The 1,153,433-nt window shown below is 36.1% G+C and overlaps 1 protein-coding gene, 3 long non-coding RNA genes and 1 pseudogene across 6 annotated transcripts; 2 read left to right on the top strand and 3 right to left on the bottom strand.

Annotated features, from left to right (window-relative positions):
• The first annotated feature begins 25,415 nt into the window (after nt 1-25,415).
• Nucleotides 25,416-37,778, top strand: LOC139040417 (tigger transposable element-derived protein 1-like; annotated as a pseudogene).
• An 83,174-nt stretch (nt 37,779-120,952) lies between these two features.
• Nucleotides 120,953-244,263, bottom strand: LOC123277691 (uncharacterized). Its single transcript, XR_011494745.1, has 3 exons — nt 243,928-244,263; nt 128,353-128,471; nt 120,953-121,002 (listed from the first exon to the last, which is right to left on the bottom strand). It is a non-coding gene; the product is annotated as an uncharacterized lncRNA (long non-coding RNA).
• A 57,233-nt stretch (nt 244,264-301,496) lies between these two features.
• NEGR1 (neuronal growth regulator 1) lies at nt 301,497-1,125,522 on the top strand. Of its 2 annotated transcripts, XM_014867325.3 has the most exons (7): nt 301,497-302,062; nt 648,053-648,285; nt 783,128-783,253; nt 852,178-852,309; nt 939,068-939,188; nt 956,044-956,195; nt 1,121,927-1,125,522. In XM_014867325.3, the coding sequence occupies exons 1-7, from the start codon at nt 301,887-301,889 to the stop codon at nt 1,122,049-1,122,051; spliced, it is 1,065 nt and encodes a 354-aa protein (XP_014722811.1). In that variant the 5' UTR covers nt 301,497-301,886; the 3' UTR covers nt 1,122,052-1,125,522. The 2 variants fall into 2 exon arrangements, with proteins under 2 accessions (XP_014722811.1, XP_070342692.1); XM_070486591.1 differs by lacking the exon at nt 852,178-852,309 and having other exon boundaries at nt 301,503-302,062; nt 1,121,927-1,124,887.
• LOC123277612 (uncharacterized) lies at nt 370,062-401,735 on the bottom strand. The gene is made up of 4 exons (XR_011494813.1): nt 401,607-401,735; nt 380,965-381,129; nt 379,849-379,961; nt 370,062-370,301 (listed from the first exon to the last, which is right to left on the bottom strand). It is a non-coding gene; the product is annotated as an uncharacterized lncRNA (long non-coding RNA).
• LOC139040358 (uncharacterized) lies at nt 759,939-774,309 on the bottom strand. 2 transcript variants are annotated; one of them, XR_011494744.1, is made up of 4 exons: nt 774,135-774,307; nt 773,483-773,684; nt 762,426-762,572; nt 759,939-760,352 (listed from the first exon to the last, which is right to left on the bottom strand). It is a non-coding gene; the product is annotated as an uncharacterized lncRNA (long non-coding RNA). The 2 variants fall into 2 exon arrangements; XR_011494743.1 differs by lacking the exon at nt 773,483-773,684 and having other exon boundaries at nt 774,135-774,309.
• Nucleotides 1,125,523-1,153,433: the final 27,911 nt, after the last annotated feature.

Raw genomic sequence — 1,153,433 nt, 5'->3', positions numbered from 1 at the left:
AAACAGATACCATGTTTGCCTTGCTCTATTTCCAAAACTGAGTTGAGCAAGTTTAAAACAACAACGAATAGAAAAATGCAGAGAAGAGCTGACCTGGTGATGTTGCGATTAAGTTTGTGCACTCCACTTTGGCAGTCCAGGGTTCGTGGGTTCAGATCCTAGGCGCAGACCTACACACCACTCATCAAGCCATGCTGTGGCAGTGTTCCATGTACAAGATGGAGGAAGATTGGCACAGATGTTAGCTCAGGGACGATCATCCTCAAGCAAAAGATTGGCAATGGATGTTAGCTCAAGGCCAATCTTCCTCTCAAAAAAAAAAGCACAAATAAATGCCCACAGTGAGTAAAGGACTTGTATTCTAATTTTCATCCCAAGCTTATCTACTCATCTTAGAGATCTCAAATAGAATCGATTGGGGAGAAAAATAGGGCAATAAAATAAAAGCAGGCCTTATGTCCAAATACATCACATAGATCCAGGAAACATTCATTCATTTTATTCAAAAAATTTGTTGAATACTAAATACAGATCAGACCCTGTGCCTGCATGGAGTTCAAATTTCATTGAGAGACACAGACCCATAAGAAGACAATTATAGACTTCTTCTCCTGGCCATGATGGAGTAACAAACTAGAAATATATTCTTGCTTAGAGTTAAAAAGCTAGACAAAATTTATAAAATAGTTGTTAACCGTTGAACAATAGGCAGCTCAGCAGAGTGACACTTTGAGAAGGGAAACAGAGAAGGTAAGCACTAAAATTGCCCCACTTACAGTCTGGGGAGAGTATTAGGCAACAGAGCATGGAGGCAGAATCCAAACAGGACCCAGTGATGTCCCTAAGTCGGGGAGACAGAGTGTATACAAAGGGATCCCTCAAGTCTTCAGCAGAGCACTGGTCAGCACATGTGTGTAAGGAAACTACCTAAAGCTGGGGAAAGAAACACAATCAACAATCGTTAGTGGTCACAGAGGGGTTGGGACTAGTTTGTGTTCTCACCAACCAGAGTGAAAAGACCTCATAACTCTTGCAGAATAGAACAGACTCTTCAGAAATTTCCCCTTGGTAGTCAGGACAACAAACACAAACTATGAAAGAGAAAAAAACGGATATATCAGACTTCGTCAAAATTTAATATGTTTTCTCTCTCGATGTTGTTAGGAAAACGAATAGGCAAGCCACAGACTGGGAGAAAATGTTTGCAAAAAAAAATCCTACAAAGAACCTATATCTAGAATATATAAGGAATTCTTACAATATAATAATAAAAAGACAAATAAGCTCCCTCCCCAATAGGCAAACAATTCACACACTTCCCCAAAGAAGATATTTAGATAGCAAATTAGCATGTGTAAAGATGCTCAACATCATGCATCACTAGGAAAGTGCAAATCAAACCACGATCAGATACCACTACATACCTATTAGAATGGCTAAAATTAAAAAGGCCGCTCATCCAAGTGTTTGCAAAAACACAGAGATTGGAACTCTCATACTCTGTTAATGAGAATGTAAAATGGTACAACTATTTTGGAAAACAGATTGGAATTAGCTTCAAAAATTAAACATATACCCATATAACGATCCAGCCATTCCACAATCTGGCAAGGAAAATGAAAGCATGTCCACACAAAAGCTTATACACAAATTTTAATTACAGATTTATTTGCAAACCAACTCCTATCAACAGGTAACTGGATAAACAACTTGTGATATATCCATCCAATATGAATTCTACTTGGCAATTAAAAGGATCTAACATTGCTACATGTAGCCATATGAATGAAACTCAAAATAATTGTGACGATTGAAGTTAGCCAGACTAAAAACGGACCCATATTCTATGATTCCACTTACATAAATGTTAAAAAATACAAACTAACTTATTATGACAGAAAGCAGATCAGTGGTAGTTTGGGGATGATGTGGGAGAGGTAGAGAGAAGGATGGATTATACTGGGACATGAGTAAACTTTAGGGGGTGAGACATGTTCATTATCTTGATTGTGGTGATGGTTTCATAGGTGTTGACATATGGCAAAACTCACAAAATTTTACACATTAAATATGTACTGTTTTTTGTACATCAATTATGCTCTAATAAACCTCTGTATAAAGGGGATGCTCGTAAAGCACAGAGGTAGAGATATTAAATATATGCTCCTGAGGGCCCCTAACTATAGCAGGGTGATATCTGGACATTTGTATGGAGTAGGGGAGCTCTAATGTAAGCCTTTAATGATAAGCAGGTAGACAATCATAGCTAGGTAAAGTCATAGAAGCAGTGTGTAGGGCAAATGAGCTGAGCACAGCTCACTGATGGGATATACTGCAAGTTGTATGTAGGGAACTATAATTAGTTCAGTGTTGCTATAGCATCAGGGAAAAAGTGAGAAATTAGACTAAAAAGGTAATCCAGGTCCAGTTCTTGAGTGTATGTCATTCAAGTTGTTGATATTTTAGAAAGTAACAGTCCATTGTAGGTCTTTTAGGAAGAGAAAGACTGATCTGTTTTAGAAAGCTCGTAGTGATAACTGTATCGAGCAGTGATACATGGAGCAGACTAGAAGAATTAGGATGCCTTCAAGGAAGTAAAGGAATATAATGACTGCCTGACCTGAAACAGCAAGAGCAGGAAAATGACCTCAGTTATTAGATATTGGAGTGGGTGAGTTTGGTGGATGAAGAAAGGAAGGATGAGGGAAAGAGAGAGCTATCTGAATACGTAAATCCCTGGATGCCATTGCCTTCTTTCATATTTTACAACCCCTTCTCTCTTTGAAATTCCCTAAATTATTTTCTTTTAATTAAAAACAATCTGCACATGTGGAGATTATTTTACTGGCCAGCATTCTTTTTCATTTACTTCTTTATAAATTCTAACAAAACACTGTTTAGTCATAATCAGTTTTAATTTTGTATTATTAACCTCTTCTACTTAAGTAGTAAGTTCTTTGAGGTCAGTGTCGGTGGACTTTCTCAGCTCTCAATCTCCCTTGCCCAAACTAAATTTTCAATAAATATTTATTGATTCTTCAGCAACCACATAAGGAAGCCAGCATTCCCAATCTTCAGTGTTCAGTTATTTTTTTCTTTTCTTCTTTATGAACAGCCTTATTTCTTTGACTTCTCCTTGGTTTTATAAAGTCATTTTTATACTAAGCTTTAGTCACCTTTTTTCTTTTTATGATGAGATATTCTTGTCTGTTCACCTTAATGAAATTAGCAGGCTTAATACTAATTAAGCCTGCTAATTTAGTACTCCAACAATCAGAGAATATATGACTGAATTTACAGCAAGGTCTATGATTGAACTATTTCTGCTTACAGTTGGGTAGGCAAGTGATTGATTTGATTTACCTTGGGTAGCAGATAATTTTAAGATGTGCAAAGAAAGTTCAAAAACCATGAAGAAGTAAGCATGACAAAGAAATGTGAATTCAAAATTATACATAAAATTAAATATGCGGTTCAGAGACACATTTTTGAAGAGGTTGAATATGGGTAGGGGTTGATTTCATATGCTGACTTTTTAGTATGGGTTGGGTTTAAGGTGTGGAGAATAGGGAAGCAGAATTTGCCATCCCAAAGTCCCAAACCACTACCTCCAATAGCCTCTTTTGTCTTTAGCTGAAGGTGATATTTAAGGTGGTGGCTTTAGCCATTTTGGCAAGTTACTCAGTTTTCCTGGGTTTCTCCCATGTATACATGTTATTAAAATTTGATTTTCTCCTATTATTCTGTCTCTTGTCAATTTAATTCTTAAATCAGCCATAAGAACATACGAGGGTAGAGGAAAGTTTCCTCCTCCTCTATAAGAACTTTTAATGTAACCAATAAAATGTAACTCATCTTATTTTCATATATTAAGTATTTGAACACTGAAGGCAAAATTATTAAATTTAGTAAAATAAACAGGCATATATTGCTAGTCAACTGAGATTTTTGAAGCATTAGTCCCTTTTGAATTAATCATCACAAGCAATAGATATTGATTTGTAAATGGACCCTTTCTTCTGAAAGCAATATCTATATCTGTTTTATTAAAAATGATACTTTTTATACATCAAAATTTAATTTATCACTCTCTCTCTATATAACTATCTCTATCTGTCTATCTATCATATTGTAAAATTGGCAAATCACTCAGGTCATGAAAACAAAAAGCCTTTGCCTAAGGTTACCTAGAAATTTCAGGCAAGAGTGTTGGTGGGCCTTCACTCTCCCAGTTAGTTGCTGTTATGTCCACATTTTGTGTGCAGACTCTGTTTTAACCTGGGAAAGAGTCCGTGCACATCTGTATCTTTGGCCTCACTTGGTAGTTCCTCCCTGTGCTCTGGCTCCTATAACCTTTTATTTGCTATGTCTGGATTAATAGCTCTGTTCCAATAACAAACTAGAATGTTCGCCAGGCAACTTCAATATCCTAAGGAAAACATGGTCCAAGCAATCTATTTTCTGACACTCATTCACACTTGCCCATCCACAGTGATGGAAAAACTGACACAGTATAGATCTGTAAGTGACAGATTCCCAGCCAAGTCTGTTTCCCCAGCCCCAACATCACACAGCAACTCAGACCAAGGAATTTGCTGATGGCTTCCTCTACATATAGACACAGGCCCGATTTTAAACACATTTTGTGAAAATCAAAATGACACAAATGTCCGAAGAATCCATACATGAATAGAAAGTCATTGCAAAATAGCAAGAAATAAAGGGCAATACTCCCAAATCACACACCGTGATGTGTCGGCTTGTCTGAGCTAAATGAGATGATTTCTATTATCTATAGTCTATTGTCGCCCCATGTACTGAAAGACATCCACAAAATCAAAAAGATGCCAAAAAACAGACATCAAATGAAATTCAAAACAGGAGATAATCAGTGTGAATTGATAAGAATCAAGCTAGGCAATTCTGTAACACACACATGATGGAAGATTGTAAGACTGATAGAGTCAGATGACAATAACCGATTAAAGTAAACAAGTTAATATTTTCAGAATAATTTGTTTAGCGATGTTACACAAATCTCCGAACTATAAAAGACAAAGCATCTTCGTAATCTAATTACTTCAAAAATTCTATTAACATAACAATTCAATCCAATTGTTTGTCTGCTATAATGTTTGAGAGCTTCAGTTGCCATGGTGGCAAAATCATTAGAAAAAGTAGCTGTTCACTTTTATAAAATGCTTTTTGGGGTATCATGCAGAAATGAAATATTTTGATTGGATAAAAATGGTTGCTATAATATCTTAGTATGAAAAATAAATACTCTATAAACAATCCCAAGAAAAAAACTTTTGAGTAATTAATTGTTTGATATTTACAGTGGAATAAAACACATTAAAAACCCTATAATAAGAACATAAAATACAAAATACTAAACAAAGGGAAACTGCAGTGTCATTTATTATCATTTCTGGTATTTGACCTTAATCCTGAAGTTAGTATTCTAAATGTGCAGTGTCTTACATATGGCATATATTCAATAAGTCTCCATTGAGTGAATGGAAGAAGAAATGCCCATTTAAATCCTAACAGATCTTGAATTTATATTTACTTTGTTCTTCTCATTGCCATTGACTTTCAGAATGCATTTGTGCTATTAATCATATTTCCATATAATCTAATAGAAGTTGGACATAAATTCTTATTTCTTTTAATAATTAAACATTAAAATATGAAGTAGATAATTTTTTAAATGAAAAATCTGTAAGGAATTTAATCAACATATCACAGATTCAAAGTTTTTTGTTTGAGGTCATTGGAGTACAATCTTGAGATAAATCTATTTTATTAACCAAAGGAAAAATATTGATTATAACTCCAAGAAAAGCTATAAGGATAAGACTTACGTAATGTTGAGATTAAGTTAGTTGCCCAGAAATCACATGGTAAGAAAAAGGATACTTTTAAAGCAACTTGCTAGACCAGAAATTTTAATAAATTGAAAGATGAATTGTCTTAACTTCAAAAGAGGATGATAAGCAAAATTTCTCTCACAAATTCTCTGTCTAAAAGAGATAACTAACATTTCCAGAGAGCAGACTATTTGCTAAACAATATTCTAGGTGTTTTATATGTGTTAACTCTTAATTCTTACAACAAACCTAGGCATTTGCTCAATTTTATAGGGAAGGAAAGAAAAACTCTCTATTGATCCCCAGGCAATCTCACTGCAGATTCTGTGCAACTACTCCAGGTTATTCAAGTTTATCGGGGGCAAGGGCGGGGGTGGGGGAGACATCAGGTGTAAGCTCTTATATTTTTGGCAGTTTTTTCTCATACATTTCAAACTTTCCAATGAGCAAAAACTATAAGGTATTTTTTTGGCAATGCAATTCCTGTATAATACTTCTATATTTCAATATTCCTATGATGTATAATTCGAGGCATTTTAAAAAGCATTATTAAGTGGTATTACTATAATGCAGTTTCAGGCACAGTGATATTTTTCATTGCATCTCCGGGAGACAGCATGTGCTCATTAGAAGGGAAATATTCTGACATCAATACCTTTAGGCAGTTTTGGAGAGAAATGCATTTGAATATGAGTCCCATAATATAGACAATCACAGCTGCATTTCAAGTTCAGAAAGAGGAAACAGCTCTACTCCTAAATAAAGATAGATATTTGTCAGAAGGTTTAAAAACCCATTACATGCTGTAATTTTCAGAAAACCAGGAAAATAATCTGAGATAATCCAAATAAACACTCCTGTCTGTCACATAACCTTTAATTATAATATGGCAACTGTAATTTCACCTAATTAGAAAAGGTGAGTCCAATTTTGAATTGCAAATTATCCCTTTTATGAAAGCACAAAGTAAAGCATCCTCAGACTGACAGACTCAGTCAGTATGGAGTGAGGTGCCCTATGATACGACACTTGTGATTAGTCAGTGAGCCATTCCAAAAGCGACCATTCATCGGTTTTAAAGCCAGTAGATACAGCTCACCAATTAAGTCTCCCACTCTAACATTCTCCAATCTCCCTGAACTTCTGTTTTCTCATTTGTAACTGGTGATAAAAATACCCACATTTCTATGAAATAACAGAGATTAAGTGAAAAATCATAGGAAAATAATCTGGCAGGCACTTAATGCATTTTAACTGTATTTAATTGCAATTAATTTACTGTTGTATGCTTTGGGAGATACATAATTCTACCAAGGGTGATGAAAATCTTTATTAAAAATAAAAGCTTAGATTATTTTCTAGTTTTCTAGATCTACAGAGATTGAACTCCTATTGATTGATTAGGTAATTTCACTCAATAAAAAGAAAAAAGAATAGAAGTGTTAAATTTCTAAGATCTTTAAAATGACTAGCTATATTAAATTAATTTTATCTGGACAAATATTGTGTTAAAATATGGGTGTAAATAAAACTGCCAGTGTTCTCTTCAGAGTAGCAAGTAAAGGACATTTTAGAGGAAAAATTCACTATAAATTACATACATGATTCTATATACTGAAGGAATAGTCTAGCCTTCAGGTTTAAGCCATTCCAAAAATCTATCAAAAACAAATTTCCTAAAATTAAAATTATTTATTAAAAATAGGTGTACTAATAAAACTCTCAGAATCTTTTAACAAAAAAAGAAAAACAGGTCAAGATATTTTCAAAACAATCAAAAAATGTATATAGAAGTATTTTGTCTGCAGTCTACAAACATAAGACAAAAGAATGTAGAGCTTTCTTATCTTTATTACTCTAGAAAGGACTTTAAAACATTACCATTGCAAAATTCCTTAGATTTTGATATGCCTAAATAACATAGAGAAGTGGATCTTACTAATAGTTGTCATCTTATAATATACTATTTTTATGATTCCATTATTTAGTGAGAGTGAGATATAAAACAAAACACTCTAGACAGCAAACAGAGATTTTCAGTTCCAAAGTTTCCGACCAGCGGTCCCAAGAGAACAGAGGGCATACCTAGAGAAAAGGACTTAGTAATGGTGAGAGGAGTCTTTCATCAAAGCTCAGCTCAATGTGTTATTTTTCTAATGTAATTTCAAGAGAATTATGTCAAGTTCTCACCACTGTTGTGAAAGTCATTTTGCAGAAAATTCACAAGCAACAAGGACTGTGCAAAAGGTGTTGTGGGCATTTAAATATCCTAGGAGTGTTACAACTTTTGAATTTTCCATTTTGCATGGATTTGAGCAGTGGCTGGCATCTAAACAAATGAAAAAGAACATAATATATAGTTTATTCATTCTGCGGTGAAGACAGATTTTAAAGGCTGAAGCTTGAGGAACTACCCCCAGACCCATTGAACGTAACAGATACATGTAGAATACGCACAGGGACCCAAAGAATCAAAATGATGTCAGAAGGAGCTGTTTGGGACAGGAATAGGACAGTCTCATAAGTTCTAGCTAAGAATTTTAGCAACGTCCTTTAGGGAAAGATGTGTAATATACTCGAGAATATGTTTCAATAACTGCCTATACGCTCACATCGCTTCTCTTCATCCTAAATTTTCACCAATGAAACCTGAAAACACTAAATAAAGTCAGTCATTCTTAGGACTTTATCAACTATAGCATGAGAGTTTATTTAAGATCCACTAGAGTATGGTCAAATGGAAAATTTTACAATGGGTCAAAACAAGGAAAACCTAATCTTCCACCATCAACGCCAGGTCAAGAATAGGTGGAAACATTAAACTCCAGCTAACCTACAAATTTGTTTTGTCCCATTAAAAACAACAAGAAATTGATCTGACACTTCTAATTATTAGGAAATTAACCAACTGTTTTGGTATCATGGTATAGATGATAAAGGTAAAGGTTACAGAAACAATTACCCTTAAGTATTGATAAATTTGGAGCTAACGACCTTCGAGGATTTCAGGCTTGCTGATAATGATAAGTAGCATTGTTATTGCCATACTATTTTACAGGATTGGCAAGTAGGAATCATATCTTGGTACACATTTACAATCTCAATAATTCGATTTCAGTTCTTATTTAGCCACTATCTCATTTTAATCATCTCTGTTGAAATTACTTTCATAGGGACTAAAATGGTTCGACAGCTATTTTGAAGAGCATTCGCAGTTAAGAGAAAGACATCGATAGAACTAACATTCTTTTGAGGACCACAAATATATTTTTCCCTAAGGAAGTCTTTCTATATAATACACTCTTCATTCATTTTCTCAGTACAGTACACAGTTTATCCTACATAAAATAAAGAATGTATTCAAGGAAGCGAAGAACAGGTGCATTTTTCTACCTTAAGGCTAACTTATGGTTTTTAATTATTTTGCAACCCTTGAACAGATCCTTGATTGGAATTATGTGACTGGATGTTTTTGACATTCCAATTGACAGGAAAAATAAATTTGAGTTTTGTTTTTTCCCTGCATGCATCCATATTAAACATAAGAAAAAGAAACATAAAATTATATGAAAAGCAGAAACACACTCCCAAAGATTTTCCATATTGCTGAGGTTTGCCTTGTTGTAGGAGTTCTACAGGCAGAGCAGAAGCCATACGGGTGTTACTGAAGAACTTGCCTTTATAAAAGGTTTTCAACAAGTATATACCTTTCTCATAGCCGTAAGAACATGACCAGTATTCAAACAGGAGGCGATGAAATCAAAGGATTATGAGACGTAAAATGTAAATGTTTATGATTTCTTCTCTGCTGAGGTGATGAATCAGGACAGTAAAATATTCGGCCCTAAGTTTTTGCTCAGGTTTTGCAGCCAAGCTAAGGCAGTGTCCAATCCAATTTTATACCTACGTAGAATTCCTTTCAAATAGCAGTGGTGATCCCGCAAAGTTAATCTGTAATGTTCAGCCAGTTTATCTCTTGTTGAGACAGAAGAAGTCGCACATACTTTTGAGGACATAGGCTTCAATGCAACTTTTGAAAACAGCCCCTCAATGAAAATGAAATTATCCAGTAACACCTGAAATGATGTAACAAGGCTTATCCAAATGTACTCAGAAGATTCAGAGAAAAACAAGAAGAGATTATGGTCTCTAGAAAGGAAAAATATATATATGTCTCTAGCTACAAATTCGCCATACCAAACGATCCCACACTTGGACTGTCATGCAAAATATCATACAGTAATTGAGCAGGAAATAAAATGTTATAAAGCTACTTTTATATTGCCTAATATCCCAAATTGCTAACAGAGGCAATGAATGCCAAAGCTTTTGCAATAACCCCACAAATATAAGCAAATTCATAGGCATCACCAGGAAATTAGAGACAATCAGACTATATCTGAATTGTGGTTCTTTCTTCTCATCATGTCTTATTCCTCAAATCAAATCTCATGAATAATTCGGGAGTCTGATTTAATACAACCCTGATTTCTAATGTTTAGGACATTAAAGTATGTCTGCTGTCTAGCCTGTGCTTTACACAGACTAATAAAACAAGGGTGCTTAACCATTTTTACTCATGTTTCTTGTGGTTTTTTTTTTAGATTGTATTAGGTGTTCTATTAGAAGCAAAAGTTTGAAAAATGTCAAACCATTTGCTTCCCTGCACTGAAATGTAAAGATCAGATGTACTTGAATTAAATAAAATTGTTTTATTTTGCTTAGACTTCATTTTGCAACAAATTCAACAATAAAGAAATTAAAAGTAATATGAGAATTTGAATAAAGTGGAAATAAACATATATTTATTTGATTTGTCAGGGTGTAGGCGGAAACCAGAAACCATCTCCATTGCTATAACAAATATTATTTAACAGAAATAATTGTTAACTAGGGACTGAACCACTGAAAAGGTAAACTGGGAACAATACAGAGGGGTCAGGAGGTAGCAACAGAGGGAAGGAGCACCAGCCCTAGGACTGGGAGAACAAAGGAAGAGTTCAAAATTATTAAAACTTAGAGATTTAGAAGAGAGATTCCCTGGAGTTAAAATTCAGACCTTTGACAAAGAGCCTGGGACTGGTGTCTCTGAGATCAGAGAGGTGCCCTGTGGGTCCGGCATGCAGATGTCCGAGGAGCATGCCTCAAGTACTTGCCACTAATGTCCCTAAGAGGCTTCAAGCCTGATTGGATAAGTACTTGGTGGGGCAAGGGGGAGTGGTAGAGTAAGCTGAACTCAACTGCCCCTGTGAGGAAGTGTTGGTGGTGTTACTGACAGGAATACAAAGCAAGTAGGAAGCACATAATTAGAGCAAAACCTTCTTCCCATGCTCTGTATTCTCTCTCTAGTGCCCTCTATTGGCAGAATCTAACAGGAAGACAGGCAAAGCAGAAACAAGATTTGCCCTTCTCAGATCCAGAATTACAAAGAAGATTTTAGGAAGATAACTTTGAAGCTGAGAGAGCAGGGGATATGGAAGCCAGTATGCTAACATTCAACAGCTTCGATGAAATGGGAAAATTCTTTGAAACACACAACTACAAAATCTCACTCAAAAGAACATATAATCCGAACAGCCCTTTATGCACTGAAGAAATTAAATTTATAAAGTATAACTTTCCCACAAAGAAAACTCGAGAGCAAAAGAACTTCTCTGGTGAATTCTAACAAATATTGAGAGAATAAATAATACCACTTCCACACAATCTCTTCCAGAATATTAAACAAAAGGAAATTCTTCCCAACACATTCTATGAGGCCAGCATCACCCTTGTACCAAACAAGAAGAGGACTTTAAAAGAAAACTTCAGGCCAACATCGGTCACAAACATAGACTCACATATTCCTAACAAAATGTTAGCAAATGAAATTCAACAGGATATAAAAAGTATAATAAATGGTGACCAAGTAGGGTTTAGCCCAGCAATGAAAGTTGGTTTAACGTTCAAAAATAAATCAATTTAATTCACCATATTTCCCAACTAAAACAGAATGACCATAGGATCATCTCAATAGACAAAGCATAAGCATTTGATAAAATCCAACATTCATTCCTGTTAAGAACTCTACAAATCAGGAAGAGAAGGAAACATCCTTAGCCTGATGAAGGGCATCTACGAAAAATCACGTGGCTAACGTCATATTTAATTGTGAGAGACTGAAAGCTTTCACTCTAAGATTAGGAACAAAATAAGAATGCTCACTCTCACCAATTAGTTTTAACATTGTGCTGGAGAGTCCGGTCAGTGCCATACATAAAGAAAGACTAAATAAAAGTCACCAAGTTTGAAAAGAAGAGATAAAACATCCTTTTTCATAGATAACATGTTTTTCCATAAAGAAAATTTGATAGGGTATACAAAAATAAAAACTATAGGAACTAATGTGTGAATTTATCAAGGTTGCAGGATACAAGATCAATATGCAAAAGAGAATTGCATTTCTATGTGCTAACAATTAAAAATTGGCAATTAAAATTTAACAAAAGAGTACAGTCATGTGCCACATAATGACATTTCGGTCAATGACGGACTGCATATACAATGGTGGTCCCATAAGATTCGTACCTTATAGCCTAGGTGTGTAGTAGGCTATACCATCTAGGTTTGCGTAATTATACTCTATGATGTTCACACAAGGACAAAATCTTCTAAGGACGCATCCCTCAGGACTTAGCCCTGTCGTTAAGCAACATGTGACTGTATAAGTTACAGTGGCATCAAATAATATGAAATACTTGGGGATAAATCTGACAAAAGAATTGCAAAACCTATACACTAAAAATTACAAAACATTACTGAGAGAAATAAATGACCTAAGTAAATGGAGACATACAGCTTGTTCATTTGCCTGGAGACTCAATATGATTCTACCATATGAGCTATACATAAAAATATATGATTCATCAATCCTCTCCAAATTGATCTATAGTTTTAATGTCACTCCAATCAAGATTTCCACAAGTTGAAATTGGCAAGCTGATTCTAAAATTAATAAGGTAATGCAGCAAATAGCCAAAACAACTTTAAAAAGAACAAAGTTGATTGACTAACAAAACTTGATTTCAAGACGTTTTAAGGCTAAAATTTCCAACAGCATGTAACTAGCATCAAAATCAACAAATAGATAAAGGGAACAAAATAGAGAGTCTAGAAATAGACCATCTCATAAACTGACATCTGAATTTTGACAAAGATGTAAATGCAATTCATTGAAGAAATAGTAATCTTTTCATCCAATGATGCTAGAACAATGAATATTCATATGCTAAACAAGTAAACAAACAAACTTTGACTCATCCCTTGCACCATGAAGAAAAAATAATTCAAAACGAGTCATAGTTATAAGTATGAAACCTGAAACTATAAAACTTCCATGAGAAAACAGGAAAGGGGCTGGCCGGCTCCATGGCCAAGTGGTTAAGTTTGCAGGCTCTGCTTTGGCGGCCCAGGGTTTCACTGGTTCGGATCCTGGGCACAGACCTAGCACCGCTCATCAAGCCGTGCTGAGGTGGCGTCCCACATTGCTGGAAGGACCTGCAACTAGAATATACAGCTATGTTCTGGGGGGCTTTGGGGAGAAGAAAAAGAAAAAAAAAAAGATTGGAAACAGATGTTAGCTCAGGGCCAATCTTAAAAAAAAAAAGAAGAAAACATTATCTGCTTATCTCTGGATCTGAGTCACATGAGGTGCCTACTGAAACTCCAGGTTTCTTAGCTCCACCTAGAATGTCCACCTCTTGTTGCAGGCTGTCTGTGTTGTTCTGTTTGGTAGTACCAGACGACACCTATGTCTGCAAGATAGTTAATGATGCTCAAAAAATATGTTTATTGACTGAATAAATTGTCTCCCATTTACATCTCACAATTTTCTTTTTAAATATGCAATTTTGGAATGAGAATCCAATTTGATCAAGAATTGTATTGCCAGATATTCTTATATAATTTACCATTGAAAGCTAGAGTTTATAGTAGAGATATATCGGATCTAGGAAGTAAGAATTGAGTCTAAGGGTCTTAGAAGCTGTTAGCCCTTTTTAGCTGGAAAGTAAGCATCCATCTGAAGACACTATTAGAATATTTTAAATCTTATGACAACAGAGACTAAGTTAGAAAAGTTTGAATAGGACATTTGTTTTATGATTTGGATTATTTTTAGAATTATTTTTTCTGTGCATTTTTGACCCTGTTTTCACCTAATGAATACCTAAAAAATTTGGAAGTGGTAGCTGCTCAGAGAGAATGCCAAGAACAGAGTGAATCCCAATGAATTACTTAGTCTAGTCAATCCTCTTTATTTGAAGTTCTGAGTATTTTCTAATTAAGGAGAGCAGGGTTATCTGCATGAGAAATTTTTAAAATGTATATTATAAGAGTAACCAGGTCCCCACAGATTCCAAGTCCCCACACCATAACCACAGAGATAGAATTTTAGGTAAAGTTGCTCAATATCTTTTGAATTATAAGCGCTCTTACCACCAAATGTTTCCAGGTTTAGAAAATATTACACTGTACAGTTGACCTTCTTGTCCTCATTCTCTTCTCCCCCAGAAATTTTCCACACTACCACTATTTCTAAAAACACAATATAACTTTACCACAGTTTGCCCAATCTTACAAACTTTACCATGTTTTAAAGGTACAATTGATATACTGACAAACTGTACATAATTATACAATTTGATAAATTTTGACATATGCATTCCCATAAAATCATCAGCGCAATTACCATAATGAACATAACCATTACTCTCAAGTGTCCTCTCACGGTCTTTTGTAACCCCATCTCATCCCTCCCCAACTTACTTTTGCAGGAAACCATTGATTTGCTTTCTATCAATATAAATTAGTTTGCATTTATATATATATATATATATATATTAGTTGAATTATATAAATTCAGTATAAATTAGTTGCATTTTACATAAATGGCATGATAGAATGTATACTCTTTTCAGTCTGACTTCTTTCGGTCGTCACAATTAATTGAGGTCTATCCATGCTATTGCGTGCATCAATGGTTCATTTCTTTTACTGCTGAGTAGATTTTGTTGTATGGGTATGAAGCAATTTCTTTATTCATTTACCTGTTGATGATTTTGTTTTCCAAATTCTGGCGAACACAAAGAAAGCCACTATGAACATTGTGTACAAGTCTTTGAACACATGATTTCTTTCATGTTGAATACCTAGGAGTAGAATGACTGGGTTATATGGTAGATTTACCTTTAACCGTTTAGGAAACTGTCAGACTACACTTGTACTATTATATAAACGGTACATTATATAAACAATTGTACCATTTATATTCTCACTAGGAAAGTATGAGAGGTCCAGTTCCTCCAGATATTCACCCGTACGTGGTGGTAGGGACTGAATGTTCATGTTCTCCCCAAAATTCATATGTTAAAACCCTCGCTCCCCACAATATTACGGTCTTAGGAGGTTGGGTCATTGGGAGGTAATCAGGTTATGAGAGTAGGGCCCTCATGAATGAGATTAGCACTCTAATAAAGGAGACCTCAAGGAGAAGTCAGCAGTCCACAACCTGAAAGAGGGCTCTCACGAGAGCCTGACCAGGCTGGCACCCTGATCTCAGAATTCCAGTCTCCACAATTGTGAGAAATAAATTTCTATTGTTTCTACACCAACCAGTCTACGGCACTTTGTTACAGCAGCCCAAACTGACTAAGACACTAGGTATAGTCTGTCTTCGGTCTGCTCCATTCTAATAAGTGTATAGTGGAGTCTGTGAATTTAATTTGCATTTCCTTAATAATTAATATCTTGAGCATCTTTTTATGTGCTTATTATATATATATATTTATTTGTCTTAAATTTGAAATGTCATGTATATTCACACAAACTTTATTTTATTCCTTACGTGAAAAGAAGATTGAACCAGATTATCTAAAGTCTATGTTTCTTCTTACATAAAGGCAATAATGCATATAAAAAAGAAGACCCTAGTACGAATACAAGTGATGTGTTCCTTCCCCCACCCTTTTTTCTCCCCAAGCTGATCACATACATGCTAGGACATACACCTCTTCAATCACTCTGTAACCAGTCTGTCACTTTGAAAGCTCAACGTCGCTCCCCTGCTTTGCAGCGCTATTCACACCCTGCCTAAGTCAATCATAGGGAATCATGCGGTCCACAGCGCAGTATCTCTTACATCTGTCAAAAGAACAAGAAAAAACAGGACTGCACATCTTAGGAAAGACTCGAGTTAAGGTCAAAATCATTCAAAATCACTTGCACTGTCTTTTTATTAAACTCCTTTTTGAACACACAAAGCCAAGTGGGTCCAAGAGGGAGAAAAGCTTCCTGTTCACTCCCAAACCGTGTCATACTCAGGAGTGGACAAAAATACTTTCCCTTTTTCATAGTTTATCGGAAAAGACTTGCAGATAAGAGGTTCAACACCTCTGAATGAAAAGCTCTTTTTTTAAAACAGTCCTTAATACTATGTATATCTGTGACGTGAAACAATTACTGACAAATGCAGACATCTGTGCTGTCACTTATCTGGAAAACATCATTTAAAAGATTAGTTGCACTTCTCTGCAGAGAATTGAAATGAACATTATATAAAGTGGCTGGAGATACACAAACGAAATTTTACAAATAAAAATTTTTAAATTTGGTGAAACAGTCATTGGTGTTTTTTAATAAAACATTATTTAAATGGTTAATATCTATTTTTTTCAAAATCATTGTGAATAGATAGAGCTTAGCCAAAGCAAGCAGGTCCATGGGCTGTGTCCTTCAATTCCATTCATAAGTAATTTTCCTTTCGAGTTTCTTGTCTCATTTTGGTTTGGTATAGACTTTCTATTTATAAGTCCCAGAGGAAGCGTCTTCCCTTTAAGTTCTATCATCTGTATTTGCAAGTTCTTTGTAAAATCTACAATTTGTAAAGTTTCCTATAACAGACGTGACAGTACGATTGTTGTAATACATTTATTACTTTAACTAGGTCATTTATTGCCAGGACAAAACAATTTGAATACAGCTAAGTTAGCAAAATAATAAATTTCATTTAAAAACATTGAATTTCTTAATTCTACAAGCTCTTAGTTTCTAAACTTTTGTGGGAACAATGCGCTGCCCCAAATATCTCATTAATGTTCCAGTTCTTTTCCAAAAGAAAAATCTGTGTATCACGTACATTGAATGTTAAGACTGTTTCAGGCTGTTCACATAATGCTGGGTCCATGGAAACCTGGTTACCTAGCTCCAGAATGCAACATCCAGGTGGGTAAGTTATGTCTCATAAAACGGCATCCAGATGTGGTGATGGTGAAGTGTGTATATGGGGGGAGATGGGACTAAAATCTAGCCTGCACTCAGCTCACCGACTCTTATGAGGATGAAAACGTTTGGAGTAAAATATCTAATTTCTAATTCACACACAGTCACAGTATTTGCTACGAGAAGTCATAACTACCTCCATAATAATTTTGTTAGTAAAGTTGTTTTTATTTACTCATTAGTTTAAAATTATATCTTAATCCAACAAGATTTCAAGTTATATAAACAGCCAAGATAGTCAAAGCAGTCACGACTTTCTGCAGGGTCAGTTTCTTGTTGATTTCAGCTCTGTATTACAGCGGAGTGCCCAGTAGATGGGAGGTAATAGTAACTTCCACTGAGTTAAAGTAATTAGTTGTGCGTGTGTGTGTGTGTAATGCAATTAATACAATCCAAACCAAAGCTATATATGCTTTGTGAAACTGAAGTCTCTTCTTTGTAATATTTAAGTTATTCCTTGTTTATCTAACAATTTGATTGTATATTTTTTTATTCCAGATCTAGAGTTCTCCGAATCTTGATAAAGCTATGAAAATAAGAATTTTCAGCCTATGCATTCGGCATATTTGCCATAAATTTCAAACACCTTGAAATTATCCTTTTGGATTCCTCTCCTTGTTTTCAAATTATTGTAATTAGGATTTGCAATATTACAGTATACAGATTAAGTTTATTCATTCCTACACAAACATATTTTACCCAGTTCCATTTGACTAGGTCCATGAGATACTGGGTAATGGAAATGGAATATAAAAATAATTACCATTGGGGAAGTTTTGCTTTCATACCACACAATATAATTTTCCATAAATGTAACTCCTTTGCTACTGATATCAAAAGAAAACTTCAGTATGACACAAATATTCATGAAGAAACTTTTTCTCTTTGTATAAAAATGCTATGTGCCTTATTTCTGGACTTCAAAAAAACTCAGTGAGTCAACTTGTGTCCAGATATTAAGTTAAATGTCAAACATATATACCAGAAATGAAACGGAAAACAGACTGAAAAGTAAAGAACAGAGAGCGGAGTATAATTAAAAGGAAATGATGACCACATGGGACATTATTAGAATTGGCACCTACTGTAATAAAATTAATATATTGCCTATTTCTATAAAGACATTGTACTACAAAACTTTAGGGGAGATAATATAGAAAAGAGTAGCATTTCTTTGTTTTTTCTCCTCTTTACACTGCCGTCATCCTCCCCAGTGCAAGTGCCATTTAAAGTTATATCCTGTCTCCTATTGATGAATTTCTTCTAACAGTTATGTCTTCATTTTGCTACCTAACCTCTTTCACTATTCACTCTAGGTTCAGTCATCTCACCTTAAGCATTCTCTGAGAAAATACTCCTTCTCCACTCTATTCCAACATGTGCTTTGAGAGGAGCTCTACTCCTGGCTTCAAAAATAAAGCATATGACTTGCATCCATTCTGGCCACGTTTATTGGTTTAGGATGGGGACAAGACACAGTTTGGGCCACTAACACGCTATGGACACTTATTATAAAAAAATATATATATTTTTTCACTTTAAATATTTAACTTAAAATGAAACAAACATTTATTCACCAATAAGCCTATATTTGACAAAGGCACTGCCAAATTATCTTTCCTGCATCCTATTCCTCAAATGCACCAACTATTTTGAGTTGTTTATTTCTTCATAGTGAAGAGAGAAGCAAAGGATATTGTAAACTGAGGTGAAAACACGATTCTTCTGTAGTGGATTTATTGCAGAAATATCCTCAATTTGTTCTTACCTCTCTGTATCCTCACTGACTTTGGGCTTGGCCATGTGAATCCCTTTGGCCAATGGGATGGTAACAAATGTGACAAAAGCATACTTAAAAGTGTTCGTAGGGGCCAGCCTGGTGGCACAGCAGTTAAGTGCACACGTTCCGCTTCGGCGGCCCGGGTTTCGCAGGTTCAGATCCCGGGTGTGGATACAGCACTGCTTGACACACCATGCTGTGGTGGGCGTTCCACCTATGGAGTAGAGGAGGATGGGCATGGATGTTGGCTCAAGGCCGGTCTTCCTCACCAAAAAGAGGAGGATTGGCAGCAGTTAGCTCAGGGCTAATCTTCCTCCAAAAAAACAAAAAAATTGTTTGCACGTTGGGGCTTGCTCTCTCACTGCTCTTGGTAATTTGCCCCTGTGACAGTTAATCTGGACCAGCATACTGTGACGACTTACTACAAATTTATTGTTTTAAGACAATACAAATTTGTTCTCTCATAAATTTCAGAGGCCAAGAGTCCAAAATCAGTTGCACTGGGCTGAAATCAAGGTGTCAGCAGGGCTGCACTCCTCCTGAGGGTCCAGAGGAGAATCCGTTCCTTGATTCTTCCAGGTTTTGGTGACCGTATCACTCCAGCTTCTGCCCCTGTGGTCACATTGCCTGTTCCACTTCTGTATCAAATCTCCCTCGGCCTCTCTCTTAGAGAGAATTTATCATTCCATGTAGTGCCCACCCAGGTAATTCAGGATAGTCTACCATCTCAAGATCCTTTATTTATCAACACACACAAAGCATTTGTCACATAAGATAACATGCACGGGCTCCAGGGACTAAGATGTGGATAACTTTCCAGGTTCAGTTTTTAGTTTACCACAGCATTCTTCTCTTAATCTTGACCTCAAGGGAAAGGCTTTCATGTATTTACCATTTTGTATGATATTTGCCATATATGCATTTTTTAAATACCCATTTTTATAATTAGGAAGTTTCTTTCTATTCTCAGTTTTCAAAAAGTTTTTATCTGAATGGGTTTTGAATTGTATCAAATAATTTCCCCCCACTATTTAGACAATCACATGATCTTTTTTCTTTTAATGTATTTTTTTGTTGAATAGAATTGATTGATTTTGAAATGTTAAATCACCCTAGCATTCCTGGAATAAACACCAGTGAGTCACGATATATTTTCTTTTATATATTTCTAGATTTGATGTGCTAGTATATTACATGGGAATTGGTTTTTATTTATGTGAGAAATTGGCTTCCAATTTTCCTTTCTAATATTGTCTAAATTTTTGGTGTCAACGTTTCGCTGTTCATATTAAAAGGACTGGGAAGTGTTTCTGCTTTGTGTCTCTTTTTTGGAAGAATTTGTGTGAGGTTGGTATGACTTTTTCCTTTAAATACTTGTACGATTTCATACATAAAATTGATTAGAGAATCTTCTCTGTGAAAATTACTTGCGATAAACTTAATGCCAATAATCCACAAAGAATTTTCAAATATTCAAATTTTCTATTACTTTTTATATTTGGTGAATCCAACTTTTCAAAAAATGTGTTTTTTATCTAAAATGTCAAGTATATTAGCATATATTTGTTATAACATGTTCTAATCATCTTCTTAATTCCATATATTTTTAATTTATGCTTTTTCTATTTTTTTCTTATCAGATAAACAGATTCAGTTATATTGATTTTAAAGCATGTTTTCTATTTTCTTGATTTTCGTCTGTATATTTATCACTTGATTACTTCTCTTTTCTTCGTAATTGGTTTGCACTTTTTTCTATCACATTGAGCTAGAAGCCTAGGTCCATTGGGCACATACATCTGTTTTCTTCTTTTTTAATGCAAACACTTAAAGCTAAACATTGCCCTCAAAGCATTGGCCTACCTGCATCCACAAGTCTGATGTGGCATTACCTTATCATACAGTCACAATATTTTCTAAGGTATGTTGTGAATTATTTGTTACCCAGTTGTCGTTTTTATGTTATTAATTTTAAGCTTATCTTATTTGGAAAATTAATCCATTTATATTTACTGTAATAACATAGTTTATGCTTATCTTTTTATTATTTGGTTTTTTATTTCAACAATCTGTTCTATATTTTTATTCTTTTATTTCTTACATTCTTTTGTATTTTCCAAGATTTTGCTTTATTATTTTCCTTCTTCTAACAAGTTATTTATATATTCTATCACTTTTAATGGCTACAGTAGAGATGAAAACTTGAATACTTAATGTATTGCAGCTTAGTAAAAATAGTTTTTATCAGTTTTCAGATAATATCAGACTTTTAGAAGATTTTGAATCCAATTTCCTCTGCTTTTTGCTTAATTCTTGACCTGATTCTTAAAATCTTCACTCTACATGTTTAAACTCTACAAGGAAATATTATTATCACTTAGTATAGTCAATACTCATTTAAAAATTACCTGCATCTCTTCCATGCCTTTAGGCCTCATCTTTATTTAAATTCTACATTTCCTTTTGGGATCACTATCTTCCTGTATGTTAGTATTTCTTCAATTCTGGTGTTTTAACAACAATTTCTGGTTACGCTTTTCTGAACATATCTTCATTTAATCTACTTTTCATTAGATCCGTTTTTTCTATGTATAGAATTCTATTTTGGCAGTTTCCCTTCTCCATCAGCACCTTAAGGATACCATTCCATTATTTAGTACCTTTCATAATTTCTGCTGAAATGTTAGCCATTGTTACTATTGTTGTAATGTGAACATAATATATCTTTTTTTCTGTGGCTGCTTTTAAGATGATGTTTTTATCTTTGGGGTTCAGCAGCTATGAAGTATAAAAGTATATTGCTATGAAGTATAAAAATTTACTATGATTTATATTATACATAACCTGCTTTTGTTTCACTGAACTTTAAGAGAGACTTGATATCTTTCACCCACTTTGGTATTTTTTCCAACAATTTTCAAATACCAGTTCAGCTCCATTCTCTCTCTTCTTTGCTTCTAGCACTCCAATTACACATATTTAGAACTTTTCAGTGTGTCTTCCATATGTCCCTTTTCCTCTTTTCTGACATTTTTCTTCATTTTTTCCTTTCTTGGTTTTAGTTTAAAATATGCAATAACTATATAGAACATAACTACCTTGAATAATGAGAATCAATTGTGTGTGCCTCTCTAATCAAAAATTGTGTATCTCTAGTCCGAACCTCCCACCTTTAATACAATTCTGTATTTCCTACTCTATTTAATGCATTTTTATCTGAATGATGCATTATCCCTTCAAAGAAACAAAAAAGTATTTCTTACTTATTTTCTTTCAATGACTTCTGAGCAAGAATCCTGGAATTTATTTTGAAATATTCTATTTTTTTGCCCCTGTTAGGTCTTCCACAAAGTGCAGTTAATTATTTATTCACAATAATTTACTCTTCAGTATGATTTCCTTTATATTGCTTCATCATTGAACGCTAGCTTTATATTATGAACCCCTTAGGATACTCTGCTCAAGTCCATGTGTTTTGTTGCTAGGGAAATCTTGTCTGAAACATTCTGTACTGACATCCTCAAACCTAGTAGGAACAATATTGATATGGAGAGGTATGAAGGCCAGGCCAAGCCAAATGTGATGCTGCTATAAAGCTCCCAGAGATCATTTAGTCACAGTGAAAATTTTAATCTACCAGTGAATAAAGAGAGTCAGTGAGACAGGATGCTATACCACCTCTGTAGATTAAGGCAATGGTTTAAATCTGAGTTGCCATCTCTGTATTTTGAAGCCAGAAAATTTGTGAGTTAGTCAAGATGAAGATAGAACAGCTTAACCTAAGGCTGTGTCATATCATTTCATGGGGTATAGATATATGGCTGCAGATAAACTTTAATCAATAGAGTCAGAGAACAGGACACTAGTTTTTGTAACACAGTTTTTCTACCCCTCCAATACATTCTACACTCTATTACTTAAATCAACTTCTAGGCATCAATTCCCTCTCAAAAAAACTCATAAGGTTTCTTTCCTTTCATTTTCCATAGTGATCTAAAATTTGAATTGACATTTTTTAAGGCTTACATTGCAATCTTATCCAATATTTTTAATCAGTAAGCTCAGGCTCCTTTTGTCTTCCCTTCCCATAAACTATAGTCAGAGTCCTTTCAAATCCTCTCTCAATATCTACACAAAAGAAACTATGAAGATTCTGGGGAGAAGACAATTACACCAAGAACAATAAGAAAATTGAAGAAATGTCTGGTGATGAAAAAGACAATGGGACTAGAATGACAAAAACCATCAGTGGCCATCCAAACTTCACGTCAGTGAAAAAGGGAATCTCACCCACCTGGACGAGAATAATTCTGTAGCTGTCCCCTGAAGTATGACCTTAGTGTCAGAGATCCACGCTCTATGCCTAACGAAAAACTCCCTCGCACAGATGGCAGAAGGTGCTTTTTGAAATTGCAGTATACTTGTTCCATCCTTCTACTGCCACTTAATAACTGTAGATCCCTAAAAAGACCAGGAAGGGATAAGCAATGCATACACTATACTCTCCAGACGTAAAGTGATATAAGTGGGTAAAGAAAAGAGCTCAAATAGTGCAAAGAATTGTAATTATGACTGCACTTCACCTGGTGAGTGTTAAGTAACCAGGAGAGCTAGGAAACAGAGCTATGAATAATGATGGAGGACACAGATTACTGCACAATTACTACAGATCTAAAAATATATCACGTATACACAGACAAGTTGTCCATCATTAAAAAGACACTGTTCTTTTCAGACTTGTGAAGAATCAGCCACTAAACTACTAAATTATGCTTCTTGAAAGCATTTACTCAAATTCATATCACAGCCCACTAAGAAATTAAACAAAATTAATCTCTGAGCAATTCAATTGTCTAATACTAAGTAGTCTATTCATTAATTCAACTATGAGGTATTTATTGTGAAAAAGTTTATTAAATATTAAGTCAATAATACAGACAAGATTACTCATTTTCTGGATAGTAGAATCTTGGAGAGAGACAATTCCGAAGCAAATAAATTTTTCTTTGGTGAGGAAGATTGACACTGAGCTAATTTCTGTGCCAAACTTCCTCTATTTTATGTGGGATGCCACCACATTGTGGCTTGATGAGTGTTGTGTAGGTCTATGCTGGGGATCAGAACCAGTGAATCCTGGGCTGCTGAACTCAACATGAACTCAACCATTATGTCACCAGGTCAGCCCACAAAGAAACTTACAAACAGATACATTATACAAATTTTAATGTATTAAACACTAAAAGCAGTTAAATCTAGAGTTAAAGTACAATAGGTAAATAGATAAAAGTGTAATGATATATAAATATATAACAGATAAAACTATCAATAATTTGTACACAAAAGTTTCTATTTTTAATAAATGTTGAGAAATGGGAGTGATATTTGAATGTTGGTTATTGGGCTACTCTCCTCCACTTAGAAAGAGACCACTGTGGGGTGAGTGTCAAGATGGCAGTGTAGATGGACTCTGAACTCACCTCTTCCCAAAGGCAACAAATTTACAACTACTCCTGGAACAATTACTCCTGAGAGAGAACTGAAAACTGGATAAAAAGAACCCCCACAACAAGGGACAGTCCTGACTGAGGTGGAAGAGGCAGAAAGTTCTTTCTGGAGAGAAAAAAGCCATCTTCATGAGCCACGGTGCTTCATTGCTGGCCAGGAGCAAGGTTAAGGTATGCAGCCTTCCCTGGAGGAGTAGGGCATCTGAGTGGTGGAGTGTTACCACCATAAGCATCTTTCAGACTCAGCATGACCAAGACAAGTGTCATAATATCTAGCTTTGCTGACTACTAAAACCAACAATGGGGAGCAACCCTAGAAAAGTTATCAGACATAAAGGGGGAAAAAAGATGACTCTTAAAGGGCCCACACACAAGTTCGGCCATTTCAGAAAGCAACCTAAAGTCACTAGAAATAAAGGTGCACAGTCCTTTGGTGAAAAGAAACTCACACGATAGGCTCTAGTTGCATCTTGGTGAGAGGTGAGACCTCTCTAGGGACTGAGACATTTGTAGTAGCCATTATTGTGACCTAGTACAGATGTGCTGACACAGATGATGGCAGATGACATTAGAGTTCTTCCCCTGGCCCATTAGCCCAGGGTCTGCCCCACCCACTAGAGCACTGAAATAATCCAGTTCAGCCAGTGCAGGCAGCCTGCCCTAGGGACTGGCCCCACCCAACAGCAAGCCCTCAGGCAACTTGTGGGCCTGCATAGGTGGGGTGCCTGGATCTCCTGAAGCCAGGTGAATGGGTCTGCCTCTATGGGGCAGGTGGTCTGTAAGGAATGGGTGGAGTGTGTGGGGCCTCTGCAGTAGAGCAACTGGGTCCACTTAAGGGGGTGAAGATGCATGCACTGGGCAGGATTGTATTGACAGTGTGTGTGTCCCTGTGGACGGTGGGGCTTGTCAGCTTCAGAAGACTTGTGCTTCTCAAACAGACACATGGGGGACCGGCCCCACCTTCCAAAGTCTGAAACAACTAAGTGCTCCTGTGCCTGGGGCCAGCCCCTCTCATCTGCAATCCTCAGAGAGCTGAAAACAGCCTTGCAGTCCAGAGGACTACAGCAACTGTAAGCTCCTGAGCCTAGCAAGAAGCCACTCTGGGGCTTATGTAAGAGAAAAACTGCAAAAGGAATGTCCTATTAGAACTTGGAGCCAACTGTGCTGGGGCTCTCCATGCCTGATAAAGTGACTGAAGGGTCCAGAGCAGCCACACACAGCTGAGTTTTACAAACAGCCAGCCAGGGGAACTGCCTCACCTCTGTGGGAACCTGCAGCAAGAGCAACCCTGCCACAACAGAAGGACACATGTAGCCCAAAGAGGAGTCACTCCTAGAACATTTGGAACTGGTGATGACAGGGAAACACACTGCTGGGCCTCATAAGGCATCTCATACATAAGGCCACCTCTCCAAGATCAGGAGATGTATCTTACCTACCTAATACATACATATAAGTACAGAGAAAGAGGCAAAATGAGGAGACAAAGGAATATGTTCCAAGTAAGGAAACAGGACAAAACACAGATAAAGAACTAAGTGAAACAGAAATAAACAGTCTACCTGACAAAGAGTTCAAACAAAAACTCATAAGGATGCTTACTGATATTGGGAGAAGAATGGATGAACGCAGTGAGAACTTTAACAAAGAATAGGAAAATATATTTAAAAAGTGAAGAATACAATACTGGAAGTGAAAAATTCAATAGCAGAGTAAATGATATAGAAGAACAGATCAGCGAGCTGGACAAAAGACTAGAGGATATCACCCAAGCTGAACAGATAAAGAAAAAAGAATTTAGAATTAAAATATTGATGATAGTATAAGGGACCTCTGGGGCAACATCAAGTGCACTAACATCCATATTACAAGTGTCTCAGAAGGACAAAAGAGAGATAAAGGGCCAGAGAACCAATTTCAAGAAATAATAGCTGAAAACTTTCCTAACTGGAGGAAGGAAACAAACATTCAGGTACAGAAAGCACAGAGAGCACCCAACAAGATAAACCCAAAGAGGCCCACACCAAGGGACATTATGATTAAAATGTCAAGTATTAAGGAGAGAATCCTAAAAGCCATAAGATAAAGACAACAAGTTGCATACAAAGAAACCCCATAAGGCTATCAGCTGACTTCTCAGCCAAAACCATACAGGCAGAAGGGAGTGGCATGATATATTTAAAGTGCTGAAAGGAAAAAACCTACAGCCAAGAATGCTCTACTCAGGAAGGTTATCATTCAGAATGGAAGGAGAGAAAAAGAGTTTGCCAGGCAAGTAAATTTAAAGGAGTTTATCACAAGGAAACAGTCTTACAAGAATGCTAAAAGAACTTATTTAAGTGGGAAAGAGAAGACCACAAATAGGAATAAGAAAATTATCCAAAGAATAAAAGCAATAAAACCATTGGTAATGGCAAAAATACAGTAAAAGTAGCAGATCAACCACCTATGAAGATAATATGAAAGTCAAAAGACAAAAGAACCAATATTACCTATTTCCACAAAAAGAGGGGAATGGATACACACACACACACACACACACACAAAGAGATTAGATATGATATTAAAAACATAAAATGTAGGAAGAGGGGAGTAAAAGAGTAGAGCTTTCAGCAAGAGGTCAAACTAAAGAGACCATCAACATAGATTGCTATACTAATCTTAATATAGATTGCTATATACGTAGGATATTATATATGAACTTCATGGTAACCATAAACCAGAAACCTATATTAAATAAACAAAAAATTAAGAGAAAGGAACCCAAACATAATACTAAAGAAAGCCATCAAACCACAAGGGAAGAGAGCAAGAGAAGAAGAAAAGAAGAGAGAAGAACTACTAAAACACCCAGAAAAAAAGTAACAAAATGATAATTAGTACATACTTACCAATAGCTACTTTAAATGTCAGTAAACTAAATGCTCCACTTTTATCCAATTGGATAAAAGAAACAAGGCCCATATATACGCTGCATAAGAGACACACTTCAGACCTAAAGACACTCACAAACTGAAAGTGAAGGGATGGAAAAGATACTCTATGCAAATGGCAATGAAAAGAAAGCTGATGTAGCAATACTTATATCAGACAAAATAGACTTTAAAACAAAAACTGTAACAAGAGACAAAGAAGGGCACTATATAATGATAAAGGGAACAATCCAACAAGAGGATATAATAGTTGTAAATATGTATGCACCCAACATAGGCACGCCTAAATATATACACTAATTATTAACAGACATAAAAGGAGAAATAGGACAATTATAGTAGGAGACTTTAACGCTCCACTTACACAAATGGATACATCATCCACATAGAAGATCAATAAGGAAACATTCGCCTTAAACAACACATTAGACCAGATAGATTTAGTAGATATATACAGAACATTCCATCCAAAAACTACAGAATACACATTATTTTCAAATGCATACAGAATGTTCTCCAGGATTGACACATATTAGCCACAAAACAAGTGACAATAAATTGAAGAAGACTGAAATAATGCCAACTATCTTTTATAACAACAATGGTATGAGACTAGAAATCAACCAGGAATCAACAAGAAAAATCAGAAAAGCCACAAATATGTGGAGATTAAACAAAATGCTACTGAACAATGATTGGGTCAATGAAGAAATCAAAGGAGAAATTTAAAAAAAACACCTAGAGACAAATGAAAATGAAAATATGACATGCCAAAATCGATGGGATACAGCAAAAGCAGTTCTGATAGGGAAATTTATAGCAATACAGGCCTACCTCAACAAACAAGAAAAATCTCAAGTAAACAATATAACATGGCACCTAAAGGAAGTGGAAAAAGAAGAACAAACAAAGCCCCAAATCAGCAGAAGGAAGGAAATAATAACAATCAGAGCAGAAATAAATGAAATAGAAACTAAAATAACAATAGGAAAAAAAATCATTGAAACCAAGAGCTGGTTCTTTGAAAAGATACACAAAATTGACAAACCTTTAGCTAGACTCACCAAGAAAAAAAGACAGGAGGCTCAAATAAATAAAATCAGAAATGAAAGAGGAGAAATTACAATGGACACCTCAGAAATACAAACGATTTTAAGAGAATCCTACAAAAAGCTATATGCCAACAAATTGGATAATCTAGAAGAAATGGATAAATTCTTAGAATTATACAACCTTCTAAAACTGAATCAAGAAGAAATAGAGAATTTGAATAGACCAATCACCAGTAAGGAGATTGAAACAGTAATCAAAGACCTGCCAACAAATAAAAAGTCCAGGACCAGATGGCTTCCCTGGTGAATTCTATCCAACATCCAAAGAACACTTAATACCTATCCTTCACAAATTCTTGCAAAAAATTGAAGAGGAGGGAAAGCTTCCTAACTCTTTCTAACATTACCCTGACACCAAAACCAGACAAGGACAACACAAAAAAAGAAAACTACAGGCCAATATCACTGATAAACATCGATACAAAAATCCTCAACAAAATACTAGCAAATCGAGTGCAACAATGCGTTAAAAAGATCACTGGACCGGCCCTGTGGCCGAGTGGTTAAGTTCTCACGTGCTCTGCTTCGGCAGCCCAGGGTTTCGCTGGTTGGAATCCTGGGCATGGACATGGCACCGCTCATCAAGCCATGCTGAGGCAGTGTCCCACATGCCACAACTAGAAGGACGCACAACTGAAAAAAATGCACAACTATGTACCAGGGGACATTGGGGAGAAAAAGGAAAAAAATAAAATCTAAAAAAACCCCAAAAGATCACACACCATGACCAAGTGGGATTTATTCCAGGGATGCAGGGATGGTTCAACATCCACAAATCAATCAACATGACACACTACATTAACAAAATGTAGCATAAAAATCACATAATCATCTCAACAGATGCAGAGAAAGCAATTGACAAGATACAGCATCCATTTATGACAAAAATTCTGAGTAAAATGCATACAGAAGGAAAGTACCTCAATGTAATAAAGGTTATATATGACAAACCCACAGCTAATATCATTCCCAATGGAGAAAAAGTGAAAGCTATCTCGCTAAGAACAGGAACCAGATAAGGATGCCCACTTTCATCAGTCTTATTTAACACAGTATTGGAAGTCCTAACCAGAGCAATAAGATAAGGGAAAGAAATGACAGGGATCCAAATGGGAAAGGAAGAAGTGAAACTTTCACTATTTGCATATGACATGATTTTATATATAGAAAACCCTAAATAATCCACCAAAAAACTTTTACAAATAATAAGTGAATATGGTAAAGTTACAGGATACAAAAATCAACATACAAAACTCAGTTGTGTTTCTATACACTAACAACAAAGTAGCAGAAAGAGAAATTAAGAATACAATTCCATTTATAAATGCAACAAAAAGAATAAAATATCCAGGAGTAAACTTAACCGAAGAGGTGCACTAAAAACTATAAAATGTTGAAAGACATTGAAGAAGACACAGAGAAATGGAAAGATTTTCCCTGCTCTTGGATTGGAAGAATTAGCATAGTTAAAATGCCTACACTTCCTAAAGCAATCTAAAAATTCAGTGAAATCCTTATCAAAGTTCCAACAACATTTTTCACAGAAATAGAACAAAGAATCCTAAAATTTATATGGAATAATGACCCTAAATAGCCAAAGGAATCCTGAGAAAAAAGATCAAAGCTGGAGGTATTACACTCCTTGATTTCAAAATGGACTACAAACCTATGGTAAACAAAACAGCATGGTACTGGCACAAAAACAGACACACAGATCAATGGAACAGAATCAAGAGCACAGAAGTAAACCCATACATCTACGGACAGATAATTTTCAACAAGGGAACCAAGAATACACAATGGAGAAAGGAAAGTCTCTTCGATAAACAGTGTTGGGAAAACTGGACAGCCAAATGCAAAAGAATGAAAGTAGACCATTATCTTACACCACACACAAAAATTAACTCAAAGTGGATTAAAGACTTGAATGTAAGACCTGAAACTATGAAATTTCTGGAAGAAAACATAGGCAATGCGCTCTTTGACATCGGTCTTAGCAGCGTATTTTCAAGTACCATGTCTAATGAAACAATAAAAAATAAATAAACCAATGGAAGTATGTTAACCTAAAAAACTTCTGCACAGCAAAGGAATCCATCAACAAAATGAAAAGACAGTCTAACAATTGGGAGAAGATATTTGCAAACCACATATCTGATAAGAAATTAATATCCAAAATACATAAAGAACTCATACATCTCAGCAACAAAAAAGCTAACAACCCAATTCACAAATGGGCAAAATATCTGAACCAACATTTCTCCAAAGAAAATATACAGATGGCCAACAGACACATGAGAAGATGTTCAACCTCACTATCAGGGAAATGCAAATCAAAACTACAGTGAGATATCACCTCACTCCAGTCAGAATGGCTATAATTAATGAGACAGGAAACAAATGTTGGAGAAGATGTGGATAGAAGGGAACCCTCATACACTGCTGGTGGGAGTACAGACTGGTGCAGCCACTATGGAAAACAGTATTCCTCAAAAAATTAAAAAAAGAATTGCCATATCATCCAGCTATTTTACTGTTGCATGTTTATCCACAGAACATGAAAACATGAATGCGTAAAGATACATGCACCCCTATGTTCATCACAGCACTATTCATAATAGCCAAGACTTGTAAACAACCTACGTTCCTAGCAAGGGACAAATGGATACAGAAGATGTTGTATATATACACGATGGAATACTACTCAGCTGTAAGAAACGATGACACCGGCCATTTGTGACAGCATAGATGGACCTTGAGGGTATTAAGTTAAGCAAAACAAATCAGACCGTGAAAGTCATATGATCTCACTCATAAGTAGAAGATAGAAACAACAATCACATAGAGGCAGTGATTGGATTGGTGGTTACCAGAGGGGAAGGAGGAGAGGGGAGGGAGAATGCGGTGTTGAGGCTCACGTGTGTGGTGATGGATGGTAATTAATGTTTGGGTGGTGAATGTGATGTAATCTACACAGAAATCAAATATAATGATGCACACCTGAAATTTATATAATGTTATAAACCAAAGTTACTTCAATAAAAAATGTTTTAAAAAGAGACCACCTAAGGTTATTTTGTTAAACATTTTTATTCACATGGCAACTACGTCTATATATTTTGTCTGCTATATTCTACAACTGTGGATGAATTGTCCAGGCACATATCTAAAGTCTGCCCCTCTGCTTGCTCTCTGGATACAACTCTGTATCACCTATTCCAGCAATTGTCACTCCTCCCTACTCTATATCTGCCCTTTTTCTCTCTTCTCTCTTTGATGTATGGTTAGTTTTACTCTCCACACTGGATTATTCCAAACCACAAAAAAACTTTGTTGCAGTAGGTCATATTACAAATAAATAAGCATTTCCTTGATTTTTTTTCTAAATTATCTCTGTCTAGAATGAGAACAGATCAATAGTTGTCTGGGGTTAAGCATGGTGGGAGGTTATGATTAAAAGTGCATAGCATGAGGGAGGTTTTTGGGGTGATGAAACTATTCTGTATGCTGACAATGATGGACGTTATACAGGTCTATACCTGTATTAAAATTCATATTATGAACACCAAAAAGTACTTTACTGTTTATGTAAAAGATAAAATAAAATGAATAGTTTAATCAGTGATGGCACTATATCAACAGTGAATTCTAATGCACTAGATAACAGAGAATACAAATTACAAAGAAAATCTCATAAATTGTAAAAGGAATTTTTGAAAACTCAAACGTGTTATAAGGATTCAATGTAAGTCTATCATTGGCAGTTAGAGAAATTGGGATGTTCAAATCATTTACATCTAAAGTGATTATTTAATATGACTGAGTCAAATCTACGTTGTTTTTATTTGTTTTCTATCTGTCCTATTGGTTACTTGTGGTTTTTTTTTTTTGTTCTTCTGCCTATTTTTGGATTAGTTGATTTTTTAATGTGTATGTTGTAGCTCCTTTGTTGGTTTATTAGCTACTACTCTGTTTTTGCTCTTGTTCCATTGAAATTGCTTTAGAATTTATACTACAAATTTTTACTTATCAATGTCTACTTTAAATGATATTAAACTACTTCACACATTATATAAAACCTTTACAACAGTATACTTCAATTTCTCCTCTTCTATACTTTAAGCTGTTTTTTTCATACATTTTACTTCTACCCATGTTATAACCTTCTCAACACATTGCTATTATTTTTACTTTCACCAATCAATTATCTTCTAAAGTGAATTAAGTAGTAAGAAAAACAGTCTTATATTTACAAGTGGTGTTACCATTTCTAGGGCTCGTATTTCCTCCGTGTAGATTCAGATTTCCATTTTGTACTATTGTGCTTCTGCTTAAAGGACTTCCTTTAACATTTCTTGTACTGCAGGACTTCTGACGATGAATTCTGGCTATTGTATGTCTGAAACATTCTTTATTTCCTCTTCATTTTTGAAAGACACTTTTGCCTGGTTTAGTATTCTAGGTTGACAGATTTTTTTTCTTTCACTACTTTAAAGATGTTATTCTATTGTCTTCTCACTTGCATTGTTTCCAGTGAGAAAGGTGCTGTCATCCTCTGGTTCTGTACACATAATGTGTCTTTTCTCTGGCTTCTTTTAACATTTTCTCTATATAACTGGCTTTAAGCAATGTTATTATGATGTGTCTTTTTGTAGTTTTTTTTCCTATTTCTAGTGCTTAGAGTTTTTTGATTAACTTCCTGGATGTATAGGGTTACAGATTCCATTCAAGATGAAATGCCTTCAACCGTAATTTCTTCAAATATTTTTAGTTTTCCCTTTTTCTCCTCCCCTTCAGGAACTACAACTACATATTTATTTGACCTCTTGAAATTGCTCCACAGTTCATTTATTGTTAATTTTCTGCAATCTTTTTTGTCTTTGTGTTGAATTTTGAGCAGTTTCTACTGCTATGTCTTCATGTACACTAATCTTTTCTTCTGCATGGTTGAATCTGCTGATAAAGCCTTCCACTGTGATTTTCATCTCAGGCATTAAAGTTTCCATCTCTAAAATTCCCATTTGGTCATGTTCTGTATATTCCCTGTCTCCACCTAATATATGTAACTTTTCCTCTAGGCTTTTGACCACAAGGAATACAGTCGTAATAACTTAATGTTCTTGTATACAAATTTTATCTGGGTCAACTCTGGGTCAGTTTTGATTGATTTTTCTCCTCATTAAGTGTTTTCTTCATACTGAGTAATCTAATAATTTTATTAGATGCCAAGCCTTGTGAATTTTCTCTTTGTCCTGGGTATTTTTGTGCTCTATATTCTTCAGCTTTGCTTTGGGATGTGATTGTTTCTTGGAAACAGTTTGTTCCTTTTGGGCCTTGCTTTTTAAATTTTTTGGTGGGACCATAAAGCGTAGGGCTAATTTGTTGCCAGCTTCTGAGGCACTCTAAACCAATGCCCCATGAATTGTGAGGTCTTCCAATCAGTGACTGGTGGGACCAGGACTATTTCCATCCCAACAATAGAACAGCACTGTGGAAACTATTTCCTCTAACCTTTTCAAGTGATTCTTTCCCCAGGCTTGGATAGTCTTCTCAAGTGTGCCAACTGGTTGGGACTGAAATGAACAGTCAAGAGCAATCCTCAGCAGATCACCAGAATTCTCTGTTTTGTGTAGCTCTCTCATCTATGGTTTTCTGGCCTTCAAATTCTATTGTCCTCAGCTTCTCCAGAATCCTGAATTATTTCCTCAACTCAAGGAGAGCACTGGGCTCTGTCTGGGTTCCCTCTGTGTGCACTGCCACCTGGAATCCTTCTTCAGGCATTAAGTTGAGTCAATCTTAGGGCCTTGTCTGTTTCTGTCTCTCAGGGATTACTGTACTTCATCGTCTGATGACCAACATCTTGAGTGTCATTATTTCATACATTTTGTCTGGTTTTCAGTTGTTTAAGGTGTAAGGGTAAAAACCAGTCTCTTTTACTGAATCCTAACTAGAAGCAAACTATACGTATATTTTCAAGTGATAAAGCTATATATATATTTGGATCATGCATGTACAAACTATATATCAATTTTTTAAAAGATGTATATGTGTGTCCATATGTTTCTGTGCATGTTAATTCTAATGTTAACAGTGCTTATTTATCTTTGGATAGTGGATGATATTTCTTTCTTTGGTTCCTCTAGTGTTCAGAATTTTCTATAATAGACGTACTATTTTTGTGATTAGAAAACAACATATATATTACATTTTACTCAAAACTAGAGTTGTAAAATTGTTTATACTCATTTTTAGTTTCTGTTGTCTATATACGGATATTGAGACAGAAAAATGTAGAGTTACAAAAGCATTTTAGGGGGAGGTTTTCTTGGTGTGTCTTACAATGAAATAGTTGCAAGCTCATTAGAAATATGGCTAAACAGGTAGGTTTGAGTTGAGTAGATTGATTAATTAACTACCTGCTTATCATCATTTGTTCTTTTGATTCACTAGTGAAAAATGATGTTTAAATGTCCATGTCTATATTAAAATGTGATTGGTGCAGTTATCAAACTAAAAGCAATCAAAATCAACAACAGCAAGAAGGATAGTCTGTCTTCTCATTTACTGATAATTAATGTAAATGATGCATATAATCTCCCAATTATTTTATTATTGTTTTAATTTTTATTATTAATTTCAGTTTCTAAATATTTGGACATTAAGTTTATATTTCCATTATATGAAATGGTCAGCATGATCTGCTTTCAAAATCATTACCAAGCAATTCAGTCTGCTTGAATGTGTGACCATCTATTTTCATTACTAAAATCTTCATAGGAAAGATATTAATCCTTTCTCTAATATTTTATCGACAGAGGCTCAGGAATACAATTTTGGTTACTATCAACAAAACCTGATGATATCAATGCATTATAGAATGATTTTGCTACATGTAATTTTTCTTTCCTTCACTCATATATTCATATTTAAAAATGTTATTTCTTAAAGTTAGTCTGCATTCAAATTATTTAAGGAACCAAAGATGGGGAGATAAATAAGGCCATTATTTCATAGCCTAGTAAGAGGAGAGAAAAATACTAGATAACTGAAAATCAATATGTTTCATGCAATTATTTCTTTTTAAACTACAAGCATACCTCATTTTGTTGCATTTCACAGATATTCTGTTTTTTACAAATTGAAGACTTGTGGTAACCTTGTATTGGGCAAGTCTATTGGCACCATTTTTCCGACAGCATTTGCTCAGTTCATGTCTTCATGTCACATTTTGGTAATTCTCGCAACATTTTGAATTTTTCATTACTTATATTTGTTATGGGGATCTGTGATCAGTGATCTTTGATGATACCACTGTAATTGTTTTGGGGCACCACAAACCACACCCATGTAAGATGGCAAATGTAAATATTGTGTGTGTTCTGACTGCTCCACTGATTGGAAGTTTCCCATCTCTGTCCCTCTCCTCAGGCCTCCGTATTCCCTGAGACACAACAATACTTTGGTTAGGCCAGTTAATAATCCTACAATCTCCTCTAAGTACTCAACTGAAAGGAAGAGTCACAGGTTTCTCACTTTAAATCAAAAGCTAGAAATGACTAAGCTTAGTGAGGAAGCCATGTCAAAAGCTGAGATAGGTTTAAAGCTAGGTCTCTTGCACCAAACAGTTAGCCAAGTTGTGAATGCAAAGGAAAAGTTCTTGAAGGAAATGAAAAGTGGTGCTCTAATGAACACATGAATGGTAAGAAAGTGAAACAGTCTTATGGCTGATATGGAGAAAGCTTTAGTGGTCTGGAGAGAAGATCAAGCCAGCCACAACGTTCCCTTAAGCCAAAGCCTAATCTAGAGGAAGACCCTAACTCGCTTCAATTCTGTGAAGGCTGAGAGAGGAAGGAAACTGTAGAAGAAAAGTTTGAAGCTAGCAGAGTTTGGTTCATGAGGTTTAAGGAAATAAGTTGTCACCATAAAATGAAAGCACAAGGTGAAGCAGCAAGTGCCCATGTAGAAGCTGCAGTAAGTTATCTAGAAGATCTACTAAGATCATTAAGGAGGGTGACTACACTCAACAACGGATTTTCAGTGTCGATCAAACAGCCTTATATTGGAAAACAATACCATCTAGGGCTATCAGAGCTGGAGAGGAGACGTCAGTGCTTGGCTTCAAAGCTTCAAAGGACAAGGTGACTCTCTTGTTAGGTGCTAAGGCAATCAGTGACTTTAAGTGGAAGCCAAGGCTCATTTACCAATCTAAACATCTTAAAGCACTTAAGAATTATGCTAAATCTACTCTTCCTGTGCTCTATAAATGGAACAACAAAGCCTGGATGACAGCACATCTGTTTACAACATGTTTTACTGAATATTTTAAGCCCACTGTTGAGAACTACTGCTTAGAAAAAAAGACTCCTTTCAAAATATTACAGCTTATTGACAATGCACCTGGTCACCCAAGAGATCTGATGAAGATACACAATGAAATTAATACTGTTTTCATGCCTGCTAAAACAACATCCATTCTGCAGCCCATGGATCATGAAGTAATTTTGACTTTCAAGTCTTATGATTTAAGAAATACATTTCATAAGGTTATAGCTGCCATAGATAGTGATTCCTCTGGTGGATTTGGGCAAAGTAAATTGAAAACCTTCTGGGAAGAATTCACCATTCTAGATCTATTAAGACCATTTATGATTCATGGGAAGAGGTCAAAATATCAACATTAATGTGAGTTTGGAAGAAGTTGATTCCATCCCTCATGAATGACTTTGAGGCCTTCAAGACTTCAGAGGAGGAAGTAACTTCAGATGTGGTGGAAATAGCAAGGGAACTAGAATTAGAAGTGGAATCAAAGATGTGATTGAACTGCTGTAATCTCATAAAACTTTAATGGACGAGGAGTTGAGTCTTACAGAGGAGCAAAGAAAGCGATTTCTTGAGATGAAATCTACTCCTAGTGAAGATGCTGTGAAGACTGTTGAAATGACAACAAAGGATTTAGAATATTACATAAACTTGGTTGATAAAGCAATGGCCAGGTTTGAGAGGATTGACTCCAATTTTGAGAGAAGTTCTACTGTGGGTAAAATGCTATCAAACAGCATTGCAAGCTACAGAGAAATCGTTCATGAAAGGAAAGTCAATCAATGTGGCCAACTTCATCATTCTCTTATTTTAAGCAATAGCCACAGCCATCCCAACCTTCAGGAACCACCACCCTGATCAGTCAGCAGCCATCAACATTGAGGCAAGACCCTCCAACAGCAAAAAGATTACAACTTACTAAAGGCTCAGATGACGGTTAGCCTTTTTTCACTATGAAGTATTTTTAAATTTTGGTATGCACACTGTTTTTTTAGATATAAAGCTATTGCACACTTAATAGACTACAGTGTAGTGTAAACATAATTTTTTTTTTTTTTTTGAGGAAGATTAGCCCTGAGCTAACATCTGCTGCCAGTCTTCCTCTTTTTGCTGAGGAAGACTGGTCCTGAGCTAACATCCATGCCCATCTTCCTCTACTTTATATGTGGGATGCCTGCCACAGCATGGCTTGCCCACCGGTGCCATGTCCACACCCAGGATCCGAACCGGCAAACCCTGGGCCACTGAAGTGGAACGTGCTGACTTAACTGCTGCGCCACCAGGCCAGCCCCCTAAACATAATTTTTACATGCACTAGGAAACCAAACAATTTGTGTGACTTGCATTACTGCAATATTCTCTTTATTGTGGTGGTCTGGAACTGAACCACAGTATCTCTAAGGTATGCCCGTAGTATGGCAGAGTACGTGTGATTTTCATTAATAATCAATCTGCATTTGCACACAGTGGGCTGGGTGTTGGGCAGTTCTAAAGGACAATTGCTTTGTGTCTGTGATCTACCTGATAAAGTAGGATTTTTCAGTTTGACCTTACAAAAGTTGCAAACTCAGCAACAGGTTTTCCTTCTGAGACTGCTATTTGAGATGTAGTCTCACATAAAAAGTAAGTAGAAAATTGAGACAATTCTCTAGATAATTAAGATTGTTATTTACGGTTGCATTACCCAGAAAATTGTCTTATATCTATTTTATTTTCTATATGCAGGTATCTTGTCACTAGCATAAAAGTTATGTGTGTGTTTTAAACAATTCTGCTACTATGTAGATATGAACTTTGGGAAGCCTGTCAAATGATTCTTAAATTAAGTGGGAGAGTTTAATCCTATATTCCATTTTAAATCCTTGTAACGTCATTACCAATGACATACTTGATGTTGACATGTTCAGATCTTCAAATCTTCGATTTAAAAAAAATAGCCTATTATTTTCTGTCAGAATACCATATTTTGAAAGAAAAGAGTAAATTACCAGAAAAAATAATAATAATGTTTATATACTGAAACCCTTAAATGTCTACCATTATGCTAATTCTGATTCTCCATTTCAAAGTTATAGTTACTAGGGCATGGAAAGCTTATGCAGGCGAAATATTCCAAACCACACAAATAAACAAAAAGCACTGTATTATCACATTAAAGATTAGAAATGAGAGTAGTTCTTATAAAGAATAATTCTCACCTTGAATCATGCATGAAACAAAAATCAATGAAATAACGTGAGACAAGCAGGCAAGTCTTCTTTTAATGGATTGTGTCTTAATAAATACCACATTCATTAAAAACCTTCATCCAAATATATTATCTACATCTTCACCATACCACTTTACTCTGATTAGAAAATTTCACTTTACTAAAGCATGAAAAATGGATGTGAGAGGAATAGAATACTAAAATATTACTTACTGTCTATAAACGAATACATTTTTTACTCTGCATTAGAACATCTAAAAATTAGGGAATATTTTTATAGCTTTGAATTTTCTTTAGAAATGTCTCCAAATTTGGATTTTGCTTTATGCTCAGTAAGTATAACAAATATATAACATATTAATGTATTATATAATATTAATAATATAAATAATAATAGAATATTATGCATATATAAATCTCTCCCTTATAAGAGTTTTTCCCCTTTTAGGAACAAAATAATAAACCCCATTATCTTATATATATATAATTCTTTAATTTGTATGTATATATATGAGACATATGTATAGTTTCAGTATTTAGTTCATTACTTGGTTCATACTTTAGTTCCTAGGAGGAAAAAATAATCTCTGATTAAAGCAAAATAAGAGAAAATCCAATCCCTAGATTGCTGGCTTCCATTCCAAGAGGTTTTTTTTGCAAGAATTTTTTTAAAAGAAATAATGTGCAGAAATGCACTTACAAATTTCTGAAATATTTGTGTAATCTGCTCTACTTTCTTATCACCAATGAAGAGATTATCTTGAAAAGTGGAAAAGAAAGTAAAATAAATTTAAAAATACTCTAAACAGGTCATAATGTTACTAAATTTCTAGCTTGTTATGGGTTTTTATTAATTTGTTAGGTGATTTTGTAGTAAAAAATTTCTGAAAAACAAGAAAACACATGATAGCGGGGAAAACATTTACAAAGAACCACAATGTCTAAGATTGGTACTCGTTTGACATAAAGTCAGATGGTGGTAAGTCTTCTTATTTACAGATTACTCTAGAAAGAATCAAAATTCAAATGTCTGCAGGAAGCAGACAGCACGTGTAAAGAGTTAAACCAGGCAGTAGAAGAATATAAGAAACATACGGCGTTAGTGGCAAATTAGAGAATTCGAACTCCATCTGAGGACATTTAAAGTTGGGAAAATAAATAAATGAAACGCTCCCTGAAGCTACCGAGGCCCAGCGGACATGGCCGAGACACATGCGGCCCCAGCAGCCGTCTCTGCCTCCAAAGCTGCAGGTGGCTAAGAGAAACTTGGCAAAAGGTAGAGCAGGGCTGAGATAGTTAAGTCAGAATCAAAGACGTGTGTTGTAACCCACCGAGTCTGAAAAATAGTGCAAAACAGAACTTCTTGATGGAAATAATTTACAAATAAAAAAGCAAAACTTGCTCGTTATTATACTCATTAACTAGGAAACGGTAAATTATTTGAGCATATTTAACAGATTACTTCATTAATAATTACAATTCCTTTCAAACATTTATAGTATGAATAAATAAAATTTTCCCTAAGCACGGTAATCTTTACTCCAGATTCTCCTTGAACTATCACAAATTGCCAAATAAAGAAATTGTCCTTTGTACTGGACTTACTTACACCCTCATACTTACTTTGTGGTTGGGATTATGAACACACGTTGCCACCAAAAAATTAAAAGACTAATTTTATAAATCAAAGATTATAATTAAGGTTAATGATTGGATCTTTTTATAGGTATTTGTGGTCTTCCTTTAGACTACACATCATCAAGTTATTCTGTTTATGATTAAATTCAGCTAGTAATTATTTAAAAGCTCACACACATATAAGATGCTAAATACAGCAACACAGTACATGTATAAATCATGCTCCCAATTTAGTCCAAAATTTTATTGGGTAGTTACTACAATTTCAAAACAGTAAAAATACAAATATGCAGGGGCTGGCCTGGTGGTGTAGTGGTTACATTTGCTCTCTTTGCTTCAGCAGCTCGGGGTTTGCAGTTTCGGATCCCGGATGCGGACCTGGCACTGTTAGTCAAGCCACACTGTGGCCGCAGCCCACATAAAATATAGGAAGACTGTCACAGATGTAAGCTCAGCAACAATCTTCCTCAAGCAAAAAGAGGAAGATTGGCAACAGATGTTAGCTCAGGGCCAATTTTCCTCACACAAAAAAATCAAACACAAATAAATAAGTATTTAAATTGAGAGGTGCACTAAGGAAGTTTAGATGATATATTCTTTTTTTTTCCAGTAATAAATTCAACATATAACACTGCACTAAGTATCGAGAATAATTAAATTAGCAAATAGGCCAAGGCTATGCCCTCAAAGAGCTTCCTTCTTGTAGGGGGAAAACGTAGCAAGAAATCAAGTAATATGTTAGGTGATAATGAATGTTTTGAAGAAAATGAAACTGGGTAACAGTGATGGCAAAAGAGCGTTGCTGCTTTTAGAGCAGTCTCTCTGCTCAGGTGATATTTATGCAGAACAGAATGGAATGAGGAAGATAAAGATGGGATTATCTAACACAGATCATTTCAGCCAGAGAGAAAAGTAAGTACATGGATGCCTTGCCTGATTTTGAGGTACAGCAAGGAGGCCAACGCAGCTGTAGTGGAATGAATGACAGGGAGAGTATCAGGAAATGTGTTCCGAGAGGCAGCCCAGAGTCCACCTATATATTTGAAAAGGCATACTGACAACTGTATAAAGAAACTATAGAATGACAGTGGCAGCAGAGAGATGAACTACGAGACTATAATCAAAGAGAAAAGAGAAAATGGCTTGAATTAAGCTACTATGGTGGGATGTATGAGAAGTGGGAGCATATGGAATATATTAAATAGTGCTGAGAAAATTTGCTGACGGACTGGATGTGGGCTGTGATAAAAAGACAGGAGTCAGATAAGACTCCAAGACTAAGACTTCGTGATGATTAATTTTGTGTGTTAACTCTACTGGGCCAAGGGGCCCAGACATTTGGTCAGACATTATTCTGAGTGTGTCTGTGAGGGTGTTTCTGGATGACATTAATATTCGAATCAGTAGAAATGAGTAAAGCAGACTACCCTCCCTAATGTGGGTGGGCCCACCCAATCAACTGAAGACCTGAATACAACAAAAAGGCTGAGTAGAGACACCTCCTGCCTGACTGGGTGATCTGGGGTCTGTTGCCTGCCCTCAGACTGGAAATGAGCCCTTCTTGGGGTTCAGGTCTGCCAGATTTTGGACTGCAACTCAGACCATTGGCATTTGGGCCTTCTCGACCTCCATAATCATGTAAGCCAATTTCTTATTTTATATGTATAATATATATACATATATATGTTATATGTATATATATGATATATAAAATATATAATATGTAAATATACTATATATGATACATTAATAATACATTAATAATTAATACATAATATATTTGGTTCTGTCTCTCTGAGGAATTCTAATACAGGCCTGAACAAAGAGTATAATAGAATTGACATACAATGAGATAGAAAGATTGGGGATAGAAAAATAGAAAAACCATGTTTGAGGGCTGCAGGGAATTCAAGAGTTTGAGCTAGGATATGTTAGGTTTGAGATGCCTATTAGACATCAAGTTACGAGATCAAGTGGGCAGGAGGATTTACAAGTTGGAGTGCAGTGAAGTGGTTGAGGCAAGAGAGGAAAATAAATTAGCCATTGACCTGGAGATGTTATTTAAAATCATGGGACTGGATGAGAGTTCATATTGTTAGACAAAAGATTTAAATGCTGAGCCCCGAGGCACTAGATTGTTTGGAGGACTGAGTGATGAGGTGGATGCAGCAAAGGAGGCTGAGAAGAAGCAGAGAGGCTGCCTGAAAGACAAGAGACTTAGGTGTTTAGAAGGCCAAAGGAAGGAAAGAGAGGGAAGACAGAGGGAGCAATAGATTGTGTTAAATCCAACTGGCGAGACTAGAAAGAGGATGACTTGGAATTATTCATTAGCTTCAGCAATGTACGAGTCATTGGAAATCTTGACAAAGCAGTTTTACTGGAGTAGTTGGGTTAGAAAACAAAGTCTCATTGAAGTGGATTCAACAAAGAATGGGTGAATAGGAACAAAAAAATAATCATAGGAACTCTGAAAAAACTTTTCTGTAAGAGGGTCAAATGCTAGTGGAAGATAGATGATCTAGAGAGAACTTGAACATTTGTAAGGTAGTAGTTGTCATGATATGCTTGTAAATGGTTGGGAATAATCAAGTGAGAGGAAAAATTGCTAAGGAGTAAAATGGGCAGAAAATCTAAGTGAAAAGATATGGATTCAGTGCAAACAGGAGTGTTAACATCTGACCCATCGAACCTGGGGAATGGAGAGTATAAAGTTACAGGTGCAAGTATGTTGGTAGATTTGGTGGTGTGAGCATGTGTAAATTCTCCTTTGCTAGCTTCTAGTTGCCTTTTCTTTTTTTTTTTTAAAGATTGGCACCTGAGCTAAATCTGTTGCCAATCTTTTTTTTTCTTTTCCTCTTCACAAAGCTCCCCAGTACATAGTTGCAAATTCTAGTTGCAGGTCATTCTCGTTGTGCTATGTGGGACATCACCTCAGCATGGCTTCATCATGAGCAGTGCCATGTCTGTGCCCAGGATCCGAACCAGTGAAACCCTGGGTCACCTAAGCAGAGCACGAGAACTTTGCCTCTCAGCCATGGGACCAGCCCTCTCTATTTTCTTAATGCAATAAAAAGAAAGGCCTTTATCAGAATGTGAGGGAAAAAAAGGGGAATTATTAGAGTCATAAGGAGCTGGGATAAGAGTTAAATAGTTGCCTCAGAGGTTGAAGGATAGATTTGGGAGCAAACGGTAGTAGGATTACTGGGCAACGCTAGAAACTATTTAAGGTTTGTAGTCATCAATTTGAAGTTATCTCAAGAAGCATGACTGTTTCTTTTCATGCACAATTCTGAGGCTCTGACAAGGCAGGTGGAGTTTGTGTAAAGCTGGCTGTAAACAGGATTTGGACTGTCAATCTAGAGCATTGGTAGGAGATAGAAAAGAGCAGGAGAGGTAAAGAAGAACTCTAATAATGGACAGTAATATTAAAACCTGATAAGGAAGGAGCAGAGTGCATAATAAATGAGGCTTATGGAGGAGAAAAAGCAGTTTGATCAAAAATTGAAGACTGGAAAGCTATGTGAATTTTAGAACAAAATGTAATACTTTTAGTACAACATTTTTTAAACAACTTTATTAAGATAAAATTCATATAACATCAAATTAATCACTTAAAAGGATAAAAAACAGTGTTTTTAATATATTCAGAGTTGTGTGACTATCACCACTATCTAATTTTAAAACATTTTTTATCATCCCAAAAGAAATCAAATAGACATTAGCAGTTACTCCATTTACCTTCTCCCCAGTCTAATTTCTCTCTTTGTGGAGTTTCTCAGTATATACATTTTATATAAATAGAATAATAAAATATAGGGTCTTTTTGTATCTGGTCTATTTCAATTAACATAATTTTTCCAAGGTTCATCCATGTTGTAGTATCTATTAGTATTTCATTCCTTTTGATGGCTAAATAATATTCCATTGTATGGATATGCCAGAGTTTATTTCTAAATTCATCAGTTGATGGACCTTTGGGTTGTTTCCAGTTTTCTGCTTCTTTGCTTATGGCTATTAGGAATATCGCTGTTATTAATATTCATGAGCAAGTTTTATGTGTATATATGTTTTAAATTCTCTTGTATAAATGACTAGAAGTGAAATTGCTGAGTCATATGATAACTTCATTTTCAATATTTTGAAGAAATGCCAAACTGTTTGCTAAAGGGGCTGCAACATTTTGGATTTCTTACCGGCAATGTATGAGAATTCCAACTTTTCCACCTTCTTGCCATTTGTTACTTCTTTCTAGTAGGTGAGAAGTGGTATCTAATTGTGCTTTTGATTTGCATTTTCCTAATGATTAACATGTTCAGCATCTTTTCATGTGCTTATTGGCCTTTTGTCTATCACCATTGGAAAATGTCTATTCAAATGTGTTCCTATTTTATATTGGGTTATTTGTCCTTTTATTGTTGAGTTGTGTGAGTTTGTTATATATTCTAGTTCAACTCTCTTATCAGATATATGATTTGCAAATATCTTCTCCCATTCTGTGGATTATCTTTTCACTTTTTTTGGAATCCTTTGGAGCACAAAAACTTTTGCTCTTTTTAAAAATTTCGATAAAAACAAATTTATTTTTTCCCTTGTGCTTTTTGTGTCATATTTGAGTTACCTCTAAGAATTTTATAGCTTTGACTCTAATAGCTAATTTACATCTATGATAAATTTTGTATATGAAGTGATGTTGGGGTTCAACTGCATTCATTTGCATTTAAACCACTGTCAAAAAGACTGTTTTTCCCCCACTGAATTCTATCAGCACCTGTGTCAAAAATCAATTGAATATAATTGTAGTGGTTATTGCTGGACTCGCAACTCTACTCCATTAATCTGTGTGTCTATCCTCCTGTCAGTACCACTCTCTTGATTACTGTAGCTTATAGTGAGTTTTGGAGTGTGAATCTCCCAACCTTTTTTGTTCTTTTTCAAGATTGTTTTGGCTGTTCTGGGCTCCTTTAATTTCCATATGAATTTCAGGACCATCTTGTTAATTTTTGAAAAAAACCAAGCTGGAATTTTTGATAAAGGATTGCATTAAATCTGTATATCAATTTAGGGAGTATTTCCATCTTAACAATATTAATTCATCTAATCCATGTAGATGGCATATCTTTCCATTTATTTAAGTCTTCCTCAGTGTCTTTCAATGCTTTCTAGTTTCTATATACAAATATTACACTTGTTAATTTGTTACAATTATTTCTGAGTATCTAATTCTTTTTATTCTGTTTTAAATGAAGTTATTTTCCTGATTTCACTTTTGAATTATTTCTGTTATATAAAAATACAATTGACTTTTGAATATTTCTTGTATCCTGCAACCTTGATAAACTCATTTATAATTTCTAATAGTTTATAGGTGCATGAATGTGTGTGTGTGTTTCTTAGGACTTTCTATACACAAGATCATGTCATCTGTGAATTGAGCTAGTTTTATATTTTCCTCTGCAGTTTGAATGCTTTTTATTTCATTTTCTTGCCTAACAGACATGAATAGAACCTCCAATAAACTATTGAAATAGAAGTGGTGAAAGGACACATCCTTGTCTTATTTCTGATTCTAGGGAGAAATCATTCAGTCTTTCCCACTAAATGTGATGTTAGCTGTAGGATTTTTTTTAAAGAGCTTTTTGTTTGGTTTAGTTTTGTTTTGTTTTTGAGGAAGATTTGCCTTGAGCTAACATCTGCTGCCAATCTTTCTCTTTTTGCTGAGGAAGACTGGCCCTGAGCTAAGATGCATGCCCATCTTTCTCTACTTTATATGTGGGACACCCACCACAGTACGGATTGCCAAGGGGTGCCATATCCTCACCCGGGATCCAAACGGGCCAACACGGGGCCACCGAAGCAAAATGTGCAATCTTAAATGATGCACCACTGGGCCGGCCTCAGCTGCAGGATTTTTTGTATCTGACCTCTATTAGGTTGAAAATGTACCCTTCTGTTCCTAATTTATTGAGTGTTTTTGTAATAAAAGGGTCTTGGAGTTGATCAAATGATTTTTTTTGCATCTATTGAGATTATCATGTGACTTTTGTTCTTTATTAATATGGCATATTACACAGATTGATTTTCATATGTTAAATTTGCTTTGTTAGGATGAATCCCACTTGGTCATGCTATATAATTATTTATAGATGTTGCTGGAATAGATTTTATAGCAACTTATTGAGGATTTTTCATCTATATTCATAAAGCATATTGGTCTGCATATTTCTTTTCTTGAGATGTCTTTGTCTACTTTTGGTATCAATAGATGGAAATGAATGGATAGAAATTTATAGAATGAATTAGGAAGTATTAGCTCCTCTTCAGGTTTTTGAAAAAATTTGAGAAGGACTGGTGTTAATTCCTTAAATTTTTGATAAAATTTACCCTTGAAACCATCTGGCACTGATTTTGGGGGGTTTTGCATGAGTGTGTGTTGTTGAGGTTTGTTGTTTTTTGTGGGTTTTTGTAATTAATTCAATATCTTTACTGAACTTTTTTTTGGCTACAGGTTTACTCAGATTTTCTATTTCTTTTTGAGTAAGTTTGAGTAGTTTGCGTCTTTTTAGGAATTTGTCATTTCCTCTAGGTTATACAATTTTTTGGTGCAATCATCCATATTATTCCCATTTTCCTTTGTGCAGTAGTGATGGCCCCTGTTTCACGACTAATTTTAGTAGGTTGAGTCTTCTCCCCTCTTTTTATGGTCAGTCTAGCTAAAGATTTGTCAATTTGTTGATCTTCTAAAAAAACTAACGTTGGTTTTGCTGACTGTATTGTTTTTCTTTTTTCTATTTCATTTATTTTCACTGAACTCTTTATTATTTACCTTATGTCTGCTTCTGTTTTGTTTGCTCTCTTCTGTTACTTTATTAAGGTGAGAGGTTAAATTATTGAATTGAGATCTTCCCTCCTTTTGAAGATAAGTATTTGCAAACTTAAATTTACATTTCTTAACGTTTAAAATTGAAGATTTAAAATAAGTGTTAGTGTTGTTTTTGTTTCCATTCATTTCAATGTATTTCCTACTCTCCCTTGTGACTTTGTCTTTTACCCATGGATCCATTGCTTATTGAGGCATGTGTTGTGATATTTCCACATATTTGTGAATATCTCAATTATCTTCATGTTATGGATTTTTAATTTCCTTCCATTGTGAACAGAGAATATTCTTCATATTATTTCAATTCTGAATTTATTACAGTTTGTCTTGTGGCCTAACACATGTATATTTTGGACAATATTCCTCGTGTACTTGAGAAGAATGTATATTGTGCTCTTTTTGGGTTTAGCGTTCTGTAAATATTTGTTCGTGTAGTTGAATTATCACGTTGTTCAGGTTTTCTATCTCTTTGTTGATCTTATGCCTTGCTATTCTAGCCACTATTGAACAGGGGTATTGAAATCTCCAACTATTATTGTTGATTTGTCTATTTATCCCCTCTATTGTCTGTTTTTTCTTCATGCGTTTTGGGCCTCTTTTGTTAGGTGCATATACATTTGTTATAATTATAAAAAATGCCCTTCATTATCTCTAGTAACATTTTTGTCCTAAATTCTGTTTTGTCTAAGACAGCTACCCAAACTTACTTTTAGTTACTGTGTGCATGGAATATCTTTGTCCATTCTCCTACTTTCAACCTATTTGTGTCTTTCAGTCTAGAGTGGTCTCTATTAGACAGCCAAGTTTGATCATTATTTTTAATTCATTCTTCCAGTCTTTCCCTTTTGACTGGAAGGTTTAGTCTATTTACATTTAATTACTGATAAGATGGTATTTACCTCCAATATTTTTCCTTTTATATGTCTGATATCCGTCTGTTCCTTTATTTCTCTGGTGAAGCCTCTTTAGTGTTAAATAGATATTTTATAGCTGCTATTTCAGTTTTTGTTATTTCTTTTATCTTAGTTTTTGAGGTGTTTTCTTAGTATTTTCTCCAGGGATTACAATGACCATATTAACTTAAAACAATCTACTTCCAATTTATAACATATTAATCTACTTCCAATTTATAACATAAAAGTTTGCTTCAATAAATTTTCATTCACTCCTCTTTTGTGCTATTATTGTCTGCAAATTATATCTTTATACATCATAAATTAATGTATAAAACACAATTTTATAATCATTATTTTATGCAGTTGACTTAAATAAGATAGGATAAGAATAGTTACACACAAGAACACATTTATACTGTCTTTTACATATACCTATATAGTTACCTTTACCAGTACTCTTCGTTTTGCTGTGTGTATTTAAATTATCATCTAGTGCCCTGAAGGACTCCTTTTAGTATATATTTAGTGTAGGTCTGCTAGTGATGAATTCTGTCAGTTTTGTTAATATCAGAAAGTCTTAATTTCTATTTTGTCTCTGATGGATAGTTTTGCTGGATACAGAATTCTTGCCTCACAGTCTTTATGTTTCAGCACTTTGAATGTGTTATTCCACTGCCTTCTGATGTCCATTGTTTCTGATGGAAAAAAGTGGTATTACTCTTATCAAAGATAGCTTATAGGTGATGTTACTTTTCCTTTACTGCTTTTCAGTTTTTCTTTTCTTTGGCTTGGATAGTTTGATATGAGCTGTCTAGGTGTGGATCCCTTTGCATTTATACTCTATAGACTTCATTGAGCTTCTCAGATGTGCAGGTTAATGTTTTTCATCAAATTTGAGAAGTTTTCGTCCATTAGTTCATCAAATAGTCATTCAGCCCCATTTTTTTTTCTTGTCTTTTGCATCTCCTATTTTGTACAAGGTAATAAGCTTGAGGATTTCCTACAGGCTTCTAAGACTTTGTTCATTTTTATGCAGTCCTTTTTCTGTTTGTCAGACTTGATAATATTCTTTGATTTCCCTTCAATATAAAACTTTGTTTGTCCTGTACAAATTCCACATATGCTCAGAAACAGCTTTCCCAATTAAAGATTACAAAAATATTTACCCATATATTCTAATGAAGTTTTTAAGTTATATTTTTACTTTAAATTAAGTGTTTGATCCATTTGGAATTTATTGGCATATGGAATAATGAAAGGATAAACTTATATCTTGTTTCCAAATAAATAATAATGTTTCTATTATTGATCCGTCATTGAATAATCTAACCTCTTTCCCCTATTTGATGCACAAAAGAAATTTGAATGCAATAGTCAAGGATTTGATATCTACATATGATATATAACAACACATTGCCGAATCCATTAACTTGGGACTTAAAGCCTGAATTGGGTGTGATAAAATATAATCAATATGCATAATAATATTATTATTAAACACAATATTACTTGATTATTAACAATACCACATGCTTAATATACCTTATATCTAACCCTAGAAATATTCCTCAAATTAGTTACTATAATTCTAATTTTCATTTGGTAAAACTGGTATTACAGAAACTGCTAGCTTTTGGTGAAAACCACCCTCCTTTTCCTAGGTACACAGACCATATTTCCCAGCTTCCCAGGTGTAGTCATGCAACTGCATGCTATTCTATGGAAAGTGAGTGGAATTATTGCGTGTCATTTTCAGGTTTGGCCCAGAAAATTTTCCATAAGAATCCCTCCATGCTCTTTACCCTCCCAACTTACTGAAATGGTGTTGATGATGATGACGCTGAAACCACACGTTTAAGTTGGTTAAGATGCTGTTAAACTGAGTCTCTGAATAACTTTTAGTAGGGAAGTGCCCCCTACCAGCATGCCTTGGAATTGTCCTGGATTAGTGAGTGAGAAATATACTTCTATCTTATTAAGCCATTACATTTGGAGACTGTTTTGAGACTGTAAAGTGGAATGCTGCTGTAAAGAATGTAGTCTTATAGTAGTGATTGGGGAGCAGACAGCAAGGGGAAAGAAACTACAGGCTAGAAATCTGAAGAGCTACTTGATGCAATGGCAAAATATTTGTAAAACTGCCACCTGAAAAGACATGAAAGTCAGTAAATGTACATACAGCTCTAGGAAAAATGGTTGCAAAAAGACGACTATTCATAAGTACGGATACCCTTGACTTTGGCATGGTACTGCAAGATAGAGATGAGCTCAGGGAAACAATTATTCATTGGTAAGGCAAAGATTAAGTCCCTCAAAAGTTTGGAGAAAACTACTGATTCCGGCCCCTAAAGAATATAAGAGGCTGAAAAAGGCTTTGAACAACAAAGTCCCATTAAGACTTCTTAGGACCCATTTAGATCTGTGGCAAATATAAGATAAAGGGTTTATTTCCCACTTAAGGGTTCATTTCCCACTTAAGACTATTTTATTTTAGATGATCTCATGTTGGTTACCACTAAGTAGAGAGCATGAGAAAGGGATAAGGTCAAGAAACAATAAAAATAAAGAAGCCTTAAAAACTATGTCTAGGAGAAAACTTGCGTGTATTTTCCAGTACCTGGAACTGACTACTAGGAAATAGATCAGTAGCATATCATGATTTTAAGGGAAATTATATTGTCAAGGAAATAAGAAAGCAGCCCAAAGAACTGTCTTTAATTTTTTCAGCTGTAAATAAACCTTGAGCTTCCCAGGTTGCACCAGCAGGAAGAAGGGAATAAAAGCAAATTAGATTCTCAACACTCACTACAAAAGTGGTCATGGAGACTAATAAGCAAGAAATAACTCCCCAGAGGGTAAAGTTGAAGCCGCAGAGAACACTGAGGATTTTCCTTGAGAGAACAGTCAGTTTCCAATTAAAGAATTTCCTTTATTGCTAGGGTAGGATTCTTCATAATGCTCCTTACAAAACAGTATCATTCTTTTCTTCATCTTTGCAATTTCAGGGCTTTCCCATTTCTCATTTTTCCACCTTAATTAGTTTTGTATGAATATTTTTCTCAATCTACTGTTGTATGTTGAGTTTGAAAGTGCAGATGACTTGTCTTTTGAGTTTATGGATCATGAGACCAGAAACAACCACACCCTGACTGAACAAGAAGACTATGCCTCAAATAGAAATGCTGTCCATTGAGCCGGATGTTGTTCTCTTTTTCCCTCGAGGTGTGTTGCAGTCATTTGAATGATATATAGCCAATGGACTGTAAGCAGAAGTGATGTGTGTCACTTACAGACTTAGGTCGTACAAACTTCCTTATCTGCTTGCTTTCCTTGCTGGCTGACTGGGTTTAGTGATGTCCAGAGCAAACCTGAAGTCAAGTGTTGAGGACAGAAGAGTCACAAAGGATCCCTGATTGACTGCGTGCAGCAGCCCACCTCCACTGTACCCTTATCCCTGCATCCATGGCATGGCCCAGGGCTGTTCACGTTTGTGACAATCACATTTCAACGTCATTGAATTGAGTCATTATGTTGTATATTTATTTGTAATAGTAAGATAGATTACTTAATCTCTTAGGCTTCAACTAATATAAACAACTCCAGATAAAAAACGATTTATCTCCAAAGGTCATTGTATTTAACTAAATCATATTCTGACAAAAGAAATGAAAAAGAAAAATAAGCCTTGCATATTTTACTACATTATAAATTTAGCATAAATATCTGCTACATCAAGAAGGGTTATAGGACTTTATATCAATGTCTAGACCTTTTTAGTTGTTCTGTGGATTGTATTTGGAAGACAATCTGGCTAATTGGGCTTTTGTAATTTTTTATTTTCCTTAAAATGAACATTTACTTTTCTAAATCTCTAAACTCTTTTATTATCATTTAAGTAATTTTGTTTTTTATTATGAGGTAATTCCTTCAGAATAAGGGAATATTTAGGTGTGGTTTTTGTTTTTGTTTTGTTTAGATTCTAATTTTCCTATCTGAGAAATAACCACTATATTAGATGTCTCTAAATGGCAGATTTTGGCATGGCATCATCTTGGCTACAATTGTTTCTCCCTGTAACATCCACGCTGAGCCAGTCCACTGGTCTGTTCAACAATGTTTATGACTCTAAAAGATTTCCTACGGCTAATAGCATGGGCCTTGATTACCATCATGAATGTTTCTCTTTTCATGGCCTTGGGATATGAAGGATCAATAGTTTAAATTTTTAAACCATAGGAGAAAGTTCTGAAAGGCATATCCAAGTTGACTTATTAAACTTCCCTTCCACTCATCTAGCATCCTCTGTTCATAAAGTTTTTCAGGAGAGAGGATACATTTTCAAATCAAAGAAATCCTAGATTTAAATAGTTTCTTTCATATTTTTATTCTATTTCCCTGTCACAAGTAGAGATGCAAGCTGCCCTCATAAAACTGTTCTGCATATAGGTGAATAAACTATTTATGTGGTTATCTTTAAGAAATTTCATCATGTGAAAAAAATATAAGCAGTGAGCGAAAACCATAGGGAAGCAAAAACATTAACCCTTCTGTAGCATACATATTTACTTTCTTAGTGGTCTATTCTTCTTTATTCCTTTCCTTTCCAATCTTTTTCTGGTGCAATTGTGCAGAGTAAGACTGACAAATATTGGCTGAGAATATTGCCAGGTAGATAAATATCCTAATATCTACCTATTAGGAGGCACAGAATCACAGAGAGAAAATGGCTTTTTAATGGCACAATGCAATATAAACCCAACACATTGGAAGTTAAAACTGATGGCCTCTCACTTCCTTGGATAATATCATTGTTCAGGAATTTCTCCTCAAAAGAACTAAAGTCACCACCATAAACAATGTTTTTAATGAAATCAAGCAAGCCAGATATATACATTTTAACCATTCATTGAATTTATATTACACTCATCACATAAAACATTAAGATATTTAGCATAGTGAATTCTATCAAGTTTCAGCAAAGGCTTCTTTTGTATGCATTAGAAGTATGATCTCTGATGACATTCAAAGCATTTTCTGACAAAATAAATTTCAGTTATGTGACTATGGCACAAATAAACTAACTTTTTTGCATTTGATTCATATGGTTGAGTTCTTCCTAGATGCCACAATTCTAACAGGATATTTACAAAACGCTTTAATACTGATTAGACTGAATTTGCTAAAGGTCAGCTTCCCCCTACCCACTTATCTAACAAGATAATTAATGGAACTGGATTATTTTAAACCTAGATAATGAATTGTACCATGAATGTGCTGTAAATCTTATTTTCTTTTATAAATTCAAGTTGCTATTAATTTTGAACACTTTTAAAAAGCAAGAGTTTAGGCTAGAAAATTTTATTTATAAGGATAAGTTGTTCCTTGAAAATTATCTAACTTTAAAAGGTAAAGAAGAATGAAGCTAATTGGTGTTACACACCCCTCTTCCCTAAATCCATCAAGAAACACCAAAAATTCCCTAGATTATTATGAAGTTATTGACTCTGTTAGGAAATGAATGAATGTCTGTGCTTTTATGTGATACTTAATTTAAATGGAAGACCACATTTCTGATTTAATCAAATCAGTACTTCCTTCTGATTGCAACCATTCTGGTAGGAAACTAAATTAAAGTAGAAACTAAACTTTTGAAATTAATGTTTCCCGGCCATTAAGTGTATGAGAGCATTGGGAAGGATGAAAGGTATGATGGGGTAAAGAGGCACAGAAGAAAGAAAAAGAAGAGTAAGGGAAGCATTAGAGGAAGGGTCAAGATTAATAGATATTGTGCATATTCCTAGATACTGTACTTAGTGCTTTTACATAAGCAATCTCATTCATCTTAACCACTGGAGGCAGGCAGGGGTTATTAATCCTGCTTTATAAATGACAGTACTCAGGCTAACTATAATAGAGTAGAAACCCTCTGATAGAACAAGATCATAAACGTATTACTGTCGATAGAAGTCAGTTAAAGCAGATGATTATGAAAATAGTATAAATAGCATATACATGTATTAAACACTTCATTTTAACTGAAAACATATTAGGGTACATTTATCATTGGATAAAGACTTTTTTTGAGCATTGGGTCTACTGATTTTAATTTCCTCAAGTTCCGTCTCACAAAGACAATTAGAACACAGTGTCATGATTTTTAGTTTGCTATGCTAAAGTGAGAAACTGTCAAGCATTCAAAATTCAGAATCCTAACTTTTCATTACTTGTCTCAAATCTTTTCACTTTTCTTGTTCATGTCTAATTCAAATCAATTTTTTTTCTTTTGTGAGGAAAATTCTCCATGAGCTAACATCTGTTGCCAATCCTCCTCTTATTTTTTTTTCTTGAGGAAGATTAGCCTTGAGCTAACATCTGTGCCAGTCTTCCTCTACTCTGTATGTGGGATGCCTCTGCAGCATGGCTGATGAATGGTGTAAGTCCACATCTGGGATCCAAACCCGCAAACCCTGGGCCGCTAAAGCAGAGAGCACAGAACTTTAACTGCTCAGCCACAGGGCCACCCCTCAAAATCAATTTTTAGAGACACCTTTTTAGATGCCTTCCAAAGCATTAATTACTTTCATAAAAACAGTACTTTTTTTCTTAGAAATAATAATGTTCATACTAAGTTTAAGTAAATTATCCAATTATACGACATAAGGATATTTGGGAAGGAAGCAAAAGTTTTCATATAGCTGAAGTTGTGACAAGCAGGATGGGTGTTTTAGAGAGAAGTCAAATACTCTCAAGTATTCAGCATGCAAGAGGCATAGTAACTGAAGGAGGATGGTGGAAGTTGGTTATGAGAGCTTCTACTGTAATAATAGCCAACCCTGGGGGTCTAGTGGTAAAGATTCTCTGCTCTCACCATTGTGGCCTGAGTTCATTTCCTGGTTCAGGGAACCACATTGTTTGTCTGTTGGTTGTCCTACTGTGGCGTCTGTGTGTTGCCATGATGCCGCAAGCTATGCCACCACCAGTATTTCAAATAGCAGCAAGGTCATCCATGGCAGACAGGTTTCAGCAGAGCTTACAGACTAGGAAGAAAGACCTAGTCACCCACTTCTGAAAAACTGGCCATGAAAATCCTATGAATAGCAGCAGGGCATTGTCTGATAAAGCCTAGAAGGTGAGGGGAGGGCGCAAAAAGACCCAACAGGGTTCAGCTCTGCTCTACACAGGGTCATTAGATCTGATGGCACTAACAACAAATTGTAACAACTATAGTTATTTATTATTTACTTACCTAATGAGCATTAAGTCCTTAATATATGTTATCTCTTTGATTGTCACAACTCTATAGAATAAGTTTTATTACACACACTTGAAAGATGTAGAGACAGAAGCCAAAATATCCTCTCCAGATTGTTATCAACTGGCACAGAGTGGTTAGGTAATTTCTCAAAGACACAAAGACAGAAAATTGGCAACTAGGATTGAATCTCATAACAGTTTGATTCCAAAAGCTCTTCACTATAAGGAAGGAAGGAAAATAGGGTGACTTCCAACACACAGGGCATCCTCAGTGTGATGACCACGAAACCTACCTCTGGAATTCCTAGTGTGGGGAGCCTAAGTGATTGCTGGTACAATTGGCAGTGCTCTGAAATCCATTTCCTTATTTAAACCAAGGTCACGACTTTCAAGGGCTGCTCCCAATCAATCACTGAACAAGATACTAAGGAACCTAAGGCAGGCCCAGTGCTGGGAGCTAGAGGACTCATCTAATGGGAGACTTCAACTCTGCAATTCCCTTTCTCATGTTTGTCCAAACATTCTTAGAACTGTACTGCAGTCTATGACCCTACTTCCTGTCTGCCTCCCCATTCTCCTTCACACAGGTCAAACATCATGATATTCCCAGGCTCCGCCAGCGCCCTCCCTCTTTTGCTCCAGCATATCCCCTAATATATCTTTTGCATGAATAACTCCTTTTTAGTTTCTGTTTCTTGGAGAATCCAGATTAATACATGGGATAACTCTTTATCTGAAAAGTAGAAGGCTGCTGTCAGGACATCCCAATGTACCTGCCTATGTAGAAAAAAGTGTTTTATTGCTCAGCATGGACTCTCTTAAGAAGAACACCTCTAAGACACTGACACAAGTTAATCTGTGTAAAGGCTGCATGCAATGAATGCTTGCTTCCCCTTAGATTCTCAGTAAATCTTGAATTACGTAGATCCAATTCCTCTACTCTATTTATTGTACCCTGTTTTTCTGTATCCTACTCTTAAAAGTTGAATTACATTTGCTCGGACTACTTTATAAGATGGATGTGAGAGCTAGATAAAATGATAGATGGGATGCTGTTTGAAAGTGTTTACAAACAATCATATAAATATTAGTTCACCTGAATTTCTTAATTACATATAGACGCGTTCAACACCTCAGTTCTTCACTAAAGAGTAAATAAATATACCTACCAGTAGTAAAAATATCATTGGATAAATATGGATGCTTTTTAAGTGCAATATAAGTGAAGAAGAGAATGGCAATAAAAGTCCCATTTATACAGTTCAGAATTATGTAAATTGTTCTCCAAATCGCAAAATATATCTAGTCTTAAAAATGCATATTGGGAGAATATTGAGGAAGGACAGCATGGGGTGGAAGAGCAGGGGTTTTGAAGTCAAATATTTTAGTTAAAAGGCCTGATTTATCTATTTAGCCATGTGATTTTTTTGCGCCTCAATTTCCTCATATAAAAATTTAGCATAACATTTACTTTATAGATTTGTTATGATGCTTGCATAACATAACCTATCTAAATTGCTAAAAATGATGCTTCCCTTTTTGTAGGAAGTTACTAATATTATTTCTAATCCCTTGCTAGGATTAGGGAATAAGAGAAAGGAACCAGATCTCAATTATACATGGAATAATAAGGATAATGACAGTTGGCATTTAATACACATCTTCTGCATGCTAGCTAGGAGATGCAGTATAAATGCTATTTCATTTAATTGAAAAACAAAGATTCTATGTGATTAGTACTAGTAGCTCTTTTTTTTTTTTTTTTTTTTTTTTTTTTGGTGAGGAAGATTTGCCCCAAGCTAATATCTACTGCCAATCTTCCTCTTTTGGCTTAGGAAGATTGTCCCTGAGCTAATATCTGTGCCAACCTTCTTATATTTTGTATGTGGGATGCTGCCATAGCAAGGATTGATGAGTGGTCTGTAGGTCTGTGCCCAGCATCCGAACCTCAGAACCCTGGGCCACCAAAGTAGAGCAGCATGCAAACTTAACCACTACACCATGGGCCAGCCCCATTAGCTCAATTTTACAGATGAAAAATCTGAGTGTCATAAAACGGAGGTCCAGGGTCAAATAACAAATAAGCAGGGAAAGGGGATAAAATTGAAACCTGTTGTGTCTGACTTTAAAGCTCCTACTTAGAACTTTAGCAATGTATTTTCTACAGAAGACTGAGGTGGGCTTAAGGAAAGATACAGATGGTGTCCTAATTGTGCTATTTCTAGAACTGGAAAAAGAGAGTAAAAATGGAACTTGCTGTCCCTACAGGGGCCTCATAAACTGCCTTCTAATGACCACAAAAAAGCGGGGAGCTTGTGTTGCCCAGGGCAGCAGAATCATCTAAAGGCCTTCCCTCCTGACCCTCAACCACAGCCATCTTCTGGTCAGCCTTCAGAGAAAATGAAGGATAATTTTAGTTCTTGCCTATACCCAAGGCCTTCAAAGTATTTTCTCTCTTTTGTTCACAGTGAAAATAAAAAAAAAAAAAATTCAAAACTTCCCTCCACCTTTAGAGCTGAAAGGATAGCAGGGAGGCAACACATTACGCAATGTTGATTCACATGCAGGTGTGATCAGTTACCTAACACGTGCAAATGGTTGATTTAAGATGCTTTCCTGGTTGAAGAGTGAGAGGCTCTGAGATAACGAGGTAGGTCATCTTAAAGTGAGAAGAGAGATTGTAACTCAGAAGGAAAAGGGGCAAAGAAATCCAATTTGCAGAAGTCAAAGCCAAGCTCATCCTCTTCTAGTTTTAGTCTTGTTTACCTGAAACTGTGTCCACACAGGGCGATCAGAGAGATTGGTAAGATAATTTTCACTGAACCATAAGATTTTCACCAACACAGCTACAGCCATTCATAACAGCTACATTTATATATTCCTCAAACAACACAGGCATATGTGAGGCTCTGCCCACTGCTGGTGGTGTTGCTTACAGTAAATTACAGTAAATCAGAGCAAAAATGTATTCACTTGGATTTTTATCATTTATTTTTAAATGAGGTGATAAATACGGCAACTGACACACATGTTTTCATATTTATTTATGGTGAAGGTGCTTTCTAACTTACTATTTCATGTTTATAACAATTTTTATGTAAGAATTATTCTTCTCATAACAGAGCAAAGAAAATTAAAGATCAGAGAGTTGAAGGAAAACTGGGGACCAGACTAAGGCCAGATTTTTATTTTTTTTGGACAATAAAGTCCATGAACTTGCCACCAAACTAAGCTAGATTTAGGATTTAGGATTTCATTTATTTTTCTATGCACAAATACTACAAAGAAGCAAGGAATTTGAAGTTGCTTTTTTGTTGTTACATGTTTCTGCTCTGTTAGAAATCCAAAGCAGTGGTTTTCATAGTACAGGTTAAAATTCCTCAGTAGGTCATGAAATCTAGGCAGTAGTTCAAGACCTTTGCTTTGGTCCACATTAATAAAATGTAAATTATGTAATAACAGTAAGACCTTTGATCCTCACGTGCTGTATTACAAACTATACTAAAACTTAGCTATTGAAAAAGTAATCATTAGTGTTTTACTTGTTCTGTGAGCCCAGAATTCAGACCGAAAAGCCTGGAGAAGGATTGTTCCTGCTCCAGGTAATCTGGGGTCCTAGCTGGGATACTTCAAATGACTGATGGTTGGAAGAGCTCGGAGCTGCCCAGGTGTCTGTCTTTCCACCCACTTCTACCATATTCCATGGGTTAAAGCAGTTCCAGAGGCAGCCAAAATTCAAGAAGAGAGATATAGACCTCACCTCTCCATGAATGGAATTCCAGAAAGAATGTCTAAAAATTTGTTGGCATTTTTAGTTGCCAAAAATATTAAGTATTATTTAGTACAACTTTGGTTTCTGTTGCATATATGTAAGTATATACTTGGTTAAGTTATATGTTTCTATTGGTGAATAAAGCTTAAAAAATTTTTGAAAGCTACTAGAATTCCATTTTTATATCAACTGTATTCAGCACTACTCCTTAATTTTACTTTATTTCAAAACTACTCGTTACTACTGTATTTAACTTATATTCATCTTCTGAAACAAGCAAACAAAAGTATTATACAGACCAAACTGTATATAGCATCCATTTAGACATATTTAAATTTGCTAGATAAGAAATAATTCAGTAATTGTCATTCTGAGAGCATTCATTTCATAACATTTCCAAATTCTCTTCAAATGTTATCTAATAGTCATAAGTTAGAGAGGAATAAATATTGCAGGTTGTATTTTTCTCTTACAAATGTGGGAAGTAAAAGGTAAATGAATAGAGTAGAAAAACATAAAGTGATATGTATGAACTAAATTCATGCTATTTGTGAAACAATTATTCTAATAAGTTATTTACTTTCAGATCTCTTTTATATAGATGTTAATTGCATCCATTTTGCAGAGAAACATAAGACTTGAGAAGTGAAATATCTAACCCAAATCACGGAAATGATTGGTAAAATTGAAATTCAGCACAAACTATTTATTATGTCAATGACCTGTTCATAAATATTATGCTATGCGATTTCCTAAAGGTTTTATGAATTTCAGACAAGCAAATTATTTCTCCATACTACCTTTTTATAAGATCATATAGATAAAGCAAAAAAAAATACTATAGATGTTACTAAAAATTTAATTCTATTTATTACATTCTTAAATGTTAGTAAGCATTTGTATATTGTTTACAGTGCTTCCACAGCACTAAAAGAAAAACTCCTAAAGCTAAAGGGACATTAAGAGGGTTCGTTTAATCATCTTTCTTCAGATTAAAAAGAATCTTACCAATTTTGTTTTAAATATTTACAGAAAGAGAAATGCCCTGAATCTTGGTAATCTATTTTAATATCAGGTGATTGTATTAGAAATGTATGTTTTGTATTTAATTTCATTTATTTGATTTCTGTAGTTTCTATTTTAACTCTAAACTTAACAGGAGGAAAATATGAGTCAATCAATCTCTAAGTGGTACTTTTTCATATAAGATTAATCAATTACTATTAGTGGGAAATAATTTTAACCAAAAGGTGTTAGGGACAAATTAAGGGGTTTTTAGTGTTTAGAGTGAAAGGGAAAAATTAATAAATAAACATATACACAACAAACAGATGCATAAAAAAATATTTTTGTAAAGTAGCTAATATCTATATTCTTCACAGTATTTTATATAAACTGTAAACATACAGAACCAGAAATCATGACAGTAACCTCGTGCAGCGTATAGGTGGGAAGCGAACAAATTTAATAAGTACTTTAGTTAAATTATTGACAAAGATTTGAAATATATTATTTGACCCCACCTGTTAAAATGGGCTCATCATTGCATTAGTTTTCTACTGCTGTGTAGAAATTACCACAAATTTAGTGCCTTAAAACAACACTCACATACTGTCTCACAGTTTGCATGTGTCAGGAGTCCAATGAGCTGAGTCCTCTGATGGGACTGACCAGACTGAAATCAAGGTGTGGGCCAGGGCCAGGGCCAGGGTTCTCACCCCAGGCTCTGGGTCTTCCTCTAAGCTAACTAGTTGTTAGCACAGTTCCTTACCTTGCAGCTGCATTCTTGCAAGCTGTTGGTCAATGATTACTCTCAACTCTTACAGCGTCCCCACATTCCCTTGCCACTTGGCTCCCACAGGCAGTGCGCAGCGTGGCTATTGTTCTCATCCAGGTTAGCTAGAGGGAGTCTGTCTCCTTAGCCCTCTCCAGTCTGCTAAGATGAAGCCATATATTTGTAATATAATCATGGGTGTAGTCATCCCATCATATTCACAGGTTCTACTCATGCTCAAGGATAGCAGATTAAACAAAGTGAGTGGAAAGGGAGTGGGAATCTTGGGGGCCACCTCAGAATTCTGCCTACCATACCTCTGTATTATTACTTAGTATATAAATTGAAAAGAAACATTTCCTAATTATTGTGCTATGACTTAACATTTACTCATCTGTTTATAACGTGAATATGCTATATGATAGGCACTATAGGTGTAAAGCTAAGCAAAATCCCATTCATGTCCTCCCACAGCATGCCGTCTAGTGCTGAAGAAGGACAACCAAATCAACGATGAACTCCACAAACCATGTGCTGACGAAAAGTAAAGGGGCGTGGAGATCACAAAGGAAGGCTGAATAATTTGGACAGCAGGCTGAGGAAATCACTGTAAATTGATACTTGGATTAAGTCTTAAAGAATAGGTAGGCACTTGCTGAATGAGTAAGTGAATTAGAAGAACTCCAGGAAGAGGAAAAATTATGTACAGAGAAAACTAAGAAATACTATATAAAATCTTCAAGAAGTACGAATAGTTTGATATATCTTGAACTTAGAGTGCCTATAATGTGAATGTAGCCTTAGCTACACCCCCCAATACCAGTAGACTCTGTATTGATTTAATCAGAACTAGGATGAACTATATTGAGTTAATTAGAGCTGGGTTGCTGACATCAGAGTGAGTTGTGTTGCAAGAAATATTGTTGGCAAAAATCAGTATCTTAGGACATGCAGTAAAAAACTTCAATGTTTCCTACAACAAATACCCTTTAAAAAATTTCTCTAAAGCTTTTTTATAAGGCATAAGATATTTTTTACTCCAACATTGACTATAATAATTTCTGTATCATATGGTAATCTATTGTAGAGAACTTCCAAGCATTATTACAACATATAAAAGAACGCAAATAAAGAGTGGTGTAAATTTGATGCTATAGACACCTAATGTTAATCATAATGACGTCTACATTCACAGTAAAGTGCAATATCCAAAAGGAGGCAAATAAATAAATAAAATGTTAGCACCTTTTCCTGGGTTCAGATTAGGAAATTGCCAATATCTCCAAAAGGATAAATAACTTTGAATGTCTTACATTGTCATAATGAGCTTCCTTTGTCACTTTTGTTTTCTAACTAATCTTCATCTATTTTTGTTTCAGTGTTTTTTGCCCCTCTAAAATGACCCAGTTTAAATTTAGGTAATGTGATATTCAAAAGTAGAAAAGCCTAGGATCAGTGTCTATGATATGAGAAAGATGAATTATAAGGAGTATCTCTTCTGTATTCCATAGTTAAGGGAATGCGGGAGATATATGGTTGAAAGCAGGAATGCTGGAGGCAGGCTGCTTGGGTTTAGATTTTTTGTTTCTTATTAGCTATGTGACTTGGCATACATATATAATCTCTCTGTTTATGAGATAATAACTCACAAAGTGGTATAAGTGTTAAATTAGTTAATCGGTGTGAAGCACTTAGAAGGTGCCTGGCTCAACAAGTTGTAGCTATTTGTTATCAATGGGACATGGTTTGTACGAAGACAGGCAGACAGGAAACAAAGGGGCTGGGAGCTGATCTATTGGGTGGTACTCCCCTGTCAGCTTCTCAAAGTTTCCCTGAGTCAGGCTTAGTTCAGAACACCACTGTTTGCCATAGTGCTCTATGAAGCAGTTTGTGGCCAATAGCGAACTATTCTAAGATATTCCAGGTCTGGTGTACTGCGGCACTGAGGTGGCATGGCCACAGAGGGAACATGTCTGGAACTGGTAACCTAATAAATATTGGGAAAGTGTGCAGATTTTTTAAAATAACGTTTGTGAAAATAGCTCCAGTATAGTCGTTTACCTCTAATAAGGACTTTTTCATAGGGGGAAAGCTGATGGGGGGCGGTGGTTGGTAATAGGTTGTGTGTGGTATCATAACCAACAAGCCAACTGCGTTAGATTTAGCAGTGGATAAAAGAAAAATGGATGGCGATCATGACATCTCCCTCACATTAGGTTAAATCCATAATCCATAGCTTATAATCCCCTTTGGCCAGAAACAATGACAAACCTCTTCATCAGAGCTTTTCACCTGCTTGGGGTCTGTGCTCTAAGCTGGCTAAGCATGCACAATTGCTTCACGCACATGGAGTTGCCCTGCACGACATTTTTCAGCCCATCCCTCCAATTGAACTGGATAATAGTTTTCACAGGAGAAGAGTACAGAAGAAGTGCTCTTTCTGGCAGTGAGATGTGGCCTTGACCTCACATGTTGCCCTGCCTCCAGAAAGCTGCCCTTTGTTTTACAAGCTTACGTTAGGGGCCTATCCAATGCTTTCTGAGTGACAGACAAAAATTTCACAAGACTCTGACACCTTTTCCGGCCTCTGCATAAGTCTCCCAAAGCAATTAAAATTTTGAAATAGTAGCTTTTTTTAAAAAAAAGCAAATAGTTTAAAAAACCAATGAAGAGGATTAGAGTGAGCCATATCCTCTTTTTTCATATTTACATCCAGAATTTTAATGGCACTTGACTCTGAAATCATTCCAGTAAAGCGGAAAATTAATATTTTAATATGTCTACCACTCTAGCAAGTAGAAATAAGTAGAATAAGTAGTAGAGAAGAAAATGTTTTAGTATTAACTATATTTATGAATATTTATCACCCCTACCCATCAGATATGTGTTGTTCAGCGTGCCCATTCACTTATGTATACAGTAAACCACTGCAGAACACACACTGGCAATTGTTTTACATTTTATAGGAAAGAGGGTGACAATTTCCTTTTAATATTCTTTTGATTAGATTTTGTCATAAATTCTTACTGAGTGAATCCAAAAAAGTGAAGCCTAGCTAATAAAAAAACATTATCCAATAGGTTTTTATGGAATGACACCATTTTTATCAGTTCTTCTTCATCTAGATGGAAGATGGCAGAGAAACAAGAGGAAATAAAACAGCATAAATGGCTTTGCTGTCTGTGATACTGTCTGGAAATGTGTTTTGCTTCAGGGTCAAGAGTCGTAAAAATTTGACCCATATGGTTCTGTTTTGTTCATTATGTGTATTCATTTATTTTTGGAAGAAGCAGGCTGACCAAGTGATTCCTTAAAGCAAAAAACAATTACAAAGCAAAACCAAACAAATCATTACCGTTAAATGAACCTTCACAGTATACAAAAGGGATTAGAAATTTTTTTATCTATGTGTACAGTTGGTTACGACATCAACAGAAGAGCTGCCCACACATGGGACAAGCGCACATTCACAGGATCAATGGCTAGTCTTGCTAATGAAGACCTCGACCAGTTTTTGACAGGCAACATTTGCTTATCTTTTCTTCCTTGGCAACAACTTTACTCCAAAGAGAGTTGCCATAATTAAAATACAAAAGTGATCATGCCTTGTCTCCAGAAGGACAACTGAATAATTAATTAACTAACAAAAACAGATTGGGTTAAGCGGGTTAAAGGAATATGGTTTTATTCTCCACCAGGTAAGCCCACCTCTGGTGAAATATGGAATATATACAATAATTTATATATTGTACCTAGAGCTATTTCTACTATGAAGCAAACATTAAACATTAGCCTATTATGTCAGTTACATCATTACTACTATTTTTATCTAGTTTCACAGATTACGTCACTCCAGAGCTAAATGCCTTTCAAAAATCTATTCAAAGTAGCTCCCGCAAATAAGTGTATACATTTATATACATACACACGTGCATATATACACATATTCACACATATATACCTACATATGCACATGCACACATATATGTAGTTAAAGCAAAAATAGCTGTAAAATTCATCTTTAAAAATAAAAATTATGAAAATCTCTATATTTGAGGATAATGATAGCACTTGAATTTTTTATTAAAAAAGGAAGAATGCTTCATTCACTATTAATGCAGGAAAATTAGGCGAAGAGACTGCTTTACATAGGAAACTAATTTGTCAACATACTCAAACATGAAGAGAACTTTTTACCAAAATTTTCTTTATAAAAAGCAGAGTTGCCTTTCTATGCCTTTAAAATATTCTCGGGGCCGGCCCTGTGATGTAGTGGTTAAGTTTGCTTACTCCACCTCCACAGCCTGGAGTTCACAGGTTTGGATCCCGGGCATGGACCTACACACTGCTTATCAAGCCATGCTGTGGCGGTGTCCCACATACAAAATAGAGGAGGATTGGCACAGACATTAGGTCAGCAACAACCTTCCTCAAATACAAAGAGGAGGATTGGCAACAGATGTTAGCTCAGGGCCAATCTTTCTCACCAAAAAAATAATAATAATTCTCTATTTAAAAGACACTCTCTCATTTACTGTATTCTGAACAACAATATTTTGTTTGGGAAAGGCACAACAGCCAGAAATGACCTCAATTAATGCTAGTTTTGAATCTCATAGAAGTAATCCAATAAAAAAAGAGAAAAAATACTTAGATATTTAATTGCTATTTATAAAGAAATTAATTCAGTCGCAAGTGTGAGATGTCTTTAAAAAGGAAGCCATGTAGAAATCAGCTTAGAAATGGATAGCATAAGCAGTGAGTGACAGTGAAAGATCACAATTGGACATTCTCAACACAAAAAAAAAAATGAAAGAAAGGAAACTGTCCTCATGCTCGGGAAGTGATATCCTGTAACCTGGGATGAAATCCCCGTTGGTTCAAAAAGTATTACATCTCAAATAACTTAGACAGAAATAAAGATGAAGATGGAAGTTTGATGAGAATTTCTGCTTTTAGAAGTAACAGAGACGTGAGGCAGAAGGTGCAAGTGATGGTTTGAAATGACTACTTGTGTTTTGGGAGACTGACAAAAGTAAAGTTCTAAATTAATTTAATATTTTATACATGTAATTTTAAGTGTTTATATAGTTAATTATAAGTATATATTTAAATTGCTAAATTTATGTATTTAGTATATATATGTTTACATATTCTTGCTAGATAAAATTTATGTCTTGGTTAGTCACGATTAGAAAATCAGATTATCTTATATATGAGCACATAAAACACTTTAAAGCATATGTAATTAAACTTGACATGAATGAAACTATTTAATAGGAATAGCCTGAAATCCTCCTGATATTTTTATCATAGGCAAATGTTTGGTTTCCAAAAGGATGGGGCCTCCTTGGTGCTTTCACTATTTGGATTGATAAACTTGTCATGGTTTGGAAAATGGAAGTGGAACATAAATCTCATTCAATTCTACATCTCCTACAAAAATACTGAATGTATAACACTCTTCAAAAACAAAGGAGTAATTCAGGGGAAGGAAATGGACGGAGAAATGGCCCAAATGTGAATCCATTTTGTTTGCTCCATTACCATCCATACTAAACTGTATAAATGATATTCTTCTCTAATCTCCAGGGCATACATATGGATGGCAGATTATAAGTATAACACATAAAAGCATTTTCTGACCATAGTGGTTCCATTTACTTATGAAATACTACTAAGGTTTACTACAAGATCGGAAGGTTTTCAGATTTCATCATTCTTCTCTTTGGTAGCCAGTAAACTAGAACCTCAAAGAGGACTATTAGAACATAACCACATTCTGCCTGATAGGCTGCTGGAGAATGACACATAGTGAAGATTGTGGATTCTGAAGGTAGAGAGACCCGAAATCGAATTTTCTCTCTGTCAATTGTCAACATAACACTGGGCGAGTTACTTAACTCCTTTTATAAAATAATCTAGTGACACCAACCACACATAGTTGTGGTGGGAACTTCAGTTAATCAACAGGTATTTATTAAACACCTAATATGTGTCAGCCACTGTGCTAGGTGAGGGGGAAATAGCTTTGAGGGGAAAAAGGAGAAGAGGGGAGATGAGAGAAGAAAAGAAAACAGCTGCAGTACCTACCCACAAAGAGCCTGTAGTCTATTAGGAGGGACAAAATTTAAACACTTGGTAACATTAAATGTGTCAATATGAAAAACACATTAATGTGTCAATATGAAAAACACTTTTATTAGAGAATTATTAGAGCATGTCCCTACATTTTTAAGGGCATTCTTTAGAGAATAGTCTTAAATTGGGTGCACCAAAAGGAGAGCCTAAGGCAAGGATTTCAGTGCATGTAGTTTATTAGGGGCGTGATCCCAGAAGGTACATATGAGGAAGTGAAAAGTGAGGCAGCGAAGCAAGAAAAGCCAGTGGAAGGTGTGTATTGATGAGCAAGTCACTGCCATGAGTGCCAGCAGCTCACTCCCACTGAGGACCTCTGAGAAACCATGTGAAATCTGAAACAGCATCACTATACAAGATAGTCGGACAATGGGAGATCAAAAGAACTTTGTCCACTGACTACCACTCCCTATTGGATGACAGTTGTTCTTGGGGACATATACTCTTGTCTACTTCCAAGTTACACCCGGCTTGTGGCTAGACAACGTCCTTAACATTCTCTGGTAGAAGAGAGTTGAAGGTGGCTGGGATGGGAATTTTTCACAGTGCAGGAAACTGTCTATCACAGCCTTGGGGAATTCATGTGTGGGCAAAGAGCTGTAGGGTGAAATTCCAACAGTCTCTGCCTCAAGGTATTGTTGAGATATTTTATCCATCAAAATTGCATATTTCATACTTTTGCTCCAACAGCTCTAGTCATCAAACATACATCATTTTTTTTCACAGTTCCCTTTGATTCTACACCTAACTAAAACAAAATTCCTAAGTGCCTTAGGTGCAACTTCCAGCTCAGTTGACCACAGAGTGGAGTTTAGAGACAGTATGAGCTGTTTAACTTCTATTTCTGCCAGCTCTTGTTCAAGCCTAAACCAGCTCACCAACTCTACAAGAACAACACGCTCAACCAGCTTCCTTTCTTTCAGCTGCCACTGTCCAGTGGCTTCCAGGGAGTTCTGCTATTACCCACTCCCACCCTCTTGCAAAATGACTACATAGAGCAATAGCTTGACAGTCTTGCCCTTATTGTCTCTAAGGACAAGAAAGGAAGTGCTGGATCCTGGGCATGAACATGGCACCGCTCGTCAGGCCACGTTGAGGCGGCATCCCACATTCCACAACTAGAAGGACCTGCAAATAACATATACAACTATGTACTGGGGGGGTTTGGGAAATAAAGCAGGGAAAAAAAAAAAAGATTGGCAACAGTTGTTAGCCCAGGTGCCAATCCTTAAAAAAAAAGAAAGGAAGTGCTTTGTATTTTTAAGGTACTACTAATCACTCAGTGAAACACAGAAAGGATAGCAAAAGTACTCACCTAAGAGCAAACATTTACAGAGACTTTCAGTTTGACATGTGAAAAAAGCAGGGGATTTAGAGTCAGATATATCAGGTTTTAAATTCTTGCTTCTCTTTTCCTTGACTACCTCATTTTAGGATACTGACTTGCCCCTTGGAGACTTGGTAAAACCTCAGTAAAATATCATTGGTGAAATTGGATGTTATTCATTATCTCACAGTGATATAGTAAGGAACTGTGAAATAACATGTGAAATGCCTACTGCAATGGCAAGTACACAGGGCACATTCAGTATGGAGCCTATTATCATGTTGATAGCAATCATTTTCAAATGAGTCGTTATATTTACATGCTGCAAACCGTAAAGACGATATTGGCAAATCTTACTGAAAATTACATATCAGGTAGATGATGAAACTACTATAATGTCCCTCAGAGACAAACACAATGACTTTCCAATTTCTTTCCTGCTGTACACTACACTTCTTTGGTTTATGGTGTGTTAACACCATAGGGTTGGGAGAAGGTAAATACTTTTAAGTACTACATAATTGGAAATTTAAATCAAAAAGAGAGACCATATCTAAATTTCAACAGTGGTGGGCATGCTAAAGGTATGTCAACAAATGTGTATCTTAAAATTGCCTACAGGAAATACAGTTTACTGCACAACTACTGTTACTTACTAAGGCTTTGTACTAATATGCTATTTTATATCACTACTTTGAACTTTTAAATATGTAAGTATTTTATATCAGCACTTTGAATCTTTAAAGAATATTTCTGAAAGTATATATGAATGTGACTAACAACAGGGAAAAAAAAAAAACAAGAAATGACATCTCTTTAAATCCCTTCACAAGGGAAACAAGTCCATTTAATTGTTGGAGCCAACGTCTCCCTCTCCTTCAGAATATTAGAACTCCCTGGCTCCTCTTCAAATAGATGCCCACTTATCCTCCCTTTGAGATAAACCAGCAGTAACTTGTGTTCTTTTGTTATTCACCATAAATTATAACGATGCTGGATAGTAATATTTCCCTTTTAGATAAGCAAGGTTTCCAAAGACATTAATTTTATTTACTTCTCGTCTATATCCACACCCAAAGGAGAAACTTGAAAACAGCACTTTATCTCTTTAAAATCAGTCAAATTCTTCACATCGATTCATGGAAAATGAATAATGGAAAGCATTGCCTCGTTCTTTGTTTTCAAGGTATCAGATTTACTTATAAGAACTTAGTTAAGATGGTATGCTTCCGAATATGTTTTGGAGGTTTTTTAATTGCCACCATTTTATGAAGGTCATCATTCACTAGTACAATCGTCCCAGAAGGTTGGTACGTTACTTATAATGGGCACTTTTCTTGTACAGAATCTTGTAGATTACACAACATACCTGTATGACTAGGAAGAAGAAAATGACTGATGATTAATGAAAACATTACCTACAGGCTGACAGCACCAGAAAGTAAGGATTTATATTAAATTGAAGTGAAAAATGCCTTACCACTAGGAAAGGATAGCCAATAGCTGACCTCAAATAGCAAAAAGAAAAAACCCTCTAAATTATTTGGAAATAAAAGTATGGATTCATGCTATTCTTTTATTTATATATTAAGAAACTTTTATCTAAAAATAGTTTTTATATGTTGGGGGTTTTTAATGATGAATAAGAAAAGAATCCCACCTCCATGACCTTGTTCTACAGGATAAATCTCCTTCAAATCTATTTATCTTGTATATGCCTGCTAGTAATGCTATTTAGGACATAACTGTCCTATGTGCTACATTTTATCATTAATGAAAAATTTCCATTATAAAATGATCTGATTATTTTTAATGCATATTTTGCAGTATGTTCCTACCTTTTAGTTCTTAGTATCAAGGATATAGTGGTGAATGAAGTGACAAAAATCTCTACCGTCATGGAATGCAAGCACTAGTGGAAGAGACTAATTATAAACTACATATAATTAATATCTAATATTTGATTTATTCTTTATAATTTAAAATGTTAAGTAAGCAGCATAAAACTTGTATACAATATATATGATATGCTGCCAGGTATATAAGGTGATAACGCTTTGAACAAGAAATGTGGCACGATGAGGGGATTCAAAAGTGACTACATTGGGAATGTGGGGGACTATTTTACATAGAGTTGTCGGTCAGAGAAGGCCTTTCTAAGGAGGTAACATTTAACAGAGACCAGAACAAAATGAAATAACGAGCCATGAAAATCTTTAGGACAAGTGTTCCAGACCAAATGACCAGCTGGGTCAAAGGATGTAGATTAGGCATATACTCAGCATATTGAAGAAGCAATAAGGAGACAGTTAAAGAACAGTAAGTCAGTAGGGTACATAGGGGTCAGATAATGTGGAGCCTTGTATCTTATGAAAAATATTTAGGATTTTATTCTTTAAATGTAATGAGAAACTACTAGAGAGTTTTGGGCAGAGAAATAATATGATATCGTTTATGTTTGAGAAGGTTCATTGTCTCTTGCAGCAGGGAAAGAGTACATGTAGGGAGAAAGTTGAGGAGCCTGTTGCTATACTTCAAGCCATGTGAAGGGGCTTAGCCTTTTCTGAGTTTTGTTTCATTTCTAGGTAAAGGAAGCTCTTGGAGTGCAAGACTTATGGCATGTGTTTATTTTCCTAATGCCTAGAAGGAGACATGCCATAAAGTAGGCACTCAAAAGTTGCCTCATGTGTGAACAAAATAGTGATGACTTGACTAGAGTTTTAGTCTGAGAAATGAAGAAACCTAGAGACTAAAATTCTCTTGAAATATCTGTATTTTATTGTAAATTTTACAATATAACAATACTTTAACAATACAATAAGGGAACTTTAAATGTAAGGTGTATGGAAGGTTAAATTTTTCTCAGTAAATCATACCATACAGATCATGGAAGTTCTAACCAGCGAATATCTTTCCTCTGATACACTTTAATATGTCACTTAATATTAAGAGTAATGACCAAAATTGGAAATATTATTGATGTAGAATGATTAAAATGTACCATATTTTAATTAGTCCCTTTTCATAAAGGCCTTATTGTGACATGGTATATTACAAGAAGCCCCAGAGAAAGAAGAGTTCTGATACTGTCTCCAGTTGGGTGACCTTTAACAAAACTTTGAGTTTTCTTACTTATATATTGGGACCAGCATTTTGTTTCTGCTAACTCAGAAGGTTATGAGAAACCAATATGGCAGGAAATCTGAATGCAATTTGATAACTTCAATGTACTACAAATTTATAAACTATTATTATGCCAACAAATGGTTAACACGGCACATATGATGCTCACTTTATTTTCCTTGAGCCTCCTGTGACTGCATTATTGCCCCACATACTGGACCATCAAGTCTATCTGGACTTTCATATATTTTGTTTTCAGTCCTGCTCTCTTTATTCTTATAGCCAGTGACTCCTAAACTGGACCAACATCAGCATCACCTGAAGAGCTCATTAAAACTTTGATTGCTGGGTCCCACCCCCAGAGTTTCTGAATCAGCAGCTCTAGATAAGATCAGAGAATTTTCATTTCTAAGAAATTCACAGATAATGCTGTGCTACTGTTCCGGGGACCACACTTTGAGAACTACTGCTTATGGCGGCAATGACCATTTAAAAGAGTTAAGGAAAAATCCTCATTTGTTTACCTTGAACTGAACTATCTCTCAATCAATCTGTACACAGAATGTCTTTGGAACTATATACAACTAAGAAAATAAACACTTCAAGTGGAAAAAGAAAATCAAAATAATCACAAACAAATTTGAACATTTTGATGATTGGCATACTCCTATATGGGAACTTTCCTGAATGAGCTAAAAGACATGAATCTAAACTCCAAGTGGCAGAGGCAAATCCATCTCTTACGAGAGTTGAAAGTTGAAATTACATATCTATTACTCATTGTATTAAAATCACTGAGGTGTAAAATTATAGGTGCAGTGTCAAGCACTGTGTATTATTTCTTTATTCAGAAAAGTCTAAATCTTTTGAGTGTAACTATATTTTTGATAATAACTTTCTTTACTGTGTTAGTTATGACCATAGAATAAATTAATCAATAATTTTTTTAAGCAGCTGAAGAATATGTTGGAAATACAATAGATATGCTACCAGAATGCTTTTGGAGAAGATTTGCAGTCACCATAAAGAAAAAAGAACCTAGTTAGAGACATATAGACCATTCTTCATGGTCCATTTTCTCAGCTTTAGACAATCAAAGTCACTTAACGGAATAGAAGCTAAACTTCAAGAACCAGGTTCTATTTCCAAAACTTCTATTTCAATGGTATATACCTTCATCTCCCCTTTCATGATGTATTATATTGCTATAAGTGAGTATTAATGACAGCCTTCTCCTTAGTGTGGAAGGGTGATTCTGTCCTTCCCTGGCTTCACATAAGTTTTTGCATATTTGTATGAACAGGAAACAGAACTATTCTTGATGCCTACCCCTGAGCTAGACCAGTCTATGAAAATAAAGGAAAATATATACTGAGGGATGAGAAAGAGGATGAATGAAGGGCCGGTGATATTTCATTTTCTCTAGCACATAAATATGTTCACAAAGATTTGTCTCTACTAAATATGGGTGCTGCATTCCAAAGAAAGCTTGAATTACCCCCCAATAGATAATAATATCTCCTAAATTCATTTAATTTTTGATCATGACACAATTAATTTGGGAACATAGCAAGACGCAGGCCTGAACAAGTGAATATGGAAAATACAAAGTAGAAGAGAAAGATCGAGAAAACTCCATTTTGTTTCAAGAAATGGAAATTCTGTTTCCAAAGAGAGGAAAATTGAGTTAAATACTGATGTGAAAAGTTCTACTCCTTCTATGTTTATTTGTCTGTGTGGGAGTGGGTGTTTAGCTGTTACCTTGAATCTGAGTCAGAAGATATATTAATACCTGATACAAGTTTGGATAGAATGCTGTTACTGCTTTTAACACATGCATCTCTTCTCCGTTTTGGGGCATTAATGTACCTGGATACTAGGATTTCAGAGTGCACACAAAATCGTTGGAGTTTCAGAACCCTCACAATGGTTCTTTAGCTAACTTGCTAGAAAGAATGCTGAGGAAGAAAGCATCCTTTGTTAGGAAGAAACTCTTAATGTTATTCTCTTCTGGAAATTGCAGCTTGCATACGCTAGTCTCTTTCCTTTAGTGGTGATTCGCTTCAGTGGAGGTGCCATATTTACTTGGGCTTCCTCTGAGAGTCCTTCCCCTCAGCGGCCAGCGTCAGTGTTTCCACTCTGCCTATGTCAATTTCACTGGTTCAGTTTCAGTTTGTGGTCACAGGTGAGATATACAACACTCAGGTGCCAGAAGATGAGGAAGGTTCTAGCGAAGCTTGAACAATGACAATTTAGTAGAGGCCAAAATGACTAAGCTCAGTGCTACTTATTCAGAATTAATTTTCCTCAGGTGACAAACCAAATCTCAGTAGAGACTTTATAGTATTAGTATCTGCTTCCAAATGCCTCACAGACTTGTACTTTTGAATCCATTTATAAAGATGTGCAATAAAAACAAGTTTTATAGTTTAAAACTAAGGTAATGTTCCCGTAATAAATCCCTCACTTTCCACCCCCTACTGTTTAAAGGTACAACCACTCAAGCATAGCACATTCATTAAAGCAGCTTAAAGCGCTTTGAGAATGTATATGCAAAGAAAGATTTGGGAAGGAAAATATGCCAACAGTTCAGCTCTCCTATCCAGTAATAAATAGGTCCAATTGCTTTATAAATTTCTATGGAAAGTATCAATATAATGTATAATTTCAAATGCCTATCCTGGTATCTAAAAATCTATACACATTTCCATTAGAAAACAGAAAGTTTTATGGCCCAGGGCCCCCTTGGGAAATCCTGAGCTTGCAGACCAAGACTCTTGGCCTCTAGCCATGTGTCTATCCCTTTTCTCTCAGAGAAGAATTGGCTTCATAAATTGTCAGTAGTGTTCCTGCTTCGTTGGAATCACAAGACTGCTTTATTCCAAAAAGATAATTTTCACAAGTGACAGCAATGAAGAACATGAAACCAGAGATTGTACTAGAAAACTCTCAAATCTTTCTTTCTGTCTTGAAATATTATGCATACTCACATTCCATAATAATTCTATTAGAGAATAAGTGGTGACTTTCTCACAACCCAAAATGAACAACAACAAAAAAATGTGATTTGATGCCATTCCTGTTTCAGTTGCTCAATTTTAAACAAAAATAGCCAGAACACCTTACTTCTGCAAAGAATTGACCAAGCTGTGCCCATGGATCTTAATAACAGAAAACCTTCTCCTTATTTGCCCATCAAAAAGCAGGAGTGAGGTGGGGTGAGAGGGGTTGTTCAGTGTATGCGTGTGCCTGTGTGTGTTTGTTGGGTGATGAAGGTCTTCTCCTATTCAAACTTATGAAATAAATGAAAGATCTTTATGGTGGTGGAAGCCGAGAAAACAAGGAGGATTATATTTAATTATTGCTTTGTAGAATTTCAAGATATTTAACAGTATCTTTAACATTTAAAATAATTAAAGGTCTTTAAGAATAATACTTCTCATTTGAGTTTTGATTCTTTCACTCATTCCTTTACAAAAAAAATAATTAATTTAGAATGTAGAAAGGATAGGTGTCCATTATAGTTATCTTATGCAGTGTGACAATTACTGAAGTAGAGTGGCTTAAAATATGAACCATCATTTATTTTGCTCAAGACTGGGGAATGATTGGCTCAGCAATTCTTGCTTGGGTTCTCTCATGGGGTCATCTTGAAACTTCTTTCCTTGTATGTTGGGCACCTAGGCTAGGAATATTCCAGTAGGAACTGGAACAAGTGGGCCTCCTCTGGCATCTCTCTCTCTCCTTATGTGGTCTTTCCATTGGACAGCCTCACAGTAACTGAACTTCTTCCATAGTGACTGAAGCAACACTCAGAACCAGTGTTCAAAGAGCTACCAGGAAAAACTGCATGGCCTTGGAAACCATAGTCTCAAAAACAATGCGGTGTCATTTCCACCACATTCTGTTCATCTGGGCTGTCCCAAAGGCAGGCTCATTTTCAAGGGGAGACGACACTGACTCCTTCTTTTGATGGGGGAAGTGTATTAGAATTTACAGACACCTGAAAAACCAATGTATCAAAGACAAAAAAAAGAGCAATTTAAAAAATCTTGAGACAAATGAAAATGGAAACACAACATACCAAAACTTATGGGATGCAGCAAAATTTGTTCTAAGAGGGAAGACGATAGTGACAAATTCATACATTAAGAAAAAAGAAAGATCTCAAATAAATAACCTAAGTTTACACCACAAGGCACTAGAAAAAGAAGAAAAAATAAAGCCCAAAGTTAGCATACGGAAGGAAATAATAAAGACTGGAGCAAAAATAAATAAAATAGAGAATAGGAAAACAATAGAAAAGAGTACAAAATCAAGAGTTGGTTCTTTGAAAAGATAAACAAAATAGACAAACCTTTAGGGAGACTAACCAATAAAAAAGAGGAAGGACCCTAATAAATACAATTATAAATGATAGAGGAGCATTAAACTGATACCACAGAAATACAAAGAATCATAAGAGACTACTATGAACAATTATATGCCAACAAATTGGACAACCTAGGCAAAATGAATAAATTCCTAGAAACATACAACCTACCAAGACTGATTTGGAAAGAAATGGGAAATCTGCATAGATCAATAATGAGTAAGGAGACTGAATCAGTAATCAAAAACCTCCCAACAAAAAAAGAGTCAGGACTAGAGAGTTTCATGGGTGAATTCTACCAAACATTTAAAGAAGAAGGAATGCCAACTCTTCTTAAACACTTCCAAAAAAGTGAAGAGGAGGGAACACTCCCAAATTCATTTTATGAGGCCAACATTACCCTGATACTAAAGCCAGATAAGGACACTACAAGCAAAGACAACTGCAGGCCAATATCCCTGATGAATATAGAGGTAAAAATTCTCCACAAAATACTAGCAAACTGAATTCAACAGCACGTTAAAGGGATCATACACCATGATTAAGTGGGATTCATTTCTGGGCTGTAAAAGGATGGTTCAACATACACAAATCAATAAATGTGATACATCACATTAATAGAATGAAATACATAAATCACACAATCATCTCAATAGATGCAGAAAAATCATTTGACAAAATTTAACATCCATTCATGATAAGAACTCTCAACATAATAAAGTCCATGTATGACAAGCCCACAGCTGACATAAAACTCAATGGTGAAAGGTTGAAAGCTTTCCCTCAAAGATCAGGTATAAGACAAAGGTGTCCAGTCTTTACACTCCCATTCAACATAGCACTGGAAGTCAGGCAAGGAAAAGAAAAACAGCCATTCAAATTGGAAAACAAAAAGTAAAATTGTGTCTACTGCTGATGACATGATCTTCCATATAAAAAATTCTGAAGACTCCACTAAACAACTTTTGGAACTAATAAACAAATTCAGTAGCAGGATACAAAGTCAACATACAAAAATCACTTGTGTTTCCATACATTAACAATAGGTATCTGAAAAAGAAATAGAAGAGAAAAATCCCATTTATAATAGCACCAAAAGTAATAAAATAGGAATAAATTTAATCAAGGAAGTGAAAGACCTGTGCAATGAAAACTTTAAGACATTGATAGAAGAAATTGAAGAAGATATAAAAAATGGAAAGATATCCTGTGGAATCTATGGATTGGAAGAATGAATATTGTTAAAATATCCATACTACTCAAATCAATCTATAGATTCAATGCAACCTCTATCAAGATTCCAAAGGCATTTTTTACAGAAATAGAAAAACAATCCTAAAATTTCTATGGAACCACAAAGGACTCTGAATAGCCAAAGCAATCCTGAGAAAGAAGAACAAAGTTGGAGGCATTACATTCCCTGATTTCAAACAATATTACAGAGCTATAGTAATCAAAACAGTATGTAACTGGCATAAGAACAGATACACAGGCCAATGGAAAAGAATCAAGAGCCGGGAAATAAACCCTTGCATATACAGTCAACTAATATTTGACATGGGAGCCAAGAATACTCATTGGATAAAAGATAATATCATCAATAAATGCTGCTGGAGAAACTGGATATTCACATAGGAAAGAATGAAGCCAGATCCCTATCTTAAACCACTCATAAAAATGAACTCAAAACGGATTAAGGACTTTACTGTAAGACCTGAAACCATAAAACTCTTAGAAGAAAACATAAGAGAAAAGCCCCTTTTCTTTGCCTTGGCCATGATTTTATGTATATGACACCCAAAGCACAGGCAACGAAAGCAAAAACAAATAAGTGGGACTACATCAAACTAAAAATCTGTGCAGCAAAAGATACGATCAAGAAAATAAAAAGGCAACTTATAGAATGGGACAAAATATTTACAAACCACATATATCTGATAAGCGGTTAATATCCAAAATATAAAAGGAACACATGCAACTCAAAAGCCAAAAAGGAAATAATCCATGTAAAAAATGGGCAAAGGACCTGAATAGACATTTTTCCAAAGAACATATTCAAATGGCCAACTGATACAAGCAAAGGTGCTCAACATCACTAATCATCAGGCAAATGCAAATCAAAATCACTATGAGATATCACCTCCCACGTGATGTAATGGCTGTTATCAAAAAGACAAGAGACATGTGTTGGTAAGGACATGGAAAAAAGAGTACCCTTGTTCACTATTGGTAGGAATGTAAATTGGTACAGCCATTACAGAAAACAGTACGGAGATTCCTCAAAAAATTAAAAATCGAGCTACCACATAATCCAGCAATCCCGTTTCTGGATACAAAGCTGAAGGAAATGAAATCAGTATCTCAAAGAGGTAGCTCCGTGTTCATTACAACATTATTTACAACAGCCAAGACTTGAGAACAACTTAGATGTCTATGGATAGATTAATGGATAAAAAAATCATGGTATATGTACATACAATGGAATAGCAGTCCGGCTTAAGAAAGAAGGATATCCTGCCACTCACAACAAATGAATGGACCTTGAGGGCATTATGCTAAGTGAAATAAGTCAGACAGAGAAAGATAAATAAACTCATAGAAACAGAACAGATAGATAGTTTCCAGGGGTGAGGGGTGGGGAGTGGAGAAAATGAGTGAAGGTGGTCAAAGGGTACAAACTTCCAGTTATAAGAAGAATAATTCTGGAGATGAAATGTACAGCATGGTGACTATAGTTAACAATACTATATTATATATCTGAAAGTTGCAAAGAGTAGATTTTAAGTTTTCACCACACACACACAAAATTGTAACTATGTGAGGTGATAGATGTATTAACTAAGCTTCTTGTGGTAATCATTTTACAACATATACACATGTCAAATCATTACGTTGTACACCTTAACCTTGCACGAGGTTATATGTCAATTATATCTCAATAAGCCTGGAAGAAAAAAAAGAATTTGTAGACATGTTTTAGAAACACCACAGTAGTTCCCTTTAATTTGGGGGCCAAATTACCCAGAATATCTTTTGAGATATAAGTGTAACCTAATAGCCTAAATACAGTCTGTCACAATTTTCAGGCACCTTAGCTTTCAAAATACATTTTTTAAAAATAATATTAAAATCTCAAAGAAACAACTCACATGTCTACCTTTTCATTGCCATTAATTATGATACTCTAAGTTACTTTCCACTAGACTTATCTCTATAGCCATATGGAACAGCTAGTTAAGATAATATCCCCAAAAGAGCTTAATGTAAAGAACTAGGTGATTCAGAGTTCAATTTCTTTTTTATTACAACTATAGCTAACACATATTTGCTAGAGTCTTTTCCAAGCATTTTAAATTAAGTGACTGTAATGTCCCAACAACCTGTGACGTAGTTATTCTTATTATGCTCATGTTACAAAAAAGGAAACTGAGGCCCCGAGGGTATAAACAACTGTCCCAAGGCAAGATTATGAACTGTTGACTATAACTGAGAAGGCTACATAACATAATGAGGGCGGTAGCAATCTATGCAGACTGAAATATCAAAGAGGATTCATTTAGGAGGTAGCTTTTAAACTAAGTCTTAAAGCCTGATTAAGAGAGGTGACAGGGAGTATGTTTGCAAAGAGAGTCTAACCAGAAAAGCTATCATGTGTAAATATATGGAAATGGAAGAAAAAAGGCAAAGCATATTTGTGAAATTAATTAGACAATATTTCTTGGTATTTTTGATGCTGCTACTTAAGGTTGGTGAGTACTTAAAATAGTTGCTGAAATATTGGCAAAGGGATCAGCTGATAGTATTGTTTAAGCATGGAATTAGTATGACTAAAAAATATTTTACTTAAATTTATTTTCCAGCCAAATGCAATATTTCAAAATGTACCAGAAAACTAATTTTGTCTTCAGTATTGTGAAGACAGTACTCTTTTTAAATGTTTACTATAATTTGGAAGGAAAAAGTAGTAGTTATACAGTGGTGTGAGCTTAGCAGTATAGTTTTACAGGTGCAGAAAAAGGGATAACTCTTCTCTGAAATCAAGATATTTTGCCTTATAAAAGTGACTTTGAGTCTGGCCCAGCATATAACAAGCTTGAAAGTTGCCACTCTATCCTAACAAGCAATAAGCTGAACAAACTGAAATATCAACAACTCTTCTTACATCCATCAGAAAAGTAAGGTCACAGAGCAATCTGCTGACCTCAAAACTGGAGAAATCAACAGACAAACACAGAGAATCATAACTTACCAGAACAGAAACCTAGGAGCAGAAATCTCTGTGGGAGCCAGTGCTGGGTGGGGAATCCTGAGCTGTAATTGATGAGATGCTGAAGGCTCAGTGTGGACAAGCCTGAGAGAAGAAACTCCATGGGGACACAGTCATTTGGGAGGCCCCCATTCTTCTGAGAGTTTTACCTCCTGAAGCTCTAATAAGCTATGAAAGTGAATATCAGAGAAAACTCCGCCTGTGCTTTCAGCAGGGGAAGGGGAAAAGGAACCGTTTTGAAATAGGCCAGAGCATTCTGTTCTCCTTAACAAGGTCTGCCCTCAGGTGAAACTCTTTAACCAGAGCCTAACCTGCTGGGGTTTTATCAGAGTCCAGTTCACCTGGAGGAAGGAAACTACCTACCCCTAGCCAAACTTGCCTACTGTGTGGGAAAAGGGGGATATCCAACTCTAGCCCACTCTAGCCATCCTGCCTCAACCACTTAAGGGGGCTAGGGGGACTGAGAAGCATGTGTGAAGTTCTTAGTCAAGAAACACAGGCTTACTAAAAGACAGACCTAATCATAGGACTATAGAACACTTTCCCTCCCCACAGGCCTTACCACCACGTTGCCAATGACCCATTTACAGCAGTTCCTTTTACCCAGTACATCATGTTCACCATCAACAAAAAAATACATGACATACTGAAAGGCAAAAAACACAGTTTGAAGACACACGGCAAGCACCATAACCAGACACAGATATGGCAGGGATGTTAGAAGTAGCAGAACAACAATTTACAACTATGACTTATATGCTAAGGGCTTTAGCAGATAAAGCAGACAGCATGCAATAATAGATGGGCAATGTAAGGAGAGAGATGAAAATTCTGAGGAAAACAAAAAATAACTGCTAGAGATCAAAAACAGTGCAACAGAAATGAAGAATGTATTCAATGGGCCTATTGCTAACTGGTCATGGCTGAAGAAAGAATTCCAGAGTTTGACGATATCTGAAAACCAAACAACAAAAAGACTGACAAAACCAAAACAGAATATCCAATAACCATCAGACAACTATAAAAGGTGAAACATGTGCTTAATGGGAATACCAGAAGGATAAAGAGAAAGGAACAGAAGACATATTTGAAAAAATAATGGCTAAGAGTTTCTACAAATTAATGTGAGACACCAATCCACAGACCCAGGAAGCTCAGAGAACATCAAACAGAATAAATGTCAAAGAAAAGTTATGCATAGTCATATCATTTTCAAACTACAGAAAATCAAACATAAAAATAAAATTCCTGAAAGAAGCCAGAGGGGGAAAAGCAACTTTACTTGTAAAGGAGTAAAGATAATAATTACATCCAAATTCTCCTCAGAAACCATGCAAGAAGAATAGAGTAAAATATTTAAAGCCTTAAGAGAAAAAAACACACCAACCTAGAATTCTGTATCTGCAAAATTATCCTTCAAAAGTGAGGCTGTGCCCAGTGGGGCAGTGGTTAAGTTTGCATGCTCTGCTTTTGCAGCCCGGGGTTCACTGATTCGGATCCTGGACATGGACCTACCCACCACTTATCAAGCCATGCTGTGGCAGGCTTTCTACATATAAAGTAGAGGAAGATGAGCACAGATGTTAGCTCAGGCCCAATCTTCCTCAGCAAAATGAGGAAGATTGGCAGAGGATGTTAGCTCAGGGATGATCTTCCTCAAAAGAAAAAAAGTTACCATTCAAAAGTGAAAGAGTGATAAAACTTTCCCAAACAAACAAAAATTGAAGGAATTTGTTGCCAGTAGAAACTCAGATCTACATAAAGAAAGGAAGATCATCAGAGAAGGAATAAGTAAAGGTAAAATAAAAACTTATTTTTCTTAATTGATCTAAGAGGAAACAGCATGTTCAAAATAATAGCAAATTTTATTTAATTTTAAATATATAGCACAGTTACATATATATGACTATATTTGATTACATATAACTGAAATGAATGACAGCAATGACGCAAGGGATGGGAGGGAGGAATTAGGATTACTGTGCTACCTGTGTAGTGGTATTGTGTTACTTGAAAGTGGACCTGGATTAGTTATAAGTGTATATTACAAACTCCAGGGTAACCACTAAAAACAGTAAAAAAAGAAAAGTGTAACTGACAAGCTAAGAAAGGAGAAAAATGGAATTATATAAAATGCTCAATTAAGACCATGAAAGGCAGAAAAAGAGTGGAAGATGAAAACAGAGACAAAGAAAAGGGCAACAAATAGAAAACAGTAAGAAGTATGGTAGATATTAATCCAATATATTAATAATAGATTCAAACGCCAATGTCTAAATGCACTGTTTAAAAGACAGAGATGGATCAAAAAACAGGACCCAAGTATATGTTGCCTAAAAAGAACCAACTTTAAATATAAAGATACATATAAATTAAAAGTAAATGGGTGGAGAAAGATATACCACATAACATTTATTAAAAGAAAGTGGGAATTGCTATGATAATTTCAGAAAGAGCAGACTTCACAGCAATAAAAGTTATCAGGGATAAAAAGAAGGGTATTAGATAATGTAAAAAAGATAAGTCTCCAAGAAGACAGAACAATCCTCAATGTGTAGGTGCCTAACAACAGACTGTCAACGTATGTGAGGCAAAAACTGATGGAACTACAAGGAGAAGTAGATGAATCCACTATTATAGTTGGAGATCTAAACACCCCTTTATCAGAAATTGACTAATCTAGCAGACATAAAATCAGTAAGGACATAGGATATGTCCTTAACAGCATATAATGGACATCTATAGATTACTTCAATGACAACAGCAAAATGCATATTCTTCTCAAGTTTACATGGATCATTCATCAAGATAGACCACATTCTGAACTATAAAACACACCTGCCCTCACACCACAATGGAATTAAACTAGAAGTCAATAATAGAGATATAGCTGAAAAATTCCAAAATACTTTGAAATTAAAAAACACACTTGTAAATTACATATGAGTTGAAAAAGAAGCTTCAAGAAAAATTTTAAAATATTTGAAGTAAATGAAAATAAAACTACAACTTATCAAAATTTGTGAGATGCAGCAAAAACAGTGCTTATAGGCAATCTATAGCATTGAATGCATATGTTAGAAAAGAATAAAGATCTAAAATTAATTGTCTAAGCTTCTACCTTAGGAAACTAGAAAAAGAAGAGAAAATTAAATTCAAAGTAATCAGACGAAATGAAACAAGAATTAGGAAGAAATTAATGAAATTGAACATAGAAAATTAACAGAAAAAAATCAATGAAACCAAAAGCAGAGTCTTAGAAAAGAGCACTAAAATTGATAAGCCTCTAGCCAAGCTAAGTTAAAAAGAGAAAGGATAAAAATCACTAATATCAGAAAAGGCATAGAGAAACGGAAACTGTAGTTTCCATTCACTGTACAAGGATAATAAAGGAATGCAATGAGCACTGCTATGCCCACAGATTTGATAACCTTGATGAAATGGACCAATTGCCTGGAAGACACAATCTGCAAAAACTCACACAAGAAGTAGACAATTTTAATAGGTCTATATCTATTAAAGAAACATTTAACAATTAATAATCTTCCAAAATAGAAATCTCCAGGCCCAGATGAGTTCACTGGTGCATTCCACCAAACATTTAAGGATGAAATTATAACAATTATCATGAATCTTATTCAGAAAATAGAAGTAGAGGGAATACTTCCTAATTCATTCTATGAAGCCAGCATTACCCTAATACCCAAACCACACAATGACATTAAAAGAAAACTATAGACCAATATCTCTCATGAACAAAGATGTAAAAATCCTCAACAAAACATTAGAAGCAAAATCTAACAATGGATAAAATGAATTATACACCACAACCAAGAGGAACTTATTCCAGGTCAAAGCTGGTTCAACATTTGAAAATCAATTAATGTAACCCATCACATCAACAGACTAAAGAAAAAACATATCAATAGTTCCAGAAAAAGCATTTGACAAAATCTAACACTCATTTATGATAAAAACTCTCAGTAAATTAAGAATAGAGGGGAACATCCTCAACTTGATAAAGAATATCTACAAAAAACCTATAGTTAACATCATACTTAATGGTGAGAAAGCCAAAACTTTCCGTTAAGATCAGGAACAAGGCAAGAATGTCCTTTTTCACTACTTCTTTTCAACATTATACTGGCAGTCTTAGCTAATGCAATAAGACAAAAAGAGACACACAGATTAGGAAGGAAGAAACAAAACAGTCTTTGTTCACAGAACACATGATCATCTATAAAGAAAAATCCAAAAGAAGTAACAAAAAAAATTCCTGGAACAAATAAGTGATTACAGCAAGGTCGCAAGATAAAAGGTTAATGCACAAAAGTTAATCAGTTTCCTATGTCAGCAATAAACAAATGGAATTTGTAATTAAAAACATTATACCATCCAAAAAATGAAATACTTAGTTTAAATATAACAAAATATGTTCAATATCTATATGAAGAAAATTATAAAACTCTGATTAACAAAATCAAAGGAGAACTAAATAAATGGATAGATATTCTATGTCCCTGGATAAGAAGAGTCAAATGGTCAAGATGACACTTCTTTCCAACTTGATATACAGATTCAATGCAATTCCACTGAAAATCCCAGCAAGTTATTTTGTGGATATCAACAAACTGATTCTAAAGTTTATATGGAGAGGCAAAACACCCAGAAATACCCAATACAATATTGAAGAAGAACTAAGCTGGAGGCCTGACATTTCCTAACTTTAAGACTGACTATAAAGCCACACTAATGAATACAACATGGTGTTGGCTGATCAATGGAACAGAATAGAGAGCCCAGAAATTGACCCACATGGATAAAGTCAAGTGATCTTTGACAAAGGAGTAAAGGCAATACACTGAGAAAAGAGAGTCTCTTCAACAAATGGTTCTGTAACAACTAGACATCACATGCAAAAATATGAATATAGACATAGATCATACACCCTTCAGAAAAGTTGACACAAAGTGAACCACAGACCTAAATGTAAAACGTAAAACTGCAAAACTCTCGATGATAACATAGGAGGAAACCTCAGTGACCTTGGGTTTGGGAGTGACTTTTTAGATACAAGGCCAAAAAGTATAATCTATGAAAGAAAGAATTGACAAGCTGAGCTTTATTAAAATAAAAAATGTGTGCCTTTTGAAAGACGTTGTCAAGAGAATGACAAGAGAAGCCTGAGATTTGGATTAAATATTTTCAAAAGACATTTCTGAAAAAGGACTGTTATCCAAAATATACAAAGCACTCTTAAACTCAACAATAAAAAAGAAGCAATCTAATTTAAAAATGGGTGAAAGACCTGAACAGATACGTCACAAAAGGAGATTTACAAATGCAAGCAAGCACACGAAAGGATGCTCCATAGAAGATGTCACCAGGGAAATTCCAAATGTAACAGCAGCGAGATAGCGCTCCACACCTAGAGAATGGTCAAAATCCCAAATACAACACCAAATGCTGCTGAGGGTGTGGAGCAACAGGAGCATTCATTGCTGGTGGGAATGCAAAATGGTACAGCCACTTGGGAAGACATTTTGGCACTTTCTTACAAAATTTGACATACACTTACCGCAAACTTCAGCAATAACATTTTTTGGTATTTACCAAAGGTGTTGAAAACTTATATTCAGACAAAAACTATGATTTTTATAACAGCTTTATTCATATTTGCCAAAACTTGGAAGTACCAAGAGTTCCTTCAGTATGTCAATGGATAAATTAATTATGGTACATCCAGACAGTGAAATATTATTTAGCACTAAAAAACCCAAAGCTATCAAGCCAGGAACAGACATGGAGGAAACTTAAATGCATATCAGTAAATGAAGCCAATCCAAAAAGGCTGCATACTGTATGATTCCACACAGTATAATTCTATATGACATTCCAGAAAGGGTAACTATGGAGGTAGTGAAAAGATCAGTGGTCGCCACAGGTTGGAGAGAGGGAGGAATGACTACGCAGATGATAGAGGATTTTTAGGGCAGTGAACTACTCCATGTGATACCATGATGGTGAATACGGTGTACATGTCATTATATGTTTGTCCAAACCCTTAGAATGTACAACACCAAGAGTGAACTGTAATGTAAACTATGAACTTTGATAATGACGTGTCAATGTAGGTTCATCAATTGTAACAAACGCACCACTCTGGTGGGGGAATGGTGATAACTGAGAAGGCTTTGCACGTGTGGGGGGAAGAGGCTTATGCAAAATCTCTGCACCCTATAGTTCATTTTGCCGTGAACCTAAAACTGCTCTAATAAATAGTCTATTAAAATTAAAAGAATGATAGTTTTAAAATGATTTTGTAATTATAATGCAGATTAAAAATTAATTCATAGATCTTTTAAGGTATACTATAAAAGTTTTTGCCTTAATCTTCTTGCATAATCTACCATTGATTATTTAAATATTATTGAAATTTACTTTTAAATATACCAAAAATGGACATGATCTTTTAAAAAACACTGATCAATTGATCAAAAAGAAGGTATTATGAGCAAAATAAGACTACTTATAATTGTGTTGGAATTTAAATCATGATGCTAATGAAGTTTATATAAATATATCCAGACACATGAAACATTGTTCCTATAAGAAAATAAACAGTTATTAAAAAGTTCAAAAATTGAGTCACTGAAACTTTACAACTGCTAGATAAATTGAAAACTGAAAGATAATGGGAAATTTTAATAAAATATATTTCTATGAAATAAATATTGAAGTGAGATATTGTAACTTTGAGGAAGAGGTGACTAAACAAAGGAAATATGAAGTTATATATAATAGAAATATTACTATCTAATAAAATATAATAAAATATAAATATTTATATTTATATATATGTATATAAACTTGAATGTCAAATCCCGTATTTAGAGCCCTGCAGGAGCAGACACATACAGTTAATGTAACTCCTTTTAAAAGTGTGGACTACAGAAAAGATTTATGTTATCCTGCAATTGTGCAGTCTTCCATGAAATATACATCTATTTTTCTTTTTTGGTCTTAAATATAATGTGGGTCACTTTGGGTCCAATTTGATACCTCTACTCCTTCTAAAACAAATAACCCTTTCCTTAAAACTAAATCCAAAATCCTTTAAGAACCATAATACACATCTTTATAGTAGATTTCTTGTACATACGATGACTACTTCCCACTGCAAATGCCTACTAAAGCTTCCTATAATTTCTCTTTAGACATCATTCTCAATAAAACGGGCTGTCAAAGATTCTGCAAAAATCCTCATTTTTCGTTTTCCTTGCAGTCACTCACTACAATGTTCCTCTCTTGTATTCACCTGACCTCCCAGCATCACTTGTTCAAGCCCCCTTTCCTTGCACTTATGCCAAAACCCAGCTTCTGGAAAATGACTGGCCCTGCCAAACACAGCCCTCTGAAATTACAGTCCTTATCTCTTTGTCACAGCTCCTCTTGCAAGGAGAAGCCCATGCCTGGAATTCTGCTCCATACATTTCTCCTTCTTTTACAGTTTGAGAAAGCCCAGGATCACTGTCCTGAGTTCTAATATTATAACATTATAAAAAGTGTTAATTACAGTAAGTGACTGAATGTGTCCATGGAATCATCAGATGAACATTCAGTATTCTTTTCTCTGAAGTTAAATGTTTACCTATAGAAAATAATCATTTGTTTAGAGTATAGTATGCTGATTAACTTATGCTATCTGAATGAATTTTACTCTATAAATGTACATTTTTCAAAAAATTAGAATTATAACATTATACACTAAAGCAATGATGCTCATAGTTTTAAACTCATGCCCTTTTATGAAAACATAAAATCCACAATCTCTCTAATATTTTGATTATAAAAATATGGTACTTTTGTTTTTTTAATCAAATCATATCCTAATATTTGCATACCTCCTCCTCATTGGCTTCTCCTATATTCTAACAAATCCTCCAGGTTGGGTATGGCCTCCAGAAAAGAACCTAAAATTCTATGCTCAGGTTAATGCTATACTGCATTTTATCATGCGCAAAGCACTTTTGCATATAGTATTGCACTTGTTCTGGAGCAATAAATTGTGTCTAAGGAATTAAATGGCACTTGCGTAAGGTGACAAAAGGCAAAGAGTGACATCAGGATTCTGATTCCTAAAGTTGTGAACTTTCTACCATAATGCTGTTTTCTTTTAAGATGTTTGCAAAAGTATTCTGGGTCTTTCAGAGCATTATGCAAAACATCATTTGTAATAAGGTGTCAGCACATACATTTGGTTGCTTCTGTATCTTTTCAGTTTGATTTAGGGGAATGCAGGATTTCCAAGAATTTTAGTGAAAGTTGTCCACACCCCTGTATCATGCACTAATTTACTTGTTAATATGTTAAATAAGCATAGTATTGTTGAGTGTTTTTGTAGATTTTCTTGTCTAAGAAGACAACATAATTTATAAGCTATTTTTATTTTTAATTTTTTTAAATCCCCATATTCTTGAATTTGTCGGGTGCTTTATTAGTCTACAAAACTATTTAATTTAACCTAAAAATTTACCTTTTCAAACAATAATGCAATATACAATGACATCAGCACTTAGATTTGAACACACATCACAGTTAGCTGTTAAAACCCAGCACCACTAATTCATCTACCACTGAAGAGTTCACAGAATTGAGCCACTGACTGGATAGTCCCACTTTTGGTAATCACTACTTTTTCACTATCCAACTTTTCCATAGGACCCCTCATCCAATTTCCCAATCTGTTCTAACCAATCAAAAGTTCTAAAATAGGTTCTTTTCAATGTAATATAGTGGTAACAGAAAGCTGGAGCATTAAAGTAAATCTCCTCAAAATTTATGATTCCAGATGTTGATATTGACATTGTTTTTCTTTGAGCTTATACTTTTTCAGAAGAAAATATATATTTTGAAGGAAACAAGATCTGAGAGCAGTACTTCGTTTTCACAGCTCTCGCAACATTAACAAGAAGGGTACTGATAGTTGCTGCAGGCCATTTTAACTACTGTCAACTCTTTGCCACTAATGTATCTTGATTTTGTCATTTGGCATGTAAGAATAACAGCTCCGTTAAGTACCCCTAATTTTTAATCAAGACGTATATATACTTTTATTTCAAAAAAATGTTAGGAATGATTTTAGTTCATTTTTCATCATTATACCTATTTTGCTGAATTTCTCAAGGTTCACAACTTTCATGCCCTGATCTAAAATTTCTTACAGGATATAATTTTGAAGTTATCATATGAACATGCCATAATCTATTTGCCAAACAAGGAAGAATATGATCAGTTTTGCTATTTCAAAATGTTCTCAATATTTTATCAACACCTTTTAATATATATTTATTTAAAAGAGTCAGAGAAGGTCACTTGAGCTATTCTGGTAAATAATTCTCTTACACAAAGGTACACACTGGTTAAAGACATTAAGAAACACAACACTGAATAGATTCTTCAACCTCTCTAATAGCTGTTAATTAAGGGTTATATATGTGTGTTGCCCAAATGCAGAAATCTGCTGATAAAATCTGCAGAGGAATTTGTATTTCTGAAGCGTATACATGGCCTCTTCTCACCCTGGTGGCTTACATCAGTCAATGTGCCAATCCTCCTGTTTCCTAGAGGCTGCCCCACAGCAAAGGAAGAAATTACACAGATTGGGTTTCCCCCAGAGACACACAGAAGCCAATAATCCTGCTAACATTTGCACCTGTATCAAAGGCCAATCCAGCACTCTAGCCAGGTGGCTACTCACATTTTCCCGCTCTCCTTTCACAGTGAGGGAAATGCATGCAGGCTTCCACTGGCAGGAATTCAGGTAGCCATTGTGAGAGATGTGGTATACAAATGGAGAAAAACAGGCAGGAAAAATTTCATCATAATGGCAAGATATTCCAGTAAAATCAAAGTACTCTAGAAAACTGCAAGACAAAAGCAGCCATGGAGGGTAATAGGAGGTGAGAGAAACATTTCCTGTTGCCTAAATCACCAAAACTGGTCTTACAGAGACACAAAGTATCCCCCACTTTCTATTAAAAACTGCAAACAGGTAGGGGCAAGCAATTCTTTTATAGTTTACTAAAAGCGGGCGTGACCAGCCGTGCTATCACCAGGAAGCTCCTCAACACCCCCATTGTTAGTCTGGGAATGGTCAGGAAGAGTGCGTGTGAGGGGCATACTCCTTGGGGTTGCCATGCTCACCCAGCTCTAAGCCAAGGGAGGAGGTATCTAAAATACTAGCTTGGAGAGATTAAGGGTCCCTAACCGACACAATGGCTGACATTTCATTCCTTTATTGAACATGCCCCAAATATGCTGATCTTCACTGAGTAGGTGAAAAAAAATGGCTGTGGAGCCAACCTCGAGGAAACAAGAGAATTAACACATTACTAATGTAGACCACAAGGGCAAAGGATCCACCCCATCCACTGTTAGCCAAGACCGTCATTGCAGTCTTGCAGGAGAGTAATCTGAGTTTCCTAATGTTTTTTGGATTAGTCAGAGCTCTCCAGAGAAACAGAATTAATACTGTATGTATATCTCTATCTATCTATCTATCTATCTGTAGGTAGACAGATAGATAGATAAAGAGATACATATTGAGAGATATATAAAGAAAGAGATTCTAAGGAATTGGCTCACGTGATTTTGGAGGCTGGTATGTCCAAAGTCTGCAGGATAGGCAGCCTGGCTGGGACCCAGGGAAGAGCTGATGCTGCAGTTGAAGTCCAAAGGCCATCTGCTACAGAATCCCTTCTTCCACGGGGAGGTCAGTCTTTTTTATTCTTTTCAGGCTTTTAACTGATTGAATGAGGCCTACCCAATTAGGGAGGCAACCTGCTTTACTCAAAGGCCTTCCATTTAAATGTAAATCTCATCCAAAAACACTCTCACAGGAACATCCAGAATAATGTTTGACCACATCTCTGGGTACTATGGCCCAGTCAAGTTGACACATAAAATTAACCATCAAATATCTTACCATGGTAATGAATTGTAGAGCTCACTCTTCTTCCTTTGGATACCAGTCAGAGGAAGCATTGGCATTGACTTTGAATACTCCGTACGAATGTCTGAATTTCCTTTCAGTAGAGGGAAACGAGGTGTAGTTATATTTGAGCCACTTTGTTGTCGTCTGCTTGAGAAGTTGTCACACTAGGTAAAATACCACAGCAGCAGGCACACTGGGGTACTTCCCAGGATGCCTGAGCCAGATCTCCCAAATCAGGGGAGTGTGCAGTGGAGGGGACCCACAACACCTCCAGATGAACTGATGTATGTGCCCCAGATCAATGGCACTCTAACCACACAGATAATATCTGCTGTGACCAGAAAAGCTGTCACAATCAACCCAGAAAGAAATCTCCAACAGAATCCATTAATAAAGAAGCACGTGGAACTTTCCTTCTCCATCAATGAGCCCCGACACCCTGCAGTACACAGAAGGTAGAGGAGACGGGGAGGACAGCTGTCTGGACAGAGAACCGATAATTTCTGATGGCAGAGGAGGGAAAAAGTGTTGAATTGAAGATGAAGCTGAAGACTAAGACCACACAGATTTGTCACTGAAAGTGACAGGAAGTTCTGAAACCCACCCAATATTTGTTTTTAGAGATAAAATGTTTTGCAGAATATGGTTGAAACAATGACTAGAGTAAAAAAAATTAAACATCGTGTTCATAACATTAATTTAGACCACTTAATAAAAGAATCCACTTACAAGTGCAGAGGCGGGGCTATGCTCTCTATTTATGGTAGCTAAGGGTCCCCACTCTGCTCCAGTAGGCATTCCCATTGCCACTATTTTGGTAGCAGCAATCTGCTTTTCAGAGAATTTCTCCGTAACTCCATATGGTCCCTCTGAGACTATCAATCATGGAGTCCCCTCATCTCAGCGACAGGCCTCAACATTTGACCTAGGTTGGATTAATCGTAGTCCTAAGTCATTCATGCCTTACCTAGTTGGAAGTGAACATTCCCCTGGAAGTAATACAAGTCATGCACTCTCACCTAGTGTCCACACAGATCTTGCGAGCAATCAGGCTCATGATGTTGCTCAACTAACTGTAAATGGCACTCTAAAATAACCAAGACATCAAGTGGGGCTCCCTTTCCTCCTTTCAGATGATAGCCTCTTTTATCTCTATTCACACTGCCAGAAATATAACAAATCTAGAACAACCCAACAATCTACCTTGTGACTGCAGACAAGCATCTAAGAAAAATGTATACACATCAATTGTCGCCAGTGTTTACCAACATCCTCGATCTCAACTAAGCTCTAAAACCACATAGACATTTTTAAGTATTTCTATAATAATTTTGCTTTCCCATAGTTCCCAATTGCTATTTCACATCTCCCAGGTCCCAACTCTCAGCTTTTGTCTTTGCCTCTTGCTTTAGAGAAATTAGAAGCCAAAAGATAGGGACTCTTTAATCTTGCCAAAACCAAATACACCAATTTAATTGCATCTGTCACTACCTTCTCTTTTTTCCATTCCCATTATAATGAAGAAATTCTCTCTCTTAATAAAAGCTGTCTCTCCATCAGCACTGAAACACATGAGTTCTTACCACTCTTCTTACAAAATTAAACAAACCCATAACAATAGCAAAAAGAAAAAAACCCAACCTCTAAAGCCACAACCTTCCTCAATTATGGCCTCATCTCTCTACTCCATTTATTCTGAAGACAGACTTCTAAATAGAATTCTCTGAACACACTATGTCATTTTGTCTAATCTCTTAGCAGCCATTTAATCAAGTTTCTTGTTTCAAATAGTTTTTCTTAAAAAATAAAAGTTTAATGCCAAAATTGAAGGCCATTTGTATACTTTTCCCCATCTCATTCTTACTCCACACTTCTCAGAGGCATGCATCATCCTGACATCTTTGTGTATCACTTCCCGTCCATGTGTTTTATGCTCGTACTACACACCCACCATACACACACAAACACATGGTTTTTCACATTGTTGAAATTTTCACCGATAGTATATTATTAAACATACTCTGTACAAGTTGATTGAACTCTCACAATTCTTTTTTTTTTTTTGAGATTTCTCCATGTTGAGGAGTCCTGGGACTCAATTTCCACTCGCTTTACACTGACTCCCTATATTCTCAGCCAGTATCTTGGCATTTAAATGCTCTATCTATTTCTGATAATTTGCAAATTTACATTTCTGTTTCTGACACTCTCCTGAACACCACATTGATACATACAATTGCCTACTTGGCATCTCCCTTTGAACATGCAATAAGCTTTTCAAACTTAAATTCAATTCGGAATTTTTATGGACCTTTCAAATTTACTCTCCCTTCAGTGTTTCCTATCTTTATAAATGGTGACGCCATTCGTCCATTATTCAGGTCAAACACCATAGAATCATGGTGATGGCTTTCCTTAAATTCTTTATTTTTTACTAACTACATTCTCATTTTCAGGAGTAGGTGTCTCCAAAGGAGTTTCCCTGGTCTCAAGACAAAGCCTTCTGTCTTCCAGTATTGTCCAGCTCCAAGTCTTTTAGTCAACAAAGTCATCTTTTCAAAACATGTCTGATCACGTCACCTCTCTTCGTCCTGCAGCAACATCTGGCCCCTGCTCCCCCAGCTTATCTTGTGCCGTTCTCCATGCTCTAGGCACACAATGGACTCTTTTCTAGTCATTTTCTAGACGCAGGGATGTCACACAGATTTCCAGAGTGATGTAACTGCAGTTCCTTGCACTCCCTCCCAACTTCCTATGATTGTCCACCTTCATATCTCAGCTTAAATACTACTTCCACAAAAATTTTGTCTTTTTTCTTTATCCTCAGTCAGGATCCATGTTATACTTTCTCAAAGCACCCTGTACTTTTTCCTTGTAGAACTTTTAATATTTTGGCAGTTCCACAATATATAGGCTGTTCTATATGATAGCCGCAAGTACATAAATTTTGATTAATCATAGTTCTTTGTTTGTAACATATCTGAAAATTTGGCCCACACATGACTCCATCTTGGGCATGCATGTGTCTGTTCACAATACAAAAACCACCCATGAATCCAGTACCCAGCTCTAGAGTAAATCCTTATTTTCTTTTTAGAATGAATCTTTTTATGTTACCTTAAATCTATTCATGAATTTCTACTCCAATTTCCCCTTAAATTGCCCTCTAGAGACAGCTATTATCCTAAATCATGTTTATCATTCTTATTTTTTTAATTTCTACATTTAGTTTTAGTTTTAATTTAAATCAATCTTTCTTTTATTATTCAATGTTATATTGTTAAAATGTATCCATACTATAGTTTATAGCAATAGCTCATTAATTCGAAATTCTGAATAATATTTCCTTGTGTGAAATATCATAATTCATTTGTGCATTTTCCTTTAGATAAGTATTTGGGTTGTTTCCAGGGTTTTGTTCTTGCCAACAAGACACCAGGAAGATACTTACACATGTTTCCTAGTCTGCATGCCTGTTTGGTAGAATTTTGGCTTCTGTGGCCTTCACCCATTAGTGATATTCCCATGAATATACTGTGCTACATGGCAAAAGGGCTTTGCAGATCTAATTAAGGTTACAGATCAGCAGAACTGAAGTTAGAAAGAATATCCTGTATCATGCAGGCGGCCTAATATAATCATATGCACCCTTCAAAGCAGAGATCTTTTTCTGGTCGAAAGCACGAAAGGAAGTCAGAGATTTGAAGCACAAGAAGGATTCATCGTGGTGTTATTGATTTGAAGATGAAGTGAAGAGAAAATTTGGATTTAGTCACACAACTCCAAGTAACTGAATTATGTCAACAACCTGAATGCACTTGGAAATGGAACCTTCATCAGATTCCATACAAATGGAATCTTCCAGATAGAAGCTCAGTATAGCCAATAATTTGATTTTGGTCTTGTGAGCTCCTGAGAAGAGGACCCATTTGAGTCAAGTTGGGCCTGGGTCTCTGATCCACAAAACTATAAAATAATAAATGGTTGTTTTAAGCCACCAAATTTGTGGTAAGGATGCCAGCCCTGATATCAGTTCCCCAACATTAAACCCAGCATATATGGGATTAATACCAAAGCACTCTTTCCCTGCTCCCTACCTGACTCCCTGGCTCCAGAATCCACTATCCAACAGGGAGACAGATGGCCAAGGATCACCACATGGATTCCTTATCACCTCCTCCTCCTCTCTGTAAACAGCCTCCCAAGGCTGAACTCAGGCTGGTGGGAAAGCTCTGACCAGCAATGCCACTGACGTCCCCCACCTCTCTATGAGCAGCCACATTCTTCACAAATCTTTAAAACCCCTCTCCTCCCTTCTTTCAGAGAGATGAGATGAAACAAGTCAAATTTGAGGGCTCATTTTCATCTCCCGGCTGATGTCATCTGAAATAAAAACCCTTTCCTTGCCATAAGCCTGGCATTCCAGTTTTTATCTGGCCCCTCTTGTGTGACAGGTAAGGAACCTATGTTGGTGGGTGGTAACAGTAATATGTTAAAGAAGCAACAGAAAACTAATACATTGTGTTTAAATGTTTTTCCTAGAGCGTAATTGCTCCATGGGTTGCAGAGGGTACAGCTATGATGTTCACAAGTGAATTTCTAGTGTCTAACATAGTACCTGCTTCATTTTGAATATTTAATACATACTAGTGGATTAAGTGAATAAACAGAAAACTAAAATCTATAAATGTTTAAAAACTTCAGAGGAGAATAGAAAACAGGAGAACAATTCAGATAAGTATAAAATAATGTCAAATTCAATTGCAGTATAATAATGTAAGAAACTGATGGCTAATATTTGTGAAAATGTAATGTATGGAACAACAATTGTAAGTTAAGTGTTATCTGCAGGGAGCAGCCCTGTGGTCAAGTGGTTAAGTTCACAGGTTCCACTTGGATGGTCCAGGGTTCATCAGTTCAGATCCTGGGTGCAGACCTGCATACCAGTCATTAAGCCATGCTGTGGCAGCATCCCACACGGAAGAACTAGAATGATGTACAACTAGGATGCACAACTACGTACTGGGGCTTTGGGAGGGAAAAAGCAAAAAAAGAGAAAAATTGGCAAGAGATGTTAGCTCAGGGCCAATCTTCCAGAAAAATAAAACAAAAGAGGGATATTGACAACAGATGTTAGCTCAGGGCCAGTCTTGAAGGGAAAAAAAAGAATTATCTGCAGTGACAAATTTATGAAAAATTATATTTAAAAATTTTATTGCAAAGACAGGTTTGTTAGAATTCAAAGAACATTTTCGCAAGACAATGATATTACAAGGGCCCAGTAAGTTTCCAACATCCCCTAAAATCACAAGTTTAGTATATAACTAACTCATTAATCATTTCCATGAATGATGCAATGGAAAGAATTATCAAGCTATTTTAGTAGTGGAAATCATATGTCAGCAAACAGCAAAAGTATGTTTGGAGAGTGAAGCCAGGACACAGAAGATAAGGGATGCTATTTGATACAATTGGAAATTCTGGCATTTTTTAAAGAGAACAATAGTTTGGTCAACAATGTTGTAGAGTTAGATGGAGCAACCGAGGGACTAGAAGCAAGGGCACCATTAAGTCTTTTGCATTTAATTCAACCACAAGTGAAACAAGAGTAAATTTAAGTTGTGACAGCTGGAATAGCGATATTTCAAAGCTCATCTGCCTAAAGTTGATGATGAATTGGGTATAAACATTGAAAGAGGGAGATGCTAAGTTTTTTATGAATAGTCATTAAAGGGGGAGGGTGGGTTGAAGACTTAGAAAATTCTTTATCCTAAACTTGTAATTTTCTAAAAGGATCAAGTCATTCCCTATTCTGTCCCACGCAAAGTAAACTCGACAGCTTGATTTTGTGCAAGAATAATTTCACTGATTGTCTAAACATATCTTTAAATTTTCTCCATTATCTCCTCATTTTATAGTCTGCAGAATTTCCACTTGAGCTACATCATTCTAGATCAGCTTCAGAATTTGTTTTATTTAGTGTAGTTTTCTATGCTACTACACAATTATTCTGACAAATTGATCCAAAGCCATTCTTTTTGCCTTCATTTGTTTGGGCAGTGCAAATTCCAATTTGATGGTGGCCATGTAGTGTATGTTAACAAGACCATGCTTTTTGCTGTATGAACAATGGGTACAGCTTCTAAATCCAGAATTTCCTCCAGGGGACTTAATTTCGGTCTAGCTAATACTGCATTATTGGCTAAACTATAATTAAGCTAAGACATACCTACTTAATTGTTTTGTTTCAGCATGCTTTGTAGCACTAAAAAAATTGCTTTATTTCTTTTTTCTTTCTCTTCTTGATATATTCTATTTTTTATAAAGAATCTTTTTAATCAGCTTTTATCTACCATTAATACAATGCAATATCACTAGATGATAGCATTTCATATTTACATGTGAGAAGCTAAAGTCCATATTTTGCCATATGTGTATCACAATTAAAAAAATAAATTTCTCTATTCTTGAATTTATTTTTTATTATGTAGCCATTTTTTTCTTAAATAATTTTGGCATTTTAAGACACTATGGTACTTTCACAAACCAAGATTTCAAATATATATAAAATACTAACAGCCAGAAATTATGCATGATTTTAAAATGTTACTTGAATTTGAGGTGGACGGAAGGGTTATTTGTCCCCAAAACAAATTCTTACACTTACTTTAAAAATAATTAGTATTGTGTGTTATGGTTCACTAATTATTTGCAAAATTTCTCAAACATGAAATTTTAAGACAAAACTCTGCATGATTAGAAAATAACCTGAAGGTAGTATATAACTTATGTATGGTAAACAACTCAGTGACATTTTACTCTAATGCTGGGCTATAACCTCCTGAGGGCAGAGACCTCTGTTGTCTGCTTTATACAATATACAAACATTCCTATGTCTATATTATACACCACTGTATCCATAAAACCTAATACTGAGCCTGTACTTTACACATATATGTTGAATGAATATATGCTTGAATGCATTAGTGAATCCAAATAACACAAAATAGTCACTACTTAAGGCCATTTAATATGAAAATTGCTTAATCCCTTAATATGAAAATTAAGATATGGTGAGAAATTATTACAATGTAAGTAGATTTTCATAATCTTTAGAATGGGGTGTACACAAGCAAGAATTGCTCTCTGAGGCCATAACTGCATCTCTTCTGCTGGAGGATAGTTGGGTAGGCCATCCCAATTAAAGCACATATTCAAACAATTTAATGATATTAGAATTGAAATGGGGGGCTGGTCCTGTGGCCGAGTGGTTAAGTTGGCGTGCTCTGCTTCAGCACCCTGGTTTCGCCGGTTTGGATCCTGGGGCACAGACATGGCACCGCTCATCAGGCCATGCTGAGGCGGCATCCCACATGGCAGAGTCAGAAGGACCCACAACTAGAATATACAACTACGTACTGGGGGGCTTCGAGAAGAAGAAGAAGAAAAGAAAAAAAGAAGAAGATTGGTAACAGATGTTAGCTCATGTGCCAATCAAAAAAAAAAAAAGAATTGAAAGGCTGCAAAACAATGAGTTTAAAACATGACTATATCTGCCTTTTTTATTTTTTAATTTTTTTTTTTTTTGCCTGCAAGGGTACAATAAAACCCGGAAGAAGTTATTTTGAAAGAGAGTAGATTAAACCAAAGGTAGACTATATTGATGATCCTAGCAAGTGGGACTATTAAAAAATAGTTACTGCCATAGATAAATGTTTGAATTGTTAGAATTCAAAAGGATTTGCAATAGCATCCTCAAAAGAAGAGGAGCAGGGAAATTGCTCTTAGATGTTATATGACTTCAATGAGTCTTTAAAAATGATATTCATCTGAAAAAAAAATGAACCTTGAGCCTTACTGGACACAACATGCTGGGAAATCAATTAGAAATGGATTCTAGAATTAAGATAAAAGGTAATGCAATAAAACTTCTAGAAATTATTGCAGGACAAAATCCTCATAACTGAGATTTTCACAAATTTCTTAAACAGGACACACAAAAATCACTGATCATAAAGCAAAAGATTGACAGATTAAATTCTACGAGACTTGAAAACTTCTGTTTACTAAAAGATACTTTTAAGAGATTCAAAAGGCAATTCTCAAAAGAGGAGAAAATACTTGTCATATACATACATCCAGAGAAGAACTGGTACTCAATAAATCCTACAAATTAGTGAGAAAACAACAATCTTCTTTAAAGAAATGAATGAAAAAACTTAAGCAGGCTTTTCACAAAAGAGGGTACCCAAATGGCCTACACGCATATGGAAAACGTGCACAGTGTTATAAATTATCAGGAAAACACAAATTAGAACCACAATTAGATACTGCTACTTATCCACCAGAATGGTTACGACTTTAAAAAACTCACAATATCAATTTTGGGCACTTAAATGGATCAACAGTGTTTTCACACAGTTCTGGTAATGTTGTAAATTAGTACAACAAGTTTGTAAAACTGTGGGCAGTGTCTTCTGTAACTCAATGTTTGCATACCCTATGACCAAGCAATTCATGTGAAGCATAGGCATGTACAAGAATCTTCGTTAAGTGCAATTCACACTTCTAAAAACTGGAAATAACCAGCATCAATAGTAGAACAGGAAATATATGTGCTATAGAATATATTCATGTAATGAACGACTATACAGCCATGAAATAGAAAAGACTACACTTTCAAGCAATAATATACATAAATCTCATAGATTAATGCTGAGCAAAAGAACCCCAAACACAAGATAGCACAGACTACATGATTTCATGTGTAGAAAGCACAAAATCAGTTGAAACGAATCTATGGTGATGGAAGTCAGAATAGTGGTTACCTTTGGGAGTGTGTAATGACTGAGGAACAGGCACAGGAGAAGATTCTGGGGTGCTGGTAATGTTCTATACTGTGATCTTGGCACTGGTTACTCTGATGTGTTCACTTTATAAAAAATTACTAGCCCATTGGGGCCGGCCCGATGGTGCAGTGCTTAAGTTCGTGCAGTTTGCTTTGGACCCCTAGTGTAGACCTACACACCTCTTATCAAGCCATGCTGTGGTAGGCATCCACATATAAAATAGAGGAGGATGAGCACGGATGTTAGCTCAGGGCTAATCTTCCTCAAAAATAAATAAATAAATAAAAAATTACCTTCCTGCGAACTTAAATTTATGATTTCATTATATATATTTTGCACTTCGACAAAAAGTTTGCCAAAATTATTTAATAAATAATATAATACAAAAATATCATGTGCAAGTATCTATCATCACTTTTCTTAACTAGATCAAACCACTGTGTAAATGGTTGATGCAACATTCAGTTCAATAATTAGTGTCCGAGTAGCTGGTTATATTAACCAAGATTGATGCTGTGTTTTGGAGTAGTCTGTTAACGGTTCATAAATCAGACAATTTATAGAACTTCACCTTCTTAATTTTCCATTCTGGGCTATAATATTACAAGATTTATAATCCAAATTAGTCAATTCTCTTTCAATTTTGCATGAAGAAAGCAATTTTAATGGAGATCCAAATAGTCTTGATTCAATATTTGTTTTGTGAGTTGATTTATTTTAATATAAAGAAAAATTCTATTAAATACCAATCCACTGTTTTACACTTACTTATGTAAGTATGTATTTTAAACTTGCATGTCTCTTCGTACCTGGTGATAATGATAATGATAATTACAATGATAAATATAATAAAATACATTTATAGAGTATTTATTATGGACCACATAGTATGCTAAATACCTTGTCCAATTATCTCATTTAACAATCACAACGCTCTATAACGCAAGTTATTATTTTGTCCCATTTATAGAAAAGGAAACCGAGTCTTAAAGAAGATGAGAACCTTGCCCAGGATGATACATCTGCCAGGTGCTGTGCTTGGCTTCAAATCCAAGCTGTCACTGCAGAAGCTCAGGCACGTAACCATTTAGCTCAGTGCTAAGGAACTAGTCCTTAGAGGTGTCAGCCTTACTGAATTCCAGAGACGGTAACAGTTAAAGATCAATGGTAGTATCTTGATGCTGTCTTTACATAGCTTTCTCCTTGTTTACTTAAGTGGTCTCAATTTGTTTCTTATGCATTTAAGTGCTCAATTATGTTAATGGTGTTCCCCGGAGCTTTGCTCTCTCTCTCTGCTTTTTGTTTGTGATCCCAGAGGCTTCCCTTATTGAAATAAGGGCTAACCTTTTCTCCCTGATGAATTTATCATACTAAGGTTTTGGGGGCTGTATTCTCTGATATTGCTTTTTATTGTAGCAGACCAGCAGATACAGGTACCTCCCCATTTTTGAAAAATGTAACAGTTCTTTTAGAGAACGCTTATTAATTGATGCACCTGGTTGTGGAGAGATATTGCTAGTGTTGTTGACATATACTGATGGTTTTCACTTTGCTTCTACAGATGTTGCTAGAATGCTCAACCTAGTTATGTCTTCTGAGCCACATATATCATCAGTATTTAGCAAACTGTCGTACCATTTAAGAAGCATTTAGTTTCTAAGGTCTCAGAACGAGAAGATTTATGCATTGTTTGCTTCCTATAGTTTAGGCTGATAATGTTTGAATTACAAACAGATTTAAAATGTGGAAGGGATTACACACTGAAGCAGTGGTGTCAGCCTTGGGTGTTTTGCTTGCTTGTTGACATATCAGAGATGTGCCATCACCTCAGCAATGACACCACCCTCTCGCTACCTTCACAGGAGTGCAGTACTGAGACTGGAGACAGAGATGCTAACTATGGAAACAGGAAAGAAGCCTTTCTTCACTCAGCAACTAAACAGTGGACATCAAATGCCACCAGTTGCAAAAATTAAAATGATTACAGGTTTGAATACATTTCAAACATTTTATCCCACTCCCCACTCCCACTGCCATCCTACATCAATTGCCAAAACTGTTGGTGCATTTATTTTAAACTGGGGAAAATTAGATTCTTGTTGTTAAAACTATCCTTCAAGTATCCTTACTTAGGTTTCTCATCTTTCCTCTGCCTCCAAAGCTAGAATACAACATCCTCAAAAGTAGAAACTATGTATTTTTCTCTCTCTTCACAATTTCTAATTTAGTCTAGTTTCATCATGTGGTGGGTGATATTAACAATAACGCACCTTAATTAATATGGCGGGCACGTAATATGCACTTGTGTGAGACCCTGTATAGAGAATACAGCTGCCACTTGATGTATATCTATGGCTTCCCCTTCTTTCATGCCTTCAAGTGCATTCATTTCTCATTTGCCTGAATATTACAGTGTCATGCACTTCAAGCAGTGACCCAGCTGAGGAATCCATGCTGGGGAGTGAGGTCGCCCAGCAGGTAAGTGACTCACCGTTTCACAGAATATAGGGTGAACTAGCACCAGAAGGCAGCAAAGCCAGCAAGTTGCAATGAGGTTGTCTCTCGGCAGGTGGCAGGGCCATAGCTTCTGGTTGAGGTTTTGAATAGTAAAGGTGGGTGAGAGTTGGGGAGGAGGAGCATGAAGAGGAAAAGAATATTATCTCAATCATAAAAAGACAAATGAACATTAGGGCAGATCAGACAATGACATAGCCATAGGGATCATGACTGGCAGAGAAATGTCCTAAGAGGGGTAGAGGAGTTCAGCAGTAGAGAAAAGGCAGAAGCTCAGTTATCAGGACAGGAAAGCAGTTGAGAATCAATTCAAAATGAAGATACTCTTATGTTATTCTGTAACTGCTGGCATGGCTCCTCAAATATCTCTCAAATAAGTTTCAGGACAGGCAGTGCGATGGGGCAGGGCTGAGCCTAAATGCTGAGAACAACTGAGTCCAGCAGTAGAGAAATTGATTCAGAAACTGGGACAATGTCAGCGCAGAAAGAAGAGAAAAGGAACTAATTTAAATTTTTTCCCAAGGATATTTCATTTTCCAAAGTTATATAAGTTGCAGGAAGAAAAATCTTAGACTTACAGAAAGGTAAAATTTAGAAATTGTCCATGGATTCATTTTATCTTTGATAGCAGTCTCATTATTTGATGAAAAGTTGCTGTATTGTTTCTTGTACATGGACATATTCATCTGGGGCTGATTTTAATGTCAGGTTGAATTCAAGTCAGTGCTTTATGACCAATATCTTTAATATTCCTCATCATTTTCACCTTCCACCCTGAAATCCTGATGATGCATCTTATTCATATATCCATTATCATGCAGCAATTTGCTAGATTAAAGAGTGATGGCAATCCAAAGTTAAATAATGTGGTATTTTAAGGTTTTTCATAATTCCTGGGGGCTAGATACTATACGTTCTAAGGATTTTGCTGTGAAGCTATTTATGGGACAGTCCCTACAATATTTGGCTTTTAACACTTTCACCTTTTTGACTGTAAATTTAAACACACTTTTTTTTGGTGAAGAAGATTGGCCCTGAGCTAATATCTGCTACCAATCCTCCCATTTTTTTTTATTGAGGAAGATTGTCACTGCGCTAACACCCATGCCACTCTTCCTCTATTTTGTATGTGGGACGCCTCAACAGCTTGGCTTGGTGAGCAGTGTATAGGTCCATACCCAGGATTCAAACCTGTGAACCCTGGGCCACCGAAGCAGAGTGTGCAAACTTAACTGCTATGCCACTGGGCTGGCCCCTAAACACACTTTCTTAATCTAACAAATACTAGAATATGAGATGCTAATTTCATAAAATGCTTCATGCTTCATGTCTGGGAGACTGGTACAATTGATTAATTACTTTGATTAATTTATAACATTTAATTATATCAATAGCCATAATCTAACTCTTGCTTTATTATTTCTATTAATTAAATAATCATCAACCATCATTTTACAGGTGTAATATTTCATATTTCTGTTACAAGTTTAATTAAGTGACAGGTCTGCACCCCCCAACTTCACTAAATAAGACAGACAAGAATGAGGTTTTATGTAGCAGTGTCAAAACCATAGGCGTTGATGAGCAAGACTCTTAAGCTCATTGTTTCATTCAATTAATTTCTAAATTACACGAAACTGTTTGAAAAATAATAAGAATTTAATAAATGATTTTATCCTAATTAACAAAAAATATGTTCTGAAGTACTCTTAGTGAATATATTTCTTTCTTTCTTTTTTTTTTTTTTTTTGAGGAGGATTAGTCCTGAGCTAACTACCACCAATCCTCCTCTTTTTGCTGACGAAGACTGGCCCTGAGCTAACATCCATGCCCATCTTCCTCTACTTTATACGCAGGATGCCTACCACAGCATGGCTTTTGTCAATTGGTGCCATGTCCACACCCCGGATCTGAACCGGTGAACCCCAGGCTGCCGAGAAGTGGAATGTGCAAACTTAACCACTGCGCCACCAGGCCAGACCCTGAATACACTTCTATTGTTGTCTACATCAGCAGTCTATGGAGTTCATTAGCAGAAATGTAATACATGCCACAAATGTGAACATTGTAAATCTTATGTAAGTTTTACATCAAATTAATAAATCCTGTAATTCTAAGACAGGGCATGAACCAAATTTAAATAATTGTGTGATTTTGAATATATATTAAATGTGTATCTATCAAAGCAGTGCCCTTTTTTGAAGAGATTGCAAGCAATTGGAACTTCCCCAAGAGTATTTTCGTCACCCCTGATACACACTGGAGTCAGGTCAGAACGTGTGTTTAAAGTAACAGGAGCAAAGTTGAATTGCCCCGGCCTGGTTGCTTAGCAGTAGTGTAGTCAAGCAAGGGTAAAAGTATGTGCACACGTTCCCAGGCTGAAACCTCTTTAAATTTGTCTCTATTGTAAGAGGCTCTGACTATAAGACTTGAGAAGAAGCCAGTTGCATCTTTCTCAAGTCACTTACTTTTGCCTTTTTGTAAAACCGTATTCAAGTGATCTTCTCGTGCCTTATAGACATGATCATAGACACTTTACCAACTGCATTCTAGTTACCAAGTACGGACGGGTCACTTTTACAGTGGATGTGAATTGCTTATTAAGACCTACGCTGACTGCTAACTCCAGTTTTGTGAGGTAATTCTCCTGATAGCAATTGGAAATAAACTACTCCATTCCCTAACCATAGGTAATGAAGACATCGCACAATTCTGACAGATTGAAATCACTTATTATCTGATTGTTCTGAACGTAATTCAAGGATATAGATTTACAATAGCATGGGTTGCAGTAACCATAGTTTCAATGAAGTAGGAGTGCAACTGGTTTGTATTTTATATGGTGCATATATACATTTTTGACTTGCCATTTATAAACAAATTCTGCAAACAAAATGCCCCTAAACCCTAAACCAGTTCTACTTTTTTAAAAAGCTACAAATTTACAAAATACACTTTGGTTTCCACAAGCCGTATGTGTGAGTATGAAGGAGAGAGATTAGTCTTTAGGAACGCTACTAGAAGGTGCATTATTCAACATTACTTCAAAATCACAATAGTCTGTCTAAAGTAGACGTCAGACTCAACTCGACGGCGAGAGTAACTCCTGTCCTTCCGGGCTTCTCGAGCTTAGGAGTTTTCAGAAACATGCTGAAAGAGAATCTGGAAAAGGGGAGCAATCAGTGCTTGAGCCAGTGGCTCTCCAACTTTAGTGAGCATAAGAATGCCCTGAAGGGTTTCAAGCAGACATTTCTTCATCCCAACCACCAAGAGTTTCTTTTCCAGTAGGTCTGGGATGGAGCCCAATAATTTGCATCTCTAATAAATTCCCAAGTGATATTACGCTGCTCTGCCTGCCCACACTTGGAAAACCACTGACTGAAGCAAATCAAGCTTCACTCTATTCCAGAGCTTAGAGTATAAAAGAAAAAAATCAGATTTTAAGAAATCCATAATTCATAATCCACAAAGAAATGAAAGGTATTTATAGGATACTTTTAGTGCTAGACAACCCTGAATAAGGGTAATACTGACCTAATTACTCTTTTTCTTTAATACTGGCGATTTTCCCCGAATGATCAGCTTATTTTCAAATGGCGATGGTCATTAATATATACTGCTACAAATTCAGTAGGAATTGCCCATATAAAACTCATCCCTTTTTTGAACTGATATTTTTAAAAGGCAAATTTCTCATACATTGTTTACATAGATGAAAATGATCCTTTTAACAGAAAAAATCAATTTTAACGTTCTTAAATGGGGTAATTTTAAGCAAAGAAAAAATTATGTAACTTTAACCACGACCATATGGGCTAATCCTTCTCCAAATGTCTATTTGGAATCAGCAGGATTTTTAACTGCATGGCTGTAATTATTTCCTTGATTTGACAGAGGTTCCCACAGCTATCTACCTTGGTCCCCAGTTGACTTCTCAACAATCACAGTAAGCTATTGAACACCTGTCTGGGTTGGGGGGAGCATACTAAATTATAGGAAATAACATGCATTATACATTTTCCTACAATCTAAAACCTCAGTGTTGTGTAGCGTGTTTTAAGTTTCTTCCCTTTTTCATCTTTCTCCTTCCCTCCTCACCTCTCTTAGTATCCTACCTCCTCCTTTCTCAAAAAGGAAGATGAACAGACGCTGTCATCCTCAGCCTCCACCAGACAGTTGCACTAGACACTTCTTCAATTCTCTGCCTTTCCCGTTTACTCACTTTCTTTCATTATCCTGGCCTCATCTTTGCCTTTCCCAGTGACCAACAGCTGGCTCTGACAGCTGTAGTGGTTTATCGTACTTTCTTGATTGGGGCAGTCAATCAATGGATGCAATTAAAATTCTACCTTGATATTTATCTCTATACATCCACCTTTTATGTATTTCCCAAAGGGCAGCTGAATCACAAGGTGTTGGGAGTCTGTGAAAATATATCTATATTATGCATAAATATATCTTTTCAGGATACACGTGTGTATGTGCTCATGCATTTGTGTGCAGGTAGCTGACGCTTCATTATTTGCATTGCTGGTTAAGTTGCTGATTTTTTCTTTATACTTAATTTCTTCCAAAGAATTAAGATCATTTTATTAAAATGTTTTGTATGATAAATGAATCAGATATCAGTTATTTGCATTTGTTCTGATTTTATTCTTTATGCTAGAGGATTAGCTTCTTGATTCGAAGAACAATAACAGATGAACTTTTGCCTCAACTCTTCCAATTCAGTGTCCGCTTTTACTAGGTTGGATATTTGTTCTATTTTCTTTCTTTTTTCCTTCCAGGCAGAAAGAAACTTTTGGCCTCACTGGGAAGTGTGTTAAGAATGCAAAATTCCAGGCTTCACCTCAGATTTAGTAAATGAGTATCTGCATTTTAACAAATCTCTCTGGTAACTCCTATATGCCTTGAATATGAGAAGCACTGACCTGTTATATCATCTATCAGAGCCACCAACAGGCAATCTACAGGCCAAGCATGGCTCACAGACATGTCTTGTTCACTTTACACTGTATTTTAAAATGTTTTAGTTATTTGGAAGCCCTGGTGGTCTAGTGGTTAAGATTCGGCACTCTCACCACAGCGCCTGTCCCTTTCCTGGTCAGGAAACCGCCACCTGTCAGCTGTCATAATGTGGTAGCTGCATGTTGCTGTGATGCTGAAAGCTATGCCACGAGTATTTCAATGCTATCAGTGTCACCCATGGTGGACAGGTTTCAGAAGCGCTTCCAAACCACGACAGACTAGGAAGCAGGACCTGGCCGCCCACTTCCAAAACAATGACAATGAAAACCCTGTGAACGGCAGTGAAGCACTGCCTGATAGAGCACCAGGAAGGTGCGGATGACACCAAAAGACTGGACAGGCTCTGCTCTGCTGTCCACAGGGGCACTAGGAGTCAGATCTTCTTAAAAACATGAAGATATTAATCTTCACTCACAACCAGATATATTTAAAAATGAGACATCATTTTATATTTTAAATCAAAATATTTATAAGATTTAATTTTTAAGAAAGATTTAATTCCTGTTCGAATTATTTTGTACAAAGCATTTAACTGCTTTTTCTTCTTGTATGATGAAGAAATTAAGAATATTTTCTAGCATAAACAGTCTTGTAATAAGCACTCATACATAAATAGCATAAGGAAAATTCATACAAGTTTTCTGCATGAAAATTTAATAATATATACCAAAAACTATAAAACATAATAAATTTTTATTTTAATAACTTTCTGCATCCACACTGGCCTCCCCCCAAAAAAGTCTACAAAAGTTACTGCCCATGGAAGTTCACCACAATATTACTTATGATAATATGGTTGAGAAAATATGGAATGTCCATATTTTGGAATATATCAACTCTATTTGAAATATATATTCCTATATTCGGAATGTCTACTATGGGAATAAAGTAATTTACAGAGATGACATAGATGTATATTTATGGACATGGACTTAGGACCATAGTATCTTGTATTGTGGGAAAAAATATTCAAAGCAATATGTACATTATAATTCCATTTTCCTAAAAAGCCATACATGCTAAAAAAATGCATTTGGAAGAACACACACAGAAGCATCAATAATGATTATTTTGAGTGTAGTGTTATCATATGCATTTTTTTCTGTATTCATCTATTTGGTGTGAAATTTATCAACAAGAGATTTTTTTTCAATGAATAGGAACAAGGGAATCTACTTTTATTTCGGGGGGAAAAGAGAATTAACCTCTCTAGTCATTTCTATGACACATTCATCAGCATCTTCTTTTTTCTATGATGCAAACAAAAATCTTATGTTTTCATCTGCAATTCATCCAAAATAATCAGCATCTCTTAAAACAGCAGGGTTGGAGTTTGTGTGCAGAGAAGTGGTCATGTTACCATGTCATCTACCTTTGTAAGAGACTAGTTGATTTAGGGGATTGAGTTCTTATTGTAAGAAATATGGAGATTAATATGAATTAATCATTCTCAATAGATTGTGAAAAATAGGTAAGAAAAAAATTCACCCAGTGTTGATTTCCTATAAGGCTTATGATCTCTACATCTGCCTGAGATTATTTTCATCTTTCATAGAAAATTAATTTTTAAAAATAATTCTTAATGCAGTAACAGTCAATAAACTGTCAAATTTTTGTCTGGAATTATATAAAATGTTATATTATGTGAACATTTCACAATTAATGGCCTTTCAGCGGTCTTATTACAGATAGCTCTAAAACTAAGCTATCATAATAAAATAAGTATCATTGCCAAATCTTTTAAAAATAGTTATAGTATTATTTAGAAGACATCTTCCTTATACTAGAGCACTTTCAAAATAATGAGCTGCATCGTTACTAGCTAATGATTAGTTTTTGCAGGACATACTTTTCTTCCTACATTCACTTTTTTTCCTTTTTTTGTTTTGGAGGAAGATCAGCCCTGAACTTACATCTGCTGCCCATCCTCCTCCACCTTATATGTGGGACGCCTATCACAGCATGGCTTGCCAAGTGGTGCCATGTCCACACCCGGGATCTGAACCAGCAAACCCCGGGGCACCGAAGCGGAAGGTGCACACTTAACCACTGTGCCACTGGGGGGGGGGCGGGGGGGGCCCTGGGGCCCCCCTGGACTCACTTTTCATTGAGGAGATTTCCACACAGCTCTCTAAGTGATGAGATGACTAAGGGTTAAGCTGTACACATCTGCTCTCTCCATCTACATCCATTTACTCACTTTACTAAGAAAGGAAGAATGGCTGATCCAAGCTTACTAGCCATTGGACCACATTTCTAATGGCAAAACCAGGTTTCCCTAGTGTTCTATTGTCTTTGCTACTCCCTGTGTCACTGTTTGCCCATGATTCATTAAGATGAACCAAATACCTGGCTTCCAATAATTGTTCTTAAGCTGATGGTCTCCAAGGGAACATGTGAGTGTACAGATCTCAAAGTTTAGGTTGGGGAAGTAGAAGACCTGACACCAGTCCAGCTTCAATCCATGAGCTCTGCTTTTAGAATGTCACTAGTGATGTCCTCCATTCTCTCTGCAGCCATTATTTATTACTCTCCACACCTCTCTCATTCCTTACCTGGCCACCAATAAACAAAATCTGTTTCCTCTATCTCCATCATCACTACCACGGTTATTCACATCCTTCACTGCTCTGTTCAGAAGATAGCAAAGAGACCTTCTCTGACTGCTCTCTAGAAGAGTCACGTTCCTGTCCCATCGTTCTCCATTCTCCTTGATACGCTTTATTACTTTTTCACAGAACTTATTGTACTTGATTCTTAAAAAGTGTTATATCCACCACAATTGAATTACTTGTTAAATGAAAAATGAATGGAATGAAATAATGAAGGGACACCAGAATGCTGACTAGTCATTAATATTGCAGATAGTTTGGTCCATGTCTGCTCTCTGTCTTATATACCTGACCTATTCATAAACCTCTGGGAAAATTTTGAAGTCTAGACTCAAAGGACCATACAGAAAAATTAACCACACAACAGGTAGGATAACAAGAAATAGACTGCAGGCCTGGGTTAGGTGTTGGCTCTCTAATAGAAAGATTCCTTCTATAAAGAACTATCCTACCTGAGGGAAGTGAGATTGAGATGACTAGAACAAATAATAGATGCTTTTGGATTGAGAAGTCATAGGCTTCATATCTCTTCATAACCCAAAGTAGGATGCCAAGATACACGTCTTTTCGGAAAGCAAAGTAGAGAAGAAAAGAAAAAATTAAACCTTTATCGAGCAAATTGTGTTTTGTGGTGGAGAAGACAAGAGGCCAACACAAATACCAAATAATATTTTGTAAAAGCACAGCTGGGTCAGCTGGAAAGGAGAATGGAAATGACAAAGAGTAATGGAAGAAAAGAGGCCCAACTCTGAATTTCCACGGAAGCAGGAGTGTCTCAAATTCTGTTTTCCCAAGAATATGAAACCTCTGTGTAAAAATGAAAATCTTGATTGTAAATTTTTCCCCAAATGGGCATAAGTTAAAAGGAGTTTTCCGTAGACACAGCACAAGCTGAAGAACATCCAGGTGGGTTAAAACTTTCCCTTTCACACATTCTTTTTCTCTTTCTTGACTATATAACTCTAGCTCTCTGTTCCTGGAATATAAAATCTTTCTTTTCCTTGCTTGAAACTATAATTCATTTGGGGAATATAATTGAATTTGGGATAATAGATGCAGAAGTTGAAATTTTTTACTGTGTTTTCTAAATGTTTGAATGGAGAACTTACTCTGATGTTCTTATTTGTATCCTTCTTCTAAAAATTAGGAAACGTGAGTAATTTAGCATTGAAGCAGTTCAAATTCGGACATTGCTGAGGAAGCTCCTTTCATTCCATTGGCAAAAACAAGGGTTAACCTTTTGTCTTGGGAAGAAAAATTCACACTTGTACTAGTAGGAGGACAAACATTAAGCTACTTTTATGCTTATTCATTCAGTAATTCGTTCTCTCAAAGAAGTATGTTGGAGACTAACAGAAGAAGAACGAAACAGACTCTCAAAGGATAGATCAAGATTTGTACCTGAGACTTGTGACTATAGGACAGGACCAGAACTTCACTGTGGGGGAAATGTGTCTTTACCAGTCTTCCAAAGAAGGAATTATCAATGGACAAGAGCTAGACAAAAAGTGTAATAAAGTCTGAATTTGACACGTCCAAATATGCTAACATCTACCCAAATTGCTGTAGGCCTAGAAGGAACAGCAGCTAAGAGGAATGTACTAGTCTTCTATGGCTGCTGTAACACATTACCATAAATGTAATTGTCTTCCTTTTCTATAGTTTAGAAGTCCAAAGTGAGTCTCACTGGGCTAAAATCAAAGTGTTAGAAAGGCTACATTTCTTTTTGTAGGCTCTGGGGAAAATCCGTTTTCTTGCCTTTCCAGCTTCTAGAGTCTGCCTGCATTCCTTGGTTCATGCTCCCCTTCTGCCATCTTTAAAGCCAAGAATGGTTTATCCAGCCTTTATCACATTCATTCTGACACCTTCCACAGTCACATTTCTCTCTGACTCCTGATCATGATTGCATTGGCCTCACCTGGCTAATACAGGATTAACTCCCAAAAGTCAGCTCATTAGCAATCTTAATTCCATCTAGAATCTTAATTCTGCTTTGTCACACATAACATAATCACAGGTTCCGGGGATTAGGATGTAGACATCTGTGGGGAGGGGGCAATCATTATTCTGCCAGCCAGAGGAAGTTTGTCCACATTGTGGGGATTTCTATGCTAACAGGTAAGACCAAGTAGGATTGTCCCTTCCTCTTTGGGGAGACACATAAAATGTTATTAGGACAGGTGTGAGCTAGGTCACCCTTGTGATCCAGGCAGGCTTGAAAAGGAGAAAGCTTTTAAGATTATATAATCATTATTGAGTTTTGCTGTGATAAACTAATATGTAAATGTCCTTTTGATATGCTGGGTTGACCAAGCAATAAAGACTTATATAGGCTTCTAGGTTTTTTAGCCTGATAGATTCTCAATCTTGATGTCAGTATTCCATAATGTAATTTAATAAAAGAGCCCAAACAGGTAAGTAAATAATGACACTATAGGACAAATTATTTCTAAAAAGGCAAAGATGCTAAAAAGTTCTGGAGTATTTAGATGGCAAGATTATATTTAAATGGTGGGATCAACATTATTAAAGAGGGTTTTAGAGGGGTACTTCTAAGTAATTTGGTTGTAAGTGTCATTTTTGATTAGTTCCATCAGTTAAAGATTAAGAGTCCGCTACAGTGGAAAGCACAGACTTTGAAGTCTTGAGGAAACCTTGAGGATTGCAACCTCAGTTACTCTAGTTTTGCCTGATTTCTAGCAAGCCTTAACCCCCCCAAGCCTAAATTCACCTCACCTAAAATCAGAGAGTAATATTTAATCCTCAGAATTATTTTTGAGATTAGATAAGAGACAGAGTATTTAAAGAATCTAGCATGCTTCTTGCCACGAAATAGCTTCCCACTGAGGAGCAACTATTTTAAGCTGCAGTGAAAAAACCCGTTGCACTGGGTTTTAGCTGTACACTTTGAAACCATGTATGTCTTCCACAGACACTCTTATTATCTTCTCTTTGAATTTCCACGTTTTGGATTACATAGGCCTGTCATCCTCACTGAAAATATTTTTCAAATCTGAATATGGTTGTAGACATAAACTCTCACAAAATACCTGATCCCTTTGAGAAGTCTATTGATTTAAGGCTGCATTGTGTTTATATGTTTTTGTTGATTTAAGATTTATTGTGTTTATATGCTCAATAGCATATGCTCAATGAATAGTAAGTATTCATAGTAAAAGCAAAAGTATTACCATATATGTGATTTTGATATATTTAACTAGCACAATAATATTAAATATATTAGATGACTATGTGTCTATAAAATGATTTTAAAATGTAAAAATAAAAGTATTTAAATGAGGAGAAAATGAAGATAAACTGTAACAGAACTAGAATTGGCATGATGGGCATATGCCAAGTTTCCACAGGGTAGCTGTCTTCGAAGCCTCAGTGCTTCTTGTAGGGCCTGGAACATTCTAGATGCTTAAAAAAAAAATAAACGTGTAAAATTGAAGTCAGTGTTTCCATCATGTTCGTTAGCTCTTCTTATTTTGCACTGGCAATAATTGGTGTGTAATAAGCATTTGTGAGAATTGTGACTAAACTGAGTCAAATTTGATACTTTCATTTAACTTCTGGCCGTTATACTCTTGGTCACAGTTTACTTGATTCTGATTCATTTTTACTCTTTTACCACTGTTTTTTAGTATATGAGTTTCATTAATATATCTGAAATTCTACGTGGAATTAGATTAATCCTCAAAACAAATAAACTTTCGGGTGGGTATTCATTAAGGTAAAGCTTAATTTCCATATTATCTCTGTTAAATAGGAGCACTGCAAAATGGATACTATTTTATATTTTAATGCATCTTTTGTGTTCCGATAAGAGGACACAGTTTCTGTAGGCATGAGTATTCTGTTTGTCTCTGATACAAAGGAACCAGGAAATGCATTTTAATGGCTTGGCTGGCCCCATTAACAGCAGGCTGTGGTATCACCTCTTTGACTCCCATAGTCCTTTTTGGCACACTCATGGGTAAAGTGTGTGTAGATTTCTCTCAGCTCCTCAGGATCCAAACAGACTACATGAGCAAATAATCAATTTCTGTAGCGTAGTGCAATTTAGTAAATTACGGACATTTTCTAATTTTCTTATTTCAAGTCATGCTTTTTGTCGTTGGTTGCTTCTGAATAGAGGTCTTCACAATAACTTCCTCTCTCTCATCCACTTTGTTACCCTCCCATTTATCCTCCTTTGCATATTCAAACTATGTAGTGTCTGATTCATGAAGCAGAGAAAACAGGCAGCCTGTTTGAGTTGTGGCTTTGAAGTCAGGTCCAGTGAGAAAGGGGGCAAGCCATTGTAGAAGGAGATCTGAGTCAGGGGAAACTGGTTCAGACAAGAAATCTATCTGCAAAGCGGTCGTTAAGCAGGTGTCTAAAAATGTCTTCTCATTAAGAGATAGTTTGTTCTTGTTTGCAGTGTGTAAGCTAAAACATATGTAAACATGTATTATCAAGGTGAATCACGTTTCAAAGCAACCACTCTTTGAATCAATATTAATTCATTTAGTCATTCAATCATCCATTCAATAAATATTTATTTAGTGCCTATTATATGCTAGTCACCATTCTAGTACCTGGGGATACTACAGGAACTCACACAAAATAAATGTACCTGTATCAATGAAGCTATTATTCCAGTGGAAGCAGAAAATAAACAAATATAATGTCAGTAATGATGAAAGATATGAAGAAACATAACACGGGATAAGAGGAGAGAATTTGTGGCTAATATTTTAGATAAAGTGGTTGGGGAACTTCATTGCCTTTCATACATAACCGAGAAGACGGGTCTAAATCTAGTATTCTCTACTTCCCAATGAATACTGATATGACTTTTGTTCATAATGCTTAAGGATTTTTTGAAACTTGCTAATGTCACTCCCCTTATTATCTATTAGCTTACTGGCGACTGTCAGCTTTCCCCATCAGGTTGTGTGGACAATCTGGTATATTCTATTTTCCCAGTGGTTCATAGGCTTTACATTTCAGCAGTTGGCTAACAGTGGAGAAGACGACAGGGACAGTGTTCCTGGGAGGAAAGAGCTGGAAAGGTGAAAAACCTCAGGACAGATTTAACAAGGATTTTAAAGCAAGGAAAAAGACCTGGTCTTCTGGAGCACCTTAATCTCCTATGTCTTGCCACGTACTCCTTGCCTCTGCTTTTCAGAAACCCTGTAAAATATGAAGACTCCCAATCAGTGAAACAGACCTGTGGTCCTCTTTGTTTTCAGTGTCCTGGAGATGTGGGATTAAGGGGAAAGAGCATTTTTGTCAAGTGCATCAGGTCAGGATGTGGTCCCATAATTCCAGACTGGAACTTGGAACCCATATGCCAATAGAGATGTTATTAAGTGAGCTACTTAGAGCTTGGGGTAAAAACATTTGTCCACTCTTCTATTTATTTTTATAATTTTATGTTTATTTCTATATAATCCTATGTACTCTGAATTTTATATCATATCTGAATTATCTGATATATCTTATATCTGAATGTTAAATCTTACATTTTCTGAATCTTACATAATTCTTATATATTCTTATATATTCCTATATATATGTATTCTCTTTGGATCCTCAAGAGTTAAAAAAAAAAAAGCAGTGAAGACTAACTTGGGAAACAACTTTAAACCACTATACACAATATTATTTATATGGTGAGAAGGAGTACCAGATTGCAAACAAATGACTTAAAAATGCCCCCGGAGAATCCAACCTATTTGTTAAGTTGGAAACTGCTTTAGAGTGAAGCTTCCGAGTGGAATTCTACTCCGCTCCATAAAGAATGTTGGGAGGCATAATTACCCACAAAGCTCACACAAATACAATATCATCCCTTCAGAAGGAAGAAATGAGAAAATGACTGAACGATTTCCCCCAAACGAGTTAAAACGACAGTCTATCATACAGCTGCTCCCTTACTTTTTTCCCCTTCTAAAATTTGTTTAAAACTGTAATATCAGGGATAAAATATCTCATAAAAAATTTAATATCATGAGTTATTTTGTAGAAAGGAAATTAATTCACATATATTACCAAATGAAAGTCCCAAATGGTAAAGCTCTTTCTGGAAAAGGTTATTTGTAATGACCAAATTCGTCACTGTTTGGAATCTTGTAAAGGTCACAATAGAAGGTTTTCACTTGTTTTAAATAAAATTCTATATTTTAAAAATAAATATGCTTTTCTTCCATTTCATAGAAATATCAACGCTGTTTGCACTATAATTTACTTTTTGAGCTTCTGACATTTACCCAGCTGACTGTCTTTGGAGAACAATCTCTTGACTGAGAAGCACTCTAGGTAAGAAAACTGTCAATTACAAATTACTGTTTGATGCATTGCAAAGTGCAGGAACTCTTCAAATGTAAAGAATGACCTTGTTAAATGCTTTTGCGTCAACTACCTCTAACTTAGATTTTAAGCAGAGCCTTTGTATAAATGCTGAGTAATTTGACTAACAAAGATATCATCAGAAAGAGGAATGTTTCAATTAAAAAATAATTCTGTTATAAATCTAATAGTAGAGTATTTCTAAGTTCATAAAATGCTGAATCAGCAAATATTTTGAAAGTCTCAGTATTATAGGCTTATCTTATTACCTTGAGGGAAATATACTTTATTCATAAAATGAGTAATTGAAATCATGAATTAGAACAGTATGATTATTTACATATATAATTTGAATGAATAGTGGAATTGATATTTTTAATGATATAACAGCACTAAATATGTAATTTATTAAGGTTCAAGTTTTATATGTATTTTGGAAATATTTTAATACATATACTACATCAAGACAAATTCTCCAAAAGTAAAGTCAATATTTTCTAAGAGTAATTCAAAGTGATAGTGAAAATGAAAAAAACAAAAGCCAGGGGACATAAATTCATTGCCAATGATAAATGGTTTTTCTCTTGTAATTGGAACATTTTAAATTAAATATTTACAAATGTGTGGTTTAATATACAAGTCTAATTTATACGTTTAGTATCATGTACATTTACCAAATTTTTGTTGTAGCATAAACTTGTACGCCAGTGTTCCTTCTTCAAAATATTATATATTTGATACTTGAGCTCATAATGTTTGCTAAAAAGGATTTCCCTTTCCGTGAAAGTCAACATAAGCTCTGGAATGAATGGTATGTAAATACTTTTATATTCACACCCCAATCCTCTCCAAAGAAAAGAAACAATTAAATTACTCTAACTGTGGCTAAAAGTGAATTCAAAGGTCTGTTTGGATTTAATCAAATGAGAATTTCTGTCTTAAAACGTGTATCTTTTAATACTTCTATGTTCTATCTTAGGATAAAAAAATATCGTTCAATATCTTTTCATTTTTATAGAGCTGAGATAAATAAAATTTTTTCTCGAGTCCATGTCCAAGAGAGTAAATACATCATGAGTCTTTTGGGCATAATAAATGCTAATGTTGCAGAGATGTTGATGAAAAGATATATATATATATATTTGTTAAGATATAGGGAGATATGAAAAGTATACATATAAACACATACACAAATGTGTGTTTGGGAATCCCAGAGTGCCCAAATGATTGTTCCTTTTGCCCTTTTACATTCAGGAGATGCATTATGATCAGTTTTTTTACAGTCAAATAAAGTTCCATCCTAACTCCATCATATTTCACAAAAAATGCATGCGTTATTTTCAAACATATTTCAAATATGACTTTACAAATCATGACTGGTTTGCATAATGAATGAAGACACTTGTTTATACCTTCATTAAAACGTATTCCTTCAAAAATATTATGTTAGGTGATACACTGGATCATAATTTCAAATAGGCCAACATTTCTGTCCTCTATGAGGTTGTAATCTCGTTGAGGCAAACAAGTAAACGGGCAATTTAAATGCCATGTAAGAAGTGATACACAGAAGGTAAAGTTCAGAGGGCATATCAGAGAGGCAGTTGAGGGGTTTAAAGGAGGCTTCCAAGAATGTATGACTTCTAAACTGGATCATCAGGGATGGCAGGAATGGGCTAAGCAGTTGGTGGGTGGTACTGAAGTAGGTAGAAATGGTATCGACGAGTGACATTAATAGATTTGCAATGAAAAGGCAGGTCAAATACAAAGAGGTATGTCATTTGCACATTTCAATTCCCTCATTTCCAAAGAATTCCTTATTAATAGCTAACCACCAGGTCTAAAGTTTTCATCTAAACAGGTTGACGGACTTCAGACAACAATTCCATGTCTGTACTGCAATGATTTCTGTAGACTCCCGCATTGGCTTGTTGGTTTCTTTTTGAGCAAGTTTTTGAAACTTTTAACAGATCATTTTATGTTTGGTTTCCTAATTCCAGTGAAAGAATCCTCAACTACCATAAAATACTATAATAAACAATTCAGACTGTGACTTAACACAAATTCTAAAAATCAAGATGTTGCTTTTTAATAATTATTATATTGTGGTGCCGTTGCCAGATGCAAGTCGAAAATCAGACTTTCTCTTTCTCTGGGCCTCATTCTATATACTGCCTATGGTTTCAGGGCACATGATTATCTAAGTCAGATACCTGCAACATGTTGTGATGTTATGATCAAAACTATGTCTTCTTTCATCTGTTTGTTCTTCCTTGTTATTTTCCTGAACTTTGGCTAGCATAGAGGGCATCCTTATTAGAATGTTCATCAAACAGAGGTTTCAGCACTGCCTGTGTTAATAAAATCATCAAGCATGCCTTTATAAGCAGGACAGGAAGACTGCTCATCTATCACCAGTCTTTCATTAAGTGGCACATAGCCACAAGCTCTAGGAACAATGCCAGATTTTTTTTTAAATAAAATTTCAGTATCATGGAGTTCCCCTTGTTTCAAGATCTATCCAATTTGTGGAGTTACTTGCCTGTGTATCCTCACAGCATCCCTTGCCACACAGCATATGGATACTTTGATTAGAATTCTTTTGTATCTTTGAATGGATAAGATAACTCAGAAAAATATTCCACTCAGTAACCTGTCCTTGTCACCCAAGAATGGGCAAAGAGAAAGAAAGTCCCCAGAGTTCCAGTTAAAACACTTTCTACAAGCTACTTTACAGGAGTTAATCTTGATATATATTTCTGTTATATTTTGATGCTTAAGCAAACAATCACATGTATTTTTATAAAATTTACAGACTAAAGGAGGTTACCACTGACCAGTTTCACCAAAATCTTCATCTTGAGGTTTATGCTCATTCAAACATCTATGTACCACCTAAAGGTAGAGTTAACTGAGTTGCACAATAAGAACAATACTACTTTGAAATAGATATAGCAAATTGTGTGTGTCCATCCTCTTAACAGTAATGTTAATCACATCTATAAACTTTTAGAGAATGCTTTTGGGCTGAAATGAATCAAATGCTTCCCTCTGCAGTCACTGACAGGAAATGAACCATATTGAACCCACAAGAGATGCCCACATTGCTTTCCCCATCAAGTTTGTGCTGAGTGACAAGATCACCACTCCCTGATACTGCATGTTGCGCATCGTTTTGGGTGTACTGTCGTAGTAGCACCCCTGTTGTTCTGGAGACAAATCCTCAACCTGGGGTATCCTGATAGAAAGCTGGTGTTTGAGTGGTAATCTTTCCATTGACAGAGCAGCTGCCAGCACACCCCGGGATAAAAGCTTTGTTGTTGAAACTATTAAGAGATGTCATAAATATCTACCACTGGTAGGCTTGGAATATTGCCAGAAGCAAGTGAATCATTTGCCTCTGGAGTCAGTCATTACCCTGGGCAGCATAAAGTTATTTTTGTCCCCATCCAAAACCAACCTCAGCCTCCATGACCAACCCTAAAATTCTCTATGAAGGTTCCAAGTTAGAAATCAGACTAATGCTTCTGTCTTAGTCTTTAACATTTACACTGCCAGATTAGGAAGGAGATCTCAACAAGGTAGGTGGGTAGGACGCAATCCTTGAAACCAAAGATCCCAATAAACAAAATACTGCATATGCCATGTATCACAGGAATTAGTATAAGACAAAGGAGGAGAGGAGCTGAATTTCCATTTTGATCCATGAAGTTAACGTAAGGTGTATAACATAGTCACCAATCTAGAGTGTATGCTTTTGATCACATAGCGCATATTATAATAAATTGTAATAATTTGTCAGTCTTGTCACCATTTTGTGATTATAGTTTTTAACTTTCTTTTTAGACAGTTTTCAAAGTTGAGATTTCCTTATTACTTCAGTTAGCAACTAAGTGTTGAGTGTCTACTGTTTGTCTGTCTATGGATGATCCACTTCTCAGGGATGGGGGCCATGTGGCTTTAATCTCTGTGTGCGGAGCTCCAAGCTAAGGGACTGGCACAGCACACCAAATAGGTAAGTATTTGGCAAATGAATGCAGGATGGCAGGGGCCAGCAGATATTAGATTAAAGAAGATTTAATTTTCAAAGTATATACAGCTTTGCTCAAGGAAGACAAGTAAATCAATACTTACAGTTATGAAGTCTGTGACTGAGGTTTACTGCCAGTACTCTGGGGTTCTAAAAGAAAGTGGGACATCAGGAATCAGCATCTTCGAGAAGGTGATGTATGAACTGAGTAATATTCAGTTTAATTTGGAAAATGTTTTCAAAAATAAGCAGGAATAAGGTGAAGAAACGAAGAGGCATTTCCATGGAGTACAAACAGAATGTGCGAATGACCAGAGAAAATAAACAACATACAGTGTTTGGGAAAGGGTATCCAGCTGCATGTGTCTGGAAGGAGAGGTTGCATGTGTGTGTTTCTGTAAATGGCTTTCACTTAGGCTGGGATAATAGACAGGTTCTATCGAGATCATGAAGGGCCAGCGTTTTTAATTGAAGATATTGGACTTAATTCTGAATGCTAAGAGAGAAATCAAAGAACTTGAACAAAGAACAAGACACAATCTGATTAGCATTTAGAAAGACCACTCTGGCTGCAGAGAGGAATAGAGCTCTGAGATAATCAGACTGGAGGCAATAGGACCAGTCAGGAGATTTGGCTTTACTGTATAATTATGTAAACAGCTTTCTGCTCACCATTCATTTTTAACTGTTTAATATAATATCACTGTTTGTATAAAATATTTATCACAAAATCAACCTGGCAAATTTTTAGGATTTTCTGGAACCCCATCCTGTGATAATAAGTTCCTTTTTTAGTGGGAATTGACACTCATTTTTGTTTAATTAAAAGGCAATGTTATATTTTTAAATTTTAATTAGAAATGATGATTAATATGGAGTGTACAATTTGGATATTAAGTAGCCTGGGCTAGGTAAAATTTGTAACCTTCACCAGAGCCCTGCCATACTTCTGAATTCTCTTCCAAAGTAAGTGTAAACAATTTTTCTTTCAAATTTCTCCCATCACTGACTTTAATTAGTGATTAGTGGTTATTGCTTGTGGTTTCTGCATCTCCTCTATTAATGAAAGGTCACAAACTAATGATTACTTTAAAATGTGCTAAAATGAATCATCCTTAAAAAATAACTTTTTTGTTACTGCTTTATGCATGCTGCTCTCAAAAACAAGATGTGGGGTAAGCTGGGAAAATGAATAATGTTATATTGAGCCTTTATAACTATTTCTTTACTGGGGAGTGTGAAAAATATATTCATCAAAACCATACTCTAAAAGTATGACAATACTAGTTTTTCTATTCCAAGAACTCAAGGTTTAATATAATGTAAAAATGTAAATGATTAGTCAATTTAGGTCAGTCTAAAAGAGACAACAAAGTGACATTTCAATTTAAAGAGAACCTGCTATAGCCCATCTTAATCAGATGTTCTAATAAACGAGTTGAAGGACAATATTGCATATTTCTTTATCCAAAAATAACCAATTGCCATGACTATTGTTCAAATGCCACATAAAACAATAGGAAAATGACCATGAGCAGAGTTGAATTGAATATAAATATTTTGTTCTAAGTTACAGATTCTACTCTATTTCTGTTTTCTTTCAAAAGTCATTCAATCATTCAAATATATCTATCTATATATATATATATATATATATATATTACTTAACACAATTCAATAACTACTTGTAGAACTCTTACTAAGGCCGAGGTTTATGGTTTGATGAGTGACATAGACTTAAAGAGGTTCATTGATGTAGCCACCCCTGACGTAGGAAGGGTTAATAATCCCTGGAAAAAGCTTGCCAACAAACTGTGACCCGGAGGTGAGAAGGTCGGTTAGCCAATGACGGGTAAGACCCCCTGGGGGGGGCAACCTAAGCCAGGCGGCGGCCGCCCGGGGGGCACAGATGGAGAAACGATATCGATATCGGGAGCAAGAGGGACCATTGCCTAAGAGACCTTGCCTGCTCTGAGATAAAAATATAGGAGCACAGCAACAACATGATAATATCAAAACAGAGGCCAAGGGAGGGCTTCTTGAGAAATCACTAAGAATTCTTGGCATTCGCTAATTACTTCATCCAGAACACCTGTGTATGTTTAACAGATGTAAGCTATGTATATATTGAAACGCTGGTTATAATAAACTCAGAGTGGCCATCAGCCCTCTCCGCATCTATCCTGATGTGTACATTGGATTGCAACACCGACAATTGAGTTTTCAGTCATTCATTCACCAAACAATTATTGAACTACTATTTTTATTAGGCTCTCTTCTAGGTATTGGGGATTTATTTCCAAGAAAAGAAAGACCTTGCAACGGCCCTTGGGAAGGAAGAGAGATAGTAATCAAATAATCTTACTAACAAAGATACATTGACAACTCCACTAAGTGGTATGGAGATATACGCCATGCACATGTGAGGGCGTATTCTAGTCAGCAAGGTCAGAGCGATCCTCCTTGACGAAGATGCACTTTAGCTGACATCTGAAGGATGAGTTGGACTTAAGTTAAAGGTGGAAGGGGAATGCATCTAAGAGAAAGAAAATAGCATGTGTAAATTGCTTGTAGTAGAAGTAATCATGATCACTACAAATCAAAAAGAGGCCTAGGTGATTGAGTGAAGAGACCTTAGGGTGTGAAGATCCCAATATGAAATTACTGAAGAATTTTAAGCAGGAGTAGGAGAATTTGGAGGAGAGGACTTTGAAAGACAATATCAAATTCTTATTTTGAAAATAATCTCTCTAACTACCTTGTGGGAAATAGATTGGATAAGACTCAGAGAAGTGGGTCTAGCTCAGGGAGAAATCTGAGGTAGAAAGGAACATTAGTGGTGATTAAATCTCTGTGTGTAGTTGAGATTACCCAGGAAGAGAATATGGAGTGGGGGAGGAGAAGGTTTTGGATTGAGTCTTGAGGAACTCTAAATTTATTGGCTAGGTAGAGGAGGGTGAGACTACAAAAGGGATAAGGAAGCAATAGCCAGAGTGTTAGGAGAAAATCGTGTCATAGAAATGAAGAGAAGTAAAGTGTTTTAAGACAGCTGTTAATTGCATTAAATGCTACAATGATATTAAGATAAATACTTAAAAAATATCCATTATCTTTATCAACATAAAGTCATTAGTAACATTGGTGGAAATTATTTCGTGGAATCATGATGAGTGAAGCTAAAGTTAGCATGAGTTGAACAGTAAATAGAAGCAAAGGAAATTGAACTATTTGGCTATAAAAGAGAGAAGAGAGATGAGCCTGTAACTAGAGAGGAATAAAAGAGACAATAAAGTTTGAGTTTGGATTTTTGTTTGTTTGTTTAACTAATTAAAGAAATTTGACTATGTTTAGGATCTCTGGGACAATGAGAAGAGGTTGGATATATAAAAGAAAGAGAGGATAGGCTTGCCAGAGAAGGATAAAGCGCCTATGAGTACAAGAGTAGATGGGATCCACAGACAGGTTGGGGGATTTTCTTCAGACAGGAGCACAGAGAACAACTCTACTTGTAGAATGATGTGTATGGCTATGCAGAAACAATCAGAGAGAGGTCCTCTGGTGGTTTCTTTCTTTCTTTTTTGTTTCACAGAGTAGAAGATGAGACACCAGGAAGATGTATTGTTGATTCATCCAAAGTTGGGCTTAGAATAAAGACAGAAGCTCTAGGGTGTATGAATAGTATTAAGAATGTCATGAAGTCAAAGCTAACGAAAACAAAGGAGAGTTGAAAAGATTGAGACCAAGTAGAGGGGTCAGCAAAAGGAAGGAAATGATTAGACTGCAGAATAGTTGTAGTGAGAATACTCGAATAAGGGCTCTGAATAGAAAAAGGTAATGAGGAGCTTACAGTTTGTAAACAGAAAATTACCCTAAGAGCTAAGGCAATACTTCCAGAGTTCAAAGAAGGGGAAAAAAGTCTAAAAAAGAAGTTATGGAGTTGAAGGATTGGACGTGTGGTGCTTTAAGAGGGGACAACATTGCTTGAGATTAGGGTTTGGGTGGTTCGTTGGGGGTGAGGAAAATTCCAGTGAAGGGAAGCCCAGGAATGAAGAAACAGTGACAGATTTTCATACAGGTTGATGATCAGCTGAGTTTAGCTAAAGCAGAGGACATATGGAGGGAGAGGTAAAATAAAGTTGCAAAGGTAGGGTGGGGTGCAGATTTATTTGGTAGGACTTTCAAGAAAGCTAGGAAGTAAATGTAAATATTTTATTTAAAAAGCATCCATAGTAAAAAGCAAAGGCAGCAGCATTTTCCAAAGAATATGTTAACAACAAGTAGACCAAAAATAGAATGTATTTAGCCAGATATTTTCTGGATTAAAAAAGGCCATCTGTGGGTGTGCCAATGAAAGAATGATCAAGTGCCACAATAAAAATATCAATACAGCTACACTTTGCGTCATTAAACACTGATTGCCATTGACAAGTGAAGCAAAATATTGGCCTTTTCCAAATGGCATGTTGTATAAATTTCTGAAGCAAAAATCCAAAATTTGATCCTTAACGCAAAATCAGATATATAAGAGGCATCTGCTAGATTTCATAATTGTCGTCACAAGGCACAGAACGAGGTTCTGCTTTGAAATAGAAAACTGACTTTTTCAAAGTAAACTTAACCATGGCCACTGTCAAAGTCCTGGATTAGTTATTCCATTTCTCCTTTTCACAACCAGGAGATGTTGGAAATATGAAATGATGAAGAAACTGAATGTAGTTCCAAAATCTTCCAGATTTTGTCCTTAATCTGTATGTGTGCAAGGAGCGAGAAAGGGATGCAAGTTGTAAGTCAAAGCAGGAAACATTGCTACTTTCATTTTCTCTGGGAAAAGAAATTGAAACCAAGATTAAAATGGGTCCTTGATAATCCTGAATTGACCATTTCTTCCAGGTTACAGAAGATTTGCAGAGAAAATGCAAGCTATATTTTTTTTCTTCTACATATCCAGAAGGTGCCGTTTTATCTCAAATTTGGGAAGACATTGACAATCATTCCTCTGCTCACATGATATGATAATGGAAGGTGAATCTATCTATGTTCCATTTTCTTTGATCTGGAATAGTTTCCTTTTAAATAGGCATTTAAACATGACCATGCTGTAATATCTTTACAAAGAAATACATTTCCTTTTTATGATCAATGCATTATTTATAGAGATACCTCTATATACACTAAAGTATCGAAATTTAACCTTTGTAAAATTTTTAGAATCCATGCTCGAATTTATTTTTGCATTGTCTTTGAATAAAATATCTGCTTAGTAAGTTAAAATATGGAAGAAACTATTTGAAATTTAAAACCTACTTAAGAAACTTCTTTCTAGCAGTTGAGAATTATCATTTACTTATAAAAAGAAAAAGTGATCAGTTCTAATGATCCTTATGCATGCAATGAAGTAGGTTTGAAGTACCTTAAATTCATAACACTGTATTAGCCATTGGCTTATGTTACAGTATGTACGGAGAATATACCAACTCTTTAAAATCCGTTTTTAAAATTGAATTTCAATCTCTTAAAAATGTTCTAGAGTGTATATATTTTGTAAATTCAATTTGGCTTTACTTCCAAATTAAACTATTTGGTTTAGTTTCACAGTATCATACAGTAAGAAAAAAACTTTTATTCACCAAAATTGACTTCAAAATTCTGCTATTCTTTTGAAATTGCTTGTAAGATGACAGCTTTGAAATTATCATTCCAGATGAAGTAATATTCAGTGACAATCTTAACTTAATAATTGTACAAACAAAGCCAGTTAAATAAATGCTTGAGATCATTTTATTCCTTTGAACAACACACAAATTTAATATATTGAAAATCAAAGTTGGAGCTTGATGAAGGAAGCCATTTAGATGTAAACAAGAGCTTGATTCCGATGCCTCGGGATCAGCGCAGTCTATCACGCAAAGCCAAGGCAACTCTGAACACCGCATACTGTCAGTTGCCTTGAGGCACTAAAATAGTATAGAAACTTGACAAAGAACCCTGCTGGCCAGAGTGGCTAGCAGAGAAAAAGAAAGCCATTTTATCCTACAGCACTACCAAACTTCTCAAATATGTCCTCATGTTGATGAGTTATCTCTGACAAGTATGAGGAGAAAAACTGTAAAAACTTATTAACAATTTCACAAATATATAACTATTCAGAAAATGATTAATAATCTGAGCTCAGTTACCCACTGGGGATGTTTACATCTGAATAGGCCAATCAAAGAATTATGCTCACATCTTCAGCAGATGGAAGTTCCTGTCAGAACAAAGCAATTACTACACTACACTTTTTAAAAGCCTGCTTTGGGCTACAAAAATAGCATTAGTTGATGGAGAAAGAGGCATTAAAAAACAAACATACTGAGATTTCTTTGAAAATTTACTTAATTTAAAACAAAATGTTGAAAGAAATTATCTACTTTGCATTTTAGATAGTCTGAAAAAATTTAGTCATTTAAAATGTCATGAACATAAGAAATTCTTGCTTTAAAATATTTGCCAATTATTTTCCACTTTTTGTTTCTTTTCTTGGCTTCTAGAATTGCATTGCTTTGTAAAACCTAGTTCTACATTAAATGCCACAGAAGACCCCTTCCGATCAGAAAAGGGAGTTGAAGTGGAAAAAAGACTTGATTCAGAAAATTGTGGAAGAGACATGTCTGTACATAACACTGAGAAATTGAGATCATAAGGACACAAAGAAATTAATTATATCATTCAATTATTCCTCGCACAGTCTTCATATTATCTTATATACATGAATATGTATTTTTTATTAAAACATCTTAGAAGAAAAATGTATATACACACACAGACCCATACATCTATTCTATTGTAGAAAGTGGGAGAAGAATAATGTTCTTGATTAAAATATAAATTTATTCTATACTATTATTAAGATCTTTTGCTTTTCAACACAGAGCCCTACTTGACCACCCAAAGAACTTGTACGAGAAAGAAAGTTTCAGAGTTCTTCATTGTCGTAGAGAGAGAGAGAGACAGAGACAGAGACAGAGAGACAGAGGAGTGTATTTGTGAGCACTGAGAGAGAAAAATTGTCTATTTGCTTGTTTTACCATGTAATGTTCACTTCTGTGGAATGCTGCTGAGAGGTTAATAAGATGAAGATGATGAAAAATCCTTTAAAACTGAAACATGGAGGCTGTTGATAATTTTGAGGCAAATATATTAGGCGGTGTGGTGAGTGGAAGCTCAAGCGAAGCGATTTATTTAGAGGAAGATGGGGGAGGGGTTAATGAAGGAGTTTTCTTTTGAATTGGGAGATATCAGCATATGTTTTAAGGTTGAATCGGAACAATAGAGATGAAGATATTCATGACATTAGATATGGAGGTTATAATTGAAGAATGGAAGATTCTGTGAAGGAAAGCATAGGAGGACGAGGTCAAAGCTACAAATGAAGGAGATGGGACACAACATCCATTGTAATAGAAGAGAAGGAAAAAATACTGTAGGGTTATTGGTGGAAAGTTGAGGAAGATATTTTACCTTTGATGGGTTCTATTTTCTGAATAACATATAAAGTGAAGGCACCGGCTTAGAATGAAGGAAGGTTGAAGGTGTTTGGGGAAGAAGAGTCAGTGTTTCTTCCTTGGCTTCATAGCGACCTACCAAAGAGAAAAATGTACAATGGCTGACAATACCACGTCACAGTCCCCTCCTGCTTCTCCAACCTTAGCTTACATCAGTCTTTCCTAGGGCCACAAAGCTCCAGCCACACTAATTTTCCTTCTTTTCTTTCTGTCTTTGGAGAGGACATACTTTTCTCCAATTCAGGGCTTTGGAAAACTGATCTTTCTCCCATGAAATAATTCTTCTACCAGCCTCCACAATTCAGGCCTTAGCAAAAATGTTTCCCCATCAGTGAGGCTTTATAGGGGTTTTACACAGTCCTCCCCCTAAGGGCTTTCTAATCAGAGCCTATTTTATTATCTTCACAATGTTATGCCTGACAGACAGTAGGTGCTCAATACATATTTGTTCAGTGAATGAACAGCCATAGTACTATCTTCTATTTCCTGAATGCTGCTTTTTTTTTAAACATATAAAAGAACATATGTGATGTATATGTAGGTTAGAACACACAACAATAAAATGTCCCCTGTGAACCTGCCCCCTTGGGCCCTGCTTCCAAATGAACATTGCCAGAGACCAATCTGGGGACATTTTTGAAAATGTAGATCTTTGAGTTCCATCCCTGACCATGTAGATCAGAATTTCCAGAGCTGTGCCCAGGGAGGTTTTGTGGGTTTTTTTCTGAGCTTATATATATTTTTCTTGAGGCTATGATACTTCAGAACCTTGTGAAATTTCAGTTGTACATTATTGTTTGTCAGTCATGTTGTAGATGCACCACTTCACCCTTGGGGCCAACCCCCTTCCCCCTGGTGACCACTAATCTGTTCTCTTTGTCCATGTGTTTGTTTGTTTTCCACATATGAGTGGAGTCACACAGAGATTGTCTTTCTCTTTCTGGAGTATTTCACTTAACATAATACCCTCAAGTTCCATCCATGTTGTTGTGAATGGGACGATTTTATCCTTTTTTATGGCAGAGTAGTTTCCGTTGTGTGTATATACCATATCTTCTTTAGCCAGTCATCAGTCAATGGTCACTAGGTTGCTTCCACGTCTTGCCTACTGTGGATAATGCTGCAATGAACATAGGGGTTCATGGGTCTCTTTGAATTGGTGATTTCAATTCTTTGGATAGCTACCCAGTAGTGGGATGGCTGGATCATATGGCATTTCTATTTTTAATTTTTTGACAAATCTCCATACTGTTTTCCATGGTGGCTTCACTCGTTTGCATTCCCACCAGCAGGGTATGAGGGTTCCTTTTTCTCCACAACCTCTCCCACATTTGTTACTTTTTGTTTTGGTTTTTTAGCCATTCTAATGGATATAAGGTGGTATCTTAGTGTAGTTTTGATTTGTATTTCCCTGATGATCAGTGATGATGAACATCTTTTCATGTGCATATTGGCTGTCCGTATATCTTCTTTGGAGAAATGTCTGTTCACATCCCCTGCCCATTTTTTGATTGGGTTGTTTGACTTTTTGTTGTTGAGCTGTGTGAGTTCTTTATATATTATGGAGATTAACCCTTTGTCGGATGTATGATTTGCAAATATTTTTTCCCTGCTGGTGGGTTATGTTTTTGTTTCAATCTTGTTTTCCCTTGCCTTGCAGAAGCTCTTTAGTCTGATGAAGTCCCATTTGTTTATTCTTTCTATTGTTTCCCTTGTCTGAGAAGACATGGTATACCAAAAGATCCTTTGAAGACTGATGTCAAAGAGTGTACTGCCTATATTTTCTTCCAGAAGCCTTATGGTTTCAGGTCTTACCTGTAAGTCTTTGATCCATTTTGAGTTTATTTTTGTGAATGGCATAAAAGAATGGCATATTTTCATTCTTTTACATGTGGTGGTCCAGTTTTACCAACACCATTTGTTGAAGACACTTTCTTTTCTCCATTTTATATTCTCAGCTCCTTTGTCAAAGATTAGCTGTCCATAGATGTGTGGTTTTACTTCTGGTCTTTCAGTTCTGTTCCATTGATCAGTGTGCCTCTTTTTGTACCAGTACCCTGCTGTTTTGGTTACTATATCTTTGTAGTATGTTTTGAAGTCAGGGATTGTGATGCCTCCAGCTTTGTTCTTTTTTCTTAGAATTGCTTTAGCAATTCGAGGTCTTTTATTACCCCATATGAATTGTAGAATTATTTGTTGTATTTCTGTGAAGAATGTCATTGGGCTTCTGATTGGGATTGCATTGAATCTGTGGGTTGCTTTAGGTAGTATGGACATTTTAACTATGGTTATCCTTCCAATCCATGTGCATGGAATGTCTTTCCATCTCTTTATATCATCATCAGTTTCCTTCAGGAAAGTCTTGTAGTTTTCATTGTATAGGTCTTTCACTTCCTTGGTTAAATTTATTCTAAGATATTATATTCTTTTTGTTGTGATTGTGAATGGGATTGTGTTCTTGAGTTCTCTTTGTTATTTCATTATTAGAGTATAGAAATGCTACTGATTTATGTAAGTTAATTTTTTACCCTGCAACTTTGCTGTAATTGTTGATTACTTCTAGCAGCTTTCTGATGGATTTTTTAGGGTTTTCTATGTATAAGGTCATGTCATCTGCAAACAGCAAGAATTTCATTTCTTTATTGCCTATTTGGATTCCTTTTATTTCTTTTTCTTCCCTAATTTCTTTGGCCAAAACGTTCAGTACTTTGTTGAATAAGAGTGGTGAGAGTGGGCATCCTTGTCTTGTTCCTGTTCTCAGAGGGATGGCTTTCAGTTCCTTTCAGTTTTTCCCCATTTAGTATGATGTTGGCTGTGGGTTTGTCATATATGGCCTTCATTATGTTGAGGTATTTGCCTTCTATACACATTTTGTTGAGAGTTTTTATCATAAATGCATGTTGGATCTTGTCAAATGCTTTCTCTCCATCTATTGAGATGATCATGTGGTTTTTGTTCCTTATTTTGTTAATGTAGTGTATCAAACTGATTGACTTGCAGATGTTGAACCATTTCTGTGTCCCTGGTATCAATCCCACTTGATCATGATGTATGATCTTTTTAATGTATTGCTGTATTTGCTTTGCCAATATTTTGTTGAGGATTTTCATTTATGTTCATCAGTGATATTGGCCTGTTATTTTCCTTCTTCATGTGGTCCTTGTCTGGTTTGGGATCAGGGTGATGTTTGCCTTGTAGAATGAGTTAGGAAGTGCTCCATCTTCGTAAATTTTCTGGAATAGTTTGAGAAGGATAGGTATTAAATCTTTGAATCTTTGGTAGAATTCTCCAGAGAAGCTGTCTGGTCCTGGACTTCTATTTTTAGGGAGATTTTTGATTACTGTTTTAGTCTCTTTACTTGTGATCAGTCTATTCAGAGTCTCTATTTCTTCCTGATTCAGTTTTGAGATGTTGTAAGAGTCTACAAATTTATTCATTTCTTCTAGGTTGTCCAATTTGTTGGTATATAGTTTTTCATAGTATTCTCTTATAATCTTTTGTATTTCTGTGGTGTCTGTTGTGATTTCTCCTCTTTTGTTTCTGATTTTATTTATTTGAGTCTTCTCTCTTTTTTTCTTAGTGAGCCTGGCTAAGAGCATGTCAATTTTGTTTATTTTCTCAAAGAAGCAGCTCTTTGTTTCATTGATCCTTTCTACTGTCTCTTTTGTTTCTATTTCATTTATTTCTGCTCTAATTTTTATTATTTCCCTCTTTCTACTGACTTTGGGCTTTGTTTGTTCTTCTTTTTCTAATTTGGTTAGGTGTAGTTGAGATTGCTTATTTCAGATTTTTCTTGCTTATTGTGGTGTGCCTGTATTGCAATGAATTTCCCTCTTAGAACCATTTTTGCTGCATCCCAAATGAGTTTGTATGGTGTGTTTTCATTTTCATTTGTCTCCAGATAATATCTGATTTCTCCTTTGATTTCTTCAATGATCCATTGGTTATTCAGTAGCATGTTGTTTAATTTCCACATCTTTGCACCTTTGGCAGCTTTATTCTTGTAATTGATTTCTAGTTTCATAGTATTATGGTCAGAAAAGATGCTTGATTTTATTTCAATCCTCTTAAATTTGTTGAAGCTTGCTTTGTTTCCCAAAATATAGTCTATACTTGAGAATGTTCCATGCACACTTGAGAAGAATGTGTAACCTGCTGGTTTTGGATGGAGTCTTCTATATATATATCTACTAAGTCCATCTGGTCTAGTTTTTGATTTAAATCTACAGTTTCCTTGTTGACTTTCTGTCTGGATGATCTATCCATTGGTGTTAGTGGAGTGTTGAGGTCCTTCTATTATTATCATAGTGTTGTTGATATCTCCTTTTAGTTTGTTAATAGTTGCTTTAGGTTGGGTACATATATATTTATAAGTGTTATGTCTTCTTGGTGGAGTGTCCCTTTTATTATTATAAACTGCCCCTCTTTGCCTTTCTTTACCTGTTTTGCCTTGAAGTCTACTTTGTTTGATATAAGTATGGTGACAGCTCCTTTCCTATGTACACTATTAGCTTAAAGTATCATCTTCCATCCCTTCACTCTGAGTCTGTGTTTTTCTTTGGGACTGAGATGTGTTTCCTGGAGGCAGCATATTGTTGGGTCTTGTTCTTTAATCCATCTTGCCACTCTGTGTCTTTTAATTGGAGAATACAATCAATTTACATTTAGAGTGATTATTGAAAGGTGGGGGACTTTTCTATGTTGGTTTTCTTCTTATTTGTAATTTGTGTCTCTGTTCTAATTATTTGTTTAGTTGTTACTGTGTAGTTTGTATAAAACATCTCATAGATTAGATAGTCCATTTTCTAATAGCCTCTTATTTCCTTAGACTAAGCTGGTTCCATCCCTTTACTTTTCCCCTTCTAGGTAATTGTCACATCTTTTTCTCTTCTTGTGTTGTGGTTAAAATTGCAAGATTATATTTATTCTTGGTGTTTCCCTTCCCTTCATCTTGAATGCTATACTTAAGCATTTGCTAACCTGTGCTCATGGAGAGCTGAAATTTTCTGACTTTGTCTTTGTACTTATCTCCTTTGCTTAGGGTTTTGTAACCCCTTTCCTTTTTTTTTTTTTTTTTCAGTCATGAGGGCCTTCCTGAGTGTTTCTTGTAGAGGGAGTCTTGTGGCAATGAACTCCCTTAACTTTTGTTTATCTGGGAAAATTTTTATTTCTCCATCATATTTGAAGGATATTTTCACTGGGTAGAGTATTCTTAGCTGCAAGTTTTTGTCTTTCAGAGTTTTGAATATATCATTCCACTCTCTCCTAGCCTATAAGGTGTCTGCTGAGAAATATGCTGACAGCCTGATAGGGGTTCCTTTGTAGGTTATTTTCTTCTGCCTTGCTGCCCTTAATATTTTTTTGTCATTGACTTTTGCAAGCTTCACTACTATATGCCTTGGAGCTGGTCCTTTTATATTGATAACGTTTGGAGATCTATTAGCTTCTGTCACATGGATTTCTAGCTCTCTCCCAAGGTTTGGGAAGTTCTCAGCTATTATTTCTTTCAACAAGCCTTCTGCTCCATTCTCCTTCTCTTCTCCCTCTTGGGTACCTATACCCCTAATGTTGCATTTCCTATTGAGTTGGATATTTCTTGGAGAATTTCTTCATTTCTTTTTAGTCTTAATTTTCTCTCTTCCTCTATCTGAAGCATTTCTATATTCCTATCCCCCAGACTGCAAATTTTGTCCTCTATATTAACAGCCCTACTGTTCAGGGAGTCCAGATTTTTCTTAATCTTCTCCATTGTGTTTTTCATCTCCAACATTTCTGATTGGTTCTTCTTTATAGTATCAAGCTCTTCTGTGATCTAACTCCTGAACTTGTTGAGTTGTCTATCTGTATTCTCTTTTAACTCACTGAGTATTTTAATGATAGCTATTTTGAATTCTTTGTCATTTAGGTTATAGATTTCTGTGTCTTCGGGATTGTTTTCTGGGTGCTTGTCATTTTCCTTCTGTTCTGGAGATTTAATATATTTTTTCATACTGCTTGATGGCCTAGATTTGTGCCTTCACATAGAGATAGAGTTTGGTTACTGCTTCCACTTGTGGCCACTGCAGGGGAGGTTGCAGCAGCTGTGTAATCTGTGCTGACTAGGATCCCTGTCGGCTCCTCCTGACTGAGCCTGGGCACCTCTCTAGGATTGCAGAGGCCCTGTGGTGTCTCCCATTAACTGTGGGAACAATCATGAAGGCTTTGGGTTGCTGATGCCTGCTCCCACAGTCCCACCTAGACATGCTCCCTCCTTAGGGACTGCAGCAATGTTATGGCCTTTCATGGCAGCAAGGAGCTGGTTTGCCCAGACTTGTAGCTCTGCCACCATCTGCTCCCACTGGGTCTCACTTGCCCACTGTGGGCCACAGCAGAGCTATGGGCATCTAATGCAGCCAGTGGTTAGCTCGTCCAGCCATGCCACTTCTGCTCTTTGGTGGCTCATCCTTTGTGCTTGGTGAGCAGGGCCGAGCAAAGACTCTCCCTGTGGCCACTGTGGGACTGTTGATTTTTCCACTAGCCCAAGGAGCAGACACACTGAGACTCCAAATTTTCACCACCAACTTACACGGCTCTGCTGGATCTCACTTGCCCCCTTGGAGCTGCAGCAGAGCTGTTTGGGTTTAATGCAGCCACTGGGTAGCTCACCCGGCCATGCCACCCCTGCCCCAAGGTCACCCAGCCTTTGTGCTTGGTGGGCGGGGCCTCTCCACTCTGGCCAACCAGAGACTCTCCCTGTAGCCACTGTGGGACTGTGGATTTTCCTACGTCTACAGGGCAATCACAGGGGCCTTATGGATGTAGTCACCTGTTTCCACAGTCATGCTGATGCACACACCCACCCTTGGGACTGTGGTGGTGCTAACAGCATGTCAGCCGGGAGTCGATTGCAGGTACTAGGCTGTCTGGGGGCTGGAAAGTTTTCACTTATCTCCACCTCCTCCCCAGGGGTAGTCCATCCACCTTCTGAAGCATAGCAGTACAGGTCTCTCAGGCATCCTGAGGTGCTGTGCGAGTATCATCCATTGACCAATGAATGCCCATTTAATTGTAGTTTGAAGGGGGAGAGACAAGGAAAATTTCTCACTCTGCCATGTTGCTGATGTCTGAATGCTTATTTCTTTACTCAGTTTTTGTCTGCCTTTCTTTTTAGACTCCAATGGAATACAAGCCACATAAGAGCAAGATCTGCTTCAATTTTTCACTCATAACTCTAGCACCTAGAACAGCTCCTGGTGCATAGATGGTTAGTGATGCATATCTGTTGAATAAATGAGCAAAACATGGGAGAACGCTAGTCCATTTCACAATTTTGCTAAATTTAAACTGATACCGGTCAGCTTAAAATAATCATGTGATTTTCTCCAAGATGATGTTTTTCTAGTGCATGACTCACCCAGGACAGGGAAATTGACAAGTGAGAGAGACAGAGAGAGGGAAGCCTGTGAGTTCATGGTATTTGCAATGGACTGATTATAATGGCTGGAATTTAGGAGGTCAAGAGAGAAAGGGCTGGTAGAAAGTGAGAGGCAGATGTGATTAATGTATTGGCAAGGTCAGTATAAACAAAGAATTGTGTTGTTAATGATAATTAAATAGGTGAGCTAAAGGAATAGAAAAATGTGCTTGATTGGAGAGGAAAATATTTGAAATAGAGAGCTCAGAAGTGGCACAGTTTCTGCTAATGATAAGGTCTGAGCATAGCTTGCATCACAGGAAGTGAACGTCTGAAATGAAGTGAAAGAAATGCTCATTGGAGGTAAAGAAGAAAGGAATCAAGGGTACAAGAACTTGGGTATTTCACTTATCTAAATATTGAAGTCATGAGAATGGAGACAGGAGTAAAGGTGCAGAGAGACTATAACTTACCAGTTAAGTTCTTCAGTTAATGAAAAGAATGAATAAGAGGTCTGGATAAGAGGGCAAAGAGGAGGGGTGGTAGGTACCTGAGGTGAATGGCATGAGCTTCAAAAGAATAAGAATTTTGCTGCCATTATTATTTTGATTTTTATGTCTGTGTACTTCTTAAAGGGGGTGAAATGCTTTGGAAGTTGCAATTGTGAGCAAAAAGGACAAATTACTTGTCTCATTGACTTGAAATATAGGAGATAGAAATTAGAAGAGAAAAGTAAAACAAAAGAAAGCCTCCACAGAAGGGACAGCAACAGAAATAGCAAGGAGCCAGATGAAGAGAATATTCATAGAACATTGAAGAAGAGATGGTTACGGTTGCAGTGGTACAAAACTCCATGAGTATTCTGGTTTGAATGAGGACTATCACCACACATTCTTGGGTGGAGATAAACTAATTTGCTTTATTTATGAAAGTATTAAAGATAAAACAGAAACTCAGTGCCCTTCAGTATTCGTAGTGCCCTCAAATCGAGGAATTCCAAGTCATCAACATGGAATCATTGGCATTGCTGAGTTAAAGTTCTTGCTTTGTTCTTGTTTGCTGCTTATCTAAACCCCCTCAAAGCAGAGAATATTAATGTCAGGCACACAGCTGGGCCTCAGTAAGCATTTGTTCAATGATTAAATAGCACTTACCATTATCTGCTATTTTTTAATTACTTATTCCTTTACTTTTGAATATCACTGGAGAGGGAAAAATGCACATTTCCCATCCAGTCCCAAAATATTGTTTTTCAGCTATTTTCATACGCCAATAACTTCTTATCATGTAACAGTTGCTGTTTCTGCTTTGTGATATCTATGCCTAATTTTGCAAAAATTGCTATCCATCATCAATTCTAGGAGCCCCATGGCATCTTGTGACATTTGGAGATCAATTGCTACTAGAATCAATTATAAAAAGCTTTGTTTTAATGGACGTAGAAATGATATTGGTGTTTTCTATTTTTAGAATTAACTCAGAATATCCAGATCATTCTTTTTAGTTACAATGCATAGAAAAGTCTAGATCTAGTTTTACAAAACTGTCTAAATGACTATCTTTTCAAAGAACATTTTTTTAAGGTTTTGAAAATCTGCAAATTGAGAACTATGAACTTTTCTTTTGTTGAGCACAAATGGGAAAAATTCTACTCAGTTCCTTTATAAAGCTCTCTCATAGAAAAGTCTTCTTTGTCATTGAAATAAGCTCTAAAAATGACAGTCTACATCATTATTTGACACTTTTCAGTATGTCTTTGAGAAAACCGGCCTGGTGGAGTTTTGGGTTCATAGAATAATTCCCTGAATTATATTTGTTGCACAAGGGTAAATTACAACCAAAGTATAATCATTCATAGGCCTTGTTATGATAGAAAATCCTAGTCTCTGTTAAGAATTAAATGCTATTTTTTTATATTTAGAGTATTCGCATTTACTAAATGCAAACCTTTTGTTGTTATGACTTAGAAGCAATACGGTATAGTGAAAAACAGAATTGGTGAGGTCTGAATATTGGGTACATCAGTTCATTCTTTTTATCAAATATTTTTTAACTTCCAGGCACTACCCAAAATGTGTAGTGACACAATGTAGAAAAATGGAGACGTGGTTCCTGCCACAAGGGATTTACAGTTTATTAAAGGATATAAGCAAATAGCAAAAAAAGCAGAAAGCAATTGTGATGTGATAAATTATATGGGTACATGTTAGGGTTGCCAGGCATAACACAAGCTTCCCAGGTAAATTTTAATTTTAGATAAGCAGTGAATAATGTTTTAGGATAAGTATGTCCCAAATATCACATGGGAGATATATACTAAGCAGGCTAAATCAGGCAGTCTTAGCACATGTGGAAAATGGATCCAAGCTAAACTTCGTGTATACGGAAGACTTCAGCAAGGATATGCCGTCTAGGTGCAGAAGGAGTTGGTCAAGTGATGAATGAGAATTGTAGGTAGAGGGAACAGCATGTGCAAAGACCACTAGGTAAAGAGTAGAGTGCATTTGGAGGACTATAGTAAGTTCAGTAGGAGTGCAGGGCACCAGGCAAGACTTGGCAAGTTAAGCTGGGGCTCTGTCATGCAGGGACAAATAACTATGGTAAGGACATTTTAATGTATCCATATTTAACTTGTTTTTCTGATTTGTTTTCTTGAAATGTTACCTGATTTACCGTACATAGTGTAAGTTTAATTTGGGGGGATCAGAGAAACTTTTGGAGTCAATATGTACAGTATAGGTGAGATATGATGATTGTATAAACAGGAGCAGAGGCCGTAACGTAAGAGTAGAGGAAGCAGTAAAGAGAGAGTGGATCAAATTCAGGATCCATTTAAGAGTTATCCGTAGGGTTTTATAATTTATCGTTTGAGGGGAATAAGGTAGAGGGAAAAGTTAGGGATAACACCTAGATTTCTAATTTATCATATAGGAATATTAAGGTTGAATTCTCTAAGCCAGAGAGTATAGTATGAAAAATATGCTGGGGACAGTGACATTGTGATGTTTGTAGGGTGTGAGGAGCATCTGCAACAATAAAGAGGAGATTTCTGGTAGGCGGTTGATTATATGTCAGTGAAGCCCAGCTGAGAGATCTGGGCTTCAGCAACAGACTGGGATATTTTTAGTTTGTAGAGAAATGATCCTCCAAGTGTGGTTCCAGATGACGCGCATCACAATCACCATGGGTTCATGTTAAAATTACTGGGCCTCAACCAGAGCTACCAAACCTAACTTTAACACAAGCATACAGATGATTCCTTCACACAGCGACATTTGAAAATCTCCAATAGAGATGATGGATGAAGAGGAGTACCTGGATAATACTACTCAAAGACAGAATCTTATAAGAAGAGCACGTAGTTCAGGATGATCTGGAACACTACCAAAAGACATGGGGTCCCTAGGGACACTCAGAAGGAGCTACCAGAGAATCACAAAAACATGAAGATGGTGACATGGGACTCAAAGTCATAGCATTCCAGATATACATGTTCCAAATTAACCCTTATAAAATACACAGTACTGAAAGTTTGCTTTTTCCTTAGGTTGTATGCTACATGCTTCAGAGACTGTGGTTTAACCTCTAAATCCCCAGCACCTCGCACATAAGACGCATTCAAAATTTTTTTGTTTAATGAATGCATGAAAATGTCCAAGCCTTGGTAATGACAAACTGTGCTACTTGCTATAAATAATATTATTCCAGATGGAATCTCTTCTGAGGGAGGAGATACATTATAAAAATAACTGCAAAATTTTCTATTAAATACCTGAGGTAAATCCTGTTTTCTAACTTTAAATTTTGTTCATATGTAAATATTGTCCTAGAAAAGATGTTATTTTCTATATACATATCTGGACTGACATTCTCACAGCATTTGAACTGGCAAAAATTGTCATGAATTTTCAGTAAAATGGAACTATCTCTTTAGCTATTATTCAATACAATAAGAAATCATTTAATAAGATGCTAATATGACTCTTTTACAGTGATTTATCTCCACTCTTTGATTTCCTCCATGTTATAAATCTCCACATTGGAGATAAGTATAGCAGCTTTTCAGCTACTCTACATACAGTAGATGAGGTGGCATACATAACCCAAGGCTCTATATTTTAAAACACTCTTAACAGGCTTCAGTTTTTAAAGAATAAAAAGAAAAAAAGAATTGGAAGAAAAGGCATAAAATGGCTCTATATATTCTATCTCTGTCAGTATATTAATGTGCCTAGCTTTGCAGCATCCTCTATTTCAATTTTGATTTAGTCACTCAGTGCTCTTTAATTCACCACTTCCATTTTAAAATTCCCATGCCCCTTTCCAATGCCTGCTGAAAATTTAATTTGTATTTATCTCCATTATTTAGCACATAAAATTGTAGCAAAAAAAGGTGAAGTAAATACAAGAAGGTTATAAAATTATTGCAATAAATATTCTAGAGATCACAAGAAAAGACCTCCTGTGCTGGGAAGGAATATTCATGTAAATGAAACTTCCCTATATATTAGTATTTCAGTCAAAAGAAATGACTTCTTTTCTCCCTCAGGTGGAAAGTGTGAATCTGCATTTAAATGGAAAGATGAATCCTAATTCAGATTTCAGCTACTGGAATCAACAAAAAGAAATCAGGTGTTGAAAAACTGTCTTTAAACTTATATTGAATTATACATATGTGAAGCTGTAGATCTAATCAAATGCATCAGATTAATTCTCTCAATGAAATTTCTAGCCCATCTCTAATTTAGTCACCAAATACCTGGTCCCAAGAATAAAGTAGTTTAAAATTTTCATTTAGTGGTTCATTCTAATTTCTTTTTTAAATATTTATTTTGGATTCCAGGATACAAAGAAAAACAACGTATCTTTAAAACAGCCTTATATGTGGATCTGGATTTTGTGTATTATTTTTTCATAACACTGTTCACTGAAAACTCATCTTCTGGACACCTGTAAAATAATAATGAAAAGCTACTTGTGAAGGGATTTGTATAATAAAGTGCCATTTCTGTTTATACTATCGATATGCCTACCTCAGACTCAAACCAGCAGTCAGTGAATTTATAAATTACCCCCAACTCATAAAACTTTCATGAGTAGGAGAACTCCATGAGAGCTACGACATGGTCTCTTTTATTTACTGATGAGGATTTTAGGCTGGTTACTTTTAAAACTGCAGATGAGAATCAGGCTCCGTGGACTGGAATTTGCTTGCTCTTCGAGAGATAGTTGCATTTGTGAAGGAAGGGGGGATGACGTTGTAGGGACCTGAAATTGGCCACCCCAGGATATGTCTCTTTGGCATCGGGTTTGTTTGGGGCTGATTGCTTTAGATAAACTGAGACAGGAAAGGAGGCTCTGGGGAATGGAACTTGCCCTTGTTGGGACATATTTACATTTGTAAGGTAAATCTCTGTCTGTAAAAGGTGCCTCCCTCTCTGTACCAGAAAGAAGAGAGATGACCTTGTCTCTAGAAACTCTTAATGGAGAAGGCAAGAACTTAAGTTGGTTGCTGTCTGGCAATCTCATGTAACTGATTTAGGGTGGTGGCTTCTGACCTTTACTTAATCCGATTTGATTCTTATCTAAAAGTCATGGGATCACCCAATAACCAGACCCCACCTGCACTGATACCATATTAACTTTTTTTCATGTTCTTTCCTTTGTCTTGTAAAGAGATGACTCACATACTCATGCCTTATAAAATTAGCCCTAACCCTCAACTCAGGGCAGCAGCAGCGGCTCTGCCTGCCCATGGGCCCTGTCCCCGTGCCAGTGGGAGCAGCAGAAGTGGCAGCAGCAGAGGCTCTGCCTGCCCATGGGCCCTGTCCCCATGCTATTCTATTCTCTAAATAAAAGAGCACTGCCGCCAGATCTTAAGAGTCTAAGAAATCTTTCTTTTGACTCCTCGGCTCACCGACTCTGCACCATTTACCACCTCATTTCTTGACCCAATAGGAGAATTCAGCATTTTAGAAGCATTCTATAAAAGTGAGTTTTGGATAAATGAATTCACTAAGTAATAGCTAGCTCAAAATTTTCCCAGAATTCAAAATGTTGAAATTAACATTGACTCTAGTAACTCACAATGTATTAGAAATCAAAAATAGAAGAGACCTTGGGAAAAATAGTTGGTTGACTAAGTGTCTGCCTCTCACATAAGAATCAGAAGTGTCTTTATAACAGGGGCTACATTTTGTTAAACTCCATATTCTCTGCTTCTAGTGCAAAATGTTGAGCACATATATAATGCTCTGTCCTTCCTGATTGAATCACAGTGGGCATTACTGACTGCCTCTTCTGAGCTCCCACTTTTACAACAATACTACATAATTATGCTTTTACAATCTTCCTGTATGCCGTTCCCTCTACCTGGAATGCCCGCCTCTCTGCTCTTCACTTGGTTGTCTAATCATCCCATGACACTTCTATGTCCTTTGGCAGAGACAGTAGTCAAATGCTGTTCTTTTTCATAGTGTAGACTTGTTGCTAGAATGGGGTTACCCACCCAGCACCTCATTTCGCAGCCCCATCTGGATCTATGTGAGGCACTGTGACTTGTCCACAATGGAATAGGAGTGGAGTGATATGTCACTTCTTGGACAAAGTGGTTAAAAGTGAAGTATTCTCTCCCCTCACACTCACTCTTTTCTCCCTGTCTGTGGGCTGAATTCAGAGGCTCTGAGTTCTTAGCAAAATGCAGGGCCACAAGAAGAAAAGGTGATCATTTGGATGTGAGCCACCCACCAATCAGAAAATATCATTTAGATTTTATGTGTTCAAGAAATGCATTGATTGTGTAAAGTCATTATATGTTTTGTTGTTGTTGCTACAGCAGATAATGTTGCCTTAACTAATGCATGTGCCATTTTAGGGAAGTCTTTCCAGTCCCTCTATCAAAGGAGATTTAAATATATGAATCAAGCAGCCTCCTGACCAGAGTGTTAATCTACAAAGGCTCTGTGCATCACTGGAATGATATGGACTGGAAGGAAACCTCCTCTCAGGAAGAGGACTTACATGAGGGGGAGGGAACTTTTCTTAAGCTGCTTTGGGTAGGGTGGTGGGTGGGAGTCTTTAGCTAGCATCTTAAAGTGGCCTGTAAAAATGGCGAGTCTGATTAATTGTCTGTTTTTCTGTTTTGATGGGAATGCAAATTTGGAGTCAGAACTGAATTGCCCTGGGAAATGCAGAGAACAAATGCGGTGCCAAGCAGTCCCTCCCAAACTGCTCCTGTGTGGCACTCAGTTTCAAAGCAGATTATATATTGAATAAATATTTTATTATCATCTCTTTGAAGGTATGCCAAATTTTTGGCTTAGCAAATTATTCATTTGTCTAAGTTTAGTCTTAGTTCTGATGTACTGTTTGTTATATCCGTCATAATACCATTACATATGCACACAAGTGCCTTTTCTAATGTTGACGAAAATAATCCATAACCAATCTATAAATGAAAATTTGGGGGAGTTTATTCTGAGCTGAAATGTGAGGACCATGGCCCGGGGCCTTTCTTCCCAAAAGAAAGGGCACCAAAGAAGTGAGGTATACAGAATGGTTATATACCCCCAAACAGGATATTTCACATATGATTGAAATGTCCCTCCCACAATAGTCACAAGATTGCCCTGTCAGCACAGCCCTTGATGGACACAGCAGGTAGTGGGTCTGCTATCTTGGAGGGTGTATCAGGAGGCAAGTCTATCGTCTGGAGCTGGGGGTCACAGGTGAGCGCAGCAATCAGTTCCTAGCCTAAGGAAAGATGCTTAATCCTTAAGGAAATGCTAATGTTGGGAGGGGGAGGGAAGTTGCACCTTTATCTCAAGGGCCTTTGTTCTTGCCATAGGGAATATCTAAAGCAGATATACAATGCATGCTCAACGGCCATGGTCAGGCCCTTTTGGAAAGACAAGGTCAGGCCGAATTAGGTTTACACCAAATGGCTTCCTCATATACTCCAATATATCCTATTACTTGCCATTTTTATTTGTCACTAACTATGTAAGAAACTAATTTAGAAGCAACATACAGGTATACCTCAAAGATACTGTGGGTTTGGTTCCAGACCAACCACAATAAAGTGAGTATCACAATAAATTGAGTCACACGAATTTTTTGGTTTCCCAGTGCATATAAAAGTTATGTTTACACAACACTATAATATATTAAGTGTGCAATAGCATTATGTCTAAAAAAATGTACATACTTTAATTTAAAAATACTTTATGCTGAAAAATGCTAACCATCATCTGAGCCTTCACAGAGTTGTAATCTTTTTGCTGCTGGAGAGTCTTGCCTTGATGTTGATGGCCGCTGATTACTCAGGTTGGCGATCACTAAGGGCTAGGGTGGCTGTGGCAATTTCTTAAAATAAGACAATGATGAAGTTGGCCATCTCGATTGACGATTAACTGTTCTTTTCATAAACAATTTCTCTGTAGCTTGCAGTGCTGTTTGATAGCATTTGACCCACAGTAGAAATTCTCTCAAAATCAGAGTCAATCCTCTCAAACCCTGCACTGCTTTATCAACTAAGTTTATGTCATATTCTAAATCCTTTGTTGTAGTTTCAACAATCTTCACAGCATCTTCACCAGGAGTAGATTTCATCTCAAGAAGCCACTTTCTTTGCTCATCCATAAGAAGCAACTCCTCATCCATTACTGTCTTATCATGAGATGGCAGCAGTTCAGTCACATCTGCAGGCTGCACTTCCAATTGTAGTTCTCTTGCTATTTCTACTGCATCTGCAGTTATTTCCTCCACTGGTCTTGAAGGCCTCAAGGTCATCTGTGAGGGTGGGAATCAACTCCTCCAAACTCCTGCTAATGTAGACATTTTGAAGTCTTCCCATGAATCATGAATATTCTTAACGGCATCTAGAAAGGTGAACCTTTTCCAGAAGGTTTTTCAATTTACTTTGCCCAGATCCATCAGAGAAATCACTATCTATGGCAGCTACAGCTTTATGAAACGTGTTTCTTAAATAATAGTGTTTGAAAGTCAAATTTACACCTTGACCCACAGGCTGCAGAATGGATGATGTGTTCGCAGGCATGAAAACAAGAGTAATTTCATTGTACATCTCCATCAGAGCCCTTGGGTGACCTGGTGCATTGTCAGTGAGCAGGGATATTTTGAAAGGAATCTTTTTCCTGAGCTGCAGTTCTCAACAGTGGGCTTAAAATATTTAGTAAACCATGTTGTAAACAGACGTGCTGTCATCCAGGCTTTGTTTTCCATGTATAGAGCACAGGCAGAGTAGATTTAACATAATTCTTAAGGGCCCTAGGATTTTTGGAATGGTAAATGAGCACTGGCTTCAACTTAAAGTCACTAGCTGCATGCATTAGCCTCTACCAAGAGAGTCAGCCCGACCTTTGAAGCTTTGAAGCCAGGGATTGACTTCTCCTCTCCAGCTATGAAAGTCTTAGATGGCATCTTCTTTCAGTAGAAGGCTGTTTCTTTTACACTGAAAATTTGTTGTGGTTTGTAGCCCCCTTCATTGGTGATCTTAGCCAGATCTTCTGGGTAACTTGCTGCAGCTGCTACATCAGCACTTGCTGCTTCCCCCTGTACTTTTATGTTATGGAGACGGCTTCTTCCCTTAAATCTCACGAACCAACCTCTGCTAGCTTCCAACTTTTCTTCTGTAGCTTCCTCATCTCTCTTGGCCTTCACAGAATTGAAGAGAGTTAGGGGCTTGCTCTGGATTAGGCTCGGCTTAAGGGAATGTTGTGGCTGGTTTGATCTTCTATGCAGACCACTAAACCTTTTTCCATATCAGCAATAAAGCTGTTTTGCTTTCTTCTCACTTGTGTGTTCATTGGAGTAGCACCTTTCATTTCCCTCAGGAACTTTTCCTTAGCTTATCTTGGCCTTTAACATGCCTTCCTCACTAAGTTTAATAATTTCTAGTTTTTCATTTAAAATGAGAGACGTGTGACTCTTCCTTTCACTTGAACACTTAGAGGTCATTGCAGATTATTAACTGGCCTAATTTCAATATCGCCGTGTCCCAGGGGATAGAGAGGCCCAAGAAGGAGAGGGCCAGGAAGAGCCTGGAGCAGTCAGAACACACATAACAATTACCCGTTAAGTTTGCCATCTTATGTGGGCACAGTTTGTGACATCCCAAAGCAGTTACAATAGTAGCATCCAGATCACTGACCACAGATCACCATAACAAATATGACAATGATGAAAAAGTTTGACATACTGTAAGCGTTATCAAAATATGACCCAGAGACATGCAGTGAGCAAATGCTGTAGGAAAAATGGCGCTGATAGACTTGCTCAATGCAGGGTTGCCACAAACATTCAATCTGTAAAAAATGCAGTATCTGTAAAGTACAATAAAGTGAAACACGGTAAAACAAGGTATGCCTGTATAGCACATATTGTGGAACACAATGCATTCTGAAATATGTGTTCATTGATTAACAAAACAGTGGGATCACTTCTTCTGCTATCATAAAGGTATATACACTCCCGTGATACAAATTGGAATCAGAGTTAATAGGCAGAGTGTTATTTACCTAAAGCAGTAGACTGCAGTGGGAAGCAAAATCACATAGGGCTTAGGCATGTGGTCTTTCGAACAATAGACAGACCTTTTTCTTTGCCCTGTTTCCAGCCCTTGTTACATATGACCTTGAAGAAATTGCATACTTCCTCAGTTTCTTCACTTTAAAATGAGAATAATGGTACTTGCCTCATTGTGTTTAATGAGATTCAAATGAGATAATTTAAGTGTTTGGCATACTGAATCCTACTTTATAAACTATAAGTACATGTTAGCCATAATGAGCATTATTTCCTGAAGACAATTTATGTACTTCCACCTAACTCTAAGTTCAATAAATATTTAAAACCCATAGTCTTTTCCCCTAAAGAGTAACTATGTACATTCACATGAAAATAATATAAACTTATAAAATGGGTTTGTCTTGACCCTCACAACATGTAAACTCAATTTCATAGACTTTCACGATGTCTTCAAGTTTCTCTCCTGGAGAAAATGAGAAATGAAGATAACACATCTGTTATAGTGACCTGTGCTAAAGTAGAGGGGCTACAAACTTGATTGTTAGCTCCACTTTTGCCATCAGGCTGCTAACCATATTTAGGCAAGTTATTTCACCTTTCTGAACCAGTTCACTCCTCTAAAAACAGCAATCAGAGAAATAACTCCCCTCAAAATTTGGCTTAAAGGAAAAACTAATATAAATGATTTTAAAGTGTTTTTCGAATATAAAATGTCACATAACGTTCAGCTATCAAGGACAGACTTACGTTTTATGGGTGCACATTTCCAATTCTAATCACTGTCTGCTAGAGTGATTATCAGGAAAAGTAAGTTGATTGATTAATTGATTGATTGATTGATCACTTCATTACATTAATCCAGAAGTGGGAAAAATATGATCTTGTATCTCACCTGAAAGACATCTGCATCAAATCTTCCTCCACTTTACACTGTAAAAGTGTGCTTATGTTAAAGTGCCTCATTTACAGGAAAAAATAGCTCCCTGCCAAAAAAGAGCAATGTAACATAATTACTCTTGGCTTAGAAGCCTACTATTAGTTTATTCAATGACTTTCCCAAATGGTGCGGGGAGAATTTGACATGAAACATTTTTGTTAGAAAAAGCATCTTTCAGCTGATGTATAACATAGACAGAAGAAAAATAGGAACAATGGAAATAAGCCTACATTTAACAGTGACAAACTACTTGCCACATAAATCCTTTAGGTTTCAAGTCCCTGGTTCTATTTTTGGGTTGTAAGTGAGTGGTACACAATATCACAATACTTCCTGAGATCAAATCAGTGAATTTCTTCCACTAGATCACATAGACAGGTACCTAGCTTCTCAGATCTACCCAAATAGGGCAGGAAAATGGTACCCCATTCAGGGAGCAGCAGGTGGGACATGGAAGGATCAGGACCTGGAAATAACCCAACATCTAGAGTCCTGCATTTTCAGGGTGAAATAAGAGCAAGATATCTGAAGAATATGGTGACAGTTCTCAAAGAAGCAAAAGCCATGAATGTGTCAACATGAGGTTCCTACAGAATCCTGGTAAGCAAGAATCTATTAACATAGAAGTTTATGGTTCAAGTCTGTGCAAGTTCAACAGCCCTTTATGGAGGCAGTATAAACTAGTTAAAATTTTAGATTTGGGGGTCACATAGCCATTGGTTTAAATCCTGTTTTATCACTTGCCAATAATGACTTTGGGCAACTGAGTTCGCCTCACCAAGTCTCATTTTCTTTATCTGTAAAAGAAGATAATAATAGCATCCAATTCTTGAGTTATGAAAATTAAATGATAAGATAATGAAATTTTCTCATGAGGATGGTACATGTCAATGCTCAATGCATCACTTTTATTGATATAATTGTTGGTGGCAGGGCAAACAGGCACAGGCACAGCCTGGAAGTTGTCCATGTGGGTAAATTAACGATGAAGTTTAATGGGACATCAAAGGGGTCCGGCAATAGGGCCTTAAGGCCTGGCAAGTGCAAAAGAGAACCATTTCCCTTATCCAAGCAGGGACTCCAGTTTGATGGAATGCCGCGGAAGGCCAGTTATTAGAGATGCCGCCATGTTTACGGGATGAACAATTGCAAAACTGATTTATGAACATAAGGTTCCAGTGATTTAAGGGGTGCCAAATCTTTGTTTCCTTTTCTTCATTTTATGGATGAAGAAATAATATGGTACGGAAATGTAACTGTCTTGTCCAAAATTATACAGTAAGAATTGGCTCCAGGATTTCAAACTAGTCTGAGGAACATATTCATAACTACTGTGCTATACTGCTCATTATGATTAAAGGTGAAACTAAGGGATCCCAGTATGGAAATGCAAGGATAACAAACATAAGGCGAATAGCATAAGTCTAGCATGGGAACAAATGTGGCTGCCCAGTATCTCTGCTTGGAGTGGAGCATACCCTGAAGAGTTTTAGTCATCTGGAAACACAAAAAAATATGGTGATGTATATTAAACAAGAAAATAGTAACAAAAACAAACTCCATATTATTACTACATCTGCAGCAGCTGTTGTTATTGCTAATAATAATAAATAACAATAACGAGACTGGTACATTAATAAAAGTATATTGCCAAAATAGTATGGGGACATGTTAGTCCTAATTACCTCCATTGTCCATTCTGGTAGCCACATTTAAAAGAGAAAACTTACAAATTGGATGATGACCAAAAGTTGGTTACCATAGTAGTTAAAAGCATGTCACAAATATTACTCAGAGAAGACTTAACGTGAGCATAATTTTTGCAGGATTGACATAATGAAGCCCAAGATTTTAACCTATACTGCTTTACTTCAGGGGAAATCTAAGACTAACAAGTAAAAGCTAAGGAAACAAAACATTGGAATTAACCTAAATGAGAATGTTCTTTTAACAAAGGCTTCAGAAAATTAGAAATAATAATTTAAAAACCTGCTAGTAGCGTGTATACTTTGATTCCAGTTACGTAAGTTGGCGGTATAAGGCCACCTGGCACGCCGACAGAGTCTTTAGGGGTTAGGGAGGGTGATATAGAGGAGATTCAAGCAGGTCTCACTTTATGACCTCTTCCTAATTTTGAATTACCACTCTTTAATTTAACTGACCAACCTTATTTATCTACCTTAATCTTTAATACTACAGAAGCACAAAATAGCTCAATTTTTGTGTCATCAAATTGAAATGGAATTGATTAGAAAATATATATAACAAATCAGTAATATAGTGTGAATTCTTTTGCTTGCACTGAGAGAAATATTTGAAAGCTTCTACAAGCAGCTTCACCACAGCTCAGAGATGCACAACGCCCTCACTCAGACCGCTGTCTTCAGTTTGCTTTCAGGAAATCCTGTCCTCTGGATTATTTTTTACCTCACTATCTGCTCCAATTTTTATCATTTGCTGGAATCATTTCCTGAATTCTATATTTTGGGACACCCCAAAACTCAGTCCCATTTTTATATCTATTTACACTTATCCCCAACTACCTCTTCTGTCTCCATCTGTCCACCGATGGCTCCCAGCATATCTCCAGCTCCTCCCTCTCCCTTCAGCCTATTTGACAGGGACATATAAATGTCGCAGATTCATTTCAAACACAGCACTTCCAAAACCGATCTCTACATTTTTCCCCAAACACCTCCATCCTCTCCCAGTTTCCCCCATTCTGAAATGGCTCCACTATTCACTCAGTTTATTTGTCCCCAAACTCAGGGATCATCCTTTATTCTTCTCTATAATCACTACCTTGAATCCATTGGCCAGTTGGATTGACTTTAGCTTCAAGTCATACCCTGACAACAAGCACATTCAACAACTCTGTCATCATCCTGGTCAAGTCACTGTCCTCTCTCACATTGGTTACTGTGGCAGACTTCCAACTCTTGCTTTCATTCATAACCCCTGTTGCCGATTTTACACACAGCAACCAGAATAATCTATTAAAAAATAATAGATTATTATTAAATAATTTGGTGTTACATGAACTTTGGTGAATATATGAACTCATACTAGGTACTACACAAGGAAATTTGGTGTTACATGAGCTCATACTGAGTACTACATAAAGGGCTTATGTTGATGAAAAATCAGGGTAGATAAAGCATTGACTTCACCTAATAAATAATAGATTATTATTAAAAAATAAGTCAGATTATGTCAGTCTCCGGCTCAAAAACTCCCGTGACTTCTCATAGTCTCTCAGGACTGAGGAGGAAATGCAAACCCTTTATCACACTCTACAAGACCTCATGTAATCTATTACTGCTTATCTCCCTGATCTCTCTCAGGACACTCTCCATCCACTCTGGCCTTTATCCTGTTCTCTCTGCTTGCAACACTTTTTATTCTCTTAGGTCTTCGAAAGGCCCACTCCTTTCCTTCACTCAGATTCTTTGCTCAAAGTCACCACTTCAGAGAAGCCATCCTGTTGATTCTTTAAAATAACACCACTACCAAACCCCACTCCGTGGCCCTATATCACCTTACCCTTCTTTATTTGCCTCATAGCACTTATTATTCCCCAAAATATATTTAGTTGTAAATGGCTTGTTTTCTATCTCTTCCACTGGAACACTAGAATAGAAATTCCATTAGAACAGCGAGGATTCTCTTTTTGTTGGTTTTAAACACTATTCTATGTCTAAGGTTAGAACAGTGTTTGACATATGATAAGAACAAATAAAGGAATTAAAAAGTAATAAGAAATTTGGTGTTACACGAACTCATACTGGGTACTACATAAGGAGCTTATGTTAATGAAAAATCAGGGTAGAGAAAGCATTGACTTCACCTATAATACAGTCCCATAGCATACATGGAAGAATTGCATTGGTGTGAGATTTTGAAAATATACCCTTCTGACAATCAGAGAAGATGAAGACTACCACTCTTTCTGACAAGCAGGTAATGATATTTCCAGCAGAATATGAACAAGACTCAGAACATCTCACAAGCCCAAATCTACGGGGTCATTCCCTACCCCTCTCTAGAGGCACCCAGGGCTCCTCTGAGATGCTTTCTCTCTTGCTGCAGCTGAGTTTGTTTGAGTACAGATGTGTTCCTGGTAGTCTCTGGCTGTTGGGCTTGAATAGAAGTGGAAATTCCACCAAAATTCAGCTAAGACACTTGTCACTGCAGACTAGGGCATCCCACCCAATAACAGTATGTACATCTGACACTTGCTTAGTGTCAGAATTCTGTTCAGATTATATTTTTTACCTTGTAAAACTTCACTTTTAACATTTCTCTATCTGCTTGTACAGTTTCTTGAGGTTTGTTTGTGTATAAAAAGAAGTCAATAGAGGGGCTGGCCCCGTGGCTGAGTGGTTAAGTTCGCGTGCTCCGCTGCAGGTGGCCCAGTGTTTCGTTGGTTCGAGTCCTGGGCGCGGACATGGCGCTGCTCGTCAGGCCACGCTGAGGCAGCATCCCACATGCCGCAACTAGAAGCACCCACAACGAACAATATACAACTATGTACTGGGGGGCTTTGGGGAGAAAAAGGAAAAAAATAAAATCTTTAAAAAAAAAAAAAAAGAAGAAGTCAATAGTGAGAGAAGAGACATATGGCTGAGAAGTTTCACCCTAGAGCCAGCCCTAGTTTTAGTACATCTCATTACATTAGTGTGTTTAGACAAACTTAGCCCTGTGTCATCTTTTCAAAACCTTATAAGAACTTTCCTCAATCTTGTCTTTATGTCCATTAGAACTACTATGAGTTTGTTTTGCTGATTCATGCATACCTCTCACTAAATAGGATAACTTCACTTTGGTGAAATACAATTTCAAATTACAGTGAACCCTTTTTGAAACTTTTAAAAATGAATAGAAATGCTCATTTCAGAGAAGCCTTAGAACAAAAAGAAATAAAGTCTTGACTATTCAGTTGCCCACATTCCTGAAATAATATGAGGAGACTATCAGATATGATCTGAACTGCAATATTGGTTCCCAAATACTCCTAGAAAGGGACACGAAAAGAGCCAAATTCACTTCTACTTTTCTTATTTGTGTCCTACTTTTCCTTTATCTCCTCTTTCTCCAACCACAAATTTAACTCAACCCCATGCATTGCTTAATCTTTCTTCCTCTCTTTCTCCTGAAACATCCATTAAAAATTTAAGCTGCCCATCAAGAAGATTCCTGGTATATGAACTTCAAACCCTAGTCATGTGCATCTCTCTGTGACATTCTTTAGGACTTCTCACATCCCAGGACAGAAGGGAAAAAAAGTTTTCTCGAAGTATTCAGTCTTGTCCTAGGCACATACACATGAGGACTCCCTGAACTCTATCAATTAGTACATCTTTTGGTGGGGCCAGGAGATGCAAAACTTGTTTGGAAAAGCTAATCACAGTATCCTGAGAAGGACCTGAAGTTAATGAAATCAGCTCCTGAAATGGAATATCTGAGGGTACATAAGTTAGGAAAATCTGTTTCAGGAACTGTTTCTCAGGGCTTGTTAAAGTAAATTGGACCTCAATTCAATCTTACAAACAGCAAAGTAGTAACTCCATAGGAGAATTCAGATATAAAGTAATTAGTGCCTTTAGATAACATTCAGCGTTAGACCTGGACACTGACACTTTCACTACCTCTCCCTCATTTTTACAGATAGCCTAAAACAAGAAATTACCGTTCTGATATCTAAAGAAAAGATTGGATGGCAGATCACTCCATTATACAAATGTCAGCCTTTGGCAGAGTACATTGAAGAGTATTTAGATAGGAAAAAAAAAAGCCTTCAATCTAAAATTTTTATGGATTTAAAAATAAGTAGATGAATAGAGAACTGCAACGCACTTAAGAAACAATAAATATCCCCTGTTTTACAAGATCTATGCTGGTTTCGTAAACAAAAGGACCATTGGATAATGAATTTTCCCATCTTAATAAAAAACAGAAACTAACTAGAGGTCCTGAGGGTTAGGAAGGGGCTCCAAGGGAGACTGTAGCACCCAATTTCCAATGATTTTGTTAAACCATCCAAAAAACCCATCCCTTACAATAGAAGGACAGAAGCAAAACTTTCTAAAGGGCGTGGGCGTTATTCTGTCAACTATAAATCCTAGCACTATTTTTACACCTCTCTTAGGAATCTTTAGATTACTGAAGTGGTAGATTTTTGAAATACACTTCAGACTCTCCACCTCACCCAACATGCGACAACTCTCAGCCTCTTGGTAAGCCAACACTCACTCCTGCTTTGTGAGAACACAAATTTATTATTGAGAGATTCTTTTTAAATGTTACTACTAAATCAAGTGTTTGTCAGATGGACTGTTTCCTGAAATTTCTTGCATGTTTGCTGACACCTCTTGCATGCATCAAACACTAATAGTCCAATTGGATGTTTGTTTCTCAGTTCTGTGTATTTAAGAAAATCCCAACTTCAGAAATTACTGATATCCCCTGGGCCAAGAATTTACTGACGTCTTGAAAATTTTAGGAGCTGATCCCATTTAAGTAGTAAATGATTTATCACAGGCCTTTACCCAATCTTTCTCAATATCCTTTGCAGGTCAAAACAAGGGAAGGACTGGTTCTATTGTGGAATATTTGTCAAAAAGGGACCATTTTATTCCTTGTTTTAGCACCTGTAATATTCCTGTGTGGCTTGTAGAAAAAAAAAAAACTAATATACATGGATATAGACATGTGCAGAGATCCTTAGTGTTATAAATAAAATGTGACCCACTATTTCTTACTGGTCCCAAATCCAAATATCATTTTGTTCTCAGTACTACCTACAACCATCTACTTTAGTATTGTGTGCTTGTGCTATTTTCTTCTCCCATCCCTCTAGATCTCAACAGTCAACATTTATTTGCTTTGTCATGGGAAAATCAACAATGTGCCAGTTCTATTGTACATCAATGATTTATTCCTCTACTTCTCTCAATCAAGTCCTAAAGGTTATAGAATTTCCTTGTGCCTTCTCTCTTTTACAATATATAGATGGTCTTTTGTGAAGCCAAAAAGACAAAGTTCTAAAATTGTTTCCACTAATTTATTAAAAACATTAATCCAGAAGAGATACAAAGCCTACAAAGAGAAATTGCAATTCTACCAACAAAAGTTCATTATTGAGAACATAATATATCCCAAGAAAGTAAATCTCTAACCTCTAAGAGATTGAACCTATCTAGAATTTTTCTAGATCAACTTCAAAATCAATTCTGAGAATTTTTAGGTATTGTGTGAGGGTATTATGAAGGTATTATGTGTCAAATTTTTCTAAGATTTAATCCTATTTATGTAACTGTTCTCTAGTTCTTGAATTTTCTCTAGGGGGAAAAAGAAACATGAAAAAGCTTTTGATAAGGTCAAGTTAAATTAGGTCAATGGTCAACAACCCCCAACTTTAGGACTGTCTAATTAACACATATCCTTTCCCTTTTTGACCATTCATATTCTGGTCAGACACTAGATGTATTTTGATGGTATAGCAAATGAGGCATATTCTCCTATTCTAAGAGCAACAGTAGCAGCTACAAAACTTGCAGAATCTATGGCAGATTTAGTTCTAGGGTCTCCATCACATTTGTTGGCTCCTGTGCAGACTACTATCAACAGAAAACACTAAGAAATTCTCAGTTAGTTGGCTTACCTCTTACAGAATATTGTTGTCTTTTGTTGTAGTATATCACTATCCGGTGTTATAATCCTGAACTCAGAAATTCTCCTCCTCCTGCCTCAAGACAGAGAACCTCATTGCTTATCTATCATTAGGCAATGAGCAAAATCTTATTCAAAGCTTTTGAAAATTTTTTAGAAAAACCTAATTTAATTTTGTTCGTTGAGGCTACATACTAAAAACAAGTTCTATTGTCAAGCATGCTATACTGACTCATTGCCATTATGTAAAGAGTCTCTCACAGAACTTAATTCCGCTCAAATGGCTGAGGTGATCACTCTCACTCAGGTCTGCCAACCATTTGTTAAAACATTTATAAGCACATTACTTCCCTACCTTCACATTGACCCCAGGAAAAGTCTAAGATTTGAAAGTGGATCATTTTAAAATAGGAACCCAGTATGTCCACACTCATTTCACCCACTTAACACTTTTTATTCAGTCAACAAATATTCTTGAGCATCTACTCTGTTGCAAGCTTCAGAATTTCTATGAAAGTTCAACTTAGATTTATTTTTTTTCCAGATTTATTGAGATATAGTTGACATATAACATTACATAATTTTAAGGTATAAAACATAATAGTTTGCTTTGCATATATATTGTGAAATGATTACCACAATCAGTTTAGTTAACAAACATCACCACACACAGTTACAATTATTTCCCCCTCATTATGAAAACTTTTGATTTACTCTCTTGGCAACTTTCAAATATACAATAGAGTATTGTTAACAATATTCATCATGCTGTACATTACATTCTCACAACTTATTTATCTTATAACTGGAAATTCGTATCTTTATCCTACATTCATCCAATTTCCCCATCACTCACTGGTGCTTCTGGCCACCACCAATATGATCTCTGTTTCTATTTTTTTTTATTACATATATAACTGAGATCATACAGTATTTGTCTTTCTCTGTCTATTTCACATAGAGTAATGTCTTCAAGGTCCATCCATGTTGTTGTAAATGGCAAGATTTTTCCTTTTTTTTTCAATGGGTGAATAGTATTCCATTGTGTGTATATATCCTTCTTTGGGAAAGTGATTTTGTCTCCTTCAGACATATACTCAGAAATGGAATTGCTGTGAAAACTTAGGTTTAAAGGACTATCTTGAAGATTCGTTTGCTTGACAAAGATACTAGTTTTACTTAGGAGGTATGTTTATTTGGGGTGGCGCCTAGTGTCTAATGGCAGTCGTGGTGGAGATTATGCAGGTACTAAATCTCATCCCGATTCCACTCATCTGCACCAATGCCATGTGCAGTTCTGATCAGGTTTAGAAAGGTGACCCCAACAGAAATGGCCCAGGCCCACGTGGAGTTTACTGAGGTGTCTTCAAGTCCTTGGGTGGGTTGACAACATCTGGGGACAGCAGTATTGCCCTAATCTGAAGCTGATATTGTCACTAAAGTGCTTGTCAGTTTGCAATCCTCAGCCAACCGCTTGGCCTTACTCCATTTCCCATGGTCTGTCAGGAGAGTCTGAGTATCAGCTACCTTTTCTGTAAGGAACTCAGGATAAATTCTAGGCAAAATGTCAACATTTGTCTATGTCTTGCTGTTATTCCTGGAAATATGCTCCAAATGCCAATTGGTTTCCACTGGGCCTTTCCTATGCACAGAACCTACGTACCTTTAAGAATATTCTGTGAGGATAGTTTTACAAATGAATATCTTTCAGTCCTCTGTGGACTTGATACTGATTTTTAAACTGAACTTTTAGCTGAATAGAAATATTCCTCACTGTATCTTAGAAGCCAACAACTAGAGGAAAGTAATTAATTAGGAAGTCATTTTGATTTTAAAAATGTAGTAAGTACATTATTTTACAACTGCATAGTACATTAATTCTAAATAAAAAGCAACAAAAGAGACTTTTATGAATCAAACATTAATTTAGAAATCTCCACGTGTTTAAATATTATTTTACAAATGTCTACCGTTAAATGAATGCCATAATCAAAACACAGCTTTCACTTGAAACCGAGAAGTACAATCTGAAGTCCAAAATATTGACTTATAAAATACATCTTTAAAACCACGTAAGGAAAGGAGCTAAGGGACATAAGGAACTAAGCCGTTGCTGGATGGATGGTACTCCATAAGCATAGCAGGACCTTACATAATTGTCAGCTTTATTTCTATCTTTGGGCAAATAACTCAGTCATTTAGTCAATATCGTTAACAGGATGCCTATTAATTCTACTGCAGCCAATAATAAGAACATTTCTACATTTCAGCTATAGCAAATAATTGTGCCTAAAATTTTTGGGGGGCTGGGCAGAGCATCTCCACCACGATTCTACACATTAGGAATATACTTTCTTGGCATATTCTGAGTGACAAATTGCTAAGTGGTTCAAGTATGACCTCCATTAACCATCCAAAGTGTTACTAAAATTATTATTGTAAGTACGTATGTAGGAACTTTATACTAATAAAGGAAATAGAGGCTTTTCAATTATCCTGGGCTGGAAGATAGCAGAGATTGTCTGCTTTTTCTTTAGTCATCTGAGAAAGTCAGACAAAATGGAAAGAGGATGAAAGACAGGAAAATATTACTTAATTGTGTGGGAAATTGTGGTTTAATAGTTCAATGTATAAAGTTCTATGCAACGTGAGTAAAAGCATTGAAACAAGCATAGTATATAACAGAGGAAAAATGCCTAACTTTCTCTACTTTTGCTGAGAGATTGACTGGATTTTCAAGATTTTTTTCTAGTTCAGAATGTGATTATTTTCATATGAATTTGCCAAATAAAAAATAAAGAGAAATTAGAAACACCTGTTTTCTGCCCTAGAGCCTAGGAGAACTCTAAATGTTTACAACTGAAGATATTTGTTCCCTTTCATTTCACAACTAGGTAGTAGCTGCATCAGCATTTAATTGCATTTTTCTAACAGACAAATTTTTTGCAGGAATAAATAGTTTAAATGCTTTTCATTTATAAGGACATCTTCACCTGCAGATAGATTTATGTCAACATATATTTATATCAATCGTCCCAACTTTGCAAATGCCCCAATTCCACAGATGCCTACAGTGTATTTGTTTACTTAGTTACATACATATCTTTATTCCCTTTTAAAGGTATAAGAATTAATTTATTATCTATTTTTCCAGGATATGTTGTTGCTACGTAAAAAATTCAAAAATGCATGCTGAACCATTATTGCCTTTCATTTCATGGGAGAGATTTCTTTTATCAAAGCAAATGAGCTTCTTTAGATTGAAAATTATAATTTTTCTATTCGTTTCGAGTAAACTGGAAAGGACTTTACACAAACACATACTGCTTGCTCCTAAAGATCACTGTCATATTATAATTCCAAAGATATTTTTCCTCCCTGATGGATTAGTCCAGATGTGTCCCAAACCTGTCACAAATCAGAAAAAGGTTAAAGATCATGTAATTTCTGTGTTGGACCCTCTGTCAAGTCATGTTTACTGTCACCAAAAGGTTAGGCTAGAGAAGAAAAGAATAAGGTTGATGAATAGTGCAGAGTGTGTGTCAGTGAAATGAAAGAGATGGTGTGCACCTGTTTTCAGCAGTGAAAAGACATCCAGATTTTACCCTGTCACTTTTAGTTTTTCAGAAGCACATTGCGTTTAGGTCTGGATCCTGCACATGCCTTAAGGCACTGGGACCTTAGAAACAAATAATTCATTAATATGTTTCCTGCCAGTTCTTTGAAGATGTAGGCCTTTCCCTTTCTTGGTATGTCTGCCTCACTTCACTGGATATTACCATCTCCAAAGCTTTTTCAGCAAAAGCTACAATTATGTTGGGTTCTTTTACAAGACAATGGTAGTAAGTAAAATCAGAAACAGTGAAATTTATTTTTATTATTGTTCATATGTAAATGTGCTCTAATATAAAGGTCTTTAAAATACAAACCAAAATAAAGTCAGCCTTTCATCTTTTCATATCCTGGTTAAGAATTTTTGCAAAATGAAAAGGTAAAAATACCCACAATATTCAAACACATTTTTGTCATACACTCAGAAGGACACAGCGACAGGGTGAATTTTAAACTACAAGGTCTCTGACTGAGCTGAGCTCACTCCCACACCAGAGGAAGAAGAGAAGCAGTATTGTGCTGTCTGTGCTGCAAACAGACAGTGAATCCTACATCGTCTCAAAATAGTTGCAAGCGATTTGGGCCAGAAATAAAGGTTAATTTTTCCAAACCTTTAGAAGTGATATTACCTATGTCTGAGTAACTAACCAGTAGAGTAGTTAGTAGTGTGATGTGGTCGGGTACACAGCCTTCTTCCTTCCACTTTCTAGAGAAATGTGGTTTCCTTCCTAGTATCTGTCCTTAACTGCAATGTGCTATTTTTCTTTACTCTCTTCCAGGGATTTCAAAAATTCTCCTCATGTCAAATATCGTTATATAGCTCATACTCACATTTATTTACTTAAGCTTTGACCTTTCTCTTGAATTCACTAGACTATATGCTTTTCAAAGAGGCATTTTATTCACCAAAGCACAGAACCTGGCCCGGTTCCAGGGGTAATATAGCCTGTGAGTGGGGAGCAGATTCTGAGCCAGCATCATGTTGAGAGTTAAATCCAAGTTGAAAAGAGAAACATGAATAAGATAAAGTCTCCTCTTGGGCCTGGAGGGCGGTTAGAGCAGAGCGGGGGTTTGGGCTGATGGGGGATCCTGTGCAGAACTTCCACCTAGTCCAACAGTCAGGAGGAGGACAGCGGAGCAACAGAGATTTGGAAAGGTCCTGCTGAGGGGAGGGCTGTGGGCATGTCCCACGCCACACAGTCTCAGGACCAGGGAAGGCATAGCCAATTCATTGAGTTTTTGAGAAAAGTGGGTTTAATACTGAATGCCCCTTTTTTTAACCTGCAGGAGAGAAGTGGCACTCTAAAGGAATTGAAGTAACGTGTAAAGTTTAAAAAAACTACCATGAACTACAGCAAGGATTTTTCTTGTTATCAAGGTGACATTGGTTTATAAGCTTATATAAATTTCAGGTGTACATCATTAGCTTTCAACTTTTGTATACACCACATCCTGTTCACTAAGCAAAGTCTAGTTTCCATCCATCACCATATACATGTGACCCTTCATCCCTTTCTCCCTCTCCCAATCCCTTCCCCTCTGGTAATCAACTCCATCCTGTGTAGCAACCTGTTTGTTCGTTGTTGTTGTTGTTATCTTCCATGTATGAGTGAAATCATGCAATATTTGTCTTTCTTTGTCTGATTTATTTCATTTAGCATAATACCCTCAAGTTCCATCCATGTTGTCACAAATGGAACAATTTCATCTATTTTTATGGCTAAGTAGTATTCCATTGCATATATATACCACATCTTCATTACCCATTCATCCTTTGATGGGCACTTGGGTGTTTACAAGCCTTGTCTCTTGTAAATAATGCTACAATTTTCTTTTTTGAGGAAAAGTAGCCTTGAGCTAACATCCGCCACCAATCCTCCTCCTTTTGCTGAGGAAGATTCGCCCTGAGCTAACATCTGTGCCCATCTTCCTCTATTTTATATATGTGGGATGCCTGCCACAGCGTGGCTTCATAAGCAGGTCATATGTCAGTGCCCAGGATCCGAACCAGTGAACCCTGGGCAGACGAAATGGAGCATACAAACCACTATGCCAGCCCCTAATGCTACAATTTCAATACTAGTATATTTAACTCCAATGTCAATTTAACTTCTTATTATACACAAATAATCCTTAAACTGTAGTCGCCAGACAAGCAGCATCAGCATCCCTTAGGGAATTGTAAAAAATACAAATTCTTGGACCTCACCTCTGAGACTTACGGATCAGAAAGTCCAGAGGTACAACCCAGGGCTCTTTTAACAAACCTTCCTGGTGATTCTGATGCATGCTGACATTTGTGAACCGCTGCACTATACCGAGCTGAACCAAATACTCACTGAGAGCCTCAAGGTGCTTAGGATATGGAAATAAATACACAAAGGGCTCTGCTCTCCTGTCAGAAAATGTTATGGGGGTTCAAAGGAAGAAATTATAAAATAATACTTTTAATGATCACTTCACTGAGTGTTTACTACGTCCCACTTGTATTTGGGAAGGAATATTATACTCTCATTTGATAGATGAGGAAACTGAAGGGCAGTGACAAAATATAAGTTGTTTAACTTTACCCAAGTGGTAAGTGACAGGACTCAGAATCCTTCCAAATTCCTTGTTTTACATTAAATGGGCTTAGGGAGAATCTAATGCCAGATCAGGGCACAACTGAAACATCTTTACTGTATGTCAGAGCTTAAGGTGACGCAATAAAGAAGACATCATACATTTTAATGAATTTTTTACCTCTTCTCCTTTCCCTTTCTTTGTGCTAATCTGAATCAGTGTTTGACTTCAGAGCTAAGGATTAAAATCAAATTATACTGCCTCTAGTTCAAAAGAATCTCAAAAAGATTTGTGGACAACCAAGTGGTTGAAAATGGGGTCTTTTTTATAAGGTAAGTCTTCCAAATTTCAGATAAGACTTCTTTCATAATTTTCAGATTATTTCATCCACATAGAAGAAAGTCGCATATTTACAAAAACCAAAGCCTGAACAATGGGGCAGATTCAGGGTCAAATAAAATTGAAAATTAGTATTATGAATCAGGCTGTAATTTTTCAGTTATTACTAATTCTAAAATGCCATTAAAAGAAATCTATGACTTTTTAAAGGATGCATTTATTATTTAAAATATAATACTAGTTTTGAATTACACTATTTATTCCACAGTGTAGATCCAATTGTATACTACTTGTAACTATTTGTAACTCCTTTTCTATTAGTTAATATTTTAAAATATATGTCTATCAGTTTTTCATTGAACCAAAAATATCCATTGTAGGCTATGATATTTACATGCAATCTTATCCTATTAGGATTGGAATTTGTCATATTCACATAAAGATTTTTTTGGAAATGGATAAATCAAATGGGATAAGGAATAATACATATATTTCTACACAGAATTATATAAAATGAACTATTAAAGGATGTACCCATCGCCTGTCTAAGAAACTCATAATAATTGAGATGTATTATGGTTTTGTGAAACAGTGCTGAATCTGGATCATTTCCTGTATTGCATTAGTAAGTCTTATTTTCCTGGCATATCTTCTTCTGACTTATTGATCCTATTTGCTACTGCCTTCTTGTTAGTAAGTCTTTACTTACTAATATGTTATGGAAAGATTGGTTCTCCATTAATATGCTCTTTAATATCCTAGGTATGATTATGTGATATTGCTGCCCTCTATTTCATTAACTTAGGCATTCGACTTTGTTCTTTTTTTCTTTTTGCTCCTTTGACTGGATAATTTCAAATGACCTGTCTTTTGAAATTCAATCAGTTCACTGATTCCTTCTTCTGCTTGATCAAATTGGTGGTGAAGCTCTCTATTGAACTTTTCAGTTCAATTATTGTATTCTTCAGCTCTAGAATTTCTGTTTGGTTATTTTTTATGGCTTCTATCTCTTTGTTAATATTCTCATCTTATTCATTTATTATTTTCCTAATTTTGTTTAGTTGTCTGTGCTCTCTTATAGCTCACTGAGTTTCTTTAAGGCAATTATTTTGAATCCTCTGTTAGGAAATTCATAGATCTCCATTTCTTCACTGTTACTGTCAATTTGCTTTTTTCCTTTGGTAGTGTCGTGTTTCATTGATTCTTCATGTTTCTTGTAGCTTTGTATTGGTGTCTGTGCATTTGAAGAATCAGCCATCTCTTCCAATCTTTACAAACTGGCTTTGACAGGAAAAGACCACCAATCAGCCCAGCTAGAGATTTTGGGAGTCTACCAAACCTGTTATTATGGAATGCATGTTCGACTCCTCTCCCTCCCTTCTGGGGGAGAATTCTCAGGATTGTGCACCTTCTTCAAATCTTGCAGAGCAGCACTTGGTGCTGAGAGCTACCATCCCTTTCCCCCCAGGCAGCGCTGGAATGTTGGGAAGTTAGGTGTAAGCTCCACTTCTCTCTATCTCTCCTAATGGAGAAAACTCAAGATTGGGAGTCTTCTCACTATTACATTGAGTTGAGCCCGTGCTGAGATCCACACCAGCTGCTGAGATCCACAAGCATTCTACTTGAGTGCTTCCTCTATTGGACTGGTGTTAATGATGTTATTTTGATGTCCACAATGATGAGAAAAGTCTTTAAAACAATCCTTAGACAGATATCTGCTTCTGTTCAGCACATGAGACCTCCTTTTTCAAATCATTAAATATCTTCAAACAATAATAGCTCAAAGTCCAATTATTTAATCAACTTAGAGTGAATATCATGTGAACTGCTCAATAAACAATTACTCTTTATTTACTGTTGGTATAACATACCCATTTCATAATATTACAGGAGTTTAGTTATAGAAGGGATTTTAGAGATTTTAGTTGAATTTCCGCCTTTACAGATCAGTGCTTATATATTATCTTTCAAAAGTCTTGTTTCAATGGTACATCATATATTATGAATGTATAAATATTTAGTTGCTGAAATTATGACAGTGTTGGTATATATACTTTTTGGAATCAGCATATTCAAAATGAAACTATTGGGTTTACGTTTAAGATGCAATTTACCAATCCTGGAGAAGGGCTTGTTCTTGAGGATGAGGCTCACAGTGCGCCATCATCATTCCTTAGCAGTTCCTGCGCTTGCAGATATCATGTGTCTCTAGAAAATAACCATTCTCAAAGGAGTAAATGAAGGTGTTTCAGCTATTCAGAGTCATACCAGAATTAGCACTCAAATGACTCAACTGGGGACTTGGAATTCCATAGCAAACAACTGCTGCTTCTCCTTTCTCTTAAGGACTACAGGGTACAGTAAGCTCCGCAAATACTGTGGCTTTTTTCTTTTTAAATGAACATGGGCTTTGGAAACACACAGCCTTGGGATCAAATTCTGGTTCTACTATTTACTGACTGGAGAAACTTCAGCAAGTTACTCGCTTCTATGAGTTTCATTTTCCCCACATGTCAAATAGAAAAAACTGCAAGTTGTTACAACAATTCATTGAGGTAACCAATATATAATACCTACCTATAAACTTCAAAAGTTCTTACAATTCCCCCTATTTCATGTCTTCAGACTTTACACAGTGATGAGCCAAGGCATCTGGAGAGTGACTACCTAACAACTATAGCTCTGGAATCGGAATGTCTGCACCTGAATCTCAGGTTCAGGCCTGCTGGCCTTGTGGTTCTTTGCTCAACGCCGAGGCCTGTGTGAGAGTTAAAGGAGAACAGACAGAAGTCAGGGGCATAGTGCAAAACTGACTCAGAAACACTAATTCAATAGTAGCTATTGTCATCGCTGCATTTCTCATGTCTGGGATGAAAAGAAATGCTCCACTTCTCACGTGGCCGAGGGAAATAGCTGGAGTTGCTCTATTGTTGGGTGTATCATTCACAGTGTTGATTCTCAAAATTGATCTATGATAGTCATTGTTAACAACGACAGCTACACATGTTAGGAGTATTATTTTCACCTGAAACCATTATTTGGCATCTTTCAAACTTTCATTCTCAGAACCCATAGTTTGAAAAGCTAGGTTATTAAGTTACTAGGTATTTGACTGGTCTGAATTCATGAAAAAAAATTTTTTTCAGCACATTATCCATTGCTATGGGTAGCATGCCTTTCTATTCTTCTTTCCTTCTCTCTTTCTTTCCTTCCTGCCCTCCTTTATTCACACATCCAGCCATTCATTCAACTAGCTCTTTCATGTGGGCTCTGGAGTGGGATGCCCAGGGTTTGAATTCTGGCATCAACTTAATTAATTTTTGGACCATTAGTAAGTTACTTAACCTCTCTAAGCCTCAAATCTCCCTCTGCCGACTTCAGATAATTCCAGCATCTACCTCTAAGGATTTTTTAAACAACTAAATGAGATAATGCAAATCCTTTTGCACAGTGCCTAAAATAAAAAGCTCAGAAAATGTTAGCTATTATAATATTATTTTTATTATTAACTAAATGTGTTATTCCTCCTCCTGACCCTCCTTCCCCACCTATCACTACCACCTCCACTACTGCTTGCTGGCGTTCTACTAGATGCTGAGTCTACACTGACGGCAAACAAACAAAACAAAGTCATTGTCCCTGTCCTTATGAAAAGTACATTCTGTGAGTAAACTTGTAATATACAAAGAAACAAATTTTAAATACAGAACTATAATTTTTTAAATTTATTTTTTAATTAAAAAAAATTTTTTTTTGAGGAAGATTAGCCCTGAACCAACATCTGCTGCCAATCCTCCTCTTTTTGCTGAGGAAGACTGGCCCTGAGCTAACATCTGTGCCCATCTTCCTCTACTTTATATGTGGGACGGCTGTCCCGGCATGTCTTGACAAGCAGTACATAAGTCTGCACCCGGGATCCAAATTGGTGAACCCTGGGCCGCCGAAGCAGAATATGTGAACTTAACTACTGCACCACTGGGCCAGCCCCTAGAATTATAATTTTTGATAATTATCTGAAAAAAAAACACTTGTGGGGGATAATTGAGATAACTGGAAGGGCCCAGTGTAGGATGTTTAACAAGGCCCTCTGTACCTTTTGTGGAAGTCACATTTAAGCCAAGACCTGCAAAGAAGTCACAAATATGAGAAATCGAAGAGCCTGGATGTATAAGGCAGTGAAAGCAAATTTAGTAGGTGGAATGAGAGCTGGAGTGTTAGGTCTCAGACAATGCAGGATTCATAAATAGGGAAAAAAGTTAGATTTCATTTGAAGTTTTTATTTGAAACCTTTGTCCTTATTCTTAAAAGGATTGTGTGTCTGTTGTTATATTATAGATTTTGCTCTTTTTTTATAGACTTTAAACCTATTGAAGTGTTTACAGGGCATTCTGCTATACTGAATATGTACAACATATGATAACTTCCATGAAAAAAGAAAGGCAAATACACCAAATATCAAATAAACAGTGTTAAAATCTTCAAATTATGCATCAGTTAAGATTTTAATTTACTAAAGCAATTTCTTTACTTCTGTAGGCTTTGTTCACAGATGGCAGTATTTAAATCATGGAGTTAACATAAAGTGATAAAAGAAAAAGATCTTGGTGGTGTGATGTATCCAGTAAACCAGAACTGTGCAAACTCTCCAATTAAATTTGACAACTCCTTAAAAGATTTAATCCCACAGATGCAATCTGACAATCCCAAAGTGGGAGCAGTGCACGAAATATCACATCCTGCTCATTCACTTAGATGTTCTTTCTTAAGGCTGTACAATCAGAATTGCGTTTAAGGAGTAAACAGTGGAAAATTCAGTTAGCACATAGACAGCAGATGCAAAACTTTGTCTTTGTCACTCAGAGGATGCAAAGGAAAATCTCTGATCTTAAACGCTTCCTGTGGAACCAATTTTATTACTTCTTTCCATTTTCTTGTTCATGTTAAAACGTGACAGCAATGAGATTCAACCCCTTCCAAATGATTTAGCAAATTGTTATATTTCTTTTTCTCTGGAAATAATTTCCTAAAATGGAATGAAAAAAAAAACATAATTGTGTTTTGCTCTTACTGGACAATAATCTCTGTATTTGAAAAGCTCTTTAATTTAGCCCTAGGGTTTAAATTAAACTTTCTAATAGCAGTGGTTTTACATTCTTTTCAGGTAGACACATTGTTCAGGGCTGTGATTAATTGGGCAAGCCTGATTCCTTATATTTAGAGCCCACTTGTAAATGGAAGAGAGAAATGAATTGTGCCAAGAGCCTTCAGTTCTATTTTTATTAATAGAGTAGATTACATAGATCATAAAAACAATCTTCTAATTTGTAAGAGTCAATCTAATATCTTGTTAAACAAGAGTTATTATTATTGAGCTTAAACTATTGAAGTGTGTGAGACCAATGGGCCACTTCCCACATTGAAGGATACTGCCGTGAACACTAGCATGTTAACCACATGCTAATGGGCTCTCGGCAGCTTGATAAGTTATTGATTATCTCAGCTGGCATAATTCGTATCAGGAAAAGACTGTGTAGTTAACTGGAATGTCAGCTCTTCCTTTTTGCACCTTGAAACAGACTCACCTGCTCATCAGTCACTTTATTCAGGGCCATGGTACCAGATACAAGCTTTGTCCACAGGTGGACGGATCCTTTCAGAAAGGAGCAGTGCAGAGCACCATTAAACTCTGGCCCAGAAAACTTCAACTCCTATTGTACCTAGCAATCTAAACACTAACTGATATGCCAGACGGAAGAGCAGTTCAAAGCCACTTGCCATTGTTCTCCTGCTAATGTGAATGGTAAAATTATACCGAATTTTGTATTTTGTTCATTTTTACCAAGACAGAATTGAAATGGAAAAGGATAAAGAGTATATGTGATTATAAAAGGCGATGTTAAAAAAAAAGTATTCATATGGTAACAGTCAGCCATATTATTTTGCAGAGTTTCTATAGAAAAGATTTTCCATTGTGAATAATATTTAAACGTATGCACAAAGTAATTTTAGAGAAGACTTTCCCCACACAAAGTTGTGATCAGTGTGGTTTGTTACGTTCACTGGAAATTGGAAACCTTACCACCTGTGCTTCAGCTGACACCTTTCTCCTCACATTACTGCTTTTTATAATGGGAAGAGAAATGCATGTTGAAAATTGTAAAGTTGCAATAAAATAGCTTTTAAATAAATAAATACATTATTGTGAAGTAAGGTAGGCACTGTCAATCGGCAAGATTTCATGACACATTGCTATGTCTATTCATTTGTGAAAATGTTTGAAATTGCTCAAAAGGGCTTAGTCTCATGTTTTGAGGAACGGTTAAGTTAAGTGTGATAGTTTGCTAAAAGAGAAATAGTAAGAAGAGGAATAGTAAGAGGAAAGAGAATTTATGTTCTCTTGGTGATTAATTCACCTTTTAATAGCTTTTTTCCAGACATATTTAAATTACATAATATTTTGCCAAATAGAGGATCAAATTTCAGTTGCAACCACTATGACAGCTGGATGTATAGTCTCACCTGGCATGACTCACTGATATCAGCCAAGAGGGCACGCTCAAATGCTTTGATCAAAACCGCACTTTTTTTCTTTCTTCTACATAACTATAATAGCAGCCACAAAAACTCTTATGGGATATGTAAGTTGTTGAAGTGGCAACATATCTGAAATAATGAGCCAGTTATAGCAATGTGGGAGATGGCTAAGAGGTTGGGTTTGGCAGTCAGAAATGTCTGGATTAAATACCATCAGTGTGGACTTAGGCTTTATAACCCTCAGTTTGTTCAACAATAAAATGCCAATAATTAAAGTATCTACATGATGCAAGTTGTTTTAAGAATTAAAGGAGATAATGCATGTGAAGTGCTTAAGAAGTCATTTAGCGTGGATTAAAACATAACTATGTTAGTATTACCTGGTCCAACTTCCTTGAGTTAGCGGGACTAAAGTACTTGTGTTTAATATAAGTAAAAACATATAATTAATAACAATATCAGGACTATAAGAGGCTTATAGTCCACTGTCCCCCAAACTAGGTAGTAGTGTTATGTTGACATGCCAACATCTCATCTTTTACTAATAAAGCTATCAATTTTGTTTATGAAGGTTTGCTCCAAAGACTTCAGCATGGAATGTGAATTTTTATTATCATACCTGTCACTCAGCCTAAGACACTAGTGATGAATGTACCATAGCCTTTGGCCAAAATCAAACTAAAAGAAAAGCAGAAACAATTTAACTTTGTTAAATTGCTAGAAATAAATAGCTAGAAAATCATGGAATTAGTGGATTCAGCCGACATTGCTATTGTAACAGCATTTGAACTTTACAACCTATAGTCACCCCTCTACCACAGATTAGCAAATGAAGATTTTGAGTAGGTAAATTAATTATCTGAGGCCCCATAAATACCAATGGGGCCAATATTAAGGCCCAACAGTTTTAGGAGTTTGGGGAGTCAGATGTAGCACTTCTGGCCGTTATGTATTCCTGGGGTGTGTGTTCTCGACATGGCGTTTCTGAACTACTACCTTCAACACTCGCCCTTCACTTTCACAAACTGAGGGATGTCGTGTCAACAGACGGTGTCAAGAGACATTGAGTGCAACTTATGATGTGTTTAGCACAATTTCATTTTGATACAGTTCAGCTTCATTCAGTGTGTATGTCCATATTCTTCTTATTCATTGGCATAGACACATTTATCCAATTTTAAAATTTCAAACCCTTCCTCTAAGATTCTGATCTCACAAATAAAAATCTCTGAGCTTATATACAGTGAACTTTCTTTGTTCACACTTTTCCATCCTCCTGAATGATAGATATAATATTGTTCTATTTTGTATAAATGTAAAAGTTAACCGATATTTATTTGCTACCAACTTTCTCGTAATAGTTAAATCATTAATTTAGCTGGTATTTTGTATTAAGAGGACCAAAAGGAAGAACAGCAGGAGATAAACTGAATTTTTGATTGTTATGAAAGCTTCTTCAGATCAACAGTTTTCTAAAATAGCAGAAAATTCAGAAATGAGAGAGATTTTAATTCAATAAAATTGGCATGCACCAATGGTTAATAATTTGAGGTCTTTAGTCAATAAGAACTAAGTTTAAATATTATCTGTAGAACTTGGGCAAATTTTATTAGCCTGCAGATTTCTAACTCATAATAAAGGGATACAAAAGCGGCTAGTTCATAGTATTCTGACTCTCACTTTCACTTCTTTCTTCTCTCTGGAGTCAAGCAGACCCAGGACTTCATCACTGCTAGTTCCGTATCTTTGGACAAATCACATAATCTTTTCTTGGCTTATTGGTCACAAAAAGTTATCGTTAGAATTAAGTAAATAACGTAAATAACGCCCTTAACGCAGTGGCTGGAAAACTATGGCCCACTGGCCAAGTCCATCCTGCTACCTGCTTGTGTAAATACAGTTTCATTGAAACATGGTGCACTTTTGTGCTACAGCGGCAGGGTTGAGTAGTTTGGACAGTGATCACATGGCCCATAAAGCCTAAAGTATTTACCATCTGACCCTTTAGAGGAAAAGCTTGTCAACTGCTACCCTAATGCATTGCCAAATGTGTCTTTTTCTTCCATTGTCCCTCCTTCCCTTCCACCTCGCCTTCTTTCTTTCCTTGCTCCCTCTTTTTGTCTCTCCCTTCCTTCCTTCTTTCTTTCCTTTCTTTTTTCCTCTCTCTTTCTGGAAACATGCATTGTCCACTATGTTAGCCTAGCTCTAACCTAACCTGTGAAAATACTTCAATAAAGCTCCATTTCTACAATGTAGTTGTGGATCTAGACAACTAAAAGATAATTAAACTACAGTGAGTCAGCACTATGCTAAAATAATTACATATAGCTAGATCTCCTACCCAGTTCCCAGGGATTCAGAGGCAGCTTTCTGGAGGAAAAGATTTGTAAAGTGAAATTTGAAAAATGAGTGGAAGTTATCTAAGCAAGGAGGGAAAGAGAAGAAGAATGTTCCAGCAATGGGAATAATACTTGCAGAAGCATGATCACGGAGAACATAGAACTTTCCAGAACTTCGAATAGTCAGGTGTGTTGAGAACTTTATGCAGAAGAGTGCACAGAGATGAGGTTAGACAGCTGAGCAGGGCCCAGACCATGCAGGGCTTTCAAAGCCATGGTTCCGGGAACTGAATTTATTACACCAAAAGGAATGAGAATTGGGGCAGATGGAGGAGGTCTGTTGCACCAAAGTAAAATAGTCAAATTAGTCACTTAAAAAGATTATCTGGTTGCAGTTTTAGAAAGTGGATTGAGGTAAACATTGGCATGGAGACAAGTTAAATGATTTGGAATACTCTGAAAAAGTAAACACATTTAAGAGTAAGTAACTAGTTAGAATTAATGGAGGATTTAGGTGTGGTTTTCTAGGAATTTCATGGTATTACACAAAGGACAAAAGAATGATCAAACCCTGCATTTCTAAAGAAGCTATATAGAAGAAACAACGCCCGAATAGGAAAAAAAAATACAGTATTATTATTAGTGTTTGCAAAGCACTCTTAAACCTAGGGTATAATATTATTTAGTCTCACATATTTGTTCATATTTATTGAATGCTTAACTAGACTTTAGGCACAATTCTAAGGATTGGGTACACAGCAGTGCATAAAACATTGAGTGCTTTTTCATAGAACCCATATTGTAATAGGAGACATAATGGAAAATAAATGATAATGAATATGGAGTTGCAAGTTGTGGTATGTTCTATGAAGGAAACACAAACAGGTACAAGATAGAACAAATACAATGGGAATTTACCTGTTTCAGAAATGGGAATCAAAGAAGAATTCCTAGAGAAGTAACATTTCAACTGATACCTAAAGATGAGGAGGAGGCAACCACAGAAAGGGTCACCGTTTCTGGCAGAGGAAATGGTATACGTGTGAATGTTCAAAGGAAGGGAGGTGCTTGGCATAATTAGAGAATTGAAAATTATCAGTGTGGCTGGAGAAAGAACTGAATCAGAAATAGCATAGAGGAAGGAGATATGAAGGAGCTCCCAGGGTTGAGATCCTCATTACATTTTGCCTAAGCGTAACAGGCAGCTATTGAAGAATTTTAAGCAGGTGTGTGACATAATATGATTTATAGTTGTTGTTGTTTTTCACAGACGAATCTTGCAGAGATTTCATTACATTTTTTTCCAGGTTCCTAATATTTTACAACAATTATAAATTACCTTTTAAAATATTAATTTTGATTATTAGTTGTGTAAAGAAATACAACTAATTTCTTTCCAAGATTTTGCTAATCTATTCTAGTAATTGTAATTTTACATTAATTAGAATTTTTTATGTTCAAAATACTGTTATCTGCAAAGGCGACGGTTTGGTGTCCTCCTCTCTAATCTCTATGTCATTCTCCTGCCTTATTTTATGGGCTGAGTAATAGAAGGTATTTTTATCTACACGTACTCCATATTTCCACACTAAGTATGACACTGGTTGTAGATTTTCTGTAGTCACATTTTATAAGACTAAGAAATTTTCTTTCTATTTCTATTATCTTGTGATCTATTCCTTGTTCCGAAAGAGGAGTTTTTGAATTATAAATGGATATTAAATTTTAGCAAATACCTTTTTACTGAAGAAGAGTATGTGATTTTTCTCCTTTAATGTGTTAACGTGAAAAATTTCATTGATTAAATTTCTAAGTAAACTACCATTTTATTTCTCTTATAAAAACAACTTGATCATAAAACACTTTTTTTTTAATGCCACTGGGTTGAGTAAACTATTAGGTTTAGTGAGCTAAAATGTTAATATTTTTGTATTCATGTTAACACAACAGGTCAGCCTATAAATTTGTTTATTTTTTTTTTATTTTGCAGCCATTTTTGTGCTATGGTATCAATGTTATGCTATCTTGATAAGATTAATTGATAAATAGTTCTGGAGGAATTTGTGTTGGATGAGAATTAATTCCTGCTTAACTGCTAAGCTGAGGCAGCCTCAGTGAAGCCATCTAGGACTTGAGTTTTCTTTTGGAACTATTTTAAATTACTGATTCAATTTCTTTAATAGTAATTGGATTATTTGTATTTTCAACTTCTTGTTTCAGTTTTGGAACATTTAATTCAATAAAATCTGGGCAATTTCTACTTTATTGGCATAAAGTTATATATAATATTCTCTTATTCGTTTTTATTTTGTATTATCTGTGGAGATATTTCCTTGTAAATTCAAATATTGATTATTTGTTCCTTTTCTCTTTATTATCATTGGTCTCGCCACAAGTTTACCAATTCATTATCTTTCAAAATACAACTCTTGGCTTTTTGAGTCCCTTTACTGCATTTTTTTTCTATTTTATTAATTTCTCTCAACATTATCATGGTATTACTTCCATTGATTTTGGAGGTTTATGTTGCTGGGGCCTTTTTATTGTTATTATTTCATGAACTAAATGCTTAGCTAACTAAATTCTAAGACATTTTCTAATAAATGCATTCAAGGCTGAAAATCCCATTAAATATACTTAAAATTGTATCAAACAGGTCTTTATTATAATTAAGTTCAAAACATTTTCTAATTCCCCTTAGGATTATTTCATTACCCCGTGGGTTATTTGGGACTTCACTTCAAAATGGAAATTTCCAAACATATGGGAATTTTCTAGCTATATTTTTTCAATTTATATGTAAACATTGTAATAATGTCAGAAAATATTCTATATATAATTTAAACCCTTTGAAACTTTTTGAGATTCTATTTATGTTTCCGCATTTTTTTAATGATCTATGTGGACTTAAAAAAATGGATATTCTTTAATTGCTGAGTACGTTATTTCCTATAGATCTTGTGAGTTAAGCTTGTTTATAATAGTATTGAAATTTTCTGATATTTTTGTCTGGTTATAAATTTAAATTTAATAAATAGAGAATTGTGCATTGTGTGTTTAAATTCAATCTTCATAAACTTTGTCTTTTAATTGTAAGCTTTTATATGCTTATTTAATGCAACTTTTGATACATTTAAATTTAATGTGTCTTATTTTATGTGTTATGTTTGTCTCATCTTCTCTCTTTTCTTGACCTTTTTTTTTTTTTGGTTTAATTTATTATCCAAGGTGGATTTTTCCCCTTATATTAGATTATAAATTTAAAAACTCTCTTTTTAGCATCTAGAGATTACTCTAAAAGTTGCATTATGCTTTCCTGGTCCAGTGATTGCTAGCTTTTCAAGCAAAAAATGGGCACAGAGCAACAGTACAATTCTGGATACCTTTGCAGTAGATGAAACCATGTGGCTGAGTTTCCTCCCATGGTAAGATAGTGGAAATTATGTGTATCTTTCCAGGCCAAGGCTACTAAATAGAAGGTGTGATACAATGTCTCTTTCTCGTTGCGCTAGCTAGATGCAGATGATGAAAAATTCTCAGAGGATGGAAAATCCAGAAAACAGGAAAAAAATATTCTGAGCCCCTGAAGCACCTGGTAGAGGAAAACTTCCCGCACCTACTAGAAACTCTTTTGACTTTTACGTTATTGGGAAACAAACTTCCATGTTATTTGAGTCATTATATATTTTGGGTCTATTTGTTACAGCAATTAGTTTTATTCTTACTAATAAAAAATTGAATCTTGAATCGAGTTCTCACCATAACTAAATATAATATTTGTGGCATTGGTGCAGCAATTCAGTGGTAGCCAGTGATGTAACAGATACAGCAGACTGGGGAACTGGGTATCTGTGATTTTTTAGCAAGACGTTAGGAAAGACTGTAGCTTAGAATCATTTCAAAGTCCAATAAAATGCCTCACAGCTTCAGGAAAAAAGTCAGAATATTAGTTTATATTGATTGTTATTTGTTGTGTATAGTAAGATTTTGGAAAAAAGAGGTTAGTTTAGGGAGAAAGACTATTGACCAATTTGCAAGCAGAAATAAAAGGGAATATATAGAGTGCTGATTTTTCCATCTGTTCTCCTATCTCCCCTACTTCTTTCCTTTTCACGTTTACCAGGAGCATGTTGTCATTTCAACTGTTAATGCTTCTCCCTCTCAGTGGCTCATGGAGACTGGATTGGAGAGAGACTAGCGTGGAAGTAGAGAGACCAATTGAAAGAGGATTACAATCACAAAGATTAGACAAGACATCACACAGAATAAGCGGAAACAGAGGAGAAAAGAAATTAGTTGATTGGACATATATTGAGAGAATATTCTACAATGTAAGACCCATAGGTGAATTAAATATGGGGAAAAAGAAAGAGAGCAGGAAATCAGGATTACTGCCAAGATTCTCATGAGCAACTGAATGATTGGTTGTGCCACTTCCTGAGGAAGAAAAGATAAGGAGACGCACAGAATTGAGGAAGAAAAGTAAGAGTCAATTTTAGTTTACAGGTGTCCTAAATTCCCTTAAATCCAAACCCAAATTGTTTCATGCCACCTTCTAGCTGCCTATGTGGTATAGGAACCCAAAACAGGGAATATCATGTTAAGACAAAGGAAGAAGAACCAGAAGGTATCATTCCTGATCATGTACAGGGAGCATGCCCATTAGTGAACAGGAGTTAATCAAGAGCCTGGACTCTGCTCCATCAGAATTCTAACACCTCCTATTTTGGGAGAAGTGAGAAATGATAGAATTATCCTAAGTGGGGGAGCAGAAAGGCAGGGATATCTCCTTTGCTTTGAAATCTAGAGGATTTGGGATAGCTTGGATTTCAGGGATGAGAGAGGAATAAGGAAAGATGAAGAGTCACGTGTGACTCTGGGTCCCGTTTTTGGATTAGATGTGCTAAACTGAAGAGCAGAGGAGAAAAATATTAAGTGAAGTGGCTGGGTAAAGATGAAGAATTTATTTAAAACAGGTCCCACAGGTTATCATGTGAAGATATTAATGGGTTTAATAACCAGAATTTTGATCTAGTCCCTAGATATAACTATTTTAGTTCAGCATATAAATAACAATTGGGATCTAGTATGTTTTATGGAGTGAGCAGAGGGAAAAGAGCCTGCAAAAAACCAAAGTTGCGTAGTTGGAGAAGGGTAACAGGACCATGTGGTATCATGGTGACAGGGAAATGGAGCACTTTAAGGAGAGATAAATAACATTTAAAAATAAACAAGATAAAAAGAAGAAATTAACAATTAAATTCTTTTGATATTCTGTGTATGATAAACACTAGGAAGTGTCCTTGCTTTTAGCGACAATTAGAACCAAAGCGATGTTAGTGAAAAGGAGCTTTAGTGGATGGCTGGCAGTTACAGACAGATTTTAGTGGCCCGGTGATTTTTTGGATTTTAAGAATAATGTAAAGGTGAAAAGATTCGATAAACACTAGCTCTCATTCCTTTTGTTTCTCTCCTAGGCAGTAAAAACCTGGAGCTGATGGGAGAAGAATCTTCCCATTCTCTTTTGCTCCAGACCCTGCCCAAACCCAATAACTCAAGTTCTGCAGATGAAAGCAAAAGATTGAAAGGGAAAGAACACCTGGCTAAGTTTTTCTTAAACCTTGAGTGAGTCAATAAAATAATAATTTAAAAATCTCATAACAGATTGAAATGTATTTAAAGTATTTTCCTCTAATCAGAAAATCTTATTCCTTCCCTTGAAATCATTTTTTAAAAAATGTTTTGATTCACATTGGAAATTGCATGAGTTATATTTATTTATATATCTGTTTATTGCTTTCCCACACAAACACAAAAATAACCCAGCTGTGATTACATATTACTGACTGTTTATAAGTTGCAAATCTGCTCCCTAAAAATTCTTGGCACAACTTCAGGGAGGCACATATACCCTCTGAATTTTTTCTATCAAAGATATTTTGTATCATATATATACAGTCTGTACTAGGATTAGTTGAGAACATAGAATTTGAAGTCAGCACAATAGTTGCATAAGTCTTGAAAGGCCTTATAAAAGATAATAGTTCAAAGCATCTTATGACATTCCATTAACAATATTCTTTGGGATAAATTTTTAAGCCATCATGTTTTCTAATAGGCACTTAACATCTATCTGAGAAATCATACTTCTTTTTTGCTTTATCTATGTATAATTTAAAGATGCAGGTTTTACCTTAGAACTTTTCAGGAAGTAATTTATAAGTTAGAACCAACTCAACTGAGTACTTTTTATCGATTTACTGGCATTTTTTAATGTTTTCATAATTTTATGTTTTCCTGAACTACCTAAGTAGTTTTAACCCAACATATAATGTGTCCTTTTCTCTTTAAATCTGAATACTATTTCAGTAAGTTCGTTTCATGGAAGGTATATAATCCGTTTTTATCTTTTAATCTTACCAACACCCCGGACAGTTCATGGCCTTCCTTGTTGGCAGAGCATTTCTGCTACAGACTGAGAAAAGTGGAGATAGACACTCCTTCTAGAGTAATGAGCCTGGAGTGTAGAGCACATTTTTGACTTATAGAAAAACACTTTGATTTATTTTAGAATAATATAAAATTTGTCTTCCCAACTACTTGACTATAGAACAAATCTGAATGTGGTATTTACATGGTGACCCAAAACCTTTCATGCTTTTGTTCATTCACGTATTTTTTCTTTTGCTAAGCACATTTTATCACCATTCACTGAGAATTTTAGAACCCCCTAGACATATTGATTAATTACTCTTTCTTGGCGTCTATTAATTCTTTGTATGCCAACAGAAGCCCCTGAACTTCTGGTATTTTTACTGAGTGTTTTGTAAATTCCAACAAAAGGTACAGATTATATGACCTCTTTTGTCAGTTTTCATGGCTTTTCTTATGAGATACGGATTTATCTTAACTCATTAATAATCAAATGTCCTTTTAACACTCCATGCTATTCTGACCACCGTGGAAACTAATTACATGGCCAAATCTCATTTGAAACTTCAGTCTGGAGTTTTCACTTACTATCTTCTCCTGCCTTGTCTTCTAACCTTCTGACCCCTCTGTTTCCATCTTCTGTTTTGTTTTCTCAACAATTTCTAACCAGAGGCATTGCTCCAGATTTTTTATCCAGTCCTCCCCTTAATTCTTTTACATTCTCTCTATGGATAATTGGACTCACATCAATGATTTGATTGTCACTGATTTCTTAATTATACCTCAATCTTCCCTCACCTTTTTTACTCCATCTTCTCATTAAAGTACAGGGCATATTTGGCTTAATATCCTACCTGTATACACCTGTGAATCCTTCAGTTTTCCTTGTCTACGTACTTCATAACACTGACGAAAAAAGATTAGAACTACATTGAAGAGCTATGGGGACACGGTGAGCCTCACTTATCTGAAACACAATAACTTTAATAGTCTTTCCTCTTCAAATATCAATTGTTGGCCTTGCTTATTTTACTGAGAAAATATAAGCAGTTTTTAAAAATGATCATCTTTTCACCACCAGATTTACCAAAAACCATCTGTATTCATATGCTCTGCCATCTTTACAAGTTTAGTGCACAAATTATCCAAGTTTCTATTTAAGATCAACCCTTCTGCTTGTGCTTTGGATCCCATCTACTATCACCTACTCAGAAACCTTGTTTCTGCTCTTTATTGTATCATTTGTATCAGCCCACAGACATTCTCACATCTTAAAAGGAAAGAAGCAACTCCCTTGATCCCATGTTACTCTTTATGGCTACCTTCCAACCCTGTCCTCCCCTTTCCAAGACAGGTCCAGAGTTGCCTCTACATTTGATCCTGACTACCCCGCCCCCCACTCCCCCTTCAATCATTCCACTACAGCTTTCATTCCCCTCACTCCACTGAAATCACTTTTATCCAAGATGACAATGAATCCATCTGCTGAACCAATCCTTTGAACAATTCTCTTTCCTCATTTTACTCTAACCCTCAGCAATTTTCAACAACCAATCCTTCCTTCTCAAAATATTTTTTCTCTTTGACAACACACACTCCTGATTTTCCTCCTATTTCACTGAGGATCCCGGTTTAATAAGCGGTGGATCTTACATACGACGCTTGTCTTCGACAGCCGTGAACGAGTAGATCTCTGCCAAATCTTAAACGTTTATGTACAGGCCTTCACTGGGTTCAGTCATGGATACCGTTCAGATGGTCTGGACAACACACTGCTCTCTCAAAGCTGCATCCTTGAAAACAACTCCCACTGTGGGAACGATGGGCAGAACGTACATTCCAAGGACAGGGGATGGGGTGAGGGGCCTCCAAGTGCCTGGATCTTCCAACATACTTTTGCTTACCTTTATTGCCTCATCCTTCTTTTCTTGACCTCTAAATATGAGAGCTTTCCAGGGTTCTGAGTTCCTTCTTTCTATACTTACTTCCTACATGATCTCATCTAATCTCATGGCTTAAATCATCATGTATCTATATAATAATAATAATAATAATGTAAGAGGCACTGTTATAATTAATGTAAACATACTGATTAATTTAATCCTCAGAGAAAAATTAATTTCACTTTGCAAGTGATGAAACTGAGTCCTAAAGAAGTATAGTACCCTGGCCAAATTTACAAAGCTAGTACATAGTAGTTCAGGGATTCAAATTCTGGAAGTTTGGCTCGGAGCACGTAACTTTAGTCATTACACTACACCAAACCTATACTTCTGGCCCCGACCTCACTTGTGAGCTCTAGAGTCTTATTTCCCAGCTTCTCACCCAACATCTACATTTGAAAGCCCCACACACATCTAAAAAGTAAACATACACAAAAGTGATCTTTTGGTTTCCTCCCAAGCTGACTTCGCTTGCGCTCCCCATCTGCATGACAGGACAGAGTCTCCATTTTTCCAAATGCCTCTGCTGTTCTGTTTCCAAGAACATTAGCCTACTGACTGTAATTCTGACCGATTCCCAAATCAGGTTCCTTGTGCTTGCTCTTTCCTCCTCCAGAAATGCTCTTCCCCAAGACCTTACATGACTTGCACTCTCATTTTATTTAGATTTGTACTCAAATGTCAAGTCCTCCAAAATAACACTTCCCATGAGTAAAACAGCCACCGCACTTCTGATTTTCACTTAGTCTTTCTCTACTGACCTATTTTATTTTTCTTCATAACATTCACCACCATCTGTAGTTAAATATTTGTTTCACTTGCTTATCATCTGTCTCTCTGTTAAAGTGAAGCTCCATTAGGCGAGACCTCCTTAAGTCTTTCTCCTGCTTCTGCCAAGGTGTACCATTGTCCTTTTTCTAAACCCACTTTACACTTGGGGCCTGTTTCTTCCATTCTCAGTTTCTTCCCCTCAACATCATATCCTATGTGGAGGCCTTACAGAAGTGATATAATGATAATTTTACAATGAAGCCGTTCATGATTCTCCCAGTTAAAATTTTAACCTTTTATTTTAATACAAATCCTGTTTCTGAACTTCTATCATGGATTTTTAAGATATCCTGCCTAGCGGTACAATATATGTGCCACTATTTTTCTCCCTCATAAAAGTATGTTCAATTTCTATTCCAGTCAGAAAACATTTGTTGACACATAACTCCTTTGTGTGGCAACAATGTCTTACCATTTTTATATCTTCCAAAGGCCTGACATACTAACTTACATGTAGCAGCCACGCAGTAAATCTTTGTGAATTTGATGACTCTTCCTGTTTCTGAAAAAAACATGAATTTTTTTCAACTGAATCACATAACATGGTTACTATAAAATTTCCTTATTTTGCAAAAATCTGTTATTAATATACTGGTAATGCAAATAATAATTCTTATTTGTTCTCTCTCTCTTTTTTCTTTCTTTCTTTTTTTTTTTTGTTTTTTGTTTTTTTTTTTGGTATATTGGGTTCTCCTACAGAGGGAATGCCTGCAATTCTCACTCTACCATCTACTTTCCCTCGTACATTGGCTATGGTAAATTGAAAACTAGATGATACGTCCTCCCCTCTGAGGTCACATTTGTTATGTGACCCACATTGATTAGGTCAGATTCACAATCACTATTAAACACCCAGTGAGGCTCAGGAGCAGCACTTCCTCCGCCGTGAGCAGCTGCTTTCCTAATTTCCTTTCCCTTAGCAGCAACAGGCAGGCTACTGGGAGGCCGCCTATGTCTCTTGGATTTGAACTTCTTATCCTGACACTAGCCTCACAGATTAGTTTGGCATAAATAACAGATGCTTGAGCCTCTTGTGATATAATTTTTGACGAACTATCTGATGTCTTCTCTAAGAGGCAGGACTAGAAATAACATCGGAGGGAGATTTCATTTCATTTGTTAAACTAGTGGAATCCAAGATTTGTATATAATCCAAAAATATGTCAGAAATGTCAGATGTTTATTTGCTCACGGGAACCAATAATTTCTTTTTCTAGATCTATTATATTTTCCAAAATCTCAAAAAGGGAATACTATAATTACTATAGTTTGTTAAATCTACATATTCAACTTCTATTGTGTAACACAATAAAAAACTGCAAATTCAAAATAACAGAATTATCGATTATATATTTTTCATCCAATAATCTTAATTGCATCCCTGTCATTGTTGAGTTTGAGAAGAGAGATGGAAGAAATTGTAAAATATCCCAAGTGGCTTGACTATTGAAAAGTAAAACTCCTTAGGTTTTTTGATTCTCTGAAATCTTTTGTTTCATTAAGAAGAAGTTCCTTATATTCTATAAGTGCAGCCCTGGAATGAACTATTGTTATTGGCAGTTGTGTCACACTGTTGGCTTTTACTAAAAATGTGAGCCAATAAACCCTGTGTGAAGTATACGTCTTATTTTTTAAAATATAAACTTCTGTCTTGTCAGATTTCCGTAAATTATGCTTATGTGATTGATTTGTTTTAACCTAAATTCAAGATTCTACCAGGTTTGTTCTATCATTTTAGGCAACCAAAGAATGTCAAAATTTAATTCTGTCACCTAGCAAAATGGCCAGCTCATTCTGATTTGTGTCATCTAAAAGCATAATACATAATAAGGATAGCATCCACCCAGGACTTTTATAAGACACAGAAGGGGCAGGACACAGGACATGAAGCCTTGAGGAACCACTCTGGACTAATTCCAACATACACTTGCTGAATTACTGCAAGAGAAGCCTCCAGACTGGCTTCCACCCTGTCCTTGATCCTTTGCCACCTATTCTCAACCCTGCATCAGAGTGACACAATTAAAGCAGGAGTTAGATCATGTCACTTCTTGTTCAAAACCTTCTTCTCATTCCTATTAAAAGGGTAATGCTTTATCCTACTTAGTTATCTGATCCAGAAGAAACCATGTTTGCTTGGCACTGCTTGCTGCTCCCACTGAATTCTGTTTGTTTGTTTCTAATTTTCTAGAATTATAATTAATTTTCCATATATTCATTTAGAAAAAAATTGAAAAAATATCTAAAATATATGAAGAAGTAAAATTTACTTCTAATCTAGTAAAATTAAGCTAGTCTATTTCTTCCCATCCTTTTATATAGTATACAATACAAGCATTGCATAATGTATGAGGCTACTGCAATAATGTCACGCGCAGTTGATTAAATAGCACCCTCAACATTCATGTCCACCTAGAAACTCAGAATGTGACCTTATTTAGAAATAGGGTCTTTGCAGCTGTAATTACTTAAAGATCTAGAGATAAAATCATTCTGGATATACAGTGGGCCCTAAATCCAATGACTGGTTTCCTTACAAGGAAAGGATACAGAGAGACCAACAGAGAAGTCCATGTGAATACAGGACAAAGACTGGAGTTATGTTGCCACAAGGCAAGAAATACTTGAGGCCATGAGAAGCTGGAAGAGGCAAGAAAGTATTCTTCCTCAGAGCCTTCAGAGGCAGCATGGCCCTGCTGACGCCTTAATTTCAGACTTCTAGTCTGCAGAACCAGGAGAGGATAAATTTCTGCTGTTTTAAAGCACTAAGTTTGTGGCAATTTGTTGCAGCAGCCCTAAGAAACTAACACGCCATGTAAATACTTCTATATTATGTTCTTTCTCCACTTGGGTTATGTTGTGCTCACTTGTACTACGTTGTGTTATATTCTCTAACTTTCATTTCCAAATACATTACTTTTAAAGGCTACAAAATATAATAAAATATGAAGGTATTAAGCGATTTTACAAACTGAAATTATAGAACTTTTAGAATGTCTTTTTTCTTTCTTCCTTTTTTATGTTTCAGTAACATTACAATAAACACCTTTGTACATGAGTCATTTTTCCACATAAAATTAGGATAATATCCCAGAAGTGAAAATATTGGGTCGATTTGCCCTATTTCTTTTTGTTGATCAATCATTTATTCAACACTAAAGTATAGAATTTTGTCTGAAACTGACAGAACAAAGTAAAAAAAAAAAACCAAAGACCTGTTGGTAAACACTTGATGAATCAAAGAGACATCATGAGACATAAGAACAGAAAAGATGAAATAGTATTCTTTTATCCAAAAAATGATTTTAAAAAATCCCTGTTTCCATAATCTTCATCATCTCTTCTCTGAATTACTGTCAGAGCCTTCACACTGGTCTTCTTGCCATCACTCTTGCTCCCTTACAGTCGAGTCTTGACAAAGTAGCCAGGAAGTTCACACCAGACAGAAGCCAGATAATGTCATTCCTGGACTTGATACCTCCTTTTTACTCAGCATTTCACGCAAAGTTAAAGCTAAAGTCCTTACGTTGTTCCACCAAGCCCTGCATGGTCTAGCTCCTCATTGCTTTTCTGACCACGTCTTTTACTGCTCTCCCTTAATCATGGTGTTTCTTTCAGTGGCCTCCTTAATATTGGTCAGTCAGCCAGCATCTTCCTGTCCTGGGGCCTTTGCACAGGCTCTTCATCTGCCTGGAGTCCTTCTCTCCCACATAACCACATTTCATCACCTCCTTCATGGGTCTACTAGAAGGTCACCTTCACAGTGATGCCTACACTGACAACCCCATCGAAAATACCAAACTCTCCTATCTCAAACTGCAATTACCCTAACCTGGATCCTTTTACTTTTCTGTAGTACTCATCACCTTCATACACCCTATATAATAATTTATTTATAATTTTATTATACCTTCCTATGAAGATAAGAATTTTTATCTGCTTTATTCAGTATTTAATTTATTTGGCTAACTGGTGTAAATAAATATATGAATTCATTCCAGTGATGTTTACAAAATGTCGGAGGCATAGAAGATCACCCCATGTCTCTTATATTTTAAATAATAACACAAAGAACACATAGCGAGGTTTACAATGTGTGAAGCATTACCCAAGTTCCTCACATACATTAACTACAACCACTTATGGCAAAAAGCTGTGAGTGAATATTTTCCCTATTTTGAAGGTGGAGAAACAGGCACAGAGCATAGTTTTATTTTTGTTACTTCATAAAATGTGAATTAATCTTCAATAGCTTATTTTGAATTGAAGCTAATCTTTTTACCAGTAAATATTTAGGAAAATTTTCCTTGTGATGAATTTATAAAAATATGTCAATATTGCTGCTTAGTTGTTTTTTTTTTTTAGTGAAAAATTAGGATATTCAGAAGAGTTAAGGTTAGGTCAGGCCTGGGAACTTGTGGATTATAGACCTTTCCTAGCTGAAAATCATGTTACTATTGGAAGCATGTAGATTGGTGTAGACATTGAGGTTTTTCTAATTTATTTTGTGAATTAATATGAAATAGAACATGAATTATGCTTATCGTTTAATAACAATACCAATGTCTTTTGGCTATTCCTGTACTCCTTATTTAAGTTTCATACCTTTTAAAAAATTTTGTTTTAAAAAAGGATGAATTCTGGAAATATCAAATGCAAAAGAAGCATCAATTTAGATTTAGCTTGGTCAAATATAACTATATAAATTGCCTCCAGCCAAAAAAATCTTAAATGTAAATATGTAAGGTAGAGGAGATGCTCTATGAAAACATTTTACGTGTTCAAACAACTTTGAGGAAAGTCCACTGTCTCTCCCCTCTTGAAGGCCTTCAGTGCATTATTAGTCCTGGAATAAGTGAACCTGTTCAAGTTTGTGTAATGCAGCAACAACCAAAATCTCAAAACTTTGTTTCTTTTTCTCCCACAGAAAATCTAGCCATGCCCTCCCGAGATAACATGCCAAGAAATTCACTTTAGAAAGTGCAGGTTTGTCTACCGAAATCATCAGACTGAATTTAAATTACAGGCAAATACATTTTACATGAAAATCACCGAAAATAACGTATGTCATTCATTCCTTCAGATTCCAGCTCTATCTTAGGTTTATATATAATTCATAGGGAGAGAGTTTGATAACACATGAACATATAAAAGCTCCCACACATGTGTTTTCGGATTTCACCATTGTGTAGCCAGTAGTGACCTCTTCAAAGAGAATGTAAAGAATGTGAACCTCCAAAAGGAGAAATTTCAACTAGAAGCTGGTGCATGATTTGAACCATTTTTAGAAGGTGAATTTTCCACCTATAATCCACATAGGAAGTCCCCAGGCTCCTCAATATTAAGACAACCAATAGTTCAGCAATAATTTTCAGACATCAGAGCATCTGCTCAAATAATTATAAAGATCTTGAAAAAAGCTCTCCCTCTTCAAAACAAAATTAATCAGAATATCATATAACTAATGTGCGACAGTGGACAGCTGTGTAGAAGCTACAAAAGGAAAAGATGCCTGGGCCTCTGGGCATAATTGTATTTTATATGCAAGAAGGTAACACAATGTAGGAGCGACTGCAATGGACTTTCAGTCAGGAAACCTGGGTTTGGATTCTAGCTTTGCCAAAAATTAGCTGAAAAAACAGGGACAATATAACTTCTCAGGGCCTCAATTTTCTATTAAGCAGGAAATGTTTGGCAAATAAATAACAACGTGACCATGATTATGTTTAGGACCAACTTAAAGATAGAAATGGAGAGAAAACTTTTAACTCTAAAGCATCGTACAAATTGAGCTGTTTATTGTACATTTCTTTTGTTAATTTGAGTGGGAAATATTAAAGTTAGTTATAAAAAATGATACATTTACACCAGGAAAATATGCCTTCTTGTCATTAATGTTTGACCATATCAATGACTTGGTTCTGTTGGGTAAAATCACATTATCTCAATCAAGAAAAAATTATGTTGGAGTCCTTTGCTTCTTAAATGAACAATCATTTTAAAAAAGCTGCTCATGACTCCTCTTTGTAAATCGGAGAGAGAGAAAAAGGGAGAGAAAGAGAGAGAGAGGCCAATCAAAACCATTCAAGTATAAAAGACATAAGTTTCTGCTAAGCCTGCCAATACCCAAATGTGGCAGAATAATCAAAATGAGAAATACAGGTAAAATAGCAGTGCAGAAAGTTTTAAATGATGTGAGGATAACTGCCTACTACATATATATGATGTTCAATCAACAGGGGGTTAATTACTCATATTTCTGCAGTAAATATATTATGGCTATAAAACAGGATTTCCTAGTGGGAAAGGAATTTACCTGTAAAAGTAAAGTGGGGTGTAAAAACGCAAGACTGGAAATAGGGAAAGCATCTGATCTAATTAAAACATACATAAAATTGCATATTTTGGTGGTCCTCAAGCATGCTACTTTATTTTGGCTTAATGTTTTCTGTTTATCAAAGTCATTCAAAATAATTTCATGATCTTTGAGTCTTCATTATATAAAGAATGCATTTTGGTTTGTTTCCTGCCTTCAAGGCACTTATAATCTGGATATATGTGAAAAAAACTTCAATAAAAGTAAAGAATTTATTGAATTGGGCTGGTGCAACGTCAAAAAGATTACTTAAGAGTGAAAGAGTATGAGAAGAAAACAGAGCTCTAGGTAATTTTGATTACAGCAATCTTCGATCCCAGATTTTTAAAGAACACGTATGCTTCTCAACATTCTACTTGTTTATAAAAATGTACTCAGGACCAGGTATGAGGTTCAGAAAATATGTTCACCAAAGATATAAAATAAAGGGTCTAACTGTGCTGTTAACTTGTATGACCTTCTGCAAGTCTCTGGACCTTCATTTTCACCATATTTAAAATGACAAATGGGATTCATCTTGGGTTCCAGCTCTGATTCCTCGTTTGAGTGGGCCTGGAGCGCTGTGTTGAGGAATCCGAGACCTTCTCTAGAATACATGCAAAAGTGTGCAGCTATCACAAGTGCTGCCAGAAATAAAGAGGAGCTTCAGCACAGACATCACATATACACCAAATAAAATGTCTAATGTTCACGTGGCATCAACATTCTATGGTTCCATAACGAATACTACAGAACTTCAAAGGCAGTCAGCTATCATTAGTACAGGTATGTCCAAGGAAGGTTTCTTATAGGAAAATGGAAAATAAGCTGAACTTGAGAATGAATAAAGATCAGCAAGGCAGAGGGAGCTAAGAATAACATTCCAAGTGGGTGTTAATGCCAAAATGGTCACAAGGACGTTTAAGGAGTGCTGAAGGGAAGTTTACATTGAAGATTCCTTGTAGATAGTGCATGGTTTCAAATACTAGCCCTACTGGTCCTGTGGCCTTGAATTTGTTCATGCCTCAGTTACTCATCAGGAAGAATGAGAAAATAGTAATACTTATCTCAGAATAAATGGATTAAATAAGAGAAGAGGATTAAATGAGATTACTTGTTTAATGCTCGCTGTTATTACATCAGGTTCAAGTTAAGTTTTATGTAGGAAATCAGTAACAGTTGGGTAGATAAAGCTAGGTTGCAGTCATATTATGAGTGTTTTTAATAACTGGCTAAAGAAGTGATATTTATCTCCTTTTTTTAAGCATTTGTCACATTCTGTATTCCTGAACAGTGGATATTAACAGCCTTACTACAAAAACTACACATTACCAAGATTATTCTAATGGAGAGGTTTCAGATGACTAAACACTTTTTCACTTACATAGATAAAGTTTAATTCAAGAAAAAAATCATGAAAGGAAGATAATTAATCACATTGAACAAATTTAATAAAAAAATCCATGTTCCAAACTAAATCCCCTTTATTCTACTATATCCACCAAGTGGACCTTTATTTGTAAGAGAGTAGACTATGTCCATACACAGCACAGGCACTAGAACCAGCTCCACAGTGGGATCCAATCCTAGCTGAACTATCCTTTTCAGTAGCTCTAAGTTACCCAACTTCTCAAATCTCAATTTCAAATTTCCCTTTCAATGAGGTACCATTCAGATACCTTAGTCATTCTGCCCATATTTTTCTGCCTTCTTCTACCCTATCATCCATTAATTTCTTTAATTTTCTCCAACCTACCAGCCTGGTTCCATCTTTTTCCCTTTACAAAGCAAACTTTATGTACTTTTCGCTCTTTTATTCTTTTATTACATCCTCTGGTCAAATAGGCTAAGATCAATTCAACTGAACACATTTCTTCTCTGAAACCCAGGCTGCAGGGAAAAAAACACACAACTGTACATGTTAGTACCAGTACGACTTTATGCTTTAAACTGCAACTGGGTCTTTGACGTGTCCTGTCTCCTTTATCAGTCCTCTAAATTTCACACTTTCTGTACTCTTCTCAAATTCCTATACCATCATTTCACTTCTACCCTTACTTTTGGCAGTTGAACAAGTCTTTCACTTAACAAATAAAAACAGAAGACATGAGATGGGAAATTATGGAACTTCTATCCATAGAATTTTCCTATTTATGTCTCCCCCTTGTCATTTCCATGTATTTTCTAAGGTCGCTAGCTTTATCTAGCATGCACTTCTTATATCACTGACGCTCTTCCTTCAGAACTGAAGTTAGAGATCATCTCCTTGTGGGTGTACTAAGTTTGAAATAATCATCCCACTTGTGAACTTCCAAAATATCCTGTTCTGATTGGATAACCCTTTCAAAGAACTTGCTAGTTGGGGGTGTGTGTGTGTGTGTGTGTGTGTGTGTTTGCATTTGACCCTCCTCTCCCGACCCCCTCTGGTCTACATTCACCCTGAGGGCAGAAATTGTGGTTTTAGTTATCTTTCTTTCCCTCGGGCTTAGCAGGATATCTACTATTTGCTAGATAGTCAGGAAATATTTGTTGAATGAGTGAATGAACAAGTTTCACTTTGTGAAGATTCTTAATTCTCCCATAACTGAGACAAGCTAAATGCTGTGATCACTATTATTTATAAATAATATTGTGTTCCTTCTCTTCCATTAGAGTGTTCTCTAAATCATTGCTATTTAAAGTGTGGTCTTCATAATCTCATTGACATTACCTGGGAGCTTGTTATAAATGCATAACACCACCCTCCACCCTGTACTTATTGAATGAATCTGCATTTTAATAGGGTGATTCATATGCACATTAAATATTGAAAAACATTGCTCCAAAATATATTTGAAAAGCGAAGTCACTTGGGAAGACCCATCAAACAGGAAACTTATGACAGAGTTGAGTGAAAAGCCAAAGCAGTTGCTGAGAAACCATTATTCAACGACAAACATTATTCTACAATATCAGGTACAAACCATTAATTCACTTAGTCAACAGATATTTCCCAGAATCAACCATGTGCTAGAAACAGTTCTAGGCGCTATGTTAAGAATTATCAATCAGAGAGTGGACTAAAATAGAGTCTGGGAACTCACAGTACAGTAAGCTGTTCCTTTTCTTTTGAAAATCTCTCCAGCTGTTTAGGACTGTGGTAGGGGAGTCATAGTTAAATTAGCTAGATAAAGAGGCTCTTTTTTATTTGAATATTAATAGTTGAAAGTGAAGGGAGGGTAGGCAGAGAGAGAAGAACTCTTTTCATAATAGGAGGGATGAGGGATGGCAGTTAATTTTATGTATCAACTTGATGGACCACAGGCTGCCCTGATATTTGGTTACACATTATTCTCAGTATATGTCTGTGGCTGTTTCTGTATGAGATTAATATTTGTATCAGTTGACTGAGTAAAACAGATTGCCCTCCCCCATGTGGGTGAGCCTAATTCAATCCATTGGAAGTTTGAATAGACACGAAATCTGAGTAAAGGATAATTTTCTTTCTCTCTCCTACTGTCTTTGAGCTGAGACATTGGTCTTCTCCTGTCTTTGGACTCAGATTCAAAGTGGAACTATAGCATCAACTATCCTGGGTTTCCAGCTTGCCAACTATAGATCATGAGACTTCACAGCCTTCATAACTACTGCACAAGCCAATTCCATATATGCATATTATATGTGGAATATATGGACAGCGCTAGCAACGGCTATAGTTATAGGTATATACGTACATACATATCTCTTATTGATTCTGTTTTTCTAGAGAACCCAGACTAATACACCAGATGAGCATGGTTAGTTTGCTTTCACAGAGAATATGGGATGTAGGGTAATCAAAATTTGTCAGTTAAATCTTTTGACAACAATTTGAATGAAATTAAAATGAGGATCATTGCTTTTTAGTTCTTTCTCTCACTTGCCATGTAACACCACAATACAGCAATTCGTGAAGAGCTGGACAAAGAAGACTTTACATTCAAAGAAACAATGTTGACCACATTTATATAGACAGTTTAAACCTGCACTGTCTAATATTGTATCCTTATCTGACCACTAACCTTATGTGACCATTTAGATTTATATTTAAATTGATAAAAATTAATAAAATAAAAAATTCAGTTCCTTAGTCACATTAGCCACATTTTTAGTATTCAATAGTCATATGTGGCTAGTAGCTATCATACTGAACATGGCAGCATAGAACATTTCCATCACTGCAGAAAATTCTGTTTGACAGTACTGATCTAAATCATTAATGAGGGGCTGGCCCCGTGGCCGAGTCATTAAATTTGCGTGCTCCAGTGCGGCAGCCCACGGTTTCTCTGGTTCGGATCCTGGGCGCGGACATGGCACCGCTCATCAGGCCACGTTGAGGTGGCATGTAACATGCCATATGCCACAACTAGAAGGATCGACAACTAAAATATACAACTATGTACTGGGGGAATTTGGGGAAAAAAGCAGAAAGAAAAAATAAATAAATAAATCATTGCTGAGAGTGTGAGCACCAATGGCTTTCTTTGAAAATGTGGTTTGATTTAAAATCTGAAGAACAACGAATAAGTCCCCCCAAATTTGTCTTGGTCTGTCTATTTAGGGAAAGTGAAATATCTACAAATGTTTTTGGCTTGAAATGTGAAACATAGAAGCATGTCATGTAATTTAAATTGAACTGTTTTTTGGTGTCTCAGTTATTCCTCACCAATTGACCACAAACTGATATCATTTTTTTCACAATTTTATCAAAAATGATGGAAGGAATAACTAATAAGAATTGTAAATATGATAACCACTTATATTACTTAAACTGACGTAATACATGCCAGTTATCAAGAATTCTTAATAGTTTTTCAAGAATTCTTTAAACAGGATGAGCCTTTAATAGTGATGGCTCTTGTATTTTAACGAAGGGAAACTGAACGTCAGTTGTGTTTCACCTCCTTTCTCGCTCCAGCAATGCAAATATTAGAAAGCATCCCCTTCAAACTTCAGGGCTTGTAAAGTAAATTACAGAATTAGACAAAGGAGCAACAAAAGACAAGTTGTGTAATTAATGATAGTTTCAGGAAGGAAGTTTCAGAGTCCTTTCTTAACCATAGCATACATTCTACTCTCAATTTTGGAAGACAGGGACAAAAATCCTAATTGGACTCCTTAAACATTCTTCATAAATTGTTTCCTACAGTTATACTTTAACAAATTCTGATGTTTTATCCAGAAATACACACGATGCTAAGCAGGAAAATGTTTTCTAATTCAAGGATGTTTTTTTACTTTTGGATACAATAATGATCAATCATTGAAAGTTTATTTTTAAAAGTGCAAAGTCAGTTAAATGGCACTCCATTTCTTCTTTCCTTTTGAATGAGAAGTGATCTCAGCAGTATCTAATTCCTTATATTTCTGATGTGGAATGAGCTATAATTGTTAGTAACTTCATAGTAGTTTCTATACCCAAATGCTCTTTTTCCATTGTATCTTATCACAATTCCTCTTTGTAAATTTTAGACCACAAGCTTTCTCCCTATCTACTATGCAAAGCACAGCTGTAATTCTTAAAGTCATTCATTATAGATTTATTACCACTAGCCTCCATTTATCTAGAGACTTAAATACCATGCCTTCTTCTGCTGCATTTCTCAAGAACTCATTACATTTCTTTTATTTGTTTGGCACATTGATCTCAGTTCCGGTCCTCACTTCCAGGTTCCGCCCTTTTACTACCCAATCTAGCTAGAACAGAAGAAAGACTGGCAACTTTCATGTAACTGTCAGGTCCTTCTGAGGTCCACTAGCTGCAGTAAAATGACTCTACATTGTATTTAACGAACCATGAAGACAGTGAGGCCAACAAAAAAAGTTTTCATGCCCCTAGAGCAAGAGGTTGGTCTCATCTTCTATTAAAGCGATTTAACAGCCCACAACAACTGCCAGACATGGAGGGGAAAGGTGAAATGACAATGTAACTGAGCTACTCACCTCTCATAATGATGCACCTGTTCAAAATACATAGAGTGTTCTTTTCCTTCTACAGAACTCACAAGGCAAAGGTGAAGCAAATAGTGAAATAAAGACTCAGTTAAACAATGCATGTTCTAATTGGAATAAGAGGAAAAGTAGATTAGAGAGAAACAGGAAAATGATGGGAGGTATTTCAGCAATTGAAATATTGTTCATTAGTGAGAATAAAAAGAAGGACACAGCCTACCTACTGTTACAGCAATTAGGTTCCATGCAATTTGGCAAGAATAATATTAAGCAGTAGATGAATTTTCTGTTTGTTGTGTAAATACAATAAAATTCCTGTATTATTTCTACATAACATTGGAGTTTGACCCCTCTCCCAGGAGTTATATTCTCCTCCCTATGCTTGGATACATTGGCTAACAATTTTAAAAAAAGAAAAAAATAATTAGTAAGAAAGCAGTTAGCATGGCTGTGCTCTATAAACACAAATACACTCTTTTTCCCAGGAAGACATAACATCTCAGATTCGCTTCAATTTTTCATCGTTTTTCTCACTTCGTCTTAAAGCTGAAACAAAGAGTTCATTGAATTTCTTACACAAAAAAATGAAAGAAAGAGTTAATATACATTCAGTTTTATCTATACATATTTTAATAGGTGAACCACTAACCTTACAGTATCTACAGATCTACAAAAATTGCCACATTGGCCAACCTTAGTACTTAAATTGCACTACTTACAGGTTTGATTCTTTGGATTACAGAAGTGAGTTTCCAGTCACTTGTTAAAAAGCTGCTACTTTCAGGAGATGTAACTCATCTAGTTAAGCTATCACCACACAAGTGTATTTTGCAGAAATAAATTGCAGAAAATTGTGGGAGATATGATATAGAAAACAGAGGTAGGCTACCGAAGGGAAAATGGAAGCAGGGCCACCATTGGCTTGCCAGCTGGAAGGTTAGATGGATTTCTGCTCATAATTGAGCCCTTACCTGGGTTCCCTGATGCAGGGCACAATCCACACAACCTAGAACCACAGGTGGTGACCCCAGGGGAAGGGCTTGGTTTAGAGCTTGAGGTGCTTCCAGATGGGCTAAGCCAGAGTAGAAGTGCTGCAAATGGGGCTGCCAGGATACAGGGAATTGATATTAAAAATTGTCTTCCTTCAGTGAGAGGTAAAACAATAAATGGGAGAACTAATTTGGTAAATGAGAAGGTATCAAAGAAGGAGTTTTTGTTTGTTTGTTTTAATCTATGTCACAGTTTTGCCTGGGGCTCATTCTGTGTTCATTTCCTTTGGAGCTCTCCCTAAGCAGATTCATCTAGGAGAGCTTTAAAGCACTCTGGCACCCTTTAAAACGATAGTATGCAGACTATGCCGAACATATGAATACTAACAGTAACTTGTTATTAGGTTGAGTAAATGCATTTTAATCAAACCAATCAAAGTTTTTATTTTTCTCTTTATAAAAACATCTTGAAGCAGCTGCCTTTAGCTTGCCTAAACAAATGAAAAACACGTCTTATTTTGCTTATAAGGAAACATCAACGTTTGTGGCCGCATACATCTCTCCATTTGTATTATAAGCTTTATGGGAATTTTCTTTGGAGGATGAGAATTGACTATCATTTTTTAAAAAAGGAAGAAAAATAAAAGGTATTTTGTAGGGTAAATGGCATATGCCTGACCTTTTAAATATGTATCCAGAGATTTTGTATGGGTTATGCTGTTTATGACAGAAGTCTATCATACCACAAAAGTTAAGCGTGACTGGTGGCTTAATGAAGAGATTTGACCCCAAATTCCTATGTCCTTCTAAAAATGCAGTATACTTAAAATATCCCTTTAGCTCTTGGTTTGAATAATAGAAAATGTTTATTTTATTGGCCTGTAGCTATATAAATACAGTCAACATTATTTGCCCTTTAAAATTCTTAACAAGAAAACCATTCATCTAATTTATACTGAAGCATTGTACAATAGGCTTAGTATATAATCATCTGCTAGTACCACAATAAACAGCTACTACGTATTCATCAGAAGTTATTATTAATCATCAGCTTCTTATAATGGCTATGCTTATGTCTTTCTAACAGCTTCACTCTGTCAATGATGTTATTGTGGACTGAGCTAAGAATTTCATTAAGTGCCTGTTTTTTAGAGGGAAGATTTTGGTGAAGAACATGCAGACATATGCACATAAGCAATATATAATTGCCTTATTATTTCATTGCCATAATTCTATTTTAGAGCTGGCTTTAGATATCTATCTTGAAAATTAACCACATTAGAGAAAGCCTGAGATTTATTCCCTTTTAAAGTGCATCAAAATATCATATAAAATAGAAAAGTCTTATCAGAACACTAATTCTGCTTTAATTTGAGTCACAATCTTTATCCCTTTCAGTTGTATGCCAGCAGCCAAATTGAGGGGAAGGACGTGAATGCCAGCCGATGCATTTCTACCCAGTGAATTAATATAGCCAATGGAGATAAGATTTTAGAAGGAAAAAAAAAAAAGCTTTGTGTATATTAATGGGGTAAATTTGGACAGGAATAAAGAATTTCATTCCATTGATTAAAGTCATACCTTTTGGTAAATATGAAAATGCCATTTCCCAAATCACTTCATATAAGGATCAATTCTGTATTGAACATCCTGATAGGTACTGTGTGAAAGGATAGAAAAAGATATGATCTAGGCTGTTCCTCAAAAACCATGCATCTTTGCCATGGACACAAAACTGATTTTATATATATATCATATATCATAAATGATTAAATGACATACAAGAGAGTTTCTATTATATTTCTAAATTTATAAACAAATCCAATGTCATGAGAGTTTGAAAAAAGAAAAAGTCATTGGGTCTGGAATCATTAGGAATGGTAGGTGTATGGGGTAGATGGGCATCAATTAATTAAAAGCTTTTGGATGGATAGAAAGGAAAACCCTGGACAGAACCAAAGATTCAGGAGTAGGAATCTCTCTGATGTAAAGTACTGTGAGGGACAATAAGGTGACTGGCCAAGTCTGCCAGAAGTTAAGCAGTTGCAGGCTTATCCTAGAAAGTTGTGAAAAGGAGAGACCCCACCCTACCAAAAAGAGAGAGAGAGAGAGGGAGAGAGAATTAAAAGCCAAATTTTCTATTATTTTTTCACAGCCTAACTAAAAAGATAAATTAAAATTTTAAAAATTAGAATGAGAGACACTAGTAAGAAAATATCTACATTCTCTTTTACTTCTAACAATACATTATTTGGATTATTTTCTTACCTTTCTAATGACTTCTTTATCACTGTTTCTGACTGTTTCTCTTCTCTAATAACCAGTACAGTTTTTCAAAACTTGATTCTCATTGATCTTTCTTTTTGCATTCAAATTTTCCTCCTAAAAAAGTCTAATTATTTTCATTCCTTAAACATTCATTTCTATTTTTTTCTATGAATCTCTAACAAATTTTTTATGAATCTCTAATCTGGCATCTTCACTCAAGCTCTAGTTTAAATGTCTATTCAGTGGACATTTTCAAATGGACAGAATGCTTCCATATGGATGGGCTCTCATTGCCTCTAATTCACCAGGTACAAAATGAAAATTACTATATTTCCCCAACACAATTCAACAGCTCAATTTCTTTATTTTTGTCAAGTTTTCTGACATTTTCTTTTTCTTTTCTACTTGCATTTATTGAATGATACTTTCCTGTACATTCCTGTATCATGCTGTATCTCCAATGAATCTATTATACCCATCCTGGTCTAGGCCTGCCCAGCACTAGTCCTATACAACTCACAACATTGTATATAATAATGGAAATATGACACTTTATTAAAACATTCCCAACAAATTTTTTATCAAAAGAGAAAATCTGAACACAAAATAAAAAGGTAAAACTTTTTAAAGATAATTTTCTTATGTCAATGGCTAGCTTGATTACAAATTGCAATGAAGTGAACAATTTTGAAAAAGTCAAAGCCCATACAGACACTGTTACATTCACATAGACTGCCACTTACAGACTTTCTTAAACTTTCAACAAAATTGAGTGAAATTAATTTTTTTAAACTTTGGAAAATGTTTTGATACTCATATTATGGTATCAACATGTTTGACATATAATTCTCAAAGATTGCTGAACAAAGGATCACTCATAGCCAGTATCACAAAATCTTTCAAAATTAAAGGATTATATCTGATCAAAGCCTCAATATTAAATGTGCATACAGAAAATAAATTTTCTAATTTTTACTGCTCTGTTTTGAGGATATTCCTACATACTTACCAATGTGCTATCAAAGAAACTGAGGTGTGATAGTCATCCAAATTTGGCTTAAGTCAACTTCATTCCCTCTTTGCATGTAGCACTAGCAAATGACAATTTGTAAACACTAATTCTTGGATTTTGGTCTTATTTTACATAACAGTTTTCATAGTATGTTCAAAAGTCTCAGTGTTTTCAAATCAAAATTAGGGCCCCTGCTTAGAGAAAATCGTTATGTATTAATAATTTTTATAAAAGCAGGAGAAGTTTTTAAAAAATCAATCTTGTATGTAAAAGAAAAAAAAACAAAACAAAATTTGATAATTTTCTTCTCTCCTGTTGTGTGTTTTTTTTGTCGATAAGGCTATCTAAACGGTACCTTTACAAGAAAGAAGAACTTTGTGAATGTATAAACACTTTGCAGATTAATAATTATCCATGTACTTTGAAAGCGAAAGTGAAAATTTATCCTGAGTTTGCTGTAAATCAAGTACTACAGGAACTCAGTATGGCGCAAGTCATTGAAAGTTCTCAAACTCAAGACAAAAATGTGGCATGTTATCCGTTTTTCTCACAGCATCAAAAGTGTAGTAACAAGATTCCTTTGTTTTTCCCAAGAGAAAAAATTAAAGTGGAAAGTGACCACTGAAATATATTAGTAATATGAAATGTTGGCCCAAGAGCAGAGAAAAGATTTGATAGTAAGGAATTGAACTGAAATCACTACCAAACAGTTCTTCAAAGTTTCATGGTCCCATTCTCGTGGTCATTCAGCTCCCTCATATTTTCCTACATATAGAAAACACATGTTCCTAACCCAAGTCCCTATTATCTATTACATTGGATATATTCTCTCTTAGGAAAATTATCTATACTTAATTCACAAATGAATACCCATTATTTAGCCTTTAAAGCTTAATGTGTTTGGGCAAATGCCTACTGGTACAGTGTAAGACACTCTATGAAATAAATGAGTTCTCATTACTAGACAAACCAACAAAGCAGTGATGACTGAGTTTCAGCCCCAAAGAAATCAGCAACCCTCTTTGCCAGAGGTGCACAGTGAACAAATCATATTATATCTCCAGCAATGGACTGGGAAATCCTTAGCAATGAATAGAAGCTTGGCAGTTTATGCTGCTCATTAGGAAACAATGGCCAATGCCCCTGCTGGAAGAGTAGCCAGTTGAAACAATATGACTTAGTCTATGTGAGAAAAAAGCATCTTCTAAACAAAACAAACCATGCATGTCCTTTTAGCGAGAGGCATAGCTCCCTCATCAATGACACAAGGCTCTAAGCATTACACTCAGACACAGGGAACATTTTTATTATAAAATAATTTAAAATAAAAAATGTAGAAACTCAGGCATTCAAGAAAGTGATTAGAGAATGCAGCAGTTCTGTTGAAGGATTTTTATTTCAACATTTTACAGATTTATAAATAGGTAAGGTATTGTGAAACTACTTAGATCACGTAACAAGAAACCCCAAAAGGGTACTCATTATTTATTCCCAAACAAAAAAGACTAGAATAATACTCTACAGGTGAATAAAGTTAGATTAATTTTCAGATACTTTTTGACATATCCCAGAGCCTCACTCCAATATTGCCCTTGGTGAATATGGTTTTTTCGCACATAATTAACTGCCTTCAAAGTAAGAGATGAATAAAAATGCAAATAAATTCCTTGTTAAAACACATTGATTGAGTCCTCTCTCTGCCCCTCCTAGGTTTACCTTGTACGGACATCACTATCATCAGTATATTACACTACTTTGCATGCTACTTTTTTCATTTTCCAACTGTAGACCTCTTCTTGTACTATGTCCTTATAGATGTTTAACAACCTTAATATATTATCCCCCAAATATACCAATATTTTCTAACAGTCCAGGAAGTTAACCTTAAATTTTTCTCTCTCACCCACGACACGTGAATCTGTCCCTAAGGTTTTTCTGTTTCACTTTCCAGCTCTCTCAGATGTGCCTGGTGCTGTTCATCCCAGTCCCCGTTGCCCCTCATTCAGCACATCATCGTCTCTCACCAAGAGCACTGAAAGAGTGCTTTATCGGCTTTTATTTTGTCTTCAGTTTCAGTCAGCCCTTCCAATCCATTCTTTGTGCAGCTACTAGAGGGACTGCCTATTTCATAATATTTAAAATGCTATAGATTATAGATTACAGTGTTATTATGAAGAACGAAGAAAAAAATATGCTGTCGATTAAACGACAATACAATATATTCTAATTGCCTAGAATAGTTGTTTATACTTACTGAGATATTTTGAATGCATTTAGTTATATATTTTTATCATAGTTCACTTTTGAGTGTGAAAATATATGCAAAAACAATTGGTTATGGAATTCCTAAATCGTCTTCACTTTTACAGTCCAATTCTTCTGAGTCACCTTTCAGCTCGCGGTTTTTGAATTGGTTTTTTTCCATTCAGTATTGTCGCCTGTGCTATCAAGATCACTGGCAGTGTGGCATTCAAATCTTAAAATCTTAATAGAATTTTTTTATATGTTGATTTTGCAATGTGTGAGGAGGTACATAGTTTTTCAAAATTCTTTTAGGGGATAACTAAGCAAATGTCAAAAAAAAAACCACTACTTTAAATATAAGAGTCAACCTGGGAATTAGATTATTTTAGTGAGATAGTTCTTGCCAATCCCATTTCCTGGACTAGATTCCACTCCCATTTGCCCAGGCTATTGTTGGGACTCCAATTACATGTAAACATAAATCCTTGATTTCTGTAAGATAGTTGGGGAAATTAACAGCTTTTCTTCATGCAAAGCATGCCTAGTTCCAAGAACCAGCATACAAACAACTTTTATAACGTAACTCTTGTATAAGTATGAGACTAGTTGTTTTGTGTATCAAAAGCTTAGAAAATGTCTCCATGAATAAGATCACGCTGTCTTGTAAAATTTCACATCTCTATTTTGAGAGGACAAACACCACGTGCCCAATCAATTATTAATGGAAATTATGCTATAAGTCAACATGTCGGTTACTTTAATTAAAATGAAATATTTTAAAGAATTTTTACATTTTCCATATTTTAAAACAAGAATAGTATCATATTCAATCAAATATTAAGCTCAAACCTTATTATGCAAAATAGCCAATTTTCTTAATTTTTCTCTCCTTTGTTAATTTCATTGCCAAATTAAAAAATAGTTAATAGTGACTATTTTAATCTGTATCTTTTCATGTCAAATATATCCTCTATAGTGGAAATAAACAGAGTGAAAGTTGCCTGGTAAATTAATGACTTAGTCATATTTAACTTCCATAGTTAAACAAAAACAGCACTCATATCAATAAAATTGAAACCAGCATATAAAACTATGTTGCCAAGTTTTTAGCAAGTGTTCATTTTTAAAATGTTGACTTTGATATATAATAGCATATGTTTATGCTTTCAAGACAAAGTTCTTCTTAATAGCAGATGCAGTTAAAATTAATAAAATGTTTACAAATATCATCAGTTGGGAATTCTCAAGACTGCATTTTCTCAAAGACTCTGAAATTCATTATTGAATTAAAATATGAAAATTGTTTTTCATTACAAAAGCCTTACTAGTTCTTTTCCTGGTGGAGCCCGGGAAAGAGACTAGAATTATTTAAGCAATATGAGTAGGTGTTTGGCATTTTAATACCTGATGAAGACTTATCTGACATAAATATACAAAATAAGTTAAATGGAAGAGAATCTGGAATCATAAAAATGAATAACGATATATATAATACAATTAGTGCTAGAAATAATGAGGTGCTAGAAACTAGAGTCTAGCAAGAAAAATGATATATTGTATATATAAATGATATGTAATATAATAAATAACATATATAAAATTGGTAATTGAAGATATGAATATAAATTCAAGTGAAGATATTTGAATATACAGTAAAATTACAAGGTTAATGCTTGATTTTGGTTTTGAGTTATAAAAATAGAGAAGTTGGAGGTCTTTTTAGGAAAATGATTATTTCAGTTGTCTATATATTCAACATTTTATTTTTTAATGGTGTAACCTTTATGATTTTAATTCACAAATTTTTGTGCTAAGTGCTAGAAATTCACATCTTAATGATAGCCAAAAAGAAATTTTTAACAGATGAAAATGGTTCTAGAAATATAAATTTGAAGGTGGAGGATCTGAAAATAGGAAGAAAACTAAGCTAGTCAAACGATAAACAAATAAAGATAAGAGGAAAGTTTTGATGAAATCCTGAAATGCAGAAAACAAATGGTAAGAATAGAAATAAAATAAAGACTGTTGCTTTTGACAAAGTATGGGGTCCACAACACAATAGTAGTGTGACCACTCTGAGCCTGAATAAATAAACAAAATGAGGATAATAAAAAAAGTTGTTCTGAGATTCAAACTAGGTATTCCACTAAAGTGTTAAGCATAGTGCCCAGAAAATAAACTCTCAGAAAATATTAGGTTATTTTTACAGAGGTTGATTTCAGTAAAGTAGTTAGGAAAAAGTTAAGTCAGATTTCATCACCTATTAGATTACAGTCATGTATTGCTTAAAGACAGGGGTCTGTTCTGAGAAAAGCATTGTTAGGTGATCTCATCATCATGAAAACATCATAGAGTGTACTTACACAAACCTAGATGGTACAGCCTACTACACACCTAGGCTATGTGGTACTAATCTTATGGGACCAACGTCATATATGTGGTCTGTCATTGATCTAAATGTCATTATGTGGTGCATGACTGTATTTTAAAATTCTTGTTTTTTGGGGGTTTTTTTTGAGCAACATTAGCCTTGAGCTAACTACTGCCAATCCTCCTCTTTTTTGCTGAGGAAGCCTGGCCCTGAGCTAACATCCGTGCCCATCTTCCTCTATTTTATATGTGGGACACCTACCACAGCATGGCGTGCCAAGTGGTGCCATGTCCGCACCCAGGATCTGAACCGGAGAACCCCAGGCCACCGAAGCGGAATGCATGCAATTAACCGAGCTGGCCCTGTATTTTAAAATTCTTGAAATACACAAATAAATATTGTTCTTATTACTAGTGACATTGCGGAAGATTCAGATGTTTTATAGGAAACTTGTACAGGCATAAAAGTCTTTGATAGCGTTTCATAGGACTGGTTTAATATATAGAATAGGATCAATTGGTTTATTATATAGAATTAAATACTTAATGACTCATAATATTAAACCAGACAGCTGCTATGGTTTTATCATCTCAGTAATAATAAAAATTTGGAGAAATAGAAATCAAAATCAGTAAATCAAAAATTCATCTTCAAACATCTCTATAAGACACTATTAGTGTTAAGATCTTGGCTCTGTGGCCAAACTATCTGGCTCTGACACTGGATTTTCCATTCTGACTCTGAGAGTATTAATGGTCAAACTATAAGTAATAAAAATGTTCACACATATTCCTTCCAATTTAGAGATTACATAAAAAACATTAGTTTGCAATTCCTCCTCCACAGCTCCACCCACAATGACTCAATATCCTAGATATGCTCATTATTTTCCCCGTCATTAGGACACAATTCTCTCTAGATCATGGAAATTTTGTTTTCTCTCCCACATCTTCTCTATCAGATTTTATTTTCCAGATACTTAAAAAGAAACCCAGCTGAGTTATATTAATGACTTAAACTCTTATGCTGTATTAAGACTTGCAAGTTGTACTGAAGTTTCTCCATTTCCTATCATTTGAAAAAACACCCATCAATCATTCCCTTTATTGTTTCCACTTAAAAAGGAAAAAGAAAAAAGGAAGTAATCACCCTATATTTAAACTAGCTTAAATTATAAGTTATCTGACAGATGCCAACAGGTTAACATTTAAGGATGGTATGTCAGCCTTCTTCACTGTTGTGTTTTGCCATTTATAACGGATAGACATGACATATCAAAGGAGTATGCTCTTTCTTAACACAAAAGACAAACTTCATCCAGAATACTCAGAAATGGGAATCATGACAAAGGTTATACTTAAACTTGATATTTCACATTGTGTTCCTTTTGGCCATGTATCATATTCTACCTCGCATTATAATTTTCCTATCTATCTCTTGATATTAACTAATTACATAGTTTTAATTCTTTTCCTCTTTGTTTACCCCTGGAACCTACTGCAATATCTTCTGCATAGTCAATGTTTGGTAAATATTTGTTGAATGAAGCGAGAAGTGGTATGCTCATACTCGTGCTGGCTGACAGTTTACAAACTAAGCTGCATGTTCCCTGAAGGCAGGAACTACATAATTTATTTCTGCAGTAGCCCTGGCATCTCATGGACTGTTAGCAACAGAGAGGTATACCATGAATATTTTCTGCAGAATAAATAAGTACTTGTTGGCAATAAAACACAGAGTCTTTTGAAAGTATTCATGGAAGTTAAACTTCAATAGGTAGATTAGATAAAATTTAAAGAGGTTTTTAGATGCCACATAAAAGATTATAAATTTAGAATTATAGATGCTGATTAATATTCCAGTTATGCCACTTAATGGATATATCAGGATAACAATCACTTCACCTCTACGAGCCTTACTTTTCTCCATTAAAATGAGAAAGGGAATAAGACCACCTGTTTAAAGTATAAAATACCAGAAGTTATTTCTAACCAGGCATCATACCTGAGCCTTTAGCAAGTTCATTCTACTTGAGGTCATTGGGCATGTGGTCAGACTAGTGAATACTCTTGGCATGAGTATCTTTACCTATTATCTTTCCCATAAAATTTATCTTCCAATGAGATATGATGTATGAGAGACAAAACAGTAACATAGAAGGGATTGTCTACATCTATGAAGACTGGTGTTTTTAGAAGTGCCTCAGACCATTCTTATAAGTGCAAAGCACCACTCAATCATGACGAAAACGATCGAAAATAATCAACCTTTTCCAGAGATATGCCTGGACTCCGCAAGAATAGTTCAATATTGAAGACTCATTAGTCTCTCCTTTTGGCAGATCAGGGACTCAGATCAGCTTTGTTGAGGGGAAGTCTATATTGTCAAGTGCACACACAGTGTCCACTATGGTATTTTGTTCATGAACTCATTAGGCAAGAGAGATGACTTAGGGAAAAAAAGCAGACTATTATCCGCGAGATGGATCATCTTCTCTATCAGATTATTGATACCTTATACCAAAGTGGACTTTCTTCCTGGTGGGAATTTAGATAGGACAGGTATATCTCCACACTATGTCCATTCTAAAAAGTCTATCTATAATACTATTTTCGAGATCTCCTTGGAGAATATTCTTATCTTGTGTTTTTTCCAAGTCTGTCAGGGACTTGGATAGCAGCCAATTCATTAGCCACTGCTCATAAATCATTGTGGCTGCATATATCAGGCCATCTCTACCTCTACAGGAAGTGAAACAGCAGAAAAACTTCTTTCACTACTGTTTTCAAGGGCTGTCTCTGAGCACAGCTGTAAGCAGTGGCTGTCTACTTCCAGCCAGTACCAGTGTATCTTGGAGATCTAATAGAAAACCACACTCAAACTATTTCTTACTCCATTAGCTGGTCACGGGATACTCCTCATGAGGTCATATCTGTAGGTGAGGGAGAGGCAGTGAAGCAGTAGGAGCAGGTACCATGGGAGTCTGAATCATCTGTTTATATAGTTTATTTGTGCCTTCCCAGACCTATGTGGCCAAGTCTAATATATACCACTTCCATCTTACAATGGAATGCTACTGTGCACATCCAATTTTATGGTTCAGTGGATCGGATTACACAATTCATGATGTGCAATACAAGTTGCATAGTTGTGGTATTCCATGAACAGGTGTCCACTCTACAAACTCTCAGTAACAAGGCAGAGCTACATTTCAAATGGAGAATCGTTATTGGTAGATAAATGCATGGCTTTATTCTAAAACTTTAGAGGTCTATGCTGTTATCCTTTTAGCACAGCTTTCCAGAAGTTCCATACAAGTGATCCATCTGCCACAATACTTCCAATACCATTGGGTATACTAGGTCATAAAGCCCAAGTGGCTGAGCAATTGGAACCATAGTCTATAAGTGAAGGTGAGTCTTTTCTTGCTTGGAGATCAATTCAGTGCTGAGCCTTGTAGGTAAGCCAGTAAGTCAATCACAGCAGAATTCCTAAATGTGGCATATGTTATCTTCAAACTATGAGGCACACCAAGCTTGTGCCTCTTCATTTGTGTCAGGGGTGCAAGGTGCAGCAATGTATTTCACACTTTAAAGTAAATTGTTTTACTTACCCCCAGATAATTAGGTTGAAACGTCACCTATATGGGGCAGGACGCTAAGACACCTAGAGTTCTTGTTACTTCCTGTTTACTAGATAGGTACTATTAGCATAACGTTATCAACATAATGGATGAGCATCACGTTCTGTGAGATATCAGGGAGCTCTACATCTCTCCAGCCTACATTCTGACAGAGAGCAGGGTCTTTGATGCAGCCTAAGGCAAGACTGTTTTCCCTACCACTACATCTGATCATCTATATTGGTAAAGATAAGAAGAAAAAGCATTTTTTTTTCTGGTTCAGGAAGTGGATAATGGACACTAGGGGCCATGTTTATTTGCTCCTATAAAGATATCACATTTGGAACTGGAGCTGTGAGTAGCATCACCATTTGATTGCATTTGAGATCATCTATGGTCATTCCCCATGACATTCTTGGCCAAATATGGAGGGAAAATGGAAATGGAATATGGATCATCACATCTGCATTTTTAATTCTTTCATTTTGGTACTTATTGCTGTAATTTCCATAATGGATACAGTATTGCAATCTTCAAAGGGGGTAAATGTGGCAGGGTTATTTCAGAGATTTATACTAGGCCCTTCCTACCATAAAAGTCCTCTCACAACTTGGGGAACTCATGTGGTTTTCTTCCAGTTTTACCCACCTACGTGTTGGGAATGGAAACATAACCATTGGATTGGTCTGTGGTCCCACTGAGTCCACTGTAAGACTGACTTGAATCAGAATTTCATTGTCTTCTGACTCCATAAGTCCTCAAGGTGACCAGCAGAATACACAGTGTTTTTTCAGTTCTCTAGAGATTAACATCAATTTAGAGTCAATATACTTTGTCTCCTGTAAATTGTGAGCACTGCCCTTTGCCCACTATAAAGTCCCTCTGGAAAAGGCCAGAAAGAAGATTCATAGGATATACTAGTGGCCAAGATAGGCATGAATGTGTTCTGTTGTAAATGAATTTTATATGAAAAGACACATGTATCTTAGATTGAACAGTTATGAGAAGGATTATAATAGACATCAATTTACCTCAAATCTTTTTGACCTCTCTTCCAATATTGAAAGTTTTCCAAGGTGTAAACCTCGTTATTCCAAAGTGAAATCTGTCAAACTACATTGTCTGGCTTCCTCGAAGCCAGGATGCTTTTGAGTGACTTGGGTTTTGGCAATCATATGCCAATGTTCAAGACATTGATTCAGAGTTAAGTTTTATGAGGAAAGAGGCAAACAATGAGCCATCTATTTTTAATAGACTTTACTTTTTAGAGAAGTTTTATGTTCACAGCAAAATTAAGCAGAAAGTAGAGATTTCCAGCCCACATACATGTATCTCTTCCCCCATTATCAATATCTTCTCATCAGAGTGGTGTCTTTGTTAAGAATCAATGAACACATCATCACCCAAAGTCCATAGTTTACATTAGGACTTGGGTTTGCTCTTGGTGTGGTATGGTCTATGGGTTTGGACAAGTGTATAATAACATGTACAGGCCATTATAGTATCATACAGAGTAGGTTTGTTGCTCTAAAAATCCTCTGTACTCTACCTATTCATCCATTCCTCCCCAAACACCTGATCTTTTTATTATTTCCATAGTTTTGCCTTTTCCAGAATGCCGTATAGTTGGAATAGTACAGTATGTAGTCTTTTCAGATTGGCCTCTTTCATTTGGTAATGTGCATTTAAACTTCTTCCATGTCTTTTCACGGCTTGACAGCTCATATCTTTTCAGTGCTGATTAATATTCCATTGTTAGGAACATTCCATTGTCAGGTACCACAGTTTGTTTACCCTTTCATCTATTGAAGGACAACATGGTTGCTTTCAAGTTTTGGCAATTATGAATAAAGCTGCTGTAAATAACCATGAGCAAGTTTTTGTGTAGATGTAAGTATTCTACTTCTTTGGGTACATACCAAGAGGTGTGATAGCTGGATCACATGGTGAGAGTATGTTTAGTTTTGTAGGAAACTGCCGAACTGTCTTTCAAACTAGCTGTACCATTGTGCATTCTCATCAGTCATGAATCGAAATTTCCCATTGCTCGACACCCTCATCAGCACTCGCTGTTGTCAGTGCTCCAGATTTTGACCATTCTAATAGGTATCTCATTGTTGATTTAATTTGCATTTTCTTGATGACCTTTGATGTAGATCATCTTCTCATATGATTATTTACCATCTGTATATCTTCTTTAGTAAGCTGTCTGTTAAAGTTTTTGGCCCATTTATTAATTGGGTTGTTTGCTTTCCTATTGTTGAATTTTAAGAGATATCCATGTATGTTTGATAAAAGTCCTTTATCAGATATGTCTTTTACAAATATTTTCTCCTGGTCTGTGGCTTGTCTTTTCATTCTCTTGATGGTATCTTTCACAGAGGAAAGAATTTTAGTTTTAGTAAAGTCTGGCTAATCAATTATTTATTTCATGGATTGTACCTCTGGTATTGTACCTAAAAAGTCATCAGCCAATCCAGGGTCATCTGGATTTTCTCTTATCCTATCCTCTGGGAGCTTTATAGTTCTGTATTTTACATTTAGGCCTGTGATTTATTTTGAGTTACTTTTTGTGAAGGGTGTAAAGTCTTTGTTAGATCATATTTTTTGCATGGGGATGTCCAGTTATTATAGCACCATTTGTTGAAAATACTGTGTTTACCCCATTGTATTGCCTTTGTTCCTTTGTTCAAGGATTAATAGACTAATTTTTTATGGGTTTATTCTTAGACTCTCTATTATATTTTTCTGTTCTTTCATCAATACAACACTGTCCTAATTACTGTTGCTTTATAGTAAATCTTGAAGTCAGGAGTGCCAGTCCTCCAACTTCGTATTTCTCCTTGAATTTGGCTATTCCAAATCTTTTGCTTTTCCAAATAAACTTTGAAATCAGTTTGTCAATATTCACAAAATAATTTGCTGGAATTCTGATTGAGGTTCTGTTGAATCTACAGATCAATTTGGGAAGCACTGACATCTTGACAATATTGAGTCTTTTTATCCATAAAGATGGAATATCTTTCCATTTATTTAATTTTTCTTTGATTTTTTTAATCAGAGTTTTGTACTTTTCTTCCTATATATCTTAAACATATTTTGTTAGATTTATATCTAAGTATTTCATTTTTGAGGTGTTATTATAAATGATATTCTGATTTAATTTCAAATTCCACTTGTTCATTGCTGGTATAAAGGATAGTGATTGACTACTGTATGTTAACATTATATCCTGCGAACTAACTATAATCACTTATTAATTCCAGGAGACTTTTTAGCTAGTCTTTCAAATATTCTATATAGACAATCTTGTGGTCCACGAAGAAAGACAGTTTTATTTCTTCTTTCCCAAACTGTATACCTCTTATTTATTTTTCTTGCCTTATTGCATTAGCTAGGACTTCCACTTCCCTTTTGAAAAGCAGTGATGAGAGGGGACATCCTTGCCTTCTCCCTGATCTATGTGAGAAGCTTCAGGTTTCTCACCAGTAAGTTGAAGTTAGCTATGGGTTTTTGTAGATATTCATTATCAAGGGAAGGAAAGCCCCTCTATTCTTAGTTCACTGAGAACTTTTGTCATGAATGGGTATGAGTCTTGTCAAATGCTTTTTCTGCATCTACTACTACTATGATCATGTGATTTTTCTTCTTTAGCTTGTTGATGTGATAGATTACGTTAACTGATTTTTTAATGTTGCACCAGCCTTGAACACTTGGGAAAAATTCCGCTTGGTCTTGGTGTACACTTTACTGATCTTTTCAAAGTTGCAGCTTTTGGTTTTGTAATTTTCTCTATTGATTTCCTGTTTCCAATTTCATTTATTTCTTCTCTAACTTTTATATTTGTTTCCTCTGCTCCCTTGGATTTAATTTGCTCTTCTTTTTCTAGTTTCCTAAGTAGAAGCATTGGTGATTGATTTTAGATATTTCTTCTTTTGTTATATTTGCATTCCTTGCCATAAATTTCCCTGCAATCACTGCTTTCAATGAATTCCACAAATTTTGATAAATTGTGTTTTCATTTTCACTTAGTTCGAAGTATTCTAAGTTTCAGTTCAAAACGTATTATTCAGAAGTATGTTATTTACTCTCCAGGTATTTGGGGGATTTTCCAGCTATCTTTTAGTTACTGATATCTAGTTTAATTCCAATGTGACCTGAGAGAAGACACTGTATGATTTCTATTCCTTTAAATTTGTTAAGGTATGTTAGATGACCCTGTATGTGGTCTATCTTGGTGAATGTTCCATGTGAGCTTGAGAAGAGTATGTTTTCTCTTGATTTTGGACAAAGTCTATAGATGTCTATCACATGCATTTGAATGATGGTAATGTTGAGGTCAAGTATGTCCTTACTGATTTCTTGACTGCTAGATGTGCCCATTTTAATAGAGGTGTGTTAAAAGTCTCCAAAAATAATAGTAAATTTATCTATTTCTCCTTGCAATTATATCAGTTTTTGTCTCATGTATTTTGATCCTCTGTTGTTAGGTGCATACACATTAAAGACTGTTATATCTTCTTGGAGAATTGACCCATTATTCATTATGCAATGCCCCTCGTTATCCCTGATAATTTTCCTTGCCATGAAGTCTTCTCTGTCTAAAATTAATACACTACTCCTATTTTTTTTTGATTAGTGTCAGCATCTATACTTTTCTCCATCTATTTACTTTCAATTTGTATGTGTCTTTATATTTAACGTCAGTTTCTCATACACAGCCTATATTTGGGTCTTGCTTCTTGATCCAATCTGACAATCTATGTCTTTAAATTTGTGCGTTTAGGCCATTGACATTCAAAGTGATTATTGATACAATTGGATTAATATCTATCATATTTGTTGCCCATGTTCTTAGTTCTTATTATGTCTTCCACTTTTTTCTGCCTTTTTTGGCTTTAATTGAGAATTGTATATGATTCCATTTGTTCCCTTTCTTAGTATGTGAGTTGTATTTATTTTTTTACTGTTTTTAGTGGTTGCCCAAGTGTTTACAATATACATTTCCTGCTGTAAATATACCTTTACAGCTAACCTAAGTCCACTTTGTTTTAACACTACACTACTTCAGAGGTAGTGTGAATACTTTATAACAACAAAATAACCCTAATTCCTCCCTCACATTCCTTGTATCATTGCTATCATTCCTTTCATTTATACATAAGCATACATAAGCATATATACACATATATACACACATAAGCATACATAACATAATATACTATTGTTATTATTTTGAACAAACCATTATCTGTTAGATCAATTAAGAATAAGAAAAATAAAAGTTTTAATTTACCCTCATTTAATCCTTCTCTGATGTTCTTCCTTTCTTACATAGATCTGCATTTTTGACCTGTGTCATTTTCCTTCTCTCTAAGGAACTTCTTTTATCATTTCTGGCAAGGCAAGTCTACTGGCAACAAATTCTCTCAATTTTGGTTTGTCTGAGAAAATTTTTATTTCTCTTTCATTTTTGAAGGATAATTTTACAGAGTACAGAATTCTAGGTTGGTGGGGTTCTTTCTCTCAAGACTTTAAATATTTCATTCCATTCTCTTCTTGCTTGCATGATATATTAGTTAAGGTTCTCTAGAGAAACAGAATATATTTATATATATTTTATATATATTTACATATATACATAAACTTATTTTAAGGAATGGGTTTACACAATTATTGAGACTGAGAAGTCCTATGATCTGCCAGTTGCAAGCTAGGGACCTAGGAAAGCTGGTGGTATAATCCAGTCTGAGTCCAAATGCCTGAGAACCAGGGGAGCTGATGATTTAGATTCCAGTCTGCGTCTGAAGCCCTGAGAACCAGGAGTGCCAAGGGTAAGAGAAGATTGATGTTCCAGTTTAAGCAGTCAGGCAGGAAGGGCCAATTCTTCCTTCCCAGACCTTTTTTGTCTATTCAGGCTGTCAGGGAATTGGATGATGCCCATCCACCCTGGGGAGAGCAAACTGCTTTACTGAGTCCACCAATTCAAATGCCAATTTTTCATCCAAAAACACCCTCACAGACTTACCCAGAAATGTTTAGCCAAATATCTGGGCACCACATGATGCAATCAAGCAGAGACATAAAATTAACCATTACACATGTTTTCTGAGAAATTAAAAGGAAGTCTTATCTTTTCTCCTTTCGAGGTAAGGTGCTTATTTCCTCTGACTTCATTCAAGAGTTTTTCTTTATCTTTGATTTTCTGCAGATTGAAAATGATATGCCTAGGTACACCTGGCACTTACCCTGTTTGGTGTTCTCTGAACCTCCTGGATCTGTGGTTTGGTGTCAGACATTAATTTGGGGAAATTTCGAGTCGTTATTGCTTCAAATATTTATTCTATTCCTTTCTCTCTTTCTCCCTCTTCTAAAATCACCATTACGTGTATTTATACCTTTTGTTGATGTCCCACAGTTCTTCAATATCCTGTTCTGTTTTTTTTTTTTTTCTTTCCCTCTGTTTCTTTTCAGTATTGGGGGTTTCTATTGAGAGATCCTCAAGCACAGAGATTCCTTCCATAGTCATGCCCATTCTAGCAATAAATCCATCAAAGGCATTCTTCATTTCTGTGACAGTTTTATTTTTTTTAATCTCTAGCCTTTCTTTTTGGTTCTTTCTTTGAATTTCTGTCTCTCTGCTTACACTGTCCATCTGTTCTTGTATGCTATCTACTTTATCTATTAAAGCCCTTAGCATCTTAATCATAGTTGCTTTATATTTCTGGTCTGATAATTCTAAACCCCCTGACACATCTGAGTCTGGTTCTGATGCTTGCTTTGTCTCTTAAAACTGTATTTTTGCCTCTTAGTATGTCTTGTAATATTTTCTTGGCAGCTGGGCATGATGTTCTGGGTAAACAAAACTGCCATAAATAGGCCTTTAGTAATGTGGTGGTGAGGTGTGGAGGAAAGGAAAGCATTCTACAGTCCTATGAGTAGGTCTCAGTCTTTTAGTGAGCCTGTGCCGCTGGACTGTTAACTTCATATGTGCTTCATGGTTACCCAACCCTTAGGTGGGACAGGATGACTAGAGTGGGCTGGAGTTGGTATTTCCCTTTCCCCAGGCAAGTTAGGTTCTGATAAATCCCCAGCAGGTTAGGCTCTTGTTTAATAGTTTCTCCTGTAAGTAGACTTTGTAAAGAAGAACGTAATCTTCCGCATATTTCTAATGGTTCCATTCCTCCTTCCCTCTTCTGGAAGCTCAAGGGGATTTCTCTTCTACATTGCTATGAGAAACTGGTCAAGCTCCTGGAGGCAAAATTTATAAAAGTGTGGAGGCCACTGATGACTGGTCCTCCTAGAGATTTTAATCTCTCAGACTTCTCTAAACTAAGCATCCAGAAATTCATGAATTGCCATTCAAGTTTCCCTATCTCAGCTTTGGTACCCATTGAGGTTTATACTCTTGGGTTTGTGCTCCAGTAAATTGTGATTCTCTGTATTCAACTATTGGTCTCTGCAATTTGGGGGGCTGTGGTTTGCCCTGTGACCTCATTTCTCTGCAGGATCTTTGAAGAATTGTCAATTTTTCCAGTTTGTTTAACTTTTCACTTTTTGTTAGGATGGAGTGGTGACTTCCAGCTTCTTATATGCCAAACCAGAGCCATCTATTTTTCTTGGGCTACTTATGGCAGGGAAAGCATATTCTGAAGTTGGTAGCTGGTGTAGTAGTTCCTAATTTAGCAGTGTCTGTATTGTGGTGGAAGTGGTGTGCTGCTGTCACTAGTAGCTGTCACTAGTTCTGTCCCTAGTAGCTGTGATGGTTCTGTGATAGCCTCCTGAGTTAGAGCTTCCTGATTGTGGTGATGGAAGCAGCTTCTGTGGAGGGCTAGTGCCACAGTATGGCTCAAAGTCATCCCAGGGGCTTGGCCTAGAGTTTATCTCTTCAGTCCTCCCATGATTCAGTAACTTATGTTTTTATCCCTAATGATCTTCTTTCAGCTTAAATTTGAGTGAATTCTGTAGACTGCAAACAACAACGCTAAATATTAAAGTAGCTATTTTTCCATCACTTCATATTCATTTGTCTAAGGGCTGAAAGTGACACAACAATGATTTTTCTGGCCACATGACCTGAAACCGTGTTAGATTGCATTAATATTTTCAAGTCCCATTTGAATTTATAATCAGATCTTTGTCACACTTTAGGAGGACATTAATAAACTGAAGTATATCTATATAATAGATACCAGGTTGAGCTCAAGATATGGTGTTTCAAGAAAAGTTGGGAAACTGGAAAAGTTGGGAAACTTAGTTCTATTTTAGCCTAAATAGAACTGAGATGAATTTCAGCATTTTTTAAAACTACTTGAAGAGCTGATATGGAGAATAAATGTACCTTAAGCTTTGTGCTTTGATTGACAAAGAAGAATCAGTAAGGAATTCAGTAGGCTATGAGTCAGTCCAGGATAGGTACAATTTCTTTCTGATTCCTTACTCTAGCTAATCATAGTAGTCCTTAAATGTAGTACTTCAACATAAAAGAACTGCAAAAATATCCTAAATGAATTAATGAAGGGGTATATTTGGAATTTAACATAAAAATTGGATCTTTCAATAATCTTAGCAGCTGTTGCAACAGACTGCTGTTCCCAGAGAGTTGTTCCTGTCACTGTATATTTTCAAGCAGAAGCTTGATAATCACTTACTGGAGATACAGAGTAGATGCCTAAACTTGGTAAGACGTGCTTTAGATGATGTATAAGCCACTAGAGACTAGACAACTCACTTCCTGACTCCCACTCCAGTACTACTGGGGATCTCTGGGATGACTGCTAGAGAAATCTTGTAGTGAACAAACCCCACGTGCCTCATATCCCTGTCACCTTATTCATAATTCAGACTATGAGTATCTACGGTTACCCATCCTCATCTGTTTCAACCTTTCTACTGATGTCCTCTACTCTCACACAACATCACATTGATTTTCCAAATTTGTCACTAAATTCTCTCCATTTCCTTGACTAAAACAAAACAATAATTTTTCATAAAAGCAACAATGTCATTAACGCATAGCACCACCTGTTCAGTTTCCCAAAGGAGAATTCTGGAAGTTTTTTTATTCTTTCATATCCATCACCCACACATTAATTACCAAGTCTTATCTATTTCTTCCCTTCTAAATATCTCTGGATAACCATTCACAACTCTCTAAAAACATCTCTAGTTCAATGCACCATCATTTGTTACCTGAATTTTAGTAAAGAGCCTTTGAAGTGATCTCTCTTACTAGTCTTACCTTAAAAACAAACAAAAAACCTTTCTAAAGTGTAAATCCGATGATGTCACTCCTCTTCTACAGAAATGACTCAGTAGATATGTAAATCTTCCAATTTGACAATGGTCATATTTTGACTCCATTGTTTATATCTGTTGAAAGTTTTAAATGCAAGTGCTTCTTAAACAACTGTATTGAGGTATAGTTGATATGCAAAAAACCACACATATTTACTATGTACAATTTGATGTTTGACATAGGTATATATCTATAGCCCATCTCAACAATAAATATGTAAACATATCCATCACCTTCAAAATCTTCATGGCTCTTTATAATCCTAACCTCCGGTACATCTCTGCCCTGAGCCTCCTCCCGCCATGGCACTGCAACTACTGATCTCTTTTATGTCATTTTCAATTAGATTGAATTTTCTTAAATTTTACATAAATGGTATCATATACTGTACTCCTACGGTTGTGCTAATTTCACACAAAATAAATATTTGGGATAGACGTATGCATGCTGTTATATATAGCAATAGTTTATTCCTTTTTATTGCTGAGTGATAGTTCATTGTATGCATCTACTAAGGTTTGTTTGTCCATTACCCTGTTCTCAGACATTTGAATATTATCAACTTTGGCTATTACAAATAAAATTGCTGTGAATATTAATGTACAAGCCTTGGTATGGGCATACGTTTTCATTTCTCTTGTGTAAATAGGAGTGAAATGGCTGAATCATATGGTAGGAATACATTTAACTGGTAAGACTCTGCTCACTTTTTTCTAAAGTGGTAGTATCATTCTCATTCTTACCAGCAGTGCATGAGCGTTCCAAGTCCTCCACAGCCTCACCACACTTAACGTGTTCATCCATTTGAAATAAGTTTTGAAATCATGTACCTGTAGTTCTCCCAGTGTGCTATTATTTTTTTTTTTAAAGATTTTATTTTTTCCCTTTTTCTCCCCAAAGCCCCCCGGTACATAGTTGTATATTCTTTGCTGTGGGTCCTTCTAGGTGTGGCACGTGGGACGCCGCCTCGGCGTGGCCCGATGAGCAGCGCCATGTCCGCCCCCAGGACTCGAACCAACGAAACACTGGGCCGCCTGCAGCAGAGCGCGCGAACTTAACCACTCGGCCACGGGGCCAGCCCCTGTGTGTGCTATTATTTTATAAAGCTGTTTTGCCTAATTGAACTTCTTTGCATTTCCATATAAATTTTCGAATTTATTTCAACAATGATTAGATCCAAAACTTTGATTTGGCTTTAAAAAATCTGCAGTACATAGTTCATTCTTCTTCCTTCAGACTCTGTTCTGATTCTGCCCTCCTCACCGGAGATTTCATTCGAGATTCCCTCAATATTATTTTTCACGTATTCAGGACTTGCCTGTGATATGTATTTACTTAGAACGTTCTGCCCTTTCCCTCTTTTTGTTGATGTTTTCTGTTTATTCTGCAGGTCTCAGCTTAAAGTAGTTTCCTCTGGGAAGTCATCCCTTACCGCTATCTACTCGCAAGAACAGTTCAAATGTCCCCAGTATTTATTGCCATAGTACCTTGCATTTCTTTATAAAATGAGGCAGCACATTATTGAGTGCTGCCTGGTTATTTTCTGGTTTCCCTTTCTAGATTTTGGAATCTAAAAGAGCATAGACTTCTCATCTTCATCATTCCACAGTTAGCACCCAACATTCCAACTGGTCTAGAGTAGATCTAAAACAATATTTATTGAGGGGCCTGCCCCTTGGCATAGTCATTAAATTTCTGTGTGCTCTGCTTTGGCAGCCCAGATTCATGGGTTTGGATCATGGGTGCAGACTTACACCACTCATCAGCCATGCTGTGGCAGTGACCCACATATAAAACAGAGGAAGATTGGCACAGATATTAGCTCAGGGCTAATCTTCCTCATCAAAAATAAAATAATATATATATAGAATTTAATTAAAGTTGTTTCTCATTCTCATTTCCAATTACATCATGATTAATACCTCAATAGTTGCACTGTTAGGATGACATTTCATTATCACTCAATTTCTCTCCTGATTAAATTAGGTAAAATAATGTGAAGTTTTGTCCACAGAAAATCTATTTTTCAAAAAAGTCACCTGACTTGTTAAAGGGAAGAAATAGTTCTTGTTGTTTTAATTAGTATGTCTTCTCCAGATAGCAAAGTGATCTACGAGAATGCAAAGTATGGATTTTAATGAAATAGCCATTTCCAAAGGACCCTCCCTTTGGCACATATCTGTTGGGCTAATCAGTGTTCCACAAGACTGCATGTACTAAGACTGTGCCACTGCTTTCTCCCCAGAGGTTTGTAACATCAATGAAGATCAATGACATCGATGTATGATTCACAAAAAAGCTGGTAATTTAAGCTCTAAATCTAGAGAAGAGAAAAGCAACGTGATTAAGAAGGGAAGAAAATTAACTTACCAATGTCTCTGAAGTCCTCAGTGTGTTCCTGCTTGTTTTTGAATTAGCCTCATTTTCACACACCCGTAATTCTCAATTACTGTTATCCATGAAAGAATGAAGATGCAACGGCAATCTTATGAATGGAGGATTTGAGAATCAGAAAGTGCTGTTCGTCTTCATGTATCTAGAATATGTTTAACTGAGCTGAATCACAATATTACCAACATATATTTAACCCAAGTCCTCAGCACCTTGCTTGCTTGTTTAAATGTGTAGGAATGGTTTCTTCCGTCTTTTTCAAATATATTGATGAGCAAAGGCTTAATAAACTAAAAGTACAGTTTTAAGTCTGAGCACCAGCCAACATATAAACATTGTTTTGTGGAGGGAGGTAGGCATTGAACTTGCCTTGTACCCCTGAAACCACTTCTCAAAATCAGCTATGGTTCTCCAACTCACAAAAAAACTCGCTTTTCTGAAATGATCACCAAGAACAGTGACTTCCAAATATTGAGCTTCATGTTTATTATCTGTTTTACTCAAAATGGCTGAGTTCTGACATCTGGAAAATAAAAGCAATATTGCTAGATCCTGGATACTTACAAACTATTTTTATTATGATATTTCTGGCAACACACACTGCATGCATATTCATGGCTTTGGAAATGCTTCCTATTTCTATAGATTCCTGCTTCATTTGCAGGTGTGATTATAGATTCATGAATGCAGCTAATCACTCCTAATATGTACAGCAATCCAGCCACTGCAGTGAAATTTTCCTTGATTTTTTGATGAAGTTATGGCCTTGAAGGAAGCTCACTGAATGGTATAATCCATAATAGCCTTCAGGAAGTGAGAGCAGTATGTAAAAGTTGGTTCTTTTGGAGTTTACTGCTGATTACCCTTGAGAAGGACTCTAGAACCCTCCCTTGTACTCCCATTGGCCTCACCGTGCACACACGCGCGCGCACACACACACACCCCCCCTACATTTTCACATCTCCTACATCTTCCTTCTTAAAAAAAGGAGAGACAGCCCTGTTTCCTCAGTCTAAAATTGCTACCCTCTTTATTTGAGGAAGAATAGAAACTTGTGTCTTCTTGGGTTAACTAAAATTCTGACTCTGTTTCCATAAGGTACAACCAAAGCTATTGCAGGATGTGTGCAAACATGACCACAATTTATGTTTCCGCAATTGTTTCTTTTTTTTCTTTTTTTAAGATTGGCACCTAAGCTAACATCTGTTGCCAATCTTTTTTTTCTTCTTCTTCTTCTCCCCAAAGCCCCCCAGTACATAGTTGTATCTTCTAGTTGTGAGCGCCTATGGTTGTGCTATGTGGGATGCCACCTCAGCACGGCCTGATGGGCGGCACCATGTCTGCACCCACAATCCAAACCTGCAAAACCATGGGCCACTGAAGCAGAGCACGTGAACTTAACTACTTGGCACAGGGTGGTTCTCTTAATGTTAGCAATAAAAAACATAGAAATTTATCTTGCTTTTCCCTGATGATGAACGTATCTCAATAAAGAGGCAGTGCACATATAATTTTCCCCCTTTATCCAAATTACAATCACAATCTTTGAAACTTGTAGAATGAAACTTTGAACTTTTAGAATGAAATGCACCCCAACAAGGTAGAAATCAGTGTTCCGGTGTGAAAGGCAAATGAGAAGATTTTTTGTGGTTGTGTGACTTTCTGACACTACAGTGGACCCAGGAGTTTAGGGATGTTGCTCCTCCTGTTGGGTGCTGGGCAGCACCTGAACAGCACTGCTGCCAAAGGAATCACAGACACCCCAGACTCCGGGCTCATTAAAAGTAGCTCCAGGCAAGAGATGTCAATCTTCATAATTAAACGACTCTAACGATTGCTTCCCCAGGTGAGGTTTCTAGTCCTCTCACCTGCTTTCCTAGGTAGCTCAACCTGGCTTCTGTTCTGGGCTCCTTTTTTGACAAGTCCCTTGATCAAATTACACTTGTCCATGGTTTTCCCCCACATCTATGCCTCCCGGGTTCCAGCATTCACTTAGTTCTTCTCTGTACTACTGGCTGATTTCAGACTTACCACCCATCCTGTATCACGCCAGAAATGATGCCTCCAATACAAAATCCTGGACAGAAAAACAGAAAGGTCATATGCCAAACCTATAGCCTTTTTGTTTCTGTATATTCTCATGGACTGTGACACAATTGTTGATTTTGTCATTTAGGGTACTGATTTTTTCATTTTTTCCTTATGTTCCTGGCACATATGTTTTTCATTATTGTAATTATTTAGAGATCAGAAAAACAGAACCAAAAATGTTTGTTAATTGCCTCAGAGTCACACAGCTAAAAATGATGGAGCCAAGACTTGCCTCCAGAGACTGAATATTAAGTCACTTTATGCTCAATACGTTTTTATTGGATTGAAGTCAACTGAGTTAGTCAGAGGATGTCAATAAGAAAAAAAGGACTGGATGCTACTCAGTAAGGAAGGACAGTAAGCAGGAAGTCAGCATTGTCCAAGTCTGTCAGCCTATAGTCAGGTCCCGGGTACCAGGCTGTAATTGCACAGCAGAACCACTATCCCTGGGTTGGCGTGCTAGGAAAATTGAAGCTGACTTCTAGTCTACAGGAACTTATATGCCAAGCAGATCAATAAAAGACTCAGGTACTAAGGTAAAAAATAAGCCAGACGCTAAATTTCCTAAATAGAGATGAGGTAAAGTCTACTCTAGTAGCAAGAATTGCTTTGTGATGAGTTCCACAGATTTGGAATAGATTTCTTTGAGCCTTTGTGCCTCAGATCAGGATTTGTCATTGAAACTGATAAGAATGAGACTGTGGTTGTGGAGAAAGGAGGGTTGAAAACACTGTTAACAAAATCAGTTTGTACAATGTTATAGAGATTCTCCACAAGGGATAGCAGGTCTGCTAGAACGTGGGCTCCTTTGAGGCAACGGCAGTCTCTAATTCACCTTTGTATCCCTCAGAGCACGTAGCTGAGAACTTTGTTCGAGTAGTTTGGAATGACTCCAAGCCTGAATAGATGCCCAAAAGCCTGTGCTGGTAAGATACTTGGCACATCTCTGAAGTATATCCCAGGCTTTTTTTTCTCTTTTACTTTGCAATATAGTAATTTCAAACTTTGGGAACAGGGAACATCTTATAATGTGGATTACCATGATGCCCAAAGGACAGAGTAGAGTTGAGAGCTCTTATCCCAAGCCATGCTCTCCAAAGGCAGCTTCACATAACAGGTAAGAATATGGACTTGAAAGATAGATCACCTGGGTTCAAATCATGACTTCACAGGGACTGGCCACCAATATGACATTGGGGAAGTTTTTGACCAGTTTCCCAGTTTTCACAGCTGTAAAGAGGGAGCACTAAAAGCATCAGGGGTTTGCTCTGATCAAACGGGGTCTATATTGTGAAGCATTAAGCACCTGGTACATAGGAAGAGCTCTGTAAATGTTATCTTTTACCACAATAGGTACAAAATAAATGTCAGTTTGCTTACTTCCTCCCATCTTTGTATGCAAATATAAGACATAGAAAAATCTCTATAAATAGAGACATAACAACAGAAAGAACAGGGGCTGGCCCCGTGGCCGAGTGGTTTAGTCCACGCGCTCCGCTGCCGGCGGCCCAGTGTTTCATTGGTTCGAATCCTGGGTGCGGACATGGCACTGCTCATCAAACCATGCTGAGGCAGCATCCCACATGCCACAACTAGAAGGAACCACAACGAAGAATATACAACTATGTACCGGGGGGCTTTGGGGAGAAAAAGGAAAAAATAAAATCTTTAAAAAAAAACCAAAAAAAAAAAAAACAGAAAGAACAATATTTTCCCTAAGGAGAAAATATCTTGTTTCTCTTACAAGCATTCATAATTTTCATTGTTTATACAATGGACTGGGGATGAGAGAAGCCCATGAAGAAGCAAAAATCTCCTCTCTTGAGGAAATTGATGAAAACTTACTTTTCTCAGCTATGTGAATAATGAAGCAAACACTGAGTTAAATACCATTGGTTCATTACTGCCAACCTTGCAAGAACCTCCAGAAAAATGGCACTATGGACAATGAAATCTTTCGCAAGATGTTATAGCTTTCAGTGTAGGGGAAAATAACTATTTAATAAGTAGCCATATCTTTCAAAACAGAAGAAAGAAAAGATCATCATAGCAAGTGACACAATTAGTGTAATCTCTTAAGAAAAATTTCTTAAGAGTAATTTCTTAAGAAAAAATTTATATAAACTACTTACAATTCTCATTTCTCACCCCAGTTTTCAAAGGCCAATTGTGCAAATGAAGTAAAATACTGTTAATCTCTAAAATGTTTATGGATAATTTATTTTATAATATTAAAAATTTCTGACTAACTCTGTTGCTTCCTTTTCCCCAAAAATAAATGCCAGGCACTAGAAAAGATCAGCAAAATTTAAAAATCAACAAATAAACACATAAAAACACAAAGAAAGTGAGCCAGGAATCACTAAAAATTCAAAATGTACATTGTAAACTTTATAAAATAAGATACATAAATATATATTAAATTTATATATGAAATTGGAAATATAAATATATGCATGGAATTGAATACGTTTGATTCAATTATTTTAAAAAATGTGGAATCCTTTCTATGTGCCTGCCTCTTGGTGCTAAGCAAAATAATGGCCCCCAAATATGTACACATTCTAACCCCTGGAGCCTGTGGATATGTTACATTACATGACAAAGGGACTTGGCAGATATGACTAGTTTAAGGGTTTTGAAATGAAGAGATTTCCCTGGATAATCTGGGTGACCTCAATGCAATCACAAAGGCCCTTATAAAAGCGGAGCAGGAGAATCAGATCCACAGAAGGCGATATGCCAGTGGAGGCAGAGGTCGGAGAGATGCGACTGCTGAAAGGGCGCCACGAGCCAGGGAATGCGGACAGCCTCTAGAAGATGGAGGAGGAAAGAAATGGATCATGCCCTAGTCTCCAGAAGGAATGCAGCTCTGCTCACCAACTGATTTTAGCCCAGGGAGACGTCTGGGCTCCAGAATTGTAAGTGAATACATTTGTATTTTTAAGCCACCAGGTTTGTGATAATTTGTTACAGAATTAAGAGGAAACTAATATAATCTCCAATGGCATGATTCATATTCATTAGGAACAGATGGTGAGAAGGGACAAGATGTGCACATGTGGAATTCCAAAAAAGCTATACAGGACAGAAAGTGATAATGAAGTACACTAACATTTACTTTTTTATTTTAAAGTGCAGGGAAGAAATAAAATATGTTTATAGTAGTCAACAAGAGGACAAATCAATCCTGCATAGAATTAACAGGAAACTTTAAAGGTTGATAAATATGCAATATAGATAGAAAAACTGAATCCCTGCTGAACTGGGGATCTCTATATAACCTGGTTTTATCATTATAAACTCAGTTCCACAATTTAATAAAAGCTTCAACATATGATGTTAATATTTTCCTAAAGAAGCAATCCTGTTAATTGACTGTCACTTTTATACTGATGGTGTGTAAAGTATTTAGATGCCATTGCCTGTTTGTGTTACTTCTACTCCATATTATAATTAAGCATGTTAAAGCATGTTAAAGACGGTCTTCATTGCTACGCTGTTTCTCCAAATTCTCAATACAAATGACAACTGAAAATTTGCCTTTATTTCAAATATACAAATTTCCAATATCTGTATTAACTTACCAATTTCTCAGGAAGAGTCCCTTCAAGTAAACTAGAATCGTTTGCTGAACACCAAATCTCTTTGAAAAAATCAATTTTTAACTTGTAGTGTAACTGAAACATATACACACACATTTGGCAAAAAATTGATTCACAGATGAGAGCAATGAGATTGCTTGGCAAATCAAACGGGATAAACAATTTGAGTCATTGAATAATTTCTTAACTGGTAGATCTGCTCAGTTCATGGACTATAGACTTGTAGAAAGTGTGGCATCTGAGGCCACTGATAAAACTGAGGGTTTGTCAATGAAGGCACACGTGGCGGATGAAAAAAGAAAAAGAAGTTTGCCTCTGCACCAGAGGAGAATGTAAACAAACCAGAGCTATATATTTAAGGCTGATCAATGCTACTTATAACTTAAGGTTTGGGGTCTGATTTAAAAGCCTTTCAGATTGATACCTATTACATTTTCTACTATTATTAGTGACCACTGGAATAGGGTGGCAGAGAATACGTTTCTACCACTGTCATCATCTCCTTTCCAGAGACCTTAACTAAGAACTTTTTATGCTTTGACTTGTCCTTTTGCTTTCTTATCTATCTATGATGGAATTGTAATTTGAGATACATTTTCAGTCTTCAGGCCACTGTAAAAGAGTCTGAAGCTACGAGAAGGTTGAAAATAACCTACTCATTTCCTCTATCTTGGGATAAGGATAAAAATCACTTGTTTCATACGCCCTGAAGAAACATTTGATAGTATCTAACTATGATACAGACGCGGCTCAAACAGGGGTGCTTCCATGCCCACAGGTTCTGGAAGTAAGCTGAGTTCTTACTCACTGACAGGAAATTCTTTTAAATTCATTACTAAGACTTCAATTTTAAATTTTCAGCCACTACCCATAGCAATAGCGCTATCTATAGTAAATGACTTGGGGTTGTTGAAACCCTCACCCATTCACATATTGCTGCAGAAATAAAACACCCAATAATGCTGTATGACTTTATTGAACATTAAAAACTTCCAAAGTCACGAACCTGAGACACTGAAAATATCATGTGAGTTTCGTAATTTTAAATTTTTTTCATCCAGTTTTGCTGGTTTTGCTAAGAAACTGTGTTTATACTACCTGTTAGAGTTGTTCATGAATTCATTAACACAAGCAATAAATTAGTAAATATCTCTATTTAATAGTTCAGCCATCATTGTGGACCAGAAATCTAGACTGTTAAAATGTCAACCATCTGGAACTTTTAATATGAATTCCAGGCATTCTGGATTTATATGCCCCAAATATTTATACATTTGACATAGTTAATCAGTAACATGATCTGAAGTTTTTAATGATTATTCATATACAAATGTGAGCTTTAAATCTCAAAGTAGTGTAAATATCTAACATCCATTTAAGAAAGCCCAAGGCAAGCAGCTTACATGACCTTTTAAACTGTAGTGGTCTCCGTATTTTAATATCCTAAAGTGTCATGAGGAGCACCATGGATATAAAGTAAGTTATTTGTATGACATTTACCATATTTTTATTTATTTCAATATTCTCATAAAAAATTGGTAGTAAAATATATCCTTTTCCCATAGATTTATAAATTATGTGATTTACACATAAGCACAAGAGACCAAAATAAGAATTCAAGTTCAAGATTCTCTGAATTCATTACATTGTTGAGGTAAACACATTGATGTAGCTCATTAAAAGAAACATAGAGTGGATCATTAAAATCCTTCCAAAATTTATCCATTTATAGACAGATCCATCTGCACTGACAGTCATTCAGCTACATGTTTTTCCATCAACACGTGTAAATGTAGCAAGATTTAAATTGTTTCTCTACAATGAAAACACAATTTTGTCCCAGTTTCCTGATTGTATATTATATTCTTTCTGAAAATTTGTGTTTGGTCCTTCGAGCAGTAATTGGCATTCATCTCTCATATGTTGTTTTATCATATGCCTTTCTCCTGGTGCTGAATTTGGCCACAAAAAATATAAGATTCTTAGCATCCGATATTCATATTTCAGGGACGATAAACTTGGAGGCATGTTAATTTGTATTTAATATGTATGACTTGTAGCTTGACCTAATCAGTTATTTTTCTTACCTCAAGAGTTAGCACAAGAGGCTTTCTGAAATTTCTTTGAAGTAAGTTAAGACAGCATTGTTAATATTGCCATTTAAAGAAGAATATAGTGACATAAAGAGAAAAGGTGCCATCACAAGCTAGAAAGAGAATAGAATAGAATCTTCATTAAATGGGTGCTTTGATTTGCCCACAAGACCATTTTCTCCTTGCACAGATGGCATACCTCAGCAATATGAACCCTCCAGCTTTTGCAAATAGATTATGATCAGTGAACTGAAAAAAATATATTCGTCTGCTTTGAATATAGGAAACTATAAGATCCAATAATAACCTATTATTTAAGAAGCAGAGTCTAATTATCAAAAATACATATTATAAATAATATACTTTTGAAAAAGAAATGAAGTTTTTTCAAGATTTTGAAGTTGGCATATATTGTGTGAAATGAGGAGATAGAGGATATCATTAAGCAGTTAGAGAAAGCAGACACAATATGGTAGAAAAAGCACAAATTATAATGGGAAACTGCTAAATTGATAGTCAGGGATTATCAGCCATCTTGGAAACTGTTATCTAGCAGAACTTGAGTAGAACTTAAGCTACTTTTTAGAAAATATATTAGGTTATCAAAGAGATAGCATCCCTGTCTTCCATAAACTGTATTACAGTTGTATATTGTACTAGGCTACACAGTAGTTCTCCTAATAAACTATAAGCTTCTGAAAGCAAATTCTAAGTATAATTCCTTCAGTTCTTTTCAGCACTCAGACTACTGACACAAGATATGTTCATTGGTTGAATAGATAAATGAATGAATGATGTCAAGTAGGAATATTTTCAGCCACTATTGATTCTCTAAATCATGAAATCTCACAAGACATTACTCTCTATTTCACAACTATCTTGTAAATTTATTTTCAAAATATACATGATGGTGGCTGCATGGCTAAAAACACTAATTCTCTATAACCAGCTATATAACATAATGACTAGAGTGCAGCTCTGGAAACCTGAACTTGAATTCACTATTTGAAAGTTGTAGAAATTAGGTAAGATATTTAGCCTCTCTGACTTTAAGTCTTTGAGTTGATAAAATGGAAATGAATATAATAGAAACAACTTCATAGGACATTATAAGATTTAAATAAGAATTATTAAGTCAAATATTTAGTAGAGTGCCTAGCATGTTTTAGACATATAATTACCATTTGGTAATTATTGTTTTCATTCGATTTCATCTTTTTTAATAACTTTTCAAAACGATTCCAGAAAAATAATTTATAAACTCTGAAACATGTGATGACATTTTAGAAGACAATATCAGAAGACAACAAGGCTAGTCAAGTTAGTCAATGTAGATATATATTGACTGCCTATCATGTAACAAGGACAATGGGGAGATGTCAATAAAAACACAACCAAAACTTCAGAAGTGATTGTTCCAAAATTTCCATAGTTTTACATTTCCTCTCTTGGGAAGTCTTCAAAAATATGAAATAAAAGAAACCAAAACTAAATAATAAATTATCTTTACTGTAATTAGAAAATGGTTCCACCCAGCCTAAAGAACTACTAAATATAATACAGTGTGGAAGAAGCGGTCCAAGGAAAATTCATCAGGTGGCCAGAAAGAAGAATTTAGAAGATTTCACACACGTGATTTGGGAAAACTGTATTCTCAGATTGAATGCTCTTAATTTTAAAATGTTAAAATTCACTACAAATATTTGAGTTCATAGACCAAAAAATACTAATTACAAAAAATTACTAAATATGCAAAATGTTTATAACAATCAATTTAATGTGGCTCCCCAAGAATTTGACAGATTCAGAGACAAAATAAATGACATTATAGAAGATTTGCCCACAACTCATTATCCATTAGATACTGTCTAGGATTAATCCAGTGCTAAAAATCTGAATAATTTACAAAAGTACTAATGGTTTGTGCCCTATTCTTTGACCATAGTGGATGTTTTGTAGAAATTAACAACAAAAAATGGAGAAATACAATCTGACCATAAGTAATCATTTTAAAAAAAATAAATAATTCTTTTAACAAAGAAATGAAAATAAAATTTTTAGTGTGACGATGAGAATGTTTAATATTAAAACTATGAAATGCAAATACAATTTTATAAAAATCAAAATATTATACTTTTACTTACAATTTTTTCAAAGTAAAAATGTAGATATTAAGAAAAATAATCTAGGAACAGGACAACAAATCATAACTACATAAAATTGAATTAAGGCACTAATGTATAAACCCATAAATTGATTAAATAAAAAGGAAAACAAAAATGGCATAGATAAATAGGCCTGAGCACAGGTTCTTTGACAAGGACAATCATATAGATAAAATTTCAATGAAGGTGTTTGGAGAAATATAACAGCATCCAAAACATCCAACATCTAAACAAAAATTGAAGGCATACTAAACCAAGATCTATTAAACAAAAAGCAAAGGGAAAAAAAGATAAAAGGAACAAAACTCCCAACAATTAATTCATTTATTGAAGATGTCAGATATGGACTTAATAATTATGATTGCTATGTCTGAGAACTTAAACAAATGACAAATTAGGTCAAGAGAAGGAGAATTTCAATAGAAAACTGTAACTTATAAAGAATTAAATGTATATTCCAAGTTTAAAATAAAATGATATCTACAATTAAGAATTCATTAGACAGATTTAAGTGCAGTGAAGAATTAGCGAATCTAAAGTGAGAGTGAAGGAAAACACTGAATCTGAAGCAGCTTGAGAAAAACATTATGAGAAAATAAGGTAATAGCATAATAGATATGATGAATACGGTCAATGGGCTGACTATATGTAATCAGAAGGGCAGATATAAAAGAAAGAGAGAATACAGTAAAAGCAATGTCAGAGTATATAAAGGCTGAAAACTTTCTGGAGATAGTCCAGACATCAGCTTACAAAATCAAGAACTTCAACAAACTCCACACAAAGAAAATCATACCAAGGCACGTCTTAGTCATAATGCAAAAACAACCTCAAAAAGAAGAGAGAGAAATCTCAATAGAGCCAGAGAAAATATGACATATTTCCCTCAAAATCAATATGACTGTGGGTAACTTTTCCACACAGACTAGAAAAGCCCGAAATAATGGAACAACATCTTTAAAGGGTTGAATGGAAAATAATGATTTTCAAATAGAATTCCGTATCCAGTAAAAACACTCGTAAATAAAGATGAAATAAATATGAATTCAGACAAAAAAAAAACTTCAAGGAGAATTTCTGTCCAATCAATGGCTTTACAAGATAATCTCAAGTAAATCCCTCCGGCTGCAGGGAACTAATCAAGGACGGAGGTAGGAAACTGCAGAAGGAAGTGAAGAGCATTGAGAAGGTAAACATAAAAAGAATATTGACTGTTTAAAGCACATAACATAGTTATTTCTTCTGGAATTTATAGCATATATAAGCAAAATGTATTTACAAATAGCAAACAGGAGGTAAATGAAATTGAACTTTATACAGTCTTGCATTGTTTGAGAAGCAGTGAGAGTACTAATTCACAGTAGATCGTAATAAGCCAAAGATGCATATTTACCCTGTAGGTTAGAATAACTGATAAAATCCTGTACAATCAAAAAATAAATAATAAAATATCCAAAATACATGATTAATCCAAACAAAGAAAAGAAGTAAATTATATACATACTTACATGAAAAGTAATAATATACATACTCTAGGTAAAACATGGAGGTTGTCAGACTGGATAACAGCACCAAAAACAAGAACTACACACTGTTTATAAGAGATAAACTGTAAATATAGAGACATAGAAAGTTAAATCCAAAATAATGGGGACACGTATATCATAATAGCTCAAACAGAAAAGCTGGTGTGGCTTTTCTGAGTCTTACAAACTAGAATGTAAGACAAAATATTCTGAAAGCTAAGAGGGGTATACAACGCAAAAAAAAGAGTCAATGCAACTGATGCACCACTTCTAAATATTATGCAACCATTCCCAGAGTTGCATTATATATATATATATATATATATATATATATATATATACATATATATACACACACACTTAATTTTGAGAGACTGAATGCTCTTCCCCATAACTGGGAAGAATACAAGCATATCTCACAACTTTTATTCAGTACTGCATTGAGGGTTCAGTGCAATCGGGGAAGAAATTGAAATAAATGGCTTCCAGACTAAAAAGAAAGAAGTAAGTGTCCTATTTATATATGACATGGTCCTGTATGAACCTAATCAAAGAAACCCACGAAGAAACTACTAGAACAAATATACAAGTTCAGCTAAGTCACAGGATACAAGGTACTTACACAACATTAGTTGAATTTCTACATATTACCTGCAAAATATTTAGGGATACATTTTCAAAAGGGAGTCAAAATTTACGCTTTTAAAAACTATTGTACATTACTTGAAAAAATTAAAGAAGATTTAAATTAATAGACATCCCATGTTCATGAATAGAGAGACAATACCTTTAAGATGGTAATACTTCCCAAATAGATCTACAGATTCAACACAAACCCTATCAAAATCCCAGTTGGCTTCTTTGAAGACATTCTTTGAAGAAATTGACAAGTTGATCTTAAAATCCGTATGGAAATTAAAAATATCCAAGAATGTCAAAACTTTCTTGAACAGAAGAATAAAGTTGGAGAACATATAATTTCCAACTTCAAAACTTACTACATAGCTATAATAATGAAGAAAGAAAAGGGTAAAGAAAAGGTATGATTACCGACAAAGGGTAATCATAGAGTTCAATGAAATAGAATTGAGAAATCAAAAATTCATATCAAAAAGATGAATTTACCTTTACTTCACACAATACACAAAAATTAACTCAAAATGGATCATATACTTAAATATAAGAATAAAATAAAATATTCTTAGAAAACATAGAAGTAAATATTCATGACCTTGTGTTTCTTAGATGGTTTCTTAGGCATGACTATAAAAGTAAGAGATAAAGGAAATAATAAATTGGACATAAAAATATAAAATATTCATTCTTCAAAAGAAATCACTGAGAAAGTGAAAACATAATCCCAAGACTGGCAGAAACCATTTGCAAATCATATTTCCAGAATATGTGATTCTTACAGTTCAATAAGATAAATATCCAATTGTAAAATGGACAAATGATTAAATAACATTTTACCAAAGCATATACAAATGTTTGATAAGCACATAAAATATGGTCAGTAGCATGAGTCATGGTGGAAACGGATATAAAAACCACGGTGAGATACTACTTCACGCCCAGCAGAAGGGCAATAATAAAAAAGACAAGCAATAAAAAGTATTGGTAAAAATGTAAAGAAACCAGAGCGCTAATTCATTATTGGTGGGAATAGAAATGGTGCAGTTATTTGGTGAAACGGGTTGGCAATTTCTTATATAGGTAAACATCAATTTATTACACAATCCAGTGTATTTGTTTCCTATTATTGCTGTAATAAATTACCACAAACGTAGTGGCTTACAGCAACATAAATTTATCTTACATTCTGATGGTCAGAAGTTCAAAATGGTCTTTAATATAGTTAAAGTGTCAGCAGTGCAGCATTTCTTCTGGAGGTTCTATGGGAGAATCCATTTTCTTGCCTTTTCCAGCTTTTAGAAGACATCAGCATTCCTTGACTCATGGTACCTTCTTCCATCTTCAAAATCAGTAGTGTAGCATCTTTATTTATTTTTTTTTAATTTTTACTTGTTTCGGATGTACATCATATTTCGAATTCTGTATACATTACATCATGTTCACCACCCGAACACTAATTATAGTGCATCCCCTCACATGTGACCCTAATCACCCCTTTTGCCCTCCCCCGTCCCCCCTTCCCCAATGGTAACCACCAGTCCAATCTCCAAAGCTATGTTTTTTTTTTTTTTGTCGTTTTTATCTTCTACTTATGAGTGAGATCATATGGTATTTGACTTTCTCCCTCTGACTTATTTCACTCAGCATAATACCCTCACGGTCCATCCATGTTGTCACAAATGGCTGGATTTCGTCCTTTCTTATGGCTGAGTAGTACTCCATCGTGTATAAATACCACATCTTCTTTATCCACTCGTCCCTTGATGGGCACCTAGGTTGCTTGCACATCCTGGCTATTGTGTATAATGCCGCAATGAACATAGGGGTGCAAGTGTCTGTATGCCTTTGTGTTTTCAAGTTCTTTGGATAAATACCCAGCAGTGAAATAGCTGGATCATATGGTAGATCTATCCTTAATTTTCTGAGGATACTCCAAACTGCTTTCCATAGTGGCTGCACCAGTTTGCACTGCCACCAGCAGTGAACAAGGGTTCCCTTCTCTCCACACCCTCTCCAACATTTGTTGTTTCCTGTCTTGTTAATTTTTAAATCTCTCTCTCCCTTTTCCTCTGACCTCTGCTTCCATCACCATGTCTCCTTCTCTGACTCTCACCTTCCTGCATCTCTGTTTCAAGTCCCCCTGTGTTTACACTGGACCCACATGGACAATCCAGGATAATCTCCCATGTTAAGGTTGTTAATCACTTCTGCAAAGTACCTTTTGCCTTGAAAGATAACACATTCTCAGTTCCCATGGATTGGACACGGACATTTTTGGGGGCCTATTGCTCTGTCTATTATACCAAGGAATTCTACTCCTAGTCTCCACCCATAGCAAACGAAAGCATCTATCTGTACAAACCTTGTACACGAGTGTTCATAGTAGCATCATTCATTCATAATAGCCATATTGGAAACTATCCAATGTCCGTTAACTGGTGAATGGATAAAAGGAACAAAATACTGATAGGTACTAAAACAGGGATAAACTTCAAAAACATCATGGTAAGTGAAAAACCTGGACTGAATAGACCACATCCTGTATTTGATTTACATAAAATTCCAGAAAAGGCAAAATTAGAGGCAGAAAGTAGATTAGTAGTTGCTGGGAGAAGGGGTGAGAACAAGGAATGATTGCAAATGTTCTGTGTGACTACTTTCCAAGAAAGGCACAAAAACTTTTTCTACAGAAAACATAGAAACAAAAAATGGTTTCTAGGAAAACATTGGTGATTTAATTATTAAAATCCCTATCTGGCTAATGACACTAAAAATAAAATTAAGCAAATTCCAATCACGGTGTTCATTACAACCTGTTTCTCATGCATCTTGTTGTACCTAGGGCCTGGCTATTTAACTAGCTGTGACTAGGCCTCTGGGTGGGATTTGGGTTTTACTATACAGTTGAACTTTGATAAGAACTGAATTCAGCTCCCAGTTGAACGCAGAGTGTGGGAGCGCCTCTGTTACCGGAGACAGTGTGATTCTGGATTGAGCTATGGAGTGGCTGCTTTCTAATCCGTCGGGTCAGGTCATCCTGGAGCAGCAGCACCCACAGAAGTCCAGTGTGGTGGTTTGCTTCTGGGAGTCATGCACACAGCGCAGGCGTCATGATGTTCCTCAGCCCTGACAAAGGTTATGTAAGCCACGGAAATCCCTGTCTCATTTATCCAGTTAATGTTGACTCTTTTCTGCCACAGAGTCTGAGTTATACACTGGGAAAAATAATGTTTAATTTACGTGACAGAGAGCTACTATTTTTAATGTATAAAGAACTTTTATAAATCAATAAGCAAAAGATAAATGCCCCAGTTAAAAAGAAGCAATTTACTTAAGAACATATATTTATAATCATTAAACATAGGAGAAGATGCTCGATCACATTCAAATAAAAAATAATTCAAATTAAAGCAATAATGCATTATCATTTTTCAAGTTTTATATTAGCAACATTAAAAAGAAGGATGCTATCCACTATGGGCAAAGGTGTGGAGAAACAAGCGATATTTTACAAGATGGGTACCTAGGTAAGTAGACACTAACTTATGAAGAATTTTGGTAATATTTTGGAAATTTTCAAATAATATGCGGTTTGATACAGAAATTTCTTTTTAGGAATTAATATAAAGAAATACTTCCCTTTCTGATCCCTGGATCCTTGAACACTACACATCCCTTGGTAGATATTCAATAAATACTTGTTCACACTGTTGTGAAAAGATGTATTTACCAAAGGCTCATTACAACAGTATTGAAAAAAGTAAAATGTTGGAAACAACTAAAATGTAAACCAATAGAGGAGCAATGAAATTATACACAATGTACTGAAATACTACTCAATCATGAAAACAATCAAGTAGGTCTATATGTGTATGAGCTCTTGTTAAGAACTAGTTGGTATAATAAAATCTCATTTATTGTAAACTTTAGAAGTCGTAAAGGAAACTGTTGGTACATTTTGAATTTAAAAATTACATATGGCAATAAACACACACACACTCTCAAAGACACTCATATACCCACCAAATCCTCTCGCTCAAGGAAAAAATAAATAACACATAGGAATAAAATGTAACTAATTGTGGTAAATACATTTGCAGAATATATGACAGCTATAGGATATTATGTCTAAAACAAGTGCTATTTAAAAGCAATAAACTGTGTAGATCCTACCAAGATGACAACATATGCAACATCCCTGGTTCTTCTTCCTCCTAGCTGCCTTTTCTCCTTCTTTCTGGAGTGAGACCATGACCTGGATAGGCACACTAGCAGAAACCTGGAAGGGCAAATAAAGAGGTGCACTATGACCTCAGGGAGACAGGAATCAATGTTGTTCTCCTTTAATCCTGGTGGGATCTGAGGGTCTTGGAGTGGAGAGGAAAGCTTATCTAACTTTGAGGCCGTGGACAAAGCTTCAAATAGGGCCACTGTTATTCCATTCAGGATCTTGCTGCAAATTTGGAAAAAGCCAGTTACACTCTTTCCTTCTCGGGTACATGCCTTAGTCAGAGGAGCATGAGCTTGTTTTTAGCCCCACTTATCCCTTCATTGATCATTCTTATGCAGTGTGACTTCTGTACAACCATAGATGATGTCCCTGGACATGGATTAATTGAAAGAGCTCAGGAGACAACAGAATACTGTCAATCATATTGAGGAGGCCATTCTTGGCTTGTTTCTGTGGAATGCTTGCATACGATTCTCGAACAATCTGTCCCTGATGACTTGTGAATAACTAGAGAGAGATCACTGGTGGTCTGAGTCCAGTATCCATGGTCCGCCACCAGTCCACAAGTACAGAAATTGCTGTGCTGGCCACCAATCACTAACAGCCTGGCTTGCCAGGCGAGGCCACACAAACGCCAAGCAAAGAAAAAATAAACTTAAGACATTAAAGAACTAGAGAAAGAAAGGACAAGATGAACAATTAGAACAAGTAAATAAAACAAATTAAGGATTCAGGTGAGATTGAAAAGCAGCAAGAGATCTCAACATTTTTTAATAAAAAATAAAATATGTTTATGATGTGTTTTTAAAAATATTTTTATAATTTAAATTCAATCAACAAACTAAAAATGGAGGATGATCAATGCTGAGAATTAGTGGATTAGAATGTCAAGTGCAATGCCACAACTTGTGACAAAATAAGGAAAAATGGTAAAACTAATAAAGGGAAAGATGAGAAACATGGAAAATAGCTTCAGGAGATATCCAAATATGGACATTCCAGAATGAGCAAAAGGAATAGAAGTAACAACTAAGCAAATAAGAAAGAATTATTTATCTTTGTGATCAGACAAAAGACTGGATTCTTCATATTGAAAGAGCTCATTGAGACTAAAGCAAGATTAATTTTTTAGAAAGAGACCTAGACACGTTTCTGAAATTTTTGACTAACAAATACAAGTAGAGAAGCTTACAAATTTTGCAACAGAAAGAACAAGCTTCTTATCAGGGAATGATGATCAGATTTTTTATATCTGGTACAGAAAACAGGAAGATGATCAAATAACATCCACAGTCTACTGAGAGAAAATGATATGCCTTTTAAGAATTCTATAGTCAGACAAGATACCATTCCCTCGTGAAAACGAAAGAAAGATAGTACGATGCAAATTTTAGAGAGACTGTCAGAGCATACTTGATACATTCTTTTAACTAAGTAAAAAGAACATAGATCTCAGAAATGGGGAAGATAAAAGTTAACACAAACATCTATACCTGTGTACCTATGCGCATGAAGTTACGTGTGTGTGTGAATGAATGGACAAGTATTTAAAGATAAAGTTTTGACTCTCTCTTTTAACTATCCTATCACATTGGGATGGGCCCAATCATATTGGTGACAGTAAGGAGCAGAGGAAGAATTCAAAGTAGCAGGCTAATAAAGCAAGCCAAATAACAAAATCTACTACTCCCAGTCCCAGAGTCTCCCCTTCACATGGGAGTTCACCAGCAGTTGTTCATTCACGCCGACTTGAACTGTACTATGTGAGATGCTATAGTTCAGCAATAGCCAATAAGTTCTCAATCTCCCAGGCTTAAAAACATTCCTATTATTTACAACACCAAAGCGCTTCCTGGTAATTTCATCTTTTGTCTTCAGACCCCCCGCACTTCTCATCCCTAACATGGAGCTAGTTAGACCACTCATTTACCGTATCTACAGCCTGTTATGGCTTTTTGCCTGCAAGTTTCCTTGACAAACCATCACTGACATGTGGAAGAACCTGCAACCAAGGTCGCTGGGAGCGGGGCCTGCACCTGGACTTCCTGTTCCATCTGGTTGACCCTGTATGTTTTGGACCCAACCACTTTAACAGTCGAAACACTGTAAACCAATGTGGTATCCTCCCCATTAACTGTTTTTCCTAGTGCCACCATATTTCCAATAGATAAAACCTAATGTTTATTTCCTTCTTAAGAAAAATTACTTTTCTTCCTTATTCCTATTTCCTTACTAAATTGTTATGCACCTATTGAGAAATGAGATATACGGAAAACAATACTAGCCTGAAGCCGAAAGTTTTAAAATACTTCAGGAAAGATAGAATTCAGAAGGTTGGAAAGGCAAGCAGAGACAGTGCTACGTGTTCACACCATTTGCTTTGAGCACAAGCAAAGACGATATTTTCCAGTCTTCCTTGCTGTTAGAGTGGGCCATGTGGCTATTCAGGATGATGAACTGTGAGTGGAAGTGAGTCATATAAACACCTTCTTTGAAGCTTCAGCTTTCTCTTCCTCTGCCCTAGGCACTGAGGGGCCCATATGTTGAGATTGTTGAGTCAAAAGATGGAAACATCTTAAATCATTGAATCCCCAGGTAGAGAGTTTCCCTTTGGAGGCGCTAAGGCTCCTACAGACTTCTCATAAGTGAGAAATAAACTTTAATGTGCTAAGCAACTAACATTTGAGGAGGCCGCCCCCTGACATAGCATAGCCTAGTTTATCCTGACTAATACAGGAGGCAAAAACTAGGAGAAGTGGGAAAGTTAATGTTTTCTAAAGCTTTTATCTTGCATTGTCACTTGCTTTGACTAATATAATAAAGAAAAAAGATATATCAAATTATGATTGCTAGGCATGGAAAGATAAGCATCACCATATTGAAAAGAATAGTAGAGCATAATTAGCAAAGCAAAAAAGGGAAATAATACAAGTATAATAAAGCTAGCAAAATAATAAAAAAGCAAGAGAAAACAGCAAAGTAAAATAAATGGCCAACATAAAACAAAATGCAAGTAATAAAAACAATCACATCATTTATAACACTAAATGTAAACATGCTGAATTTCTTGATTAGATATGGATAATCGTTAAAATGGGTAAAAACAAAATCTACACATATGTTGTTTACAAAAAATAAAGTCAAGTCATAAAAAAAAATTGGAAATAAGAGATGAGCAAAGGATTTCTAAACAACTATGTATAACAGAAAAAATTCCTGGCAATATTTCCAGCACAGTGAAGACTATGAACAAAAGCATCCAAAAAGGGGAAAAGACACAACATAAAATAATAAAAAAAGTTTAAGTATTCAAAAAATATAACAGACCTAAACCTTTATTTATTGAACAAGATAGCAACTACCTATATAAAACCAACTTTCTTTTTTAACTTTTTAATAATATTTATTATTTACTTATAATTATCTAAAACTTTTAGACACAAACATTGAATAGAATTTTTTTTATTGTGATAAGAACACTGAACATGAGATCTACCTTCTTAACAAATTTTCAAGTGCAAAATACAGATTTGTTAACTATAGGCGCTATGTAGTACAGCTCATCTCCAGAACTTACTCATCTTACAGAACTGAAACTTTATCCCCATCGACCAGCAGCTCCGCATTTCCCCCTCTCACTAGCCCCTCGCAACCACCATTCTCTTCTCTGTTTCTATGAATTTGACTATTTTAGATACTCTATGCAATTGGAATCATGCAGCATTTATCCTTCTGTGACTGGTTTATTTTATTTAGCACAATGTCTTCCAGATTGACCCATGTTGTCAAATATGACCCAATTTCCTTTGGGTCTGAATACTATTCCATTGATACTTATGCCACATTCATCTCAGCATTATTCACAATATCCAAGATATGGAAACAACCAAAACGTCCATCAAAAGATGAGTGAATAAAGCAAACTTTGTAAAGATAATTTATTTCTGAAAAAATAATTATAATTGGGAGAGTTCAACACATGTCTTTCTGAATTTTGATAAATCTTCTGTATTAAAATAGAACAGCTATAATGGATTTGAATGTTCCAGTCACTATCAACAAGCTTAAATATTTTCACAAATGAAACGCTTATATTCATGGAATAAATCCTTATATCCATAGATATAAGAAAACCTATACACTAGATCCATGGAGATACTGAAGCCTACGAGATTTAGAGCAGTATCCAAAATAAAACATAAGGCTCACATGTTTTCTTATTTTAAATGAAAGACTAATAATAATAATAGAAATAAAAGACTACTACTAAAAATATCTAACATAATTCACTTATTTACTACATGTCAAGTATTGTTCTAAGAACATACAAGTATTATCAACTCTCACCAAAAATCTAAGAGGCAAATATTATTACTATTCCCATTGTACAGAGGAGGAAATTGAGACACAGAGGGTTTAAAGAAACCATTCAGCATCACAAAGTTAGCAAGTTGCAAAACCAGCATTCAAACCTAGGTTATCTGGCTCCAGAGTTCATGCTCACAAATATTATGTTATAGTGAATATTAATCTTGAGAAAGCAGGGAAGGGACTAAAAAGAGGACAAAAGAAATTGGGAGGAGGTAAGTAATAAATTTCAAAAGTGAAATTCATAAATGAGAAAAGAAAACAACAGAAAAGCTTAGCACAACAAAGCTGGGGTTTTGGGCAAGAATAATAAAATAGATAAACCTTTAGAAACCCTAATACACACTTAACTTTTAGATGGGCATATGTTTTGATCAATTAATTCTATTTCTAGGCACTGATGCTAACTGCATAGCTGGACGATTGTGGCACTTGTGTACCTCTCTCAGGATCCTTCATAATTAAAGATATTGGTGACAACCTAAATGTCTATCAGTTGGGGCTGGTTAAAGCACTGATGCCATGGCCACACAATGGAACTCTTGACATAGAACAGTATATTATAACGTAGATATACAATTATTGCCGTGGAAAGGCACCTATATTTTTTTAGAAATTGACAGGTTACAAATATGTAAAATATGATCATTTAATAATTTCTATGTACCTAAAGGAAATATCTGAAAGGATTTAAACGACACAATTCTTTTTTAGCTCTCTTCTTTTTAATTCCTTTCAGGATTTGAATTACTTTTCAGTGTTAATTACTTTTATAATGAGAAAACAACACTTTTCACTTTCAAAAACAGAAAAAAAGATCATGAATTCTGGGCATTTTTAACAAGTGAGCACACAGAGGGGTCACAGATATTTTACAGTTATATACTCATCACCTTTTATATATAATCCAGTCTTTGGAAACATAGAAAGGGCTAAATTTAGATTGAAAATCACTGGATGAGACTTTAGGCATAACTTTTTGCTTCATGGCAAGTTTAGCTCATTATCTCCTTGGAGCAAATGCAAAAGGGAGGCAGACACTGGGTCCTCCACAGAATAACAATTAGCAGCTTCCTAATAATTGAGCTTGGCCTACCAAGCAGAGCTTAGAAAATAATTTAACTTTCGATTCACTCTGAACTTTTTCCACTTCTCTCATATTTCTCATTTTATTTCCATAAGTTTTAACATCTTTTAATATTTCATATTAATAGTAGGCATATTTTGCAAAAATAGAATTCATATTAACACATATTTTAAACCAATTTATGATTTTAAGAAGACACATTTTAACACAATGAGGTTGTCAAGATAATCTGACGAGTTTAAGTATATAGAAACAGTTGGCTGATAGACAAGGATAATTAGAATTTACTTATCTCCCGTGTATGGAAACTGCATTTCTGAAGTCATTGTGAGTAAGAGGCCCAGTTTTTCCTTTCCTGATGCTAAGATAGCCCTGATTCAGAATGGTCTCTACATACTATTTGAAAAAGTATTCTTAAATCGTTTTGTATCTCTCAATTAATCATTAATTTAAACTATTTTGACCTATTCTCAATAAATGTGACAACAGAAAACTTTTCTTGGAGAAAACAGTAAAACTCATGACGTAAAAATTGGACTATCATTTGGATGTTAATCTAGTCGATCTAAATATATTGAAGGCCTAAAAATACCTACCCTTGTTCTGAGTGCTGAGAATACAAAAGGGAATAAAATACAGTACCTTTCCTCAAATAGCCTTATAGACACCTGGGATACAATGATGCGATATTCATTATTATGAAAAGAAATCAATACAATTTTGTAGAAATACATCTCTAATATAAAATTCCAATAAAGAGAAGTTATTTATAAAGTAAATATATTTAAGCGCCGACTATGACTTAAGTACTGGGATAGACATCTGCCAAACAAAGTACATAATGTCCCCGGCATGAAAAGAGACCAGGTAACTCAGGAAAGTGTGGCTTCAGATTCAACAGTTGGCTTCTGTCAGACATGATGTCCTGCCATTTTTAGTGATGATAAGCTCTTCTAGGCACATGCCGCATCAGTGGAGGATTTATATCTTACCGATAATCTAGTTTACTTTGTAAACCAAGAAAATAGTATCTGGATTAATACATCTAAAATAATTTATAAGTGCATTTTAAAAGAATAAGAAGTCCACCTTCTTGGTTTTACAAAAGGGCTTCTTTCGATTCTATATCACCCAGGGATTAGTGGAGAAGTGTATGGAAAAGAAGTATAATGTAGTGGCAGGCAGAATGTCCCCCTCCTGCAAAGATGTCTGGAACCTGCGAATGCATTAGGTTATATGGCAAAGGGGAATTAAGCTGACCTTAAAACAGAGAAATTGTCCTTGATTATTTGAGTGGGCCAATTTGACCAGGCTCCTTAAAAGTGGAAAAGGAAGGCACAAAAGATGTATGAGAAAGAGATGTGGCAATGGGAAGGAAGGAAGAAAGAAACAAAGGAAGGGGTGGAGGGAGGAAGGGAGAGGTTACCACAAACAATAAAAGCTTTTGTTTTAGAATCCCTTCCTTCCTTCCGCCCCTGATTTATTAGGAATTCATTTTCAGTTCAATCACAGCACCTGAAGTATGGCAACTGTAATTATATATTTAGGAAGTTGTCCACTCCACAGACCCATTTGGATGAATGATGGCCACAGCAACAGGAAGGTAAAAGGTGCATATAGAAAGAGATCCTAAATGTAGGAAGAAATGGAAAGAAAATGTGGATTTTAAAGTCATTATACAAAATACAAGTATCTCCTTATTTACCTGAATTAGGCCAGTGGCTGGGATTCAGAAATTTGTTTTAATCAGATTCTTGTCCTAGTATCATTTATGGCAATATACCTTAAGCTGTATAAAAGAAAAGATTTATATGGCAGTTCACTTTCTACTTCTCCTAATTTGCCGGAACTCAGATTGTATTCTGCATTCCAAATTTTATCCTTTATTTCCTTTCTAAGTCCATTTTTAGAGCTATACTCACTCTTTCTCTGACTTTACACCATTTATGGTGCATGTTCATTTGTCACAGTTAACAATCCATGTCATGAATATCAGAAAGATGAGAGTTAGTTGACAAAAATCAGGGTGCTGAATTTGTTGGTTGTACATTTTATAAAACTTGAACTTTCCCATAGAGCAAAGTTTTCTGAACTTTAAGCCCGCTGCTATTTAGACACGTCTAACATATTGCTAAAGCTTTGTGAATTTATTTGCAAAGCATTTCTAAGGTCAATTTTTTAAAAAAGCTATCTCAATCATAAAAGCGCTTTTTGGACTTACATAAAAAATAAAGTTTATAAGGAAAGAAAGCTTTTCAATATAGCACTGCCACTATCACTTTAAAATAACAAATACAAACAAAATATTTTATACAGTGCACTTTATTCAGATATATTACTTGATATCAGGCTTGTATATGTATGTAAACAGTTTTAAATTAAAAAAATGAAATATAGGCAATTATAATTTTGAAATTATTATGTGGAAGTTTTTAAGCAAATCTTTACTTTTACTATAAATTTATTTGATTGTTTCATGTATTGACCAAACATATCTGAATTCACAGTGATTTAATCTATGAAATTATTTAGAATCTGATTATAATAATAAAGTGGCATTTAATTAAAACACTTCTTCTAAGTGGCTTTTGCGGCTTCACATTAACTGGCTCATCTGGATTATCCCATATCGTTTCTGTCCATGCTATCATGCATAGTGGGAGTAGTCTTAGGTTCTGAATTTTAATAAGTTCTGTACAGCTGTTCACTGAACACCAAGTAGCTGATGAGCAAACATTAACTAAAGTGGCTTATGAATCAAATATTAAGCTGCATTTTTGAATTACTTCTTTCTAAATTTTTATCAACTGCAAGCATTAAAGTTAGTCACTTATATTCAAAAGTAGTTCTGGCTAAATATATTTTAAATTAAAAGTTCTTTTGAAGATCTCAAATAATTAATCTTTCCTTCCACGACCTTTCTTCTATTAAATCTCTTTCCATATAAGCCAAAACATTCTAAATACTCAGTGTATTGCTATTCCAATTAGATGGATGTTTCACAGTCTTGCTCTTTTCACAATATCTCTAAGAGTGGAATTAGAAAAACACATATATATATTTTTTATATGAAAACACTATAAATATATAGTGAAATCTATATATATACAGATGAGGAAGATTGGCCCTGAGCTAACTATAGATACATTTTTTGATAGGACTGCTATTGATTCCTCTTTCACTGTGTATACACATATAAGTAATACACTTATAGATACATATATATATGCATGTACGTTCATACATATATAAGTAAATAACAATAAAAACATCTACTCTATTATTTAAATGATGGACAAAATATATCCAAATCTTGCTTCAGATCAGCCATCATTTTGTGTGTAATATTTGTCTTGACCAAAGAAATATCACAACACTTATCTTTTCCTGGAGTTTGTCCCCAAATGTAGAACTCCCACAAGCTAGTCTGGACTCTCTGGAGGGCTCTTTTCTTGTATGCTCCATAGAACCAAAATAATCAGTCTATACTCCAATTCCAGATCTTACCACAGAGAGCAGACAGGGCCAATCCACCACTGAGAAAGGAAAAGAATTGAGAGAGGTGGAAAACAAACAGCATATGCTTTCCCCAATGCCTAGAGCAAAGCAGAATTCCTTGGCCTACCAAAAGCCTTCTCTGAAATAGAGTTAAGAGTAAAAGGAGAGGTAGGAAGAGAATAATGGCCAGCTTACTCCAATGGCAAAGTAAAGCAAGAGAAAGAGGGAGATGATAGTTGGAATTACTCTGGATGGTCAAAACCACGTCTTGAAAGCACTCTGGCAGTGAGAGGTGAGATCATCTAAAAGTGAAGCCACGTCCCAGTATGCTAGACCCGTAAGCAGGAACAGCCACTTACTGTTGCAGACTCTGACTAATACAAAGCAACACTGACTCCTCCTGAGATTTCCAGTACAAGCAAGGAGCTGACCAACAGTTTTTCTTTATCTTAGAGCCTACTGTCTTATGCATCTGATTTTCCCGTCCTGTATTAAACACAGTTTTACCCACTTTTAAAACCAAAGTTGAAACAAAGAAACCACTATGTTTGTTTATAAATTGGTTTCATGAGAAAATACTAATGAATAAGAACCACTATTAATTTTCATTAGTAAAAGTATCTAGTGTTTAAACAATAAATTATAATTTTTAATTAGTTTTGCTGTTTTGCCAAAGTATGAATGTGTATATGTATTTAAAAAGTTAAATATCAGTCTATGTCAGTACATTTCCATTCACAAAATTTGACCCAGAAGTAAAAATAATAGCATATTTCATTCCACAATCATTTTAACATTACAGTATTTTCTTATATGGAATAGCCCTAATTATTAATTTCCTATTGCTACTCAAAATTTAGGTGGTCTCCAAATTTTTCCTATTCTTTAAACAAAAAGGAAACTGACATTCTCGTAGTTAAAATTCTACTGCTTATGATTAACTTCTATTAGAATCAAAAGTGAGACAATTTTAAGATTTTTTAAATATGCACTGTGAATTTCCTTCTAGAAAGGCTAAAACAGTTTACTGTACCATTAGCAATGTGAAGGAGTTTTCATTTCCTTCCACCCGACCATGAAAAACTCTGCTGATACAGAAAACAGGAGGATTTTTCTTCTTTTGTCCATTTGTGACTGAATTTTTTTGTCCATTTGTCACTCAATTCCTAGTAAAATTAAACATGTCTATCTGCTTAGAGACTATCTGTAGTTCTTTTGTGATTTTCCTCTTCAGAGCCTTTATTATTTTTTTCATTAAAATGTGCATTTATAAGAATGGGTTTTTTGGTACCTTATTACATATTCTTAAAATGCCATGAGGAAGTAGATAAAATAAAACAAATATCCTAAATATTACAGTCTGGATTACATTTGTGACTGACTTTATGAACCAGCACATAAGAGTCTTCAGAGATAGAAGCAGAGAATAATTATCGTCAGTTTCCTTGTGGACCAATTCTTTTCTTTACCCTTTATCATGTATTCATTTTATGTTGTAATTATTACCATCAAAACTTTGTTCTTGAAAATAATTCTATAAGGAGTAGAGAAGTAATTCATCTCCTTGATTTCATAGAATCTCTTCTAAACTTTATGTAGCAAAAGTGCCATGCCCCCTTTATCATTGAGGAATCAGATGGCAGCTCAGAAGTATGCTGATTTAAGGGGAAAAAAGAGGTTGCACCTAAATAATATTAATAAATAACAAATGAATAAATAATCACTATCTACATCACTGCCAGACAGAGGGTAAAATAAAGCTTTTGGTTTTCTAACAATTCGTGTCTTCTGTGCTCCATGCCAGGCACTGCTTAGTCACTAATTTAAATGGCTATATAAAATCCAACTAAATTTCCTTTAGAACCATTTTATGCCCTGCTTGTAACCCATAGTTATCACTAATGAGAGACCTTAGAATTATCATTATCAAAACTAATACAATAATCTAACTTAATACCATATTATCTAACTCAATAAATTTTCACGTTCCATCAGTTCAACTCTGCAATCAACAGGATACGAAGAGAATATAGTTATTATCTCCCAGGAAAGTGTTGCTGTCGTGCTGGTGACTCAGTGTCTCATTCTCTCCTAATTCGGGCCCTGAATTTGGTAGTCACACTGTAGAGGCTTAGAATTCTACCTTAACTTGCACTCCTCTAATAATTAGGTCCTAGGCCTAATTTTCAGCTTTTTCCACCCAGAGGAGATGCAAATTTCTAAATGTTTCAAGAAACTAAGATAAATGGATCTTCTATTAACCACATGGTTTCATGATTTTATGAAATACTATCAAATTTTTCTAATATTCTACACATTGAAAGCCACTTTGATGCCACCTCATAAAACATATGAGAAATAATTTCTGCTAGCAGAACCTGTCAATTAGTGCACAGAAGCACTTTGTTATATATTATCTAAGGAGAACATCCAATTACAATATTAAGTATATTATCACATTTTATTCTTTAGGGAGTGGAGTAGGAGTGGTTGAGGATCAAAGTAGGCAATGTATTAGTGAAGAAGCCAAGAGCGACGTTAATCAGACCAAGAACGGGCACTGTACTCACTCATTCCAGGCCATCTCAGGTTCCCGCACTTGCCTTGCTTCTGAAATCTGGCTGGCAAAGCCACAGCAACAATTCCTTGCTGTCCCAAGATGGTCTGCTCAAAGAAACAATAGTTTGTAAAGTTTCTCAGGATACTGCCCACAGGACTGAATGATCAGCTCTCGTGGTTACAGAGCTGCGGGCAGCTCGGAAACACAACTCCTTTTATTTGTTCTTCCTCTTTTCTGGTCTCATTCTTCTTTTCTCATTATTCTTTGTTTCCCGGGAGTGTGTTTGCAAATAAGGCATCTGCTCATAGGCTGTCACCAAACTGAGTCTTCTATGGACTCCAGGCTAGAATAGGTTCCCAGTGACTAGATCCTGAAAAGGAACCCAGGAGTGGGATTCCAGGTTAAAAGGGGTTGAAGGGATCCGGAAACAAAAAACGAGTTGAACAAGTACTTAAAGCCAAAGTTAGATAAGAAAAGAACTATCACACACAGAAGTGTGGATCCTGTTGTGAAAGAGGGTTACAGTCTTTCAAATAGCAAAACCAGCAATAAAATATTTTTTCTTTTATTTATTTTTTCACATGAACTGGCTACTTCACTCTGAGTTTTTATCCAAAGAATACAAAAACAACAAAATCTTTGAAACTTTTGGAAGATATCAAAATGACTATGTGCAAAAAATCGTTTTGCATTTCTTAGCACTGCTCCATCCTGCTTTTATTTCTAGTTTTTCTATCATTAGAATGGCTTTTAGAACAACAGATTTCTGGTCAAGTTTATAATAGTTTGTTGGTTCGCAAATTGGCTCCCAGGCACAGAGGGCAAGGAGAGATGGAGGAACTGAGGCAGACTCTCCAGATTTGTGGTGGCAAGTTTAATAAGCAAGGGAACTTTTTGTCTCGGGGAGCCACAAGATGAGTAGATCTCTGTACTTGACCCCCAAATCTTAAAAGTTTATTTAGACACCTTAACTGGCTTCAGCCAAGTATTCAGTCCGGATGGTTTCAAGGACACCTTACTCCCTCCAGGCTGCATCCTTGAAAATGGCTCCTACTGTGGGAATGGTGCGCAGAACTCACCTTCCGGCACATTCCAAGGACACGGGAAGAGGGAAGAGCCTCTGATTGCCCTGGTCAAGCTCGGTGGTTAACCGGTGGTCACGTCCTCTTGATTACCTCCTCCACCAGAGTTTAATGTTTGCTATAGAAAGTGTGGTCTGTGAGCAGCAGCATTGGCTTCAGCTGGGATCTTGTTAGAAAGGTAGACTCAGGCCCTTTTTCAGACCTGCTGAATCTGCTCTGCATTTCGTTAAGATTCACAGGTGATTCACAGGCGCACTGAAGATTGAAAACATTGCCTTAGATCCAGAAGGTTATCTTTAAGCACAGCACCAAGACAAATTAATCTGCTAAACTGTACTACAGTAAATACAACTTGGTTATTATGTCCAAGGAGCAAAATGCTGCTTGGGTATGGGGGAGGAAGTGGAAAGAAACTAACAAATACTCAGTACTTAAACTAGATCAGGTTCCTCATTCAAGGTGTTCACTAATGTTATCACATTTAGTATTACCACAAAAACCCGACGGAGCAGTATCACAACCCTGATTTCACAGATGAGTGAACTGAGTTTAAGTAACTTATCAGAGATCACACACTTATTAAATCTTAGCCAAATATCACTGTCCCCAAAAATTATGCGCTCTTTTCTATACCTAAAGTTCAGTGCACATGAAAGAGTTATAAATAAGTTATGGGAAAACTGAGAATAATAATTAAATACATGCGGCACAGATTTTAAATTATAAAAGTGATCAGAAGACAATATCATCATTGTGGATTGGTCTGCTAAAAAAAACGTTCATGGAGGGTTGGATTAGAAAGTGGTGAAGATTTGGATGATGAAAAACAAAAGTAAAAATACCTTATTTGTACTGTGCTAAGCATTTTACATTCATTTTCTGATTCTTATGCTAGCCTCATTAAGTGCAAAATATTTTCGAATATAGAGATGAAAAACCAGAGATGAATTTCAGTCTCCTCCCTACTCATGCTTCCCTTCAATTATAACCGATGCTTCTAAGTATTTTCATTCCCTTCAAATAGTCTTCTGGTTCCTTCTGAGATAGGAAAAAGAAAAACACTCGAAGACAAAAAATACAACTTTCAAAAATCATATGTAACTTATCCTCCAAATATAAAATTATAATATCACATGCTTAATAACACAGGAAAAATAAAAATATCTAAAGCCACCTTAGGGGCAGATCAACGTTATTATAAAGTTATGTTGTTTTCCATTATGTAAAAGGGTATCACACTGGTCTGCAGTTGAGAGTCATTTCCTTGCTGTTTAATAATACCAAGCAACTAGTAATCCAATAAAAAACAAACCAGCAAGGCTATTTGATGTTGCACGTAACTCCAAGAGATACTATTTCAATGAGTCTACAACCTGCATCCCCAAGTCAAAAGAATGTCTCACTGTATTTTCCAGTACCTCACAGAGGCCCACTAAAAGTTTACTGAAAGGAATTTAATTGGGAGTAAAGCCCAAAGTCTGTTGGTAAATGTGAATATGTAGACGTTGCATTAATTTATAGATAATTTATCTCTGCAACTCTCCATTTTTGTTCATTCTTATAGCAACAAAGATGAAAATATTGATGTATGACACCTGTGAGAAGCAAAGCAAGGGATGCCAAAAAGAGAAATTAAAGGGGTGGTGATGATAAGATAATAATCGTTCCATTAAACTTTATTATTATATAGCTCATATTCACAGACATAGAATGTAAAGTTCTTATGTTCATACATAATATAGTTCATATATTATCTAGTCCAATTTCTCATTTATACATTCATTTATCCATATGTTCATTTACTAAATAATTTATATATTTATTTATACATGCATTCACTTAAAATCCCTAATGCTTATTTTCTTTGATGAAAATAGGGAAAAATAGTACTTGCCTCATAGGGTTTTCGCAAATATTCAATGCAATAATCAATGTGAGTATACAACATATTGTCTGATAAATAGTATACACTAATATTACTATTACTAAATTAAATCTTTTTATTGAGAGTCTAGTATGAGCAAAGCTCTGTGATGGAAAAAAGAACAATGAATAAAACATATAACCAACTCTCTAGTTACATTTTGGTAGAGAAATTAAGAAATGTACCTATATAATATTTAAAAAGGAATGTGATGATAGGTTCTAGAAGAAAATGTTCCAGGAGAGGGCAGAGGTTTCCAAAGACAGACTCCTTCCTTCTACAGGGTATATGCCAAGTGATTTGAAAATTTCTTTTGGCGGTTTTTTCACCAACTCACTAGAGAGCCCATTCTATTTTTGGAGAAGTTTAAATATTGGAAATTATATTCTATTATTCAATATGGAAAGTGACTTCAGTACTTTTCAAAATATTTTCCATTTTATTCCTAATCTCTATCAGGTGAATTTCAAGTAGACACAAATCAAATGAGAAATGCAAAAGAATTTTCTTTTTTTTTTTTTTTTTACAAAGAAACTAGTGAATGGTAAGTGAATTGCTCTATATGGAATGTCATTGTTTTATTTCTGCTGACTTCTAAGTAAAATAGCCTAGCCATAAGGATAAATAACAGGCTGACCTGACCACATGTTCCCAATATATTATTAAACTGCACTATATTTCCTTTGGGAAGAAATTACTCTGCTATTTCCTTTCCATTTTTTATCTCAATAGATTTCTGAATTTCACTCGAGCCACAGGAGAGAGCTGAAGGAATAAAATTGGACAAAGCTGGGTTGAACTAATGAGAGGTAAGGGAGTAAGAGAGGCTTGAGTTTTGCCATGAACTCTGGTTTTCATGACGGCATTTGGGGAGACAGGGTCTATCAGCGAGAGGGATTAAATGGCCTGGGAAGGGGTGGACATGATTAGATTTTATGTTTGAAGAAGTCTATTGGAAAATATGCTGTCAAAACCTGACATCAGTTTTTCAGTTACAGGCAATAGCGTTTTCCCAAATAAGACTATTTTTTAGAGTATTTATTCACTTTGTATTCTCCAATTTGAGCAAAATAATTGAGCTTCTTCTTGACAATATTTGTTACTAGAAATGAGAGATACGAATGTGATATTTGCCTTAAAATGCTCAGTCTCATATTCTGCTCTTGTGATGTCACATTTTACCTGTCTGCATTGGATGGTGCTCGTTACTGCAGACAGCGAGAGACGTGCGTGTGTCACGCTGCCTCCAGCTAGCAAAGCTGTTTCTGGGCGACATGACGCTTTAAATAGGAGACACAGGCCAATCTGTCAACTAATAAAGTATTCATACCATACTTCTAGCACCAGAAGTTGAAAAGGAAGCCATTACTAGTAACATTCCTATGCATGTATTAAAAAAATGAATAATCAGAAAAAAATAGCCCTTACTGTTATAAAAGCAAGTTTAACAAAGACTTGGGCTAAACACGATTGAGTTGTGAAAACTATTAAATGTTAATTTCTATCTCCATTTCTTGGTCAGTCAATAAATGTTTTAATATACACATAGCAGGTAGTTAATATTATTTATATTATGGGATTATGCTGGTGTTAATAGAAAATTATTTGCAATCCCAGACACTTTTCTTTCCTATATTTCCTTAATCTTGGATTATGCCTCAAAACTTGAACCCCAAAAAAAAGTAAGAAAGGAAAGAAAAAGAACAATTGTTAAAGAAACTTTTTCACAAAGATATCTGACTTAAACTACAGCAAAATGTAACTCCATTTAAAACTTTTAAGAACCAACGATATCAATGATGTTTGAAATATAGACCTTTTTCAAGCAATATTCTGAAGTGTGAATGACATTTGCCTACTAAGCTAGAAATAGATAGATAGATAGATAGATAGATAGATAGACAGATAGATAGATAGAAATAGATATCTATCTCAGTATGCGTAGCTAAGTCACTTATCCTGCTAGACTGTCCTTTCTCTGGATGAGAACCTAAATTAGCAATTACATGCTCTAGTTTAACTTCAGGAAAGAATAGAAAAGCAAGTATTAAGATGCATGTTTGCATGTATTTACACTGTAATGAAACTAGTGATAAGAAGTACTTCTTTAAGTATGAGAGAGAGTCTATGATTTCCAACTACTCTTCATTTTAGGCTAATTGAAGGAGACGTGCTTATTACTATTAAAATAAGGAAATGGCATGAATTTGTATATGGGAGCTTTATCTAAACTCCAGCTATCAAATGACATTGGAAGGGAACAAAGTATCTTAAGTTGGATCTTAATTTCCCAGAAACAGACACTAAGACAAATATTTGAGGCCATCTCAGAAACTAGCAGTAGGGTAGTGGGGAAAGAAGACAAGAAAGATAAGAAAGCCAATATAAAGTATTAATAAGCAAGATACCACTTTCAGCAACTAGAGTTCAATGGGAACATCTTGGAGACTAAATATGACATACCCCACTTGAGGTAGAAATTATCCCACCCTGTGGCCAGGAAGTTGGGGTAGCTATTTGCCAACTCTCATTCATCCCTGGTTGAGAGGGGCTCCTGGGTGTGTTCTGTCTTGTTTATTCCACATACTCCATGAGAGGGGCTGAGCACACGCCTGCTGTCAGAGAAGGCCCTGGAACACTTAAGGTGATTGTCAAGCGGATAGGGGCGGGGCACTGACAGTATCTGCTTCCAAAGGAAGTAAAAATCACACTCTATATTCCTTGAGAGTTAACTAAATGTTAGTCATACAAATGGAGATTCAGAAACAAGAGTAAAGATGAAAGCAGCGTTGAATAGAAGCGAAGTTTTATAATTGTGGATTAGGATAGTTAATATTAAGTTAAAACAAATAAGCACATGTCTCAACCCAAAACACCAGGACTTCGGAAGTCTGAGTTAGAGGGCACCTGCAATGTAGATGAAATGAGGAGAGGCAACCAGAGGCATCCAGCTAGGCTCTCGTGAGCTCTGCTGTGAATCTACGTGTGTTTACGGGGATAATGCATTACACATATACAATGGTGAAAGGAGCAAATGGAGTAATTTTCTTAGCTGAGATTTTACAGATTATAATAGAATAGTGGTAGAGAAACCCCTCATATAAAGGGGGATTATTACAAAGCAACATGGAAAAAAAGGAAACCCAAGAAAGTGTCTCCGGAGGAAAATCCCATCAGTCCCCTTTGCTGCTCAGGATGCAGCAGCAGTTCCGCAGCACCAATATCAGCTTGGTGACCTCGTCTTTCCCTCAACAGAGAACAGCTATTAGCCCTTCTCCAGGGACAAGCAACACAATAACTCACTCCCCCTCCTTTCTACTTGTCTTTCTCTATGGCTACTGCTTCCTTCTATCGTGTCCTACTGAGATTCCCTCTTTCCCTCTCTGCTTCATATTCAAATTCCCAGGAATACGATCTAATCATATCAGTTAGTCCCTCTCTAATTTGACGCAACACTAGTGGGCAGCATTCTCGTTCCCAGCCAGCTTAGGGATGGCTGTCTTTGCTGGGTGCAGATTCCCAGTCCAATATGTTGTATCATGGTAGCCAGGTCAGGTGACGAAAAACCAGGCCACTTGTGGAAAGAACTGTGTTCCTGGTCGCTTTCTTCAGAAGGGAAAGTGAAAGTGCCAGGCAGATAGTCATTCCTGAAATCTACCCGGAAATGGAGGGCAAATGGTTAGGTTTCCACTAAACTTGTCTCAAAGAGTAAATACGGTTCTTGGAATGGGGTACCAGATTTAAGTGTGAAACCATTAGCTAATGTTTATTGTATCGATGAATTTCTTAAGAGAGAAAGACTCTGAGCAGGTATGACACGAGACAGGGTAGCTTTGATAGTGGTATAGCAAATTAGACGAGAGTGTGACACATGAACCAGAGCCAGGCTCCCGCAGGGACATTATTAGTGTGCGTACCTCAGAACCAATGCATGCGTTTTCATAATGGTAACCAATGCCTTTTGGCCTTTCTAGTATGTTCAAAATTTTGCTTAAGACAAGCCCAACAGCCAGTAATATAAATTCTTCTTTATTGATTCAATATTCTGGACATCATTTTCATTCTTTAAAAATTAAAAATAGTAAGGCAATGTTACCCAAAAATACTCCCTCATGCAAATTAATGATAGTGGTTTTTTAAGTAAGCAGTTTCTAAAGTAGTTTCAGATTTAGCTGTGATTTATAGATGAAAAACAAAAGAAGTTTTACTGAGATTATCATTATCAGCAGTGTAACTCAATTAATGTAACTGAAAAATGACCATGTGCCTACTCATCACAATAAATACATTTTAAACACCTTGAATTGGCATAGCCCCTGTGATTAAATTGCATAATAAAGCTTCAAATAGAAGCAATGGCAAAACTTTTTTTTTTAAGATGTGGCTTCAGCTACAAGGTGACTCTAATTTAAGGGAATCTTTAATTATTAATATTTCTGAGAAATGTAAGACTCCCTTCCCTTTTGCCCTCAATAACAACAGCTCCTACAGGCAATATATTTTCTAATACACTTATTACTTTAACTGTTAGCAGTTTGTTTTAAAAAAACTGACAATGCCAAAGCTAGTAATGAAGTTGGCTGGTGAATCATAATGCCGTACATCTTATTGACATAGAGCATTGATGCCTTAATAATTCCCTTTAGATGAGTGCAAAATAGTGAAGAGATTTCACAGAAGATAATTTTTACATATCATGTCTGAAAGCTGAAGGGAAGTTAAATATTTCAAATAAAAAATATATATTGGGCATTCTCCCGCCTGGCCTTGAGCCAGAGGTTGTGGTTAACACAAGGAAGAATAAAGCACAGTTCCTGATTACCAAGAGCTTACAATCTATGAAAAGTTAAGTAATTTTCAATAACAGCTCAAGATAACAAAAGAAAATTTGACATATTGGCCCATGATTAATATAACCTATGTAGGTGATAATTGCGCTAAGTGCTCTGTAAATGATGATTTCACTTTAGGAAAGTTAAACTGAGAAGCACAATGAATATGCTCAAGTTTAGGTTAAATGGAGATACAGACTATGTTTTAAGGTTTGGATTTTAAATAGACATTGAATTAGAGATAATTTTATACTGTTCAGAACACGATTGAAAATATTTACGTCTCAAAGTCCCACTATGCACTGTCTGACTATGATGAAGCAAATAGGTTAATAAGAATTAAGCTCCCAAATCCCAGCAGAGAGTGACCTGTGACCCTCAGACCCAGCTGTGATGGACAAAAGCAGTTTGATGCAGAGACATGCAAAGAGGACTATGACAGGACTGAAGCCTTGAAAAAAAGTAAGGATACTCTTGTGCACAATTTGCATATTTGGATGATGCTCCATGACAACACACCCTTTCTATGATGTTCTCTTGTAAGAACAAACTACTGGAAAAGAGAGTGCTATAGCTATCAAGTCATGGTCCAACAGTAGCCATTAATATGCTGTCTCTATGCAGCTGCATCCATCATGAGGGAGAATGTCTGGATGATGAGTGCCTTTCTTGTGAGGAGGTATATCATTTGCTTCTTTTCATTTTTTCTAAATTATATCTAATAGGCCTCTTTCCTCTTTTCTTTTAAGTACCTTCTATTGAGTGCTCAAATTGGTCTGCCGTGTATGGAAAGGAGAGGAGAGTGGATAGTTAAGTGGTAGAAATGTTTACCCCTTGTGTTCCCCTAATTTCTGTGGTTGTTCTCAATCAGTGTCATTTGGAAATGTGGGGGAAGTTTTAGTTATCACTGGCTTGCAGTGACCAGGGAACACAGATGCTAAATTTCCTACAATACATGTGAACTGTGCAGAATGGAGAATTTTCCCACAGGGTGTGCTATAAAGACCCCATTGAGAAGCACTGTTACTTAGAAGGGGTATGGAATAGGAAGCCATTACCTCAAGTTGAGTAGATATTTTGAGAAGTAGATTTGCTTAATATCTATTATATATGACCCTATGCCAGCGTGTACTTTCTGCCTTGGGAGTCCTAGTAAATATAATGTAATTTTTTAAAAAGTTGTAGTAAAGTCTATTGGAGATTGCTATATCTGCTCACTGCTATCCCAGCCCCACCAAATTACCATCGTAGAAATCATTCAGCAAAAATATTTGCAAAGGTTTTTATTGCATCTAATCAAGAGATAAAACTCCAAGGAAATGGCTATATAAGTATTATTTACAATCATTAAATCATGATCAAGATGCTCATCTATATAATTTCAAAGCATGCAAACTGTATGTGTTTACATGTTTCTTGCTAAGGAGAGAGATTGATAGAGAGACATATAATCATGGAAATTTATCTAATGTGACATGCAAATCACTCTGAACATTTCAAAAAGAGAGAACAAATTTTTGTGACATCAGTGAAATGATCCTATACCTACTCTGTGTACAGAATGTGTGTATGTGCATTTCTTGCCTTATCCAGCTGAGGCAGTTTTAGCGTGAAGTTAAGGTTACAGTTCAGGAACCAGAATGCCTGGGTTTAAATTCCAGCTGTGTCACGTACTAGCGGAATGACCTTGAGCAAATTCTGTAGCCCCTCTGTACCTTTGCCTCCTCACGTGTAAATTAAGATATGAATAGTGCCCCATAAATGTTAGCTATTGCAATATTTAGCACTATACCTAAAAAGTGTATTTCTACTTTTTCATTGTTTTTTAAATTAAAAAAAAGTGACTATGGACATGTTGTTTGAACTAGTTTTTCCATCTTTACTCTTAGTGCGGCTCAAAACAAGAAAGAAAGCCCTATAGAGGAAAACTCATTAAATACATGGCATTATTAACAAAATGGTGCACATCAAAAGGGGTGTTTGATAGCATTTTGTAGCCTCTCATAGCCCACCTCAGAGAATCACTTTTTAATTTTCCCTTAGCCACCATGGAAATCACAAAATCCTTATGACGCTCTGCCTCGGGATTTATTCCCAATGATGTTGCCCTGGCAATGGTGATGTATTGTGTACTTTAGGTGTTAGATCAGTATCTCTTTGTTGACCAGAAAGCCGGGAAACACATAGCAATTAAAAAGATGTACAGTCTAATATATTCTAATTAGAGATGATTACCCACGTCTACCAATGGGTATTCACAAATTGCCTGCTAACCCTTTCAGAAATAGGACTGATTTTGCATTGTAGCCATTGATTTTGAGAGCTGTACAAAATGAAGATTATGTTAGATACAGAAGTGATTTTTGTTTTTGCATTTGCTTTGTTTTATTTTCCTTTTTCCTGAACAATCACTTGGTTATTTCCTTTTAAATTATTTTTAAAAGGAAATTTTTCTTAAACATTTTCTAAAAGGAATTTTCTTTTTAAAATTCTAGCACTCTTTCAGATGAGGATCTGAAACAATTTCGTTTCAGATTTGTTTGTTTCAGATGTTCTCTTCACAATTTTAACTTGATGTGACCAAACGAGGACACTTGTCCGTCCTTTACACCAAGCGTATCCTCTCCCAAATGTCATGAGCCACCATCACATTTATCAAACTAGAAACGGAAGTCATCCTTCTGCATTTCTTCCTTTTCCTCACTCCTCACATTTAGGTCATCAGAAAATTCTGTCTCAAAAGTATATCTCACATCTGTTCACTTCTCCTCAATTTCACACCCATCACCCTCACCGAAGCAACCATCATATTTCATCTAGACAAGTCCTTCACAAATTCTAATGAGTATGCAAACTACCTGGGAACTTGTTAAAATATATATTCTGCTTTAGTAGGTTGATGTAGGACCTGAGATTCATTATTTCTTCTAAGCTCCCAGGTAAACTGATCCTGCTGTTCCATGGTTCACCCATTAAACAGCAAGACCCAGATTACCCACAAGGCCACCCAAATTGTGTTTCAGGGTCAATCTCTTCTTCCTCAGTCTATTTTCCACCATAGTCTGTAGTCTGTTCTCCACTTTCCACAGTAGAGTGACCTTTAGAAAACATATATCAAATTATGTTAATCCCTCAGTAAAAATAATTTGGGACAGAATTTTAAATGATAAATTTACTCTTAACTCACAATAGAATCTCTAAATCTACAAACAATAGATGACAAGTATCCCAACAATCTATAGAGATCACATAGAAATGTCCCTGAAAGATATTAAGAGGTACCCAACTGATCTTTCCAATGTGCCCATTCACCACCTATCTCCAGCCTATATAAGAGAAAGGTGAAGGTTACCAGAAATTCATAGCACTGTAGAACAAAGCCTGGCTTTTCCCTCTTTTCTGCATGGCAAAAGTGGGGAATGCTCAATTCCCTAGTAATATGAGGGGAATCCAAAAAAAAATCACTCATAGAAATTGGAAGTGCCTCTGAGAAGAAAAGGAAGCCTTCACCTTACTATTTCCATTAAGGCACTGGGAGTACAGAACAGGGAGAAAATTCCTGGGGAAAGCCAAGCCTGGCACGTGTCCTCAGAAATTGGTAGCTTTCATGATCACAGAAAATAAGTCTGCTTCTCATTTGGAGAAGTCAGAGGGCAGGATATTCCATCTTTCAATCTGGAATACCACCCTTTGACAGAAAAAGAATGATTTGTTTTCCCATGAGCCTGGGAAGGCAGCTGGACTTGGATCTTTTAAAAACATCTCATCTTTCCTCCCAACTTTCCTATCCACCTTTATCTCCAGCCTAGAACCTAGAGGAGCCAGAAGGAATTTCCTCAAATGAGAAGGATAGAAAGACCAAGGTGAAGCAAGACCACATGCCTTGTTTCTATTATCATATAACAAATTACCACAAACTTAACTGCTTAAAGTGACACCTTTTTATTAGTTTACACTGTTGTTGGTCAAAAGTCTCACATGGACTGGCTTTGTTCTCTTGTTAAGGTATCAAAAGGCTGAGATAAGGATGTCACAGAAGCAAGTTCTCTGGAGGCTCTTGGGGGGAAACCATTCTCATGCTCAGCTCATTCTTGTTGCAAGAATTCATTCCCTTGTGGTTGTAGGACTGAGACCCCTGGTTCCTTGCTGGTTATTGACTGGGGTTTGTTCTTCACTCCTCGAGGCCACTCTGAAGTCATTTTCCTATGCCCCCTTCCCTCTTCAAGCCATCGATGGCACACTGAATGTTGTCCATGCTTTAAACCTCTGATTTTCTCTTATGCAATCAGCCAAAGAAATCTCTCTGCTTTTAAAAGTCTCCTGTGATTAGGTCAGAGCCACGTAAATAATCTCCCTATCTTAAAGTCTACTGAGTTGGGACTTAATTAAACTGCAAAATCATTTTATAGCAGGATCTACATTAATGTTTTTAGTGAACAACGAGGGCTGGAAATCTGGAGGGACTATCTTTGAATTCTGCCTACCACACTCTGCTTTCACTGCAGGACCTCAAATAGCCTCAACAGCCTAAGCTGTCCTGGGAATTAGGTGGAAAGAAGAATCAACTGGGTGTAAGAATGAAGTTTTTATATCTCAGGTTATTAATATCTGAAAATAAGACTGTATTAACTCAAGAGAATCGTGTTATTATCAGTAGGCAAGCAAGGAGCTCCCACAGAGCAGGAAGTGGTAGATGCACATTCAATGGTTTTCCATTGCACCTTGAACAATATGGCTCCTGACACTCAAAGTTATTCTCATTCCAATCTCTGTCTCATTCACTACATTTTTTTTAACTCCATCTTCCACATAGTTCTCAGAAGGGCCAAGCTTTTTCACTGCTCAGACTTCTTCCATGTGGACGGCTCTGCCTAGTTCTTAACCTCAACCTCAAAGCATTCACAAGGCAACTTTTCATATACTTTATTTCAGTTTAAGAACTTTTCAGTGCCACTTTTCCTAATTAGGTGCTGTCTTATTAGACTCTGTTATTTCATTATCTTCATTCCCTTCATAACATGTATTTTGACTTATAATCATTTATTTAGTTATTCATTTACTTAGCTGTTGTCTGTTACTCCCAGGTCTCAAGCTCCGGAAATGGAGGGACCATAGCAGTCTTGACCTCTCTTATGTTCAATGTCTTGTGTGGAACCTAATACATAGTAAAGACCAATAACTGTGTGTTGAATAATTAGCATTATATGGGCATTGGAAAATAGATGTCGATCAAAACAGTGGGAGCAAATGAGACGCCTATAGAGAATATAAAGTCACAAGTCTTGAGCTCTGTGTCAAATGTGGTCGATAGGCTTATTTTGTTTGAACAAAGACTATCTTTTATAACCTCAATGTCATCATTTGAAATTGAATTTTAATGACCTCTCTAGTTTTCCATAAGCCCCATCACTCCATATTATTATTATTTTATTTATTTATATTTTGGGGTAGGAAGATTGGCCCTGAGCTAACAACTGTTGCCAATCTTCCTCTTTTTGCTTGAGGAAGATTTTCACTGAGCTATCATCTGTGCCCATCTTCCTCTATTTTTTGTATGTCGGACACCCTCACAGCATGGCTTGATGAGCAGTGTGTAGGTTTGTGCCCAGGATCTGAACCTGTGAACCCTGGGCCGCTGAAGTGGAGCACACAAACTTAACCACTATGCTACCGGGCCAGCCCCTCCGCATTATTTTTATACTGCCTCTGCATATATTTATTTGTCTTTCCTCACAGCTCAAAACTTTTGAATGTATAATATTACTTGTACAGTGAGAAGAAAAGGAGGCCCAGTCAAGAATTCAGAAGAATTCCTATATTGTAAGCCAGGCAGAGAGTGAAAGGTTTTTAAAAATATCCATGGCTGGGCCTTACCCATGGCTTCCTGAATTCCAACACACATTGTTCCTTAAGAATAATAGAACTAAACGTATAGCACTTTAATATCTTATGACACTTAAGCTGCAATGCCTTTTTCTGTAATGACTTGAGTACACTTCTTATTTCTCCTTCAATGCCACTAAAATCTTTTGATAGCAAGAATTAAGATAAATTTTTTTAATGTGTATGGTTTCTTATACATAGTTAGTGCTGAACAAGTATCTCCTGAATAAAATATAAAAATGAGTGTTTGTACCCGTGAAGGTATAACTATAAAAAATTTCAAGGCTCTGACAGCTTCATTCTAAAGATTCCCAAACCCAGATTTAGAAATATGAGTACAAGACCCTATTTCTATGCTCATTGTGAGAGCATATTGCTTCCTTGATTACTGTTCAAAGATATTTATACTTCTCATAGATTTATGAAGACACTTACATCTTTATGCCATGCACAGATTTCTCTCATCATTATTTTTTATATGCCTACCAGTTGAATTTTTGTCATAAAAATGTTGTCCTAGAAAGTGTCATACAGTAACTATGAGATACTTTTCTCTCTAACACATCAATAAATCAATGTTCAATGTATTGAAGGAGAAGGATTATACTTTTGTTTTGTTTTTTTCTCTTTTCCCATTCTATTTGTAATTAGCCAGTTGAAATGAAAGTTATGATGACTGGAAAGGTATTTGTCTTGGTGACCAAAGCTTAACAATTTAGAGAAAAAATTAAAACTCAGAAGGTGAAACCAATTTGAAAGTACTGAACTCATGGCCCTTCTCCTTTCACATTCCCCTGCAGCGTCAGTATATTTTTATATCACATGGAGGACAAGCTCGGAATTTATTATCTCTTCTTGGTGTTGTTGATTCTGAAGAAAACTGAGTGCAGCACACAGACATAGTTAGCCTCCATTTCTCCAATATTGAAAAGTCATGTACAGGATGCAGTTTGCCCTAATCTCCATTATATCATGCTTATCATAGGATCTCCAGGCCATTTCCTTCTCTTGCAAGGGGAAAGGCAGCTGTGAGAAGCACATGATTTCCCATGCCTCTCACAAAGTTCTCCACTTGGTCCTTTCAGTTTTACTTAAACTTTGCTTCTCCATCAAGATCATTCAGGCTTTGGCTATTTGCCTCTGGACAAATGGCCAACCCTCATCCCTCTATAAATCACCTTCCACTTGCCTTTAGTCTTTCTATTTTTCTAATCAGCCAAATGCAATAAAAAGATTCAATAATTTACACTGCCATTTTTAAAGTGCCCATGAATACATATTCATTTTACAGAGAAATTGTTATAATATTTTAGTGATGTCTGCATATCTCCCATCTTGTCTCTTTCAAGATAATAGATTGCAACATAGTAGGCAATATTGTATTATTCCCTTCATGTAGAAAAATGAGCATTTGCCTTGTCTGCCTTCCTTTATCAGTAGCTCACTCAAGAAAAACTAAATAAAAAGCAATCTTTGAAAAAAACATTTTCAACATTCTCCAACTTTCTATCAGATATTCTTGAAAGGATCTTTAATATAGCTTCTTGCTGTAATTGTTGTTTTTGGTGAGTGACAGAAACTGTGGCATGTAACCTTATGTGGAGTAAATGTTTTATCTCAGAGCTCTAAACTGAACATGGTCAGGCCAATGAAAGTTACCCCATAAATCTGAGTAGCCCAACAAGAAACACGTCAAATTTTATGCATGTGCATGTGACTTTCATTTGCTTGGTTCACTCTGTGTACCAGAAGACAGCTCAAGGACATGACCAAGATTAACTATAAATTTTCCTTCGAGAATCAATTTTATATTTGAACTGGGGGGGAGTCATAAACCTTTTCAGGTAAGTTTCAGTGTAAAATGGTTTTCTTGAAACATGTTGGCTCTTGTAGCTAATAAAATATCTACGTGTTACACATAGAAAATAAATACAAAGAGAACAGTAAGCCTAATTTGAGAGTGACAACAATAAGAGAGGGCATTTGCATTGTGTTCTGCTTTCCGAAACTTCGTTTATTTTGATATTTACATTTTCTGGTTTGGAGTGGAATAGTTCTTTCTAAATTAGGAACTGGCAGCTTAATTATATGTGATTGATATGCTTTCTTTGCAGGAGTCATTGCTGGAATATAAATACCTATCTTTATTCTTATTTGTATTTATCATACTCAATGTAACACAAATGTAGAGTGGAGATATTTTAGTTTTGTTGCGTTCAGGAACGCTCATTGGAAAAATCTTAGCACAGGCAAAATTCTATTCAGCAAGTATTAAATTATCCTGTTCTGCATTGTGAGGTTAGTCCCCATATGGTATACAGTTCCCCTAAAATTGCTATGCAGATGCAGATATGACAAATACTGTTTTAATGAGAAATCGTTTACAACATATTCAGATCCATGTCTCTATTTAATACTCAACATAAGCAACAGAGGAAAACTGCTCTTTTCTCCATCTTGGATGAATCTCACAATACAGTCTGTGAAGACACACAGTGTCTTAAAAAACTGTCCTATTCAAAAGGAGAAAGACAAATGCCTTATTATTTCATTCACATGTGGAACATAAAAAACAAAACAAACAAACAGAACAAAACAAACTCACAGAAGCAGATGACAGATTGGTGGTTACAGAAGGGAAGCAGGAAGGAGGGAGGATGAAGTGGGTAAAGGGGGTCAACTGCATGACAATGGACGGAAACATGGGTGGTGAGCATACTGGAGTATATACAGATGTTGAACCAAAATGCTGAACACCTGAAACCTGTATAATGTTATATGCCAATGATACCTCAATAAAAAAATTAAAAAATAAAGAACTGTACCTTTAATATCTGTGCAGTGTTAAATATTCTTCATAAAATGCCAACATTTGTAGGCTATTATGACTTTCCCTATCAGTAGCAAAGCCTAATGGGGACAATATTGCCTTTGGACTCAGATTGACCTGGTTTGAATCTTGACCTTGTGACTTACTAGACAAGAAAAGTTGTCAATATTATTTAATCTCTGTGAGTTTCAAATTCTTCCTCTGTAGAATGCCAGTAACTGTTCCATTAATACAAACCTTACAGAGTTTATCATGATGCTTAAGTGAAGTAGTGGTGGGTGTAAAGTGTCTAAAAACGTGCCTTGTGCTTTGTACACTCTCAGTCAATAAAGTTCTCATGACAATGTGAAAGTTTACACTGAACTTTTTTTTTTTTTTTTTTGGTGAGGAAGATTGGCTCTGAGCTAAGATCTGTTGCCAATCTTCCTCTTTTTGCTTGAGGAAGATGGTCCCTGACCAACATCCATACCAGTCTTCCTCTACTTTGTATATGGGACACTGACAAAGCATAGCTTGATGAGTGGTGTGTAGGTCCGTGGCCAGGATCCAAACCTGTGAGCCCCAGGCCACCAAAGCGGAGCATGCAAACTTAACTGTTATGCCCCTGGGCCGGCTCCTGAACACTTGATAGGTTCCCTAAGTAGTATCTCTATTTTTTCTCTTAAATCATACCCATTTCCAAAAATGAAAGAAAAAAATCAAGGGGAAATAGTGTTAGAATCCTATATGACTGCAGAGCAAACCAGATGAAAAAGACTTTGGAAAAGAAAACATCAAGGGGTTTCTTTGTAATTCAACCTCAAGAGGGGGTGGCTGGTAAACAGTTTTCTCAGTTAGCATTCTTACTTGCAAGAAATAAAATCCAATCCACTTTAAGCTAAAAAGAGAGAATTGATTGTCCCCTTAACTTACAAGACAAAAGAGTAGAGTAGAGTAGTTAAAGGAATATTCAAGCAATGTCCTTAGGATTTGTCTGTGTATCACTCTGCTCTGTTCTCTATGTTAGGTACCTTCTCAAAAAATCTTCTACTGTGGACAAACACACGTTTGAGAATTCCAGGTTTACACAGATTTTACAACCACAGGAGGAGAGACCTCCTAAAACTTATTTTTAGTTTGATGTTGTCCCACCTGTGTATTTTTTGCATTTGTTGTCTTTCCTTTTGGTGTTAAATCCAAAAATATCATTGCCAAGACTAAGGTCAAGGAGCATACCCTCTATGATTTCTTCCAGAGATTTTACGGTTTTAGGTCTTACTTTCAAGCCTTCCATCCATTTTGAGTGGATTTTTGTGAATGGTATAAGATAGGGGTCCAGTTTCATTCTCTGGCCTGTGGCTCTCCAGTTTTCTCAACATCATTTATTGAAGAGACCATCCTTTCCCAATTATATATTCTTCACTCCTTTGTAATAAATTAATTGTCCATATATGTATGAGTTTATCTCTGGGCTCTCTATTCTGTTCCATTGATCTATGGGTCAGTTTTTATGCCAATACCAAACTGTTTTATTATAGCTTTGTAATACACTTTGAAATCAGGAAATGTGATGCCTCCAGCTATGTTCTCCTTTCTCAAGATTTCTTTGGCTATTTGATGTGTTTTGTGGTTCCATACAAATTTTAGGATTGTTTGTTCTATTTCTGTGAAAAATGCCACTGGAATTTTGATAGGGATTGCACTGAATCTGTAGATAACTTTCAGTAGGGTGGGCATCTTAGCAATATTAATTCTTCTAATCATGAGCACAAAATATCTTTCCATTTATTTATGTCTTAAATTTCTTTCATCAAAGTCTTAAGTTTTCAGTGAAAAACTCTTTTACCTGCGTGGTTAAATTTATTCCTAGGTATTTTATTCCTTTTAATGCAACCGTAAAGGAGATTGTTTCTTAATTTCTCTGATAGTTTGTTTTTAGTGTATAGAAACAACTAATTTTCATACATTGAGTTTATATCCTGAAAATTTACTAAATTTGTTTATTAATACTAACAGCTTTTTGGTGAAGATCTTAGGGTTTTCTATATATAATATCATGTCACCTGCAAAGAAAGACAGTTTTACTTCTCTTCTGCTTTGGATGCCCTTTATTTCTTTTTCTTGCCTAATTGCTCTGGCTGGGACTTCCAGTACTCTGTTGAATAAAAGTGGTGAGAGTGGGTACACTTTATTGTTCTTGATCTTAGAAGAAAAACTTGGCTTTTCACCAGAGTATTAGTTGTGGACTTGTCAGATATAGCCTTCATTATGCTGAGGTACATTCCTTCTATGACCAGTTTCTTGAGAGTTTTTACTGTGAATGGATATTGAATTTTGTGAAATGATTCTTCTGTATCTATTCAGATGATCATATAATTTTTATTCTTCATTTTGTTAAAGTGGTGGATCACATTGATCTATTTGTGGATGTTGAACCATCCTTGAATCCCTGTAATAAATCCCACTTGATCATGGTGTATGATCCTTTAATGTTTTAATTGATCTTTTAAGTTTAACTCAGTTTCCTAATATTTTGTTGAGGATTTTTACATCTATGTTTATCTGGAATATTGGTCTGTGATTTTCTTTTCTTGTAGTGTCCTTGTCTGGTTTTGGTATCAGGGTAATTCTGGCTTCATAAAATGAATTTGGAAGTGTTCCCTCCTCTTCTATTTTTTGAAGAGTTTGAGAAGGATTGGTATTAAATCTTCTTTAAATGTTTGATAGAATTCACCAGTGAAGCCATCTGGTCCTGGATTTTTGTGTGTTGGGAGGTTTTTTATTATTAATTTAATCTTACTAGTAAGCGGTCTGTTCGGATTTTCTATTTCTTCATGATTCAGTCATAGTAGGTTGTATGTTACTAGAAATTTATCCATTTATTCTAGGTTGTCCAATTTATTGGCATGTAATTGCTCATAATAGTCTCCCGTAATCATTTGTATTTCTGTGGTACCAGTTGTAATATCTCCTCTTTCATTTCTGATTTCACTTGAGTCCTCTTTCATTTTTTCTCCATGACTTTAGCCAAATGTTTGGCAACTTTGTATATCTTTTCAAAAAAGCTCTTAGCTTCACTGATTTTGTCTTTTTAGTCTCTATCTCATTTATTTGCACTCTGATCTTTGATATTTCCTTCCTTCTACTAAATTTGGACTTTGTTCTTCTTTTCCCAGTTCCTTGAGATGTCAGGTTAGGTTGTTTGAGATCTTTCTTTTTTCTTAATGGAGGTGTTTATTGCTATGAACTTCCCTCTGAGAACTGCTTTTTCTTCATCCCATAAGTTTTGGCATGTTGTATTCAATTTTCATTTGTCTCGAATTTTTTTTTTTACTTCCTTTTCGAGTTCTTCTTTGACCCAGTAGTTATTTAGTAGAATGTTGTTTAATCTCCACATATTTTTGAATTTTGCAGTTTTCTTCTTGTAACTGATTTCTAGTTTCATACCATCATGATCAGAAAAGATACTTGATACGATTTTAATATTCTTAAATTTATTAAGGCTTGTTTTGTGGCCTAACATATTTTAAATTGGAGAATATTCCATGTATGCTTGAGAAGAATGTGTATTCTGCTGCTGTTGGGTGGAATGTTCTGTAAATGTCAGTTATGTCCAACTGGCCTAACATGTAATTTAAATCCCATATTTCCTTATTGATTTTCTTTCTGGATGATCTATCTATTGTTGAGAGTGGGGTATTGAATTCACTACTATTATTTATCCCTATATATTTCTCCCCTCAGGTCTGTTAAAATTTGCCCTGAAGCTATCTTCAATTGTTTTTCTTCCTGCTGCTCTGATTGGACAAATGTCACTGTCATATCTTTGAGTTTGTTGATCCTTTCTTCTCCTCCATCTAATCTGTTTGAACCCCTCTATTGAATTTTTCTGTTCACTTATTGCATTCTTCAGCTCTGTGATTTCTGTTTGTTACTTTTTTCTAGTTTGTATCTCTTTGTTGAAATTCTTACTTTGTTCATGCATTGTTTTCCTGACTTCAGTAACCATCTTTATTTTGAACTCTCAATCAAGTAAATCACTTATCTCCATTTCATTAAGGCCTTAGTTATTTCTATTTCATGTTGTTGCCTATGTCCCTTTCAGGAAAAAAAAAAAGAATCAGAGCTCGTTTTCTTCCTTACGGATGAAAGAGAATATGGCCTTCTTTTTTCTCTCTGCCTTCTTCTTTCAACTGTTTTATAAAACAGAATATTTTGGTGACTCTTAAATCTCTTGTAGGTGTAAAAATCAATTTAAAAATGGTATTTTTTATGTTTAGGTTAAAATATTAATTTTTTTATTTTTCAGAAATCTCTAGGCTTATATAAGACCAAATTTATTTTTTGCTATTCTCACTCTTTCTATGTTAATCTCATTAAAAATATGTAGGATAAATATACTGTGTTCTAAAGGTGGGGTTTTTTTGCTTGCTTATTCAATCTAAAAGCATTGATATTAACAAAAGATAAATGCTCTTATTTCAGATTCTAGTCTTATTTACTGCATCAGCAAAGTAATCAGTTTAATTTAGGGATGAGAGATGAGCAATAAGATATATTTAGAAATGAATACATTTACTACAAGAGTACCACCCTATTTCTAAAATGCATCATCTCTTTCTTGTTTAGTTTATTACTGGTAGTATTATCAATTTATTACTAATTATTAGTTAATATTATCTTTGATTTTACATAAATAATATACAATATATAGGGTCCTTAATTTTTGTCATCTATGTGCTAAATAAACACTTTAAGTTCTCACAAAACTATTTACCATTTTACAATTGGAAAAACTAATGCAAAGAAATTGAAGTATCTTTTAGGAAGAAGTAGAACTGAGAGTGAGAGCATAAGCCCTAACCATCGTACAGTTCTGAATTCCCAGCATAAATCATACAAATTCTCATGACCATCTTTTCCTGAATATATTTGCATACATATATTTCTTTAGAATTAAGAAATAAAAAATCTAGTTTTTGTTTAGAAAAGCTATAAACTAAACTAATCTATATATATATATATATATATATATACACACACACACATAAACTTTATAAATATGAATCTATGGATGAGTACTAATCACGAGAATAAATTAAGAACATTCTCCCCCCCATAAAAATAGTTTTGCAACTATGACAGGTATACTATTTAAAAGCATGACTTATTGGATTTAAAATGAAAAATGTTTACTTTTTGGTAACTTAGTCTCTAGATTTTAAGGCTCACAGAATCACAGAACCAAGAAAATAAAAGCTTATTGAATTAAAAATTATCTGGCATTTTCTAGGTCTTTATTTTCCAAAAAAAATACATCGTAGCATTCTCTTTAACAATAATATTTGCATCCATAAACAAGCAGTGTAATGGGAATGGATAAATCAGAAATGAACAGATCTAGTCAAACCAGGGTCAGCAAACCTTGCAAGTCATTATCATAAATGCCTGTCAGCAAGCATACATAAAAGTGTAGATGCCGTTGCTTGGTTCTTAACAGAGAGGCATCTTCATCACAGTCTCCCTTTCACTACAGCTGGCACCTCTGACTTCACATTGCAAAGGCAGATATGTGCTGACCACAGCAAAGGCAAAGGCAAGACAGAACCAGCGTGGAATTGCACAGTGCGCAAATATTATTACAGCGTTATTGTTTCCTGAGCCCCCATCTGCCAGGAAAGCTCAGGTGATTACACACAATATATCTTCCTGGACATACTCTTTACCTCTCCTTTCCCTTGTCTACCTCAAATTCTCTTTACTTCACTAAACTGACTCTATGTTTACATACAGAAAATAATCCAGCTGCTGTTTAAAGCAACATACACCACTTTTGCAAAATGAGGCAAAACAATTTCCATACCATTAACACGCACACATGTACACACACACACCCACTGAAAAAAATGGCTAGGGCTGCCAGCAGATTTGGTATCTAGAACAGGTTTTTTTTAATGATTTTTTAATCTGAGTCTATAAATGGGTAGTGCGTTGTCTGAAATTATATGTAAAATATTTGATATGCACCTAAAAGAAGTTAGATGGCTGCTTTCCATAGAAGTCATCTCCCCTTCCATGACAGTATTCCCCTTCCCACAAGAATGGCCCTGCATGCTTTGCTTGTACGTTACCCCAGCCCCATGGCTACAGCTGATTGTCTTATGACTGAATTCTTGATCTAAACTAGACCATTCATATTCTCTCTCCCAGTAATTTGGAATTAGGATTCAGAGACAATGAGCAAGTGGGTAGAGATTTATATGTACCAAAATGTAACACACACACTTCTGTTCTTTACATGGTCATATTTCACAAAGTGAACAGAGAAAGCTATTCCACAATATCACAGAAGCAGAGATAAAAGACAGTAGATTCCTGAGTACTCTCCTTGTTCTAATTGAGCCCCTCTGGTTGAGGTCTGGCTTCATTCCTGTGCTTAAGTTCCGTGGGATATCCCAATATATAATTAACAAATTCATCATATCCTTAAGCCGCCTTAGTTTGTTTTGGTTATACACAATCAGTCATAAAATGTGCATTTTAAAAGGATGGGCATGAGAGGCCATTGTTTGTGGTTCATAAGTCATTTTTAAAACCCTGCAAGGATAATTCTCCAGCTCCAGACTTTTGCATTACTCCTAGTCCACGAGGCAATGCCTGGTAGACAGCCTCCCTAGCTTTGCAGAATACAGTGAGTCTCTGGTGTGCCTCTATAGAGGAAATAAGATAAAGCTTTACTACAAAAATAAATACCTGCTCTTAAAATAGGAGGGGAAAAATAAATTTTCTTAGGTAAAAAACAAATACTTTGGGAATTTGGACCACATGTGCATTTCACCATATGTATTTTGCTGCTTTCTGGGCATCAAACAATCAGTTCCACTTGATTTCTCATCCCTGAGACAGATGTTTCAGAATTAGAGCAAAATCCAGTGAATCCAAGGCGTAGAAGAAGCCAGCATGTCAGAGTAAAGAGAATGTGTTGAGCTACGTGGTTCTAGTTTCAAATCCCAAATCCTCCAGCAAATATATACATGATCTTGGGCAGGTTAATTTATCACCATGAGTTATATTTTTCTCCTCTGAAAAACAGGGTAAATGGGTCAGTATGAGAAATAAATTAAATGAGATAGCATTTGTCATGTAGCTTGAAGGGTGCCTGATGCATAGTAAGTGCACAGAGCACGTTAATTCTCTTTCCTTGCACCCACATTGGATAACCCTTAGATTTAATTCAGGATTTGATGCTAAGCCACAATCAAGTTAATAAGGCCAGGCAGTGGTGACAAAGGTCCCCACAAGTTAATGTTTCCTAATTTCCTGTTCCCATAGGCCCCAGAGGTCTTTCACTGCTGTTAACATCAATGGAGAAGAACCATTTTATTCATTCTAGAATCAATTTTCATGATGTATCTGTGAAGAACATTCCCTATACCAATAAATGCCAGGTATTGATCACTAACCAGGCAGCAATCAGTTAAGCATTATATGACTCATCACATTTAGTATCCACAGCAACACTCTGCGTTAGCTGTTACCATCCTTATTTGAATACTATGAAATCTGAGGCTTGGAGAAATGAAGTAAGTTTCTTCTCCAAGGTCACCAGCCAGAAAGTGTCAGAGTCTGGATTCAAAACCAACTTTGTTTGGTTCCCAAGTCAGTACTGTAACCAGTTTCCTTTATATCCAGCTCATGAAAGTAATGGTGCTTGACTTTTCAGAATTTGACAGGAACCCAGGAGAGTAACAGATAAAAGAAAATTAGGTGATTCTACCAACCAGCATTTCCAAAATCTTTGTAGTTTACATTCTCACTCTTTTTTCTCAGCTTTTATTTCATAATGCCATTTTGTGACATGTTTCCCAATTTCGAAATTGTACCAGCACTCATTTCACTTTGATTTTGCTTATTTTTCTTAGTTTTTTTTTTTTTAAAGCTTATGCTTCTGTTACTGAGCTATTCTTTTGGTTTCATTTCATGTTTTCATGCTTTCTTTCTCTTTCACTCTTTCTTTCTTTAGGAATTCCAACCATTTGAGCAAAGAAAATAGTTACAAGTGGGTTAGCATTACTTTTTACAGCTTTGCAATTTTTACTTTTGTATCATCATAAAAAAGGTAGAGAACAAATTAGAATACTATGTTTAAAAATTGATTCAAACATTTGAATATTGAAAGTTTTCAGAGTTAAATCATCTGTTTAGCAAACATTTATTGAATGTCGACTTTGTTCCAAGTTTTGCTAGATACTGGAAACTCAGTAATAACAAAATAAAGCTCCTGACCTAAGGGCAAAATAGACAATAAACAGACAAATGTATTCTCATGTTAAGGAAAGATCAGTGTCATTTAAAAAAATAAATCATGCTGCTTCTCTACAGTGGACGGGTTCAAGGAATGATGAGGCCAGCCCTCCGTCTGTTTGGTCCTCTTAAATTTAGGCCCTCTTAATCAATCTGGGCTACTCTGTCAAAATGACCACCTGTTTGTTCTGGACCTCTGCTGTCTTTCTCTGTCATCTCAACTATTTGGGGAACCTAATTGAAAGTGAATTCAAGTTCCCTTCCAAAGGCTACTGGCTTATACACATATCAAGAGATATATGTCTGGGCACCATTTTTAGTATTCTGGATCATTTAATAACAACTAAGAAGTTTCCTGAAGGTTATAAGGCAGTTGGAAGGCGGGATTTCCCAGAGCATACAGACTACATTATAGATAAGGAAACCTTCATTTCTGACCATGCACAACAGAAAGAGCTATAAGGAGTTGAGTTTATGTGCAATCACAAGGCAACTCAGAAGATGCATGTGCGGGATCTGTGGCTTGGAACAAACAAAACCAGGCAACCAAAAAGGGGTCAAAGAGCCAAGCTACTTGGAAAAATTATTATTATTTCTAGCTAAAACCACAATTTCATGTCTTGACTTCTAATTTTCACGCCAATTATTCTATATTCTTGTTACTGTTTCTAAAAAAGATGACTCACTAACACAATATTGTACAAGTGATTATATGGTCCACCTATATAGGCACTTTTCCCTCACACATCACAGAAACCAATTCATTAGTTAAATACTTCAGAAAGACATTTTGTCTAAATTGTTGCCAAAAAGCACTTTCTCATAGGGGCTTTGTATGAACACCCTATTTAAAATGCCAGTTATTCATAGTCTTTTCCATTACCCTGCTGTATTTTTCTTCATAATGCTTTAATTATTGGAAAATATATTCCATATCTGGTTATCTGTTTATTTTCTGTCTTGCACGATAAAATGTAAGCTCGGTAATTACAAAGACTTTATCTTATTCACCACTGTACATCCCAGCACCTAGAACACTGGTTAGGACCATTAGCAACTAAATGAATCTTGGTTAAATAATTAAAATATAGCAAAAGGGCTGGTTGAGAATATTGAAGCAATTCTATGAATACTGAGGTGTGATTGATTAAACATTTAATGTTAATATAAATGTAGACCAAATCATAACAAATACAGTACCATACTACATTGTCTTTCTACGGTAACTCTTACAATTTCCTTAGCAGGAACAGTGGAAATTTAAGTGATCTCCGTCTATGTTCTGTTCTTCTTCCTGCTTGTATATTATTCATTGAAATGTCTCTTTTCCAAGGTTTCAATCCAAATTCCCACTACTTTCAATCTTGAATTTTATAACTGTCCAATTTTGGGGGGCATGTGGATATTATGATGGTTTCTTCTTGTTGCACACATCCGTCACACCAAAAATGTGGAAGAAGTGACTCTCCCATGATGTTGGGTATTCTCTTGATACTTTATGCAATATACATATGTGTATACATTTTGGTTTTTGAGAATGAATTTATCCAAAGCTTCTTCCAAGTACATTCTCAATACAAGATAGCTTAGGGATTAAGAGCATGACTTTTGAGGCAGACTGTCACATATCAATTGATAATTAATATCTCTTGGTGCCTCACTTTCCTCTTCAAAATGAGGAAGATGAGAGCTCCCACCTCATACGGTTGTTCTGAGGATAAAATCAGTTAAAGGAAATGAAATATTCATAGTGGGGCTAGACACGTAGTGAAATGTTAGTACTGGAAGACAATTCTCCAGAGATCTCTCATGTCTCTGCTTGTCTTTCAAGCAGAGGGACTGACAGTTTTCTTCCAAACTATCTTTTCAAAGGTGTGTAGAGAGGAATATGGAGATAGTGTCTCCCTCCTGATAAAAGGGAAGATTTATTTACTGTCCACAAACTAAAGATAATGTCTTCCTCTGGGGCAAAGTGTTAGCAGGTTTGCTGGCAGCTCATCATAAAGATTGGGTTTCCCTTAGCTTGGGATTCCTCAGCTGTGATGCAAACACATTATGTGCGCAGGTATAACTTGGCTGCCTTCTTTTTTTGTAGGAATTGAGGCTTGGAGAATAGGTGCATGAAAATAGGTGCAGAAAATACTCTGGCTACTACAATGCTGTGAGCAGGAAACTCTCTTTTGTCTCTGATCCGGAAGTCTCATGTGATCTCCTAGCATTCATGACATCATGGCAATATACCTTGTAGGCAAGCAAGTAAAATGAAGTGACAGACTTTTCACAGTTCTCGACAGTCAGCAACATTATGAATACTGTGGGAATTTTTACTAGGTAGTATATAACTTTCTAACTTGGAGCAAGAAAAGCGTTTCTGAGATAACTGCAACCCAGATAGTTTTCCTCCATTAATCATAAACCCTTTCCTCCATTTTTTGAATCTCTGCACCTTTCCTACACTTACAACAATATATAGCCCTGGTTAGAGAAGCTGGTATTAAAAAACTGCTCTGGAAGCAAACTGCTATATGCTAGTTTCTGTTGTTTCTCTATTTCCTACAAGCTACATAGCAAGTATCATACTCACAGTCAATTTTCTAACTCTGTAAGTGGAAGCATGTTCAATTTATCAAGAATGTGCAGTCATCTGTGAGATGTTTTTCTTTCTTTGCTGGATTCTCTCACTCCACCATAATCTCTGTTGCCTTATTTCCTACTTTACAATCTCTCATGTTCATACCACATGGTTCCTCATTCAAAATACTTTAGCTTCAAGTGCCATAAAGTTTCAGAAAAGTGAAATATAGCCAAGGGCTGCAGGTTTCTATTCACCGTCTGAGCGATGGTGCGTGAACAAAGGCAGCAATATTTAGATTCCAAGATGTCTTATGATGTAACTTTTGTTTTCTCCAATTGATTTTCCTCAGTCCTTAATTTCTAGTGAAAAATCTCAAAACATTCTGCAAAATGGTTTAAATTCAGTCATTTAGTCATTTGCCTATCAGTATTTCATGCTTCATATAGGCATGTATAAGCCTATCTCCTATGGTGCTTCTTGTGCAATAAACCATGGTAGAGACTACCATCTCCTATGGTTTCAGCAGTTTAGTAAGCTGTTTAGTAAACATAATTCAGCATGTTTCAGGTTTCTGAGCTGTTACGAAAATGAGCATTTTAAAATCACTAAGTTTTGAGTTATTTATTAATATATTAATAATACAATTAATATAAAATTATAACAGCTATTACTGCACTTATTTTGTTGGATTTGAATTTCCAAAACTAATTAAGAATACGAATCACTTCATTTATAAAGATAGGGTTGCTCCAATATTACTTAGGGTCAATACGAAAACAAAAGATAAGACTTCAAAAATTTCTTTATTTCCTCACTTAACACCACTACTCCTCACATCTTACACAAGCAGAAACAGCTCACAAACATGCTCCGCAAACACTACCATAATTCACATTGGAATAACTAAAAAGAAAGATGGAAGATGACTTAGGAAGTAGAAAGTATATGATATTTAATTCTGTTTCTTGGACAGAATGTGCAGTACTTTTTTTATTATTACACAGGCCTGAGAAATCTGAGTGGCCTCGTAGGTAGATAATCAACCAAGTAAGTGAATACTTCGGGGAATTGAGGGGTGATTTTCACCCCAAAAGCTGCTCCCCTTGGGACTGAACTGATCACGGTCTTTACCTCTCGTTTGGGTTTATTTTGATACATAATGTAATAGCCAGGAGCCTAGATTCTCCATCCGAGGTTTACAAATCTACAACCAGGGCGAGGATCCTGTTCCCCCATCATCAGATTTAGGGGCCTCTCCACTATTCCCCTTTATTCTCTGGATCCACTGCCTTGACAGAATTTTCGGCTGATTTTCGGTATTGCAGAATGTTTTTTCTTGGAACACGTTTTCAGTAACCTAAACTCAACGTTTTGAGCTAACATTTTCCTCTATAGTGACCTCAGAGAGTTTCCTTAAGTGATTAGAAATACACATACACACACACACAACATACATGAGCATATGGGTATGTATATGTGATGTTGTCATTTATAATAGGAAATGCATGTTTGGTCTTTGTCCCTTTTTCTACACAAACCTCTTAAAACTCTTGGGATTTCCTAAGTGATAAGAGCTATTAAAGTCTTGATATTCACAACATGCCCTTTTCAAGCAGAGCTGAATGTATGTTAATGAGGGGAATCTAAGGATGGAAGCTGGTTGCCAGAAGAACCAATAACAAGATTGGAGAACTGGAATTTCGGTCCTAACCCCCTTGATCTATGAGGAAGGGAAGGGGCTGGAAGTCGAATCAATCACCAATGGCCAATAATTTAATGAACTATCCTATGTAATAAAGCTTCCATAAAAACTAAAAGGACTGGGTTAAAGGAGCTTCTGGGTTGGTGAACACGTAGAGATTTGGGAAAAGTGGCACACTCAGAGAGAACGGAATCTCCACGCCCCTTCCCACATACCTTGTCCTATGTGTTTCGTCTACCTGGCTGTCCCTGAGTTGTATCCTTTTATAATAAACCAGTAATTTAGTAAGTAAAATGTTCCTCTGAGTTCTGTGAGCCATTCTAGCAAATTAATCCAACTCAAGGAGGGGGTCGTGGGAAACTCTGATCTATAGCAGACCAGTCAGAAGCACAGGTGATAACGTGGACTTGAGATTGGCATCAGAAGTGGTGGCGGGAGGACAGTTTTGTGCGACTGAGCCCTCAATCTGTGGGATACTATAATTGATAGTATCCCACATAGATGGTGTCAGAATGGCGTTGAATTGTAGGAGGCCCAGCTGGTGTCGGGATTACTTGACGGTGTGGAAAAAACACACAAGTTGGAGTACAGTAAATGACAAATAACTGTTTCACTTCATGATTTTCACATAAAACAATCCAGCCTCACAAACAATAATTTTGCATAGCTTTTGAATAAGAGGTGGATTCTATGAGAATGCTGTGGGCAGAAAATACGTGGAGATGTATTATCTTTCTCCTTACCTGTCACTTCTCTCTACCAAGCAGAAAAAATAATATTACCAATTATTTATAAAACTAGGCATTTTTTTCACTTAAATTATCCCATTTTTGTATTCATAACAACCTTATGAATCCTATTATGCAAAGTTTACAGATGAGGATGTTGAATATCAGTGAGCTATTATAACCTGACCAAGGATTTTAAGGCAGAAACAGGATTCTACACCATGCCTGTCTGATTTTAGAAAGCATGATATATCAATAGTCAAAAAATAGGAAATATTATTACAGTGTAGTTTCATGAAATGTTTCCCAAAGAGAATTTCAATCTGTATTTGGTCTTCCTAAACTAACAAACAAAAGGAAAAGTGAAGTTATGTCTCAGACGTTTAACATCGATAAGGCAGAGAAGGGCTGGATTTCAAAGGTCCTGGAGATCTTTCATTTAAATGATTTTTAAAACTACGTCAGTATTCCTGGCTGTTTCATATTTCATTTCATCTTTGGATGAGTTCTGGCTCTAGATTCAGACAGCCTGGGCTTCTGCTGTGTCTCCTCACATCCGAGCTGTGCGTCCTGAGACTAGTTGCTTTAAAACCCTCTAATCTCACTTGTTCTATTATTCGTAAAATGGGACAAGAAGTTGTCTTCACTGAGTTGTGCTGGGAATTAAATGAGACGATGCATGTGAATTGCTGGCACAGTGCTTCTCCCAATGTAAACACTCAATAAATGTTACCTATTGATATTTTCTTGCACGTTAAAACCATTATTATCTTATTAATCCATCATTATTATTACTAAAGCAAGTGAAAAATCATTTTAAAGACTGCTTTGAGTGCTGTGGAGCAGACATACACTTTGCCTTAAATAGGGTCCCTGATAAACCCCTCCAGCCAGTCTGGTCCCTTCCGAGGGGGAGGGAGTTAATTTCTGATTCAGACTTCTGGACTGAACTCTTTCTTGTGGTTCTTAGTCTCTTGCCTTATGTTTCTAATGTGAAGAATTGTGTATGATTCCTAGTATCGTAATCTCTCATAAACTGGAAATTATTTCGATATTATCAGCATAGTTTCACAGGTGATCCATATGGTTTAGTAGTATAAGTGACAGAGAAATTTTTTAGATTCTTTTTGTTAGCTTAAGGAAAGCTTTCCATGCAATTTACATACTAATTATTAAACAACTGCAAAATTAAATGTAAAGGAAGGAGGCAAAAGAAAAAGCCTGTATTCACACCACTCAGTGATAAATATTATTAGCATTTGGTTTTATTTCCTTCTAGGCTTATTGCTTTACATTTTGTGCAATTATTATAATAAATATAAAATGTGTGTATGTTACTTTTTTAAAAAAATTACCTAGTATTTACCATTTGCAAAGTCCTTAGCACTTAAATATATAATACCCAAAATGAGTACCCGATCTATTATTTTAACAATTTTTATTATCAGAACATAGAGAAAAGTACATAAAACACATATGCAGATTTTAAACAAAAATTACAAATTCAACATCCATTTAACTACTACCCAGGTGAAGAAGCCGAATATCATCCTCACACCAGAAACTCCACAGCGTACCTCTCTGTCATCAGTCCTTCTTGCTTCTCTCTCCCAGAGATAACCATCATCTTAAGTTTTGTGTCAGCCACTTCCTTGAGTTTTCCTTACATTTTTATTTCCTTATGAATACGCAATAAGGACAGTGCCAAGAATGGAGAATGGTCTGACATTTTCCCTTTCTTGCAGACTAAGAAGTTAGCACGTCATAGTTTCAAGGATGCTGGCAAAAGACATGACTTCTGTGTCAGAGACAAAGTATAGTTTACTAATCACAACAGCAGTAGCCAGAGAATTAGCATGTGCACAAGTTTCCCAAGTCCCCTTTCCCAAAGCGGACTCTCAAGACGGCTAGATGACACCCACACACGCACTGGGGTGCATTACAGAAGAGGAACTCTGAGCTTAAACAACCTACATTGGTCATAATGAGCAGCAAGTGTGCTGAGATTTAGCCCCAGAAGACGGTATGTTTAATGTCTGGCGCAGTAAAGAAACCTGCTTTTCGTTGGGTGTAGGGATGGCGTAGAGATAGTATCGCTAACTTTCAAGTCTGTTTGCTATACAAAACCCTTGAACAGGAAATCTAAACCAAAGGCAGGCAGTGCCTCTGCTCAAAAAATACGAAGAAAAACACGAGAAACCTATAGAGAATCGTCATTCAATATTCAGCACCACTCCTTGAAAAGTCAGTCTTTTCTTTAATTCCTTGTAAGTGTATGCCTGTGCCATATAACAAGCATTCATACATATTTGCTTATCTTTTGGGATCACTTTGTTCTATTTTTTTTATTTATTTACCCCACAGTATTACCACACTATCTTAACTATTATCTGTTTTTTGTAAATAGACAACTTTTTAGAACAATTTTATTTTATTTTTTGAGTTTTTATTATGTAAGGTAATATCATATTTATTTCAGCATTCTTACATTTAATTTTTTAAAGAATTTGTTTATTTTTATTTATTTAATTATTTTTGAGAAAGATTAGCCCTGAGCCAGCATCCACTGCCAATCCTCTTCCTTTTGCTGAGGAAGATTGGCCCTCAGCTAACATCTGTGCCCATCTTCCTCTATTTTATATGTGGGACACTTTTCATAGCATGGCTTGATAAGTGGTCCATAGGTCCCTGCCCCAGATCTGAACCTGCGAACCCCGGGCCACTGAAGCAGAGCGGGCAAGCATAACCATCACTCCACAGGGCTAGACCCCAAGAATCTATTTTATTTAGATCAGTTTTAGGTTTAAAACAAAACTGAGAGGAAAGTAGAGAGATTTTCCTTATACCTCTGTCTCCACACAGACGCATCTTCCCCCATTATCAATGTCATTCACCACAGTGGTACATCTATTATCAAGGATGAACCTACATGGACACATCCTAATCACCCGAAGTCCATAATTTACCCTAAGGTGCACTCTGAGTATCGTATATTCTATGGGTTTGAACAGATGTATAATGACATACAACCAATATTATAATATCATACAGAGTATTTTCACTGCCCTAAAAATCCTCTGTACTCTGCCTATTCATCTTCACTCCCTACAGCTCTGGCAACTGTTGATCTTTTTGTTGTCTCCATAGCTTTCAATGTCAAATAGTTGGAATCACACAGTATGGAGCCTTTTCAGCTTGCTTCTATCACTTAGTAAAATGCATTTAAGGTTCCTCTATGTCTTTTCATGGCTTAATATCTCATTTCCTTTTAGTACTACTATGTCTTTTAAGAAAAAATTTTCTACCTCAAAGCATTACCGCATTGTTAATTACTGTACTTTATCAAATATCTATATATGTTGTGGCTGATCCACCCTTTGGTTATCGTTCTAGAGTTTCTTGGTTGCTACTGAGTTGGAACTTCTGTAATTTTTTCCCTCTAAGTCTTGCACAATTGAGAGAATTATTCATAGGTATATCGTATTTTGATGCTATTGTAAAGAGTAACTTTTAATTTAATTTTTTGGTTGTGCTTAGTTGATGGAGATGAAATTTATATTATATACATAGATACATGTATACACATATGTATTTTTTGCTTCCAGCAACTTTGAATTTCTCTTATTAATTCTTGCTTTTATCCTTAGATCTTTTCAGATTATATATATATATCATTAAAAAATAGTGTTGTAATTCAGTTACAGTACTTTTAATTTTGTTCTTTTTCTTGCCTCACTGCTTTGGCTGGAAGCTTGAGTAAAATGTTAGAAAGAATTTGTAACGGACAATATTCTTATTTTATTCTTGAATTCAGTGGAAATGATGTCAATATCTGACAATTAAGTGAGATGTTTACTATAGAATTTTTGTAATCATCATCAGGTTATGTAAACTATCTTCTATTTGCTTGCTTGACAAGGCTTTTTAAAATCGTTATTGAATTTTGGATTTTATAAACGTCTTTGCTACCTCTATAGAAATGATTATAAATAAGGATATGGCTCTATAGCTTTAATTAGTTAGTATGATGAATTACTTGAGTGACTATCAAATGTCTACAGAATCTTGCATTCCTGATACAAATAAAATGTAGTCATGGGATATCCTTTTCTATGTATTGGGGGTTTAAGTTTCTAATATTTTGAATAGTATTTTGTATCTATATTCATGAGTGTGATTGGGCTTCAGTGTCCTTTAAAAATATCCTTTTGGATTTTGTATCGAAATTATACTGGGCTAATAAGATGAATTGGAGAGTACTCTTTCTTTCCAATTATCTGGGAAATCTTGCACAAAATTAGGGATATATATTCTCTCAATTATTTGTAGGCCCAACCAAAGATGAAATCTAATTCTAGAATTTGTGGGTTTTCTTATTATTGCTTCAATTTTTTCTTTTTATTAGGATAACTCAGGTATTCTATTTCTTTTCATGTTAGTTTGGTAAATTCTTTTTGTATATTTGTTTGTTTCTCTGTGGAATAATTTGGTGGTTAAGTGGACAGTCTCTAATCCAACATTTCTTCATTTAAATCCCAGCTCTGCCATTTATTAGCTATGAGATTGGTCAAGTTTTTTATCGTTCTATGACCCAGGTACTCAGTATCTAAAATGTGTTCTCTTTTACACTGCTGATAGGAATGTCCATTGGTATACATACTTTGGAAAACTCTCCTATAGCTCTTCAACTAAAGTTTTCATTTTGGAGAAAAACAAACACACACACACACTTATACACATATATGTAGAATAACTTGTAGATACATCTAGAAGAATGTAATTGCAGCTTTAATTATAATAGTCTAATATGGGTAGCATTCCAAACGTCCCCACCCCTAGAATGGGTAAAAAAACCAGTGTTGGATATTCATAAAATACAAGACTACATAGCAATGGAAAACATCACACTACTAATACACACAAGAATGGATGCATCTCAATAACAGTGAGAGAGAAGCTAGATACAAAAAAATACCAATCATTGCTTTATTTGGATTACTTCAAAACAAGTCAAATTTATGATGATAGATGGAAGAATAGTGATTATGCTTTCAAGGGTTTATCAACTGGAATAAGGCACAAGGAAACTTTCTGAAATGATGGAAGTGTTCAAATTCTTTACCTGGATGGTGGTTATATGGGTTTTGACATATGTAAAATTTTATTCTCCTGTACACATTAGATTTGTGCACCTGCTGTATGTATAATATACTTCAAAAATTAGAGAACTGATAGCCAGTAATTAGAGAAAGCCTAGATAGATGATCTTTGAAAATGCAATGCTTTAATCAAAGAGATTACAATACCTCTAATTAATTTCTATTTTCTGCTGTCTAATTGTAGCTACTAGCTATTTGTAGCTATTTAAATTTAGTTAAAATTATACAAAAGTACAAATTTAGTTCCTCAGTTGCACATTTTAAGTTCAATAACCACATGTTGCTAATGGACAGCGATTTTGGCAACACAGTTTTTAAAATATTTTTATCATACAGAAAGTCATATATAGACAACATTTGCCCACAGCCTTTGCAATCCTTGATATGCTGGAGAGGACATAATAAATTCATGAATATAAATGTGCATATATGACATAAGGTTGAAATGAATAATAATTTCTTAATTTTCTGTACTCACAAAAAATAAAATCCTGTTACTTTTATAACTATAACATTTTATTCTGTGATCTGGAAGTGTATTTCCAACTTATTCTTCGTGTCACTGATTCACTCTTAGGCTTTATCACTTTTAATCTATAATGTCTTAAATGTAAATTCAAATTTTACTACTTTCTTTTTTTTCTTTTTTATTTCCTTCCAGTCCTTGAGGGCAATTCTCTTCCATCTCCCTTTTCATATAACCCTACTATGTTTTGTTTACTTTCATCTCAACCTATTCTTTCCTTAGAGAATTCTGATTCTATTTCATATCAGTATTGATTTCTTTCATTTCATTGAGGAAAGCCTTCAGTGTTCAAAACTTTTCTTCTGGATCCAGCAGCAGCTTTGCTGTTGTTGTTTGTTTAAATGCATGTTCTTTCATCAAGCTTTCAGGGTAGTTTCACACTGCTATCAAGTCTCCTTAGATTTACAGATGAAGTGTTGATTTGTAAGGACAACTACCAATCCAATTCCACTTTTCTACCTGACGTTCATTCACCTGATGCCACTTTGATGTACCGAGGCATCTCAAAGCTTACTCTTCTGAGCCCACAGAGTACATCAAAACTGCATTTCCCAGAAAGCACTTCTATGATATGATTCCTTCTGTGAATAATCACTTCAGACATCAAAGCTCTAATCTGGGAGGCTATAGTCAGAATATATTGTAAGTAATTCATAAGTTTCTACTCAGTGTTCTCTCATCCTCCCTCCCACCACATCCTCCAGCCCAGAAGTTCCTATTTTAGAATGCATATAGAAATTTGGATTGGTTGGAGGAGGCAGGGATTCTGGGGAGAAAGGGAGTATTTTTCTGATTTCCATAAAAAATGACAATTTCAGATCCTAACATTCTAACTGCACTTCATAAAATTAGGCAAGAATGTTTTAAATATAAAAGAGCAATGATAGGGTATCAATCCTGTAAACATCAGAAAATATAACAAAGCCATAACTATTAAAACCACAGTACACTGGTACAAGGTTAGAAAGGGAAAAACAGACACCTCTGGGTATATAAAAATTAGTACTTGATAAACAGGAATTTATGAATCAGAGAACAAATCAAAAATAAAAAGATTAATTTCTACATTATCTCATATATCAAAAAGCTTGATTAGAATATTAACATCCAAAATCAAACTCTATAAATATAAACTATAACACAAATTACTACTTATACATTGTTGCATAAACCAAAGACAGATAAACAAAGGCATTCTTTTTATATTCAGTGTTCATGGAATGGAAGAGGCATTATTGTTAAGATGAAAATTCTCGCAAAATTAATCTATAGATTCAATGAGATTGCAATCAAAATCCAAGCAAGCTATTTTGTAGATACTGCCAAATTTATTCTCAAGTTTATATGGAAAACAAAGACACAGAATAGTTAACACAGTACTGAAGAAATGGAACAAAGTTGGAGGACTCACTACCCAATTTCATGACTTACTGCAAAGCTACGATTGACAAAACAGGGTGGTACCGGTGGGAAAACACAGAGATCAATGAAAGGGAACAGAGATCCCAGAAATAGACTCATACAAACACAGTCAACTGATCTCTAACAAATAGGCAAAGGCAATTCCATTAAGAAAGAAAGTCTTTTCAACAAAGGGTGCTGGAACAATCAGACATCCATATGTAAAAAAAATAGGGAGGGAGGGAGAGAGAGAGAGAAGGAAAGAAGAAAGAAACAAGACACAAACCTTATATCTGTCACAGAAATAAACTCAAAATGGATCACAGATCTAAACATACAATGGAAAACTATAAAAATTATAGAAGATAACATAGAAAATCCAGGTGACCAAGGGTTTGGTGATGGGTGTTCAGATACAACACCAAAAGCATGATCCTTGAAAGAAAAAATTAAAGTTAGACTTATTAAATTAAAGTTTTCTGCTCTGCAAAATACACAGTTAAAACAATGAAAACAAGCCACAAACTGGGAGAAAATAATTGCAAAAATCATATCTGATAAAAGAGTTGTATACAAATAAAACAAAAATCACTTAACACAACAATAAAAATAGAGCACCCCAGTTGAAAATGGGCAAAACAGTCTGAACTGACACCCCATCAAAGAAGAGAAACTGATGACACATAAGCATACGAAAATATGCTCAATACCATCTGTAATTAGGGAATTGGAAATTTAAACAACAACAAGATGCCACTTCACAACTATTAGAATGGCTAAAATCCAAACAACTTAACAATTCCATATGCTGGCAAGGATCCAGAGCCACAGGAACTCTAATTCATTGCTGGTGGAGATGCAAAATGGTACACCAACTTTAGAAGACAGTTTGGCAGTTTCTTACAAAGGTAAACACAGTCTTACAATACGAACCAGCAATCATGCTCCAAGGCGTTCACCCAAATGAATTGAAACTTTATGTCCACATAAAAACCTGCACACAAATATTTATAACAGCTTTATTCAAAATCACTTAGAAGCCACCAACATGTCCTTCAGTAGGCGAATGGAAAAACAGTCTGTGGTGCATCTATATATTACTCAGCAATGAAAAGAAATGAGCTATTAAGCTATGAGAAGACATGCATGAACCTTCAAAGCACATTGCTACATGAAAGATGTAGTCTGAAAAAGCTACATACTGTATGATTCCAATTACAGAACATTCTGGAATTAGGAGATAATAAACAGATCAGCGCTTGCCAGGGGTTTGGGAGTTGGGTAAATAGGGGAGACACAGGAGAATTTTTAGGGCAGTAAAACTATTCTGTATGATACTGTAAGGTGGATATATGATATTATGCATTGGTCAAAACCTGTAGAACTTTACAGCACAAAAAATGAAAGTTAATGCATGCCAATTTTTTTAAAAACCTTATTTAAGACATTGAGGGATCTCAGGATGGAAAGCAAGATGGTGACAAAGCAATTTGCTATTTCAAATGTATGAAACCACCTCATTGAGGGGGTGGGAGGAAAACGTGCTGACCTAAGTAACTCTGGAAATGAGTGGAATTATAAGACCAAAGTCAAGAGAACTGTGCATAAACCATGTATTTGTGTTAATAAAGTAGTTTCCCATGGAGGAAGGGCTCACAATCTGATACTATTATACATGTATACTGCAATTGAACAATTAAGAAACTGGATGGCAGATACTGGGAGCTAGGCTTCTCACTATTGGGAGTGGGAATTTCCAGATAACTAGGAGGAAAAGTTTCAAATGACCCATACATTAATGAATTAGAGTTGGAAATATCAGTATGAACTCATGTTTAGCTTAATACAGATGCAGACAGTGACATAGAGAAATATTTATATGCATGTGTAATACCCTAGTTAGTATAAACACACACTTACTTGCTTCATCAGCTGACAGGGCCTAGAAACAATGACATCCTGGTAGAAATGAGCATACCCGGTAGCCATACCTTGGTTTCTCATACCATTCTCCAATTACAAAAAAAGAAAAGTTTCCATGGAGAATTCCTGCCTCTAGGACTCATGCAGGAGATATACAAGATGAACCTGGAGGTCTGGAGCATCTAGGAGTGCCAAAATATAAGGAAATCTTCAGAAAATACAAAAACATAAAACCTAGATTGATAGAGATATGTCAAAGAATCCATTGAAAGAGCTCCCAGTGGCCAAAGCTCAAATACTTTCAGCAATAAAATAAAGCAATATTGGATTATAATCCAAAGTATAAAAGAAATATCCATGTGCTCATAATATAAATAAATGATTGAATAAATAAATAAATGAATATGGGAGGTGAATCAAATCTCCCATACAGAAGACTTAGAATTTTATGTAAATATTCTGCCCCCAAGGAAAGGGAGCATAACTCCTCATTCTTTATGTGTGGGGTGTACAAACTAAATAAAAGAAGAGAAAATATAGTGGAGAATCCTGACAAACCCCCCTTTTGCAAGGTGATCAAGGTCAACATCAACAGTGATAAATCATTTTGACAGCATGTACCCTTGACACGATACAATGAAAATGGCACTTTGTCTCTGAAGTCTTTTCTTAAAAATCTATAATCCCAGTCTAACCACAAAATAGACAGACAAATCCCAAGAGAGGCACAGTCTGCAAAATACCCAATTAGTACTGCTTAAAACTGGCCAGTTCCTCAAAAACAAGGAAAATCTGAGAAACTGTCACAGCCAAGAGGAACCTTAGGAGATGTGACAACTATAGGTAATGTGGCATGCTAAATGGGACGCTAGAACAGAAGGAGGACTTTAGGCAAAAACTAATATGACTAAAGTATGAACTTTAACGATAACGCATCATTCATTAATTATTCATTAATTATAACAAATGTATCATACTAACGTAAGGTATTAATATAAGGGAAACTCTTATCTTCTCAATTTTTCTGTAAATCTAAAACTATTCCAACAATAAAGTATATTACAAAACAAGATTTATAGTTTTATATGTAATGCACTAAGAATTCATTAAAAAAAGTGAAACAAAATTTTTAAAAATCTATGTATATGTATATCTAAATATATATGTATCCATGTAAGAATATATTTATATATATGTTATTTCCAAAATATGAATCACAATGAGCTTTATGAATAAATTTCAGCAAAATTAAGTCATCAAAAAATGTTAATTAAAACAAAAGTAAGACTATTCATTGATTATCAAATCAGACAAAAACAGAGAGCTCACAATTCTCCTCTAACAGGAAAATAAACTGAAACAATTTTTTTGGAGAACAGTCTCCAATATATCCAGAGCTCATCATTCAGTCTTGTGCCATTGGACCCAGAGAGTCGGATTCTAGTAATTCAGTTTAAGGATCCATATGAATTTATTTCGGTCTAAAGACTTGGCACTAAATTCGCTCATTGGTTGCTTTAAAATGGCAAAAAATAAAATGACCTAAATGTTCCAATAATGAGAAATGGTTAAAAAACTATAGCTACACAATTGAACATAGCTACACAATGAAATATTATTCCAGAATTAAATATAACATTTAGAAGCATGTTAATGACTTGAAAAGTTGGCTAAATTAAAATGTTTTTAAATATTAAAAAACATATTTATAGTATGATCTCAATTTTATAAATTCAAATAAACATATGTAGTTGACAGCCTCCAAGACAGCTCTTGGAGAGATCCTGCCTCCTAGTTTTCAAGGAGTGCCCTCCCACATTGATCGTACAGCCTTTTGCATATGACAGAATTATAGTGCCTGACTTCCAAGGCGAGGTCATAAAGGCATCCTGTCTTGGTCTCTTATATCGCTTGCTCAGGGAGAAGCTCAGCAAGAAACACATAATGTGTATAGATAAATGATGATGACGATGATGGATAACAGATGAAAATATTTATAATTTCCTTTTATTTCTAAGAAAAATAGATCTATATTCTAAAGTTTCCTTTAACTTCTGAATGAGGCAATGGTGTACGCATGTGTGTTCTGAGATAGAACTCTGCTCCATATAGGAAACAGTAAACTCCCATAAAGAGTCCTACTAGATTCAGTAGGGCAGCCTGGGTCAAAACTGGGACAGCTACCACAGGCACAACTGAACAGGAACTGGAGTGGGAACTTGGTCCATCCAGAGTCATTCTCATGGGCAGTGATTGTTTATGTCCAGTTCTTCTTTGTACATTTGGGGCTCCACTGGAAGTGAAAATATGCCCATCTTACAGGTGGAAAAATCTGAGCCAAGCAACTAACAGTTACAACTGTTTACTGTTATTTTATTTAGATGTGTGTGTGTGTGTGTTTGAGCTCTGTGAAAATCTGGTCTTCATCTTATTTCGCGAGCCTTGTAGAATGTTTAGGCACATTACATGTTGAATATTTAACTGCTGATCTTTGATTTTTTCAACAAATATTTCTTGAGCCTCTACTTATATCATAATATAAGATATTATGATAGACTGGGGATATAACAGTAAGTAAGACAGAGACCTAATGGAGCACGGACTCTTAGTGACTGAATTGTGCCCTGCCCCCTGATGCCTAATGTGCCTGTGTTTGGAGATAGGAGCTTTAAAGAGTTAATTACAGTTAAATGAGATTATAAGAGTGAGGACCTACTGCAATCTGACTGGTGTCATTATAGGAAGAGGAAGAGACAGCAAGGATGCACGTGCACAGAGGCAAAGGCCACCAGAGGACAAAATAAGAAGGTGGCCACCTGCAAGTCAAGCAGAGAGCTAGCCATAGAGAGAAGCCTTGGGAAAAACTAACCTTACCAGCACCTTAATCTTGGATTTCCAGCCTTCAGAATTGTGAGAAAATAGGTTTCTTTTGTTTAAGCCACCCAGTCAGTGGTATCTTGTTTTGATAGCCAACTAATACATAGACCACGATGGAGAGGTTGGTAAGGAGGAGAGAGAGCAGGCTGTGTGAAAGATTTGGTTATTTTTCCCAGCATCATGAGAAATGGTAGAAGACTCTAAGAAGAAAGGTGGCATGACACTTTTTGTATTTTAGAAAAATTACTGTGAAAGATGAGCTCGTAGGTGAGCAAAAAGGAATGGGGGAGACCAGTTAAGTCATTTAGGCATAGAGAATCATCATTTTATGGGAAGCAGAGATGAAGAATTTGGGGTTACTTTTTGCTGATAAATGGTGAACAACAGACAAAACATTATTAAGTATTTATTCTTCTAAAAAAATAGGGCATAATGCAGGCTCAGTACAAATAATTTTGAATAATCTTTAGATTTAGAATATTAATTTTGAGATAGAGTAAGGATTTTAATGATGAAACCTCCAATAATGACATATTTATTATACCTAACTAATGAGAAAAGAATAATAGGTTTCGGAAGGATGTTGAAACAAAAACATCTTCTTGATTAAATTGCTTTATAACTTAACGGTTTATATTACAGCTACAATTAACAAATAGTTTTAAGTAAATGTAAGTTACTTATGTTTTTAATATACAGTTTTTTTTCCAAAGTTAAATATACATAACATACAAATACATGAAATAATAATATATAAAATGAGTTAATAAAAAAAAAACTTACCACAATTGGCCCATAGTAAGTTCTCAGTGAATGTTTGTGGTTGGTTTTATATATATTTTTTATACATCTGTTTTACCTTAAATATTCTTGACTTGGTACCTAGATTTCTTCTTAAACTTGACAGCTGTAATGGTGTTCCAGGTCAGAAGATAATTTGGAGAAATCACTAATGATCTAGAAGAAAAATGTTTTTGAAATAAATACATTTGTGAGGTAGAATCATGATAAATATAAATAGCAATTATTTGAGAAATATAATAAATATTAATCCAGCATCACTTCCATGCTGCTGCCCCCATCTGCGGTGAAAATTGTGTGGAACATTAGAAAATCAGTCATAATGAAATAAAGTTGGTTTCAGTCTCCAAAAGCCATGTAATCCTGCACCAAAAAATAACACACTCATTATATATGAGTAATCCAGATAAATGAGTCATTTGGGAATGCCAAAATTTGATTCTGAACAGTGATATGGCCAACAGAAAAAGCATTTGGAAAAAATGAGCTAATCAGACTATGAGAAATTTTGCTATTGTCTGGACATAATCCTTCTCTCCTTTCTCAGAGGAGTCAGGACTAAATATCATTAAGAGTTCCTGAAAGCATCTGGATTTGCTTTTTGGGTAATGGAAAATTAGATCATCCATAAATGATCATCGATAAATCTTACCTTATAAATTCAATTAAAACTGACAGATAAGTGGAAGTGTAGCCCCAAGATTATAATTACAGAAATAGAGCATAATTTTATTTGTGCTAACACCTCATCATTTACACGCCTTATGCAGAAATTGTGGGGAGTGGGAAAACATCTTTTAAACTGTGGACTTTTCTCAATTACGAAACTATTTGTATGAGTTTCATTAAAATTTTCTTTAACGCCAGTCTCTTAAATACCTTCCATTACTAATAAAATGTATGCATGCACATGCATTCTCATGTGCATGCCAGGAAAGACTACGTGCCAGGATAAAAGGAAAGCATTTACTTCCCTATCAAAATTACATATCTAGAGAAATTCAAATTATTTTAATCTTATAAATCCAATTTTGACTCTTTGTCCATTACTCATAATCTATCAATGTGTACAAATGCCCATCTGATAATCCAAATAAATTTCTCCCTTAAACTTCAAGAAAAAAAATAATTGAGCTTACATGTCACCTATGTTGAATGATGTATTCTTCTTAACAGTAACATTAGAATAATAATAATAAAACAGAAATGAATTGTCTGGAGAGTTCACATCCAGTCATCCCATCCAGAGGAAGTGAGAGATGGAGAGTAAGCATTGAGCCCACAAGAAGGACTGAGATAACCTGTGACCAGTTAGCATTAATCAACACTATTCAATCAGTAAACACACATAGTCCATCAGATTACCCTGGAGATTTGTTTGTTGTCTTTCACCACTTAATGCTAAAACTTGATAGAAAATGAAGTCTCTTGTCCTCTATTTCAGTTTTCACTCCAGTTATAACAATCATTTAAATTAAAAATACCGATTTAAGAGGCCAGCCGGGTGGCACAGCGGTTAAGTGGGCACGTTCCACTTCGGTGGCCCGGTGTTCACCAGTTCAGATCCTGAGTGAGGACATGGCACTACTTGGCAAGCCATGCTATGGTAGGCATCCCACATATAGGGTAGAGGAGGATGGGCACGGATGTTAGCTCAGGGCCAGTCTTAGTCAGCAAAAAGAGGAGGATTACTGGCAGATGTTAGCTCAGGGCTAATCTTCCTCAGAAAAAAAAATTGATTAAAAATTAGCAACAAACATAACAAATTTGACTTTTCCTTCACTTCTAACCATGAGGTCTTTCCACTATACATAGCCATCTTCACATTTACTTATATTGCCACAAAGTTTTTCTGATTTACACAGATAATCAACAATAGTGACAGACACACAAAAGTTTAGAACAGAAACATACTCATTTCGGTGGAATCCTATAAACACAGCCTGGGTGTCTTGAAATATTTACTGGCTCAAAGTTCTCGAATTAAGAAGTTCATTATATGCTAAAGTTTTCTTCCTTAAATGTTTCTGTTTCCCTTGTAGACATCACTTACATTATATTCTACAGTAGCAATGAACAAGTCCAGTTCAAGTAAGATTCTGAGATAGAAGAGATGAAAACCTATGTTGAGCTTACTAGAAAAATAAATTTATAATAAAAAAATTAACGGAGTTGTCCATTGGAAAAGATGGATTAGATGTACTTTTTCCCATTCTCTCCACTAAGTACACTAAAAAGACTGATATTATATATAAAACAAACATAAGATGACTCTGAAAGGTGAGGAAAAGAAAGCAGACTGGCTAGGAACCTGAGGACCTGAGGAACCACGTGGCTGTGTGTTCCCAGGGTTTTTGTTTTGCCTCATGTATTATGCCAGACGTGGTGCTAGAGAAGCTGGCAACTCAGCCTAGCAAGAAAGAAAGCTTTTAGACCTTATTTGCTCTAGTCCTGCCATATTCCACTAAACAAACTGCAGCCCCATCCTACCTTCACCAGGAAAGGCCCATGGAGGAGACTAGACTTCTACGCTCATCAGGCAGCAACAAAACCTCCTAAATCTCCTTCCCTGCTGGGAGTGGGATTAAAAAGGTTGAGATGAGGAGCCAGGATTTTCATCCTCATCAGGCAGTAATGAAACGTCCCTCTCTATCCCTGCTGTGGTGGTACCAGAGGCGGCCTAGTAGAGAGTCAGAAATTTCCTTACCACTCATAAGCTAGGAGGCCAGCCCTCCCACTATGCTGTCAGTGGAGGCCATGTGAGGAGCAGTAACAAGGTATTGCTCCCCTCCCAGCCAGCACAGTATCAGTGGAAGCCTAGTGAGGAAGCTTAATTTCCACACAAGCCCACCAAGAACATGAAGCCCTTCCTCCCTGGATGGGAACCTAGACTTCTACTCTGATCTGGCACTGAAGAGGCGGTACCCTCTTTCCCCAGGGTAAAGGTATCAGAGGAAGACTACTAAAACAGATGATTTAAGTAATTTCCAGAGTCTTATAATACCCAAATATTCAATTTCCAGTCAAATCAGCCTCATAATACCCAAGTATTCAATTTTCAGTCAAAAATCATTCATCATGCCATGAACCAGAAAAGTTTCAACTTGAATGAGAAAAATAAATCATCAGATGTCAACTCTAAGATGACACTGATGTTAGAATTATCTGACAAGGATTTTAAAACAGCTATCATAAAAATATTCCAATGAACAATGAAGAACATGTTGGAAACAAATGAAAAAATAAAAATGTCTCAACAAAGAAACAGAGTCTCAGCAAAGTAAAAGAGTCCCAGCAAATAAAGAGAAGATATAAAGAATAACTAAAATAAAATCTTAGAACAGGAAAATAATCAAAACTAAAAACTCAATGAATGAGCTCAACAGAAGAATAGAGAAGATAAAATAATCAGTAAACTTAAAGATAAAACAGAAATTATCTAGTTCGAACAACAGAGACAAAAGAGACTGGGGGGAAGAAACAGATGCTCAGGGACTTGTGGGACTATAACAAAAGATCTAACATTTATGCCATTGGAGTCTCAGAAATAAAGAATAAAAAGGGTAGGACTGAAGAAATGTTTAGAGATATTATTACTGAACCAACCCCGGTGGCATGGTGGTTAAGTTTGGCAAGCCCTGCTTTGGTGGCCCGGGTTTGGTTCCCAGGTATGGACCTACACCACTGGTCTGCCAAAGGCCATGCTGTGGTGGTGGCTCACACACAAAAAGAGGAAGATTGGCAACAGATGTTAGCTCAAGGCCAATCTTCCTCACCAAAAAACAAAGAGAGAAAGAAAGAATTACTGAAAATGTCCCAATTTTGGCATAAGACATAAACCTACAAATTCAAGAGGCTGAGCAAACCCCAAACAGGTTGAACCTAAAGAAATTAATAGCAAACAAATCACAATAAAACTTTTGAAAAATAAAAATAGAAAAAATATATATGTTTTTTAAAATGGCACATGAGAAATAACACTTTACCTATAGGAGAAATGCAACTTGAATGAAAGCAGATGTCTCATGAGAAACCATGGAGTGCAGAAAAACGTGGCACATTTTTCAAGTGCTAAAGGTAAAGAACTGTCAACCGAGAATTTCATACTCAGCAAAAATATACTTCAGAAATACACAGAAAGTCAAGGCATTCTCAAATGAAGGAAAACTAAAAGGATTTACTGCCATCAGGAAAGAACAAAAAACAAGTGAAAGAGCAAATATATGGGTAAATACAATAAATTTTCCTTCTCATCTTGAATTTTCTAAATTATTTTGATGGTTGAAGCAAAACTTATAGTCTGATGTTTTTCTCAAGGCGGGTAGAAGAAGTAATTAAGGCAATTATACTATAAATGAGGATGTTAATAGATTTAAAAGGAGGTAAGATTTCTACACTTAGCTGGTAATAGTAAGATGTCAACACTAGTAGACTGTGACAATCTGGTATATAAATAGTGCAATACCTAGAAAAACCACTAAAAATTCTATACAAAGAAACACACTGAAAAATACTATAATAAATCAAAATGCAATTCTAAAAAGTGTCAACCCACTGGAAGGCATAAAAAAGAAAATAGAAACAAAAAACAAAAGGAACAAAAGGAAAACAAAATGATAAAACAGCAGAATTTATCCTCATGTATAAATAAGTAAATTACAGTCATGTCGCTTAATGATGGGGATACTTTCTGAAAATGTGTTGTTAGGTGATTTTTTCATTGTGTGAACATCATAGAGTGTACTTACACAAACCTAGATGGTACAGCCTACTACGCACCTAAGCTGTATGGTACTAATCTTATGGGACCACCATTGTATATGCGGTCTGTTGTTTTCTGAATGTTGTTATGTGGCACATGATTGTAAATGGAAATAGTCTAAATACATCAAATAAACAATGTAGACTGATAAAGTGGAATAAAAAAATGACCCAGTTATATACTGTCTATGAGAAACTTACTTCTAGTGTAATAATACAGTAGGTTGAAAGTAAAAGAATAGAGAAAGATATACAATGCAAACATGAATCAAAAACAGATGGAGTTCCATTTACATCAAATAAAGTAGATTTCAAAGAAAAGAAATTTACCAGAGACAGAGAGGCAGAAGGAAAAGAAATTACATGACATAAATTCATGCAAAAAAGCATTCAACAAATTCAATACCTATTTGTGATCCAACCTTTCAGAAAATGAGGAACACAAGAAAACTTCCTCAACTTTATAAAGAATATTTACAAAAAAATCCTACAGAAAATATCATGGTAAATGGTGAAAGAATAAATGTTTTCATCCAAAGATTGGGAACAAGGCAAGGATATCCACACTCATCACTGCTATTCAACATAGTACCGAAGTCCTAGCCATCAAAATAAGGCTAAAAAATAAACAAAAAAAAAGAAAAGAAGAGATATACAGATTGGATAGGAAGAAACAAAACTGAAAATTCTCCCTATTTGTAGATGAAATAATGGTCTATGTAGAAAATCTCAAGAAATAGGAAAAATAAAATTCTTAGAATAAATGAGTTCACTCACAGATTACAAGGTCAAAATACAAAAATCAACTGAATTTCTACATATTCGCGATAAATATGTGGAGACAAATGAAATACGCGATGCCATAGTTGTTCAAAATAAAACCGAAATGCTAAATCTAACAAAACTATACAATGTCATAAGAAATTAAAGAAGTTCTAAGGAAATGGAGAGAAATGCCATGTTCATGTACTGGAAGTCTTAATATAGTAAAGAAGTTAATTCTCCCTAAATTGTTATATTGTTTTAACAAAATTCCTATCAAAATCCTAGAAATATTTATTGTAGATATATACTCAACTATTCCAAAATGTATATAAAAAGGCAAAAGAACCAGAATAGCTAAAACAATTTTGATAAAGAAGAATAAAGTAGGAGGAACCACTCTGCCTCCTTTGAAGACTTACACAACAATAATAATCAAGAGAGGTGGAGGAGTAGACACACAGGTCAACTAAACAGAATACAAAACCCAGAAACAGCACCACACAATTTCTGAGAAAAGTGCAAAAGGAATTCAATGCAGGAAGCATATAGCCCCTTAACAAACAGTGTTGGAATAACTGAATATCCATAAGTAAAATTAAAAAAAATATACAATAACTTTGATCTAAACCTCACACTTTGTATAAAAATTGACCCAAAATGAATCATAGATTTAGATGGGAAACTACAACTTTTAGAACAAACCATAGTAGAACATCTTCAGGATCTAGTGTTTGGTGAGAGTTCTTAGATATGACACCAAAAGCAGGATCCATAAAATAAAAGAAAAATGATAAACTAAACTTCAATAAAATTAAAAACTTTTGCTTGATGAAAAACTTCATTAAGAGGATGAAAAGAAAAGTATAGCCTGGAAAAAATATTTGCAAACTACATATCTGAAAAAGGACTCATATCTAGAATATATTAAAAAGTCTTTCAAACTCAAGAGTAAGAAAACAAACAATTCAATTAGAAAACGGGCAGAAGACATGAACTGACATTCACTGAAGGGTATATATGGGCGGCAAATAAACACATGAAAAGATATCCATCATTAGTCATTAAGAAAATGCAAGTTAAAATCACAATGAATGAAATATGAAAAGAAAATCACAATGAATAAAATACTTGCATGAAATATCACTACAAACTATTCAAAGAGCCAAAATAACCAGCAACTATCCGAAACGCTGTTGAGGATGTGGAGAAACTGGGTCTCACAGACACTGCTGTTGGAATGTAAATTGGTACAGTCATTCTGCAGTAAATTTGGAAGTTTCTATTTAGAAAATTAAACAGACATTTACCACATAACTCCACAATCACATTTCTGGGTAATTATTCCAGAGAAATGAAAGTAAATCTGCACAAAAACCTGGACGTGATTGGGGCTCGTCTGGTGGTTCAGCAGTTAAGTTTGCGCACTCCACTTCGGCGGCCTGGGGTTCGCTGGTTCGGATCCTGGGCACAGACCTACACACGACTCATCAAGCCATACTGTGGCAGGCATCCCACATATGAAATAGAGGAAGATGGGCACAGATGTTAGTTCAGAGCTAATTTTCCTCAGCAAAAAGAGGAGGATTGGCACCAGATATTAGGTCAGGGCTAATCTTCCTCAAAAAAAACCACAAAAACCTGGACATGACTGCCCGTGGCAGCTTTATTTGTAAAGCCTCACAGTGGCAACAACTGAAATGTCCTAACAAAGGTGAATGGTTAAACTGTGGTACATCCATTCCATGGATTATGCATCAATAAAAGGAAGAAACTATTGATACGAGAAGCAACGTGGATCCAACTCAAGGGCATTATGCTGAGTGAATAAAAGATGTCTTTAAAAGGTCATATGCTTTATGATTCCATTTATAGAACATTCTCAAAATAACAAGATAATAACAATGCAGAACAAATTAGTGGTGGTTCAAATCCTAGAGGTGAGCAAGAAAGTGATGTCAATAAGATAATGAGGCCAACTGAAAGATATGGCTGATCTTAGTAAACTTGATGGGCAAGAGGATCCTATTTTTGAAAACACAGTCTTTCTGCACAGTGCTTGAGGACTGCACTCAGTTCACAGGATTTGGTTGGCTATTTGTTCAAAGTATGGATTCTTCCAAACTATGATCTGGCCCAGTTCAAAGTTAGTTTATCTGGTATTATAGTTTTGATACAGTTTCAAACAGTAAAGATTTTAAAGATTTGCAATTAAAACAAATACAAACGTTATCCACAACAACAAAACAAAATAAAGTTTCTCTCCTACATCCTTGATCTAATATGATTTAAGGGGAAAAAAAGCCTTCTCAATTTCATGTATTTGATTCTAAGCACAAAGAGAATTTATAGTTTAACACTAACCTGAAATTTTGTCAGTTTCAAAGTGTTGGGGTGAGAAGAAATGGAGTATGGGACAGGTAAGGGTTGGTATCTTAATCAACCTTCTTACTTTAAGCTGAGACTCATCTCAGGAAGGAAGGACGACCCACCAGCACACCAGTGAACTGAAAGTAAACCAGTGTGATGATTACTTTTGTGCATCAACTTGACTGAGCCACAGGACCCAGATATTTGGTCAAACACCACTATGGATGTTTCTGTGAAGGTATTCTTTAGATAAGATTAACATTTAAATCAGTGGACTTTGAGTAAAGCACAATACCCTCCATAATATGGGTGGTCCCATTTATCAGTTGAAAGACCTTAAGAGAAAACAGACTGAAGTCCCCTGAGGAAGAGGGAATTACACCTCCAGACTGTCTTCAGACACAAGCTGTAACATCAGATCTCCTGGGGCCTCCAGCCTGCCTACCTACCCTGCAGATTTTACACTGGCCAGTTTCACAAAGCCTAAGCCAATTCCTTCAAATAAATCTCTCTCTCTCTGGTCCCCACAAACTTGCAGCCCAGCTTTTTAGAATCTGGGGGAAGTTTCCAGCACTGATGTCCAAGAATGTTCAGACCATCATTGTCTGTAATAGACAAGTAATGTAAAACATAAATGTCTGTCAACAGTATAATGGATAAATATATGTGTACATTTATACAATTTATACAATTCTTATGGAATGTTACCTAGATACAAAAACGGACAACTGCAGAACAGCACAGAGGAAACTTAAAATATGATATTCAGCAACATGATCTAGATACAAAAAAGTATATACCATATAATTACATATTGTCTGATTGATATGGCTTTGAAAGAATACATAGAGAAAAGCAAGTCATTGTTTCAGAGAGATGCAATACTAAGTGGTAAAATGTAAAAAATTAATAAACAATAAAAAATTTCTAAATAAAGGATATGATGACCATGAAATAACTTTATTGGTTGGTTTTACTTTCACCATTTTTATGTTTTTTTCTGCAAAACGCAGTGGTAAAAATATAAGGAAAATGAGGAAATGACCATGAAATAATTACAGTGGCCACTTTTAGGGAAGAAAATTGGAGTTGTGATTAAGAAAGGGCTATGACGGGTACCTGGGGTGCCGGCAATTTTCTACATTTTAATCTAGGTATACTCAAATGGTTGTCAACTTTGAAAGAATGCAAAACTATAAAACTCCTAGAAGGTATTATAGGAGAAAACCTAGATGACCTTGGGCATGATGAGGCCTTTTTAGAAACAACACAAAAGGCATAATCCATGAGAGAAATAACTGACAAGGGGGACTTCATCAAAATTAAAAACTTCTTCTCTGTGAAAGACAATGTCAAGAGAATGAGAAGACAAACCACAGACTTGGAGAAAATATCTGTAAAAGACGCATCTGATAAATGACTGTTACCCAAAATATACAAAGACTTCTTAAAACTCAACAATCAGAAAAACAACCTGATTAAAAAATGAGCCAAAGACCTTAACGGACATCTCATCAAAGAAGATATACAGATGGCAAGCAAGCATAAGAAAAGCTGCTCCATCATATGTCATCAGGAAAACACAAATTAAAGCAACAATGAGATACCACTACACTCCTATTAGAATGGCCAAAACTTGGAAACAACCAAGAAGTCCCCTAGTAAGTGAATACATGAATGCACTGTGGCACATCCAGACAATGGAATATAATTCAGAGCTAAAAAGAAATGAGCTATCAGGCCATAAAAAGACATGGAGAAACCTTAAATGCGTATTACTAAGTGAAAGAAATCAGTCTGAAAAGGTTACATACTGTGTCGGTCCAACTATATGGCATTCTGGAAAAGGCAAAACTATGGAGACAAGAAAAAGATTAGGGGTTGCCAGGGGAGAAACGAATAGGCAGATAGGCAGAGAACAGAGGATTTTTAGGGCATTGACAATGCTCTGTGTGATATTATAATGATGGTTATGTGTCAATACACATTTGTATAAACCCATAAAACATACAACATCAACAGTGAACCCTAAGGTAAACTATGGACTTTTGATGATTACAATGTGTCAGTGTAGGTTCATCCTTGTAAAAAAACAAAACGCCATTCTGGCGAGTGATGTTGATAATGGGGCATGCTATGCATGTGTTGGAGCAGAATGTACAAGGCAGCCTTTATACCTTTCTCTCAATTTTGTTGTAAACCTAAAACTACTCTAAAAAAAATAAAGCCTTTAAAAATATGTATACAAGATAAAGATCTCTGCAATCAGAATCAGAAATTTTTAGGAAATAAAATGAAATAAAATACTAATTTGAGTGTGTAACATTTTACATTCTTGATAGTCCAATAGAAAATATTAAATTTGACATTTGTAAATGTATGCACTTGAGGTTCCTAAAGTCCTTTTGAAAGTAGGTGACGAAAAATCTTAAATGAGTAATGATAGAGGTGTTTATTAGTTTTGCCAGAAACCATCGAATAAATAATGATATGTATTCATTATCTTACAAATGAAAAGAATAAAAATTTCAATACTTTAAACATAATTTCCACCCACATTTATCCTGAGACTTCTCTTTCTGGTTTAAGTACTTAAGGGAAATGTTCAGGGCCATTCTGTGGGGATGGTTTGAACAGCTTTGCAAGTAGCACAGGCATCATTACCCCACCCCCACTGCCCTTCTTACCTCTTTGCTTACCATCAAAGCTGGTATTTATTAGATAAGGTAATAAAATGGTAAATGACTGAATATATGATTTTTACATAGAGTGATTCAACAGGAAAATTACTTTGTTTTTCCTCTCCTTTCTTCAACAGCCACATCCTGAGCACAGCCTCTGCAGCTGTCACTATATAAAGAACACAAAGATTTAAGTTAGTTCTTGCCCAAAAGAAGCACACCATCTACTTACACTTTTTAAAAAAAAAGAAAAACACAAAATTACAATTTCTTTTAAAAATGGGAACTATCCATTCAACTCTGGCTTAAGTAAAAGAGCTCCCACAGAGAAATCACAGAAAGACATTTATGGTCAGCCATTAAATTACTTACATCCTTGCTAACCTGGACCACTCACTCACCTGGCTGGGAAATGGAGATGGAATTATGACAAGGAGGAGCTACTTTTGCAGGTACAGAATTCAAACAAAATATTTTTGTTTTGACTACAAATCTGCTTTATTATTTTATTTGAAAAGCAAAAGATGGTATATATTTTCAGAAATGTAACCTATTATGGAATGGTTCTCAACCTGGGGTGTTCCCCCTCCTTCCATCTACTCAGCATTTAGCAATGTCTGGAGAAATTTTGGTTATCATAACTACTGGCATCTACTGGTGCTACTGGCACCTAGTGAATTTAGGCCTGGGATGGATGACTCAACATTTTCCAAAGCACAGGGCAGCCTCCACAACAAAGAATTACCTGGCCGAAAATGTTGAAAGTGCCTAGGTTGAGAAACCTTTCTATAAAGGAAGATTTTCCTGTCCTCATCAAATTTGCTGAGTTTTGTAGTTCTCACCCTAACCTGCAAACCATCACTATAGGTCAGGTTAAGTTGGCAAGGTGCTCCAAGCTTAAGCCAGCTTAATTCATATAGAGAATCAATTATGGCCGAAGTTAGAGAGCATTTACCCATAAGTTCTATTTGTAAGGGCTCCATGACCAACTTCTTCAGGAATTACAAAGTACTCTCATTAGCTCTTTCCATTATGCCCCGGGAGTGGTCTTGCCTAAAATTTCTCATGCTTAGACAATAATAGCATGAAAGCAGTATTCGTGTTTACTCACTGTCAGAAAAAAATGTGAATTTATATTCTAATTTTTTCCATAATAACAATCTCATTTACACTGCCAAATAAAAAATCAAGCTTATAAAACTAAGGAAGCTTAAGAATCTTCCTTATAACTTTACCCTTCCAACACCCCTTAGGTCACAGGGCATGAAAAACACGTGTGTGAGCCAATCTAGAGAGTGGCATACTCAGTTATCATAATCAGGATCCAACTTTCTCCTTCCAAACTATCTCCATACTGGTTATCCCATTTATTCAACCATTAGAAGTTGAGCTTTGAAAACAAAGGTCCTTGATTCAAAAGGAAGCAGTAATTCATTCCAATGTCAGTTCCTAAAAACTCTGACCAAGGGAGCATGCTGCAACACCCACTCCAACCCTCAACATGTGAAAAAAGTTCAAATAATGCTGCTACCTATTCTGGATACTCAAAAAAAAAAAAAATCCACTAAGGAATTACGTGCAGTCTGAGCTGGGATGCTTTTCTTTCTTTCATTTTGTTGTTTGTTTTTGTTTTCCCTCAGAAGGAGCCAAGACTGCCAGAATTTAAGTCTCTGCTTGGAAGAAATCTAGGACCTCAAAGGCAAATCCCGGAAACCCTATAAAATCCTCTCAGATACATGCCCTTAGAAAGGTTGAGGGGGAAAAAAGTCATAAAAGCTTTTAAAATCATTTTCCTCCCTAGTCAGAAACAGCAAAAGTACCCATAGTTATAGAAGCTGCCCCACTCAGCATTCTCACACTCGCTTTAAATTATAGTGATGTGCATACAAATAATCTCATAGTGTATGCATCGGTTTAGTTATATGCTTCCTTCCCATGGGTTTCGTGAGTTAAGTGCTTTGTGATCAGTGAACGGAAGTTGAGATAAAAACTGGAAATAAGGAAAATAAACTCTTTGCCTTTAAACAGCAATGGTTCCAGTTTCCTTTTACAAGCCTGAAGGGTTGTTGCACATATTAAAACTGCTGCATAGCTCCATCCCCGGTCACAGAAATTCCCCCTACTTCTTCTCCCCTCCTCACTGAAGTTGTCAGATCTCTGGGAAACAGCAGTTACAAAAGAATGCTTTCCATAGCTTGTCCTAGAAAACCCGGATACCCCATCTCTGCATAAAACAGCACTAAACGGAGTTCCAATGCCAGAAGCTGTGCCTTCTCCTTCTCTTCAATGGGATCTAGATCATTTCTAGAGAAAATAATAAATAAGACCGCATAGTTTTGCCCATGTGTACGACATGTCGATTCTTCTAATCCCCCGTTTGCCCTAGATAATTTTAAGCTTTATCCATCCGTGTACCACGCGAGAAAGAAAAAACGCAGTTAACTAGACGACAGTGTTATCTAGGTATCTGGCATCAATATTAGCAAAAGTCTGTCATTTGACAATTATTTCCCTAGCATACCAGACGGTAAAGAAAATGTTTTCATTCATCCGCAAATGACTAACATTTTATTGATGTTTCCAAATGCGGTTGAATACGATCACACTCAATTTCCTAGCCCGGTTTGAGAGTTAAGCTTGAATACTAACAACATCAGTCACTCCTGCTGCAAACGTTTCGGTTAATTGGCGAACCTTGGAGGGTCCGTCCAGCAGGGAGGTGACGCTGGTTAGGGGCTTTTCGATCAGTCAGTCTGGGTGGTCACAGGTGATGGGAACCCTTCCCTTTCGCCATATATCCTCCTGCACGGCGATAAAAATCACTCTGAGCGCCGCTACCGCCAAGCAAAACGACTCCCTGCCTGCCTCGTAAAGAGCTCAGTCTGGGGAGGCAGCCGGATGCTGACCCCTGCAGAGATTATTGCTTCTGTGCGCTTTGCCAAAGGATCCTGCTGGCATTATGGAAAACCAGTTAGGGTTGTGCGAGGTTTTGCTTTATTTCCTCCAAGGGAAGAAGGACTGGGGTCAGGCGAGGAAAATCTTCAAAAGACTGCTTAAGGAGGATAGGGGTGGAGGGCTGGAAGAACGGGGTGGGGGGGGGTGCGTTGTGAGCATATTTTTTTAATTACTTGTTTCTTTCCTTCACTTCCCCGCTCTGCTTCCCAAACTCCTCGCTGAAGGAGATTGATTGGCGTAACTGTTATTGACTCCAGCTTTGGTTCTCGCATTGATCTGCAAATGGCCCGGAAAAGCTAAAGGATCTTGAATCTGGAAATGAGTTCAAGAAGGGAAGAAGCGGAAAAGAGGAGCGGGCGGGCGGCCCCTGGCCCCGCACCCTATTCCGCCGTGGGCCAGGACAGCGGCGCGCAGCTGCGGGGCGGGCGGCTCAGGGGCTGCGGCGTGGGAAGAGGTGGGGGGAGCTGCTTTCACCGCCGAGGAGGAAGCCTGTCCAACCTGGTTTGGAGGCTGTTAAAAAAAAAATAGAACCCCGTGACTCGTTAAACCTGATAACTTTGCCCTGCCTCGATTCGGATGCGCTGATCATTCTGCCTGATAGGCTCAAACGGGTTAAACTGCCTCTTACATAACAGGACTGCCCGGCTCTACACAATTAAAACCCTTGATTGCAGTATCTTTCCGACTCTGCATCCCGGCACGACCCAGCCCGTCCCTCCCAGGGCGCCTGCGTGCCGCGCGCGCACAGCCCCGCGCGCACCACTCGCACGTGCGCGCGCATACTACACACCCTCAAAACACACGTCCGCACACACTCCACTTTGACCATACCTCACACATACACTATTTAGTGTCAACACACACGGGGGCGTGGGGGCTCCAATCCATACTGGCTGACCCAATAGACACGCCAGCTGCTGTACCGCCAGGCCTTGCATGCACCATCACGTCCCCCCCAGAAGCAGTCCCCCGCCACCGTCCCTACCTATTTCCGAAAAGAGGTAAAGAGTGAACTAGTTGGCCGCTTGTCAACTGTAGCGCGGCCGCCCAGGCGAGATTGGAAAAAACTATAAACAACAAAACCTCACAGTCCCCGCGTCATGATGGCGCCGACCACAACTTGGGGGACTTTAAAGTTACGGTGCCTCAAGAGGTAAAAGGCACCGGAGAGGGAAGGCAAAACGCCCCTCTGCTCTCTTTTCCTCACCCCGACACAGAGACTTTTCTAGCAAAGCATCACTCTAGTGCATATGACAGGAAGGGAAGCTTTCTGTCTACGCTGCATCTCTGTTCCCCTCGGTTTGCATAATTGTGATATACCTCCTCCGGTTTTTGTGGGGTTTTTTTCCGTTTTCTTTCCCCCTTCATTCTCCCCCTTCCCCCCCCCCTGCATCCCCAGTCCCCGGGCGGGGTTGCTAAGGAAACGGCCGCTTGGCAACGCGCGCGAGCTCGGGGGCCGCCGGCCGCCACTGCGCCCCGCGCCGCCGCTGCGATTGCAGCCGCCGCCGCCGCCCGCCTCCTCCCGCACTCGCCGGCGCGCTCGCCGCCTCGCTAGATGGTGTGCGAGCCGCCGAGAATTAGACACACTCCGGACTCGGCCAAAAGCAACCGAGAGGAGGTGTAGTGTGGTGCCAGGGGGTGGGAGGGGAGGGAGGGAGGGAAAGCGAAGAGGAGGAGGAGGGGAGGCAAAAAAGAGAGAAACAACACCAACAACTGCAGGGGGAAAAACAGAAAGAAAAGAAACCCACCCACCCACCAAAAAAAAAAAAAAAAAAAAAAAAAAAGAGAGAGAGAGAGAGAGAAAGAAAAAAAAATTCTGTGGCGCGCCGCCTGGTTCCCGGGAAGATTCGCCAGCACCAGGGGGTGGGGGAGTGCGAGCTGAAAGCTGCTGGAGAGTGAGCAGCCCTAGCAGGGATGGACATGATGCTGTTGGTGCAGGGTGCTTGTTGCTCGAACCAGTGGCTGGCGGCGGTGCTCCTCAGCCTGTGCTGCCTGCTACCCTCCTGCCTCCCGGCTGGACAGAGTGTGGACTTCCCCTGGGCGGCCGTGGACAACATGATGGTCAGAAAAGGGGACACGGCGGTGCTTAGGTAGGAAGAACGGCGTGCTTTTCGTACTTGTCTCAGTCTATCTTTCTGTCTCTTTCCACCCTTCTTGACTCTTTTTTTAAACCCAGTAATAATGCTGGTGGTGATCACCATCAAAACATCTCAAGAAATGCAGGTACTGGTTGTGCCCGGAGCCCTGGCCCCTGCACGCTGGGGCAGGTAGCAAGCTGGACTCGTGATGCTAAAGCACTTTGCTGGAACGCCAGGAGCCCGGGAATGAGTGAAGCGTGAGGTTTAGGAGGGGCAGGTGCCACTTTGAAACTCAGTTCACTGGGTCTCTGTTTTACTGTCATGGGATACTCTTGGAGAGTCTGACAAGTTTATCAGGTTTGTTTCTATTTTACGCGAGCCTCAGCCACTTTTTCAAACTGCTGGCTGCCTGCTCCCATTTGTTTTCCCTCTCACTTGGACACATAGCTCAATTTCTCCCTCCTCAGCTTTCTTTCCTCTTACCGCCTTCTCCCTTCTCTCTTTTCTCCCTCCTCTTTATCTTTTCCCATTTCCCCACTTCCTTCTTATGCTCCTTTCCCTCTATTGCCTTTTTTCATCCTTTTTCTGTTTGCTGTCTCTTCTTGTCTCTTTTCTCCTCCTTTTTTATCTCCACCACTCTAATTACTGATCCTCTGATTAAACCCCGTTGCCTCCACTCTCCACCTTTTCCCGTTCTGTTCCTCATTAATGCCCCTGTTCTGCGATGTTGTCTTCCCTTGTTTGACTCACGTTTCCCATCCCTCTCTCCAAATCCTTTCCATCGCTGTCACTCACACATGCCTGTTCCCTCTAACCCCTTCCAGTACCATATTCTCACCCTCACAAATCTCTTCTTAAACACTCCCTCACATACTCTCAATTTCACATGCTCACACACACTGACACTTCCGTGCTCTAACAACCACTTTCGTATTCAGGATCTCTTTGCTGTTTAAAAGGCACATACTCCTTCACTGTTCCACACTGTGTCACTCACATATGTGTACACACCATCTCTCTCTCCGCTTTCTCTATCCCCTCTTCCTTCCCTCCTTCCACTTCAGTTTTACTTCTTTTTTCTCACTCTCCCTTCTTCCCTTCTTTTCCCTAAGCTTGAGCATTGAAATGTTTTGGAGATCCATAGTCTGATTTTTCCCCTAAGCCACACTGCAGAGTGAGCTCTTGGAAACGTTTTCTCTCCTGTGAAAATATAAATTGATGATCAGCAGTGTTTACTTCTAAACAAGGCTAAACGCCCTTATTCCTTCATTTCCCATCGCCCTCCCTTCTCCCCCTAACACCCCACCTGACATACACCTCAAATCTCCTTAAAGATCTTCTTTCTTTCTTTCTCTCCACTGGGTGGTAGTTGCCTTATATGTGTTTGAATTGCACAAAATCAGTATACATGGCATGTGTAAGGTGAAAGAGAGTGGGATATGTTTCTGTTTGAATCATGCAACATATTTTAAATTTAATGATCTGCGATCTGGGTGTGGTACCTGATTTACACCTTCTGAGACAAGCTTATGAGTCCAAGTTGGCATGGAATACTGTTGTAGCTTCTAATATACACTAATAGCATGCTTTTATAATATATATTGTTATCTTTGCCATAAACACAGAACGCCACTGGATGTATACAAAAGTAACAATTTGTTGTAACTTAGTAAAATAGCTTTTCATTGCTGGTAAAAGCAATGAACTCTGGGTCACACAGAGGATATAAACTCATATGTATGTTCTTTACATTAAGTTTGTTTTGGGAGTTTGATCAATGGTGAGGAGGAAACATCTTCAGGAGCTGCAAACACACATCAGGGGAGCGGCAATCTATACGTTTATAGCAGCATATTGCTTATTTGTAATGAGCATTAACATTTGTCTTTTGATGCTGTATCTTGGCATTTTGTTTCCAATGAGCAATCTAATAAATACTGTGGCTAATTTAAAGAGCTGGACCCACATTTTGCTTCTAGGAGAGCTGTGTTTGGTTAACTCATTGCTTGCAATAGTGAAGCTCCTCTCACTAGAGAGGACAGTATCTTTCCAGTGTTGTTGGTTTGGCGCAGTTCTTGTTTACTTGTGTGCACTGTACCTCATCCATTTATATGCTATATCCTGAGTTGTGTAATATTTTAGAGAACTTTTGACTTTTAAACTTCTTAAAAAGAATAGAATCTCTGTCTCTTCCAAATGATGTTTCTAACAAATTGCAGTGGTTTTTTCCTTCTTTTGTTAACAGAATCATTTTGGTCAAATGAAACAGAAATCTGATGTGCATTACTTTTTACCCAAAGTAATTTGCTTATGGTACTTCTAGAATTCTCTAGGGAGTATCCCATTTTTTACCTTTTTCCATTGTCCATAGGTTTTAAACTATTTTAACATATGCATTTTCAAGAAATGCTCTCTGTGTTAAGAAAACAAAAATCAAAAAAAAAAAAACCCATTAAATGGTGACAGTTATTTTTCTTGACTGTTTTTCTGCACCTGGTATTTGCACTGCTCATAGACCAATAGAAACTAAGGACTGACTGAGTGTTAGTCAAGTGACATGTTTTCCATCAAAAGTAATGTCACAGAGTTATATTTTATGTTTTTCCCTTGGATACTTAGAATCATATTTGATGTTATTCTCTAATTCATTAGAAAACAAAACAAAACAAAACCTACTCTCAAACATACACCCCCCCCGTCAGAGTACAGAAACCTAGTGCTCAAGAAGCTGCTTTACTGAATTACGTGATATCATTTATTAAGCTTTACACAGTATACTATGTTTTTAATGTAACCCATCCCTCAAAGTGGCTCTAATAGAAAGCAAATAGTGGCATAACAGTTATCAAATAACTTTAAGTGCTAAAGGCCTGAAAGTGCGAACATGTCAGTCAGTGACCCTGTTGCTGCTGGTTACATTAATGAAACAGAAGTGTAAAGGTCAAATGATACATTTCTATCTCCTAAATGCTAGAATGTCTGTTTTAGAGAAATGAATCAAGAAAAACAAAACTTTCCCTATGTGGTGTTATAATTACAAAAGGGAAATTCGTTCTGTAATCTGCTAACTATATCTATTATTTTGTAAATCATCTTCTCTGTTTAGCTTAGAGGACTTACAGTGAAATTCTATTTAATAATTTTAACATTCTTATCATTTTAACTTTGCCTTTTAAAGTGAGTGAAGCAATATATTAAACATCAAAATGTCCCTCACTTCTAATAATGTTATTCACTGATAAATCTCTGAAGGATTTACTTAAGCTATTTGGACCTTCTGAATAAGTAATTAATGATGCGTCTATATGAAATAGTGATGTTTGGTACCTCCTTTACTTAAACTTTGGATTTACATAAATGCATGGATGTCTAGAGTACATGGTAAGTTGCTATAAACACAAGTTAACTTTTTCATTAGCTTATTAAAGATCGACTTTGATTGGTACAATGTTTAATACGTATTAGTTTCATACATAAAATTTTTATGTTTGATACATAGAATACCTATGTCTAACAAAACTTGCTAATTTGTATATGGAGAAATCAACTTTTTCTCTAGTCTTCAAATTTCATTTTGTAGGACATGGAAGATAGGAGTTAATGTTTCATGAGGTGACACAGCGAAGAACAGGAGATGCTAGAACCACGTGGGTCACGCTTCAGAACCCAGTGTCATGAGGTGACACAGCGAAGAACAGGAGATGCTAGAACCACGTGGGTCACGCTTCAGAACCCAGTGTTTCTAGACCTGGAGAATCAAGCAGAGCATAACTCTGCTCTGGATCCATACATAAGTTTTAGATGACTTTTATTAACGTAGTTTTGAAGTTACTTTAATGTGAATCTGTTGCTTTATTTTCACCTTATTATCAAAACAGTTATGTTAACGTCCAGTATGTTTAGTATTCTTCATAAACAATACAAGGAGCATCCTCATTTATATCCTCCCAAAGCCTGAGCATCTTTTAAAACACGTCATTTTCAAGCTAATTCTTTCAATCTGTTTCTACTTTAACTCTTCTGTGTGAATTTTGTACATTTTAAACTGTCTTCCTGATACGAATTCAAAATATCCTATTCTCTGCTTGTTCTGCTTTAATCAAAGAAAGGAAGAAAGATTCTTTTCTTAAATGTGATATCTTCTTTTACCTTAGAAAAGATGAACACAACTCTGTCGTTTTAATGCAATAAATTTGAATGGAAGTTATATGAAATCTTAATATGATATTGTAATAAAGAGGAGAACTTTTGCTTAAAGTGGAGAACATAGGGTACATTTCCACAGAAGATACTTCCACGGGAAGCCACAAAACTTCTACAAGTAGATTTATAAATGGCTATGACAAGTATTTATTACTTCTCAGCATTTTTGTCCAGTACATTTGCCTTTTGATTAGACTACCTTAATTAGCTTTGGTTGGAAATGCATGCTATTGGAAACAAAAAAGGAAATGATTTATGTATGGGAATGAAGAATTACCAATAGCAGTAGAAATCAATCACACTGTACTTTTGGAATTTCAGTGGAGAGTCTCACATTGTCTGTTGAGTCATTCCTACACACTGATACATCACATATTCCAAATATACTGTTTAATTAAATAAGGCATTTTCAATTTAGAACATTAAGGCATTATTTAAAAACCTATATGCTTATTAAATACTTTTAACATTCCGAGTTTTTTTCCTTCTTGAAAAAAGAAGGGACACTAGATTGTCATACTGAGTCAATTTGGAAAAACGTGTTCCAGAATATGGAATAAAATGCTACACTGTGAGCTGTGATGATTGGCAGAGCTGTTCTATTAGCCTTCATCCTTCTGCTGCAGGATGCTACTGGAGATAGAGAGTGGAGCCGGTCCCGCAGGCTGCATTTCCCATTCAGCCATGGCAGCTGTCATCAGGCTATGGTTGCTCAATGGAAGGTTTGGGGAGAATGGAGGACATGATGAGTAAGAGTGTTTCTCCCTTCCTTCATGGATTTGGGCAATATCCAGAGTGTCTCCATCTCCCACTGGAACCTCTTTCTTCCATCTTCCACGTAACTGGCTCTCGGGCTTCTGTTTACTGCTTCATCCATTTGTTCTTCCATCCTAGGAGCAATAGCGAGCTTCCTGCTGTTCTAACTTCTGGGTTTTCTTACCATCACCTATTCAGCTTCTCAACTTTTCTATACCCTTTGTAATCAATTCCCTGCATTAAATTCCATCTGTCTTAAATATCCAGAATTAAGTTTTGCTGGTAGAACCCTGATTGATACATAGTGAAAAGCAGTAGTTTCAGTAATTTTAATTACATTTGATTGAATGACTACATTGCCCATGGCACTATAAATGTTGCTTAGTATCATTGGAGACAATAGTTGTTAAGATGACTCGCATAAAAGTTCAACCATAATAACATTGGGGCACATTATAAGAAGAAAGATGGACATTTGGGCTTTTTTTTAATACCTGGATTATGGTGAGAATAATAACGCAAATGTATCAATATTTAATTAAGTACACAATTCAACAAATAATTTCAGTAGAAAAATATATAATAAACTATATTGCTGTGGATAGGAAAATTGATGGATGTGTATTGGGAAGATTCAATCAATAATACTGTATCATTTTTTTTTTTGGCTGCACAGAAGAGAAGTAGGGCTAAACTCTGCCTGTGGATATGTGATCAAAATGCTGAGGTCATTCCTACAGAGTTGCCTATTGAAATCAATAGGAATTAAACGCCTTTCTTTTATGAAGCTTAATACCTGAGGAGCTAATCAAAGTTTTCAGTTTCTTGTGAAGTATTTGAAGTATATGACCATAACAGTGCCCATGGTTCAAGAATTTGTCCACTGTAGAAATTAGTCTCTCAAGCCATTTGAATCTTTTGATTAGAAATCAGATCACTTTTCTACCATATCCTGTTCAAAATGGCATACATTAAGACATTGTAGACATCACAGAACTTATGTAGGAGAGCTAAGGGAAGCTTCTTTAGTGGGTATTGCTTCTTTATTACTCTCCTTCTTAGCTGAGTGTTAGATAGTGTGGTGACCTTTCCCCTTCAAAGTACTTTCTGAAAGTCGCTTATGAAGGTATGTGGCTCCAATGTAAACAGCAGGCACCATAATTTAGTCTTACTTTTGGTACATTTCGCCACACTTTTGAAGATGTTAATTTAAAATCATCATTAATGAATTGACTCTCTCTCAAGGATGCTTAAGAGAGGATTTCTGAATGGGGAGGGAAGTTGGACTTATTGATCTCCCATTCCATCCTTTTCAAGGTTTTGCTGATCCATTATAGATTGTCATTGACACTTTCTATGTAAAAGAGACAATAAAATTTATTGCTCCGTTTTTCCCTAGGAGCATCATATTACCTATCTTTGGCTTTTGCAAAGGAAATTTTAAATTGGATCACGTGCTCTTTTATAAGGTATTTTGTGTATTTCAAATTCATCATGGAAACAGGAACTTCCCATACTACTAGAGAGTAAAAGCTAGGATTTTTCTACATGGTCATAACCATTATCAAATTGTATTTTAATTAGTCTACTACATCTCCAAATATGGTATAATTTACAAGATACTGAAGAAATTAATAAGTTTTTTGATGTTTTCTTAAAACACACTTTCTGTTCTTGGCTGTATAAATTTTGATTGGCAAAACATCTGGGTTTGTAAGCTTTGTACCTGTTGTTCATCTCTCCCTAGGGCCTTAACACAGAACCTGGCATATATCAGGCTAAGATGCACTTTTTTTCCTTCATTTTTTTTGGTGAGGAAGATTGGTCCTTAGCTAAAATCTGCTGCCAATCTTTCTCTTTTTGCTTGAGGAAGATTGTTGCTGAGCTAACATCTGTGCCAGTCTTCCTCTATTTTGTATGTGGGACACTGCCACAGTGTGGTTTGATGAGCAGTGTGTAGGTCTACACTCAGGATCCAATCCTGTGAACCCTGGGCCACGAAAGCGGAGCCTGCAAACTTAACCACTGTGCCACTGGGCTGGCCCCCTCACTATTTTTCAAATTAATGAACCTTTGGAAAGACAAGTGAAGGAATAAATGTATTTGTTCTTTAGTTTATTAATTGTTTCACATTTCAGTAATTGTGATATATTTAATACTGTGTTGGATCTGCATACTTATAGTGATTAAGTACTTTTAATTGAATCCTTCTGTCAATAGTCTCTGCCTTAAGTAATTCATGCAGAAGTCCTAGTGGGTTAAGACACATACATTGGAATCATTCAGTGTCTTTAAACTACAGGACACAACCCACTAGTGGTTCTTGAAGAAAATGTACCGGATACAAAAGATATTTTTTAAATAAAATGTACTAAAATAGAGTAGAAGGCAGTATACATAGTATCATTTGGTTCAACTTTTATTTCCTGTGTGTGTTTGTGTGTGCCAAGATGTTAGATGTATTTATTACTATGGGTTTCAGCAGAAAATGTTTGAAATGCAATGGTACAGTTGTAAGATTTTGAGATGTAGTTATAATTTTAGGAAGATCTAGGATTTTAAATTATATAGGAAGGCTTTTGCTCTTTGCAATTATAATCAGCAGATAATAGGAACAGTACGAAATAGCAAAATGTCTATTGTGACCTCCTAACATTTTTTTTGTTTCTACCTCAGTTCATGGAGCCTCCTCTTCCTTTCTCCTAAGGTTTAAATTAAATAAAATCAATAAAGATACAGAGGTAGAGAGAACTGGCTATTTGCTTTGGAAGAATAACTCTCAATTGTGAAAAGTAGCTGCATACCCCAAACCAGAGTAGAACTTTTGTATCATTCCAACCATCTCCCAGAGGTAGGTCAACAGTGCTGTATAAACCACAGGGTATTGATACTAGCTGATAGAATTTTAATGTGGCCATGTGGCTTTGATTTATAATGTTGAGAAGGTTATCTATTAGCATAGTGGTTTCTAAGCCATATCAAGTTCTGAATCTTGACAGAGGACCTTTCATGCTCTTAAGCATCCAGCTGGCATGGGAATTGGTCTTTTAATCACTTTCTCTAGGAAAAGGGGGATATAAGAAAGGAGGAATTTGGCAGTGTTGCCAACTTTAAGTGTTGCTCTTTTGAACAGAAGCCAATGCATTATACTTTCCAGATAGCTGGTAATTTGTTCAATTTAAGAAAGATGTTATAACCCTTTTCAGTCCAGAACTAAATTGTTCTTTACTGAATTTCATTAAGTCATTTGGACACAGGTCCAGTGCCCATGCTCATGCTACAAAATAGGGTTTCTTTAAAGCTGTAGCTACTGTCGTAAACTATTGAAAGGTTTTGGATGATCTAAAGGGCCGTGGGAAAAATGTGTTCTGTTGTCTTCAGAAACACCTTTCCTCTCATGCAACTGAATTAAATTTAGAGATATTAAATGAATTTAAGAGATACTGCAAATCTAAGAGCTGTAATCAGAAGGCAAGAGAGTATTGTTTGTAGATTTCCTCCAATAACATTACATACTGTTGTATGGGGATATTAAGTGAATAAATCAAAGGGATCATGAAGTTTTCCTAATCTTATAGATACAATATTTCTTATAGGAGAACATATGTAAATATATTTGATTTGCAAGTAACCCGTTTTCAAATTAATATCTTGTAATTCATCAGCTGAATAGAAAATGGCATCTCTACTGCTTGACATATTGCTTGGCATGTTATTTGTGCTCAAAACCTGAATGTTGAGTAGAGGAATTGAAGAAGAGAGAAAGGAAGGGAGAGAGGAAAGTATGTTATGCTGTATGAGTGACTTCTGATCAAACTACCTAAGATTTTACATCACTGGGATGACAAAATTAAACCCACAAATTGCACTCGCAATTGTATCGCAGAATTACAGTAAGAAGGAATAAATTTAACTTCAATTCATTCATTCATTTTAATAATCCTGAACCTACATCCTTCCCATGATGAAGTGATGTACATTGTACAAAATGAAGTGCTAAAATCATGTTTTACCCTGACGGACATATTTCTCTTCCAAGTTGCTAGTGCATTTATGTTTATTTTAAAATATAGATAGCAGCTCTGTACCTTGGTCTATGATAGGGTCAGGGGCTAATGTTTTGGAATATATTCACAAAAGGAAATTATATATAAATCTTTGAATAATTGCTTGCTTGTCTTCTTGACCATATATCATTGATCATTTCTTTTGCTCGTACATCATTAATATGAAATAATACATATGAAGAGTTACTTTTGTTCACCCACGGAGTTTATCTTCTATTGTAATTGTTTAGTTGCATTGAAACCCATTGTGCTTTGAAGTGTCCAGGGTGGGAGTGATGAGAGTTTGAGTTCTTGCTTCTCTATTTACTGGCTTTGTGACCTTGAACAAATGTGCTATCCTCCCTTAGTACCTCCCTAACAGAGCTGCATGGATTATGTGAGATAATGCATGTAAAATGCTAACACAGTACCTACCACATAGTAAACACTAAATTTGTATTAGCTAATAATATATGCTGCTTTTCTTCTCCTAATCTCAATCTGAAATTTGTTGGCACTATTTACTTACTAACATAGGTATGTTTTTCTCCGTTTAAATTACTATTCAGTTATTTGTGAACCCACAGTACAGTATTCATTGAACATATATTTTTGTTGTGAGTTTGTTAAAATACCGTTTGTTAAGTAGAGCCCTGGGGTGTCAGATGGTGAGCTGCGGTTCAACAAAAGACCACAAGGGAAGTTGAAATAGAGAAGTTTATTGCTCAGGTCCTGGAGGAAGTACATGGCACACCTCCAGGAGCCACCCAGGGAGGTCAAGGCAGGATGCAGGCAGAGAGAGTGTCAGGACCTGGGGCACATACCTTTATTAGGATCCGTAGGTGGAGTGCTTTGGGGTTCCCTGGCTAAGACCGACTGGTCGATTCAAACCAAAAAGAGTGGGGTTTTGATAAACTCCATGGCCATCTTATCTAAGGAATGCACAAGGGGCATTGTTGTTTTTGTTGAGCCCAATTTGTTGTTGTTGTTGGGCCCAGGAAGCAAGTGAAATGACTGCAAATCTAGAAGATGAAATATATCAAAAGAAGTTTTAGCTATGAGAGTGCAGACCCAGGGCTCTCAATAGCAGTGGAATCACGAATTTTGTGCTCAACAGACTGATGGTGACTTGATTCACATACTAGAAATAAGAGATCACGGTATCTGGGTGGTCACGTGAAACATCGAGGACAGAAGAAGAAATAAAAAGAGACAGAAGAGAAGAAATAAGAGGGATTAGAAAGTACAATGTGATGGCAGTGGAGGAGTTAGAGGGGGAAGATTAACATTTGTGACAGAATTTAGAAGGGAAGAAGTGATAACTGGTGACAACATTGGAATAGTCAATAAGAGGGCTAGAATTAAAAAAAAGTAGCCAACTGTGTGTTCTAGGTGGGGTAGCAAATAGTTGTTCAGGATTTGATATGCGCTTGTGGTTCCTTAGGGCATCTGTATGTCATGCTGCAGGCAGTACAGTTGAGAAGCAGTCTGTAGAGGCAGGAACTTCCCTCTACTTTGCCATTTTATGCATTGACAGTATACTCCGTAGAAGCTCAGAAAATATGAATGCTTGCTGTGATTCTGTATATTTACCAAAGGCACAGCAGAATGATTTAAGTTTATAATCGTGACAGAGCCATCAATATCATGATTCAACTAACACTCACTGAGTACCTACTCTATATGACATACTTTCACAACAATATGCAATCAGGTATTGCTTTCCCAGTTTTACAGCCAAGTATATTGAGGCTTGGAAAGGTAGGATAACCTGCCTCAGGTAGGACAGGTAGTGGCTGAGCCAGAGTTCAAATCTAGGTCCTTTTATCCAAGCCCAGTGACTTTTCTACTATCTTGTGTCTCTCACTAAGGAAAGATCATAACAATTGATAAGCTTATAGCTTATTCAGTTATTAAACATTTATTAAGCACCAGCTGCATTTTAGCTACTGCTAAGTTGACAATGATAAAAAAGTCAAAAAGGTGTGTTATATATTTGAGGAAAAATATGAAATTAGAAAATAGTGAATTCTTAAAACTATAAATATTCCAAAAAGAAAAAACTCTCATCCAAAAATGATTTCATCCCTAATGATTACAAGCTACTGATAACACAAGAGAAAAAAAAAGGGAACAGTGTTTGAACATCATTTATAGTTAGGCGTTATACATCGGCTACCTCATTGAATCCTCATAGCAACCTACAATTTTTCTACTTTCTAAGTGGAGAAACAAACTCATAGAAGATGAATAACTTTCCAAACTTTAATACGGCTAGTAAATGGCATAACTAGGACTTGATCCTGGGCCTGTGTCTCCAAAGCCAATGCTCATTTTTTTAAAGCCACGATATTTCCTGGAGCTTTTGTGTACTGTGGTCCTTAACAGAAAGGAAAAGCAGTGGATGCTTGCTGTAGTACTCCACGTCCTCATCTTAATCATTTGAATGCTACTTCAAGGATAACTCTAAACAGCTGAATTGAATCGATTTACAGCCTTCCTTTGAAAAGGGTGAGGCAGCCTAGAGGGTTGAGCACCATTATTTCCCAAGATAGATGGGAAGATCAAAACAAATTCAGGGACCTAAAAAAGATACTTTTTTTTCCAATTTTGTTAAATATGTCGGTAATATGTTATAGAGTCTTATGTTTAATTCCAATCAAAGAATAAAATGGAACGTGTTGGAGTTAGACCTGTTGCCTTTCTTTGTTAGGTGGTAGAAGGAGTATATATAGTTCATAGCCTAATTGAATGAACATTTGTTTTATCCCATGGTATGCAATTTAAGAATCTTCTTTAATATATTTTACATATGCACTTTCTACAGATTTTATGTGTGCATCCAAGAGGAGAGTAACTTCCCTGATGCCTTGTTCTTTGGCTATCCAAAGCTTTCCCAGTATAAATTCTTATTTTTGTCTCATATCGTTCAAGAACGTTTTCAACCTTCTCTGGCCCAGTTCTAACTGTTCCTTCTCTGAATTCTGAATTGCTGCACCTTTCCTTTTCATAATGTTTACTCTAGAAATTTTACCTTACAGTATGTTGTTACCTATTTTGACTCTGCAAAGGAACGTAACAGCCAGTGTCCTATGTAACATTCACTTCTATTATTGCAAATCCTTCACGGGACTTTGCATGAAGCTTGCACATGGCTATTTGTATAGACTATATTTACTAAATTCTAGGATACTTGAATTGATTTTTCTTTTTTTTTTTTCTTCTTTCAGCAATTTGTTTTGTATTTTGTCTACTCATCGTGTAGTTTTTCCACGGGGCATATGGACTTTCAGACATTTATTCACCATTTTTCAGCATATAGTATTGAGTGCCTGCCATATGCTAGATGCTTTCTATGAGTTTCAGGTACAGTGGTGATAAGGGATAAGGTCTCTTCTGTTGAATTTGCATTCTAGTTCAACCTGCATCCTTAATAGTGTCGTGTAGTGTAAAGAACGTATGTTTGACTTTTAATTCACCCATTATTAGCTCTCTGGTCACAGGCAAGTTATTTGGCTCCTCTGAGACTCAGTTTTCTTGCCTGTAAAATAGAAATACTGATGGCTACTCCTATACTTATTGTGAATCCTAGTAATAAAGCATGTGAGTGTGCCCAAAGCAGTGTTCAGCACGTGGTTGGTGCTCTGTGTCAGTGTCTTTTCTCTCTCCCTTCCTTTAATATAGCTGTAACTTATGGTCAGGACTAGCTAGTGAAAGGAATTGTCACATGTTATATTGTGCTTCCTGTATTCTGTTTGTTCCCTGATAACTTCTGAGGCTCACCTATTTTTAATTTAAGGCAGCTTTCTGATACTTTGAAAAGTAGAGGTAATCTGAACATGTGATGACTGTCTCATTCATCTTGTGTCTACTTCTTGGACTCATTTTTCCTTCATACGAGATGCTTTGCTTTCATACTGTCCTCTCTTTAATACTTTTGTACATGGGTTTTCCCCTAAATTTATTGTCAGTTTTTGACATATTCCGAATGTCCATGAAGAGTATATTTATTACTCACACTTTCTTCTGTTGACATCAAAACCTTCTGATCATTATGTGTTTCTTCTAAAATGCTACACTTTTCTCAGTATATTGCATTATTGTTTTCCTTGGTTGGAATGGTAATGTATGTAAGGAACACTTCATAATTACCACCTGATCCTCTGTTTGACCAGCAAAGCAAACAATATTTGAAATTCTTCTGCAAATAATTCTTCATGGAAATAGCACTTCCATGCTTTTGCCTCTTAATTTTCTGAACTATTCTGCGTCTCCTTCCTCCAACAGAATAGATGACACTTCTCTCTAATCTCAAAAATTGATGAGCTTATTTTCTCACTTCAGGGACTTATTTCATTAATTATTCTTTATTTCAAGTAGGATTTCTTACAGTCGCCCCCTCTTTCGTGGGACTTTCTTCTCCACATCAATTGATTTTCCAAAATGGCTTTTCAGTAAATACCAACTTCTATTCTTTTTCTAGACTTAGCCTCAATGCAAATTTTTTAATAGAACTTTCATTATTTTGCTCAGAATTGAAAAATTGAAAGCAAAATTTAAACACATGGAGATATATATACATCTCCTCAAATTTATATATCCAAATATATACATAGCTGTATGTTTTTGTGAATTTACTTGCTTCATGACTTTGTGAGCCTGAACAATTACCTTGCATTAATGCTGGATTTAACAAAATGTATTTGGTGAACATAAGCAATTCCTTCCTTGTATTTTAGTTATTTATATACATGTTTTATAAAATACCTCTACCCCACTACTGTAAAGGCCTTGTGGAGACAGAATTGTTACCATAATTGCCTCTGTATCCCTTGAGGCCTTGAACAGGCTTGGTGAGTAGAAAAATATTTGGGGACACGAGTAAATGAATCTACAAAAACTAGTTTCTCTCAATAGAGTCCTTTGTATGTTCAGTTTGAGAGTGTATCTACATATGAGACACATGCATTTTTAATTTGTTTATTATAATTTGTAATTATTAACATTTTTACACAAATCCCACTGGAGTACATTTTCAGGTGAATCAGTATCCATATCTCCATTTCTTAGTGTTTATTTTAGTGTTCTATGAACCACTCACCAGACATTTTGTGAGGCAGGAGGACATGGCTGCCCTGCCATACTCCCAGAAAATGTTAATATTAATAACATTGTGAAGATCCGATCACGTGGATGGGAAATGTTCTCACCAAACATCGTCTGAGGAATTAAGCAATGTGGTTGATTTTTTTTAATGTAACAATATGTAAAAATATGATATTGGAGATATTTGATTAAATAAAATTATTTGAATTCTAGACTGAATGGTTCTGTAGTGTTTTTTTCTCCATAATTTTTTGGAGTAGAAGATCATAAAATAGGATATCACAAGTGGGGAGGAAGAATTAAGTTCCAGTCGGATAGGACCAGTCAGATACATTTCAGAGTGGGAGAATTGTGATGAATATTGTGTTATGACAATGATGATAATACCTATGATTTCTGTTGCCTAGTAAGAAAATAATTTTTAAATTCATAAATTTAGGAAGGCAGCTCATTGAAGTTTTTCCAAATATCTTAGAAGTTCCTAACAGGTATCCTTAATATTACACACCTTAGGGTTTTAAGAAACAGAGTCTTTAGTTTGATTTTAATAGTAAAGAACTTTTAGTTTCCAATACCTGCAGTATATATTCCGGACATTCAGCGGGATGTTCAATAAATAGTTTATGGATTGATTGTTTTGCATTTCCTTGTACTACTCTTAACCACTGACTTGTTATTCCTTAGTAAATTTGAAACACACGTTAGGATCAAAATTCATTCTTAATTGTTAAATGAAATCATGGGATTTGCATCTCGGTCATTTTGAAAATACTTAGAGAAAACTCAAAAAAGGAGATTTGATATACTGGAGGATTAAACCAAAATATTTAAGCTGATTGACTTTATTACCACAAAACTAATTAAAAATAAGGCTAACAAAAACTATCTCCTTAAAGAAAGCGTAACTTATTATCTATTTTCAATGATTTTCATTTCTGTTAGTAGATAGGTTGGTGGTCAAATAGCCATCATCAGTCATGCATAATTGTAACAAAAATATTTTCCAAGAGTTTAGAGTTAGTATAGCTTACAGAAAAATTCTGACATAGAAAGTATAAATTGGTACTAATTGTGTAGTTTTACAACTTTTGATTAAGAAGAAAATGTTAAATTATGTACAGTTATTGAACTATTTTATGAATAAATGGCAACTAAATAAATACATAAAATTTACCTGGCACAGTAATTTGCATAATGATTATAAATTTATTAGATTAACATAAATAATCTTAAAGCAGGCATATATAAAATGTCTTGATAATAGCTTTCCATCTGTATAAAAATTAGACCAGTACATTTTTCCAAATTTTTCTTTATGTTCAAGAAGGGAATTTTTTAAGAAGAAATAAAATATCGGCATTTTAAATGATAATTACTTCATTACCCATAAAGTCTATACATTATTAAACATTTTATGCATGTCAGTAGGGGCTATATTTTCTGTCATTAAAAATAATTGATCCATTTAAATATTATTAAAAAAACTAAAATAGGTTGAAAAAATGTAAATATTACTATAAAACTATTTGATCTCCATGTTTATTATTTTACTTTGAATAATAAACAATGAAAACATTACAGAAATAATGCGTTTCAAAGAACAAAAATGATATAATAGTTAAAAATGTATTTTGTAATTTTTAATTTTTTTGTATATTTAAAAGCCTCCAATATGAAGTCTCTAGCTATTTAATAATAGCTTTAAATAATACTATTAAAGTGGAAATCAAGATATCATTGTAAATGTCTTACAAATTTTGAATTAAAATTTAAACTTATTTCCTTCATACTTGTAAAATAATAATTGTATCTTGAAGTGTTTTATTGTTTATATGTTATCTTAGTTAAATATCACAACACCTTAAGAGAGAAGTGTTGAAATTTCAGTTTTACAAATGAATAAACATAAACTTAGATATTTAAAGACTTCTTGGTTATGAATAAGAAGTATATCTTGTAACTATTAAAGCTTGGGAAGGAACTCAGTCTGAGTTCTTGTTCAGCGTACTTTTCTTCATATTACTGATAACATAAACAAAGTGCTCAAGGTTACAGATTTTATTTTATTTTCACAGGGCTCTAGAACATTTGATTTCATTCTGGCCCCCAAATTGGACTATTTGTCAAAGCCTCTGATTTCTAGGGGCCACTGTTTCCTATTGTGTGCTCCATTCCCCATCACACTCTCCCCATTTCCACTGAATAAATGTGTGTTGAGTAAATAATGTAAATATCTAAGAAGGAATGAAATTGCATGAGGAGAAAAATTAAGGAAAGAATAATGAAGTGAAAATTACTTGATCCTTTCCTTATTACACTATTGCCATTCTCTTTTGTCATTGTCATTTGTTTTTTCTCTTTTGCTTGGATGCCTTCTTTCCTTCACTCTCAACCTTAAAAGAAGAAAGTAACAGGAGAGGCTGAATATCTATTAATGCTTAGTTCTTTAGTCAGTTGCACAATGGAGAAACTATGTTACCATCTCACTTAACCTGAGGGATAGGAGGTCAGAGGGAGATAATTCTTTGCAGAAAGAAGTGCCTATATAGCAGCAGTTCAAGGGAGGAAGAACGAAGTTGTAAAGGAAAGTACAACTTTAAATTCTACAGACTCTGTTTTGCTTTGACTAGATAGATACATGACTTTTTAAAAATTTTTCATTAGGGTTTTTTTTTAATAAGCATATATTTAACTTTGACAACAGATTTTCCTTTCCTTTTTGGTTAAAAAAAAAACTGTTTAAACATAAAAAACATGGAGCATTCCTTTTGGAGAAATAAACATCCAATTAGGAGAGTAATTTCCAACAATAAAAGAATAGCCACTTTAATCACTCTTGGTCAACGTTTCCCCAAATGGTGTTATGGGGAAAGTTAATTTATACAATGTTAATACAAAAGAAGCTCTTCTATAGCAGACATATATTTGATCAGTACTCTTTATCTCCTCTAAAAAATTCTAACTGGTGCCCACATTGTGCAATAAACTTCTCTTTAATATGTACATGAACATTTTCTCCTGTCAGTTGAATTCTGAGATTAGCAGAGTCAGTTAAAATTCAAGTGTGATGAAAAGGAATTTTGTTTCTACAAAAACAAGGTTGAATGCTTTGAAAATACTCGATAAAGGCAATCATTAAAAATAATTGCTATGCAGTCGTCCCCCCTTATCCACAGTTCACTTTCCATGGTTTCAGTTACCCGCGGTCAACTGCTGTTTGAAAATATTCAATGGAAAGTCCAGAAACAAACAATTCATGAGTTTTAAATTGCATGCCATTCTGAGTAGCATGATGAAATTTCCCACCGTCCAGCTCCGTCCCGCTAGGGATGTGAATCATCCCTTGTCTGGCGGATCCACGCTGTATACACTACCTGCCCGTTAGTCACTCAGTAGCCATCCTAGTGATCAGACCGTGTCCCTTATCGCAGTGCATGTGTTCAAGGAACGCTTGTTATACTTAATAATGGCCCCAAGGCACAGGAGTGGTGATGCTAGCAATTCAGGTATGCCAAAGAGAAGCCATAAAATGCTTCCTTTAAGTGAAAAGGTGAAGTTCTCAACTTAATAAGGAGAGAAAAAACAATCATATGCCAAGTTTGCTAAGATCTATGGTAACTTTTATTACAGTATATTATTATAATTGTCCTATTTTATTATTGGTTATTGTTGCCAATCTCTTACTGTGCCTAATTTATACATTAAACTTTATCATAGATTGGTATGTATATGAAAAAACAGTATATATAGGGTCCAGTAGTATCCATGGTTTCAAGCATCCACTGGGGGTCTTGGAACATTGCCCCTGAGGATAAAGAAGGACTACTGTATTGTTTGTCTAGATGTAGGTGGAGTAACTGTAAAATATTTTCAGGAAAACAATTAAAATCTGGATGCATTCCATACTCAGAATGCTTCACAGATTTCTTTAAATTCTCATTCCACTTCCAAGAAGCAGACTCGGAATATCTGATAATCTTAAATGGAGTATTATGTGGTAAAAGAAAGGCAGCGAAGAACTTTAGTCAGTAGTCATATTTGCTAACAAAAGAATTGGCTTAGTCTTTTAAGACTGGTATATGAATATACATTTTTTAAGTGAAAAGATAGGGTATGCACATAAATTACTTTTTGATTAACTGACCAATATGATCTTCATCTTATTTTATAAGGCATTCCTGAAGAATATGCTGTGGGGAAAAAGTTTAGAAAGCTAATGTCTTCAAATAAAGTAGCCCTAACTATTTAATCAGCATATACCTTTACTCCACATTCATGGAGAGGAATCAAAATGAAATTTTTAAATTGATAGTTATAAAGGATAGAAGAAACTATATATTTCTCGCTCTTTGAAGAGAGGTGATAATCTTGGTTGACACATTAATATAACTACTGTTCCTTAAGCACTTAGTATATGAGGGCCTTATTTAGGTTCTTGGGATCTATTAGGACAAAAAAACAATCCTCTGTCCTCAAGGAGTTTACAATTTGGCAGGTAAACCAGTCGAGATAGGAAAACAAAACAATTAGAGAATTCTGGAATGTTCCACCTGGATGTCACTTTGAGGCTACAAAAAGAAGTAAATGTTATTTGAGCTTTCACTTCAGAAGAGCTTTCCATTCTCCCAGGACTTAGAGGTCCATGGCCTCATCTCCTAATCGACCTTCACCACCTTGCCTTTCTACACCCCTATTGTTTTCACGTATAGTATTACACTTGATTTTCTAACTTTCTGGGAGGAAGTGAAATAGTATTCTAACGTCTTTCTTGTCATTCAGGTCTCAGCTTAAAAGGCACCTCCTCAAGAGCTGGCTCTGCCACCCAATCCAGGGCAGAGCCCCATTCAACCATAGCTGGCTTGGGATGTGACATTCCCATTTCCCCCCTTGTGTTCTTTCAAATTGCTGTGTTGACTGTCTTTCTCTCACTACGCTGGTGTAGGAGTGGGGACCTTGCATGCTTTCTGCCAAGCTGCATCTGCAGGGCCAAAGTGGCGCCTGACTCACTGTTGGTCCTCAATAAGGTTTTGTTGACACAAAAAGTAAGTTTTAGAAATAAGATTTTTTTTAAATTGCAGGGGTTCTCAACATTTAACAGGACAATGTTAAATATTCATTTTACCAAATTTGTAGTTTTACCAAAAATATTTTATCTTGGGATTTTTTTCTGACAAATTTGTCTTCAAATCAGTATTCTGCAGAACATAGTTTGAGAAACATATATATATATATATATATTAGAAAGTTTGCATGTTAAACTTTATTTTAAAAAGTGATCGAATTGAGAATACTTTTAACGTATCATACTAGGTGCCAAAATCACAATACTTCTCTCCAGTTTGCCTATGAACTTAAATGACAATAAATATAAATATGTGAAATGGTAGTGAAGAAAGCTGTGCGTTTCTATAGCCGTCTATTTAGGCTCATATTAGTTGAGAATACTCCTTGTTTACTTTTGACGTTACTGTAAAACATGATTTTCCTCCCTTGAATAAAAATGTTTAAATGATATTTTCATAACATACTTATTTGTGATCCTTCCAAAATACATCTCACTGTATCAAACAGACAAAAGCCATAATCTTATAGCTATATCAGTTATTCTGTAAGTTGTAACATAACTTACACTCTTTCTGAATCTTTCAGAAAGATTACATTGACATGGTCCAATATTTTATGTTTAAGCTGGTGCTTAAAAGTTATTATTTTTAAATACACAAGAATTGTTTTAATTATATTTTGCTTCTAGACTGTTTTTAGAATTCTTTCACTTATCAGAAAGGAGTGTAGTTATCCAATCTGCATACAAATGTCAGCTTTTAAGATTGCTGGCTCCCTTATTGTATGTTGAAATACTGAATCAAATGTGAAGTTGCATTGAATTCCAACTGGAATTCATGTAAAATATTATTTTCTGGTTTGAGCAACTATTTAGGAAAAGTACATTTCATGCACAGTGCATTTCACTGGGGCATGCTAGTTTGAGGACCTCTCAAAGGCATGGTTTTGTTATCTATAAATTGGGAATGAATCTGTACTTCACAGAGTTGCTGTGCGGGTCAAAAGAGGAAATTTACATAAAGGGCGTAGTGCAGTGCAGGTTACAGAGTAACCGATTGACAGGTTTTTGTTATCGTTACTATTATTATTATTGTTTCAACTTTATGTTATAGCTAATTATTTCAGAAAATCATTTTAAAGTGAAAAAAAGAAATCTATAAACACAAATCTCATATGGTAAAAAATCAGAAGAATTTCTACTGAGAAATGAGGAATGAGAACAATAAAAGAGATGAGCAGTCACCAAAGATAAACTTTGCCTGAATTGCAATTTTGCTGAAGACAGAACTACACCTTAGAAAAATAGTTTTATTTGTACCTCATTATTGTCAAAGAACATTTATTAGACTTGCGTATGTTCATGCTCTTGTAAGGGTCCATTAAATAGACACAATACTTACCCTTTAGAAGGATATAATGAGATATGTTCCCTCTCTGTATAAACTGCCTTTCTTTAATAGGTTTGATACGTTAGAAACCTGCACTGCATTGCTGTGGAATATAATAAAACAGTAGAAAAATTCTCCTCTCATTACAGATGAGATAAAACTCTCCTTCTACTTTGGCTTGATTTGGCATAGTTATAAAACCATTTATTTGGTCTTGTCATAGTTCAGATTACATGATGCAAAACAGGAACACAAAAACACTTTAAAAATCTATGACAATAAAGGGCTTGGAAGTCAGCAGAAAAATATCATATTTTACTTTGAGGTATACTTTTTAAAGAATTTCCATAATTTACTCTTCCTTATGATCCTCAAAAAGGCTCAATGTGGGGAGACTTGTAAAAGAGGTAAAATAACCAAGGTCATGTAGCTATTTAGTAAACAATTTAAAAGATATCCTGGCTCCTAATCTATTGTCCTCATGAAACTAAAACAGCAGTAGGTGAATTTTAGTGCACAAAAATACGTTATTGCTTTTAATTTTAAAATATTAGATTACTTTCCAATTATAAGCTATTTTCTCAGTACTTATTATCCTTTTTTAATATTTTTTCCTAAGGAAGATTAGCCCTGAGCTAACATCTGTTGCCAATCTTCCTCTTTTTTTGCTTGAGGAAGACTGGCCCTGAGCTAACATCTGTGCCAGTCTGCCTCTATTTTATATGTGGGTCGCTGCCACACCATGGCTGATGAATGGTGTAGGTCTGCGCCCAGAATCTGAACCCATGAACCTGGGTTGCCAAAAGGTAGCATCCCAAACTTAACAACTAAGCCACCGGACTGGGCTTTCTTTTTTAATTTTTTAAGGTGGAGTTCCCAAATAACTAAGAGTCTACTTTCTTTATATTTGTATCATGTTTGTTACAAATTTATATCACATATAATCATTTAGTCATAATGCTCTATAGGCTTCAGGGTAATAGCTAATTTTATTTCATAAATGTCTATACTTTATTTATGTATAATTAATCTTCTTTTTTTTAGGGCCATACTTTCTCTTAATAATTTTAATGAAACCAAAGCCCCTGGGAGTAGGGTGTTCGTGAATTTTTAAACACACACACGTGGCCATCGTATAGCTCTGAAAGCCCATTCCAGATTTTGTCTGACTTGGCACTATTGATATTTTGGCTGGGCTAATTCTTTGTTGTGGGTGATGTCCTGTGTGTTGAGGATGTTAAGCAATATCCTTGGGCTCTGTCCGCTTGATACTAGTAGCACCCAATCCCCTGAATTATGATAATAAAAATGCTGTCCACTTATTGTCAAATGTCCCTTGATAGGCAAAATCACCCTTGGTTGAGAACCACTGAATCATAGACCAATGACCCTTGATTCATGGCCCCCAGATTAAGAAAACCTGCATTAATGGAAATTTGGGAGGGGTTGGGAATATCAGGGAATCTGTTTGTGGCCCATTGCCATCCTTAACTCAGGATTCTTCAAGCTTATTATCTCATCTTTACCATAAAACAATGACAAAAAAAGAAACTCACTCTAAATTAGAGAATTTTAAGTGTGGTTTGTCTGCAAAAGGAGTTTGGTGATTATATCTGGGGAAATGATTCTTAAATATTTAACTTTTGGATTTTCGTTCTTCATCAATTTAAGATATCTAGTCTACACAAGCTTTGATTCCAAGGGAAGAATGATCAGGCAACTGCAGTAGCCTCAGATTACAGTTAACATCTCTGGACTGGGAATGTAAAATAGTGCCCAAGCAGGTGTGCACCTCCAAACCAGTGGGTAAGAAAGATACTTCAGTAGAGCAAGAAAGAGATACTTCTTCAGCGGAGTAAGAAAGAAATACTTCGATAGAGTAAGAAAGAGATACTTCAGTAGTGCAAGAAAGAGATACTTCTTCAGCGGAGTAAGAAAGAAATATTTCGATAGAGTAAGAAAGAGATACTTCAGTAGATATTTTGTAGAGGTGGATATTAAGTTGCCTTCCTCTTTTCACCCCTCAATTCATTCCTGTTAGAAAAATTACTACTTAGAAAAAATCTGAGGGGCCAGCCTGGTGGCATAGGCGTTAAGTTTGAGCACTCCACTTAGGAGGCCCGGGGTTCAGCAGTTGGGATCCCGGATGTGGACCAACACACTGCTTATCAAGCCATGCTGTGGCAGGCGTCCCACATATAAAATAGAGGAAGATGGGCATGGATGTTAGCTCAGGGCTAATCTTCCTCAAAAGTAAATAAATAAATAAAAATTTGTGAAAGTTTGAGGATATAAATAAATCTCAAAATTTATGGAGGAGGGACATATGAGGCATAGGCGACGTAGATCAATGTGGTGTTATGTATGCTTGTTTAGATCAACTTTTCTATAAAAACAATAATAGGAATAGCAGTTACCCTTCATTAAGTGCTTACTATTTGTCAGGAACTGTGTGAATCAATTTACACATATATTTATGTTTCAATTCCATACTTAACCCAACCTTGTAAGGTAGGAAACGTTATTGTGAGCTATTCTTGTCTGTTTGGCTAAAGAAAATAGCAGATGAAGGAATTAAACCAAAGATCTCACTTTGGGTTTAAATCAGGGTTCGACTTACTCTAGAACATCTTTGGTTCACTACTCCATTATACGGATTTTATATGCACGTTCCATTTTTGTTTTATTTATCTTTTAATATAGATTCAAATTTTGGAGTTAAGCTGTATTATTTCTCTAATTAGGTAAACAAAATTTGATTAAAAACAGTAAATAAAACTAAAAACATGGTTTACGTACAAAATATATATTCTAGTTTTTACATAATTTTTAGCTCATTAATTTTCTTCTCCTTCTGTGAACTGTAATAATGAAATAAATTTTAGGAAACAAGTTATATTTGGTATATATAAAGTAATGAAGTTACATGGTTAGAGTAATTATAATTCATAATTCAATTTTAATTTCAAATGTGTATTTTCTACCTCCTCATCAATTTAAACTAGATAAACTAGATAAACAAGCAAAAAGCACATTCTTATTCTCTTTTGTTGAGAGTGGGGTAGAGGGAAAGGATCTGGCCAGCTGGTGCAGAGTTAAAATTTACAGTAAATGGCAGTGAAAACAGACTTGTTTGGAATCTCCAGCTGGATGAGCATTGTGTCAACACTTTTGTGATATTTCTTGATGATATCATGTTAGTCTGAAGAGCACTTAGCAGATACTAATTATCATCTGGTGCACACTCTTCAGTTGAAAAGGTGAAAATCTATTCAGTATGTGCAATGCATGTTCAATTGTTAATCTAAAGTGCAAGCTACTAAGACTTAATATTTTGGTGATAGTTTAGGTGTAAACAAAACAGATGTTGTGCATTGTCTTGTAAAATATATGTTTCCCAGTGACTGAATTCCAGTTCCTCTTATTTTTTGTTAATGTGTGGGTCATAGTTTAGCTCTGTTTATTGAAGTTCATGTTATTTTACGATTACCATATAAAACCCAACATACAAACTTCTAGATTGCTCTACAGCATAATTTTAAGCTATTATTTATTTTGGAGAAAAATAATAAATATTCACTACATTTTCATGAAAGTTTAATGTTTTGAAATTAATGTGTATTTTTGATAAAGAACAGGAGACATTCTTAAATGAGCAAATTTGAAGTACCAAACATGAGACAGAGTACATTAACACCCAGAGTAAATTAAGGTGGTATCCTGATTTTTTTATTGTATTCAGGACATCTATTCATTCATTCATTCATTCATTCATTCAATAAGTATCTATTCAGCACCTAATATGTGCCAGTTGTTTATTGTTTCATTTTTCTGCAAACAAAATAATTGCTTTTCATGAATTTGACATGAATTACCATTCATGCTATCTATTATTTTATTCAAATCATTTGTAAGTAAAATAAATTACCTCAACAGTAAATGAAATTCTATTAATAATTTTGTGCATGTTAGATTAGTACACAAGGGGAGCATTTAACTTACCTGTACTTTCTAGTCAAAAATGGATCCAGTCACAGGTTTATTTTTCATAAGCCCTCAACTTCATTTCAGGGCATACTAATTGTGATGACCTGTAAGTAGAATTGCCAGACTGACATAGTGAAAGATTGCCTGAGCATTTGAGAAAATAGAAAACCTAATGTAGATGATGAGACAAAAAACACAAAAATATGTAAATGTGTACATAGAAATATATGCATTTTAACTACATCTATAGATGTAGAGTTGGACATATAAATAGAGTTGGATATATATAAGTCTTCTAAGAGGATATCTGAAGAAATAGGAATGGCAGTAAAGTTTCTGGGAATATTCACTAGAAATAAAATGAAAGAGAGACATTTTTAAAGAAAGAATGAATATAGTTTAATGGGAAGAAAAAGACAAAGCACTTTAAGTAAAATCTATCAGCATTTTACTGGCTATCGAAATATGTTGAACCATGTGTTGAATAAAACGCATTTTCTTGATGTATATGTGAAGTGGGAGCCAAGGTATCATTTTTGAAAACACAAAAGCTTCAAAACTTTAACCTGATGGCTTGAAAGGCAGCAGTGTTCCTCTTCATTCATTCCATCCAAGCTGCAAGCATGCTTTGAGCACTTCCTAAATGCATCCAATTCTACTAGGTGTTGAGGGAAAGTTATAAAGATGTTGTTCATTAGATGAATATTTGATTGTAGCAGTAAGAAACACACCCAAGAGTTACCAGTGTACTACACATGCATTATAAGGGCGGCACGTGATCCTTAAATCCGGAGAAGCGGGAGTGCGCGTGATATAGAAACAAAGGAGTGAAGAGAGATTTGAGTTGGACATTGGGGTATGCATAGAATTTGGGCTGGGAGAGATTATAGGATAGTCTTGGTTCTGTTGGAAAATATCCAGCTCTACCTTGGGAGATTCATTCCTTTGGCCTTGGGAAAATCATTTGTAACCATTTCAGGTTTCAATTTTAATCTGTAAAATGGTGGAGTTTAAAAAATTGTCGTTCAAGGCTTTCATGTTGAATTAATCTTGCATTTCAGCTTCAGCTACTGTCTGTTTGCTGATTACTTTTTCTTCCAACAAGCGTATCTCAAACAAGTCCCGATCTCCTGAAATGTCCATTTTAACACTGTGGATTCAGTACACATTCATTATGCTTGGTATTTCGTCTATTGACAGTATCCTGATATCCAAATAATATTTCCATTGATTCCAATTAAAGACATATATATTGGATTACTTTTTTTCCTGTACCTTATTTCTTTTATCTACTCAATTAGGAATGACTTTGAAATCTGTTACAGATACCTCATTTTGCTTTCTACTGGTAACACAATGTTCTAGTATTTATCTCTTTTGTATGAACGCTTACTTATTCCTGTATGGACACTTCCTATATAACGCTTATTCCTAACTTATTTTTCTGTGTCTTTATGCTCTCTTCTGCAATTTAATGGAAAATACTCATAAGTGGCTATGTCCCAAGATATGGCAGAAAGAATGAAGTAAAGATGAGTGTTGATTTATTATTTAATCCCTCTTCAGGCTTATTGTCACTCTATAAAAGTATTCTAATTCTGTGACTTGATCTGAAATTCATTGTTAGACTTCTCTGCCTAAACTTCTGGGCATCTGGCCTGATGAGATGAAAGGATTTCCTAGAGAGTGCCCAAAGCATGCTAGCGTGAACTTTTCAATTCTTCAAGTATTTTCAAAAGAGATAGAATGAAAATGGAACTATTAGATTCTTTGTTGACAATGAGAAAGAGATGATGGATCAGGCAGTGGAGAATTATAGCCCAATAACTTCAACAAAAATCACTATCCAACAAATTCAGTGTAAATTCTGAATCCACATTATCAGATAATTTGAAAATTTCCACATTTTGGGGCCTATAAGAGCCAATGCACCGAACTCTGTGAAACCTCTCCAGTGTTTATCCTTGTCAAACTATTGCTTCAGGTGAAAAAGGTCCTTTAATTAAGACAACAAACAAGCACAGCAGCAACAACAGAACAACCTGCAAATGTATACCTGACTTAGGTAGACATCACCAAGTCATTGTTCCTTAGCAATTTAATTGCATTCTAAACTTAGAAAATTTCACTTTGCCTTAAATGTGACCATTTATTATCAGAGGTCTGAACTGGGTGGGGTGAGGTTATATCATAGAGTATTAGATCTATAAATCTATATAGTATATAGTATACATCATGTCCTCCTTTCAGGGAGCTATATCTATAGATCCCCAAATGAGCATTCATGCTGATTAATTTGGACTGTCCAAAGAAACACTGTATTAAAACTGCCATCTGTCTCTCTCTCTCTCACGCACACACGCATGTACACACACGTGAATACACAGGCGCACACTCCTCGCCCTCTCTGCAAACATCTTTAAAGTTAAACTAATATATAAACTTTAGAGTCCACTCTGTATAGAAATTGTAAAGTAACAGAACTTAATTATGGAAGAAGAAAAGTCAACAAGTGTGTTGCACACATGGACTAGAACAGCTAAGTGAGACTTGAGTTGATCAAATCCACGTTATGGTGCTAGGGCTTGAGACAGTCATGTTTGAAATGTTCTTTAAATCCCTAAGAAGAACTTGACATAGACCACAGTGATAGTAGGATTCCTGAATAAATTTACCGACTTCCTTAGACAAACCCCTAAGAGGTTAGATTGCACACATTTTTATGTAAAAATTCACAAATAGTCCTCCAGGAAGATTCAAATGAGATGTGATTAATGAGAAAATGTTCTTTTATACTTTGTCACTTATTTGTAGCCAAAATACCGTGATATCCACAAAATAGGAAACAATGTGCTGAATTTTTTCTAAATAAAACTCTCTTCTCTGATCAATCATCTTTTTGAGGAAGTAATTTACTAATTTTGGCTAGACTGTCTCCTAAAATTGTTTTGAAGAAATACTGAAAGAAAAATGTTTCATTATAAAGATGTAATTAAATCATTTAAACAAAATACTGTGTATTTTTGTTTGTCCTTTATTTTTGTGTTGTTTTTGAATATATATATTTTTCTGAAGTAAATATTTTGTGATTATTAATAAATTGCTAATATAATCTTTATGACAAATATAATTCATAGAATAAGATTTACATAATGCATAAAGCTTCTTTTGTTTAAAATGATCCTATGCTTCAAAAATCAATGTAAAACTGATTAAAAAAAGATATAGTGGTTAGCAATACATAATACGCCTCTTTTAAGATATAGTATAACCTAGCAAGATATAATATCATCCTAGGCTGCTCTTTCTTATACACATTCACAAGAGAATTTCTAGTAAATAGGAGTCGATTTTAATGTCCCTTCACTCTTTCCACACATTTTGTATTTTGCCAAAGGATCCTCACATAGGCATAAGAAGTCCTCTGGTGAATTCAGCTGGGGTTCCTTGCAAGAAACGAATTCATGAGCTCATAAATCTTTCAGTCCCTTCAATTTATCTGGAGAGTTGTGGATAGCATGCTGGGTAGCAGTACATGGAGCAGATCATCTTGAAAAATAATGCCATCCCCATAATGGGGAGGTTGCTCTTTCCCAGTGGGGGTGAACTGTTTAGGCTATTAGATGTGGCCCTATCACAAATTGCTGCTGGTGGGGAAAATCACATTCTTCTTGGTTTCCATATTGCTTTGAATGTATTTCCGTGGCTGAGACTTTAATTATGTCAAAAAGAGCACATGTAATCACTATAAAGGTTCTGATAAAAATGGACAAAAGAAAGGAATTTCACAGTTAAATGTATCATTCTCTTATTAAAGCTGTCTAACGTATGAAGATACTACAAGATTCCAAGATTATTAAAGAATATTTTATGCTAGGTATGCTGTGTCTTTAGACACAATGGCAAACAAGAAAGTAGAGAGTCTTCATTGCCTTGTTTTGCATGTTTCTTTTAGATTTTATGATTTATTATATGAAAGTAGGGATTTGTACTTCATTGTCCCTCATTAAACAAAATAGCAGCTTCATTTCCCAACAGTCATTCTTTTCTAACAAGTTGTTATTTCTGTTTTGTGTGAATCTCACAGCATGCATGTATATGTTCAGGCTTAAAAATAATTTTCTTCTTACTAATTAGAGGTAAAAGTAATTAGTTACAATTTAAGGTTAGTATATTATTCAGAGTTCTCCAGAGAATTAGAATCAATAGGGTATATGTGTATATCCTATGTGTGTGTATCTGTATATCTATCTGTCTATCTATCTGTCTCTCTGTCTGTCTATCTATCTATCTATCCTTCTATCCATCTATCTCTCTGTACAGATAGAGAATGAGAGAGAGAGAGGCATTGACAGATTGATTTACCTTAAAGAATTGTCATATGGGACTGTGAGGGTGACAAGTCAGAAATTTGTAGTGCAGGCCAGGAGGCTGGAGACTCAGGCAGGGTTTCTATGTTGCAGTCTTGAGGAAAATTCTTTCTTCTTTGGGAAAGCTCAATCTTTTTCTTAATGCCTTCAACTGATTGAATGAGGCCCACCCACATCATGGAGGGTAATCTGCTTTACTCAAAGTCTACTGATTTAAATGTTAACTGCACCTGAAAAGTGCCTTCATATCAACATCTAGACTGATGTTTGATCGAACAACTGAGTACCATAGCCTAGCCAAATTGACAAATAAAATTAACCAATACAGGTAGTAAAAGGCAAGTTTACGTTATCTGTGATATCAATAGATATCACTCAAATATTGAATGGAAGATTTGGGGGTATTTGTAACAAAAAGCAATCAGATATCAGAGTAAATCTGACTTCTTTCTAGGCAACGTGGAGTATTATTCCTTTTTCTTCACCTATTCTCCTTTGCCTGGAACTACATTTCTTCTCCTTTCACTTTCTCCCTATTTAAACTCAATCCATTTTAAACTTCAGTATGAATGTTAAGTTTAATTTAATATTCCATGCCCACACTCATCTCTCTTTACCTGAAACCCTGTGAGACCTATACTCTCTGCTACCCAGTTTGGGCCTTAATTGTTCTCCAATTGTTTCATGTATCTATCTTGTATTTCATATGATATTAAGAAAAATCCTTTGGGTCAGGAGCTCGCCTTCATATTTCCTGTATAGGGCCCAAAACCACTCGCTCATAGTAGGTTTATAATTAGCTATCAGCAAATATGTGTGAAGTTAGTGAGTCCATGTCATATTTTTACCTAGCTATTAAGGATAGTGGGACCAATCATGAGAATATATATCACATTGAATTTGAACATGTAAAAATAAATCATAGGCTAGCAATCAAGGCTAACTTTCTACAAAATATAGTAACAAAGTATAGAATAAAATAATGTATTTTTCATCCTCTCTACCCTTGTAGAATTGGGTTTACATAATACCAAATAAAATTTCCTTGTATTTTCTCCATTCTAACTGGTAGGGTATAGTTGTTTCCAGATAAAAATGACAACTCTCTTCTAGCCTCGAGAACTGTCAGAAAATAAATTTCACCCAATCTGTGGTGCTTTGTTATGGTGGCCCCAGCACAGTAACATAAGGGTCAACAATATACAGATTATTGTAGTATAGGCTAATGTAAAAAGTTCACTGAAATTTCCAATTTTTAAAACTTTTTATTATACGTATTTTCAAATATACAAAGACGCGAACAATAATATGGTGAATCTCCATATGCTTATTACTCAGCTTCAATAATTATCAGCATTTTGCCAATCTCGTGTGCCTTACTCCACAAAGGGAAAAATCTATGTGATTATCTTGAAGCAAATCCTAGACATCATATTAGGTCACTCCTAAATAGCTTTAGGAAAATACCACTATCACACCAAGGAATGTTAACAATAATTCTGTAATATCTTCCAGTAATAATTGAAAATACTGAGCTATCTTAAAATCACCAAAAAGTATGACAACCACCTATCACGGGATTCCTGATGTGGGAAAAACAAGCAGTATTCAGCCTCAAATGTGAAAAATCTTGCCAAAAATCTTGAGCCTAAGCATTTTCACACCTCTATAATTGCAATTTTATGGAAAACATAGGGGATAAAGAAAAAAATTTCAACAAAACCGTTATGATGCAATCAGCCAAAGCAGGAAATTCCACAGGACAAATGGTCTGTTTCTTTAGTGATGGAATGTCATGGAAAGGGGCGAACAGAGGTAACTTGGATACATTAAAAGAAAATTAATAGACATTATCAAACAATGCAATCTGTAAGCTTGCATGGATCTTGATTCAAACAAAACACATGTATACATGTATTTTAAGGTAATTGAGGAAATTTGAATATGGACTATTATTTGACTTTTAAAAAGTCTAATTTTTTCTTATTATTTTTATTTGTCATTAAGATTTAGTATTACATTCTACAGAAAGTTTTTACATTTTACATATTTCTAAAAATTGGTATATTTGGATATTAATCTTAATTAATCAAGACTGAACACCAACAACATTCTAATCAGAAGTTTCAGTTTTTAGTGTTCCAATATTTTTATTGGAACACAGTATATAAAAGTATGACTTCTTGTCAAAATAATTATCTGTTATATATAGTCAATATAGTATGGCATATTATTCAAAAATGTTAAAAGGTCTCTGTTTAACAATCTATAAAAGTAATATGTTAACAGAAAAATCCATGTGAATATATATTACATAGAAATTGGTTTGTGGCTCTTTTTCCCCTATATGTTTATTTTTATGACAAAAATTTAGCTTAATTCTTCTAAGCAGAAAATTAAGAACAACTTCCTGTGAGATGATTTTCCATGTTTATCTTTTGAATATATAACCAAAAGTAATATTACAACACATTAAGGGAATGATTATATATTTGATAAGTATGTGTGTTTAAAATATAATTCTAGTTCTTCTGCTATCAAAGTCACTATCTACTCTATGAATTTTTCATTACCCTGTGCATTTAAATCCTAAACCAACCACTCATTCATTCATTCAACAGATACTTATATATTATCCATAGAAATTTTAACAATAAATTATCAGGAATATTTTTAGAAAAGTCCATTAAATGTTTTACAAATGCGTAGATACCTTAAAATAACAATTGCTTAAAGTTGCTAAAATTTCTTATTGCTGTAGAAACATCCTCATGTCCTTTCCTTAGGAAGATGAAAATTCCTGAGCTACTTATCAGGAATTTATATTTATTCAGTTTTTTTTTTTAGTATAGCTTCAGGAATTATATAAGCTCTCCAGTTATAGCAAGCTCTTCGATCGTTGTTTACAATACTTGGTTCCATTCAAGAAGCAAATAAGTTGTAGACCAACACTCTATATAGCCTTCAATGTGCATTATTAAGATTACATTAATTATATTGCTTAGTTTTCTTCTCACAAAACATTCTGTGTATTTTTTTACGTATTTGTCACATTTTAAATTGTACATTTGTTTGTGTAAATATTTACTTAATGCCAGTCTCACTCATTAGACTTCAGTAGGGCAAGGACTATGTTGGTTTGGTGAAAATATAGACTCAACACCTAGTTTTGGAAGAATTAACATAGTTAAAATGTCCATACTTCCTAAAGCAATCTATAGATTCAACACAATCCCTATCAAAGTTCTAACAACATTTTTCACAGAAATAGAATGAAGAATCCTAAAATTTATATGGAACAACAAGAGACCCTGAATAGCCAAAGGATTCCTGAGAAAAAAAGAACAAAGCTGGAGGTATTACACTCCCTGATTTCAAAATATAGTACAAAGCCATAGTAACCAAAACAGCATGGTAAAGGCACAAAAACAGACACACAGATCAATGGAATAGAATTGAGACCCCAGAAATAAACCCACACATTTAGGGACAGCTAATATTCGACAAGGGAGCCAAGAGCATAAGATGGAGAAAGGAGAGTCTCTTCAATAAATGATGCTGGGAAAACTGGACAGCCACATGCAAAAGAATGAAAGTAGACCATTGCCTTACACCGTGCACAAAAATCAACTCAAAATGGATTAAAGACTTGAGTGTAAGACCCGAAACCATGAAACTTCTAGAAGAAAACATAGGCAGTGCACTCTTTGACATCAGTCTTAGCAGCATATTTTCAGGTACCATGTCTGACCAGGCAAGGGAAACAAAAGAAAAAAATGAACAAATTGGATTACATTAAACTAAAATCTTCTGCATAGCAAAGGAAACCATCAACAAAATGAAAAGACAACCTAATAATTGGGAGAAGATATTTGCAAACCATAAATCAGATAAGGGGTTAATATCCAAAATATACAACCAACTCATACATCTCAACAAAAAAAAACCCAACAACCCAATTAAAAAATGGGCAAAAGATCTGAACAGACATTTCTCTAAAGAAGTTATCTGGATGGCCAACAGGCATATGAAAGGATGCTCAACATCATTAGCTATCAGGGAAATGCAAATCAAAACTACGATGAGATATCACCTCACTCCGGTCAGAATGGCTATCATTAACAAGACAGGAAACAAGTGTTGGAGAAGATGTGGAGAGACGGGAACCCTTATACACTGCCTGTGGAAGTGAAAACTGGTGCAGCCACTGTGGAAAGCAGTATGGAGTATCCTTAGAAAATTAAGAATAGATCTACCATATGATCCAGCTATCCCACTGCTGGGTATTTACCCAAAGAACTTGAAAACACAAATTCATAAAGATACATTCACTCCTATGTTCATTGCAGCATTATTCACAATAGCCAAGACTTGGAAGCAACCCAGGTACCCATCAAGGGACGCATGGATAAAGAAGACGTGGTATATATACACAATGGAATACTACTCAGCCATAAGAAATGATGAAATCCAGCCATTTGTGACAACATGGATGGACCTTGAGAGTTTTATGCTAAGTGAAATAAGTCAGAGGGAGAAAGTCAAATACTGTATGATCTCACTCATATGTAGAAGATAAAAAGGACAAACAAACACATAGCAATGGAGATTGGATTGGTGGTTACCATAGAGGAAGGGAGGAAGGGGGAGGGCAAAAGGGGGAATTAGGCTCACATGTGAGGGGATGGACTATAATTAGTTGTGGGGTGGTGAACATGATGTAATCTACACAGAATTCAAAATATATTACAATGTATATCTGAAAGCTATATGATGTTATAATCCAATGTTACTGCAATAAAAAAAGAAAACAAAAAAGAAAATTCCTGAGCTACTTGTCAGGAATTTATATTTATTCAGTTTTTGTTTTTTTTAGTACAGATTCAGGAATTATATAAGCTCTCCAGTTATAGCAAGCTCTTGGATCGTTATGTACAATACTTGGTTCCATTCATGAAGCACTGAAGTTGTAGACCAGTACTCTATGAAGCCTTCAATGTTCATTATTAATATTATCATGGGGCTGGCCCTATGGCCGAGTGGTTAAGTTCGCGTGCTCCGCTGCAAGCGGCCCAGTGTTTCGTTGGTTCGAATCCTGGGCGTGGACATGGCACTGCTCGTCAGACCACGCTGAGGCAGCGTCCCACATGCCACAACTAGAAGGACCCACAATGAAGAATATACAACTATGTACTGGGGGGCTTTGGGGAGAAAAAGGAAAAAATAAAATCTTTAAAAAAAAATATTATCATTAATTATATTGCTTAGTTTTCTTCTCACAAGACCTTCTATGTATTTTTTTTACATATTTATCACATTTTAAATTGTGCATTTGTTTGTGTGAATATTTACATAATGCCAGTGTCACTCATTAGACTTCTGTAGGGCAAGGACTATGTTGGTTTGGTTCCAAATATACACTCAACACCAAGCCCGGGTCTAGCACATTGTAAGCTTTCAATTAAATCTATTTCATTAAATTTATGAATGGATTATGCACGTTTTCTAGATTTGGAGAGCACAGACACGAGGAATAAATTAATTTAATGACATTCACAGAACTAGAAAGTGGAAGAGATTGGATTTCTCTATGTTTGGCTTGAAGCTTGTCATCTTTTATACCATATCTTCCTGACTTTTTTCAATCCTTAGCCAAAGATTTTATTAAAAAATAAATACATGGGATAATAAACTTTACCGTTCATCATAGGGCAAATGATTCTGAAGATAGGTCTTATTTTAGAGGAGCTGTAAATGACCTATGCTTGTTAGTTAAATAGAATAGCAAAGAAAAGCATTTACTGCTATTTTTGTATAGACTGTATGCTGTATGCTTTCAGCAAGTGTCTACATTTGCTTAAGATCTCTGTTATCTGCTTCCTAACTGCTCTTCTTGCCGCTGCTCCCCTCCCCTGGCCTTCCAACAATCTTTTGTCAACACAGCAGCAAAATATTGAACAACCCCTTTAAATGGTGAAGTCGGAAAATGTCAAGCCTCTGCTCAAAATCTCCTACTTACTTTCCATCTCATCAGATGTAAAATCCAAAGACTTTAAAATGGCTGACAAGACCCTGTATAATCTGAAGGCCCACATCTCCTGCTGCGCTGCATCTTTTTTTTTTTTTGCCATCCCAGGTGATCGTGCTCCTGCTTCAGGATCTTTGCACATGTTGCTTGAGTCTTGAAAGAAACATTGTTCCCCTAGTCATCCACATGGCTTGCTTTCTTACTTCTTTCTGATTTCTAATCAAGAGTCACCTTACCAATTAGGCTTTTATGACCAGTGCTTATCGCCACAAGACATACTTTGTTTTTCTACATTTACTTGTTTACTTTGGATGTAGGATATAAGCTCATGAAGGGAGGATTTTCTTTGATTTGTTTGCTGCTGTATCCCTGGCAGTTAAAAAAAGCATCTGATACAAGGTGTACAGTAAATGTTTGTTGAACGAATGAATGGATATTTGAGAGAAAGTTTAATAGGTGTGCTCTCTATTCATTCCTCTAGGTACTGCAAACTGTATTCCGCATAGTAAATTAGCACATCAGAACACAGAGCATTTGGGGCATTTAAGCTTAATTACCTATAGACATAGTTACATTCACTAAAACTCAGTTTGATGCATAACTTTTACACCAAATAAGGTGTTATTATTTAAATTAAGGAAATTTAAATTAATAAATATGTTATAATTTATAAATTTAAATTATATATTCACATATAATTTTTATATTCATATAATTTTTATATAATTAAATCATATTTATTTAAAATATAAATATCTATTATAAAATGTAGAATTTATAAGTATACTTATATTATAAATAAATACCTATATAAATTAAATAAGGAAATTTAGAAACATCTAAATTTCCACCCTGGCACAGTTGCTTACTGTTTGAAAATGAGCATGTTACCTAAATTTGCTAACTCTCATTTCTCAAAAATAAAATGATAAAACTATTCTCAATACCCTCTCTTATTCAGTTATTCAACAAATCGTATTTATTAAGATACTACTACATGGCCAGGTACTAAAGTACTATCTTACAGAATTGTTTTGTAGAATGGTATGTAAAGTACTTGGTCCAGAATAGGATCTCAATAATGAAAAATTATTTGCATTTGCAATGAATCAAAGAAAACATAGGCTGTAATGTAACGCTCAAGTCTGGCTGTCTTTTTCATAGCAAGGGTTTAGTGACATCCACTGCGTCTTTCTCACCTGAGGCAGAGGGGATGTTGAGTGGTGATTAAGGGCATGAACTCTGGAGGGGGAATATTCAATTTGGTGCTGCCTCTTGCACCCACTGGCTGAGGAATTTGGGGCAAGTGCTTTATTTTATTTATTTTTTTTAACTCCTCTGTCTTCATTTTATTTGTTTGTAGAGGGAATGGAGAAAACAGCACCTGTGTCATTTCATGCCATGAGGATTGAGTGAATCAATATAGCTAAAGCACTTAGAATAGAGCCCAACTGATACAGGAATTCTTTGCTAGCTGTTATCTGCCCTATATTTTATTGAATTTAATTTCTACTCTTACACAATCTTTCAAGTCTTTTGAAAGCAGATGGTATATAAATAAGATAAAAAATAAAGTTTGAAATAGTTCAGTTAGTGATATTTGGTGAACTTCTCATCAAATGCTTAATCCTTTTGATCCCTTCAATGTGAGTTTTGCTAATATGTGCAATGAAAATATTTCCCTTTTTTCTCTTATTACTAATGAATCTTTATTGAGTGGAGAATTGTCATACCACTGTTGTGTTCTGTATTAATCCAAATTACGAATGTAGAGTGGACAGTGGGCCCTTTTAATTTCATTTTTTTGTTCAACACATATTTATTGATCATTTACTTTTTTTATTTGGGTTACAAAATAAGTAATACAAAATAAATAACGTTAATAATAATGACACAGAGTCTTTTGGAAACCTACTCCTATATGATAAAGGCAAATACAAATGGATGTGAAAAATTCTAAACTGCAAAACGATCAACATATTTCTCAAGGAAGTCAGGCAAAGCTTCATGGAGAAGCTCAACACTTGAGCTAATCTGTAAATAAGTAAGACTTCTTCAGGCAGGTTAAAGGAAAAGGAATTTTAAGATAGGAATGCGAAGCATGGAGACATAAAACAATGCATGATTTGGGGTGAATTAAAATTACTACCTTATTGCTAGGGTATAATGTGTGGAGGAGGCATGGCAAGAGGCAAGGCTCTAGAACTAGACAAGGACATGATCATAATGGGATTTTTTAAGACTCAAAATAGTTTGGATTTTAGTTTGTTGGCTGTAAAGTGTTTCAAGCAGCAGAATTATCTAATCAGGATTATATTTTAGAAAAGTAATAGATGGAAAGAGAGAGCAAAAGACTGGAAGTAGAATTACCAGTTTAGGTTATTGCAAACAGACAATGGACAGATAAAATGAGTTTGATTTTATTGAATGGAATAAAGCACTTTCTATGATAAGATAACTGTAATTCATCTCATTGTAAAAATAGAATTTAAATATTTCAAGGGAGCAAGCACTTATGACAAATACTGTAAGAATACTAGTAGAGTAGTAACTAATTAATATTTTGCTTTCTTGTTTTAAAACATTAATTTCCATAACCTATTAATTTACCCCCATTTAGGAGTTAGTTTTCTTAATAACATACAGGTTTTAGTGAATAATTTTTTGAAACTTAAGTTGAGAGTGTCAGGTTACAAAACTTGAGTTTTGGAAACATATATTAGAAGTCTAGAGTTTAGAATTGCTTTTAGATTAATGGAATATTTACTTAGCAATATTGTTAAGATGAAATGTTAATATTCTATTTCATCACTGTATAATCAGAGAATTTTATGCCACGCTAAAATCTTTCTGTCATCCAAATGTATTTCTCCTATATTTAAAATTAATGTTTGAATCTTCTAAATGAACCGGAAAGAACATGTTTTTTCTTATAGCCAATAATATACTTCTAAATTGTTTTGAAATAATATAATTTCATACTTGATGCTTATTTTAGTATTTACAAAATCTGTCTGAATTATTAAAATATAAATTGATGCCATATTACATTAAAATACGCTGCCGTCTTTTAGGAATTATTAAAGGTGCCACGACTGTGCCATTGACTCGGAACTGAGTAGAACTTGTGATGTGGAAGAATCTCCTTTCCTGATGGAGCTCAGACTGCTCCAATAGAAATAGCATTGTAAGCCTTTCGACCTGTACATTTCTGTAATAAATTTTAGGGTTTTTACTGAATAAATTATTTAAAATCTGTTCTAATCACCTTTCAACCAACTAGGAAGCTTTATTGGGCTAGATGACCCAGCATGGAAATTCTGACAGCATACAGTTGATCCTTGTTATTTGTGAATTCTTTATTTGTGAATTCACTATAATTTATTTGTAACCCCAAAATCAACACTCAGGGCACTTCACGGTCATTTGTTGACAAGCACAGGGCAGGAAAAAATTTGAGTTGACCAATACACATCTTCCCAGGTGAAGTCAAACTAGGTGATGCTCTTTCTTCTTGCTTCAGCTCTCATACTGTAAACAGGTGTCCTTTTTGCAGTCTATTTAGGGCCATGTTTTGCACATTTTTTGCCTTTCGTTCATGATTTCACTGTTTAAAATGGCCCCCAGGCATGGTGCTGAAGTGCTTTCTAGTGTTTCTCAGTACAAAGGGCTGTGCTGTGTCTTGTGGAGAAATGTACATGTGTTTGGTAAGTTTTATTCAGGCATGAGTTATAGTCCTGTTGGCTATGAGTTCAATGAGTTAATGAGCCTTAACTCATGTTAAGGCTGTGAGTTTCAGTGCCTTAAAATGTTAAAGGATCTTTAAACAGAAGCACACAATAAGGTTATATATTGATCTGGTCATGAAAAGATTGTGACCAGAGGCTCCCAGGAACCTAAGCTTATATTTTCCGTAGGAGCAACAGTTCAGTATTTGCTGATTCAGTGATTCCAGCAGTTTAATAGAACATAACTACCGGACATTATGAGAATTGACTGTATGTACAATTTCCAGCTGGTAACATTGGCAACGTGAGATAGAAGATGCATAAACAGTATTTTGCTTTCTTTCATATATATTAAGCAATGTTGAAAAGTGTGTATGAATTCATGCTTTGGGGTAGAAAATTCCTGAATCATGTCATGCTATGTAAAATAGATAGAACAGGTTTACAAAATCTAACAGATCTAAAATTTCTTAATCTCCTGGATAGTCAAAACAAGATAGGTTGTGTCAGAGAGAGAAAGTTCTAAAAGTTGTACATTTCAAACTTAATAACAGAAAAGCTAAGGCATTTGTAGCAGCCTGGACACAGTAATCTACCCTGACATCCTGGATATATGTTTTGAATATGAACAGATAAGGAATTGACATATATATGGAAAAAAATTCTCTACCACATATTGTTACCAAAACAAAGCAAGGAAAAACAAAGCAAAACAAGAATACTGAATAAAATAAATTATTAGTGAGACATAGAATTAACTTGGGATCAGGGCCTAAATATGGTGTACTGGAAAATCAGATTAAGGTGCTATATTTAGATAAATCTGAAAGGATAAATCTAGCTCTCTCTATAAATCTCCTATTAACCTAAAACAAAGAGAATTTAATTTCCAATTCAAATTTAAATTAAAAACCTTGATCAAGTATATCCTAATAGCACAATGGTATTTATCCAGAATTCACATCATACAGAAATTGATATAGTTATTTTTAGAAATATTTTCAAGTGGTATAAAACAGCACTATTAGTAACGTAATATTTGAGATTCTTAATGCATATAATTAGGTAATGAGAGTTAATCATTATGGTAGATATAAATCAGTAAAAGTTACATGACAGATTTTATTTTTCTACACTGTTATAAGTGTAGTCAAATTGTGTTTTTTGTTTTTGTATTATTTATAGGAAAAGTAATTTTGTTTACTTTAGAAATGTACCTAGTATCAAGAGTACTTGAACAGTAACACAGAAATGTAACTATGACAGACTCTGCCCCGAAGTCCAGTATGAAAACAGATAAATAAACCATTCTTAAAATTCTAGATTATTTACTCTTCAATCCCCAGAACACCCATAAAGATAAATTTTATTTTTCCTCCACTAAATTAAAGCTTATTCATTTGCCTATCTCAGAAACATCTCTCTACAGAATCAAAGTGACTCTTTTTTTTTTACTTTTTGAAGAAGATTAGCCCTGAGCTAACATCCATGCCCATCCTCCTCTACTTTATATGTGAGACACCTACCACAGCATGGCATGCCAACCGATGCCATGTCCACATCCGGGATCCGAACCGGCGAACCCCAGGCCACCAAAGCCCAACATGCGAACTTAACCACTGCGCCACCAGGCCGGCCCCCTGAAGTGACTCTTTTAACTTTAGGGTTTGTAAGGACATATGCAGTGATTTTAATTGAGGCAAGAAGTGTACCTTTATGGTGTACAAATAATTTCATATGACTTGGATGACCTATCTTGATTAATATAACTGAATCATTCAGTATCATTCTAAATATTATGAGAGTCATACTTAAAGAAATATAGAACATGTTATTGAGAACTATTTTAAGATATATAAGTAATGAAAAAGTAAGGGCAAATTTTATTTAATTATTATTCGTGTTTACTCTATCCTTAATTTATAGCTCAATCCATTTATCTGTTATAATTGCCTGATTAATATAATTTACTTTTAGTAATCATATTACATGATGGCTTTCAAATACAATATTAATATAAAGCAATCTTTTGTCTTTCTAGAAATATATTATCTTACTTTATGGAAGCATAACATTGTACCCTGGGAACTTAATAACACTGTGCTATAGGAATATTTACATATCAGTTCTTTAATTGCCTCCAGGCAGAGTCAGTGCCCTTTCTCTGTGGCTATAACTCTTTGCAGTTGTGTAGGGCAGACGCAGGAGTGAGGCAGTGTGAATCTCAGCTTTATCATCTACTAATTTAGTAACCTGGGGCAATACAGTTAACCTATCTATGCTTTGACTTCTCTCATCGCACAAATGGAAATAAAGTATTTCATAGCTTTGTAGTGGGGATTAAATTAAAGAATACGTTGAATCGATTAAGACAGTCTGTCATATAAGTGCCTCATAGGTGTTAGCAATTATTGTTACTGTAAGTATATTTTGTATATAATATCGTGAGTAAATTATTAGCTCACAGTAGTAGAGATTAGTAAACCTATCAGAGGTTTGATAAAGAGCTGTTGAATAAATAAATGAAGGCTCTTACTTATTATAAGAACCTAAAATCAGTCAAGAGATACTTTTTGAGTGACTGTGTGTCACTGAGCCCTGGAGGTATTGCAGAGAACAGGACAGATATGATCTCTGCTATCATGGTACTTCAAATCTAATAGTGAAAATAAAATACACACATATATGTATATGTTTACATATAAAATCTATTATAATTGCGGTATATAACTATTATTCAATGCATTGTAGTTTAAATTCTTCTTGTCACAGATCAAATTTTTAGTATCTCAACTCATTATACTGAAACTAGAAACATGTAGAAACTGCTTGTTTTAAAGGAATAATATTGAAGACGATAATTTGTAATTCACTTTGAATGATAAATATGACATATCAAGAATAATAATTTATATAGTATCAAGTATATTCTATGATGATGACACCGTGATAAGTTCACCATTATTTTATTTATCATCACCTTGATACTAGTGGTTTACACGATAAACCACGTCATTGCCCCTCCCATCCTTCTTCAACTTTTGGAAGAAATAAAAATAATAATAATAAAAATAAGAACAAGTCCTAATGTTAGGAGTTCCCTGCAGATACAAATGTTTCCTTCTTTACATAATAACTAATGTGTGTTGAATGCTTAAAATATGTCAAGTACTGTTCTAAGGGTTTTCCAGTTGTCATATCATCTTATTAAAGCCTCGCAATGTCTCTCTCAAGTAGGTATTATTATTAAACACATTAACAGAGAGAGAAATTGAGATAAAATGAAGCTAAGTACTGTGTCCTCCTTCATGATCTGGTGACAGAGATAGAACTCAAGTCTAGCTCCAGAATTTGCATTCTTACCAACCCCCTGGTGTGTTGTCTCTATTGTGAAGTTTTATTTTGGATAATCTGGAAAGAGAGCAATGTTAGGATCCACTAAGTTTGGAGTTAACTCCCCTTTGATGTCTTTTTCATTATTTTATTTAAAGACCTAAAAAAAGTGGAAAAGTAAAATATGAAAATACATGTTTCTAACTGTAAAATATGGTAAAAAGCTATTTCACAGATTTTTGAAGAATATGCATTAGATAGATTTATCATGTAGGTTTAGGGTTTATTATACTGGTTAGTCTTTAGTTTATTCAGTAGCTCTATACAAGTATTAATTAATGTAAAATCTGAAGTCATATTAGATCTGTGCTGTCATTTTCTTTTTATTTTATGATAGGAGTGATTTTTAATTTGGGTGATTTCTGGGTAAAGTAACAGCTCAAGAAAGAAGTAGTTCAAGGATTTAAAGTATCTGGAACATATAACATCCCTCTTCCTCATGTGGTCATGCAGTGTTACACAGCTTCAGAATCTTAACACCTGTAGACAGTCTATCTAAGGTCGGAGTTAGTGTGTAAGGACAGTATTTGTGGGCTCTGTTCCACACATTTTTAGAACATGAGCAATTGTTCCACATTCTCAGAGTTCAAGAGAAAAAAATATATATATCTCTTCTAAAGTTCTCATGTAGAATTAATTAATTAACTCTGATTAGCCTCCTTATAACTCTGGTAGAGAGGGAAAATCAGGTATCTGGAGCATTCTGGGTTCTGGCCCTATCTGAATATTTGTTATTTGAATTTAAGTAATTCACTTAATCTCTGGGACTCAGTTTTTTTCCCTCTGTTAAAACAAACAAACAAGGGAAGTCCTCATTTTTAAGGTTATATTTGCCGGAGTGCAGCTCCAGCTGGTAGGGTTCCTGAGGGATGAACGGCGTCGGCGAAAAAAGAAGTTACGGTGAGACTGGAAGTGAGGTTTCCAAGTCTGATTTATTCAAAGCATTCAAGCACTTATATAGGGTCCAGGTCATGTGTTTATGATTTCATGGAATTGTCTTAGTATATAATTTTGGCAAACAAAATGGGTATATAAGCATATCTTGTTATGATATTAGCACAGTACGTGAGAAGTAAGCAACCTTTATTAAATATAGATATTGACCTTTTTTATATGTCTATTAGGTGTCTAGATGTTTAAGACTGATTGCAAAACGGGGTGTAACGTCTAGATTCAGTTCCTCATGGGTCGAATGGCCCTAAGCCTCTATCTTTATTCCTGTAATAATGAAAGCAGTATTGTAAAGTGTAAGGGGATTGAAAGCCACACAGGCACAGTGCTTGGGGTTTCTCTTTGACCATTAACTATATTGTAGGGTTCCTAATCCTCATCATAATCCCAGTTCCCCTGTGTTAATATATTATGATATTTTTCTGCAACTTTATCAGGATCGTGAGTTGCCTTAGGAAGGGGTAGTTTTTGCATGCCTCTGCCCCTGGGTGGGTGCCACCATTTACCTCCTGTCCTAACAGGCCTAGGATAATATCTACGTCCTAGAAGGACCTGAGGAGGGAATGTTCTCCTTAGAGGCTGATTATTAGAAGGCTTCTTCTTTGAGGGTTGTCTAAATTTCTTTACTGCCTCTCCAGGAGGGGGTCAGAACGTTTTTTCCCTTCAGGCTGTTGTTCCCCGAACCCTGCCTAGAAGGCCAGGTTACACCAGCGTTTTTCCCCTGCCCGAGAGATTTTCCCCAAGATATCCCCATGTACAGAAAAAGAACAGCGAGAGCAATATTGCTAAGATTAGTAGCATGAGTAGGACCAGGAGCGGCCGACCGCCATCTTCTGAGGGTCCGCCGTGCGTTCCTTCATCTCTCTCCCGGACCGTGTCCTTGGGTAGAGGCTTAGAGGACTGGTAGGCGGCTCCCGGCATATATTCAGGGTGATTCTGTAAGTATAGCAAGAAATATGATCTAAGTTTCTAATCAAAATGCCATGTTATGGAAAATTTCTTGTATTAAGAAAGCAAATGTTTTTGTAAAACTATCGTGGTTCCGTTTCCATTTCAATTCTTTCGATGCAGTATTTATGTGGACTATAAGGGAAGGAGTCAGACAGTTCTCATTAGATTATTTTTTAAGTTTCACTGAACACAAAAGTCTATTCTAATCTCTTTTTGGTATCTCTTCTATACAAAATGATGGAAGGCTCTAGGGCAATTTTTAGGTAAATTTTATTCCAAACTTTGATATTTCCTCCTTTAATATACTTTTGTTATTGTATCTGAGAAAGTTTACAATTTTTATTTAGTGAAAATTATATAGCTTCATTTTAGATTGCCTTTTCAGATTTTATTTTCAGAATTGTCTTTAGCTACTCAAAACAATGGAAATTTATGTGAACAACAAAATTGAGTAGCATAAAAAGAAAGTGATCAATAAATCACTTTGTTGAAAGACTTAAAAGGTTGTTTATCTCTAAATTTTTTTGTAAATTCAAACAGAATGAATACATAAATTACAAATAAAATAAGAACAACAGTTAATTGTTTCCAGGATGAATTTTAGGAAAGAATTTTGGCTGAAAATAAATTACTTGATGATTGAGTATTGACTATTGTGTCCTATTTTCCTGAGTGCAGAGAGTTGACTGCTTTCATTTGCAGTTTGGATACTAGGGTACTTAGTTGGGTACTTAGGAATAAAACATTGTAGATGTTGGAAAAGGAACAAAGATTAGGAGCATATTCTCCTCATATCAGATTTAAGTTTCCTGCCAGAGAGTGATTGGTTGATATTGCCGTCTTTCAGGTTGTTATTTCCCTTCTTCCTTAGTTGAGATATGGGGTAATTCTTGTTGGAAAGGCCATTTCCTAGATCTAAAAGTCCACGTAAAGTGAGGTTTCTGTCAACCGTTTGGAAGACTTCCTAACATGGGAAGTGAGGCTGATGAACCTGAAGGAGAATGGAGTGTAGACCTTTTCAGAAAAGTATCTTACTACAAAGTATGTTTGTTTTTGTAACTGAATCTCATCTCTAGGCTCCATGATATGAGGTACACTGAATAGTTCTGTCCCACAGGTTTTCTCTCATCCAATTTCGGTACTTTAAATTTCTCTCTAGTCAGTCTTCGCGTTTTCCAACTTTTCGGAAGACAAGTTCCTTGCATGACTGTACCTGCATGTGCCTCTTTATGATTATTTATGTGATTATTCGAGATGAAATCCAATAGGATTGCATCATCAAAGGAATGAGGACTGGGGGATACAAGGGTCTCTACATGAGTCCATCTCCAGTGCCAGATGGAAGGTGACATCAATGCCTCAGGAGGGCCGTACTGACATTCCTGAGTCAAATACTACTCAACTTTTGTTATGGTTCCTGAAGCCTTGTGTTCCTCTAGAGACTGTTTTATATATATATATATATAAAATTCAATCAGCCAAACACATAACAGATAATAAACAAATATTTACCAGATCTCTTTGTTATGAATATTTAGCATGGTTTGTAGAGTACACAGTAAAATTTAAGGAGGGGGAGGCCTATGAAACTCTGTATGTATTTAAATGATCATTTATTCAATTATATTTTAATTATTTGCTTGCAGTTTGTCGTTCCTACAGGAGGCTGAGTTTCTTAAGGACAGGGACCATAGCTATTCATCTTAGTGTTAACATTTACCACAGTGCCATGGAAATGGCTGTTCTTTGAAGAAAGAGGGAAGAGGAAGATGCGAGGCATTCCTCATAGTGTCCTTACTGAAGGAGTCACTTGCGAAAGGTACGGATTTGATGTTTGTCGGAGCAATTGATGGAAATTAACCAGTTACAGATTACAAAACATTTAAATTGCAAATAAAAAATAATTTTAGATAGTAATAGAAGAAATGAAATATGGTCTTCAAGGTGGAAGAGAGAGAAGGAAAGAAGGAAAACAATTTTTGAGCATCTTCTGTGCTCCAGTACAGGTTCTGTACTGGAACTTTACTAAATTATCTCATTTCATGCTCACAGCAGCCCCGCATAAGGAAGTTAGTAACTCCTTTGCATGTAAATATTATTTGTAGGTAACTTATCCAAGGCCATGTGACTAGTGCATGTCAAAACCAAAATGAGAACGCAGGTCGTTAGGCCTTCCAAATTTCTCTACACCACCCAGCCTCTCTAATCAAGACAGATTAGAACTCTGGAAAGAATGGGTCTAACGTAAGAAAATTACAGACATTTCATTTTCACGCTTTTAATAATTGGAAACTGAGTACCAATGCCTTTCATTGTATAATATTCTGGAATGTGTGCAAATCCAATTTTTTTAGTCTGATATTTAATTGGTATTGATTTTAGATGTATTATTCTCTGGTTTTAAAATCCCCATCAGTTCCACGTAGAGATCAGGGTAATCTATATACACACCTTCCCATGTAATAGAGTAGTTTCACTACTTAGAGAAAGCATGAATCCCTTAGTAATCTATGAAATCACATTTGCTTTAAATGATTTGTAATTCTGGAATTTAACTTTATTTTCCATATGCTGTATCTTAAACTTGTGACTGTCCTTCATTCCTCTCATTCCTCTTTTACAGCATAGAGAGCACCTATTCAGAGAAATAGCCCATAATCAATAATTAATATTGAAATGAGAAAATCATAATTTACATGTATGATTGAACACACAAAAGAGACCCAATTATTGATTATTTCCAATGATGGATTAGATATTAGTATAGATATTCTAAAATTGTATTTAATTCAAAATCTTCACTTTTGATTTTCTAATCTCCATGATCTCACTTTAAGAGATTGACCTTCATAAATATATTTTGTTTAAGATTATTCCGAGTTCTTGACTGTTTCAAATGTCATGTCTCGTAATCTTAATCATGTTACTTGGTGCTCAGGACCTAGAGTGGCTTCCTATTATCAATGAAATTAGTAGTAGACTCCTCAAAACTCACTTTGTTCACCTCTCCCATTATTTATTAAGTCTGTTCTATTCTCATTAAGTAATTCTCTTTACTATGCAAAACACTGTACTTTGTGCCTCCACGTCTCACTGGCTTTTTGCTCCTTCTTCCCTAAAATAATAGTACTATTTTGCACATGCTTTGTATTTCATGTTTTACAAAATGCTTTTACAAGTATGAGTGTATTTCATACTTCTTTGCTACCCTCCAATTCATCCTTCACACACCAGCCTTCACAGACAACACCACGTGTTGATATACCCAAGTACATCTGACGCTGTCCCATTGCGGCACCTTGGCTCACAATATTCTGCTGAAATATACAGTGATACCTTTCTCACTCCATCCTTTCATCATGCTCTTCATGTTGAACATTCTTCTAGGCCAAGAGGAAACATGACCTCCTGTGCAAAAGTTTTCCTATAAGGGCAGCCGTAATGGATTGCTACTGCCTCCTCAAGACTATCTTAGCTTTTACACTTTGCTTTTAACAGGAACTGCACCTTGATGGAGATATATTCACATATGTGTAACATCTCTTTGTATATTTTGAATTCCTTGAGGATAGAAGCTGTGTTAACATTTCTCTGTATTTCGGTATATCTACATTCTTCTGTATACAGTCAGATTATAAGTGTTTGTTAAAATTTGATGAAAACAAACTCATAACAGAGATATCTTTATCCTGTAATTATCTGGATTGAGAAATGAAAACTTAGCTACATAGCCAGCTGGCTGTTTTTCAAGACTTTACTGTGTTCACCTTTTAATTCACTTTGTTATCCTGCCTTTTCAATGTCTCATGTCCGTCTGTTGTTTTCTTTAGAGGGAAGAAAAAGAGACTCTGAGGAGGTTAGATAGTTTCACACTTGTGTGGTAACAGGATGAAATTCGTGGAAATATAAGGATGGGTAACGACCTCTATTGTTTTATGCATCTGTTTTCCTTCGCTTCTCTCCTGCCCACCTCCACAGAATGGAGTGTTTTCCTCATCCTTCCAGAGATACAAAAAACACTTGATAAAAGTAAAAAAATAGGGCCCTATAATACAATTGAAACGATTTTCTATTACTTTAAGAGAAAAAGTATTACTTAAAAATCTGTCAGAGCACACAGTGTTATAGGCTTGTTTTTCAAGGCCGGACTATAACACCATTATGGCCATGGTAATGGTTGGTAACACAGCTCATTTAACTACCTAAGGAGATTTTTTGGTCTCCCCTTCTCTCTAAGGAAGCCAAATGTCCTTACCTGAATGGATTAAAATGTAGCATAAACATGGTTTATGTGCTTGGCTGTGCATTAGAATTACCTTGAAAGCTTGTTAAAATATAGACTCTAAGGCCGCTCTACTAGAGCCTGATTCAGTAGCTGTGAATATGTCCTGTTTGTAGTTTTAAAAATACCCATCCCCCAGGCCAGCCCTCGTGGTCTAGTGGTTCAGTTTGCCATGCTCCCCTATGGCAGCCTGGGTGCGGTTCCCAGGCATGGACCTACACCACTTGTCTGTCAGTGGTCAAGCTGTGGTGGTAGCTCACATACGAAAAAGAAGATTGGCAGCAAATATTAGTTTAGGGTGAATCTTCCTCAGGAAAAAAAAAAAAACAATCATCGCTCATGTGATCCAGATGCAAGCAGCTCATGAGCCAGTATTTAGTAGATTCCCTCTGCATCTGTGTCAGTGAGATTGTGTATTGGTGGATTATCTGAGGACCTTACTAAATTGATGCCGTAAATCAAGACCAAAATTTTACTTCCTTTACAGAGCTCTACCCTATTTATTCCTTCATTCCTTCTATTTCCCATTCTTCCTAAAAATAAAATTAATTAATAAGGACCACTTATGTTCAGAAGATTATGTGATTAGTGTAACATGGCTCCTGCTCTCTAGTTGTTCACAGTATAGATAGAGAACCACATAAATTAACAAGCAGAATTATTACAATGTCATATGTTCTGGAATAGGTATGTACACAGTTATTTGGGAAGAAGCATGATAAAGCAATAAATTCTGTCAAGGTGGACAAGATCTCACATAGCATCAATAATTATAATAAGAATAACAGTAATAGGGGCTGGCCCTGTGCCATAGTGATTAAGTTCGGCGAGTTCCACTTCATTGGCTCAAGTTCAGATGCCAGGTGTGGAACTGGGGCACCACTCATCAATGTCCATGCTGTGGTGGTGACCCACATACAAAATAGAGGAAGATTGGCACAGATGTTAGCTCAGGGCAGTCTTCCTCAAGCAAAAAGAGGAAAATTGGCAACAGACATTAGTTCAGAGTGAATCTTCCTCAGCACAAAAAAAAAAAAAAAGAAGAAGAAACACTCACATAGTACTTACTATAGTTATAAATCCTTTTTATACATTACCTCATCTAATCTTTAGAACAATCCTGAGATAGATACTACCATTATCCCCATGTTAAATGTCAGGAAAGTGATGCAAAATGAGGTCATGTACTTGTCCCAGATCTCAGTTTTGAATGATGGAGCAAGGACTCATATCCAGACATTCTTGATTTAGAACTTGTGTTCTTACTCAAAAGAATTTATGAAGGAGGCAACATTTTGGCAGATAGTAAAGGATAGCAAAAATCATTTCACCAAAAGAAAGAAAAGAAAGATGGAAAGGCAAATGTGAAGAGAAGCTTATGGAAGTTGTTAGCAGGGCAGTCTTCCAGAGGTCGTCTGAAGGAGTGGATATGAAATGGGTTAACTATAGTGAGAAGCTATCACTTTCTTCTCTCTCCCTGTTCTCCTTGCTTGCTCCTCAGCCAACAAGCTTCATGCGTTCATTCATCATGAACTTGCTGTGGTCTTCTGGGCAGGGCATGAATCACTGATGTGGACCTTCCTGGACACTTTTGGAATTCTTCCATGACCTTTAGAGATCACAATGAAAACTTTTAGAAATACTAATGATTGTTGGCAAAATGCACATCTTATTGGAATAGCTTAATACGGTATATTTGTGAATGACTCAATGTTGACTTAAAAGGCTATAATGAATCTTAGATGCAGGTCATAGTTCCAGGATCAGGATTATTTCACATAATTCACTATTTGGGAGGCTAAATCAAGAGTATGCTTATTGAGTTTTGAATGAGAGGAAGTTGAACATGGTGGATAGGATCTTGGATACTATAGGTTAGAATTCAAATTAACTTTGACAAATTAGAGAGATATTCTGCTTTATAGGAGATGAAGAGGACCAATTCAGAGTGTACTTTGGGCACAAGATAGATAAAAAGATGGCAAGTGACTAGCTAAGAGTAATATTTTAGAAAGAAAACGGAGATTCAAGGACTAGCTAAAGCCCATTATTGCTTTGTTTGTATTAATTCAGGAGAAGTCTAGATTTTTCTTTGTAATTAAGAACCACATAATTTCATTTACTTATTTGATAACTTGTGGAATGCATTTGAAAACTATCTGGGATTACCTCATATCAGCAAATCAGTTTCCAGCAATCAAACTATAAAAATAACTTCATAGGTGCCATTCATAAAAATCAGCACTACATTTTTTTAAAAAGTTGGCATTAGATAAAAATAATTTTTAAATCAATTATCATATCATTACTCCAAAGAGAATTATGAGGGAGATAGTTAACTCCTTTCTTAAAAGGCAGATTTTAACTTTTAGTGTGAACTGTGGACTGCTTGCTTTGCCAGAATTAGTTTGGCAAATGATTCATGTGATATTTCCAGCAGTGAAATCTGAAAAGTACCCTACCCAATGTGGTTGCTTAAACAGCTAAATCCTCTGCAATCAGAGAACTCCTACTGGCCTGGTGATTATCTGTGTGAGATATTCTAGTGCACTGAGCAACTGTGTAAAGATCATGTGGATGGATTGTTCATTTTACTAACTTCTTAAAGGGATTGAGTGGAAAAATTACACAGTGCACTGTTCTTTGTACAAAATCTGCTTTTTGATAAAGGCAGAATGTCTTAGAAAGATGTGGAATTTAGAAATGTAATTTTCATTACATGTTGGAACAGATTTTCTTATTTGGGAAATCGTCTTTGAAATCTGAGGGTGAATCTAATTCTCTAAACAAATTTTAATTTACAGACATTTTAGAATACATTAGAAAGTGTGATCATTAGGTTTCTTTAAAAATCAACTTTAAAAAAATGAGTAAAAGGATATATTGATTAGTATGAATATAATGCTAAAGGATTTAACAATTAGTTGAAGTATATCTTCTAGATTGTAATTTTTCTTTTTCCAGACTTGAACACTGCTTTTGCAATAAAGACTAAAATTTCTCAATTGATAAATGTTATCTTTGTGGAAATATAAATCATTTACTTTAGAAAACTATGAAATTTAATATGTAATTCTGGCCCTTTAAACAAATTAGATGGTAGAATTCACTCTTGAGAACTAAAATGTCATTTACAATAAAATATTGTTTTATATATGTACATATCTCTCTGTGTGCGTGTGTAATTACCTGACTATAAACTAAAAATATCAATAAGACCTAATACTCTAGATTCTCAGATCAACTTGTTTAAGCATTACAGCAGCAAAACGGAATGATGCTGTTTATGTGAAGACTTTATGGGCTTTTCTACAAGTGGAGTGGGCAAAATAATCGTTTTCAAAAATATAAAATTGATGATTTAATCACCCACACGTATAGAAATGCAAACCCCCATTTTTTTATTCCATTAGGAATTTAATTTAATGCCTGCCTTGTACTTGGGAAGAGGGAGAGGTGGAGCAGGGTAGATTAAAGTGGAATACTACTCAGGCTCTTCTTTGAATTTTTTTTTCCTTTTGAATTCTGGTAGTGGGGACATATTAACAATATGGTGACAGCAGTGTAGTCAGCAAAGTGTATCTTTGTGATAATTCCCTTTCTCTGTTTTTCCATCACCCTATTTATGACATCCATTTTAAGATGCTACATTGTAAGGAAGAAAATTTTATTTAAATGCCACAAGATTAGACTATTTGAGTTTCATTTTCTCAAAGAAATACAGCTGAATGAAGACATGAGCGCTTTACCATTCGAAAGGCTCCGATCGCTGTTTGGTGCACAGGTGTCTCCAGACTTCTTCTTTGGGAACTTCAAGATGTCTGTGCTGCTCAGCATACTCTACATCATGCGAATAGTTACTGATGGAAGGTCAGCTGGGGCTTTCCTAATAATATCAGCCTGTATTTAAAGCTCTTTGTATGTGCCATGCATTATTCTAAGAGCATTGCATATATTAATTCATTTAATGCCTACAACTTTATTAGTCAGGTACTTTATAATCGCTATCATTACAATGAGGAAAGTGAGGCGCAGAGAGGTTAAGTAACTTGGCCAAGGACACAAAATAGTAGGAGAAGCAAATATTCTAACTTAGGCCTTCTGGCTCCATTGTCTGGAATCTTATTCACTTGTGCTCTGGATAACACTGGGTAAAATTACAGGTCCACATCCTATGAAATTCAAACCTTTCTCCAATACTTTGTGAATTCGTTGTAATTTTTTTTTTTGTAATACTTACTTCTGCTTATTTGCAAATATGCAATCACTTATTGTTCTATACCAACCAGTGTCTCTTACTTGATTTTCACCAGGGAAAACCCCCTGTTCGTAACAAAGGCTTTGTTATGGTAAAGAAATGGTCTAAACTTAGCTTACTTAGCAAAGCCGAACAGGTCAAATGTAACGTAAACATTCACGTTCTCAGAATTTTCTTTTTTTAGTTCCTTCACTCCAAGACAATGTCCAGCACCTGTTCACCTGCACAGTCTGCAGCTTGGTAATATCATCCTGGTTTTCTCGGTCCTTCCCTCTTGGGAACAAAATGATTCTTACTGTCTCATGCAAAGCAGTCTCTTCCCAACCTTTTCCTTCGTGGCCTCTGTTGGTGCCTTACCTCAGAGTGCACCTGTTACCTCAATCCATCGAACTTTAAGGTATTTCCTCAGGCAAGCACTTCACACCCTTAGAGGTCGCTGGAAATAGCAGTCAGGATTAATGGCAGTTTTAAACAACTTTCTCTACCACTTATTAGGTGCTCATTATCTAGGAGGCACAATGTTTTATAACATTGCTTCTCATTCCTCTATCTTTCCCATAAGGTAGGCTTTTATCATTCTCATTTTAGAGATGAGGAAATGAAGTTCTAAGGAAATAATTCACTTTCCAAGGTTTCAAAACCATTATGTGCAATGCCGCACGTGCTAAAGTTCAGATTCCAAAGTCCAGACTCATCTCAATGGTGTCTTCTCATTTAGGTCATGAATATTCTTAAATGCGTAATTTAACTGTAGTGTTTTGTGATTAAATGCTTGCATGCATAGAAGTTCCATTTTTCTCTGGAGGAGATCAGTCTCGTAGCTATTCTGTGAAAATGGAATGGATGGCCATTTTGCCTACTCTAATATACCAATAATTGAGTCCTCGTAGCTCTTAGTACCATTTTTAAAGTTACATAAGTCTGACAGAAAGGATGCATTGTTTTGTTTTCTTTCTTCAGAGCCCTGAAATACAAAAGTAATATACATGAAAAAGATAATTTAGTTTCTGAATCACTTTCTTTTCTGAATTTCAAAGGATGTTATGACTGAGAATGCCATCATTTTATCAAGAAGTAAATAACATTTGAAGAATATATTGTGAACATACTGCTAAATATTTATTTTTAAGCTATATGTAAGTGATGGAGTTGGTTATGACCAAAGGTCAAATCAGTCTCCTGATGTAACTTTAGAATTTCTGAATGTACGAATTTATGTCTGGAGTCAAATGTAAACCCTCCCTAGATCATTAGGACTTGAAGGTTATAACATTTGCCATTGGGAAGATAATTATTCTCTAGATATTCAGTAAAGTCTATGCCCTGTGACACTGATGATTCAGAAAGCAGGTATGCTGTCTATGAAGTATTGGCTTTGAACACAAACAGGGCACGTGTGTCATTTGTAAAATGTAACTTTTTGATGCTTAGGGTTCAGATTGATCTCTCATTTTTATAGGTATTTATTCCAGATATTCTTATTTTTTGAATATTTATGATAGTAAAATAATATTTTGTAATATATCTATAACTTTCTCTTTCCAACAATAAAGTTTCTGTTGAATAATTTAAAAATCCATAATTTGTAATTATATTTTAGTGGTATATAACATAAATACTGATTTCCATGGAAGTTTACCTCCTGCTTAAGCCAGTAGATATTTTGAAGATTTGTTATTCTTTCACTTCCAGTCAAATTATGGCTATTTAGATTACAATGCATTTAATCCATAAAATGATTTCTTTCTGAACTTCACATTCTTAGGTCTTTTATTCTACAATATACTTTTGCTTGCTAATTTACTTTCTCAAAATATATGTTTATGTCATAATGTAACTCATAAATCCTTAAAAACATGTTCTTTTTCAAAATAATCAAACACCAGTCATCTTTAATCAAAAGCAGGAGTGATCTGGATTAAATTTCTACTAATTATTGTGAAGAGTATTTGTCCTGCCCGAGAATTGATTTCTTCTGTCTGTCATATGATAACTAACTATATGAGGCTATTTTAGGAATGAACAGTTTGGAAAAAGAAATAAAAAATACTAGTCAAGATAGACTATCCAGAGCTAGCCCTGATGGCTTAGTGGTTAAAGTTCAACGCACCCCACCTTGGTGGCCTGGGTTCATTTCCTGGTCATGGAACCACACCAATAGTCTGTCAGTAGCCATGGTGTGGCAGTGGCTTACATAGAAGGACTCGAAGGACTTACCGCTGGAATATACAACTATGTACTGGGGCTTGGGGAGGAGGAAAAAAAATAAAAAGAGAAGATTGGCAACACATGTTAGCTCAGGGCAAATATTTCCCAGCAAAAAAAAAAACAAAAAAAAAAACAAGACTACCCATTAAAATTTATATAAAGCCCCTTAGAGAAAAAATAATTGCTAGATGCCCATTAATGATGTTGAATATATGCCTAATACATAAATTTATAAATGACAAACATTTAGAAATAGTTCTAATTTCTTAATTATATAGTTTCCTTATTTTTTAGCCCTCTGCTAACTACTTCTGTTCAAAGAAGTAATCTGCATGACACAGGGTGTGAATGCTAGGAGAATTTTGGTAAAGAAGTTTTTCTGTGAAGTCAATATCTTGTAGAATAAGAAGTAATTGTAAATATATTAGAAGTCAATTTTTGTTTTTAAGAAATATAAATTCTAACAAGATACTTTTCAAATGTAGTAGCAGTGCAAATCATATATTTAAATAAAATAATTTGCTTTACATTTTAGATGTGACAATCATAAACTAACTTTATTATAAAAGATACACCATAAGCTTATGAGAAATGAGGGACAGTGTGATATGGGTAATAGTTTACAGTCACTTCAATCAGATAGTCCTGCCTTCAAATAAAGTTCTGTCGTTTACACGTGAGGGGATGTTTCAGCAAGTTACTTCTCTGGTCCTCAGTTCATTCATCTGTAAATAATAATAGGCACTTCTGTAAGCTTACTGTGAGAATTATATGAGGAAGTATATATCATATAGTCCAGAAAACTACTGCTTGGCAGTTATAATAATATCGAATCAATAATTCTAACATTCATAATTTTTCAAGATATTTTAAGATTGTTTTGATAAAAGTCCAATTATTTTAAAAATTACTCTTATGAACACTTTCTAAAATATATTACCAACATGTTTTCTTAGTAAGCAGAATATATTGAAATGTTTAAAAATTTTCTTGACATAGAATTATTACCAAGAATATTATTGATTCCTCTTCTTTTTGCTTACAAGCAAGAGCATAATAAGAGAATTCTTAAAAAGAATAAATAATGCCCTTATTGTTTAAACTATAAGCAGTAGCTTTCTTGACTATATGATAGAGAGTCTGGTCTTAAGGCTTCAGCTAACATCACCAGTGCGTATTTAAAAGCATGGACATTCACTTATTTGATACACATCTGTTAGATTTCTGCTGTCTGATGGAGAAACAAAGGGCAGTAAGCTTTGTAATCAGGTCTTCCCTTGATGTTCAGATATGTTCTTTCACTCTCTTATTCAAGACTATTAGGAAAACCCAAAATAAATTCAAATGCATAGCTTTTAAAGCCATTGGAAAAATTATAGCCTATAACATAAACATGTGTTAATTAAATGAATAATTATAATAACCATTCATGCTTTTACATATTGCTGTTTACTTAACTAATCTTAGATATATTATCTTAAACCTAGAAACAAAATGTCTTTAGACCAGACCAGATGAAAATAAATTATCAAGTATATTTGGAATGTGCTTTTGAGTTATTGTTTCTCTGTCTCTCTCTGTCTCTTTGTCTCTCTCTGTTTTAAGTATTAGAGGTAGCATCATTTTGTGGTTAAAAGTATGGGCACTGTGAAAAGAAACATCTTTTAATTCAGATTGTAATACACTACCTATATAGCCTTGGACGAGTTGCAAGTTATTTAATTGTGTAAGCTTGGGTATATTCATACCTTGAATAATAATAATAATAGGACCTACTTCATGGGGAGGTTATAAGAATTACATAAAATATTACATGTAAAGAACACATAATTCAGTATATTTGCATTTCTGTATCACCTGCATGGAACTCTTGTAGATACTCAAGTCACTTCCCCACAGAGAATGTTCCTAACCCCATTTTAAATAGCATCCTCCAGTCTTCCACTTCCCTTCATTACATCTCAAATAAACTGGCCACACATTAGGAGAAAAGGTCAATGAATCTGACAGTTTTCCTAACCAATTTTCCTTACAACATTGTTCCTACTGACATAGTTCTCAAGATAAATGTTATTAAGCAGGAACCTCCTTTTCAAAACTTAGAAAATGTTGAATGCATATGTCAATGAAAGCCTGAATTCTTGGGAGACAGAAACTTCAGTAGTTAATTTGGTATAGTTAAGCATGCAGTAGTCTTCTAATCTTTGTCAAAAATATTTTTAATTAAAGCAATTGTCATGCAGCCGTAATGTTGTCATTTATCAGCATAATGGATTTAAACTGAAGGCCACTCTTACTGTGAGAATGAACTGATTAACTGGAGGGTCTGCATTGTAATAATTAGGCAGAAAAGTGCAGTGGTGCAAATCAGTATCTTGGTGCTGAGACTCTCCTTGGGGAATCTAAACCGTAACAAAGCTGTCAAGCTGCTGGGAGGTGGGGCTGTCCCTGATGTGTGTTGCTAATTTATTCTCTGATACTTTTAACATATCTTGAGTACATCAGAAATGAAGAAAAGACATTTCACTTAATAAACTGTATTGAGCTTTAATTGGTAAACTCATACGACTTTTTTTGAGGGATGGGAGGAGTATCAGAATTATTGTAATGTTATCTTTTTTTGACAGTCGTTAGCAAATAGGCATCACTTGCTATTTAGTTTTATAATTTGTATGCAAGTAATTCTATTTCAAAGTTTTGCATTTTTAAGGGAAGACAATATAAAGAATACATGACCTTTATTTGACTAATGGAATTATGGTTATTCTTATGGCCACCTATACTGCATGTTTTAGAAGTACGTTATGTAGAAAACAACTAGCTGTCACTCATAGGTTTTTAGGTTGTCAAGTTTAATGACTTACTAAGATTTTCAAAACTCTCTTTCCAACATTATATTTTAAGTTTTAAGAAAAAACAGGATGACTTGTCTTTGTTCCATGAACTCTGGAAAGTCAGCAGAGGGTGATGCAAATGACTGGGGGCTGGAATTATCTGTCCACGGTCCAGTACAGTAGCCACTATTTACATTTAAATTTACATCAATTAAAATTAAATCTAATTAATAATTCAGTTCTTCAGTCACACTAGCCATATTTTAAATGCTCAATAGCCACATGTGGCTAGTGGCTACTCCATCGGATAATGTGTATATCGAACAATTTCCATCATCACAGAATGTTCTCTAGGACAGTACTAATCCACAGGTATCTTCACTCATATGTCTAATACTTGGCCTGAGATGACTCAAAGGTTGGGAACAACTGAGATTGTTGACTAAAGTGCAAGATGCAGCATTTCCATTTGGGGTTCTCAGAGCATGGCAGCAGAGTTCTGAGAGAGAGGCTTTTCAAGTGAACACATTTGAACTAGGCTGAAGCTCCATGGCCATTTAGGACTTAACTTTAAAAGTCACATGGGTCATCACATCTTAACTGGGCAAATAACAAGCCCAACCAGACTCAGGTTTAGGGATATAGACCCTACCTCTAAGTGAGAGGAATGTTGAAGATTCTGAGGCCATGATATAGAACCACTGAGACTAAAACTTTGTTTCACAAATGGTGCTTTGGAAAACCAGGTATTCATAGATATGATGGAAAAGGGCTTAGTGACCTAATAAAGAAGACTTCATTTAAACAAAAGTTAAGGATTTTTATGGTTGTTAGTGTGCTAATGTTGAAGGTCAATTTCCAAGGAGGCATTGTATGCCATATTTACCAACTGTATTTTATCAAGGCAGATTTTTTAAAATTTATTATTATTTTTTTAATTGCAGTAACATTGGATTATAACAATATATAGCTTTCAGATGTACATCATAATATAGTTTGAATTCTGTGTAGATTACATCATGTTCACCACCCAAAAGCTAATTATAGTCCATCCCCTCACATGTGAGCCCAATCACCTCTTTTGCCCTCCCCCTTTCCCCTTCCCCTATGGTAACTACCGATCCAATCTCCATTGCTATGTGTTTGGTTGTTGTCGTTTTTAGAGATCATATGGTATTTGACTTTCTCCCTCTGACTTATTTCACTCAGCATAATACCCTCAAGGACCATCCATGTTGTCACAAATGACTGGATTTCATCATTTCTTATGGCTGAGCAGTATTCCATTGTGTATAAATACCACATCTTCTTTATCCATGCGTCCCTTGATGGGCACCTAGGTTGCTTCCAAGTCAACAACAAGAAAACTAACAACCCAATTAAAAAATGGGCAAAAGATCTGAACAGACATTTCTTCAAAGAAGATATACGGATGGCCAAGAGGCATATGAAAAGGTGCTCAACATCATTAGGTATCAGGGAAATGCAAATCAAAACTACAGTGAGGTATCACCTCACTCTGGTCAGAATGGCTGTAATTAACAGGACAGGAAACAACAAGCATTGGAGAAGGTGTGGAGAGAAGGGAACCTTCCTACACTGCTGGTGGGAGTGCAAACTGGTGCAGCCACTATGGAAACCAGTATGGAGTATCCTCAGAAAATTAATAGATCTACCATACGATCCAGCTATCCCACTGCTGGGTATTTATCCAGAGAACTTGAAAACGCAAAGGCATAGATACCTGCACCCTTATGTTAACTGCAGCATTGTATACAATAGCCAAGACTTGGAAGCAACCTAGGTGCCCATCAAGTGATGAATGGATCAAGGCATATTTTATTAAATTGATACCTATTCACATCTGGTGATGTTAAAGTTCCATAGAAGGAAAATTTGGAAAGTGCTGGACTGAGTTTTCTTCAATTTTTAAAATCCTGTGATTCAATTATATTGCCCTTGTTTCCTGAAAAAGCCTGTCTTTCCATAAACTTTTGTGTTATTTGAATTCTACTTAATTTAACTGGGTAGAGGAGTGAATTTCTTCTTCTCTTAAAAACGTTATTTTTGCCAAAAGTAAGATTTATTTTATTCACTTTTCTGAGATTTAATATGGAATTAGAGGTAACTGTAGAGAGTTATTACATGTTTTAAAATAATGTGTTTATTAGCAAAATCAAACTGTAGGTAGTTAAAATGACTATTAATGGTAATATGGGAATAGTATTCAATATAAAGCTATGTACCCGGGAGGGCTTAAGGAAGAACACAGTCAATGGAATTTTGGACCTAAAGCTATGGGTAGATAGAAATTTCATGAAGACATTGTACAAACAGTTTGCCTTTAGTGCAAGGGAATGTAGGTAACTATCATCAATGCCATTTCTATTTGCACAACCAAAAGAAATAATTTGTTCCAAATTGTGTAAATAATTGACTAATGATGTATTTTTCACTGTCTCAAAAGTGATTGTTCAATTGGTTTTTAAACTTTAAAACTGAAGATCATTTGTTATGCATTTATGTAATTATTAGCATTAATGTGATTATAACAGAAGTCAAGTTTGCTGTTGATAGTATTGGAGCCATATGTAAGATCCCTTTCACGTAATTAGAAACATGCCTATAGCTTATATATCTATGGTGTTCAGAGGTAAGGGTGACATGTAATAAATCATGTATTAGATATAAGCAGAGAACTTTCAAAATAGTTTAATTTACTTAAATATAAATTTTCAGTTGGTATTTTCTTTCCATGGAATCAATAGATATAATACAGAATAAGATTGCTTAAATTAATTTTAATTTAAAAAGAAAGTATTTTGAAATGCCAAGATTACCTTGGTACTATAAAGTAAATAACTCAGTGTATATAACATTATTGTTGTATATGAAGAATTAATGTAAAACCTTGTATAATATGGCAACTATAATAAATATCAATTTTAACTAACACTTTAAGAACATAGAAAAATGTTAAAACCATGCCCATACTTGTTAACTGTCTATGGCAAGAAGTCCAAGCTGGGCCTCCTCTATTTGTCTGGAGATGATTTTTTGTAAGGATTTCATGGCCCTGGCAACAGCTGTTGTTCATTCAATAAAAAGTTGTCAAATACCTACTGAAAAACACAGTTCTGAGTGCCATCCTCAAAGACATCACGATGTAAGCAAACAGGTACTTGGGCAATTTCAATCCAGCATGATGAATGCTGTGTTAGAGGTAAGCTGGGGCGCTATGTGAGCCTGAGAAAGGAGGGCCTCATGGGTGGAGAAGATGAGGTTTCACTGAAGAGAGTGTGCCATGCCCAGTCCTGATGTTTGTTCTTATGTGCATTTGGGAATTTAGATGATCGTTATAATTGGTTTCTCTCTCTGTGATGACAGGGACAGTTTCTTGATGTGGTAGATTTGTGGAAGTTTATGGAACTCCAAGTTACTTTGTAATTATGTTTTATAAGGAAATAATTGTCTCTTTGAAAATAAACATTAATAATATAAGATAAAAACATATTTTAAAGAATTTTTCCCTAAACAAAGTATGCCATTATATGAGCAATATTTTCTTCTGAATTGACCACATTTATTGGTGTTTAGCATATTTCATTTTCAGTATTCCCTTTCCCCCTGTAATATAATAGAGCTGGATGCTTCCTCATAGGAAGGTGATTTAATAGTTGATACTAACCAGAGATGTGATTATAAGTAGAAGTATTGCTTTTGTGAATTATGTGCATTAGTGTCTTCAAAATACCTAGTATGAAACAGTCTGTTAAGGCTTTTTATAAACTACATAATTTATCACTGTGTCAGATCCATGTGTATTTTTTGGTTGGAAAGAACAAAAACAAAAACAACAACAAAAATGATTTTCTACGCATATGGAAAGACTGAGTCAGTTTTGCAAACATTTTACAAAAATCAACAGGACTAAAATATATCTGGCTCCACAAATACTGAATTTATCTTCATTCCTTCTTGTGAATTGCACCTTGCTTCCACAGTATGCCCACCCTGTCTTCTGCTCCCCCATGAAATTACCAGAAAATAATATGAACATTTGACTGCAATTAATAGCTTTAGAATTTTTATATGTCATTGACTTCTTCAACAGTGTAATCAGAGAGATGCAAGATTATTCCTCCTCACCAGATTTCTTCTTGTTCCCATGCCTTTGCTTATGCCTATTCACTTCAAATGCCCTCCCACCCTTCCATCTAGCCAGCACTTCATTACCTTCTGATTGCTTTCCTCCTTACCTCAGTTGGCTTGTTTGACACAGTCTTCTCTGAGTGTTAGGGTACTTAGTCCCTGCCATCTACCTGACACATAGTTTCTCTTTTAAAGATTCTTTCTTTTGTGCTTTTTATGGCAACTTTGTAAGTCTTATTCACATTAAAATGTTGTAAGTTTCAGGAAGTGGAGGTCTTTTATATTTCTTTTTATCTAGCTCATGGCCAGTTCTGTTTGTTCATCTTATATTCATTAAGTTTTGTTGTATGAATGGAAGGATTTTAAATTCTTATTTGATCTTTCCTAATTTCATATTTGTCACCTTCCACACAGTGTCCACGTGGATACTGACTATTTTGATTATCACCTCCTTATTTTTTTTCCCACCTCCTTAGATAGAAAAGTTTATAAACAATTAATTGCTCAGGATGTAAGTGATAATTAAGGGTGAATGTTAAGTAGTGATCTGGATTATAAGAATTTCTTTGGAAAGAGAACATTTGTGCTTTTAGAGACTAATCTCGGCTTTGATTGCTGTTGGGTTTTTCATAAATTTGGTGTCCAGCTGCACACCACCAAGCTTGGCTTCTTGAGATAATTTCCAGCCAAATTTTTTAATTTGGTCCTGTCCATTTCAGGCACCTAACCTATGAGCCATCTGCCACCATGGATATAAGAATTACTGAGAAAAATTATTTCAAAGCACAACACGATAGAAAGGCGAATATGCCTTTTGCAGAAATGTTTGGGCAAAAAATGATTATTAATAAAATTAAAAAATAGTTTTTGCAAAAAAAAGGACTCTCTTTATAGCCATGCTGCAAAAGTCCAACATGAGCTTATTGTTTGTAGTATACGATTTTTTCAGAAAATTGTCTATTCTAAACATTAGCTTGAAGTTTCATTATAATCTGAATTTCATTACATACAAGATAAAATAAAATCACTTTCATTAAAAAAAAGTACTTAGGACACTAAAGAAATTCTGTTTGCGTGGGCTATGTCTATCTGTATTTACCATATTAGAAATTAAAATTGATAAATTTAAAAATACTTATCAATTTATTTATAAATAGAAAACAAACCCATTATGTGTTAATATAAATAACATTATAAAATACACATATGTGTATCTTTAAGTGAGTTAAGTGACTTTGTCTTATATTTTTCCTATGCATCTTTAATGTTTTCCTTAATAGAAGACAGCTAGGTTATCATTCTGATTCTGCACTCAGTCTGTGACAATATGATATTTGGTTGAGAACAGAAAGAAAATCTAGCTTACCAAATGTAAAGTTGAAAGAGGATGAGAGTGTTAATAGCCTTTTCAGAAAATTGTAATGTTCTTCTTTTATATTACACCAAAACTTGACAAGTGGTGTTTTAAAAATAGTTAATTGTAATGTGGAATCTCAAACCATATCAGTGAACATTTTGTGCTCTGTTACATTAAAATCCATTGGTTTATCCTGCACTTTGAATACGTCTTTAACCGTACTTGAATTTGTAAGCTCAGGCATTGGTCAACTAGAAAAATATTTGTTCACTGAGTTATGTACTTATTCCACAATTACATTAAACAATATTAGAAAAAGAATCACATTTGTTAATGTCACCACCAATATCATCTAAAAAGTGCTATGTGAATTGGAAAGCTCTCAAGCTCATGGTGGCAGAATCAAGACGTTAGAAATTGTAATTTTTGCTGGTTTGCAACGTTGCAGCAAAAACTGTCATGAAGGACAGCGCGTTATTTCCAAGTGAATATCTGCCAAAAACCTGACTCTGTATAACTGACTTTGTCCATCACTTATTCCTTTAAGTAGAAATGGTGTTACATGAAAAATATGACTAATTCAGCTTGTATCTCAAATAATCACCCAAGTGCTTTTTTCGAGACAACCACTGTGATTTGAAATGCAGCACAAGCACGTTATGGGCATATTCCATTTCATCCTCTAGAATATTAAAAATGTGTTTACTCAAGGTTTTCGTTTCTTTTCAGCCCAGTGGCACACACTGTGTCACTGAGCTGATTATTGCTAAAGTTCCAGGTGTTTTACCCACTGCTACTTTTGCTACATCGTTGCAAATGTCAAGATAATAAAAAAAAGCAAACAATGTCTCATAATTTTTATGAAAATTGTTTCTGCTTACGGAATAAATGAGACTTAGGGACTCCCAGGTGTCTGTGGACCACAGTTTGAGAGCTGCTACACTAAAGAATAAAAAGGAAAGTTTCCTGTTACTGTAAGTTTAGGAATGTTTTCTAAAGTCTAGTTCATTTCTCCATGTTCTTTCTAAACTTGATTATATAAGAGTGAATAATGGACCTAAAAGATCAAATGCACTTTAGTAAGTATTATGTTTCTGGGGTTTGACAGTACAAGGAAATGTCCTGAAATTATAATTGTAATAATTATAGCTACCATTTACTGAATACTTAGTGTGTGTCTGACACATAGATCTAGGTGCTATAAAGTACATTGATTCCTTACAATTATCTATGAAGTTAGTACTACCATTATCCTTTTTTTTTACAGATAAGAGAACTAAGGCAGAGAGATTAAGAATTTTGCCTTTAACTCCAGAGTCCATGATTTCAATATTTACTTAGAAAATTAATAGAAAAAAAGAAGAGGAGCTAAATAAGAAGAAAAAGATTTCTAAATCTCCCTTAGTATTGAAGAAGTGTATCTCCACAAACCTGCCTGTGAATAGAAGTGCCCAGTTACTCCAAAGTGACTACATCTATTTTTCACTGGATTGGGTCTTCGCAAGATAAATGCAAAGATAAACTGTTCAAAACCTTTAGAGATGACTGTGAATAATTGTGTTGTAGGGAGGAGGAGACAAGCAACTTACACTGTTTTTTGGTTTTTGCTGGTGGATATTTTTAACTTATGAATCACTCATTGTTTTTAAAATTCTGGCGATGTACTTATCAAAGTAAGACAGAACTTGACTGCTTAATTTTGCATTTTGTTATCATACATATCAAATTATTTTCCAGTGGCATTGAATATAAAATAGCCAGCGCTTTGTTAGAATCCGTAAACAATTAAAATAGCCTAACTAAAGAAACCCTTTAAATCATTGTATGATTATCAAAAGAAAATAGTGATGCATTTTTATTTGAAATAAAGTTGCCTCAGGAGGCTGGTATAGACTATAATGAAAATGTTTTCTCCTTACTGAATTAAGCCATGTTTTTATAGGTGATGCTCTTTAACTAATTATAGTTTCCTTTATTGAAATATTCTTATCATTTACAAAAAACCAATTCTTTTCTTTCTAAAGAAGCCTTATTAGAAATTCTATTCTAGATATTCAAGTCCTTCTACACAACAATTATATGGGAAGAAAAAATATCTGCAGATTTCTGTGGAGAGCTGAAAATACATAGCTATAGTTCATTTTTTTTTAATATTGGCACCTGAGCTAACAACTGTTGCCAATCTTCTTTATTTTTTTTAGTTCATTATTTTGAGTGAATAAATCTAATATAAAATGAAACAAAATCTCATTTCTATTCAGAGAGTTGATAACAAAATCTTATCACTGTGTAACAAACATGTTGACATAAAAGTAGCGGTATACTTGCTCTGGTTTATCTGTACTTAGACAGTTCAAATTACATAAACTAATATTTGAAATTTATGTCAGTGTTTCATAGTTTAAAAAATATCTAGCTAGCTAGGTAGCTATCTCCTTTCCATTCTGTTACTGCTAGAAACTACGTTATTTAATGTAGTATATATGCCCAGGTAACACATAAGGTCTCTATTTTACAGATGAAGAACACAGGTGTCCACTTTTTCCCATATCATGCAGAATTATTCTTAGAATCATGTGGAATGATCTCCAGTTACTGATACTTCCCTGTCGTTTGGCTGTATTACTGAATCTTCACATTGGATTCAACAGTATCATTAACAGAATGATCGAAATGTATTTTTATAAGGAGGACTGTTTGCTCAGTTTGCTCTCTTAAATACATTAAATCAGTAGAATAAAGATTTGTCTAAAACATATGCACATGCAAATTATTGATTAAAAACTATGTAGCTGTATTTTCCAATGAATGAGATGTTATTTAATCCCAGGGATTTTAATTGATAATCTTTCAATAAATATTTTTCAAGAAATAACTAAAACCGGGCACTGAGCAGGATGGAATATCTAATCTATTATATCTCAACATTTTCCTAACAACCAACTTTCCTGAACAAAGTATAAGATTAATATTTTGTTGAACTTGGACTCTACATATTTGTAATATTTGTAAAATGCTTGTAAAATTACTGTACACTATCAATTTAATATAAATTAATTCTTAATAGGAATAATTTATCAATAATTTGGTTTTATGAAAATGTGTTTACTATTTCTGATTGTTTTATCCACAAAGGCTCTTCTAAATCTTACCTCACTGGCTTCCCTAATTTTTTTCATTTTTTCTGTCTCAAAAAATGACTTCAATTTTTATTTTAATTAGATGATCAAAGATCTCCCTGTGAGAGCATATCCAGTGCCCCAACCTCTTTCCTGTGTGTTCTAGCTCTGTCCTAGCCACTTTCTTCTGTTTTCTGGGATTGTGCTCTGTGAGTCTATACTTCATTCCATTTCTTTTGTTATCTAGTATTTGCTGCTTGAAACCATCAGTTTTCTTATTTACTTTACTATAACATGCTCAAGGAGTCCATATGTTGGCTTTTAGTTTTATTGAACTCAGTTTTGCCTTTCCCTCTTCTCAAACTTACAGTCTCCTCTCTGTCACAGCTAGTTATATCAGGAGATTATTTTCCATCCATTGCCTTCTTCATATTTGGGTTCTAAACATCTTCTAATAGCAAATGTCCATGGACCAGACACTTACTAGGAACAACTAATTCTTCCTACCCTAATATATGTCTCTAATATCTACACTTTTGAAAACTAACTCTTCTTTTTAAAAAATATCTCCATATGTCCTTTGTTAGTCTTTATGATACATTTTTCAGGGTCTCCTATTTTTCATCTCATGCCAATCTTCTTTGGTTTTTTTGTTATCATTGTCATTTATTTTTTGGTTTTGGTGGATATTGTTCTGTTCCCTCCCTATTATAAAGCTAGATCTGTCCCCAGGTCCTATCCTTAGCCTTCTTTTGGCCTCTCAGCAATTTTAGCCACTTAAAGTTCACTTTTATAAAGAAGTTCAGCAAATCTCCATTTCTAGCCATAATTTTTCTGGGATACAAATGCTCAATTCCAAGTCGGTGGTGTCCTATCATCTTAAATGTGAGTGCCCAAAGCAGCCATTGCTACATCCTTGTTCAATCCCACATTATTTTCTCCTATATGTTATATGACATATCTTCCCTTTCTGGCTCATAGGCACAGTATAAGAGTTATTTAAAGAAATGGATAAAGTTATAAGAAGCATCATGTGTATAAGGAAAGATGATATTTGGGGCTTTAATCATGCTGGCAATGCTATCAGGTTAGATGTCCAGAGATGATTAAAAATAATGTTTAACATTTGCTATTAGTCAGAAAGAGGTCTTGAATTCTTTATGAAAATATTTAATTGCTTACTAATGACAAGGATTTATACTAAAGCTAATATAAAACATTCTTAAAATTTCTTGTGAGAAAATGAATGCTGGTGCAAATTTTGTATAACCCCTAGTAGTGGTATGTACAGCCTTAACACTGGCATAGCATTTAAATACTTTCTCTAATGAATTTCATAGACACATTCATTCAGAAAGATATACAGTTATATACTTTTTGAATTCTTTATCTTGGTTTATACCTCCTGGTTAAAATAAAAAGGGAACTATTCGTATGTTATTTTTGTTAATAGTTGCTATGATTGTTATTTATATGTTGTTTTTAAAAGCATTTAGTGTCTTAAAAATCTTTTTGTTATTTTTCCCATATAGTTTCCATTTTTGGAATAATGAACATAAATACAGTGTACATTAGTGTAAATATATTGTGGGTTTTATGGTTTTACTTTTTAGCTATTAATTTTCAACTTTACATTACATTTACATTATAGCTCATTACATTATTATAACTCTTTACATTATAACTTCCATGTCCCTTTTCACACCTGATCCAAGATATACCTCCTTAAGTACTTTGAAATGGGTGAAGATACTGCACATAATCAGGAAAGAGGGCTGAGATGACATAGCCTGAGCTCTTCAAGCAATTAAAAGAGAGAGAAACTCAAAAGCAATTTCTTTTAAGTTCTTTATTTAAGTTCTTTACACTGACAACAAAATAAAGATGTCACTTTAAAACATTAGCTGTAGTATTATTCCTTCATGAGTGAAAATGAAAATGATGTTTGATGTCATAAAATGTAACAGGACTGGTTTCCCCTCTTCTCTTTTAATGATTGTCTCGACTACGAGCACCCAGCCTCTTTGGTCTCTAATTGATTCCTCATCCGCATCTACTAAAAAAATCAACCTGTAGAGTGAGAACAAGGGAAAATGTCAAGGTTGGTTCATTGGAAGATTTTGTCATTAAAAATGGTCAAGATTATAAATGTAGAAAGATAACAAGTCATGTAAGTAGCGGCATCAAATTGTGAGGCACTTTCAAACCCCATACAACTAGTATCACTGGGACCTGTGCACAGTGAACTGTAGGAAACTGGGATTTCTTGAGTATTTAGTGTTGTGATTGGTTCAGGTAGTTTCATAAATGTTGCGGTTATTTGTGTTTTCTTCTTATAGTATGCCACATTTTTCAGAAATAGGTTTGTGCCAAGACTCAAATATAATCATCTGGTAATAATGTGTATTTGATGCTTTTTAAAAATAGCATTTCCCATACTCACTCACAGACTTGCCTGACCTTCCTCCTCCACGAAATTAATCATGCCATCTGTGCTCACATTGTGTTTAATCATACTTCTAGTATAACATTTATCACATCACATTATATTAGAGTTAGTTGTATATCTCTTTGTCTTTTCCATCAAACCATGTGCCCATGAGAGTAGAGATATTTTATTCATTGCTGTATCCCCGGCATCTGGCATCATGTCTAAAACACACTAAATATTCAATAGGAAGTATCTGCATTGTTTTGAAAAACAATCAAGTAAATTAATGGAAGTATTTTTTAATTAACAAAAATCCCCTGTTACGTTTCAATCCTGACTATGAAGAAGCTTAAATAGTTAAAAATGCAGCAAAGGATTGTAAATGTAAAAAATATTAGAAGACTAACAAGGTTCAAATTCTAATTCCAGTTTAATAGAAATATAGCTAGGCTCGAATATGCAGTTTTAGCATTTGCCTGGTTCAGTGTTATCTTCAAGGTGATCTCTAAATAGATGAAGGCCAGGGAGGCAGTTCCTCACTCTTCTAGCTCTTTGAGTCTTGCTATGAGTGTCAACCCAGTATGGTTTTCCCAAACCTGGAAATTCAAGTAGGTAGTGACCCTAGAGTGAGGAGACATTCTGATGTCAGTGTGTGGCTTGAATGAGAATGGAGAAGCAATAGAAAGTCAAAGAACCGGGTCACTGCAAGTTGAGCTTTGCTAATTTAATTCAAAATCACTTTAAAATTACATATTAGCAATGCAATTTGGGGAGTTTTTTCCCAAAGAAAATTATGTTTTTGTTTTCTTCTTAATTGTGACCTTGTGACGGGAAAATCCTACATTCTCAGTATAATAGAGTTTTCATACTCCAAGTACTTAGCTTTGACTATCAACAATGCAGTTTCATATTTATTCTTTGTTTTATATTGTATTCCACGAGGGCATATAATTTTATTTTTAAGCATTGTTAAATGTCCCTACAGATCTGACAACGTGATTTAAATTTGCCATGACAAGTTGTAGAAGGGAGGCTGGAAATATTTTTAGTGTTTCTCACAAATCAGAATTAGGGGCTATAACCTATTAACATATTTAATTACATAGCATTTTATTCTAATTTTGAAATTAAACATGAGTCTTAATTATTCTGTATAATGACTTTGAAGTAGAAGTGAGAATCAGTGTGTGTATATATATATATATATTTATATATATAAATCATATAGCTCCTTGACACTGCATTGATTATTTTTATACAGAGCTTTTGTTTTTGTCCTTGTAACCCAAACTAGAACAATACTGGAAAGAAGTCAGCGGGTAATTAGTTTGTATATATGAAAAACAGATTGCATTGTTTCCCATGCTGTGAACTGTGAGTGATCCACAGTGCTGAAAAAGATAGCAAGCATCAGCAGTTTTTCTCCGTTAAATCTCAACATTCTTGACTTTTCACACATCACTGCTGGGGGAACTGAAAAACGCAGAGGTTCTACACATAGGATGACTATTGACTCAAATGGCTGGATCGGTTGGCATTTATTGGCTTATGGCTTGCCTCTCTAAAGATTATTTTATTCTTAAAATCAGTTTTGGCTTTGTTTGGAGCTTGCATGCTGGAGAGAAAAAAGGGAAACTGGTGAGGAATGGTGGAAATGATGAATTTTTTTTCTCGTTAAATGGGGAGTTTAGAAGACCTAAAGACCTTTATAAGGAAGCTAGTGGATGGTATTTGTGATTATAGTCAAGAAAAACATTATGTACTCATTTACAAAATTCAAGTTATCATTGTCTAGCTTTAATTTATGCAGTTTTAGCTTTCTAGCATTTTCTCTGAGCTAACATCTGTGCCAATCTTCCTTTATTTTGTAAGTGGGATGCCACCACTGCATGGCTTCACAAGCAGTGATAGGTCTATGCCCAGGATCTGAACCTGTGAACCCTGGCCCCCGAGTGGAGTGTGCAAACTTAACTACTATGCCACCAGCTGGCCACTTTAGTTCTTATCTTGACGTTTCACTGAATGGATCTTTGGTAGGATCTGGCCAGAGTCATATAAAGGTTGGAGGATTTGGTGATTATACCATTCCAATTTTAATCTACCATACTTTTCTATTAAAATTAGATATTTCATGGGCCGGCCTAGTGGCGCAGTAGTTATGTCCGCACATTCTACTTCGGTGGCGCGAGGTTTGCTGGTTCAGATCCCGGCTGCAGACATGGCGCCACTTGGCAAGCTGTGGTGTGGTAGGCATCCTACACATAAAGTAGAGGAAGATGGGCAGGAATGTTAGCTCAGGGCCAGTCTTCCTCAGCAAAAAAGAGGAGGATTGGCAGCAGATGTTAGCTCAGGGCTAATCTTCCTCAAAAAAAAATTAGATATTTCATTGAGATGAAACTAATCAACATTTAAGCATAAAATAACTATTTAATACATACATATGCCCTGCATTTCATTGATTCTAAGATGCTTCTTCCACCTCTCCCACATTTTAACATCTTTGAAATCATGACACATCTTAAAATCCATGGAACTTACACTTGTGGTCAGTCAGGCAGTAGTTATGACACAGTTGTCCTTGCACATGCAGGTACAAACTTCGAGCTATTTGTATTTTTCTCACTTTTCTTGAGTTATGTGCATTGTTAAGAGTACAAGGGTGGAGTTTAGTTGCCATTTGAAATATCCTCAACTATTGTGCTAAAATGTGATATTTAAGTGAAATTTTTGAGTATTACATTCTTAGAAGACAAAAAACAAAGTCATAAATTTCATACTAGTGGAACAAATTTTCAATATCAGAGGAATTAATATACTTTCTTTCAAACCTATAAGCAAGTACTTTATAAGACATAACAAAGGAAGATACAATTAATTGGAGATCTGTTGTTTGTTACTGAAATATCTATAATGTAATTGTCTGTCATTTCCACACAATGTGAATGAAGGCAGTAGACATTGGCAACCCTTTGGACTAAATTACAAAGTATGTAGAGCTGGTATTAACCATTTATATATCAAATATAACTATCATCAAGTCATTTTCTAATAGTACATAGGGAGAAATTTTACCACTGGTAGTATATAAAGGAATAATGCATCTGACAATTAAAGGCAACTTAGAATTGATAGAATATGTAAGTACTCAAATAAGATGTACTCTTTCTGAATTGATTATTGAAAAGTTAGGTTGAAAGATTATTGTAACTTCAAGTAGTACTCACTGAATCTTACCATGGAGTGAAAATACTTAGCTAACTTTAACTTTCAAATCTTTGGGGTGATTTTTAATTTTGTACTTTATATTACATTCCTGATTAAGTATAAGGCAGCAATGTCGTTCATCAGCAATTTCTCTAAATTTGTCAAATATATTTTCCCCACTGGTATGATCTAATTAACCTTTTCTAGTTGTTCTTCTAGTCAAAGATAGCATAAAGTAAAAAAGATAAAAGAAAAAAACAGAAAACAATAAACCAGAAAACACAGTATCTTTAAGGACAATCAAATTGAGTATTCACTTCTGTATCAGGAGCAGGTTTGGCTACACAAGTAATAGGAAACACTAAATAACAGTTGTTAAACAGGACAGAAGATGATTTGTGTCACACATTAATTTCCGGAGGTGGGGAGCCCAGGCCTTGTGTGATACTCCTGACAATCACAGAACCAGCTGCTTGCCCCTGTGGGCAGAGTGTGTATCTTCTCTGCCCCAGGAGTCACCTCATGGCTTAAGGTCTCTCCAGTTCCCGTATCACATGTCATTCGAGCCGACAGTAAAGAGGACAAGAAAGGAGAAATTCAACACTCTTCTGATTTGCCAGACACGTTACACTTTCTTTTTCCTCTACTTCTAATCCTTAGGCCAGAACTTAGTGATATGTGTGCCCCTAGCTATGAAGGAGACTGAGAAATGTGGTCTTTACTGGGGGCAGCTATCTAAAAAGTGAAGGTGCTTGTTCAGCTAAAGAAGGACAGAACTGGTTGGGGAAATGCCAGCGGCCCCTGCCTCATCCTCCCAGCTATCATAGGACATCTTTTGGCAACCAGGAGAGCAATAGCACATTATACTCTCCAAAGAGAGAAAACTTTTTGTCTTATTTTTCTTAAAATGTTTGAGATAAGTATAATACTAATTTGCCCCCAGGGCTTAGTTATTCCTTACATGTCTTAATGTTCATTTCATCTAATAAATATTTACTGGTTATGAACTTTGTGCCTGGTACTTAAGGTACCACTTTTTTTTAACACTTCCAGGATTATCATCCAAATTGAATATAATCCGAATGATCCTTATGGCATTGTGCAATGCAGTGGCCCTGGCACTTTAAAACACAAAACATAAATCTAAATACTGAACTGAATTTTACCTGGTTTCATCAAAATCTGCTTTTGATGTGAGTAATCTAAACTGACTCTTAATCTGTAGCTATGGAAAAGTCTTATTTTGTTTTTAGATCATAGACTCTTACCAAATTTAGATGTGTCTTACTCTACTTTGGAGCAATATATTTTAATTGACACCTTTGCTGTAGTCTTTTATTCTTAGATCTATAGGTTGGAAATCCAAATGCTTTTCCATGTTGGAATACTGTGTAGAAGACAATTTTTCTTACAGATGAAAGTAGAGAAAGTTTCAGCATTTAGAAGTTTGCATTGCCAATTGTTGGACTATGGGCTGAGTCTGTGCTAGTGAATGAAGTGGTGGGTTTATAACTATATATTGTTTTTTGTTTTTTTCTTTTCAAGTGTGCTTTTTTTTTTGGTGAGGAAGATTGGCCCTGAACTAAAACCTGTTGTCACTCTACCTCTTTTTTTTTTTTTTTAGCCCCCAGAGCCCCAGTATATAGTTGTATACCCTAGTTGTAGGTCATTCTAGTTCTTCTATGTGGGACTCCTGTCACAGCATGGCTTGATGAGCAGTGCTAGATCAACGCCCAGGATCAGAACCGGTGAACCCTGGCCACTGAAGCAGAGTGCATAGGCTTAACCACCTGGCCACAGGGTTGGCCCCTATAACTATATGCTGTTAATCAGTGTATGAATAATTGCTTTTAAAAAGCTCATTTTAAAATATTTAATCTTCAGTCTACAAAAATCTGCTTCTCTCTAAGATATGGCTGAGTTAACTAATTGATTAAAACAGTTATTATTGCAAAGTTCAGGATGTAAAATATACTATTTTGAAGTCTAAATGCAAAATGCTGAAAGCAGTACTTCTGCTGATTATGTTTTATTTCAACCATGTCACTTTGCAAAATGAGTAAAGTGTGTTATATGCAATTTTCTAGTATTGTTTGTGAAATACTGAAGAATAAGGTTTTCTAATCTTTGGTTGGTATATTATCACTATAATGACTACAATTAATTCAAGCATTTATTTCCTTTAGCTTGCAATCATATCATTTTGAGAGAAGGAACAATAAAATATTGACTGTTGATGGAATCTAAATGACCTATCTAATATGGCTCTTTGTGCTTTCCTCAATTTCCTATGAGACGGGTGACATTACTAAAATTTTCAGGTAATTTTAACTACATAGTCTAAGCAATGTCTTGTAATATTCTACTGAGACATAAATTTGATGCTAAGTTCTCTGATTGTCTCAAATATATGTTAAGTTGTCTCAAATCTACTTTCAGCTGTTACATGGAACACAGGAAAATGAGAAAAATGTTATTAAAATTTAATTTTAATCTCAATTATTAAAATGACTTCTTGTGTGACTATGTCTTATTATCTCAATTTTCCAGAAATCCTTTTATTCTGGTTATGTGTATGTCATTTTCTTTCCCTCAGTGATTATATTTCTAAGTACAAAATTGCATTTTCCCTGTAATTTTCACAGAAGTGCATATTTTAGTCTGTATCTCAGCATGTATTAAGACAAAAAATAAATAACTGTTAAAGTTCAAACTTAGAACAAATATAGCATTATTAAAATTTCCTGTGGGGGTCAGCCCCATGGCATAGTGGTTAAGTTTAGCCTGCTGTCCTCCAGCAGCCTGACTTCGCAGGTTTGGATCCCGGGCATGGACCTACACCACTTGTCAGACATGCTGTGGTAGCAACTCATATATAAAGTGGAGGAAGATTGGCACAGATGTAAGCTCAGGGCTAATCTTCCTCAGCAAAAAAAAAAAAAAAAAAAGAAGAAGATGAAAAGAATTTTCTGTGGTTCTCTTAACCCCTCTTCAGAATGCTTCCTTCACTGGTGTAACACAAGTTTTTTAGATTGCCTATTGCTCCTGGTAATACCCAACTTAAATAATTTGGTGTAAGGGAAAGGGAGGGAGTGGATAAACCTGAGGGAGGGGAAAGCAATGGTTTACTGAAACCTAGTGTTGGAAATACCTTTGGGCGATGCCTACATAACTGCTCTCAGTTTTCCACAAACTTAAATTACTGCCATCACAACAACAACACTAAGAAAAATTGCACTTGATGTTGATTTTTAGGATGCAGTATATAACCTTGTAATTTAATGCTCACATGAGATATGCAATACTTTCAATGTGTAGAGTTGAAAAATGCCAGTCATTGCTCATTCTATTTGTATTTCCTGGAATTTCACATTGAGATATGGTCCCTGGATATTATGATACAGAGTAATAGAGCTGGGTAGACATTAAGCTTCCCTCACCCCACCAAAAAAAAACTCCTCTGAGTCTATCTTGTATAGGGTTTTTCAGAAACATAACAATCAAATATTTTGGGTGTTTTTCATGTGTCTATAAAAATACGTTTTTATCTCCAAGATTTAAATCTTGGTTTCCCTTTGTCAGGTTGCTACTTTTTAAACTAACGTATTATATTACATAATAAGAGAAAAAATCTGACTTACTACATCTTAAAGGAATAGTTTTAACTAAAATTAATGTGGATTTTTAAAAGAAATTCATCTTTAGCAACTAAAAATGTAGAAACAGTTTAGGCCTATCACCTTCTATAAGAAAGTAATTTATTGGAACTGGATACTAGAAATTAGAAATGAGTCGCTAGCGTCACAATTGGTAAAATTTGATATTCCTAGGAAATAATATTGAATAAACAACACTAACAGCAGTAACTCTTCACCTTTAAAGTGCTATACTGACGTACTAAAGCATTTTGGGGTGGTTGTCTAACGTCATAATAATGAGCCTTCTTCAACTGGGCCATTAGTCTGTTATTTCAATGGTTAAGCTTGGATATTGAATGCAGTGTTATCTGACTATCTTTGATAAATCTCTGTGCTTTTTTGTCATGATGGGCTGTGATATGATTGACAGATGCCAACAGGTAGATTTATGAGAGAAATCCCTTCAAGATCCAACAGACTGTGCAGGCGTCACTGTGCCTATGTTCCATGCCTGTAGATGACGCAGCAGGCGTTTTCCCATTTGGGACCCATCTGCATGGCCTTCCAGGACATGGAAAGGAGCAGGGGCCATTGAAAACATCTGCTAAAACATGAAAATGCAATTAGGAACTTTAAGTAGCTTATTTTGCCATTCACAGGCCATGTAGTCATGAAACTAGAATCTTCAGAAAAACAGAAGCAAGAGAAATTTAATGGAACCCCTGTGTGAAAGGCAAAATGAGCTTCCCCAAATCCTGACCAGATCTTCACTTCATCAGATGCTGTCATGATTCCAGCATCCTCTCCTGTGCGGAAGAAAACGGTCCTTCCCATGAGGTTGAGGAGACTCATGGTCAACTTCCCTGTTTATTATCTCCTGAAGGCCAAAGGCGTCAGCTGCTTGCAGGCTAGTTCTGAGTCGGATAATTGCTTTTCATGTTTCCGAGAGAAGCCACTAGGGAATCTTGGCATCTTCGCTGAACATGTGTGCTCGGAACTCGACTCTAACAGGGTTACGTCCTCATAGTATCCCTACATTGGAGACTCTAAGTTAGAGCCTCAATATTTATTTAGAACAGCATGCTACCACTAAGAACAAAACTTCTCATTTGGTTTGTCCTGTGGCTTAGTACTTTATACAAAATAAGCTTACAAAAATATTAGCTTCCTTCCCTTTATTATTCTGAAGAGATACATAGAAAGGGCAAGGCTTGTACCTGTGCACCATTTATCTATGTCTAATAAAGAAACAGGTCCCTGTTTTCATGTATACAAAGAAGTCGTAAGAGAGGAAAACTTTTGGACAAATATTAATGCCATTTATTTTGTTCAAATAATTCCTTCTGTGAATCGAAGAGATGAATTGAATTTCCTGGTGATTTTAATGGATCTACCAGTTCTGCACTCTTTTCAAATTTTCATAATAATATTAAAATGTTTCCTTTATGTGTTATTTTCTTTATCTTGTATAGGAATGATGCTCATTGAGCTAAATAATGAAATAATACCTTAAACCAGTATCATTAATACATTTGATATCATGCCTAGATTTTGTGTTCCCTAAGTATGCTTTTATAGTATGATGGTAAACCATTGGGGCTGATGTCTGTGACTAAGTCCCAAAGAATTAAAATGATATATGCTAGACACGTTTTCTGGGTTATAATTTGACCTGGGATATTTCTGTACATGGTCAAAAATGAACTATTTTAATACACTATACATATAATTTCCTATAATAAAAGAATACCACATAATCTAAGAATAAAGGAATATGCTGCATGAAAAAAATTCACATCCCTGATAAGGAGTTAGAAAGAGAAGTAAATGATATTTCTGGCCTTAAAATGTATTTTTAGTTTTTAAGGATCCTGAGTGTACCATTCTTTGCTGCCAATAATCTCAGCAATATGAGTGCTTGGAAGGAGGATGGAATAATGTAGTTCCTAAATTTTCCATTTTGAGTCACCAAGATAGCAATACTAAAGAGCTATTACGGCTTGTATGCCTGTTTTACTGACACCTTATGTTGCATTATGTTTGTATTGATTATCAGATTTTTTTAGGTACTGAAACTTTCTTGATTATACTGTATGAAAGTATTGCAAAGGTAGACAAAGAAAAGCTGGTTTGGTTTAGATTTTCAATTATAAAGCATCTTAATATCCATGTTACCCTGGTGACACAGACAAAATAGAAGCTATACGCATTCAGTTATCAGAGAAATCAGACAAAAACTAATGTTTCGGTTGTCTTACAAAGGTACCTGCTCCTTTTTTCTGAGACACAGGAAGGTTAAGTATATACTTAAAGCTCAAAGTTAGAGAATGATTCTGTCACTTACCAGTGCTATAACTTTAGAAAAGGCATTTGTCTCCGTCCTCATAGAGTTCAAAGCCATAGCCTAGAAATGAATGTTCTTTTCCATAAAAAGACGTGTTAAATGTTAGTGGTGTACTGAATAGGAAATAGACAAGAGAGACATAATCAGGTCATCAATAACCTTTTACATGGGAAAAAAAATTATAAAAAGCAGGATCTCAAGCTGAGGGGAAACTATCCTATCATCCAAAGCTAGAGTCCCCGGACATTTATAAAAGAATCTGGACAGGATAAACCCTATAATCCATAAACTAGAACTTCGTAAGTCAAAGTAACATCCCCTAAAACTCCACCATTCTAATCTGGAAATACCCAATTTGATTTAATAGTGGTAATAGGTGGAATATTTGAAGCTTAATTAGTATTTTAGCTACATAAGTGAAATATTATTCTTCTTACTGAATCATTGCTAAGAATATGTCTCATAAAGACATATGCACATGCCTTCCTAGACTGTAATTTACATTTTTAATATTTGTAATTTGCAATTAACACTATCATTTGCCTTCTATTTGGGAAAGTATACTGAATCAGTACTCTTAAAGTTTTAAGAAAAAAATGCCATATTTTGCAATGTTCTTCCTAGAGTATATTATACTGTGATGTATTTTACTTCCTGCCAAAACTGCTCTCTTTCACAGCAGAAGATAAATTGTTCTTTATCTCTGAGCAGTGCCTTTTTGCTCTAGCCAGTGGGATTCAATACCACTGATTCTTTTTACAATCTTGGTTTAGGAAATTAAAGAAACTCGAGTAGTGCTGCTGCAATCCATTCACGGCTAATACATCTTGTCTCGCATGACTGAGGACAAGTGCCCTCCAGATTAAATTCTGCTGCTCAGCACCCCGCATTTTCATAAAATATAGTCCTTACGTAGCTCCATGAATATCCCAAGCATGTGGTTTAATTTAAAACAACATGCTTGAGTCACCCATTTAAATAAAATGTTTGTAATGGTCCACAACTATTTTATAAATGCACCTTCTTGAAAGACAACAAGCAAATGCTATAATTTCAAGTGAGGTAAAACACTATCTATGCTCAATGATAAGCAGAAAGATCTTCAGGGAGGCTTACCTGAGTTCCCTTAGGGACGAGGCATTTGTTTCTGAATGTTGATCTCTGAGAGAGGAAAGTGGCACTGCCAGCTGGTGCTGCGAGTCATTGTAAGGGCTGGAGCAGCCCCCCAGCTTCCTGGTTCCCCATGGCCAAAGCAGCCGAGGTAGAGTCGATATGAATGGCCTGGAAAAAGTTGCCCTTTCCTGAAATGCTGCATGCTGCCCCATTTTCAATCACAGTTTAAAGGTGGTCTATGGTATGCATTTTGATAAAACTTATTCATAAAATGATAATATTTGTGTGAGTTCAGTAAGGGTAAATAATGGAAAAATGGATTTGAGAATGTATAAAAACAGTCCCCAGTAGGGAGTTATTTATTGTGATGTATGCACTTACTATATGGATGGTTTTTATTCTAAGAAGCGTATCCTAAAGTCTAAGGAAGCATTTTGAACTTTTATGTGCTTATTAAAACAAACCAATTGAAATAAGCATCTGAGGCTACAAGTTTCTCTTCTGTGTGTTGTTTTCTGACCCCAACCTAATCCATCAGATGATGCTTCATAATGATAAAAAATTAGCGTTACTTAAGGAACTGTTCTTGGAATTTTTGACCACATAAAAACAATGACAGGATCAAAATGAACCTAAAATTTTAAGGAGAAAGAATCAGTCCACACTCTGGTGATATGTGTGCATGTGTCCTAATATTCACTAAATCATTGGAGCGACACTGTGATCTCTAATTATTAGGAGAATGTTAGTGGAATATTATGCACACAGGAGCCTGTCTGTGTTTCGGGGTTTTCAGGGAATCACATCAAATGATCTGTAGGCACTGGGATTCATAGTTCCTGAGTTGTCATGTAAACCTTTACTCCAACCAGAGAAACCCTTTACTAGCATGGAAACAAATTATAAAATTAATTGAGCCACTGTTTACACATAGTTGAGAGTATCAAAAGCCAGCAAAATGACAAAAAATCAGTAGCAGGATCTATGTAACATAAAAACTAAATAGTAAATGCAGAATAATTTAATGGGTTGAAGTGCTTTAATAATTGTCTATCATATGTGTTGTCATATATCAATATTTTAAATGAAATTTTATAAAAATATCAAAAATTATAAAATAGGTATAGTCCACCTAATGGGAGTGGCAGGTAATTTATTTCCAAAGAATATTTTAGTGACTCTGCCTGTTTTCATCATTCATCAGTATTAACTATTCAGTTACATTGACAGACACATACTTTCTGGCTTCTATAAAAGGTTTAACCAAAATGTCAATTTTCTAGACATAACATTTGATTGATATGTTATAGTAACATGATAGAAAACAAGATTAAATTTAAATGCATGTTTAGAACACAATTTTTTGTTGACAAGAAGTAAAAATGTGTGATTATCAATCTGCATTGTGGATTAACAAAATGATTATTCCAATTTCGAGGGAATAAAAAAATAAATATCTGAATAAATATTCAGATATCTGAAAAAATATTCAGATATCTGAAACCATGTTTCTATTTAAGTTGCTCAGATGAAGGTAATTTGTTAGTAATTATCAGCAAGTTTTTCCATGTGTTTAGCATTTGTCATTTCATGTAAATTATATTCTAGACTCTCACAAAACCTATATATAGTTATTACATTAATTGTTTTCTATGTAAGTAAACACAGAGACACTCAACACACGCATAGCTGAGGATTACAGGGGTTATATTAACTTTCTCAAGAAAATATACAAGATATTTGGTATAATTGCAACATATATCCATTTATTGTTACTCTACTTTTCAGTGATTTAGACTTAATATAGCTATATTTGACCAATGGAATTCAAATTTCCCATTTATGTGTAATTTACATTGACTAATGTGCCAAAATTTTTCTTTACTAATAACATATTTAAGTATTTTTTATTATATTGAGGTAAAAATTTTGAGGCAATGACTTCCTCATGCTATGAATTAAAGACGTAAATGATGATTGGGAAAAGAAAAGAGAAAAAGGAGAGAAGAAATGAAAAGACGTGCATTGTACATTTCATCACCTGACACCAAAGACCAACGAGCGGTCTTGAGATAAGACAGACCTGCCTTGGAGTCCTCTGTCTATCTCTTAACAACTATGTGTTCTTCAGTGAATGACTTGAGAAATACAGCATTATATCATGAACAACATAATGCCAGTTTTTTTATTATATGCCTCTCATTATTATATTTATCTGTTCTGTAAGAAGAAAATGTGTAAAACATGGAAATAAATATCGAGTGATATAACCTCTAACTCCTTATGCAGGTTATAACTTATGGTTTCACTAATCCAATCATTGAATAAATACCATTTCTCTAGCACCTGCTTTGGACCTCCATAACCCCAGTCACTCAGGATGTAGAGATGAATAAAATGCATCCAAGCATTTATGCGCTCATTTTCAAGAGTGAAAGGCATATATACAGTGAAAGAAGTACAAGATGATACTATTTTGGGAGTTCAGAACAGAGGTACATATCACAGCATGAGGAAGTCAAGAAGACATCTTTAAAAATGTGATCCCTAGTGGGGCCAGCCCAGTGGCATACTGGTTAAGTTCGTGGACTCTGCTTTGGTGGCGTGGGGTTCACAGGTTCGTATCCTGGGCGCAGACCTACACACTGATCATCAGGCCATGCTGTGGTGGCATCCCACATACAAAATAGAGGAAGATTGGCACAGATATTAGTTCAGGGACGATCTTCCTCAAGCAAAAATGGGGAAGATTAGCAACAGATGTTAGCTCAGGGCCAATCTTCCTCATCAAAATAAAATTGTAAAAAATTAAAATAAATAAATAAATAAATTTTAAAAAGACATTTAAAAATCCTGATCCCTGAGGCTAGCCTGGTAGTGTAGTGGTTAAGTTTGCATGCTCTGCTTCGGCAGCCTGGGGTTCGTCAGTTCGGATACTCAGGTGCGGACCTACACACTGCTCATGGAGCCATGCTGTGGTGTCATCTCACATATAAAATAGAGGGAGATTGGCATAGATGTTAGCTCAGTGACAATCTTCCTCAAACATAAAGGGGATGATTGGCCACAGATATTAGCTCAGGGCCAATTTTCCTCACCAAAAAAAAAAAAAAAATCTGATCCCTGAGCCAGACCTGATGATCTAGTGGTTAAAAAGTTCAGCAGTGTCACCAATTCTGCAGCTTGGGTTCTCTTCTCAGTTGCAGAAGCACACCACTGGTCTGTCAGTTGCCGTGCTGTGGCAGCGGCTCACATAGAAGAACTAGAAAGACCTACAACTAGATATGCCACCATGCACTGGGGCTTTGGGGATGGAAAAAGAAAAAAGAGGAACATTGCCAACAGATGTTAGCTCAGGGCGAATCTTTCCCAGCAAAAAAAGTATGAACATTAAAAAAAAACAACAAAAAAACTCTGATCCCTGAGCTTAGCTTTAAAAGATAAATTGGGATTTTCCAGATGCTGGAGGAAAAAATATGAGATTAGTATGAGTAAACATAAGGAGGTGAGAAATAGTCTGAAATTTCAAGCACTTCAGTTGTATTGTAAAGTAAATGAAGTGTGAAAGAGAGGTAAGGGAAGAATTGCTATACTGTACTGCATTTGGGAGAGAACACTCCAAGAATGAGTACAGCTCAAAAACATATATTTAAAGGGAAGATACAATAATAGATTTTTATAATATAACAAAATGTACAATTTATCATTTGAATAGAGATACTGTTTTCCTGGAGCTAAGAAATAAGATAGTGGGCATCAAGCTGGCTCTTGGAAAACTATTCAAAGTGAATTTGCAAGTGTGTTACATTTATAAAGTGTCACATTTTCATGTTAGACTATGATGGAAAGACTCAGTGCCTACTGAACTTGTGTCTGTGGAGCTAAGAGCAGATATTGAAGAAAGAGTACGTTAATAATTAATTCCTTTCTTGTGTTGTTTTTAACTACTGTCCAGAGCTGGCACTAAACTATTCAAAATTGAAGTGGCAATTGTGACTTAAAGATCTGACTATTGTTTAAATAAAGTCAAAATAATCATTTAATTCTGATTAGAATAGTAGAAATGTAGAGCTCAGAAAATTGTTTGTAAATCCAAATTTAGTCTCACTATGAAGCAGAATGGTGATAGCTAAGTTTAATATGCCAACAGTTGTTTCTTGAGATTTTTGTGTATCATGTGCAAATAATGTACAAATTGCAAGCATTTCCTAGGATGGGTAATAATAATTTTATAGGGCTCTTGTTTAAGCAGGAGACTACAAACACTTTCTCAGATATTCAAAAGAAATCAATTCCATTGACTGTAAATAAAAATCACTGAAAAAACTAATTTTTAGAAGGATAGGTACCAAAAGGAAGAATGTGATTCATTTTACACCAATTAACAAGCTATTGCCAAGAATTAAACAATGCCAATTTCAAAAGGGAAGAACCTGGAGGGAACTAAAGTGTTAAATATAATGAATGTGAAGATTGAAAAGGAGATGTGTCATCTGTGGTCACATTGAAAGAGAAATTTATGTCCATAGTAACTGAGAAAAATCCCAACCTTCTTGATCTCTATAAGATCATAATTTACTGATAAACTAAAACTTTTGAAAGGTTCATCTTTCTAAAACAGTTTGGCTTTGAAACTTAATTTTGCCATTTTCAAGCACAGAGTTAGAGAATGGCTGGTGTAAGTTCCTTCATATTCATCTTGTGAGAGTAAAGAGATCAGCATTTAACATTAATCCAACATTCCTTTGGCTTAAGGAACCAAAACTATTCTAAGACTTAGAATGATGTGAGATTCTTGATAGCGTTAAACTCTTCCTTATGCATTGATTAAATTTCCCAGAGTGGAGTGGTCAGAAGAAGCATTCCATGAAGCATGTATGTAAGTAAGAAAGTGTATCCCAGTAATTAAAACCTAGTGTTGCAGCCAGACATGCCTGAATTTGAACAGCGGCCCTACCACCATTCAATTTCTCTAAGTCTCCGTTATCTCTTCTTCAAAATAAGAGTTAAAAATCATACCTAACCTAACAGGTAGAGAAGATTGAATAAGATTATGCATGGAAAGCTCTTAGCACTCTACCTCGCCTATGGTTCAGTAAATGTTAGTTGCTATATTATTATTCCTTCAAAATATACTAACTTTCGATTGCGTTAAATGGCATGTTTAAAAAAATAATATTTGTAAAAGTTTTTGTTTTGTTTTTCCTGTTTCAATAAAGAATAAAAAGTAGAGGCAGCTCAAAATCTTACAGCTTGAACCCAGGAAAACATAGCAAAACCTATACCAGTTTGTGTTCTCAGTTGTAGGCTCTTGTGTGTAGCATTCAAGAAGGTCCTGAGGCCACATCTTTGGTTTAATTGATCAAATCAAGTAAGCTGAGAATTAAGATTCAATAAATAAACATTGAATACTTGACATTTTGAATAATGTGCTAAGAGAGCTCCTGCATTATTTCAGTAAGTATTTTCTAGAAAAAGTCTAATACGAATGAAACATAAATAAGTGTCCCTTTGGTGACAAAAACTACAGAGCTTGCTGGTAAGCTTTTGAAGGTTAAGAAACTTTACTATTAAAGGCTTAACTCTATAGAGGGGAGAAATCTCAACTAGTAAATTGCTAAGGGTGAGAATAAACCCCAAATAAAGAGAGCCCTCCTCCAGCTACAGAGCAAAGCCCTGGGAACCAGAACCCCGCCTCTCTGCTGAAAGGAGAAAATTATTTTCAGTGCATTGAGATTGGCCATCTGACATGACAGCATCCTAAGTCCAGAGTATTAGGCCACAATAGTGGTTGCCTTTGAAGCAGCAGAAGAAAAGAAAATTGACCCAGATTTTTTTTTTTCCCCTCTATTGAAGAGGAAAGTTGGCAAGCACTTGACTTGCAAGAAAGAAGGAAAAAGAAAACAATATGGGTATCACTTCCCTCTAGTGGTGAGTGAAGGTCCCACAAAGCTCACCAAGGAGTAGGCTGTCAGAAGACTGATGACAGTCTTTTGCAGAACATTTTATGGTTTCAAAGTTCTTCTAAATGTTTTATCCCATTGAATTCTCAAAGAACCCTGTAAAGTTTCATCATTCCTGCTTTAAAGATGAGGAGGCAGATTCTTAAGACGGAATAGGATGCAGTTCCAAGTGTAATACATGGAGAGGTGGAAAGCCTCACACTAAGAACAGATTTTATCACTCATTAGCTTTTTGAGTTTCCTGAGCTTATGTAAATGCAGTGAAATAGTCTCGGCAGTGTCTAAGGCCCATTACAATGAAAAAATCACCTCAGCTTGTCTCAGTTCTGTGTCTAGTTACAGGAGCTAAACTGAGACTTTGGCATTACAGGGTGTCATCTGGCCCTGTCCTCTTTTTCCCTGAATGGCTTAGGATATACGTTACCTTAGTCAGGACTTAAGGCAGTACCCAAGATGCAAGACTCTTAAGGATACCAGCTCTCCAGTGAATGCCATTTAGATTGAGTAGGGAGGAGAACAGAATGGGTGGAGAGCAGACCATGGATATCAGGAATGACCTGTTCTCTTGAGAAGCACTTAATAAATAAATTTCTATGAATAGAGAAAAACTTGCAGTAGAATTTGATTATAGTTCACTCTCTGAAAATCATGTAGGAAGTTACAAAAAATGGCGTGTTAAACTTTAGCTAGTTTGGGACACCTCAGGAGATGGCAGAATGATCTAAAGTTTGTTAAACGAAATGTTCTAAGTCAGATGTGGAGAAGAGCAGCTTCGACACAGAGATGTTTTCTCACTGAGTGGAGACAGATCTACTCTCCTCTTTACTAAGATAGATTTCTGGGTTGACAAATTACAGAATGAGTAATAACCATTTCTGATAATGTTGAAGGCTGCAACGAGCACCTAGTAAATAAATAAATTTCTAAATTTAAAACCTCATTATATATGATCTTCTGTAATTCACATTAAATCAGATCTAAAGAATGAAAATATATACTGCAACAATAGAGCATTTATTTTGCTCCTATTTGGGTGAATACAGTGTGTGTGTAGCTAAGTTGAGCAGTGATACAAAGGTTTTAGGAATTATCTCAGTTGCTTTAGATGCTGGAGGACTTGTCATAAATGTAGGTCTTCAACAATTCTACATTTATTATACAGCTGACAATAAAAATTAAGAAACATCCAAATAGTAATTTAAGAGTAATTCTCACCAGACACTGCTTTTCATCTAGATTTTGACCTAATAAAATATTAGGTTGGGTTTTAATTTTCCTTTTTTATCTGGTCTAGCCCCTCATGTTGGTGACCTCAAGTCAGAAATACAATGTTAATGGTATCAAGCCCTATTTAATGCATGGAAACATCTCGATGAATTCCATTTCCGTTTGTGCAGTTTTTCTCCGACTTATCGCCATTCTACAGCTCTCCTGGGAACAGGCAGCGCTTATTGTTTCTCAGTTCTCGGCCCTGCGTGAGTAATTGCTAAGTTTATGAAGTCAGTCACAAGAGGTAAATTCATATTTGACTGATTGCTTTGGAGAGTTCAGCTCTTGAATTTTACTATATTTTGTGGAACCTTTATGCAGTCTTCTCTGTACTCATAGTTCTTTAAGGCAGAGGGAAATATAACTGCAAAACTTCAGAATGTAATTGCTCTTATCTGAACACTATTCAAATTATGGTCTTTTCCTTTAACAATTAGGTAGGTATTAAGATTTATTTAATCAGTGAAAAACTAATAATAACAATATTAGTAATAATTAAAGGATAGAAGAGAAGAGTGAGAGAGAAGAAAAATAAAGGAAGAGAAGCTTCCATTAAAAGCCACCATGTGCCAGGCAGCATGCCAGTTGCTTTATACTCAGTGTCTCTAATCCTTACATTAACAACATGAAAAAGTGGTCTTGTTATCCTCACTTTAAAAATAAGATATCTGAGGTTCAGAGAGGTTAAACCAACTTGCCAAAAACATAATAATAGCTTCTGTTCAGAATATCCCATATGGTATAACTGAGCTAAGCAGGTTTTCCTGTGTTATTTCATTTAATTCTCAGATTAACCCTATGAGGTAGGCATTGTTTTTATCCACCTGTACAAGTGAAGAAACCACCACATAGAGAAGTTAAATAATTGATCGAACTGACAAAGTAGAACTACTGAGTAGGAGTTCAGAGCTGAGACTTGAACTCAGTAACCAGTAGTAGGACCAGGTGGTTCGTAAAGATCAACCGAACATTTTAATGTACTTGCTGAAGTTTGCTTGATAAAACTTTATAATATTATGATCTAAATAATGAGTGAATTTTGTACAATTAACACGTGGCTTTAGCTATGCTTAAATCACAAGAGAACATCAGAAACTCTAGCCAGGAAAGCCAATGCTCCTAATTCAGTTCTCTTGTCTAGTTCATCTTCTGTCTAATTCTGTCCTCTCCTTCTATCATTTCTAGTGCATTGCATGGGGCTCGCTCACTCTCTCTTTGCTTACTCGGGTCCCAACAATTGTTCTTTTTCTCACCTGTGGTTTCCTTTCTACAGCTATAATTCCTCATACTCTTTCAGTTCATAGAGCTTATTCTTTCTTGAGCTCTTTTTTTCCTGTGCTTTTTCCTCACTTTTCTTGCACACTGTCTCTTTGATTTTGCCAGCTTTCTCCCTAGCTCTCTTATTTGGTATCTCTTTTGCTAAATGTCTTTCCACTGCCTCCTTGCAGATACCTTCTGTGTGCTGTGGTCTGATCACCCTCTATGTTGCCTGTGGTGTTACTGTTGCTGTTTCTGACCACCTAAGCACAGAGATGAATCTCTGTACTGAACTCACTCTCTTACAGCTTCTTTCCTTCTTCCTTATGGGTGTGAAACTCTAACTTTCCCTCAGAGCTCCTTCCAACAGCAGCACAAATCCTCCCTCTCCACGAAGCCTGGGGTTCTCTTCTCAACCAGCTCTGCAGAGCAAAGGAATTCTTATCTGTTAAGACAACTAAGATGAAAGTTTAAAAAAGTAAATCAATAAAAGTTTGCCACTGCAAATGGCTTATATGTGGCTTTTCATTACAGTTCAATGAAAAGTTAAAGTTGTTGGGTAGCCCTTTAACATGTCATGTACGTTCACACAGCTCTGTCCATGTTCCTGCCAATCCTTCTCTTTGGAATGCTCTCTTCCAGTCTCCTTCCCCAGCACTATATTCCATTTAGGAAGATACTATTCCTACTTGAAGGCCAATCTGAAACGTCAGCTCATTTGTGAACCTTTGTAGATTATCCGCTGGCAGAAGAAATAACATTTCCTCAATTCTTATGCACCTTGTAGCCCTGGGATTATAGGACTTAGAAAACGTAGAAAATGTACTGAAGGTAATACAGGTCACTGACAACAATACTAAATTTTGAGCTCCATAAGTTAAGGCACTTCTTCCTACTCATACACATATTCTCAGCACCTGGTATTAGACGGACACAGTCGGTGATCAACAGATGTTTGAATTATTCATTTATAGTGTCTCAGTTTTGGTTCTCTGAGAAGGAGCCCCCAACCCAGGAGTGGATGTGTAATACCATAGAGGAAACACTTGAGAAGGATAAAGGGCTTGGGAAGAAGTAAATAGACAGAGCCTGCAGATACTGACACAGGCCTGACACCTGCGGAAGGGGAGATGAAAGGAAGAAAGATGGAGGAAGAGCCTCAGAATGTAGCACAGTTCTGAGACAGTCTTGGCCTGATGGGTGTGCAGCTCCTGAGCCAAGGTCAGAGATCCCCAACAGTAAGAAATGGCCTAGCTCTGATACCCCTGTGCTTGGTCGTTGACTAGAAGAAGCTTGAGAAAGCTTGGCTTTGGCCTAAATGCCATGGTGGATCTGAAGGTGCACAGTTGGGATTTGTCAATCAACTATGTTTCCTGACGTAGAATCTCTTACAGGGAGGTATGAGGGGCACACCCTCTCCACCCTTGCAGTGCTTTAGTAAGAATATTTCCCTTTTCAATCTCATTGACACTAAATTAGGAGGCAGGAGACCTAGATTTTGGTCTTGCTTTTAGTATTTAGTTGCATGACTCCTGCAGGTCACTATACCCTTGTATGCCTAAGTTTTCTTCTGTATAATATTATATGAAAATGTTTTGTTTCCATTTTAAGGGAAATATAAAGTATCACAGACTGTACTATTCTTCCAGGCCACAAAGCAAGCCTCCTATTGTTTCTTTTTCTTTTATTAACTATATGTATGTTAACTATGCATGTTAACTATATATTATTAACTCTCTCTATAAAATTTAGATATATATATTTATAAAATAACTGCATAATTGTTATTCTCAAAGTCTTTCCAATTCAAACCTCACAGAGCCAGATAGGAATTTTAAGGAGTATGTGGTACATTTGGACATTTGGGTATAGATTCTTTCTTGAAAATTGCTTCATTAGGAGTGTGTTCTTCACTGGAACACTCAAAATGGATATGGAAATTATAATCTTATCTTTTGATTGAAAAGTAGAATGAAATACCTAGCCCTTGATACTAAATTAATTTACAAGATTTCATCAATTTGCCCATAAAATTTATTGAACTTTCCTTGTAAACACTATTCTTAGTATTCTGGAAGGACAAGTGCAAATAGGTAAATAATGTATTATTATTTATTGAGCACGTACTATGTACTAGACCCTGTTGTGAGCATTTCCCATGTGCTCTTGGACTTCTCTTAACTATCCTGTATTGGCTAGTTTTTGCCACAAAAATGCAGTGGAAAAAATAACTGCAGAATCTGAGTGGCATTCAAGAATAAGTGTATAATTAGGCCACAAATCTCCAGAAGAATTTTCAATTTGTGACTGAGGAGTCAGTTGATGTGTGCTGAATTGTCATTCTGGTTTCAGTTGGCTGGTTCACAGAACTGTGGCTGTCTAAAGGATGCCTCTGATTCACGTGTCTTTCATCCTACCTCTGGGATGAGTGGACTGGCCTGGGCACGATCTTTTCTCAGTTATGTCAGAAGTGCAAATGGGTAAATAAAAACACTGAAGGCATTTTAAGTCTAGGGCTCAAAAGTAGCACACTGTCAACCTCATTTTATTGGTCAATACAAGCCCAAAGTGGTCAAGACACAGGGAAGTAAGCGGTGTCCACGGTGGGAGTGTGCTGCAAAGTTACACAGCAGAGTGTGTGACTAGAAAGGGGATGAATTATTGAGACCAATATAAGACTTATGCTAAGAGGCAAGGAATTTTCTCATTCCCATTTTATAGATGAGGAAATTGAGGCACAAAAAAAGTTAAAAACCTTCCCCAACTTTCAGGAAGCTTAAATCTGGTTGAAGAGTAAGACAAAGGCATAACTTTAACATAAACAGAACATGCCAGTAGTATAGTATTTAAGAAAAAATAGAATTTGCAGTAACTGTTATTGAAGCATAGAAAAATAGTCAGTATTGTGGAATGTGACACTGAAGCAGACAGTGAAACATGGCTAGAATTTGAATAATCAGAGAACAGGAAAGATAACATTTGAGATAAGTAGAAAATGGGAGACAGGCAGGCGTTATACCCATAGGTTTGTGGGCCAGTGAGTACGTCAGAGCCAACGTAATGTTCAAAATAAGAGAGAGGATATTTAGTTATAGAAACCAGGATCAGTGCTTAATCTGGCCTCTTGGGAAGAATTGTGACTGTGCCTACTGTTGAGAAACCAGCTTGATGATGATTATTTTACATAAGCATAATATTAAGAAGCCCAAACTTAGATGCTGTGAGAATTAAAAGAACTATTGTGGGACATATTGGGAATGAAGAGTAAATAGACTTGCTAACTTATTCCATCCTGGGGAAAATGCCTGGAAATAACTGAATTTAACCGCAAGGTTTTGAGCCTGAGCATAATGAAAAAAATGCACCAAAACAGGAATATTAAACAGGGGGTCTGGTCTGTGGAGAGAATGATGCTGACTTTGGTTATGGATATGTTGAGTTTTTGATAATGATAGGGTAATGTAAAAATAGAATTTTCCGGCAGAGAATTAGAAATTGGGAGCTGGAGTTCATAAAGAGAGAAGGGTGGGAAATTTGGGCATCATTTACCATGAGGCAAAAGTTAAAGCTATAGATAAATATTGGAGTGTTGGTGTCTGGGGAAGTGCTTCGAGGCTCAGGAACTAAGCCTAGAGGAAAACCTACATTTGGGAGAATGAGAAAGATGCAAAGAATGACACTAAAGGGAGCAGGAGTGTGGCCACCAAGCCCCCAGGAGCGGGATGGTAGAGGGAACAGAAACTAAGAGCAGATAAAATTTTTAAATATGTAATTGCTTCAAATATTACAAACGCATCTATGGGAAATTTATTAGGTTTGACTTTGTGAGGATATTGTTGACCTAAAAGGGTGCTGTTTCCCATAAATTCTAGATGTTTGATTTGAAAGAAAAGAATGAGTGGCTGGAGAGGATATAAAGGAAAGTAAAATAGACCATTCAAAAGTCTAGAAATGAAGAAGGACAGCACAGTGGCTAGCAATCTGGAGAGTGGGGTCAGCAGTTTGTCCCAAGAGGAGGAAAAGACGGGAATCTTTGAGGATAGTTTTACAAGGAGTATTTGAGCTTTTGCCCTGCTTTTATACCTCCTTGAAATAACTTTTATAGTCAAGAGAAAATCAGCAGTCGCGTATGTCAAAAATATCCAATTTTGTTCATTATTAGCTTCTGCAAAAGAAAAGTTACTTTCAAACAATATATATCATCCTAGTGCTAACAGAGAATAGATGTTTTTTTTTTTCCTGAGGGAGATTTATCCTTAGCTAACATCCATGCCAATCTTCATCTGTTTTTTACCATGTGGTCCACCAGTGCAACATGACCAATAACAGAGCCGTCTAGGTCCGTGCCCAGGGAAGAGACCCAGGCCACTGACACGGAGTGCTGAACTTAACCACTAGGCCACGGCCCGGCCCAAGAATGGATTTTCAATTTTAGTTAGATTATATTTTACGTCATGTATTGGTTATCCTGTCAAAAACTTTAAATATACTACAGAGAGTAGTAGGTCACAATGTAAATATTATGAAAATGTAGTAAGTCAGGACTATTTAAACTATATGTAAAATGACCAGAAAAAAATTCATGTAAACATCCTGCAATCCCTATTAGTTTCCCTTTCTATTGTTCTTTACATAATTAAATCAATAAATATTGTCAAGTCCTTTGATGGGTGCTGGAAATAAAACTGTGTAAGAACTGTCACTTTCCCATAATTATTATATATGTAAAATACATGTTTTATATGCACATGAACACATATACAAATAGATATACAAATGATATATTACTTTGTTTAATTAATGGTGCCCATAATTTGTCTCTTAACTATTTCGTTGAAAACACACTTAAAATGAATATTTTGGAAGTAGATCAGTAATTGCAGAAGATGTGCCCTTTCAGTCCGCTTCATGTGCACTTTTTCATTTCATTCTTGATATATTTTAAGCAGTGAGGCAGTCATTTCAAATGCTAAATGCTCTCAACTCTGATCACGGATCATCCTTAATGTGCAGACTTTATGTTTTTTAACTTTTGAGCTAATGCAGTTGAGGGGATAATAATAACAATAATAATAATAAAATACAATGCTAGAACCTTTCAGAAATTCTATATCCGATGCATTTTGCCACCATTCTTTCATCTGCTTCATCAGGTGGCTGAGTAAATCCTATGCAGAGTCTCCATATATCATGTACCTGACAGGATAATAAAAAAGGTAACCAATGCATCTAATAAGCAGATAATTTTTAGAGCAAGGGATTCTCCTAATACACAGGAGAAAAAGAAGTGTTACAACGTTGCTAGATACAATCTAAGCAAGAAGAGCTGTAGACGTCTCGAGCCCCTGTGAGTCCTTGGTGTCCTGACTCAAGCCTGCTTGTTCATGCGAGCTGTCAAGCAGAATGGGTAGAGGGCAGGGGAAGTGCTGTGACAGGGCGCCCCTGAGAGGAGAACTAATTCGGATTCTGCAAGCCAACGCATGTGTGAGGTTCAGAGAAGCGGACCAGCTAAAGGAATACCCTATCTCTAGGGACTGACTGTAAAAGTCACAAAACGCAATTGGCTATTTATTGATCAGAAATTCAATATCTCTGATTTTTTTAATAAAATTAACTGTTGAGGATAAAAGAATAGAGAAAAGAGTGGTCATTATTTTGAATTACCTTGACGAAAAGTTCCTTTGAATTTAAATCCCCTCCCACTAAAAAAATGAACCCAAATGAAATAGGAAATAGAAAATATTTGTCACTATCCGTATTATTTTCATCTATCTTTTTTATTGAGTAGAACAACAGTCAAAAAGATGTAATGAGATATATATCCAAGATTTGACTGGAGATGAGACCATTAGAAATTAGGTCTAATTTCTAAAAAATGAGGAAGAAGAAAAAAAGATGAATTGATTACTGTAGAAATTTCTTCTGAAAAAATTAACCTTTCACAGGGGCTAGCCTGGTGGCGCAGTGGTTAAGTTCGCATGTTCCGCTTTGGCGGCCTGGGGTTCACTGGTTCAGATCCCGGGTGTGGACATGGCAACGCTTGTCAAGCCATGCTGTGGGAGGCATCCCACATATAAAGAAGAGGAAGATGGGCACGGATGTTAGCTCAGGGCCAGTCTTCCTCAGCAGAAACAGGAGGATTGGCAGCAGATGTTAGCTCAGGGCTAATCTTCCTCAAAAAAAAAAAAAAAAATTTAACCTCTCACAATCATATTTTAAGAAATGCATGTATGATAGTTCCATGGAAGCTACTAATACTATATTAAATTACACTGAAATGAGTTAGTCCTCAGAATGTGTGAATATGTTGGTTTATGTGGCAAAAAGGAGTTACAATATCAGGTGGAGTTAAGATTGCTAAACAGTTAATTTTGCAATGTGGAGATTATCCTGGATTATCCCGGTGAACCCAATAAATCCCAAGGATCCTTAAAGGTGGAAGAGGGAGGTGGAAGAGTGAAGTGGGAGAGAAACTGAAAGATGGCACCATGGAAGGACTCAGCCCAAAATTTCTGGCTTTGAAGATGGAGGAAGCAGTCATGATCCAAGGACTATGGGGGCCTCTAGAAGCTGGAAAAGATCCCCCCTGGAGCCTCCAGAAGGGATGCATTCCTGCTGACACCCTGATTTTAGCCCAGGGAGACCGTTTCAGACCCTGGACCTCCAGAACTGGAATAACAATTTGTGCTGTTTTAAGCCACTAATTTTGTGGTAAATTTTTATAGCATCAGTAGGAAAGGAATATATGCTTAGCATAACAAGGAAAGAATATAACATGTTTTCTGAAAATTGAATTTTTATGATAATTTTATTTTCTTATTTTGATTTTTATGATGACAAACTGATTTTCAAGTCCCGTGTGTAGAGTGGAAGCCTATTGGAGAAGATTGTGTTTGATGCTGGGGCTTTTATTTATGGAGAAGGCAGTCGTATCTTCATTATGATTAATACAATATTTATCTTTGGAGATGAAATTAAAGTTGTATATAATTGGATATGAAGTTGTTTAAAGTGTCCTTAAAAGTTCCACGTTGGGGGGCTGGCCCCGTGGCCGAGTGGTTAAGTTCGCGCGCTCCGCTGCAGGCGGCCCAGTGTTTCGTTGGTTCGAATCCTGGGCGCGGACATGGCGCTGCTCGTCAGACCACGCTGAGGCAGCATCCCACATGCCACAACTAGAAGGACCCACAACGAAGAATATACAACTATGTACCAGGGAGCTTTGGGGAGAAAAAGGAAATAATAAAATCTTTAAAAAAAAAAAAAGTTCCACGTTGGTGTGCTAGTGCTGTTCCTTGTTTCCTTAAAAAATAGTGCATTTTGGCAAATGGAAGCAGATACAATAAGGGTATTTGGTTATAATAACAAAACTTTTGCAATGCTTGGTAGAAAAAGAACTAGCATAGGTATTTCATGTACCTTCCTAATGTGGATCTAATGTGGGAGAAATCCTATTATAATTACTTTATTGAAAAAAGAATCATATTGGTTCAATAGAAAAAAGCAAAGGACCAAATCATAACGTTCTATAATCCTGGTTACTCCTCCACTCTGCCACCCACTGCTGCTGATCATTTAACAATATCAAAATGCTTTGTTTCAACCCGCCAGTTTTTCCCTTTAGTTTCCTGCTAAGAAGACAACTTTACTTTAAAATTATTGGCCTAATGAATATGGTCTCCAGTCACCTTTTTAGAAAAGTCATTTGACATTATGAGAGTTTAACTATAGGAAATAGTGGATTCACAAACAGATCCACTCTTTAGTGACCTGATAGAACATATTCAGTTGTTGAAAGAACTGTTTGATGTTTTAATACACATGTATCATAATTTTGATATTTTCACATAAAACTTCACGAAAACATTAATATTCCTCTAACAGTTCTTGGACATATATTGATTTTTCTCTTTATTAGTTGAGTGCTGAAGTCGATGCCAGAAAGAGCAAAAGGATACTTTTGTGTGTTCTTATACCCGGGAACCACTGTAGATTTTTGATTTCAATATATACACCCAGATTTAGAGAAATATGCCATTCTAATATCTTTGGTCTGCGATTCTTGTAACTGAAGTAATATTTGTAGCAACTATTAGATTCTGTTTCTTGAATGGGCACTTATTCTTTTAATTTTTGATTCTTCCATGTGAAATTAGCTTGGCAAAAACTCCCCACGTGTCTCTAGCAGGAAGAGGGGAGAGCAGTCGTTTTGAAATACATCCAGGGCATCTGTTCTTCTTAACACGGCCTTCCCTCGGTGGAAACTATTTCACCAGAGTCTAACTTGTGGGGTATTCCCAGAGCCTGACCCAATTCCAGTCCCCTATAGCTTCCTGTCTCATCTAAGGGGGGTGGGGCTGGGGAGTGGGAAGTACTGGTTAAGGTGACAGCCCAGGGGACAGGCTCACTAGAAGACCGAGACGTAATCATAGGAACATGGAGTGCGTCCTCTTTACCACACTTGACCACCACATCACTAGGGCCCCTGTATAAGAACAGTGAGTAGAACTGAAAGAACTGCTTATCTTGGATCTTGTTCAGGAAGACGTCTCTAGGGAAACCCAAAGACAACAGGGACTACAGACACAAGGACACCAGAGGAAATGTTAGCCTCCTGGACCAACAGGTGCAGCAGACAGGAAATATGGCAAATTAGCAAACTTGGGTGTGTAAGTGTAAAATAATTGAAAACAAGTGTAAAATTTTTCCATTGCTCACTGAAATAAAACATACAGCTTGCGAGGATTCACATTTAAAAGATTAAGTAGTTTTTTAGGCTTAGCTACAGCCTGAAAGATTCTGAGTTTCAAGAATGATAAAATACACATTTATCTGCTCATTGCACTTTCATTTTGAACACCTACCAGGGTCTAGACACTGGCATGACTGTGGAGACCACAAGAGCCCAATCCCCTGTCCTTGAGGGGCTTACATTCTAGCTGGAGGAGACAGACAACAGATAAATAAATGAGTAAAACATATAGTGTGTTAGATGGTGATAATAGATAAATCGGGAAAAAAATAAGAGTGAGTTTGCAATTTCAAATAAGATGGCCAAGAAAGGTAAAGGTGATATTTAAGGACAGGAATATAGATTCATGTCAAGTAAAATGTAACAAACATGTAGATGAAACATTCATTCCTTAATTCAAAACTATTTGAATTCGTAGGACGTGTGAGACTGAGTAATTAGGAGACCAAAGGCAGAAGAAAGATTTCTAAACCCTGGAGGGCTTATAATTTATCCAGACACATACTTAGAATTTTGCAGTAGAGGTTTTAAAAGAGGTACAATTAAAGGAATTTTGTATGTGTCTAAATAAAATAATTTATATTATATAGAGTATTGGGAAATGTAGATTTGAATTCTCTGGTTAACTATAAACTCCTAAAACCAGTATTAATGGTCCCACACTTTTATTATTTTTCAATATGGTGGTCTTGAAAAATACCTCTTATTCATCTTCTACGGAAGAGGAATGTCAAGTCTTTCGTTGGTCTTTCTACTCACCTCTAATTTGTCAGTGAACCTTTAACTGACATTTATTAAAGTTCACTAAATTTGGAAAAGATTCTCAAGGATTAGGAAGTGACAGACATAATTCTGTGTTAAAAACAATGGGTTGGAAGAAAAGCCTCATTAGTATAGATCCACTTAATGGAGAGTTTGGCATAAATTCTGGATCACATAAAACCCCTTGCAGAACAAAAAAGTGCTATTTGTATATGGATAACCGTTGGAGAGTTTATATTTCATTAACCTGTTGAGTCCTGTAAAAGGTCAGAAGCAGAAATAATATTAAAAACCATAAAGAAGAATTCAGTAGAGACAATATACTTAATTCCTAAGTTATAAGATTACATGTGAAGTCCAGGCCCGAGGCAAAATATCTTAGAATAAATAATTAACTTAAAATTTGGATTTAAAATGCTATATAGCAGTATAGCCATTCTAAAATTAATATATAAAATAATAAATTTTTATTAAGGACATTTGAAGCTTTTTTAAAGTCCATTAGGGCAATATTTAATACAATGTCCTGAAAGTTGTACCTTGCTGGTTTTCAGAAAAAAAATTGTCTAAAGGTGATTCAAAAATATGAATATGATTTTTTAAAGGTCTGGTTTACATTTTACACTTTCCTAATATAGACGTTATCAGGATTTTGTTCAACCACACCTAATATATTTTCTTCATAACTGTTGAATATGTATGCATATCTTACTCTTTGCAACTTCCTACTAATTATTCTGATTTTTTATTCTGGGGACTCAGTTTAATATATTTTTCTTATGATAGATTTCTTTCTTAATTCAAAAACCATTGTCTTCTCCTCTTCTCTCGTATTTGCATCTCCTGTTAGTCTCAATTTTGCCCTGATTATTTCAGCTTCTACACACTTGGTAGTTTCCAAACCTTCACCGAATTTGTACTTACTTTCCCTCCCTCCCAGCTGCTGTAGACTGAGTTCACTCCCACGGCTGCGGCCTAGGAGAACAGAGTGCTTTCCTCCTTTGGCCTGAAAAGATAACCCCACTCATTCTACCTAAGTCAATGTTAATTGTTTTTTGGCAGCCACACTGTTCAGGTCCAAAAAAAGAGAAAATATCTTCATTTTCTACCCTTCAAAACTGATTTTGTATGTATACTTTGTGTGTGTTTAGATAGAGAAGAGGGAAAGAGAAAGAAGGCAAGGAAGAAAACAAGAGGTTGACTTTTCTTTCACTTCAGGAGTTTCTCTCCAAGACTTAGTGTAAACACCTTCTAAATAATGGCCTTGAGTTTCTATTACTGGTAAAAAGTTATTACAAAATTTGTAAAAACTTCATTTGTAAACTTGGAACAATTAATATAATAAATATGAATTTATATAAACCAATCAATATACAGTGACATTAGTTGAAGGAAAGCAATTGATTCAAAAGTGAAAATAAAAGTAATCCTTAATATTTCATAAAAGGATATTAAGTGGAACTCTTTCAAGGTTTATTTAAATTTCATTTTATAGAGAAAGCTCAATTTAAAGAAACTGTCTTTGGCAAAAGAAAGTTTTTGTTGCACATATGCAAGAAACCTCAAATTAGAGGGCAGTTTTACAGTGACAAGAAGAAGCACTAGAAAGAAAAATATCAGTTAACTTCTCCCCTTTTGCTTTTGATAAATTAATTTAGTCATTTTAATTTGTAAAAATTCTCATATATTGTACACCACTATGTATGTTGCATTTAACAATTCATTTTACGTGGTTGACTAAAAAAATTGTTTACTTTACAAAATACAGTAATATTGTGTGAAATTATTCAATTCTCATTTATTTACTCACAACTCAATAATTTTTAAATTATGTTTCCTGAATTCTTGTTTTTTGTTTTAAGTTCTCTGTGTTATAAATAGCAAAGAGTAATTTTTTAAAAATTGCACTTCATTCTGGGAGGTTTTCATCACCCTTTCTACTCTTGAGAGTGAAGCCGAAGGAAATCATAGTCAAAGATTAGAAGGAGCTAGCATTTTTGTGAATTACCTGAAAGGTAATTCAGGTGTTCTTTGTGATACAGGTAATGTGGTGGAACATTGTAGTTTAGCCAGACAGAGTTCCTTTCTTATTTTAGGAATAGCATCTTCTTATTTTAAAGAATTTCTTCCCACCTCAACCTGACAATTTGTCTGAGGGGTCGGGCTCTGATTTTATAAAAGCTCATCTCTGCGCCCCCAGAGATTGGGCAAGATGTTAGCTTCTCACTCAGGGTAGGTCAGTTATAGCTCTTGAGCATTTCTGGGCATAAAGATTAATTCAGAAGACTGTCATTTGGATCTGGGATTTTATCTTTTTAACCTGACGCTTGGCGGTAAAAGTCCTTTTCCTTTTTAGGGATAAAATTAAAGATGTAAGCCCAAAGCTCTCCTGGCTTCAGATTTGGGGAGAAATCTCTATTTTGAGATTTCTTGTTTAAGAGAAGAAGGCACACAGAGAAAAGGAGAGAAACTAGAGGAAATAGACTGGTCTCTAATTCAGTCAACTCTACCTACACCATTGCCCTTCCTAATTATATAAACTCTTTTTGTCTAAAGTAGTTTGACACGAATTTCTGACACTGGAAATCAAAAAAGTACTTAATAAGGCAGTTAACCAAACAAAGATATCACTTATTCATTCATACCTGATCAAAAGCCAATGTGACAGCTGGAAGGGGAGATAGACGTTTGAAAATTACCGTAGTCCTCCTTTCCATCTTGCTACGTGTCTCCCCAACTAGCAGCACCTAAAGCTGGAGAACAGTGGAAAAGACACTTCCCAAATGGAGGGAGATATTTTATTCAACAGCCACAGTGTCATCGCCAGCTTTATAAATATTTAGATACTGAGGATGGACGTCATGCCTTGCTACAAAATCTGTTTCAAGCTTTCAAGAAGCCAAACTTGGTAAAGAAGAAACGTTGCTTAAGAGAATGAAAGGGTAGAAGAAAGAAGAGTTGACTAGAGGAGAGTATGGAATGAAAGAAAACAGAATAGGAAAAGCTTCTTGTCCTGATGCAGGTGCAGAGAGAGAGCACCTGAAGGGAATGTGCACTGCTTCTTCCTCTGCAGAAGTCCCTGGGTGTGATATTGGGTTAATGACCAGGAAACCTGCTGTCATAGCTTCAGTAGAATCATTGGGAATCATTGGTTCTAAAACTGCTGATGGCAGTCTGTGTACTTCCTCGCTTTCTCACTTGCCTTTATGAACTTATATTTTATTAATTAGTATTAACATATTTATTTAATATGTTGTTTTGACCCACTGCTGGCCTCTACCTAAACAATATATCTTCTGTATATCAAAATGTGTTTCACTCCAAAACTATTTTCTGAACATGAGTGACCTTTCTAATTAAAATTTCTAACACTGTGTTCCATATAACAGTTGGCAACAATTGTTGATGCTTTGCTCTTCCCCTTTCGGTGTTTTCATTTGTTAATGGTAATTTTTCAGCACTGTTCTGATAAATCATAATTGTTTAATATAATACCAATAATGGTAAATCTAATATCATGAACTATGTCAAAGCTTGTACCATGTGCTCCAACAAACCTATGGATGAGGAAATGATCATGTTAGTTAACTTAAAAGAAAATTAGTGAGTTAGATTTTAAAGGATGTTTGTAAGAGCAGAGAGAAAACATTTGATTTACTTTTAATTGGGAAGTTATTCACTCTGATACTTAGCATATACGAATGACATTTTCAAACTTTCCTTTTCCCTATTGGAATTTCCAGTGTTATACTCATTAGTTTAACCACTGCATTAAAAACTCCAAGAGCTGCCCAGTGGTATAGTGGCTAAGTTTGCATACTCCGTTTCAGTGGCCCGGATTCACGGGTTGGGATCCCAGGCACAGACCTACACACCAACCTCATATAAAGTAGAGGAAGGTTGTCACAGATGTTCACTCAGGGCCAATCTTCCTCACCAAAAAAAAAAAAAAAATCCCAAATAGATGTCCTTCTTTTGGTAACCCCTACTTTGATTTTCTTTCTATAATGGTAAAAGAAGTAGGGAAACAAAGGGAGGATATAGCAAAACAAAAGCAGAGGGCTGTGAATGTAAATGTTCCACACATTGGTGGTGTAGAAAATTATAAGCCTTAGGTGCTCTACAGACAAAATGTAAATTCTAAAAGCAATGAAAATATTTAAGTAGCACAAATTTCATGAGATTTTCAGTTGGACCTTGAAGTATTTGCATGAGTAAAATGATAGATACTTGGAAGCTGAAAAAGGATGGGATCTCATTTGACCTGGGAACACAAAGTACATTTCCTGCTTCTGTTATGAAAAACCAGTTTTCGAGTCAACGAATTATATTCTGAAGGTAAGCTACATTCTTTTAGAGATACATTAAGTCCTTTAAATGGTCATTGAGGATCTCAGGACAGCCGTTCAACACAAGGTAATCTGTAGCTTGAAGGAAATAACGAGCTCCACGCAAGGCTCAAGAGACACTTATTTCAGTGGCCTGCACACTTGCGGACCCTGGTGGAAGACTGCCATCACATCCACCCTTGTGGTTCTGATTTTCACGTAATGGCTTTATTTTCACGTAAAATGAAAAACACTTGTCTGAAGATTCATGTAAGTTAGAATTACTTTATTCTCCTTGTATCCTGGGGGTGTCTACTCCTGTGATATCTCTGGATGTCAAGCATAAACCTGTACTTACAAGAAAATGTTCACTGTCTGTGGTGCTATTTTGTTTTTGCAGTCGTTTATTTTTCGTTTCCTAGTAGAAAATATGACCTATGATGCAATAATCGAATAATACACTATATTTCCACTTCCTTAAGTTAAGAATTGAAAAAATATATGTACATATTTAACTCAGGCAATATAGTGTATCATTTGCCTTGACATTGTTTAAGAGAAGGACAAAATTTGTGTTTAGAAGTTTTGACTTGGCGTTTATAAAGTGGCTCCTTCTGATAATTTAATAAATCAGATAAAGTGATCTAAGTGTGCTTCGAGTCTAGCTTAGCAACTAAATTGTTCTAAAACAACATTCTCATGTCTCCCTTTGGTTTACATGGTCTTCAAACTTCTAGCTTGACTATTTTCAGTAGCTAATCCTTTCCAATCATATTTATGGGTTTATGGAGTAGGGCATTGTAGAAAGAAAGTAAGTAAAACAATAATAAGCATAAAATAGTAGCAGGGTGCTTTTAAAGTATATAGTTATTAACAAAGGCTTTAGCGCTACTGCTTAACTTCATGTCACAGGTTAGCAGTATAGGCTCTGAGGGCGAACGTAGAATCTGGGCTTCCTCACTTACCAAAAAGATGACTTGAGGCAGGTTTTATGTGCTGAGTTTACTTATATGCAAAGCAGGAACAATAATAGTGTCTGTTACAAGGTTTAAGTGACAACGTAATGATTACTCAATATGTGTAATCATCCTCATATACTTATTGTAAAAGAAATATAATCCAGAAAAGTAAATAGTGTGCTTAAATTCAGGATGGCATTGTGATAGAATACTGATGAATAAAGAGCATTGCAACGTTTTCAGTGAATCTCACAATATTGTTCTAATCCTTTTCCCAAGAAAAACTGGTTTTATAAAATTTTATTATGTGATTTTATTTCATGAATGCAAACTAGACAAGAGATTATACAAATCTGTATTTTCTAAACACTGGCATTCCTGGAAAATTGTCTAAGACATAGATAGCATTCCTATCTTACCAGAAACCTATATATCTCTCAAGAAATACAGAATTTTCACTAATGATATTCTAATTAAGTGTGATATACTTAGTTGTACATTATCGCAATTGCTTTTTAATGTTACCTTCAGGAGAGCAGTAACATTTCTGTCTTAAACTGCTGTATTCCCAAGGCGCAGACCTTGCTTATTACGTTATGGATACAGATTTATAAGTATTTGTTATTGAATGAAGTATCACTTAAATTCTTCTAGCCTTTACAGCCTGTATGAGGTCACAAAGGAGGTCATGATGGCTCTTAGTGCCCAAATGATTACTATTCAGGGCTCCATTGGTCTGACTGCTTCAACTTGTCCCCTCGTGATTTCTGTAGTGTCTCAGGCTTTATTTCATGTGTTTCTAAGAACACATTTCTCATGTTGTTCTACTCTGGCCTCTCATTTTCTTAGCCAAACTGCTGTGTTTGCTGTCTACGTCACAAAAGCTGCCATTGCTTTGCTGGGCACAGCAGTTTTCATTGATGACTGTCACTCCAGACTTGGGGCAGTGGGGCAATGCCTTTCCTTTGTTTCTGTGTTATTTCCTTGTGCACTCAATTAATATATGGTTTAAGTGAATTAAATTATGTGAAGCTCGTTGTGGTTATCATCTTTTCCATAATTTCTGACAGCACACCTAAGCCTAAACTATAGCTTCTAACAGTAGTTGAATGAATACCTAAGGAGAAAGCAGGAAAAGTAGAGAACACAGAGAGGGGTAAGGCCCAGCTGGAATAAAGGCCTGGGTTTCACAACAGCTATAGTGTTGACATTTTAGATGGGATATTCTCTTAATACGTGGCTGCCCTGTGAACTGTAGGATCTTTAGCAGCATCCCTGGACTAGATGTCAGCAGCAGCCATCCAGATCATGGCAATCAAAAATGTCTCCAGAGGTGGCCAAATGCCCCCTGGGGGCAAACCCCCGCCCCCCCCCCCCATGAGATCTCCTAGTCTAGGGGAAGTTTACTTCCAACCCTAGAAATACTCCAAGCCGTCACATACCTGAGAATCCAGACTCAAACGTCCACAAGCCAGTCTAAGGGCCATCTGATACCTTCTTTTCTGCCCCAGGAGCAGTCTCTTTCCAAAGTATGAATCCTTGTGCTCTCCAAGCCATCTCTTTTCAAAATCCGACCCGGATTATGGAGAAGAAACTCTCAGGGCAGCAGGTCCCATTGGCAGCAATTCTTTCCACTTAAGCTCTGCAGTTCCTGAAACAACTGCTCAAAGTAACAACTTACAGCTCAGTAAACATGTCAGAAAAGTAGCCACCGAATTGACGTTGCTAAACGCAGCCATTCTCTGTTCCTTTCACAGAATTCAATCTGCCATGAAACATGCATAGATTCTTGCTACGAAGCTACTTAAATAATAGTTTCAACTTGCTGTTTTTGCTTGTTTGTTTTTCCCTAAGAACCAAAGGACTGATAACAAAAGTAAAAATCCGAGTCATAGCCTTAGTAGGCAGAACTGCTTGCACATTTTTATATGGTATTCTCCTACTTTCATAGTCTTAGGTTCTGGCCTCAAAAGGAATGCTTTGTTACATAAAATGACTTTTTACCATTACAAGAAAGCACCATTTATATGTCTTTCTAATGATCTTTCTAGAAAAACAACACAAATACAATCTCCTTTGTTAGTATTTTCAGTGACATTAGAGTGTCATGATAAAATCTATGTATATATTGTTGGAAATTGGGCTTAAGTTCCAAATTTGGATTTTAATGCTTGGACTATTTGATGTATTTCTGCTATTTCTCTAGTATTTCTGCTATTGAAAGACTTTTTTATTTAAAAGTATTTTCATAGAGAGTCATATAAACAATAAAATCCCTGAAATGTAATATCCTCTTTAAAGTTGTAATTCTTATAATTGCATATTGGATTTGTAGGAGGAAGAAAAACTAATGAAACCATTGAGATATTTCCTGAGTTTTAAAGTTTAATTTGTTTTCCCACCTGGGCACTTTAGGGAATTTAAAAGTATTTTGATATAATATTCCACTGAGGAAAGTCATCGCCAAAAGGTCTGTTCTTTTTAGCGCTAATATTGTTCATGCATCAACACCTGCTTCTTCCGAGATGGTAGCAGCTGTTTGAGTTGGAAAAAGGAATGAAACCTTGATGGTTTCACACTCAGTACTACTGTGTAATGAGCTAAGCCAGTTTCTGAAAATCCAACTTATCTTTTGGAGGAAAGTGAGACATTGCTTGTGGAAACTTCGGTTATTCATTCAAAAATGAATAGTTATGAAAAATATGAAGACAAGTTTTCAAAAATATATATTTAATGAACAAATTGTATAAAATCTACTTAATTTAATTATGGTTACACATTCTTTTAGTGTCAGAGAGGCAGAAAATACTTTTGGAAGTTATAATGCACCTTAATTTTAGGTTGGTTGATAATATGGATAGTTCCTGAGTTCATTTTTATTCAAAAGCTAAATTAATTCAAATATATAAAATGTAAAGCCTAAAATGTTCTTCCATTCATAAGATTTGTGCATTTGCCTGTGTCTATCTTACAGTATCTCATTTAAATATGAATAATCTTGTCCTACCCTAAATATTTAAAAGTTCTTAGAAAAATAACCACGGCATCTAATATCAAACTATATTCAAATAAAATGTATGGCATCAGACACAAAGAAAACTGAAATACATAATGCTTAGGCAAAGCTCTACACTCTTCCATGTACTTTAAATTCCTTGAGATCAAATCATTTGCTTTGTGGAGAATAGGTTTGTGACACTCCTTGCAGTATTTAATGTCTGAAGTCAGCCAGCAAGTGTCTTTTTTCCTGAAGTCCTGCAATACTTTATACTTGGAGCTGTCCTTGAAGCCCATGGGGAGGTTTTGTGTCGTGCAGAATTCAGTGACCCGTTTGCTTTACCATGTGAACCCAATATTGCACCTGTGCTCTGCAGCACCGTTTTACCTCAGAGCGATATTCAAGGTGTTGTGTTTAATCAACCAAGACCTATATGGTTTGGCCTATCGTTTTCTTAGAGATAAGAGTTTCTTCTCTCTTATGAAGGATAGAAGTTACAGAAAAGTAATGAGACTATTGAAGACTCTTCCTAATCTTAAATACTCTGGTCCTCTGCCAGAAATAGAAATTTACAGCTGAGAATATAACCTAAGTGGATTTTTAAACCAAAGTATCAAATTGGGGTAGCAGTAGACGTTGACAAGCACAGAAGAAAATGCTCATGTTTAACCTTTAGTAGACATTTAGGATCGATTATACTAATTTCACATTATCTGGGTCAAGTAGTCACCACCTGCAGCCTTAGCACGTGTATCATTCAGCCTCATAAGCACCTTACACCTCTGTTTGATTTCATTTCAGGTTCAGTTTAATATGTTAAATTAGATCCTCTTAGGTCTCATCTTTATCAACTCAATTCTTAGACAATTCATGCCACAGAGTATTTACGATAAAAAAAAAAAAACAACTAGCAATATCTTCATTTCAATTCTGGTCATCATATATTTAGACTCAACCAAAGAAATGACCTTGGGAAACTTGATCATCTCATATATACTGTACATCATGAGTTTTTATTATTCATTTTCACATGATATGTCAGTTTATTGCACAAATGGTCTTCCAATCTGGAATGTGGTGACCTAGAAAAAGGGCTTCATTTTCATTTCTATAGAGACAGCTCTATTCCAATTCTATCCAATTTAAAATAGCATCCAAAATTTTAGAAGAAAATGCATCAGGCAGGGGCAGAGAAGAGGGAAAGGGGGAACAGAAGATGGCAGGGATCACTGAGTGTGTTGTACATAAGCTGGTGCGGCTAGCTGGGCCACTGGGCCACATAAAGAGGACAAAACTATCCCCAGGTACCAACCCCTTTGACTGCATAAGTAGCAGAGTGGGCCCTGCTGCCTGGGCCTGCCCAGAGGGTAGCTGGGCAAGAACTGCACCAGGACCTGAGACCTACACTAAAAGAAGAGTTCGTGCAGAACATCCTGTTTCCTGTCCTACATCTCTAATAGACTTTACATCATTCCACTGTTACAGAATATTATATTCATAGAATGTTTATTCAGGATGTCTTTTGACCCTGAGCCAACCGTTCAAAGACTTTAAGCGTCCATCTTTCACAGATGACAGCATACACACTCTCTCACGTGGCAAAGACTGCCTGGCCCTAGTATAGAGCTTTACAAATGTACTATGGGAGGAACATTCCAGAATTCCTAATTCCTTCAATGGCTAATCTCCACATGCTTTTTCCTGGATGTATCTGCACTTTAGCTTTGGGGAGCCCTCTATCTTCCAGGACTTCCATGGATCATATGGTGAAAATGCTCAAGCAAACAACGCCAGATGTTTGTTCTGGCAATGGCTACTTTCTGTCCTTTTAGACAGGGTGTCATGTGTGTGGCTTTGTTCTTTAGTAGGTATGTGGCAGTGAGAACTTTGTCTATGAAGTTGGCTTCTGTTCTTGGCCTGCACAACGAATGGAAAAGTCTTGAAAGGGAATCAAATAGCACGTGTGTCAGTGTTGACGAATGCGGTCCTCACAGTTAGTCTCACACGGGGAGGTGGTGCTGCCTTGGAGCCATAGCAAGCAGTGGCTGCGATTATGGCCCCGCTGTCTCTGTTGTCCATGTCTTCATTATGGTAGCCCAGCTGACAGGCTCGCATCAGATGGAATGTTTAACCTAACCTTGCTCAAATGTAACGCAGACCGACTTTGCATGAAGAACAGTGCTGTTATAATTATACCCCAGCTGGGAGCGTAAAGAGCACCGTGGTTAAAACTTGCCTATATATCTGTCTGTATGTATACACGAGACTGGCAACACACAGAGTCTGGACTTCGCTGTCATAAAACTTAAGTGATCAAAATGCTGGAATTAGGGAATGAGTTAATATTTACATTAAATATCTTTATCCTGATCTTTATCACTGATGTAAATAAAAATATCTTTATATTTTGGAAGTTTGAGGCATTTCTATTAATCTCAAATACAACATAAACAAAAGAAAATGTGAGCTCTGCTTTATCTGGAGTAGAACAAGTAATCTGAAAGGGTAGAAATTTTACATCAAATACGATGCAGATGATCTCTTTGTTATAAAATTTTACAAAAGCGGACAGCAATACAAAACAAAATTTTTATGTTCAGAATAAAAAACATTTGTCATTGTGCTTATTCATTTGTGTGAAGCTTTATCCTCTTCCATTTATTCTAGTCTATTAATGCTGCTGACTGGTTCATATTGGATAGCATTTATGAAATGAAAGCAGGACCATCCCAGAAAGACTGTATTACCTTGGTTAAAAAAATAAAACTACAACACTTATGGCAGTGACAAAAAACAGCTATAAAAATATAACTTTTGTATTTATTGAATAAATAGTTCATATGTATAGAATCTGCCATAGACACAGTACAATTCTATCAAGAAAAGTCAATCTCTCACTGTGGAAAAAGATTTTGCCTAATAGCAAAGCCGTTTGAAAGGTAAAACAATTTATTTACAAGAAATGAGATGATGGTTTTTTCCACTGCTTGCAAAAATGTGGTTTTTGTTCTTGTTCAAGACCTATGTTGAGTAATTCTTTTGAAACCTTGAGAAAAGGTGCTAGATAGTCCCATTGACTTCTACACCCCAAAATAGTGCTAAGTGCTGAAGAACGATTTTTATATTAATTGGAGATTTACAATAGGATCTGAATATTGTTCAGAATATAACATATAAAGCATAAAAAAATGATTGAAACATGTAGAGTTAGAATACGTAACATCTGTGAACATTTCTAAAATCTTTTAGTCCTATATTAATACATACATGTATACTATAGTACCTTTCTCCCAGAAGATTCATGTTAACTTCTTACAGGAGTAGCAGATCTTTTCAAAGTGTTATCATTCAGATAATTTTCTTCTATGTGAAACTCCTCTCTAAACAGGACCACCCTTCTGCCTAGACCTAGTGAGCACCCTGCAAAGGCTTTTTGTTTCTTTTGCTTTACTTTGATTTGCTTGATTTCTCTTGGCTTGATTTGGCTGTCTTGCTTTGGTTTAGGGAGGGGGTAAAAATGAGCACTAATAAAATAATCATCATTATAAGATCCATCGAGGCAAAGACTGTGTATGTGTTGATGACAGCTAGCACTGCAGATTGTCACAGAGCAGGTATTTGAAATATATTTATAAATGGTGTTAGTTTCTGGGTTTCTATTAGAAGTTTTTTGTGGGGGTCAGGGTGCTATGAACTTTTATAGTGTCCAAGGGGTATTAAAATGACTGAGAATAGATGGAAGACCTAAAATGTGAAATGGACAAGTGTCAAAAGTGTCTACCTCCTAATGTTGCTGCAGCCTCCCTGTTTTTTGCATAAATCAAATGTGACGCTTAACTTAGACCTGCTTCCTCACTTTTTCTCCATCTTTCCTGTCAATTTGATGTTTGATGTTTCGTGTTAATAGCTAACCACTATTGAATATTTCCTATGTGTCAGGCAGCAGTGTTACATTACCTTCATTATCTCCACAGTGTGTGTGAAGTACATATTATCCTCATTTTGCAGATAAATAAACTGAGACTTAGATTAGATAAAGAATTTGTCCAAGTTCCATGGTCTCAATTCTACACATCATTCTGCCTGTAAAGAGCTTGAAAGCCTAAACCGGCTCTACAGATATTGGAATAGATTATTCCTGGCTTAGCAAATATATTTAAAAATATTTTATATAGTAGGACAATGAAGATAAATGTTTTATTTTCAATTATCTTAGTAGGTGAAAATAGCCAAATCCCTTCTGAATCACAATATAGTTAATATATCATTTTCGAAGAATTTGAAGTATGATAAAACGACTAGCTATAAAGAGATACCATCCTTGCTAAAATGTTAATTATTTCAAAATGGAAATCTGATTGTTCTTAGGATAATTGACTAGGCCACTAGGTTACGTGATTTGGCGCTCATGACATTTCTTCCCTTAAATTGTGATTTGGAAATATTATGAAGGATGGGCTTCTTTCACTGAAGTTGATAGTTAATTTTTCAGTGTCCTTTAACTGCTAACATTTGAAGTGAGCGTTTTTATTACTAAAGAGAGATGCTCTTGGAACCACTACTGGGATAAGAGTCAAAGCGGTTTTAGCGATGATGAAAAGGTTAGAACAATTAGAAAGTGCTCATGGCATAATTGAGATGCATGAATTCCTGGTACAGTGTGAAACTTTTAAATGATTGAAGAAAAGTAGAATTAAAGTAGTAAAAGAACAACTAATTTTAAATCACAAAGTTCACTTAAGGATTGTTATTTTCTACTAGATGCTCTCTTTTCTAGGGGACAAATTGCAGAATTATTCCTTCATATTTATCACTGTGGATATTATGTTTTGTGTTTATTATTATATTAAAACAATATAGTTATTCATAGCCATTCCTCTAATAATAGTCTCATCTTTCCTCTTTCTGACATGCATTCTAAAGGATAATTTATTAATGTATTAATGTGCCCAGTGACCTGTGGACTCTAATAACCGCCAAAACAGCAGGACTCAGATTTGCCCTGTGAGTCATGTGTAAAATATAGTAACCTAAAGTTATGAACGATCTTAGGATGTGACTCTGAGTTGTCATTATATAGTTCTATAGAAACAGTCATATTTTGAGTGAAGTAAAGTTTTTCATGGAGTTTACAATCTCTAACATTCTGTCCATGTTTGAACCAGCTCAAAAATATTTCAGATTTGGTGAGTTTCTACTTGAGTTGCGCGTTCCCTGAATCTTTCCCAGTAGGAGGATTTTTGTTATGCTTCTACTCTGGAAAAGTAGCCCCATTGTGACCTTAAGGAAACAGAGCTTTCTGAGTTACCTTGATGACAGAAATGAATTCTGTAAGAGGCTCTGGGAAGACTGGCTTCAACAACGAGTCAATCATGGACTGGAGGTCAGAAAAACTTATTTGGGTCCTGATTTGGGTGTCAGTGAATTTGGGTGAAACACATTCCTGCTTTCTCAGGGACTTGACCTCATCCCTTAAAATGTTCCCTTCTGTCTTAAATCTTTCCCTCTTTATTGCTTCATACTCATTAGCATAAATATATGGTCACTTCTTGCCAAAAATCATAAACAAGAAAATTTCTCCCCCCAGTCTTCTCTCAGCCCAAATCTATGTCAACTACTAGATTACTTCTGTGCCCAAATCTGGAAAGCTACTTAACTTTTCCAGATCACCTATTGGCATCATTGATCTGCTTTATTGCGTCTTTGTTGCCAGCTTCATTAATTTTTTCTTCATAGCTTCACTTTTCCCATCCTTCTAGGTTCGTCAGGCAGCTACTACTATTTTTTTTCTCACTTTTTCAGTTGGATAGTATCTTATTTTTGTCTGCCTTTATTATTTTCTAATATTTTTATTTAAATCTATGAATGCCCCATTAAGTACTGTTTTCACTGCATCCTCAACATTTGATGTGTAGTATTTTTATCATTCAATTCTAAGTATTTCAAAAATCCCATTATGATCTATTCTTTGATTGTATGTTGTTTATATGTATTTTAACTTCCAAATGTATAGCTTTAAATTCTTTTGTGATTTATTTTTTAAAAATTTAATTGAATCAGTATTGCAAAACATAATTCTTTGCCATTTCTTTAGATCAGTTCTATGCTTAAGTCCTGTATATGGACATTTTTGTAATTGTCTTGTATACCCTTGAGAAGGCATGAGATTCTCCATATGTTCCATATGTGTCCATCAAACCTATGTTATTAATTGTACTCTTTAAATGTTCTGTATCTTTACTTTTTTTTTTCAATATGACCTATCCATATTGAGAGAAACACATTGATGTCTCCTACTTTGGTAATTAATATATAAATTTTCTTCTGGTTCTATCAATTTTCGTGTATAAAATTTTGGCTATTTCTTTAGCTGTGTGCATCTTTGGGATTATATCTTCTGAATGAATTGATCCTTTTATCATTATATAATGACATTCTTTTGATGTAGTAACATTCATAAAATTTTTATGATTTGCCTGATTTTTGTCTTTTTAAAGAAATCAACTCTTTTTTGGTGGTCATAGAAATATTTTCTCTGTTTTCTGAGATGGTGGCAATATTGTTTATTTTTTTTTATGATTGTTATACCTCCCATTTGTTTCTCTTGTCTTATTGCATTGAGTGAAACTTCAAGTACACTTTGGATGGTAATAACGATATTAAGTGTCCTTACTCTTTTAAAGTGTTTATCATTAACTACAAAGTGGTTTTAATATTCTACCAAAGAAGATCATGAATATGTGGGTATGTAAGTGCATGTGTGTGTATATACATTTTATATATTATTGTATTCTCATTTCCTATTTATCTGTCCAACAAATTACTGAGCTATAAATTCCTTCAGGAGGAGTCTTTTTTTTAACCATTATATCTCCATTGGCTAGCATAATGCCTAATATATGGTACATATTAAATAAGTATTTATTAAGTAAAAAAAAATGAGTAAATGGATAAATATATCCTGTTGGAAGCAAGTGTTTATGTACTAAAACAACAAATAATGAGAGAAGAACCATGGTGCAAACCTTTGATCATTATTTTTTGGGGTTTTTTGGTTTGTTTTTATTTTAGCAAATTATTTTTCTAGATTTGTTAATATTTTACAAGAGAGATGTTTGTCTGATAGTTAGCTGGTGTTTATTTTTTTCTTTTTTTAATTTCTTTTTTAAAAATAATACTTGCTAAAGAGTCAGAGGAGGTATTGATAGACCAAGAAATAAACCAAGCAACAAAAAGGCAAGTGAGTCAGGAAGATGCTGATTATGTAAGTTTTGTGTTGTTATGTTTTTATTATTCAGGTTGTAGAGTGGCAGTGCAAAAATTATGTGAATAATTAAAATTACCATTTGGCTTTATACACTTTTTAGAATCTCATTTTATAGTATAGACATTAACATGAATGTGCATATTTTAAAAACCTGAAAATCCTCTTCAAATCTTAACTTCTTGCAACTTTCTGATCAATTATGGCTGCAGTAGTCCAGGCTTTTAGACAGACTCTAACCAACTATATTAGACGCATTCATTTTACAATGTGATTACTACAAATACCACCAGAAACATCTCTATTCTAAAATATAAGATTTGAAATAGTCATAGTGAAATTTGATATATTGTCTTTGACATTTGCTAAGGTGCCAGGTAAATCCATTTAGTTTTGTTTTGTTTGGAAATCAAATAATTATTAGAAATATTATCCTCTTCAAATTTTTTTCACCTCACTTTTGCATTGGTTGTATTTACTCATTGTAGGAGCAAAAATTCCTATCACAGTCCGTTAAACTTCAAACCCTTAAAAAGTAATCTCATCCAGGTTTCTTCCTTTATTATAAGTTCTCTTTTAAAAGAAGCAATGAGTTGCTTTTCTTCTCAAGTCAATGTGTGTCATTTACAAATTCATAGTACCTTTGTAGCTTGAAAGGCTTGTGCTTCGTGACAGGTGTCAAGACTTTTGGTGTTTCAAATTAATATTAAAGATAAGTGAATGGTAGAGGAAATGTGCAAAAACTTCTCTGAGACACTCAGCTTTGCAAGTTTAATATCCATGAAAATGAATTGCCACTAGGCAAATTATGAGGGATTCAGAGAAATGATAATGTGAAGAGAACAACACAAAGATAAGTGTGACAGGCTTTTCAAGTGTAAATCTGAAGTTCAGGTTATAAACTGATCTTACAGTTATTTTATAAAGATATTAGTACTTGGTAGATTTAAAATACCAACCTTGTAGATAGGGTTAATTGATTTGTGTTTCACTTTTTCTGAACCAAATTATATCTAAAAATGTATTATTTCTCAATGTCAATTTTAAATTAAGTATATAAATAGCATATGATATAGAACTCGTGAAGATTTAAGATCTTCCTTTATTTGCTTTAGAAAATTTCATAAATCCTTTAGGAAATATTGTATCAGTGAAGATTCTTTTTTGTGAACTCATATGTGTCTAAATGTGCACTTTTGAAACAAAGTTTTTATTTCCTAGATATGAGTTATGCATTATACATACAAACACAAAACACACACCCACACACACACATTTCTGTTTCTAATAGTAAGAGAGATTAGCTAAGTCACCCATAACCAAAATGCATTAATTAGAAGTACAGGTCAACCATGAGAGTGTAATAAGTCCCTGTGGATTTGAAAGAAATTGCGCACCATCATATAGTAGGAAACTTCAAAATTTCACCATAGATTCTACTTATAAGTGTAGTCTGTGAATTGTGGGAATGCACACAATTCACATGTGCCATGTGTACTTATACCACCTACCCACTAGTGTTAAAATGGCAAATTAAAATTACAGCTTTACAGATGTAGTATTTCTGTTGACACAGCAAAAGAACTTGGTCTGTCACAAATTAAAATATAGTTTTGTGAAGACATATCACCCCACTCCACACCACCGCAACCAACAGAAAAAAGAAACGATGGAATCACACAGCATCTAAAAAAGAATAGAAACTCTGAGACTTCTAAACAATAATGTCCTTCAACTTTAAACAAAAGATGAAAGTAATTTAATTCCAGAATGATAAGACAAGTCATAGCAGATGAATTTCTTTATATTTGAGTAGAAAATAAAATTAGGTATGAAAAGTGGGTGGAATGAGTAAAAAGGCGGCCTAATTGGAGTGACAATCACCCAGCAAAAAAAATTCTTTAAAAGAAGAAATAGAGTGATATTTTAACAGTGTTGTTTTATGATAATTTTGAGTAAGGAAGATAATGAAGGTGGAAAATAAAGATTAGAGTGGGATCGCACAGAAAAACACAAAGTCAAGGCAAAATTATCCTAGGATTTCGACGTCTTGTGAGATGTGTCTTTTAGCACCAAAGGCCCACTTACCTATGGAGAGGCAAAAAAAGCAATTTTCATTACCCTAGCCCATCAAAACCTAACACCAAAACAACCCACTTCCTAGAGCAGGCAAAAACTACATATATTTTAGAAAAGTGCAATGCATGCAAGCTCACCTGTCGACTTAAAATTTGCACATGGCTGCTTCAGTGCCCCGAACAAAACTCTGTTTCACATCGCCTTGCGAACTATTTTCTGCTCTCACGTTTAGTGATCATACCTAATAAAAATGCCATTCAACAACTTAATTCTCTTGAAAGAGCTCTCAAAGATTAATGTACCTGCAATAAAAATAAAACTACATGGGCATACCTTAACGAAGTGAGAGGAACACACACAATATAAAGTTTAAGTAGTGGACTCTGAAGATGCCTTTTTTTGAGTGTGCCTTTCTACTTACTATTGAGAATACTTGAGATGTATTAGTATTATCTTATCTCAGATATTTAAAGAGGTTCTTAGGATAAGTTATTTCTCAGGAATTTTTTTCCTTCCTTTGAGGACCATGTAGTCAATTTTTTACTCACTCTTTAGAAAACCCCACATTCACTATTGTGAATTCCAACGTCTTCCATATAGTTCTTTGTTAAAGCTGACAACTGCATGACTCTGATGTGCTTTTATCAAGAGTTCGTTTTGTAGGTGCATAGGTAATATATACAGATTATAGAAGCACAACACAAACCTGGGGGTGGAGCTTCATATCTAGATTTGAATGAAAGACCAAGATGAAGTCTTCCTTTGTAATTTTCTAAGAGAAATTATAAGCAAATCAGTAAAAAATGACATCAGTTCTAAGGAGTGTGTGGGAGCAGTCAGACAAGCAAGAAGATATTTCAAAAGACAGATTCCTTCCTTCTGAAGTGTAGAAATCAACAGGCGCCTGTTCAACGATCTGCCCATCTCTGAAATTTGGATATTCTTATTAGAGGGATGAGAAGTTGTCTGGGGAAAAGTGTTCAAATCCATGCAGTTTTGTTATGAATGGTGGACTATTGAGGAGTACCAGCTGTGGTAGACTCTAAAATATTTTTACTTTGTTTGTTTCACATGTGAAATATGTGGATGTCTGATTATAAAAGTGTCTGCTCCATGCGCATATACATTCTGTGTCTGGAATTTCCAATTCATATCCTGTAGCAATTACAGTTTATGTGCATAAATATGGTTCATTGCTTATCCGTTTTTAGCAGTTTCTCCTGGCTTTGTGATTATATTCGTAAGAAATACCTCAAGTGCAAATAGTATTGAAAAATATAAGATAATATTAAATGATTGTCTTTTCACTCGCCATTGTGTCCCCAGATGTATCTTCATAGCCTAATACATGCTTGACTATTCAATAATGTATGTTTAAGAAAAATGAATGAATGCTTGAATGAGATATAATTTGGAGTGCATACAAGTCATATAAGGTTTACGTAACTTAGAGTGAGCAGAAAGATCCTGTTTGTTTGGAATATTCACCTCAGAATTCATTATGCACTTCTTTTTCAGAATCCTATTCACTTAAAGAGATATTTTCCTTTTAAAGAAAAATGCTACTCCAAAACCTCCAATACTTTTCCCTCAAAAATGGAGCTGATGCAACAGGGAAAATGGCATTGAGAACGACCCAAGTCATTCTGACAAGTACTTCCCCAAGAGAAAACACTGAATTAATGAATATGTGCATTTAAAACCATTTCCTTTGTTGTCAGTACATTTTCTTGGAATAAAACCAGAGTGGCCTCAATTTACAATATAATGACATACTAAACAGTGGTTTAGTATCTGAAGTCTAGTGTACATTGGAAACAATGACTTAGTATCAACGTCTAGTGTACCTAGAACAAGATTTTTCTATTGCTTTTCATAATTATTGAAAATTTACTCACTATTGGGTATAAAATGGCTGATTTAAAGGACATTCTTTTGTGAATCAGAAAAAGTGAATATTTAATCATGAGATGCAAATGCTACAAAAAAAGTTAATCAGAAAAACAATAAACGAATATATTTTTTGCAAATTATAGACATTTAGAAATCCAAAATTATTTGAATATTCCATGAATCTGTGGTCTTGTCAAGTTTAGCCACATTGACTTCTTGTTTCCACTCCTGATGTTTTCTCCAGTGTGAAGGCACGTGTATCAATTTATGTATCTCTATCTTCTCCTCACCCTCTCACTCACTCTCCCTTAGGGGGAGCATGACTGCCTTGATTGGTGCCATGTGAAAGGAGTAGGTGGGAGTAAATGGCCCAGACTTTCCGGGGAAAATATTTGAAAATATGTTGCAAAGCTAAAGTAATCAAAACAGTATTGTACTGGCATAAATAAATAGGTTGTATACATCTGCCATGTTCTGGGGTTCAGATTTAGTAAGCATAATTGCTGGCGTATGCAAGCCAGGTTCTCCATTATCAGATTAAAAATATTTTTATGTACACCTGCATGGTTCTTTGCCTTGTTTTTCAAGTTGTTTAGAACTGAAACAGTAAAGAGAGAATAATTATTGGGCCCTTCACCTGCAACAAAATTTTTTCTGCCAAAACTTAAAAATCATTTTTTTTTATTGGGTAAGAACACTTAACATGAGTTTTACCCTCTAACAAATGTTTTAATGTACAAGACAGTATTATTAACTATAGGCATTATGTTGTACAGCAGACCTTGTAGAACTTACTAGTTTTGCATAATTGACACGTTATTCCCAATGAACAACAACTTCCCATTTTCCCCTTCCCTCAGCCCCTGGCAACCACCGTTCTACTCTCTGCTTCTGTGAATTCGATTATTTTAGGTATCTCATATAAGTGAAATCATGCAGTATTTGTTCTTCTGTGATTGGCTTATTTCACTTAGCATAATGTCCTCCAAATTCATCCATGTTGTCACATATGGCAGATTTTCCTTCTTTCCTAAGTCTGAATAGTATTCCATTTCTTTATCCATACTTCCACTGAAGGACGCTTTTGTTGTTTCCATGTCTAAGCTATTGTGAATAACGCTGTAGTGAACATGGGAGTGCGGATATCGCTTTAAGATCTTGATTTCATTTCTTTTGGATATATAGCCAGAAGCGGAATCGCTGGATCCTGTGGTAGCTATAATTTTAATTTTTGAGGAACCTCCACACTATTTTTTTCATAGTATCTGCACCATTTAACATTCCCACCAGCAGTGTACAAAGGTTTTAATTTTCTCTACCAGTCCATGTTACTTTAGTTTTTTTGATAAGCCTTTTGACCATTTGTATGTCTTTTAGAGAAATGTCTATTCAGTCCTTTACCCATTTTTTAACTGGATTTTCTTTTGTGGGGGATGGGAATTGAGTTGAAGAAGTTTCTTATTTGTTTTGGATATTAACCCCTTATCAGATAGAGGGTTTGCAAATATTTTCTGTCATTCTACAGGTTGCCTTTTCATTTTGTTTACAGTTTCCTTTGCTTTGCAGAAGATTTTTAGTTTGGTATAGGTCCACTTGCCTATTTTTCTTTTGTTTCCTGTGCTTTTGGTGTCATATCCAAGAAACCATTGCCAAGACCAATGCTAATACAGAATTTTGCCTTTGTTTTAGTAGTTTTACAGTTTCAGATCAGTTACATTTATATCTTTAATCCATTTTGAGTTGATATTTGTATATGGTGTAAAATAAGGGTCCAATTTCATTGTTTTGCCTGTGGATATCCAGTTTTCCCAGCACCATTTGTTGAACAGACTGTCTAATCATTGTGTGTTCTTGGCTCCCTTATTGAAGATCAGTTAACTGTATATTCATGGGTTTATTGCTGGACTTTCTTCCGTCCCATTAGTCTATATGTCTGTCTTTATGCCAGTACAATACCGTTGTGATTACTTTAGCTTTGTAATATATTTTCAAATCAGGAACTGTGATGCCTGCAGCTTTGCTTTGCTTTCTCAAGATTGCTGTGGCTATTTTGTGTCTTTTGTGGTTACATATGGATTTGGGGATTGGTTTTTATATTTCTGTGAAAAATGCCATTGGGATTTTGATAGGGATCGCAGTGAGTTTGTAGATCCCTTTGGGTGTTATAGACATTTTAACAACATTAAGTCTTCTGATCCATGAACACAAATGTCTTTCTATACATTCTTGTCTTTGTTAATTTCTGTCATCAATATTTTGCAGTTTTCATTGTACAAGTCTTTCACCTCAAGTTTATTCCTAATATTTTATTGTTTTTGATGCTATTGTAGATAGGATCGTGTTCTTAATTTTCTTTTGGATATTTTATTGTAGTGTATAGAAATGCAATTGATTTTTGTATGTTGATTTTGTGTCCTGCAACTTTACTGAATTCACTTATTAGCTCTAAGTTTTGTGTGTGTGTGTGTGTGTGTGTGTGTGTGTGTGTGTGGTTCTTACCTGTTTTCTACATACATGATCATTTCATCTGCAAAAAAAGATAACTTTATTTTTTCCTTTCCAATTTGGATGTCTTTTAATTTTTTTCTTTTTTTGCCACACATTACACAACAATAACTTTTGTACCTGGGCTATGAATCCATGCAATGTGGCTCTGGAGTTTGTGATCATAACAGATTGGTATACTCCCTCTCTGAAAAGCTTTTTGTAAATAAATGGTCACGGTCGTGGTCATTGGTGAGTGATAATTCCTATCATTTTACTTCCTAACCAATTTGTGGTCCTTTTTGCCATTCTTCAATAGATAATGAAGTATTTGTTTCCAAGAAATGAGAAGCATTTTAATGTTTCATCACTCATGTTCTACAGATTGTTATTTGTGTTTTTACTACTTTTTACTATCTCATTCACGAGTGCCCCGTGTGTTTGTCTCTGTGCTATGCATCGAGCAGAACCAGAAGGTTGCCTGAGTTTGATTACCTGAAGAGTAAGGAAGAGCTAAGAGTGTTTGTCTCTGTGCTATGCATCGAGCAGAACCAGAAGGTTGCCTGAGTTTGATTACCTGAAGAGTAAGGAAGAGCTAAGAGTGTTTGTCTCTGTGCTATGCATCGAGCAGAACCAGAAGGTTGCCTGAGTTTGATTACCTGAAGAGTAAGGAAGAGCTAAGAGTGTTTGTCTCTGTGCTATGCATCGAGCAGAACCAGAAGGTTGCCTGAGTTTGATTACCTGAAGAGTAAGGAAGAGCTAAGAGTGTTTGTCTCTGTGCTATGCATCGAGCAGAACCAGAAGGTTGCCTGAGTTTGATTACCTGAAGAGTAAGGAAGAGCTAAGAGTGTTTGTCTCTGTGCTATGCATCGAGCAGAACCAGAAGGTTGCCTGAGTTTGATTACCTGAAGAGTAAGGAAGGGCTAAGAGTAAGGGCTAGCTTATTAAAGGCTAAACAAAGTTAAAACAAAACAAAGTGTCATATGTGGAGTCTGATTCCGTGTGGTGCAGGAATAGCAAAATTCGTGAAATTTGTCTTAACGTGGTGGCCTTCATTCTGCTTCTCTATCAATCATTAAACAAATATTTATGGAGCACCCACTCTTCAGTCACTCTACTAAGTGTGGAAATAAAATAGCACAACAAAAGTTAGGTGTATCTCCAACCTTCGTTGAATCTAACCCACCAGCCATCTCCATGACCTGTCACCCATTCATTCTAGGTTCACTGGCGCTCTGTCTGACATCCCCTGGATACTATTCCTGCTTGCTCTCCACGCAAACACAGTTGCCACACAAACACACACACACACACACACACAAATACACAGGCACATTCAGAGATTATGAACCACTCTACATATCCCATCATGATAGGGCAAAATTTACCTTCTTCAGGAAAAATATAAACTTATCAGATAACATAATTAATTTAAATGTGCTAGTGAAAAGTATTCTAATAGGAGATCTTGGATACTCTCCTTTTTCTAGGTACCAAACGTTTTAATTAAAGGAATGTGGTTTCACATAAAGATGATTGGACCAGGAACCAAAAAAGGAAGTTTAAGCCTGACTTAGTATTTGAGTCACTAATACTGTTAGGATTAAATGAGTCTGTGTATGTAAGGATGGCAGCTTCTCTGGAAGGTAATAGGTATTCAACAAATTGGTTCTTTTATTTAAATGAGACAAAATATATGAAAGTATTTGTAAACCATAAAGTGGTATGTATTCTTTCTTTCTCTCATATTTGTCTCTCTCTCTCTCTCTCTATCAGATTACTGTGATTAGTAATTGGCTTGTCTTGTTGCCTAACTAAAGTGGCTCTGGTAGTGGTAAAATCTGTCACTTATGATGAATTGTCAACATCATAGCAGATTGTGGACCAAACATTTTGGTAGCATGAACTTCATTGGGTCCTAACATTATATTCAATAGAAGAAAATTGGGTTACTTATGTTGAAGATCAATCTTATATTTTTTGTATCTATGTATCTCTATTTCCATGTGTCTCTGATAATCATTCAGAATTACCTTTTGCTTAGTAGGAAATAAAAAAAAATCACTCTCTGACAGAGTGGAACTTCCCTAACGAAGCATTAAATTATAAAATCTAAGTACCAATTTCCTCCTTGGTCGGGAGCATGAAGTTGGAGTCTGGTGAAGTAGAATGAATGATGAACTATGGGTTCCCTCCAGTTTCTGCTATTTGATTCTCTGATACAGTTCCTCTGTTAAAGGGATAGTTACACTCTATCAGTTTATTTATGATGATTGCATGGGTACAGTGTTCATGCCGTTACTTCATTCCTTTTCTTTATTAGCTTCTGACTTTTTTATTATCATGCTTTCTCTTTTTGCTATAAATTAATTATTACCTTGATAGAACTGGGTAAAACTTCTATTAACTGTCATTATTTGACTAGCAGTTATGGAGGTTTACTTTTGCTAAAACCCTACCATACTAGACAGCCATAAACTAAGGGGCATAGTGCATTAAAGAAAAACCCTTCTCCTCTGTGGCAATTCAGCCCAGAGAAATGTGTATGTTTACAGGTTTATAAAGAAACTTTAGACTGTTTATAAAGGGCCTGTAGATTTTCGTCAATGAGATGTAGCTACCAGGATTTAAACAGAGTTCCACCAATCCACTCCTAGAGAAATGCGTTGCTTTAATTATGCTGTCATCCTTTGACCCATATTATTGTTATGGATTGGCTAAAATACAGTTTAACAAAAGGTCCCCAAAAATTTAGTGATGATCCTATGGATCACAGAGTATTTTCACAAGAGAGTAATTTATTCAAATTTTAGAAACTAGTGTCCAAATTAGTTCAGGTTAACACATACCATAAGGGTGAATAGATAATTCTATAATTTGTGATTTTTAAATAATTTTACTCTAATTCCCTGATGTAAATCATATCATGTCAATACCAGAAAATCTGGATAAAGTGTATCATTTATTTTTCATAATTCCTTGGAAATGGCATACACAGAAATTTGGTTATTTCACAAAGTGTTTTTACATCTCTGTGGCTTGGTCTATGTGTTTCCAATTGCATCTTTGGTTTGATGGTCTGTGTTTCTATAATACTGACTACTAGGTGGCACCCTGAATCTATCATAGGCATTATCTATGGATTACACCATGAGTCTCTTTCTCTGGCATGCCTTCTCCTTACTCTTTTCTAACATACCATTCTTAGTATAATATGCTCCCAAGTACTTTGTGCATTGTTCTGGTTAGGACTTACTACATTACATGCTGTACATATAATGCTGGTGTATGTAATGGTAGAATCTACAACTTTACTCTTTATATCCATGTTACCTGCAAATGATCTGGCATATACTAGGCCTTCAATATAACTTTGTTGAAAAAAATGAACAACTTTAACTGCCTTTCAAATCTAAGTCCCCCTTAGAAAGTCACACTGAAAGAATGAATAAGTGAAAAATTTCTTCCTTATCTAACAATATTAGTTATTAACAATATGTCATGTCCAGGGGCCAGCCCTGTAGCATGGTGGTTAAGTCTGGCATGCTCCACTTCAGCTGCCAGGGTTCATGGGTTCAGATCCTGGGCATGGACCTATACCACTCCTCAAGCCATGCTGTGTATGTGGCAACCCACATACAGAGTAGAGGAAGATTGGCACAGATGTTAGCTCAGGGAGAATCTTCTTCACCAAAAAAAAATACTATATCATATCCAATGTATGATGCCAAAAAATTAGTTGATTGTTATTCTGTATCACATTGCATTCATAGAATTGTTTAACTATATTATTTCTTTACTAAAATTTAACAGAATATATTTTAGTTTACACAAAAGGAAAATTTTTAAGTTGAAAACTGTCTAAGGAAAAGCAGTTTTTATATTGCTCATATTATAAAACTAAATTTCCCATATTAAATGTATATGTATTATAGACTCTCTTTAAAAATGTGTTATTGAAAATATAAGTGTGTCTTTGGAATCAAGGGTAGGTTTCTGCCCCAAAACTTAGTTTTGCCCAAGTCCAATTCATTTCTAGTATTATCTTCCTTTTGAACGCATTCCCTTTACTACTGATCACAGGTGAATTTCCTGAAAGAAAAAGTAACATTTCCAATCAGCTAAGACTTAAACAAGAAAAAACATTATTTTTAAGCAAAAATGTACCTTTTGTAATTAAAATATAGGAAATCTTCCAGCAGATGGAAGAGTTCTAGTTTCTCAGTAAAGACAATAAAGGGATTGCTCAATGACTCCCTCTTCTGTTTTTGTTCTTTCTCAATGCACAGCCATCGTAAGTCATTTGAAGCTCAGAATACAGCCCAGAAAAGAAGTCAAGGGGCCGGCCTGGTGGCGCAGCAGTTAAGTGTGCACATTCCCTTTCAGCATCCTGGGGTTCACCGGTTCGGATCCCAGGTGCAGACATGGCACCGCTTGGCAAGCCATGCTGTGGCAGGCATCCCATATATAAAGTAGAGGAAGATGGGCATGGGTGTTAGCTCAGGGCCAGTCTTCCTCAGCAAAAAGAGGAGGATTGGCAGAAGTTAGCTCAGAGCTAATCTTCCTCAAAACAAACAAACAAAAAACAAAACAGACAAACAAAAAAAGAAATCAAGGCTGGGAAATTGATAGGGTGACACGTGGATTCAAAAATTAAATCCTGCCTCCACAACCAGTTTCTCTACATGGAACAGTTATTCAGAACTACAGTCTCTCTCTCAGAATGATCTGACCATTTTATCTTGGATGATGGTATATAATTTAATAATGTGATTCTTCTAGAGACTAACAAGCAGCAGTGAAGTGGTAGACTTAGCTCTTGGCTGGACTCCAAGTGTCAGGGAAGTAGAAGATCAACTCTTGCTGCCAGCACCAAATGTCCAAAACAGGTTAGTGATAATTTTAGGTCCAAACCTAACTGTATGGAAAACAGAGAAGAAATAATATAATTAGATTGCTTGTATATAATAAACATAGGGTCTAAGGAAATAGATACACCTGTTTTATAACTTCTGCTAGGACCACTTTTGCACCTTTTGTAATGTTTAAGCTCTACTGCCTCAGATTAAAACATTTTTATGATAATAAAATAAATGAAAAATGAAGAAATGCATAAAGAATAACTTAACACTCTACCCACCAAATAGATTTCACAACTGCTAACACTTTGCAATATTTATCCAAATCCTTTGCTTTTAATGGAATAAAATAATACAGCAAGAAAATTATAAAGAATAAAATATTATAGATAAAACTAGGAACCTACAGTCCATCTAATGTCCTTTTCTCCTAAACTAGAGTTATTTCATAAGCAGCCTGAAGTTGAAGTGTATCTGTGCCTTCTAAGTTTTTATGTTGTATATAATAACTATTTAAATGTATGTAAAAATACATAAATTATGCCATACAGTATCTGTATTTTGGCCATTTGCTTTTTTTTCACTTACCTGCCATTTTGGCAAATCATGCTCTAATTCATTCATGTTATCTGCTTCATAGTGTTGTATGAGTATATCTTCCAGGCTCTTTTTTGTTTTTTAAAGAAATCTTTTATGCTCTTTCTGTTGTTATGCACTCAGTCTAATGAATTGTTATCCTTCTTCCTTCTCCCACAATATCATTTTTAAATTGTGCATATTCTGGCGTCACACTGGCTATTCTTGGATTTTTAGCAAGTATTCTTGACTTGACAATACACAAAAGTGGTCAGTAGCTCTATCCTTCACCCAAAACACTCCAGAGATATCAGAATGCTTGAACACCCATCAGCCCCACATGAAATCCCTGCCCTTATTCTGCATCGTTTTATTTTTTATTTTTTGCAGGGAAACATTCACCCTGAGCTAACATCTGTTGCCTATCTTCCTCTTTTGATTTTCCTTCCCAATGCCGCAATACCATAGTTGTATATCCTAGTTGTAATTCATTCTAATTCTTCTATGAGAGCTGCCGACACAGCATGGCAACTGACAGACAAGTGGTGCGGTTCCACAACCAAGAAGCAAACCCAGGCCACAGAAGGGGTGAGAGTGCTGAACTTTTTAACCACTAGGCCATCAGGGCTGGCTCTTCCACGTTGCTTTAATTCTTCCTTCTTTTAACCCACCATTGGAAATTATTGCTGTGGTAATTTTTATAGGTAATGCATATTGAGATTTACCAAAATGTATCGATTTCTTTGCTTAGTTGGTTTTTCCATCCCACTCTCTCCTCCTGAAGTACGTTTATTCCTTCCTTTTTCCATCCTTTATGGTACATTCAACAAAAATAGATGAAGAACACTCTATTTTGTCAGAAAAATCTCCTCATTTTGCCCGGATTCTTGAATGATAGTTCAGCTGGATCTAGAATTCAAGAGTCACAGGTGCGTTTTTAAGTACTTTGCAAATGTTATTGTATTACATTATCTATTAATGTTGTTGATTAAAAGTCACCTATAAATCATATTGCTGTTCCTCTGTATGTATTCTAACTTTTCTCTCTCTATGTTTTTGATGTTCTGCTACTTTTAGGCTAGGTATTTTCTAAGCATAAGTTTTTCAAATCTAGATTTTGATTGGCTATCCTTCTTCAATCTGAAGATTTAAACTTTAGCTCTAGAAGATTCTCCTCCATTAGCATTTCAATCCTGCCTTCTCTTATTTTAACCATTCTCACATTCTGGAATATATAATATACATGAATTGAAACCTCTCATCCTGTCCTTTATACTTCTTAACCCTCCCTTCTTTTGTTGCTCTTTCTTTACATCTATTTGCTGTAACATGAGTGATCTCAGATAATTTCCAGTTTGCTAATCTTCTAGATTACTAATATTGATCTGCTGGTCAGTCTTTTCATTCAGTGTTATTAGAGTGAATATATTTTTCATTTCTATCTTTTTTCTTTTTCAGTGCTTCCTGATCTTTTGGTGTATTTTTTTATTTTGTTTATTAACATGTTGATGTCTTCTTTATCTTATTTGATCATTTTAAACATGACTCCTATCAGATTGCTCTGTTGTTTTAGATTCAAGGTGCAAATTCAAATTCTTTTATTTGCCGTGTCTATTATCTCTTCCTCATGCTAATTTATTTCCTCATCTGACTGCTAATTTTAGATTGTAAGTGCATCTTGACCAGACTGTTTTGTTTCCATTTGATTATTTGTGCCTTTGTGAGGACCACACACCATGGATTTTTGAAATATATTTCAGAGACATTTACAGTGTAATTTTCCTCCCATAGAGCCTAAATTGAAGAAAACTTCATAGACCCTTCCCTGGACAAACGGGAGGGGCTTTCCTTGTTGCTTTTCTTCATGAATGGAATATGCTCTAACCCTGCCACCTTAAGGCAAATGTTTCCGTTCTAGCTCCACATCTTCTGCCAACTGAAGTCCTTCTCTCCCATCCCCATGTGCTAATTACCACCCCAGTGGTCCATTCTGAGAGTCTACATACAGATGCAGTAGTCCCTCGGCCTCTGCAAGTTAAGCACAATTTGAAAAATTGGTCTCTAAATTCTGTTTCTTGCATCAGGTGGTTCTCTTTTTTATGTCTAATTTTTGGAATTTCTAAAACATGCGTATTTCTAAGTTGTTTTATAAAATGTGTAATTCAACATTTCTCTATTTTTGTAGCATGAAAGGCCTCCCTATCAGGTAAGGCTGTGTTGTTGTCAGATGTGCTTCATTACATACTTACGTCTTAGAATCATGTCCATGTCACTGACTAAAATTCTTGTTACTGTGGCAAGGGACATGGTGCAGGTGTCATCTTGAGCCTTAAGAATTGTTTCTGTCACACTTTATGTGTGCATAAGTATTTGTGTTTGTGTGTAGGTTTAGGATGGTAAGTTTTGAGTATTCTTTTTTCCAATATATTCTATACATATTTAAACAAGTTTTAAATTTAGGTCACTTGTTTGATCAATTATTAATGTAAAACTCTATGACCAGAAATAAGCTCTTAGAAAAATTCCCCAAATACTCATACTAAAATAATGACTTAGAAAATAAGGGTAAGGGTGGAATCATACTTCTATTTTCTCTTCTTTCATGTTATGTTTTATTACATATTGGGAATAATCCGAATGGCTTTGTGTAATACTTACGTATTGGAAATAATCCGAATGGCTTTGTGTAATACTTACAATAAAGAGGTTTTAGAGATTGAATAAATGTTTCAGCTTTGCTTTCAGCTATTAACCAAACTTGGCAATCATTTATTCTTTTTTTTTTCCTTTTGAGAATTTTGTTTTATTGAAGCATACTCGCTTACAAAAACTACTCATTTTGAATATATACAATTTGACATATTTGGGTAATACATACAAATGAAACCATCACCACAATCAAGATAGTAAGCATATCCATCACCCCCAAAAGGGTCCTCATGCCCCCTGTTAATCTCTGCCTCTCCGCCCTCCCTACCCCTCCCACCTGGACCCTAACCAAACACTGATCTGCATTCTGTTTATAGAATAGTTTGCATCTTCTGGAATATTACATAAATGATATCTTACAGAATGTGCTTTAATATGTATAGGGATATTCAGGTTCTCTGTTTGCAAGTGAAGGTTGGTAGTTTGTATCTTTAAAAATATTTGTTATTAAATTTGTTGAATTTGTCGGCATAAAGCTGTTCTTAATATTCTCTTCTTATACATTGAATATGTGTAGAATCTGTAGTAGTGTTACCATGTTCATTCCTGATAATGATAAATTATTTATTTAATTTTTTCCTGCTCTATGTGACTAGAGGTTTATCAATGTGATTATTTTTCTTACATAACCAGCTTTTGGTTTATATGTTGTTTTTCTCTTTTCTAGTCATCAATTTCCAGTCTGATCTGTATCATTTCCTTTCTTCTGATTACTTTGGGTTTAATTTTCTCCTCCTCTCCTTTTTTCTGGTTCTTTAGTTTAGGGGAAGACTGAAGTCACTGGATTGAGGCCTCTTTTTATTTCTGATATAGGCCTGTAGTGCTATAAAATTCCCCTAAATCTGCTCGCCAACATTCCACAAATTTCTAATTTCCTCTTGATTTCTTTTTTGACTCATGAGTTATTTAGAAGTATTACCTAGGTTGCAACATTTGGGAAATTTCCAGAAAACTTTCTCTTACTGAATTATAGTTTGATTTCATCATGGAAAAAGAACATAGTTTATATGACTTGAATTTTAAAAATCTATTGAGATATTTTTGTGACCCCTAATATGGCCTATCTTGATCAATGTTTCATGTGCACTTGAAAAGAATGTGTATTATGCTTCTGTTTGCTAGAGTATTCTATAAATGTAAAATTATGTCAACCTGATTGAGAATGTTGTTAAAGTATTTCATATCCTTAATGATATTTTGTCTACTTATTCTATTATTATTGAGAGATAGCTATTCAAATTCTCCAACTATAATTGTGCATTTGTCTGTTTATCCTTGCAGTTTAGCAGGTTTAGCTTCATGTATTTTGAACCTCTGTTATTAGGTGAAAATAGTTTAGGATTGTTATGTCCTCCTATTAATTGACTGCTTTCTCATTAAGAAATCACCTTCTTTATCTAGGTACATTCTCTGCTCTGAAGTAAGCTTTTTTCCGTTATTAATATAATCACTCCAACTTTCTTTTGATTAGTGTTGTCTAGAATACGTTGCCCATCCTTCTAGTTTTAACCTATGTCTTTATAGTTTGAGTGTATTCTTTCTCACAACATAGAATTGGGCCTTGGTTTTTTATCCAATTTGACTATCTCTGCTTTTTAACAGGGTTTTTAGAACACTTGCTATTGTTGTGATAATTGACATATAGGCACACCTCAGAGATATTGTATTTGGTTCCAGACCACCACAATAAAACAAATATCACAATAAAGCAAGCCACACACACTGTTTGGTTTCCTAGTGCATATAAAAATTCTGTTTCCACTATACTGTAGTCTATTAAGTATGCAATAGCACTACGTCTAAAAACATGGACATACCTATCTGAAAAATACTTTATTGCTGAAAAATACTAACCGTCATCTGAGCATTCGGTGGGTTGTAGTCTTTCTGCTGGTGGAGGGTCTTGTAAAAAAATACCAGTAGCTGTGAGCGCAATAAAACATGATCTTGCTTTGCATTTTTCATTTTTCCTATTTGTTCTTTATTCCCCTTTTACTCTTTTTGTTTTTTTGGCTTTCTTTGGATTAATGGATTCTTTTTTATTGTTCCATTTTGTTTCTTTCATTGACTTATTGGTTATAGCTCATCTTTCCGTTGTTTTAGGATTTGTGATATACAATTTTAACCTGTCACAACTTTAAAGAGGTGTTATATCTCTTAATGTATACTATAAGAACCTTATGATAGTATGCTTCCATTTCTCTTACCTGGCTCATGTGCTATTTTTGTCTTACATTTTGCTTATACATATGTTATAAATGTCATGATACATTTATTATTTTTGTTTAAGGAAACAATTATTTTAAAGGACAAATAATAAAAAAATCATATATTTTCCCACCATGTTACGCTTTCTTGTCCTCTTCATTACTTTGTATAGATCCATATTTTCATCTGATATCGTATTCTTCATGCTTGAAGTGCTATTTTTTACCAACATATCTTGGAGTTTAATTCTGCTGTTAGTGAATTCTTTCAGCTCCTCTGTATCTGAAAAACTCTTATTTTTTCTTTATTTTTTAAAGATATTTTGAATGTGTATAGAATTCTAGGTTGATTTTTTTCCCCATTGCTGTGAAGATCTTGCTTCACTGTCTTCTGTCTTGCATAGTTTTGGCAAGAACTGTGCTGTCATGTACAACACATCTTTTCCTCTGTATGCAATGTGTCATTTTTCTCAGGCTTCTTTTAAAATTTTTCTTTATCACTAGTTTCAAGCAATTTGTTGGTGAGGTGCCATAGTGAAGTTTTCTTCATGTTTCTTGTGCTTGCGTTTCATTGATTTTCTTGGATCTATGGGTTTATAGTTTTATAATATTTGGAAATTTTTCTTCCATCATTTCTTCAAATAGTTTTTTCTTCCTCCCATTCCTCTGTTTTGAAGATTCCACTTACAGTTATATTAGGGAACTTGAAGTTCTTCCCAAGCTCCCTTATCCTTTTTTATTACTGTAAATTCTTTCTTTGTGTGTTTCATTTCAGATAATTTCTATTGCCATGTCTTTAAAGCATTGATCTTTTCTTCTGCAAAGCCTAGTCTACTGATAATCCCATTTAGAGTATTTTTCACATCAGATATTATAGTATAATACTTTTCTATCCTCTACTTAACTTACTGAACATATGAAATATAGTTATAATAACTCAGTGAGCTTGTCTGGTAATTCTAAACTGTGTTATTCTGGGTAAGTTTCGATTGATATAATTTTTCTTCATTATGGTTCTTATTTCCCATTTTTGCATGACAGGTGTTCTTTGATTGGATGCCAACACTGTGAATTTTATGTTATTGTTTGCTTGATATTTTTAATCTTATAAATATCCTTGTGCTTTGTTCTTGGAGGCACTTTTATTACTTGGAAAGGATTTTATCATTAGGGTCTTACTTTTAAAGTCTGTTAGGCAAACAAGAGCAGTGTTCAATTGCACGCAAATTATTCCCCACCACTAAGTCACAACTCTTCTGGGTGTTCAACCAAATGCCTGTGAATTATGAGATTTCACGTCTGGCTAGTGAAAACAGTCATTCTTCCGTGTGAGTTATATGCATGCCAAGTACTGCTCCTTTAATTTTTTCAGATGGCTCTTTCCTCTGCTTTGGGTGGTTTCCTCAAATGTCTATACTGATCAGTATATTGCTGAATACTTAAGGAGGACCCTCTAAAAATATGCAGGTGTCTTTCTCTGTGAAATTCTCTCCTCTCTGGTACTGTCTTGCAAACTCTAACTGCCTTAGAAACCCCAGTCTCATAGCTGTGTCTCCTCAACTCAGGGAATTTGCAGAGCTCTGCCTCGGTTTACCCTCCCTGAGCCACAGCTGGAAACTCTGTAAGGCAGGAAGCTGATGCAATGGAGTCCACTCCTTTGTTTGCCTGGGGCCTACATCTCATCTTAAAGACAGTTCTTTACTATATCCTGTCTGGTTATTTGCTTGTTGCATAAATCCAATCTCTTTTACTCCATCTTGATCAAAAATGTAAATCCTCATTTATTGATTTGAAATATAATAAAAACTAGGATAAATGTTGCCTTAGTCCTAAAATCTCCTTGCATATAAAGTGTTAATATTGTAATGTATAGATTCTGACGATATCCTTTAGCCACTTCCTCCAAAAAGAATCGTAATTGTTATGGTTTTCAGTAACACTTAAATAAAACTTCAATGAAGAAAAATAGGTGATGAATTAAAAAAGAATTTAAAAACAATTTGTAAATTTTCGTGATAATAATCATTTAGTACATATAGTGCTATAATACTATTTTAGTTTTTCTAGATGACAGTTGATGAATTTCTTTGAACAAAGAAAGCAGTTTTACAAAATATATGGTCTTTTTATCAAGGCAAAAGATTACAATATTATTTCTGCAAAATTTGGAAATATGTAAACATTAATTTAAAAAAAAGAATTATTGCAATATTGATAAGAAATTTATTTTCATAACTTATTTTTCTCTAATGGGTTAAATATACTATGACTGAAGTATAATATATAGTTAATGCCCTTTTTTAATATTAACTATGAAGGTCAAAGCAGAAAACATTCTTTGTTCTGCTACTTATGTGCTAATGAATCTCTCTTAAATATTTTAAGCTTTTGCCTAAAAATCTTTGTATCATATTTCTTTGCCTTTTAAAAAATTTACTTTTTTTTTTTTTAATTAATGTTATGATGGATTACAAGCTTGTGAGATTTCAGTTGTACATTTTTGTTAGTCATGTTGTGGGTACACCACTTCCCCCTCCGTACCCTCCCCCCACCCCCCCTTTTCCCTGGTAACCACCGATCAGATCTCCTTCTCAATATACTAATTTCCACCTATGAGTGGAGTCATATAGAGTTCGTCTTTCTCTGACTGACTTATTTCGCTTAACATAATGCCCTCGAGGTCCATCCACATTGTTGTGAATGGGCCAATTTCGTCTTTTTTTATGGCTGAGTAGTATTCCATTGTGTATATATACCACATCTTCTTTATCCAATCATCAGTTTCTGGGCATGTAGGCTGGTTCCACGTCTTGGCTATTGTAAATAATGCTGCGATGAACATAGGGGTGCAACGGACTCTTGAGATATCTGATATCAGGTTCTTAGGATAGATACCCAGTAATGGGATGGCTGGGTCATAGGGTATTTCTATTTTTAACTTTTTGAGAAATCTCCATACTGTTTTCCATAGTGGCTGTACCAGTTTGCATTCCCACCAACAGTGTATGAGGGTTCCTCTTTCTCCACAACCTCTCCAACATTTGTCGTTCTTGGTTTTGAATGTTTTTGCCAATCTAACGGGGGTAAGGTGATATCTTAGTGTAGTTTTGATTTGCATTTCCCTGATGATTAGCGATGATGAACATCTTTTCATGTGTCTATTGGCCATATTCATATCTTCTTTTGAGAAATGTCTGTTCATGTCCTCTGCCCATTTTTTGATCGGGTTGTTTGTTTTTTTTTTGTTAAGCAGTGTGAGTTCTTTGTATATTATGGAGATTAACCCTTTGTCGGATAAGTGGCTTGTAAATATTTTTTCCCAATTAGTGAGCTGTTTTTTTGTTTCAATTCTTTTTTCCCTTGCCTTGAAGAAGCTCTTTAGTCTGATGAAGTCCCATTTGTTTATTCTTTCTATTGTTTCCCTCAACTGAGGAGTTACAGTGTCCAAAAAGATTCTTTTGAAACTGATGTCAAAGAGTGTACTGCCTATATTCTCTTCCAAAAGACTTATTGTCTCAGGCCTAATCTTTAGGTCTTTGATCCATTTTGAGTTTATTTTGGTGTGTGGTGAAAAAGAATGGTCAATTTTCAATCTTTTGCATGTGGCTGTCCAGTTTTCCCAGCACCATTTGTTGAAGAGACTTTCTTTTCTCCATTGTAGGCCCTCTGCTCCTTTGTCGAAGATTAGCTGTCCATAGATGTGTGGTTTTATCTCTGGGCTTTCAATTCTGTTCCATTGATCTGTGGACCTGTTTTTGTACCAGTACCATGCTGTTTTGATCACTGTAGCTTTGTAGTATGTTTTGAAATCGGGGATTGTGATTCCGCCGGCTTTGTTTTTCTTGCTCAGGATTGCTTTAGCAATTCGTGGTCTTTTGTTCCCCCATATGAATTTTAGGATTGTTTGTTCAATTTCTGTGAAGAATGTTCTTGGGATTCTGATTGGGATAGCATTGAATCTGTATATTGCTTTAGGCAGTATGGACATTTTAACTATGTTTATTCTTCCAATCCATGTGCAAGGAATGTTTTTCCATCTCTTTATGTCATCGCCTATTTCTTTCAAGAAAGTCTTGTAGTTTTCATTGTATAGATCCTTCACTTCCTTGGTTAAGTTTATCCCAAGGTATTTTATTCTTTTCGTTGCGATTGTGAATGGGATAGAGTTCTTGAGTTCTTTTTCTGTTAGTTTATTGTTAGTGTATAGAAATGCTACTGATTTATGCACGTTAATTTTATACCCTGCTACTTTGCTGTAGTTGTTGATTATTTCTAATAGTTTTTCTGTGGATTCTTTGGGGTTTTCTATGTATAAGATCATGTCGTCTGCAAACAACGCGAGTTTTACTTCTTCGTTACCTATTTGGATTCCTTTTATTTTTTTTTCCTGCCGAATTGCTCTGGCCAGCACCTCCAGTACTATGTTGAATAGGAGTGGTGAAAGTGGGCACCCTTGTCTTGTTCCTGTCCTCAGAGGGATGGCTTTCAGCTTTTGTCCATTGAGTATGATGTTGGCTGTGGGTCTATCATATATGGCCTTTATTATGTTGAGGTACTTTCCTTCTATACCCATTTTACTGAGGGTTTTTATCATAAATGGGTGTTGGATCTTGTCGAATGCTTTCTCTGCGTCTATTGAGATGATCATGTGGTTTTTGTTTTTCATTTTGTTGATGTAGTGTATCACGTTGATTGACTTGCGGATGTTGAACCATCCCTGTGTCCCTGGTATAAATCCCACTTGATCATGGTGTATAATCTTTTTGATGTATTGCTGTAATCGGTTTGCCAAAATTTTGTTGAGGATTTTTGCATCTATGTTCATCAGTGATATCGGCCTGTAGTTCTCCTTCTTTGTGTTGTCCTTGTCAGGTTTGGGGATCAGAGTGATGTTGGCTTCATAGAATGTGTTAGGGAGTTCTCCATCTTTCTCAATTTTCTGGAACAGTTTGAGGAGAATAGGTATTAAGTCTTCTTTGAATGTTTGGTAGAATTCTCCAGAGAAGCCGTCTGGTCCTGGACTCTTGTTTTTGGGGAGGTTTTTGATTACCGTTTCTATTTCCTTACTTGTGATTGGTCTATTCAGATTCTCCATTTCTTCCTGATTCAGTTTGGGGAGATTGTAGGAGTCTAGGAATTTGTCCATTTCTTCCAAGTTGTTCAATTTGTTGGCATATAGTTTTTCATAGTATTCTCTTATGATCTCTTGTATTTCATTGGTATCTGTTGTGATTTCTCCTCTGTCATTCCTGATTTTATTAATTTGCGCTTTCTCTCTTCTTTTCTTGGTGAGTCTGGCTAGGGGTTTGTCAATTTTGTTAACTTTTTTAAAAAAATTTTTCTTTTGGGGCTGACCCCGTGGCTGAGTGGTTAAGTTCACCTCCTCTGCTTCCGTGGCCCATGGTTTCGCTGGTTCGGATCCTGGGTGCAGACTAAGCTGCTGAGCCATGCTGCGACGGCATCTCACATAACAGACCTAGACGGACCTGCAATTAGAATATACAACTATTTACTGGGAGTCTTTGGGGAGAAGAAGAACAAAAATATTGGCAACAGAAGTTAGCTCAGGGCCAAAGTAATTTGTTTTTTTCTTGGGTAATATTGGTTTATTATATTACATAAATTTCAGGTATACATCAATGTATTTTGATTTCCATGTAGACTACGTCACGTTCACCACCCAAAGACTAATTACCATCCATCACCACACACATGTGCCTTGTCACCCCTTAACACTAAGTTTGGTTACAAGCATGAGTGAAATTTTAATCATAATGTTATTTTTCTTAGGAACAAAGTACTCCTGAGTATCGAAATATACATAATTTATCTGGAGCAACTTTGAGAACATAGATCTCAGTGGAAGAGAAGCCCAGCAGCTGATACACACTAAAATGTTTTTTTTACATGTAAATCATTTTATATCTGTAGTCTGTTTCTGGTAGGATACACATAGCAAACTGATAGCTGGTTCCATTTGGGAGGGGGGATTTTACCTTGTAAATGTGTTATTTTGACAATAACTTTTTAAAAAGTAAATTTTAAGGGAACAAGGAATGTATTGATCCACAGGATGAAGTTAGTAACTGCTAGCGTCTAGGCGGTCATTTTAAAAAACATTGAGGTCACATTGGTTTATAATACTATGTAGATTTTTATGTGCATTGTTATAATTCAAGTTCTGTATATACTGCATCATGTTCACCACCAAAAATCTTGTTTCCATCGGTCACTGTACAAAACCCATTTTACTTGCTTTGCCCTTCTGCCACCACCTCCTCCCTGTGGTAGCCACCAATCTGTTCTCCACATCTATGTGTCTGTTTTATCTTCAACGTATGAGTGAGATCATACGATATTTATCTTTCTCTATTGACTTATTTCACTTAGCATAATACTCTCAAGGTACACTCATGTTGTTGCAAATAGCAGGATTTCATCTTTTTTATGGCTGAATACTATTCCACTGTGTATGTATATCACATCTTTTTTATCCATTCATCCATCCATGGGCACTTAGGTTGTTTCCATGTCTTGGCTATTGTGAATAATGCTGAAATGCACGTGGGGTGCATATATCTTTTTAAATTAGTGTGCTCATGCTCTTTGAATAAATATGCAGAAGTGGAATAGCTGGATCATATAGTTGTTCTATTCTTAATTTTTTGAGGAGACTCCATACCATTTTGCATCATGGCTGCATCAATTTACGTTCCCAACAGCAGTGTACAAGAGTTCCCTTTTCTCCACATCCTCTTGAAACTTATTTCTTGTCTTTTTAATTACAGCCATTCTGACAGGAATGAGGTGACATTTCACTGTGATTTTGATTTCCTTTTCCCTAAAAATTAGTGATGTTGAACACCTTTTCATATGCCTGTTGGCCATCTGTATATCTTTGTAAAAATGTCTGTTCATATCTTTTGCCCATTTTTATTTTTTTGGTAGGAAGATTGGCCCTGAGCTAATATCTGTTGTCAACCTTCCTCTTTTTGCTTGAGGAAGATTAGCCCTGAGCTAACATCTATGCCAGTCTGCCTCTATTTTATGTGGGATACCACCACTGTGTGGCTCCACAAGCAATGCTAGGTCGGCACCTGGGATCGAAACCTGTGAACCCCAGGCTACCAAAGCAGAGTGCAGGAACTGAACCACTATGCCACTGAGCTGGCTCACCTTTGCCCATTTTTTAATCAGTTTAGTTTTTTTTTGTTGTTGAGTTATATGAGTTCTTTATATATTTTGTATATTAACCTTTATTGGTTGTATTGTGAATATCTTCTCACCTTCAGTAGGTTATCTTTTCATTTTGTTGATGGTTTCCTTTCCCATGCAGAAGGTTTTTAGTTTGATGGAGTCCCATTTGTTTATTTTTGCTTTTGTTTCTCATGCCTGAGGAGACATATTCCAAAAAGATACTGCTAAGACTGATGTCAAAGAACATACTGCCTATATTTTCTTCTAGGAGTTTTATGGTTTCAGGTCTTACATGTAAGTCTTTAATCTATTTTGAGTTAATTTTTGTGTATGGTGTATGATAGTGGTCAAGTTTTATTCTTTTGCATTGTCTTCTTTAGATGAATGGTAGAATTTATCAGAGAAGCTGTCTGGTCCTGGACGTTTGCTTTTGGGAGCTTGTTAATTACTGGTTCAATCTCCTTATTAGTGATTGTTTATTCAGATTCTCTATTTCTTCTTGATTCAGTTTTGGAAGGTTGTGTGGTTCTAAGAATTTATCCATTTCTTCTAGATTATCTAGTTTGTTGCTGTATAGCTTTTCATAGTAGTTTCTTATAATCCTTTATATTTCTGTGGTGTGTGTTGTAACTTTATGATTTTATTTGAGCCTTCTCTCTTTTTTTCTTAGCTGGTCTAATTAAGATTTGGAAATTTTGTTTATCTTTTCAAAGAACCAGCTCTGAGTTTCACTGATTGTTTCTATTGTCTTTTTAGTCTCTATTCCATTTATTTCTGCTCTGATTCTTATTATTTCCTTTCTTCTACTGACTTTAGGCCTTGTTTGTTCTTATTTTTCTGGTTCATTGAGGTGTAATGTTTTATTGTTTATTTGATATTTTTCTTGTTTATGGATGAAAGTCTGTATTGCTATAAACTTCCCTCTTAGTACCACTGTTGTTGCATCCGTATATTTTGGTATGTTTTATTTTCATTGTCTTTTGTTTCCAGGTATTTTTTAATGTCTCTTTTGATTTATTCATTGATCCAGTAGTTGTTCAGTAGGATGTTGTTTAGTCTCCACATATTTGTGACTTTTCCAGCTTTTTTATTGTAGTAGATTTCTGGTTTTATACTGTTGTAGCTGGAGAAGATGCTTGATATGATTTCAATCTCCTTCGAGATGTTGAGACTTGTTTTGTTTCACAACATATAATCTATCCTTGAGAATGTCCCATGTGCACTTGAGAAGAAAGTGTATTCTCTTGCTTTGGGGTAGAATGTTCTATATATATCGATTAATCTATCTGGTCTAATGTTTCATTTAAGGTCTATGTTTTCCTGTTGACTTTCTGTCTAGATGATCTATTCATTGTTGTAAGTGGAGTATTAAAGTCCCCTACTGTTATTCTGTTGCTGTCAATTTTTCCCTTTAGGTCTACTAATAATTGCTTTATATATTTTGTTGCTCCTATATTAGGTGTGTAAATATTTATGTTTTATGTCTTGATGGATTCTCCCTTTTATCATTATATAATGTCCATCTTTTTCTTTTGTCTTTTTTGACTTGAAGACTATTTTGTCTGACTTATGTATGTCTACGCTCACTTTCTTTTGGATGCCATTTTCTTGGAGTATTATCTTCCTTCCCTTCACTTTGAGCGTATGTTTGTCTTTAGAATTGAAATGCATCTCCTGTAGGCAGCATATTGTTGGGTCTTGTTTTTTAATCTATCCTAGCACGCTGTATTTTTTGATTTGTGAATTCTATCCATTTATACTTAGGGTGATTATTGATATGTAAGGACTCAGTACTGCCATTTTATCTTTTGTTCTCTGGTTGCTCTATATTTCCATTTTTTCTGTTTTTTTTTTTTTGTGTTTCTGACTGCCATTTCAGTTTGCTGGTATTCTATGATGTTTTATTCAGTTTCCTTTTTTTTATTGTTGCATATCTCTCCTCTGAATTTAGGTTTGTGGTTACTATGAGGTTTTGATAAAAGGTCTCATAGATGAGATAGTCCTTTTTCTACTGATAGCATCTTATCTTTATTTGCCTGTATGGGTTCTGTTTTTTTCTCTTCTCCTTTATGTTTTTGTTGTCACAAATGACCGTTTTTATATTGTGAGTTTGCTACCAAATTTTATTGGTTATAGTTATTTTTAATACTTCCTCTCCCTTTATTTTATACTTAAGTGTTTACCCACCTATTTTGATATAGAGCTGCAATTTTCTGATTCTGTCTATCTATCACCTTTCTCAAAACTTTGTGTACCTTTGCCTTTTCATTTCTGGTAGATGAGCTCCTGTCAACATATCTTGTAAGGCAAATCGAGTGGCAATGAACTGCTATTGCTTTTGTTTGTCTGTGAAAACCTTTATTTCTCCTCCATATATGAAAGATATCTTTGCTGGATACAGTATTCCTAGCTAACAGTTTTTATCTTTCAGTATTTTGAATATATCATTGTGTTCTCTTCTAGCCTGTAGAGTTTCCATGGAGAAATCTGCTGATACCTTAATGGGGGTTCCCTTGTAGGTTATTGTTTTTCCCCCCTGGCTATCTTTAATATTCTTTCTTTGTCTTTGACTTTTGACAGTGTTAGGATCATGAGTCTTGGAGGTCTCTTTGTGTTGAGATAATTGGATGTTCTAGTAACTTAATGGATTTGTATATCCAGTTCTTTTCCCAAGTTTGGGAAATTCTCAGCTATTATTTCTTTAAATAAGCTCTGTGCTCCTTTCTCTCTCTCTTCTCCTTCTGAGATACCCATTATGCTTATGTCTCCCTTTCTAATGAAGCTGGATATTTCTCATAGAATTTATACATTTAAAAAAAATCTTTGAACAGAAGTATTGCTTCTCTACATTAATTTCATTCTTGAGCTTGTTGAACTGCCTTTTTGAGTTTTCTTGTAGCTCATTGAATTTTTTCATGACAGCTACTTTGATTTTTTTATCAGTTAAATCACAGTCATCCATGACTTTATGTTTGGATTCTGGAGAACTGTTATTTTCTTTTTGTGATGCCATCTTACCATAGCTTTCTGTGGTGCTTGATGAGTTATTCCTCTACTGGTGCATTTGTTATAGTCAATGCTTTTCTTATTTGGGTATAGCTTTATTTGCTTTCATTCTAGCCATTCAGCTAATTGGTGATTTGAAGCCTTTCTTTTGTTTTTCATTAGGCATAGCACCAGATTTTGGTTTCTCTCACCTGAGCTGCCTCGGCTATATTTGAGGCTTGGCACTTTCCAAGTTTCACCACCTCTATTAAGGGTGTCAAAAGTATCCTTGTTGTCATTGCTTCTGCCTCCAGGGGTCACTGATGTCTTACTGTTACCAGTGCCACTGTGGTCACTGGCTTTGCTACCAGGGGCACAGGATGGGAGTGTCCCCACCACATCCAGGATCATATGGCTAAGGACCTCTGCCATTGTGGTGGCGGGGAGAGGAAGTTGTGGAGGGAGCAGATTCATGAGACACCACTTTTACTATTGCTTGATTCCTTGTGGCCACAGGCCCAACTGTGGTTAGGAGGCCTGAGTCGTGGGCGTGCCTCCACTACCAGGCTCTTCAGGGCTGAGGGAAGCTGACTTGGCCACGGTTGCTGGGGGCCAGGATCATGGACACTGCCTTCACTGTTACATTGTTTTACCTCCTCTGTGTGCTCTATTCCACCCGCCTTTGTATTTACTGATGTGTAGATCTCCCTGGCATCTTTATTTGTTGGGAAAAGTAGCCTTTGTATAGTTGTGAATGTTTTACTCCTTGTAGATTGAATGGGAGAGGCAAAGGGGGCATCTCACACTACAATGATGATGACGTCCTAAAATGGTTATTTTTTAAGGAACCTCTATACTGTTTTCTATAGTAGCTGTAGCAATTTACATTCCCACCAACAATGCACAAGGGTTCTCTTTTCTCTGCATCCTCACCAACGCTTGTTAGCTCTTGGCTTTTGATGATAGTCATTCTAACAGATGTGAGGTGATATCTCATTGTGGTTTTGATTAGCATTTCCCTGATGACTAGTGATGTCAAGTACCTTTTAATGTACCTGTTGGCCATTTGTATGTCTTCCGGGTATGTAGCCAAAGAAATGAAAACAGGATCTCAAAGAGATAGCTGCACTCCCCTGTTCATGTAGCTTTATTCACAATTGCCAAGGTATGGAAACTGAGTGTCCTTCAGCAGATGAATGGGTAAAGTTGTGGGATATAGATATAGATATTAGTATAGTAATAGAGACAGAGATAGAGATAGAAGTATGTGGGAATTTTATTCATCCATGAAAAAAAAGAAGGAAATCCTGTCATTTGCGATAACATGGATCGACATTGAGGGCATTATGCTAAGTGAAATAAGTCAGACCAAGAAAGACAAATACTACATGATCTCACTTACACGTGGAATCCAAAAACATTGAACTCATAGAAAACTAACAGAGGAATGGTGATTACCAGGTCCTGAGAGGTGGGGAAAATGGGGAGATGTTGGTCAAAGGTTACAAACTTCCATTATAAATAATATGAATACATTCTTGGGATCTAATGTGCAGCATGATGATTATAGTTAATGATAGTGTATTAGAAACTTGAAATTTGCTAAGATAGTACATCTTAAATGTTCTCACTACAAAAATGAAAATGAATCAGTAATTATGTGACATGATAGTGATAGAGGTGTTAGCTAACACTATGGTAGTAATCATTTTGCAATTAAGTATATCAAATCAACACTTTGTACACGTTAAACTTAAACAATGTTATATGTCAATTATAGCTCAGTAATGCTGGACAAAAATGGTATTGCACAATACAGTACAAAAATGTCTACATTGTTTCCTCCTTTTTGCTTACCTCCATAAAAGAAGAATTTTTATAGAAAACAAACATTTCTCATCGCATTATTATATTCCCTATTAAATGGACAATTTAACATCAAAAAGTACATTTTTCACATATGAAATAAATTTCATATTTTCAATGCATACCAAAAGATTTTGCTTCTAAGCAGTAATTTAGACTGTAGGAGCTCTGTATTTAAACCTAATCAAATTTATGGAGAATTTTTTCCTACTCATCCACAAGAGTCCCAAACCAGGTAATTTAAAGGTAGGGATTGGTTAGTAACTCTGGTTATGAGTCTTTTTTCATAAATACATACAGTTATGATGAAATAATCATTGACATTTAAACGAATGGTAATTCTGTATTGTTAAGGCCTTATTAAAAAAAGAATGCTTGTAATTTTTCAGGAAAAATGTCTAAAAGAAAATTAGCTGGACAGATCTCTTTTATTTTAATAAATTATCAAAAACAGCTTGAAGAAAACTTCATGACTATTTAATGAGAAAAAAATTAGCTCAGGTCCAGTCTTGACTAGTTTGTACTTCATTAGCAGGCCTTCATAATTCTCTGGACCTTGCACTATGCACTGTAGATTCTGTTTTTGACTGTAAGGTAATCATCCTTTAATTTTATATTCACTGTAATTACTTGTGTAGAAGGTAATAGTTGTCTTTTGGAGCATAATATCTTATTTTTGTTCTTGATTATTATAAAATCAGTTGAGAGTAGGAGATTCCTCCTGTGCTCACTGATTGCAGTTAGAAGTTGTGCTGTGTTAGGGGCCGGCCCGGTGGCACAGCGGTTAAGTTCGCACGTTCCGCTTCTCAGCGGCCCAGGGTTCTCCAGTTCGGATCCCGGGTGTGGACATGGCACCGCTTGGCGCGCCATGCTGTGGTAGGCGTCCCATATATAAAAAGTAGGGGAAGATGGGCACAGATGTTAGTTCAGGGCCAGGCTTCCTCAGCGAAAAAGAGGAGGACTGGCAGTAGTTAGCTCAGGCATAATCTTCCTCAAAAAAAATAAATAAATAAATAAGAGAAAAAAAAGAGAAGTTGCGCTACGATAACAGTACAGTGTATGGATAGTGGTATCATATCAATAAAAGAAGTGGCATTCCAAAAAATTACAACATCTTCACCTTCAAATTCTCTGTCCAAACCACAGTTATTCTCTGAATGGTTTGCAGCAACTCCATATAGATTCTACTCTTAACGTTCTTACTTTAAGGGATTTTTTCCCAAGGCTCAGGCTCCTATCTTGTTATAAGACATTCTTGTCTCCTCCTTTTTTATGGCCTCAAGTTTCCTCTCTTCTAAACAGGGCCACTTTTTGACATTCCAGGCAAAATGAACTATGAAATCAAATTCAGCTCTCTATAAAAAGAGTAAATAAATATGAATTTCTAACCCATAATTACTTTATCAAGGTATTGAAGAGATCTCATTAGTGCATTATTCCACTTATGTCCAATTCCTATTCATGGATACTGGGATAAAATAAATCTAAATTTCACTCAATCTATTATACAGTGGTTTTGCTAATACAGATATAAGCAGCATAAAAAGTATATGTGATATCTTCCTATGTTTATCACCTAAATCCATTAGTATTATAAGATTGTCTTAAAAACAACCAAGTTATTAGATGTGATTTTCTGTTTTATTTAAACAGTTTTCTCCAGGAAAGATAGACCACTAAAAAATTCTCATGGTCTCTCTTCCTGACTTTATAAAAATAAGTTGTACTATTTCTACAATTCCTCTTAGTTTTCAGGTTACCCCAAAATGTGTAAGTACTTTGTTTAAGAATAAAATATTCATTAGAATATTATGCCTTGAGCCATCTTTGTTTTGAAACCCATAAACTCATCCAGTTGGAATTTATTTCTTTTTTATCTTAATTTTTACATATTTATTTTGTATTTTACCTTAATATACGTCTGTGTGTCTTGCTCCTCAATTATACTATAAGATCTCAAGGAGAGGCTTTTCTTTGTCTCCTTGATTTATTTCTATAACATCAGAGTACCTGGAACAACATAAGTATATATTTGTTGGATGAGAATTATAAGATATATTAAAAGGGAAGTGTATGCAATAGATCATTTCTATATGTTAAAGTATACAAAGTTAATCTTATCAAGAAGCTTGATCAAAATTGGGGGAAAAGATTTTAATAAGTTAATCAGGAGACTACGGAGACAGAATGTGTAATGTAAAAGTGTTTGCTAGTTAGATGGAGGTAAACGTTGCTTAGCAAATAGAGCAATAGAAATTTTGTCTTTTAAGAATTAGATCCTCGGGCCGGCCCCTTGGCCGAGTGGTTAAGTTCGCTCGCTCTGCTGCGGTGGCCCAGGGTTTCACTGGTTTGGATCCTGGGCGCAGATATGGCACCACTCATCAGGCCATGTTGAGGTGGCATCCCACACGCCACAACTAGAATGACCTGCAGCTAAGATATACAACTATGTACCGGGGGGGATTTGGGGCAATAAAGCAGAAAAACAAAAAAAAGATTGGCAACAGTTCTTACCTCAGGTGCCAATCTTAAAAATTAGATCCTCATAGACAGATGTTTCACTATTAAACAATTTCCTTATCTGTTTCTTTGTCTTTCTTTCCTTTCTTCTAATCCACATCCATCCATCCATTCATCCAGTCAGTCAGCCAGCAAATATTTATGAAGAATACTCGTTGTTAGGAACTATTTTATGTGCTAGAGATGGAGCTCAGATAAATATTCCTGCCCATATGGAGCTTATATTCTGTTGAGGATATAAGGCAGGGATTTAGGGGTAGTTAGCCATCACTGAGAAGGTCAGAATGGCTGGAATAAGCAAAAGGTTAATAGGAGATGAGGTCTCAGAGGGAATGGGGATGAGGGAGCACAATCTTTCCACCATTGTAAAGCGGTGGCTTTGACTCAAAATGAGATGGGAAGTATCGGAGAGTTTGAGCAGAGGGCTTACAACATCTGAGTTACTTTTGAACAGGATCATCCTGGTGGCTGGACCGAGAAGAGGCTCTCGGGGTACAACTATCAAAGCAGGTACCAAATTTTAGGAAACCCTTGTCGTAATCCAGTGTAGAGGTAACAGTGAATTGGTCCAGGGTATTAGCAGTTCAGACAGTGAAAGGGATCATATTCTGAATATATTTTGAAGGCAGAGGTAGCAATATTTTCTGATAAATTGCTTATGGAGTGTGAGAGCGAAAGGAGAAGTGAAGGATGACTCTAAGCTTTTTCTAGCAACTTTCGGTGGAATAGAAATGTCCTTAACTGAGAGACTGGTCAATACTATTTACTTCCATTCCTTTTCATTCATTCTCTTAGACCTTGCAGTTCGATTCTATGCCAAACACTAAAAATAAATTGGACCTCTGAACGTCTTTCTGCTTGCCTACCCTGCAGCATTTTATTACTTTGATCTGTTAGGAAACCCTTTTTTACCCTTAACTTCCAGATCACTTGTTATTATCCTTGTTTGGCCTAAAGGCTTTGCTGTACATTTCTTTCTCACTCCCTGTTTGTGAGTCTGCTTCCGCTGAGTTTGGTATACAAAAAGTAATTGACAAAGCTATGTAACTATTAACAGATAAGGATATTGTAACTTAAATATTAACTGGATGTGGTTTATTTTATTTTTCCCTAGGAAGTATATTGTTATTAGTATGATTAAATATATAAAAGTAAATATATTTTGGTCAAGTGATGAAATTATATATTAGTCAAGCAATATAAATGTGCCTTCAGAAATTCTTAGCCTTATTCAAGAAATTTCACAATAAGCATTTAAGAGGATTGAGCGTACTGCAATAGAATAGAGAAGATTAATAGAAAATGTTTATCACTTTTTGTAAAATAATTTTATTTAAACATATAGAATTTCTGAAATGATTTCAGATTTATCATGAATAGTCACCTTTATATGACTGCCATATGTATTCATATCTCTGAAAATCTTATTTCACACATAAATATTGTCTATTATTGTTTCAAATTCAAATTATTACTTTAGTTATGTCTATTTTGTGGCACCTCTGTTTAATATACTTCACATTCAGGGGGCAGCAACTCATTTTTCAGATGTACAAGTTTCATGATTTATTGCTACACTTTGATACTTTCTCAATTGTTCAAATGTTCCACACTTATTCTTTGTGAATATGTGTTGCTCTTAAGGGGGTTAAACGCCTTTGCAAACCCTTAATGTAATGCTTTATCATGATCCGATGTGATTATATTGTGTAATGCAATCTTAGCTTCCTATATTTTTACACTCCTTGAGCTTTTAACAACCTATATCCTATAGCAAATGAGAAATATTTCATGCTTTACGTAGTGTGATTATGAAAAGGAAGATAAAATTTTTATCCAGAAAATTTTAAGGTCAGATTAAATACTTCTTTAAGATTCTGCTGTGTGTGTGTAAGATGGCTATTTTTTAAAGGGAATTATTTATACTCATTTGTCTGAGAGATATGTATATTCTCATACCACTTGCTTTCTACCTAAAATACCTTTCTAATGAATGTTTATTATCTATTTTTGTTTTTGTCCTTCAACCAGAGATAACAATAATTCCTTTGACTTTCTCTTTTAAACTTTGGAAAGGATGATATAGAATTATAAATATATATAAAGATAGTTCCTTTATTTTTACTTTTGGCAGTAGAAACATTGGGAGTCAATTATTCCCTGATTGTGATGAACTATATGTCTTTCAGAGGCTGTTTTATCAAAGACCTGGGTGCACTAATGACAATCAAATGCTACTTGTTAATCGGTTTATTTTACATATGAAATACATGCATGCAAGGTGTCAAGCTTTATTGAGAATTACTTAAGAAATTAGATTATTATACCACCTTCAGAATCTTTTAATTTTCAGTACTTCATTATACAAAATATATTTTTTAAGAAAATTTCTAGTGGTGGTAATATAAAACAAATTGCAATTTTTACATTTTTTAAGTGACATTCTTCATAGATTATGGCTGTCAATAGTCACAAAGATGGTGTTATTACCTGTTGGGGCCAATTCGCCATGGGGTTTCTACATGTCTTGTGACAGCTTTTGTCCTTGACTCTCTTTTAAGGATGTTTCTGAAGCAAACAGACTTACAGTAGAGAAATAGTGTCTCCCTCCAGGGCAAAAGACAAATTTGTTTGAGTTCAGTAAACCAAGATAAACTCTCCCTCTGGGGAAAATGTTGGGTAGGTTTGCTGGAAGCTGTTTTATAAGATTAGGCATTCAAGGATCCTCCACTGTGAAATAAACCCACTTCCCAGCATGCCCCTGGACCATTCAACATCACCCCCGTGGTTCTTGGGGTGGAAGGGAACTGAGGAGAATATGAAGCTCATGAAGTGAGTAATAAAGTTCTTTGTCTCTGACCTAAGAGTCTGGTGTCTGTTGCCAGCCTTTATGAAAATGTGGCATGCTGAAATATTAGTTTTCCAGTAGGATAAAATCTAGACGCTTGACTGTTCTTGACATGACCATCATTGCACAGAAGAAATAACATTCTCAGGGAGAGTAAAAAACTAGCCCAAGGCCCTTGAAACCATTACTGACAGAGATAGAACTTGAACTCTGGTTCTAGGCTTGTGTCATAATATGATGCTTCTTCTCGAGAGTGGGCTTTCAGCCCACGATGTTAAGTTTGTGATCTCCTAGGAAGTGACTGAAGCTGAACATAGCCAGGCCTCTTTCTAGCAGCTCATTTTAGTAGTGAAGACTTAATCAGGTGCAAATAAAATAATCTGTATTTATTAAGATTCAGTTACATCTTCAATAGAGCTAACATAATAGGAATATCTTTAAAAAAAATTATTGTAATTATTGTTTCAGATTTTTGTAGCTTTAGTTTTAAAATCATATTTTGATTTTAAAAAGCCTGTTCCCGGAATTTGCAAAGATCAAGGAATAATATTGAAATAGTAATAAGAAACTTATTTCACCGCTGCTTTTTTCTCACAAAATGCTTCCCCTCTCTCTTTCTGTGGTACACACAGATGCACACACATACACACACTCCCACTCACACACACGGTTGCATTTTCTGAAGGCTTTTAGGAGAGAATCATGTCACATAGTAGACTATCCCTAGTACTTCTACTAGTTTTTCTTAAGGATTTCGTATTCTTACCATCAAAAACTAGAATTATTTCATTGTTGGGAAAGCTGTTTTTGAGAAGCACCAGTATATAATATAAATTATAGATCAAGAGTCTGGAAACTGAGCTCTCTTCTCACCTGTGTCACTAGCTGTATGACCATTATCATATCCCTTAACTTTGTTGCTTCTTTGTTGTGCTGGGGAAAAATCGATGATTACTTTCAATAATTTTAAAGGACGTGTCCAATTCTAACAGTTGAAGCTTTCTGATTCTGTGTGAGAACTATAAAAACTTTCAAAAGTAACATAGATCTAATACATTACTTCATACATACTTTGAATACAAGAAACATTAGCTGTTATATTTTGTCTGTTTAATGCATTGTCTGTGCTCTACATATATTCATAATAGTAATAATATTTCCTTGCTATTTTCATAAAATATAATGAAACTCCATTATATTTTAATACTGAAATTTCATAGTAATCTGATTTATAAATAACCTAATAGATAATAGGCATATGTAATTCAGTGTATAGTTTATGGGCTGAATTTACATGTTTCAATTTGGCTACATTTTATATCATCCTGTGTAGCTCAGTACATCTCTTGGCATACTATAGTAATGATAGTACTATGAAAATTGTGTTTTTCTTGCTATTATTGCTATTCTAGAGGCTGTGAATAAATTTTAACGTGAAAATTTTTTTAATCTTAAAAACGTGAAGGTAAGTGAAATACTCGTGCCCCTGCTTATGTGTCCATGTAGCCTTTATTTGGGGCATTCAGTTATTCATTGTAAGGATGAAGAGTTTTTATATTTCTTACACAAGAATATTTCTCTTTTTTTTGGTAGATAGATATGATGTGAAATTTGAGATGTGATCACAGGAGTTCATTTAGCAATACCATTTTTATACAGGTGTCACTCCTTTCAGCCTATTGGTTTGTGTACTGAGGTTGTTACTGAGTGGCATGTTATTGAATGACAAGTAAGAATTAAGTTAGAGTAACTTCTGACTTTCATACAAACCTTAAGTATTTTATCAGCATTAGTGAATATTTTTGTTAAGGAAAAAATTAGTACTCATTCTAAAATTTAATTTGTATGTTATCCAGTGAAGAAATTATAGTCCCTTAACCATTTAGGTGACTTTGTATTTTTGAATTAAATTATTTATACCAATATTTTTATCAGTGAAAATACTAACTCAAAATTAATTCCATGTCAAACCTCATACATTTATTAGTAATTCTTTTGTAAAATCCAATCTAATTCTACTAATGAAAAGTATTCAGTGCCAAGAATGAACCAACCCCTGTAATTTCTATCATTAGCATACATAAGTGCTGTTATTAATATAACATAATAGGGACAGTAGAATGAGCTTTCTGGTAAACTTGTATATCTGTTCAGGCAACCAGATTCATTTTAGTTACATTAATGCTAAATCTGTGAGCCATTTGGTATTTACTTTCCCCTTAAAAGTACCTATGGATCTGAGTTTCCAGGTAATTTTTGTTTATCTGCCATCTTGCTCAAGTTTTATTGTTTTGCTGTTTTGTTTTATTTTGCTTTTTGTATGTTTTTCTACCCCAATCTTCATGCTTAGGTTTTGCTCTGGGCCACTCTTTTTTTCAGTTCTCTTTAACTGTACTCCAGGGATTTCCCCAGAATTCTTTGGGGTCAAGCAGGGAAGTTAGGATGGCCATAATGGCAAGAGGAGGCAACCTAGAGAACTTATCTTAAACTTGCAGTTCGCAGAGAAGGCACACTGTCTTTACCTAATATAAGTTTATTTAGGACTGGGAAGGGTCATGGAGATTATGGGGGAGCTAAAATCTCCTTGGTGATGCCTCAGAAATACTCTTATTTTCATACTTTCTTGCTGCTAATCATCAATAAACCTCAAGGCAAGAGATTTGTGAGCCAGCAGCTTCAGAGGTTGAAGGGAGAAATATGTTTGCGTTCTCTTTCCAATTCCTGAAACATTACATCTCAGATTATATAAATTATATAAATGACAAATTTCTAGTTTCAACAAAGATGATTTATACATAGCTTTAAAAGAACATCTATTTCTTAAAGTAGCTGAAGCAGTACCAGTCCTCCCAAGGCCGAATCATCCCCCTGGGCCAATGTTTGTCTTTCACTGCTGTGATTTTACATGTACCCATAATACCAGATAAATCCATCTTCCGCTTCTGCTTTAATAGGTGTTCAAATGCTCACAACCTTAAATCCACTCATTATAATAAAGAATCTTTTGAATTCCATCTTTTAAATCCATAACATAAAAGAAGATGTTGGCTCCTCCATTTAGATAATGATTTGTTCATATTTAAGACTAATTTATTAGGCTGAGAATACAAATGGATATTGTTTCTCTGCCCGCATCATGTTCCTCTGCAGGACGTTTTCTATTGCTTGACAGCTGTGAGAAGCTCTTTGTATTTCCTAAGTTTTACTTTTCTTCATAAACTCTTAGGAACTTAATGTATTGTCTAGTGTCAAACTCTTCATCCATGCCCAAAACTTTTGCCTTTATCTCCACGTGAGTAACCATCTATAGTTAGAATTCATCATCATTATGATCCCAGAGCATTTTTAAAGCACTTTATATTATGAGATATTAAGCAAAAAGTATTTCTGGGCCTGCTCACATGCTTCTAGGGGAATTGTGCCATGCTACTTGTTATATGCATGTACGTGAATTATACTAACATAATCTCAGCATTACATAATATAAATTTAAAATATTGTAGGGATGATTTTATTCATGAATATATTTTTGGCTTATATGGCCAAAATCAGCTTGTAAAATAAATCATTTTTTCACTATAGCTGGAGATGCATAGAAATGAATAGTCAAAGAGAGAAGCGATTAAAACAGAAGATCTTAGGGTCTAAGATTCCAATTAAAGAGATTGTATTTTTCTTTGGTAATATTTAACAGAACTTTATTTTAGGCTTGGAGATAACAAAAGTTCAACATAGATTATTTTATAATAAGGACAGACCCAGATTCTGTGGGGGAGTGAAAATTATATTATTTCGAGGCTCTCTTTGAAAAATCGTACACAAATATTTTACTTTGCAATTTAAAAAACATACGAACATCTATACGAATTGCTACGTCTCCTTCTGGAACCTCTGAAGGGTCCTAGCAAAGTGAGGAACCTTGACGATTAAGCTTCATTAGTTTCATGTTGAATCTGATACTGAACCTCTTAATCTCAAATTCATGCACTCAATGCGCAGTAGGATAAACACTGAGACATTGGTGCTTGGAGATGGAGAAAGGTTTATTTGATTTGGGCCAAACAGGAAGGTGGGAACGTGGGTTTGCTCAAATCCGCCTTAATAAGGGCAGAAAACAGGGGGTTTTATAGAGCTAAGGGGCTTGGCAGGAGGAGCTTTGGAGAAACAAAGGGGTCATTCCAGATAAGCCCCTGGGCAATCTGACTTCCGGGCAGCAACAGCAGCTGGGAGCCGGCCATTAGGTGATCACAACCTCCCCAAAGGCATTCTCTTTCTTCTGCAAAACAAACTCACAAATCCTGGAAACCCCTGAGTTACCCCTCAAGTTAAACAAGAAAACAGCAACTTGACAAGATTCATCTATGTCTGTGTCAACAAGGTGGAAAGGCAATCATGTTCTTATTGAATGTCTACAGTAACCCTCAGGTACTCAGTTTCAGATCCACCCCTGCTCCTAACTGCTTCCTGAAGTTTCCAGACCCGAACTTTGATTACTCGCATGGCTCCATGGAGAGCTTCTTGTCAGTTTAAGGACCTTTGAATGGAGATTGAGTAGTGCTCCCAAATAAACTTCTGACATGAGGCTTATTTCGTGTTATGTACAACAGCTAAGAAATCTTTTAAAAGCATATTCTAGAAGGTATTATATGTTTGCAAAGTATGTCTCACATTCTTTAGATGTATTCAGAATATGTTGTAGAACTACAAGTCACCAAGTTGTTTTATTTTGTATTTTGAAAATAACGTGCTTCAGTGTAGTCACAGTTCAACACTATGACGGGACCTCACTGAGTTCTGGTAAGGTGCTTGGAATTGCAGAAAAGAACTGCACTCCAACAGTTAAGGGCTGGTGACATCTGCTACTGTAAATATTTTCTGATATTTATAACAATATTTTAAATTATAATGTCCTCCAAAAATTGCTTCAATGGCAATGAACCACTCTACCCAGCATAGTTTCACTGCGTTTCGTGCCATGCTAATATTTTCTCTAATTAAAGAGCTCATTGCACAAGCTCTAAGAACTGCTGTTAAATCATAGATAAATGTGATCCATATATATAATATATATGATTTGTAAATATGTGCATACATAGTGATATATATGCACATATATGGGTATATACTTTTATACATATCTCTGTGTGTATTTATATATATTTTCTTCATAAATATGCTGAAGGTCATAAATTTGTGTATGTTTGTGTATGTGAAAAATAATACAGTTACTAAATGGATTGGGAATAAAGTTCACAAGTTTTCTGTCAAGTATGAAACTGCACGTTTGTACATGTTCTTGCAAAGGCCATTTCTTTATAAATAGTGTCCTGGGGGATTATTAACACTAGATGAAGCTTCCTGTTTATTCACTTGCTCTGGGATTTCCCATTTGCCAACATTACAAATGCATTGTATTATAAATGAGAACAGCTTGTTGAGAGCTGTGGTTTAATGTTTTCTGGAAATAGATGAAGACAACATGTTCTGATATATTTGTAGCAAAATCCAGTTTGGAGCTTATTGAGTATAGGGAGTTTTTTTGTTTTTTGGGTTTTTTTGAACAAGTGTAGGAAATATGTTCTTGTGGTGGTATTATTGATAATTACAAACTGTTCATAAAGAAAGTACTTATGCATGCTTTAAAGTAAGCCTTTTAGGAAAATAATTGGTATTCAATTTGGTATGCAGGTAAACAATATTTACATAAAAATATCAGAAGCTTGTTTGCATACGAACCTTAAAAATCCTCTGCATTGACCCACAGAAGGAAGCTAAAGTAGTAATAAGTTTTTAAGGATCATGGATCAGTTGGTAAACTCTCCTTATTCCTATTTATCTATCTTAATGGATTTTGGACAAATATCTAGATGGTAATAATTTTCTGGAAAAAAGGGAGGAGAAAATAAAATCCACCCTACTTTACCTGCCAAGGTATTGTGCTTTCTGTACCCTTACATTTTTACCTTTCACAATTCTAATCTAGACTTTTACTTCTTAAGAGAGATTTACTAGCATCTTTAAGGAAAACTTGAGGTATAGCTTTAGTCTCTGTTGACCAAGGGAAAATCACTACAATTTAAACAGCAGATATTTTGGGGGCAATTAGAATTGCAGTTCAGAAGACACAGATTTGGGTAGAAACCCAAAATGTGTTCCAATTACAGGAGAGGGGCTGAGTAGTTTTATGGGAAACAGGGAGGATGAAGTGAGTTGTTTTAAAGAAGAGGCCATTGGCGCCAGATGAGGTAAGGCTAGTTTTGTACTTATAGATTGGCTTGAGATTCAGTCATTAGGCAAAAGGCTAGACTCGTACTTCATTGATTGGTTAACGATTTGGTCATCAGTTAAGTCCAGTTTTATCAGTCCTTACAAATAGGGTATTCTTGTCCTTACTGACTTCTTAGCATGTTGGTGGTTTGGTCCAGTTTGGAAGCTAAAGAGAAGACATGTAAGGCAATTCCTCTGAAATGACTGCTTGAGCTCTACTTTAATATGGCTCCACTCATGTCTTCTTTCACAATCTCCATCTTCTTGTAGATAGATAATCCAGATGCTTAGACATGATATATTTATTATAGTTTTTGTACATATCTCAAGTAGAAGCTTGAATATGCTGCAGCATACTTACTTGTAGTATTGCCTTCTTAAAATTTGGGCTCAGAGTTCTATGCAATCTTTTTTTTTTTTTTTAATTTTCAGCAATTAAAAAAATAGCAGGGTAAACTTTGGTATTTGATGTTTAATAAAATTGACTTTTACTTTTTGGTGTGTGGGGGTGTAGGTGTGGGTGTGGTGTGAGTGAGTGTGTGTGTGTGTCTGTGTGTTTGTGTAGGGAAGGAAGACATTTCCTCTACCTACTGTGGGTTCTTCTGGCCGGAGAACGAATTAAATTCACATGAGACAGAATAGCAGGAGAAAATTAAACAAAGCTTTATAACATGTATACACGGGAGAAGCTAAGGCAAGCTGAGCAACTCACCAAAATGGCTGAAGCCCCCACCTAAAATACCATATTCAGCTAAAGACAAAGGAGGATGTTGGGGTTGGGGGGAGTCAGTTACAGGAGGTTACCAGACAAGCACAGTAAACAAATGCAGATTTAAGTCCTTGCCTATGGCATTGATTAAGAGTTTCTAGAGATAAGGTCATCCCCCCTTCTTCTTGGTACCGAGAAGGAGACATCTTTACAGATGGAGATTTCCCTTACAATGTAAATATCTCCTAACAAAGGGCAAGCAAGTTCCACTCCTCAGAGCCTCCTTGCTGTCTGCAGTTTATTAAAAGTAACCAGCCCCAAATAATTCTCATGCCAAAGAGACGTATCTTGGGGTGGCCAATGCCAGTCCCCCATATTTGCAAATGTCAATGTGAGAGATGTATCACAATGCAATAGTAAAATTTTGGATAAGTCAGCACAAGCCTAAATTTATGAAGTTTTAAATGGAACAACGAGTTGATTTATCATAAATTACAGCAGCATATAATGAAAGTTGTTTATATAAAAAGTACATAACAGAAATGTAAGAAAATGACTAGCTGCACTGTGAAAGACAAATTACTGCTGTGTACACTCCAAAATTTAAAGTTAAAATGCAATCTTGGTATGTATAAGTTGTGGAAAAATTTGTTCTATCCTTCTCCAGTGAATTATGTTTCATCAAGTGTAGTTACCTCTATTACTGCTCATTTTTTAAAACAAAATTTTATGACAACATTGTGTGTTAAAGTGAACTATAAAAATGTTTTAAATCATATGGCTTCAGATTGATGCATGGTTCACTGCAAATTTCAAAGGATAAGGAAAAATGGAATGAATTCTTAATAGGCCTTAATTTCATCCTTTAAACATAGGGCTTGTTAAATGAGCATCTTAAGAAATGTTAAATTATGCACAGATATATAAAACATTAATAGGATATTTGTATTGGGTGACTAATTTCATCCTTAATTTTTTGAGTTTATTTACAGGATACCTGGTACTACTCCTGTTTCTTATCTTTTCAGTGATATGCTTGAATGACTTACATGTTTTTTCCTAAAAGATTCAGCTTCATTAGCAAATCATTCTTTTTATCCATAAAATATATTTTATGGACTGACTTCTTTTTTTTCAGTGCAGTAAAAATACTTTTAAGATGCAAATAAAACATGTTTAACCCTCCTTTTCAAATACTCTTCTTACCACAATATTTTCTCTTTTTTTTTTTGAAGTTAGCATCTTTTAAATTGTGTCTAAAATAGATATAATGAGATAGGAAAGTATATAAATCTGAAGTTTACAGCTCAATGGCTTTTTACGTATAAATACCTCTAAGGAACCACCATCTAGATCAAGATATGAAACATTTCCATCACCTCAGAAAGTTCTCTTTTGCCTCTTCACCACTCACCCAGGGGTGATCACTCTTGTGACTTCTATCAACCTCAATTCATTTTGCCTGTTCTTGAGGTTAGTATCAATGAAATCAAACAGTTTTATCTCTTCCTTTGCTCAACATAGTATCTGTGGGATTCATCCATGTTGTTGTGTGTATCAGTATTTTATTCTTTCTTAATTATTTTTTGTATTCCATTATAAGAACAAACAATAGATTAGTACTCCATTCTCCTAAAGATGGACATTGTAGTTGTTTCTAGTTTTTGACTATAATGAATAAAGCTACTATGAACATTCTTGTAATGTCCTTCATTAGGCATGTATATTCATTTGTCTTGGCCACTTACTTAAAGTAGAATTGCTGAGTCATGGAGTAGGTGTTTGTGGAGCTTTCATAGATACTGCCTAATAGTTTTCCAAAGTTATACTTCCACCAGCAAGTGTATGAGAATTCCAGTTGCTCCCCATACTTCCCAATATAGATATTTTCAGTCTTTTCAATTCATGACTTCTGGTGGATGTTTAATAGTATCTTGTGATTTCTATTTGAATTTCCCTGATAAAATGCTGACCATATTTTCATGTGCATTTTCCGCCATTTGGATAGTCTCTTTTGTGTGATACTTGGGCAAGCCTTTTGACAATTCTTTAATTTTGTTTTTGTTTTATTTGATTTGTATGAATTCTTTATACATTCTAGATATGACCTGTTAGCTAGCTAGCCAGCGAGCTAGCTAACTAATGAAAATATTATCCTAGTCTGTGACTTGCTTCTTCACTCTCCTGTTGATATTTTTAATAAACAAAAGTTCTTAATTTCAATGAAGTCCAGTTATGTTTTTATTCTTTTATGGTTATTGACTTTTTTACCCTGTTTAAGAAATATTTGCCTACTCCAAGGTCATGAAGATATTCTCTTATGTTTTATTCTAGAAGTTTTTTTAAAGTTGATTTAAACTTTTGTGATGGTCACAATATTTTCAAAGTCTCATATTTCTCTAAGGGTCACCAAGCTAGAATCTGTGTGTTTGTTCTCTATACTACTCTGGAAGTACATTAGCTGTGAGATAGCCTAGAAGCCTATTTGATTAAAAATATGTATAACCCAATAGGTTCTCATCTTGTTAGGTTATGCCTAAGATTTCATATTCATTTGAATCATTCTTATTACTCTTTTATTAATTTATTAGTCATTCTTATTAATTACTCATGATTTACTTTAAACTCACCATAGGATCCCGTTGAGTGAAGCTGTTCTCCTCCAGGATATCCAACCATTTTAGAAGATGACCAAACTGAGACATTTGTCTGCAAATTCACAATGCAAAACCTTCTTTGAAGATATTCCAGGGTTTCTCAACTTAAGCTCTAATGACATTTTGGGCTGGATACCCAAAATGTCGATGTTGTTGACGGGGGCTGTGCTGGACATTGTAGGCTATTTAGCAGTGTACAAGTCCTCTACCCATTACATCGCAAAGACCAGTTCCCTGCCTGCTGTGACAAGCGAAATGCCTCTAGACATTGTCAAATGCCCCCTATGTGGGGTCAGGGAGGGTAAAATCATCCCCCATTGAGAATCACCCAGATATTTTGATATTCACAATCCAAATACTACCTTTTGACCTATTTATCCCAATATGATAACCTGAGCAGTTTTTTGATTCACGCAAACAACATGGTTTTCTTCTACCGCAGGATGTTTTTTTTTTTATCCTCATTGTCCCCCCAACACGTACTTTTTTAAAATACTAAGGCATTCAAGTCTTACAGTCTTTCCAAATATTTTACATTTCAGGAGAAGGGGTGGCTTCATCACTTTTTAAAGGACAATCTTAGAAGATATCCATACATTTTAATCCAAATAATTTTACCAACATCTTTGTCATTTTTGCCTATTTAACAAATAATGAATATTATATTTATGATTTTCATTTCACAGTGCCTAGGATATTTACAGAGCATTACATTTAGCTGTTATTTTCCTATTTCCCTTTGTTCTGCATTCATTCCACTGTGAAGATCCCAAGATATAACCTCTGAGCTAAAACTTTTCACTATGATCTAGAAAAATTTAAGATCCTTTTTGTACATTTTGTAGGCTCGAATTTTGTGAATTTTGCTTAAGAAGTAAAATATGCTATAATATATACTAATATACTATAAATATACTAATAATATACTAAATACGAAATATATGGTAAAATATACTAATAAATATATGTTTTTCTGTCAAAGTTCAACTAAGATAACAGAAGCCACTATAGTCATTTTTAAACAGAAAGGGATTCAGTTTAGGAAATTGGGAGCTTAGAGTTGCTGGAAGGACTGGAGAATCAGGCTCGAGGCTGGGCCTCCATTGGTTACTGCCAGGCAGCACTACAGAACTGCTGCTTTACCACAATTAGAAAGTAAGGAAATCAGGATACAGCTTTCCTGACTGCCTGCCCCAGGAACACATCACTCTAGCCACTGCCAGAATTACTGTCACCTGAGCCACAAAGTACCTACTCTATCCTCACCATCAGATGGTTACAGTGTGGCCCACCGCCTCTCTTTCCACTTCCTAATTCAGATTGGCAGGACCTAAGTCACTCCTGGAGTCTTAGCTACAAGGGAGTATGGGGAAGATTGTTTTCAACTCTACATCCTCTCCGGTACAAAATGGTGCAAAAAGGAGATTAGCAGAAAGACTGAAGAAACTGATCTGGATCCGCTACAGTTTATAAGTGACGGAGTCATGGTTTGACCACAGATAACGTGGTTCCAGGGCAAGTGTTTTATAGCTCAACTTATGAAGGAGATTTAAAAGATTATGTTCTATTCTCCTTAATTAATTCCATATACTCTTAAGCACAAGCCTCTGAGTTTAGTGTTGTAGGGACACAAGTCTTGGCCACACATAGGAATAAGTCTGTGCCCTCAAAATTGTATGTAGCATTGAGAATTAGGAGGGAAGTGTTTGTTGCCTGAAGAGAGCCCTCAGCAGTGTTCCATGGCTGCCTTCCGTCCCATCTTCAGCGAAGCCATGCAGGTGACTTTCCAGAATGCATGGCTGCAGTGTTTGGATAGTTCTCTGTAGTCACAGAATTTCTTTGCCATACTTTATGCCGCTTCTGTTACATAACATTTGGCTGCAGTTTCTAGAGCAGGTGGCACTTGAGAATCAAAAATACCTTGAGGCAAGTGAACATCCCTCTGCTTACAGTCTGGCCTATATAAAGAATGTTAAACTAGCAGGTGTCCACCCCCAGACGCATTCTGCCCACAGACCAAAAAGAGATATTTGTTTTCCATTGGGGAATATATTTCAGGCTTTGAGTGTTGGGTAAGAGAGGAAAGTTCCTGAAATATTAGCGCTGTAAGGAACATAACGTGTGCAAGTGGACAGGTTGTCCCACATTCCACTCTCGTGCTACAGAGGTGGCATCTGTCCACGCACCATGGGATTTTCTTTTTTTCCTGCTTCCAGGGAGCATGGATAGAAATCTCTTCATAGATGTTTTCTTTGTGCCTAGAATGCTGGCAGATTAAAGCACAGAAATCAGTGTGAGTGTTGCTAAATTCTGGTTTATGTAAAGCCATATTCTCTAACTGGTAATTCGCTGCTGTTTTCAGAGTGTTGCTAATATGAATAATAGAATAACAAAAGTAGCCTCTAAGTCTTTTTTTCTTTTTTTAAAGATCACCAAGGACAAAAACTAGCCATGCATAAACATTTCTAGGTCTAATAAAAGTAACCAATTAGACACAACTTTAAAAACCATACACAGAATGTTCCAGGAATGTGCATTATAGCATGTGAAAGGAATGGGACTTCATTTTACCACTGTATTTTAGTATTTGTTAGTAAAACTCATCAAGTAGAGATAAAGCTAAGAAGATAAAGGGAAGAAATAGATTAAACTCAACATGGTTTGCAATACGATCACTTGTTTTGGAGTCAGAGTTCACACAAAACTACATAAGCTTCCACTTGAGCTTCTGACCAGCAGTAATAAGATCAGATAAAACCCATTCTCAGTGGTATTCCCCACTAAGCTGTGAGGGAACTATTGTAGTGTGTCACTTATTAAAACATTTCAATTAATATTCTTATCAAGATCGGTGAAAAAGTTTTATTAAAAATTCCTATGGATGTGGACATTAGAGGATATTTTAGTGTTAGCAAATTGTCTTTAAAGAAAATAGTGGAAGTAAGTCACTATTATAAACAGTTTTACAGACTAACCGTTTGAAGATTTAAATGTTAATCTCTATATAATTTAAGTGTTTTTAAGTGTTAAGCTGTTATTTGAAAGTCAGTGTAAATATTCTAGTTAGAGCAAATTAATTAAAATACTTTTTATGGTTAATACACATCATTAGCAAATAAGTGTATGTGTGTATGCATATGCAAGCATGTGTGTGCATGTGTGGCAGAAGGGTACCAGTCATGTTGGTATATATTATTTTCATGAGGCAAGGATTAAATTAACTGTAATTAAAACCACTTCTGGCTATTTTCATGCAACAAATATTTATTGATTATCTTCTGTATGTACAACAATGTACTACTGATTATCTAGCTAAATCATTAAGGTTGCCTATGACTTTAAGGAAATCTAAATTGCTAAATCTGAGGTTGTAAATTGGATGTTATTATCCACAATTCAAAGGGATCTATGCTTTGCAGAGCAATTCTTTTAAAATGCCATCTCTAATGCATTTGCTGCTTTATGGATCATAGTTACTTTTCAAAGAGATTTGATGGATAGATAGATACATCTTAATAAAATTTATGGCTTTACTTTCTTCTAAATATCTTTTAATATGTATGGAGTTAAAAAATCAGAAAGTACAGAATGTTATTGTATAAAAAAATAACAGTCTTATACCAACACCCCTCTCCATTGCACTCCCCAGGGTGGGCCTTTTACTGTATCTGTTTTGAAAATGGAAATCTCTGTTACCCTTCTACTGAGGCTCCAACCTGAGAACCATATTATCATGCTGTCCAGGATTGTTTTCATGCTGGCTTCATATGTTCCTTCTGTTTCAAAAAGGCCGATCAACTTTTGCTTCAGTTTAAAATTAGGCTACACATAAAAGAACGTCTAAAGTTTAAATGTAACCTAGATATTCTTAAGTGAAGTCCTACTACTAATTGAACCCTAATTGCTGTCTTGATTTCATGGTCTATATCTGTGTTATCAGAACTCCTTTGCCACCCATCCCACCATCAGGGTGGCACCACAGAAGAGGCAATAGGTAGTACCTACACCCTCAACACTCATACTCCAAATTGGAAGTTTCCTTCCCTTTAGTGGGTTCCCCGTACTTGATTTTAGGTAGTCAGTGTGTTGTCACCTGGAGTACTTCCTGCATATGGCAGCAGTGTTACCATCCCTGGCTCACCCATTAAATGCCTGGAGCCTTCTCCAGCTAAGTTAGTCAAAACCACCACCCTTCCCTACTTCCCAAAAACATACTTTCCAGGTGTTGCTCCCATTTGAGACCCCTCTGGTTAGCCTCCTTTGTCAGATGCAATCTGCTCGTGTCTGCTCTGTACAGAAGCCACTGCTGGTACCAGAGTTTCTGGCACAAGTAATATCCCTTGAGTCCCAAGTGCTAGGGTCCCTCTGTTTTTGACAAGGTTACAGCACCACAACGTGGAGGCCAGGCTGAAACTGAGCAAAACTTTCTGTATAATTGGAGGAATAGAAGAGAGCTATGACATGAATAAACTTAAAACTAGCTATTAGAGATCAGTATGAAACCTAATACCAGCCACATCTTCTCGGGTCTATTCATGATATCTCCCTGCCTAACTTCTGATCCATGATCTACGGTGGGAATTACCATTCTTTTCAGGGAAATGTTCATCCCCCCCCAGAACAGGGTGACATTATTCTACATGCTCAATAGAAAAATCCCATAAAAATATAAAAGGCCAAAATCAGTGCATTGTTTACAGTTTCTCAAGAACTTCCATTCCTGAGCATGTTGTTTGCCTTTTGCTGACGTGACAAAAAGGGTCACTCCAGGAAGTTTAACAAAGCGAAAATCTGAACCAAAGATGTGCTCAAGTTCCTATCTTTTACAAAACAAAAAACAGCTCCCAGAGTTGGAAAGCCAGCTTTCTCAGGATTCAACTGATCTCATTTTGGTAACAAAAACAATAGTGACATATATGACACTACATCTTCTTACAAGACTCAACTTGGTCAAAAACTCAAACTTTTCACGAGTACGTTAACTTCTTTTTACTAATAAACTGCAAGTTCAGTGAGCTAAAAATGTGACTCTCCTTTGATCAGTTTGCTGCAATGGAATGTGTGCTTCTGTACCTGGGATGATGGGAACTAGAATAAATAGCATAAAGGATGTTTTCAAAACTTTCTTGCTTTCTCTCTTTAGAAACAAAAAACAGGATCTTCTAGAATGTTTTCTCATAACTTAAAATATTACAAGGAAGTGAAAAGCTTCCTTCCAAAGAAGAATCTATTTTTGTTTACGTAACTATTTCAAGTTCTGATTTTGATGTTGAGTGTATTAGGGTTGTCCAGAGAAACAGAATAAATAGGGGATATATAGATACCGATAGAGATATAAATGTCTCCTGTATCTATATCTTCTGGCCTGACTGGGGGTGGGGAGAGGAGGAGGATGCAGTTTGGAAGCTTGAAGCGCTGTTGGGATGGGTGAAACTTTCTGAGGCCTGGGGTCAGCTTCATTCCGTGCTTGCCTATTTGTGTGTTCAGTTTGGCTCTGGGCGTGGGTCTCCGAGGGAGATAGACTTGCTGTCTTGGGAGGCATGGAGCTCTATCTTGTTTGGACTAAATTACTCTTTTCTATTCCTATACTGTATTGAAGTGATGCGGACTGGGCTGTGTTGCAAATAAATCATATTTGTTGTTTAAAAAAAAAGAGAGAGATTTATTTTAAGGAATTGGCTCACATGATTGTGAAGGCTTGGCAAGTCACAAATCTGCAGAGAAGAGTTGCAGCCTGAGTCCAAAGGCAGTTTGCTGCCAGAGTTCCTTCTTGTCTTTGTTCTATTAAGGCCTTCAACTGATTGGATGAAGCCTACCCACATGATGGAGGGTGATCTGCTTTATTCAAAGTCTGCTGATTTAAATATTAATCTCATCTAAAAAAAAAACCGTCACAGAAAATTCTAGAATAATGTTTAACCAACTATCTCAATACTGTAGACCAGCCAAATTGACACATTAAAATTAACCATCACATTTGGTAAATTGATGAATTCTGAAACCTTCAAGTATATAATTGCAACTCACATTGTTTTATGATTAGTAGATGATAACGTGACGTTACACAAATGTTTTTACATAGAAAAATAGAGGATATGGCTCAATGGGCTATATAGTAAAAGAATAAGCATAATACAACAGCAGTAGTCCCCTGATGGATAAAGCAGTCTGTGTGGTTCTGTCACAAACAGGAATTAAATTCAGTTTTAAGTAGTATTGTGCCAGGTCATACTGACTGAGAAACTGGCAGCCTTTGAAAATGAAAGCCATCTAACTTTGAGAGGACAAATTCTACAGAAAATCTGGGATTAAAGAAAGAAAGCTCACAGTCTGAATCTGCTTAGAAAGAGTAATTTGAAATACTGCACTAAAGTAGGTACAGTTACTCAGCTTTACTCATCCTTCACCACACTTTCCCCTGCTCTTACCTAATTTTCTATTTACTCTCTATTTTCCTTTTCTATGATATTACTTCTTATAGTCTTTCTTTTCTAAACGCACATGCACACACACACAGACACACATTTTTCCTATAAAAGTCTATTTCCACTCGCAACTCCACTCAACAAGGACAACAGCTATAAATCTAACTTGACCAACTCAGACGTGCAACAAATAAGCTTTGTTTTCTTTCTCCCCTTTTTCGAATTTCTGATTTTGAGTTGCCGTTCGCTTGGGTTGGCTGTAAGCCCAGTTTTCCTTCTGGCTTTCCCAAACTCCAAAGCTGAGTCACAGTTTCGGAGTCTCAGGTAGCACCACGACTTAGGACATTGGTCCACACAGTAGCCAAACATTTGCTAGTAATGATAAGTCCATAATCCTGGTCATTGTGAAACCCTTGAGTCTTATGGCTCTCTTTGCCACTCTGTGCCAAGTTGGCTCTCCTGACTCTGTGCCTCCCAGGGGTCCAGTCTTCCTAGATGCGTCATATAGCAAGGCTGAGTAGGCAATACTGACTTCCCAGGTTACTGAAGAAAAAATACATTAAAATCACTAAGTGATGTAGATCAGAGACTCAGAGTCATCGCATCAGATGGCTTCTTGCAAAAAGAAGGAAATATTAAAGAAAATGTTCATGGGTGGCTATGGAGGTGATGCTAAAAAAAGGAACTTGAGGAGAAGGAAAAGTTAAAAAGCAGCACGAGGAAAAGTAGAGAGAGAGAGAACATATGGAGAAACCCCAAATTTTACGCCAAAAACCTGTTTAAGAGGGGAGCCAAGAGGATTACACTTTGCCAAGGGTGGTAGTAACTGAGGGAGGTGGGAAAAAATGGTGATTTTCTATGGAGACATCATTGAATTCTTAAAAAAAGAAACTAGGGGTACAGCTATATCATGCATACGGACTTGAAGTATTCCCAAAAGCTGAGATCCAAAACTTTTACATCTTTCCAGTAAACTACCCCTAGTTGGAGGACTTTTTTGGCCCGAGAACAGAAGCAGCAGGAGAGTGTAGGAGAAAAGGCAGAGGTCCCAGGCGGTGTAATCAGTAGCAAATTGAGAATGAGATATTTTTTCACAGTTGGGACTTTGCATGTGCCATTTCTTGCTCCTGGAAAGATGGAGTAGATCCGTTTTCTTTGGTAACTGACAGACTGCTCTCTATCTTCTCTTCCCTGGCCCTCCAGCATAGGAAAATTCTTTTCTTTTTTTTTTTTCCATGTTTTTCATCACTCAACATGTCACTTCATCTATGTATGTCAGTTCATGTATATGAATCATTCCTATTGAATTACTAACTAAGCAGATCTCAAAATTTTTACTAATCACCTCTACCCAGATATAGATCAGATCTTACAAAACCAATGTTTTCTGGATGCAATTCTGTCTACAGCTACACTTTGCTCATTTAAATGACAAAATTAGACATTGCTCAAAAGAAGGGCCAAATTGGATTCCCACCAGTATAACTGAGGTGGCGCAGCCCTTGTTATTCCATATTCATGTATAGATGGTGCTGTTGCTACTGTCTTTTATATTTACACCTTTTTTCCATTCCTTTTACTACCACCTTAGTTCAGGTTTTAAATTATTGAATGAATAGTCTTTTTTTTTTAATAGATTACAATAGTTTCTTTTTCCCCAGCTTTATTGAGATATTATTGGCATATAATATATGTAAGTTTAATTGTACAATGTAATGATTTGATACATGCATATATTGCTAAATTATTACCACAGTAAGGTAAGTTAACATCTCCATCCCCTCACATAATTACTGGGTTTTTGTGAACGTGTGTGATGATCACGTTTAAGATCCTTCTTGACAACTTTAAAGTACATAATATGGTACTGTTAATTACAGTCACCATGCTGTACATTAATTATGAATGTATAGAACTTATTAATCTTGTAGCTAGATATTTGGGGGAAATTATTTTCTAGTCTGGAAAAATTGTCTCCCTTAATATTTGTGACCAAGACCCATGTCCCTTTGAATGAATGGGCATAGACTTGGCTGTTTGCTTCAATACAGGAAGGAAGAAACCAAATAATTATTAATGCATCGTAATATTAGCCAAGCCACACAAATAATATGTCAACTCAGAATCACTTGATGATTATAAAACTTAGGGGGACTTTAGAAGAAAAAACTAGGATATTAGAAAATAAAACATGAACACAGTGAATATATTATGGAAAAATGGTGAATTATGGAAAAGATAATGATGGTATAAGCTATAATGAAGATATACTCAAGATAGGACTTTGATTATCACTTTGCATTTTCAGATCATTATATGAGAAAAAATAAGCCAAAGAGGTAGATAAAAAGAAGAAAATAATAAGACTCAGGGCCATGGTATTCTAAACATAAATAAAAATTGTGAAAAATTATGTCTATTTTGCTTATGCTCGAGTTGGAGAATGAAAATGGTGAAATGAAACAGACTGCCTTGTGTTATGGATAGACCATGGAATGTGGAACAGAACAGAAATGAATTTAAAATTTCATTCTGCTTTTGCTTAGCCACTCTGTGGCCCTCTTCATCTTAACAACTCTGAATCCCATTTTCTTGTCTGTAAATAATCCCTCTTCACCGAGTTACCGTGCAGATTTAATGATCATCACCAAAGTGAAAACAACCTAGCACATGGTAGGTGATCAGGGAAAATCGGTTATCTTCTTGTTACTTATCTCTTGTAAGAAGTACAAGGATGTATGTATGTGCATATTCCTGCCTCGAACATTTCGAGAAATTGGACAATAGTCCTTACCATTCTATGCAATTCTTCTTTGCATGACTCTCAGAAGCTCCTTTGCAAAATCAGTAATTATCTTGCTCATATCAATAAGGGGTTTTTATGGAACAAAAGGTTTCCATGACTGCAAACTATGAGAACTTCCATAATTTTGATTACAAAAGAAAATGAGTTTTTTATGTTTATCATTACTCATTTGTCATGAGTGTTCTTTATCTCAGTCACCATTAAACTCTACTATCTTTGCCCACCCATGTTGTATCTTACTTACTTTTTCGTACTATACTATGTCTAATGCTGGGCCTAATACTTATTAAGATTTGAAACAAATTCACTTAATAACAGTATTTTATGCATGTTGGTATAATTATATTAATGAATCATTTTGTCTCATGATATTAAGTTCATATTCTGCTATGCTTTGAGAAGGGAGGAAAGAAATTAAGCCAAATGGTTAATTTCTATAAAATCTAGTATGAGAAGCTGAAATAAATCTAATAATTATAGTTATAATAGCTAATATTCTTTAGCTCCAGCTACATACCAGACAATGTGCTACCTGCTTTTCCATGAGTTACCCGACTTAATCCTCACAATAACTCAATGAGACAGGCGCTCATGTTACCCACATTGTACAGATGAGAAAAGTAAAGCTTAGAAAAGGCAAGTGACCAGCCCAACGTCATGCAACTCATGTTCAGTATCCCTGGAGCCTGGGAAGTCTGCATGTTGCTCTAGACAGTTATTGAATTTGTGTAACTACCGTTGACTTCTACTCGATAAGTCAAAACTAAATCCAGAAAACCAAATAATGGATGCAATCAGATAGAGTAACTAATTCAAACATTGCGTTTCTATTTAGTTTCATATACCCAAATATAATGCCTATATTTTTACTGGCTATATCTTCATTATGAAAATAGATTTCTATCTCTAAATAATAAATTATTGGAATTATATGTATTGAAAAATCGTGGATCTAATATTTGCACTATGAAAATGCTCAGAAACAAAATTGCTCAGGAAAAGTGAAAAAAGGGTGGAAAGCTGTGAAAACCAGGTATGCAGTGTTCTTTACATTTGGCAAGGTTGTCCTATTTCTAAGCATGTTTATTCATAGAGTAAACAGTACTCTTAAGTTTCTAAATTAATAGAAATCTTCTTTAAAGTAATTAAGAGTTGATTATATAGCTTTTGATTGGAGAAAAAAGCTATTTCTGGTTTACAGTATTTTTAAATTGTGCATAAACTGACTCTGAAAAAATAATTCAGCATCAAAATGTGGCTAATGATGGAAAATGATTTCCTCCCATAGAGAGCAGTTAATTACCATGGCTACCATAATAAATAAAAAGTTAAATCCAAGAAAGATTTTTTCTTACTTTTTCATCCCGCTAGTATTTTGTTTGTACTTTAGATCTATCAGTTTATCAAGTGCGTTCGCTTTAGTGACTGCACATCTGTAATTAAAAGACTTGTTCCCAAATGTCACATGAGAGGCATATAGACCCTCTCACCACAGAAAGCAGGTTCTTGTGAGTTGTATGTAATTTTTAGACACATGGATCTTAAAATTACTGGTGGAAATTACGTGTGTAAAATACTTGCTTTTTATCCTCATACCAAACTGAAAATTAATCTAGTGTTTTCAAGTTGCATTCTCATGTTTCCCCAGTCAGGGAATGGACAAGTTTTAAAAGCATTCATTTTCTTGTTTTCTCTTCAAAGCCCCCTGGTGCATGGTTGTATATCCTGGTTGTAGGTTTTTCTAGTTTTTCTGTGTGAGCCTCCACCACAGACAGGAACTGACAGATGGGTGGTGTGGTTCCATGATAGGGAAATAAACCTGGGTGGCCCTAATGGTGAGAGCACTGAACTTTAATTGCTAGATCATCAGGGTTGGCTCTAGAAGTATTCATTTTAAAATCTTTGAATTCCTATCAGTATAAGTAATGGAAATTCCTATTATGGATCACTAAACAATAACATTAATGTTTTCATCCTGTTATCCATAAGCTTAATGGGACAAAAAGGGATTTTCTAATTATATTTTAAGGATTTCTAATGATATAAGCAGACTTTTACATACAGGTGTAAATAGTCCAAATTTTCCCCATTGTCCTATTGTCTCATTTTCTTGTTTTAAAAATGTGACAATAAATATGTTCTTTCTCAACACAAATTTGGGGTGGATTGTTTAAGCTAGTTAGGAGCTGACTGCTGAAGACAGTGAGTTTTAATTTTCTCCTAGTGGGCCCTGACCTTAGGAAGAAATTAAGGACAATTCTCAAGTTTCTGCCTTCATACTAAGAACAATGAAATTTCGGAAGCAAATAGAGAGATGAAGAAATAATACACATTTATAGTTTTGGAAGATAAAAAGGATCTACAAGAGAAGCAGTGATGATAATATTTCTCAGAAAGATGCTATAGAATCAACTGAAGGTTAATAAGTTTCTGTCACCACCTTTCAAAAAAATTTTTCATTAACAATGCTCGTCTCTGTAGGTGTTAAAAGAAAAAGAATAGGGTATGAATCCATTGTACTTATCATGTGTTGAAAATTAGAAGTATTTTTATTTAGGACTATTCCTTTTTTTCCTCTGAACCATTAACCTCAATCTTCCTTGGAATAAAAGGAAAGATTCAGATAAAATGGAGTGAAATAATAACATAGATTGCAAATTTTTTTCTTTATCTTCTTGGAATTGTATTTTAATATTTAACACAATTTTAAATATTTAATATCATTACTGCTTTTCTGTAAGCTTGTTTTTCTAGGCTTACTGCTGTGATATTAAGGAATTTGTCAAGACAATCAGGTATTAAATTATTTTGTACTTAGTTTAGTTGAAAAGGTGCTTATGTGAAAAGGAGATTAAAGTAATAGAATGCCACCTGTTTTCTAGACATGATAATCTTGTCTGATGATGTCACTTGCTTACCTGCAAAGTTACTGGAGAACCAGTAACCAGGAGAAGACAACTTTAATCTTAGACTCTGTTAAGTATAATTGTGTTTTAAGTGGGAGGGAAAAAAAGAATGAGAAAAAAGCTGGAACGGCTGCTTAACTATGGCATGCTTTGGATTAAAATTATTGCCCAGCAAAGCAGGCCAGATAATGTTATAGAAAAGAACAACTCGCTGAGAATTTGGAAGCTTGGTTCATGGTCTCAGTTTTACCACTGTCCACCTCTGGGGCCCGGACTTTGCTCAGAGTTCCTAAGGAGGTTGCAATATTCTAAAGTCTATTCTAGCTCCTATCCTCTGTAGTAGTTCTTTCCCTGGCAAACAACTCTTGATATATTCTTGAATTGTATAAAGCATTTTCCTAAATTATCATCTATTTCTTCTTATAAACAAGCCTTATATCATTGCAATGATATGGAATACTTCCTTTGATAAAATTTTAGATGTAAAAATGAATCATATTGAGTTGTTTTGATATGTCCTCATACTCTAGTCTTAGGTGATAAACTATAAATAGTGTATTAGTTATCTAGTTCCAGAATGGTTCATCCTGTTGCATATATGTCATATTTCCCACTAATAATATAGTTTTTAAAGTACGCAAATGACTGTGAGACAAAATATGAAAAATAACCACTAGAAGGAAAGTCTCACTGAAGATGCCTCTAATGAACTTAGGAGAGAATGTTAACAGGTCATGATATTTAAAGAATCGTATAAATAAAGAATGCACACGAAGATTAGTTGCAAACTGAGAAAATCTTTCTGAAGCTCCTTGTCGCACGTATCTGATCTTATGAATGTATGAGCGCATGAGAGGGAAATACATGATAACTCTTAAAATATTGCTTGTAATTACCCATTCAGCTGTTTCACCTACCCTCTAAGATGTCCTAGCAATTGGTTGGCTGTAAATTTCATGTTTTTCCTCAAAATCTTGGTCTTTCCTGAAAATTGTTCTCTTTTTTATAAATTCCTGCTGCACTTAAAAAAAAAATTACACTTATGGTATTAGTCATATTTAGCAGACTGAACCACAGATTTCAGGAAAGAGATGAAATAAGGTAAGGGCTCAGCCCAATATGGTCTTCTAGCTTTGAAGAAAAATGATGTGTGCAGAATGAAACAGACTTATTAGATGCTCCAAATATATATTTATATGTGTGTATGTGATGAAGAGTCTATTGATATAATTATGTATTTAAATAAAGAAAGGAAAATAGCCTTAGAGAAGAATGACAAGCTTTAGAAATCCTATGAATAGGAAAACATTTTTTAAGTCCAAAGTACAATGGATATGACTTCTTTTTGCCTAAATAATGCTAAATTTAGCTTTTCTTTGAAATGAGCCTAGAAACCCAGCCAAAGGAAACGTATCAAACTTGGGTTTAAGTAGGTAAAAGCGTTTAGCATATTTTAAAATTTAATGTAAAAAGTTTCTGAAAAAAATACATTTATGCATCTATCATACTTTTCCCAAGCTATTTTTTTCATATTATTCAATACATTTTTTTTTCCCAAAGTAAGACCTTGTTCTCTAGCAGTTAGATATGCTGAAATATAAGTAGGACTTGTGAAATTTCTGGAATAGATCATTCTATTTATAAGTATGGTTTCACAAATCTTTAGTGTGGTAATTTTGTGTAATGAAACTTATAATACTCTTAATATAAATTAATTTCCTTCCTATGTTATTATTGCAAAGCTGTTCTGCAATAAGTTGACTCATTGTAACCTACTTTTTAAAGATATATGATTATTTCCCACCTTAATGATATTTCATTCAAATCCTTGTATACAGATTTAATAAGAAATTTTATCTGAAAAAATGGTTTCTTGAGGAAGCTGTATAAAGCAAGCTTGAGCCTTTTATAATTCAATTTTTCTTGGTTATTACAAAGCAGTTGATTATCTCTTACTGATACCATGACAGGAAACAGGAAAATTCCATATATCTAAATCTGTACTTATATCTGTATTTTAATGACACTTTTGATTTTGATAGAGAGGGAACACTGAAAATACTGAATCCTAATGATACTTTATTCAAAATTGTGTCTAAAGATTTATCCAAAATTTAGAATCTCAAAGTAGTAAATTAATCTCTAAACTACCGTTACTGTGGGTCATTCAATTCCTCTTTGTCAAAAAGTTTGATGAGTTTCTTATTCTAAATGCATTGCTGTCTCCCTTAGTCATATTTTTATTTTAGTTTTCCATTCAAGGCAATGGGAAGAAATTTATAACCTGTCATTTTAGAGGTTATATCCAATCATCCTAGAAATCAAAACCTTATTATTCAAGTCCACTTTTTTCTCTCCTGGCTTCCCCATTTCATAGTTGAGATTGAGAACTGATAAGTGAAATTTTATATGAGTGCCTTAAACTAACATAGTTAGCAATATCTGCTGACCTTTTCCTACACAATGAGGCATGCCTATGAACAGAGCACTCTGGGGAAGCGGGCAGTGAAATTTTCACATTGCCTGTTCCTGTGTCACTGCGTCTTCAGCTTGACTGTAAGCGCTCCAGTGCATCTTGGCTTTTCGTGCTACAGAATAGGGTAGCAGGAAAAGTTAACTGTGAAATTTCAAATCTACCACCGAGACCAAAACCCCATTCCTTTTGTCTAGTAACTTTTTGATGTTGTTTACAACTAATGATCTTTTTGACTCTATGCTCATGTTACCTTTCCTAAATGTTCTTTAACTTTGCCAATATTATGTTTTTACAGCTTAAACTCAATGTATTGGTTAGTATTTATCTTTACATTTCTTTACATTTTCTTCAACTGAATGTGGTAACTTTAGAAAAGTTATCTAATTTTATCTTCCTCCTCAAAAGAAATTAAGTTTAGAACCTACTTTTTTGAGGGTAAAATCATATTTATCCTAGTTATATGCAGGTTTTCACTGTCATCTGGTATCTCTTATGAATCTTCCATTTTGTTTTCCATTAAACGTTTCCAAAAATATTCTTCTCTCAGAAAACAGAACATTGCCCTTTATTCCCAGGTGTGAAAGCAACTTTCTCTACTAGCATAGACCTATATATTCTCCCTGGAAGAAACCAAATCCAAAAGAGAGGCATAGGGATGTGGTTTATAGAAAGAAGGAGGAAGGGAAAAAGGAAGGAAGGGGAGAAGGGAGGGAGGGAGGGAGGAAGGGACCCAAATGCCAATTCTTGGAGTATAGTCACAAGTGTCAAAGTCCTTAGTACTCTACTAAAACACAAATATGTTGTAACTTAAAATCAAATGTATTACTCTTTTTTGAAGATTGCTGATCTTTTTTTTTTTTTTAATTAACTCACAATTTCATTCTTATAGCAACATTCCCTATTGACTTATAATCATCTGCTAGATCTGGAAAGGGTAAACTACTTAAAAAGTATTGTCCTAAGAGTTTTTCTATTTCATTATCACTTCTCTCCACACCCAGCTTCCCTGCTAAAGTCAGATAAAGGTTCTCAAGGGGTGGCAGAGAGAGTGGGAGAAAGAGGAAGAATATAAACCTGCAAAAGAGAAAGAGACTGACCACTCTCTCGTGTCCCGCTGCAGAAGTTGCAGCCTGAAGCAGTTCTGAGTCAAGGGAGGGGGTGACCTAACACTAAATCAAGTCTAGAGCTTTGATTAATATTTTGGACTTGACGCCATGAATTGACATGGTGACCCAGTGACTGCCTTTTATTTATGAATGAGCAGAAAAGTCAGGAAGCATGCTGGATATTTCATCCACAAGTTGGGGAAGATTTTCCTCATAAATAAAGCATAAAGGAATTGGTGGAAAACCGAAAATAAGATTTGTATTTTGGGGCTGGCCCAGTGGTGCAGCAGTTAAGTTTGCATGTTCCTCTTTGGTGGCCTGGGGTTTGCTGGTTCTGATCCCGGGTGCTGTCGTGGCACCATTTGGCAAGCCATGCTGTGTTGGGTATCCCACATATAAAGTAGAGGAAGATGGGCACGGAGTTAGCTCAGGGCCAGTCTTCCTCAGCAAAAAAAGGAGGATTGGCAGGGAATGTTAGCTCAGGGCTAATCTTCATCAAAAAAAAAGAGTTGTATTTTGATTACATAGTGAATTGTTTTATAATTGTCATTAAAGGTGCTCTGTCAGCATACCATATTAGGAAAGGAGGGCTGGGCCCAAGGAGAAATGAAGGCTGTACATTTTAAAATTTTCTTGCTTCACTATCTTTACTCAAATCGACTTAATGGGGTATAGTAAAAAATGAGAAACAAGCTTATGGAGCTTTAATGCCTTAGTGGCCAAGTGTCCATGATCAGTGGAGCTGTTTGAACAACCTCATTTCACTTTGTAGCAAATACAGAAGACATGCTGTGATGTTTACATTTAAAGAAAAGTCCTTTAATAGGAAAACAAAATACAGATAAAAATCAAAACAAAATTGCCAGCAGTGGTGAGCATGACACAAGAGGAACAAGAAAGGGTTAAGGGGTTGCTTAGTTATGTACCCTTTTTTCACTATTTATTCACTTTGTTTTGATTGAAAGCAATTGCCATTCAGCAAATATAGCAAAATTTTCTTTCAAAAATTATTTCATAGAGTAGATCTGCTGCTAAAGTGGTGCGCCTCTTAAATATTTCCGTTATTTATTGAAATGTGGATTCATTTAACTTTGTGTATTATTGCTTTGGCAATAAAATGAGCAATAATTAGGTAAAATTACTGTGTAAGTAAATATAAATATATTCATAATATTAGAATATAGATGCAAAAATATATGTGTGTGCGTACATATGGATATATATTAGGACATAATATTTTATTTCTTTGTTACATAATGAGATGTGACACTTCAGTTTGCTTTGGTAAGGATTCAGCTAGCAAAAACCCCGCTTTAAAAGCTTTTCAGTTACAGCCTCATTAGCAGAAAGTCATATAGCTACCATGTTTACAGACCTAGCTGTTTTTAGTATCTTCCAAATGTGAGTAGTTCATTGAACTTAAATGCTATTTTCTCCCAGTTTATAGGTGCAAGGTCAACGTTATAGCATAGGATATTGCCTACAGCTGAGTTTCTTGTAAAATAGCAAGACTGCAATATTTATGCAAATTGGTACTTTTTCCAATTTAGCATTTTAATTTTGAAGGTCACGCTCATAAAGACCATGGAAGCTTCTTACCATAAGGCTTCTGAATTTTTTAGAGCTTAATTGAATCGTCTAGACAGGGGGGAGATTGAAATACCATCTATGTCATCTAACTCATCATATTACTTACACAAAATTTTTTCATCCTACTAATAAAACTTTTTATAAGTATGTTCTTTTCCTGAATTAGCTATATGGTTCTTTGTAAGGCGCGTTTCATTCAAAGTTGTTGAGTAACCTGTGTGTCTTCGTTTTCTCTGGAGTAACTCATTTCTCCTGACTGTTGTCCTCCAGTTATCAAGTGCTGCCTATTAGAGTTGCAGAGTCAACACAGCAATTTAGGTGTGAGCCTTAGGATTAGAAAAGAGGTGGAAGAATGGATGGTCAGATGGATAGATGGCTACTGAAACATACGTAAATATCTAACTTGTATTTGTATTTAAAATAGCAATATAATGTTGTTAAACCTCAACAAATCAATTATGCAAAAACAATGAAAAACAACTGTAAAAATTGTGGCCATTTGTATTTTGACGTCGAGCATTTATTTTAATGGCTCCCTATATCAGAAGTGCCTTTGACTTCCTTACTTACTATGGCCACAGTCAGCAGTGCCATTTCTTTGCTGTGTTTGAAGCGAGCATTTTGCTGTTTCCAGAACAATTTGAAACGAAGCTGTCAATGATGTAGTTCATCATTCTGGATTAAGCACATTTCTTTCTCTTTGAGCCTTGTTTAATAGTCTATGTTTCCCACTCTTATTAGTTGCTGAAAATGAAAAATTGTGCTCAAAATTGTCCTGAAATCCTGGTGAATTCGGTCTGCCTAAGCTTCTTTTATTTCATTGAAATCTTCACCCTAAAGTAGGAGTAGGGATTTGTTAACTTGGATGTTTAGAGGGCCAGACTTGTTTTGATACATTTATTGCATTCAAAATTTATCACCTAGCAATTATTTAAAAAGAATTTCTTTACTTTCTTCATGTTAAGTATTTTATGGTAAATGTTGAGAGAACTTTTGCATCTGGGTAGCTCTTTTCCTGCTGGAGAATTCTTGAGTATATATGTTTATTATGCAACAAGTTTTCATTTTGATGAATCTTAGATTTTTGTTTTGTTTATTGTTGTTTTGTTGAAACTCAACTACAAAGATGCCTTCTACTGATTTTTGTTCTTTAGGATGTTTTATAGGAGAGGAGAGAGAAAGTCAGGGTCAAGTGCATAAATCATGCTTAAGCATTGTGATGGAATGAATTGTATCCAACCCAAATTCCTATGTTGAAGCCCGGACCCCCATGTGATGGTGTTTGGAGATGCGGCCTTTGGGAGACAATTAGGGCAGGATGAGGTCATGAAAGTGGGGCCCTGGTCAGATGACGTTAGTGGTCTTATAAAAGAGGCAGGGACAATGGAGCCCTCTCTACAGGTACACAAAGGAAAGGCCATATAAGGGCACACTGAGGAAGTGGCCGTGTGCAAGCCAGAAAGAGAGCCCTCACCAGAAATAAATTTTCTGGCACCTTGATCGTGCACATCTAGTCTCTAGAACTGTGAGCAAATAAAATTCTGATGTTTGAGCCACCAAGTCTGTAGTATTTTGTTGTGGCAGCCCAAGCGGTCTAATAAACGTGTACAGTATTAATATAACTGCAAAAACTTGGTGTTTAAGTCTTAGCTCATTTTGTCCTCGGTAGATGTAGTTCCATATCATATGAAACACAAACCAAATCATTCTCAATAATAAACAGGTAATTTAGAACTGCTTATATGTGTAAATGATAGAAGCCAGGCCATAACTACTTCCACAACTAGAGCTTCTCAATAAATTGTACTTACAATTAATGTGGTTTCAGTAAATCAAGTTAACTATATACTAAAATGACGGGATTCTAGAAGAGCACCAAAACTTTGAACTCTGCAAAACACTGAATAAATATGTGGTTAACCAGATCTTATGCTGTCTCTTTTTTATGAGTGGAAATATAATGAGTTAATGGTTTGGGGTGATTGTAATAATAAAAATGGAGGGAGTAGTGAAATCAGATAAAATCAATTTTGAGTAAAAACAAGGACATCCATGAATGTGATTTTCTCTGCAGGGACTAGTATAGAAAGTTTATGTTATATTTCTAAAACTTTTCTTGTGGATGTTTTAAAATTAAGTATTGATTTGGTTTCTAGTTACACTCTTGGGCTCTTGGTAATAACTACAGTTCCAAGTTTGTCTTTTTATTCCTCAGACATACAGAATCAATCAAACAGAACATATAAGTGTATTTTAAAGAGTTATTTTAGTTCTTAGAAGAACTTAGAAGCAAATCAAATTATTTATTTTTGGTGTTATAGTATTTAAACTCAGTCTTCTGTGTTGGCTATGCCAAGATCACCATTTCTGCCTTATTTATATTTTCCTGGTCATGCAGCATTAAATATAGCGACATTTGCTGCTTAAGATCCAATTCAATTGAATGTTATACCTACGGAAAGATATTTGAATTTTTATTTACTTAAAGTTATGTCAACTAAAAGTATTTTATATACTGTTTGCAGAAGACAAAATCAATTTGTATATATCATATTTTAAAGCAACGTGTAAGTTTTACTTTATCACCTGTAAAACAGTTTACATGCTAGCTACTACATCAGCAAGAATTCAATCGGTGAGAAAATCAAACTGAATGAAAGATCAAATCACTGTGCAAAATGAGTAAAGTCTTAGACCTGTAAGAAGTTTTCACAGGGTTCACTTACCAGGCCCAGTGTGAAAGGTGAGTCATTTGTTATATACCGCTAAGGAAGAAAATTCATGAGTGTAAAAGAGTTTTATTCATTTGACAATGTTTGTATAAGTCAAGCTAGGAAATCAACAAGCCAAAGGCTACAGATATGTTAATTTCTTTCCTTGAAACAATTTCCCTTTTTCCATTATACAAAAAAATCACCATCTCAGAATTTTTATGATTCCTATGTAGTGAACAGGACAGGCTCTTTTTAGCATCTCACTCATATTTAAGAAATAAAATACAATAGAATCTACAATGAATTTATGCTAGATTAGTAAAGCAATTATTATTTGAAATAAAGTCATCTTCACTTTTAGGCATAACCAAGGAATTTTAATATTTGTCAGAGTGAGAAATAACAAGGAACAGAAAAATGTTATGAAAGTTCATTATTCAAAATAGCCCTAAATGCCTGAAAATTATCCTTTGAAACTTTAAAACATAAAATTTAAAATAAAGTTAGACATCCTCTAACAATTGTGACTTTTCTAGTTCAGAATAAACTCTAATAAAAATAATATATAAATAAAGATAACATTATTGAAATAAATTTTAAGAATTCAAAAAACTTGTAAGATTTGAAATTCCAAATCTTACATTACAGCTAATTTCAAAATGAAGTTCTTTAGTAAGTTTAATTAAAGTCAGAGGTTTTTTGTTTTACTTAGTTTTATTTTTTATTTTGTTTTGTTGTGTACTTTTAAGAAAAAAGGCCATTTCACCTACAGGAGCTGAATTTTAACACAGCTGTAAATATTGGAGTATATTTTACAGCCCTAAAGAAAGTTTACGTGTTTGGTTGCCAGAGAAAAAATAACTGAGTTGTCTTATGACTTGAAATTTTTTTGTTATAGTGAGCCACAATCAGAATAAAACTTCTGATATAACTCTGTTTACTTGTAATTTACAAATTATTATTAGATATTATTTATCATAGATTTCCCAAAAGCTACTGGAAAAACTCGCTGATCAAGCAAAGCTAATGCAATTAGATTTAGTTTAGTAAGGGAGAATGGCACTTTCATAGAGTCTTAGTAAATACTTCAAATAGGAAAATCAGAAAGACTATTTAGAAGTTTTAGTGTCTGGACTGTATGATTGTAAGGTAGGTTTTGCAAAGTGAATAATTGGTTGGGATTGAGTAGTATTATGACATTAACAGCTTTGCAGAAATAGTAAGGATCTTGAAGTAATTCTTGAGGAGCAGTCTGTTTTATCTCTAAGCAATAAGTATTTCTAGAGCCAGCACCTAAACTGGCTTCAGTATTTAGCAGAGGGACAGAACAGTAGGCATGTTGTTTAATTGTGGGGCCAGGATAGTATGACCGTTTCTAGTAGGATTTCTCTACAGGCGCAGGGAATTGTGTTGTTTCAGTTCTCCGTCCCTCTTTCTGGTCATTCTTCAGCCTAAATTGGACAATAAGCCATTATGGTCTGGGGACATGATGAGTCTGGTCTACATAGTTTGATTTGTCATGGTCATAGATAGATTTTCTGAGGGTAGATGTTCCACATTCTTGTTCTGGTCAAAAAATCAATGATTCAAACATTTTTAAGGACAGTGGCCGTGCATCAGAATTTAAAATCTAGAGGTCACATTTGACCCTACAACAAAGGCAAATACTGAGAGAAGAATTATAATCAGAGTTTTTAAGCCGGGAGCCAAAATTACCCCAAATTAAACCATGAAAACAGACAGATCCTGTTTCCAATGCAAAGAGCACAGAGAAGGAGATATGAGGCCACTGGCCAAACTACCTACACTCTTCATTCCTTTGATCATTTTCAAGACCATCTTAACTATCTTAGAGTTTTCTCTGTAAGCATCTGAGTATGTCTTTCATCCCGTAAGAACAAGTCAACTCATGAGGTCAATATTACACGTAACATAGCTTGTTCAATTTCAGGAACCTCTCAGGCAAGTCATTCTTTGGTCTTCGTGAAATTGTCTGATTCCCCCTCTATTCTCTGAGGTAAACTTATAAAATTCTTCCCACTTTCTAGGTTTTTTATAAAGCATGAAATGGGAAGGCTTGGGGTCAGAAGAAAACAGTCCAAAATTCTCCTTCAGTGGTTAAAAATTTGAACTCAAATCAAAGCCCGGTGACCTCCTTTTTCTATTAAACCATTTAAAATCTCTTTGTCTAAAAACAAAATTGATGAGTTAAACTGGACCCTGGGTGATGCTATTGAAGCATCAGAGGCCTGTGCCATCGAGAAAAATAATGAGGCAAGGCAGAGAAGCCTGGTGGTCTTCCTTTGACAATCTACAATATCAAATAATCTAGATAGCTTGGTAATGATAGTTAACACATATACTTTTTGTGAGTGTCAGACGTGTAGCTGTTTTTCATATATTATTCAGTTGATCCTCAGAACAACCCTAAAAGATAAGTGCTGTTACAACCCCCATCTTATGAGACAGAGTAAAGTTAAATAATTCCAAATACCTGTTAGCTCATAGGTAGTGGTTGTGGTGATGGCTTTCAAACCCGGCCTCAGGAGGCTTTCCTTTTAACCATTACAGAATATTACCCCTTGGGTAATGGATGTGTTAATTAAATCAATTATGGGAATCCTTTCACAATGTATATGTGTATCGAATCATCATATTGTACACTTTAAATTTACTATAATTTTATTTGTCAATTATACCTCAATAAAGCTGAAAAGTAAAATAAAATACCCCCTCTCAAAAGTCAGTAGGACTTTAAGCGACAAGATAACTTAAAACTAAACAGTATGTGCAAGACTTTATAAAATTTTATTTTGCCTGAAAATTTAAAATAAAAAGTCTTAGGGGCTGGCCCCGTGGCTGAGTGGTTAAGTTTGCATGCTCTGCTTCAGTGACCTGGTATTTCGACATTCAGATCCTGGGCATGGACATGGTACCACTCATCAGGCCATGCTGAGGGAGTGTCCCACATAGCACAACCAGAAGGACCTACAGCTAGAATGTACAACTATGTACTGGGGGGCTTTGGGGAGAAGAAGAAGAAGAAGAAGGAGAAGGAGAAGAAGAAGATTGGCGAACAGATGTTAGCTCAGGTACCAATCTTAAAAAGAAATCTAGGGCCGGCTCCGTGGCCGAGTGGTTAAGTTCATGTACTCTGCTGTGGCGGCCCAGGGTTTGGATCCTGGGTGCGGACATGGCACTGCTTGTCAGGCCACATTGAGGCTGCGTCCGACATCCCACAGCTACAAGGACCTGCAACTAAGATATACAACTGTGTACTGGGGGGGGGGGGGGGGGGTATGGGGAGATAAAAGCAGAAAAGAAAAAATCTTAAATATTTACCTAGTATTAAGGACTTAGGTTCATGCACTCCACTTTGGTGGCCAGGAGTTTGCCAGTTTGGATCTAATCCATATAAAAAACTATATCTTGATATGGAATTTTATATTAGGTTACATTTGTTTTGACTTCATTTAACGTGAAAGTAAAACAAAGTTGCACAAAACTTGACAACTAACTTTTAAATGAGTCAAACCAAATTTCACTGAATTGTCAGATTAATTCAAATAACTTATTCATATAGATAGATTCTATATTTGATGGCTTTGTTTGGTGAAATAATCCTTTCCTTTATTATTTTATCTGCTTACGTTTTTGGTTACTCAAGCTCTGGGGTCTCCATAAACCAAAGAATGGAACAAATGAAGCATTTGCTTTTTTTTTTTTTCTTTTTTTTTTTATTGAGTTAGTGATAGGTTACAATCTTGTGAAATTTCAGTTGTACATTAATGTTTGTCAGTCATGTTGTAGGTGCACCACTTCACCCTTTGTGCCCACCCCCCACCCCACCTTTCCCCTGGTATCCACTAAACTGTTCTTAGTCCATAATTTTAAATTCCTCATATGAGTGGAGTTATACACAGGTTATCCTTCTCTCGCTGGCTTATTTCACTTAACATAATTCCCTCAAGGTCCGTCCATGTTATTGCAAATGGAATGATTTTGTTCTGTTTTACAGCTGAGTAGTATTCCATTGTATATATGTACCACATCTTCTTTATCCATTCGTCTGTTGCTGGGCACTTAGGTTGTTTCCATGTCTTGGCTATTGTAAATAATGCTGCAATGAACATTGGGGTGCATAGGACTTTTGGAATTGCTGACTTCAAGCTCTTTGGATAAATACCCAGTAGTGGGATGGCTGGATCATATGGTAGTTCTATTTTTAATTTTTTGAGGAATCTCCATACTGTTTTCCATAGTGGCTGCACCAGTTTGCATTCCCACCAGCAGTGTATGAGGGTTCCTTTTTCTCCACAACCTCTCCAACATTTGTTACTATTAGTTTTATATATTTTTGTCATTCTAATGGGTGTAAGGTGACATCTTCGTGTAGTTTTGATTTGCATTTCCCTGATGATCAGCGATGATGAGCATCTTTTCATGTGCCTATTGGCTATCAGTATATCTTCTTTGGAGAAATGTCTGTTCATGTCTCCAGCCCATTTTTTGATTGGGTTGTTTGATGTTTTGTGATTGAGTTGCGAGAGTTCTTTATATATTGTGGATATTAAGCCTTTGTCAGATATATGACTTGCAAGTATTTTTTCCCAGTTAGTGGGTTGTTTTTTTGTTTCAATCCTGTTTTATTTGAAGCATTTGCTTTTTTAAGAGCATTTAAAATAAAATGAAGTTCAGGTTCACCTTGAAACATCAAACATCATTTCTAATTATTTAGTGTTTTTTTCAACCTTAATTGGAAAATTGATCATATAAGACTTACATCTGAAGTGATCCACAGAGAAAAGAAAGGTCCTGCAATCCGGGTTTGAGGCCTTGCACAAGTCTTAGCAAGATGCTTAGTCAGACTTTAAGAATCCTGTACTTTGGATCAGAGCTTACAGAAAAGGAAATTTCTAATCCATTCTTTTGGTTATGAAAAATAAACGAGGGAGTAGGGGAAGCGGAGATAAGAGTGGAAGGGAGAATTGAGAAGAAAATTCTTTCATGGCTAGCTTGGAGAGAAAGGACAGTGGTGGTGTTTTCATGACAAATGAACCCTAATAGGCATTCCTAACCTGAGATTGGCCTGGGGGAAGGCTTCCTATCAAAATGGCAGAGCTTTTGGAGTTTGTAGATTCCAAAATTTTACAACCTGTTAAATACTTGTATGAGAAAGAATTGAAGTAATAATTACATAAAATATCTACCAGTTTCTTTTCAATTTCTAATTAAAAAAAAAAACAACATAGTATAAGATCCTGGGAAGGAGAGGCCTTGACTTTGTGAAGCGTAATCAGTACGCTGAACTTGGCATTCACTAAAGAACAGAACTTGGTCTAAACAGGGATTTTTATTACAAGGGGTAAGTAGGTGGTACAGGATTCATTAAGTAATATAAAGCATTCAAGGGACATTGACCATGCCAGTCAATCAGCAGAAGTTCCCACGTCTTCACTTGATTCCTGCAGTAAAAGATTTACACTCTTACAAGTAGTATAATTTTGCCTGAAAAAATGCCAAACAGGAAATTGTTGATAAGGTAAGGAAAATAGGACTGTATTCTTTTAGGCAGCAGATAATAGGTTTTCTTTTAAGTTTTCAGAGTAATATTCAAGTTTGAGTGCAAAATAAGCATATGAATTATTATTGAACTATTTGAAATATAGCATTTTAATCCAATGTCACCATTAATCTATGTATGTATCCTAACATATGAATTGTAATGGAGATTTATATAGATAATGTAAAAAGCCAAGCTTAAAAAATTTCATCTTCATGTTTAGGTAATACAATTTCATTACTTTTAAGGTGTATGTTTTAGCGTTCAGGCATCTCCACAGGTAAATAATTTCTTTTGTATATTGTTGTGGTTGGGGGAATATTGTAATTTTCTACATTAAAAAGGAAACTCAACAGATGAAGTTATATGACATTCATACATAACCTTTAGGGAGCTGTGATGTCCTAGCTATTACCTTTGTGAATTATGATATTTTAAGGCATATAAATCCAATGTTTTGCTTATTTCATCAATCTACTTATTACTTTTGGTCCACTCTGTATGATTATAAATGTTTATATTTCCTGCTGACATTGATATCTTTCCTAACATTAGCTTTCTTTAAACGTTGGTATCTTTCAAAGTTGCTATTGATGAGACAGTGATTCCTATGTAGATGTCACTATTGAATAATTGGACTGTATGGTTTGTTCAGTTCCCTTAATTTTTAAATGTGTAGGCATTCTCAGAAGAAAAAAAATAACTCCAAATTCCTTTTAGAAGAAGCCCATTGTGATTTTTAACAATATAAAAATACTGAGAACATTAACTTGGATAAAGTGAATTTGAATATTTATTAAGCCATTCATGGAAACAAAATTGTGGTGGAAAAAACCTAGATGAGAGATATAGAATTCCGTGAGTATTAGGAAGACTAGTTCCTGGGGTTAATTATTCAGGGCAATAGCTTGAACACAACTAGTAAGTACGTGTGTTATTGTGTGAAGGCTGAAGGGGAACCTTCTTCAGTTTTCATAGGACAGGAAGAAAAAGAAGGAAAGAGAAGCCCAGATAGTCATCCGTGACACAGATGCTAAAATAAGCAGGTGGTGAAGTACGTGGAGTGGGTGTGAGGCGCTTAACTAACACTGGATGGTTAAATGCTCACAGGGCAGGTATTCTGGAAGACAGGGGAGGATCCAGCTAGGAGGAAGCGTTGAGTGGGTTCCGGAGGGTCTCGTTTCCTTTCCTAGACTGCTGAGTTATCTGTGTCACACAGAGTAGCTCCAAGATTGGGTTCCAATACTAAATTAATATATTTGTGTTTTTAGGGATCCGTGGGTTACTAAAAGTTACTTTCAGAAGCAATTGTTTTAATGGGGAAAATGGCATTAGAAAACAGCCAATGCCTCTCAGAGTCTCAGCGGCAAACTATATTTTTCTGGAGGAATTTCAGAAATGAAGGTATTCTGTAGCTATAAATACAGAACAGGACAATTTAAACACCACTGAGAAAAATCCAGCCTTTGATTAGATTTGGCTTTTGCTCAAGTGTAGTGGCCTTTCCTCACTTCTCAGCATTGCAGCAGCATTATATTAGCCCATCTTTTCTTAAAATTCATGTCACCAATAAACAAAGAACTAACTACCCGACAACATAATTGTGATACCAGTCTAATAAATTTTGCCTGGGCTTTCACTTGTTGTGATGAGGGTCACAACATATTTTCATAATGAAAATCGAGCTCCAGAATTAATCAGTCCAGTTACTGCCAATTCCCATTATGAAAACTTACAGTGTGTGTAAAGCGTCTGTGCTCATTACATGTTTCATTGAGATAGAATGAGCAGGGACCTCAGTTCTGACTTAGCTCAGGGCCTTTGCACAAGTTATTTCCTCACCTGGCGTACTCATTCCACTCTTTTCCTGGCTAATACCTATTAATCCCTGAAATCTTAGACTTTTTCTTCACAATTTCCACCAAACATAAATTAGTTCTCTCCCGTTACTTTCTCTTATAATGCTACTCTCTGATATTTGCCTTCATAACTTTTTCCATAGTTTGTAACTATGGATTTGTTTGTAAGCTTATTTTTTAAGTCAGCTTCCCCTAGTTTTAAGCACCAATAGAGTATCAGACTGACACATACCATTTTAAATTATATGAGGCCATGTCTGATCTTTTAAAGTGAGAAGTGACACTGTTAATTATTAAATAGTAAGAAAAAGGGAAGGTATAAGTCAAAATTTTTATACCTAGATGCCTTATTATTACTGACTTTTTTTTTGAGTAAGAATAGCCCTGAGCTAACATCTGCCACCAATCCTCCTCTTTTTGCTGAAGAGGACTGGCCCTGAGCTAACATCTGTGCCCATCTTCCTCTACTTTATATGTAGGACACCTGCCACAGCATGGCTTGACGAGCAATGTGCAGGTCCGCACCCGGGATCCGAACTGCCGAACCCCAAGCCACAGAAGGGGAATGAGCAAACTTAACCACTGTGCCAAAGGGCTGGCACCTATTACTGGCTTTTTAAGCACCAAAATTCTACAAAATTTTTGATATTGTTCAATTCCTTAAAAAAGACATATTACTTGCTTCTCTGGTTTCCTTTCTATTTTGAAGCTAGATGTTCATCTTCCCAGAAATGCTAGAATGTATGCTGGTTGAGCAACAGCATGCTAATTATCTAACCTTTTCTATTGCAAAGAGCTCATTAAGAAATCAGAACATTAAATTGAGAATATTTACTGACAAGATTTATAAATTTGATCTAACCAAGCTATGGTTTAGTAAAATGCTTATTTATAAGTAATGGCCTAAATGAGCCTCACTATTTTATAAATACCTTTCTAGGTAGAAAAGCACATTACCAATACAAGGCAGTGTTAGAACGTTCTCATATCTCATTAGGCTTTGATATGTAAATATAGCTTGCATTTGGAATAATAAATCCCTGACATCACAAATACATAATGGCAACAGAATAATCTTGCCTTTACACATTTGTAAACTACTGATGAGTGTTAATATGACTTGCAAATATTTCCTTCCCCAAATCTGTGAAGAGTCAGAAGCCAATTACAAAAGTTTACTAAAAGAAGAATGTATATAATGTGAAACTGTTACACTTAAATCCCCAAAATGTTTTACTTTTTGGTTTAACATTTGAGTCTTTCCATTTTTAAGGAATTTTTGTAGTAGGTACAAGGCTTTGAAAATACCTAAAGTAAAATTAAAGGCTCACTAGTAATGATAAGAATTTGAGGAAATTGTACATTGTAGTACAACAAAGAGGAAGAGCTCAACTCTAATGTGCTCATTATGGACTGGAAATGAGAAAAAAGCATAATTGCATTTCACTTGTCGATTATGTCCTCTTTGCTGGATAAATTAAAATTATATGGCAACATAGTTTTTTATGCATGTTTCTTTCAGAAAAAACCTTAACATATAATACATAGATATATTTCTGGTTCAGCTAGAAATCTACCCCAAGTGCACCTCTGCCTCACAGTGTGTTGTTAACAAGAAGTGGAACACGTTGATTCAGAAAGCCTTTTCATTGGTTGGAAAAGAGAGACCATGCGCTAGACTGAAATTTGCTGGTAGTCTCTGCCAAGGATCCTAACATAGTTCTTTTTTGTGCCACGCTATGTGCAGGATGCTCTCCAACCCCCTGAGGAGGGTGTTTCAAGCTAGTCTCTATCTTTCCTCTCTTTTTCCTAACACTTGCAGACATACTACCTGTATCCTAGTTGTACTGAACTTGTATCACCCAAAACATAGAACCCTCCCCACATCCGCCACTCACTTGGACTGATTCAAAGTTCACCTTCTTCTTCCTCGGTGTTATGGACTGAATGTTTGTGTCCTCCCCACATTCCTATATGGAAGCCCTAATCCCCAGTGTGACTGTATTTGAAGAAGGGGCTTAAAAGGATGTAATTAAGGTTAAATGAGGTCATGAGGGTGGGGCCCTGATCTGATAAGATTACTGTCCTTATAAGGACACAGGACAGGTCTCTCTACCCTCTGGCACACAAAGAAGAGGTCCTGGGAGCACACGGCCAGATGACAGCCACCTGCAAGCCAAGAGAAGAGGCCTCAGACGAAACCTATCTTGCTGGCACAGTGATCTTGGACTTCCCAGCCTCTAGAACTGGGAGAAAATAAATTCCTGTTGTATAGGCCACACAGTCTGTGGTATTTTCTTATGGCAGCCCCTGCAGACTAATATAATCGGTCTGTTATTCTTTAGGACTAAAATAGTTAAACTTCCTCAGTAAACCTCTGGAGTTCTTCTACCCAAGCAAAGTCAGTGCCTCTCCGCTCTGTACTCCCATGAGACTTGCGTACAGCTGTAATGTGAAAATACATTGTCTATTGTTGTAGTTATTTATTCATTCCGTATTTCCTATGGGATTGTTATGTCCTTGAATATATCAAGCTCAGAGTCTTGCACAAATGAAGGATGGAAAAAAGGAAGGAAAGAAGGAGGGAGGGAATGAGCAAGGGAGGAAAAGAAGGAAGGAAAGAAAAGAAAAAAGAAGAGAGGGAAGGAGGAAAGGAGGGATGGAGAAAGGAAAAAGGAAGGCAGAGTCTGGTAAATAGGAAGTCTATAATATCATCATCATCATCACTATAATCATAGATGTATAATGTGCATGGTGTTGGATGTCTTAATACATCTGAGAGAATATAATTTTAAACCTGTAAGGGTAGCATATTCTCTTACTGATGCAGCCAGTAGCTTTGTTCTCATTCCCAGTGAAATTATTCTGTATTTCTAAAAGAATGGCAAAAAACAATTGAAACCATCTTATGTAATTTGGGGGGAGGAGGATTGTCCAGTAAATTTTAAATATTTTAATGTGTCAGAAGCAGGTGGTGATACACGTTTTTCCAGTAAGCTCCACAGTTGGGAATTACATCTTCGTGGATGCTGAAAGCTATTAATTATCTCCAGAGAATCTTTAAAGTTTTTTCAGGGATCCTATGGCATTTCACGGAATCTCAGCTTGACAGCATCTTGGAGATTAGCTGAGTCCCTTATTTTTCAGATGTGAAAGCTGGGGTTGAGGGGTTACATGACTTACCCCAAACCCCACAGCTCTCTGGTTTACCCAGGGAGCCAGCAAGCAGGCAAGTGTTCTGATTCCCTGTGAGTCGGCCTATTGCCCGCTGAAAATGGGCTCATTTTAATTTTCGTGAATCTAAAGTTATCATTAGGCAAGCTTAGCAAACGTGTTCAGTGAGCAAACTTGCTTCCTGTTAAAAAAAAATTATCCAAATTATCAGGTAGATGATCCTGGAGTTATTTTAATTAAAGGCAATGGAGAAAAAAATTAGGCACTTAGATAGGTTTCTTGGACTCATAAAATTAAACAGCCTCTTCTGTCAATATGTAGGTTAGAGGTAATTCCTGTAAATGTGAATGTAAATTAACTGTGTAAATTCCCATGCATATTAATTACAAAATAAACCCTCACTACATTATCCTTTATCTTCATGGTAGAAGCTCTTATTTTATAAGGAAAAAAAAAGAATTCTTCTATGAACCGAAGTTGGAATATTTTAGATCTCTTTCTCTTTTGATCCTCTCTGGCTGCAGACACCCAGATATGTAATTACTCTTTGATAAACTTTCTGCCTTAGATTATTCCATTAATATAATGATTATAGCCTAGAGGATTCTAAGTGGCAAAACCTGGGGGAGTGACTAAATCCTTAGGGACTCCTGCTTCTGCACACATTTAAAGAAAGAAATACACAACTGTCTTCTTAATAGGAAAATGCGGGTCAGTTATTTGGAGCAGTCAGGAATGATTTTACATTTTTATCCAATTTTTGATAGAGGTTAAAATCTAATGGTAAACTGTTGGTCATCTGGAAAATCCCTAACTTCCGACTTTAATTTCCAATTTGACCACTTACATGATTAAAAGGCTCATAAAATATAATAGTAATCATTTTTCTATTTAAGAAATTAGGAGAATCTCCAACCACAAATCCCTGAAGTTAGATATGATTCAGGATTTCTTATCTCAACTAAATTGTAAGTTAATCACTAGACTAATTAGTTACATATATTTAATAGTCCATAATTTAATCTTCTGTCTTCAGGGCAACAAATTATTTAAAGTTCCCCAAGTGGACATAGGCTATAACTAATGAGATGGAATTAAAGAAAAGAGAAAAGACTATCAGAAAAAAAAAGGTTCATGTAGAAGTTATTGGTATTAGCATTGATGAGGACAGGTATAAGCACTGAGAGTATGTAATTTGAGCTAGGACTCAAAATAGTGTTTCATAAGGAAAAATCTTTATTATTCTAATTTAAAAGTCATTTTTTTCTGTAGGATTTGCTACTTCAAATGCAGTATTTATGTTCCTTTATATGAATTAATTTCTTGAAAGCATGCTTGAAAATGACACCCCTTTTGTAGTGATAGGTAACTTCTTGGTCTAAATACCAAAAGCTATCAGTTAGTATTTGCTTATAACGTGTCAGACTGTTCTAAGTATTTTGAATATATTAACTCATTTAATCTACCAACCGTTAAAAGATAGGCACTACTCCTATCCCCATTTTACAGATGGGGCCCAGAAAGATTTACTAACGTGCTCAAACTTGTGTTGTTATAAGTGGGGGCTGGTGGTTCCAGTCTGACTCCAGAGTCGGCCGTCTTCACTTCCATACCGTGTCTAGACAAAGGGTCATGGAACAGCAGCAGGGGCATCTTTGAGGGGCTTGTTAGAAATGCAGAATCTAGGCCCCACTCCAGGTCCAATGATTCAATGCTTGCATTTTAAAAGTTTCTGGGCGATTTGATAAAGTTTGATGAGACCCATGCCTCTTTAAAACACTTTTAGAACTGTATTGTGTATTGTTTTATATTCTTAACTGATAATTGTATATTTCAGTTTTTTAAATGAACTCAAAAGCTCCTTGAGCTCAGCATGTTCAAAACTGGATATAAATTCAAAGCTAAGATTTAGGGTGTTGAACCAAGAATTTATTATTCTAGTATATTTAATGTTACTTTTTTAATGAGTGTAATGGTGCTAACACATTTGACCACCTGTTTAGGGCAGATGTGGGTCCACCTAGGTCACTTCTTACTTGCTGATGGACCACAGATTACCTAAACTTTGTTAACTAGCCTATAAAGTTTTAGATGAAGCAGGCCAAATATACCTGAAATATACCGTGTAAGCAGCTACCTTCTTCATCGTTCATAATGCCAGCTCACTGATAGCCTAAGTCAATAATTCTTCTTTTCTTTTTTTTTGAGGAAGATTAGCCCTGAGCTAACATCTGTGCCCATCTTCCTCTACTTTATATGTGGGACGCCTACCACAGCATGGCTTGCCAAGCGGTGCCATGTCCGCACCCGGGATCCGAACCAGCGAACCCCCAGCTGCGGAAGGGGAATGTGTGCACTTAACCGCTGCGCCACCGCCAGCCCCTAAGTCAACAATTCTTTAAATTTAGTATTTATTAGAATCACATGGAGGTCTTGTTGAACCACAGGTTGTTGCTTTTCTCCCGCCAGGTTTCTGATTTCAGTAGTTCCGGGGAGAGACCTGGTAGTTTGCATTTCTAACAATTTCACAGGTGATGCTTTTACTACTGGTCTAGGCAACACAGGAAAAAGTCACTTTCCTGTTCTCCGATTTCATCTATGTTGATTACCAACGGTATTTCCCAAATTAATTTAATTAGCCATTAAGGAACGCTCCAGGCTACACTAATCTCATTCTACACCAAACAACTCTAAGTGTAGAAAGTCAATGAAATGATTCTTCCCAACTGGGTGGACTCATAACCTGCCTGGTGAAAACTTCTCAGGAACTTGAGGAACACCTAGTATTTTGGACATACATATTTACTCTTTTTCTTCAGTCAGTTATTCTGTTTAGTCTGCCATCGAGGGCGTCTCTTCCATGTTAAGTAAAAATGTTCTCCTGGGGTTGCATTGGTTGTTTCTGCAAATGTGGTTCTGATGGGTAATTGCCATTCTATTATTAAATGTTTTGAGTACAACCCCTGCATCATGCGTCTGACTTTTGTTATACTGAGTTTAAGCCAAAATATTCTAAATATTTGTAGAGTCATAGAATTTTAAGACCCTTAGAATTTGTCTATCCTGACTGTTCATTTTAAAGGTGAATAAAGTTTAGGGATTCTTAGCAACAACCACACAGCTTGTCGTATTATTGAAATATAGGGAAATAACTACAACCGAGATTTCCTAGACCCTAACCATGTGTTTTTATCACACTATAATTTACTATGCTGAATGACAACTTGTTTGTACTGCCATAAAAAAGTTTTTTTAACTATCCTTAGTTTAAAAGTTATTAAATATGCAGAGAAATAAGTTGCAATGTTATTATAGAGGGATGATTGATAAAAATTAGCAGAAAAAGTAAATATAGCAAATAAAAATGTTTTCATAATAAATCTAACATCATCTTACACAAAAAATAGCTCACATCACTTTAAATAGGCCTGTCAGCAAATTCAAGATTCAAGAAATTATGATATTGCTCTGAACAACCCTAATTATATAGGAAACCAAGCAGTCTAAAATTATGGTGCTACTTGCTCAGGAAAAAATTTTCGGAGCTCAAGTAGTGATGGCAATAAGTCTGACAGGTTATCTGAATTTGTGTGATAAACAAAATGTCTGTTCATGTTATCTCTCTCATTTTAATCTTTTAAAGTACCTTAGGATACTTAGCAAAAATTTCTGGAAAACAAAGTGATAGTAAACAACAAACATTGTAAGAATCAAACGTGATGCCACTTATATGCCCTTACAAATCCAGAAGAGGTTAGTGTAATACAGTCTGTTTTGTGTTCATGCTGAGAAATCTTATCATCAGCCTCTGGAGAGAGCACGTTAATTAATAGTTTTGGCAATAATTGCTCATGATTCAGTGACATAACTTGTAACAGGTCATTCAAATATTTTCATTTCAATATCAAAATGACAATAAATGGCATAAAGATGAGAATTGCACACTATTTTTGTAGGTGACTTATAAGAAATGTCTCCTGTTTCTCTTGTAAATGTTCAGTGTTGGAAGTACAGGCCTTGATCTAAATTCTTATCTGTGGGAATATAATTTGTTGGGAAATATAAAATTTTAAGGAGAAATATTAATATTTGTAATTTCTTTTAGTTCCTGACTATATTATTTGTAAAATGTTCAGTGGCGTTACACAATAGGGAATATGGAAAAGCAACGAATGATATAGCTCAGAGGGGTAATTGGTTAAGAAAACAAAGAAATATGCAGTACATTTCTGATCAGACAACAGCCAGTCAGGATAATACAAGAAAATTGTTTAAAACTTTTTCAGAACAAACTACAAGGTAAGCAGTCTTTTAATAATTGGTTATGATAACAAGTATTCTAGCATACACCTAAACCAAAGTTAATACTCGAGAAAATTGTTTAAAACATTTTCAAGGCTGAAACTACAAAAAATGCAGACTTTTTCTGCAAGACTAAACCTTCCGTGATGCATTATAACAAATTCTAATCTTTTTATCCATCTTTGTATGCGTAAACCTACATATGTCTATATGTGTGTATACTCATAATTATGCGTTGCATTTATTTCATCTGGTGAAATGTATCATCTTTATTAAAGCAATGCAGCTGATACAAAACAATCCAATGTAATTTCTGGTTCTTTTTACTTCTTCGATCAACCATCTGCAAGCTGCCTAAAACCAGCTTTATCTATGAAAACTTGAACTCTGAAAATCTGTTAAAGCCACAAGTATCTCACTTTTTCATTTTGTCTGTGAATCTGTCTGACGATTCCACAAAAGTTCTTGAGCTAAAAGCATTTGTATTGCTTTCACTAAATTTGATGCCCACTTTATATTTGTTTCCTGTCATTCTAAATGTAGCTACATTTTCACTTTATAATCTTAGTAATATGTGAATTTTTAACATATTTTAGTTCAAACATGATTTTTTTTCTTTTTCTGTTCAAATGATCCAATATGAGTTTCTTTCAAGATGTGCTTAATTAATTGGTCATTAATTTAGAGAGTGTTGTTAAATCCTATTATTCTTTCAAAAGTATTATTAGACCCACATTAAACATTTTTATAAACATTTCATTCGTTTACTCAACACATCATTATTAAGCAAATATTATGTTCCAGGCAGTAATATAGACACTGGGATATAGTTATGAATAAACTGGTCAAATATCCTGGCCCTCATAGAACTCCTTTTCCGGTATATGAATACAGACAAAAAAATATAAGTAAAATGTGGTATTTTGGTTAATGATAATTACAATTGGAAATGATGAAGAAAAGAGCACTGGGGGTTATGAGGAACAGTTTACAATTTTAGACTGAATGTCCAGAGAAAGGCTCAACACTAAGATAGGATTTAAGTAAAGCCCTGAGGAGGGAGCCACCTTGGTCTGTAGAAGTGTGAATAGCATGTGAAGCTGTGACGAGGGCAGGTGATGGACTCATTGGCTTAAGTCATCAAGAGCCATCCTTAGAGCTGGACGCAGAAGTCAGTTCTTTCTACACTCCATGGCTGAAAACGAGAATGGGTGAACTTCTCAAAAGGAAGTAAAAGTAACGCTGAAAAGTCTACATACTGTATGATTCCAAGTGTGTTACTTTCCGGAAAAGGCAAAACGATGGAGATGTTAAAAAGATCTGTATTTGCCTGGGATTAGAGGGAAGGAGAGATGAATAGGCAGAACACAGAGGATTTTTAAGACAGTGAATCTATTCTGTATGATACTAAATGGTAGATACATGTCACTATACACTTGTCAAAAGCCTTAGAATGCACAACACCAGCAGTGAACCCCAATGTAAACTATGGACGTTTGGTGATCATGATGTGTCAATGTAGGTTCATCAGTTATCACTAGTGGGGGGTATTTTATGGGGGAAGCTATGCAGATGTGAGGGCAAAGGACATGTGGAGAAACTGTACTTTTCACTCAGTTTTGCTGTAAACCTAAAATTGCTCTAAAAAATGAAGTCCATTTTTTTAAAATATCAAATTATGGAAAGAACCTCTCTTCCCCCAAATTTATGCTAGTGAGAAGGGAGGGGGCATTTGCTGAGAGAAAATTGACAAGTGTCCCCTATTACTAAAATAAAATCAGATAATATATTTTTTTATCCAATATGATTCTAATAGTTCCTTTTGTATATCTAATATTTGAATTTATGTTTAAAGACAAATATAGACTCTATCACTTTCTAAAGCTTTCTTCTTTGATTAGAAACTCATACGAAGTATTTTAACTATAAATAGATATCTTTGGGAGAGTTAACATAGTTAATTTGTTTCTGTAAAACAGAAATATTGATTCAAGATTTTAAAATCATGGGAAACAGATATTTTAATTAATTTTAATTCACTAGTTAAACAGAAATTCAGAGCATACTTTGTGTTTTAGATAAATTGATTGCTGTGGTGAAGCCACTTATACCAATAGTAAGACATACAGTCCATGATCCCATATTCCAATATTGAGGTATATATTTAAATCTTTAGATTGTAGTTTGATTTTAGGTGCCATTTCTATTGGCTTTGAGTGAAGGAAATTAAGCTTGAAATAGATGCAAAAATTGATTATGAAATACTTAATTAGGCAATATTTTATATGGCAATGTAGCAACATAGCGCTCAATAAGATTAAAGTCTTCCTTGGTATGATCCATTAGTTTTTAGTTTTGTTTTTGTTGTTATTTTGTAAGCATAAGATTTTGTCAATTACAATATCAGTGTAGTCTTTCAGTGAATAACTCAGGGTGGGAGTATTGCTGAGAAAACAAAATACCCGCCTCTGTGTTGTGGTAGAAATATCAGCATAACAGATTGAAAGTTTCCTTTTTAACAGTTTTTCCTTTTGTGTGTCCTCAGATAATACAATGTTTCCTATCTCTAGGATGGAATTGTGGTTGAAGAGAATAACTGATATCTTTAGATAGAATGTGGATTCTTATATGGGCACAAGAAATAATAGGTAACTTCTTGTACATGAGTTAATATATTCATAAAAATTACAGTTGAATTACAATAGCATTATTATCCCTTCTCATTTTAATGTCATTCTTTATTGTCATCTTCTTAAGCGTCATCAACTAGTTACCGAACAGTGTGCTTGATAATAGCTGTCAATTTCCAAGGGGAAGCCTGTTAAGGATCTCTTTCCTTTCCTCTTCTCTGCTCCCTCTCTCTCCATTCCTATTCCGGCCCTTGCTGCTTAAAGAACTCTTGTCCTGGAAGAATTGAGAAGGCATGTGGAATCTCATTCTCTAACTTTTAGTTGGAAAATGGGGCTCACATATTTTATTTCCATGATCACAGGATGGAGAGCCTGGATATAGATCTAGGCAAAATTGTGAAATAAACCAAACTGGTGTTTAATACTGTCTTTCACCATTTACACTACTGTACCTCTTGCTAAAATCTCCCAATTCTAAACTTCTCTGAGTCTGTTTTAAGCTAGAGAAAATAAGTTGATACACACATTCACACTAAGGTTTAGAGACATGTGATAAAGTCTCTTGAAGAAGTGCTTGTCATTGCTAGTGCCATGTCGGGGAGAGGAGATGATTAACACGTGGTAATGAACTGAAGCAGAAGGCAGTAGACCAGAATCAGGAGAGCTGCTTCTAGGTCCAGATTCTGTCTAACTCTGTTAACTAAGGCAAAGCACTGAGACTCCTTGGCCTCAGTTTCCTCACCTGTAACACACTCGTTCATTTACTCAATCATTCAATTAATATTCACCTCCATGTGCCTGGCAACACACTGTACTTGGGATACAATGGTGAGCAAAAATACCTACATTACTTACTCTCATGATGCTCATAGTCAAGTAGAGAGAAGCAGAGATTAATCAGGTAACTTTGCAGATATATAAATTTAAAATGTGGTAAGTGCAATGAAGAGAAATTACAGGGAGCTGTAACTAAAAGTTTGGTGCAGGTTGGGATTATACAACTTCTGAGGAGTATTTCAGATTTAAAATTTTATAGGTGAATAATTGTAGAATCCTGGATTCAGGGGAGAGAGATTTGAATGGTGGATGGAGGTGCGGAAACTTTATTGAGCTCCTTATTCCATTTTAAAGGCAACCTTATTTTCTGCCTTCAGGTGGGGCGAAGGCTTGAGGAAGGCATGTTGTAGCAATTCTTCTATAGTGGTATTTGATTTCTCCAGAATGTTCTGAACTCAGGACTTATGATTAACTGCCTTCCCTTTAAGATTTCCAGATCTCTCCTAAATTAAGCCCAAGTCCTGCCTATGTTTTTCTAAACAATACAGCTCCAAGTATCTGAATAGCTAGAACCTATGTACAGTGTATTTTTTCATCTATACTATGTTACAACCTCTTGAAACTACTAATTGTTCTTCGAATCTGCTCTTTCATGGCTTTGTCCTTTTTGGTTTAGGGAGTCCCTTAGTCTGAAAAACTACCAGTCCCAATCACAGATCCATTTATCCATTCATTCATTTCAGGCATAGTGCTGAGTGCTAGAGCCCAGATCATCTCCTAAAACTTCCCAGGAAGCTTTCCTTGATTCCTCCAGGGAAATTTGATTATAAATACCATGTATTGAGTGTTTTCTATGTAGGAGCCTCCATGTTAAGCATTCTTCATTCTTTGATTTCATTGAAACCTTGCGACAACCCTATCAGGTGGTTCCTCTTATTATCAGTCTTATTTCACAAATGAGGAAATGCAGCCTATAGTTGGCACATGGCCAGACTAGAATACAACTCCAGGTGTATAATTCCAGAATCTCAACTCTTGTCACACTCTCCTTCTTCATTTTCATAACACTTGATTCATTATCTCAGTGTAGTGCTTACTGCTTAACTTATTATACTTCTTAAAAATTTAAATATCCAGCCTCCATATTTAAATATGAAATCCTTGTCAGCAGGCTACATATTAAATGTGTTTTTTACTATCCACAGTACCTAAGAGAATGTGTTTTATGAATGCATAAATTAATGAATCTTGTGTGTTAACCAAGAATCTGAAAAAAGTGTTTTAACAATGCAATAATTTTTGAAAACATAATTCTAGAATGAGTCTTTATCTCAATAAGAAACTATTTGGATGTTTGTACATAAATGATTAATACATTCAAAATGGTGAAAGTTTATAAAGCTAAAAGCTTCCTTTCAAAGTGTCATGATATTAAATACTTTATTTAAATTTCACAAACACCTGATGTTAATCCCCAGAAGAGGGGCCAGCCCCGTGGCCGAGTGGTTAAGTCCGCACCCTCAGCTGCTCTGGCCCAGGGTTTCGCTGGTTTGGATCCTGGGCGTGGACATGGCACCACTCATCAGGCCGCGTTGAGGTGACGTCCCATATGCCACAACTAGAAGGACCTGCAACTAAGGTATACAACTATGTACCAGGGGAGATTGGGGGAGATAAAGCAAAAAAAAAAAAAAAAAAAGATTGGCCACAGTTGTTAGCTCAGGTGCCCATCTTTAAAAAAAAAAAAGCCTTAAAAGAAAAAAACCCTAGAAGAATATCAGTGGGATGTTTTAATAACATGAAATCTCAGTTGTTAAGACCAACAGTAATAGCACCAACACATGAATAATATAGAGTTTACACATTGTCAAAAACGATCTCTTAATGATAGACTGCTAAATAAACTAGAGGAAGGGTTATTGACTCGAAAAAGCTAACCAATGGTTCTTCATCTGGTGAAAGGAACCATAGTAGTTTTGGGGAGATATTTCTTCAAATAGACAAATATCGTGTTGTATCCTGTTAAGACGTCTAAGAGGTGAAGTGGAATTCAAAACCTAAGTTTCTCTTTCAGTGATCTCCAGTTTTTTTAATAGATCAAAGTTACAGATAGATAGAGATAAATGTATAAATATAGAGCTAATTAAAATGAATAAAACAATTACATTTTGAAACTATCAAAGATCTCTGTTTTAATACATGGATATGTACTTTAATATTCAAAAGCAATGTTTCTAATTCCCTTTTATGTAGATGGAAGATTGTAGAGGTATATTTAGGTCTTTATTTTGTTCGTTAATTGCTCTGAATTCAAAAGTAAGTTGATAGGCCCAAATTTTGATTATTTTGAAATAATTCACACATGGTTCATCTTACCTATATTTATATTAATACTGAATATGAAATACATGTAAACATATATTTATTACAATAACTAGCATTATTTTAGTTATCAGGTTCTTAGGAAAAAATGTGGACTTCTCTGTAGTGAATTCTTTCTTTGCTGTTGTACTAAGGTTGTTAAATAGGACTGATTTATTCTTAAATCTGATACTACTTTTTATTTTAAAAGTTCGGGAACAAAATTACTACCAGCTAGCTTAATATTTTCCTATGGGCTTTCAATAACTAGGACAATGACTTAATTGGCATATTTCTGTTTCCACTGGTGTACTAATTAGGTGAGATTTACTGTAAATTAGAACTGATGTGATGTTATAGAGTTGTTTATGAAAGTAAAAAAGGTAAAATCTGATGATCAAGCAGCTATATGTCACTCAAAAATCACTTAGGTATATTCTTAAATGGAGTAAAGAGTATTAGGAATACTGAAATTACTAGGACAGTTTAACTTGAATTTATCTTACCTTAGTCATATACATGTGAATATTACATATGACAGTTATTTAATTTGGGGATTTATATATATGTCTTGTTAAAGGTTTATGGTAATATGTATGACACATATCTTAAATATGCTCATATATTTGTGATCTAAATAATTAATATCATGAACTCATTCCAATTTTATATGCATTGCCATAATCTTATTTGTAATTTGAACTAATGTTATATTCAGAAATGAGTTGTATTTTGAAAGGGAAATAAAAGTAAAATTAATATTATTGTATAAATATATTTGACAATAAAATAACATATACATAGAAATATATCCTTTTTAATTTATAGTGTCAGATGGGGAATATTAACATTTAAATAAGTACAGATTCTTTCTACTGATATCAGTGGAATTTGTGAACACATATTCAAAGGCAAAACTAGATCGGTAGACTCTCCAGGCTTTGAGGTTATGGTTTTTCTATGTGTGTGTATGTTGGTGTGCATGTCCTTTCCAAAGAAGCATGTATGAGCTTTAAAGAGATTTGTAGTTCAACGGTAAAAGGTTGAAAGGTATCAGTGGCGTTCAGATTCCTTTCAGTCATTTTTATGGCCTTATAGTAAAGTGAACTCACCGACATGTTACAATGCTATGGCTACTTTTTCTGGTTTTGATGCTTGCATACCAATAAACTACAATTGACATCTCTGCTGTGTCTGCTTTGGCTGTGACTGGATAACTCTTTGGGTTAAATTAGGGAGTAATAAATTAGTACTCATAGTTCATCATGGATGAAAAGACAGGCTGTCAATGGAGGAGGATGTCAGAATATACTCTTCTGAACCAAGACATTGTTAGTTCCAAGCTAATAAACAAGGAATGTGCATCTTTTCAGCGGGGCAGTTATTAGTTGTTCCATATTTCCACTGTGTTCTGATTATTTGTAGTTATTTACTACACTGTAATAAAGTCTGTAGAAAATGTCTTAAATCAATAGATGATATATACTAACTTCTAGGGACTGTCTACTGTTCACTTCTAACAATTTTACTTTCAATTCTTTGAGCTTGTTTTGAAAAAGAACAGTTCTAAAAATAGTTATTCAATAAGTGAGATTTACCCTGAGGTGACAAGAGTTTGAGTTTGTTTAAACTTTTTTAGTAGAAGTTTTATGTGGGGAAAAAGAGAGTTTCAGTGATGTGGTTCAGTTAACGTTAGATCTGGCTGCAAGTGATAAAACTCCCCCCAAAACAGTGACTCATTCTATCTTGTTTCACCGTCCTCAACACAGGGCTGGCATCTCAGTGTCCAATGCAGCTGCTCCAGTTGCAGACATCACATTCACGTCACGTTAACAGAGAGGAGAAAAAAGATAGGAGGGAAGCACACACTTCCTTTTATTCATAGTTTCTGGAAGTTGAATACTAGTTCTGTTTACCTCTCGTTGGCCAGACTTTGTTGTATGATTTCATTTAGTTGTAAGGGATCCTGGGAAATGTGGATTATATTTCAAAGATAAAAATCAGAAGTTCTTTTACTATAGAAAAGGGAGAGAGGGCCAGCCTGGTGGTGCAGTGGTTAAGTTCACATGTCCGCTCCAGCAGCCCAGGGTTCGCCAGTTCAGATCCCAGGTAAGGACCTACACACTGCTTGTCAAGCTATGCTGTGGCAGGTGTCCCACATATAAGGTAGGGGAAGATGGGCATGGATGTTAACTCAGGGCCAGTCTTCCTCAGCAAAAAGAGGAGGATTGGCAGCATATGTTAGCTGAGGGCTATTCTTCCTCAAAAAAAAAAGAAAAGGGGAAGAATGAATACTGGAGGGAAACCATCATTTTCTTCCTCAGGGTATCATCACTAGTGTCCAATGAAAAATAAATTGGGACTTAGTTAAGAAGAGACTTTATTCAAACACACTATTGCAAGAAGGGTGAAAGGGACTATTGCAAAGTGGCATGGGGACTGTTGCAAAATGCTTCAACCATGAGATCTACAAGCATCTCAGGTTAGTAGAAAAGGGCTTTTCTTTAATGGCAAGGAGTCAACAAAGCTGGAAAGGACCAGGCATGGGGAAGAAAGATGGGTGAGAATGATAGGATAGGACAGTAGATCAGAGAATGTTTTACCCTGAGGTCAGCCTGTTCTCTGTAGTTTTTCATTGGCTTGTTTGAGGCCAAAGTCCAACAGTGTGGAGGAAAGTTTGGTTAGTAAACATTTTGTTCTGATTGATCAGTGGGCACAAAATAGTTCAGCTAATCATTTAACAGTCAAAGAATGAGAATTTGAAGCCTATCTGGCCTTGCCATAGGTAAACAAGGGGAGCATCCTAAGGCTTATCTAAGTCATATGGGGAAGGATGTTTCTTTGCAGTCAGCATTTTTCTGGAACACAAAAGGGTGGGGGGGATTTCTTTAACCTTCCTTGTTTACCAAGATCAGAAGGCATGGGTAAACGTCAACATTGTCACTGGAATAAGAGTAAAGATAGCTCTAATTTCTAAGTTTACTGAGTTAGAATAGGATGGACTTTACAGCGACAATGCAGAGCCAATGATGATACTAGTTAAGCCCATCCTACTGAAGCCATTGATTCAGTCAGTGCTTGTGGGGAGCATGTTGTGGATCATTGCCTGAAGGGGGAAGAGTTGTTACTCACAAGGCAAGAGGCTGATCCTCAGACAAGGAAACTAAATCTTCAAAGGCAGAACTTGGGCATGAGTGGGAACTGTTTTCTCGCTTTTTGACTCATTCTTTTGAGTCTGGACATTCAGTTTAGAATTTAACCTTCAGCAGAGTTTAAAGATGGTCTCTGACTACGAAGGCAGGTGGAAGTTGAGGCCAAGCAAGCTTGAATGAGCTTATTTTGAAACTAAATTACCCAGTGGCATATTGCTTTCTCTGTGTATTCCTTTTTTATTAGTTATAAACCTAGTAAAGCTGTTGAAGTGTATAAACCATTTCTGAAATTTAAGCTTTTACTGGTATAATAAAGAGGCTACCATGGTGGCAATGGCAGTAATTTGGAAAGAATTTGGGCCATGACATGCAGCTGCTCTTCCAAACCGAAAGATACTTCTGCTTTGTCATTATTGTTGATGTGATGGGTTATGGGTGAAGAGTTAGCTGCCTCTCTTGAGAATGATATTTTATTCATGGTGCCTTAGCCAAAACATACTGATAGAGTATATGAAGGGGCTCATTAGATATTTTTTTAATGAATTGAAAAGTGAAGCAAAAACCTAAGGTGAACGGAGTTCAAAATTACTGACATGGTCTAGGTTGAAAGACATGATTTAGTGTGAGTCAAAATAGGCTTAATAACTCCTTACCTCCTTGGAACATTTTTCAGGGATTTAGATAGAGGGGGAAAGACTAAGAGATGAAATCATCCATTCTCAGAAGCTTTAATAAACAAGATACACTTAATCAAAAGAATGTGTACCAATGGCTGTTGGCCAGCAACTAACTTCCTCTGTCTTCATAATCCAAAGGGGCAGGGGCCTGCCTTCCAAGCGTGTAATCCCACTCCTCTTGCATAGCTACCTTCTTTTCTCATACAGCGTGACCTGGTAGGATAACCTTGTGCATTTTTTAACCCAGATCCTGGAATAAGCCATTTATCCAAGGAACCCTAGTTCATTTTAGTAGGGAATTGAGTTTAGAGACTACAACTGGATACTAGGAGTAGCTTTCATCTTATTACTTATTTTATCCTAGTTCATTTTACGTGTTCACAAATGAATGATTCGTATATTTTCCTTATACAAATTGCTTTTCTTTTGAATTATGTCACCATTTCAACAAACAAAAGGGTAGCCATAATATGGCAGACACGTAACTGAAGATTTAACAGATGTTAATATTTGTCTTATTTGCTTTATATCCTATAGATAAATATATGTACAAAAATAATTATTCTGGAAGTTGACGTGAATCGTATATAATAAACTATGTGTGGGTGTGTTTTATATTTAAAATGTAGACAAATGGCATAATGAGGTGTGCATATTTTCTCAACTTGCTTTTTTAGTCACATACTATTTTTTCTCTTTTTTTTTGGTGAGAAAGATTGGCCCCAAGCTAACATCTGTTGCCACTCTTTCTCTTTTTGCTTCAGGAAGATTGCCGCTAAGCTAATATCTGTGCCAATCTTCCTCCATTTTATGTGGGATGTCACCACAGCGTGGCTTGTGGCTTGACAAGAGGTGCCAGGTCCATGCCCAGGATCTGAACCCATGAACCCCAGGCTGCCCAAGTGGAGCATGTGAACATAACCATTATGCCACTGGGCCAGCCCCTAAAAATACTATTTTTGAGATTTGCTCATGTTAATATGAAGATGTGGTTTGATTGCTGTATAGTAGTACATTGAGTGAATAAAAAGCAGATTTTCTATTCTCCTATTGAAGACTGTTAGGGTTGTACATTTTTGCCCTTATTTATTTACAACACTGCAATGAAACATTTTATCCTTTGTCATTTTGTACTCTTGTACAATATTTTCTCCAAGGAAGATATCTACAGGTGGAATTGCTTCCTTGGTAGATGTGTACATGTTTAATGTTACTGAGTAATAATGAATTTCCTCTCCAAACTGGGTGTACAAACCTACACTCTTATCAGTATCAGTATTTCCATTACTTTGTGTCCTTATTTTTATTTGGAATTATAAGATATCAATATCCGTGGAGTAATAACCTTTTTATTTATATTTTCCTGATTACCAGTAAAATTTTGCAGTTTTTCAGGAGTCTGTCTGGGTTTCTTCATCATGTTCATATTATTTGACAGTTGTAGGGCTATTCAGGTTTTCTTTTGCATCATGTCTATTTTGATAACTTATTTTTCCTAGAATATTGTCTAATTCATCTATATTTTCAGATTTATTTGCATAAATTAGTTATAACTGTTGTTTATGATTTTAAATATGGGTATTGTTTTATGTATTTATGTTCTGCCTTTCAGTGCACAGTATTTGGCCTTCTCTATTTTCTTTTTTTCCAGCTTTATTGAGATATAATTGATATATGACTGTGCAAGTTTAAGATGTACAATGTGATGATTTGATACACATTTATATTGTGAAATCATTACCACAATAAGATGATTTAACACCTCCATCGCTTCAAATAATTACTTTTTTCCTGTGGTAAGAACGTAAGATCTACTCTCTTAGCAGCTTTCAAGTATAATACATTATTGTTAACCATAGTCACCATGCTGGATGTTAGATGCTCAGAACATATTCATCTTCTAACCAGAAGTTTGTACTCTTGGACAAACATCTCCCCATTTTCCTCATCCCAGCCACTGGCAACCACCATTCTACTCTGTTTCTCTGAGTTTGGCTTATTTTAGGTTCCACATACAAGTAGGATCATCTAGTATTTGTCTTTCTCTATCTGACTTATTTTGCTTAGCAGAATGCCCTCAAGGTCCATACATGTTCTCACAAATGACAGAATTTCCTCCTTATTATGGCTGAATAATATTCCATTGCGTATATACACCACTTTTTCTTTATTCATTCATCCATCAGTGGACATTGAAGTTGTTTGCATGTCTTGGCAATTGTAAATAATGCTGCAGTGAGCATGGGGGTAAAGATATCTCTTTGAGATAGCGATTTTATTTCCTTCAGCTATATACCCAGAAATGGAATTGCTGGACTGTATGGTAATTCTATTTTTAACTGCTTGAGGAACCTCTGTATTGTTTTCCATAGTAGCTGGAAAACATCCTCACTCACAGTTCATAAGGGTTTCCTTTGCTCCATGTCCCTGTCAACAATTATCTCTTGTCTTTTTGGTAATAGTCATTCTAACAAGTGTGAGGCAATATCTCATTCTGGTTTGGATTTGCATTTCCCTGATGGTTGGTGATGTTGAGCATCTTTTCGTGGCTCTGTTGACTATCTGTAAGTCCTCTTTGTAAAAATATCTATTCAAGTCCTCTTCCTACTTTATTACTTTCGAGTGGTATGAGTTCTCTATATATTTTGGATATTTACCCCATGTCTGATATGTGGTTTGCAAATATTTTCTCCCATTCCATAGGTTGCCACTTCATTTTGTTGATCCGTTTTTGGATGTGCAGTGGCTTTTTCTTTGATGTAGTCTCACTTGTTGATTTTTGCTTTGTTGCTTGAGCTTTTGGCATTGTGTCCAACAAAATTATTGGCAAGACTGATGTCAAGGAGCTTTTCCCCTATGTTTTCTTCTAGGAGTTTTATGGTTTCAAGTTGGCCTTCTCTATTTTCTTGATCAGTCTTACAAAAATTTATCAATGTTATCAGTCTTTATAAACAAACAGTTTCTGATTTTCTTTTACTTACATTGTTTATTTCCATTTTTACACTATGTATTATTATCTTCATTAAAAGATGAAGACCTTGGAGTTCAGAGAGTTTGAGATTTGCCACACACACACAAAAACTAACCAATCAACAAACAAAAAACCCCAGGAAAAATGTTAAATCCTAACTGAAACCTAGGTACTCTGACTCCAATGTTAGCTTTGTAACCTCTTTACCAGTAATCAGGAACTGAAAGCCTTGTTCATAGAGTTTACAGAAACATACTTTACACATAGAAGAGAAATTCTATACAGAACATACCCAGGCACATTTCCACTTTTCAGTGTGTTGACAAATGGACTTCCTAAGGATCAACCAAAATATATTTTTCCATAGCAGCAGGCATAACTTTAGCTTCTGTTGAAAGGACCTGGGTAGTCATCTGTAGCATTCATTCATCCAGATGGTCAGCACCATAAAAATTTGGATGAAAATTAGGATATGCAGATGAGCTGGAGATGCTTCACAGCTTGACACTGCTGAAAGGATTTCTTCTTTAATGTGCCTGAAAGCTCAGTTTTTATTTTGAAACAGAGAAGCTACTGTTTACATATTAATTGTTTTAATTCCAGCATATAATCTTTTTTTCCCCAGTATGTAATCTTAATAATCACATTGTGTGATGTTTAGAGGACAATCTTTTTAAGCTTTTTTGTAACTCAGAATTTAGAATACAAGTAGTGTGCCTCACCAGACAGACTTGCCTATTTTCTTAACACTATAGGAAGCTTGCTTTTCAACATAATAGAGGAATATTAGAGAGGAAAATAGCGAAGAAGCAAATTTTGAAGAATTCATGAAAACTGTGCTACTTATTTGCTACCTAGATAATGTTTCAAGTTTAAGTACAATATGATGGGTTTCTCATTTGTAAAAATAAAATATTTGCTAAGCTTCTCTATATCTATTTGGTAGTTTGAGATATTGTAATGTTTCCAAAAATATCTGAAATTGTTTAAAAGTAATTTATAGAAAAAATGTTAACTTATTTTGTTCCATGGTTCAAATGTCGTATGTATTTGGGATAAAATTAATTAAAGTTGCAATATTGTCTATATTTATGTCCTTAAAGTTGAATTTAGACATGTCAGGTAAGATACATTCTATATATACTAAGTCTGAGAACAATTCCCACCTATTTAAATTAGAAACAGAAGAAAAAAAAACTTGTTTTAAAGCATAAGAGCATGAATTCCGAACAAAATATATATAGTAAGGCCAAGAAATGGAGAATGCATTATTTCTTGATTTTTACAATGTGAGAATGATTTTCTTTTTGGAAAATGCCATCCTGTGACAAAGGCTTATTTGAAAATATAGAATGAAGTAAAAATAAATGAAATCTATGGTTATTCACAATATCAAATTGGTGTTATAGGAGTTCACCAAACCATACTAAATAGCAAAAGTCAATCGTAGACTTCCCTTTTATGTCAAAAAGCTGGTGCTCTTTCAATGCCATAATGGAGAGAGACGAGAGAAGTTTCCTTTTCACTGTCAAGACCCACTGGTAAGAAGGGTAGAGAATGCCTTCCAGAACCTGGAACAGCAGTGGATAGAAAGATATTTTTTTTTTCCCTTCCCAACAACATATGGGATACATTTGCACTTAAAAATGATGGTAAAGAATAATATTAATAGTAACATAGTTAAACTATATAAATTTATCTAGATCACCTGGAAATCTAGCAAGTATTTTATAGCAATTCTTATATGGAAAACTATACCTTGAGTCACAATCAACTGACCAACAAACTTTAGAGGTATAAGCTTAGTCATTCATAAATTTGTCAGAACCATTCAATCTATTATTTTTGCTCTTATGACTTTTGGAGCTAATCTCATATTTCATCAAGTCTAAGATGTCCTCTATTGTAAGACATATTATTTTATGTATCCTATGAAAGAAAAAAATGTAATTAAATGACCTTTTATTCTAAGTTCAATCCTAATTTTGGAGGTGATAAAATGTAAAAAGCACATCTTAGAATTGAAGAAATAGGATATCGTCTTAATAAGCTGCCTGCTGGGTTTAATCTTCTGTATTTCAGCCTCAAAACTTTTATACTTGTACATTCCATCATCAAATATTTTTGACATTCTGTGATATTACTCGGTCTCTTTTGTGGTTCAGTATCGGCTAAAATCCTACAGATATTACATGGTTTTCCATTATGCTTTTTCACGTTACTTCTTATTTTGTAAAATGAAAAAATGTTTGTGTTTCATTTTATTGCAGCAGCCCTTTAATGAATCTTAAGGATATCTCTTTGGGAATTGTAACTTAAGAAAGCTTAAGTTTTTCCATCCATTTTTCAAAAAACTTTACCCACGAACCAGTTTATTTTATAGTAGTTTAAGAATGTATGTATGTCACGTTGAACAGGAAGTAATTATACTTTTTGGTTAAAGACTTTGTAGGGGTGGAAAAAATTTTCCTTTACCCTTGTAGGTTTTTCTGGCTAGTCTAAGAATTAAATTGCATGAGACAGAATAACAGGAGAAAATCAACCAAAGTTTAAAGCATGTATACATGGGAGAAATGTAGGAAAACTGAGTAACTCACTAAAATGGCTGAAGCCGCTGCCATAAATACCATCTTCAGCTAAAGACAAAAGATGATGTTGGGTGTAGTGGTGTAAGACTTTGAAGGGTAGGAAGGCAAGTCACATGGAGATGGAAAAGCAAGTGTTTGGTAAACAAATGTTTTTCATGCCATGCAGAGACAATGGGACATGGAGAGGACTTGGGTCAAATAGGCCTTGCAGAGTTCCTCCCTGTCTATCACACCTTGTTCATATTATAGTTATATAGTTATAACTATATTATAGTTATCTATGGTGATAGCTCCTTCCTGGAACAGGCTTTCTATCTTAAATTCTTTTAGGCAGTTAGAGAGAAGGTCAAAGTTTCTTCCTCAGTCTTTTCTTCTTAAAAATAATTAAGCCAGGGGCTGGCCCTGTGGCCAAGTGGTTAAGTTCCCGCACTCTGCTTTGGTGGCCCAGGGTTTCACTGGTTCGGATCCTGGGCGTGGACATGGCACTGGTCATCAAGCCATGCTGAGGCGGCATCCCACATGCCACAACTAGAAGGACCCACAACTAAAAATGCACAACTGTGTACCAGGGGACTTGGGGGAGAAAAAAGAAATAAAATCTTAAAAATAAATAAATAAAAAGAATCAAGCCACAGAGACACATTTTGAGGTGGCAAATTCTGCTCCCCTACAACTTAAATGTCACTTTAAATTGGTGTATCAAATTGTGTACTGCTTGTAGTAATTATAATTATAAAATTCTTATAATATTGCTAAGCTTTTTAGCTATAGACTTCTCCTTGTCTCACTTTAATACTTTAAGATAGATAGATAGATACATAGATAGTGGGAGAAATAGGCACAGCATGAGAGCAAATCAAAATTTAGTAACTGTGGTTGATGTACCACCCAGATCATTTTTAGGGATGGAAGTTACTCCCCTAATTCCTGAGAATGCTGTTAAATGGTGACCCATTGAATAAAACTGCCTTGTTCAACGTCAGACATCCTTCTGTGGAAGTCTGCACCCAATGATTGATCATCACAGGGCATATAAATGCCTGGTACCCTGGACCCAAATGGGAATAACTATGAAAGCCTATCACATCTCCAGAGCTCTTTATGGGGTTGGCTGAGGTCTTCCTTGGACTCTGTCACTACTCAGTGCTCCCTCTGCCCAGTCCTGCCTCCCACCCTTAGGTATTTAATCCCAGGAGCATTTCCAAATAAATGTCTTGTTTTCAAATTCCCACTTAGAAGGTTGCTCCTTGGGAAACCTAGCCTGAACAGCAAGATGATCTAAAATTTATGAATGAAGTATGTAAACATTTCTCTTCATCCAAGGGTACAAAACTCAAGGTCGGCATATTTTGTGATTATTGTCTGTATGTGGAGGAAGAATCCAAGCATATTTCTATACCAATTATTTAGCAATATTTGAATGAGACTGCCTGGCAGGTGGTGCTATTGGCAATGTAGAGGGAATTCTCTTTCTATGAAGTAGGGGACAGGGAGTGCTGAGAATTGAGCTCAGATCCGTGCGTGTGAGAACTATATGGATAAAGGACTCTGAAGTGAAAAACACCAAGACTGTCAGCCTTTGTTGCAGACAGAGAGTCCAAACCCAGTGCCTTCAGAGGCTAGATCAAACCCATATTTCTTCCTCGGTTTTTATTCTGAGGGAAGGATTACAGGCAAAGGAATTTGGTTTTATGTCTCTTGCACTTTGTTTGTGAAATTTTTCTTCTCTCAAAGGATTGATGCAAGTCTGTGTGCAAATAAACTTTATTTTAAGGACTGTATCCTGGCATGAGAAACTGTTTCCTACGTAATCTTCTATGTTTCACTCACTATTCTAGGTATTGGAAATTCAGTGATGATTAAGACAGTTCCTGTCTTCAAAGCGTTCAAACATCTGGGGGTGGAGACAATTTATTCTACTTACAATACCATGTGTTAAAGGTATATTTGAGGGATGTATGAGAAACAAAACACAGTGTGATTACAAAAGATATGATAAACAGACTGGCATGCTGGGGTTTTCTGTAACTAAGGGGATTATATTAGAGTGGGAATTTAGGGAAGAAATAGGAATATGCTGTGTATGGAAGGAAGAAAGTCTATTTCAATGCTAAGTAACTGAGGTTACTAGAAGCCGAATACATTCATATGAATGAGTTTGCTCTAAATGTGCTTGGAAGGGACTGACAAGAATATAAGACAAGCTGAGGAGTTTGGACTTTATTCTAAAAGCCACAGGAGCCATCAAAAGTTTTGCAAGCAGGAGAGCATGATGTTCAAATTTGTTTTTTTTTAAATTTTTTTATTTATTTTTTACTTTTTAATTTTTTTTAATTTTTATTTTTTTCGGATGTACATCATATTTCAAATTCTGGATACATTACATCATGCTCACCACCCGAACACTAATTATAGTGCATCCCCTCACATGTGGCCCTAATCACCCCTTTTGCCCTCCCCCTCCCCCCTTTCCCCAGTGGTAACCACCAGTCCAATCTCCAATGCTATGTATTTTTTTTTTGTCATTTTATCTTCTACTTATGAGTGAGATCATATGGTATTTGACTTTCTCCCTCTGACTTATTTCACTCAGCATAATACCCTCAAGGTCCATCCATGTTGTCACAAATGGCTGGATTTCGTCCTTTCTTATGGCTGAGTAGTAGTCCATTGTGTATAAATACCACATCTTCTTTATCCATTCGTCCCTTGATGGGCACCTAGGTTGCTTCCAAGTCTTGGCTATTGTGTATAATGCCGCAATGAACATAGCAGTGCAAGTATCTTTATGCCGTTATGTTTTCAAGTGCTTTGGATAAATATCCAGTAGTGGAATAGCTGGATCATATGGTAGATCTATCCTTAATTTTCTGAAGATACTCCAAACTGCTTTCCAAGGGTTCCCTTCTCTCCACACCCTCTCCAACATTTGTTGTTTCCTGTCTTGTTAATTATAGCAATTCTGACCCAAATGAGGTGATGCCTCATTGTAGTTTTGATTTCATTTCCCTGATAGCTAATGATGTTGAGCATCCTTTCATATGCCTGTCGGCCATCCAGATAACTTCTTTAGAGAAATGTCTGTTCAGATCTTTTGCCCATTTTTTAATTGGGTTGTTGGTTTTTTGTTGTTGAGATGTATGAGTTTGTTGTATATTTTGGATATTAACCCCTTATCTGATATATGGTTTGCAAATATCTTCTCCCAATTATTAGGTTGTCTTTTCATTTTGTTGATGGTTTCCTTTGCTATGCAGAAGATTTTAGTTTAATGTAATCCAATTTGTTCATTTTTTCTTTTGTTTCCCTTGCCTGGTCAGACATGGTACCTGAAAATATGCTGCTAAGACTGATGTCAAAGAGTGTACTGCCTATGTTTTCTTCTAGAAGTCTCATGGTTTCGGGTCTTACATTGAAGTCTCTAACCCATTTTGAGTTAATTTTTGTGCAGGGTGTAAGGGAATGGTCTACTTTCATTCTTTTGCATGTGGCTGTCCAGTTTCCCCAACACCATTTATTGAAGAGACTCTCCTTTCTCCATCGTATGGTCTTGGCTCCCTTGTAGAATATTAGCTGTCCATAAACATGTGGGTTTACTTCTGGGCTCTCAATTTTGTTCCATTGATCTGTGTGTCTGTTTTTGTGCCAGTACCATGCTGTTTTGGTTACTATGGCTTTGTAGTATAATTTGAAATCGGGGAGTGTGATACTCCAGCTTTGTTCTTTTTTCTCAGGAATCCTTTGGCTATTTGGGGTCTTTGGTGATCCATATAAATTTTAGGATTCTTTGTTCTATTTCTGTAAAAAATGTTCTTGGAACTTTGACAGGGATTGCATTGAATCTGTAGATTGCTTTAGGAAGTATGGACATTTTAACAATGTTAATTCCTCCAATCCAAGAGCACGGAATATCTTTCCATTTCTTTGTCTTCTTCGATTTCTTTCAACAATGTTTTATAGTTTTTGGTGTACAGATCTTTCACCTCTTTCGTTAAGTTTATTCCTAGGTATTTTATTCTTTTTGTTGCAATGTAAATGGGATTGTATTCTTAATTTCTCTTTCTGCTACTTCGTTGTTAGTGTATAGAAATGCAACGGATTTTTGTACATTGATTTTGTATGCTGCAACTAGACTGTATTCCTTTATTATTTCTAAAAGTTTTTTAGTGGACTCTTTAGGGTTTTCTAGATATAAAATCATGTCGTCTGCAAAGAGTGACAGTTTCACTTCTTCTTTTCCAATGTGGATCCCTTTTATTTCTTTTTATTGCCTGATTGCTCTGGCTAGGACTTCCAATACTATGTCAAATAAGAGTGGTGACAGTGGGCATCCTTGTCTGGTTCCTGTTCTTAGAGGGATAGTTTTCAGTTTTTCTCCATTGAGAATGATATTTGCTGTGGGTTTGTCATATATGGCCTTTATTATGTTGTGGTGTTTTCCTTCTATACCCATTTTATTTAGAGTTTTTATCATAAGTGGATGCTGTATCTTGTCAAATGCTTTCTCTGCATCTATTGAGATGATCATGTGATTTTTATTCTTCATCAAATTTGTTTAAGAAAGCTCATAGCACAGTGGAAGATTGAGAGGCTAAGACTCGAGAGTGAAGACATTGATGTCAGGGAGTCTGTTTAAAACACTGGTTGTAGGACCAGCCCCAGTAGCCTAGTGGTTAAGTCCAGCATGCTCCACTTCAGTGGCCTGGGTTTGGCTCCCAGGTGCACACCTGCCCCACTGGTCTGTCAGTGGCTGTGCTGTGACAGTGGCTCACATACAAAAAGAGGAAGATTGGCAACAGGTGTTAGCTCAAGGTGAATCTTCCTCAGCAAAAAAACAAAAAACAAACAAAAGCACTGCTTGTAGAGAGAAGATTAGGGTTTCTAACTAGGTAAACGATTGTGGACATAGGAAAAGACCATTTTGAAATATATTTCAGTTATAGATTGAAAAGGAATAGGAGACTAATTGGACATAGTGCAAAAGTGGGAGGAGAGAGAGAAGGATCAAGAATGGCACTAAGGTTTTGTCTTGAGTTGATGAGGAAGAAGAATGCTTTATCAGGGATCATCACAGCAGCAGGTGCACACCAGCTTCAACACAGATGATGAGAAGGAGACCAAAAAGAACAGCTAACGCAGGTTTTTTTGCCTGGCCTACATTGATTTACAGCCTTAGATTATTGACATCTAAAATGTGATTGTTGAAAAAAATGGACATATGTACTGAGTTCATTTGGATCAGTTGTTTGCAGTAGTATTGCCGTAAATTAGTATGTTTTGGGGTGGAACACATATACAATGTCGTGTGCCTTTATTTTTGGCTGAGAAATTTTGGAAGAAAAGTTTTAGCATCACAAGAGAGTATCATTTCTCTTTTATTCGAAGAACTTTGAAATTCTGGGTTCTCTTCTTCTAGTTGTTAACAAAAACAACGTTCTACTTACTCTTGTGGGCTACATGAATGAAATGGAAAACAGTGGTTGGGTTTTGAGGTTATGGTTCTTAGAAATTTCAGTGATGGACAAGTTTATGTAAAATGAAAAGACGCATTTTACAAGGCAGAGATGGCATAAACTTCTACATTGAATATGTCTATTATAAACAAATATAACTTACTTTTTGACGGATCTTCATTTTTAAATATGCTGCTGTCTTTAATATGAAATTAACTAGACTTTTCTTTAATGTCCTTACTAGATAGCAAATAACAAGGTTAAGCAATCAAAGTCCAGTTGCATGGGTTTGCATGATGTGTTCTGGCTTGTCCTTGCCTTTATGGTGGGGTCAGGGACTCCCAGTCTTCACATCTGTGGCATTAGTCTAGGCTTTCATGTCATACTACCATAGAACTTAATATAAAATACCTCATTTTAGGATTTTAATCTAAATATTTAGATGTTGATTTTAGAATCCAATACACTTTTATTACTTCATAAATACAGTTCTTTATTTTTTTATCATATCCCAAACTTCTGCTACATGAAGCAATAAAATTGAAACATAGGAAATTGCAGTATTAAACAGGAAAACTTTCTTGGCTAAGTCACTACTGATATCTAATATTGACACAACTTCAAATGAGAGTCCTGTGACTCTTTTGGGAGAAGAGAACCAGGACAAGAAACATAGCCATTAGGAGAGAAATTTCAATTTTGCAAGTGCAAGAAAGATGCATTAAGCTATAATTGAAAAAAAAGCTATTGGAGACCTCTAGAAAGCTTGAAGCCAATTTAATTAATGCACCTAATCTACTTTCTTTTGTATACTATAAAAATAAAATCAGTAATCTGAAAGTCAGCTTTCCAAAGTTTATGGAATTTTGCAATATATATATATTTAAAAGCTAAATAAATTTTGTATTTTCATGGAATTAAATTAATCTTAAAATTACACCTCTAAGATGAGGCCCACTGTTAATTATCCTGGGTTATAGATTATGATATAAATAATCACATCACTAACAAGAGTCATACATGGCCATATGAAGACTTACTATAACCAATTTCGAGAGAACCAAAAAATAAAGACAAATATTTGAAATTATCTTTTGGTTTTGGAATCCCTTAAATAAAGAAAATTGCAGTGTTAAAACTGCCAAGTAACATATCACGCAAATCTGAAAAGACTAGATTATTGACATGCCGCAAGTATTCTTTCGTGTATGATCAGTGGAGAATTCAAAAGTCCTTTCTAGAGCAGTTTCAGTGTTAACACAACACGATATAGAGTATTAAACAATAATCAGTGAACCTCTAATTATATTTTGTGAAGTTACTAAAAAGAGATGATCTTCCCTTAGAGTGCTAGTTTTCCTGCGCAGTATGGTGCCAGAGAAAAACATCAATAAGCATCTCACAGCTTAATGCCAAGCTTATGCATAAGATGCAAAGGAACAATACTTTGGTACATTCCAATTGGAAATTGTCCATCAAATATTTTATATTGAATACAACCTTCAATAACAATAGGTATTATACCCTGTTGAACTAAATTTAAAAATAGATACCAGCTTTTTATTCCCATGTCTTTAGTAGGATAAATCTGTTCAACATCTGTTAATTCAAATGATGTATTTTAAGAACAGGGTTTTTTTCTGAGAATGTCATATCTATTCAAATCCACAAACTTGATATTATTATGCATCGCTGACTAAGTTTCTTGTTAGAGTGGACAACAAAACAGACAAGCTAGAGCACAGATTAGGAAAGTCACTCAGTGTAAAACTACAGTTCAAGCAGAATTTGGAGGAAGTAAATTGTCTGCAAATTATAGTACCTTATCTTCAAAGTTTTAGAAATTGAATAAGTTGTACTTCCTAAAATTGGAGTAGACATCTAGTCAATGTTTTTCTACAGTAAGAAATAGTGATAGTGTTAAAATATGCATTTTATCTTCTGTTTGGTGCTTGAGGTATGACAAGATGAATCTCATCTTTACATAAAATCAAGATGCATTTCGCACTGTGAACTTTTTGCAAACCAGTTTGAGCAGAACCCTCATTAAGAGTAATGGAAATTGAACATATACAGACACTGTTACACCACAACAAAATTTAAATCTCTAATGTACAGGATATTACCAAGCATGAAAGATTCATGAGTTGAGTTGGGATCTTAAAATTAAAAGGTATATAATTTGGTTTACAAATCAAATCTGTCTTTCCCATGTTTGCAGAACTTGCTATTTTGTCACCAAATGTTGCTTCAACTAGAAAGATAGTTCTTTACTGCTTTACCCAGGTGCAATACATCTAGCCTGAAATAAATCAAAGGTAAATGAATGCGTGTGTGATCTTAGCGGGAATGTATGGCAAAAATTGGAATGGGTGCTAGGAGGGCTTAAAATGTATCCTCTCCTTCTCTGGAAATGTTTCACTAGCATTCTGTCTAACTTTTAAAGTTCTTTCCCAGACCTTCTCTGCTGCACCTAACTGTTCTTTAGCTACTAAATTTATGCTAGGGGTTGGTCAACATCTTAGCTAGGGCTGTCATAACAAAATACCACAGGCTGCGTGGCTTAACAGAAATTTATTTTCTCATAGTTCTGGCGGCTAGAAGTCCAAGATCAAAGAGCCAACAGGGTTGGTTTCTCCTGAGGCCTCTCCTCAGTTTGCAGACAATGTCTTCTCACTGTGTCCTCACACAGCCTTTCTTTTGTGCATGTGTGTCCCTGGTGTCTCTCTCTCTTCTTATACGGCCACCAGTCCTGTTGGATGAGGGCCCCACATTTTTAAGTCTTCATATGTGTAAAATTGGTATAAATAATGCTTTAAAAGCAATTCACAAAGTATTACAAAAAATTTCTGGCAAATAGTAAATGCCATATAAGTATTAGCTATTTTTATTATGGAGGATATTTTCCTATATGTTCTGATATTTAAAGGAATGCTTTGATTGTTATTGAAAGTGAAGAAGATTTAAAAAAAATTGTTTTTAATTGCAAGTAAGCACAGTGTATGGACTCTGGCATCAGGCTGCCTCGGTTTGTATCCTGGCTTTATCACTTCCTAGCATGATGTCCTCTGTGAAGTCACTTAACCTCTCTAAGCCTAATTTTGCTTATGGGAAAAATGACAATTAAAAATAGCGCTTCATGAGGGTGTTGTGAGCATTAAATGCAGTAGAGTAGATAAACACTTAGAGCATTGCTTGGCACAAAATAAGTATTATTACTTATAATTTTTCACGTACATAAATATTAATATAAAGATAAACACTCCTTAATTTAGTTGTTTACTAAATGTGTGCCTCATACTTTGTTTTGTTTCTTAATTCAGTCAAACCTGAGCAATAGCCAAATTCTTCCCGACTGCCATTACTGCAATTCAAGTTTTTCCTTCTACTTTTGGGGGCAGTTCTGAGCAGGCAGATAGAGAAGATGCTCAGCTCCCAATGCTGTCTCTCAGATCGGTTTTGTTTGTCTCTTTGATAATGAGCAATGCCAGTGTTTCATGTCTAAATCTGTGGGAAAGAACTTGTTAAGTAGCTACTGTCTTCTAATCAAACCAACCCAAGTCACTCCACTTAGAGCCATTCACTAAGTGATGGGTGCAGTACAGGAAGGATCTCCAACAAAATATACAATTTTAAGGAGGAACTGGCTGATTTAATGGCTGGCTTATTAGAATCTTTACAACTGGGTCCCTTCTTTGACCCAGGAGTTAGACATCTTGTAACTTATTCTTAGAAAGTAATGGGACAAGTGTGCAAAATGAAAGCATGAAGCTATCCTGAAAAAAAGTGAAAAAGTAGTTTACAGCCTTGTATGATTACGCTTATTTGTATGCTTGCTTTCACTGTGTATGTGTATGAAAAATATACATGTGTGTGTGTATATATATATATATATATAATCACACCTATATATACCAAAGTAACAGTGGTTGTCTCGGGATGTTTGGAATTTGTTTTCTTCAGGATGTTTGATATTTGATCTACAGTTATATATTCAATCTTAATAAGAATAATATAAAACAGGACTTGGAGTTAGTGGTAATTTACAGTTCAGACACTACCAGTAAATGTCATGACCCTAGACCAAGTGATATACACTTTATGTTTCTTAGTTCCCTCATTCATTGATAGGAGACAAGAGAACAGGCCTTCTCTAGCTCATACGGTTGCAGTGGGAATAATACAAGATGAAAAATACAAAAATGCTTTGCAAAGTTGAAAGAACAATTTGAATGTCAGGGATTAGGGTTCATGGCAATAATGAAAATAATAATGATGATTCTCATCCCAGATGATTAAGGGATGCAGTGTACATTTTGCTTTTTCTGTAGAACATATTCTTTGGGAACACAGATCCCATCAAAAGCCCATTCTGGGCAGAAATTTAAACTAAATGCATCATAAATTGACACGAATGACTGTATTTGGACACCACTGATGAAAGAATGGGGCCAGCGTAATGGAAGCCGTGGTGCTCAGGGCCGCTGTGCTCTGGTTTGATCCCAGCTGGCTGAACCACGGGAGCTTTTGCACAGACACTATCAACATATTGCTTGTTCAGTCGGAGTTTATCTTGCTTCAGTTATTGGGGCACGGACAAAGCCATGGAGGGAGAGGAGCCTCAGCCCCTCTACATGCCTGGAGAGAGGATTAGAGGGTTTCTTTTCTTTCGAAAACTGTGTCTGCTTTCTGTGTTTGGAAAGCTTATTTTTAATAACTGAAGAGAAAAAGGCGAAGTGAAAATGTTCTTTCTGAGAGACTGGAAATGCAATACGATTTGTGATAAAGGCTTCTTCTGCAAAATAAATGACACAGACTTAATTACCCATCACTTCTCTGCATCCGACTTAAAGCCTTGTTCTCTTGGCTAACACGATTTTGAGGAAAATACATGGAAGAAGGAAGCAATTTCTTCTTTTTTTACCACATATATATATAGTAGAGACCTGAAATTGGCAACCCCAAGATATGTCTCTTTGGCATCAGGATTATTTGAGGCTGATTGCTTTTGATAAACTGGGACAGGGAAGGAGGCTCTGAGGAATGGAACTTGCCCTTCCTTAGGACACATTTACATTTGTAAGGTAAATCTCTATCTGTAAAAGCTGCCTCCCTCTCTGTACCAGGAAGAAGAAAGGAGATGACCTTCTCTCTAGAAACTCTTAATCAATACCAAAGGCAAGGACTTAAAATCTGCATTTTATTGCGCCTGTTTCTGGTAACCTCCTGTAGCTGACTTCCCTTCCCCTCCCAACTTTGGCATTTCTTTAAGGATTAAGCATCTTTCCTTAGGCTAGGAACTGATTGCTGAGCTCACCTGTGACCACCCAGCTCAAGACAATAGACTTGCCTCCTGCTACGCCCTCTGAGACAGCAGACCACTACCTGCTGTGCCAACAGGGCAATCTTGTGACTATTGTGGGAGGGACATTTCAATCATATGTGAAACACCCTGTCTGGGGGTATATAACCACTCTGTGCACCCCACTTCTTCAGTGCCCTTTCTTCCTTCGGGAAGAAAGGCCCCAGGCCATGGTTCCTCATAGAGCTTTATTTAATTTTCTCTTGCTATTCTGTCTCATGTGAATTTAATTCGTTCTCCGGCCAAATGAACCCCCATTTGGGAAGAGGGAATGTCTTCCTCCCCTACAATATATATATATATTGCTCTAATATAGGAAAATTTGTGAAATGCACCTCTCAAATTGTTCTTTAAACTGAAATTGAGTTTGTAAAGCCATCCTATCATTGGACATTATTTTACAGGATGGTAGTTGTTAAAAACTACATTAAACCTAACACATGTCAGACTGCATCTTAGAGTGAGATTGTGTGAGTATAAGTCTTAGGAGGAGCATGTAGCTAGTGTAGTCAATGCTGAAATCTTGGCTTTGTAGCTGGTTACTGCATTGAGGGCTAAAAGGCATGATTCAGATTGTGCGCATATGTACAAGGTGGGTTACTCTCTGGATGCGGCTTTTAGGATGGCATGTGAGATGGTTGTATGAGCTGCTGAAGTATTTAATCTGCATGTTTAAGTCTACATAGTTAGACTTACAATAGAAAACACACCCTAGATTCATAGTGTACTGGAAATAAAAGTGATTTTAGAGGATATAAGACTCAGGTTCAGATTCTGCTTCTGTCATTTACCAGATATGGCCTAGGACAAGTCAATTAAATTATGTGAATCCCTGAGTCCCTGTCTTACCCTGTAGGGAATTTTAGAGGATTTGACTATATATATATATATATGTGAAAGACAGTACTTATTAGCTCATGGGCTAATAGATTATCAGATTACCGAAGGAGAATTTTTAGTTTCAAAACTTATAAATTTATCATATACAATGATTTTTGCTGATCTAGGGTCATGAATGATTTGGAACTGAACAGAGCTTATTTGTTTCAAAATAAATATTGTATCCTGCTCTGTTACAGATTTCAAAAATAAATGCATCTTTAAAAGTACAGTATATAGAAAGAACTTCCTTCTTTGCCTTTCTTCCCACTTTTTAGTACCATTGATTAATAGTGTTCTACTTAGTTTGTATACTAATGTATATCCTTCTGAATAGAAAAAGAAGGATGGAGTTGGAGATAGATTCTCTCTGCAAGTGGCTACCCATTTTTTAATGAGTTAATAAGACTTTGTGGGCAGGCCCTGGTTTCCTGTTCCATGCAAGCTATCTTGGGAAAACACACTCGCTTGACATTAGACAGGCAGAGACCATCAGGGTCAGCTCACTTGACCAGTTAGCTCCTGCCCCAGGTGTTGGAGAAGCAGTTAGTCTGCATTTACTTTAGATCAGAAAACTGTTTGCCAGCAAGAGGCTTCTGAGACACCTGCAGAGCCCTCCTCTGGCCTGGGAGCGACAGACAACGAGAAGCTACATATGTCTGTCGGGAGTTCATCAGGCTAGTCAACAGGCAAAATATGTGTATCCCCAAAGTTCTTTATAACCACTTTATTTCATGCTCTATTTATATTTATTGCACTCATTCTTCATCTTCATACTATTTTAGAAGCTAGGCATTTAAAGATGAATAAGGAGAGTCTTTTTCCTCTCAGAAGAGAGAGAGACATAAATGCAGGTAGTACAAGATATAGCACCTAATAAATACTACCAGTATTGAATGTGGTCAGTGCTGTCATAGAAATACACAGTAAATATCACAGAATGCGGAGTGATTAATTCTGCTGTGAAGGTTCTGGAAGGCTTCAAAGAACGGGCGATACCAGAGCTGGGCTTGACAATTGAATAAAGAGGATTGGAAAATGGGAAATATTCTGTAGAGAGAGGAAACAAAATAAGCAAAGGCTGAGGGAAAGCTAAATTTGTAGTCCTTGGGAATACCCTTATATGCAGACAGTGAGTAAGTTTTATTTAGAGTTGTAGGTCAAGAAGATAAAGTTGGGACCCATTTGGGAAGGATGGTGAATGATGTACTAAGTAGCTTGGACTTTATTCCTGAAGCAATGATTTGCTAGCTATTTGGAAACTGTCATTAGGGGAAAGCAAGGATAAAACCACATCACAGAAAATTCTCTCCTAGAGAAATGTGGGAATAGCCTGGAGTTAGGGATTAGGCTGGAAGGAGACTTTGGTTTTAGGTCTCATGTGGGGACTATATAGGAGTCACGGTTTAGATCTTCGTAATCTGTATATTCATAGCTTCAGATATTTGATAATTATGAAATAAATCATAGTTTAATGAGTCAAAATCATTTGTTTTAATTTAAGCTAATTAGCAGGCAGGGAGTCCATTATAAGACTCATGAAATGATCTGAGATAGGAACATAATAGGATAGGCATTGCTCTCAATTCAGTGGCAAAGGGTGCGGCTCCTGCTTCATAGAATGTGATTTTATTGACTGAAGAACATTAATTTAAGACTTTCCATGTGGCAAGAAAAGTTACATCAATAATAGAATTAATTTTAGATAAGTTACTTCAATGAGGCTGAAATTTCTGTACTAACCTTTTACGAAAATGGTTTTTAAAAGTTATTCTCCTTTCCTTCTTTTTAGGTGTATATTGGTGAGTGGGTGAAACCCTGCTCATTCAACCATGTGTTCAGTCTTCATCTAATAAGTCTTTATGGATTATCTTTGTGTGTTAGATACCAGGCTAAGTGTGGGATATTGAATTAGACACAAGCTTTGTCTATGGGCATCTCACTGTTAAGTCGCTGAAAAGAAATGTTGCTATTCATCAGAAGATATTATAATGGTTCTATGTTTCTAAATGCTATGTGTGGTATTTCTGGACAACTCCCCATTAAATGTCCAACGTAAATCCATTTTAAATGTGATTTGGGGACACAATTTCTCCATTACATTTTGAGGAAATACTTGCACACTCCTGATAGTGAAACAAGTGACACTGTACTAGGTCATCAGTACAATGAGAGGTTAATCAGATTATCATGTTCCTATATTTAGATAATTCTGGACCATAGAAAACAATTTGTACCTCTGTAGTTCAATGTGGAAATGGAGGACGTTGATTTTCATTTTCTTTTATTTCTTTATTCTTTTTTTTTTTTTTTTACATAAATCCTTCCTACAAGATAGAACTAGAGTGCCCACAATCATTATCAAACATTCATTAGGGGTAAGGAAGTAGCTTTGTCATAGATTCTAGCCCAAAGTGAGGAAATCCACAGGTGACCATTTATTTCCCATTTTGAGACAGGGTATATTTACTCCATGAAAACCTTTGCTCCGCAGAAAATATAGTTTGGGAGTAGGTGAGCATTTGAGAATGTGTTATGGAAAACGTTAAAAAGTTGCAACGGTTCTGTTGCTGAAAACAAAATCATTCTACCTTTAAAGAACTATTTATCCATAAAGTGAATCAATTTTTTAAATCCAGTGTTGTCAGAATAGCCCTGCTTAATTGACAGGAGTCTGGAGTTTGCACAATGGAACATAATGGATGACACTAATGTATCCATCTTAGTTAATGACGTGGAAACTTTTGGAATTTGAATAATGTTTATTGTTGATGTCCATCTTCTGCCAAGTGCTGCTCCAATTGAATGTCACAGAATTTTATTTATCCTCCATTTTAAAAGAGTGTTCTGTAATCCAGGAGCTTATCATATTAACTCCTCCTCTAAACAAGGGCAGAGATGCAAATAAAGAGGTTATTAAAATCGGCTGTAAAAGACATAGATCTTTCATTAAAAGTTTCTAGACAAGCAGAAACACATAAGCTTAACTCAAGGAGATTAACATGGTTAGGTTAGAGGCTAATTGTGTTTTGCATCTGAAATGTAATAAAAGTTTGTACCCTTCGGGGGGAAATACAGCTAAGGTTCATCAATTTTTACCATCTTTAATTCAGCAAACCCTGGAAAACTAATTCAGAGCAATAGTATGGCTAGTTAAGATGATAAATCTCTAATTAAACAAAGAGCTATCTTCTTAAATGGATAATCTGTATCTAGATCTCAATGTGTCTCAGCATATTTAACTGTCTGTGTATGGGTGAAAAATCAAAGTAGGTTCGTAACTTTCAAGGTAGAGAGCCTGAGTTATTTTGGAAATGCTATTGACATGATTGTAAATTATTAATATCGTAATTTCCTAAAAGCAATTTTTGTCACTTCATGAATATGAACTTTATGAAAATTTTATTATAATTTTTCCAGCCAATTACTTTGTCAGAGGACTGCAAGATGGATTCTTTAAAGCCAGAATTTCCGTCTAAATCATGTTGAAATCTGAAATGCTTTGGGCAATGTCATGGAAGGGACACTGGTCTCATGTGTGAAACAAAGATTACAGGTTAAGCAAGAATATTTTCTTTGTTTCCCAAATGTGATTTTTGCTGTTTGTTTTATGTTTTTAAAATAGCCATTGGTAAAACTGTGATTTAAGATTTAATATGCGTGCATATAAATATGTTAGAAGTACTTGATTTCTTAATTGTTAAAACATGTTTGTTGAATGAATATTCATGGATAGTTCAATCTGCCGTAGACTAAAGCTGAAAAGTCAGCCTAATATATGAGCAAACCAACCAAAAGGAAGGAAATTACTCTGTTTCACATGACTTGTACATATTATCATTCAAACTACCTGTTAAAATCTGTGTATTATTGCAAACAAAAAACTATTGGCAAGGTTGTCCATGTGCTTATAATTGTATGTTGGATAACTAAAGTCAATATTGCTAAAAAAATAAACAAATTTAAACTGTGAACAATTATTACTTATAAGCTGGAAAGAGTAAATCAGATTTCATTTGAAAGAATGTCTGGATCTGATAAGTAACAACTTGACCTGTTGTGGCGAAGAACCTTTTACTCCCTTCCCCCCCTCAAAGAATGAACGGTCCTTGATTCCACAGAGAAGGGGTCTAAAAATAGATGGAGGGTCTGCAATGTCAGTAGTGATTAGACCATTTATAGTGGACTTGCGGTGTAGACAGAATTTAGTGACTTTACATGCACATAATGCTTCCCCCAGGCTTAAAACTGGAAAATTAAGAAGCCTAATAAGGCCCTGGTTGTAACTAGATACTGGCCTTCATGCAGCTGGTTTGTTGACACCTTGTCACATTAAATTCATTAGAAGTTTGAAGTAAGAGAAAGGCAACAAGAAAAATGGAGAAAAAAAAAGATCAATGTGTTGCAGTAGGTCTGGGGACCGATCTGAAAGACAAGCTTCTTGTATTTCCAATGTGCCTTTTTCATTTTGTGATGTTGTGAAAGCAAGGTCTTCATTAGATACCTCTGGTGTTTACAATACCCACAATAGAAATAAAAAGGAAATGAGATGTTCCATCTTTAATATTACACAAACAATCATTTTAGAGTGTGGAGGTTAATTCCTCCCACAAAAGTGCATGAAAGGAATTAAAGGAAACAATTTGAACATTTTAATTCTTTTCATGCATTTCAAGGAGGAGAATTAGGCACCAAAACACAGAACAATTATATGTGTAATTTAAAATACATATTGATTTTTTTCAAAGCAATAGATAGGCAGTGGCACTAAAGTGCAGAGCTTACCTTGCATAAATGAGACATTTGCCTGCCTAATAACACAAAACTAAAAGGACAGCTGTAGCTGACGCCTAGCTCACCAAGACAACACTGGTGTGATAAGATGAATCCTAGCCATTGTTATTTAAAAGGAACACATGAAACAAACTAGACATAGGCAAAACTCCTGAATAAATGTTCCTTCTAACTCCCTACTATATTACAAAATTTACTGCTGTGTTTATTTAGAGACCACTTAGAAATTTGGGAATTTAGAGAATTCCCAGAAACCTTTGACAGAATCAACAGCCCTGAACTCTTCAACTTGCTGTTAACCAGATAGCTTGCCAGATATCATAGAATCTAATCAGAACATGCTTTGAGTTCTAATGTTAGAGATTATAAAGGAAGTCTTTCTCTTGGTACTCTTTGCCAAGTTTCTCTACTTTTGGCACTTTCCAATGCAAAAAGTTTGTGAGCTCCATTTGTGATGTTCCCTTCATTTCTTTCCAAATTACCAGACTGAGTCATATTATAAGCAAGGATTCATCTTGTATCTGGCATAGTGAAGTTGCGTCTGAAGGGGATGCCCAGATCCTGAACCCCAAAGGCATATGTACTGTGTGAAACTTCAGTGTGTGTCCTCTTAGGTTAATTGTGTTCAGATGTGTCCAATTAAGTCAAGAAATGTCAGGAAAAGAAATGTAGGAGAAAATCAGTGTGTGTACAGGCTATGGAGTGAATTATGTCTCCCAGAAGTCATATATTAAAGCTCCAAACCCCAGATACCCAATGTGACTGTATTGGGAGAGAGGACCTTTAGGAAGTAGTTGAAGTTAAATTAGGTCATAAGGGCCGGGCCCTAATCCAATAGAGTGCGTGGGCCTTTATAAGAAGAGGAAGAGATACCAGAGTGCTCTCTCTGCCCCATGAGATCACAGGAAGAAGGCAGCCAGCCATCTGTGACCCAAGGAGAGAGCCCTCACTGGACACTGATCCTGCTGGCACCTTGATCTTAGACTTCCAGTCTCTAGAACAGTGAGAAAATAAATTTTTGTTATTTAAGCCACCAAGTCTATTTTTTCGTATTTTCTTGGGAAGACCAAGCTGACTAATACAGTGTATGTTGGGCAGGGGGTAGTTCCTACTCCAGAGTCGTGCAAAACTGATGAAGATCCCTCATACTCTTGAGGTCCAGCAGGCTTTCAACCATACCTAGTGGCTAGGGAGGGAAGAGTGGAAAATCTGTCTTTTATCTTCTGCAAAATTATAAGCTAAGTGAATTGTGAAACTGTTCCTTACTTGAAACCATGACCTAAGAAAAGTGTGAAGCTGTGATAGATAAAAGCATTTAAATGTTTCTGGAGAACCCAGCTACCTGGACTAGTACAGAGAGTGTTATCCATTACAATCTAAGGTGTAGAAAACTAAGTAAATGCTTTAAAAAATTAAACTTGAATTTAATTTTATCCCAATAATGCACAATATGAATTTTGTAGCCAAGAATTGAACAAGGAATTCCTTCTTGCTAATGTTTAGACTGTAGTAAGGGGGCTGGCCCGGTGGCGCAGTGGTTAAGTGCACATATTCCGCTTCAGCGGCCCGGGGTTCGCTGGTTCGGATCCCAGGTGCAGACATGGCACAGTTTGGCAAGCCATGCTGTGGTAGGCATCCCACATATAAAGTGGAAGAAGATGGGCACGGATGTTAGCTCATGGCCAGGCTTCCTCAGCAAATAGAGGTGCATTGGCAGATGTTAGCTCAGGGCTAATCTTCCTCAGAAAAAAGAAGAGTGTAGTAAGAAACTTTTGTAATTTATTATTTTATCCATCTATTCATCCTTCATCCAATAAATAATAGCATTATAGACTAACAATAGTACCAGGCATTTAGAGAACTAATAATGGACTGCTAGCACTTTCAGGAACTCTCAGGAGTGGAGGTGGGGGTGAGGGTGGTAGAGGGGAGGGTGATGGCTTTAAAAAAGAGTGAAAACTGCTGAGGCAGAAACTATGTATCAATGGCTCTGGGAGCACAAAGCAGAGAGGACCTGGGTCAGCCTCAGTGCAGGGAGCATTGACAAAGAATGTAACTGCATGACCAATAGTTAACATCATGGAAGGAACCATGTGTAATTTACCTGTGTGGAATCAGAAAAACAGAAGCAGAGTAAATAGAAATTTGTGACTAGTTGGACATATTATTGGAAAGTGAGAAAATACGCTTCAAAAACTCTTCAAAACAAAAGTTAACTTTTGCGTCCTTTTAGTTCTTACTTGATACCCTGTTATGTGTAATGAAAAGGAACTAATTCAATAAAAATGAATTACTGGCTACTGTTCTACGTTTTAAATGTAATCAAAGGACATAGATCAGTGAAAATAATATTATTAATGGGCATAAGGAGACATTTATTTCTTAAAATAGTAACTTAGTGAGAATATAATGATATTCTTATCACTTTGATGAGCTTCTAAAATAAATTGCTATAATTCCAGCAAGAACTTCACTTACTAGATAGATTATTCTAATTTCAATTTCCACCACAGAATCTGGAAGGACTCTGACAGTGTTAACTCTGGGAGGTTTTGAAGAAGAAGCTGTTCTCTTATATTCTTATCCAGGCCCAGCCAAGAATCTGCCTTTGATCCTCTCTGTAGTCATTAACAAAGTAACCCTCCTTAAACTGCCAGAAAAGAAAATTCAATAAATGAATAAATGAATAGTAAATAAATTTCTCATTCTATTTTGGGCATGTGCAAAATTAAGGTCTCTCTCTTCTTTCAACCTCTCCCCTGAACCAAGCAAGACCCACACAAAGAGAAAAAGAAAGATTTGATTAACTCCTTAAGAGTAGTAGATTATTAACTAAAATCAGAACATCAAAAAGTATTATTGACTCATTATACATAATTACTCTTTTGGGAACTGAGAGGGATTCAAACACACATAATACATACTCAGATCTCTCAAAGAGCTTACTGACTTACCAATGTGGTAAGAATAATAAATAAGAAATAAATAAATAAATTGAGAAGAAAAAATACACATTCAAATCATAAAATCATAGAATTAATGCCAGAATTTTAGTAATGGTGAAAGTGGAAGCCAGAAAGATTGAGTAGCTTACTTAAGATAACACAGCTAGTCAGTTTCAGAATTAGTATTAGAAGCCAAATTTCTAGGTACGTGTTCTCCATTTTTTGTTTTCTTGTGCTTTATATTTCCAAAGGGATAAATAAGTGGGTTGTACAGATAACATGTATAATATTAATTTTATTTTACAAAAATTTTGTGACCAAATTATATTCTATTTTCCCAAAACACAACTGAATGATATTCATTTTTCCAAATTGTTGTATTTTTGCTATAAGGATTTAATATATTCAGGAATAGCGTAACACCCTCTTTTCAAATAAAATTGTCAATAGTGTTTGGTGTCTCTGAACGTTGAAATCAAGGCTAATATATGTATCTGCATATTCAGGCATATTTCGTTTTCCACCATTTTGTTAGTGAAGTTAAAAAAATTACACATTTATCTCCAGAAAATCAAGGAAAAGAGCACATTTAAACAGCAGAGAATTTTTGAACTGGTCAGATCAATAAGCCTTGAGAATCACAGTGGAGAAGATAGAGACAGCAGTGAAAGAAGGTAGTTATTTGCTTGTACAGGGTAAAGACTTTCATTCTATTGCGTTAATTGAAACTAACTATAAATGCCTTATTCCAAAGGCCTGGTCTATGTCACTGAGACAAAGATAATGTAAACTTCATCCTTAATGTAAACCTTTAACCTTTGTTAAATATTCTTATAATATTAGTGAACTTGAACTGATATTCATAATGAATAGTAGAGATAAAAATTTGCAGTATTTGGTATCAGCAATGAAAAAATATGTACACAGTTTACCATACACAAATTACATTTTTTTAAAGAAGAAAAACATGTGGTCCACATGTCACCTATGGAATGTGTAATCTTGCTAATTACTTAATATTTGGAAAAATGCTTTGAAGATGAGAAGTGCCGTATGTGTTAATATTATTATTTGAGTACTATAAGCTCTATAAATTGAATGCATTTGCAAATGAAATACCATTTCTTTGATCTTTAGGGATAATTAGTGGTTTCTGCCCTCTTCTAAAACTGTAAATCATAACTTCTCAAAATTTATATTAGAATTCCAACCTACTAATATAGAGAGAGATCTCTTTTTTAAAAAATATGGATATTAGGGAGAAAATTTTCATTTTATGTACAGGTAAGGAAAAAATGACGTATTCAAAGGTGGTGTTTTAATTGTATAGATAGCATAGATGGAAAGTCAAATATTGGGTGAAATCCCACAGAAATTAATAGAGAGATACCATGTGCTTATGGTGAATACTAGTTTGACACGGCAAAGATTGGAAGACTAACTTTGCAAAATAAATCTATCAGCAAAACAATTAAATAGATATTTATTGCTAAATAGGGTACCGAGACATTTGTAGATATAATTCTATGTGTTTGGGGACAATTTTGAAAAATACAATTTATTTTCAAAAATCAGTTGTTTGAAATGATACACCTTAGCTTGTAGAATTGAGCCAGGCAGGTTGAATAATAAACTATGCCAAAGAATCTGTGGTCTGAGACTGAAGGTTCAGAAAAGGGTTCCAAAAAGACAGAAAAAAAAAAAAAAGAGAAAGAAAGAGAGAGAAAGAACACAAAGGGTTGGAAAGCACTGTGTTGTAGCTGTAGATGGGAATATTCAGATTCAAGTGCTTCAGTCATTTGCTCAGCGACAGAGAACTTCCTAAGGGGCTTCCTTGCACCCTGAAGGGCTTCCGGTTTAATATGCAAAAGCTCTGATGATTTACTTTGCACTAGGTTAGCAAAGACATTTTCTTCACAATTTTATTTTTGCCACATGCTCTATTTTCTATGTAGGAGATATTTTGCTGTAATTTTCTCTAGCTAATGTACCTATTATTTTAAAATTATTCCCCAGAGCTAATTAACTTCAGCAAGATTAGATCTTATCATCTTACCTTATGGCTTTATACACTTCTGGCTGCTGAAACAATGCTTTCTGTCAGAAGAGATGGTTTCATTCTGAATATTTAGAGTATTAAATTAAGTTCAACAAATATTTAGTTGAGGTTCTAATATGCATAAGGTATCAACAATCTTAAACAAAATTAAAATTAAAAAAGTTCATGTAATTTGAGCAATAATTGAAATCTTCTGATACTGAAATTCTGTTGTAATACAAAACATGAAACTAGTGTATGATTAGATAGATAAGTCTCTAAAGGGCAAAAGGGGATTGAAAACAAGTGCAGTGTCTAAATAATTCAACATTTCTCATTTTTCCTTAAGTTATATGAGTAATTTAGCTAATTACAGATAGAATTTGGCTGGAGATATGTGGCCTTTGAGTTTAATGTTAATTACCTTAGTGTAGTTCTTGGCTATTAATTTTAAAGAATGGATCAAGTGAATTGTATCTAGAACCAAGTGCAACTTATGTGATGTGAAAAATTAAAAGGTGGTTTAAAAAAATTTTCATGCTATGTAGACTTTTTATTTAATTGGCAAGAGTTGAATTACTATTTTTCCTATGTATAGGCTTCTGTTTCTAGTTTAGATATTGTTAAAGTATATTTTTTGTAAATTAAAGATGACGGTTTACTTCGTGTTATGTAAAAAAAACGATAACCTATCACATAGAACTTCTTCAGTATGACTGGCCTTACCCAGTTACCAGGTCAATTTCCTTTACTAACAATGAAGAAGTTGGAAATATCTTCCCACATAAAATCATTTGTCCTGCAAACATAGGCTCCCAGAAAAAAAAAAAATCAGAACAAAAGAAAGAGTGTTGCATTTATTCACTCATGAAACATTTTGTGAGCACCTATCATTTGCAAGGCCATGTTAATTAGTATGTGTACTGAATACAAACATGAGTATAGACTTCCTGTCCTGAATAGCATCACAATCTAGTGACGTGGAAAAAGAAAACCACAATAAAATCTGATCAGCACAAAATAAGAACGGAATGTAGTGGGACTAGAGAGGGTGCCAATGCTGACTCGACTTAGGAAAGTCAAAGCAAGCTCTGCCTAAGAGGTGAGATTCGGGGCTCTTAATTCCTGTGGTCACCAAATCCATTGAGAATTGGATGAAATTGATGGAGGGCCCTCGCTGTAAAAATGCAGATATAACATAAATGCAAAATTGTTCATAAAATTTATGTAGGACATTAGGATGTATCTTATTCATCTACCAAGTTAAACTGTTCACAAAATGTCTGTTTTTATGCAAAAGTTTATGGCCCAATTCTATAAACAGGAAAAAGAGCAAGAAATCAAGCTCATGCAAATAAAAAATAAACTTTACCTCTGTTCAAAATGACTTTCCTTGATAAGGCAGCTACTTGAATAGGAGTTTGAATTTGTGTTTTGTTTTTTTTTTCATGAAACATGGTTACGGGCACATCATCTTTGACATCAATTGAAGTTGTCCTCCTTTTGACTGGAAATGCTGCAAACCCTGCCAGTGATGCCAAAAAGAATCAGGGTTCGTATAGTTAGCTCTGTCCATGAGGGGTTAGCTATTTTCTATAATACCAGAGTTCCCCAAGATTCTTCATTTGAGTTCATGTGAACAAGCTGTTGGGGTCAGAGTTGACCAGACTGCTTCTCTAATATTTTTTAAGTCAATATCATAATTATTCAGTCTGTGCTTCATTTTAAAGCCATTTCAGCAGAACCAGTAATCAAGAGTTCTGTTCTGATTCCAGACGCCTGAAGATATTTTCTGGAAAAATTTGGTAAGGTTTTGTCACTGTCAACTCAACCCCGAAGAAGCGCTTTTTATAACATTTGGAAGTTCATGTAGTTGTCCACCTCCAAATTTCTGTCCCCAGTGAGGAAGTTGAACATAATAACTTATACTTTATTGTTACTATCAAGAACAGTGTCACAGGGCCCTACATGAAAATGTTTATTCACTCTTATGGCCAGAAATATCCCCTAAGTGAGTCAAGACACCAGCAAGCTCTGTAAAATTGTTCTGATGATGGACTTTCTTTCTCTCGAAATTTTTACTCGAAGTTCAAGCAAGGCTCTGGAACATGTTCTCTGGAAAGTTGGCAAACTTCTATGTAGTAGAGATGAACTTCGTATTCTCTTTCCATCTTCTTGACATGTTTCTTCAAAAAGCGGTGATTCAAGACCTTGGCTTTGATGAAGTTGACAACTTTTAGGACAGTAGACAAAAATTTCTCAGGATTGCTGGCAGTGTTTTTCTTGCCAGCGTATGCCAACTTACAAAGCCGTGAGTCACAGTCTTGCATGGTGCTCCCTTCTTCACCAAGGCAGCAAAGCCAGGATGTTGCCAAGCCTCACAGGTGCTCCGTCTGTGCTCCCAGTTACCAAGCCTTTTCTTCCAAGTTAAGTTTTCCTTGGCAAAGGAACTTGTCACGCTTCTGAGAATGTCAGTGACCCTTGTAATTCTCAAGGGGGGCCTAGCATAGGGAATCTTCTCAATACTATAAAAATAATACATCATAATAAAGATGCCAACAATTTTGTGGATACAGTCACTGGCAATATTCTATTTTTCTTCAAACCACAAATGAGCTAGATTCTTTCCAGGGTTCATAGCATCATCATGGTCAGTCCAAAAGAAGTGTTTCTTATTTTGCTTGGGAATATAATGCTTCAAACAAAGATTTTTATTTTGAAAAAATTCAGATTAAGTACAAATGCATCCCTTTCATATGAAGTTGCCTTCTCCCGACAGGAATTTTTGGTTGTACTGTGTATTTTCATGATGGACAAATGCTTCATCAAAATTTTTGGCCTCAGACTTCCTTTCATTATAATCTTGCTGTACATTAACCTCTAATTATGTTCTATGAAATTTGATAATGAATGAGTAGGTATTAGCCATTCAGAGAGAGGTTGGGCTTAAAATGCATCGGGAATGTCACATGCAAAGGCAAAAAGTAGAAAGTGCCTGTGAGATTTTAAGGATAGTGGGTAGTTTAATGGGGTGGAAGCTTAGCTTATTTGGGGAACAAAGAGAGACGAATTCCAGAATATGAGCCTTAAGGGTCAATGGACAAGCTCCTAAAGTCCATGAACCAAAAAAAAAAAAAAGAAAGATTTCTTCTATTTCCTTCTTTGAACTAGGAAAAGTAGTTTTATGTCAAATGAAGACGAGCTATGGTTTCACTCTGAACAAATTTAGAATACCATATACTGTTATTATTTAAGATCATATCTGAAGGCTTAATTAAACTGAAGGGTCTAATTCCATGATGCTCACTCAGATGGCTGGCAAGTTGGTGCTGGCTCTTGGAAGGAGACTTCAGTTCTCTGTGAGCCTCTTTTATGAGTTAGCCTCAGAAGTTACATGGAGTCCTTTTCCCAATAGCTGTTGGTAACACAGTCAACTTTATTCATTGAGGGAAGGACCCATACAAGGGCCTGAATCCCAGGAGGCAGATTATTGAGAGCTCTGTTGGAGGCTGACTGCTATATCCAATAATAAACAATCGCTGTCATCATACAAGTGAAACGTCTGCACTAGTCATCCATGGATAAGAATAGAAAGTCATTCCTTTTTCCACATCAGCTAGAATTGAAGTGGTCAAAACATTTGTGAGAGTAATCCAGTTCTTTAAGGGATTGGAGTAAGTCAATCTACAGAGCCAGCAACTTATTTTCAGTGAAATTTGCACAGTCAGGCCAAAAATAATTATTCATCCCTTTATTTGAAATTGTATGGACAACACAATTTTATGACAATTGTTCCCAACTTGAGATTTAAAATCAATTTAATAAAGCTTATTATTTATTTTTATTGTAGAAACACCTTTCAATATCAGTAAGTGCATTATATATATCAAGTAATTCATTTATAAAGCATTTATTTTATTAAAGATTTTAATTTATTTTCACAGAATAATTTTAATGCTAATCAGTATAATTTAATTTTATATACTATATATTAGATTTAAAAACTTTATGATTTTCTTAAGTTTTTTGACCTTTCCCTTTTCAGGATAGAAAAATACTACTTTGTCCAGAAAAGCAGTGCACTTTAACAGAATCAAATATTGTAATGTAACTGAAATTTGTTTTTATCCCATATTAGCAGCCATTTTTTTCCACAACAATGCAACAATACTCAACTATCTATAAATCAACAAAAAGTCTTCCTACCAGATGTAGTAGCAAAAAATATAAGTACTTTTGTCTACATTAGCCAGAGGCTGATGTATATATTGCCTTAGCCATTTAAACTTACTGTTGTAAAAGGTTCAACCATTCTGTGGTTATCTTAATTTATGGAGTGCAGTAAAATGTAATACAACAACAATTCAGTTTTTATTAATGACCTGCAACATGCTAAGAATTGGAATACGAAGATGACGAAGAAATGGTTCTTACCCGCACAAAGTTCACCTTTTAATCAGAGAAATTGACATATTCTGCCTACTCCCAGGTTAAGGCTGTGTGTATTAGCCACCTGCACAGTGAGGGTGGGAACACACAGGAATGAGCTTAAGGATAAATGCTCTGTGCTGTGGTGCTCTGCATCCAAATAAAATGTGTTTGCAAACAACTTTCTGTTCTACAATTTACATGGTTAATTTGTTTTGTTATAAACCGTGGAAAAATTCAGTTTCTGATCAGTAAGCCATGCCCCCACCTGTGGTCATGTAAATATACTTTTTCACTTACTGTTTCCTCAGCCTTGAATAAACTGACTCAGATGATTCCTAAGGCTGGTTCACTTTCATCTCTCATTCACAGTTTAAATATCACTTTCTTAGGCTAAATCTTAATGATCACGCTATCTAAAGTGGACCCCCAAATTATTTTCTATTTCATTATCCTATATACTTCCTTAATGAAATTGCATAATCTATAATTCTCTTGCTTCTTTGTGATGACTTTACTGGTTCGATCATTAGAGTGGAAAATCAGCCTATGTGATTTTAGGCGGGTGTTATAGGGATGATGGTGGGAGAATCCCTACTCTAGGATGTTCTGTTTTGTTTCTTTAAAGTTGTTGAACTGTTTGATTTACTTTTTCAGAATATCTCAAATATATGGTAAAGGCAGAACAGAACTAGCCTTCTGAATAGCTTGCACTTTGAAAGTGTCTGAGGATTAACCACTGCAGTTTGGGGGAAAAGACTAAAAAGAGGATCTTAAAAGTAATATTATTCCTTATTAGGTCCCTAGAGAATTTTTTACTCCCTAGTGGAATCAAGACTTGATCCTCCTTGAGCCCCTTTCCACCCCATTCATCAATCATTTGATGGTTGCCCTCTCCACAAAAGTTGCTGTGTAAATATGTATTAAGAAAGATGGAACTTGAAGGAGCTTATTCATTTAAAGGGGTTGACAAACCACATGCAGATCCACTCAAAATACAAGTTAGAAAGTGAGTCAAGCAAGCAGAAGGGATAGAGGCCTTTTTCTGCCTCTAATGACATGCTCTTAAGCAATTCATTTAATAGAGACATTAGTTTTCTGATGTGCACAAAAAAAAAAAAAAGAGAGAGACAGTCGTAGGTGAAATGGCCTCCAAGGTTGCTTCAGCTCTAACCCTCTGTGTTATAATGTGAGTAATAACAAAGAAAAGACCTATCGGAATTCAGTGCTGTTCATATCACTTCTGGCTGTATAATAAGAGGATAATAAGAAAAACTGCTACAAGAAAAAAATTTTGTGTCTGAGTGGAGTTCTCAAGGATGAATAGGATGGCTGGATTTTGAACACTTTGAGAAGGAAGTGGAAGATGAGAGATAGGGAAAGACATTGCAGGTAGATGGAAGTGCCCAGATAGGAAAAGCAGAAGAGAGTCAAAGGAATAATAAGTAGTTGGTCCATTTTTGCTGCCTCATATATTACATATAAGTTTAGATTCTGGAGAGCCTTGAGTGCCTGGCTGAACAGATTTTATTTTCTGTGCAAATGAAGAGTGTTTATATATTTGGTGCTATATTCTTCTACACAGAATATTTCATCTGCCCGAAGGGAGAAATAAAGTCTTAATGACCACCAATGCATAATAAAGATTAAAAGTATCTAGTGTCACTTGATAAATCAAATGCTTATTAGGGTGTTAATGGTAACCCTTGTTAATAAACATAAATTTCTCAAGTTGAAAAATTTTACTTCTGTGTGTTCCGTGTCTTTAATAAATAAGAACGGAATGATTGCTTATAATAAGAATACTCCTTGTGAATTTAAAATAAGTGCTGATCAAACTCAGCCTTTCAAAAAGAATTCTAAAATCTATTTTGCATCATATATTATTGTGAAAGACTGGAAAGCTTTTTTTTTTGAGTTCTAGAAGATTACTGATAATTTATGAAATTCATATTTACTGGTATCTGAATGATACAAGATATCAGGCTATCATATTAATAGTTTTATATTAAAATGTGCATATTCCTTTAATTATTTCTCAATATATGTTATTTAAAAATCATGGATTGGGTACAATTTTAGGAAGTAGGATCATCTAGCATAATTACTCATTAGAAGCTAATGACCTTTCTTTAGATTTTAACTCTATTTCTGCTCCACGTTCTTATTTACTTACATACGAGGTTACAAGAGATAATCAGAAATAAATATTGAAATTGTGCTCTAGGGATTTGACTTTGGATAGCTTATTAATATTAAATCTCTTCCTTCTTCTGTATGTTTGAAATGTTTGCTGAAATGGTTGAGTAGATATTTAAAAGGCTAAGAGCAGATTGCTGATATGGAAAAAAAAGAGAAAACAGCAAAAACTAATCTTTAAAACGAACTTGGGCAGAGGCCAGGAATACGAGAATGCTCAATTTAAAGTAATCTGAGCTTTTTTGATGGTAAATGTTGGAGGTGGTTAATCTTTTCTTACAATCTGTGTACCATTCTGCCTGTTTGAAAATGAAGCTATGAGAAGGAGACGGATGCATCCCAAGTAGTCTGTAATATAGCTTTCCAATATTTTTGCCTGCAAAATTTTTCTTTGTTTCTTGTTGCACACCTTCTGACCATTTTATTAGGATTCATTTATTATACATTGAGTTTCTTTCTGGAGAATGTCCTTATTTTGAATGAATATTTCCTTTCTCTAATGTCTAGCATATTTGAACTGTTTATATTCTGGTAAAATAAAGAATACTACATATAGAACTCTGTAAAAGTCCTATGAAAGTACTTTTCTTCACCATTGCAAACAGGTTTATATCTTATCCTCCTTTGACTTTTTTTTGTTTAATGGTCAAAAATTTTAAACAACTAAAGATGATTTCATTTGCTGCTGATGAAATTGAATCGTTGACCTGCTTTAATCTATTCTAAAATAGATGCCCATTGCTGCAGGCCATTTATCTAACTATAATCTAGAAGCTATAATTTCTTTATCATTTTGAAGAATTGCAGTGACCTACGCTCAGTGTTATTGAATTGAATAGAATAATCATCTCTTTCTGATTTTATTTATTTATTTATTTTTTGAGGAAGACTGGCCCTGAGCTAACAACTGTGCTCATCTTCCTCTATTTTATATATGGAATGCCTGCCACAATGTGGCTTCACAAGCGTTTGTAGAGCCACGCCTGGGATCCAAACCAGTGAACCCCGGGCCACTGAAGGGGAGCACATGAACTTAACTGCTCTGCCACCAGACCAGCCCCCTTTCTGAAGTCAATTTATTGTTCCTTATATATTTTTCCTCAAGAAAAACATCTCAAAATTATAAACTTATGCACTCACTTTTCTCAATTCTTTCTTTGTTCTCTTGGCTTTATTCCTCTTGATGCATCTTCACAATATTTAATTTTCATCATTTCCTCCTTTGTCAAATTCACTTTCCTAGAGTTTCCATATTTAGTGTCTCTTAAACTCGACACTTAATTCAGTTATAGCACATTTATTTTCCTTAAGGCTAAGGCTAGTAGTTATTTGTGTAGGAATGAACTTTGTGGTTGAATGACTTGACAATCAGAAATACAGGTTTTTTTCATTATCTTCCTCTTTTAAGACACTTTGAATCTTTCTGTCTCCATTTGCCTTTTAGATCATTATATTTTCCATTGATACTTTTCTTTCTTCTCAAGTATCTTAGTTCAGATTTGAGCAGGTTTTATTTATTTACCAAAGGAATTCATGACACCTGATGAAGTCATATTTCCTCCCAGTCCTGGAAAATATACCTGGACTCATGTTGTCATTTTAAGATATTCTTTCAGAACCTTTGTAGATCAGTCCATACAAAATTATATAAATTTTCTTATAATCTCTCCTACACTATTCTCTTCAAGATCTTCCATTTTTTATATTGAATTGGATCTGTTACTGATAATCGAGAACCATGAAATGTGAACTATTTGGATGTCCTACAGGCAGACACAAGGATAGATGCTGACCTATCTAACTTGTTTGTTTCTAGTGTTCAATAGATTATCTGATGTAAACCTAAAGATTTTCTCATTTAATACTCTATCTTTCTGCTACTAGGATGCACTTTCAAATGGTTGTTAATATATTTTGCTTTCAAACCACTAGAGAGATTTTGAAGAACATTCCTGCGCCAATTGTGAAAAGAATAAGAGATTCCAATCTAGCAGAATTCTAACGCAGTTATTTTATGCTGAACAAGGTCAGAATTGTGTTGAGAAGGTAAAAAAAACCTCAAATAGCCTGTAATTGCAAACACGTAACAGTATGGTTCTTAGCAATGCCTACACAATTTTGCTGGCTTTTTGCTACAGAATATAGTTTGTTTTAGGGAATTCTGCATTCAATTTAACTTTTACTTTTTTTACTTGAGTTAAACTGATCTTTGATTTTAAAATTATTTGTGAAAAATGTATAAGGGGGAACCAGCCCCATGGCAGAGCGGTTAAGTCTGCACATTCCACTTCGGCAGCCCAGGGTTTTGCGGGTTCGGATCTTGGGTGCGGACCTAGCACAGCTCATCAAGCCGTGGTGAGGTGGCATCCCACATAGCACAACTAGAAGGACCCACAACTAGAATATGCAACTATCACTGGGGGGATTTGGGGAGAAGAAAGAAGAAAAAACAAGATTTTCAACAGATGTTAGCTCTGGTGCCAATCTTTAAAAAAAAAAAGAAAAAATGTATAAGAGAACTTTGTACTTTTACTTCAGTTTTATCCTCCAACATTTATATTTATATTCAAATGTGGTATGTAACCCAGAGTTAGTTTATGTATCAGTCAGGGCCCAGTCGTGAAGACAAAAAGCCATGCTAGTTATTTCAAACAGAGAAAACGTGATAAAAGAAATGATTTACGTAAGTATTGGAAAGGCTTGAAGAGGAAATGGGAGAGTGTGAGATAATCCAGAGATTAGTAATTCCAGGAAGAAAACGTTGTGAAGAGAGCTCAAGAGTGAATTCAGGGCAGCTGTGCTCACCTGCGGACCAGAGGAGGAGGCTTCATGACCTCAACCGGATGAGGGAAGGTCGTGGACCAGAGAGCTGCGGCCCGTCCTTAGGGCTATGTGCCCTGCTAGGTCCCCCCACAAAGAGCAGTGAATGCACATTCATGTGTGTGTGTGACTAGGTACGCTTTGAAAAAGTGAAACTACCGAGTGCAGCACAAAACAGTTTGACCCCCATCTCTGTCCCTCCCACTTGTTTGAAACTGCTGTAGGGAGTGGGTGCTGGGTGACACTGGGATGGATCTTTTGAAGTTTCAGAAGGGTCTAATGTAGTGAAAATGTCCTGGTCACATGTAGTCATATCATGTGTACTTTAGGAGCTAATGTGTCTACTACTTCTAGGAAAGTGTAATAGGCAAAATTCCAAATTTTCTTCCCAGTGTTTTGAACTTGTAGTCTGTTGTGGGAAGGAGGATGTAAGGGTTGGCAGGTGACTTTAATTTCTCCATTTTCTGGTCTAGTGCTTATGTGATTTTGGAACTTTCCAGGTTTGATTGGGAGCGGATGGATTGAGAGAGATAAGAAGCAAATAAGTTAGTCTTTGACTTCTGCTATTCTGATCTGATATCAGTTTTTTCTGCGTTTGGCTATCTTCAAAACTAATACTTTCTTGAATGTTTTCCTTGGACATATCTGCACTGGGACCGTCCAACTACGCTTCCTCTTATGCAGGAGATGCAGTCTCTGGCCAAGTTCTTTGGAATTTGCGCCTCATGCTGTAGTTTCTGTAGGTTCACCATGACCCAAGAAGCAGCTTCCTAAGATGGAATGCCTCCAAGTCATCCCAGACTGGCTTGGCTTTCTCTCCATCCTCGGGTCTACAAATGGCCTAAGGGAAATACTCATCCCCCTTTGCTCTGACAGCCCCAGGAAGTGTCAGAAATTCCTTACATCACTGCCTCCCCTCCTCACTCCCCACCCCGCCCCTCACTGTTTGAGGAACCTGGTAGGCCTAATATCTTCCCATTGTGTCTGAGGCTCAAAGACCAGCACATTAGGAGTGTTGGAGATCCCTTTACCTGACATGAGGGAAAGAGATGTACCCCACAAATCTGCAAGCATTTCACCAAAAAAAATTTCCTCTGTCAGTCTCTTCAATGTCAATTATGTTATGCCCTCAAGTGGGAATTGGCCTGGGGTCACAAAACCAGTATTTGACTACTCCCTTGGGAGCAATGACCTGTAGCTGACTTAGCATCTCACTTGGGAACATTGCAGTGCCTTCCTATCCATTGTTTAGTCCTCAGTCTTTGAACATACAAATAATTCAAGAAGGAACACACCTCATTTCAATGGAATATGCAACTTCAGGAGACAAAGAAAGAAAAAAAGAAGAAAAGAGAAGATATGTGTTAGAAATAATGTACAAAAGAGAAAGTATAAAATGCTGAATATTTGTAATCAAGACAACAAAGTACTACAGGTATATATTAACTAGTCATTAAACTCATGAAGGGGAAATCTAAATCCTTTAAAACATGCTGGAAGAATACCTCTGGGGATGGAAAAGGGAAAGAGAGGACCAATGATTGGGACAATAAGATTGGGATTCAATCTATTACAAACAAGTGTAAAAAAGAATTGATGGCCAAAGCTAAACTGATATGCATAGAGTATATTTTTAATTATTTCATGAATAATTTAACTTTTTAGGTTAAATAAGTACTACTTTGTCTGTAGGGAAATTGATATTCTCAGGCAAATGCCTCTTTTGTAACAAATTTTACTTAGAACTCTAAAGTGGCGTTGGCTATTTGAAACATACTGATGTATGGATGAACCTAAACAGAAACCAGATTATTAGATTGACGGCCAGGGAGGGATAGGCTGCTTTGATTGGGGCTACCTTAACTCGTGTTTTTGGTGGAGAAAGGAATGTTGAAGATTATGAAAATGATGTCTTGGAAAGAGTTGCAAGATGTCATTTGAGTTGGATTTAATATTTAACCAAATTTAAAGTGCTGTTTTTCACGACTTCAATTTGAGTTTTCTTTTATGTTCCTCATAATCTGCACGGACTTAGTCACATATTTCATTACAAGAATCTTGTAATAGTCATTAGATCTTCCTTCTTTCTTGCATGCATATGCAAACACACACACGCACACACACACTCTCAACTTCTTTCCTTTCAATAAGGTTCGGAGTTGATGGACTCGTTCTCTGAATTTTTGTCAGTGCTCTTACTGCACTTGCCAATTCGACTGCCGAAGGGTAGCAGGCTGACAAATTCGTCATAATCAGCGTCTGTTCCATTTCCATTTTGTACTCAAGGTCTATTGTTGCCAATTCATTCGAGAAGGTGTTTTTATTGAAGTGATGCTTAAGCGCTGGCTTCTGTGCTCTGTGAACGCAGGGTGCGTAGGGGATGATTCTGTAGAATGGTTCATTCTGTGCGATTTCAGGTCACTGGGATGCTCTTGTCTGTCACAGACTCATCTGAGGATTTTCTTCCTTCTAATGTAACAAGTGTTTATCTGGCTTTTAGTATCCTCTAGCACTTTGTGAGCCACTATGTGGGCTTCAGGGAAAGACTTTGACAAAGGCTTTGCCATCAAGGAGTTCCAAATATATTTTGGAGTTGACGTTATAGTTTGTAATAGAGAATCTATAGATAACAAATAGTTAAGTGTAAAAATATGTGGTATAAGTAGTTAATTTTTTGGGAAATGAAATTATTGAAGGTTTTGTATATGTCTTAGTATCTTATTTCTTTTCAGTGGCATATGTGTCTAGCAGTTATATTTCACAGCGGTGTATATTGAATACTACTTTCTTCCTTTACCTTGGGATATATAGGAAATACATTTCTGAGTTAAATGCCTACGATAGGACTTTTATCTTATTTGGAAACTCTTCTTAAATATATTGCCAGAATTACCAATGACTATCAGTGTAATCAAAAACTGAGTCAGTCTTTAGTCTCCTCTGATCATAAAAGAATTCCATATTTCTGTGAATCTCAAGATCTCCTCTCTACATTCTTGACATGCTGTTGGTGTTTGCATTTAATACAAGAAGATAGTCCTTGAGTATTTATTCCTTAATATCATATTCATTCCTCTTATCAAGTTGCTGAGAGTTTCTCTATTATGCTTTATATCCTTCAGGGATTCTGCATCGTAGAAAATCCAAAATCTTCTTTGTCCTCTTGATCACAATATTGAGCTGATATTCAAGAACACAAAGGATTTCGTTGTTTTTTTTTTTTTCTCTTCACCACTCAGAGGGTTCTTACTGTTAAGTGCAAAATAGATTAATGTTGGAAAATTAGAAGGCTGAGGAAATGTAATTCTTTATTTTACAGGTTTAACAAGACCTTACCTCTGAAATATCTCATATTTCCTCTTGCTTACTTTTCCATTATTGCTAGCATGATCTCATGTCTGGACATCAATAATAGCCACTCCACATCTGTTAATCCATGCTTTGTTTTACTTATTTAGTGTTCTCTTTGAAAGGAAGAAATGTCCTTGTTACTTCCTTGATCTGAAACCTCAGTAGCACCTCCATATCTAAAGGAAAGAAATTATCCTCTTTAGCATCCTTCAACATCAGACAATCACTGTTATCATCTACTGTTGTCTTAACATATCCTTGACTATAGTCATCTTGCATAATTTACTGTTTTCTGAACTTTTCACAATCTATTTCACTTCCATGCCTTGACTCATTCTGCTCTGTCTGGAATGGTTATTTCCTATATTGTTACCTGAGAAGGTCTTAATAATTTTTAAAGTCTAGGTCAGATTCTACTGCATTCATTCTTTGGAAAATTTAACTTTAATGTACCCACAATTTATTTTGTTTGTACTTATATTACAGAATTTGTCATAATCTGACTCATGTGACTGTTCGTTGTGAGTGTTCTCCTTTTCCTCTACTCTGCAGCGGAATCCTCAGTGACCTGAATGTCCTATTCTTCAAGAGCCTGGCAGTGTCTTGTATTCAGTGTTACATTGGAATCTCTTTATGTTATTACATTTTGACTAATGGATCATCCATAAAAACATTTTTCCTGTATTTTTCTAGTGTTGTTTCTTGGAACACAAAGATCTTTGCAGATTTTAGTTCAGTTATCATCAGTGCTCACTGATGAAGTGACTAAAAAGATTACAAGCTTTTTGAAGACAGAGATGATCTCTGATGTTTGTACCCCAATGTTTTTGAGCAAAAATTATTTGTAGATGGAGGTATTATATGAGATATTTTTAAAAAATATGCCCGAGCTTGTACATTTAGTGGCAGAACACAATATCTCGGCTAAGTCTCCTGACTTAATGAATAGTTCCCTTGACCTTGAACACTACTTTTTATTGAAGCATCATGGTTTAGTGGAAGGAATATAAACTTCCCATGAGAATAGACCAGGCTCCAATGTCAGCTTGAGCATGTTAATCTATAATTTATTATTTAAGTACATGTTATCATATTATAATATATATAATGTTTTGCAACCTGTTTTTTTAATCTTGACACTACATCACGGATATGTATCCTGCCTGTGTGTGTAGAACTAGTTCATCCTTATTTACCACACAGAGCATTCAATAGTATGGATGTAAGAGGCTTAGAGATTTTTCGCAGGAAGAAGCCACTGTAGCATAGTGGTTAACAGCTTTGGTTAGATTCATACTTTAGACTTCTTAAACCTTCCTACAGTACTTACTACTCATATCACACCTTTGCTAAGAGGTCTGACGTGTGAGGACATAGTATTTAGAAAATGGCTAAGAATCACTAAGTGCTAGGAAATACACTTAGCAAAAGAAACCTTAGCTCTTTAATAATAAGGGAATACCACCAGTAGGTGGCAGCAACTTTGAGTGGTAATCATAAACACCAAAAATGGTGCTTTGTTAATTATAGGTGGTTCAGGGAGCAAATAAAAATAAATGACCTGGCAAATATTCCATCCTGGAAGTATACTTATTAATAGAGTTGTGTTACATTGTTACGTATTGCATAGTATTACATAAAAATAAAATCATATCTGTGCTGCATGTGATGAAAATACGTTCAGGTGTTTGCAATGGTCCAAATTGAATCGGTCTTGTAGAAAGATGTTCTTGAAATAGTTTATGGCTTGATTCTAAATATAAAGTTATTTAATTCCATTGTTTCCTCTCTGAATGTTTATAATAAAGGAAGCAAAAAATGATGAAAAATGATAACCTAGACAGCTGTAGTTTAAGTTTGAAAAGCAGAATGCCCTCCAAAGAATTGCTACAACATGTTTGGCTAACAAAGGGTGAAAGGAACTCTGGTTCTGAGGTCTAACTGTCTAGGTTTACATTCTGGCTCTATCAGTCATTAGATGTGACTTGAGTGAATGCATGTTTTCTCATTTGTGAAGTGGGAACAACAATAATATCAACCTCGCCTTGGAAGGATTCAAAGAGATCATTATAAAAGAAATTGTTAGTAGTGCCAGGAATACAGTAAGTGCTTAATAAAATGTAGCCGTTATCTTTTCTAATATAGTCTCAAACTATATTTTCCTTCTATTAAATATCTATCTCTATATCCCTCTATCTTGTTAAAATCTGTTGTACTGGAGTCAGTCTTACTATTTGTTTCCTGGATTTTATGTTTAGAACATCAGAGGTGATAAAAAAAAAAACCCAACTATATATTTAAAGTAAAGATTTAGATACAAATTCATTTGCAACAGAGATAAATGCTGAAGTGGAGCACCCCGTCACAGGCAAGAGCACAAAGTCCCAGCCCCACCGTCACTCTTGTTCCATCGAATAGTTCTAATGTGTGTCTGAGAAAGTAGTGATTTTCCTGGTAAGTAAAAAACATGAGGTTTACATAGTCCATTTTAAAAAGCTCTTATTTTACTGTGTAGGGGAGGAAGACATTTGCTCTACCCTCTCTGGGTTCTTCTGGCCAGAGAACAAATTAAATTCACATGAGACAGAATAACAGGAGAAAATTAAACACAGCTTTATAACATGTATACATGGGAGAGGCTCAGGCAAACTGAGCAACTCGCCAAAATGCCTGAAGCCACCACCTTAAATATCATCCGCAGCTAAAGACAAAGGAGGATGTTGGGGGTGGAGGGGGAGTTGATCATGGGAGATTACCACACAAGTACAGTAAACAAGATGCAGATTTATGATAAAGAGTTTCTAGAGATAAGGTCATCCCCCCTTCTTCCTGGTACAGAGAGGGAGACACCTTTACAGACAGAGATTTCCCTTACAGTGTAAATGTTTCATAACAAAGGGTAAGTAAACTCGGCTTTTCAGAGTTGCTTTCCTGTCTGCAGTTTATTAAAAGTAACCAGCCCCAAACAATCCTCACGCCAAAGAGACATATCTGGGGTGGCCAATTCCAGGCCCCCACAAATGTGTTTTCCGCTACTTTGGTGCTACACACTTTAAATTAATATACAGTTACTTATGCCCTGCCTTTTTAAAAAACAAGAAAGGAATTAACTGTGTTAGTTGTTTGTGGTTATTTGGCCTATTTACAGTATCCTTAGTTTTCATCTTCCTATAACCAGCTTTAAAGCTGAGAGAAACAGTTTAGAAATATATTTCTTTCGTTTTGAACATCCTAATATAATAGTGTAATGAAACATAATTTTAAATAAATATAAATATTTCATATTCCTTCTGTGTAACTTAATATCGCTTTTTGTTATGACTCCGTAGATCTGCATATTTTTTGCTGCCATAGCCTAGGAGGATGCAGATCTGTATAAACATTTATGACATTCAGAAATGTTAAATGCTTATTGGGAATGCTTCACATTTTTCTGTAGAGGTTTTACATTTCAAGACTAAATTCGTTTCTATATAAATCAATAATTTATATAGAATATCCAAGTCATCAGTCTAGAGAGATTGGTGTAGACAGTTCTCTTCTAAGAGCTTTACAGCAGGGCTCACTAAAATGTACTTATACTAAATCCAAGTGCTGTTTTAGAAATTGTGAATTTTTGACACGGCATTTGAAAGAATCAAACAGTTATTGTATCTGGGAGAACAACTTTTGAATCACGCACCTTAAAAACTTCCAAGTATGATGCAATTCCTTACATTTAAAGTTCTTCCTAAATCAGTATCTGCGATTTGTGCAGTTACGCGGGAAAACAGTGAGTGGGGCTGTGGGAGGAACTCTTCTGAGAGATGAGAGAAATCAGAAAATGTGCTAGTTCTATGGCTCACAAGCCACGCGAGCTTTCACAAATTATTTTCACTTTCTGGTCTCTCTTTTCTCATATGGAAAACAGAGGTTCTAAAGGACCTCAGCACATATAGAAGTTTTGTGGAGATTTAATGAAATAACGAAGTGCTGTCACAGGATCTGGCTCAGAGCCCTTATCGATTCATGATTCATGCTAGTGGTTTTTGTTTTTGTAGGCTGCTTCAACCCTTTAAATATTTTCTTTCTGATAACCCTTTCCCAACGGTGCCACTCGTTCTGCTGTTCCTCCTCATCCATGCTCACTTCCAAGTCATGGTGTGTAGACATAAAGTCTAAAAAAGAGGTTTTTGAGTCTGAACTCTGTGACTTATTAGCTAATTAAAAAAAAAAAAAAAAACAAAAAACCTTCAAGCTTCCTGAGCCCTACCTATATCTCTAGACAAGGGGAAATGACACTAAATCCAGCGAGATCCTGAGGGAGATGCAAGTCTCAATCCTGGTAATGTTGTGAAAGTCATTTGTAAACTATAGTCCACTGTTGTACGATTTCATACTGCTGTACCACCGTCAGGTTCAGAAGAGGCAAATGCCTGTCCAGATCTATTAATATCTGCTTGAGTCAAGGCGGGAGTGAGTCGTGATTGTCCACTAAATTCCAGTTCCTTATGAACAAGAAATATTTCTTACCTGCTCTGTCTTTTTGACATTCTATTTAATATAGTGTCATAAAATAAGGTTTCGTGGGTGAGAAGGAAGTGGAATACATTTACCAAAAGAGAAAAACTGAGTTATGTAGAGGTGGTGATTTTCCTAAAGCGGACCACCGAGTTAATTAGCTAGTGGCAAGCTGGGAAGTAAATACTCAAAACACTCTTCCCTTTCCTTTCCTGCTCATCTAAAAGGAGATACAATTTACACTCCACAGTAGGTGAGCACACCTGCATGCACAATAGAACCCCTTCTGGTGTTTTCTAAGGGCTAAAGAAAAAAATACCACAAGGAAGTAACACACCTGTGTGCTTTTGGCTAGGACCGCTAAATATCGTAACTGGCCAAATGTTTTCAAATAAGAGTATTCCGAAGCTAATTTTACATAAAAAACAAAAAGAAATGTCATTTCATTCTGCATGTGCTCAAGGGTGCCTCTGCTCCATGGCTGCTGTGTTATTTTCATTAGAAGAAAGGATACAAGAAAGTAATATTGCTCTGTCGATGAAAATAATCCATAACCAATCTATAAATGAAAATTTGGGAGAGTTTATTCTGAGCTGAAATGTGAGGACCATGGCCAGGGGCCTTTCTTCCCAAAGGAAGAAAGGGCACCAAAGAAGTGAGGTATACAGAGTGGTTATATACCCCTAAAGAGGATGCTTTACATATGATTGAAATGTCCCTCCCACAATAGTCGCAAGATTGCCCTGTCGGCACAGCGCTTGATGGACACAGCAGGTAGTGGGTCTGCTATCTCGGCAGGTGCAACAGGAAGCAAGTCTGTGGGAAGATGCTTAATCCTTAAGGAAATGCCATCATTGGGAGGGGGAGGGAAGTTGCACCTTTATCTCAAGGGCCTTTGTTCTTGACATAGGGAATGTCAAAAGCAGATATACAATGCATGTTCAACGGCCATGGTCAGGCCCTTTTGGAAAGACAAGATCAGGCCGAATTAGGTTTACACCAAATGGCTTCCTCATATACTCAAATATATCATATTGCTTGCCATTTCTATTTGTCAGCTCAGGTTTGTCTGCCTCCCTGAAATCATGCAATAATTGAGATTTTCATTCTTCAACAAAAGGAGAGAATTTTGTTGCTTTTTCTGTTTAAAGTAAAAGTATGGAAATTAAGCAATAAATCACAGCAGGCCAATGTTTCTGGGTGATTATAGCACACCTCAGGAGGTACTTTGAAGCATGAGACCGAGTGGCTTTGTCCTCTTCAGGGAAGTGTAATAATCCCCCAGAAAAGCACTGCCTGGAGTGTTGTATTAATATTATGAAATAGAATTTATACATAAAAAGGAAATCATGTAAATCTCTGCTTTCACTACACATTATACACATGGCAAAACATGAACAGAGTGTAAAAATGCAGGTTTTGAAAAGCTGTTTTGTTCATAAACCCAGTGAGATGTCTCCTACTGTTGATGTCTCAAAAATTTGGTGTGTTTCTTAAAATTGATTAAATGATTAAAACTAGACAATTGATCATAAGATAATTGCCTATGGTAATGTGGTTAAAATTTGATGTGTATGAATTTACTTGAAAGTGAAATAGTGTGAAAGGTGATGATTAATGTCTCATACTTTAAGAAACAACATCATTTATGGAAATACATGGTATGAGAATAAAATCCTAACCTGTAAAAGCCTCTCTTTTTGACAGTGCTTTAAAAGATCTTTCCATTATTGCAGGGTAATAGCTTGACTGTAATGTCTGCTGTTAAAGGAGCAAGTGCCTGTACAAATATTAATCTTACATTATTACTGCTAAATATTCCACTGATTTGAATATTAAAATGGCCCAAAGGCTCTTCAATAAAACATGTGATTGCTGAAATAGTGCAGTCCCTTTTATCATGCCAGGCATATTCCATACATATATTAACAGATTTCATAGTTGCTTAAGTTAAGTAAATATATTAATTTATAATAGTGGAAAAGCCTGAAGTTTAATTTTGTGCCTTTAGAAATGCTCTTCCCATTATATTTGAACTTATCGAGTACATTGCAATAAAATTTTGATTCCAGGAGTAAAGGTTTAACTCTTGAAACTTTGTAGTATATTTTTATTTCTAGAAATGCTGATATAGTATTTAAGAATACCTTTTTGAATAATAATAGCTAACACTCATATAGGAATTATTAGATGCTGGGCTCTGTTCTAAATACTAAAGAGTTATTAGAACTTCTAATCCTTATAACAAAACTGTAAGGCAGAATCAGTCATTATTCCATTTTATAAATGAGGGAATTGAGTCTGAGAGTGTTTAAGTAAACCGCCCAAACTACACAGCTAGGAAGGGATTAAGCCAAGATTCTCATCAATGTGGTCAGATTTCATAGTCTGTCCTCTTATTTGCTAAAAATGTGTTTAACGAAGATGAATGCTAAATAAGCAAGATGATTTTTAAAAACAAAATATACAAATGTGGAATATTACTGTGTGAATAATAACATTTTGTGAAAGCATTTCGTGTCTGTGAAATGCCTCTCCATTTTGAGTGTGAATAAACTGAAGGAAGTGGTGAAAGTCATCTGTGAACTTTAATCCTGGGGTCCTATTTTAGAACATGTTCCTTGTAGTCTAGAAATGACTCATTAATGCTGAGTGGAGTGTGGAAAAGCTGAAGAAGTTACGTGAAATCGTTTATGCCTAGCTTTCCCTCTGCCAGTGCAAGATTAGAGAGACTTAAGCAAAGACAGATCAAGCATAATTTCAAAGCTGGCAAATGTTCCTCCCAGCTTCCCACTCCAGTCCTTGTTCTGTGCACTGAATTCTCCTAGGTTCCTGCTCCCTCTGTTCCCAAGCTTCTAGACTTCTCCATTTGCATCTCAGTTATTTAAAATTCTTATGACAGCTCACTCAAAATTAGCCTAACCCACAGAATCTAGATGTTAGGGGTTTTGGAGTTATTAAACCCAGCCATCTTAAAATACGTGAATCAGTTATAAGAACAACTACGAGAAATAAGTAGTCTTCAGCGTGCAGGATGCTTCTTGTTAACGTAGACAAACAAGTGTTTTGAAGTCAGACAAACCTGAGTTTATTTTCCAGCTCTGCTACTCTGGGGTAAGTTATTTCATCAGTCCAAGTCTGTTATATTATCTGTAAAATTGGAGAAAATAATATTTACCTCATTGGGCGATGGGGATTGATTTTTTTTTTTTTAATGCACCTAAAGGGCTCACCACCTGGTAGATACTCCATAAACCATGCTCCCCTTCCTCTTTTTGAATGGTCCCAGTGGTGGAGAACATATGACATTATGAGGCAGCTCATTCTGCAGAATGTCCTTGTATTAGGGTTAGCTCTCCTCCCTTCAGACCGTGTCTGCCGTTTCCTGGTTCACTTCTGAATCCTGCAGGACCTCTGACTCTTGTAACCTGGTTAATTCCCAGAACCTGTCTGGACCTCAGTGTTCTCTGAAAATGGAAGGATTTCACATGCTGTTTTTCAGCATGCTCCCATCTATAAAATTTGGCAGTCCTTTGTTATGCTCTCAGGTTTAAGTCTTTCCTATTTTGCTACTCAGTAACTTTGAAGCTGATGACAATGTGAAAATGTTTTCCTTCCCCATAAACTTGACATTTTGGGGGGTTTATTTTAAGGAAGTAATTCTGATGATAATGTTTAAGCCAGGAAATGCATTTCATTTTCAAGCAAAGTCTTAAGCCGAATTTCAATAGCCAGTACAATTACAAGGGGGCATAGTTCCTGAATAAATAGGGTTGAATATAGAGGACATCCTTGCCCTCCTGGAGTCAGATTTATCCTACTGCCACCTCTTCCCCATCACCAGTGTCTCTTGAAGTAGCTCCTTGGAGACTGAATGTCACGAAACATAATTTTAAAGCCACTCCTTTTAGTCAAGTGTCGGTTCTGGTGGGTCTTTCCATCACTGTGGCGAGCTGATGTAAGCTTCCTGTGCTGCTGGGGCTTAAAAGGAGGAAAGGTCTAATTTCCAAGCAGCCTGAGGCTGCTGCTTTTTCCTCACTCTTACTCCTCAAAAGACCAGTTATCCCAGTAGTTAATAGGAAAGCCTTTTATGAAAGTCCCACTTCATGTAAATAGAGAAAATGCAACATGTAATAGAAAAATTTAAGACTCCATTTTTAAGACACAGGGCACAAAATGTGATTAGGAGCGCTCCGTGAAGAGGATTTTCCCTTCAGTTGGTTTTCTTCCCATGTCTATGTTCAATGTCTTCTTTCCCAGGAAAGTGTAGAACATTCAGCCAATATTTTTGTATGATTCTTGTGAACGTTAAAATATCTCTGTCATCCTTTCCAAGGGTGGGGGACATTAACCCCAATGACTTGGAAATTTTAATGACTCTAAGTACATTTGCTTTAGTTAATGTTCCCATGTGGTTTCGATTGTATGTGGTATACTTTTTTCGTTTTCTGCTTTCATAAAATGCTCTTTAGTGTTTATCAATATGATGATTATATTTGAGAAGAGACCTGTTGCTTTATCTTGCTTATATATTTCATAGGATTGCTGTGTTACTCCATGAGTAAATATAACCACATATCATCTACTAGTATCATTTTAAAATGATAAAATCATATATCTTCTAATGAGACTCTTATACACCAGGTATTAGTGTGCAGTCTTCTGTCTTAAATATGCCTTGCCGTCGACTATTGTCTATATGTGTTAAACATTAAATAGATGACAGCACCTCAGTAATGTCTCTAGCTGTGACCTTCCATGTCAGAATTTTACAATCCAGATTTTTACTTGTGCCAAGTGAACACTAGGGAAAGCTGATTTGAAGTATTTTGCAGCTGTACAAGGACTGGCTTTATGTTTTTTACTACCTGTTTGCAAAGCTGTAAGCATTTCTCCACATTTTAGCTCCTTTTTAGCATTTCTGAACTCAGAATTCTCAGAAGGGAGAAAGAAATCAGTAACAATTTTTACAGCAGGTTTATATTTTTCAGTATGACTATAATTATATTTTGTTTACATACTTTTTATCCATAAACCTACTTCAATTTCCAAATTAGGGAATAAAGACTGAATAGTGTTACTATATTTTGACTTTCTGACTTATTTATCTTTTAGATATTATTATTCCCTTGATTAGATCATACGTAAGCATAATTTTCTGCATCTTATTGAGGATATCTTGAAATACACTTTCATCCTTAGAAGTATTCCATACTATTCAAATATTTCTTTCTTTCCATTTTGTTGCATATAACTTTTGAAATGCAGAATATAAAGTTTGATTTTTTTTAAGTTGGCCATTGTTTTCTATTTAAAAGCCCATAGTTTTCAATGAAATATGCTTACATTCTATAGGAGACACCATTACTTGTCAATAAACACATCACAATGACTCTGTTACAGGCACGCAATACTTGATAGACTGTTAATGATCCATTCTGTGAGTGCCACAGACTTAATGATCCAGAGCTGCCCACTCCACAGCCATTCCAGCTACTAACTAGTCAGCCCCCTTGCTTGCTTTTTCTCATATCTTGATCAGCATACAAAACAATACTGAAGTTGCCTCTGCCCCTTCCCTTTTCTTCTTTCTATATTTAAATAAATGTCTTTCTCATTTTGTTCTTTCCCCTTTACACTAGTGTATTTTTTATATGTTCAAATTATATTTGTAGACTCTAAGAATCAATCTTTGCATATCAATCTGAATAATTGGTTGACCTATCTTCTCTAACCAGTTATTTAATTCAATTTTATTTGTCGTTGAATATTTTAGAGATATTCATACTATTTAATATTCTTAAATTTTCATATTTTTGGTTTGCTCAATTCTTTTGCACCTTTCATCTTATTTCATTCATTTATTAAATATTTTATTGAGCATCAGGCCCTAATCTAGGAATATAAGAGGTCATTCTTGCCTTCCAATAGCCCATGGTTTAATAAAGGAAATAAACATTTAAACTCTTGCAATTTTAGAACTGGTGTAATAAATGTGTAGGATACACTGGGAATATAAAGCAGAAAGCGATAGTTTATCTGGAGAAGGTCCGAATAATTGACAAAGGCAGAACTATTTGAGCAGGCTCTTGAAGGTTGAGTAGGCATATTTCTGATTTAAAGGGATGGGAGAAGGCATTCTAGGTAAACATATCAGTGTTTACAAAGACAGTCACATGAAATAAATTAATGAATCAACCTAGTGTCATGTGCTCCTGAACCTGCAATTTGTGGGTGACGTGGTCAGAGAGGTGGTAGGTACCAGGAGATAGGGGGTTGTTTGATCTTTATCCTATAGGCCGAGATGAATAATTGCCATATGTTTCATTCATTTATCAGATTTCTTATCAATAACATATATTTTCATGTGGATTCTATTTATACCTATGTAAAAATAGATATTTTTCTGTGAAAGCCGTTGACTAAGGGAGTATAAATAACATTCATGCTTTTTAAAAACAATTCCAATATAATGTGAAAGACATTAGGACAAGGATGACACAGAGTTAGGAGATGAAGGCTTGGATTACTGTTATACTATAACAAGGAAGAAAGAGTTTGAGGGCTATTTAGCTGTGGATTAAATAGGATTCAGTGACTGGATATGTAGGGAGAGGAAGCCTCCAAGATAACTGGTTTGGATAGTTGAGTGGATCTGTGGAGCCAGTTATTAGGATAGAAATTTCAGGAGGAAGAATCAACTGGAGATAGAGCAGGGAAGGAAATGTTGAATATATTGGAGGGAGAGTTTTATGAGTGTGAAGTGTTGATCGAAAACCCAGGTGGAAAAATCTAGAACAATGCTTCTCAAAGTTTAATATACATACAGATCACCAAGGGATCTTCTTCATGCACAGCTTCTGATTCAGTAAGTCTGGGGTGGGGCCTGAGATTCTGCAATTCTGACAAGCTCCTGGGAGATTGCCATGCTGTCTGTCCATGGACCACACTTTGCAGAGCAAGGATCTAAGAGATAGTTGGGTTTTATACTCAACAAAGAAGTATGAGCTGGAGATATAAATTCACAAGTTCTCAGTTCCAGGTGGCATCTGAAGCCAGACTAGTGATTATTTATAAAGCTTACCCATAAAAAATTCTTTCCTATAAAACCAAAATTTGAGAGGTTAATAAAAAGCTGCAAATTATGCTATTCCTGACAGATTTAAGATTTTTGTTTATAAAGTATAGTTTTTTCATCAAATTCTGCCTTTTACTCCTTTATCCTATTAACCAGAGAAGCTCCAATTTGCAATTTTTTTAGGAGAAAACTTGGGTGTATTTTATGTGAAATCTCTTGAACTAATCGATTGACCATTGGAATCAGTAAAGGCCAACCCCTTTTTAAGTGAGAGAGATCTCATTCTTTTACCAATCAGATGAAACCTTTCTTAAAATATGATAAGAACAAATTGGCATGTGAGGAAACCCAAACATTCAGACTAACAGTACTTGAATTGAGGAAGTACGTATATAAATTGAAAAGAAAAGTAAGGCTGGTCCCTGTGGAGCAAGAACATCTGAGAAGTGAGTAGAGAAAGAGAAGCCAGCTAAGGAATTGGAGGATTGCTGAACAAGAAATAAAGCCAGGAATTCATCGTTATTGCAGTAAAAAGAAAACAGGGCTTCAGGGAGGAATTGGTCAACAATATTATGAGCCACAGTCAATAAAAGTAAGATGGGTTCCAGACAATATTCATTGTGCTTAGAATTTTTGCAATTATGCCATTGGTGGCCATTTCCAGGCAATTTCAGTGGAGGGAGAGGGTCAGAAGAAGCCAGATAGCTGTGGCTTGAAGATTGGATTGGGAGGTAAAAATTAGAAAGAATGAAAGGAAGTAGTTTTTTGTTTGCTTAAGGAATTTCAGTGTAAACAGTACAAAAGAGAGAGGAATAGTTCATAAAATCTCATTTTTAAAGTTATATTTTAATTTCATTATTCAATTTTACTGACAACTAGTTTTTACTCCTTTTGGTATGAGAGACTCCAATACCTTAGGAAAAGGAATAGATTGGATGTAGAGACAAAGGTTTTAGTTTCAGTCTGTCATTAATAATCTGTTTAATAGAACTGAAAAGTGACTGTTGAAGTCGACTAGTCCAAATGGTATATTCCCATCTCTTCCTCATCTTTCAGGTTTTCATAGTAAGTCAGTTGAAATGAGAACTGCTTCATGGGTGGAACAGAGATAGTAATTTACTTTATCCAGTGAACCGTCTGCTTTAATCATGTCACTTCCAGAAAATGGGGCTCCCATCTCCAGAACTGCAGCTTAGTTTTTGGCAGAAAGTACAACGAAAGACAAAAATTACATTGCCTCTGATTAGCGATGTATTTGAATGCTGCTAAATGAAAATCAGAATTCAATACATGATTCCAGGTGGATCACATAAATTAAAAGTATTGTTCATTCTCTCACTTTAACCTGGAGCTTGTTTGTCTTCTTCAGTTACTTTTTCGATCTTGGTGTTACTGACTGGTTTGTGATTGACTGTGAATTTGAAGAGTTTGGATGGTATTTTGTTAATTTTGGATTCCCAGGGATTAACACAGTACCTGGAAACTTGAAAGATGTTTTCTAGATACTTATTGACTCAATCAATCGATTACTTTATTACTTAATAAGGGCTTAAAAACCATGATAGAGTAGTAAGTTAGTTAAAATAGCCATTTTTGTGAATAAGTTTTGTGGGGCCAACAGGCAGTTTGGAAACACTAGTCAAAGTTATGAGATAATTTCAGTTCTATAAAATAAAGTTCTGTATCTGTATAGGCCTTCTTATTTTTAAAATGTTATAAATACATAGAATTTGAGAAATTTTTAGCCTGTTTTATGTGGGGTCAATGTGAAGGTTATACTATATGAGGTATAAAAACTTAGCAATATCTTTTTTGAGTTATATTTTTGTGTCTAGACTGAAAAGTGTTCCTTAAAAGTTTAGTATAGTTTCTTGATTTTGGACCATAATTCATTTGTAGAAAAATGAAATTGGATTGTTTCAGTGTAACTCCCAAGTGGCAAATCATTTCAAGAGCTCTATGAATAGGTGCATTTGCACAATCTGATTGGCTACCCTAAAGGCAGAAGCAATTATATTATGCTAATGTGCATATTATGCTCAGAAATCTGAATTTACCATTCTAATACATCAGGGTATGTTGTCTTTTTAAAGAGGTAAGCTCATAGCTGTCAAGTTTTGTGTAAAGAGAGGTTTTAAAGATTAGAAATTGTCAGGTTTAGGAAGCTTGAAGCGTTCTTACATTTCATGATAATGATTGAATCTTTCCTTTGACAGTCAATACAGAGCTGAAAATAGTGATAGCCTTGATTAAGCATAACATGGCTGTAGAAACATTCTGGAAAAGGCTTTTTGCATCTTTATGTGAAGTTCACAACAACCTGAGGAAAATTATTGGGGAATTTGCTCATTAAGAGCTTGGCAGAAAAGCATTTTGTTTGCATTGCCTAATAAAATGGACCAGTAGATACATATTTTTTCCGAGTTTATGGTCTAAAATTTTGTGGTGCTTTTGTGACACCATTCACCAAGGATTTTTATTTATTTTATTTTATAGCTCATCAGAAGGTTTAACGGGAAGAATTTCCTTTAAAACTGAGTAAACAAAAGTAATGCTGCATCTCTTGCTTCAACCGAGAAACATGAAAAGATATATACTATGTATATGCACTACAGACTTTTCAGTTTTTATTTTTGATGGAGAGAAAAAATAAGTGATTTAGTAAAAAAGACTTCAGTACATTTTTCTCAAATACTTTCTGGTATGTTCTTCAGTAATAAGTCCTGTAGCCAGATGGCTGTATATGAGAAATGACCTGTGTAAGTCAAACATTTTAATCTAAATTTTAGCAAATGTGATTCTGTGGATTAAAGAGGATTAGTAACTTTTATGTTAGAGCTGGGTTATAAATGGCGATTTTCTTTGGAAATTGATAGTTTATATAGTGCTTTTTAAGGTTATTGTTATATGATGAAGGTAAGAGATTTGCCCCCTAGTTGTAAGCAACCCGTTGAGTTCACTGTCTTTGTCTATGACTATGATTATTCTTTTGTGTAAATAATATAATGTATCAAGAAAGGAGAGCATGGCATAATTTGATAGGAGAATATAATAAAATATAATGACATTTGCTAGTCCCTAATACTCCTACTTTGTTATTTTGTTAGTTCATTAAACGGTTTTCTCTTTCACTTTAATGTTTATTGATCCCCAGTGAATATGGAAGGCTTTACATAGCTCAACTCTTTAATTTGTTATTTCAGTAATTATTGTTCTTGTGTTATTTGTTAAGATTTTTTTATTAAAATGTTTTAAACATGGAATGTAAACTAGCAGGGAAGCATTATATTAACTTTAAAAATCCCTTGCTTTAATTTACAAGATATTTTCTAATCTCATTATGGGGGATTTAGCAGAATAACTCTCATTTACACAAAAACAGGCCAATTGGCCTCTCTATGTAGAGGAATTTGCATCTGCATTTTAAAGCACTAAGCCTTTTTAATATCCTCTTGATAAGGCAGCTTTTAGATTCATCCAGTAAATAGGTGTAGGGAGAAAATGTAAACACTTATTTAGGTGGTTAGAGACACATAAGTAATTAAAATGAGGTAATTTTATTTGTGTAAAGGGTTTGGGCTTAGTTTGAATCAGGCAAGTGTCAAGGGCTCTGCTCAGGGTTCCAACACCACCGCAATAACAATAAACGATTGATAACCTTTGCTTGGGCAAAGACGTGCAAAGGAGTTAGGAGTCATGTCAGCCTTTTCAGAATCTTCTGCCACAAAAATGACAATAATGATGATGCTGAAATGCAATGAATTGAGGAAATGAAATACTCCTTGATGAAAGGAGGTGGATATTTACAGATTTTAGTCTTACTTCTTCAGGTGTTTTTAGTACTGCAGGGCATGTCATTGTGCTGAAATGCAATGATTTGTGGAAATAAAATAATATTTAATGAAAGGAGTGGGATATGTAGAGATTCTATTCTTACTGCTTTGAGTGTTTGCATTGTTTTATATTGTGAGGCTTTGGCAACTTTCCAAAAAATACGGTAAAACTAAAAGAGCTTAAAAATTGTCATTGCTTCTTAGGAAATTTTCAAATTCAATGGATTTGCTATCTTTGCTTTATTCAAGATATTTTGAAACATTAATTTTTAAATGTTATCTTGTCAAATTTGTTCTTAGATAGCTTATATTGTTACTGTTGTTGTATAAGGTATCTTATTAAAATTAAATGTTCTAAATATTTGCTACTACTACATAAAAATGCAGTTGTTTTCTGTTATGTGGATTTTATATGCAGCAACCTTGTCAAGCAATTATTGAATTTAATTATGAATTTGTCTATTCTTTTGGTACGTCCCTGCAGATAACTGTATCATGTGAATAATGACAATTGGGCTGCTTCTTTAACAAGCCATACCTCTTATTTGTTTTTCTTGTCATATTGTACTGGCTAAAATCTTTGTTAGATTTTAGAAAGAAATGATAGTTGCAAGCATTGCGTCAAGTTCCAAAGGAAATTCGTCTTGTTTTTCACTATCGACAATATTTATTGTAGTCTTTACTATATGTCCTTTACAAATTTTGTTTTTTGTATATATTCTTTTTCAGTTTTCTAAGCTTTTTTTATAAATAGATATGAATTTTGTTGAGTGTATATTTGGCATCCATCGAGATAATCATACACTTTTTCTTCTTTAATCCATTATTGAAGTAATCAAATCCTTAAATAAACAAAACATAATGTGGTCAAGTAGCATGATTCTTTTTATAAACCTCTAGATTCAGTTTGCTTTAGAATGTTTAGATTTGTATTTCTTAATGAGATTTGTTTATAATTCTATTCATAATTTCTTTGTCTGATTTTGGTATCCAAGTTATAATTATCTCGACAAATGAGTACAGAGCCTTCCCTTCATTTCTATTTTTTCCTCATTTCTATTCTCTTCTATAACAGATAACATTGGATTATCAGTTCTTTAAATAACTGGTAGAATTTTCCTCCATAGAGCCTGATGGTCTTTAGGACATGATTTTTTACTAATGATTCAATTTCTTTAATATCTAGGTGAATATTATCAAAGTTCCACTATTTCTGAGAAAGTGTTTTGAGTAAATTTTTGTGGAATTTTTAGCATTTTGCTTAGGTTCTTAAATGTACTGGAATATTGTCATTTCAGTCTATCACATCTATAATTATGTTCCCTGTTTCATTTGCCACATGGTTTTTATGACTTCTCCCTTTTCTTTATTAACTTTGCTAAATATTTGTTAATTTTATTAATTTTCTTGAATTAACATTTAATTCTTTCCAATATTATGATCCTGGTATATTAAACTTTCTAATACAGTAATTTCTGCTCTTTTTAAAATTAGTTTTTTAAATTTCCTTTGAATTTGTTCTCTTATTCTTTTTCAGGCTGACAAATTTAGATGCTTAGCGCATTTATTTTCAGGCTTCTGTTAAAATATAATAATTTAAATCTCTATCTATTTTCCTCTAAGCACTGTGTGTATGTATTCCTCAAGCTTGGTAACACAGGAGATACAGTTGTTGGTATTGTACAGTTTTCGTTTTTTTAATATGATTTTTTCTTTCACCCCAGAATCTCTTGGAAGTGTATAAATTTCCAAGCAAATGAGGTTTGTAAAAATGATTTTTTTCTCTTTGATTTCAAACTTTATTATAGTCAGAGTGTAGACTTTGTGAAATTCGTTGAGGTTTTTTAGTATGTGTTTAATTTTTGTAAATGTTTCAGTGGTTCTTGGAAAAACATGTTTCTTCAACTGCTGGGAGCACAGTTCATTCATGACCATTATGTCAGTCTCATTAATTAACTTGTTCACATCTTCTGTACTGTCCTAATTTTTTTCTTTAAGTCTGCATGATCTAACAAATAGTAAAAGAACTGTGTTAACAACTGCCACTATGATTTGTCATTTTATTCTAGTAACTGTGTCAGTTTTTGTTTAAATATTTTGAAGCTGTCTTATAAGTCTGTCTAAAATTAAGCATTTTGTATCTTTCTGCTGAATTGAACCTTGTATCAATTTGTAGTGACTCTCATTATTTCTGCTGATTATTTTCTTGTTGGTTCGTTTTACTACTTTATTTCATGATTTACTTGGACATTAACATATCATGTTTCTTTTGTTTAGAATTTGCCTGACGTATCCTTTTTTGTCCTTTGACTTTTAACTTCTAATGTACTCATGTTTTAGGCATTTTTCTTGTTAATAGCATAAAATTGGGCTGTTGTTTTCTTTTATCTCCTCTAACACGTTTTTGGTCGGTCTATATTATACGGCACAAACTCGCAAGTGTCGCTACTGTACCTTAGTATACTCTGGCAGGAGAGTTTTTCCTGCTTTACTTACCAAGAGTGTTGCTTTTCAGGAGTCTGGTCTTCTGGGAACTAATTCTTGCAACCTCCTGCCTTTTCTGGGCCCTACGTTTTGGCTATGGCCTTCAAGAGTGGCTTGAATATCCCAAGTGGTCTACTTAAGATGAAGAGAGTTTTTAGGATTTACTTGTCTTTCTTTAGGCATTCTTGTAATTTTGGCCCCTGAGGGTTTCCTTCTCTGAATTTTCTGCCAACGAAACCATACATCTAATATTTTTAGGTGATCAGTACTGGGACTATTTTCCTCAAAATCTATTATCCTTTATTGCCAGAAACAAAAGGGGAATTTTTAAAAAATAATTAAACTATGTAGACTCAAAAACTTAGACTCCAAAGGAATCTTTAGAAGTGACCTAGCCAACTTTTTATTTATTCAGTCCCTCAGTTTCCTCATCTGAAATCCAAGAATTCTAATGCTTGCTTTGCAGCGTTAGTTCTTTTATTATGACTGGAATATGTGAACCCTCTGGCTAATCAAGAGTCACGAATTCAATAAGCGGTAATTAATATTACTAGTCATGAAGATTTATGTTAAAAACAGTATTTAAGTGAGGAATGCCTTGGAAAGGAACTGGAGGTGATGAAACACAAACTGCTAATGACACTAGGAATGAATTTAGGTTAAAATGTATGGCTTCGGGGCTGGCCGGGTGGTGCAGCGGTGAAGTGCCCCCATTCTGCTTTGGTGGCCCTGGGTTTGCCGGTTTGGATCCTGGGTGCAGACATGGCACCGCTTGGCAAGCCACGCTGTGGTAGGCATCCCACATATAAAGTAGAGGAAGATGGGCATGGGTGTTAGCTCTGGGCCAGTCTTCCTCAGCAAAAACAGGAAGATTGGTGGCAGATGTTAGCTCAGGGCTAATCTTCCTCAAAAAAAAAAAAGTACGGCTTCAAATTTACGGTGATGCATGGGACAAAACGAGGAAATGTGATATTGTATGGCAAATTAGGCACAGTACTAAAGCTCAATTATTATTCAGCTTTTATCAAAAAAGAAGTGGCAACTTGAAAATTGAGACAAAACCAATTTAAAAATGCCTTTACCATCTCAAAGTTTCTACTCAGTTGAAATTTATTCACTGATCTGATGAAGATTTCACGTGTGTTTTTGATGGTACTTTCATTTTGTTAGCTCTTCGTAGCTTTTATTACTCTTAAAGAGTTTTCAGGCTCATACTGAGGGAACCAGGATAATGAACATGTGCATTATAATACAATATTGTCTTCTATTTTCTTTTTTCTGTCACTATTTTCTAGTGTGCAAGAAGAAAAAGCTCTTTAGACTTGAGCGTTTTATACCTGTTGTGGGTGCTTATGCAAATATGCTTGTGTACTGTGTCCATATGACTGTATAAACATGTGAAAGAGAAAGAGAACTCTCAAGAGCTTACTTTACCAAGATTTGTCTTCTTTATCTTTTCAGTTAGATGGAAATACATAAGAAAGAAACTCCAAGAGTTATGAGCCCAGCACTGCTGTTCACCTCATCGCTTAAGCTAGAAACTCTGGAATCATCCTTGACTTCTCCCCCTTTCCCTCACATCATGTCCAATCCATGAAGAAATATTCTCATTTCTGACATAAGAATACATATTGACTCATTTTTCATGATGTTCAGGGCCACCGTACCCCACAAGGCCACCATCATCTCTTCCATTTCCTGGCCGTGTCTTGCTGCTTCCGTTCTTAAACTTCTCCAGCATATTCTCTCTCTGCAGAGCGGCCTGAAGGATGTCTTTGAAACTTTTGCCAGATTATGTTATTCTTTACTAAGATTCCTCCAGTGTCCTCGCATCACACTTAAACGAAAGCACAAAACCCTTGCAGTGGCCCCTAAATATTCTCTCAAAAAAATTTACCATGCTTTTCTTTGCTTTATTCCAGCCAGGCTGGCCTTCTTGCAGTTCCTGAAATGTACCCCTCTAGATACGCACACGGCTCTGTAGCTGCCTCTGCCAGCTTCTTTTCCGTTGGCCTGTATTAGTTTGCTTCATAGCACTTATCATTACCTGACATTATATTTTGTGTCTTTTTTTTTTTAATTGTCAATGTTCTTTAGCCTAGCTGCATATCTGAATCATATCATATATGAATCTCCTGGTTGGATGGGTGAGAGGAGATATCCTAGGCATTAGTAACCGATAAAAACTCTACAGCCAGGGTTGAGAACCAGTGTATATTTGTTTTGTTTTCTTCTCCTCTTCATAGACTATAAGCTCAGCAGAGGCAAGGGCATTATCTATTTTGATCACTGCTCTATTCCTAGTCCTCAGAATAGTACCTGGCACATAGTAAACTTTCAGTAAATATTTATTCATAATTTTAAAAATTCCTTAGTTAGTCTTTTGCATCTAGAACATGCAGATAAAAATGCACTATTGGCTCTATGGAATTCAGTAATACCCTCATCCCTTCATCAGTTCATTCACTCCTTTAAGAAATGCTTATTTGGTGCATTTAATGAACCAGATAATATTCTAGTCTCTCAGAAATCAAGAGTGAAATTAATAAATATCTCTGCCCATGTGGAGCTTCAGTTCTCATCTGTGGTACATTCTGTAGATAATTGTAGTTTTAGCAATAAGAAAAATCTAAGACTTTTATTTATTGATTGATTTACTTACTTTTTGAGGAAGATTAGCCCTGAGCTAACATCTGCCACCAATCCTCCTGTTTTTGCTGAGGAAGCCTGGCCCTGAGCTAACATCCATGCCCATCTTCCTCTACTTTGTATGTAGAACGCCTACCACAGCATGGCTTGCCAAGCGGTGCCATGTCCACACTGGGGTCCGAACCGGCGAACCCCGCCTGCTGAGGTGGAACGTGCACACTTAACCTCTGCGCCACCCGGCCAGCCCCAAATCTAAGCCTTTTAAAAGAATTTTTTATTATTCAGTGTTCTATCTTGAAAAAAGCCACTTAACCTCTTTAGGACTAGTCATAAAATTACTTTAAAGAATCCTTCTCCTTTAATTCAATGTAATTGGAACTGCTATTTTTGTGCTACTGTTTAAAACAACTTCCCAAAGTAATTTCAGAAGATTCTTTCTTTCTTAAACTATGACTAATTAAAAGAAAACCAATTTTCTGCAAAAGAAAATAATTGGATTGTAACAGATTTACAAGGCCCACTACATCTGTCTTAAGATAAGCTCATAGTCTACAGAATAAAGCCAGCCGGAGTGATAACTCTGGGATGTCCTGGATGGCAAAAGTGTTGGAATCATTTAAAAGTTCATTTGAGTTTGCACAATCTAATAATTAATTTATTTTTTCATCCATCTATTCAATAAACATCCTCATGTGCTGAGAAGCACTAGGTGTTATTCCACGTCGTAAGGTTATAATACATTTCTTAAGAAGCTCATTCTATCATACTAATTTTGTCAAGAAATAATAGCAAATATCATGTCAAAGGCAACATAAACAAGTAATGCACATTGCAAGGAAGCACATAGTATTGAACTTTGCCCCTGCCCTTAATAAGCTCACAAAATCTCTCCCTGTTTTGAGGTCCTATAGCAGTCAGTTTATTATGTCAACTGACAGTCTGCTTTTATTCTGTTTATCTGCTCATGTTACCCATTCCTTTAACTCCGTTTGGCTTATACAGATGTGTATTTTATATATATTACACTTACTTATGTATGTATTCACATTGCATGGCATACCACATTCACTTGATACATACATTTTATCAAATTACATAGAATAAATTAAAATGACCATAAGAGTTATAGTCATAAAAATCTACAATAAAGTCTGATAAATCCAGATGTATATCACGCTCAAAGTCTTCCACAAAAGCTAAACAATTTCAAATAAATAACTGTGCTCAGGTATAAGACAAAAAGAGCCAGAGGTTGGAATTAACAGGATACAAAACCAGAATCTCTAGAAAGATCAAAATGTTTGTAAGCATTGTAGTGACAGCATATTAAACACAATTTGGTGAACCATGTGCCTTGCCTCTGAGATAAGGGCAGAGCAGTGGTTTTTAGAGTGAACCTAAACACCTGAGCTCTTGGAATGCGGGCTTTTATAAATTGCTGTACATCTTCTTGAGGCTTACAGGTTAGTATTTTCCCTGTGCATGAAAGCAAGATCTCAACATTTAACAGGAAAGCATCTTGGGTTCAATCCTGTTACCTTCGTCATGGAAGGATTTGGGAGAAATTCCAGGAACGTTAAAAATTTGCAGCTTATTGCCTATCCTTTCAAATCTTGGATGGCTTTCTGTTCCTTTTTATTTCGGGAGGCAGATGAGTGTAGGAGACAGAGTGTGGGCTCCAGAGGCATGGAAACCGGAATTTCAAAACTGGTTCTGTCACTCACACTTGTACCACTTTGGAAGAATTAACTGGTCTACTCTTCAGTTTCTCTCTCTGTAAAGTAGGAACACCATTTATATCTCACAGGTCTTTTTGAATGAATACATTGGACATTCTTTGTCCAATGGTAGAAAATGTTAAGGATGGTAGACAAATGTTAATTTTTTCTTCCATCTCTCTTTCTTGGACATTATATCAATTACTCAGAGTTTAATTTCCTGTTCTTCTCATTTGGGTCAGTCTAGGTTATTGTTCCTTTAAGATTATATTCAAACCTATGGGTGATACAACAAGCAATTTATTTAATAAATAAGGGCATTGAAACACAAGAAAAGTAACATGATTTCAGAGTGAAGGGCAATTTCTTAAACTGAGAAAATTTAGCTTTATATAAAAGTCACTGCACTATTCTTGCTCTTCTCATTTCTCTTTGGACCAAACAAAAAGTCAGCCTAGATTTGTATTCATCTTTAGAACTGACTAGATAACTTGGAGCTCTGTTTTTACTCTGATATTCTTTGAGATTATTTTGGTCATGGACACCAGAGTAACTAGCAAATTATGTAAAAGATATTAAAGGTCATTTTATCCATGGTAAAAATCTACAGGGGAAGCTTGTAAATGACTTAGGTTGACTACTTATCTTCGCAACAACTTTAGCTTGTAGGCGGATAATCAAGCCCATAGGACAATGTAATGTGCATTTTTTGTGACTGCAAAATGTTAATACATTAATGTTTGTTTTAGAGGAAGAACTGCCTCAATAAATACTTTAAATTAAAAAAAATACAAAGCAAAACTGAATACCAATTTGATTTATGCTCATAAAAGCATACAGCACTGATAAGGCCTTTCATTCGGTGTATTTCTTCTGTGTTTATATGAGGAATTCTGGGAGCTTTTTTCTTCTAAAGTATTGAATTTTATTTTCTTAAAATTCTGTTTTATAGTTTAACTCATATTAGCGTACTTCTCTAACATATGTTTCCTGGGTGTTAACAATAATTCAAACAAATAGGGTGTTAGCTCTAGCATGATGTGGAACACAGTCTTATGTACTTGAATTTCTGAAAATAGATCCTTAGAAAACAACAATGTGGAGAATATCCTGCAATGTAATTTTAATGACAAATGCCTGAACTTTTGTTGTATTACTTTACAAAAGAATACCTTCATTTAACATATTTCAGAGACCTCTTAACTGTCACATTTCTGCTCACACTAAAAGCTATGAATAATTGTTACGAAGAAGCCTGTTTTTGTTGTAATGGATAAATAAGTAGTATGTATTTATGGCTTGAAGGAAACATCATAGTTAAATGAAGAACTACCTTTAAAAACCCAATATCCACGTTGGTTTAATGAGAATATATTACGTTAATATTGTATTTATAAGCTGGAAATAATTATTTGAACACATTATTTAACTTAATCTTGGTATATAGATATAAGATTATTAATATATCTAGTGAAAATTCGCTATTTTAAAGGTTTTGTAAATATTTAAATAACCTTACATATTATGCTATGTACAGGAATATATATGTTAACTAATTTAACTTAGAAAAGCATTAAATAACCTGAATTTTAAAGTGAGGTTAGTAGTAACAATAATAATGATGTAATGGGAGATGTTACATTGAGTATCTCAGAAAACATTTTTTAAGAGAGTTGAGAGACAGAAATTCTTTGTAAGGAAAGTGGTGTTACATAATACCTAAGTGTATAGCTTGTGGAATTCAACAGTCTTAGGCTCAATCCTTGTTCTGTCACTTACCACTTGGGACTTCAAGCCAGTTCCTCATATAAGCCTTGGGTTCCTTGTATCAGAAGAGGTATCATAACCCATAAATAGTAGGATTAGTAACCAAGATAATGTTTGTACTGCAAAATTCTTGGCAAAGAGTAAGCAGTCAATAAATAATAGTACTATGATAATAATGTTAATAAGTATCACTTTAAAATAAAGGAAGTTATATGGTTAAAGAAATTTTGGAAATGCTGCATACAAAAAAGATGAACAGCTTTTTTTTTCAGCATTCCTCAGAGCTTTCAGGATGCTAATGTGCATTGTGGCTCTCTTAAAATTCTACAGTTCCCAAGTTTAATTAACTATGGAGCTGCCTTTTTTTTTTTTTTTACAGAGCATCTCCTGGGACTAGTGTTCTTCTCACACACTTTCTTAAATGATTTTGTAAGTAAATATCTACCTATTAATTGTAATTCATGTAAAATTAATATAGCGTAGGTTTTCAACTGCTTGAGTTAAAAAAATGTAAAATAATAAATGTCACACGTCAGAATAGTGAATGTTTAAAAAACTGTTTTCATGAGCATGACAGTCTCCTTACCAGAATTTTAGGAATAAAATTTTCAACTGCACCAAAATTAGTCTTTCCATTCTAGACGTGCCTAAATCACCAGAATATAATATTCAATTAATACCGTCTATAATTAATAAATGTTATATATCAACAAAGGTGATCTATTTATTTATACTTAATTTATGTTACCAAAAGTATAGCATTATAGTACTTGAGATTATTTACTGTCACAATTCTCTTTAGATCTCAAGAGTTTCCATTTTTGTAGAAAAAGAATTATAAAAACTAAGAAGCAGTGATATGACTATTATCTTGCCCTCCAAAAAACGTCATAGATAACTTATATAGTTGATTATAAAACCAGGCTGTTCAAAAGAATCATTAATTATGTATAAACTTGAAATTTAAGCCTTAGAATCTCAAATAATGTCTTTACCTTGTGTTGTATTTGTTCTAATTGGTCTGCCTGTCGTCTACAGTTTGGAAAATACACCTTCCACCTTGCACCAGAGGGATACACTTTATCAAAAAGCTGATTTCCCTGTGCTTTCAGGATAACTCCCAGCTCCTGGACACAGCACAAGACTCTGCACTGCCTTGTATCTGCCTGGCTCTCCATCCCCATCACTGAAACTCTTGCCGTGCACTTCATCACTTTACGGTCACCCGTCACTTAGATTTTATAGGTCCCTGCACACTTTACGTTATTTTCTTTCTTTGCCTCTGGGCCTTTGTGTATATTGTTCTTATTGGCAGCTAACTACAGCTCGTTGTTTAAGATTCCACATAGACGCTGCCAGTTCTAGAAGCCTTCTCTAACCCCTGAGTCAAAAACTGGATTTAATACCTTTCAACTCTGTTCCCATTTCACACTATTACTTCTATTATTTGCAGTGACCATGCTGTATTTTAATAAACTGTTTGAGTGCCTTTTTGTTCCTAAGAGTGTCAGCTTTTTGAGAGAAATATTGTGGCTTATTAATTCTTAGTATCTCATTGGGATCTCGCTCAGCCTATGGTTGTTATTTGTTATTGACCTCACTGAGTATTAGGAAATATTTCCATTAGGTGGATTAACCTTACAAATTTGTGAACCCTCCAAGTTTTCCATGTCGTTATCTGAGAGTGTTTCATCTACTAAACCAGTATTCCTATGTGAAGGCTGTCTTATAGCGTTGAAAGATCGTCCTTTCAAACTCTGAACTTCCTTTTCCCAAAGATATCGGCTCACCCACTGATTTTTCTGAATTATTCTAATACCAACTGCATCTTATTCAGGCACTTGCTGGTAATGAACTTCTCAGACATGCTGAGCCCAGTAATATCCTTTGAATTCCTATGTTCTCTCTCAGCCCCCTTTCTGGGAGAGTCTCAGAGTGTTCATCAGCCCCCACGGTGCCCAAATTGATCTTCATTGACATGACCAAAATCATGCAGAGGGTACTATATTAGATAATTAAAAAACCAAGAACTTCAAAGCAATATTAGTTTTAAATACGTACTTCATTTTTCTCCTGCTACTTTTTTCTTTAGCCTAAATCAATCACTCTCATGGCATCACCATTCCATTTTGCACTGTCAATTGCAGGGAAATGCTATTTCTAGGGACTCTTGGAGAATAAGAGGCCTCGGGAGGAAGATGAAGGCTGGGGCACATAGTGTCCTAAGTTGCCATGTGTATCTATTTTAAATTACCTTTGACAGTCTACCTCTGGTCATAATGATCTCCTGCGCTCCAACAAACCACTCCTATCTACCCGGTCCTCTCCCAGGCTCCTGTCAGTAAATAAATGCTCACATTCTCCTATGCTCGTGCAAACATGACCCCTCAGAGTTGTAGCCACAGTCAAGTTTCCTTTGAGTTCCACATAATTCTGCTTCTAAAAAATAAATTCTTCCTTTCCACTGTCCTGATGTGGGTGGGAGGATGGGGAAATGAGAAAAAAAAAGAAAAAGGAATATAAATAGCCAGGGGAGAATATTGCAATGCTTTAGTTGAGCCTGGCAGGTATGTAGAGTTGTACACTGCACATAAGGCGAAAATTTCATTTTTATCCACTTTCATCACATTTTCTTTAGTGAACAGAAGGAGGAAAAAGAGAGTATGACTTTGTACTAATTAGAACAACAAAGATAAAAATGGACGTTTTGAGATTGGATGTTTTATGGGCACCATTTGTTCTTCTGTTTTCTTCTGTTTTTATCCAGCACTGACTGACTTCTTTTGACTTCTTCCCCTACCTGGATCCTCACCTCATTTTATCAGCTGTCTTTAGCTGCTTCTGACCTATCTCACAAGCATGGGACGTGGCAAGCACAGGTGTCAGCAGCTCTTCACAGCTGGCAGAGCTGTGCTTTCACTTGATTTTCCCCCATTAAAAAGAGAAAAAAACAAACACCTGTTTTGACTCATCTCCCTTCCTTTGCTCCAATTGCAAATTAAACTGACAAGCTGGCTGGACAGTGGCAGAGGGGGCTTAGTTTTCAGTCAAATTATTTTTGTCTCTTTTTTGCCAGTGCATTCTCTTCCTGTCACTTCCTCCATCTATGTTTTTGACAGCTGGAATTATTTTTATTGCACATTTCAGGCTCTGCTTTTAATAGCTAGAATTTTTTTTTTCACTTCCCAGATTTAACTACCCTAGAATGACTGATCCTTGGATGGAGCTATGTTCCCAAAGTTACAAATATTTACCCTGGATTTCATTAATTCTCTGAGAACATAAATGTCTATGCTATGGCAATACTACCAGGTGTTGAGACCAAAGATAATGACAAACCCATAGTACCTGTAATTGAATAGCTCAGCTTGTAACTGCTGGTTAGATACAAAACAAACGGATATGTAGAGATGGAGGGAGACCAACCTGGAAGTCCTGAACGGATGTCCTCTTCGGTTGCATGTGAACCGTCGTAGACTAGTCCCTGCCCTAAGCGTTAGGATGCCACTTGTATGTTTGTAGATGGTAGGAAGATCTTTGACGACTACTTTGTCCAAAGAATATTTTTATCTTGAGATTGTGCTTTTTATAAACAAAAGAAACCTTCTGCATTTAAAAGTAGAATGATTAAAAAAAGACGGAAGAAAATCTTAAGTTGGGGCGAACTATGCTAATTTTGGATCTAAATGAAATCCAATTTAGGATATTATATAAGGATCCATATGTTAACCTTTACAAAGATGGGGAGAACTTAGAAGAGGAACTGACTCTGAAATGTAGAGGGAAATGGGATGGCTTTGGGAATCTCCAGGCCAGTTTCTGTAGTTGACAAGAAAGGGACCTCCTTATGTTTGAGCTCTGATTGTTTCTGTTATGGAAGATAAAGAGAAGGATTCAGGTACGAACGTCTGCTACATAATGATATCATCACATAAAAATTTTGACAAAAATATCAGTACTTCATATTACAGTTCCGTGAAGTTGTTATTATTAACACTACTCTCTTCTTTTCTTTCTTTTTTTTTTTTTTTACATGAGAAATGGTTCAGATCGGTTTTGTAGGGGAGGAAGACATTTCCTCTTCCCAAATGGGGTTTTGTCTGGCCGGAGAATGAATTAAATTCACATGAGACAGAATAGCAAGAGAAAATTAAACAAAGCTTTATGAGGAACCATGGCCCGGGGCCTTTCTTCCCGAAGGAAGAAAGGGCACCGAAGAAGTGGGGTGCACAGAGTGGTTATATACCCCCAAACAGGGTGTTTCACATAGGATTGAAATGTCCCTCCCACAATAGTCACAAGATTGCCCTGTGGGCACATTGCTTGATGGACACAGCAGGCAGTGGTCTGCTGTCTCAGAGGGCGTAGCAGGAGGCAAGTCGATTGTCTGAAGCTGGGCGGTCACAAGTGAGCGCAGCAATCAGTTCCTAGCCTAAGGAAAGATGCTTAATCCTTAAAGAAATGCCAAAGTTGGGAGGGGGAGGGAAGTCAGTTATAGGAGGTTACCAGACTAGCACAATAAAATGCAGATTTAAGTCCTTGCCTTTGGTATTGATTAAGAGTTTTTAGAGAGAAGGTCATCTCCTTTCTTCTTCCTGGTACAGAGAGGGAGGCAGCTTTTACAGATATTTACCTTACAAATGTACACGTGTCCTAACAAAGGGCAAGTTCCATTCCTCAGAGCCTCCTTGCCTGTCCCAGTTTATCAAAAGCAATCAGCCTCAAATAATCCTGATGCCAAACAGACATATCTTGGGGGGGCCAATTCCAGGTCCCCACAGTTTCATAGTTCCAGGCACTGGTGTTTGCTAGGGCCAGGTTTTAATGTAGATATGTTTGACTTTTACTCTTTTCACTAAAGTAATTTCTGAAGAGGTTTTCCAAAATATCAATGGTATAACCCAGGAGTGTGCGCTTAACAGACATTATAGGCAAATCTGATGAAGGTGGCGTAAAGATGAAATGCTACACTTAGGAGTTCTGACTTATCTTTTGTATCCTCACCACTTATCATTCTGGACAAGGCATATTAAGCACTGCCTTAATCACGGGACTGTGTGAAGTGCTGTACAAAGAGAATTATGTAGGCCAAGGCTCAGCTTTCAGTGCGTTTACTATGAGATAGGTATGGAAATCGAGAATAATATTTGAAACTTATTAGCATTTACTGTGTCAGGCCCTATAGTAAGTGCATTACGTAGACTCTCTCTCAATTCCTAAAACAATGCAATGAGGTAGGTACCATTTCTATTCCCATTTACAGATGAGAAGTTTGAGCTTGGTACAGCAAACCAACTTGCCCTGTACCCTAGACTTGTGTATAACTCCAAATGTAGACTAGGAAAATGTAATGATGCATACTAATAGACGACAAATAGACAAAATGCGTGCATTTCATTAGAGTAAAGAAATGTTTCTTTGTAACAATGGAAAGAGAGGCTCCACAGGAGTAGATGTCTAGATTGGGGCTCCTGGAAGGACATTTCTAACCTTTCTTTGATGATCTATTTATTAACTATGTGGCATTGGGCACATGATGTCGACTAAACTCAATTTCTTATTCTGTAAAAACGTGGATAATAATCACTGGCACCAATAAAAAGCATCAATGAACTTGTATATCCACACCATCATTTCCTCATCTTTCCAAAAGTAATGTTTGCATTTTTTAAGAAAAATTGCAGAGAAAAAAAATCCCCAAATAGCTATTCAAGCAATAAGTAAAATTAAGACACACAGACTTACTTTTTACAACTTCAGAATTTCATTATATCTCTTCTAATTCTTCTTCATTGTCCAGAACCAGTCCCTCTGTCCTCATATTCCTCATTATTACTAAACCATAAGATGGTTCATTTGACATATTTTCTTTGAGAAACAATGAAAATAAAAGAGTCAGGCCTTGGGCAAAGTATTAATGTACTTAATGAAGAAATAGCTAAAATTATTAATTAATGATGTAAAATGATCTTTATCCTCAGAGTATAGTTTGTAGAATTAAATTAGGCTTTCTTTAAGCTTCCACACTTAGAACATGTAGGTTTTGAACTGAAGAAAATGATAGTAAATGTTGTTTTTTAACTAGTTCACTTTCATATAGGAAGCTGTAGTTTTGGCTCTCTACTCTTCTTTTGTCTACTGGCTGCAAGACTTGATTTCTTATATGCATTTTTTCAGCTGGTGATGATAAGATGATCAGTAACTTAGTATAGCAGTCTCAGGAAAAGGTCACAGCTGGTGGAGAGAAGTGACCTTCTTTGGGAGCACCCTGGCTTCCTCTTCTGCCAATCAACTGAGCTCACAGTGAGCTTGACCCAGAAAATTGGTCAGGTTAAATAGGAAAGGAGAACATTTCTTCTTTTTTCTTTTTAATTTCTTTTTTCCTTTTGACTTAGAAGTAGAAAAAGAGTTTTAAAAGGATTTAATGCCTGAATTCGCTCTGGGACACTAATTTCAAAAAAAGAACTCCAAACTGGGAGAAACATATGAGAAGTTATGAAAGAAATGATCAGTCTTATAAATGAGCCCAAAGACATTCACCATCACCAGTGAATTCTGACCGGCGTTTGTTTTTCTAGGGTAAACTCAAGTAGCTAAATGACACCTCTCCTTTTTCTTTCAGTTGCTGGTGTTAATGTTTACTCTCCTTTCTCATGAAAGGAAGCAATTATTTATTTTTAAATGGAGATTTTTGACCCTTAGAAGGAAAAGCATTAGACCTCACTAACAGTAAAGAGATATATGGAGAAATATAGGCTTATTAAAACATACAAAAACAAACAAAATAATTTGCACCATTAACTTTGACCTTGATCTCTCACTTTAGACTCTCATCAAAAAGCGGTTAACAATGTACTTGTCCCCACTGTGCTCTGTAAGGAAGGTAAGGATGCTTCAGAGACTGTTGGGCACTGGGTCAAAGGCCTTGTGAAAGGCAGGCTAACCTTGTCTTTGCAAACTAGCTTATTTTTACATGGTTTTTACCGCAGTAAGTCATGACAGTACTTTAGAAACGGAGATTCACCTCCACGTTATTTGAGTTGCTAGTACTATTTTTAGTGGGACTTTTTTGAAACATTTTTCTTCTGATTTAATTGTCATGTTCTCCCTCATCACATTATGCAGTTAGGTACTTTGCTAATTACTGGGTGCTTAATGTCAAAACGCATAATGTGCCTGAATGGAGCCCTCTCTTTTCTCTCCAGCACCCTCAGCAGCATTACGTGGTATGCGGACCAGGAGATGGTGTGAGCAGGACAGTTAGCTTGGTGGCCGTGGTACTTATAGAGAAAAATAATTATTCTGATAGAACATATATTACATTTTGTGGTGGAGAATTATGATTATAGGCGTTTAAAATGCATGGAATGTTTCTACTATACCTACGTGGTCTGGAAGGCCTTTTCTACACAAGGCTTATTTATTCTCAGAACTCCAAATGTACCATGTCCTTTAACACATTCTTGGGGGCTGACAGAGCTGGAGATGCTTTCATAGGCTAATGTCAGTGGACACACCGAAGTGCCAAAGTGCATTAGGAAAATGGAAATCTATTCTGCTTCACGGTTGAATTTACCCTTCTCTAGAGACTGAATTTATTTGCATATTTTATTTCAAATATATGTGAGTTACACTGAGGAAGGTTTGAAATTAAATAAATGCCATGATTAAATGACAGACATGCAATGGCCAACTTGATAGCCTATCATAAATTTTCCTGTTCATAGGAATTTAAGCCTCTGTTGTTTTTTGGTAAAAAAGGTATCTGTCCTGTAAAAGCGAGTGAAATTTTATTGAAAAATGTTGGCCACTGATAGCTATATTTGAAAACTACTATTTGTATTACTAATACATGAAGAGAATTAAAAGACATGTTGAATCAAAATATAGATAATTGCATAGCTGGTTTTGCTAAGTCGTTTCTTTTTCTAAATATTCTTTCCTGAATCTGTGTGTGATTGTCTGCTGCTGAATATTTTGAAATACTTGAGTCACTGGAAACATTTTACAGATGATCAGCTTACTGTTTAAACAAAAGAAATATGGAAGCTGGATTTATTAAAAACAAACTTGTATTTATTATGACCATATATTTATTATAACTCAACTAAAACTCTTTAAAGCAATTCAGATCCAAGTTTTGAAAACAATATTTTATAAATTTCAAATAAATATAAATCTAGATATGTTTAATTATAAAATGTGGAATGCTGAATTAAAAAATCAGAGTATGTCATCAGTTAGGATTTGTATTTATGGCTTAGAGTCATGCATATATTGTGATGATTCACTTCTTGATCTTGTTTATATACATTTTATATGTAAGTATATATGTGTGTATATATATATATATATATATATATATAGAATGACTTGGGCAAAGGGAAAAGAAAAGGGAAGAATAAAATGTGGCTTAAAGCAGTTATTGGTTATGGGGTGTTCCATTACCCCTATTGCTACGGACTGAATGTTTGTGTCCCCCCTACAATTTATACATTGAAACCCTAATCCATAATGTGATGGTATTTGAAGATGGGACCTTTGGAAGATAATTAGGTCATGAGAGTGGAGCCCTTGTGATGAGATTAGTGGCCTTATGAGTTGAGAAAGGAGAGCTTGCCGCCTCTTTTTCTCCACCATGTGAGAACATAGCAAGATATCCATTTTGTGTGCAAACCAGGAAGCGAGCTCTCACCAGAACCGGACTGTGCTGGTCCCCTAATCTCAGACTTCCCAATCTCCAGAACTGTGCGAAGTGCACTTCTGTTGGGTAAGCCACCCAGTCTATGGTATTTGTTATAACAACTGACTAAGACACTTATTTTCTCTGCACTTCTTTCCTTCTCACGTAATGAGACGTGCTGATTACATAAACTAGAAGAAATGGAGGAAAGTGTACCTTTATTTTTCTACCCATTAATCTCTCAGTCATTTATCTATTCATTAATCTCTCCCTTACTCCGTGAAAAATGGCTCATGTAAATGAGCTATAAATCTGTGGTACTACCTTGACTATACAATGCTATAACAAAAATAAGTAAATTATATGCTTCGCAACGATTCTGAATTGGAATAAAACATTATAGTTCTGTTCATTCCAATCTTTCAGGTTTTGCCTGCATTGAATTGCTTCTGGAAAAAAGAATACAGTGTATATTCCTTCAACCTGATGTTTCTATGTAAAATTTTATATCATTTTTCATACCATGCTTATTTACATAAGCCCAACAAAATAAGGATGTCTATGACCTAAAAACAGGATTTAATCCTATATTTCAGTAGCTTCATGACTTTTCCATGGCCTTTTTCTTTTCCAAGTTCCCCATTTTTCTACCTGCTTCATGTTATCCAAATATTAGCTTTTTATTTTTTTAATGTCTTTACTTGTGCAATGCCGTCCTTCTCCTCTTTCTTATGTTTTTCTTTTCCACCAATATTTCCTCTTTGTTTATTTAACTTTCTAATTAAATTCTGCCAAGATCCCTTTTGAGTGACATTGCGTGTTTGCTGGCAGGCTGCATTTTGCGGTGCTGCTTCAGCTTGAGTTTAGGTACAAAAATGTTGATATTTACAAAGCATCCAGCAAAAGTCAATATTGTACCAGGCAGAGCAGAACAGCAGCTAAATTGTAAAGCCTAACCTGCAGACCCAAAACTCGGGTAGGCTTTAAAGCCTTCAAGGCCAAAAGGAAACCTTAAGCATTTGAATAAGTCTTTTAGGTTATTCCTGAATCAGAGAAATTTCTAAGGAAGCAAATATCTCAACATAGAATTGAATTTCTTTCTAGCTTTTTAGAAAATCTCTGTTTTTAATTTGCTAACCTTGAAAGTGTCCATTTGAATGTTGTCTAGTTTTAAGTGCTACTTTCAATCCACTTTATAGGTTAATAACAGGTATAACCTCTCAAAATGTTTTTATTCTTGCGCTATTTAAATTGTAGCCCATTAGCAGCAATTATTTTTAGTAAGCTTAGCAACATGGAGCATTTTACATTTGATGTGTCCTTTGCATTGATTTAAGGAAACCAGGAGAGGTCTATGGTCAACTCTTTGGTGCAATTTGTAAAGAATAATTAATGAATTGCTGAACTGCATTTTTTAAAGTATTGATTTACATTTAAGAGTAGACAATCCATATGACGTTATTGATTAGCAATATGAATACTAAATTTTTTATATCATTTCCTCATGTTATATGGTTGCATTATTCCAACACTCTTCCACCCGTTTCTTTAAACTCCTGTTGAACATTTAGTCTATAGACTATACAATGAAATTCTACCAAACAATTATGTGCTCTCTTTATTGTTCTCTAAATGATTATACCTATCACTTTGCTGGACTGTAGGCTCCTGGAAGCTGCAGATTCTATCACATTGCTGACACAGACAAGGCGTTGAGTAGCTCCTGTTAGTTAGTTAATATTAGAGTCGTCATTTTATTTTCCCAGGTAACACTGTTGAATTGTGCTTTACTCGTTCTCTATAGTCTGAGAACTATTAGGAATTCAATGAAGGGAACTAAACAAAAATATGTAATTGGAAGAAGAGCAATAGTTACACATTGCTATACTTTAAAAATTTTTATTTTACATTTTTCTAATTTTAGAACAAATTTTCTACACCCTTCTGTGAAACCTTATTTAAAATAATAACAGTAATAGTAAAATAATAGTGACTCCATTACCAGGCTCCCAATTTGTTTTATCTTCCTATTGTGTCATAGTACATTTTAAAGGCAGGAAAGAAATGAGTTTAAGTCCAGGCCCAAATTAATTTTCCTCCTTAGTAGTTTAAGAATTTTCACATCTGATCAAAGAACTGCTTGTATTAAACTTTGAAAAGCAGTGGCAAAGATAAAAACACCAGAAGACCAGAATTTGATTCATACCCCAAATTTAAAAAAGAATGAAAAGAAAAATTTGATTTAAGAAAAGTACAAATTTAGGTCGCCCCCTAGGAAGACTCTAGAATGAATTATGAAGTCAGTTTTTTTGGAGGGAGGGGCACTCAGGAAAAAATCTATGTCCATAGATTGTGTACCACAAGAGGATAGTTTCCTTGGAATGAGAATGTAAGTGAATCAAGAGTGTACACATTGTAGGGTGGCCCCTGTGGAGGTGCATTCCTGGTATATTTTGTTGGCAATTACTCTTCGGTTCTCTTCAACCCTCTGAAGTTCTGACCCACCACTAGGCTAGTTTGTTCTAGCTACTCTCCATAGGATTGCATACAATATTTATAATCTCTGTCTTAGTTTCAAAGACTTGATTAATGCCTAGTTGCCTATCTATCATTAATTTGGTTTCCTTCCGTCTTTCTTGGATAGTGTCTAATGTTATTGCTTATATTTTAATATTCTACATTTTTTTCTTTGTGCCAAGTCCAGAACATTTACTTGCCATGATCTTGTGATTATAGATCAAATGTGATGCTGAAATGAGTGCTTCTCAATATTAATGTGCACACAAATCACCTGGTGAACTTGCTGAAATTCAAATTCTGATTCAATGGATATGGTGTAAAGCTTGAGATTCTGCATTTAAAATAAGGTCCCAGATGATGAACATTTTGAGGACTTAGACCTAAAAATATAAAATAAATGGCAAAAATGATGCAATAAAATAAACAACGAGTGCTGCAAAGCACCCTCACCGTGGGATAACTTTGTAAATTGCTCATTGGTTCATCATTAAACACTATTTAAAAAGAAGGAGGATTTTGTGACATAAGAGTTTAGAAAAAATTTAATAAGCTTCATTTAAGAACATGGCACATGATGAAAATAAGTGTATTTATTTTGATATAAGAAGGTAAACATTGAAACAAAAAATTTTTAAAAGGTATTAAATTCGCAAAACATATTTAAAATTAATGTAAGTAAATCTTCAAATTAGATTTTTTGTAAAGAGTGTAGCATTTATACTTCTGAAGTTATTAAAACTTAAACTTCATCAAGATTTTCTTTTGGACATTTTCCTCCAACTCTATTTCCTCATCTGTAAAATGGAGACAGTATTATTATGACTATAAAAAGTGATTATATGAGTAATATGCTCAGCCCATATTAAAAGTGTTCAATAAATAGTATTAATTTTAATTATACCCATAATTATTACCTGTGTCCAAAGTTAAAAATTAAGAAGAAATTAAAGAAAGCTTATAAAAAATGATCATACGTGATAACTTTTCTAGAACAGTCATCAGCATGATATTCCAGTTTTCAGAATAACCTAGAGCTTTTAATGTGTATACTTTGAAGTGATGTTTGAGTATATACTTAGAACCTTGATCATGCTGTCTAGCCTTCCTGAGCCTTGGTTTTAGCGTCAGTCTCCTAGAGCTATTATGAGAACTAAACAAGATAATGTATGTTTAGCTCACAATAAGGTGACCGACACAAAATAGAGACTCCATTATGAATACTAGTTTTGTATCCCAAGTCTCTTCAGAGAAAACAGGCCAGCTAGAACAAGGGAAATATAAAAGCAGATTAATTGGTGACAAAGTAAGCAAACTAAACCTAGCTAGGGCTCAGTTTTAAGGCTGTTGCCTTAAAAGCTCAAGAGGAGTCATTAATAGCCTGTAAACAAAATGAAAGGTATGTGTTTTCAGTGACTAAAAGTGACTGCAGGGAAAGCCAAGTCTCAGAGATGCAAGGGGAAAAAAAAGTTGTCTTGATCAAAATGCAAATATACTGGAATCTTGGGAATGGGAGAGTTTATCTTAGAACTTTTCAGAAGACAGAATCAACAAACCCAAATGAAAACAGATGCTTGTAAATAGATGAGAAGCTTCAGTTCTGAAGTCAAGACCCATCTGTCATACTCCTTCCTTATTCTGGTATATTTAACTTTCTTAAAATATTCTGGTGTTATGTCATCTTCCTAGACAGGAAAAAAAAATAATGGGGGAAAAAACCAGTAATGTTTCCATTAGCTTGAAAAATAATCTCAAGACTGACTGCGGGAACTAATAGTGGACATTATTAAACATGAAAAGGTTGAGTGAAAGAGGTGGGTTATGAAATCCTATTTAAAATTGAGCTTTTTTAAAATAGAATATTTTCCTAAGTAATGATACCTCATTGGAGCCTGGAGTGAGCCTTCTTATATTCCTTTTCAGTCCTGTAATTTTGTGATGTCAAAATAATTGGGACTCAGAAAGTCCATTTTAGAAATTTATATCTGGCAGTGAAGCAATACTGCAAACCAGTGTAAAGCCGGGCATTTGTGTGTTTTGTAGATGATGAAATAGAAGGCAACTCATTCAATCACATATTCTCCCATTTAGGAAAACCATTTTATCATTTAATATGTGCCAGATGGTGTGGTAAGATACATGTTTCACAGAGCTTTTGACCTAATAGAAGAGAAAGTTGTGTACCTGAATAACTATAATTCCGAGTTGTATGTGTGTTATACATAAATTATCTATAATATATATGCACACAAACTTGGAATTATAATATATACATAAACATGTATGTTTTTACATTATTTTGTATATTTATAATATATTTTAAATATATAGTATATTTTTAAATATGTATTTATATATTTTGTATATATATGTATATACACATACACAAGTCTATGGAAGTGTAGTAAGTGAAAATGTTGTGGAGGATGTGATCTTCCTTTAAGCGATATCTTGAGGTATGAGTAAGAATCTGTATAGAGATTCAGAGAAGGAGTGAGGGGCAGAAAGGGCACTGTAGAGAGAAGAAAAAAACATGAGTCTTAAAAGTGCATAAAATATCTTTTATTTAGCTTTAGTGTACTGTGTGTGAAATAAACAATAGCATTATAAGTCTGGAATGGTAGATTAGACTTCTACTATAAAAGGTTTTGAAATCTATTCCAGTGATTTTTGGATTTTACTTTGGGAGCAGGAAGAAGCTCTGTGAATTTTCTAAGCAGTAGAGAGCTGTGACCATGTCTGTGTATTAGAAAAGTGACTATGAAAATAATGGGAAGAGGTAGGATTGAAGTATTTAGACAGTTATTTCAATAGGCCAGGTTAGGAATGTAGGAGCCTGTACTGGGATAGTAACAGTAGGAATGGGAAATTGAGAACTCAGCCACTGAAGAGCTCATGAATTTTCATGGCGATCCCTTCCCTTTTTAAAAACTGACACTTGCTGCTCACAAGAATTTGCAAATTGACACAGGAAACCATGAAGTTACTATGCTGGCTCCAGCTTGTTTTGCTCCTTATATGCTATAATGACACTCTATATAAGTGGGGGCTTTACTTAAATGATACAATGAGAATAAATTGTAAAGAAATAATTTCAGAATGTTCTTTGAAATTGAATTTTTATGAACGGCCTACTATACAGGTATAAGATAAAATCATTTTCATGGAAACAGCCTCCTACCTAGAAGATGGGGAGTAAGATAAAATTAATGAATAAAAGTACACCTCAGTTATTGAATTGTATGCCAAGAATCATGGAAATTACTTTATATGCATTATTTAGTTTAATCTTCGAAAACCATTTATGGGAAAGGTATTAAGATTAGCCCCATTTAAAAGATAAATTCACAGGAATTTAAAGAATTTAAGTAAATTGCAAGCAAAGGTTGTTGATTTAAAAGACCTAGTATTCATCCCTTATTTAGAGACCCTTAGCCTTCTTATTCACAGCTGCAACTCCTGGAAATTTTCTTCTTGGTTAGGGAAAATTAAGAACTCATTTCAAAATTGTTAATTTTCACAGGCAAAAGATAAATCTGTTAAGAAATGTTAATGCAAAACCTAAAAAGGTTAATTATACCTGGTATGATTATAGGTAGGAGGTGTACAGTGTCAAACCTCATGTAAAATTTTGAAATTTCTTACTGGCAAAATGTTGGAGATTGTTTAGATAAAATACCTAATTTAATAGATGAGAAACATACTTAGCTCGTTGAATATTACCAATTAAATAGAAAAATAAATAGCTTATGCAAGTAGAAGGAAAATGGAAGAGACATAAATATAAATTATTAATATATAGGTTCTGGTGCCATGTTATTTTTAAGAAATACATTCAATGAACATTTATTGGATTCTTAATGTATGTGAGGTACTATAATGAATTCTTAGAGAGAAACAAGAATTATGTGGTTTTTGTCTTCAAGAAGTTCGCAGGAGAGAACATGGGACCTAAACCAAAGATCTATACTGTAAGATAGAAAATGATAAGCACTATTTAAGAAGTAAAAACAGTGTTTTAGAGGTAGTAGATGGGGAAAGGACATTTGAATTTAAATGATGGATAAGATTTGTCCTTGGACACTTGAGGGAAAGGATATTGCCCTTGAATAATGTTTAAATGACCTTAAACAAATGTTTACAGTTTGGAATGCAGAAAGTGCTTGATTGTGCCAATAATTTAGGAAGAACAATGGGGAGGTAGTAGTGGGATTTAGAGTTGGAAAGGCAAATTGAAGTGAGATCATGCAGAGCTTGGAATAACATCCGAAGGAGTTTGGATTCTTTTCATAAATATTTTGGCTGCATGAATCCATAGGTCTTTGAACTTGGAGTCACCTGATTGATGGTTCAGAATGATTAATCTGTCAGTAGGTAGAAGATTCATAATATGGGAGAAGATTTTAGAGATAAAAAAAGATCATTGGAAGAATTTTAGTTTAATCTAGGCATGAAGTGATGAGATCCTGAAATACAAGAGACAATGGAAAAATAAAACAATAAAATTTGTTATCTGATTGGTTTGTGGAATAGAAATCAGGATGACTTCAAAGTTTTGAGACTGGGTGACTAGGATAATTTTTTTGGTATTTAGAGACCTAGAGAGAACCAAAGAATGTTAGTGGTAAAATGAGAACATCAATTTTAGCCATGTCAAATTTTAGATAATGGCAGTTTATTCAACAGGTAGTTTGAAGTGTAAAACTGAAGCTGAAAATAGCAATGAGGGCTGGATATTTAGTTTTTAGAGACATCAAATAGAGGTGATATTGAGGCTATACAATCGTATTGTCTAGAAACAGATTGAAAAAAAGAAATGGCACACACTTTCCTTTGGTGGGTTATAGTAAGGAGGTGGATGAAGGGAGCAAAGAGGAGGAAATTTTGAAAATAATAGTATTACAGAAATAAAAAAGAGTCATGTTTAAAAGAGGATCAGGGGAAACAAACCTTGGGAAGTCAATTCGGAGATCATTAGTAACTTTAGAAAGCATTTTACTCAGAATGTAAGGGTCAAAGGTCAGAAGTGAGAGGTGCATATGACAATGAAAGTGAGGTCTTTGAAAGCAAAGATCATCTTATTTATTGTTATGTCTCCTGATTAGTGTTATGTCTCTGATTAGCCTCCATAGTGCCTGGCACTTGGTAGGAATGAAAGATGAAAGATTTCCCAGAGGTGGGAATTGATGGAAGAAGGCAAGAAGAAATGGGATCAAGGTCATATGTTGAGAAAGTATCCTTGGAGGTGAGGATAGTTCCCCTGAAAGGAAAGTTGAGTAAAAAAATCAGAAATATTTTTGAGATGGTTAGAAAGACAAATTGTGAGAGTATCACCTTAATGAGTTTGATCTTTTCTATGGCATAGAAAGAGAAGCTGTTTATTAAGAAATGGTGGAATTGATTAAGTTCTTGGGAGTTTTAGAAAAGGTTTGAAACATGACTATGAGTAAACAATAGGCACAAATGTATAAGCAGAAGAAGTAGTGAGGGTCTCTTTGTGGTAAGATAGCATAATTCTAACTTGTCTCAATACAAATAATTATGTGACTTCTTACGGCTGTATTTGGCTGCAAGTAGGTGAAAGTACATATATGTAATTATTACATAAAGAGATATAAAGTATATTTTGTTTTATAAGATGTGAACAAATTGACTTGATTTTTAAATACACCTATATTTTTATAATGTTGTCATTGTTACTGCATATTTATTATATGCCCAAAGGTAGAGAATATTTTCAAGGGACTATAAAGAAAATAGTTCTTTCTCCAGGAAATTTATGATATGGTATATATTATTATTTTTTCTATCATGTTAATTGTTATCCCTAACTCTTTTTTGCAATTGTAGAGTTAACAGATGTAAATACATAGATATTCCAATTCTGAAGGAAATTCATTGTCTAAAATAGTGCCAAATTATTCAACACCTTCAGCAAAGCTAGCTCTAGGAAGGGCAAAGGAGATCTTTTTAGAATTTCATGAATAGCATTAAAAACAAAAGTTCCATTAATTTCATTTGGAAAATTGTTCTAGAATATCATATTTGAGTTGTAATTGGTGACTGATGAAGTGATCAAAGAAAGAAAATGTTGATTGCCTGTGGCATTAAAAAATGAGTTTAAGTTTCTTGCCATAATTATGTACACATGGAAAGCACTGGTTATATCTTTTCAGCATTTCCTTGAGAATGTTTGAGGCCTGAATGATTAAGTAGGACAGAGGAAAGGAATCAAGATACATTTGGCTTGATAGTGATACACTCTAAATAGACTAGTCCCAGTTGGTCCTTAAGTCTGGTAAAGATGACAATGGGCAAAAATTAAAAATATAAGAATGTCCACCATTTTTCAGATTCATGTTTGTTTAGCTTGTTAATATTTCTCTGATATATTTCCCTATCTCCTGATTTTTTCCAAATTTCTTTCTCTGACATGTGTAGAACAGCAATGTTATTCATGGTATAATCAAAAGGCATAGGATTGTGTCTCCACATATCCTCCTTCTTAGGCTATTCCTTAGGGGCACTGTACTAAGGGTTTAAGCCATCAGTTTCCCCACTAATGGAGTTGAACTGGAGGACACAAAAGAGGTTATCCAATTCAAGCTTCTATTATCTATGCTGGCTCACCCTTTCCAACCAAGGATGGATGCCAGCTCTTAAATCTGATCTGGTCATGACTCAGCTCCTTCTGTTGAAGGTTTTCTCTGCAAAAAGGTATTCCTGGGATTTGTTGCTTATACATTGAGCTCATGAATTAGGTTTGACCTTAGGTAGTCTTGTTTTAGAACATGATAACTATTTTCGGAGGATTCCTTAAGCAGGAAAGCTGTTTCTTCTTGTAATTTGGGGGATTTAAGGACTCCCCCATGCTTATACTCCTGGCATACTAATGCCTGGCAGAAAGGGTTAGATTAAGGGTCAGCTACCAGTGCTACTATGGAATTCAAGGTAAGCGTGAAAGAATTCAGACATGAGGCCTCTGTCTCTGGAGGACTTTGGCACTGTCATAACAGGAAATTCACAGAGCAATATCATGATTCTAAGTACTGAGCATTGAAATAAGCACTTAGTCTAATTTTGTATGATGTGGGGACTTTATTCATTAACTCCTTTTTCTTCCCTCCAAGTGTTCTAGGTGGAAGTCATGTGGGAAACGGTGGCCCCCAAACTTTTATAATAATAGCAATAATAATAATAATCTTTTACTCCTTGACTCCTGGGCTCTGAACAAGTGAGAGAATAGTGAATTTTAATGAATAAGATATGAAGGCATTTAGGTTTTTGTTATGAATTTTATATATCATATTTAATGTCTTATGGCTATTAGGCCCATGATTCTGAAGAAATGGATGCTGTCTCATATATTTGATCTTTCTCCATTAGCAAATTGAAAGTTGCAATATTGGGAGGTAACTGACAATACTCTAAATGGTGGGCTCATTCATTCATATGTTCAACGTTCCTCTTACAGCAGAATTGTGCTGGATGTTCTCTCAGCTTTTGGGGATATAAAGGCATGCTCCCTACTACTTTATAGACTTTTTCATATTGTAGGTTGTAGGAAGAAGGGAGAAGTTATGGATAGCCCTAGAGACCAGATTGGACATGCTCGGATAGAAAAGAAGGACTTCCTAAGAGATGTTTGGATTTAGAAAATTCTTCAAGTATCTTTGGGCAGCTCTCTCCCATAATTAATGGTAGTTAAGATCATGGCATTGGTGTTAGCGAGTTTAAATCCCAGATCTGCCCTTGTTAACTGTACGACATGGAGGAGACTCCTTATTCGCTCTTATCTCAGTTTATTTATCTGTATAATGGATATAATAACAATGCCTGCTTCATGTAGCACAGCTACGAAGATAGGTGAAATAATACATTTAACACATTTTGTGGCACAGGGTAAGCACTGAACATATGGCTGTTATCATTATCGTTATTTCTTAAATGGTCTCAACTTCCATTTTCTTATAAGCAGAGATAATATCCATACTTATCTTAATAAAACAGTCCATTTTTATATAACACTTGGCTTTTCAGAGATTTGAGCCTTACAAGTTACATTATTTTTAGAAGTAAATTCTGTCAGGTAAATAGATGAGGCATTATTTTCTCGAGGTTAGTCATGTGTAGCGTGAGGCACAGAGAGGATTAATGGCCTACCTGCATTGCCAGTCAGTGTCTGACTCCAGCCAGAATTTGGCCTTTTTAACATCCCTCTTTGTTCTTTGCTCATTACATTATGCTCACTTGCTTAAAAGAATTATTTTGCTGCCTGAGAAGTTCTCTTAGACATTCTATGACAGTTGTTAGGGACTATATCATATTCTAATCATTTAGAACTTGACTTAGGCCCATGGCTAGGGCACGGGGACTGTGACTCCTCAGTTGAGAAGAGGATGAACTGCCAACGTTAGCCACACCAAGTCCGGCCGTGAAGTAACCTGCTGAGCAATTTTCCTCCAAGAATATAGCAGGTAATAAAACTGCTCTAGGAAAGCTTTAGCAGTGGAAGCTGGCCCTCCTTAATTTGCTTTCAAATCTGCAGTCAGTATGTTTTGCTCATTTGGTCTAACTTATGGTAATGTGACAGGAAAACCCCATTTACCACTTCCCGAATCATTCTTATTTTATATGGAACATATCTCTACAGGTTAATTATTTCAAAGTAATTTGAACTTTACTTTGGTTGTAGTTATTACTCAAAAAACAAACAAACATAAAAACTAAGTTTCCTAGTTGTAATTCAGATTTCATTCCCAGCTGCAGTTTAACTGATGTGTCGTGGAGTAAATTTTAACCCAATCATCCTTGTGAACTTCCCTATACAGAGGTCACTACCCACATGTGACCACTGTTCTGCTATTCCAAATTGAAATGTGATATAACTAGAAAATTCACACCACACTTTGAAGACTTAGTATGAAAAAGTTTGTATAATATCTCATTAATGATTTTAGGTTGATTACATGATAAAATAATATTTTTGATATATTGAGCTAAATACAATTTATTATTAAAATTAATTTCGCTTGTCTCTTTTTACTCACTTTTAAAGCTAGCTACTAGAAAATTTTAAATTGCATATGTGGCTCACATTTTATTCCTATTGGACAGTGCTGTTCCAGGCGTCTAATTATAGATACCTTAAAGAATACCATCCATGCATTAGTGATTCCTTCATATATTTAAGAAGTTTTTAGTGGTACAAGATTTGGAGTCTTGTAGTAGTTTGTATTTAAAGTCTAATTTTTTTCCTTTTTATATTTATTTTTATATATTCCTGGAAATCACCAGGAATTCAATTTCTATAGTAAAAAGAAATAAATATATATAATATATAAATTCTAAGTAATAATACTCATGATATTAGTACCATTCTTCAAAAATGACAGTGTCATCTGCATTAGTAATAGATTGACTATAATGTTATATATTTAATAATGCCATACACTCATTTGTCTATTCACAGACATTCCCTGAAGACCTATAATATGTTATATTTGGGAAATAAGGTTAGGTGATACTTGGTTCTTGCTCTCAAATAACTGACAGTCTAGTAGAATAAATAGGCAAATAGCAGTGAGAGTGTAAAGCAATGCATTTTGACAGAAGTAAACATAAGTTTTTGTGAGAATGCAGAGAGTGGGAAAGTCTTCCCGGAGGAGTTTGAGCTGAGTGTTAGAAGCTCTGTGGACCAATTAATCTTCATCAGATGAAGAAGAAGTAAGAGCATTCCAGCAGCAGCATTAGCACAGGTACACAGGTGTGAAAGGTGGTCTATTTAGGAAATAAATGTGTTCTCTATGGCTTAAACAAAGGATGTGCTTGTTGTTGGAGGAGGGAGTGCAGCTGAAAGGGAAGAAAGTAGTGGTAAGAGCTGAGAATGGGACAGATGATGCCAAAATATGTGATCCTAAAAATAGGAGATCTATTATATAATATTAAGGAGTATTAGAGAAGGGAAATTTGCAACTTCTGAGCTGACTGTGACAGAAGACTAGAAGATATATTTCAAGGAGAGAAGAATGGAGGTGAGGAAGTCAATTAGGGGGTCATTGCAGTAGTCTAGGCAAGAATTTATGACCACCTCAGCTAGGGAATTTCTATTCTGTAAGAGGTAAGGCAGGGAATAAGTAAAATATAGACATCTAGGATAGCACTCAGGTTTCTGTCTTAGATTTAGGATATCATTTTCAAAGACAGGGAATACAAGGAAAAAGCAGAATTAGCACAGGGGAAAATTGTTCACTTTTGAACTTGTTGAATTTGAGGTATTTGTGAACATATAGTCATTAATTTTAGATGGATAGATAGGTAGGTAGATAGATAGTTAGATAGATAGATAGATAGATAAACAGACCTGGAGATATAGATTGAGGAGTCATTATTTAAGAAATGGTTTCATTAATTTGTGCATTGAACTGTCTCAGAAACAAAATGCAGAATGGCAGGAACAGACTAGTTAAGTCTTTTGATGAAAATTGGGGGATATTAGAGATGTATCCAGAGAAATTTTATATTATACATTTTTCAAAATTATTAATACAATCTATGTCTTTGGTAGGCCAGGACTGTTCTAAAAGACAGCTGTTTTATAATTTCGCTAAATTATCATCATTTTACCAGTGATAAATGATGGGAACCCACACTATTACTCAAAATTATGTAAATAAAATACAGAAGACATATTTTTCTTGACATACCTTTTATGACTATGACCCACAGTTTTCCCAGAATACCATAATTGATATGAATATCAGATATTAAGATGTCCTTTAAAGCTGACAGGAAAGAGAGGGTGGAATCGTGGAAAGATATCAAAATATATAACCCTCAATTATAATTATCACTTACAAAACTCTGAATAAAAATAGTGTAAAAGAGCAGTGTTTTTGTTTACCAAACTATTGAGATGTTTCTAGAAACTTGAAGTGTCCTGGGGAATCAGGTAGCTGTGGCAGATGGAATTCAACTTCTCGATGGAAACTCAACAACTTCTGTAAATCTGACCTGCTCTTTGTAGATACAACTATTAAAACTATGATGTTGCAACCATTTGGATTCTGTGGGGAAAGTAGCCCTGGAGATGCTGAAGACAATTTTCTACTGCCCTTCAATAGTTAATAACGGAAGTGCTTTGTGCACAAAGAAAAGGAAAACCTTTCATAGTAAAATGACATAATGACTCCATATCAAATGATGCATCCTTGTCGTGCATAGTCCTAGTTAGCTTATTTCATTTTAAGGCATATATCAGAGATCAAAAAGGTTCAAGAAAACTGCCAGGATAGTTAGAAGTACATTAGGATTTACATATGATGAGTGACTGGAAAACAATTGCAATGGTATATAAATGAGAAAATCTAGACAGGGAGTTTTGGTTGAGAGAGTCACAAATGGAAAAGCTATGATAGAAAATGATTCCAATCTCTTCCTTATTCTTCTTTATATTTTATAAAAGAAAAAAAGAGGGTTTGGGTTGTTAAATTTGTTAGAAATATACTGACCAATGCAATTTAATAGAAATAATTAGTAGTGGTTTGAGTAGTGTCCTTACTGGTACAATTTATTGTCAGCTATAGGCTTTATCTTCCCCAAATTTACGGAACAAGCATGCTGTGAGGATTTTATTTTTAATGGACTTGGGTCATTTTTAAAGATGGATTAAAATCATTAATAACATTTGCAGTTATGTAAGCTCATGCCATAAAATGTCATTACTCATTTGTTCTACTTAGGCAACACAAATGCAGTTGCTGGATTGATCAGTTCTGCAGCTGGATCACTTCCTGGCTCATTAATTTTTATCATATATTGAGTATTCTGACCTGGTACATCAGCTTTTGAAATAGCCACTTGTCTTTTTTCCCTGGGCAAATAGCTACTGGATGCATTTTTAAAATGTTGATCTAATTTATTTTGTTCTCATTGAACGTCTGTGGGAGAGGAAAGCTAGTAAACATGTGTTCAGGTTTACATCTACCTTGGGACTCATATCACCTCTGTGTACTCTCCTGCAGGAGCAGCTTAGGCAAATTGGTTTAGATGGCAGAAGAGGTCTTCAGCATTTCCCATCTTTTCATTCTACTTTCCTTTCTCTTTTGGCACCCCCACCAGGCATTTAGTTTTTGCTCTTCCTGCCTCTTGGTACTCCCAGAGAAACAAAGTAATTTGGATGCTTGAGATGAAAAAACTTGGTAATAATATTCTTTTGCCTTCTTGGTCGTATGTATCTCCTCAAATCTTCCCCAGGGCACAGAAAGCCTTTTTCCACTCAGCATCATAAAGCCCAATGCCTTGACATTATGAATCCACATCCCACGTGTTGAATCCCTCCTCCATGAGAGTCACAGGACAAAGGATAACAATTCTGTGTATTCTGGGAACTTCAACTCCCTTACCATTTTCTTCTGCTATTCCAGTCACTTCTATCCCATTTCCCTTCCCAACTCCAATATTCTATTTCTGTCTCTGAAATTAATTCACAGCAGACTATCATTAATTCCTTGATATATGTTACAAGACTCTGAAATAGTCAAAAGAGGACCTCTAAAGAGGGCAGTGCTTAACACAACTGTGATTTCAGGAATCATTGATAATCTGGGAGCAAGACATGGATTTGTGGATTTTCCTTGCTTTCGGCTTTTTATCCTCTGTGATTTCTCTAGCCATGTGATTCTTTATAATAGACTTTCTCTGTGTGTGTACTATTTTGAAATCCATACATATATTCAACTCAATACTCTGTTCCCCCCTTCGATTTAACATCCTCACCTTTTTACCTCCTTTCATTGTATATTTTCCTGACCTGAAAATTTATAATTCTGTTTCTCCTCTTATTTTCTTTCCTCTTACTCTTCTTACCATCCCCATGACACCTTATTTTTCCTGCCTCCTTTATTCTATGTCTCTGACCTCTGTCCTTTGTGTGTTTGGAGGGAGTACTCATCTCCCTTAGGGTTTTTAGTGACCAAAAAGACACTGATGAGTGGCACGTCTGGCATGATGTGTCAGTCGTATCCATATGATCAGGGCAGTGGCCACCAGAGTCAGAGGCCCCTTCTCTACATGCTCATCTGTAGCCCTCGGTGGCCTTAGGGAACAAGAAACAATATCTTCCTTCATTAGAGACTTTCAGGTAGAGAAGCATTTCAAATGCTGTTTAAAACAGCCCCAAAGCATCCTTTATGAAGGGCCGCTCTTTCAAATTCCATATGGCAAAACTGATTATTTTATGTACATCCATGTCCTTTCAGTGAGTTAATTGTATAGGAAAGTAACTAAGAAGAGACTCAGAAAATAAATGGCTTTGATAAAGCAAATTTTATTAAAAAATCCCCTGATTTCTTCAATTCATCATAATATCCCAGAGTTTTTCCCCAGGCAATGAATGGATGTAATTTTCCCATTTGTGACTCAAATGGGGGTGTTTATTTTCCTACAGCTCAATGGTAGCTGAATGCTGCGGGGAAGGTGCTTCTGTGGTATCTGCTCCAATGTGCTCTGTCCCCGTGCAGTCAAATAAATTGGATCATTGAACACCACTAGGTAACAATCGTGTTCCAGCAATAGTGAGTGAGAGGGTCAATGCTCTGCATTCTCTTTCTGCCCCTTTCTTTCTTTGCTCAGCAGTGTACTATTTGGTCGATGTTATTTAGTCTTATTTCTGCACTGTCTCCCCCTTCGCCTACCCTTTCCATAGAGCATTACCATGTGAGTGGTTTGTATTTCTCCCTAGTAGCTGTTGCTTCCCACTCTCTCTCCTGCTTGTCTCTTTATCTCTTTTTTGTATGCCAGACATGAAGCTGACACCAGGCCTTGATTGAAACCCTCGAGTAGCTCTTTCACCACTTGCTATTCCTACATCTTGTTTCTTTTATCCAGCTTCAGTAAATGAAGGTTATAGAACACACAAGATTAAGCAGGTCTGGCAGAGAACTGGACATTAACTCTTTAGGTATTGTAGTGTGGCTGATGAGGCCATCCTGTTGAAAATAGCTAGTTACTTTCTAAACATCTTGATTCCAGAGGCAGTAAAGAAATGCTGCTTCCTGGACGCCTTCTGCTCACAAGACACTCAAATTATGCTTTTAAAGCACTCAACCCTTGAGTTAAATGTTTCTGCCTCAAAATGTAAATATCAAGGCAGACACTGCAATTCTTGACTTTTGTAGATCATTGTAATGATCTCTAGTTTCTGCAATTCCCTGCTGCAAAGTTATTATTCCTTTTTTGCTCTCAAGAACTTTGCACTGGGGAAAAGTCAATGGACAGAAGAACTCTGAGTAATCTCTGACAGGGGAATTACTAGAAAGCAGCACTTCAAAGACACTGGTGAAAGTAGGCTTTGAAAATCTGCAAATCTGACACAGTCCAATGAAGCCATTTATAGCAGGTCAGGATGTCAAGGGAGAGTCTGTCACGTAAGTGGCCCACGGAGATCAGACTATTAGAAATGATTCTGAAACCTCAGTCTTCCTTCTGGACTTTCTTTAGTCCATTGATTTACATCATGGAGCCTCAATGCCTGTATCTGGAATTTGGAATCCCTTCATGGAATATGTTCTTGGAGGAGAGCATAAAAGAGGGTGAGAGGTGTGAGGACTGAGTGGGAAAAGCTGGAAAGATGCAAAAGGGGATAGAGAAGAAGCACAGGAAGAAGTCTAGTCCATAGGGCCAGGCCAGATGTGGCAGGACATCTTAGTGATGCCAAGTTGTGGGAAAGAAAACTTTTAAACATTCACTCAGCTAAGACAAATGTTTCTTTTAAAGTCTCATAATGCACTATTGTGTGGAACATATCTGGTAGATTAATGACCAGCTGTGGTGAAGGCCTGGAGCCCAATTTTAAGCTAGTGATAAATATCTTGGATTTAGAAGTTTAAATGTTTTTAGTAGCCATGTTTTATGAAATGATAAAAACAATTATTCTATCATGTATAGAATTCTCACACACTGAAACCAAATTTAATTAGCTCTGTCTTTCCAGATGAGATTAGAGAACAAATAAATGTAAATATATATGAACATTGTCAGTTTTATGTGTGCTAAAGATTTTGCCTTCCTTTCCCTTTTATAGTATTTTCTCAGCTAATGTATTTCAAGTGCTCTCTTTTCCAATTTCCTTCTCATGAGCAAAGTTATCCTCGTTTCAAACATGAGAAGTCCTGATGGTTGGAGAAAATTATTTCATCGAATATAACACACTTCCAAGTATGATGAAGCAATGCAAGTTGTCTACCAATTAGAGAGTGAAAAAACAAGTCTATCAAATACTCTAATTTTCTGTATAGTCTGGGATTCACTGATGTAAAATAAATGGAATTCCTAATGGATTCAAAGAGATAAAGTACTTTTGCTTTTTTTCTATGCATTACTCTATGGTTACTGTTTCTAGAAACAATAAAACTGTATATAGGTGTTAGTTGATATATTTGTCCATGCATTTTCAAAGCAATTACATGAAAACTCTAGGACATGAATATACTCTTCCCATTTCCTCTAGAAACTTCGTAAAGTACATCTTACAGCCATGTGGACTCGAGTATCAGGCTGCCCACCTTCAAATCTCAATTCCAAGATTTATCTGTGCTATAACCCTGGGCAAGCAACTTAACCTCTCTCTACCCGCCAGTTTCCTCAGGTACAACAATGCTATGAAGATTAAATGAGCTATTGCGCATGAGTGCTCACCACAGTGCTTTGAATATCTTTATTATACAGAATTGCAGGGGATTATTTTCATGACTTGAAAGGTACAATGAAGAGAGAGGGTTCGAGGGAAATCCAGCCCATCTTCTCGTTGTCACATGTTTACAGTATTCTGGACATTTTAATATTTGTGATACTTCCCGAATCATTATGATTCATGCTGCTTTTTATTTATGATTGTGATTTTGCCTGTGGCGGATAAATTCTTTTTTACATAATATAAAAGAGGAATCTGAAACTCACAGGGATTAATACAGTATGATGCAGAGGTTCGGAACCCAGATCCTGGAGACAGACTCCTGGTTCCAATTCTGGCATTACATTGCCACTTACAAGCTGGATGATCTTGGGTGATTAACCTCTTTGTGCCTCCAGTTCCTCATCTGTAAAATGGGGATAATAATAGTTCTTATCACTTGTGGTTGCTGTAATGATTAATTTAGTTATATGTAAAAGGCTTATAAAAATTCTTGGTTCATAGTAAGTACTCTATATGACTTAGCTATTATTTTTATATCATTTTTGTTATTATTAAAAGGATGCTCATGTTTACACAGCTAGAAAGCAGTAAAGACAAACCTAACATCCTGGCCTTGTGATTGAAAATATTTATGTTGCTATTAGAATATCAGAATTTCTCTGAAAAATAGTAATAGGACATTTACCAGGCTCTTGCTAAATTCCAGAAATTCTTATATGCACTTTACATGGATTCTTTCAATTATTCCACACCACAACTATTGAGGTAAGACTTATTCTTATGCGAGTTTTATAGATGATCCAACTGAGTCTAAGAGAGGTTAAATTATTTGCCCAAGGCTACCAGAATTCCTACAAAAATGGTCTAACTCCAGAGGCTGCATAACATTATGCCAATTTTAATTTTATAATTTCTCTATGCAGTTTCCAAATTTCCCATAATGGAAATATGTTCATTTTACAAGTGGATAAAAGCAGATGTTAAAAGTTACTTCAGCAGAATAACTGTTGAGGAGTACAATCCTGTCAAGCAGTAGAACCCTGAGGGAATTATACACAATAGGTGATGGCTAAGTCCCAGAATCAGCAGAAATGAGGATCGTGAGGCCGTGGGTGGGCAGGAGGCAGTGAAGAGGAAAGAAGAGGAGAGGAGGAAGAGAACCACAAGTGGTCAGGAGATAACGGGAATGCAAACATTAACTTCTCAAAGTTTTGCTCAGGGCTGGGTTTCTATCACAGAATGCTTCAGAGACGTACTTGGTCATAGTTGGATTAGTGAAAGCATTAGCACTCCTTGGACACTGTGGTTCCGTGACTCACAGACAAATTTCATGAATCTTTTAAGTAACCATCATTTTAAAAAGAAGAGTGATTATTTTCAGTCAAAAAATATGTTGAGCATAGTTTAAAGTTGTGGATAGAAAAGTCAGAATAGTCAATTATGAAAACTGGTGAGAGCGCAGTTTACTGCAATATGCCTCATCAGTAGATATGCTTCCTATTGGGATCAACTGGCTCCATACTTGTGAACATATTGGCACCACTTGCACGTGTTTGTATCCCTTTGTCCAACTCCATTTGTGAGACTCCCAGTCATTTGTTCTTTATAGGCCTTTCTGTCTGAGGCTCTGCTTGTCCACAACGCTGTCTGAACTTCTGAAAGTTTAGCAAGAGCAGCTGGATCGGAGTAGAGTGTATTTAATTTGAGCCTATTTGCTGAAAGTAAAACTGACTCAAGTCAAGCTCCTGTGGAGGGTGCAGAAATTTTTGGAAGGTGATGAATTATGCTCTGTTCTTCAAATACAAGAAGTACCCCTCCATTACATGGTCCAAAAGAGTAAACTCTGTCAGTTAAAAAAAATCCCATTTTATTTGTCTTTGTCAGTAGACTAAAATGTAACTCGTTAATCTGATTTTTTTTTCCCTTGGGAAAAGAAATGTGTTTTCCATTATTTCATTTTCCAGATATCATTGTGTAGAATTATTTCTATTTTCATCAATGTGTACAAGTGAAATTGCTATGTTTGACTTATTCATTAAGTTTTATAATCATTAAAAGTTTTAATAATTGGAAGTTTAACTTTGAATCAATATTTTTTCCAACCTTTTGCAGATATTGCCTACAATAGGCAAAATACTGTCAATTGCAAAGTGATTTAAAGATTAACAAATGATTGTGATTCTTGCTGTTTTCTCTATGACTAAACTATTAAATATAGTTTTAAAAGACTAGGTGTTATTTTCAACTTATCAAATCTAGCTTGACTGTTGCAGGGGTTTTGCTTTATGTAAAGGATTCGTAAGAACTACAATGATGCAAAGTCACACGGACACCAAAGAGAGTCCTGGAGGAAAAATGTTCCCAGTGAACTGTGCATATGTGAAGTAGAATGCACTTATCTTTCCATCTATGCCAATATAAGAAAGCTCACCATTTTCTTGATCTTGAGTGTTTAGCCCTTCAAGGATTTTTCCCCTTAAAATTACACTTTTGTGAATTATACTTCATTTGTACTTGTTGATATCCTTCTTAATTAATCTTTGTAGCAGTCACTCTCTAATTGAACTCAGTTCAATTAGATAATTTTGCTTTGTTTGCTCCTCTATGTGAGTATCTGAATCCACTTGGAGTATTAAAAGTATCCAAACACTGAGCAGCCTGCTTCAAGTTAATTAGTCAACATTTATTGATCCCCTGCTGCATGCACTGCAATGAAATAAGCATTGTGGAATTATTTGAAGGAGATAGATGCAATTGCTAACTTTACAAAACTGGGAAAGCAACTAGAAAGCGAGACTCAGACATTTTGACATCAATCTTTCTTTTGCGAAGAGAGAGTGGAACTAAAGTTAAAGGAGCTGGGACTCTGGGTGGGCTGTGCTGAGCCATTAAGATGCCGAGTTTCTGTGCTATGCCAAGTAACAGTTAGGGTAAAGGAATCTTACCCCTTTGAGCCAGGAGTAGGTGAGCATTAATGAGAGATGTTTTTGTGATATGATGACAGTTGTTTGGAAGAAAAAAGAGTCATGCAAAATGTACATGGATTTAACATTGAACTTGGATGTTTAAAGTTTCAAAATAAGCCCATAATTTGTAGGTGGGCTTTACTTTGAGTTAGTAAAGCCTAAAGAAAGAGAGATTTCATCTTTGAAAATTAGGTTTTTTTCACTATTATATATTTTTTTACTCACATATCTTGAAATTCTCATTTCTTGAATAAATTGAAAGAACTAGATAGCAGCAATGTTAACAAATTGCTTGTTTACGGGACATTGCTCATTAGCTGCAAAAAACCCAGAAGGCGTTAAATGTTATTGTTAGCTCCACAGTGTATCCAATGCTAATGTATGTGATTTATTATTTCCAATGAGACTGAATGGTTCTAATGTAGGTATGTATTTAAAATCCTTAACCAGTTCACATTGTGAACCCAAACTGCAGAGCAAGTTTCGGCTTTTTCACTGTGATGTATGAAGCCTCTAACCTCTCTAACCCTCCCATATCTCAGTAGACGATCTCACTTTCTGCCAAGTGGGAATGCTGGAGTCATCACACGTACACCATATTCTTGCTATAGTGCTGAATTCTTTAGACACTAAGATTCAAAACCTTGGATCCATAGTGACATTTCCCTCTTACTTTTGTTATACCTCCCACTAAACCTTATGGAGCCTATCACGTAATGTCTTCCATAATCTTTCTTTGTTGTTCTTCCCTGGTCTGTCATGATACTTTCATAAGTACCTTTTCAACAGTCTCATTTCCACCACCTACTCGCTTTCCATCAGCTGTACGCACGTCAAATGCTTCTTCACATACCAAGCTCTGTTCCTGATGTTCAAGTTCTTCAAGCTCTGGAACTAAACCTTCTATTCGGCACGTTTCGTACAAATGAACTAATCTTCCTCGGAAGAAGACTTAGGCTTTCTGCTAGCATTGCTTAAGACCTTGCATCCTCCACTGGGCATTTCATCCTCTGCTTTAATTAAGTAATGAGCCTAACCAAAGCTTTCCTCATGCAACAAACCCTCTGTATTATCTTCTTTCTCTAGATTCTCAAAAATGTTACCCATTTCTTAGAGTAACTTTCAATGTCTGCCTAGAATTATAGCTTCCCATGTAATTTTTCTAGCTCTACTATTAGATTCTAAATTCTTTATGGTAGGGGATGATGGCAATTGTTTTGCCCAGTAGCTCTTGGGGTGCAATGATGAATATGACAAAATCTCTCACAGACAAAATACTAGGCATTTGCTGTGTAAATGGTGAGAGAGGTGAGGATACTGTTGTTATGGAAGCACAGAAGAGGGACATGTAACTCAACCCAGTTTGAGAAAGCTTCTAGGAATGGATCACTCATAGATAGACTGGATTATAAAGAATGAAAAAGAGAAAGCCAAATCGAGGAGGATGGGAAGAGCATTTTAGACAGAGGGATAACATGGGAACACAGGAGCTTCGAGGCATGATGTTTGGGTAGAGACTGGTTTTAACAGAGCTAAATATATAGGATGGGAAGTGGCAAACAAGCCAGAAAGTTTGAGCCTTGGGTTTATAATATGTGATCATAACATTGCATATTTGTGATATTGTGTTTGAGCCTTGGATGATATTGTTTGATATGCTAAGGAGCTTGGACCTCAATTTGTAGATGAAAAGAAGCTACTGAAAGGTTTAAGGTGCGAATTGGTTATGATAAAGGGGCTTTTAAAGCAGATGCATGTTTATATCCCATCTTTGGCACATGCTGTGTGCTAGTGGGGGTGGAGTTAGGGGCTGTTCCTCATATAAAAGGTGTAGAATAATATTTGACATTGTTAAAAGAGTTAAATGAGGTAATATAGATATAACATCCTGCAGAATATCACTTAAATATTGTTTTTTCCTTCTATTGCTTAGAATAAATTGTAGCACATGGAAAATTTTTAATCTTTGTTGCATGAACCACAATGCTGTGCATAAGAGAAAGGGTCCTCTGTTGACACTGTGTTGCCAATTAATAATGGCTTATATTTGAATTTTTCTCAGTTGTGTTTTTAGATTGAAGCTTCATTTTTGTCAAAGTAATGCGTATTTGTAGTTTAAAAACCAAAAGGTAATACAGGCCTTCCTACTACTATGTTGGCTTCTCAGAAGCAATCGCTTGTAACTCTTGTACTGTTCCTTCCTGCACATATTTCCATTTTCTAAATAATATGTCTGTCCATGATTTCAGGATTTTTAAGCGTGAGGCACTTCTAAGGAGTTACAAATAGGGATAGTGAAATTGTAGCTCTCTTTCCCCCTCTCCACTTGTATGTATTTCTCATTTCTTTCCCCATCTCCTTCTTGTTGTTGTATCACATTTTGAGGTTCAATGAATAATCATTGACCACGCAATAGCATAACTATAAAGATTGTTTACACCTGAACTATATAGTGTACCATGATTACTTTTTCTTTCATTTATAGCTTTTTCAAAACACTGTTTAATAAATGTCCTTTTTATCTACTTGCATGTTTTTTGTATACCTTTATTAAAATTGTCTGAAGATTTTCTAACAACATTTTAGCTGTTCTGTTTATTTTTATTATGAACTTATATTGTCTTTATTCAGTAACTCTTTGTTATCCTTTGTTCTCCCTGGCTGCAGTATCCTCTTTCACTTCTCTGAAGCCATTAACAATGTGATTTTTTTTTTTTCTTTTTTCTTGCCTAAATGTTTTTCTGCTTCTTGCATCTGCTTCCTTTCTTGGTTGTTCCTTTCTTTTAAGTTTATTTGTTTTTCTCAAATGCTTGATGATCCTTTCTGTTTAATCATGTTAAGAAAGAGACTTTAGAGAACTGAGAGGTAGAGCTGTGTGTAGGACTAGCTGGCTTTACTGTAGAAGGGTTAAGTGTATATAATCCAATCATTTTTGGGAACCCCCAAATGTCAGTATCTCTTGGTCATGTCTATGGGACATGAGCCAAAGTTTTCTCCAGAGAAGAAGAAGAAAGCTTCCTATCTCTTTCCTGGGGAAGGATGAGAGCCTGTCTGCCAGCTGTTTTAGTTTGATGCCCAGTGTAAGGAGCTGTGTATTTCTTTGTTTAAAGGTAAACTTCCATCCAGTTTTTATCTCTGTTTTCACTATGATATCTTAACCGCTGTTGGGCATGATGTCTCTGACTGGAGAGTGTCTGGTCTAATTCCCCTGGTGGCATGAAGTGGAGTGGAAAAATGTCTAAGTTATACCAAATTTGAACCAATTATCTTTTTCTCAGCTCTACCCCTCACTCGCACTTTTTAAATGAGCTGGTGCTTCCAATATTTCTAACCCTTGTAGGGTTCTGTGGCTCAGATTGGCTTGCTTCTTTCTTGTCAGAACCTCAGAAGAAACTCAGTTTTCAGCCTTCTCTATTTTACTAAGTACTTAACCAGTCATCCATCAGCTTTCCATCATCTAAAGGTTTCTTCTCGTCTACTGTCATGTCTATTCCTATTTTCATTGTCCTTGTGGGTTATTTTTTATTGTTATTTGAATGTGATTGTGAGAGTAGTTGAAGATGTCGGCACATTCAATCCAGAACTTTAACCCCACATTTGAAAACTTCAGAATGTTTTTATGTTGATCATCTGATTTGATTCTCACAACATCTGGAATGTTTCACAGTTGGAGTAGGTATTATCTCTGTTTTATAAGTTGGGGAAACAGCTTCTTAAGTTGGGTTTGGTAGTTGTTATGTGGCAATTTTAGGACCATAGTTTGGTTTTATCTTTATAGTACCTCACAAAGTCCAGGGTGGGAAACAAGGGCACATTCTTGGAACCTCAGAAATACATTTAGGAAGCGGAGAAATAAACTTTAGCATCATGGCACGAAGAAAAGTTCTCTTAAATATCGAGAGCAGTCCACGTTATTTAATTTTTACGTTTAACTCTTGCATATTTACAGAGGACAAAACACTCCAGTTTTAGACCAAGTGGCTGTTGTTGCTAAATCTCATTTATTTTTCAGGCAGCACGTAGTTGATGGGGTTTTAGTGCGACCTGCATCTCTCTCACCATTATGAAGAAGCCCTTGATTATAAAACAAAAGGCTCCTATCTTCTTAAGTGATAGAGTTCATATAAAAGTCTCTAAGGAGATCTTATCCTCTCTTAAGCACACCTTTGAAAATGTAGGGTTGGCAATTTGTGAGATGCTAATCACCAGTAAGTTTAGTATAGGCAGCTGACCTGGACTGTGTCATCAGTCAGTCATTCCTCAAACCTGCCCCATCTTACTATAAACAACAGCAATAGCAGGCACTGCCTGCAAAGAAATTTATTCTGTTACATAGAGAAATTAGATATTGAACTGTACCTTTTAAGGATGCTACTGTCTTCTTTCTTCCACTTTTTTTTTTGCTTTTCTCTTTGTTCTCTTCCTTGGGATTCCTTTTTTTGACTTCTATCTTGCCATTATTTTCCCTAATTTTTTGTCCATTATGATTTTTAGAAAGGATAATATTCTTGTAAAATTTTTAATAATGGTAAGACAGTAGAAGTATGCAATGTGATATGTGCCCTGAATTTTTTATATATTACATAAAATAGAGGTAGCTAAAAAAATTTAAGGTTTTCTAGATTCAGGTCTTATGGAGTTTTTAAAGTGGTCAGCTAGAAAATCAGTTTTGAGGTACTCTCTTTGATCATTTTGAAGGTGCTTAGATTCCCTTCGGGCAGGAATGCATCTCAACAATAGCAAATGACATCTTTAATATTTCACAATCTTTAGAATCTAGGAACAAACAGGCACTTTCTAGTTTTGTCCTTTATACTGCATAGTACCTACCATTCTATAATCATTATATAAATTTTCAAATTTAACTTGCCTCTAAAATTATCTCCAAATAGATGAAATAAATAGACAATAAGGCACAAAGCTGTCTGAATTAAATGTCTCACTATTTTTAAATGATTTATGTGAGTTCTGCAATTAAATCTACTGAAGAATATACTGAAAATATTTGGGGTTTTTTCCCTGTCGATATTTCACTCAAGACATATCTGTTGCTTTTAAAGGCAGTAAGATAAAAGTGTTCAGAAAGAAAGATTTCTGCTCAAAAAGCCCTGGTGGAAAGACAAAAGCAAGTTGTAAACATAAATTTGCACGATAAATTTTTTTTTTTGTTTTACTTACAAATTCAGAAAGCATTTTATTTTAAAATTAACTTTTTAAAAAACTGTACTAAATCCCAAATACTGAGAGAGAATTGTCTACAGTTGAGATCCCTCAAAATAATTCCACCTGCTCTTACAGCCACCAGCCAGTCTCCCTCAATCAGATTCACTTATCAGGTGTTAAAAATAAATGGAATGGAAACTCTGGCTGGATTCAATGTATTCCAAGTATGCATATTCACAGAAAATCTTCCAGTAAATCATAAAATAAAACAGTAGCACTGAAATTTCAGAGTACTGTCAAAGACACACATGCCTCATTACTCTTTTATCTCTTGGTTCATGTACATATTACATAAGCTGGCGGGATCCACATTGCATCAATGATTTACATTTGGATGGAATCTCATAACTGGGTTTCAAGGTTATGAGGTGATGATGTGAGTTCTGAAAGTGAATAAAAAACAAAACCAACACATGAAAATATAAACTTCCCTTTTGGGAGTTTTAGATTAATTTCGTTTTTGTGCTTATGCATGAGTCTTATATGTAAGCTGTTCTATTTTCATTATGAGTAAATGTGATTATGTAGGCCAATACTGGAATGCCAATGGGGACTCAGTTTGTTAAGAAGATATTTATTGAGAACCTGTTGTATGCCAAGCATTATGCTGGAGGATGACCACACAACATAGTCAAAGGCTTTGCACTTGGGAGAAGTTGGAAATAAGTAGGTTTTTCTTTCTAAATATTAGGTGATTAAAGTAATTGATATTCTCTTCCCAAAATGATCGGTGAATTTAGCTACATGGTAAAATAAATCTAATAATTAAAAGTTTTGAACTGGAGGGGATCGTGGAGATTATCTATTCCAACTAAAGCCTTTATTTTATAGAGAAGAAACTGAGACACACAAAAGTTAGGGGACTTGCCTGCAGTAACCCGACTAATGGGGGTCTGCAGTTAGGACTCAGGCCAGTGCAATGAAGAAGATAGTGGGTTCAGGGTCAGACGTATTTTCTTCTGCACAGAATATGTTTTGAGGAAGATTACGGACACTTATTTAAGATTAGTGTTTGATTCCATTGTATAGATCTAGGAGCTCCAAAGAAAGTAGTGTCAGACGTCACTTTAAAATACTACCAATTTCCAAATTTTGCATGAAAAATGGGACAAAAGAGCAACTGATAGAAGTCACAGAGATTCAGGTCAATTCCATAATGCTGCTCCTATTCCACGGTATCACATCCTTCTTATTCTAGTTATCTGTACATCTTTAAGTTGCAGTATTTTAGTATTCAATTTTTAAGGTCCTAAGACATAGCCTCAGTATATTGGATGGACTTTCAGAGGACTGTGAAGAATGGGAGCATAAATATAAGAAAGCAAAATAAATGAGAAGAAATGTGCCAGAAAGAAATGACCACTATCAATGCCCCCACAGCTCCCGAAGAATAAGCTTACATTGCTTTTCTACTTTTGAAATTATGATGACTACATTCTCCCTTGCTGTGGGAATACATTTGAAATCGTTTTTCTTAGGAAAAGTCTGAATTCCTCTTTGACATTTGTAATGCTTGTTCAATAAGTCATTCAACATGGATATAGTAAAAAATAACTTTCTGGAATTGAGTTTTTCCACTAGACTCCTATTAGCATGAAGTTGTTTCCGTGAGTGCCAAACTGAACATTTATGTACATGAGTGAAAGAAACCTTGGCACAAAGGAGAAGCATTTATTCTCAGTCTTGTGTTATTCTTGGTCTAGTTAAAACTTCCAATAATTTCAGTGGGAACCTGAATAAAAGATGGTAGAACATCCAGATGAAGGTATACACCTTTTAATAGATTGCCCGTGTTATTCTGTCACATTTATGGAATAAGCAGAAGATGCTAATCTCTAATGTTGGTTAAATGAATTCAGATGTAGACATTTGCAGAATAATTGTTATATCATCAAATATAAAAGAGGCATTTTAAAATGACACAAATTGTTAATTATAGAAGGTTCAGAAATACTTTGCTCTTAAATAATTCTTAAATATTCCTAGCAGATCAGAACATATGACTATTATTTTAATTATTTTAATGATTATTTCATTACTACTTAATTTACAACTAATATGTTGTATGTTTATTTATAATTTTATATATCATAAATTTTTATAATATTTTATATTGAATAATTCTACTATTAAAACAGTTTAATTTAATTATCCATAAAAAATGCAAAGAAAGAAACCCCAAAATTAATAATATTGTTTAAAACCTGTAAAGAAATTCATTTATTATCTTCAAAGTGTAGAAGCATGATTATTATTTCATTCATTTTATTTACCCAGATAAGAATATGAGTTATTAACCAGGGTCTAATCTAATTTGGCTAAAATATTCAAATAGGAAAATATCAAGTTGCCTTTAATGTCAAAACATATAGAGAACGATTTTCTAGAGAGAATCAGCATGTAGGAATCAACAGCTGTGAATATCCTGAGATGATGTGGTTAACGTCTATGGGACATATTCTTTAGACTGAATTACTGTGACAGTGGTATGGGTATCTGCAGTGACAAGATAAAGAGATCCGGGTGAGTAGAGATGATGGTTTTGCTAAGTAATCTGCTTCCTGACTGTGTAAAAAACTAAATTTCTCTGGTAAATTTCCTTTGTACAATGAATGAATCAAATGGAAATATAGCATGAATATGAGAATAGTCTCCCAGGGTGCTCAAAAAAAGAAGGAAAGAAATAAATGAAGAAGCAAAGAAATGAGGGAAGGGAGGAAAGAAGAAGGGAAGGAGGGAATGAAGGAGAAAAAAGGAAAAGAAAAAAGAAAAGGAAAAGAAGAAAAGAGAGAAGAAGAAATCAGCCTGTTGACAGTGCACGCCCATGAAGCCGTAGGCCCAGCATCACCACTGCAGCCAGGCAGGCTCTTCACGGCACCCTTGAGTTTCTAATATCCTGTTCTTATGCTGTGTGCATATTCTTGCAAATAAAGGTGAAAAATTTTCATTCATATTTTAGCATAAATTTGGCATCTGTGTTTATCATCTGCTGTGATGTTTATTTTGCTGAGTAATGGGGAAAAAAGATAATGATCAATCATTCGTTTGTTTTTCCCAAGTAATTTTCAAACATTGCTTAAAGATAAATGCTTTAAGTGAGATCCTTTGTCCTTCCCGTTGTGCATGGTAGATTAAAAATCTCAATATTTCTGGATTAAAATTAAAATATGTTTTAGTTTCCAAATGTGGTAGCTTAAAACAACAGGAATTTATTTTCTTGCAGCTTGGACGCCAAAGGTCCAAAATCAAGGTGCAGTGGGGCTGTTTCTTTCCAAGGCTGTAAGGGATATTCTGTCACTTGCCTCTCCCAGCTGTTAGTGGCTCCAGATATTCCTTGGCTTGTAGAAGCATCACTCCAATCTCTGCCTCCATTGTTACTTGCCTCTTCCTCTTCTGTCTGTCAAATCTCCCCTGTGTGTATCTTATACTGATGCTCATCATTGGATTCACAGCCCATCTGGATAATACAGGATGATCTCTTTATCACAAAGCCTCTAACTTAATTATATCTGCAAAGAACTTTGTCTGAATAAGGTAACATTACCAGGTTCCAGGAATTATAATACAAACACGTTTTGGGGGAGTCAGATTTTGTTTGGAATATTTAAAAATGTTTCCTTTTGTGTGCAGTCCAATGAGATGTAATCAGCAACACTCTAGGAGGCAGTAGAGCAAAGGTGCTAAAAAGAGCAATTTCAGAGCCAGATGGACCTGGGTTTGAATTACGGCGTTCATCACTTAGTGGCTACGTGGCATTAGGTAAATAATTTCAACAGTGGAAAAAAGATATAAAGTATGCTATTCCAGGCACCAAGACAGTAGTCTGAAGGCTTCAAATGTGGTGAAAACACCCATAGGGTACATGATGATGTTCTGAGGGCCATGCAGGCACATGTACTTTCAAGCAATTTTTTGGTCTTAAAGTTTCATAAGTATGCTTTCCTAAAAGTGACCTGCCTGAGGGTGGGCTTGTATTTGAGCTAGTTCCAGTTCCTATTTCATGGAATTATAGTGAAAATTAAATAAGATAATATTAAGTTCTTGGTAGCATGTCTACACACTGAAAGAGATCAGTAAAATATGCTTATAGCAATATTATAGTGCTTAAAACATGTTATTAATATTTCTATTGACCCATTCAAAATAGCTTAGTACTTAATTTTGAGTATATGCTGCTGGTATGACATAAATACTTGTATTCTCCCGCATTTATTTTTGTAATTAGAAAATTATCAGTGTTTGTTAATCAGACATTTAAAACTCTGGGATCATCAACCCAATCAATTGGGAAGTGCAGGTGGAATACAGATTTCTACCTCTTGAAATGCTGGATGTTGCCAAAGCTCTATTTGTTAGGGGTGTTAAATAAATATTAAATAATTTGTTTTATAGATTTTATAAATTTATGGAGTACCTACTATTGAAGATACTGTTAAAACTGGAAGATACAAAGATAGGTGAGACATAGTCCCTGCTCTCAAAGAGCTCATAAAAGATAAGATGCGTTAATATAGAAAATAAAGCAAGATGTGGTTAGTGCCACGGAAGAATTACAGACAAAATCACAAAGAAAACTATTTTTAACTAGTTTATAGAAATGAAAATCTTTAAAAATCAATTGAAGTACTATAGCATCTTTTTGACTTTTACAAGTTATTTTTATTATTTTAAGATTTTATTTTCTTTGAGCAGGTATAAATTCACAGCAAAACAGAATATGGTACAGAGATGTCCCATATGCTCCTTGCCCCAGACATGCACGGCCCTCCTATTATCAACATCTCTCACCAGAGTGATAGTATTTGTTACAACTGATGAATTGGCCCATCATTATCACCCAAAGTCCATAGTTTACGTTAGGGTTCACTCTTGGTGTTGTACATTCCATGGGTTTGTACAAATATATAATGTCATACATCTATCATTATGGTATCATACAGAGTATTTTCAGTGCCCTAAAAATGGTCTGTGCTCCACCTATTTGTCATCTGTATATCTTCTTTGATGAGGTATCTGTTAAGGTCTCTGGCCCATTTTTTAATGAGGTTGTTTGTTTTCTTATTGTTGAATTTTAAGAGTTCTTTGTATATTTTGCATAACAATCATTTATCTGATGTATCTTTTGCAAATATTCTCTCCCAGTCTGTGGATTGTGTTCTCATGTTCTTGACATTGTCTTTTCACGGAGCAGAAGTTTTTAATTTTAATGAAGACCAGCTTATCAGTTATTTCTTTTATAAATCATTCCTTTGGTATTGTATCTAAGAAGTCATTGCTATACCCAAGGTCATCTAGGTTTTCTTCTGGGTTATCTTCTAAGAGTTTTGTAGTTTTGCATTTTACATTTAGGCCTATAATCCATTTTGAGTTAATTTTTGTGAAAAGTGTAAGGTCTGTGTTTAGACTTTTTTTTCTTTTTTGCCTGTGAATGTCCACTTTTTCCAGCACAATTTGTTGAACAGACTATCTTTTCTCCATTGTATTACCTTTGCTCCTTTGTCAAAGATCAATTAACTATATTTATGTGGGTGTATTTCTATTTATTCTTTCACCAATACCACACTGTCTTGATTCCTGTAGCTTTCTAGGAAGTCCTAAGTCAGGTAGCGTCAGTCCTCCAATTTTGTTCTTCAATATTGTATTAGCTACTCTGAGTCTTTTGCCTCTCCATATAAAATTTATAATCAATTTGTTGACACATACAAAATAACTTGAGATTTTGATTGAGATTGCATTGAATCTGTAGATCAAATTGGGAAGAACTGACATTTTGAAAATATTGAGTCTCTCTATCCATGAATATGGAACATCTCTCCCATTTATTTGAGTTTAATTATTTAATTTCTCTCCTCAGAGTTTTGTTTACTTTTCCTCATATAGAACGTAGAGATATATTTTTAGATTTACACACATGTATTTCACTTTTTGCCCTGCTTATATCAATGGTATTGTTTTTTTAACTTCAAATTTCACTTGTTCTACTTAGACAATCATGACATCTATGAACAAAGACAGCTTTAGTTCTTTTTTTCCAGTCTATATATCTTCAATTTCTTTTTCTTGCCTTATTGCGTTAGCTAGGACTAACAGTACAATGTTGAAAAGCAGTGGTGAAAGAGGACAGCCTGCCTTGTTCCTGGTTGTAATGGGAAACCTTTAGGTTTCTCACTATTAAGTATGATGTTAGCTATAGGTGTTTATAGTTTTTCTTTAGTTGAGGAAGTTCCTTTCTATTCCTATTTTAAGAGTTTTTATCATGAATGTGTGTTGGATTTTGTCAAATACTTTTTCTGTATTTATTGATATGATCATATGGTTTTTCTTTTTTTAGCTTGTTGCTGTGATGGATTACATTAATTGATTTTTGAATGTTGGACCATCCTTGCATACCTGGGATAAATCCCACTTGATCATAGTGTGTTAATTCTTTTTATACATTGTTATATTTAATTTACTGACATTTTGTTGAGGATTTTTCATCTATGTTCATGAGCGATACTGTTGTATAGCTTTCTTTTCTTGTAATGTCTTTGTCTGATTTTGGTATTAGGTTAATGCTGGCTTCAGAATGAGTTAGGAAGTATTCCCTCTACTTCTATAATTTGAAAGAGATTGTAGAGAACGGGTGTAACTTCTTCCTTAAGTGTTTGGTAAAATTCACCAGTAAATCCATCTAGGTCTGATGATTTCTGTTTTTGAAAATTATTAATTATTGATTCATTTACTTTAATAGATATGGGCCTCTTGTGATTGTATATTTCTTCTTTTGTACATTTGACAGATTAGATCTTTCAAGCAATTGGTTCATTTCATCTAGGTTATCAAGTGTATGGACATAGAATTGTTCATAGAGTTCTTTTAATTGGTATTTTTAGTGATGGAACTTCTTTCGTATCTGACGTTAGTAATTTGTTTCCTTTCTCTTTTTTCTAGTCAGACTGGCTAGATGCTTATGAATTTTATTAGTCTTTCCAAAGAACCAGCTTTTGGTTTTATTGATTTTTCCCTGGTGATTTCCTGTTTTCAATTTCATTGATTTCTGCTCTAATTCTTACTATTTTGTTTCTTCTGCTTACTTTGTATTTAATTTATCCTTCTTTTTCTAGTTTCATAAGGTGGAAACTTACATTACTGATTTTGGATCTTTCTTCTTTTCTAATACATTTCTTTTTTTTCCAATTCAATGCTATATGTCTCTCTAAGCACTGCTTTCACTGCATCCCACAGATTTTGATAAGTTGTGTTTTCATTTTCATTTAGATCAAAATATTTTAAAATTTCTCTTGAGATTTCTTTAACTCATATATTATTTAGAAATGTGTTATTTAATCTTCAGGTATTTTGGGATTTTTCCAGTTTTTTTTAATTTCTATTGATTATTGACACCATTGTGCTCAGTATGATTTTTATTCTTTTAAATTTGTTGTGGTGTATTTTATGGCCCAGATCATGGTCATTTTGGTGAATGCTCCACATGAGGTTGTGAAGAATGTGCACTCTGCCTTTGTTGGATGAAGTAGTCTATAGATGTCAATTATATCCAGTTGATTGATGGTGCTATTGAGTTCAACCATGTCCTTAATAATTTTCTGCCTGTAAGAGTCTCTTCATTTCTGAGAGAGGGGTGTTGAAGTCTCCAACTATGATAGTGGATTCATCTATTTTTCCTTTCAATTCTATCGGTTTTTGGCTTCATGTAGTTTGTTGCTCTGTTTTTAGGTGCATATACATTGAGTCATTATGTCTTCTTGGAGAACTGACCCCTTTATCGTTATGTAATGCCCCTCTTTATCCCTGATAATGTTTCTTACTTTGAAGTCTGCTCAGTTTTTTTTCCCCCTCTGGCATCTTTTGGGATTTTTTCTTTATCTTTGATTTTCTATAGTTTGAAAATGATATCCCAAGGTGTATTTATTTTTGGCATTATCTTACCCAGTGTTCTCTGAACTTCTTGAATCTATGGATTAGTGTCTGACATTGATTTGGGGAAATTTTCAGTCATTATTGTTTCAAATATTTCTTCTGTTTCTCTCTCTTTTTCTTCTCCTTTTGGTATTTTTATTATGAATGTGTTGCACCTTTGTTGTTGTCTCACAGTTACTTAGATATTCTGTTCTGTTTTTATAATTTTTTGTTCTCTTTGCTTTTTAGTTTGGAGACTTCTATTGATATATCTTCAAGCTCAGACATTCTTTCCTCAGCCATGTCCAGTCTACTAATAAGCCCATCAAAGACATTCTTCCTTTCTGTCACAGTGTTTTTTGTTGATTTTTTAATCTTGGGCATTTCTTTTTGATTCTTTCTTAGGATTTCAGTCTCTCTGCTTACATTGCCCATGTGTTCTTGCATGTTGTCTATTTTATCCATTAGTGCTCTGAGCATATTAACCATTGTTGTTATAGTCCCTGTCTGATAATTCGAACATCTCTACCATATCTGGATCTGATGCTTGCCCTGTCTCTTTAAATTGTATTTTTTGCCTTTTGATATTCCTCATAATTTTTTCTTGGTAGCCAGACATGATGTACTGGATAAAAGGAACTGCTCCAAATAGACATTAGTAATATGTTGCCGCAGTATGGGAGGGGGAGGTGAGGAAGTGTTCTATAGTCCTATGATTAGGTTTCAGTATTCTATTGAGCCTGTGTCTCTGGACTATGAACTTCACAAGTGCTTTTCAGTGCCTCCCTGCCCCAGCTCCCCACCTCCAGTTGGGTGGGACAGAATATCTAGAACGGCCAGGGTTTGAGTATCTATCTTCTCTCACATAGAAGGTGAGAGTGGTCTGGAATTGAGTATTTCCCTTCTCCTTTGTTGAAACCTAGCACTAGTGGAGTTTGCTGTTTCCCTTCCCCTAGGTCAGTTAGGCTCTAATGAAACTCGCAGGTTAGACTCTGGTTAAATAATTTCTCCTGAGGGCAGACCTTGTTAAGAAGAGCAAACTGCTCTGGTATATTTTAAAATGATTCCTTTTTCTCTCCCCCTACTGGAAACACAAAGCTTTTTTCCTCCAGTATTGACTGTGAGAATTTTGTTGGGCTCCTGAAGATAAAGCTCACAAAAGTGTGGGAGCTTCCCTACGACTGGATACTCCTGAAATTTTTAACTGTCAGACTTGTCCACGTTGAGCCTCTAGCAAGTTGTTCATTACAGTTCAGGTCTTCCCACCTCGGCAGTGGTTTCTGTTTGTGGGTTTCTGCTGGTCAGCTGTGACTCCCGGGATTTGCCTGTCTGTCTCTCTAATCTTTGGGGCAGTGCTTTGCCCTGTATCCTCCTCTCTCTTCCAAATCGATGAAGTGTTAATTTTTCAGTCTGTCCAGCTTTCTACTGATTGTTATGATGAAGTGGCGACTTCCAAGTTCCTTACATGCAGAATAGGAGACCAGAAGTTCCACTACAACACTTTTTATATTTTTGAACAAGAGAGTATAAAATTAACCCAAAGAAAATATGCTTAAATTTTATTTTAATTAAAAGTAAGGATTGCAAAAAGTACTTTGGAAAATATATTAAAAATGTGATAGCTTTTGTACCAACAGTTGATTTCTTGAAAAGAAGTTTTAAAGTTAAATTTAAGAAATAAAAGATTTCTCAGCATAAGCTATTTTTTGCTTTGGCACATACCTAGTTATTTTTGTCGAAATAATAACCAAACTTATTCAGAGAAATATAGTAGAGAGGGAGTATAAGAAACAACATAAGGACTATAGGGCAAAAGTAGGCAAATAAGACTAACTAAAATGGTAACTTTGTGCATTTCCTCATTTTTTTTAATTTGAGAGAAAATGATACAATGTATATTTTAAAAACTTACACTCTCCTATATTTTTAATATGCATTTATTTATTTACTCACCTCTACAAGAGAATCTTATAATAACTCTTAAGAAGAGACTTTAAGGGAAACAACATTATTTAGTCTGAAAATTTAAAAATGCGTTTGTCATATTTCCATTTTCCAATCAAAAGGCAACAATAGAATAAAGTATACAATGTATCTTAACGTGAAAAATCAACTTTGGGAGAAATAGTACTACTGAAATCATCTATACTCAATTCTACCTCAAATTATCTTTGAGTTCTTCTGTATCAAAATATATAGAAATTTCATCGCATCCCAAGCATAAATATGGACTAGTTGAATATGTACTATCTATGGGGCAGGGAATAAAATTGTAGCTGCTTTGTAGAATTTTGAAATTTCCCCTAGAGAGACAAATACTAATACTACCAGCCAGTGGAGAGTGACTTTTTTCACATATCAGAAAAGCAGGTCAATAAAATTTAAGATGTAAAAGGAGAGAAAAAATATAGCTGAAGTTAGGTATACCCAAGTTCTTCCTAAAGTGATTTAAAATGAATTTAATCTGACACAAGTGTTTTTGAAGAAAGGCCTTGTAAGCAGAAAGTTTTATTTTGTTCTGCTTCTGCTGTTCACTCACCTTCCTCTCTTTCTCTCTCTCTCTCTCTAACCTCTCTTTCTATATATGGGGCGGATGGTGAAGAATCTGTCTTTAGATATGTTACCTTGTAGATATAGGTGTTCCAGCATGGTATCTATTTATATACCTGCCATTTCTAATTTGAAAAGCTTTGTAATACACCAGTAATAAATGCATTCATAGCCACATCTTCTCTAATCACTCCAGTGCCTGCATTGCTGTTTGGCACTCATTAGCTGAAACTGCCATTCACCTATAATTTATGACTAGCATACAATTATGTGTTATCACTACTCCAAGTGATTACTACACTGCATTTTTTTCAGATAATGGTATGCAACACTTGATGATACATTGTACTGCAGTGGATAGTTCTCTTCTGTCATTTACTCTATTATTTTCCTTAAAATAATCTCAAGAGAATTATATTGAAATGTGAGTACCTTCTTAAAGTAAGAATATTGGGTCAATGCTGTTCCTACACGAAGAGACAAAAACTATATTCAGGGAAGGAAGCAGACAATGTTAACAAATGCGTTTGAAAATATTCTGATAAAGATGAAATAAGCAACTTTAAGGACAGAGTTAGAATTTTTCCTTACAAATACATGCCCATATTTTGATTAAAGACTGACAAATTCCTTCAGTAATTTGACAATAAAAGTAAATATTTTAATATTAAAAATCATGGAGTGTGGCATGCATAATTGAAAAAAAATTACAAAGTAATTAGCAGTTTGGATGTGATGCTTTACAAATCAAAATATTGAGTCTTTTAAATGTTTTCATTTTATTATCTACCTAGTATTTTCACAATCCTTATGAGAACTACATTAATTATTTACACTGCATCAAGAAAATTACTGCTTTACGTATTTCCTAGGAATAATCTCATATAATTCACATAGCAACCCTATAAATTAGATATTAGTATCTCAATTTTAGAAAGAAGGGAGTGAGACACAGAAAAGTTGTGTGTCTCGGTTGCATTTGTCTCCTAAGCTGCTATGACTAAGTCCCACAAACTGAGTTTCTTGAAAAAGCCAGAAATTTATTATTCTATCAGAATAATGGAGGCTAGAAGTCTGAAATCTAAGTGCCAGCAGGGCCAAGCTACGCGTGAAGGCTCTAGGAGAGAATCCTTTCCTGCCTCTTCCAGCCTCTGGTGGCCCCAGGCATTCCTGAGCGTGTGGCAGCATCACTCCAATCTGGTCTTCCTCCTGTACCACCAGTGTGTCTTTCTTCTGTGTTCTTTCCACTTCTTATAAGGAGACCAGTTATTGGATTTAGGGGGCCCACCCCCCAAGTCCAGGAGGACTTCTTCTCAAGATCCATAACTCATTACATCTGCAAAGACTCTATTTAGAAATAAGGCCATTCTGAGGTTCTCAGTGGAATTGAATTTGGGGAGACTATTCACCCCGCTATAGTGGTGAAGCTGGAGGCTCTATCCTAACACAGACATACTCCAGAGTCTGTTCCTTTAAATGTGCGTGATTGTACCAGGAACTGTGCTCAGTACATGTTTCATTTAATAACCATTCCAATCCTCTGGGTAGATGTTCTCTATCTTTTACACATAAGAATGACCAAGGTCATGTGTCACAGAGCAGCATCATTTAAATTTAGAGTGATTTTTCTAAAACAGAAAATTACCCTGCTTAAAAATGTGTTTATGCATTCCTATTATCTTTAGAATAAAAACCAAATTCCTTGAAGTAATTTTTAGGGTCCACCAGGATCTGGTCCCTGCCTTCTTCTACAGATCATGTCTACCTCTCCCTCCAGATACTCATTATGCCTCACCCATCCTGGCCTCGGAGCTTTCTCCCCCATTGTTCCTTCTGCCTACAACATTTCTGCCACCCTTTTGCTTCTGCCTACTCTTCTGGTCTCACTTTGCCACTTCTGTTGCTCTCCCTTCTAACAACCTAAAGTGGCTTTGGTAAACCTGCTATGGACTCCCATAACAATCTAAGCAGTATCTACCCAGCCCATTGTACCTTGCTCTGATGGCTTGTTTAATGGTCTATGAGTTTGTGTGAGCAAGCCCCACAGCTGTATATTCTCAGCTGTGTCTTCAATCCTAAGTATAGTGGCTGACACTCAAATGTACGTTGAAAGAATAAGTGAATGCAATTTATGAAAAATTTATGGCAGAATATCTTTATGCATGGGATAAAGCAGAGGCAGAAAACTGCCTAGCAATTCATGACTCAATGTCTTCATCTTGTTCCAAAAAGGCTTATTCTGACTTTTCAGTGCACTATTCCTGAAGAAGGAAAGACATCTGGGCTTCCAGCGAGCAGTTGACTATCAAACAGTGTATGTGTAGTCTCATTTACTCCTGCTCTTTCTTCGTGAGTTTAAAACTTCCTAATCATCCTCTGAGAATTCAGATGGAATACATACATTTCTTATTCTACGTGCACCCACTTCAGTGGCAAGTGTTGAAATACAGAGAGAAAAACATGGAGGCAAATATGAGATTTTCATGGTAGGGCAATCATGACTGAAAAGGTGATTGAGTTAGTTGCTTGTTCACAGCCCTACCTACTTTCCAGAGTTGCACAGAACCTAAACCCAAGCATATGCTTCCTCCAGAGCTCACCGAAGTCACATGATGAGAAAGGCAGGGCAATATAATCTAATGGGGTTTCAGTTGAATCTCAGCTGTTAGGACATGAAGGTGTACATATAACACCTGCGGTATTAGACGCATGATGTGTCAGCTACAGTCACTCAGCATGGTAGCTCTCATTTAGAATTCATGCAAGACATTTTACCAGGAAGCCGCCTTCCCCTATGGCAGAGTGCATCATTTTGAAACATCATGATATATGCAGTTCAGAAAGTGGTTTTCCATGAGAAAAACTTTACCATCCACAAACAGTGCCCCTGATCAGTTTATTTCTTGCCCCCCCCCAAAATACCATTGTGTAGAGTAGTTATAGATCTACTATGCAACTGTATGCATAATGCAACATAGATAGATTAGGTTAGAAAATAACAGATCAGATTTATAGAGGGGCCCACTACTTTTGTGAAAGAATACCTTTAGAACATTGTCTCCATTTAGCAGTTTACATTGTAAAACATTTTCTACACAGAATTTGGCAAATCTTTCTTCGTAATAGCATCCTTAAGCATAGTAAGGATTGTTCTCCCTCTGATGAAAATTGGGAATTCATGAACTGAATGTCAGTTCCGTAAGATTTTTATGTGTTCTGCTTACTCATGTATCCCTAGTATCTAAAACCAGTCCATAATGAGGACTCAATAGATATTTAAATAAAGGCACGTATAGAAGAGAAATGTAGTATGGGTTTAACTCTTTCACTGACCAGAACAAACCTAATACCCCAAGGTCCTTTTTTTAATTCTTCATTTTTCATATCCACTTCAGAATCTATTGTTCACCATCTAAACCCATCATTATGTGTATCATTGAGGTGTCACGTCTCAACATTGGTTGAGGACTGAGTCTGTTCAGAAGTTTTTGCTGCGGTGTGGGACTGAAATGGAAAGCCTAAGTGACTCTTACCTCTTCTACCCTTTCCAGTGCAACTTGTACATTTTCTTATAATTATACAAATTTAATTTCTAAAGGGAAAGTTGATGAAATTTCAGAGTTTGTAGAGAGAGCAGATAGTTGAAGTGATTTGTTAACAGGCTGAAGAGTGAAAGTGATATCCTTTAAAGCATATTTGTTTGAAACATGACAGCCTGAGAAATTTGCTTGGCTTCCTCAATGCTGTTCTCGAGAGTTAGAGCGAGGTGTAGTCTGGCTATTTTTCAAGTCTTCTCTGCGACTAATCACCATACATTACTAAAAATGGTTTCCCACTTCAGCACATGAATCTATAAGTAAAAAACAAAATTGCGGTGTAATATGGAGAAGATTGCATATAAGCATTGGGCATAAGCCTATGCAACTACTTCTCTTCCAGTTGTGTGGCTTTTAGGAAAATAATATAATGTACCATGAAATATTTGCTTCATCCCCTAAGAAGAAATGTCATACCTGTGGATTATTTGCATTTAAATTAAAAGATGTAAATGAAGGAGAAATAATAGCTAGTACTATCCCCTGGATGCATTCATTTATTTTTATTTTATTTTTTGTCTCTTTTGGAATTTACCAAGTCAGAGTTGTAGATTATGTGGAGATACTCTTCATTTATTATATGTGTAATGATTATGGCAGATGAATTTGAGCTTTGAGCTAAAACTCTAAATATAAAAATTATAATAAAGGATGTTCTCCAGTTATTCAAATTGTCCATGTTCTTAAAAGATTTCCAACTAAAGTAGGATCATATTTCTTTAAAATCCAGGCTTAAAATTTCTCCTTCCCCACAAAGGCCTTTAGTGATACAAAATTTATATTCACCATTGTCTGGGAGTACCTAGGAAGAAAAATGATTGGTGCCTTTGGATGATGGTTGGATTGAATTGCCCTGTTTTCTTTCCCTGCCTGCTTACTATGAGTAGGAACACCCAGCACGGACTTTTCCCACCGTCATAATCCATTTATTACAGAGTTGTGGCATTTATTTGAATTTTGCAAGTATAATATCAGTTCTCCATTCATTATTTTTTCATAAGTGCATCTTAGTGTAATAATCCTCTGCTCTCTGCTCTCATGTTTTTGTCAGAACCTATTACATCAGTGAAGAAATCTTTGTTTCCTTCTTAGCCTTGAACATACTCAGATCTCATTCTGGTTCTCTAAGACTGAAACAAATGCAGCTAATTATTCTTTGACCTGTATTAACAACCCAGCTGGTGGAGCCCAGATTTAGCCTACTGAATATAAAATTATAAGAGAATTGACTTGGACCCTTCTTCCAAGTTGTGAACATGTTAAATATTATGGAGAATTTTTAAAGCTGCTGATTTTCTTGTCCTTTTGGCATGATCACCCACTTTTCTATGGTCTCAAACCGTATGTTGTGTTTTAATTCCTTTAGTATCTGTTTATCTGACACAGAGCAGAAAATCAGAGGGGAGAAGTTACCATCTGCATTGGCTGTCATCACCTGCAGGAGTTTTTGACTTGCCTGCTGATGTGACTGAGGTGTGGTTGATTTTCAGCATACTACAAGCGATGCCTTTGTGTAACTGAAAGCTGAGTGCGTGAGTTCTCAAATGCACTTTAACTCTTTAAGAGGCCATTTGATTCTTTTATATAACAATTAGAAGTTTATTATTTGCAAAAACCCTTGGAAAATCAAGTGTAAGACATACTTTAAAACCTGCTTTTGAGAAATTTTGCAGAGCGTGACCATCAGTAGGCATAGGAAAAGGAGAACGCAGCTCAAAACTGTGTGGGCAACATAGGCAACCGTCAGCTGGGTTCGGCTGAAGAAATTCCAAACCAAAGGGCTTATGCCACATCTTTGCCATGGCATACGAGATTTCAATAGTTCAGACATTTTTTGATCCATGCACACATGAAAAGAAAATTGTTGCTTTGGACAAAGGACATGTGTTAATTAGTTAATATTTAAATCTTAATGTGAAGGACTTTGTCAGATAATGTGTCTTTTGACGAGGGAGCTGTGCTGTAATGAAATGAGAGGTATCTGCATTTGATGAAGTGCTAAGAATCATGAAGTGCACTTATTTTTAAACTAAGAAAAAACAGAGGTATATTTTAAAATATTGTCTGTTATATTATTCCTGGAATCTACTAATAGCAAATATTAGCTGAATGAATGTGTAGAATTATTGATCTTTTAATGGCACAGTTATTAGTAATCTACATTAATGTTCTGCACATGGTTGTTGAATTAATGAGTGAATCAACAGATGCAATAATGTAATTGTTCCTAGATTGGACATTTTTATTAAGTGGCATACTACACAAGCCCAGAAAAACATTGGTGCCTTATAACCTCTTACTCTCTAAATGTCCTAAATGAATACTAGGATTTCTTTCCTTTTTCTTTTTTGTTACCATGATCAAATGAAGCTGATGTCTAAAGGGGAAGAGAAAGATTAACCTCCTAAAATATTTTCCAGGTGATTTAGATCTGAGTTCAATGTTCATTCCTAAATGTAGCTTTCTAAGTGCTAATTCATTATGTTGGATCCTATTAGGAAGGTCAATATTTTCTTAATCAAAAATGAACCATTCTGCTCTAACACAGGAAATGATGTGTAGAGTCCCAAATTACAAGAGAGAATGAGTAGATGGGCAGCCTAGGTTTTCTGTAGACTTTTTCCCTGAATAAATAAAGCATATCACCCTGATCCTCACCAAACTTCCATTCAAAGCAGAGATCCTAGTTCTAGGATATATAATTAGTCAGAAAGAGCCTAAGGGAAATCAAACAACCCTTTAGAAGTTAAGAAAGAGACTCTCAAGCATGTTTCCAAAGAATATTTTTCACACCAAAATGTCTCTCCAAAAGGCAAATATTAGGGGTTGGGAAGTTCTGCAATTAAATTAGTTTTGGAAACCCTGCAATACTTTAGCCCCTATGGAAGATTTAGAATGTGTATTAACAGGGGCACTACCTTACACAAATTCAGCAATATCATTCATGTCATAGATTCTGAAGAATTGTGTCAGTGGCCACATGTGGAGGGTAACTTTGTCTAAATCTAAGGTAGTATTTATAATGCATTCAGCTGCAAGAAACAGAAAACCTCAGTAAGGTTGGTTAAATTATACAGGCATGCACTGTCTTACTTACACTGGCAGACACGTGGATCAATGATGTCATACCTATGCTTTGGTTCAGAATTTCCGTAATTCCTTTGGTCCTAGCTTTCTGTTTTCAAGGAAGCCACCACTGCTTCCAGCACCAAGTCTCATGTCTTCGTATGGAAAATTTTAAAAGCGAAAAGGCAGTGATGACACAGTGGTCATAGTGGCACAATAACAAGGATATTGGGGAATCACTCTCTGTGTGACCCTTGACCATTTTATCAGGGAAGGAAAATATTTCCCAGAACTCCTCCACTGGGTCCCAGTCTGGTTTCACTGGCCAGAACTTGGGTAGTAACCCAGTGCTAAACTAGTAACCAGCAGAAGGGATAGAACTACTATGTTTGATTTGGACCAATTATTGTTCACCATTTAGGACTATTGGATAAACAACTAACAGCATCCACTGCATCCAGTGTTTCCTCAAGTTGAACATGGAACCCTCTTTCAAAAATTCCTAACCACTAAACACTATTTTGGAAAATATTTTCTTTGTGATTATATGTAAATACAATGGGTAAATATTCTTTCTTCCTTTTTACAAATACAAAACAGTCTTTCAGTGATGTAGCTATCTATTACTGTGTAACAAACCACCCCAAACATGGTGACATAAAATAGCCACCATTTCATGTTGCCCACAGATTCTGTGGATCGTGAGTTCAGGCAGGCACAGCGGGGTTGGCTTACGTCTGCTCAGATGTGTATGTGGCTTCAGCTGGGAAGAACTGAATGTCTAGGGTTGGCTTGAATGACTAGAATCTGGAATTATCTGGAAGCCTCTTTACTCCTATGTCTGGTGCCTCTTTCGGTAGGAATCAAAGGCTGCGCACAGCTAGGACTATTGACCAGGTCATCTATACATGGTCTTTCCCTGGTAACTGGGTTCCAAGAAAAAAAAAATCCCAACAGGAATAATCTGCAAATTAAACATTACAAAAGAACAAAGTAGAATCCATACAGCTTTCCTTGATCTAGTCTCAGATTTCTTGTCTCATTATTTTCACCACATTCTGTTGGTTAGAAGCTGATCACTCAGGGTAGCCAAGATTTAAGAGAAGGGAACTTAGACTCCACTGTTTGATCAAGGAGTGGCAAGGTCTCAATGCAGAAGAGTACATGGGGTGCAAGATATTATTGTTGCCATCTTCAGAAAATACGACCTGCCATATTTAGTAAGATGAAAGTGAAGAGAATCGAGGTGGAATTGGTAATGGCACTATGTTTGTTCTTATTTTAAATTTTTCAGGTGTAACTTTTGTACAACTTGAACTTTCAATTTGAGTTATATTTTGAGCAGGAAGGAAGGGAATACCACCCCTCATCATGTTGATGCTCAGAATCTGGATGTCGAATAGAGTCTCATGTATGTAAACCCATAGTTCCTGAACGTCATGGCTGTATAAATCACCAGAGATTTATGATAGATTGTATTGTGGATCTCAATTCATATTTAATGCATCACAAATTCTGGTGATAAATTTCTACAGGAAATGTTTGTGTAACAAATCTAGTATGGTCCAAAAAAGGTGAAGTGATTGCTAAATATGCCTAATCAATAGTATTGTCTTTGGGAACTTTTAAGAAAAAAAAATGTATGTAGAAATCTTTTGACTCAGTCACAGAAGTCTAATTATGTTGGTTTGCAGTGCAGTCTCTCTGTCTCTTTCTCTCTCTCTGTCTCTCTCTCTATATATTCAATATAAATATTCAGAAAACTATATAAAATATTTCACCAACAAAGGGATGATGGGAGTGTTAACTAACATAACGTTTGAAAAGACAATTTGGCAAAATTGAAGATGAACATAGTCTTTGACCCAGCAATTCCACTTCTATGAATTTGTACTTTAGCTTTACCTACATTGTTAACATTCAAAGTCTATTCACTGCAGCACTGAATTGGCAGAACATATACTGGAAGATAACTAACCAATCTCCACCTGAAAGACAGGAAGTTACCAGTGCTCTGCATTCTCTGTGTAAAAGAGAATGACTCCTGATGGCCTCTCAGAGCTGGTAGGCTGCTTTCTCTTTAGCACACGTTCAGTGGGATTAATGAATCCATCCAGGGCCTCTCCTATATATAGTTTGCAGATGAATCTTCAAGCACTTAAGAGAAGGAGAAGTATCTACATGTATGCATTATAGAAAGATATCTTAGACATAACATAAAGGCAAGCAAGCTATTTTTAGTATATTAGCTGTAAGTTGTTATTTATGTTAACAAAAAAATTTAAACAGATATAGATATAGAAAAATATTCTTGATTATATAATTTCTGGAAAGACATGCAAGAAATAGTTAGCCATTCCTTAGGGGAGTGATAATGGGGTTTTAGAGTAAGAAATGACTATTTCTCTATGATTTTTTAAAAAATAATGGGCATTCATTGTTTTGAAAACAAATGGATAGTATGTTTTTATTGGTGTTGCTTAAAGTGCTGCAAAGGTGATTTTGATGTTCATCCGAGGTTGAGAATAACTGTCATTAACGTGACTCATTTTTTTTAGGTGAGTATAAGAAGACAAGGTATACTTACAGAAAAATACTTGGAAAATTTAGAAGGAATAGGGTAGAAGTCCAAGATTTTTTAACAGTGTATTCTTTGAGGGAAATCAATGGGAGACATTTTTTATTCTCCTAAATTAGCATTTGTAAATGCAATAATGAGATATGCTTTAACATATCATTATCTAAGAGATAGGTGCATCTTAATTTCTAAAGGATTTTTAAGTGTATTGAATAGAGCCAACAAGGGCAGATTTTCATTGTAAAGTGATATCATTATACCAATGATTGCAGGCTAATTCCCCACTTATGTAATCTGACCACTGACCATGCTAGATCAGGAGGGTTTAATTTCCTTTGTAAATGTTCACTCCTGCTCATTTTACTTGAGAGCAAATAAAATGGTAGTTTAATAAGGGAAGAAATCATTTTTAAAGGGAGAATATGTAAAAACAAATGCTGTGGATTTTTGTCACAATAATTATACACTTTCCTTTACCAGCATCCTCTGACATATCTGTGTAAAACCAAAAAGAAATCGTGTTTTCTGATTTGTTTCAATAACCTTTTAAATGATACTCACGATTGTATCGACCTTAATGTTGACAAGAGCACTTCGGACTGTTTTCTTCAGGAAATAGGTTGTAATAATAGATCCTTTTCCTTCTGTCTTAGCTGACATTTTGGCATTCATCACTTTTTAAGACTGTATTGGATTTTTTTTTTCATGAAAGCATTGCTTTATGCTTGCCAACAGTTGAGTCTGTCTGTCATTTTTCCTCATTCCCAAGAATTTCTTAAGAAAAATAGGAATATGAATATTAATAAAAAGAGCATATTTAGATATTGCTCCCAAACTTAAGAATATCTCATTAATTCTTATGAAAACTGATGTCAGAGTTATTATCCTAATTTTACAAGTGAAAAAAATAGGAGCTCAGATAAGTTATGTTACTTTCCCAACTCATATAACTGGTAAGTGGCAAAATGGGATTCCAACTTAGGTCTGTTTGACTCCAAATCTCTGCTCTTATCCACGTTTTACTTATAAGGATAATATTTTTGCAAAATTCTTTACAGTTCGCCAAGTATTTTCATACACATAATCTCATTTAGTTATAAAACAGCTCCAAAGTTTGTTATTCACACTGCAATTTTCAGAGGTATGAAATGAAGGATTGAGAAATGAAGTGAGCTGTCCAAGATGACAAAATTAATAAGTGACAGACCTCTAATTTGAACTCTGGCTTCTTGATTCCCGTGACTCTTTCCATTGTGTTTCACAGGTCTTAACGATTTTTATACTCATTACATCACCTAATTTAATCCTTACAGTCAACTGTGTGGTTGGTGATTCGTAATCTTGACTTTACAGCTGAGAAAAGCTGATGTTCTGGGAGGTTAAGTGACCATAAATGGTAAATGGCAGCGCCAGGGGCTGGATCTCATATCTACTGACTCCAAAATCACTTCTCAGAAGAATGGCTCTTATTTAAGCCTTATCCTCTTGGCATTTTACACAGCGAACAAAATTAGTGTCATCTATAAATGTAGAATTTCACTTTGTAGCTCTGCTTTCAAGCCAGGGACAAATAATTTTCAATAGACCGTGTATCAGAGGTGACTCAGCATTCCACCTCAAAAGACAGGAAGAGGAAATGCTTGACTTGTAATCAGACACAAACTTTAGGGATGAAAGTACTAAATAATGAGCACTTACTGGATTTGAGTATAGCCTTCTGCTCACCCATAGTTGAAGTTCAGTTTAAATTGGTTGACTTCACAAGAATCTTAGACCATTTCGGCTGCTATAACAAAAATAGCCTAACGGGGTTACTTATAAAAAACAGAAATATGTTTCTATTACACAATACTGGAGGCTGAGAAGTCCAAGACGAAGGCACTGGCAGATTTGGGGTCTGATGAGGAACCACTTTGTGGTTCATAGACAACTGTCTTTTTGCTGTATCCTCACTTGGCAGAAGGGGTGAAGAAGCTTTCTGGGGCCTCTTTTATAAGGGCACTAATCCCACCTCCCAAATCCCCCAGCATCTAATACCATCACATTGGGGATTAGGTTTCAACATAGGAATTTTGGGGAGATGTGAACATTCAGTCTATAGCAATAAGTGAGTGATGCTTCTCAGTGAGCCAGGGAAAACCTTAAGTAATATGAGAGTACGGTAAAATCCAGTCCCATGTGTGTTTGACAAAAGTCTGCTATATGGGCATTATTGTAATTTGTATATGGAAAAGTTAGGAGTTATCAAATTGTACAGCCTTGGAGTTACTATTATACTAAATTATACTTGAGGAAAATAAGCATAATTTTATTTTGTATTCTGGCATTTAAGGAATTTTATCTCAGTGGGAATACTTTTGCATTTCTACAAAACATATAGTTCATTTTAATAAATGATAATTTTATAAGAGCTATTTCCAGACTGAGCTAAATTTACAGCTATGACCTAGGCAATAAAATTAACCAAAATTAGATTTCTGCTTATTTCTAAGTTTGGGAAAAGCAGGCCTTAATGATGGAACAAATGTTTAGCCCTGCGGATTAACTCTGAGCCTCCTAATGAGCCACTGAGTTCGTGGGGATGCTGGACAGAGTGTAGGGAGAATACGAGAAATGAAAGCCTAATGACAGTACAATAATGAATTTGAGAGTCTGCTCTGGCTGTTAAAAATTCAACTATAATAAGAAATAGGGAAACTTACATTTTCATTTTATGCTATAGTAATTGTCTAGACGGTATAAAGCCCTTATAAAATTATAAGTAGTTGCTTTTTATCAGATTGAAATTTTTGTGGCAATAAACCTTTTTTTAAAGGACCTACTTTAACAAATGCCTTCTTGTAACTTTGGTTATAGAAAATAAAACAAAGTACAAAGAAACAAGCAACATTATTTATGATAAGGCAATTAGATGAACAGTTTTATTCAAAACTGTATTCAAAAAAAGCTTCATAGGGCAAGCCCAATGTCTTTTACATAGGAGGGGTCAGTAACAGTCACTGAGTTAATTTATTTAAAAGAGATTTCTTCAACATTTATGTAAACACAAAAGATATTCTATAGATTATGTCTGAAAATGTTTTAAGATTGGTTTTGTTCATCTAAGTTGGTACCACACACAAATGCTAATACCATCTGTGGACACCTTTCAGAGTGAATACGTACTTGCCTTAGTGCCTACTCATGAAAGTTCTCAATTTGAGAGTTGGGGGGTAGAGAAATGTCTATGTCGATTTACATTGTTATCATTTCTATGAAGTACAATTTTTGGCACAGCTGGTATAAAAAATATATAATGTAGTATAACCTGGACGGAATTTTCATCTCTTGATGACGCCCTGTTTGGGAGTTCTTCTTATTTATTTACCAAAATTGCTTGTGGAAAAAGATATTTGCGTAAGTTTAAAGGTTTTCAATTCATAAGTGTCAGTCAAAAATAATAAGTGTTAGATTCCTTAATAGACTTTTACCCTGAAAATAATTAAAATAAGGATCAGACATGAAGGAATAGATACGAGCTTTAGAAACACTGCGGCAACTTGAAAGATATTGTTGGCAATTAAACTACTAGGAAACATATATCTTAAGAAGAGGATGACAAAATTAAATATTCACTTAAGTTTACTAAGACCCAAAATAGATCAGACACCAGAGACACAGAAAACTATATCTAGTATGCCCATATATGAATATTTTATTTAAAATACTTTATTGCGCATGTTTATAAAAGAACTTACCTAGCAGATTTCTCAACCAGTAGGGAACATTGTCAAAGAATGAGATATGTTTGGAAGGGGAGATATTTAAAAAGTTTAGATTGGTAGAAGTTTGTAATTTATTTTGGTGTGTACCAGGAAAAAAAATAAAGTATTGTTTCACTGGGTGGAGAGAGCTACCAGTTTGCAAAAGAGTGAAAATGGGAAGAGCTATAGAATATGGAAGAATGATTAGTTCAGACTTAAACAAATTCAGTATGAGATGTGGATGCTTGGCTCCAAAGTCTGGAATTCAGGGGAGAGATCTTGGCTAGTTATGTAGATTGGAGAATCATTGTGTTATAAAAGTGGTAATGGAAGCATGAAAGTGAATTAGATTACCCAAAGGCGGGAGTACCAGTTGTCATTTGTTTTGTGCATGGACATAATGAGGTTTCAATGGTACAAACAAAAAATACTTAGATAATATTAATAAAGGATTAATTTAATCTGTCTGGGATGAGTTAAGGAAGAATTCATATAGATGACAACATTAAGACCGAGAGGCTTGATCTTAAAACATCAATTACACTTTGTAGCTGCAGAGTGGGTCTAAAGGGAGAGAGAGATTACATGAGTTGGCACCCCTGAAATTTTTGAAACTGAGTAAATACTCTATTCATCAAAATTTTGAAAATTAGGAGTCAGTATTACTCAGGGTCAGTCTTGGAAGTAGTATGGTTTTCTGGACTATGAGAAAGTATCTTCTTAGTCCTTTCTTTATTTCCTTCATTTCATAGCTCTTATCTGGATTCTTTTATGGAAAGACAAAAGTTTCATTTTCCAGTTACAAGTTAGGCTTAAACATGCAAATGTCTGATTAAGTTAATATACTGATGTGGATAAATACACATTTTGAAATCTATTCCTTCCTACTTTGGAAAGGGGTTAGAAAATGGGAAGACGTGGGTGCTAAGGGAAAGGATGTCCCTAAGAAGGGAAATGTGGAAGAAAGGGATAGCTAGAGGCATTAATTTCATCTCAAAATTTTGTCGTGAAAACGCTAGAGCTATGCTCAGGAGATGTGGGCAAATAGAACATTTTTAAAAATGTCCTTCATGACCTACACTAATTGCACAAACTGTAGTGAGAACTCTATTCATATGGGATGATAAGAAAGGAGAGCTTCAAAGAGGAAATTTATAATGGACATTAAAGGATGGATGAGGTCCTATAATGTGGTAAATACAATGAGGACATTGCAGACAAATTTATCATTAATGGCTCAGTGTAATAAAATTATCTGTGAAAGAGAAAAGGAACCAATGCTCATTACACACTGGTTATATTGAAGGTTGTAGGAGAAATGTCTGGAAAGTAGATCAAAGTCATTTTATAAAATATATTTTATTCCAGGATAATGACTTTGGACTTGATTCTGTGGGTTATAAAGAATTATTTGATAGTGTTGCATAGTCAAACCAGGAAATTGCGTAATCCAAGTAGAACTTGAGAACAATTAATCAAATAGAAGTGAGTAGAGTGGTGGTAAGGTCATTCTATACGTTCTCTGATGGCGGGGAGCTTTGTCTCGTCCACTGAGTCTCCCCTGGCACTTGGTGGAGTCAGTTACAATATATTTTTCACATTTATTGATTTGCCAGCAATAAGGTTTCATTCATATGGACATTTGGCCTGTGTTAAACAATTTTACAATACCAGTGAAATGGATACATATGTTGAATTGGTTCCTAAACCCAATTGATCCTTTAGTGTGATTATTATTTAGGAGTGATTATTGAGAAATATTTTGGTCACATACAAAGATAATATTTTACAAAGAACTTAATTAGCATATGCTTTATTCCTCTCAATTGCAGAAGCATAAGCATTCCCTTGTTATCCGTCTTCAACAATTTTATACTTACTGATCATGAGTCACTATATTGGTTTGTATTTATCCATAAAAATACCAATAATATATCTATTTGGTTCACTTCATTTTTATAGAGAGTGAACTAATTCTCTGCCTGGAATTGGTTTGATGTAACTTCAGTGGTTATGAAACTGGATTTTGGAGCTTCAGAGTATCCCGGCGGAGCAAATACTTGATGATATCATGCTTACCCTTGAATTTAATCATAGCGCCATGGCTATTGGCATTTAGTTTTCTGCTCTAGAGACTAAATCTCAAAATGAGCCAGAGTGGACAAAGGGAAGCCTGTTGAAGAATGCACTAGGATGGAGGTATGGTTATCATCCTTTTTCTCTCTGTAGACCACTAATTCTGCAAGATTAATCCTGGACACCATGTTCAGAAACAAATCAGTTTGGGAATACCTATGTATTCTCTCTCTTTCTTGGAAAGTCTTCTTGGACATTAATACACTAAATGCTCTGAGAAGTCCTGGACTAACCTGATTATTTGAATTCATTTATTTGCACATGGAACTACATTTGGGAGAGATGCCCATTAACATCCCAAGGAAGTAGTTGCATGGAACCCACTTTGGAAAATACTGGTCTTCCTTCAGAGATAAAGCAACCTAGATCCACAGAGACTAAATCCTGATTAACAGTTGGTAGCACAACAAAAACTAGAGTCCAGGTCTCCAGATTCTGTCTTCAAGCCCTTTATACTAGGTTGTGTTTCTGAGAACCCCGCATGCTCCACACTTAGAATTTAGACCAAATGTGCTTACAAGACCATTAAAATTCAGAGAAGGTATAATGGGAATATTTCCTGCTGATATGACAGACATATGTTGACAGAAAATCTCAGAAATGTTGTATGGCTTTTAAAATATCAGTGTTAAAAACATTGATTTTCATTTCTCACTTTGACTTTAATAATAAATTTTTACTAATCAAATCTCAGGTTACTTATTTCTTGTTATCTTTATCATGCTTGGAAAGAGTTCTCCCTCCCCCAGACTACATGCAGCTTTAGCAATAAATATATTTAAAAGAGCAAATTGAGAGGTGAGAATTTAGTTTTGTAAGGTGATGCTACTTCACCATTATTTCTTTGGGTTGATTTTTTTTTTAATCCCCTTTAATAAACTCAGATATGATAGATTTGTAATTTATGTTATTAATTATGCTGAAAGATGATTTATTCTATTAATAATTTATTCAACCCATAATTTTTGAGCACTTGGGAGACGTGAGACGCTGTGCTGGGCTCCGTGACTATATTGGCAGCAAGAAAATCCTTGTACTCGAGGAGTTGGTAATCAAGTTTTCATACTGAAGCTGTGTTTAATGTTGAAATAAATCAGAAAAAAAATATCAATTTGTTGGAGTATCATTTGGTGGCCCAAACTACTCAATATTAGCTCTGCTATCTTAAAATATTTACTTATGTTCTTGAGATATACATAGTTTACTGGTAAACTCAAATGAAAAGAAATTAAATTCATCCATTTTAATGCTGCCTTCAGCACATCTTCGTTTTCAAAACAGAGCAAATGTTCTGTATAGACAATGTGTGAACATAAGCCTCCACACAAAGCATGATTTGTTTCTAAGCCCTTTCTTTCCTCGGCAACAGCGTAGTTAACTGAACCAGCCGGAAGGTTCTGTGGAGACTAAATTTCATGGTCTCAGCCACAAAAGTACAGAAATGACTGACATCAAAGATTGTGGATCATGATCCATACCACTGCTAACCTACAGCTGAGGTTTGGATATTTTGACCAACACTACTCCACTAGTTCCCAATGTTAAACTCTTTTGGGAAAAGTGAATGCAAAAGTACAAACAATGAAACTGATAAAAGTTCTTCATTTAGTATTAAAGCAAAGACTGATCTGGAACAAGTCACAAAAGGATGATACTGGTTCACTGGGGAGATTGAAGACTTGAACTCCATTCATGGTCCCTGGAGACCAATAAGTGAGCAAACAATTTGAAGCTTACATGGGCCATCAATGTTTAAGTGAAGAGACGCTTTCCACTATTTCTTCCTGTGTTCTGCAGAGAGGCCTGCTTGAGCTTTAGTGGTCAAGCCTGCCTTCGAGGAATTTGCACTCTGTCGTGTCAGGGGATCCCAGAGCCCTTAGTTCACTGCCATCTATATCTGTAGGCTAGGAAGGGAACAATATTAATATTCAAGATTATCCAAAAATAATAGAATTACTTTCTGTACAATATTATTTGCCTTCTTGTTCTTTTACTAACTGTGTCATTTGGCCCACACAAGATCTGACTATGACCTACCAAAAAATATTGTTTATTTCCTGGACTCAGTTAGACAATTCTCTGTAACATACTAAGACAAAAATGGTTACTCAGTGGCATGTGGGTGAAGGGAAGGGTACCTTAGAAAATTGGAGTTTTGTAATAGTCTAGAAAGTATGATACAAAGGGCCAGGAATTTGTATTCAGTGGGACCTTGAGTTCAAATCTGAGCTCTAACTATTTCTAGTTTTTAGCTTTAGACTGTTCATTTCCTTGAGACTCATCTTCTTCTTCTGTAAACTATAGCAACAGCAGCAACTTTATAAAGTGCTTTTGCATATTTGATTGTTGTTTAGCATATCACTAGTGATGAAATGATGGTAATCATTATTTGATCATTTACTGTGTGTGGTTGACAGCTTCAAGACTGCAATACTTTTTATTAGGGTTGATTGTATTGTTGCACTTTGTATTTTCATCAATGAGCTTATATAGATTTTTGGTTTTAGTATCTTGATTCTTCCAATTTCCTTTTTGGAAGTCAGAAAAGCATAGGTCATTGAAAATGATAATGATTATTCCAACACTTCCCTTGTCCTTAATTTTGTGTTTATTAGTTCTTAAGTTACTCTCTCTGTGAATTATCCCCGTAATTGTTTAGGTCAGCAAGATTTTTTTAAGAGTCTTCCATTTTCTTTAGGCTTATATCCAACCAACTCTAAAATATCCTCATTCAATTTTTCAAAGTCTGAATTTATGAACTGTGGTACATGGACACTCAGGAAGATAGAGAAGTTGGATTCATGATAATCAGTGTATAGTAAATCAATTTATGTGAAAGCCCTTTTCTTTAGAGAAAGTAATTTCTCCCTTCCTTGGTTTGTCTTTGCTCTCCAAATATACTCAGGATAGTTGGCTATAAAGTAGCCATTTTTTTTTTCTGCTTTATCTCCCCAAACCCCCACTGTACACAGTTGTATATGTTAGTTTCAGCTCCTTCTAGTTGTGGGATGTGGGACGCCGCCTCAATGTGGCCTCACGAGCGGTGCCATGTCCGTGCCCAGGATCCGAACCCTGGCCGCCGCAGCAGAGCACCTGAACTTAACCACTCGGCCACAGAGCCAGCCCCAAAAGTAGCCATTTTTGATATCAACAAGAAACAGGAACATACATGTTTGAGAAGTAAAAATACCCCTCCACTCACACTCATTAAAAATATAATGATGAGAATGAAATAAGCGACCTAAGTTTTATTCTTTTCTAAGGTCCTAAGTGAGTAATAAATGGTGTCAGATACTGGTCCTGTATCCATACATTTAAAATTATCCAAATAAGTTAAATGAGATGGAAATAAAGGATCTGGTAATTATATTGAGGACAGAGTTATTGATTAGATGCTGAAGAAACTTTAGTATGAAAATGTTAGTTGGCTGAAGACAGACTTTGAATAAAATTTTTAAAATAAAATAGTTGGCAATTAAATGATGCTTGCCAACTCAACAATGACCAAATAGGGAGTTCACGATTTATAGTTTCAAAGGCTACAGGCCAGGGTGCTCAAGATTATCTAACCACTCAGTTTTATCTCTAATTAAAGCCTGCTGTATATAAGTAGTAAGCTAAAGGAAGAATGCTTAGAGACATTAAAATGCAGTGAGATTGAAAAGGTGGAAGAATGGGAAAGCTAATAAAAGTTTCAATTTTACATGAATCTATCCTTATAATAAGAGTACGATTGATCCACTGATGAAAGTAGTTTTCTTTTGATCCTCTTTCTCCCCCATAAAGCCTCTTAAAAGGCTTACATCCTTACATCATCACAACTCTACTGAAACTGCTCTCAGTAATGTCACTGAGAAATAATCTTCTAGTCAATGACATGTTTTCAGGCCCTCTTTGACTTCTCTACAGTGTTAAACACTTAAGAACACCCCTTCTTTTAAAGCTTTTTCTTGACTTTCATGTTCAAATATGTTTTTTCCTACTATTTTCAATACCAAAATATGTAGGATCTCCAGGTTTCTGTCCTTGAAACTCCTCTGTATTCATACTTTCCCATAGCATGACCATTCTTATGTCTATCATGAATAATTTCCAAATATGTCTCATTCCTAATGACTGTATTTATAATCACTTTTTGCCCCTCTCCTCCCACTGATGCCACCAGTGCCTCACATGCAATAGGTTAAAAGAAAGTAATTATTATCTGTGCCCTCAAACCAAGTCCTCTTTCTAATTTCTGTAGATTTATGTAGTTCTGGTATTTTTCCAGATAGCTCAGTTCAAACAACTAGAAGGAATGCTTTCTGGTCACTCTTGTTTTGTAGTAGACCCCTCATCTCTTTCAAGACTAACAATTCCACCTTAACCATGACCCTCCCATCTATCTTCTCCTTTGAATATTCACTGTTGACAAGCCAGTCTAGTCTGTCATGACTTCCGGTTAAGACAGTAGCTGCTAACTGAATATTCTGCTTGTTTTAAGAATCCTCACTTCAACTCAGACTACACAGGAGGACTTATGCTTTCCCCTTTTCATCCTCTCTTTGGACTTCTTATCTACCTACATTATAGTACCTATCATAGTATATCTTTATGATCTTTATACCCCATGTCTCCTTACTCTTTTGGGAATTCCTGGAATTTCTGGGACCGCATATTTCCAACTCAGTATCCCTAGCCAATAGGACAGTGCTGAAAATAAATAGGGAGCTTGATAACTTCTTGATGAAAATAATAATTGAATGAATGAATGAAAGAATGAAGTGAATATTTAAAGTACTACTGCTTTCTGATTCTCCTATCTTGGGAAAATTATTAATAGCTCTGGACCCTCTATTTTTTCAGTCTATGAAAGGGATAATATATATTTCAGTGGGTTATCATGAAAATTACATCACATAGTATATATGAAATCACTTAGCTTACCATCCAGTTCATAAGGTATGCTCAAAAAAGCCCACCTCCCAAATTTTTTAAGAATATTCTTTATCTATTCTAAAATATATTTACGGCCTACTGAGACTGCTCCAAAGTCCACAGGTTGGCATCTGAAATCATCCATCATTCACTTCCAGATGAGTTTTACAACGTTACTCCCAACTTCTGTCATACACTCCTCTTCAATCCGATCAGATTGCATTCTACCCTACAATCTCACCCCCTGTTTTGTTCCTCTTTACCTGAGCCTCTCTTGTTCTCTCCTGCTGGAAACTGTTCTGTTGACAGCTCTTATTCAACTCCCTTTCACACTCTCTAAATGCTTCCTGTCAATAAGAGCCATCTCCCATCCCTATTTCTCTAGGTAATTTTCCTAGTTCTTCTAATGCAGTGGGATATCATCTCTACCTTGAAGTTCTGTGAATCCTTGTATCTCTTATGGCCCTTCTATCTTGTCTGTCATGGTGTAAATATTTTGCATATCCTCCATTCTTGATTGTAAGCTTATTGAAAGCAAGGATATATTTTTTATTTGTGTTTTAATTTTCTAGTATACTTGCATAGTTAGAACTCAAACCAAAATTGGTTGAGGGAATTGAAATGGGAATTGATTCAGATTGTATCTCAAAATAACAGTCTTGAATTCATTTTGAAGTATGGTTATTTCTCAATAAGATTAGACAGGTACATCTCAATTTCACCGTATTTTCTGGGTTTAGATACAAAGAGGAGTTTAATTAGTGGTACTACTGGTGACTTGCCTGCTATAATTGCCTGCCCATTAATACGTGATTGGGATGTCCAACTCATTTCACAAGGATCACTGAGCATCTGTTAGGTAATGATGACTTTCAGCCATTACTAAAGATGAAAGACAAATGTTTCTCATTATTTGTAAGACAATTTGGGGTTTGGCAAAATCAAAAGTATACTTTGCCAAAAATGGTTTCCTTTAATTATTGGACCAGTGTGTATTCCAAGGAAATTTAATTCATTCACTTACTTATAACTCAATAGCATGCCACTTTAAAATCTATTAGTTCTTCGTAAAATCCCATATTTATTTTATAACCCATCTTTTTCTTTTGTATTAAGTACACGAAAAATAAGATAAGCCTTTAAAGAATTGTACAGTGTTGATATGAAATCCTGAAAACATACATATGATAAATGCTTTAGAGAAAACAAAGCTTCTTTGAAGGGCTCATAATTAGAGAGCAAGAAAAAGATGCGTGCGTGTATATAGTGTGACATCCATGAAGTCCTTTTGAATCAGAAGTGAGTCATGAATTAAAGAGCTCAGGAGACAAGCAAGCCAGGAAACAACAGCCCTGTGTGTTTAGTATTGATTGCAAAGACAATGGTGAAATATTGGTAACAGAATAAAAGCTGAGGAAAGTGTGGCTGTATTTCTAACACGGTTTTCACAAGGCAATTTGTGCTTAACTAACTCGGTGGGCTGGTTGAAAATAATGCATTGTGAAAGATAAGAAAAGTGGATATAGAACACTTCGATTTTCATAAAAGATTTTGACAGCTTCACGTGAGAGATTAATGGCTAAGGTAGAGAATTGTAAACGGTAAGGAGTTCCTTACATAAGAAACTAGTTCAAAAATGGAACAACATCTTTGAGGATGAAACTATTTCAAGTAAAAAAAAATTTCAAATGTAATAACCCTTAAAACTTTAAGAGGCACTATATTTTATATTTCTAATTTCAAAAAGCACTCAATTTCCATTCTTCCTATTTTACTTCTCTAATTTATTATTACCATACATCTATTATGTTTAATTATGTTTTCCAAATATGTATTATTTTGACTACATATTATGCTAAAAGCAATTGGTAGTGTGTTCAGCAAGAAAATGAGATAGATTTAAGGACAGTGAATGACAAATTTATGTTTTGCTAAGAAATGAAAGATTGATTGTCTCAAAGTAGGAACTCTGAACTAAATGACATAAATAGTAATAATATTTAACCAAGAACGTGTATTTGGATCACCAAAAAAAATTTTAAAAGTCTATCCTTGTATTTGTAAAGATAGCAATTAAAAATATCATTTTGTTCCAATCAAATTAAAACCAGATGAATAAGGTTTTCCCATGTTTAAATATTTGTTCATTTATCAAGTAAGTTTTCTTCGACTCCTCCTCACCCACTCTTTATCTAGGCCCTGAGTTTTTCCAGAAATTTAGGAAAGAAAATACCACCATATGAGTGGCTTCCATTTGTCTTTCTGGGACAAATATTTTCAGTGTATCAAAGCTAGAATTTTGCATCACTAAGTTATTTGTAATGTGAACAATTAGGTACAAGCAGTCATACCCATTGTTCCAAATGATGTATTCCATCTTGAACCATAGAGCAAATCCAGGGATTTGTGTGTGCTTCAGTTTAGGGTAACCAGGAGCAGACGATTAAAGTACAGTGGGAGTGAGGTGAATGTCACTGCTACCTCTTGTACCAACCCTGCCCTGACCTGTTCCCACCCCAGCCTTGTTTCCAGAAGCTTGTGATTTCTTCACTTCCATGCATCATTCACACAGTATTTTATTTAGAGTTCACATGGTATTCAAAATACACACATGCACACATACATATAATTTGCATGTGTTTCTGGGCATTACAATGAATAAGTGAACCAGGGCCCTTTATAGTTTAGCAGTGTTGATAGATTATTAAATGAGTGATTTTACAGTGCAGAGTAATAAAGCAAGATAGTTAATGTACTGGGGGCAATGCAAGCTTTAGGAGAGGTCTGTTAAAGCCGTCTGGGGCATGGAATAGAGATGCTGGGGAGAGCATCTCAAAGAAACGACATCTAAAGTTAGCTGCTTAGGTATTGTCACCTCGGACATTTCAGTTAATGCTCACAAAATAGCCCTTTCAAGTACGTATTACAGTCCCCATTTTAAAGAATCAAATGGAAAGATGAGAAAAATGAAGTAGTTTCCAAATTCCGAAGGCTAGTTAAGTGTCAGGAAGAATCGTGATTCAACCCCCTGTTGTTCGGGATTCAGGGTAAAATTATCCTTGGAGAAGCCATATCATTTCCCAGATTCCAGTTCTCTTATTTCTAGAGAACATTATGGTGATGATTTTCTTCTTTGCTCTTCAAGTTTACTTTTTAAAGTGATTTAAGGAAGTAATGACTAATATCACAGAATCCTGACCTTGAGAGATGATTCAGTCATAGTGATAGAAAATATGCAGCAATCTAGTCAAGAGAGGTCCAGCCAGAAATCCATGGCAGAAATTTCAGCTTTTCGTAAGTCACAGTGGAATTTTACATCCCTTGGAGGCATTTACTTTCTTGCGCCAGCCAGGCGCTGAGATATGACAGGTCCAGCTGTCCACTAGACATTACTGCTGGATGGATCCTCTAGCAAGAGAAGCATTGATATTTGGGGATGTTCTGGCACATTCTGTAGGAAAGAGTTAGAGAAAATTAATATAAAATATGTTGGTTACATATTCAAATTTTATCATCCTTTACTATTCTTATAATATAAATGTTCATTTTTCACTTGTCCATTTTTGCATCAAATATCTTTTCTCTGTCTCTGTCTCAAGCACACATCTATCTCTTGAAGCAGCAAAGATTTAACAATAACAAAAGAGTTGATCATAGAGAAAAGATAAGTATATTTCACGTCTCAAGAGGAAAAGAAACCCAAAAGACTACCAACACATATATTTAAAAATAGTTATTTAAAATATATGGGTATTGGCTTAAAATTTTCAAGTGTATTTAAATATTGAGTAAACAAAAAAAGAATAGTCAAGCTCATGGGATTTAGCAAAATTAAGACATTATTATTTTAAGAGACAGGATAAATATTTTTAATTTCCTCATACATGGACAATTATAATACAGCCTGCCTCACTCAAGTTTTGTTTTGTTTTTAACAGATTTCCATTACTTTTAAACATAGGCCTAACACAGAAGGAAGTGAAAAGGCTTTTTAAAGCAACTATATTCAAAAAGTCCATTTCTTTATCAAGAATGTCTTTGAGGACTACAGTCAATCCATAAACCAATACTCCAATAATTCTCACACAAATTCAGATTTCTGTTTTCCCTACCCTTAGGTAGATAGAAGCTGAAGGTTAAAAGGGAGAAAAATTAGAGGCACAGATGCTGATAGCTTTAAATAAAGAGTTAACTAAACAGTAGAAAAAGATAAAAATGTGGCATTCTAGGTATCGAAAAGTTTTAAAGCACAGTTAAAATACCCTTTGGGTATATAATGATTTTCTGATGCCGGAGCAGGACCAGATAGTTTTCTAAAACTTTCTTGTCCTTAAGTTTTTGTGTGTGTTCTTTCCTAAAAGTGACCTGCCTGAGAGTAGGTCTGTGGGGGGATTGGTTCCAGATCCTGCCTCCCGCTTTCACAGTCATCTTTCACCAAATCTCTTGAACATCCTATCATGGAGCACAGCCAAAGTGTAAAACCTTCAGGTAACAAAACAAAGAGACCATTTAAAATATTGAGGTCGGTGTGGAGACAATGACTAATTCTAGAGTCCGGTAAATCCTTTTGCAATTTAGGCAGTTTCCAATTTGCTTTCAACAGATGTACAGGAAGATAGAATAGAGTTACAACCTGATAGAGCATTAGGAATGATTTTTGGTGATAACTCGCTGTAATTATATCACTCTGATGGAGTTAAAGATTTGAATGCTTTGCTGTAACAGGACTCCTTCCATTCCCATAGTCTTATTAAGAAAACAAAGCTTCACAGAATTGATTCTAGACCTTGTTTCAGGAAAGCAAATAGTATGCTCATTTGAGCAAGAAAGTTTGTCCAAGAATCTAGGTACAACCACCTCGTTGTTAACTACATAAAGTAAAAATAATATATATTTAATAAATATTTATCAAAATGTGTGATGGATATAATTTGATCCATTGTACACTATTAATAGTTGTAAAAATAACTTTATCCAGAATAATTTTTATACCTAGATTCTTATCATCACAAGATTTTTTATAGCTAATTTATATATTTAATTATAGTGCAATGAAGATAGAATATCAATAAAAGACTTCAAAAACTTAAAACAATTAGATTAGGATCAAATCGTATGGTAGAAGTAAAGTGAAAGTATGAGTTTGAGGAGAAAAAGAAACAATGTAGCATTTCTTTTAAAGTAGAGCCCATTCATTTTTTTAAATGGATGGTAGTGAATATCAAATTGCTGTATTATTTAGATGTCCTGGGACACATTTAAAAGTGAGAATTAACAGGTTTATTTTAAAATAACCATATTTATGGTAATCAGAAATTATAATTTTTGCAAAGTCCATAGTTTATGAAAAAAATTTTAGGTGGCGGTTTTTAAAAGTATGAGTTTACATAGTGTAGAAAATCATTTTATGGACCATAACAGCAAAAAGAAGACAATTGGTAGCCTTTTACTTCATCTTGCTGAGCTTGGGAAGATCATTGTGTTCATGCAATCTCCAAGTAGAGATTCATAACCATGTCCCAGAGTTATGAGGACAGTTATGAAACCTTATAATAATGATAAAATATTGACATTTATATTTTGCTTTATAACTTGATAAATTTGTCTCCCATGTACAGTCTCATATGATCCTATGCCAAAATAGGAGTTACTTAGTACAGGTGATGCCATCTTCAGTTTGTGAAGAAATAAATAAAGCTTTAATGGAGATTGAGTTACTTGTCCATGGCAATTAGTAGTAAACCATGGAGTTAGTTTCTAAACAAAAGTTTTGAGTCTCAATGTAACTTTTTAAAAAATATGACACTGAAGCTCTCTTTCTCTACATATTCTGCTTATAAGATGAGAAATACAAGAAAAAAAGTGCTTTTCTAGAAGTTCAGGGAGGATAAAATAAAAGTTCTTTAAGGTATAATATTCATTTTTCTGCAAAATTATATCTTGTGAACCAACCCTGTGCTATGACAATAAAGATAAATCAAATTTTGCTGTATAAGCCAGACTCTAAAAATGCCTCTTTTTCCCTCTTTCAATTACATTTTATTAGTACAGGGTTTTTTGTTGGTGGTGGTGATGATAGTTTGTTTTGTTTAAAACACAAAGTTAACCATAGGTAGGTGGGTTAATAATAGTTACACTTAATTACATACCTGTTGTATACCTGGTTCCATGCTGAGCATGTTAAACAAACTAATTCTCATAATAATATTATCAGATCAGTAATTTTACTAATCCCATTTTATAGGTAGGAAAACTAAGGTAAATTAACTTGCCCCAGCTTTCACAGCTAGTATATCAGAAAACTGACATTGGAACTCCGATATCAACTGTAATGAATCACAACATCGTGCTGCCTCTCAAGGGCAAATAATTTGTCCATGAGATCTAGCAGAGACTTAAATTTGAGATTATTCTTAACTTTTAACATTTTTTGGGAAAATATACTCAGTTTAAATTTGTTTGCAGGAGTAGATGGAAAAAAGCTACATTAATTTTTTTCTCCTCTGTGGTACATTCCCTAATCTATATTTTAAGGTATAGCTCATACTGAAATACGGTTTAGTCAATTTTCTCAAGAGAGGACAGATAAATATGGATTAATGACTACTTCAGTTAATGATTGTAAGGCTGGCTGTAATTAATTGTGCTATGTAGTCATTCTTTACTCATACAGTAAAATTTGTGCTCAGAATACTCTATATTAGAAAAAAAATGCAAGATGAAAAATCCATCAGTGACCAGCAGAAAGTTTAAAAGATCAACATGAGCAGAGAGAGAGTAAGAGAGTGCGAGAAAGTAATTCTTTTTGGTTTTTAAGTGTCTGTATTCACGGAGGCTGTAAAGAAACACATACTTAATTAGTTTGACAAAACAGATGAGTTTAGAACTTTTCTGTATATCTGTTTGTTATGTTTCTTACTTTATCATCTGTATTTATATGCAAATAGAATACTTTCTAAATGGCTTAAATATGAAGCTGGTTGCTGGAAGGGCGTAGAGATATGATATTGTGTTTGGTACAGAATTCCATGTTGCTTTTTCCCTTCTTTTGAGAATGTGTTTGTAACTGGCTCTATTCCAAAGACGATACAATAGTGAGGCTTGCCTAGAGCTTAGAGCTTTATCTCAGCCACTTCTCTGGGCCTGCTTGCGTTCTCCCTCTCTGATACTGCTATTTTAAACATCTCCTGCATGCATTTTGAATGTAGTGTTCATTCCCTTTATAGCTCCTAAGGTGAAAGTTCAACTTTTCTAGGAAGCAGCTGCCAGGGAGACAGCATTGCAGAGAGAATTCTCCCCACAGCAGTTCAGAGCACCTGCCAGTTAACAGGAATCTTGAAGCCCTTCTAGATCCGAATATCTCACATTCAAGTCCACTTGGGAGAAAGCAAGCTGGTTTAGTTGAATTCAAAAACTAAAAAGTAGAAATGACAAAGACATTTCCAATTTGATTCCTGATTAAAGCCATTTGAGAAAAGCGAATCCTAAACTAGCTTCTCAAATATGTGACACCTCTTTCTTTTTACATTCTCTGCCTCAGTCATAAATCCTGCATTCAGGCAGGTACCATTCTTAATGTGGGCATACTAAGACCTACCTACCTCTTGAAATGGTTTTGTGAGTATTAAATGAGATCATATTTTAAAGTATTTTCTATTCCTCTTAAATAATGGAACTTATTGTTATCAGGACAAGACAATGATAATTAGACTTTAGTAATGGTCGAAAATGGAGTTATTTTGCTTTAAGACTTTTCTTTAGTCATAATGTACAGGCTCTCTTTCACTCTATCCATGCCTATTTAAATTAATAAATATTAATTTATGTGTTGAGTGATTTATAAATAATGTATTGAAGAACGCTAAATGTAAAAATTCCTCGGTATTGCCCCTTCTAAACACAGATGTATATGCTTACATGGAAGCTTGCCTTAAATGAGTCAATGGAAAGAATAAGGTAAAGCAATTTGTGGTATTATAGAAAAGCATGGTTTAATTATAAGTTGAAATAAACGATTTTAATATTTGGGAATTAGTGATTAATCCTGTTAAAAAACAAAATTCAGCTGAGTAAATTTGAAGATCTAATTGACTTTATTTAATGATTCATGATTTGGGCAGCATCCCATCTTAGAAGGGAGAAAGGAGCTCCAAGGAGCTCTACAAAATGGAAGACTTTTATAGGCAGAAAGTTGGCAAGAAAGTTATTCTAGCAAAGAGTGGATTGTCCAAGTCAAGGTCACCTTCCTTTGGGGGAAGGTGGGGCTCTGTCAGCCAAATTACCTCAGTAGTACTGATAGGTGATTACCGATTGAGTGGAAAGGGTCACATTCTGGGAGAGGCTGAAATTACAATTAGGTTTAGTCTTGGTTTGTTGGTATGGGGCTTAGCACAAGTGACTCCATTATGGGCCTATTGTTTCCTTTTTCAAAAATCTAAAACAAAATTTTAATGATTTCCTGGGCATTGACAAAGTGTTGTATTATAAATACAGTTTTTGAATACAAACTTAAAGAGTTTAAATTCTGCATTAAAGTAAGACTAAAAAGTATGAATTTATGCTGTCACTTGATCATGTTAGTGTTTCCATCTTTCAGGAATTAGTATAGTTTGTATAAAAAAACAGGAAAAACTGAAAAAGCTTTCTTGTTTTTTCTCTGATTTACAATGTTAAAAATATTTAAGTTGTTTGAGAATTTGGTCTTATAATTAGATAGTGGCTGATAACTTTCAGTCTCTTATCCAAGATATTTTTAATATAGCTTTATGATTGCAAAGAAGTGCTAGAATAAAATATGTAGGAAATAGATTTCTTTTTTTCACAAAATAAGAAATAAGGGTTTTTTGGAATTTTTTTTTCTTTTTTACTACTATATAAGAAGTAACTACATTTTGCCCAACATGGCATAATTCTCATTCTAAAAATAAACGTTTGTGTGTCATTAATATTACTTAGTTATGCCTGAAGGTTAAATACAATTATATTATAATAAAGTTATTTCCATACGTTACAAATTTCAATAAGCAAGTAATCTGTAAGTTACTTAACATGTCTGTACCTCCATTTCTTCTCTATAAAATGGGCGTAACAACAGTTCTTGACAGTATCTGTCTCAAAGGGCTGTTGTGAGGACTGAATGAGAAATATGTCATAATGTGCTTAGAACAGTATCTGGCAGATAATAATCTTAGATTATTATTATTATCTATGCAACAGTATTGAACTATTAACTGCAGAAGAGCATTTTCACTTAGATATCTCTTTAAAAATGTAATTTTCCTCATCTATAAGGGTGAATACGTCACTGAATAGCTGATGCTCTTTGGACAAATTGCTGACTTTGAGGATGTCCCTGGACAAAGTCTTGCACCCTTGACACTTGCCAAAATTGAAATGTAATAAGAATCATTTATGCCCTACAGTAGTTTCCACCATAGTAGCAGTCAAAGATAACTTAAAATATTAAATCAATCATAATATTATATATATACTGATATTATTATCTAGGGAATATTATATGTATTATATAATCATATCTATATATACATATACTTATATGCATGCATATCTGTCTATAGCTTTGCACCGCTTAACGACATTCTGGTCAATGACAGACCACATATACAACAGTGGTCTCATAAGATTAGTACCACATAGCCTAGGTGTGTAGTAGGCTATAACATCTGGATGAGTGTAAGTACACTCTATGATGTTTGCACAATGAAAAATTCACCTACATCACATTTCTCATAATGTATCCCCATTGTCAAGGGATGCATGACCGTATTTCTCTATCAATCTCCGTATCTATATCTATAATATTGTCTTGGGAGTAACTGCCATTAGGAAGAGCATGCCTTAAAAAAAAAGGTGAGTGCCTGGGGAGATAGAATTTGTTCTGTTCCATTTAATCTCTGTTTTATTTCCCTTACCTCATTTTAGCCTGGAATCCAGGATATCAAAGCTCTCTTTGTATGCAGAATTAGCATGGAGATTGTATGGGGTTCTGAATTTTTTATTTTTTTCTGTCTGCTTTTGAAAGTTCTCCTGTCAAATTTAGAACTTTGTGATACAATGAAAAGACAGCTATAAAAGTAGCTGGCCAGTTCCTTCATAGGAATATCATTTTCACATGGCTTAGCTTTGAATCCAAGGGAAATTGTACTTTTCTTCTTTTATTAATTAGTACCTTTAATAGGAGCTTTCATTAATCAACATGTCTTGAGAAAAGCTGGTCTCTTTCCACAAAGCTGAATAAATCCTGCTGTGTGGGGTATTGGTAATGGTGCTAAGGCTTATGTTTTTGGAGCGTGTTACAGGGAATTAGAGATATAAAAGGAAAAAGAAATCATTCCTCGGCAGCCACAGGCTTTTTTCTTAAATAGAGCTTTAAAAAATAATAAATAAACTAAAAATGCTAATTTCCACTAAACTCTCTGATGTCCACCCTTCAGATTTAATCACCACAGGAGAGAGTATCACAGACAGAGTCTGTTAGAATTATTCCAACATCAGTTTGATCAACTAGCAGCTCACCAAGTGGGACTTTATACCCTCAAATAAGGACCTGCCTAATGTGGAGTACGTCATTTATAAAGGAGCTTCTTCAAAGGTTCAGAAGCGGCAAGGCCATTCTTATTAGAAAAGCATTAACTTTCTTAAGTCTGGGTTTATATAATTAACAACAGTGAAACCAAGTGAAATATTCAAGCTATTTTCTATACGTTTTCCAACAACCAGATGTTTAGAACTATGTATACAAAACATCCAGATGATTGACTGAAAATTTAAGTATTTGTCGTCATATTTGGTACCGTGTTAGCACAGCTTATGCTGAAGAGTATATTTTCGGAACTGCTTCACTCATCTCCCTATAAAGTAGGTAGCCTAGCAGATTTTTTAAGCAGGGGAAAAAAAAAAAAACCAAAAAGCAAAAAAAACACCTTTCATACTCAGTTAAAGGATACATTCGTTATTGAACATTTTTATTCAGATTATTTCATTGTCTGTAGTTCAAAGGGATCCTGTTAAAATGTTCCATTTTGAATTCCAGAGAGGAACAAAGATCTGAGTTTGTGGCCCAAGAACTGTCGCTTCATCCAGCCCTCACTGATGATCTGACCACCCTCACTTTGCCAGCCTCTCCTCACGCACTAGCTCTCCATCTTAAACGGGAGACCACCCGCTGCTGCTGCCGTCTGACTCTAAGAATGCATGGCAGACGCTATCACCGTGGTCAAGGGCGCAGGCAGACTAGCTTTGCTCAAGCTACAATCTCCCAGTACCTTTGTTTCTTCCTCAATAAAATGAAGATAATACTATCTGGCTCATAAGGTTATGTGAGGATTAAATAGGATAATAAATGTAAAGTGACCTGCACATACTAAGCAGAATATTTAATGGATTAAATTGGTTCCTGCAGTATAGAGTCAAATGCTGTAGTTCGTTCTTTTTTTTTTTTTTTTTTTTTGAGGAAGATTATCCCCGAGCTAACTGCTGCCAATCCTCCTCTTTTTTTCTGAGGAAGACTGGCCCTAAGCTAACATCCGTACCCATCTTCCTCTACTTTATATGCGGGACACCTACCACAGCATGGCTTGGCAAGCAGTGCCATGTCTGTACCCAGGATCCGAACTGGTGAACCCTGGGCGGCCGAAGCAGAACGTTCGCACTTAACCGCTGTGCCACCGGGCCGGCCCTCCTGTAGTTCTTTCTTATTTCAAGTAGTTGTGAGCCCAGCTCACCTCTGCCCCACATCTCCCACTTGATTCTGCTCACTGAGCTCCGTTCCCCATCTGCAGACTCGAGTTCCTTAGCTCATCCTCTGTAGCAGACATCAGTTGTTGTTTGTGCCTCAGATATTTGCATTTCATTATCTGTTACCATAAGTCAATGTGGGCGTGACTTTGCTTTCCCAACTAGGTTGCACTGTGGGAATTTTGATATACTTTACCATATTGTTCCTTCTTCTAAAATTGTATTAATTTTTGCCTTCATTCATCCACTCAACAAATATTTATATTTATTGTCCATTATGTGTAGGCCCTTGGAATATACAGAAGGGACCAAATAGACAAAGTCCCTGGATCTTGCCTTTAGCAGAGATAGACTGAAAATAATGAGTCAAGTAAACAGATAGTATGTCCATTGGGAGTGTTGGGAACATTGGTGTTCTTTTCAGTGAAGACCCTCAGGAAGATAGGGAACAAGTTATGCAGAACTCTACAGGAAGAGAGTTCAAGGTGGAAGAAACAGCAAATGCAGACTTCCTGGGGCAAGAGCATGCATGACTTGCAAGCACATCTAGGGGACCATAGTCTCACCAGAGTAAACTGGGCAAGACTGGTAGCTGGTTAGGTCAGAAAAGCATCAAGGGACCAGATTACATAGGACTTTGGTCACTATTAGGATTAGAGTTTTTCTTATGAGTGAAATAGGGAGGCTTGGAGTTGTGATGATATGCTTTAAACTGTAAAAATGTCATTCTGTTTATTGTGGGGAGAATGGACCTGGCTACAGGGGTCAAGGGCAGAAGCCGGAGACTCTCAGGCAATTTCAGTAATCCAATTATAATAACAATTTAATTACTAGTTTTTCACCTCCTGTTCTGCATGATGGCTATTCATGAATATACTTTATCATCCTTGCTAAATTATAAATTCTGTATGGGGCTGGATTCCAACAGATTTATATTTTCAGACATTGGAGTTCTTAAACCAAGAAAAAAGTTTTTAGTGCCCAAAGAGTGCAAAACTGAATTGTCACTGCTTTCCACCCTTCTTCCACTCCTCTTCCCACTCTGCCATGCTGTGGATACCTTCCTTCCTTCCAGAATTCCTTCCTAATGCAACATACACATGTCAGGCAGTATCTGTTCGTATTGTAAAGGAAAAAAGTAGGGAGGATGTGAAGAACAAAGGGGAGGGAGCAAGGAGGAAGACACAGCCCTTATTCTTAAGGAATCATATGTGTGTGTTTGGCCAGTTTCATGTATTTTATATCATCATCTCATGGTTGACCTTAAAACTACATATACTCTATGTAAGTATCTTGCAATTTTATAAAATAGGAAGCCATGCCTGGGCCTTGCTATTCTCAATTTGTAAAATTTCAGATATGGCAATTTGAATTAAGTTCTAACTCAGTAGTATAATTTGAGAATAATTCTACAGAAATCGAAGAAAGTAATATAAAATTCGTTTTTTTTTTCCCTGATTCTCATTCAAGGGTCTTCCTGATGTATGTCTTGAAAAGCTTTGGCTTGGGACCAACAACAACTATGAAATATAGTTGTATGAGCCAAGGAGACATAAAGGGCCCCTTTTTTCATTTTTCACAATGAAGAAGTTAAATTCTGTTCTTCTATGATGGCCCCTGACATCCCAGAACAGAGGGATAGTGCTTATGCTAAGACTAGGGGTTATAACTTAGATCAGGTACGAAAGCTCTAGTATCTAAGGGCTGGTTAATCTCCGTGCTCTTCCTGATATTTCCCCCTTGTCCCCCACCCCCCGGAATACAGGTAGAGCTGTTGCTGCCTCTAGGGAAAAGGAAATGCCAGGCAGAGTGTTCTAAATCAGACTTTCATGGTAAAATATCCATTAATAATTAATTTTCTGCTTCTTTTAGAATAGGACGGGTTAAGCGGTTGGTCACATTCAGTAAATAAGAAATTACTTGCAGTAATTTCTGCAACATTCTAATCATCTTCCCATTTCTGAAACTTATTTTAAAAGTCTTTGATCTGCATTATGGTGGAAAGGACATTGAATGTAGAAATATAGGACTTGATTATGAATTCAACTTTCCCACCCACTAATAATGTGGCTTGGGCAAGTCGTTTAACCTAAACATTCCGTTTATTTTCTAGTGGTGAACTGGGCAGAGCAATCCATACCCCACAGGGTTGTTATGAGCACCAGATAGGATAACATGTGAAGGCCACGAATGCAGAGGTCACACAATAAACACTTGATGAATCCAGATACTAAATGCAAACATTGGAATTAGCACAGTCCTAGTAGGGGTAGTTCTACCCTATACCACTGCAAATGTGATCCTGTGAAATGGGAAATATGTCCCCTCTATCTTCTTTTTGCATATTATGAAGAATGACAATGTACTCTAATTGTCTAATTATGTCATTAAATTGGGTTTATTTTCTTCATTAAATACATAAAGAAAAGCTTTTCAATTAACAATGACCTTTATGACTTCTACTAGTTTGAATTCTGTAGATGGTGAAGCTGACTGCAAATTAGATTCTACAATGTACCTTCTTCCTTATTTTTTCACCCACTGATTAGTTTCATACAGTTGGCAGCAGCCTACCCTGTTGCATTCAACTTGCAATTTTGTAGCAGTCTCAAACCCTGTGTTCAGTCCCCCAAGGTGTTCTGCAGAAGTGCTGTCAAACGATTTCGATGGGTGTGTATTTTTATTCTGTAGCTGTGCTTTGTACTCATTTAAGAGAACCAGTCTTTAATTTGTGTCGGAACGTTTTCAAGATGAAACAGCGAATTCCAGGCCTCAGCAAAATCACTGACGTATGACCACAGTTTGCTTCTGTTCTAAATTTTGAGGTGCCTGACTTCTATTAGATACAAAGCTGTATTTTTGAATCTTGTTACACGACTTTGAATAACTGGCTTCATATTTGGCCTCAAAATCTACTAATTGTCATCATGCTTGCCTTCATCCTCTGGCTCTAGTTCACCTTCCGGTTTTCACCGCTCATCCCTTCTCCCCTATAGCTCAGGCTTCTTTGACTTTCTTGAACTGGCAGGCTCTCTCACCTCTCCCTGGTGTGGCCCACATCTAACACCTCTGTCTAGAATGCCCCGTGTCTTCCACTCTTCGCCTCTTTATCTCAGACATTTCTTATTCCAGAAAGCCTTTCTTCCTTTCCTGAGTCAAGTGACCGTCTTTTGTCTCTCATGTACCTTGTGTCTGATTGAAGAAAAATATTCTTCTTTCTGTATAGTGTTAATTGGTTTGCTTGACTGTCTTCCTTACTAAACTAAAAGTTTAGGAGAGCAAGGACAGTACCTTTTTGAATCCACGAATAGTAGATGCTCCGTAAGTGTTTTTGGATAAATGAACGCTTCCTGGAAAAACTATTAGTCAGTTTATTGAAAAGACAGCAAGAATTCGCTACTAAAAGTATTATATTAGCCTTGCTACATTTAATTGCAATAGCAATATTATCAGTAAAATGCATTTATAGTTTCAGTGTACAAGCTTACCACTCTGCAAATGCAGGTAATTTAAAAAATAACATGTATATGGTACTATTTTATGCTTTCTTCATCTGCTCCATTGTATTCAGAATTGGACTGAGTTAAACCAGGATAACTCATAGACTTTTTTTATTTCTTATAATCTCAAAGAAAGAAATGTGTTTTAATGTAGAAAACCGTTATTTGAACTAATTTAACCTCATTTAAATTTACTTGTCATCCAGATAAAATGAAAAAGAGTTTTGACTGGCTTTGAATTAAAGCGCGCACACACACACACACACACACACAAAACAAAACAAAACTGTGTGAAGGTGTAGTTTCACATTTGCATTGGGAATGGAAGATGTCCCAGTGTGTTTGTGTCTCCTGCATTTGCGTCTGATGTTTGCATTTGATGCGGTGCTATAATTCAGCATACGGAAATACACTCAGAACCAAGATCACGTTGTCTCCCATTTTCACTTTTATTAATAGTGTTCTGTCTCTGGTAATTTGTAGGTGTTATTTGGAAGATGGAGCTTCAAAGGGTGCCTGGCTGAACCGGTCAAGTATTATTTTTGCGGGAGGTGATAAGTGGTCAGTGGATCCTCGAGTTTCAATTTCAACATTGAATAAAAGGGACTACAGCCTCCAGATACAGAATGTAGACGTGACAGATGATGGCCCATACACGTGTTCTGTTCAGACTCAACATACACCAAGAACAATGCAGGTGCATCTAACTGTGCAAGGTATGCATTTCCATCACCGCTATATCGTGAAGGACTATGCTTAGAAATGTTCGATATTCAGATATCAGAATGACTCAGAATTAACTGCCAATGCTGAGAGGCATACTGTCATTTTCTTCAGGGATTTACGTTCCTAGATTCCATTAAGTGTAATGGCTATTATAGGCATACAAATTCCCACTTACCAAGATCAAAAATTATCCGTTAACAGCACATTATGATTTTTTGTATATGATTCACTTTCTATCTTCCTTTGAGTCACCGCTTCAATAAATCTTTGAGAACCCATGATTGATACATTAAAATAAATCTTTAATAACCCATGATGGATATATTAAAATATTAGAACTTTTTGGAGTATGGATAGTAACTAAAAGTAATCCTCCAGCCTTCTAACACTCTGCCTCAATCCAACTTCTGTTTACTTTGATGCAAGTCACTATGAAAGAAAAGCAGTTTTCTGGAATTACTTGATTTAAATATAGAGTAATTGAAAAAATATGGTACACGATGCTTTATGCTTTGATTTATTTTCATTAGATCATAAATCATGCTAGCCAACTTATAATCTCCAAATGCAAAAAGCATCATCAAATTATTTTATTTGTCTTGCACACTAAACTGTGAGAGCATATTTATCCCCAATACAAATACTTTTCAAGAAAAATGCAATTATAAGGCTGGTAGAATGGAAAATGTGTATTTTTGCCCTTTTATTCACATTATTTTCTTGTGCTTTATAGATTGATCATGTGTTGGTTGCATAGAAATATTATGCTGCGCAACTCGAAATGACATTGCAGTGTTTCGAAGTAAAATTAATAACGAATTATATGATGACGTAGTGCCAGTGAATGCATGTTTTATTCCTAACAGGAAAGCGGAGAGAGCAAGTTAATTGTATTATCTCTGAGTTTACCCTTCAAAAAATCAACATTAAGCATTAATTTAGGCACATTGTTGCATCTGGAAAAGATTGTTCATCTATAACTTTATTAAGTGAGTTTCATTTCCTTACATAAAGGTAAACCTGAATTCAAACACAGCTTCAATTACTAGTAAATATTCTAACTTTGTGATAAAGATTAAACTTATCAACTAAACAACTTTAAGGAGGAAAGTGTGAATTGAAGAATAGGTCAGTGAATTTCCTCAATGGTTTTTATTGTAGATCATTGCAGACTGTGGTGATGTTCCTTATTTAAAAGCATAAGAGAATATAATAAAGTTTTCACTGAAGTCCATCTTTATTAAGAGATTATCCAGAGATTCCAGAGGGCAGGATTTTGTACAGCTTCGAAAACTAACGTGAGATTACCAAGTAAAAAACACATTTCTTCTGTTATCCAAGCCTAATTCTGCTCTCTTGTTTAGTTTTGTGGACGTTGACTTGAGTTTCTAGCTCAAAGACGACAAAAGATTTTTATCACGTGAGAAGACGTATACTTAGATAATAACATATTTGTCACTTGCTATGTAGACACTTTGCTTCTTGTAGGTTTATATGATATATTTCTGAACACTAAATATATCCCTCTTTCTTTTGCTCTGTTCTCTCTTGTTCCACGGTAGGAACAAGATTTTTAAACCAGATTATGGCTATATAAGCCTTGCCCAAGCATATGTTTAATTTCCATAGGATTTCTTTATAACTTTATGTTACATAGATTGTTTAATACTGCACAAACTTTAAAAACTGTCATGGGCTATACTGTGGCACTCTCTTTGCTGACCATTTGATGATGGTGAATTTTTGAACATCATTTTAGGAATGCACTTATTGAATGTTTTATCACTATAATATTTAGTTTCTCTAGAAAAATAAAATTCTTGTCACTGTTTTGAAAGTATGTCATTGGGTCAAATTAAAAGCTAGTAATTTTATAATATTTATGAACATAATTACTTATTGAAGTTGATTGACATGTGGGCAGTTTTCCAATTACATTAATAAAGTTCGGGTAATACATTAATAGGCTTGTCAGTCAACTCAAGAACTAAATAAATGTCATAAAAAGTCAACCCCACTTAAGTTACATTTCCTCTCAATGAAAGAAAATAAACTGATGCACACATCTCTTAAGTCTTCATATTTATTGGGTTGTCTGATGCTCAGGTCTATCTAGATAGTTTTGAACTGTATGTTCCTTGCCTAAAAATTTGTCAAGCCTTAATTCACCAGGATAAAGAAACTGAGCAACTGAGAGAAGACTATTAATCACTGATGTCAAACATACGTTGGCTGGTAAAGATAAAGATCATCTTTAATTTTTACAACTGTGTACTCAAGGGAACTATTAACAACCATCATTTTAGAAAGGGTAAAATAAAAGGGATATCTTGCCAACACAGATAATTTGCCTGGGGAATTTGTTGGTGCTACTGATTTCTTAGAGCTATAAATATCAATGGACGGAACAATGGGGGAGAAAAAAAAACACTGGAGTAGGACTTGGAAAACCTGGATTCCAATCCTGAATGTTCCCATGTGAATTGAGTAATTAGCAATCATCTCTAAACTCTAGTTTTCTCATTTGAAAGAGGAGCACTCACACCAGAAGATCTTAAGATCCATATCAGTTAAAAACAAAAAGACAGGGGCTGGCCTGGTGGTGTAGTGGTTACATTTGTATGCTCTGCTTTGGCAACCTGGGGTTCATGGGTTAGGATCCTGGGTGTGGACCTACACACTGCTTGTCAAGCCATGCTGTGGTGGCATCCCTCATAAAAAAATAGAGGAAGATTGGCATGTATATTAGCTCAGGGCCACTTCCTCACAAAAAAAAAAAAAAGAAAAAAAATACACTGTGATTATTTGCTTTTTATTTGAAAGGGAAAAATATTATTTAAGTTAAAAGTGAAAAATATTCTATTATACTTGTAGAACACTTGTATTGAGCACCATGCAAACTAACTTTCACACACCAGTACCTTCTAATGTTTACTCTGCAAGTGTATTTTATGTATCTGTGTGTTTTTGTCTCACCACCTGAGCTGAACAATGGATGTACTCATGGAATTTGAAGAATGTGGTGAATTGGAGTTTGCTTCAAGGGCATAGAAATTGGCTAGTAGACTCAGTAAGAAAACAATTTCATTACCTGTATATAATATGGCACTAACAAATCAAGTACCTAATTAATTGTTCGGTATTTCAAGTCACACTGTGCAGCGTTTACGAAGAGCAATCTTCCTTGTTCGAGAGTATATAAATCTACAGGGCTAGAGGACTTGTCATGGAGACAGAGACCCCTATTACAATGCTTTCATGATAGGAATTACAAAATGTAAATGCTGTCCGAATATATGACAGGGATGTCTTCTACTTTGAGCCCATGTCTAAAATCCAGGTTGTGCACAGAACAAAATAGGCATTCTTAGATATTGTATACTAAGTACATGTGCATTCAATAGCCCCAGCCAATACCTTGACTGCAGCCTTGTGAGACTGTGAACGGAGGACCCGGCTAAGATGTGTCTGGACAGAAACTGAAGTAATAAATGTATGTTGTTTTAAGCCACACACACACACTCAGTATATGAAGTGTTTATCGCTCAACTTGTGTCCTTTTCAGGGAGATTTATTCTGGGTTTTCTCTAGGCAGGGTAGAAGGAACACATAACTCTGTGACGAGAATAACTTTCCCGGGGTATTCTGATTCCCTCAGGGTATCTGGCTTACCTAGAATATTTGTGATACATGGAGTGGCACACTTCCCTTTTCAGGGATGGGCTTGTTTTTCTAGCTGCTGGGAGTGTTGTCAGCAGATAGCATGTAATGACCAGCCTTTTCAGGGATGGCCTCAGCTGTGGACAGCCACCTTGCCCAAGTCAAACTGCCTCCAGCAACCAACATCTAATGGCTGACTGAGGCAGAGACAGTGAAGCCCCTCCCTGTCAGCCCAAAGTAGGAGAATTCCGATGGGCCATTTTGGCTCCAGAGCAGCCAAGGCTGTTGACCAGCATGCACTCTCTCTCAATTCCTGCTCTGTTCAATCCTATCTCCGTCCTCTTCTTTCTCCAAGGGTTTATCACAAGGGCATTCCCTAATAGATATCCTGCACTGTAAACTCTATTTTGTTTCAGTGTCTGCTTCTCAAAGATCCTAAACAACAACAATGTTAGACTTTTGCCTCTGGCTTAGTCATTGTTTTGAGAAAGCCTTTGCAAAGTGGAAAGACAGCACATTCAAACACTATTTATTATTAACATTCTGAATTATACTGGAAGAGATTTAAATACTTATAAAGAAGTGTTAGTACACCATGATAAATTGGAGAAATTCGAGGCAAAAGATAAGGATAGTAGAGTAAGATGCAGTCAGAGATGAGGTTAGATGGCAAAATTTGTCATGATTTCTATATACTTTTAGAGTTTGGTAAAAACAATTTAGTTCTAAGATTTCTAGCAGCCAATACCCAGAGGGAAACAGGATCAGTTATTCATTTCATGGTCCATAAGGTTAAAAGTTATGTTTCTTAGTACCCTGGTCCTGTTATTCAGAATGGAGAAGCATTTCTACTGTGAGTCATCTCAGAGCATCACTGTGAGCTTTCAGGAACATCTCAGTGGTAACTGTATGGTACTCACAGCACTCATTCATAGGCTTGTTGCGTATAACACCTCTCAATATAACCTAAAGTGCAGGAAAGTAAAAAAAATTAAAAATCTAGAAATAAATTCAACAAGATGTCAGTTCAATAACAGAGAGATAACTTTTGATTATTGCCGTAATCTATAAGCAAATTTTAGGACCTATCCTTTCTGAGTCAAACCTCCACAAATATTATTTCTCTCAGTGGGTCTTTGAATAGGAATTCAGGTACAGATATTTCAAATTTATACTTACCAGTTAGTGTCTGGAGAGCAATTATTGCATGTGTGTACAAGTATAGAGCTGTATATTTTAAAGACCAGCTCATCTTAATCTAATGATAACATCCTTTTTATGAATATTATATCCTTGACAAGGTACATATTGGAAGAAAAAGATACCACACTTCTGCCCAAGTTGAGGTGATGAGCAATAACACAGCATCACAGGATATGGGCCTGCCTTCCACAAAAGACCCAAAGGGGAAAAAGCTATAATGGTTAAAAAAGCATGTGAAAATACCACACACGTTAGAAAATTTAAGTCATTGTTCTCCAACAGTAAATATTTCAAAATTTTCAACAAGCTACAAAATGAAACCAAAGAAAAGTCATCAGCATTAGGAAAAGTTTTACAGAGCCCATAGACGTCAAAATAGTCATTGCCTAAACACTGTGATGGCTCAGGACAAGGCTCTAAGACTGGCTGTCACTCTGTTTTATTCAAGCTCTATTTATACCTGTGGGGGAGATTAAGATATACATGAGAATCCAATTTGGGATGGGCTCTCAAACACAAAGGAATAATAAAGACCTAAAACATACACCCTTAATATTTTTAGCACAGAAACAAAAAATAGACCACCTGAAATAAAAATTGTTCCTTAACATAGTGATGTTTCATATCCACCCAAAGAAACTTTAGCTTGAAGGAATGTAACTTCATTGTATACTTAAAAGATAAAATTGTTATAAAATGTATTCTTTTAAAAATTTTCATGATTTTTTATTGAGATATAATTGACATATAACATATTAGTTTCGGGTGTACAAAGTCATTTGATATTTGTATGTGTTGTAAAATGATCACCACAGTCTAGTTCATACCCATCACCATACATAGTCACCAATTTCTTTTCTTGTGAGGAGAATTTTTAAGATCTGCTCTCTTAGCAACTTCCAAATATGCACTGCAGTATTGTTAACTGTAGTCACCATGCTGTGCATGACATCCTCAGGACTTATAACTGTACGTTTGTACTTTTTAACTCCCTTCACCCATTTCACCCACCTCCCATCCCCCTGCCTCTGGCAGCTACCAATCCATTCTCTGTATCCATGAGCTCATTGTTTGTTTGGGTTTTTTTAGGGAAAAATTAGGGAGAATGTCTCTCAAAACTGGCCTTTTGAGAGGCATGATCCATATCTTTGTTGCATTAACTAGATAGCAGATAAATTTCAAAGATCACCTTATATGTGATGATGAATACATATTATCTGTTTTAAGAAAACATTCATTTATTCTCTAAAATTTGTTATAAATGATATCAAATAATTAAGGTAAAAGTTACATGGATGGGGTGTAGATACTCATTCTCATTCCTTCCGCAGGATATTCCTACTTATTTTATCATAGATCATTCTTTGCTTACCCCAATTCAGATTATGGTGAGGACCAGTAGCAGCGAAAATATACTGAGCTCACACAGACTAATCAATACCTGAATACTGATACTGATCACTGGGCTGAAAACCAATTACATTGAATAAGTGATGTAAATAAGGTTGTATTAGTCCTTACAGATTTTCCCTACCGTAAAGTAGTGGTAACAATGGAACTATACATAAAAACATCCCATTTTTGTATTCTATTGGTGTGAAATGTCCAGATTTGGAATTTTTGAAGAAAAGAATTTATGAGCATTTTGGAGTACATGTCCCATTAGTTAATAGGACAGTCATTGTAATTCCCAGGTGCTTTATTCAATGGAAAACATTTAATCTGTTGAAATAGATGAGATAGCATTATTATTTTTATTTCTTTTTAAGACTTTATTTTTCCTTTTTCTCCCCAAAGCCCCCTGGTACATAGTTGTGTATTTTTAGTTGTGGGTCCTTCTAGTTGTGGCATGTGGGACGCTGCCTCAGCATGGCTTGATGAGTGGTGCCATGTCCACGCCCAGGATTCGAACCGTCGAAACCTGGGTCCACCGAAGCAGAGCTCGCAAACTTAACCACTCGGCCACCGGACTGGCCCCAAGGTAGCATTATCGAGGTCTGGAAAGATAATGATCTGGTATCTGAACAGTTTAGAACAATTATGCCTAATTTTTGAAACTTGGAAAAAATAAGTCCTTCTGGTGTCATTTGTGATCTAGTCTTCAGCAAAATTATGTCTCAAATGTGCCTTCACGGACAAGTTCACTCATGTGGACTCATATGGGATAGGCTTTTTTAGGCAGTGAAATATTGCATAATAACTTTTAAAATGAATGCATTTTTCAGGTGGACATTTTCAGTTTTCCTTCCAGACATTCCAGTCTGGCTAGAATTGCTGTGGTTACGTGGTGGTGTGTAGCAGGCCAGCTTCTAGGAATCTGGTACCTCACTTTCACCTGTGAATGTATTGACATTGATTAGGCTATTGGTTTGGTTACTAGGGTCCATAAGAAATAGGTTTAATTGAAATAATTTTAGCGAAATTCCCCTTTGAGTATTGGCACTTCTTCCAGAATAGACATTTTTCTTCTTTCTAAATATTTTTTCTTTCTTTTTTTTCTGTTATAGTCTTTAGAAAAGGTTATTGGCCATTATTTTTCTGTGATAGGAACAAAAGAAGTAGCAGAAAGAGAAGGTAGATTTCAGTGAATAGTGTTTTTCTTTGAAAAAGATTTTCCCCATAAGTGTAGTCATCATATTTTCCTAACCAAAAATCAGTACATGAAGTGTTATATATTGTCTAATACAAATCTTATATTAGAACAGTACTGTACATCAAAACTGTGCAAAAATCCACAGTGTACTGCTTACTATACACAGAAGGAATGAATAAATTGATGGCATTTTCTTATAAACTTTCAATATGCTGTCATCTGTGAGCAAGAAAGAGATGGGAAAGAGAAGAGAAATAATATTGATAGATATTGCACACTGATAGCCTCCATCTGAGTCACCTCTTTTCCTATAGAAAGAACTTTCATGAAGACTGCTGAGCATTGTGAGTTTGTATCAGCAAGAGTAGCAATATTGGAATTTAATAAGCATCTTTGCTAACTGGTGAATTGTGCCAGCAAGGAAGATTCTACTTAAGTACCTCTGATCTACTCATGAGTTGGATAAGTTTTTGAAGGGCAGCAGGAGGTGGGCAATGAAATCACGGTGGTATAGTTTATGGTCAGTGTTGTTGAGGAGAGCAATTCTGACCTACTTTGTCCTTCTTTTCTAATTTTAAATTTTGAATCTTGTTGGCAAGTATTAAATAAAAGGGTATCTGAGAATGGGATGTATAAGAAGTGGAACAATATTTATCTTTCATTTGAGACTGAATAAAACAGTATTTCTGGTTTTGGTAATACAGTTGAAAATGCACTTTGAAAATATTTGAAACTAATCAACTCTTTAAGCAAGATTTGCTGCCCTTTAAAAGTCCCAAGGGGCTGGTCCCTTGGCTGAGTGGTAAAGTTCACATGCTTTGATTTGGCAGCCTGGGGTCACAGGTTCAGATCCCAGGCATGGACCTATATGTCACTCATCAAGCCATGCTGTGGCAGTGTCCCGTATACAAAATACAGGAAGATTGGTACAGATGTTAGCTCAGAGACAGTCTCCCTTAAACAAAAAGAGGAAAATTGGCAATGGGTGTTAGCTCAGGGCGAATCTTCCTCACCAAAAAAAAAAAAAGTCCCTTCAATGATTAATGGTTATTTATTCTAGTTCTTGAAACACAGTTTGATGAGTATCTCAAGGCTCAGACTAACCACATTTTTTATTTTCTTGATAGTAATTCTGAGTTTTGTTTTATGTGTTGCATTTCAGAATAGTTATATTTTTGCCTATCTTGGAGTATCTTTATTTTTCCTAAAAAACAAAGAAAATAACTATGTAAGTAATACTTGTCAAATCCCAATGCAATGTACACTATCAGTATGAAAATCTCTCTATAAATAAAAGATTACCAAGCTTTAGCTGGTCCACTTATTTTGAGAAATCCTGCAAATAAAATCTAAGTCTGGTAAAATAATTTATCTTCTCCTTGAAAGTCATTGCAATAAGATTTGATCTATGAAACAATTTTACTGTTTTCTTCCCCAAATTATGTGTACAGTTAAGAAATTACGACCAAGGCAATTAGGATTTTGCTGTTTTCATTAACTAAATTCTAAATGGCATACCCTATTTAACCTTTATGTAGGACAAAGATAAAATTTAGCAGAGGAGAAAATTCGAAGCTACTAATGATATTGTTCATCTTATGATTTGTAACAGAACAATAAGAATTAATTACGCCAAGAGAAAAATGGGCACAATTAAGGCTGGTGGCAAAGTTGAATTTGCAGAATCAGAGAGTGATTCTGTGTCCTGCCATCTCTCTGCTCCATACCACTTCACTGCCCATCCCTCCAGCATCTTCTGGTTAGTGATCTAGAGAGAGCAGTAGGGGAAAGGTGGATCATGTACCTGCACTAAGCTGTCAGAGTTTCTAACCCACGTTAGTAGGTTTGTGTCTAGACCAGTGGTTCTTAAATATTTTATGGTAATGAACCCATTTGAAAATCTGATGAAACCTGTAGACCTGGTCTCTAGAAAAATATACTCTTAACATTTTACAAACTTCTTTATGTCACCAGAATGCTAAACTGTGTGTGGACTCCAAATAAGAACCCCAGTGAGCTCCTTGAAGGTGAGGACTGAGTCTTAATCCTTTTTGACTCCCAAAGAGTGCCTGCAAACATTAGGGACTCAATAGAGATTTGTTGGTTGTGTATATGTGACTACTTCTTTCTCCCTGGATTCATGCCAATCACTTTGCTTAAGCTGTGACTGAATGTATTGATGGTATCTTTAGGGCATAACACCAGGAATGCTGACATAACAGGAAAAATTTTAAATTAAAAGGATTAGTTAGGCATTCATGACTTAGGTTGCTTATTTTCATTCCAGGTCATAGTATTTTTATCCTCTGCTAATCCCCATATTTTCACAAATGCAGAATAGTGATTGCATGTTGTAGTGAAAAAATAATAAATGGGATACCAGCATTTTACAAAAAATATATATATTTTCCTCCTAGCAATGTTATTTTGAGGAAAAAAATATACTTTATATGGGGCAGAGTTAGCTACAAAGATTATAGCCAAGGGTTCCTAATGTCAAACCCAAGTAAGAGGTTAACATTTTAAAAGGGCTAAGAATGACACAATGAGAATTTCCTCTCAGGTATTTCACGTGTTCTTTCAGGTTTTTATTTGAACAAGTTGGTGGATGGACATGTTTTAAAATGACAGGTTGACGACTTGAGAAGAAACAGATTTCAGAGCTATTCATCAATGCAGAGTTAGGCAAGACATGTTTTCCCTCTGCTTATGACCTTTTCATTTAAGGGTAGTCCATTTTGAAAGGATATGCAGGATTAAATCAGTTTAATTCAAAAAAATACTTGTGTAGTCCCACTTTAATTCAATACCTGCTCAGTGCAAATAACTTGGCTAAAAGTTGCATGTGCATTCCTACCTGTGGTAAGCAGAATAATGGTCCCTAAAGATGACCACATCCTAGTCTCCAGAACCTGTGAATATATGAGGCTACATGGCAAAGGGGAATTAAGATTGCAAATCACTTGACCTTAAAATACGGGCAGTATCTTGGATTATCCAGGTAGACCCAATGAAATCACAAGGATCCTTACAGGTGGAAGAGGAAGGCAGAAGAAGAGAATCAGAAGGAGATATGACTGTGGAAGTAGGTCAGGGTGATATGATGAAAGAATGATGCAACCTGCCATTGCTGGCTTGAAAGATAGAGGAAGGGCTGGGGCTGGCCCAGTGGCGTAGTGGTTAAGTTTGCATGTTTGGATTCCAGGCGTGGACCTACACACCGCACATCAAGCCACACTGTGGCTGCATCCCATATATAAAGTAGAGGAAGAGTGGTACAGATGTTAGCTCAGGGGCCATCTTCCTCACAAAACAAAAAAAAAAAAAAGAGGAAGATGATCAAGAGCCAACGAATATGGGTAGCCTCTAGAAGCTGGAAAAGGTAATAAAATGGATTCTCTACTACAAACTCCAGAAGGGAACACAGCCTTGGCAACACTTCAGTTTTCACTGAGAGACTATCTTGGACATCTAACTTCCAGAACTCTAAGATACATTTGTGTTGTTTTAAGCCACTAAGTTTGTCGTAGTTTATGGTAGCAAATAGAAAACTAACACAACATACACACACACATGTGCACACACGCACATGCACTCAAAAATAAAGATACCTTTGTATAAACCTAGAACAGGGTTTCTCAACCTTGGCACTATTGACATTTTGGATCATATAATCATTGTGTATCTGTATGCAGGGGGAGAGAGGATAAGGGAAGAAATATCCTATATATTGTAGGACATTTAGAAGCATCTCAGGCTGCTATTGATTGAATGTTTGTGTCCCCTCAAATACATATCTTGAAACCTAATGCCCAATGTGATGGTATTAGGAGGTGGGCCCTTTGGGAGTTTCTTGGAGTGGAGCCCTCAGGATTGGGATTAATGCTCTTAGAAAAGAGACCCACAGAGATCCCTCCCCCTTCCACCATATGGGATTGTAACAGTGACAAAATGGCCACCTAGGAAGTGAGTTTTCACCAGACACCCGATCTGCCCGTGCCATCATCTCGGCCTTCACACCCTCCAGAACCGTGAGAAATAAACATTTGTTGTTTATAAATCACCCCGTTTGTGATATTTTATGATAGCAGCCCAAATGGACTTAAAACACTGCACTCCACACAGTTGACACCAGGAGCGTTTCCTGGTTGTGACACCCCAAAATACCTCTGGATATTGCCAAATGTCTGCTGGGGTAAAAATCACCCCCGGTTGAAAACCACTGAACTAGTAGAAAAAGATGGACATGTGCTGTAATTTTCCTGTGAATGGCAGATTGTGACAAGCTCCATGAAAGAGTGGATCTCGTCTATCTTACTGCCCTATCCTTAGTGAATAGAAAAGGGCCTAGCATGTAATTGGGGCTAAAATAAATATTTAATAAATGATGGAATGAATTAGTGAAGTCCCTTAGGAGTACATGCTAGCCAATGACCAGATAAAATTCTTCTGAATTTTCTTTTCTCATTCAATAATGATTTGGGCTATTCCTCCCTTTGAAACTGGTTAAGACCAGTGTTCTCCTAAGTAGTTTCATGTGGCATAGGCATTGGGTTGTCCTCAGGTGACATCCAGCTCTGATGTTTATAAAGCATATGAACTTCGTTAAGTGTCTCCATATCTTTAAGACTCATATTCATTCTCTGAGAAGTAGAAAATGATACCCAACTCTTTGGATTGCTGTGAAAATTTAAAAACCAATTAAGTGTATGAGAAATGTCTCCAGGTGTCTGATTCACAGCAGATATTCAATAGGTTTTACCATCCTTCTTTTTCCAGTGAACTAATAATGCACAGATAAATCCTTTCCTCTTCCTCTCTTTGAATTAGGATATAATTGAGAATGCTCTCATCAATTCCAAGTGATTTTTATTTAAGAATATAAATAACAAAGTTAATCTGTAAAATATTAACAAAATTAATTACTCTTCCTTCTTGTGGAGAAATTCCATTTGAAAAGATGTAATAAATCTAAACCAATGAAAAGATGTAATAAATCTAAACCAATGTTAAGGTTTTCAGCTACAATAATTGGAAAGAATTCTACATTTTTGGAAACTAATGACTAACCAAAATTAAGGAAAAGATACGGCGGCAGTCGTTTTTGCCTATTTGATCTCAGAGCCGTTCTCTGTACCTCTTTTGTTATGCTATGTGTCATGGGGTTGGCTGACTCCCACGAATGTGTTCCCAGGCTGCCATGTTTTCTGGTTGGTGACAGGATTCACCCAGTGGGAGAAACTGGCAAGAGATGAGGGACCGGAGGGAGAGAGAAGTCAGGCTGTTTTCCCCTCTTGCATGGCCACACGCAGTGTCTCCTGCGAGGCTTTTCTCCTCCTTGGCTCCAGCTTCTGCTGGACGCCCATTCTCGCATTGGCACAGTGCACACTGGGTTGTCCCCTGCTGTGTGTCTAGGTCCTCATCAACAGTGCTGACCTCTGGTAATGACACCTGCTTGTAGGGCTATTAGTGTCTGCTTGTTATGGATCTCTGAATTCCCTTACTTGCACATGCTTTGGCTTCTTAGCCCTTCATCGACTGTGTGAACAATCCCCTGTATTAAACCCCATTCTTTTGAGATACTTAGATTGGTTTCTATTTTCCTGACTGGATCCTGGCTGATAAAGATCTTTTTCTTAAAATTTCTAGTGTTTTCTACTTGTAAATACTCTCAGGGGTATGTTTTAAGCTTTATATCTTCTATATAGGTAACCATTTTGTATAATGATAGTGACCTCTTTACATTCTGGGAAAATAGTATATCTCATTCATGACTATAAACAGTAAATTTAAAAACAAATTTCAAAATTAATTACACATATATTGGCATCTCAGATTTACTAGACTAATTATCAGAAAGTAAGATAAATTAGAAAGAAAAGATAAAAGTATGCATAATTATTAAATGCTGGCATTTATGTGAGCCTTGGGCTTCTCTTTATTAGCTTTTTGGGTGCAATTATCATTAACATTTCAGTTGCATCTTTAATGAATATTAGAGCTACGAATACACACTGGCATGAGTGGAAACGGCAGTCTTTCATTATCCACACAGACTGCCACTTTAAGAAAAATAACTTAAAGAGAAGCTGTAGAGCTGCGGGGGTATATTTACCCTGGGAGCTTGGAGCTGTCCAGCAGTATTCTGGGCCTTGATTTTTACAGCTGCACCTGTGCCTTGTGGGGAAAGTAATGAAAAGCAATTTGGGACTTTTCTCCAGTAAACCAGTTACTGACGTTGGACAGTAACTCTAGTGCAACCTAGGCATTTTCTTTAAGCAGTTGCTTTGTGTTCGGCTTTGTTCTATGTGTTAGGAAAACAAAGGTCTACAAATAAGATTTAGCTGTTCCCTTCGAGGAACTTACAAACCAGTGGAGCAGTACTGACAGGAGGCAAATGAGTGCGCTAAAGTTAGATAGGGGCTAGGACAGATGTCCACGCAGGGTACCTATGAAGGAAGCAGTCCTCTTTTTATGGAGGCTCGTAGCCAACTTTGAAGTAGTCGGTAGCTTGGAGAGGGGCCTAAGGTTTGCTTACAAGGCAGGGAGTGATGGTTAGCTGTAGGAAAGTGCTTGGAAGGAACTGTTAGTGTGCATGATAAAGCATTCAGAGCTGAATGAGAAGCTACTTAAGACCCAGCAAGAGCTGAAGAAGCAGGTAGAAGTATGATCCCACATTGTCTTGTTCCATAAAGTGGAATGAGAGTTGGGGGAGCGGCGGTTTGGGAACAGGACCAGCTCTTCAGATGGGAGGAATGGCTCCTTTAGAACATCACTGTAAGACGTCCTTTAGAAGTGGTGCTGACAAAGAAACGCTCAAACATGTCACTCCTGAGAGATCAAGATGCTTTTGGAGGTTGTTTGAGCGTGTGAGAAGCAATGGGACTCTTGAAGAGCAGTTGTAGGAGGCTGTAATTGCTGGGTTCGACTGCTGACTGGAGTCACTCACTGCTGAAAGGAGCAGCTGCCGAGAGTTTAAGCAGGGAGTCCTGGGGAGCCACGGCTGGGAGCTTCCTCAGATTAAGAAGCTGCTACGGGAAGCAGCAGTTATGTGTGTCATTGTATGGAAACTTTAGAGTTATCCATCCAGTGCCACCATCTCCGCAGCTGGCACTTAAGTACCTCTGATCTACTCGTGAGTTGGAGAATTTTTTGAAGAGTGCAAGAGAGGGACAATAAAATCCAAGAGTTGTGTAGTTTGTGGTCAGTATTGTTGAGGAGCAGTTCTGTCCTACTTTGTCCTTGTCCTCCAGTTTTAAACATGTTGGCAAGTATTAAACAAAGGACATCTGAGAATGGGATGTATTAGGAACAGAACAATATCTATCATTCATTTTGAGACTGAGTCAAACAGCATTTCTTTTTTTTGGTAAAACCCAGTTCAGTTGGAAGTGGTTGAAACACAGTCTTACATATATGAAGAAATGCTGAAAGATTGACAAAATTGACTTGAGATTTTTAAATAACAAGTTGCTTCAAACTTTGACCCAGGCTTCTTTGGCTGATGTGGAGCAACGTTTTTGTTGTTTATTGAGGAACATTTTTACCCTAAAGAATATCTCTTATACTGGTCCAAACAAGGTGACGTGACTTTAAATTGAGGAATGCTTTAACCATAAAACCCATGAGTATAGGTAAAATTTATACCTTTTAATATTTTTCCCCTGGGAAGAGTGACAATCATTTTTACCCTGTTCTCAAAGTTCCTGACACTAATATAGGTTAAGACATTTGCATTAAGACGCCAGAAAAGAAGTTCAACCTATGGAGAACTTGGTAACCTCTGGAAAAATTTTATCCACAAAAGGCACTTTTGTTTAACTGATGAATTTATATGATCATCCTCTTGGACGCTATCTAGCATTACTCTGAAGCTGTCCTCTTGAAATGTGTGGAATGATATACCTTGGTGCGTTAGTGACTGAATTTATATCCTTTTGGACCAGCATAGGCTCAGTTAAAAGGGAGAAATAGAAGCAGAATAACAGACTTTTTATTTTTGATTTTGGTGGAACAAAATTACAGTGTAAGAATGTGAGAAAGAAAATCCAGTTGGAAAACTATTGTGATGGTCCATACTTTGATGAGGCTCTGAAGACCAGTGTGGATATCGTGGAAATGGAAGGAAGACTGCGGAGGTAGAGATATTTAACTTGTGAATGTGAACACTTGAATTTTTAAATTATATCTAGTAATACTTCTGTTTTGTTTAAACCTTATAATGTTGCTGATTTCTTCAAAATCACTTCTCTGAGAAAAATTCCATGTGGATTAAGCCACAAGGGAGTCCGTTAACCTGGCTTAATAGATACTTCATTGCCATGGGTTTTAATCGACAAATTTGACCTTCAATCTTTGCCTGTTATGCAATCTGTTCTGAGCAAACAATGAAATGAAGTGAATCAGGCTTTGAGTATATTAGTGAATTGGGGTTTGAGTGACCAAGAATGAAATGTCAGAATAACAACACAAAAGAGAAGATTCAATTTTTACGATTCGGCATACTCAAATTTTTTCTTTCTAGGTGCAGCATGCCATACTCTCTTTTAAAAGGAGCTTTTTTAATAGAAAAGCTATGTGTGTTTTTTCAAAGGAACATAAATTTACCCTTGAAGTTCCTGACCTTCTAAAGACTCCTGGAAATAGTCACTTTAAGTCTTCTCTGGACAAATAAAAATTGCTCTCAAAGGTATTTATTTAGCTAATGAAGATGCCTTGCAGAGCATTTGAACAATTATTTGAAGGCAGAAAACAGTCCATAGCTCATCCATCTCTTGTGGAGAGTTGTCGGCTTGCATACCTTGGAGTGTTTTTTCCCGTCTCCAAAGGAGACGCTGCCCCACTTTCTGAGACTTGGCATGTGGCTGAGATTACTGCGAGGCTTTTGAGCTTGCAGTTCACACGGCCCACTTGTCTTTGACAGTATGATATGTTCCTCTTTTAACTTCGCAGTACACAGCAGTGAGGTCTCCCTTTAAAGGCAGCCTAACTCAATCTGTGCTTTCTGAAGTGTGGTTTGTTATCCACTTTGGCTGCTGCCAAAATATGATATGACTTACTTTTTGTATTTGCATGTAGTTAGAAAATTGGTGTGGCCTTATCAAGATCGAAAGGAGGAAATGTATGAATCCTCAGACCCTTTGAATTCACAGGAACTTCTTGGAACATACTTAAGGCTTAAAATATGGAGTTAATCAAACAGGAGGAGCTATATACTTCAGAAGCAAAATTATCTCCTGTTTAGTTCCTTCGAGATGGGTGAAGGCGTCAGACTTCCGGTTTGTCACCACTGGAAAGAATAGGAGTTATTTGTTATACTTACTATTAAAATGTGATATTACTGTTCAAAGGTAACTAAATATCCCAGTTTGATTTAATGTGCTCCATAACTTTTCAGTTCTCTCCTTGTCCAACGGCGGTCCTTAACATTCCATATGATGACCATAAAGTGACATTTATGAGTAGCCATAGGCTCCGAGCGCTGTGAAGTGCCCTCTGCCAAATGTGGCCTCCATCCTCTCTGACTACTACATAAAACCAAGAACACTGACACAGCGAGAGGTATAGAGGGCATATGCATACACATGAAATACCAAGAAGAAAATGTGACACCAGCCTCTACCTTTCTCTGTTTCCCGGACTCCTGTGGTCAATCGAATAATCAAAAATTGCCTGTCACAGACAGCTCCATGGAACCCCTTTGCTTGAGCTCAGAGTGAAAACATTGCATACGGCTGAATAAAACACTAGGCTTGTCATTTGGCTTACGGTCCTGCGTCACTTAATGATGGAGATCTGTTCTGAGAAATGCGTTGTTGGGTGATTTCATCATTGTGCAAACATCATAGAGTCTCGCCACACAAACCTAGGTGGTATAGCCTACTACACACCTAGGCTGTATGGTACCAATCTTACGGGACCACCATCATATATGTGGTCCGTCGTTGACCTAAATTTCATTATGCAGTGCATGACTGTAGTCTAATGAATAGAATACTGTATCTTTGGGATTGGAAAGTCTCTGAGTTTTGGTATTTTGGCCTGATGATTCTACGTGTATTCTTTACATTCTCAGTGTTTCATGATGAATGGGTACTTTTTAAGGATCTCAATGCCACCTGGAACTTCACCACCCAATTGGCTGTTGCTTACCATCCTGACAGTTGGCAAGGAAGAATATAAGGCACTTTGTTTCTAATCAGACTCATTATCTTCACTTTATTCTTCATTTGATTTTTAAAATTACAAAATTAATAGAGACGGGCACATCAAATGAATAGGCTTTTATGTGAATGGTTAGTGTTTGAAGCACTCTCTCTAAGGCAGCAGTGCAGGCAGAATGGCAAGCAGTCCCCTCACAGCCTGCTCCCGCAAGGCAGCAGTCCCTCCGCCTCCCTCTTCTGTCTTCGCCCACCCCTACCCTACGGGAATACTGAACATTCTGCTGCCCCCTTAAAGAATCCTCGTGTTTCACACCTTGGCATTTTCTTCTTTCTTGAACCCTCTTCCTTCCCTCCAAGTGGAATTAATCAGCTCTTCTTTCAGTCCTTTTTGACCTTTTCTGTCTTCAATCATAGTCCATCATTGGTTAATATATCTGTGTTTCTGGCTAAAATGTAAACCACATGAGAACAGGCATGTGTTTTATTTATAATTCTCAATAAATATTTCTATATTGAATTAATCATGCTGCCATAACTGATATGAATCAACTACTAGAACCATGCTTTGTGGAGAAAATGACTTCTCTAGAATTTTGATGCCATTACAGGGGCTTATGCAGTGGAAAGAGGTAAAATGTTGCACTAAGAATGCCCTGAATGTGGATCTTGGCTCTGCCACTTGGTAGCTGTGTGAACTCAGCATTGAGATACTGAACTCCTAGAATTACTTTAAGAATTAAAATATGAAATGTGTTAGGGCCAGTCCAGTGGCATAGTGATTAAGTTTGCATGCTCTGCTTCAGTGGCCCGGGGTTCACAGACCTGGATTCCTGGCATAGATCTATGCACACTGCTCATCAAGCCATGCTGTGGTGGCATCAAGCATACCAAATGGAAGAAGATTGTCACAGATGTTAGCTTACTGACAATCTCCCTCAAGCAAAAAGAGGAAGATTGCTGACAAATGTCAGCTCAGAGCCAATCTTCATCACCCCCCCAAAAAAAAAATGACATGTTAAGTACTGGACACAAAGTCAGTACTCAGTAAAGCACACTATTACTATTTGTAATGAAAGGCTTTTAAGATATTTGTATATGTGTTTATAGTCAGTTGAAAATGTCAGTGGTTTACTTCAACTCCTCAATTTCTCCTCTTCTTTGTCCCTCTACCTACTTATTTGATAGATGTGTCAAATAGCATTATTATAAATATTAGCTGCCTGTTTCTCTAAGTTTCTACTTCTCTATTTCTTTCTTTTGGAGGGGGGATGACAGCACAACATAGAAAAATACATATGCCAAGGCATTTTTCAACTTTGTCATGACAAAAAGGCTTCTTGTCAAAGCTAAATGTGTTAAAATGCCACCCAGCCACTTTGTTTATTAGAAATAATGAGATTTTTGGCAACCTTTTTATTTTAGACCAATCATCTCCAAGCCTGACAAACAAAGCAATTTAAAAAAACTAGATTTCATTGTGTGGCCTCTAAATTTCATCACGACAGACTAATTACAGACCACATTGTTGGGAAAACTTTTGGTGTCAACTAAAGGAAGAAAAAAAGACTTAATAGCAACCGAAAAGACTTTTATATACAAAATGGTAGTCATTACCAATAGTTAAAATAAGAACACAAGAGCAAATAAACCCACCAATTAAAATAGGTAATAATAGGCACTGATTTCATAGTAAAATGATGGCGGCATGGGTCTTTATGTGGAACTACTCAAAAAGGAAAGCAAAATTGTTTCCTTACTTTTTGATATTATGACATAAATAAGAAATAAAGAGAAAGACAGTGATAGTAAAAGAGGGGGTGGGGGGCTACATTGACTGAGGTCATTCCCAGCTCCTACCTCCCATCAGGAGGCCATGCAAAGAAAGAACTGTATCTTTCCACAGGACCGAACACTGTAGTGCTGTAGGGCTTGGATGCTTGTGTAAAGCCATGGGAAGAATAAGCTAACACCCATATATTTCTATAGGAAAGCCTGAGGGGGCCTACGTGTCATTGTAAACAGGAGTGGTGGCACCAAGTGATAGCACCAAACTTAAAATCATATGAGAGGTGGAATGAGCAGGTGAATGGTAATTGAGCATGTGGTTTGCATTGCCTGGACCTGGACCATATCAACAGCAGATGTCCCACTGTCCCGACAAGTTAATAGTGGAGAAAGGGGCACAAAACCGCAGTACGATGTTGTACGAGCACATGTTTACTTAGTAGATAAAGATTCTGCACCTCTATAGTTCATTTTTCATGAATTTCCAAAAGTTCTGACTCAAGGGGAAAATTTGCTTGGTTTAGTTTCTTTTTTTGGTTAAGCTGTCAGATTTTCTTATAAATATTATTTTTCAGTTCTTATGTCTTCTGAGAGGTAGCCTAAAGAGATGTTATGACTTTGTTGGCATACTCTGGAAAACCACGAGCAAGTGGTATTTCCGGTTAATTTATCCATTCATAGCAACAAGGTTGTGCCTCATTTACCTCTTCTATGAAATACAGGTGGAAGAAAATATGAAGAGAAGAAAAAACAAAAAGGATAAGGTTGATCGTGCATTAATGTAACAAATCACCTAAATGTTGATTGTTGAAGTAAAGGATGGATGAAGTCTGTCTATTGCAAGACTCGCCCCGGGGTCCTGTGTTCATGCGTGCCCTGCCAGTGTCTTCTTAGAGACACAGATATGGTGTGGGTTGGTGCAGAAAGAGTTAATTCTCACTCAAGTTTGGTGTCTCAGAATCATATCCTAGGTTGACCATGAGCTCTGGCCTCAAGGGCCAGAAATATCTCACAATCTTCTCATATTGTCGAAATTAGAATGTCTTTGTTTTAAATCTAGCATTTGTTATGCTAATGGGAAAGGATGTTGGTATTGTGATCAACTCTTCACAGAGAAGCTTATCCCACTGAGGGATTAGAGACATGCTGGGAAAAATATTGTTTGTCTTATATACACCAAGTGGTATACTTAGTTATCAGTGTTTTGTGGGTTTTTTTTCTTTTCTTCAGAAGAAACACTTTGTGTTAGTAGAGTTTGCAACCATGTGTTAATGACTAAAATAATGAAATTCAGGAATGGCAGCTCTATTATTTTTTCCTTTGTGTGTGTATGCCATCCATTTCTTTGTTACAGAAGATTAGAAAGTGCTGAACAACTAGAAAGAAAATAATTAGAAATAAAATCAGGGTAAAATGAATAGAAAAAAATTCTAATCAGTTGATAGAGCCATGTCATTTGGCATTGGGTCTTCTTTCAGTTTTCACATATTGTCTCATCCTTCAAAATCTAATCTCTAAGACTGAAGAAAATAAAAACAACATGGAAATATCACACAAAAAATATATGAGTTTAGAAGTGAAATTATGCAGGCTTCTTTTCTTGTCTATTCTAAACAAGAGTGGAAAATGTAATGTAGAAAAGGAGTGCTTCTAAATTTTAGTAAATATATACAGCTAGAAGTAGATGAATTTAGGGTCTAGTATTTTCCTTTAAACCCATTGAGACTGAGAAAGATTTCCTGCAGAGAATTGCACTGAAGCACATGTAGCAGACAATTATAATTAGTGCTAAACCTATAGCAGAGAAAAGAGAAATTTTTTTTAAAGAGTGAAATTGGGAATTATTACAAAGTATATGAAAATATTCAATCTAGTAGTAAATTTATATATGTGTATATGTGTAAATATACACACACGCACACATCCTCATATATAAAAATCACAGTCTGTTTATTAATAAAGACATTGGAGGGTGTATTGGAGAAGTATGGTAGAATACAGCATTTCTTAAAGTTTGTTCTTTGGAATAATAGTTGCAAAAGATGATCTACAATAAAAGGTCTCATATAAGTTTAAAAACTGTAAATGCTATACTCCCCTCTAAAACGTACACATAGTAAAGTTACATAGGATTCTCTAAGAGCAGTTTTTTATCATAGAATCTGTGATAGTCAGAATAGTGGCTGCCGGAGATGACCAGGTCTTAATCCGTGGAAACTGTGAATATATTATCTTAGGTGGCAAAAAGGAATTAAGGTTGCTTATCAGCTGAGTTTAAAATATAGAGATTATCCTGGATTGTATAGGTAGGCCCAATGTAATCACTAGGGTCTATATGTGGAAGAGAAAGACAGAAAGACAGAAAAAGAGGTCAGAATGATGTGATGTGAGAAGGACATTGAAATATACCTGTTTATTTTGGGAAACATTAATATAGTAGAAAGAGACTACAGTTAAGAGACAAAGATCCTAATTCCAAATTTACTACTAAATGCCCATATAACCTTGGCTACCTAATTTTGCATTTCTTGGCCTTAATTTCTTCAGGTAGCCATGTCCCAGGATCAGCCCCTGCTGTCTTGAGGCTTAGAGTCCATTCCTTAGCTTTCTTCGTGCCTAGGGCTAAAAGTATTTTGCATCCATCATCTTATTTGCATCATTTGGAACAATGCCCTGAGGACCAATGACTGGGTACCATTATTCTCATTTTACAAATATGAAATTTGACGTGCAGGGAAGTTGAGTTTCTGGCTGCAGATCAAAGAGATAGTGAGTAGCAGTGCCAGGTCTTAGACAGGTGTCACCTGCCTCCTGACCAGAGCTCTTTGTGCTGTCCTCCATTTAGTCAAAGGTTAATAAACATGGCAATACAGAATTCTTACAGAATGCTTTATTTTCTGTACCGATCTAGTCACTGATTAGATTAATATATTCCCAGTCAATATATTCTTTAATCAAATACATTGAAGAAATGTCGAGATTAATATATTCCCAGTCAATATATTCTTTAATCAAATACATTGAAGAAATGTCATTGGCTAGCATGATATTGTCTTTGTAAAATGTTTGATATATTTACATCAGGAGAACGATTTCAATAAAAGAAACACAGTACAACCATATTTCTCTTACTTGGGTGGTGCTAATGCTTGGATATATTTTTCCAAGCACTACCGGAAACTTTGGATAAAAGCCAAGACTCTAAACTAGCCTTAGACATGGTCACTTAACCTATTCTAGAAGCTGAGGATTTTGCCAGAAAAACTGAATGTAACTTGGAATGTAATTTTACTTATTAGTTGACTGGAATAGTAGGCAGAGCTGTAAAACGGAAATAGAATGGATTTTCGAGTCAAATTACCTGGACTTCAATTCCTGCTTTACCACGATTAGCGTCGTTACCTTCAGTGAACAATTTCAAGTTAAATAATCAGCGTCACTTTAATCATCTGGAAAATGAGGATAATCAGGCCTGTCTTAGAGGGTTCTCGCCACCTAATAGGTATCCAAGTATTTCCTGTCATTACCCACACACCTCTAACACTGTTTTGGACTAAGAACCTTTCCAAAGTATTTTGGGACTTAAATGTTCACACTTCGTTTGTGGGTGTTACTTCGCCTCTTGTCCACTGGATCCTAAGTGTCTTAAAGGTTGGGATGATGTCTTATTTAAAGTTTATCATCAGCATCAAGCATGTGGTCTGGCCTCCAATAGACACCTGTTAAATATTTGTTGAATGAATGAGAATCTTCACTGAATATTACTTGACTGACATAATGCCTGACTTTGTAGAGTTACTTTCAAAAATCAGTCATATAGGAAAAAACTTTTTAAAAAAAACAAGATGCACTGTCCTCATCAATCTGTCGATTTTAGTTTTAATTTCTTCCTTTCTTTCTGTAAGCGTCTAGTCAGATGATAGATGTGATTGAAACTGTAGCATGTTTAAGTAAATCTCTATACTATTTATGGAGTCTATGCATAACTACAATTGATGACTTTGATTAAACATGTTTAATATATCTGATGTAATATTTGCTGTCTTTTTGTAGTTAATAAATCTTTCAAACACCTCCTCAATATTAATATATTGATTCAGTATTCATAATGTTTGTGAAGCCTAATTTATTTTCCAAATCTGGTCAAGAAAGACTTACGTTTGGAACCAACAAGATAAATCTTACACAGATTTGTGTAAAGTGGAACAAAATAAATATTCAGAAGACTTCTAAAATCACATGAAAAGCCCTTTCCAGTTAAAACTGACAATTCATTACTCTTTTAAATTGTGGGTACTTGAGTGGGATGTCAGTTTTGCTTATAAAATTAACTCACCAGTGCCAGCCACTGTTATCATCTTGTCCTAGCTCAGAACAAAAAGAGGCAGACAGAGGAATTTCTCTTGAATTTAGAAGTGGTTTGGTGAGATTAATCAAACAATAACAAAGCAATCGCTCAACAAAGACAAAGAACATAAAAAGGGTATGTTTTATTTCGGGATATATCCTCAAAGAAGTATAAAATTGAATTTTCAGAATTGTGTCCAGTTTCTCTACACTCTTTTATTCCAGTCCTATTTTGCCTGATTTGTGGAATACTTTATGAGAGGAAAGCCTCCAGCCATTTCAACGGACTCCTGCCCGTATGCCCAGCTCCACGGCAGCATGAAGCAATGCCATCTCGAAGATGTGCTCTCCGTAAATTGACCATTGCTACTTTCATCTTTAGGATTGTGCCCACGAGCACTGCAGCAAAGACTTAATTGTTTTGAAAGCCTCACAAGCAATCCAAAGGACATTCTCCACGTATCTCAGCAGCAAGAGTCCATAAACTTCAATTAATACTATTGGGAGTTCCATGGCTAAAACTTGAGTGTTTTCAAATGATTTTCCCTTTGCCAACAGTGTTAAACTGTACACTATTTTAAAAATATGTATGTATTTAAGAGATAAAGGAAGATAAGTTAGCTCATTTTCTTAGAATTGAGAAAAGAAAGGAAATAGTCACAAAATTCTTTAGTGTCTACTTTGGTAACAAAAAATAGCACATGAATTACTTTGCAATAGAGAGAGGTAATGATTTAGATGCTGCTCTGAGGGATTAATAGCTGTGAGAATTGATTATATAGATTTAAAATGACAGATGTTATATATGGAAGAGGTTTTAGAAATCAACTATCTCAATTTATAGATAAGGCACTAAGCCCACTGGAGTTGAATGATTTTGGTAGCTCAGAGACAGTAAAAGAATAGGTCAAATAGACCTAAATTTAAAATCTGTTTCTGGGGCCGGCCCCATGGCCAAGTGGTTAAGTTTGCACGCTCTGCTTCGATGGCCCAGGGTTTCACTGGTTCAGATCCTGGGTGTGGACATGGCACCGCTCATCAGGCCATATTGAGGTGGCGTCCCATATGCCACAACTAGAAGGACCCACAACTAAAAATGCAACTCTCTACTGGAGGAATTTGGAGAGGAAAAAAAAAAAAAGAAAAGAAAAAAGACAAACAATGAAATCTGTTTCTTTCCCTTTTTTTGGAGGACCCCTCAGAACCTCCTTTCTTTAACCTTTGTAGGTGAGTTATCTACCTTCTGAGGATGTTCTGTGGGTATTGAAGTCTTTAAAAGACTTAAGCATATGGCTGGGTTCCTGTGACACATAAGTGTCCAACTCATGTTGGTTCCTCTGCCTTTCTGCTCTTCTCTTTGTCTGGAGTTCTTTCAACTATAGCACATTTGCTAGAATTGGTTCAGTGTTTGGATTAAACATTGTCATAATTCAGACTTGTAATTGTGGCTAAATTGGAAATGTTTGCATCAAACTAGGATGAAAGCTGTGCTGGAGAAGATTCAAAGGCATGTTGTATAGAAGAGACCCAGTGACTATTTCATATGGACTTAACTGGTGTCTTTTTCAAATTCTTCTGATAATTTTCCATTTGTTCCAAAGCAATTATTTGATATTTCTAACAATGGTTAATTCAATGTTTTGGCCAATTGTATTACCACATTAAATTGGAGTCAATAAATGCCGTATAGTTTCTAGATAACTACAATGGAGATATAGTAATGTAAACGGACACCAGACCTGGAAATTACTTTTAAATCTTTATGAAAGTGCTCTTTTTGGGCCATATGTTTAATCTGCATTAAATTTGAAGTGGTGTATTCTCTTATAAATGTTGATCATCACTTTTAGTTTAAACTTTTTCGAATAAAGTCAAGTACAGATAGAGAGTAAAAGGAATGACTATGACAGAGCCAAAACAAAATGATTGATCTATAATGTCTTTCCCTAGAGCCAACTGGAGTTAACCAGTGGGCTGGTGCCAGTAGCAATTAAAGCAAGAAAATTCCAGAGGTGAAAATAAAGAGTCAGTTTGCTTGCAGAAACAGGCAATTGTGTCAGGATTGGCTTATAGAAACTCTAGTTTAAACGTCTTCCCAGCCACCTTTAAAAGACAGACATGCCTTCTCTTCTTAAGAAGAGACTGCTAGTCTTACCAAGTCCTATATTGGAAGAGATATAGAGGTAGATTTGAATGGCAGTGTTCAAAAGTTTAAGGAACATTGCTTCTACATTAAGTTTATATTACTTTATCAGACTTTGTGTCTCTACCATGGCAATGGTATTATCTTTCATTTAAGTATGATATTGTTGTGTAGTAGCATAAAGCAAACTTGATTATTTTTTGGAGATCATACCATGAATATCAAACGATTCTGTCCAGTTATGTAGAATTGGCACATAAGTTATTAATCATGCTGTTTTATAATTTATAATAAAGCTTCTCATTAATAATATAAATTAATTTTAGTAAGTAGGATCTATTTGAAGTCCTGCCCAAGACCCCTCTTTTTCCCTTACTGTGATGCTGATAGATGCAGTTGCTCTCCTTAGCAATGGCAGCACAACTGCTTTTGTTCCCTGAGGCACTGCTTCATACTGGATTTCATTTTGGCTAGATAAAAGATAGACTAAAGGATTTTAGTGTGACACATAGCAGAGTGATGACATGGAGTCCTCACAAGCTCTTCTACCATGGAAATAGGGAAGCAAAGTAATGAAGCAATTGTCATTAATTGAACGACTAAGACTGATACAAAGTATGAGACCAGAAGTCTGTTTCTGCACACTAACATTAAAGTCAGTAAACAATAGCATGCGTACTGTATATCTTCCTGATTAATGGAAAGTAAAATAATTATAATTGTATATATATATATATATATATATATATATATATATATATAATATCCCTGAAAGAAAGAAAGAAACTATATAATGGAAATGTATTTGGACACATACCAAAATCCATAGATGATCACTTTTGTCACATGATTAAATACATCACCTTAGTCATGGAACTTCCAGGACATCTCTAGATGAAAGATTGAGGTCACAATGGTGCTCTTTGACTGATTTAAAGCTAACAATATCTGACATATTAAATATCTTAGTTGAAATGCTATCATTATATAAAAATCTTTTGTCAAGTTTGGTTAATATTTTATAGAGTGAAGTGCATAGAAATAGCATTGAAAATAAAATTCCTGCTTTAATTTTGCTGGAGAGCAGAAGAATATTAAGCTGAATAAAATATATTTCTTATCCAGTAAACATACTAAAGATATGAGCTGACATGAAAAACGTGGCTGGATATCATCACAGTGGTATCAAAAGTCAGCAGCGCTTGTACTTGTGTCCAGAGGTGAATGTGGGCTTGAGAATAGTAACGTAAAGGCTTAACTTAGTTTTCTGATCTTTCAACTATGGTGTCTGGAGGCTTACACATTTTGGATCACATTTCTTCATTTTTATTTGATCTAAAAATCCCTATGCTTAACAGAACTAAATTTCATAGATAGATACAAACTAAAAATGGGAAATTAATAAAAGAGGATTCATCATAGTGTTTTAATAATTTGTTAGTATATCCTAGCCTCAAATAATTTTCCCTGTTCCAATAACATAGCTAATAAGTTATTATCACAAGAACACATGAAAATATAATCTAAAAATGAAGCTCACCCAGAAAAAGTAATAACTTTCTATAATTTTATATATGTTTGAAAGTATATTTTAGAATTACCAATAACATCTTATGGCCATATTGTCTTATATACGGAAGAAATTTATTTCTTAAAATAATTTACAAATTGTGTATTCTCTAGTAGAGCAGTTAGTGAATATTTTAAAAATTATCACAACGTGATGATGACCTTACCAATGTTGGGTTAGAGCATGAAAAGGAAAAATGTGTTCAGTTCTGAAGTGACAGATTTATCTTTGAGGCAAAAATAACAGGTTGTAACGTGTTTAGTTCAAATGTGAATTGAAAAATTGGGTAGATCCTGGATGGCACTAAATTTCTGAGCATAAATTCAACAGGATGTGACCAAGCAAATCATCCCATAGAGCATAGCTGCTTCAAATATAGTAGCTATAATAGGTTTTAATTCTTCATAAGAATGAATGATTTTGAGTATCTCGTGAATTAGAATCAACCAAAATATATTAAGGAGTAATCCGTATGAGGAAGTTCTTCAACTGCTGTTAATTTCTAGCTTTTGGGGGGGGGCATTAAAAATGCATAAACTGACAAATGTCCTTGTATTAAACAGCCTTAATGAATGCATATCTTTGAATTCTTCAGAAAGCGTCAAATTTAAAAGCACACCAATCACACACTGCACTCGTATTTTATCATCTAGTAAATAAGTCCTGGGACAATGGGCTCTGGGGCTATGATATCCAGTCTCGTCATTACCCTCGGATCCTTAAACTTCTGTGAACCTCTAGGCCTGCCTCTTTCAATTTCTAAGTCTGTGAAATAGGAGTAAGACCTTTCCCTCCTTACTTTCCCTGGACATGCAATTAATAATATAAATATTTATGATTTTTGAAGAAAAATAAACATTGTGTTCATTATATTTTGTGATATTATGGTTAAAAATCAAATATAAGATGTTTATATCTCATTTCCAGTAAGAGGGTCTTTGAAAAGACACTTGTCCAGTACTACAATGTCCCAGAGTGGTTAGGAGGCCACTCCAGCCCCAGGGTCCCATCTTGATGGTTCTTTCATCTTCTGTAAGCCAGTTGCCGACACTATAAACCAATGAAATTGATTGTTTATTCAACAGTAGTGAATTAGTTTGTACCATATGTAGTGTAGGGATTCAGCAGTGTACAAGATAGCCCCCAGAGGCTGCTTTCAGGGAGGTTACATTCTAGTGAAGGGAGATGCATAGTAAATAAGAAATGTGTCAAGTAGTAATAATAGTATCAAAATATCAGAAGTAGTTAATAATGGTACCCACTCTTATTATCAGTAGCAGTAGCAGTAGAAGCAGTAGTAGTAGCAATGATAGGCTGTTAAGGAAATAAATAAGAAGGTTATTCCTTATTTTTGGGTCATTTTGTTTCTACTCACTACGTCTCAAATTTGAACCTCGTTTTCAAACTTCATTGTGCATTGATAAAATGCTTTGGATAATTCCGTATTGCTCCTTCCTTGATACCTCAGTAAATGCAGATCACAAAACCAAGATCACTGTCATCATCAGAAGATTTTAGTCTAGAAATAATGAGCTTTAAAGTCATATAGATCCATGTTCAAATCATTACTTACACATTATATGAAGATTAAATAGGAACAATTTTAAACACGTTAACACTGCTTAGCTATGATGATGGTGATGGTGATTATTTTCTCTCTATTCTCTATTTTCTGCCTAACCACGATGATAGCCTAGTAGCAAATCTTGTTTCTCTGTTTCAGAGTCTCTTCCCTTCAGTCTATCTTTCCCAGTACAATCAAATCAATATGAATTAAAACATTTACATTTTGTGTGGAAAAATTCTGTACCTTTTGAGAGGTGAGTTGAGCAAATCAATGTGCTTTCCTTCTCTAGCTTCTGTAATTGTGGTTACAGCTTAAATCTTATGTTTCCTCTTAAAAGTTATTAAAACATGCAAACATTCTTTTCCCACGTTAATTGGAGCCCTGCCCTCATTTTCCAGTACATACTTGGCTACCCTGCAAGTTAAATAACTCTAATTATTAAGATTCCAAACATTACATGTATCAGTGAAGGCAATTAAGATGATTTGAATAGTATTAAATGAAAATGAACTATTTCTGTTTCAAAAACTAAATAAATATGCTCAGGGATTTTTACATTGTTAAATTGCCTCAGAAATAATTGGACAATTCAATATAATAAAGTGAATGCAATAAATAATTTTAATTCATAGCAATAAGTAATGTGCTTATTTGCATGACTGGGATAAAGAATGCATTGTGCAAATACTAAACAGAGACTAATAGGGGAAAGCATACGTTATTGTACTTCTAAACCTCTAATTCGTAAGTTATGACACTTTGCTGTGATTCAGTTTGGCCTAACTCTACTGTAGCATCCCTTATAAGAGTTCTCAATCCCCTCCCATTTACCATGTGAGGGAATCCCCATATATCAGATCAAGGAAACTGAATAGGACTTTCCTTAAGCAGGATTTCACACTCAATGGCATACTGTATTGTTTGATTGGAAGTAGAGAAATGGAAAACTACATAAGCAGTCATTGCCTCGACGAGGGTATTTTGGTTGTATATAACTCCCACGTTTTCCTTCACTAAGCATGTTTTCTCTGTAGCCCTTTGGGAAGACCTCAAGTACTCCAAGAGCTATGCTATCAGAAAGACATAAGGAGAGCTGCAGGGCCAGGGGAGAATTAGCACCCATGAGAGGGGCCCCTGACCCATGGCACTGATATTTTGGACACTTCCTGAAGGAAAACAGTAGTTCTTATTTAATGAGGTTTGGATGAGACTAAAAAGAAAATATGGAAAATTTCAGACAAACCTGCTATGAGAAGAAATGAAATGGTTTCCAGTCAGAATAGAGCAGTTCCTAACTATGAATAATATGACCTTGGATTAAAGACAGCCCAACACTAATCAAAAATTTTTCTACAGAAGAAGTGATTTCACATTTAATTAGAATAATAAATATTGGTTTTAATTTGGGTAAATGAGGTTATGTGCAGATCCTGTAATGGTGAAATGCAATTGTGTAACTTTTTAACCATTTCAAAGACGGAGATCTTAGTTAATTTTTGCCCTCAGCAGTTTCTTCCTTTCCATTGTGACAATACTCCAGCTCAAGGAATCTCTCAGCCTCAAATTTCTACCTTCTTTTTCCAACCTTCTTGCCCTGGTCTAGCACCCAAGAATCTCTGTCTACTATTTGTCGATCTTGTCTGCAAGCCAGCCCCTGTAAATGGCCTTATTTGCGCTATCTTCCTATTCAGTCTGTCTTGGATCATCCTCCATAAGCTGAAATTCCGAGGTCAGTACTGATTCAGCATTGAACTCTCCCCATTCCCAGGGTCTCAGTCTAAGGTCTACAGTCTGAACTCTTACATGGCTATGTAGTCAGTTCAGAAAGCAGTGACAAATAGCTTGGTTCAACTGGTCAGCAGACATCAATGCAGGAGACAAAGTTTCGATTTCTCAGTTTTCTGAAGGAGGTTACAAAAATGACTTCTTCCACCTGGAATTTTACCTTTCAGACATCATTTCCATGGTAGTGTTAGGCATATGTATGTAAAAAATTGATTTTTTTTCACCCAAGCAGAACTTTTGGATCTCATATAGCAAGAAATCTGTTAAACTTTCAAAAGTTTATTTAAACGTTAAATGAAACAAACTGCAAAGCAGTTTTCTCATTTAAAAAAAAATGTTGATTTTGATGTCTGTAAACATTTTATAAGATAAATCCTTCTTAAATGGAGAGGGTAAAAATACATTAAGGAGAGAAAGTGAAAATACACAGCCATACCACTGAGAAAGAACACGTTAGTGTCCCTGATGACTGATATTATAAACACCAGCCAGACTCACTTCAGAATGTCATTGAGTGCCTTTAGCCAGATTTGAGAAGAAAGATAAATTATGTACTGTTTACAGACTCTCAGTCATTCCTAGTTAATGAGCCTTCTTCCAGTATTAGCCATGGCACACTAGTAACTGTGACATTTGAGAACTTAAAATTTATCAGTTCCTGCCACGCGATGTACCCTTAATTCAGAACCTTATGTTGACCGTCTAGAGGAGCCAAAACTATTTAAATTTTCCAAATTGCAAGTGATTTTCTTCCTCTGGGTTCATGAACATGCTGTGTTTCATCCTTCTTTAAAATTCAGTATAGAGCAAAATTGTTAGATGAATATACATTTAAACCTATAATTCTAGATTAGAATTCCTCAAATTTTTTGCAGGGATCTAATATTGTAGAGATTGACCAAATTTGGGGTAAAAAATTTAAAATCCCTAAAGTTTTTATGAACTTTTTATGACTTTTATTGTAGAATTACTTTGGTTTTTATACCATTATCAAGTTTTCGCACTAAGCAGTAAATCTCTGTTTTAAAGTATGAGTTAATACCTTTAAGATTGTGGGGCTCATGCTCTTCTCTTCCTTTTGTGTATATATCAAGTGTAAACTTACAAGCTTTGTTTGTTTCCAGCCCTGACGTACACCTCTCAAACTAGGGTTATAAATATGGAAAGGATTTTAGATATTTCAGTCTAGTATTTCAGACTTCTCATTTTGGAGGTGAAAAAGGTTACAACAAAAAATTGAGGGATCTATCAAGGACAAGTAACTGGCTAGTTGCACAGCTGGGATCTGAGAGATATCCTTTTTATTTTAAACCCATGTCAAACATTGCCTTCTTGTCCTGGTTTATCTGATTTTTGTGTTATATTGAGTTTAGTCCTTAGTAGCACTCAGGTTGGGATGTGGGGGGAATCTGATGTTCTTGTGTTTACGCTTGTTTTCTTAAATGGAAAATAGGGGCAATACTTGGAGTTATAGAATGTATGTAGTGACATCTATACTTTAAATCTGAACAGAGAATACTCAGCAATTCTTTTATCAACTGAGAGATTAAAAAAGTGAATCAGTCCAGTATGGATCAGTGCAAATTACACTTGTAACATGGCATCAGAACACAGTTCTTAAAGACAAAGCATTTGGAGTCAGTTTGACCAACTCTGAATCCCAGTTTACTAGACTATGATCTTTGGCTAGTTACTTAATCTCTCCATGTTTCAATTTTCTTGTTTCTGAAATGGAGATAATAATCCAAATTGATGATACAGAAATAAACCCTTATATTTATGATCAATTAATTTTTGACAAGAATGGCAAGATAATTCAGTAGAGAAACAATAGCCTTTCCAACAAACGGTCCTGGAACAAATGGATATCCACATGTAAAAGAAAGAAGTTGGATCCTTACCTCGGGTTATATAGAAAAAAAGTTAACTCAAAATGGATTAAAAACTTGAAAGTAAGAGCTACAACTATGAAACTCCTACAAGAAAACAAAGGAGTAAGTCTTTAGGACCTTAGGTTAGGGAATGGTTTCTTAGATATGGCAACAAAAGTACAAGCATCAAAGGAAAAAAATAGATAAATGGGACTTAATCAAAACTTAAAATATTTATGCTTCAGAGTCCCATCAAGAGAGTGAAACAATCACAGAATGAGAGAAAATATTTGCAAATTATGTATCAGATAAAACACTAGTATCTAAAACATATAAAGAAATCTTACAACTCAACAATAAAATGACAACCTAATTAGAAAATGGTGAAAGAATTTGAATAGATTTTTCTCCAAAGAAAATATGCAAATAGTCAATAAACACATAAAAATGTATTTAACATCATTCATCAATAGGAAAATGCAAATCAAAACCACAATATGATAGCACTTTGCACACACTAGGATGGCTATAACAAAAATGATGAACAATAACAAATATTGGCAAGGGTATGGAGAAATTGGAACCCTCATCCATTGCTGGTGGGAATGTAAAATGGTGTTGTGAAATGCTGTCGTAAAAAACAGTGTGGTGGCCATACCTCAAAAATTAAACGGAGTTACCATATGACCCAGCAATTCTACTCCTAGAAATATATCCAATAGAACCGAAAACTTGTCCACATAAAAACTTGTACGTCAATGTTCTTAACAACATTATTGATAATGGCCAAAAGGTGAAAACAACCCAAATTTCCATTAGCTGATAAAATAGATAAACGTGATATATGCATACAATGGAATATTATTTGGCCACAAAAAGGAATAATCTAGTGACATGCTACAATATGGTTGAATCTTGAAATGTTATACCAAGTGAAAGAAGCCAGATACCAAAGACCACATAATTTATGATTTTGTGTATAGGAAATGTTTAGAATAGGCTGATCCATTAATTTGGAAAATAAATTAGTGGTTGCCAGGGGCTGGAAGAAGTAGGGACTGGGAAGTAAATGCTAATGAGTATGTCATTTCTTTCTGGGGTGATGAAAATATGTTAAGAGTTGCAAAATTTTGTGAATATACAAAAACATCACTGAATTGTACACACAAAACAATGACTTTTGTGGTATTTAGATATATCTCAATAAAAAGGAAAAATAATAATCTACCTAAAAGAGTTGTTGAGGGAGTAAAATGAGATAATATATGAAAAGAGAAGTGTAGCCGCCCCTGACACAGGAAGGGTTAATAATCACTGGAAAAAGCTTGCCAACAAACTGTGACCCAGAGGTGAGAAGGCCGGTTAGCCAATGACGGGTAAGACCCCCTGGGGGGGCAACCTAAGCCAGGCGGTGGCCGCCCGGGGGCACAGATGGAGAAGCGATATCGATATCGGGAGCAAGAGGAACCGTTGCCTAAGAGACCTTGCCTGCTCTGAGATAAAAATATAGGAGCACAGCAACAACATGATAATATCAAAACAGAGGCCAAGGGAGGGCTCCTTGAGAAATCACTAAGAATTCTTGGCATTCGCTAATTACTTCATCCAGAACACCTGTGTATGTTTAACATCTGTAAGCTATGTTTATATTGAAACACTGGTTATAATAAACTCAGAGTGGCCATCAGCCCTCTCCGCATTTATCCTGATGTGTACATTGGATTGCGACACCGACAAGAAGCACCATACTTAGTAAATACTAAGCTTTCATTAAGGTTAGATGATAGCGATGATGGCAGTAAAGACAAAAACTTGGACCAATTGAGGCACATAATAAGGAAATGCATTAGGACCTAAACTAAAACTTATATCTATTACCCTCATCACTCCTACCCAAGGGCTTCCAAGATGTCCTACTGTGGGGCCAATGGTAGTTAACACTAGAATCATGCTGTGCGTATGCCTGAAGACTATTTATGGACATTTCTTAATATATTTTAGTAAATTGTGTATGATCTCTTTCCTAATGTTTGTTATTTCTTTTTCTTTCTTTCTCTTCCTTCCTTCCTTCCTTCCTTCTTTTCTTTCTTTCTTTCTTTCTTGCTTGCTTGCTTGCTTGCTTTCTTTTCCTTTCTTTCTTTCTTTTTAAATAAAACTCATTAAAGGACTTCAGGTTTTATTAAGGAAAGATATTTGTCTTTGATAATTTAGCTAACTTTAGTAATCAGGATCCTCTAGTCCTGATTGAATGTTAAGCAGTATCCCAATAGTTACTTAATCCATTTGGTCTTATTTTCCTTATCTGGAAACTGGAGATAGTAATCCATACCTCTAAGTGTTCTTTTAAGGGAAGTGAAATCATGCATTGAAAGCATTTAGTGTGGTGCTTGCTGCTTGGTAACTGCTCAATAAATGGAAATATTGTGCTTATTAATGGTTATCAATTCTAGAAGCATGTTTCAGAGAGTCTCTATTCTTGTTTGAATGTAGCTCCTCTTATTCATGAACTATTAAGGATGTGTTGTTTAGAAACTAATTGTAGGACTCAAGAAAATATCAAAAGATCTTGTGTTCTGAACTTCTTCTATTCCAAATTAGTTTCTTTTTCTTTTCAGAGATAGGTCAGAATTAAAAACAATGGAGTACTTTGGCTAACTTCTAGTCTGGGAGAGTGGTAAAATGTAGAATAAATTATGGGACCATCAGGCTATTGAGACCTGTGCTTGTTATTCTTAAAGGCATGTAGGCGAACGTATGCCCTTTCAAAAGTTAGAGCGCCCTAGCTTTTTTTGGTACTGCCTAGAGTGGCCAGATTGCAGCAACAAAGGACATGTGAACAGGACTCCAGGTCAGTGAGCAGTTTGTAGAAATTCCACATGGAGAAGTTTTGTTTCCACCTGACTTTCCAAGAGAATGTATATTTCCTATCCTTAGGTAACAAAGAAAACGTGTAGAATGCAATATTGGGGAGCAAGAACCACAGGAGTAAGACAAACAAATGAACAAAAAAACTGTAATTAGAAAAAGAAAACCTGCTACAAGGGAAAGGACTAGATATTTGCTCCTTACGTTATGAGTGGGATGAAGAGTAAGGAAAAAGATTTGAACTGTAAAACGTTGTTAAGCTTTTAGACAAATAAGTCAATAATTTGCACCCCAAATGGCATCTTGTTCTTATCCCTGGTCAACATGGAATAACTTAGTGACAAGCGTAGTTGACACAGCCCCTCCTCTCTGTTCCTGTCCTCACCTGTTAGCACCTCTCTCTTCCCTGTTTCAGAAAACTAGTCAATGCAATAAATGTAGAAATAGAAATGTAATAAATACCTCTCAAATAATTTTATATGTGATTTATGTTCACTGAAGGTATTTCTCTCGTTTAAGGCAAGTTGGGGGATGGGTGAGTAATATAGCATCTGTAGTGTACCTCCTACCACCTAGATTACCATTTCAGAAGCTAACTAACGATTAAAAGGGAGGGTGAGTCTTCCACCCAACATGTCACTTACCTGATTAGATGTGAAGAACTAAGGATTAACTTGTCTGTCCTGCCCTCAGTTCCAGCTTCCATCTCTCCCTTCCTTCCTTCGTTTGTTCCATAAGCCTTGAGGAAGCGCATACTCTGCAGAGGCCATTGTTGTATTATCTGAGGCCACAAAGAAATAATCTAATACACAATCTAATACTCCAAGAGTGACCGTTCTCATGGAGTACCTGGTTTATTAACAAGGAAGAAAAATGCAATGTAAACTTTAGGTCTTACTGTTGTTAGATTATTGCTGCTAAAGTAAACAGTAAGATTTTCGTTTACTGTTCTTACTAGGGCATAACTCATAATCGCAATTCTCAAGGGAGAACATGTTTAGCAGGTTTTGACTTCAGGAAACTTCCCTGACTAGTCTAAACCCTTTTGTTACAGTTTTCAACACCTTTTGTTCCTTTGTGTATAATTAGCAACTCCTTTGAAAGCTTGCAAACATTGGAGTTCAGGCTTGTCATAAGGACTATTAATGGCTGATAGTCTTTTCCCAGAAGTGCATAAGTGAAAAAGCTGTCGTCTTTTGATATAGAAACTTCACTGCAAGATTTAATTAACATTTTAAGTATAAATCTTTTCAACTAAGTCTTCTGCCTTCTTATTAAAAGCATTTCTATATCTTACCCATTTTACAGTATAAAGGGTATTTTTATGAAAAATATACCATAAATTTTCATGCTGAATGTAAAACTCATTTATTTTGTTATGAAAAATATCCAGGTAAACCCAGAACAGATAAAAATTTAAAAAGAAACATGCAGTATTTTACCAGATATTTGGATAAATCATAATAATGCTAATGTGTATAATCAAGGAAAAATAATTCCCTACAATACTGAGTACTTGCCTATTCTCTAGTGTTTCTGTGCATATTAAAAAATCATGTTCAGCATGATTAATTAATGGCTTGTGAACCATTTTCTAGGAAGTTTGGGATTTTATTGCCTTTTTCAGCTTTTATATGTAAACTTCGTGTGTTTTTTATTCATCCAGATCCTCTTAACTATAGTTGCCTTGCTAGTTTTGAGTTTTACTACAGAATTTTGAAAAAAAGAGCTAATGTGAAAAATTTTCCTTGTAATACAAAATCTAAGAAAAATCTAAACCAGTAGAAATCCTGCAAGAAACATTGCTATGTGAGTCAGGTCTTCTGGGAGCATTGCAAGCTGGCATTCTGCCCACTTATGCAGGGTTTCTTAATTTGTTCTACTATAAAATAATGTGAGTGTTCTCCCCAGCCATAAGTACCTCACTGGTTTGAAATGCAGGAAATGTAATTAGACTTGAAGCTGAAAAGGAAGGTACCTTGGAGAGTCCTGGCTCTTATCAGCTTTAGAGCCAGGGACAAACAGATGCCACAGACTATTTGAGGACTGTTTCCTGGATGATGCTAATTGTTTACTGTGCTCATTATTCTGTGACATCCTTAGAATCACCCAGGTGGGGAGTTGTTAGATGAAAATTGCCAGTATCTGTGCTAAGACAAACTCACCCTTCCACAGTTTAACTCCATTTTCGCCAAGGCAGAGGGATTCAAAAGCCATTCTGAGGTTTATGAACAGAATAAAGAAAGCACTTGACACTGGTCTTAGCTTATAAAAGTGGGACCCTCGGTAAATTGTTTCACATTCTTTCACATTCCTGTTCAAATATATAGAGAAAAATGTTTACAGGAAGAAATAAGATCAAGGACAAACCCAGCCTTTTCCACACAAATTTATACCAACACCCAGGCAACTGCTTTGATTTATTGGATATAATTGCCTATTGACAGGTCTTCCAGTCTCATTTTGAACAAGCGTGAAATACATTTTTAAATTTAACTTTTCTTTGGTGTCCTTGCTTCATGGAAGTGGTAAGTATCATCTGGTTTTCAATTTGTCACATGCCAAGTAAAGGTTTTTGCATATCATGGATGTAGAACAAGAAATTCAGTTTTCAAATTTTGTAATTTTAATCATTTGTTGATTTTTGTTGATTCATTTATCAAATCATCAAAGACAAAAGAAGTGTTTTGTAAACTAACGGATCAATGCACCGATATTTGAATGAGTCGTACATGCAGTGATCAGTTACAGTGTGAATTTAGACTGTGGGTGAGTTTGTATGTGTGGATGTGGTCCAGTTACAATGAATAACAGATGATTTGCCGAAGAATGGAAATTCTTCGAACAATTTTTATACCCCTCTCCCAAGAAATGAGGCAAAATATCACTTCTGAACAAAAAGAAAGAGCTAACATCATAACAGCAAGATATAAGCTACTCACAACCCAAGGTGGAGGAAACAATAGGCAATTAAAGACAGTGTTAGGAAATATATAGCGTAAGGAGGGAAGGAATAGAGTTACTTTCAGTAGACTTTGAGAAGCACATGGAGAAATGGAGCCCCTTGATTTCATTGATTTGAGTAAAGCACAAAGACAGAATGGCATTATGGTTAAGGATACAAAAGAGTCATAATATCAAAGAGAGTAAAGAAAATAATTTTAATTAGGCTGTGGTTAACTCTTTTGTTTACTCTTTTCAGAAACTTTATCTTATTTAAGTCTTTGTTGTTTCTAAGAATAATAGCAAGCAATTTGTGTTGTGTGTAATTGTCAAGTTGAGTCAATTTTAACTTTAGGAAAAATATCTTCTTTGTTTCACTGAAAACTATATTTCCGTGTAATTACCTGTAATTATCACTATGCTCGACAAACTGTATCTCTTCTGGGGAGTTTATCAACTGGTCAATTTCCTGTGTTGAATTATCTGTTTGTGATACAACTTCTAGCCGAACAAAACGCTCAGTCCTTTGATTCTTCTATTTATTTTAACAAAAATTCCAAAATCAGCCAACATGACAGCACATCAACCAACAGTAGAAGTTTAATGTATGTAAAGATTATATAGTAAATCAGGTATTTCAATCTAGGGGAAGTCATCGAAGTCCTTTTATTATTGCATATAATGTATATCATCATAAAATCAAAGTGGCAGTTTTATGTTCTGAATGGAATATAATTGAGGAAATCTACTTCTGTAATGAATAAATCCTACAGTAGTGGTTGATGAGGTGAGTTAAGATGTGTGATTTACATTTGTTGAAGTAATGCTTTTTACACAGAAGAAACCAAGGCCCAGAAAGACTGACATTCCGAGCCCAAACAGCAACAAAGTTGAAATTATACTTTTTGAGTTCACGTCTATTGAGCTGAGTTAAACAGAAGTAAATATTGTGGCATTTAACAAATGGTTACAAAACATCCATTCAAGTACATGCCACATGCTAAATATTTTACATAAATTCTCTGAATCTTTACAACCCTGCAAAATGGGTAATATGGCTCTCGAATAGGATAACAGAGCTTCAGAAGGCAAAGGAAATTATCCGTAATCATATAGCTAGTAAATAGTAGCAAAAAGCAGTCATGTAACCTCCTCCACATCTAGATTGAGAACCACTGAAACGGAATCCTTGGGAAGAGCTCAACATACTTTTTTTTGAGAAAGATGATTTTTTAGTATGTGGAGCTGATAACCTATTTTCACGAGTACTGGGGGGTGAGAAAATGGGTACTAAAGATAGGTCCCTTGTAAGCCTTATTAAATTTCACAGTGTCTGTTTAATTTTTAAGAAACTAAAAATTTTACACATTGTGTTTGCAGGAAAGTCGGCCATGAAAGATTCAGTGTTCTTATGGGAAACATTCTCTTCCTTAAATGAAAAAATAAATTTTCTGTTAACTGTCTTGAAAGGTCTTCTAATTGAGGAAGTCCGTTCTTCCCACAAAGCACGTGAGCAGTTCCCATTAATAATAAAGCCCTTAGGAGAAAACCAATTCCCTCGGATGCTATAAAATGCCCAAATAGGATGAAATCTTCTGCCAGGGTTTATACTGACTCTGAGTTTTGATATAAGCAACTCACTGTGCCTTCCACAGGACTTACGAAAATTTTATCAGCAGTTATATGACTTACTGAACTAAACGGAAAGAAGCAAATGGGAAAGTCAACAGATTTAAATTGCACCCTCTAACTACAAAGCAGAGTTTACCTCTGTTTATTTAGATGACAGTCCATCTTGGTGGTGTGCTTTAGGATCCAAGATCCTACCAAAGTGAGATAACAGCTCTCTTGAGTTCCACAGGAAGGCAACATGTTTGGAAGAGAATCTTCCCAAGCTGTGTGAATATGAAAACATCTGTCAGTTACAGATTAATTTTCTGCACAGATTTGCTACCTTTGGAAACATCTGCAGCTGAAATGTATTTCTCTAAAATGTAGATTACAGAGGTCAACTAGTTTATCAGCCGTTCTAAGAACTGGCTGCGTTCTCCAGTACACAGATATAGCTGAAATAGCAAGATTAAGTACATACCCTTAAAACCACAGGCAAAAAGCAGTTGGGATAAGGGGCAAGACTTTCAGAAAGAACATATACATTAGTACTAAAATAATTCAGTTGGGAACTCACTTGCGGTCTGCCACATTGTTTCAATAGAGGAAAGTCACAACGTTTATACCAATCTTCTTTCCCGCATACACTTTTATAGCAAAAATTTACTCTTCAAATTTAATAGTTGATAATCAAATGAAAATAAATTAAACAAACAAATGCACCTTGCAGAGTCTTTGTTTAAAATGATTTATTTTAGCCTTATACTTAAATATTTGTATATTTTTAAATACACACGCACAATAACAAGTTAGGAAAATGTAAATCTCGAAATCTGTGTAAAGGCCTAATTGAAGTGAACCTTGCCAAACAATTAACACTTACGATTTACTTTAGACTAAGATTTAAGAGCCTTTAGAGAACTTGCCTGCACGCACCAGAAGGGTTGGTGACGTCAAGGCCCGTAAGGAAGAAATTATCAATAATGTTCTTATTAAAAGTTGATTTTGCTGTGGAACCGATAGTCTCTCTACTAATCATCCATCTTCTTATCTCCTCATTTTTTTTATTCCTGTCTACATCAGATCCTTTTGTCCCAAACAAAAGCCTCTCATAAAACATCTGCATAATTGGGGATCCTGTTATCTATATAATTTTTAATAGAGAAATTTCTTTGAAGCTTGAAACATGCTAAACTGTAGGAAGAATGCTAATTGAACAGATCTCTCTTGATAATCCTTTATAGGTAAAATGTTTGAGTGAAATACCAAGGAAAGGTGAGAGCATAAAATAAATTTCTTACATAGAAGGACGCCACCCATCTTTCCCTATTCTGAATATTTGCCATTGTTGTTATATTTACTGGATATGTTGCCTGTCATTCTCACAGAACTTCAAGAAGTTTAATTTCAAGCTGGAAATCTAATCTAAATATTCATCAATATTAATAATTAAATAAATATTAATCCCCTCCACTATTTATTCTTTATTGCGGCAAGAAAAAGGGAGGTCTTAAGGAAAATGCTAGCAGCCATAAGCATAGAGCCTTTGTCCAAAGCTCTTAACCTTTTGTGAGGTGATGCCTTTTATGGGTAGGAAGAAGAAAAATATTTATCACACAGCCAGAATTGAAGGCAGTAGGTTATCTTGGTAGGAAGCTGCAAAATAATATTTTGCCAGCGGGTAAAAGAGTACTTTGAAAAGCTTCATTGAAACTATAAGGTTTTCTGTGTGTATCAAAGTGCCTGGAGCTCGTTTCAAAGGAGTTAAAAAAATGTTTGCAAGAAGAAAATTCATCTAGGACCAAAGGTTGTCTTAAATTTGAAGAGAGAACAACACATGAAAAAAATCAACAAAGAATCTTTGTTCTGCCAACACTAGTTTGCATATATTCTTAAAGGATTAATTTGGGTAAGTAATTGGGAACATCATCATTTTTATGTCTAGAAATCTACTTTTGAATGAATTAAAGTGATAATTTTATTAACCCTAGGAAGGTGATACAAAATGCACTTCAAAATGCAGCTGTTCTTTGAAATATGAAGAGGAAGTATATTTTATTAGGAAAGAAGATATCAATAAATAGATGAAAGATTGAGATAATCTTATATAAAGTTGTTATTTTTTTTTTTTTATTGTGAAAACATATCCTAAAGTTTTCCACTTTGATACCTGGGGGTGTTTTGAAATATAAGACCTTAAATATCTCTCCATTATGAAATCCTAATGGTTAACGTTAAAATGATATACTTCTAAAAATATTACTGGAAAGGAAATGGATTTTATATTATTCTCTTGGTAATCTTGAAATATTTCAAGACAAGGGATACTAGAGTTAACATATTTGGCTGCTAGAAAAGTTATATCTTCCTAAAGAACTTGTATGAAATCTTCAATTTCTGAAGCAAGTGTTGGAAACAACTTCACACTGAGGTGTACATTAGTCTATTTAATGTTTCTAAATTGGACCATCAGGAAAGAAAAGAGAATTTTATTTCTTTTATACTTGGTCTCTAAATAAAATATTTTCAATTAGAAAAAAATCTGGTTTTATTCAATATTCCATCTGAAGATAGTGGGGAAATTATATAGCCCCAAGAAATGTTGGGAATGCCATGTTAAAAACTTGGCATTTCCAAGATTTTTGTGAAATCCTTTAGTAAAGACTGAGAAGTTATGTTAAGATATTTTCATAGAGAAAAAAGTTCTTTATAACTTTTGATAAACTAGAACTTTTTTTGTGTTTAGAGATATTAATAAACTCTCGAGCAAGGGGGTTTGCTGTGTAATTATCATGGTGCAGTTGATAATAGTGTCAGCATCAGGGTCATCCATGTTTCCTTAAATGTCCCCTCTGGTTGATTGGCCTCACTAAAAATAGCTGGGCTGAGCTTACTTGGTGCTAAGCCTTGTCTTCTTGAAGGCACCTTTAGTCGAAAAATTTTCTTTTCTTAGATACTCAACTCCCTAAAGGCTGCCAACCTATTTCCTTTCAGTCGTCTTTTTATCCTGATGAATGTGGGTGGAGAGGGGTGTCTTTCATCCTCAATTTGGTCAACAGCCTCAATTTCAAAGCAATAAGAAAAAATAGATACCTCTCACCACTCATCATCCTTTACACATTTTTGTAAATTATTTGATGGCTAATAGATAGGATGTGCATATGTTATACTTGTTGGTGTTTTGAAGCTTTCAGTATTGTGTTCTAAATCTCATACATTGCTATCTGGTAACAGAGATAATTATTTCATTACCCAGATATATCTCTTATTAGAGGAATTCACTGATAGATATGATGATCTATTTTCCTTTTATTGTCCTCACACTAATATGTTTAAGAACAAGGTGACATATGGTCAAGCAACAAATATTTTAAATACTCATTGACTTCTTCAAGTTATTAACCCCTTGAATTGGTTCTTGGTGGTGATAACTGCAGTTAATTTTGTATCAATACAAAACTATACAGAAATGCCCCTAAGGTCTAATTCAAGCCCCACTTCCTTCTAAGATCTTCCTTAACCAGTGTTGCCTCTGTTCCATCTTCTGAAATACTTTAATCTTTATCCTTCACTTAACAGTGGATAGTGAACTGATCTATGTTCCTCATATTGTTTGTTTAGACCCATAGAATTATTATAGTATAGAACTGTACTGGACTTGTACAAAGAAAAACTCGTATTATATATAAGAACTGCTTGTTTTGTTAGGGTCAGTATGTTAAAGAAAATGCTTAAGAATGTCCCCCAAAAGAAGCCAGAGCTTCTTGATATCTTCATTAACTTAAAAAATTGAGAGCCATAGATAGTACCACCTTCAGGGGAGAAGTAGAGTATGGAAGCCAAGTTGAGGAGAGATGAAGACTAAATAAGAAAAATACCTGCTTTGACAGTATAACTATCTTTACTTGGTGGGCAACTTTTGGGTCAAGACAAGTTTGTGAAGATAATAGAGACCAGTTTAATTCCATTGAATCTTTCTTTTTGTTGTGCTTTTGAAGAGGAAGAGATCTAGGGATAAGATATAAGGTTATTTTCCAGGGAAGGGTCCTAATTAGCCCAGGGTTTGGGTAGGTCCTTCATTAAAGTCTTGGTTCTTAGTGTTTCCACTAATTTAACTGTATTCTCTGAAATACAGATGCTTCCAAGTCTCTAGGGTCTAAAACTAGGACTGAAATGTGCAACTGTTTGGATTGTTTACTGCACGGGGGTGCCTGGCTGAAAGAGCAAGACAGGGGCTTAAATGCAGCCCACATCTGCTCACCAAGCTGTAATCTCTAGCACTGGGCTGTGCCTTTTCTACTTCATATGAAGACTTTTTACTGATCTGCAGGAGCACTATTGAAATCAGTTAACGTTATCAACTGCCACTGCTATTATCGACAGCATGAATTGGTTAAGTTCCAAAGACTCAGAATAACCACAAATATGCTTTTACAGAGAGATGCAGGATTATTCTGTAACCAAGTTATGAGTTTTACTTTAAGAAGATTTTTTGTTAGACAGAGACTTGCTTTCCAGCACAATTAAAACAAATAAACAGTAGAGAGGAGGATGACAAATCAGGCTTAGGATTTATTTTTCTCAAAACTCATTATAAAATGGTATCTACTCAATTGCAATTTTTAAGGCATACCAACATATTCATATTTGTCTTTGTGACTTAATAAAGTCATATTTTATATAGAAAAGAAAAATTTCCAGTGGAAACCAAAATATTTCCTTGGCAATCAATATCTACAGAATGTTTACTTGCGATGTTATGATACTGAATGAAAACCTGAGTTTTCTGGTGTCAACCATCTTTTAATTGAAGACACTTGGACCTCTAGGAAGCAAACACACTTAAGAAGTAAGTCTGGCAGCTTCTACCCATTTCAGTGAAAGTGAATTCACTTCCTTTCAATATTTTTCAGAGCAGGCTAATTGTAATATTAAGTTGGTATATTTAAAAGGCAGGGAGTAACAATGAAGAAGAGACACCATAAGGTAGAAGAATCAATGTTGGCTTGAAAGTATGAGAAGGGCCACCAGGGATGTGGTTAACAAAGATAGAGACTCACAAACCTGGCTACACAAGTGGAGAAAATGAGACACTGGCGGTTGTAGAGCATAAAAATAATAAGCTCCATAACCACTGTGCGCTGAAACATAAGGATAAATTTTCATTTTCTTTCCTACCTTGTACATCATTCCTAAATACAATGTTCACTTCCTCTGTTTTCCTCCATTGAATAATGTATTTTCATAGAGTGCTTTGAGATCCTTAGATGAAAAGTACTAAGTGAAAATTAACGTCATCTAAAAGCTATCTTAATGACTTCATAAGGAATAGTGGAATGGCTTCCAATTTAGTACTAAATAGGTGTAAATCATTTCACGTGAAGAACAGAGTGAATTAATTCCAGAAGAATAGTTCAGTGTGCACCAAATCTATTAGGATACTTGAACACAGCTGCAACTCAGAGGATAAACTAGATTAGAATACTGTTTGCAGAAAATAGCAAATCGAAGCACTCTTTGAGGCAATTAACAAAATCAGAGCATCCTTTGAAGCAAATAAGCATGAAAAATGCCTTTCCTACTCTGATTTTTGCAATTGCCTAATTTTGCTACTGTCTTGAGTATCTTGGATTATGTTCAAAGCCCAACACAACAGAGTTTCTGTCATACAGATGAGATTTTGTTTTGATGTGAACTATTCAACCACAACTAAATGCACATTTTCAACCATAGCAGTGATGGATATGAACTATTACAGGAACACCCGCTACAGCTTGGCTCACTGGTGGCATTACCCACCATATTCTACTTACGTGTTTCCATTGATTGGGGGTGAGGTCCTGAGAAGACTGATAGGAAAACTAGAAAAGCTATTAACAAAAACAACAATAAAGTATGATAATATTTGCATATGTATATGTGGATTATTTGGAGTATACACAGTGTCTTTGTATACATTATCTTAATTGTATACAACCACCTGATGAATTAGCAAAGTGGAGGTCATATTTCTGTATTTTAAAGAGAAGGGAACAATAATTCATATGCATTTATTAACTGGTGCAGAGTCATGTAGTGAGACAGTTGTTCATCAGAGACTGAATCCAATGTTTTTATTCCAAAACCTTTCTACCATCCTATGCCACAATAAAATTTCTCCTTTTGAAAATTTTATAGTTATTTTTTCATGTAAACAGATATTTTAGGTATTCTACACTACAAAACATACCTTAAAGATAATCTTTTGTCATGGTCTTTATGTATTTAATATCTTTATTTCTCTATTTATTTTTTTTCAAATCTGAAACTCAAATTACTTTGCAAACATAAGTGTTATTCTGTAGAAGTAGGTAATGAATTCTTGCTTTAAAACCAAACATACAAAAACCTCAAAACACCTGATTTCTATAGTGATTTCTCATCTATATCTTTAGGAATGCTTAAGAACTGAGAGGCATAGGAAGATAAAGTATGTCTGAATCAGAAAATGCAGGTCATTTTGTCTTTGAGTGAGAAACATTGGTGAAGCCTAAGGGGAGCCCAGCTTCCATTAATCTCATAAAGCATTTTCAGGAGGACAAATGAAGAAATGAAGTAGAAAAAGAGAGAGAACAGTGTCACCATGTGGACAAATAAGAGTGAGTGCTTGTCATAGTGCTGGTTTATTATACCATCAAAATCTTAGACGCCATTAATTTTTGCCTAAATTTGTTCCAGGTTAAACACAAACTGCTCTTCTCAGCAGTGTGGCCAGGAGTGTGTTACTGACATTTGAACTGGATACAGCCTATATAAATCTGTCAGAATGGGCTAAATAAATTGCACTGCAATATTAAACTGCCTCTAATTTTCAGTGCCTTAACATAACCAAGTTTTATTTTTATTCACGTTCTATGTCTGTCATGGTAAATAGAGGAGCTTTGCTTATCATGGTCATTGAGAGATACAGGAAAGCAGAGCAGCTGCCATTTTGAATGTTACACTGTGCTGGGGGGAAAAGAGAAAATGCTTGAGAGGGTCTCCAAGCAAACAGCAAGTGACATACATCATTTCTGCCCATAACGCTTCCCTCTGTTCATTATACTTCCTGGGCCCCTTGTACTGGCTTGTCACAAAAATATTTGGTAAACAGCACTAATGTCTATAACACAACAATACTAGTTTACTTGTTAGAATCATCCATAGAAATGTGTCTTGGAGAACCATAGAGCATGAAAAGACAAGTAATCAATTCAGCAGAATGTATCAAAACCATCTCACTAAATTACAGTCTACCACTTAAATGTACTTAGAAGGGAAAATCATTGTCTTTCTACTTATCACACCTCTTCAAGGCAAGTTTTAAGTAATATTTAAATAGAATTATCAGAAGATTAATTCAGAAACTCTTTAACAGTTGAATATACTATACTTTTTCACTAGTCTTATGACATCTCCTCTGTTTGCCTTCATTTATTTTTATTTCCACTGTATTATTTGATTGGCCAGAGTAGTAAACCTTATAGATTGTATAGAGTAAAAGTCCAAGGTTGGTGCTGCAGAAACTGTTTGATCCCAGGCAAGCAATATTAAGAGAGTCTGCTGTGACTAACACTTCACACGATTCTTCTCGGAAAGGATAAATTGATATTTCTCTTATTCTCAAGTAGAAATAGATCATTTGAGCTCAAGTTATTGGAAATCTCAACTCATGAAAATGAAACCTAATAGAAAAAAGAACCCTCTGTAGGTAGTATATAAAATATTTCTTGTAAAATGAATAAAAGAAACAGACATCTGAATCTGAAAAATGTTATTTTGTTGGGAGTAAAGAAGGTAATGTAATCGAAAGCCTTCATTACTGATTTCAAGGTTTCAAAGTCTGCTAGGTTCTTATTTGTCTAGTACAAATCAGCTAACTTGTCATGCTTTGGCATGCAAGTGTAAAGCATGCTGTTTCATGACTGACAATACCTGTGCAGGTGTGTAGGGTGTGTGCAAGTGACAGGGCTGCGTAACAGGCATTTTGGGCTTGGAATGAACACCAAGCAACCATAACAACAAAGACACCACATGAAAAGTTGTGTGTTCCTAAGTCAATCATTTTTATTTTGACTTTTCTTATGATAGTTAAAATGGTGCCAGTGGAGGTGCCCTGACAAGGAAAAATCATCTCAAAACATTGTAGTCCACACACAAAGTCTACCAGAAATACTGTTCTACCAATTTAGAGTCTACAGAACTACTAGAAGTTTAGAGATCTAAGATTTAGGTAAGACCTTCCAAAATGACTGGGTCACTCACTTCTGAGACCCTTCCTAGGGCTATGTCTTTTCATGTCTCAGCATAATATGTCACCTACATTCGTAAGCCTACATAAGTGGCGCTTTACAAGATATACGTCGCACTCCCAAGCCACTGGAACATTGATGATAAATAGTAGAGTACTTGATATTCTTGACACACGATAGAGAAAAACCTCTAAGAGAACTTCTGTGCTACTCTTCTACTTAATGCAGTCCTGCAATAGAGTTTAACTTCGGTTAGACTTGCTTCTCATTGCTCTCTTATCCCCAGGTGTTCATATGAAAGCTGAGATTCTTACAAACAAAATATTCTGGCTTCAGGGTGAATTTTCAAAACCCTGCTTGGGTGAGACACACACAAAATCTGTTAGTTTATTGCGTTTTGGGTTCATGTTGCCTCTGCAGTGTTTTGAACATTCATTCCTTCAGGTTAGCACATTCATTAAAAAACATCTCATGAGTGTGATATGAACTCAAATTTGAGCACACAGATTTGAATGAATAAAAAGGCACTTACAGAGCCAGATAATAGTCACATTCATAGGTCTATGATTTTTCAACCTAGCTCTAGGCCAACATAATTTCACACAATGTAACACAATGCATAGTAAAATTATTACCTAATCTTTAAGACAGTAAAATACCAAATTGTGGAATTAAAAATATGAAGCAGCTATAATTAATTGCTCCTCCTCCCCCCCCACAAAGTTTTAATCATAATGAAAATAAGGTATGAATTTAATTTAGGCCAGTTTTTGTTTTTTAATATCTTCAACCAATTTCTGAATTTTAAGATTTTTCTTTGACCACTGGTAACTTTTTCAAGCTAATATCTGCTCTTTCACCAAAGTCCAGGGAAGAAACTGTTGAACGTTCCTTTAACTATTAATTACATGCCACTCCAATATAATTATGTGTGAACTATAATCTTTAAAAATTGTAACCTTTTGCAGCAGATCTTTGTCAATATTACATTCCTATAGTCTGAAGATGTTTAAAGCAAGTGTGTGTTTGCAGCGCTAATACATTGAGAATGCTCAATTTATGACTAATGAGCCACAAAAACTATCCAAACAGGTTTGGGGAACCCATTAATATATGTTAAGGTTACTGGTTATGTATCACAGATTGTTGGAAAAATGCTAATATTTCCTACATTGTTAAAAGGAAGAGAGGAAAAAGTGATCAAAATAATTATTCTTTAGAGCAATTATATTCTTATGACCTGAATATATATTCCATACTTTTTTAATCATCTTTTAATCTTTATATAAACAAATATTCTCTGGAAAATTTCTAACCTATACTCTGTTTAGCCAACATTTTAGCTACCATACTACTCTATTAGCTGAAAAGAACAATCCTTATATAGCATTTCAAGATTGTCTAGCAATCAGTATCCATCACGTTAAATAAATGTGAGACTAATTGCATTTCCCTTATGGGAAATTCCCTTATCTATCTGTCTTCTAGAATTTTGGTAAAGTAATCACTTTTACCTGCTACGTTTTTCAGTAAGATTTATTTTAAACCATGGAGCTATGTTTTAGAATTTTTTTCTCTGTTTCACAATTATTCATTTCTTTTCCTCATAATAGTATAGATTTAATTTATGGACTCACTAGTTTTGTCTATACTCCTCAGTTTCTCTCTATATAATCAGGTTTTTGAGGACTTGTATCAATTGACTGAAGTAACTAGTTTACTTAATTTTATCTAGAATTGCTTCCTCTCACCTATTCACTCATTCAGCAAATATTTACTTAACTATTTTAATCCAGGAGCTCTACTTGGAACTGAATATTCATCTATAAATAACATGTAGAAGGATCCTGCCTTCGTAAAAGGAAAAACTGGTGAAGGATGCAGAGAAGCAAGTAAGCGTTCTGGTGAGGTGTAGGGAAAGAGGGGTTATCAGAGTGCTCTCTCTGCAGGGCTCCCGACTAGGGCTCTGGAAGTGAGACAATACTCCTGTGAGCAACTGACGTCTGTGCTAAAACATGAAGGCTGAAGAGGAGTGAGCCAGACAAAAAGGCTGCCTTCCAGTGTGTGTGTGTGTGTGTGTGTGTGTCTGTGAGAGAGAGAGAGAGAGAGCAGGTATATGTATGTTAGAGTAGGGGGAGAGAGAAAGAAGAGAGCAAAGTGAAGGCAGGAGTGGGAGGAAGGAGGAGAAGTATGTTTCAGAAATAGGGCGTAGCTTTCAAAGAACTAGAAGGGGTTTGCTATGGCTAAGATAATATTGGAAAGTACCTAGAACATTGCTTGGCAACAAAAGTGGATTTTCCATGAAGCTCATGACCGTTAAGCTTCAGGGACCCTTTTTTATACAGCAGCTTCTGAGGCCCTGAGAGGGAGTGTAGCAATGTGTTTATATATATAAAGCTTAACTGGCCAAGATAAGGTATTTTACTTCAATTCATTAAGACCACTGTGTCTTTCTACACTTCTCCTTGTGTCAGGAGACAGTGGAGTGGCCACCACAAAGGAAACTGAGTTGTGGAGTCATTTGGTTGAGGTATAGTGGAATATTTTTATGATTCACAATTGCTTCTGTGTTTATTAGTTATTTTTAGTTATTCCCATGAAAATATCTTCCAGGAATACACTTAGTAAGTAATGAGGAGGAGTAGATCAAAAAAATACATTGGAAAAAGATTCAAATTTCTTGCTGATTAAAGGTGAAATAATGACATTGACAAAGATAATATGAAACTTATATGTACCACTAATAAGAGGACATTAATCACAGATTGTGTAATCATGTCCTCAATTCAAAGAGCAAAGACCTGATATTAAACAGATTGTATCTGATAGGAAATGGATAGAGCTTTTTCCAAATTTGATAGCTATCCTAAAATATTTTCATTGGAAAACCAATAATGAATTTGTTTGCTGAAATGTATTTTTCTAGACTAATAATAATAAAATAAAATCTGAACAGTTTCTTGGGAAAAATTAGAAATAACCTTTCTCTTCTCTCTGTGGAAAATGATATTACAAAGTAATTGTCATGTAAAAGGCAAAAAGTATCTAGTTACTTTGTAGAAAAATGTATTATGGGGGTAAGTCAGACTGTTTTAACTAATAAAAATATTATGATTTTTCTGGATTTTGGATGTTTTGGATATTTGTGAAATTTTAAAAACTTGTAATTCATTTTTGTCTGAATTTTGTTCTTCTGATTTTGTATTTTTTTTTCTTACAGAGGGGCCCTAAACTTATATAAAGCCCCTCAAAATCCTGGCTCTTTCTTGTCTGGTGAACAATTGTACTCAAAAAAGGGTAACTCCTGCTATTAAAGAACAGGTGAATTCACCACATCCATCAGTTTTTATCCTCAGTGACTTAGCCTCAATGTTCCCTCTTCACTGAATTTCTGTGATATTTGTCTTTGGTGTCACTAATTTTGGCACTTACCTCTACCAATTTCTCATGTACAACTATTGTGGCTCACATGCACATTGCACTTGGTAAATTATTTATTGACAATGATAAAATCATAAACGTAAATCTGGATTCTTCAGATCAAGCAAAATTCTTCTTATAACTCAAAAATTTGCTTTCCTCACCACAGCTTCCTAATCATATGTTTCTCTTTGCTTAAAATTCTATTTCATATTGAACTTCACCATCATTTCCTTTCCAAGGAAATCTAAGCACTTTAATTATTTCCAAATTCTCTTCTCATCCCTGCTCCATATTTCTGGTTATTTGGTTCTTATTAATCTTTTTCAGTACTGCTATAATTGTATCTTTGTCCTTGACCCCAAGTATCGTATGGTATTATAGAAACCAGTGTTGTCATTCCATTTTAGTGTCTATACAGAACTCTGACAATTGAATTATTTACTTTAATTTGACTTTATGATAATATTTCATTACTAGGGCCTATTCTTTGTTTCAGAACTTCATGCTCCTTGTCATTATCCAATTGACCAGCTCTAATTAATTTAGAATTTTACAACTTAAAGTTGACACTTATTTGGATTTTTGAAACCATATCTTCTCAGTAAAGGGTAAATTTTTTTATTTTTTTAATTTTTAAAGAGAGATGGAGCCTCCCACTGCAATGTTTCTTCAAATCAATCTGTGTTCTTTCCTTTATTTGCTTGTTTGTAAAATAATGAATTGACACTAAAATGTGGAGACTTGCAAAAAAATTGACAAATGTTGCTTTTTTTTTTTTTTTTTGAGGAAGGTTAGCCCTGAGCTAACTACTGCCAATCATCCTCTTTTTGCTGAGGAAGACTGGCCCTGAGCTAACATCCATGCCCATCTTCCTCTACTTTATTCGTGGGACGCCTATCACAGCATGGCTTTTTGCCAACCAGTGCCATGTCCACACCCGGGATCCAAACCAGGGAACCCCGGGCCACCAAGAAGCGGAACATGAGAACTTAACCACTGTGCCACCGGGCTTTCCTCCAAATGTTCCTCTTTTGATATTACTTGGTGTATATATGTGAAGGGACGGTACACTTTTAAAGTTGGAAGAAGACTTCAATGTCCACACTCAATAAAATAATCCTTTCTGTTTTTAGCACTTGTGGCAGTTTTCCATTCATGGCTAGTCTGTTTCCATGGATAGAAAGTTACAGTATCCATTTCCTACTATATGCTGTTCTGATCATGAGAGTCTTAATTAATATATCACTCCTCTGAAACACCAAGGGAGAAGGCTTACCCCTCATTTTATTTCACCAAATTTCAAATACTTTAAGTAGCTATGAAGTACCTCTTTAGTATCTCTTTCTCTAATTTAAACAACTCCTATTCCTTCATCATTCTTTATATGATATAATAGGTAAACAATTTAGGTTAATTCCATCCAGTCCAGTAGATTTAAATCCCCTTGAGGATGGGGATAATGTACCTCTCTTTTCAGTTTCTTCCCTTTCCAAAGCACAATCATACTGATATTTATCATTTGCATGACCTCATGCATCACAAATAACTTTCATTCACATGGTCTCGCTTAATCATAACAATAAAAAGGAAGTAGGTATATTCCCATTTTTCAGAGATGGAAACTGCAGTTCAGAAAGGTTGAGTGGTTTACCAAATCCGTAATTCTAGGGCTAGAACCTTGACTTAGCTTCTGATACTGCATCCAGAAAGGAACCCATATACTATCTCTCCTCACCACACTTATTTATAAAATATGCAATAGTTGTTAAAATATGCTAGATTTTCTCTCATAAATATTGTTTGCTGACCATAAAATTAGCCAGAAGCTAAACATAAGCAGCCCTGTTCTATCAGAATGCATCTATAAACTTCCAGTAATGTTGAGGAGAGTTTTTAATGCAGAATATTTAAAGAGTCAAAATACTGGAGGAAAATTTTGATGAAACAGTTTAATATCCCAATCATTTTAATTAAAATGTGCAAAACTTGGTAGGGTCAGATATTTGTGTCATTACTTAAAGTACAGCTAACATTATTCACAATGGCTTTGGCCTTTTATTATTTTTTGAATATTGAAATATTAAAAGAATTAGATGGTTGGGAAAGTGTCTGCTCTTCGTTATTATTTGATTAGCTTATTCTTACTGACATTATAATGGATGAATATGATATGTTGTGGAACATTATGTCAAAAACAGTTCCAACACTGCCTCTGAAGCCAAAACTCCTTTTTCTAGTAATTGCTAATAGTCTAGTTAGGAGATGTTTTACTATTCTTCTTGTGTTTTTTTTAATTATTCAGAGATTTTTAAATTATTCAATAGACTCTTTTGGGCCCAAGAGAGACTACCATTGGCAGTTAACTTGCTGCTTTTCTCTCCTCATCATCTTTCCTTTAAGTAAGGGGAAAGGCTCCTGTTTGCAGCCGGTTTTGTGTGTGCTCATATGACAGAAAATGCAGGTATTTCAAACCTGGGTTAAGAAAATTGTGGTATATTTTCAATGTTGGCAATTTAAAAATAACAGTTTCAACACAAAAGAAGAAACAATAGACTCTAATAGTACTACTCATAAGACCTATTTGAGAAATTGTGTCTGTCTTTATTCAGCAGAGTAAACAGAAACCACTCAAGATATTTCTAACCCTAAGAGATTTTTGCACAGAGGATTAGGCACTTATACAGTTGTTGGAGACACTCTTTATCAAGGGTCCAGTTATGGCTCCAGATCTCATCTCCCAGGGGACTATCTTTAAAAATAAGGAAGATGGGAATCAGAAAGCTACTGGAAAGTTCTGACCATTGTATCCCTTCTAATACTTCCCATTTTTTTTAATTCACCATGTTATTGGTTGTTAAAGTAATGCAAACATCCAAATCAGATCAGACCTTGAACTTCTCTCATTGAAAAACCTACCAGAAGCTAGCTTCTCAAAAAAGTGGTCCACTGAACTATTCTCAGTATATTGCTTTTCTTATATGAAATGGCCTATGCAATCCTCCTGGTCTCAATGTGTCCCTAAATCAGAAGCCCTACAGGATGCTGTTTTTTGTTTCTCATATGATATTTAACCTGGTATATAAAGCCATGTGCACCTAGAGCACTATATAAATAATAAATAATAATATTTATGTCCTTCAGGGGAAGACTGAAAACTTTTCTACTTTAATTGAGTTCTTCTGTTTGTGCTTTTGATGTTTTATTTATTGTGCGCCTTGTTGGAGAGATTTCTCTGTTTATTGTTGTGGTTCCTGTTCTATTTTAGCCCTGGAAATAGCTCCTATCTTCTGTTGCCCTTTTCTTTGAAATTTTGTTTAATTTCTGTCAGATGAAGGTGCTTTGGAGACTGGAGGGCACTTGTGTCAATAAATTAAGGATATAAAAAATGCCATCTGCCACTTCTGCACCTACTATACAACATTCATCAATGTATCAGGAAAAATTACTTTAGTCACAATTGCCTCACAGAGAAATTTATTTTCTTGTTTTTCTCTGATGACCTTCTAATTTTTAGGTGTAATTAAATTGCAGTGAAAACCAGTAAATTTATCCACATGTTATTCTTAAGTTTAGAGTCTAGCCTCTGCTAGAGCATTCCGGCCACAGCACCACAGCCCTGGGGAGAAGGTGGGGAATGGGACAAAACCTCCCTTTCCAGGTGCACCCATGACCAAGGACGACATGCTTGTGTCCTCCAATGGGGATAAGCTGCACAGTCTCAATAATTGCAAATCGCTGAGCATGAATAATGCCAAGAGGGGATACCATGGAACCTGTGGACCCAGGTGGCCTTTTGCTACCCTAGCCTCCTGGCCACCATGTGAGTGATCCATCAGTGCCTGTGCCAACCATAAGTGAGGGGGAAACCAGGGAGAGAATATAATTGAGTGTCATACGAACACACTTCCTTAGCAGAGACTTGTAAGTTAGTATCTGAGCTCTATTGTGTGGCTGTGGGCAATTTACTTACTTTGCCGAGGTTCAGTTTTCTCATCTATAAAAACATGAAAAAAAAATAGCACCTTAAAATGTTTTGGGGGAGATTGACTAAGATGACATATATAAAGTGATTAGCACATGGTAAATGTTAAGAAATGGTATTTTAATGTCCTATTAATAATGGACAATCTTCCTGCTCATTATGTGTAATCATCACTTTGGGTGGGTGCCAGACCAGTCAAAGTTATACTCCCTGAGGGGACTCTGGAAGACTTGTACTTTCTGTTCCTGATTGAGGAGGAACCATCTGCTTTGGGAACTTAATAACCATGTGTAGAAACTCTAATTGGGGGGGGGGGGAAGTATAGCCAGTATTCTCGCGTTCAATCAGCTATATATTCAAATACAGTTTTTGAGGCCATATTATGTGCTCAGCATTGTGCTGGCTACTGAGTCTCTAAAGAAGAATAAAGCATGCCCCTCCTTTGAGAAGCAGACAGATATGTCAATAGATTAGTTTCAGTGCAATGTAATCTAAAATGTAAGGCCAGGTACACAGAATAGAATGGAAAGCCACCGACCCTTTAGTAGAAGTACAGAGCCGAGGAACCCACAGGCAATGCCAAGATTTACCTCAGGAAGCAGGGTGAGATATGTTTGTAAAATCACTTGGCCAGAATAGTTTTGGGTAGGAGACATCTAGAAAAAGAGTCGGGGGAGGAGAAGAACTTACCTCAGGCTAATTTTTTTAAATGGGTAAATAATGGCAGACTAGAAATGAGAATAGAAGGGGCACTTAAGCTTTGTAATATAGAATTAGGAGTGTGAGGTATAAAGTCAGCACAACTAGGTTTAAATCCCTCTTTTGCCCTTTCTTAACTGTGTCCTTAATCTCTTTCTGTTCAAATTTCCTTATCTAATAAATTTGGCAGGGGCATTATGAAGATTAAAAAAATTGTTTTTTCTAATGATTAGCAGAAGACCTGCATATAATAGGCATTCAAAAAAAGCTGATTGTTTTTCATATTGAAAAAAATTAAGCCAATAATATGAACAACACATAATTTAGGAAATAAACCCATAGAAATGGAAAAAAAAACCTTTCTCTAAAAGATTAAGGTACGTTCTGCCTTCCGTCTTAAATAACTAAATTATTTCTTCAGATTGTCACCTGTGTGTGTAAAACCAACCTAATGTCCTAAAAGAGCTGGTATGATTTTTATAAATGACATATTGGCAGAGTCTGTTTTGTCTAAATACGTCGTTTCTCTTTTTGGGGAGTGAAATCGGGTTCATTCAGTTCAACTCTATTGAGTCAGACCTCTTAAATAGTTAAAAAGAAAAATAGAAACAGTGATAATTACTTACTAACTTGAATTAATGTGACTGCATTATGCCCCTAATAACTGCAGTTTACTCATGTCTCCTCTGTAATAATCCAAAATTAATTTCATTTTCTGCTTGCAAATAATCAATTTATTTATAAAGGTTAGCCATCTTTCTTAGCAAAGTTATTCCTTTCTCATTACTTACTTGATTGTGCTAATGAAGCTAGGCTGGAGATACAGACAGATCTATTTCCCCTGCTCCTGTTGGTGTTGAATTAGCAGCATCAGAAGGAACTAGGTCTGCAGACGACAGGACAGGACTTGGGGCCTGGAAATCTGATTCCAGTCTCAGCCTTTTGCAATGAGTGTAGACATGTCAGTGTCTCTCGACACCTCCAGTGGAGGGGACCAGAGCTGCCCCTAGGGAAAAAGTACAAAAGCATCCAAACTCTCCCAGGGAGCTGTATTGTCCATACCCTCAGACAGTAATCATAGTGTGTAGTGCTTATTGTGTGCCAGGCACTCTTATAAGTGTTCTACACTTAATCCTCACAATGACTCTAGGAAGTAGGTACTATCATTATCCTCATTTTATAGGTGGAGAAACTGAGTCACAAAGAGATTAAGGAACTTGACCAAGATCATGGCTATTAGGTATTGAAGCTGTGATTCAAAGCCAGGCTGCTGGCTCCAGAGTCTGTGATCTGAAACACTGACTTACATGGCTTCTCAAAATACAGATCTCACAGGGGCTGGCCTTGTGGCAGAATGGTTAAGTTCATGCGTTCCGCTGCAGGCAGCCTAGTGTTTTGTTGGTTCGAATCCTGGGCGCGGACATGGCACTGCTCATCAAACCACGCTGAGGCAGCATCCCACATGCCACAACTAGACGGACTCACAACAAAGAATATGCAACTGTGTACTGGGGGGCTTTGGGGAGAAAAAAGGAAAAATTAAAATCCTTAAAAAAAAAAATACGGATCTCACACAACATTCTACAGTTTACAGGAAATCCTCTGTTTCCCTGTTGTAAAAGGAAAAGAATCCATCGGTGAAAGAGAGTAACTTCTTAGCTTTTAGCAGTTAACACACTAGTAATTTTCCTCTCTATGGTCTCTTTTCACTTTTGGTTTCATTGGATGCCAATTATATTATTTTAATTTGATTATGCAGATAAGCTATTCTATAAATGTAATCTCCAAGTTTTTCATGCCCATATGTTTCTCATTCCCAATCACGGAATGCTTTATGACTTGGGAGATTGTTTATCCTTTCTGGGGCTTGGTTTCTTCATCTGTACATGAAAGATAGAGGTTTAATTTAAATATCTAAAGACTCTTCAACTCTAAAATGTTATCCTTCTGTAGTTTCCTAAGCACAGGATTGAAGCTTCATATTGTTCTGCTTTTGGAACTTATCTATCCCAGCAAATCAAGTTGTTTTGCACATAGTAAATTCTAAAAATGTCTTACTGTCTCTCATTATATTTCATGATAATTTAAATTCTAATAGTGATTTTTAAAAACTATTTTAATTAGACATGGGTTAAATTTACTGTAATATAGCTTCATGGTGAATTTGAATTATAATTTCTTGAGACATAAAGTGGTCTAAAAATGACCTGCCACTGTGCTTGGACAATATCAGCTGACCCACAAGGTCTACTGGGCAAAGATTGTGAATAGGCTGCTGAGGAAAGCACTGTAAAGAGACAGTAATAAGAAGAATGGTTGTGCTGTGCAATGATCCCTTCTGCCTCCTAAGAGACTCGTGAAGTCATGTTCTCAGAAGTCAGTGCTAGAAGGAAAGAAAGCAAGAGTATACCACCCTCCACAAACTCCCCTTTCCTGGATAGTTCATGAGTGCATAGAATTTCTATCACTCTCCCCCAGTAACACGTGAACACAGTCAGGCATCACTTAATGACCGGACATACATATACCATAGGGCCATGAACTTCTTGGTGCACCCATAAGGACAACAGGGTCATGTATGACCTGGATTGGCAGATTTTGGAAGGAAATGTTCAGGCATATTGCAAGAATTTGCAAAGCAGTAGGGATCTGGAAACAGACTGTTGGCAGCTCTTCCTCGTTTATTAATCATTGTGAGTATGGCAGATGGTTGTCGGGTTATTTTCCAAGAGAAGTGGGAGCCGGGGTATGGAGAGGAAGGTCCTCCTCTTCCACTGTCCTCATTTAAGAAAGTGAACTATTGCTTTGATATTTAGGTGGATAAATGAAAAGCTTTTATTGAATAATTAATTTATTGTCACTTATGTTCCAGGGACTATTCTAGGCAGTGGTGATATGGCAGTGAACTAAACCCCAGCCCTCATGGAGTTTACATCCAAAATGTGGCAAGAAAAAGAAGATAGATAAAATAAGTGAAATATATAATAAGTTAGATGAAGGATCAGCAAATTAGGGCCTGTGAGCTAAATCTGCCCTAACTCCTGTTTTTGTAAATAAAGTTTTATTAGAATACAGTCATGATCTTTCATTTACCTTTTGTCAATGCCTGCATTTGTGCTACAATATCATGTAGAGTCATTGCAATGAAGACTATATGGCCTGCATCTGTCCTTTTACAGAAAATGTCTGCTGACCCCTAAATTAGATGCTAGTAAGCAATATTGGTAGAAATAACTGGAAATGAATCCAGGAGGAGGAAGAAGAACAGGGTAGTTTTTAGATAGCATGGTCAGAAGACAAGTCACTGAGAAGGTAACATTCATGTAAAGCACTGCAGAGATGAGTGAGCAAGGCATGCAGCTTTTAAGGAAAGAACATAGGCAGAGAGAACAGCAAGTGCACAGGCTCTGAGACAGGAGAGTGCTTGGAAGTTCTAGAAACAGCAGAGAGGCCAATGTTGCTGGAGCAGGATGAGTAAGGGAGAGAGGGCTGGGAGATGGGTAATGGGACAGAAGGTGTCAACTAATTATATAGGGCTTTGTAGGCCATCGTAAGTCCTTTCGCCTGTATTCTGAATGAGTTGGGAAGCCTCTGGAGGGTTTTGACCAAGTGGCATCTGACTTACAGTTTCACAAGATTTTCTCTGGCTGCTGAGTTGAGAGCACAATGATGGAAAACGAGGCCAGAGCAGGAAGAACTTCTGATAGGAAGGAACTAAGCATGAGAAGGAGGTGGCTTGGAAAAGAGAAGTGGAGGTGGTAAAAAAATACAATGATAGCGGTAGAGACCTGATGCCCAATTAAATTCCACTTTTATTTAGTTTAAGTCAATAAAATGATGCCATTTTGAAGTGGAATAAAATATTATTTCTTACTTTCACGTAAGTATATTTGTGTTATATAACTTTTGCTCCATATTTTCTGCTGGGCTCGTCATAAGGTGTTTACTAATTAGGACTTTAAAGTGTTTTTGTTTATTTGTTTTCCATAAGGAGGCTGTGACTTGAATATCCCATTGTGAACATGCAGGCAGTCTGAAAAAGGGGAGAATTATAAGCTTAGTTCTTTTATGTTCTCTTTCCTTTCCTTGTCTTCAATTATCACTGAGAAATTCGGCAATTTAAAATAGGACTCTCCATCACTAACATGAATTAGTGAGGTTCCACTATAATAATTTCCCATTAAAATCCATGAAGTTCAGGTTTGACATGATGAGTTCAGAGAAGGCTACACAAATGCACTGCTCTGCAGGCAGTCTGTTTCATGTAATGTAAAAGCCATCGTGGCTTTTAAAACTTACCTGCAAGAAGAGCTGGAAGCTGCAGTCTGAGCAATAGAGGCCTGAGTTTTAGAAAGGAATATTAAAAAAGAAGAATAAAAATCAGAAGATCATATTCCATTGTGAGCTCTGGATAAGTGTGTGAGAAGGACGTCTCAATAGTGGCTCTCTAGGCTGTTGACCTGAAGGATCAACTAGTCAAAATTGTGTTTGTGCTGCTGCAGAGTGACCACTGATGATCTCCACTTCAGCAGAACACTGGGGAAAAGATGTTTAGCAGAATGGAAATTAGGAGAGAAGAAAGGGAAAGGCAAATTATAGCACTTGGTGTTACAGAGTTGAAGGGAAAAGTGAAGCCTGCCAAATTCAATGCCCTAGAGAATATTCTGGGGGAAAAGAAGTCCTGCAAGATTCTTTAGCTTCTCAAAGAAGGAAAGAAGAAAGACTTTCTGCAGCAAACCTTTAAAAAGAATCGTCCCATCAATTAGATTCTCTAGAAATTACAGGGCAGCATAGAATTTATAGAATATTTGAAATGGAGGGAAAATATATATTTTGTTGAAACCATGCTTGATAGAGTTAATTTATCATAGGCAAGAGAGAAATAAGAGCACCGTACATTTCTACAGAGCTTCATAATTCAGAAAGCATTTTCATATACATTCTCTCACGAAAACATGGAGGATTGTGGTTCAGAATATTGTTCAGGTGAGAAAACTATGGCTCAGGAAAATTAAATGACAAAGAGTCCTGGAACCAGGATCACAGCCCAGTTCTTTTGAGTTCTGACATGGGACATTTTTCAAGACCCATGTTCTCTTTCACATAAATAGACTCTATATTGTATTCAAATACAATATTGGGCTCTCACAGAGACCCAGAAATTGGAGGCAATCACTAACCACCACCACTTGCACTACACTTTCCTCTTGAAACCTTTCTTTCCCTTCCCTTGTCTAAGCCAAGAACTGTTAAGTGCACTTCCTTTCTGTTTCCATAATGTGAGGTGTGTTAGACTGAGTTCCTCAAAACAAGGAACTAAATCTGGCTAATCACTGTATCTGGCACACTGTAGAGGAAGCACGTTTGTTAAATGCGTGAATAAATGGATAAATAAACTGATGGTACCACAGTTCTATCTGGGATCATGTGCTTCCTCATGGGAGAACCTCCTTTCATGAAGTTTTCCCTCATGATCCCTCAATACTGTATGGCTGGCTCTTTATGAACTTGTGTATCTTCATGTGTATTTCGCCTGGTGGGACACTTAATTGGGTAGGTAACTGTCTTCACTAGACCAAGTGCCCCTTGAAAATAGGCACTATTTCTCACTCATTATTTTGACTTCAGTATTTTGAAGTATATCTGCCTTTTGTGCCCCATCCATACTCAGCCCGAGGGCTTGTAGCAGTGGGACTAAGAAGTAGAGTGTGTGTAGGAAATGTAGCATCCAGGACACAGAACTGTAAAAAGGCGTCTTTGGGGGCAGGTAGAGGGTCATGTGGTATGGCTGGAGACTAGAGTGAAATGATATTTGCTTGCTGGAATCATGGTCCATAATTATATCTTTAAGAATGAGATTTCTGACATGAGGCACTTGGAATATGTTTCTGTAAATTCAGCCCTTTCCTAATAGAATTAATTTCACCTTATTACCAACCCAATCATCTTTTAAAACAATGATCTTTTTTTCTCGATAGCATAGATATTGCCTGTGTCCTCTAAAATGCTTTGCATACCTTAAAGGAAAGTATAATGAAAATTTAAGAGAGCATTATTAATTTTAAGACTCTGTTAAAAATGTATAATTCAAAGCTGTGGTTACTATGCCATAGGATGACTAAGCATAATCAAAATAAGCTAATTGTTCTTAATTTATCTGTCTCAATATTAAACATTTTTTTCAATTAATTTTCAAGATCTTCCAAATGTCAATACACGTATCTTCTAAAGGACTTTTTATATTTCTTTTGGAGGTTAAATGGCTATGGCAGCTTCCTCCTGAGTTGGGTAGGCTATTTCCACTTCATAAATCAACTGCTTTTCTCCTAGGACCCAAGGAAACTCCAGATTCATTTATTCCATTTTGAAAGAAAGAATATATATTATTAAGGGTCTTCCAAGTAACCTCACTAGTGGGAAAACAAAAAAATGAAGTTTTTTTCAAGCTCCATCAGGGAAAACTAGAGATTATACAAACATTATTTGTCAGCAAATACATATCGATTGACTAAAAGTTGTTTTGCCTTCTAATTGCCACATTTCCTTACAAGGAACTTGGCAGGTCAGGGATTTGGGTTTATTGGAAGAAAATGAAACGGGTTGCAGAATGACCTGACAGACTGCATATGGGGAAATATACAACAGAGTTACATTTTTAGAAAGGGACTTTGGGCAATGAAAGTGATTTATAGAACCTCTACATGCCTAAACTTGATATTCACTGGGGAGTATTTAATGGTAAGAAGTGTGGAAGAGCTTAAATTCAAGCATCAAAACTCGTAGGTCAAGAAAAGGGTAAACCTAAAGACATATATATCTGACCTTGTGCGGTTGTAATACCCCACAATTGCTTGGCTCTTGGTTTCAAGGGACATTGGCTGCTACAACTCTTGTTTTGACACCTGAGATTATAATTCTCATTACCTCCTCACTGACCAATTGATTTATAGTATTGAGATGAATCTATTTCCATTGAGATGAGTCTATTTCAATCTCTTCTAAATATCAGGTGCTGGTATTAAATGTTGGGAGGGGTACAGAAAATATACTTTTATTCATTCATTCATTTCTTCAACATGCATTTATTGAGAACCTACCATGTTCTAGGCACTGTACTAGATTCTGGGAATACAGAGGTTAAATAATTTGGACCTGACCTATGAGAGCTCAAAGTTAGAGGAAGTGATTCTAGAGCTCACAAGGGAAGTAGTTTCTAGTTAGTATACTAAATGTAGAAATAAAAGTATATAAAAGTACCCAATAAATGTTGAAAGAAGGGATTGAGGAAAGTTTCAAAGAGGATGTATGGTCTGAGATAGGTTTTAATGGTTGAATAGGAGTTTTTCAGGTTGACAGGAATAGGGCAAAGCAGAATGAACAAAATATGTAAAGGTGAAGAGATAAAATATTAAATTAAGTTTCCAGAGCAAGCATTCTCAGTAAAAATCAAATCCTTAGCAGACCAGAATATGGAATCAACATCGGCTGGAAATCATTCTGCCCCTTGCACTGAGGGCTGAAAAGCACGAGTCTCGTCTTAAGGTTAGTAGTTCATTTTGCATATTTTATAACTGCTCCATTTTGCTGAGAACTAAATGTATTGGTATTAAAATAGATATTCAGCAATGCTAACAACCAAAATGGGTACTGCTTCATAAGTGTAATCCTTTCCCAATGACAGCACAGACGACTTTTGCTACTTTTTATAAAAAGATTTTAGTTTGTGATAATAGAAAACTCCTTTCTTCCTCCTTCTGCTTTCTTCCTTTGTCTCCTTTCTTTCTTTGTCTCTTGACCCTTTTCTGGATCTGGCTGTTGTGAACAGAAAGCCTGTAAATTCACAGGCACAGGGGAACGAACCAAAGAAAATCAAGATTTGTCCAGTTAGCCCTCAATTTTCTCTAGTGGGAGCTCCTCATTTCTGCCTCATGTCAGCTTCTCTGAATGAATCAAATCCCTAGTGTGTTACATAGCTCATGGAATTCTCAAGACAAAGCTACAGTTTGGTGGAATTTAACTTCATTATACACGATCCCATTGTCTCTATGAAAATTTTAACACAAACGTGTATCTTTTAATGAACTTCTAAACATAGCTTGGAATTCTTATAATTATCATTCAGCAAAGTCACATTAAATTCCTATATATCATCACTTCACATGGAATAATTAAGAAGAGCACAATTGTTTCTGAGAATTCATTACTCTATAGATTTGAAAATAGCAAATTATCTTTTAATTCTACAAAAATTATGAGTAAGATCTGTGAAAATATCCCAGCATTCTGAAGATTGATGAAAACTTATACATTTTTCCTATAATTTAATTCAATAAACATTTACTGAGGCCATACACTTTGCCAAACTCTGAGATTGCACAAGTACATGTAATTCCATCCTTGCCCTGAAAGTTCCCAGACTATTGTCATTGATTACGATCTGCAGATATTTCTGAAGGTCAGCATTGATTTTTACCATGACTTGTGGTAAGTGGAAATTTCCTTAAATTTAAATATCCAAATTCAGCAGTATGCCCTAAATTGAAATCTCTGTTATTTCTAATCATATTCTGGTTCACCCCATTTCTATCAAGTGCACCAGCCATCCTTTAGGAATATTCATCATTTTTTTCCTCCTTTTTTCCCAATCAGTTATCAAACTTCTCTTTGTTATATGGTTGGAATAACTTTCTCACCAACTCTTTTCTGGCCATTTCTGCATTAACTTTACACCTTTTCGCCTCTCATCTAGACTCTGAAAATCTTCTGTTTACACCGATCTTATCCTTCCCATAAACAAACTGCAGAGATATAATACTGCTGAAAATACCTGTACAAACAACCCTCTGTTAAAATACAATCAGTAGTGGCCCATTGTCAATAAAAGTCACAAACTCAAATGTCTAAAAGGGCCAGGTAGGTAACAAAATGGGTGAAGTGAGTAGAATGAGTACAGTAGGGAGTGGTAGAGACTCTGGCATGCATGGGCTCCAGTTAAGAGACAGAAAGAGCTTAGTTCTAGTTGATTGTTTTTCTATTGGAAAGCAAGGTTATTTCTGAAAGTTTTTCCAAGAAAAAAATGTATAAAATTTCCTAAATTTTTAAGACACTGTGTGTCTCACAGAAACTATATCTATATGTGTATCTGTGGTTCTGGTACACACCTCTTACCAGATAGGGAAGGCAGGCTGCTGGCCTGTGAACTCTGGTGTATAGCGTTAGACCAGTTCATGTCTCCCAGACTGCAAGGCCCTGCCAAGCCTAGCCCAGTGTCTCTTTCTAATGTCATCTCTTGTTATTATCTGATCATGATATTCTATGTTTTATGGGTACTAAGGCTGGTATTCACTCCCTACGACAACTTAATGAAGTAGGGATTATTATACCCATTTAAAAGATGAAAAAGTTATGTTACAGAGAGGTTGAAAAGTTCAGCGGTAGCTACAGAGTTAGTAATTGGTAGTTTTATGGTTCAAATACAGCCTTATCTGATTCCAAAACCTATGCCTTTTACACTGGGCTCCACTGTTCCCCAGACACATGCATAATAAGGATCCTTACGCGTCCTGCGAGGAACCTCTGAGGAAGAAACTAATTTTACGCTCATTTTACAAGTGAGGGAAGTGAGTTACGTGACTCGTCTAACGTCACAAAACTGTGAATAGGTAGAGCCAGAATGTGAACCCACACGATTCAAATCCAGAGTCTCCTTTCATATTCAACTTTATACTATGTTAAATAAATAGAAAAATGAATGAGCAGCTAAGTAAAGAAAGCTTATTTTAAAAGCCAACTCAAATGCACCTTTTCCTATAATGATTTCCTTGTTCCTCTTCACCAGAAGTAATCTTTTCCTCCACTGAGCTCCCATATTACTTACCTGTATTTCTCTCATCTGCCTTGTGTTAAAATGTGCATACAGATCTCACCTCTTTTCCTAAACAAGGTCAACAAGTTGTGACCATTCACTGCCCCTTGCTCACAGCTGGAGCTTTATAAAATTGTGTTGAATGAAATTAGAAATGCACAAACTAAGGGGTTTTATCCATATTCCAAAATAAAAAGCCTGCTATGTCTAAATGTAGTAAAATTAATAATTAAAAATAAAATGCTGTTTAAAAACAAAATTTATCTATATTTCTCAGCATACCTCTTGCTGGCGATGCTTAAAAATCTCAGTTCAGTAAAGGGCATCAAAACTGTTTATTAAGTTATTTAGAAAATATAGAATGTATTTGTAAAATACTAAGAGAAAAAAATTCATTTGGTCAGGAAATAAATCAGGGCTTAAGTGTGGGCGGTAGTGTCAACAAGCAAACCAATTCCCCTGGTAACACATTGCATAAAAACATTTTGTTCAAACCAGGGTGTCCTGCTGTGTTGTGTAGTTTCCTGCCAAAATGTTCCTTTGCTGTCATGTAGATAGCCAAAGCTATCTGTTAGGAAAACTCCCTTCTCTACTCAAATAGACCAGTCAGCACTTTCAAAGGCCCACAGGAAACAGACGCTCATCTTGAAACCATCAGGGACGGTCAGGATAAATACAGGTGGCCTGATATCATGTAGTCTGAAAGACTACCCTCACCTGAACTCTGAATCAGAAGTGACTTTAAACTCTATCCTTAGCACTGGAGAAAATAGCCCCCAGTGCTCTAGGACAGGGCTTATTTTCAAGTGTACTTTGCTGAGGAAATTTCCTAAGAGCAGGGTTGGGATCTTTATAGATAACTACAGCACTCTGAGATAGTAAACTAGATTACATTCTCCAGATGCCCTATAGTTTAATTAGAGCATCCAAACATGTGACATGATGCCAAATTTTTCCCACTTTACTGCTCTCTTTGCCATGTTAGCATGAAAAGAAAAATGCACTGTAAAATCAAAAGCATAAGTATTTAGAAATAATTCCCCATCATTCTGCTCCAAAATAAATATGATAAATAAATAACACGTAAATACTAATATACACAGATTCACTTAGCAGGACTTCTGGCAGAGAACATTCCTAATGGGGTTATGTATGAATTTAGTTTGCACTGCAGTCAAGAAATTCTTAGTAACAGTCCAGTCAATCTCAACACCCCAGAGGGGACATAATGAGGGCTTCTTCCCCACTATAGTAAAATGTCCTGAACTTTGGTGTTGCTGATTTGGAATCTAAGCAGACTGGGGTCAAAGAGTCCGGCCTGAGGGGTGAGGAGTTTTGCCTGGCAGTACTGGTGAAGAGAAGTAGCAATATGGAAGAAGCAAGGGGAATTCATTTTTGAGAGTAGGGTCAGTTGAAGGAGAAAACTTCAAATGAGGTGTTTGAAGGTATGTGGTGAAGAAAAGAGTGGACAGCTAGGAAGTGATGTGTGTAGAATTGTTCCTCAAGATTGTGGAATGCAATGACCCTCAAAGGTGAGAGGCAGGAAAGAAGGTAGAAAGCAGCCAGTGACTAACTTTAGCCTATGCTCACTTTCCTTGTCCCGGAAAATGTCAGCAATCTTTTAACTTCCATAGCTTGTGTGTGTGTGTGTGTGTGTGTGTTTGAAGCTCTGAAGAGGAAGGGAGATAACCATGTACAAATTGTTAAGACCTCTAATTATTTTAGGGAGATGTGACTGATAGTCACTCCTTGGTACTCGCTGTTAGAAAAGCAATCTGATTTAAGCACTTCACTATGAGGAGAATTTTGATTAGCTGAGAGGGAACACCTGCCTTTCATTCACCCAACTTCCAAGGGCAGCCCTAGAGCAGAGAAGAGGGAAACAATGTTTCTGGCCTCAGATCCAGAGCAGAGAGCATAAGAGCACAGGCCCAGGGATCAGACCACGTGATTTGAATCTGGCTCTGCTGTCCCTTTGCTGTGTGAATTGTGTCAACTTTATCTCTTCTGCCCCAGTGTCCTCATTGGTTTAAAAATTGGGATCATAATATTACCTATTTACAGGATTGTTGTGAAAATTGAGTTGAATATTAAATGTTTAGAGCATGACACAGAGGAAGTGCTCAATAGATATCGTTATTCATTCTTAGTTAGTTTTGGGATTATTACTTAGTTTTAGTGGTACCCGTGAAGAAAGTGAGCGGTCTTATTTGCCCTGGGTTAGAGAACAAAGTCTCCATGGAGTCCATTAGGTGGGCTTTTTTTCATCTTTTACTTTCTCCTACTCTTCGTTCCGGTTTTCTAAGTATAATAATTTTCATTTTAACTACTTACTAAGCTGATTATTATTTCTGCCTGTTTATTTGTGCACAGTGTGATTTTTCTATACCATGAAATCTGTTTTGTGCAGACATAAAAACCCGTAATTCATTAGCCAAACATTAAGACAAAAAGTAAGCTACTTTCTCCAACCGTACTGTTATGTAGACATTAACATAGGAAATGTGCTTTAACTGCATCCTCTGCAATTAATGATGCAAGTCATGATGTAAGTCATTATTTATTAAGAATAATTTTCACAAAATTTACTGATTTCACTGATTGATTTAAAAAAGAATAAAGAGCCGCTGTGTGTTATTTCTAACTTTAATAGAAACCTCTATTTAGCTTGTCCTCAGATTGACATGAGTCAACATTAGTTTAAAACTAGTAAAAGTTTAAGTAAACTTTTTAATAGACATTTCCAAAACCTCAAAAACTGAAAAATCATTTCTGCCTGCAAATGTGAACTCCTGAGGAAAAGCAGTTTCTTGGGTATCTTACAGATCTCCATCTCTGGCAGGCCTGCCTCTTCAAAGGTGTCCATCAGGATGTCCACTTGTTCAAGGCAGTCTCTGTCCATGGCTTGGCCAAGGCCAGACGCTATCTGTTAGTGTTCTGACCTTCCTCATTGCTTTCATCTTCCAAGTCTTTGCTGCTTTCTCCTGAGGCTCACCATGAGCTGTCGGAAAGATCTGATGAGGACCTTTTTATTTCTTCTCAGGCCTGAAGCATAAGCTCCTGATTTGCACGCATTCCTGCTAGTCTAAACTTAATGTTAAGGCAGAATAACTCAGAGTGGCTTAGAGATGTGCGACAGGATCAAGGACAGCCCCCAGGGTTAACACTGATTACAAGATCATATTTTCCTAAAAATAATTCCTTTCTTTTTAGCTGCTTCTTCAAAACCTGCAAGATCATCCATAAGGATTGGATAATTAAGAACGATTTTGAAATGCCTTATTGTTGCAAAATAAGTGTGTCCTTTTCTTTTTATTAACCATAAGTAACGCTGACTTTAATTCAGTAATACAATCCTCTCCTTTGGGAAACATTAACTGTGGAAGGATCAGGAGGCCCTTATTTGCACACTGTGGTGTGACTCAATCCCAATTGTTCATGAGGAGAGGCCCACTTCATAAAATTCTTCCTTTCACTCCTTTCCCCATTGAGGCGTCATGTCTTTGTTAAGCGATGGTTTTACCATAGCTCTCATTAGTTTGATTAATGGTATACCTCTAATAGAGGCCACCACCTGACATTTGGGAAAAAAATACATGGCAGGTAATTTTTAAAAATACAGAACCTGTACCCTTAACCTAGTTTCATTCCCTCTGGTAAAGGTGGCAATTGGATGTGACACTTATCAATGGGAGCGGTCTGACATCCTCTCTTTCCCTCCTTCCCCAGTTCAATTAAAAGAGTGATAGCTTGGTTTTCTAGAGAAACTGAACAAATGTGGGGAGTGAGCTGTTGAATATCTGCAGCACAGTAAGTGCAAGCTATGACTCTACAACTTTTAAACTTTACATTTCCTGTCAATTAGATGCATTAAGGTTTCACTACAGTATTGAATTAATGGAGTGATTCTGTTCCTAATAGATAACGCATCTCAGTGCCTTCCTTGTCTTTCCAATTAGAAAAACAATGAGGTGTAAAAGTAGGCCAATTTCAAACTTTTCAAATGCTGAACTAAACTTCACATTCGAAAGTCTTTGCTCAGAGTTGGCTTTGGGTCTCACTAATGAGCCCACTTTCTTCTCTTTTGATCTTTAGAATTATTTCAGTTGTTTCTCTGGTCCTGGTGGTTCTCCACTGTCTCTTGTAGTAAAAGGATTTGACTTTAGTTTCAGAATCTATTTGTTCTGAGAAAAAGAGGTTTTAAAACTAGGAACAGATAGAGTGTACAAAACTGGCCTTTGACAAACTCTCACCTAGTAGGCTTGTCTCAGTCTGTGTGTGACTACTAAAATCACCCCTTTGCTTCCAGTTCGGTGCACAGGAGTCAATACCCGCAATTTCTATTCTCGTATGGCCTAATGGACAAGGAACTTATTTTAAATTTCCCCAAACAAATGGCAAGTTCTTTTGTTGTTTTCATTGGTTTGTTCTTCCATGTAATGCTCTATTCCCATATCTAAGTCTATTTCTCTCCAAAGAATAGAGAGCCCATATTTCTCAGCCATTGTACAAGCCCTTCCCCGCCCACATGCCACAAACATGATGTCACTTCAGCCTGGAATCGGATGACAGCAGCTGTCCTTGGGCATAGATGTCCTCTTTAATCAAAGTGAGTTCCCTAATGGGCACTATAACGACATTCATTTGCCATTTGAATGTACCTGATGTGACACCTGAGGCAATGCCATGATTACTTTCTCTTAAAAATGTAAAATAATTTTTACAAAATCAAAAACGCAGAAATATTGCCTAAAGAAGAAGTTCACTTTAAAAAATAGCAATATTATCATGAACTGGGAAAAGTGCTATAATCTTCTACCTCACAAATGATAATAGGTCATTTCATATTCAACTTGGTAACAAAATTCTGTATTTGAGAATAAGAGATCTATTGGTTACAAAAAATTAGTTTATAGGTTCTATAGAGTTTCCTGAGTTAAGATATAGGATAATGACGGTAATTTAATGATAACATTGCTAGGTGCATTATAGAAATCAGATGTTTTACTCTCTTGAATTTTAAAGGTATTTGATAACGGCAGCAATTGTTCTACACTAGAAGTAATATTTAAAACTAGATTAATATTTTCAAGGTTTCTTTTTACATGAAATCTCTAATACTACTGTAACTAAAATGAATGCTGGAAAGTATTTCATAAGAAGTTGAAAGGCACATTTAACAGTGTGTATGGGAATGTCCCTCCACTGTATATTAGTAGAGTATTTATTAGCTATAATGGAAAATATTTTCGAAAATTTTAGAGGAATTTCTTAATAGTTTCTTATTTTGTCAAGATCACAGACCTGAGGGTGGAAGAATCTTCAGAACATACACAATTTATCTTCAGCCTCCTGGAAAGAGGCATTGAAAGATAGATGCTGTTCATGATGAGGTTGTGTCTTGTCCAAGCATAATGAATCTACAAATTAAGCTCAATAGATAGTGTCTTTTCCCTTCAAAAGAATCACCAAGGAAGACACTCTCATAACCTTCCCTTTTACTCTGTTCCACTGTCTAACAAGCCATAACAGCCAGGCTTCTAGCTCCCAAAGTGTGACAGAGCCAGGTCATCAAGCAGCATAAAAAGAAAATAAAAGGACGGAATATTGTGATCAATGGCAACTTCCCAGGCGATTTTGGAACTAACAAATGCCTATTACCAATCATCTAATAGGCAGTGACAGCGAGTTGCAAAGCAAAGTGAGCACAGTTTTGATTTAGACCTGAAATGAAATGCTGACTCTGCTGTTAAGTGGCTGTGTGTGATCTCCAAAGCTACTGCTCTCAGAGCTTCGGCTTCCTCATCCCAAAATGGGGAGAATAGCACCTGATTTGAAGGAATTTGTGAGAGTTCTAAACAAAATCGTTCTGGTATATCATAACACACAATGATTAGTAGCTGTTATCTCTAGTTTTTGACTAATTGACCAGACGGAAAGCACTGAAGCAGGTGATCTGTGGAGTGGATGGGAATGTGTATAAGACACCATTCTTGCCCCGTAAGGAGGATAAAAGCAAGAATTGGACCCTACAGTGTTCTGTGTGAGCAGCATTGCATATATTCTTCTCATATTGGCCCTGTGGAGGAGGTAGGGCAATTCCTATTCTGCAGATGAGGAACCTGAGGATTTGCGAGGTTACCTAATGTGCCAGCATCGTGACCCCAGAAAGGGTACTCATAACCACCACATTATACTGGGTCACATGATAGTGTATTGTCTCCAGTGGCATAGATATGTACAAACATGTCTGTAAAAGAGAGTAAATGAGGGGATCATTGTTGCTAGACACAGAGAAGTACTTCTCTGGTTCAGTCTTTCAAATATGGAATTTTCACACCATGGTGTGCAGTGAGCTAGTAAACGAAATCTAATTTTTGGTCATACCCTTTAAAGAGCTAATCCTTGAATACTGGGATTATAGAAAGTAACCATACCCCTCTTCCCATAGGGGATCCCATTTCTTCTGAAAATAGAGTTTAAATTAGTATTTGCAGTTTGCATTTTCGTACAGAAACTGAAGAGACATTTATATTTTATGTAATCTTTTTTACCAAGGATTTCTCATGTCACCCTTGTTTCCTCTACTGAGTAGGTCAGGGTTCTCCAGAGAAACAGAACTAACAGGATGTGTATACATAGAAAGAGATTTCTTTTAAGGAATTGGCTCATGCGATTATGGAGGCTGGAAAATCCCAAATCTGCTGGAGACTCAGGGAAAAATTTTTGCTGCAGTTCAAGTCAAAGGCCATCTACCAGCAGAATTCCCTCTTGCTGAGGGAGGTCAGTCATTTGTTCTATTCAGGCCTTCAACTGATTGGATGTGGCCCATCCATGTTATGGGGCACAGAGGGCAATCTGCTTTACTCAAAGTCCATCATTTAAATGCTAATCTAATCCCAAAACACCCCCATAAAAACATCCAAAACAGTGTTTGACCAAAGATCTGGGCACCATGGTCCAATCAAGCTGACACATAAAATTAACATTCACAGAGGTTTTGTTGTGACGCAGACCTATCGCTAGCATTCCAAATGTCCCAGTGTGGTCATTCGACCACTGGAGTTTTGTAAGTAATGATTACTGTGAGAATCATAACCTTTATGTAGTAGAGTGAGGTCTACATCTTTAAAGTAAATATTAAACTAGACATGCCAGATCATTTATTTTTCAGTCTAATAGTGGAGAAAAAGAATAGTTAAAGCTTTTGTTTTCATATCTGAAATACCACAGAAACAGACTAATATCATTGAAAAGGGACTCAGTCTCTTGACTGGATCCCAATAGCAGAGTGAATCTACTTATTAGAACTCTTTTTACTATTTTTCTTTAAATCTGGAGCTCAAATAAAGAATTACTTTGGAACACAGAAAAATACTGATTTTTAACATAATGTAATGATGTGGTAATTCTGAACATTTTAGAGTATTTATGGTAGCAAAATTCTAAACGTGTTTGCAGCAGTTGAACTATATTTTACTCACTGTGCATCACTCTAGAGTTGTTGACGTATGCTATTTCTTGATTCACTGAAATCAGGTGTGAGAGAGAAACTTAGACTGAGCCCACTTCTCTAGTCCTTCATAATGCAAGGCTTCCAGGAATTATATTACAGAAAAAGAGAAATCTGCTCTGGAGATAATGCGTATAATCACATTTGCTAAAAATGGAAAAGCCTTATTACATTCTTGTTTGGTATCTATCTTACATCATCACCTGCAGCTATGCTCTGTCACCATTATTCTCATACTAGTAAGAAGAAATCGCCACTAAGAACCTCAAAATAGAGGACTTATTTTGTAAAGCTGTAATTATGTAACTCGAGTTTCAGCATCTCCTTCAAAGAATAACAATGCGAAGGCTCTAAGACTATTACAAAAGAAGCACTTTGAAGAATCCTTTGTGAAGATATTTTCTCCAAAAACATACTTGAATCTTTGCAGAAACTAGGGTAAAGGTTCTGTTATGGAGAACAGTTTAAATGCCCTGGTTAAAATCAAATCCTCTGGAGTGTTTGCAAATGATGTACCCGGTTCTGCTGATGAAGAAGCAGCCTATTTTATCACAATCAAAATTGTATCTGTCTATCTAAGCTTTATCTCTATGTCTGTCTTGATTTTGTCTTCCATGGTTTCAATTTTTATTCCTTCTTTAGAAAAATTTTGTTCCTGTGAAGAGTTTGTAGAAAATTGTCATAACAAATCTGATGTTTTCTTCATCCAGCTGTACTTCTATTTCGAATCTTCCTCTCCAAGGATTCTTCCTGGGACCCTTTGCTCCTGCTGTTGGATAGATGTCTGAGGGTCATAAAGGTTCCATTCCAGCACAAATTAGCCATAACATTTCAACTTTCCCAGTGTGGTCAGCCAGCCACTGGAAGTTTTTAGGTGATGTTACTGTGAGGATTTCATATTCATTTCTATTTTAAAAACAGCTTGCGTTTTAATCTCAAAGCCCATTACAGAATACTGAATCAACTTTATATTAACTATTGGAAATATCTCTTTATTGAAACCAATTTTTAATTTTACTTCAACTTTTATTGGATCTATTTTTTAATCAAATACTGGTGTTTGCATTTCAAGATTAAATCTCATTTGATTAATTTCAGGCCACTTTTTTCTAGACTTTTTGCACTATTATACCATCTCTCATTGCTTGATATCCTTTCGCATCTGAGAATTTAATTAATGTCATTAACAACCAACTGCAGATCATTTATGAAGATGTTTAGCAGAATAAAGTTCAAGCCTACTCTGAATGATAACAAAACACTTCACACTCACTGCTGAAAACTCAAAACGTGCCTTTCTATTTCCCATTTTGCTCATCAGTAGGCTAGATACAACCTTCTTTTGTGACCTCAATACTTCCCAATGGGATTCTCGGTATCCAAACATATCAGCGATTTTTGCTTTCATCAAAAGTAGGAGTTCTTCACTTGCCGTGAATAATGATTTTCCCCTACTGGTTTTGTATATATGCATAGTTGTATTTTTCTTTAGCAAAGATTTGTTCATAGAGTTATAACTAATTCCCGAAAGAGAACATAGCTCCCAAAGTATATAAAACCATGTGCTTTCTTACATAGCTATATTTAAAACATAATTTATGCTGTGTTTTACCTGTGTGGTAGAACACAACTATTTACCCCTTGGTGTCTAACCTCTGGGTTATTTGTAGCATCTAAATTCATTTTCTTATAAAGTGAAAGCATATACTTATGATTTTCCAGATAACTTATTCGAAATATTGTTTTAAATACATACTATTTTGAGTGAAAAAAGAAAAACTAGATTGCAGAAACTGGAAAAATAAGATCATATGTTTTCATAAATATATTCCAGATAATGTGTACGAATGGGATATTATCTAGGAATTATAAAACTTTTAGAAAAATAAGTCCTGTCAGTCTTATCGGGTGGTCTTTTCTAACACTAATGTATTTAGAACATCAAGGAGAATCCAAACTCATCTTACTTTTAAAATGTGCTTCCTATTGATTTATCCAGAAGAGAAATGAGGGACCTGGATTATATATTTTAGTGTATTTCTAATTAGATGAGTGCCCAATCGTGAGTGATTAACCATAACTCTATATCTATTTCATGGAGCTTGCTTTACTGTTTTAAATGGATGTTAATTAAGGCTGTGACAATGGGGGGGAGAGGGGGACGGGAATTGCAGTTGTATATTCAGGAATATTAAAAGAACATTCATCTAGAAAGCAAGAAGTTATCTTCTCTTTATTTAATATAGGGTAAGTAGAGTGCTGTGTTCAATAGGGGCTCATTATTAAAAGAGAGATACAGAGACTGTGAAGAGTGTTAACAAAGAGGACAACAGACATGAATGAATGTTCTGCAAAAGATAAAGAATGAATGTATTTCAAGTGAAAAAAAAAAAACCTGACGGGAAATGTAATGTCAAGCTTCAAGTATTTTTACAATAAGAGCATAAGGTCTGGAATGAGAGAAACCTGTATTTGAATTCAGGTTCAACTCTTAAGGGCTGGCAAACTTGGAATCTCTCCTATATGTAAAAGTGGGATAATACCTACTTTGCTAGACTATTGTTGGGAACAAGTTGGTATTATTTCTATTTTTATCAGATACTCCTCATAAGCAATTTCAAAGCAGTGTCACAGAGGCCTTTTGGAACTACTAGTCAGAGAGTTGCTTGTGCGTAGGTTAGTATTGGTGGAGAATGGAAAACTAGGGGAAAAGGCTGCCAGGTCACAGAAGACACTAGATTAGTCAGCTCCTTATTTAACACACATACACGGATGAGTTTGGCAGAATTCAAGTTTTGCTGACTACATTGAGATACAACTTTTGTTCTTCCTCTCCTTTCTTTCTTAGAAATGTCAATAAACACAGCTATGGGCCTCCGCGGGGGGTTGAATCGTCAGATCCGATTTCGCCACATTTCTTTTCTCAGATGTGTGGTGGAGGATCATAATGTATGACAGAGAAAGAATCAGGCGTTGCTTGTATTTTTTTTCTTGGTTTTGGTTTAACTACAGCACAGAGTACTATATATTAAAATGTTTATTAACGTATATTTAAAAAGTTGACAAAAATATAAGTGCAATATTTTCTTAGATTAGAGTAAGCTTTTACAAATAAAAATTTTCTTTTCTTTCTTTTTCAAAAATTTGATATCTGTAGTTCTAATTTTTTCTTAGATAGTCTTGATATACACCAGAAGAAATATGTTTCATCAGCTTGCATTGTTTTTCCAAACACGCCTGTGTGAAGAGTATTGACTCTAAATAATTTTGGTTACTGTTGTATTTCACTATTCTTGAGGAAGATCAATTTCGCAAAGTTCCTTATGTTATCAGTGCAGATAAATATAACTGCTATGTAATTGTGTATAGTTAATCCTTTCTATGGCTTCACAGGGTAGAATTTTCTAAGAAAATTGAAATAGAAAATGGAACTTTGTGAACAATAAGACCTAACAAAATAACTTATGGTACAAGATGAAGAAAAATAAGCTTTCATTACATGCCCAGAGTTTCCTTCAAAATAGCATATGTAGATTTAACATTCCCAGATTTTTCTATTTGGGTTTGACTCAAGTCAATAATGTGTGATAAATAGGCAGATATTAGGAGGCAGGGGCATTTTGAGAAAATGAGTCAGCCTAGTCAGCCATTCAACACTAGCTTTGCCTTCTTGTTTGTTAATTATCTGAAACACCAGACTCATGATTTTACACCTCATTGAAATAAATACATTAATTAAATGTAATACACACACACACAACACACACACACCAGGCTCACTATATACCAGGCATTGACATATAGTTATATAAAATCGTACTTAAACTTCTCAGTAACTCACTATCTCCATTTTAGAGATAAGAAAACTGAAGCATAAAGAGATTAAGTAGCACAAGGTCACATAGTTATAAATTGGCAGTGATGATACAAAACAAAGTTGTCTAACTCTGGAATCTGTTGTTTTACCATTAGGCCATTATGCCTCTCTGGGCTTCAGAGTGAATTGGAACATTCAGAAACTGGAGGATTAGAGAAAATTACAGAGCCATCCCTTCTGGGCGTAGGTTTTCCTATGATTAATTCTTGAGGTGGTTAGGATGGGGGACTGACAGAGGGGATAACCAGAGTGGATTCCTTAATCCGCCATCCTCTTTTGTTAGAACCATGAAATTGCACACATAAAAGGAATGAAGGGAGAGTGAAAGAAAACAGCTGACTGGGAAGCGTAGGTTGTAGGTTAATAATAACAATAATTGCCACTTCTTAAATGCGTGTGTGCAGGTACTGTGGTAACAATATTTTATGTTTTGGTAGATTGCAGATGTGGCAGCAGTTCTCTACTGATCCTAATGTCTTTGCTCCTTTGCAATGTGATTTTGCAGTTCTTCCCAGTAAGAGATAGAGTCTATTCTCACAATACTTGAATCTTGGCTGCCCTTGTGACTTTGACCAATAGAATGTGGCAGAGGCAACATTTTGCCAGTTCTGAATTTTGGTTGTAGGAGGACTGAGGGTACTTATTTGTTCTCTGTCTTGAACCTCTGCCATACCATGAGGAAAGGTTGGTGGACATGCATGGCCCACTTAGCCTGCTGGCCCTTGCTGGCAGCTAGCCAACTACTAGCCAAAGACCACGAGAAAGCCTCGCTGAACCCAGCCAAGCCTGACCCAGATCAACAGATCCGATTTCTCTCTCCTTGTTTCCAATCCAAATCTTTAAACCATGAATCAAGACAAGTTTTATGAAGCAAACTCCAATATCTATGGAGGTGGTTTCACATTCCAACACAAGCCAGTTTATTTGGTTAACATTATAAGAAGATAGGCCAAAATCCAAGACTGAAGCAAAACATTTATTTATTCAACAAGCATTTATTAAGTGCCTGCCATATGCTGGGCCCTGTGCTTGGCCCTATTCGACAGTTAATTTAAAAAGAATCTATGATTTCAGAAACAACTCTAAGCTGAATAATTCAGGCAGAACAGGGCAAGTTATTCCTCAGGATGCAGCCTAATTGGGAAGGTCCTAGTTTAAATGCTGTCCTTATACTGCTGTGAGCTTGCTATGGATCTGAAGGGAGATGCGCATAGAGTTCTAAAACAATTTGTCAAAATAATTAAGCATGTTAAGAATAGGACTTGGAACCAAATTTCTTTAACCCACTCTATAGAGAACACAGTATAAATTTGGTGCAACTGATTTATAAGACCGGGTAGAGTACAGCCATACGCCCCAGTCAAATACTGAAAGATGGACCCAGCTTTATATATTGCCAGGGATGGAATTGGGAGTCACACCGAGTACCAGCCTGCTAGAGCCATCAGCTCAAAATGGCATTGCCCACTTGTTTTGTATGCAGCTCTGCTTTCTTCTTTATTGCCCCTAGCTCATGAAAACACTGATTTCTTCCAGAGAGCTTCTCTCAGTAGAGAATTCTAGGCTTCACCAACCATGGGGAAATAAATTTCCTCTTCTCTCACAGTGTATAATTTTCTCTTTCTGACTCTTGAGAAGGAACCGTTGATAGGAGTTCATGGAATTTGCCTTTAGAAAACAATAGGTCCTGACTCAGAATTTTACAAGGACTATTTTATTTTCCTATTACATAGGAAAGTCCCAACACCTTGTCACAGCCAGATACAAGGAGTACTTTTCTCAAGTTAAAAAAATCTTTCTGGGGCCGGCTCATTGGCGCAGTGATTAAGTTCGCACATTCCGCTTCGGTGGCCCGGGATTCGCCGGTTGGGATCCCGGGTGGGGACATGGCACTGCTTGGCAAGCCATGCTGTGGCAGGAGTCCCACATATAAGGTAGAGGAGGATGAGCATGGATGTTAGCTCAGGGCCAGTCTTCCTCAGCAAAAAGAGGAGGATTGGCAGCAGTTAGCACAGGGCTAATCTTCCTCAAAAAAAAAAAAATGTTTCCATGGTATTTGATTTACATTTATATTATTGCAAATAAATACATAATAAACAATGAGAATTCTATTTTCTAATGATCTCAAAAATAATAGCATATGTGAGTAAAAAAGATAATTTCTCCTTTTGATGAAAGTAATGAAAATGCGTTCCTGCTGTATCATGTCTCTGGATCTGTTTTTCATGAGCCTCAGAGCCTAAGGAATGGCTGTTTTTTTTCCACTTTGAGTTCATAAATATATAAATCATAAATATATAGATGCTTAGTTATTTAATAACACTGTATATTCTTAATGTGCTGTTTGTAGTGAAGACCATTCAGTCAAAGCCAACCGTTTAAGTAGAGCAGAGAAGGAAACAAATTCCAGATACCGTGGGCTTCCCTGATTGAAATTCTCCATGCATCGTTGCAATGTGCTTCACACCTGGGTTTCAGAAGAGGCCATCCCGTTTTGCCTAAGTGGACATTGGCTTTCTGACTTAGTAAAGCTCTTCTTTCTCCACTCTGCTCACATGGTGCGTAGTGTTAAAGAGTTAGACCTAATCCCCACTGACTTGTTGTTAACCCCTTTATCCTCAGTCCAGTTCAACAAATCTTTATTGAAAGCCTACCAAGTATTGTTATTTGATGTTTTATTATGGTTTATAGGTGACCTGGATGAAACTTCACAAGGAGAATGTGATGTCTATTTGCAGTTCTAAATTGTATAGACATCAGAGCTAACCCTCACACTGTGGGCCTTTAATTTGGTTTGACACATGAGGTCACATCAGCCAGTGCCTTAGAGGACTTCTTTTTGTAAAGTTGATCATTTACCCCTATACTCTCAAGCAAGAAAAATCTAGAGCAACTTTCCTTTCAGCTTTGTATCTCTGATGAAGAGCTTTCAGATACATGGCACAAGTGGTATGTCACTTTGATCGTCTGGTTGTCAGTTCGTAGTGCTATGTTGATTCTGTCACTAGTATCACCATTCTTCCAGCCTATATTTTACTCTTTCCTCTCATTCAAACCTAGTACTCAATCTGTCATTGCATCCTGTCATTTCCTCCTTTGAACTGTCTTTCAGCTTCTGCCCTCCTCTCCTTTCCCATTGCCACCACACTAATCTAGGCTTGTGATTATTGCAAAGGTGCTCAGTTGATTTTTCTCACTTTAGTCTCTACCATCTCTGATCCACCTTGCATATTTATACCAATCCAATGTTCCTAAAGCCTTTCTTTCCTTCTGTTAGTCCCGGTTCAGTAACCTAGAGTTATTCCCTCTTACCATTTTATAAAACACACTTGAACTGGTGCATCTTACTCCCTTCAAACCAGGGCTCCAACTTGTCCCAGCACATCCCACGGACACCACACTTATAAACATGCTCATTCCTGCCTCATTGCTTTTTTAATGTTTTCTTCCAATCCAGAATTTCCTTGGGATACCCTCTCTTACAGAAATCCTATTAATGTCCTCAGGGACCAACACAAGTTCTGTTTCTCCCAGCATCTTCTCCAACAGCTTCAGCCCACACTCGCATCCTCTGTGCTTCCTTAGCACTCATTAATCCTCTATTATAGCACATATCACAATATGCACACTCACACGATTGTGTCTCACACTAAATAATGAGCCCTCTGATGACAGAAAACAATCTTTCTTGTTCAATCTTGTAATGCCATGTGCTCAGAAGTGTTTAGCTCATAGTAGGTTCTCAATGAAAATTTGTCAAAGCATTTAGTAATTTCTCCTTCTCTAAATCCTTAACTCTAAGCAGAATAAAAGTTTAGCGATACATCTGGTAGCTAAAGATGAGGAATGCAGTGACTAACATGCATGGACCACAGAATGAAGGAGCTTTCACGAACCCACACAATCTGTTTTATTTGTAACTGTTTTCTTCCCAAAAGCAGAAACCATATCTTGTTAGCCCTTTGATCCTTTGATAATATCTAGTACAGTACCCATAACTAAGAACCTGGTGTTTTGAATATTTAGGCTTCTAGAGCACAGGATTCCCAGGGTCTGTCACAGCAAAGACTGAGTGAGCTAAAGCACTGTCCTAAAATCCCTACTGATTTTCTGTTTACATCTTTATGTAGTACCTGTGAAATCAAAGACGGCTACTGTATGCTTTATTTTCATTAGTCCATGTAATAGATTCATGCTTAAGGCTACTTTGAAAAATGCGCAGTCAGTCTTTGGAAATGCTTCCTAACTTAACAGGTTAAAATATCTCCAGAACTCCTAGATCCAGGTAATGTTGATGGTATATATTTTTTCCCTGCAACTATGGTGTCATCTTCTTAAAGGCAGAAAATTTACTTATGTAATTGTTTCCCATGGCATGTGGTATTCTGCACAGAGTAAATACTAAGTGAGTATTTGCTGAGTGAATGACTGAATTATAACAACCAAGGACTAAACTTTGTAGTGGCTCAGACAGAGAAATACCAATACGGAATAAAGTAAAGAAGTATCCTAATGGAATGGAATTTCAAACCTTCCCATATGATGTTCCCTGTCCCCCTTTGTATTTTGTTGAACACAGCCACTCCCATTAGTTTACATGTTGTCTGTGGCTGTTTTATTGCCACAACAAGTAGAATAGAATAGTTGCAACAGAAACTTTATGGCCTAAAAAGCCAAAATATTTGCTATTAGGCCATTTACAGAAAAAGTTTTTCAACTCTTGGCCCAGAGCAATGCCTGACACCCAATAGATATTCAGTAAATGTCTGTTATAGGAATGAATGAAATAAGAAATACACGAATCAGGAATAAAACTCAGATAACACTTCACCATGTCTTCAAAGGTCCTTTGTATGTCTTGAAATGCTTAGAGATCCTGAAATAGCTGCCCAGTCATATTCCTTGATCTATAAGTACCCATAGTCTTGTGGAGAGCATTTGAATTTAGCCCACAGTTAAGGTTGATTTGTATAAACCTTTTTTGACGGGCTGATGTACTTCAAGAAGGCTAGACAGACGAAAAGAGAAATGAGGTTTCTGAAAGAAAATCACTGTTGGGTAAAGAATTCTGGTAATGCTGGGCTACAAGTGGAACTACTTGGGGAAAGTAGTTATGCTGGGCGATAAAAGGCTATGCCTGACATTTCCCTGGCCCCACTATCTTGGGAAGGATTGTGTTACAATATCGAGAATAGAACTAGACATTTCACTGTGGACTCCAAAACTAAACTGTGAGATCCCTTTTCTTAGAAAGACCATGTTAAATGGAGCAGAGGTTTTTCCTGCTAGGTAGAGAGGGAGGAAATCTTTGCGTCTTAGTTCAGTCTGCTATAACAGAAATTTATAGACTAGGTGGCTTGTAAACAAAAGAAATTTATTTCTCACAGTTCTGGAGGCTGGAAGTTTGAGATCAGGATGCCAGCATGGTCAGATTCTGGTGAGAGCTCTCTTCCTGGTTTGTAGATGACCATCTTTCTTGTTGTATTCTCACATGGCAAGACCAGAGGGGGAGAGAGAGGAAGAAATCTCTCTCCTGCCTCTTTCAATAAAGGCACTAATCCCATTCATGAGTGCTGCACTCTCATGACTTAATTATCTCCCAAAGGCCCCATCACATAATCCACCACATTGGGGGTTAGGATTTCAACATATGAATTTTAGGGGAACACAAAGATTTGGGCCATAACACTTTGGTTGTTACTATTTTGGTGGAGATGAGCACCTAATTATGGGTCGGACCACAGAGGTCAAGAGAACAAAAGGGTATTTGGAACCTTAGAATCCAGAGCTGAGGTATTGCAGAGCTGTAGGCGGCAGCTCTGATTACATATCAGAACCCCCTGCCAGAAATAATTGGAGTGTGGTATCTCTGAAAAAGACTAGCTGTCTGCCTCATCAAGTTGATAGGAGCTTATTGCATTGAGATTTGGAGTATTGCTGGAAATGTAACAGTCTTACTTACTGGTTGGTGATGCCAGAGATATGCTGGATCCAATATCTGTTCAACCTCCGAAGAAATGAAGATTTCAGTTTAATTTTTCATAGAAAAGAAACTGAAGGGAACTTATGTTATGACAAAAAACCTTTAGGGACTTAATTCTAATTGATTTCAGTTTAATTCAACATAATAGCCAAATCCAGACAAACTCCTATATCCTCCAAACTCAGAAATCATTTCTTTCTTTTTAAATCATGAACTGCATTGAAGCCTTGTTTCCAACTTAATTTGGATTCAGTTTTCAGATAATAGCAATAGACCGTGAGATGAGAAAGGAGGGCTGAACTTTCCTTATATTATACAATTTCCACATGTGATTGTGTTTCTCTCCTCCCTCTCTGTGAATGGAACATGCTCTGAAACACATACACAGGTTCTGGACTCTCGGGCCTCAGCCTCCTCTCATCGCTTAACCATCAGTAGTATTCATCGTGCGCTGATTGGGAGGAAAACATAAGCCAAACCTTTTTTCCTTGAAGGAGCATAGCTCACACTGCAGGCAATAAATAATGACACAGAATCCGAACAAACAGCAGCTCCTGTGGAGTTCAGGACAGCAGGTGTACTTTGCTAGAAAGTTAGAAACTCAAGAATTGGGTCTCTGATGGCGATAGGCATAGGTTACTGGGAAATATGAAGCAATGTGGACTTGTATCCCACAGACATGACCAACATACTCATTAGAAGAGTGAAAAGGCAGAATGGAATTGTGGGCAGCTGTGTGGATTGTATAGGCGAACATTTGAAAAAAAAAATGAAAGAAGGAAAAGGAAAGAAAACCTATCTTTTGTACTGGGAGAAAAAGAAAAGGTCAAAATCCCATGTAACAGCAATAGGATGTGTTTCTGAGCTGTTCCCTTGGGGGCCCAAAATACGACTGCTCTTTTCTCTTTATTATTTCCCTTGTCTTTGGTTTCTATTCCTACCCCTGCTTTCCATATGAAGGGGTGAAAAATAGAACTAATTCAGGACTGAACGTCTTTAAAAATATTTATTGAATACTAGCAATAAGTCGAGAATTGAATTAAACCCATTGGAGATATGCACACAAAAACAATCTTGCTCTGAAGTTCACAATCTTTTTGGAGAGGAAGAGAGGTAAAGAATTATACAGAATGCTAACTGGTTAGTGATTCCATTGCAATTAGCACAAAATATTTGATCCCTATCTTTATTTTAGTACTTATTACACGGTATTATAATGGTATAATTCCATAATTTGAATACCTCTCTGGGTTTCAAAGCAATTACTGCCCTTTTTCTGATTCTGAGATTTTAGATATGTTAGAAAGGGATTATGGAATTCTTATAGAAACTGTCAGAATTGGAGTATTTATTTGCTGAACTTTTGACTTGACCTTACATTTGGTTCAACAGTTTTCTATTTTACTTATAGTTGACATGGAATTTGTTTTTTTGTCTGGGTCAATTTAGATAAAGAGAAAATCTTGAAGATGTTATACCGTTGTTTTTTTTTTAAGGAGGTTTATGTCTTAGTATAGTTGCCTGACAATTCTGATCCAAGAAGGGAGCATAGTTTTGGGAAAACAAAAATGTAAGAGTTCTGTGTTGCTCTTTTTTGTCTTCAGGTAGTTAATTCTGGAAACAAATGTTGTAGAGAATAGTTCTATGTTGTCATTTGTTTGTTTTTAATTCCTGTATTTTCTGGATGATACATTGAGAATAGTAATAAAATATATATATATGAGACTGACAAAAAGGATTCAGCGAGTCCTGGTGCTGGTCATCTTCTGTCTCCATTGGCATTTACCATGAAAACACTGAGTCACAAACTGCAGGGAAAGGTCTATGGCATCAAACACTGAAGAAGGATTATCTATAGTCTTTTAGCCTCTGTTGATTGAATAGATTGCATGACAAAATAACTGCTGGTAAGAGATGTAGACCCTTCACTTTACTTGGAAAATGGAAGGCTAGTCATTCTTGTGAGAAATTCTAGCAGCCTATCAGACTTTACCCATCAAAGATAAAGTTGAGATTGTTTCTCCCTCTCAGTAGTAAAAAGCTTTATGGATTTCTCTAGGAAAAAATTTTCCTTTTCCTCTCTGCTCCATTTTTTGATAATTAGGAAACAAAAATAAAGTTTTCTTTATTTTTCTATATAATTATTGGATATTTCCCGAGCAGTCATACCAAGCTGGATTTCATCGTTAGTCTCATGTTTTCAGAAACCACTGTGAAAGGAGAAAAGCCAAGAGTGGAAACTGCGCTGAGCAAAAGCGTAAGCTCACCCTTTTAGTAGAAGTTAGCTGTTTTTACCTTTTTTCACTACAGGATTGTTGACTATCATTATTAATAAAATGTTATTTATAGACATATCTCCATTTAATTTAAAGGATGTTCTTTTTACCTTTGTCCTCATCCTTAGGTCTCACTAATGTGTTAAAAAATATTCTGTAAAATGAGTCATTTTAGTTTGTTATGGTAGAAGTTTAGTTATATGGGTAACTAGCTAACCTTGCCCTCGTCAACAAGCAGAACATTTTATAACCCAAAAATAATTTTCCTCTTTGGGCTGCATACTTTTAATACAAATGAATAACAGACAACTCTCTTGTGAAGTTAAAACTAAGACATTACAAACACACTCCTTTTCACAGAATAAAGGGGAAAAGTCTTTCCTCCTTACTTCCATAGGCTCACATAGAATCTTAAAGGAATGAAAGTCTATTTATACCTTTTAAAAAAAAATGAACCTTCTATTGATTGCGAATTATTCAGATAAAGGAAGGAAGATCCATTTAAATAGGAAACTACAGCTGACTTGAAAAACAAAACAAAACAAAGCAAAATAAACAAACAAAAAGCCAGAAGCAGAAGAATCTCAAATGTGTGAAACAGACGTTTTCAATAAAAAGGAGAGAGTAGATTTAGTGAATAGAGTGGTTAGTAAGTAGAATCATGGTTGTTGCAGTGGAAGAGGAAACTTTATGCTGATTATTAAAAATATCATCATGGGAGTCTGGAATGGAGATATACAGATACATAGATGAAAAAATAGAGAAAGAAAGAGTATGCTTGATTGCATATTTTCATTTAATGTGTGAAGGGAAGGGAAAAGAGAGGTGAGAATCCAGAAACAGGACCAAACAGCTTTAGATCGGAACTTCAGATGGAAACAGACACCTATATTGCCTTTTATGATTTAATAAACAGATTAGCAGTATTAAAAGACCTGTCAGATACCTGGAGCATAATCCAGTGGCTCATTTGTGAATCAGAATAGTATTTCTAGACGTTATGCCAGATCTTCTGAATTAAAATGTACATAAGTGAGATTAAAGCATGTGTTGATTTTACAAGCTACATAGGTGAGTTATAAAATACCAAGGGAAAACAAAGAAAGAAACCATAAATTAGACTGTTTTCTGAAGTGGATTTAAACCATGTCTAAGTTTTATGTGGTTTACATATGAAAAGAGGCTCAGTCTCATTAGTCACCTAGGAAATGCAAATTAAAACAATAATGAGATACTATTTTTTACCCACTAGAATGACTGGAATAAAAAAGATTGATAATACCAAGTGTTGACGAAAATGTGGAGCAATTAGAACTTCTGGTGAAAGTATAAAATGGTCCCACCATTTTGGAAAACTATTTGGCAGTTTCTTATAAAATTAAACCCACGTCTATCCTATGACGTGGAAATTCCACACCTAGATATGGAGCCAAGAGAAATGAAAACATATGTCCACAAAAGACTTGTACAAGAAAGGCCACAGAAACCTAACTCATAAAAGTCAAAAGTTGAAAGTAAGTGAAATATTTGTAAACAGGAGAATGGATAAACAAATTGTTGTATATTCACGTATTGAAGTACTGCTCAGCAATAATAAAGAACAAATGAACGATACATGCAGCATGGACAAATCTTACAGACATTATAGTGAGTAAAAGAAGCTGGATAGGGCTGGCCCCGTGGCTGAGTGGTTAAGTTCGCGCGCTCCGCTGCAGGCGGCCCGGTGTTTCGTTGGTTCGAATCCTGGGCGCGGACATGGCACTGCTCATCAAGCCACGCTGAGGCAGCGTCCCACATGCCACAACTAGAAGGACCCACAACGAAGAATATACAACTATGTACCGGGGGACTTTGGGGAGAAAAAGGAAAAAAATAAAATTTAAAAAAAAAAAAAAAAAAAGCTGGATAATTCTATTTATATGAAGGACAAAAATAGACAAAACTAATCTATGGTAACAGAAGCCAGAAAGTGATTGCTTCTTCTGTGTGTGGCCAGGTCCAGGGATAGACTGGAAAGGGGCGTGATAGAATTTGCTCTGGCGATGGAAATATTCTATATCTTGTTTAGGATGATGGTTACACAGAAGTATACAGATGTCAAAATGCATCGCTTCGAACACTTAAGATCTTTACATATAAATCATACTTTAGTTAAAAAACATTTATGACAACCAAAAGGACCTACAACTGGAATATACAACTGTGTCCTGGGGGGTTTTGGGAAGAAGAGGAAGAAAAAAAAATGAAGAATGAACATTGGCAACAGATGTTAGCTCAGGTGCCAATCTTAAAAAAAAAAAATTACGTAGTTTCTATTATTATCCTCTTCCTCCATTTACAGAAAAAAACCCTGAGGCTCAGGGGCGATAGGAAAGATTATGTGGCTCCTGAGTTCAGGACTTACATCAGAATCCAAGTCTCCTTATTTCGAGTCTCATGCTTTATCAATTCTCTGATAGCTCACATAGAATCATAAGTTTCTCCTTCACAATATATCTATGTAAGTACAAAAAAATTAAAAACACCAAACAGACTGCAGCATCTTTTTTAATAATAAAAATGTTAAGATGAGAAAATTGCAAAGGCCAAAGCATCAAAATAAACTAGTTTTGGTGCTTGCCTGAACAGATCCCCGCCACTAACTCTGAAACTCACTTTGTACAGATGATACTAGCCTCAATGTCCAAGAGAAGCCAATTGTTTTTATCTGAGTAACACAATCTATGCTTCTGGAAACCACCAGGAAAGATGACTTGTCACCTTTCTCTGGATTACATTTTATGTTAAAGGAGTTCCTCCCACACTGGTGAATGTAATGAATAGAGTGCATTCCATTTCATCAAATCACTTCTGTAGGCATTCACAAAAGATCAGCTTCTGTGCACTTCAGTCAGATGCGCAGTTATGAAAGTGCCATAAAACCTGTGTGATCACCACCTGCATGTAAAAAATGCCAGCAATAACTTACCAAAATATTTCCAGTGAAAATATGACTTTGACCCAGATGGCAAAATAGGCTGCGTTGGCCGTAAATCTGCAGGCAGTAAATGGGCAGGTGGTAAATCTGCTATCATTGCTAGTGTTTTCTCAACACTTTATGTGTACAGCCTTTTCCTAAGGAAATAAAAATTCTGGAAATATGGAAGAAGAAGCAAAATACTGGCAACCCTGGTGTGAGGCTGTAAGTTTCTTGAAATTTAGGAAACCTGTCCTTAGATTATAGACTCAGGTCTGAGATACTGGGAAGTTGAAAAAACTGTGCAGAGAATGGAAGGTAAAATATGTAAAAGGTCTCAAGTTCATTTCCTCTAAGTTTGGGCAGCAAGTCTCACCCTGGAAATGCAAAGTTTGTTTTCTTCTTTACGTAGAAAAGGAAATAACCCCCAAACATTTAAATTTTATTGACCTCCCAACTTCTATTTCCTATCACAATGACTTCTACCCAGAATGATAGAAAGGATACAAGCAGGTTACCATGGATATGGTGGAATAAACCATAATCAATTTAGGAATAATTCGTCATCATCTTGTTTAGATTTGGGGGCAAGATTGTACCCTATTGAATGGGAATTTGGTTTTCTTCAGAAAAGAATGGCTGTACTCACTATCTATCATCATGTAAAGAAGTATTTAATCCTGGAGTAAGAATGACACAAAAATCTGGACTCTGGAGGGAAGTATCTCCATTACTATTTAGAGCTGGGATATTTGAGCCTGAATCTGAGGCACCTGTTCCAGTGGTCAGGGGGAGCTGTTGTGTCTACATGATGATGATCTTTGATTCAGTGCATATTCTGGGTCCTGGAGGATGGAACTCTCTCCTTTCAGAACAGTGCCTGCAACTTGGCACTTCAGCAGGCTATTCTAACACATGATAAGGTCAGCAGTCTGGGCGAAGTCTGTGATACATCCAGTGGATCCAGTGGTCATGGATCCACTCATGCGCCTTCTTTACTGTAAAGAGGGGAACCCTGGTCAGTGGGATTACATGCCAGTGGCTCAAACATACTGTGAATCTTTGATCTTGGGGCTGGCTAAGGTCCTAATGTCAGGAAAAGTAAACCTATATGGGGAATGGATGCCTATTCCTATGAGAACAAACCACTGATCTTTCCAGGATGCACAGGAAACAACATACTCAACTTGCCATTACATGGCCAGTATCCTCAAAAATGGTGCCGTATCTAGGGCTTAGCATTGGTCTCTGTTGTGGACAGTTGGACACTTGTTAGCAATAGCAGCTGGATCAGCCTTGATAAGTGGGAGCTGATGCTATTGGACCCATGTGTAATAGTTCATATTTGCCATCATGACCACTTTGTTTATGTGTCCGTTGTGCCAGCATTTATGTGGCCAATGACATGTGAGTCATTTTATCTTCTTGGTTGGTTAGTGCCTCTTCCATTGTGGATGTTCGCTAGCGATATATGTCTTCTCACTTTGTGCCTGCTTCCATAGGTCCATCTATGTGCCTCTGCCTCATTATTCCTTGTCTATAATATTCCAATCATGGCCCATCTCTTAACCACTTTTCAGAACACTTTTCTGGATGACCAGTTGTACCACCTGAAGCCTTCACTTGGTGAGAGGTTTTCCTCACTACTGTCTGTAAGGGTACCCTAAGTACCCTAAGTCTGTAGTGCAGCCAGTGTATATTTTTGACTCACATACAAAGACAACTCTATTGTAAACTGAACTGGGACTATTTCCCCCTTTACCAATTGGTCATACCTCATCTCTGTGTTGCCTAGATGTGGGCTGAGGAAGGGATGCTGTTAAAATAGTGCTGGGCACCAAGAGGTTTTGACTATCTCCTCATGCATCTTGCTTGTGTCTTCTTGTCCTGTGCATGCTCCATCCCAAATGAACCACCTTTATCTTATGATGATCACAGGGAGGGGTCCAGCCACAATCCCTAGGATTTGGTAGAGCTGAAAGGACCAAGCTCATGATCAGGTAATTTCTGACAAGGATCACATGGTATCCCATGATCAAGTGCTCTGTATCTACCAAAACCAGTAGCACACCAAGAGATGTTTCTTAAAAGGCATATAGTTATCCCACTGCAAATGGCATTCCTTCAGAACTCTAGGGGCTGTGCATTATAATTCTCCCCCTGGAGATTGCCACAATTTCCATGTAATATCCTTTCTCACCACTGATAGCTCCAACACCATAGGGTGTACCAGATTGTAGGACCCAAGTTGTGGGGCTGTTGCACCTTAACCTGGACCTGCTGCAAAGCCCTTTTCTGCTCTGGGCTTCACTCAAATTTGTGTTAACCAATACATTTCTAGATAGGGAATGTTATGGATATGTTCCACTTTAGAACCAGAAAAGACCCACTAACTAGGACATTGTGCTTCCTTCTTGGTGTTGCACAGTGCAAGATACAATAATTTGCCTTTGACTTAGAAAGCTTCAAATTGTTTTGGACCCTTCATCTTCAAAGGTTTTATCTCTCATCCTCTGGAATGTATGTGTTCTACCAAGGCTTCCAGAATGCCCCCTACCTCTTGCTCATTTGGCATGATCAATATAACATCATCAATGTAATGGATGGATGTGAAGTACTATGGGTTGTCCAGATGGTCCAGATCTCTTCAGATGATATTATGACAGAGGGTGGAAGAATTAACGTAGCTCTGGGGCAAAACTGTAAATTAATATTGTTGTTAAATCCATGTGAATGTGAACTCTTTCTGATTGTCTTTTTTGATTGAGATAGAAAAGAATACGTGTTCCAGAATAATGGCTTCATACCAAGTTCCTGAGGCCATATTAATCTGCTCTAGTGAATATACCACCTCTGGCATGGCAGCTGCAAAGGGACTGTTACTGGGTTAAGCTTGCAGTTATCTTCCAGGGATCATCTTGTTTCTAGGGTTCAGACTAGTGAATTAAATAGTGATGTTATGAGCCCAGCATTCACGGCTCCGGCAGAGGCCCGGAGAGAAGCCCTGAGGGCGGGGCGACCCCCAGCTGCCATTGCCCGCCCCGTGGGTCTAGGGATTGCCGGAGATCTCGGAGAGGACTGGGGCTGGAGAGAGTTCCAGAGACCCAGCTTAGTAGCCTAGGGGGAAACCCTACAGGCTCACAGCAGCCTTAGGGAAAGCCTCTGCACAGCACCAGTAGAAGGCACCCAGCCGCCAGCCACAAGGCTGGAAGACCCCAGGGCAAAAGCAGCATAACTAGGTGTACTAACCACAGACTGTAGAAGATGCCAGTAGCTCTCCTGCGACCTATAGAGGACAAGTGAGATTTGGTGGGTGCCGACAGCAACGGAGCGACAAATATAAGTGATCCCACCCCTGGCTGCTGGAAAAGCCCATAACACCGTTGCAGACCCCAAGGAGAGAGCACATCTAGGTGGGCTGCAACAGTAGGCACCTGCAGCCTGAAGCCCCCCTGTGACGGCCCCCACAGCAGAGGAGGGAATCCAAAGGGCCACTGTGGCTACGAAGAGGGGCCCAGGCCCAGTTAGCAACTACGGACAGGGTTCCTGGTTGGTGAAATATAAACAGCTGCTCCTCCCACCGCAGCAGCTGAAACAAGTGAAAGGAGCAACTAAACTCTATCTCCATGCGGAAGCACAAATCAACAACATCAAGCAATATGAAAAAATACATTAAATCTCCAGAACAGAAAGAAAGCAACAAATACACAGAAAACAATCCCAAAGAAAATGAGATGTATAACCTAAATGACGATGACTTCAAAACAGCCATCATTAAGATTCTCAATGAGTTAAGAGAGAATTCTGACCGACAACTCAACGAGTTCAGGAGCTATGTCACAAAAGAGTTTGATACGATAAAGAAGAACCAAACAGAAATATTGGAAATGAAGAACACAATAGAGGAGATTAAGAAAAATCTAGATGCTCTGAACAGTAGGGCCGATAATATGGAGGAAAGAATTAGCAATTTGGAAGATGGCAATATAGAATTGTTGCAGGCAGAGGAGGAGAGAGAAGCAAGACTTAAAAGAAATGAAGAAACTCTCCGAGAATTATCAGACACAATTAGGAGATGCAACGTAAGGATTATAGGTATACCAGAGGGAGAAGAGAAGGAGAAAGGGGCAGAAAACCTATTCAAAGAAATAATGGCTGAGAACTTCCCAAATCTGGTGAGGGAGATGGATCTTCAGGTGACAGAAGCCAATAGATCTCCAAACTTTATCAATGCAAGAAGACCAACTCCACGGCATATAGTAGTGAAGCTAGCAAAAGTCAACGACAAGGAGAAAATATTAAGGACAGCCAGGCAAAAGAAACTAACCTACAAAGGAACCCCCATCAGGCTATCAGCAGATTTCTCAGCAGAAACTTTACAGGCTAGAAGAGAGTGGAATGATATATTCAAAAATCTGAAGGACAAAAATCTACAGCCGAGAATTCTCTACCCAGCGAAAATATCCTTCAAATACGATGGAGAAATAAAAACTTTCCCAGACAAACAAAAATTAAGGGAGTTCATTGCCACAAAACCTCCTCTTCAGGAAATCCTCAGGAAAACCCTCATTCCTGAAAAATCCAAAAAAGGAAAGGGGCTACAAAACCAAGAGCAGAGGAGATAAGTAGAAGGACAACAACAGAGAGTAGTAGCTCTACATCAGAACAGATTAAACCATGGGACGAGAAACAAAGGAAACTGAAGAAAACCGGAAAACTAGACACAAAATGGGAGTGGTAGGCCCCCACGTCTCAATAATCACTCTAAATGTAAATGGATTGAACTCCCCAATCAAAAGACACAGAGTGGCAGGATGGATCAAAGAACAAGATCCAACAATATGCTGCCTCCAGGAAACACACCTCAGCCCCAAAGACAAACACAGACTCAGAGTGAAGGGATGGAGAACAATACTCCAAGCTAATAATGAACAAAAGAAAGCAGGTGTCGCTATACTAATATCAGACAAGGTAGATTTCAAAGCAAAACAGATAAAGAAAGATAAAGAGGGACAGTATATAATGATAAAAGGGACTCTCCACCAAGAAGACATAACACTTATAAATATATACGCACCCAACACAGGAGCACCAAAATTTGTAAAGCAACTCTTAATAGAACTAAAAGAAGACATCAACAACAATACAATAATAGTAGGGGACCTCAACACACCATTAACACCAATGGACAGAACATCCAGACAGAAAATCAACAAGGAAATAATAGAATTAAATGAAAAATTAGACCAGATGGACTTAATAGATATATATAGAACACTTCATCCAAAAACAGCAGGTTACACATTCTTCTCAAGTGCACATGGAACATTCTCAAGGATTGACCATATTTTGGGAACCAAAGCAAACATCAATAAATACAAGAGAGTTGAAATAATATCAAGCATCTTTTCTGATCATAACGCTATTAAACTAGAAATCAACTACAAGAAAAAAGCAGAGAAAGGTGCAAAAATGTGGAGACTAAACAACACGCTTCTCAACAAACAATGGATCATTGAAGAAATTAAAGAAGAAATCAAATATTATCTGGAGACAAATGAAAATGAGAACACGACATACCAAATCATTTGGGATGCAGCAAAAGCAGTCCTAAGAGGGAAATTCATCGCAATACAGGCTCACCTCACTAAACAAGAAAAAGCTCACGTAAGCAACCTCAAACGACACCTAACAGAACTAGAAAAAGAAGAACAAACAAAGCCCAGAGTCAGTAGAAGGAGGGAAATAATAAAAATAAGAGCAGAAATAAACGATATTGAAACAAAAAAGACAATAGAAAGGATCAATGAAACAAAGAGTTGGTTCTTCGAAAGAATTAACAAAATTGACAAACCCCTAGCCAGACTCACCAAGAAAAGAAGAGAGAAAGCGCAAATTAATAAAATCAGGAATGAGAGAGGAGAAATCACAACAGATACCAATGAAATACAAGAGATCATAAGAGAATACTATGAAAAACTATATGCCAACAAATTGAACAACTTGGAAGAAATGGACAAATTCCTAGACTCCTACAATCTCCCCAAACTGAATCAGGAAGAAATGGAGAATCTGAATAGACCAATCACAAGTAAGGAAATAGAAACGGTAATCAAAAACCTCCCCAAAAACAAGAGTCCAGGACCAGACGGCTTCTCTGGAGAATTCTACCAAACATTCAAAGAAGACTTAATACCTATTCTCCTCAAACTGTTCCAGAAAATTGAGAAAGATGGAGAACTCCCTAACACATTCTATGAAGCCAACATCACTCTGATCCCCAAACCTGACAAGGACAACACAAAGAAGGAGAACTACAGGCCGATATCACTGATGAACATAGATGCAAAAATCCTCAACAAAATTTTGGCAAACCGATTACAGCAATACATCAAAAAGATTATACACCATGATCAAGTGGGATTTATACCAGGGACACAGGGATGGTTCAACACCCGCAAGTCAATCAACGTGATACACTACATCAACAAAATGAAAAACAAAAACCACATGATCATCTCAATAGATGCAGAGAAAGCATTCGACAAGATCCAACACCCATTTATGATAAAAACCCTCAGTAAAATGGGTATAGAAGGAAAGTACCTCAACATAATAAAGGCCATATATGATAGACCCACAGCCAACATCATACTCAATGGACAAAAGCTGAAAGCCATCCCTCTGAGGACAGGAACAAGACAAGGGTGCCCACTTTCACCACTCCTATTCAACATAGTACTGGAGGTGCTGGCCAGAGCAATTCGGCAGGAAAAAAAAATAAAAGGAATCCAAATAGGTAACGAAGAAGTAAAACTCTCGTTGTTTGCAGACGACATGATCTTATACATAGAAAACCCCAAAGAATCCACAGAAAAACTATTAGAAATAATCAACAACTACAGCAAAGTAGCAGGGTATAAAATTAACGTGCATAAATCAGTAGCATTTCTATACACTAACAATAAACTAACAGAAAAAGAACTCAAGAACTCTATCCCATTCACAATCGCAACGAAAAGAATAAAATACCTTGGGATAAACTTAACCAAGGAAGTGAAGGATCTATACAATGAAAACTACAAGACTTTCTTGAAAGAAATTGACGATGACATAAAGAGATGGAAAGACATTCCTTGCACATGGATTGGAAGAATAAACATAGTTAAAATGTCCATACTACCCAAAGCAATATACAGATTCAATGCTATCCCAATCAGAATCCCAAGAACATTCTTCACAGAAATTCAACAAACAATCCTAAAATTCATATGGGGGAACAAAAGACCACGAATTGCTAAAGCAATCTTGAGCAAGAAAAACAAAGCCGGCGGAATCACAATCCCTGATTTCAAAACATACTACAAAGCTACAGTGATCAAAACAGCATGGTACTGGTACAAAAACAGGTGCACAGATCAATGGAACAGAATTGAAAGCCCAGAGATAAAACCACACATCTATGGACAGCTAATCTTCGACAAAGGAGCAGAGGGCCTACAATGGAGAAAAGAAAGTCTCTTCAACAAATGGTGCTGGGAAAACTGGACAGCCACATGCAAAAGATTGAAAATCGACCATTCTTTTTCACCACACACCAAAATAAACTCAAAATGGATCAAAGACCTAAAGATTAGGCCTGAGACAATAAGTCTTTTGGAAGAGAATATAGGCAGTACACTCTTTGACATCAGTTTCAAAAGAATCTTTTCGGACACTGTAACTCCTCAGTTGAGGGAAACAATAGAAAGAATAAACAAATGGGACTTCATCAGACTAAAGAGCTTCTTCAAGGCAAGGGAAAACAGAATTGAAACAAAAAAACAGCTCACTAATTGGGAAAAAATATTTACAAGCCACTTATCCGACAAAGGGTTAATCTCCATAATATACAAAGAACTCACACTGCTTAACAACAAAAAAACAAACAACCCGATCAAAAAATGGGCAGAGGACATGAACAGACATTTCTCAAAAGAAGATATGAATATGGCCAATAGACACATGAAAAGATGTTCATCATCGCTAATCATCAGGGAAATGCAAATCAAAACTACACTAAGATATCACCTTACCCCCGTTAGATTGGCAAAAACATCCAAAACCAAGAACGACAAATGTTGGAGAGGTTGTGGAGAAAGAGGAACCCTCATACACTGTTGGTGGGAATGCAAACTGGTACAGCCACTATGGAAAACAGTATGGAGATTTCTCAAAAAGTTAAAAATAGAAATACCCTATGACCCAGCCATCCCATTACTGGGTATCTATCCTAAGAACCTGATATCAGATATCTCAAGAGTCCGTTGCACCCCTATGTTCATCGCAGCATTATTTACAATAGCCAAGACGTGGAACCAGCCTACATGCCCAGAAACTGATGATTGGATAAAGAAGATGTGGTATATATACACAATGGAATACTACTCAGCCATAAAAAAAGACGAAATTGGCCCATTCACAACAATGTGGATGGACCTCGAGGGCATTATGTTAAGCGAAATAAGTCAGTCAGAGAAAGACGAACTCTATATGACTCCACTCATAGGTGGAAATTAGTATATTGAGAAGGAGATCTGATCGGTGGTTACCAGGGAAAAGGGGGGGTGGGGGGAGGGCACGGAGGGGGAAGTGGTGTACCCACAACATGACTAACAAAAATGTACAACTGAAATTTCACAAGCTTGTAATCCATCATAACATTAATAAAAAAAAAAAAAAATAGTGATGTTATGAGAACAAATACTCCTGCATCCTTTAGACCCATAAAGGCAGCACTAATCTCCACTGCTCTCACTCTCAGGATTCAACAATGTTTTTTATTTCCTATTGACTAGTGGGTGGAGGGGACAGGTTCAGGGGCTTTCACTTGGCCTTACCCAGTTTTATAGCTATGATTCAAGTGGTCAAAGATCCAATCGAAGTGTTTTACCAATATCTAAGTGTTTTTCTTGATTATACATTCAAGGACAATAGAAATTAGTGGATATACTATTAGCGAATATATATATGACTCCATTTATTCACTTATTGTATGACCCTTTTATGACCTCAGTCTACCAGGAAATCATGGTGATGGTCTCTGGATCTCAATGTCAACTCAGACTCTGTGTCCAACAGTCATCAAAATATCTGGATATTTGCTTTCCCCAAATAAATGGTCATGGTATTTTTGAGGAACCACAGGAGGCATCATTACCATGTATACTTAGCATACAATTGTGAGGTCCTTCCACCTGGAGATCCTTCAGTGAATGGGACTTCTGTCTGGAAACTGGCTCAGGTCTGGAAACTCAGCAAGGGATCATGAATTTTTATTGATATGGCTGCCATCATTCTCCTGTCCATCTAACCTTGAGCTCTTTTGCTGATACAAGCTGAGTAGCATGCCTATTGGCAGCCTATCTATTTTGCCCCTAAGGATGCCATGTTGCATTAACATGTCCATAACCATCTGTGGTTCAGGCTTCCTTGGCTGTCACTCTGATGTTTCATTCATTACAGAAAAATTGCAACCCCCGTGGATTCTGGTAGTTAAGCACTACCACTTAGTCTCTGTTTTTGGGGTCCTACTATCTGCACTGATATCAGTGGGCAAAGATTTGTAACACTCTTCTCCTTCCAGTCCTGTCTAGAGAACTACCACTGAACTTTTACTGATGCTGGTGCCATCCCTTTAGCACATTCCTCATGGCCTTAGTAAATGGTATGTCCTCTGGCCTTCAAATGTAGCATTATCATCTACTGGGTCTTCCAACTGTACACTGAATATCCATTCCAGCATTTCCCTGAACCTTCTCTCCCCTTCCACCACAGCCTGCCATAGCAATTGTGGCATTTCAACTTTGCTCAGTGTGCGCCATCACTCTTTCCGTGTTTCTAGGAGTTGTCCTAGTAGGGAGTTCACAACATTTTCTGGGGAAGATTCTTGCCTGTTAAATCCTGTACCTTGGGAGGACACACCCAGGTCAATAAACCCTTCCCTATCCAATATCATATTGCAGCCCCATTGAATAACTACCCTCGGAATCCAATCTCACATGCAATTACCCAATCCCAGTTACTACGTCTTGGCTGGGTCTGGCAGCACCTTTGGGGTATAGACCACCTCATTCCACCTGGGTTATGCTGTGACTTTATCATAGTTTTAGGCCTCATGCCGGGAGAAGAGAGGTTAGGAGGGCAGGCCCTGAGGTGGGTACACATTGTCTTGGATGGGAGAGGACTTTGCAGTCTTCCAACAGGGCCGGCAGCAGGTGCAGCCCTCAGTAGGGTGGGTAGGCCATATATCAGGCTCATAAAACTCAGAGAGTCTAGGGAGGTGCAATATTTATGGACATGTACCCAGATGTTTCTATCCTCACTTTAGCCTTAGTGTTTAAACTTCCTTTGTGTTTGTACAATCTGACTATTAAATCCAGAACTGGGCCCTCAGCTTTCTCCAACCTCTCACTAAGAGCTAGCTTCTTTGTATAGAACCAAAGAGGCCCACTGGCTTTTATATCCAGCTTTTAACTGACTGTTACTCAATCTCAGCTGTTTTTTTTTTTTCCTATAGGGCAGTACTGTACAATAGAAATGTAATGTGAGCCCCATATATACTTTCAAATATTTCAAGTAGTCACATTTTAAAAAGTAAAATCAAAATAAACATGAAATTATGATATATTTTATGTAATATAATATATCCAAAATATTATCATTTCAACAAGTAACGAGCATAAAAATTAATGAGATGTTTTTCATTTAGTTTGATAGTGACTTTTTATAATCTGATGTGGTTTTTATACATACAGTTTCGAGTATCCAGATTACAAGGGCACAATGACCACACTGGCTAGTGTCTACTGTATGGGGCAGTCTGGCTATAGAGCACCTTTGGTGTTTAGCAATAGACGGCTAATCTTATTATTCTTATATTGATTATTTTCTCCACACATTGCAATAACATCAGTGACGTCAGCTGCTAATATATGCCCTTCTATCAATATCCTCATGTTCTACCAAATTACCAAGGGTGAAAGTTTCAGTTGGATAGCCACTTTGTCCCAGGTGCCATCTGTGTCCCCCCAACTAGTGATGGATTGTCATTGCCTGCGAGGTGACATGTGATCCAGCTCCCGAGACCAAACCCCATCTGACAGCCTGTCTTCTCAGATCGCTCCTGGTACTGACTGTCACAGGTTGGATTCTCTGGAAGCAGATCCTGAGTTGGGGCATAAGATGTTTGTTAGGGAGCAATATCTATGAAAGGAAGGAGGAAGGAAGCAGGACTCGGCAGAGGAAGATGTCAGACTGCTATGAATGCCAAACAAAGCATTGGCCAACTTGGTGTGGAAGTTCTAGAGCTAAAATGGCCACCAGAATCGTCCCATGTTGGCAGAATGGCTGGGACTTTATATTCCTACCTTGCTCTGTCATTGAATGTCAGCTGCTTGGAACAGGCATGTCTCTGCAGCTGATGCCAACCATGAAGAAGTTGACAGCTGGAGGCAGTCAGTCTGCTCACCACCTACCCCCGCATCTACTGCCTCTCGGCAGCTGCACAGCAAGTCCTTTCTCTAAGAAGAATGGGACAGCACACTCCCTGTCTATACAGAGGCCATTCATTGGTAACTTTCAGATGTAGAGTCTCTGCTAGAGTGGTGGAGGAAAAAAACCTAATTGGAGTGAGTTAAGGAGAGAATGGAACTATAGGAAACCTGGAAATTTGTGTTACTATGAAGGCACATAAAGGAATGAAAGATAGACGGAGAGAGTCAAGACAGTATTTGTCATTTTTTAATAGGAAAGGATGACTGTGTAGAAAATAAGAAAGGATACTGTTCACAAAAAGGGGTAATTTGAAGAGGCAAGCTTTTGAGAAGACGTAATAGATGTGATATAGGCACAATTGGAAGGGCTGGCCTTTGATGGAGTCAGGAATATTTTATTCATGGTAATAGTCAAGAAGGCAGATTGTGAGGATCCAGATGCAGATTAATTGATAGATTTGGGGGTGAGAAGGGGAGAGATTTCCTATTTAAGTATAGGAAAAGTTTTCCACTAAGGGAGTGAAATTGGGGGAGGGGGAGCGGCAAATGGAAAGGGAAGGGACTCATGTAGGAGATCTGAGGCAAGAGAAGGTGAAATGGCTGAGTGTGGGAGGCCCAGCACACTAAGGAAGTATTTGGATTTCAACATTATTAAATTCCCTTGTGAGTTTTGTGGTCATGAATTTGTATTTAGATGAGACAGCAAGTAGCCAGGCAAATACCTAGATTTTATTGGGTTTTCTGAGTTTCCTACATAAGTGGGATAAAGGATAATTGGTGTGAGGGAATTAAGAGTGTCTGAAAGGAATTGATCTTATTGATGCACTTTGAAATTCAATGTGAGTAAAAAGCAAATTAAGGACATAAGAAGGGTGTTCACTTGTAGTGGAAAAGCAGCAAAATTCCAAGAAAGAGTAATAGGTTAAGCCTTTTACCGCCTCTAACTGTGGTCCAGTTCATCAGCGATCCTGGCTGACCTAGATGGAAAGAGAAACTGACAGGTAGGAAAGAGGAGGGGCAGAGTGTTGATGACAGATTTCGCTAACAGTTCATTGGCTGGAGAACTGTTTCCTTTGTTTGTGTGAGGAACAGAGACACTGATTGGAATCCTCAGATTTACATATCTGCGGGCAATGTGGTGTAGCAAAAAAGAACATTGGATATTGAAGCAAAAGGCCCGGACTTGAACCCTGGCTCCATTATTTTCACTCATTCATTCATTCATACGTTTATTCAACAAATATTAATTCAGCAACTATGAAGTGCCAGGCATTTTCCAAAGGCTGAGAAACAACAATAAACACATTGAAAAGTTCTCCTTCACAGGCTTACATTCTAGTGGCAAAGTAGAGAAGGGAGAAAGACCATACTCATTGTAAGTACTATAAAGAAAATAAAATGAAGTAATGAGATGGTCACTGACTTGGGCTGAGGTGGGTAGCTACTATGGAATGAGGTGGTCAGGGAAGGCCTCTCCAAGAAGGTGACATTAGTGCTCAGATCTGAATGACAAGAAGGAACCACTTAGACAAAAGAAGTATTCCAGTCAGAGGGAAAGCAGCAGGCTCTGTCATCTGAGATAAGGAACTTGAATTTTCTGAACTTTAATTCCTTCATTAATAAATAGTGATAATATTCCCTCAGAAGTTGCTATAAAAATAAATAATGTATGGCAGTGTGCCTAGAAGAATGTAAGTAATCACTAAAATGGGATTTGCCTTCAGCATTTTTTCACAGAGATGGTACAGTTCTCTGGAGGATTTAAGGGGTAAATACGATCTACCTTCTGTGCTGACTCCTTCACAGGAACTTTCCTATGTAAGTGTTTCACAGGCCTACAGACCAATGTCTCGATGTTGTACCTGTTGTTACAAACTACCACAAGGTCATGGAAGTTTTTCCTGATATTTATGAAGAGGAGTGTCCCTTTTCTAGAAAAGCAAATTTGAGAAGTACATACCTTAATAAACAAGGGTTAACAAATTTAGCAGTTTTGTACAGTATTGCTATTTTGGTAAACTCATTAAAAAGCTTTTAATGCATTTCAATACTGTATTTTTTGATATGGTTTTAATTCTGTTCCAGTTCCATCCATGGTAGTGATTAGATTACCTGACTGGAAAATTGCAAAATTAACTATAAGGTGAGTGGTTCAAATGTGTACTAGAGATCGTGGAGGGGAAGCACACCATGCTGTTAATTCCATTCTCTATGTGGAAGAAAACTATGATTTAAAAAATATCATTACAGTATCATTGGATGTGATTTTTTTAAATTTAAAATAACTAAGAGAATCGCCATTAGATCCTAGAACACAGAGGAAAGCCCGGCCTCAGTGTGGGAGCCTTCTTCCTTCCCCAAAAGCTTCTCCCCTGCCTGCCATTGCCAGTTATGTCAGAGTTTTATAATTATTAATAGTGTAGATTCCTAGCTTGAATAAATGAAAATGTATTATTTCCTCTAATGTAAAGCGGCTCATGGCTCATAATCAACTTCATTTGGATCAACCATCACAGTTCACTGACAATAAAATCCTTTGGAAAATCTTTCCATAGACAATACCATTTGTCTGAGATGCTTTTAGTTTCCTTCCCTACAAAACCATGCTTTGCTTTCTTTTTTATTTTTCCTTTTCTTGTTCAAAGCAATTTTTCCTAAACTATAAATGTTTTAGGATCATAAGGGCATAAAACACTGAGAAGTCACACGTTATAATTTTTGTAACCCAAGCCACACTGGAGTCCCTTTAGTGTGTTGAGCATCTATACACACACACACACACACACACACACAACTGTTCAGTATCAAATTGGACATATTGGCTTCCTGTTTGCAGAAAGTCATATGCCATATACAACAATGATGATACTATAAACTCAGAGAATAATTGATAGAGAAATTTTTATTTATTTTTTCATTATTGCTAAGAATATCTTTCATAAAGAGAATAATTTTTAGATTTTGATGTTTAATTAGTAATTTTTGATCATCTGGATTCATTACATTGCAAGGGCTTGGAGGGACTACTTCATTTATCTTCATGACCCCGATGCCTAGGACAGAGCCTGAGAAATAGATGATGCACCAGAAATATTTTTTGAATGAATGAATGAATGATTATGGCACCTTACTTTACTGTAGTTGCACCATGTGGGTGGCACTTAAATCATTCTTTGTAAAGTGAGATAAATGAGATAGCTAGCTGAATTTCCATGGCAGTAAATTTCTAGAGAGGAGGCCAAGGCCTATTATATCTGTTTACTTAATTGCCTTGTGTAATGATGATGGGAGAAGTGTGATGGTACAGGTTAATCAAAATTTCTGAAAAGTCTGACTTTCCACAAGGGCCCGCAGGCTTCTGCAACACCAATAAGTTGGAAGCAAACAATGAATGGAAGCATAGCCATTTTTCTTTCCCGAGTAGCCATCACTTATCTTGTCAGCCCCCCTGCTGCTATTGCTTTCGCACACATGGAGATGTATGTTTAATAAGCAATAGGTGGAGATCTTTAAAGGGATGCTCTTCAATCACAATGCTGTTAAGAATCTAATCATGTAAATAGCAAAAACTACATACACGTACTCTTATTGGGTTTTGCTAGCCAGTGACGAATTGCCAGGTATAGAAAACAAGCTACAGATAGATGGGTATTGTTCCTGTCATTTTTATTTGCTTTGAGCCAGTTTGGTGTGCATTGATTTAAAAGCTTTAGATAATTTATTCTCCAGGGGGAAAAATCACACATCCTTTTTGGGTGTCTACCGCTCTGAGAAATCTCTCATTTTCCTCTATTCTTCTCTTTTTCTGAAATAACAATATGTAAAAAGGAGTTGGGGGAAGTAATTATGCAAAAGAGCCTATTCATTTCCACTTTAATGCTTTTAGAAAGTAAGGACTGGTATTACCTGGGATTCAGAGCAGATGAAGAGCATTCTCTTGTTTATACAAAAATCGTGCAGCTACAATAAAAAGCATTATAAAAGTCTTCATGCAAATGTGTGGAGTGTGCCTGCAGGCCCCAACCAGTTGTGACTGACAGGCTCCCTAACCTCTCTTCTCCAGCTTCATTTTCTCACCTGTGAAGTGGGGAAAATATTTACCTGGCGTGATGATTATGGGAAGTAAATAATATATTTTAATCCCCTAATTGGCAACCTATAGTAGGCACTAAAAAATACGTGTTTTCATCTCCACCTTCTGTAGCTGATGATACTGATGACTGGAGGACTAGAGCAGTCTTCAAAACAGAACCTGAAAAGTCTATAGTAACTAATGAAGAATTTAACATAGGTAATGAATTTCAAAAAGTTTGAAAAATCTTGGCACATGTATTTCTTCTTCTCTGGTTGGATTCAAGTCCTCATTTTAGATAATTTCAGAGTGCTTCTCCTTCTTCTGAGTTTTAACCTTATGGGGTGGTCTTCATGGGGGCGGTGCTATATTTACTTTTCCTGGTAAAAAGTTGTATGTTGTCATTTTCAGTTTTGCACATTAGGGACCAAGAGCTTTTCTTATGGTCATCTACCTCAGATATTTTCTGTTTGGTATAGACAGATGATGTTTTAAAAATCTTTTAAAGAATAACATATATGTGTAAGATATTTTCGGGTTGAGTGTAACAAATTATGGTATATGGCCAATCTCATCTCATTATATTTTTATGTTTATGAAAATGGAAAGAAAAAAAGAACCTCCTCTGAAATCTCAGGGCTCCCTGGTAGCACCCACTGTTTTCCTCTTAGAGCTTCTATAGTGTGAAGGTTACTCGGGTGGGAAGTAGGAGTACATCTTATCAAGAGAAAGTGCTTACCTGATTTATCCCCTCTAAATTTCAGAATTGTATTTCCAATAATCAGTTGGATCTCCTTGGTTGAAATGTTGATTTAGGAAATTTTGAAATGGTCTGTTACCTTAGACTTTGTAAGAAAAAGCATAAACTGAGCCTAAATCTGTATCATAGAATAAGAATCACACGAAGAATTGCATGCAGTTAAGCATGGAAGATTTCTGTTAACTTCAGTTCCTCTTCACAATGAATTGATTAAATTATTATATTTTTGGTGTAGTTTAACTGTCTTTTTTCTGTTTTTCTACATTGTTACTTCTGTTTATATCCACTACTGGTCAGTCTATTTTCAGGATGTTTTCTTGTTATTCTTATTTATTTGTTTGACATATTTTCTTAACTGTTACAGAAAATCTTTCAATCTCTCTGTCCACAAATATTCAAAGTTTGCATTTTAAATCGAAGGTCTTCATTAGCCGTATTTTGGTGCCAAATTGCACAAAATTCAATGTTATATGCTTTTATGCTTTCTAGTAACTCTTCAAAATGTCCCATAGAGTATTTATTTCAAAAATAGATGGATCTATCTTAAATTTGTGTGGTACACTAGCATTATAGAATGATGATTAAGAGCAAGGATTTTAGTGCCAAAAGATCTCACTCTGAGCCCAGGTCTGACACCTGCTTGTCTCATAACTTTTTTGGGTTGCTTAACTACCCAATAGTTAATCTATTAAATAGAGATAATAAGAATATCACTTATAGGGCCATTGTGAGGATTAAGTGAGATAATGTATATAAATTGTTTACCACAGTTCTGGGAAAATAATAAATTCTCCATAAATTTGAACTATTATTTATATTATACAATTCCCAAAGTCAGTTTATGGCTCTAACACAAGGAAGCCATAGCTGATTGGAGAAAGATGCCTGCTGGACTTATTTTTTTATGGGAGGGAAAGGAGGATATATCCAAAAGGATTTTGGGTTATGATTATTTCTTACATTGCATACATCTACACCCTCATTTGACACTTCCTATGTTACAGTATTAACAATCTTTATTACCATAAGGCTTTACTGTTTGACCATCTTAAGGCCCAAATCATGGAGATTCCAACCTTGGTATGAAAGAGAGAACTTTAAGATAATTTTTTAATTCAAATGGTGCCTAACTTCAGAAATCAGATTTGTGAACATTTTATAAGGTGTTTTCTTAAAAATCTCAATATTGTCTTTACTGTACCTTTTCGGCACGGCTGAAACAACAACCGATTGAAAGGATGAGGCCAGGGAACTAACACTGTCTAAATGGGGACAGCAAAGATGTCGTTTATTGTGACATGGTTTTCCTTAACATATCTTATAATTATCTGTTTTCCATCCCCAAGTTGAGATTCTTGAATTAGCTCTTCTTTAATTTTAGAAATTGTAATGGAAATTTCTTGGTAAATGGGTGGCAGACACTTTGCACACAAAGTTACTGAAACAAAAAGGTAATAGGCGAATTCTGATATCATTTTGAGATTGTTTTCAATCATTTTTATTTTGATAATGAGAGCTTGAGAGGTTTGCAAAAGCAAATTTTTTATAGTCATTATTTTTTCATTAACCACTTAATTTCTGTTTGCCTTTCCAGTGTCGATTACTGAGAACATGAATAAAAATTTGTCATTTAAATAAACCAGGTGCACAAGGATTTCAATTCTCCTCCTATTATACATTACAGCAGGCAAGTAGTTAAGAGTTTTACAAAAAAAAAAACATGAGAAATTGTAAATATTGTTTGCAAACTATAATGAGCTTGCAATGAAATCCCTAGTTAAACACAACATTCCAATTATCTCTAAAATTGTGCTGCTGTGTTATTATCATTGAAGGTGATATTCAAAAAGTATAAAGCCATCTCTGTGATTCCACACATGAACGTAAATTGGATGGTGTCTACATGTGAATATGTACTTTATTTACACTGTTGTGTGAGGCCAGCCACTGGACAATGGCCAGCAGATCTCTTCGAAATGCGTTACATCTGTTCTTACTAATTAATTCACCTTGCAACATGCACAGTGGTTGGGAAGATTGGCAGCAAGGCATGTGATTGCTGTTTATTATCAAGTTTATAACATATGAATAAACAAACATAATCTAAAATAAGTGTCATAATCTTAGTAATCATTTCTAAATATTACATAGAAATGTTCACATAACTATCAGAGATGATGGAAATGGTAGGGTTGTGATTTTATGTTCCTGATTCCTCTCCCTGATATCATCAAGCGTTTACTCTTTCAACTTAAGACTGATGTTTGATTTATTGTTTTATTTTAATTCTCTTTCATACTTAAAAGAAATTCTTTTATCATAAAATTTAATATTTTATATTTATAGGCACTAGGAATTCAAAGACAAAGGTAGTTCCTCTCTGACTATCAGAGAAGGAAATCTAAAGACATTTCAATTAATTTAATAGAGGTTTATTAAACATCTACTATGTGACAGAATCTGTTCTAGGTACTGAGGATTCAACAGAGACAATGACTAATAAAAATCTCTGCTACCATGGAACTTTGGTTCTAGTAGAAGGTGACAACAAGCAAAGTGCATCAGTAATTCATATAGTATGTGAGAAGGTACAAGTTCTATAGAGGAAGTTTTATCAGGGACCGTGGAAAGGAAAGACTTGTAAATAGAGTGATCAGGGAAAAAAGATTTGACAAAGTGACATTTGACCAGACTTAAAAGAGGTACAGGAGAAAATTATGCATATATCTGAAGGAAATGTCCAGATATATGAAGTTGCAAGTTATAGTCTCTGAGGCAAAGGAATGCAAGGAGCTAGAGGGGCTGGAGCAGAGTGGAAAAGAGTAACATATGATATTGGAAGTGTCATAGGATGAGGAGAAGTCCACTGTAAGCCATTGGAAGGACTTTTCCTTTTTCACTGAGTGTGATGGTCTTCCAGGGCTACCATAACTAAATACTACTGATTGATGACTTAAACAGCACACATTTGTTTTCTCACAGTCTTGGAGGCTAGAAATCCAAGGTCAAGGTGTCCTTAGGGTTGGTTTCTGGTGAGACCTCTCTTTCTGACTTGCCCACAGCCGCTGTCTTGCTGTGTCCTCACACGGCCTTTCTTCTGTGTCCACAAAGAGAAGGAGAGAGAGAGACCTCTGGTGTCTCTTCCTCTTCTTATAAGGACACCAGTCCTATCAGTTTACAGCCCTGCCCTTATGACCCTATTTAACCTTAATTACCTCCTTAAAGGCCCTGTCTCCAAATATAGTCACATTGGGGGTTAGGGCTTCAACGTATGAATTTTGTGGGGACACAGTTCAGTCCATAACATTCTACCCTCTGTCTTTCCCCCAAATTCATGTCCTTCTCACATGCAGAATACATTTACCCCATTCCAACAGCTCAAAAGCATCAATTCCAGGTCCAAAATCTCATCTAAATATCACCTAAATCAGGTTTGGGTGAGACTCTAATATGGTTCATCCTGAGGCAAAATTAGTCTCCAGCTATGGATTTGTAAAACCAGACAAATATTCTGTTTGCAAAATACAGTGGTGAAACAGGCATAGGCATTTCCATTCCAAACGGAAGAAATTGGAAAGAAGAAAAGGGTGACAGGTCCCAAGCAAGTCCAAAACCTAGCAAGGCAAATTCCATTAGATCTGAAGGCTTGAGAATAATGCTTTCTGGCTGTATGCTTTGCCCCTGGGCCCCCAGGGGTTGCACTTTCACCCCCATAGACCTAGGCTTCCGCCCTGGCCCCTTGTCACTTTGAGATGGCCCCACTCATGTGGACCTTTGCAGAGTAAGCCTGACCCACTAAAACCCAGGAGGTGGCTGGCTGATTAAATCCATGGGTAATCTCCTTATGGAGTGATTATCCAGCCACATCCTTCTTGTTCTTTCCAAAACAGACTTTCTCATTTTTTGCAATATAGTAGGCTGAGAATTTTCCAAATCTTTGAGTTCTTTAAGTTTTGCTTAACAATTCTTTCTTCAGTTCCCCTCTCTCATCTTGATTTTACTGTAAGTAGTAAGGAAAACCTAGCTGCACCTTCAACACTGGCTTAGAAACTTCCTTAGCTAAATATCTAAGTTCATAGCTTGTAAGTTCTACTTTCCACAAAACAATAAATCACAATTCAGCCACATTCTTTGCCACTTTATAACAAGGCTAGCCTTTCCTCCAGTTTCCAATAACATGTTCCTCATTTCCGTCTGAGATCTTACCAGAAGCACTTTTAATGTTGATATTTCTACTACCATCTGTTCATGATGACATATGCATCCTCTGAAGTGATAGGGCCTTTCGGTATAGCTCTCCTCTTTTCTGTCTGAGCTCTTAGCAGAATCACCTTTAGCATCTATATTTTGACCAACAACACAATTTGGTCCACAACAGATGGAAAACTATTGGAATGGTTTGAGCAGAATAGTAATGTGATCTGACTTATTATATTAGGATTACTGTGGCTTGAATGTTGAGAATTGATCTCAGGGGACAGGAATGGCAACAGGAAGAGCAGTGAGGAGGCTCTGAACACAAAGTCAAAAAGAGTTGCTGTTATTGGATGTAGAATGTTAAAAAAGGAGAATCTAAGGGGAGCTTAAAGGATTTGGGTTTGAGCAAATTGGAAGCAACAGTTATCGTTAATTGAGATAAGGAGGGCTGACAGCTTAGAACATTTGAGTGGGAGTAACAAGACTTCTTGTTTGAGGTATATGTTAGGCACCTAGGTGGAGATGCTAAGCAGGCAATTGTATATTTGTGCCTACAATTCAGCAGAAAGACCTGGGAGAGATCTGTGTCTGTAATTCAGGGGAGAGTTGTCTGCTTTTGACATGGTATTTAAAATCATGAAATTTGATGGGATTACTAAAGGAATAATGTAGGGAAAGAAGAGGCCCTAAGATCCATCCTGAGATGCTCTAACATCAGGGGGCCAGGGAGATAAGAAGGGCCAGCAGAGCTGTCTGGGATGAAAGGCCAATGAGGGAAAAACCAGGAGAGTGTGATATCCTGGAAGCAAAGTGAGGAAGTATTTCATGCAGAATAAAATGAGCAACTATGTCAAATGTTGGCAAATAGATCAAGTAAAAGGAGGACTGAGAGCTGGCCACAGGATTAAGCAACACATGTTATCGTGAAGTAATGAGAGAGAAGGTAATGCAGAGGAGTATTGGTGCCGGAAGTGTAATTAAAGCAAAAGCAAGAGACAGGATGTTAAGACAATTGGTACCACAAGTATAGACACTATTTTGAGTTTTATTGTAAAAATGATGCACTATTTGGAGAAGGAAGAGGGCTCAAGACATTCTGTATTGTCATTTTCCTATTTCATTTTTTTTAAAGATTGCAGAAATTACAACACATGTTATAGAAATGACCTAATAAAGGGGAAACACTGGACTATGTAGGAGACAGCAGGAGAGTTAATGTAATGAATTCCTTGAGTCGTTGAAGGCAATGGGCTTAGTGAGGGCTGGGCCTGCACAGGAACAGAGGGACATCTCTGTTAACAAGGAAGAAGGCAGAGCAGATGGGCACAGAGGATTGCATGTGGAAAGAAAGCAAATGATTTGGATTGAAAGTGGAATATGAGGATGTGAGTGGTTTGTTATGGGCATAAAGAACGGGGATGGGGAGAGGAGCAAAGTAGGATTTTTGAGCACCTACAATATATCAGACTTTCTGCCAATGATTAAGAACTCAGATCAATACAAGATCTTTTTCCCCACCATCAGGAGACCCACAGTCTAATAAGGCAGACAATTGAGGATATAGGTTCACTAACGCAGAGTACTAAGTGTCTTAATATAGTAGCTGCAGCTTCTTACATAAAGTGTGCCTACATCCCTGCTGTGAATGCACTCATGGGCACAGTCACAAGTCAAAAGGGACTTTAAGGGCAGGGTACCAACTCTCTTCCCCACCTCTATGAGCTGAGAGAGTTTCTCTATACAGTATGCATCTCTTCTCTTCAGGGTTTGTCTTATAAATCTCTAATGTTTCTCTTTTCTGGCTTTATAGCCTTGGAGACAAAAACTAGGCTTAAGTCAGATCAGCTCAGTTTGAATCCTAGATTCCCAGTTAACAGCAAAGTGATCTGAGCAAGTGAATGAACTTGCCTCAGTCTCCCCAACAGCAAAATGGAAATAATAATGTCTCACATAAATGTTGTGGAGATGGAATTCTTTAATATGTAGAAGTGCTGAGAAGAGTGCCTGGCACACAATGAACACGCAATCAATATTAGTTGTTATATATCCTCTTCTTTTATTGCATGTTATTTTATTTCATATTTTCCGTACAGTGTCTTAGCTTTATTGTTGCCTTCCTTTTTCATGATCTTTTTTCTTACTCTTTAGTAGGAGTTTATTTCTTTATATTTTCCCTGTGCATCTTTTCTTTCTCATTTACGATGATTCCTCACCATGCGCTTTCTCTGTAAGACCATGTCTGGGTTTTTTCCGGTTGCTGTGTATCTTTGGGCTAACTGTGGGCACTCTGCTTCACTGAGTCTGGTTGTACCCTCTGAATGGGCTGCAGTCAGTGGCAATATCAAAAAGTCAGTCCTAGCTTCAGGGGGCTGGCTTCTCCGCAGCTCTGGCTCCCACCAGCTGTGCTCTGTTGGCTTTATCTGAAGAGAGAGCACCCACGTCTGGAAGGGTGTGACTGTTTGGCACTTTGTGTCCTTTAACGTTGACCATCGATTGGCCGATGTTAAAGACACATATCCCTTTTTTTATGATGAGCAATGATACCTAATGAAAAAAGCATAGAGATTTTATACTTGAGCATGTTATACAACTAGATACTACAGCAATTCAGGTTAAGCAAAAACAATCCTATTTATTCATTCTAAAGATGTTTCATAAAGACAATCAGCACAAATAGAAAATGTTTGGCAAAGTTTCTCCTGAAGGCTGCCTAATCATAGAAGACGAGGAGCCAGTGCCCAGAGAGTGTTATTAGAAGGAAATAAAGATAACAAAGTAAATTAAGAGAAATGTATACATTATTCAGAATCATTTGAAATTTCAAAAACAAAAACCAACAGAATAACCAGAACATGATTGCTGAAGCTATTCAATGCAAGAGTATTTAACGCTAATTCTATAACGCTAACATTTATCAAGTATATAATTTATGCCAGGAGTGTTCTATTTCTGTATATCTATTATCTCATATATTCTTACCAAAAAAAAAGTTCCCACTATTGTGTAGATTCTATAATTATCCCAATTTTACCAGAAGATACCAAGGATCATAAAATTTAAGTCATTTGTTCAATGTCAAATACACAGTAATCAACAGAGTTTCAAGGCAGCCTACCTCCAGAGTAGATGGCCTTAAACTGTATGTGGGACATTTTTAACGTGAGTCTTAGTACCATGCTCACTGGCTTAGATCTTTATGTAGCAGGCAGCATGTTTTATTGTATCAAACACTGGATGTGACCCAGTCTTGCCACTTACTGTCTATGTGTTCTCAGATTTTAATAATTAATACTTATTCTCAAATGTTGATAATTAGGTTAGTAATTCCTAATTCATAACATGACTGTAAGAAATAAAGGAAGTAATGGATGTGAAGTGCCTAGCACAGTGTTTCATGCATACTAAGTACTCAAGAAATATTTTCTTCTCTGCTTTAATATTTCCATCTGTCTTTCTGCAAATAATGCTAGCTTGTCTGAGGTCCCTTCTTCTCTTTAATGATACAAAACCTTTCTTCCACCAACTGACAAATATTTAATGAACCCCAATTATATAAGTGCCTTTTGTAAAGATTGCTAACCCATGGTCCCTATACTTCAGACCCCAGTAGTCTATCTCAGGCTCCTATATAAAAACTTTTATAGGCTTTTAGAAAGTTCCCTAGCATTCCAGGCAAAGAGTTCCTCATCTCTTCCAGAACTTAATTGATATCCCATTATTGGGTGCTGAGCAATTTGCTTCCTCTCTTTGTGGTATCTCTTTGTACTTGCATGGTCCCTGGCTCGCAAGGAGATGGTAGGGGGTGACGTCTGCCTTGTGTAAATGAGCACAAGGCCTTGTATACGATGATATTTACCAACTTTCTGATGGATAAAATTAGCTAAGTATTTTTTTACTCTGAAATTCATTTTCTTCCAACTAATGTGCCATTCTTCATTGTATTAAAACAAGCAACTTGGTGACTGTGTTGAAACAAGCAACATCCACATTGTTTGAACCTCTCTTCTGGCTTTTAATCTCACTTCATTTTCTAGATTATTTAAACATGATGAAAAGACACAATATCAGCATTGTTTTTGGATGGATTGAAAAAGAGCAATAACTATAGCTATCATTCCAACCAAAATCAAGGAGAAAAAAACGTAGTTGGTGATAATGCTGTACGTTGACAGAGCATCTTCTTCTCAATAGCACCTTGCACACTTCCCGAGGAGATGTGGAAATATAGGACTCCTGCAGCCTTGACTGAAACGTGGCCTAGGCTCTCAATGCCTCCTGAGACGGGGGGGTGGAGAGCACATACAGAGGGCATCCACACACTTGGAAGGAAAATTGTGAATGTGTGTGGTGGCCAGGGCAGCAGATTTGGTGGGAATTCAGGCCAGCCGAACGTTTAGCAATTAGAGTTTAGAGCCATGTTAATATGCAGTCAGGAGAGAGCAAGGTTAGTATCAAGGTTGCTGCAAAAGCGAGATTTTTGTGACCAAAAGTTGGTTTATCTGACACCTATGTGTGCACACAGAAATGCACCATTTCTCCAGGGCTGACTGAAGCTTTTGAAATGATCCCCAAAGGCTATTGTGGTCTAAATTATGGCTGCTCTTTCTTTCACAGTACCTGTATACCATCGAACAGGACGCTGCTCCCCTCCTGATGGATGTGAACTTCCAGTTTCCAAATAGTTTTGTGAAAGTGTATCTTTTTCATGCCCCCTTTGCCTCAATCCATTGACCTGATGCTTGGTGACAGACACCGTAGAATGTACTGGAAATGAAGCCAACAAAATATTAATGTTTTTTCCTTGATTTTGTATGAAATTTTTTTCTTATATTTGTTTTGTTTAATTATTTGTTTTTAGGAAGATTAATTTGAAGATATCCTGAAAGATAGGAAATGCATGAAGGAGAAAGGAATTATTAGAGAGAAGATTGTGTTTATAAGGCTGGAAAATGATGAATGCTTTTGGTTCAGTTTATATAGATTTCATTATTATTAGTAATAACAGTTAATATTTGAGATTTTTGTCTCACTTTCTCTTAAAGCGATTTGTATTAGTGACAGCCAATATCTATGTGGCATTCACTTTATAAAGCTCTTCCTTCATTCAAGCATCACGTCTCATTTACAGGTTCGCAACAACCTCAAGAAATAGGGACTCTTTTAACCTAGATTTTGTTTAAATTTTTAATTTTTTTTTGAAATTTGAAAAATACAGATAACTTAAAATAATGTCGACATCAATGTACCAATGCAGGATTTTAACCATTTCTAATATTGATTTACTTCACCTACAAAAATGGAAATAATATATTAAAAAAAGCTAAATATTTACTCCTTCTGTTCCCTCCAATGATTCCTAGCTGTAACTACTCTAAGTCAGTGCATATCCTTCCTATACATGTTTTTTTGTTTTATTATGTATGTGTAAGCATAATAATTTGAAGAATATTTTAATATATTTTCAGGATTTTCATAAATGGTATCACACTTTCATAGTGCACAATTTTCCCAATTGATGGTTTTTTCCATAAAATGTGTTATTTTTGAAATTTTATAAAATTGATAAATATAATTTTTATATTAAGACTATTTTTAAGAGCAGTTTTAGGTCACAGCAAAATTGAAGGGAATGTACAGATTTTCCAATGCTCCCTGCCCCCACACGTGCACAGCCTGCTCCATTATCAACATCCCCCATCAAGGTGACACATTTGTTACAATGAATGAACCTACATTCGCATATCATAATCACCCAAAGTCCATAGTTTACATTACAGTACACTCTTAGTGTTGTACATTCTGTTGGTTTGGAAAAATGTGTAATGACACATATCCATCATAATTTACAGAGTATTTTCACTGCCGTAAAAATCCTCTGTGCTCTGTTCATCCCTCTTCCCACTCACTTAACCGCTGGCAACCATTTGTCCTTTTATTGTCTCCATATTTTTGCCTTTTCCAGAATGTCACGTAGCTGGAATCATACTATATGTAGCCTTTTCAGATTGCCTTCTTTCACTCAGTAATATGCATTTAAGGTTTTAAGGTTCCTCCATGTCTTTTCATGGCTTAATAGCTCATTCCTTTTTAGCACTGAAGAATATTCCATCATCTGTAAGTACCACAGTTTATTGATCCATTCACCTACCAAAGAATAGCTTGGTTACTTCCACGTTTTGGCAATTATGAATAAAGATCTATAAACATTTGGGTGCAGGTTTTTGTGTGGACATAAGTTTTTACTCCTTTCCGTAAATACCAGCGAGCACAATTCCTGGACCATGTGGTAAGTAAGAGTATGTTTAGCTTTGTAAAAAAGCGCCAAACTGCCTTCCAGAGTGGCTGTACCATTTTGTGTTTCCACCAGCAATGGTTGAGTGTTCCTGTTGCTCCACATCCTCAGCAGCATTTGATATTGTCAGGATTCCAGATTTTGGCCATTCTAATAGGTGTGTAGTGGTATTTCATTGTTGTTTTAATTTGCATTTCCTGGATGACATATGATGTGGAACAGCTTTTCATATGCTTATTTGCCATCTGTATACTTCTTTCGTGAGGTGTCTATAAGGTCTTTGGCCTATTTTTCATTGTTTTATTTTCTTATTGTTGAGTTTTGAGTTGTTTATCAAATGTGTCTTTTGCAAATATTTCCTACCAGTCTGTGGCTTGTATTCTGATTCTTGACATTGTCTTTCACAGAGCAGTAGTTTTTAATTTGAATGAACTCCAGCTTATCAATCATTTCTTTCATGGATCATGCCTTTGATGTTGTGTCTAAAAAGTCATTGCCATGCCCAAGGTCATCTAGATTTTCTCCTATGTTATCTTCTAGGAGTTTTATAGTTTTGTATTTTGCATTTAAGTCTGTGATGCATTTTGAGTTAATTTTTGTGAAGGGTGCAAGGCCTGTGTCTAGATTCACATTTTTCCACATGAATGTCCAGTTGTTCCAGCACCGTTTGTGGAAAGACTGTCTTTGCTCCACTTTATTGCTTTTGCTCCTTTGTCAAAGTTCAGTTGACTATATTTATGTGGTTGTATTTCTGGGCTCTCTATTCTGTTCCATTGACCTATTTGCCTATTTTTTTTACCACTGATCATCTTTTTGCACTCATCATTTTATTTTTTGGAATAGTCAATATTGATAAACCCAAATAAAGCATTTTGTCTGCAGTTCAGGATTTTATTGTATAACCTAACAGTTTATAAATGCATGGACATTTAGGATTTGTCCAGATTTTGCTTTTTCAAACGATATAATCTTTGATAAACTTCTTGTGCATATGTGAAATTTTCTCTAGCACAGAGGTTCTCAATTACAGATGCATGATGAAATCATCTGGGAAGCTTTTGAATATTCTATAGAGATGGCAATTCAGTTTGTCTGGAGTAGGACCCATGCATTGGAATATTTTAAGAACATCCCAGGTGATCCTAATGTGCATCCAATTTTGAGGACCACTAATCTTGTCTAGGGCAGTGCTTCTCAAACTTTGATGTGCATATAAATTACCTAGAGATCTTGTTAAATTGCACATTTTTCTATGGTAGATCTGGGTGCATCTGATATTCTGCATTTGTAACAAGCTCCCAGGTTATGGAGGACCACACTTTAAAGTAACAAGGTTTGAGGATATGTAAATACTTGGGAATGAACTGGTGGAGCTATATGTGCAACTTCAGTTGTATTAGCTGTTTTCAAATTGTTTGCAGATTTATATTGCCTTCATCATTGTATGATATTTCATTTTCTGAAATCCTCCTTACCTTGGTATTATCTACTTTTTAAAGTTTTGCCAGTATTATGGATTTGAAATAGTGTTCTTTTAATTTAAATTTTCCTATTAATGACATTTTACTTTTTGTCAAACAATTGGCCATAAAAGTTTTCTCTTTTATGAATTTCTTATTCATAGCCCCTATCCATTTTTACTAGCCTGTTCTTTTGTTTTGAACTTATTGACTTGTGGAAATTCTTTACATATTAAGGATACTAATCTTTGTTTACATTCATTATAAATATCTCCTACAAATCTGCAGCTTCACTTAAATTTGCTTATGGTGTGTCACCCATGCACAAGTATACATGTTTTTATGTTTTAATACAGTCATGCTTATTGATCTTTTTCATTATGGCATGTGTTTTCTGTCTTACCCCTGTCCAACATCAATATCATAAAGTTATCTTATATTTTTTAAACACTTAAATATTTCACTCAATATTTAGTCTTTTAATGTATGTCTAGCTTATTTCTGTACATCATTGTGAGGTCAGAATCCACTTTTATATTTTTCTAAGGTAGCCCTTTGTCCTAGCACGACTGATTGAATTGTATGTTCTTCCCTGATTTGTAAGATTCCACCTTCAAAACCTCTGTGTGTGTATTCTGTGTATTTTGTGTGATTTGTGTGTATCACTTTTATTCTGGTCTGTGTTTTTAACCACCAGAGTTTTATAATTTGTCTTGACAGTCTGCTAGGAAAATTTCCTCTCTTTATTTTTCTTAATCAAAGTTGTCTTGACTGCTATTTGTCTTTTACCCTTCAACATTAATACTAGGTTAATCTTGTTGAACTCTGTGAATAAAAATGGAAGTTTTAATGTAATTTTATCAAATGTGTAGATTTATTGTCAGCAGAATTAACATCTTTTTGTGGTCTTGCTTAATTCTCATCAATTTCAATAGTATTTAATTTCTCTTGAATATTCCACAAAGATAATTCTGTAATGTATGACCAATGACTTGTTTGGACCTTTTTTCTAATACTTATGCTTCTAACTTGTTTCCTAATCTTGTTGAACTGGTTAGGAACTCCAGTACAAAGTAAAATAGAAGAAATAAAAGTGAGCTTTCTTATCTTGTTTCAGTTTTAATGGACAAGCGTCTAACACTTCACAATTAAAAATAATGATCATTGTGAAGTTTTGGTAGATTCTTTTAGCCACATTGTGAAAGAAATTTTCTATCCCAGGTTTGCAAGATTTTCCTTATTAATTATAGTATTTTTTTCTTATGTAATGCTTTGTCCATTGACGTGATCATATATCGGTACATATATTTCTTTTTCAGTCTGTTTCAGGGTAGTATTAAGTTAATAAATGTTTGAATAATATCTTCAGTCGTGGAATAAGGAATGATTTTCTTATATATATTTCTAGATTCACTTGATGGGTTCCATATTATGATTAAACATTTTCTGAGTTCATAAGTGAAATTATTTTTCTTGTACAGGCCTTGTCCATATTTAATATCATATTATAGCTTTTTCATAAAATGAATTGGTGATGTTTTCTTTTTATTTTCAGGATAGATTTATAGGTAACAATTATTTCTTTACATTTTGTTTCTTTAATCTTCTTTCGAGTGGGTTATAAAACAGAGATTAGTTTCTTAAATATTGGTAGGCCTTGTCTATAAAACTGTTTGGATATATTATTTATTTTTTGTTAACAAGACATCCAAATCAGCTGTTCATTATAGACAGGCTACATTCTCTAGGAAAGTGTTCTCTATCTTATATTTCTGTCATCTTAAATATGTGATTTCCGATTTCTAAGCCCATGGGCATAGCTGTCTGGGTAGAAGTAACTTGTAGGATCATCCATGGGAAGTTTTTGTGAGCCAAGCCTGGAACTAGCATACATCACTTCTGCTCAAATTCCATTGTTGAAAATTCAATCATGTGTAACTGCAAGGGATTCTGAGCAACAGAATCTAGTCATGTGCCAAGAGGAGGAAATGAGTTTGGTGAACGATTAGCAGCCCTGTTACATTCAGAAAGGAACAGATTATGTTTCTCTACTACAAAAGTTTACTTTTTCTCTTAAAATTCTTTTTAGTTCTTTTTTTTTTAAAGGAACTATTCAGTAGGAAGCACACAACTCAGTTTCTTAGGGTACCATTTGAGTGTTACAGCTCTCAGCCTGACAGAAAGTTTGATATTACAGTCATAGCATATTTCTGCTGACTCCTTACCAAAAGCACAATGTTATATACATAATAAATCTTCTCATCAGCTGATGACTCTGCTGTCATTTGGTACATGTTTTCTTCAATAAAATAACTGACTAGCAAAAATTAACCATAGTCACTGCTGTTTTTGCAATATGTTCGAAAGGCGTGGTCATCCCATCTCTGGAGATTTAAAGCAACTCAGAGATAAATGTGGATAAAAAGAGAAACTGGGGCAGAAAGTGTGTGGGTTCAGTTGTTTTGTGAAAGAGGAGGAGAAGGGTTCTTATGATCCTCATCAACTGAGAAACGTTTCCATCTGTTTATACTAACACATTGATCTGGATGCATACACTGTGACTACTATAATGCACACAAACTCACAAAAATTTGCTTGGGTATATAAACAACTTTATGTAATATTCATATTATGTTGGGGAAGACAAATATAAAATTACCAGTCGAGTTTTCAGATAGCAGAGTAACGTCTCTTTTTTCTCCGCAAAGATATTAATCAAATATTGTTTCCATTTCAAGAATTCAACAAGAACTTATTTGGGTCTATTATGTTTTAAGCACTCAGAGGGAAAATAGTCAACAACCATTTATGCAGGCCTTTAATGTGTTCATATGTTTTACTCGAATTTGCTTCCTCATATATACGTAAATGGTACAGTAAAGAGTCAAAGAACACAACAGTTGAAAAATCCTAAGAGTATATTTGACCTGAGCACCCATTCAGTGTAGTCATCCCTTCTCTAATCCTACTGCTCTTCCATATTCTCTGAGAATCTTTGATAATAAGGAGCTTATAGTCTCATAAAATAGTCTCTTTCACTGTGAAGACACTTCTCACTTAGGATACTTCATTATAATGACCTGAAATCCACCATTATTCTGTCTACTAGAACAACCTAGAATCAATCCACAAGTCAATCCAAAAATTTTCTTTCTTTACATTGCTTATCTTTATTTCTTATCTTTGTCTTTTGAGTTTATTTTTCCTTTTTCTCCTGAAAGCCCCCTGGTACATAGTTGTGTATTTTTAGTTGTGGGTCCTTCTAGTTGTGGCATGTGCGATGCTGCATCAGCATGGCTTGATGAGCAGTGCCATGTCCACGCACAGGATTCAAACCAGTGAAAACCCTGGCCGTCGAAGCAGAGCGCACGAGCTTAACCACTCGGCCACGGGGCAGCCCATATTTCTTATCTTTATCTAGACATCTGTAGCTCCTTCAGCTGTGTCTCCACATAGTATTGTGTCCAGGCAGTTTACTATTCTGACTGACTTCTAATTGTAAAATAACATATCAGTGTTTTACTCTTAAATTGTAGTGACAATAACTGAACACATGACCCCCGATGTGGTTTTATCAATAAACGTGTCTCCAAGACCTTTATCCAAATTGTTTAAAATTGAGGAAAAGAAAGGGCCAAACACAGACTCCTATGGTATTCTTCCAACATTCACCCTTCATGCTGACTGGAATCCTCCACCATCACTGGCTGTAGTGGCTTCACCAGACGGGATTCTTCCTGGTTGCATGAACTCTTGTCCACACTTCTCCATTTTATTGCTTAAAATATCATTAACAACTGTCAAATGACTCCTGAAATCTATATACACTCAATACGTTCAGAGAATTCTCTTTATCTACTAAGCTGGTTAACCTACCCAAAAGGTAAATTTGGTTATTTTGTCGTGGCTAAGGCTTACCCTTCATTTCTCTCAACCTTCAAACTAAAAATTCAGATATACTTCCTACCCTTCTAATATAGCAGTTGCTGAGAAAAAAGAATAAAGAATTATGATAGTTAGGTATAGGCAAAAATATAGAATAAAAGAGTTAACGTTTTTGCATAGATTATTTGAGTTTTCCAACTCAAAGTTTTCAAACTTTGAGAAAGAGGAGATGATTTGACTTATTTTTGGAGGATTTGCCAAGTGATGAGACTGGAGCATTGGAAACATGAAAGTTCAGCAGGTAGGAGAGGTGGTTACAGAACACGTGTGCCCAAGGGAACGTGCTTTTTAGTTTAACCTGTATTTTTAAGTTCTTAAAAATATCGCATGATATTATCTGGAAAACCAAAATAAAAGTACATGAAACTTTTCAACAGGGATATGAAAATATGCCACACTCCTAGTACATTGGAGAAACTAAAATAAACCAATGTTTCTTACTTAATAGCCCAGGGAGTGGTTTATTCATAATGTTTTTTAATTCAAAAAGGAGAAGTGGTAAAATATTTTCACTCCTCAGAAGGTAGTAATCAATTTGAGGGAGAATGATTTTTTAATGAATGTGTTAAAAGCTAACTCTCCAAATAAGGAACATTTAGAACTGATGAAAAGACTCTAGTTCAACACTTCCTGAGTACTTACTATGTACTAAATATGATCCTGTAACGTAAGCAGGGATCAATATAAAATAGTTCCTGCATTCATATGAGTTCTCTGGAAATATGTATGGGAAAAAAAAAGAAATTTGTTCATGGCTTGAAAGTGAATAGAGGGAATAATTTTAGCTGTGACCAGCCAAATAGTTAAATCAGCTATTACAACCACAATGATAAATATGGGGTCTACAAATAGCTGCTGATGTTTCCCAACTCTGTGCCTCCATACGTGTCTCACTCTACTTGGAATGCACTTCTCTTTTGAGACAGTTACAGCATATTATTCCACAAATTATCTTGGTATCTCCATCACCATCCTTCCATCTCCATCTGGATTGGGTGATTTCCCTTTAGATTTACATAATATTTTATATATATGTCTCTCATATAAATCTATATAATTATATTTTAAATTTACTTCAATGTTTGTTTCCTCCCATAATGTATAAGCTACTGGAAAGCAGCAATTCTATTTTATTGAATTTTAAATCACTGGTAGCTAACATAGTCCCTGGTGCATAGCGAGCGATAAATAAATATCTTCTAACAAAATGAATAATATATAAATCTGTATAGAGAGACCTTTTGAGGTTATCCTTCCCCTAATTACACTTGTCCCTTTACTATCATATTCTGGCATTAAGAAAGGCACATAATGATGTTACAAGATACAAATACACACATCTCCAAAATAATATACATAACTATATAACAAATATACATATATGTATATATTCATACTTATATGCATATATATCATGTATGTGCATGTGTATATGTAATATATATAGTTAAATGGTTATATAGTTTCCATATTGTACTCAAAAATACTAAATGATTGTGTCACCAAATTTCAGTATTTTTATATAGATGTTCTATATCATTTTAGAATGAGTTATAAGGAATTAGCTATGAATACTTTCCCTACTAATGAAAATGCTCATTAGAATAAACCTCACTACAAGACAATTTATAATATTTAATTTGCTTGATGGAAATCAATGAGTTAAAGAGATAAACCTCTTATTCGAAGCCACGAGAATTATGAATATCTGAATTTCCAGAGGTTTGTGATTCATATTTAAATGTATGTCCCAGAAGCTAGCCCCAGTATAAAACAGTTTCTGGCAAGAGACTGACTTTTTTTCCAATGAATAATTTAAAATGCAACTTTTTCCATGTGAATTGTCTTATGTCTTGGCAGTGGCATAGTATTTCAATAATTTATACAATTTTGAATATAATATAGTTAATGCCATGAAAGCAATTTCTTTGATATTGAATTATAAAAGAATGCACTTAGGCCACTGTGACTAATGATCTAGGGGCCAGCAACATGGCAAATTACCTTTTAACCGAATTTTAGAGAGATTTGTGCATGTAACCGTAGGACTGTACTGAGAGCTCCTGGGATACAGTTGCATGAAAACACTGGGTTGTTACATTTAAAAAATGTAAATAAAGCATTCTCTGTGAGAAAAATAGATAAAGAAACATGATGATAAAAAATATGTAAATGATGAGTATTTTAGGGAGAGCAAAATATTAATGTGAATCATGGTTTTATTATTTAAATTCCTGAATAAAATCTGTTCTTCGTCTATTTCTTAAGGCAGAACTCTAGTCACTGGCAACCTAATCATGGTCATTCCATGACAGGTGAGCAACCACGCAATAGTGTAATAATGTGCAGCTTTTATAAGAAACCGAGCAATATAATGTGAAAATGGATTCCTTGAGTCTTCCAAGGCTATCGAACAGGCTGAGGGCTTCCCAGGATGTAGGGCAGAGATGGCGAGATTATGGCTCCATTACACAATCCAGAGTACACAGGGTTATAGCTTATGGTGAGGATTTTGTACACACATAAATCTACGTGAACTGTTTGCTTTCATAGACCATGTAGATTTCTATATTATGACAATCTTCCAGCATAGGATGATCACGTGTCTTCTTCAGTAAGTGGCAAATTTTTCTAATTCCCTTAATGGCGTCATTTCTGTTGGTGCCAGGATAAGTCCACAAATATTTTTATGCATTTTTATGGTACCAAAAAATGGAAAAACTCATGGCAAAGATCTGGCAAATCTGGACTTCCGTTTTCTAAATGGAAATTATCAGTGATAGCCGCCCTCTTTTTTTTTTAATTTTTTTTTTGAGGCAGATTGGCTCTGAGCTAACTGCTGCCAGTCCTCCTCTTTTTGCTGAGGAAGACTGGCTCTGAGCTAACAACCAAGCCCATCTTCCTCCTCTTTATACGTGGGACACATGCCACAGCATGGCTTGCCAAGCAGTGCCATGTCCCCACCCGGGATCTGAAGCGGTGAACCCCGGGGCTGTTGAAGCAGAACATGCGCACTTAACCACTGCCCACCGGGCCAGCCGCACCGTCCCTCTTTAGACTGGTCCTCTCCACCAGGCCCGATCACTCCCCATGTATACATACCTGCATTACTCATATGTTACTTATGCATTGTTTTAGGTATCTTAGTTTTTCACACAAGTAATCAGGTCTTTGATCCTCATGGGAAGTTTTCTCATATACCTTTGGAGTCTCTCTTTTGTTCCATTGTCTGTCTTGATACCAATGCCACACTGTCTGGATGCCAAAGCTACACTTGTAGCTTTATAACTGTAAGTGTTGCAGTCAGTTAGTGTAAGTCCTCCACATTTCATGATTCTTTTCCAAACCCTGCTCAAACCTGGTGATTTTAAACAACTGCAATTATGTATTTTACTTAAAATACTATAATTTGAACATAACACTTGGAGTCTGACTGGGGTGGCTAGAACAGTTAGGGCCTAGAAGTGTTGGGGTGCTTGCTAGGCTCTCTTGTGCTCCTGTTATCTCAGAACTTCTCCATGTGGGGTCCCCATGTGATGTCTCCAGGTGTACTCTCCAGCATGGGGCCTCCAGGGGGGTCAGACTAATGACACAGCAACTCAGACCTCCAAGACTGAGTGTTCCAGGGATCAGGGCAGAAGACAAATGGCATTTCATGATCCAGTCTTGGAAGCCATATGGCATTACTTCTTTCCCAGCTCTACTATTTGAAACAGCTAGGTGCCTACTCAAATTCAACTGAGGTGAGGGGAGTATGAGGACCTCTTTGTGATGGAAGAAGTGTTAAAGAATTTGGGGCCATGTTATAAAACTGCCACATAAGCCAACTAACAAAAAAGTAGGTGAGTAGGTGAAAGAAGAAATTGGGGACCAGATACTGAGAACTCTGCCTCATGACAGACCCCACCCCTGCCAACCAAAAAACGTCATTAAGCTCACAGTCCATTACACATAACAAATGTCCAAAAAATACCAACCTTTGCTTTAAGTATCCTTTTGTTAGACATGTTTCCAAAGTGAAAAACAAGAGAACCACAATGCTCTATTTTGAATCCTTCTCCAAATACCTTCTAGCTCAGAGGACATATGTCTCAAAGAAGGAGACCCTCTTTATGTTCAGCCAAGGCTTAAGCACAGTTCCCTGATGAGCTTGTTGGACCACATGGAAGTCTCTGGAATCTATGTAAAAATACATGCATAAAAAGACTGCCATGACACGCATGAAACTATTAATAGTGATTCTCTTTGAATGGTAGTATTATATTAAGTTGAATCACATGAAATTGCCGATAGCCATTTGTTTTTAACCTAACAAAGGGCAATTTTAGATGTTTCAACCTAATAGATGACTTTGAGTTTTTCTTCCTCATTCTTTATCTATTTCTCCACATTCTTTTCAATATGTGTGTAGTGCCTTCACAATTAGGAAAATAAATGCTATATACAAAGAACAAAGAAACCCGAGTACTTCAGAGAAGGCATTATTTTTCTGACTGCCCCAAAATGACACATCTTCTCTGCAAGTACGAAAAACAGCATAGCAGCCTTTGATAGAAAAATCTGCTAAAATACATTTATAGAAAGCTGAGCCTAACAAGGAAAATTCATATTGAACCGGAACAGGCTTACCTCATGAAATCAGGAGCCAGGTGTTACATTACAACTCTATGAGTCCAAGGGTAGACATTGGGCTCTCTCGTGTTTTAAAAAACACTAAAGCAAGCTTTTAGCTATGGGAAATGTTTGCAAAGAAGGCAGCTGGGTTCTAGCATGTCACAGCTGGGCTATTTCCTCTGGTTTATGTGGAGAATAGTTCACTGCCAAGGGTGAGGCAAGACAAGTGCAGCCGGGCCATTCCCGAGGGCATTTGCTGGCACGTTTTCAAACAGAACAGTGGAGCTGGCCGCCAGGTTTATGGGAAGCATGACTATACTGAAAGAAGGTGCCTGCTTTCCTTAAGACCAATTCCTGGAAGGGGAATCATTGGCTCACTGCGCTGGAATTTTTTGAAGTTCTTAAAGTATACTGCCAAATGGTTTCCAGGAGAAAGCTCATTGTTAATTCTTAATAAAATGTTACCATGACTGCAGGTTTTGAAGGTAGAAAGTTTGCTCCTAAGACTTCTGCCTTGCTGGGTATGGACACTTACGTTTCTGTGCTCTAAGGTATTTCAGTTGTGGTGTGCTTCCTGTGTGTTTTGTAACTATTTTCTGCTAGGCAGAAGGGTGAATTAAGCAGGCATCGTCGATTCCCTGTGATACACAACGCTGCTCTAAGTGCGCTCCAGCTTCCTGCTGTTGCTGCTGCTGCCTAAGGGGGTAGCTGCTATTATGGTCCTGATTTTAAGCAGTGTTTTATATCTTTGAACCATCCAAGTAAGTGAAGCTGCAGCTCGCCTGAGTTACAGCAGGGATTTGCACTCTGGGGTGTAAACACTCATGTGTAGAGGCCAGCTATTGATCCTGTAGCCAAAAGGAAGCAAAAATGAAAATCCTTGTAGTCCAAAATATTGAAACTCTTGTGTAACAATGTTGTATTTTTGCCTTCAAAATGTTTATATAGCAGGTGAGAAAGTTGCCTTCAATCACAAATTTTTAAATCGTTAAATAAATGTTAAGCTACCAAAACCTATCATCTCTAAATCAGTAGCTTTTATTCTTTTATCTCATTTAATCCTCATGTATACTAAGCCTTGTTAATATAACCTCTATACATATGGTTGTGTATGTGTATTTATATATATTTCTTTCACCATGGAAAACCTGTGTAGCAAAAACCAGTGCCTTCCTTCAATGGGAAAACCTGTCGTAAAATTTAGAGATTACTTGCTTTCTCTCATCCCACTGATGCATAATACATGTATTAGGTAGTTCAGGTAAGATGGAGAGAAGGGGAAGAGAGAGGGAAGCTATTTCTACTTTGTTTTTTTCCATAACTCCATCCTGTAACGTTTGTCCCTCTCAGATGGTCACTTTCTTCTCTCCATTGCTGATTGTGTTGCTCATAGCCATGCAGAACCAATTCTGGGCTTTCCCCAGGGAAAATAACACGGAAGGAAAAAGCTGCCCCTGACACCTTCCTCCCTCCAGTGTGGAGCCCTCTCCATGGAGCCCTCTCGACCCAGCACGCTGCTCTCAGGAAGGATGAAAGTGAATGCAAGCTCTGAAGACACCATCTCTTGTAGGGATAGCAGCATTTATTGTTACGCTCTTGAAGGCAAATCAGGGCTCTGAGGATCTGAAGGAGGGCCTAATTACAGTGGAGATCTTAAGGAAATAGGAGAGAGAATTTATGAAGAGGTTTTTTTCTGGTGTCCTGTAAGTTAGTGTCTCCCAAATCTGTAGATTTTGGAGCTCACTCTGTACCTATTGGTGTAGGATCTGTTAAGTCAGCTTTCCCCCAACCCCAGGATTGTGAAAACTCCTCGGATTATATTGAGGATTAGTTGGGTGAAGGGAACTGTTGTTTTTAGCCATCAAATTCCACTCAAATCCTGTCTGTTTCATAAAGCCTTATCGAACATCAGTATCCTCTCTGATTCTGACTCCATAGGCAGAGTTAGATTTACTACTCTGCGTTCCCAAGACAGCTTGTAGCACACTATCCACTTTGCAGGATTTATGACTCCATATTACAATTAATAGTGTTAGGTCTTTCAAGTCTTTAGACATGGACTCCTTAAGATTAGTCTCCCTAATCAAGTTGGTACTCAATAAATGTTTGTTGAATGAATAGATGGATAGGTGGATGGATGGATTAAAACAGATCAATGCCTGTTTTTCCCTTTTATATAGCTGACCTGGGAAGGACACGGTAGATTAAGAAAAACTTGGACATAGGTTTTCCAAGAAAAGAAACACACTAAGTTAAGCAACATGATTCAAACTGTGAACTGAAGTCTGAAAGATACAGTTTTTTCTCAAACATATTCTTTGCACCCAAAAGTAATTCTGGAATATTCCATGAGTAGGTAATCCGTCAATTTGGCAAGTTTGCATTTATAAGTCACACGAGTATCTTTTCCTGCTATCGCCATCTGAGTGATGTGATGAGGGGAGAAGCCAGAGAAAGCTCTGAAATGTCATAAACTACAAACTCATTTACAGTCTATGAGCTGGAGAAAACAACACTGCTAGTTAGGTGCAGGCCAGGAAAACTTCAAGCACCCACAAGCAAACCAATTTAGGAAAAAAAAAAAGAAAGAATTTTTTCTCTCCATTTGAGCACAGCACCTTTTCCAGGAGGTTTGTTATATAACGGAGATCTGCTTTCCCTTTCTGCGGGCTGGCCAAGGCTGAGAAGAGAGCTGCCAGCCCAGGGAAAGGAAGGCTGTTCTTCTGATACTGCCAGCCATTACCAGAAATGGGAGTGCAGAAAAAGCCAGTTCTCCCAAGATTTATAGTTATGTCTAGCTTGTTGACTCAAGCAGTTTGGAAAATCTTCAGATACATAGTTTATTCAACCTAACTCAGACTCCAGGTCTGTGGAAAGAAAAGAAAAAGCAGAAATGATATGTACATGCTCTTAGAGTCAAATCCTTTTGACCCTCAATTTACATACTTCTCAAGTAAGAAGATGCTCTAACCAGCACATCAAGTTCTGCCTAAGATAGGACAGCCCATTCTATTAAAAATAAATTTTTATGATTATTGTCCAATTATTTCTCTGGGTTAACATGGCTAAAACTATAGTAGGCAATGCAGTAGGAAAATAACCATGCTTTTAAATGAGTTAAAAGGAATATCGAATGCCCAAACTCAGAGAATTCTTGAAAAAAGTCACTGGGACCCTTGGCACCAAAATTACATTTTCACCATTATATCATTCTTGCAGTGGTATGAAATTCTATGGGAAATATTCATTAAGAAGTCAAAGAAATATTAGCTCAGCACATAAAAGAACAATAAACAAATAATTGTTGCATATCACGAATGTGTCAGCCTTCTTCTAGGTGCTGATGACAAGCTGTGGAACAAAGTAAACAAGGTCCCCACTCGAGGCCTTTGCTTGTGTTCTGTGAAGAGGAGACAGACAGTAAACAAGTAAAGAAATAAATACCAATGACAACAGCAGACTGTAAGGAATACCATGACCAAGAAACTACAAGAAGAGGAAGAATGATGGGGACACACGGTTGTGGGTGCAAATGCTTATTTCAACGACACATGTGTAGAAAAATCTGTCTTGCTTTAAGATGATCAGTCATCAGTAACACAACGCTTTAAGATGAAATTTTAAGCTTTTAACATTAACTGAGAAATTCGATGTCCGTGTTTCTTCTTTGTGATAGGTTTTTGGGGTGGAGGAAGTCACTTTGGAGAGGTGAGTCAAGCAGTACACCAAAGAGATGGAATCACTTTTGTTTTTATTTCTTGTTTGGCCTAGTGAACATGCTTGGGGAACAAGTCTAGTGATTGTGTGGGTAATTCAAATAGATATATTAAAACCTTTAAACAGTTTTAGTAATGAGCGTATAGCTTCAGAGAATTAATAGGAAGACACACAGTGTACTTGCCTAGAAAACACTGCTGTGATTTTTACACCCTGACTAAGGAAGCAGGTGGTCTTTGTACCCAGAATATTGCGGGTCCTAGCAGCCTAAAAAATGCCTCCAAATGGATTTGTATGTGCTGTGGTCTTTCAGGTACACTTACAACTTAAGAACTTGATGGGGCATTTAATTGATTCCAATGAGCCAATGCAACTTTCCAGATTCAAATCGTCCATGTCTTGTTTTTACAGTTAAGATAACCGTCAAATACATCCTCTAAAGATTTTCAGTATTATGTGTGACCCCACCTCACATCTCATACAACTTAATATAGGTGTGAACTCTATTCCATTTATTGTTTCTGAAAATCATCTGCACAGACTTTTAATAGGATAAAACGCTGTGCTCATATGATTCCTGTGACATACAGATTAGTCACCCTTAGGTTGACTTCTCAAATTTTTAATGGTTGTGTTCCAGACTACCAGATGAATTCTTGGAAGAAATTTAAGTTAACTCTGTGAAGGTTGCTCATTAAACAAACAAAACTTATTTATACAGATCAGAAAATACGTACAAGTGAAAAAAAAAATACAAGGCCACACACAAACTTAATTGTACAACATAATGCTAATGGTGAGGAATAATCCAAAATGGTTGGCTGTGTGGAAATCATTAGTATTTGGTTTGAATATGTATTCTAAGATTTTCCTTACTGATGCTGCTCCACACCCTGCCTGAGGACACTGATAGACAATGCAAATGAGGGAAGGCAGTTGGGGCAGGTCAGATGGCATAATTTTTGGTGAAGATGAAATCAACAAGTGATTTAAATTACCTTTAGGGAATCTAAATCTATAGATACATCTAAATGTGCATCATCCCTCACCATGATATCAACTGATTAGGAGTTGAGGACAAGGTACTAAGTAGTAATTAAATTTGAGGCTCATGAATAATAAGAGGTAAAGCAGGTTATTAATTTGAGGGTCCAAGAGTGATTTCTTTAAATGTATAAGAGAATTTTTGAAAACATTTGACTCCAACACAACCTTTAAATCCACTTTCAATCTCTGTTGTTTGGAAAGCTACCCCAGTTCTTCAGCCTCTTTAATTGGTGATACACAGCAGTAAATTAGGCACACAGTTGAAAAGTCTCATGTATCCCCAATTAGGGTCCCAATAGGAGAGAGATATTCTGTGATTTAATATGAAGTCTAGAACTTCTACCTTTCATTGTTTTTATTTATGGTGTCATGATGATGATAGTGATAATAATGTTATAATAATTATTTCCTGTGAATTAAACAAATTTACATTTAGAGGAATGACTTATTTCTGTATTACTCTGCTCTAGGTCATAAATACTTAAAAAATGTGCACAAGAATTCAAAATACTCATTAAAATCCATAGTTTTTAGTGACTTAAAAATTATTGAATTGATTGAACACATTTGCTCTTTTTTAAACAAATTATTTTTAAGTTAAATTTCTAAATGAAAAGGGTTTGAGGGAGTTTGAAATAAGGTATGTAGAAAAGGAACACACATCTAGGATAGTAAGTTAAGTTATTCAAACTCTCCTCATTTTTCTGTTTTTCTCTGCAAGTGCATAGATATTGGGCATACCATAAGACATGCTGCTGTGTCATTCAGAAAGCTCAATAGAGTCCTTCCCACCTGTGTGCGTGCGTCATTATACACAAACTGTAACCCAAGGACAGCCAACAGAACTGGATGGTCTTAAGGTTCTTGAGACATCACCATTCTTTCCTGCTCCTGGCAACTCAAGTGGAAGCCTCCTTTTTCTCTTCCTTTTTCCCTTAGCTTGATGCTTCCTGGGATCATTCCAAACCCTTCCCCAGTACCATACCTTATTCTGGAGGCAGAGCTGACTATACCTCCATTTCCATGGCCCTACATTGAGGTTATTAATGGTTTTTTTTCTCTTACAAATGGTACCACGATGAATAACTTTGCGCAGAAACTATCCTACGTTGTTCACTTTAAAAGAAAACAAAATTAATATCTGCTGATTTGAACCCAGAAGGCATACCTATTAGACATGTGTTACTCATGTAAAATGGGAATGGAAAATATTTGTCTTCTCTTAGTTACTTACCTATCTGCCTCTCTCTTTTTTTTTTTAAAGATTTGATTTTATTTGATTTTATTATTTGTTTTTCCTTTTTCGCCCCAAAGCCCTCCAGTACATAGTTGTATATTCTTCGTTGTGGGTCCTTCTAGTTATGGCATGTGAGACGCTGCCTCAGCATGGTTTGATGAGCAGTGCCATGTCCGCGCCCAGGATTCGAACCAACGAAACACTGGGCCGCCTGCAGAGGAGTGAGCAAACTTAACCACTCGGCCACAGGGCCAGCCCCTCTGCCTCTCTCTTTTAATTTTAACTTCCTTGAGGGCAAGGATTGTACTTTGAAATTTTTGCATTTCCTATGAGTCCAAAATTATTCCTTTCATAATCCTCAGTAAAGTTTGAAGTCTTAAACTGAATATGCAATGCCTTTGAATATTCACCAAAGCAAGACCTGTTTTTGCCTCCACAAGCTACAGTGCATGTGGCAGATTTCGTTGGCCCTCTCCACACACAGCATCTGCTGCCAACAGGTGACGCATTCTGGGGAGAAGAGCCTTGCCATAGGGATTTTCTCTTACTAACATCCTTTTTCCAGATGTTTCTTCCCTGTAGCATATCCTGAATTATGAGGCCCCAGGAGGCGATTGCAATCACTGAGATGACATGTCACACCTGGAATTCAACACTCATTCCCCACCATACAATTTCCCATGGTTAAATGTCAAATCTAAGTTTATTGCTAAGGGACTTGGTTGTTTCTCTGTGAATTCAAATATTGTGCTTAATATTATTTTACCACTCATGTTTACCACTTTAAATATATATAGATGCGTAAAGATGAAACTAAACTATATTAAGATCAGACGGAATTGACAAAATAATTTAATTTAGAGGATAGAATGCATGGTCTTATGGCACTCCATCATTTCTCTTAGATATACACACCCAGTCCAAAGTTGAATCAGTTATATATTTGAAATATATAAATAAACCAGCCAGACTAGACTGATCTCTGTGCACTGTCTTCTATATAAAAGAAGAGAGCACTATATAAGTTGTTTTTAATAGTAAGCTCTGGTTTAAACATATCTGTGTATGTGTATATGTATATGCATGCAGACACGTGTATATATATATTTCATCGTTTCCTATGTCAAACCTACGCCTACATCCACAGACCCAAATGCTATTTTTATTTAATGTTGTGAGTTTATTTTTATTAACTCTCCTATTCACCAGTAAGTCATGCATATTTTTCTCTACTTTCCTCCTAGGGTATTTTAATGTCTTTATTTCTGTTCTGTTTCAGTTAAGCTAAAAAAAGAATCTTCTGTTTGGAATGGCTTATTTTTTCTTATTTGCCTGAGAAGAGCTCGCTGAAGAGTTTAATGATAATATGTTTTAAATGCCAATTAAAGTATGTCATTTAGAAACAAGTTACAATGGTATATCACTTAGGAATAAGCCTTTTCCTCAGTCATAGCAACAGTTACATATAATTGAATACTTTATATTTGTAATCAAATCATCCTAGATTTTCTTGTAGCAGAGTTTTGGTTCCATTAAAAAATCAAAGATGATATTCGAAGTATGGATAATTTAATTTATCCTTATGACAGATTTTAGTTACTGTTCTTTTAAATAACTGTGAAAACATATCTCTTGCATAAAGAAACCCTAAGAATGGAACAATTAAAAGAATTCCAGTCAAACGCATATTTTTCTAATAATTATCAAGGTGTCTAATTGCCATTTATTTAGTTTTGACCAGGAACTTCAACATACTATAATTTTTATATAGTAAACCAAAACTTGTGGCACAGGCCAGTCATATACCATATGGAAATGATGCTCCCAGAGCTATTTTAAGGCATGGTAAAGAGCAGTACTAAAATTAGATTCAGACACTATACACGTGTTTTAAAACATCTAATAAGAATAGCTAACAATAATGCCAGGTGCTTTTCTAAGTCCTTTGACAAATAATCAGTTATGTAATCCTCACAGCAGCTCTATGGGGTTTGTGCTATTCCTGTCTCCAGCTTTCGGGTGAAGACACTGAGGCTGAGAGAGAGAAAGTAACTTGCCCCAGACAACACAGCTAACCAGTGGAGAACACAGGGTTCATATCCATGCTGTTAAGGATTGAATGAGACCATTTGGTCTTTGAGAGAATATGGACATTTTCATCCTCGAAGTTAATTTACGCATTTTCCTATCCAGCATTCCCAAAGTGTATTCCATGATCACTAATTTTATCAAATGCTCTGTGACAAAAGCTCCTACAGTCTAATACACCAGAAAAAAACCACAATGCAATTATTTTCCTTTTCACTCTTGGAGATTTATAGTCTAAAAAGCCATAAAAAACGTTATAAGAAATCCCAAAGTGAAGAGATCTCTTTCAACCAGTGGTTTCCAGTCATCATTAACAGGAAAACTCATATTGAACACACCTTTCACAGCCCTTAGAATTTGTGGTCCTTAGAACATAAATGTTGAGAAAGTCCAGCCCTGCTATTTGGCGGGAAGAAAATTGAGGCCCCAAATGTCTTTGTGACCCTGAAATCTTACATCCCAATTCTGTGTATGTTTTACCTCACTCAGCGATTAGATCAGCATGTAGGCATGGCTCCTCTGCTATTTTAAGTTTCTTCAGATTTCCATTTTTATTTAATCATTTCAACAGGAGAACCATCATTATAGTGAGGATACATGGGTGGAACAGACAGATGGCTATATCCTAGTTTACTTAAGGCAAAGTAGTCACCATAAAAATCCAAGCAATATTCAAACTATTTGTTATTAAATAGTCCATTTATCCTGAAATAGTTAATGTCTGAAAATTATAGAAAATAAAAACAATCAACAAAGAGAAAACTCCAGGAGAGTCCTGAGGATCTGGAGAATCTATTTTTTAGATGATGACCATAGGCCATAATTACATTTCACCACCACGGCTTTATTGCATGGTATCATGGAGTTCAACAGAATTTTATATATTTCTTTCTGACCACTGCATGTTTTGCCATTTCAGTTCCTCCGAAGATATATGACATCTCAAGTGATATGACCATCAATGAAGGAACCAATGTCACCCTCACTTGTTTGGCCACTGGGAAACCAGAGCCTTCCATTTCTTGGCGGCACATCTCCCCATCAGGTAAAGCAGAAATACATCTGTGTTGTTTGTGCTGTTCAATATTCTCCTGTAACCTCATCTGTTCAGAACTGAAGACTCAACTTATGTTTGTACATCTTTTTCATGAGGTAGGCAGGATGCATATTGTTACATGTATTCTTTACGTCTAAAGGCATTGTGCTTCACAAAAGTTAAATGAACATTTTCTGTCGGAGCCCAGAATAGAACCTATGTCTCTTGATTCCTAGTCAAGGTTATTTTCACTTTAGTATCCTGGATAATCACAAATCAACAGACAAAAGGCTCCAGTGGAAATATCGCAAGAGAAATATCTTCATTTAAATGTGTAAGGCTTTTCTTCAATTGGCATTCACATGTTAATAGGCCAGCATGAACTGCTAAGGTAATCAGGGAGAATGAAATTATACAAATTATGAGGTTGCTGGGTCTAATTTCAAAGTGCAGTTCAGAAGCAAGGGTTTGGCAGTGAGAATTAAATTTTAACTGATGAAGGATCTAAAAACCCAAGAGTTCCAGTAACTTGTACAAGATCACATAGTTAGGTGAAATTAAGGAATATGACATGTTTATGGATTTCTGGTTCTTTTGCTACAGTGCACATCCTCCTAAAGAGATCAAGTCACCTTTAGGAAGTTGGGGATAATCATTATCAAAACAGATTTTCACAGGCACATTTTTAACAGAATCATCAATTTGTGTAAATTTTAAATATTTGAACTATATAGTTTTGGGTATACCATGGAAGTAAGAGAGGTACTTTTAATGACTAGAACCCCCCCCCCCACCACCACTTCAGATGAATTAAATTTGATGTGATTTGTTTTATATTTTTGGTGGAAATGGCACCAAGAAGGCTAGAGGGATGAAATTGCTTTTAAAGAAATCAGAAGGCACATTTTATGTAGGCGTAGAAAGAGTACAACTGGAACATCTATTTTACCCGCTAATGCTTTCTTTCATATCCCTTATCCTTAAATGTCTTTCAGTTTCCTCATTTATGCAGTGAGTCTAATGAGACTTACTCACATTATATGCTTAGTATTACTATTAATGTGAAAAAAAATCAATATAACAGCAGTATACACTTATATAATATGCATTATGGCCCCTATAATATTTCTGAAGCATGAGGGTGCTCTTGACTGCCAGCACTTCACTCTCTGGAGCAGCTACGGAATCATAAAACTGGTGTGTGAGCACTGAATCCATGGAAGGCTCTGCATGGGGTGTAGGAGAGGCAAACGTGGACTAGGAGTTAGTACACACATGGTCCTCTCAACTTCCCTCTTCATCAGCCCAGCCAATGCTCGTGCAAATCTCTTAGCCTCAGTCACCTTCAGCTAGTTTCCTACTTTCCGAAAATCGAATGATTGAAAAACCCCTGGCTATTGTGAGTCTCAAAAAAGTTAATAGACATAAATGTGCTTTAATAAGTATAGGTGATATGCAAATATAAGCTGAGTCTTAATCATCTTTCCAGGGATTTAAATCTGATATGGCAATATAATTTTTGTAAGAATGAAGCACATAATCTCCATCTTCTTATAATTTAAGATTAATATTTTGGACTTACCTCTCCTGCTTTGCAATGCTTGTTATTATGCATATTCTTCTTTTTTAAGTGCTTGGGTACATTTCAGTTTAATTAAATAGCACGAATGTTGGTTAGTGAAGTTATTAGGATAAGGATAATGGATAACATCATGAAGCTGAAAGAAGACAGATTGAGTTTATAAGTTAAACTGTGCATAGATTTGTTTTTCTGATCCTACCATACAGAGCAAATGAATAAAATTAGCATAAATATTAACTATTATCCAGTGAATAGCTAGACATGGCTGATATTTTTATAAATGCTTCCAATAATTTCAAATTATAATTTGTTAATGATCTATATTCAAATGCACAGCACTGTGGAGTTTCTGCTTTGTGTCACATGTCTGGTAATTCTAATACCGTCCTTCAATTTATATATTTATGCTTTTAAACATATGTTTAAAAGCAAAATTATAAACTTCATTGATCCATCTACATTTTACCTAAGAAATATCAGTATTGTGCATATTCTTCTCTTTTCTTTTGCTATATCAGGAAAGAAAATGTGTCTCAAAACAGGAATCATTGTGTGAGCAATGTTTAATGTTACAAACAGATATAGATATACTTCCTGTCAGTATTAGAAGCAATGGCTAGTTTTTGTACATATGTGATTTGTTTAGAATTTTTTACCGGTACCTTTGGTAATCTTGCTGACTCATTCATGATCTATTCAAGTTTTAAAAATCGATAAAAAATGGCTGGTCATAGGATGATAGCTCCACAGAGCTTCTCCCTAATCTACAGAAAAATTAGGTTGAATTCAACCACATCGCAAACATCACCTGAGTCTGTTGGAGTTGACTTTCCACTTGTGTACTCAGTGTACTTTCCCTGAAAACATCTTTCTTGAGAAATTTCTGGGTATACGAGTTTCCTTAAAGTTCACTTGTACTAATGATTTCTTTCTATATTTTTCATTCTGTATTTGGGAATTATTTTCAAACTGATGTTAAAAACTGTTACAGGAATAATACAAAGAGCATCCCATATCCTTTACTCAGTTTCATTCATCATTTTTCCTGTTAGTTTCAACATTTGCTGTGTATAGAGCATATAAAAATATATATATATATATATATATGTTTTTTTCACTGAATCATTTGAGGACAACTTGCATACATCATGCCCTTTTCTCCCTAGTTATTTCAGTGGACATTTCTAAAGAAAAAGGACATTCTCTTATATAAGCACAGTGCAGTTTTCAACTTTTGTACATTTAACATTATATCATACTTTTATCACATTACTGTACATATTCCAATTGTGTGAACTGGTCTGATAGTGTTTTTTTTAGAATTCTTTTCCCTCTGGTAGAGAAGCCAAGCATTGTATTTGGTTGTCATATCACTTTAGTCCTCTTTAGTCTGGAGACTAATTCCGTAGTCTTCCTTTGTCATTATTGAACATTGACATTTTTCAACAATGAACATACCTCTTTTTTTAAAGTAGAGTATTTTTTCATTAGGGGTTTAACTGATGTTTTCTTGGAATTAGATTCCAGTGATGCCCATGTGGGACTAAACAAGTGAAGTTGTAGCTTTCCCAGGAAATGATACCCAGAGGCACAGGGTATCCATCTGTCCCTCATTTGATGTTAATTTTGATTACCCAATCCAGTTATCTGATTTCTGCCTTCTATAGTTCATTTTCCTTCCTCATGCACCAATAAGAAGTAGGGAGAGATTTCAAGACCATAATATGCAAATACCTGCTACTTAAACTTACCCTTAGATTTGGCATTATCACTGATACTATTGTGAACCAATCTTTACTCTGATTACAAAATGATGATTTTTCTATCTTCAGCAATCCTTCTCCTTTTACCAGTTAGCACTTGGCATTCTACCATAAACAAGAACTTCACTTTTCCCTATTTGTTATTTATTTATTTGTTTGTTTATCTGTATATTTATTATGGCAGAAAGACTCACGCGTTTCCAACTTTTTATAATTGTTTATAATTCATTACTGTCTTTAATTATTTTGATGCTCACATTGTTCCTGATTTGGTGAGTGGGGATTACTTCATTCTGACTCCTGTGTTCTTATGATATGCCCCTACCATTTTTTTTAGCAGTTTCATACTTTCTGGCCTGACAAAATATGCAAGACTTACCTTGTGTCATTCCTGTCCCATCTCTGGAGTCAACCATTTCACTTTACTTCAAATGATTAGATGTTGTACACTTGGAGTTAAAACCATTACTGGCTTAAAATATATAACTCTGTTGATCTGCCTTATAGTAAAATTGTCAGAGACTCAGAGATCTAGGCTGCTTCCTATGATATTTTCTCAACCACTGCACCTTAAATAACTTCAGTGCAAGGGATGGATCATATTTCGTTTGGTTTTGTCTAAGAAGCCTAGAACAGGGCCTGGAGCCTGGTGCGTCTACAAATGGGGCTTATAGAATTAATAGTAAAATATATTTATATCAAGGAAAATATAAAGAGGCAATTGTTTTATCACTAGAGATTTAAATAGGTTTATACATCTTAATTTACAGGAGATCTTACTGCTTTAACTAGACTGGTTCCTTATCTACTTAGAAAATTTTCAAGGTTTTCTCAAAGTTCCTGATATAAGGTGTATGATTCCCTTCTTTCCTACCAGTAATTTCTTAGGCATCAGACTGTGCCAGTATAGCACAGTGATCAAGATCGTGAACTTTGATGTCAGTCAGAACTGGGTTTGAGACCCAGCTCTTTCTCGTACAAACTATAAGATCTTAGACAAAATTAACTCCTTTAAACTTCAAATACAAATGGCAATAATAATTGTACCCAATTCACAGAACTGTTATAAGGATTAAATGGAATAGTATAGAGCATTGATCAGAGTTCATTACTTGTGGTAAATACTCTATATTATTAGTCATTAATTTACTACTGAAATTGTGTTTGAATTTTTGACCGAGTAAAATCTTCAACCCTGTTTCTGAAGTTGAAGGGTTTATTTCCAGCTCTTGAATGCAGTTCACATAGCTGCTCTCAAATAAGGATCTCACAAAGCTAAAACTCGCTTAAAACTTCTAGAGAACATTAAATTTACGCAAGGCATCTGATTTTGAATATGAAGACGAAATTCTTAATCACACATCATTGTATTGATAAATCTAGATCCAGTCAGAAAAAAACACAGGAAAAGTTAAAAGGTAAATTTTAAAATGATAGATTACAGATAACAAATATGGAGACATTTTGAACACTTCTGTCAAATTTCCACTTATTATTCATTGCTGTTTATCTGAAGCTCTGTTCCCTAGTTCATTCCTATTCTTTGATATCTGGAATCTCCGGGGAATTCTACTCTGCTGGTGTTTATTAGCTGACAGATTTTTTTTTGACTCTGAAGCTAAAACATGAGCATAAACACAAGGTTGTATGTCTCAGATTCTTTTTTGGTCTAATTTCCATATGCTTAGTGCCTTTTGACAGGGTATTCTCACCCCAATTATCCATAGGAGTCAAGACCATATTGCCTAACACAAGATAAAGACTGTTCAGTTAAGTAGCCTTTGTCCTGTTATGTTCTTGGATTGCCTCCATCCCTTCCCATTTGTCAGGTCCTCATTCCATTAAATGTCCTCTTTCTCCCTACATCTTTAATCTCTTCCTCTCTGTTGAATCCATCCAGCCCACGTTTAGACAGGCTCAGGTCGCTCTTTTCTGAAATCAGTCCCTTGGTGCTGATCACTTTTGTTTAATCAACAACATTGAGCACTTACAACGGAGACCACAAGCAAGTGGCCTGAAATATAGGAATAGAACCAGAAAGCCAGATTTCAAGAAACCAAAAGATGAAAAATTTTCCTGGAGCAGTGAGTGGTGGACAATGTCAATCAGGTCAGATAAGTTAAGACCCGAATAATTACCTTTGGGTTAGGTAGTTTGGTGATCGCTGTGGCAGTTCCGCGGCATAATGGACCAGAAACCCAATTGTGGAGGATTAAAGAGCAAATAAGAAGTAAAGAACTTACATGTGGAGGCAAAACGCAACTTCCAGTTAGTCACGGTGGACATTTGGTTTCTCTACTTTTATATGTGTTACTTCTTCTATTGAGTATCCTTTGTCCCTTTATATGATTGGGAAACTCCTACTCATCCTTCAACTTTTTATGAAACTATTGCTGAGCATCCTAGGAAAAATTGGGTGCTTCTTCTTCCACAGTCGCATAGTATCTTCTTTCATGCTACGATGGTAAAGTTAGGTAGTTGTAATAGAAACCATATGGCCCACAAAACCGAAACTATATACTATCTGATCTTTGCAGAAAAAGTTTGCTGACCACTACATTAGATATTTTAAAAGTGATTTGAGTTCTAAATTTTATTTGCCAGTTTTAAGACATACAGATGTAGCACATCAAAGTTAATTTTTTTTTTTTTTTTACAGATTGGCACCTGAGCTAACAACTTGCCAATCTTTTGTTTTTCCCTCCCCAAATCCCCCCCAGTAGACAGTTGTATACTTTTAGTTGAGGGTCCTTCTCATTGTGGCATGTGGGACACTGCCTCAACATGGCCTGATGAGCAGTGCCATGTCCGGGCCCAGGATCCGAACCAGCGAAACCCTGGGCCGCCAAAGCGGAATGTGCGAACTTAACCACTCGGCCACGGGGCGAGCCCTGACATTAAAGTTTTTATAATCTTTCAAGAGAATTAAATACAGTCTTAAGACAGAAAATGCTAATTACTAATTATCATAAAAAATAGAAAGAAGGCTGTAAAAAATGAAAATTAGTATCTAAAAACCATGTACACTGCTGACTACTGTTTAAAATAATTCTGAGAAGAGTTCAAGTCATCACAGGAACAAACTACTAGAAACTTTCTATTAGTGCTCTCGATTTCATTGTCATTCCCCTTTTGTGAAACAAAGTCTTCTTTGAAATGTTTGAGTGCTGGGCCAACACGTGGGGTGATGTGATGAAGAGGCTCTGTGTGTACTTCTTGCAAGCTGGCAGCCTGTCGCCCAAACACTATAAATCTTTAAGTCTTTTTTCAGTTTTGTAATCCTGACACTGCGCTTTGCTTCTTAATGCTAGGAAGAAAAAATTCAGTAAAACCAGCAATTTATGCTGATGATGCTTCAACAATAACAGATTTTCAGATTACAAACTATGGTTCTAGTTCCACTGTAGAGCTGTATTCTATGTGGAGCTTTTATGAATTTCCATAAGGGCTTTACATAATGGATAATTATATAAAGAATGAATCTACATAATGATGGCAAGTTAAACTTCTACCATAAGATTGCACACCAATAATTTATAGATGTAGTTAAAATTGCCTTTTTGTTCTCAGTGTTTTCCTTATAATTTTAACTTTCATTTGTCTGTTTCTGAAGTCTCTCTACTTCTATCCAGTTGGTGGTGGAGTATGCAGAATTGTGTGTATTCTGAACTCTTAATGCCTATTATTTGAAAATAAAAAACAAGACAGTTTTCACTATTTTAAGGCACATATAAGGCTAAGCAGTGGGCCTGATGATATGATGAATCAATATAAAAAATAATTCACTATTCTCAGAGGAAAGTCCTTACCCATATAGAACAGAAAACAGGAATCCATCAAACATTTCAAAGCATTTCATATAAGATTGCTTTTTTATTTTTTTTTCCCCCTATGGAACTTGATTTTCCCAGAGAACTGGGCATTAGAAAAAAAAAACACACACACACACACAACACTCTAGGTTATGTCTCCCCTTAGTGGACTGAATTTGGGGATAACGGTTGGCATTATACTGTTTATACTTTAGGAATTAGATTTTTCTAGAGCCTTTTGCCTGAGCAATTTCAATGTCACAATACGTGTATTAGGGAAAGGTATTACATAAATAGTTATGTCTAAACAAGTTAGGGGCTTATTTAAAGGTTAGCATCTTAGAAAATGCAGCTTTTACTTTGGTTGTAAATTCCATGCTAATTCAAGCTGAAATGGGACTCCGTTAGTAAAATTTGTATTCATAATATTGAAATGGATCCTATAAGGATCCAGAAAGAGCACCAGTAGGTACTGTGAAAGTTTAAATGAGCCCAATAATGCTTACATTAAGTATTATTTATTGGGCACTTAGTATGTCCCAGGCACTGTTCTAACATGTGTTAGGTGAGCGTATGTTAACTACTTTACACGTGAAGTATTATGACTTCTTGTACCACATTCCTGAAGAAAAGACCATACTTTTCATTTGAACCCAGGCTGTACTGATTATTTGAACCCTGGCAGTCAATGAGGATACAATTTTCCCGTAAACGTAAGATCATATCCATCAAGGCTACATTTTGGTAGAAACAAGGCCTACTAGAATTTTAGTGCTGTTCCTAGATTATTACTAATATATATATATATATATATATATAAGTAAGAAAAAGAAAATATGTTAATAATGATTTCTTTTGAAATGAAGACTCAAACTGTTCTTGACAGTTATAGACAAGAGCATATGGTTGGCTTGCGCTAAATTATTTTTAGAGAAGTTATGACCTCTAGTATAAAAGAACACTATATCTATTTTTCCTTACTCAAAATGAGTATATTGTTACTGAATTTTAATTATACTCCGGCTTGTTTTAAAGTTATACTTTTCTTGATTAACTTGACTATAATTAGGAATAATCATCACTAATGAAAAATTGGAATGATTTTGATGCTCTTGGATTACAGATCAATAAAACTATGGTAAATACTTTTAATTTCTCTCACTTTTTGTGTGCTGTTTCTTTAAGATCCATGATTCAGGCAAATATAGCTACATAGTAAGTACTCAATAAATATTTGTTAAATGACACAATATTTTAGAATACTATAAAGTCTTTACGTGATTAACAAATTTATATTAACTGATTAATGTTTTAAAAATTAATATGCCTAATCATAATTACTTTCATTTATAACCTTTGTGAATAGATCATTCCCCAAAGGGAAAAGCTAATAACATTTTTATATGTAGTTATCAAACTCCTATTAACCAAGGCAATATAGCGTAGTGCTTAAAAGGACATGGGCAGTACTGGTACCACTTGGTTTCAAATTCATACTCTGCCATTCACCACATGCGTTAACTTGGGCAAATTTCTTAAGCTCTCTGTGCCTCAGTTTCTTCATATGCAAAATGAGCTGATAATAGTAATTTCACAAGGCTGCAGTATGAAGGAGATATTACAAGTTAAAAGTTTAAAGAATACCCAGGCAAAACTGAGTTCCAGATTCTTCGCTATTATTATTAAAATTGTTCTCATGGTTTCTCTTTACATGAAAGGTGCTTGAAGGCAGATAATAAAAGATGGTGATGATAAGTACCTTGTTCTTATGTGGTAAAAAATCAGATAAATGCAATGTAGTGATTACATCACTAAACTAGTGAGATTTTATTTCGTATTTAGTCGTTTCTACATAGAAAATAGAAGAGGGATTGTTTAGTGATTATTTATGGATTGTTACCACCAGAAAGACTCCTAGAAACAAAAGTTTGAATTATTTATTGGGATTCTAGTAAATGGTGGATGATGAGGGGAAGACAAAAAGCAACGTATTGGAGGACGGACACATTTGTTTTCTTTAGTTTCCTTCTGTGCTGTAGGAAAAAAAAGTCTGTAAAAATAAGGAACAAAAGAAAAGAGTCTTCACATAGCTACATATTCCTGAGGGGCTGCCCTCTCTGAGATTTCTGTGTGATTCCCAACCTGAGCAGCGCCAGGTAAGGGGTACAAAAGATACCGTGACCAGGAGACCCTGAATAATGGTGCCCTGTTTTTCTCTTTATTATGACTATTATTATCATCATCTATAAATTCTCTAATCCTAGTTTACTGTGCAACTCAATTTCAGCCTGTTAAAGATTCCGAAAATTTTATGGATATCTTCTGTCAGAAGGCAGTACTTACACCCTCTATGAAAACGTTACAAAGGGGATTCTGTCTTCAGAGAAGAGGATCAACACTCATGAAAGGTCTCCTAGTATAATGCATAAGGAAAATGTCTTATGAAATGTCAAGAAACTAATTTTTCCAGGCTGACAAAAGAGGCAAAATGCAACATTTACTGCAGTAAACTTTGTATGTAAACTTTGCTTGAGAGATTGAAACTTAAAAAACTACATTTATTGTGTATTTTTTGTCTAGCTAAGGTTATGTTTAGCTGTAATCTTCAGAAGTTTATAGAGTATATTCTTGCATAAATTTACAAATTAATAATAAGCCATATTAAAGTCTTGAAAACTTGTCTTCAGAGTGTACAGATTATGGAGTTCATTAAAATAGCTTTTTTTATTTAGGAGTTTTTTTTCACCGTCCTTGTTAGCCAGATTTTTTTTAATGTTTCCTTTTGCATTAGGTTTGAATTTGATCCAGTAGCAGCTGCATTGTTTCTGGCCAGTGCTGAAGCTCTGAAGATGTATTATACTCATGCATCATCATAGCATTGTCATTCTGATGATATATTAGTGTAATACATCTTCAGAGCCCTCAAATGAGAAGCTGTCTGGAAGGAATGGGGCGAGGAGCAAATTCAATTCAATTACAGGACAAAAGAACCAGCTGAATAGAAGGAGAGCACTCTCAGAGCAAGACTCTCGGTGGAGTTGATTACCACCGGGGATTTCATGGGAGTGTATTCCATTTTTCCTTTTGTGACATGACAAGGAATAATTATGGATTTTCAACACACATCTGTAAAGATAAAATGGCTTCTCAACCCTGTGTTTGAATTAGTAGAGGCCTGATGGTTTTTGGGGAGGCATTTAATTGATTTTTGGAAAAAGCATATAAGCATTGCTATTCATTTAATATATAAACCTAAAGTTTACAGTTAGCTTGCAGATTGGTTTATTAAAATGTGATAAGTGTAAAGGAATGTTTATCTTTCAAATAAAGTCTTAGTTGGCACGCTTTAAATTTCACACGTAAGTAAAGACAGACAGTAGCAGACTGAAAATGATCAGCAGGCAACAAATGGGAAACTAACAACTCTTCCAGGCCATCTCCTGATCATTTCCACTAGATTGGACTGTCTGGAGTGATCAATAAATCTTATTGCTAGGGTAAATTTTTCTTGGATGTCTCTCATGTGTTAAAAAAGCAGGAAGACTCTTAATTTCATCATAGTACAAATGCATTTTAAAGCATTTGGGTTTAAAGCATTCAATCTGTCTTACATGTTTGCAAAAATAGTTTGCTTAAGTAAAAAATCCCTAACTCGTTAGGTAATGGTTATATTGTGAATATTTCTTTTATATCTATTTTCTTCAAAAATCATCTATCGAGCAGTTTTGTGTCAAATGGTTTGCTAAACATTGAGTATACAGATGTAAGAGGAAAAAATACAACTACTACCTTCAAGGAGTTTACAGTCTTGTTGGGAGAGGTGTGGGTGAAGAGGGAAACAATGACACAAAGACTATGAATACAGCAATAGGGCATCTCTGAGAGATTACCTTCTAGATTGAGCCTTGGAGTCGAAGGAAGTGAGGCTGCTGTGTGAAGCAGTGCTGTCCCTTCTAAGTGGAGAGCACAGCACTTGTAAATGCTCGAAGGCAGGAAAGAAGGTGATGTGTTCTAAAGCTGAAGTCAGTGGGCCTGGAACAAGCTGAGAAAAGGGCAAGAGTGGCTTAAGGTGAGGTTGGAGAAGATTAGCTAAGGGTGGTCAAATCAATTTGGGATTGTAGGCCATGGTGAGAGTAGACTTTTTTTCCTTAATGCAAAAGGAAGCCTTGGGGAGTCTTTGAACACAGGGGTGACATAATTTAATTTTAACATATAGAAGTTTGTGGTGCTATGTAAAGAATGAATTGCAGGAAGCCTGAAGCAAAAGCAGGGAAGCGGTTTAGGAAACCACTGTAGTAGATGAGGTGAGAGATGATGTTGAGTTCAACAAGGGTGATGGCAGTGGGTATGAAGAGAAGTGAGTGAATCCCATATTACACAGGTAAAACCAAAGACTGAGAGATGGGAGATGGGGAATTCCTCGTAGCTTTCTGGCTTCATCAATTTGGAGGATTGGCATGTCATTAACTGAGATGAGGCAACCCAGGAAAGAAGTATATTTTGAAGAAAAGTCAAGATTTCTACTTTGGCCATGTTAAGTTATGAGGAATATTAGACATCCAAATGGAAAAATGTCGGTGAATAACTGGATATAGGAGGCTTGATCTCAAGGAAGAGGCCAGGACAAGAAATAAGACTTAGAGTCATGAGTTTAAGTCTGTCCTAAAAAGGCAAAACAGACAGACAGAAGAAGGTTCCATGACCACTGGCTGAAGATTTGGAAGACAAGAGAGAAAAAGAGACTTAGAAAGAGTTGCTAGTGTGACAGATGAAGACTTAGGAGAGGAGAGCTCAGAGCGGTTGTTTAACGAGAAAGAGATCTAATGAATTGAAATGTAGTAAGAGGTAGAATAAGATACATACAGAAAAGTACCTATTGGGTTTGGTAATATGGAAATCATTTTTGACCTTGATAAAAGCCATTTCAGCGACTCTGTGGGAGCCGAAGCCAGACTGGGTGGCTTAAATAGGGAATGCAAGTCGGGAGTGGTGAACAAGTGGAGAAAACTTGTCTCTTTCAAGAAATTTTGTGGTGACAGGAGAAAAGAAATGGGATGTTTGCTGGACCATTGTGTCAGTTTCAAGAGAGGGATGCTTCTTTAAGAGAAGGAGAATAATATAACAAACCCAATGTACTATCACCTAGCTTCAACAATTATCAATCCATGGCTAATTTTGTTTGTCTATGCTGCCTCCTCCAACTCAAAGGAGGAACTTTTTTTAATTTCACAAGTATGTTTATGTTAAAAGGACCATGAGCAATAGTAATTTCAGAACATGTAAACTCCAATCAATCATAAAACAGAACAGAACTAGTAGCAATTGTAAAAATGATCTCCTCTTCTTTTTTAGGTTTTGTTCTTAAACTCACGATGTAAAGGCTTCTGTTTGGCCAATACAGAGTGCATAAGGAGCTGAAAACTCTCAGCAATATACTATGTGCTGCTCACAAGCTCCCTTTCCTCAGCTCTGTCATTGTAACATTCCTGTCACTTATGAGGAACGCAGAGTTCCTCAGTTCCAGCTTTTTCAGGAAAGCTTCCGTTCTCCTCTTTTTGATAACATACTCTGTCTCTTAGTTCTGTTCCATTGCTTAGCCCTGAAATTCTGTGTGCTTTATGCCCAATTCATCACCCCAGGCATCTGCTGCCCTGACTGGCACCAGCCTGGAAATGTCACCTGGCAATTTATTGCTCAGAGGAATCACCATCCTTTTCCTTTCCTTGTGGTCTGTAACAGGAGGCGCCGTCTTCAAAAAAGTCAGCCTTTCTCTTTCCAGGTGTTCTCTTGCTCTGCAGCCATCACGTATTGCCAGCTGCTCCTAGCACCATTCTGAAATATTACAAAGCATATGTTGGATCCACAGAGTTAAATCAGGAGGAGGGAAGAAAGCGATTTGATGTAGTTTCCAGATAGTCTGGGAAAAAAATGCTTCTATCTACACACTTGTTGAATCTGATTTCTACTAGGTATGCTAGCTCACTCTGAATAAGAAAAATAATCAAATACAACTTGAGCCTATAATCCAAAAAAGAAACTTTCTTATATGGTATGCTTGATGCATTTGTGAGATTCTTAAATTTGTGTTGGATCTCTCAAATGTTGCTTCCGTGCTACGCTGAGTTCATGCACACTCTAAGACTGTAACCAAAAAGGGTTAAGGTGGAATTAAAATTCTGACTTAGGTGTTTGGTAATGGAATTGGATCTCCACCTTTGCTTGGCTTCAGTATGTAAATTTAGCCTCTCTTGGATTTCTTCCTACAGATGGTGGGGTAATCAGATGTAAGGGGGTTGAATAGGATATGATTTCTCCAAACCCCACTTAAGCAAAGAGGGACACATGTTGAGCTTGTTAAGGCCTTGACATAATCATCTTTAATCATGATGTCTAGACTAAACATCAAACATGCTTAGATTAAGATATGCAATTCAGATTGTCTTTCAACATCAGTTTTCTTATACACTACCTTTCAATTTCATTATTTTTAAATTATTATTTCATTTATATTTCTAAGACATTCACAAATTTGAAATCTACCCATGAAAGGTGATATGGACGTACTAAATATTTAGCTGCAACCCATCCTCAGAATACAAAGAAGGATGTGTGTATAGGTAGGTAGATAGATATATAGATAGATAGATAGATAGATAGATAGATAGATAGATAGATAGATATTCACTAGAAAGTCAGAGGAGAAATCTTGTATTTGTATCAGTGATTCCGTGTCGTCAATGATGGAAAGGGCAGCATGTAGCTCTGTGATTGCTAATAGAGGTGTGTATTATCATTCTAGAAGTAATCAGACATGAGCAAAAGACTTCTGAGATTTAGCAAGCCCACTGACCATGACACACTTTTGAGGATTCGTGTGGGAGTAGACAGCACCATCTTTTATCTCTACTTGGGAATAACATGCACAAGAGCTGAGTCCGCTTCTGTCCTGATCTTCCTTGTGCTTGCAATATGGTAGGTACCTAAAAATATTTTTGAGTGAGTATCTGCCTCATGACTTTGGGTAATGATTTGATATCTTCTTCCATTACCACTGGCAACAATAATGATATCAACAATATCTTTTCGTGAGCACTTATTACCTGCCAGGCAATTTATATTCATTTTCTTAATTAAATCTCAAAAAAGTCCCTATGTTTTTGGTGGTGGTGTTTGCATTTTTGATCTAAAGAACTAGGACTCAGCATTTATTAATTTTCGCAAGGACTTGTATGTTTTAGTCAGAATTCACATTCAATTTTGATAGGACCCCAAACCCAAGCTAGTGATCAGCACTAAAAGGAGGATATAGGATGTGAAGTACTAGCTACTTCAGGTGCTAGGAGTAGAGTGAGAATTTCTGGCTTATGGTCTTACTATTATGGAATGATGTTCATCTGAAAATGGCCAAGATTTGCTGCAACAATTTTCAACAATTAGAGCGATTGTAAAATAAAATTGAGACCCTATTAGGTAGCAAACTCTCTATTACTGGAATAGTAATAAAGACTGCATAATATCTTATCAGGAAGGCTCCCTAAGTGAACTCTGCAGTTATGAAAGTGAGAGAGAATGCACCAATGATGGATATCATAGTATTTTATTTATAGACCAGTGTGTTAGAGTTCTCCAGAGAAACAAAACCAATAGGAAACATATATATATGTATATATATAAATTATATGTATAATCAACTGTCCATTTTTACATAGCACTGTATTTTATTCTAAATGTAGGTCTGGTTTTTTTTTTTCATATTAACATATCTTTCTTATGAAATGAAACTGAGACCAAGCGGCAGAATTTGGTTTACTATACTATATATCACATATACATTAAATTATAAAATTTTGATTAATGTGTATATGGATACATCTTTAATGAAACAATGATAATACCAAATGGCAAAATTTTATCTAGTGTGTATATATATGATATGTAGTATATATACATCATATATATGCATTAAAATTATAAAATTCTCTTCAGTGTATATATGTATGTATTATATATGTATGTTATGTATATTATGTATGTAATATGTATATCATGTGCATATATATGCACATGTATATTCTGTATATATGTATATATGTATGTATATATTATATATGTATATATTATACATATACGCATACACTTTAAACAAAATTTTACCATTGGCGTCACCATTATTTCATTAAAAAAATACATTAATGCGAATGCATTACGTTAAAATAATGCATATACATTAAAATTACAAATTTTTAGTGTATATATGTGTATGTTATATATATTATGTATATATTATGTATATTATGTGTGTATATTATGTATATATTATCTATGTATAATTGTATATTATGTATATATGTGCATACATATTATGTGTATATATATGTATGTATAGATTATATATGTATATATTATATATATACATATACACATACACATTAAACAAAATTTTGCCATTGGTATCACCATTATTTCATTAAGAAAAGATACATTAATATAAAAAAAGAAGATAGGACATACGTTTAGAATAGAAGACAGTCCTGAGTAAAGATAGATAGTTGATTATCTTAACATTAAATAGCTTTCTTTGTCTGTGTGCCTGTCTATCTAGTCAGTAAAACCAAAAGTGTGTATTTCCTGTAGATGAGGAGTGAATGGACTGCAAGCTGTGGGACAAGTTCCTTCTGTCACCTGTTTTCATAAGTAAAGTTGTATTGGACCCCAGCCACACGCATTTACTTACGTGTTGTCTATGGGTGCTTTCGTGCTGCAGCAGCAGGGTTAAGCGGCTGCAACAGAGAACCTTTGGTCTGTACATTTGAACATATTTACTCTCTGGCCCTTTACAGAAAAAGTGTCCTGACTCCTGCTGTAGCTCATCAAAGGGTCCCCTCTCCTGCTTTTAGTGCATGCCTCCCTCTCAGTATTACACTGAATAAGGACTGCACCTGCATCTTTAGAAGACCACTATTTCATTTCGTGGTTAGTACTTCCTAAGTATTACATAATTCCAATAGAGGACTTTTTTCTCCATTTTTTTCTTCAACTAATTCTTCAAATATATCCATTTTGTCTTTATTTTGCCAAGTTTCAGTTAACCAGTGAACCAGATGACCACTAAATTGCCTTCAAATTCTTAGAGTTTAAAATTTCACATTCTGCTGTTGACATTTTCACACGACTTCCTTCGTATCTATGCCAAGAATTCTTTTTATAACAGAATTCGGAAGGGATACATCCTTGACTGCATTGTTCTGTTGATAGAGAAAATGTGTCTCTCAACTTCTCTCCAGGAAGAATGCTGTTCTGAGCCAATTTATGTGGCCACTGTTGAGCGAGGGAGGTTTTCTTTCTTGGAAAAGGAGCTGGGAGCTGGCACAATTGCCCAGGAGGCCTGTGGGCCGTCATTGAGTGACAGCCATAGAAGCAGCTGTAGGCTGAATCGCTCCCGCATGGTAAGATAAAAGTCACTGTTTGATCAACATCCAATGGGTAGAGGAAGCACAGAAACAAACAGTGGGGGAAAAAAGTTGTCAAGTAAAATCAATAAGGGCTCTGTCTGGGATTTGGGAAGTCAAACAACGGGAAGATGTGTGATTTAATAGGATTGATCTTCAGAGACATCCTCAGCAGAGCCTCTTAGGCCCTTAACGGGGATTCGTTGTGTTAAATGTTGATCATTCTCTCTGTTCCAGGAGTCAAATACATTTCTTGATATGTTCAAATTATACTGCAATCTAAACTGTAATAAACACCATCTCTACACTTTAGAGGTGACATCAGTGAACTGTGTAAGTAAATTTGAAATGGCAGATTAAAATAACAGATCTTGGGATGCTCATTACTGACCTTAGCTAAGGGTTCATCTCTTACTGAAGAGGAGATAAAACCTGAAATGGCTGAATCTCTTGATCACATTGGACATTAGTCTGTGTTGGAGGATGCAGGCTAAACGAGAAAACAAAACCAACAAAACAAAAGATGACAGATCTACACCAAACATTTTACTATATTCTCATTGGATAGAATATATTTTTTAAAGCAAGATAGCATGGTTAATGAAAAGAGAAAAAGTCATTAGTTTAATTAAGCCTGCCTCCTTACTATGGAATCTTGGGCAAGCCCCTTGACTTCTTATGAATGCAACTTTCTCATCCCTAAAATGAAGATATAAGAGAATTTCTAAGGTATTTCCTGCTCCAAAGTCCTTTAATTCTGTGAATCTAGTTAGAAGCAAAGTGCCATAGATGGGGTGTACAACATTCTGTCTCGTTAGATTGTCGTAAAGTGCACCTACATGAAATTCACCTACATGTGCACACACATACAGAGTCATGATCTGACTATTTAAAAAAAAAAACTTTGAGGGACAATCAAACCAAAGCTTCTTAACAAAATATGAAAGACAAAACAATTAAGTAATAGACATATTGCCTAGGAAAAGAAAAGCAGCTCAGTAAAAAACTGAACTGAGCTTATTAACACACAGGGCAAAAAGATAACTAAATGGCTTATGGAAGGCTTATTGTCTAAAAAAGGGAGCAGAGCATTTCTTCAGAAGAGATTGATTTCTTTGTGAGCTTTGAGAGGAGTTTTTATATCTGTAGTATCTATAAATATGGGACACTAAGCAGTCAATAGGACTCTGATGACTATTTCTATATTAATCCTTGGTGACCATTAAAGGCAAGCAACTCTTTGGGAAGGAGAAAGCACTTTAGTCCAAGTGTGTTACTTTACAGTGACTAACTTAATAAAGAGATACAGCATTGAAATGCTGGAGGGGAAAATGGTCAACCCAACCAGTTGTCTCTCTAAGTTTTGACCAGAAACTTAAAAGTGAGGTTGGAGCTACCTGATCAGAGTCTATGAAATGGAACTAGAGCTGAGGCAGAAAGTTTCTTCCCAAGAAGAGACAGAGTTAACACAGCAGGATGGAGAGGTCAACCCAGTCCAGTGACAGGAAATAAGAGTGCAAATTTGAGGCCCCAGGTAGCAGTCAAAGGTAGAGTGTCAGAGACAAGAGATTGAAAATATGAATAGCCATCCTTTCCTTAGTATTTACATCGTGGCAGATGCTATGCTAAGTGCTTTAGGTATGCCACATTATATATTCTTGTAACCAAGAAGATGTGCTATTATTATCATGTCTATTTTACTCACAAAGAAACTGAGGTTTAGATAGGTTAAATGAAAAATACTAAATTGAGACACTGTTGCTACATAGCCCGCCTGTCTAAATTACGAGTATTTCACACTGAGATAATACTGCATTTAATGTTTTGTTCAAGATAAAATTAGCCAAATGGTGATTCAGTGAATAATTGTGCTATCTCAATAAAGCGTTGAGGGAGAACTGTTTCCTTAATTAAATATCCCCCTCCAGATCGCATCAGAATGTTTTATTTCAGATGCTATTATTATAAATAAGTTTTTTGTTACTTTCAGATCATATAAGTGTATTTTGATAGCATATAGTGAAAGCATCCTTCTTATTTTAAGTTAACACACTCTTGTTGGTTTCCAGAAGGACAATACTATTATGACCTTGTCATTATATTTATGGTGAGCCCTTTTACTAGTTTTCCTCCGTTATCCTTGTGCAATCTTTTGATTCTCTTTTCTTCACATAATTTTCTTTGATCAGTCTCTAAATGTTTTTTTCTCCTCTCGTGTGAATCATAAGAAGCATATTAGAGTCCTTTATAGAACTCAGTCCCTCCATGTATCAGAGCTTCAGAGACACTCTCCATTTTTCATACCGAAGTTAAATTGTATTTGTTTCCTTTGTTTTAAATTATGCCATCATGTAAGAACCAAATAGTGCCTGGGTATTTTTGTCTGAAAATGATAATAAAATTTTATGAAGGCAGAAAATGCATTTCATTGGGATTAGGCAACTAAAAACTAATAAACCAACTCAAATAAATAAACATGCAAAATCAAAGGGCATAGCTTTTGAACTTTTCATCTATTTTCTTCAGGTTACAGTTATCATAAGTCATTGACAGGGTCTCAATATATCATCATAGTTCTTTTATCTGGAGACTGACATTTGTTTAAAACATACCAAAAGATAGCCGTCTATCTTTTAATTAAAAGAACGAGAGTGAAGATATGTACATTTCCTCAATGAGTTAATGCTGGCCTACTTGTATTTTTCATGAGGAATGAGCCTTACATTTACCCATAGGGAACTACATTGTAAACCAACATGATCAGTTATCAAGAAACTTGTAACACTGACATTGGAGAGAAGGACTCTCCTTAAAAGGCTAATTATTCACCGTCATGAGTTCTGTGACGTGAGGTAGGGAAAATGGAACGAGCACTGGACTGGGAGTCACAAGAATTGTTTTGCCTCAGCCCTCTGCTATTGTGCCTGTGCCGTTGAGCAAGATGTTTAACCTCTTTGGAATTTCATCTTTTTGTATCAGAGCAGGGAAAGTTACATTCGTCCAACTGGATTATTTTGATGAAAAGATGAAATAATCAACATGAAAACATTTCCAAAATCAGAAGTCTTGGATGAACATAAGTAAGATATTGGCAGACCTGCTGTGTCCTATAAAAATAGATTGTCAAGGAACTGAATGCTAGGAAGTAGTTTTAATTTCTCCCAACTCTATTTTTCCCCTCAAACTTTGTAATCTAGGTTTCTCTAATAAAACTTAAATGTAAAAATCCAGAATGATGGGTGGGTATGGGTAGGATAGAATTAAAGGTAATATTGTAAAAATAAAAAAATCAACCCATCCCACATCTTCTGTTAAATGGTTTCTATTATTATATAAAATGATGGAAGAAATTTTCCCCAGGCCACTGTTTTTACTCAGAAGTGACAGTAAATGATTTGACCATTTATTTTTTATGTTTTAATATTGATTCTATGCACTACACTGAGCTGGATTTAATGGAAGAAGGTTGACTGACTGATCTGCCTATCTAAGATATCTGATCCCTTCTGGTAAATATCTATAGAGGATATACTTCACCTTTTTTTTTTTAATGAGATTTATATGCCCAACTTCAGAATAGCTCGCAAGTGTGTCTATTTGTCACTAAGTCAATTGCTCCTTTATGTGATAAAAAGCTGATGCATTTTACTACTCACTAGAGGAAATAGTCTTAAGGAAGATAGCCTCCCCACTACACTCAATTTAATTGTCATTTGAAAGCCAGCAATGCAATGGAATCATTTACACGAGCTATATCCTTTATTTTCGGAAGAGGGTTGGAAACTTCAGTGACCCATAGAATCAGATAAGCTTTTCACGTAATTGAGACAACCAATATTCCATTTTTAATGGCTAAGACTCAGGCAGACTGAAAATCCTTTTAGAGAAGGAATCTGCCATGCAATTCAAAAAGGAATGGAACTGCAGAAAACATCCAGGAAGTTGGTTCTGGAGAATTTAGAAACGTATAAATATATAAGTATATGTAAACATGTATTTCAGGTACGGTGATGTTGTGTGCGTACTGTGACAGAAGCGGCGGAACAGAGAACATACACTGAGGAAAACTGACTTAACTGTGAACATGGAAGTTAACTTCCACAGAGTTAAAAGGAAAAGCTTTTTCTCCTGTGGTAGTCACTTCAGGATTTAGATAATGAGCAGTTGAAGATAACTGATACTTCTTTGCAAAAAAAGAAGAATTATAGCATATTTAACAGCTTTCAGGTCTAACCAGAGAATCTGAGAGAAGAGTACTTCAGATCCACTGAAACAGCCTGTCCAAGTGTGTGAGCCTCTGTCAGAAATCCCACTACTTCCTCTGGGTAACCTTTAACTCTTTGCTCTTGTAGTCCTAAATGGGGTTAGTCACTTTATGTCTTCATTAACTAAATATTTACATAGAGCCTGCCTCAAGGTACTAGGCTAAATTATGGGCACGTGACAAACAGCAGATTATGTGCAGGCAGCAGTGTGCTTGCTGTGTTTCCATTTCCCTTGCTTCAAATTTCAACCTCTGTAAACCAAGGTAATATTATTTTAACTGAACTCTTGTCTTTCCTCATAGACATCATTTTCTCTTTATTACAAGTTTTGAGTCCTAGAAGCTAGCCTTCTTGTTCATTTTTTGACCCTTTTATTCAGCTTAAATTTTTTCATATTGTCCCATCCCTAGCTTCTTCATTAATTCTCTCCTCCATCCCTACCTTGTCTCTAAAATCATTCAACCCGTGAAATTAAGGACCCTGTATCTTCTTTATAATTGGGGTTTGAATAGATCACAATATCTTGCAAGTAATCTGTCAGCAATATTTACTTTCAAATGGCTGGAGTGGGGCTCACAGATCAATTAGAAAACCAAAATATCTTGAAAGTAGTTTTATTTCTTTCTAAAGCTGCTCTTGATATTAAGTTTTTAATGGAATATGTTGGCCCTATAAAATGTCTTCCTAGAATTCTAAATAAATCTATTTCTTACTCTTAGGAAGTAATTTAGACTTTTTTTCTGGCAAATTGCTGGTACATACTTTCTTTTTTTAAGAAGCTAATTTCACATGCATTATATAATTGAATATTCTCTTGATTATTTAAAGTTTGGAATATTTAAAATTTAATTCACATTTACTTCAATTCCATTTTGACTGTTTTTAATTTTATTATTTAATTTTGAGATCTCCAGTGTACAGCATGGAGATAATACCATTCTTCAGTGGCCCGCACACTATCCTGGGTCCACACACAGCTGCTTTTCTTTTACTTTTGTTTTTCATCCTTTCCTTCTCCTGCCTTGCCCCACCCACTCTAATGTGTTTACTGTAGATTCACAAATGTGAATGTATTTTTATAATGCGTATAGAATTATTTGAGGGGTTTAAATTTATATAAATGCCAGGACTTAAAGGTTTCCGTTCCCCAACGTCTTTGCCAAAACTTAGTGTTATACAACTTTGTGATTTTTGCCAATCTTATAGGTACAAGGTGGTATCTCATTTTTTAAAAATTTGAATTTGTCTGGTTACCCGTGAATTTAAGCACCTATTCATACATAGTATTAATTATTCAGATTTCCCATTTTGAAAATTTTCTTTTAATACATTGACTGTCTCTGCTTTTAATTTTAGTCATTTTAATTGATGATTTAATGATATTCTTTGTTTATTATCATTAATTTCCTGTTTGTCTTAGACATTTTAAATAATTTCTCCCAATCTGTTACTTTTGTTTAAACTTTCTTTTGCTGAAAATCTCTTGTTTGTCTTAAACATTTAAAATAATCCTCATAGTCTGTCCTTACAATTTTGCTTAAATTTTCTGTGGTTGAGCAAAAGTTCTTAATTTTGATGTGTCTGAACCATTAAATTCTTACTTTACCGCTTTTCTTTTTTTATTATTCTTAAATCACAATATCTTCCGCTAATTTTCTTCTATTACCTTCATATTTTTGTATGTCATATTTAAGTATTTAACTCATCAAGATCCTTGCATATAGCATGAGGTGAGGAATCCAAGGATAATTTTCTCCATATGGTGACCCAGCTTTCCCGATATCATATAACAAACAAGCTATTCTTTCTCTACTCATCTCTGAGGTGCTATCTTCTTCTAAGTGAATGGTTCTCTTCCTTTAGTATAATTGTCTGCCCCTGCACTTTTGCTACACTTTTTATTAAAATGGCTTTATAGCATAGCTTAACTGTGGTAGGACAATTACTCCCTATGCTTTTTTCCAAGTTGACTTAGCTTCTTTTGGACTTTTTATCTTTCATGTAAATATATGTAAAAGTTTTTATAAGTTCCTCATTGAAACTACAAAAAGCTCACAGGAATTTATGGATTAAATAGGGAACATTGGCATGTTTTCAATATCAAGTCTTCTATCTGCTAACATGATATATTTCTTCTTTTATAACAATCTTAATTTATCATCTCTAATGAAATGTTAAAATTTTTAAGGTAGTTATTATAGAAATACAAATACTGATAAGCATATATATTTGATAATCGGGGCGTGTGATATTTCTCATGTGATTCCTTATATTTTATCAATGAAATTGCACAGCAAAATCATCAGCTAAGCGTAAGGATAAGAAATAGATATTGAAGATGGAACGAAAAAATGAAGGAACTAGAAAAAATTTTATCTTGGTTGTAGAGGAGAGGTTTTTGGCTTTGTTCTGTTTTATTTTGTGAATGAGAGCTGTTTTCAAATATCAAAACGGTGTTATATGGGTAAGACTTTCAGTTGTTTACGTGTGATCCTGGAGGGTAGACCAAGGGCCATCTATCTTCTGGAAGTTACAGGAAGATACATTTTTACTTCTATGTGAAAAAGAACATTATCTGTTAGAGCTATAAAAATAAAACAAGTTTTCATTGAGATAGTGAGATCAGAAGCGTTCCAAGAGGGCCTCTCACTTGTTTGGAATATCGAGATATACTAGAGTGGCAATTCTTGCACAGGTTAGAGGTTGGACTAAAAGTCCTTAAAACTCCTAGTCAACTTAGAAATATGGTTCTAATCTAATAATGAAGTATTTTCTTTCAAAAATCAGAATAATAATTTTGCACTATCTCTGTTTGCCATGCAATTTCTGTTATTTGGCCAACAGTGGTGATATGGTAGATAAAGCCAGCTGTTTGTGTGTGTGTGTGTGTGTGTGAGGAAGATTGGCCCTGACCTAACATCTGTTGCCAGTCTTCCTCTATTTTGTATGTGGGATGCTGCCACAGCATGACTTGATGAGTATAGGTCCACACCTGGGATCCCAAACCATGAACCCTGAGCTGCCTAAGTGGAGTGCACAAAATTAACCACTATGCCACCAGGCCAGCCCCTAGCACCAGCTTTTTTATGATCAAATAAAATCATTTAAAAATAACTTGCATCATCTGTCAGCATTAATTCCTCAATTAAATGTTTTAATGAAAAAGAGAAGAAAGGACAGATTGAATAAAGGAAATTTCTTTAACTTAATCCTTGCTTCTTTTTGAAAAAAGTCAAATATGCCCTCATTTTCTAGTAAAACTTTGTCATGGACAGGCAACAGGCATTTTGCTGGTTGGATCTAGAACATCCTGTTGGAGATGTGTGGATTGGGGTTTTTTATGAATATCTTCCAGTGAAGTGATTTAGAACAGGCTCATTGTCTTAGTTCACTCAAATTGCTACAGCAAAAATACTGCAGACTGGGTTGCTTAAACAACAAACATTTATTTCTCACAGTGCAGAAGTCCAAGATCAAGGTGCTGGCATGTTCTGTATCTGGTGAGAGCCAGCTTCTTGGTTCATAAACTTCTTGCTATGTCCTCACGTGGCAGGAAGAGAGTAAAACAGCTCTCTGGGGTCACTTTTTTTTTCTTTCTTTAAAGCATTTATTTTTTCAGAGTAGTATTACTTTCACAACAAAATTGAGAGGATGATACAGAGATTTCCCACATCCTGCCTGCCCCTATATGTGCATAGCCTCCCCCATTATCAATATCACTCACCAGAGTGGTACATTTGTTACCAAGGATGAACCTACGTTGACGCATCATAATCCCCCAAACCCCATAGTTTGCCTTAGGGTTCACTCTTGGTGGTGTACATTCTACGGGTTTGGACAAATGTATGATGACGTATAGGTGTCATTCGAACACCATACAGAGTATTTTAAATGTCATAAAAGTCCTCTGTATTCTGCCAATTCATTCCTCCACCTTCCTTGCAACCTGGCAATCACTGATTTATTTTTTTTTTCTTGTCTATAGTTTTTCCTTTAGCTGCATTTCTTGCAGTTAAAATCACATATAAAGTATGTAGCCTTTTCAGACTGGCTTCTTTTACTTAGTAATATGTATTTAAGGTTTCTCCATGTCCTCTTAAGGCTTGATAGCTCATTTCTTTTTAGCACTGAATAACATTCCATTGTGTGGGCGTAGCACAGTTTATTTATCCCTACTGAAAGACATCTTGGTTGCTTGCAAGTTTTGGCAATTATGAATGAAGGCGCTAAACATCTTTGTGCAGGTTTTTGTGTGGACATAAATTTTCAACTCCTTTGGGTAAATACCAAGGGGCACAATTGCTGAATCATATATAAGAGTATATTTAGTTTTGTAAGAAAACACCAAACCGTCTTCCAAAGTGGCTGTACCATTTTGCATTCCTACCGGCAATGTATGACGGTTCCTGTTGCTCCACACCCTGGCTAGCATTTGGTGTTGTCAGTGTTCCAGATTTTGGCCATTCTGTTAGGTGTGTAGAGGTATTGCATGGTTGCTGTAATTTGTATTTCCTTGGTGACATAGAATGTGAAGCAGCTTTTCCTATGCTTGTTTGCCTTCTGTATATCTTCTTTGGTGAGGCATCTGTTTAGGTGTTTGGCCCATTTTTTTAAATCAGATTGTTTTCTTATTGTTGAGTTCTTGTATATTTGCATAATAATATATTTTGGATATATTTGTATATTTTGGACAACAGTCCTTTATCAGATGGGTCTTTTGCAAATATTTTCTGCCAGTCTGAGGCTTGTCTTCTGTTTCTCCTGACATTGTCTTTCAGAGAGCAGAAGTTTTTAATTTTGATGAAGTCCAGTTTATCAATTATTTGTTTCATAGTTCATGTTTTTGATGTTGTATGGGGTTCCTTTTATAAGGGCACAAACCCCATTTACGAGAGCTCCACCCTTATCACCTAATCACCTTCCAAAGGCCTCGCTTCGAAACACCATCGCACTGGGGATTCGGCTTCAACATTTGAATTCGTGAGGGACACATTCAGTCCACAGCAGTCAGCAAACCCCATCCAGCTCACTGGCCAAATCCAACCTGCTGACTCCTTTTGTAAATAAAGTTCCATTGGAACGTAGCCACACCCATCATTTACATCTTGGTTATGCTGCTTTCATGCTACAACAACACAGTTGAGTGGTTGCAACAGAGACAGTATGTCCCATGAAACTGAAAATAATTACTATCTGTCTCTTTATAGAAAAAGTTTTCTGATCTCTGTTTTAAAGAAAAGGAGATGAAAGATGAGCACTAATTAAAACTGCATGGCATGGCTATGGCTATATGGTGTTTGAGGTTGACATGCGTTTTAAACCTATTATCATTATTGCTAATATTTATGGAGCACTTACTATGTACTACATTTACCAAACACTATCTCAATTATCATAAACATTCTGTTATCATCCTTCCTTTACAGAGGGAAAGTGAAGGCTGAAGAGCAGAGTTAGACTTGGAACCTGAGCTTTATAATTATAAAGTCCATGCTTTTATTCTTTAGATTACAATCTAAGGCTTAAAATAATAACAATCAGGTCCAAATGTCATCTTCCCAGGCTTGGTTGACCGCTTTGGCCCTGCAGCTATGAAACTGCATCAGCACCGCTTTTTTGATAATTAATCCTAAGGTCATCTAAGCCATCAGTGGAAGAGGACTGCAGAATTAACCAGCGAGGAGGCCTAAAGGATTGCAAGACAGATCATATTTCTGACCCTTGACAGCAAAGAGAGTTATTTTTTATGCAATTTTCAGTGTAGAGGTGGTGCTTGAATGAAGAGGAGCCGGGAGTAGAGTCTACTGCTTCAATTATCTGACTAAGGGAGGACAATTCAGTTCACAAGACCTAAGTGGCAATTAGCTAAAGAAACACAAGCACTGAGTCTCAGCTTCAGGGCAGAAAGATGCTCAGAGAGGCAGCAGAGGTCTGCAGCTGCAGGCTCCTCTTCAACCACACCAGCACTGAGACCCTGAGAAAGATCTCAGCCATTGAAAATGATGTTCCAGGTGATTAGGGCCTGAGGAGGGAGCCTGAGAGAGCAATGCCATTTAAAGGGAATCTATAAATAAGGCTCCATTTTGAACATGGATTCGGTTATTTTTAATAATACCGCACTGAAAGACATTTTTCATATTCAACATACTAAGCATTTGTTAAAATTAAAATTCTTTATTATCACAGAGGCTGATCTGGTTATAAAAATTTTAGTTGAAATTGTTCTTAGGCTGAAGAAGTCAGTGACAGCTGAATTCAAAACTACCCAAATCAAAATCTTACTGACAAAACCAGGTAACTGCAATTGCCCCAATTACATGTACTGTCTGAACCTCTGTCGAAGTTCTTTTATGTGTATGTTCAACTATATCTTACTCTCCTCGAGAAAGATAGTTCTGCATTACATTTTATTTTATGAGAAAGATTAGCACTGAACTAACATCCGTGCTCATCTTCCTCTACTTTATATGGGGGATGCCTGCTACAGCATGATTTGATTAGCGGTGCATAGGTCCGTACCCGGGATCCGAACCCGTGAACCCTGGGCCGCCAAAGCAGAACGTGCAAACTTAATCGCTACACCACCAGGCTGATGCCTATTCTGCATTACATATTTCTGATCCTCTGTAGTTCCTACCTTAAGAAGTAATGCATATGGTGGGTACTTGGCAAATATTTACAGGAAAGTGAAATGGACATTTGGGAAAATGAGTGAAATTTCCCAGGAAGAAGAACCTGGAAGAACTAGGGCATCAGTTATCTACTTTTGAAATAGAAATGAAGGGGAGGTAGGGTTGTATGAGGAAGCAGCTATCTTATGACTTCAAAATGGATTGATCAATACTGGCAAAAACTGATGAACACAAATGTGATATTCTCTGTCGTCGCTATTACTTTTACAATGATCATAGAGGCACAGAGCACTAGAGTGTTAGAAAGATTTTAAGATGTTTTCTGAGCCCTCACTTCAGTGCAACTTTATACCGTGTTCTGCACCTTCAATTGTTGAACCTCCAGCTCAAAAGGGACCCACACGGAGAATCAACAGTTCAACCCAAGATCCTTGGTGTCCTCTCCTTAGAGCAGGAATGAATGTGCTGAAATTTAGTATAAAATGAAATCAAGTGGTTGAGTGCCTAGCTGGAACACAGTAAATGGAAGAAGTCATTAGGCCAGATTCTCTTTGTGAGTAATTTAGTTTCCATTTTCTGAAGGTAATTCAGGTACTTGAGGAAACCTTTACAGAATGTCTCTTTCAGTAGACTGAGTCATGCAGAAGTAAATCTGTAGCCTTACAAAATAATTCCTGAAATAAATTTTCCCTTATCAACTCTGAAATGCCCAATGGCCTAGCCTGACTATACTATTATTATTTAAAACATCCCCATCCCTTGATTATGAAGGTAATGCAAGAAAATGCCCCATCTTCCACAAGGAACCAAAAATGTGGTCCCCTGAGATTTGCCAGGGATAATGTTAAATGATATATCTTATAAATTAAATTTTCACTAAATCTAAGTCGCAGTTGCTCAAGCATTTATTTTATTTTCCTGTGTACAGTAGACAAGTCCTTCCATTATTGCCTTAGAAAGCATCTTTGTGGCACGAATAAGCTCATTTTGTTTCCTTAGGTCTCAACCTTGTTCCTAGGATGGGTTACTCATGAGTGAAATTAAGCCTCATATTTTTTAGGTGGACTATGTATTTAATTTTATTACTTTTATATATTCCTGTCTTAAATCGTACTCACATTAATCTCTGAATCTGAAATTCATATATATGGCACAGAGCAGCAAACCTAAAGAATAATACAAATATTTCTATAGCAATAATGAAGTAATTCATTCACAATTTATTGAGAATTATCTGTATTTCATGCTCTACTAGAGGCTCAAATAGTGAAGAATGGTGGAAAAATTGAACAAACCATGTTGACTGCCTTCAAAAGTTTACAATGTATTAGGAAGATAAGGATCTAAATAGCTATATTATAGAAGTGAATGATGTAAATTCCTTAAGAGCAATAATGAATAAAATTCTAGGGAAGGCACAGATGAAATAGACCATATCTAGATGGGACAGATTTAATTCTGACATCATGTAGTATTTGAACTTGTTAATAATCTTGCAATAGTAGAGATCATGGGAGAGGAGAGAACATCTGGAGTGGAGTGTCATGACGTGGTAATATACAAGGAGTGTTTGGGGAACAGCATGAGAGTGGTTAGGACAAATAATAGGGATCTTAGATGTTTTATTTGATAAAAATTGAAAGCTATTAAATATTTTCGAGCAACAAAATAACATAAGTTGAGCCACCTTTATAAAGAAGTAATCTATAGGGATATGGGAGCAGGAAGATGAAAATCTATTGACTCCATGAAGGCAGCGATTTTTATCCTTTTGGTTCACTCCTGTACTCCTATGACCTAGATCTTAATATGTGCTCAATAAAACCTTTATTGAATGAATGAATCAATTTCCTGATTTTGTGAAGGTCATGAAAGAAAAGTAAACTTTTATTTGATACACTCCTAGAATTCATTGGAACAAAGGTGTAATTACACAGAGGTAGAATATGAGGGAAATGTCCAGTTTTTTTAAAGGAGTAAGAATAGGTTAAGAGGGATTTTGGGTTTTTTTGTTTTGATCTGTTTGTTTTTTGTTAAGTTCTCCTTGAGCTTTCTTTAGTCTCTAATAATAAGTAGAGAGGTAATAATTTGAATTAAATAAGGAAAGTAGGGACATCATATCATATAATTCTGTGTATTACCAGTAACTGAAAAAAGACCCTGAGTTTCATAAAAGGCTTTTCATAGAGGACAAATGAAGTCCGCAGTTTTGTAGCGTTCCACTTCAGGGGAAATAGATGAGATAATTGTAACCCAGAAAGGAGAAGGGAGAGAGATGATAAAACTTCACTTCTCAGCCTAGCCTGCTTCCTCCATAGCTGTGCAGATGGGTGGGAAAGTCGTCTGATGTCAGCAGCAAGCATTGACTCTGGGCAGAGGCACAGTTGCCTGAAAGGATGGCAACCTCTGCCAGCCTTGTGGGCTGCAAATTTGAGCTGAGAGATCCCAAAAATGGGTTAAGAAGTAGGAGGAGATATTACCTATGGAGGAAGACTCAGTTGTTGGATCTGAATTTTACCTTCTTGGAAAACAGCACTGTTAGAAAATTAGCTGGGGCCTGCCCGGTGGCATAGTGGTTATGTTCCCATGCTCCGCTTTGGTGACCCAGGGTTCACAGGTTTGGATCCCGGGTGGATCCATGCTGTGGCGCCATCCTATATACAAAGTAGAGGAAGATTGACACAGATGTTAGCTCAGGGACCATCTCCCTCAAAAAAAAGAAAAAAATTAGCTATCTCTTTTTTTTGGTCTTTCTTTGCCTGAGGAAGAAAAAGTAAAAAAGGATAAAATGTGTTGTACTCTCCATTTTGTTTGTCATGTTTCTGCTCAAAAATTCTTAAAACTAATGGCAAGATAAGTGACCAACTTGCACAGCGAGAGGGTTCTCCTATCCACTTTATTACCTTCTGCTTTTCTTTCTTTGTTGCTGTAGCAATAACATTTCTACACTTTTCATCTCCATTTTGAGGGATAGAACAAACTGGGCCTTTAGCCAACATTAACATTCCTCTGCAAGGCAAAAGGTTATTTTCTTACCTCCACCCCAGATGTGATTAAATGTGAAATATGTAGAAAAATCAAGACCAGAATTCTCAATACTAGAACTATTGAAAGGCTAGTGGAATTAAAGGTCAAGTTTTAACAGACATTTTGGGATATAATATGGTTGAGCCTGTTTCAGTTCCCTTCTCATAGGTTGAAAAATCAAAAGGATTTACTTTAAAATTCAGGTTACATCTCTACTTTTGCTTGGAGTTTATTATAGCTGAAAATCTGTTTTTTTTCTTTTTCACATAAAAGATTTTTGCTTAAAACGTGCATGAATGGTTTCTGATTTCTTCTCATCCAGATATTAGAGAACAGTTTTAGGAAGCACCCAACTTTACTGCACTGCATTCTCAAGCGTTCCTTCCTGTCTCCTCCCACGGAGCCCATCCACAATGTGCCTTCATGGTGGTAAATATCGCTTGGCATTTTTAGTTTGGTTGGAATAGAATTGCAGAATTTTGCTTTTCCTAATTGTGAAAGAAGCAGATAGTTATCCACATTTTTTCTCCTTTTGCATATCTAAAAATGCATTTGATTCTTCAGCAAATATTTAGCTCTCCTATTATTCTACCTTCCAGAAGGCATTAACCCAAAGGACTGGGGACAGTGAAGGCTCCTGGTTGTAAGGTAATCTCTTTGGAAACTTTGGTCTGGAAGGACTTTCCTGATTCCATTCAAACTATGTCCTAGAGCCTTTCTGACCTGAGCAACTCCGAGAGACTTAGACAGGAAATGTACCTTCTCTAGGTACTGTGCTCTGTGCCAATAACAAAGCCATTTACCAGTTACTAATTATTGCAAGGCGTTGTGTTTTCTCCATGTGGCTGCTCATCCTTAGAAAGAAAAAGTGCATTTTGAGTGGTATTTAATAGAAAACTGTAAAATAGATACTTAAAACCAAATGCATTGCTTACATTTTCATAATCTCAGAATGCATGCATATAAAAGAAGAGAAAACAGTTTTGTAAAGAGATGTGTGTCTATATATTTGACAAGGTCTTTAAATGGCAAAACCCTCATCTTGCTTTTGACATTAAGTTCTTCAAAAATATTTTCAACAAATGTATAAGAAACGGAAAGAATCTAATTGTAATACATAGTATTGCATGTCATAACAGAAAATAACTAATGAGAATTTTTTAAATATAATTTGAAAAGTTAGGAGGTAGTATTTTGTTTTTTTAAAATAAGACAGACATTTTATCTAATTAGTTAATCAAGCTTTGGTCAACATATCTGATAATTTGAGCTTTTTGCATTGAGAATGATGAAAATATTGAAACAATAACAATCTGGGAGATCATGAAACATGTTGTCAGGAAGTCTATGGATATTCTCTTTCTTTGAATATTAATTGATCATTTCAATAGAATGTAAAAACTTTAAACCTCGAGGCAGGAGTATAAAGTAGATAACTTTCTCAGCCCTTCCTAGCCCTTTGATTCATATGTAACAATTTAAAAATAATTTTTCTCAAATGCCCTGGAGCACACAATATTATTATAGGATGAATCATCTTCAGTTGTTGCCCTCTAGTACCTGTCATCATAAAAATAGCACAGGTAAAAATTAATGAAACCAAGAGCTGGTTCTTAGAAAAGATAAACAAAATTGACAAACCCTTAGCTAGACTCATCAAGAAAAAAAAGAGAGAAGGCTCAAATAAATAAAATCAGAAATGAAAGAGGAGAGATTACAACAGACACCTCAGAAATACAAAAGATAATAAGAGAATACTATGAAAAGCTATACGCCAACAAATTGGATAATCTAGAAGAAATGGATAAATTCTTAGAAGCATACAACCTTCCAAAACTGGACCAAGAAGATGTAGAAAATTTGAATAGACCGATCACCAGTAAGGAGATCGAAACAGCAATTAAAAACCTCCCAAAAAATAAAAGTCCAGAACCAGATGGCTTCCCTGGTGAATTCTACCAAACATTCAAAGAAGACCTAATACCTATCCTTCTCAAACTCTTCCAAAAAATTGAAGAGGAGGGGAGGCTTCCTAACTCCTTCTACGAAGCAAACATTATCCTGATACCAAAACCAGACAAGGACAACACACAAAAAGAAAATTACAGGCCAATATCACTGATGAACATCGATGCAAAAATCCTCAACAAAATACTAGCAAATCGAATACAACAATACATTAAAAAGATCATACGTCATGACCGAGTGGGTTTCATTCCGGGGATGCAGGGATGGTTCAACATCCGCAAATCTATCAACGTGATACACCACATTAACAAAATGAAGAATAAAAATCACATGATCATCTCAATAGATGCAGAGAAAGCATTTGACAAGATACAGCATCCATTTATGATAAAAATTCTAAATAAAATGGGTATAGAAGGAAACTACCTCAACATAATAAAGGCCATATATGACATACCCACAGCAAATAGCATTCTCAATGGAGAAAAACTGAAAGCTATCCCTCTAAGAACAGGAACCAGACAAGGATGCCCACTGTCACCACTCTTATTTAACATAGTATTGGAAGTCCTAGCCAGAGCAATCAGGCAATAAAAAGAAATAAAAGGGATCCACATTGGAAAAGAAGAAGTGAAACTGTCACTCTTTGCAGATGACATGATTTTATGTCTAGAAAACCCTAAAGAGTCCACTAAAAAACTTTTAGAAATAATAAAGGAATACAGTCTAGTTGCGGGATACAAAATCAATGTACAAAAATCAGTTGCGTTTCTATGCACTAACAACAAAGTAGCAGAAAGAGAAATTAAGAATACAATCCCATTTACAATTGCAACAAAAAGAATAAAATACCTAGGAATAAACTTAACGAAAGAGGTGAAAGATCTGTACACCAAAAACTATAAAACATTGTTGAAAGAAATCGAAGAAGACAAAGAAATGGAAAGATATTCCGTGCTCTTGGATTGGAGGAATTAACATTGTTAAAATGTCCATACTTCCTAAAGCAATCTATAGATTCAACGCAATCCCTATCAAAGTTCCAACAACATTTTTTACAGAAATAGAACAAAGAATCCTAAAATTTATATGGAACAACAGAAGACCCCAAATAGCCAAAGGATTCCTGAGAAGAAAGAACAAAGCTGGAGGTATCACACTCCCCGATTTCAAATTATACTACAAAGCCATAGTAACCAAAACAACATGGTACTGGCACAAAAACAGACACACAGATCAATGGAACAAAATTGAGAGCCCAAAAGTAAACCCACACGTTTATGGACAGCTAATATTCGACAAGGGAGCCAAGAGCGTATGATGGAGAAAGGAGAGTCTCTTCAATAAATGGTGTTGGAAAAACTGGACAGCCACATGCAAAAGAATGAAAGTAGACCATTCCCTTACACCATGCACAAAAATTAACTCAAAATGGGTTAGAGACTTGAATGTAAGACCCGAAACCATGAGACTTCTAGAAGAAACATAGGCAGTACGCTCTATGACATTGGTCTGAGCAGCATATTTTCAAGTCCCATGTCTAACCAGGCAAGGGAAACAAAAGAAAAAATGAATAAATGGGACTACATCAAACTAAAAAGTTTCTGCACAGCAAAGGAAACCATCAACAAAATGAAAAGACAACCTAACAATTGGAAGAAGATATTGCAAACCACATATCAGATAAGGGGTTAATATCCAAAATATACAAAGAACTCATACAGCTCAACAACAAAAAAACCAACAATCCAATTAGAAAATGGGCAAAAGATCTGAACAGAGATTTCTCCAAAGAAGATATACAGATCTGGCCAACAGGCATTTGAAAAGATGCTCAACATCATTAGCTATCAGGGGAATGCAAATCAAAACTACAATGAGGTATCACCTCACTCTGGTCAGTATGGCTATAATTAAGAAGACAGGAAACAACAAATGTTGGAGAGGGTGTGGAGAGAAGGGAACCCTTGTTCATTGCAGGTGGCAGTGCAAACTGGTGCAGCCACTATGGAAAGCAGTTTGGAGTATCCTCAGAAAATTAGGGATAGATCTACCATATGATCCAGCTATTCCACTGCTGGGTATTTATGCAAAGAACTTGAAAACACAAAGGCATAAAGATACTTGCACCCCTATGTTCATTGTGGCATTATACACAATAGCCAAGACTTGGAAGCAACCTAGGTGCCCATCAAGGGATGAATGGATAAAGAAGATGTGGTATTTATACACGATGGACTACTACTCAGCCATAAGAAATAACAAAATCCGGCCATTTGTGACAACATGGATGGACCTTGAGGGTATTATGCTGAGTGAAATAAGTCAGAGGGAGAAAGTCAAATACCATATGATCTCACTCAGAAGATAAAAACGACCAAAAAAAAAAAAAAAAACACATAGCATTGGAAATTGGACTGGTGGTTACCATTGGGGGAGGGCGGAGGGCAAAAGGGGTGATTAGGGTCACATGTGCGGGGATGCACTATAATTAGTGTTCGGGTGGTGAACATGATGTAATGTATCCAGAATTTGAAATATGATGTACATCCGAAAAAAATAAAAATTAAAAAAAAATAGCACAGGTAACAGCATATCTGAAATACTGTACAAAAGTATATTTCATGTATTGCACATATGTAATTATGTATATGTATAATTAATTTTATATTTTAACATTATATATATTGAATTATATATATACAAGTTTTGTATAAAATATATATAAATATTCATTTTGGCTCTTCTTATCGTGGTTGTTAGAACCTTGTTTATTATTTCACTCCAGCATCTGTGATGCTGCTCTGCTCCATGTTTGTGTACAAATCATGTAATCACTCCACCTCATTTACCATTTTAAGAGGTAACATCTTCCTTTACATTCAGCAATCCAATTCAGCAACTGTTCATTAAATATCAGATTTCTTGGTTCACCCTGTCATTTTGGGAGTACTTTGGAAATTATAGTGATGTTTTGGGCTCTCAACAGCTTACAGTTAGTGATGGGTTAAAAATTGATATATAGCTAAGAATAGCCATAAATAAGAAAGAGATTCAAACAAAGTGTGGAGTACTGATAAAATGTAACTTGGAGCTCTTAGAAGCCTCTTTAAAGGAGGTTGCATCTGAAGTGTGTGTTGAAAGATGAATACTAAATCTGGCAGCATTATAATGGATGAATCAGAGAATCAAGAAATGGGAAAACTCCCGCTGGGTTAGAGGTGCTGATGGAGCATCCACGGGAAAATGTCAAGGTAACTGGTAACTGAACATCAAGAAATAGGGCACATCTGGTGAAGAAAATTTCGAAGTTAGCAAGATACAACTGAAGGAGGAAAAAAAAGATTCCCAGATAGAAAGTATGTAGGTGGAACTTAAAGATGCTCAGGGTAGAGGCTTATGGCAATGACTGTAATGAAGTGACAGGCAGAGGGAAGAACCCCTTAATGGACCGAAGAGGAGCAGGCTTCCTGGAAGAGGAGAAGAAGGCACTTAAGTTTCTCAAAGACAGTGAAGGCAAGACTATGCACGGGCTCAATGCATTTAAAACTAAGAGGTCACTGGTGAATCTCGTGAAAGCTGTTTCAGTGGTGCACCAGTGCGAAGAGTCAGATGACAGAGGTTTAAGGATAGATGTTTAAGGAGGACTGAGGGAGACTAGGCTTCAATGAAATGTGGCAGAAAGAGAAGGACAAAGATGGGATGGTAGATTAAGTTAGAAGCATAATTCAGGGAACGTTTATTCTTCCTTTGGGGAAATCAAACTAAAACGAAGGACCCAGGCAGAGGAGAGATTGACATAGAAGAGAGGGAATAATTAATGGAGAAAAGTGGCTTGTAATAATCAAAATAATTATTGATATTTATTGAGCTATTCCTATATGCGGGCAGTATTCAAAGCACTTTATGAAAAGTAAGTCAGTACATCTTTCCAATAAATCTGTGAGGTAGGTACTGTATACATTTTACACATAAGGACACTGAAGCTTGTTAAGAGTGGTTAAATAAGTTGCCCAAAGTCACCCTGCTAGGAAAACATAGAGATATAACTTGAACTGAGGCCATCTGGATTCAGAGCCCTGGCTCCATAAATAAGCCATTCTGCCTCTCTTACTTCTTCAGCTAGTAATTGCCCGTCCTGTCCTTTTTGTGAAGTACAAAGTTTTGAACCTGAGAGGAAAGTCAAATGCTTCTTTCTCCCTGTTTATTCTGCACTCTCTCCCATCCTTAGGGCTCTAGGTAATGTCTGGAATATGTTAGTCCCACTTTTCCCGTACTGCAATAAGTGAATCAGTGGCTCTCCATACTATGAGAAAGCCTAGGATCTTTTATGAAATTCTCACAAAAGTATAAAAATTAACCAGATTGTCTGCACATTAATAGTGTTGAAAGATTTCATGCTTTCTAATTTAGGAAGTTTCTACATAGTAATTGGAAATGAATGAATAAATCGTCCGTGGTAGGGAGAGGAGGCAAATGACACATCAAGTTTCTGGTTTGTAAGAGACTGACGTGGACATGTTCTATCCTTTGGAACTGACACTATACATACAGTTAGAGAAGACATCTAATTCTTGCCATTTTACTTTCCTATATTATTATATTACTACTGTTTTATACTCTGCTATTTTAATAAATGAGCTCTGAATAATTTGTCAGTATTTACCCTAGCTTTTCCTAGGTCCTGTAGTCACACTCTCCTTACCCTAGCTTCTCCACTTTCCTACTAACTTCTTTTCTTTTTGCTTTATTGAAAAGTTCTTAGAGCCTTGAGCTCTTCAACCAAAAGTGTGATATGAAGCTGAAATATAAGAAATGCATCAGATCTACTTTACTAACTTCCGCTCAATCTGGGCAAGTGACGTTTACAATTTTAACAAACTGGAAGCATGGTGATGACTAAGAGAATATTTGGAACAGGGTAGACTGCAGTTAGAAAATAGACTAAAATTTCTAAGAAAGTCTTCTTTTTCATTTGGCTAAAATCTATAATTCAAGTTCACTGGAGGAACGTGGCCTCCCAGACACTAAAAGGCACTTCTGCCCATTGTTCCCACAAACACAATCTGAGCAATGTCCCCCCTCAGAATCCTCACTGATTCTTATCATTTTCTACAAAGACAATATTTTTTCTTCCAAAGAGCACCAGATATATCAGATATTTGAGCATTAAAATGTAGATACACTTGGCTTTTAAATCTCAGTTTAATCTCTGAAGCTAATCAGCATACTGTACAGCTTTCCCAAAGTATTTTCTGTGGAAAAATAATCCCAGAAGATGATCCGTAGGAAAGAAAAACACGAATTGTCTTGTCACCAAAGTGACTTGAGAATAGCTGAACGTACCTGTCTTGGAGATTCATAATGCATGTTAGTGTAGTAAAGGGTCGAGGAAGTCCAGGAATATGGAAATATATTTCTTCTGTTTAATCTGGTATTTACCAAGCTTATTTGAAAATGGGAAAACATTTTCTCCATAATCTTATCAAAAGAACTTCCTAGAAAATGGGTTTTTATTGATGGTGGTTGTTTAGTGGTCTCCTGCGCAGCCCCAAAAACACATTTCATGCATTGCTACCATCTCTGATTGTCTCTGGTGCTTTCTGTTACAATAAGGATAGAGAGACAATTCAGCATTCTTCAGTATTATATATTAATCATATAAATTCATATTTTTAGTAATATAAAATTGACAAATCTTTGGAAAGTGTCAGAAAAGTAAACTTGCCTTCTTCTAAAGGCACTGTGTCCTCAAAGAGCTTTGAGGCTAACTAGCAGGAGATGCTGCATTTTACCAATGCCTGTGCAAATGCCTTTAAAAAGGGCTGCGAAATGCGATATTGTGGATTGATACCCAAATTTTTACTTTTTGATGGAAGAATATTGTGTTACATTTTCCCCCGCGTGCCCTTCCAAAATTACCAAGTATTAGGCTCAAGACAAAACAATATCTGTAATATAGAAGAACAACATATTAATTAAGGAAGCACTTTTATCATGCTTTATATTTCCAGTGTATGACATGGAAGATGGCAAAAACCAAAAAAGGCACTCAATAATATATGTCAAATGTGTCACTAATAAATTAAAGGTCGTAATTGATAAGTATAAAATTTAACTCATTGACTGAGCCTAGGTCCCTGCTATAAAATCAAGATATCTTCAATTCATGCCTGCTTGTGAAATGTAAATGCTTTATCAGTCATTGCTGATAAGTGTCAATGTCTCGTAAACACTGGAGGCTTCAATTTAAATCAGTTGGTTTCTTCGCAATGAAAGTGTACATAGAAGCCTAATGAGTGATCATGCCTGTTGATTCTCCTCTTTTTCTTCCCTTTGTTCATTTGTGAATGGGAGTAGATATCAAGTTTTCATAGATGTACTACTCCAAAACACCAAACCGTCTTAATGAAATCCTGACAGCTTTATACCAGTTTCATGTACTGGTTATGTGCTAGGAAAGCACTGGCCTTCAGGAGATGCTGTATATGAAAACAATATGTCAGTCTCATCTCTTCTCGTGCAGAAGAATTGAACAGTAACATCATTTTAGGCAAGTCCAGTTTTGCCTGCTGCATTGGTGGGGAGCCGAGAAAGAAGGAATGTGCTTTTTAAATGAAATGTGTACAAAGGAAAAAGGAGTTCTTAACCTCTGTAGTCTATATAGAAGAAATTGTCCTTTTCCACTTGTGTTATTGCCTTTATCAAAGGAATTACCTCTAACTAGCAATACTTCTGCTAACTTTTTAAAAATATATACCTCAGTGCATTCTCTCTGCTTTTTAAAAAAGAATCCCCCATGTTTCTTGGAAAGTACGATCTGAGATATCAGAGTGAGTACTCCTCACCCAAGCCATGCTCACAGAGATGAATTCCGCCATCACGTAATCATGCAGGGATGGCACTGGGCGTAGTGCTACTCGGAGCAGAGGGGGCTCCTCGAAGGGCAGTGCTCAGAAGTGAGTTCTCTGTATTGTACAGAATATGGAGTATCTTGGTTTAAAAAACGAGGAGAGGGGCTGTGGAATATATACCACATAAAATACATCATATACAATTTACCTTCCTGACTTACATTGTCCTGTTAGTAAGAAGGATCTCCTTGATTCTGTCTTCATGAAATTGCTGAGATCACTAAGCCGTGTAAGAACAAAATCCCACAGCTTTCTTTTCTGGCTTTCTGAGCCTCAATGCTTATTAGGAGAAAAAAAAATAAAAACCCTAATAATGATAAAATTAAACCATTTTTTCCTTGCTATTGATCTTTCGTTTTCTTTTCCACGATCATTTCTTTATAAAGGCAAATACACAGAGAGAGAGAGAGGGATGGGTGTTTCTCTACTCCAGCAGCAGGTTTGCCTGTGAGATCTGTTGGTAGCGACGGATCAGGAAGACTCTTAGGTTTAAATCCCAAACAATTCGGCTATTAAAGCTAAATTAAAACAGAGGTTTGTGAATATTGGAAAGAACTTTTTGTTTACATTTTGTGACTTTTCGTGATAATTATAGGTGTTAATGGTCTATTTGATAAAATTTTGGAAAATGTGGCAGTGAATTTAAAATGCTTTTCAAAATGTGTTTGCAGAGTTTGGAAAGTCAGATCAACTTTCCAGACAAGATTTATATATATGCAAGGAAATGATAGAATAGTGGGATGTGGCATCGCATTCGACTTGAAAACTGCCTTTCTCAAACATTGGTTCAAGCAAGAAGGACTATAAGTTTTACCAAAACAATTGTTTGTTTGTTTGTTTATCATGGTCATCATTACTATCATCTCAGCATGAATTGCAGGTTAGACCTGTAGACCTATTTCTACACTGTCCGAATCTTATCTCTTTTTCCAAATCATTTCCTGGTTCCTCACTGTTCCTGTTATCAACTCTCTGTGTGACGGGAGTGAAAAATAAGCCCTTCGGCAGCTCCCTCTGATGCTCTGATTGTCATCATCTTCTCTCTGGACTAAATAATATTTATTCCTAGAAACCTGTACATGTACTAGTTATTTTTCCAATCAATTACTCTGGGTTGTCTGTATCTCCTTATTGTAAAAACTATTTTTTAGGCGGCCTCGTATACCCGTTGGCATTAGAGTTTGTTATCTGTCACCAAATTCATCTTCCTGATCCCCATTCCAATTACCAGATTTAACAGAGATTTTCCCGTTTTGAAATTACTTTGGTTGACTTTTATTCGATTTTATTTCAAAGTTAGTTTTGGCTCTCTCTCATAAGGATTGTCTCCCAATCAAAGAAAAAAAGTTTAATTAATTCTTTTCTCATTAAAACTATTCAGCCATATCTCTTAACGAGTTTTGTTAAGTTACTAATGTAAATCTCTCAGACTTATCGTGTAAAATACAACCATTATTAATTGAACCTGTATTTATTAGGAGCCTGCCAAGTGCCAGAACTTAGGACAGAGGAGTGAACAACACAGACAAAAGCTTCTGTCTTTGTAGAGCTTTCATTTCAGTAAGGAAGACGGAAAGTAAATACTGAAAAATGAATCACCTGGTGTGTACTAGAAGTTGAATTAGATTAGACAGAAAAAAATAAAGCCTAGTAAAGTGGATAGGGAATGCCAGAGCAGGAAGGAAGATGTTGCAATTTAAATACGGTTGTCAGGGTAGCCTCACTGAGAAGGTGACATTTGAACAAAGATGTGAAGGCAGAAAGGGAGTCATCCTCACAGCCATTGGTGGAAAAAGCATGCTCAGCAGAGGCAGCAGCCAGTGCAAAGTCCCTGGGGCAGGAGAGTCTCGTGTTTGGAGAGAGGTGAGGAGGCCGGTGTGGCTGGAGCAGAGGGAACAAAGGAGAGAGATGAGGAAATGGAATCGGAGAGAGTACAGAGCAGGCCTGGTCACAAAATTCTTCTCGGCCATTGTGAAGATTTCACATTTTTTCTTTTATCAGCTTCTTCTGTCAGATTTGGGCAGTGGTTCTCCACTGACTATCACACCAAAACCGCAGAAAATGCCTGGCTCCCAGCAACTCAGTCCTTCTTCTCCTGTCAGATTTCTCTCGGGGTAGAACATCACTGTGAGAAGAATAACTTGATTTTGCTGCTCATTGCTTTTCTTAGCTCCCACATCTTTCAATGCATGGAAGTGAGAAAGAGAAGAAAGGAAGTAGTGAAGAAATGAAGAAAACTTACATGAAGGAGCATGTACTTGGTATAGCTCTGGCTGTTTACTCAGGTGTATTTTATTTAATTTAATCTTCAAAACTCTAAGAGGCAATCATTATGGTTTTCATTTTTACAGAGAAATAGAATGGAGTTCAGAGAGGTTAAGTAAGTTGCTTAAAATCACACAGCCAGTAAAGCCTACTCTAAAATCCAGGGGAGAAAGCAGCAGTGTAATTTCTGGTGAAAGAGATTTTTACGAGAATATCAATAAAAGATATGTTAAGAACCTGTAAGAAAAGCTGGAAAGTCAGAGTATAGAACGGCTCTGATGAGTTAGGTCTGTGGTCTCCATCTTACTCACATCCAAGTTTCAGTTCTATCCTGAGAGGGGAGTCAATAAGAAACAGAAACCTCACCAGTAGTTTTCTCAGGAGCAAGGTCAATCCTGCTTCCCGCCTCCTGGTTTTTCTCACTCAGTCTGCCAGGGCCCTGATCTGTGTTTTATCCCTCCATGTCCCCAGATTTCTACGTGAGTCTCTTAATTCCAAAATCTGGTGGTATATTTGTTGAATTAAATTGAAATGAACCAACATTCCACCCTCCCGTGGCTCCTTTGCTCCTTGGCTCCTTGCCTATATTGCAAATCACTTCAGTCAGTGCCCTCCTTTCTCACTAGACACTTCTGGTCATCGTCTTCCTGCTCAGATTAGGAGCGGTTCCTACGCTCTTTGGGAATCAAACCACGAACCTGCATGCTGACTTGGCTGCATGGTTTCATCCACCTCTCCTCGTATGGAATGGCTCCGGGTTATGACGTCCTCCTTAGCTACGGCGTACTCTTTCTGTCGTCTACTTCCAGGCTGTGCAATTGCTTCCTGACAGGGCCTCACACCCCACCAGCTGTTCTCAGGACATTTCTCACTCTTCTTTAGCATAAACACAGCAACCTTCTGTTCAAGCAGACATAGGACTGTTTCTTACCACATGTGGAATAAGATCATTCTGGCCTCTGAACCTTCTTCCTTTGCCATTAACTGGAAATGCCTTCCATGAGTGGAACTCATTTTCTTAGATTGTGCAAGTCTTTGTTTTCTCTCACAGCCTTCACTGAGGGCTCCACTCAGAGAGTTTTCTCTATTTTATGAATTTCTATTACTTGTGATGCTTCCACCACAGCACAAAAAAATGAATCTTCTCTCATATATTAATGCTTTTTTTTCTATGCTTTTGCATCTTCTGAATCAGATTGCAACTTCCTTGAGAACTAGATGAGTGATATCTACTTCTCTGGAATGTTTTTCTACATTGCCTAGCGATATATTAGGGCCCTGGTAAATTTTCGAGTGTGACTACTAGGAAAATTCTTTATCAAAGTGCTAGCCATCCCCCTCACCATTTTCATGGATATTTTGGCATATCTTGAATTTATTTTATTGATACTTTTTCAAAATGCGTATTATTTATTTACCTCCCTGTATGGCGTATTAAACTTACACACACTTAGAAGTTACCTTAAAATTTTAACAGCAAAACAAAGATAAGTCATGAGAAATGGAAGAACATCTAGATAAGAAACTGGAAAGAAGTGGGTAGGAATATTGAGGAACAAATGACAAAGTTTCACCATAGTGAACGGAAAATAAAATCTAGCTTCAGCTCACAAATGGTGCCCAGTTGGAGCTATTGATGATTGTGGGACAGAAGTGAATAAGACGGCAGAAAGTTCAGCATCGTGCTGATGGCGTAGCCCTCAGTCATGTGCTGACCACAGTAAAGGTATTACATTTTCTGAACCTAAGATGACTCAGGCTATGCACTAGAAGCTTGGGTGACATGGAGTATGACATGTCACAGAAGTCTATCTAAGCCATGAATAGTAGATATTCGTCACACTTTGGGGCCCAGCATTTCTTCTTTCTCCTCTGGTAACAGAAGTCAGCGTTTCTAGAGAGGAACTGTTGTGAGTGGTTGTGATCTGCTGGCTTCGCAGCGCCTTGTCCAGAGTAAGCATGGAATGGAAGCTTCCACAGTCCTATTCCTCGTTCCCTTCACTACACTGATGCTCCAGAGATGGATATGCGACCTCATCATGGCTTATTAGAGCTTTTGAGAACAAATTGATTGGATGCTGGAAAGAAAGTTCTCAATCTTTCTGAGATTAAGGGCATTAAGGACACTATAAACCTGAGCACATGGAGGCTATCTTTACTATCACATAGAGAAACCTGCCTGAGAGTAAAAACAACATAAAAGAAAGCATTGCCAATAAATGGAGAACTTGTGAATTCTAGTGACAAATGTCTGGGTTCCTGCTGCTAGTCTTTGACTTTGGCCTCTTCAATTACCTAAGACGGTAAATTTTCTTTTCTGTTTAGCTAGTTTAAACTGAATTTATGTCACTTTGAGAGAAAAGAATCATGGCTGATATGGTTACCCTGCAGAGCAAAATAGCATTGTATTTGTGGGATGAGCGGAGCAAAATCAGAAACAATCGCTCGTAATTTCTCCTTCTCCTACTCACTCCAAAACTAGTTGGCGATAAAAATCCATTTTTATTTACTTGAAAAAAGTATAAAGAACCACACAGAGGCTGGGTTTCACAGACAAAGAAGATTCCAGCTAATACTTGACAGTAACAACTGTACTTCAATAAGGATCATGTAAGTGCCCTCCAAGTTTTCTCAATACTGACTCCCACGACTCAACAACGGCAGTGATTTGTCATTCAACAACCTTTCCAAGCATCAGGACTGAGAAGTTATCTGATCAGTTCTTCAGCACATGTCCACTTGCTGAAGATAGCATATTTGATAATGGGTTTTTTTTTTTTTCAACCGGACTGGTGACAGACTCAGGAGCAAATGCCACTTATATAGAAGTAGAGAGATGCCAAGCAGATAAAGTCAATTCTTCCATCACTGAAGAGCAACAGTGATCCTGACCTCATTTGGCATAGGATATTATCCTATTCAAGCTTCAAAATAAATACTAGAAACTGTGCCGTAATCCAAGATGGAATAAGAAGTATATCAAAGAAGAAAAAGGGAGAAAAGAATGGCAAGTTTAGACCATTCACATTATCTCAAAGAGCATAATAACAGTAGTAACAAAAGTCCAGCCTACAGAGATTTCCTGAGTGGACTCTGGAAATAAATTCTCTAGAGATACTGAGAAAGCTAACATTGTGTTTTGAACAATCTGCTTGTTCTTTTAACTTGAAGATACAGATACTGAAAATAGAAAATGATTCACCTTAAGGTTCAGCATATTCCCTTCACTTGTGGTACAACTGCAAGCTCATAACGGAAGATTGAGTAGAATACTAAAAGGGGCACGGAATTAACTGATGATAATGTAGTTATCCCATTTCCTTCACCTTCATCAACATGGAAGAAATTTAAATCCCAAGGTTATACTCAAAGAATTATCAAGGTGAGCAGTCTATAACAATAAAACTTCCCATAAAATAGAAATGGGTGGAATGACTGATGGGGAGAGGGTCATGGAGAGAAAATACCATGTGCATAAAGGACCTAGTATAGGTCCTTACATGCCTAGAAGATCAAGTACGAGTCGGACACATATTAAATTTTGGTTTTTACTATTTATTGAGATCTTTCTGTGGGCTAGATCGTTTGAAAACATCTTGACTTCCATTTCCAGCCAAGGAGTAATAGAGACCAGGTTTCCTCTCCTGATGACACACCAACAAATGGACAAAATATATGAAACAACAATTTGGAAAATACTGGACATTAAGCAGTGAAGAATGATGATTCCTCAGAGACAGAAAATAAAGAAGGAAAGCCCTCCATGCGCCCCAGCTTACTGCTTTGAAAGAGTCCCTAGGCTGTGTTATAGGGAGGTGAAACCCAAGCAGAGCCTGGTCAACTCACTGAGGTGAGAAGATGAAGCTGAGCGTCTGAGGAGAGTGAGATGGTTAGACTCCATAGGACAGAGTACCAGCAAGTAGAAAGCTGGAAATGGAGGGAGGGAGGAAAGGAGGAGAGGGAGAGGGGGAGAGAGAGAGAAACAGTGGACTCTGGAGATCGGCAGAGTCTTCCCTTGAGGATTAGGTGCACACTTAACACATGCATGTGAAGAAAGGGCAGCCTGCGGTAGAATTACCTGGAAGAATTAAGGGTCACAGTGCCTGGAGTAGTGAGGAATAATTAGCCCTAAACTGAGCACTGTCCTCATCTCACCTAAAAAAAGCTTAAAAACAAGACTAGAAAATATCAAACTGTTTACGAGTAACTTAAATGCATCCAAGAAGAAGGCTCAAGATATTTATAGGAGTACAAAAGTATTCAACAATCAATCAGGTAAAATTAACAGTGTATGCTATCCAATGAAAAATTACCAGACATGCAAATAAGTAGGAAAATATGGCCCATAATGAGGAGATAAATCAATTAACCAAAACTGATCCAGAACTGACACAGATGTTAGAATTAACAGATATGGCATTAAAACAATTTTCATACCTGTATTCCATATGTATGAAAAGTTGAGTAGAGACACAGAATATCTATCTATCTATGTATCTTTCTATGTATCTATCTATCTATTTATCTAACTAACTGACTATATTTTCAGAAGACCCTAAATGAACTTCTAAATATGAAAACTACAATGTATGATGTGAAAAATTCACTGGATGCAATTAAAGGTAAATTCGATTTCACAAGAAAATATCAATAAACTTTAGTATATAGCCATAGAAACTATCCAAAATGAAACAGAGAAAGGAGAATTTTTTAAATGAATATAGGGTCAGTGAGCTGGGGACTTCAATCAGCCTAATCTTTCTGTACCTGAAGTCCCCAAAGGAGGGAAGAGAAGGGGAAGTTTTAAGAGACTGAGCATCTAATGATGGAAAATTTTCCAAATTTGGTAAAAACTATAAACCCTGTGAGAAGTTTTCTTTTTCCACCTGACACAAGTAAGTGATGTCTTGTCCAACACCACTTCTCCAAGTCTCTGACCGGATTCCAACACTTCAGTTCAATTCTGACACTATCTATCTGAAGTTAGTATCAGAACCCACAAGTTAGGGGGGCCCTGTCCCACAAGACTGCCCCCTCCACTCCAGAAGCCAATCACAACTCTGAGACCACTAATACTTCTGTATGACGGGCTCTAAATTGGGGCTTCCTATGACCTCCTCTTCAGATTCAATAATTTTCTAAAATATCTTACAAAACTCAGGAAGGAAATTTACTTATGTTTACTGGTTTATTATAGAGGATACAAATGAACAGCCAGATGAAGAGGTGCATAGGGCAAGGTCTAGCAGGGTCCTGAGCACAGGAGCTTCTGTCCCCATGGATTTGGAGGTGCACTACTTCCCCTAGCACATGAATGCATTCACTAACCCAGAAGCTCTCTAAAGCCGTCATTTAGGAGTTTTTATGGAAGTTTTATTACATAGGCATGATTTGATTAAATTGTTGGCCTTTGGTGATTAACTCGATCTCCAGCCCCGCTTCCGTCTCCAGAGGTTGGGAGATGGTGCTGAAAGTTTCAAGCTTCTAATCAATTTTTGGACTTTCTGATCACCAGCTCCCATCTTGAAGAAATCTAGGGGCCCACCAAGAGTCACTTCATTAGAACAAAAGATGCTCCTATCACCCATATCACTGAGGAAATTCCAAGGGTTTTTGGAGCTCCATGCCCAGAACTGGGAACAAAGATCAAGTATCTTTCTATGATGCTACACCTGGAGACCAAAGATGTTCAATGCAATCCAAGCCCAGCAAAGATGAAAAAAACCACTACATGAAAGCAGATCGTATACAAATTGCTAAAAGCCAGTGAAAACAGAAAAGTCTTAATAGCAGTCAGAGAAAAAAATACAGTATAAGAACAAAAATAAGGACATTAGATTTTTTGTCAGAAACTATGCGAGCAATAGTATGATTCTATTTAGTTAAAATACTAGGAAACACAAGCTAATGTATGATGATGGGAGAAGCAGTGGTTTCCTGGATGTGGGAGTTGGGGGGTGTGGGGAGCAGGAGGGAAGGACTACGAAGGTAGATGAGGCAACTGTTGAGGGTGATGGATATGTTCATTATCTTGATTGCCGTGATGGTTTAGTGGGAGTATTCATATGTTAAAACTTATAAGATTGTATTTAAATATGTGCAGTTTATTGCATGACAGTTATATCTGAATAAAGCTGTTAAAAATAAAAACAAGAGACTGGCCCTGTGGTGTAGTGGCTAAGTCTACCACACTCCACTTTGGTGGCCAGGGTTCATGGGTTCAGATCCTGGGCGTGGACCTGTACAACTCATTGAGCCATGCTGTGGTGGCAACCCACATACAAAATAGAGGAAGATTGGCACAGATATTAGCTCAGAGCTAATCTTCCTCAAGCAAAAAGAGGAAGATTGGCAATAGATGTTAGCTCAGAGCAAATCTTGGTCACCAAAAAAATAAAAATAAAACCAAAATATGCATTAAATGACCAAAATTTCTTTGTGTATTCCATACAACACCATGCAAAATATATGGTTCTTGTATTTTATAGATAATTAAATAAGCCAGCTATGTTAAAAATGTTTTCCCAAGTCTACTTAAATTTAAAAAAAAATACACATCTATCAAACTTTAATGTTCATGTATTCTCATTGTTCCTTGTTATACAGACAAGCTGAGCAAATTCTAAAAGATCATTTTGACTGTAGGAAACAAAAATTATGGACATCATATTGTCATATGAAACATTATACTCAGTGAAAAGTCGGCTCCTAATGATAAAGATCATATTTTATTTCTTAAATCCCTTAATGCAGCTGAATTTTATTCAGCAAACAAATGAATTAATAAAATAAATGTATAAATAAATTAGTTAATGACATTTATGGTTTATTATATTTATGAAAATAGGAAAGTTTATTGTATGTCTGAGGATGAAAGAGAGGAGGTGGCCTGTGCACAAGGAAAGAGTACGAGAAGAAATCAGACATGTCAAATGCATGCGTGCCACTCATGCATCCTGAGGGGGAACTTGTGTTTGCAGCGTCATCTCACTGTATTTACAATTATCGCCTTCTAACTGGTCTTCCATCTTCTGTTTATGCCTTGTCAATTCATTCTCCAGAGATAAGCCAGAGTGATTGTTTTAAAACATAAGCCAGGTAATATCATTTCATTGATAAAAACCCTCCAAGGGCATCTCCTTATACTTAGAATAAAATAAAAACTTCTTACCTGGCAGAAAACCATGTGTGAACTGACTTCTAGTCTCCACTCTTATCTCACTTCCTCTCCCCTTCTTGGCCTTTCTGTTTCTCAAACCTTCCGTACTTGTTCCTGCCTTGGAGTTGTTTCCTTTGCTTGCATCATTCTCTACCAATTCTTTACATGGATGGCTCCTCCATCACGTTAAGGTCTCAGCTTAAATGGCCTTTGTGCCTATCAAACCCCACTCATCCAGTGACAAAGCAGTCACTCTTTATCATATCACTTTACTTCAGTGGTTCTCAACTGGGGACAATGTGGCCCCCCAAGGGACAGTTGGAAATGTGTGGGAAAGATTTTGAGATGGAGATGACCGCTGCTGGTGTCTAGTGGGAAGAGGCCAAGGGGGCTCTAAAGATCCCACAGTGGACAGGGCAGCCCCCTCCCACGCAAAGAATGATATGGGCCACAATATTAGCAGGGCCAAATTTCAGAAAACTTCCTCGATTTTAACTCCCTGCCCATCTTGTATAATTATCTGATATTGTTCCCTGTGTTTACCTTTTTCTTTCATCTTCTATACCTTGATAGACTGGAAGTCCAATGGGAACAGAGACCTAAGGTGTGTTGATCACCCTTATATTTCCAGTTCTTAAAGTAATGGCTGGCACAGGATGTTTCGTCAATAAGCATTTACTGAATAACTGAATGCCACCACATTTTCCTTTAAAAGCATTATATAGGACTTGAGTATTTCTACAATGACCTCCATCATCAGCTGGAGACATGTTTTCCCCAAAGTATAACTTGAGACCAAAGGACAGGGAAATCAACTTTCTACACGTTTTGAAAAAGAAAAGTGGCATAAATACCAGAAATCTTCAGGGAAGGAAAGCTGCCAAGCACACAAGATTTACTCAAGATTTTTGAGTAAAATTCTTTTCGTAGCTTGTGAAATAAATCTACTTCCCTAAATCTCTGGCAGGGTCAATGATTTGTGTTTAAACGTGTAAACTCTTTGCATCTCTGATTTTTCCTCTGTCATGCTATAAATAAATTAACACTTTTATCTAATCTCACTTGCTTCCACCTGTTATATTTGAAAAGATATTGCTCTGCCAGCTGATGTTTTCTCTGAGAAATGACTATTGACCTCATTGGTCCAAGGAAAGGTAATAGTTTTAACAGTTGATTTCCTGCAGGGAAAGAATCCAGAGGAAGCAAAGATTGTGAATAATGGTGCTCACTTTTAGGCAGATTATGAGAAAACGAGGAGTTTTGAAGTCATGAAAGCATCTATCTCTAATAGCCCTCATAAAATAGCTGATTATACCTGACTCTACTTTATTTTGTCCCATAACTCCTTCTCTCCCTGGTAGCTACTTTGTTCTGGCAGATTAATCAAAGACAAAAATCATGGCTGTGGAAATGAGGTCAGGAAATTTGCTCAGGCTCACAGTGTCAGAACCAGGACTTGACTTTAGGCCTTTTACGGGAAATAGAGACCAATAGGTTTGTATGTTTTACTGCTTCGTTAAGTGTTTACATTTTAAGCAAGAGTTTCTAGGAAAAAAAATGCCTTCAACTAAAAGAATAATTAATAATGATGGAATTTTAGGCATAAGGCAAAAGCCGGAAGTGGATGTAGTTTACAGCTGACAAAGCTTTTGTACCCATTTTATCGCGTCACCCATGCATGTGAACAGACCATTTGTACCCTGCTCTCTGATTTAGCTGCACAGACAAAAGCACTTAGGGCTTCAAAGGAGTTTCTTTTCCCTCCGGTTGCATAGAGATAGTCTTGACAAAGTCAATGGGTTTTACCACTTTTATTGAACCAATGTATTCCTATCACCAACTAATATATTCCTCTATACACTGTGATTATATTGTACAATAGAAATACTTCCTTTATTTGTCTAAAAAAATTTAATTGCCCTTGGATATCTATCATCTCTGCATTCGTTTTTTTTCTTCAATATAGTTGTCATTTCCTTCTTATTTCCTCTTATAATCATATAGTAATATCTAATAATCAAAAGGAGAATGATTGTATTCCATTGTCCACCTTTATCACAACTACCTTGTCAGTTTAGCTTTCTTTTCTTAGTGAATAGGCAGTATAGAGATATAGCCATCAGGTTGAGCACATGCCCCTTTATGGGTTCGTGAAATTATATTTTGTAAAACTAGAAATTTTTGAATCCTAAGTACTCTAAAGTTTCTGCCTTTCTCACTTTGGTCTTGACATTTAGAAGACAGTAAGGTCTATGTAATCTGTCCAGAAACTTTAGAAAGATCCAGTAATGCAACGGTGATAGAAGGTTTCCCCCTCACTGCAAGCATGAGGTCCCCAGAAGATGATGATAACAATTGCTTTGCATCCATTGTTAGATAATAGTTCCAGATCCACCAAGAAGAGGGCACGGTCTATTGAGGAGGTAGCAGATGCAGTGATGGTCAAGGTGCAAAGGCCAGGCGATTCATTACTTTGTATATTCATTCCTGTTTCATTCTCTGGTTCTTTTATTCAATTACCTTCCATTCTTTAACTTAGCAAATGTAGCAAACATTTTCTATGTATTAATAAGCCAGAACTTTTGAGTTCCCTGTTTCTAAGTTACTGGCTGTAGGAAGAGTAGGGAGTTAAGAACAGAACCTCCTCATTAAGCCTCATATATCATCACATTGGTTCATGTTCAAGAAGGGCTAACTAACCAAAATGGTCCTTTTGCAGAAACCAAAGGCTTAAGGTTTTTGGGGCAAAACCATGATGGATTTTAGAACTCTTTCCCCAGAGAGTGGCATAATTTTATTTCCTCAAACTCTTTTCCATGACACCTTGTAACTCAAATTCTTAGTTTATCCATTTCCCCAGGACAAGCTTCAAATATGAAGTAAGCAGTACTTTTTTGCTTATAACAGAAAATCTTATGGATTTTTTCCTTTAGATTTGGGCGAAGTTCTGTAAGAGGGATCAAGGGATTGGTACAAACAAGGAGACTTCTAAGCATACAAAAGGGATGCCTGGTTTACTGGGAAGAGGATGGAGTGTAAGAATAGAGACAGAGGAGAATATAAAGGGGGCAGAGATGGAATAGTGACTTGACGACTGCTTTGATTTCTTTTAAACATGTTGCAAGAGTTTTTTCAAGAAGTCTGAATGCGTAAAAAAATGACAGGCTCTCATATACATCCTGTGATACTTTACATGCTATTTGAGGATAAATAATAGAAACAAATATTTGGAATTTGTAAAAAGTAAAACAGAACAACAAGTCAACTGATAATAAAAGGCAGTATATCAAATTTTGAGCATTTTAAATATAAGTAATGCATCCTCACAGACAAGATTTGCCTTTACTGCCTTCTATGGCATCTGTATTAGTTTACTAGTGCTGCCATAACAAAGTACCTCAGGCCAGTGGCTTAGACAACAGTAACGTATATTCTCACAGTTCAAGAGACTAAAAGTCCAAGATCAAGATGTTGATAAAGTTGGTTTCTTCTAAGGGCCCTGAGGGAAGAATTTGTTCCAAGCCTCTCTCTTTGGCTTGTAGATGGCCATCTTTTCCTTGTGTCTTCACATCGTCTTCCCTCTGTGCATATGTGCGTCTAAATTTCCTCTTTTTATCAGGACACCAGTTCTTGGATGAGGGCCCACTCTAATGATGTCGTTTTAACTTAATTATCTCTTTAAGGACCCTATCTGCAGATGTGATCACATTCTGAAGCACTGGGGGTTAGGATGTCAATATATGACTTTTTGGGTTTATGCAATTCAGCCCATAATAATCAGCGTTGTTAGTCAAAAGCATTTATTGAAGCATTATATTTCTTTCTGGAACAAACTTCTATTAGACGTTCAGTGTAGCTTAAAAAAATAACTGTAGATTAAGTCCTTGACCTTGATGAAAATTATGAAAAATGTACAGACACACAGGAGAGTTCTGGCACATGAGTAGCGTTAGCTTACAGCTACATAAGCACTGGGCTGTTTTATATGACAGAGAATAAGAGAGTGTCCATGACTGGAGTTTACTCAACAAAAGTAATACTAGGAACAAAACAATTCCTATTTTCAGCTGTGGAAATGAGGAACGAATAAGCTGAGAGATATAAAGCCGTACAGTGAGTTATAGGCATAGTGGAAGCATGAACAATATTTCCTGATACCCAGTTGAACCTTCTGTAACTGCAACTATTGTCACTTGGAGAAGATGGTTTTATTAGACTACAGCATATGTAGACTAGTGCATTCAGATAAGTTACAGTACTTGCAAATGGAACGTTAACAGAGGTTTCACATGGTGCAGACCAAGAACATATGGCTCCATTCAGAGAGACAGTAAATACATTGCTGGTAATGGACTCAACCTGGTCAGAACAGAACCTAGCTGCAAACAACCATATAAACAGTGACAGCCGGTTCCTTTGCAGGCATTTATTTTCATAATCTATCCCTCTGGACGAAGGTCTGCATGTTAGGGGTGGGGGTGGGAGGAGGTGGAGAGGGTATTCTTCCCCAGTATACTGTACGATATATCATCTCGCTTTTCTCTTTTTTTTGCAATTTAAATTTTGAAAGGAAAAACAATGACTTACCTCCCCATTGAAAATTGAATCAGTTATTCTCCGGGGAAAATGAGTCTCAAACCATCAAATGTAGAGAGGCTAGAAAAATGGTCGCAAAATCCAAAATGTGTGAAGGCAGTTAGAAAGGATCTAACCTTTGCAGCATTGAGTGACTGAGATCTCCACCTGATAGGACTAGGCATAGGTGTTGTTTCCTCCACTTTAAACCATCAGACAGCTTCTCTGGCTCTGTCGGCTTTGCTTAGCAAAACCAAATTACGTTGTGAGATCTGACAACACAATTCTTACCTCTTAAATACAGATACTGTCGGCACTGAACAGCACTTCTTAATTTCAACTTTATTTTTATTAATGCATTTTTATCAATAAAAATTTGTTTTAATTTTATTGGGATTTTGCACAGGGCTTTATACATGTTCTTGCATTTGATTCTCCTAGTAGCCCTATGAAGTACATATTATTTTCTTTCTTCATATGAGAAAACTGATCCCAAGAGAGGTTAAAATTGTTGCCCCAGGTCACATGAAACCCAGTGCATCTGCTCTGAGGCCCACATTCTTTATCATTTCTTTCTTTATAATTGTTGTAAAATCTCTCCTTTTTTTGGCAAGGGCATCCATCTGAACACATTTTGAGTTAGCTGTTGATATCTGTCTACTTTCTGAAGATGCTAAATGACCTTTTGAAGCCTCTCTGTGATTAGTCACTTGAATGTTACTTGATGATCTCAAGGCAATGTCATCACTATCATAGCATTCTTACTAGGCACCATGCTTCTTTGCTTTCTGTCTGCTCTGCAAATATTTCTGTTTGTAAACAAAGTAAAATTCCAAGATCCAATGGTAATATCCAATACAAAGTCATCTAATCTATTTATTTTAACATAGTTCTCCATTATATGTAATATTGCTATTTTCCAAATATCTTTGGCTTTATATTCTTATTTATGATGTCTTGATATATCCACACATTACTTAATGAACCTCAAAACACCACTAGGTGTAGAGACGTCAAAAGTATATTTTCCTTTATCTTGGCTTTACATTTCCTAATTTCCTAATGGCCTAGGAAAAAAAGGAAAACAACCAGTTTATAAGAGTGTGGATCATAATATGAAAGCAAATTAGAATGCCAGAAGTAGAGCTTTTCCAAGTACTAAAGTGCATAAAGAATTCCTTCCATGGGTCTTCAGTAAGTGGCTGTTGTTAGTGCTGTTGAGTTGATTCTGACTCCTAGCTGCCCCGTTTATAGCAGAGGGGAACATGCCTGGTCTTTTAGTGCCATCCTCTCACCTTCCAGTGCTCTATCAGGCAATGTTCCACTGCTGTTCCTAGAGTTTTTGTGGCCAGTATTTTGAGAAGTGCGTGGCCAGGTCCTTCTTCCTAGTCTGTCTTAGTCTGGAAGCTCCACTGAAACCTGTGAACCATGGGTGACCCTGGTGGTATTTGAAATACTGGTGGAATGGCTTTCAGCATCACAGCAATGCACAGCCCCCACAATATGACAATTGATGGGTGGGGTGACTCCCTGACTGTGGTGGTGAGAGTGCTGAATCCTAACCACCAGACCACCAGGGCTTGCTGAGTAAGTGGACACATTGATTATCGCAGTAGGACGTCAATCATTTTTCTGATAAAAATATAATAGGAAGTTTCGTATGGTCTTTCTTAGAATGTCCCTCATTGAAGACTGGTATGATAACACCAAAGCAAAATTTGGTAAAGGAAATTTTAATAAGAACTAAAATAAAGTAGTGAAGAGGTACAGTTTTCTAATATACTGGCATATCTGAGAGGAGAAATTTAAAATGACTTACAAAATGAATGAATTTCCTTCATGTAATCCTTTATGAGTACTATTTCTTTACGTGAACTTATGATAGTAATTAAATATCAGAGAAGTCAAAGTCTGATCACTGGCCAGACTCTGGAGTACAGAGTATATTATTCACAGAGGGCTCTGGGTCACAAAGCTAATATAATAGGGTGCTGAAATGGAACATTCAGCTGAAATCCTATGGCAATAGATAACAAAATGAGTTGTAATTCGTATTACCTATATGGAACTTCTAAAACATGATTAACTAAGAACCAATTAGAATACTCCTAAAACTCTCTCTTTGGATTGAAACTATAAAGAAGAGTCAATCAGAAATACTAGAGATGAAAGACACAAATAAAACAAAATATGGATTCCCTGAATGCTCATGTGGACACCATAGAGAAGCAAATCAGCATAATCGAAGATAGACATGTTGAAATGCTCCAGACAGAGGAGGAGAGAGAACTGAGGCTAAAAAGAAATGAAGAAAGTCTCTGAGAAATATCTGACTCAATGAGGAAATGCAACATAAGAATTATAGGTATTTCAGAAGGTGAAGAGAAGGAGAATGGAGCAGAAAGCAATGCTCAAAGAAATAATAGCAGAGAACTTCCCAAATTTAGGGAATGAGAGGGAAACGTGTGGAGGAAGCTTTCAGATCTCCTAGATTTGTCAATGTAAAAAGACCTACTGCAAGGCATATAGTAATAAAACTGGTAAAAAATGAATGACAAAGAAAGAATACTCAGGGCAGCAAGGCACAAGAAAATAACCTACAAAGGAACCCCTATCAGACTTTCAGCAGATTTCTCTGCAGAAACCTTACAAGCTGGAAGAGAATGGAAAGACATATTCAAAACTTTAAAAGATAAAAATCTTCAGCCAAGAATACTCTATCCAGCAAAAATATCCTTCAGATATGAGGGAGAAATTAAATCTTTTCCAAACAAAAGCTAAGGGACTTCATTACCATGAGACCTCCCTCCCCCCACAAGAAATCCTCAAGAAGGCGCTCATACCTGGACAAAGAAGAAAAGGGAGAAAGGGGTCACAAAACACAGAGTAAGGAGATAAATAGGTAGACAGAATCAGAATAGGATAGCAAATATTCAATTATAGCATTAGGCTAAAGGGAAGGAAAACACCAAAAACAAAGACAATCTTGTCACTTTAACCACAAACTCACAACACAAGTTAGAGTAAGATATGAGAATAATAACTTAGGAGGGGAGGAGGAAAGGGATTGAATCAGTTTAGACTAAGGAAATAAGAGGCCAGCAGAAAATCGACTATGTTATGCACGAGATTCTAAAACTCTCTTTTCTTGTATGACTAAGAAGGTTGGGAAAGAGGAATTTTGGTGTGAGTTCTTGGGAGAGTGCTGTGCCACACACTGCCCCTCGTCACCAATGTTTGGTATTGTAAGTCTTTTTGAATTTGGCCATTTTAGTGCATATATAATAGTATATCAATATAGTTTTGTCTTTAAATTTACATAAAGTGAAAAAATCACTCATTGTAGTGTACAATTCTATGGGTATTGACAGATGCATCATTGTGTATCCACCACCACCACAGTCAGGATACAGGACAGTTTCACCTCTCTAAGAAATTCCCTAATGCTGCCTTTCTGTAGTTAGTTAATGTCCCCTCCCCCAACACCTGGCAAAAACTGATCTATTCTTCACCTCTATAGTTTTGCTACTTTGAGAATGTCATATAAATGAAATACAATATGTAGCCTTTTGAGTCTAGTTTCTTTTATTTAGTGAAATGTCATTGAGATTCATCAGTATTGTATATAAAATGAATAATTTTAATGGCAAGTGGTATTGCGTTATATGGATGTACCACAATTTGCTTACTCATTCGCTAGTTAAAGGACATTTAGGTTGTTTCCAGTTTTTAGCAATTGTCAGTAAAGCTAATATAAACATTTGTATTAAACATAAGTTTCTATTTCTCAAGGAGTGAGAATGCTAGGTAGCATGGTAAATGCATGTCTAATTTTATGAGAAACTAATAAGCTGTTTTCCAAAGTGACTGAATAATTTCACACTCCCACCAGAATCAGAGAAGAGCTCTAGTTGCTCTGCTTCCTACCAGCACTAATCAGTGATTTTGTTTTTGTTTTTAATTTTAACCATTCTAATACATATACAGTGGAATCTTGTTTTGGTTTTGCTTTTCCTAACTCTTAATTACTAATTGTGTTCATTGTGCTTTGATGTGCCTATTTACCATCTGAGTATTTTCTTTAATAAACTATCTATTTAGATCTTTTTCCCATTTCTTTATTGAGTTGTGTTTTTACTGAGTTTTGAGACTTCCTTATATATTCTAGACACAAGTCCTTTGGCCAATATGTGATTTACAAAAGTTTTCTCCTATTGTGTGGCTTGCCTTTTATTTAATTAATGGTGTCTTTTGCAAAGCCAAAGCTTTGTTTGATTTTGATGAAATCAAATTTATCAGCATCTTCTTGTATGGTTTGTACTTCTGGTGTCATATCTAAGAATTCTTAGCCAAAGTCAAGGTCACAAAGATTTTCTCTTTTGTTTTCTTCTAGAATATTTATAATTTTATGATTCACCTTAGGTCAATGATCACTGTTCAATTAATTTATGTATAAGATGTGATATATGAGGCAGAGTGGATAACTTTGCCTTTAGCCTCATCTTAGGGGGAAAGCATTTAGCTTTACATCATTAAATATGAGGTCAGATGTAGGGTTTTCATCGAAGCTTTTTCAGGTTGAGAAAGTTTCCTTCAATTCTGTTTTCTGAAACTTTTAAAAAAAATTTTGAATGAATGTTTGATTATTTTCAGTTGTATAACCAGACTTTCAATCTTGGAATAAACCACACTTGGTCATAGTGTATTATCACTTTTAAATATTGCTGGGTTTATTTACTAAAAATTTGTTAAAAGATTTTTTGAGTCTATCTTCACAGGGGGTATGTTTTTTCTTTTGATGTCTTTAGTTTTGATATTAAGGTAATATTATCTTCATAAAGTGAATTGGGGAGTTTTCCTCCTCCTCCATCTTCAGAAAGAATTTGTGCAGGTTTGATATTATTTCTTCCTTAAAAGTGTAATAAATATGATCCTGGAGATTTCTGTGTGGGTAATTTTTTAATTATAAATTCAATTTCTTATAATTGAATATATATTACATATTCAGGTTTTCTATTTCTTCTAAATAAGTTTGTAGATTTGTGTCTTTTAAGGAATTCATGCATTTAATCTAAATTCTTGAGTTAAGTGTTAGGTGGTTTTACTTATTATTTGCTGATTAGCCATTCAGTTTTTCTTATGACTTTAGTAATTTCTTCTCTTTCACTTCCGACATTAGTAATTTGTGTTACCATTCTTTTTACTCTTTATCAGTCTGGCTAAGTTCTAGCCATCTTTTAAAAGACTAGCTTTTGGTTTCATTGATTCTCTCCATTGATTGTCCACTTTTAATTTTACTAATTTCCACACATTATGATTTCCATAATTTTATTTGCCTTAGGTTTTATTTGTTTCTCTTTTCTATCTTCTTAAGATGAAGTCTAAAGCATTGATTATAGGCCTTTATTCTTTTTCTGGTGTTGTTCCATCATTTTCTGGCTTGTATAGTTTCAGACAAGAAGTCTAAGGAATTCTTATTTCTGTTTCTTTGTATGTAATCTGTATTTTGCCTCTGGCTACTTTTTAGATTTTCTCTTTCTCACTGGTTTTCAGCATTTTGATTACAATGTGCTTTTGAGTGATTTTATTTGTGGTTATCCTGCTCGGAGATTCTAACTTCTTGGATTTGCCATTTTATTGTATGCATCAAATTTGGAAAATAATTAGCCTTAATTTCTTCAAATATTTTTTGCTATACCCTTTATGGGACCCTAGTATCCATATATCAGAAAATTTTATATTGTTCTATATATCACCAAGACTCTGTTTAATTGTTTGTTTGTTATTTGTATTTCTCCCTCTGCTTTAGTTTGGATAGATGTTAAATGAGCTTGCTATGCCTTCAAGCTTCATCTTATTTTTTGTTTTAGTATCTAACCTGCTGTTAATTTCATCCAATTAATATTTCATTTGAGATATTTTGTATTCCTATGTCAAGAATTTTTGTTGGACTAGGGCTATTTTTTTCTATTTTGTATACTTCTCTTCATTGTATTCATGTTTTTGCTTAAATATTTAAACATAATTATAATAGGTTGCTATTTTAAAATCTTTGCCTGAGAATTCCATTATCTCTATCATTTCTAGGTCTCTTTCTGATGACTGACTTTTCTCTTAGTTATTCTTTACAATTTTCCTGCTTCTTTAAATATACAGTAATTTTTTTATTGGATACTGGAAATTGTGTTGTTATATTGCTGAAAATCTGGATTTTGTTTTGTTGCTTTAGAAAGTGTGGAGCTTTTTTCTTACAGCAGATGTGTTACTTACAGATCATTTTGTCCAATTGAACCCTGTTTTTAAGCATTAAAGAACAGGTCTCAAAGAGTGTTTACTCCAGCTCTTTTTCAGCCTATGACTAAGACGTAAGCCTGCTAGAGTCTTTGCTGAATGCTCTGATGATTACGAAGGACTCCCCATTCTTGATAGTTGGAGATCAAATGTCTCCTCACCTTGTTTGAGGTCTAGGAATTGTTCAGCCTGCAAACTCTCCAGTGGTTCTTCCGCCAACTTTTGAGATTTCTCCCTGTGCATGCACAGCCTAGTCTTCAGCTAAGATAAGGAAACACATGCTGATTTCTGTAGCTCTTTGTCTGTGTGGGTTCCTTCTCTTTAGAGCTCTGCACCACTACTCCTAGCCCCCTTGACCTGCCAGAATTCCAATCTCTCTATGCTCAATTCAGTAATGACACTGGGCTCTGGTTTACACCTCCCTGATCATGGGGTTTGAAAACTGCCTCCAGATAGAAAGTCATGGAGATCAATGGTGGGGCTCACCTGATTTGCTCCAGGGATCCTGGTTATGTGTTGCCTATTGTCCAATAGCTGAAAAGAGCTGTTTCATATATTTTGTTCTTTTCCATAGCAGTTTATGACAAGAAGGTATGTATGGTCTTTGTTCCTAAATATAACTGGGAGCAGAATTCCAAAGTTATCTTTTTAAAAATATAATATTTTAAAATATTCAAATTTGTCATACTCTTATTTACAACACTCCAATCATTCCTTAAGTTAAAATCCAAATTCCTTGGAAAGCTAAAAGACTTTCTAGGCTCTGACTTCTGCTGAAAACTCCAGCCTCACCTCTACCCATTCTCGCTAAATTAATGCTCTCACCTAACCAAACTTTTAGGAATTTTCCTTGAAATGATGGTAGCACAATTATGACAGCATAGCATCCTATATTTAACCCAAATATAGTACTTATCACATTTTATTGAAATTGTTGATTGTACTTTTTTTCCCAGGTAAATTGTAAGTTCTTTGAAAGAACAGTCTTGCTCACTAGTCAGTGATCTTGCATAATATCCATTGAATGCATGAATGGAAAGAAAGAAATCAGACAGGAAGGAAAGAAACAGTTGGTTGTGAGCTGATTTAAGAACTTGCCTTCAGTGTTGTCTGGTGGACTATGATAAATACGTAACAAAATAATTAAAACCTGGAGCTTTTTATTTACTGGGTTGCTTTTGTTTGCTTCTGAAATCTGCCACAGTCATTTCAGTAGATGACTTCCATAATTTCATCTGCCCAAACACCCTCTTCTTCACTGTTCCTTCAAACCTCACTATTTCTGGCTCTCACTCCTTCTGTGCTCTAACAAAACTTGCCAGTATCACATTACCTATTAGATTTGTGGTACATTCTCATGAAAATATTTTGTTTCCAAAGCAATCTTGTAATTAAATTTGTCTTTCTGACCTTCACTCATATTTTTCAGAGGTATTAATGAACTCAGAAACTTTATAAATTAGACCACACATTTTTCTTTTTCTGCTGTCTCTGAAAGTTATAGACAAATTACAATTTGTATGTCGAAGTAGAGCTGCAAAGACTAATGAAGAGCTGTGGTATACAGAAAAATGGCCCCCAAAGCTATCCATGCCCAAATCCTGGAATCTATGACTATGTTCCCTTACGTGGTAAAGAGACTTTGCAGATGTGACCAAGGTTAAGGACTAGAGATGAGGAGATTATCTCAGATTAGGTAAATCAACTCAATTTAATCACACAAGTCCATAAAACTAGAAGAGGAGGACAAAAGAGTGGTTCAGAGAGATGAGACTGGAGAAGAGGGAGTAGAGACTCAAAGTAGGAGAGAGACTTGACTCACCATTTGCTGGCTTGCAAGATGGAGGAAGAGGTCCAGGAGCCGAGGAATGAGGGTGGTCTCTCGAAGCTGGGAATGGCCGTCCACCAAAGAAGTAAGGAAGTTAGTATTATAATAGCAAGAAATTTAATTCTCCCAACAGCCTGATTGAGCGAATAATCAAGTCTTTGGAAAGGAATCTCACACTGCCAACATGTCGATTTTAGTCCAGTGAGACCCTATATTAGTTTTATATTGTTTCCGTAACAAATTACCACAAAGTTAGTGGCTTAAAACAGCACAAATTTATTATCTTACACTTCTGTAGGTCAGAAATCTGGTACTGGTCTCACCAGATTCAAAGCAAAGTTTTGACCTACTGAGTTTCTTTTTTTATGCTCTAGAGGAGACTCAACTTCTTGTTGTCAGCCGAGGACCATTTCTAGTTTCTAGAGGCCACAGTTTTCCTTGGCTGGTGCCTCCACCATCTCCATAGTCAGCAGTGATGATTTATCACATCTCTCTGGCGTTCTCTTCTAACTTTTCTCTTCTACTTTTAGGGACTCAGCAGATTACATTGGGCCCTCCAATAGAATCTCCTTATCTCAAGGTACTTAACATTAATCCCATCTGCAAAGTCCCTTTTGCCATGTAAGCTAAGAGAGACACAGACTCCTGTGACTAGGACATGGATATCTTTGAGGGACCCATTATTCCAGTTACCATAGACCAGTGCTGGACTTCTGACCTCCAGAACTGAAAGGTAATAAATTTGTATGGTTATAACCAATAAGTTTGTAGTAATCTGTTATGGCAACCATAAAAATCTAATACAAAAACAAATAACATTTTGATTAACATCTATAGAGGACTTTATAGTTCTAAGAGCAAGGATTACATACATATGACCTAATTTAGTTCTTGCAGTGAAGAAGCATTTTTATTATCACCATTTATAAATGAGTGAACTAATGCAGCATTTCAATGGTATGTAGATCAGGCAGGTAGGTTTTGGCATTAGTTCTGAGTTTCATATCTGTCACTGTGTCCGTTGGCAAGATATTTAACCTCTTTAACCATTAGAGTCTTATTCTATATAATGGAATCTACCTCATACATTTACCTAAGTTAACTGAGGAATTCATAATAAAAGTATTTAGCATGGTACTTTACACATAATAAGGAATCAACAAAAAATAAATATTATATTTATGTGTGGTGACATGGTGAATAATGAATAAGATTAATCTTCCTTATCTAATGAAATGGAAAATTTTCTGGACTTTCTATTATGTTACCTTTCTTTAATTGTATAGTCAAAGAATATGTATAGAGGTCATACTAAGCACAGAATAAAATGTATCCTTTTATATCACAGAAATTAAAGTATAAAAGGAAAGATAAATATTTTAAAAATTACTGATAATTAAATAAGTAATATCAAGCTTGTATATGCCACATAACATTAGTGCAGGATTTTCTTGTTAGTTTTGTTTTTTGGAAGTATGTAACATGAAGTTACTGTGCAGAGCAGTGAAAACTCAGTAAGTGTTTCTCTGAGGAGATATTGTTTAGGCAGAGATCTGAAGGATGAAAAGAAGTTCCCTGGGTGAATTGAAGGATAGTGTTTTGGGCAGCAGTAAGATCAGCTATATGAGGAGAAAGAGGCGTAAGGACCTTCTATCAGCCTACAATTCCCATCAGAAACTCAAAGCTGAAAACCATCTTTGAATGCCATTTTTAGACCAGTGAGTATTCAAGGATAGTTTATATATATATATATATATATATATATATATATATATATATATTTAAGCAAGGATAGAAATTAATCAAGAAGGTTGAATTGTCCTTGGGAATTCAGGCAGAGAGGAAGCGACTCCAACATGAGATCGACCTTCAGTTTCCTCTGCAGATCTACAAGGCAGATGCATTTACTGATCTCCTACAGGGACATGAGAACTGAACTGGTCATTGCTGTTAATGCCTCATGAGTGACTTCCTTATTTTCATTTCTGGTTCCAATTGAATATCATGTTAAGACAAAGGCACCGATTCTTGAATATAGTAACCTCTCACCATGAAAACAGTATTTATCTACACCAACCTCCTTGGCAAGCCTAAACCTGTGCATCATAATACCGACTAATAAGGTTTTCTTTTTTTCTAATCCTGTGATGTATCGCACAGTGTTCTAAGCACTTTACTTGCATTAACCTGCATAATCCTCACAACACTCATACGAGTCAGGTTCTGTTATTATCCTCATACATCACAGATGAGTAAACTGAAGGTTAGATACCTTGTATACGATCACATAGCTGGTGAATGGGAGAGCTAGGATTTGAAGCCAGGCAGGCAAGTTTTAGACCCCACGTGCCTAATCACTCTCCATGGTGTAGTGCACAGAAGAGATACTTGCATGATACCAAATATGCTGGTGGATAGCAAGCTGACAGGAAATAATTACAATCATAAAATGTAAATGAAGCATTCCAAGGATATTTTAAAAGTTCAATTGCAAAGTACCATTTAGTAGTAAATGGCTATGAGACTCTAACAAAATATATTCCCTCGGAGCAGCCTTGAAAAGTGAGATGACTGTTTCTGGGCAAGTGTTCGGGAATTAAAATTACCTGGCAAAGCAGTATGAAATCATTGGCATATCATCTGAGTATGTGCATTCCAAGATCAGTAACTGAGACAGGAGTCCCCTAGAAGAGCTTTGAGAATTACTTAAGAGGTAAAATTGACAGGAAACAGTGACTGATGGATGTATAGACTGAGATAAAATGTACTGTCAAAGTTGATACCAAGGTTTCTGACTTGAGCAACTGGGTGATGGTCGAAGTGCTCACTGAGACTTAGAACACAGGAGGAGTTGCAGATATGGTTGGAAAGGTAAGTTTGCTTTTGGTGTGTTGACTTTGAGATGTCTGTGAGGCATACAAGTGGAGATGGCCAGTTGAATACGTGTGTCTAAGACTCAAGATATAGATATGGGCTAAATAGATCCATCAGGGACTTGTCAATACATAGACAGTAATGAATTGCAAATGAATGAACGAGATCCCCTGAAGGAGTGTGCTCAATGAAAGAAACAGGAGTAATAGGACAGAAACAATATTTGAGGAATGTGAAGATGTGAAAAGTTTTGAAAAAGTGAAAAAAAATGGCCAGAGAGGTGAGAGGAAAACTAGTGAAGTATAACAGCCTAGAAATCAGGGGAAGAAAGATTTATTTTGTCAGATATTTTTCGGAAACATATTAGTACTTTGTAGAAATCTAATGCTGTGGCTAACAATTTCTCTATGGAATATAAAGTATGTTCATGGCCTTACCAAACCATAAAGCCAAATCTAGATATTGTTTAGTGGCCAATACAGAGCTCTTTCTGTCCAGTTCTTATCAGAAATCAATATGAGAGAGAGATTATAAAGCATAGCTGCACACTGTTTTCCAGATTTCTCTTTGAAGATGTGATAATAGTGTTATCATTGAAAGCTTGTGGAATTTCTTCAGCTCTCTATTTTTTGAGAAGTCCATCTATACCTGGAAGAGATTATGCACAAAGGAAAAACTATTGTATAGATTATAGATAGTACTTACCTTTTTTTCTTCAAAATTGTATTTAAAGTTTTTGTTAGTCTTTATAATCTTGAAAAGAATCTTTGATAACTGTACAGAGGCTGTTCTCACCAGTGCCATCACCTGTCACTTCAGGATGTCAGCAGGATGACACCTCTTTTTAAAGTTCTTTCTCTTCCTCACAACTCTGAAAGAGAAGTGGCAACTTCTTCGAATATAAGTGTTTACTTTAGTTTAGATTCTCTGTGCTCTATCCTTACAGGGCTTTATTAATACATTAATCAATGTATGTATTTATTTGTTCAGTTAACATTTACCAAGTGTATGATGTTTCAGGAATTGTGCTTGAGCTAGAGACACAGAGAAGAACAAAACAGGAACCGTCGCTGCACTCATGGAGAATGGCAAAATCTGTGACAAGAAAAGATCTGCCATATCACAATGTGTTTCTGTCTCACAAACATTTATAATTGATACCCTGAGAGATAAAAGCATTGCACAATGTTTTTATAAATTATCTAGATTTAGAATGAGTACCTTAGGATAGTACATATCCCCCATAAATATTGTAGTCTTGGCTTTGGTAATACTCCCCATCCACGCCTTAGCTCCCTACATCCCTTCAGCCTTGGTCTTTCTCCTCTACTTTTGGGACTAAGTTGAGTTACATTGCATGAACTGAATTGTCCTCTGCATTTTAATGTACTATATCCACATTCTCTCTCCTTGTTAGAAGAGTAATGGGAATAGAGGGAAAGCCAGACAAGTGTCTAAAGACAAGATTGGTTTCTTTGGGTTCAAAACTAAAGTAAAGAATTACTATGTAAAGCGCAAAAAAGTCCAAAGAGGCAACCGAGCAAATTACAGACAACTAGTGAACTCCAGGGTTTAAATCCTTGGCAAAGCAACCAGAAGTTTCAAATCTGGAATTCAAGTCTAGTAAGATAAGTCTGAGAACAGAGCAAGGATTAGTTCAGGATGGAAACCGAACTATTTGTGTAAGAACAAGAGAATACTCAGAGCTCGCCTTTTGCACTAGCTGATGTATGGTGAATGGAATATATAACAGGCTGACTTAAAGTACCAGGAATCCGGTAGGGAAATTAAGATGTTGACCATGCGTTTATGCTTTGTTTTTCCTCAGTGTCTTTATATTAGTGTTATATTACTGATAGCTAGTGTTGGCAATGGCATCCATTCACTGCCTCTGTAGCTACTGATTTATGCAATGCATACATATTTACCAGTAATTCTGATAGTTGTAAATAAGGACATTGTTCAGTGGTGGGGTTGAAGAGGAATCCCTCAATACGGTTATGTAGGTTGTGCAGTGAAACATTCAATAGATGTGAATGATGCTCTCTCTAGTTGAGTGATGTCCTGGTCCTGATGTTGGTGACATTTTGTCATACGGCTTCTTGTAGTTGCTCTGAATTTTTCAGAGTCTTCCATTTAGCTATTTAGGAGAGAAAAAAAAATACTAGCTTCTTCTTTAAGAAACCTATTGCTTCCCTCTTTTCATTATTCACTTTGTTTCCTGGTATGCATACAAATTAATGTGTTTCTTTCTATCCTCCATACTTTAAAAGACTGTTCATAGTTTTGTAATGTTTAAATAGCAAAAACGATAACACTTATACACACTATATTTAATGGTTTATTTAAGAAGTAGACAATAGTTGATTATTCAAACAGGTTATAATGTATGCTTGTTATCAAAAGAAAGCATTTTGGGGGATATAATTTCTTAAAATTATGTCAGAACACAAAAATAGGAATAGCCAAAAATATTTTAATATAGTTAGATCCTAACAAATTTGTTTTTACAAAGTTGTACAATAGTATACCTTTTCACTTGTAATTGGCTTCACTTTGTACAGCCCAACTGGGATATTTAATTCTGATATGATGTATCAATTCTCCTCATATTTAATTTCCATTTAATATTGCCTTTAATTTATAATTCAAGTTTTACTTTAAAAATTCTTGGATGTGAATAAAGATTTTGTCTTCCCTATCTTTTTTTTTTTTCAGGGAGAGATTTGCCCTGAGCTAACATCTGTTGCCAATCTCACTCTTTTTTTTTTTTCCCCTCCCTGAAGCCCCGTTACATGGTTGTATTTCCTACTTGTAAGTTATTCTAGTTCTTCTATGTGGGATGCCACCACAGCATGGCTACTGACAGATGGGTGGTGTGATTCTGCGACCAGGAAGTGAACCGTGGCCACCTAAGCAGTGCGCGCTGAACTTTAACCTCTAGGCCATGAGGGCTGGCTCCTCTGTATTTTTCAATAGTTTTCACAGACACGTTTACCTGGATTATCTTTATTGTAAGGGTGAAATTAAGAGCAAAAGAAGGGAACAATGGAAAATCAGTATTATATTTGTGTATTAGAATCAAAGCAGGCCACAAGTTTGAGCTAAGAAAATGATTGTAAAATCAGATTTTAAGAATATGGACTTTGAAGACAACTGTTGCTTTTGTCAGCTTACCTCTGTATACCTGAAATAGCATATCAGCCAACCACCATGTTGGAAGTATAGCTCTCTCCTGTCTAGGATGTGTGATCAGCCAAATAAATGGAGAGGTGACTTAATCATATTCTAAACATTCCAGGTTTCCATTAACAAAGTTACAGTTACCTGGAGGGCAGATAGTGTGGCAATTGATGTAGACTCAGAGAATCTACAGAAAAAAAAAATTGTTTTAATTGAGATGGATCTTAGATTTGGAGCACCACAACTAAATTTCATTTTGTTTTATTCAGATAAAATTGAATCTTCTTACTAGATTTCTAACTTCTGCATTACAATAGTTTTGGCAACAGAGTAAGATGAAAGCAGCAAATAAGACTGGTTTTTGAAAACACATCATTTAATGGAATTGTTTCATTTTCCAATTCTCTTTGGTATGCATTGAAATGTGATTTTTCAAGGCCTGTGCAATGAAGGAGAAGGGTCCCCCTCTTGAAATTCTCATAGGTCCATTCTTCCTTTGCCATATCTCTGATAGTCAATATCCTTCCTGCCCAATGATTCTCTGCTTTCAAATAAATAAAAATTCTATTATTTCAGAAAGTAGTCCCTTTTCCCAAATCTCATTCATTTAGAGACATTCTTTCATCTGTGATTTTCCTTACATTTTTAATCTACTGTTATTTTTAGTCAAATAGAATGTTTTCCTTGGAATATTAACAATTAAAGATAATTTAGTTTGTTTTTATGACCACTTAACTCTTAGTTTGAGTCATAAAGTTTTTTTCTGAGGTTTCTTGGGTAGGTTATATATTGTATATAATGTATCTCTCTTGGAAACATTAATAACTTTGGAAACTGAAATACAGCAATGCTTTAATATATCTTTACGCTCTTCTCAAGCCATCTGACTTGAAACCTTGAGAACGAGTATGAGATTTCCCCAAAAGAAAAGTAACATTTAGTTAGGTTAAGTGTCAAATTGCTAGCTTACGCTGTATAAAAGTCAATATGTACCAAGTCATAATAGTGAATTTCATCTACAGTGCTAGGAGGTTGTTGAACTCAATTACAGAAATGTGCAGAGCTCTATTTGATGTGTGACGAGGTTAGGAGACCACAATCAATTAAAAAGAACACATGTATATCCTGTTCTGGGGAAACTGTTGTTATAGTATCCTTGTTCAGTTTCTGCTTTTTTCTCTGACTTTTCCTCTGAACAGAAGAGAACAAAGGGTTTAATAATTCCCCAGTTTCATGTGGAATTGTTTTGTCTGCAATATCTAATAGGAAGACGTGAGATTGTTGTTTTACTTGAATGAAGCCTCAGGCAGCTACAATTAAACATGCTATAACTTTTATTCTTGTAGCAAAACCGTTTGAAAATGGACAATATTTGGACATTTATGGAATTACAAGGGACCAGGCTGGAGAATATGAATGCAGTGCGGAAAATGATGTGTCATTCCCAGACGTGAAAAAAGTCAAAATTGTCGTAAACTGTAAGTCCCGTCACCTTTTATCAACATAACTTCAGAGAAAAGAGAAAACATCTGAAAAATTCTGTCTGAAATTTGTGTGGCTGTTTTTTAAGCGGTGGTTTATTGATAAAGACCACCTACTGACAACGAAAATGTGTATATGTTAGAATAGTGTTCAACTGTTTTATGTAACATCAGTTGTCCCAAGTAATCCCACGGAAATTCAGTATGATGTACAGATGGAAATGTTTCCAATAGCTTCCTACTCCCTGGCATTCTAAACTATGGTATCCTTATCTCAAAAGCACTGTAGACACATGATGTTTTCTTCATTCTCATGGGTTTCACCTGGAGTGTATTCCCACTAAATTTAAGTGTGAAGTTCCCAGTCAAACCTGATGGAAATGAAGTGTGCTATTCTGCACTCAAAGATGAGATCAGTTGCTGTGATGCTCCTTTTACTTGGTCATTTAACCATATTTAATTTGGAAAATATTGAGAAAATGAAGAAATAATTTTCCCTGAGCGTCGTTATTAAAAAGTTAGTATATTAAGAGAACTGCAGAACCATTAATGACATTATGTTACACCTTTTCTCTAAATGCATCCCAAACACTGATGTAAGATATGTTTTCATTAACATCCTATTTTACATCTTGTGATCTCAATAGCAATGACTGCAGTAGTCTGTACTTTTCAAAAATATCCCTTAGTCTTTCAAAAATTTTCATATTGTTTATCTTATCCAAATAAAATACTTTTGGGATAATAATATTTTACCAAAAGTGTTTATAAGCTACAGCTTCTAATTTTTTTGGTTCCATTTATACATCTTTGTATATATGGCCATTGTTAATAATGCATATGTAGTATTATCCCATAGATCAGAAGAAATTGTTCCAAACAGATCCCAAAATGCTAAAACTAAGCAGTTTTCTCACATTACTATGAATCTTTCAGTTTCACAGCCAAAAAAAAATAACTATCAGAACACTCCTGGCAGTTGAGGGTCTGCCAGGGCAAGTCGCTGCCGTCCACTAACATTTATCAGTGACTAATTTATACATCTGGGGTTGAACTATCTATGAGACTGAGCAGATGTGCAGAGTACCAGATCAGGAGGCAGTTTCTGGAGCAGAGTTTCTCATATAGTGTTTTGGATATAAACTTCAGCAGATTCACCCACGAAGCTTATTGAAAATGGGAGATTTCTGTGCTGCACGTCAGCCCTATTGAATCAAAATCCTTGAGGTATATGGCCTAGAAATATGCGTTTTTGGTAAGTTTTCATTGATTCTCAGGACTCCTGATACAGATGGTTCTGCTCATCCTTTGGAACTCTCTGAAATAAGCAAGTAAAAATTCCTGCTCATTTCATCATGAACCATCCGTATCTCAACATGAGTCTGCTGATTTTATTGTTGAGGGGCTTGGTAAGGGAGATGAAAAATTGGACAACTAAACAAGTGATTTTTTTAGCAGTGAGCACTAAGAAATGAAAAGGCAGTCAAACTGTCAATGAGCAAGGTGCCCAGCCTGGCAATGCTGCCCACTCTCAAACCCCAGACCCAGCAGCCCTAAGATGATGTCTCTGATGGGGTAGACTTGAAAACTCAGCTGCTGTATGGATTCTCAGGAGCTCATACTCCACGTATAATCCACCCTTCCCTTTGTATTCACACACTCTTTTTTATCCTTTTTATCCCTCTGCCTTTAGTTCATTGTCATATTATTCAATCAGGTTCTATTTTTTCCTGGACAAGTGGGAGGGACCTTAGACTGAGAAAGGCCAAATAGGGAGGAAGAAACTTGGAGAGAAACTGAATTGGAAGAAAATTTAGATGACCAACCAAATGAGTCATCATCCACAGGATCTGGATGGAGAAGAGAATCCATATATAAAGCAGAAAGACAGAAACTAGAGAAACAAGACATCAAGAACTGTGAAGGATCTGCCACTTTCATGGATGCTGGCAGAAGACAGTTTATTAGTCATAGCAATAGCAGTAGCCAGAGTATTGTCATTTTCCTGCATCAGTTCCCCAAGCCCCAATTACTGCAGGGTGATACGAGGAGGGCTAAGTGACATCTACACACACAGTGCATTTTTGTCATAACTGAGGCTCCCTGAGCTTAAGAAACTCAATTTTTTTAATAATGGCAGCAAGCAAACTTGCCCTTGGCTGCAAGGGGAGAAATTATCTTTATTATTCTGGACTGTAAACAAACTTGCCCTTTGCTCCATAGGGAGAACCACTTCTTCTGTCTTCCAAGACTGTTCGCTATACAAACATTTTTCAAAAACATGGTGAGAAACGAAAGCTGTCAGTGCCTCTGCTCGCAAAGATATGCAGAAACACAACAGACCCATGGAGAACTGTCTTCCAACACAGGATGGGAGCAGGGAAGTTTGAAGCAGAGCCTAGAGACATCCCATCAGCTGAGAAGGGGGCTTCAGGGCCTTTTGTGGGGTGTCAGACATCTAAGAATAAGTAGGAAGGAAGACTTTGTTACCAACTTTAACTTAAGAAGGGAAATAGGAAGGAAAAAGGGGAAAGTAAAAAAAAAAAATTGAGGTACTTTTAAAATCATAACACAGACTATCTTTTTTGAGAACTAATTTCAAAGTACAGTCATAAGTGAAAATATCGGTTTCAACACAATATTAACATAGCTCACATTTAAAAGATGGACCTAGGAGGATTTTTGCAGTTATTTTAGAAAATGATTTTGTTTTCTACTCCTCCCCAAATTATACCTTTGATATTTTCTATTTTCTTAAATGTTCTGTGAAGAATTACGTTTAATACTGATTGAAGAATCACATTCACGTCTTTTGAATCAGTATTTTATGTAAAAGATGAGTTTTGCTCAGACTTCTGGTCAAGACGTAAATTCTGCCTTAGGCCGGAATAGCTATGTCACACATATACCAGTGAAATCTAAGCTGTTTAGGTATGTGAGTGTGAGCATGTGTGTATGCTCCTGGTTATGAGGAAGTGTGGAAAGTGTTAATTTTGTGAATTTGGCCCTTTAAAACTCAAAAATTGAGCACTCTCTATAGATTTTACTGGGGTGATTTCCCAAAGGAAATTAGCCAAAGCTTACTGAACAAACTTTAGTTTGTCAAATCCCCAAATTGAGTACAATGGTCCATGTCATTGGCATGGAACCGCACATCCCCTGAGGACCAGAAGATTCCCTGAAGATAGAATCGTGCCAGGTTCAAGGCAGCCTTTCTTTTCATTGTTATTAATCAAGAGTGATGGTGCATATAGAATTGCAGTAACTTTATGAGTTATAATTTCAAGAGAAACTGTCCCATTTCCCAAATGGGGTTCAAGATGAAATGTGATAAATTTTCATAAGCTCTGGTAGATTCAGTTATACAGTAAGTCAACTTGAGGAGACTTAGGTTCCCCATCAGTTAGAAATGTTTAAGGTTTTAATATTCATCTACCACATCACCATATTCATTATATAAATATATACATATATGTATAAAATACATACCATACATAACATCATATTTGACACATGCTTTGTACTTATAGCACTTTGTTGTGGATTTCTATTCAATTTTATTCATCAGCAGTTTAGTGAAATGATTGGTATAATTGACTTATTTTATATAGTTTGGGCTAGTTGGTTGAATAAATCAGTTTATTTGAGTTATTTACAGGAAGTTTTGCTACAGGTAGGAAGAAATTTGTAGGCTAGTTAGATTCTATGCGAAGGCTTCTTTCTTAGTAGGGAGATTTTGTAGGTGATTATTCTTGTCTTTATCTGTACTTACTTTTATTATTTTATATATATATATAAATTTCTTTATATAAGTATACACACATACCTACACTCATATATAAATATATATATATTTCTAGTCAAATTGAAAAACAAACTAAAATAATAAAAAGGAATCATGACAGTTATCATAACCAAAACTTGAGAAATTAATACACATACATAAACGTAACAAGAGAGAAAAAAATTTGAGGCCAGTTGATTAGGTAAGCCAGAGGGAGCCAGTGGATTAGAGTTGGACAGATTCTCTGTTTTTTTTGCATTTGTATTCCATCCATAGAAGTGGCCTAGAGGATACCAGTCTCACAATTTTTATAGTTAATTAGAAAATGGAAGAATGAATGAGTTCCAGACAGCCCATGGGTTCAACTGAATTGAGAAAAACAGGAACCCATGAAGGTCTCATTAGGAAAGGAGAAACCAGAGTCTAGAAAATCAGCAAAGTTGACTCACTGAAAGAAAAATGTAGAATCTGGAAAATTTAGAAAGTATCATAGGCTAAGCAAGTAATGTAGATGTCTATAGGGAGGTAGAACCCAGAACCAGCAGAGCCTGCAAGACCTAGCCCTTCAAAACGAACCCTGCCAGTAAAAGGCAGGGGGTTCTCAGAGCTGATGACAGAGGCTGTCTGCTCTCCACCGATTTATATGTATTCTTCCAGTGAGGAGTAACTGTTTTGGAAATGTAGGCCTTATAGTCAGATATAACTTATTTGAACTGCTGTTGTGTAATTTACTGGGCTTTGAGACCTTGGGGAACCACTTTACCTTTCTGAGTCCAATTCTGTAAATTTAGGGCAATAACGCATAATTTTCAGGGTTTCGGTAAGGATTAAATGAGATGATACATATAGCATCTATCATAGTGCCCGGCTCACTGTAGGTAACTGAAAAAAATCTCTCTCTCCCAGGACAATAAGTAAATGGTATGTTGACTAATGTACTTCCAATACCATATTTTTAACCAAATTTTTCAGGTGGATTCAATACAGATAACCTGACATTTATATAGTGCTTCAAGCCAGAGAGTGGAAGCACTAATTCTATTTATTTTAAAGATAAGAAAATTGAGGTTCAAGGAGATTAAAACAATTAATAGTGTTCTTGATTTTCAAGAACAAAACAGACGAGAATAAGGGAAGTTATGAATTAACCAGATAAAATATAGAGTCAACTAGATTAAGGTAAAAAGATGTGTAGACATTATTTCCATTTTCAGTCATGACAGTCAGATTGATTGATTTATATATTTTGCACACAAAATTTCCAGTAAAATAGAATTGAGTAATTCTTCCTGTGGTCAAACAGTAAAGATGTTTTTGGATGCACCGTGAACTAAGTTTTTATCCAATAAATCATAAGCACATATTTGTGCGTTATTTTGCATCTGATACATATTCATTTATGCAAATGTGTACTTTATCTTCCAAAATAACTAGCTCCAAACATGCGGAATAGAATGTACCAATTAGTATAACTTAGTACAATTGTATCAAAGCCTGGAATGAGGAGCCACTGGGGAGAGGGAAGAGGAGAAGGATTCTAGGGAAATGACCAGTTTTCTTAGGTTATTCATAAAGTTTTCTCCAAAACCTTGAGCGAGGTAGGCAGACATTTCAGACTTAATACAAGAAGAAATTGCAGATGACATGTATGTAGCACCTTAAATAAGGAGAAAATCCTAGTATTCAGAGGTGGAATGGAGCAAAGATACTATCATGGAACCAGAAGATAAATGAGTGTTAATGTGAATTCATAATTATCACCTTAGCTTTTATTTCTGGCTCCATTTTATGCCTCTACCTTTCTTTTCCATTTACCTCATCTTTCACAACTGCTTATAATTTAGGCTACTCTCCTTTATTTTGTATTTCCTTATAAGATAATTAACACTTATTTGGAACAAGGCATAAACAACACATATTGTCTTCTAAATAAAGTACTTTTTTGTATGCCATGTCTAGAGTAATAATGAAGCACTTCAGTAAATCTACAGTGATATGTATTTACCTCTTTACTTACTGCTTACCATGAGACTATCAAGGTCTTGGGGCCTGGAATACTGTCTTCAAGAATTTCACCATCTAGGAAACAAAAAAGACAAAGAAACACACAGTTATAGTACAGTGTGGCAAGTGCTTTGATAAACCAATCATAAGGTGCTATGAGGCACCAAACACAGCCTTGGGGTATTATGGAAGGCTTCTAAGAGACCTTGACCCTGAGGATGTCTGAAGGACAAAAGTGAATTTGACAGATTTTTTTTTTGAAAAAAGGAAAGAGCGGTCTCTCAAACAGAAGCATCAGCCTTTGCTTAGTCCCATAGGAGTCAGGGGACAAGGCACTGCTTGATCTGTCCAGCTGCAGTCAGCTGGAGGAGACCAGAAAGGGAAACAGGAAGGAGGGTGGGTAAACGGAGGAAGGTGGGGCCAGAGTCTAAGGGAGATCATGAATTTTCATAGGCAGACATGAATCTAGCATTTCATAATCAAAGAAGAATAACTTTGAGATGATAGAACTATTCAGAGATACGTCTGAATATTAAAGAAATGCATTTAAATATTTTTATTTCCTATATCCATGGAGTACACGTTGGAGATTTCTGTTTTGTCAAGGCAAGGGCAAAGGAAAGGATTAAAATGATCATATTGGGAACAACAACTCCAGCTAAAAGAGTTATGAGGAACTAAGAAATTTGAAGGAAAATCCCAACAGCTATTGAACATTGAATATTAGAAACATATAGATAATCACCCAGAACACATTTCTAAGTTAAACATTTCCCTTCAATACAACAGCAAAGAATCTAAGAATTAAATGTTTTCATTTCACCTTGGGACTTTCATAGTATAAAAAGTTCAGATTTAATTCTATGGTTTATATAATACCTCAGTTGAAGTAGAACTGTGTTATTAAACAAGCAGTTAAGGAATACATGATTTCTTCTATTGAGGGAGTCATACTCGGTCCTTTGTTTTAAAGCTTAGCATATACTTCAATTAATAACTAGTGTGCCACGGCTATTTCTACTCAACGTCTGCTGCCCAATTTAACTTAAATGTATTCTCCCACACTTTTATCTAGGTTTTGGGAGGAGTTTTGGTGTTAACGGTCTATGAGTGGTCCTTTATCCTTTTGTTCATGGAAAATCAGAATGCATCTGTAGTCACCAAATGTACATATATTTATTCCTCTTTTTTTCTGAAAGCGAAAGATGAAAAAATTTCCTTGCTTTCATACATGAGCAATACTTTTTGCTAGATGAGAGTCTGTTTATTTTGTTGTGTTTATAGTTCTTTCTAGGTTGACATTTATCATTTCAGAAAAAAAGATAGAAAGTAATAGGTATAATAGAGTTTGACCATCAGCTAGCAGTAAGAAAGCAATTTCTAACAGGGTGGAAATGCTCTAGGTTGAAGATGAGTCCATGCCAAACGGAAGAAAAGTGGCGGTCAGGAAACAAAGAACAAATAAATCTGTCCCCCACTTGTCTGTGTGCTTCTCTGCTGGTGTTCTCTGGATTCATGCTCCAGTAAGAGGCTGAAGGATCAAACGCTGAAAACTGCAGGCTGACTTCCTCTGAACATATTCCTCAAACTGATCTTGAAAGTTCAAACCTTTCGCAAACATGCATATTCAGTGTCCAACTTTATCAGCATATTCACAGTAAGCAGGTATACCAAGAAAAATAATTTGTGGATTTGAATTATTTTTAACTGAACACTTAAGAGCCATTCATAGAATGGGAGCAACACTGAATTAACCTTCTTGGGTCTTTTCCATATCATCATGATTAAACTTCAAAGGAATTGTCAGTATTTTTATGTATGCTATTGCACATATTTGTGTGTTTTGTATACATGTATGTGTGAAAGAAGTGAATGTGGAGCAATTAGGGGAAAACTGCAATAGAAATACTATAAATAAAGGCAGGATGTAGAGAGTTGTGGGAGATAAGTTTGGAACAAAAGGGACCCAATGTGGGGAAGCTTCTTTTGTACTTTCGAACTTACTTCGCCTGTCCTCGCTCGCGCCTTCCTTTATCTTTGTATTCATTCTTTCATTCTCTCTTTCTTGATCATCATCATTAGTACATTACTACTCTTTTCTCATCATCTTTTTTGTTGTTTCCTCCCTTCCCCTTCCTCTTATTTCTACACACATGTGTAAATACTAAACCAATTTTTGAAAGACATATAATGAGAGTTAACAATGAATTTTATTGTCAACTTGGAAAATTTTTGAATAGACAGATTCCTTGTTAACTGTAACCACTCCCCAAATATAGAGTTATTAAGTCTATATTATGTTTACTAATAAATGGTAAATTTTTTGAAAATTTACTAGGTGATTATAGTAAACATGCATATTTGGAGATTACAAGATAATGAGTGTGACAGAGAAAAGCAGAAGATCTGTATTCTATTTTTAATTCAGCTACTGAACTAATTAGACAACTTTGGACAAAGAACTTAAACTTCTAGGTATTAATTCCTCCATTCATAACATCTCCGTGGACCCACTAATTCTGAGATTCTGATGTGTTTCTCTGATCCATGTATCTAAGATTTTTAGGGACTGCAAAGATTCAACTCCCAGCAGGCAGGAAGCAAAGGTTTAAAGCAACTGTCTGGCTTCAGTGTCAAATGATTCTAGATAATCTCATTCTTTTGCCTTGTGAATTCTTTGAGAAGTTATTAAGGATGATAATTTTGTTCTCTCATGGATTGTTGACACATTTGAGTAAAGTTTTTTGTTTTTTCTTTAAAAGTATAACTTCATGGAAAGAATAAGTACAACAATGGAGCAATAAGTTTCAGAGAATTTGAAAGTAGGGATGCTGTCTATGCAGTGGAGTGTGACAGAGGGTAACAAAACAGGATTTGGAATCAGATAAACATGATATATAACCTCAACTCAGTCACTTATTAACTATGGAGTATTGGGGAAGAAAGTTAGCCTCTCAGGGGCTCAGTTTCCTTCCTTAAAAAACTGGAGCTAACTATATCCACCATGAAGATTTCTTCTGAGGATTAAGTGTCACATTATACGTACAACGGAGTGACTAGCACAAGGCAAACGACTTTCCATACCATATGTATGCGTACACAGCATTCACCACGTGACCCTGTTTGTTTATATGCCATCTTCCTCTGTAGTCTGTGAGCTCTTTGAAGAGGGAGGCCCCTCTGCCTCCCCTTCGTGCTTCAGGCCATGTGCACCATGGTCATGAGGACAGGCTGTGGAGCTGGTCACCCTGGCTTTGTATCTGACTTTGCTGTTTACCACTATGTGAACTTGGTCAAATTATTGAGCTTTGTGTGTGTCAGTTTCTTCAACTACTCAGTGCGGGGTATGAGAATTAACTCAGTTAACACATAAAAAGGCTTAGTGTGCATTATTATTACTCCAAATACCTAGCACAGTGTATGGTAATAAATGTCTACTGGTTGAATAAATAAATAAATGTAAAATAAGTGCTCTTGGAATTTGACAGTTGGTGATGATTGTAAAATCACCCAAATTCCTTCATCTTATGAAAGTTTGCATTCAGGTTCAGATAGCTTTGGAAATTAGATCATAGAGTTCACAGAAGTACTTGGAATGGAATCCTGAAATCTTGATTCTAGGTCTGAGGCTATTTCATTATACCAGCCTGCCTCTGTGTAAATCAAAAATAGAATTTAATTATTTTCCGTAAACTGTGTAAACTCCAGAGACTTTTAGGAAGATAGTGTGGTCTGAAGGGTAAGGAGACAGGATCACTGTGTGTAATGAGGGGAAGATTTGAGTAACCAGAATATGCACAGGTGCTAGCTGTCAGAAGGGCTGACACTGAAATTAAGTGAAGAACCAAGAAAATTAGAATTCGCAGTGAATAGATAAAACAATCACGATAAATAATCCTTGGGAATGATGCTCACTCAAAATAGGTTTGTTCACATGTTGTCTGAAATAAGAGCTTTTGTTTAAGAGGGAACATATGAAGTCTCAGCATCATGCGGCCACTGCTACTCAGTAAACTTAACAGCAGTGCAAAAGACCAAACAAATAAAAACAAAACCAAAAACGAAAAAATGCCTGCTGGGCTGGGGGCGTTGAACAGTTATGGTTTTCATAGGTACAATGAATGATGGTAAGATACTATTTAGAACGCTCTGTGTGTGTTCTGTGTTTAAGATTCACTACTCTGCTCTTATTGCCATGAGGTCATAGTTCATTCAGTTTGTCATATCTTATGCCCACTCCCCAGGTGATTCAGAGTTAGAGTTAGGAATTTGGATAAAATTTCCAAGTTTTTAAATAATATAATGAGATGCATTAGCTTACTGCATATTAAATTTTTTTCTGCAATAAATCATACTTTGACCTAGTCTAAGCAAATCAGTGTTCTGTAGCCTAGCACAGATGTTGAGAGTGTTCCCGCATTTAGTGCCACCAGCTAGAGTACATTTACATGACAGGATGGAGGAGGTGTGTCAGTAATTTGCTGAAGTTCACACATGCTACATTTGCTAATGCTGTCTCACACTTGTGAGCGTATTCATTTGGCAGACCCTTCTGTTTTTCTCTGGGGACGTCAAAAGGACTTTGAAGCTCAGTGCAATTCACGTGCAGATCCAGTCTTTGCTAAAGCCTCTTGTGAGCTGTTCCGCACAGCCAAACAGGAAATAGATGAATCTGATAATGTGTGAATTCTTTAGGAGTCAAGTTGTATAACTCCGACGGAGTCCAGAATCCTGATAGAATTTTCTAGATAATTCAATGTGGTAGAGATTCAAGTTGTTTCTCAAAATCTATCTTTATCTCTTTCTTGCCCCCACTGCTGGGACTACAGTTTCTAGCCCGTTTAGGGGTGAGTTTTGGCCCTGTGACTGAGTTCCAGTGAACGAAAGGTGAGCAGAAGTGACATCGGCCACTTCCAGGCTTGGCCTATAAAAACTTCCCATGCACACTTCTAGTTTGTTTCCCTTCTGGCTAACTGGGTTAGTAATCTCCAGGGTGACCTTGAAAGCTAAATGTTGAAGAGAACAAAGCTACCATTATCTGGAGCCCTGAGTGATTGTACCGTGAATACTCCTACCCCCCCCAACCTAATCTCACTCCTAACCTTTCACTGATCTGGAACATAATAGACTAGCAGGTTAGCGAGAACTAACCTTGTTTTTCATTGACTCATTGCATGTTCAGATCTGTTTGCTATCATCGCTTAGCCTCTCCTGACTAATACAATAAGGCTCAAATCCTCTGTGTAGAATAAAAATTTTTATCTCGTATCTTTCTTTAAAAATCTAATCCAGAAGCAATGATGAAAATTTCCTGAGAAGAATAAGGAGATAATGGATCTCTCTTTCCTCCAAGGTGAAGAATAGCCTACTGGATTTATATTTGCAAATTTTGTCAACCATGGTGAAAAAAACTAATCTATGAATATCATGCCTTTGAGGTTCCATATGATTTTGCTCAAAAATCAAATTGGATTCAAAATTGCCTCTGGTCATCAACCTCTGACATAAACTTTCCTGACAAAATATGACTTAAAGACAGAAAAAGGAACAGTGATTGCAAAACCTCCAAAACCTACAACTGATGCAAAGCCAGTATTCAGAAGAAATTTCCACAAAGTGAAAGGCTAAGGGAGTTAGAATACAACAAAAACACAGTGTTATACCTATCTTAGCCTCATGGAAGAAACAGCCTTGCCTTCCTGAAAGAAAATAGAGAACTTTATTTCTCTCTCTGAGCTTCTGTTTATTGGCTCAGAAACTTCCAGACTGTACCAAAGACAAAGCTGCACAATCTCCCCTCTGTTTGCAGCTTTTGAAGGCAGTCGGAGAATTATTCCCTTGCTTTCACTCTGCCCTCCTTTATCCACTGGTCCATTGTGTTTCATGGGGTATGTTTTCACAATTTAAAACTTCATATATGGGAAGAAAGATATCAGAAGAGTACTGGAACAAGACCGTGTTGGGGATTGTAGCTTTCCATTGGTTCCAAGCATTAGAGAGTCAGGGACGAGCAGTAGGAGAGGAAATCAAGTGGAGCCTGTCAATTGTATGAATACATTCTGCTAGACACGGGAAAGGGGAGATGACTGCGACCATGGACATGCTCTGCCCTTTGGCCTTAGAAATGCATCCAGGCAGCAATCAGGAGACAGTGAGTGGGGTATTTACAAGCTACATACCTATGTGCTGAGAAGCATCAGGTCAAATCAGAACTCCACACAGTAAGAGATAAAGGAGTAGAGGGATCTAAGCAAACATGCAAATATACACTAGAACAAGAAAAAAAGAGCACCTTTAAAGAAAACTTGAAGATGAATATATTATTTAAAGATTAGCTATGACAAAAGGGAGAAAATGTTAGAAAACTTTTTAAATATACTTAATATGAAACAAAAAGACATTTCCTCCACCAAAGTGATATTGCAAAACCATGAAGAGAGAATAGGCTGAGATGAAGGGACAGAAGGAAAAACAATGAGGTGCATTATAAAGATGAGCAGTTGTGACTCAAAGAAAGCTGGTGACCTGTTCCTTCCTTCCATCAACCATACTGGATGTGTAGAAAAGCCTCTCCCAGTATAAAAACTCCTAAAATTGCTAGAAGCTACATAGAACATGAAAGTATGTCTGTTACAGCATGGCTAAGCTTGTGGCAATATAAGAAAAACAAATTGGAAGCTTAAAACTACCAAAAAATGCTATTCCTTTGGGCAAGGGGCCCTGATCAGCTGTTCCCTGGAGGTGTGGAATCTGGTTTTAACTTGACAGTCTTGGGAGGCTGTAGACAAAAGCTGGGCCCCTTTTGGTATGGGATTTCACATTATTGACACTCCCTTGTCATAAAGATGGGGCAAGGAAAGGGTGACACACTCAGGGGTGAAACACAACACAAACAAAAGCTCATCCTGCTATGCCTATCCCCATCTTGCTGCAGGGTGATGGGGCAAGGGAGGAGGTTAAAGGAAAGAAAACTATTCTCTGAGATTCTCAATCACAAGTTCACTTATATAGATTCGGGGCTGGATTAACACTCCCTGTGGAGTCTAAGAAACACCAGGGAGAAAATTTAAAGTGGTTCCAGGGTGACTGGCTGCTTGGATACCTGGCAGAAGTAAAAACAGTATTCTCTGTAGAAAACATTTTCAACACAGGCCTCAAGAATTTTCCATAAGTGGTGTTCAAGAAACACGTGTTCTCAATCAAAAATATAGTGCACAAAAGAGAAGGCAAGCCACCAGCGGAAAAACAAACTGCAAAATAGTATAGAAATATTGGAAATACCCTGAATGAATATGAACAACATGTTAATCTGTTTAAAGAAATAAAAAAGGAGCTACAGTATGATGAAAGAATATGATACTATCCTAATTGATCAAATAATTTGTGTGTGTGTGTGTGTGTGTGTGTGTGTGTGAGGAAGACGGTCCCTGAGCTAACATCTGTGCCAGTCTTCCTCTACTTTGTGTAGGGGATGCCGTCACAGCATGGCTTGATGAGCAATGTATAGGTCCACGCCTGGGATCCGAACCTGTGAACCACCAAAGTGGAGCATGCAAACTTAACCACTAGGCCACCAGGCTGGCCCTGATGATCAAACAAGTTTTTTAGAAATCTCTTACCAAGCTAGAAATACAGTTGGTCCTCCTTATCTGTGAGCTCTGCATCTGCAGATTCCACCAACCGTGGATCAAAAGGCCTATGATGGTTGTGTCTGTACTGAACATGCACAGACTTTTCTTCCTGTCATTATTCCCTAATCAAGGCAGTATGTCAACTACTAACATAGGATTTACATATTAAGTATTAGAAATAGCCTAGAGATTATTTAAAGTATACAGGAGAATGTGTGTAGGTTGTATGCAAGCACTATGTTGTTTTATATAAGGGACTTGAACATCCACAGATTTTAGCCTCTGCATGGGTCTTGGAACCGATCCCCTGTGGAAACCAAGGGACGACTGTATATTTAGCTGACAAAGGGGATCTATAAAAAGATACAGCAAATACCATACACGTGGATGAAAAGTAAATACATTTCCTTTAAAATCAGCTAAGACAAAGATGATCTCTTTCATTACATTTCCTAACCAGGCCAGGACAATAAAACCAGGAAAAATTAGAGATAAATGTATTTGAAAAGCAGAATTAAAACTGCCATTATTCCAAGATGATGTGATTGCCTATATATGAAATCCAGAAGGATTTACAGATAAATTAATAGAATAAATAAGATTTTATTATGATTAACAGCTATAAAATCAATATATCAAATTAAATTATATTACTATAAACCACCAGAAAGAGCAAGTCCAATCGAGAAAAATAATATTACTTAGACTATCAACAAAACATAAATATATTGAGGATAAATCTAACAAAATATGCATATAAAGTTATTTAAATACAGTAAAGAAGATCTAATTAAATGGAGACATATAACATACTCAGTGATATTTTAGAAATGTTTTTACCCTCAAAACAAAATATAGATTCATTAGAATTCAAATTCAAATTCAGTTTTTTGTGAAACATAACAAACTAGTTCTAAAATTTGTATTGATAATATAAGAAATTTCTAACAAAAAAATCAGATGGGCAATATACCCTACCAGATATAAAAGTTTGTTATCACTCTACGGCAATTAAAAATGTGATATCAGTGCAATAGACAACTATATGACTAGAGCACAACAGAGAGCTCCCAAATAGATCCATGCATATGCAGAATTCTAATATATGAAAAGAAGATATTGCAGATCAGTAGGGAAAAAATAAACCATTAAAACAAATGGTTTGGGAGCAATTAGTTTTCATAAATAGAAAACAAAAGGAAATGAAACTCTACCTCACAACATAAGCAAAATCAATTACAGATAAACTGAGAATGTAATTGTGAAAGGCAAGTATTAAAAACTTCTAAAAGACAACATAGGTGACCATCTTTCTGACCCTTTGGAAGGGAAAGTTTCCTTAAATTAACTAAATAAGAAAATTAGAACTATGAAAACAGTGACATATATTATACCACATTAAAATTAACAACTTCTTTTATGAAAGAGAGCAAAAAGAAAAGCCACAAATTGGGAAAGGTATTGAAATACATAAAGCCAACAAAGATTAAATATACAGAAAATATAAAGAACATCAATTGAAAGGGATCATGAAATCTCATATGAAAAAAATACAAGATAGACATTTCACAGCAGAGAAAGTCTAATAGATCATGAACACAGGAAAAGATGTCTAATCCCATTTGTTATTAAGGAAATAGAAATTAAAACATAATCACTATCTTTCACATGAACAGATTAACGACTTAAATGTCTTAAAATATCATATTTTTATGGGAATTTAGTACAAAAAGAACCCTCACATACTGTTGAGGACAATGCAAATTGAAACAATTACTTAGAAAAGCAATTTTATATCACCTAATAAAGTTGAACATGTGCGTACCCTACACCCTGGCAATTTCTCTCCGATATATTCCCTGTGTATGTATGCACAGGCACCAGGGACATGCACAAGAATATTCATGAAGACATTCCAAATGTTCATCAACACTAAATTGGGTATGTGATAGACTTTTCTAGAGAAACTGAAATTAATATATAATATCTACATGAATCAGTCTGGATGAATCTCAAAAACATAATATAAGCTAAAGAAAAAGTATACAGAAAAATAAATGTAACATGAGATTGTTGACATAAGTTCAAAAATAAGCCAAACAAAACAATAGATTATTTAGTGATGACTGAATAAGGGATAAAACTAAGAAGGAATGCTTCCAAAATATAGATGAAAATGACAAAGGAATGGAAACTCTGCAAGAGAAGATGAATGATTTGGAGAATCATGAACTCATATTTAACTTAACAGTTATGAGTGTTTCTAGAAAGAAACAAGAACGGCTAAAGAAGCAATATTCAAAGAAATAATTGAAGAAAACTTTTAAGAACTTAAAAAAGTCCTGGGGCCAGCCCCCTGGCCGAGCAGTTCAGTTCAAGCATTCTGCTTTGGCGGCCCAGGTTTTCACCAGTCTGGATCCTGGGCATGGACATGGCACCACTCATCAGGGCATGCTGAGGCGGCATCCCACATGTCACAACTAGAAGGACCCACAACTAGAATATACAACTATGTAGTGGGGGGCTTTGGGGAGAAGAAGAAAAAAAAAAAAAAGATTGGCAACAGATGTTAGCTCAGGTGCCAATCTTTAAAAAGAAAAAAGAACTTAAAAAAGTCCTGAGTATACATGTCAGTATAGCTCACATACCTAGATATATCCTGTTAAATTTTTTTCAACCATATATATAACTGAAATATAAAATAGTTCAGTCTTTAAAAAAATTGTTCCTATAAAGAAGGTAAAGGAAAATCACACTTTCCTCAGATTTCTCCTCTACTGTACAAAATAACAACTGGTAATAGAAACATGCTCATAGAATTTAGAGAAACATATATTGTGATGTAAGAACCAACCATTAATGTGTGATAACAACAGGAAAGTATTATTGCTATGCAATATCTCAGCAAATATACTTTTCACAGGCCTGCCTAGCCTACAACTGATAGATTAACATTAGCAGCTTAATAATGGAATTACAATAAGATCAAAGTACTGACAATAGTCCTTAGACACCAGCTAAGTTCAGATGTAATTCCAAATAACTGATGTAAACAAGACTTCATAAAATCCTTCAAAAACATTTTACATTCAAGTCTACATATTACAAAATATAGGAATTGAATACAAAAAGCCTAAGTCAGAATATGTTCTTTAAACAAGAATTGACAGAGACATTGAGGAGAATGGAGAGTGGAGAGCAGAGTGGTTGGAGAGGCAGGAGGAAACACACAGGGAGGCAATGAAAACATGCTAAATGTTATCTTTCATTTGTTAGAGAAAATGGCATCATTTAATTGTTGAATAGTGATAATCCAAGAAACATGTTAAGTAATATTGTTAAGTGCTAAAAGTAAACACCAGTAAAATTGCATGCAGGAAACATGAATGCAAATCTTTTCAGCATAGAGCAAAATGGGAAAGGAACTCCATGAAGCATAAAAATTTGAACTTACACACAAAAAGGAGAAAAGCAAATGAAAGCGTTAGTTATAATAACTAATATGGTTAATTGTCCTATTAAAAGAAAAATAACATTGGGTTTGTATTTTAAAGGAGTAGTGTTTATTGTATGTTAATATAGTAAACATGATATATTGCTTACATAAGGCAAATCTAAAGCAAAATAATGTAAAAAAAATTTAACTTAAAGAATGGATAAAGATTTGTTAAAGCAATTCAATGAAAAGAAGAGTAAAAATAATTTTAAAATATTAATTTTGAGGGAGCACAGTATGTAGCTTTCCTCATGAGTTTGGAACCAACTATGAGACTGATTCAAGAGGTTGACAAATGGAAAGCCTAGCCCTGTCACCTACAGCACAGACAAGAATCCATTCATGAGTCCTTTAGACCATGGCTAATTCCTTCTTCCAACTGGATATTCAGATAACTCGCTCTTCTTCCATGGGAATGGAAAGACAAGCCAAGAGTATTATTGGAGCCAAAAACCCTCCACATAGAATTATGAAGCCAGAGAAATGGAAGCTCCTCTTCTAACACTCCATACTAGTAAAGAATATTTATAGGTCAAGTAATATGTAATACACACATTCAACATATTTATGTATGTGCGTATACAAATATGTATGTGTGTGTATGTGAGCATATGTATATATGTATGCATATACATATCTATATCAAGTGTTCTTGGAACAAAGACATAGGAAATATTTACAACTTTACAAATACTTGGAGAAAGTTTTATTTAAAAGCACTCATTCTTTGCCAGATCAAGTAGAAATAAATAAGAAAATAAAGAATTTTAAAAGTAATGTTAGTGACATTGAATTGATACATATATTCAATTTTGCACCCTCAAAGAACAAACTATATTTTGGGACAGTCACAGAGTTTTTATAAATAGTGTTTATCTAGCAGGCCACAAAAAGTCTCAATAAATCCCCCAAAGCAGAAATTGTATGAGTCATATTTTCTGATCCAACTTTAATAACAAATGTTTCAAATCTTCAAAACCTAAGTGACTATCAATTATCAATGCTTTAGAGTGTGGCCATTCTGGAAATTGGTGGGGAAAGAGAGGTACTGAATTAAATTTTCCAAAAAATTTAAAAAAGAAAACAACAAATGTTTAAATCCCCAAACTACAATGACAAGATCCCAAACCTCTGAAAATTAAAAAAAAAAAAAAAAACAAATCTTAACTTTCTTGGTGCCTATTGAAGAAATAGCAGGAGCAAGTATACTACATAGCAAAACAGTCCAGATTCAAAGGAAACTATACTCAGCAGAAACTTTGTAAGTTTAATAGCTTTTTATTTGGAAAAAAGGGAAGAGTGCTGGCAAATTAAGTAAACATTCATCCTGAGAAGTTAAAAAACAAACCCTGAGGGAGATTTTCCCTGTTAGAAGTATGATTGGTTCTACCTCTCAGCAACCCTCTGGACTGAAACAACTAGAATGCTGGATAAAAATTCAAAAGTATGTTTTAAAATGCATCACTGTAACTGAATGAAAACAAAAATAAATGCTGAGCCCTAAAATTAATTTAGATGAGGACCACTAGGAAATAAGAAAGTATAAAGCTGTCTTTTTCCCTCAGAGTGTCTGCTAAACTACTGAGACTTTGAATATCCATTTTGATGACTATACAAGATTCACAGAGCAGAAGATAAAGGCCAGGGCCCATTAAAACTGTAGGAGACCCCTCCTGCATAAAGCTAAGATGCCCACAGGGCTAGCTCTGTAATATAAGGATGAGTGAGAAATACACTTCATCTCTCAAAAGGAGACACAAAGTTTCTTTCCTGTCACAAACCTAGGCCTAATCTCAGGGAAGAAAATTCCCTGAGAATCTTGTTTAAAATTTAAAAACTTCTTTAAAATATGAAAATTCTTGTTTATATCAGTTGTTTGGAATTATAGCTGAACTTAGCTGATGTCAAAGGACTATTGTCAGTACTTTAACTCACCCACAAATAAGTTTGCAGCCATCTGTCAATTTTATTTAAAAAAAGGAATGTGGTTCATTGAATTTACTCTGGTCCAAAACAGGTGAAATCCACAGGGAACTGGCAAAAAACAAAAGCAAAACACAGAAACAAAAATCTTCTTTGGAGAAGTGCAACTTCATTCTAGGCCTCAAAAAAATCTCTATATGTAAAGTGCCAAGTAAAATGAAAATCTCAGAGGCAAAAATCAAATAAGAGTTTCCAATGAAACAATGAGACTTGAATAAGAATAGGCAAAAACAACAGACAAGAATAATAAACTTGCAAAAGCTTCAGATACAGGATTTCAGAAATATAATTTTAAAGAAATGAGTCAAACTTGAATATGAGTAAAGAATAAGCAATTGTTAATAATAATCTCATAGAACGTCCAGATATGAAAATTAGAATAATTATGATTAAAAACTCTACAACCAGAAAAATGGATTGGATATAGCTGAAGAGAGAATTAGTGAATTGGAATAAAGATTTGAAAAAATTATATAGAAAGCTATTCAGAGAAACCAAGAGATAGAATGTAAGGAGATATGAAGAATAAAGTGTAAATGTCTAAAAGATATAAAATATAATTCCATAAGGACAGGTTACAGAGAATGGGGAGATGGGCAATAGCAATATTCAAAAAACAAAACAAAACAAAACCAAGGCTCAGAATTCTTTCAGAAGTATTGAAAATCATAAGGCCATTTTAATAAATTCAAGAAAAATTCAACATATATTTGTCATATAAACTTTATGAAGAGAAGGGGACTGAGTTAACCTGATGAGAGGCATGTACAAAATGTCTACATCAAACATGTTACTTAATACTGAAAAATTATATGCTTTCTCTTTTAGATCAGGAAAAAGACTTGACCATCAGCAGTGATATTCAACATTTCAGTAGAGATTCTTACCATTGCAGTACAAAAAGACAAAGAAATAAAAAATGTGAGAACATAAAAGGAACAAAAAAAACTCTATGAAATTCCTTTTATTTGTGGATGATAGCATGTTCCATATCATAAAGCCAAAAGAATCTATATGAAAATTATTAAAATTAATAAGAGAATTTAGCAGTGATGCCAAATAATCCATCAGCAATCAGAAACTGTAATTATTTTTAAAAGTTCACTTATAATTGCAAGTATATGTAAAGTGATATCTAAGAGAAAATTTGTAAGCCTATAATGGAAAAAATTGCAAAACTTATTGAAAGGAATTTAAGAGACTTTAAATGAATAGAGAAGTATGTTGTATTTTTTGGATCTGAAGACCAAAATTATAAATGTAGTGAACATGTTAATTATCCCCAAGTCGATATATAAATTAATACAAATCCAATTGAGTTCCCAACAGATATTTTTATCAAAGTTGACAAACTAATTCTGAAACTGACATGGAGGAACGAGAAGCCAAGAAGACTCAAGACAGTCCTAAAAAAAAATTGGAGTACAACATCATTATAATTTAGACAGTGTGATGTTGATGGAAGGAAAGATAAATAGAGTGCTAAGTGGAATAAAGAGATCAGAAACAAAGTAATGGGCTAAAGTTACAGCTGAAATTCAAATCCAGGTCCATTTGATTTTCGAGGCTCCTCCATGTAACTTCCATAGTAATCTTTACAAAATACTTATACTGTCACTGTCCTGCTTAAAAATTTTCTGTGACTTCCCATTCCTTCAGGACTAAGTGTCAATCCCTTGACATAGCTCACTAGCCTTTTCTTGATCTGACCTCTGCTCGATATCCTTCCAGACTCCCCTTTCTTATTCTTCTTAATGTGGTATCCAACCAGACAGAGGTACCCACAGTTTCCTGATTGGTTTCTTAACTCTTGGAGACTTTCCTTTTCTGGCCTCCCCCTGATGGGCTAATTTCTACTCTTCCTTCAACACTGTGCCTGGCCCCAACAAATAACTGTTAAATAACTAAGACAAAAATAGCACATCCTTGGCAACCTGTTCGCAGTGGAAAGAAATTTGCACACATGGATGTTATATACAAATATGATTGAATTCTTTGATGTGACCATTACTAGACTTGCTCTGGGAGGACCTGATGAGTAGTTTGTGAGGGGATACTGTTAAATTTATTGATGGTCAGTCACTCAGAATGTGTACAGAGTTAAGCATTTAAGATAAATTTTGAATAAACACTTCATTAATTTCGGCATTATACCCATTTTGTTGTAGAATAAATCAAATTCTTACCATGCCATGTAATTGACTGATGAAATAGATGCCAAGCTTCAATGTAATACAGTAAAGAGAAGGCTTTTAATATGAATATTCATTTTACCATATATCATAGCTGCTCCATGTTTCAAATACACATACAAAAAGTATCTGATTTAAACTACTTTTATTTCCTTTGACTGCTTCCAACTAGACATAACCAACCAGTTCCCTACCTTTCCTTGTAGTATAAATACAACAACATATCCATCTTTCATTACTTGTTTACATAAATTGTTTTGGGGGTGTGTGCATTCTTTGCCTTTTATTACTGTGATTCACAAATCTATCACTGTGTATCTGCAGGTGTTCTGTGAGAAAGAGAATAGAATCTGAGGCTCGGTTCATATCAGGACACAAGTTTTGAGGCCAATTTTCAAGTTGACTTAAAATAGATAAGTTATAATCTAATTTCCTGTTACCAGTAAATCTTATTAGCATTTTTCCATTACATTTCATAAGGCAAAGGCTGATTTATGCTTGATAATCTTGATTCTTCCTTCACATCTTGAGTCTCAGATTAACAAGATTTTAACGTTGTAGGAAGCTAGACTGCCAGTTACACGCGTATTACTCCAGCCCCACGAACTTCCCTATTTGTAAATTATGTTTAAGGACATGAGTGAGGACCAGAATCAGCGTGGTCATGCTGAGACAGTGAAGAATGAGACACATGCTCCGTGAAACAGGCTTTTATTTTAATTTATGTTAAATTGTCAAATCCAAAATTAATGAATAGCAAACATGCAAATGTTTCTATTTGTGCTTATCTTTTTAAATTCTATTAAGGGTTTGCTCTTTTGTGGCTATAAAATAAATATGATAACTTCACACCAGAACCCAACGTTCACTCAATGAGAGTACAGCAGACATCAAATGAAATCAGCCATGCAACTAAAATTAAAGTTCAATATCATTAATTTAATTATAGTACATAATCATTTGACAGTGCTACGGATTGGATTTAAAGGATGATATTGTAATTGATTGTTAATCATTAAAAAGCATGCAATAAAGATAATGCTGCCTGGGTGGTGGTGAGTTACAATTTTATCCTATCCGGAGACCAGATTGTGGGAACAAATGGCTCCTGTCACCATCAATGAATCACTGAGGTTGGAAATTGAAACAGAGGGCTGCCCTGAGAACATGGGGGCCAAATAATGACCACTGTCATAGAGAGTTAACAATGTACCAGCCCATAGCTGAACACTCTACATACGTTATCTCATTTACTCTTTACAACCAACTAAGGGAGTAAATATCATTGCTTCCATTTTGCAGGTAAAGGAAATGAAGTTCAGTGAGTTTAAGTAGCCCACACATGGCCATACACTGCGTAATGGTCGGCATGATCTGTCTGATCGGAAAGTGCAAGCTGTGAACTGCTCCTTGCACTCTCTCCAGTGGAAATCCGCGAAGTCAGCTACCTGCAGTCTTAATGTGCTTTGTGCTTGCCAGTCATGATGTTCATAATTTAGAGTCTAACAGCTGTTTGCTAGGAATATCCTCCTTCCCCCAGAATTCTTTCAAGTCTCTTCTCCCTTCCTTTCCTCCATGATTTATAAGGGAGACTTAGTAAAATTGTTTTACTTTATCATCTATTTTATTGGATAGCTATGTCTTACACAAAAAGAACAGTAAGAATGGTCCTGTAATGCACCTTTGGCTTACATTGAACAGACAGAGTGGTTAGCAGGGCTGTGGGGACCACTGGCTGCGAGATTTCTACCAAGCAAAGCACCCAACAAGGATTGAAGAAAGTGCTGGTAGAGAAGGAAGTCACTCATATGACCCTCTGTGAGGTCAGTCATAGTTCTGTGTTATTGTTTTCGCTTGTCGTACAGCTATCATTTCGTTTGTGTGGCTGCTGTATTTGCATTGATCGTAGCTCCTTGGAGCTTGGGGCCTAGAGAAGATATGATTTGGGAACACAAGAGAATTTTTTTCTTACCAGCAGCTAATAGTCTTTAGTTGAGAGACAAAATTTAGAAGACATTGACCTCCCTTCCTTTCATCACGAAAGCACAAAAATTTTGAGGCATAGTGGAAGAAAGTCATTCTTAACAGTAACTTCCAGGATAATCATGGTCCTCAATTTACAGCATGTTCCCAAAAAAAAATGTCTTTAGTGGCTTGGAACACTTTTCTAATAAAATAAGAAAACAATGGGGCTGGCCTGGTGGCGCAGTGGTTAAGTCCGCACGTTCTGCTTCTTGGCAGCCCGGGGTTCGCCGGTTCGGATCCCGGGTGTGGACATGGCACTGCTTGTCAAGCCATGCTGTGGTAGGCGTCCCACATATAAAGTAGAGGAAGATGGGCACGGATGTTAGCTCGGGGCCAGTCTTCCTCAGCAAAAAGAAGAGGATTGGCAGTCATTAGCTCAGGGCTAATATTCCTAAAAATAAAAAAAGAAAAGAAAAGAAAACAAGATTAATTAAAATTTAGACCTGACAAAACACTTTCATATACATTTTCTCATTTTAACTCTCAGAACCATTCTATGTTGGAAGTAAAATTTTTCCTCTTTTACAGATAGAATATCTGACTTCTGTAAAGTTTAGTAACATGCTGAAAGTGAAGCCACTGTTTAGTGTCAGTACTGAGACTGAAATGTTATCTTTTTGTACAGGAACGTGTGCTCCTTGTACTGCACACCGTCTGCACGTTTGGTTCCCAGCTAGACCACAGAACCTGATTTATTGCATCTGAACTAAATGCCTGGCAGTAAACCTTAGTTCTCACTATTCCTTTGGAAACTACAATCCACATTCAAACTCATAACCCTAGATGCCAAGAACAGTTCTTTCTGCACCCTCTAAAACAAAATGCCTTCCTCTCTCTCCTTGCTGGCCCAGTAGTGAATGGGAAATTCTTCTCTCTATTCTGCTCCCATGGAATGGCTCAGGATGCCATGGATGTTTCTGTGCAAGGTCTCCTGGTACTTGTGCATTCCAGGAGACTCATATGCAGAGCAGGTGGTAGGTCTAGAGTCAGACCAGACGTGGGTTAAAAGACACCTAACTCTGTACCTAAAGAGGTATTTAGCTGAGCTCAATTTTCCTGTTTGTTAACTTGGAGTACTAATATCTACCTTGAATATTTCCTCTGAGAATTCTATTTTATATATTAAAAATATCTGGTGTATATTCAGTTTTTCAACTGATACTTAGAATGTTTTAAGCACTGCCCATGTCACTAAGGATACAAAAAAAACAGGTTTCAAGGTACTTACATTTTCTTGGGTGAAAACACACAATGAACAAATACATAGTCTGTTGGGTGGTGATTTGTGCTATGAAGAAAAAAAGTAAAGGTTAAAAAGAAAGTGACATAGAGAAATTCTATGTAACATGGTCAGAGAAGGCCTTCTGGTAAGGTTACATTTGAGTTTCATTGAAGAATGTAATTGAAAGAACCGTGTGTATGTCTGCTTCAGTCAAGGCAATCTTATCCATACAATGTTAGTCTTCAATACGTAGTTATTATAATAACATGTACTCTCAAACTCCTTGATAAGGCTAGCCTGAACATCACACATTTTAAATTACAGTGCTAAGTAGCGTATACGAGTGTGTGCGTGCCTTCCTTGTAAAAGCCTCCAGAATCTATTGATCAGTTGGGTCAATGGGATTATGGAAAGATGTCACTGCATAGAAGCATTAGATATGTAATACAAGGTAAAATATAAACAGTTTAGGAAGTAAAATACTTGCTATCTTTATAAGTAAGGAGGAGTTGAGTAGAGTAGCTGAAAAAGTGCCTTCAATTAAATGCAATAAATGCATGAGGAGGGCCAACATATCCTGGTTTGAGATTCACCACATATCCAGTTTGTTGATCTGATGTTCGTTTTGCACTTTTCAAGATCTTTCAGCAGGTGAAAAATTCAATGATATGTTTAGTTAATTATTTTGACCTATTTAAAATGGTAGTGTTGATTTTTTGTGGATGCTTCCATTTAGGTGGAAAGAAGTTAGACTTCTAGATAATTCCTGGAAATGTTTTTTATTAACAACATGGGAAGGTTGAGTATGTCTAGATTTCCCATTTGTCTTTAAAATAGTAGAAACGAATGATGCTATACCTTACAAACATGTGCTTTTTGAGAAATAAATACATTTTCCAAAGCTTCTTTTTTTAGTGTTAAGAGAAAAAATATTGAGAGATTATTTTTTCACATTAAGTACCACCAATGGCATTCTTAGACTAAAATAATACTAATACTAATACTTTATTGTATAAATTCAAAAAGGAAATGTATAAAAGTGGGTTCCTGACACTTAGCAGCCTCCTTAAATTTCTCTATTAAAGGTTTGCATGTCTGTGCATTCCATAAAGACTGAATTCCATAAAACTGTGCCTAGAGAGGGCCGGCCCGTGGCCAAGTGATTAAGTTCACGCTCCGCTTCGGCAGCCCAGGGTTTCACTGGTTTGGATCCTGGGCATGGACATGGCACCGCTCGTCAGGCCATGCTGAGGTGGCGTCCCACATGCCACAACTAGAAGTTCCCACAGCCAAAATATACAACTATGCACTGGTGGGGTTTGGGGAGAAAAAGCAAGGGGAATAAAAAGATTGGCAACAGTTGTTAGCTTAGGCGCCAAACTTTAAAAAAAAAAAAAAAAACTGTGCCAAGAGCATAGGAGGTGCTTGACAAATCTATATTGAATGGACAAAGAGAACATTTTTAATGGCAATAAATGCATGTGGACATCAGCTTTGTACAGTTGCTATAAGCATTGATTTGGTTGTTCCACGTATTGTCAGAAGTCAAGAGAAACATACCCATTAGCATCCTAAACAGACCAGTTGGGGCTAAAAACGCAATGAGGCTTTCTACATTTTCATATACTTCATCTGTAATATTTAAAGGAAATAATGTTCCCTCTTAAGAAAAACAATGTTTCCAATTTTTAGGGGACTGATATTCATGAATATACCATGCTAGACGCTATAACACTCTATTAGAGCAATGTGTTTTTATAGCTGTCTTTCATATTAGATTGTAAGCTCCATAAAAGCAGGAACCATGTTGTATTTGTCTCAGTATCTTCAGTACCTGACACAACAAAGGCTCTAAGCACATTTCTGCTGAATGTTAAAGTGTAGACAAAGGATAATACTTTTGGGCTCTCTTGTCTACACCTCAATGCCTGGTTAACTTTTTACAAGGATGTTTATCAATATGATGATAGGCTGACATCCTGGACCTAGTATATGGATACATTTACTACGTGCCATTTGTTGGCTTCAATTCCCATAGTATCCTCCCATGCAGCTAATTGTGGTGTGATGAGTTCTAAAAAATTCCAATTTAGCGTTATCTCATGCTAGTTCATTAATGATCTTTAGTTTTATTATTTTATAATTTATTGATACCAACTATTTTTTTCTGGAGTGACCAACAACTAAGATATACAACTATGTACTGGGGCTTTGGGGAGAAAAAAAAAAAGAGGGAGATTGACAACAGATGTTAGCTCAGGCCAATGTTCCTCACCAAAAATGCATAAGTAATAATAATAATAAGCGTCTGTGAAAGCACTTGCCACTGCATGCTATTTTGGAAGCTGCTTTTTGGAAACACTGAACACTCTATCCCTCTCTTGGGTAATCACAGAGCACCATCCTAATGAAAGGTGGTGAGAGATTATTAAGGACAGAACACTGGTTGACTCTACTGACATCAATATTTTCCTTTCATTTATTTATTGATTTAACAAACATTTATTAAGCACCTACAATATACCATTATGCAAGGATCTGGATACATAGTGGTGAACAATATTAATATGCTCTCTTTCTTAATAGAATTTACAATCTAGCAAGGAATAGATATCCTTTGCAATCTAGCAAGGAATAGACATCCTTTGGAATACATTTTTTAAAATGTTACCTGAGGGTATCTTTTATCTTTCTCTAGAAGTTACAAAGATGTCGCTTGCTTTAGTTTTTAATGAATATAATAATTTTCTCTAATTTCATTTTGTCTCCACCTGAAGCATTCTTAATTTAATCAAGCAAATAATAATATTATGACTATGGTTTATTACCTTAAATGTTCCCAGCAGCAAGATATTAACTTTAGAAATCAGTATTTTTTAATGCTTAGATGTACTTAGCCATTCATAGCAGATACTTGGCATGCTGCATATCATTAATATAACTTTTAGTAAAAGAATTCATGGAATGATGCAAATAAATAGAGAACAGAAACAAAATGTGCCTTAGAAATGAGTAAGAAGAATAACAACAAATCTAGTGAGAGTAGTTAGATAAAGTGGAGTTTGGAAAGTATGGTTAATAGAGTAGTATCAGGAACCTGTGTTCTCCAAACTAAAAATGCAGTCAAAGAAGAATTGGATGGAATAGAGAACAATGAGAAAGACCCCGGCCATGGTAATTATCAGACCATAACTAATGAGACACTGTAATGGAAGCTGAGACTGGGTGAAGGATAAAGGATGGAAGACCAAGATAGAGTTGAGTTTGTATTGAACTTGGCAAGATGGCAGCTTATAAACAATACCCTAGAAATCATTGCTTGAGAACAATATCCTACAATGTTTTTTTCCCCTTCTAAAGTAATTTTCTCTTATTACTTTTCTCTCTTCCTTGTTTAAATCTTTGTCTTTCAAACTCTATCATTTACAATCCCTTTCTGTCAAATTTCCCCTTCTTTCAAAGCATTATTATAACTGTAACCCAAGTTTGCCATGTTCCTCCATTTTTGCCTCTCAGAGATGACCTTTATTTACTATGGGGCAATTTGTAGGTTGCTCTTTACACTATTCCCCTCATAGGTCTTCTCCAGGGTCTCCAGGTGTGTAGGCCTCTCTGCTATTGCCAGGATTCAAATAAACTACACTAAAGACACGTCTGGAACCACCTCAAAAGCTCTGGAACTACCTCAAAAATGAAGTGAAATTGTTCTCATCTTGCTCCATCATACTGTCCAATCAACCTCAGTCAGACCAAGAAACCTAATAATGATGAATATATAAAGTTATTTCACTGCAAAGTTAAAGGAACAAAATGTAAAGAGAATAAGGATTGATATTTAGCATATTAAAAGTTCAGCTTATTGGAGTTCTGCTTCCAACTAAGATGAAATACTTTGAGGTAGATTCGTGCTTAAAATGAAACAGAAGAAAAATTAGAAAAATACCAAACAATTATTTAAAGGCATCAAAGAGCTGCTGAGGCAAACATTTGTGAAGCAGGAAATTTGTGAGTTAACACTCTGCAGCCTTTTTTATTCTGGGAATTTGCTGATTTAAAGTTCAGGGCAGGAGACTGAGAACCTAGGGTTTTTTTCTTGAGCAGAAGGATAATGCTGTTAACCAGAAAAACCAGAAGAATTTGTGGAAATCTCACAGAGCTCAGAAGGCAAAATGGAGACTTAAGGGCTCAAGATCCAGACGATAAAACACAGGTAAAGAATTAAGCCTGATACACAGCCAGTTTCCCTCAAATATACTCCACATCTTAAGATAAACAAGACAGGAATTTAAGAACTAAATGGTAACCCTCAAAAAAACAAAGTAGAGTTTCCACCAATCTTTCTATCTGAGGAGAAAAGATTTACTATTCCAGAACTACCAAGGGAAGGGATCTGGTAAACAATCAGACTCTCATTTGGAACTCAGAGAAGTCTATTCCCTTGAGTGAAGGCCAACAAGAGATAGATGAGATTTTGAAAATCTCAACCTAGGCCTAGTTGAGATCAGTTACATTTGATTAAACCAATCAGTTCCCCACTCTGTTTCTCTAGAAGAAAGGTGAAGTTTTTCTGGAGGAATGTAGCATGAACTAGAACCTCTATAATTTTTAACACATAATGTAAGGCATTCAGTTAAAAAGATAGCATGCCAGAGACAGGGACAAATGACAAAACCCAAGAGGTTAAAAAGAGATAAGAGATACACACACACAGACATAACCCAGAAACTGGAGTAATAGACAATGACTTTAAGGTAATTATGGTAAATAGTTTCAAGGAAACAGGTGAAATGACAGAGAATCTCATCAGTTCATTGAACTCTATAGAAAACAATTAAGTGTAAATTCTAAAACTGAAAAATATGATAACTGAAATTAAGAAATCAACAGATGTGTTTAGCAGCATGCCAAACACAGCAGAAGAGAGAATTAGTGAAGTGGAAGACAAGTCAACAGCAAATATCCAAAGTAAAGCCCAAAGAGAAAAACAAGGCAGAAAGTACAGAGAAGAATATGAGTCATAGTAGACACTGTACCAGATGTATATGGATAATTGGAGTTTCAAGAGAAGAAGAGAGAGATAATGGACTAGAAGAAATATTCAAAGAAATATTTTCTCTAATGGCTAATATTTTTCCAAAATTGATGGAAGACATGAAGTGAAAATTTTTAAAATGTATGAGCCCCAAGAAAGAAAATACAAAGAAGTCTATGGTAAGCCATCATAGGCAAACTTTTGAAAACCAAAGACAATGAGAAATGTCTTGAAAGTAGCCAGAAAAAAAGACAATATCTTCAAAAGAGCATCAATAAGGCTAACAGTTAATTTTTTGATTAAAAACAAAGAAAGCAAAGAGATCATGGACAAATAACTTTGCTGAAAGCAAATAACACCAAGCTAGAATTGTATACCCCCAAAAAAGGTTATTTAAAAATAAAGGCCAATAATAACCTTTTCAGATAAACCAAAGATGAGATAATTCATCTCTGGCAAATGAGCACTAAAAGAAAACCTAAAAAACGTTCTTCAGACAGAAAAAAATAATCACAGATGGTAATACAGAAATATAGAAAGGAAGGAACAGCAACTGAAAAAGTAAAGATACAGTACGTACAAATGAATATTGACTGTACAAAACATTAATAATGTCTTAGAATATTAAAAAACATATGTACAATTAAAATGTATGATGGCAACAACACAAAAGATGAGAGGGGAGTAATTAAGCTAGTTTTCTCAGGTCCTAGGATTATAGGTAAAATGGTAAATGTAATAATTTAAATTAGACTGCAATAACTCAAGCCTGCATGATTTAATATCTTGAAAAACCACCAAAAGGATAGTAAAATATTCTAAACTAAAAACCTGAGAGAGGAAGAGTAAAATTTTAAGATGGTAGATATGTATATTTCATTAATCACATTAAAAGTAAATGGAATATACACTCATTAAAAGGCTAGAGTTGTTCAGGCACAACTTAAATATAAAGATGCAACACTGAATAGAAAAAGCTAGAAAGAGATATACCATGAAATATGAACCAACAGAAAGTTGGTGTAATTTTACTGATATCAGACAAATTAGATTTTAATGTAAGGTGCTTTATTAGAGGAAAAGAGGGACATTTCATGATGTTAAAGTGTACTACTAGGGATATTTCAAAATTCTAAATCTGTGTGCACTCAATAACAGCATCAAAATATACAGAGAAATATTGATATAATTAAGAAGAAATACAGGCAAATTCACAATCATATGAGAGACTTTAACAAACCTCTCTCAATAAATAATTGGCAGAACAACAAACCCCCAGTCGGTAATGATGTAGTAGATGAGAACAACACAGTCAACATATATGACCTAAAGTGTCTCACACAATGCAGTCTGCTCTCAGGAACATTCCTTCCATTCCTAGCCTGGTTCTTCATCCTTGTATTCTCACTTATAATCATGGGGATCCCTCTCTGCAAGACTCTGACCCTTCCTTAAGAAAACACCAACTCTTCTAAACAAAGCATTCTCATTTTCTTTTTCCTGAGGAAGATTCATGATGAACTAACATCTGTTGCTAATCTTCCTCTTTTTGCTTGAGGAAGATTTACCCTGAGTTAACATCTATTCCAGTCTTCCTCTATTTTGTATGTTGGTTGCTGCCACAGCATGGCCGCTGATGAGTGCTCTAGGTCCATGCCTGGGAACGGAACCCTGACTGCTGAAGTGGAGCATGCTGAGCTGAACAACTAGGCCAAGGGGCTGGCCCCAAGGGATTCTAATTTTTGTTCCTTCCTACGTCTCCAGAAAATACCAGGTGTCATCCAGTTGACTCTGTTGTTTTCAGGTCCTACGTAAAGGATGGATGCTAAGCCCCCAAAAAAGTGAATGTAAGTCCTGTCAGTCAAGTTCTATCTTCCCATGAGTGAGAACCATGGAACTGCTATTTCTAGTACTAATGACATCATTAATGATATTTATCTCTCAAAGACAAGTATTCTGTCAGTTAAAAAAAGATAGTTATCCAGGAATGAGCCCTAGCTCTAACTTTCAGTAATCCTGCAGCCTCACTATTGTGCTAAAAATCACTAGACTCTTTCCTCCTCTATCAACCTGGCAGTTACAAAAAATGACATGCTAGTTCTCAATGACCTCATCCACTGCTACCCTGGGAATGGCACAGCCTTTAATTACCCAGGTCTTCCTCTAATGAAAGAGAGTAAAAGGAGATTCAGTTTCCTCTGGTCAAATAAGGATGAATTCTTCTCCCTCGAGAAAGAGGAGTAAGGGTAAGGGGTAATTTACTGGCTGAATGGACCTCTATGTGATGCTCTGAGAGCTGTTCAAACATGTCCAGATGACACTCAGAAAAGATATTCCTATCAAGAAGAAATACTGGGCTAAGCCCAACTAAAATAATGATTTTAACTTTTAGTGCCTATCATGTATTTAAAAAAAAGAAGAAGGAAAAAAGTAAAAAAGTTTGAATATTTCAGAAGAAAAAGGGGGATAAACCAACGGATTAAATATAATTCATTGCTACTTTCATATAGATTAATGAAATCTATAATAATAATGGCAAAAATTTATATAGTGCCTAAACTATGCCAAGCATTGTTTTAGCACTGAACAATTAATTCTTTGCAACCTATTATGATGTTTATTTTACAGGTACGAAAACTGTCACCAGGAGAGGTTAAATAGCATGGCTAGAGTCATGAAGTAGTGGGTATAAAGAGGAATTTGAACCCAAACAGGCTTGTGGGAGGCTGTACCCTTAATCATTTTGCTATACTAAATTCAAAAGTAAAGGCTGAGTTTTACGAAAATCTTCATCAAAAAATGCACTGTTGAGACACCTTATTCTAGCTTCCTCTTTGCTTGCAACAAAATTATGAAGTAAAACAAGATTTTCTTTAAGATCTTCCCAGTAATTCTTCTGTGCTGTATTTCTTCTCATTTGGAGAGCCCTGTCCACCAGACACCAAGGCATAGAATTGGAAACAGAACCCAGATCTCTTGACCTTATCCAGGCCTCTGTCCACAGTGTCACCAGATCACAACACTGCTTTTTCCATCTGGCACCATATTTCTGAAATTATTATTCGCAATCTCACTTGTGTGTATTCACAGACTTTGGTTTTATTGCACGGTTACACAGAAGAGCTTAATTCTTTACCGGGTTGTTAGACGCTCGCTTTGACTGTCACTGTGGCGGTTTGTATTGAATTATTTAAAACATTCTGAATTTGCTTTTCAGTTGACTTACAACAGTCACATTGAAAACTAAACCTCTGTAATTCTAACCTTAAACTTACCAAGAAATAAATTATTTGGTTTTGGCATTTGATAAGATTCTATATACTCAATATATGGTTCCCACCTTTTCTATTAGGGAACACAGTCTTGGTGAAGTGTATTGCCTTCTCCATACAGCCTGCTTTGGTTTCTTTCACCTTGTGGACTTGGATTTATGACTAGACATAATTATTAATATTCTCCTATAGAAAGGTACACTATGATAATATTAGAAATGTTAATACTTGACAAAATATTTGTTAATGGCTACAGACAGATACCTTCAGAATACTGGGAATTGGTTTGTTAAATATGAGGTCATGAGACATTTTTCTGTAGGCTCTTATAGTTGGGAAATAATAGAATGGCATCAGGAGCAAAATAAATCTTGGATTGGAGTATGGTTTACAATGCTTAAATGCTTCAATACTTAAAAAAATGGTCCAGAATTACACTTTAAAGAAAGATGAAATGCAGAAGTTATTCAGCCTTGTCTGCAGAACTTTTTCTCATATGTTAAATCTTTGAAGTAATAACAAGAACTATACTTTGGCATAAATTTACAGAACAAAAGGAGAGGGAGCTTTTACTGAGTAGGTATATTGCTAGATGGAGGATTTGTAGTAAATCCCAACATAATTGCAGTTTGGGCTTGAAATATTTCACCATGGATGTGATACTTATGCCTGTGAAAGGCTTGAATGGCATTTCCAAAGATAAAGACTGCCTATTCTATGCCCCAATCGAAATAAAGGGTCTGCAGTAACAGATCCAGAGTGGATGTAGGTATGTTTCATTTTTAATGCTGATTGAGTGCCTACGCTTTGACTTCTAAAAGAACTGACTATATTCTATTTGCATGGTGGGTCTTTTTTTCACACTTTGAAATCAAAGGTAGACAAATGAAACCTCCTCAAAGGCTTTCTTAGCATGTGGTTTTCATAAAGGAATTATTTATGGTTTGAGGCTTATGCCTTTAATGCAAAAGAGTATTGTCAGGAGTGGGCTTGAAAATCCTAAACAAGTTTTCAAAACAGGAAAATGGTATAAAAGATAAGACCATTCATTGTTTGGAGGAAGCTTGTGAATAATGTACTTGAGTGACTGAGATTTAGACAGTCCAGTTCTCTGAAGCGTTTAGGTTTATTTGTGCCTTCACAGTGAGGAGCAGCGTTAGTGGTCGGGGTGCATGGAGAGTAAGATGAAATGAGACTGATGACAAACTGTTAACTTCTTGAAGGCAGGGGCTTTCTCTAGTCTACCGTTGTAGCCCAAATGCCCAGCACAGAATTGGCCAAACAAACATATTTAATATTTAAAAGAATGAATGAGCCCTGTGTTAGAGATGGGACTCTGTCTTGTAAGCACAAGAGAGCCCATAGAGGTTCAAAAAACAAAAAATGAAATGCATACTTTACAAGAGGAAAACGAGGGTGTTAAGATGTCTGGAACACATATTCTATAAGGTACAAGTGAAATAACTGGGAATATTTTGCTCAGAAAAACAAAGATTTAGGAAACTATTATAGTCAATCTCCGATTCATGAAGTTCTGCTCCATGAGAAAAAGGAAGAAATATCTGTGCAGTTTCAAAGAAAAGAATCAGAACCAATGGAGCAGAGTTTAGTGAACAACGGAGTTTAAGGGAAAATATGTTTTTAAATTAGAGCTGTCAAACGTTGGGACAGACTGCGTCCTGCCGATGGGTGGAACCTCACTGCAAGTATTCAGGCAAAGTCACAGTTCCTGAAAGGCAAGAGCCATGTTGTATCTCTTGCATCTATGACCATAGCCCTGACATGGTAAGATTCAACATATGGTTGTAGAATGAATATAGCAAAGGCTGAATAGAAATCTCTCAGGGGTATCGTAGCCTGGCTCAGTTCCTCCTGCTTAACCTACACATCTGTTTGTTTGCAGAAGTCCCTCTAGCTCCCTATGATTTAAAGCCAACAGGAAGTACATTGAACTTAAGAAGTGAACTAAAATAATGTGTATTTTTGTTGCAGACAGCCAAGATGGATGACAATTGTGTGTAAAGGAAACTATAGTTTTAGAAAAGTTAGTTTTATTAATACAGAATATTGTACTTTTGCTTCCTAAGTATCCCTCATTTGTCACATGAAAGTTAGCCTATTTTAAAGTGTTTAATGTATTTCCATGAATGATTTAACTTTGCAAATAGCTTTGGTAAATATTTGATATGCTGTTATTAAATTTTTCTTTTGCTGACCTAACCTTTTGACAGTTACTTTACTTTGGCCTGATCTTTTTGGATTTATGTCATTTCCACATTTGGATAGTCATTCCAAAGAAAGATTGGAGAGAAAATGTATGTTTATACCTTCTTATTAAAGGTTATCTATCCTAGAAACTTACATTTTTCTAGATAAAGTAAGTCCAAATGGCAGGTTACTATTCTGCTGCAATAATAGGATCAACTTAAACAGATCAAGGGAAAGAGAGTGTCAGAAACACAAAGAGATGTTTTGTACAATATACCTCACCTTGCCAGGGAGATATGATCTTTTTCTTCCCCCTAAGAGGCCAAATAACACATGGCAAGGTTTTGATTGATAGTGAGAAAAAGAAAATTGACGAACTCTCACAAGGTTTCATTTTAGATTACGTTCAAAAGCAAACTTAGTTGATTTAATATTATTTATTTTAGTACAAAATAACAGACTTAATACACACATCTACCTCCCTTCTCTTCTAAAAAAAATCATGATAGTCTTGGTGGGGAAAGGAGGCAGCGGCAAACTGAAAATTATGAAATAATCTTAGAAGATAAAATATTAGACAAAATGAGATTGAAGGAGAAAACAACAAAATAGCAAATACAAGTATGGGGGCCATCTTTGCCAAGTGCAGAAATAGCAAGTGCCAATTTCAGAAGTGAGTCTGAGATCACAGACCACTGGCAGTCACCGAGGTAATTAACACGAGAACTGCTTCCACGGCAGCTGCGATAGTGGGACTCTGTTCTTTCAATCCTACTTGCTTTCACTCGGCATTTAAACAAAACCCAAGTATTGTAGTCTAAGAAGAGAATTTGCTGCATAGAGTGAACTTACGATGTAGGTGTGGGAGTCTAAGAAAGATGAGGCGTAGTTTTTGAAAATGTTAGATGTTAACAGAAGACATGGAGAGACCAAGTTAGAAAAAAAGAGGTCAATGTACTAAGAGGGAACTGTCCTAGAATTCTCTATTGCTGAACTAAAATGGACTCCTATTTTGACATTCAAGGGTCTCAGCATGTGTGACAGCTTCACCCTCATGCATCCTTCAATGGAAGTGGCCGGTCAGTGTACCCACTTGTGTCAACCTCATAATTATTTCTCAAGAGAGGTAGTTACCTTTTCAACACAGAAGTCTGAGAGAGAAACAGACACACTTTCAGTGAAAACCTGACTGCTACCCAGGCAAATAAACCTAGTCCTTTAATAATACGCATATACAACTAAGAAGCAATACTTTTGATCCTAGAATTCCATACAAGACAAAGTACCAATCATGTGTGAAAGTAAAATAGAGACATTTGCAAATAGCAAAGACACAGAGTTCAACTCAATTTCTCAATGATGTACTGCAGTGAAATTTGAAAAGCCTACAAGAAAGAAGATGACATGAGATAAATTTAAAAGTAACAACTGAGTGAACTGGCAGAAGCAAGGAAAATGCAAAAATAACTAAATGGGATTCTGTACACTTTGACATTTTGGAATTCTTCTAGGAGTGAGGATTTAATGACATAGCAAAACACAATCTCTTTTTTTGGTGAGAAAGATTGACACTGAGCTAACATCTGTTGCCAGTCCCCTTTCTGCTTGAGGAAGATTGTAGCTGAGCTAACATCTGTGCCAATCTTCCTTTATGTTCTATGTGGGACGCTGCCACAGTATGGCTTGATGAATGGTGTATAGGTCCATGCCCAGGATCCGAAGCTACAATCCATGGGCTGTAGAAGTGGAGCATGTGAACTGAGATGACCCCTACAGTCTATGTTTGTAATTAAGACTATGTATTCATAAAATTGCAATGATTAATTTTTTAGAGTTTAAATTACTAAGCTCAGCATATAGGCAAAGAAAACAATTATAGATACAAACCTTGACCATATGAAATGATAACATAAGAATTAAGATGTAGACAAATGAGAAGAAAGAAGGGTTAATTCCTAATCTGTTCATCTTTTATGCCCAGTATTGAATATATGTAATTTAAATATAATCAATGAAATAATGTACTATTTTAAATTATACAAGTAAAAACTACAAAACTATAGTTACTTTAAAGTAAAAACTCTAAAAACGGGAAATCAAAACTGCTACAAGTAATTAATTCCAGATAGTAGGTAGATACTACTGGATAACAATACTTTGATTTTTTTTTTAGATATTTCTATATAGATGAAAATTTTGGCATGTGCAATTACTACCTTAATAAAATGAGCTAGTTTTAATTATATTTTTATAAAGCAAACTGTGAGAACTTGAGGAATTTCAGCTGAATATAATTTTTATAGAAATTTTTAGATGTATATTTCCTTTTATACTTTATAATATAGTAGGTATATATTCTTATGCGTATTTTCTGGGGTTATAAAGATATTCATATTTGTGTTGTAATTTATTGTATGCAAAGTACTGATGCACGTAGTAACTTTACAATATATCTGTTATTCATACTCTAATTTTCAGATGAAAAAACTGAGACTCAAACTTAAATATCTTGTTAGTGAGTGGTATAAACAAGATTTAGCCTAGAAATCTAGGGCATGGTAATACCTAAACGTCTCTCAATTTTGCTGCTTTACAATAAAAGGAAGGAGCTATACTTGATAGTTGCTTTTCAATTCCATGACCCACACCGGATCAGCTCGAAATTCCATTAGATGCTATTGGATTTGAGAATGATAATGAAAACATCTAGGCTATATCAGTACCTTAGAATGACACTGACACTGTGTTAATTACTGTGTGTGATTCTTTCCCAATCACTATGAGAAAAGGTACTTGTATTAGTCCCATTTACTGATGAGGAAAACTGAGGCTTAGAGTGGATAAATAACTTGTTTGGGGTCTCATACTTCATCAATGGCAGAACTTATATTTAAACCACACATTCTTTCAGACTCCGAAATCTGTTCACTTACGCACTAGACTATACTGCTTCCCATATAAAATTTATTGATCATTTATTATGTGCCAGGCATGCTGCTAACAGCTCTATGTATATTGTTTTATTCAATCTTTAAAACAACTCTAAGAAGTAGGTAGCACCATTATCCCTGTTCTACAAAGAAAGGTTAATAATTGTCCCAATGTCACGCAGTTGGTTAGTGGCAGAGTTCGATTTTAAACCCACTCTTTGATTCCTGAGCCTAAAATTTTAATCTCCATGCTACATTTCTGTTAAGACATTAGCCTAAAGCCATAGAGCTAGTAAGAAGCAGGATAGAGAGAGAGATATTTTTAGTTCTGTTAATATAAGCAAGATGGTGGGATGGAAAGGAAGGACATAGCACTTATCAGATAGATTAGTTTTCTAATTCTCATTTTTTCACATACTGGCTGTCTGACTTTGAACATTTACTTCTTTTTTCTGAGTTCAGTTCTCTTCTGAAATGGGCATCATAATAATTATATGGCAGAACTGTCATGAGGATTAGAGACTATATACATAATATATGTGACATATGGTAGATGGCCAATAAATGGTAACAATTCCTATTATATTTTCACTTATCCATCCTTTGGATAAATATCTCTACAGGAATTAATTCGGTGTTTTAAACTTTGCACTAGCCATAGAATACTCATCATTTACATTATATGATAGAAATTTAAAGCAGAGTTAATTGGTCCATAGTTTGGTGATCCAGCTCCTATAACGTGCATTATAAAAGACCACATCAAAAAGCCAAAGATGTTTAAAATTAATAATCTTTTCTATATGTGTAGAATTCTGTAGCTATGGTTTCTGATTTGTTTTTCACAATCCGGGCCTCTGCTAGCCTATATGGCAACTTTGAACTGGAAGAAAGCACCTTCTCTGAGCAGTTGCAGCCCTGAGGGTATAAGGTTGGTAAGCAGAGGGAAACTTTGGAAAGAAAAACACCCTCTCTCCTCCTGATAGAGGGAGCCCAACTCAAGGACTTGCAATTTGGCTGTTGAAGAACAGATTGGGTTTTAAGCCCATGTGTTCTCTTGTGTGGTGCCTTCGTGCAACACACAAACCACCCAACTCTTTGTGGTTGCAAATAACACTCAATAATACTCAAATAACACTGAGGCGTAAAAGTCTTCTTTGGTTGTTTATAAACTGAACTCAGAGAGGTTAAGTACTTGAATAGGGTCAAATGGCTAGTAAGTAAGAAAGCTGAACATCAGTAAAAATGCAAGTCCAGTGATCTTTCCATGATGTCACTACCTTCAATTCATCAGATTGTGTCAAACCTGCAACAGAAAATCAAAGATTTAATAGCCTGCATAGTTGTAATACAAAAATAATCATTTAACCCTTTAAATCGCTCCTTATTAAGTGAGACTTCTTACTTCACATTTTGGTTTTGCTGAACAATGAGTTTGAGTAATAATTTTGTAGCCTACAATAATATTTTCACATTAACTATCAAGTGTCAAACCTCTCAAAGTCGAATATGTACAGAATCCTGTAGTTATTCTCTAAAGATTTTAGCTTTTCAAAATTCTTTTAAAATGGCTAAAACAAATGTAAATGTATATTTTTGTAGGAACTTTGATTAATTTTATATTTTCTAATTGTTTATTACTTTATTATTATTTACTATTTGAAATTATTAAATAGACCTACATATGATTAGAATGCTCATCTTAAAAATGTTCTGCCCAGAAAAAAGAGATCATATGTAGGAAATGGAGGGGCAGTAACCCCCATTTTCCATAGTAGACAGTTTAGTGGCTCTTGAACATATGGCGCATGTTAAGTGGTTGAGAAGTCTGGAACATTTACAGAGGCATTGGCACAGTCTTGAAAATGCAGGTTTCTGAATTCTTTGATGCAGGAAAAAAAAAGAAACAAACTTATTTCTTCCCCCATGAGATGATAATTATTGCCAAATTAATGAATAAATTATAAAGCAAGTAGGCATCAGAAAGTAGTTCATTTAATTAAGAATTTATTTATATATTCATTTTTTTCCCTAAAACTCAAAACCCTTAAGGTGTGTAAATCTCTATGCATCAAGCACTGTGCTAAATATTGTGGATCCAATGATAAATGAACAACTCCTGCCCCCAAAGAGCTCACTCTCTAATATAAAGTAAAACACATGAAAAGAACTTTCAGTACAATAGGAGTGTGCATATGATATTATAGATGCCTTGAGCAAGAAGCGATTCTGCTTTGGATGGGGCTGTGCAGGGACCACGGAAGGAAATGACATTTGAATTGTCACTGAATAGGTTAGACATTTGGTAGAGAAAGGAAGAACGTCTAGCCACGGGACTTTGGACCATTCACTGAACCCGTTTCAGTTACACGAGTACAAGCATCTATGGTTTTCAGCTACGCTTTTGTAGTTATTAATTTAGTTCTAAATCTAACTTCAGATTTTGAAAACAGCATTTCTTTTATCTATTGTGAAAGCACTTGTTAAGCATTCCAAACAGTTGCTTGTAACAAACTTCCTCTTCATTATCTATTACCAAACGAGGCAAGCCACCAGTGACATCAAACCATCAAAGTTGGCGTATGTAAAGTCCACACACAGTGTCTCCAGCCTGCTCTTTGTAAGCTTATTTTCTTACTTGTTGGCATCTGCTCCCTTCTCCTGCCAGACCCTAATGTTGCCTCCTTTTTCGTCTTTTCCATTATTAAAATCCTCTTTCCTGAAAGATCTTGTTTTTAAATTAGTTTCTTCATGTTGGACCTTTCTCGTGAGAACAAAATTGAGTGTTTCTTTCTAAATATAGTAACAAAACTTTGGGCATCTTTTATGACTTGTGATTTGGTTTTATAGTAACATAAAGCAATAGGTAAATCAATGTACATATTAATATTACTTATCAGTGTGACGTTTACAGCTAATATAGTATTTGATTCACCAAAGAACAGATGTTCAGCAGAGAATTTTATTTTATTCTTGATCTTAGATTTTTTTCCAACATTTAATGCAGTTTTTGTAAAGGTCGAGGTGGAATCCCTTTGAACCATTGTTAGAGCCCTTTTCCAGAGATGGTTCCTGTGAAGAAACATGAGGTTTTGTTTGCCTTTTAAAGAATTCACTAGTTCTTTATACTATTGTGGTTCACTGTCTGAGTGTAAAGCTATTTCAAGACATTCTTTGTGGACTGCTGTTCAGATCTCCTTTATCAAACTGCAATGGCCCCTGGGGTTTCTTGCTCAATACAGTTGCATCTTTCTATATTCCATGTGACAAATCCTAGCTATTACTTTTGAAGTGAACAGTATTATTAGATGTCTATGTTGCAATATTATGATCTTGGGGCCAATTTGGGGACCCCCATTTCATGTGTTAATAAATGAATTAGAGACACGTTGCAATTATTTGAAAAGTGCAGGTCAAAATCTTCCCCAAGAACCTAACCAGGTATATCTAGATGATTAAGACTTAAATTATTAATAGAGATAAACCTCCAAATTCTCTCCTTTATGAGGAGAGATTGCCTTATGTCAGGGCTATAGAAGCTAATTAATAAAAGCTTTCATAATTTCAGTGATAGGCAAAGCCTAAGAGATATCTAGGCCGACCTCTCCTTTTATAGATAAACCAACGCTCAGAGAGATTAAGAATTTCTCTCCCGTGGCAGAAGGGGCCGAGGGGCCAGCAGAACTGTGTTGCCTTCTAATGGGAAATTTTGCCTTTTCACTACATCATGAGAGCTTGATGATAATGACTTCATTTTTATGTCAATGCATTACATGTCTAAAACAGGCAATGCGGCTGATTGTGGAAGCGGGTCATGGGGATCGACTTTGGGGTCAATCGGGCCTGAGTAAGAAGTCAATTCTGGTCCTTAAATACTCTTGATTCACCTTCTTCACTTATAAATTGAGGTAAATTCCATGGGGTTGTGTGCAGGGTTAAGTGAGATATTATATATAGTGCTTCCAGCTTAAAATTTGGCATAGAATATGTACTTCAAAAAGATGATAATGTTAATATGCCTAATAATAACGGTGCTTAATGATACTAAGCCAAAGCTTACTAGGGTAGCTACTCGGAAGACCTTGGCATAAGATTTAAGTCACAGTGCTTTGTAATAGACTATTATGGTTGTTTTTACTTTTCCTTTGTGATACTTTTCACAACTCTAATTAAACAAGCATTTGTGCAATAATTTTATCAGTGTCTTCTATATCTATAGAAGGACAAGGACACGTCTGTCTTGTTTACCATTCTCCTCCTCAAGTAACTAGCACAGAAGCCTGACAAACAGACATTACATATGGGTATCACTATCCTGTTTTTTCAAATTCTGAATTGGCAGAGGAAGAATGGCATGGGGCAGGATGACGGAGGGAAGTGAGTCTTCAGAAGTCCATGCTCTGGATGATAACTGCAAAGCTGTGCCCAAGGCATGTAGAGGAGAGGAATTTGAATCGGTTTTTGTAGAACTTTCCCGAGGACCCGAAAAAGCAAGAATCAATACTTCATCAGATACCCCATCCTTTTGGGCTGCAATACTGCTTTGTGATACAGCTATTCTGCTTATGTGTGCAAGATGTATCTTCTATGTTGGCACAAATTAACGCTGGGAGACTCCCAATACTGAAGAATCATTCACTATAGAAGAAAGGTAGTCCACATATTCAATAAAGGTGGATGTAAATATATTTGTGCAAATGTTTCTATGCAACCTTCATTCAAGGAATCTATTCTTTTTAAGTCTATCCTAAGGCTTTAGGCTACAGATGGTGTCATTTCCATAGGCATCCGTGCCTATTTAGTACATTTGGTCTGATCACTTCTTTACTTCTGCTACACAGGGCCCTAAAATGCACCTTCCCAGTATATGCTATCATTTCTTTAGCTTGAGATAGTTCTTATAAGGACAAACTCCTTAATGGTTCAGAACATCACTACAATTTCTTTCAAACCTCCCACCTCAGCAATTAGTTCTGGACTCTGCCAAAATGAAGATACTTAATAAATGTTTCTTGAACAAATGAAGACAAGAACACACAATAAATTATCCTCTGAATGGAATTAAAAGTGTGCAGTTTTGACTCTATAAGCTGGCTTTTAATTTGACATAGCCCAAAACAGGACTGAATATTCAATTGACACACGTGCAAATTCAAGTGTATATAGATTATCTGTGATGAGTGATTTTACAGCAACTTCAATGCTGAAACTCACAATATAAAATGTGTTGCATTTCTCTATCATCATTTATCTAGGGATTTTTTTTTTTTTGTTAGCAGGAAAATAGTTAGTATGCCATCATTGAACTCATGTGTTAGAAAAATCTCCTCCCAAATTTATGTATTCATTGAAAACCAGCACCCTATAATGTCAAACTTTATTTATGCTTAAATATATCCACTTGCAGTAAAAGTATCACTTGTCATTTCTGTCAAAATGAGTTCAGAAATTATCTATCACTTGACCTATTTGATAGTAACCTGCAATCAATCTTGCATCCTGTATCATAGCTGGCACTGCCTTTCCACACCCCACTGAATATATTTGGAGTGTAAAATCACTTTCAAAAACAGAAAATGGACAAAGGAATGGAGTTAATTATAAATGAAGTCAAAATCATATTTATTATTTATTTATTCTATTTTTCATTAAACTTTTTTTAGGGACTTTATTTTTAGAGCTGTTTTAGGTTACAACATAATTGAAAGGAAGGTACAAAAGATTTCTCATATATCCCCTCCCCAACACATGCATAGCATCACCTATTATCAACATCACTCAACAAAATAGTACATTTTTTACCAAGGATGAATTTACATTGACACATCATAATCACCCAAACTCCATAGTGTACCTTAGGGTTCTCTCTTGGTGTTGTTGGGTTTGGACAAAATATAAGGGCAGATAACCATCATTATAATATCATACAAAATATTTTCACTTCCCTAAAAATCCTCTGTGCTCTGCCTATTCATCTCTACCCCCACATTCCCATCCTTGGAAACCACTGACCATTTTATTGTATATAGTTTTGCCTTTTCCAGAATGACACAGTTGGAATCATACTGTATATAGCTTTTTCGTTGACATCTTTCACTTAGTAATATACATTTAAGTTTCCTCCATGTCTTTTTATAGCTTGATAGTTCATTTGTTTTTAGCACTGGATAATATTCCATTGTCTGGATGAGCACAGTTTATGTATCCATTCACCTCTTGAAGGACATCTTGGTTGCCTCCCAGTATTGGTAATTATGAATAAAGCTGCCATAAACATCTGTGTGCAGGTTTTTGTATGGACGTAAGTTTTCAGTTCCTTGGGGTAAATACCAAGGAAGATGATTACTGGATTTTGTGGTAAGAATATCTTTAGTTTTGTGAGAAACCGCCAAACTGTCTTCCAAAGTGGCTCTATGATTATGCATTCCCAACAGTAATGTATGAGAGAGTTCCTGTTGCTCCATATTCTCACCAGCATTTGATGTTGTCAGTATTCTGGATTTTGGCCATTCTAATAGGAGTGTAGTGCTATGCATTTCTCTCATGACATGGGATGTGGAGCATCTTTTCCTATGCTTATTTGCTATCTGTGTATCTTTTTTGATGAGGTGTCTGTTAAGGTCTTTGGCTCATTTTTCAATCTTATTTGTTTCATTATTGTCGAACTTTAAGAGTTCATTGTGTTTGGAGAACAGTCCTGTACCAGATACATCTTTTGCAGATATTTTCTCCCAGTTTGTGGCTTGTCTTCTCACTCTCTTGACATTGTCTTTCACAGAGTTGAAATGTTTACTTTTAGTGAAGTCCAGCTTATCAATTTTTTCCTGCATGGATTGTGTCTTTGGCATTATATCTAAAAGTACATCACCATATTCAAGTTTGTCTAGGTTTTCTCCTATGTTATCTTCTAAGAGTTTTATGGTTTTGCATTTTACGTTTAGGTCTATGATCCATTCTGAATTAGTTCTTGTGAAGGGTGTAAGATCTGTGTCTTTTTTTTGGCACGTGGATGTCCAGTTGTTCCAATACCATTTGTTGAAAAGACTGTCTTTGTTCAATTATATTGCCTTTGCTCCTTTGTCAAAGATCTGTTGACTATATTTATGGGGTCTATTTCTGGGCTATCTTATCTGTTCCATTGATCCATTTGTTCATTCTTTCACCAATGACAAGCTGTCTTCATTACTCATTTTATACTAAGGCCTGAAGTCAGATAGGGTTAGTCCTCCAACTTTGCTCTTTTCCTTTAATATTGTCTTGGACTATTCTGAGTCTTTTGCCTTGCTACATAAACTTTAGAATCATTTTGTCAATATCCATAAAATAATTTGCTTGGATTTTGATTGGGATTGCATTGACTCCATAAGCTGAGTTGGGAAGAACTGACATCTTGACAATATTCATTCTTCCTGTCTATGAATATGGAATCTTTCTCCATATATTTAGTTCTTTGGTTTTGTTTATCAGAGTTTTGTAGTTTTTCTCATGTAAATCTTATATATATTACATTAGATTTATACCTAAGTATTTCATTTTGGGAGGTGCTAATGTAAATAGTGTTGTGTTTTTAATTTCAAATTCCATTTGTTTATTGTTGGTATATAGGAAAGCAATTCACTTTTCTGTATTAACTTCGTATCTGACAACCTTGCTGTAATCACTTATTAGTTCCTAGTTATTAGTTATTAGGAGGTTTTTTAATGGATTCTTTTGGATTTTCTATGTATATAATCAGTATCTGTGAATAAAGACAGTTTTATGTCCTTCTTTCCAATATATATCCTTTTTATTTCCTTTTCTTGCCTTATTGCATTAGCAAAGACTTCCAGTATGATGTGGAAAGGAATGTTGTGAGAGAACATCCTTGCCTTGTACCAGATCTTACTGGGAAAGCTTTGTGTTTCTCACCATTAAGTATGATGTTAGTTATAGGATTCTTATAGCTAACCTTTATCAAGTTAAGAAAGTTCTCCTCTATTCCTAATTTATGGAGAGTTTTTATCATGAATGCCTGTCAGATATTGTCAAAAACTTTTTTATTCATCTCTTGATATGATCATATTTTTTTTTTCTTTTTTAGTCTGTTGATGTCATGAGTTACATTGATTGGTTTTTGAATATTGAACCAGCCTTGCATACCTGGGAAAAATCCCACTTGGTCATGGTGTATAATTCTTTTTACACATTTTTAGACTCAATTTGCTAATATTTTGTTGAGGATTTTTGCATCAATGTGTATGATAGATATTAGTCTATTATGTTTTTTTCTTATAGTATCTTAGTTTGGGTTTTGGTATTACGGCTATGTAGAATGAGTTAGGAAGTATCCCCTCTGCTTCTCTTCTCTGAAAGAGATTAGAGAGAGTTGGTATAATTTTTTCCTTAAATGTTTGGTGGAATTCACCAACGAACCCATCTGGACCTCTGCTTTCTTTTTTAGAAGGTGATTAAGTATTATTTCAATTGCTTTAATAAGTATAGGTATACTCACATTATCTACTTCTGTTTGTGTGAGTTTTGTCAAATATTATCTTTCAAGGAATTGGTCCATTTCATCTAGGTTATCAAATTTATAAGCATAGAGTTGCTCATAGTATTCCTTTATTATCCTTTTAATTTCCTTGGAATCTGTAGTGATATCCCTCCTTCATTTGTGATATTAGTAATTTATATCTTCTCTCTTTTGTCTTAGTTAGCCTGGCTAGAGGCTTATCGATCTTTTCAAAGAACCAGTTTTTCGTTTCATTGATTTTCTCTATTGATTTCCTGTTTTTAATATCATTGAGTTCTGCTCTAATTCTTATTATTTATTTTCTTCTGCTTACTTTGGATTCAAATTGCTCTTCTTTGTGTAGTTTCCTAAGGCAGAAACTTAGATTTTTGATTTTAGATCTTTATTCTTTTCTAATATATGCATTCAATGGTGTCCGTTTTCTAAGCACTGCTTTTGTTGCCTCCCACAGATTTTGACAAGTTGTGTTTTCATTTTCATATAGTTTAAAATATTTTAACATTTCTCTTAAGATTTCTGCTTTGACCAATGTGTTATTTAGCAGTATGCTGCTTAATCTCCATGTATTTGGGGATTTTTCAGTTATCTTTCTGTTATTAATTTCTAGTTTAATTCTATTGTGACATGAGAGCAGACATTGTATTTCTATTCTTTTATATTTGTTAAGGTGTATTTTATGGCCCACATGTGGTCTATCTTGCTGAATGTTCCATGTGGAGTTTTTAACTCTCAGAGTTGTCCAAACTAAGCCTCCAGTAATTCATCAATTACAGTTCAGGTTTTCCTACCTAGGCACTGGTTCCCTGAGTGGCTTCTGCTCATGAGTCTCTGTTCCTGTCAGCTGATTCTATGTATTTGCCTGTCTCTCTCTCCACTCATGGGGGCAGTGGTTTGCCCTGTGTCCTTCTCTCTCTTAGGATCCAAGAAGAGTATTTTATTTTTCATCTTGTTCAGCTTTTTACTCACTTTTAGGACTGAGTGACAACTTCCAAGCTGCTATACGCATAGGACTGGAAACCAGAAGTCCTAGACTTTATTTTTAGAGCCAGTGTTAAGTTTAGAGAAAAATTGTGCAGAAAATATAGAAAGCCCTATATATCTCCTCTACCTTTCCCACCACTAGTTTCCTCTATTATTAGCATCTTGCACTAGTGTGGTATATTTGTCATAGTTGATGAACCAATATTGTTGATACATTAATATTACATCTATTATGTAATAATTATGTAAAAATATGTATAGATACATCTATAGTTTGCACTGGGGTTACTCTTGATGTTGTACATTCTGTGGGTTTTGACAAATGCATAATGTCATCTATCTACCACTACAGTATAAGACAGAATAGTTTCACTGCCCTGTGCTCCGCCTGTTTATCCTTCCCTCCTCCCCAAATCCCTGGCAACTTCTGATCTTTTTATTGTTCCATAGTTTTGCCTTGTCCACAATGTCTTATAGTTGAAATTATACCATATGTAGTCTTTTCAGACCGACTTCTGTCACCTAGCAATGTGCTCTTAAGTTTCCTTCACGTCACAATGTCTTGATGCAGGATCTCACTTAAGTGCTAAATAGTACACATCCATATTTACATAATGATTGCTATTCTGTAATAAAGGGAGTTATCTGAGGTGTCATGCAGTAGAAAGAGTAAGACTTTGGAGCCTTACAGCCATAGGTTTTTAAAAGTGGCTTTACCATGTTCTTTTTTTAAAGATTTTATTTTTCCTTTTTCTCCCAAAGCCCCCTGGTACATAGTTGTGTATTTTTAGTTGTGGGACCTCCTAATTGTGGCATGTGGGATGCCGCCTCAGCATGGCTTGATGAGCGGTGCCATGTCTGCGCCCAGGATTCGAATTGGTGAAACCCTGGGCCGCAAAGCACAAAGCAGAGTGCACGAACTTAACCACTCGGCCACAGGACCGGCCCCTGGCTTTGCCATCTTTTAGCTCTGAGCTGAGGCAATTTACTAAAGATCTCAGAGCTGCAGTTTGCCATCTCTCAAATGAAAATATTAATATCTACCTTGAAATGGTCATAAGAAATAACATGTAAAGCCATAACATAACATCCGGTCATGCTGGCAGCAACAGAGGCAGCAGCTGTGATGGTCATGGAATTAGTTGTAACATGCTTGGCATACAAGGAGATTGTCTTTCTAGCGATTCATGTTTAACTTTAATAAATATCCCTTATTTCATAAATACAGATAGACTAGTACATTAATGACTAGCAATCAGATAAGGCTATATAGTCAACTGACAAAAATACAATAAATGAAAAATAAAAGGCTTCGACCTAATATAAAGAAATAGGCAAGCAAATAAAGAGTGATTGAGGTGGAAAGAGAGGCCCCATTTGATACATCTACTTGATAGGAATTTCTGAAATGGAAAGATTTTCAAGTTAGAATGTAATTTTTCAGTCTTAGGAAAGGAAATTTGTTTTACATGAATATTAGGCTCCTCTGAGATATTTTAAAGTTACTTCAATATTTACTAAGTGTATGACTATAGTATGTCTTCATAAACACTCCAAAGAATGTTTTAGTTAAATCAAAGACTATAGATTAGAAGGAGAATCAAGAGTCACACAGTCATAGACCGTGTTTACAGTCACCATTGCTACTCCTTATTCCTTCAGCCTTTTATTAAGATTATAATAAATTAGGAGCCTGAAAATACTTGAGATTTTTAAAACAGAAAAATGGAAGAAAGCACATTATTTTTAACACTGATATTGGTTATACTTTGCATTGGAAGTACCTAAAACAGAGCCTTGAATTCCAAGACCTGGCATCAGTGAATCTACTTTGAGGTGGGGGGATCAATGGATCAATAAATTCCTGCTTCTTCCAAGATGGTTTAAAATATTGAGTTCAAAGAGAAGAAGATGATTTACCAAAGATAAGACCATGAGATAGAACCCATAATGAGTTAGAACAGGAGCTAGCACACTTTCTGCAAAAGGCCAAATACTAAATATGTTCAGCTTTGTGGGTCCTGAAGTCTCTACTGCAGCTACTCAACCCTGATATTATAATGTGTAAGCAGCCACAGACAACATGCTAACAGATGGGTATGCCATGTTTCAATGAAATTAGTCAGATGGCTGGATTTGACCGTAGTTTGCTGACTTCTGAGTTAGAAAATGAGAAAAAGAGTGGAATTAACCTGAAAACATTTTATTCAGATTACAAACTAAAATGACTATTCAAACTATTTTTTTACAAGGACTGACAGATTGTGTAGAGGATGATCTGGTTTCATATTATGACACAGTGCAAATAGTGAATGATTATATGTGTGACGAGAAATACAGTTGTTTTTTTTTTTTTAAAGATTTTATTATTTCCTTTTTCTCCCCAAAGCCCCCCGGTACATAGTTGTATATTCTTCGTTGTGGGGTCTTCTAGTTGTGGCATGTGGGATGCTGCCTCAGCGTGGTCTGATGAGCAGTGCCATGTCCGGCCCCAGGATTCGAACCAACGAAACACTGGGTTGCCTGCAGCAGAGCGCGCAAACTTAACCACTCGGCCACAGGGCCAGCCCCGAGAAATACAGTTTTTTAAAGAAGTATTTTTTTGAGCATTTGGTAGAAATAAGACACTGCTTTTTGTGGGGCAATAGAAGAATGCAGGTTTTGGAACTGGCATTGGGCATATCTTGATATTTAACCTTAACTGTCCTTTATGGGTTACATGATCTTGAGTATGCAACTTAACTATTGGGAGCTTTAGTTTCCGTATTCGTTTATAGAGAAATCCTACATCATAAAATTATTATGTACTATAAGCAAAAGAGCTTGTATAAAGTACTTAATATACTTCCTGGAATGCAGTACATGCACAAAAGGAATTTATAGGTAATTATTTATTGTTGAGTAACTTCAACATAGAAAGTTGAAAAAAGGTAATAGTATCTTATATAAGATTGTGAGGATTAAATAAGATATATGAAAAACAAATATTTAGCCCAGTGCTTGCACCTAGTAAGTGTTCAATTGATATTAGCTGCTGTTATTATTATTATTAAATACAGTAATGTATAAGATATGTACATTCATAAGTGAGTTCCAAATGTGCAAGGTAGAATGTGATACATGCTATGACAAAGATACAGAAGTCACATCTGACTGGGGGAATCAGAAAAGGATTCAAAGAGAAATGACATTTGAACCATCTGGGTAGAATGAATTCTATTTCAATTAGAGGAGCTGAAAGATATTAAAGATAAATCAAAGGATGAGAGCAAAGAAGAGAAGCAGGAATTTGATCGGCATGTGCAGTGAGCAGTAACTTAATATGATACTGTTTATAGAATCTGCACATTTCTTATTCAGACCTCAAAGCAATCCTGTGTGCTGGACATTATTACACGTACTTTGTAGAAAAGCAATCTAGATTCAAAAGGTTTAATAACTTTTCTAAGGTTATACAAGGATACACTCATCCTGGAATTGAACCGAGATCATTTTTTCCCCCTGAAGTCAGTGTTATTACCATTCTGCTACACAGACTCTCTAACAGCAAGTGGAGCGAAGTGGACGCTTAATCCCCCGTATGTAGGTCAATCGTCACTCTTTGATACTGTAAATATTTTTATTCTCCCATTTCATTCATTAATGAAAGATAGTTATATCCTTGTTTTTCACTTTCTTATTCATTCAAAAAATATTTTGGAATGCCTACCATGTGCCAGGCACTATTCTAGGAGATGGCATACGTCAGTAAAGAAAATAGATAAAGGTATTTGCCACATAGTTGTGGGCTTTTGTTTGTTTACTTTTTGCAAATTATTTTTAAGATTGAGGTGAGAATATATTACATAACACAGTTAACATTTCCCCCAGAGAAAAGCATAGAGAGTCGTTTGTTATCTAATTGTCATTTTATTCTCCTAAATAAAGGGATTAAAAAGCTGATGCCTCCAAGTCATTGGAGATCAAAATGAGATCTCCATATGGTTGATATTAACTGATATTTACTTTAAAATTTACTTTATCTTTTCACACTAAAAATCACAACTCTGTTTTAATGAACATGGTGATGACATTGTATTCATTTTAACCAAAATTTAGAAAAATAAAACTAAAAGAATAAATCTCTATTGGTAGAAGGTTTTCTTGAAATATTCCAGGCCACAAAGAAAAGAAAAGAAAAGAAGCACTCTCATAAGCAAGCAGCAGAGGGAAAGCTTATAGGACCTTTTTTCAGTAAAAGCAATAAAAATACGGGATTTGTTTATAAGAAGACAGACACAAGTCTACATTTCGAAATTTGTTATTTCTGCACTTATATTTGCACAGGTTCAAAATGCTCTTTAACATGTGAAACTTGTGCTTACTAGTTTTAAGGCGGAGAGAGAAAGAGGCAGCTTGCATGGAACAGCTGGATCTAATTAGAACCCAAAGTTCTGACTCCACTTGATCTGATTTCCCCGTCAGGATGGAGTCATTACACCATAAATAGTGTAAGCTCGAACTTCCAGTTCAAACCAGAAGGAACCGGCAATCACAGCTCCTCTTATGCAGGTGTCACGGACGTTTCTGTTTAACATCACAGCATTTCCATATGGACTGACTCAGTCACTTAGAACTTTTCCACTAATAAATGAATAAGGGAGTTGTGAGGTTTTTTCTGCCATACATCTATTCATTTATTTCTACTTGGAGGCACTTAAAAATCTGAAGTGTCAGCTTAGTAATAAAATACTCTCTATTATCACCAACTCCTCATTGTAAACTATCATGCGTACATATTTTTTTCATGTTTCTTATACGAGAATATAACACCCCTTATGTTTTCTCTCTCTTTGTAAATTGAGTATTTAATGGACTTATAGACTAAACAAGTATTTGTAATATAAAAGAGATCATCCTTTCCCAATCACATCATTTTAGAAATGTGGAGACTGAAAGTCAAAAAAAAAAGTTGTCTGACTGACTTCTCACATATAGGAGACGTAAAGTAAAGCCACAGGCTTCTGAGTTCCCAACGAGCATTCATCTCAGAATTTGAACTGACGAAAAACCCTTCCAGGGAAAATATAACTTGTCTCCATGTTTATAGTCTGGCTGCTTCTTCTTATGTAATACAAGTTTATCATAGGTTTTACAAATCAGAGAATAAAGAGAAAAAAGAATATTCATCCCAAAACAATCCCTGGTAAAATTTTGGATTTTATGTTTCTATACATTTTGTGCATACAAGTTTGCATCCTTTCCATTTTAATACATTTTATCCTGTTCCAAGGCAAGTAATAAATCTTTACGAACAGGCTTTTTAATGGCCGAATGGTATTTTACATAGGTGTGCCACATTTAAAACAGCATTTTATTTGACAGATTGTTCCAATTTGCTTATGTGATCATACTTTGATGAGAATCGCCGTGCATTGCTCTTTTGTAGATCTCTGTTTCTGTCCTCAGGATAAAATTCTTGAATTGGAATTCTTGGGTCATAAGATAGGCGTTTTGAGCCTTCTGATATGTGTTGCCAAATTATCCTTCTGAAAAGCTTTACTAGTCTATAGTTACACTCTCAGAATAGAAAAGTTTCTGTTTTCTGCGCACACAGCTAACACTGACTTCATCATTTCCTAATGATTTCATGTTTGATAGGTAAAACATAACACCTGATTTTAATTTACACTGATGAAAAGTCAAAGTGGACACTTTTCACACGCTTCTTGCACATTTCTACATATGTCTAAATAACTACAAAGACTGGTAAAATTCAGAAACTGTGGACAGGGAAAGGAATAATCAATTTCAGCTGAGAGGATGGGAGAACGCATTTGCCTCAAGTCTAGAGTCATTGGAAAACCATTTGAGTTGTGGAATTGAATGGAAAAAATACAATGAAAAAGTGAAAAGACGATTTAGGTATCACTGAGGAAAAGTAAAGGTGAAAAGTGAACATGACAGAGATACCTAATGAACAAGTCAGAGAAAGACAAGTCAAAATTTCTGTATCCAGTCTCTGTGAGTAATCGACAGGAAGAGTTGTGGTCAGGGCATCATTAAAGGCTCAGGGAAAAACAAACTGAAGGAAAGAGAAATAGTCTAGCAATTTCTGTGATGGAGTCATGGCTCTTCAGAGTTGGAAGGGACCTCTGGACATGTTCTAGCTCAACCATGTAGTTTCCACATGAGGAAGGTGAGCAGTTAAGTGCTTTGCTTAGGGTCTCATCTTCTTAGAAGAGCCAGAAATAGAATTCAGGCCTCATAATTCCCAGCTGAATGCTCTCTGCACAATTTTATAGAAATAAAACATCTTCAAGCAAACAGAGATGTGATGTTATGTTTGTCCTTTGAATGAATCATTTAGCTTCTCTCATCTTTAGTTTTCTCATCTTTAAAATGAGAAGACAGGGCCAAATAAACATGAACATTCTTTGGTTTTATCAGAATTATTGGATTTCATCTGCTTATAGCTGACACTCAAGTTCTTTGCTTCCTGGGCCATGTTAATCTTAAAAAAAGAAAATTTGTGTTTCCCTGCATATACACTTTTAGAGAGCTGAACTGCTTTCTTCTTCCCTGTGGTCAGGTAATTCAGAGCCTGCTTTGGTTTTTCTTTTAAACTGAATTTTTCGAACAAAATTGTTTCTTGGCCAAGATGATTTATAAGGTATTTTAGCCCCAAAAGCATTGTTTTAAGAAAGGTATAAACAACTGTGCATGGGGACAGTGCCAGTCGACTACCTAGTTTTCTGACTCGAGAAAAACTAGTAGGATATATTAAGTATTATTTTTCATTGGAATTGAAGGAGTCCTCCATTGCTTTCCCTCATATATTTTTACCTTCTTTCCTTACTGCCTATGCTTTTATGGGTAACATTTGAAGTAGCCATGATGTAACAATTTGATTTTTGTGGAAACATATCTGTGGCCCAGCCACATGCACAGTGTGCTAAGTGTACACACTGTCACAAGCCTGGTTGTTGGACATTTGTAGGTGTGAAGCGACTGCTGTCGATCAATGCATGGTGCTAATAAGGCTGAGATCATACAATCAATTCCTGTCCTCCGGTTCTCTTTCACCCCAAGCTGCAAGTAGTAATATTAGTTGTAAAGGTGAATAAAAGAGAAAGCATAGAGGACTCAGTGTAAATCTATCACTACCACAGGGGAACTAAAAAATGAACAGACGCTCACACATGGCTCATTGAGTGGTCATTGGAGCTTGTCAGGAGCCAAGGGGAAGAAAAAAGGAAAATAGCCTACAGGTGGTTCATGTTCTAGCACAGAACCAAAGTAATTATTTGTGATTTCAAATATTTATTGTGAACAAATGACTATTTCTTCACCAATAATGATATGAATAAGAATGTGGGAAGGGCTTATGGCTTTCCTTCCATATCAGGGCGAGGCCAGTGCAAATTCTGTGAATTCAGTGGAATTTTGGCTGATCAAATTTCCGAAAGTAGTTTGTAAGGCTAGGTTAATAAATGGACCCCTAGATTAGAAAAGAATGGTTACTGCACACAAGCATTTAGAAACCCTACTAAGTGAATCAGGGAACTGTGTTGGTTTCCAAAGACAGAAAATGATGGGAAAAGAGCCTTTCCTATGGCTTAGACTGGGACTCGATAGAACATGTAAAGAATGACTGGGCTTGAATCCAAGAGTCCTGAACAAATTTGGTACAATATAGAGAATTCTGTTGGGTTTACTTTTATAGGACAAAGAAGCTTATTCCTTTGGTGCATCTTCTTAAATAAAGCTAATATTACGTAGCTATAGCCAACACATTCTAAATATGAAGATTATTTTTCCTTAAAGCAGAATACCATATCCATAGCTAACTAGTTCCTTCCTATATTCACTCATAATATGAATTTGTAATAATTAGTGAAATGTTAACGTATGGAGGGAAAATATTTTAAGTATTCAATAGTATACTATGGAATACTATTTCAGTCATATACAGGTTGATCTCTTTTGGTCTCATTCGCAACCTTTCAATATTTCTGTCAGAAAGTCCCTGAAGATCCTTCTCAGTAATTCAGCAGAACAACAGATCAGTTTTCTCTCTGAAACTTAGATATTACCTCTGGTCAAGGGTAAACAGACTCAGTTAAGCCTTACTTTGAAATAATATATGCATTTCTAAGCGTAAAGAGAGAAGCCATTTTTCAATTGCATAGTACTGGTTAATTATACTCTCATTCCACAGATTGCCTTGCTTTCTGGTACACATTCTAACTTTAGAAAGCCAGGATGAACTGTGTGTTAGGTCTGACCTGCGATCAATCTTTCTATTAATTGTCATGTTCTATGCTCTCAGGAAGAAAGAAATCAGTTAATTTGCAGATATTTCTGACAGATTTTCCTAAGTATGAGGGTTCAGGTCAGTTATATTACAGTTAAATTCCTAGGATGTGCTCCTTTTCCAAAAGAGAGATGCCAATTCGAGGTGACCTACCAATTCAGATCCACTACCCCTTAGGAGAACACAGAAAAGAAAATGAAATGCTGATTAAAAGATTAGTTTACATCACTTATTTATTAGTTATATATATAAATATTTATATATATGAAGATATATATGTAAGTACACACACACACACACACACACATTGTTGGAAATGACAAAGAATCTATCATAGTTTGCAAAGACCAAAATATCATAATGGTAAGCTTTCACATTTGGGGGCAAAGTGCCAATACTATTTCCACTTCTGTAAGGTGAGAGGAGCAGCGGAGGAAGAGGATAACATTCTGAGAAGTCACTTTTCTTTCCTCAGAATGTTACAATCCAAAAATACCTGCCTAGAGTCCATGACCTATGCAGGGCAAGGCGGCCAACTAGTGATTAAATATGGAACTCCCCAATCATTACTCAACTTCTCACCAACCCACTGTGTGTCTGCTGATTAACCCTGATTGAAATTTAATACCCATTTTTCCTATTCTACCTAATCTGTCAAAGAACTGCAGACAACGTGGAGATAAATGTTAGCCTCTTACTTCTGGTATATTCTTCAAACGTCCAGAATCTTCAGGCTTAGTCATTTCCTTTAAAAGAGATTAAATCTTACCATGGGCTTCAAAAATGGTTCTACTGAATATTTAAAAAGCATAAAAAGTCCTAAGGTAATGATTTATTTCACTCATTTGTTACTTCATTATAAAAATAATTATTGAGAGACTACTACTGCTTGCTGCATGGGAATGAGAAAAACCACCTAATTCAGGAATATGTGGTATTCCTAAAACTGTGTTATATAAATAAAACTTATATGTGCTAAATAGTGCTGTTATTAAGTGCTCATATTTCTTTCCTCATTCAAGGATTAAACTTTTTGAGGGGACGCTGCTGTCCTGAATATTTAGTATACTGAGTTGTTATGCTCAAAATATATCACAAAGTTTGATTTACCTAATGTTCAACAAATGTGTATTCCATGCATACTATGTGCAAAGCACTCTAAAAGTGCTTGCATTTTTCAAAAGTCAGAAAATGTGTGGTTGCTCTAAAAATAACTCCAAACTGGAACATAATCTAAGATTTCTGCTAGAATTGAAAAACAAGAAACTGAAAGGGCCTGATGCAAACCTGACTTATTACATGGGTTGGTTCCTGATTTGGGATTGAGGGGTGGGGTGCATAAGAGAATGTCTTAATATAGCTTGTCAAGGTAGCAAAACTATGTAAAATGTAGAGTTGTATAAATGGTATGAGACCAGCTGGTAGGAAAAGCCAGTAGGAAAATGACTAAAGAGGGAAATTGTGTGAGGGGGAAAATAGTTCTTCCTAGCAGACTTCAGAGTCCTTCATTTATAATATATGAGCAGATGCTGGTCTGGGGAAATTATAAGAATAAGTCCCTGAGTAAGGATCACTCTGGGCCTGGAAGTAACACAGGAGACGTCTGGTCCCATTGAAGATCCTTTTATGTCAAGAATAGTGATGGTTACCTTTCAGAGATGTTGTACTAGGTTTGATGGTAAGCACTTTGATACCTCTCCTGCTTAATCCTCACCACAATGGATATCACTTTCATTTAAAAGATGTAGAAATTGAAGTATGTGTTTTAAGTACCTTTCCCAAGATCTCGCACCTATTATATTCATTCAACAAGCATTTATTGCGTACTTGTCACATGCCAGACACTGTTTTAGAGTTTTGTGATGCATGAGTAAATAAAACAGAACTTGGCTTCGTGGAGCTTTCACTTTTAAAAAGAGACAGACGATAAACAAGTGGCATTAAAAACAAAACAACAAAAAAAGTGAATTGTATATTAGAATGTGATAGCACTATGGGAAACAAAAAAAGAAGAGAAAGCAAAGAGAGATTGGGGTTGGGAGTTGTATTTTTAATGGAGTTCTCCATGTAGGCCTTATTGAGAAAGTGACATTTGAGCAGGGACATGAAGGAAAAGAGGAAGGTGGCCATGTGGCTCTCTAGGGAAGAGCATTCAGCCCCAGGGAGAAGCTGAGCCTGAAGGTGAGACCAATGTGGCTGGAGAGGAATGAAATCAGACAACGAACAGAAGAGGCAGAGAGTTACAAGGGTCAGACTATCAGACCAACAGGGCTTTTGGCTTTTGCTCCCAGTGGAAAGTGGGGCTCCCTCAGGCTGTTAGGGTCTCTGCCACTGTCTGCCCTACGGAAGGAGCCCTAAACTGGACAAGAAAAGAATGTTCCATTCCTTTGTGTTCCTTCCCTGTGGCAGTTTAATGTTTTTCCACAGGAAACATGTCGTATTTTCTGTAAGTAATAAAACCTGCCATCAATTGTTTATTGTTCATTTAAACTTGATTTAGTTTTTGCAAAATCCATGAGGAAAGCTAATTAATGACTTCTATTGACTGTTTATGATTCCAAATCATATCACTTACCAGTCTTGAAGGCATTCTGCTTACCACTAAATGAGTCTGGATTCTTTCTGAGGTCCTATTGGATTTAGGAAAATTACAATATTTCTGAGCCAGAATTTGAAGAAGCCTGGAGTTTACAAATTGTAGCAGACCCCCCACATGCATATACATTTGTGTTTGGATCACGATTGGAGTAGAGACAATTTTAAGAATAACAATGTCTTCCTCTCTCTTCCCTAGAGGCTGATTCTCTATCTACCCTTCTTCCTAAGAGTGGGTCTTAGGAACTTACAGAGGCAACCTAACACACTGATGTATTGCTTTCAGATAAGCTTGGCCCAGCACAAGTGAAAAGTCAATGAAATATGTATTCAATGCAACCTTTGCTGCTTGACTTTGCAATATATTTCCAAATTTAACCACCATTTTTTCCAATGGTCCACTTTTTTTGTGGCCTAAGATACTTCTACAATCACTATATCATCACCATTCTCACTAAAAAGACATGTTGCCTGAAACATAAGGTCTCTTCCACCCAAAAGGTTGCATTAATGTACTTTGGCAATTGTATTCTGCAGACTTGTTGACAATCCTAACATCATGGGAAGAACTGGGGAAACTTCCGGTCAATCAGGGGAGGGCAGGCAAAAATATCTGGGAGTCCATGTGGTTTCATATCACCTTATGTCACACAAAGAAGAGGTTGCCTTCTTCATCGGCTGACCTGTTTGCCCAAAACAGGATAGCAATTTTCTCCATTTGAAGGAGTTGGCAACACCACATTCGTGATTTTGCTCCTTTATCTGGTCTCTTTTACTTCCCTTCATTTTTAACTTTCCTTATTCATTCCTGAATATATTTAGTCCTGCCTGAAAGTCCCAGTGATACACGCAAGCCCAGCCCTAGATAAAACAGTGACTATCTTCCTGGGACTCGTGCGGCTACGGGTTCTCAGAAAAAGTAGCAAAAGAGATGAGGGTGAGACACATTCAACTTTTATAGAACAGATATTTATAAATTGCCTCTTGTAAGCTATAATAAACATTTATAGATTTCCTACTGCATACTAAATACTGAAGCAAGAACAGTGCACTTTATTAATTCTAGTGAATCTAGTGAATGAATGAATGAATGAACAAATAAACAAAACAACAAACCCTGCTACCTTATTTGACTTGTGATCTCATTACCATGGTAAAAATATTTCACTTTTACACAACTGACTCTTTCTTATTCTTTCTCTTTCCCTCTCTCCTCCTGTTTTTTTCTCCATCCCTCTTTTTTTCTCTCTCCCTTCTTTCTTTCTCCACATATACCAAATTACACTTCGCTGACCCTCTTTTTTTTTTATCATGATAAGCTTTATAATTTATCTTTATTCTGTGGTTGAAGCATTTCAACATTAGTTCAAACACTTTTATTTTCTGGCCATGTTGCCCCTCATTATTAGCAGCATCTGCACCATGAACAGCTGGGCTTGCCAGTAGTGAAGGGCACAGCCCTGCCAGCCCACCCCAATCAATGTCTGAGTGTAGCTGTGCTGCCCTTGGACCTGCAGGCATGCTGGTTTTTCTGATCCTGTCTCTCATTCATATAGAGGCCAGAAACTCTGCCAAATTGTGTGATGATGACAAATGGGAGCTAGGATAAAGCTCTCAGGTAAATGCATTAACTCACCATACTTCCTAAGGCCCCAAGAATTTGGGTCATTTCTAAGAAAGAGCATAGGGAACACAAATGAGTGAACCTCACAGAGAAATCCAAATGAGTGAATCTGGTGCTTCCGGTACCAGCGAGATGTCATCCTTTCACTTTTCAAGTAGCCCCAGAATGTCTGAACTATTCTTATCCCCACATCTCTACTCAGGCAGAGGCCCCGCGCTGCTGAAATAGAAGCTTTTCAGCATTGCAGTACCTTGTCAAGTCTGTGCTAGGGAGCATACCCCAAACCTGCCTGCATTATACATGACTGGTTCTGCTCACTGATGTCATCCCCATTCTGCTCACGGTACTTCTATCACAAATTCAAATCTGAGATGGGATTTGCTCCCATCCCTGACAGTCATCCTGCGACAGTCCCAAGATTTAAGAAGTAGACTGAGGGTGCTTCTCCCAAAGGTTCTGTTTTCACATTGGCCTCATTTGGTTACAAGTGAAATTCCTATGACAGAAAGACTAATTTAAACAATGCACCGAAAACCTACCCCTCCATCACCATCATGCTTCCACGTGCACTTTTGTTAGCATGTGTTTTTCTGTAAGCAAAATGTTTTTATACACTAATAGACCTGCTTTATAAGAACTTCATTCTTTTTTAATGTAGTTCATAGAGCTGTAGCTTCTCAACCTTTCATGAGTATTCAGCAACCATCTCATTTTTCATGAGATACATATGTATATCAGCTATAACACACTGTCACTGAACACTGGTTTTCAATCAAGTAGGCTGTCAGTAAAGCTGATTCACTAACAAGAAAGCTGTCAAGCTGTGACAGCTGCTGTCTTTGCTACCCAAACAATCTGTTCTGTGCTAATGGTGACTCGTACCCTCCCATTTATTATACAGCTGTAATGAGCAGTGTCCTCAGAAACACAATCTGGGTTAGTGGATTTACATACTTTGTTGTGTGGGTTCTGCAAAATCAACACCAGCAGAATTAGCAGCTGGTTTGCTACAAAGATTCTGGAAGAGTTGCTTTGTTTCAGAAGTTTTGGTTAATTGTCCAATGGTGAGGAGTCGTCCACTATCCATCCCCGAAGCATCTGTCGAGTTTATACTATGTATTTGGCACTCGTAAGTATTGGGAACACAAAAGGAAATAGGAATAATGTCCTTTTTCACCCATTCATTTTAATCTGTTAGAGTGCATAGGCATTGTGTTCCAGACAGAAGCTCTCAATTTTTAGTAAATAATAAATGACTTCTTAATTTTCCAATCTGAGGTTGAATATTTAAGCTCCTATATATTCAGCCCTTGAAATAATTTCCTTTAGTCCAATACTAAATTATTAATGAAGAACTTTATTTTTCAAGTAATTGTCACCTTGGGAGATTTAGGTTGGTGGGAATATTTCATTCCAAAAACTTAAAATTTGCTACCTGCTTATCATGCTCTATCACTTTTGTTAAGAGAGGAACTTGCTGTCATAAGAGGAGCCAGGCTATTCCATTCGTATTTCCCTGCCGGAATCACTAGGGGCGCTAGAGAAGGGTGTGAAGGGGAATAATTCACTTTGACACTGAGACATTGCCTCTGCAAAGTATCTTTGGAAGCCAAGAGCACCATTTCAGTTTCAAGGGAGCTCCATGTTCCAGGCAGATTAGAGACCTGCACTCCATGAGTCTCTACACAGCCAAGTTTTGCATATCACACAGCTTTCTCCACAGCAAGCTTTCCTCTCTCCTTGTGCTAGCAATGTGGCCACTAATCAACCAAGAGAGAATCCCAAGTTGAATTGTGTTTAACATAATCTGTTCTTGCCCAAGGTAACACATACTGGAAACTGGACTGGACAGCACTTCATTCATTTTATAAACATTATTTACTCTTAGAGAATAATAATAGGGGCCATATAGCAGGCCCATAATTATGGTAATAAAAATATGACTTTTGAGGACAGGTAACACACAAGCCTGGAGCTGACTATTCCAGAAAAGAAGCAGAGTAGTTCTGCCTCGATGCATGGATGTTTGTTTGCAGAAAGAGTAGCAGTCGTCCTTAGGGCTGAGATGAGAAAATGTGTGCTAAGAAGGGTGACCTGATTTTTCTCCCTGGATAGTCCTGATTGGTTTCGTGTTCTCCCTTCCCTTCCTCCACCCCTCTCCTAATACATCATGAAGACATTGTAGACAAAATGTGCGTCTCCATTCATGATGCCTCTGGTACTCAGGTGCGTTAATGACACCTTGTTGGGCCCACCTCACATTGCTTGGCAGGTCACAAATGCCTGGAGCTCAAACACAAGTGAGTAATGTTTACTGACTCTGATTTCTCCCTCACCAGAAGTGCAGTATTTATTCTGAGAAAAGGTTGTAACATAATAGTGTTCAAGGACTATGCCTCACCTTCCAACTCCCTATACACACACACACACACACACACACACACATTTTTCCACCATCCTGCCAGACCATCATACACACGAACCCACATACCACCCGAAACACAGAGACTGAGAAAATATTGACAAAATGTCTTCAGCAAGAGTAGCAACAAAATAAATAGGAGCACGAAACTTTGTGATGAAAAGGTGCTTTGTTGAGCTAGTCTTTGTAGTGGCACATTGCAGAATCGTGAAAATGCTCAGTAATTGCAACTCTTTTTTTTCTGCTGATGAAAATCGTAAAGCATAAACTCACCTAGTTGACAAAACCTGTGATTGGGCCTGAGGAACTTGCTTTGTGCCCTGCTTTTTCCCCTGCACATATATTCATCCTCAAATATGCAGAAGCATTCTATGCAAAGATGGTCTATTTTTCTGTTTACTCACACAGTACTCTGAGCACCAGCACCTGTGGCAGAGGAAAAGAATGTGCAATCCCTTTGACACAGTGGTGCCTGAACATGAGAGGCTTCAGCTCTCATGTGAGGGTGTGAATTTGGGGTATAAACATATTCTCACTCATTGTATCTTTGTTTTATTCCTTCCCCTTGTAGCAAGTGAAATGAATATGAGTATAGCGATTAAAAGCTACAAGTCATTTTTTCCCTCAGTATTTAGACACTATGGTATTATCCAGTGAAAGATTCTGAATATGGGAACAAAGGAATTCTTAAAGGATCCAGAAAGTACTAACAGCTAGCATTATTCCACATATGGATACAGCATGGGAAATGCCACAACATATTAATAATGGCCCTCTCTGAGTATACAACGGGTTATTCCATGAGAAGGGTTACCATCCATAACATAGTAGTGGGTCAGTGTGATCTCAGACACCTGACCTCTCTTCACCTCAGTTGTGAAATGGAAATCATCATAGTACTTAGAGAATTGTCATGAGAGTTAAATGAGTTGGCACATTCAAGTGCTTAGAATAGTTCTGGCATAGAATAAGTGCTCAATCCATGCTAGCTTTTCTCATGTACTTTGTCTTTCATTGGGATGGTATATAATTGGCTAAATTTTAATTTTCTGTAGTGATATGTGCTGGGTCCTCTGTTTAATTTTGAAGATGAGAAAATGACTATGTTCCTGTCACTGTGTACCTCACATCCTACTTGGAGAATCAAACATCAAACAGAAATTATTGTTTTTGAGTTCCTTTCTTGAGCCAGATACTTGCTAAATGCTTTATTTTCATAATATAATTTTTACAACAACTCTACAATGAAGGTGCTATTCCCATTTTACCAGTGAGTAAACAGACCTATAGAGGTCAGAGAACTTGCTCAAAGACTCACACAGAATTTAAATCTCTTCCGAAGCCACGCCGTGCTGCCATGCTAACAGGTGTCAACTGATCTGCAAGATGAGAACACAGTGGAGGGAGGGATTATGTCTTTCTGGAAGGATTTACCTGGGCTTCAAAGGAGAGGTGGTATCCTAGTTGAGATGAAAAGAATATTCTCTCATGATGAAATTAACTGAGCAGAGATCGCCATGTCCACACTGCTTATGGAATTATCTGTGTCTATCTGCAAAATGAGAATATCTGAGTGAGGTGGGACTGGATTTGAATCTAATTTGTCTGCTAAGTAAATTTAGGCAGGTTGCTTAATAGCTCTAACTTCAGCATCTTCATCTGTAAGATAAAAATAAAATAGCACCAGACGCATATGGTTCTTAAATAAGATAATACATTTAAGGAACTTTGCTGTTCCTGATGCAGGGTATGTGCTTAATTTAGATTAATTATCATTCTTGGCATTTGTCCAGGGACTTGATGAGCGAGAAGAAATTGGATTCATGATGCCCGGGGACAGGAGCACGGTTAGGTGACCTCTGTAAAGTCTCTACCAACTCATAGTACTCAGATGATGATTCTTTGTCTTTCTCTTCCCCCTTCATCCTCTTCCTCTTCTTTCTTTTCTTCTTCTCTTAATCCCCTTCTCCTCCTAGAGAAACATATACTTAGTAAACACTAATTAACCGCAGTGACATCACTAAGAGTGCTTCCCTATTCTACCTTCATTATGATTATAATTATGAAGCATATAAAAAGTTTTATATAGATTTTTATATAATTTGTATGGGCAGGAATGTTTAGACTTTTCTTCTATTATTGCCTCCTTGCTATCTATGAATATCAGATTTCATAATATCAAATTACATACCTAGGGATAAGTATCACCTAAAACTCATCTTAATTAAACTAAGGACTCCTTTAATTTTATATCAGGATATTTTACTTTTGTGTGATCATATATAATTGAACATATAATCAAAAAAATAATATGGAAAAAGCCTAACTCTTTGAAAAGAGGGGAATTTCTTTCATTCATCTGTAAATGCCATAAAGTTTTGAATCATATAAGTTACTTAATGAATATTTGTTTCTTAAAACCTGGAGCTTGACACTATGTAATGTCCTGGTATATATTTGGTTTTTTGGACATATGTATATGAAAGGAAGGTATATCAGAGCAGTTCAAATCAATGGTATGTGTTGAGATTCATATACCATATTACTAGAATCCCATAATTCTGGGAAATGTTGTTAAACCTGATTTTTTCCTGTGTGTCATAAAAAGGGAGACAGAACAAATTTCTGTTGCTACTCTTCATACCATACATCCCATATGATAAATGTCTCCTTCTTCACCCTACTCCTATGCCCCACATAAATACTTGTGGGGATCTGCATTCACATTTCCCGCAGCCCTTTCCCTGGGCAGCTATAGAAACAGGACGCTGGGTCTATGGTAAAAGATTCCTCGAAAGAGCTCCAAGTACATCTATAAATACTATCTAGCTTGTCGCTGAATGCAACACATATGTTTTATGGTTGTTACTAAAGTCTCTATTAAATAACATCCAGTTCGGAAAATGGGCATTTTTATAAATTTTTTAAAAATAGCAAATATGATATCCAGCTCAAAATAGTACAGGCATTCTATAAAATCAAATACAAATATACCATGAATGTCTAGAAAATATTATTTAATGATGTCTCCTAGAAAACATTAGAATCTGATAGAATCTTATGGAATCTTCTCTCAAAATGGAGAAGCTTGCTTTTTGATGGCAATCATTCAAGGCTATTTCCTGTCAATTCATCATTCTATGATAAACCTTGCCCTGGTAGAAATTCTAATCTTTCGTAGTTTTACTCATCACATGGAAGTCTATTTACCTTTGGCTTTCAAAAAAAATATTTCCACTATTTTGATAATAAAAATAAGAACTAAAAGACATAAAAATTAAATGGTTTAATAAAGACTAGGAAGGTATGAAATATACATAGAAGAACTTCCAGATTGTTAATTTCCCTCAAACCAATTAGAAATAGAAATTATTTTTTTCACGTCTCTTGAATTTTTTTATTCCTTTATTATTTACATTCTCTTTTGAAAAGACTAACAAAATTCTTTCTCAGAACTTATGGTAATATATTTCTAAACAAAATATTTAGTTATTTCTGGGTCTACCACAACACTACCACTCTAAGCATTTCTATTCAGAAAATACTTGAGGTATGAAAAATTCATCTATAGTTGTATAATATAGATCATTATATGTACATGATGAAGATTAGGAGCACTTTTAAGATACTGATTAGTTCTATCTTTGATTTAGTTTGTCTTTGAGTTTTTACTTTTTTCTTTTTTTTTAAACATTCTCTGCTTTTATACGATGTTATTTCTCCCAGGACAGGAACCTAAAATATTATTAGTAATCAAGACACCACAGGAGTAGCGTGACTTAGACGATATGAAGGATTTTTAAAGTGCATAGTAACAAACTAGAGACACCAGTTTTTTAAAAGCTCTCTCTCAATCTCGCATGCCTACCTATGACATCAGTTAACACCTTTGCACAGGTGGCTCAAGCATTTGTAACCCATGCCAGCATTCTCTTCTGGGCCCTAGACCTTTCTACTCTTCTTTTTATCTGATATTGATTCTTGGATGTCTCAAGAGCATCTCAAATTCAGTATGCTCCCAAACTGAACTTAGGATTCCCGACGCCCTTCTATCATCAACCGCTTAATTTTTCTTCACTGTCCGTGATAATCCATCCAATTGCACTAGCCAAAAACCCAGGAATAATTTTTCACATTCCCATCTTCCAATCTCCTCATATGCAATCTATAACCAACCCTACGCATTTTGCCTCTTAACTAAGTCTCCCAAATCCTTTCTCATCTTGCATCTCCATCACTGTAACTCTACGTCTGTACCTCGACCTTGATGGCTGCGATATGTTCCTGACTGTTCCTCCCTGTGCTCTCTGGCCCTCCTCCAATATTAAACCCACCCTGCAGCCACAGTGATAGCTTGTTTTATTTGGGGTTTTTTTGGGGGGAGGGAACGGGGATTATTTGTTTCGTTTGGAGCCAGTAATTACTCATGCATAGCTCCTCCTGTTGATACCCTGTTTAAGAGCAGTGGAAACCACATATCTTTTTCTCCTCTGTATCACTGTCTTCAGGTTTTTAATATGCCATGTTCCCCTTAATATCTATCTGGACTGGCTAGTAAGATTTCCACTGTTTTGCTGAGACTCTCTCCCTCTTCCACCATGTAATTAGTCTGAATTCCTTTTTTCTGTTTTCATGCATTCCTTCCTCCTCAATTATGACAGAAACAAGTGTTTTGTATCCCTCCATTTCTTCCTTAACTTCCTGAGCAGACCTGATTCCTTGCTTCTGCCCAGGCCTTTCATAGACTGCCTTTCTATTGTTTGAATCTGCGGGAATATTATTGTTTGTCTACCTCCATCCAAGGAGATGCACTATTCTCCTTATAAAAAAGGCTCTCATTTCTTTCTATTTATTAATAAAACCTAAGACTCTTCTATGAATAAAGCCACAATTTGGATCTCAGCAATCAAAAGCCACTTCCAGAACCTATGTAATTAAGAAGCCTGGATCCAACTTGAGACCACAATAGTGGGGAACGACTCTTAAGAGCCCATAGACAAGGCTTGTGTTTCCAAGGTTAGCCCCTTAAGAGTGTCCTATTTCAGTCTTGAGATAAATTCAAAACATAAAAGAGGAACAGAATTTGTGGCAGCCAAACTAGCAGTTTCTACCGGTTTGAGAATTCAGGATCTTTGCAGTTAAAACGATCTGGCCTTCCTTCCTGCAGACCTGGCTGAAAAATACAATAGAAGTATGGAAGATTCCCGTCTCATCTACATTACCAGGCTACATGTGCCAGCAGAGTTCAAAGTTAAGCTCCAGCAGCCTACACATTAAAGCTTAGCTGGTGCCTGCCAAGGCCCCCCAGTGCCGCCTGTGTTTGCCGTAGTTGGCTTGGCTTATTGTTCTAGCATTTTGCTGAGGCCACCCACTGGGCCCACCTGCTCTTTGTTTAAGGTCAGTCATGGCTCGCCTGCTTGTTCAGGCCACTTCTGTTAATATTGATTCTGTTTCTATATATTATTTCTGCTCACCTGTATCATAAAAATCATTCTCCCAGGACAAAGATCCTGGAAAAAGACCCACAAGCTAGTGTGAAAAGCCCGTATGGCCCACACTGAAGACCTACAGCTGCGTTCCTGGTCAGAGCAGTTGGAAGACAGCCACGCAACTATAAAAATTACCCAGAGAGTACCTGTAACTCCAAGTCCAAAACAACCTGGCCCCTCCAAAAACCTCCATCTCTGAATGCTTGTTTTACCCCTTAAATCTCTCTCCTTGTCTATTCCTCAAGGTTTCTGTCCCAGTGCACCAGATTGTACCACTCACGAAAAGTGAACTTATCTTCCAGTTAAAGACACAACTGGAAAACCACAGGCCTCCCTACATGGGCTGTCTGCTTTTGTCAAACTCCTCTAAGGAGTCAGTAAGCAGAATGCTTGTGTCCTGCTGAGAGCTGGCGACCCCAGAGTAAAGGGAGGGAAGTGCTCAATCTATAAATGATCATTCCTCTCCTACACTTACAAATAGCCACCATTCTTTCTTTTGGGTGAGAGTGAGCAAGTGGGTAGAGAGAAGCCAAATATATTAAAGTAAAATCCCTCCTATGTCCTTGACTTTCCATGAGAACGAACATTTCTCCCAGCTCCTACATTCAGTTAATCCTCTCCCCCAGGACTTTCCATTCCTGTTGAAATTTCCTTAGTTCAGCTCTTGACCTCTGAACTGAACTGAGCCAATTTTCACACTTTTAGACTCAAACTCCTCCCGTCCACCCTACCCACAATATAATTACACAAGATTCAACTTTGTACCACAGAAAAATTACCAACAGTACAAATCATGGGCCTTTGAAATCTCTCAGTGTTAAGAAGTATAAACATTAGATCTACGACTGCCAGAAGACTATAATTATGGAAGAGATGACAAAGAATTCCTGTGGCGTCCACTGATGGCCTGGAGCTCCAGGTGCAGCAAAGGGACAGACTGTTTAGTTATGAAAGTGGTAAAATTGAGCATCTTAGATCAAATTTATGGATGACAAAGAAATAGGTAAAAACACAGGAAACATGTTTATTTACTCTAGTATGGCTGTGCATTAAATTACCACAATAATATACAATTTGATACAAACTCAACTTCAAAGTAATTTAAGTTTTTTGAATTAAATCTTGTTCGAGATACTTTAAAAGACTTATGCAGTTATGTTTATTTCTTAATAAAATACCTTATTAATGAATTCATGAAATTAAATAAATATTCAGAGAATCTTCCCATGACAACACTTAATGGATTGATAGGCAGTTTCACTTATCACTTCATTATTTTCCCCTCATGCATAGACACAGTCTATGAAACAAAAAATAATCTTAAAAAAGCTTTCCCATAAGTCAGCCAACTGTACAGTAGGAAAACCATAATTCATTCATCTATTCACTCATATGACAAAGATTTATTATGTGCAAGGCTTAGTTCTAGCTGCTAAGGCCATAACACAGTAACTGACATGCAGTAAATACTCAGTAAATGTTTGTTATTTACAGAAAAAAGATGATAACTAAGGAATAAACTCTACCTTAGAGACTAAAATGTACAAAGTAGCTAACAACATTATTACTAATAGTGATGCTATAGTAATAATATGTTATATTACTATACAGCTGTATACGTTTTATATATAAATGTTTAATATAATTTGTATAAAATAATAAAATGGTTACACATAATGGCTTTATTATTAATAATACTGCTATCATAGAAATTCAACAATATTAATATCATATATAAATAAGTATCATACTAGTGTATAGATAATTCTTTTCATAAGAGTAAGGCAAAAGGTGAGCTAGGAATTCAAGTACATAGTAAACAAATGCGGTGGTATGGGAGATTATTATATCTATACCCACAGTGGTCAAGTAATGGCAAGTTAGTAGCTTTTAACAAAAAGTGTATGCAAATATCTACATAATGTTTATGTATATATACACACATGTATGGGTATATGATACAGATATGCATACACAGTTATGCATGTACACATACACACACCACATTCATCAATGGATGGATTGCACTGGAAGATTTGGGGAGGATGAATGTTAGCTATTTACATTGCTCTGCCAAATAACCAATCACTTTGAATCAGGGTGGCTGTAGTATTTTGTGATAGCACCTCACCCATTTTCAAACGTTCATTATATGCCAGGCCTTCCTTGTACTCATTCATTATATACAACCTCTCATTGAATTGCTAAAATAAGTCTTTGAGGTCAATTATATCATCCTTGTATCATAGAGATGGGAATTAAAGTCTTAAAATGTCACCATCCTTGCCCAGCATTCCACAACTAGTAACTGCTCATGAGCTAAGATCTTAATTGAATCCTTAATGCAAAACTCTTAACTGCTACACTATATAGATGTCTATATTTAGGAATTTTTCAGATAAAAACTTCCTTTCAAATTTTTGTTTGATCTTTGTCTTTCATATCATCCTTTTTTCACCGAAGGTAAATATTACCTGGGTCAGGGATAAGATTATGTGGAGTCCAAAAATGTAGATCTCAAATAAAGTTATGGTTTCATTCATATTCAAATTCTGGTTATTTTTATTCCTCTCTAAGTGAATGTGAATTTTTACAAGAAAATCTTATTACCATCCTAATTATCAATTAACCTGTAATGATTGCCCACTTGATACAGAGCCCTGTACTAAATTTCAAAGATGGAAAATGAATCTGGAGCTATTTGTATTTTTTTAATATGAACCATTTGGCAAAGAAGTAGCATCTAATACTTGTAGAATTGCATTATGCCAAATGGGAAGAGGAATTCTTGTTGATAGAAGCCAATTACTCTTAATGTTTATAAAATGTGAGAATTAGTTTTTAAAAATTGCACAGTTTTGTGTTTAGGATGTGAAAAGCTGAGATCTCAGAAAACCACTTAGCTTTACCTACCCTAGCAGAAAGCTTCTAATCATCTGACATTGGTCTCCCTGTTGAAATGTATAACAAGCCTATAGTCTTTTAAATAAGAGAAGTTAATAATATTTACTTTAATATTTTGAAGTGAGCTTATCTAGTAAATAATAAGCTAAAGAAAGTAAAAATAAAATTTGATGAAAATTGGCGAAAAGCGAAAAAGTGGGCACTGCTTCTTGACATTTACAATTAATTCCACACAAATATTTGTTTAATCAGACAATGTGGTTAATCACCAAGGTGAAAGTGAAAGTTACCACAGTGAATGCTGGTGTAAAAGTTAATAAATTCAGTTCATAATCATTATGCACATGCTAGTTATAATAATTTACTGTCCATACCAAATCTTTATAAGCATTGTAATTAAATATAAAATGCACATTAGAATTATAATGAGTAATTAGGGCAACATAACTAATATGCATGAAAGTCCCAAAGCTCATTAAAATGTTAAAAGACAAAACCTGTTCTACCTAGTGTTTTTGCATATTTTCTATAGCTAAATGAGTGCCAGTAGAGTCTGTGCCTTGTTTTGCCATTTTTGGTTTTTATGAATTATGCATTTAAAATGCCCTGAAAACATTTGGTTCAGTTACCAAATACAGGCTTCTTTCCACTTTGGAAGAAACAGAGCTGATCCACAGAGACACAATCACACACACACTCACGTTAAAACAGTTTATTTGATGCTATCAGTAGGCCGCCTCGTAGGATTACTTCAGTAAGAAGAACATAAAAGCAAAATGGACCATTATTTCATGGGGCACACAGTGGAATACACTGGGAAGAGCTTGAAGATAATAGACCCAATGAGGAGCATTATCTTGACCCGTCTACACTTTTTTTACTATAGTCATACTTATGTCCTACTATGAATTTCCATTTTAAAAAACAATGAACTCAAATTCTGGCAGAAAACCTATAGTGAGCACTTAACCAAAATGCTAACAGAAGCAGAACATATTGCTTCTAACATTGTTCTGGAACTGTTAATCCTGCATCTTTTATAAACAAACACATAAACCGCTCCTAATATGCCCAGTATACACAGATCAACTTTCTAGTTATAATCATATCTTGCAATTTATACACAAAGTGAATAAATTATTTGGACTCAAAAATGTTTCAGATTTAACTAAATACAAAGATTTCTAGTCAAAATAAATACTCATTTTCTTAACAAGCATATCCATTTATTGGATCAAAATGCAGCCCTATATGTCTAGAATGTATAACTTTTTCAGAGAAATTTTTAGCTTTAGATTAAATTTTAGGTGAAATATGCCCACAAATTATGCTATTTCCATATTCTTAGCAAAATTTCTTTATTAAAAAAATTCTTTAAGAAATGTACATTATTAGGAAATGGCACTGATATCAATATTTGCCCATATAATACAAATGTATTTAAATGTCATTTATGTATTACATGAATGTAATAAACCCATCAACAATGAATCAAACTCACTGGAATTTAACTATATTAAATTGAAAACCCTGGGTAAATTATAGCAAGATCATAGAATTATAGTATTCTATAGAGATCATTCATTCATTCACCACATTCATTTATTCAACAAACATGTTTAAAGTGTTTACTATGTTCTTCATACTGGACTAGGCCTTAGAGAAACACAGAAGATTATGACACATCATTGGCCTGTTCCCAATTTCACTAGAGCCCTAGGCTTCTCTAAGTCAAGAATCATTTTAATCTATCCTTGACCACTAGTACTGAGTAAATAAATGAATGAGGGAACAGACAATATCTCAGAATCAATATTAAGTCAGTAGATGGCACATGAACATGGAAAAATAGTTTTCAAATGCATCTTAATCGTGGTAGCTGAAGAAGTGGGGAAGCTTGCTATGATGAGTCCTCATCGGTCTTTCCTGGGTGCTCTAATAACACCTTCCCGACATGCCAGCTTTCCACTGTGCTTGGTTTACATAGCGCTTGCTATCCTTTTGGATTTTATGGCAGCTCTCTTCTCTATGGTATATCTTCAGTCAGATATTTCTTGCAGTAGATTACCCTGAAATCCACAGTTCATTTCAGACACTCCATTTCTTTGGAAAGAAGATAAAACAAACTTTCCTTTTCAAGGTTGACCCATAGAGCTCTCTTCGGCTTTGGTATAGAAGAGACTTTGAGCCTGAATGACTTTGGAAAATTCTACCCACAAGTGATGGGCTGGATAACGCCTTGGCAATATGGACTCCCATCTCCCTCCAAATGTAGGTGGAATATTTCCCAGCCCCACTGATGACAGGCTTGACCATGTGACTGCTTTGACTAACAGGCATGGCAGATATGACACAAAGTAGACAATGAGTGAGATATAGATGTTGACTGTCATATGTCACTAAGATCTGGTCGTTATTTGTTATACACTGCTTGAATTTTTTCTAGAACTCTGCTGCCTGAGTATATAGCATTTTAATGCCAAGTTATTTACATACATATTGTATATACGTATAAAAATGTAATGCTAAAGTTAACCATTTAGAGGTTACCAGAGGGGAAGCGGGTAGGGGTGGGCGAAAGGGGTGAAGGGGCACATGTGTATGGTGACGGATAAAAACTAGACTATTGGGGGTGAGCACAATGCCATCTATACAGAAACATATATACTATTGTACACCTGAAATTACACAATCTTATAAACCAATATGGTCTCCATAAAATAATTTTTAAAAAAACAGAAACAGAATAAAGTTTACAAATGAGAAGGAAGCATTGTGACATGGTTTAATTCATAGTGGTTGTATTAGTTTCCATAACAAAGTACCACAAACGGGGAGGCTTAACCCCACAGAAGTTTATTCTCTCACGGGTCTGGAGGCCAGAAGTCAGAAATCAAGGTGTGGGCAGGGCCACGCTCCCTCTGAAATCTCTGGGAGTGGGTCTTTCCTTGCCTCTCCTGGCTTCTTGTACACCCAGGCGTTCCCTGGCTCGTATGAGCATAACTCCCATCTCTGCCTCTTCCCTCTTCACGTGGCTCCACTCTGTGTGTCTGTGCGTCTTTCTTTGGTGTTCTCTTTGTGTGTCTCTCTGTCTTCGTAGGAGGACTCCAGCCATATTGGATTAGGGGCCCACTCTACTCTAGTATGACCTTATCTTAACTAATTACGTCTGCAGTGACCCTGTTGGCACAAGTAACCAATAATCATTCTATAGTAGAGAGTTTTATTCAAGTCACACTGAAGACTATGGCCCAGGAGTGCAAAGTGTTCTGAAGGAGAGTGGTTTTCAGCACAGCTATAAAATAAATAAATAAATAAATAAAATAAAATAAAGTTAACCATTTAATTTCAAATAGTTTGTTCCAAATCATATTTAAGTACTCTAAAGAATATGTTAAACTTAATTACATATACAAATAAGTATATTTATATGGTATATAATAAATGTATAAAAATTTATTTTTATTGTATATCAATTATTTATTATATATATACATCTATATTCATTTACGTAGAAAAGGATGAAAAGACATAAGGTATTATTATATAACAAAACTTACCAAAAACACAAAGGTGCTATATTTGCAGACATTACATTATTCATTTTACAGGCACACAATATCAGGGATTTTAATCATACAGGTTATAATGCTACAGAAATTTTCTACTCAGCAATCGAGAATGACACTATGACATCTTCCTTGGCCTACATCAAAATGTGTCACATTTCTGCAACACACAGAATTGAATGGTTGTCTAGTCTTTATTCATTCCACAACAATAATACAGCCTTCTATTCCTTACTGACTGCCCGCTATGTTCCAAGCCCTGGTCTAGAGACTTGGGATACATCACTGAACAAAGCAAGACTGTTTCCTCATGGATTGTACTTTGCAATGGAGGAAAAGAGACAACCAGGAAATAAAGAAGTAAACATACACTATGTCAGATGGAGATCATTGGTACAGAGATCAATGGGAAGGTTTAGAAGGAAGAGGTTGCAGGGTAAGGGCGTAGGATTATTATCTCATATAGGGGTCCGGGAAGACCTCTTCAATTAGGTGGAATTGGAGCAGGGATTGGAAGGAAAGGAGGATGCATGCAAGACATGAAGATATCTGGGGGATGAGTGTTCCAGACTGAGGAAGTACCAAGTAAAAAGGACCTGAAGTAAGGATACTCTTGTATATCTTCCATGAATATCAAGGAGTCCAGTGTGGCCAGAGCAGATTGGACAAGAGAGAGTGGACAGAAATGTGGTCAGAGAGAGAAAGAGCAGAAGAGTCAGATCATTTCGGGGCTCTGGACCCCGGTAATGAATGTGATTTGTATTCTGAATGAAGGGAAAGCCAGGGCATGGCTGTGTGTAGCGGGGATGGAGGATTTGACTTGTTTGAACAGAAACACCATGGCTGCTATATTGGGAACGGCCTATAGAGGGAGCAGAACCAGGGGGACCAGTTAGGAGATGTAACATTCCAAGGAAGAGGTAGTGGCTTGCAGGAGTATAGTTATGGGATGGTGAGGGGCGACAAGATGCATTTTAAAGGCAGAGCCTGCAAGATTGTAGGGTCTCTCAAGACTTGGAAATGTTTTGTAATGACATTGATGATCTGGTAACAGGAACTTCATCAAATGCACAGATAAGCTTTGCAGGATGAGAGCAGTCAGTAGAGAAGAATCTAGTAATTTTGACTTATGGGGCACTAAATAAAATTGAGATCGAAAGGAGGGTATCAGATGAATTTTGGACATGTATATATTTTTATTTCTGAGCAGAGAGGAAAGAGCCCAAACATTTTTTTTCTTAATAACTTATTCATGTGCTGCTGTTGCTGACAGGGAATTTCTTATTTGTCAGTTAGACTTTTCCTTTCTTGACACACCCTTCAGTTGTCAAATTACTTTTGCTGTTAGGCAGAGTTTTCTCATACTACATTTTATTTAATCATTTTAGGAAGGATGCCATTTTTTTTCCTTGTCAAACATTCTTAGTCTCAAATAAACCCATACTACTGTTTCTTCAAATTACAGTTTTTCTACCACCCCTCCTCCCACATCTTCTGATTTCTTAAGATACATTATTTGTAGATAAACCATCTCTTCTACTTTATGTCTTGTTCTTTTGCTCTTAGTTACTACTTACTGTGTTTGCTCTGTTTTAGCTTTCTTTCTCCATAAATAGAAGTGTCCAAAACAATGTTTTTCAAATGGGAAGAATTCTCTCTCAATTCTGCAACTAGTATCACTTCCTATTGTGTTGTTTTTCTCCTTGTTCATGAGTTCATGGCAAGTCTATAGATAAAGCACATGTGTTTCACAGTCATGACCTCTGTTGCTTTACTCTTTGAAACATGCAGAAACACTAAAATAGTACAACCTCCAGGATGCAGATCTGGGCAGACAGCTAATTGCCACCTTAAAATAAATGGAGAGGTAGAAGTGATTTAGTTTAAAGTTCATTTTCTTACTGAGGAATCTGTGCCTATAGTTTTGGAAAACGTCATTCACTTAATATATTTCCTATAGTCTTGCTTGACTTCTAACATTCTCCCTCATGCATTTGAGGGTAGTGGACAGGGAGAAATTAGTAGTTTACAATTGTATTTCTATAATATAAATCTTATTTTTTCTACAATTTCCCTTTTTTTCTAGCTATTCAGAGGCTCTTTCTTTTCTCTTCCTCCAAGACAATGTGTTTGGAAAGTAATTCTTTAGAATATATTAGCAATATGAATTATTCATTTTTCAGAATTAAACAATTTTAATAACTGAATTTTAATCAACTTTTTAAATGTGCTATTTTAAGATTATTGAAGGCCAGGGAAACAAGAAGAAAAAATAAACCATTCAGTCAACTAAGAAAACTGATCCCGTGATTATTCTGCAGAGGGCAGAAGTCACCCCAGCCAAGGCTCTCCAGTGCCTTCAGATTGAGCAGTAGGTCCTTGGAGGAAGCTGGCCCTGAGGCCAGAGAGAAACATGATCTGGTGAGAAATTGGCCTAAGGAAAGATTCCACCAATGCTATCCCCATCTATTACCAAGTACATCTTTATTGCTATCATTTTCTACATTGACTGACTGCAAAAATCTTAAATATATATAAATGTCTAGTTTATTTACATTCTGAGAGATCCATATTAATCTTTGAAAACGTACCTTGACTTAAAACATAACGATAAACTTAATAGAAGCTTAAACAACATCTGACAACTAGAAAACTTTCCCCATGAGAAAAAATTCCCAAGAATATTTTCGTATTTTATAGGTAATCTAAAGAAAGCATCTGAACTCTTCTAATCTTTACTATTTAGGGGTTCACTAAAAGTTAATTTTTATATCAGAAAATTTATGATAGCTTTAATATAAAAAGAATGCATTCAAATGTTTAAGGATTCAGAAGGTTTGTGCTGATGGGCAACTTTTGCTACAAGATCGTACGTGCTGAGAATAGAGATGCCTTTGGAGAATCTCAACTTCACAGCCTTGGAAACTTGTCCAATGTATCCAAATCAATCACATACAGCTATAATTTCAGCATGACTGACAACAGAGAAGAGATCAAATCATGAATAAAATCTAAAGAAAGAAATTTTGGTGAACAGCGAGGAAAACAGTGAACCATTTAATTCCTATTGATACAGCTGGTGGCCCAATAAATCTCAGACATATTTTACACTGGATGCATCACTGGAGTGAGCATTGCTGACTATAAGGGGACAGCTACTTCAAGATGTAATTTCACTAGTGCTGACCTTTGCCAGAATCATGATATGAATGAATTCTGCCTAAGCACCAGCAAACTCCTTATTATGTTACCCTTTCTCTCCTTACTGGTCTTTTATGTACTTCTCTATGAGTCACAGCTAACCCAATTGCTCATCCTTTAACAGTCTCTAACCGATACACACTCATAATCAACACAGTATCAGATAACTCACACCACAATATAAATGACTAATGGAAGCTTAAGCATATTTAACTCCCTTGAAAGGGTTAAATGCTGTAATAGCACTAAAGTAGAGTTTAGGAAAAGAATCTCTCATGTTGTAGTTTTAAACAATGCACAGATTTTTATTTACAGGTTAGGCGGCCAGTGCAAGAGCCTTCACCAGTCCCTCTAAAATCAGACTTAATATGCAGTTGTATATCTTAGCTCTGAACTTTTTTACAAAATATTTTGCTTTTTGTGCACCTGTACAAACACGAGGAAATCACAGATTAATACACTGCTGTTTTGGATATTGAATGTTTAATAAAACAATTAATGCAAAGTTGACATGTGAAATTCTACTTATCATTATTTCTTGTGAAAGAGAAAATGATCTCATCATATCATCATATGCTTAACTGAATCAATACATTGATCTTGTGTATGCCCTAATATGTAACGCACCTCCACAATTTCTAAGAAGGACACCTTTGTGTTCCCTACACTTTTGATGTTCTATCACACTGTTGAATCCAATCCTTTTACTTCTTGGTCAACAATAAATAAGATGAGGTCTACCACAAGTGCCTTTCAGAGAAAATTTCCTTGGTTAACTACGCTAAAAAGAGCAGGATATGGCTAGAATTCAGGGAGAGTAAAAAGTGATATGCTAGTCCAGCTTTTAACTAAAGCAATCACATGCTTACAGTACCAAGACAATGACTTTAAAAAAACCAGTTTCCTTTTCTATCAATATCTTATCATGATTTCCTGCTCTTAAAGAGAACATAGCTGTGATGCCCTATTCACTTGTAATAATTCCTGTTTAATAGTAGCTAATGTTTTTATTGACTGCTAACTCAGTGCAAAGCACCAGGGTAAGCACTCTCCACGAAGTGTTTTATGTTGTCTCTGCAGCGATCCCGTGAAGTAGCCATTATTCATTTTACAGATGAGAAAACTGGGATTTAGAAGGGTTGAGTAACTCAGTGAATGTTAGAACTACTTTTTTTTTTACTGTAAAACAGAGGCTTTTTACTACAATATTTCACCACTGTGCAAATGTTCAAGGTTTTGGGGAAGCTGGAGGTACATTACAAACTAGATTATTTTCATCCCCTGTGAAAACTGACCAAAGCCATAATACAATGTGAAAGTCCTTTATGTCATGCAGATTATGCTTCAACTATATTTCGGTAGTCTAATTTTTTTAGAAGTCGACTAGTTAAATTCTTTTGAAAAAAATTTTCTCTTAGCAATAATATGGAGTTCTTAGCTTTCTTTAAGATCAAATTAGTCCATAAGGCAAGGGCATATTTGCTTCATGGAAAGGGTTTATTGACCATGAGATCCATTTCTGTGAGATCTATGACAACCTTAGAAAGATTGTCATTATTTCCCACCCTGAGTTGCAACCCATCTTCAAGGAAGAAATTTTTCAACTATCATCATCCTCATCTGTAACAATAGTGTATTGAGCACATGCTATAAGATGTGTTCTCTGGTAGGTACTGGAGACCTTAAGATCTTTTCAAAGACTATCCATTTGGCCAAGGCTACGCTAGCGTATCTCACAAGTTCTAAACTCAAGACCAAGGTCAACATGCTTATTTATCACAGTGTTTTCCTATATAGCTTCTGTAGGGTGGATTTCTTCATGATTTATTTCTCTTTACTATTCCTCACTCTTCTTTATGGTGGTAATTATTTAACATGCCACCTTTATCATTGGCCATCATTTTGAGGGGACGGGCTGGTGGTCAAATTCCTTTTCCATTGGAGTTCTAAAGTTTTATTTCGACTATCTCAATTCACTAAGGCTATTAAAGTAATTCTTGGATTCAATCATTTTTTTGAGAAGACTTTGTGCAAAACCACAGCTCCCACTGAGGATGGCAAAAGAGGAAGAAGGTCTTTGTGGCTATTGTCATGTAACTAAGAAAACTTGAATTTTGATCAGGTTTGTTGGGTGCCAAGTGCAGAGGTTCTGTTGCTTGCACCTGCAGAGCCTGGAGTTTTGGATGAAGAACCTTTAATTATCTTCATCCTGAAATGACTGGCTAAACAATGAAAGGAAATAATCCCACTGAGTAAATGAAGAGGGAGGACTCCTCTTTCGTGAACATCTAATCACACCGGTGTTAAATACCCCTTTTTGACCCTTTCTCTGCTGGCTTTTCCCAACATCTGTGCTTTGCTGTCACCCACATCTGTCTAATAACACTCCTTTGAAATTGAGTTTTGTCTCTGTGCAATTGCTTTAGCTTCCAGCCATATACAATCTTACACAAGGGCAGTATGCCCAAATTTCACTAGGGCACACAAATCAGTCTATTCCAAAGGCTGTCATATGCGTGGATCTGAGGAGCCCAGGTAATCACCTTCTCTGCTACTTTGGTGTAACTGAGTAAAGTTACATCTGAGCAGAACAAAAAACTATCTCCATGGACAGAAAAACAGTTCCAGAAACACAAACACATGTAGATGCACACATTTATACTCCGACTTCCTTTAAAATCAGCTTACACTGCTGGGCCAAGGCCAAAATGCAGAGAGCAATGGAGTGTGATGTTAAAAGAAATAAATAGGCTCTGGGAGCAATCACACAGGTTCTGCCATATGATCATCTTTTCAAGGAAGGGCCCAATATGGTTTCTTAAAACGTGGAACATGTTAGTGGAAAATGAGTGTTTTGTATAACTTAGCCAAGTACACTTACAATTCACTGTTATAGCTCCAGCTGGAGATTTAATTAGTCATAATTATTGTGAGGTATATATTTCTAGCAAATAAGTGACCATATCCTTATGATGCAAATAATTAAAGCGTTCTCTTCACATAAAATTCATGAGTACATCATAGCTCATGAGCCTGTTGAACCAGAGATGACTGTTGACCTGGAAAGTCATGGATCACATAACATAAGATGTAGACTAGACCGTAGACATCTGCTAGTCCAACTGCCCAACATAACCAGAATATGTCCCAAGAAATATTAGGCACACGAGAACTCCAATATAAAACCTTCTGCACTTCTGTGGTCTCATAAGTTTGGAAAACCTCAGTACTACGAGCGATTCATAAGGCATACATGGACAGCACAGTCTGAGATGTGCTCTAGAAAAGAAACCTGCTGGGTATGATCAGACATTTCTGTAACCATAGAATTCTTCTATTTATACAAAGTAATAGGCTTCAGAATTACGTAAACTTGGAATTTCACTAAAAATGTCCTGTCACTGCCAGTTAACTAAAATGAGTTGACTCAGGTCCAATGTGACCACTGATCTATTTAATTAAATTTTCTCTCAATTCCTGCCTTTTCTATGGATTGGCCAATGACTTTCTCATCATCTAAAGATTACTGCAACAGCCTCCTAGCTGTTCTGCCTGTTTCCTCTCCTGCCTCTCTGCAGACCATGTTCCACATAGCAGCCAAAGAATCTTCATAAAATGTTAATCAAGCCATGTCGCTCCACTGCTCAAAATCTCCAAAATGTCATCTCCTTAGGTTAAAACCAAAGGGCTACCAGAACCTCCGGAATCTGAGCCCCAGCTGCCCATGCAGGCTTCTCTTCTGGATTCTTCCTCTCACTTATCTGCTCACACCATGATGGCCATTCTGCTGCTCCTTAAACTTATTAAGCATGTTTCCACCTCAAGCATGCTCTCAATTCAGGGCCTGTGCCTTTTCTGTTTCCTCTTATTTTCATAATTTCCTACAGATAATCACATGATTCCTTTTCTCACATCATTCAATTCTCTGCTCAAATATTGCCTTACCCATAAGGAGCTCTGTGACTGCAACATATAAAATAACACACTTTGCTATTCCTTTTTCTTTTACTCTGCTCAATTTCCATCTTAGTTTGCATCACTCCTTGGCTATTTATTTACTGTTTGCACACGCGTGTACATGCACACACGCGTGTGCAAACTCAAGAATATTAGCCAGGGGGCCGGCTCCGTGGCCGAGGGGTTAAGTTCGCGAGCTCCGCTGCAGAGGCCCAGGGTTCGGATCCTGGGTGTGGACATAGCACCGCTCGTCAGGCTACGTTGAGGCGGCGTCCCACATCCCACAACTAGAAGGACGTGCGACTACGATATACAACTGTGTACGGGGCGGGGGTGGGGGGGGGTTTGGGGAGATAAAGCAGAAAAAAAAAAGATTGGCAACAGTTGCTAGCCCAGGTGCCAATCTTTGAAAAAAAAAAAAAAACGAAAATTAGCCACAAGAGCTCTATTTTTTCATTAATGAGGTCCCTAACAAAAAATATTTGTTGATTGATGAAGGAATGAAGAATAGATAAGTCAATGAATCCCCTTCCTCTTGAGTAGTTATTTTTAAAAGAGGCAGAATAATATTAATAAGGGTTCATTCATGTCCCCACAAAAAATCAAGAGCTTCAAGTTCAAGTTTATAATTTTAGCCTCAAAATGAAATCTACATGAGACTCCTACCTCCATATTGATCACCCAAATCCCACAGCCCTTTAATTCTCTCACACACAGATGCTCTTTGGACTTTTTCTTGTGCACACTGTTAATTCTCAATTCATTCTCTATCTGTGCTTCCGTATGACATTTAAGGTATCTTGCCACTTTCAGTGTCTATCACAGCAGCCCATGAACCCCTGGAAAACAGGATCATGTCCCTTTAACTCGTGTGGTAAAGCATTTTGTGCTGAGCCATATGCACACTGTACTGCATAAAAGCCTTTTAATGACAAATTAGATTTTTATTCGGTTCATTACGCCTGGGTTTTCAGGCAATGTTTCAGATTTCATGGTTTTGTTTGTAATGAGTCATGGCCCCCTTGACAAACAAGAGAGTAATTAAACTAACCAGGTTATCAATAGAAGCTTGTGATGGATCTCCTGTTGCATATGGTTATTTCATCTTCAATAACAGTTGGATATAATAAAAGAATATGGTTTCTTAGGGAGCAAGAGATGAAAGCCTGTGAGAACAAGGGTGAAAATACAATCTTACCTAAACCTCTAACAAGCAAAAAAGTGCCATAATAATTGACCAATAAGTAGATTTTTATTTATAGATGTCTTTTGTATATTTTATTGCCTTTTATGGGGGGGGAACATGAATCTTTGCTTAATAAAAAAAGTTAAAATTTATTAAATGATTTCTTATATTGTATGAGAGAGTGTGTTTGTATTTGTGTGTGTGTATATGTATTTAGTATGTATTTACATGTATATTACATATATACATATATGTAAATATGTATATGTGTATTACCTCATAACATTTTCTTATTCAAACATTTTTGGTAAACATTTTTCACCAAGCTATTAGCAGGCACTTTAATATAACTATTTCTTTTCAAGTTTTTTTCCAGAACTATAAATTGAAACTTTACTAGTAAGAATAAAAGTACCACAGAGAAATAGAGGTGCTATAATTTCAAAGTGAAGTATCATGCTTAACAGAAAATGATGAATTCGCTAGGATATTTTTAAGAGGAAAGGCAATGTTCTATTGTAAGAGTGTTTACAGTTTTCATATTCACTGCATATTGAAAAATCATTAGACTCTGTACTTTTTTATTGCTTTTTAAAGAAACCTAAAATATCTCCAAAGTGCACACTTACTCAGGTCGTTTGTCTGAATGAATTAGTATTTGCATCTTCAATGTTCCCATTGTATTGAATTCTTTCCCATAGTGTTATTTAAAATATAGACTATGTTGAAAAGATTCGTAGAAAAGATAATATTTATGAAAAAAATATGCATACAAAACACTTAGAAGATAACATAGGAGAAAATCTAGATGACCTTGGGATTGGTGAAGACTTTTTTAGTTACAACACCCAAAGGCATGATCCATGGAAGAAATGATTGATGAGCTGGACTTCATTAAAAATAGAAATTTTGGCTCTGTGAAACACCCTATCAAGAGAATGAAAAGACAAGCTACAGAATGGGAGAACATATCTGCAAAAGACAATTCTGATAAAGAACTGTTATCCAAAATATACCAAGAACTCTTAAAACTCAAAATAAAAATATAAACAATTAAAAGATGAGCCAAAGACCTTAATAGACACCTCAGCAACGAAGATATACAGATGGTGAATAAACATATGAAAAGATGCTTCACATCATATGTCATTAGTGAAACGCAAATTGAAACAATGAGGTATCACTACACACCTATTAGAAGGACCAGAATCTGGAATACTGACACCTCCAAATGCTGCTGAGGATCTAGAGCAACAGGAGCTCTCATACATTGCTGGTGGGAATGCAAAATGGTGCAACCACTTTGGAAGAGAGTTTTGTGATTTCTTGCAAGACTAAACATACTCTTAATATTTGACCCAGCAATTGTACTCCTTGTTATTTATCCAAAGGAGGTGAAAACTTAGGTCCTCATAAAAATCTCCACATAGATGTTTATAGTAGCCTTTTTTTCTTTTTTGAGGAAGATTAGCCCTGAGCTAACATCTGCTGCCAATCCTTCTCTTTTTGCTGAGGAAGACTGGCCCTGAGCTAACATCTGTGCCCATCTTCCTCTACTTTATATGTGGGATGCCTGCCACAGCGTGGCGTGACAAGTGGTGCGTAGGTCTGCACCCGGGATCCAAATGGGCAAACCCTGGGCCGCTGAAGTGGGACATGCAAACTTAACCACTGAGCCACCAGGCCAGCCCCTATAGCAGCTTTATTTGTAATTGCCATATTTGGAAGCGACCAAGAAGTTCTTCAGTAGGTGAATGGATAAGTAAACTGTGGTAAGCCCAGACAATGGAATATTATTCTGTGCTAAAAAGAAATGGGCTATCAAGCCATGAAAAGACATGGAGGAAACTTAAATGAATATACTAATTGAAAGAAGCCAATCTGAAAAGGCTACATACTGTATAATTCCAACTATATGACATTCTGGAAGAGGGAAAACTATAGAGACAATAAAAAGATCAGTGGTTCCCAGGGATGGAGGTATGGTAGAGATGAGTAGGCAGAGCATGGAGAATTTTTAGGGCAGTAAAAATAATTTGTGTGATACTTTGATGGATATATGTCTTTACGCTTTTGTTCAGACCCACAGAATATACAACACCAAGAGTGAACGCTAACATAACCTATGGATTTTAGGTGATAATGATGTGTCAATGTAGGTTCATCAATTGTAACAAACGTACCCCTCTGGTAGGGGATGTTGATAATTGAGAGGCTATGCATGTGTTGAGGCAAGGGGTATATGGGAAATCTCTGTCCCTTTACTCAATTTTGTGTAAACTTAAAACTGATCTAAAAGAGAGTCTATCAAAAAAGATGTCACATACATACAACTCCTAACGTTTCCCTCCAAAGCTCACCCACTTACAGCCTTCCCCGTCTCAGTCAGTGGCTTCCAGTTAAGCCAAATGAAGTCACCCTGGACTCCTCTGTTTTTTTCACAGCTGTCAATAAATCCTCTTGGCTCCAACGTCACAGCAGACCCCAAATCCCATCACTCTCCACCACCTGCAGTGCTACCGTCTTAGTCTGAGCTGCCAACATCACTTGCCTAGCTTACTGCAGCAGCTTTCATCCCTGCCTCACTGTGGTCTTTTCTCAACACAGCAGCCAGAGTGATACCTTTAAGACAAAAGTCAGATTATATCCCTCCTCTCTAGGTAGTGGGTCACCGTTTCACTCAGAGTAAAAGTCAAATCCTTAAAATGGTCCTCAGGGTCCTGTCTGATCTTCCATCCTTTGGCTCCACGTATTAGTCAGGGTTCTCCAGAGAAACAACCAATCATATGCATATGTGCATATATGGCTATGCCTATGCATAACACACAGACACACACATATATACATATATATATGTAAAGAGATTATCTTGTGAGGAATGGGCTCACATGATTATGCAGGCTGAGAAGTCCCACAGATACGCTGTCTGCAAGCTGCAGGCTGGAGACTCAGGAAAGCCGGTGGTGTAGTTCAGTCCGAGTCTGAAGGTCTGAGAACAAGGGGAGCAAATGGTGTAAATCTCAGTCTGAGGGCAGCAGTCAGGCAGAGAAGGGGTGAAGCCTCCCATTTTGTTTTATCCAGGCCAATGGATTGTACGATGCCCACCACATTGCAGAGGGCAGTATGCTTTCCTGAGTCCACTGATTCAAATGCATGTTTCATACAGACCCACCCTCACAGCCGCACTCAGAAATTACTGCTATAAGTTACTGCTTATAGTTTGTCTCCCCATCTAGAAATAAGTTTCATCATGTCAGGGAGTTGAACTGCGTTGTGCCTTGAGAAATGCCGGGCGCGTATTGATGGCTTAATAACTATTTGGTGAATAACGCAATGGCTTGCTACAAAGGAGCTTTTTAAGATCATTGTGCCAGGCACTGTGCCTTGATCTCTGAATATGCAAAGATGAATCCGATATTTACCCTGCCTTTGGGCAGCTTAGAAGGGAGCCTGGCACACCCACAAATAATTATAACACACCATAGAAAGTGTATGGGATGAGAGATATAGATAAACTGCTCAGAGAAGGGAAAGCTATTTCCCGTCAGAACAACAGGGAAGAGTATGCAGATGGTGACACCTACACTGGGCCTTGAATCTGTGGAAATGGGAAGAATAGCATTCTAGGCAAGAGAAACCACGTAAAATAAATCACTGAAGTGCTAAAGCATAGGGAGTAGGCAGGGAAAAACACAGAATACTGAAAGAGCCCAGTCTTTGAGTCAACATGCCTGACATCAAATCTAAGTTCTTCAGCTAAGTAGCTGTGTGACCTTAGACAATTTTTTTAACCTCTCTGAGCTTCGGTTTTCACATTTGGGATAATACCATCTAGCTTAGTGTATGACTGTGAGGAACTCATGAACATAAAGCCCCTAGTCTGGTGACTGGCTCTGGTGATCACTCAGTACCCGAGAGCTATTATGGAAGTGTATTTTGACTGGAGTACAGATGAAGTGTTCCCCTCAACAATGCCATTTTTCCAAGAGGAAGCAAGGCCAAAATGTATTACATTTACTCTGCACTCCCTGGGAACATTCGTCTATTGTCCAACTTGAAAAATGAAGCCAAAAATGACTAGTCTTGTATTAGAAGCATAAACGACTGAAAATGTGATGCATTGGCCCATCAGGCATAAGATTGCTTTGAATATAGAAGGAATAAAAATATATGTGTGTGATATTTCTGCCGAAGATTATTTTTACTTACCCACCAGTTTTTTTGTCTGTTTCCTTTTCAGTTGCTCCTACAATTCAGGAAATTAAATCTGGCACCGTGGCCCCCGGACGCAGCGGATTGATAAGATGCGAAGGCGCAGGTGTGCCGCCTCCGGCCTTCGAATGGTACAAAGGAGAGAAGAAGTAAGGACTTTGTGATTATTACTGTGTTTCAAGCACTTTGAGCTAATGTGTTTGTGTTTCAGATACTTACTTTAAGCAATATACTTTCTTTAACTGGCTTGAACGATTCTCAGCAGCCTCCTCGTGAGCAGGCATATTGAAGAGGCCCACGTGGGCTGGATGAGTAGCTAATAGGATCCAGCAGAAACGTCCGCTTTGGTTTCTATGCTCTCCGAAATGCCCGCGAAGCCCCCGTCACTGATGCCTTTCATTTCTGCCCCTGCCTTCTGAACCAGCACACTATCGCTCGTGCTGGCGACCATGTTTACTTGGGAAGTAAACCAGCTCTTAAAGGGCTTGGGCACGGCTTCCACAAGAGCACTCCAAAAGCAATCGGAGCTGCCGTCTCTGCCTGGCTTCCTTGATAAGCCTGCATCCTGTCACCTGCCTTACTCTCCCACAAGACATTTTAACATTTTATTTTATAGGACACTGTGTTTTAGATATTCTGTCACTAAAGGGGCTGTAGAGGAGATAAAATACATGGTTAAAGGACTAAGCAAGGGGATTTTAGGGCCACTCCATCTTTAGCTCTGTGTAATTGTCCCCTGGAGAAGCCCCAGAAAGCCTCGGCAAGAGCTGTTGAACAAGAGACGACAGGACTTGACTGCTGTCTCCTTACTTCAACCAGTAAGCTCACTCAGACCTCTTCAGCAGCTCCTGTCAAGTCATCAAAGGAGGGTGGCCCCACTGGTTAACTGGAAGGGGTAATGCAGAGGGAGCATATTATCTACCCTGTATATATTTTGCTTCAAAACTAGGAAGGGATGTATTCAAGAAAATGTTAAATTGAACTATGTAAAATGGCAACATTTTTTTGGTTCAAAAAAGCTAAATATTGACAATTCCATATTGTTCCACATATATGTGTGGGGTTTCCTTGCTTGTGCCATGGCTCGTTACTGAATGTCCGAACAGAAAACTGGTAAAATCACACAAGAACTTAGGTATTGCCACAACGGAGGAGAATGGATGCGACATAAGCAAGTACTTTGTTTCTTAAACTGTAACCAGAAGAGGATTTGTGGAAGATATTCTCCTTTTTCAACATCAGCCTTTCCATAAAGGATATTCCCGTAACCACCTCATTCGTTCTGAATAACTGACTGTGGTTTTTACCTAAAATCTTTGCAGCTATTTCAGATGCAACATCTTCCATAATTTGGGGTGTTCGAGTTTTAATTGTTTTTACAAATTAATTCATGTTTTTACTAATTCTAAATCTACTTCCTTGTGGCTTCATGGAAACCCCTACATTTTTATATGCTTAGAACTAAAGAAACTGGTCTGTGGTCACCTTCACCCCACCCTGCAAAATTGTGTATCAGCCAATGTAACTTTTTGCAGATTCTGATAATCCAGATTAAGAAGTTTCAGTTTGTGATTATCCATATGGACAAAAATCTAGAAGAGCGATTCTCACTCCTTCAAAGTTATGAAACCTTTTGTGCAAGTGCAATCTTACCTGGAAGCCCAATTAGAAATAACTGTGAAAGCAGCACTTCTCTGGTAGATGTGGGGTGAATGAAGCCTCAGTTGCATCTGCTTAGAAGCCTGTTTTCCATTAGGACGTCCTTGCTGGGCCCCCCAAATCCTTGGTTCTCCACGAAGCACAGTTTAAATAATGACGTAATCTATTTTATCTATCTTTAAAGTCACTTTTGAATCTGTATCACACCTTTCTTAAAAGTTAACAAACAGAATTATTCCTAGTAATACAAGTGAGAGCTCCTTTGCTAAAGTTCATTTTCTTTCCAATATTTTGTGATGTCCTGAATTTTTTTTTTACTCTCTCTCTGTTTCCCTTTCCTAAATTCAACAACCATTGCCAGACAGGCTACCATAATCTGCAGTCTGCTTTCTTGGCCTCTAGCAAATATAGCAAAGGGCCAAGTGGTGTCCATAAGTCAGAGCTTCAGTGATTTTTTTTTTCCTCCTGGCGAGATGGACTCTAGCTTTTATTAGACTTCAAAGGAGTTTAGAACTACTGCCAAAGAAGATGGACTGATTTTCCCGAATCAATGCCCCTCCCAATACACTCACACACCTAGAGAAAATCTAGGAGCTGTGAAAATCAAATGCACTTGCCAAAGACAAACGTATTTTCATGTCGGAGTGAAGCATACCTTTGTCATTTGTTAGGGCTATATTTGAGGAAATATCCAAATTCTCAAATACCACTAGAATATGTCAATTCCTCTCAAAATTATAGCAAAGCAAATTTGAGTATCTACATTGAGTAGGAGAAAGAAGGATTCTGGCTGCTGAATGGTTGTCGGGGTGCTCACTCAGTGGACCTGCCATGCTCCATCACGGCCCAGGCCATTCAGATATTTATCTCATCCAAATGAAAGACTAGTCATGTAACGAGCACCTGCTACTTGACAGGCAGTGTTCTAAGCTGTTAACAAATACTAACCCATTTTATTTTCCCAGCAAACCTGTAAGAGAGATACTATTATTATTCTCACCTTTTGCTTGGGGGGAACCAAAGCACAGAGTGTTTTTAAGTAATTTTCAGAAGTTCGTACAGTAAGTGGCAGAGCTGGGATTTGAACCCAGGAATACTTGCAAATCTTCACGCAGAGTCCATGGATTTAACCCCTAAACTATGGCACCTAGTGTAGGTCATGGCACTCAGAATCTATCAAAAAGAATTTGAAACGTCGACGTTAAATGCCAAGGGTAAAGGCATTGCAGGTCATTTATGAATTAGCATAATAAAAGACTGTGAATACAAACAATTGTAATTTCCCAAGTTATTTAGTCAAAGACACAGAAATAATGCAGTTAAGGGAGACACACAGAGAAGAAACAGATACAGCACATTCCTAAGTTTTCTTGACCTCAAGGTTGCTAAGGGAGCATGAAGCTGTCAGAGACCCTGTCAGAGTAGAACAGAGTTTTTACAAGACCTGGAGAAGTTTTACTTCCTAGAGATCTTTTATACTTGAGGCTTACAAAAATATTCAGAAATAACTTACTTTCTCCACTTCTACTTAAGGGAATGTTTGTAAAAACTCATCTCTCTTAAATCAAAATCTTCAAAGCCAGATCTTCATTCAAATAAACTAATAAACACAAACAAATTAAAAAAGAGAGAGTGTCTGAACATCCTAGTATTATCTGCCTACAGTTCTTCTGTATCTTATAAAATCTATTTCTGTGTACTGGGAATTATCTGCTTGAAAACCTTCTAAAAAAGAAACCCTGCAAAATTAAGCACAATTTAAAGAAAAGAAAGGAAGAAATACTGAGGACAAATCACTTTCCAGGTCCTTTATATTCTTCTATCTCATTTATTCTTCACACCTCTGTGAGGGACAATTTATTATCCTCAATTTACTGATGACAAAAGTGAGACACAAGAGACTTGACCTGTTCAAGAGCACTCGACTTAAAAGATGCCATCAAGACACATTTTAGATTTGTCAACCTTTCAGCCCGGGTTCTTTCCCTTGCATACCTGCCAGTATTAGTTATCTATTGCTAAGTAACAAATTAACCCAAAACGTAGAAGCTTAAACCAGCAAACATTTATAATCTCAAACAGTGTCTGGGGTCAGGAATCCAGGAGCAGCTTAACTGGATGGTTCCGGCACAGAGTCTCTCATCAGGTTGAAGTGAAGGTGTCACCTGGTGCTAGTCATCTGAAGGCTTAACTAGGGCTGGAAGATCTGCTTCCAAGATATCTCCCTCATATGCCCATCGCGTTAGTGCCAGTTATTGGCAGAAGGCCTCAGTTAACCACCATATGGATCTCTTTATCGGGCTACTTGACTATCTTCATGACGTGGCAGTTGACATCCCCCAGAACGAGTGATCCAAGAGAAAGCAAGGTAGCAGCCATTTATGACCTAGCCTCAGAAGGCATATTCTGTCCTTTCTGCAACATCTCATTGGTTACACAGGGTGACCCTGTTCAATGTGAGAGGGACAACACAGGGACATGAATATCAAGAGGTGAGAATCAGCAGATGCCATTTTCAAAGATGGCTCCCGGACTGTCTCCCCCAAGGGTGAGGTAATTATTTTTTAGACTAGAAATACTAGCTATTTGACCTTTAGTTTATTGCACTGTTTAGATAAGCATCATGAGAATGACTAAGGATACATGCTTATTATTAAAATATTATTCCTTGGTATAAAATGATCATTTTTTTGACGATATAGTCTCTTTCAGCATACCTGGCAGGGTCAGTCCTGCTAGACTTAATTTTACTCCATATACATTTAAATATGGGGAAAATCAGAGTTCATAATTCAATTATATAGAGAGCCAAAAATTTAAACTTTTTTCTTGGTAATGGAGAAGATTGATAAGAGCAAATCTACTCCTTACATGCAGTGAAAGGACACTTTCAGAAAAGACAAATTACTATTAAGCAAGTTGTGTATTTGATGACATCAAATTAATATGGCTTGAGAACAGTACATTCACTTAGGATGAAGACTAAAAACAAATTAAGTTGTAATGGACTAACATTTAAATAGGTATTGCAAAATTATGGGATTTTTATCACTTTGTGAATGTGGCATTACCATCTTGTCTTAGATCAGAATTTTGCTATTTGCTTGGTTGGTTGAATTCCCTCCTCTTATTTTACATTTTCTTAAATCCAAGCCTGCAGCCTAGAAAGACATGTCCTCTGATCTCTCATGATAACTTTAACTGCTCTAGGCTTTTTAAATAGTATTTTATTCACTTTGTCTATTTTTAGGCAAATGGCCGACAGCAACAATACTTTTTGAAATTCTTTAATTGCAACAGAATTTCTTTTTTAATCCTCTATCATAATTTAAGATAGGAATTCAAAAGTTACAAATGAGATAAATACAAAAAACCTCCATGAATGAAAAACAAATATATTGTAAAACATTAAAAATTATCAATCTGTCAGTTAAAATATGTCTGTGTACCTAAAAAAATTGAATTTTTTATATTTGACAATGAGAACCTATAATATTTTGACTTTAAGCAACACATTTCAAATTTAGCTTATGCATTTTTAAGTTATTCAATTCAACAAATATCATGCCAGCACATCTCTCATTTCAGAATTCTGGTTATTGTTCAGTGTACGCCGCGGCTTCAGAGGAAATGTGATGAGTATTAGCATTTTACTTTGCTGTAAAGCATTAGTTATCTACGTGCATAAAAATGCATGCACAGATCCGTACACAGTGTGTACAGGTACCATTCGATGGATAGGAACATGTCTAAAATCAGCTGTGTAGGGTGCACCGTGTCACTTCACTCAGAGGTGGGATGACCTTTTTCAGTCTGGTTAGGTTTTTACTCTAAGAAATGGTGATTTTTCATTCTTGGCTTTACAGAGGTGAGATGAACTTGAGAAACCACAATGAAGTGGAGTGACCTTTCCTCTCCTTTTCCCTATTCTAGATATTTACTACCCGATCATCTAGATAGGCCATAAATTTCATCTGAGTTATTCACTTTGATGAAGGAATATGAGAGGAGGGGTCTTCCGTTCTTTTATTTTCAAGGAAACTAGAAAAATGAGTTAAAATATTTCTCTGTATCTTCAGTGATCCTCTTTCTTTGCTGTTTTATGTGTAATTTATTTATGTCAAAGTTATGCAAACGTTACATATGCATAACACATTATGATTTTCAAAGCATGGTCACGTATGGTAGTTTTGCAAAAAGTGAACACTTTTACATTTCACTTATGTAGAGTCAACTCTTCAAGCTTGGGGTGGTACGTGAGAGAGATATAAAAACATAATGAAAGAGATAAATATATAATAGTAACAATTTAAATGGCATAGACTTGTTACTCTAATCAATATATAAGTTTCAGAAAAACATACAGTGGGAGATATATACCTTGAGAATCCTTCAATTAGTCTTTATCCCCATATACCACTGACAGTGTAAATACCCCTCTATCTCAAGTGAGATTCTCATGTTGAAGATGTGTATTTAGTATAACACGGTTCTAAAACCAAAGCTAACTAGTTCATTAGGGGCTCAGCCATGGACAGTGATGTAAAGAAGTGGTCTACAACATTCTTGGAACGTATATCCCTACAAGTAAAATTTAAAACTTAGCAAGAAATACCAATATATGTGTACTTACCTGTAAATTATGTATATGCAATTCTGAACTAATATATTGCATACATTAAATGACCCACAACAGGTACAATTTAAAAGATGAGATATACATACAGCATAAATGGGCATTCTATTATTTTCTTCTCACACTCCCGCTGATCACTTTGAAGCCACCTTGGGTACTTGCCCTCCATTTTGGAAACTCTTATAAAGTATGCTAGTTTAAAGTAAGGAAGTTTTGGGAATTTTCAAGAACAGTTTTAATGACGTGCTACTTTTACCCTACATGCTTACTTTGCAATCTTATAACACATATTATATAACTCACTGTATAGTATCTTACCCATTCCTTGCATAATTCTAACTAGGTTATGCCTAAAAGAAAAACCTCTATCTCATAAAAGTGAAATAACTTGTCAAGGGGAAGTACAAGATGGGAAGTAAAATCTAATTTCAAAGAAACCTTGGGAGGTGATGAATATGTTTCTGGCCTTGGTGGTGATGGCTTCATAGGTATATACTTATCATCTAACTCACTGAGTTGCATATATTAAATATGTACAGGTTTATATATGTCAATCATACCTCAGTAAAGTGATTTAAGAAACAAAAACAAAACAAACCCCTAATTTCCTGACTCTTGTGTCAAGATATCCTTTTTCTAGATTTTACCCACCACTTGATTATTCAGAAGAGAATAGAAATAAGTTAATTCTCTCTCTCGTTCATTCTCTCATTTGCAAGGCCATTCTGACCTGAGTAATCAGTTACATATTTTCAATTAGAAGGGGACTGAAATAACCTCATTAACACCCCATGTTAAAAATGATCTTCCCTGCTGACCTGATATTTTACTTCTTCATTCAACAAATATGCATTGGGCACTTAACGGTGAGATAATTTGAAAAATTTGAAAAGGAAATAAGTTCCTGCATTGAAGAAACTTGCATTGCTGATATTATCTTATTATTATTTATTTATTTATCTTGTTAATTTCATTCTGATGATATTTCATTCCTTTTTATAACCAAAGTCTTGTCAGTACAACTTTATCACCCCTGTGATGACTTTGTCACTCAAGGCCAGGGAGGTAAAAGGTAAATATGTGAAACAAGTGGGAGCATTTTATTTACTGGAAACCGGAGAGAACATGTCCGTGTGAGACGTAAATACATATTATTATATTTAAAGCTTTGGGCCAGTCAAACAAAGTTGAAAGTGGACCAACTCCAGTTTGCATCCTCTGATTTAGAGTTTATGATATGTCATAAAAATCACCAAATGAAATAAGTACTATGCAAGAAGATCCTAAGGGGACCCTAGGGAGAGTCCTTGAAAGTGCACAGCAAGAGTCCCTTCAATTCGAATCAGAGCATAAAAAATGCTTCAAGGAAAAAGTAGCTTTTGCACTGGACACCAAATGATGAACAGTATTTCCAAGCATTGCGAGGGGTCAAGAATAATCATAGACCAGGAAAGAACATGATCAATGTCATAAAAGTATTGTATGGAGAGCTTTATATGCCTTGGGGTACAGGATGTGAAATCAAGTGTAATGGGAGGTAAGGTTAGGAAGGCACCTTGGGACCAGACTTGGAGTGGATGAAATGTCGTGATAAGATGTTTGGACTTGATTTCATAGGCACTGGGAAACTGTTAAGGGCTTTTCAAGAGTAGTAAATGATCCACTCTTTGTCTTCACAAAATGTTTCTCAGAGCAATTGGGAAGAATAGATGGGGAAGATATAAAATACGGCTTAAACTAGGGTATTGGTTGCGCAGTTAAAAAGCAAGAGAGAGAAAAGGTAGTATTTGTATATTTCAGTAACTGATTAGATACAAGGAAAGGGCAATTTGAGGGCAATTCCAAGTTTTCTATCTCAATGACAATGTGAATGGTGAAGTCATTAGCTGAGGCTTGGAACACAGGAAAAGAGATTTGGGCTAGATCATGCTGAGTTTGGCTTGGGGCCTACTGAAATTGAGGTGTTAATACTGCAGATACAACCCACCAGTAAAAAGTTGGATTTAGATTGTGTTCTTAAAATTCATAGTGATATTTCCAAAGTGAATATCAGATCTATCACTTTATACTTGAATCCCTTCAGTGGTTTTTGATTGTTTCTAGAATAAAGTCCTAACACCACAGTATGGCATGGGAGGCCTCCATATCCTGCCTCTGTGGCTATGAATTTTGCCATTCTACTGTCTCACTGTAAGGGCAATAGCTATGCTGAAATATTTTAGATCCCAAACTGTGATATGACCTCTGTCGTTCAAGCCACTTTGTATGTTGGCCACTTTGCTTGGAAGCCCCTCCCACACACATCCCATCCCCGACTACCTTTGGCTGGCTGTCTTCCACTAGTCCTTTAGTCTCAATTCAGATGTCACCTTCTCTCAGAAAATTGCCCTGAACCTTTTCTGCTAGGAGAAGAAGCTCTCTGGATGGACTCCCACATACTCACCTCTATCAAACTATTTCTTAAACTATACTCAACTTTTTTACGTGTCCATCTCTCCTCCTAACCTTTAATCTACCTGGAAGTGAGAGTTCTGCCCTGTTCACCATTGTGTTCCCACCATCTTACATGGTATTTGGAACATAGTCTGTTGCAAGAATAAGTTCTGGCCTTTTAATAATGATAAAGTAGAGCCATTTATATTTTAATACATTTTCAAATTGATAAAAGAATTTAACACAAATGTGTCCTGTCACCTTAGATTGTGGGGCACTCTAAACCCAATATATGATTACAAAAAGGAAGTTGGTTTCTGCTGCTCAATTCTGACTTCCCAGGATTTTTTCTTTGTTGTGAATGTTGTTTGCACAAAATGGTTGTGTTGGTATATTGTGGGATGAAATTTGACATTAAAATCATGGGCACGTTGGTATTAGAAAAGCAGTTCAAGCAGAGGGGAGAAATCTAGTCATAGGCCAGGTTGTCAGGGATACAAGACTTACTGCAGTCAGGAGAGGATTGGCACCCGCACTGTGGCCTTTGTTTATTTGATGTAGGGTTAAAAGGCAATATCATCCCTGTGCAAATCAAACCATCACGCATAAGGCAGCCCAAAGGTCCCTAATCAAAAATCATTAATTTCATTAAAATTGATAAAGTAAACAAGACATACATTTTAAATAGCCTAATAAAGTCTAAAATCTTTAAATGTCCTAATATATTATAATAACATTAATTTATTCAAATGTGCAACTAAAGATAGATACCCCTTAGGGCTAAGACAGTGATGCATGGTGTTCTTCAGTCTGTTCCTAGGAATAAATGATCTCATATTGTTTTCAAGACTCAAGTACCAAGCAACACAGTAAACCAATAGTTGCTATAGCAGCATGTTCACATAAATTTTCATTTCTCTCTGGTTTCTAGCAGTTCTTACTCCTCTTCCCTTTTACTTTTATTTTTTTATCTACCCTGCACATCTCTGAAAAGCCTAGATGAGGTTGATAATGCGCATGTAATTGATACTGAGTTGGGCACATCTTGAAATCACCATGCCATGATCTTTTCAGTCACTCTCCTACATCTTTCTTTTAAAACTAATTTCCTGTATGTTCAATATTTAATATTTTTCTGCCATCTGAGAGGAAATATATCTGTTCTGTCTAAGAAACAGACCCTATCATTGAACAATAATAATACCTGTTGTATATCTAGTGCCTACTTCGTTTGGTATATATATGTGCATAAATATTACACTTTGTATAGCTTAAAAAACATTCTTACATCTACACGTTGAGATTGGCTTCATTTTTCCCATTTCACAGATGAAAAGACTAAGAATTACAGAAATGTGAAAGCGTAATTCATTCAGTCAAGCATGCAACAAATACTGTGTCCCTGTTAAGTGCCCAGCACTATCCTACGTGCTTGGCATACAATGAATAACAAAATCAGCAGGAAACTTGCCTAACAGAGTTATACTCTAAGGGGGAAGAAGGACAGTAAATCAAAAGCTATAGAAATATATGAAAACTTGCAAGCAAAATGGTGTTACAAAGAGAAATACAGTCATGCGCCCATTATGGCATTTCATTCAATGACAGGCCACATGTAGGAAGGTCCCATAAGATTAGTACCGTATAGCCTAGGTGTGTAGTAGGCTACACCATCTAGGTTTATGTAAGTACACTCTATGATGTTCGCACCATGGAATTGCCTAGTGATGCATCTCTCTAATGTATCCTCGTCATTAAGTGAAATGTGAATGTATTTGAAGTTATGAGGATGATTTGGCCAAGTTAGAGACATAACCCCATAGCATCACTAGAACTTGAACTGTAGAAACTATTTTGGACTTGCTTAAAAATATTTAATTCTTGCCACTTGTCTAGGTTGTATTTTTTTTCCATTCTTCACTATATTCTGCATATACACCATGGGGAGAGATTTACTACCACCCAAATATTTAGTGAACCTAGGGGAAGAAAAACAAACCTTAGTTGATGCTGAAGGTGTATGTGTCAGGGGAGACAGTTTGAGGAAGGAGGGAGATGAGAGCACATTTCGTACTTCTCATCTTGGGAGTGTGAGCAGCCTAAAAGGCTGACTCCATTGGAGGCTAAAGACAGCTGCTGTGAGAGGCTGCACTGATGGGAATAACCAACCCCCAAATGGATAGTTAAGTGGCCTCTGGTCCAGGGAAATCTCCAGATAGCTAACTGAGCTGAACCTTCCATTTTTGTTTGGCTTTCTACCCCTTTAGAGTTCCCCCAGTGAATTGGACCTGGATTTCCTGGCTCGGGTGCCACATGCCACTTGGTTATTCAGCTCCATTGGTTTTATTCCCTCACTTGCCTGGATTCCCTTGCACCACCCATGATTTCTGTCTTGTCCCTCCAAACTCAAATACAATATCCTGGATTCTACTTGGTGATTTGAATACCAGTTCTTACTTTGGGAGGGTACCAAGAGTCAGAAGACCTGGATTTGAATTTGGCTTTATCACTTATCAGATGGTAGAATACAAAATAACTTAATCTTTCTAAACTTCTTTTTTGCTCATCTGTAAAATGGAACTAATCGCGCTTACCTCCTACAGTTACTCTGAAGATTAGTTGATATACTTTTGAAAATGTTTAAATGTTTGCTGAATGACAGTTTCTCACACTCTTAATACCAAACTTTTCTCGTACAATGTTGAAATTTTTAATGTTAGATTACTTCAGTCATAAATGTGTTGAGAACAGCTAACATTTTTCACACGCATAAAGCATTCCTGCTTGCATTGAAAAGACTAGAAACACAGCCATGATTCAGAACCAAAATATATTTAAGCTGGAACTCTTTATCATTGAGTGAGGCATTATGAGATGTATTGTGCAAGAACCTATATGTCATCTCCAGATTTTCAGGTGTAGCTAAGGTGTGTTAGATAGTAACTGTGTCATATTTGTCTTTTTTTCTTTGATCGCCAAATCAATGCCTCAATCTTAGGAGGCATTTAATCATCATTTGATGACCAAATAAAACTTCATTTCCTTTAAGACTGCGTCAGCGTTCTAACATCACCCATGACTTTTTCTAAAGCTCTTTTCTTGAGTTCTGTCTTTACCTCAAGCTATCTCTTGAAACTCCACAAGCCTGCAATTTATTGTCAGAGGTAATGTTACTTTTCTTTGTAAATAAAACTCTTATGACTCAAGAACTCCCTTCCTTCCCCTACTGTCTTCCATCTCTGCTATACTAACACCCAAAGACCATATTAATCTTATCTAGTTATATAACATGATATATTATCATATTCTTTTGTAATTCTAGTCTGATAAAAGATCTACCATCATTTGAGGATGCCTTTCTCAACCCCTATTCCAAATTATTTTAATATTAAATGTTTTTGTCTGATACACTCTTATGTGTCTCCTATATTAGCAGTGAAGTCTTTCTATGACTATTTTCACCTGAAAGTTTGGTTTCTCTGGAAGTATTTACTGTTACTTCTGACCTGGAAAGGCAGATAGTAAACAATAGGTCCAAAATATGTAGTGAGGCTGAAACGCACTCATGCATGAAATGAATGACGTCTGGTGTAGCTGCTCCATTTATTTTTGCAATCTCAACAATAAGTGCCAATGGCTGTGTGGTCAGTTTTACTGTTGTGATGTTGCTATGGAATCTTCTGGCCATCCTAGATAGCTACTGTCTGAGAGAGATTATGGTTGTTAAGTTTGTGAACATTTCATGAGTCAGAAATATAAGTATTCCTGGTTACTATTAGCATGCTTTCCATGTGCTACTTCTAACTGAAACTTGAAAATATAAAGAGCTATTCTAACTCATAACTAGTTAGTTGGTCAGACTTTGTCACTTATGAGCTGGCAGCATCTGCTGGCAAAGCAACTAGCCTGCAGTTCACAGATTTATGAGGCATTAGCAAACAGGAGGAGAAAGAAGAGTGAGGACAATGGCCCTGGGCACATGTCTTAGTCCTTTGGGGCTGCTATAACAAAATACCACTGACTAGGTAGCTTATAAACAACAGAAATGTATCTCACGGGCTGGAAGTCCAAGATCTGGAAGCTGGAAGTCCAGTCAGGGTGCCAGCATGAGGGTGAGGGCCCTCGTCTAGTTCACATACTTATTATACCCTCCTATGGTAGAAGGGGCTAAGAATCTCTCTGGAACTTCTTTTTATAAGGCCTTAATCCTATTCATGAGAGTTCCACCTTCATGAATTTTAAGTACTTCCCAAAGATGCCACCTACTAATACAATCACCTTTGGGAGTTAGGATTTCAACGTATGGATTTTGGGAGGGCACAAACATTCAGATCATAGAAGTATGGAACGAACTCTTATTGGTGGCAGAGAGTACAGAACAGTAGGGTTCATAGTAATAGAAGGATCTTATAGCCATGGGGTCTGCTGAATGGTAAAAATGCAAAAAATAGAAGTGGCCAGGCATTTCTAGGCAAGCACCATATGCTACTGATCTACTACTGAGGAAAAGAATGCCATATTTAACCCCTAGTTCAACAAGATTAGTTTCTCTCTTTTTGAATGGAGGGACTATAGGAAAACATCTCTCATTCTATAGTCTAAGTCAATACAAGAATGAACTCTTTCAAGTTCTAAAAGAACTTGTCTAAGGATTTAGGTAAAGGAGAGAACTTTGCCTAAGTATTTAGGCAAAAGAGAGAAAGAACTCTAAATAAGGCAATATTCTGGATTTAGTTCTCTGGTTTTATTGCAAGGTGTGCTGTGAACTATTGCTTGAGTTGTCACTTTCAAATTTCACGGCACTGATGCAAGGAAGTCTGATTTTAAACAAGTCTGAGATGGATATGAAAAATCCAGTAGGACCAAGGCCATTCTTTGAACTGGCAATATGTACATGCTTGAAGCCTATCAAGGATTTTCTTTAACACAGAATAACAATTTAATTTGTCAAATATATGTTTTTTATTGATTAGGAAAAACAATGAGTCTCTTTACAGAAAATATAATTATGCTCAACCATTTTGGAATAAATCTGTTTCATAGATTAAAAAAAGCGCCATCAATTACCAATTAAAGAACTCTTTTAGTATTTGTTTTTAGTCAAGGAGTGAAATTATATTAGGACTGTACATGATGGGACTTCTAAGTGTGGCTCAAATTTCTCTATCCAGTAACTAAAATGTATTCATCATAACAGGGTCCCCATGGTGACTAAAATAGCCTTTGTTGTAAACACCTGCTCATATGTCTGATTCTGTTCTTTGGCCTCTTCAAAGGCCTTCAAAGATCTTCAAAGATCATGTGTTGCCCAGCCTAGTCTCTAATCACCTAGCATAGAGCTCATCTTTGTAGCAATTTAATGACTATTTTCAGAATTGATTTGAATAGCTGAGAAAGCACTCACTTGCGAGGATCCTTGCAGGAAATTTGCAGAAGTATACCCTCCCGAGATATATACCATCTCAGAAGTCACTGTACCTTAAGGTCAGCTTTGGAAAGGCTACCCCAGGCATCCACCAGGTGGAGACAGATTTTAAATGGTGTTTGAGGAGTCAGCAGTTCTAAAACTCCCAACTATAGAAGAAAGTAAGCTTTAGAGTTCTCAGTAATCTAAGAGAGGTAGCTTTCTCTAGAGGGTAGAAAATCCCCCCCAGGGAAGATACTTTTCTTTTTTACTGGCCATAATCACCTACCAGGCTGATCAGAGCAGCAGGGCTTGCTGCTGCTAATGTGCCACTTTGGGAAGGATGCACATAGCTCTGTTGGCCAGAGGCCAAAAATGGGCCTACGCAAACAGAGCATGGATACGCTGCATGATTTAGCAACATCTGGGGCTTTGCCTTCAGATACATTAAAGAACAGAGAATTGGAAGCAAACTTAGAAAGACAACCATAAGAAGCATAAGCAAACAGTGCTGTGAAGTAACTAAATATACTCCCTTAACGTTTTCTCCCCAAGTGAAGACCCTGGCTAATTTTTTCTCAAACCTTCAGCAGCAAAATGTATCTTTGTTTTGGTAGATGGGATACAACGGGGATTTATAGTCTAAAGAGTTTCTCAGTCCTCTGGAGAATGTGTCTGTGGCATAGACATGGGTGAATTGATTTGAGTCATAATGCTCAAGCTCTCAAAATAATGAAACTGAATTTTTATATATAACATATAGTAATTGCTTAAAAATAAAGTTAGTAATGTGATGCATAAAAATATGCAATAATCACTATGGGATTTTAGCATCAACATTGACAAATTTGCAATATGAGACAGAGGAGTAAAAACTGCCATATCTTTGATATTTTATGCCATGCTTTCTTGTGTCAGAGTTGGAGATCATTAGGTTTATTGCTCAAGTTAAAGTTTTCCAATGTTTATTCAACTCAAAGTTTTATTAATCTGATTAAAGTTTGAGTTTTGGATCAGCCAAATTCAGCTATTACATGAAACATAAGTAATTCCCAGAGTAATCAAGCAGGGCTGCTTATTTTAATCTGCATTTAACTGCAGTATTTTTTATCTCAATTCGGATGCAAGTCACATAACCTAATGCAAAGGAGTTCAGCCTAAACTCTCAGGGGAATGCCATTTATTAGCATCTTCATGATTAAAGAAATATTTAGTACTAAACTTGAACACATTAAAGAGGAAAAACTAACATGCCATTTGGGCTATGAGCTTACATAGCCCATATTGTAATCCGCACACCTTTTTCCCAATAAATTTCGGGGTTAGTTAGAAAGGAGTTGTTGTCTGGTTGGCATCCTCACTATAGGAGAATTCATACTCAGAGAAAGAATTTCTTTAAGGGGCCACTGAATGGAGCTTACCAATCTCTGTGTTGCAGGGCTGTCACCTGGACTCCATTGACCTATAAACTATTTATTATATAGGTAGGATGCCACTATTAAGTGCTACGTAGGACCCAAATATAAAGCAAAGTATGTCCATATGGCTCTGCCTTTGGAGGAATTTAAAACAATTCAATTTGTTTGGGTGAAAGAGACTTATATGCATGGAAACTGCTAGAGGGAACAATGCAAAAATGTGGTTTTTGTTTTGTAAATCCCACAAAAATTTGGAGAGAAAATTGCAGAGAGAGAGAAACCAGAGTGATTTAAGAAGCGTTAGAGAAAGAGAGAGAGGACTTAGGTCAGACCTAAGTGAGGAGGGAAGGATCTGGCTGGCAAAGATAAAATGGGATAATGAGCACTGAATGCAGATTCAGGAAAAGAGTGAAGCAGGAGTGGGCATGTCAAGGTCTGAAAATGGTAAAACTTTGCCAGCCTGTTTAAGAGTGAGGACTTCTGCTGGTAAGTCTGGAGAGAGAATGTTGGGTAGTCAGAGTGGAATCAGGAAAAATTGAATCCTATATTGAGGCCCAGAAAGGTTAAAGGACTTTCCCAGATACATTCCTAAAATGTGACAAAGACAAGACTCTACATTAAATGCGAGCCTCAATACTATAATTTTGCCTTTTCCTAGATTTAGCAGCAAGTCATCTGTCTGGATTGTACATAGCAGCAGTAAAGTGGTGTTGAACCTGGACTCAGAATTACCCCATCACAGTGATAGGGTTAACTTTCATGGGAGTCATACAATAATATCATGTGAAACGGCCTAGCCCTATCCTAGCCAGCTTCTTAGAAACCATCAGTTTGTATTTTTTTAAAGATTGACCCTGAGCTATCTCAGTCAGTCTTCCTCTTTTTCTTCTCCCCAAAGCCCCCCAGTGCATAGTTGTATATTCTAGTTGTAGGTCCTTCTAGTTCTTCTATGTGGGAGGCCACCTCAGCATGGCTTGATGAGCCATGCTAGGTCCACGCCCAGGATCCACACTGGTGAAACCCTGGGCTGCCCAAGCAGAGTGCGTGACCTTAACCACTTGGCCACAGGGCCAGTACCATCAGTTTGTATTTTTAATGGAATCATTATATTTAATTCCTTTTACTCTTTCTTGACTAACAGATGAGATGCTTTTGCTGTAGTGTGTTCAGTTTTCTAAAATACAAATCAATATATGCATAGGACGTGTGGATATCTAAGCTCAGTTTGTTATATAGCGCAAATAATCCCATAGGAATACTCTGTGGCTGTCATGCAACCTCTCCTCCCCAATATCTACTAATGTAAGGGAAGTATAATTACATCATTGTCACATTATACGCTAACACCAGTGTAGTCAAAACTGTCTATGGGTTGCCATAACAACCCCATCTAAGATAAAAATGAAAATGATATTCATGATACATACTTACCTAGAGTTTATTTTGTTTTCTAGGCTCTTCAATGGCCAACAAGGAATTATAATTCAAAATTTTAGCACAAGATCCATTCTCACAGTTACCAATGTGACCCAGGAGCACTTCGGCAACTATACTTGTGTGGCTGCCAACAAGCTCGGCACGACCAATGCGAGCCTGCCTCTCAACCGTAAGTAACACAGTGTTGCCAAAATGTTTCCAGGAGCTTCTCGGCTCCTATCCAGCAGAACAGAGAAAACCTAGGAATGGACTATGTTCATTTTAAAACTCAGCCTGATGTGACATGTTCTTTACACAGAGGACAATTGGCCCCAAAATAATATGGATTTTTGAGAATTTTATAATCCCTAAGAAATCTACATGTGTTCAGAAAAATGTCTTAGAACTGAGAAGAGGGGAAAAAATTACATAAATAATAAGACCCACTGAAAAATGTCTTCTGACTGAAGACAGTGGGTTTGGTGGGTTTTGTTTGTTTTTATTTTGTTTTGTTTTTAAAAATGTGTTATACTATCTTTAAGTATACATTAATTTGGATCGAATTTACTCTTGGTTGGTTTACTTTAGATATTCATCTTGGAATAGTGAGAATCTCACATGCCATAAACAAAATGAAATAGTAAGTAAATGATCATGGACAAAATATTTTATCCATATAGATCACGTTTTTACTACAAACTGTATTTTTAAATACAACAAGGTTTTACTGAAGTAAATACTATATTTTTAATGTATCTTAGTTCCTAAAAATTAGAAATTAAAAAAGAAGAGCAACACAAGGATTAGTGGAAGAGAGAGAAAGCTAGGCTAATGTCTTGTCCTACGGTTAGTTTTAGTGCTTTTTGAGAAGCTGAGTAACCAACGAATTGTTATAACCATAAAATATCCCTGATTTGACATGGAGTGTTTCTCAAAATGTTCAAAGAAGACTATAGAGAATACGTTGTCTTTTCATTTCCACAAAGTTATCTGAATCATCCTTATCTTTTATAGTTACTGTTTGTATAATAACCTGACATATGTATATTCGTGTTATCATCCCGTGATAGGAAGCTGTCTCTGAAAAATGCAAATATTATGTAGTTCATTGCAGACATGATCATTTCCATTTTGAAGAAATGGCGATGGGATATATAATACTCTTATTGCTTAAAACTATACTATAATAAGTTTCATGATTTATGAACTCTGAGTTACCATGATTTAAGATCCTCTGATGTTAAATAAAATATATCAGTTTGTTGTTAATAGAAAATAATCATTTAAAAATGATTTGTTCTCTATATACTTTTAAAACATCACATCATTTATTATTCCAGCTTAATATTACCTAATATTTCTTAGCATCTCCACTTTGAAAAAAAACATTCCTGCCATGCAATAGCCATAGTATAGTATACTTGCTTAAGTTTCTTCCATGAGGATGATTTGTGTAGTGTAATTATGAATAATATAAACCATTGAAAATATTATAGAGCAGCATGAATTCCAATTTAATGTAAATATTGATACTTCTTTGATATGTTATTAATATTTTAAATGGTTTAAATATTCAAGAACCTGAAAGAATAAATGGATTAAAAAGACAAAGTAAAGAAAAATGTAAGGCTTAATAACACACTAACTCTTTGCTATTTAAATTTCTAAATCACATTCTGACTTTCAAAACTGAAGCATTAATGAATGCAACAAATTAGGAACAAATGTCACTTATTTAAGTGTTTGTTTTACTCTGGCAACCTTAACACAATCATCTGGAAATAGTGCAGTGCCGAAAAGGTTTCTAAATGTGGTATCTTCAGAATGGCCTCTAATGATCTCCCTTTGCCAGTGGCTTCTTGTACGTAGAGGTGTTAGGAAATACAAGTGCAATCTGATTAATTTGTTAATAAAGACATAATATGCAAATCTTGTCTGTAATCATGAATATAGCCCTAGAAGTTTGAAGAAATGTCTGGATATTCAGAACTCTTGTATATGACCTCATCTGAAGCTCTTATTGCACCACACATTTCTATTTTGTACCATAATTATTTTTATACATATTTTTATCTCTTGATAAAATTGTTTCTTGAGAATACAGGATCAATATCTGATTATTTTATCTCCCATATAACCAAGCACAGTGCGTGCTATTTAGTAGGCAATCAGTAAATCTTTAGTGAATAAATGAATTAGTTAAACATCAAATAAGTGATTGAATGGATAATGAATAAATGAGTCAATGAACTGAGTTTTTGCTATAGAATGTGTATTTGTAATCTCTAGATATACAAGACAATATCACAGTGATTAAAAATAACATTTTTTGTGGGCTTGCTATAGACCAGACCCTATTCTAATCTCTTTATATAAATCTACTCATTTAATTCTCACACAATCCAAAAAGGTAAATTCTATAATTCCCTTCTTACAGGTGAGGAAACTAAGACAAAAAGAGATTAAAAGATTGCCCATGCCACAACTAGAAGGACCTGCAACTATGTACTGGGGGGATTTGGGGAGATAAAAAATCAGGGGGAAAAAAAAAGATTGCCCAAAGTCAAATGGTTAATAAGTGACAAAGCAAAAATCTGACAGTCCAGCTTCAGAGCCCAAGCTTTTAATTCCTGCCTTTGACTATCTCTCACCATGAACATAAAACCATCGAAGGAGCAGGAAATAAATTGTATCAGTTGAAAGATAAACCTCTACATATAACATATTTGTCATTCTTGTGGTTTTATCAACTTTTCTTTAAGAATTTTGAACACTATTCTTTTAATATATAAAAATTCTTTTTTTAAATAAATATTTAGATACAAGCAACATGTACCAGATATCAAATTTAAGTGTATGAAAGATGAATGGGGTCAGTGTTTGACTGGAAGCTTATACAAAAATGAGACTCAGGGACATTTAAACACATATTTATATGGAATTTTAAATCTCCTTTGAACGATACAGTCATCCAACACAGTCATTGTGAATCTGCAAACTATTTATGGGAAAAGGCAGCTTTCTTAAAGTTTATATAATGCTAGCTGGAGAGAGAATGATATGTCCCTTGATAAGAATGCCTGTCACATATTCACAAGGTTTATGAATGAGAGGGTCCTCAACCTCTAAACTGATCCAGACTAGAAGCCAATTCTAAGCCAATCTAATATCGGCCTGTGACCTGCTAAAGAATTTTTAAAAATCTGTTACTAAAGCTCAGCCTTCATACAGCTAAGGGAGTATGTAAAGGTAACTTGCCCATCTTCTCATCCAGGAGAAAGGAAGTAAACTCCAAAGAATCTGCCACCTGTGCACGTGGTGATATTGGGAACACGCCATGGATAAGAAAAGGTTCATGCTTTCGTGATGTGTAGGCCTGAAGAGTTACTGCCCTCAAAGACAGGGTAACTGGAAATGTGAGTTACTTAGCATAGTGCTTATATAATAGCCAACACTCAAACTGGTTGATAATAGCATTCTAACAAAGCTTTAGCCACTGGGAATCAGCTCCCCATCTCCATAATTATTTAGGATAAATCCTGAGACTATTACAATCTCTTTCTGGTTTGTAGTAACCTACTCTTTCCGTATCAGCAGAAAAAAGGCAAGAAGCTGTGGTTTAGAGCTTTGCCATAACTAAGACAATCCAAAACAGAATGCAACACTTTTTGGTGTGTAAATGTGTGTGTCTGTGTGTGTTTCACATAAAGAGAGTCAAGCAGGCCTTGGTGTGAACCCCAGTTTTACCACATATCAATTATGTGTGACTTTGAGTAAGTTACTTAGATGCCTCAGTCAATTCATTTACAAGATGAGGGCAATAATAGCTTCCATCGACAAGATAAAAATTACATGGGATTGTGCATGTAAAGCACTTATCACTCAGCCTGGATCAAAGTAAGCATTCAATAAATGTTAGCCATTGTGATTGTATCATATCCCCTAAGAACACTCACTTCAATTCGTTTCAAAAAACTATACATAGATGGCTGACCAAATTTGATGACTGACTGCCCAGTACCTTTCTGAGGATGTAGATGGTAAACTGTCATTGGCAAGCCAAGGAGAAGGTGTGCAAATTTCAAATGTCCCAACTCTAGCTCACAAGTTCAGCTCATCCCTTCTCAGTGCATGAACCAGAATTTGTGGCACTAATTCCAGATTAAATCTGATGTTTTCAGAGTAGAAGTTCAGACATCTAGGAGATGCAGAGTAAAGGCAGAACTAAAAAGATTGTTCTATTTTGAGGTTCAGATAATTTATTCAACAGCAACATTCATTCTTCAAATATATATGTTGACTGCCTACAGTGTACAAAGCACTGTGCTAGATGTTGGAAAGAAAAGGATTAATAGAACTGGAACCTCATCCTCAAAATGTTCTCAGGTGAATGAGAGGAGAGGGACAGGAAATTGACAACTGTAATGCAGTATAGTCAATGGTAGCATGCTAGGGCAGAGAACAGGCTGTTAATCCAGTCTCAAGGGCAATGGAAGCCTGTCATCTAGAATAGGTAATATCACTACATGAATTACAACTAAGATATAACTCAAAATACCATTTTAGCCCTCACTGTCTCATTTTCAGAGGCAGAACTTTTCAGGGTTCATTCAACAACAATCATGAGCACAATGTACAATGGCACAATGAGAGAATGATCAACTCAGTCTCAATGACTCAGCGCAGTCTAGAGCAGAGGTGACCCTTGAACTAAGGATGTGATTGGGTTTAGCCTGTGTGTGGGAATGGTGATGAGAGAGAGAGAGAGACTGTAGTATGGAACAGCTTACATAAAGATATGGCAGAATGAAACAATCTGATATATTTGAAGACATGATAGTATTTTAATATGGTTAGCGTGAAAGGTGGGAGAAGAGATTGTTGAGAGATGAGGATGGACAAATTGGTGCGATTAGGACAGGAAGGGCTGCGAATGAGTTTGGACTTTTTCTGGTTTTGGAGAGCCATTGAAGAATGTTAATAAAGACAAGGTATAAACAGATTTTGTTTCTGAAAGATGTTCTTAGGCAATGTGGAGGGCTAAACCCAGGTATTAGACTTGAGAGAAGATAATTGCACAAAAAGTGTAGCAGAGACAAGAGAGTTGAGAGATAATTAGGAGATAGGAGTTAATGACCAAATATGGAGAGAATGAGAAGGGAATTGTAGGAATCTGATGAACTCTCAACGTTTAGTTTGGGTGACTTTAACCAAGATAAGAACATGAGAGGAGGATTAGCGCTTTTAGATTTGGGGAGAAGGTGGAGATTGAAAGACGAGAAATGAGTTTGATTTTAGACATGAGTTCAATTTCACTTGGAAGCAATGCCCAGTAGCTAGCTGAATATAAAGTCCAGAATGGAGATATGATTTGGAAGTTGTCAGAATGGAGTCAGTAGTTTCAGCCATGAGAGTAAATAAGATTTCTTATGAAGGCCACATAGAGTGAAAAGATGAGTAAGGACTGAAATCCAAGTAAAATTAGCATGGAGGAGTGCTCAGAGGAAGAGAAGCATCCTGTAGAAGCATGCACATTCAGTGTGGACGGAGATGCCAAAGGAAGATCAGTGCCATGGAGGCCCCAGGAAGAGACCCATTCAAGAAGAGGGAAGGTCAGCAGTGTCCGATGCTACATCAGGTCAGAGAAGGTCTGAAAATCAACCACTGTCTCTGATAATTGGCAGTTATCGGGGATCTTTGCCAAAGCAGTTTCTGCAAGAAACTGGGGTTGGAAGCCATGTTGCTGTGGATTAAGGTTAAACAGGTAAATGAGGAAGCAGAGACTTGGGTAGTAAACCACTCTTTGCATAGGCTGGGCTATGAAAGGAAGAACACAGGCTGATCTGCCTGATGCCTTGGCAGCTGGTCTGATTTGGGCCTCTTTTCTGAATAATAGGCCCAATGGCCGTATGTGTATCAACAGCTCACTAACCAGCAAAGATGCAGCACCCCAGGCTCTGGTGAGGTACACTCCCCACGCCTCCTGCTTTTCTGCAAACACCTCTCACCCTCAGTTTGTTTGCGTCTTTGCTCACATCTGTCTTAGGTCCCAGAGAGACAAGAAAGGGCCTTGATTGAATATGAAGTCACATTAAACCCTTTTGCCTTCCATGGCCTGTGGGCTTTAGACTGCAGTTGTGAGAGTTACTGTAATTCTACGTACAGATGTTAGTAATTTCACCAATAGAATTACTTCAGGTGAAGAGAATGTACTTTCTCAAGTAAGCATGGAAAAACTACAGGAATGCTAGTATTCAATGAATCCCTCATCCCCTAGATTATCTGCCAGGAAATTTCTGCAATATGCCTACGTTAAAGTCGTCTCTTTGTGAAAGAGACAGAGAGAGAAAATTCTGCGGATCACTGTAGATCAGCCTCGGGAAGAAGTGCTATAACAAAATTAATAATGGATGACAGGGTGCCAACTATTCATAGCAAAATTCCTTATTAAGTAAAAAATTGGAGATTCAGAATTATTTGGAATTTTATTATTATTTTTCAACTGTGTTTTTTACTTCCTGAACATGAGCAACTGAAAAAGACGATTCCTCTAAGTCTTCTCTTTAAAGAATGTGAACTGAATGATCCCATCCTGCCATCTATGGGTCCAATTCATCAAATGTACACCATCATTTGATCAGTAATTTAATAACCAATAGAAGTCATTTCATTTCTGTAAGTAAAACATGTTGCCTATGCTTCATTTCCCACTTTCACAATAGAACAGATATTTATTATAGAACGTGTGTTGAAAGACTCACAGTCTAAAAGGAAATCAGGAAAGAGAATCAGTTAAGAAGGAAGAAATCTTCGATACATAAACAAAGTGCTTAAAATTCACATAGCTTCAGTTTAACACAGCCTTCTCTAGAGACCTAATATATGAAAATACTTGGGACAATTCAAGCTTTCATATTAACTATATTCGCTTGCAGTCCTCAATGGATAACAATAATATTGCTATAGTGTGTGGATGTCAAACTCCCCTTAATGTATTCCCAAAAGTGTGGTATCAAATCTTTTGCTAGAATAGAAGTCCTAATGAAGGTATAGGGACTTCTCTCTTTGTTTTCTTGTGTGTGTGTGTGCACACATGTGCTTGCATGCACATACATACACACACGTGCATGCATTTATTCAAATAAAGCATTTGTCTCAGAAATATTACACATAAAATATTCAAAGGACCCACCAAAATTTTGTCTTTTCTCTGCTGTAGCAAGCCTGTGGAGACAATAATGAAGTTCCAATTGTAAATGCTTTATACAATCAGTGCTATTTAACTTTCTGTAATATCTCCTCTCATGTTAGAGAACATTTCCTCTCAGTCTCTTTAATTTGATGGACACCTCCTCTTTGAGATAAAAAAAAAGAGTAGCTGGTATCCAAAAGGAGAATGGAAGAGGCTATTGGAGATAGTAAGAATGTGGGTAACATAACATTTTTTTCCCTGTTTAGATCTGACTGATGCAGGCAAACATTATTTTTTGACTGATTTGTTGAATATGGAACCAGCTGTGCCCTTGCAAGTAATATTTCAGCCCTCTGCTTGCTTCAAATGTTCCCACATGCCAGTAAGCAACTGTATGGGCTCTCTGTTACTTTTGCCTATTATAATAAACCCTGATTCCATGCGAAAGATGATACCACAAATTTGAATGATTTATATTTTAGATTGAAATTGATCTCCCCTCCTGCAACTTAAAAGGGAGAGGGTTTTCATTTTGGTTGAAAGAGGCAGTAATAAATTTAGACTTGGTGATTATTGCAGACAGCGTGCTGTGTGAGCCAACTTGCTTTATCCTCACAGCTTTAAGATGTTAATGGGAGCCTTTCCTGGATGCTCTAGCCATAAATATTTGACAAAAATGATGTTTGCAGTTGTAGGTAGATTTTGATGTGGCTAAATTGGCCTACGACGTGGCACTATAGTAAACAGAAATACACAGACATAATCATCACACAAATATTGGATGCATACAAACTTGCTGAAATGGGGTATGAGAAGCAAGAGGGCTTTTTCCTCCACGACCTTATACCTAGAACCTGTGTATCCTCGAGAAGTTAGACACAAAATGCTCATTCAGTGCCATTCATGAGAGACGATCCCCAGCAGGTTGAAGCAGTCAGAATAACTGTTGGGACCTGTGGTGCTCCGGCTCACCTAGTTCCCACTAATGAGAACCAAATACAAATGCTAACAGAGCTCTAGTTACCCATGTCACCTGACGGGCTTTAGAGCCGGAGTAAGTCTCAGATATTACTGAGTCCATTTTTTTCCATACTCTTTTAAGCAATAGATTCCATTATTTCCCCCAAATAAAACATTATGCAAACTCTTAATAGATAACAAAGATAAAATTGGAGTTAGTTTGGTTGATTTGGAGGTAAACCTGGAAAATCCTGTCTTTTGCCTCTGTATCACATAACATAGTGACCCCAAGGGCTGTCAAAAAGTCATAGAGTTTCAGAGAATTAACTGAATTTTGAAGAACAGCACTGGTTCTTTGATTCATTTACTAATGCACTTACGTATATCACTATGATGTTGTCTTTTTATTAGATTATTAATTAAATCAGCCATGCACATAAGCATTCACTTGTAATGATGGAAAAAAAAGTGGTCAGGTTGATAGAGAGGGTTGTACAAGATTAATTATTTTACTGATGTGTTTCTCTCAGGTTAAGAGGCAATTTGACAGTTGCATCCTCAAGTTACTGAGACTGCACATACATCCTGATAGCAGATTAAGGGTCAGTAAATGCCAAAGGGAGAAGGGAGCTTTCATATTTGCTCTTGTAACTGATCAGCCTTGAAATCCAGCAGGCTTGTAGGAATCAGGTACCAAAAAGATGTAGAACTATCAAAAGGAGCTTCAAATTTAACCATAAAATTTTATTAAAAGCCCTAGCCTAAGAATATTTAAGTTCTGGCCTTTACTTGGAAAGGTCCTTAGGTCTAACACTTAACTCTCTGGCCTCAGTTTCCTCATCTATAAAATGAGGAGAACAGAATAATTAACCTCCTGGGCCAGCACCAGTAGCCTAGTGGTTAAGTTCAGCACGCTCCGCTTCTGCGGCACAGATTTGGTTCCCAGCCACAGACCTACACCACTCATCTGCCAGTGGCCATGCTGTGGCAGCAACTCTCATACAAAAAGAGGAAGATGGGCAACAGATGTTAGCTCAGGGTGAAACTGCCTCAGAAAAAAAAAAAAAAAAGAATAATTAATCTCCAAGTTCTTTTTCAGCTGTAATGCTTTAAGATTCTAAGAAATCTGTATATGTTTTTAAGGTTGTATTTTTATGTTGTTATTAAAAAACAGTACTTACTCCTCAACAAAGTAGAAATGCTGCCAATATTTTTCCCCTCTGTTCATTTTTGTCATGGAACTCAAAATTATTTTTTATTGACAGAAAAAATTGTATTTTAATGTGCTTTGCTGTGTGGTGAGTTGCCATAAAGTTTAGCTCTAGAGCACTCCTGGCCTAATCATTTTGTCATCTCCACAAAGAATTTTACTCTCCCGGGAAATTGCCTTTATGTTCACAGTTTCAATTCTGTTGGCCAATAACCTATGAAAAGGCACTAAAATAGACCTTCTTGCTTGCTATTTTATTTCACAAAGCTCTAACCCTGTAACAAATTAGGCCAAAATGTGACCCTGTATATATGGGAGTTGTGGCTATTAAGACTTTGTAAAAATGAAAACATGCCAATGTTTCCAGCTAAAGAAAATGCATTACCAGCATTTATCTTCAATAGCACCTTTCGTAGTCTTTCCCCAACAGGGCATATTGGAGATCCTGTGAGAGATTTCCCTCCCATTATTTCTAAGTCTCTTAGGCAATATTTACCCAGCATGCACTGTTTTCTCTGTAACTCTGAGTAGCTTTGAAGGTTCTAATGGTTTGAGCACGTGATAGGATAGCAGTCTGAGCTACTCTCCCACCTCCACTTCTGTGCTGTGGTTTCTTTTTCTGAAAAATTTAAATGTGACCCCCAGTATAAGATCCAGGGATATGGTATGAAGAAAAGGATTATTATGAAGTGCTGCATTCCGTATTACTAGACTTCCCACTTTTCCTCAGGCAATGTGAAGCATAATTAATAGAATACACCACCAAAAGAAAATCTAAGGTGAAGCTGGCTACTATTTTGTTTTGATGTTTCAGATAAAGGAAAAAGGATGAAGAATTAATTGTGAAAGCAATGATATTTCAATGGGCCACACTTCTTGAAAGCTCTATAAATTCTGTTTTAGTAGCCATAAAACTGCTGGGGAAGGGACTGAAAAGGCCTGTTCTCATTAAGTGTATCTATTCAGCATGGACTAAGTTTCCTTACTTATAAATATAATTCAATTGGGATTTCTCTCCAGGGACAAAAAATAGGTATCTCCCCAGTATATACTTAAGTAAGATTTGAATAAATTAAGCAAGACTTGCTTGCATGGAAATATTATTTCACCTGTGACATGGCCAGAAACTTTTAGTAGGTTGGATTTTTCCAATTTTATCCTTTTCCAAGCTTTCTGTTTCAACAGGCAAAGAAGTAACAAGCTACGCAGCTCTAAAATGTGATATTGGTTAGTCGCATGCTCTTCGGTTTCCTTTCTTTGATTTTTCAAATCAATCCAATTAGTGCATCTGTGGAGCAGCCTAATTAGTGAAGCAGATCATAATTCTTGTCAAAGATCCATTAGAGTCACCACTCAATCCACTTAGAAGGAATCACGAGTTTTCTAAAACACTTCATAAGACAAGATGTAGCAACGTATTATCCTAAAACTGGAAGGATAGTAGCCTACGTTTTAAGAATTAGTGGTCATACCTGTAATGAAATTTGTATTTTCTCAAAAAAATCATAACTTCTTGGGAGGCACTGTAGTTTGTGATATAATAATATGCTTACCCATCTGTAGATCATATCTATAGTCAAACTATTTCATGATGTGAACACATTTTCAGGAAGACCTGCATAAGCTGTGGATGCACAACAACTCTGCAGGCTTGACTCTGCTGGAAAAAGATAAATTGAAAGGTTTATTTCTCTCAAGCTAGTATATTGCCTGTTGGAATCCATATTTGACATCATTTCTTACACCCATTTTGTTTCATACTTCAGAACCACCTGTATTTCCTCAACATCCCTCCTGCCAGCAGCACCTGAAAGAACGCGTCTCATATGCCAAGATAGTCTTAGACTGCCACACATCACCATCATAACAATCTTCCCTCTGTTATTTCCTTATTTTCCCCTTGTTAGCATACTCCCCGATTTTTTCTCCTTCTTATTCTTATCATCATAAACTTTTTAAAAAGATAAAAAACGTTACTTATTCACATATTATTAGTGATAGACTGTCATCTGCTGCTTATTTTCTACTTTCTGGATCATTTCCTCTTTTTTTCTCTTTCTTTCTCCCATTTTGCCTCAACTCCTGGACCTAATGATCACCAAAACAGAGACGTAGATAGGTGCTTCTCTAACCAGGGGGATAGATTAGGGAGAGAACCAAACAGCCTCTGCAAAGGAAGCTCAAAATTGCTTTTGAAAGCTTCATCACTGAAAATGTAATCAAACTTAGCTTACCCAAAATTGATTTAAGTTGCAGCCTAAGGGCCAACCTTTGACCAGGGCAGTGTTCGCACTTACATCGATTCTGCCTGCAATTGAATTACTCAGACAATTCTGTGCACTTTCAGCATTAGCCTGGAGTGCAAATGGCCAATTTGGGAAGCAACTTGGTTGTGCTTGAAATTTGTGGGAAGATTTTCTCATACATTCCTAGGGAAAAGCAGGCTTACTTTTCAGAAATATTCTTAGTCACAGAATTGCCTGCCCACAGGGTATTTTGTTTGTTTGTTTTTATGATTGTTTTGAGAAAAATTTGCTTCTCCTAAAGACTCTCTTTTGACTTTGAAGAGATAAATTCTAATCTTTCAATGTGTGTACTAAAATTTAAGGGAAATGAAAATTTATGAGGAAAAGATAAGGCAATATAATATTCTGCTATTAGATAAAAAGAAAGGCCAGAAATACACTGTCTTATAGTTCTAGAAACAGAAGTTAAAAATACAAAACCACGTTCACTGTGATGGAAGCAAAAGAACCTTCTATAGATCTCGATAGAATTGTGTTTATGACAACACATCTTCCCCTTTCTCTCCAAAATATTTTATAAGTTTGGCACATAGAAACACTACACATACTCTTTTAGGACATAACAGGCTTTTGTTATTTTCTATTTCTATTTTTCACATTTACCATCTTGTACTGTATATTAATTGTATATCATCTACCCTTCTCACAAAACTCTCCTTTCATCTACACATTAACCTTACTTTCTTTATGTATTTATTTTACATATTTATAAGATCAATTCAATTTTATGCTTTGCAAACACTTCCCTATATTTCTCGGCGGTCTTACTAAATAATATTTAACGTCTTCACTATTATATGTTCAGTGGTGCATTGGTAAATATTTAACTGAAAAGAAGAATGTATATCACAAAATTTACAAATAATAATGAGATATACAATACACTTTATTGTAAATTCCATGCAGCCAATTGCTTCTCATAGAATGCTTTTATTGATTTTTGTCAAAATCGCATGTCGATAGCCCATCTGTGGTTACAATTCAACCACGATTTGACAAATGGAGTTGTATCCCAGCTCTGAGTATTATTCTGACATGAATATGGGTTGGTATTTTTGTTTATGATAATGAGTAAGATGAAAGTAACTTCTTTGCTGAAACAGATAATAGTTTTGGAATCCTGAAAGAAAATTCTCTCAATGTTTTGTGCTATTCACAATGTGATGGCTACAGACACAATATACTCTTATGTTTAATCTCCGTTAACATTTGCACCATCATTTTCTCAAGTCTAGACAATCAACAAAAAAATAAGTCAACCCCTAACTTGGAGCATTTGCCAATTTCTATGGTGGAAATATTCCCATTATGGCAGATTTCAAGCTACCAAGTGATGCTACTGAATGCACAATAGGGAAAAGATGTGCAGTATTACACCATTATGCAATATTTCCACAATACAGATAAAAAACCCTGAAGATCATAAATAATAGTAAAAATGTAGTAAAATAATTTTGAAATAATGAATTTTATGTAGTTATTACATCAGTGTTTAATATAATTTATTTAACTGTAAGTTTATATAATTTAATTTTAACAATGGCCATGTTTTATAAACTGCTCGCAAAATTACCCCAAATTTAACAATTGGCTTTCCTGACCTGGTACAAACCAGTTTCAGCACACCGCTATCTACTTGGGTGGGTATAAAGGAAAACTTAGCTTCTCCATATACAAACTGCATGGTTCTAAGTCAACTACATGAACTCTCTCATCTTCAGTTTACCCGTGTAAAATGGATTCAGGAACACTTTGCTCACATGGAGGTGGAATACCTTATATCAAACAAGATATATGTGAGGCACTTGGTGCATGGTAGGGACTCCAAGGTTAGTCGTCTTTCCTTTTCCTTCTGTATAACTTCAATCCCCCTCATTATGTCTGTAATTTCCTTAACTTTGCTGTGAGGTAGGGATGATTTGGTTCAGTATCTCCAAATCCATATACAATTGGGATTTTGTTCTGTCTCCTTGATAAGCTCGTGCATACCCAAGTGTCCACACCTGCATGCAGCATTCTTGTCCACATTTGCTGCAACACGAAATATTTCCCTCTTAAAATGAACTCTATCACTACGCCTCATTGCTGCTCCACACTAGTTTTTAAGCAACATTTTAGACTAAAGTTCCGAGGCTTCAGAGGATGCTTTTCTTGCAGTGTTTTAATTCTATGAAGCCAGAGAGAAAAGTATATTATCTGCTTATAAAAAGTTTTCAGACTTTTTATAATTTTCAAAAAATTAATGTCACAATAGTTTCCAGATCCAGTGTTCTCTCTCCTCTAACCTGGCCAGAGTCAGAGGAGGAGGAATACAGATTTTAAGTTGCTTTGAGGTAGGTAGAATCAGTTCCCTTCATATTACCCCCCCAAAAAATTCTTAAAATGTTTTGTTTTCTCATTCTTCTTACCTGTTTAAAGTAATAAAACTGTAGTTTGTAGGCTGCATACATGAGATTAACCAGTAATGCCATAATTTTAAAACTTTAGTATTTATTCACTTATTCACTTTATTGACCATCTAAATGCCTAGTCCCACGCTATGTTGGGAATACAAAGGTGAGCTGATAAGACTTGATTCCTAACCTTTGGAAGATTGCTATTTTTGAAGGGGAGTTTGGGAACACAAGCAGTTAGCACAAAATGTAGTTGAAACCTAGAGTGAGAAAGAGAATGACAAACATGAATGAATAAAAGAAATGCCATGTGGCTGGAGAACAGGGGACGATTAAAGTGGACAGACATGAGGATGGAAAGAAAGGCAGATGCTAGCTTGTGAATGACCTTATAAGCAAATGCTACCTTCTTTCACATGTTATGGAAATGTCATCAGCCAAAAACAACTTTTTTCCTTATACTATTAATAGCTTTTACAAGGTGAGTGACAAAAGAACCAATTACTTATGACTGGAATATTGTGATACTCTGGTTCTTAAGATGTATCATTATGCATCTGGAACAACCCCAGTGGCTAAGATAAAGACTACTTTCATCTGAGCACTAATTCCTCTGCCACTTTTGGTACTCCTCAGACACATATCTTTATTTATCACCTCCTCGTATTTTCTAGAAAATCATATATACTTGTGCCAATTTTTACTTAAAGGAAGAGCAGTTACTTCACTCTGTTGTTCTATTATGCTGATCAAACAGTAAAGTAATTAGTACTGAACTATTTAATGAGAGGCTTAACCTTTTTCTAATATCCTTCCCCAACTTTTTCTAGTACACTGTTAATCTAATTGCTAATGCACACTATACTTGTTTGGTCTAATCTCTTTTTCCTTCAAATTATACGGAATGTTGCAAGAAACTCTCCAAGGATACTTTGGAGGAAAAATCTTTCATCTCTGAGTACTGTAATGAAGTTAAACTCCTTTGCCCTTGAATTAACCCATAGAGAACTTCCCTATATAGATTTATAACACATTGTCTTCTGATTAGAGAATTGCCTGATTAGTAATGTCACAATAACAGCTGATAGGTAAACAGTAAAAATGATTTCCATGTCCTGGAAAACAGCTCATAAAGATAGTCTTACCAATTTAGTTACCGTCTGTTCTATCCATTGAAATATCCGGCATAGTATGTACTTTCCCCAGTCCCAGATCAAGGAGAAGTTAAGCTCTCTAGGAGAACTTGCCTTTGTTATGTATTTTGTTTGGTTTTGCTTTATTTTTTCATAATATCTGTCTCTAGTCCCAGTCCACTATCTTGAAATTGGTTATGACAGGAACCAGGTGAGACAGCTGAGATGGTTTAGCACAAATCCAGCCTTGTTATTACTCGTAAGTAAATATAATGACTATGTATACCACTCTCTACCAATGGCTGGAGGGTAAAGATGTGGGGAAAGAGAAATATTAGGAGAGAAGTATAGCGGTCTCTGTTCAGTGTGGCTGGTGTATGATCAGACTTAGTATCTAGGCTCAGATAGAGACCGAGGAAAGGCAAAATGTAATGCAGCGCTACATCCAGATAAGATCCTCATGGTGGAGCTCAGAGATAGTGAGTATCAAGATTCTGGAAACAAATAGCTCCAAGCAAGTATTCTGTGGATGGTAATTCAAGATCATTATCTTCAAATACAAAGGACAGCACTATTACCCTTTCTGATTTGCAATAGTTGAATTCAACATGAGATAGGTCTAACTTTTAACAGTTTTGAAAAACACTATGTTATATTATTGTTATTGTCATTGTAGAGGAAAGTACGGCAAAGTGACAAGCTTAGAGGAAAATTTCAGACTGAAAATGGGGCTGATTACTGCATAGATGGAAAACAGAAACAATGTGGAACCTAATATAGTGTTTGGAAATGGTTCTTTTAACAGTGCATGTGTGTGTGTGTGTGTATAAAGCTAGGTTAAAAATCACCTAATATTGATTTCAGTTCTTCATGACCATCATTCTGTGCATTGTTATAACCTATCCGTTCTAAGACTAGCAGACCCACAGTCTTACGTACTTGTTCACGTTTTCACCTCCTGGGAGCTTGGTTGTTTCCCCAACACTGTCAACAGCTTGTTGGTGGTTGCAGTCATGTCATAGGTGATCCTTTAAAGCTGTAAAATTCTAACGTGTTATTTAAAATGACATTTGAAAACTAAATGTCTAAAACAAAGGTCTAGATACAAAAGCAAATTATTTTATCTACTTTCTACTTTACTATTAAAATTCTACTGAACCAAAGTTCTTAGAGAGCCTCCACCAGAAAGGCAGTATTTCAAACCCTAATTTGTCATTTTTATTCATTAATATTAAAATCCCATGAGATTTGTAGAGGACTGACACAAAATTTTAAAATCTGTGAATAACTTTCTAGATAATTTTTCTAAAGCATCTGTGCCAGTTAGGTTTAGAAACAGTTGTTAGCAGAGTTAGCAAAACAGAGTTAGCAAAACCCAAAATAAGAACTTAAACAAAATACAACTTCATTTCTCTCTCCCATGGAAGCCTGCAATAGACAGGCCAGGGCTAGAATAGCCTGATAATGTCAAAGACATGGCCTCCTTGTATGATTTTGTTCCACTTTGTAGCATCCATTCACCAGTTATTTTGTGGTCCAAGATATCCCCTCCAGTTCATAGCATCATTGTATCTATACTTCAGGCTGCAGGAAGAAGAAAGTCTCACCTCTTTTTTTCTATACACTTCCCCAAATCTGTATGCACTACTGACAAACTATTTTGCATGTAAAACAGTATTTATTTTTTTACTTTTTAAATTCAAAATCATATCTATAAGGTGTACAACATGATGATTTGATATATATATATAGTAAAATGATTGCTACAGTCCAGCATCTTAATAACTGCAACTTTGCACCCTTTGACCAACGTCTCCCTATTCCACCCCCTCTCTGCCCCTGGAAACCACTCTCCTACTCTCTGCTTCTCTGTGTTCAACTTTTTAAAATTTCACATGTAAGTGAGATCATGCCGTTATTTTTCTTTCTGTCTGGCTTATTCCACTTAGCATAATATTCTTTGTTAGTGACAGCTGAATTCTCTGCCATAAATTGTGGTTCTTTGATTATAGGAAAAGGATATAATGGATATTGAGGGACAACTAGCAGTTTTTACTACAATCTATCCCTTTCTGACCCGAATATTCAGGCATGCCCTTCTTCCTACTTACAGAACACACCCATTCCTATCAAAGGTAGAAGACCATAGTGCTCCACTGATGCTGGGTCCGGTTGAGGTCCAGGTTCTCTGGGTGATGCTCAGTCTTCTCTGTCAGCATAAATGTGGCACATAGTGCTCTGCTAACCTTGGGATTAAAACAAATGTTTTCTGTCACACATGAGCCCAATATACTATGGTGGAATGTAAACCAGAACACTGTGCTAACACTCCCATTCTGAGAAGGGGAGAAAGGGAAACCCACAGCAGCCACTTACCCATAGCAATGATTATATCCTGCCAGGATGAGAAATCAAGACTCTGTTTTCTGGAAGTATTGCATGTTCCTTAGATGGATCACTGGGCAGCTACTCATCCTGTGCTCGGGGAAGAACTCTCAAGTTCACTGTCCTCTGTGGCCCCTTGTCTTTTTCCTCTTGGAAATTCTTTCTTGGACACAAGGCTCCATGGCTACATCTGAGGAAGGCATTAGGGACTGAACTGCCTGTGTGGCTCATTTTGTACTGATGCAGTGTGGGGACTCAGAACTCTCTTTAAGAGTTATCAGCTACAACTGTAGACCGTGCTTGTGGTTTCTTTGACAAAACAATTTGCTCAAAAATTTAATAGGCTAGTTAATTTTATTTGTTAGTAACCTTAGGAAAATATTTTTGGTGAAAGTTTTGGATACTGATGGTTTCAATCTTTTATTTACTATCCTCTTTGTTCTCTCTCAATCAAACAGCAGCTGCTTTAAGGAGATCTGAAATGGGGGGCTTGGTTGGAAAGGCAATACCCTTAGTCTTTTCTGTGCCCCTAAAGCTCACAGACTTTCCATGACATGGCATTAGTCTTCTTTCACATTGAGCTTGGTGTTTGTAGCTACTTCTTTACTGTTCTAATTGGAGAAAGAAGCAATTGGCTTTTTCAATGTTGCGAGATATGTTATCAGACTCTCCGTCAATTTAGATTGTAGGGTGCAGGCAGCTCCTCCATCAGCAGAGATGTATTCCCTCCCATCTCTGTAGGCCAGCTAGCACTATACTGAGCTCATGACTCTGAAAGTGGCATAACGCAGGCAACAAAAAATTAGCCTTCTGAATTCTCCTATTGTTCTTTTTCCCTTGAAAATCACCACCTTTGCGGGTTTAGGCTCAAAAGACTTTTGTATTATATATTGAACAAATAGTTGTTCTTCCAAAGATGTCCATATTCCGAAATACCCCAAATGAGTAGAGACCCGAAAATTATCAAAATTAATCAAAAACAACTTGCGTATTTTGAGTTTAATGAAAGATTAATTATCTTCACCCGATAAGGCTCCATGTATCCATAGAACGTATGCACATCCCTTAATGTAGAATTAGGGTGGGTAAGGAAAATAACTTAATAGGGTTTTCTAAGAGATTCTCAAGTTCCTAGGGCTAAAATAGAACATATATTTATGGATATCACTGACATTCAAAGAAATTTGCTGATTTTTAGAAGGGAGAACAACAAAGAATTCTTACAAAATTGACCCTGTCCCTCAGGAACTAACCATCTATAAACTCTCATCAACCACTTCCTCCCCTTCCCCCGTCCTTATTTTATACATGAAGAAATCATTCCAGAGAGAAGAGGTAGCAACTATTCTTTGGCATAACTAGTTAATGATGGAACCCAGATAAGAACTCAGTTCTCCTAACACATTGCTTTTTGCAACACTGCTAAAAAAGGCTGAAGAAATCTGTGTCAATAACTGTGAAGTGTCTGAGATTTTACCCTACTTATAAGCTAATGTTGGTTTGCCACAGTCTCACGGATGCTGGCAGAAAACACAAGACTCCTGGGTCAGAGATGTAAGGCTTTATTACTCACAGCAAAAACAATAGCCAGAGAGTCAGCATGTTTACTCCTGTTCCCTGAGCCCCAAATTCCCACAGGGGCAACATGAATGGGCGAGATGGATGCTTGTACCTTTGTGAGTTTTATTAAAGGAGAAGAACACTGAGCTTTGGAAACCCAGTGTTTTATAGCAGCCAGTAAGCAAGCCTGCTTAGAGGGAGACATTACTTCATCCCACAAGAAGTGGCCTGAATAAAGAGCAAACGCTCTTTACTGAGGCCTTGCATTCTTGGCATTCCCGACAAAACATGTAGCAGTGTAAAATGCCCGTGGAGGAGTGTCTTCCAGGAACCTGTACAGATAGAGGGAGAAAATGATGGCTGTATCCCCTAAAGCAACACTTCTCAAATTGTATTATGCACAACATATACTGAGGACTTTGGTGAAATGCAGACTGATTCAATGATTCTGCATCAGAGGCTGTGGTTCTGAATTTCTTCAAGTTCCGAGGGAGTCCGAGGACCACACTTCATTAACCACTAAGGCTCTAAGGGAAGTCCGCTTGGGTCCTAGAATGGCTTATTAGGTCACCATATTCTAGGTTCTAAACGTCTATTTTCAAGGTGCAGAGCATCTTTCTAGTCCACTGTGTAGGCCTTAGCAGACTATGAGAGACTGACACTGACTAAAAAAATATATGAAACCACAACATGTGTTCTGAGTAGAACCCAGAATACTGATTTATTAATTTATAATAAGACATTGACTTAGATTATAATGTTCGTATTGGCATGATCAGCTCATTCTGTTCCTAAAATGAAGCTGCATGAGAAACCACATCATAATCAGAAGTCATTTTATTAATTCTTGATGAGAAATTACTGTCTGAGGACAGAAAATGCTTGAAGTCTGTGGGATCAGCCATTCTCTCCCCATAGCCAGACCTCCATAAGACGCCAAATCACAATCAGCAGGCTGCTTGGTGAGCATGGAATCAGAACAAGGAGAGATAAATAAATCAAACGTTAAGTGGCATTAGTCTGAAATCAACATTGCTTCATTCATGTCATAAAAAGTGACAATTTTACCACTGGGACAAAATATGCATAAAGTTTGGTAATTCTGGCTCCCTTTAATCTGAATGCTATGTACATTGCATCCATCCCTAAATGACTCCTCCACCCTGATTTAGCTCTGTGACTTCCTTTGTCCATGCAACAGCTGACCAAATTCTGGATCTCTGCTTCCTTCCCCTTAGGAGTAACATATTCTTTGTTTAGATGCGTTAATATATTCAATCAGGTTTCTGTTAAGTTCTGTTTGTTGTATAATCTTTTTTGTCTTTAAAAGCTAATTTTCCATCTATCTGTTCTGATCTTTTGCTTTCATGATTCAACTCTCTGAAGGCAAACTAATTTCCCTCATTTTCAATTCTGCAGGTGAAGTGGGGGCATAGCCCTTCCAAAAAGCAATTCAATCAAAGTCCAGCCAATTATCTCATTGTTTATTTCTTCAACTGATTATTTGAGTACCCTGTAAAAATAAAAAAATACTCTCAGATAAAAATTTTCAAATGAGCTTTTCCTTCTCCTTGAAATACTTTTAAGAAAGTTGCCATTGAAGGCCACATGTGTGACTTATCCTACCACTGTTCAAATCACATCAAATATTGTGCAATATTCCTATTAATTTCTGTGATGAATCCAGTGAGAGCCTGTATGTACTTAGCAAATTTATCTAAAACCTAATATTACGAAATATATATATTGAATATATATTGAACCTACATAGAGAGAGAAATACACATATAAAAACTATTGCCAAACTACCTTTATACACAAATAAACCACGTTCCATTGGAAATTATTGCTTTATTAGCCCACTATATGAAAATTGGTATATCTTTTCTCTACAAAAACAACGTTCCCTCCTGTATTCATTCATCTTTTCGCTACTGAATATGGACTCTGTGCCAAGATCTACATCGGTTGCTGGAATACAATCACAATAAGGCAAATGTATCCCCAATCTTCAAGGAATGTAACATCTGTGGTGGATATAAACATGTTGTCACACAAATATGATACTCAAGGGTCAGGCATGACTTTCTAAAGAAATTGACGTCTAGTCTGAGACCTGAAGAAAGAGTGAATGTTAGCCAGGCAAAAAGGCTAGAAGACTTCGGATACAACGTTGTGTATAAATTCTCAAGGCAAGAGAGAGTGTTTCTCAGACAGGTTCACAAAAGTCTGTTTAGCCTATATTATACTTAAAGTGGAATCACAGATTGATTGAGATAAAGAGAAGGGAAAAGATCTAGTTGTTGAATCTTAGGTCTAAAGACTGTGGAGTCATAAAAAAGTCATTTTGTCTAACCTCTAACATTTTGGGTGGGGAAATTGAGGCCCAATACTAGTCCAACATTTCCCAGAGAGTTAGTGGTAGAGCCCAGACCAGAAGCCAGATCATCTGATCCTCCCTACAAATAGTACCTCAAGGACAGAATTAACTATGCGATGGAATATGCCTATTCTGTTAGGCAGAGTGTGTCCAGAATTCTCATTTACGGTAACATGCATTCATATTATGCGTTAGACTCGGAGACTTTAATTAGCATGTTCTTATGTGAGCACATGTATGTTTATATACCTTTATGTATATCAGTTATAGATTAGGTTCTGTTGCAAGTAAAAGATGTCTGATAAACGGTGTATTAAACAAATTAGTGGTTTTGTTTTCCTTGTGTGACTAAAAGTCTAGAGATAGGTAAACTGCTCCATCATGTCGGCACCACGGTGTTAACAGGGACCAATCTATCCCTTCAGCATTCCTTAGTATGTTCTTGTTGTCTCATTTGCACAAGAGGGCAGGTAGCACTCCAACATCACAACTGTTTTCCAAGTAAGAAGAAGGGAAGGGCTTAGGATGGCTGAATGTGCTCTCTTTTGGGGAACTTTCCCAGAAGCTCCACCCAGTGGCTTCTACTTGCACTTTGCTGCCTGACATGTGTCACATAACCACTCTATTTGTAAGAAAGGCTAGAAAATATAGTTCATTTTTTATTTGGGCCCATTGTTGCCCCAACAGAATCAGCTCTTAAATTTTCAATCAGAAATCTGGCCTGGGACTCAGAAGAGGTTTCTTCTTTTCCTGGTTTAGCCATGTCCTTGATCTGTAACTTTGAGTAAGTCACTTCATGCCTGTGAAATTCATTCTCCTCATTCATAAAATGGAGTGGGATTAAATAAATATATTTAGTTTTGAAAATTCAAGTAAACTAAGTAGATTCCTCTGATCTTGTATTGTAGCTGACCATTTTACCAAGAGGTTGGTCGGGAAGAAATGAAAAGTGCGAAGGAGGCTCAGGCCCCTACCTGGATGTTGCTCTCTCCTGTGACTCAGATACCTGTACCCAGGAGAGACAGTGAGGCATAGGGACACACAGACACAGAGACAGGTGAAAACAGATTGGTCTGGCGAGCTTGCTGGTATACACAGTACATCTGACAGCTCTGGATATCATTGACTGGTGAACAGATAGCTGCAGAGGCCTCGATTAAATATTTTAACCTTTCAAATTGCCATCAGGAAGATGCAGACCATGAATATCCTGGTGTCCGAGCTCCATTCCCTCCATGCGGCAGTTCTGTTCGTGTACTCATGATCTATTTGGGTCTCAGTTTATTAGAGACAGTTGTTTATTTCTAGATAGAGACCTCTTTAGTCCCCTTAGGTAGCATACAAAGATAAACTCATGTTTTATTTCTTATACCTCTTTCTAGCTCAACAAACTTCCTAATTTCGTTCTCAAACTGTTTATATTCTTGACACACAATAATCTATACTCGTATTAAACAAACCCACAATGTTCCTAAACCAGAGACAGTGTCACCACAGGAATTCATATGTGGGCGGGGGAGGCCTCCAGCAAATGATTCTCTGCGAAACCCTTATCCACTACAGGAACTCCGCCTCGGGAGCTTTCCTTCAGCCCTCAGCTCCTGCGGGGCCACTTTCTTTGCCAGTCATCTCAGGAACTGAACATTGCTTTTAAGATGATATTAGCAAACCAATCTAAATGGCCATCCTATTTCAAGTGTTCATTGATTACTCCTCTAGGGGTCCCTTTGAGGATGTAACAAACCAGAAGCCAAGGTGCCATGTCTCTTCATTTATTAGTGTCTAGCTCAATGATATGTGCAGTCAGGCATTTATTAACTAGTGTTGTTTCCATAGCAATGACTCCAACCTCGAGTCAGTTAATACACTTACACATTTGCGAAATAAACTTGAACACATAGAGATATATTTAAATGAACCTATACTCCTAAATCTGCTATTTAAAGCCTCTGGACCTCAAGTATGCATGTCTGGCCCCTATGTTGGAAATCAATGCTTGAGCAAGAGTCTGCAGTGGTATAAAATGCCTGTCAATTAGCGGCCCAGAAGCTTTGCTTTTCTCAATAGTGAGAAAGCAGTTAATGTGCTGGGTACTGGTATTGAGCATATTATCTCCTGTTCGGAATACTGAAAGTAAGTATGTGTTATGAGCTCGTGCTCATCTGGGATAAAGACGACCTTTGAAACAGCAGTGATGAGGAAGTGGTCTTGGTCTGAACAGAGCCTTCATTTCAGCTGTTTGCTTGCTTTCTTCCCTAGGAGCAATTAGAATTTCCCAGAATCTCAACAGCTTTCTTTCTGCCTTTGTTTAGACTTGCTACGTGTTGCAAGCCTAATGGGAACTTTCAGTAGTTGCGATTAAGAATAAGGAATGGAGATCAGAGAGGTCACAAATGCTTAGACGGCTTGTTAGAGCTTCCAACTCTGATGAACAACTTGCCACAGAGCTGAATAAATCCTATTTAAACCGGAACTCATCAGTGTTCTAATATGAGAGACAAAGGCTGATGCCCAGAGTTAATTTGAAAAATTAAAGCTCCAAAATATGGCCCAAACATGGTATAAATTTACAGAACAAAGAATTGTCTGTCACCTCTGCCCCACTCCAAGCTCATTTTGGATATTATATGAAAATTACTATCATGTAGGCAAGGCACATTAATTTATGCCAGTTTTACATCCTTGACTTTTGACAAATGTAGGTTCCCAAAAGTCTACTTTGAAGATATCAGCTTTGCAGTATAATTGACTCACATTTCAGATTTTATAATATTTTTATTGTTTTTGTTACTATTAGTTTTGCGTGTTTCCACCAATTATTTTGTTTGACCTGGATCATGGCAAAATCGATTTGGTCAATCATGCAGAAAACTACTGTTGATTTTTAAAAATGGTAAATTCATGCTGCTGACCCAGACTGTGATTAATATTGCTGTATTTGTTCTTCATGGAATTATAAGAATAGTCCTGTGTTGATGAAATAATGGGATGGCGTCTTTCCTAAATAGGCTTTGTGAGGCAACTAAACACATATATCTCCTCCAGCTTGACTTTCAGAAAACTTTAGCTACGTCTGCCCCCAAATATATTCATGACTAAGAAGAAAATAATAAGAAAATGCTATTCTTGGCTAAAATGTGTCCCACTTTCTAAGATGAATTTTCACATAGTATATGAGCTCTTCACCCATTAATGTATTCATTTGTTTAATTCAAGGTTCAAAATGAAAACTTCTCTTATTTCTTGACACACCATCAGTTTAATTTGGCAATTAGCTAACATCCTAGAATCAAAGACAGACATCAGTAAATTGTCTTTTTCCATGAATGTAAACCAAACCGACAAAAATCACGCAAACGTAACAACAAACAATTACAAAAGCCTTGGTCTAAGTCATCAGCTACAAACAAAATATTTTATTAGCTCTCTAGCCTTTCCATTTGGTTAATACTTATAAACACTTGAGCTAGTTCTCCTCTGGGGACTAAGATGATTTGTTCTATAAAATTTGATAGTTATGCCTGCATGTATTAAACAGAAAGAGGTGGCTAGAGTCATACAGTAATATTTCAGAACATTTCCCTTTAAAAAGTAATCATAATAATAATAAGTACCCAGGATAAACAAAGTTTATAAGTACTATTAAGGAAAAATTTTACTGTGCAGCATGAAATAATTTGACCACTGGAAGTATGCATTTACAAGTAAGAAAAGTATTTATAATACAAAGATTTCATAACATATTTTTTACCTGAAAGGTGCATTTAACTACCGGGTAGTAGTTATATGTCACTTTCCAATTTTTAAATGTAGGTAATTTTATTACTTGTAAAGCCATAGAGACCCAGTATATTATGCAGGTTAACGTACCAGAGCTGGTGAGAAAAAAGGTACATTCAGACCCCCAGTAAGCTCTTAGGCAGGGAGGACAAATATAAAAGTCCCATAAGAGTGTCTGTGGCATTGGGGTACAAATGTAACTGTGTGTCACTTGTCAAAGAAAAGATCATGTATTAAAACATCCAAGCTTGTAATAACAACAAATTAGAAACAGCTGCTTGTTTTAAAAGACATCAAAATTGCTAAGCTATTCCTTCCCAGAATCCTTTTAAAACATGGGCTCCACTTGGAAAACTCTTCTGTGTGTCAACGGGTTATGGAAGACAACAATAGACAACATTGTCCAAATTACACTAAGTCCTCAAAAACGCTATCTGGTCCTCAAAATATCTTGCAAAGGAACTTCTTTTTTTCTGGTTTTTCAAGAAACTGAGACATCAAGAGATAAGTAATCTAAGTTATAGAAACAGTGGCACTTAGAAAGCTGGAACCTTGTTTTGTAAAACTTTGTGCTTGTTACACTATAACCACTTCCACTGGAAAAGAAACAGACAGTGCTTAAGCAAGAAAGGGGAAAATGGAATGACCCCATGGGTGAGCCTGAACTCACCGATGTTTTGAAGGTCACCTGAAGCGCGGTTCAAGTCACCAGTTTATAGCTCAAATGGGAAGAGAACCACTCAATGGCTTCACATAGAATGATCCTTTCTGTCTCCTTTTGCCAAGGGGACACACTGCAGCTCTCTCTCAAAGGCACCCAAATAAAATCCAAGGACCAGGTGTTTATTATCTCAACTCTACACTTAGTGAGGGTAAGAACCATGTGTAACTCCAGTAAAACTGGGTTATCTTGTTTTAAAAATAAATAAACGTGACTTAAAAAACAGTACTCTAGATCATTACTGAAACTTTTCTTAAGGATGTGGGAGACTTACTCAACTATTCCAACAACAATAATAACAAATCTCTTTGTTTCGCTCTGAAATGCACTAAACCTCATGTTAACTGCTCAGATACAGTTTTTTCTGTCTCTTTTCCGAGTTCAGGCTATCCTGGCTCACTTTCTTTAAATATATTTATATAAATATAATATATATATATATAATGTTTCTCAGGCACAAGGATCCTTTGTTATCTGTTGTTAGGAGTAATGTATGAATTTTAGAATCTTAGCTAAATAAGTAAATTACTTCACATAAGAAAGGAACGAGGAAACAAAATTAATAATCTGGAAGTGGAAGGAGGGGTTGAGAGGAAGGGAAGGAGGGAGAAAGAAGCACGACTTGATCTTGGAAGAGAAACAGAAAGAAACTATATGTGAGCTGTGAACATGAGACAGTTCACTTCAGAGAGAAATAGATTTACATTTTTTATTTTATATATATTTGCATATTTTTGTTATATATTTATATTATATGCACATACATATACACACATATATATGTATACACATATGAAATGTATATAATTCTTATAATTTTATTTTATATGCTACATATGTATACACAGATAGACAAATGCACATATAACACATACAATATATACATACATATATAAATATATGCATGTATATATATCAACAGATTCTTATACTTTTATATTTGAGTGTTTATTTACATCCCCATTGTATGTTTTTTATTTACCATCAAAAAACCAACTCCCAGCACAGTACTCATCACACAGTAACTTCAACAAATATTTAACTGACTAATAATGAACAAATTACTTATTTTCTGAGTTTGCTCATCTGGAGTACATGGGAGACCTCTAAGCTCCATGGGGACTCCTAGAAGTCAAGCCGTGGTCCTTCTCTCCCAGGTTTTCTCCAAGGGTCTCTAGATAATCTCTCAGGGATAAAAGACCAGAATCAGTGCTGTGAGGGCTGAGCTTTCAGCAGAAATGATTCCTCACTAGAGCTCGTCATACTCTGAGGTCTTGGGGCTCTCGAGTATAGAATGCATGTTCCCCATGAAGGAGGCTTGAAGAGTCCTCTAATCTGCCCATTTCATAAACAGGTTAATAAAATGACTTCCCTACTGCAATCGAGGACATCAGTAATCTAACTGACAATAAACAACAGTGCCTTTTCTCTTGATACACGGTGTGATTGAATGGGCAGATGGAAATGCTATCGTTTTATGAATCTTTGAGCTTATACATTGCATATGCTGATATTGTGATATTATTGTGAGCTGAACGATGACAGAAATCCACTACAATATGAAATCTAGAATGAATAACACAGAAAACTGAATTCCTATGTGTCTCCATTATGTGGAAATCAAGCAACAGTATAGCAATTGCACAGTTTACCTGAATTTTATTCTAAGTATCAAGGCAGCAGAAAAGCAGTTGCATATAAACAATCATTACTAGAAAACATAAGTAACTGTTCAAAAAAGCACAAACAATTAGATTTAAGTATGGGTAATAACAAATGCTTGCCAATTCCTATATCATTTCTATCTACCTTTGCTGGAAATATTATTTTTAGAACAATCTTCCTTCAAGTCATTTTCCTAATACTTAGCTACTACATTCATAGCAGAATCTATATAAAAAATACACTTTTGAAACTGCACCAGACTCCATAATACTTAGATTTTATCTCAAGTAGATAGTTTGGGAATATGATGCAAAGGGGGATAAAAGGGGGGAAAAAGCACAAGAAAAAGCAAAGAAAATAATGTTTGTGCATCTGCATTTCTCTGAATAAAATTGAGACATCTCTTTCTTTTCTTCAATTTGGTCTCAAATTGTCCTCAAGGAATCAGAAAGCTTTTTCTAACTCCTAATATTTAATCCTTTGATTCTGTACTGTATTCTCTACTTCTGTGTCTGTGTCAGTTAAAAAGGTTTTAAGTGATAATAGATTATTTTACATTTAAAATTTAAAATGTGATTAAAAAGAGAGAGAGATGAGGGCTAAATCACAGATTTAGGATATTAACAAGGGGCATCACTAAACATTTCCTTGGCTCAAGGTTGTCATGTTTGTGCATTTCACCTTCCATAACATCAGATATAGGAGGCTGAGGCAATAGCTTGCTCTGATCTTACCAGATGGCCTGTCACTATGGTTATGTGTTATCTCCGTGGGGTGAGAGGAGTCAAGAAGGGACATAGACATCTCTTGCTCCATCTAGGATCAGTTGTGTTCTGTGTCAACTGATGAGTCTTAGGAAAGACGATGAGGACGTCCCTTCTGCAGGCAGAACTGGGGATCCACTGGCTTATGTCTGGGTTGCAGGTATTTTGAAGGCAGAGCTCTCCACTGGCAAGAATACAGCTTTAGGTTGGCTCCTAGTCCCTCTAATGTTGTCCTTTACTGTTATCTCTCCAGGGTCTACTCACCTGACATTTCCTACACCATCTTCTGTCTCCATCCCACACAGCGTTCTTTGACGACTCCCTCTGGATTAGGGCCCAGGTAAAATAGGCCTTAGCTGTAACGGTCTCTCTTGTTTCTCCTCAATATGAGCAAATCTTTCCCCATTCTGGCCTCTACCCATACCTGTTTTATCCTTCTATACAGAAACCTTGTTCATTTTTCCTTCACAGAAGACTTTATTGGCCAATTAAACCTGACTCTAACTTTAGTGTGAAGAAAAGGGGACACCTTTGCATTCCGTGCTGTAAGAGAGATGCCCTACTTAAAATTTTTAAAATTCTTGAAATGCAGCAAAGAAAGAAAACTGAAACCAAATATTTGCCTCCAAATTCAAATAAGTAAAATCAGTGTATCCTACTAAAGTATATATTTAGTTTTAACTTCCAGGACTTTTTCATGGTTGGCCCCTTCTGTCTTGTTAGGGTTAAAGCAGAGGTCTGCAAACTGCTGCCCACAGACCAAATCCAGCCATGACCCATTTTTATATGGCCCCTGCACTAAGAATGGTGTTCACCTTTACAAATGATTGGAGAAGTCAACAGAATAATATTTCATGACACGTGAAAAGTATGTGAAATTCAAATGTCAATGTCAATAATAAAGTTTTGTTGGCACACAGACTTGCTCATTTACTTATGTATTGTCTGTGGCTACTTACAGCCATAGTTGAGAAGTTTCTAAGGAGGTCATTTGGTGCACGTAGCCCACAGTATTTCCTCTCCGGCCCTTTACAGACAAAGTTTGCTGACCCCTGTTTAAAAGCACGGACTTAGTTAGACTAGAGAAACCAGGGTTCAAATTCAATTCTGTGACGTCCTGGCATGTTACTTGATCTGGAGGATATAATACCCACCTCACAGAGAGTACTGTTTTTAGGAATAAATGAGAGGATGCACAAAGACCACCACAGCAAATTACCAGATAGAGAATAACGTTACATAAATGCCTTTATTAAAAGTTGGCTAAGGAATTTACTACTAATTGCTGCCTTCTCTGTGCCTCAGTTTCTTTATCTATAAAATACAGAAAAGATTGCAAAATACTTTGTCCTACCTTGTTGATACATTTTTCTAATGACAAAATAGCATATTAAAAATTCAAATACCTCAAAACGTTAAAGGTATCATTAGAAATCCCTTCACCTAAATGTCTATATTAGTTTCCTAGGCCAGTCATAACAAATTATCATACACTGGGTGGCTTAGAATGACAGAAATGTATTTCCTCACATTCTGGAGCCCAGAAGTCCAAAATCAAGGTGTTGGTAGGGTTAGTTCCTTCCGGAGGCCCTGAGAGAGTCTGGTCTCTGCTTTTCTCCTAGCTTCTTGTGATTGCCTACAATCCTTGGTGTCCCATGGCTGATGGCAGCATAGCTCCAATCTCTGCCTACATTTTCAATGGCCTTCTTCTCTGTGTGCTAGACATTGTGTTAAATTATGGCATGTATGTTTATGATTTGACTTATATGTAGACAAAGATCAGCAGGTAGGTAGTATCAAAACATGCATAATAAAAAAAATATAGAAAAGTTTGAAGAATTATATAAGTCTGTTAAAGAGGACAGTCCTACCCGAAGTGTTCCTAAGACCACTATTTTCTCCTGCCTAATCTGCTCCCTCATTGCCCCCAGTAGTATTCTCTCTGTTTCGATATCTCTGACTTCACTTCATCCATCATATTTATTTCACGTTACTTTCCTTCCCACAAGCTTATGTGTTGTTTCTTTTTTCTGTCTCTCTATGTACCTGGTGAAGAAAGTGAAGAGTCAGCTGGAACACTGCATGTTCCTGTCTGCATGCCAGTACTTGTTGCTCTGCCCTATTTAGAGGGCCTGAGTTCTCGATGAGGAAATATGCTCTGCACAGAGACCAGGACAATGTTGGCAATCATAGGGAGAGACATTTATTTTCCCTGCTAAGCAAATAGCTTATTACCGAAAATCACTAAGAACTGAGTTGAAGTCTGTATACAAGAAATGACATGAATCGTAAAAGCCTTAGTCAGGCTTAAACTATTGTGTATATATACATAGAAGCATGCACAAGCACACAAACCCCAGCTGTTTATTTTTTCCCTTTCTTTTCTTTTGAATATGCCTTAATTCTCTAGTAACCCCAAACCAAAGATTAAGTCAAGGAGAATCTTAATGAGAATCTGATCAACCCTGTTTCTGGCTAGAATTCATAGAAAGCTTGAAGCAGTGGAAGTACGCCTTCCTCCCAGGAAGTGTCAGGGACTGTTTTCTTTACCAGCATTGTATTCTACCTGGTTACCTTTCAAAAATGGGCCACTGGCTGGTGTGAGGAGAGGATCTCAATATTGATTCTTCACCTGAAAATACCATGCAAAGTTTGCATGCTTCTCTAATGATGTCTAGTTGACAGGTACTCTTAGCTTCCCTGTAGAGATATTGTGACATGTAGTAGAAATAGAGGAACCCAAACTGGGAATCAGGAAATCTGGGTTTTAGCCACAGCTCTGCAATAAGAGAACTGGAAAGTCACCTAAGGTCTCAGGGCGTGGGAAAAGATTATCTCTAAATGCTTCTCTAGCTCTAAGTCAATGATTATATGATCTGTGAGTTCCAGTTTTATCCTTGTGGGACTTAGTTATAAATAATCTATCATATCCACCTATTATTTGTTGTCTTGGCAATTTTATGAAAACTATTGGTATCCAGGGTAGATAAGACATAGTTGTTCATAAAATTTTTCCTTATTTCTTTGAACAAAAGAAAACGTTGATCAAATTTTCAAGGTTTTTTTTGTGCCTACAGCACCTCTTTGTACTTGTGAACGCTAAGGGAGGAGAGGGAGATAAGAGAGAAAATATGAGTAGAGGGGGCTCTGGGTTTTGAATTATAGAAAATTGAGGTGCTGAAGAAACAGAGCTTTCATTTTTCTCTGTTTCTAGAGTAAAAAAATAAAAGTAAGAGACGATGACACAGTGGGGGAAATAAAAACTGATGGATTCACTAGTTACCACGTATATGATCTTGAGGAATTTATGAGACCTAATACCAAGTTCCCTAATTCTTAAACTTTGGAAACAAAAGTTATGACTGTGTGGTGATGATCACATAAGAAGATACATTCCCTAGCAAGGAGCTGGTCATCCTACAACAGTGCTTCTCAAACTTTAGAGTTTGGGCAAATCACGGGGAGTCTTGTTAAAATGCAGATTCTGATTCAATAGGTCTGAGCTGAGGCCTAAAGTTCTGCATTTCTAACAAGCTCAGGGGTAATACCAAAGCTCTGAGTAGCAAGGGTCCAGATCTTGAATGAACATAGAGGGCCTTTTTGCCCTTCCTCTTTCCCCCTCTGAGCATAAGTACATATTTACTTTGAAATGATAGATTGGAAGCTTGGTTTTGTTTTTTTGTTTTCTTTGTTTTTTTCTGACCAGCATGCCTGTTCTTTATAATAGTCATCTATCACCTATAGTCAAGACAAAGGACACCAAGAGTGTATCATTTTCAAGTCGTTTTATGTCAACCTGTTGAGACAACTCCCCCAGACTTTCACTCAGCACTGTGATTCTTTCTTTCTTTAAGCCACCACAGCCAGTTCTCAAATGCTAAAAATGATTGATTAAAGTCATCAACCTCCTTTACACTAGAAAGACAGTGTTTCCAGTCAAATTCTATTCCTTTGATTGTTTCAGATTTCCCTCTGTTAATAAAATGTAACAAAAAAATAAATAAATCTCTCTCCTATATTCCTCCAGGCTTATGGTTTTACCATTTTTGATGTTCTTCTATTTCTCCAAGTGATAGCAAAAGGCCTAGCAACCATTTACTTGTCTTTCTAGTTCTTTCAGTAAATAGTGGAAGATAGTTTACTCCCCTTCTGTACGATTAGAGCATGTTTAAATTATCCATTTAAGCTTGGTCTGTAATTAAAATTATGTAGGCATTTAGGACATTATTCTGCAAAAATGCTCTGTGGGCTTTCTCTGATCTAGCTTATAGAGTCCAGGTGCAAAGCCAAATAAAAACATTGAGAGAAAAATCAACCATATCTTGAGTTCATGAACTGGCCATTTATCTACCAGCTCCCAGGCAAAAGCTGTAGATATGTCTTTCCAGGAGACTATCTCCCAGAGCCAGCAGGAAACCTGAAATCTTCCCTTACTGTACTTAAATAGAAGGTTGTCCTATATCTTTCTATCCCAAGATGTTGCATGGAGCAATAGTGCTCTAAAAAACAAACAACAAAGAAAGCAATATCTGCCTGTGGGAGAGTCTATTATTCTTCCTCACACATATTCACGTCCCTCTCTGTAAGAGGGTTACACATCTCTATCAATTTCTAAATGGTGTACAAGGCCTCACTCCCACTGACATCAGTAGCTATTTGACCTGCTTTGGCCAATGAAATAGCAGAAGCGGTGTACACTACATCTGAACAGGAGCCCCAAGAACCATTAATAATTCTGTCTCAGGCTTTCCCTCTGCCATGAGAAGGGCATGAGCCAGATGGGAGATATGCCTTGAACCTGGCTCTAGAACAAAAAGGACACATGAGGAAGGAGCAGAATTGCGGTTGACCTATAGTCAACAAGGTCAAGAAATAAATTGTGTTGTTGGAATCACTGAGATTTTAAGACTGTTACCACAGCATAACCTAGCAAAAGATGAACAAATAAGTGTCATTACACCTATACAAATGATTTAAAGGAAAGGAGAATGAAGCCCTCAACTATAGAGTAAAAAATGAGCTAAGTAGCCAAGTAATTTTCTATAGCAGTTTTTAAAGGTAAGTGAAAACTCAAGTCACACTCTGCCTCGTGCCTTAGCAAATCTCTACTATAGAGGTATACAGATTCATCTGGATTCTAGCGCTGCTTACTTGGAAGTGCCTGCTTTGAATGCTGAGAAGGGACTGTCGAGAAAGAAAACCCAGATTATTAATATTTGCAGATGTGTGATGGGAGTAATGGTAAGCACTGCAATATGTTTGAAATATTTTTTCTAAAACCAGGAGAAATACCAAGGTAAACCTGAAGATTTATACGCAGTATTTTAAAGAAGGAAATAAGATTTTTCTAGATTCTAGGGAAAATTCATGCTTCCAAATGGGTGTCAAGATAACAAGAGAAAAGATAACACAGCAGAGTAAGTTCTAATGAGAAAGTTTCCTCTTTTCACTCTCTCATCTTCATCATCATCATTATCATCATCATTATTATTTTATTATTTTGCCAAATAAGCTATATGATTTATTCATGATAATCTGAATCAAACCTTTGGCACCTACCTTGTAACTAGAAAGCTTTTCAACCACAAGGGTATGAAAAGAACTTTAATAATTCATCATTAGTGTATCTTTATGCCTCCATTTCACTTCAGTCCACAAGCCAGCAGTAGAACAGATTCAAAAAATGACCTCTAAAGAAGGAAGTGTAATTACTCAGAGTCAAAAGTATGGTTAATCATATGTTTTTTTAAACTCTAGCTAAAATGCAATTTAACAGTCTCCTACATCTCAGTGATTCATGAATGCTATGTTTATGCATATTCATGAAAGAAAGACTTAAAAAGAATATTTTGTCACTTTTTTCTCTATTTGATATAGGCAGAACAGATACTAAAATGACACCTTAGCCATCTGTTCAACTCTGAAAACTCTAGAACACAACGTGATTGGCCACACAGGACTAAGAGTCTGTGCTTTTAGGATTCATGGTCACCTTTAGCTATCTGGACACCAAAGTGTATGGAGAAACGATATAGAAAATTTGGGGCCCTAAACATTTCTATTTCAAATGACTATTTGTCTTAATAGCTACTTTATTTTCATTATACAAAATGTTTAGCATTATCTATTCAAAATTGGCTGGAGGTTGGTATTTATATATTCAAGTGAGCATATAATTTTATCTAGTTCGGTAAGTCTCTTCTGTTTATCTTTATGGAGTAAAAGATAATGGAACCAGTGAGTGCAGAAGAAGAAAAGCCCTTTTAAATAGTGTGATCACATAGTTTATCATCCAAATTGGGTAACTTTTGAGAGTAAAAAGGGGCCCTATTAAAAATTAGATAACGATTGTCTTAGGCAAATCAGGACATATAATCACACTGGCTATGGGAACATTCGGAATATAAATGCTGAATCAAAATTAATAAGACCATTGATCTTTGTCAGAGGCCTGCTTTACTCATGTTCACAATAAACTTCTTGAACTCGCTCAGTCACTACATTGGCTAACAGGAAGGTGGGCTGTTGAAATGGCTCAGTGAGATGTAAGAGCTGCTTGCCCAAAGGTGTGCTCTCATGATCATGGACAAGATGCGCTAAGGACTTGTGTACAGCATATTATTTTGTCCGTACTGCAACATTATGGCATAGTTTCCCATTTTATAGAACATAAAATTGAGAGTCAGAGGCATTAAATAACTTGTCCAAGTCCATGTAGCTAGTGCAAAGTGGAGCCTGATTCAAACCCAGCTCTATCTAGCTGGCAAAAGCTACACTCTTTTTTAGAGCTCTTGAGATTTGTCCAACCTTCAGGAGCCTAGGAGGCAAAAGTCAGGAGAATCTTTCCTGCTCCAGAAAATAGAATGAATATGAAGCTCACCCTTTCACATAGCATCAAATCTGTTCTCATTTAGTGGCTATTAGAATCTCGGCTGATCCTTCATCAGAACCAAAATGTTCACCTTCACGAGACACAAAATGTTGAGTTTGAGAGCTAAAGGTAAATCTGATCACTTTAACACTTAACACTTTTCTAGTGAAAAGAAGGTGGACTCTGTGCTCAAACAATTTCAGATTGAAATCTGGTAGGTGACTTTAAGAAAGTTGTTCTGCCTCTCAGAGACCGAGTGCCCTCATCTGGTAGTATTTACTATACAGAATTGAAAGTGACAATAAATTACATAAAATATATGATGGAAATTTATACAATATCTATCACATATTAAGATCATACGTAATGAATGTTGATTTTGTTACTTTTCCCCCGTGATAGCACTGAAAGAATTCAACATAGATAATGGGAAGGGTAAGAAATTTGAAAAGGAAGACCTTGGGTTAACTCCTAGCTCTGCTATTTATTAGCTTTTTAGCCTGAAGATAATCTTTGAAACTCAATTTCCTCATCTTTAAGTGGATAGTGTAATAATAGGCACCCTTAATATCTCTCAGAATAATTATAAATTGTATATGAATATTCTTTATAAAAGTGCCTGGGAAAGTCATAAGTGTGTATAAAAGTTCTTTCTAAATAATGGCTTCCAAATATAGTTATCATCATCATCATCATCATCACCATGGCCTCTTTGTAACTAGGACAATATCTGTGTAGGTGGTAACCATGAACACCGGACTTCAAGTAGAGGTGATGCAGCCGGTCTTTGGACAACACTTTGGGAGTCACTGGGCAGATTATAACAGGCAAAAGGGGAATGCTAGAATCTAAGGTTGAAAAAGTGGGTTCAGGCTGATATCTTGGGAGTCTTTTGAAAACCAAGAAATGTGCACAGCTTTGGAATCCCTGAAGATTTTTGCCAGAATGGTAATCTGAACTATATTGTGACTGAAAGGATATTAGTGTAGAAAAGTGTGCACACTTGTTGGCTTTTTGCTGAGTGTTAGGTTCCCTGCAAATAGCAGGATCCATTCAGAGCCAATCGCAGTCCAAACTGGCAGGCACTTCACAGGCATGTTTTAGGAATTTGATTAAAAGCTTGAAGTGTTGCTATTGTTTTTGTTTATTTGTTTGTTCCAAAATACTTTGCTGGGAACTTTGGGGATGATGGAACTATTCTGCATGATACGGTGGTAGTGGGTGCATGACTCTATGCCTTTGTCAAAACCCATAGACATGTACACCATAAAAAGTGAACTTTATTGTACGCAAATTTTAAAAAATCGAATAAAATGTCAGGGACACCCAAGATGGAATGCAGACTGTGGCAAATGAATCTAACTGTGTAACAAATTAATCATATAACCACACCAAAAAGAGTTAAGAAGAAAGGAGCTGATCTAAGGAACTTTGTAAAATTGTCTTTTGATTTGATACTGTAAGGCTAAAGATAAAAATGAACTGTACTTTAGTTAAGTTAGTTTCTCATAAGATTATGGTTGGCAATTCTGAAACTAATGTTACATATATACTAGGATTGAACAAATAAGTAAATATAGATAATGAGATAAAGTTTTCCCATGGTCTAAGAAAGAAACTACAAATAAGCAAAGGCAAAATGCTAGAATTAACTGTGAGGTGTTTGATTAGAGTTGGAAATATCAATATGAATTCATGTTGATTTTCATCTATATACAGATATATAGGGAAATAAAATTAGACAAGTGTGTATACATGGGTTAATATACATGCATACCTTCCCTAACACTGTCTGCTGAGAAGCCCAGAAACACTGACAGCCCGGTAGCAATGAGCACATCCAGCACCCAGATCTTGGTTTCTAATACCATTCTCCAATAAGAGCAGCCAGGTATTCTTGAAGAAGTGACTGATTCTAGGACTGGGCAAGGGCAAGGTGAGTCTGAATATCTTGTGGTGCCAAGATGCAAAGAAGTGCTGAAAAAAAAATGCATGAGGGACATGTCGAAAGGATTCAGAAACTACCCCAAAGAGCTCCCAGTGACTAAAATTGGAACAATTTGAGCTGCAAAATAAATATTGATAGTTCTGGATTGTAACTTAAAGAATAAAGTAAATATCTATGAGTCGATATTGATATAAATAAATGATTTGGTACATATATAAAGGGGGAGGAGCAATCCTTCCTTACAGAAGAATTCAAAGTAATAAATATAGGAATGAGGGAAATAGAAAACTACCGTCAAAACACCATAGTAATGATTGCTGCAGGTGAGATCTATTGATGTATATTAAAATAAGTGGGACAATTTTGAAATAGAAACAGGATATTTGCATATCCTCAAAATATCTCCTCCCAAATATGTATTAATTGTTGTGGTGATTTTAACATATGTTCACAAATTCTTTGCTATTCCATCCACTAGAGATAGAGTTTAATTTCTCTCCCCTTTAGTATGGACTGGACCTAGCAACTCACTGCTAATGAATAGAGCGTGAAAAAGGAAAAGTAGTAACTTGACAGTAGAGAAACATGACAGAAACTATCATAACCAAGAAATTAAGGTTAATATCACCAGTGAGAAGACATATTGATATAATGTGCTGCCGATATGATAGGAAGAGAAGGGCATATCAGCTCTGTATTATTCATTCCCCCAATCCATAAATTCAATCTAATCCTGAGAAAACATCAGAGTAACCAAACTGAGGGACATTCTGCAAAATGCCAACCAGTACTCTTCAGAGTGTCAAGATAATGAAAGACACCAAATATTTATCACAGTTGGGAGGAGACTAAAGAGACGTGAGAACTAAATGCAACATGGTATCCTATATTGAATTCTGGAATAGATAAAGAACATTAGTGTAAAAACTGGGTAAATCTGAATAAAAACTGTAGTTTAATTAATGATATTGTACCAATGTTAATTTCTTAGTATTGACAATGTATTGATTATTGATATTTGGTAATTTTCTCATGATTACCTGAAATTTTACCCTTAGAAGAAGCTGAGTGAGGGGTGTATGTGGACTCTGTTCTATCATTGCAATTTCTCTAGAAGTCTAAAATTATTTTAAAGTAAAAAGTTAAAGAAAAATTGCCAACATAAAAACTTTGCCTTGTTAAAGTGATGAGCAACTTAATTTAGTCCAATGGAATTAAACAAGTAGAAATATGTTATAAATATTTGCTTTCTCCCTAATTTTGATTTACTTTTTCCAAATGTTTGATGTAATTTTCAAAGCATTCTGAGCTTGACATTCCCTTTCTCCCATACCGCCTGCGGCTAACATTTGTCTGGAACCAAGCAAATTTCTCAGACTTCACTCTACTCAGATATCAGCAGCTCCAAGTCCTCACATGCCGACTCAAGATTTAGGACTCTACTACCTTCCTATCCCCCGACGATCTCTCTCAGTTCTTTTGTGCAGTCCTCAGGGTGGTTGTTTCTCAAATGTGCCTTCCTAAAGGCATTTATGCTTTCCAAAAAGAAATGTGAGAGATGAACTATATCTACCTTAAAGAACTAATTCTTCAACCACAAACTATCAGGCTTCACAGTGTTTGAGTGTGTGCAGTGGGGAAAGTCTGTCCTGAATTCCTTAAATCAATCTATAGAATGTTTCTAAAACCATTCTAACTCATAGATTTCCTAATTCAAGGGCTTTTCATGCTGTTCAAAATGTGCTTTCCACATTCCCATTCATTTCATGCAAATTAAAAATTATACCCCTGTTGAGGTGTTTTCATTTTGCTATTTTACATATCTGTTGTTCTGTGACCCTTCTTAATAGGAAGATTTGTCACTATATGTAGTTGTAAAAAAAGACATGAGAAGGCCTGCCCCGGTGGCCTAGTGATTAAGTCCAGCGTGCTCTGCTTTGGAGGCCCAGGTTCAGTTCCTGGGTGTGAATCTACACCACTCATCTGTCAGTGGCCATGCTGAGGTGGTGGCTTACATACACAAAAGGAAGATCGGCAGCAGATGTTAGCTAGGGCGAATCTTCCTCAGGAAAAAAAAAAAGACATGAGAAATAGGTTAATCGAGCATTTATGTCTACCTTCAAAATAGAATATATGCCCCTCCCCTCCATGTCTGCACTTTGAGAATATAACTCTCCCCCTCTCTCTTTCTTTATATTTCATTTTCCCTGAGTGTGGTTGTGTGAGTGTGAGTTTGTGTGTGTCTATTCACTTGTGTGGGTAATTAAGGAATGGGTAAAAATTCATTTTAAAGCATTGTCTCTGGGAGGATAGAATGATAAATTGTTGCCTATTGATGATTTTTCTTAGAATTTTATGTATTTCCAAGATAATGTGTGTACCAGGATTCATATTGTAGTAAATGCTTCTGGAATTGCTAAGTATAGCATAACATTCAATTTGACATAATGGCCACATTGTGTTAACTCTTCCGACAGTCAAAAAGTTCTCTCCCATTAACTGATAGATAGCTGTGTGCACCTCTTTCTTCAGCAAACGCTTTCCACTTCCTGTCTGACCAATCTCTTGACAAGGTAATGAGCAGATTCTCTCAGACACATAAGGCAGAAAGATGTTCAGATGCATTATATGGAAATATGAGTTCTATGCTTCAAATGCTAAAATTCAGCAGGGAAACCCCAGGTTTCAATGCAATATGGAGACTGCTATTGTGCATTAAAGTTTGATGAAGCTGGGCTCTCAAATTCATCTAAAAACTATTTTATTTTCATTTCAAGAGAAGAGGTCTAGGAAATACCTTATAGCACACTAACTCATATTCTTTAACTAGATATGTCAAGTTCAGAACTTTGTACCATCTTTTGTGATCTAGTTATATCAAGTATCAGGTGATATATATTCATATTTTCTTCAATTATAAAACATCATAGAAAATATCTTTTATTAAGTATATAGTCTGATATGTAAGAACATTATCAGATAGAGACAACAAAAATCTGAAAGAATTTCTCAAGGATGTCTTCTTCAAACTGTAGGGGAGGAAGACCTTTCCTCTATCCAAAGTGGGTTCGTCTGGCCAGAGAATGAATTAAATTCACATGAGACAGAATAGCAAGAGAAAATTAAACAAAGCTTTATGAGGACCTATGGCCCAGGGCCTTTCTTCCGAAGGAAGAAAGGGCACCAAAGAAGTGGGGTGCACAGAGTGGTTATATACACCCAAACAGGATATTTCACATTTCACATATGATTGAAATGTCCCTCCCACAGTAGTCACAAGATTGCCCTGTTGGCACAGTGCTTGATGGACACAGCACATAGTGGGTCTGCTATCTTGAAGGGGCGTAGCAGGAGGCAATTCTATTGTCTGGAGCTGGGTGGTCACAGGTGAACACAGCAATCAGTTCCTAGCCTAAGGAAAGATGCTTAATCCTGAAGGAAATGCCAACATTGGGAGGGGGAGGGAAGTCAGTTACAGGAGGTTGCCTGACAAGCACAATAAACAAATGCAGATTTAAGTCCTTGCCTTACCCATTGATTAAGAGTTTCTAGAGATATCTTTACAGATGGAGAGTTCCTTTACAATGTAAATGTCTCTTACAAAGGGTAAGTAAATTCTACTTTTCAGAGCCTCCTTCCCTGTCCCAGTTTATCAAAAGCAGTCAGCCTCAAATAATCCTCATGCCAAAGAGGCATATCTTGGGGTGGCCAATTCCAGACCCCTACGAAACCTATACATTACTAATACCCCACTGAGGGTGAAGGAAATTTGCAGATGTTCTCAACTCCTAGGGTTACAGAGAGGAACAAAGAAGCAGATGTGATTTCCATCCATTCAAAGATAGAGTGCATACAGCCTTACTAGAGAGCATTTATCTTCCTTTAATGGATCTTTCTTGGCTTCATTTTCTTAAGTTACCTATGAAAGGAATAGAATTTGGCAAATATTAAACTTTGAACATTGAGACTGGCTAGTCCTATGCTCTGTGCATACTGAGCAGTTCTCTTATCAAACTCTCACTCCTGGTCACTCTTTAGAGTAACAGGTTGATTTTCTCTCTCCTTGGGGACCAAAAATACGTATATGTTATCTTTACCCATATATCCTTTGCAAGTAGTAAAAATGTCTATTTTCATGTAGCACGTAATATCATGAACCAAGATTCCGAAAGGAAATTCTCTCTCTCTAAGGCGGGAAGGGTGATACAGCGTGTGGGCATCTTCTTCCGTCTCCTCTCCCCTGGCAGACCTTGCTAATTGGCCTTGGCTCTCTGTGCTGGCTAGATCAGCCTCCAAACATCCACTACCGAACAATCAGCGTTGGCACACAAGAAATACCTATTTGCTTAGAGATATTTGAGAATGGCTTATTGTTCAAACTAGGCCATGATGTAAAATATATGTAATTTGTAATTTGAGAGTGAGGAGGGTGCAGGGCAGCAATGTTCAACTAGGGCCTCTCAATTCGTTGCTCATGCTCAAAAAGCTCGTAACTCTGTCTCCAAACTGAATTCCAAGCAGCTGCTCCTCATCTATTGGAGGAAAAAATGATTTATTTGAAAGAGTGCACTTTCTGAAGGGAAGGAGAGAAGCAAAACTGTTGAATACATTTTGGGTAACTTCTTAATATTTTTCACCTGAGACACTAAGATCTTGAGCTTAAGGTTCCTAGTGTTCTGGGACTTTGGTGCTCCAAAGCATCCCCTTTAAATGCTTGAAGTGCTTTCATGCTAGTCTTCCAGCAGGCCCTACATGCAGGACAGTCTTTGATTCTGGCACCCTAATTGGTGAAATCCAGAGGAAAAAAGATCCAGAAGCTCAATGCTGAAAATGTATTCTCTAATTAAGAGAAATAACAAATTAAGCCTCGAGTTTTTCTTCTAGATTGTCCAAATCCTTTTACCAGGAAAAGGAGACTAATAGGGGTTTGTGAAGAAGTCCTATCCCAAAACAGAGATTTAATGACCTGTGTTGTATTTCTTGGAACTTGAGGGCAATAATAGGATGCAGGAGGGTGAGAAACCTCAATGTAACAGATGATTTTCTGGCTTTAAACTCTTCACCTCTTGAACAATTAAGAGTCTTATTCTTCCTTAATACAGAAATTCTCTATCTTGAAAACTGAAGAACACCCCCAGGCTGACCAGGTCACTGCCTCATGGCTAATTAAGTGGCCTTTGCTAACTGAAGTACTAAGAGAATAATACAATTGTTTGAATTTTATATGAGTATTCCATTCTTTAAAAGTGTTATCTCTATGGGGCCAGCCCGGTGGCCAACTGGTTAAGTTCGCAAGCTCTGATTTGGTGGCCCAGGGTCTCGCCATTCGAATCCTGGGCATGGATATGGACGTGGACATGGCACCGCTCATCAAGCCATGCTGAGGTGGCATCCCACATGCTACGACTAGAAGGACCCACAACTAAAAATACACAACTATGTACCGGAGGACTTTGGGAGAAAAGGGAAAATAAAATCTTAAAAAAAACAATATTGTCTCTAATTAGCAACATAAGATTGTCTAAGTAGCAAAATAATATGATCTACAATGAACACTTGATTGACATCTGTCTCATTTATGGTTGATTAATGCCCAATTTTTCAATAATAGGAAAAAATATAAAAAAAAACTTTTTAGGGCTAAAAAGTTAAGTAAAGTTATTTATATAATGACAACCATTTTTATTTGCCTACTCTAGCATCTAATATGTCTGAAAGGCATAAAGATGAAAGCTAAACAGCAAAATTATTTTTATTAATTCTCGAAAGTATTAATTAAAGCAATGAATCTTCTTTTAGGATGCTGACTTGGTTATTGCAATAAAAAGTCCCTTTCTTCAAGCTCAATTTACTATTAAATCTTACTTAAAAATATTCTAGGATGAAGATATCCGATACTTACAAAAGGAAATATATTAAATAAGGAAAGGAATTTTGTACCTAATTAAAGGTAATTATTAGGAGTGTGCTAAGAGTAAAAGACACCTGGGCTGTATCTGCACAAATCTGAGTTCAGTCAAATAGGTTATTTTGAAAGACGTCAGCTCTTAAATGGTTTTTTCCAGATTGGCTTGTGTGTACGACCACAGTCTCAGGCAAAATTTTTAAAAACCATGCACAAGCAGATGTGAATCTGTGTTCGATTCCTAGAAAAGGATGAATCCTGGTGCAGCAATATATTTCAGGTGACTTATGTCTCAGCTATGACTTAAAAATATCTCCATTGTATCATTTCTTTTAAACCTTTTCGTCTGAAAGATTTATCTTTGAGTCAAATTTCTCCACTTATGACGCATTCTGATAGCGTCTGGCCTACTTCTACAGCTTAAAGAGTCTTCATTAAAATGAAATACATTAACACATAAGCCACAGACGGGGAAGATGAAATTGCCTTAAATAACTACCAAGGAAGTAGGTGTAAATGAAAACAGTTATAAGTTGAAAATTAATTCAGGCACTAATACTTTGATACCAGACAGATTCCAAGCTAGGCAATTAATTACTCATTCTGAAATACTTGAAATAGCCTCATTATTTAAAGACGTAGGAAAATTTGAGATGAGACTGGTCATTCAAAAAGAGAGAAAGTATAAAATATAAGATACTGTGGTATATGCTGCTAAGAAACATATGCTATGAGATAGAATGTAGTTCAAAATGTAATCTTGTTTCTAGATAGTATATACACGGTACAATTTTTAATAGTAGGGGAAAAAAGAAAAAAGAAGGAAATTGCATCATAAGTATATGTAATTTTTACAAGCCTACTCTATTCTTTTGTGGAAGGATATAGAATGTAAATAAATAAAGCCTGTGTTGCAAAAAGTTAAGAATAGAAATATTAATGTATGTCCCTGTATTTAGGTCAAATATAAAGAGATATCTTTTCCTGACAATGTCAGTTTTCTGTGTTGTTGCGGAATTGGGGAGTTTCAATTGCTGAATTCGCCCAAGAATATGCTGTAAAGTAAAATGCATTTTTGCCTATTTAAACACAATATATTCTAAAAGAGGAAGGAGAAGAAGGAGAAAGAATATCTGTGATTAAAGATATAGAAGTTTTCCTACTTTCCGCCCTTGTTCTGCTGTTATGCACATGAATGTGAATTAGTTCTTTTCAGCCTCCAAATACTTTCAGTATGAAAGAAGGTATATATTTTTAAAATGAACTCACAGAAGGAACATTTAAGGTCATCTGCCTAGGATGACCAATAGACTTCATATTGGGTGTAAAATCAAGTCAGTTAGAGGAGTTGCCTGGAGCCTGATACTGAAGGGTTTTGAGCCTGCCATCCTGGTTCACAGAAATGAATGCCCTGATCAATTAGAAATGTCAGCCCTGATTAATTAGAAATGTCAGCCCTGTGTTGGAGAAGGGAAACTAACATACACGTTCTTTGCCTTGATTTAAATTTTTCGTTCTAGAGCTGGCTTAAGAAAGTTATTTGCCTAAGATCTTAAACATAAATAAGGCCAGGAGAGGACAAGACCTCAGGTCTCTTGATTCTCTTTCTTTTGTATATTACATTGGATATAACCAAATATATTCTTTGTATACATATTCATATGCTATAAACACCTATGTGTGTGTACATATATATGGCAGTCTGAATATGCCTTGGAACACTAAACTGAACAAGTGGTCCATCAGGCAATGTATTTCTCATTTCTCTGTTTCATTATTTTTTTGAAAATAGGCCAAAGTATAGTTGAAATTCCCTTAGTTAAATTAAATTATGATTGATTTACACATTGTCATAATTGAATCTGATCTATTTTCAGAAACTTTCACTGTTTACATTTTTGAAGAAGTAAAGATCACCGTGAAAGACTAACGTTGCATACTGTAGAAGAGTGATGCTTGCACTTTTCTGTTAAGGTGGGAGAAATTCCATGGGCAGTCCTGATGGAGTATGCAATATCATTTAATTAAGTACTTATAAACAATATCTATAAAAATTCTTCTTAAGGTCCTAAAATGTAGAGTACCACGCTATGGTATAGTAAATTCCTTTTACAATGCTGGTCTTTGCAACAACATAATGTCCATGATGTAGCTGTTCTAAGTTATACTCAGAGAGATGTATTATCCACTTGAACCAGTGAAGACGTAGATAGGGCTGATTTCATAGCTTGCCTAGATGGTATATTTCAGGATCCTAGAAATGGAGCAAATACTCCAAGTGCCCTAAATAGCACAAGTAGACTTTCCCATACCATAGAAAAGTATGCTCCAAGTTCTCCTGCCAAGTGATTTGGATTAGGAGCAAAAAGTGGACGGTATGGAGCATCCCTTGGACACTAGTCTAGGCTGTGGTTTCAGGAGCTAGAGCAGAGGTTGACCATGGGTACAGAGTGTTATACAGAAGGGAGCAAGAATGTGTGAGCCAAGTGTCTCAGGCTTAGATGAGTGTGCGGATGTTCCATATCTGTGGTCACTATGTTCCTGCCAGAAGAGCTGGATTTAAGAAAAGTCATGTCCACAACAGTAGACAGAGAAATTGGATCTGTAGCAAAAAGTCAACTTCAGGGTCCTGACAGGAGCCAGCATGAGTTGAAGCCTGGAAAGGTCTCTTGAAGCAATGATACTTCTAGGAATGGCAACTCCAGGACCCAGGAGAAGGAGCTCTTAAGGACATAGCATGGCAAGGTCTAGATAGTTTCAACTTTAAAGTATTATGCCATTTATAGATTAACATTAGTAAAAAAAAAAAAAAAAAAATCTGTGAAGGGCCGGGAAGGTAATATAGCAATGAGAAGGAGAATGAAACTGGTTATATATGGAGAAGTTAATATGTGCTGAAGCTTGGGAGTTCCAGACAACACATACGGGTGGCAAAGGATGGAGAGGCCAAAAAAATTGAAAGACTAACTGATTATTCAACCTTTTGGCTTTGGATAGTAGAAATGATTGTCCCACAATGCTGCTACACTCATGGGCAATTTATAATATAGTTGAATTTTACCATTTTACTACCTAAGATGAAGAAGGAAGAGTAGATCATTGGGAATATCCTTATGATTCTGAAAGCAACACCAAGTGTGCCTTCTGGATCCCAGCATATACAGGACTACACAACCTGTGTCATCAATTAGGCATCCATTTAATAGATCTCAACCAAGATTTACTAAACAGTTGCTATGTGCCTGGCACTATACTAGAGCTTTCAATGGTGGTCAAATGCTGGCATGGTCCCTACCATCATTCGCTTAGGGCACATGGAATAAATATTTGAAAGAATCCATGAAAGAATGTTATGCAGGCAGAAGAAATACCACATGACCTTCCACCTCCCTCTAATCTGTGCTACTGGAGGCCAGGAATTCCCTCCTCCATATGTAGAGCTTGAGAGCATGAGCTTTGAGTTTTAACAGACCTGGGTTTAAATTTCCCCCGTTTAACCACATCAGATAAATGGTCTTGAAAAATCGCTTTCCCTCTCTGTGTCGTGGTCTGTGCCCGTATAAAGCAGGTCTGCTTAAAGAAAGTATTTTAGAGACTTCTAGTAAGAGAACCTAGATCTGGTTCTCCTCTCCTTCCAGCTGCAGGGGAAGATTTTAGATAAGATCATATGGCTCATTCCGACCAATGAGATTTGGAGCAATCATGATATGAGAGGCTTCCATACCAACATGTAGAAAAGCTGGTACCTGACACTCTCTCTCTCTTTCCCTCCCAACAACAAGATGATTAACCTGATCTCTGAGGGACATCTAGATATGCACGTAGCAAGGCAATAAATAAATATTCGTTACACTAATTCCTTGAGTTGTTAAGGTTGCTTTTCACTGAAGTGTTGTCCAATTTATTCTGGCCTAGGTAAAGCATTTGACGTGCTTGGATGAGATAAAGCATTTGAAGTGCTTAGCACAATTCCTGGGATATAGTAAGCACTCACTAAACGCTAGCCTTTGCTCTAGACACAGATGCTCTCTCTGAAAAGGTTAAATTTATTTTCCCAGTGTCCAGGAGGAAGAAGTTTTAGACTCTCTCTTAGTTTCAGAACTCTCCTGTTCTCAGCACAGGGAAGCTATCAACCTCCTTCCATACAGATTGAAATGACTAGCTCCTTCTTTTATTTAAATCACTGTACGTTGACAATATTTGCTGTACCAAAGGGGCTCATGTTATTCAGCTCTACAAAGTCGCAAATAATATATATTTGAAAACAAGTGGTAGCTGATGTAAGCACCAGATGGCTCAAACATAAAATCAAGGGAGCTGCTTTTAGCTCTACCCCAGGGCTCTTAAAGCCGCCTTCTCAGTGCTCCTTTATGTGTTGTAGTTTATTTCTGAAGTGACAATAAAATTGGGAACAGCAGAATGGAAAGGAGCACCACAGCCTCGGCATGTTTTAACAATCTGCTATGCATATGAGATGAAATGTTGCCATCACTAGAATCAACAACATCTTGACACATGATTCAAACGTCAAGAATATCCAAGAATGTAAGATGTCTTTGAAACAGTGACAAGAAGCTGAAGTCAAATCCAGACTGGAGCCCAGTGCCTGAAAGGATCTTGTCTCCTCTTTTCTGAAAGTTGAGAAATCCAGAGGGCACAGTTTTGGGGTTGCGGGCTGAAGCCTGGTGAAATCCATTATTACAATCCCTTGCAGATGATGGCAGCATGGAGTGTGCCTCATTTAGTGTGAAGGTATCTCAGAGCAGTGTTTGTCCAAAGCAGCAGGATTGTTGCTGCTTAGAAAAGCCACCAACTACGGAAAGGTTCGCCATGACTGCAGAACCAGCCCTATCTCAAGAAGACAGGTGATGGGACTGTTTTGGTTACAGTTTGATGCATAATAAGTTACCCCAAACTTATTAGCTTAAAACAACAAACGTTTGTTGTCTTAATGTCAGTGGGTCAGAATTCTGGGAGTGGTTTAACTATGTGGTTCTCACTCAAGGTCTCTCATGAGGCTACAATCAAAGTGACAGCTGAGGCTGTAGTCATCTCATCATCTGAGGTTTGATGAGTCTGGAGGATTTGCTTCCAACATCACTCAGAGTGCTTGTTGGCAGGAGACCTCCATCACTTCCATGTGGGCATTTCCATAGAGCTGCTCATAGCAAGCCCTTTCCCAAGCTACTCATTAGAGGGGATGGGCAGTGGGTGAGCACTCAAGACAGAAGCTGCATTGACTCTTTTAATTTAGAGCCAAGTGACATATCATCACTTCTGCCACATGCATTCGTCAAACACACCCACTCTGGTCCCATGCTGTGAAAACCAGAAGGCCAGGATCATTGGAAGCCGTCTTGAATGCTGCCTACCACAGGGGCCATGGCAGGGGAGCAGAACTGGCAAGGCAGTGCTCGTCCCTGCTCCTCTCTTTCCTGCGACTGGGTCAGTTTTCTTAGATGTGCACCCAGTCCTCACTTCTGTTTGGGATCACACCGATATGGAAGAATATCCTATCTATTAATCTCTCATGTTTATTTTTTAAAGTTTTGTACATCTCTAAGTATATTTTACTTTATGTTCTCTTTCCGTGGTGAGCCATTCTTGTTTTGATTCTTCTCCAAGAGATATTAAAGCTGCAGAGCTATGAGTCCAGTGTTTAGAAGACCTCTTCCCAAATAAGAAAGACACAAGAATAGGCTGTGAGTGGCAGAAACAGCCTATCCTCTTTCTACTCCAGTGACTTTGCTAAATTGCAAAATACATGTGCTCTCATTTCCAATTAATTATCCCCAAACAAATACTTCCCAGTCTATAGTCTCTGTCTCTTGACAAATGAACAAATTAGATGGGCAGTACCAGACAACAAGGGAAGGGACTGGTGCTTTGAATTGGCAGTGAAATGAGGAGTCAAACAAAGAAACTTAGATGAGAAGACGAGGAGAGCCATTCATAAAGGATTTTCCCACTTCTTACTTTCTCTATCTGAAAACATCAAAACGTCCTAGAAGAAAAGGAAGTTGGTAGATACTGTTATTGGCCATAATAGTGAAAAAATTTGTCTTAAAAGTAAAAGCAACTGTAACAGTGATTAGAAGGTCAAACCAAATTGCCAGCCTCCCTCTAGTTTTTCATTTCATTGTGATCCATCTAAATGTGTGACCTGATTAGCTAGTAGCTAGTAGCTAGTAGCTAGTAATGATTTACAGAGGCACCAACCAATAGGGCATTTCTCTATATGGAAAGCTGATAAGTGGTAATGCAGATCTTACCTCATATTGCCCTTGCTCCTTAAGTCCTGTCGGCTATTTTTTCTACTCAGCTGTCTAAGGAGCACTCAATACCTTCTAAGAATTGTAATACCTTCTAAGACTTAAGTGTTAAATGCGTAGGTAAGTTCAGACACTCTGGATATGAATTCTGGCTAAGCCACTTACTTTCTGTGTCACATTGAACGGGTGACTCAATTGATCTCTACGTAGTTTTCTCCTCTTTAATAATAGGGATAATAATAGTATCCACTTCCCTGGATTGTTGTGATGATTAAAAGGATTAATGTGTTTAAAGCATTTAGAATATTTCCCAGAATGTACTCAATACATAAATGCTACTAAAATCACCATCTTTAAAAACATATTTACCTTCCTTTTTGTTTGGTAGCAATTTGCATTTTGTTATATCAATTTTTATTTTAATTATTTTGCCCTGTTTGAAAGCGAGTGTTGGCTTCTTAATCTTTGTTCCCTCAGTGCATAGTATAATACTTGGCATATAGTAGGTACTGAGTCAACTTTTGAATAGATTGATTAATTAACATATAAATCAAGTGATTTTATTCTTCACTGTCAAACTTTCATTTTATCCTCTATTTAAAGAATGAGCATTTTTGAAAATTGTGTTTGCCCTGGGTATTCCTTATTTATCTAGATTAAAGGAAAGTGTGGTCAGTTAATCTTTACACTAAATATAATTAAACAATGCTTAAAAAGCTTCGTAGAGACACTAGTGACTGCAGAGGAGTTGTGTTAATTTTTTTAAAAATCTTAAATAAAAGATGACTTTTCCTTTTGGTAGTGTACATCTTATACGCTTATCAGACCCAGATTCCCCTTCACAGATATAACCATTCAATCCATAGAATAATTGTATTTTCAAGTTGGATTACATCATGGATATCATATCTTCAGATTGTTAATTTTATAGGGAGGAAAGAAGCAAACTATGCCAAAATCACATGGCTAATTAGGATCCAAAATATAGAAATATATACGTGGGAAGTTGGAGAGAGAGATGGCATCCTTGTCAATCCTAAAGTTATCTCTTCTGGGCCACTTCTCCACACGCAGCCCAAGTTCCCTCCCACAAGTCTAATTCTTCCTGTAGAGGCAGCTGCCAGAGCTGCTTGCTCCATATTGCTCATCAAATCCAGAGGAAATGGACATTTTGGGAGATGTGTCACAAAATACATCATCTCTACAAAAGTGCCACTGCCCACATACAGTTAAAAGACAAAGGAAAAAAGTCAAGGCAAGAATATGGCGAGACTGCGAGAGACAGAGAGAAAGACTGAAAGAAGGAAAGAAGACAGAGAAAGCAGTGGACTATCCACAAAATTGGGATTTAGAAGGGATATTTCAAACAGTGTAAACAGCAAGGGGCGTTGGCTTCCAAGGGAGTCTAGTCATTTCCAAGCTGGGATAGATCAAGAGAGACTTTCTTTTCCAGAAAACCTGTTGGCAGTTGCTGTGGAAGTCAGCAAAGCCCAAAGCGAAAATCCTCTTAAGTGAGGAGCATGTGTCGTGTGTCTCTGCCTGAGAAGTATAAAGCACCCCTTGTTCCTTCTGGGAACAGGTCAAGGGCAGACAGACAGATCCTGATCTGTGGTTTTGAGCTCAGGTGAGGTTCCCTAAATCCAACACGGGACCCCGCAGCCCAAACCTCTCCTCCCTTCTAGACTAGGCTTCATAGGGCAGCAGTACTGTCTCTTCTTGCACACTGTTATCTCTGGCATCCAACATAGCGCTTGGCATATAATAATTAATAATCCTTGTAGCATGAACTAATTATGAAGTACTTTGGATGGAGCCAGCAGCCAATCAGCTGCTGAGGCAGGAGTCCTGATCTGACAGGCAGAAAACCTGAATCCTGATCCTCAGTTCTGATCCCGAGTAGCATCACGGCACTTGACAGGTTGTGTCCTCTCTCTTGGTTCTCTGCTTCACGTTTTGATTGAGGAAACAGCCTCAGGGATGTTAGACTAGTTGCCCAGGGCTGCAGAGATCATCACAGAGCCAGGATAGATTCCCAAGGTTGCTTTCTTTCCACTGTATCTCACGGTGTCCCTATGAAGTACATTGAATCTCAATGGAATTATAAACTATACTCACTGATACCAACCATTGCTACTCAGAATGGCTCCCATGCGCTTCCTTCACAAGTTTCTATCCCGGGCTGTCATTAGATAGAAGAAAATAATTGTAACACTTAATATGTAACATGTATGTAATCTATTTAAGTTATATTAGTAATAATTACCAACGTTTTTAGCGTCTATTATGTACAGGCAGTATGGTAAAATCTTACAAAATTGTTTAATTTTCACAATCACCTTATGAGGCAAGTTATTATTTTGCCCATTTTACAGCTAGGTAAACTGAAGCCTAGAAAAGGTATTTAATGTGCCCAGTGTTACCACTGTAAGATAAAAAAATGCATATATTAATTTTCCCATTTTTCTAGGTGACAAAGTGGGGCTCAGAGCCCCAAATTACCAAACTAGTAAGTGACACAACCTGAAGTCAATTTTCTGGCTTATAGCAGGGATTTTTTTCCCTATCGTCCATTGCCTCTAGGCACTTTTAATGCAAAGCTGAGGTTAATTTGGCAAAAATACACTATCTAAATAATTCAGAGAAATGAACTTTAAACAAAGAAGTCACTTAAAACATATACTATTTCAGCAGATGATAGGAACATTTAGTGAGCAGGAAGGGAAGGGAGAGCCTACACATTCGAGGAAAGTTGAGGAGTTACTGAATTGGGCAAGGCAATATAGAAACACGATTAGTTTCTGACAGTTGCCTCTATGAGCCCATCTTCTTCAAATACAGCTGTAGTGAACCAAGGAAGCGAAACAAGCAAATAACGCCCAAAAGACTGCTTTGACTTCATTTAAGGCCTGAAACCTAATACGATTACAGTGGCTCAGCATTTTATCCAACTTAACCAACTGATGCCACACCCTGGATTCGTTCCCCAGGAGTTTAATTTTGAGTGCCTAAGAAGAGCTTGTTTCATGGAAATATGTAATTTGGGGTAAAAATCAGTCGTAACTGATATGCTCAAATTTTTAAACTTCAATTGTTTCTAAATCTGTTAAGGGTCTCGGTATTATTAACATTTCCTGGAAGATACACAAAACTTGGATGCGCAGAGCTTGAAACCAGTTTGTTCTCTAAAACCAAACGATGGAAATCATGTCTCTCTTTTACGTATGTACAGGAGATCATGCACTTAGCACACATTCATATCCAAGCCAGTGTGCCCTCCTGCGTTATCTGTCTTTTCTTTCTTTGTGATAATAAAACATTTTGTAATTAAATGGCAGGAGAATAAAATGTAGAAAAATTATCATATGGTCGGGCAGCAAGTACTTCGCCTGTCTTTGCTATTCAATTTGCATAGTAGTAATTGCTTCAATCCTACCTAATTAAAAAGAAATTTTTTTAAAAAAAAGAGATTTTACGTGTACGGAAAGCTGAAACTTCCATTTGGGCTCAATAATAGAACTCTTCACATCTTTGGAAACTATTTAAACTCCTAAGATGTTTGGATGGAGTCTCTGAGTCACTAATCTCCACAAATCCTCCTGTTCCAGCAAATTTCGTGGGGTTGTCCTGTGTGCATGACATGTATGTATGTACGAATGTCCATATCAAAGCATTCACGCATGAGCAAATGCACCCACATACGTATTTGCAATTGTATGAGTTCTTTCATTCACCTAGGAAATATTTATTATCTACTATGTGCCAGGCAGTGTTCCAGGCATTGAGAATAGGATAGCAAAACAGGCAAAGGCCCTGCCTTTGTGAGGCTTAAATTCTAGTGAGAAAGGCAGGAAATAAATAAAAACGTTCATCATGTCATGTACATTCATATCATAAAACACATATATGCAGTCATGCGCTGCATAACGATGTTCTGTCGACTATGGACCTCATAGACAATTGTGGTCCCATAGCATTAGTACCATATAGCCTAGGTGTGTAGTAGGCTATACCATCTGGCTTTGTGTAAGTACACTCTATGATGTTCGCACAATGTAATGTCCTAATGACGCATTTCTCAGAACATATCCCTGTCAGTAAGCAATGCATGACTGTGCCTGCATATATACATGTGTGTATGTGTGTAGATGTGTATATATATTCACCTTACACTCTGTTATATATACATATACATATTTTCACTTTTTCAGGTCAATTTAAGACAAAGGGGAAAATTTTTCCTATGTTAAATGTGATCCAAAATTAGTTAGGTCAGATTTTGACACCAAGTAACATTGCTTGTGGGGTCCTTGATCTTCAGTTTCCTGCTCTCCTTGCCTCATGGAGTTATGAGGACCAAATGTTATGACAGGAGTGAAATCATGATCCCACCTACCCTGTCACATTACTAAGGAGACTTGGCTGTCTTTGATTTGCCATTGTTAGGCTAATGTCATTGGGGAGAGGATTACAAAGTTTTCTCTCTTCTTCATTGTCACTGGATTGGGAGTGAAAAAACTGGACTTCTAATTTCATCTCTGTAATTTACTGGCTGTATGATTTGGGCTCATCACATGTCTGTCTGGGCTTCATTTTCCTCATCTGTTAGATGAATTGGTGGCATCAGGATAGCCTCTAAAATTTCTTCAGGCTATAGCATCTTCTGTTTCTAACTGGGATTATTTACTTGGTACCTTGCTATTCAGACAGTGCATCATGTCATGCCCTCTCAATATCTTATATTCTCAAGAGCATTGCCTAGTGCAGACTATGCTGTAGCTAAACTTGTTGTTAGCAAGCTCGCAGCAGAAATGAAGCTATCTGATATCCCCTTCTGTTGCTGTCTGTCACCAGCCTGGACAAAGCACATAATTCAAATATGAAAACTAAAGTTTAGTGTGTCAGATCTCAGAGAGATTTTCTCTAACTATGTATCATAGTTACATGATAGATTCCTCTGCTGCATGCTCCTACAGTACCCTATATTTATTTTCCATAGTTCTCAACACAGGGTAAATTATGTAATTATTTTGTTTTTATTTATTGCCAATATCTCTTACAATATACTTTACAGAGAAAGGAATTTGTCTTATTCACCACTGTATCAACACACCTAGTAAAATGTCAGGAAAATAGAACATACTCAAAAGGTGTATTGAAAAAGGAATTAACTCCAAAATAATCTGATTTATCGGTGTGGCAATGATCATGCAGCTTTTCTCTAGGAAAGCCCAGTGGTCAAAGACTTTGCCTTTGGCCTTGGTATTTTTCCTTAGCTGAGCCAATGGTATAGCTGCTCTTTGGCACCCCTGGTTTTCTGCTAGCGCTGGCATCCCAGAAAGCTGTATTGTTGTCACCTGGCTTCAAACAGAGCCCTGGGATGACTGTAGTTACACATGTTCTGCCAACTTATTCTGTCCCATGTGGAACCTGACCTTTCTCACCTGGCACTGGTCAACAGGTGGACTCATTCAACACAGCTTCAGTGAAGCCAATACTCCAGGGACATTTGTCATCATCCTCAAGTTGCCTTTTTATTATTATTTTTCAGTTTGTTTCTTTATTTCTCAATTGTTTACAAATATATTGCTGAAATAGGACCTAGGAATAGTGAGACATTAAGAGCTTTCTTCCACAATATCAGACATTTTGGATCTCGATCAGAGAGGAAGAATATAAAATTGATGTCTTCCTACTATATGCCAGTCACTATATTAGGTGTCTCATCTTGGTTATTCATCTTGAAAAACCCATCGTACCTATGATTGTTAACTTGAAAAGATTTCACAGTTGGTATATGGCAGAGATTTGAATCCATTTCCATATGACTCTAACCATATTAAAGACACACCTCACATGGCTAAATCTTAGTAATGGTGTTGATTTGAATTCACCAAACTACCTCTTAGGTCCAAGGTGTCAAACTGATGAGTAATGTGCTAACGCAGTTAAATGGGTGCCACAAAGCAGCTAGTCAAAAAGCCAACTCCTTGGGGATCCCTATGCCAACAAAAAGCCAGAGGCAGTCACTAAAAGCTATTCCTCTGTAGAGCCCTATGTAGGAAAGAATTTGAAAGGGCTCACAAGTTGCAGTTCAGTCCTTGGAAATAATTAGGATTTTGTAAGTTCAAGACAATAAATAGTCCGGGTATAAATTACCGGGAGTCTAGGCTCTGCATTTCCTTGAGTGACACCAATACAATGTACTTTTGTAAAGATATCAGTGGTTTATAAAGATATCAGTGGTTTATAAATATATCAGTGGTTAGTACTCCTCTTTTGGATCCCTGTTGTATCCTTACCTACATTCCTTTTACTTTGATTTTCATTCTAATTTGTATTATAGACAAAACCCAGTGTGTTTGCTGAAGGCTGAGACATTTATTCTTCAGTGATTTGGGGAGGCGTGTTTCAGAAACAACATCACATTCTCATCAGATCCTTTCCAGAGATTCTCTGTATAACGATGAAAGTCACACAGTCTTTGGCATCAGAGTCCCGTATGAAATAGTCCGTAAAACTCAAAGTTCCTCCATAGCCTTTTGAGTCAGTGTTATATTTACTGAAAGCTGGTAGTTTGCTCAGAAGTCTGGGACACACATTTAAATCCATAGTAATCCATAGCATGGATCAAAATTGCTCTCTCAAAATCTCATCTGGTAGAGAAATATACTTTAGTAACTGTGAATGTAAGTCTCGAAAGTTATTTTATTAATATCATTAAACATGTGAATGCACCATTTGTCATTAATGCCCTTTTGTTACTACAGAAACTTTTCTTCGCTCATAACAGAACTGGCTTTGGGTCTACTGAGAGAATATTTTTGTATTCAAAGTAGTTTTGACCAGGATTAAGTATAGTAACATTTATACTGCCTCGAGATATTTACTAGGATAGTAACAGACATGCATCTTTTCTAGTTTTGACATAGGGCTTTGTCTTCCAATAGATCCTGGAGGGACACACGTATAGAGATACCTGCTGCAACCTTCTCATTTTTGCACCTCTGTGAATCGTCCTTTACCCCGTCACATGCACATACACACTCAAACATCTGCAAACAGTAGCTACAAGTAGCATATTCCTTCCACGAGGCACAAAAGCTTCTCCTCCAAAATAAATGCAGAATAATCTCGTGCATTTGAAAAGTTACAGTGAATTTTTGGTGGTTGAGTGCAACGAATGTTAACATATAAGCTTTCCCTTGTAACCACTTGGAAATACTTTTGCAATTCTTTCATTAATAGAATTATTTTCTTGAGGGGAAAAACATTGCTTTTAAGGTTGAATTCTATGATAGTCACTTATAATAACATAAAGTGTTGATAGTGCTGTAGTAGTTTTAAAAGTCATTTATCATGACTTCAATTAAAAAATAAATGAAGTTTTAGGAGTGGTGATTATTTATTTGCCAGGCAGTCGATGGGTGAAGTGATTTGTGTGCATTATCTTGGTTATCCTCACTACAATGTGACTGGTAGAAATTCTCATTATCTCATTTTATTAAATGCACAAACTTAGAGAGGGTGAGTAGCTTTTAAGTATGGCACCCAGGATTTGGTCTTAGGTAGTTTTCCTCCAGAACCTATATTATTAACCACTGTGCTAAACCATCTTTTAAACAACCACAATGTGATGGAAACAAAAATAACCCAGTGAAGTATGTGGCCAACTATTATAACTTCTTAATTATATATCAGAAAGGTGAAATCCAGAGCTCAGGGTAGAGTCCCAAGGTCGACAGATGGGATAGATCCTAAATGTTCTGACTGCTCTGACAGTGCTGTCTCTGTTGAACAGAAATACCGCATGGTCACTGGTGTCAGCTAAATCCCACAATGGTCACAGATCATGCATTTCTTCTCTGGAGGCAAAGTGTGATGCCTAAATTGTCCTCTCTGTACAGTCTCTGCTATTGCAGTGCCCTAAGAAGCCTGACGTACACTTTATGGGTCTCCCCACAAAGGTAAACAGGAAGGATCACCTTTTCTGCCTTCTGTGCCCAACTTAGCTCACAGTCTACCTTCGGCGGCTTCCATCAGCACTAACCGTGGTCATTCCAGGGCAGCATCCTCTTCATTCTACTGTGACAATGACGTTGCTTCCACTCCACAATGATCGGAAGTCAGAGCTTTCAGATGAAACCATGGCAACCAAAAGGATTAATTTCTGCCGTCTCTCAACACACAATCATGTTATCTCGCAACAGTCTAAAAGATAACTCACACACATCATGGCTGTGTAATAACATAAAGACAAAATAACTACCTGGAAACCAAATATGACCTTCCAGAATACATAGAAATGAAGGGGTTTGATTCTGGACAGTTCTAACAGTATATTGTGTGTGCAGAGTTGCAAAACAATAATTAACAAGGTCTGTAGAAAGGGTCATTACAAATGACTCCTTTTCATAACACACTCTGTTTCCTCAATACCTCGTTTTAATAGCGTTTCCTCCTGTCATGGCCAACATCACATTCACTAATGAAGTAAAATCTTGTTTTACATGACCCCCCATTTTCTCATAGAACGGTTGAAATGTCTGTCTTAGTGAACTTCTCTTCACCTCTGTTTTATGTACAATTAAAATCCTCTCTTGGCTGCGTCCATTCCCTACAGTAAACGCATTGCCCACAATGATATATTCTGCTGTTAACCCTGGAGCTCTCACTCTGACTCTCCATGGAACGAGACACATAAGAATGTCTCACTGAGAACTTTCACTGTTGTTCATCAGGAGAGCCCACTGGGCCCCTCCTGAAGAATATTTCACCGCTTACAGGTTGATTTCTAATATTGCAGAAGCACAGCTCAAATCTGATCCGTAGAAAAACAACCAACGTTCTTGAAAACCAAGCAATCTCTGGTCAAACTTCTGTGTTAACAGATTGGGAGTTTACAAGTTCAAGATTCTTATTTGATTGTGTAATCCAGTTATGATAACGTCTGCTGAGCTATTTGGAGAATTGTCCCTCCATGGCATCAAGCCTTATACAGAAGCAGACAACTATATTTGGTTTTGGCTTGGAATGTGAGAACAAGATTGGAAGATCACGTGTTGTAAACCCTTTTCTCCATGCAGAGTCCTCTATTATAGAAACTTCCAGGAATTAACACTAAATTTGCCTCTCTTCCATTTTTTATGACAGATGCCCCTCACTTATTAGTGACCTCTAATAGAAAGACTCTATTATTGAGAAAGCTAGACTTGGTAAAGTATTGTAAGAGCCCTTGCATAAGAACGCCCTATGTAAGTAATTAGAGAGAGAAGAAAAGTGAGCAGGTATTTCTTTTGGAAGGTGAGAAAATGGAATGCTAAGAGATCCTAGCACAGCATCTCTCCCATCTCTACTTCTCATTAGCTGTGTGACTATGAGCAAGATAGTTAACCTCTCTGTGCTCCACTATCTCATCTGTAAAAGAATTAATAGTGGTATGTACCTCACAGAGTTGTTAGGAGAAGGAAATGAGTTAGTATATGTAACTGTGCATGGCACGTAGTAAGAATTCAGTAAATGTCAGCAAGGGTAATTAATATAATAATAATAATTACTGTTATAACAGCAGTTGAAAAGTAGTTTCTGAAAAATTGAATTGATATCTGAAGAGTATAAGGAAATCTATAGCAGATTTATTGGATCTAGTCAGCTTCAACTATTACCCAGACTGTAATTATAAGATCTTAGTCTACAAATTTCTACTCTTACCTAAATCAGAACTGTTAAAAATACAGTGGATTCTATAGTTATCTTCTAAGACCATATATGACTCCTGAATGATTACCCCAAAGCATAATATATTAACCTTTTTAATTGGAAAAAGTTAATGTTCACATTCTAGGTGGAATTTTCTTATCTGCTTCTACTTGATAAAGTTAAACTCTTCCCCCAATCCCAACACTCTACTCAATTTTTTCTTTATTGATTCAAATATTAATTTTTCCACTTACTTCTATAGGTAATAACAAAAACTACTACTGCTACTCACTCTCACTTGGTTGTTTATATAAAGTATCTTTAATCCTACCAATAACATTACAAAGTAGGAGCTATTATCTAAATTCGATAAGTAAGGACACTGGTGTTGGAGAGATTCATTCACTGGCCCGCCATCATGCAGCTGAATAATAGCAAATTTGAGATTTGATCCCAGTTTTATCTGAGTCCTTTGAAACTCACCAAGCACTCTCACGTCAAGAAATCTCCTGAGTCTCAGCATCTACAGCCCTCAGCACCAGTTTTTCCCAATCTTGGTACCTTGACCTCGCTCACTCTGGTTTCTCTTTGCTCTGTGGCCATCCAGCCCAATGTGTGACCCCTAGCTTTTTATAATCTGAACCTCCAACTCAACCAACTTCTCTGGTCCCAATTCTTATTTTACATGAAATTACCTTACTAAAGATTCTACTGTATCTTGGCCCATGTGGGAAAAAATATTTTGTATTGACTGTGAAACTAAAATTATGGAGTGGATCATGTGTGCAACATAATTTTTCGTGCATTACATTTCTGTATTCTTTTAAAGCCCTTTTTATGAGACAACATGGCTTTTATAAGCAATCTAGCTCTACATAAGCAATGACAACTAAGAGCTTAGTTCAATGGGATAGTATTTGTTTCTACTATCCTTGCATTGAGATGAAGTTGTGGTTGTATGCCAGACCATCTTTTTCTTTTTTTTAATTTATTTTTTAATTGCAGTAACATTGGATCATAACATTACGTAGCTTTCAGATGTACATCATAATATATTTCAAATTCTTTGTAGATTACATCATGTTCACCACCCAAAAACTAATTATAGTCGATCCCCTCACATGTGAGCCTAATCACCCCTTTTGCCCTCCCCCGCTTCCCCTATGGTAACCACCAATCCAATCTCCAATGCTATGTGTTTTTTTGTCATTGTTTTTATCTTCTACTTATGAGTGAGATCATATGGTATTTGACTTTCTCCCTCTGACTTATTTCACTCAGCATAATACCCAAGGTCCATCCATGTTGTCACAAAAGGCCATCTTTTTCAATGATCTCTCAAATCTGCATTAGAAATTCAAAACTATGAAGGCCAAACAGTTGAGGAAATTGAAGTTCAAATGTCCAAATTACGGAACATAGAAAACTCTGTTTACTGTCCTACTGAATTTAGTTTTCCCATGAATAAATATTCTGAGTAAGCTTCTAGCAAGCCATTTTGTGCTTTCCTTTCTCCTTTGAATTGTAAAATCCCATAATTTGCATACACACTCTCAATGTATATTAATGAGGTTTAATATATAGCATTAAACTAAGTTTAACATAAATTTTCGTTATTTTTGAAGAAGCTTTCTTTAAATTTAAAAGCATAATAGCATAAAAATATTTGAGAGTTTATGCAAGTTTAACAGAAAAGTTTCTAAATTAAAGCAGCATTCCTCTATGATTTTTATTGCAAATTTTAATTTTTTATAAATAATGGAATTTTGATATAAGAATTAGATACGCTAATATTTTAAAGCCCTACATTATACAGTCTATAAGCTCCATGACACCAGGCATTTTTAACTGTTTTATTAGCTGCTATAATCCCAGCACTTATAATATTCCTTAACACATAGAAGGAGTTCAAATATTAATTGTTGTCCTTGGAAAAAGAAAATAGAGAAATTCCCACATTTTTACGTAATCTAATTCAGAGTTGTCTTACGAAGTTTCACTTCTCAGCAACACCAAACCACGTTGCCAGATGGATGGCTGGACTTTTGAATTTTGAGTTGTAGCTTGTTATCTAATTATCTGGCCATTTGAGAATGTCCCTCTTCAAAAGTTATATCCCTCCATCCCAAATCTGTTGTAACCTGGGCCAGGATCCTTGTCAGCTGTCCGGAATAGCTTGCAAGGTCATTGGCACAGAACAGTCTGAAAATCACCCAGGCAATCTGCCCTGCAGCTGGAATGCGTACAGGTGTTAGTCCCCCAAATAACTGACACCCCCAAAATGCTTTTTGGAACCTTCATTTTATAGGGTTTTATTATACAAACCAGTAGCTGAACTAGACTATTAGGGAAGGAAGTTGAGTTCACTATTGAATGGAATTGGGAAATGCCACAGCTTTCTCAGTGGAAGAATCAGTAAAAGACAGCAAAAGCCCCCAAAACGTTGACAAATAAAAAAACAAAACAATTTTTTTTGGCTCTGCAACATCTCTTGTAGGTCATGCTCAGAGACAAAATTTTGGGTGAACATCTCTGTTTTTACCTTTTACAGCCACACTCACTGTATCTGTTTAGACTGGGTTTTTACTATTACAGAACTTGTTTATTAATTAGGTTAAAGAGGAGTAGGTTACCTGTGGGAATTAGTCTCTCAGACCACTGCATTCTTAGAGTTCCTCAAAAATCCCATGTTTTCCTGATATTTGCATTCTCCTTCATTAAAAATTGTTTATATCCTTTAGAATTATCAATGATGACATTTAACCTTTATGTTACTATTATTTTTATGTTTGCCATTATTTAACACTTGAAAAGAAATAATCCTATTAAAAGATAAGTTGAAATGAAAATCTTAAATAAAAGTACATACACTATTTAAAATGCCATAGAGTTTATTATTTGTTAGATACTTGCTGGAAAATTATATCAATACGCCAATGACAAAATTACCCTTTAATTATGCCTAGCGTATAGCCAGCGGTGCCTTGTGGATGTGCAAATATATTTCAGGTCATTCAAAATGTTTACATGTTTGTGTATATGTGTGTGTGGACGTTTACCTTTCACACGGATGCATAAAAGCAGCCATCACTGGTCCTCTAAGTGGCCAAATTCTTTAGATATGCTTGTAAAGTTTGAGATTAATTTTCAAAAAGACCTTTTGAGATCATTTGAATTTTACCCATGATTTTAATTTTTAGTACATATTAAGAAGCAACAGTTGATTGAATGACTTTATAGGAACTGATATCAGCTCTCTCAGATGAAGGCATTCTCCATGTGGATTTGAGTATTTTTCTAGAAGGAAGCTTTGAAAACTGTTGCTTGAGAACTCTAAGGACAGGCCTTTAACGTTAGCACAGCATAACTTGAAGCTGTAGACTAGAACGCGGAAGCAACTCCTAAACGTTGGCTCAGAGTGAAAGATGACTTAATGTCAAAGACAGTGATGGGGCGTTGTGTCAACCTCAGAGGCTGTATCTTGTTCAAAGGTTTCCATGGTCAAGGAAGCCTTGAAATAAAAGAACACGTGTGTATATGTTGCATGACTGTTGATTGTCTCATGAGTGTTTGTCTTTTATGTGTGATTAATACACAAAATGTTTTTCTTTTCTTTCCTTTTCCCTTTTTGTAGAAATTATTGAGCCTACTACCTCTAGTCCTGTCACAAGTCCAGGTCAGTATCCACATACATTCACAAAGTATGTCTGGGTACTTTCTCCATTACACAAGATCTCTGCATCATCACAGAAATAAACCCAGTTGAACATGGGCCGCATGCTGGCGGCACTACTCTGATGTCTGTTACTTGTCCTCGTCTATCTGTGATTTGTCCTCTCTTTGGATTTTGTGATCTGACCCTGATTGGAGACTAATATCTTTTACTTGATTCTTTAGGGCTTATGCAATAAATCTGTGTCACGTTGTGAAATAGTTGCAAGGTGATTAGCTTCTGCAATATTTTTGCAAAAAGAGCTGTAGAGATTTTACAAGGTTTTGTGAGCAGCTATTAAAAAACTATTTCCTTTGGTGTGGTATTTCATTATTATAAAATCGTTATGAAACAGAACAGCATTTAGTGCTTCTAAGGGGAACAATAGCTGGGAGAAAACCTATATTTCCACTCTTGCAATATTATAGTGGGAGATTTTGGTCTCTTGAAACTGTCAAGTCAAAGGACTTATTTCAGTTGTGTTTTATTTTCAGATTGTTCCTAATTCTACCACAAACACTCAGTCTAAAAAGATAGGCCATTGCTATAAGTGTGTTTTTAAGCGTTGTTTTCAACTGTGAACATTTCTGGGTGACATGAAATTGAGATAAAAACTATTGATATTAGAAACAACCTTTATCTTGTTATATAGGAATTTAGCAGTTCATTTTGAATGTTGGCTGCTGGCTATTTAAAGAAGAAAGTGAAACTGCTAAAGTTATTTAGCTTTGAAAAGTTCACAGGGATTTCTTATAACTGCTGAGTTAAAGGATTTGTTGATGCTGCCGACCCATAAAGAGGTATAAGTTGGTTAAATAGATGTTTTTCCTCTCATTCCAGAAATGGCACTAAATTTTAGTCTAAAACAGGATTTGCTGATCTGAGAAACTGAGTGTTTTAGAAATGAAAAAAAAATTCTATCTCAAATTGTAATCAATCAAAAATGCTTAAAATTACTTTAGATGATTATGAATTACCCCCACCCCCAAAATGAAACAAGTTTGAGCAAGTCTATGATTATGTATTTAAAGAATCTCATAATATAACACTTTCTGGTCATTATAGAATACATTTTCATAACCTCTCAAACTGAAGCGTATCTGAATAGTCTATTTTAGATTATTTTCTAGTTGAAGCATACAAGGTTTAAGTTATATGACTAATAACAGTTTCCCATCTTACACACAGGGTTAATAGCTTCCAAAGTTTCAGCGCCATGTTAATAAAATTAGAACTATTAGTCATCTGAATTTTATTTTCTCTCCACTTATAAAAAGACTCACTAAGTCCTATTGCTATGAATGCCTATGGCCTCCACAGAGTCATGTAATCTCTGGTTCATAGGAGATCTCAGAGTTATTAATCTTGTTAGTAAACTTTTTGATCTCTCTTTCTCCATCAACTTTAAAGAGGATATTAAGTAATTTCCACATTGCTATGTTACCTAGCAGACTGAAATGAAAATCAGATAAGTATTTACTCTCCTTCTTAAGCCATTGCCCTAATTAATGGATAAAATCCTCATAAATTAAGCGGATAGGTTATCTTCCTTATGTATTCAAATAAAGAAGAGTGGAATGCAAAGTATTTTAAGAAGTGGTATCCAGCAGTGTTCAGTAACATAGTGTATGCCGACTTTGTATTTTTGGAGAAAGTTTTATTGAAGATAAGTACAAAAAGACTCTTTTTCAGTAGGCCATCTGTATGAAAAGCTCTTTCAATGATAGGGATTCTTACAAAACAATTCACATGTCATTAAGCAAACAAAGAAATTGCTCTTGCCTCTGCAAAGATCCCCATTTCTTCAAAAATTGTGTGGTGTGAGGATTAAGAGCATGGACTTTGGAGCCAACTGCCTGGGTTTGAAGCCTGGCTCTGCTCCCTTTTAGCTTTGTAAAGGGAATCAAGTTATTTAACCTCTCTCTCCCCTAGATTCTTCATTTGTAAAATGGGATGTTGGTGGGGTAAGAATAGGATCTGCTACATAGAGAGATTGTGAAAGTTGACCTACTCAATATTGATAAAGCATCTATAAATGTGCCTAGTGTATAGTAAGTATGATAAAAGCTCAGGTTAAATTTTCAGAAAAATATACATATATAACATATATGTATACTATAAAATACACATATATAATACACATATGTAGATATATTGGACTATATGTAAATTGTACTATATAGTCTGTCAAGTACTCGGAGACCTTATAATTATTTCCACTGCCTATAGAATGCCTAAAGCAACAGCTATTCAAATAGTCAAACAGCCACTGACCTCAAAATAGTCAATTCATTGCTAGGATTCAATGTTTTGAAACTATGGACACATGAAAAATAGTTTAAAATTGAATTCCTTAGCACTAGAACCATTAAAAAAGATAATATAAGCTTTTTAAAAAAGAGATTATTGTAGAAAATGAATAAACATATGTTGAATTGAGTTGAAGGATGGAAAAACAAACAGCTTTCAATGAAATTCCTCCTTCATTAACTACGAATTTGTTCAAGGTCTTCAGAGAGCAGTTTGGTTAGTGAGGGATTTGAAGACTGTGTGGTTACGGCAGGATTTAAAGAATGGGATAAACGATAAATAAAACCTTTAAAAGTATGTGCATTCTGCTGTGCAAGATACAAACGAGAAAAATTTGGTAATATACAACTGTAAGCAAAAGATCATAAAGGTAGATGGAAAATAATTTACCCTGTGAATAAAGCCAAACTGTTAAAAATCTCAGGCATTTAAAACAAAGCTTTAACAACACATTATTCAAATAAAAGTAGTAAGTGAGAATTCTCACAAAAGTATTCAAGGGATAAGAAATATTAGATTTTCAAACTAGTCCATTTACTGGTTCTACATAAGTGGAAAAAGAGAATGCAAAATAACTCAAGACAGATCTCATATTTTGTAATATTACTGCCAGAGAGAGTTAAAGCAGAGATAAAGTGGATATAGTTATGAAAATATTGAACACATTGAAAATATATTGAAGAAAGTAGATTTATATCATTTATATCCATAAGTTCCAAAGAAATGAAGGTCCTGAAGTCATAATTTATATTTTTTATATATTCTTGACAAGTCAGAATCTGTTTCAATTGAAGGGAATGAAAATTGAATTATTAACATTATTCAAGAAAAGGCCATGAAATATAGTAAGTGATAAGAACAAAAGAAAACGCTGCTTTGATCAGTCTCAGAGTCTCAAAATTTGAAAGGCAAGGGACATTTTTCACAATGAATGAGATATGCAGTGAATTTGAAAATTTAGACTACTTTTATTGTAATGGCCACACTAAACCATACGCTATTCTGGGTAGAGGTCATCATTGCCTAAAATTAGGCCAATAACAACAGCATCCTATTTTCATTCAATTAAAAATAATTACATTTTTGTGATCACTTTGGAAGTATATTTTAATATTAATATTTGACTTTTATTTGTTAAAGTATGGAAAGGAGTTTAAGGCTGAAGTCTGTGTACTTTGAATAAGACAAATTAGTATTTCTAGAACTATCTATTGGTTTGCTAGTGCAGCCTGTTTGTCTGAGTACGCAATGCACAAATACTCTCTACTATGACCAATGAGTCAAGGCTGAAATTCATAGTCTAGAATCAAATTCACAATGATGCCTAATTCTGGTTTTATATTCCTAGGTTATAACAATTTACATAGCATCCAGGTGATTATTCAAAAAGTCAAAAGGTCAGCCAAACAGCCATTTGCTTGATGCCACATAGACTCAAAAAAATTTAATGAACATTAATTCAGACAACTTTTTTCAGTCTATAGGTGGAGGATTAAAATTTGGTGTCTGTTAGTGCATGACAGATGCCTCACTTAACATTTGTCCTTACTTTGTCCCTAAAAATAATCTCTAGCATTAATCAATTAAAAATTGTTATTTTGTGGGGCTGGCCCCATGGTGTAGTGGTTAAGTTTGGTGCACTCTGCTTTGGTGGCCTGGGTGCACAGGTTCAGGTCCTGGGCATGGACCTACACCACTCGTCAGCCATACATGTAAAGTGGAGGAAGATTGGCACACACGTCAGCTCAGGGCTAATCTTCCTCAGCAAAAAAAAAAAAAAAAAAAAAAAGTTATTTTGTAAATAATTTTTAACCTCACACCATTGTTATTCTCAGTAAAAATGTCTTTATTTATAAATGGTTAGACAAATGAAAATGTGCTTTAAAAATATGATTTTTCCATATCTGGAAACAGGCAAGAAAGTCAATGCAGACTCTTCAGGTAGACTTAGAAAATGTCACTATTTAAAAACAGCTATTGTTAAGCACTTTGTATTTATCGGTGTTTCAAGATCATTTTTAAGTCAATGCAACAAGGCTAGTTCCATTTTACAGCAGAGGAAAGTGAAAAAACAATTGTTTTACCCAAGGTCACTCAGCAAGTATGCTGAAAAAACAAAATGCCCAATACTTGATCATCAACTATATGTGCCTCACTTTAAAAAACAAATCATTTTTGAGAAAACAGAATGTGGTATTTGTAAACTGAATCATTCAAATTCACCAGACGACACCACATTATGTAAAGAAAGCCCACTTTAAATTGAATAATTCCTGACTCATCTCCTTTGCAAATAATTTTTGACTTTGCTGACTTCTGGGTTTTTTTAAAAAGGAAAATGCCTTTTATTCAACTTATCCCGGAAGCACTGTTTCCTATCTTCCTCTGAAGGGTATTGTTCATCATTTAGCAAATATTTATTGAGTAACAACTGTATCAGACACTGAGTACTGGAAGCATAAGGTTATTATCTTAAAGGGGATTATAATCTGTGAAGGAGACAGGCATATGTGTGACTCACCATTATTCAAGATAATATACTCTATAATTTCTGTCCACAGAAGGAAGCAGACAATTTTGCCTAGAGGAAATCTTCATGTATATGAACAAGATCTTCATAGATTAGGCCTAGTTGGCAAGGCATGGGGGTACCATCCCAAGCAAAAGAAATGCTTAAAAAGTCTAAGAGGTAGAAAGTGTAGGAAACTGAAGGGGAAGTCTAGTTTGATTTCTGTATCTGTGTTGTCTACTGCCATGCCTGGCACTTAGCATGATCTGCCATGTATGCCAGGTGGTTTCAGTGAAAATACTAAACCACCTGATAAAGCGTTTGAACCAAAAATTAAACACAAAAGTCAGAAGATTTCCTGACAGCTAATTACATAACACATTTTATGTTACATTAGCTCATATCTAACATTTGTCATTTTTTTAAACTCATCTAAAAAGAAGATAAAAAAATAAAAATGCAAATTTACTACCAATTGAACCAAAACTCACTCTCTTGCATTAGTCTATAGATACTAAAGGTTCCTAAAACTACTTTTTGTGCTAGCATTTCTTATGGTAATGGACAAGGGATATTAAACCAGTTTTTCAATTGCACCACCAAGTTCTATACTAGAAAATAAAAATGTCCACTTGTCAAGGGGTTATTTTTCTTCAAGAAGTGAGTGAATGAATGAATGGTTTAGAAACCCACGTGTAGTCCACAGGGTCAGAACGTAAGAAGAATTTCATAAGTAGAAATAGTATGCTTCAGTAAAACTCATTCAGGAATAGAGAGGGGGGAAAATACTCGATCCAAAATCAAGTAATTACCATGATGGCAAGAAAAGGCTGGGTAATTTATCCATTTGTTTACTGAACAAAAAATTCAAAAATCTCAATACCTCGATCAAAGGCATATACTTAATTACCCGTGGATGGGTGGATGGATGGATGGACAGATGGATGCATGAATGAGTGGGTGGATGGATGAGTGGGTGGATGGATGGATGGATGAATGAATGAAAAACTTATATGTGGTTCATAAGGCTATAGCATAAAAAAAGTGAGGAAACTGGCGAAAGTTGACAAGGTAGTCAGCTTGTGAATTTTCAATCAGTTCCCAAGAACTGCTGAGTGTTTACTGAGTAGCTGAATGTGTCAGATGCTGCATTATGTATTAGAGATACAAAAATGATTGGCTGTGTGTCTTTCAAAAATCTTGCATTCCAAAAGATGAGAGACATGGAAACAGAAGAAATTAATTTAATGCAGTATGTGCTCTAATAGAGATGACTGCAGTGCACTCTGGGAACTCTCATCGCACCTGAGGAATTTCAGAGATTTCTGGAGGCTTTCTAGAGGAGGTGATTTCTGCATTTTGTAGTTTAAATATAGAGTTAAAGGGGGAAAACCATTCTAGACAGAGAGCTCAAGAAAGGAACAGAGGCATAAAACAGCACAGCGTGTTTGAGAGAAATTCCAAATAATTTCTGGAGTGTAAGTTGAGCCAAGAATGCAGTGGGAGTAGGGAAGTGGGCAGGTCAAGATCATGAAGGGTGTTGCGTATATCACTCGGAAGCTTAGTCTATTTCACCTGAGACATAGGCTGATTATGAGGCTCCTGTGTGACTCTGAGAGTCAGGGTAAAGGATTAATTCATATGAGCAAGACTAGCATCAGGAAAGCTTACTGTATAATATCAGGGAAGAGAAGATGAAAGCCTGGTAAAAGACAGTGTTAGTAACAAGGAGAGGATGGGACCAAATCAAAAATTATTTAGAAGGAATATTATGAGGACTTGGTTGTTGATTAGATTTGGAGGACCAAGAGAGGATCAAACAAGGATGACTCCCACCTCTCTCTGTAGATAGCCAGGACACCAACTGAGGTGGGGCAAATGCCCCAAATGTTATGCTGAATGGTTTGAACTTTATCATGTTGTTTGAGAAAGGATTCAATGCTTTGTTGTCTTGTTTTGTTTTGTTTTAAACAGGGGAATAATATTTCTGTGTTTTGCAAATATAATTCTATAAAAGTAGAAAAGTGAGAATGGAGGTGAGGAGGCATCAGAGCAAGTCTGTGACAGCACAGTCCCTAGCTCCAAGTTTCCTGCCATCTCTTGAGAAAATGGCTACCAGAGTACAAACATCTCTTTACAAGATGATGAGTTCTTGCAAAATGAGTATCAAAGTTATGGCATTATTTCACAATTTATTTTAAGGTTTGTGGGTTTTTTTCTAATTTGAAACAATCAAGCTTCCATTATTCTCTGATTGTTAGACTGTAGGAAATTCAAGACAGCTCAGAACATATTTCAAATTCTAATTAATATGCCTGAATATAATGAATTCAGATATTAATTATAATTATCCATAATTAGTTGATTAATTTCTAGATAAAAGTATAGCAGAAAATCTATGATGCAATTTAGAATATGATGCTCTTTTTTTCAAAGGTGAAAAAAGTGGGATGCCCTCCACTCTCTGCTCTCACTGTTTATTCCATCTTTTCTTCCTTGGCATAGCTTCAGTTCTGTCTCCAAATATCATTTTAGGCCATTGGTCTTTTGATTTACTCTAGGCCCAGAGTGAAGCACCGCCAAACATATGGATCAATGCCTCAAAGTCAAACACCACACATACTAATAATGAGCCTTGAATATGTTAAATCAATTGATTGATCCATAGCAGAAGTATTAAGATTACTAATGATTACCACTACTCTACTTTATATACGTAAAATAACATAGAGTTGAGAATGTGAGTTCCTTATGAATATTTACCAGGAACATACTAGTACATTGTACAATGTAAGAAATTATGGAGTTATGTCACAATCATCAAAGCGCCTAATGCCTTGCATTATATTGGGAGTCTGCATCTGTTATACATCTCGATTGCAAGATCCTTTACAGAAGGAGGCCAGTTTTTTGTTCATTCTTTTTTTTTTTTAATCTTTCTATCTATAGTGTCTTAAAGAGTGACTGGAACATTCAAACTCCTTACATGAATGCATAAATGAATGAGTAAATTAATGTGAAGAGTATTTCAGCAGGATGAAAAATTGGAAGAATTGAAATTCATACCTTTATATTTTATATTTTAAAACAAATAAACATGCATTATTCCAAGTCCAACACAGAGCCCAGATTTACATTAGGAAATCGTTCCCGTAATACATATACTCAAAAGAGGAGAGAACCAAAGGCTGATAGAAAGTAGAATTTCCTCCCAAAATCCCCATAAAAAAGGGAAAGTTTATTACTCATCTAATCATTCCTGGTTTACCACTGGAAAGAAAGACAATAGAAATCAATATAAAGCAGCTCACTGACTGAATCCTGTTTCGATGAATGTGGCAGTGTCCTGCATTTAGGAGACGGGCAAGATTAGAGTGAACGACTGCATGGATGAATGAATGATTTCCTAGGCACATTAACTTTCTATTGCTGCTGTAACAAATCATCACAGAGTGGCTTAACACAATGCAAATTTATTCATTTATGGTTCTGGAGGTCAGAAGTCCAAAATGAATCTCGCTGCCTAAAATCAAGGTGTCAGCAAGACTCCATTCTTTCCTGGAGGCTCCAGGGGAAAATCTGTTTTCTTGCCTTTTTCAGTTTCTGGAGGCTCCCACATTCCATCACGTACGCTCTTCTTCCGTCTTCAAAGCCAGCAGTGGGCATTCAAGTCTTTCTCATATCACATCACTGGGACACTGACTCTTCGGCCTCACTCTTCCACATTTGAAAACCCTTGTGATTACATGGGACCCACCCAGACAATCCAGGATAATCTCCCTATTGTAAGGTCAATTGATTAGCAGCCATAATCCCATCTGCTACCTTAATTCCCCTTTGCCATGTAACATCATAAATTCACAGGTTCCAGGAACTAGGATGTGGACATTGTTGGGAGGCCATTATTCTTCCTACCACATCGCGTGATCAAATAATTCCTTTTCTCTCCATCTAATGCTTTCCCTCAACACCTACCAAGCCTTGGTATTGGATTTTTCCAATATTCAGGTAGTAAATTTTTTAGAATGCAGGCTATTTGAACTTGAATTTTATATTAAACATTCATAATCACCTACTTCATTGTAGAAGAGGTATAACGATCTGTTTAAAAGATATTTGTCAGACCGCATTATTGCCAACAATATTATAATATTTTATAAAACAAATGAGTTGATATTATTCGCAGACACAAAGAATACTAAAAAGATCTTAATGTAAGAGAGAAATCCCAACTGGCCCACTGGTCAATTAGAGAAAGAATCTATACAGGAAAGAATCAGAAATGCTAGTAAATCTTAAAACAATTGGAGTTAATGACTTTTGGTGTAATAAGTGATTAATCTTTCAATAATACATGTAGGAAACAGTTCCTTTGTTCTTGGACACAGGATTCTGTAAAAGCCAACAAACAAAAGCTTGTTTATAGTTCTTCTAATTAGGGATGCATATATTTTAAATTGTCTTTAATTCTAAAAACAAGCTGAAAAGGAGCAAATGTGTTTTCATGGAGATTTTGCATTTAGGAGCATAGAGTCAAATTGCTGGGAAGGTAAGTCCTTAGATTTTGCTTTTCTCGACCAGCTTTGGAAAACACAATTTTCCCTTCGCCGCCCCTTGCCTCCTGTAGAACACCCACGTCGTCAGTCAGTCCTCCCAGCCCAGAGCTTCTCCCTGCACCAGGAACTCAGGACGATGCGAAATGTATGAGGAATCCAGGACCCACCGAAATGCACAAATTTCAGCCAGTTGCTCATAGTATATCAGTTGTTAAACCAGTGCATGCTGGTGTGATAGTCTTAAAGAAAAATAACCTCAAATATGCACCTTCCTAAGGGTATTTGTATTTTAAAAGCAGCTGCCTATTTAACCCCAAATAATTTCTTTCCAGCCAACTCTGAGATTCTAGTGATTAAGATGTAGCACTCTCACCTCCACGCGCCTGGGTTCCGGGTTCACTTCACCATCAGGGAACCACACCAGCCGTCTGTGAGTTGTCATACTGTGGTGGCTGCATGTTGCTGTGATGCTGAAAGCTATGCCACCATTATCCATTGTTATTGCAAATACTAGCAGAGTTGCCCCTAGGGGACAGTTTTCAGCAAAACTTCCAGACTAGACAGACTAGGAAGAAGGACCTGGCCATCCACTTCCAAAAAATTTGACCATGAAAACCCTATGAACAGCAGCGGAGCATTGTCTGATACAGCAGCGGAAGGTGAGAGGGCGGCGCAAAAAGACAGGGCAGGGTCCCTCTCTGTTGTACACAGGGTCACGAGGAGTCATAATTGACTCGACAGCACTAATAACAAATTTATTTCTAATGGTGCAAATTTCAAAGTTAATCATGCACACGGAGAGAATACTTTTAGGCAGAAGAGCCTTTCTGTTGCCATATAAATCATTAAATCCAGGGATCCAGATCCTTGGCCTCTGCCTGACCATCTGGTCAGCTGTAGCAGCCAGCTTTCATCTTTCTCCCATTGCTCACCTTAAGTAGATCAAACAGAGACTTTGCAAGTGCAAATAGACAAGGCTGTTTTGTGCTTTGTTTGAGGATGGTGATATACACAACTCATATTTCAAAGTGAATTACCATTTTTAAAAATATTTTCAACAAACGTCTACTCAAAATAATCTTGTGATATATGAAGTGTTTGTTTGTATCAACATTTTACGGGAAAGGAATTTGAAGTTCAGAGAGGTGAAACAACTTACTCAGGGACCCACAAACTCAGCTAATTTTTTTTGTAGGACATTTTCCTGAGTTATGTTAGGGGTTTTACTTTTATTCTCATCCTATTGTCACAACAATCTAACAATCCAAACTCATCTGCTCATTGGTTCCTAGATCATGATCACAAATCTTAGCCAATTATAGATTGGAAGGCTGCTGTTTGGGCATTTTTTTTCCCAATAATATGCCAACTAGTTTTCTTCCTGAAGTGAACCAATTATCTTTTGCTCATCTAAACAAACAAAATGGCATCCTTTAATGTCACATCTTGTGTCGTAGAGATTTTGAGGAGAGATGATGTTTGTGGTTTTCAAAAAACCGTTGATTGGCTCACGGGCATATGAACTTGCCTCTGATCATGCAGCCAGGCAACCAAAATCTTTCCAATTCATGAACTGCCTGTCACATTTACTCATTGCTTCTTATTGTATCAGAGTAACATTAGTCAAGTCCGCAGGGCATTATAATTGTTAGGCAACCACACCTGTGAGCATATGAGCCTGTGCCTTTACTGTTAGGCTTGATTTTAAAACAGCATTGTGTGTGTGTGTGTATGTGTGTGTGTGAGAGAGAGAGAAGAGAGAGAAAGAAAGAGGGACAGGGGCATCTTGTATACCATTTTACAATTGATAATGGCAATTTGACTAGGTCCACTCCACAAATAAATATATTCTATCCGAAGTGATTTCTGCTGCCAAATAGAAAAGGTGGCATAACTCACCAATCCTCATATTCCATTCAGAGAATTTTTTTAACCATATTCTTGTTTTACCTCTTCTTCCATCACTCTCTTCGACTTGAATCACCTAAGTCCCTTGATTTCAGGATTTCTGTCAGATTTCAAAATGAGATTATACCCAGATTCCCCGATGGTTGTCTTACTACTGGTCATTAGGTAGTGAGGATAAGTCGAGACTGTCCACTTTCCAAGGTAATATCATCCCTCTGGAAATTCCTTAGGTTTAAGGATTCATATAGTTATCCATTCATTAAGGCATTCACTCATTCAACATCCTTTATCAGGTATCTATTGTGTGGTACACACTGTGCTAAATAAAAATATAATCTTAGGAGATAACCCTAAAATACAATAGTGGAGACAGAAATGCATTCTATCCTTTTCGCCATATCATATATTAGAAATTCTGCTTAGTGGATTTATTTAGAAGTGAGGATATGTGCACCCATAAGGAGCAAAGCACTTTGATAAACATCTTACACTGTTTTGCCTTTGTGGCTTTTAAAGGCTTGCAGAGCGTTACTCAGTTTATCTTCTGAATTTGGCAGAACAAATTATGACTAGACGTTTTGTGTTGTAGTGTATTTAAAGATTACCTGAAATATATACAAACTCATTCTCTGTGCTAACAAATCTATGCTTTTCACAGCCAGAAAATGTAGTCACTAGGTGGCACCTCTGTGCTATATTCTCCACTGAAGACTCTCAAGTGTCCTTGCCATGTACTGATTTGTGATGGAATTTTGTAACATCTTCTTCCCTCCTACAATAATATTCATCTGCGTGTGATTTGCACTAACCCCTCAAACAAAGGTTGCTCCTGTAGACTTAATAGTAACATATTGAAATTGTTCGTACCCAATGCCAATTGAAAAGTGAAAAGTTCAGTCTTGTTACCTGGTTATTGAAGCACACTATGCCACGATTTCTATGTGCATTTAATATTTCATTGGTTTGGGATTGGGTGAAATAGGATGATCTACTTAAGCAATATAGTATAGTGATTAGGATACTGTTAGTTATACAAAATGTGTGAAATCAAGTCAATTACTAGTTTAGGGTTTTAGGCATGTCTCAACTCATTCAAGAACATTGATGAATAAGTGGTTCCTGTCCTTGAGGAACTCTCATTCCCCTGGGAAGATAGACTCTAAAATGGAGTGATTGGGCCAGATGACCTTAAAGTTTGCCTCCAACTCTTAAACTCTATGACTTTCCTATAAAAAGGGTGTAATAGGTCTGTGAGTCTAAATCAGCTGTGAAATTGCTCTGGTGTTCCTTATGAGCTTAGTTAAATTGACTGTTTCCCAGTCAGATGGGTACATCACACTTTTGTGAATATAGTTTATTCTGAAATATCTGCATTGACTCTAGGAATTTAGAACAAAGAAGATTCAACTCAGATGTAAATCTCTGCCCAGGTCAAAGGCCCCGGCACTAAGCTCAAGTGAGAGAAAACAATTCTATAAGTTTCCATATCATTAAGCTACTAATTAAAATTCCCAAGGGCAGCAAATCATAGCTAACTTGTCCCTCACTCTGGCTAATTGCAGAAATTATGGGTCTCTTGCAAATGCAGAAGTTTCCAGTGGGCTCATCTAACCACAGATCAATGAATCCTTCAAAGCTTATTAGACTGGGAGAGAGTGACAGCAAGCACTTGGTGGCAAATAAAAGCAGAGTACCCTGTACCTTCTTAAGGCAAATTTGAAATCATCTTCCCATTTTCTCTGTCTGCTCTCCCTGTTGTCTTTCCCTGTCCCAGCCATGTCTGTGACACTAGCGAGCAGCCATGGATTAGTTGATTTTATACTTTTCTTGGTAAGTAGTGCACAGGAGCCAAAGTGAGGTGCTATTTCAGGAACTTGGAAATATGTCCGCCTTCCAAGAGTAAAGAGCTAAAGCTTAAACATTACCTTGAATAAACACAAAAAGGGGTTCTAGGCCTTTGACTGCCTTGTGAACAGTTTATAGACCTTAATATATCTAATTAGAAAATGGGAAGTGTGGATTGGTAGCCTGCCAAGGGAATCACTGAGACAAAACCATTTATTGTCCCTCTAAGTCCTGTGCAGGAGAGATTTCCCTGGCAGACAGATGTGACTGGGTCTGCCTAGCAGGGAGCAATGATGCTTGGGGCTGAATCTGATTCCAGACCTAATGAGCAACATGATGGTGACTGGGAGAGAGGTCAGCAGGTCTTAGTGGACAGCTTTGGGGTGCAAATCCAAATCATAGTCATTACCATTTATTAAGCAATTACTGTATAGTGGACACTGCATTAAATTATTTTAAATACATTATCTCAGCTAACCTTCATGACAACCCTAACAGTGGATGTTGTCATCCCAATTTACAGAAGAAACTGAAGCCGGGAGAGCTAATCAGTGAGTGAGTCACTGTGGTCAAGGCTTATCTGATTCCAAATCCCGTGATCTTAAAAATTAAGCCCATTTCTCGGCTGAGATTCTCGTCCATACTCTTAAGGGCCCACAAATTCTATGAGAATTTTGAAATTTTGTCTTTTAATTTTTATGATAACTAAAGAATCATTTTACCGAATATATATTTTAAAAAAGACATTCGCCTTTTCAGTAAATAATGAGCAAGTTTTAAAAATCCCAGGTCCGTGCACATAGCCTAAAGGCTACAAGATCATATTATCTCTTTTAAAAGGAATTCATACATATGTCAGTTTGGAAATACCGTATCGAAATAATGTGCCTAAGACTCCAGTTGGAATCTGACTTAGTGATTTGCTAGCTCTGTGATCTTAAACAGGCTACTTAACTTCCCTGAGCCTCAGTTTCTTCTGTAAAATGAAGGTAAAAACACATACCTGTTAGAGCTTTGGGATATTTTAAGAAAATATCTATAAACTCTAATGTTCTTAATAAAGGTTGACATCAGTGTTGATCTTGGCTTGCCTTCAGGAGAAAGATGCTGATCAACCAGAGTTTTTTTAATACATTTAGAAGATGGCGTATCTTCTTTAGCTTCTTCTGAATTTATGCAGCAAGAGTCCTTCACCCAATTTTATCAATTAAAGAGCATAGAAAAAAATAACTTTCTGACCTCACAAAACTGAGTCAGGCCCTAAATAATGGTGGTTTTGCCAAGATAAAAACCATTCTCTGTGCTTTTCCTCGTTGCTCATTTTATTGGGAGGTGCGGGTGGGTTTGGTAAGACGGAAAATATGTAGGAACATCCATTCAGCAAACTAGTGAACTAAACATGCCTAGTTAATATAAAAATGTCCCAGACTTTAACTCCTTACTGTATAAAGTCTACTTATAAGGTAATAAAACTGATTTCTACAAAATTCATCTGAATTCGGCCTTTCTATATAATGTGTATAATAGTATCTATAACTCCTCTCTTGGAGAAATTATTTAATCTGTCATGTTTATTAGTATACTATATATTTGTAATAGGTCTTGTCCATATTATATATATAGAAAAGCTGTAGCTTCTTGATAGTCATAGTTTCTCTTGCATCTTATTCCTATAGTTTGTTTACTTACATAATCTTCAAAATTTCTTAATATTTGTTTCCTTCTAAGTACTACTTAGTTTGGTATTATCATACATAGTTTTTCTGTGAACAGATATTATACAAATTTTGTGTGTCACTGATGTTTACTCCTTGCATATATTGTACTCAAACTAAATACCACGACCTTAAAAACATAAGAAAAATAGAAGATTAAAGAGTATAGATTATTTTTCCTTAAATACAATCCAGTTATTTCAAATAATATGTTTTCATTTTTGCTTTTGTTTAATAAAGCATTATGTTACATATTTTCTAGTAGAATACTTCATAAGTATAGGGTTAGTTTTTAGAACTATTTTATACTTAATATTCTCAACAGAAAACATTTCATATCAGAAAAAGAATTTATTTTAATGTATTTGACAGTTATTTTAAAAATATAATACTTGAGTCTACAAAAAGGAAGAAATATTTCTGTATTAAGAGGAAAATATCAGTTTGGGTTTGAGAATAAAGAGCAATAATGGTACTTTAATTAAGCAGCTAGTAGGGACACAAGTTCCTCATGCATCATATTTTATCATTTATTTGCATCTAAAATTCCAGTAATTCCAACTTTTAACACATTTCTAATGAATCTACCCATGTGTGGTGCACAATATAATTATCCTGTCGTTGTTATAATATGAACCCTAAATTGGATGCATTCTTTCAGGGTCTTTTTTCCCTGAAATCCTGATGTAGAATTTGAACGATTTAAGTTTGGATGTAAAGGAAGAAAGATGCGCTTTATTATGTATTTACACTACAAGGTTATTTGCATCAGTCCTATTTAGTATCAGCTCTGCGTCTCTTTGACTAATCATTGCAGTGCAAATACAGATGCTGATATTTTGCAACCATAAGAATATTAATAAAAGACATATCTCTCTTTGGTTCAGTTAACACAACCAGAAAGGCATTCCATATCAGATGATTTATTTTACAACATAGTGGCATTGATCTCCATAGAATCAATGAGTAAAAATCATGCTTCAACTCAGTGAAACTTCTGTGGAAGTCTCTGGGCTTTTAGAAGCAAAACTCTTTCCACTTTGTTTAGTTGAGCCTCTGATGAACAATTAAATATAATACATGTGATGTGTAATAGTGAAATAAAGGCTTTTGAAGACAAAGGGGAATTTATATACTCGACTGCAAATACTAGTTTTGGGGTATATTTTGAGACAAAATGGTTCTGCTGATCAAATAAGTTTGAGGACTCTGCTTACTACGTTCTTGGCTTAAAGATTCAAGTTATACATTAAACATGCTAGAGATTCTGAGAAGCCCTACAATCAAGAAATGCGGTAATAACTGTTTAATTCAGGATCTCCTAAACTTACTGAAGTGTAGACTGCTACTCTTCCTTTTCCATTAAGCAGCCCCTAGCTTTGCAGAGTGTATTGTGCTGAGCTGTCAGTCGCAACTAATGGATCTGAAAAGCAGACAGAATGCCTGTCTTCGTTTTGCTCCCTCTTCTCAAGGCACACTCTAGAAGTTCTCTGTAGCCCAGATTTGCAGAGGCATCAAGTCAGTCCCAGAAGCTGCCCCGGCCTGGGGAACATTTTAACATTGTTTCGGGCGGCGAGAGTTTCACTAACTAAATTTTGCCTTAGGAGACATTTCATAGCCTGAAAGAATTATGTGTACACTCAGGTGTTACAACCTTCAGGTCTGAGTGTATCTTTCTTTTTCAAACCATTTGGCCTCTGATCAAATAACCATAGGGCATATCTAATTATGCATTCAAATTTAGAATAAATCTGAAGTTTAATAGAATCACTTTTGCTTCATTGTTGGTTATTTCAATGTATTTTGCCTTCTGAAAGTAGAATGATGGGGTAAATAAAACTCTACACATGGCAAGATGCTGATCAAGGTTTAACTTTTTTTTTTAAAGGTCTTTATTAATTTTGGCTCCAGAGCCCATGCTTTTTTGGTGAGGAAGATTGGCCCTGAGCTAACATCTATTGCCAATCTTCCTCTTTTTTTTTCTCCCTAAAGCCCCAGTACCTACTTGTAAATCCTAGCTGTAAGTCATTCTAGTTCTTCTATGTGGGATGATGCCATAGCATGGCTTGATGAGCAATGTGTAGGTCTGCTCCTGGGATCCGAACCAGCGAACCCCTGACCACTGAAGCAGAGCACAAGAACTTAACCGCTCAGCCATGGGGCCAGCCAAGGTTTAACTTTTGAATATATAAATAAGTAATTAGGATGCTTTATTTTAACGAAGGGTTTTTTGTATGATTTATAATAGGTGTAATAAACTCTATGAGGGCAGATTCGTAAATGGTCTTTATATATTTTTTCTCTTTCTCATCTGCACTTATGCTACAGGAAATTACTTACTACTTATATTTCTATGCACATTGTCTTTTCACACTCATATTGTACATTTTGGCATTCTTTGGCATGTTATCAGGGGCAGTCATATTTGTATCAACATAGAAGCATTGGCTTTTTATTTGTAAATGGCCATGGAGATCACATAGTCTTCATTTTATAGATAGATAAACTAAGGTTTCTCAAGGTTAAATGACTTTTCTAGAGTCACACAGCCATTAGAAGCAGTGTCAGGTGATAAAATCTAGGTTTAATGTTTCTCAATTCGGAGCAAATCTATTTTACAACTCAAAAAACTGATAGTTGAGATTTTCAACAATCTTCCAGACTGTAAGATCATTTAGACTCCAAATTACCTTAAAAATCACTGAAATATTGAAATATTTACTTCATAGTAAGGTTAAAGTTCATTTTATTCATTGAATCATCATTAATGTGTCACAAACATTATATTAATTTTAAAGAAAATATGCCATCATTGTTTTAGCAATATAAATCAATTTTGTATATATGCCAAGTGATTAAAAAGTTATGCCTTTATCAGATAACAACTTGTGATTACGTCTCACATAGAAATGTGTGTATAAAGTAAATGTGTGTATAAAGTAAATAGATAATAATAAATATGTGGGCCAATAACAAATACATGCAAAATCTGATATTCATTCTACGTTTTGCATACTAGTGCCAATCCTATTGTGGAGTAAGACAAAATCTGTAACAATATTAATATACCACATAAGAAAGTTATAATGTTTCAAATCAATATATTGAAATGTACTATTATTGTTGTAAACATTAAGTGTTGATATATCTTAGAGAAAAGTCTACTGCTGATGAAAGAGAACTGTGAGGATAGGTGGCGCTTCGTCTGATTTTTGGAAGTTCAAAACATTTGCAGAGGCAAAGAAGATGGGATCTCTGTCTGTAACAGATGTGAAGAAATTGACCAATTCCAAAAACAAGCCACTACCTTTGTCAAAAACTGAGTTTTCACCTGAGAAATCTGATTAAAAAAATAAAACTAGGATCCTGGTGGAGAGTTCAGGCTAGGATAAATTGAAGATAGTGATTATCATCATTTCCTCATTTGGATTATTCCTATAAGTCATCAATTTGTCCATACATGGCTTTATTCATTCTCAGTCTGACCTGACCCTAATAGTTGGGGCTAGAACTTACTCAAACTAAGAGACCATTGACAATAATATATCCAACACAATTATAGCCATATTAACCTATGACATGGTGAGTTAAATAAAATTTAACCACAGATCATTTTCCTGAAATATATTTATATATGCAGAAGAAACTACACAACTGATTTCTTGGAATTTGTTTGGCTTTTTGGTTCATAAAAATTCCTGTTAGTAATCTGTTAACAAACAAGCCTTTTAAGATGCATTTCTAAAATAGAAGTTTAATTCAATGAACAGAATCACATTATTTGGCAGTTCAATAAGACTCAGTGTTGAGAAAAGGTGTAAGTTAAATTGTTAATGGCCTATACATTGATCTGACATTTATTGTGACTTAAATATTTTGATTCAGGTGTTTCAGTACAATGTGGTGTATACTTTGTTATGTGGCTAAGCTATTTCTCCATCACTGATAGACTGTGCTAGACAAGAGATGACCAATAAGTGTCATTCTACATACCTACTCTTATAAAATGGTAGTGACTATCCGGAGCAAAGGTTGAGAAGGCTGCTATAGCTATTCCAAGGCTCAGAAAGAAATGATGCTGTGATAAGGGTACTAATACTTCTCTTCCCACTAGAATGTAAGTACCATCAGGGCAGGAACATTGTCTCCTTTGTTCTCTGTTGCATCCTGAGTGCCTATAATAACGTCCAGCATATAAAAGACACTATATATATATATATATAACATGTGAAGGAGACTAGCAGCACTCATGCTGTTTCTTTGCCTTCTCTGCCTTAGGCAGTTGTATAATTCCATGGTCTATAAGTTGCCATCCCTGTGTATATGTTGAAAGATGATGATTTAGTCCATTTTTGAGAGGTATCACAAGCCAAATAAATCCCAAAAAGAGGTCTAATTTTTAGAAGACCATTCTGTTAGACACCTCAGGACATTTTATTTTGCTGGATAAAAAGAATAAATTCTTGCCAAAAACTAACATTACTACTTTTTGTTAAAGAAAAAACAATAGAAACCCAAATCCTGAAGTGTCCTCAAGGTCTTTGTATTTATCCTGCTGTCTCAGAAGTCAGTAGTCCACAGAGGGTTCCTCACTGATAGGGAATGGATTTGCCTTTGAAGTGACTTTGGATAGAATTGGCTGCATGTGAGAGATGAAAATAATGGAAGCCAAGAGACCTGGCGGGCAGCTGGGTAGTGGGCACCCCCACAACTACCTCTACTGAATATATTCCCTATGGTGGAGTAATGACCTAGAGGTCTCCCATGATTAAGGCAAATAATCTTATGAGTGGTCATGAGTATGCACATTGATTGAGTTTGGCAGATTGCATAATCAACTGCAAATTAGCTTTTGGAAAAGACTGGCTATACCCAGTAGGCAGAAGAAATGAAAGCAAGGGGATCTGGCAGACAGCAGATACCCATAGCAGCTGTACGAGTTACATTCCCATAATTTACTGATGGAGAGAGCCAAACCTGGACCTTTCATAGCTGTACTTTTTCTGATATTAGGAGGGACTGCAGGAGATTGCTGCACGCTGGAGCAATTTACCTTCAGGGTCGCAGTGAGGCAAAGTGAGAACGTCCTACTTATATAGGTACACCTCTTGAAGCACGATATGCACATTCCTTTTCTTTATACCCAGCAGAAAAGCACAACATCTGCTCTAGCGATAATTGGATACCAGCCTCGTCTGATGAAAGGATATTAATTTTCACTTCATAGATTAATAGACCTTGGGAAGTCAATTGGTCCATCACACTATCTTACTGCAGGAAACTTCCTAACTCAGAAGGAAGTGTTTGAGAGAGATAAAGGCATGTTTTACAATGTTATGATTTTGAATGAGACAAACTCCGTCATAATACATACAGAGAATTACTAAACCATTCCAAGAAAGGGAGGTACTGGATGACCACTACTCCTCACTAGTTAGAGCAGTCCATGTTTTTCTGTTCGTATATTTTGTTATATAGGCCCAGGCCCAGACTTACAGAAACAATGTCCATTTCAATAATTATTAATGTACTCATGTTAAGATTTTTGCACTGTGTTGGGGACCACAGGGACTATTAGCTCTTAAGTTTTAATTCAGCAATGTTTGTTTCTGTCTGTAATAGGAAAAGGTGTGAGATGACTTCTTATCTCATAAAGCATCCTACCCTGACTGAAACAGAAACTGTATAATTTAACATCCTATCCTGAATTAAATAGATATTAACAAGTGAAAAAGATGGTTCTAATCATAGAAAACATTAGTGTATGGTTTGATTTTACCTACGATATTTTTCTTGATCTGTATGTCCTCAATTTTCCCTATGCCGCATGTATTTACATCTGTATATTTTGCAATTACATACTTTTTTTATCCTTTCTATCTAGCTTCTTAAAGAAGTACTGATTATATATTAAAAATAAAACAAAACAAAACATGAGTTCTTAAACCACCACAATTTAGAGAAACAACAAACCAATTCTACCCTGGGGAATCAGCTACTTGAAAGCAATTTATGTATCTGATCTCATAAAAGAGATTGAAAACCCTCAGTTTCAAAAAAGGTTCTCAAATTGTCTGGAGAAAAGCATATTTGGAAAAATATTCTAAATTATGGAATAAGAGTAAATGTTTCTGTTTAAAAGAGAAATAAGTATCTCAAACAATTCACAGGGTGAACTCTCATATTTCTGTATATATTCATAATACACATACACACATGGCATTGTTTCAGAAGACCATGTGAACACGGAAAATGATAAGGATAAACTGTTTTTTTCCTGAATAAATGCATCTCTTTCAATCGGAAAGAGTAGTTCATCTTTACTTAAGAACAGCATCATCTGTCAGTTGATCATCACTTACTAGCCCAGTATGTAAAGTACTAGCTAACATCACTTCAACTAAACATGCATTTCTTATTGGAAATTTCAATATTAATAAGCTCTTCTCCTAATTCTTTCTAGTATATTGGAGTCAGATAGTGATGTGAAAATTGGTCACACTACACTTGCTTATCTGATTCATAAAAGCTAATGTTTCAAACAAACACCAGATTAAGTACATCAAAACGTAACGCATTCTTTTGATTGATCAATTTTCCAGTATTAAGGGTGGATGTTAGCAAAGTTACAGATGGTTTAACTATCTACGAAGGGCTCTAGCGGAATGTGGAGACTGCTTATAAAATAGGGATTTACACATTTATTGCGCTGATGGGCGATCATAGGACTCTAGGAGGTAAGGAATGAATTCTGGCCTTGCTACTGATCTATTGCACATCTCCCTAGCTCAGCCAGGATCTGCAGTATTATTTAAACAGAACAAGCAGATAATCAAACATTCTGTTCTTATAGAATTGTCCCAATTTAGAGTCCTCCAGGATGCCTATTTGAGGTGTTTTTCTTTCTGAAAAGCATTATCTTGGGGAAAAAAAAGAATATAGTCTGTCATAATCACAGCCCAAAGAAATGTGAATCCTGGTCCCCTTACAGTCCTCGGAGAAGTGATGATAAAAACAGGATATATTATACAAGGAAAAGATATCAAATTTCTGGCCAATGGGTATCTTCACTGTTCCCACCCCTCTTCCACCACCTCCTTCTATACTCGAACCAAGAATCAATCCATTTCCGGTTTCAGTACTTTTCTAAGCTTCCATGGATATCTTTCCCAAACTCACTGCAGATGCCAATATAAGCCCACTTCTGGTCCCTTAATTCCTGTGTTCCTTCTGTTTTTTTATGCCATGTTTCCACATTTCTCTACTTAGGTGCTGCTCATGACTACTTTTTTTGTCTGTTTTGGAGTATCTTACCTTATTTTGAATTATCTCTTTCTATTAAACTGGGCAGGAGCCCCACACTGACCATTAGCATCTTTTATATGAAAAGGAAATAGGAAGAAAGTTATAATTAAGAGGCAAACTACAGTTCTAGGCAATAAGCACCTAGACAGTCTTACTCTGCTGAAATTTTAAGATGTTGGAAAGGCAGAGATTGATTCCCAAAGCCTGAAGCCACTGGAATAATTTTCTGTCAAAATAAATAAACGATAAATAAAGTTGTAACAGTTATCAGATACCTTCATCAAGTATTCATCCCTGGAGAGTTGGTGGCACATTTCAATGCCTAGCATGTGCTCAATAAATGTTGATGGAATTGTTGAGCTATTTCTCTAATGCAATGGTTCCTTAGGAGAATGCTGAATGTCTTCTTGCCAGCGTCACTACCATCTCCTCTTTCTTCCACTTTTTTACAGCATTATATAGATACAATTTCTCCCCTAATTTTACTGCCTCCTGATCTCAGAAGTTATCAGATTACTAAGTTTTCATGGTTACAAAAATCCAAACCTTTGCAGTACTTATCAAAATGTCTGCTTAATGACCTACCTCAAATGATATATGTTAGGGACAGATTTGTGACATTCAATATAAACACCATAGATATTTAGGGGAAGAGGATATCAGTGAGGGAGACAGTTTTTAGAGGATGCTTCAAGAAAGAAGTAGCTCCATGCAATGAATTTAACCAATTGTACAGCTTGAGGGAACAGTCCATACAAGACTGCCCTCACTTCGAACAAAAGCCATAAATAAGCCCATGGGTCCCCAGAACCACCTTCACTTCAAACTAGCTGGCTGTGAATTCAGGGATCCACAATCATCCTTGGGTTTGATAATTCACTAGAAGGACTCAAGGACTCATTAAAGGCTATTATATTAATGGTTTGTTATAGAGAAAGAATGCAGAAAATCAGCCAAAGGAAGAGTAGGGCAGAGTATGGAAGGGGTCCAAATGCATAGCTTCTCGACAGTCTTTCCCTGGGAGAAGATGCCAATCAGGAAAGCTCACTCGAGACTTTGGTGTCCAGAGTTTTTATTAGAGCTCAATCACATACTGCCTGTGTGGCTGCCTTTTAGTCTCTAACCCCTTATAAAGGTCAGGCTACCTTTAATCAGCAGTTCTTCCAGAGGTCAGAACAGATATAATGTGGCCTAAAAGCTCCTGACATGCATCGCATTGTTAGGCTGTCTGATGGTGGCCAAAGCCCCCAGGCTAACAAAGATACTCCTATCAAGCAGGACATTCCAGGGGCCTAGATATCTCCTCCCAGGAGCGCAGGGCAAAGTCCAGACTTCTCTTTGGTTGAGTCCAGATTGCTTACTATACAGTCTGGAATGGAGTTTTAAAGGAAAGAGAAGATTAAGCTAGGTATAGAGGAGATAAGTCATTTCGGGCAAAAGGATAATTATAAGGAAAGGGTTGGAAGCATAAGTGAATGAATACCCAGAAATGCTAATGTGAGAAGCCGAGTCCAGCTAAAGCAGGAGATGCTTTTGGAAGCTGAGATCAATAAATTGGGCTAGAACAGAGGACAGATTCCGGATGGCCTTAAAAGTCAAGTAGAGCTCAGAAGTTATGCTTTGGAGCAAAAAAAATTGGGAATTTTAAGATTACTGAACTTGTGGGATGAGTAAAATGATGAAAATTCTATATAGAGAAATTCCAAAATATGCTCTTTATTTCTGGACACCACATTTTAAATAATGCTGACAATTGTAAAGTCCCGTAGGAGAGCAATCAAAATCACGAGGCCTAAAATTTATATCAGATCCAATTATGAGAACAATGTATGTCTAGCCAGTTTTTTAAAAATACAGCTTAAAGAGACAAACTAGCTTTCTTCAAAGACTTGATGGAATTTCTTATTTAAGGTTAGCAAAACTAGGATTCAAGGGAGAAAAATAGAGTCAAACATATAGACTTAGTCATGTAAGAAACTTTTTTCTGTCAATTAAAACAATCTATAAATTAAATGAGAAATATTTTGAAGAATTGGATTTCCATCAATAAGTATTCAGGTAGTAGATGGCTATGCACCTACCTTTCCAACTTAATTTATAGAGATTTTTGCATTGGAGGGCAATGTCTCTTCCTATTTTAGAATTCTGTGGTTCTTTGAAGTACACAGGATGATTTAGACGAGGGAAGGCCTGGGTCCATAGACATCTGCTAGCAAATTACAGGCATATAGGTATAAAGTGATCCAATTGTGGAGCAAGGAGGTGGTAATGACCATAGAACAGAAGGATAAAAGAGACATTTCGAAAGGAAAATGAACAGAACTTGGTGAATGGCTAGATGGGGAGCACGAAGCTGACAAAAATAAAAAGAATACCCATCTTTTAAGCATGAGTGGCTAGGCTAACTGTGAAACTGGTAGCAGAAACAGTAATCACAATGGAGAATGTTTTTGGAGGAAAGATGGTGAATTCTTTCTTAAACATGGTGAGTTTGAAATGAGGAGAGAAGCCCAGTAGGCAGTAAGCAAGACAGAGCTTGCATTTAGATTCCAGTGAGAAGCCAGCTACATCTATTTTCATTGCTTAAAGATTTTTATTATGGCATTTATCACAGTATGTCTAATGTTAGGACTATTTAAGTGTCTGTCTCCAAAACCTGACTCTGAGATTCTTGAGAGCAGGGTCAAATTTTTATGCATCCTTTTATTTTCCAAACTAATTTTATGTCTTCCACATTTCCAGTAAATATATTTGTATTCAATTACTTGGAGATGAAAATCTGAGGGAAATCCATAAATATAAAAACTCTAAGTGAACATAGAGGAAAAATAGCAAGAGGGTATTGACTGCTTGGAGAAGGGAGGGGAAAATGGCTGAACTAGGAGCCAGGTGGTCATTGTTGGAGATGTAAGAGAAAGATCAGGATTGTGCATTGTTATGGAGACTTGCAGGTGAGAATTTCAGGATCACAGGTCTGGCTCACTGTGAGATCTTGATAATGAGGATGGAGAAAACGCCTTTATGTTTTTTCAGTAGAGGTTTAATTGATAACTTTCAAGAGTCACTGACACTATCATGAATGTTTAGATCTTCTCAGTAGAAGGAAAATTTATCCTTTGTCCAAGAGACACTTACAGAGGTAGACAGGCTCTCTGCCTGTGAGTGATGTTCTCTTCCATGTTGTCTGTCCCTTCCTCCCTCATCTGAAACTCTCCCTTGCATCTTAGTTTGTATTTTCTCCTTGCCCAATTGAATGGGCCTTCAAAAGACAGGTTTCTCTCTCCTAGAATGCTGATAGAAGGAAAAACCAGTAAGCACATTCTTCTGTTTTGTTTTATATTTTCTACATTTGATGACTGTCTTATTTTTCCATTTTAAAAATATAGCCCTTTGGGAATGAGAGTGTTTGCCAGTGTGGTGCCTATAGGCTAGAAATGTGGCAGGCCAGCCTTTGCCATGACAGGGTGGAATGACATTCACACTGGGATGGAGGGTGAGAAAAAGCACTCCTGTCAGTTCGTGTTTTCACTTCAGGAAAAAAGGGTCAAAACCTGAGGTGGTCACTAGAGGTTCTAAAATGTGGATTTTCCTGCCTTTTTCCTCATTGTACCACTTACAATATATCCTTTATTTCCTTGTAGTCACCCTCCACTTTTATCATCCTTAGTTGAAGTAAATATGGATTCCTTAATGTTTCCTCAAGTCTTTAAGTCCCAGATCATGTAAACCTGCTTGCATTCATTATTTATTTAATAAATACTATCTGAACACTCACTAGGGGCCAGTCCTTGTGCTAAGAGCTTCTGTGAAATACTTGCTTTATGTATCAATTAAATGCTTTGGGCTGCACGTAACAGAAAATCCGGAGGAAAAATTGATTAAGCAATAAGGAAAGGTTATGTTTCCACATAAGAAGAAAGCAGGTCCAGAGTTAGTGAATTCAGTGACTCAGGGAGTCAACTCTTTCCATTAATTCAGGTCTGTGTTCTGCCTGCAGCCCTTAAAATCACAAGATCGCCGCTGCGGTTCCAGGATTTCCATGCAGACACATCAATGTCCAAAGGAAGAAAAGGAGCCATTTCTTCTGTGTTTCTTTTCATCAGTGAGGAAACATTCCCCAGAATCCTTCAGCAGTATTCCTTTTATATGTCATTGCTAAGATGTGACTCAGTCATTGCCAAGACTGAGTCACATGTCCCTTCTTGAAGCAATCACAGGTTAGGGGACTGGCATTACCTAGACTGGTTTAGATCACTGGGAATTTACCCCTGAGTCACTGGGCTCTGCCAGCAAGGAAGAATATATCTGCTCCATTATAGATCCATAAATGTTGTGTTAGAAGACAAAACAGATCAATGAAAAGTTGGAGAAACAATGCTCATTTAGGTCACGCTGTATGTCTTACATATTTTTTGAAGAATGTCATTGGCCATGCACATTGTATCCTATTATCATAAGAACTATTTGGATAAGAATAATGCAATTTCATATTGAGTGAAGTGAGTAACAAATGCATATTAGCTATAAATTTGTATTTCAAAATCGTCACCTTTGGCTGGATTTCATATGATCTTGGTTTAAACCAAAAGAATATAGTCCTACAAAAGAATAACTTAGAAAATAATACTTTCTTATTTAACAACAAGAAATTTGTAAGTGTCTGCTATAGGCATTGAATTGACAGTCCCAAGATTATTTTGTAATGTAAAGAATAATATATAGCATGCATCTATTCAAACTATGAGTCATCCATTTAAATTGTAAGTGGGTTATATGGATTAGTACCTAAGTGATAATGTGATTCAATTTAACTCATGGATTAAACATAAGATTATTGCTTTGTTTGGGGGGGGGAGGGGCTATTTTTTCTCTTCAGCAAGTGCAGTCATTTCAGTTTTATCCTGTTTTAGTTCCAAGATGTGATGAATTGAAAGCAATGTAGCAAATCCTCCTCCTTTACAACTGTATGGGCTTTTGTTTTCTGCCCTTCCTATTTCAAAGTAACTCAAATTGGTTTGAATGGAAGCTTCCTGGGTATGCCCCAGGGAAATAAGACCAGTTAGACAAATTTGGGCTTAGTGAGACAACTCTGTTTAAGCAGAAAAACAGCTTTTACTGGGGTTTTGCAGTCTGAAAGACCTGCTTTAAATCACGGCTTTACTACTTACTAGCTATGTGACCTTGGATTAGTAACACAACCTTTCTGTGGCTGAGTTTCATCTTTTATGGAGTAGAAAAATTAATACTCTATCAATTAGAGTTCTTTATAGGAAACAACAGAAACCAACTATGGAGAGTTGAAATAAAAAGTAATGTTTTGGAAAGATATCTTAGAAACTAACATCAAGAGACTGGGCAAGCAGGCCTGAGAATGGACCAGGAACAAGGAAATGCTTGGGAGCCAAGAATCAGAAAACTGGAAACTCAGCGTGAAAGTGTCTGGGCTGGACGCCACTGCTACTGCCTTGGTCTCTTTAATGAATAACCTCCAATCTGCAGGGAAGATTTCTAATTTCAGGAGAGACATCCCAGTCCACTGAATTTAGGTCATTGTTCCTGTTTCCTATGTGTACTAAGACAGACAATGGAAATATTTGCCTGCTTTGGCTTATACTGTAGAACTTGTTTATCTTTATTATTTATTTATTTATCTTTTTTTGGTAAGGAAGATTGTCTCTGAGCTAACATCTGTTGCCAATCTTCCTCTTTTTACTTGAGGAAGATTGTCCCTGAGCTAACATCCTTGCCAATCTTCCTCTACTTTATATGTAGTATGCCACCACAGCATGGCTTGATGAGCAGTGTGTAGATCAACACCCAGGATCCAAACGGCAAACCCCAGGCTACTGAAGCAGAGTGCTCGAACTTAACCACTGTGCCACTGGTCTAGCCCCATAGAACATGTTTATCTTTAATACTTCCACATACAATGGGAAAGAAGTAATTCTCAAATATGAAAACCATGGGCTACATTCTTGTGCATAGATTATCTCGTTTAATCTTCACAAGAACTCTGTAAGATATTTGAATCTCAGGAAACAGACTCAAAAAGTTTAAATAATTGTTCCAAAGTCACACCGATAATAAGTAAAATGGCAGAACCAGTTTTCAAGTCTAGATCCATTTGTTTCCAAATTTTACCATCTTTTACTTATACCACACCATCTTTGTGGGGAGAACAAACACTCTCATTTTATTGGACCTTGGGTGATGTAATCTTTCTGATTGCGTTAGTGTTGCAGGCAACAGACACTCAAAGATAGGAATCTAGGAGAGCTGATCTGAATAACTGAGTTTAAAGTCAGAGGAAATCTGTTCATAATCGAACAAGGGATGCAAGTAGTTCATGATACACAGTGGCAAAGATATTTGGTTAATTTAACCAAAAATTGGATGAAGAATCTGCTTCTGTGAGTTGTTGAATGACAATATAGGTAGACAGTTATGGCACTGTTTGGGAAGAGCGGACTCTGAGGAATGGAATGGTAACTTGGAGAAGATTTAAAAACATTTAGTACCACAAACGCTAATTTCAGGACCTCAAACTTGAATCAATGACAGTTCAGTTGCAAAAATCGCTTTTCTAGACCCACAAGCAGAAAGTGACTTTTTACAGGAGGTTAAGGCTGACAAAATTGTTTGAGAGGGCTGCAATAAGACGCTCTAGGCTGACCTCTGGGATGGCTCCCAGAACAACACTGTGTACCTTAGCACCAAGGAATCTGCTGCGTTCGCCAACGTCAGGAAGCTGGAGAATTCAGGAAGTCTGTCCCAAAACTATTGCCTCTGACAAACCCTGCCTTCATTAGAATCTTGAGATCAGCAGGGAGCAGCCTGGCACTGTGAACTCCAGAGCCGCACCGTTCCTACAAGTTTCACAGGAGCGAAAGGGACCCCACACCCCTGCTTCCCCATCTGTTAAACTACGTTTTGAACATTTGAATTTGTCTTGAGCATATACATCTGATTTTTGGAATATAAATCACATCTAGAAACCTTACTCCAAGGGAGTCAGAGAATGTCATTTTTAGCTTTCCAGCTTCTGCAGTGCAAGAAGACACATAAGAAGGATGTTGGAAAAAATGCTATTTAAGCTAACCTGTTCTATCTACCACATCATTAACGTGTTTCGGAAAATATGTGTTTCAAATAGAAAGACTATAGGATTGGTTGCTGCAAATTTATTACATTGTAAAGAAAATTAATAAGGAAATATGACTTCTTAAATTTCAAGGAAAAGCACATTTGCTTACAAAAGGAAGCTTTTGCTCATTTTTGCCAAAATGTTGTGCTTTTTTTTTAATGCATGCTAGGGTATATAGACAGCGTAACAAACTACTTATACCATAAGCAAAGTTTCTGAGAAAAACTTTGTCATTCATAAATCAGTATTATTTACTCCTCAGCTAGCTCATTATTTTCATTTTCAACCATCTCGGGTAGCTTTCATATTAGTCTCTTTGGCCAATGTTACAAAAATGGGGGCAAATAGTGTGGAACAGAGTGTGCAAACTCAAAGGGCTTTGAAAGATCTGGATTATGAGAAAATAAGCGACTCATGGAATTTAGAATAACAATGTGTAAAAGGCATGAAACTCTAGGACCAAAATAATCAGAGGGCCTATGACTTAAAAGGGTTCAGAGAACAAAGTACACATCAGGAGAGCCTCTTGAGTAGTTACAGAGATTTTACTGAAATCATCTGCCTGGGAGACAGCAGTGAGGAAAAGAGGAAACAAAGTATTCCCTCAGTAGATGGAGAGGAGTGCGAATCTTCAGATGTTATTGCTGCATTAGATAAAGCATTAGTATTAAGACTATTTCATCGAGAACATTCTGATTCTGCTCTGCTGGGTTCTCGCAATGATTACTAGAGATTACTTCCTGAAAATGTGGTGTGGTCTCATAAAGCAGAGACTGCATGATTTTAGGATAGATCTATTTTCATTTCAAACAACTTCACAGATGCAAAAAACTTCTAGGTATTCTTTTTCTTCCTTAGTTTTTCTGTCTCTATATGAAGAAAAAGTGGTCAAGACCCTTCCAACTGAGAAAAAATAACTGAAGATGATAGAGACTCTATGATTTTACATAATTAAAGGAGCAATAGCATTGTTAATTATAATTTAAAGTATTGTTGCTATTGTTATTAACGGCATTTATTGACTTGTTAGGTTGCTAGGAACTGCGCTAAATGCTTTACATAAATTAGCATACATGTTTCTTTTTTCTGTGGCTCTTCCTTGGTTTGCATTTAGGGAAAAAAAAAGACACTGAAATGTCTCAGTGGGACTCATATAACATACCCTTAGAAAAATATTCCATTAAAAACTAACTTTCTATCAGCAGAAGCTGAACTAGCAGCAGAAGGGTTCCAGAGACTAACAGGGCAAGACCTGCTTTGTGCCTCGGAGGTTATGTTTCAGTCTGAAAGGCACCTTGGTTGAGGATGTGCTAAAGATAATTGGAGCATCAGGTGGGTTATTAGGAAAAAATAATAACCTATCCCAATCTTTTCATAGTCTTTTCAAGCCTAAAGAGGTACGTTGAATTTTGCCTTCTTTTCTTCTACCATGAAAATAATATGGTAAAGGATATGGCCAAAAGGGAGGAGGATAAGAGATGGAGAGAATTTGCCTTTTCTCCTTTCTCCACTCCATCTACTCCCCTCATTATCTACTAACTAAACAAAGACTAAAATTCTCAAGGTCAGAATCCCAACCCTCATCTCACTGAAATAACTTCAATCTTGGGGATGGTTATTTAATTAGTAAATTTTGTGTCTGCTGTTAGAAAACACTGTGTAGAATATTTCCATTAGCCAAAAATATCCTAGCTGAGTTACCCCCTCCAAATATTCAAAGTTCATTATGATCTATTAGATTTCTCATGGAGGTTGGAGATAGAATTTCATATAAGGAGAATTTGGATCAAAACAGTGTAGTATCATGACAGGCATTCTTAGTGAGTTAGGAGAAGTATTTCTTGACTCTGTGTTTGCTAGCTGTGTGATTTTGGGGGCATCCATCATCCTCTCTGGGCCTCAGTTTCTCCATCTCTGTAAAAAGAAAATTGGACTGAAGACTTCAATTTGTATGATCCTATGCTGATTTTGTTGGCTGTGAAAAGATAGGAGATTATTAATACTGTTGGATAGAAGCTGATAATTTTAAAAGGAAAAGCAACATTGAGAATTCAGCAATAAATTGTTGTCCTAGAACATTTGAGTTGCACACACTTTCTGGTAATATCCAATATATTAAAGGCCATTTGTAAGGTTTCCATATTTTGATTTATTTTAGTCTGGGATTGCTTTCTGAAGGGATAATCTCATTTATGATATTGCCTTTTTAAGATGTAGCAGCATTATACAGAAAGATAAATTTGTACTGCCTGCTAAATGCAAATGATTGCTATTTTGAAGAAATAATTTCAAAGCTTTATTTTACACAGATGTATATGAAAATTCTTATATATTTAAGGGTTACAGGCAGTAGCAATAAATAAAATTAGTTGACCCTGGGGATGAAAAATATAACATTATGTGAAGGGGAATAGTATCCCAATTGTACCAGAGGGTCACATCTAGCTGGTATTTTATCCATGTGCCCAAATTGAGTCTCTTTAAGAATGTTCAAATTGCCATGAAAATTGGTGTACATAAAACTTATTTGAAAAGCTGAAATGGAATGGAAGGCTGATATCAACAAAGCTAGTTCTCAGTCAAGGCTCGAAGTCCATAGTCATGCTAAGGAGAATATGGTAATAGCTGATCATTTTACCTAAAAAAACCCGTATGATTCTCAAGTTTCTACTCCACAAGAGCACACCGGTTATTTTCCAGAGTATAGAAAATAACCCACACTTTTTGCTCTTTGGTCCTAAGGAATAGAATTGTAGGTGAAGGAAATTCTTAGTGAAAGTACCATTTTAAAAACCTTTTTAGATACCAATATTGTAGAAATTACTGTTAAATGCTAGGCACTTTCATTTATCTTATATGTTTTAAGCCAAAAGAAAGTCTTAGCTATTCAGAATCCACTACTGAGAGCTGCCTTTGAACAGAGATGGAACATACTTGTCATCATGCTGCCATGCCACCTCTCACATTATCAGAGTCTTTCCCTCTGACCCCAAATGTGGCCTTAGACTCTCTCATCACAGCACACTTGGCAGCCACTACCAATGGAAAAGAGGTGGCACTGAAGATAAAACCTATGAGCCATGCCCACCTTAAAGGTGTGATATATTTCTACATATATGTCTACATATATATAAAAGCACACACACAATTGCCTCATTGGAATCCAATCATATCTGGAGGTTATGATATAATGCTGATGCCATCATCTCTCACGGATTATTGCAAAACTTCCTAAATGGGCCCCCTGCTACTGTTCTTGCCCCCCTACAGTCTAATCCCAACTTTTCAAACATGAATCACGTCATCCTATTCCTTTCCTCAAAACTCACCATACGTTCCCCTTTCACTTGGAGTAGAAGCCCAAGACCTTGTAACAGTCTATATAACCCTACATGATCTGGTACGTTGCCATTACTCTGACTTCGTGTCCTAACTGTCTCTCCTTTGGCCAGTCTGTTTCAATCAGACTGACCTCTGGGCTAGTCCCAGAACATGTCATGCTAGATGGACTCTATCTGCCTTTATACTGACTGTTCTCTACCTAGAACACTCTTTCAGATATCCACATGGCCTCTCATTGACTTCTTCAAGTCTTTGCTCAGATGTCCCCTCATGATGTGCCCTGCACTGACCACCCATTTATAATGACGCCTCATGCCACCATTCTCAGTTTTCTTTCCCTGATTAATTTATATCTTTATCTCATGTATATTAAATAATTTTTGTATTTTTGTATTATCTTTTCCCTCCTCAGCTAGACTGTAAATTTCATCAGTGCAGTGCTTTGTTCACGACTTTCTCTCCAGCACCCGGTGCAGATGGTATACTGTTAGCTGTCAATTATTTGTTGAATGCCTGCGTGACTCAGTGAGTTAATAACAGGTATGCCCACAAGGACTCAGGGCAGTACAGATGTGAAGCAGGTATTGAGATAATCGTAATAAACACAACTTCTGTTTGCCGTGTCTACTTTGGCAACTTGTTATTTGTGGCTTAAAAATGATAGATATTAAAACATTTTTATTTTCTAACCGGTAGCCTCAAAATCCTCTAATGGCACAAATTCCTATGGAAATCTAAAGAAATGAGAATTAAAAACGGAAGGCAGAACATAAAAATATCTTAGTCATATCATTTGGTACAGGAGTTTGTTTAAAATAGTGATGGCTTTCTTGACAAGTATAATCATTTTTTAATCAGAAGAGATTTTGTAAATTAGGAAAATCTATTTCTTTACTGTTGCCCACCGCCTAGCAGTTTGTTCTATTTTGTTTAGAAAGATGAGCTGTGGCAGGTGTTTTTCTCCACCCATGTTAAAAAAAAATTCTATATATGCAAGATGTTTCTCCGCGACTCAGCCCAAAATAACTTTTTGCTACTGTTTCCAAAACTAGTTATATAATATTAATGTGTTTCTGTTTTGGCAACAATGAAGATGAACAGCTATTTGTGGTGTGGGTTTCTTTTCCATCTTTTGGCCATTTAGTGTATAGAGGTGTCAGTATGAAGAGTTAATGGCGCTTTAAAAAATAAGCAGGGGTTTAATCTTCATTGCTCCGGATTCAGTGTTTCATCACTATCAAAGACCTAGCACTGGGAATGAAACAGTACATTAGTCATGAGGCTCAATGGTTTACAATTCGCTACAGAAATTGGGCTTCTGGTCTTTAAGATTAGGCTAGTGTCCAGAAAATAAAATACGGAGAGAGTAGGAAAATAAAGCTAAGAGAAAAACAGGAGAGGAACAAAAGGCAAATTCAGAAATGTTAAATCAAGGGCATGAATATAACTTTTGCCTACAAAGTGGCTAAAGAGCTTTTCTGCACCAAATAAGTATACTTAAAAGAAAAGAAAATGGGGAGAGGAAGATCAAGAAAATCTAAGATTCTATATCAGCTCTTACCAATAAAGTTTGCGGTGGTTTTTATTTTTTCAAATAAAGAACGTACAGTGAATAATTGCAATAGTTACTAAAGTCTTCATTGGTAGAAATATCTCAAGGCTGTTCATATAAAAATATGTTCCAAGGAACACCAATCAACTCAAAAGTTTTGTTTTATTTTGATATTTAATAGATACAGTTCATTTTTACCATTTTTGCCATTTGGGAAAGGGAAACACGAGGAAGTAATGTGGCTCACCTACATATACACAATATATGTGGACCAAACCAAGAAAAGAGTTGCAGTTAGCCAAATGATTTAGTTCTCAAAAAGTCATTGCCTGAAGAAGGATGATTATAGTAAGAGAAAGGATTACAGTTCACAAAAGTATTTGTCTATAGAAGCTGAATTTATCAGCTATTTTTTCTGATTGCCAGTGGGTGAGCACTGAGCACTCGCTGTGCTGGCTCGGAGGGGACTCCTGGAGGAAGCGACACCAGAAGGTATGGGAAGGCCTACAATTGCACTTTGTGAAGTGCTTTTCCCACTGACAGCTGTGTGACCTGAAGCAAGTGCTACATCCATTTCCTTACCTGGTAAAGGCTTAATAATGATGCCTAGCTCATGGAGTTCTGAAATGAAATTTATTACATGAAATAAGCATGCAAAACAGTGATATTGATGCTTATCTTTTAATGAGCATTAGTTATTGTTATTATATAAAATAAAGGAATTAGAGTTTAACAGAACAAGCCTAAGATTTGGAAGTGAAAAGAGCAAAGCAGACCCAGACTCCAATCTTTATTAGTCAGATGAATTTTAGGTAAGTTATTTGACCTCTCTGAAGCCCTGTGTCGTTAATTCTAAACTAGGAATAAATATCTCTACCTTTTAGGGTTCTTTGAGAGAATTCGAGATTAGGAAGGTAGGATGCTCGGCGGAGTTCCTGGTGTGGCCAGGATTCAGAAGCTATTATCTAAAATATCTCTTCTTGTTTTTCTGTAGGGCACAGTTCTACTTGCTGCCAGTTGGCTCTGAGGCAACAGCGTTGAGGGTATAAGCAAGGAGTCTGATGGTAGACACCCTGTATTTTAACGCTGGTGCTACAATTTCATTCATTCATTCAGCACATCTGCATTGCCTACCCACTGTGTGCCATCACTCTTCCAGCCTGCGGTGCAGCAGGAAACAGATTCATGCCCTCAGGCAGCAACCCTTCTAGCAGGGGAGACAGACAGTCAACACAATGAGTGAATTAGACAGTCTATTGGAAGGTGATAAATGCTATCTAAGAAAGAAGGAGAAAGAGAAGGAGGGAGAGAGAGAGAAGGAGAGAGAGACAGAGAGAAGGGAAGAAGGGCAATGGATAGAACAAAGTAAAGGGTGCAGGGCTTTGCAATTTACTTACTAGTTACTTTTTATCCTAAAACCTTAAGCAGTTACTTAACCCCTCTGGCCTCAATTTCTTCATCTGTAAAATGCGGGAAATAATATGCCAATAATAGGATTGCTCCGATGCTTAAATTATTCCCTGTAAAGAACTTACCACAATGCCTGTCAGATAGTAAACACTCAGTAGGCGTTGGCTATTATTATTATCGTTATTACTATTAATAGGAGTCAGGAAATATGGCCACTGCAATTAGCTGGGTTGACTGACATATAGTCTATCAGCTTCTTTGTTTTCAGACCATTCTAATTATCCAATTTTCACTGCTTCAAAAGCCTGAAAATGTTAAGTGAGCCGTCCTTGAAAATTTCATAACTAAGTAAAATTTAGACAAACAATTGTAAAAGAAGTCCAGATTTTCAAAGCATGCAAAACAATTGTGTAGTTGTAATTTATTTATATGCCAGGAATCACAGAACTTCTGGGAAACTTTAATAAGCAACACCACAACTGTAGGTAACAAAATCAATGACAGTATTAATTGCATATTGGCAGGGAAAAACGATTCCCTACCAATCCGAGTCTCTGACTTTCTCATGAATGAGAATACAAATAGTCCAAAGTATATCTCCTACCTCCATATAAAGGTTTTAAGCAATAGATATTTAAACCATAACTCAAGTGGACTGGGATTGGTGTGAAAATAGTTTCCCAGAAGCAAAATTTCTTCCCTTTTAAGTGTGTATTTACTTTAATTGCCTATCACAGTGTAGGATTGGGTATCAGAAGGACCTAATAAAAATGAATAAATAACACCTGGATTCTTTCTAAATATTTAGCCTGTCTGCAAGAGAAAAGAAGCAAGTGAGGCACACTTTTATAATGACTTTTGTCTACTGATTGATTCTACTGAATAGTGAATTTATCTGGATTACATCCAACCAGCTAAAATGGGATGCTGGTTTTCTGATTGGTTTTTCCAGCCCATGTCAGGGTATTGCTGTAGTGCATAAGTGAGTCAGAGAGATGCAGCAGGTGAAGAGAGGAGCAAGCGGCAACAAGACAGTGGGAAGCTAATCCAAGCCAACTAAAGAATCACAGTGAAAATCATTACAGCAGATTCCACTGACCCGGCACAGCTAATCCATTTAACCCTAGGATAAGTGGTTAAGATTTGGAAACTCATAAAGCTGGGTCAGGTTCCTCTATCTATATTTTTATAATAGTAGAGTGAAATGATCATTTCTACCTAGTTCATAGGGAAAAACATTTTGCTAATAAACTTTTATACTTGGATTATGCATTTTATATGTTTTGAGAAGTAGTTTGTAGAACTGTATTGTCTATATTTTAAAATGTCAAATAAAAACTTAAAATGGCTTAATAAAAGGAATATATTGGTTCATGTAACTGAAAAGGTAAGAGGGACTGGCTTCAGGTAAGGTTTGATCTATAGTGGTTATCACTTTGCAACATACAAGTATGTCAGATCAACATGTACACCTTAAACTTACACGGTGTTATATGTCAATTATATCTCAATAGAGCTGGAAGAAAATAAGAATGTAGGCTTCAGGTAATGTTTAATCTAGCTGCTCATAGAGTGTCACTGAGAAATTATTTTTCCCCTTTGTCTATTTATCATCCATATCAGCTTCATCCTCCCCTGACACCCAATAATTCTAAGTCTCTCTCTATAGTTGTAAAATGATACACAAGTTACAGACCTCTCATTCTCACATAACACTGTCCAGGGGAGTAAAAAAGTGACTTCTTCTGGTTACTCCTACTTATATTGAAACTTGCTTTCACTCTGTGGCCCAAATTGCTTCACTAACTGTTTTCTATGTCCAGGAGAATAGGATATGCTGATGTGTTAAGTTAAGTGGGGGATTAATCCTACCCAACCTGAGACTAGAACAAGAGTGCACTTTCCAAATACATATCAAGTCACTGTGGGCAAAGGAGAAAGAAATAAGCACTGGGAAGGCCATAAAAGAAATATCCTTTCAAAGGTTCAAAGTATTTACTACTAAAAATGTTTTACATGAGAGTAAGGTGTGTCACTGTATTCACAAGTAATCTTTGTAACTCTGAACTATTTCTCATGAGGCTGGAAAAGGGGGGCCATGAGCCAGATCATGAAATTCCTTAACTTCCATGCCAAGGAATTTGCTATTTTCTTCCCTTGCTATTGGAGATTTTGAAGGGTTTTAATCAGGGAGCTAGCACAGTCCGAGTATTTTTATAGCATACACATATGTGCACATGCACACACATCTTGAGTTTGCCACAGTGATTGTGTCTTTTAATAGCAAAAGAAATCGATAGTATGAGAGAGGGTCAGTCTCTAGAGAACAAAGTAGAGAGGCACAAAGGATAAAGGCGTGCATTCATCTTGCGAGGAATCTGTGAAAAAACACTCCGACTCAACAGAGACAGTCCTCGGCTTATTTGAAATCTGATAAAATGATACCAAAAAAGTACAAGATCATTGTGACTTTTTTTTTTTTTTTTATTTTCATGCCCTCGGGCTCCATACACGTTTTGATCTTTAACCTTGCATATCAAAATAAAACATTTCCCAGAGTGAAATATCACTGTCTGACTACTGGGGTCTCTCCTCAGTCTCTCTGTGAGATATCTAAGATCAAAATTCAAAATGTCTACTGAAAACAAGTATAACGAAGCACCATGCTCTACTGAGGGAATCGAATGCCTCAAGCGGAAGGGTCATGGAGTTTCAAGCAGGGGCTTCACCTTCTACTAACCCTGCTTCTCCTTGAAACCAGCCCCTGCTCATCCAGCATCAACTGCAGCTGACTAGACTGTGGTAACTGGACACTTTCTCCTATACTCTCAGTAGACAGGCTAAGTAGGTGAAAGAGGAAGTCCCAGCCAAGCGGGGAGGCGGCAGCCGGCCATGCTGCAGGCGGAAACAGTGCTGTTAGAAAGCAAGAAGCGTGGGCTCAGAGGAAGCAAGAGTCAGGAGATGCTAACTCGCCTACAGCCTACACCGCCCCGCAGCCTCGAGGGAGACAATTAACGCCATGTCACCAAAAGCAAGCCTCAGCCTTTGACCAGTCCCTGTGAAAAGCAAAGCAGAGCTTTTCATACAGGGTTGTCAGGAAACCTGCTGAATAAAAGCATCTGCCAAATTTTCTGCCCTAAAGATGGATTTCCAGTGAAAGTCATCAAAATTTGCTGTTAAAACACACACAAAAGCAGTCATTGGGATATCTACCAGTTACTTCGGATTATCAATAATAAGCAAGGCTGCCTGTTTGGGTTTTTTAACACTTTAAAACTGCACAGGTTAAGCAATTTTAAATAGAAGGAATGTTCATGGGTAGCCTTGATTAGAACTAAAATTGATTCACAATATTCTTCTACATGTATGTATCAAACTGATACTCACCAATACTTGCTCATTATTGATAAGCCATAGTGAAGGAAATAAACTTATAATTGCATGTAAGAGCATGCTTTAAGTGTGTTTATTTTACCTAGTATTAGTTCAGTGGGTTCCCAAAACTACTCTCAGCCTTAATAATATGCTAGAAGAACTCACAAAACTCACTGAAAAACTGTTGTATTACTATTCATTACAGCTAAAGGATACACGTTAAAATCAGCCTAGAGTGAAACATAGGGGAGAGTCCAGGAAAAGTTCCAAACATGGAGCTGCCATTGTCCTCTCCCCAGGGAGGCAAGGCCGAGTTACTTTCTTAGTATTGATATGTGACATGCACTGAGTGTTGCCAACTAGGGAAGCTCACAGGAACCTTGCTGTCCAAAGCCTTTAATGGGGCTCCATCAGGTAGACACAATTGACCACCCACATGGTGGTTCTCAGTTTCCAGTCCTTCCACAGATAGAGCTGGTATCCTGTGGCCCAAGCCCCGGTCCTAAATCACATATCAATGTGGCTCAAAGCCTCTAACCTCAGTGTTACCATCTGGCTGGCCCAAGACCCCCAGGTAAACAAAGACCCTCCCATCAAGCATGACATTCCAGGGGCTTAGAGGTTACTGCCCCAGAAGCCAGCAGCAAAGGACAGACCTCTCTTTGGGTGAGATTAAATTCCTTACTACACACCTGACAAACTATGAGTGGCCACATACTGTTTTTTTAAACTTTATTTTATTTTGCCTTGTGTTGTCAAAAATGACAACTGAATGGTAAAAAAGACAGATGTGAGTCAAGAATTGACTCCACAATCTATTAAAGACCAGTGTGGTCTTCCCTTTTTTGTCATTCCTGTCTTCCAATTATAAACCAATCAAGTAACTCATATTTTCTCTAGATAGATCAGGTTGCTATGAGGAAAAATTTATAAGAGATTATATAAAACATGACGCATATCAAGGGTGTTTAAGTATTCTTTAAAGAAAAACGTATTTTAGAGAGGACTGAAGAAAATGGAAAAACCATTTCACTACCACCTCCAGGCAGAACTCTCAAAGGAGAAATCAAGTTTCATAAACACCAAAGGCCTATTACAAGGAGCTGATTCTAAATGAGATCTTAGAAATTAAAGCCTAAATACTTGAACGAGTGAACATGAATGAAATAAAGAATAATTGAAGCTATTATAGTCCTTAGAGAAAAGCAGTGTGAGAATAAAATGTAACACTAAATTACAAATTGAATAAAGTTTTTATCAAAGAAGAAGGCAGGGATATAAATGGTTAATTGAGCTTTGTGATAACACTTTTTATTTTAAATTTTAAGCCAGGATTTACTTCCCTAACCCAATTAAGAATGATAATTTTTTTTTGAAAAAGATGTTGTTAGGAGTGTTCTATTCCTGCTTGAAAAATAAATGTGAAATCCCGTATGCTACTTCTAAAGTTTTTAAACGAACTTGTACTCAGACATGCCAGAGTTATGCTATAGATTTTGTTGTCATTGTTTTAACTTCTATAATTTTGGGCAATAGTGTACATGGCAAAATATCATTCAGAACATTTATTACATACCAAGAAAAAATTGTGCAAAATTATACGTTGTTAGCATACAAGTATATCAAGTATATTCCTCTCTTCTCACAAAAGTCTCAGATTAATATAACCAATTCTCTGTATTTTCTTTTTATTTGTAAAAAGTTTGTTTGACAACACAAACAGCATATTTTTAAAATTTCATTTTAATTTCCTTTTTATTAATTTCCTTTTAATTTAATTTTGACGAAGAGCCTATCCCTCAATGGGTTCTAAATCACATTTATGAAATACTTAGTAGTCATCTTTAAGAAGTAACATACTTTCCTTTTTTTAAATCCCAAATTATTCAATTATCCAGAAAAGTACAGCGATTTTATAAAATCCACATACACACCAATCAGGCTTAACAAAAGCTAATGTTTACTGTTATTTTCGTCAGATCTCTTTTTTTGTGATAGAGTTGAAGTCTCCTTTGACCTAGTCTCCTGTTCTCCTCCCATCCTGAGTTTTGGATGTGTCTTTGCCAACCTTGTTTATAGGCATCTATAAACAATTTCTATTTGGGGGTATTGTGTTTTTAAGTTTTACATATTCTTTTTTCTCCTTACCTGACCTCTGTTTCTCGTTCACATTTTTTTCTATGTTGATTTGGAAGTTATGTGCTTATGTTTCATATTTCCATTATTTTAGTGGTATCTCTTACATTTTAACTTGCAGAGTTTAACTACAAATTTTTCCAATTTGTTTAAATTTATTCAGTAATCTCTTCCCAAGCAAGACAAAAAGCAGTATGGTTTACTTGTTCACTGAACAGCTTCCTCTCTCATCCCCTGCCACACACAGTCTTCCTTCTACTCTTTTGAATTTTTATTTTGCTGTTTAACCATACAAACACACACACACACACACACACACACACACACAAACACTGGTTTCGTTGTTTTCTTTCTTTCTTCAACAGTTAATTAACTTACCGAAATAAACCACTTTCTGTGTTCATCATTGTTCCTTTTGTATCGTTCTTCCCTCTAGGTTAACCTTTCCTTTCATTAAGCACATTTTTCAGTTCTTTCTGTGCAAGTCTGAGCAGCAAGGTTTCTTACCCTAGGTATGCTTGAAACTTTGTTCAGAATTTTTGAATGATAGCTGTGTTAACCCAAAGGGTTGAATTGGCAATTGCACATTATAGATCTTACTCAGTCTCAAAGTTTATCAGAGTCGAAGGATATGGGTAGGTAGTCAGCTCAGGCAGAACATTCATTTCCTTCAGGAAATCAAAACCAATATGTGCATCTTCCAAAAATGCTCCTTTCTCTACTTTAGGATGTGTTTTCGTTTCAGATAAACAGTATAGTGTTGAGCAATATATGTTGAATTGTTCACAAAAGAAGCCATTAGGGATTTGGAGCTCTTTGGTTTTATACTCTGATAATTACAGAGATAGGGGAATGTTTAGATGACTACCCCCCATTCTCCAGCAAGCCATGCCCCATAAAGCCATAAAGTACAGGTTCATTCACAATAAGCAATCTAGTTACTCCAAGTATATCCTACGAAAAACGTTTCTAGGTAAAGACTCCCTATCTGTAGCAAATACCACTGTCATACTGCAAAGAGGTATGTTCAAGGTCACTGGCATGTTTATAAGAAGTAAGCTGAAGGTCATTCACTCCCCAGACACTCCCCACCCACAAGCTCCCCAGTAAAAAATGAGTGACCTCAGGTTGCAGGCCTGCTGTCAACCCTTTTCCTCCCAATCGTTTTATAGGATATCTAATTCTGTGTTGAGAGATTTTTGGTTTTGATTTTGTTTTTTCCCTCAGTACTTTGAAGCTGTTGTTCATTATCTCCTGACATCTACTAGTTGCTAATGAGAAATTTGCTGTCAGTCTAATTGTTGCTCCTTTGTAGGTACTCTATTCTCTATTTCTGTTAGCTTTTAAGATTTCTCCTTAATATTGTCCTTTGCAGATTCATTGTAATGTCATAATGTGTCTGAGTATGTCTTTAATTTCATTTATCTTGACTGGTTTTCAATGAGCATTTTCAATCTTACTACTTATATATTTACTTAATTCTGGAAAAGTCTCAACTGTTTTCTTATCAAGTATTGCTTCCCTATTGTTCTTTGTTTTCTTCTTCAGAAATTCTTTTCAGACAATTCTTGGAGCCCTTCAATCTACCTTCTCTTTTTCTTATCTATGCAGATATTCATATACACACATTTTTAAATCACTTTATCACTCTGGCTCTGAATTTCTCTTATGATTCACTTTTTCTCTGTTCCATTTTCCCAAAGTAGAGTTTACCATATCTCTAGTCTTTTAATTCTTCACTTTTGGAATATTAATATATTTTTTCCATATTTATACTTTTTGTTTTATTTCTATCTGTTGTGGACTTATAATTTCTTCTTCTTTATTTATTTATTTTTTGAATGAATGCCTAAGTGATATCTGGGTCTGAATTCTCACTTGGAGGATGTAAATGTACTCTCTTTTCATGAATCAGAGTGAACCAAAAATAGCTTTCTTTCACCACCAACTCCCATACAGTCTAAGGCAAGGTTTCCAGAGTGTCATTCTTTCTAAACAAATAGAGACCACTCAGCTAAAGATTAGTTGGCTTGGTTCTACTGCCCAGGAAGATAATGGAGCTGCAGACAAATTAAGTTGCTTCCAATTTTCAAGTCCCTAAAAGATCTTGGAGTACTAAGAAAGCATCAGTATGTCTTCACGAGGCACACACCTCACTAGGCCAATTGAATTTCATCATTCACACCACAATCATCATCCTGGAGGGAGAAGAATCCAAATGTTCATATATTGAGATTTTCCGAAGACTTTATTTAGGCAGACTTATCAACAAGCAGTGAGAGAAAGGTAAAGTGAAAGCTCAAGTTTGTAAAAATCTCTAAATTAGGGAAAAATAAAAGCCAGTCAGATGATTTTGTGGTAGATATACTTCCATCATTCCTCAACGCCATTCCATTCTTTCACTCCCTCTCTCACTGCCAGTGCAGACTCAAGGATAAATCTTAAAGCAAAAAGAGTCAGAGGGTCCCTAGAGATCATCTAATCCCAATTGTTTAATTATATTGTAAATTTCCAACAAATGTCCGTTCTACTGTAAAATAACAGAAGGAGGATTTCGGTCTGAGGGAACAGCATATAATAGGAAGGGTTATGATGTCTGCAGAGAGTAGGTTTGCCCAGACCATCTGGAACATGGGGTAGGTAAAAGAGAACAGTAGGAGATAACGTTAGAAACATAGCTGGGTTCAGCTTCTGGAAGCTCTGGAATGCCAGGCTGAGAAGGAATGCTGGGACACTGTTCTGTTGGGATTGAAGAACCGTGGAATACTGGCTTCCCAAAGGGCACTAACAAATGTGTTGATAAGACACGGCTGAATTTGCTGCTCATCTGGGTAACCGAGACAACTGCCTCAGGGGATTCAGCAGTGTCTCAGAGAGGGAAGACAAGGTCAGATTTTGCTGAGAACTTGATGTTTGGTTTGAGGTAGGTGTTTCAGTGCGGGACTTGGTTAGGATTACGTAAGGATTACAGTATAACACTCTATGATTGGTGGACACAGCAAGAAGAGGATTTTGAGCTGAGGTGTCCAAAAAAGTCTTAGGGTGTAAACTATTGATGCTTTTTATTGAAGAGTTAAAAGTTTTCTCAGAAAGTCCCTATACAGAACAATAAATTTCATTTATTTATTGGGCAAGAATCTCCTTTGCTAATAAAGACAATGGGATAGCAATGTCACATTAATGTAACTAGTAAACTGTATGAGGATTGATACTTTCAGTGCTCAGAGCCGTTGGAGGTTGTTGAACGGAGACATAACTTGATCAGAGTTATATTTTACAAAGATTTTTCCAGCATTTGTAAATGGAATTAAAAGATATGTGAGAGACAGAAAACAGCATTATGGGAAATTTTTTTGCAATAGCCATTAGTAAATGTGCCTGAATATATGAAACAAAACGAGGAGAGAGAAGAAAGGAAATCAAAGAAGAATAACAGTTGGGTAATGAGTAGTAATGGGATAAGGGAAGATTAAAGGATGTTAAGAAGAGAGAAAAATTCAAGATAATGCTAAATTTTAAATCTGAATAACAATGGGATTTCTAATTTACTAACAGAAACAAACCTTTCTCACATCTTGTATGAGGATCGTCCCATTTGTTACACATTATTTGAGCACTGCCAATATCAGCCCAGTGCTTCTTAGCCCTGGCTGCAAATTAGAAAATAAAAATACCAATGTCTCTGACCTCACTCCAGAACACTTGAACTATATATATGGAAATAGGGTCTAGGCCTCAGAAGTTTTTAGAAGTTTCCCCATGGTATTGATACACTGCAAGTGTATAGATCCTGAAGAGGTCTGTTAACATCTAATGTTTGGTCTTTGACTTCAAGAGATGTAGACTTTACTTGGAGAAAGATATTTCAGAAAGATTCAATTCCCATTATTTCACACAAGCTTGTGATATTGCCAAGACCTCCAGGACCTCCTGAGAGCAATAAGACTAAAAACACTTTACTTTTCAGTTTGAAAATAAATTTACATATGAACATATTTTGCAGTTTTGGGTAGCATATCTGCTCCTTGTTGAGTAATATTAACACAGTACGGTCACTACTGTATCAATGCGGAAAAGGACCAGCTGCACTGTACTATATACAGTGGGATGGACTTTAGCCTACTCATCTTGAGCAATCAAACATACGCATGCTAACTTTTTAATAATTTGTGGGCACTAAAATTAATCTATTTTAACACCTTCCTTTCTACCAGATACACACTTCTTTAGAGAAAGTTTTCATGATCTCTGCTCTTTCCTCAATAACTTGTCAGTTGTCCCTTTTGCTCTGTCCCAGGCTAGCTCTGATCTTATTAACCATGCTGCAGACAAGTTCTCAGCTGGGTCTACGGTGATGTAAGTGCTTCCTGTGAAAGGATTTTTTTTTTTTTCTCCAGATAATTCTAATTCAGCCTATTACTTTTCATTTGCAGCCCCATATTTTCCTATAGATACTAAATTCAACTGGAGAATTTTCTCTTCTCAGAAAGTTTAACATCTGCTAATGAAAAAAGACCAGAAGTAAAGTGCTTATTAGAATTTAATTACAGAGCAAATTATGTTTTTTAATAGTTTACAATGTGCTCCTGCTTACTAAAAGTGGGGCACTCTGTTTTACAGATCTTCAACTTTATCCCTATGCAGCAACCAAATTATCTTAATGGGTGTCCAAGTGACAGATCAGATGAATGCCTTCCCCCTGAGTCATTTTCTGATAAAGACACATCGTTTAGTTGCAAGACGACAAACTATGTGTTCAAAGTGACAAATCATTTAATTAAAATTTACAAGCAGTTAAATACTGTTTGACCCAAATGGAGGCTGTTATCATGAATCAATTTCAGAGGAGGAACAGGCTTTTCCGAAAAATCAATCCCAAATAACTATAGCCCTTTGAACATATTGTGCAATCTCTTTGCGGTGTTTTTGAACATCTCTACAGGTTAGTGGCAGTTTTTACCTGATTCAAAAAGAATTTCAATCTAGTTGAAAAGAATTTGAGTTTTACTTAGTGCTTAAACTCTTTTCAGTTTCATGAATATTTAATATCACGTTCCATGTTCAAGCAAAATGCTCTTCTATCTTAAGAGAAAATAGCTAAAATTTTGATGAGTTATGGTTTTTTATTGCACATACAGGCCAATGGAAATTGCAATCATCTTTCATGAAAAGGCTGGGTAGTTTTTATTGTTTGAGAATAAGGGTAGCCATTGCATTTACTTACTAATACAGTAAATGTAAAATTGCTTAAGTAACATGCTTATTATTTATGCTGCCAACCACATAATGTGAGGGTAGTTTCATAAAAAATATAAATTTGAGAAATTTCACATGCCAGCAGGCTGTAGATCTGTTTTATGGCTCTGACTTAGCAGGTGCCCTTCTATTTTGGTTGTGCCCTGTAATGAAGTACATATTTAAGCAGTATTGAAATGCAGATAAAAATATGATGCATAGAAGGCAAGTCAGTTCCTTTCTCCAGAGATGCTGTACTTTGCAAGCTCCGTCATTAGTAGTTAATGACTGGGGAATTCATTTCATCAATCCAACTCGGATTTTGGCTCATCTGTTCCAATGCCAAGGTTGACAAGGTCTTAGGAAATGTATTTGCTCAATCTTGATAGTAAGACTTTTATCATTGATGGATTTGTCAGATGTGGAAGACTCATCTATGAATAAGAAAATTCGTTAATAGTCATGGTTAGACAAAGGCCGTAGCACCACTGTCTGAGGTAATATAATAAATAGAAATGATCAATGAAACATCAAAATATTCATCTAAAGTATATATATGATTTCTTTCCTCCAAATCATTCAATTTGATAAGGCAAATAATATTGCTCAATATTTTCAGTTCTTAATTATTGAATTTGTATACATGGAATTTATATTGTTTTCTTGTATGTGGAACAAAAAACATAAGTTTTTCACCCTTAGGTATTTTAAGAGGAATGATAATTAAACATGCTGAAAAGCACAATATTTTCACAACGAGGTAATAACAATTTATTATTTACAATATGCTGTGTGACTCTCTTTAAAATATACGAAACCAATGAAGTTTGATTTATGAGGGCAATTATCAATGGTTCCCACCAAATGCTTAGATTTAAATGTGCTATATGTTAAGTCAAGAGCTTGTTTATAATGCCAGATATCAATAGGACAGATAGCTATAATTTTGACAAACAATTTTTTTCAAACAGGAGAAAATTTTGTAAAAGGTTAAAGGTATAAAGTGTTTCATACTCTCTTGAAATTAATGATTCAGCTAATGTTTATAATGCTGTTTACAGTATTCTGAAAAACACACAACCCCTAATTATCTATAGTAGTCATAAATAATTGTCAAAAATGCAAATGAGAAAAATTCTATCAAATTAAAATAATTAGTTCACTAGTTAAAATTTCCTCTCACGTTAAAAACCTTTTACTTTCTAAAACATGACAGTGAAAAATGAAGCAGTCCTTTAGCATACTGTTACTGAAACATTATTGAAATTTGACTCTGAAATACAAGCAGAAATGACAGATAACAAGTGGCAATGCACATTATATAGTTCTCTGGGCATTCATTTATTACCTTGTTTCCCATTTTTTACACAGTGACACCTACTTTAGCAAACTAAGCGACCTCAGGCATGCTTCTTTCATACCTTAAACACCAACACAGCCTCAGGATTCATTCATATAATACCAGTTCTAAATTTAACATACTGACTAACCTAATGAAATAATCCAGCCTCGAGCTTTGTGCCAAAATGCATAACTTCTGAGAAGACATAGGCCAATTTTATCTTATTTTCCTTTCATTTATTAATTTTACAAGGTATTATTTATGAATACACGTTTTTAGTATTACTGCATGAATGTTGACAGTGGACAAAGAGTAAATCTTCTGGTCATGACATGCAAAACAAAAATCCATTAAAGTTATGAAAAAGAGCTTTCCAAATTTGTTTAAGAGCTAGCTCAAGGGCAATTTGTGCTGCAGGTTGGGCAATCTTGTGTGTCAGGTGCTCTCAATCTTTGTGCCACTCCGCAGAACTGGATTTAGACTCTCCTCTCCTCCAGCCTTATTAAGCTAGATGAGCAGTTGTCAAAGTGTGGTCAGTGGACTCCTCTGGGTCCCCACCCATGCCATTATCTCCATAACTTATCTCCCACCTCTTTTTCCCTTGCCCAGCCCTCTCCACGTGAACTGGCCTCCTTGCTGTACACCAGACATGCTCCCCTCAGGGCTTTATATTCCCTCTGCTTCAACATTCTTACCTCGGACTTCACAACTCTCTCCTCCTTTCCTTTCAAATCTCTCTTCAATGATCACCTTCTCAATGGGGTCAATTCTGACCACAGATGTATGTTGGCTGTACTTCCCTCCATCTCCCTTAACATGCTCTACTTTTTCATACTACATATCCCATTCTATTTATAATTTAACTATTTATTATCTTTTATTTTATAATCTGTCTTCTCCAACTGGAACGGAAGCTCCAAGAGGGCAGGAATTTGGGAGTGTTTTGTTAAGTAAATGCCTCCATAGGGCCCAGAGCAGTAAAGCCCTGTCAGAAAGTAAGTGGTAGTTAATATTTGTTGAATGAATGGATTGAAAATAGTGAAACTTATATTTCCAGTCTAGAGCATTGATTATATGTGGAGACTTAACATTTTAGTAGTCTTCCACTGTAACTACAGCTATTACTTCTCCTACTAAAGGCTGTCTTTCAGTGCCTTCATACTCTGTGCCAGGCGCCACTAACTGTTTCACACAAATCATCATATTTCTGTTCAATGCCCCTGTTACTTGCATATTATTATCACTACTTTACACATGAAGAGGCTGAGAATCAAAGAGTTTAAGCTGTCACCCAGCTAGGAAATGGAGGAGTTAGGGGTAGAAAGTGGGTCTGTCACTCTCCAGAGATTTTACTATTAACCATCAGACAACACATAAAATGCTTGTCTCTAATATCTATTTGGTAAAACTTGGTAAAAATTATCATTTTTTTCTTAATATCCTTTATACACACACTGTAATTCAAGGACCCATTATTTGTCACATCCCCTAAGATAATAATTTCCTAGTTAATATTCCTCTTTTCCTACTCCAATGCCTATGCTAATCTGTAAAGTGCATCTATAATCGTGCCAATAATCTGATCAGAGGCCTCCAGTGTGTCTCCAGTAAATACATATTCTCTTTATCATATGACTCCAGTTTACATGTCCACTGATGCAGCTTGCTCTCCCCAACACCCACCCCAGTAAGAAAGCTAAACTTGAAGACCCAAGTAATGAAATGAGTACAAAAGGTCTATAAAGTTGAGTCCCGTATATAGCCTAATGGGTTGATGAATATACAAGTTTTAAATAGGATGTGACCTGAGTACCACCACTGTCTTCAAAAAGATTATCACTCCTTTTCTGTAAATCAGCATGTGTGTGTGTCATTGTTAAAAGGAGTTACCACAGACTAGGGGTAGATACAGTACCGGGATCATGACCGCCTCAATACTGACCACAGAGACAGGGGACCAGTTGAAAGGAGGTTGCAGCATCACTCAGCTCCTGAAATAAATAAGTAGATAACTCAGGGATTGTACTGGTAACCACTCAGGAAGAATTATAAACTCCACAAGGGCAGAGACTGTCCTAATCATTGCTATATCTTCAGCATCTATTTCAGTAGCTGGCACAGAGTAAAACTCAATAAGTACTCGACTTTACGGTTTTTATGGCTATTGTTATCAAAGCTCTAATTTTTAATTATTTTTTCCATTATGTGTACTATAATTGCAGTAACATTGCAGGAGATTCGGGAATTTGAGATCTTTAATGAAATAAATGGTACAAATTCTAAGATCTGAAATGGCACGCAAGCATTCCTAGAGTGGTCCTCCTAGTGAAAGAAGGACCTGATGTGGCTTTCTCCATCTTGAATCTCCAATTGTCTTTGAAGATAACTGCCTTGGATTTTCTTAAGAGTGAATCAACAGCCGAGCTCCGTTCTCTCCTGCAGAACTGTATACCAATGCCTTTGTTGGTGTTCAACCATCAGAGACCAGATTTCAGTTTGTTATTATAATAGGCTCCACAGTGTAGACTTCCCTCGACACCAAGACCCTGTAGTTCACAGTGTGCATTGCTCTGTCTAGTCAACAATATACACAAGATTGAGGCAGCATGTTTTTATTTAATTATGGAAAGCTTATTTTCCCAGAAGAATTGGCTCACAGGTGCTCTTCATTTTCTATGCTCCACCGTGGAGAAAGCTCTTTGATTTATATACATCTAGGTTTTGAAGGACTTGAGTCTGCAACACAACTGCATCCTCGGGAGGATATGGTACTCTGAAATAAAATCTCAATCTTTCATTTTCCATTCCTAACAGATTTTATTTAAATATTGGTTTAGTTAATTTGGCAAAGTTAAATCAAAATGGGGATGGCACTAATGAAGATAAAGCTGTAATTTGATTAGATGTCGTTCACTGCTGTTTCTTTATCTTTTCCTTAACCCTTTCCTTTGGTGAACGCTTTTTACTTATCTTTATTTTTAGTTCATTTTGCTTTCCCTTTTAACTTTACCATGTTGCTAGTGATGACTAAAAACCATTGCAATCTTTTCAAATCCAACCTAGTTGCTGTATTCCTTGGTCATCACGAGGCATACTTAAACACAGAGTAATATGTGGTACTAGTAATAGGATAGTTTTGCAACGCTACCTAATGATTCAATACTGGGTCAACTTTGACCTGAGATTCTGTTTTGTTTTGTTTTGCTTCTTTGATGAAGAGACTTGATAAGCAAGCTGTTGACAGAGGATGAAAATTTGACCCTAATCTACTTTGATTCAGTACATGGAGCCTTTGCAGATGTCTTGAAATATAACTGGGGTTAGAAGCAACAGCAACAGCCCAGGAAAGAGATTAGTCTAACCCTGACCTTCACCGTGAAGACATGCCCCACCACTGAGTGATCAGTTCTCTCTTGGATTCCTGGCTAACGGTTCATCTAGCATAAGCTCCATCTATTTATTTTTAGCATTCTTTTGGGCCTTTTCTCTCAGATTAGATGATACATTCCCTGAGAGTTAAGGCAAGAGTCTAGCATAGAGCCTTGTACAACATATCGAGTTGCATCCTTTGTCCCAACGTAGAATTGCTTTTGATGAACTATGAGTTTACTTTCAATAGGCCACAATAAGAAATGCAGAGAAGAAACTGTCCTAGTGAACTTGTTCTCTACATTTCCCAGGTTCTTCTCTTAGAGGATCTTTGGAAAAACTTCCATATATTAGAGGTCTCATGCCCAGGAATAGTTACTATCAGTTTCTGAGCAATGATATGAGCCATGTGGCTGCTATAAAACAGGGTTCAGCAAAGCTTTTCTGTAAAGGGCCTAATGATATTTTAGGCTGTGCAGTCTCAACTCAACTACTCAACTCTATCACTACTCACCTATACTTGGCTCTGTAGCAGGAAAGCAGCCATAGACAATCCATTATGAATGGGTGTGGCTGTATTCCAATAAAATTTTATTTATAGGCACTGAAATTTGAATTCTATATAATTTTCATGGGTCACAAAACAGGATTTTTCTTTTGATTTTTTTAACCACTTAAAAATGTAAAAATTATTCTTAACTCGAAGACCATACAAAACAGGTGGTGGATAGGATTTGGCGTGTCTCTGCAATGAAGAATCTCATTGTTTCACATTGTCTGCTGGTAGTCTAAGAAACAAATTGGCAGCCTGGTTTTAGCAACTATTTAAAATTGTCTCTAACCATCTATGCCTCTTGGGATGGGCAGTAGTAGTACAGTAACAACCATCAAGTCTGTTTGCTTCTTGCTCACACTGCATGACCATTAGAGTCGGCAGAAGGCACTGCTTCCTGTGTCCTTACCCCTGGACTCAGGTACCTCTACCATCCAATCAGTGATTGCCACAGTAGGGGAAAGAAAACTTGGAGAATCGTGAATTTTTCTTAAAAATTTCTGTTCAAATGTGACACATATAATTTCTGCGCACATTCCATTGGGCAAAGCGAGTGATCTAACTATGCCAAAATTCAACAGCTCAGGGAAATGCACTCTTACCATGTGCCTGGAAGGAGATGAACAAGAATATGGTGACTCTCCCTAATGACTAAAACACCACCCTGTTTAAGATAATATGCCTCTTTCCCAGCATTCCCCCACACTCCTTTTTACTGCTTGAGTTTTTTCCATAACTTTTGTCACTTTTTATGTGCAATGTATGTAATTTACTGAGGTATTGTGTAAATACCCCACCCCCATCCAACTTGCACTATAATGTACACGAGGGCAGAAATTTTTCTCTCTTTTGTTCACTGCAAACTCCCCAGTGTCTAGAGTAGGGTCAGGTCCATAAGAGGCACTCAATGAATATTTGTTAAGTAAATAAATGATCCAGTAAAAGAACGAATGAAACACACGCTTCCTTACAGCCTGCACACACTCAGCTTCATCTTATTTTCTTGCCATGACTTTCTCTTCGAATCTCCTTATATATTTACATATTATCTCTGTGGCTATAAACACACACACATACGTGCACGCACACATACACAGAAGCACGCATCTTTGTAAGTCTTCTCATTCTGCCATCGTGAATGAATTATTCCTTCTGAGAATCACGGTGATAAATGAAATTTTGTCACCAAAACTTGTGTATCAATTAATTGATTGATTGACTGTTTTTAAATAAGCTCTTCCCAAAAGATGAAAATAAACTACTCTTTATATTCTCTTCTAAAAGAACTGTTGGGGTTATTGTTTTCATCACGGCTGAATGTCTCCTCTAACTGCACTTCTAGTGTAATCTCTGGCTTTTAATACAAAAGCCTCTCGCTACGCTTCCGTGGTGAAATCATTTGAAGGATCTTCTGTGATTGGCCTGGTGCTAACAGTCACCACTCAGGTCGGGGGCTGTCCTGCTGGGCAAGGCCCTGCTTTTTGAGGCCTGCTTTGCACTACAAAAGAGAATTACCTTGAGAGCGCCTATCAGTGCCTGATTTTCCTCTTTGCGTCTCCATTGCTCTCTAACTGGCACACATCATGAAAGGTCTCTTCCTCTAAAAGGGTCTGTTGAATTTCCCAAATACCAGCTATTAAATCTTTGCTTGATCATCAAAGAGCTCTCCTATCCTGAAAGGAGGATAAAAAGCATCCCTAACAAACTTAGGCCATTCCTACTTAAGGAACAATTATGGGCTTCAGGCTCATGCTGCTGAGTATTTTTCCCCCAGTGCATTAGATTACATCATTGATTTTACCTATAAGTTGATTTTCCTCCAAAGTTTTATATGTAATTATCTACTCCGATAATGCTAGCTATTCTATGACACCCAGTTTTAAAAGGAGGCAGGTTAATAGGTTAATGTAGCCAAGCCCACGTATGATTTGGTGGTTAAAATCATAAACTCAAGAATGAGACAGACCAGGGTTCAAACTCCGTTCTGTCATTTGTTCTGCCACTGTGGCAATCTTCCTATTTCCTCACAGGCTAAGGAGCCTATGAAGATGAAATAAGAAAAGTTGCATAAAGCCTTTATAACAATACCTAGTACATGGCCTGCAGAGGTAATGACATTGGCTCTATTTTCTCAACAATCTCTTCACTTGATGTATTTCTAAATGCACCTCCTCCTCCAAAGCTTGCACTGCCCCTCACATCCCAATAATCAGTCTCTTTTAAGCTAAAAGTTCATCTTTTCACATCAGTACTAAAAGTTGGCTGCCTTTTCCCAGGGCCATCTAATGGATATTTGACATTGGACATGTGTCTGAGATTCATCTGCCACGTTTCTGTAAGTCAGATGGGCAGATTAGACGTAAGTAAACAGTGTGTCCCTCTATCAACATTTGTTCAGCCTTCTATGGGAAATACCAAAGAACTTATTAGAGTAATTTGCAAAATTTTCTGGGCCAGTTTGCTTAGTCAAATTAGAAACTGATTATGCATTCAAGTTTTATAAGAGAATAAATTAATTCAAACTTCTTCAATAAAAATGGAAGTAAGACCTTCAAATTTGGCAATCATGACCAAGTTCAGGATGTTAATTTAGTTTAGCTAATTATGCAAATCTTAAAGACAATCATTTAGAAGTTATCTGTCTTATTTTAAAAAGTATGCATTAGGATAATGTATGATTTTTGGAGAAAAAAACTTTGTGACGTGATAGATTAGCAAAAAAGTTTTATGATACTTTTAGTAATTTAGCCAAAGACTTGGAACATCTCTCGTTTTTTGAGAACCGCAATGGGCAATTATGTTTTTATACATTAAGGAGTTTTACATTTGATATTATAAGTAGGTAATATTGGATGAACACCCAACGTGTTTTGAAAATAAAGCAGCAGTTTTTCCATCATAAAGAAGACAAGTTTGCCCTGAGTGTCAAGTTCACCACCCATGAGGAAGACAGGTTTACTTCAGGTTCAGATATCAGTCAGCCTCCAAACAAATTTATTTGGCAATGACGTTTGATAAGTTTTTTTTTAAAGTTTACAACTGGAATGAAGCCAAAACCAAAAGCCCCAATACTTGTTTTTACTGTTAGTGTAAAAATTGCTCAGGCCAAGGCAAACTGTGAAGTAAGCAAGAGTTTTTCCTGGTGTTGTTCTGTCCCTCTTTCCGTTCTGGTGTCTGTATTTCTTGCAACTCTCTGGAGAGCTTTCTGACTTCTTTCTCTGTATAACTTCAGAATTTTCCCTGCTTTGTCATGCCATCAAACCTACCCTGGGCCCATTGCCTCAAGATCCTACTCTAGACTTGGTGACAATAGGTGATAAAGCTAATTTCTATTGAGAAGTCCTCTACACTAGGTTAACTATCATATTATCTCATAAAATATTCAAAACAATCTTACATGGTAGATGTAATTTTTTTAATCCTCATTTTATAGTTGAGAAAACCAGGGCTGGCAGAGGTTAAGGAAGTTGCCCATCAGGGCTTGGAGACTGGAGGGATGGAAGTGAGGTGCTTGGGATGCAAAATTTAGGGTGGTATTCATTCTTTGAGCTGGGAGGAAGAACCTAGGTAAATTCTGTACCCTAGGCCTGGGTGCCTTGCTTGTCTCACCTTAGCCTAGGTTCTGTTGCCCATGGTCGCACAAATAGTATCCGGAAGAACTGAAACAGCCTAACTCCAAAGCTTGTGTTTGGACCATTCAACAATACTGTCCAACTCAGAAATACTGCTGGTATTGATCAATTGGCTATCTTTTCTAGGAAACATCATCCCCAGCCTGAAATAAAAGATACATGTCACTCCTTCATTTATTCAACTAATATTAATTAAGTGCCTGCTACACTCAAAATACTATGCCTAGTTAAGAAAGTGTACACTGACGAGGCAGAAGAGACATGGTGAATTGCTTCTAAGGCACTGAAAGGTCTGGAGGGAGAGGCAGATATGAATGAAATAATCATACACCTGAAAGTAGACTAGCAAATGTGACAAGAGCCATGAATAGGTATAATGCAGTATGAATGACAATAATACTGATATTTGACCTGTTCAGGTTATTCTTATAAGGATTCTGAGGAACTGAGGATTGAGCTGATATCCAAAGGATGAGGAAATTACAGCGTGAAGAAGAGAGTAAGGAAATTCTAGGCATGGGAGCAGGTGGGGAAAGACACATGCATAAGTAATTCATATACCATGCAGAATGGGATAAATTGTGCAAAGAAATCATTATGAGTGCTTGGGTGAGAGTTCTGGCTGGGCATAGTTGGGGAAACCCCATGGAAGAGTTGGCACTTAGCCTGAGTACTGGTGGATTGGCAGGATTTGGAAATGTAGACAAGGGACAAATTGGAGCATTCTAGGCAGAAGGATTTATTGAAAGCTAAGGAATAGAGGTAAGAAAGCTTAGGCTTGGTTCAAAAAAAATTTGCCGGGATAGTGGCATAGTAGGTAGAGTAAATTAGGACTAGATCATCAGGGGCTCTAAATGCCAGCCCATTTGGTGGGCAGCAGAAAGTCTTTGAAGGGTATTGAGTGGAAAAGTGACATAATTAGAGCTATAAAATTTAGTCATGCAGCTTCATATTAGAGAAGAAAGAAAATCAAGTATGAGATCACTCTAATCTCAGATTGGTGAATCATTGGGGAGATTAACTTGGTGTATATAGAGAGACTTCATCTTTTTCTTTTTTCTTAGATGAGGGTCAGAGAAGATCTCAGAACTGATCTTTTTTTTTTTTTTTAAAGATTTTATTATTTTATTTTTTTTCCTTTTTCTCCCCAAAGCCCCCCAGTACATAGCTGTATATTCTTCGTTGTGGGTCCTTCTAGTTGTGGCATGTGGGACGCTGCCTCAGCATGGTCTGACGAGCAGTGCCATGTCCGCGCCCAGGATTCGAACCAACGAAACACTGGGCCGCCTGCAGCGGAGTGCGCGAACTTAACCACTCGGCCACGGGGCCAGCCCCAACAGAACTGATCTTTTAAGAATGGCTGTAATTGGAAGAAAATATATCCTAAGTGGGAACAGTATTTTTCAAAATATTGACTAAAAGATGGATGGGGAAGAATTTAATTTTTACTTAAAGAAAGAAGATGCTTAAAGCAATGAAGAGATCAATGAGACAAGAAAAACTAATAGCCAGGACTGATAAAGAACTTGAAACTTGCAGTCTGTAACTTGGTTTGGTTTTGTGTGTCAGGGGAGGGTTTTGAGAAATGGGATGACGTCATCAAAGAGGCAGAGGGGAGGTAACTCTGTCAGAGACATATGAGATCGATGGAAACTGGGAGATACTGAGGCATGAGAGCTGTTAAAGAAAAAGTTAAAGTGATTTAGGTAACAAATGAGGGAGTTCTGGATCCAATATAGTTCCATGTCAAAGATGTATTTGATTAACATTGGGAGAAGAACCTGGAAAATGTGCCACTTGTTACTAAGAGGAAGTCAGATCCCCCAATTCAGTCACTTGTCCATTTAAGGAATATGCATTGTAGTCACGTGCACCAGACCCTGTGGTAGGACCTGGGCTCACAAAAGTTAATATAGTCCCAACTTTCAAGGTACTTATGGCTTACTGGTATGGTTAAAGCCATATCAAAATTGAGCAGCAAAAAGACAATCTGAGTGAAATTATGTAGAAGATGGCAATGTGATTTGACAATTAAAAATAAATATTTAGGGGCCGAGCTGGTGGCTCAGCAGTTAAGTGAGCATGTTCCACTCCAGCAGCTGGGGGTTCGCGGTTCGAATCCTGAGTGTGGACATGGCACCGCTTGGCAAGCCATGCTGTGGTAGGCATCCCACATATAAAGTAGAGGAAGATGGGCATGGATGTTAGCTCAGGGCCAGTCTTCCTGAGCAAAAAGAGGAGGATTGGCAGTAGTTAGCTCAGGGCTAATCTTGCTCAAAAATACATAAATAAATAAATAAATATTTAATGAGAACATGCCTTGTGTAAAGCACTACTATGGTGGGCATTAAAAAGCCTCTTGTAAAATATACAACTCAGTCCCAGTCATCAAAGAGCCCACAATCTAGCTGAGTCTGCAAGACACAAATACACAAGGTTAAAGCGAGACAATGTTTAATCTAATGACAAAGGACTGGTACAGATAATGAGTTTGTGGGAGTTTAGAGACTATGATGACAGTAAGGGAAGACTTTACAGAGCACTCAGGTCTTAAGCTACACCTTGATGGATAAATAGGCTTTGCACTCAGCCCAGCCAAAAGTCTCACGTGATCTTGGAATGCGTAAATAAGCTCCTCAGAGTAGCAATGTGGTACAAGGAAAAGCACATGAACTTTACAACTGTAGACCCAGGAACACCCTTGAATCTGTGTGATGTGTATTGTTGAGTAGAGATGTTGCTTCTCTGAGCCTTAGTTCCCTTTCTCATAAAATAGGAAACAAAAAGAGGTCCTATTTCACTTAGATGTTGTGAGAACTAAAAGAAATAATATATGTGAAGTCATGTCTGAGTATGCGAGTATAAAGTGTTAGTTTCCTCACTAAGTCTGCAATAAGAAAAACTTGCTAGACAACAATCTATATAAGGATGGAGATCCTGGCACTCTTATTTCCTCTTTTTTTTTAGGATTTAGCACACCCCTTGGGTCATACAAGGACTATAAAACATGTGATGAATGACTGAAAAAATTAAAAGTGGACTTTCGTGTCGTGAGTAGACCTATTTGTGTGGCAGAGTTCACTTCAGAATGAGTATAGAGAAAATACTGGAAATTGAAGTACGAGGCTCATCCTGTTCTTTGGATCTTAGCTTTATCTTTTAGGCAGTGAAGCATCATTGAAAGCCCTTAAGCTGAGGAGTGATGTGATGAGCTGGTACCTTACAAATATTATCGTGGCATCCAGGTAGTAGGGAGAAGTAAGAAGGACTTAGACTGAGAGAGTGGATGGAGGGGAAGGGTAGGTGTGAGGCCTTGAGAATGAAGAATCCCAGGACCTAGTGACTGAATGATGAGTGAGAAAAGGAAGGAAGAGATGTGAGAACTCTTAGAAACCAGAGGAAGGTAATAGTGCTTCCAGTAGAACACAATCAGGGGGCAAGATAGAGTGACCAACCATGCTGGTTTGCCTAGATCTGAGAAGCTCCCCAGAACAGACAACTTTTAGTAAAATCTCAGGCAAATTTGGATGAGCTGGTGATCCATTCCATTTCACCCAGGTAGACTCAAATTGCTGGACTGCCAAAATAAAACATTTTAAAAATTGGGAAAATTTGGCATGTAAAAAGGGAAAGATGTAGGAAAAGAAGAAAGGAATGAGACTTATCTGTACAGAGGAATATGGTAAAAATTATCATGACATATTTGTTCATTGATGCTGGCTGGTGTTATTTCTGTATCTTATAAGAAATCTTTGGGATTTTCAGAATTTCCTTTGCTTCTCATCTTTCCACAAAGTTTTGTGTAATAGCAGCCTAGGAACTAACCCACAAATATGTGAGGAAGATTTGCCACGAGCCTGCCATGGTGGGGAAGAAAAAATGATGAAGGCACATTTACTGCCTTCCAAAACAGTTGTAACAGTTGAGCAGATCTGTGCGTGCCTCACTATGCTGCACAACATGCAGTCTACCTGTTCTGTGAACAAAGAAGGACCCAGAAGTCAAATGCTCCACTCTACTAAAAGTACCCTTACTGAAACCTAGCAATGATTCCCTTCTGGGGTCAGATTTTTCAGTGGCTGAAATATAAGATAAAACATCCAATGTCCACTGCGATAGTTTTCAAAGCCTCTTTGCATTCGTCATCACGTTTGATCCCCCAATACACTCTGTGCTGTAGGTAAGGCAGATGTTATAAGTATCTTCATTTTCTAGACAAGGCAATAGAAAGGAGTGAGCTGCCCAAGCTTACACGGTGAGTGGCAGAGCCAAAACATGAAGCTGGGTCTTCTGGCAACAAGTGTTATGCTCTTTCTGTTTTCCTATGCTCCTCTTAAGAATTTTCTACCTACCTCAGGCTTTGGGCATCCACAGTGTAGGAGTGAAAGGTAAATAGAAGAAATTCCACAAGGAAAGCTGGATATTTGGATAAATTGTAAAGGACCCATGTCCCCAAACAAATTACAAAGTGTTTCGAAGAAGTGATGTGATTAGATGTCAGAAGATAAGAAAATGTCAGAGAGTAGAGGTGATGGCATTGAAAAGTATCTATGTGGAAGATATTATAGATATCTAAGACTCTTCCCATCAGGTAAGGGGACAAGGAGCTGAATCAAATAGGAAAAAAGTTGAATCCAGAATTAATGACAACAGCTTATTATCATAAGCTCTAAAGAAAAGGAAAGCAGGAAATCCACTCCAGTAAGAATTTCTTAAACTCTGAAATGCACAAGAAATGCTTAATGGTAGTGAAAAATATGAGTGATTTAAATTGTCATTTGATGCTGATGCACAGAGAAATGCTGCTGAGGAAGATGAAGAATAAATAAGACTTATGGATATTCTTGAGAAATGGAGAAACAGAGTCTGTAGAATAAAATTTAAGTTCAAAAACAAGAAAGCCAGCTCATGAATTAAAGCTGAAGAGAAGAAAAAAACGGACAACAGTGGAGCAGTCAGCCACCAGTTTTTGTGGGTAAATGTGATCTAACATTTGCAGCATAATTGCAGATTAGTGTAGAGTAAAGGAAAAGGGCAGAGGTTATTTCTTTTGTTATAATTCTGATTTCTAACCTTTCCACTGCTGAGTGTGGGGCTTTCTCCATTTAGTCCTGTTCCCCCTCGGTGAACAGTCTGTTCAGAACATTCCAGATTTCCTGCTGGTCCTTATTAGCTTTTCCTTTCCCTGGGAGTTTCTCTCTGATATGAACAATACTTTCCAGTTACAAATAGTTCCCCAGCATAAAATATCATGAAGGGCAATAGCGCGTGTTTGTACTTCTTTTCCCCATGTCTTCTTAACAAAGCCGTTGGTGTTACTTCAGATCTTTTTCCAGCCTGGTAAAAGTTGTCACTCCACCACAGGATAAGCTGATTAATCTCCAGTTTTTCCATTTCTTGCCCATCTTGGCATAAAACTTGGTTCAGTCACTATTGCCTTCCCATGAAATTAAATGCAAGGTTATTTATATCCTGGGCATTGAGTGGCATTTTTCCCTGAGGGTGCTATGACAAGTATGAAGTCTCACTCATCACAGGGCCAGAGAGTTGAAGATTTCAAATCCTATAACCAAAGCTTATCTAATATGCAACCTTGTCCCTGCAACCTGGGGAGAGGTTCCTATATGATTAAGGAGCTACTGCCCTAAGGCCCCACTGCATGCCCTTGGTTGCAGCCTGGGTAGAATATAAAGATGACACAGAATGTGTAAAGGATGAGTGGGAAAATATCCTGTTCCCTGAATCCATAAAACACGTCTCTGAATCCTAGTCTATATCCTCAGCCCTTAAATGCCTAATAGCTTCTTCAGTTTCCAATTGTCACTGCATTTCTGTACTTTCCAAAAGCTCTTGAGATACTTGGGGTATGAAAGATGCTATATAAAACCAAATTTAATTCTGTACTATTCCAGTAATTTGCCTCATAAATACTTCTTGAAGTGGTGAAGTACTTTCAGTTATTGAAATAAAACTTATATATTCATGACCTATGTATTATTTCATTTTCTTGGAAGTCAAAGGACTCCTCCAATGTTTATGCTACTGAAATAAATCTGCTACAGGTATTTTTAGAAAAGTTGTCAGTTCAAGTGACGTTGTTGGAGCTAGCACTATTATCTGTTATATATTCCTTGCAATTACTTTTTATGCACTTTTCCTAGTTCTTTTAAGTGAATAGGCTCCAATTTTTCCTCCCTAATAACTACTTTCAGTTCTCTGAAACTTTGTAATTTGATCGAAGGTAGAGAGTGTTAATGTGATCCGATGGCCAGGAACAGGGCTTAGGGGATGTCCGTCAAGATTGGCTTCAGAAGGACCACTGAAGAAACAGTGTGACAGGGGCATGGATTTAATGACCACTCCGGTCCGTGTTCTCCCCAATGAAACATGTCTTCACGATGTGTTTTCTCCTACGCTGAGCATGTTTAGAAACAATCCTTTTTTCTTGCCCCCATGGAAACCCTGCTGTATATGGAACATTAAATGAGAAACTTTAACCCTTTAATTATAAAAGGCAGAAATTATTTTCAAACCTGTAGCAATGTAGATTGCTGCTTTAACAAGCAAGCTTGTTAAAGTAAAAACAAAAATTAAGACCTTTTGTGGGGTTTTATGTGTTGTGATCTCATTGGGGATTATCTTTGCATCTCTGCACTAGGAAAATTTAACGGTATGAGAGTTAGCCATCCAAATAGATACTTAAAAGAATAAAACAAAATAAAAAGATCATGCTAATCATGAGTGTGAGTGTGTATATGTGTATTGGGAGTGGTTTATAAATTGACACAAAAAGTTGGGTATCAGGAACTATGGTTTTGCTCATAGTAAAATTACAACTATTTAGAGCCAGGCTTGGTGGTCTAGTGGTTAAGTTCAGCGTCTTCTGCTTAGGTGGCCCAAGCAGTGGGGGCGGACCTACACCACTCATCTGTCAGTGGCCATGCTGTGGTGGCAGTTCACATCCAAAAAAAAAGGAAGATTGGCATCAGATCTTAGCTCAGGGCGAATCTTCCTCAGCAAAAATAAATAAATAAAATAAAATTACAACTATTTGCAGTGTAACGTAGAAGATTGCCTCATGATGTTTGAGTGGAATTTATCCATCCAATTCAGCTGGTAATTTTTGAGCCCCTACTGATCCTGAAGAATAAGGTGTGGAGTAAAGGCATGTGAGATATGGACTCTGCCTCAAAGAATTCACAGTCTAGTGAAGATCACATGTTCAAAAATAAAATCACACTTGAGACTCATTTTCTTTCAGGATTATGTACTAGAATATAGAATGGGATCAGTGAATATTTTTAATGGGCATAATCAGATTTCAAATATCTTTTTTCAAAGGAACTTGAAATACTTGCTTTCATAAACCTGGTAAAGCAGTTTTCACAAAGGACGAAGACAGAGCTCTGGCCATTTCTATACGTGTAGTACTGGCCTCAAGATCAACAGTCAGGCTGTACAATGGGTGGTGATAGCCCCACTATGAAATCTGTAGCAGCTACTGGGCGCTTCTTGGTTCCACTGGTTCTTTCCTGCGATCATTTTTTTCACTGTAGAATTAGCTAAAGGAAAGAAACTCAGACTTTTGTTAGAACAGTTCTCAAACAATTTAAGAACTTCTGCTATGAAAGCTCCCCTCTTGAACAAGCAGATCTGACCTACCTGAGGGAGCTCTGAAGTACTCTGGGTTGGAAGAGTCATCTTCCAACTGCCGAAGGGGTATGTTAATTAACAGATGAAAGGTAATTCCTGGTCTAGAGAAAAGGACGTAAGACTTGGACTTTTCTCTGAATTCCAATACATCAGAGGTTAGACTGGATCAAACATTTAAAAGTATTACATAGTCATTAAAGATTATCTGGAAAGTATAGAAACATACGAGAAAAAAGTCACCCATATTTTCAACATTCAAAGATAACCCCTATTGACACGAACTCCACTTTTAGTATTATATATTAATAATCCCTCTTGAGAAAATGTTTCTCATATTTTGGTTATATACAGTATCTACAATTTAAATGATACATCACATCCCGCCTTGATATGCCACAGATTTTGCTGTGCGATGAATTAATGACAGAGAGATGTCTTCTGGTAAAAAATAATATCATATATGAAAGTCGAATAAGTTCCTACAAATTTTTAAATAGCAAATATGAAGATAAACACTTATTTTTCAAAAAGCTTATATTCCAGGCTTGTATTAATCGATAGGAATACTAAGAAAAAGAAAGAGGCCAGGCTGAGATGACTATTCAACAATGTGGCTCAAGATTTGGGGTTCTGAGACGTGGGTTTGAGTCCTGAGTCCATTTAATGACTATGATCCTGAGCACGGTAATGAATCTCCCTGAGCCTTGGTTTCACCATCTTTAACGTGGGGGAAATACTAACGTTTGCCTAAAAACTTATTGTGAGAATTAAGTGATACGATGTACACGAAATTATGTTATAGACTTGAAGTTGCTACTCAAATGGGACTAGCACATAATTTAGTAAGTTGCATTTCAAATTTAACTCAACTTCAATTCCTAAAATTGAATCATAGTTCTCTTTATCTGTCACTGTCTAATGGTTCACAGAACCTAACTTAAAACTGATACCACCACCAAGTCCTGTCTTCCAAGTTAAAAAGTTCAGAGGTGATTTTGGTGCTCAGATTTGGTCCATAAGGTGACCTTCATATCTAAATAACAGCCTCGAATGCAGTTTTGTTTTATTTTTCTCATACTAGTGATTGTTCCCCAAATTTGCAAAACTTTAAATGTATGTACCACTGAATATGGTTTTAGTCAGTGTAAGTCGTGTCAAACTAATTGATGCTAGCAGTTTCTAACCAGGCTAGCTGATATCGTCAAACGGTAAAATTTTTATGTGGATGATTGAATTTTTGCATTAACTCTTCCTCATACCTCTCCTGCCTTGATATTGCAATCGGACATGAATTCTGCTGTCATCAGACTAGAGTTTGTAGAGTTGAGGGGAGCCACTGACTCTATGAAGTATCTGACATCTACGTCTCATGGGTAGTGTGGATTATGGCATGACACCTCTGTGTGAATAGTACACGGACTAGGTATGAGATCGTTATGCTTTCAGATTCTCTGTGACAGTCTCATGTTGCTCTTTGACAACTCAAATAAATTTGACAAAGACACAGTATCAAAACGTATTACAAACCTCTTGAAAGGGGAAAAAAATGAAAAGTAATGAGATTTTTATCCTATGCCGTTTTCTTGTGTAATTCTCTCGCTAATCAAAGATTCCAGAAAGCTCTTCGTGATATAACTTAGAATGTTTACTACAGTACAGTTGGAAGCAACTGTGTAAATTACATCTGAGTTGGGGAGCACCTTAACCTTCTTTGTGTTTGTGTCAGACTGTGTTTATTGTAAGCCTCTCCCGCCTCCATTGGGAGACCTTGCCCTACTACCTGCTCTCAGAGTTTTCTGCTTCTGGAATGTTACATCATCGTCTCTAATCCCTCTCAGCCTCTTCTTACCAAGGACTTCTCTTATCTGACAGGGCAGAAGGAATAATGGCTTTTTTTCCTCTGCAAGCACTGCAAGCTGTCTCTTTATTCTAAGCTCTGTTAAGCCTCACTTCTATCTTTTCAACACATCTATCTTTCAACACTGACCAAAGGAACCGAATACTAAAATTTCTAAATAACCTTTCAATGACCGGTAACCAGGGCTTCTCTTGGCACAGTGGACAAAAGGAAAAAGTTTGCAGTGTCTTTCTCTTGGGTCATTTTGTTCTTTCCCACAGGATTGTCAGTTAGCCCTGTGAAAATAACAAAAATGCAAGTTTATTGAAGAGTTTCCTTTTCCGGTACCCAGAGCAAGAAGATGCATTTATTCTTGATCTTTTAATTATTCCTTAATGTAGGAGACAGACACATAATGTCTGTGATCAAATTTTATTGATATCTTTGAAGTATTTTGGAAAGGAAAAGGACTTACAGAAAAGAATAGTTGGTTCATTTACTCACTTAATAAACTTATACTGGACACTTCATTTGGCCCATTCTAGGCACTGTGAACACAAAAATGAGTAAGATGTTAGTCTCTGCCTGAGGCTTCATGGTCTCTTAGGGAGAAAAATGTATCAGCAGGGAGATAAGCATGAGTTATGTTCAAACATTTGAGGAGCACAGATGGTGGAATTAGCTGTGTTTAGGAAGGTCAGGAAAGGCTTTCCAAAGATGTACGAACAGAGATTTAAAGGAGGAGTCAGAGTCCAACAGGCAGAAAAAACAGGGACAGTTGTTCTAAATGCAGAAGAGCGTTGCCCTGGCTGTGCGAGTAAAGCCAGGTGATTGGAGGAGAGGCAGCAACCGTATTATTCATGGCCTCGAATGCTGGACCAAGAGGCTGGAGTTTTATCCTAAGGCATTAGAATGTTCTGATCCTGGAAGGGATGTATGTCAATGTACCTTTGTAAAGATATTTCTGGTAACAGGGAAGTGGGTAGATTACATGGAAATGAAGCAGATGCTGCAAGGATGTTAGTCAGGAGGATAACGCAAAATGTAACAGGCTCCAAGGAGTCACATATAGTGAATGAAGAGATTGTGGCATAGAAATACTGAGTATGAGACACACATACTCATAAGCCCAGTAAAATGTCATTATTTCTATTTTCAATGATCTTCAAGTCTCCTGAGCATTTATTTATATATAAAATAGAAAACTGTATTTTAAATAATTAATTAAAATTAAAACAGTAGGACCAAATTAATATGATGATTAAAAAGGTGGAACACATATTATATAGCCTGATTTTTAAACTTATGACTTTGGGGCAAATTTTGGAATATGGGCCAAGCTTGAGAATGCTGATTAAACAGATCTTCCTATTTGGGAGCTTCATAAGACTCAGACATACAAGCTATTTTACTATGATGGGTGAGTGAAAGAAAAATAATAACTGAAGATAATATTAAAAGGTGATAATGTTTCTATTCAATAATACACATAAAACATCATAAAAAGTAAAAAAGCAAACCGCAGTTTTGCAGAAGATATTTGTAACACGTATTTCCAAAAAAGGACTTGTGTCTTGAATATATAAAAATTCTATAAACAATAATATTAAGGTAGACCATGCAATAGGAAAATGGGTAAAGAAATGTGAATAGACACTTTACAAAAGAGCATATCCAAATAGTCAATAAAGCTTTGAAAAGACACTCGATGACATTAGTCATCAGGCACATACAAATTAAAACCACAATTTGAAACCTCTCCATACCCGTCAGAATGGCTAAAATGAAAAAGGCGAAGAGTACCATAGTTGGCTAGGATCAAACAGCATTCTCAGACACTTGGGTGAGAGTATAAATTGGCACAGCCATTTGAGAAAACTCTTAGACGATATCAACTTAAGCTGAACGTCCTCCTACCCTATGACCTAGCAATTCCATTTCTAGGTATACCTACAAAATGAGGGCATATGTTCACCAAAAGGTATGTACAAGAATGGCAGAGTAGTGTTGTTCGTAGTAGCCCAAATCTAGAAACAACCCAAATGTCCATTAGCAGAATAGATAAACAAGTTGTGATGTATTTATACAATAGAATTTATACAGCAATGAGAATGAACGAACTACAGTTACATACACTATCGTGAGTGAATTTCACAACATAATATTGAATGACACTAAGCCAGGCATAAAAGAATATGTTGTTTGGGGCCGGCCTGGTGGCACAGTTCTGCTCCGGCAGCCCTGGGTTTGCCAGTTCGGATCTCGGGTGTGGACCTACACACCGCTTGGCAAGCCATGCTGTGGCAGGCATCCCACATATAAAGTAGAGGAAGATGGGCATGAATGTTAGCTCAGGGCCAGTCTTCCTCAGCAAAAGAGGAGGATTGGTGGCAGATGTTAGCTCAGGGCTAATCTTCCTCAAAAAAAAAAGTGTGTATTGTTTGATTCCATTTATTTAAAGTTAAAATATTGCCACAATTAGAAATCAACATAATGATTATTTTTAGGAGTTTGGATACTTACTAAAAAAGGGGGACACAGTGGCTTCAGAGGCTCTTGTTGATCTGGATGCCAGTTGCATAGATATATTTCCTTTGTGAAAATTCATTAAGCTGTTCAGTTACAATTTATGTGCATTTCTGTTCTATTTCAAACTAAAAATTTATTTTACAAAGGAAAACAGAATAAAGGAATACGAGTAGCCAGCTTCTATTATGAAGATACAACAGCCTAATATTGTCATCTTTAATTAAAATCTAAACATACCAACTAAATTTGTAGCCACTTAAATTGGTCATAGGGACATAATCCATGTAAAACATGTCAGTTTTGAATTATTTCCCCTTCTCAATAGTATTGTGTACAATTCTTAAATGTCAATCTTGTCAAAAATAATTCATCTTACATTCTCAAAATAATGAGCACATTGTAGAGGCTTGCCTCCTGATTTTTTGAAACAATTCCCTATTAGATGACTTTCAAGAAAATATAGCTTTTTTCCCCTTCTAAAACAACGTGAAACGTCCCCAGCTTTGTTTTCTGAGATGGTTGTCTCAGAACAAACTAAACAGAAATCTATTTGCTGCACAACTGATTTGAAATGCTTCCTATTTCCTCTTCCTCACGGTTTTCTGTGAAGTGATTTCCAATGAGTTCATTTCAAATGAGGCAGCTTGGTTTCTAGTAACGGGAAAAATATCTTCTCATGTGGTCATAAAAGCTCTAAAGGTCACGTAAAGTTCTCTGACATAACTCTTTAAAGAAATGTAATTCAAATTTTATATTCTGAGTTGTCTTGACTATTTTGAAAACAATGGTAGTGTTCATGTTAGTGCTATTTTGACAATTCCTTGCAAAAGGATAATCTAATAAGTAATGTAAAATATGATGGAGAAATTGAAAATAATATGTTCTCTTTTCCTTTTTTTTCCTTCTTTTTTTTCCTCTTTTTTAATTCTTAGAAAGCTATGAAATTCGGTGCACCACAGAATCATAGTGGATAGTACATTTACGAAATGCCCTTGGGAATGTCCAGTAGGTCACATAACCATGGCTGCCACATTGGACTTGACCATAGGACTTCTCCCGTGAAGGTCCCCATCAGGAAGCCAGCTACTTGCTGAAACATAGGAATAAGCCTATTGAGACTTTCTATTTTTATTTAAAGCCATATGCATTTCCTAGGCCTTAATTTCTGTATTATAAACCAAATTCCTCTCTGGTGTCCGCAATTTAGATTGATGTTTCTTGCTTTGAGAACTTTGCCCAGTTCAGAACACTCGAGAGTCGGTGTATCAGACCCAAGGCAGACCACTTACCTATGTTCAGTCATCAGTTCTAATTCCATTTTTTATAGTCCATCAACCTCCTCCTCTAAAGCCATAAATCCTCAGCTAACTTCAAATGCAACAATATTTAGAGATTTTTATCTCTAGGGCCCCATAGAGAATTTCAAATTTCTCTAATTGTATTGTCTCGTTATCTACAATCTTTGCTTTAAGACAGTTTTGATAGCCTAAACTAGTTTTAAAAAAAAGTGCATTAAGGCTATGTCTTAACCTTAGAGCTTGTATTTTCTCCTTGATCTATTGCAGTTTCTGAAAAGACAAGGTTTAAGCTTTTCCTCATGATAAGTCATTAACCCCAACCAGAGTTTAAATGGGCAGGCAGGTAGCATGGAGCTTGGACCAGCCTAAAAGAGAATTGTTGGTACTGCTGCTGTCATTTCCAGTCTTGCCTGAAAGGCGGAAGTATTTGTGGGAGTCATTTTGATGTACATTGCATTTATGTACTGTGCGTGTACATGTTTGTGTGTTATTATGTGGTTCTCATCCAAAAATGTGAACTCCATGAGGGCAGAGGTCATGCCCATTCCTGTGCTGGGACTGTGGTATCTCTGACACCTAGAATAGTGCTCAACACACAGTAGCTACTCAAAACATCTTCTTTGAATTCATGAATATTATCACATAAGGATGTTTGTTGCCTTTTGGGCAAAAACTATTGTACTTTGTATAGCGTGTCATTTAAATACTTCTTCCTTTTTTGATGGAAATATGTTACTGTCTAAACCAGGGGTTGTCAAATGTTTTGGTTTTTTTTTCCGAAGGGCCAGAGGGTAGTTTGGGCATTGTGGGCCTTCTGGTCTCTCTTATAAGTGCTCAGCTCTGCTGCAAGGACTGCACTCTGTAGTGGTAGCACAAGTTGCCACTGACAACATGTAAGTGAATAAACAGGCAGCCAGCCCACCCGCCTCCTGTTTTTGTAAAGACCTTGAGGTGAAAATGGTTTTTAGATTTTTTTAATGATTTTTAAAAATCAAGTCCCATGGAACTTGAAAATTACGTGAAATTAAAATTTCAGTGTTCAGAAATAAGGTTTTATTGGAAGACAACCATGCCCTTTGATTTATGTATTGTCTATAAATGCCTTTGTGTTCTAATGGCGGAGTTGAGGAGCTGTAACTATTAAATAGACTATACAGCAGAACCTTTAAGAAAAAAAAGCCTCAAAATGATGGGGAATTTGTCCTTACGTTCTCTGATTATAACAATCTCCATATCTGCAAGACATGTAAAAAGTTCAAAACTTTAGTTTTGGGGAGCCAGTTTCCTATAATTAAAACTTAGTAATGATACAAGAGAAAGAGTAAAATGTTATTTCACACTCGCTGGTGAGAATCTGTAAATGTGGAACACAATTCTCAGTTACTAATAACTATTGATTCAAGAATCAGATGCATAGAGGATGCCCACAGGTGATGGTAAAGAGTCACATAAATCAATCGGGCTAGGCTTCTCATCTCTCTATCAGCTTTACAACAACAGTTCTTTACAACAACAGTGGAAATTAACTTCTCATCTTTATCCTGACACAGTTGAAGGTGCTAATGAAAAATCTGGAAAATCTGTGCATCAGTTAATCAAGAGTTAGCTATAGATTAGCATCTTCTATAAACTGTAGAAATTACATAAGCATTGCATAAGTCCACTAGAGAAAAGTAAGCTGGTGTACGTTATTCACAAATTATAAAAAACTTAGCATTAGGCGATAATGAAGGATAAAAATTCTTTTTTTATTTCAATTTATCGACCCGGTAAAAATGCAAGATGTGAGCCTCTTCCCATTAAAATATGAGCTTCACAAAGACAGACACAATAAAATTTAATGAAAAAATTAATTAAAAAAGCTCACAAAACCATTCATTCATTCATGCATGCATTTGACCAACAAATATGCATTGATGGCTATTCTGTACTAAGTCCTATGGGGACACAAAGCTATATAAGAAACTGGCTCTGTCCTTCAGCAACACTTTAACTGGGGAGATAACATATAACTAAAAATATGGACCTAATGAAAGGTTTTAATATAAATTTAAAGTAAAAGGCATTCAAAGACAATGTCTTTTTAAGCATCAATTACAGGAAATGAGGACCAGAACAGTTGTGGGGAAGAATGGACCCTTGAGATCCGTTGTGGTCAGCGATGGCTTCCTGTTGGAGGAGAGACTTACAAAGGAATAAATACCCAGTAAATTTTCATTGCATAAGTAAGTCTAAGATTTCCATAGTTGAAGAGAAGGAAGGACACAAGGAGGAAAAATTGTCAGCTTTCTGGACCCTGCTCCTAGGTCCACCAGGAGGTTCAAGGGGAACAAGTGTCCACCCTGTGAAGGAGTCATCATCTGCCCTCTGTCTACCATCTCCCACTGCTGGCCAAGCCTTAGAGGGTACAGATCAAGGATGAACTGCACACAGTAGAGTCATGAACAGAGGGGAAAAGGAACACAGGATTTTCTCTGAAAACTCAGACCCTTTAACATCTAGGAAGATGATTGTCCGCGATAACCCTCAACCATTTCTGCTAAAAGATCGGAGTCAGCCATAACCTTCTATCAAAACAAGGCCCAATAGAGAGACTCCTATCATTGTCTCAGAACTGTCCCACCTTTTTGTCTTAAGCTTTTCCAACCAGGACTAAGTCCCATTACCCTGGCCTACTGCCACTGCAATTTTAAAAGTTTGCTAGGATTGTGCCATGTGAGGTTAAAATGTCTATTTGATAATGGCAGATTTTTCCTGTGTTGTTTATTGAAGATAAAGAAGAGGCATATACTATTCAGGTTTTAAGAAACAGTGATTTTAAACCATTTAAAGTATTTTCAAACGCTTTATATTTGAATGTTCATGTAACATGTGAAGTTACTATTTGCTGATGTATTTATATAGAGGTGATTTTTTTCAAGGAAAATCATGAAAATGTGTTTCCTAGCGTGGTAAATGCGCATCTACACATTTTATCATTCACTTTATTTTATAGGATGTAATCATCAGCAATTTTTTAAAATATATTGACTTACAAATTACATGAAACCATTTCAGTTACCACTTGACATATTTACCAAATATCAACCTTGTGCTAATCATGGAGAGTATTCAGTGTTGGATAATTTAGATTCTCATCTTCAAGGAGCAAAATGTACAAAATAAATGGGTAAGGTAAAATAATCTTTTTTCACAATTTTTCAGGGTTTTCTCTCATCTGGTTGTCTTTTTTGTAAATGCTGCCCATACTGTGTTTTTGGTAACATATTAACACATATAACCATTTCAGTTACCACTTGACATATTTACCAAACCCCCACCTTGTGCTTACATGGAAGTATTCAGTGATAGATAATATAGATTCCCATCTTTAAGGAGCTAAAGATCTACTAAAGGTGATAACACATATTCACCAGATAGCAGATAACCATTCATTCAGATAGCTATGCTACAGAGCAGAATGGGATTCCTTAAAAACCCATAATCACGAAAAACAAAATCTGATTCTATTACTGTTGTTGACAGAATTCTGAATGCTCTTACCTCACAGCTCATCTTCCCAGCTTCATTTCATGTTCATCATGATTCATCAAGTTCTTTTGATGCTGAGGGTTGGAACTGACACATTGTCATTTTTATCCCATGCCATTAGCTAAAGCAAGTCTCATGGCTGAACTAAAGTCATGAGGTAGGGAAGGAAGTATTACCCACAGTGGGAGGCCCTGAAAAGAACCTGACAGAGGACACGGATACCGGGAGGGCTAAAGGATTGGAACCATGACTTGACTTACCACACCAGGTTATATGCAGTTTTATGTCACTTTTTTTTTTTTTTTTTTAAAGATTTTATTTTTCTCCTTTTTCTCCCCACAGCCCCCCGGTACATAGTTGTATATTTCGTTGTGGGTCCTTCTAGTTGTGGTATGTGGGACGCTGCCTCAGCGTGGTCTGATGAGCAGTGCCATGTCCACGCCCAGGATTCGAACCAACGAAACACTGGGCCGCCTGCAGCGGAGCGCGCGAACTTAACCACTCGGCCACGGGGCCAGCCCCAGTTTTATGTCACTTTGCCTTCTGATCGCTGACTCTTTTCTGCACCCAGCCACACTGATTTCAAAGTAGTTGATATCCTCACTTCTGAGTGATTGTTGAACATACAGCACATCAGTCATGTAGTTGACCACGTTCTCAGACATGGCCATGCATTTTTCCCGGGAGAAGAATATTCTAGCCTCACTTGTATGATAATGATTTTGGATATGTGTCTCCTAAATTTAGCAAAGGTGTCTTGAAACATGTCTTCCAAGAAATATCTTCATTTGTAAAAAATGGCCCAGAAAGCCTAAATTTGTGCACACAGCACCCTATAAATGCTACCTTTTAACTGACTGCTTTATCCCATTTCAAAATACAGGTCACCAGTATGCTTCATGACTCTGATCATCCGAAAGCATTAATATTCAAAACCTTACTAAGCTGCTTGCCTGCGTCAACTAAGCTGATTGAGGTTGTAGGTCCCATCAAAAACAGACACAACAAGACCGTATTCTTTCAATTTTATAAATATGACATTTCTAATTCCAATGACGGAAATAAAGGCCTAAGGTGCTGCCTCTCAAACATTAATGTGCATTTGAATCACCTAGGGATCTTGTTAAGATGCACATTATGATTCACTAGTCTGGGGCGAGGCCTGGTGGTGTACATTTCTAACAAACTCCGGCCGATGTTGATGCTGTTGGAGCCCAAACCACACTGAGATGACAAGGATCTGCAGGATTCAGTAGTATCCTTTTCTGAATAAAATCTTTACCCATGAGTCTTATAAAAATTGCATTTTAAAAAAGTAATGAGAAGTGACCTCGACATGTAGGTTGCTGTAAGATCTTTTTTCATATATCAGAGGCCAGCTATACTTCTGTGTGAAATGAACAGAAATTATATTTTGGAAACAGACTTCTAATCAAAATAAAATCATATTTATCATATAGCAACTACTTTATTGCTCTCTCACCAGCTCTGGTTGTTGGCAATAAATGCAGAATTACACCTGGACAAGTAAATTGGATCAATGCTCATGAGAATTTACTGATAATTCAGTATTGCTCACTTCGTAGTAAATCATCAGCTGTTGTGTTCCTCAGCTAACAAAATATATTGATTTACTTGTAGAATAAGTGCACTATATTTTGGATAAAGATACTTATTTTATTCAATCAAAAATATTTAGTACCTACCAGGACATGACATGGCGGTAGGTACTGCGGGTGAAACAGTGATGGATGACACATGACACCTATTCTCAATAGGCTTACAAACCAGGGAACAGAAATGGATAATCAGATAGCAACAAAATAATGCCAGAAGCACTAATTTCCTTAAGAAATGAACAGGGGCCGGCTCCGTGGCCGAGTGGTTAAGTTCGCGTGCTCCGCTGCGGTGGCCCAGGGTTCGGATCCTGGGCGTGGACATGGCACCACTCATCAGGCCACGTTGAGGTGCCGTCCCACATCCCACAACTAGAAGGACCTGCAACTAAGATATGCAACTTTGTACCGGGTGGCGCGGGGCAGGGGGCGGGGGGGGGGGGGGGGCGGGTTGGGAATTAAAGCAGAAAAAAAAAAAAAAGAAATGAACAGAGGTGCTAAGGAAGCTTGTAAAAGGAAAACTAAGAATCTCTCAGCCAGAGTTCTGTTTAGGACCTGTACTGAAGCATGGTAAGGTAAGAATGTGGCATCAGGCTTGGGTGGAAGTATTCAGTATACTTTAAAGTTTGTTGAAGGAAAAGTTAATATGGTGAAATTCCATTTGAGCCCTAGAAACCCAGCCAATGCATTGCAGTCACACTGAATACTTTTTTGCTTTTAACTGAACGTTTACTTTTCCCAGTCACCTTTCTCAGTTTTTACTGATGTAAAATGAGTTGAGCTTCTAATACACTGATCCCGGCTCGGAACTGGTGACAGCCTTGTATGGTGCTTGAAAGACATGATCGATTGGAGTAGTTTGGAGAAGAACAAAAACAGTGGTAGAAAATGGAATCAGGAATAAAGATCAAAGCAAGTGAGATCTGTGGATTGCATCGCTTGGAAAAGTCCGTAGGGGAACTTTGATTTTAGTGTAAACTTTACACGAGGAATAGCCAACAGCTGTTTGCTGGTCTGGACAGGACAAAAGGAAATATACTCCAGCCAGACACATAAGTAAGCACCTGTCCACATGTGTTTCTGGTGCCCACAGGCTGCTCTTCCTGTGAGCCTACCAACAACAGGCCAGGTTTCCACGGCTCCGTCACTGGCCAGGGACACTTGCCAATCTTCCTGATCAGCATATCCAGGTTCTGGCCAGAATAGCATCAAATGGGGCCAGACGCTCTTTAGAGAACATTTCGCTTGTGATGGTCTGCATGAGATGTCTAGGCTCCTCTGACAACCAGAATTATGAGCTTGGATTGAGACCAGTTCATCACAGCACCCTAATCCAGGGCCATCTTTTATCTGGGGCTCCAAGCCAGTACAAAGCATTATTGTGCCCAGGTACTTTTTCAACCTAAAAAAACAAAACAACAACAACAAAAACCCTTTTCTTTATTGCCTTGAAAGTAGTTCTTCATTCTCTTTTCAGTGGGATGAAAAGGCAATTATGTTTGTTTAGAGAGATGATTGTTGTGCAAGGTAGTTTTTCAGCACCACAAAAAAAAAAAAAGAAGAAGAAGGTGCTAGGATTCATCACATTTGAAGAATCATTATAATCTGATAGAAAAGCTTCACAACAGGGAAGTATTTTAGGAGTTTGGATATAAGTACAGATATATTTTTCACAAGAAGCAGTTCTAAGCACCTCTGCATAGGATCCATTAATTCTTGGGGCAAAATTTAGGCATTATCCCAGATGTCAGAACACCTGTTTATTTTGTCATTTGTATACCACAACCTCAGCATTCTTTTTTTTTTTTTTTCTGGTGAGGAAGATTGGCCCTGAGCTAACATCTGTTGCCAATCTTCCTCTTTTGCTTAAGGAAGACTGTCACTGAGCTAACACGTGTGCCAGTCCTCCTCTGCTTTGTATGTGCGACGCTGCCACAGCATGAGTTGTTGAGCAGTGTGTAGGTCCACACCTGGGATCTGAACCCACGAACCCCAGGCCACACATACTTAACTACTGCGCCTCCAGGCTGGCTCCAACCTCAGCAGTCTTTGACTAAGGTTTCATGAAGAATATTTACGCATACTCAAATCTTGTCTGTTTTTGTTTTTTACAAACCAATGTATCTTTTATTTGCAGTTTTAAATTTTCATTGTCTTTATTTTTCTTTGTCAATGGTGTGATAAAATGAAGAAATAAAAGAGAACCATGCATGGACCAATGGTGACAGTGTGTCACTAAACAAGGATATTGGATAGGCAATTAGCAGTGTCTGCTCCAACAGAGTATCAACTGATTAATTTTCAATGGGAAATTATCAGAAATCTGGAGTTCTTATGATCAGGGCCAAACTCCATGAGCTGGCCTCCAGTTGGGGTGACTGCCTGGCTGACAGTGCTCCCTTCGCCGTAACTGATTGTCCCAGGGAATGAGATATGGACACAAGCTGGGCCAATCAAATGTGCCCCTCCTGGGATTTAGAGACTGGATTGAGAGGCACAGAATTCACTGGAGCAGAGCTGCGTTCATGGCTGTACCATCTAGAGCAAGGGGTTGTGAATTCCTGGGAGGCCCCCAAGGCTCCCTGGTTCCTACCCTCCTTGAGAATTTCTTGCTCATCTCTCCCAATAACTTTCTGTGAGCCATTCCAGCATTCTTCTTCAGGCACTGGCCTTCACTTCTTTTTTCTGCTTAAACTAGCCAGAATCTGCTGCTAGTCTTTACAGCCAAATACGCGGAGCCAAGTCACACTCTTACCCTCTTTAACAACTTAGAAGCATTGGACCCTGAAGAAACCCTTTCCTTCTGAAAATCTTTTTCTATATGTCTTTGCTGCCTTTGCATTCTTGTGGCTTCCTCTCCTCCAGCATCTTCTTGGTCTCCACTGTTACTCTTTTCTTTCTCCTACCCCTTAACAGCAAGCTTCCTAAAATCTTACTCTTGGGAATCATTTTTTTTTTCAGGTGTACATCATAATATATTTCAAATTCTCTGTAGATTGCATCATGTTCACCACTCAAAGACTAATTACAATCCATGCGTTCTCAAATCTGTTCAGTTTACATGGATGGATCCTATTGCTATTGAAACTCTCAATGAGCATTGTAATTCGGTAGGTAGCTGGTTTGAACTGGCAGCTATTGCTAATAGCAATCTATGTAAGAACCCTGTCCATCAGGGCCTGCAGCCCCTGTGAGAAAGTCACTCCACTTAAAAAATATTACTAATAATGAGACTTCTTCAGAAGCCTTTAAAAGGCAATGCTTCTTCCAGAAGTGCTTGTTCAATATGGATCTCTTTCCTTTGACTTAAAGCAAATCATACTTCTCTTTCTCGATGCCTGACTTAGAGAGCTCTCCTTGCCTCAAATTTACCGTAAGCACTAAGGATACTTCAAACAAATCTTCTAGACATATCTTAGACAAACACAAATTTAGGCTCTTAATTTCCTTGGAGCAGTTAATTAATGATAAATGGTAGTCAATTAATAATTGATGATACTTTTTTCTTTCCAAAGAGATCATGCTCAATTTGACCTGCCCCCTCACAGATTTTCCCAAATAGAGAATATAAAATACAAAGATGAACAGAACCATTCATCAGCGCAAAGTGGGTAAGAAATTTGTAAACATTCTCCCAAGAAATTTAGCACAGAAGCACTTTCCATTTCTTGACTCACTGATATGTTTGCTCCTTTTTTATTAACATGAATTTATGTGACCATTGTTTTATATGAGTAAGACTTGATCCATGAGTTTTATCGTCATTTTGGGGGTAACAGCTTTATTGAGAACTAATTCACATACCATACAGTTCTTCCATTGAAAGTGTGCAATTCAATGGTTTTTATCGTATTCACAGAATCGTGCAACCATCACCACAATCGATTTTAGAACAGTTTTATCACCTGTAAAGAAACCCTGTACCCTCTAGCTATCACCTCTCAAACCTCCCATCCTTCTCAGTTCCACGCAACCACTAATCTGCCTCTATATATTTGCCTATTCTGGACATTTCATATAAATGGAATCATAAGGTTTTATAATGATTTTTACTAATTAACTTTATGCAGGTTAGTATATTTCATATTCTTAAAAAATAATTTTGTTTTTCTGAGCTATACATTTACAATGTCATGTGCCTACAACGTTTGTAGGACTACTCTTACAGCTTGTGTTTAAAACTCTATGAATGAACAAATAGTTAATAATATTTAGAAACACACTTTGACCAGCTGTTGAAACAGGACTTATTTCTAACTTACTGACTCATTACTGATTCAACCACTTCAATATGACTTCAGTTTTCAAAACTATATTTTCTGTTGTTTCTGTTCGTGTATAAAGTTGTTTGGGAATATGGAGACCCATCATGTTTATTACCAGTAACAACAAACCTTCAAGCTTGCAGAGAAAGGCAGTCTGTCTGTCTCACAGGAACACTGGGCTCCAATACTTCTTTACTCCCAGGGAAGCTTTTGGGCAGTATGGAGCACAGCGATTGGTGTCCACTTCAAAGATTCCTTTAAAACAACCTCTAACCCATGTGTCTTGCTTGGACTATTGCTACGGCCTCCTAATCTGTCTCCCCAGCTGCCCACATTGCCTCATCTTAATCTACCCTCCACCACAAGTAGCCTGAGTGATGTATTTAAAACTTGTCACTCCTCTGCTCAAAGCCATCCAATAACTCCCTGTCTCAATAAAAATAAAGTCCAAAGACTTCACCATGACCAGTATGATATTGTTCCCAGTTCCAAAACCTCGTCTCTTACAACCTCTGGCTCACTGGACTCTCCTACTCTGCGCTAACTATTCTGATTTTATTGCTGTTTTTAAACACACCGAGCATGCTCCTGCCTTGGGCCTTAGTGCTAACTGGTCCCTCTGCTTAATATAATTTTTATTAATAATATAATTAATATTCATAGGGCTCATGTTGTTACTTTATTCAAATCTCTAGTCAAAAGTCTCCAAATTCCTGACCACACATAAAAGAGCACCCTACCCTTCCATTCCCTTTCTGCTCCCGTGTGCTATTTTATCTTCTTAACATTTATCACCACCTGACGATTGACTGGTTGATTTTTCTCCCTTTCAATGCCCGAATGTAAGTTCTCTGATAGCAAGAAACTTGTTTGTTCACTGCTGTATACCCCGAGCCTAAGTAGTACCTGGATAATAGTAGGTATTTAATACGTATCTGTTGAATGAATGGATGGATAGATGGATAATTGGACAAATGGGTGAATGATTGAAAGAAAAGAAATACAGATGCTTCAGATAAAATATCTCCAAAAGAGAAGCGTGGAATTTCTATAGACTGTTTTGTTTTTCTGAGTACAGTTCAAAATGACTAACTCTGTCTTTAGGGCTATAAGTTAGCCCTTAGCCCTAGAATTATTTTTGATATTGTATAACATGAGTGGAATGCTAGATGAATTCAATTAGGTAAAAAGAATGCTGATCTGATTTTGACCTGAAGGAGACTTGGAAATATTCAAAAGATAAGGGAGTTTTCTAATCAGACAAGATAACTATAAACTGGTTTTAGAGCTGACATTTTATAGTCACTGGATGAAATATTAGAAGCAATGAGAACGCTTGATGACCAACGTTCTGCAGTAGGGTCCTGCATAGATATCTTTCATCTCTTCTTCCCTTAGTGCATGTTTTACTAGAAAAATTGCAAGTTGATAACCATTATTTACTTTATCAAAACTGTACTTTTGTGTATTTTAATATATATAACTGAACTGATATATATATAAGTTCATATATATTATATATAGTATATATATAATACATAAAATGAATTTATGATTTATAGCTGCATCATATTTTCAGATACATTTTTTCTCCTATCAAATCAGTATTTGGAGGTTTTAAATAATTCTAAACAATGCCAGGGAATATGTATTTATTGCCTGATCACAAAAAATAATTGCTCCTATGTTTATTCTTATACGGAGAGTTGCAGCTTAAAAAAAGCTATAAGCAACATCGCTTCTGAAAATTTAGTAAAATATGTGAATTATACACTTTATGTATTACCAAGCTAAAATTTGGATATTTTATAAGTAACTCTGTGCTATAAGGACTTTGAAACATCTGGATAATCTAAGAGTTTTAGAGTGAAAATACAGCATAACTGCTTTAACTACAAAAAGTTCAATTCCATTTTAGAAAATCTAAAACATAAAATTTAACTTTAAATAAAAACAAGAAAAAAGGGACATTACGTCTCCCAGTCAACTAGCTGAGCCCCAAGACAAAAGAGCAGAGAACCCTAGAGGAAGGGTCTATCAGGGCAAAACCCAGGAAAAGGAGCCAGGTCAGGAAAGGAGCTGAGGTCAAAGGAGACCACAGAGCCAAAAGCAGAGAGGAAACATATCTTCAAACCAGGAGTCAGGAGCTATGATGGACAAAGTTTTCCGGAAGTGCCAAGAAGACAAAAGTTCAGAGATGAGTTGTCCGAGTGATTTAGAAGGACATTGTCTCCTTTTGATGCTGCAGGACCAGGCCGTGATGAGTGGCCCAGCAGTGGGAGGAAAGCTGGGACCCGGGCCTTGTGTAACATTTACTTGCACACTTACTTTATCTGCCCTACCAGGCAATTGGCATTCCGAGAAGAGAGACTGGGGCTGGCAAAGGGCTTTGAACATACAGCAGGCACTCAACACACTTTGTTGCATAATAAGTATAAATTATCCTTCTCTACCTCCTACCCAGTGAATCCCTGATAAATATGCATGGGTAACCTTCAAGGTGTATTTTCACTTTAAAATAAAATACATTTCTTAAATATTTCTCTTACAGAATCACTTTGAACTGAAAGCAAACAAAGTTTCCATTGAAGAATATTTTGAGAAAGTTGTAAGCATCACAAAGCAGTGGTTTTTAAAATGGAAGGGCCTTCCCAACCGTACCGTAGTATGTCCATCCCTACCACAATGTTATAATTGCTGCCATTTGTCTGGCTGTAGAATAATGAGGTATGGCTGGGTCTCGGGCTGGCTGGAGATCTCCCAGGGCAAGAACAAAATGATATGCACTGTACGGTGGGCCGAACAGATGGAGAAGGCCTCCTCTCCGATGGATGGCTCCCTGTTCAGACTGCCTCAGGGGCCACTGGCTCCGGGTGATTTGGCTCAGGCTATTAAGAAAAACAAGTTTTATTCAGCCAGTCTTTCATGGATAAGGATTTTATTGTGCAATCCACTGAGCATTTGAATTAAAAATAAAATGCAATTTAGACTTTGCTTAATCTTTTAGATTTTTTTATTTTAATTTTACATTAAAAATGATAAATCAGCTATGGTACATAGCGATGTATATTCCTGACTTGAAAAATAATTCATTGAAATACTGGGTTGTAGCTTGTTCCTTGTTTAGCAGTAGATGGTTCACTGAATCTAAGTTTATTGAAAATAACATGGCTATGCTTTGCCATTATCAGAAGTTCTAGTCAATGTGGTTTATGAAAAAAAATCCTAAAATTACCCAGATGTTACCTCTCAATCATAGAACCAAAAAGTTTTGTGTTGATCATACCAAGGTTTCTCCTTCATACTCATTCGTTTGTGGAAGAGAAGTCTTAAAAAAGCTTTATCACTTACAGGTGATGAAGATTTTTACAGTACCCTTTTCTTTGCCTTTATTAGAGAAAGTTTGAAGGTAATTTTGTTTATTTGTATGTTTTTAATGGCAGATCTTCTTCTAAATTTTTTTAACGTTTATACTTATTGCTCATCTCTGAGGTCCAGCATAGAAAAGTGGTTAAGAGCAAAGATATTAAAGCTCCATACACTGGGTTAAAGCAGATCTCTAATGCTTATATGTATCAGTTTTTCCCATTTATAAAGTGGGTAAAATAATATAAACTGTGAGGGGTAAGTAAATTTACACATGCAAAGTTTTTAGAACAATACTTAAACATAGTAGGTCTATTGTAAGAATTAGCTGTCCTTATTTTGTTCTAAGTCCCAGAGGTCCCGAAATGTGCAAATTACTCCTTCTGCTTTAGCTGTGTATTTCTCTGATAGCATGTGGACAGCCTCTCTCCAGCATTTGGAATTATTAGGACTTATTCTCAGTGTCTTAACATCATAGCAGTCTTATAGATAAATAAAGACAAGTCGTTTTATTTTTGTGAAGCTTTGGTTGGAACACTGTGACTACACGTGTGCTGGACCCTAACGCAGATTGCCTTACAACGATGTGAAAGCTTCAGCCCACAGGCTAAAAGGCACCTCGGCACAATGTCCTCTAGCTAGAAGAGCAAGCATCAAGAGCTGGCGTTGCCATCCGAGCCTTCAGCTGTGAAGATACAAGCGGGCCTTCCAGCCTCCCGGAGCGTTATCCTATAAACATTTATGCTGGGGCCGTCCCCCCCGCCCCTTGAGTATAGTTCTCTGTCTCCCTTCGCCCTTTCAACAAGTGTCTGTGTGTCTCTGAATCACTGGTACATGTGAGGAGTTTGTGCACGTGTGCGTGTTGTCAGTCTCTCTTTGTGTTCTCACATACGACTGTGTGGTTCCTTTCGAGCACCTCTCTCATTATTGCTTGTCCTACTGTCTTTTCTGGCCATCCTTTTTGTGTGGCTCATACCATATCTCAAACCCTAAATGTAAAATATCTCCTTTTACTCTCTTCCTGTCATCTCAGTCTATCACTCAAAATTCTAGAATGTTGGATTTAGAATGGAGTATTGACTTATTTTATAGTCAAAACAATTCCTTAATGTAGAACCAAAATTTATATTTTATCACGTACTGAATTTACTGAATACAGCTCATTTAGTCAGCAATCCTTTACCTACTATATGCTAGGAACGGGAAATAGAGTTTGTTTTTATTATTCTCATTTTTAAAAGGTGCGTGAAATACTATACATTCCTATTAACTAAAACATAGCTAGTACTTTAAATATCCTCTCACCTATTGATTTATTGCCTTGGTTAACTCTTCATAGAAAAAGGATTTCCTCTCTTTCTCTAAACACAAAATAAATTATTGGTGAAAGAAAATGTAAAATCATGCAAATCCATGATAGGACTGAACTTAGCTGATTAACCTTAACATTAAAGGGTTTTCTTCTTCACAACAAAGGAAGAATGGACAGTCCATCCCATTGGCACGATTATCGACTCAAAGTGTTTGTGCACGCTGGCTCACAGGGTTCGTCTCCTCCTACACGGGCAAAGCAGATTGCAGTCTGGGCTGTGCAAGGGGCTTTTGTGTCTGTAAGGAGACAATCTCTGGGTTTGGGCTTAAATAAATACCCAACTACTTGCATGTGCCTCTCTGCCTTTGAAGTCTCAAAGCTTGGTGTACAGCTGCAGACATTTTTAGGTGAGCTGACAAAGGAAACACCAGTCAGTCAGGCAATGAACTAGAGGCCTAAATGAGGGGCGAAAGCAGCGCAAACTGAAGAAGAGATGGAGACTTCAACGCGGCTGCTGCGTGGGCCGCCCCCCCCCCCCCGCCTGCACTTCTTTGATATGTGATTTTGGCAATCACATTGTCACACCGTTATGAGGAAGCAATTAAGCCCATAATAGGTTAAGAGGTGATGTTTTGTTTTTTTTTTTTAATCTCCCACAACCGTTGATTTGTTAGCTTTTGAAAACACATAGGAATTTTTCAATTACACCCTGCAAAATACCTTTTTCATTCTGGGTGTTTGAAAAGCAAATGTATCTTGGATCCAATGCTTTTGTGTTTACGAATCTGGATATGATTTAGTAAGCTTTAAAGAGATAGCAAACGCATGGTAAGGAAATCAGATTTACATAATTTTCTGCTTGCTTACAGAACACAGCAGTTGAGATTATCTTTTACATTTGGGAAGACTGTTTTAATATGATAAGATGAAATGCCACCTACAGTACACTTGATCTTGCTAGTTTGACTTCTTAAAATAAATTATGGGCTGATTTGTCATAGTGACTTTTTACATAAATTGTTGTTATAATCTAAAGAAGCAATTCTAAAGGAGGCTGCCTTTTCACCTCGTCTACATAAAAAGATTTAGGTTATTTCTACGCTATTCTTTCCTCTGTGCCATTTATTTGCTGTAACTTTACATGGCAGGAGCAACAAAAATCTATGCTTTGTTCATTCCATCCATTCTTCTATTCATGCATGATAAGTAGCAAATAGCAGCTTACATGGAGATATGGCACAAGTAAGAAAGTATGTTGGTTTTACTTTTTGTATATAAGAAAGTGTTTTTTAGGGGAGTGTGTGTGTGCCTTTTTCCCAATTGGAAACACAATGAGATTGCAACTTTGGGGAAATAAGATGAGACCAGGGCTTTACTCTTTATCTTCTACACATTTGATTTATTCACTTATTCATTCATTCATTTCTTTAGGCATTCTTGCCGCTTCAATAGCTGCTGTAAATAATGAGCATTATAGTTCAAACATCTTTTAGCTGTAGGAGTGTGATTGCTGGAAAAAGAAGAGTTGGTGCTAAACGGAAGGCTCTAGAGGCCGACCCTCTTCTGCAATCTTGAGCCTCTGGGGAATGTGTGATGTTTTTTTGTCCTGATTTTTGCTTTATGTTTTGTGAGTGTTGTGCTTGATTAAGCTTTCTGTCACTGTCTCTAAATTGCGTTTGTCCAAGTTTGCCATGGTGCCTATGTTCTGTGTCATCTGTGTTCATTATTTGACCACAAAGGAGTTAAGAAAATTAGCGTAGTTATATGCTTACTAGGATTGGTTATTCATTGATAAATGTTCAGATTTAGCTATTTTACATTTAAAAAGTGTGGGGGCAGTCCTCACAGGGCTTCTGGTCAAGCTTTCTTGCTGTATTCTGGAGAGAGATTACATATACGTAGGTATTATCTCATTCGGGCTCAGCGTGGAATTGGAGTAATCTTGGATTTATAAGTGGCTCATGATTATTTCCTTTCAACTCAATGGAACAATAGCACTGACCCCCTGGAGTCTCTGATTGGAACCTTTGTTTTTATTGTTTGCAAAGGTGAGGAAAGATTTGTAAAAAGCACGGAGAACAGACACAGCATAGGATTTTAGAATGCCATCTAAACAAAAACTTGAATTAAAGATCGACAAGTGGGTTCAAAGGGAGATTTATTTGAAGTTATAAGAGAAAGTCTGTCTTGTCAATCCTCTCTGTGCTTTATGCCCCCTGCTCCAAGAAGAGTTCAAAACAATCCAGCCCACTGTGAAACACCCTTCTGGGAACTAAGAGCACTTGTATGTGCTGCTCATTGATGCTCAATCATTTCACCTTGACATGTCTTTTGGTTTTCCATTTCTAACTCTTGTCTCTTTAACCCTTCCATTTCTTTCAACTGTTTAGGTGATGTGTCCCACTATGAAAGGCTCGTCTATTGTGTTTGTTTTCTATTGCTAGGAAACAATTACAGTGAACGTAGTGATTTAAAGCAACATGAATGTATTGGATCACACTTCTTTGCATCTGAAGTGCAGTATGGCTCAACTGGGTTCTCTATGTAGGATCTCATAAGGCTGAAATCAAGGTGTCTATAGGCTCTAGGGAAGAATTACTTTTGGGTTCCTTCAGGTTGTTGTCAGTCCCCTGTGGTTGTAGGACTGAGGGCCTCGTTTCCTTGCTAGCCATCAGACAGAGGCCACCCTCTGCTTCTAAAGATCACTTACATTTCTTAACATCGTTCCCTCCCCTCTTTCCTCAAGCCAGCAATAGCAAGTCAAGTCCTCCTCTGGCTTTTAGTGTCTGACTTCCTCTTCTGCCACCAGTGGAGAAAACAGCCTCTTTTTAAAGGGGCTCATGAGACCAGGTTAGGCCCAGACAGATGATCTCCAAATTTATGGTCAACTGACTCGGAACTTTAGATATCTCTGCAAAATCCTTTCACAGCGGTACCTAGATTAGTGTTCGATTGATGAATCAGGGGATGGGAATCTTGGGTGACATCCAGGAAATTCTGTGTGGAGTAGATACTAAATAAATATTTCTTAACTGAATCCACAAATGCATGAACGAATGAAGGAATGATAAAAGAGACATTTTTAGAAGTCAGATATCTCACCACACTGATTACTAATAGATAAAACTGAGCCTCCAGGTGAATAGAAATTTATTTTACCTGCATAAGTCAGTTTTTGGTCATTACACTTCATATTATGGCCATGATTGAGTTGATTGATCACCTGAAAATAATCCATTCTTCATTTAACAGATGACAACAAATTTAAAAGGGACCTTCTTTTTTCTTTAAAGATCCAATTATCAGCACCTGAGAATTATGCCCCGGAACCAAATTGCTTTTATAAACTGATTTAGACCTTATAAGGGACAGTCACAAACATCTCCTTTAACACTCACAATAACCCATGGGTACTAATAACCCCATCCTACAGATAGAAAATTGAGGCTTATAGTACTTCACTATTTTATTGAAGGTCTTAATTCTTTATACTAAAAGTTTTCCAATTTTTAGTTAAAAGCAATTAACTTTGCAAATAAAGGGGGGTGGTTATAATGTTGTAAGCAAAGAATTAAATGAAAGAAGAAGTTTTTTAAAAAAACAAGACTCTGGGCAGTCCTTTACATGCTTTGCCCAAATTTTTGATAATTATAATTTGATTGCTATTCTACTCTGTATTTAACACTGGAAATACATCTCTCAGGAACTAAAATAGTAAGTTATCCTTGTCAAGTCGAAGAATCTAGTTTTTGCAGTATTGTGTCTAACCAGCTGGAAAAGGGCCTCTGATCTCTACCTACCAGTGAAGAGATGAAAAGGTAATATCTTCAAATGAACAACAAGCAATTAAATATGTCTCTAATTGGCACGTAAGAAATGGTGACATTCAATTCTTTCTTCCAGGATTTTGTCCTTTTCCCTTACTTTAAAATAGCTTTTTGAATCTATCCTTTTCATGATTCAGTGATCTGGAGATCAAGCCATATTTACTGACTCAAGATTTCATTCCTATAACTTAAAAACAAACCCAAATGCAACTGAATGATGTAAAATGCATTTTAGATGGATATTCCAAGGGTAATTGCAATTAACTAGATTCATGTAATTTAGTAAACATACCTAAGAATAGAAAAGGACTCAAAATGTCCAGTATGAAGAGATGTATTTGCAGAGCTCCAAAGTGAGTCATTTGTGTTTCTGCTGATGCTTTCAATCGTGGGGTCTCCCTAGACCACTTCTTCCCCAACATTGTTGAAGTTTCAGTATCTTTCCCGGCACTCACTTGGCTTCTTCTCAGCCACTCCCTTTCACTTACAAATCCTTTTCATAATATGTCCACATCAGATTTCATTTCATTGAAAGTAAACAAGAAAATAAGGCTTTCCATAGTTTATTTTCCTGTAACTGCTAAGCCCAGATTTAGCCTGAGTTGGTTTTCATAGTCCTATAAGTGATTTTGAGCTTGACCTAGGACCCTACCATTAGCGCTGGACTGTGAGATTTCACAGGAAGTGTCCCCTTGTTCCTTATGAAATAAAATGGCATTATGGCTATCTTAAACAAGAAAAACACTCACACAAAAACCGTTATGACAAATTGAGGAATATTGAACTACTCAATTTGTGCATTTCATTGAACATTCTGAACCATACAAATTTGAACGAAGCTTTTAATACACAAATAAGCCAGTTCTATAACAATAGACACTTGCCATTGTATATCAGACATTATGCACAGTGCAGCCAGCTGCATCAAAGAGATGGGGGAATTGGGATTTGTTTTCAATGTTAAATTGAAATCCAAAAAAATTATTATTGTTGCTCTGTAATAAAAAGGAATGCTGCTTAATGAAAAACTCTATTTGCATTATTGGTGAGTTTCTTGTTTCTAATTCAGACATGTGGATAAAGCTTCTCTATTACTCTTTATAAGCTGGTAGCTGCCGTAATGCTTAAACTTAGCAGAGAATCATCCTGTTCAATGTGAAGAATATCAAAAGAAGAGTTTAAATAGGATAGACGAGAAATCGTTTAATATGGGAGGAGATTCTGGTAAGATCAGTAAGAACATGCACAGTGTTTATTGCATCCTTTTTATATCCCTTCATCTTCAGGAGAAAAAAACCATGTAACAATGAGACAATAACATATAATATCTTTTAGTTTTTTGGTGAAGGGAGAAAATAATCTTTTCTAATTTTAAGATTAAAAAAGTACACCAAAGTACAATTATGTAGCCGAAACTTTTTTATAATAAGACATGTTTCTAAGACTACATGAGAAAGGAAATGACCTTATGGCCGCTTTCTTTAAATCTTGCACATAAACTTACAGGGAATTTTAGAAATTCTTTTTGTCTGTTAGAGTTATGCTAAATTTCCTTATTAATCATGATTATAATTAAATTTAGGGTGGAATGGAAAATGTACTATTAGAACACATGTATGTAAATGTGGCTCTCTGATTTCATCAGCAATTACTCTTAGATATTGGTGTAGTAGGAAAGTAGAGAAAGGTTGCTGCAACAAAACCAAATTGACACATTTATTGTTTATAAACTAGGATTTGCTGTCTAGGAATCTATGGCTCCCTTAATCCCTTTTCCATTTTTCAAGTTTTCAAGTCCTGACCTCAAGCATGAATAATAAACTGAAGTGGGTCCTTCACTTGGAAAAAAAACAACTGCATTTTATACAGAGATGTTCTGAGTGCTAGTTTTCTGATTTCCTGTGTACCTTTGAGAAACTGATAAATCAACACATAGTCTAGACATATATGCAGAATTTTATAGATATCTATTCTTTTGATTCTAAGCAACATTCTCATTTATACAAATAAATTAACCACTCATAACAGATTTCTAATATGAAAATTATTTAGATATTACTAATATTTGATCAAGAATTATTATGTGTTTCATATGCTTGATGCATTAAAAAAGTCCAAGTTGAACACATTACGAGAGATGCAAATAAAGCATACGTTGACTGTAGATCTTGGAAATTATTTCAAAAATTTGGTATTTCAAAAAATAATTGTGTCAATTCTAGCGTGTACATAGAACAAATTCATTTTGTATTTTATTGGTTGAGATGACTAATTAAAGTGGTGCGTAACTGTTGGATAATTTACTAGACTGTGAAATTATTTTGATCATATTACATTTAGAAACATTTTAAGATTGTATTTGCTACATTCAATATTAATAACCAGTGAAGAATAAAAAAACCTGGAACAAGATGGTAAATAAATTAATGTGGGCTGTGCAGTGTGCTGGAAAGAACTCGAAACTTCAAGTCGAGAGGCTTGCGCGAATTTTCTGTGAACCTCTTCCTTCTCTAGGCATCAGTCCCTTCGGGCTTTAAAATGGTGTATGTAACCCTGAAAAGTCTTTCCCTAACTGAGTTTCTGATTTGATGATACTTTGACAAAGGGGAAATACAGTCTCGCAAAGTTTCTTTTGACCCTGAGCTACAAGTTCCTTACAGGCAAGGATTACGTCTTGTCCATCTCTGTGTATTCAGCCCTGAGCACAACGCCCAACACAGAGTGTGTGCTTGGTGAGCGTTTGTTAAATAAATAATGTGATTACTGTGATAAAAATCAGTTACTCCTAAGCTATTCATTTGACTTACCTAAATCTGAGGTTATTTTCCGGTTTGAGATTTTAATATATCTATATTTAAGTTAAGGATCATTGAAAATACTGCTAAAGTAGAGGCATCTCTTAATGAACTAACGCTTTGTCTCATGAAATGACAAGGCTTCTCCTAGTGTTTTGTGATCAAAGGAACTGTGGATATAAACTTATCAACCGAAAACCTGAGAAACTTACCAATGCAGTCCCAGGAAGCCTTTGTTACTGCCAAAAACTCTTTCAAAGAGTAATGTAAGTGGCCAAATTTGCAATATATATAAAAACAAGGCAGAGTAATGTGTTCCAATGTAATAGTTTAAAAAATTCCCACCCTTCTTTTTAAAATATTTTGACTAGAGTCCAGAGAAATTATGAGCAGTATATCATCATTATTTTTCAGGAAGAAAATTACTAAACATCCTTAAAAATCATTATGAATCCAGATTGTAGAATGTGTTCAGTGCTAGAATCACTATGCAAATGTATTCATCATTTTTCTTTTCATCCTTTGCTGGACCATCCTTTGGGCTAGAATTCTCTAACATCTGATTTTTGCACCCATGTCCTGAAAGTCCTTTTATAGCTGTTGCATTTCCCATTTTCCCATTTTACAAGTTGGATCACCTTAGGAAGAGAATGTAAGGCAGGCTGGAGCCTTGAGAAAAGAGCATTTCAAGGTTGTAGGGAGAGAAGCATTTTATAGTTGGAGTCATAATAAAAATATAAGAACCATGAGTGCTTTTAAATATTTAAGAAATACAACAGGAGACAGAGCTTTCATTAGGCAATGTTGCTGGTGTAGCAGAAACCAAAATGATGACAGGGTAAAACAGTGGGTGATATTCCTGGGATAATATCTATGAGGAAACAAATATATCAGGTTTAATTAAGTTTTTAAGACCCCTTTTTCATTATTGAGGGTATGTGCCTGCTAGCAATATAGTTACTGCAGACCTCATAAAAGTGATGCAACTGAATTATCATGAGCCAAGAAAAGTAGAGGCAGAAAGATAATTGTTGACTTTCAATAGATTTATTTATCCAAAATTAATTTATTGCACACCTACTATGTGCAAAGCACTATGCACTGTGGAGGGATATGAAGTTGACTAGACACAGCATTTATAACCTGTTGTTCATCTCTTCTTCATACAAGAATGTCTTCTTTGTCTGGGTCCTCCTAAAATGAGCAGCTCCCTTGTAGGTGATTATCTTGGGAAGGAATTTCAAGGAACACTGGTGGGAGATTGGAACAAGTTAAGCAGAGAAGGAGGGAAAGCCAGTCCAAGAATGTGTTTTTGAGCTGGTCCCTGCTGTGGGTCAGTGGGCTCCATCCTACTGGGGACACTCTGAGGAGCCATGTGGACTGTATCTCAGAATTGTTTACCCTGCACACAGCTGGTTGTCATAGCAGCAGCTAAAGTGAAAAAGTAATGAGGGGATGTAAGGTGAGATACAAAAAGTATGTGAAACAAATAAATTTTGCAAATTCATCTCATGTGGAGATAAAGAGAGCAGGTACTTATTAAACCTTTATTATATGAAGTCACTGTGCTGGCCACTGAGAAAGAGAAAAAGACGAGTCAAGAAAGATGAAAACACCAAGGTCTCTGCCCTGTAGGACCTCACTGGAGGTAAGCCAGTGAGCAAGGCCCTAAGGGAGGAGTTAGAATTGCCCTGGGGCCTCAAGGGAGGGAGCAAGTGATGGATAAAGGGCCAAGTAAGTTATCATAGAGGTAACCCTTGTCCTAGGTCCTCAAGGAGGAGTAAAAGTGTGTCATATGGAGGCTGGAAATTTGGGAGGAAGTGGGAGAAGGTGATTCCAGGTAGAAGAAACATGGATTGCAAGGGTGGGGGGAGGACTAGGGAGGGAGGAGGTTAAAGGGTATGGTTTGTGCAGAGCATTGTGATCTACTTAGAGGAATTTCATGTGAAGGCTGCATCCCAGCACACAAAACAGTATATAGAGTTTGTACGTGCTCTGTAAGTATTTGTAGGTACTCAAGCACTATTTGTTTAATGAATGAATTTTCTGATCTGCATTTTTAGAGCTGTGCTTTACAAGGAACCTATTGTTGACATGGTTGTTACTGTTTCAAATTTACAGCATTTTGAGGTACACAAGATCTCATTCAACAACTAGATATTTCTTCTTGGACCAAGGTAGGGGCTTATATTGGTCCTTCTTGTGTAAACACACTAATCATCTTAAAAGCTACCAATTAAGGAACACTTAAATGAGCCCTGGGCTAAGCACCTTACTTAGTCAGCTCATTTACTTATCACAACACTATGAGGAAGATACTTTTATCCCTTTTGTTCAGGTGAGAAAACTGAGGCATACAGGTGCTAAGCTAGGACATGGCGTGCTTGCTTGTTACAAATACGATCTTCACCATAACTAGCATATTCAAATAGAAGTCACAGGCAAGAGCGATTCTTGAACAGTTCTCTTGGAGTGTGTGCGTGTGTGCGTGTGTGTGTGTGGCTCTGTATGTTTATGGTATGATGTCTTCAGAGACATTTAAGAATACAAGATTCTTCTTTTCAACAAAATAGAACCACTCTTCCTCTACCATAGGAGTCAATGTTTCCAAATCCTAGATTCCTGATTGATATTACCTTCCTTCCAGTGCTCCTTTCTTTCTCTTGAGCTTTATAGTGAAACCTCATTAAACTGCAGAAATTAAAACAATTTATCTATAGTTCTCTGAAATAAATATTTTGACAGTGCCAATCACTTGATCAAATGCAGTGAGTGATGCAAAAGGAAATTAAATATGATCCTTGTTTTCAAGAGACTTCAACTCTATTGAAGGAAACGAACATGAGGGTGAGGAAGTATAGGTGAAAACAAATGGCTCTGGGAGAAAAGAGGAAGGAGAGTAAGTGCAACTAGAGCTCGGGTGTAATTCCGGGAGGCTACCCGGAAATGGAAGCACAGAGAGTCAGCACACCTGAGTCCCAGGCTTATTTTTGCCTCTAACTTAAGTACATCATTTGGTCTCCACCAGCCTCATCTCCTCAGCTAAAACCAAAGGGTTGCACTAGATGATCCTGAATTCCTCGTAGAGTTCTGACTGGTTCTAACTCCCTGAGCAGGTTGCACTTGAGATGGGCATTGAAAGATGGGGATCACTCCAACATGATGCAGAAAGTTGGGGACCATTCCAACATGATGTGGAGGTGCAGAAGCCCATCTCAGATGAAGGCAGAGTGTGAGCAAATACACAAATGCAGCAAAGGCCTGGGCATGTCCTGAGAATGAAGAGCCTTCCTGCCCGGTGGGACTAGAGATGGGCTGGAAAGGTCACTTTGGGGAAGTTTACAGAGGGTCTTGAATTCCATACAAAGTCATTTAGATTTTATTAAGGTTTTTTAAATAGCCAAAATATAATGGCAATGATTAGAGAATCATTGAGAATAACTGAAAATCAATCTGGAGCATAACAAGTGGAACAATTTAAGTAAATCAGAACTACAGGGCCAGATAATCACTGGCCTTTATTGTATTTGAAAGCTAAGAAAAGAAATAGAATATTCCAAAAAATGGAAAATATAATCAAGCTTTATGAAATTCTTGATCCTTAATGCTGAAAGAACGATGTTGCAGAATAACAGAAAAGAAGCTGGTTTAGGATAACCTTGCTAACACAAAAGATGTAAAGAATAAAATTTAATAAACCAGACAATTTGATCATTAAAGCTCCAAGTTTAGACACTTAGATAAAAACTTAAATAATTTCACACCCGCATAGCCACATATACAAAATCTTAAAAACTCCCTCAACTGGCAAAAATGTTGACTGGTTTTCACTTTCTCCCATTTCTTACCACACCATGTTTACCGCAGTGTCCCACTGATGATACCACTGATAGCAGTGACTATTAGTGACCTTAACAACACAGCTGGGTTTCTGTTTTTATTTCTGTAAAATCCTCTTTTCTTCAGCTAGATGGTGCCTTAAAGACTCAGACTAAAACTCTGTATTCAAGGCAATTTGTACTGTATGTTTGTGTATACATTTCACGCAACAAAGCCAGCTTTTAAAACGCTTATACACAACTTATATACACTCCCACACACATACACACATACTCCAAAATATGTAGTGACACTTTTATAGAAACCCATTCGCAAACCAACCTGGATTGAATAACTGGCCTTTGCCCAAATTCAAAGAACCATTTCGGGTGATACAAAATTACCCCTATTAGCAACACACTTCAAAACAGAGCTACTGTAGATTCATGTAAATCACTTCTGATTTGCTAAAAATAGAGTGAACAAAAAAATCCAACACATTTAGAAGATATTGATGAACAATTCAGGCTTTGAAATTTTTTCCAATGACTATGAAGGACAGAAAAATGGCAACGGAATTCATTTCTATTTGGCTGATTGCTTACTTATTCTCCTTAGCTTGAATTAGAGGTAACGGTCACAGAGAGTTTCATCTGGCTGTTTGCAGATAAAAGTATTCATCTACAAAAACGCAGATTTCTGAATATGGGTAATAACAGAAACAAACATATGTTTAAAATTCCTAATGTAGTTGATGCTGAGTAAATAGGATTGTATACCATGAACTTTGGCAAAATGGCTATTCAGCAAACAGAAAAGGATTCAAGGATGGTGGTCTGCCAGAGAAATAGCTTAGTAGTTGCTGAGAACAAGCTGGCAGGGAAATTCCGAGAGTCAGAAAGAGAAAAGAATGGTATGGTTTCTCTAGCCATTTTCCTTCTTTATAACACAAAATAGGGAAATTCTTTGAAAATAATTATTTTACATTTTTATGCTTGTGAAGTCTTGGTCTGTAAAAGAAGTTGGAACTTTCTGAAGATAGGCATTCGATTTTTGACCAAAACAAAAAGTAAAAATCTAAAATGTTAGAATAAGTATATAAACATAGATTTTTCTATAACCTTAGGCTTCTAATTTGAGAAAATTGCACCAATGTGCACTTGTTAGCCTGATTCCTTTTAAAGAAGACAAAAGGTAAGGCTGACTGGCAGGAATTTGAAGCCATTAATCCACTTCTTTCTTTCTCTCTCGAAATGCCAGTGAAGCTGACTCTGGTGGGGGCTTGTAAATTAAGCCTTACTCTACCAGACTGAGAGCTGTTTAAAAGTGGACCATGCCATGTTTACCTCTCTGTATTCCAGGAAACAGTGTATGGCACGGTAAAGGTGTGTTGAGTAAAAAAAATCTGAAAATCTATACACTGGTAGCCCCATCCCATGACAACTATGCTACTCAGGCATTCCTCAAGCCCAGAGCCCAGGGGGAGAAGATCTTGGAAGGGCTACAGTACAGGAGCATGTCGTATCCATCCAAACGAAGCGCTCCCTCGGGAGAGATGGTGCTGTAGGTGTGAGATGGTAGAAGAGAGGACATGGTTTGTCTGTGCTGTGTCTCTAACGCAGTACATCCCATTTTAGGGCCTAGGTCATTCGATTGCGCAAGAATAGCACGGAAAGGAATAATGAGAGGATGTCACCCGTGCCAAGACTTGTCTGATTCTTCCAGACACCGTAACCAAAAGTTGGACATCCAGCTGTAAAGCATCTTCCGTCCCAGTGCTCCTCTCCTCCCCTAATTGCCAGCCAGTGTTTAGGCAGAATTAAGTGATACAAAAAATCTGGGTGTGGGGGGCCAGCCCGGTGGCACAGCAGTTAAGTTCACACGTTCCGCTTCAGCGGCCCGGGGTTCGCTGGTTCAGATCCCGGGTTCGGACATGGCACTGCTTGGCAAGCCATGCTGTGGCAGGCATCACACATATAACATAGAGGAAGATGGGCACAGATGTTAGCACAGGACCAGTCTTCCTCAGCAAAAAGAGGAGGATTGGCAGCAGATGTTAGCTCAGGGCTAATCTTCCTCAAAAAAAAAAAATCTGGGTGTGATCTGAGCCTCCAGTGTGTTATTCCCTCCACCTGCTGATGGTGTGAAGGGGTGGATATTGCTGAAGAGAGGATTAAAATATCTTTTGAACAGACTCCTCCCACAGTATGTTATGAAGCAGAGTTGCACTGCCTTTGGGATCATATCAATGGTATACAATTCTTCCGTAAACTAATGTGCACTCTATTTTGAATCCACACTAATCACTCTTTTTTATATGAAACCTAATTGAGGTGTAAATCATTCACTTCCCATTAAGGTATAAGCTTCCTTAGTAAAATGTAAGTTGAGGCCAGCTTTTTCTTGTGGAAGCAGAGTTAATGTAGCTAAAGTAACTTTACCTAAGGTTGCAATGAGAATCTTAAAAATATGACTCAAAGGTAGTTTACTTAAAGCTTGAGTAATTTAAGGAAACTGCCTAGGCAAGTAATTGGTATTATACCCAAACTAAATATTTCACAGTTACATTTGCTTTCACCTAAAAATAAAAACTGGAGCAATACAAGGGAAAACTGCCAAGACTGAAAATAATATGCAGCAGCTGTAAGTAATTGGGAGTGATAATCATAATTAGACAAGATGTAAGATATGTATTAAAGCCAGATTGGATCTTCCTGTTGACTACTGGGAGAAATCCCAAAGGCCTGTGCTGCACACCTAGCCAGGCACTTCTGCTCCAAGCCTGAGAGCCCCGCCAAAGCCAGACGCGGCCCTGGACCAGCCATGAAACCTCTCTGAAGGCCATGCACTACCCTACTCTTCTCCTGGAGAAAAAAGTAAAAAGGAAGAGGTCATACTCCTGCCTTCAAGGAGCCTACAAACCAGAGGAGATGGACCAATTGCCAGGGTCCAGCCTCGGCAGAGTCCAGGTTCCCGCGGGAGAGACGGCGTCGGCCAAAGTGTAAGTGCTAGACGTGAGACTCGACGCAGTTGCAAGCAAGTCCAATTTATTTCGGGGACAGGGTACACTTACATAGGAAAAAATCACACGAGGTGGTCTAACTATTGTCGTCATGGGAACAATAGATGAGGGGCAGTGCGTGACTAAAGGTAATAATCAAAGGTGGTTATCTACATAGCAGATGTGCAGCATACATATCGATTGTTTAGGAAGAGGTTACATAGTTTCAGGGTCTTCAAAGAAGTTAGGAGGGCAGCGAGTATATAATTAACGGAATATAGACCCCCGCATCCTTGGGGGCTGCTGTTTGTTCTTTGAGATATGTTTATTGCTAGTTCTGCCTGTTTTTACAAGGCTTCCAGGACAGAGGGAAGACGTTAATCAGTAATAGGCTTTAGAAAGGAGGACAAAGGACTCTGCTTAAAGAATTATGTTCCCTGGAGAAGTGCCTTGCACGATTCTCCTTCCATTGCCAGACCTTGTCACAATACAATGGCAGCTAGATTGGGGGAATGCTTCCCACAGCCAATGATCTAGCAATACATGGCATTAAATGAAAGCTCTCCAAAAGAAGCCAAGATAATGAAGAGAATAAATATTTTTGTAAGATAAAATGGAAGGCAGCTTTGTAAGACCAGAGAAACATTGATATAACCAATTGTCGATCAAGAATGAAGTCAAATATGCTTGTTCTATGGAAAACATCCCAAAGAGAAAGCTCTCTGAGGACAGGGGCCATTTCTGTTTTGCTTAGTGACTCAGAGAATGCCTAGCACACAGCACGCACTGAACTTGCTCAATGAATGAGCCAAGGAGGAGTGTTTGGATAATTCTTGAGGAAATGTTTCTCCCGTGTTAGATGCTGTACTGGGCGCTTCAAATATATCGACACATTTAATCTTCACAATAACTTTTGAGATGCTACCAATCCTCCTTTGCAGGTGAAGATGTGAACTAAGCACAGTGAAGAAAGGCACCAGGGTCGGTCCAGACAGAAAGAGGTGCGGCTGGACTTTGAACTAAAGTCATCTGGATCTACAGTCCGTAGATTATGCGCATTATCTTTAAAAGCTAGAATGCCTGGAGCTTCACTAAGAAAGTGGGAAGACTAACAACCGACATTTTCTGTTGTTTGTTGTAATTTCCGATCTACAGAGCACACCAAAGCAGCCTCCCTGACGAACCCCACTTCATTCCTGCTTTCTCTTCCTTTCTCTCAAATAAAATGGGGGGAGGGGGGCAGCGTGCAGGCATCCAACACATTGCTGAAGGGTTGCGTAAAAAGGAACTATTTCTGAAATCAGGTATCAGCAGGAGACTAACAATTCTTATTAGAGAGATTGGGGGGCTTCATGGAGGAGGTGGCATTGTAGATCTTTAAGAATGAAAAAGACTTTGATAGGTGAAGAGAAAAAGGAAGGAGGGCCATTTAAGCTCAAGGATATAGCATGTACAAATGACAGGAGTAATGAAGATGCTCTGTGTGTCCAGAAAATGGCTTGTGTGAATGGAGCTAAGAGAGTGTGTGAGTCTGGATAAGTTGACTAGAGTCAGATAACAGAGGTGTCTGAATGCTGAGCTCCAGAGCTGTGGCTTCCCCCGGTAGGCACTGGATACCCGTGAAGGTCTGGGGCCAGCATAGGCTTCTACTCTTGCCTCCACTAGTGCACTCTACTGTCCACAGAATAGCCAAGCAATCATTTGAAAATGTCAGCTGGCCTCCTCTGCTCAAAACTCACCTATGGCTTCTCATATCACTCAGGATGAAACCCTCACTATGGCCCAACAACACTTCTGATCACCTGCCCTATGATACTTTATTTAGGCAGAGAACATACAACAGATTTGACCCTCCCAGAGGCACAGCTGGATGTCTCCTAGGAAATTCAGGACTGTATCTGGAGGCCATGGGTTCATCTACCCTTCCTGTCTTTCCTGCAAGAGGATGATGCTACAAAGTTTGATGCATGCTCTTCCCCTATATAATCTGCCTCATGGTCTATCTTCTTTCTCAAATACTGAGGGGAGGTATTCTGACTCTGTACAGGTCTTAAAAGGTAATAATGAATCTCAAAGTAGGGAGAGAAGAAAGACGGCAAAATATGAGTGGTAAAAGACTCTATTCTTCTGAAAAAAGAAGTCAATTTATAGTGTTCCCTTATGTGTTTATAGTGACAGTGTGGGAAATGGATATGAACCCTATCATCATTCAACAAATATTTATTGGACACTTACTAAGTACCAGACTCTGTGTTCCATCCAATGATAAAAGATACATATAATAAATCTTGGCTTGAAGATGTTTTTGGTCTAATGGAAATAGATAGATATGTAAAGATGATGTGATAGATACGTAAATGTGGTAACAAATATGATGCCAAATTAATTTGGCATGTGGGATTTTCTAGAGACTTTTCTCTTTTTAAAGGAGATGATATTTGAACTGGGGCTTGAAGCTCATGTCTAATAGCTAACAGTTATTTTCTTAACGTTTTGTATAATTTCTCTAGTAGCTGATTGGGATTTAACATGCTGAGCAAATCTAATTGGCCCAGATAGTACTGAGACTCCTAACTTTAGTACCATTAGCTTCACGCTCTAAGTCACTCAGGTAACAAGTCACCAAAAAAACACATAATAAATATCAGTCAGGGGCTGGCCCAGTGGCCAAGTGGCTAAGTTCACGCACTCCCCTGCAGTGGCCCAGGGTTTCACCAGTTCAGATCCTGGGCACAGATATGGTACCACTTGTCAAGCCACGTTGAGGCAGCGTCCCACATGCCACAGCTAGAAGGACCTGCAACTAAGATATACAACTATGTACGGGGCGGTTTGGGGAGATAAAGCAGAAAAAAAAAAGAAGAAGATTGGCAACAGTTGTTAGCTCAGGTGCCAATCTTTAAAAAAAACAATCAGTCAAATGGACTATGGTTATATAATAAAGGACGCTCCAAGTCAATGGACTACTATGCTGCCATCTTAAAAAGTGATATATATGTACTAACGTGAGTATATCATTGCATTTTGTAAAAAATAATTGTATTTGTATCTGATGCCTGGACTCCTTCTTACCAAGGCTCCTTGGGGAGCCCTCCCATGTTTGTTCATTATCCTTATAATTGCATATATCCTAATGTTCTATAATTGCCTTTTTATTTATATCACCAACTAGAATGAAACTTTCCTAAGACAGGAGATTTAGTTTTATTCATCTTTGCCTGTGTTCGCTCCCCAGCACATAAAAGATGCTCAATATATGCTCAGAGTATAGATCACGATATATGACTTGGAATTAGATAGCTGACCTCACCTTCCTTTGACTAACTTTGCTGTCTAGGTTTTTTGCCCTACTAATTGTCCATAGTTATTCTGCAGTCTGTTTCTCCTAATAATTGCAGGCTAACAATGCAGCAACAGGCTCATGCTTTATTTTAGGGCTAACAGAAGTATTGCATTCACGAACAAGTAGAAAAATACATCAATTTGAGACATCAGTGGAAAAAATATATACTCTGTTAATTTAAATATATTATGTCTATGATAGTAGGAGGCTGAGTAGACAAGAAAGGCACATTGGGGGGAAAGGTGGCATTGAAGGTACATGATAACAAGGAGTAGGTATGGGAGTATATGGAATTAAGTAACAAAAGGATCACACCTTTCTTATTAGCTATTGTATTCCCAGTACTTAGTACAGGGCCTGGTACCTAGTTCAGTAAATATTTGCTGAATGAAAGAGGGTATATTGTAGGTTCTCTAGCCTATAGGCAAGTGACTTGCTTAAGAAGAGATTCCATTTTGTAGGAGAGAAATACCTCTTCTAACTCTGACCTATTCATTTATTTGAGTCCTTCATTCAACAGCCATTTCTTGAGCATCTACTGTGTACCAGACTTTGCTAGACTTTGTATCTAGAAACACTAAGATAAATAAAACATGATCTAGGAGAGTTTACAGCCTGGTGAGAGAAACAGATATATATGTACAGACAATTGCAATGTAGTTTTATAGTTGTATAAAAAAGAATATATACGGTGGCTTAATGACACAATAGAGTAGTTTGCTCAGTTTGTTGGAGAAGAGAGGGGATTCAGGAAAGATTGTCCCAAAAATGCATTTTGGTTTTTTTAAAGATTGGCACCTGAGCTAACATCTGTTGCCAATCTTTGTTTTTTCTTCTTCTTCTCCCCAAAGTCCCCCAGAACACGGTTGTATATTCTAGTTGTAAGTGCCTCTGGTTGTGTTACGTGGGACGCTGCCTCAGCATGGCTTGATGAGCAGTGCCATGTCCATGCCCAGCATCTGAACTGGCAAAACCCTGGGCTGCTGAAGTAGAACGTGCAAACTTAACCACTCAGCCACAGGGCCAGCTCCCTAAAAATGCATTTTGAAAGATGGATAAATGGAACCGGCCTGGTGGTGTAGGGGTTATGTTCGCACACTCCGCTTTGGTTTCCCAGAGTTCAGATCCTGGGTGCAGACCTACACACCACTCATCAGCCATGCTGTGGTGGCATTCTGCATACAAAATAGAGGAAGATTGGCACAGATGTTAGCTCAGGGCCAATCTTCCTCACCAAAAAGAAAAAAAGATAAATAAGGAGTTTTGAGGGTCCTTTATACTCTACCCACTTAATTTACTATTTAATTGGTCATGATAATAAAAATTTTATCTTTGCTTTGTATGCTTGGCTTTTAAGATCTATTCTTTATTTATGAAATCATTTTATATTCTTTGCTTATTATTATTAGTCCTTTACTATTATACTGGTTTTATTGCACTCAAGATTCTCAAAAAACAACAGCAGAAGTAACTCTGAAATAGCTGTCATTGAGAAAGTAACAGACTAATTAAATATTTATTTATATTTTTAAAAAGAAAACATCTTCCTAGGTCTTGAAGAAAAGAAAATAATTTAAGGAGTTTCATGGTTTTAGACTTCTTATACATCAAAATTTGAAAAGCCATCTGTTCAATAATAGATATATTTTCTTTGTCATCTTCTCATTTTTTTAAAACTCATTTGTAATTCAAATCAAAGCATTACAGAGTTGATTTTGCTCTGTGTTTACCAGTGAGGGGTCATCTCTGCCCTTGAATCTCACTCACCTGGAATCAACAAGTGGACCATCAATGGCCTTCCCATTGGCCAAGGCCAGTGCATCTTTCATTGTCTTTAATTCCTGAGAGGTATAAACAACACAATTTATTCTTCTTGTAATGTGGAAATATAGTCATTGGTGAAAGTTCCAGTAAACTACCTGCTGGTAATTCAAACTCAGTGTGACTAAAGCTGCTCCTGGATTTGAGTTATGGATTTGGGGGTGAAATAGTGTATTTTTTATTACATTATTCATTTTCTAGTAGGAAACAGGCTTGAAATCCAGGTTTCATTTTAAAAAGGTAGCTAAACATATGTTGGTGGGTTTTTTGTCATTACTATTATTTTTATTATGGTAAATGAAAATTGGCCTCAAGCAAAGCTGAGCATGCCCGCGACATCCAATTTCTGGAACACAATGTAATTCACACTCAAAGCAGCAACTGTCCTCTGTGAAATAAAGCGGGATCCATTCGGTAGACTCTCACAATATCCCCAGCTTGGTGAATCTCTAGGTAAAGTCTCTCAGTCAAAATTCAACGTGACTGTTAGCCCAGTACCACGTGATCTTCTCTATATAGAAAACTGTGATCTTTCTAATGTATAAATGTAGTCTTATAATTCAACAGCTCCAAATTCTTCAAAATCTCCCTCTGTATGAAAAACGAAACTCTTTTTCATTACAATAAAGGCCATTTTATCTGCCTAGGGTTCCACTTTCAATTCCCTCCACTCCAGGCCTCTAACTCCATAGTCCGGCAAGACTAATCTACTTTTAGCTCCTGGAATAGAATGCTGTGCTCTCTCCTTTCCTCGTGCCTTTGAAAACATTGTTTCCTCTACCCAAATGATGGTCTGCTTCAGTAACACTCTTGGTTAAATTATCCTTCCCTTACCCAGGCAGATTTAAACTCAAAATTTTCTGCGTCACTGCAGTTTGCACATGCAACTCTAACATTCCTAAGATTGTATTATAAATGTTTCACTATCTTTCCTCACTTCAAAACAAAAAAAAAAGAGACATTGGAAGAGAAGTCTTCTTTGTTTTTCCAGCATTTAATGCAGTATTTGAGCAATAAAAATGATGGCCAAATATATGCATATATACATGTATGATGTCACTTATATGTAGAATCGAAAAAAGCTGAATTTGTAAAAACAGAGTAGAGTGGTGGTTACCAGATGCTGGGGGAAGCGGGGGGATTGGGGAGCTGTTGTTGAAGGATACAAACTTGGAACTAGTAAATAAGTCCTGGAGAGCTAACGCACAGCATAGGGATTATTGACAACAATACTGTATTATAACCTTCAAAGATGCTAAGAGACTAGATCTTAATTGTTCTCACTACAGAAAAGAAATGATAATTATGTGACATGATAAGGGTCTTAGCCAACACTAAGGTGGTAGACATATTGCAATATGTAAATGTATCCAATCAACATGCTGTACACCTTAAACTCACACAGTGTTAGATGTCAATTATATCTCAATAAAAATAAACTTTAAAAAATATATGCATGAATAAATATTGTCCACGAATACAAATATTTGCATTGCATATAATAGGAATAATAATGTTAGCTGTTGTTTATTAAGTTCTTAGCTTGTGTCCAGCGCAGTGCAGTGTGTTATATGTGCTTCATCTCCAATTCACGCGGCATTCCTGCCACATGGATTATATTATTTCTATTTTGCCCTTGAGAAAATTGAAGCTCAGAGAGGTTAGTTGAATAGGCCGCACATTGTCCTACAGCAGAAAGTCTGCCCTCGCTCCAATGCCCGTGCTCTCCCCAATACACCTGGCTGCCTTGTGATTATTGTTAGGAACTTGAAAGACACAAATTAGATTTTGATTTAATCTTTTCCATTTCTTTCCAGCTCCAAGTACAGCCCAGTATGGAATTACCGGGAGCGCTGATGTTCTTTTCTCCTGCTGGTACCTTGTGTTGACACTGTCCTCTTTCACCAGCATATTCTACCTGAAGAATGCCATTCTACAATAAATTTAAAGACCCATAAAAGGCTTTCAAGGATTCTCTGAAAGTGCTGATGGCTGGATCCAATCTGGTACAGTTTGTTAAAAGCAGCGTGGGATATAATCAGCAGTGCTTACATGGGGATGATCGCCTTCTGTAGAATTGCTCATTATGTAAATACTTTAATTCTACTCTTTTTTTGATTAGCTACATTACCTTGTGAAGCAGTACACATTGTCCTTTTTTTAAGACGTGAAAGCTCTGAAATTACTTTTAGAGGATATTAATTGTGATTTCATGTTTGTAATCTACAACTTTTCAAAAGCATTCAGTCATGGTCTGCTGGGTTGCAGGCTGTAGTTTACAAATACGAATATTGCAGTGAACATGTGATTCTTTAAGGCTGCAATACAAGCATTCATTTCCCTGTTTCCATGAGAGTCAATCTACATTTACAAAGATGCATTTTTTTCTTTTTTGATAAAAAGCAAATAATATTGCCTTCGGATCATTTCTTCAAAATATAACACATATCTAGATTTTTCTGCTCGCATGATATTCAGGTTTCAGGAATGAGCCTTGTAATATAACTGGCTGTGCAGCTCTGCTTCTCTTTCCTGTAAGTTCAGCATGGGTGTGCCTTCATAAAATAATAGTTTTCTCTTCATCTCCAACTAAAAGATGTTTTGCAAAATTCCACAATTGGAAAGCAAAAATAAACCACGATGATAAAGTTAAACCATATCCGATTTCTAAAGAATGAAGGAGCTCTCTGACTGTAAAAATCTCTTCCCTCATTACCAGCTGGGTTTGAGAATTTTGATCCCAAGAACTCAGTTTTGTGATGAAAAACAATTTAACATAGTACAGATAAATTTACCATATGATTTCTTTAGTTGTGGCTAAATGTTAGATCCACTTTGGGAAATACTTTCCCTTAAAATGACAGCACAGTCCATCCAAAGCATTGTCTAGCAAGACAGCATCTTTTCCTTTCAGTATTCCAAGTCAAAACTTTTGAGATGGTTTGTCAGAAAGGACACAACATCCGATTACCTAATATTACACGAGATGGTAAGCACTCAAAATTAGTGTGGTTCTATGGCAGGTAAGTTGATAGGATAGATAGAGTGCTCCTGTGGATAGGAGCATTTTGCTTATTTTCCATCTGAAAACATCACCCAGTTGATATTTTGGAATGCATGTTATATAAAAAATTGTTCCAAAATACATTAGAACAAATATTCCACGCTGGTATGCAGTAGATCCATCCCTGAAATAACTAATTCTGCAATAAAATCTTTCTCTGTAACCATTTCAGCTCAAACAAGTAAGGCAAAACAAAATCACCATGCTATATTTCTTCTTATGTGATATATGTAAGATACGATCAAATGGAGAGAAGACACAGTGATGAGAATATCTTGATATGTTAATTATTCAGTTATCATGAATATTAAATTATTTCTATTAAAAGAATGAAAACTACGTTTTTGAAGGAAAATGCTGTTTCTCTAAGAAGTATTATACTTCATGTATTTGAATAATTTGATGGTTTTGCTCTTTATGAAAGAAAGAACATAGCCTTGAAATATGAAAGCCATTTTACAAGTTTGACAATGTTACCAATTTCATTACACCTAAAGAGATTTTTGCAGATATTCACTTTTGCAAGTCACAATAACAAAAAGCCTACTAATAGAGTTAGATATAAGAAATTTCACAAAGATTGTTCATATTCAAGGTATCTAATATTTTTCCCTGAGAGAGATGGGCTTGAAAATGGTGATTTTTGAGTAAAATTTAGTCCCAAAGTATACCATGAATCTATTTAATTAGACAAATTAATCCTAAATGAAGAGGCATAAACATACAATATTTCCACAAAATGTCATTAATATGGCATAATGCTGTTAAATTTACTCACTGTAATAATTTATTACATTATTTTGTCTGATATATTAAAAGTGGGTTTTTAAAACACATGTGGCATTTTCACTTTAGTTATTATTGATTTGCTTCTTTACAATATTCTTTGTGGAATTGGTAAGTAAACCACACAATATTTTTTTGTATTGCAGCTTTAAAGTGGCACACTCCATAATAATCTACTTACTAGAAATAGTGGTGCTACCACAAAAGTGTTAACCATCAGTACCATTGTTTGGGAGAAAGAAACAGATCAAGAATGCATATTATACAGTGATCGCTTTCCTAGAGTTAAAAATACCTCCTCTTTGTAAGGTTTGTAGGGTAAATGTGAGGTAAATCGAGGTATAAACTATGGATGAACCAAATAATTAGTTCAAAGTGTTGTCATGATTCCGAATTTGTGGAGTCTGGTGTTTTTCCCATAGAATGTGACCGAAGTACAGTCATAGCTCGGTAGCTGTATGTATTTGCCTTTATGTTAGAAGAGACTTTCTTGAGTGACATTTTTAAATAGAGGAGGTATTCGCTATGTTTTTCTGTATCACAGCAGCATTCCTAGTCCTTAGGCCCCTGGGAAGAGTGAAATCATGAGTATTTATGAGTTCAATATTGTTCAAATAAGGCTACAGTATTTGCTTTTTTGTGTGAATGTATTGCATATAATGTTCAAGTAGATGATTTTACATTTATGGACATATGAAACGTCTGATTACTCCATTTTATCAGTCCTGACTGTACAAGATTGTTGCAATTTCAGAATAGCAGTTTTATAAAATTGATTTATCTTTTGATCTATAACAATTTTTTCTAGCTATTTATTTCAGTACTATATTTCCACAAGTTCCATTTGTGGGACTCTATTTCTTGCCCCTGAATTTTTGTTCAAAGAAAGAAGAAAGCAAAATAAAAAGCAGTTGAGAAAGCAGAGTGGAAAGAAAAGAAAAAGACAGAAAAGGGAAGGGGGTAAAGAGAGAGGAAAAAGAGCAGAAAGGAAGGATGGCGGGAGGGAGGGAGGGTGGAAGGAAGGAAGGAAGGGGAAAGGGAAGATCTGGAATGTTAGGGTAGTTGACTTAATTCATTAGCATTCTTAGTATAACTGTAAGTGGTGTAATTATGTTTTACAATGATCCTATTTGAAACATAACTCCTGTTACACCACTAAGTTTCTGTTATACAGCAATTATACAATAAAAAGTACTACCCATATTATAGTATTGTGTTTTGGGGGGGACACTAAAAGATTTGAGAGAGAGATTGTCAAATGTAAACTCACTTTTGGGGGGTTTAAAACTTAACTGAAAAATTAATGCTTCATCATAACATTTAAGCTATATCTAGAAAGTAGACTGGAGAACTGAGAAAATTACCCAGATAATTCAATGCAAAATATATACATAAATACCCCTATGTGTGAACTCAGAAAATTCTGAGAAACTTATCAAAGCCAACCGTCTATACTGATCAAATTTACTGAATAATTGTTAATTTATCCATTGTGCTTAGCTTTGTGACACAGCCAAAAGTTACCTATTTAATCTTTTCAATAAAAATTGTTTTTTGAAATTCAGAAATGATTTAAAAAGAGGTCAGGTTTTTAACTATTTATTGAAGTATGTGGATGTACAGTATTTCAATAGATATGAATATGAATAAATGGTATGCCTTAAGATCCTTTGAATATGTATTTACTTTAAAGACTGGAAAAAGCTCTTCCTGTCTTTTAGTAAAACATCCATATTTCATAATCTTATGTAAAATATGTTGTACTGTTTCCAATAGGTGAATATAAAGTCAGTTTATCAATTAAAATATATGTATTTGACTCATTTTAAAACTCTATTAGTTTAAGAGAAAAAGGAAGAAATAATAATTTAAACATATTTCTGCTATTCCCTACTTAATTTTCTGCTGCATCCACGATACCACATTCACACCTTTTAGGTATGCCAAAGTAATACAGGTTGAAAATTTAAGATGCCTCAATTTCAAAGAGCTCCACATTGTAGCCTTTCTCTCTGTTGCTGATTCCCAAAAAGTTTGACAAGCTGAACTACATCTAGCCCAAAGAAGTTTCCAGGAGAGATTTTATTATCAATTATTTAGAAGTTTTACCTGCTGAAAAGCAGCAGAGTTAGCAAGAAAGGCTGATGATAAAATCCTGATGGTTTTACAGGATATGCATCTGAAAACTCAAATGCCTATCAGACTCAGGCAAATAGTATGCTTTCATAAGACAGCTGGGTATAAAACAGGGTGTATATACTCCACCTCTAGGCATTCCAGTACAATTTCCTTAAAAATACCTTGCTTTCCAAACAAAGTAATTTGGCTGAGAGCCCTTAGTTTGTGACTGCTATAATATGCAAAAGTGAGCCACCCCAAATGAATGATTTCAGCCCTCTTCTTCAGATCTGTCCATTGATGATGGCCGACCACGTAAAAAGGAACAATGTGGTAAGTAAACAAAACAACAAACCATGAACATGGTCAATGCCTGGTCTAATAATATATTTTGAAATATGAATGTCATTGCTATTCTGAGAAAACCATATCTACCAAACCCCTCCCCTCTAAAAGATGAAAACACACTAATAAGCATCTGATTTTCCCATTGGATCATCAATGTTCCCTTTGTAACTTCTATCATGCACTCAATCACATGGAAACAGAAGCATCAAGTCTCAGACTCTGAAAGCTAGAATGTGACCATAATAGGTCAAAACACAGATACTTCAAAATGACATCCAGGCGTTCAGAAAGTAATTACTCACTGTAGCCCATTAGGCAGAAATATAATAAGAATAAGAGAAAAGTTTCTAAGAATAATTCATTTGAGATAGTGAATTTGATCCAAACACCAGAGAGTCAGTGTACTCCCTGAACTTCCCAAGAAGCATTTGCCTTCACATTTGCACACACTTTCTCCTAATAACCCCAAACATACTGAAAATACTTAGGAATTGACATCTCTAGTGGCAAGAGAAAAAATTGGCAAGTGAATCAAATAAATACTTTCCAATCTTCCTGAAGAGGAAGAAAGGAGGAACAGTTTTCATGATTCTCCCTAAAAGCTCCATCCACAGTCATCCTAAGGAAGGCTCAACTCTCCCCAGGCCTTCAATCTAAGAACCATACTCCACCTCAGAGGCAGACGCGGTAGCTAGAGTTACTCCCGAAGGGTCATGACTAGCCCTACCTTACATTTTACAATGGCAGGGTACTTTGGCAGAATTGTCACTTTGATTTTCTCAGCACCTCAAAACATTATTATTATCACATATTGATGATGAAAATGAGATTCAGAAATTTAAGTCACTTGCTGAAGATTACACTTTTACCAAGTGACAGATTTAAGCTAAATGTGAAATGCAAAATACTCTCAATTTGTTTCTATTTCCATTAGCCTTCTTAGGAATTGAAAAAAATGTGATCACATTACTACCTTCACAAGCAACTATATGTATATTTATATATAAGTAACTTTGTTCATATATATTCCTTTATTTTCCAGCACCTCCAGAGGGTTATGTTTAAAGGCAAATCACATCACACATCTCTTCTAAAACCTTTGGGATATGGGACATACAAATGCAATTGCCTTTGGACACACAGCCCTTGGTAATACAAGACCCATCACACCAAATGGAGGATCTTGTCATAATCATATGTATTTTTTTTCTATAGCATTCTGCAAAGGACCTGCCAAATTTTGGATAATCCACCAAGACTATTTCCCAGGCATCTGCAATCAACAAAATTCTTAGGGAAATGTAAATCAGAATACATACACAAATTTTTTTAAAATACACAATAGAATACTGATTTTAATCTTGAGTGATGTTGTTTGAGCCAATTTATATCAAAATACTAATTATATGCACATCTGTTTGTGCTGGGGCAGTAGAAGAAGAGGGAGATTCTAATTCTAGCAATTAAACTATATACAACCTAAGGAATACATTTGTACTTTGTTGTCAAAATATAATGCAAATCCTGTGGACATGACTTTTTAATTTGAAAAAAAAGAAAACCATAACTTTGATATATATATAAATGAACACATTAATTCATTAATGAAGGACCAAGGAAGAGGTTACAACCAGATAAAAGAACAATCCAAAGAAGAGACATATTTATGGGTGAAGAATATTGAAATTAATGTACTACTGGAGGCAAAATTGACTTCTTCCAAAGTAAGAAATTCAACTGAATCTCTAACCAACAGATTTATTTACACATCTATAGACAAGAAATATTCTGCCTCGGTATCACTTATCTACAACTTGTAAAATAGTTCAAATGCAATGAAAGGTATGGAGCTCCCATAGAATCAAAATCAGATAACTTGGAGGGTATGCTCCAACCAATGCGTGGGTTTTTCATTGCAGGACAAAGTTTTGCCTGAAATGATGAGATGTAAAAATCTTAAAAGATGTTGCATTAAATGAATTACTAATATTTTGAGGTTCAATAATATAATCTCTATTGTAATGACTCATAAAAATCCCCAAGTTTATCTACATATCTAATATTCTACATTCTCTGTATTTTAATTATTTCATTTTCTTCCTTATCCCACAAACCATTGCCCATAGTTTGGGACATATAGAAAGAGAAGTAAAAAATTAAAACATAACAAGAACCACCGTGCTTCAAGAATCTACTTTGGGCCAGCCCCAGTGGCCTAGTGGGTCAGTTCAATGCACTCTTCAGCAGCCAAGGCCTGGTTCCTGGGTGTGAACTTACACCACTCGTCTTTCAGTGGCCATGCTGTGGCAGTGGCTCACATACAAAAACAGGAGGATTGGCAGCAGATGTTATCTCAGGGCAACTCTTCCTCAGCAAAAAAAATTTTTAAAAAATTCTACTTTGTTGAAAAATTAATGTATTTTGAACATTTGTTAAAAGAAAAAAATCTTTTTGTCCCTTGGGAGGAGGGCGATTTAATTCATGGGATAATAGGAATTTTTCATCAACAATGAGAAAAATGAAGTAACAGTTGAGATAGCAATATTTTATCAACCAAATGCAATGGTAATGGTGAAGACATTGCAAGAAGCTGTAGCATAAGCTGAATGGTCTGCTTCCACTTAGTGCTAATGAGCCCAGTCCTTGCACAAATTTTGGTTTGGTAAAAACTACAGGAGGTAGCATGGTTCATTAGGCTTTCAAAGCTTTAAAATGTTAAAGGGGGTGGTTTTCTTTCTTCATTTCAAGTGAATTGCTGAAAGCATTGGGATATTCCTAAGTGGAACTTTGAATTTGCTAGTTTCTTCATTAATTTTGACCTTTTTATGTTCAAAAAAGTTAACTCTACACTACCCCACAGCAGACTTCTACCTCTTGCAGTTTTGGATTGTACTTAAATGAGTACTCCAAGCACGTGAAATTTCCTGAGAATACTGGGGGACCATATTTTAGAAAAAGAACTCGTGAAATATTCTTTGGAGAACATAATATGCAAATAATGAAGAGCAAAGCTTTCTTGACCGTTCTCAAGCAGCTAATAGGATCCACAGAACTCTTACATGGTTTTCTAAGTAGTTTCATAAATATAGACTGTGGCTGCAGGAAACTTCCCACCTCCCTACCGTGCATTTGACAAATGACCTGACAAACACATGGTCAATAGCTCATTTTTGACGTGCTCCTTAAGAAATTGTTGCCAGAGATTTGAAACTGCTTCAAGCTGATATCTTTTGAAACAAAACACACACACACACACACACACACACACACAAAATTGCTCTGCTATCAGTGATCTGGAAAATAAGCTTGCAAGCCAGCCATGTGGTGTTCTGGATAACTCAAAAAAAAGAGAAGAAGAAGAAATGACAACAGTGCAGCCAAGTTTCTGTTTAAGTTTCATTTGCTAAGATTTTAGCATAAGTAACATCTTGTGATATAATTAATCAGAAGATGGCACCTGCTTTAAATGCTGACGTGGAGAAAAGCAGATTTTTTAAAAATTTGGAACAAAATTATTTCTGGAAATATATCTTTCCTGTTGATAGATAACTAGTTTATGCTTTTGATAATCTTACTGCCTAGTAATTTTCAATGATGATGAAGAGAAAGACCTTTTTTTTATTTTGGAATAATTTTTCCTGGAAATATATATATCTAATTTATAGACAGACGATTAGTGTGTATGTTCAGACATTCCTATTCTCTCATATTTCAGTTTTAACAATATATTAACAAAGCATTTATGGTTAATATGTGACAAATATACATCTTTTATCAAGTAACACAGGAATTCATATAATGATCTCCATTTTTATGTTGAGATACATCCTCAGGCTAGTATCATTTCAAGAAGAATCTGTCATCTGTTGATTTTGGATATTTTAAAAATCAATATCTTGTCTTTGCACCCTGACTTCAGTTTCCACACTTATAATTAGTAAATACAGTGCTATAAATAAAGCTTGCTATTCTATATTTTCCCAGTTGTCATTCCTCTTGTTTCTATAAAAGTTTAATTATCGTTCATCTAAAATTAGATTTGACAGTAGTATATTATACCTTTTTCTCAAGAAAATATGATGATATTCCATTTCTTCACATAACATAATGAAAGAGATAAAGCTTCCATTGCTCTGTGACTCTGATAGTTGACAATGAATTCTCCCAGGCAACTGCTGAAATTGCTCCGTAAGAAAATAAACTCTGAATTTGAATAGATCATCGCTTTATAAATATGCACAGTAAAATCGTCAGAGCTTCTGTAATTGTCAGGTATAAGCTTTTGGTGATGTTTGCAAAAAAACAAATCCCCAAAGCCTTGCGAATTTAACTCTCTTGATTTCAGGGTTCCAGAAAAATTGAAAAATGTTTTTCAAAAGCAAATAAAAATAAAACTTTATTTTAAGGAGTCTCAGTGTTTCATAAATCCATGATGTCAGTACAATCACACGTCATACTTTTTCAGTCTTGGTTGCGAACAACGAAAACAGACTGACTAACTTGAGCAGAAAAGGAAGTCATTGGAAGAATTTTGGGTAGCGCTCAGAATGATGGAAAACCTGGGGAATAGGATGACATCAAGACAGGAAACGCAACCAAAAAGGTAGCCAGTAGGCAGCCAAATGCAGCTAAGGTCATGCACCTGGTAAGGACATCACCTCCCTGGATATCTGTCACTTCCACTGGAATCTCAGCTCTACTCCTGCCACCCTGAGTAATAGCTAACCATTCCCGTGTCTGCTTCTCTTCCCCAAGAGCCAAAGTCCTGAGCAGCTGGCCAAACCTAAGTTTACACATTTAGGAACTAAGCTGCCAGATACAGAAAATATCTTCCCTACCTGAGTTTCAGAAGCAGGAGATGGGACCCTTTCTTGCACCAAGATCCATTCATAAGAGAGGTAGGCTGTTCAGATACTACTTAGCCAAAATATGAAAATTATCCATTACGCATTCGTGCAAGCAGGTGAGTTTGTAAAAAATTGTACTTGGGAAGCCATTTTACATTTGCTGTCATGCTAATTTAGTAAAGATTCTCTATTTTATCTATGACCTGACAAAAAGATCCAATTAGGCCTCTCTATATTAGGGTCTTCTACACAAAAATGCTTCAGCTGCTCATTAAAATGAATATATTGAACAATTCATCAGAACCTTATACTTGATGTAGTTTTGAAAAGTATAGTGGAGTTGATAAAAATTCTAAAGTTAACATTTCATAAGGACTGAAAATTCAATGAGGAGATAGATTTAGATAGCCGATAGATAGATAGACAGACAGATATGGACAGACATAACTTTTCTTTCCTCAAGATGAACATTTTTTAGTTGAGGAAAATGTGCAAGCAATTTCTTTGCTTAAACTTTCCTTTTTAAAAACAACAATCAAAACAAAGACAAAACGTCTCCCTCATTCAAAATATTAGTCTAATATTATTTAGATTAGAATCAGCATATTTTCTTGAACCTATACACTTCTTTCAGTGCATAGTTCAACTAAGGGGTTTCTTAGGAGTAGTTTGGCTTCCATAACAATTATTTTTTGAAGTGCAGAGAAGCATAAAAGATTTTATATTCATAGTTAATATTTTAGTTTTAATAGGCATTTTTCTTGTACTCTAATCCAATGCCTCAAAGAGGATCGCGTGTGTGAGAAAGCTATAAAAGAGTCATAGTAAAAATTAATATAAACACTAATCACCTTTGGGAAAGCAGCCTCACAGAACAGCCCACTGTTCCAAATCAAGTCAACTGTCTCGCTTTCAACTTGAAATTATAGTAATGTTAGTTTGAGCACTGATCAGCTCTGATGAAATTGAAATTTTCAAAAAGTCTATGAACCAAATTCTAGATTTCTGGCCCCCCAAAAAAACTTTACCTAGATTCTCTTATCTTTGAAGGTACTGAATTAATAATTTGAGTAATGTTATAATGAGAAAAATAGAGTTAAAAATTGGTAATTTTAAAAAACAAAAAATACAAAAGTATAACAGTTAGATGGCACATGCATAATTTATTTCATAAGTCCTTTATTTCATATGGCTACATTCAGAGAAATAAGTGTCGTTATTTCCTTAAGGTACCAGGCTTAGATCTTGGAAAAAATGAATGAGGACCCTGCATTTACCTATGATCTTTAACACTCAATAAATTTCCTTTTTACATTGCCCTACATCATTCAGACTGATTTAAAATGTGATGTTCTTTCATTCACTCATCACACATTTACTGAGTGCATATTTTTACCAAAACACTGTGTTGTTATATAAAGATGAGGAACTCACAGTGCAATGAGAGAGACAGACACATAAATAAATGATTTTGACACAAATATTGCAAATGTATTTATGAAGCGCTTGGGGAGCACAGAAAATACAGCAATTAACTATGAGGGAGGCGGAAAAGACTGCACAGAAGAGGTGACGCTGAAGCTTGATCTTGCAATATGACCGTTTCATACCGATTGTAAATTGCAATAAATATTTGATAAATATGAGCTCGAGTCCTCATTTGGAGCAATGTATGTCAAAATAGTGAAATTCACTTTAATTGATGGTCAAAACATCATCAAATGCAAAATTGATACTCACCACCTCCCACAATTTCTTTCTTTCCACTCTTGTTGAATCCACTCCAATAGGGTTTCTGTCCCTACATGTCAGTAAAACTCTGTCATCAATGATCTCCGCGTTGCTAAATCCAAAATGCAATTTCTCACTCCTCGTCTTTCTTGACCTGGTTAATGGATCACTCGCTCCTCTTTGAGACACTTCCAATACTTGGCTTCCATGAAATCCTGTTTGCTTCATTTTTCTCCTATCTTCTGGCTACTTGATTCTTTTGATGACTCCTCCTTTTCTTCCAAATACCTAAATGTAAGCGTGCAGTCCTCAGACTGCTTCTCTTTTCCTGCTACATTCAATCCCTAGGTGCTATCATTGAATCCCTAGGTGCTATCATTCAATCTCTCAGCTGTAAGCAGCAGCTATATCCTCCTCCGTATCTATATCTCCAGCCCAAAATTCTGCACAGAACTCAAGACTGGTACACCCAACTACCCATTCAGTAGCTCCATTTGGAATGTCTAGGAAACATCCCACACTTGAAGATGTTAAATCTGATCTCCTCATATTTCCTCCTAAACTAGCTCCTCCTGCTGCCATCCCCACCTCAGGAAATGATAATTCAATTCTTTCAGTTGTTCAGGCCCCAAAATTTGGAATCATCTCTGACTCCTCTTTCTCTCAGACTCCACATCTGGTCCATCATTAAGCCCTGTCAATTCTACCTTCAAAATACATGTAGAATGTAATGACTTCTCATCACCGTCACTGCCCTGGTCTGAGCCGCATCATCTCTTGCCTGGATTTAGGTCACCCTGAATCTAGCCTAGGCTTCTTCACTCTATTTTCAACACTGGAGCTATAGCAATTCAGTCAGATCTGCTAAAAACTCTCTCGTATTTCTCCATGTCACTCTGAACAGAACCAAAATTTTTGCTATGAATCCCAAAATCCCATGTGATCCAATATCTCATTAGCTCTACGTCATCATTCCCTACACCTCTTCCCCTATATTCATTTGACTCCAGTCTCACTAACTTCTTTGCTATTCCTTACACACGCCAGACATGCTCCCACATCAGGTCTTCACACTTGCTCCTCCTTCTGTTTGGAATCAACTTCCCTGCATTGTCAGTGTGGATAAGACCAGAACTTCCGTTAGGTCTTCCCTCAAATTTCACCTTTTCAGTGGAATCTTACTCTTTCTAAAACTGTAATTTCCATCCCAGTTATTTGTATTCCTCTTCTTTGATTCATTTTTCTCTTTAGACCTTGTAACTAACACTATGGAATTTACTCATTTATCTTTTTTATTTTCTGTCTTTCTCATCAGAATATACTCCATGATGGCAGAGATTTTTGTAGGTTTTGTTCACTACTGTAGCTCTAATGTTTAGAAGCAGTGCCTGACACATAATAGATGCTCAATAAATATTTTTTAGTTGGTAAATAATATATAACATAGGGATTCAGGATTACAGAAATCAGTACTGGTACTGAGTACTTACCTATGTTCTGAGGAAGTTACTAAAAAGGAAGTGCGAATGTGCATATTTCTTGCCAAATCAGTGGCCTTTTCAACTGGGAGGAGGAAGGGAGCAATGCACCAAGGGACGGATGCCTGTCCCAAAGTCTCCCGTGACTTCTCCCCAGGCCAGAATTCCCACTAGAAAGTTGAGGTGGTGGCAGTTCTGAAGCTGAACCTTAACAGATGCTGGCATTCTTGCCATGAAGGAATGTGTTTCCCAATTTCTCTTCCATTTTCCCTAAAAACATACCCTGTTTTAACCCTAGGCAAAGACTCACTTTATTTGTCATGATGTTTCTAATTGGGATTATTCATTCCACTGAGGAATCTTCTAATATGCAAATGATTGATCTCGTGTGTAATATTGTTATTTTTTCAACCTCATGTTCTATTTTTCCAGAAATTCATATAAAATATTTCTATTGGAATATAAGAAATTAACTCTCTTGGCTTTCCATGCCAATAACAGCAATGTTATTGAAAACAGAATAGTTGTTTAGTTGTTGAGATGATATAATCCAAAATTTTATAATTTTAGACACAATCTCAATTAAAAACATCAATGAACTATGCTGGATTTCTTAATCTTAAAAAATATTTTCAGTGGGACATTTAAAATCTATCTTTTTTGACTAGTATAATTTTAAGTGCTCTGCCTTATATAACAGATAAATAGTGAAACTTCTGCAGTTTATCTTAATCGAAGTTTATTTTTCATTTGTGCAAAAGTCAAGTAGCAGCATGGCGGAGGTGAGGGGTGCTCTCCTCCATGCAGGTCGTCAAGGACCCAGGCTGATGAAGCCTCTTCCATCTTCAAAACATGGCTCCTACAGTCAGCCCAGGCATTCAGTATCTAACTGTAGGGCAAACGAAGGCAAAGAGTAGAGGAACATCTGGGAAGTTTTTATGAGCTAGGCTTAGACGTGGCGTGTATCATATCTGCCTTCCATCAGCCAGCACTTAGACTTCTGGCCCCAACCTACGTCAAGGAAGGCTGGAAAAAGTGTGCCAAAGAGAAAAGGGAATGGATTTTGTTAAATTTAGCCAGTCTCTGCCACAGTCTTCTCTTTTAGTCTCTACATATCCATTTTCCTCTTGCTCTCACATGTAGAACTCATTCTTCTACTCCCCCAAAGTCCTGTCCAGTCAATACACCCAGCTGGAAGTCCAGTATCTTCTGGTGATGCAAAAACTCCACTGAGTCCAAATGCGGCAACTTATGAATTAGTAACCCTTGTGAATATAAAACAACATATTTCCATCTCCTCCTCCCAAACCATACACTTAACCAATTTTCAAAAGCAGTGGAAAAAATAATATAACCACAATGAAAGCTTCCATTCAGAAAATAAAAATAGTGACCGTTGTAAGAATGTATAAAATCTTGCAGAATAGATATTTTGAAGGGCCCCTACACATAAGCAGGAGGATATTTCTTGATTGGACTTGAGTTTAATTTCTGGGAACATCTCCCTTATCTATTTTTCTCCCTGGCCCCTTCTTCCACCCTATGGAAACTTCTTTCTTGATCACTGTCACCACGTCTGAAGTTGGCGCAGGAGATCAAGCCCCTCCTTGGGGCTGTAGAGGCTTTGGAAGTCTGATTCCTGCTTCAGTAAGAGGCCACGTCCTTAATATAATCTTAATCATAGGCCACTGGACCCTCCAAAACTATTTCAATTTTATTTCCTATTTTTAGAAATGTAACGAAGGCCACTTTTCCATCCTTTTGATCTCCTAAATTCCTGTACTTCCTTCATTCTCTTTGATTTCTTGAGCCAAACCTAGAAGTAGAATACCTCATTTCTACTCACAATCTCTGGGCCAGTGAGCCAAACATCAGTCATATGGCCCTACCCAAATTCAAGAAAAGCTTAGAAATGAAGTCGAGCTGTAGACTCAGCAGAAAGAAAACCAATTTGATTAGCAGCCAGGCAATTTCTGCTATAACTATTAGGTTTGAAGGATTGTTGCGATTTGGAGAGTGGACTTTTGTTTTGTTTTGTTTTGTTTTAATTGTTTCATGATAGAGAGGACGATGACAAGAAAGTCTCAGATTGTGAAATACATAATGTTTATGAGAATTCCATTTTCTGAACACTCTTGCTCTGATATTGATAGTTTGATTTCCAAAAGTGAAAAATAAGAAACAAGTAGTATAATTTTGAAGAAATAAAAAATTCATTCTGCCCTGTCTTCCTTTGGCATAGGTTTAGAACCACGCACTCTGAGCTGCTTGTGTGTCTTCCTGACTACACTCTTAGCTGGTGAAAGGCAGCTTTCACAGTTAGGTACCCATACCAATCTTGGTAAATGTTCAAGACTCAGGGAGGTAGAAGAGGATATAAATAGATTCTTATGAATTTTTTAAAAATTAACTAGTAACTTACAATATCACTGAAATCAACTGTGTGCCCTTAATGAGAAGTTTAAGCATTAGAAGAAGCATGTTTCCTATGACAATTGGAGTTTTTCTTTGGTGCAAGTACAAAATCATTGAGTTAAATTATCTTTCTAGTTTATATATGAATGCCTAGTGTGTGGAGCTTTTCTCATGCAGAAGTCCCAGGGGCAGTGTTAGGATGAGGGCAGGGGCTACAGGGTGTTGGCGTCCATTGCATCAAGTTCCAAGATAGGTTTGCCCATTAAAGCACTACAGATGCCAGCTCTAGGTAGTACTTTAGCCGAAAGGAAGATTCAGGACAGGGATAAAAATGTGAACTTCCCGGGAAACTTCACATACAGATAGTTTATTCCTTATGGCTAAAGATAAACTAGGAGCAGGAACTAAAATATTACTAGCCTAAATATCTCTAAAATTCCTTAGTGGAGGTTTCCCAGGACAAATCAACAAGTAGGAAGATTTTAAAGGAATAACTTAGACCATTAACTCTAGATTTAACCTCTAATTATTATTTCAACCTCTTCACTATTAGTTTTAATCTCTAATAGATGGCCTGTGCAAAGCTAGGCAATGGCTTTATTGTGAATCACCTTCACACATTATCACCGTTATGAACTGACAGTTTGTGTCCCCATCCAAAATTCATATGTTGAAATCCTAACTCCCCATAGGGTGGTATTAGGAGGTGAGGCCTTTGGGAGGTGATTAGGTCATAAGAGTGGAGCGCTCACGAATGAGATTAGTGCCCCATAAATGACACCACATAGAGCTCTCTCATTCCTTCCAACACGTGAGACGTAGCAAGAAGACTGCCATCTATGAACCCAGAATCCGCTTTCATCAGACACTGAAACTGTCAGCACCTTGATATTAGACTTCTCGGCCTCCAGAACTGTGAGAAATAAATATTTTTTGTTTAAGCCACAAGTCTATGGTAATTTGCCTGAATGGACTAAGACACATGCACAGGAGTCAGGCTTTAGTCTGTGATGTCCTCTCAAGGTTTTCTTCTGGAATGCAAGGAAAGCCACTTTGGTATTGACGTGAAGACAAAGTACCTCTCACACTTCTGCTGTCATGGAAGGCATATATTTTCTTTCTCAATTACTCAGCCAATTGTATTTCCTTTTGCTTTTCTCTGAATAACAAAAGACTCAATATTCTTCACCATATAATATTTATAATGTCTACTAGGACCACTTCTTCAACAAATTTCCATCACCACGCTACAAATTGGATAAAATTTTAAAGCATCTAATTCACTAATTTTCCTTGCAAAAATGTAAAAAGATGAGTTTTATTTCCTTTTGACTAGCATGGACTTAGGAACTGGAGTTAGGATCTTTTTTCTTCGAGTCATTAACGCTTGAATTCTATCACCCATTTAATTTTATCCTCATTATACATTTTATTTTCACTAGTTACCAGACTTAACGATTCTAAATATATAGTGCTGTCAGCTCAGGACATTTGCAATGAGCATTTTTTCTTCACCTTGATTATGGCATAGAAAACCTTCAGAGAATTACACAAAGCCTATACTATTCATTCCATTTTTAATTCATCCCTCCAAATTAATGGTTTCTATTAATTAGACAACAAAAACTGAAAAGGGAAAAAATGGAGGGTGCACTGTTTTTCATCTAAAGGTGCGCTGCTGTAAGAGATGTTAAACAGTTGAGCCAGATTTTAATGAATTCTGAGATAGGTTTTAATTAGAGTTGACATAAGAACTGAATAGTTCTACAGTACCCTATACAAGAAGGATTCTTTTTAAAACTAAAACCTAGAATTACTATATGTAATTAGTGTTATAAATGAAAAGATATGAATGGCACAATTTTGGTGCCAGGAGAATACTAATTCAGATCTCATCCTAACAAGCTTCCAGCTCACACTGGCTGCCATTCACTAACTGTGCTATACTTCACAAAAGTCAACATTTGGACATCTAATCAGTAAATAAAAGGCACAAGGACAATATATCTATTGTTATTTTACTAGAGATCTAACTTCCAATTCACCTAATTTCTAGATCTACATAATTTTTGTATTTCGTGTAGTTCTTAAAAATATTCCACATGTGCCTATTGACAGATCCAACCTAATCTGAAAGACGGTGAAGTGTCTCAAGAGGCACACAGTTCAGGTAAACTTAAAAGACGGTGATGTTGCAAATGGACCAGTTATGCCAACTTTTATGACAGCACATGGCGTGTTAATTAGCCAACAAATAAATGACTCACCTTAAAGGAGAATTTTATCTGGTCTATTGGACAATGAGATAGAATTCCTGTAACTCAAAGAGACCAAATGAGGTTACTTTAAAATGTTGCTCTACCCCACACTTTTTTTTTTTAAAAGCATTCAGATAAAAACCCAAAATTACTTTCAAGGTCACTTAATAATTTTTTTTCAGAGAAAATGGAAGCAGTCTGGTTCATGAAGTAAAACCTATTTTCAATTTATATCAAAATTAACAACTTATTAATTACATGCAAAGGTATATTGTTGAAAGACTAAAGAATCTTCTAGCAGACTTTATGATGTAGCCAAAAGTGCGACCTAGAAGAGTTTCTGGTTAATAGAAGACTACAGAATGGATAAATATATCACCAGAAACGTCATCATTAACATCAGCATTATAAAACATACAATAACGCATATAAGTATTATTTGTAAATATGCCATTTCATGGGCACTATGAGAAAAGAAGGATCCTGTCCTATTGGAACAAACGGTCTAAATTAGGCCATGATTAGGATTACTCTACATCAGGGGTCAGTACATTTTTTCTCTAAAGTTTCAAACAGTAAATATTCTAGGCAATACGGTGTGTTGCAACTATTCAACTCTGCCATTGCAGCATGAAAGCAGTCATAGACCATATATAAAAGATTTAATGTGACTAGGTTCCCATAAAACTTTATTTATGGACACAAATTATTTTGTATAATTTTTCCATCATGAAATATTATTCTTCTTTTGATTTTTTCCAACCATTAAAAATTAGTCTTTGGTGGCGGGCCCAGTGGTGTAGTCATTGAGTTCGAGCATTCCACTTTGGCAACCCAGGGTTCACAGGTTTGGATTCCACGTGCAGACCTAGCAGTGCTCATCAAGCCATGCTGTGGCAGCATCCCATATAAAATAGAGGAAGACTGGAACAGATGTTAATTCAGTGACCATCTTCCTCAAGCAAAAAGAGGAAGATTGGCAACAGATGTTAGCTCAGGGCCAATCTTCCTCACGCACACACAGACAAAATTAGTCTTTGGGTAGTGAACATGATGTAATCTACACAGGAATCGAAAGATAATGATGTACACCTGAAATTTACATTATGTTACAAACCAATGTTACTGCAATAAAATAAAAGTAAAAATCATTCTTAGTTTATGGGATATTCAAAAACAGATGGTGGCCTGGATTTGGTCCATGGGACACAGTTTTCCCAGGACAGGTCCAGTTTACATTTGTTGACCTGGTATTAATAGCTCCCCCTTTCAAGTATTCTTTTTGTGGGCAATAAATTATATGGTCATCCTACCTATGGTGAAAATATATCAAAACACGAAACCAACAAAGCATGCAACATACCCAGCTTTACAGCAGAAGTACATTATAAAATCATTTTATCTATAAATGTCAATAAATTAGCATTATTGAATGTAAGTGATATTTGCTATCTGACTTACATAGTGTACATCAGAAGGCATATTTGAGTAAAGGAAGAAAAGTATTCAGCAGCTAAAGAAAGGACCCACAGTTCAAGAAAACCACATACAACAGAAAATAATTAGGTTTGTCTGAGATGAGCTGAAAGGGTATTCAGAAGAACAAGGAGACAGGAAACATAAATTGAGCCAGCTTTCTATTTTTATGCTGATAGAATATTATCCACGAAATACCATGTTCTGACATGGGTCAAGCACTCCTGTTTAATATCTGAAAACATCACTGCAGATAAGGTGAAATTTGACATGGTAAGCTAAGGAAAACAGAAGTTTGGCCTAAAATTTTTTTCATGAGATAAATGAGCTAAAAGCTGGAGTACTCAATACATAACAGATAAATAACAGAAAACAAGCCCTTTTGGAAGTCTCACACATCAGGAGTATTTTCATCCCCAAACTGCATAATTAATTCAACTCTGATTTTACAATATCAGCAAAATATATAGGATAGCTCTTCCAGTTTCAGTATTCTGCAATCACATTTGCTGGTTAGACCCAAAGTACTATGGAATTTTCCATAGAAAGATTTCATTTATCACTAAAAATGACCAATAATGACAACATAGTTTGACAGCCACAATTTCATCAGGAGGATGCACAATTCAAAGAATATATTTTCTTCTTCCAGCTCAAAGGTTAAGATGCACCATGGCAGATAAAAGCAGCACTTTGTACCCCACGAAGACAAGGAATGATAGTCATGCTTTAAGGAAAAGCATGCATGTGGTCTTGCAACCTACGGTACAGACTCGTAGGCAGCTCCATGCAGTATCATAATAACTCCGTGATTTACCCTTTCTCTTGGCATTTAGACCAATACAACTCTGTAAGTGGTTTACTAATTGTAAGGAAAAAGAATTTCTGTCCTAGCTTCTCTCCCACATCCTTTTATTTCATTTATCTTTTTTCTTTATCCAAACATCAGGCTCCACGGCTACAAACAGGGAGCAGAGTGTGAGGAGCCCAGCATAATTCAAGGTCATCGATACCTGCCAACAGGGCCAAAAACCAGAGCTCCCTGGACAAACCATGTTCCATTAGTTCTATGACTTTTTCCTTCCCTGACTGCACATTTACCCTATATTTTAAGGAAATCATTCTGTAACAACAATGGAATTAATCATAGTTGCATTCATAGAATTGTCATATTATAAAGAAAATACAGATAAAAATACAAACTGACAAAACAATAAAGGAAAATCAGTCTTCATGGTAGATGAGAGAGAAAGACTTACAGACTACTCAAAAAGACATGGAAAGGATGTGTAGGGCACAAAGATAGTATCCAACTGACTCATTCCATACGTGAGAATAATTCACACTAAAATGACCATTTCCTCCACTTCAAATCTTTCAGTACGTTCTGCTGAAGCGCCTGACATTGGCGTCTAATCCTTACCAATAAATGAATTGGCAGAGGACGTGCACTTGGAACAGTGTTCACGCTAGAAGCTAGTCCCAGTGAATCTTATTCCTACCTGGATGCTGTGTTAGGTGTTAAAAATATTTATGCCTGGCATCAGAAGGGATACTAAAGTCAATTTATGTAAACAAATAGCTGTTAAAATTTTCATTCCATAAAAATGAAATTTAAATTGAACATAAAAGTCAAAATTTAATAAAGTGAAATTTGCAAAGTCTGTAATGCATATATTTGGTTAATAAAATTTTAGAACATCTTAAGTCTCTTTGCTGACTATTTTTACATGAGATTTCCGATTAACAAAATCATTACTGTTTTTTTAATTGAAGCTTGAAGGCTAAAAGTTGATACCAGCTTAAAACAAGGACATATAAAATATACCTCTTTTTGAGAGGACTTCTTTAATTGCAAGAAAAATTTATGCCTTCTTTTCTTGAGCATGAATTTGAGTATAACATAACTCTAGATTAAAATGTACAATATGGTCAAGTTATATAGAGTAATAGTAGTTAATATTTTTGGATGTTTATCAAGTTCAAGCTATTTGCTGCATGTTTCACAATTCTCGTATATTCCTCACAGTAACCCTGTGACATAAGGACTGTTACTTGGCCCATTTTGCACAGGCAGGTGAAATAACGTATTCACGTGTGATGGTGGAACTAGATTTAAAACAAGGTGATCCCCTTCCAGAGACAATTCTTTTAACCATCACTCTACTACCTCTCTGCATTTTATTTCCAAAATGACATGACTGCAAATCTTAAAAATTCTAGGATATTAGAGTGACTGATATGCTTCACTAAAATATACCAGAGCATGAACTGTCTGTGTCAATCTATGGATGAATTGTCACTTACACACAATTCACTATTTTACTATATTTGACAGACAGACAATAATTAATTTCATTTAGGTATTGAATCCACATAACTTCCCTTTCTAGTGAGTTGTCAGACAAATTGTAAATATCTGCTGTTTCTACCACATCATCTCTCTTGAGGAACGCATTCATTACTTTCACACTCTATTGAGGTCATAGGATTTCAGGAAAGTCACTTATTCTTCTATCTATTGCTGATATCCGGAAACTATTGGCTGAAACTTTATAAAAATGACAGGGTTACTACTTCAGCAAAGCTCCCATTATGTGTGACTTTTCAGGTCAACATCTACAGAGAATACAAGCAACAAGGAACTTTCACTTACAAGATTTCAGGTTGTAGGAAGAATATGGTTCAGTAGGGTCATTGAGTTTCTATTTTAGTATCAATAACTTCAGATGGGAGAACTTATATTTTAAGCCTTATTAAGGGACAAATCTAAAAAGATTCTAAATTTGAAACCATAGTACAAATGTCCAACCTCAGAATCTCACTGACTCTTGTCTAATCACCACCCTTGGTAAAAGTATTATTTTAAGGCAAGATATTACATAAAAATATCATTCAAACAGTTCATTCCTTTTTGTAGTCTCGTTTTAATTCTATTTTAAAAAGTCAAGAAAATGGCTTTTCCTCTAGAGCCTCCAAAAAGGAAGGCAGTCCTGTCAACACCTTGATTTTAGCCCAGTGGCACCCATTTTTGACTAGTACATCCAGAACTCTAAAAAAATAAATTTGCGTTTTAAGCCATTACCCTTGCGGTCATTTGATACAGCCACAATAGGAAATTAATACAACATTCAATTTCACTCCCTTCTACTGTCCTCTCCCTTATATCTCTATATATAAACAGAAAGGGAGAGAAAGAGAAGAGGAGAGAGAGAGAATGAGAGAAACTATGGGTTTTCATAGTTGGGAATATGTTAATACATGCCATTATTAAGCATATTTTATGCTCCTACTTCAGTTTCTTTTTCCTTTGTCTCTAAATAATATGCTATCTTAGGAGGAGACTTTAAAAAAATTAAAGTTAAATCGGCTTTGAAAACTCAAGTTAATAAACACTTCTTTTGGATTAATTAACTATACAAATAGAGAGCAGAGAGCAAATCAGTGTGGGCCTCCTGTAGGATGCTATTAGAGAAAAAAATGTTGCTGTCATTTTCACTAGAATGAGATATAATTCTGTTTCAGCCTGCTCACTCAGTTTGTAATACAGAAGAATTCAGACACTATTGTGTTTGAGTAATAACTTAATGCCTTACCTAAAAACACAATAATGGGAAATTCTGATAAATTAAACCCATATCTATTGAAATTAGAGTTGAGGAGAAATGTTCCCATGTGATAATTACAAAATAAGCTGTTGCTAGCAGTAAACTTTACCTGTTACATCATGAGGGCACTTAATGGTCGTGTTGAAATAAATTTATAGCTATAAAATGTAATTGCATTTTGTTAATCCAATGCGAACCTCAAATGAAAAAATAAGTCCAGAACGCAGGTTTCCTCATTTTGCTTCTAGCCAAAGGACTAGAAAATTTATATTATGTGTTGCCTGATTAAGAAGCTATCTGATTTTTTTATTCTTGTACTAAATTTCACTTTGTATCAGGTACCTTAAAACAGTCATGATATTTTGATTCCACATGGCAAGTTTGCTTAATAAGAATATGAGGAATAAAATGACAATAATATTAGTACACTTTGCGTAGTTTAGTCTTCATGTACAGTACTTTTGAAATAGGACCTATAGAAATTTTATGGTAACTTTCATGCATGCCATATTCATAAATAGTCCAATTAGCTCATTAGAATTTTTGAAGTTCCATTGCTAAATTATCATTTCAGTAAGGTTGCAATTATCTTAAATAGCACACAATTCAATATAGACTAGAAGTATTGCTATAAAGTTTAGCCTTAAACTTCTAGGTGTTTACTCTCTGCATAGTCATTGTCTACGGTGCCCTTCTTGGCAAACACATTTAGGTAACCAATGGCCACAACCAGACAAATGAAAGCTAAAACTGCCTCTTTCTCCAGGACTGAGCATTTGAAAAGGAGTTAGGTTGATAATAATAAGTCTTCAGGATTTTAAGTCTCCTTTTCTCACAGTAATTTTTCCAACCACTCTATAGAGTAATCCTTTAAAACAGTTAAATCTTACTGTAATAAAAGACTTTCTTTTCTAGACATGAGAATCTTTTGGCAGATGCTCATTCTCTTACAGGAGTCTTAACTTTTCAGAAGATTATTAACTTTTAAAAATGCCTTAAGCATTGAAACAATAAGATACCACTACATGCCTATTAGACTGGCCAAAATCCAAAACATTGACGACATGAAATCTTAGCGAGAATGTGGAGCAACAGGAACTCTCATTCATTGCTGATGGAAAGGCAAATGGTAAGCCACTTTGGAAGACGGTTTGGCAGTTTCATACAAAATTAAACATACTTTTAACATATGATCCAGCAATCAAGCTCCTTAGTATTTATTCAAATAAATTGAAAAGTTTGTCCACACAAAAACCTGCACATGGATATTTACAGCAGCTTTCTTCATAATTGCCAAAACTTGGAAGTAACCAAGATGTCCTTCAGTAGGTGAATGGATGAATAAACCGTAGTGCATGCAGACAATGGAATATTATTCAGCGCTAAAAAGAAATAAGCTATTGAGCCATGAAAAGACATGGAGGAAACTTAAATGCATATTACTAAGTGAAAGAAGTTAATCTGAAAGGCTACATACTATATGATTCCAACTATATGACATTCTGGAAAAGGCAAAACTATGGAGACAGCAAAAGGATCAGTGGTCGCCGAGGGTTAGTGTGGAGGGAAGAATGAATAGGCAGAGCACAGAGGATTTTTAGGGCAGTGAAACTATTCTGTATGATGCTACAATGCTGGATACATATGATTATACGTTTATCCAAATCCATAAAATGTACACCACCATGTGTAAGCCATGGACATTGGGTGATAGTGATGTGTCAATGTAGGCTCATCAATCGTAATAAATGTACCATTGTGGCACAGGATATTGATAATGGGAGAGGTTATGGGGGGTTGGGGGGGGCGATGTATCTCCAGATACAGTTATTGAGAGATAACTGTATAGAAACAGCTATCTGTATCTATAACTACAGATAGTTATAGGACCTATCTGTACTTCCTGCTCAATCTTGCTGTAAATCTAAATGTACTCTAAAAAATGAAGTTTGCTAATTAAAAAAAAAAAAAAATGCCTTAAGCAGCACTGTGGCTGTCCAGGTAGAAAATGGCAGTAGTGGGCCTGGGTTTCTAGGCTGCTAGCTTGGTCTCAGACACGTGGGCCGGCCTCTGTTGACTGAGTGCATGGTGCGGAGGGTTCAGCTTTCAGGCGGAAGGTTCTCACTACTTGGTCACGCGCCCCCTGGTGGGAGTGAGCAAGCAGAACACCTTCCTGAAGTCGCATCAAGGAGAGCGCGAGAGACAGTTCACTGACTACCACCATCTCCACATCAGGCCCAAGCCCTTTCCCTGGGGAGATGGTAACCATACTCTATTCCATAACCTCCTGCGAATCAGCTTCTGACTGGCTGTGAAGATGACTAACGAGAACCTGGACTACTCCCAAGGCACGAAAGGCCACAGCACTGGTTTCGACCATTATTCTGCACATGGACCAGAAAACTGTACAGGACCTTAAGTGTCCCTGATATGTATCAAATAATGACCATTCCTTTGCTTGTTGTGGGATATATATTAAATAAAAAGATTATCAAAAATATGCCTTACAAAGTTTAAGTAATTTGTTCATTTCTTCACTTTAATAATGGGTGCAGATTAGTGACATTGTCCCTTATTAAACATGCTTCTTTTTGGGAGATCCTAGATAAACTTTGAGGGCATTAGAGATCATTTATTTGATATATTAAACATTCCCACAACACAAAATTATTAGATGTATTCTAATTTAAAGAATGGTAATTTCGTCATTATTTAGCTGGTATTGTTAATACCACAATGCCCCACTAAGGCATTTTTCTTTTCTGCTTCGAGGGTACTAGCTTCAATGATGTGTCCTTTTATAACGAAGTTGGTTGCAATTCCCTAAAGTCAACTTGTACAGAAGCCAAAGCAACACAATGTATTACTATGAGGAGTAATTTGTTAACATGCTACGAACGTAGGACACCAATGAATAGTTTGATTCATTTTCAGTCTGCCACAATGTTCTTGGAAGAATTATTTATCCAGTGTATTCCCACATCATTCAAACACTGTATGGTTAATTGTTTTTCTTCGAAGCCAAATAATTTGATAGGATATCAAATAACTATAAACAAAGGCAAATTAGAAAAAAGTAAAATCAATTCTCTAAATCTCAAAGTAACTGTCATTAAACTACTGTTAATAGTATGCAACCTAACGGTATAACACACACACGCACACGCGCGCGCGCAATAGATTAAAGGGAAACTAGTACCTGTTACAGTGCTCAAACAAAGGGAAATGCAAGGAAAAGAAATTGAAAATACAGCTACCTAGATTTCCAATGAGTCGTTGAGGAAGTGAGGTACATTGCTAAGGGTATTAACACTTTTGTGGTCATTATCTACCATAATGATAATTTCAGAAATAGTGTCTTAGCAGCAGACAAGAAATATTCTCCTCAAATGAGCCTAATTTATTCCTTGACTGGATCTAACAATGCAATCATGTTACTAATGGCACCAGCTATAAAAACTTCTCTACATGCAAGTAGGAAATGAAAGTAAATACTATATTTAATCTCGGAACCAAACACAAACTAGTTCAAATCATAGAGACTTAGGCACTTGGTTGCAGAGAGAGACATAACAGAATAAGCTAAAAGCATTTTTACAGATTTATTTTTTTTCCCCATCAGCTTAGCTCAGTTACTGTTCAATCTCAGAAGAACCCCCTTAACAATAACACCAGATAATCGAGTTATAAATAGATGCAAAACAGTAGGAAGTGGTATAGCACCATATGTGGCTTTTACAAATTATATGGAATGACTTCATTATTAGCACACAGCTTGCCTCATGCTCATTATAAATCATTTCATTGATAGAGATAATAATAATGGCTTATGATATTATCCCCTTGTCCATTGTCACAGCTTTCCTGGAGGGCTCAGCAGGTAGAGAAAAAATCTAGCAGATTTATCTTTGGTTGTATATTCATAGCAATCTACACTCATAGAGTTTTATAAAAGCAAGAAAATATAGGACTTTCCCCAAAAGATGTTATTAAGAGATCTATATACATTTGTAAAAACTATTGATCAGGATAATTTAACCAGTTTTAGTTGTGTTTAAAAAGCTTTGAGCTTTATGTGCTGTGTCTAGAGAAGAAATGAAGGTAAAAGGCCAACCTTTCTCTCCTTGTGGTGCACCCACTATGTGCCAGGTACTCTGCAGAACCCACCTCCCTCGGTCCTCACAGCAACCCTGCGAGGGAGACCACTGACAGCACAGAGAGAGCTGGGTCTCAGCCTTGAGTAATGGAGACAGGAGTCAATCTGCATCAATTTTGTTTCAGATTCCTCTTAGCATTTTCTATGATCATTCCTAAAATAATCTACCTTAATTAAATTGGGAAGAAATGGTGAATTTAAAAGTTAATAACTAGCATTTTTACATAGTGCTGACATTTGTGAAGCCAGGCATCCATAGTTCAGTGTAGGACACCCCTGACCCTTCCATGGTGGATTCTGAATAGAGGGTAATAGATGGATCAGGCCCCACGTGGTCACCATTCAGATCAGTGCTTCTCCAACTGCGGAGAACAATCTTTTGTTCTGTTTTGTTTTGTTTTCAAATTTAAAATTATTTTTCTTAATTGAGGTAACATTGGTTTGTAACATTATATAAAGTTCAGAAGTACATCATTATATTGCAATTTGTGTGTATATTTGGTTTTAATTTCCGATCCATTGCACGCCGTTATTTTGTGAAATGCAATAAAAATAAATTACAAAAATGAAGTGAAAATATGAAGCCAGTTTACAGAAAATAAGCTCAATTATTTTATGATTAGATTTAACAAACGATCCCACGGATCACATGCTTAGAAACAGCAGCAATGTCAAAGTGCTGTAAAGATTTCCAAACGCCCACACTCAGCTTCGGTTCTTACCTCATTGTGGACTGGTCTGTGGACCACAGTGAGCAGCATGAACTAGAGAACTTGGGAGAGGTCCCAGCATTTGTTTCTCCTCTCTCTAGAGTCACACTCAGTAGTGCCCAGATCTCAGAGTTGCCCAAGTTTTGGATTATTATGCTTGGAAACTTACGGACATTTAACAATTTGCACAAATGCTGCTAGTTGAAAGTAAACGGAAACATTCTGAGCCTTTTAGTCACTTTGTAATAACACAGCCCAAAGTCTTGGAAAGGCCAACATACTCTGGGTTTTCACCCCCACCCCCAAGAAGTCATTAAACTGTTCAGAAAAAAATTTTTGGACTGATTTGAGAAGTGGATAATCTACTTCCTAAGTTTTTAATTTTAAATGAAACCACTGAATGATTCTTTGTCTTAAAATAAACTGTTAGAAATCAAGATTTTTAAATGTGTCCTATATTCTGTTACTTTCGAGTTGGCATTTGGCCTCATAAGCCTTTAGCAGTTTTCACTTCTAATCATCAAGAAAGTACTTTAACATATTTGGGCGAAAACATTGACAGTAAATGTTGTGCAGGAAGGTAATATGCGCTTCACGTCAGTGCACACACGCAGACCCATTCAGGTCATACGCTAGCAAAGTCCATTCTTGTGAGCACTTTTCTATTAGCACTTAAAAGAAACCTAATATAATGAATAGGTGACATGAATAAATACCACATCAATTATAACATTATATACATAATTTTAGGACCCAAGGTCTTCTTTTATAAACCTGAAGGCTAATTGACATAAAATTTAGATTTGCATAAAAATGCCTTCTTAATCACAGTATTATTTTCATGAAAAGTGTAGAACACTTAGAAAGACAAAAGTAAAATAGCAGTCAACTTTTATGTGACGTTTTCTTTTTCGAGTGAACATTATTAGAGACAATGGGCTTTCTCTTTTGGTTATATTTCTACATGCGTGGGAGAATATATCAACAAATAGGAGTAAAATCTAAATTTCAGGACTTGAATAGAATTTCAATTGCCCAATGTCATTATCGCACATTTCATTATTCCAGATAATCAGATTTTCATCCTCCAAAGTGCCAATATACATCAGTGAATTTTAAGAGAGGAAAGGGCAAGAGAAATAATATGAAATAATGTTACCATTTTACTTTGCAATAATATATAAGACCAAATATGTAACAATAAAAATTAGAAATAAAATTGAACTTTGCGACATGAAATAAGAATGTAGGACTCCAGCTTCTTTTTTTCTTTTTTGAATGTAGTTGTTACTAAAGAGTAACCATTACTGAAAAATCTAGACATTGGCGGTGGTGTCAATCATGTTTTGATATTTAAATGTATAATGTTATTTTTCATTAATTCCATCTGAAAAATCAAATTTGTATTGAAGACCTTAAACAAACTGATTAATTATAACCATATGAAAAAATAAAACCACTCATTTTTCAGAATTTCTACTGGCATCCAGGGGAGAGTGATCCTAAATTACAAACAGTTTTTTTAAAACACAAAACAAAAACTGCCTGGTATCTTAGCTAATGAAATAATAATAGCTATAATAGCAGTATGTCATCATTTGTAAAAGAAGTAACATTTGCACATTTGTTGCCATTAGCAGAATGACTTTTCAATGGATGTTGCAATAGCTTATATCAGATAATCAGACTGAAATGCAGTCTATCCTGCTAAATACAAAATGAAACATTTCCATCATACAGAAATTTTTACTCTACTTCCTTAAAGAGCTGAAAAAGAAAAGCATTGCTTCTGCCCAATGAAATGTTGATGTAACAAACATCTTTGTCATATTCCTCTGATCCACCCAACCTTTTTTCCTTAAGTTACACACAGAAAAATTAAATAGTCTAGATTCTACCCAATACAAACTCTTACTTCTTCAAAGGTAAACATATTTACTTAAAGAAAAACATGCAACTGCCCATGCAAATTTTAAAAATAATAAAGAACAGATAAATTTTAAAAACAGATATAGTGTTGGACTAATGGGAAGAAAATCAATTGCAGAGGCACTATATGGCTTAATAGCGGGTTACTTGAAAAAGATCCGGATATTCTAGCAGACCACACTGAGAAGTGACGAGAAAATGAAGCAGCAGAAAGAGAGTAAAATCTGGGCAGAAATGAACGCAAGTGACAGTCTTAGAATCTTAGCACAGCAACGTGACTGGTTTCAACTCCATGAATCATATTTTAAGAAAATGATGAGTACACTACAGTACCTCCAAAGGAGCAAGCCCAGGAGTCTGGATAGCTGTCAACTTTAGAACGATTAAGACAGAATGCACAACTGGCAGTCGACAAGCAGAATCTTACCGTTGGAATGCATTTTATTGGGCTTGCACAAAGCTGAAGTACACAGTACTTTGAAGTCTAGAATGTATACTAATAAGTAGAAATCAGGAGATTTCTCATACAAACCAGACTTCTAGCTTTTCTGGGAAATTAAAAGATCTGGCAGCACAAGTCCCACATTTTCCCCTTGGTGCCAATCGACTGAAGCTGGGGAGATGCTGCCTACCCTCTTTAGATAAGGTATGGATTCTCCATCTTCACCTGGTCAACTTCACACATTCAGGTCACCAGCCTGCCCTCTATCGGTGTGTTAGTTTGTGACCTGACAGATCTCTGAGTGAGGCTCTGGTTCTGTGTGGTGTAAAAAGACAGGAGGAGCTATGGCTGCTTTTCAATCAATTACAGATTGTCACACAGATGAGAAAATGAACTTTAAGTTTTCACAGAAAGCATAAGTAGGGCCTAAAGATGGAGTTATAGGGGGAGGGGTTTTAAGAGAACATAAAAAATTGTATCCTTTGAGATAGAACTACTTAACAATAGACATGTCTTTTTTCAGAAAGGAGTGTGCACCCTTTTATTGGAGATATTCAGGCAAAAGCTGGGTGGCCAACAGCACTGTCTCCTTTGTTCTGAAATTAAAAACCCACTGCATTATATCTATATATATGAAAATAGTACAATTTTAGTTGCTACATAGCTGCTCAACTGGAAAATTCCTCTTGCCCTGCTCTTTAAGTCCTCTCCATCTTTCAGGTTCCATGCAGGAGAAACACAACTTTTACGGCCAAAGGTAGTTGTTGCTCAGAATTTCCCACCTTTAATCTTAAACTCACATACATAGGTATATTTTCTCTTAATCTCCACTTCATTTTGTGGTCGTAAGCTATGGCACGACGCTTACGAGCAAGAAAATGCCGATTTGAAGACTTGTCCCATTACTCAGAGAGTGAATTAACCCTGAAAGTGATGGCATTTTCTAAACAATCAGTAAATCCATAGTTACTGGATGGAATTGCGTTGGTTTTGGTCAGACCATTGCAAAATAAAATCACTTAAATAATTCCTTTAAGAGACATATAGAAAATTCTCAGCCCCACTTGTGAAGTGTGTACCTTTAAAAATCTGAAATGGAATTTACTCAAGTCTCTAGACCTCAATACCAGCTTACATTTACCAGTTTATGTGGGAAACAGAAGACCAAGTTGAATACAACACAAGGAAATGATCGCACCACAAGGCAATTGACCCAATTTCTCTAACAAAGCAATGAAGGACATGGAAAGAGAGACAGAGTGAGGAAAGTAGAAAGGGAGACTGTGAGAGAATAAGAGAAATTTAAGAGACATAAAAATGAAACGAAATGTGTAAATCTTGACTGGATCATGATTCAAGCAAAACAACTCATGATATTTATGAGGCAAATGGGAAGTTTTGAATAAAGATTGGGTATAAGATAATATAATAAAGGATAGCTTCTATTGAGTGAAAATTTGTTGGGGAACAGGATATTCACATGTTCTTGATGTTTCATTCCACATATTACTTATTAACTACATTGGGGAAAATCATAATGGAGAAATCTGGGGAACACAACCTTAACCAAATGAGCAAACGCAACATCACCAATAATGAAACAAATTTATATCCTGTGTCTCTTGATGTGTTGCAACCATGTAATATTCTTGCTGAAAAAAAACAAAACATTAACCGAAATCTAATTATGAGGCAACACTCAGACAAATGCAAATTGAAAGCCATTTTGCCAAACAGTTGGTCTGGACTATTTTAAAACTTTAATATCATAAAAAAAAAAAAAAGAAAAAAATGGTTTGGGAAATGTTCTAGATTAAGGGAGGCTAAGTGCAAAGTATGATCCTTGATTGGCTCCTAGATTGAGAAGAAAATAGCTATAAAGGATAGTCTTCAGATAATTGAGACACACTGAATATGGACTGTGTATTTGCCAATTTATGATATTAATGTTAAATTTG

Source organism: Equus asinus, chromosome 16 (genome assembly GCF_041296235.1).
Source record: "Equus asinus isolate D_3611 breed Donkey chromosome 16, EquAss-T2T_v2, whole genome shotgun sequence".
NCBI classification, from domain to species: domain Eukaryota; kingdom Metazoa; phylum Chordata; class Mammalia; order Perissodactyla; family Equidae; genus Equus; species Equus asinus.
Note: the sequence above shows the minus strand (reverse complement) of the source record. Positions and strands in the feature narration are given on the sequence as shown.

Bases quoted from the DNA above. Each gene is read 5' to 3' on its own strand.
- NEGR1 (XM_014867325.3), top strand. From the start codon at position 301,887: ATGGACATGATGCTGTTGGTGCAGGGTGCTTGTTGCTCGAACCAGTGG. The intron at 783,254-852,177 runs GTAAAGCAGAAA...TTATTCTTGTAG, and splicing joins GCGGCACATCTCCCCATCAG to CAAAACCGTTTGAAAATGGA. The intron at 939,189-956,043 runs GTAAGGACTTTG...TTTGTTTTCTAG, and splicing joins TGGTACAAAGGAGAGAAGAA to GCTCTTCAATGGCCAACAAG.